General features: G+C 38.2%; 3 protein-coding genes and 2 long non-coding RNA genes across 10 annotated transcripts in view; 4 read left to right on the forward strand and 1 right to left on the reverse strand.

Annotated features, from left to right (window-relative positions):
- The window catches only part of PTTG1IP2 (PTTG1IP family member 2), a 24096-nt gene extending 7639 nt beyond the window's left edge, over positions 1-16457 (forward strand). The window contains exons 2-6 of the mRNA XM_043588808.1: positions 844-890; positions 9298-9391; positions 10728-10796; positions 14291-14353; positions 16213-16457. Coding sequence (XP_043444743.1) covers positions 844-890; positions 9298-9391; positions 10728-10796; positions 14291-14353; positions 16213-16226 — 287 coding nt within the window. The 3' untranslated portion in view covers positions 16227-16457. The remainder of the gene's footprint in view (positions 1-843; positions 891-9297; positions 9392-10727; positions 10797-14290; positions 14354-16212) is intronic.
- Positions 16458-86705: 70248 nt separating this feature from the next.
- Positions 86706-692218, forward strand: CDK14 (cyclin dependent kinase 14). 6 transcript variants are annotated; one of them, XM_043588815.1, is made up of 15 exons: positions 86706-86800; positions 121555-121586; positions 241644-241889; positions 256052-256146; positions 293554-293633; positions 356977-357071; positions 389805-389867; positions 414509-414632; positions 450658-450778; positions 475161-475254; positions 533312-533375; positions 558157-558205; positions 591158-591297; positions 597310-597453; positions 688825-692218. In XM_043588815.1, exons 3-14 carry the CDS (start codon positions 241659-241661, stop codon positions 597423-597425), a joined length of 1272 nt encoding a protein of 423 aa, XP_043444750.1. In that variant the 5' UTR covers positions 86706-86800; positions 121555-121586; positions 241644-241658; the 3' UTR covers positions 597426-597453; positions 688825-692218. The 6 variants fall into 6 exon arrangements, with proteins under 6 accessions (XP_043444750.1, XP_043444747.1, XP_043444748.1 ...); XM_043588812.1 differs by lacking the exon at positions 86706-86800 and adding an exon at positions 113748-114474; XM_043588813.1 differs by lacking the exons at positions 86706-86800; positions 688825-692218 and adding exons at positions 113754-114474; positions 627968-629027.
- LOC122487861 lies at positions 514734-527973 on the reverse strand. The gene is made up of 2 exons (XR_006298490.1): positions 524061-527973; positions 514734-517617 (listed from the first exon to the last, which is right to left on the reverse strand). It is a non-coding gene; the product is annotated as an uncharacterized LOC122487861 (long non-coding RNA).
- Positions 692219-731997: 39779 nt separating the features above from the next.
- FZD1 (frizzled class receptor 1) lies at positions 731998-736877 on the forward strand. The gene has a single exon (XM_043588816.1). It carries the CDS (start codon positions 732039-732041, stop codon positions 733995-733997), a length of 1959 nt encoding a protein of 652 aa, XP_043444751.1. The 5' UTR covers positions 731998-732038; the 3' UTR covers positions 733998-736877.
- Positions 736878-758078: 21201 nt separating this feature from the next.
- LOC122487863 lies at positions 758079-762324 on the forward strand. Its single transcript, XR_006298491.1, has 2 exons — positions 758079-759024; positions 760163-762324. It is a non-coding gene; the product is annotated as an uncharacterized LOC122487863 (long non-coding RNA).
- The last annotated feature ends 391109 nt before the right edge of the window (positions 762325-1153433 follow it).

The following is a 1153433-nucleotide window of genomic DNA, read 5'->3' on the forward strand; positions in this document are numbered from 1 at the left end:
TGAAGCAGTAGAATCTTTCTCATCTACCTTGCCTTTTACTCAACTTCCCCTGGGACTCCAGGGATACTTTTGGGTAGGGGGAAGTAATACTTAATTTGAAAATCTATTGTAATTCTTTTCCCAGCCAAATTAGATCTGTATCCAGTCAAACAGTTTGAAATTGAGCTTATGAACCCTGCCCCCAAAGTAATAGAGTGACTTTATTATTATCGTATCACATGAAAGGTGGGGTATTAATTCCAGACTCTACTTACTTTACAGAGATGTTGGAGTAAGAAAAAGAGACATCAAAAATTTTTTATCAGACTTACAGTTTTTATTCTAGAACTTTCAAATTTAAGTTATATTATTTTGTCATGAAACAAGAAGAATGAAAATCTTCATCTGTGGGAAGTTTTTAAAACGTTGTGGCACAAGATGGAGAATTAAGTTTTTTAGTATTGAATGGACTAGTTAGCCAGGAATATCTTGGTAAAACCATGCTGATTAACAAAGGAATTACTAAAAGAGGTATTTAAAGTGTGATGTTGTAAATATGCAGTGATATTGCCAATTTAAGTTCTTACTGTTTTTTGGAAGTTATTTTTTAGAACTTACTTGGCTAATCAAAGTTGGATGATGCCATTTCATGTTTTTCCAAGCAATGATAGAAAGTAAGAAAGAATTAGGATTTAAACAGTACCAATGGGGAAAGTGTCTAGATATGTGAAAATCATGAAATAAAACACTGGGGTGTGGAAGAGTATGCCACGAAAGAGAAATGACTAAATGAAATGCATTTTTATATAAAACTAAGCAACAAATAGTCTTTGCATTTACATTTTTGCCCTTAATTTTTTATAGCATGTGCTGTAAAGAAAAATTGTCAATTGTGCACAGAAGAAAAAAAAGTAAGTTAAGTTATATATGGGGAAATTGTCTTGGGAATATTATAAAGTCATACTATATATAGTTGTAATCTAAAAGATATGTTAAACTTTATTTTATACAATATTTTTATAATAGGAATGACTAATAGCAGTTATTAAGATGTATTTTAGCATTTCAAGCCATTCTTTGAGGATCTGGAAATAAATAATGGACATAATTTAGTACAAACATGTACTTCCTTCTAGAAAATTATGCTTAAAAACAAAACAGTTTTTTGTTTGAAAAGATTATACTGACTTTGAGAAGAAATTTTTGTAAGTCAAGGAAAAGATAAGCCCTTTGAGATGCAGTGAAAATCTCCTTGCTACTCTATTTCCCCAAAACTAGAAAGGATGAGACACTGTTCCTTAACCACAATGTAAAGTCCTTTCTCTGATGATTAGGCAGCTGACATCATTATTCTTCACTTCAGATTTGGAAAAAAGCAGAAATGCCATAAGAAATTAGGGAAATGGTGTTGCAGAGAGCTTTGCAGCAACTCTCACAACACTATTCTACCATAACCTGTATTGGAGAACCGGCAGTTAACACCAAAGACAGAGAGACATGAAATCACTAATTAGAAAAGGGCATACTGTAGTAACTGGTATCTGTAATGGTGATCTGGATGCATCATTCCAATGCACCATTCCAATGCACCTGTTCCCCTTCTTCATCAAGGTCGCTCCTTCATCTAACGGGGCCCTGGGCTCCTGGCTCATGGACTTCTCCACCCAATTCCTGACATCACCTTATGTGCTTTCCAAACTTGGTGAAGGTCCAGACACACTTGGTTTCTCCAGCTCCTGACTTCCTCAGCTCTGTGCATTGAGAAGTCACTTCCATGGCCATACCCTGAACCTTGCACAACATACAATGCCTCTTGCATTCTCATTCCCCTGACACTGTACATTTTGGCCTCAGCAGCACTGCCCTCTAGTCCTTTAGTCTCTCATTTTTCCCTCAGCTTATTGGCCCTCTCCTATGGACTCCCTTCCTTCCTGTGAATTCTCATGGCTGTTTACTTGAATGAAATACTCTTCTACATTTTTTTGCATGTTACAATGGAAATTTTCAACATATGAAAGCAAAGAAAATGGTATGATAAAACTGATCCACAAGATCCATCTTGGCCAATCTTATTTCATGTATGTCCTCTCCCTGTCAAAATGGATTATTTTGAGACAAATAAGGATCTGGATACCATATCATTTTACTTGCAAGTATTTCTCACTGCCCTTTTCCCTCTCTCTCCTTCTCTGGCTCTTGCTCTTAGTGTGTGTGTGTGTGTGTGTGTGTGTGTGTGTGTGTGTGTGTTTATGTATATATAGAATAGATGCTTTGCTTTAAAGTATCACAAATCTATTATTATACCTAAAAATGAATAACTTCTTAATATCATCAAGCATCCAGGAAAATAATCACATTTCTCTTATTTCATAATTTTTTAAAGTTCAATTTTAAAGTTCATTTGAATGAAGTCTATACATTGCAGTTGGCTGATATAGTCCTTAAATCTCTTTTTATCTATATGTCCCTTCTCCCTCTTTTTTCTTATAGCAACTTATTTGTTGTAGAAACTTAATTGTTTGTTCTATTACATTTCCCACAGTCCGGATTTTGCTGGTCACATCCCCAAAATGTGCTTTATCATGTTCTCCTTTACCCTATTTTTTGTTATTGTAAACTAGTAATTAGATATCGAGGCTTGATCAGCTTCAGTTTAATTTTTTGGCAGGAATATCTCATGCTGAAGATTTTCATTAGAAAGCAAATAAGTTTGTTGAACATTTTGTGATGTTAGCAGCCTTGATGATCCTTGCCTGTACCCGTTGTTTTATTCCACTGGAGGTTGAAAAAACCACTACTACATTAATGCCCTTGCCTTCTCATCTGTAACTGTGTTGAATCTACATTCCCTGATTAGTCCTATGGTCTGGCTTTTCATTTGCTCTGCATTATTAGCCTATTGTTGCTGGAGCATATTACATCAAAGTCTGCATTAGTGCAGCTACACATTCACAGCTTCTGGTCTCACCTGAGCTTCAGTGCTACCCATTTCTTGCCTTTGGTTAGCAACATTTCCTAAAATTTCCCACAGCAGCAATTCCAAAACTTTGTTACCATCCTTAGCGTTCCAATGTTATCTCACATTCACTCATTATCAACAGATAAGTTTTTCTCTTAATTTTATAGACAAAAATAGAGCCTCTGGGTGCAAACTTTACTCCCCAAACTGATAAAATTTCTGTCATTGTTACTCATTCTTATCCATTTTCCTCTTCCTCTTAAATTCTCCTGTATTTCTGTATTTTGGGAACTTGAACATGTACATTTTTGAATTGCAACTCATATCATGTAAACTGTTTGCATATTTACCTTTCTCCCATTCTCAGTTCCCTGAGGATAGAGTGCATGTTTTACTCATCTTTGTGTCTCTAACAACCTCACACATTTCCCAGAACATGACAGTTTTTGATAACTATTGATTTGAGTTAACACTTGAACCATTAGAAGGTATTTAAGTCATATTTAATATACTCTATAATGTAGCAAGATACAGAATTTTATCTTGAAATATTTACAGACAGAAGCCATTATGGCAATCCTGGGGATATGATTATTTGAGTGTAATTTTTAATATATTCCCAGTACCTCATAGAAGTGAGCTAAGGGATAATTTCATAAGATCAACAAAGACTTGGGGTGTCATCTTTTGGAAAAAGATCCCCTCCCCTCTCCCAGACTTTCAGGGACAGTGTCTACTACCTCCCATGCTCTGAGAGGGAGTGCCAGAATTTATAAATGGCAATTCATGAAGCAACCAAGAACATCTTAGTTCTTGCACTGTGAGGAACTGGAACAGATGTCCTTTGCTTAGGACTGTCCTATTTTATGGTGGTGCTCATCACTTTTAATTTGGTGAAATTATTATACCAACTCCTTTACATTCCCCAAAAGATTCCAGTTTTAATGATAAATGATATGCTTATTTTTCTTAACTGTAAGGGAACCTTCCTCAGATTCTATCTGAAACATTTCCTTGTGATTCAGTAGTATATGACTAGCCTTTTTAGAGTTAGAAAACATTCTTACCAAAAACAAGTCCATAAAAAGTAACTCATTTTCAGTACTACTCCCAACACATAGCTCATAAACACAGCATATGAAAAACATTATATTTGTGTTGATAACTTTTCTTCATTAGAAATAAAATTTCAAAAACCATGCTAAGAAACTTAGTGCTAACTCTCACCTGGCTGTCATTGCTCTTGAGAATCATATGTCACTGTTGAATCCTTAGAATGATACCTTTCAATCATGGTGTCACAATGACAAAACTTGTCATAAGTATTTTTTTTTTTTTTTTGCTAATGACAATTTAGAAAACTGAGTTTTTGCAGTTGAGTAGGTTCTAGGTTTTCTCCATAATCACATCTTTCTCTTTCATTGCATCTTGATATGGATTATTGCTTGGGACAGAAATAAATAAAGCTACAGCAAACCCAATGGGTTTTTTTTGAATCTTTCATATACTACCTTATCTACTGCACAGTTCATAAGAAATGACCATTAACTTACTTGCTTGTGAAATGCACTTATAAATGCCATAGCTCACATCCCTCAAAAATGCCTACTTTGATATTATTTTTCTGAAAAATTGTGTGTGGTGCCCACATGTGTGAGTGTATTAGGGCTTGGAGCAGGAGAGGTAGATAGGGTCATGGATCCAAATCTGGATATGCCAATGAACACATGGATATCACCTGTCAAGAGTCAGCTGAAAAACAAAATGTGGAGAACCAGTTTCATGGATTATTTTCCAAGGCAACCATTTCCCTTATCTGCTCTTGGCATGACCATCCATCTAGAGGTCGATTTTTTTTTTTTTTTGAGAAATTTAAGGCCATCTGTCAGGTTCAAGTTCTCTCATTTTCTGAACAAACAAAATCTTTTCTCTTATGCTCTTTTCCCCCTTAAGAAGTCGGTTCTCAGTACCAAGGATAATTTCTTAGTCTTTACCTCCATTCATGCATCATACTTGAAAATACATGCATATTCACAAACTGAGAACTTTCTCATTTTCTTGCTCTCTCTATGACAAATTCAGTCTATTTCTTTGCATTGGTTCCTTTCTTTCTGAGTACAGACACAATGGAAAAAACAAAGCCAAACCTTCTTTTGTGTTTTCTTACCTCTCTATTTCAACTCATCTTCCTGGTCTGTCCTCATACACCTAAGCATTTTTGTTTTGTTTTGTTTTGTTTTGAGAGCAAGAGAGCGAGAGAATGAGAGAGAGAGAGAGAGAGAGAGAGAGAGAGAATCTTAAGCAGGCTCTAGGCTCAGCATGGAGCTAGATGCAGCGCTCAATCCCACAATCCTGGGATCATGACTTGAGCCAAAGACCCTGTTCTTTCCTGTGCAGATTTTACCTTCTCCTCAAGGCTCAGACCAAATTCTGCCTCCTCCCTGGAAGAAATCTTATCTAGTTATTGCAACTAGACATCAATACTTTCTCTTCTGAACTTCTATTACATTTTATATCTGTTCCATTCCTTTTGGAATTATATTATTCTTCCACTTAGAGATTTTGTTTTTTGTAAAGTGTACATATTATACCTACTAATTAAACTGACACTTTCTAGAAAGCAAATTCAGTGCTTTATATATCCACGTAACCTCTCCTGAATTTGGTATTTGCCCATAAATAATGAGTAAATGCTCTTTTGATCCTCCCAATGTCCACTTCTTTCTTTCTTTTCTTTCTTTCTCTCTCTCTCTCTCTTTCTTTCTTTATAACTTTTTTTTTAATTCTCCCACCCCCTATTCTTTTTTTTTTTTTTTTAGTATTTTCTTTATTTTTAAATTTTTTTTTTTCAACGTTTATTTATTTTTGGGACAGAGAGAGACAGAGCATGAATGGGGGAGGGGCAGAGAGAGAGGGAGACACAGAATCCTAAACAGGCTTCAGGCTCTGAGCCATCAGCCCTGAGCCTGACGCGGGGCTCGAACTCACGGACTGCGAGATCGTGACCTGGCTGAAGTCGGACGCTTAACCGACTGCGCCACCCAGGCGCCCCATATTTTCTTTATTTTTGAGAGAGAGACAGACAGAGTGCAAGCAGGGGAGAGGCAGAGAGAGAGGGGGAGACATAGAATCCAAAGCAAGCTCCAGGCTCTGAGCTGTCAGCACAGATCCCGACGCAGGGCTCAAACCCACAAATCATGAGATCATGGCTTGAGCCGAAGTCAGACACTTAACCGACAGAGCCACGTAGGCACCCCCAATGTCCACTACTTTAAAATCTCCCTTTGTATATTAAGGTCATTTAATAATTTTTGTAAGTATAATATTAAATTGTTTGGTTTACACAATGTTAACAAACCACTAAACGTTATGTATCCTCCCCTTTCTGCATTTGTTTTCATTTTAATGATATTTTCTTATAAAAATGTCAATTTTCATGTCCATATAAGCTTATTAGAATAGAATTCTACTCTAAAAAGAATACTCTAGTTTTCCAATGGAGCACTCTTCACCATCATTTTAAAGTCTTTTAGCTGACTTCTCAGCTGTCACTCTCTTGAGAGTCTGGTTGGCATGGCTTTGTATTTATGTGGGTCATTTTAATAGCTATAAAAAAAATCCATGTAATTTATCCTAACTTATGCATTACCAATTTAAGGATGTTGAATATATTATGTTCTTCCTCTGTATCGTGTGAAGACTCTTTGAAGATTTTTTAGTTTTAGTTAAGGTATTTGTTAAATCTTTTTGTGGTAAGTTATAGAAGCCCAACTCTAACTAATTTAATAAACAGAAACCCAATTCAAACTGACTTTATTGACTCATAAAATTGGGAAGTCCAGGAGTAGCCTTGGCATCACGCACAGCTAAATCTCCAGGGATTTTATTCCCGTTTCCTCTCTTCTCATCTTTTAGCTCTGTTTCCCTCAAAGTTTTGGCTTCATTTTGTCCTATGGCAAAAGTGGACATTTTCCATATAGCTCGGAAAGAGCCTGGTTCCTAGCAGATCCCTTCCAATGTCTGTATACAACTTCACAGGAGATTCTAATTGGCTTTATTTGGATCTAATGTCCACTCCAGCACTAGTTACTGGGCCAGTGAGATAAGCTACCCTGAATACCACTGCCTGGGTCAGATGATTCCAGTAGTATAGAAGTGGTAGTATAGATGCTGATTGACATCTGCAGAACCACATAGACCTGAGGGAAGATGGCTACAAAAGAGAGAAGATCTAGTTGCCAGGAGGACAAGGATGGTGACACGAGCTGATCAAAACAGTAAAACAAAAACAAAACAAAACAAAACACCAACCCCCCCCAAAACTACTTTAGTCTACTGTACTTCACCCTTTGACTTTTTAAGACCCATATCCACATTTTAAAAAATGCTCCTGGCAAAATAATGCAAATAACCCTCAACTAAAATTGTACTTACCGAAAGTCATTGTCAGTTATTACCCTCCAGATCTTCTGGAATCTCAGAGCTGTGTACATGATGTGCAAATGTTACTGAGTTTCCCTGGCCAAGCAGTGAGTTATTGGTCACCAATCTGGCTGCCCTAGGCTTGACCTGTGGACGAGTTCCCTTTTCCATTGTTCTCTGAGCCTCCATCTGAGAGAGGCACAGGAAAGAGTGTCTCTTCTGGAGACTGTACTGCTTTAGGAGCTCACCTGATGTGGACTTAGTTCCTGGGGCCTGGGAATCAGCTTAGTACTGAGTAACCACAAGGTCCTGTCTGATAGGGTCAGGTTTTTCTGGCAATTTATCTCCCATAAAGACCTACTGTAAAATGGCATGGATTTGATTACTAGAGACTCTTAGAACTGTTAACCAAGGTTAGAAGTCTGTGGGCTACAACCCGTGAATCTAGGCTTTGACTTTGAAGTCTGTGGGCTACAACCCTTGAATCTAGGCTTTAACTTTGCAGTTATAGTCATTAAGCAACAGTCCAAGAGGACAGAACCCATTCAACCTAAGTGGCTCCATTTGACCTTTGGTGTTGGTTAACATGAAACAATAGCTGGCCTTTGATATATACCTCCTGTTCTCAGGTAGTGTCTGAGGGGTGGTTCGTTATGTTGGAGTGAGTCATTATGGCTGCTGTTTTCAGGATGTTCAACAAGAAGTGCTTGGGAGGGGCCTGGGATCAGTCTTGCAGGATTGGTTACCAGCACAGAACCAGACTGATTAGGCTAGAATCCAAGCTCCCCCTGTTTACTAGGTGTGTGACCTTATGTAAGTCGTTTGACTGTTCTGTGCCTTACTGTCCTCATTTATAAAGTGGGAATAATTTTTCCTAACTTACAGGGTTATCATAAGGATGAAATGAGTTAATATATATAAAGAGCTTAGATTGGTTCCTGTCACATAGTAGACCCTATTTACATGACAGCCATTTTTACCGCCCTGTCTTCATTTTTTTACTCTTCAAGAATCTATCTAGTCTTATCTCCCACAATGGTTTCCGCCTTTGTACCTTCCTTTTGCTTACTTCAACAAGGGACTTAGAATTCACTTTTCCTATTTTCACGTGATTATCTGAACATAAGCAGATAATGAGCAGAAGGGATAATGAGCAGAAGGGAGACGGTCATGAGGCATGGCTGGTTGACAGCCCCACCAAGCCCACATGTAATCCCCAGAGTAAGTGCTATAGACACTTAGGGGAATGGGAGCAAGTATTGGAGGGAGGAGAGAGAGAGAGAGAGGGAAGAGAGGAACCAAACAAACCCTATCTACTGAAGTCGTTATTACTACTTTGTGAAATAATGTCTCAGGTTTAGTTCTCTAAATATAGAGCCTGAGAAAGGGATTCAGATACATGTGATTTCTTGAATGGCTCCTCTTTAGCAAAATTCTATGGAGTAAGGGACTCAGGGCAAGTAAGGAACAAGAGCCAAGAGAAGATGTGGTCTCTGCTAAAGTCTACACTTGGCCTGAATCATGGACAACCCTGAGGCAAAAAATCACATAACAGAGTTGTCTCTGCCTTGAGACAAGGACGCCCACTGATTGGAACCCCATGTATCTGTCAGTTATTGGCAGAGGCGGATGTAACCTGACAGGCAACAAGGTCCCCATCCACCAAGTACAATTCAAGGAGAAGAGCATTTTGAGCCATTAGCATCCAAAATTCATTGCATCATCGGTGTGAACGGATGGGCCTGGTAAAGGGGAGATCATCAACAGCGTCTATTTCCAATAATGATAATAATAATAATTAAAAGAATAATGATGGTGATGGTAATTATGATAGCTGTTATTTATGGAATACTAATGGAACTAGTACTGAAAACTTATTGGAATTGTAGTTATTACACTTGGATGTTGCTTTTATTTTGTTTTCTTTCCAAATACAGTGTTTTTGGTGCAGTGAAGAAAGGGCTTGCAAAAAAATGTGTTTTCCACATTTTGGGTGTCGATTCATTTCTGTGTATTGGTTAAACTATAGAAGTGAGTTATCCATGTTTGAATTTTTATGTACTTTTTTTTCAGTTAACTTGCAAATACTGTATTTAACTACATTTAGAGGATAATAAATTATTATATTTGCCTTATTAAAAATATAGCAAATCTTTTTATTGGTGTTTCTCTGGATACAGGCTGATACTGGTTGTTTCCAGCCAGTGTTGGTTCAAGCTAGGTCAACATTCATTCTGATTGTTGGGTACCTTGCCATACCAATTATTGAAAACTTTAAATTTCATTTCTAACATACTTTAATGTATGATAATCATTACCCAGTGAAGGAAAGTTTGTATTCTTATGTTGTTTTAGAAACTCCAGGAGTTTCTTATATGGTCTTGGGGTGAGGAGATATTGGGCCCAGTACCATTACTATAACTTACATTTCTTCAACTAATATATTCTATACTGCGAATTGCCATTCAGAACAGTGACTCCCTAGGACTTAACAAATTTTAATCATCTTTGTATCTGTAATGTTGTGTTTTGGGTTTGTTATATGGTACTTACCAAAGCAGGGAAATGCACTAGAACCTTTTAAGGACTTTTCAAAAAAGGCCAAATGAAAAGCTTTCCAGGTAAACCCTAACTATGTGAGAAAACCCAAAATAGAATTTATGTTTGTTTCTTAACTGAAGTGAAAAAAACATGAATTTTGCCCTCAAGTCCCTATTTTTTTTTTCTTCAGGTGCTATCAGGTATATTTAAATCATAACTGATTGTAGCAAAGAGCTTATAAACAAGTTATAGTTCATATATTTAGTATCAATGGGAAGTCTAGTTTCTATTTCATGTTCTGCCCTTGTAGTTGCATTTTACAAGTATACACTATGATCATGTGGGGGGGGGGCGGGGAGAGGTGGAATTTATAAATGCTAGAAGTCTGCTTTCTCAGCAAACATTTGTTGTCTCTGATAAGGAACTCCTGAACTCAAACAACAAAACTTCCCCTGCTATCTACATGCATCTTTACCAAAACAGCAGCCTAAGGCGTCTGCTATTTTCTGTTGAGATGCTGCCTGAAATGAGTTTAAAGAGAAAATACAGAAAAAAATATCAGTGTCCTAATAGTTCACTAATTTGGAGATGAAAGACTTTGAATGCTAGCTCCTTTAGCAGCTCAGATAATTTTCTAATGTTGGTGATTGTGGTGTTAAAGTAGTTTTATTGGAGTATGTGATGTATATCATGAAATGTATATCATTTTGAATAACTTGTAAATTTGTATCTAAGAATCAAACTGTATGATACTAGAAAAGATAAAAATATAAGAAATTATTGCTCTTCTGTTAACTTAAAATATATTTCATTTCCTACATTTCAGTTGACATATTTGGATTCCTGATGCTTCTATTTGTCATAATATTAATTACAGGGCTCATTTGGTATTATTGCACCTATCACTATTACCTGCAGGAATATGTTCATTTTATTTTTAGTAAGAATGCACTCGGGGATAATATCACTGAAGAGAATGCTAAGCTAGTTATCAGGAAATGTTTAACCTTTTTTATGTAATAAAAAATAACATATATATGATAAGAAAAAAACACTCAGAAGGTAACAGAAAATTATGAAATTATGAAAATTATGAAATGAAATGGAAAGTTCATCTTTCCCACCCCTTGTCTGCCTCTGACACCTCCCGCACAGAAGCAATCCTTCTACTATGATTCTAATGTAGTTCTTTTGATTACTTCCTGTATTTGAACAATGTGGTTATGGCTCCTTTTATTAACTTCAGCTGTTAATCTATGGACTCCCCAGCATGAAAGCTGAAAATTTATCTTGCACTATCCTATTTTTTCTGATGTTATTTTGTTCTTAGAGGGTATTATCATTTTGTTATTTTTGAATTTTAACTACGGTTTTTCATTATTAGCTCTTAAGATTGCTAGCATTTCTTCTGTTGGTTATCATTTCAACTTGATTGACTTCATTACTTTGAGTTCTAGTTAGTGCTCTACTTCTATATTCATCAATTCTTCCCCTGTTATTTAAATAAGAAAATGTGGAACGCTGTACTTCTATGTATCTTCTCCTCCATCTCCTAAACTCTATAAGCTTTCTCACTCATTTGACCTTATCAAGTATATAATATTTACTTCTGTAATTTATCTTTATATTTTGAAATGTATATTCTATAGTTTGAATATAAACATTTAAGAATAATACAAATAATAAAACATATCAGGATTGTATGAATATTGTTTAGTAAAGACCAAAGTGGAAATAGGAAATGTGATTCTATGTCACTAACCTGTATTACTTGAAAGAGAATTATCTAGTGTCTAGATCAAATAGATTATCTTCCTTACTCTCCATTTCTAAAAAACCATGCTATATTTCATATTGTTTCATGTTTACAATGTGACTTTCTTATATAGCTTCTGCATTTTCTAGGATTTTTAATTACCTTCATTATTTCCTGTCAAGGACAGACATGCATATTTATTCCCATCATTGTGATCATTCATCTTAGTATTTGGAAAATTATTCTCCTTTTTTATCTTAAAAAAATTTTTTTAATCTTTATTTATTTTTGAGAGACACAGAGACCAAGTGTGAGCAGAGGGAGGAACAGAGGGAGAGGGAGACACAGAATCCAAAGCAGGCTTCAGGCTCTGAGTTGTCAGCACAGTGACTGACGCAGAGCTCGAACTCATGAACCACAATTTCATGACCTAAGCTGAAGTCAGATGCTCTACTGACTGAGCTACTCAGGTGCCCCTCCTTTTTAATTTATATACACACTTCTAAAAGTCTTCTGAGTTCTTGTTCTAATTATAAACATTAGTTTCTTTTTACTGCTCTACTGAGTTAAAAGAATTTTTTAGATCCTGTATCTTCCTCTTTTTAAGATTCTTTTTTTCCCTTTTACTGGAGTATATCCTCAAGCAACTTTTTCAAAAGGAGGTATAGAAAGGTATACAGAAGGTATAGAAAGTGTTTCCATAGTCCATACATGCCAAAATTTTTTTCTTCATTCTCCATTAGCCTGGCATGCTATTATTTTCTTTCCTTATAGTGTACACCTTTTCCAAGAAGGACCCATAGACAAGATAGAAAGGCCCATAAACAAGGTAGGTGCAGAGTAATAGGTTCATCTGTAAGGAAAACATGCTCATAAAAAGATAAGGGTTAGCCAAATGTTTTGTTTGCTTACCTGAGGCCTCTACTTTGTCTAGGGCTTCATATATTTTGACTTTGAGCCTTTATGTCTTTTCCTTATTAAGAAACAAGAATAAAAGATAAGATGGAAGATGGGGCGTGTGGGTGGCTCAGTGGTTAAGCATCCAACTCTTGGTTTCCACTGAGGTCATAATCTCACGGTTCATGAGTTTGAGCCCCACGTTGGGCTCTGCGCTGGCAGTGTGGAGCCTGCTTGAGATTCTCTCTCTCCGTCTGTGTGTCTGTGTGCCCCCACACCCCCCCCCCACCCCAGTGCTTTATCCCTCTCTCTCCTCTCTCTCTCAAAAAATTAAATAAACTTAACAAAAGATGGAAGATGATTTCTTATTTTTTTACCCCTGGGACAAAAACATATCCAGAAGGAATAACCAGTAGGGTATATTACATGTGTGCTTAAGAGTCTGTGGCAAATATATTGTTCTTTTCCTTTTTATATTTTCTCCCCAGGATCCTGGGGTCTTAAAAGTGTTATCACTTTTTTTGTATAGCGCTGAGTAAAGTGGCAAATTATTCCCACCAGAGAGTAGGGACCTGAGCCAATATATATCACTGAGGCTTCTTTTGTATACAGTTTAAAAAGAAAACTTAGAAGCCTCTCTGCAAATATGGTTCAACAATTATAGTCAGTTCTGGTTAGCCCTGCTATTCACTCACCATCGCTTCTTTTTCAGTTTCTTTTAGAGATCTCCTAGACGTTGTTAATTCAATGAACACGGTATTCTGTTAGAGGAATTTGTCTTATTAAGGACTTATTGCACTTCATAATCCAAAGATCCTGGTTGCATTCCAGAAACATCCATCTTTCATTTAAAAAATACCTTTGAATGACAAATGGAGCATTAAAATATTGATTACTCTATTTGATCTAATATTCTTGTTATTCAGCAGATATGATTTAAAAGTTAAAGCACTTTTAAAAGTTCCAAATGTTGGAGAATATAAACATTTAACTACTAATGTACTCAGTGCCTCCTTGACTGTCATTTATTTCAGCAAATATTTATTGAGTATCTATTATGCTCTAGGCAGTGTTGTTGTCACTTACTAGGAAAGATTAAACCCTCACTTTCGTGGAGCTTATATCCTACTAAGGGGACACAGACAAGTCAGCAAGCAATTGTTAATTCTGCTGCTAACTTATTGATATTTTCATTGATATTTCACGTGTTTTAATTGTGTTGTCCTTAATCAAACACTAAAATTCTCCTGGTGGATAAATAAAGGGAGCATTTAAGTTAATAAAGCAATGGTAATAAAAAATTGCATTGAGTGCAGTCTAATGAAATGAAATACAGTCAACCCTTAAACAACACAGGTTTGAACTATGTGAGTCCACTTATGTGAAGATTTTTTTCAATCAGTACAGTGTAGTACTATAAGTGTATCTTCTCTTCCTTATGATTTTCTCAATTACATTTTTTTAGCTGACTTTATTGTTAGAATCCAGTGTATAATACATATAACATAAAAAATTTGTGTTAATCCACTGTTTATGTTATCAGTATGGCTTCTTATCAATAGTCATCTATTAGTAGTTAAGTTTTGGGGGAGTCAAAAGTTATACATGAATTTTCAATCATGCGGTTAGCATCCCAAACCTGCACGTTGTTCAAAGGTCCACTGCAATTTCAATTATAACCTTAACTATTCTGAGCATAAACCTAATTAATTCTAAGTTAATCGTTTTGAACAGAGCTCTGGTCTGCATTGCTGGAAGATCACACACAGTTTATATTCACTGTGGGACTATAGCTGCTGGCAAGTGTTTTCATTTATCTGATGGGATGTCCCAGACTCTCAGTAACCCAAAGTTAGGACTCTTGCCCTTACTTATTCCAGGCATCAAAATTAAAGTATGAGTGTGAAACATGGCAGCAGATTTCTTTGTTCCAATTTCTAAGACACATTTTTATAACCTCAACAGTTCATCTAAGATGGCTAAAACCACAATGTTGCTAGAGAGAGGTAAAAATTTCCAACCCATATTGGGTATTTATAGCTTTCTCAATTACCCCGTCTCCCACTCCACAAAAGCAGCTCAACAGCATATGACTTTTGCCTTGCGGAATCCTTGGAAGCACTCCCCACATTAATTTACTTCATCTCACCTAGTTGACTGACCCTCTATCCACTCTTCTCAGCTTGATTCTTTAAACTTTCCCTTACTTAACAGAACTCCAGTCTTGACCGCCATCAACTCATCATGCACAGCTCCTTGGCAGGTCCTCCTACTCTCCTGCTACCCAGGCCTGGGTCCTAGAACCCCAACTGAAATCAGAACTGTACACTTCGCACCCCTTTTCACCTGGGTAGTAGGACTATAAAAATTTTTAGATCAGAATATGACTGAAGAAACAGTCCTACAAAGTGCTTTATAATTACCATTACAAATAACTTGGGTGAGAGGCATCCAGGTTAGTGTGCTGTTTTGGCCCTCCAGGACTTAATACTAAATCTGAACCAGAAGCAAGGTAAACCTTGTAAGGGTAAGGAGGAAATGTCAAGCACATTCATACTCCATTGCCAATTTCTGGAGCTTCTTATGTTGAAATTGTGTTGGTGGTAACAGGATTGTAAGCTGTTCCAAAAAGCCATTTGAGTTGGGGAGCTGGAGTGCAGGGTGATTGCTGCTTCCTGGGATTGGAATCAAACCAGAGGACTGCAGAGAATAGTTCTGTGTTTCATTTTTTTTTTTCCTCCCTCCATTTAAAACTTCACAGCAAACTGGGCTAGGAGAAATGCTCTGAAAAGAGCACAAGGTTGGGAATTTATTTGTTTTGGTAGAAACAGTTATCTATTCACAGATTGAGAACAATTAGTTACACTAGATTCATTGTAGGAAATACAATGTAATCAAATTCACAAGACAGGATTATTTTTCACCCAAGTGAATAATCTGCAAACCCAGGGGGAATGCCTGCATTAAAGGGATTGAGTAAAGGAGACAGGATTCATCAAAAGGAATTGAAGATGGAAAAATGGGAGACAGTGGTGTTATAGAGATCAAAAAAGGAGGGTCTGAATATGGAGGGAGAGAAATTCATGGTTGTCTTTTGGATTTACAAATTGGGAGGTTACTAGTAACCAATCTATTTGCATGTGGTAGTCTTAGGAGCATTTATTTGAGACATAGAATAAACAGACTTCTGATTTGTGGAGTAGGAAAGTAAGGAATCTGTAAAAAAAAAAAAAATTATACACTCTCTGTTATTTGACCATGATGCTCCTCAACCACAGTTATTTTCCAGGAGTGGTGGTAATATCACCCCTCTTGGTCCTTGTTTCTATACTTCTCTAGAAAGTGAATTCAGAAGATGATTTGCTGAGGTTATGGATTCATTAAACATCCACAGGTTTTCTGTCACTGGAGACAACTAGTCTTGTGGTCATCCCCTAATATTTGACCTTTTCCTCTGTTAAATTCATACCGAAGTTGGTAAATGCTTTAAGACTCTGTGAGCCCTAAATGTTAAAATCACAGTAATATTAAGATCTTATAGTAGGAATCATATTGTTATTTATAAATATTTTGTGTTTAGCATTTTATAAGTTAGGTAAGTCATCCCTGACTTTTTAGAAAGACTTTGAAAAGGTAAATTGATTTTCTTTTTTCATAGAATATGATGAATAGATAACTGAAAAAGACAGATCTTCCAGAGAGAGAAAGAGGGAGTTTCTTCAATGGTAAGGTTCCAAATTATATTGTATGCATTGTCTGCATGGCCTTTCCTTCCTCCTATTAAGCAACTTTTAAGAAATGTAATCAGAGTTATTAAGAAAGTAGGTAGAAACCAAATCTGTAAAATGTAAATGATTTCCAGTGCCTGAAAACATGTAATATAAGGCAGCAGATAAAGGAGATATGATAGCTCCTCATTCAGGCCGACTTAGTTGAAATCTGGGTTTTGTTTACTAAGTATGTCATATTGGACAACTAACTTAATCTGTCTGTGCCTTAGTTTACTCATTTCTTAATATCATTTAATCATAGTGACAAATCATTGGGTAGCTCTGAGGACAAAATGAGATTTTACACATAAAATTTTTAGAATTTTCCTCAATGCTGTTACTACCAATGTTACTAGCATAGTCACAGAATCATAGCCCTTACATCTCAGCATACAAAGGTCATTATGCCCAAACCCTCATCCAGTGCTAGGACCCTCTTATCAACATCTCTATCTTGCTGGATGATGAACAGCATCTTAGATGAAAGGAATTACTAATTTGGCTTTGTGTGTGTGTGTGTACTGCTTGTACAGTAATTCATGAATTTACAAATGATTTCCTCTTGATTTTCTTTCAGTTTGGTTTTCCCTTCCTCTCACTCCCTGCCCCCCCCCGTCTTTCTTCCTTCTTTCTTTTTTTCTCTTTTTCTTCCTTCTTTCCTTCCTTCCCTCCCCACTTCCTTCCTTCCTTCCTTCCTTCCTTCCTTCCTTCCTTCCTTCCTTCCAGAAGCAGACTCACCAAAGAGGAACTTGATGATATTAGGATTGTTTAAAAATATTTTGTGTCTTCTTATGCTGCCCTGTTGTCCAACTTTTGTACCAGAGCATTTCATTTTGAATCAAAATGCCAGTGCAGGGGCAAAATTATTGCAGAAGAGCTTTCATTATACAGTTGTCGCTTTAATTATTATATAAAGACTTTTAAATGCATAATGTAAAAGACACAATTTTAATGCTTTTTGGTTAGATATTCTGTTAAAAATAAAACAGTGAAACATTTAAACACTTAGGACTGATATTCCAGTCCAAAACTGCCTTCTATATGGCAGCATTAGACATTATGCTAGACATTAAAACAGACTAGCACAAATTATAGAACTATTTACAGATTCTTTTTCATATCTTGTTAGCAAATTTAAAGAAAAGATGGTGAGCTCTATTGAGGGAAAAGGAATTGACCAGCCTTGGTAGGACACAGAACTATGAGGAGAGAGACATAAAGAGCAAGAAAGACTGGGACTGGGGGAGCTTTCGTCTGGGTGATGAGAAGTGGGTGAGAAAGCCTTTGAAGAAAGCAGCTGTCTTAAATGGGTTCCCTGCTGAATAGGCTTTGAGGCAAAGATTGGCCTGCAGAGATTTATTGGGGGAATGCTTGTAGGAACAACACTTGTAAGATAGAGAGAAGCTGACTTGGGCAGGGAGAATAGTTGAGCTCTGGAACCTGGATGGCCTCCCTAATTGAGGCAAAGGAGCCCAAACCCCTATATCAACCATCATTAGATGTGGGATGCTCTCCAAAAACAGGCTTTTTAAAAAAGTTTATTTATTTATTTTTTTTTTTTTTTTTTTAAAAAAAAATTTTTTTTTTTCAACGTTTATTTATTTTTGGGACAGAGAGAGACAGAGCATGAACGGGGGAGGGGCAGAGAGAGAGGGAGACACAGAATCGGAAACAGGCTCCAGGCTCCCAGCCATCAGCCCAGAGCCCGACGCGGGGCTCAAACTCACGGACCGCGAGATCCTGACCTGGCTGAAGTCGGACGCTTAACCGACTGCGCCACCCAGGCGCCCCTAAAAAAGTTTATTTATTAATTTTGAGAGAGAGAGAGAACGAACGTGCCTGGCAGCTGGAAGAATGAGTGCCTTGATCCCGAAAGGGAAGTCAGGCAGTGCACCCTAGCATCTACCACAGTAGCTGTCATTGATTTGGGAGAGTACTAAGAATAGTGATGCTGGGAAGATAGAACTGTGAAATGTTCAGCTGCTCCTTAAAATCCTCCTTCATCACTTTAGTACTTTCTTTATAATTTAAGTAAGTACTTAAATTTCTTTAAATTCTATCTTTCCATTGTTATTGAATTGATGGTGATGGTGATGATAATGATGATGATTTGACCCAGTGCACAGACTGAGTCAATGTGACCAACTGTATTTTCTGGTTAAATAAATTTTGGAATGAAATTATGTTGTGACAGTGAAATGGAAAGATATATAAATTGATAATAGTAGGTTTATTAGAAAAAGAAGGTAATTGAAAAACGGGATATCTTGGGGAAGTAGAAATAAGCATATCTAAAGGGACAGAGAGTGATGGACTAGACTGTGGCCAGAGAGTAAAATTTTCTTCTAGAACACTAAGAGAAGGAACAGTTCAGATCACAGAATGGCGAACATTTTCTATAAAGGGCCAGATAGTAAATGCTTTAGGCTTTCGAGGCCTTATCGTCTACTCAGCTTTGTGGTCATTGTGAAAAATCAGCCATAGACAATACATAAGTGAATGTACTTAACTGTGTTTCAATAATATCTTATTTACAAAAACATGCAGAGGGCCAGATTTGGTCTGAGCCATAGTTTGTGGAACTCTGATTTAGATGGCAAAAAAAGACCACTGAAGGGCTAACCAGTGTTTGCCTAAGTTGTTACACTGCTTTGTGATAATTTTTTTAAAGATACCAAATAGGCAAAAGAATATACAAAGAGAAAGCTAGAATAAAGTAGCCATATGTAACATTAATCCTATCACTTTTGTCACATGGTTGATCATGTATGCACAGCCTTTCACTTCATGATTTACTAGGTTTTTCATGCTTCACATTTATATGCTTACTTCAGAAATAATCAGTTTTTTTAAATAGAAGCAATGATTAATCCAACCAACATGGGCCACCCTGATAAATCCGAATGGGTTTTGACAAACACATCATAAGAAGTAGCTAATCTCATGGTAAGAAATGTGGCAGCAACCCAAAGGAAGGGATTCAACTTCTGGAATATTCATGTGACAGGGAATGGGGTCTTTCCACTTAATTTGTGTGACTTTTCACAAATCTTTCACCCTCTTATACTTTATTTTGCAGCTATCCAGTAAAAACACATTTGATAGTTTTCCAGAGTTTTGATATCTACATGTTCAATCCCTTTTTGGAATAAGGCAGTGTTTTTTCACATCTAAGTTGCTGCCTGGCCAATTCTGCAAACAAGGACGTTAGTAAGAAAAGCCTTTGTTGGACTGTAGGTGAGAGGAGAGGATCCTAACAATTGTTATGATTGTACGGCCAGTAGGGATTTGCTTCAGAATTTCATTCACTCTTGTAATTTGGGTGCCCAAGTAATTACAAAGGGAGAATCAAGAGAAGTCTTTAGGTCTCTTAGCTGTCTTTTTATTAGGCATACCAGGGCCTAGTGAGCAAATTGTGACTGATAATCAAGGAGAAAGATGTAACCTGTGTTTCCTTCTGGTGGGGGAGAGCCACAGTTAAAAGGCTGAGGGTGAGTGGCAGAATGACAATAGCTTTGTTAACCTGACTCTGTAGATCAGATGATCATTGCCTGAAATGCCAGCGTCTGGTTGGCTGTAAGAAAATGCCTTTTTCTCCTTTCACTCACCAGTTTTTCTCCCTCCATTTAAATGGTAATTGCACATTTATAATGCATTGCAAGTGTGTCTAGTTTTACTCAGAATCCTCCAGGAGCTCTAGAAACTAGTACTTTTATAATGGAGGGATATTCTTTTGGAGTTATTTCTTTGCTAAGGAAGACTTTGTTTTTATTAATTTTCAACGTTCACTTGCACTTTTTTTCTCCTCAAAACTGATAGGATTTTCCCAAATAGTGAGCACTGGCAAAATTGAATAATGATATTCAAGTCATGTAACATTAAATAATATCTATATTTTAAGTATCTTTTAATTATGTTAGTAGTTACTGCATACACGTTAATTTGGTATTATTATTTTCTCAAAAATAAGTCAGGCAATTTCTAGTAAAATCTCCATCCCTTAATTTGTTTTTTCAAAATTATATTTCTGTATTCCTTTAAAATCTAATGGCTAATTCTTTTTTTTAAAGTTTATTTATTTTGAAAGAGACAGAGACGGCATGAGTGGGGGAGGGGCAGAGAGACAGGGACAGAGAGAATCCCAACCAAGCTCTGCACTGTCAGCACAGAGTCTGATGCGGGGCTTGAACCCATGAAACTGTGAGATCATGACCTGAGCTGAAACTGAAAGTTGGACACTTAACCTACTGAGCCACCCAGGCGCCTGTCTAATGGCTAATTCTAATCCTGTACTTTTCCTTTGCTCTCTCTTCTCTCTGTGCATTTATTTCAGATTCATTTTGGTATTTGTAGCTACTTGTTTCTTTAGATGTAGTATTTTATCTTGACCTTTGAAGTAGCTGGAAAGCAACAAAAGTACCAGGCAAAACATAATGATCTGGTGAAACTAATAATGACACATACTAAATATAGATCCTTCAATATATTCCTGACCTCGTGTTATTTATATAAACAGTCATTTTATATCAATAACTTTTATCTTATATCGCGATCATTTCAATGTAAAACTCCATCAAATCCTTGGAGGTACAGCATTTTTTTTGCCAAGTTATTTATAATAAGTAGGATTATGTAGTCAATACACAAAGACAAAAATTGACAAAATATAAGTCAGGAATATTTTTTGTCTATAAGTGTATACAGTGATGGTTCTATCAAAAGGATGTCTCAATGAAGTAGAACCATATAAATTAAACCTTGTGACAAGTAAAATATGATAGTAATAACAATAATAATAAAGGCAATAGTATTTTTTTTCTCAAGGGACTCCTCCTAAAATATGACAAGTGCCTTTTTCTTTTTTTGAGGGGGTAGACAGGGGAGTCATGGAACCATTTTTAAAAGTTGCATCTGGGGGGGGGGGCGCCTGGGTGGCGCAGTCGGTTAAGCGTCCGACTTCAGCCAGGTCATGATCTCGCAGTCCGTGAGTTCGAGCCCCGCGTCAGGCTCTGGGCTGATGGCTCGGAGCCTGGAGCCTGTTTCCGATTCTGTGTCTCCCTCTCTCTCTGCCCCTCCCCCGATCATGCTCTGTCTCTCTCTGTCCCAAAAATAAATAAACGTTAAAAAAAAAAAAGTTGCATCTGGGGGTACCTGGGTGGCTCAGTTGGTCAAGCATCTGACTTTGGCTCAGGTCATGATCTCACAGTTCATGGGTTGCAGTCTTATGTCGGGTTCTGTGCTGACAGCTCAGAGCCTGGAGCCTGCTTGGGATTATATGTCTCCCTCTCTCTCTCTCTCTGCCCCTCCCCTGCTTGTGCTCTGTCTCTCTCTCTCCCAAAAATAAATAAACATTAAAAATATATATTTTTTAAATTTTTTTTCAACGTTTATTTATTTTTGGGACAGAGAGAGACAGAGCATGAACGGGGGAGGGGCAGAGAGAGAGGGAGACACAGAATCGGAAACAGGCTCCAGGCTCTGAGCCGTCAGCCCAGAGCCTGACGCGGGGCTCGAACTCACGGACCGCGAGATCGTGACCTGGCTGAAGTCGGACGCTTAACCGACTGTGCCACCCAGGCGCCCCACATTAAAAATAAATTTAAAAAAAATAGTTGTATCTGGAATTCGTTAACTGTGAGATCTAAGGTAAATAGCTTAACATCTCTGAGCTTTGATTTCCTTATGCATATAGGAATAATAATAACCATGTATGAAGGTACATAATAACCATAACATAGGAAAAGCTCCTGAAATGTAATATATAATCAATAAATGGTAGCTCCCGATCAAGAGAAGGAGCCAAACAAAATACCACCATGAAGTAGAAAGAGTACACTCCCTAAACCAGCAAGTTGCTGGGTTCTACTCTCTGCCCATCACTTGTTAGCTATTTAATACTTAGAAAATTATTTAAATACTAAGTCTTCCTATATAAAAGGGAAATGATAACACTTTAAAAGTTGTATGAGGGAAACCTGGGAAGATGGCGGCGTAGGAGGACGCTGGGCTCACCGCGCGTCCTGCTGATCACTTAGATTCCACCTATACCTGCCTAAATAACCCAGAAAACCGCCAGAGGATTAGCAGAACGGAGTCGCCAGACCCAAGCGCAAACAAGAGGCCCACAGAAGAGGGTAGGAAGGGCGGCGAGGCGGTGCGCACTCCACGGACTGGCGGGAGGGAGCTGGGGCAGAGGGGCGGCTCCCCGGCCAAGCAGAGTCTGGCTTGCAAAAGCAGAGGGGCCTGACGGACTGTGTTCCGACAGCAAGCGCGACTTAGTGTCTGGGAGGTCATAAGTTAACAGCTCTGCTCGGAAAGCGGGAAGGCTGGAGGACAAAGGGAGGGAGAGCTGCTGAGCCCCCTGACAACAGAGCTCAGTTTAGTGGGGAACAAAGGCGCTCGCCAGCGCCATCTCCCCCGCCCATCCCCCAGCCAAAATCCCAAAGGGAACCGGTTCCTGCCAGGGCACTTGCTCACTCCGAGCAAACACCCAACTCTGTGCTTCTGCGGAGCCAAACCTCCGGCAGCGGATCTGACTCCCTCCCACTGCCACAGGGCCCCTCCTGAAGTGGATCACCTAAGGAGAAGCGAGCTAAGCCTGCCCCCCCTGCCACCGTGCACCTTGCCTACCCACCCCAGCTAATACGCCAGATCCCCAGCATCACAAGCCTGGCAGTGTGCAAGTAGCCCAGACGGGCCACGCCACCCCACAGTGAATCCCGCCCCTAGGAGAGGGGAAGAGAAGGCACACACCAGTCTGACTGTGGCCCCAGCGGTGGGCTGGGGGCAGACATCAGGTCAGACTGCGGCCCCGCCCACCAACTCCAGTTATACACCACAGCACAGGGGAAGTGCCCTGCAGGTCCTCACCACACCAGGGACTATCCAAAATGACCAAGCGGAAGAATTCCCCTCAGAAGAATCTCCAGGAAATAACAACAGCTAATGAGCTGATCAAAAAGGATTTAAATAATATAACAGAAAGTGAATTTAGAATAATAGTCATAAAATTAATCGCTGGGCTTGAAAACAGTATACAGGACAGCAGAGAATCTCTTGCTACAGAGATCAAGGGACTAAGGAACAGTCACGAGGAGCTGAAAAACGCTTTAAATGAAATGCAAAACAAAATGGAAATGACCACGGCTCGGATGGAAGAGGCAGAGGAGAGAATAGGTGAACTAGAAGATAAAGTTATGGAAAAAGAGGAAGCTGAGAAAAAGAGAGATAAAAAAATCCAGGAGTATGAGGGGAAAATTAGAGAACTAAGTGATACACTAAAAAGAAATAATATACGCATAATTGGTATCCCAGAGGAGGAAGAGAGAGGGAAAGGTGCTGAAGGGGTACTTGAAGAAATCATAGCTGAGAACTTCCCTGAACTGGGGAAGGAAAAAGGCATTGAAATCCAAGAGGCACAGAGAACTCCCTTCAGACGTAACTTGAATCGATCTTCTGCACGACATATCATAGTGAAACTGGCAAAATACAAGGATAAAGAGAAAATTCTGAAAGCAGCAAGGGGTAAACGTGCCCTCACATATAAAGGGAGACCTATAAGACTCGTGACTGATCTCTCTTTTGAAACTTGGCAGGCCAGAAAGAATTGGCACGAGATTTTCAGGGTGCTAGACAGAAAAAATACGCAGCCGAGAATCCTTTATCCAGCAAGTCTGTCATTTAGAATAGAAGGAGAGATAAAGGTCTTCCCAAACAAACAAAAACTGAAGGAATTTGTCACCACTAAACCAGCCCTACAAGAGATCCTAAGGGGGACCCTGTGAGACAAAGTCCCAGAGACATCTCTACAAGCATAAAACATACAGACATCACAATGACTCTAAACCCGTATCTTTCTATAATTACACTGAATGTAAATGGATTAAATGCGCCAACCAAAAGACATAGGGTATCAGAATGGATAAAAAAACAAGACCCATCTATTTGCTGTCTACAAGAGACTCATTTTAGACCTGAGGACACCTATAGATTCAGAGTGAGGGGATGGAGAACTATTTATCATGCGACTGGAAGCCAAAAGAAAGCTGGAGTAGCCATACTTATATCAGACAAACTAGACTTTAAAGGCTGTAACAAGAGATGAAGAAGGACATTATATAATAGTTACAGGGTCTGTCCATCAGGAAGAGCTAACAATTATAAATGTCTATGCGCCAAACACCGGAGCCCCCAAATATATAAAACAATTACTCATAAACATAAGCAACCTTATAGATAAGAATGTGATAATTGCAGGGGACTTTAACACCCCACTTACAGAAATGGATAGATCATCTAGACACACGGTCAATAAAGAAACAAGGGCCCTGAATGAGACATTGGATGAGATGGACTTGACAGATATATTTAGAACTCTGCATCCCAAAGAAACAGAATATACTTTCTTCTCGAGTGCACATGGAACATTCTCCAAGATAGATCATATACTGGGTCACAAAACAGCCCTTCATAAGTTTACAAGAATTGAAATTATACCATGCATACTTTCAGACCACAATGCTATGAAGCTTGAAATCAACCACAGAAAAAAGTCTGGAAAACCTCCAAAAGCATGGAGGTTAAAGAACACCCTACTAACGAATGAGTGGGTCAACCAGGCAATTAGAGAAGAAATTAAAAAATATATGGAAACCAACGAAAATGAAAATACAACAATCCAAACACTTTGGGACGCAGCAAAGGCAGTCCTGAGAGGAAAATACATTGCAATCCAGGCCTATCTCAAGAAACAAGAAAAATCCCAAATACAAAATCTAACCGCACACCTAAAGGAACTAGAAGCAGAACAGCAAAGGCAGCCTTAACCCAGCAGAAGGAGAGAAATAATAAAGATCAGAGCAGAAATAAACAATATAGAATCTAAAAAAACTGTAGAGCAGATCAACGAAACCAAGAGTTGGTTTTTTGAAAAAATAAACAAAATTGACAAACCTCTAGCCAGGCTTCTCAAAAAGAAAAGGGAGATGACCCAAATAGATAAAATCATGAATGAAAATGGAATTATTACAACCAATCCCTCAGAGATACAACAATTATCAGGGAATACTATGAAAACTTATATGCCAACAAATTGGACAACCTGGAAGAAATGGACAAATTCCTGAACACCCACACTCTTCCAAAACTCAATCAGGAGGAAATAGAAAGCTTGAACAGACCCATAACCAGCGAAGAAATTGAATCGGTTATCAAAAATCTCCCAACAAATAAGAGTCCAGGACCAGATGGCTTCCCAGGGGAGTTCTACCAGACGTTTAAAGCAGAGATAATACCTATCCTTCTCAAGCTATTCCAAGAAATAGAAAGGGAAGGAAAACTTCCAGACTCATTCTATGAAGCCAGTATTACTTTGATTCCTAAACCAGACAGAGACCCAGTAACAAAAGAGAACTACAGGCCAATATCCCTGATGAATATGGATGCAAAAATTCTCAATAAGATACTAGCAAATCGAATTCAACGGCATATAAAAAGAATTATTCACCATGATCAAGTGGGATTCATTCCTGGGATGCAGGGCTGGTTCAACATTCGCAAATCAATCAACGTGATACATCACATTAACAACAAAAAAAGAGAAGAACCATATGATCCTATCAATCGATGCAGAAAAGGCCTTCGACAAAATTCAGCACCCTTTCTTAATAAAAACCCTTGAGAAAGTCGGGATAGAAGGAACATATTTAAAGATCATAAAAGCCATTTATGAAAAGCCCACAGCTAACATCATCCTCAACGGGGAAAAACTGAAAGCTTTTTCCCTGAGATCAGGAACACGACAAGGATGCCCACTCTCACCGCTGCTGTTTAACATAGTGCTGGAAGTTCTAGCATCAGCAATCAGACAACAAAAGGAAATCAAAGGCATCCAAATTGGCAAAGATGAAGTCAAGCTTTTGCTTTTTGCAGATGACATGATATTATACATGGAAAATCCGATAGACTCCACCAAAAGTCTGCTAGAACTGATACATGAATTCAGCAAAGTTGCAGGATACAAAATCAATGTACAGAAATCAGTTGCATTCTTATACACTAACAATGAAGCAACAGAAAGACAAATAAAGAAACTGATCCCATTCACAATTGCACCAAGAAGCATAAAATACCTAGGAATAAATCTAACCAAAGATGTAAAGGATCTGTATGCTGAAAATTATAGAAAGCTTATGAAGGAAATTGAAGAAGATTTAAAGAAATGGAAAGACATTCCCTGCTCATGGATTGGAAAAATAAATATTGTCAAAATGTCAATACTACCCAAAGCTATCTACACATTCAATGCAATCCCAATCAAAATTGCACCAGCATTCTTCTCGAAACTAGAACAAGCCATCCTAAAATTCATATGGAACCACAAAAGGCCCCGAATAGCCAAAGGAATTTTGAAGAAGAAGACCAAAGCAGGAGGCATCACAATCCCAGACTTTAGCCTCTACTACAAAGCTGTCATCATCAAGACAGCATGGTATTGGCACAAAAACAGACACATAGACCAATGGAATAGAATAGAAACCCCAGAACTAGACCCACAAACGTATGGCCAACTCATCTTTGACAAAGCAGAAAAGAACATCCAATGGAAAAAAGACAACCTCTTTAACAAATGGTGCTGGGAGAACTGGACAGCAACATGCAGAAGGTTGAAACTAGACCACTTTCTCACACCATTCACAAAAATAAACTCAAAATGGATAAAGGACCTAAATGTGAGACAGGAAACCATCAAAACCTTAGAGGAGAAAGCAGGAAAAGACCTCTCTGACCTCAGCCGTAGCAATCTCTTACTCGACACATCCCCAAAGGCAAGGGAATTCAAAGCAAAAGTGAATTACTGGGACCTTATGAAGATAAAAAGCTTCTGCACAGCAAAGGAAACAACCAACAAAACTAAAAGGCAACCAACGGAATGGGAAAAGATATTTGCAAATGACATATCGGACAAAGGGCTAGTATCTAAAATCTATAAAGAGCTCACCAAACTCCACACCCGAAAAACATATAACCCAGTGAAGAAATGGGCAGAAAACATGAATAGACACTTCTCTAAAGAAGACATCCAGATGGCCAACAGGCACATGAAAAGATGTTCAGCGTTGCTCCTTATCAGGGAAATACAAATCAAAACCACACTCAGGTATCCCCTCACGCCAGTCAGAGTGGCCAAAATGAACAAATCAGGAGACTATAGATGCTGGAGAGGATGTGGAGAAACGGGAACCCTCTTGCACTGTTGGTGGGAATGCAAATTGGTGCAGCCGCTCTGGAAAGCAGTGTGGAGGTTCCTCAGAAAATTAAAAATAGACCTACCCTATGACCCAGCAATAGCACTGCTAGGAATTTATCCAAGGGATACAGGAGTACTGATGCATAGGGCCACTTGTACCCCAATGTTCATAGCAGCACTCTCAACAATAGCCAAATTATGGAAAGAGCCTAAATGTCCATCAACTGATGAATGGATAAAGAAATTGTGGTTTATATACACAATGGAATACTACGTGGCAATGAGAAAAAATGAAATATGGCCTTTTGTAGCAACGTGGATGGAACTGGAGAGTGTGATGCTAAGTGAAATAAGCCATACAGAGAAAGACAGATACCATATGGTTTCACTCTTATGTGGATCCTGAGAAACTTAACAGGAACCCATGGGGGAGGGGAAGGAAAAAAAAAAAAAGAGTTTAGAGTGGGAGAGAGCCAAAGCATAAGAGACTGTTAAAAACTGAGAACAAAGTGAGGGTTGATGGGGGGTGGGAGGGAGGGGAGGGTGGGTGATGGGTATTGAGGAGGGCACCTTTTGGGATGAGCACTGGGTGTTGTATGGAAACCAATTTGTCAATAAATTTCATATATATAAAAAAAATAAAAGTTGTATGAGAAGTAACTTAAATACTGTATGTAAAGCACTTTTTTATAGTACCTGGCACATAGTAGGTACTCAATAAATGGTTCTATTATTGCATGTAATGGATCTATTATGTCGGTATAGTTCCATAGGCACTTGGAAATATATAAAGGAACCTTACAGGTAACTTAAGACACTTTAAAAATTTTTAAGGAATATAAGACCTTGAGATGAGTATAAATTTCCATAGTATAGAATATATTAGGCTCCATCCCATAGGTGCCTGAGAGTTGAGTTAAAGTCTAGAGAACCTGTGTTTGCAGGATCAAGTAGTACTAAACAGTGGCCATTTTGGCAGCTCAGCTGAGTTTGGGGATGGACAGCATATCTACAGGCAGAGATCGGAGTTGTTAGGGGAGAGAATTTTTGGAGGAGAAAGCAGAATGAGCAATGAAACCCATGAAGGTGAAAAAGCACAGATTATATGTGAGTAAAATAGTAAATCCTGCAATTTATTTAAAGTATAAGGAACAGGGAAGGTGTAGGATTAATAGCTGACCCTTATTGGGCACTTACCATGTACCTGGCATTGTTCTAAGAGATTTACATGTGTTAATTCTTTGAATCTTCACAGCAAGCCCATAAGATATCTTAGTATTAGCACCGCCTTATCTATAAAAGATAAGGAAATGGAACCCTATGTTGCCTTTATGGGAAATAGAGAATGATACCACTTCCTCTGCAACTGTAGTGGTCCTGGGCTGAGACACAGCTTGGTGAGCAGTGTATTCTATTCCTGTTCACCCTTCATCCCTCAGCCAGATGCCTCCCCTGGGACTCTTCAGCCTGCACTGGTGTGTGCAGTAGTCCTGCATAATATCACAAAGCTGGGCAATCTGGCCCCAGAGTCTGAACTTTAAATCACAACACTTCGTTGAGAAAGGCACCTCATCTTTATTTGTGGAGAACCCTGGAATCCACACGTAGGAATTTGTGCTTTATTTTAAAGGTAGTAGGAGACATTGACTTTACTTTGAAAGAATGTAGAGGCACTTTGTAGTGGAGGTGGGGAATAATAATCAAATTTGTAAGGAAACATACCTTGATGGTATTAGTGGAGGAACGGGGAGATGGGATGGATGGATGGCTTAGAGAGAAGAGATTCAGGCAAGACGACCAGATACCAGAAAAGTGCCAGGCATAAAAGTGGGCACAGATGAAAGCTTAAACAAGGATGGTGGAAATTTGGAGGAGGGGACAGATTTGAATGGCATTTCAGATTAGAATTCACAAGTCCTAGTCATTATTTGGAAGTAGAGAGTGAGAAAGAGGATTTGAAGGAGACTCCAAGGTTTCCAGCTCGGATGATTGGAAGATAATGATGCTATTAATATAAAGAGGGGAAACAGGAGGAAGGACAAACAAGTTTTGGTGAGAAGGATGAAGTTTTCATGTGGAATTTGTAGTAGTCACAAGACACGCATGTAGGAACTCCAATCAAGAGTTGGGAGCATGGGGCGAGGGGGGTGGGTGGAGCATGCCTGGCTGGCTCAGTCAGAGGACCATGAGACTCTTGATCTCAGGGTCATGAGTTCAAGCTCCACATTGGGTGTGATCTCGGGGTCATGAGTTCAAGCTCCACATTGGGTGTAGAGATTACTTAAGTAAATAAAACTAAAAAAAAAAAAAGTTTGGAGCATGGGTCTGAGTGTGGGAAATTTGAGCTAGAGAACTAAATGAGGATGAAGCCATGGGTTTGGGTGAGAGTCACTGTGGAGTGTGAGAAAAGAAGGGAAAGGATGGATCCTCCAGGATGGCCTTGATCTAGGGTGTGGCAAGAAGATGGAGGAGCAACCCACAGAGTGAGTGAGCCAGGATACAGTAATGCTGAGGTGTAGGATCAAGGCCCTCAGGAGTGTGCCATATGCATGGCACAGGCAAAAGTTGCCCATACACATAGTCTGTTTTGTAAACTGCAGTGATGCATTTATACTATTAAGATGTTTCGGGATACTAAGGAGCACTTTGCTAAATATTAGGCACTATGGTAGCTGAAAACAGATTATAGCTTTCTAAAATGCCTTAAATTGCAGGACACATTTTCTATCCTTTGAGAATGGTCATGCACAATAAATGGTTTATCTTACAGGATAGAGGTTGTCTGGGGCATCATGTGGAGGAGGAATCTGAGCAATGCCCAGACACAGTGGGAAAGAACACTGGGATCTAATAGCAATGTCTACACTTTGGAAGGGATAGGGAATACTGTGTCTAAGTTGGTCTTCCCTTGATCAGATGCTTTCTAAGGTATCATGAAAACTCTAGATTTCCATGGTTATCAGAACCCTGTTTATCGTAACTTAAAAAAAAAAAGGCAAATGACTCCACATGGTTTTGTAGCACAGTTTTCCAGTGTCAAGACTTGTAAAATGAGGTTGGATGTTGGGCTCACTAGAGTGAACGAATGAAATGCAAAAACATTTTTGTGCATTCAACAGGATATATAAGGGAGAATGATCACACATTTTCAACTCAGCCCTTTCCTCCCTAATACAAGTGTTACGTATGGGTGTGTGCCTGTGTGTGTCTGTGTGTATTTGGTTGTTTGGGACTTTAGATAAATGTTCTAATGGAAATATGGTGGGAATATGTAAAGGGAATTGAAAGTAATTGCTTTTTACTGTAAGAGGAAAAAAGTTATTTAAATTTCTCCAGTCAAGAACTTTGATTATAGAAGGCCACAGGCAGGGAACATAAAAAGCAAATGCTGAGTTGAATTATTCACTGAGGGGAATTTATGGTAACCACATTAATAAAGTTTTAGATGAGACTCTCCACTGCTCATGTGACTAATTGATGCAGAGAAACATTTACAAGTACTCCTTATCAAAGAAATTTACTGTTTTTTTTATGACTCATTAGGTTAACTTTATTTTTTAATAACCCAAATACAGAATAGATTAATTTATTTTATTTCTTTCTTAATTAAAACGTTTTTATTGAAGTATAGTTGACATACAATGTTGCAGTGGTTTCAGGTGTACAATGTAGTGATTTGACAACCCTGTACATTGTGCTATGCTCAACGCAAGTGTAGCCTCCATCTATCATTATACAATGCTGTTACAGTACCATTGACTCTATTATGCTGTACCTTTTATTCCTGAAATGTGCTGTTCTCAGTCTTGAAAATGCTGTGTGTATTATCACTCGTGGAAAATACCGTTATAATTTAAATACCTACTAGAATTAATTTTAAAATGATTTTGCTTTGCAGAATTCTAGTTCTAGCCCTTTGTAGACTTTACACCAATCATTTCATCTCTGTGTCAGAACATAAACCCATTGAACACTAGGATGATGTTTTATCATTATACCATTGATATCACTTATGTGCAGTGCCTATACTCTCTCTAGTCTTCTCTGACTTTTCCTCTTGTCCACTGATATTTTCAAGAGTCAGCTTTCATAACCCCTCTGAAAAAATGTAAGATGTGGCGCCTACCATCAAAAAACTTAAAATCCAGTTGCTGAAAAAATAGCCACCAGATATAGATATTGAACTGGGGAAGATTACCAAAAACTTAGAGAATAGGTCCAAAGTAATTATTATTTTAAAATCTTGATTATATTTTTATTTCTTTTTGACCACAGATAAATTCTCAGTGATAAGGGAAGGACTCCTCTCTATTTGGGCTCAAGAGATGGGGTGGCATGTAAAAACTTCACTGTATCTATTTCTTGTACAAACTTGATATCTCTTTTCCCTGTATCTTCGTTCTCACAATTTTCTTTCTGATAAGGGCCTCTTGCATGAATTCCTGGTATTTATTTATGGAAACTCTGATTTTTTTTCAAATCTCACCTTAATGCCACCTTCATTCAAATTTTCCTGGTCTCTCTTAAGCAGATGTTACCTTTTCCCCTTGAATTTCCATCTCACTTTCCTTTTCCCTTTCTTCTGTTACATATCGAAAGGTGGAAATCTCAGCTCTATCACTTTCTGCTTAGGATGTTTTGGGCACATTAAAACCTCTCTATGTCTCAATTTCCTCATCTTTAAAATAGGGATAAAATAGTTGCTTGTTTATATGATTGTGATACAATGAGATAACATCTACATAAAGTATGTATAGCAGTGCCTGGCATAAATAAACACTAAGTAAATAATAGCTGTACAGTAGCACCTTACAGTTTCTGCCATATAGTAGGTATACATGTTAACTCGAATAATAGAAATACAATTGAGTGAATGATGACCTCATTTTGCTTAGCTGATTCTGATAAGAACCAAAGAGTTAGAAAACAGGGCAAGGTAGCATTGAATAAGCATTTATTGCATTTTTCTGTGTGCCAGGGATTGGAGATACGTTGTATATAAAATGGACAATATTGGGAGGGAAAGGGGAGATGTTGGTCAAAGTGTACAAACTTGCAGTTAAAAAAATGATTAAGTTCTGAGGGTCCAATGTATGGCATGGTGATTGTAGCTAATAATACTGTATTATATACTTGAGAGTTGCTAAGAGAGTAGAACTGACACAAAAAAGAAATGGTAATTATGTGAGGTGATGGAGGGGTTAGCTAAGACTATGGTGGTAATAATTTTGCAATATGTAACTATCAAATCAACACAATGCACCCCTTAAATTTACACAGTGTTATATGCCAATTATATCTCAGGAAAGCTGGGGAGTGGGGGAAAGAAAGACAACGATCCCAGCCTAGATACAAAACAAAGTGAGGAGCAAAGGAATATAATTAAACAGTGTGATACTGCTGAGTAGAAAAGATGGGACTGAAATTGGGGGAAGAAAAAGTGAGGAATCTGGCCTAAGACAAATAGGAAGGGCCTCTTTATGGGAGTGGAATTTAAGCAAAGACCAAAATATGACAGGGAGTCAGGTAGGAACAAAGTAAGGGGAAGCAACGTTACCAGGTGGAGCCTCGGATGAGACGGAGCTTGGGCTGTTGGAGAAAGTTCAGCATGGCTGGAGTGAGTAAGGGATTGAGCTGGAGACGGGGGCTGGGATCATGGGCAGTTAGAAGGACCTGACTGACAGCGTGTGACTTTCAGCTGGGTTTAAGCCTACATTAATGTAGGGGAGTAGGTATTTGAGATGGAAGAGTAAAGCCATGGGATTGTGACTAAGAATGGTGTCAGAGAAGACCAGGAATAGTCTGAAGTCGTGGAGTTGCACTGGTGCATATAAGAAACTGTTCTCTTTTGGAAGGTGTCGTCCAATAGAACAGCTGCTGCCTTACGGTAACCAACTTTGACAGTATTTTCTCATAGCAGACAAAAAGTCAAGCTGACGTGGTGACCTTTTGGAATAGATGGTTTCTTTTCTGCCGAGCTGAACCTTTTCAGGGAATATTTGTGCTGAGTGAGCTCTCTGACCTTAGTGCAGGGTGCATAAATGCTATCCTTCACAAACATTTAACTCTTTTCCTTTCATGTCAGCAGAAGGAAATAAGTCATTTATGTTAGTTTTGGTAATTGAAGAAGCCTTTCATTTCCAATTTAGCCCTGTGTGTGTGACTAACTTGAGCTGATAATCATTGTTAGCCATGTACAGCTTTTCAATAGATGGACCATGAGTTGGAAAACATTACAGTTTTATAAAAATTGGTGTAAAGGCCTTGAACTTAAGCTTTCTAGTCTAAACATGAAACTTGAGAGTTAACATTGTATTACATTTTCAATAATGACCATGTCCTTTTTCTTTCAGGCTTCCTTCAGGATTTTAATCATCCCTACAGCCTCTTTGAAAATGAACTTTCGAATTCCCTTAAGTTAGAATTTTAAATTCTATTGAACATTTTTGTAGAGTATTTCATTACTTTTACATTATGACTTGTTCAGTAATTTGAGATCATAAGAGTTGAAAAATCTCTTGAGATAAGATTTTATGGTTAATTTAAAACTTTTTTAAAAACTTTTAAATAATCTCCTTCCTAGCTAGTTTTACAATCTTACTGTTCTTTCCTTTGAACATAAAGTGGTAAAATATAGGATGTTCAAGCACACAACATAAAATTATAAATGGCATAAGGATTGGAGGCTATACTCTAGGATTATGTATGACATTACTATTTTCTAATCAGTGTTACCAGACAATAAACACTCTAATTCTAATTTTGTTTATATTTATTACTATAACTGTTCCACTATTCAAAATATTCCCTATAATAGCAAATCTGAAGTAATGATTGTATTGTTAGAATCTGTGTTGATGAAATTTTGAGTGGATTAATGACAATATATTTTTAATGCTATAGATACTTTAAAATAAAAGAGATGAAGACTCTTAACAATTTAAGGAAAATACTAGAGGATTTTTAAATAAAATTATGCCAGGCTTTTTTCAATACCAGGTAGTTTCTTCATTAAAATTCAGTAGTTTTTTCATACATTAATTAATAAATGTGCCTCAGCAACTTTTTTTTTTAAACTTCTACCTATTAGGCAAAATTTGGAAAATAAAGCATAAACTTATATTTGATATTGTTGCTAAAATATTGTTGATATTTGCATTTCTTTGATATAAAACTAATATGACTTAAGTTAAATTTGACAGGGGAGGGAGGATCATCTGATACCAAAAATTATGAAGAAAATGATCTATTGTCATAATGGGGGTGAATAAAGCTTGATTATATATTTAGCCATTTCCTCCCAAGATATCAAGTCTGGCATTACTTGAGCTAGGGGAAGTCAAAATTTGTCTAAGTTGAGGTGACTGTAACATCCTGCAAGATAGATCTTGCACTGGATCAAAGATTTATTTCTATGCTAGGCAGAAATTTTGACTTTGATTAAAGAACTGAAATAGTTGGGGTACCTGAGTGGCTCAGTTGGTTAAGTGTCCGACTTTTGACTTTGGCTCAGGTCATGATCTCACGCTTCATGAGTTCAATCCCACATTGGGCTCTGCGCTGACGTTGTGGAGCCTGCTTGGGATTCTCTCTCTCTCTCTTTCTCTGTCCTTCCCCCACTTGCACTCTCTCTCAAGATAAATAAACAAACATTTAAAAAATCTGAAATAGCAATACAGAAATAAGAAATCTGTCTTGTTCCACCAAAATCCAAGAACTTCCTCTGTTTTTTCCCCTATGAGGTAATAGTCCATCTAGTCAATTGAGGCTCTCTCCTGTCTGTCTCAGGAGATAGAATGTCCTGTACATTTCCACTTCAGTTCATCTCCTGGAGTTTATCCTTCTTTTATTGTCCTGTACTTTATTGAGGAACAAGTGACTAGTAAAATTGAATATACTCAAAGTGACGATTTGATATAGGTATACGCTGTTAAGTGATTACCACAATCAGGTTACTTAATACATCCATCAACCTCACAGTTACCTTTGTATATGTGTGTGATGAGAATGTTTAAGACTACTCTTATAGCAAAGTTCAAGTGTGAAATATTAAATACAATATTATTTACTATATTCACCATGCTATATATCGCATCTCCAGAATTTATTCATATTATGATTGAAGGCTTGTACCCTATGACCATCTTCTTTCTCCCCACTCACCCACTAACTAGCCTGGTAACCACCATTTTACTCTGTTTCTGTGAGTTTGGCTTTTTTTTTTTTCAGACCCCATTTATAAATGAGATAATATAGTATTTGTCTTTCTCTGGCAGAGTTATTCCCTTAGCATAGTATCCTCCAGGTTTACCCATGTTGTTGCAATAGCAAGATTTCATATATATATATATATATATACACACACACAATATGTATATATATATATATATATACACACACACACAAATATATAATATTATATATTATATTAATGTATATTAACTAATATAATACACACACACACCCCTAGGGTGGATATTAAACCTCATACACACACACACAAATATATATAATATTATATATTAACATATATTAATTACTATAATACACACAAATACACACACACCCTAGGGTGGATATTGAACCTCACTGTGAAAGGAATATACTCCTATAGAACTCTCAATTTCCCTTTATGAATTTTTTTAGTGATATGTTTTTAGTGATATGTTTTTAGGCTTTCTCAGGGTTTATCATGTAATGTGAACCCATTCAGGCTCATTCTTTTTGTTTTTAAATTTTTTATGTATATTCATTTTTGAAAGGCAGAGAGAGACAGAACACAAGCAGGGGTGGGACGGAGAGAGAAGGGGACACAGAATCTGAAGCAGGCTCCAGGCTCTGAGCTGTCAGCACAGAGCCCCACGTGGGGCTCGAAGTCACGAACCGGGAGATCATGACCTGAGCCAAAGTCGGACGCTCAACCGACTGAGCCACCCCGTCGCCCCTCAGCCTCATTCTTTAGTTGTAAATGCAGTACTGGTACTCAGGTGAACAGACAAATGGGGCCCAGGAAATTCAAGTTTTATTAAACTTGTTACAGATTGAAGCTTTATTCTTCTAATTCTAAGTAAAGGTGATATGTTTATATATAGAAAAATTTGGAAGAATAAGCAGAAGGTGTACTTGTTTTACTGTTTATAAATTGCCAGGTTTAACTCTATCTTTTTTATTAAATCTTTTTATTAAAAGATTTTTTATTTTCTTTTTATTTAATCTTTTTATTTAATTAATCTTTTATTTAATCTTTTTTATTTAATCTTTTTATTAAAAAGATTCATATCTCCGAAGCATGCTGATTTTCAGAATGTTAAAACTATCCATTTTGTGTTACTCTACATATGGCCATTTTCACAAACCTTTCAAAATCTCATTAATCAATGTCTTTGGGGGAGTTTCATCTTTTTCTCCTTTCACCATAACTTCAGTTTCACTTCTTAGTTCAAAACAGTTCAGTGTGTACTGTTATTTTCTGTAGAATGTCATGTCACCTCCAATAGTGAAAAACAAAATTATTCTTTAATTACACAACCCGAGTATGGCTCTTGATTTATAACCACCTGAAAAAGGACTTCTATAGATAGACACCAAAAGAAATAAAAAATATTAAGCCATGTTTTATTTATTTATTGTAATCACAATAGAATTTTCAATTAATTTCTTCCTTACTGGCTTTAATTAATTAATTCTGAATCTACCATAATTCTATATTTACAAAAATTATTTACCGACTTTTTTCATTTTTTTCTCACTTTATATAATCACATTGAATAATTATTGATATATCATAAAATACTGTATTTAAAGGACTAGTGATTTTTTATTTCTTTAGTGGTAAATAGAATTATAAATAACCTTGTTCTCTTGTGCTCTGTTTGACTTTTTTCTTTCATCATCTATCAAAGAATCTAAAAAAGTAAAGTGCAACTCAGCTGACTGTCTTTGAAGAATAACAGTTTGAGCTGAGAGTAAGTTGATAGTGTAGTAATAAGGTCTGGTGGTAGGTTTCCCAGGAGATATCTTATGCAAAAACGATAGAGGGCTGCCCATCATTGCACACAGAATGCTGACATTCTTGACTTTAATAGGGAAGCATTTATCTTTGGCACCTGCTCCAGTATATGAATAGTTGTCATGTACTCCAACAAAAGACAGGAAAAATTGTCACTATGATTTAAGAAATATGCCTTGGCATGAGAAAAAGCAAAATATTTTGAGCACTTGGAATTTATTTTTCTTGCTCCATTATGCCTGGCTTCTACAGTGAATTATTTAAGTTATATTTAATAGTATTAGAATTTTTCTATTGAGCTCATCAGTATGACTTCATCATTGTAGAAAACTCTCTGAATTATTAAAAAGACCCTGTGTATGTGCTTTAGGAGTAAAAGGTTTTGCGTTTATGATTACTGAATTTTCAGTAGCATGTAACAAATGAAACACCTAGATGAAACATAAATGCAGTCTTTCCAAGTATATCAATAAGACATAAAATTTAAAGTTGATAAAGTTAAAACTTACTCCTAACACTTTGCTAATTAAAACCAACAAGTAAAGTAATGGAATAAAATGCATATTGAAGTTGATTGTTGAAAAAACAAAGGGTTTTCTAGGTTTTCATATTCCTAACAGGTTTACTATTGAGTCGGAGCCTTTAAATATGTTAAAAAATATTGAAATGCTATTGCTTTTTTACAACCTTTTTATTTCCATCACTGATTTACTGGGTAAAATTATGAAGGAAGTCTGTCAGATCTTTTTTCTATTTATATTTTCTCAGCGGGTATTCCCTCCCATGGCATTTTACATGCTGGCTTTTCTTCTGCTGTTTTTCAATTTTAACTCTTCCTTTAAAAGTATGGAAGAGGTCATGGGGCGCTTGGGTAACTCAGTTGGTTGAGCATCAGACTCTTGATTTTGGCTCAGGTCATGATCCCAGGGTCCTGGGATTAAGCCCTGGTTCGAGCTCTGCACTGAGCATGGAGCCTGCTTAAGATTTTCTCTCTCTCTCTCTCTCTCGCTTTCTCCCTGTGCTCCTCCACCCCACTTGTGTGATCTCTCTCTCTAGAAATAAAATAAAATAAAATAAAATAAAATAAAATAAAATAAAATAAAATAAATTGATAAATAAATGTATGCAAGAGGTTCTAGGATTATATACATACATGTGCATGCACAGTGTGTATCCATATATAAAGTATAACAAAAATTTAATTTGACTGATTTTTTGACTCCTCTTTTATTTTTTTTAATGTTTATTTATTTTTGAGACAGAGAGAGACAGAACATGAACGGGGGAGGGACAGAGAGAGAGGGAGACACAGAATCTGAAGCAGACTCCAGGCTCTGAGCTGTCAGCACAGAGCCCGACGCGAGGCTCGAACTCACAGACCGTGAGATCATGACCTGAGCTGAAGTTGGAAGCTCAACTGACTGAGCCACCCAGGTGCCCCTTGACTCCTCTTTTAACAAACATTAAAGTTAAGTACCGAAATTAATGTTCTCCATTGAGAGTATTCACTCTTGGAAATTACTCACTTATTTCAGTGCTACTGATATTACTTAAAATGTCTTTGGACCTCTTCCTTTGAAATATCCTTAAAAGTCTGTAAAACATTTAAAGTATATCTTCAGTAGTGGCAGGCCATCACTCTTGGAAGATAGCTGAGAAATGGGAACCAAGAATTTGTTTTTGAAAAGGCAGAAAGGCATTCAGAGCCATATGTGATGAACAGGTAACTGATTGTTGCAGATAACCCATTTTTGGTCAAAGTCAGGTTTAGACTGTAAATAACTTGTGTGCACAGGAGAGGAAAAATGAAAAACCAAGGAGAAAAAGAGGGGACCCAAACTAACTTACGAGAGCAGTTTGTAAAGAAAAATCCAAAATGGTGTCAGCAATTGAAAAAAGCTTTGAGTTTTCCATGGTGATTATTTTGAAAGAATGCAGTGATTTGGAAGTACCAGCGGCCCAGGAAGCACGGAGGCTTTCAATGATTTTCATTTATAATTCTGACCTAACTATATCCATAGTGGGGTTTAAAGTGAACAGCATATAAATTGACATTGAATCTGATTAATTCTTCCTAAGGGTCTTCCCCCCATCTGGCATTATTCTGGCCAAAAACCTTACTCTCCCCTTTGTAACGTCCTGTTTGATTCTTAATGGAGAGACATCTTCTTAGCTTAGTCGAGTTTCAGAAAACTCTTGATTTGCATAGGTAATGATGAGTCAAGAGGACTCCAAGAAATATTGGCTTTCGACAAAGTGAGAGAAGTGAATTTAGAAAAGAGGGAAAGGTGCCTAGATTCAGAGAGAGAGAGAGAGAGAGAGAGAGAGAGAGAGAGGGAGTCATCAATCTGGAACTTTGTGTGGTTTTCAGCTTAGGAAGCTACAATCTGGAGAGGGATCAAGAAAGATCAATTTAACCAACTGTGAACTGAAATTTCATACTAATTATCCAAACTTCTTTGTCTTACCTCATGAGATTTAGTGTTATGTTTGGAAGAGGAGACCCAGTTTTAGACTTGGAGACCTAGTCTTTTTTTTAATTTTTTTTATTTTTTTTTTAAATTTTTTTTTCAACTTTTATTTATTTTTGGGACAGAGAGAGACGGAGCATGAACGGGGGAGGGGCAGAGAGAGAGGGAGACACAGAATCGGAAACAGGCTCCAGGCTCTGAGCCATCAGCCCAGAGCCTGACGCGGGGCTCGAACTCACGGACCGCAAGATCGTGACCTGGCTGAAGTCGGACGCTTAACCGACTGCGCCACCCAGGCGCCCCTGGAGACCTAGTCTTAATTCAGCCCTGACCCTAAATTATTTGTGATACTGACAGATTTCTTCAAGGAAGGGGTGGTTTTCTCATTTTCTAAATGAATCCTTTGAGATAAACAGGTACTAGTGCCCGAACTGTATAGATAAAAACCAGCTTTTGAAAAGCAAGCTCACCACAGCCGAATGAATTGCCCCAAATCATCTGGTTTTAATAAGTGGAGCTAAGCTTGGAAGGACACAACTTTTGTCTCATAGAAAGCTGCTTCTCTCTGACATTATAGCTAAAAATTTTTATTTAAATTTGTCTAAAGTCATATAAGAAAGAGGTTTTTGTGTTAGAAAAAACTTTCTGTCATTGAAACTGAGCAATTCTGGAGGAAATGCTTTCTCAACTATACAACAGAAAACCAGAAAAAATCATGCTTGGTTGTCAAGTTAAGGATAGGTTTACTTTTTATCACCATTTTTTATGGTTCAAACCACTTCCAGTGACTTTCAGCTCAAATGTTTTCTTTGTTCATCACTGTGAAAATCTCAAAGCACATATGATTACATTAAAGGCAGTCTTCTAGTCATCTGGAAATCAAATACTAAAGCCATTAGGAAGGCTAATGTTTTTAATCTTAGTATTTAATCCTAACAACATTTGATACTACTATGTACAAAGCATTCTGGGTTATTCAGAATCATTTCAATAACAACACTGCATATAAAAATATCACATAATGCCCTGAATATCATGCCCTGTAGATATAGATTCTAACTAATTTAATAGGATATTTTCATGTTCTCCTGCATAAACTTACTGCTCTACCCTATAGACAGTGGCTATTTCACTTGAAAAGATAATTGTAACCAAAAAAAATCTGAGTATTTATAAACATTTGCAATTGCCAGTATGGCTTGTTCGCTCTCTCTCTCTCTCTCTCTCTCTCTCTCTCTCTCTATTACAAGAAGTGCAGAAGAACAAAACACCTATAGTTCAAAATGCTTAATCAAATGTCTCTCATTCTCTCCAATTGTCTCCTCAAAGATGCCTGGCAAAGTTTCTCCAAAAGAGGCCTCAGCATTCTATAATCTTACACATTTGCTTTGTTGCACTAAAGAAAAAAGAAAGGCTAGAATTGCTTTAGGAGAAAGAACCATTGACACTGGTCTGTGAAACTGAGCCACATTAAGTACAATGTTATGAGATGGTTACTATATTATACTATTTAGTATGTACTTTTTGAAGTGTTACTGTATATGCCAGTTGATATATATTTATATGTAAATGTGTATAATAATATGTGTCATCTGGAAATCATCTGGAAATCAAATACCAAAGCCATTAGGAAGGCTAATGTTTAATCCTAGTGTTTGTTCCTAACAAACATTTGAGACCCTACTATGTACAAAGTATTATAGGTTGTTCAGAATAATTTCAATAACAGCACTGCATATAAAAATATTACCTAATATCCTGGATTTTAAAATATACATTTTAAACATAGAATTTTGGGGGCGCCTGGGTGGCTCAGTCAGTTAAGCGGCCGACTTCAGCTCAGGTCATGATCTCGCGGTCCATGAGTTCGAGCCCTGCGTTGGGCTCTGTGCTGACATCTCAGAGCGTGGAGCCTGTTTCAGATTCTGTGTCTCCCTCTCTCTGACCCTCCCCTGTTCATGCTCTGTCTCTCTCTGTCTCAAAAATAAATAAAAAAAACGTTAAAAAAAATTTAAACATAGCATTTTGCTAACTTTTATAAAAATAGTGACCCTCAGATCCTTTAATCAAGAATATAATTTTTGCCATTCTTCTCCTTTGGGAGAAAATTAAACAATTTAATTATTATTATTAACTTATGTAATAACAAAGATAAAATTTTGTGTAACTTTATGATAACAAAGCATTGTCACAATCTTATAACCCAAGAGGCTTTTTTCTTCTTTCCCCATATTCCTCTCCCATTACCTCTTTCACTTTTCTTTTTTTCCCTTCAGGTTTATTGAGATATAATTGATTTATGACCTTGTATTACATTTCGTATACAACATAATGATTTGATATATGTATGTATTGTAAAACAATTGCCACAATAAATGTAATTAACATCTGTCACCTTATATAGTTACAATTTATTTTTCTTGTGATGAAAACTTTTAAGGTCTACTTTCTTAGCAACTTTCAAATGTGGAGTATAGCATTGTCAACTATAGTCACCATGCTGTAAATTAGAGACCCAGAACTTATTTATTTTATAACTGGAAGTTTCTACCTTTTGAGTACCTTCATCTGTTTTGCCCCCTTTCCACTTCCCGATTCTGGGAACTACCAATCTGCCCTCTGTGCTTGTGAGTTCAGTTTTTTAGATTCCTCATGTAAGTAAGATCATACAGAATTTGTCTTTCTCTGACTTCACTTAACATAATGCCCTTAAGGTCCATCCATGTTGTTGCAAGTGGCAGGATTTCCTTCTTTTTTATGGTTGGATAGTGTTGTACTATATATGTACACTACATTTTATTTATCTATTCATCTGTCCGTGAACACTTAAGTTGCTCCCATGTCTTGGCTATTGTAAATAATGCTTCAGTGAACATGGGGGTGCAGATGTCTTTTGATGTAGTGATTTCATTTTCTTCAAATACCCAGAAGTGGAATTGCTGGATCATATGGTCGTTCTGTATTTTAGTTTTTTGAGGAAGCTTCATACTGTTTTCCATAATGGCTGCACATTTACATTCCTAGTAACAGTGCATAAAGGGTCATCCTTATTATCTCCTGTCTTTTTGATAATAGTCATTTTAACAGGTGCAAGGTGATATTTCACTGTGTTTTTGATTTGTATATCCCTGATAATTTATAATGCCAAGCACCTTTCATTTACCAGTTGGCCATTTGTCTTCTTTGGGAAAATGTATATTGAGTTCTTCTGCTCATTTATTATTGGATTGTTCATTTTTTGCTATTGAATTGTGTGAATTCTTTTTTTTAATCTTTTTTTTTCAACGTTTATTTATTTTTGGGACAGAGAGAGACAGAGCATGAACGGGGGAGGGGCAGAGAGAGAGGGAGACACAGAATCGGAAACAGGCTCCAGGCTCTGAGCCATCAGCCCAGAGCCCGACGCGGGGCTCGAACTCACGGACCGCGAGATCGTGACCTGGCTGAAGTCGGCCGCTTAACCGACTGCGCCACCCAGGCGCCCCGAATTGTGTGAATTCTTTATGTGTTTTAGATATTAACTCCTTATTGGCTATATTATTTGCAATTATTTTATCCCATTCTGCAAGTTGCATTTTCTTTTTGTTAATGATTTCTTTTGTTGTGTGGAAGCTTTTTAGTTTAATGTGGTTCCACTTTTTAAATTTTGCTTTTGTTGCCTTTGCTTTTGGTGTCAAATTAAAAAAAAATCATCACCAAGAGAAAACTCAAGGAGTTTACCACCTATGTCTTCTTCTAGGAGTTTTATGGTTTCAGGTCTTACATTCACATCTTTAAGCCATTTTGAATTGATTGTTGTGAATGGTGTAAGATAAGGGTCCACTTTCGTTCTTTTGCATGTGGCTGTCCAGTTTTCCCAACACCATTTGTTGAAGAAGCTATCCTTTCCCCACTCTATATTCATGGCTACTTTGTCATGAATTAATTGGCCATATATGTGTGGATTTATTTCTGGGCTCTCTATTCTGTTCCATTGATCTACATGTCTATTTTAATGGCAGTACCATACTGTTTTGATGACTAAAGCTTGTAATATATGTTGAAATCAGGAAGTATGATGCCTCCAGCTTTGTTCTTTCTCAAGATTGCTTTGGCTATTCAGTCTTTTATGGTTTCATACAAATTTTAGGATTGTTTGTTCTATTTGGTGAAAAATGTCATTAGGATTTTGATAGGAATTGCACTGAATCTGTACATTGGTTGGTACAAGCGTTGTTTTTTGTTTTTTGGTTTTTGTTTTTTTTTTTTTGAGAGAGAGAGAGAAAGGGTGCAAGTGAGGAAAGGGCAGAAATAAAGAGAGAGTGAGAGGAGAGACAGAGAGAAGCAGGATCACACGAGGTGGGGCTCATGTTTTACCCAAAGCAGGGCTTGAGCTCACCTGAAGCGGGGCTCGAGCTCATAAACTGTGATATCAAGACCTGAGCTGAAGTCAGATGGTTAACAACTAAGCCTGGGTAGTACAAGCATTTTAACCATATTAATTCTTCCAAAACATGAGCTTGGAGTAGTTTTCAATTTATTTGTGTTTTCAGTTTCTTTCATCAGTTTTTTATAGTTTTTAGTCTATAAGCCTTTCACCTCCTTGGTTAAATCATAAGTATTTTATTCTTTATGATACGATTGTCAATGCATTGTTCTTAATTTTCCTTTCTGATAGTTTATTAGTATGTAGAAATGCAACTGATTTTTAAGTATTGTTTTTGTATCCTGCAACTTTACTGAATTCATTTATTAGTTCTAACAGTTTTTGGTAGAGTCTTTAGGGTTTTCTATATATATAATCTGATGTCATCAACAAATAGATTCCTTTCCAATTTGGATGCCTTTTCTTTCTTTATTTTTACTTTTTTTTCTCCTTTTTGCCTGATTTCTCTGTCTAGGCCTTCCAGTACCATGTTGATTAAAAGTGGCGGGGGCGCCTGGGTGGCTCAGTCAGTTAAGCGGCCGTCTTCGGCTCGGGTCATGATTTTGCGGTCTGTGAGTTCCAGCCCCGCGTCGGGCTCTGTGCTGACAGCTCAGAGCCTGGAGCCTGTTTCAGATTCTGTGTCTCCCTCTCTCTGACCCTCCCCTGTTCATGCTCTGTCTCTCCCTGTCTCAAAAATAAATAAACATGAAAAAAAATTTTTTAAGTGGCAAAAGGGGATATTCTTGTGTTGTTCCTGATCTTAGAGGAAAATCTTTTGACTTATCATTGTTGAACATGATGTTAGCTGTGGGTTTATTATATACAGCCTTTATTATGTTGAGGTACATTCCTTCTATATCTGGTTTTATGAAAGAGTTTTTTTTTTTTAATCATGAGTGGATATTGAATTTTGTCAAGTGCTTTTCTGCATCTATTGAAATGATCATATGATTTTTACCCTTCATTTTGTTAATGTGGTATATCATGTATGTTAGGATCAAGTGGTATTTATTCCAAAAATGTAAGGTAATTGCAATATCTGCAAATAAATCTTTCATTTCTGTTTGTTTAGGTCACCATATATCCCAATTTTCCCAGGACTGTTCTACTTTATACCTGCTGTCTTGGGGTAAATAAGAGTAGAACTCCCTCAATAAGCACATGAAAACATGTTCACCATCATTAGTCATTAGGAGAATGCAAATTAAAGCCAAAATGAGATGCCATGACACACTCACTAGAATGGCTCAAATTATAAACACTGATCATACCAATTGTTGCTGAATATGAAGATGTAGAGAAACTATACTTTTAATACATTGCTGTAAAGAATATAAAATGGTGTGACTACTTTGGAAAATTATCTGATAGTTTCTTAAAAACTTAAACACACCTACTATATCACCCAGCCATTTTATGCCTAGATGTTTACATATGAAAAATGAATACATATGCCGATACCAATACTTCTGCATGAATGTTCATAGGAGTTTTATTTGTAATAACTCCAAACTGGAAACCCAAATGTTCACCAATAAGAGAATAGACAAATTATAGTATAGGCATACGGTGGAACACTACTCAGAAACAAATAGGAAGAAACTATTGATTCACAAATCATATAAGAATCTCTTTGTAAAAGAAGTCAAACAAAAAAGGACATAGTATATGATTCTGTTTATATAAAAGTTTAAAAAAGCAAACTTGTGATCAAAATGAGATCAGTGGTTGCCTGGGGTTAGAAAAGGGAGATGAAAGGAGAGATTACAAAGTGGCACAAGGACTTTTGAAGATGTTTATTATCTTGACTGTGGCAATAATTTCACAAGTATATGTCAAAACTTACCAAACTGTACAATTAAATAGGTGAAGTTTATTATGTATCAATTATACCTCAATTACACATTTTAAAAAATGCCACCTTTCACTCTCAAAGGTATTTCAGCTTGAATGTTGGTAATATTCTTTCTTAATCTGGATGCTGATTTCATAGATTTTTAACTTGGATATTGGTTTCATAGATTTATTCAGTTTGTGACAATTCACTTACAATTATGTGTACTTTTCTTCATATATGTTATACTTCAATCAAAACATCTTCTCCCCCCTTGGGGCACCTGGGTGGCTCAGTCAGTTAAGCGTCTGACTTCAGCTCAGGTCATGATCTCATGGTTCGTGAATTTGAGCCCCACACTGGGCTCTATGCTGACAGCTCAGAGCCTGGAGCCTGCTTTGGATTTTGTGTCTCCCTCTCTCTCTGCCCCTCCCCTGTTTGCACTCTGTCTCTCTCTTCTCTGAAAAACAAACATTTAAAAAATTAAAAAAAAAACCAAATCTTCCCCCCAAGAAAGCCTGAAAGATTCCCTGAAGAAAAACATGCAAGAAATACTCCAGTTGGACAGTAAATTATAGGATGACCCTATCCTTTGTATTTTTATTTTTTTAATTCTAACAAAAAGAAAACTAAGATTTAGAAACAATCTACAAAAAGGCATAAAAATGGTAAATATTTCTATGGAGACTTAGCTAGTTTTTTCTTTCCTGAAAAATGTATGTGAAAGAACTGGCCTATCTTTAATGAAGGATTATTATGTTAAAAAATAATCATCTTATTTATGATCATCTCATAAATTTATGTCATAATTCATGATTATTCACATTAGACTCCTTCAGAGCTAAAGAATAATACTCATTTCAATATTCCAGCAAGTTTTGGGACACAAAGCAACTGATCCTTTTCATTTAGTTCAGTGGTACCAATATGGTCTTTGGGACAAGAAGCTATAGTGGATTTTAAGGAAACAAAAGACCTTCTAGTGGAGAATGTAATTTTGATTATGGAATGAAATGACCAGTAGAAGATAGTAATATATTGAGATACAATGAAAAAAAAATCCATGCATTGAAGGGGATTTTTATGTATTTTGGTGCCAGCAACTCAGTGGAAGTCTTTTCTCTGTGGAAGATTTTTTTATTACCAGGATAAAAAGAAAGAAACAAACAAATCTTTGATATTCAGTAGCAATTTAGTTAGAAATTGATTAATAAAAAATAATAAACTGGCTTTTAAGTAATATGGCTTATAGCATTTTAATAAACACTCCTCAAAGATTGTTACATTAATATGATGCTTTACACACAGTAGGCCGTCAAAGTGGTGTAGACTAATTTTGATTCATAGCCAGTTCAGGAGAAGCAGAAGCAGGGAGAAAGTAGTAAGGCAGATAGGAAAGAAGAAAAAAAATAGGCATAGTAGAGCAAGAAATAGCAAAGAATTTCTCTGTAGGTTTCTAAAATAAATCATTTTCAATTATCTTCAGCTGTTACTTGAGGCTCTGAGCTACTTGCAGAGTGTAGATGATTCTACTGGTTGCCTATTCAGTATCTATTTCCCTATAAATATATGTTAAAATAACCGATTTTGTTCAAATAGCTGTCCTTTATGTGGCCATTTCCTCAAGAGAGGCTGCTCCCAGCCCCAGAGAGTAAATCCTAACTGGTCTAGGGCATTCTTACCTTCATTGCCAATAATTGCTTTAGAAAGGACACATGACCCAGTTCTGACCAATTAGAAATGAGAAATCTACTGGAAGTTTCTAGGAAAGGGTTTCTTACTCTTACATAGGACACAAAAAAGACAGCTTCCTCTTTTTCAGCTGGGCAATATTATATCTAGATGTGATTCCCAGAGCTGCTTCCACTACTTTCCTATCATGAGACAAACAAGTCTGGAAAAAGTTGATACTTAGAGAAGAGCAAACCTGAACATTGGAAAGAACCTAGGTCCTTGATGATATCATTGAGCCACTAAATGATCCAGCCTGGGGTTGCTACTAACCAGCCAAATGATCTTGAAGATGGATGCGGGCCTCAGTTTTCTCAACTACAAAATGAGGAAGATGAATTTTTGACTTGATCCTTCTGGGACCTTCAGCTCTATTATCATCCCATGGTTCTCACAATCTATAAACCATTTCACTAAAGTTACTCAACACTTCTTGCTGGTGAAAATATATAACCCAGAGAATGCAAACCTCAGTGAACTCGGACATGTTTTTTTTTTCAGTGTGTTTCTAGAAACATGAGTTTTAGAAGTTGCCTAGGGCCAAGCTATTAAAAGATTTCCAAACATTCCAAATATCAAAAGCTGATATGTGCTCAGTATTGACATGATCGAAGAAATAATTGGTAAGAAACTCAAGTAAGTGCTGAATAGCAGAGCTTAGGCAGGCATTCCCAACTTTCCTGTTATTATATTGATCACAATATAAAAAAAGAGATGGACCCAGCCAGGCCATCTCACCTCACTCACTTTTCTTTGGGCAATTCATTATACCTTCATATTAGTCTTATGTAACTTGGTGATTTTCATGCTACCCTGACTTTACGGTTTTGAATTTCCACAGAAATGAGATGAAATGGATTTGTCTTTTGCACCAGGAGGTCACAGGGACCATTCTACCTCTTTTGCTTTCTGCAGTGTTGTTGCTACTACCTGTTAACTTGTATCTAGTGTTTCAAAGCCATTTTCTCTTGGTCTGAGTTTGTTCACATTTCAGAATTGCCTGACCTTTCAATAACTTACTATTATTTTCAAGGCAAAAGAAAAAGGGATTTTGCATCAAATGGGGTTTTAAGCTAAATGAAATGCAAGGCCTAACCCACTTGTCCTAATGCAGTCCTAAATTTGGTTTGAGATTCACCCTTCACCTATTTTAGTCAAATAGACAAGGTGGGCCTCTGTTCTAAGCCCTGTGGGGTTGGAGTTTGAGACCCAAGATAGCTGATTGGTTCAGGGGTAGGAATGTGACCTCAAATGACCCAAGCAGAAAAACTGGTAGGATTTCCTCTGGAAGTTGTAGGATAGTTGCTATTTTTCTCCTTTGGTTAAATTTAAACCTGAAAGGTTGTAAGTGAAGCAAGTTTGATCTTAATATTTGCAGGTCACAGAACAATAGAACAAATAGAGATCTGTGTTCTAAACATAGAACTGGGTGCCTAAATAATGTAAAGACTATAAAATCAAGCACAATGTTAAATACAAATTATTCTTTTATCCTGTCTGAATGAATTTATTTTCAAAATGACCTGTAAGTTCAGGTTCAGATTTTTAGACCTAGATTTCTAATTTGGAACATGAAAAGATCACACATACTTTGGCTTATCTCCTTATCTCACTCCTGCCTCATTTCTGTACCACAAGAGGACTAAGAAGCCATATATGAACACTTCAGCCTGTTCATCTGAATCCTATACACATCCTCTGGAAACAATTAACTCTTGGACATAAAGGTGTGCAAATTGGCACATTTAGTTCACCCTTAGGTGGATAGAGTCTAGGAAGAGGCCCGCATAGGGCTGAGAATTAGCTGGGAGATTTTTGGCAGAGAATTCTTGTGGTCTTGAGGGATATGAGAAGATTCTACGGAAGTACATGCCTTTGGCTCCAGAGGCTCTTTGCACCATGGGAGGAGCATGGCTGGAGGAGAGTCAGAGAAGAGCTGTCTATAGTGCAAGGTCCAGGGGAGGGGATCCTATTGTCTGGATCTAAGGGTAGCACTTATATGCAGGAAACCATCTTACAACCATGAGGGTAGGACCTGTCTTAGAATAAATACAACATGACAAAGAATAACAAGCCAAACCAAGAGATGGAGATAACAAGGTTATGGTTATATCATATGAGACTCCATATAAACCACACCTAAAGCCAACCCTTTCCTGGGAGTGTCCATTTTCTGACCTGATTCATTTGGTTTTTGCTGAAACCAATTTGGGATGAGGTTTCTGTTACTTGCCAACTGAAAGAATCATGTCTGATAGATTTCTTGATGGTCTTGTGTCAATGACTCATGTCTGAGTTGCTCTGCTTCCTAAGACTGTGGGATTAACCTTGATCTAACCAATCTCTGCAAATAAGAGAGTTCCCCTACCCCCAACACTATACCCTGGTGGGGCAGGGGTTCCATGCCTAGGTACCAGTCTGCCTCATACCTACAGGTAGAAAGGTAGAAAGGAAATAAGTACTCCTACTCTGAAAACTTGTTCTTCTGTTTATTGACAGGTTGAATTCACAATTTAAGAAGATGTATATTTGTGTACAAACAATTTTGTTTCCTAGTTCCCATGTCCAATGACCTATCTGATGTTAGTACCAGTTAATAAATGGTCACCCCAGAATTCTGGCCCCCTAGCAGAGACTCTAAACCCTATAAATGAACTTCTTGAGGTCATATGGTACACTACATGATAATACATGGAAGGAAAGAAGGAAGGAAGGAAATAAAATACAGTACTTTATAGTTTCAGTTGATGCATCCCTATTTTCCCTATGAAACTATGCCCCAATGAAATGTGTGATTTTTTTTTAACGAAGAAAATGTTGAGCATAGGGTCATGAATGTAGATTTTTAAAAGACATTATAATAACATAAACTTTTCAGGATTTTAGCACAACTACAACTAATCCCTAGTTATCTAAGAGACAATGTCCCCTGTTCCCATAGATGGAGGATGTGTCTGCTCTATTTGTACACATGCCTTACCACCACCCCATTCACCATTGGCCATGTAAAGGAAGGGACCAGGAGAAGGAATAAAATTGATGAGCAAAGGAGCATAGATGAGAGATCAAGATGAAAGAGCAGAGAGAGACTTGCACACACAAAGCAAGAGTGATGGCCAAGACTCTTCACAGCTCTCAGTTGCTAGTTCTACTCTCACCTGAGCCCGCCCCCCCCCCCCCCAGTTCTTGCTTATTAGCTCAGAGAAATTCCCTGTAGACCTCCAGTAAAATAGGGGTTTTTTCCTCTTTAGGCTAGCTCCAATAGTTTTTTTCTATTTCAAATGGAAATTCTTAACAAACGTATGATTTATAAAAGTTTGTCTTCTAATTTGTGTGTAGTCATGGATTTTCAGCTCATTAAACTCTAAAGAAATTCTTAAGAGTGACTTGTTTTGGTCTGAGTATATCCTGAAATTCTGCAATTATTGTCACTTACACAAGAATTTGCTCTTGAATAAGGAAGTACAAGAATGTCCTATTTAAAGCAGTCATTTTTGCTGTGGTGTAATTTGCAATGTTCATAGGATTTTAAAATAAAGATCTTTCCCCTGAGTTCCTCAGCAATAATTAGATTTCTAGTCAATTGCTAAAGTATACAGTGACTCAAACAATCAGGCAACTTGAAAATATTGAACTTTACTTCTTGGTTTTAATGGTCTGTATGGTCTGTATGCATTCTATTTCAGTGATTCTCACGTACATTGAAGTTGTCCTTGAATAAGAACAAGAAAATAAATATTTTCAATCTGCCCTTTTTTTCTAACTTTGATTCACCCCCGCATACCTTCTTTTATTTAAAAGAAAAAATAGGGGTGCCTGAGTGGCTCAGTCGGTTTAGTGTCCGACTTCGGCTCAGTTCATGATCTCGCGGCTCAGGAGTTCAAACCCCACGTCAGGCTCAGTGCTGACAGTTTGGAGCCTGGAGCCTCCTTCAGATTCTGTGTCTCCCTCTCTCTCTGCCCCTCCCCTGCTCACGCTCTGTCTGTCTCTCTCAAAGTAAATAAACGTTAAAAAAAATTTTAAAAAGGGGGCGCCTGGGTGGCGCAGTCGGTTAAGTGTCCGACTTCAGCCAGGTCACGATCTCGCGGTCCGGGAGTTTGAGTCCCGCGTCAGGCTCTGGGCTGATGGCTCGGAGCCTGGAGCCTGTTTCCGATTCTGTGTCTCCCTCTCTCTCTGCCCCTCCCCTGTTCATGCTCTGTCTCTCTCTGTCCCAAAAATAAAAATAAACGTTGAAAAAAAAACATTATAAAAAAAATTTAAAAATAAAATAGAAAACAAAAACAAACTTCCATAAAAGCCTCCTTATCATTTAAACATCCGTTTGCTACAGCTGCTGTTACAAAGTGGCACAGACTGGGGGGCTTAAACATAAGAAATGTATTGTTGCCTAGCTCTGGAGGCCAGAAGTCCTAAATCAGGGTGTTGGCGGGGCTGGTTTCTTCAGAGGCCTCTCTCGTTGGCTTATAGATGGCTGTGTTTTACCCTGTGTCTTCGCATGGCCTTTCCTCTGTGCTTGTGTCCATATTTCCCTTCTTATAAGGACACCAGCCCTATTGGATTAGGGCCATCCTAATGACATCACTCAGCCTTAATCATCTCTTTAATATCCTATTTCCAAATAAAGTCCCATTCTGGACTACTGGAGGGTTAGGACTTCAACGTACTAATTTGGGGTAGGGGTGGGAGGACACTGCAGCCCATAAGAACACTTAGCCAATACTTTTTTGAGTGCCTAATAGGAGTTATTTGAAAGGTTGGGAACAGCTTTACCCTCATAAAGGTTCAACTCTTGAAGGACATCTTTCATTCAGAACACTGTTTAAGCCTCTGTGACAAAGAAACCTCCCAGTAGAAAGGGTGGAGATTTCTCTCCCATGTTAGAGTTCTGAGGTGAACAGAACAGGCCTAGTGGATGACTGTGGTGTCCACTGGCTTCCTCTCTGGGCCCAGGGTGGGGATCCTCTGGTTCTCACCATCTTCTCCACATCACCACATCACAACCTGTAGGAAGGAGGAAAGGGAAATGCACACTCCTTTTAAGGGCACGACCTGGAAGTTACACTTATTATTTCTAGTCAAAAGAAATTCATAAATCCACCAGGGGCTTCAAGGAAGGCTGAAAAAAAATGTCCATATCGAAGTAGTGTGGGCATCACCAGAACACGATTCCCTGTGATAAAAGAGCAGAAGGATATTAGGGGACAATTAATGGGGACAAAGGCCATAAATAGGCAATAACTTTATATGTAATGTAGTAAGTGAGAAAGGGGCACTATGCACAGAAGCAGCCAAGGCTGGCGTAAAGAAAGAGATGGAAAAAGATGGAGATGCACAGAAAGGTAGAAGCCAGAGACCAAAGCCCAGAGAGAGGGAGCAAATGAGAAAGAAACTGCCTGGGTTTCCAGAGCTTTTTAAGTCCTTATTCTAGTTCTTCATGTTATAGAAGTACCCTCTTAGTCTTTTATTTTTAAATTCCAAATTAATTATAAATTCAGGTTTTAGCTTCTTTTCAAAGTGACTTTCCTATTTACAGTGCCCACTTACCTGCCAAACAAGTACTTGCTTTCAACCAGCAATTGAGAAAACTGGGTTTTATTGCTCATTCCAACTGGAAAGTAATTGCCATAATTACAAGTAGGAAAAGGGCCAGCTTCACAGTTGTCTGATGATATACATTGATATTTTAACTATGTAACCATAAAAGAAGGTATGTGTTGTTGTTTTGTTTTGTTTTGTTTTGTTTTGTTTTGTTTTGTTTTAAGGAGAAATGTATAAGAGACTGAAGGTTATTGGCAGGGCTTGCTAACCCTATTAAACTCTTCTATTTTTTAGTAAAATGTCCTTTTAAAGAAATAGTCCTTTTAGAAAAAGTGTCACACATATTAGAAATTGTTACCATAGGATTGTATAGTTTTTTTTTTTTTAGCAACGAGGTTTTCCTATATGGTATGATAAATGCATGCAAAATATTTCATAAAGTTTTAAAAATATTTTTTAAATATTATTTTGGGGGGAGAGAGAGAATGTGCATGCACAGGCAGGAGAGGGTCAGAGAGAAAGAGAGACAGAATCCCAAGCAGGTTCTGCAACATCAGCATAGAGCCCAATGTCGGGCTCAAATTAATGAACCATGCAAAATATTTCAATCAAAAGTTTTGATCTACCAGTGGTCATTGAAAGCCACAAAGTTCAGATGATAAATTAAAAGGGAAATCCATTTACTTTATTTCCTAGATAGGTTTCTAAATGATAGTTCATAAAATACTTCTGTGTAAAAAGAAATCTGAGATTCCAAAATTTGTTTACTCTGCAATCAATATCAGTGAAAAAGTCCTTGAGACAGCTAGATTTTGCTTATGGGTACTTGGGCTTTGGCTACCCAGCAACCATTCCCCCTTCTTAACAGCACCCAGTTTCCTTTGGGAAATTACTTCTTCTGCTTTGGAAATACTCCTGGTAAATTGTACATTAAGGTCACTTCTCTGCCAGTATGGATGAGAAAGGGGCCTTTTGGAAGCTCTTTTCACCAGAGTCTTTTATTCTACAACCAGATGGAGCTGGGGGCCAGTACTTGATGTAAGCTAGGTCAACGTAAAGCTAATTCCTGGGAATTTAAATCTTGAACAGAGTGCAAATGAAACCAGCATCCATAGGATTTACCTGTTTCTGCACTGGCATTCTGCTCATTGAACCTAGGCCCAGACCTCCAAATATTTATATAAATTCTATGAGTTTTCATATAATTAATTCCATTGTCCTTGAGTTCAGAAGATTTGATTTGTGTTGTTTTCTATCTGAAAGCTCTGATTCACCTGTCTACTGATTTATAAATTGACCACATTGAGCTATGATATCAAAACTAAACACATAGGGCACCTGGGTGGCTCAGTCAGTTGAGCATCTAGCTCTTGATTTCAGCTCAGGTCATGATCCCACGACTGTGGGATGAAGCCCTGTGTCGGGCATTGCACTGAGTGTGGAACCTGCTTAAGATTCTCTCTCCCTCTGCCCCTCTCCCCTATTCCCACACTCTATCTCTTTCTCAAAACAAAACAAAACAAAAAAACCAAAAACTAAATACACACACACACACCACCACCACCACCATCACCACCATACCCAGTGACTGACAACCTTACGACCTATGAAAGAATTTAGGCAGGAAGTACCAACAAATGAAAAGATGGACAGAAAGAAAGAAGTGTGAATATAATTGCTACAAAGTTTTCAAAAATCTTTACAAACGTGGTAATGGTCCCCAATTAAAAAAAAAGGTGGGGCAGGAAGTATTAATGTATCACAGAAAAAAAATAGTTCAACTTCATCAGTAATCGAAGAGAAACAAATTAAAACTAGATACTAGATACCAACCTTTCCTCATAAAATTGAAAGTGACTTGAAGCATCAATACTATTGAAAGAGTGATGAGATAGCATTTTCACAAACTTCTGGTGGGCCTAAAACTGCTTATGAGTTTTCAGGAAAGCAAGGTGACAATATGCAACAAGAACCATCAAAATACTCATAAATTGTACTAGTAGAACCAGTAGGCAGGTAGAACTATGATGAGGGTTACAGAAAATGGGATTCATTATGTGAATAGAGCTGTAAGTTGTGGGGACAGCCCAGATGGGTGTTTGAGAATCAAAAAAGGAGTCACTAACCAAGCACTGGGGTGTGTGGGCAAGGCAGAGCAAATCAGAGAAACTGATGTAGACATGCCAAAGGGGATTTGTGGGGATATCTCTGGGAGGCCATTACCTATGAGGATCCCCAGCTATAGGGTGGCTGATCTCGGGCCACTGTCCATCTACAAGGCCAAGGGACAGGAAGAAGGGCTGGGTGCCAAGGTTCCAGGAGAAGATTGGGGACAATCTGGAATCTGCCAAGCATCTAAGTTTCTGACAACAATGAATGGATAAATGGCTTACAGAGAGTAAGCCAAGCTGCTGCCTCACTTCTGTTGCCCAAACTTCACAAGTTCTTCGTTTGGTCAATTCTACCTCTAAGTGTGCAGGGTAAGGAATTCTGGGTGATATAGTTCCCAGCGTAACCAAGTGGACAATAGAACAACCCAGCACTCATGTCTTTTGATTCTGTAGTCTCATTCCACATTTAGGAATGGATCCTAATGAAGTGGAAAATGTAGCCAAAGATTAAATAAGAATATAATAATTATGGTTGTCATAGTTAAAACAGATAAAACTAGGAATAAGTTAATTTCCAATAATAGGGGAAATAGACTAAGGTAAGGCACAGACAAGACTTTCATGCATTCATTTAAAAAATTATTTCAAATGACTTTTAATGACACAGTTGTGTCCTTATGATATAGGATGAAAGAAGTAGACACAAAATTGTATCTACGTTAGAATTACAATTTTGGAAGCATATTTGATTTGACTTTCTTTTTATATTTCCTCATACTCCTCCTTATTCATTGCTCACTGAACAACCAAAGTCATCTTTTAAGAATGTGAAACAAACCATGTGTCTCCCTTGCTTAAAATCTCAATATGGTATTCCGTTGCACCTGGAACAAAATCCCAGCCCTTCCCACAGTCTGCAAGGTCATGGTCCTGCCTTTGTCATCTGTTATGACTTGATCTCTGATGGCTCTTTGCTTGGCTCATTCAACTCCAGTCCCACTGGGCTTTGGACAATTCCTAGCATAGACTAACATTCTTCCACCTTAAGGGCTTGGCAGTTATTATTTTTGCTTAACATGCCCTTCTCCCAGATCCTGACTGACCCCTTCTCAGTATTCAGATCTCAGCTCAAATGTTACCTCCTCTAAGAGGCCCTTCTCTGAGCACCTTATCTACTCATGAGGAATGGAATGCTCCATTCCCCACCCCCAGCCCCAGCAGTCATTCTCCATCTCATTGCCTTGCTCATTTTTTCCTTAACTCAAATTTTGATGCTTTTTACTTAACAGTCTCCCTCACTAGAAAGCAGGGCCCACAAAAACAGACACATTATCTGTCATATTCATTGTTGTATGCCTGTGACCCCAACAAAGCCATCAAAGCTCACTATGTTTTCACTGAATGAATGGATAAATGGATAAATGAATTTTCTGAGTTTTCTCCACTTATTGATATTCCTTTCATTGTAAGGAGAAGGTATTTGGAAGGAATATATTGTTTGAAGGGCAATCTTGTGTCAGGAAGGATTTCACCTGTTATATAATTTAAGCTCTCTCAATTGGCAAGTCTAGTGATCATCAAGGAATATTTTGGCTGTTGTATTCCTCTTAAAAGATAGTTAGGAGTCCCCATTCTACAGGGGAAAAAATGTGAATTAATTGTCAGCAAAAGCACAGGAATTTGTAAAGTCTTCTCCCATATAATCCATGTCATGCATAGCAGTTCAGTAGGCACAGCCCATTTTACCAGGATAACAGTCTAGAACTCCCAGAGATTATGAATTCAAAGCCAGTTTTAGGGCTACAACTGCTTCCCCTTCTAGCCCATTGTTCAGTGACTTTTAACACCTCTCATTTGCTTTATCAACACCATCCATCCAGCCACAATTCTATTCTCTTCCATGACTCTCCGTCCCTCCTGCCTTTGTGTCCTACCCTATCATGACCAAGGTGTCAACCATTCTCTAATGCTAAACTACTTTGTTTCCCTGTCCTTCAGACTGAGAAAATCTCAACTATAGAGAAATCCAACTGCTTATCTTCTCCACATTAGTGTCTTCACTTTAAGCTTTCTCCAGAGGAACAAAATTTTATCTCCTTTTGCTTTAGATTGCCTTTTTATGTTCTAGTCTTTGGGTGTCCCTTGTTCACTAGGTACTTAAATATAACAGAAGAGGTGAGGCAAAGCTGAGTGATGTCAGACTATGGAGCCCAAACATTTTCACTTTCTCAATCCAACAACACATACACACAAGGGTGGGAGACAGTACTCTGTATGTTAGTTTTTCTCAGAGCCTTCCATCCACTTCAGTGGCCAAGCACATCCAGGAAGCTGACATATGATTCAGTCACTTGCCTGAGAACCAACAGCAAAAGGGTAATACACACTTCCTGAAACCAAGCTTTTCATCTGGGGAAGTGTTTCATTCTTCTTGGGATAGAGCTGAGTTTTATATACGAGAAACGAAAGCATTAGAATAGAGCTTTAATTAGATTTCATCTAGAAGGTAAACAGGTGGACCTATTACCTCAAAAATTCATTTTGGGGGATTTTCATAAGTCAATCTTTTCCAAAAAATAATCAATGACAAACTTCCAACACTCTTCTGTGGCTGATGGGTTTAACTATCTTCAGCAAGCATGAATTCCACTGAAGGCAGATAAACAGACAACTTTTATGGCACATAACTTTCCAGCCTGGCCTATTCTGTGCTAAACTGTCTCTGAACTTTGTGGCAAATGAAATTCTGTGTGACATGTTTCTTTTTTAGACTCTGAAACTGGCAGCTATTTTGTCCAGTTTATGGTTATATAAATTTTGGTATCAGCCTCAGCAATTTTTTTATGCTTTCCACGTCCCCCTAAGAGAAAGCAGGCAATCATCAGAAAGTAGCAATGGAGCACTTCCCTTTGCCTATTACTAGGTGCTGCTGGAGAAAAATCACCCTATTAGGCAGATTGATTTCACTATAAATTTGTAGGTACCCACTTCAGCTGGGCTGACAGCATTCCCTGTCAATCTTCTGTTTCCGAATTCACTTCTTTCTCTTATTCTCAACAATGACTTTTTTAACCTTCTCTACTACCAAAACTCCAAGTCTTTATTTACTCTCAGGAAAAGACTGTATGGCTTGGCATGGAAAATACAAGCCATCTGTAAAGCACTCTCTCCATTCTTGCTGTAGTTATACAAAATGAATCTAGATCCATTTCTTTCCCCTTTCTTTCTATTACCATAGAAGAAATCTCCCTCTTCTGCTTAAAGGTAATCATTCTGTGGCAGGTGGTCTGTAAGATGGCTCCCAAGGATCTCCACTTATTGATATTCATGCCCTTGTGGTATCCCTCCAAAGACATAAGTGACTTACTCCAACAAATAGAATACAGTGAAAGTAACAGAATGTCACTTATTGTTAAAAATGTTCTGACTTCTGTTTGGGGTATTCACTAGTTCTCTCTTGCTCTCTCACTTATTGACCCTGAAGGAAGCCAGCTGCTATGTTGTGAGCTGCCTTATGGAGAGGTTCATGTGCCTAGGGAGGCCTCTGACTGACAGCCTGCAAGGAACAGAGACTCTTAGTCCAAGAGCCTGTGGAGGAAGTGAATGCTCACAAAAACCACATAAGCAGGTTTAGAAACAGATCTCTCCCTTTCTCCACTGTTGAGTCATCAGACGAGACCCCAGTACAAGTATATATCCTCACAGCAACTCCATGAGAGACCTTGAGCCCAGTTCTCCAAGTTAAACATTACCCTGGTTTCTGACATACAGGAACTGTGAGATAGTAAGTATTTGCTGTTTTACGCTGCTAAATTTGAGAGTAATTTATTATGTAGCAATAGATAACCATACAGCTTTCATCTATGCTCTGAATCCTTCTCACCTGCTTCTCTTGTCCACATCTTCAAACCTTCTCTCTCTATCCCCTCCTTCTAAATAGCAATTACATGTACAGAGAAAAATGTTTTTTTTTTTAAAGAAAATTTTCAATTCCAATTTCCCTTATAGCTACAGCTATATTTCTCCATTCTTTTTAGAGCCAAAATTTCTCTTTTTTAAAAATGTTTTTATTTATTTTTTTGAGAAAGAGAGAGACATAGCATGAGCAGGGGAGGGGCAGAGAGAGAGAGGAAGACACAAAATCTGAAGCAGGCTCCAGGCTCTGAGCTGTCAGACAGAGCCTGATGCAGGGCTCTAACTTACAAACTGTGACACTTACATGACTTGAGCCAAAGTCAGACACTTAACCAACTGAGCCACCCAGGTGCCCCTAGAGCCAAATTTCTTGACTTATCTGCATGTGCTGAATTTCCCTTCCTTTCACTTTCTTTCCACTCCTTTTACCCCCTATTCATTCCACTGCAATGTAGTCTTCAGCCCCACAAATTCCACAGAAACTTCTCTCCCCTATGTCTCCCATGTAATTTTCATACCTTTTTTTTTTTGCTTGACATTCAGTACACCTCATTTCTCAGAAAAATATCTTCCTTCTTTCCTAACAATTATACAAGACTCTCTGGTTTTCCTCCTGTCTTTTCAAACATTCCATTTCAGCCTCTTTTGTAGGCTCTTTTTTACTCTGTCCTAAAAGCTTGTGCTTCTCAGGGCTCAGCCCCAGGTTGTCTGCACTTCTCACTCTATACAATCCACTTGGCAATCTTATTTCCTAATGAATCCCAAATTGATATCCCCAGGTACTTCCTTTGCTCCAAACACATATATCCAACAGCTCCTCTCAGCAAATACAGAACTAAACTTATCATTAAGTATCACCCCCATTCTTCCTTTTTTTTCCTTCTACCAAATCAAGTGATATTACCATTTGACCATTTTTATCCAAACTAGAAAAGTAGTCAACTTGACTTCCATCTGTCCATATACTCATTTGTTACCTTTCTCTTTTCTTAATAGTTTACAATTTTGTCCACTTCTTTCCATTTGCAACACCACAGCCATGGCCAGGACACCATTATCTCTTGCCTGGATAATTATGGCAGCCTTTCAACTGCTTTCCAATTCATTGTTCTCTCTGCGGTCTAAGGCATTGTTTCAAAACACTTTAAAAGAGTCAATTCCCTGCTTTAAATTCCTCAATGTCTTCCTATTGCCCTTAGGATAAAGTCAGATTTTAATGTCACAACATATAGGTAATGTGACCACTTAATTTATCATCCAAGTGGGGCACTTTGGAGAGTGAAAGGGAGTAATATTAATAATTATGAAGGAACAGGTATGTAAACTGAGACTATCTGGGAAAATGGGATATAAGTTTACTTTATAAAGCCTAGCGAGATCTCGTCTCCAGCAACCTCTGAAACCTATCTCCTGTGCTACCACACACTCTAACCATTCTGAGCTTCATTCAGTTCCTGGAACTCAATATAATCTCTTTTGCTTATGAGCTTTTGGACATATCGTTCTGTTTGGGAAACTTCTCATCCTTCCTGTTCTAAAAAAAAAATTCCTATTCATCATTCTCTACTTAAATGTCCTTTGTGCAGGGAGATTTTTCCTGCCCCCTAGATTCCTCTTCTGTCAGTTCCTAAAACACACAACACACTTCATATCATACCTCTTCCTTCTATGCAGTATTTATAATTACTTACTTCAGGATTAAGATCCCACCCCCAGAGATTCTGACTCAATTGTTCTGGTGTGAGTCCAGGCGATGATACTTAAAAAAAAATCTCACTGTGTGATTCCAGTGTGAAGCCAGGATTGCAAATAGTACTCTGCACTGTCCAGTAGAACTTCTTGTTGCAATGATGGAAATGTCCCCTTTGTCTGTCTTCTTTGTTCAATAGGGTAGCCATTAGTCCCATGTGGCTAGTGAGTATTTTAAATGTGGCTAGTGCTTCTGAAGAATTGAACTTTTATTTAATTGTATACATTTCAAATTTATACTTGTGACTAGTGGATATCAACAGTGCAACTCTGGAGCAGTGGCTCTCCAACTTGAATGTGCATCAGAATCACATGGAGGGCCTGTTAAGTCACAGATTGTTGGATCCCATCTCTGGAGCTTCCAATACAGTAATTCTGAAGTGGGGCCTGAGAGTCTGCATTCGAACCACATCCCAAATGGTACTGATGCTGCTGATCTTGGGACCATACTTTGAGAACCACTACTTTGGTCTTGTTGAAAATACAGACTCTTTGGTCCCATCCTAGTACTACCAAATCAGAATCTACATTTTTATAAAATTCTCAGATTATTTATATGAACATTAAAGCTTTTTTTATTGAGGTATAACTGACATATAACATTATATTAGTTTGGGGATGAACACTAAAGGTCAAGAAGCATGAAAGCACTCATTTAGATGGTCTTGTGTAAGACAATTTAAGGTTCACCCCATTGAATACAGCTGTTGTGCTGTAGAATTACTGTCGTAACTTTACATAGCTTTCCCCTTTCAAACCAGTTTTAAAAAAGGTCAAATCATGTTTGTGGCCCTACTTTTTGCCTCAATAATTAACCCTCTCCTAGATGTAAATTTCCTTCTTGAAAACATAGAAATCCTAACAATAAAGAAACACTGCTTCACATGAATTGGAATGTTACATGTGAACCAAACACGTGGTGTTCTCTCTGTGGTTTGTATTCTGTTTGCAAAGTTTTTCAGTTGATTTATTAGGCTTTTCACAGGCTGCCTTTTTGAGATTGCTTCTCCCTACACTTTTCAATTTCACTCCAAGCTGAAATATAACCCCTGTTTTAATTTCCCAAAGCAAGAATTAACTATAACTTTGGCAAAGACTTGGGGATCTATGGAATGGAAACACTTGAAGAAAACCAGCCACTAGACACAAGTGCTTCAGGAATTCATAGCTACACCTTTCCCAAGGAATATCCTGACCTTTGATTCTATTCCTTAACGTGTTGCTGAAAGCACTTCACCTGCCCTCACCATCGACCCCTGCCTTCTGTGCCATGTTTATGTCTCTTCCAAATTACCACCTACCCAGAGCACAAAGAGAAAAATCTAGTTTTCTTCTCTTGTCCCAGTGCAAAGCCCACTCCACCTCGTGGGTCTCATTTGGAGTCTAGCTCCTTGGAGTCGTTGAAACTCTCCAGTCTAGAAGAGATTTTGGCTTTCCCTTTGCATAGGCAAAAGGTTCACTGAAAGTCTCTAATCGCCACTCCCCTCCTCCCACAAATTTACTTGCCTTTGGAGGCACATAGTGAAATAGATGCTGCAGGGTTTCAAAAAAAAAAAAAGCTAAAGTTGTGCTGCAGGTAGAGAACACTTTCCCCATAAAATATTTTCCCCCACAAAAGTATTTTACTCATTTCACTCATTCAGGATATAGATCCAACTGTCAGAAATTCATATGTGCGATGGCTGTATTAAAAAAAAAACATTAGTGATCATTTGTGCGTGTTTGCTCTATGAGTACAAAGAATGACTCAAGTGTGAACCAAGTGCCCTTTTTTATTCCTCATTTCCTTTTTTCAGTATCTTGCAAAAGTTTCCTGCTTCTTGACATAATTTCAGTGAAATTAAACTTGAACAAAGTCATTTCATCAGGCAATGAGGTAACAAATAGATACTCAGTAGGGAAGAAAATGAAGGTCAACTTACACCTCACGCCATATACAAAAATTAATTCGAGATGGATTATAAACCTACACATAAAAGTGAAAACTGTAAAGCTTCTAGAAGAAATCATAGGAAAATACCTTTGCAATCTTGGCATAGGCAAAGATTTACTGAGGAAAGCACAGAAAGCACTAACTGGCAAAAGAAAACAAGAATTGGTAAATCAGTGCTCATTAAAGTTAAACACTTTCAAAAGACACTGTTAAGAGAATGAATAGACAAGCCACAGACTGGGAGAATATATTTGCAACACATACATCCAACCAAACCCTTGCACTCAAAATGTGTAAAGAATACCTACAACTTAATAATAATTTTAAAAACCCAATCTTAAAAATAGGTGAAGGGGTGCCTGGGTGGCTCAGTTGGTTGAGCATCCAACTCCTGATTTCAGCTCAGGTCATGATCCTAGGGTCGTGGAATCAAACCCTGTGTTGGGCTCCGTGCTGAGCATGGAGCCTGTTTAAGATTCTCTCTCTCTCCCTCTGGCCCTCTTCCCACCCACATGCTCTCTCAATAAAATAAAATAAAATAAAATAAAATAAAATAAAATAAAATATTTAAAAAGGCAAAAAGATTTGAATAGACACTTCATAAAAAATATTCATAAATGGCCAATCAGGGCTGGAAAGATGCTGGACATCAAGTTCTCATATAATTTTATTTTATTTATTTTTTATATTATTTTAATTTTTTTAATGTTTATTTTTGAGAGAGACAGAGCACAAGCGGGGAGGGGCAGAGAGAGATGGAGACATAGAATCCAAAGCAGGCTCCAGGCTCTGAGCTGTCAGCACAGAGCCCAATGTGGGGCTCACACTCACGAGCTGCGAGATCATGACCTGAGCAAAAGTCAGACGCTTAACCGACTGAGCCACCCAGACACCCTTCTCATGTAATTTGAAACCACAGCGAGATACTGCACACCCACTAGAATGGCTAAAAATAAGGAGAATAAAATCCTTAAACTCTCTTATAGTTTGCTAGTGCATGTATAAGATGATATAACTACTCTGGGAAATTGTTTGGCAGTTTCTTATAAAGTTAAGCATATAGTTACCGTACATTCGGTGATCCCACTCCTACATATACACTGCAGTGAAAATGAAAGGATGACTATACAGACTCCTATATGCAAATGTTCATAGACTCTTGATTCCTAGTAGTTCTAGATTCAAACCATCGCAGGTATCCATAAACAGAATGGGTAAACCAACTTGGATATATTCATAGAGTGGAATACAACTCAGCAATAAAATGGGACTAACTATTGATACAACAACAAAGAGGAGTCTCATAGCATGATGCTCTAGTAAAAGAAACCAGACTCAAAAGAGTAGCTACTATATGATTTCACTTACATGAAGTTCAAAAACTGGCAAAACTAATCTGCGGTTACAGAAATCAGATCAGTGGTTGCTTGGAGGTGGAGGTGGTGGGGAATGACTGGGGATGGGCTGAGAGAACTTTCTGCCATGACAGAACATTTTATCCCTCGTGTGAGTTTTGTCAAAATTGATGGAATTGTACATATAGGATCTATGCATTTCCCTCTAGTTAAGTGATATCTCAGTTTTTGAAAAATTGAGGAGCTTAAAATAATATAAATAACTGCATTTTGCCTCTGTTATAACCATTGATCCACTGATCCTACTAATTCTACCAATGGTCAGTTATTCAATGGTGGTGATGAATGGCAGTTTAAGTGTTACCTAATCAGGGAAAACTATTGTTGCCATGACTCTTCTGAATTTTGCTAAACATAGCTGCAGACTTATTTTAACTTACATATTCAATTATAACATACGGTAGATTCTTCTTAGAAAATGATGGATTCTCAATTCTTTTCCTTCAGTGCTTTTCACCAATGTGTGATCCCCTTATGTGTTTTGTTTATCTTTATTTTCTGACCTGAAATAGCTTCAAAATTTTATCCCTTGCTACCCAAATCCCACCAATCCATCACAGTCCAGTTCAAGTGCCATTTCCTCTGTGAAACTGTTATTCCTCCCTGCAGCTAACATAGCTCTCAATTCTTTCCTAAACTACTGAAGCATTTTTTGTCTCAAGTACTAATTCCCATGATGGTGAAACAGCTTAAAATATATTTGAGCTTCTTTTCTGGAATGACCTTCTTTTCTAGAATGCAGGCCATACAGGGTTAGGCACACAGAAGGTCTCAAATGCCTAATAAATATATGAACTAAAAATATTTAATCTCATATAATGTGGATTTCTTTTCCCTGAATGCTGAGTACATGTAAGAAGATAAATAATTAAATGTGTCTAAATAGATCTTGCCTTCACTGAAAAGAATAATTATAGATGGAAAATTTGAATGATGCTTTAACTTTTAAACTCTTATGGTAAAAATATATTATTCTCATAATCAAGGCCATTTTATACATTACAATAATTCTAGAGAAAGTTCAATGAAATAAAACAAATGTGATTGACAATTTCCATCTTAGTAGCAAAAGAGAAGACACTGGTTTGACTAGAACTATCTTTTTCAATAGGCACTTCATGGTTATCTTTGGCAGGAAGTTAAAAGATAGTTTTAGATTTCAAATTATTTGGATAGTGAAAAACATTTAGCCTGTTCATTAATGAGAATATTTTTTACTTTCATTGCAGAGGTTAGTTTTATTATGTGATGTGAGAGCCTTTAATATGTATTAGGGAATAGTACTAAATAAATATATTTTGCTTTCCAGGTGTTTTAGTGATTATATTCTGTACTTAATGACTGAGGCTCATATCAGTCAGTCCTGTTTTATAATGACATTAACAGAAACATTGCTAATAAGTGATAATTCATTACATTGGAAATACAAACTTGTCTTCATGAATTTACTAATTGTTTTTCTCTGTTCTGGACAGTAGCCAGCCTCCATTCTTTTACGTGAGTATTTCAAAGGCCCTGCCAAATAAGTTCATATAGAAAGTAGGAATTAATATAGTATTAAACAAACTATAGTAACTTAAATGTACCACACATCAGATACTAAGGTAAAGATATTGACTAAATTGAAAACCACCAGAGGGCAGCTTAGTACAATAGTGATGGATACTTAAAACAGTATAGTAGTATTTTTAAAGTATTTCCAATAAGTTAGATGCTATATAGAGGAAAGCAAGTGAAAAAAGACAAATTTAATAAAATATTTTAAAATTTCAATTATAACAGATGTTTAAGAGTTCAGCATATTTGTGTATTTTATATTCCATGTACTTTTTAGTTGATCTTCAAATATGAATGTGAATTAAAATCCCCTTTCCATTTTTTAGCAGCAGCAAAATTGGCCAAGAGGTCAAGTGACTTAGCCAATGTTAAAATTTTTTTTTTTTAATTTTTTTTTTTCAACGTTTATTTATTTTTGGGACAGAGAGAGACAGAGCATGAACGGGGGAGGGGCAGAGAGAGAGGGAGACACAGAATCGGAAGCAGGCTCCAGGCTCTGGGCCATCATCAGCCCAGAGCCTGATGTGGGGCTCGAACTCACGGACCGCGAGATCGTGACCTGGCTGAAGTCGGACGCTTAACCGACTGCGCCACCCAGGCGCCCCCAATGTTAAAATTTTTTAAATGTAGTCTTAGGTTTTCTTCTCTGTAGTAGACAGTGCTTTTCCTAAGAAAGAAGTAATTGACACCACTAACGTCTTTCTGATTTCATGGAATTAAAAATGAAAATTAAGGGGCCTCTGGGTGGCTTAGTCAGTTAAGCATCTGCCTTTGGCTCAGGTCATGATCTCATGGTTTATAGGTGTGAGACCCGGGTCAGACTCTGTACTGACAGCTCAGAGCCTGGAGCCTGCTTTGGATTCTGTGTCTCCCTCTCTCTGCCCCTCCCCTGCTCGCTCTCTCTCTCTCTCTCTCCCTCCCTCTCAAAAAAATAAGATAAATATTTTAAAAAATGAAAATTAAGAGGTAGTTCAGTTGGTTAAGCATGTGACTCTTGATTTCAGCTCAGGTCATGATCTCACAGCCATGAGATGGAGCCTTGCATCAGTCTCTACGCTGACAGTGCAGAGACTGCTTGGGATTTTCTCTCCCTCTCTCTTTGCCCCTCCCCCACTTGTGCTTGCTTGCTCTCTTTCTCTCTGTCTCAAAATAAACACTTAAAAAATGAAAATTAAGATAATGATGATTCTCTTTAAAGTATTTTTTTATAATTTTAAATAATTGATATATGTAGTTGTTTGCTTTTGTCTATGCCTTTTGTTTGAATACTCCATGAGGTTAAGGACAAGAACATGTACTTTAAGGACCTTAACAAACACAGTGGCCAGGAGGTTGATATTCCATAATTATTTGTTGTTTCAATTAAATAATTAACTATAAATTCTTAAGAGATTAGGGGCGCCTGGGTGGCGCAGTCGGTTAAGCGTCCGACTTCAGCCAGGTCACGATCTCGCGGTCCGTGAGTTCGAGCCCCGCATCAGGCTCTGGGCTGATGGCTCAGAGCCTGGAGCCTGTTTCCGATTCTGTGTCTCCCTCTCTCTCTGCCCCTCCCCCGTTCATGCTCTGTCTCTCTCTGTCCCAAAAATAAATAAACGTTGAAAAAAAAAATTAAAAAAAAAATTCTTAAGAGACTAACATTTCTGGAGACTTTCATGTTTTCATGTAGCCAACATGTACCTTCTGTATACCCATCCGCACACCTATTTATCCATCCATCCATCCATCCATCCATCCTCACAGACCTCTAAACCTCAAAGACAATCTTCAGAAAGGGGCCCTTTCTCTTTGGTAATGGAAAAGAAACTTTCTGAGTGAAGAATTCTCAGTTCAAAGATCTTCCTTCTAGAATATATAAAATTGTTTGCGGGATCTTTACAATAGGGGCAGCTTCATTTTTAAAAGACTGATAGATTTCCTCAGCTCTTCCTGTTGGCCATTTCTATGATGAGAGTACACATAGGCTCATGCTGTTTCCCTTCCTAAAGCCCTAATTGCTGGTTAGCAACTACCTTTCGACAAAGTAAAAGATGAAGCCTTTCCTCTTTCACATGATTTATGTTATTTATCTTGTAATATGTCAGAGCTTCTGAAGAAAAGTCATTGCTACTCTTGTGGCTTCTAAATAAGAAAATATGAATCTCAGGGGCGCCTGGGTGGCTCAATCGGTTAAACTTCCAACTTCGGTTCGGGTCGTGATCTCCTGGCTCGAGTTCCAGCCCCGTGTCGGGCTCTGTGCCAACAGTTTGGACCTTGGTGCTTGCTTTGGATTCTGTGTCTCTCACTCGCGCTCTGTCTCTCTCTGTCTCAAAAATAAATAAACATTTAAAAAGTGTAAAAAAAAAAAGAAAATATGAATCTTAGGACTCTGCCCTGGACCATGATCTCTTCTCATTGATAAGCCCCTCAGCCTAACCATCACCTCTATGCTGATACCTTACAAATTTGTTTTTTTCAATATTTATTTATTTATTTTGGGGAGAGTGCAAGCGAGGGCAGGGCAGAGAGAGGGAGACAGAGGATCTGAAGCAGGCTCTGTACCGACAGGCTGATAATAGCAAGCCCAATGTGGGGCTCAAACTCATGAACCAGGAGATTATGACCTGAGCCAAAGTCAGACGCTCAATCAACTGAGCCACCAGGCGCCCCTACAAATTTGTACATTAAGCCCTGACCGCCTCCCAGAACTTCAGGCTTTTGTATCCACCTGGATGATCCACAGCCATCTTCCACCCATAGTGAGAAGGGAAAGAAAGGGAAGAAAAGAGAAGGGCAAGAAGAAGAGAGGAGAGAGAATACAGAGACTGGGTGTTTTTCCACCTCTCATCCTCTTCAAAAACTGTGAGAAGAATAGAGGCTTCTAGAAAATTTTTGGCATTAACAGCAGAGGCTTGTCTTCCTTCCGTCTAGGTATCTGGGAGGAGGTTGCCATTCAGAGGTCTTGAAGATAGCATGAGGCTTCCAAGGTAGAGTAGACTGTCCTTGTCTCATTTTTAGACAGAAAGGGAGGCTAGAGAAGATACCTCTCCCCCAAGTTCTTCCAAGCCTACAAGAGGCAGAGAGAAGATACAAATTTGCATCTAGGGATTGAGCTAGTGACCTGCCAGAAATCACTGTAAGGGGATCCTGGGGGCTATGTGGCAGAGGGACATCAACTTCTCCAAGAGGGCTGAGGTGAACTACGTCAAGGGCATGATGGAGTGATGAGGTAGGGAAGGAGGGTCAGGGGTTGGGGAATAGAAGGAACAATCATAGGTCCTTAACAATGTTTGCCAAGTGAAGAGACTGTAAGTCACACTGTCCAGGCACTCAAGATGGGACAAGACACCTCTCACCTATGCTCAGTCAGAGCCAGCAAGGAAGAACCAGGAGCCAGTGTCCTGCCCCCGATGCCATTATGTTCTGAAAACTGCCCCATCCCCCAGAGATCCTGAGAAGGGAGGGAATGCAAGAAATCTTGAGAAATGGGGACAGAGTTCACACTTTGTAATAATAAAATAGTAAGCCAACTTTAACTGGATATTTGCCAAAAGGGACTCAATTTTATGCTGAAAATAACTAAGCTACATATAATTGGCAAGATTAAGTGTTTTCACCATCATCGGAAATGGGATCTCACAGCAAGTTGAGCTCAGTTTAAAGTAATAAAGTGATATTTCTATAATAATGGAGATGTGATTGAATTTTGTAGCACCTACACAAAATTGATCCCAAGTTCTCTCACCTGCAGATGAATTTTACAAGTTCTCTTTTACTATCTTTTCTCTCTTTGCTATACATAACTCCAAATTTTTATAATGTTGGTTTAATATTTAACTTTCTAGCCAGTTTTTGTTCACTTAATTAAGGATTGTGAACATTTTTTCAAGTCACCAAATATTTTACCTCTATATAGTTTTTGTTTTAAAGACTTGATTTTTTTTAGGGGCTCCTGGATGGCTCTGTCAGTTAAGAGTCTGACTCTTGATTTCAGCTCAGGTCATGACCTCATGGTTTGTGGATTTGAGCCCCATGTCTGGCTCTGTGCTGACAGCCCAGAGCCTCCTTGGGATTCTCTGTCTCCCTCTCTCTCTGCCCCTCCTCTCTCTATCAAAATAAATAAATAAACATTCAAAGAAAAAGACTTCATTTTTAGAATAATTTTAGGTTCACAGCAAAATTGAGATTCCTTTGCTCCTATACATGCATGGCCTCCCCCATTAGCAACATCCTCCCACCAGAGTGGTACACTTGTTACAATTGATGAACATACATTGACAGCTCATAATTACCTAAAATCAATAGTTTATTTTAGGGTTCACTCATGGTGGTGTGCATTCTATGGGTTTGGACAAGAGTACATACACTTGTGGTGTGATGGCACATAGCCATCATTATGATATCATACAAAGTATATTCACTGACCTGAAAATCCTCTGTGCTCCATGTGTTAATCTCTCTCTGCAGCCCAGTCCAGCAACCCCCAATTTTTTTTTTACTGTATCTATAATTTTGCTTTTTCCAGAATGTCATATATTTGGAATTATCCAGTGTGCAGTCTTTTCAGATTGGCTTCTTTAACTTGGTAATCACAGTTAAGGTTCCTCCACATCTTTTCATGGTTTGATAGCTCACTATTTTTTAGCACTGAGTAATATTTTATTGTCTAGATGTACCATAGTTTATTTATCCATTTATCTACTGAAGGACATCTTGATTGCTTCCAAGTTTGGGCAATTATGAATAAAGCTACTATAAATATCCATGTGCAGGTTTTTGTGTGCACATATGTTTTCAACTCCTTTGGGTAAATACCAGAGCACAATTTCTGGATGGCATAGTAAAAGTACGTTTAGTTTTGTAAGAAACTGCCAAACTGTCTTCCAAAGTGGGTGCACCATTTTGCATTCCCACCAGCAGTGAATGAGAGTTCCTCTTGTTCCACATCTTTGCCAGCATTTGGTGTTATCAGTGTTCTAAATTTTGGCCATTCTAATAGATATCTAGTGATATTTCATTGTTGTTTTAATTTGCATTTTCCTGATGACGTGTGACATGAAGCATCTTTTCATATTCTTATTTGCCATCTGTATACCTTCTTTGATGAGGTATCTGTTAAATTCTTTGGCTCACTTTTATTTTTATTTTTTTGAGACCCAAATATTTAATTTTTAGATGAAACAGGCATAGAATGACACTTCAAAAAAATATAACCAGTAAACACCTGGTAAAAAAAATGGGAAATAATTACAACACTGCACATGAGTCCTGGAAAGCGTGTGTGTAGGTGATTAATATCACTAGGATGTGGCAATGTCAAATTGTTATAGAAGTTTCTAGATTACTTACTTTCAACTTCAGTATTTATGTCTTCAGGGACCAGTAGTCAATAGTTCATGGACTGGCAGTGATCATATGAGAGTTAATGGGACTCCAGTCTCAGTTCTAACTTTCCATGCCCCTAAACATCCAGGGTCCTAGAAGCTTCTTGGGAAGCCAGATTCTTTTGATACAGTAACTCAAGGCTCTAGGAATAATGCTTCTGACACTGATTCAAACCATTTATCAATGGAATGTTAGAGCAGCTGATATATCTTTAGAATTCAGGCATAGAATTATTGATCAGAGAAGAAATGAAAACCTATGGTTATTGTAGTAATAAGTGGGTGGGGTAGCAGTTCCCAGGGCATTAGGTAACCTTTCAAATCCATCTGTAATAATTAAAATCGGGGAGTTTTGGCTAGGCACGGTGTCAGCTATTTACGCCTGCTCTTGGCTCTCTGCTGCCCTATTACCTAAGATTTTGTTTTATTTTGATGTGCGTGGGGGAGAGTCTATGTCTGGAACACCCACCATATGCATTTGGCCCTTTTTTAAAAATTGTGTTTGTTTTCCTATTGTGTTTTAAGTTTTCTTTGTATATTTTGAATAGCAGTCCCTTATCAGATGTGTCTTTGTAAATATTTTCACCCAGGCTTGTCTTCTCATTCACTTGACATCATTGTTCACAGAGCAAAAGTTTTTAATTTTAGTGGAATCCAGCTTATTAGTTATTTCTTTCATGGATTGTGCCTTTGCTGGTGTATCTAAAAAGTAATCACCACACCTAATGTCAGCTAGGTTTTCTCCTATGTTATCTTCTAGGAGTTTTATAATTTTGCATTTTACATTTAGGATCCATTTTGCATTAATTTTAATGAAGGATGTAAAGTCTGTCTAGATTCATTATTTTTGCATATGAATGTCTAGTTGTTTCCAGCACCATTTGTTGAAAAGACTACCTTTGCTCTACTGTGTTGCCTTTGCTCCTTTGTGCTCCTTTGTCAAAAATCAGTTTAACTACATTACATGGGTATATTTCCAGGCTTTCTATTCTGTTCCACTTATCTCTTTGTCTGTTCTTTTGCCAATATCACTTTGTGTTAATTGCTACAGCTTTATAGTACGTCTTAACTCTAGGTAATATTAGTCCTCAAACTTTGTCTTCTCCTTTAATATTGTATTGGCTGTTCTGGGTCTTTTCCCTCTGCATATAAACTTTGAAATCCTTTTTTTTTTTTGATATCCACTAAATAACTTGTTGGGATTTTGATTAGGATTGCATTGAATCTATAGATCAAATTGGAAAGAACTGACATCTTGGCAATATTGAGTCTTCCTATCCATGAACACAGAATATCTCTCCATTTATTTAGTTCTTTGATTTCATTCATCAGAGTTTTATAGTTTTCCTCATACATATCTTTTACATATTTTGTTAGATTTATATCTAAGTATTTCATTTTGGGGGTACTACCATAAATAGTGCCATGTTTTTAATTTCAAATTCCACTGTTCATTGAAGGCCCTCAATAATTTTTTAAATAATTTATTTATTTTTTAGTTTACATCCAAGTTAGTTAGCATATAGTGCAACAATGATTTCAGGAGTAGATTCCTTAATGCCCCTTACCGATTTAGCCCATCCCGTCTCCCACAACCCTTCCAACAACCCTCTGTTTGTTCCCCATATTGAAGAGTCCCTTAAGATTTTTGTCCCCCTCCCTGTTTTTATATTATTTTTGCTTCCCTTCCCTTATGTTCATCTGTTTTGTATCTTAAAGTCCTCATATGAGTAAAGTCATATGATGTTTGTCTTTCTCTGACTAATTTTGCTTAGCATAATACCCTCTAGTTCCATCCACATAGTTGCAAATGGCAAGATTTCATTCTTTTTGATTGCCGAGTACCACCCAGGCTCCCCTGATTTTCAGTGATTTAATTGTGAGGTACCCTGATAGCATTTTCCTTATGTTTCTTCTTTGTGGGGTTCATTGGACTTTGTGTGTGTAGGCTTAAATTTTTTTTCAATTTTGGAAAAAATTGGCCTTTTCTTCAAATATTTTTTTGTCTCTTCTTCTCCCCTTTTCTGAATGCCACTTATGTGTATTGCTTGATACTGTCCCACAGGTCATAGGTGCTATGTGTATTTTTTTTCCCCATGTGCTTTATTTTGGGTAGTTTCTATTGCTATGTATTCAGGTTCACAGGTCTTTTCTTTTGCAGAGTCTAATATGTTGTTAATCCTATCCAGTGAAATTTTAATTTTAGGTATCAGAATTTTCATGTCTAGAAGTTCCATTTGGTTGGTTTGATATCTTCCTTTATACTCCTCACTATGTCCATGTTTTGTTTTGGAGCATATTTCTAAGGGCTGTTTTAATGTCATCATCTGCTAATTTCATACCACATCTTCTTTATCCATTTATCCATTGATGGACATTTGGGCTTTTTTCATACTTTGGCTATTGTTGATAGTGCTGCTATAAACATTGGGGTGCATGTGCCCCTTCGAAACAACATACCTGTATCCCTGGATAAATACTTAGTTGTGCAATTGCTGGGTCATAGGGCAGTTCTATTTTTAATTTTTTTGAGGAACCTCCATACTGTTTTCCAGAGTGGCTGCACCAGATTGTATTCCTACCAGCAATGCAAAAGAGATTCTCTCTCTCCGCATCCTTGCCAACATCTCTTGTTGCCTGAGTTGTTCATGTTAGCCATTCTGACTGGTATGAGGTGGTATCTCATTACGGTTTTGATTTGTATTTCCTTGATGATGAGTGATGTTGAGCATTTTTTCATGTGTCAGTTGGCCATGTGGATGTCTTCTTTGGAGAAGTGTCTATTCATGTCTTTTGCCCATTTCTTCACTAGAATATTTGTTGTTTGGGTTTGAGTTTGATACGTTCTTTATAAATTTTGGATACTAACCCTTTATCTGATATGTCGCTTGCAAATATCTTCTCCCATTCCATCAGTTGCCTTTTAGTTTTGCTGATTGTTTCCTTCGCTGTGCAGAAGTTTTTATTTTGATGAGGTCCCAATAGTTCATTTTTGCTTCTGTTTCCCTTGCCTCCACAGACACATTGAGTAAGAAGTTGCTGTAGCCAAGGTCAAAAGGTTTTTGCCTGCTTTCTCCTCGAGCATTTTGATGGCTTCTTGTCTTACATCTAGGTCTTTCATCCATTTTGAGTTTATTTTTGTGTATGGTGTAAGAAAGTGGTCCAGGTTCCTTTTCTGCATGTCGCTGTTCAGTTTTTCCAGCACCATTTGCTGAAAAGACTGTCTTTATTCCATTGGATATTCTTTTCTGCTTTGTCAAAGATGAGTTGGCGACATATTTGTGGGTCCATTTTTGGGTTCTCTATTCTGTTCCATTGATCTGAGTGTCTGTTTTTGTGCCAGTACCATACTGTCTTGATGATTACAGCTTTGTAATACAGCTTAAAGTCCAGAATTGTGATGCCTCCAGCTTTGGTTTTCTTTTTAAAGGTTGCTTTGAATATTTGGGATCTTTTCTGGTTCCATACAAATTTTAGGATTATTTGTTCTAGCTCTGTGAAAAATGCTGGTGTTATTTTGATAGGTGTTGCATTGAATATGTAGATTGCTTTGGGTAGTATTGACATTTTAACAATCTTTGTTCTTCCTATCCAGGAGCATGGAATATTTTTTCCATTTTTTTGTGTCTTCTTCAATTTCTTTACTAAGCTGTGTATAGATTTTTTCACCTTTTTGGGTAGATTTGTTCCTAGGTATTTTATGGGTTTTGGTGCAATTGTCCATGGGATCGATTCCTTGATTTCTCTTTCTGTTGCTTCATTATTGGTGTATAGGAAGGCAACTGACTTCTGTGCATTGATTTTATATCCTGCAACTTTGCTGAATCCATGGATAAGTTCTAGCCATTTTTTGGTGGAATCTTTTGGGTTTTCTATATAGACTATCATGTCATCTGCAAAGAGTGAAAGTTTGACCTCCTCCTGACAGATTCGGATTCTTTTTATTTCTTTGTGTTGTCTGATTGCAGAGGCTAAGACTTTCAATACTATGTTGAATAACAGTGGCGAGAATGGACATCCCCGTCTTGTTTCTGACCTTAGGGGGAAAGCTCTCAGTTTTTCCCCATTGAGGATGATATTAGCATCGGGTCATTCATATATGGCTTTTATGATCTTGAGGTATGATCTTTCTATCCCTACTTTCTTGAAGGTTTTTATCAAGAAAGGATGCTGTATTTTGTCAAATGCTTTCTCTACATCTATTGAGAGGATCATGTGGTTCTTGTCCTTTCTTTAACTGATGTGATGTATCATACTGATTGTTTTGTGGATATTGAACCAGCCTTGTATCCCAGGTATAAGTCCCACTTGGTGGGTGATTTTTCATGGTGAAAAATTTTTTAATGTATTCTTGGATCTGGTTAGCTAATACCTTGTTGAGGATTTTGCATCCATGTTCATCAGGGAAATTGTTCTATAGTTCTTTTTAGTCGGGTCTTTGATTTTGGAATCAAGGTAATACTGGCTTCATAGAAAGAGTTTGACATGAATAGACACTTCTCTAAAGAAGACATCCGGATGGCCAACAGGCACATGAAAAGATGCTCAACGTCGCTCCTTATCAGGGAAATACAAATCAAAACCACACTCAGATATCACCTCACGCCAGTCAGAGTGGCCAAAATGAACAAATCAGGAGACTATAGATGCTGGAGAGGATGTGGAGAAACGGGAACCCTCTTGCACTGTTGGTGGGAATGCAAATTGGTGCAGCCAGTCTGGAAAGCAGTGTGGAGGTTCCTCAGAAAATTAAAAGTAGACCTACCCTATGACCCAGCAATAGCACTGCTAGGAATTTACCCAAGGGATACAGGAGTACTGATGCATAGGGGCACTTGTACCCCAATATTTATAGCAGCACTCTCAACAATAGCCAAATTATGGAAAGAGCCTAAATGTCCATCAACTGATGAATGGATAAAGAAATTGTGGTTTATATACACAATGGAGTACTACATGGCATTGAGAAAGAACGAAATATGGCCCTTTGTAGCAACATGGATGGAAATGGAGAGTGTGATGCTAAGTGAAATAAGCCATACAGAGAAAGAGAGATACCATATGTTTTCACTCTTATATGGATCCTGAGAAACTTAACAGAAACCCATGGGGGAGGGGAAGAAAAAAAAAAAGAGGTTAGAATGGGAGAGAGCCAAAGCATAAGAGACTGTTAAAAACTGAGAACAAAGTGAGGGTTGATGGGGGGTGGGAGGGAGGGGAGGGTGGGTGATGGGTATTGAGGAGGGCACCTTTTGGAATGAGCACTGGGTGTTGTATGGAAACCAACTTGACAATAAATTTCATATATTGAAAAAAAATAATAAAAATAAATAAATAAAATAAAAAAAAAGAAAGAGTTTGAAAGTTTTCCTTCCGTTTATATTTTTGGGAAAAGCGCTTCAAGAGAATAGATGTTAACTCTTCTTTAAATGTTTGGTAGAATTCCCCTGGAAAGCTATCTGGCCCTGTACTCCTGGTTTTTGGGAGATTTTTAATTACTAGTTTGATTTCTTTACTGGTTATGGGTCTGTTCAAATTTTCTATTTCTTCCTGTTTCAATTTTGGTAGTGTATATGTTTCTAGTAATTTGTCCATTTCTTCCAGATTGCCCATTTTATTGGCATATAATTGCTCATAATATTCTCTTATTATTGTTTTGTTTTTTTAAAAAAAATTTTTTTTCAACGTTTATTTATTTTTGGGACAGAGAGAGACAGAGCATGAACGGGGGAGGGGCAGAGAGAGAGGGAGACACAGAATCAGAAACAGGCTCCAGGCTCTGAGCCATCCGCCCAGAGCCCGACGCAGGGCTCGAACTCACAGACCGCGAGATCGTGACCTGGCTGAAGTCGGACGCTTAACCGACTGCGCCACCCAGGCGCCCCTCTTATTATTGTTTTTATTTCTGCTGTGTTGGTTGTGATCTCTCCTCTTTCATTCTTGATTTTATTTATTTGGGTTCTTTCCTTTTTCTTTTTGATCAAACTGACTAGGGGTTTATCAATTTTGTTAATTCTTTCAAAGAACCAGCTTGTGGTTTCATTGATCCGTTCTACTGGTTTTGTTTTTTGTTTTGTTTTGTTTTGTTTTTTTTTGTTTTTTGCTTGTTTTTTGGTTTCAATAGCATAGATTTCTGCTCTAATCTTTATTATTTCTTGTGTTCTGCTGGCTTTGGGTTTTATTTGCTGTTCTTTTCCAGCTCTTTAAGATGTAAGGTTAGGTTGTGTATCTGAGACCTTTCTTCCTTCTTTAGGAAAGCCTGGATTGCTATATATTTCCCTCTTATGACTGCCTTTGCTGTATTCCAGAGGTTTTGGGCTGTGTGTTATCATTTTCTTTGGCTTCCGTGTACTTTTTAATTTCCTCTTTAACTTCTTGGTTATCCCATTCATTCTTTAGTAGGATGGTTTTTAGTTTCCTAATATTTGTTATCTTCCCACATTTTTCTTGTGGTTGATTTTGAGTTTCATAGTATTGTGGTCTGTAAATATGCACAGTAGGATCTCGATCTTTTTGTACTGTACTGTACTGTACTTTTTGTGCTGATTTGTGTCCTAGTATATAATCTATTCTGGAGAATGTTCCATGTGCACTGGAGAAGAATGTGTATTCCACTGCTTTAGGATGAAATTTTCTGAATATATCTGTTAAGTCCATCCATCCAATGTGTCATTCAAACCCATTACCTCCTTGTTGATATTTTTGATTAGATGATCTGTCCATTGCTGTGAGTGGGGTGTTGCAGTCTCCTACTGTTATGGTATTACCATCAATGAATTTCTTTATGTTTGTGATTAATTGATTTATATTTTTGGGTGCTCTCACATTTGGCACATAAATGTTTACAATTCTTAGGTCTTCTTGGTGGATAGATCCCTTAATTATGATATAATGCCCTTATTCCTCTCTTTTTTTTAAAAAAAAAATTTTTTTTTTAACGTTTATTTATTTTTGAGACAGAGAGAGACAGAGCATGAACGGGGGAGGGGCAGAGAGAGAGGGAGACACAGAATCGGAAGCAGGCTCCAGGCTCTGAGCCATCAACCCAGAGCCCGATGCGGGGCTCGAACTCACTGACCGCGAGATCGTGACCTGAGCTGAAGTCGGACGCTTAACCGACTGAGCCACCCAGGCGCCCCGCCCTTATTCCTCTCTTGTTGCAGTCTTTATTTTAAAGTCTAGGTTGTCTGATATAAGCATGACTACTGTGGCTTTCTTTTGTCAACCATTAGCATGATAGATGGTTCTCCATCCCCTTACTTTCAATCTGAAGGTGTCTTTAGGTCTAAAGTGGGTCTCTTATAAACAGCATATATATGGATCTTGCTTTCTTATTCATTCTGTTACCTGTATCTTTTGATTAGAGCATTTAGCCCATTGATGTTTAGAGTGAGTACTGAACGATATGAATTTATTGCCATTATGTTGCCTGTGGAGTTGGAGTTTCTGGTGGTGTTCTCTGGTCCTTTCTAATCTTTGTTGCTTCTGGTCTTTTTTTTTTTCCTTCCATCTTTTCTCCCTTCAGAGAATCCCCCTTAAAATTTCTTGCAGGACTGGTTTAGTGGTCACGAACTCCTTTAATTTTTGTTTGTTTGGGAAATTTTTTTTTAATATATGAAACTTAAGGTCAAATTGGTTTCCATACAACACCCAGTGCTCATCCCAAAAGATGCCCTCTTCAATGCCCATCACTTACCCTCCCCTCCCTCCCACCCCCCATCAACCCTCGGTTTATTCTTAGTTTTTAAGAGTCTCTTATGCTTTGGCTCTCTCCCACTCTAACCTCTTTTTTTTTTTCTTCCCCTCCCCCGTGGGTTTCTCTTAAGTTTTTCAGGATCCACATAAGAGTGAAAACATATGGTATCTGTCTTTCTCTGTATGGCTTATTTCACTTAGCATCACACTCTCCATTTCCATCCATGTTGCTACAAAGGGCCATATTTCATTCTTTCTCATTGCCACATAGTACTCCATTGTGTATATAAACCACAATTTCTTTATCCATTCATCAGTTGATGGACATTTAGGTGTCTGGGAAACTTTAAATGACAGCCTTGCTGGATAAAGAATTCTTGGCTGCATATTTTTCTGATTCAGCACAGTGAATATATCCTGCCACTCCTGTCTGGTCTGCCAAGTTTCTGTGGATAGGTGTGCTTCAAACCTGATCTGTCTTCCCCTGTAGGTTAAGGACTTTTTTTTCCCTTGCTGCTTTCGTGATTCTTTCCTTGCCTGAGTATTTTGTGAATTTGACTCTGATATGCCTTGTTTATGGTTGGTTTTTATTGAATCTAATGGGAGTCCTCTGTGCTTCCTGGATTTTGATGTCTGTGTCTTTCCCCGGGTTAGGAAACTTTTCTGCTATGATTTACTCACATAACCCTTCTACCCCTTTTTCTCTCTCATCATCTTCTGGGACCCCTGTGATTCTGATGTTGTTCCTTTGTAATGAGTCACTCATTTCTCTAATTCTTAAATCATGCTCTTTTGCCTTAGTCTTCCTCTTTTTTTTCTGCTTCATTATTCTCCATAAATTTGCCCTCTGTAACAATCCTTGCTGACATGGCATCCATTCGAGATTGCAGCTCAGTTATGGAATTTTTAATTTCATACTGACTAGCTTTTACTCCTTTTATCTCCACAAAAAGGAATTCTAATCTATTTTCAACCCCAGCTAATATTCTTATTATCGTGATTCTAAATTCTAGTTCAGACATCTTGCTTGTATCTGTGTTTATTAAGTCCCTGGCTATCATTTCTTCCTGCTTTTTATTTTGGGAATATTCCTTCATTTCAACATTTTGAAGGAAGAAAAGGAATTAATAAGGTCAAAAAAATTAAAATAAAAAATTAAAACAACACACAAAAAATCAAATAAATGATGCTAGATCCTAGATGTGTTTTGGTCTGGTTGTTGATAGGAGCTTGATAGATTAGAGGAAAAAAAAGGAAGACAAGAAATGAAAAGTGAAAAGAAAGAAAAAGAAAAAAGAAAGAAAAAAAGGAAAACGTTTGAAAATTTGAACAAATGAATACAATGAAATAGAATAAAATGAAATGATGAAAGTAAAATAGAATTTGAAAAATTTACAAAAAAGTAAAAAATATAGTAGAAAAAATTTAAAGAAAAATATTTTTAATAAAAATTGAAAGTAAAAATAATTTTTTTCTTTTTGTATGCAAGAATAATAAAAGAAAAGAAAATTGAATAGGTGGACCAGCGAACAGAGTGAAATATGATTGAAAATACATTGGTTTGCCCTAGAAGTCAAAGTATGAAGCACTTTATAGTCTGTATACTAAGCCAACTGAGAGACTTGTGGTATTCCTGAAGAGCGAGGTTGGTCCAATTGAGCCGGGTTTAGGATTACAGCTCCATTCTCAACTAGATGGCACTGCTTAGCTTACTGGGGTGGATTGTTGTGGTGCTTGTAGCTGTGTATGATCATGGGCAGGAGGGGTGAAAATGGCATCACCCAGCTACTCAGTCTCTAATATCAGAACTCTATTCTCCCCCACCAACAATCACACACCCCTCCTTTGTCTCCAGCTTCCATCCACTCCCCATGTTTACACTGTCCATGACCAGGTGGCACCTCCCTCCCGAGTTTTATCTCAGATGTGGCTGTGTTTCCCAACCCCTCAATTCTAAGGGACTGTGACTTTGACCTGCTCAGACCTTCTTGGGGAAGGTCTCACTGAGCAATAGCCAGGTGCCCGCCTCCCCCCAGGAACATTTGTGGGACCGTGCTGCTGCTGATGCCCAGAGACTGTGTCTGGGTGCCAGCCCGCCTCAGAAAAAGTTCATGCTATTGTGTAGCAGCAGCATTTCAGGGATTATGGTAAATCACAACACACATCTGGCACCAGGCTTCACCTTAATGTTTTTGTTCTGGCACCAGAAAATGTGGTTGTTCTCCAGGGTACATTGGGACCTTTCCCTGTGGGGGTACCACACAGCCTTTACCAAATATCCTCCCAGCAGGGGAACCACCTCTCCCTGTGTGGCCCAAGGACCTCTTGGTCCTTTCTCTCTGCTTCTGGGGATTTGCCCTTCCCACCAGAGCACCACCAGGTATTGAGCTGCAGAGTTTCAGACTCTGTGCTCCCCTGTTTATAGAACCTTAATGGAATTTAAACCCTCTACTTTCTCCTTTCTCCCTTTTTTGTTCAGTCCCTATGGCTGTTTCCACTTTTTCACTCCAGCTGCTTTGGGGGGGAGGGTGTTTTTCCCCTACTCTCCCCCGTCTCCATCCTCTCTCTGCAAGCAACAACAGCTTCCTGCCCTCTGTGGCTTCTCTCTCCCCCAATTCACTTCTCCATGCTGCACGCCTGCTGAGTTCTATGGTTCAAGTTGTGCATATTGTGTTAATCTTCAAATCAGTTTTCTAGATGTGCAGGATGGTTTAGTGTTGATCTGGCTGTATTTCATGGATGAGAGACGCAAAAGACTTCCATGCTGTTCTGCCGTCTTGGCCCCCTCTCTCAAAGACCCTCCATATAATTTTTAACAGTAGCGTTGTAATTGATCATATGGCCTTTTGGTACGTTAAGTAACTAACCTCTTTCATTTAAAAAATATTTAGATCGTTTCTTGTTTTTTTTTTGGTATTTTAAATACTGATAAGATAATGAACAATTCTTTACATACATCTTTAAAGGTTACTAAGAAAATTTCTTTAGAATAAATTCCTTAAAGTGAAATTTCTGGATCAAAAATTATGCTAATTTAAAGATTTTTTTGTTTTAAAAAATATTTTTAATGTTCATTTATTTTTGAGAGAGAGAGAGGACAGAGTGTAAGCGGGAGAGGGGCAGAGAGAGAGGGAGACACAGAATCTGAAGCAGGCTCCAGGCTCTGAGCTGTCAGCACAGAACCCTATGCAGGGCTCGAACTCATGAGCTGTGAGATCATGACCTGAGCCAAAGTCAGTCACTTAACCAACTGAGCCATCCAGGGTCCCCTAATTTAAAATTTTTTGCTACTTCTAGCCAAGTGGCCTTTAGGAATGTAACACCTTAAATTTCAACTGACAACGTATAAGAATGCCTCTTTCCTGGGGAACCTGGGTGGCTTAGTCAGTTTTGTGTCTGACTTTGGCTCAGGTTATGATCTCACAGTTCTTGAGTTTGTGAGTTCAAGAGTTCAAGAGTTCATGAGTTTAAGGCCCTCATCAGGCTCTTTGCTCTCAGCACAGAACCTGCTTCAGATCCTTTGTCTCCTTCTGTCTGCCCTTCCCTGTGTGCACTCTCTCTCTCTCTCTCAAAATAAATAAATAAACTTAAAATAAAAGAATGCCTCTTTCCTTACATCCTTAGCAATGTTGCATGTTATGGTGTTTAAATTCTCTTTTGAAAAAATATGTTTGATTTAAAAAGTTGTATTTTTTTAGTTTGGAATTATATGATCACTAGGGAGATAATGCGGTAAATTCCTCTCTTGAGGATACCAATATTCTGCCATATGGTGTCAGTATTTTTCCCCACATTGGTATTTTGACAGGTGCTGAGCTCATCTGTGAGTACAGGACAGTGGCATGGAGGTATGAAAATGTCAGTAATGATAACAGCAATAGGTATGTGTGTGTGTGTACATGTATGTGTGTGTATAACCAAATGATTTATGCTTCAAAGAAGTGGTCAGTGAACATAGTATAAGAATCCTCTTTTATTCCCCTAAAAGTTAATCATAATCTATAATAGGAAAATCTATAGAGACAGAGAGTATGTTAGTGGTTGCCAGAGGCCAAGGGGAGGGGAAAATGGAGGTAACTACTAATAAGTACAAGGCTTCTTTTTGGCATGATGAAAATATTCCTGAATTTGATAATGGTAGTGATAGCACGATTTTGTGGGTGAACTAAAACCCACTAAATTGTACACTTAAATGAGCAAAGTTTATGTATGTGAGTTATACCTCTATAAATTCATTATTTTTAAAAGTCAGTATGCTTTTTTTGCAAGTACACAGTTGATACTTCAATTTGAATAAAAAGGACAATGTTTTAAATCATTTTCCCAAGGCAGAAGAAAGAGTAGAGGACTCTAGGCTTATTGATCCAGCATTAATTCAAGGATAATGAGTGCAAGTTTTCCATCTAGGGTGGTGAAATTTTTTCTAGAATCAGATGTTGATGATGATTGCATAGCCTTATGAATATACAAAAACCCTGTAAAGTGTTACACTTAAAATGGTGAATTTTCCGGGATGTGAATTACAGTCTCAAGTTTTTAAAAGTTTTTTAAAAAGTTGACACAGAGTCAGGGCACCTGGGTGGTTCAGTCTGTTAGGCCTCCAACTCTTGATTTTGGCTGAGGTCATGATCTCATGGTTTTATGATTTGGAGCCCCACACAGGCTGTGTGCTGATAGTTCAGAGCCTACATGGATTCTCCTCTTTCTCTGCCCCTCCCCTGCTAGCACTCTCTCTGTCTCTCTCAAAATAAGTAAATAAACTTTAAGAAAAAAAAAGTTGAGGGCCACCTGAGTGACTCAGTCAGTTAAGCACCGACTTCAGCTCAGGTCATGATCTCCTGGTTTGTGAGTTTGAGCCCTGTGTTGGACTCTGTGCTGACAGCTTGGAGCCTGGAACCTGCTTCAGATTCTGTATCTCCCTCTCTCTGCCCCTCTCCTGCTCATCCTCCTTCCCTCCCTCTCTCTCTGTCTCCCTCAAAAATAAATAAACATTAAAAAAGAAAATTAAAAAAAAGTTTATAGAGGGTTACTGTATGATCCAGTCATTCTACTCACAAGTACATGCCCAAGAGAAATGGAAACATATCTCCACCCAAAAACTTGTACACAAATGTTCATAGCAGTAGCATTTATAATTGTGAAAACAACCCAAATTTCTGACTGTCAACTTATATCAACTTATCTAAGGATAAATAAAGTATGGTATATCCATACAATGGAATAGTGCTCAGCAATAAAAAGAAGTGGAATACTGATACATGCTGCATTAGGATGAACCTTGAAAATGTTATGCTAAGTGAAAGAAGCCAATCACAAAAGACCACATATGGTATGTGTCCAGAATTGTGAAATGTCCAGAATAGGCAAATTTATGGAGGTAGAAAGTCAATTAATGGTTGTCTTGTGGGGAGAGAGAATAGGGAGCAACTGCTTATAGGTAGGAGTTTTTTGTAGGGGTGATGAGAATGTTCTGGAATTAAGTGGTGCTAGTGGTTGCACAATTGTGTGAATATACAAAAACCCATTGAATAGTACACGTTTAAATGGGTGAATTACGTGGTATGTGAGAATTGTATCTCAATAAAGCTGTTTAAGAAAAGAAAAAAAATGCTATCAAAGTTACAAAATGTGGAAACAAATATTGAAGACAGATGGTAGAAGATAGTCCTTGCTAAGACAATGTAAGAAAACCCCCCAAAAAAGGACAAGTCTTTTTGTTTCTCAACCTTCTTCATGAGTTATAGCCAGCATTACCAGTATCTTCCATAATGACTCCTTTAACCCTTTTCTAGGTCTTCAGTGTATTATTTGAGATTATTTATCACTGTCACCCTCAGAGATTCACTATTCTATGCCTGTGCACATTGCAAATGTCCTGGTTTCTCACAGATTTTATGAAATGTATGTGCATTTTTTGGTCCAACATTATGCTGTAATATATAACAATGAAGAGTTTAACACCATCTTCACATTTTTACTTTTACCTTGCACTCTTTTTTTAATAGACGTGCTAAATAATGTTGGTAGTCACCACAGTGATTGATTCTGCCAGAAGAACATTTACTACTACACTGTGGTTCTTATTCTTATTCAACTCTCTCTTCACAAAAAAATTGTGTTTCCCTAGTAACAGGGTTCTTTTAGCCACTGTTTTGACTTTTAACAGCCTTGCAAGTGGAATCTTATCAAATGTTTTAAGTTATGGCACTTCTGAATTCATTCAACAAACATTTATTCAGTACCTGTTATTGGCCAGGCCTCATTTATTTTTAATGAATAATAGAGAACTCCAGAAGATTCAAGTGAATTCTTGGAAGACACCTTGTTCTGCTGCTTCTCATCTTTAGCTTCATACTTCTCAGTTTCCTGGACCATGCACTCAATGCCTTCTTTGCTCAAGAGGCCCTTGTTGCCATTGAAGGTAATCTTGTTCTCTTTTCCTGCTCTTATCCACAGCAGAGACATTGAGGATGTCATTAGCATCAGTATCAAAAGTGACTTGAATCTGAGGAATGCCACAGAGGGGCAAGGAAGTATGCCTGTGAGTTTAAACTTGCTTGAATCTTATGCATTCAACATGAAAGCAATTGTTGAAAAATGAAAAAACTCAGGGCAAAATCAACGATGAGAACAAAGAGAAGATTCTTGACAAGTGTAATGAAATCATCAACTGACTTGATAAAAACCAGACTGCAGAGAAGGAAGAATTTGAACATCAGCAGGAAGAGCTGGAGAAAGTCTGCAACCCCTTCATTACCAAGCTGTACCAGAATGCAGGAGGCAAGGCAGGAGGCATGTCTGGAGGAATGCCTGGGGGCTTTCCTGGTGGTGGAGCTCCTCCTTCAGATGGTGCCTCCTCTAGGCTCACCATTGAAGAGGTTGCTAACCTGAGAATAGGTCTAGCCTTGCTCCACACAAAACACTTGAAGGACCCAAATTCATAGCAAAGTCCATGGCAGTTTAAAAGTCAAGCTGGTATAGTTGAGGTGCCTGGGTGGTTCAGACGGTTAAGCGTCTGACTTCGGCTCAGGTCACGATCTCACAGTCAGTGAGTTCAAGCCTCTCATCGAGCTCTGCTGACCACTCAGAGCCTGGAGCCCACTTTGGATTCTGTGTCTCCCTCTTTCTGCCCCTCCCCCGCTCACAGTCTGTCTCTCAAAAATGAATAAAACATTAAAAATGAATAAAATTTAAGTCGAGCTGCTATAGTAAATAAACTGGGCATTCTCAATACTTGAATTTGGAATATGTTACTGGGAAAGGAAATGACATTGCACTTAATAAACACTCTCTTGTTAAGTGGAAAATGCAATGTCTTAGATAAAACTATATTTAAAATTGCCACCGTCCCAAAAAAAGAATTACAGTTGATTAATCAAATTGATTTTTCTTTTATAGATATTGGTAAGAGCACTTTAAAGACGTGAATCAGATTAATTCAGGACTGTTGCTCCTGACATAATCCAGTCTGCCTGCTGTTGAATGACATGCAAAAAAGAAATTGGGTAAGAAAAAGTTTTTTGAGTAAATTCTTGCATTTATAGAGTGCTTTTTTTTTTTTTAATTGTGCAGTTGGCATAAAATGTTATTTAGTTTCAGGTGTACAACAGTGATTCAATAATTCTGTAAGTTACACGATGCTCACCATCTGTCACTAATCAATGTTATTACAATATTGTTGACTATACTTCTTATGCTATACTTTTCATCCCCAAGACTTACTTATTTTATAACTGGATGTTTGTACTTCTTAAAACCCTTTACCTATTTTGCCCATCTCTCCACTCCCCCCACTCTGGTAATACCAGTTGGTTCTCTGTATTCATGAGTCTATTTTTGTTTATTTGTTTTGTTTCTTAAGATTCCACATATAAGTGAAATCATATCTCTGACTTATTTATTTGTGTGACTTATTTTGCTTAGCATGATACCCTCTGGGTCTATTCATGTTGTTGCGAATGACAAGATCTCATTCTTGTTTATTGCTGAGTAATATTTCATTGTATATATGTATACCATATCTTATTCCACTCATCTATCAGTGGTCACTTAGGTTGCTTCCATATATTGGCTACTGCAAATAATGATGCAGTTAACACAGGGATGTATATATCTTTTCATATTAGTGTTTGTATTTTCTTTGGGTAAATACCCAGCAGTAGAATTAGTGGATCATATGGTATTTCTATTTTTAATTTTTTTTTAAGAGCCTCCATACTGTTTCCATAGTACTGCACTAATTTACATTCCCACCAACAGTTTATGGGAATTCCCTCTTTTCCACATCCTTCTCACCACTTGCCATTGTTTGTCTTTTTGATACCAGCCATTTTGACTAGTATGATTGTGGTTTTGATTTGCATTTACCTAATGATTGGTGATGTTGAGCATCTTTTAGTGTGTCTGTTGGCCATCAGCATGTCTTCTTTAGAGAAGTATCTGTTCATGTCTTTTGAGCATTTTTAATTAGGTTATTATCATTATTATTTTTTGGTGCTGGTTTGTATGAGTTTTTTATATATTTTCAATATTAACTTCGTATCTAGGTTGCCTTTTTGTTTTCTTGATGGTTTCCTTTGATGTGCAGAAGCTTTTTAGTTTGATGTTGTCCCAATAGTTTGCTTTTGTTTCTTTTGCCTACGGAGGCATATCCAGAAAAACGTTGCTAATGCTGATGTCCAAGAGATTACTACCTGTATATTTTTTAGGAGTTTCATGGTTTGGGGACTTAGATTTAGGCCTTTAATCCATTTTGAATTTATTTTTGTGTATGGTGTAAGAAAGTTGTCCAGTTTCATTCTTTTGCATGCAGCTATGCATTTTCAGTTTTTTAAAACAATTCTTTCCTTTTAATCCTCACAAAAACCTTGGGGGTGAAGTGAGGCAACACTTTCCCCATTATCCGTTAGTGAATAAGGACATGGAAGTCAAGGAGGTTATGTGATGTGCTTGCTTAGAGGTGTATAAGAATCGAGAAAGTCTCACTCTTGCAGTTTTATTTCAACTCAACCTCTAGAATCAAACAAGACTGATAAGCAAACCTCCCTAACATTTTCTAAATTATTTTACTCAAACTTGATTCTAAGCTAAAGTTACCATTCTTGAGCAAAGAACGCAGCTAGCTCTTTGCTCAGCGGAATCTGCTATTCCATCTAATCTCCATATGTCAGTATATAAATTGACTAAAGTTAAAAAAGAAAATAAAATATTTCCTCAGTGTCTGGGAATGGTGGGCCAGGAAAAATTACCTGCAAGGTATGAAGAGGTAAAGTGTACCTCTGCTTTTTGGTGAGAAAAGTTCAGAAATTATTGTGTTTTGTTTGTTTGTTTTTAAAAGAAGAAGTGACTGTGTTTTCTTAATGAAAATTTTACAATACTTAACTTTGGCAAGAGATTAAATGTGAAAACATCCATCCATTCAAAATGATAATTTTTGTAAAATTATTTAATAAAAACAAATGGATCAAATTCCTCATCTGTTTCAAAAATTGTACAGCTTTAAATATTGCCCAAATGTGTGTAAGTGCTATATTTGGAACCATTTTTCATAGTAATAATTTCTCACTTTTATTGAGCACTAATTGTGTAATGTGTAAGAAAAAGCTATACCACTCCTCTTGTGTATCTTTTACTCTCACACTACTTACTACCTCACTCACAGCACTTCTGACACCAGATGTGTGGAGTTTTCCCCCCACCAAGAAATTCTGTGACACCAGCTGGGTGTCCTACAAGTTAAATAAATTCTGACACTATCTACCTGGAAATGGCTTCAGATTCCACAGGTTCCCAGGTCCTCCTCTCCCTTTGATTCAGTTATTTGCTAGAACACCTCGAAGAACTCAGGAAAACACTTGCTTCTGTTTACCAGTTTATTAGAGGATATGATGAAAGATACAAATGAGCATCCAGGTGGAAGAGACAGGGAGGACATGGTATGGAGGAAGGGGCATGGGGCTTCCATGTCTTCCCCCAGCACTGCATGTGTTCACCAACCTAAAAGCTCTATAGACCCTGTACTTTGGGGATTTTTATGGAAGCTTCATCATGGAGGCATGAACAATCACTAACTTCATGTTCAGATCTCTCCCTTCTCTAGAGACTAGAAGGTAGGCTGACAATCCAAGCTTCTAATTGTGGCTCGGTCTTCCGGTGACCAGCTTGCCCTCCAGGTGCCCGCTAAGAGTCACCTTGTTAGAACAACAACAACAAAAATACACTGCCATCATCCAAGACATTTCAAGGGATGTGGGAGCTCTGTGTCAGGAATTGTGGTCAAAGACCAAATAGTGGAACAGAAGATGTTCCTAATGCCCTTATCACTTAGGAAATTGCAAGGATTTTAGGAACTCTGTGCCAGGAACTGTGGGCAGAGACCAATATAGATATTTTCTATTATCTCACATGTACTAAGAACTATTATAAGTGGTGGTGTTTGTAAGGATTTGCTTATCTAATTCTCACACAACACTATGAGGTGAGCTCCATATAATACAACATAATAAGATAATGTGTTGTGACTCGACATAATGTAATTTAATGTAATTTACCTTCATCTTACAGATGAGAAAACTGAGGCACAGAGAGAATGAGTTGTTTCTTGACCAAAGTCTAATAGCTTTGAAACACTAAGATCAAGATTTGAACTTATGGACTTAAGTGCTATTTTATTTAGATCAAATGCTTTCACGTTAAGCCCACGTTCTTAGTTCGGATATCAGCAGCTTCCCCCATGCTTATCAATAGCAAATAGTGAGTTCACCAACCCCAGGGCCCTAGCAAAGTTTGAAATCTTTCTTTATCGTCTTTGCAGTTTCCTAAATATACCTGTAATTCCTTTCTTTTGTCCTCATACACCTATTTCCCTCCTCCCTTGGGCTCCTGTGCAGACCCCAGGACTGTATCCAGAGCAACCCTTTTATCTAATTGAACTGTTGCTTCTTTTTTTTTCTGAATCTAAATGGGCCCTACTGTTGCCTTGGCTGCTATGACAAAAGCCCAATAATATTTTATGCCTACAGAAGAACCTGTTGATTAGGCCACAGAGTCTGGTCAGGATTTGAAGGTGACCAAGAACAATGAGTCCTAACATTGTTTTCCCTTTGGCTTATTCCAACTTAGCCAACAAGCAGTGCAAGCGATAGATAATAAATAAAGGATGCAAAGAAGTGGCCATGACTATCCACTACCTCCTCAGTTTCCTATATAGTGTATCTGAACCTTAATGGAATTTCCTGACTACAGTGAAAAAGCATTAGATCAGAGGAGCCCAAACTCTGTGCTCATTGCCTCTGGCATGTGTAATAGGGGAAGGAGTCACATCATGGCTCAAGGGCCCACAATTTTTGCCCGCTGGGAAATGCTTCTGCTCCACAGTCATTTAATTCTATGTTCTAGGTTTTGGGGCCTACAGAGAAATTTATCATAAAGCTAATAAAGTTTAATCTTCAAGGCTCCTCAATTCCCCAGGCCCCTGTGAGTGGTGGGAGTTGCTTGGAGTTGTAGAGTGTTCTAGGAGGGGAGGGGAATCCAGGGTGCAATAAGGAAGCATGTCTGTGTAGGACATTTTTGGTATATTTCCTAGAGACCTCAGAAGAAGAGGACTCGAACCTTTCAAGCTCCAATATTTTACTGTGGTTTCTTTTCTCATTCTAAATAAATAGCCAGTTTATACTGAGTTTATATTTGCACTTTTAACTAATTAATGTTTGTAGAGGGCTCACAAAACTGCATCAGTGTAAGCCCCCATAAACATCTGGAGCCACACCTGGGGCCCACCTGGTCCTTGTTATCTTAGCTGAATTAAGTAGGAACTGCAATTTTTGGAAAGAGATATGAGAGCTAGCAGTCTGTTTTGGGTATTCTGTCTGTCCCTCCAGACCCCGTCTCCACCCTCTCTCCCCTAGTCTGTAACTCAGGAGACTATTCTCCTTGTATGCATCCCTGGATCCCTTGCTTTCTAACAGGATCCACCAGTGAGGATACCTATGGGAGGTGGGGCAACTAGAATAAAAGGGACTGATACCCTGGCTCCTTCCTTGCCTGGTCATGGGGTTGGCAGCAGAGTGTGAAACCTGTGTAGTCAATAGGGCCACATGCTGAGAAGGGTCCCATACTTGACTTAATGCTTTGCTGACACAATTTTGAAATTCCTAATTCTATCTTTGAACATGTGTTTTGTTAGTGAGGTCTGATACATGAACAGAGGAGATATGCATTATATGTTTCTGCCATTTCTGGTTGCACCATTTGCATATAGCATCTCCAGTGCCCCATGATAATAGGATTCCTGTACATCTGTGGAGTTCAGTGAGACTCAATGCAAGTACAAGGTAAAGCATATCACATCCATGACTGATTAAACCCTAAAATGCCTCCTTCCATTTGAACTAAAATTTGCTTCAAATTCAGAAAAAAGGTAATGAATACCATTCTAAGAAACACAAACAACCAAAGAACTCTTACCATATCCTTTATTACTCATGTTACTTCACTGTATTAGCCAACCACTTACACTAAAAGTGATGCCATAGAAAGAAAGAGAAAGATAGGACAATCCACAGTTGCTTTTCTTTTTAGTTTCTCTTTGCTCATCAGTAAGCCAAAGGCACAGTGTCAGTACAATGTGTGTATATAAAGAAGTGAAATAAACAAACGGGTTACTTTTGTGCAGTGTTTATATTTTTCTAATTAAAAAAATACATATGTACATACAAACTATGAAATACAAATTGTTTCGTTTCAGTGATCCTGCATGTGTTAAATGCTCTCATGTTGCATCTAAAATGAACATTGCACATGGTAGGGGCGCCTGATGGCTCTGTAGGAAGAGCATGTAACTCTTGATCTCCGGGTTTTGAGTTTGAGCCCCATGTTGAATGTAGAGATTGCTTAAGTAAGTAAGTAAGTAAACCAAAAATAAATAAATAAGTAAATAAATAAATAAATAAATAAATATTGTACACTGTAAATGGCAAAATTCATGTTAATAATTTAAACTTCTAATTTTTCTTCATTTAGAAAGGTTTTCAATTGAAATATTTAAAACCATGAGTGGTCAAGAGAGAAGGAAGAGAGACTGTGGAAGAAAAGCTAAAGCTTTATAATTTGGGACCTTTAACAGCATTTCATTTCTTGCTTTTGTCAGTTTGCACTGAGCTGCAGAGTTATGTGCTGGGCCTTGGTTGCCAGCAGCTGCATTCCGCCACCAAAGGCCACAATTCCTGAGAAGTGGCCCTTTCCTAGAGTTTCTGGTCTTCCTGGGTGCCAGGAGTTGGGTTCTTTCCCTTGTGCCTTCAAACTGCTGTTCTAGCATTTCCCATTGTTGCCACTCCAAGGGGTGGAGGTGGGGGTGGAAGCAAAAGACAGAGACTTCACCTTCCCTTGTTCTTTTTTAATTCCTGCCCACAGCTTTACATGACTTTGATTAGTCTGTCTGTTACACTCTTCTCTTTGTTTTTATATATTTCACCATAGACAATTTCAAACATGGACAAATATAGACAGACTAGTATAATGGATGCCCACATACCTACTATCCTGCTTCAAACATATTTCTTTCACTCATTCGGAGTGTGACATTTGTTTCCTGCTGGGATCCTGACCGCTATGGAGCCTTCCTATGCATTTTGACTCTTCAGGGTCACTACACCCCTCCCCTCAACGGGGAACAACAACTTGGCAGCCTATTTCTGAAAACAGCTGAATAGACATTATCATACAGTTTAAAGTGGAGGAAGTGGTTTTAGACACCTTCCCTGCCTTTTCCATTAAACTTGGTTCCCCAATTCCTTTCCCGGCATCCTGGCTCATCTTAACCAGGCTTTGTTTTGTATCAAAACTACAAAGAGAGGCCATATTTGGTGCTGTCTAAAATAAGTGAATCACATTAATAAACAACATTTATTCCCACAAATTAATAAATGCTTTATCTTTTCATTCATAAGAGAAAAGGAAACACTTGGGAGGAATTTTTTTCTTTGTGAGGAAGTCCTTTTTATGAGAGGATTGATTATGTGGTCATAGATCAGCAACATATTTGCCTTTCACAATTTCATGAGAATAATTTTGTCATTAATGAGATTTGCTAGTAAGGCAGAAAGGTCATATCTATAAGGGTAGGGTCATTTGTAATATGAGACCTTGGTCTCTTTAATCAACAAGAAAAAGAATCATTTCAGATTTAGTCTCTTTACCAGTAGACACAATGAAAGTAATATAGTATTTTATAAATTAGTATTTGGAAATAGATTGTTTTTCATCATGTCCCATCAGGGGTCCATAGAATTGTCTAAATCAATAGGAAGCTAGAGAAAGAAGTGGGGAAAGAACTAATTTTACTGAATGCCTTCTTTATATTATAAGTGTTCTCGGGTTTATTATCAGTTTAATCCTCACGGTAATCCTAGTAGGTAGATGTTATTATAACTGTGGTAGAGAGGAGGGAAGTGAAGCTCAAGGTGGATAAGTTGCTCCAAAGCCCACAGCTACATAATTACAATAGCCACTATTTATGTATTGTCATGCTTGACTCTGAGCAAAGCACTTTACATTCTATAAAATTTAACCTGTGTCACAGTATGCCCATAATACACATGAGGGGCTTAAGCATCTTGCCCATGGTCACATAGATGAGAAGTGGCAGAGTCTGAATTCTGAAGTCAATCCATGCTGATTTAATTGTTTAAAATTTTTATATTTTAGAGAGAGAGCACATGCACAAGTGGGGGAGAGGGACAAAGGGATAGAGAAAATCTCAAGCAGGCTCCATGCTTACCAGCACAGAGCCCCATGAAGGGCTTGATCGCATGACCCTAGACTTTAAATTATTATTTTTTTAATGTTTATTTATTTTTGAGAGAAAGAGAGACAGAATGCGAGAAAGGGAGGGACAGAGAGAGGAAGACAGAATCTGAAGCAGGCTCCGGGCTCTGAGCTGTCAGCACAGAGCCCGATGCAGGGCTCGAACTTACAAACCTTGAGATCATGACCTGAGCTGAAGTCAGACACTTAACCAACTGAGCCACCCAGGTGCCCCTCAATCCCATGAGTCTGAGATTATGACTGAGCTGAAACCAAGAGTTAGATGCTCAACCAAATGAGCTACCTAGCTGCCCCAATTCTGGCTGATTTAAATCCTTATTATTCTTACTACCCAGGGGAGATGGGGTACACTCTTACAATTTCTTTTTCCATCTTGAACTTCTCTTCCCCTTTACCAATGTCCATTCAATCATTCTTTGTTAGATCTTTCACTTTGATAAAGGACACAAGAGCAAATGTGCACAGACAGGTCCTTTGTCATCATATTTCACTGTGCCATCAGTCTCAACAGTGGGCCTGTTCTTTCCTTGCTCATTTTCTTGTCTAACATAATTTTCTCCTTTCATTGTCTCTAGTCATTTGCACTCAAGTACTCCTAAAAATATTTTAAGAAGCAGTAAATTTCTCACTACATTTCTAAGTTAGTGCCTAAAATTCTTCATGATACTGAAAGAGTTGCAAATATACATATAAATTCCAACACATTATACATAATGACATTTAAAAATAAACTGTCACATCACTATTTGATAACTATCTAGTAGAATCTAAATACTATAGTGATTTGATGCCCTATCACACATTTTAAGTATACGTAAATAAGTTCTTCTTTACCCATAGGAAATTGTCTTTTGTTTGTTTTTCTTCTTGAAATTATATTTCCATTCCATTTCCTAATATATTTTTATACTTTAAAATATTTCATGAGTAACATGCTTCTATGTAATGAAAATATGTCAATAAAAGGAAATCATTAAAAATTTTTCTGTGACCATAAGGTCCTAAGTGTTAGAAAAGTCTACACAATTTCTCAAAATAGCATAAATGTATTATAAGTATTGATGAATAATTACTAGACATGAAATGTAAAATTGTATTGGGATTGCAGTTCTTTAGTGAGATGAGTAAAGCCCCAGGTATCCAGGAATCGATATAACAGGCTTAGGCATGTATGGAAACCAATTTGTCAATAAATTTCATAAAAATAAAAAAAAAATAAAAAAAAATAAACTCTAAAAAAAAAAAACAGGCTTAGGCATCAATGCTCAATGTAAGATGTGTAGATCAGAACAAGTGCTGAGAAACTCTTCACCTACATAAATAAATAGGAATGTTAGAGTTTTGTTTCAGTAATAGGACTCAATTCCTTGAATTCTTCTCAGTTATATGCCAAAAATAACATGGTAATCTATCATCAAGATTAGTTCTAGTAATCTCTCATCTGACAACTCTTATCCTTCCCTTTGTGGAAAGCAGAGAATTGGAGTCTATCTGACTTGCAAAAGGATTAGTTTCCCTATCATTAGAGTCATTTCATTCACCCTTTCTTGAGCACCCTAAAGGTTTTTCCACCCCAGGCAATGACTTAGTAGGTTTGGGATGAGTGTGAGGTAGTCCTTTTTATTATCAGGTGATAAAAGCCCAGGAGAGAGGAAAGGAGAGACAGCCTAATTTAGCCTTGACCACAGGAGCTTTCTTGGGTCATTCCATTTTAGGAATGTTTATCTGAAACAATCCATGGCCACTCACCCCCACCTTCTGCCCCACCCGGGCCCCAGGGAGACCACATACCTCCAATCCCCCAGTTGAAGACCCTGGTCTCTTGCATTTGTTTTTCTAAGCCTTTGCTCATTTGGCACTTTAGAACTTGGCATGGGTGATAAACACTGTGGCTAGTCTTTTACATTTGTCCTGTGAAATGGGTCTTTTTCCTTCCCATATTTAGTACACATTTTCTTAAAATTTAAAAATTTTAAACTATTCCAAAGAGCTCCCCTAGGGCCTTGTAAATAGGACAACTATATGGGCACAGATGTTTATCCTGGCCAATTCAGTTAGAAAGAAAGAGAGAAAGAAAGAGAGGAAAGAAGGGAGAGAGAGAGGGAGGGAGGGAGAGAGAGAAAGAGAAAGAAAGAAAGGAAGGAAGAAAAAAGAAAAGAAAGAAAGGAAGGAAGGGAAGAAGGAAGGAGGAAAGAGAGGGAGGGAGGGAGGGAGAAAGAAAGAAAAAAAGAAAGAAAGAAGAAAGAAAGAGGAGAAGAAAGGAAGATCAGAAATACTCTGGAATATAGAGAGGGGGGTTATATATTATAAGAGATTGAATCCACACAGAAGGGCTGTAAATCAGGCTACAGTTATTCAAGCCTCTTAGGCTTATGCAGACATTGATTGGTTGCCTCCATTCAAAACCTATTCTTCACTTTCTCCAGCAAGAATACCCCCAGCTTATTCTCAGTCACATGCTTTTAGTGGTTGATCCCATCTCTGCTCTGCATGTAAGACCTGGAATCTGATGTTTCTGACTATAGAATTGATTAGTTCAAGATAACACATGATTCAATCCAAGAGATTTTGCCCATGCTGCTAGAGAGAAAGAAAACATTTAAAAAATTTTAAATATATGTTTTGGCAAACGGTACTGACAGAGATGCTTTCTTTGCTGCTGGACACGAGTGAAAACAAGTAACTCCAGGAATCTCTGGTAGCCATCTTTGAACCACAAGGGCAGAGGTCTCTTAAACATTATTTGTTTGTAGTACAGTTTCTTTTTCCCATCTTGAGCTACTCAGAGCTCTTGGCAGAGCCAAGAAATAGAAAAAACCTGGGAACTGGTCATAGTCATTCGATCTAGGATTAGCCTCTCCCTGATGAGGATAAATTCCCCAATATTCAGTTATGTGAACCAATGAATTTTTCTTATTGCTTGTTAACCTGAATTGAGCTTCCTGTTACTTGCTACCTAAAAAGTAGTAATGAATATAATCACTACTGTAATCAGAACATCTCTGCTTTTATTTTATTTTGTTAGTCATCCCCCCCCCCCCCCCCCCCCCCACTTATTAGGACTAACATGTGTATGGTTTAAAGTCAGGATACCATTTCTTAAGAAGATTGAAATGCCACAGGCCTAGATTTCCATTCATTTCAGTAAAGAGATATTTGTATTTATATGGGTCAATATAGCACCCCTCTCTTCTCTACCTGATGTCCAAAGATATTGAGATCTAGATCAAAATGTCAGCGTTCTTTCTGATGGAGTTGCTGTGGTCATAGCTTAGTTGTACCATCACACAGTAGGGTTCCTAATACTTTAGGCCTGAACTGGGCTTCACACTCAGCCACAGGCAGTGAACTAGCACAGGCTTGTTCTTGTGAAACTCCTGACAAGGGCAGGCAGACAGATACACACTCAGTAGACAAGCTGGCTTCCAAAGGAAGGGAGAAAGGAGGGGCATGGCTACAGCATCCAGTGTCTTATCCCAACCAGCATTTCAGTCCTCTTATCTGGAATGAAGAGGGAGGGGCAAGGGATGAGAGTCAAGAAAGCAAAATACAAATGTATGCAATCAGAATTGTGGGAAATACAAGGAGGGAAACAAGCAAGGCTTTGTGAAAAAATAAATGAGCAAGGTTGCTTGAAAATGGGTAAGCTGGAAGTCTCTCTGAGATGGCATTTAAATTGAGACTCAGATGAAAAGAAGCCTGTCATTCAAATGAGAGGAGGAGGTTAGAGTTAGGGAGCATTCCAGGTATAAACATTAGCAAGTATAAAACCCCAAGATGAAGAAGAGTTGGGGCGGTAGGGGGAGTTAGGCTGGGGATGAACTATGTGGAGCTGTGAGTGACAGGTGTTTGGATTTCATTCCAAGGGCAGTAGGAAGTTGTCAAACCATGGAACAGTTTAAACAGGAGAGTGACATGAACTTTCATGGTTTAAAAAGATCCCTTTGGCCAAAATGAAAATGAATTGGGCAGGTATGAGAGCAGAGACAGGGAGGTCAGTTGGGAGGATATAGCAATAGTCTAAGTGAGAGATAATGATGCCCTGATCTAGAGTCGTGGTGGTGGAGATGAATAGAAGAAAAAGAGACATTTTGGAGCTCAGCAAGACATAGTTTGCTGATGGATTAAATATAGTTAATCATATTATAAATATGATTAAATATGGGAATTAAGGGGCATCTTGATTTTTGGTTAGAGCAAAAATGTAATTCATCTTTTGATCCTTCTTCCCTTTCTTCCTTCTTTCCTTCCTTCCTTTTTATCCCTTTCCTTCTTCTCCTCCTTGTCTTACTACTATTCTTACTACTTTAATTTTTTTAAGTTTATTTATTTATTTTGAGACCGTCAGTGGGGGAGGGGCAGAGAGAGAGGGAGAGACAGAATCCCAAGTAGATTCTGTGTGAGGTCAGTGTGTAGAACCCCACAAAGGGCTCGAACTCATGAAACCATGAGATCATAATCTGAGCTGAAATCAAGAGTTGGTTGTTTAGCTGACTGGGCCACCCAGGTGTCCCATATTCTTATTACTTTTAGTATGAGAAGAATACATCAGTATTTTATTTGTAGACGTGTAAAGTTTGAGATATGTAGTTGAGACTCAACTTATGGGTATGTGGATCTGGACTTTACATTTGGGGCATACATTTGGGGATTATCAGCATTTAGATGGCTATTAAAGTTATGAGAATGATTGAAATGACCTACAAAAAGAGTAGATAAAGAGAAAAGGCCAAGGAATCTGAGGGTCCTCAACATTTAGGGGTCTGATAGAAACACAGGAGCTGGTAAGGAGATTGAGAATGAGTAACCAATTGGATAGGTGGGAAACCAGAGTATAGCATCATGGAAGCCAAGAGTATTTCAACTTCAAGGTGTAGCCAACTGTATCACATAATCACAAGTACTCTGAGAGCACTATAAGATGAGGACAGAGAGGTCTTTTGCATTTGGTTTCATGAAGGTCTTAGGTTGCTCTCGACAAGAGTGATTTCAGCAGGGGGAAGGAAACCTAACTAGTACATTGAAGAATGAATGGGAGATGAAGAAATGGAAGCAGAGTTACAGGCAACCCTTTTGAAAGATTTTGCCATAAAGAGAAGTAGAGAAACTATAAAGTTTAGGGAAGGAAATGTGGGGACAAGGGAGGTGTGTGTGTGTGCTTAAAGATGAGAGATTTCAAAGCTGTTTGTTGCTGATGGAGATGATCCAGTAGAGTAGGAGATTGTGACATGCAGGAGAGAAAGGTTAGGCAAAGCAGCGAGTTACGTCCTTGAGAAGGAAAATGAATCCAGAGCTTAACAGTAGAGACTGAAAATTGAGAGTGAAGGCCTGTCATCTACCTGTCAGGAGAAAACAAGAAAGTGGGAGGAGAAGTGAGTAGGCAGAGATGAAGGAGGGTCCATCTGATGCTTACGTTTTCTTACTGGTATTCAAGACCTCAGATAGAGTAATATAGTTATATCATCCCCAATAAGCCCAATGTCTTATAATAATATTTTTAACGCTACAGTATGTAAATCAAAATATGATTTAATTTATAACATTGTGAGAATTTTCACAGATACAAACTCACAAAGAAAAACAAATTTCTTGGTCAAAGCTTGTGTGTCAATTTTTTCAGTAAGAGTACATTCTAATCGACTATATTTAAAATTAAATATAAGAAACCAAGAGTATTTTATTATTATGATTATAGATATAATTATTGACATTTGGAAGCTGCTTGCTGGGTATACCAGACAATTAGAATTTCACATTACATAGACTGAGGTTCAAACCTATATAGGACTGAGTGCTTTGCACAGAGAAAACTTTCCATGGCTGGAGAACTGCATTCTTAACCTTGGCCAGGTATTAAAAAAAAACATGCTGTTTTAGTTATAAGGGAGCATAAGGAGGGGGTGGAATGGGTGGGGAGAGAAACATTACAGATGACTTTGTGCAAACTCATCACCACTGTTGGAAAAACAACACAAAACCACAACCAAGTCAGTAACATTATCTTTGGCTTATAAAGAATGGTACATTTTTTGGCTGACTATCATCCTCAATAATTTAGCTTGTTGTTACATAATGTGTTTCCTTAAGAAAACTCAAAATGCCCTACACAAGTTATTTCATTTGTCTTCACTGCATTAGGAAGCTGAGAACAGAAGGGAAGTTGTCTAGACTAGGGCTGTCTAATAAAAATATAACACAAGCCACATATGAAATTTAAAATTTTCTAGTAGCTACATCTTTTAAAAAGTCAAAAAGAAGTAGGTGAAATTAATCTGAATGTTATATTTTATTCAAGCCTATATACCTAAAATATCATAATTTCAACGTATAATGAATATAAATAATTGTTTATGAGATCTATTCTATTGTTGGTACCAAGACTTTTTTTTTAAGTTTATTTATTTACTTTTTAGAGAGCGTGACAGAGAAAGTGAGAGAGGGAGGGGCAGAGAGAGAAGGAGAGAGATAGAATCCCAAGCAGACTCTGCACTGTCAGCATGGAGCCAGACACAGGGCTTGAACTCACAAACCGTGATATCATGACCTGAGCCAAAACCAAGAGTTGGACAATCAACCGACTAAGCCATCCAGGCACCCCAGTACCAAGTCTTTGAAATCTGGGGTGTATTTAACACTTAGAGTATGTATCAAGTTAGACTGGGCAAATTTCAAGTGCTTGGTAGCCACATGGCATCTCAATTCTAGATAATAATGTAAAGAGCGAGGGTCACAGAATCCAAAGTCTGGGCTCTCTTACAAGTTAATAAAATGTGAGTCAGAGTTTATCACTGGTCTGTTCAAAATCTTCCCAAGACTTCTTATCATTCTTAGAAAACAGCTAAACTCTGGGGTGCCTGGGTGGCTCTGTCAGTTAAGCATCTGACTTGATATTGGCTCAGGTCATGATCTCACTGTCGTGAGATGGAGTACTGTATCTGGCTCCACACTGAGTGGAGCCTGTTTGGGATTCTCTCTCTGCTCTTCCCTCACTCAAGGGCTCTCTCTCAAAATAAACAAATAAACCTAATAGGGAGCCTCGATGGCTCAGTTGGTCGAGCATCTGACTTCAGCTCAGGTCATGATCTCAGGGTTCGTGAGTTCGAGACCTACACTGGGCTTGCTGCTGTCAGTGCAGAGCCCACTTCAGATCCTCTGTCCCCCTCTCTCTTTGCCCCTATCCTGCTGGTGCTTGTGCTCTCTCTTTCTCTCTCAAAAATAAAAAATTAAAAAAAAACATTAAAAAATAAACTGAAAAAAAGAACAACAGCTAAAGTCTTACCTCTGAGGCTGAACATGATATAGGTCTGCCTCCCTTACCAACTTTATGGCTTACCAATTTCTCCTTGATCTTTCTGCACCCACTCCTGCCTCCGCCCTGCCTCAGATGGTGTCACTTCCACTTCCTTCAGCCTGGAATGCATCTTTTCATGCTTGGTCACTGAATTTATGCAGGTTTTTGCTGAAATATCATCTTAGGAAGACCTATGATCTGAAATAACAATGTTCTCTAGCCACTGTCAAGCAACTTACCCTGCTTTCTTAGGGTTCATTACACTAAGTACTGAAAATATACTTGAATTTTTAAATTTGTTTACTATCTCCTCCAATGGAAGGTTACTATCTACCTGTGAGTTCAGGGGCATTGCTTTGCACACTGTCGGTCACTAGCACCTGGAATAGTGCCTGGCACACAGCAGGCTTGTTGAATGGATGAGTGAATAGTGTTATTTATGGCAGATCACTTAGAGGGTATAGTATGATGCTTAGAGTGTACATTCTGGAGTTAGACCCTTGAGATCAAATTCCAGCCTGTCTGCTTGCTATCTCTATTCCTTTAAGGAATTAAGTACCTTCTTCAAACTTCAGCTTCCTCATTTGAAAAATGGGGATGTTAATAATAGCATCTATTTCATAGAAATGATATTGTTTTGTTTTGAGGGTTAAATGAAATAAAGTATATAAAGAACATCATACAATATCTGGCCCATAATAAAGTCTCAAGAAAATTTCCTATTATTATCTGTTAAACAGAGATTAAAATGAATGCCTTGGCTCATAGGTACACTGCAAACTGGCCCACTGCTCCACAGACATGGCCCTTCCCTTTGCCCCTCCAGTGCATTTGTTTCCATCTCTCAAGTCACCCTTTTGACTTTATTGGATAATGTTGAACTTTTTATCTGACTTCGATAGTACATAGGCCTTCCTACCACTTCTCTGCTTGTTCTCTCTCATTTCCCTTTGCTGACTCCTCTCCTTATGCCCTTGTTTATGTTCCTTCAGGCTCTGCTTTTGATGCTGGTTACTCGACACCCACTCCCTGAGCAATCTCACCCACTCCTAGATTTCAATTGTTATCCTATGCTGCTGATTCCAAATCTATGTCTCCAGCCCAGCTTTCTCTCCTGAGCTCTAGGTCCATATCTGCAGTATCCTTATAGCCATTCTGCTTGGATAGCCAATACTTAAAACCATTCCACTTCCTCCAAACCTGCTCCTCTTATGGATGTCCTATCTTAATGAATGGCCCCCACCCACCCCTTGTCCAAACCAGAAAATACAGTATGAGTCTTGAATTTTTCCTCTTCCAGACCACAGTCCAATCAACCACAAAATACTCGCAAATCTGTCTTTTACTTACTTCTGTTGCCATATCTGAATCCAGGCCAACATCACTTCCTGTCTAGATTCTGGGCTAGATTAAGCTTCCTAATAGACACGTCTGTATCCATTCTTTCTTCCTTCTAATTGTTCTCTACAAAATAACTAGAATAATCTTAATAAAATGCAAATTTGGGGGCGCCTGGGTGGCTCAGTAGGTTAAGTGGCCAACTTTGGCTCAGGTCATGATCTCACGGTCAGTGAGTTCAAGCCCCGCGTCGGGCTCTGTGCTGACAGCTCAGAGCCTGGAGCCTGTTTCAGATTCTGTGTCTCCCTCTCTCTGACCCTCCCCTGTTCATGCTCTGTCTCTCTCTGTCTCAAAAATAAATAAACGTTAAAAAAAAAATTTAAAAAAATGCAAATTTGATCTCACTATCATGCCACAGCCTCATTGTTTAGAGCTGCAAGCTGATTCATAGCTCCCCATTACCTTTAAGGAAAAAGTCAAATTTGGGGGTAATTTAATTATGTGTGTTCAAAAAGTTATACATTAATACTTGTTATAAACAAACAAAACAGCAGTCCTCCGACATACCCTGTCCCACATTACTATATGTCATCTCTTATGCTTCAGCTCCCAAGAGGCAACCACTGTTAATTATTTTACCTGACTCCTTTGGAATCATTTCCATATCCCTAAAGAACATGTTTATATTGCTATTTAAAAAAAAAAAAAGTCAATGACTTCCAATTCTAAAAGTTGAAGATTCAGCTTATTTTCACCAACTCCTATGATACCTATCACATACATGAACACTTCCCATTCTTCATCTTCTCAATGTGGCTGTAACTTAATTATATTGCATTTAGTATCTGTACTGATAGGACTTTGTAAATCACAGCATATAGTATGCTATGAAAAATTTCCCTTCCTGTTCAACTTTTGTTTTTTTCTTGAGTTAATTACAGTCTTCCCTCTGCCCCCCTGTAACTTGGTTTTGTAATAAAGAGGCCATTTTTGATGTTTGTTAACAGTTTTCAATCTCCACTCATCTTTTCTATCTCCCCCACATCTGGGCAACCAAAAGTAGAAGAACTGTATAGGCCTTTACCTCTAAGAGTTGACAGGAATTTCAAATATAGCTCAGGCTCTAGCCCATGCGAGGTGGAATCCCCACCATGCTGATTCTACCCTTTAACCACAGTGAAAGCCCCAGACTACTCCTAGCCCTTTGCTCACTCTCTCACCAGACCCCTGAATGAACCCTTTCCCTTCTGGGAGCCCCCATCTTAGTGTTATTACTAAATATACCTCATTTATATTCACTGGTGGGTGCATTGTGTCTGGACAGTCAAATAAATTCCTGAGCGGGTGATCATGCCTACCTCTGGGCACTGAACTGTGTACTTTCTACATATTTATCATTAATACATTCCTAAACTGTCCACACCCTCAGTTTGGTAAATTTTCCCTCAACATACTTTAAACATCAGTTATTCTATCCATGCCATTTTCTCAATGATCTTTCCCCCAGGGCCTCTGTCCCACTCTAGTCCACCAGATTTGTTGGTCTTTGAGCTTCCTTCAGAGCTGTGGTCTTAGATTTTCCCTTCACCATCATCCTTTCTTACTCATGCATTAGAATCTCATTTCCTGGATTCCATTTTCTCTTTTCTTATTTTGGTTGAACAAATCCTCTGATAGATTCCTGAGAAATGACCTATAAAGCAACATTTTTTATCTTTCCATGTCTGAAAAATGTATATTCTACCTTCCCACTTAAGGAATAATTTGGCTGGGGAACTCTACATTACAAGTTACTTTCTTCTACTATTTTCTAGCATCCAGTGTGGCTATTGAGATGTCTGAAGTCATTCTGGTCCCTAATTCTTTTTAGAATCTTGTTTTTCTTTTCTGAGGGTTTTTAGAATATTCTATTTGTCCACAGGATTTTGCAATTTTATAATGATGTGTCTCTGTGTAGGTCTGTTTTCATCCATCGTCTTGGGAGCTCAATAGACTGTTTCAATTGGGGAAGTCATGTCCTTTCATTCCAGGAAATTTCCTTGATAATTTCTCCCCTCCATTTTCTCCATTCTCTCTTTCTGGAACTCCCATTATTCAGATATTGAACTTCTTGGACTAGTCTGTACCTACTCATGTAAAAAAAAATCTCTCAGGGGCGCCTGGGTGGCTCAGTTGGTTAAGCGTCCGACTTCAGCTCAGTTTATGATCTCGCCGTCAGTGAGTTCGAGCCCCGCGTTGGCTCTGGGCTGATGGCTCAGAGCCTGGAGCCTGCTTCAGATTCTGTGTCTCCCTCTCTCTCTGCCCCTCCCCCGTTCATGCTCTGTCTCTCTCTGTCTCAAAAATAAATAAAACTTAAAAAAAAAAATCTCTCTTCTCTTTTTGTTTACTTCCCATCTTTTTTTTTTTCTTTTTTTTTACTTCCTGGGATAGTTCCTCATCTTTATGTTTTAAACCTTCACCTGAAGTTTTATTTTATACCATGATATTTTTAATATCCAAGAATCCATTTTGCCCCCTGGCCACTACTTTTAAAACCATTTGTAGCATCCTGTTCTTGTCTAATAACTACAGTATCTTATAGTATTTCACTGTCTTTGAATCTTTGAAGATACTAATACCCTCCCTCTCCCACTCCTGCATAGTCTTTATTTCTTCCTGGTTGCTTTTCTATGTTAGTTTTGGCCTCTTTCTTATTAGAATATTCCATCAGCTGTCTGGAGATTTTTGACTGTCTGCCTATGTCTAGGAAACAGGCACTAAAAAGTTTTAGGCAACTCAATTTACATGGTTGGGCCTGTCAAATGTGGGTTTCACTGTAGGACAATTGGTTGGTCAGAACTATGGGAAGAAGGTGAGGAAAGAAAGTTAAGTGTCTTGACATTCAGTTATCAACCTTCAGTAGGTTGCCTCTCAGCCCTGGCAACTGCTGGCTTAGGATTCAGCTTTCTTGGGACTGACAAGTCAATAACTACTCAATTACGATTTTTCCAGCTTCCAAAATTGTTTTGGTTTCTTCTTTTATTATCTACCTGCATGTGTACTTTTGCTTAAAAAAAGTCCATTCACTAAAGCTTTGTGGGTTTTTAAGAGGAACAGAAAGTACCATGAGTGTTGTCTGACATTTCTAATAGTAACTAAAACATACATAGCCTTTACTACATGATTACTAAAGTGTGTACTTTTTGGTCCTTGTCAAATTCACCAGACTATTTCATATCTGTTCTATATTCAGACCATCTTTCAGTTTCTTGAATGCACTATGTTCTTCCTATGCCATCTGGCCCCAAGTGCTGATTTCTCTTCCAGGAACTCCTGCCTGTCACCTGACTACTTCTGTGGATCTTTCAGGTCTCAATTTATGTGGTGGACATCTCTGACCTTCAGAAGCAAGAGAAATCTCTCTGATGCACGGTATCGATAGCACCCAGTTCTTCCTCTGTTTTAAAATGGGGAGGGGGTGCGACTGGGTGGCTCAATCGGTTAAGCGTCCAGCTCTTGATTTTGGCTCAGGTCATGATCTCATGTTTTGTGAGATTGAGCTCTGAGTGGGGCTCTGTACTAACAATGGGGAGCCTGCTTGGGGTTCTCTCTTTCCTCTCTCTCTGGCCCTCCCCCACTCACGTGTGCACAAGTGCTCTCTCTCTCTCAAAATTAATAAATAAACTTAAAAATATAAAACGGGTCACTTTTCATTTTCTCTCACTAGTCTGCAGGCTCTGTACAGGCAGGGGCTATGACTGTGCTCCACCTCTTTCACTGCAGTATATCCTGCTCCTAGCACAGTGCTTGGGACATGGTAAGTATCAAAATGCATTTGACCAAGAAATAGACACCTAACTGTAGAGAACAAACTGATAGTTACCAGAGGGAAGGTGGGGGGTGGTGGTGGAGAATGGGTTAAACAGATGATGGGGACTAAGGAGTGCACTTGTAACGAGCATCAGGTATTATATGTAAGCAATGAATCACTAAATTCTATACCTGAAACTAATAATACACTGTATGTTAACTAACTAGAATTTAAATTTAAAAAAGCATTTGGTAATTACACAAATGAAGTCAAGTAAAATTACTTGCTTATGATAAGAGAATAGAGATAGTACTAGAAAACGATTCTCTCAATCCTTTCTGTTCAACTCAATTGGCCTATGTCTGGTTTTTTTGGTTTGTAATTAGAAGAAATCAAATATATTTGATTAGGAAAAGGAGATAATTTTTGGCTGGTAGGACCAGAACAATTCTCTCTCTGTTGTTTATAGATGAAGAAGCAGAGGATTGGTGATACTATATAGGCCATCACAAAAGGTTCTAGAACTGAGAGTATCTTATGGCTCCTATCCCTGGTTTCTGTTTTACCATTTGAAACACACCTAGGATGTTACCTCTCCAGCATTACTGTCTTTTATGCTCCATGAATATTTCTACGTTGTCTTCCCTGTCTGGCTTTCATCAAATAACAACCATCATGTTGCCATTTAAGGGACTAAATCAATGATTCTTACTACTTGTTGGGGGTTGTACAAGAATCATCTTGGAGTCTTTTTCAATCTATATGTGCCCCTTTCTCCTCCTGCTTCTCCAGTCTCTGCCTAGGATGCTCTAGAATGATCCTTTGAAAATGCTCCCCAAATGCACAGATTGAATGTTTGTGTTTCCCCAAAATTCATATGTTGAAACAATCCCCAATATGATGGTATTTGGAGGGTCTTTGGGAGATGATTAGATTATAAGTATGAAGCTCTCATGAATGAGATTAGTGCCCTTGTAAAATATGTCCCAGGGAGCTCCCTCCCCACTTCTCAACAGTGAGAAGTTGACGGTCTTCACCTTGGAAGAGAGTTCTCAGCTGAAGTCAACCATGCTGGTTTCCTGATTTGACTTTCAGCCTCCAGAAATGTGGAAAATAAATTTCTGTTGTTTAAAAGCCACCCAGTTGGGGCGCCTGGGTGGCTCAGTCGGTTAAGTGTCTGACTTCGGCTCAGGTCATGATCTCACGGTCCGTGAGTTCAAGCCCCGCATCGGGCTCTGTGCTGACAGCTCAGAGCCTGGAGCCTGCTTCAGATTCTGTGTCTCCCTCTCTCTCTGACCCTCCCCCATTCATGCTCTGTCTCTCTCTGTCTCAAAAATAAATAAACGTTAAAAAAAATTAAAAAAAAAAAGCCACCCAGTCTATGGTATTCCATTTATAGCAGCCCAAACAGACTAAGACACCAAGTAATTTTGGTATGACTCATTCTCATAGGTGAGGAATATTATATTAAATGTTAGTTATGACCAAATTACATTTTATGAATCCACTACTCTGATGCGTGCTGCAACGGCCCAATAAGTGATAGTTTTAGAATGTTTAGCTCATTTACAAGCACCAAGTAGAAAGGAGCCTCTTTTTCAAAGTCAATTGTATTACCTTTGAATACCACACCTTTAATATTTTCCCATAAGGTATGAAAAAAGAAAATATAGTACTGGAATTTAGGAGTTTTTATCTATCCATTAACCTGCTTGAGTTTGTTTTTAGAACTTTCTCTGCTTTGGAATAGTTCTTTCTTTCCAAAAGGACAACCATGATTATACCCAAAGTGTATCAAAAGAAAAAGAAAATGTCATATATCATGACACAAAATTTCTTTATAAAAGAAAAGTTTTTAGTAACCAAACTGTGTCTCATCTAAAACTGGAAGCTGTGTGATGATTTTGGGGGTGGCATCTAGGCATCGCTAGGCTCATTTCCTTTTGTAACACGGTGGTAATGATAATGTCTCTTGGAGTAGTATGGGTTAAAATGAAAGCATCAATTTATAGCACATTATAAAACCATAAGTATTTCAATTACATTTAAAAATAATAAATAGTGAGTTTTGCTAGGGAATGTGATATGTCTGATGACACCATCAACGTAATTATCCTATGGACACTTTTTTTGGCTTAGAAGCCTTGATTAGAATAGGCATGTGAATGCAGATGAACTGTCAAGTGCCTTGGAAAGAAAGATTAGGGTGTTTTTGATACAAGAGCTGCATTTCTGAACATATTGTTCCTAACAGGACTTGTCTGTACTGACCAAAAGGCATAAGGTTTTGGTTCACTAAAACATTTGCTTCTGACCATTTTCACATCCATGTTCAGAATTCAATTAAAGGACTGGTCCCTGAAGTTTAATTCTGATGGATCTGCAACATGATGCACTGAAATTGCATAAATGAGGACCCTTTCTTGATGACACATCTGTATCACACACACAAATAACACCAAACAGCATGATTCAGTGAGTTATGTCATGGTTGGTATTTTCTTCTATGGACTTCCATTGTACAAATTATATAATAATTGAAAACAGGAACAAGGTAACATTAATATTTAAACATGGTTTAATAGGACAGGGCAGTTCACCAGTATTTCAATGCATGCTTTGACCCTGGTAGTTTATTTTCTTCAAAACTATTCTGAGTTAATTAATAGTGACATCATTTGGATGTTTTGGCAGCTTCTTTGTTCATACTACAGCCATTTGCAAGTAGATCAATTTATTTAGGTCCTTAGGTCTCTTGAAATATATGATGAACAAACAGAGAATTACCTATAAAACAATTAGACAAATACAGGTCTTAGTTCTGCACAAGCCCGGATGTTTGCGGCAACAAGAATGATTCCTGTAAATGTGAAAGGGATTGAAATTAGGAGTCACTAGGCAATGGGTAGTGGATAGACAGGGAGGGGGAAGGATGGGGAGCTCCATTTACCTAAGTGTGGATATAACAACCCTTCATTCCCCTTCCCCTTTTTAAAAAAATTTTTTTTTCAACGTTTATTTATTTTTGGGACAGAGAGAGACAGAGCATGAATGGGGGAGGGGCAGAGAGAGAGGGAGACACAGAATCGGAAACAGGCTCCAGGCTCTGAGCCATCAGCCCAGAGCCTGACGTGGGGCTCGAACTCCCGGACCGCGAGATCATGACCTGGCTGAAGTCGGACGCTTAACCGACTGCGCCACCCAGGCACCCCACCCCTTCCCTTTTTTATTTTAATTTGCTCTATGTCAAAAAAAAAGGGGGGGGAACCCTTAAGGCTAGACATTAACCAAAAGTTGGTGACAAGAGTTTTGGATTCCATGTGCCAGTTTCACTGATGACTCACTGGGAACTTTGTATAAGTCACTTAAACTTGTGCTACTTCAGTTCCTGCTGGCTGTGTTCAAAAAAGGAGGATAATACTTGATCCTAAAAATAATTAACTAGGGTGACTATTTAGATTTCTAAGAGGATATTTAATTAGGTAAATTTCCACCACTTCAATAATTACAACCTGACTGTATGTCTTAATATTTACCCTTTGGTTAAATTCTAAAATTTTACATTAATAAACATACATTTTCTGTTTTTAATTTTGCTTTCCCACTCTATTCCCTACGTACTTGACATCCTTGTTTCATAGATTTTATTTTACTGATAATATCTTTTCATACCGTTTCAGGTCAGTAAGTCTGTTTTCTCCTTTTGCTAGATTATAGATTCTAATCAAATCCTCTATAATTTATCTTCTTTGGAGTAGGATTCATTCCCTTAAAATTTACTGCCAGCATATTAGCCTGCTATTTTTCTTATATGGGCAAGATCCATTTATAATAAAAGCGTAATTAATGTATAGCAGAACTAGAAATAATGTATCTTAAATTTTACCTAATTTTTGTCGATGGTCTTTGTCTTTGTCCATCTTACTTGCATGTTAATTACTCCTCATTAATAAATCTACCTTTTAGTACATAAGCTGGGAGAGGAGAAATTTCACCATTCAACTTAAAATCAGAATTTTGCAGGAATGAATGACCCTGGAGGTCACCTAGTTCAAGCCCCCTCCCTTTTTTTTTTACAGATAAGAAAGTGGGTAAGTCACTTTATTTAAGGCCACACAACATTTAGAGTAGGGACTAGAACCCATGAGTTGTGGTGGATGTCCAGCCACTGTTGCTACTCCTCAAGGCCTAATTAATATATATGCATGCTTTAATCGATGAATTTGATTAAGGTCAACTCATGTTGGGTTCAGCCTCTAGGTAAGTTTATGTGTTTGTATTCAGATACTGCACCTTTAATTCGGTCCAGCCAAACTATAACCTTGTGAACCAGAAGTTTGGATGGAGGACTGGCACAGATCCATCCTCCCACTGAAAATACATATGCCACACAGATGCTGGATAGTCATCTTTGTTTCTGAGGACAACGCATCACTTCTCAGGGGCAGTGATACATTCTACATTCACTTGACATTTAATTTACATCCACTGTGATGAGGCACCTAGGTGGCTCAGTTGGTTAAGTGTCCGACTTCAGCTCAGGTCATGATCTCATGGTCTGTGGGTTCGAGCCCTGCATCAGGCTCTGCTGCTTTGGATTCTGTGTGTGTCTCTCTCTTTCTGCCCCTCCCCCACCCATGCTCTCTCTTCCTCCATCTCTCAAAAATGAATACACATAAAAATTTAGCTTACACTAACTATGAAATAAACATTGTACTTTTTGTATACAGACTCTCTTCCCTCAGGGAACTTAAAAATGTAGGATAAAGACATAAGTGAAACAAATAACTGTGTAAAGAGATGATTCCTATTAAGTGTATACATTTTTTTTTTTAAATTTTTTTTTCAACGTTTATTTATTTTTGGGACAGAGAGAGACAGAGCATGAACAGGGGAGGGGCAGAGAGAGAGGGAGACAAGAATCGGAAACAGGCTCCAGGCTCTGAGCCATCAGCCCAGAGCCCGACGCGGGGCTCGAACTCACGGACCGGGAGATCGTGACCTGGCTGAAGTCGGACGCTTAACCGACTGCGCCACCCAGGCGCCCCTAAGTGTATACATTTTAAAACTATCCAGTTAAAAATGTCCTCCTTTGTGTCACAGTTTCTTACAAAATTAATAATTTTAATATATAACCAACAAAGGAAGTTGTTAAGCATATAACGGGAAGTTGGTTATTCATAACTGACAAGGTTTATTTGGTCCATTACTAACCACTATCTCTCCTGTTAGGAATACTATTGTAATGAGGTGAGGTTTATTTTGGAGACACGAAAGCAGAAGTTTTGGAGTAGGGTAGGTAAAAATGAAGTAAATATTATTTTTATGTTTTAAATTAGTATTTTTATTAGTATTTATAAGTAATGTGTTCTTTGGGTAAAACATTCAAATTGTACTTAAAGGTATAAGGGCAAAGGACATGTTCTGTTTATTCTGGGTATGCACACTTAATCGTTCTTTGTTCTTTTTCTGGAGAAATTTTCTGTGCATGTGGAAACATACATCTGTATATTTTTCCCCACAAATGATTTAATGATAAATTTGCTTGTTACTCACTTACCCTAGACATATTTACACATCAATACATATTGACTTATCTAAAAAAAGTGTTTACTTACTATACCTTTGTATGCATATACCATGATTTATTCAAGCAGAAGTTGACCTTTAAAAAGGTTGGAAATATTAAATACTGGGGAGGTAAAATGGAGAATCTGTATCTGTAGCTATATGTGTATTTACCTATATGAGCTAGTAGTCATTGTCAGAGTGAATAGGATAGCCACAGACACACCGTACTCAAAGCTTATTACATTAGTAACTATTTCTTCAACTTTGTTGACTCGGTAATAGAACCCATCAGTATTTTAATTGGTTGCTTTTGTTTTTTCATTCATAGCTGCTGATAACTTTCTCCCTAAGTAATCTGAGGAAGTGGTAAAAGTCAAACTTTTTCCTGTCTGAGGCCATACTTGGTGCTGTCTATAATATCTAATTATGGTCACTAGGACCCAGCCTTCTTGCATCTTGATGAATTCCCCACCCTCCTTTGCTTGGCTTGACTTCCTGTCTGTTATCAGCTGCCATCTATCAAGAGCCTATAATATGCTCAGTGCAGAGGAGAGCAAGTCGAAGTGTTCTACCTCACAATTTAAGGAAGGCAGGGGGCTAGTTTTTGTTTTAAGATAAAAATCTTTTAACAAAACACAAACTCCCCAAAACTTCCTTTAAACCAAACAGCATTGTCACACACAAGCTCTTATTACTTACACAGCCAGATGACTCAAGATTACTAAATTTCTATTCATAAGGAGTTTGCTGGCCCCAAATCAACATTCAGTCCCTCCCCCATCTTCCTTCTCTCTCCCTTGGGAGAGTGATGTTTGGAGTGTTCGCTGCACCACGTTTTAATAGAATGAAGACGATGTGTGTTTGCTGCCTGAACTGTTTGTTTTGGGATTTTATAAAGCCTCCCCCAACGTCCTCCTTTTTAGAATTTATTTTTTGAGGCCGGGGAAGAGGAGGTCGGAATCTTTTTTGGCTCCAAGTCTTCCAATTTAGAAATACATGCTAGAATTGGTAATCTAGAATCGGCAATCTAGAATTACCAATTCTAGAATATATTGGTAATTCTAGATTACCTATATATTCCAGAATTGGTAATACATTCTAGAATCCCATTGCTATTTACTATAGAACTGGGTATTTATATCAGAAATCAGCTGCATCTACATTCCCATCAGTCACTCAGTGTGGCACAGCGGTGAAGGAAACAGCACTTAACCGTGCCTTGGGAGGTTACAGTTGACGCTTCTGCCTTTGCACTTGACTCCCCTAAAAAACGGGCCCAACTTAACAACCTCCCTAGCAAAAGTGGGAAAAGAAAAAGTCGCCCTCAAACCTGAGTGCGTCTCCGAGGCCTTTCCACTCCCCCGACCCAGAGGTAGTGGTGGTGGCCACCCCCTCCCCCCAGGTCCTCGCCCTTTTCACACGCGTTCGTGGCAAGGAGAAAATCAGTCATAAACGACCGAGATCCAGAGCCTTTCCTTGGGTGGCCTCCCCAAAGCGCGAGGAGGAGTCCCCAGTAGCGGCCCGCTCCCAGCCCTGCCTGTTCGAGGCCCTCCAACCGCCTGGGTTCTGGAGCGCGCGGGCGGGGCGGGCAGGGCCGGGGGAGGCGCGCGGGGGCGGCCGGGAGGGGGCGCCGCGGGGGCGCGAGCGGGGCTAGAGGCCCGCGGAGGACGCGGACTCCGAGCCGGGGAGCCAAGGTCCCCCTGGGGTCCCGAGCCCGGGGTCCTTTGCCAAGGGGGAGGCGGGGCGGAAGCGGCGGGAGGGGCGGTTAGGGCGGGGCGGGTGGCGGTTCCGCGCCGCGGCTCTTTCTCCCTAACGCCCGAAACTCGGGGCTGAGAACTTCTCCCCGCCTGTGCCCCGAGCGCTCCGGCGACCCCCGGCTCCCGCACCTTGTTCCCAGCCCGTCCCCGCCCCGCCTCCGGCCGCGCCACCCCCGCTGTCGGCCGCCGGCCGCGCTGCTCTCGGTTACAAAGGAGGGAAAATGAGCCGGGCGGCGGCGGCGCGGCGCGGGGCCGCCGCGACTGCGGCGATGGCGGCCGCCCCCGGCACCACGTAAACGCCCCCGCCCGCCCAGCCGCGGCCCAGGCCGGAGCAGAGCCTGCAGCTCGCCACTCGCCTCCTGAGCCCAGCGCGTCGCCTCCTGGCCGGAGGAGGAGGTGGAGGAGGAGGAGGAGGAGGAGGAGGAGGAGGCGCCGCCTTCTTGCCGCGCGCCCTCGCTGTTGTCTGCGCTCCGCTCTGGACCAGTTTGGGGAAGTTGCCGGAGCCCCGCGTCGCCCAGATGTGCGACCTCATTGAGCCGCAGCCGGCCGAGAAGATCGGCAAGATGAAGAAGTTGCGGAGAACTTTGTCGGAGAGTTTCAGCCGCATCGGTGAGTGGCGCGCTGCCCCGGGCACCGGGCCGGACGCCCCCGGCGCCTGCTCCTCCGCCCCGAGCTTCTGGCATCACCAAAGCGGCGACCACCCGGGGCTGGTGTAGAGTGTGCTGCGCGCGGACGGTGGAGGGAACAGTACCCGGACCTGGGGGTAGGGCGACAATGGAAAGGAGAGACACCCCTCTCCCTCGGGATCTAGGGGATCATTTGTGGATGATCTTAAAGCCCACAGTTTGGGTTTCCTCTCCTCGCCACTAGCGCTCCGCCTTTCGCGCCGGCGTTGGACTGGCGATGGGACGCCCCGGGCCCCGCTGCGCACCGGGCTGAGCGGCCGCCTGGGTCACTTGTTATTTTTTTATTTTTTTTATTTTTTTTGAGCGCAGGTTTCGCTCTGGGGTGTTTAGTCAATAATTTAGCTTTGGAAATTGGTGAAACGTTGAGCTGTTCCTTCGTATTGTTTAATACATCCAACCTAAAGGGAAGTGGGACAGATACCTTGGGACCTTTTGTTCGGTACTTCAGGTCCTCGAAAGCGAGATTCGGCTGTTCTGTCCCAAGCTCTCTGAATCTTTCCATTGCAGCAAATAAATGCGCGCTGTGAACTTGTCTGAACATTTAGGAATAAGTCCCCAGAACTTCTTACATTTACTACAGCTCCGGGGCTATTGTCTTTAAACCAACCAACTGATACACAAATAAAAACCGACTGAGAAATGTTTAGGACATTTAAGAATAAATCCATGTCACGGACTATAACAGGGTGACAACAGTATTATGTGGAGTGGGTTTGCTAGCTTTTTAGGGTTAGCCATAGAAAACCCCTTTTAACCTTAAGACGGTAGCTGCCTCCTCTAACATTAGAACTTTCATTTATGCAGGTAACTGTTTTCAGCAAGAAAATCCTACAAGCACTAAAAATAACCCCTCGGATTCCCTAAGAAGCTTTCTAGCCTTTGTTTCACTTGTTTAACATGTCATCCATGTTAATGAAGGTGTTAATGGAAATTAAGCATAAAGTGCTTAATTCCTTAAAATAAACCCCTGGGGTGAATATGAGTATTGGAGTCATTCATCCATCCATCCATTCCTGTAAAAAAAAATCATTATATAAGCACACTGTAAAATATGCAAACTTTCTTCAAGCAAGAGGAAATATGGATCAAAATTTAGCCTAGTTTTCTTTGTGTTGGGTTTAAAAATTTTCTATTGGTACACAAAATCTTTCCGAAATGACTGTAAAGTTATGGTGTGAAACCAACATTCAATCTTGGTTTTACTTATTGCATGTATTGGATAGTTGCAGTTTCACTCTCACGAGTTAGGGATGCATCTGAAGAGTTCCTACATGCAAATGAAGTTTGAAGCCAAGAGTGTGAGAGAGCAAGGTGTTCAGTTGGTGTACATTTTTAAGGAGGATGTTCAACCTGGGACCCAAAGCATCACAGAGGCGGGTTCTGGAGTCCATTAAGCCCTGTTCTAAAACACATTAACTGTATATTTACTAATGCTAATGACTCTGTTGGAGCCCTTCCAGTTTTGTGTTAAATAATTCATTGCAGTTGAATCTCAGTAAGAAACCAAGGACATTAATACAAAAATTCCTTATGTTTAAGCAATTTTAAGATTTTGATCGACAATCAGTAAAATTTGGATTAACTACAATGCTGGCGAATGGGGTATTACAGTTAATTGGATTTTCTAGCTTACTGAGATTTAGTGATGTGAAACTCCTTTTGATTCCAACACTTGTTAAAATGTCTTCTATGATCTAGTAGATTTTACTTCCTTCTTTCAGAAACAGTACAGTGCAGTGAACCTAACTGATTATTTCTTGTATTGAAGGAAGGTCATGATTCTGAATAGCAAGTCCCATTCTGGAATACTGTAAAGAGATAAAGAGGTTTTATGTGGTTATGATTGTATGTCAAACTCAAGACATACATGTGAAGTGGGACTGCAGAAAAATTAATCTTTGTTATCTGAGTACTTTCTTAATGTCATATTTGCAACATCAAAAAGCAATAAAACGAATTTGGTTATGTAAAGGTTTTAAGGTGCTCAAGACTATGGAATGGGGTTTTTACTATGGGATTGTATAGTGCATAGATTAAGGGTGTGGGCTGTGTCAGACCACTGGAGATTTCCCGACTTGCCACATGCAGCAGTGTGACCTTGGACAGGTCCCTCACCTTCTGAGCTTCAGTTTTTTTTTTTTTTAATTTTTTAATTTTTTAAATGTTTGTTTATTTTTGAGAGGGAGACAGAGAGACAGCGTGTGAATGGGGGAGGGGCAGAGGGAGAGGGAGACAAATAATTCGAAGCAGTCTCCAGGCTCTGAGCTGTCAGCACAGAGCCTGACGTGGGATTTGAACCCACAAACCGTGAGATCATGACCTGAGCCAAAGTTGGATGCTTAACCTACTGAGCCACACAGGCGCCCCTGAGCTTCAGTTTTTCATGTACAACTCAGTTTTGATATTGGCACTTAGGGAAATAATGCATGTGATGTCTTGTGCAGTATGTAGTGTAGACTCAAGAGATGTTCATAATATGTTATTATCATTATTGGTGATTGGATCATATTGACATAATTGATTTTCTAGGTGGGAAGAAAGAGAAGGGAAGAAGTGGTTACTGACTTTACCGTATTAAAACAGGATGGACTTTGGAGTTAGTCTGGTCTGGGTTTGAACCCTGTTTTCCCAGCTTGCTGTGTGTCTTGGTCAACTAGCAGAATATCCCTCAACCTTAGAGTCCACATGTATACATTTTCTTACGGTTGTTGTGACGATTAAATCCGATAGAATACGTAAAATATCTAGTGCAAGATGTTACATGTGAAGATCAATAATGGGGGCCGTTACTATTCCTTCCAGTTTCTCTATGTATCCCCTGTCTCCCCCCTTTCTTCATTGGTACTTCATGAGATCACAGAGTGAATGGTTTATTCTTGGTGAGTAATCCAACATCTCTGTATATGCATTCCCTTTAACCAATCTATGATGGCTTTTGAAGTAAACATACTGACTTCATTTTGCTTTTTTGGTATGATTCAAAAGTGTAGCTTGTTATAGGATAAAATATACAGTATCATTGTTTAGTCCTGAGAAGTTAACCGTTCATCTATAGAAAATGAGCACAACTTTTGAAAGTATGTGATATTCAATCAGTTTATTGTTAATAACCATTTGGACTGTATAAGAGTGGTAACGCTGATGTTTAATTCATCCACACGTAAATGGTCATACCAGCTTTATCGCTACCCACCCCAATACAGCTGATCTGAGATTACTATATTATATAAGGTCTAATAAAACACACTGGCTTTCAAGCCATAGCACTCTAATTTATGACATCTGCCAGGGAGTGACTACAACATAGTTACAGTTCTTTTACAAGATGGGTGTAATTGAATTTCAAAGTCATCCACTGATTTCAGTGGTGAGTATTTATGGTTTTCTGCTAAATAATGTCAGTGTGTTCACTTATTTAGGAATTACTGTTGTTGTCTCGTTTTTTTTTTTTTTTAATTTTGCTTAACATAAATAAAGAGAAATGGGAATTTAGTTGTTAAAAAGTTTATGTTAAAATCCTTTTCCTCTTTTCTTTCCTGTTTCTTTTTATTTTTGAATGATAGCTTAGGAGGAGGAATGCTTTCTGTGTAAGATTAGGTCAAACTGTCATTTCTTCATAGTCATTTGAATGCATTTCTTCACACTTGTTTGGATTAACTCCCAGAGAAAGGAAGTTTATACTCTGTTATATTTGAGGTGGAGCCCGTGTACACCATTTTTTTAAAAGATGTAGTTTGTGAGAGAACTGAATGAAAGGAAGAGGCTGAAATTTTGGGTTTGTTGCTTTGTTCTGTATGTGGGTAATGTAGAGTCCAGCTGTCATTTGATAAGTCCATTCTTAAGGTTAAAGGTTCAGACACAAAATGTAAATACAGTACCATGTCTTCTTCCAATGTAGTTTCAAAAGATTTTAATTTGAAAACTAGGAAATGGAATTTATATCTATGATCCTTTCATGAGAGAAAATAGTGTATGGTTTTCATATGCCAACACTTTAGTGTGTCTCAAAAGGCAAGAGGCTGTCTTTTGGCCTTTGAGGTAGACATAATTAATTCAACAAATAATTATTGAGTACCTCCTATGTGCGAGATATTGTGCTGACATTCAGTTTCAGTGGCCATTGGTACCAGTCCGCAAGGACTTTTATGAGAAGACAGGCCAGTGAAAGGGCATTGACAACATAGAATGACAAATTTTACCAAGAAGATTAGCACAATTTGCTGTTGGAGAACATAGGAGGGACACCACTTTAGTCTTGGTGAGAGCATGGCAAGCTCTCTAGAGGAAGCAGTGTCCGAGCAGAGGACTAAATAGACTACCTGATTATCTCAAATGATTCAATGTATACATACACCTTTGTTAACCCATAAAAGTGTAATATACTTGCTATTCCATGATATCTTTGAAGACAATTGTGAGTTTACATTTACACGAATGATTAATGACAATCGGGGAATGTAATCAATAATGAGATGTTGCGTGCTTGTTTGGGTAATAGTTTATTATTCATCAATGACCTGGTAAATATTTGGCAGAGACGTATTTAATTGGCCTTTGTTGTTACTGTTAACTGCTGTTCAAGCAAGGATTCCATATTTATAAGAAACTATATAAAGTGTCGATCCACCAGTGAAGAGTTACTGAAGTCATAGATTTTTTGGTCTTAAAATGTTCTCCCCTAAGATATCTTGGGCTTGAGAATAGTGTGCATGGGAGAGAATCTAGCTTTCTGCTCCTTATATCTTAGAAAATACAGCTGCAATTTTCCTCTAGTATTTCTTCCATTTCTTTCTACCTGCAGACCCTACCCCTTTATCCAGAATGTTGAAGGAATTGGCAGGATTTGGGGACAAGAAAGAAATAGTCCAGTCAGGATGTCAAAGACAATTTAGTTTCTTGCTTTCTTTATCTCTCAGTTTGAGGGTCTTCATTCTGTGTTTGCAGTTACCCGAGGGGTAGTTATCAACTGTAGTTCTTATTGGATGCTTTGCTTAAGAAAACCCAAGACTAAACTTTTATTATGTCCAAAGTAAAGAAAATACAGGAAGTTTGTGCTGTGATTTATAAGCTTGCTGCTTTAGCTTTGCATCTTACATGACAGCCACATAATCTTTCATTAATTTTTGTTAAATGAGCTAGGTATGTGGCTGTACAATGATTGACTTTGTATTTGAAATCAGTGAGCTAATCATTTCTTATTAGAAAAAAATTTTTAGATGGAACAACTTGCCTATATTTATGTAGGTCACTAATATTTTATCTTGGAATCACTACTCAAGTATGTTAATTAGAAGATATGCCTTAGGTTTGAGGGAGTGAGGGTGGGAGTTTAGTAACATTGTTGACTGATATTTAAAGAAAGCCTTCTAGATTAGAAGTTTTACATTCATAGTTAAAAATAGTCTTTAAGAATCATTGAGGATCTTACAGCTTTCTATCAAAATAGCTTATTTTAATTTTTTTAATGTGTATTTACTTTTGAGACAATGCGAGAGACAGAGTACAAGCAGGGGAGGGGCAGACAGAGGGAGACAGAGGGAGACACAGAAGCTATCAGCCCAGAGCCTGACGCAGGGCTCGAACTCACGAACCATGAGATCATGACCTGAGCCGAAGTTGGACGCTTAACCGACTGAGCCACTCAGGCGCCCCTCAAAATAGCTTATTTTAGAGTTAGTGTAAGTTAAAGCGAAATATATAATAAAATGTGTGTAAGTAATTGAATGTAAGATAAGCCATTTGAGAATGGCATAAAGGGCTGTCTTTTTATTTTTCCTTTAGAAGTAGTTGTCCTCTAATAAAGTCAGTACAGGAATTTGGTACAGATCAGCTTCTTAGGTAAAAAGAGGAAAACTAAGAATTGAACTTTCATAAACACTTTATTTCCCTCAATCTACCCTCACCCCCCTTAATTCACCACAACTACATACTTCGTGATGTTTAAAAAGACAAGTCTATGGTATGAAACAGAAAATATACTTTTCAAGATTGTTGCATTATATAATATAAGCTCTGGCATGGTAGCTTCCATTTAAGCACATGACTTCTCTCAGAGATTGATTCCCAACATAATTTGTTTTCCATTGCTTTTGTCAGAACATAGCTTTCCAAGTAAGAGCAACACAAGTGCTTCTATCCTGACTAGAACTGTCCAGTACAGACGGTAAACACCTATGCACAATTCTATAAATTAGAAACATGTCTCCAGCTAGTGGTTTCAGCTAAATTAGCTCCTTTGTGCATTCTCCTTAATATGAAACATTCTAAGTAATTGTAGGATTTAAGGAACTAGGGTGTTTGCCAACTATGCATGAAATACTTACTTCTCTCTCTTTAGAGTAGTAGAATGCCAATTCTGATTCCATGCATATTTAAATAAATTTTGAGCATTTGCCAATTCCCATACGACATTCTGAATGCATTGTTTCCTTTGGTGATACTTCATTATAAAATTGATCATGTTGAAATGTTTGAATTATGTCTCTGCAGTGCTTAGTTTAACATGCTTAGTCTTTCATTACTGTATTTAAACCTCTCTCGGTATGGGAATCTCATTCAGGGCACTGTGCAGAGTGGGTGTCATCCTGACAATTGGTTTGGGAGGACCACACACCGTGCATAATGACATATGCACAAAACCCAGAAGCTGAAGGGGACATTTCTTTAAGATTACTTTTTGATTCTTTCATACTTCATTAAAATGTTTTCCTACTAAAGAAGAGATAGGGGAAAGATATACATTCTTCTTTTCCATACTTGGGAGGATAGTCCATTTACATATTTATGAAAGTGTCTCACAAAGAAGCATGCTGTGCAATTCTCTGTCTCATTTGTAGTTTTCCTATTTGTGTCATAACATTGTTATTCAGGTTGGGGTACAGTTTTACTTTCTGAAATGAAAACACCATACTGCTTTGTTTTCTTTCTGTTTTCTAGAACTTAGATACTTAGTTTCCTTGAGATGTTTCACAATAACTTCTTCCTTTCCCTTTTTGTTTTACAGCTTTGAAGAAAGAGGACACCACCTTTGATGAGGTAGGTTAAATTTCTTTATCTTATGTTGGATGTATTTAATTACTTCTGGGTATACTTAATAGGTGCCAACTTCACACTTAAGAAGCAGGAAAAAAATGCCTTAAAAAAAGAAGAGATGACATCTCTATAGTTGTATTATTTTTCAGCTTTAATTATTTGAATGAATTTTGGTGGCAGTCAACAGAAATATGTCTTTTTAAATTAGCAAAAATACCCCCAGGCCTTTGTGTTATTGACCCCTTAATGGTGGTAGTGCTGGAGAGGCCCATTGTGAGGTACGTGCTTAGGGCAAGTCTGGAGTTGTTGGTAAGTTGGGCACCCCAGCTCCCTGCAGCCCTGCACTGAATCAGGATGTGATGCGATGTTGATGCCACTTATTGTCTATCAGATTCCCAAAGGAGGGGCTGACTTTCCTGTTCTAGTTTTCCTATCCTTTGTATATCAGATCTGTCTTTACCTACTTGCTACAAAGTAGGAAAAAAGTCTTCCAAGAGGGCAGAGGGTCCATATGTAATTAATAGCATTTTGAACGTGATTTTTAAATTGTACTCTTTCCTGAGTTTTTTGTGGTATCAGTGGGAATCACCAGAGAGACAATGTGTTTACAAAATATTCTCAGGAGTGCTATAGAGTGAAGTGTTTCATTGTCACCATCCAAAGCCACAGTAATTGACATGTGTTGTAAATTGGGCTGTGTGTGTGTGTGTGTGTGTGTGCGCGCGCGCGCGCGCGTGTGTAATGAGTTTATATATGAACACAAAAGTATATACACAGTGTGCTTATCCTGCAGCCTAATGAAGCATAGATTAGTTTGGTTGTGATTGTTTGATTTAACAGTTGCAGTTTCTGTGAAATAAGCTACCTGTTCTCTCACTGCTGTACTGCTTCAGAGAAGTGAGGACATTTGTGCTTGTGGAAATCCCCTTGGCCATGTGGTTGGCTGTGGTGCAGGGCAGGACCACTCAGGGAGAACCTGCTCCAGATTGGGATTTCTGGATGGGGCCAGTGACATTTGGCTCTCATGGTCTGCCTCTTTGTCTGTTGCACCTGTTCCTTTTTTCCTGGGGCCCAGCTCTACAAAGCCACGTGTCCCTGGACTACAAAACAACTTCTCCTTCCAGCATTCCTGAAACATCCTGTAAAGCTTAGTTATTCTAGACCTAAAGCAATAGAGGAATATTTTCTTCCCCATCTATAGTTGGTAATAATGATGTTCTCCTCTAAACCTGTATTTCTGGAATTTCTGCAGTGTTACTGAGATGTTTTTAGGAGAGTATATTTTCTTCTCAGAAGAAATCAATTGGAGAATATTTCGTACTTTTTCTCTCTTTGTAAAGAAATGTCTCCCCTCTAATTATGGAGGTAATGTAAGCTTACATAAAAGAGAAAAATAAGGAAAAGGAGAAAAGTCTCCCAATCCTATTACCTAGCTACAACCACTGTTGAATGTTCTTGCTTCTTTCCCTATGTTTAGAAACAAAAAAACATAAGCCATTTATTATATGCTGCTTTTTTCTTTTAACCCAAAATGTGGTATTTTCCCATGTTGTTATAGGTGACTCCTAATCATTATTAGGAATTTGAAAAACCTCCTGTTTAGTTTAAATGCCATTGTTAATGATTGTTATTTTGTCACGTGGCTGTGAGATTAGCTTTCCAAAAAATCTGAGGCTGGAACCTAGATGAAAGTTAGGGAAGGATGTGTATATGAAGCTGGTTACTACCCACCCTCCTTTACCTGGAAACCATTGCACAAAGGTCTGGATTTTGTAATATGGGGCAAAATTTTCTCTAGCTTTTACAAAGTGTTTTCCTTCCTCTGTACAAGAGATTGGTAAAAAAAAACAAAAAAACAAAAACAAAAAACAAAAACAAAAACAAAAAAACAAAACTCAAGTTAGTAAATCACAGAATGGTACACCTGGAGGAGATGTTGGAAATCACAGGGCCAACTTCATCATTTCATGGATGAAGAAATTGAGGTCCAGAGGGGCCCAGGAGTTTCCAGTTAATTACGGGAAGTGCCAGGGTCAGGCTCCTGGGAGATGGTAGTAGTAAAGGCATGCCTGGGTGTAAACCCTAACTCAGCTACCTTTTCAGGGGCAATTGACTTACTTTTTCCAAGTCTGTTATAAGTTAGAGATGTTTATCTCCCTCCTAAGATTGTTTCGAAGATTAAATAAGCTAAGTATATGAAGGTTACAGAAGAGTGATGGGCACATAGTAAATGTCTCATAGTTGGTATTCCCATCGCCCTTGTCTTTGTTGTCATCATCATCCTTCTCTTCACCGATGCTCTCACCATGACATCACCTTCTGTATTTGGAAGGGCTACAAGGAGGAAAGAAAGATTTAGTTTGAAATTAAGAATTGGGGCTATGAGGAGAGTTATTTTCAGATATTCCTCTACAATACCATATGAGACTTCGTGTGACGATTTACATATTAAAACTGTGAAACCCACCATTTTTTTTTTTGTTTGAAACTCACCAGTTTTTAGATTCCTTGAGAGGATGACTACATTCAGCTTTGTAATCCCTCATGTGTCTTGCACATGGTAAAACATTCAGTAAATATCTGTTGAATGTGACTAAATATATATTGTCAGTAAGTAGAGAGAATGTTGAACTGTCAGACAATGTGGATTCTCCTTTGCCATTTTCTAGCCATTCAGTTTTCTCATTTGTAAAGCCAGTCAGAGAGGATCATCTTCAAGTTGCTTTTTATCTTTAAAAATTTTTAAACCTTTATTCATTTTTGAGAGACACACAGAAAGAGAGGGAGAGAGAAAGAGAGCGAGCGCAAGCCAGGGTGGGGCAGAGAGAGTAGGAAACACAGAATTTGAAGCAGGCTCCAGGCTCTGAGCTGTCAGCGCAGGGCCTGATGCAGGGCTCAAACCCATAAGCTGAGATCTTGACCTGAGCTGAAGACGGTCGCTTAACTGACTGAGCCACCCAAGCACCCCATAGGGGGAGGGAGAATCTATTTTATTTTATTTTTTAATGTTCTTTATTTTTTAGATTTGGGGGAGAGAGAGAGAGCGAGCCAGCGAGCTCGAGGAGGGGAGGGGCAGAGAGAGAAGGAGACACAGAATCTGAAGCAGGCTCCAGGCTCCAAGCTGTCCTCACAGAGCCATACACAGGGCTTGTACTGTGAGATTGTGACCTGAGCAGAAGTCAGACACTTAACCAACTGAGCCACCCAGGCACCCTATCTATCTTTAAATGTAAAATAAAATCCTACCTAACAGTCAACATGCACTTACAGTTTTACTAAGATCCCAGAAAAGGACACTGCATTTGTGATTAAATACGCAAGAAGTCACCAAGTTCTATGATCATCCTCAGATTGCAGTGTTAGAAGTTTTCTTGAACTCACTTTTCTTTGGCAGTTGGAGGACTTCTGTGTTGGAATTTAGTTAGGATTCGAGTCTTGAAACCTGGGTACTGAATCAGCTTCTTAGATATGCATCAAGGTGTGGCATCTCTCTTCCTACTCAGTATTTATGAGGCAGAGGACTCCTTACCTCAAGGAGTGGCCTCCTCCAGAGTGCCTGGAGCTGGACTTTAGTTGCTATTCCCTGATTCCTAGAGGATTTCTATAGGGTGTGTGTAAATGTTTGACCTTGAACAGAGGAGAAAAAGAGATGTGGACCTATTTGAAAGACTTATTATTCTTTCATTCTTCAATAGGCTGAAGTGCCATGACTGCGGATTTTTATAAGCAGCTTGGAATTATATTCATGAATAGTGTCCTATTGCTTGTTGTAGAGAGAGAATGAGACACTTTGGAAGTTAAGTATTGAGGGATGTTTACACTAGGCAACTTTGTTTGAATAGGAAATGTTGTTGAAGCCCATCCTATTTGGAGAGAGGACAATCATTTCGCTCTTCATTCATATTGTATCTGGGCGCTGATTAAAATATGAAGCGTTTTTGTTCTCTAAGTTTAATCTATACTTTTGATGGGTGGACTAACCATTTATAAGGATATCCTTATATCCTTGTATAAAGTTGCAGGACTTTCCAAATTCTTTCTCACCTTTTTGTCCCCAGTAGATGTCGTAGGCCATGTCTCCCGAGTGGCCTCATTTTTCCTGTGCCATAATATACTATGACTTCAGGGAAGTTTTGAATCTTATTTTTTTAAATTAGTAATTTGTTTCAAAATGATACCTAAAATATGAACAGTCAGAAAATACAGTTAATCTCTCCCAGTGTAAAAGTACTATGTATAAAGCCTTTTGAACTGTGGAAGTAAAAAGTTCTAAGTGAGTATAAATATGTGTGTTTAGAAAGGGTTGGAAATGTCTAAAGCCACAGCAATCATGAATTGTTCTTGTGTTTAAATTAAAAAGGTTAAATTGTGTAGTTTTAGTTATGCTTCTTGCCTCTGTTATTTTAGCTCAGATGAGTTGCCAGAACAAAGTGTTGAGTATGCTTGGCTCTTTACTAAGAAATACAAAAATTCTAGTGGTTGAAATAAACCTTGGAAATGCAGAGAGGTTTGTTTGTTTGTTTGTTTATCGTATATAATCCAGATAATTAAGCACTTTTTTTGCAGTGGGCGGGGATTGGTCATTTACGAGCTTTTTAATTTTCTGTGCTCTGGTCATTTGTTTCCTGTTTGCAAAGTAGAAGGGACTGCCAACACATATTTTTGCATTTTACAGCTATTTTAATTTTTGTATCCTAAGGAAATGTGTACAAAGCATATAAAATGTCTTAACATTTTTGCATCTGATCTGTAACTTCCTCAGGTACATTTTTATAGGTAACTTGCTTCCTCTCTGCTTAATATAATAATTTTGTGAGATAGATGGGGGGGTCAGATGCATTGACCTCTGCTTCTAGGCCATGCCCCTCTTTGTTGTTTTGTATAAATATGTAACTGTAATACTGGAGATATAAACACAGCAGTGATTTTTCTGAGAACCAGATTCTAGGAGTCAAGTACAAGTATGATTTGGGGATATTCCTGGTCATTATTTTTCCATGCATTGAGGGTGGTGGGAGCTGTTGCAGTTTTTTTCTCACCTAACTACCACCATGGTCTGAGGCCCCTGTGTCTGTGTGAATAATGTATACATTGTATACAGCTGTCTAGCTTCTGACTTCCCTGACTTCCTCATCTAAAATACTAAATCCCAGTAACTGTCTTTCCCTGTGAGCTTCCTCACTCCTGCTGTACTCCTTTTATCTCTTCTTTGTGGGTTCCCTGTTTCCAGACCACCCGTTCTCTGCCCATCCCCCTCCTGTTTCCTTCTCTGTTCACTCACCGTACATCATTCCCTTGCCAGTATTCTCAGTCGCCGTATCCCTTTGTGTTTTGCTTGTAATCTACTCCGCCAGACCTTGATTTTGACCTGGCATCTTTTCCCCCTCTGCCCACCGGCTGCCAAGAGCTGCTTGAGGAAACCACTCTGTAAATAAATTTATCATCTCTGGCCTTAGCTGGAACCCAAGGCAACTGTGTATGTACAGTCTTGCCCTGTGTGGCTGGCCTGTTTCCTGCTGAAACCTTTCCATTTCCCTCAATCCTTCTAGCTACCCTCCTCCACCCCTCCTTCCTTTCATAGATGACTTTCCACTCTGTGTTAGTTTGCTGGAGTTGTTGTAGAAAAGTCCCACAGACTGGGTGGCTCAAACAACAGAAGTGTATTGTCTCACAGTTCTGAAGACCAGAAGTCTGTAATCAAAGTGTGGGCAAGGTTGGCTCCTTCCGAAGGATGTGAGGGAAGGATACGTTCCAGGCCTCTCCTCTTAGCTTATAGATGGCCTTCTTCTCCCTGTGTGTCTTCACATCACCTTCCCTTAATGAGGGTGTGTTTTTCCAACTTTTCCCTTTTAACAAGGACATTGGTTGTATTGAGTTAGGGGCCCACCCCACTCCAGTATGACCTCGTCTTAATTTAACTAATTACATCCGCACTGACTCTGTTTCCAAATAAGATCACATTTGGAGGTTGGGGGCGAGGGGTATGGTTAAGAAGAATTTTTGGTGTACACAATCCAAAACTCATAACACCCTCCAACTTCCTACAACACTTAATGCTGTTAGGCGTCAGCACCTTGCCTGCACATGTACCTTCACTTGCTCCAATTTTATTTCCTTTTTTCCAACTTCAGAGGAGGATGTGTCTTTTCTCCTGTTCTAGGCTAATTTCTCCTCCTTTCCTCTTCACTCCTTTCCCTGCTTTCACTCCAAAATCTGTGTAATTGATTCTGTATTTCCTTATCTACTTATTCTTTCTTATTGTGTCTCTTCTTTCTTACAGGTGTTTCACCCTAGGCTCTGAGCACAGTTAAGTGTTCCCCGTCTCTTCTGTGCTAATGGAAGCCCTCTGTCCACTGTGATCATTTTTTTCATGCCCTCCTCGAGCAGTATGTATGTTTCTGCTCCTTCCTTTTGGCTACTCCCTTATTATACTCCCATGAGTGTGGCTGAGCCCGCTTTCTGTTCTGAACCCAGATATGCAGCTGCCCATTTGATGTTCCTGCCTCTTTATCTCGTAGTCATCTCAGTCTCGGCACATACCAAGTACTCCTCAGCCTGTGCCTTTTCTCTTTGTTATCTTAGTGATTTTCCAAGGCAGAAGCAACCTGACACTGTCCTGAGCTTCGCCCCAAGCACCACATTCTGGCATTGGCTTGGTCCTCGTTGCCTCCTGCCATTTCCCTTCCCACTGCTGAGGCAGGCTCACACTTCAGCTTCATCCTCTCTTGCCTGGACGTGTGGTCATCTTCTTACTGGTTTCCCTGCCTACAGCTTGCCTCCTGTTCCCACAGAGTGACAGATCTGAAATGCTTTTCTCTTGCTTAATACTTTAAAGGTTAGCTGCAGGTTCAAGTTCAGACTCTTAACTTGGCCTTCAAGTCCTTCCATGATCTATCTCTTGCCCACCTTTCCATCCTCATCAGTCATCTCTGATTTTCATGCCTTCATTATCACCAGCTGACACCGTATCAGTTCAGGACTTTATCACTTTTACCTTTTTTATCCCAATAACCTCTTAATTGGTCTCACTGTTCCATCTCTCACTCTTCTGCTCCAGCCTTCCTAACATGTCTTTCTTGTCGTGATGTTTCCTTATTCAAAGATTTGTACAGGAAACAATTGTTGATGTCTGTTTTATTAGGCTCTGAATATGCTCTGACCCGGACTCTTAATCTCATCAGTCTCACGGAATTTAATCCCACTGACAAGGTATCTTGACTGGCTCCTATCATCTCGCAGTGTTGGGTCTGGGCACAAATTCAACCTCACTCTCTTTATAGTAAGATTTTATGTTACAGTATATCCTGTTTTCTTTTCACCATGGTCATGTCTGACATCCCTGGATGACATGAACCTGTCCCATGCAAGAAGTCTAGAAATATACAGACTATTCTCGGATTGTGCCAGTAATCTGGTACGTAGTAGTTTTTCAAATGCAACGTTTGAAAAAGAACCATCTGAAAAAGAACCTCACTTCCTCCTTTATTCTGTCATTGGAATTTAGTTGAGATTTCTGGGTTCTTAAAACTTTCTGTGCTTTAGTTTTTCCTTTCTATAAATGTTTGATCACATTTACTGTCTCCCTAATTATGGTACACATAATTACAATAATTTTGTCTAGTCCCAGACAGTGGCTAGAGTGTCTGGGTAGTGCTGTAAAAATTCAGAGAGGAAGTACATGTCACAAAATGTAAAATGTATGACATTTGGGAGAATTAGTCACTTCCACATTCTTAATCCCCAGAAGACAGAATGTTACAGGAGTTGAAAGCATGAGTAGGGTTTCTCTTGGTGGGCACTGTGCACCCTGATGGCAGGACCCATTAACCAGTAGCAAGTCTCTCCTTTAAGGGTGGTTGGTGTTTCCTTGTGGGGTGTGCTTTGATTTGCATGTTTGAATTCATTTGTAAAGAGCCGACTTTTGGTGTAGGGAGTTTTTTTAATTTTTTTTTTTTTAAGTACAACCTAGGTACTTATGATATTCTTCAAGAACAAAATGGGTCCAGCTACAGGGAATATGTTATACCATTTTCCTTCTGACTGAAATTTGAACCGCTGATTTATTTATTTTTTAATGTTTATTTATTTCTGGGACAGAGAGAGACAGAGCATGAATGGAGGAGGGGCAGAGAGAGAGGGAGACACAGAATCAGAAGCAGGCTTCAGGCTCTGAGCTGTCAGCACAGAGCCCGACGTGGGGCTCAAACTCACAAACCGTGAGATCATGACCTGAGCCGAAGTCGGTCACTCAACCGACTGAGCCACCCAGGCGCCCCTGAACCGCTGATTTATAATCTACAAATCCTTAAATGGCTTGGTTGCATTTCAGACGGCCTCTTACTTTAGGCACCATAATGATAATTGAAATGAGCTAAACCAAAGGGTCAGGGCTTTTGGAGGACTGGAATCATAGTCTGTACTTGATCTGGAGTGTACTGACCTTCATATCAATGTGACAGACATACCTTTCTAAGTAATCCTTTTCTGAGAGATACATTCTTTGAATTTTTTTAATAGTCTAAAACACAATTAACTCTTCTTATTCTCTGTGTCATAAAATTTACAAAAGGCATAATTACAAAAAATTGGAACCAGCAAATTGCTCTCCATTTTGCCAGCTTGATTCCTCCAGGATGCATCAGTGTCAGGTTTCTTGAAGGAGCTCTCTCACTATGTAAAGATAATAATTGAAGGATTATTCAGTTTTTCCTTCTGAATCTATTTTATTTTTAGTATATAAAGTTGGTTCTGGTTATTCTTTCAAAATATTATTTAGTTTTTAAATTTTCTTCTTTTTTCTTTTCTTTTTTTCCCCCTCTCTCCCTTCTTTCTTCCCTCCTGCCCCTCCCACCCCTTTCTTTCTTTCTTTTCTTTGTTTTAAGCATATGAGTCTGGGGATTTTCTTTAAATTTTTTTTCTTATGATCTAAAAATATGGCAGTAGTCTGTACTACAATGTCTGGGGCAACATTATGGCTTAATTTTTAAGTGATGTGATTAGTAGTTTTTTGTGTAAGTCTTTCTGAATAGCTACCCTAAATTCTAAATTTCATGATATTAAATGTTATAGGCATGGGTAAGGAATGTGTAGACAAAACATTTTTAAGGCTTTTATGACTAATGTAGAAAAATTTATTTTAGCATGTAATTGTATACTCAGACTAAATTATGTCAGATAGAGTACTTATTTGACTTTTCACTGATACACATTTTTCTAAGCTGGCAAGTCAGACTCATGAGTATTAAAAGAGACTTGGAATTGAAGAGAGTCTTGGAGTGACCAATTCCATGTACTTATTTGTGTTTTCTCAGTCTTAGGATACTCTTCATGTGAGATGTCTGTAAAGTGTGATGTCTAAAAGGTATCTTCATATTCAGTGTCTGGGAATTAGTATTCTACTCTAAGTGACCTCAAACATATTATAATTCTGTGTTCTTATCAGCTGAAATGTTGAAGTAAGCAGTTTCCTTTAAAAAGAAATGGAGAGCAGATTGATGGCATCCTCTCTCTCTCTCTCTCTCTCTCTCTTTTTTTTTTTTTTTTTGATATATACCAGGAATTCAGCATATTCTAGAGTTTGTCCATGGGAATGTGCCATGGCACCCATCACATTTGTCTTGGTGGATACAAATTAGTCTGTTCCTCTGGATTGTTATATGCCTTAAAGCTGAGTTATGACTATGACTTAGTTACTTCAGAGCCTTATTTGTTCTATTTTAAAGGATTTTTCAAAAAAGGAGATTGTACTAGCTCTATAAAACAGTGACGAGTGTGGATGGTGAGTTTCTAAAAGCTTCCTAAAGATTTCAGTGCACTTTCCCTACCCAAATCACATGCTTTGAGACAACTGGTGCTGCAGTTAGCCAGGGTTATTTTTTGAGAGTATGTCATATCCCACAGATGTGTTCAGATGACGAAAATGATTGAGAGCCACTTTTCTGAAATATCTATTATTGAACTATTAGAATGGAGTTGAAGATGGACACTGGTATAGTCACATGCAGTCTGATTTTTTTTTTTTTTTAATAGCTCTTGATTTCAGGTCCTGCATCCTGATTTTTGGCTCAGAAAATACAGTCTTGGTTCTAAATTGTGTATTTTTTTTTATATTTCAATATTCTAGATATTCTAGCTAAAAGAAGACTAAGATAGGGATCAAGCTTTTTTTTTTTTTAACAAGGAAGGGGCTAGGTAGACATTATTCTACAACAGAAAAGTGAATAAGAAGTTAGGTTTTTTTTTCAATTTTAATAAAAATTTCATTAATTAAAAAAGAAATAAGAGATAAGATTGATGAGATAAAATTGAGTGTTAGTAGTAGTCATTCAAGGCATGAATTACATCTTTTGTGTTGTAGGTGTTCATTTATTTAAACCTTCTTTAGTTGTGTAGTTCTCTTTACATTGTCTTCAAATGAAATGATGGAGAATGATCTGCAGTACTTGATTCTCTACTCTTAAAAGAGCGACTATTTAATTTTATAAATGAGCATCCTTGGGTCATTAGATATTGGGGTTCAGGTGTGCCAGAGGCTTCATAACATATGGCCTGTCCCCTGATGCCCTAATTGAGCTCAGAACTTTCCCCAAGAGGTTTGGATTACTTTATCTAAATGATGTGCTGCATGTGCAACAAAAAGGTGCTTTAGTCACAAAAGGAAGAAATAAACAAGTATATACTTTGTAAGATATGCTGGTTTGCTTTTACATTAATTTCTCTGCAGTTATTAGAAGGTAAAAATCTTAAAACTCATATTAATGACATTAATTGGATGACCACAATTTTGGGTGATTCACTTTTAATAGATACAACATTACCTTTATTTTCCTTATATCTTCTTATATATACATTTCCTTGCATTTGAATAGTTTTTTTTAGGCGAGATAATATGGCATATTGAACTCAACTTAGATTTTTTTTCAGGTTCAGAATTTTTACTTCTTATCACAGTTACATATTTTCCACTGAATAATTTTAATACTTTGCTGTTACGAAAGTGACCATGCTCATTACAGATAATTTTATATATTGTATATATTCATATATATTTATATATTTATATATCTTAAATATTAAAAGCATAAAATAAAACTTATAGTGTTCAGTGAAAACAACCATTGCATATAGAATATGATCTCTACTTTGTGAAGCATATGTGTTCCTGTATGGGGGAAACATCTGAAAAAAGAAAATATAACAGAAAGGTAATTTGGAAATAGAGGTTTATTGAAGTTGTGACTTGCTCAAAGCCCCTCAGCTATACAGGAGTTTAATCCATGATTGCAACACAGTCTGTCTTACTCTAGCATGTGCTTAGCATTTTACTGGGTTGCTTCCCAGGAGAAGGGAGAAACAACACACAGGCACTATGGGTGTGGTATGTGGTATATAGATGGGGATAGGACCCAAAGTTCTTACAAATAAGCAACTGATGTTTGGTAGTAATTCTAATAGATGAATTATTTTCCTAATAAGGAATAAAAACAAGTAAACTTAAGAGATTCCTGCAGTAGATCTGTGTCATTTTTGAACCAAGTTACACTTATTTTGGAAACTGAGGTCGGGGAAGATTAAATAGGTTGCTGAAGAGAAATATGGTTAGTGTGAGATCAAGAAGGTCTCTTGTCTGAATTATTCACTGCATTTTGCTTTCATTTTCAAGGTTATGTTAAAACTGTGCTTGTATTTCCATTTTTATCTGGATTTGGGTGGGGATTGAATGGAATTATTTGAGTTATAAACTTGATCATTCTGGTAGTAATAGTTTAATTCAGATTTCCAGCTAGACATTGGGGCTCTGCACACAGTTTTAGGCTATGGAAGAGTCATGATTGGATGAGGTACCATGGATCACCAGCCTACCTACAGATTGGTTCCAGCTGGGAGGTATGATGAGCTCAATGCTGGCATGTGTTTTAACTGGCACATTCAGAAAACAGTGTTAGATCTTCCAGTGGGTATAAAATTGCCTCTTTGACCAGGGCAAGTAGTTAATATTAAACAAAATGTCAGATAATAAACCCAATTCTTTTTTCCAAATCCTGACTATATATATGCTTGTGCATGTGAAGCAACTCTCGCTTCATTTTTATTTCATATTGTAACAGCCAAAGTCTTTGTGAAGATTGAAGACAGCAGAAAAAGGCAGATATTTTTGATATTTACATCGTAGCTGGAGAAAGAGTTTAAGTGGGCATAGAGAGAGAGACATTGAATACTTTGAATTCCTTTTTATTGGTAACCTGAGAGCTGAGAACAGAAACAGACCAGTTTTTTCTGTCTCTTTTTTCCTATACTTCTAACATCACTGGGGTTTCTTCTTTCCCTTTTTTCTCCCTGAGACTGCTTGGTCTTGGTGGGGACAGTTAGCTCCATCTTGTCTGAAGCAAATAGTTCAACCACCAGCCACCATGCTTCTTTTGCCCTGAAGCAAAGAGGGTCCAGGTTGTCGATGACCTTTTGGCCGCTTGCACCATCTTTCCCAACTGGGACAGGCACAGTTCTTTTTCTGGTTCATGACTGGTGGATGCGGGCAAGGGAAGAAGAAGAGCAAAGCAGCAGGCAGGAGATGCTGATGTTGGATAGTGATTGGCCCCAGTTCTACAATTACCAGTATTATGACCCCCCCTGCATTTCGTGGACTAGTTCTGGCACATATATTGTTTCATTTACACTGTCTTTTTTTTTTTTTTTTACACCTGGTAGAATAAGGAAGACTTGAGGGCAGAAACATACAGAGTAATTTTAGATTCTTCTCTGGTACACATTGGGCTCAGAGTAGGAGAGTTTGTGCCTTTTTAGTGTTTTCTTTTTCTTTTTGATGAGAAGGATCAGGGAAGGGAAAATATCAAGAGAGCAGAATCAGTTTGCCAGTCACCAAGCTCATTAAAGTTAATATTTACTTTAAAAATGAATGTATTTGCCAGCCCTTCCTGCTATTTGTTTGGGGAGCATTTAACTTACATGGGAGAGCCTGTGTCTAGTTTCCACTTCCATTTGGGCATTTTGTCTCTGAGGCCAGTAGGAGGTATGATACTCTGTCTCTGTGGCAGGTATGATATGCTGCTGATCTCGGTCATAACACCTGTTTTGTTTGTTTGTTTGTTTTACTTCAAATTATATTTATTTTGAGAGTAAAGGAAGGTAAAAAAAATGAACTTATCAGTTTTTTTTCCTGTTTTTCTGTGTTTACTGCTCAATTTTGTTAAACTTTCAGTAACTCAACTGACACATTGGAGATTATGAAAACTGGAAATTTGATTGAAATGTAGCCTTGAAACTCAAAGATTACATTTACTTTTTTATTTTTATTGTCCTTAATTATAATACTGTTCTATTTTTACATATAAAATAACATCTGGTCATTAATGAAAAGATAAAAATACAGATCATATAAAAAATTGAAAATTTAGAAAAATTAAATTTCAATTTATTTTTTAAAAAGTTAAAAAAGTTTACTTGTTTTGAAGAGAGAGAGACCACATGATCAGGGGAGGCACAGAGAGAGAGAGAATCCCAAGCAACCCCCACGCTGTCAGTGCAGAGCCTGACACAGGGCTCGATCCCACAAACTGTGAGACCATGACCTGAGCCAAAATCAAGAGTTGGTTGCTTAACTGACTGAGCCACCCAGGCACCCTGAAAAATTTTATATTTATTAAAAAATCTTCTTTGCAATACTTTTAACAGAATATCCTTTTCAGTTTACTTTTTTTTTCTATGTAGGAACATGGTTTGTCCCACTACTGTCCAAGTTTTTTCTTTTTTAAATAAAGATCTTTTCATAAAGTACATTATAGTTTTCTTAATCTTTGTGCCTTGATTTTTTTGTCATTCATGTTATTTCTAGACCTCTCTTAAAAATAAATTGCTAATTAAGAATGAGAATCAATTTTTATTGTTCTTGTTCCTGTAGAATTTTATGTATTTCTTTTCTGTTTTGCTATTTTACTAAGCTCTGTTGGTTCCAGTATTTTTCAGGGGTTTCCTTTGGGTTTTCTAGGTATGTAATCATGTCATCTGCAAACGATTTTTTAATCTCTTCCTTTCTTCTATTAGTTCTTTTCTCCTGATGCTTGTAAGTTTCTAAATGAAAGCTGTTATTTTTCTTTAGGTCTCAGATGAGTGTTTTTCAACATAAAAAATTTTAATGAACGTAAAATATTGATTTTTTCAACTTCTCTAGACATTTAATAACCAAAGGGTAGAGTAAGTTTTGTTGCTGAGTTTTTAAAGCAATCTGTGTCAGAGAGAACTGATGATTAGGTTTAATTGCTTGAAGGTTGTTTTGAGGAATGTTTAAATTTATATGTTTTTAAAAAAGAGATACTGTATGCCTCTTTAGTATCTTTTTGACGTGCCTTTTCTCTTAAAAGTCTGTATATTAAATATTTCTGTGGTGAAACCCACAGGTGTGTCCTGCAAGATGGTGCAATTAGTGCATGGTATTCTTATCTAGTCAGAAACCTGAAAAATGTTTATGAACTTGTAGTGGGACATCTACCACTATTTTGAGGATCAGTGAGGATCACCTGTTTGGAGATGAGTCACAGGAACACACAAACACTGATTCAGTGTTTGGTGGACCGGGTGTTTTTCTTCAAGAGTTCATTTATTTTTGAGTGATTAACTGATTGGTGCTGGCTGTCTGTGGTTGTGCTCTGTGTCTTCTACCAGGCTGTGAACCCACGCCTTTCCACCCTGCACTCCCCCTGAGGGTGGTGAGTAGGAATCACAGGAAGAGGAGCTTTGGGCTCTTGCTCCACCATCTTCCAGCTGGGTTGTGCCCTTCCCCCTACAGACAATCTAGGCGCCTCCTTTTCCTTCACTGTACAAGGATCATAATCTCTACCTGGTGGGGCTATTGTGAAGTTTAATCAAATAATGCCTATAAATTCTTTAACAGGTCTTGGCACATAGCAGGTACTCTCCTTCATACAACTTGATTGTGCCACTCATGACTTCCATCACACGTGGTGATATTTCTGTCATCCTTCTTTTTCCCTCAAGTTGAGGGTCACATGGTGCCTGCCTAGCTTTATCGTGGGACACTAGTGATCTAATTTTGGGAACCTCCTCATTTTAAAGATGGGAGAAACTGAGGCTTTGAAATCCAAACTTAGCTTCCTTCTGCCACTATTCCCTTCCTCCTCTACCATAGTGGCCTTGCCATGACCATGTGCTGACTGGATCTGGCAGAAAGTAATCTCTACTGGTGGCGTTTGTCAACCAGATGGGCTTTGGTGGATAGGATTTTATATCCTGGAAGATCGAAGCTCTGCATTTGTGAACATTATTAACCAATGCTTTAGTAGCAGACAGCACTCACACATGTCACATCTACAGTGTGCATTTGGTGACAGGAATTTCCAGAAAGATCTGTGATTACCCTATGTACAGAGGGAGGAATATCTTCCCATGCTTTCCCATTTCTAGGTCAGTGCCTTCTCTGTAGGCTCTGATGATGTCTCCGTGGTTCTCTTTGTTGGTTACCAACATTTTCACTGGAACCTAATCATGGTCTTGGCAAGGCTAGCCCTTTTGTCCCTATTCTGTATTCGCTGTCCATGAGTTGATGAATTGGGGTATTTTCTCATTAGGATGTTCTCCCCTCATTGGCATGTATTATCAAGATCTTGGGACGTGTTGTCTGAGCAGATATTTGCATCCTTGCAGTCACCTCTTTTGTCCCCTATGGGAGCATGTGGTTCTGGGGGGGGGGGGGCAGAGGTGCATTTCTACCTCCCTCTGTATCTCATTTGTTCAACATAGTGCTTTGGACCTGGTATGTGCTGAATAAGTGTTGCCTGAAAGAATAAATGGACAATAGTTTTTGGTTAAGTTTATTTCCATAATTCAGATATAGGATTTCTTTCTTCTTTATTTTTCACAATGCTGTAGAAATTCAACAATCATTTATTAATAGTGACATTAAAAAAAAAACCTTAAATATAAAATACAAACTGGTGTAGCCACTCTGGAAAACAGCAGAGTGTTTTGAGGTTCCTCAAAAAATTAAGAACTACCTACAACGTAGCAATTGCACTATTAGGTATTTATCTAGAGGATACAAAAATGCTGATTCAAAGGGGCATGTGCACCCCAATGTTTATAACAGCACTGTTGACAATAGCCCAAGTATAGAGACAGCCCAATGTCAATTGACTGATGAATGGATAAAGATGTGGTATATATCTACAATGGAGTATTACTCAGTGATCAAGAAGAATGAAGTCTTGCCATTTGCAACAACATGGATGGAACTAGAGTGTATTATGCTAAGGAAAATAAGTCAGAGAAAGACAAATATATAATTTCATCCATGTGGAATTTAAGAAGTACAACAGATGAACATAAGGGAAGGGAAGCAAAAATAAGATAAAAACAGAGAGGGAGACAAACCATAAGAGACTCTTAAATACAGAGAGCAAACTGAGGGTTGCTAGTGGGGTGTTGGGTGGGGGGATGGGCTAAATGGCGATGGGCATTAAGGAGGACACTTGTTGGGATGAGCACTGGCTGCTTGTTTTATGTAAGTGATGAATCACTAAATTCTGTTCCTGAAATCATTATTACACTATATGTTAACTAACTTGGATTTAAATGGATAATAAAAAATCCTCTTAAACACATTAAAAAACCCTTAAATATAAATAAAATAAAATTAAAATAAAATAAAATAAAATAAAATAAAATAAAATAACACATTATTTAATCTTCCCAATAATGTTGGCATTATTATTTCTCCTTTTACCGATGGGGAAACTGAGATCTTGAGCAGTAAAGCAACCGATGAGGGTCACAGGGCTAGTGAAGTAATGAAACTTGGGGGAACCTGGACAGCCCCCTGGCTCCCAGCTAAAGTTGGTGGGGGGTGACCCCTGGACTGTGGCCTTTTAAAAGGAGCCTTGAAAGTTCCTTGCATTTAAATGATGATTGCATTACATTTATTGCTGAATTGTGTAACTTTTAAGTTGCAAATTAATGCTAAGAGTGTGTTAGGGTAGCCCTTGGCCTCAGGACTAATTGAGAAACAAAATGAGAGTGCTGCAAATAAATTGATTTTCCTACTTAGAGTAGGTGCTCACTCCACTTCTATCAATCCTGTGGCATTTGCCTTCAGGATTCTTTCTTGTCTAATTGAAAACTACAGGCCAGATGTTGTGTGGTGTCAGTAATTTCGTACCCGTGCCTTTTTTGCCCCTATTGTTTTTTTTGGAAACAGTTTAGAATAATCAGCATGTTTTTAAAGAACATAGAGTGTTCATTTTTGTGGCAGTGTTTTTACTCATTTAGTACTTTAAGGATTTTCTGTACTTATCTTGAAACTATCTTCTAGAAAAAACAGACTCACTGTGGTGGCCTTTTCAAGAAGTCTCTAGCTTGTAATGGGAGGGGAAAATCAAGCTGTGGTTCATGAGCACATGTTTAGGGGTTAATTCTCTTTGTGGCTTTGATTTTTTTCCTCCTCGTTCTCAAGATATATAACAATCAAGCGTTGGAGATTGCACGTTAGCGCATTGGGTTTTCACCTGGGGCTGTCCCTTCTCTAAGCGGGGAGTGAAGGTATGGTGGGGTAGGGCAGTTTCAACAACTTTATCAGTGGTTTGGGAGATGTATTATTCTAATCCTTAACATCCTAAGCAAAGACTACCCTGGCTGTTTTTACTGAAAGCACTTCCTGTCATTCTGGGTAGTTTATACTGTTTATTTATTTACCTTTGTTTAAGGAAATTCCTTCTTTACTGTCCTATCTTATCTTAGATCAAAGTTTCTACCCAGAGACCCTTACTTAAATAGTGTTCTCCGAGGTTGTGTGTGTTTTCTTTGCTTCCTTCATTCTTTGTCTTTCCTTCTCTTTAAAAAGCTTTCTGAGTTTTTGCCCCGTCTGCACTCTGGTTTTCCTTCATTCTATTTATGACTATTGTGTAATGAATATTCATACTTACCATTATTAATGTAGTAGCGTGCCATTTGTCAGCTTACTGGCTTCCTTGTAATACACACACACACACACACACACATATTTTAAATTCTGTTTCTTTTATTCATTTTTTAATTTTGCCATCTTTCTTTGTCTTCTTAATTTTTTTTCTAGAGTTTGTAATCATATGAATCCCCTGCCCCCCCAAACTGAGACATATGTGCAGGTCTAAAACTGCACAGTGCAGGATGTCGAATGGCTTAAAAGGATTTCTGTTGTGGACTGAAAGAGTGGATCTGTGCCTTCTGAGGGTATAGTCTGACCGCATGAATACTAATAATTAGACATCTTTTATTTTAAAAGAGGGGCAGCTGTTACTGTAGTTGAATTCGAAGATCTTTAGTTATTTTGCTCCTCTCTTTAAAGAGCTGTTCTCCATAAATGCATCTTTTTGGCGGAGTTGATTGCAGACCCAGATACTGGCATGTTGATAGTGTGAAAAAAGGAGGAAAAAAAAATCTGAAAAGGAAAATCTGAAATGTTCTGAACATTAGATTTTAAGGTGTTAGGTTTGTTTTCTTGAGTCTTTTCCCCCCCAGATTCTTAAAAAATAGTATAACAGCTAAGCATTGTGCATGTCAATTCTTTTTAAAATGATTTGAAGGTAAAATTTCCAGTATCTTGCACTTGATCAGAAGGTCTAGCAATGAAAGTTCCCCCAGAGCATTCTCAGCTGTCCCTTGGAGACTTGATTAGGATGGCAGTTACGGTGGTGATTATGTCTTCCTGGAGTTTTCAAGCTTTTTATTTAAATCAGTGCTTATTATCTTTTATCTTGTTTAAAAACACAACTCCTGCACCTTGAAATCCAGTGATGATTTCACCTAGAGGGTTGAGTTACTGAGTATGTGGTGTTAGAGGGACGGACCTCTGTCTCCCTCTTTGCCGTCATCAGAAGTCCTGAAGCCCCTATGCATGCTGGCTCCTGCAGGCAAGAGTGGCACTGCATAATCATAGTAGATTTTATAGGGCTTCAGAGTTCACAAAACAATTTCATATGTTATTTCAGAAAATTCTTGCAACAACCCTGTGAAGCAGTGGATGAGTATTTTCATCCCTGTTTTGTAGAGGAGGAAATTGTGTTCCAAGAAGGTGAGCACTGTGCCCCAGGCCACAATTTTCTGTTCTCACAGTGGAGCTGGGTCTGGAGACCAGGTTTACTGCCCTCCTACCTTCACCTCATTATTCTGCTTCACCTGACGAAGTCAGGATTTAAGGGCATTGCATTCAGGGTCAGACTAGGGGAGGCTGTGGCCTAAATACCCTAGAAATATGGATTTCAAAATGATAGTTATTGCCTCAGTATTTTAACATTACTGACAAATAATACAAGGTACCCACTAATTTGTCCATTCAGACAAATGCTTTTTACTTTCCATATATTCCGTGACAGACTTACAGACCTGAATGCTTGAATTTACATAGCTGTGAAGAGCATAAATCCTATTTGTATTCTTCAGATGCCTCAAGAGTCACCAGCTCAAACTATGGTACGAATATTGACAGCTTGGCTAAGAGGGAAGAAAGGAGAAGTGGCTAGCAACAATCCTCTAGAGAATAAGAAGACAGTACGATATTTTGGACAGCATTATAAACCCCGGCAAGGCTTTGGTGAAAACAGGAAGCTGTTGATGGGAAGAAGTTAGTGTTGGATATGGATTTGAATCTGTGTTCTGCCACTTAGTAGCTTTGTCATGATGAACAATAAGTCTCGGATCCCAGTGTCTGAGTATCGTTATCTGAGAGTAGAGGCTGTGAGGCAGCTTCATAGATTGGGCAAGAAGTCGGGGTGCTCCAGCCGAGCAGCCAGATGTCATAAATCCGCAGTCATGTCCAGGCTCCAGCACTTCTGGACTGTGTGATACCTAACCTCCCCATGCATCTGGAACAGGGGGATAATACTAATACCTGCCTTGTAGGGTTGTTAGAATCACATGAGTTTTAATACACGTAAACTCCTTAGAACAGTGAGTGGCTCAAGGTGAATTCCCTATTAGAAGTTAGTTATTTTTAAGTGCGTTAAGGTAGGGAAGTGCCTGGTGCCTCTGTTAAGTGCTCAACATGTTATTTTCTTTTTCTTCTATATAGATTTGTTAAGATTAAGGCTAATGAAAGGCATTTAAAAATCACTAGCATATAATGTTTTCGTATTTTATCAGATTTCATTTATGTAGTTATTGGCCCCTTACACCTTAGATATTTATTTTTTTAAAATGTGATCTTTTTGTACTGTTAATCACTTAAAATACTGTGTTATATCATGTCTAGGAAATTCATTATAAGCCTTTCGAAGAGAGAAGGCTTTGTGATAAAAGCCAGCTGCCCAGACATTTCCACCCTCCTCACCCATCCCCCAGCAGCCTGCAGAAGCAGCGTGTTGGCAGAGATCCAGATTTCCTAAGTGATGGGATTGTTCCAGGGGCCAGGAATGAGAGGAATCTGCCCAGATTGGAGATGGCTTTGGCTACTTTGCTTGCTTCATATTCGTAGTCTCCTTCCCAAACTGACCCAGCACCATTTTCCAGTGTTGGGGATATTGTTTTAACACCGCTGTGTGTATGGAGGTCTTCGTATTAAAGGAAATGATTTTTGAATCTATTGTTTAATTCCATGGAAGTTTTTCTGTTTTTTTCTGTACCCTGGAAGATGAGCTGTGAGTTGAGCTGTGAGTTCATTTTAATTTATACTTCCCTCCCTCCAAATCAATATGGTCCGCCTCTGGCTGTTTTCCAAGTGTAGCACCTTTCTTGATCTGACTCAAGTGCTAAGACTGTGGTTTCACCTTCCCCATTTTATAGAGCGTTGGGAAGGCTTAGTTATCTGACTGGCTTAGGCCAGGAAATTATTGGCTATTGTCAGTGGAATTTGTTTATCTTTTCCACTCCTCTGCATTCCTAGTCTCTGAGAGAAGTCATCATCACTACGATTGCACTTCAGTGCACTTCAATTTCTACAACTCCTCTCCTTTGTCTATTTTTATTAAACGCTTGATATTTCTCTCTTTTTGGATACAAATTCATACTCCCTCCCCTCCATGCAGACATTTCAGAAAGGGGTCCGTTTATCAGCATTTGTTAAAAAAAAATCTGAACACCTCTTCTGGCACCTTTGTATTTGGTTGCTGCCTAAGTACATGTTTTCTTCAGGTATCCTCTAAGATTTAGGATATAACTGTCTTCTTTTTTAAGTTATGGTTGATGCATGCATCATTCTAATGAGCTTCTAGACTAGCACTGTCCAACAGAACTAATGCAAGTCACATACAATTAAAAGTTTTGTAGTAGTCATATTACAGAAGAAAAAGAAATCGGTTATTTTAATTTTAGTATGTATGATTTAGCCCAACATATCAAAATATTATAATTTGGGCATGTAATCAGTATAAAATTATTGATATATTTTATAATTTTTTGTACTAAGTTTGCAAAATCTATTTGTATATTTTATACTTACAGCTTATCTGTTTGGAGTAACCACATTCATGTGGTCAGTAGCCATATGTGGCCATATGTCATATGTCACCACGGATCTATACTGGAACTTTTCTTATGTCTCAGAGGGGCATTGCATTGTACTGGCAGTTATTTCCCCATCACAGTGGCTTAGAAAACAGGCATGAATCTGTACCTCATGTCTTTGCCCATAATTAACATGTATCTAGAGAGATTTCCTTTGTTAGAAAAACTATTGTGGGATGAAATATCGTAAAACATGAGTTCAAAGCAGCATGTGTCAAGTCCTCTAAACAGTGGGCTGACTTACTGACTGCTAGTGACAAAAATTGCTCTGTCTTATGGCAGTACTTAGCACTCAGAACAAGACTCAGCATTTAGCACAGTCCCTGGATGCATTCTCTCACCTAGAAGCTGTGGAACTCAGTTTTATGCTGCTGAAGGCTACTGCAAAGCTGGGAATGTTGTTTGTGATTGACACTTCACTGTCTTTCTGTGCTCCTCATCCCCCATGACTTTTCAAGGTCATGAGGTTTAAAGGGTGAAAGGTGATTGATGTTTAGGATGCCGGCTCATATGCTTGATGCTTCATCTTGTGTCCTTATTTTTCCAGGACCCGTCAATTAGCTTCTTTGAGAAAATGGTTATTGAGTGTTAAAGACCATTACTGAGTCTGAAATGTAGATGGTTGTGGCTGAATTTCAGTCATTAGGAAGGTCAGTATAATCTATTCTAGTACAGTGTTTCTCAAACTTCAATGTGGATGAGAATCACCTGGGGATCTTATTAAAGTGGGATTTTGATGCATAGGAATGAAATGGGGCCTGTGATTTTGCATTTTTTCAAAAATTCTCAGGTGATTCTGATGCTGCTGGTCCACAGACCACACTTGAGTCGTAATGATCTTATGGTAACAAAAATGCCAATCTTTGATAAGTTTTTATCAAACTTCAGCAAAAGAGAAAAATCATCATGTAGTAAAGTGAGATTTTCCACTGCTTTTGTTTTATGTTTTTATAAATTCAAAAATAATTTCTTTCCTTCTTGTTACCATGGTGATTGTAAATGGTAGTTATCATTAAAAAAAAACCCTTTCATTGCAAAATTTAAACACTGACAAACCTATTTATGTCTCCAAGCTAATTAAAGAAACAATTTTACTGATCCACAAACTACTAAAGTCTGATGCTACCCCACCACCTAAATTATCAGTTTATAATTTTCTTTTATAGCACTCACAGTATTTTGTATTGATAGAATTACTTGGATAGTTGTTTAATGCCACTTTCCCCACTGTGCTCTAAGCCGTATATTTCTCCCTACTTCCTAGCACTGTGTCTGATACCCTGTTAGGCCCCAGTCAGTGGTTTTGGGAAAGTCTTATTCAGTGGGTCTTAGTGAGAGAGGTACTGCCCCTCCTCAGGGAGTGTTTTGGAAACTGGTGGGAACTAACTTTGGTTGTTCAAAATAATGGAATGTGCTACTGGTGTTTCATGGGTGGAGGATCAGAGGATTCTGGAGAGTATACAAAAAACAGCCATCCAGTGAAAGCTTATTCTGTGCATTCTGCATAATTTTAGAATGTCCCTATTGGAGATTCAGTTGATGAAAAACCTAACCCTGTGCAACATATGAAACAAAACCTTTTTGGGGGCCCAGTTTTAATATATTCTGAAAATTTCAGGAATGTAATTGCTAAGTATGTCAGAAGTTGTGCTTGATTTTTTGGTGCTATCCCATGGACAGGTCCACCATTTTGACAAATCCCATCACCAGTAGCAGTGCTGTTTCTGGTATTTAAATTGTACCAGTACACATTTGTGGGTAGTGTGATAATATATGGATATACATACACGTACACACATACATATTCAGCCCTTATTTTAAAATGTCCTTTACAGAATATTGAAAATATTCAGATGAATGTCTTTTTTTTTTTTAATTTTAACTTGTTTTATTTTTTATTTTTTAAAATTTACATCCAAATTAGTTAGCATATAGTGCAACAATAATTTCAGGAGTAGATTCCTTAGTGCCCCTTACCCATTTAGCCCGTCCCCCCTCCCACAACCCCTCCCGTAACCCTCAGTTTGTTCTCCATATTTGAGTCTCTTCTGTTTTGTCCCCCTCCCTGTTTTTATGATTTTTGTTTCCCTTCCCTTATGTTCATCTGTTTTGTTTCTTAAAGTCCTCATATGTGTGAAGTCATATGATTTTTGTCTTTCTCTGACTAATTTCACTTAGTATAATACCCTCCAGTTCCATCCACGTAGTTGCAAATGGCAAGATTTCATTCTTCTTGATTGCTGAGTAATACTCCATTGTATATATATACCACATCTTCTTTATCCATTCATCCATTGATGGACATTTGGGCTCTTTCCATACTTTGGCTATTGTTGATAGTGCTGCTATAAACATGGGGGTGCATGTGTCCCTTCGAAACAGCACACCTGTATCCTGTGGATAAATGCCTAGTAGTGCAATTGCTGGGTTGTAGGGTAGTTCTATTTTTAGTTTTTTGAGGACCCTCCATACTGTTTTCCAGAGTGGCTGCACCAGCTTGCATTCCCACAGATGAATGTCTTTTAAAATCAAATTTAATCATTAAAAATGGTTGCAGGCATCCTACTACTTCATTAAATTATTTATTGTAGTTATGTTTGTTTACATATTAAAGTATATATACATGTGCATACATATAGTTTACACACATGAATGATAGTGAAAATTACTCCCCTTTATATTACAATTTTCTGTCTGTGTGTGTAATCACTATCTCTGGATTTCAAACGTTTGCTGTCAAAGGGTGGCACTGATCTGATAGAGCTGAAAACCCCTGTCCTTATGGAGCATCATGGAATCCAGCATTCTTGCATTCTGGCTTCGGCTGATTTCTCCAAGCCACTCATTTAATGTCTCTGAGTTCGCTGGGTGATGTACATCATACAAGTTGTCATGTTTCGTGAATGACAGAACGTGCGGTGAAACGCCCTAGCTGACTTGGTAATTGTCTGTCCAGCACCCTTGCGAAAGGCAGACTGCTCACCTGAGAGCCACTGTTGCGGTTCCCTTGCATTTTCAGTCTGGGAAGACAGACCCTCATGGAGGAAGGGATTTGCCAAATGCTGACATGTGATAGGATTTGGGGAGTGCTGGTAGTGGTAGTGGGGGATGTTTTAATGAGTTAAAGTTCAAGTTTGTTGAGTGAATACAAGTGGATTATGTTTTAGCTTTCCAAGAAGAATTTCAGATACTTAGACCAGGGGCCATTATTTTGAGAGTTTTTGGACACTTACATATTTGTCTGTTAGAGAGTGATTAACAGTAAAACCCATTGAGCACCTGGGTGGCCCAGTCGATTAAGCATACAACTTCAGCTCAGGTCATGATCTCTTGGTTTGTGAGTTCAAGCCCTGCGTCAGGCTGTGTGCTGACAGCTTAGAGCCTGGAGCCTGCTTTGGATTTTGTGTCTCCCTCCCTCTCTGCCCCTCCCCCGCTTGTGTATGCATGCACTCTTTCTCTCTCTCAAAAATAAGTAAATAAACATTAAAAAAAAAAACCATTAAGGCCCACAAACTGGGGAGATTGTGTGTCTTTCTCAGCAGTTGGCTTGGGTGGGCTATGAGGCACAAAGGCTGCAGGGGAGCACACAGTGTATACGTGGTGCCAGGAAAGGCTCCTGGGACTTAGTTGGAGAAAGATGGCGGTACGTTCCACAGCAGAAAGCCCCTTTGAACACAAATAATTCCAGTTGGCTTAGCTGGCTAGAATGTTCCTCATTAATTGGAACTAGAAAGATATAGGAGGCTGGCTCAAGAGTAAGTGGCACTAGAAAAAGTTCACTAAAGGTGAATCCTTTTAAGATGGATTCATGTCTCATAGGCATTGAGGGTTTAATTGGAATTTGGTCTTATAGAAAACAAACTAATAATCATGAAAATAAAGTTTGTTCCTGGGTTTTATTTGCAACTATGTGCTACTTTTTGGAAAAAAATAAAGTGTTTTTTTTGATATTCTGAAATTTTATGATAAGACATACATTGCCCCTTGTTTAAGCATGATTATAAAGAAGATCCTTTGTATTTATTTTTCCAAGAGACTTAAAAAATTTGTAAAGCATTTCATTCTCTTTGAAAGCATAAATAAAATTATAGATTGTTTACATCTTTAATTGTTAATTATAAAGAGGATCCTGAGATCCTCATTTTCTGTGGTCTTGTATGTGAAAAGCAGTTTTCCAAAAATCACTTTCATTATTCTCATAAAATATTGTCTGTTTTGCAAGATTTGTAGCTGATTTGTTTGAATTTTCATGCCACTGACAGGAGAGCAGATAGGGAGGAATATTTGACTATAGAACTGATTGTATAAGTCATTGGTTCCCCAGAGAATATTTTTGAATTCTGACGACCTAAGTTTGGGGATAAATATTTGGGTCACAAGTCCCTTGGTAACTCTCAGATTCTTTGTGTATTTTGTGATGCCAGTTTGGTGTTAGAATCAAGGGCTGAAGTGTGTTTTTCCTCCATATGTCTATCACAGAATCTTATTCAAGGTAAGTTTTTAATAAATGCTGTTGAATGAAATTGTTGAGTTTATAGTCTTCCGTGATTGCATATTTGCAAAGTTTTTCCATGTTGCCCAAGGTTGTTGTAACATCTTTTTTATTGTATACTTCATAAGGTAACATTTTCATCTAAAATTTGGATCATAACTATTAAACATTTGCTTCAAAGAGAACACTTTGTTATTTGAAATTAATAATAATTACACACACACACACACACACACACACACACACACACACACACTGGATAGCATCTGTGCAGGGATCTTTCCCCTCAATGTCATGAGCGATTCTGAATCAAGACCAAAGAGAGAAGCCTTGTAAATTATGAATATTCTGAAAACAATTAGGCATATTCTCCTGCTACAAAGATAACACCGGAGTTAATGGAAGCACCATAATATGCCTAGGGGGAGGTGTCATCAAGGCAAACATGTAGTTTGTCAAAGTGACATTTAGACAAGTATAAGCAGTATTAACTCAGGCATAAGCTCTTGTCAAATTTAAGTATGATTTTAAAAGTAGCTATTTTAGGTTTATTTGTATATTGTTGTCTAGTGTAGCAAGTGACTTGAAGCCATCAAACTTTTAGGGTAAAAGAAAATGACATAAATTTAATACACAGTTAGATCTCTTCTTATGAACTGCTGAACACAAACCTTTGTTATTTGAAATGTCTCGACTACTGCTTTGACCCATCCTATTTTATTATGAGATATTGGAGAAAGTAAGTTGCTTTCTCCACCCAAGATAACACTTCTGTCTTGTTTAGATAGAGGTGTTATCAAAGAGAGACTTTAGGGGCGCCTGGGTGGCCCAGTTGGCTGAGCGTCTGACTTCGGCTCTGGTCATGATCTCGTGGTCTGTGAGTTCGAGCCCCGTGTGGAGCTCTGTGCTGACAGCTCGGAGCCTGGAGCCTGCTTCGGATTCTTTCTCCCTCTCTCTCTGCCCCTCCCCCACTCATGCTCTGTCTCTCTCTCTCTGTCAAAAATAAATAAACCTTAAAATAATTTTTAAAGAAAGACTTTGTGTCCTAAAACAAATATTCATTATACATAATCATTTCAGGGAGTATAAGACCCTCTAATGCAGCTATCTTCCAATTGGGGAACATGTACACTTGGGCGAGTGCAAAGAGACTTTCCAAGAGATAGGTAGTCTAGATAGTTTTAAGAGAATCTCTTTTCAGGTCCTTAACTTTTGAGGTATTCTTTCTGAAAATTCATCTCCCTGAAAACACACCTACATCTGGGCATCATGCAGACTCACTTTTCCCATGTTCCCTTCTACCATAGACTTTTCCTGTTTTACAAAAAAACCCATTCTCCTCCATCTGTAACCTCGCTGTGGCATATTGGCCCCAGGTTTCCAAAGCCCTGATCATCAAATGAAGGATGGACGATTTCATAGTTTTGAGCCAGACGAATCTTAAGGCCTCTTAACCATCCCTTACCCCATCCATCCTATTAAGCAATGCATTGCCAAATAAATGTATTCCTTCTGATTAACAACTGTTTGTCACAGTAAACATCATATGTATTGTATCCATATTAATAATTATCATAATTTATAATAAAAATAGAAAAATTAAAAAATAGAAAAAGAATTATAGTAACTGAATCCATAAGAAAAATATTAAAGCTTAGAGTTATGTTTTCACAGGAAGTCAAAGGCATTTAAAAATTCTGAAATATGTATGAAACTTCTTGTTGCAGAGAAGTGTGTAGAGTATTCATAAATCAATAAAAGACTTCCAAGCATAAATATATTAGGATGAAGTTCTGAGGGAAAAGAGGAATGAAATACAATTTCAAGGGGAAAAAGGAGTGGTGTAAATTTTCTTAGTACTTGTTCATGTATGTTTTATATGGATTATGGTAAGAATGAAATCTCCATGGTATTTAGGCTTCTCTGGACACATTTAAAAGAATAATGTTAAGAAATTGAAAAGATGGCCCACAGAATGGGTGAACATTTTTATGCATTGTATATCTTATAAGGGACTAGTATCCAGATTGTATGAAGAAGTACTACATCTCAATAATAAAAAGACAATCCAATTAAAAATTGACAAAGGATCTCAGTAGACATTTCTCCAAAGAAGATATGCAGATGACCAATAAACATATGAAAAGATGCTCAGCATCATTAGCTATCAGAGAATTGCTAGTCAAAACCACAGTAAGTACTACCTCATACCTACTCAGATGACTAGAATAAAAAAGACAATGACAAGTTTTGGTGAGGATTTGTATGGTGCAGCTGCTTTGGAAAATAGTCTGTAGTTCCTCAAATAGTTAAACATAGAGTTATGATTTGATCCAGTAATTCTACCCCTAAGTATATACCCAAGAGAAATAAGAACATGTCCACACAAAAGCTTCTTTATAAAGGTTCAGAGCAGCATTATTCATAATAGCTGCAAAGTGAGAACAGTTCACATGTCCATCAACTGGTGAATTGATAAGTAAAATGTAGTATGTTATTAGTTAATAAGAAGAAATGAAATACTGATAGGTGAAATGACGTGAATAAACCTTGATAACACTATGCTAATCACATACACTAGTCACAGGGGAGTACATATTGTAGGATTCCGTTCAAAAGCATGTCCGAAATAGGCAACTCTATGGAGACAGGAAGTAGATTGATGGTTGCGAAGGGCTGGGTGGGAGGGCCATGAGAGGATTGGGGACTGACAACCATGAAATGTGAGCTTTCTTTTTGTGGTAATGAAAATGCTCAAAATTGATTGTGTTGATGTTTGCACAACTTTGTGAATATACTAAAAACCACTGAACCATATACTTTACATGGGTAAATTGTATGAATGTGAATTGCACTTCAGTAGAACTGTTTAAAGAAATAATGTAATAGTTTTATTTTTAAAATGTCCATGTTTGCAATATGCCAGAAGTGGCATATGTACTTTGCACCATTTAAATAAATTAATGATAAAGTGTTCCAAATGTAACCTTAAAAAGTGAAAAAAAAAATAGTGCACCAAGTTTCTGTAGTCTTAAAGTATCAGTTCTTTGGTTGTATAATATTTCACTGAGTTAATGCATGATACTTTGCTCATTCTCCTCCTATTTAAGGACTTTCTTATATTTTGATATTTTAAATAATGAAAGTTTCTGTGACACTTTAGTAGTTTATTTATTTTTTTTCTTTTGAGTGTTTCCTTTGGAAAATAATCCTAGCTGACTCTCTGGAATGAATAGATTGTTGAGATTTTAATAGGTATTGCCATGTCACTTTTCTGAAAGACTGAAGCATTTTTTGTCATTTAAGATAAAATTTTACCCTTGTGCTAAATATGTAATGTTCCTTATTGTAGGAAAAGTTTCTTTACATTATATTTCTTTGACTAAGCTGTTTTGAAACCTGTGTTTGTTTCCTATTATTACCTCATGAATGATAAGCATTTTATTTATTCAGAGCGCATTTTCTGAATACCCACTCTGTGTCAGGACTTGGGCTAGTTACTGGAGATACAAAGATGAAAAAGACTGATTATTTAGCCTGTGCATTCCAGACAATTTTGTCTCTCAGGGGGAGATAATTACAGTAGGTAAAATGAGGGCTTCAATCACAGAATAAAAAGGTGTTTGAGGAGGAACCTGGGAGATGGGCCAGTGTAGGAGGGGAGGTGGTATATGTGTGCAGCTTGGAAGGTGAACCATCCTTTGCTTGGAGGAGAGATGAGGGACAGAGAGAGGGCATTCTGAATGGGGTGAGCAAGAAGTCTCCAGAAGTTCCCTGGTCAGCTCCTTTGCATTTCCTGTTTATTCACTAGTACATGCAGTTGTTGTTGATTTTAAATATGCTTCCACTCTTTGTATTCTCTCATATATTAACATAAGTGTTAATTTTTGTCATGTTTAAGACAAACACTTTATTTTAGTCTGTTCTTTGACTTTATAAATTTTAGTTGCTTTTCATCTTTTACATTCTCATCACATAGGATTATGATTACTTGTTTTGATGTGCGCCATATGGAAATTTCTTAATTCATAAAGTTATAGATTTGGCTGATCCAACAGTAGCCAAATCTTGTTTCTGAAAGTGGTTTTCCACCGTGTGATGAGAAGAGTTGTGAAATATATGTGGAGCCCATATTTCCCACACCTATGCTCTTTTTTTTTTTTTGTCTGACCCCTTTATGATGATACAGCCTGGTATTCTGATGCCTGAGTCAGGAAACCAGGAAATCATATCCCTTTTCTTTCCCATCTTCTCAAAGTAAAGTGGCTTAATTTATTTGACCCAGAACCAAACCAACAATATTATGCTCCATGGATCTCTGGTGCCAGTAAAGGGACAAATGTGTTCACATCTCAACGGCCTGAGATTTTTATTCTTTCAGCAATAGAGTTGATACTAAGAAGTGAGAAGACTGGAACTCAAATGGGAATGGACTTGCTATGGACTGAATTATGGTCCCCCCCAAACTCCTGTGCTGAAGCCTTAATCCTCAATGTGACTGTATTTGGAGATAGGGCCTTTATGGAAGTAAAGTTAAATGAGGCAAAAAGGGGGGCTCTGCTTGGATAGGGTTAGTGTTATTATTGGACGACACGCTGGACAGCTTTCTCTCTCTCTCTCTCTCTCTCCCTCCCTCCCTCCCTCCCTCCCTCCCTCCAATGTGAGGACACAGTGAGAAGGTGGTGGTCATCTGCAAGCCAAGAAGGGAGTCCTCACTGGAAACTGAACCTTGCCAGAGTTTGGTCTTGGACTTCCCAGCCTCCAGAACTGTTGTTTAAGTCGCCCAGTCTATGTTTTTGTTGTGACAGCCTGAGCAGTCTAAGACAGGCATAATGATAATACAGCAATTATTGACTGCTTAATATATATCAATTTTGGGTTTCTTTTCTTCGAAGTGTGAGTTAAGTCATATCTTTATTTCCATTTTACAAGTAAGGAATCTGATGATTAAGTAACTTGCCTCAGGTTTCAGTGCTGGGAAGGGAGTCTATAAATCCCTGTTGAGCTTATGTCCAATTTGAGGCAAAAGCTCTATGTAGTTCATTTACAAATTGTAATGGGGATAAAGACCCAACAGTAACCACATGTGTAGATTACAAAGTGTTTTTCTGCTCAAAGAAGCTTGGCGAACTTATATCCTCTTCTTGGTGGTTGCACATTTAATACTTAAGTTTCAGAAATCCTTCAGTGAAGAAACTTGTTTAACTTTACCTTCATATTTCTCAAATCATTTCCCAGGGGCAACCCAAGTGATTTGCCATGGAACATCATTTCTTGGACACCCATTTGGGCAGTACAGCCCAGAGGTCATCACATTCCTGCAGTGGCCACCAAAGGCCAGTTTAATTTATAATTTATACTTAAACATTCAACGAGCATGGATTGATGCTTATTATAATTTATTGAATTAAAAAATGTAATGAGACTATATGTTCATGTTATTTCAAAACATTCTGTTCATTTAGCTTTTACTTTTGCTAAAGGTTAGACCAAAAAAAACAACAACAACAACAACAAAAAAAACCAAGGTAGATAGTTATGAACTTTAGACTTCTTACCTCTAAGAAAGTAGATGCCTTTGTCAAAATGAGCTCCTTTGATTTTAGTGAGCACCTGCCCTGTGGCAGGCATTTTATAGGAAAGGATGAGTGTCCCAGTCTCAGAATTTACATTATATAGACTTGTGGAGATTAGGGGTTACATGTGTCCTTTTCAACATGTTTATGTATGTTTGTACAAATTATGATAGTGGGAAGGTTTTCTAAATATTATTACTTTGGACACTTGGCCTTTTCTTAAGCAACTCCTCAGTTTTTTCAGGCCATTAGTGTTTTGACTGTGGAAACTAACTTTGGGCCTGTCTTTGATTTACAATGTATCAGTCTATAAATAAATCTCATTTTTAATTATTAAAAAAAATTCCCTTTTTAACAACCTTAAAATGATTTAAAAGCTCCAAAAGAAACTGGTTAGACTGGTTCTGCAGCCCACCTCCTCCCCTTTTTTTCTGTAACTCAAAAGGAGTTCTAAAATTCTAGACATTTGCCAGGTGTGAGTTGAGAAAGAATCTCAACATCTGGGAGAAGGTGTTGGTAAGGTTGTTTAGGGGGTTTTCTATCGAGTCTCATGATAGCATTGCTTAAATAATTTATTAGGAAAATTCTGGGTATTTTCCTCCTTTTTAAATAGGTTATAACACATTTGATGTCACTTAAATGAATGTTTTTAAACAGCTATAATTTATTTGTAGTTAGATGAACGAAAGTGCCCTCACCTGTTAGCAAATACAAGCCCATTTTAAGACATAAAGTTCTCATCTTTAACGTATTTGCCAGAAAAGAAAAGGAATGTACTTTTTGGAAGCATGTTGTCCTACATCGGTTTCCCTTCTATGTCACACACACAGAATAATTAACAGCTACTTACTAGACTTCTTTTAAGCAGATCACTGGTCTGGGAAGTGGTCACTTAGTCTCAGAAAGGGTTTGGTCAATGGAGAAGAAAATCACATCTGACATTTATGGGTAGAGGCAGTAGGCAGGAGCAGCCAGCTTTTTGACAGCAGTTATGTGCTCTGGATGACTCCCACCGGTTAGTAAGATGAATGCTGACTTCTTTTTATTTCTTTAACCTTGCCACTCTTTGCCTAAACATTCAAAGAAAGGCAATTCTATCACAGTTCATGAGTCACAAAGCTTACAGCAGGAGGATGTTCATCTTGGGGATGCCTCCAGTCCTTGAGTTAGTGGTTTGCATTAAGATGGCAAAAGAGCTTTCATTCTCTAATTAGTGGGAGGCACACTTGACAGTGTGAAGGACCTTTTTCTCCTGGAGATGATTTTTAACGGTTGAATGTGCATGTTGAGTGTTTTAAGCCCAAAGGCAGACTCTGACTACTTTGGACTGCATTATAAAATTAGTTGAAAATAACTATAACTTAAACCTTTTATTCTTTTCTTCTCTCTCCACCCCCGCTCCCCCCCCACCCCAAGCTCTTCCCCGTACTTAAAAAAAAAAAAAAGGAATATATGCATGCAGTGCAAAAGAGAATAACAGTAGCATGTTTTTCTCCTCCCAGGTCCCTAGTACTCCTCCCTAGAGGCATCTGTGAACAGCATTTTTAAAACTCCTTTCTGACATTTTCTATGTTTATATGCCCCTCGTTATTTTTATGCAGTTGGGACATATTTTGTTTTTCTCCCTAACAGTTTCTTTTGAGGGAGTTTCATATTTGCCCATATGTAGATACAACTAATTCTGTTTATAAGTTGCATGCTCTTTATTGTAATGCTGCACTACAATTTATTTACCCATTTTTTAAATCAATGAACATTTAGGCCACTTAGAGAATTTTATCCTTACAAACAGAGGTGACCGGATAGTTTTGTTCACACCTGGGAGTGCCAAGTCACATAGGCTATGGACAGTTAAAGGTATAATATATTTTGCCAGGTTACCTTTCAAAGAGCATATGCCCTGATACACACTCACCTATCATGTCTGTGTCTCTATTCTTTGCCCTGATGTGTTTCCTGAAACTTGCAGATTTTTTCATCCTGGCCCATGAAAATTAATGCTTTCCTGGTTTTTTAAAATCTGCATTACTTTAATTATTAGTTAGGTTGAGCATCTTAAGTTTATGAGCTATTCTCTCTCTCTTTTTTTCTTTTTTCTGTGAACTCCAGGCTACTTTCAATACTTAGCTGTACTTGATAATTGCTGCATGGTTTGGTTGGGGTTGGGGATACACAGAGACTTGTGTTATTAGAGACCTTGGAGGTCATACAGTCCCACCTTCCAATTGGTGTAATTTTTTTTTTTTCCAATCTTTGATCATCTGCTTGAATGCTTCCAGTATTAGGGGGCTTAAAACCTCATGGGCATCTAATTCCTCTGTTGGCTTTGGTTGACAGAAAATTCAAGATATGTTAAAAGAGTAGTGGAATAGATAGAGAGGGTGGGAGCAGCTGGACTCTTTAAATAAACCACATTAATGAGGCTGGAAGATTCCTTTAGGCCCAATGAGGGGACCAGGAGCAAGGCATGTTAAGTGAATCTTGTCCATCTGACTAAGGAATGAGAAAACATAACCAAGGAGGGCTTTTTGAGGGGATGTTTGTTATTGCTGTACAGTAAGTTATCTGTAAATATATGCCTTAAAACAACAATAAACATCTGTTAATTAAGGTTTAATTAGAGTAAATTAGAGTTTCTTTTGGTCAGGAATTTGGAGCAGCCTAGCTGGATGGTTCTGGCTGTGGGTGTCTTGGAGGTTATCGTCAAGATGTTGCTGGGAGCTCAGTCATCTGAAGGCTGGACTGGCCTGGTGTGCTTGCACCATGGCTTGCTCACATGACTGATGGCAGAAGGCCTCGGTTCATTGCCACATGAACATCTGTGTAGAGCTACAGAGAATGTCTTCAAATTCTGGCAGCCCGCTTCTCCCAGGGTGCGTAATGGAAGAGAAGGCAAGATGGCATCTGTAGTATCTTTTATGACCTCAGAAGCCACACATGGTCATTTCTGCAATATCCTGTCAGTTACACAGGTCAGCCCTATTTAGCATGGGAGGGGACTACACAAGAGTGTGACTAGTAGGCGGCAGGGATCATTGGGTGCTTTCTTGGAGAGCAACTACCCTCTAGCCCCCAAAGATTCACATCTCTCTTACCTGCAGAACAAAATACGCTTCTCTCAGGAGCCCCAAATCTCATTACAATATAGAAGCCAGTTCTTTGTGTCAGACAATTAAGAGATATTTAAACAGATTTTGGACATGCTAAGAATTTATTAAGAATTTTTCTTTGTTGGAAGAAATTGTTGTATTTGGGTGGTGTTCTCAATTAAAACAGTATTTCTGTATGAAAATTCTGGCCCAAATAAATAGGAAATAGATTTATAATCCTGACAGAGGAATGGAGTTCTAGTGAAATATTTCAACTTGTTCTTAGTCACAAAACCTTCATGACATTAACACTCAGAAATCAGAGTTAGGTTCTTGGAAAACACATATTGGAGAGCTCTCAGATTGAGGAACTTGAAACCAAATAGGGAAAATATAGATATCAAATTGTGCTGGCTATTTATTTGTGTCTTCAGCATCAAGCTCACCATTTCCTACTTTGTTTTGTAAGGCTGGGTCTGAAGCTCTGTGAAATCTACTTCCCAGATTTCCCTTTGCCAGCTGGATTCCTATTGGTTTCTGGCAGTAGGAGACACTGGTTGGAGATTGAAATGTAGGGGGCTGGGGAGGATTTTGCTGTTTTCCTCTCCTGTCAGCAGCCTTTCTCTTGTGGCCAGCTAATAGTTTCTTTAGGATTTTTTTTTTTTTTTGAGAGAGAGAGAGAGAGAGAGAGAGACAGACAGACAGACAGACAGACGGGAAGAGAATCCCAAGCAGCCTCCATGCCCAGCACAGAGCCCAATATGGGGCTTGCTCTCACCACCCTGGGATCATGACCCGAGCTGAAACCAAGAGTCAGGCACTCAACTGATTGAGCCTCTCAGGTGCCGCTCTTAGGCATTTTTAGTATCAACTTTGCCATGGCCCCAACCAAGGTCCAAATGTCAGTTATACTGTGTCCTGTTCCCCCTACCCTCCTTACAGTCCTCTTACCAGTTCCTACTCTGAGCACCCAGGCTCTGGTAGCCCCGCATCTTCCCTTTTATTTCTTCAGTCCCAAGGTTGTAGCTGTTTCTAACAGTTACTAATATTGGGGTTATGTCTCTGTTTCTGCTTTACTCATTCTGTCTCCTAGCACCTGTGTAATCACTTTCTTCTATTAAAGGTCTGCCATTTAAAATACCTTATGTCTTAGATTTCTGTGTTCCCACTGACTGAAAGAGTTATTTGGGTTTCTGGATGTGTCATCCCTCATAATTACTGTGACTTGTTCATGGTTAAGTTTTCTTTCTTGCAAGGTCATAGCTAGAGGTCACGGTCCTTCATCTGGTTCTCTGTCCAGATGTTTAGGGCTTTTCCGATTGTTAGTGCTCATAGTTGTTAACTTCATTTTATGGATCTGTACTCATGAACAGGCCTCTAGGATCCCTACTTGCTTGTTTCGATAGTGGTCTTAGAGATGCAAGTTATCTGAGATGCCTAAGCAATTTTCTTCAATCTACTTAAAAACAGTACTTTCTTCATTCATTCCCAGTACAAGGGAGTATAACTTCTGTCGTTGGCTCTACCTGGGGCTTTCCTAAGCACCTGCATTTTGAGCCTCTGACCTCATAGACACTGCCCACTGGTGGGTGGCTGTTGGACCTGCACTTATTTTCCCTCTTCCTTTCTCTTTCCGGAGATTTTTATTCCTGCTCTGCTCTCTCCTTTCTTTCCCTTCTCCCAACTCCGCAGTTTTCTCTTTTTCTTATTATCCCCAGTGGGAATGCTTTATAGTTTGTACATATTAAAATTAGAAGCACTGGCTGAAAAGGTGTATCTGCTGAATTACTTGAATTTTATATCAGGAGGATTTCTGCATGAGGAAGCATAATTATATTAACTTATGAATCAAGTGAGCATTTTCTAGACCAGAGGAAAACAGCTAATGATTTCATTAGTGATACTTCTGTTTTGCAGGTGAACAAATTCACTAAACCTTTATACTTTTATTAGAGGGGTTTTGTGGTTTGTTTGTTTTAGTAAACATTTATCTTCTTGCTCTGTTTACACAGCACTATATTAGGTAGGTGCATGGGGAGACAGCAAAAGAGTGAAATGACCCAACTCTTGCCTGTCTTGAAAGACTATACTATGTACCTCGGGAGATAGAACACATACACTAAACAGCTATGGGAGCAAAATAAGTGTAAGATGATGTGATAAAAACTGTACTTAAGTGTGTGTAGTGGGGCATGTAAAAACAGGGCTTCCGGTATGCAGACACTAAGCACTTCATGTTGTCTCATTTAATCCTTACAAATCTTAAGCAGTTCCTCTAGTTAGTCCTATTTGGCAAGTGGTGAATCTGAGACTTAGAAGTATGAGGATAAACACCTACAGAGGGTGAATCTAAAGGCTGTAATGGGTAGGAGTGCCTCATTGGTTCAGTCATTAAGCATCTGACTCCGCCTCAGGTAATGATCTCACAGTTCGTGGGTTCGAGTCCCACATCAGGTGAGCTCGAGCCCCTCATTGGGTGAGCCCCGCTGAGCTCTGCTTTAGGTAAAACACAAGCCCCACTTTGGGTGAGCCCTGCTTCTCTCTCTCTCTCTCTCTCTCTCTCTCTCTGTCTCTCTCTCTCTCTCTCTCCCTCCCTCCCTCCCTCTCTCTCTTTGCCTCTTGCTCACTTGCAAACCGCCCCCCCCCCACCAAATAAAGAGTATAATGGGTGGAAGTGAAAGTTGTGTGCACTTGTGCTTGTGTGCATTTGTGTTCTAAGATATGCCAGATGCCTTCTGTTTACTCCCCTGGATCCCTGTCCATTCTTCTCCAGCCTACTCTATGCCCTGAGTGGGTGACTTGTATGGATTACACCAGTGAACACCCTTGCCCTTTGGCTTGCAGACAGATTCGACTGATGGGGAGATCTCAGGAAATCTGAGGGCAGTGGAGAATGATGCTGGGTGTTTAGTCCTCCAGCTCTTCTCCACTAAGTCTCCTATTGGCTCCGTAGCACCCCCCTCTCCTCCCATCCTCCCTCTGTCCCCTCTCTGTCTCCATCTCTGTCTCCAAATTCCAAGCATCACCTCACTCCTTGACCCTTCCAGCACAGAGGGGTAGGGATTCCCCACTTAGTAGCACTAATCTTCCTCCTCGGCTTTAATAGTTGTCTCTTGATCAAACTCAGTTTGAATGTATTGCACCCATTTTGAGTGTATCTTGTGTTTCCTGTTGAGACTGATGTCAGAAAATACTTGTGAGGCCTTCCTCCTTTCCCTTTCTTCCTTCCATCCATTCTTTTTTCCTTTCTTCTTTCCTTCCTTCCTCCCTCCCTCTTCCCTCCTTTCCTCCCTTCCTCCTTCCCTCCCTGCTTTCCTTCCTTTCTTTAACAGTGTGTTCTGCATAGAAGATAAGAAATAGCCCAGACCTGGGCTCTGCTCTCAGGGAACTTACAATATGGCTTAAAATTTAATAATAACGGAAATGAAAACTAACAACGTCTATGAGAAACAGTGTCACTGAAGAGAGAATCTGGTGCATGCAGTGGGTTGATTACTCAATGCGAAATGTAGGCAATTCACAGATTTGTTGCTTATTCTTCCTACTTGTCCATTAGCTTTGTCCCCAGGCCAGAAGTTTGAAATCTCATCTTTAGTAAAACAACATCAAAGACGGTGTAAAGTCTTTTTTAAAGAGTAAATAACTGGAAGTGTGCTGTTTAGAACTCATCATATTCACCAAAAAGGTAAATTTACCATAGGTGTTGTCAATAAAATAACTTCTCTACATGTATCCCTGGATTTAAGATGCATATGAAGTTTGGGAAGGTATATCAGTTTTTTTTTTTTAATTAAGAAACTGTTTTTTTTGGAGCGATTTCAGGTTTATAGAAAAATTGAGCAGAAATTAGTTCTTGTATCACCTCACAACATCCTCTATTTCCCCTTCCAGCTTCCCCTGTTTTTAACATCTTGCATTTAGCGCAGAACATTTGTTACAATTGATGGGCCAATATTAATTCATTAGTGTTAACTGAAGTCTGTAGTTTACATTAGGGTTCACTGTGTTGTCTGCTATATGGGTTTTGACAAATGTATGACATGTGTCCACTGTTACAGCATCATACAGAATAGTTTCATTGGCTTAAAAATCCTCTGTGCTCCACCTGTTCATCCCTTCTCCCTAACCCCTGAACTCCTGCCAACCATTCATCTTTTTACTGTCTCCATAGTTTTGCCTTTTCCAGAATCTTACGTAGTTAGAATCATATATATATATATATATTTTTTTTTTCTCTTCAGATCAGCTTCTTTTACTTGGCAATATGCATTTTAGGTTTCTTCCTGTATTTTTGTGTCTTGATAGCTCATTTCTTTTTATTGCTGAGTAATATTCCATTGTACTGATGTACCACAGTTTATCCATTTATCTACTGAAGGATATCTTGCTTTCAGATGTTGGCAACTATGAATAAAGCTGCTGTAAACATTTGTGTGCAGGTTTTTGTGTGAATATAAGTCTTGGACTGGTGTCTCAGAATTTAAGAGGTAAGTGGACATTGGGGAGGTCTATCAAGCTAGGTTTTTTGTTTGTTTGTTTTTTTGTTTTTGTTTTTGTTTTTAACAGCTAGGAAAGTGTAGTTTTTGTCTCTGCCAATGTTCGGTTCTCACCCTGTTATAATGGTGTGGTTAATTAGATGAGCGCTGAGGCAAGTACATAACATCAAAAGATAATACAGGAAAAGGAAGTATTTCTGGAGTAAACTGCACATTCTCATATGTGAAGTCCAGTCTCTAATCCTGAAAGGGGTTTCTTTGAACTAGTCAGAACCAAGGTCACATACTGGCTTCCTTGCCAGACACACTGAGGCTGAATTAATCACCTAATTAATCACATACTTTTATTTAGAACCTGAGAATTAGAGTTGAAATACAAACTGAATGCCTGATATACTAAATCAAGTATAAAATACTTATCTGTTTTGTAATTTTATATGAGCAATTTACATGATGACTTCTTTCAAATTGAGGAAAGTAAACACATTACAAATGGATATCTCGTGTATGAACACATCTTTGGGATGTTAATGTGGCTCTTCCTTGCTTTTGAGTAAGCAAAGAGCCATTCTTTCAACACTTCCTGTGGCCACCAATAATTCTGCCAAGGGGTCTGACATCCTGGGAATTTGCCAGCCTTTCTTCGGAGACTGACTCACGCTGAAACACCCTCATGGTTTCTAGTGGTCTGTTTAAATCTTCTGGTTCAGTGTATGTGGGTGCTGAGCCAGAACATACAAATTCCCATCTCAAAACTCCTGAGTGGTATAACTTCAAGAAAATCACTTCAACTTTTGTGTTTTAGAGAGTACCAAGCCTATCTCTGCTGCCTGGGGATATTATAAAGGTGGATTAGCCTATGTTTTTAAAGCACTTAAAGCTTCCCAGGGGAAAGTACCTTGCAACTTGCAGGCATAATTGCTGGCTGTATTCCAGCTGGAATAAGGCAAGCAAAGTGCACTCACTTTAAAGCCAAATGCTCACCCTTTTCTTTTGAGAACTCCATTTAGCTCCTTTGTAGAGGTAATGTGTCTTGTATGTGAAAGCATTTGAGTTTTAGGGGGGGGATATTTGCATTATTATTCAATATTCCATCATAGTTTTGGACTCATTATCATTTTGTATCTGAACATTTTGTATCATTTCGTATGATATACAGACATCATACACAGTGGCTCAGAATCTTCCTTAGCCTAAATGAAAGTGGACAGGTGCTTCTCCATATTTCTGAAGAGCACTTACACTAAGCTTCTTGATCCAGTTTTTCCTGTTTACTGGAACTATTCCAGCCTGCAACATTCTGCATGTAGTTCAGAGCATCCAATGTGATAATAAAAGTGAGACACATTGAGGAATGGCTTTCTAATTTCTTACAATTATTAATAAAAATCATAAACAAGAAGATTGTTTATATTTATAAAATATTTTTTTTTGTTTCATAGAAAGTTAACGGTTAAAATATCACACAACGTTTCACTGCTCTTGGAGATTTAAGTCTCCTGTGTTGATATCAACAGATAATGTGTGAATTGGAAATAGGTGCAGAGAAGCAGATATTTTCATTTTTCTCCTTTAAAAAAATTATTTATTTTTTAATTTACATCCAAGTTAGTTAGCATGTAGTGCAGCAATGATTTCAGGAGTAGACTCCTTAATGCCCCTTACCCATTTAGCCCATCCCCCCTCCCGTACCCTCTCCAGTAACCCTCTGTTCTCCATATTTAAGAGTCTCTTATGTTTTGTCCCCCTCCCTGTTTTTATATTATTTTTGTTTCCCTTCCCTTATGTTCATCTGTTTTGTATCTTATCGTCCTCATATGAGTGAAGTCATATGATATTTCTCTGAGAAATAGGTATTTTAAACTATTTGCTAAAAAAAATAATTTATGGGGGAGAAATTGGTGTCACAAACATTTGGCTGATTGCAGAGATCACTGTTGTTCATTTACTTAATTCCTTCTCTTTTTTGTTCTGTAGTAATAGATTATCATAGTTTTACACTTTGAAAGTGCTTATTTGATAGCCCAGACCATTCACTGTGATAAGGACCTTATTTGCAGTTTGATTTATTTTTGTTTCTTCTTGTTTGAAATATATTTTGTAAATTTTCAGCGATTCCATTTTTTCCTCCACCTTATTACTGTCATGACAGAACTTTTAGTAGTTGATGCTAGCAGTTTCTTAAGTTAGATGTAGAAGTTTAAAACTGGATATAAAGTTTAACACGTGATAGTTCTTTTGAGCATCTTTAGGTCTCTAGTGAAGGGATGGGAAGAATCTAGACCTACAGAAATTCATTCTTTTGGTATTTTTCTGGATCTGTGCTAATACTATAGTTACTAGATGCCAGTGACTATTAAGTGTGTGAAATGTGGGTTATGGGACTGAGAAACTAAATTCTTAATTTTAATAAATTTAAATTTAAATAACCACATGGATATGTGGGTAGCACAACACAAGTGAGTCATTTGGTTACTAAAGGCTTGCCTTAAATTTTATCTTAATGTTCCGGCAGATGTAACAAAACAACACAAGTAAAAATTGACCCATTTGTTTACTTTGTGCTAGAGATTTCACTGATATTTAATTTTTATAATCTATAACAACTCTGTGAGCTCCTCTTTTACTGGGAGGGGCCCAAGGCCCAGGGAGCATAAGTAACTCAACCAAGGTCATAGAGATACTCCACCCTTGCTCTTTCTGTTTTGTCACAGGATGTAATTTTGGTTCAAATTGTGACAATTTATTTTGTAGAACACCTCTATTTGGGTTTGTCTGATGTTTTCTTCTGATTATATCAAAGTTTTATAATATTTTCATCACCCCAAAATGGAACTCCATGCCCACCAGCAGTTTCCCTCCAGTCCCTGGCAACCATATTTCTTTCTCCATAGATTTCCCTATTCTGAAGATTTCACATAAATGTAATCATATGCTACTATATGGTCTTGGTGATTGGCTTCTTTCATTTAACATAATGTTTTCAAGGTTCATCCTTGTTGAAGTATATATCAGTACTTCATTCCTTTTTATGGTTGAATAATACTACATTACATGGATATGCCACATTTTGTTTACTCATACATCAGTTGGTGGAGACGTGGATTGTTACCACTTCTTAGTTATTATGAATAATGCTGCTGTAAACATTCATGTACAAGTTTTTGTGGGGACATATGCTTTCATTTTGCTTGAGTACATACTTAGGAGTGGAGTTGCTGGGTCCTGTGGTTACTCTATGTTTAGCATTTCTGAGGCAGGGGTAGTTATTTTTTGATAAATGTGGTTGTTCTCTGTTTTTTCTTATGGTTTCTGTCCACTAGCGAATTAGGGTTGCAGTGGAGTGTAGATTCAAGATAACAATAATAATGTATCTGGTACCCTCCTTTAGTATCACATAAAACATTAAAAAAAATAATCAATACATGTTTTCACATTTCTGCACATACATTTGGGATTAAACAAATGGATGACATTCTTCCTCTTATAACTTTCTTCATACTTTTGTTTGAAAAAAATATATAGATTGGTAGTTATTTAAGCTCTATTCCCAATACAGTGTGGATAGTAGGAGTCTATAGATTGTTGGTAGAATATCAGTTGAAATATGAATTTTTACTTTTGAGTAAGTATTAGAGATAGCTGTAGGGAAAATTTATGAACTTGATACAGGAAAGTTTCTGTTGGTTTATGACACTTTTCTAGGCTTTTACTGTGTTCAGACCCTAAAGGGTTGGGCTACATGCCTCTCTGCTGATCTGTGTGCAAGAAACAGCAGAATTTTAAGGCAATGTAAGCTTTTTTTTTTTTTTTTTCAGTAAGTAGACATTTCTTGCTGAGATGACAGAAGTCTGAAACTACTTTTTGAAAATATGCATAGTTTAACTCTGTGAATGTTGCCAGAAATGATCTTATTAAAATAAGGTTATGATGTACTTTGGCCTACAAGAATATAACTCTGAATTATAGTGTAGTCAATTTAAAAAGGAAGCAACAATCCTGAGGTAAGAATCTCCACACTTGTGAACTTTTCCTAATTTCCCCTGTTGAATATAGGTATTTCCGATTGTGCATTTTCTGTGCTAGGTGCTAAGAAAATCATAAACATATGTATGTTATTCTTGTCTTTAAGGAGCTTATGCAAATGATGATATAAAGCAGAAATGAAGGAAAGGGTTCCAAGAATGATACAAAGGAATGTGGAATGTTTCACGTGGTTCAGAAAGAACTCTGCAGGCTGGGGTCCTCCGATGGGTTGGAATCCTGGAGCTTGGGATTGCATGTGTGAGTGTGTGTGTGTAAATCTTTTGGGTTGACTCCTTGTTGTTTTAAGATTTTTTATTTAGAATAGTTTCAGGTTTGCAGTACAATTGAGAGGAAGATGCAGAGATTTCACATATACCCTCTGCCCTCACACATCATAGATGGCCTCCCTTCTTATCAAAATCACTCACCAGAGTGGTACATTTTTCACCAAGGATGAGCTGTTAATTGGCTCCTTACAGTAAAAGTACAACCATATTAACTTGGACTCCACTAATTGGGAAATTTTTGTGAAATATTGGGTAATGATTGAGCTTTCATACAATTTTTCAAGAATATTAAATTCTTGCTATTAAAGCATCAATGACAAAAAGTAAATTAATGGCATCAGAGACATAAAGTAAATGTCCCTCTATTTAGGGAAAGATAATGGTTCAAAGTACTTTTGTAATGAAGGAGCCATGTGTAAACATTCCAGCAACATTTATTGAATGTGTAGAATGTTGATAAAGAACAATGCAGTGGCAAAGAGCACCGATTCTAACATCAGACTTCCTAGAAGGGTCAATCAAGTATTGGCTGTATTATTTACTAGCTCAGTGTCTCAGCTGAGTTATTCAACCTCTCTGAGCCTCACTTTCTTCTTCTTTAATATGGGAATAATAATCATGCCTACTTCATAGCATTGCTGTGATGATTGTATGCATTAGTACATATAAACTACTTAGATTCATGTTTGGTACCTGATAAGCATTAAGTGATAAGGTGTTCCTAGCACTGTGCTAAGTGCCGTGGAGAGGTGTAAGAGAATTTCTGGTGTCAAAAATCTTTAGCAGGTAAAATAACATGTATTGATATATAATATACATACAACTTCAGTGTAATATAACTCAGATAAGTGCATATTTTCTTTCTAGTTGTGATCTAAAATCTGTAATCAATTCAGTGGGCTTTCAAAGACCTAGCTTGAATCTTTTCAGATAACAGAAAAGTAACAACCTTCCATTTAACATCCTCTGCTGTTTAGACTTTCTCATAAGTTCTGAATGACCTTTCTTAGTTGGGTTAATTTAGTGAAATTTGGCTAAGTCCCCTGGGGAAATGTGCACTAACCTTTACCCTCACGTATCTGGTGAATGTACCTATTAGGAGAAAATGCTCCTTTTCTTGAATATTTTCTTATAGCCCAGCTGCAAAACATTGGTTCCTGAGTCTAAGGAGGTAGAAACTGGCAAACCCATGGGGTGAAGCTACTGCATGCATTGCCCTCAGCCATACCACTTGGTACCCAGAGATTGAACAGATGTTGGTCATTGGGTCATTTCCCAGTGACTCTGAATCCTTTCCCAAGAAAATGTTAAGACACAGGTGAGTTGAATTCTATGTCTGCTATAGGAGTCCCGTGAAAACTTTTGAAAGGCTGAGATTTGCTCTTTGAGCAAGCTCTACTTAAAAAAACTAATATATTTTGCAGTTTCTCTTGGCAAAAGGTACTTGTAGCTACTGCTGCTCCTTTTCTAGCTTTGTTGTTATTTTAAAAGTGTGCTGAGGGTCACTGTAGTGCATAACTCCAGGGGGCAATATTCATAGATAGTTTATGTACCCCCTGGAATTGTGCAGTGCATGGCATGCACAGCTGTACTCGGAGATCCTAGTGCTGAACTTGGCTTAGTCTTATCCTGAGAACCTGTTGTTACAAGTTCTTTGGAATGTGTGCTGGTTTTATGGGTGAAATTGGGCCTTTAAGTGGACAAGGTCTTGAACTCTAAATACTCAGATAACCCTTGTATTTAACTGCATGCCTTCTGTGTCTGGTGGCATTCACCCGAACTCTTGCTATTATTACCCAGGTTAGTATGACATGCCTTATCACTGTAAGTCATCTGGTGACTGGTTTAAAGGATTTCTAACCCTTGTGCTCTGGGACTTTACAAAGCATTCTTTACTTTTAATCCTGATTTTTGTTACCACAGCCACTGTTGCTGGGATTGAACCTTCTGTTGTCACTTGAAAGTCTGGGGGTTATAAATGTTTTGATGCTTTTATACAAGAGGCTGCTCTATCTCCTACTGCAAGACTGACTGGCCTTCCAGCTGCTCGAGGCGGGGTCTTGGGGTCTGGAGCTACTGCACCAGCTGCCCCAGGAGTCATCAAAGCACTCTCCTGCATTACAGTAGGATTAAATATGCTATTTGCTAGAGCTGTGTCTGGCAAGAGTCTTAGAACACTTCCAGGAAAGAAAAACAAAATTGTATTTCAACAAAGGAGTAAGAAAAATTGGCACTGATCTCCATGAGGTCACCTCACTTGGTGCAAAAAGTTCATGCTCTTTATTCTGACCAATTTTGTAGGTACTTTGAGGAATACACTAAGCTTGTAATTCTAACTTTGGGAAATTTGAAAAATAGCTATTAACTTCTGGATGATTGGAACTAGGGTGATATATTTTACTCATATAGGTTACTATGAATTTATATTTACTAATCAACAAATTAGATCACTGTTCATGCCCAGATTTCCACCCCACCCCCCCACAGGTTTTGTAGTTTAGGAGTATTGTTGTGCAAGCCTGTTGATTTAAACCACAGACATCTAGAACTGGAAGAAATTCTGATACCATTTTTCACAAGCTACTCATTTTATAGGTGTCCAAGCTGAGACCCTGAGAAACTAGATGACTTGTGCAAAGTGACAGAGCAGATGGGTGGTCGAATCTGACCAGCACCCACGCCATTCTGTGCCAGTGAAACATGAGTCATACTCCCTCGTCTCCCCATGTCGGATGCCCTTGAAGAAGCCAGGGACCTGCCTGGGCATTTAAAGAACCCATCTGTGCAACTGAGGTGATTCTCATTTCAACACTTGATTTGAATGATATGGAGGAATGGTTATAAAAGACCCTAGGACCTACTAGAAGAGTGATCCTGCAGTTACTTAACCTCTCCGTGCCTCAGTTTCCCAAACAGTGAAATCACATTTACTCCGCATGCAAACTCAAGGATGCTATGAGCTAATACTTAACAAAGCACTCACTATACAGTGTTTGAAACACAGCAGGTGCTATGTGACCATGAGTGGTTAGGATTATGTGCTGGAAGTGGCCTTTTAATTTTTTAAAACCCAAGTGTAGGAGAGGTGGCATCCATAGAGAGGTTTAAACAGTCATCTTGTGATTTTGCTTATATTAAGAGTTTGAAAAACGGAGAGACTTTGGCACCAGATAATCATAGTTTGGATCTGGGCTCCTGTTCTTTGTAGTTGTTTGACCTGAATCAGCTCTTGCCACAGTTTATCCAGGTAACCACAGTTTATCCAAACACCTACCAGTGTCTTCATCTCGCTTTTTCTCATTCACTGGTTTTAATCTCAGCTAGCACCTCTGTGTTAATGCTTTCTGCCTCTGATCTCTGAGGGAAAGCCATTGTTCCTTCATCTCTGTTGTTGTAGCATAAGAAACTAGAGATATCCCAGTCCTTGAATTTTTATTAGCGGAATTTCTGCTTAAGATTTCTGGTCATATTCTTTCATTCAGAGTATCTCTAAAAATTCATTACAACCTTCAATCACCTTTAATAAAGCGAAAACAAATTTCTGTCATTTTCATGGTTCAAGAGCTCCTTGATAATGCTTGCGTTTTATAGTACTTTTCTCCACAGAATAGAAATTGCTTTTAAAGAAATCTTTAGTTTTTACAGTTATAGAGTCTAAAGCCAGTGAAAATTGTTTACACTATCAATCCGGAGGGCTTTAAAATATAATATTGTGTAATATGTGTTTTGTAACACATGTAACAGTTTCTTATTTTTCACATTCTGTGTCAAAACTTTCTAAATGAATTTTTCTCTGTTGCTTAAAATTATGTTGTTAATAGTATTTAAAGACCATTCATTCATTCAGTATTCATTACACATTGTGGCAGGTGCTATGCTAGGTTCTGGGAGCATAGTGAATGGCACAAATTTGGTTTTAACCCTTAAGTAGCTTAAAGTCTAATTGAAAGTAGGAAAAAATGGTCTGGGTATGGGTAAGGAATGGTTAAGGTCAGCGGAAGTAGCTAAAGTATACTAGTTCTGAACTAATGAATATTAAAGAAAAAATGTTCAAGATGCTGTGAAGACAGGTCAAGACACATGTATTTTTTCCTCTATGATTGTTTACTTTTGCAAGGACTGTAATGATTTATTTCTGCAAACTTTATGTGGCACAGAACTCGAAGGATCTTAGATATTTTTCTGCAGCCATCCGAATCTGTGGCAGATTTAACCCCATGGAGCATAGTGGTTGAACTTCAGTGTGCAGCAAATCAAAGGAAAGGAAAAAGCATGTTTCCAGAACTTAGGATCACAAGCAAAGACAGGGTGACTCTTCTCTTTCCATTAGAAAATGGACAACTCCACAGTTAGATGAAATTTTGGATGCCTTTACTCTGTGTTAGATATTTATCTGATAATTATGACATTGGGTTGTCACAGATAATCCTCCACCTGAAGGCAAAAAAGAACAAGCAAATAATCTCAAGTTCCCCTTGTTTCTCTATAGCTGGATATTATGAAAGCCATACTCACATCCAGCATAAAATGTTTTCTTTGCCCTTTTTGAAAGAGGTAAGAACTTAATACATTTGATAAAGTTTATCACTCGTAAATGTTTTTACGGCCTTTATCTTCAATTGGACATTACCTCCATGCATCAGATTGATAACCCATTGCAAGATCATAGCAATACAGTCTGTTCTGTGCTTGAGAGAAATTGTACAGATCTGAGGGAACTTTACTTTTGAGAGTAAATTCTGATAAATCTCAGTTGATCAGCTTAGCTCCGTCTTGGAATCCTAAAATTTTTACTCAAGGAAAAAGAATCCGAAGTCGCATTTTACTTAGGCAAGGTCATGATTCAACTGCAGCAATTACTGCATTTTATATAATTACATCCACCAGATGCCTGGAGAATCTATTTGCTTGTTCTTTTTAATTGGTGGATATTGTTTTCATTGTTAATTATCCTGTGTTATGTATTTAACTTGATAGACTGGATACATTTTGGGGGATGGTATTTAGATCAGCATAATCCTACTTAGTAAAAGTAAAACCAGGCATCATAGTCCACATTGCCTGAATGTAAATGCACAAAGTGCAGGGTGAGTGGATTGTTTGTTATATTTGGAAGGCTCATCTAAGGGGAGGGGGTGTTGTTATGTTTCATTTCTAGCTGTTTATATTGTATAAAAATCTGAGCTCAGTATTGTCAGATCTTTACAAATATCTAGGAAATCAAGAAATTCAAACTTTATGTTAACTCAGTAGATTTTTGAATATTCTTAACTAATTAATTTATTTTTTCTTGTAAGGGCACAATGGATGACAAACAAACCAGTTAAAAAGAAAATCTCTAGTCAGGCAGCAAGGGGACCATTTTTAACCTCAGCTGCACTCAAGGTTGATAATTGAAAGTCCCAAGACGGGAAATGACGACAGAGTAGCTTTTAAGTAACGAGGGGACATTCTTCAAGTAGCAGTATACCCTGGAAGCTTTCTCTTCTTTCTAGACATCCAAGCATCAGGGGGAAAACAAGAGATTCTGTAGAGGTGTTTCCCATGTGTGCATTATAGGAGAATTGAACATTTAAAGATTTCTGCATTTTTAGCTGATGGTAGGCTGAGTTGGAATAGTAGTAATACTGCTCTAGTGAATTACACCTGGGCTAAATTTCAAATCATTATAAATGTGGAAGAGGAAGCTGCTTCATTTAGCAAATCAGATCTGATGTGCACATGTGACTTATGCAGAGCATATCATCATGCTTCAGCGTAGATGTGTATCTACTCAGGGAAAGCTAAAGGAATTACCAGCTTGACTACATAACTCCTCTGTTTAGTCCTTTGGTGGCTTTCCAAACTTAGTAGCCCAGCAAAGTCCTTCTCTTTCTGACCCCTTCCTGCCCCTTCGGCCTCATCTTCTGCCAACCCTCATGGCCTCATGTATTCCTGTCTTTCAATAATAGGGGCTACCTTCAGTTCCCAAATGCTTTATGGGTCCCTTTGCTTTTGCATCCCTGTATCTGTTATTCCTGCCTTGAATATAGTGTTGTCTGGTTAGCTTCTCTGATTTCCAGATTCAGCTCAAATAGATTTTCGTAAGCAAAATATTTCTTATCTCTAAGTCAGCATTTCATAAGCTGTAGTTCAGGGTGGATCTTAAAAAACAGACAAAAATTGTATTAACGTCAGGCTCAGAAGTGATTCTGATTCTTTGCCAAGGGTTGCTGTATAAATAAGTGGATTTACATGAGTCTCCCAAATTAAGCATATAATAGCCCATTTTGGATGACTCATAGTACACATGGACATTTTAACGACTTTGAGAATTAGTGTAGCAAATGTTTAACTTTGTTTGACCCAGTGTTTCTCAAACTTATTTGATAATGGAACCCTTTTGTTTGAGAACATCTGTTCCTGTTTTGAGGAATGCCTGATTTGGGAGTATAGTTTTGGAAAATAGTGCCTTAAAGTATGGTTTTGGTTAATAAGAGGAAGTATCTTAGGAAGGAATGTCCTAGAAGTAATGGAAACATCAGAAGGATTTTGTCCATTTCTTTGAATGGATTTCATGACTTGGTTTGAGTATGTCAATACTTACATTATCAATGGAGACCCTTTAGAGCTGTGGCTGGCCTGATTGTCACATAGTGTCCAAAAACAAAAATTGCAATTTATGTTACAATCTCTTAACAATTTTTCTTTGAAAAATTTCAAACACATAAAAATAAAGAGGAGGGTATGTTGAACCCACATATACCTATTATCCAGCTTCAACAGTTACTAATATTTTGTGACTTTTATTCTTTATCATCTACCGTCTTTTTTTTGCTGAACTATTCTAAAGCATGTTCAAGACATCATGTCATTTCACTTTTACACTCTTCAGTGTGCATCTTCATAAAAGGGAATGTTGCCTTATATCACCACAATAATATTGTTGCACTTATGAAAATTGTAATAATTCTTTGGTAATGTCTAATATCCAGTCTGTGTTCAAACTTAAAAAAAAATCAAGGTATAATTCACTATACCATAAAATTCACTCTTCAATGTGCAAGTCAGTGGTTTTTAGGATATTCACAAAGTTATGCAATAATCACCACTATCTAATTCCAGAACATTTTTATCACCGTCCAAAAGAAACCTGAACATTAGCAGTCACTCTCCATTTTCTCCTCTCCCCACTAACCTAATTTCTCTCTCTAGATTTTACCTGTTTTGGGCACTAGGTGGTCTTCTGTGAGTGGATTTGGGATCTTTCCACTTTTTGGTTATTACCAAAAAAAAAAAAATGCTCTTATGGATATTCATGTAAAAGTTTTTGTGCCGATATGTTTTCGTTTCTCTTCTGTATATCCCTAAGAATGGAATTGCTGGGTCATATGGTAACTGTATGTATAATTTTTGAGGAACTGCCAAACTGTTTTGCAAAGTGATGGCAACATTTTACATTCCTACCAGCAGTATGTGAGGATTCCAGTTGTCCACATCCTCACTGATAACGTGTTACTACTGTCTGTTAGGTTTTAGCCATTTGAGTGGATGTGAAGTGTATCTCCATTGTGGCTTTGGTTTGTATTTCCCTAATGAATAATGATGTTGAGCACCTTTTCATCTGGATATTGATCATTTGTATATCTTCTTTGGAGAAATAGGTATTCAAATCCTTTCATAGTTTTTAAGCGGGCGGTTTGTCTTTTTATTATTGGGTTGCAAGAATTCTTTATATATCCTGAGTACTAGTCCTTTATCAGATATATTGGTTGCAAATATTTTATGCCATTCTTTGGTATCATTTCACTTTCTTGATAGTGTCCTTTGAAGCACAAAATTTTAAAATTTTAATCAAGCCCAGTTTACCTATTTTTTTCCTTTTGTTGCTTGTGGTTTTGGTATCATACTTAAGCAACCACTGTTTAATTCAAGGTCATGTAGGTTTATGCCTATGACTTTTCCTGAGAATTTTACAGTTTTAGCTCTTATACTTAGGTCTTTGATACATTTCTAGTTAATTTTTGTATATAGGGTAGGGAAGGGACCATACTCTTAAGAGTAAAATGTTAGTTTCAGCCTTCAGAGTGACCTAAGAAGATAGTTATTTTCCCTTTGTCGCCATCTCCTTGTGTGCCCCACCCTGCATTCCAACTTCTCTGTCCTTACCTATTATGACATAATTCATTAGAATCCATTTGTATACTATGGAGTAGTATAATCAGAGTCTATGAGAGGACAAAGTCTCTATTGCACATGTGATTACATTTAATTAAGCATACAACCACGTTGTAATGGACATCTGCTGTTTTTGCTTTTCTTGCCTACTCTTTCTCTTTTTCTGGAAATGACACTTTGTGGAGTCCCCTCCGCACAGTATCTGTCTATAGGCTGACCTTACAACATATACTCCTGTTCAAGAAGTGGGCAAATTGTGCTGACTTGGTTCAGAAATGGAAACAGACCCAAAAAAGCTCATGATTGAGATACCTGTAATGTAGTGGGAAAGAAAGCTGGTATAGCTGGCAAGTTCCACTATCTTATTGCCAGAAAGAGGTCTGCCTGTTTGTAAAGGCAGCATGAATGGAAAGGTGAGCTGAGAGATGGCTTCTTAACCCTCATTGAACAGCTGAATGTAACTTTGCCTGAAGCTTTCAGACACATGAGTCTGTATATTCCTCTTGAGTTTGCAGCTGAAGGAGTTGTGGTTGTTATAGACAGAATGCTAGAAGCTGAAGATACTTTCTGCTTTCATGAACTTGCCAACCTAGGAGGGAGATAGTCTTTTTGGTATTTCATATCTTCTGTTGAGGCTTGTTGCTAAGAAACAACTCCTTTCTTAACAAAAGCTGGTCGGTTTGCAGTAAAATTCTCGAGAAAAATGTAAAGAATAGGGGAGAATTTATGTGCATGAGCTTTTTGTTTAGCAAATTGCCAGCTGGATGTTTTCATCATTTGAGTTTGGTACTCGGACTCCACTGGAATGGCTGGATGGCTGCCATTTCTCATCCAGATGGTCCTCCCTGTGCCTGTTAAGTCAGGCGGGAAGTTGTGGTCCTTGTGTAGATTGGCAGCACACCTATTTGCAGCACACAGGATTTCCAGCATACTGAATTTGAGATGAAGCAATTATTAGAGTCACAGATTCTTTTTTTCTGCCTGTTAGGAGATTTTTTTTTTTTTAATTTTCTTTACTGAGCTACCGTTTTTTCTCCTCTGCAATCTCCGTAATTAGAAGGTTTTACAGACTCACTGTAGCTTTGAATGAGATTATCAGAAGTACGTATGGGAAGGTTAAGATTTAAGCAAACATAATAAAAAAGAAAAGTTAAAAAAATTTTTTTTCTTAAGAAAAAAATTGAGGCTAATATTCGGTGCTGTCCAGTGGTGGGCACTTAAAATCTTTATACAGAAGAGGCTCAGAAGGGGAAATCTATGTGGCAATCAAGATGACTTATCTTGAAGTTTCATTTGGAGAGCAAGACTACATTTTCTCGCTTTGTACATTATTTGGGGTGATGAAAGGGGGGATAGCTGATGGAGCTGTGGGAGGAAGGGTAATGTTCTTTCCTCCCTCTTCTCTGGGCAACTTTGGTATGTACCATCACTGCTTATTTCTCGGATCTTTCCCAATGCTCAGTGGCATTGTTTATAATGAGCTTGCCATTCTTGTGGTTATGAAACTTGCCTAACAAATCAGGAGTTCCTTTGGCACATTTACTAGTGGTATGTAAAAACAAAAACTAAATCAGCATGACACGTGCTCACTAAAGATTTGCTGTCTAAAACTGAGGATGACACAAAAGGACAACTGTGTTGAAGCTCGGCTGTAGATTATTCTGTTCTCTTTGGTGTCCAGGAGCCATTTGTCAGAGCTTTGAGAATAGAATAGCCTGTCAGTTATCCTCATGTCGAATGTAGTTTATTTTGGGAGATAAGTGGGAGAAAAAGGTAACTTTTCGAATTACTTGGACCTTGCGTGAAAAGGTGACTGGAAGAGGTGAAATCTGAATAAAGCAGAGACATAAGAGTATAGGAATATAGAAAATCATTTATTTAGGTATAATTCACATACTTTGTAATTCATCCATTTCAAGGATACAGTGAGTGGATTTTAGCACATTCACAGAGTTGTGCAACCATTACTCCAATAAATTTTAGAATGTTGCACCTCAAAAAGAAACTTCATGTGTTTTACCATCACATCTCAATTGGTCTTTGCCTTCTCCCCTCCCCCAAGGCCTAAGCAACCTCTAAGATACTTTCTGTCTCTATAGACTTGCTATTCTGGACACTTTTTTTTTTTTTAAATTTTTTAACATTTATTTTTTATTTTTGAGACAGAGAGAGAGAGAGAGCATGAACAGGGGAGGGTCAGAGAAAGAGGGAGACACAGAATCTGAAACAGGCTCCAGGCTCTGAGCTGTCAGCACAGAGTCCGACGCGGGGCTCGAACCCATGGACCGCGAGATCATGACCTGAGCTGAAGTCGGACGCTTAACCGACTGAGCCACCCAGGCGCCCCCCTGGACACTTTTATATAAATGGAATCATATAGTTGCAATATGTGGCCTTTTGTGTGTATCTTCTTTCATTTAACATAATGTTTACAAGCTTCCTTCATGTTGCAGCATGTATCAGTATTGCATTCCTTTATTTTTACTTTTATTTAATTTATTTTTTAAATTTACATCCAAGTTAGTTAGCATGTAGTGCAACAATGATTTCAGGAGTAGATTCCTTAATGCCCCTTACCCATTTAGCCCATCCCCCTCCCACAGTCCTTCCAGTAACCCTCTGTTTGTTCTCCATATTTAAGAGTCTTTTATGTTTCATCCCTCTCCCTGTTTTTATATTATTTTTCCTTTTTTACCCTATATTCATCTGTTTTGTATCTTGAAGTCCTCATATGAGTGAAGTCATATGATATTTGTCTTTCTCTTACTAATTTTGCTTAGCATAATACTCTCTAGTTACATCCATTTCGTAGTTGCAAATGGCAAGATTTCATTCTTTTGGATTGCCGAGTAATAGTCCATTGTGTGTGTGTGTGTGTGTGTGTGTGTGTGTGTGTGTGTGTATACCTCATCTTCTTTATCCATTCATCCATGTTGGACATTTGGGCTCTTTCATACTTTGGTTATTGTTGATAGTGCTGCTATAAACATTGGGGTACATGTGCCCCTTTGAAACAGCTCAGCTGTATCCCATGGATAAATACCTAGTAGTGCAATTGTTGGGTCGTAGGGTAGTTAAATTATTAATTTTTTGAGGAACCTCCATACTGTCTTCCAGAGTGGCTGCACCAGTTTGCATTCCTACCAGCAGTACAAAAGAGATCCTCTTTCTCTGCATCCTCACCAACATCTGTTGTTGCCTGAGTTGTTAATTTTAGCCACTCTCACAGACGTGAGGTGGTATCTCATTGTGGTTTTGATTTTTATTTCCCAGATGATGAGTGATGTTGAGCATTTTTTCATGTGTCAGTTGACCATCTGGATGTCTTCTTTGGAGAAGTGTCTATTCATGTCTTTTGCTCATTTTTCACTGGATTATTTGTTTTTTGGGGGGGTTTTCAATTTGATAAGTTCTTTATAGATTTTTGATACTAACCCTTTATCTGATATGCCATTTGCAAATATCTTCTCCCATTCTGTCGTTTGCCTTTTATTTATTTATTTATTTATTTATTTATAATTTTTTTTTCAACGTTTATTTATTTTTGGGACAGAGAGAGACAGAGCATGAACAGGCGAGGGGCAGAGAGAGAGGGAGACACAGAATCGGAAACAGGCTCCAGGCTCTGAGCCATCAGCCCAGAGCCCGACGCGGGGCTCGAACTTACTGACCGCGAGATCGTGACCTGGCTGAAGTCGGACGCTTAACCGACTGCGCCACCCAGGCGCCCCTGTCGTTTGCCTTTTAGTTTTGCTGATAGTTTCCTTCGCTGTGCAGAAGCTTTTTTTTTTTTTTTTTTTTTTGATGAGGTCCCAATAATTCATTTTTGCTTTTGTTTCCCTTGCTTCTGGAGACATGTTGAGTAAGAAGTTGCTGTGGCCAGGGTTGAAGAGGTTTTTGCCTGCTTTCTTCTTGAGGATTTTGATGGCTTCCTGTCTTAGGCTTAGGTCTTTCACCCATTTTGAGTTTATTTTTGTGTATGGTGTAAGAAAGTGGCCCAGGTTCCTTTTCCTGCATGTTGCTGTCCAAGTTTTCTCAGCACCACTTGCTGAAGAGACTATCTTTTTATTTATTTATTTATTTATTTATTTATTTATTTATTTATTTAAAAAAATTTTTTTTCAACATTTATTTATTTTTGGGACAGAGAGAGACAGAGCATGAACGGGGGAGGGGCAGAGAGAGAGGGAGACACAGAATCGGAAACAGGCTCCAGGCTCCGAGCCATCAGCCCAGAGCCCGACGCGGGGCTCTAACTCGCAGACCGCAAGATCGTGACCTGGCTGAAGTCGGACGCTTAACTGACTGCGCCACCCAGGCGCCCCTGAAGAGACTATCTTTATTCCACTGGATATTCTTTCCTGAATTGTCAAAGGTTAGTTGGCCATACGTTTGTGGGTCCATTTTTGGGTTCTCTATTCTGTTCCATTGATCTGAGGGTCTGTTTTTGTGCCATGCATTCCTTTTTATGGCCTAATGGTGTTTCATTGTATGGATATATCATATTTTGTTTATCCATTCATCAGTTGATATGCATTTGTGTTGGTTTCACCTCTTAGCTATTCGGAATGCTGTTGCTATAAACATTTGTGTATACGTTTTATTCTTGCATGGATGTAATAACAAGTCACTGGGAAACTATTCCAGCCAATATGTCAGAAACATTTAATTTGCCATAGTTTCCATGCTGATTGACCTTTTATACCACAAAAACTGTGATTTACTTCTAAGGAGTAGATATAAAATTCAGGAAACTGATTTTATTTCAAGTTATGGAGCTGGAACTTAAAGTGGTTCCATTCTGAGGAATTATTAAGTTTATTTCCTTATACACAGCTCTGTCCAAGACAGTGGTTCCCACACTCTTATCACCTCACTGTGCCTCAGGGAGAGGACATTCTTCCCTCAGACACTGTGAGGCTCTGTGCTAGTGATTTGCAAGGAGCAAGGAGGGGCAGTAAGTAGATGAAATTAGCAGTGTGTTAAATACCATCATGGGGTACCAGTGATTAGAGAAAGAAGGGGGGATGATGCCCTTGTCCTGGAAGGGTCAGTAAAGACTTCACAGATGTCACACTCAAATTTGAGTTTTTAGAAAATGTGAGCCTGGATTTTTGCCACATTATAAAATAGTTTAAATTTTTGCTCACTAATTTTTTGTTACCATCATAATCACTATTGTTTAGTACTCGATGTGAATGTGTGTATTTTTTTTAATGCCACCCATTCCCCTTTTGATTAGAGAAGCAATATAAAATAATGTTTACACAACAAACTACTAAATCTTGTCAGTTGCACAGAATTAAAATTTTTTTCTATGAACTTATATTATTGCTGCTGTCTTCTGAGCTATTTTGTATTTATATTTTGACTAGCTTTTTCATTTTGTTAACCAACTACGAAACAGAAAACCTGGAGTGGAATAGGTGAAACTTTATGTGGAAAGATGAAGTTCTTGGTGTTGAAATAATATATTTTACTAGAGTTTAAAATCTTAGTTCTAGTGTTACCATTAATGCAGATTTTTACACAAGTTTTCTCAGTATATTTTAACTATACAAATGACATTTTATTATTATTATTATTATTATTATTATTATTATTATTATTATTTTTGAGAGAGAGAGAAAGAGAGGGAATGTGAGCAGGGGAGGGGCAGAGAGGAAGAGGGGGACAGAGAATCTTAAGCAGGCTCCAAGCCAAGTGTGGAATCCACCACAGGGCTCGAAGAGGGGCTCAAAGAGGGTCTTTGATCTCACAACCATGAGATCATGACTTAAGCTGAAATCAAGATTTGGATGCTTAACCAACTGAGCCACCCAGGTGCCCCTGCACATGACATTTTAAATGACAGGTTACTGTTTAGTGAACATGAATTAATTATTGTCTTCTTATAGATGTTATGAAAATTGCTTACTTCATTATACTAAAGCTATAGAATTTGGAAGAAACTCTTAAAATTGATTAGTCCATTGCCCAGAGGGACACAGTAGATGGTGCTTGTTGACAATATTTTTTCTAGAAGTCTCTGGCTTCAGCATGATGATTATTCCAACATACGTCACCACACTGGAAAAAAATTGTATGTAAATAACCACAAGTCCATCTTTCATAAATCACAAAACTGTAAACATGAGTCCTTATTTGTCATGTAACACATGGTTGCTTTGCTTTCATAGTTACTACTGATTGCACCAATAAAATAATGGAATACTATAATTGATGTGTTTTAAGTATTTGACATCCACTGAGTCTATATCGAAGTTAAAACTTATTTTTATAGGTATCAGGGATCTAATAAACTGTATTAACAACTTGTTTGTCACTCCATATATACACCACTATGGTTTTTTATAGACTGTTCAGTCATGCTGATTGCATTGGAATGAATGCTTTATTATGGAAACACTCTGACATTTGGGCATTTAACTAAGTTGGCTGTCTTGGACCTTCATTCTATAGTGAGAAAGTCTATTGTTCATAATGAAGAGGGCTCTAAAATTGCAAGGAAATTTTGAATGAGGCATATGAAAAGGCTGTTTCCAAAGATAGAACAGTATTTTTAAGAATGTGGTTATCTATAGCAAGAAGAAAAGTACAGCCTTTAAAACAAAGCCGTGTGTTCATTATCGGACTGTGGGTCCGCCAGGGTGGGATCATGACGTAGAGTGGGCAGAGTTGGGCCTCTGGCCGGTGGAGGTGGCTAGGATCACTTGGTGGGATTGTCAGTTTAGATTGGAGGTTTCAACCTGAACAAATCCTATCAGTCTAGACAGATCATAGTCATAGCTTGAGAAAGACAATCAGGTAGGAAAGGTCGAACCACAAATTCCTCTAGAATAATATAAAAGGTGAATTTCTGTGGTTGTAGAGATGTGCAAGGTGAGAAGAGAAATGAGCTTTAGACTAACTTCAGCAGCTTAATTTGCTTCCATAATTATACTTGGAAATGGGATGGTAAAACAAATTTAAACTTTTAGATTTAGATGTTTTAGGGATGATTCTCTTCTCAGAGGGCTAAAAAAATATCATAAAATGCATAATTGTGGTCTGTGCAAGCATCTTTTCCCAAAACATTTCATCTAGGCAGTTTTACAAATGGTGAATAGAAACCATAGTTACACCTTTGCCTCCCCTAGGAAGCACTGCCCCTCCCCCTCCCCTGCACATTGGCAGCTCCAGACCTCCTGGAAAACCCAAGACCGCTCTCAGCACCACCATTCTAGCTGAGGGACCAAGCCAGGTACTTCACTAAACTCTCCTTCCCTGCCTGGAAGGGCATTCCACTCCAGTTTGAAGGTAGAACCCAGTCCTGTCCATCTGGGATTTATTTTGGTACATGGCATAGAAGTTGTTTTAAATGGTACTGCTTCTCCCCAGTAGTTGATTTTAGGAGCTCCATTTATTGAGTACAGTTTATTCTCATTAAGTAGTATTTGGCTATGGTGGGGGTAACCATATGGGCTTATCCATATTATGGATCTCATTAGTACTGAGATGGGGTTGGCGAGGGTTTTGAGGATCAGAAAGCCCGGAATCCTGCCCATTCAACCTTCCTTTTCCACATAGTAACCTTTTATGTATAGTAGCATTTCTTTTCTTGAGGTGTTATCTTCCATTGATCTGTGTGTGTATTCTTTTGCCAAAACTGCTTTTTTATTTATTATAGGCATTGTAACACTTTCTAATTCTTGGTGTGGCTAGTCTGGCCTTTAATTCTGTTTTCAAAGTTCTTTTATTTTCTTCTGTTTGGATTCTTTGCTTTTACAGTCTGAATATAACCCCTCTCCCTCCCCCACCCCTACTCCCAATGTTGGCATAGACTATTTATAACTTTTTTCTTGAAATGTTAATTTGGCTGTTGCTAGCAAAGTAACAGTAGTTAATTAGGAGGTATCATGAAGTTGATAGGAAAGGACTGGCTCTATAAAATAATCAGTCAACTGTAACTCTATTAAAGGGTTTATATACTTAACTTTTAAATAGCATCTTCTTGAATTATACTCAGAAATAGAACCAATTGAATACACCAACATAATTTGTTCTCTCTTTTGTGTATGCAAGGAGATACACAAATTGGTTATTTTCTGTATGGTTTAAGTATCAGCAACTTCTCTGTGAGCTTATAACATGATTCAGAGATTGCAGAAAGATGCAAAACAGAGAAAGCGAACCTATCACAACAACCATGATCTCGTTTCTATAGTTATTAATTTCTTTACATTCTGCTTGTTTTCACAAACATTTCAGATTGCTTTAATAAAAGTCCATTTTTAGTAAGACCTAAAACAATGAATGCACAAAGAAGAAAACTAGGAGGGGATGGGTGGTGAGGCTGTATGCTAAGAACTTTTGGTGAGGCAAAGGTCCTGGAAGGTAAGGTTAGCAGAATGCACAGCTTGTCCAGAAGGAAAACTGGGAGACCAGTCTAGAACAATCTTTGTAGATTCATTCACTTATTCAGGAAATATGTGTTGTTGAACACCTAGTGTCTGTCTGTCACTCTTTTAGGCATTGGAAATGTAGTAGCAAATCAGATGCAAACCCAGCCCTCATAGAGCTTAAATTTTAGTAGAGAAGCAATAAACAATAAACAAAATATACAATATATGTGGTTATGTGTGATGGTAGCACTTGCTAATAAGTAAAGGAAATTATGTTTGGAAGGGAGATAGGAGGTGTTTCTGTTGGTGGTGGGAGGGAAACTTACCTTTTTGATGGAGTGGTCAGGGGGGACTTTTCTGAGAAACTGACTTTGGAAAAATGACCAGAAGACCAGGCAGGAGTGGTCAGGGGATGTCAGGGGAAAAGAAGTGCTGACAGAGGCAACAGCTAGTGCAGGGGCCCTGGTGTGCTTGTCCTAAATGCTTTACGGCTCTTCAAATAAAAAAGGGCAGGGCCACAAATAGAACCAAAGAAACTAGCCATACATGCTGTCTGATTTTTATTCAGTTTTATACCAGGTTTTTTATGTGCTCTGAGTTTGCAACACCTTGAAGAATGAGAAGAAATGGTGTATATAGGTACCAGTGTACATTTTGTTTTTATTTACCTGGAACATAGACCAGTGGGGGAAATTCTAACAAACATTTTAGGCTATACTTCTAAATTTGGCATGTTACTGTTTATTTTAGAAACAAACAAGAAAATTCTGACCTCTGCAGATCCACTTGGCATTATAAATACTTAGACAAATACACACTAAGAGAATATTGTGCTATCAGCCTGTGAACTCTGTGGTTTGTAATCTTGTTTACACAGTCAGAGTTGCAAATAATGATCCCTGAAATATAATTTCCTGTCATTCACCTACCTGCCAATTTCCCCCTAGATTTATGGGCTTCTATAAAACTTACTGTGAAACTTGAGATGTTCAAAATAGTCGACTTCAGATTAATTTTATACTTTTCTTTTTCCCAGACAAAGGTGTCTTAAAATTATGCCACTGAAGTCCTGTAGTCATTTTCGCACTCAAGGTGTTGTCGGCAGTTTGTTATTTAAAGAAAATACAATGATCTTCCTAAAATCATGGCTTCAGTTCTGTCCCGGAAGTCTAACCGGGTAATCATTTTACTGAGGTCTCTTCTGTGTACTCATGAAAGAGAAAAACACCAAATCACTCTGCCTTTTCGAGGTGATGGAGAAGAATACATAATATATTTTTGTGGAAGCTGTTCTTTTCTTCTTGTGAATAGGAGGAGGGAAGTCTACCATCTGTGCCCTGATGCATGTATAATCAAGCCTGTTTCCTCTGAAGTCGATGTTGGTGCCTAAGATGACTTGATTTTTCCATTTTAGTGACATTTGTGATTTTTATCACTTTGTTTATGGAAAGGGAGATGGGGGCAAGTGTAATGAATGTCAGGTCTCTTTGGTTGATGCATTCGTGGCCCCACTCCAGGGTATGTTGTTTCTTTAGGCTGTCAGGGGAATGGATTAGGAAGATGCCCAGTGGTGCCAGCTGTGTGCCTGGCAAGCAGCTGGACTGTGGAGGCGCCTCTTTGGCAGAGTCAACAGTTGGGTCAGAAAGGCTGTGACTCAGTGATGAGTGTAAACATTGTTGAGTTTGAATGATTAGGAGCAGAGCTTCTGGTCTCTGGTTATTAGCTGATGTAAGAGTGAAGTGGAGCAAAGCGGTGTTTTTTGTTGGAGAACAGCACTGTTAGAAGCATGTAATGTGGTGGCTTTAAGGGAGGTCACTTAGGTTCAGAATCTGAAATGGAGCGACAGCTTTGGAAAACAGGCACTTGGTGGATTCTATAAGGCTGGGCAGAGGGACTAGCAGAGGGGAGAAAGTGGAAGTGGTTTGCCTGGTACTCTTGGCCAGTGCTTGGGGTAAAAGCAAGCTATTGGTTGCTGAGACCCTTCACAGTCTCATTAATTGGTACATGAGCAAATAAACCTGGCCTGGAGCTTTAGAGAGGGAAGAGTAATAGCAACAAGCAGGGGAATAATTACTGCTTGCATTATTATTTATGTTTATATCTTCCCACTAGACTATGGATGTTTTGAGCGTTGTATTTGTGCTTAGCCATTTTATGTCACCACTGTTTATTGGAATGAAGTGATGGGTCAGATGAATTTCTTTTTTTAATGTCATTTTTTTAACCTCTTCAGTTTGAGGGTAACTTGCTATTCAGATATATTTTGAGGAGCCCGTAGTATATAACATCACTTTTCTTCCTTTTAGAGGAGTGGGATTTAATGAAGAAGGATTACATAAGAGCAGAGAGCAGGGTCATCTTCATATAAATGCAGAAATAATCATTGGTTCGTTGTACATCGGTTCATTCATTCATTCATTCATTATCCATTCATTTATTCATCAGACATACACTGGGCACTACTTATCATGTGTCAGATTCTGGGGATGCAAAACACAACATCATCAGTCATTTAAGAAAGAGCTCACAGATTTCTGTATTTGAAATACAAAGAACAAGAGACTGATCATTCACCTAAATTGTTTCCCAAGGAATTGTATTAGGAAGAGCTGCAAAGAGAGTTGGGAACAATTCTTAAGAAAGCTAGCTCAGAGATAATATTGTGTGGTCAGCTTAAAATGTATTAACTGAATTAACTTGAATTAAAAAAATACTTTCAGTTCCATATTCAGACAACATTTTAAAGCTTGTTACTTAAGATTAATTTTTCTGATAATATGTGCAAAATATTTCCATTTGTGTTTTATAATAATACTAATGCCTTATTAAGTTAGGTAATATATTGTCTCTTTAATAGCCCAAAATGGGAATTATCTCAAACTGAATAAATGTACGTTTTGTCTAATTGTTTATTCCTTCCAAGGACCTCTAGAAACACCAGGTCCTTCCAGAAACACTGGTGTTTAAGAGAGTTATAGGTCATATTGCAAAGAATGAAGAAGGATCTAACCTGTATAATTTTTTCAACCTCTTAAAATACTCTGCACATTGTGGATGTGCAAGAAATGCTCTTAATGACCTCAGTAGATTTATTGAATCAGAGGAGGTAGTTTTCCTTTTTACAAGTCAATCTACGTTTGTTGGCATAGTGCAGCTATGTTACATGATTTGCTGTATAAATCATTGAATCTCTCATTTTTAAGAATGAATTTTTAGGTAATCTTTGATATATAGATTCATAGCCACCATAGGCTATTGAAGAGGCTGCCTCAGACTGTGGAGGATGGATGTCTGCATGTCAGAAATGTGCTGTGGCTCTCAGAGGCCGTTATCTTCATTATCTTTCTCCTAGTGCTTTAGATGTGATTAAAAATGATTCTGGGTAAGTTGAGTAATGAGAGTAGCATTAGCATCTTCCTTTTGTGTATATATATAATTTTTGTTTATATATATTTGTATATCTATTAGCTTATACATACTTTACGCACATATATGTATATTTGTGTATGCATGTATACAGAGATTTACATATTTAATGTCTATGCATACATAAAACATATACATACATATACATATGATAATTTGAGAACTGAATAAGAAAATGTCTAGTCATGTGTAGCACTGAATTTCCTTGTGTTGTGAAATATTAGTTCAACTAATGACATTCATGAAGGACATCAGTTTATATCTGCTTTGAATTTTATGACAGCCTCTTTTGAGGTGAACTTGAATTTTCTTGCATCATTAGACATATTTTCCAAGGTCTGATTAAAAAATACTCAGTTTATTTTGTTATCTTAGGTTGTCAAATATTATTTAATATAATTGGATTTCTTTATCCATAAACAATGTGGATAGAAGAACACCATTCTTTCATTGATTGGAAGAATAAAATATAGCATGAATAATAAATTTAAAATCATGGTGTAGAAGAAGCCAGATGAGACCCTGGAGTCAGACAGAATGAGTTTCTATTTGTCTTGCTTTCAAAGAGTCTGCTGTGTGTTGGAAATCTATTGGGCAAATTAATCAAATTCCCTCTATAGGCAGTTCATACATAACAGGGCAGCACATTAAGTTGCCTGTGTCATTGTCACATATCACATGTGCATAACATGTCCTGATTCAGACCAGCTGCTGGAGTGCTTGGACATTTTTATCCCCTTGAGTCCTTGAAGGTAGACAAGAGGTGGGTGATAGAAATTAGTTCTGGGTACCCTGAATTCTCATTGTCTTATAGGAACATACTTCTAATAGGAGATGCAATTGTGACCACAAATTAGAAGACCGAATAACTCATTTTTCATGGTTTAAAACTTTGTGGGGCAAACCATATTTCAGCTTTGCCTGGCTGTTGTCCTTGAGAATATAACTGTCTACACAGTGAACACATTTTCCCCAAAACTTTGTTGGAAAATTAAAATCCTTTTTATAGTTTCCATGCAGAGACTAATACCTACATTTGGGCACAGTGTACATGTTTGAAAGTATGGATGCTTGGATTTATTTTATGGGAGAGGATCAGAGTGAGAGTTTTAACTCCCCTCTTGTCCTATGCTTTTGTTATTCCCTTTTAGTGTGTATGTATGTATGTATATATATATATATATATATATATATATATATATATATATTATGAAGTACTTTAAAATTTGACTACTTGGAGCACAAATTTCAAATGATTGTATATTATCTAGCATCAGACATTTCTGTTCTCTTATATTGCTGGCCTGTAAGAAAACAGGGAGGCTCCTAAACTGAGCCTACTTGCCTATAAACTCAATCAAATGTCACTTTAATCCCTGTGCACTCCTGGCAAACTAAGAACTATTCATGAAGTGCTAAGTTCTCTTGTTTGAGGCAAATATTTTCATTACATGCTTGGTAGAGGTGACTCCATTTGCGTATCTACCAGACATTCTCATAACTGATCTCCACTTAATAGACTCAGAGATTAGCAGAGTCCCTCCCCGCCCCCCCCCCCCCCCCCCCCCCCCCCCCCCCCCCCCCCCCCCCCCCCCCCCCAACCCCTTCACTCCTTCTGAGACATACTGACTGGCAGTGCTCGGTTACTTTACTTTCTAGGATGCCCACACATCACTGCTCATTAGTTACCTGCATATTTTTGATAATTGTACTTGTGTTTCTAATATAATTATGTAACAATAAACTGGTAAAATATAAGTGCATAAAGAAAGAATGTGGGTGTTGCTATGAAAAGTAAGTTAAATGTGTTGAAAGATACGATACAGGGCATGTTCTAAACATTTATTTTTTTCCCCATTGACTTGGGTATAGGAGAGATAGCTCTAAAGAGTGTACAAATTTAGAAGACTTTAGCTCAAGTGTCTTTAAGTCTTTCCCTTATGAAATTCAGTAGTGGAATTTGTAAATGTTGTTCAATGGTTAAGTTAATGTGGGGAAGAGAAGAGACTGAATTCCTGGACCATCTTCAAAGAAAAATTCTTCATTTTATTTCAAAAGATACCTGTGTGAATGGTCATTTATAAGAATTAAGTAAAATATTTAAGGAATACATTATGCTGTGTGTGTGTGTGTGTGTGTGTGTGTGTGTGTGTGTGTGTATGTGAATCGTTACCTTAAATAACATTTTTTTGCCTGGTTCATTTAGTAGTGGTATCAGGGGGTAACTTATTAATTTACATTTTACATTAACTTACTTGTATTTTTTTTTTTATGTACTTAGGTTATATTTGAGCTTCATTACTTTATTATTTTTATCAGGAAGAATGTGTAAGTATCTAAAAGAAGGCATTTCTTTTATATGTAGAAGCAAGCTAAATACATTTTTAACCTTTTTATTTGGAAATAATTTGAACTTAACATAAATGTTGAGAATTAGTACAAGAACTTTAAAATATCCTTTACCATTTGCTTTGTTATTTGTCCTATCTGCCTGTCTAGTTAGCTATCTAATGTGTGTGTACAGATAGATAAATGTAGATTCTCTCTCTTTCTCTCTCTCCCTCTCTTGTACACATGCACGCGCGCACATACCCACACACACACACACACAGTTTTTTTCTGAACTATTTGAGACTAAGTTGCATATAAGATAGTATATATTTCCAAAGAATAAGAATGTTTTCTTACATTACCACAAGTGCAGTTATCAACTTCAGTATGTTTAACATTGACACAATACTTTAGATCTAATCTATGGTCTATTTTCCAGTTTCAACACTTGATCTAATTACCTCTTTTTATGGCATTTTCCCCCCTCCTCCAGTGCAGTACCAAGCCTAGAGTCACAGTTTGCAATTAGTTGTCATGTCTTTTTAGTCCTTTTAAATTTGGAACAATTCATATTTTATGACATTGATATTTTTAAATATAGCTTTTTATTTCTTTTTTAAAAAATGGAACATCCCTCATGTTATGTTTGTGTGATGTTTCTCCTTGCTGAGATTCAGGTTATGCTATGCGTTCCCTGCTGGAATATTTCATAACTAATGATGTGTCCTCAGGGTTTCACATCTGGAGGCACATGATGTCCATCTGCTTCTCAGTTTTGATGTTAATTTTGATCATCCACTCAAGGTGTTAGCTGATTTCTAAATATTATTTTTTTCCCTTCCTACTAATAGGCAATATGTGAGGAGACATGTTCTTTTCATGCAAAGATCTTGTTCTTCATCAAAATATTTCTCCCTAGACTTAGTATCCATTGATCATTCTTTACTGTGGTGATTGCAGAATGATGATTTTCCCTTTGTGCTGACCCATCAGCACTGGGCCTTCTTGTGTAACCAAGAGCCCTCCCTCTTTTCTCTTTCGTTTCTTCATCTACTTATTATTGGTGTGAACTCATAGTTTACCATTTCTCCCTCTATCCCTCTATGGTTTATAATTCATTACTATCTCAGAACTTATTTTGGTGCTCAAATTGTCTGAGTCGGTAGTGGGAACCTCTTCAAGCTGGCTCCTGTGCCTTTGTGATATGCCAGCCATTTCATTTTAGCTCTTTCTGACTTTCTGATGCAACTAGGTGTTAAGGGCTCATTTTATGCCTTTCTGCTCCAGCATTTCCCCAAGGAGCCCTCAATTCTTTTTGAGTGGCAAATGGTGTTAGAAACCCAGATTGTGGGTGATGTGTTCATTTCTTCTGGGGAATCTGCTTTTCAGCCTTTTGAGCAGACAGAGGTAGAAAAGATTTACATGCATGTGTTATATCTACATGCATATATAATTCACAATCCATATATGCATATAGAAATCTTGAGTTCACACCAAACCCAAGTTCTAACCCATACTCATAGAGTCTTTCTTTGTGTTTCTTCACTTCATATTTGTATCTCTCTTCTTCCATGGTAAGAACCCTAGCTCCCAAGGACTTTTGTATATGTACTCATTTGCTAAAATCTGTAATATATCTGAAGTTTCAGAATTGTTTTTCCCTGTCACTATATCAAACCTAATAAAATGAACTTATGGTTGCTTACAGTTCTCTGCCCCTTCCCTCTTTCCAACCAAGAACAGTGTTCATAAACTGTGTGAGTCGTTCTCCCCATTCACCTCCCCCTTGTCCTCTTCCTCCATCTTTTTGATGTTGCAATGTGGTTATATCATTTATTTAAAATACAATTTGAGGTGATGATATGTTTCAGTTTGCTTTCAGTTTTAGTCCTCTCTCCTTGCCCTTGTTTATTTAATTCTATTTTTGAATATTAGTAACATTTATATGCTTCCAAAAGTTAAAACTACAGAAAAAGATATACTCAGAAAAGTATCACTCCTGCTAATGTCCTTTCCACCCTATTCCTACTCCTAAACCCTATGTGGGCAACCATCCATCTTCCTTGTTTTGCCCACACTGAAGAGAAAGGGAATGAGAATCCATCTTTTGAAGGGAAGTGAATGGAAGAACTGGGAGACATATTTTATCACCACCGTGTCATGTTTATGGTTCTTTAAAACTTGTCTGTCTAGTGTACATACACATGTTTAATTTCAGATTCCAGTCATACACTCCCAGTGAGGCCATTTGTGCCTGATAACAGAAATGAGGTTGTCTAATAGTGACCTTTTCCAATTATAATATTCTGTGCACATGAACATATTAAAGTGTCTGAGAAACTTTCCCCCTATTTCCACCCTTAACTTTTTATTTATTGTTTTTATTGTTTTTATTTTAAAAAAATATTTATTTATTTTTGAGAGAGAGAGAGAGAGAGAGAGCACGAGGATGAGAGGGGCAGAGAGGGAGGGAGACATAGAATCTGAATTAGGCTCCAGGCTTTAAGCTGTGAGCACAGAGCCTGATATGGGGCTCAAACTCACAAACTGTGAGATCATGACCTGAGGTGAAGTCGGATGCCTAACAGACTGAGCCACCCAGGTGCCCCACCCTTAACTTTTTAATAAAGTCCCAAGGAACTAGCATTCCTATACAAAAACTTTGTTCTGCTATCATCTTTAAGCAGTGTTTGCTGTTCTTTTGAGTCTTTTCATCATGTTAAATACTTTTCTTTTTATTAATAGTTGGCTGGTTTTTAAAGTAGCAGGACTATCTTAAAAGTTACCATTTTTTTAAAATTGTTATAGATCTTCTTTGATATTCATTGGACCCATTAGTGTTAATATGTTAGTTTCATATATTTCCTAACGTTGGACAGCCTTACAGTCTTGGAATACATCCTATTTCATCTTAAATTTCATTTTCCAGTGTTTTTAGGAATTTTATATTCATATTCATAAATGAAACTGATTTAGGATTCTAAAATTTGCATTACGTTTGGGTAAGAGGGCTATGCCAATGATTAAGGAATTATCTGTTTCATGAAGATTCAGTAGCACTTGCCCCAAAGCCACTGAGTCTTGTACCTTTTGGGAAGATAGATCTTGGATGACTTAAATTTCTTACATGGTATCTATCAGCTTTGCTACACCTTTGGCATTAATTCTGGCAATTTATAGTCTTAGAAAATCCTCCATTTAATCTTCTTTCTCCCCCCAAATGCTCAGTCCTGAGGTTTCTATTTTTATTTCCCACTCAAACTCAATTAATTTCTGTTTCTGTTTTTTTCTTCCACCTACTTGTTTTGGGGTAAATTTTATATGATAGAGATCTGCTATTTTGTCAAAAAATGTTATGGACATCTTTTTTTTTTTTTTTTAAGTTCATTTACTTATTTTGAGAGAGAGAGAGAGAGAGAGAGAGAGAGAGAGAGAGAGAGAGGCAGAGAGAGCAAGAGAGTGAGAGAATCCCAAGCATTCACATTTTCAATGCAGAGCTCAATGTGGGGCTCAACTCACAAACTATGAGATCATGACCTGAGCTGAAAACAAGAGTCAGAGGCTTAAGGATGCTTCAACTGACTGAGCCATCCAGGAGCCCCTGTTATGAACATCTTTTAAAACCATTAAATACTTGATTTTAAGATCCCAGTTGTGATGCATCATTATTTATTTAGCTAAGTCCCTGGTTATAGACAGTTAGATTCCTTTTGTTTTTCTTGCTATTAAAGTCAAGGCTGTGATTAACGTCTGTGTTCATAAGTCAAGGCTGTGATTGACCTAGAGGGTGGCTGTCCTAAGACAGAATTTTTCTGATAGTAGACACTAAAATCTGCCTGACTTCAGAGACAGTTTCAAATGGCACTCATGTGTAGAAACAATATTTACAATGTGATTAGATTACAGCACCAACTCATAAATCTTAATGAATTTGCAGAGTTCTTTTCTTCCTTTTCCTTTCTCCTTCCTTCTTTTCTTTCCTCCATCCCACCCACCAAAATGACGGTGCTCCTAAAATCTACCAGACAATGTGTTCAGGGTTGCAACATTAACTTAATTGCTTTTTTTTAAATGTTTATTTATTTTTGAAAGAGAGACAGAGCATGAGCAGGGGAGGGGCGGAGAGAGAGGGAGACATATCATCCAAAGCAAGCTCCAGGCTCTAAGCTGTCAGTGCAGAGCCTGATGTGGGGCTCGAACTCATGGGTGAGCTGTGAGATCATGACCTGAGTCAAAGTCGGATGCTTAACCGACTGAGTCTCCAAGGCGCCCTGCAAACCTAAATTAACAAGGCAGAGAAGTCAGTCTCTTGCCCTCCCATCGTGTTTACCTTTCGGAGCTTGAACTCTGCTCTGCACTGTCAGCGCCCTGATTTTCAGACAGGTTGAACAGACAGTTGCGATACAGTGCTCATATGATTGTTGGAGTCATTTCTATGATTATCTTGAATCCTGGCACTCCAGGAGAAGCAAATATGGGGAAATGTGGTTGAAAAGGTAGAAAGAGACATGTGGTGTTCTTAAAGGGATCTGTGGTTGTTTTCAGGAGCCATAGAAGATGGTGGTGTTGATTTTAATGATTTACCTCAAATTTATGGTTTAAAAAAATTTGGTACTGGTACAGATTAAACACTACCTTTATGTTTATCTATTATCAGAATTATTTGTTATTTTATATGTGGACTGAAGGGATGTTTAGGGAGGCTGGGTGTGGGTAGAGAATTTCTTTAAGTTGTTCAGCAAGAAGGGACAGAAAATGGAGGAAAGGATTAAAGTTGGGAGGGTATGCAGGAATGAAAATAAAAACACATGATTAAGTGACCTATAGTCTGTGAATCCTTGGTCTCCCATGAGGAGAAAGACTGAAGGCATTTTAACAATTTGGATTTTCCTGTACTGGTCACCAGGGGAAGCTGCTAACACAGGGTAGTTTAGTTGCTGACTAGAAGACTCTTCCTTGGGGAAGAGCAGCAGATCTGTGGTTCTTGGGGACAGACTGCTTGTGGATATTCAGTGTTTATATACTGGGGTTCCCTAACTGAGGGATTTTACCTCAAAATAATATTTGAAAATCCATGAAATTTTCTCAGTTACTTTGAAGACATGAAATATACCTTATCTATTTTTGGATCCCTCCCTACATAGGTTCTAGGCACTTAATCATTGTTTGCTGAGTGGATGGAAGAATTTGAAAGTTGCTAATAGGTTTTAAATCACATGGAAATCATCCTTTGATGATCCATAAGAAGAGAAACTTTGGGTCTTCTTTGAAACAATTTTTATAGAATTTCAGCATTGCATGATTGATTGAGTCTCTTAGACTCGTGTAGTTAAGTGATGCTTGAACTTACATTTTTAGGTTTTATTTAAAATATATAAAGTTAGGGGTACCTGGCTGGCTCACTTGGTAGAGCATACAACTCTTGATCATATGTAAGTTCAAACCCCACCTTGAGTGTAGAAATTACTTAAAAATAAAATCTTAAAATAAATTAAGATACATAAAATTTCTAAAGTTGATGCACTTTATTATGGATACATATGAAACTGCATTAGATGAACCTGATTATTCTGAGCATCTTTATTTAAAAAAATTTTTTTAATGTTTATTTTTGAGGGAGACAGAGACAGAATGCAAATGGGTTAGGGGCAGAGAGAGAGGGAGACACAGAATTCAAAGCAGGCTCCAGGCTCCAGGCTCCGAGCTGTCAGCACAGAGCTTGATGCGGGGCTCGAACACATGAGCTGTGAGATCATGACCTGAGCCAAAGTTGGTCGCTCAACTGATTGAGCCACCCAGGTGCCCCTGAGCATCTTCATTTTTAATAAAGTGGTATACTGTCAAAATTGAGGGCCCACATCTTTAGACTGTAAATTCTCTAGGCAGATATCAGCCTATTTTTAATGTTGTGGCAGGCATGCAAGGTGGGTTTTCTTGGCATTTGCTGTCTTGGAAAAGGCAGATAGTATAGCACTTAAGCATGTGGTTTTGATACGGTGTGTTCCAGTTTGAATTCCAGCTTTACTAGGATTCCTATTAAGTGGCTTACTTTCTCAGTGCTCTAGTTTTCCTCACCTGCAAGATGGGAATAACAGCAGTATCTACCAACCTTAAGGGATTTGTGTACAGATTAAATACAGCAATTCATGTAAAACAGAGCTACCTAGTGTTGTTATTATTAACATTATTATTAACTTATTTCACTAGGTCTATGCAGTTTTCTATTTAGGAAGTGTTTCTTAAATGAATTTAATTAAATACCACACCTTTATTTCATCTATGAAGGAAATTCCGTTAGAAACACTAACTACTCCTATTTGTAACAGTATTCAATATAATAGTGTGGTTTCTCTCATATTGAGCCAGATGGCGTTCTCTAGCTACAGAATAAAGAATCCTTTAGCTATGTGTCATTTTTGGAGCAATCACATACATTACCTTAAAAAGAAATTAACATGGAATTAAAAATTGATATATGGTAACTATATGGAATTTTCCACTCAATTGTAAGAGATTATTTTTGCATCTGTATACCTTAAGAGCATCAAAAAGATGCATTACAATAATTACTCCTGTAAGGACTTATTTCGACATAGATTAGTTAGAAAGTAAATAAATAAAAATAAAACAGAAAAAGCCTGTAAGTTTAATTATAAGTGTGACTACAATTGTCTCAATACTCAGGTTTAAGTTCTCACTGTACTCTGTGTTGTGATTTTCTATTTCATTTTTATTTATGGTAATAATTATAATTGAAAATGTTTCTTGAAAAGCTCTAAAATTGTACTATTTGGTCACATGCAGTTTCGTAATTTGCAGATAGAAATCACTTCATTTACAAATACATACTGAATATCTAGTATGTGTTTATTTCAGTTCTGAACCATGAGGATACAGCAGTGAACAAAAACAGACAAAAATCCCTGCCATCGAACTTAATTAGGACAGGAGGCAGGTAATAAACACATTAGGTGAACTTTATTTGTCTGACATTGGTAAGTACTGTGGGGAAAAATAAAGCAAGAGAATACATAGGAAGATTTGCAAGTTCAAATAGGATAGTCAGAGAAGACTTGACAGGAAATGAAACTTTTGAGTAGACTTGGAGGCCATGAAGGAGTGAGCCATGTGGTTGGATGGGGGAAGAATATTTCAGTTAGAAGCAGCAGCAAGGAGGTCCTTGTGGGCGAAACAGAGTGAACAAAGAGGAGTAGCAGAAATAAAGTCGGAAGCAAACAACATCATATAGGGCCTTGTGGGCCACTTATATTCTTAATGAAATGGGAAGCCATTGGAAGTTTTTGAGCAGAGTGAAGTGATTTGCTTTCCATTTTAAAAGAACCATTTCATTAGCTATTCTGACAAAAGACAGTAGGGAGCAGCAGGAGACCAGTTAAGAGGTTCCTACAGTAATCTATAAGATGTTGGTGGATCTGATCACCATCCAACTAGAGTGGGTGCTCTGGAGAGACTGGGGAGTGGTTGGAGTCCTAATTTACTTTGATGGTAGAGTCAACATGATTTGCTAACATATTGGATATCAAATTAGAATTGTTAAGGTTTTGGGTCTGAATAACTTGAATGATAGAGTCACAATCAAGTTACCTTTGAGGAGACTGTTGAAAGAGTCTGTACCAGGATTGTTGTGTTCCAGGATTCAAATGTGTTGAGTTTGAGGGAAAGGATGCACATTTCTTTGTATAATCCCATAAGAACGTGTGTGTTACTTAAAGATATAAAAAATAAAGAAAAATGAGTCATGGACTGCTCCAGTTTGTGAAATACATGCATTTTATATTTGGAATGATTACATTTATTCATTCATTCATTCATTCATTCATTCATTCATTTTAAGTTTGTTCATTCTGAGAGAGAGACAGCGTGTGTGGGGGAGGGGCAGAGAGAGAGAGAGAGAGAGAGAGAGAGAGAGAGAGAGAGAGAGAATCCCATGTAGGCCCCATGTTGCCAGTGCTGAGCCCGACCCTGGGCTTGAATTCATGAAACCGTGAGATCGTGACCTGAGCTGAAACCAAGAGTCGGACCCTTAACCGACTGAGCCACGCAGGCACCACTGGAATTATTATTATTATTTTTTAAAAACTTTATTTATTTTGAGAGCAAGAGAGAGTGTGTGTGCATGGGAGAAGTGGAGGAGCAGAAAGAGAGAGGGAGAGAGAGAGAGAATCCCAAGCAGATTCCATGCTGTCAGCATAGAGCCCCATGCAGGGCTTGACCTCACAAATTGTGAGATCATGACCTGAGCCAAAACCCAAGAGTCTGACGCTCAACCGACTGAGCCATCCAGGCACCCCTAGAATTGTTTTCAAGATTCGCATGATGGCAAATATTTAGAAACTCATATTTCTGGCTTGCTTCCTTATGTCATTGTTCCAGCTAACACTTTTTTCTCTATAAGCCAAGAGGGTGTGTTTTTGTTTGTTTTATTGGTTTGGTTTTAGATAAATATACCCAGACATTCCATACATATCTATCTGTTAGGGACTTATATTTCAAGTATTATCTATATTGGATAGCTATGTGTTTATCCCAAAATGATGCCACAGTTGCTCAATTTTTGTTTGTTTGTTTGTAATTCTGTTTTTTATATTAATTCAAAACTAGCTTATAAGCCACTCAGGAAAATTAGTCTTGAAGGGATTTTCAATTTTTAGACATTGACTTTCATTCAACCTCAGCTTTGGCACATTGTACATTGATACTCCTTAAGAGCCAACAACTTTTCATGTGCCAAGTTTAGTCTTTCACTCATCAGTAGACTAATGATGTGGACTAATGAGAGTACATGAGGGCTCTGCCTGCTGGAGACTGTGCTGGGGAGAAGGCACTGGGCCCGTACTGTCCTCTGCCTCCTGCCTGGACTGCCTGGCACCGTGACTATTCCCGCCTCCCAAACCTCAGGAAGTGGGGGCCTTTTTATTTGTCTGAAATATTGTATATCAAAAATCTATTCACTCCCAATAGATACTTTGAAAGTTAATTAGATATTGCTGTACTTGCTAAAAAGGGATATTCTTTTAATTATATAGTATCATTTTAGAGAAGTCCTTGTCACAAATTTTTCTTGTTTCTCAGATCAGGATTTGTTGCACTTCTCTTGAGGATAATGGCTTATTGGTTTTATTTTTAAAATCTTTATGAATGCTCAATCATGTCATTTATCATGGCAACTAAGAGGCTTACAGTTAAATTTGAACTTGTTTAGCAAATGTGAAATGCTTTTCCTTTGACTTAATTTTTTTCACCTTATTTTTTTTAATTGTAAAAAAACCCACATAACATAAAATTTACCATCTTAACTGTTTTGAAGAGTATAGTCCAGTTGTGTTAGCTATATTCACATTGTTGTGCAACAGATCTCTAGAACTCTCATCCTGCAAAACAAATTCTATGCCTATTGAACAGCATCCCTCTCATACACTTATTTTTAAAGATCATCTTTAAAATATCTAACACAAAAATATAGAGCATTAAAATGTCAAATCACAGACTGAGGGTTGCTGGAGGGGTGTTAGGTATAGGGATGGGTTAGATGGGTGATGGGCATTAAAGAGGGCACTTGTTGGGATGAGCATGGGGTGTTATGTAAGTAATGAATCACTAAATTCTACTCTTGAAACAATTATTACACTATATGTTAACTAACTTGGATTTAAATTTAAAAAAAGATATACTCAATAAATAGGTAAATAAAAGTAAAAATAAAATAAAATGTCCAATCATGCTAAATGGATGATTGTGAAAAAGAAAAAAGAAAAAAGCATGGGAGTTTCTTATTTCCCATGAATACCCTCAGTTTCTTGTCTCCCTCTACCAGCCCTAATCTATGTAGACAATACCATTCAACTGTTTTTTTTTTTTTTTTTACTGTTTCTCTAGTATTTCTAAGTTATATCCCCATTCTTATTAAAATAAGTAGTGTGTATTATTCATTATGAAGACATCCGTGTTTACTATAAGTATTGTGTTTTGCCATTTGTGTAGAACTTTTTGTTTTAAATTGAGCTAATGATTAATACTTGTTCCCCATTTGCTTACTTTTCTAAATTCCCTATCCTTTTTTTTCCTCTCCCAGATGTACTGGCAATCTTTTAAATGACTAAATGCTTTTGGAGATATCTGTCTCATAGCTTCCACTTTTCTAGCTCCAGGCTACATGGCTTATTCTAGGCTTGTAGAATCTCCATTATCATGGGACTTCCCTCAGTGCTTCATCATGTTGGGTTGCCAGAATGAAGATTCCATGCCTTCTGCTTCCTGTTTGATAGAACATTCAATCAGTAGTTTCCTAAGGAAAAGAATATGGGTTGCTAAATTTTTGTTCCTTTCATGGCTGAAGCTGCCTTTATTTCTGTTCTCACAATTGAATGATAGCTTGGGTGGGTATAGAATTCTATGTTTAAAATACTTTTTTCCCCTAGATTTTAAAAATAAATGCTCTATATTGTTTTCTAGATTCCATTCTCACTTTCAAAAACTCTTTGCCATTGTAATTGCTAATTTATATTATGTGTATAGGTATCTTAAAAAATTTTTTTTGGATATTTTATATATTATTATTTCTAATGTGATGCAATTTCATAATAGTTTGCCTTATAATAAGACTCCTTTTCTCTCTCTCTTTCATTCATTGGGCTGTGCACTTGATAGATTTTTTGAATCTGAAGACTTTTGTAGCCTTTGGTTCTGGGATGAATCCTGGAGACGTTTTGTCTTTTTGTTCTGGGAGATTTTCTGGTTTTGTTACTTTGTAATCACTTCTCTTTATCTTTTCCCTATACTTTCTGAAACTCCTGTTAGTTAGATTTGGAATCTTCTGGATTATGGGAGAGGTATTTTAATATTCTTATTTGTTCACTTGCATTTCCGATCCTTTGGTCTTTTGTTTCTGTTCTCTAGGAGGTTTCTTTGACTTAGTTTTCCAACTCCATGCTTTATTTAAATTTTTGTTAGTTAACATACAGTGCAATATTGGTTTCAGGAATAGAATTCAGTGACTCATCACTTATATACAATACTCAGTGCTTGTCACGACAAATGCCCTTCTTAATACCCATCATGCATCTATCCCATCTCCCACCTACCTCCCTCTGTCAACTTTTAGTTTGTTCTCTGTAGTTAAGAGTCTCTTGTTTGTTTCCCTCTCTTCTCCCAATCTCCCCACCCCGTCCCACGTGTTCATCTGTTTTGTTTCTTAAATTCCACATATGTGTGAAATCATATGGTGTTTATTTTTCTGATTGACTTATTTTGCTTAGCATAATACATTCTAGCTCCATATACATATTGCAAATGGAATAATTCCAAATGGAATAATTCTTTTTGATGGCTGAGTAATATTCTATTACACACACACACACACACACACACACACACACACCACTTCTTCTTTATCCCTTCATCAGTTGATGGACATTTGGACTCTTTCCATAGTTTGGCTATTATTGACAATGCTGCTATAAACATTGGGGTGCATGTATCCCTTTGAATGTGTATTTTTGAATCCTTTGGGTAAATACTTAATAGTGCTGGATCATAGAGTAGATCTATTTTTAGATTTCTGAGGAACTTTCATACTGTTTTTCAGAGTGGCTGTACCAGTTTGCATTCCCACCCAGCAGTGCAAGAGGGTTCCCCTTTCTCTGCATCCTTACGAACACCTGTTGTTTCTTGTGTTGTTAACTTTAGCCATTCTGACAGGTATGAGATGATATTGTGGTCTTGATATGTATTTTGCTGATGGTGAGTGATGTTGAACACCTTTTCATGTGTCTGTTAGCCATCTGGATGTCTTTGGGAAAGTGTCTATTCATGTCTTCTGCCCATTTCTTAACTGGGTTGTTTGTTTTTTGGGTGCTGAGTTTGATAAGTTCTTTATAGATTTTGGATACTAACCCTTCATCAGATATGCCATTTGTAAATATCTTCTCCCATTGCATAGTCTGCCTTTTAGTTTTGCTGATTGTTTCCTTTGCTTTGCAGAAGCTTTTTATCTTGATGAATTCCTAGTAGTTCCTGTTTGCTTTTGTTTCCCTTGCCTTTGACAATGTGGCTAGTGAGAAGTTGCTGCAGCCAAGGTCAAAGAGGTTGTTGACTGTGTTCTCTAGGATTTTGATGGTTTCCTCTCTCACATTTAGGTTTCTCATCATTTTTGAATTTATTTTTGCGTATGGTATAAGAAAGTGGTCCAGTTTCATTCTTTATGTTGCCATCCACTTTCCCCAAACCATTTTTTGAAGAGACTGTCTTTTTTCCATTGGATATTCTTTCTTGCTTTGTCAAAGATGAGTTGACCATATAATTGTGGGTCCAACCAACTCCATACTTTAATTTTTTAATGTCAGAGATCTCTTTCTTGATTACTGATGATGTACTTTACATAGATTCTGTTCTTATTTTATATATGTGATAATCTTTCTCTGAAGATATTAATTATAGATTCTATTGTATTGAAATTATTATTCTCTAGGCGATATTAAATATGGCTTAAAAAATAGAATGGTTCTTTTTAAAGTATTCTGTTCTATGCAATGTTTGTGTTACATCTAGACACCCCCTCCCATTTTCCCCCTGATTATTTTGGTATGTTGCTCTTTATATTGGAGGCTGTTCTTAAATATGTGGTTATCATTTTCTGTCAAGTGTTTTTTAAGAATGAGTCCTGACATGTTGATTAGCACCTCTCTCTGTGTGTAGCTTATTGATAGGTTGTTTTGTTTGTCTGGTGTTGAAGTAGCAAGCAGTTGTTTCATCAAGGGTATTTTTAAATGTGAAGTTTTTCTTTGTAGAGAAGTTAATTTTTCAGAGGAGACTCTTAACCTCTTGGTTGGGAAAATTGAACCCTCTTTGTGGGAGCAGATCAGGGAGTAGATCTATGAGTCCTACTATTTTTCACTTGGCAAATTCTTACTTAGTCCTTCTGGGTTGTCTTGATTCTCAATCTACTTTCCCTTGGTGGTAACTCTGATCCTTATGCCCCCAAAGATCAGTTTCTCCAGAGAATAACCTGGCTGCCTTGCAGAGGCCTAGGAGTTTCAGTTGCACTGTAGAGTGACTTCAGCCAGCTTCCTTGTTTATGGTTCTGTTCCTCACTCTCTGTCCTTGGTTTACTTGGCCTGAGTTTTGTGCATGAATTGGCTCACATCTCATTGGTAACCCCTTGACAGACACTTGACCAGCAGCTTTCTCTCCTCTATCAAACCAGTAAGTGCTCCTCCAGCACTGTTGAAATGTTCCTAACTTTCTCTTTGTCCTGGTAGGTTTATATCCTTTTTATTCCTTTACGGGCATGTATTTTTAGAAGGAAACAAAAAGGTCTGAGTGGTTAATCTGCCATGTTTAACCAGATGTCCCCTTCAGCTGTTTGATTTTTTTTTTTTTATCTTGCTATATCATAAGTATTTCACTATTCACCTTTCACCTTAAAAATCACATCTGGAATAGTCTGGGCATAAAATGTTTTGAAAGATGGTGCTGTGTGTGCATACAAAACTGCAGTATATAGCAGGACACAGAATTGAAAGTTAATGAAACCTTAAAATAGTGCAATAGTGATTAGAATTTAGTGTGTTTAAAGACAACCTTTGCATTTTTAGATGTCAGAAGTATATAATCACCATTCTTTCTACCTGGATTATCTTCCCCCTAAAACAAACAAACAAGCAAAAAACAAAAAACAAACAAAAACAAAAGAAAGGAAAAAAATGGCAAAAAATAAAAGAGTATACCCTCAGGCATATTTTGTCTCCTTTACTACCTCTCTTTCACTGCCTAATGAACACTTTAGAGATGTGGGCATCTTGAAAAATGGCTATGCGATTCTTGCTGACCACCATAATTTTTTTTTATAGATTCTATTACTAAAGATCAATTTTATAGCTTATAGGTTTGATCAGTATGTGTTTTTCTGTATGAGGGAACTATTCCATGAAAGTTCCATGAAAGTTCACAATTATTACCCTATGAATTTTTAAAGATAAGTTTAATCTTTGGTGGTCATGTGACTTAAATCTATGTAGGCAGGTGAAAATACAGAAGGACCATTTTATATTTTTGTTTGGCTAGGTCGTGTATTTGAGGTTATCTTCTTATTTGGAGCCTAATAAAAAATAGACCAACTCCTCCTTATATTTGTTTTCTATATATGATATAGATTTAGCACATTTTTGTATATCTCTCCTAAACAAGGAATAATGCATTTATATAAAAGCAGTTTCTTTGCTGTAGTATATTTCTTATATTGATATATAGGTATAAACCATTGTATTTGAAGGTTAATTAACTTTTGAACATAATTGTTTTTTTATCTCACTGTTTCTGCATTGGCAAAAGTACAGAATTGTTTTTATTTTTTAAATTTTTACTGTATGCAGTAAATGCATGTGTAGTATTTGCTGTGTGCAAGGCACTGTCTTAAATCCTTCACAAAGATCAACTAATTTAATTCTCACAACAATCATCTGAAGTTGGTGCTGTTATTGTCCCCATATTCTGGTGAGGAAACCTCAGAGAAGTGAAGGAATTTGTTGGAAGTCACACAGCTGGTGAATAGTGGAGTCATGCTGTGAACACAGGCAGTCTAGATCCTGAGCCCATCATTTTCACCACTATGACTTAAAATAGTAACTACTACCAGAGTGATTGCTGTGCCTCAGCATGAAGCTCTGACAGCTCCCCTTCAGTCTTTACCTAAACCAGGGTAGACATTAAAGGTTTTCAGCTAGTACTCATGGAAATAGGACTCCCTCTGGCATTATTGAGGGCCTTTGAATGTCTTAAAGGCAGATAAAATCAATCTGATTTGGTAGTAACCTAGGAGATTTTATAATCCCCCTATAGCCAGAGAACCACAGAGAAGGCAGGAGATACAATACCTTAAATGTCTCAAAGGTATGCATTATTGACCAAAACCTAACGGATTCCTCCAGCACAGAGTTATACCCTTTTCTCTCTATAACTACACACATTGTAGGACTATGAGAGGCTGGGTTGGAAGGCCCATTTTCAGAAGTGGTAAAATAAATTTTCATGCCTTCAACTTGGAATAGCCATATTTTTTCTCTTTGTGAGGTTCTCACATATGCACAATGGATATTAGACTTTGATAGACAGTGTGATGTTGAGCCTTCCCACATTTGGAGGTCAGTGGATAAATACCAGAATTACTCAGATCTAGTATCAACTTGGGAAAAGATGAGAAGCCTTCGAGGCAATGGAGTGCAGATTATCTCGTTCCTGCCTTAGAAGATGAGAGTGCTGGATTGATGACTCTATACTATTTAATCCCAGAGCAGCTACAAGTCCACAGAGCTCAGATAAAAGCACAGAATATCCCTTTTTGTGTCCAATGCCAACATGGCGTCCACCATGTGTTGTGTTAAGGAGACTAACATGACTGAAAGATTGCACCATCACAGAAACCAGAATATGAGGAATAATATGGCATTAAAGTGTCTGATAATAAAAACTAGGTACTTGTAGGTAAATATTGCTTTCCAATTACCCATGAATTCAGAATTCTGGGAGATTTGGTGTGTAAGAAACAATTTGGCAACAGGCTTTGGCATCAGCAGACTCAGGCTTGAATCCTGGTTGAACCACTTATGTGACCTTGGACATGCTGCCCAACCTCTTTAGGCTTCATTTTTCTCCTATGGAAAATGAGAATAATAGTACACACCTCCTAGGAGGGTCAGTGGGATTAAATGAGATAATATGAGCAAGTATTTAGTATAATGACAGGCACACTGAAGCACTGAGTACCTTTTAGTGATAATAGTATTAGTTGCTGTCATGATCAGCAGCAGCAGCAGCATCTTCCTCTCCTTCACATACTCATCTTATTGATTTCATATCCTAAGTGTGTCCAAATTTCTTTTCTATTCCTGTCACCTCAGTTTTAGTTTTCCTCTCTAACCTATACTTGCATGGTAGTGCCCTATTTGGCTTCAGTGACTCATCCAATACTTCTAAAATCCATCCTCAAAATTCTTGCTATTGATCTTTTTAAAACTCAAATGTGACCATACTCCTCACTGCTAAATCCCTTTCAGTGTTTCTCATAGCCTTCAGGATAAAGATGATCCTTCTCATAGTTACAGGAAAAGATTTTTCTCTTTGGGTTTAAGTCCCAGGTGGTTACTTTTAGCTCTTAAAGGCTACCATTCACAACCTTGGAGACAGGGACAAAGGGTGATGCTTCCTTGCTACATCTTCGATCATGAAGTCAACCACTGTCCATTCCACACTGCTATGTTGGCCAGTTTTATGAAGGAGAGGTGATGATCTTGAGAACCCCTCCTACCCATGATCATACAGCTCTGTAGTCAAGTCACTAACTATAGAATACTCTTCATGAATTTAGCAAATTAGACTGGACTTGCTCTTTTTGAGTCTCAGTCTGATGCCCTTTTTGTGGAAGTAATTTCTGAATTTACTATGGCTTACAAATCTTTGGGGATGCAATATCAAGTAGAGTCTATATACTAGTTATTTTTTATCGTATTTTTGTTATACCAGCATTTCTATATATCTGCTTTGACAATTTGGAAATTTGGGAAGAAGGCAGGTTATCAGAATTGGCTTCCCAGTAGTATCTTGGTCCTTGAAAATTATGATTATTGGGAGAGGTTTCTAAATGCATGAGATTATTTTATATTTTCTTTGTTTCACTTGTGTGGTCTCTAAAGTTATAGATCTGATATCTTTGTAGATACAAACCCAGTTTCACTTTCTACCTTATAGCATTGACTTGCATTTTTCATTATATTTTGCATAGAGGCCACTGCACTGCTATGATGAGAAAGAAAACCTGCTTTAAATTCACGGCATTTCTTCTATCAAGTTAAAAAAAAAAGATTTTCCCCAGAGAGAAGCATTTTGCCAGCAGGGTTCTGTAGCTTGTAGGGTGTAGTAGGAAAAGGTGCATAAAAATGTGAAGCATATGAACGAAAGAATAGTTCATTTAGCCTATGTGTGAAAAGCCAGATTTCTTTTTCATACTGTTATAGGAAGTATTTCAGATTTTGTACATATTTGCTTTTTTCCATTTTGAAATCGTTTGTCTGTGTATTCTTCCCACAGGTATTTAAAACGTGACGACTTCTGTTAAATGTAAATATTAAGGTTGATGTCTAAAGGTCGTTTTTAAAATTTAAAACATTGGCACTCCTTCATACTTAAATATTTATTGAGCAGAAGTTGTGTAAGTTATATATACGCTGGTGGTGAGTCCTGTAATAGATCCTAAGTGGACCCTAGTCTGTGATGCCCACACACTTGGAGGAAACAGGCCAAGACTAGAACCCACTTTGTACGTGTTCCTACCTGGGGGCAGACGTCTTCAGAGGTTTCCCCATTCTCCCCTATGTTGAATCTTTGTAATGAAATCTTGTGAAGATACTGTTCTTTTTGGCTGTCTCTGTAACACTATACGCTCAAGTTGCGTTGGTAGGGAACTTCCGGGAAGGGCTCATCAGGGATGTGGACCAGAAGAGCAGAAATTGAACTAGTTTGTGCTACAGTGTAATTGTGCTGTGTTGCTTCTTTATCCCAAGAGTCAATTCATTGGACGTCCCAGGCACACAAGAAATGAAGTCCAGTGAGAAAACATCTACTTGGTCGTTGACTTTAGGTCCCCTGCCTTTATTCATCCTTCTTTATGATCCCCCTTTCTAGTTCCTCTCTGACTTGACATTAATCATAAACCTGCTTAGTGAGTGGAGAGAAGTTGTTTAAGCTGGCTCTGATATCACACATTGTTCATTTACCTGAGTGATTTTACTTCCTTTTAAAATGGATGTGTAATGTAAGGATGCTAATGTAAGAAAGATCAGTGAGGCAGAACAAATGTGTCATTGGAATTAAGTCATTTGCTTCAGGAAGCAAGGGCAGACACAGGTGAGTCATATAAATTAAAGCCATAGTTCACACCAAAAGGATGGTCAAAGGGTGGCAAGGAAGGAAGAATAGATCGCTGTCATCAGAATCTACTTCGGGGTGGAGCTCTTATCTCTTCACTTTTGCATCTTAGTGCTTGGCACCGTGCCAGACCTGTAATGGCAGTTGGGTATATGTTTTTTGAAGCAAAGATGGAGTAACTGTTAAACGAGATGTTGAGAGTAAGATCTAGGAAAAGAGGGAAACTAGCGATTACATTACAAACACTAAGGATACATAGAAAGCCAGGAGGAATAGAAGGCAAACAATGATTTAAAAAAACAATGAAAACAAACCCATTTAACATTAATTACATCTTATTAAAAAAGAAACTCAGTGGACTGATAATACTTATTCTGTATTAATTTTCCTATACAAGCAAATATTAAATATGAAAATCACACTTATGTTTTTAACCTTAAAAATATAGGACTTTTTATATCTGGACCAACTGATTTGAAGTTTGTATTGGGCAGACTCTAGACTATTCTGGTAGCTGATCAGATGCCAGTTTTTACTAATTAGAAAAAAATCATTGAACTTTCTTGTTGAATATTTCACTGCCCAATGTAGTATTAACTTTTAGTATTATAAGTAAGTTAATGGATTTACTGTGTATATGTGAGAATCTGTGTGCATTAATTAAAGACTATCATGTAAATGTTCTTGAATTGAAGAGCTAATTGATTAAAAGTGGAAAATATTCAAATAGGAACATGCTGAGAAATGTTTCATTGGGAAAATTAAAGGTAGGAACGTGCCGAGAAATGTCTCATTGAGATAATTAGTTAAAGGTTTGTGAGCAAACTATGAGTACCTTTTGGGCATGAATGATAAGGGGTTAAATAATCATTTAAGACTTGTGTGGTATGTCTTATTTCTATGCAGACCTTGAGCAGATAAGTTGCTATTTCAACTATGAGGAGACATGGTTATGTGGGATATATAATCTCATGTGGCCAGAATAATTTGTCCCAAATAAAACTGCTGTTTCCTTGTTCATGACTTCTTGTTGCTTACAGGATAACACCTAAAACTCAAGCCGGCACACAAGACCCTTCACGATTGTCCGTTGTCTGCTTTCAGTCTTATCCCAAGCCTCATCCTTCACCCATCCTACTTCCTTCTCCCCTTCTCTCCTCAGATTTCCTGTAGGGAACTACCCATAGTTCTATAAATATGTTAAAATATTTCCTACCTCATTTGTTGTGCCCATGCTGCTCTTTCTGTCTAACCATCCCCCAGCCAACATTATGAGGCTCTAAACATATAACTTGGGAAATATTTAGTGGCTCCTTTTGGCATTATACCATATATATTAAATAACAATTGAAATATATATTCTCTATCCTCATAAGCAGTGAGTAAGAGTACAGAAATGATTATTCATGTATTCATCCAACAAATATTTATTGAGCACCTATTTGCCAGGTACTGTGTTTGGCCCTAGAGATTTAAGAGTAAGCAAGGCAGAGAACTCCCTGCCACCATGAAACGTTTATTTACTTTAGTGGGGACGACAGGAAGATAATAAGCAGAAGTAAAGTGGTCAGGAAGAGGTTTAAGGAATGTGAAGCAAAGCAAGGGAAGGGGAAAAAGACACATGAGGAGAAGTGTTAATGAAGTGGTCAGGGAAAGCATTTTTGAGGGTGACGTTTGAGTGTGGATCTGAAAGAAGGAAGGGAGCGAACTGGGAGAATATCAGGAACAAGAGAGTGCAGTGGCTTTGAGATATAGAGGGGCTTCATGCTCTTAAGAAACAAGAACAAGCTTTGGGTGGCTGGAGTACAGAGAACAAGGGGACTGGTGAGAAGGGCAGAAAAGCAGCACCTTGCCAGTCACGGTTCAGGGGTAGCATTTTATTCTAAGTTAGAAACACTTAGGTTTTGAGAGGGACAGTAATACTTTCTAAAACCCTGGTTGTCTGTCTAGACTAGGGCAGGGGGAAGAATACCAGAATAGCAGCATAAAGACAAGTTACGAGGCTGCTGTGATCATCCAGAGATACTTGGTGGCTTAGACTGGGATGGAAGTAGTGGTGGTGCTGAGAAGTTGTCACATTTAAAATACGGTCTGAAAATAGCACCAAGAGAACTAGCTGTTGGATTGGGTGTAGGATATCAAAGAGAGCAAAGTGTTGCAGATTTGTGACTAGAGAAATCAAGTTGTATTAATGGTAGGGCCATTTACTGAGATGTAGACTATTGGGGTTGGAAGGGTATGAGATCAGGAATTTGGTTTTGGACCTGGTAAGTGTGAGATTCATATTAGATATCCAAAAGGAATTGTCATATAAACAACTGAATATATGAGTCTGGGACAAGGGAGAGGTATGCCTAGAGAGATAATTTGGGGAACTTTTAGTGTATCGATGACATTTAAACCATGACATTTAAGATCCCCTAAGGAGGGAGTAGAGACAGAGATGAAAAGAGATCCAAATCCCAGTCTTGGGATACCTTCATCTTTAGAAGCTGGGAAGAAAAGGAACCTCCAGCAAAGGAGATGCAGAAGCAGAGCCAATGAAGCAGGAAGAAAGTTAGACATGGAGCCCAAGTGAAGAGAGTTTCAGGAAGGAGGAGGTGATCAGTTATGTCAGTTGCTGCTTAAGAGGTTCAGGTGAGGTCTGCTGACCGTTGTTGGAGTGGAGAGGACAGAAGCCTGATTAAATTTAAGAATGAAAGTCAGTTTTTGCTTTTGGTGCCTCAGAAAATCATTGCCATGTCTGATGGGTGGCTTTCGTTTTCCGATATAAACATATGTCAAATCATGATGTTGCAAACCTAGAACTACTACAATGTTATATGTCAGTTATACTCAGGTTTTGTCTTTGTTTTTGTTTTTTTAGCAGAATAATGAAAGCAAGGGATGTAGCTGAGCTAATTGGGGTTAACTATTTTTGAAGATTTCTGGCTAATGGGGAACAGAGTAATGAAGCTTATAGCTAGGGGGTGCTGCAGGGTCAAGACAGATTTAAGGTAGATGGTAACTTTGTGAATAATGGTAGTTTCATTCCTCTCCCCTCTTTTTGTGAAACAAGAAGACATACTTTAGCTGAAGCAGTTCTTAGCTCTAATATCTATAGTCCCTATAAACATGAGAAAATTTTCATTGAAAAAGATAGGGCTTATTACATTCTCTATGGTATTAAAATCTTTTTTTAAGGTATCAGATTTTGGTACAGTTACAATGACTTTTTTCTTTTAACTTTTCAGGTGTTAGATGGTGTCTTTGAACTGATGTAAAGCTGAACTTCCCTGTGTGAGACCTTTCTATAAACCTACAAGTAATTTCAGAGTAAAAATTTTAAAGAGGACCTGTATGTCTGAAGCAAAATTGATGGCAGTTACAGGATTCCAATTCTTTTAGAATATCTAAATGGAGTTGAAAGAATCAAACATGTTCCCAGTAAAAAGAAGTGTTGGATAGACATGCCGAGTGTTAAAAAAAAAAAAAAGTTCTTATATAATACTTGAAGAAAATTAGCTAATACATGGCTACTTGATGCTTGTTCTGATAGGTAAGGTTAGTTTTAGTTAAAATTAATTGTCCTTGCAGTTACATGCTTACCTTATATTTTCAGTGTGTGGGGGGAATATCTTGGAGAAGGACTCATCTTCAGAGTCCTGTGGTGGTGGTATTTTCACTTGTGCTTGTATCTAACACTAATTACTTTTTGTTACTGTTTATATTTTTGATTTAATTTCATGCTAATTGCAATGATAGCACAGTAATGAAGTTTGCCTATAAATTATCTTACCTACTATTAAGATGAATCTTCTTTGTTCTATTACTTTATGCTACTTGCACATAGAAGTAAAATACTTTGATAAATGAGAGAAAGAGAAGGAAGGTGGTGAGTTCTTCTGACTGAGGTTTAGCACATGTGGGTAGACTCTGCTTCTAGATATCATCATAGATTTTAATTTTAATAAGAGAGCAAATTATTTGTGTATGTTTTGAAAGCTGATGCCTCAGAATTTTATTCCTTCTTTGATCAGATAGAACATTTTGTTTAGTGCAGTCTCAGAATACAGAGTCTTGCTTCCTGATTGGCATCAATTATCTAAAAACACCCCCAATTCTTTTGGAAATGTGTGCCTGCCAATTTAGAGCTGTTTATTTGAAAAGTTGCTTGGTTGCTCCTTGCAAAATTGATTCTTGATGAGTTTTTGTTCTAATTCTCTCTTGTCCAGAGTTTCCGGTGGCAGCCAGGTATTAATACATTATGTGGCTGATTTTCCTGTTGGAAAATGTAAAGTTTACCTCTTCTAGCATTTGATATTCACTAAATTTCCCTTGCGTGTCCTGATGGTGGTAAAATCTCTTGCTATCATTCTAATCTGTTCGTTAAACCTTGTCTTTGAAGTTTCATTATTTAACCATGGGTTATCAGTTTTAAGTTGACTCTTAAGCTGCAGCTTTGTAGTTTTAATGGAGAAACATGATAGAAAAGGAAGAAAGTCTGGAGGGGGAGGGGAGTGGGGAATGGGGAGTAAGGAGGAGGAATGAGAGTGAGCTAAGCTTTCTCATTAAAACTCATAGAGAACTATATATATAGCTCCTTCTACCTTTAGCCAAAGGAAATATCAAGAAAGGCTGTAGGGTAGTACATATTGCTGTTAAAAAAGTAGTTGAATTTAATGGATGGTACAAAAGCACAGTGCAATAGCAATTGCAATAGAAATAGAAATATAGATACTGGAGAAGAATCAACAGGAATTGATGGACATAAAGAGTGACTGAGAAAATGAACATGACAGCCCACAGCTGCTACAGTAGGAATTGCCCAGGCTGATCTGAACCAAGAGAACCCAGACCAGTACCAGACCTCATGCAGAAGTATGAGCCCCAGGAGTGTCTGAGGTGCCTAAAGGCTTAGTGTCTGAACTCTCCTCAATGCATTATGCTTATCACTGGGTTATAAGAGCCTTTGTTTTACTGAACGCTGTTCTAAGCAGTTTATATACCATTTAGCCTCACAACAACCCTCTAAGGTATTGAATTCTTCTTCTTCTTCTTCTTCTTCTTCTTCTTCTTCTTCTTCTTCTTCTTCTTCTTCTTCTTCCTCCTCCTCCTCCTCCTCCTCCTCCTCCTCCTCCTCCTCCTTCCTCTTCTTCTTCCCATAAGTTAGGTATCTTGCTCAAGTTCTGTACCCAGTTGGGGTTCCTTGAAGTCAGGTGGTCTTCCTAAGGCTGTAGTTACTATGTGCCCATAGAAGGAACTGGTTGTGTTGGGGTCCTTCAGGAAGTATGAGTTTTGTTTTATGTGAACTTTTATATGAATTGAAGCTTCTTTGAATGGTTAGAAGAAACAGTGACTATATAGGGATTCAGGTGCTGCCGTGGAGGATGGATAAAATCAATTTAATCAGTCTGGCCCTTTGTGTTGTGATCAGTAAACCATCAACTTCCCTAAATAAGAATCAAAACTGGGAAGAAGAATGAGAGCTAAGGATGGTCTCCAAGTTGCCCAAGACTAGCTGCTGTAACAATTCTCAAAACTCAATTTTCTGTAAGGAATATAGAAAAAGAGTTTGGTTGTCTGCCTTGTGGGTGACTAGGAAAAAACACATCTTTGAACCAGATGGGCAGGCAGTATACTTGGAGTCCCTGGAGTCCATCCAAATAATCTTCTGCCAAAGGGGAGAAAAGAACCATTGTTCATGAGGGTTCAAATCATGGAAATTATTCAGCTCTTCTAGGCTGTACTTCTTTGATATTACAGAGGTTCTTTGTTAAATTATCAAATTACATCCAGACAGAGATAACAATTCTGTGCTAAGAGTGATCATAGCTAGTTTTTAGGTATACGTTTTTCCCCTGGACATCTTACCTATTGAATTCTTTGTGACTTTGGTATTCAGAACTTGATTACCTAAAGTGAAAATCTGACAGTTTTGCTTTATCTGCGAGGCTTCCCTCATTCTGAGTTCCTGTAGTATTTTCTTTTATGTCTTCGATAGCAATTATTTCTTGTATTATACTTAATGTGTATAAGTGTCTGTGAGAATAGCGATTGTGTCTCATTCATCTTTATACCACCTATAGTGCTTAACACAAAGCTCAATAAATGGTTGGTAAATGAATAGAACATGAAAAAAATCATTTGGTAATGAAATGCAGAAAGCATAGTTTACTCTATGCCTTCTTGACACCTTCTTTACATACTCCACAAGTCCCTAGTGTACTTTTGTGACTTTTTCTAAAATTCCCTTGTTGTTACTTGTTTAATTTTTAATAACTCTCTTTCCTTCATGGCCAGAAAGCCTTTAAAGCCTAGGGTTGGTGTAACGAACTGATTTCCTTTCTGTAATTCCAGTGACATTTCTTTGCTACATATTGGTAATGATATTTACCAGCAGTTTATAAATGGTATGTGCAAGGCCAAATCAGTTTCATATCATTTATGTATTGTGCCTAAAATTAAATACATGCTGTCACGGCAACTGGTATGCCTAGTTAAACCAATTGATCTAAGTATTTAGGCTTTCTACAGGTGCAGATACCTGATTAGTGGGTAATACTCAATATCTTATGGCAGTTATACAACTTCTCCTGTAAATTATAAGAACAAATTTAAAAGTTGAATATATGCGATAATTTAGCACAAGTTTATAGAATTATTAGTTTGTGCAATAGGTATATGAAGTAGCTTTGTAAAAGCAGTTGGCTGCTATTAAACCTGTCCTTTCCTACCATCATATGAGTCATCAACCTTAAATCTCCTTTTCCTGGAGTTTAAAGCAGCATGTCTATTAAGTTTCTTAGCTCTTGCTCCAGCGTTAATGCTTCACAGTAACTCCCCATCCTTTTGTATTTCCACGTGCACAAGTACTCTTCCTTACGAGCAACTGAAAATCAAGTGGAAGTGGTTGGAGGGAAAAATAGGATTTATGGGGAGGATAGTGTGGCAGGATAGAAGCAAGGGCTAAACAGTCACATTTTAGAAAGGTAGGGGCGCCTGAGTGTCTAAGTCAGTTAAGTATCCGACTCTTTATCTCAGCACAGGTCTTAATCTCAGGGTCTTGAGTTTGAGCTCTGCATTGGGCTCTACACTGGGCATGAAGGGAGGGAGGGGAGGGTGGGTGATGGGTATTGAGGAGGGCACCTGTTGGGATGAGCACTGGGTGTTGTATGGAAACCAATTTGACAATAAATTTCATTAAAAAAATAAAAATAAATAAATAAAAAAATAGACAAATAAAAGGAAAAGAAAGAGTCAGGTGGTGGCAGGGACTTCAGTGGTGGGGACCAGGGCTTCCATGTTATCAGTGTTGTCTCTTGCCCTTATTCTCTACTTTTACTACTTGGTAGTTTCAGGATTTCAGTCCATCTTCTCTAGGGCTTGAGACACTGACACTGACTAGTAGCTTCTAAGATGTTGCTTTCTCTGCTTTGCCACCATCAGGAGTAGAGTGGTAGTGTCCAATCACTCTGGTTGGAAGAGTCCCAGGGAACAATGGGCTTAGATTGGGTCCCTGGTCTGGTCCTGGATAGGGCACAGCCCGGCCTAGACTGTAGCGGATGGTGTTGGGTTGCAGGGGCGGGGGGGGCACTCCAGGAACCAGCTTTTTTAAATAATCATTCAAGTAATGCATTCCACAAGGAGTAGCTGAAAGGATTCAAACAGTACTTGAATGCTGCTGTTCTTGGTGTTTTACTGGATCCGAAAAGAATGTAGGAGTGAAAGCATTTCACAACTGTTAATATCCCTGTCTCTTGTACATTTTTTCCTTGAACCTTATCCTCTGTTACACTAGTGAGATTGGACTAGTTATATGATCATATGACAGTGCTTCCTTAGACAAATGATTACTTTGGTTTGCTTTCAGTTCTTTGAAGGTGATGTGCATGTGGTTTCAAATGGAGAGGGAGGCAAACCATAAGAGACTGTTAAGTACAGAGAGCAAACTGAGGGTTGATGGGGGTGGGGAGTTGGGGGGTGGGAAAATGGGTGATGGGCATTAAGGAGGGCACTTGTTGGGAGGAGCACTGGATATTGTATGTTAAGTGATGAATCATGGGTATCTACTTCCGAAGCCACTGTACTATACAGTATATAGTATATACACTGTATATATACTATATATACTGTATATATAAAATAGTATATATGTAAAAGTATATACTATATAGTATATATATAGTATATATATAAAAGTATATACTATACTATATAGTATATATACAGTGTATATACTGTAGGTTACCTAACTTGACAATAAATTATATGTTTAAAAAATGTTTAAAATAAATAAATAAATTTTAAAGCTGAAAAAGAAAACCACAGAATGATCTAAATTATACCAGCATTAGCTTGAAAAGGCAAATAACAAGACATTGGCCAAAGGCAACTTAATTAAATTACATAGGAGCACATATTTTAATTTCAGTCTTGAGTTTCTTCAGTTGGTTATGTTTTCCTTATCATGCTTATTGCTGAATGTACAGCATTGTTATCCATTCTTTTCTATGGCCCTGCTTCCTATTTTATTTTTTAGGGGTATAGAGTGAGACAAAGGAAGAAAATTATTTAATAAATCCTTCTTATTTTGATATTTACAGTATATACTAGATCAGTGGCAAGGAATTTCTAGATTAAAAAATGTCAAAGATGATTTAAAATTATTTCTGTGTGTCTTTTTGGCAAGCTCAGTTAAAAAGTTTTCTTCCTTTGGGATTTTCCTGATTTTCTGTAAGTAGAATTTTAGAAAGCTGGTCTAAAGTTCCTAAAAGCAATAAAGCTGACATAACCCTGAACTAGAAAACTTTTTCTTCCCTTTTCATAGTTAACATAAAAAACTTAAGTCCTTTTTTTTTTTTTTTTTTTTTTTTTTTTTTTAAAGAGAGACTTCGCTCCTTAAGCAGCTTTTTTGATGGTCCTGGATTTGTAGCCTCTTCATACTGGCATCCTGACATCAGGAAGAGAGAAAATCCTCACATCTTTTCTCAATGCTTTTTGCCTTTCTTCTTGCTTCTACCTGAGGATTTTGTGTCTGCCGCTGAAATCTTATACTTTAATTCACATTTGTAAGATCATATTAGTGCTACACATCTAGAACTCTCTGATACTGTTCTTCCATTAATATGGTCATAGTAAGATCCCTTTTACACCTGGGTATTCTGCTCCTTTTCACATACTTGGGGCATGGTAGCACGTCAAAACTCTGATTGATTTTGCAAGGGCGAGAGTAGGAAAAACTACACTAGGCCATGTGAATACCTAAGCATTTTATATGTTACTTGAATAAATAATAAATACATAAGTGTATGTAGGCATGTATATAGAAATTATATTTTTTATATGTGTAGGTATATATAGAAACCATATTGTTTTAATGCAGATGCAAATCTTATGTGCCAAGGATTAAAAGTTTAACTGAGAAGCAAAGACTGAGTTGTAGGCAAGTTGTTATCCAGGGTAATTGAGGATATACAACCAGAAAATACAACATACAGGAAGGAGAAAAATTGTTCCCTAAGAAGGAGTAGACTGAACCCTTGGTTACAAGCAGAACTATGATCAGACATCAGATTTAAAAAAAACTTTTTTTAATGTTTATTTATTTTTAGAGAGAGAGAGAGAGAAAGAAAGAGAGAGAGAGAGAGAGAGAGAGAGAGAGAGAGAGAGTGTGTGTGTGTGTGTGTGTGTGTGTGTGTGTGAGCAGGGGATGGGCAGAGAGAGGGAGACAGAATCTGAAGCAGGCTCCAGGCTCTGAGGTGTCGGCACAGAGCCCGACGCGGGGCTCAAATCCCAGAACTGTGAGATCATGACCTGAGCTGAAGTCGAACACTCAACCAACTGAGCCACCCTGGTGCCCCAGACATCAGATTTTTAAAATAGAGGCAAAAATAAGGCTTGCCGTTTTATTATTGTAATCTGTATCTACCTGTTTCTGTTATTAGACTCATGATAGTCAGCCTTCCGTGCTGTTTTTAACACACATAATCTAAAGTTCCCCTGCTATAGGTCTATCTTTGGGCTTTTAATTTCCGACCTAGATGATGTTCATAACTGAACTTTTTTTCACCTAGACGTATTTTCTGCAGTTCATAGTGACCAGCATAGGATTTATCTCTAGCCAAGAAACAAATATGGAATATCTGTTGTCTACAAAACCCAGTGTCAGCACTCTAGGGAAGGCACAGATGAGGATATGTCCTGTGAGTGTGTGTGTGTGTGTATGTGTTAGGGTTATTTCATTTTTATTTTTGCTCTGGATGTGTGGATTTCGAATGGTCTGCCCTCAATTTTATTTTCCCCATAAGCTCTCATATTTTTAGGGTGCAATTTAACAGGATGCAACATTTTTCAGGAACAGATTTATTGTGTTGTGGTAGAATTACCTGTATTTACAAGTAAAATTAGTTCATTTTTTTCCCTCCTCCAGAATCACTTAAAGTTGTGTAAATATTAGGAAGAAATTCCTAAAGTTTCCATGAAATGCCATGAATGATGTATGGATATTTTAGATATTTAGAAAGTCTTTTATATTTTTAATGTTTATTTATTTTTGAGACAGACAGAGCCAGAGCAGGGGAGGGGCAGAAAGAGAGAGGGAGACACAGAATCCAAAGCAGGTTCTAGGCTCTGAGCTGTCAGCACAGAGTCCGATGTGGGGGTCGAACTCATGAACTGTGAGATCGTGACCTGAGCTGGTCAGTCACTTAACCGACTGAGCCACCCAGGTACCCCTAAAAAGTATTTTAAATAAATAACATTTCTTTGAATATATGGAAGTCTAAGCAATGTCTGGCATTAGTGGAGAAGAATGAAGTCATGAAATATTCAGAGTTTATTACAAAAATAAGGTTTGGGTTTACTAAAAACCTCATACACATTTAAAAACCAATCATAACCTGAACTTCCACTGTAAAAATTTACAATAGAAAGAAATTGCTAGGGTTACATGGAACTATAATAATTTGAAATTCAACCTCTTTTTTGGGAAATCTCTGTCTTTTCTCAATCACTTTTCATAATAAATTATTTTCTCTTCCTTTAGACTTAAAATTTTATTGAAATTAATTCATAAGGTAAACTTATTTTATTAGATTTATATGCATAAAGTAGACTTTTCTCTTTCCCCTTTCCTAATATTTAAAAAGTTTCCTTATTTAATGTTTCTTTTTCCTTTTTTGGTTAAAAATAAGGCTTTTTTAAAATCCCTTTCTTCAATTACTTCTTTTGTCCATGTTCTTTTTTTGGGTTGGGAGACAATCTGTCTTTAAGACTATACTTATGTGAAGGTCAGGCATCTGACAGCCTCTCCTATCTGAGATGGCTCCAGGTAGGTTGATACGAAACAAGAGCTTCTACCCAGGTGAGATGTACCACAGAGCCTATTGTGTACAGCCTGCGGTTGGTGGGTGACTGGACTAGTACTTTTCAACTCAGGAGAAAATTGCTAGTCCTGCTTTTTAGCTGCCTATTGATTAAAACCTCTATTCATAGTGTTCTGGTAAGCCTGTTTAACTAGTTGCCCAAGTGTAGGGATAGTTGAGGAACTGTGGCAAAACTGAGAAGAGTGTGGTGGTGTTAGCAAGAGGTGGCACATTCAGAACCTTAAGAAGGAGAGCCTGATGGCAAAGAGGGAGTGAACCATAAAAATGAAGCAGGGGAATGCACAGATGTCAGGTCTTGAGAGTAAGAGCCAAGGTCCCTGTAGACTCTCTGTTAAACCCTGATGGCTGTCACTAATGTTCATAATTGACCCAATCATCAGTTGAAGATTGGACTGGGTTTGTTATATTTCATTTGAAAAGTCAGGGAAGTGCAAAACATTTTTTAATTAAAAAAAATCACATATAAAGGCAGATAGTTCGAGGGATCAATTTTTGTTTTCCTGCAGAAATGACCTAAACAAATAGAGGTCAGATTCTAGCTTTCTGCCCCCCCCCCCCCCCATCAGTTTTTGTTTTTATTTTTTCCTGTATATCCACTGGCATGATGTTTTCACGAAAGACTTTTGTAGATAGACCCTTTATTTTAACCTCTATTACTGTTCTTCCACAGTGTGGTTTCACATACATTTCAATGTCCTATAATAAAGATACTCTTAATAGTAGTGGATTGTGAATCCTGTATGACATGAACATAATGATTAATTACCTGCAGCTTTGCCTTCTAGCCTCTATTTTCACTTCTGCTGTATGGCCAAACTTGTAGAGCAATATGCATATGTGAAACTGTATTTTACCCACAAATTCTTCCCATACATTCCTCAAGGCCCCCCATCCGTTTCCACTCTACGAGAGCTCACAGAATTTGTCTGAACGACTGTCATCAGCAGCAGCTCTTCCTAATATTTATTCAACAGGTACTGAGTGCTCTCCTAGGGGCTAGGGAGGTGCAGAGAAGAAATGAGTACAGGTCCATGCTCTGGAGCCATTTATATGCTAGTGGGGGCAGAAGACAAATAAATAAATGAGACAGTGGAACAAAAACAGTGCAAGGTGATGGTGAGGGAGGAGCAATGACAGAAGGGGGAAGCCAGGGAAGGCCTCTGAGGAGATTACTGAAAACCAACTGAGTAATGAGAGGGAGTCGGCCAGGATTATCTGAGGAAGAACATTCTAGGTAGTGGGAGCAGCACAGATTCCTGAGGAATCACCTTCAAGGAAAAGAAAAAATTATCCATTGTGGCTGAAACATAGAGTGGTGAGCGCTGAGGGTACCCTGCCCAGATCTGCTTGGTCAGTGGGTACCCAGGTGAAACAGAAGCCCTTCCTGTCCAGGCCTCAGTCAGTGATGACCAGTCCAGAGTCACACAAGGCCAGCCGTCTTGCTTCAGGTGGGACTAACGTTGCCTGTGGTTGTTTCCTCTGACACCACACTTCCTTGCTTTCTCCCATCCTGCCTGTCCGACTCCTCACTCCTTTTCTCTGAGCTTGTCTTCAGTAAATTAGGTGAACAATAATCCTGGCTCAGTTCTATTTCTAGGAGACCCTAACCAAAGACACATAACTGAACTTTTGACCATTTTTTCTTGGCTCCATACCCTTATGTAGTTGCCCACTAAACATGTCCACTTGGATGTTCCAAAGGTACCTAAAACTCAACATGTAAAAATTGAAATCATGATAATTTTCCCTCCTCCTCAAGCTTTTGTTCTTCCTGTATCCATTTCTTTAGTTTATGTTTCCACCTTTCACCTAATTGTACTAAGAATTCAGGGCCATGCTGGATATCCCTTTTCCATTAGACCTCCTGTCCAGTCATGCAACAAGTAATGCATAGTGAATGTCTCTCACCTCCTTTGTCTTTCCACCTCCATTTTTATTGCTTTGGTTCAGGACGTTGACTGAACTATTGTCTTAGTCTTCCTAGTAGCCTCCCCCGTACCCCTCTAGACCGTTCAATACTATTACCCTGTTGTAAAATGAAAAATCCCATCTAGCTGCTATTCTGTTTATAGTCCTTTAGCGCCTTCCTGTTGGATCAAATGGCAACTTTCTGTAAGATAAGATCCCTCACTTCTCAGCATGGCATACAGGTCTGTCATGCTGTGGTATTGCTCCATCTTTCCCTCAGCCTTCACAGCTGCCATCACTCTACTTACTGCTTGGTGGTTTCCTTGGACAGCTTCCAGTTTCAGGCCCTGATCCTTTTGTCCTGTCCTGCTGTTCCTTAGTGCCTGGACAGTGCCTAGAAGACTGAGCTTCATGCTGCCTCCTCAGTGAAGTCTTCTCTGAGTCACCCTTATTTGTACCCAGCTAAGTCCTCTCAAAACACACATTTCAGTATATTATAATCACTTGTTTTATTTTTAACCATTCACTGGGTTCCTTGAATGCAGAGAAAACATGGCTGTTCACATTGCTGTGTGTATCAGCATATGTTTATTGAGTGAATACATGAAAAAATAAAGGAGAAACTTTATTGTGTTAAGTTTGTTCGTTCTTATACAGGATAGCTTCATGAACATGAACATTATACATGCCCTTAGCTGCCAACTCTATAGGAAAAAAGCTATAGGCACTGCTTAGACCAAGTGACTGAAGATAACACTTCTAATATGGATATTTTTCAGGGAGTGATGGGGGAAGAGGATAGATTATCTAAGCCCTAAAGTATGGAGTTGGTAAATTTATTAATTATTTTAAATATTTATTTAGTATTTTCTAGATGGCTAGCATTGTGTTATATGCCGTTGGGCAATAAAAAAAGGAGCAGTTGATAGAGTTTGTTCCTCAAGGACCTTAAAATGGGGGGAAATGTGAACAAGAGTTTTGAGAAAGCATATGATTAGCTCTTAAATGATTTAAAGAAGAAGTGCTGTTGGTTCTGAAGAAGGAGAGTCTTTGTGGGCTGGAGGGTAGAGCAATCACAAACAAAACCTCAGATTCTTGAAATGTTTATTGGAATGAAGTCCCTTCTGCAGAAATGATGCTCATGTAACTCAGTGGTTTTCAGATAGCAAGGAGGTAGCTTTCTCTCTTGGCTTTGTTGAAAAAAGAGGTTCATAATAGTTGTGTTTGAAGAACTTTTTGTGAGATTTTTGAATGAGCTTTTGTGTTGCAGAAAAAAAGTGAAGTTCAGTATGTTCACAGTGTTATTCAAAAGGATGAAGATGAAGATGGTTTGTAAATGGGGGGTAGGAAATGATTTCTTTAAATCAATTAGGGTGTGAGAGGAAAACGCTTTTCCCCGAGATCTCTGACTGTAAGTGCACCCAGTCTTGTGGGCTGTGAGAATATCGTCTACTCACCATTGACACAGCAGTTTCCTCCTTTGTACTTTAATCTCTTAATTAAGTAAATATCTGTGAGGTCAGATTTCACACTTGACTTTTAAAATTTCTTGCCTAAAGTATATCTCAGTTGTATCTTTATGTCTTACCTAATTTATACCCTTTTGTAATTCTATTTTCTGAGGCTAGGAAGTTCTTTCAACAAAGACGGATTGTAGATCAACCTCAATCCTGTAGGGGTCGCTATAAGAGTAGCATTTTGGCATTCTTCCTTGCCACCCAGCACCCAGCACTGTGTGGTATGACTTGACACAATTAACCTAAGGATTGTGAGATCTGGTTTGTGTTGGCATTTTACTTTTGAGAGTGGTATAAGCTCTAACCCTTCTAACCAAGAATTCTGTAGGCACATAACTATGTATTTTATCACTTTGGGTTTGTAAGTGCTACACCTGTGCATTTTTAACCTCATTTATTTGGTGCATGGTTATTTTAGATTTTTCATTATGCCCCATTTGCATATGACAAATATATACACATAGACACATTAAACTATTTTTAGTGGCTTTTTCAGTACGAATGATGGTAGCCTTCATTGGCCTTCTATAGGACCTCAGATTATTGTTTAATAGGATTGTCAGTCAAGATACTTACTGGCTTCCTCCAATGCTTTTAAAAAATTGAATTGAGTATGATGAGGTACATCCCCTTGATTAAATGTTTTTCTTCCTATGCAATCACCGTTAGCTGTTTGGCTCCCATTCTGTATTTGTTTGAAGCATCCCTGCATTGCAAATCAATATCTTTCTGAAGAGACAGTGTGTTGTGAATTGCCTGGACAGCATATGCACGGTTACTTTGGCTGCAATGCTGCTGCAGAGCCTGGTTACTCTGCCTTCCTGGGAACTCCACAGGCAAGTCCATCGTGTTTGGAGAAAAAAAAAAACACAACTAGGTTTTTTGGGAAAAATGAACTGTTAAAGCTATTGATACTGAAATGTTAGCATGTCCTTTGTATTCTTCTTAACTATTTTTGGTCTTATTCCACTGAGATTAGCTTCTCTTAGGTGATTTCTGTTTTGTGTGTGTGTGTGTGTGTGTGGTTTTTTTTTCTTTTTTCTTTCTTTTTTTTTTTTTTTTTTTTTTGCTTTTGCTTCCCCCTTTCTTGGTTGTAGTACGGCCGTACCATTTCAGCTTGCTAGTGCAGAAAGATGTGAATTCAGTTGCTGTGTGAGCCTGGCCTGGTGCAAACACATTGCTAGAGACATGTTAAAGAGTTCCAGGTGAATCCAGCCTGTGAGAGACAACAGCAGAACGGTAAGACGGAGCATGCTTAAAATTAGAGCAGGGGTTTTAATTTGGAGCATCTCGGCGAGTCTGAATCCTGACTCACTCATTTACAACTTGAAAAGGATTCATTTTATGCATGTCATTTTACTCACCCCCTTCTATTTAACAGCCAGAAACATCACAGATTGATCAAGGGGGTATTTAAATTAGGGATCTGACAGGAGGTTACTCATGGAGAGTCTCTTGAGGCTCCCAAGGCTACTGCTTGTAGTTTGTAAACACCGGTAGCAGTGATAAGATGAGGGAAAGGTTTAGCGTCTGTGCTTCTTTGCCATAGCTGAGTGTTATTTCTTCTGAAACTCGTCTTATTTATTACAGCTTAAAGAGATCTTACAGATTGTTTTGCCTGGCTTTGCTTGGCTGAATGCCCTCTGATTCAAGCCAGTGAAGGACGGGAGACCACTTCTTTCATTTGGGTAAACTGATGTCCATGAATTTGTTGGATAGGATCTGAGTGGAATAAGCATCTCTAATATATTAGGGATAGGGGGTTTCCTCCTTGCTCATTCCACCCCCTTCCCTTCTGGAGCACAGAAATGTACCTGCTTTAAGTCTGTGCTGCCTGGCAGAGGTCAGTGTGCTGGTATTTTGCATCATTACACCTGTAGTGGTTATGCTTTCATGTACGGAAGCGATAATCCTTCATACAGTTCTGCTTGAAGTGCTGGCTTTAATAGTAGACCGCTGGCATTTTGGATGCTAATGCAGAACCCCTGCATGCATGAAGGACTAGGACAGCAGGCAGGCGACTCCAAAATGATGCTTACCTGCTTATGATGAAGATAACAGTTGAGAGACAGAAATGTAAACCTTGATATCTACAGGGGTTGAATTTCTATTTCCTTTGTTAATTGGCACACAGTATTGGGGGTGGGGGACAGTTGAAGTTGAAGAACATGTTTTTATAATATTGTTCAGTGTGTGACTACTACCTTACAGGGTTCTGGTGAATTTATTAGGATCCATATCCTATATAGATGCTGAATGCTAAGGGGGTCAGCATTTGATTTTTTTGCTTTAGAAATATTCCACTTATATATACTTTAACTCAGCAAATCGTGTAAAATGTAAATGATGTAGATAGTGAATATCAGTTGAGAAAATCATCAGTAACTTGCTGTAGCATGCTGGCCATAAGCCAGTTGTATATTATTTTGTGACATTAGTATTTTTAAGAAAGAACACCTGATTACTTGATAGACAAGTGAGAGAATTTTTTTTTTTTTTTTTTTTGGTAGGGGGCGGGCAACTGGGAGCCTTAAACATCCTTCTACGTTTACTCAACTATTGATTGTAAAGGTGGGGCGTTGCTTTCTGGAAGTGAATGTTTGGATTTCTTCCAAAGATAATTTAAGTTTTCTTGTATTTTAACTATTACTTTCTAAAAAGTCAATGTGGACTATAAGCTGTTCTTTTCCATACTTCAGTTGTTCTTTTCCTAAAAAAAAACTTTTTTTCTGTTCAGATGATGTGCTCTGTGTTTGTTGTTATTGTTGTTTTTCTGAGAGTGATATGTTCTAGCTGTGTATATTTTTACCTTCACTTTGTATAAGCCATGAGGTTTGTTTTTTCACCCTATTACAGAAGAAATTGTATATTTGCAAAAAGTAAGTAATTTTTAAAAAGGGGAAGGGAGGGCTGATTAAATCATTGATTTTACAATCATGTACTTTTTAATTCTTCATTCTGCAAACATTTATTAGCCATCTACTATGTATAAAACATTGTAAGACCTGCTGTGAGGAAGTACCAATGAAGTGATACTCTCCCTTCCCTGAGGGAGCTTAGATAGAGTGGCATTAGTATTTTTCTCTGGAATATGCTTTTTATTCTTTCTCATGAATAAGTAAATTTGATGCTTTTTAAATATTATATTTTCTCCTTAGGAGACTCCTTCTATTTTCTTTTAATCACTTATTTATTAAACAAACATTTATGGAGAGTCTACTGTGTAACAGTATAGCTACTCTGGCACAGTGAATAAAAAATATCTAGTGCCTGTCCTCATGGAACTTACCATGTACTCTTTCTAAAAATATTTCAAGGAGAAATTTTAGAGCAGGTTTTTTTTTTTCCATTTTTGATTGTGGTATAAAATGTGCATAACACAAAACTTATCTTTTTAACCATTTTCAAGTGTACAATTCAATGGCAATAAGTACTTTCACAATGTTTTCCTACCATCACTGCTATCCATTTCCAGAACTTTTTCTATCATCCATACAGAAAAACTCTGTACCCATGAAATAGTAACTCCCTATTTTCTCTCCCTCCATCCCTGGTAATCTCTAGCCTGTTTTCTGTGTCTAGGAATTTGCCTATTCTATGTACCTCATCAAGTGGAATCATATAGTACTTATCCTTTTGTGTTTGGTTGATTTCACTTAGCATACTTTCAGGGTTTGTCTGTGTTGTAGCCTGTGCCAGAATTTCATTACTTTTTAATATATGCTTTTTTACATGGGAAACACCAGAATTCCCTACCCCTGATATGATTTCACTACAGCAAGTTTCCATTTGGGCACCATAGTAGGTACTTTAGATATACTAAAACTAAAAGCCTATGGGGAGGAGCAAGGAATGAAGAATAGAAATGCACTGAGGGTATGATCTATGTAATACTGAGGGTATTACATTTGGATTCTTTACTTGGCCTGGTAATTGAGCATGGTAATTGGGCTACTTAGATTTTCATGTCAGTTCTTTGGTGATAGAGAACAACAGACAGCTGATATATTCAATGGAAGGCTGGACTGTGGCTTTTGCCATTATTAACATTCGGATTTCACCCACTCTGCTTCATTTCCCTTATTCTATCTGATCATGTTGAGGTCCTCTTATAGAATTGGAAGACTCTTAGAATTGGAAGGTTCTTCAGCAAGTGTGTTGTCTAATTGGGTCATCACCATTCATTCAACCAATGGGAAAGTGAGACTTTACTCAGTTTCCTGATACCTACTGCAAGCCTTCTTTCAGTGGACACTCCATCTAAAAACATGTGTCTTCTGAGTTGGGCAGAGAGGGATAGGAAGAGTGTAAACTTTTTGTGTAAACTTTTTGCCATATTAAGCAGTTTTCCATTGGATAGGGTAAACCTGGTTTTATCAATGTAGCATTCTCTTTCTTGGATTTCTCCCTGATACTGCTTATCTTAAATCCAGATGGGTTGTTTTTGTTTGTTTGTTTGTTTGTTTGTTGGATAAAGAATCCTTTTTAGAAAACAAGTTAAGGCTCCCAGAGCTATCCATTTATCTGCCATCAACTGATTTGATGATTCATAAATTAGATCAGTTAGCAGTTTATGTCCATGCCTTTAACATACTATTCAGGAAACACAAACGCATATGGGAAAGGAAGATTCAATATGGCAATGTCTAATGCCTAAGTTATTCCATCTTTCCCATCAGCCTGTCCTTTTTAATGATCTTAATGCTTTCGCCCCCTAACTACCTTGCTGTTCAGCCTTGACTTTTGATGTGAGGCTGATTCAGAATCAGTGTAGTTAAAGGCATGTTAAGTTTGGGTGGTGGTGATAGAAATAGTGAGAGATGAGGAGAGAATGGATCAGAAAGCCTTAAACCACAGAGCACCTATTCTGCTCAGCTTTAAAAGTACATTCTTTTGCACCAGGAAAAGGGAGAAAGAGAAAAGTGTTACAGACCAGGTCTGTTCTTTGCTTATTTCTCTCAAAATGTAAATCCGAGGGAACATGTAAGGAAGACAACCCAGTGGTCAAGAGGTTGGGCTTTGTAGTCAGAGTCTTGGAATAAATCTCATTTCAAGTGCTTACTCCCTTCATGGTATTGGACATGCTACTTAATTCTTGTGGGCCTCAATTTACTCATCTGTAAAATTGGAATAGTAATCATACCTCATGGGTTGGTTGTAGAGATTTAGGAACTACTTATAAAGCATCTTTCATAGTAGCTGTCATATAATAAGAGCTCAATAATAAACCTCATCATTATCATTGTCATCTAGAAATCCTTAATTGCCATCTCTCTTTTCAGTCAACTTGCATTTATCTTGCCCAAGATCCTTTTCCAGTTCGTTTGATTATTGAGCATATTTGGCAATTCTTAGTGTTCTTATGTTTGAGTGGATAAAAAGAAGATTTATCCATTGATCATCTGGTAGGTTTTTTAGAAAGGTATATGTTCCATAAACTTCCTCTTCCACCTAACTGAGGTAAGTTTGCCTCCGTGGCTTACTCCTCAGCTAAATGAGGTCTAGCTAGAATACAAAGAGGACAGGGGCATGTTTCTGGAAGCATTAGTGCTTATTTTTAGGTGGCAGCCAAGCAGCAGGATATGTGTATCCAACTGGTCTGTTCTATTCACCTTCACTCTCTCCGTTCGGAGTCACTATTGACTTTTGTCAGTCATAGGAAAGATTTACAGAACCGGTTGTCATGAAATCAGTTAGGACTTTATTATTAATGGATTGCTGTCAGGTTTATTATTGCTGAAATTTTAGCTCTTTACAATAGATGGACCACTTGTTAAAGCTGCATTGAAATATACTTCCATTTTCTCCCCAAAGGTTCATTGTTCCCTGTGTTTCTCTTCATAAGCTCTATGTGGTTAGTGACCCATATATGATTCTCTGAAAATCTGAGGCGCTTCAAAAGTCAATCCTATATTGAGTGATGCCCTATATTTTTCTGAATTCTTTGGTCAGGTTTGCATCGCAATTTATTTTATTAGAATAAAAACATTAAACTTTTAAACTTTATAACATCACTCTTGACATGAGCCACTAAATCATTATTAAAGCATTAATAATCTAAATTTTATTAAAAAGATGGGTATCGTAGGTGAGGATATAGAAGTTGTACTTATTTATATAGCCATCTGTTTTAGAGTAAAAAGATAGTACACAATTTTATTTTTCCTTCAGGGAAGGAATTTAAAAATATTTATAATCTTTATTTTTAAATGCTGTTCATATGGTTACCAGGGGAAAGAAATTCAGGCCCTAATGGATCAGTCAGCACCTCCAGTAGTGTGTTTTTTCAGTTTCCATGTTTAATGTTATTATGCCTTGTGGATGCTTTATCTTACATGAGGGACAGAATAGCGAGCTACAGATATTTGAAAGGTATACGTATAAAGGAAGAACCAGCCTGGCTTAGTACAAAGACGTTATGGATGGTGCAATGAAACTCAGAAGAGAAACAAAACAGAATTCAGAAAATACCTGAGACTATCATGTGCACAATGAGACAAATGACGGTTTCTCTGGTCCTCATGATATGAAACAAACAAATCCAAAAAACCCTCAAACAGTGAGCGTATGTATATAGGTGGAAAGCATCCTGGACCATGTTAATCATTTCAGACAACTGTGAATCTGAGTTCAGCCTAATCTGTTTTCTGATTATTAGTACTTCTGCCATGGTAGATATTTTTAAATTGCTGTAGGTAATATTACTCCTTCTTGCCAGGTTATCTCATAACTCTGCATGATGTGGGGTCCTTTGAAAACACATTCCGGTTTCCCTTTCTGAGGTTAGGACCCAGGACAAACCAGAATAAGAAGAAAAGCTATATTTAAACCTGTACATTCTATGAGAGAGGGGTAAAAAGGTCCCTATTTGCAGACCAGATTTTTTCTTTTCTAGAATAAGAGCTGTAAGGGAATAGTGTCTTGATGAAGACACTAATTAGCCATGCGTTGTGAGCCACTTTGTGTAGCTTGATTCTTCTGTTTTGTCGAGAATGGGTATTCTAATTCCTCACTGCAGCTGTGGGAATTTTGTAGGATGGAATAGGCTTTTGCTTTGCGGAATCTCAACAGAGCCACTCCCTTACTGCGTTATGGGGATTCTCATATCATGTGCCCCCTTTCTGAGCCCTCTGGCTATAAATGGGAGAGGGTAGATATTAGGTAATATTGATATCAATTCTAATATTTCACCTCCCAATGTATTCATTTGGCCATATGATATGAATGCTATGTTTTTTTCCATGATAGAATTTTAACCAGCTTATAATTATGAATGTCAAATGACAGTCAGAAAATTCACATATCCAGCGTGCCTGAGTGGCTCAGTTGGTTAAGCTTCTGACTCTTGATTTCAGCTCAGGTCATGATCTCATCATTCATGAGATCAAATCCTGTATCAGTCTCTGTGCTGACATCGTGGAGCCTGCTTGGGATTCTCTCTCCCCTCCCCGTTCATGCTCCCTCTCAAAATAAAGAAATAGACATTAAAAAAAAAAAAAAAGAAAATTCACATACCTTTTTTTTTTCCTCCTCTTGACCCTTTTGGAATATTTAGTATGTTTTTAGTGGAAACAGTGACACCCAAACTTCTGCAGAATTGCTGTGCCCTTCTGCTTGTGAATAGGAGTTCTTGTCCCTTGTCCAATCTGGGGTAGGACGTGTTTAGTATTTCATATAGGCAAAGGGCTGGTCTTTTTTTTCCTCCCAGGGGAGGACCTTTAGGCTATGTGGTACTCTTTGCAAACGTTAGGTTCCTTTAAAAATTTTGTTTCTGTTTTTTAAAGCTACCAAATAAACTCTGGTAAATAAAGAGCAAAGTAATATTCTGGGTTCAAATTTCCTTAGAATAATTTTGTGGCAATGTTTTTTCATAGATATGGTAGCCAGTGGCAAAACAGTGCTTCTGTATTAGAAATACGTAAATTCACAAATTTCTACACAGGAGGTAATGTTAAGTATGCTGTTGTGACGCATGTATATTCTTTATTCTATGCTTATTGCTTACTCTGATCCCATTGCTTTAAAAAGATTTTTTTTACATTTATTTATTTTTGAGAGACAGAGAGAGGCAGAGCACAAGTGGAGGAGGGGCAGAGAGAGAATGAGACACAGAATCTGAAGCAGGCTCCAGACTCTGAGCTGTCAGCACAGAGCCTGACGCAGGGCTCAAACTCACAAACCATGAGATCATGACCTGAGCCGAAGTCAGACGCTTAACTGACTGAGCCACCCACGTGCCCCTGATCCCATTACTTTAAAAAAATTTATAAATAAGTTGGGTATACCTTATTGGACAATTTTATTTTAGAGTTCAAATTTATATTAAAGGATTAGCTGAAATTGCCACGATCTTTTGCGGGAAGTTTGAGTAAAAATCTTACACAAGGAATATTGAAACGATTATCACTTGTGGTACTGAGAGTTTGAAACAAATTTAGCCTCTAAAACTCCTGACCTCTCGCACAATCTCGATCTCTTATTTGGCCATACCAGCAGAATCTACCATTATATGGTTTAGAGCACTGCACCTCAAACTTTTTACATACACACCAATCCCCTGGGGATTTTGTTAAAACACAGGTTCTGACTCAGTAGGACTTAAGGGGGGTGGGCTGAGATCCCAGGCATTGCCAGTGCTGCTGGTCCACTGCAGAATATTAGACAATATTCCAGATAAAATCCTGATTCCCAAGGTAGCTACATTCCAAAAAACCTATCTATATAGGCCACAGCCAACAATCAAGAGGGCATTTTTGTCCTTACTGTGTGTGTTCACACAGTTCCTTAAACTTTATGTTAAATCCATCATTATGGTTTGGATGAAATCAAGAACCTGGAAGTTAGTAAATAAAAGCATCTATCTTTGCAAACCTGTAAGCAGACTATATCATGTGTATCTAAGTCAGGAATATAATTTATAACAGAAGGGAAAGCAACTAACAAATTATTTTAGTAATATATATTAAAGGTTCAGCTGCTGAGAAGACCACGTAAATATTTCATGATAAAACCAGCAAAACAATTATCAAGACTCTTGGTGGTAAGCCTTGAAGCCCAGTAAGGGTCATAACCAAACTATAGTCACTGAAGTGACATAAAGGAATGTAGTGTCCTCAAGAATCGTCCATTCAACTGTGTCCGTTAGCCAGTGGATTCAGGATTTAAATGAAATAAGGTCAGACCCCAAAGAAATCAGTCAGTAGAAAAATAAGCATTTTTAAATTAAATCACAGTAATAGACATTGAATTCTGGTGAGTAGGAACAGCTGGTGAAAGCCTTTTCATTGACTGGAAGAGATCTAGGCTCAGAAGGTGCCTCATTGTTATGTAGGTAGGACTAATTTTTTAACTGGCCTATGTTTAGTTAAAGGGGACAGCTCATAGTAAGGAAAACATTCCATCTTTGAGTAAATATTAACAGAACACCCATTTCATGCCATCTTTTGGGCTTTGGGGAGCATTTAAAGGAAAGGAAGATAATGATTTCTGTGTTCAAGGTGTTTACAGTCTGGTCACAGAAATATAATGAACACATAATAGAGCTAAACAAAGACCTCCTCCCATCCCAGCAGAATAAACCGAACACATGAAAATAAGTTACACAGTGGTTTATATGAAAGCATGTAAGACAGCATATATTTAAGTGACAGATTATGAAGTACAATCTAAAGATGACGATGTTCTTTTGTGTGGGCATTTTTGGTTGTGTCAGTGACATAAGGACGCGACTGGCATTTAGTAGACAGAACGAGGGTTGCCAAACATCCTACCATGTGACCTGCTGCACCATGCTGCTTGCAAATAATTTGTCAGCCAAAGGCCCAGGATGCCATCACTGAGAAACAATGCCAGGATTTTGGAGTGAAGGGAGACCCACAGAGACTGGAGAGATCAGGAGAAGTGTTCGTGGTGTGAACCTGGCTGCCTGCTTGCTAAACCTAAAATCTTATGGGAAATGGAACATAAAAGGAAGCACAAAGAAGTGAATTTATGTGTCTGGCCTAGTTGATCTATTTAAAATCATTTTCAGCTATAAACTGCTGCCTAGAGTTTATAATAGAACAGTCAAGTTTTAGAAGGTATTAAGAGCTATTTACTCCAGCTGTATCATTTTACAGACGAGAAGACTGAGATTCAGAGAGTTTAAGTGACTTAATCTAAGTCGCTATGTGACTTATGTGGGCAACAGGCTTGCCTGTATGTTTGCTAATGTTCTGAAGGTGATTTTAGGCAAGAGCTTGGTTCCAATAAAACATAGCTGTATGTAAAAATACACTCATACATATATCCCTTTATGTACATATAGATAACCCATCCCATATCTTCATGTAACCACACTGCCACCTTTAGACACACACACACACACACACACACACACACACACACACGCACACATGTGAGAAAAAGATGGCCACAGTCAAAGAGAGTGAACATACTTGTAGATATTGCAAGTTAGGTTAGAGATGAAGGCAGCTGTCAAGGGTTATGATGCCAGTAGCATTAGAAATTCTTCTACTCACCTCACTAGCTCCCCTCCCACCAGAATACCTTGCCCAACTATGCCTCCATAGCTGAAATTCCTTTTAAAAGGGAATGAAGCTTTTTATTCTATAATGCTTAAAGTTTAAGTGATTCTGGGAGAGGTTATATTTTGGTTTAAGTGTTCAAAAATTTGTAGATGACTGATGATAGCTTTTTCTTTAAATTATTATTGGGATATTTTGAGAGGAGACAGTGAATAGGAGAAGCCCATCAGACTCTCACAGGGTAGTGGATGAGGGGGCAAACAAATATAAGAGGTTGTTTTAGTATCAAGATTTTTGCCTATTTATATTTGCCAGTTTTGTATTGGACCTGTCATGGATGTTTGTATCATGAGTGTCAAAAGACCATGACCTATTTTATTGCCTGATGCATAATACAGTATTTGCTGTGGGTCAGCTTGGAGTCCTTTAAACCAGTTCTTACCCTAATGTCTGTCTTCATGAAGAGTGTGCGGTGAAGAAGTGGACAAGATCACACCATGAACTGAGTAAAATGCCGATCACCAGAAAATGGTTGATTCAAAGGGACAATTTTCAGCCTGAATGAATTCACTTGAAATGAATGCCAACCTTAACTGAATTAAGTTGTGCTCTTTCAGATCCACTGCTGTGAGTTTGGTAGACAGTTGTCTGGATTTTACATAGCTCCAAGCTAAAATCATAGGTCAAACTGTGACTTTTGGAGCCTCCAACACTATTTGAATTTCTAACCATTTTTACTGAGTTTTGAGTCTGACAGCTAATGTTCAAACCCCTGTTAATGACATGTGAACTAAAATAATTGATTCCGATGAACACCCAAATTTGTGGGTACATCTCTAACCTTGTTTGAATTCCAGGTTCTGTTGAATTTACTGGAAAAAATAAAATAACAAGTTTATTTGGGTATTTGTGATGATTTCTTCTTTTTTCTCTATCTACTACTACCTTGAAACATCCCTGCTTATGTAAATTTTTTCACTTTAGTTTTCTCATCAACAAGACCAAGGAACAAAAATGCAGTCATAGAGAAGACAAAGCCTTATTCCTGTTAATATTGGAATGTCTGTTATTTCCAGGCAGTACTGATAGCACAACTATTTCCTGTGATGGGCCTTGGGAATGGATACCAAAGGTGTTTTCTTGTGGCCCTGTGAATTGAAAAAACCACCCTTAATTTATGTAAAACTGTTACTTTCCCTAAATTAGCCAAAAACCTTTGCTAGACCCTTCAATTGGAGATTTGAAGGTAAAGGTGCTCTTGGGCTATAAAACAAATAGAAAACACAGTCTTTGCCAATTGGAGGAGATGGTCAAGTTGTTGAGGTTAAAGTATCACAAAAAGAATAATTATAATCCAGGGTATGTAAAATATTGGAGCAAACTAAATGGTGAGTGGGATCTAATCAACAGGAGCGTCTGAGCAAAGGTAATTTTTGAGAAGAGCCTTCTTTAAATGAAGAAGAATTGACATATAATTTTGTATTAGTTTTAGGTGAATAACATAGTGATTTGATATGTATATATACAATGAAATGGTCGCCACAATAGTTTTAGTTACCATCTGTCACCATACAAAGTTGCTACAGTATTATTGACTACATTCCCTATGCTGTACATCCCCATGTCTTATTTTATAATTAAAAGATTGTACCTCTTAATTCCCTTTACCTAGTTTGTCCATCCCCCTACCCGCTTCCTTTCTGGCAACCATCTGTTTGTCTTTTGTATCTGTGAATCTGTTTCTATTTCATTTGTTCCTTTGTTTTGTTTTTTAGATCCCACATATAAGTGAAAACAGACGGTGTTTGTCTTTTCCTGTCTGACTTATTCCAATTAGCATAATACCCTCTAGATTGACTCATATTGTTGCAGATGACCAGATTTCCTTCTTTTGTATGGCTGAATAATATTCCATGATATTTATATACTTACACTGTATATAAAACACCCTCTTTATCCCCTCATCTACTGAAGGAGATTTAGATTGTTTATGTCTCTTGGCTATTGTAAATAATGCTTTGATATACATGGTGTGCATATGTCTTTTTAGACTAGTGTTTTTGTTTTCTTTGGATAAATACCTGGAAGTGGACTTGCTGGATCATATGGTATTCATAGTTTTAATTTTCTGAGTAATCTCTAAACTGTATTCCACAATGGCTTCAACAAATTAACATTCCCACCAGCAGTGGACAAGAGTTCCCTTTTCTACACATTCTCACCAACACTTGTTATTTCTTGTGTTTTTGATAATAGCCATTCTGACAGGGGAGAAGTGCTATCTCATTGTGGTTTTGATTTGCATTTCCCTTTTCGTGTACCTGTAGGCTGTTTCTATGTCTTCTTTGGAAAAATGTTTATTCAGTTTATTAATGGGTTTATTAACCCATATTTTATTCAAATTGTCTTTGGTTTTGATATTGGGTTATATGAGTTCTATAACGATATATTTTGGATGTTAATCCCTTATTGGATGTATCATTTGCAAATATCTTCTCCCATTTAGTAGGTTATCTTTTTATTTTTTGATGGTATAATAGCTTTTTAGTTTGATGTAATTTCATTTGTTGCCACTTTTGTTCTTGCCTGTGGAAACAGATCTGTCACATTAACAGAACAAAGCATAAAAATCATATGATGCATCTCAGCTGCAGGAAAAGCCTTTGACAAAATTCAACACCAATTTAAGATAAAAATTCTTAAACAAGTGGGTACAGAGGGAATTACCTCAACATAATAAAAGCAATGTATGACAGACCCACAGCTAACGTCATACTCAAGTTGAAAAGCTGAAAGCTTTTCCTTTAAGATGAGAAACGAGACACAGATACAAAAAATGCTGACTTGAGGGGCACATGCACCCCTGTGTTTATAGCAGCACTACCAACAATAGCCAAATTATGGAAAGAGCCCAATGTCCATTGCCTGATGAATGGATAAAGATGTGGTATGTATGTATGTATGTGTGTGTGTACACACACACACACACACACACACACACACACACAGGAGTACTACGTGGTGATGAAAAAGAGTTAAATCTTGCCATTTACAACAACGTGGATGGAACTAGAGGGTATTATGCTAAGTGAAATAAGTTAGAGAAAGACAAATATATAATTTCACTCATATGTGGAATTTGAGAAACAAAATAAATAATGTAGGAGAAGGGAAGAAAAAATAAATAAAGAGAGGGAGGCAAACCATAAGAGACTCTCAACTACAGAAAACAAGCTAAAGGTTGCTGGAGGGGTGGTGGGTGAGGGGATGGGTTAAATCAGTGATGGTCATTATGGAGGGCACTTTTTGGGATGAGCACTGGGTGTCATATGTAAGAGATAAATCACTAGGTTCTATTCCTGAAGCCAAGACTACACTGTATTTTAACTAGCATGAATTAAAAAAAAAAGAAGAAACAAAACAAGGATGCCTACTCTTGCCACTTTTATTTAACAGTATTGGAAGTCCTGGCCATAACAATTAGGCAAGAAAAAGAAATAAAAGGCATCCAAGTTGGAAAATAAGAAGTAAAACTGTAACTATTTAGAGATGATGTGATACTATATATAGAAAATCCTAAACCTTCCACCAAAAATCTATTAGAACTGATAAATGAATTTAGTAAATTTTCAGGATACAAAATCAGTATACAGAAACGTGTTGTGTTTGTATACACTAATAACTATCAGAAAGAGAATTTAAGAAAACAGTCCCATTTACATTTGTATCAAAAAAACCCCAATAAAATAACTAGGAATAAGCTTAACCAAGGAAGGGAAAGACCTAATACTCTAAAAACAGTAAAGACGTTGATGAAAGAAATTGAAGATGATGCAAATAAATGGAAAGATATACAGTGCTCATGGATTGGAAGTATTAATGTTGTTAAAATGTCTATACTACTCAAAGCAATCTACAGGTTCAGAAAAATCTCTATCAAAATGTCAATGGCACTTTTCATAGTACTAGAATAAATAATACTAAAATTTGTATGGAACCATATATGACCCAAAATAACCAAAACCATTTTGAGAAAGAAAAACAAAGCTGGAGGTTTCACACTCCTAGATTTCAAGCTATACTACAAAGCTATAGTAATTAAAACAGTACAGTACTGGCACAAAACCAGATATATAGATCAATAAAATGTAATAGCCCAGAAATAAATGCCCATTTATATGGTCAGTTAATCTATGACAATGGAGGCAGGAATATACAATGGGAAAAAGTCTGTTTAATAAGTGGTGCTGGGAACACTTGACAGCCACATGCGAAAAAGGAATCTTGAACAATAATATAGTGGGAACATGGCTTGGTGTGGGAGGAATTCTATGATTTGGTGTGCCCTATGTGGAGGGCACTAACAAAGTATGTGTAAGGACAGTGAAAGCTGATGGTTACAGAATGTCCAAGGGTCTTCTGTGCCTGGAACATCCTATGGCCTTCGTACTTAGACAAGTGCCTATGTTCTTAAAAAACGTATAGCTGATAAATGCAATTTTGAAAACCAATTTGTCTCAGTACAGTTAAGCATGGATTACTGACTTAATTAAATTCCCTTAATTTCAAACACTAATTTACTGTGACTGATTATTTTAACATAATTCAGATACCTTAAATAAAGAAAACAAGCACAAATATGATTATTGCAAATTATATTACTCTACTTGTACTCATCCTATTTAAAACACCAACATTGTGGGTTTAATTAATTTTATTATTTCTGTGTGTCTTTTTATACCTTCTCTATACCTTCTATAGGGTTATAGATCCACTTATTTAAATTATTTCCAAGGGGTTTCAGTACTATTTTTTGACTCTTCTTGGGGTGGTGTACTCTTTACAGATCCACAAATAAAACAGAGCCTTCTTAGATAGCAGAGGTTATAGGATCTGAGTAACAACATTGGGGTCTTGGTTGCTTTTTCCATAGTGATTCAGATCTGAGTCACTGGTTAGCAGTCAGTTGAGTCTTCATTTGAAGGGTTAAATTTCACTTAGTTATTACAATTTAACTCATTTCCAAAAAATGCCTCCCACTTCGGTTTCACATAAGTTTTCTTTGTAGTCTGGTGCCTCTCCACTAGACATATTCTTTGTAAAACATTGCTTAGGCAACATCACATACTCTTTGGTCTGTTATTAGAGCATGCTGTGTTGCTGCTCTTTCTACACTTGTGCTGCCTAGGGTTCTACAGACCCTGGCCAATCATTCCTGTTTTTGGGGTACAGTTCCTACTTTTTCTAGCACCAGTTGCCTTACTCCTTAATGCAGTTCCATGTATTAAAACCAACCATATCCTATTATATTCATGCTTCTTTTATTTTATAACTTCCCTTTGCCCTTTATATTAGCTTCCCTCTTTTGAAATCATATTGAACTTATGGTCTTCCAATAACTCAGCTTGTTCCACTTAACCATAATTTTATTTTTCTGGTGCTGAGCAAATACATAACCACCATTTGGCTATTAGGAATCCCTATAGGCACACTCCTTTGTCCCTTCTAGCATTGCCCATGACATTTCTAAAAGGATCCTAGTTTTCTGGTAACAGCTGGATATTTCACAGCTGTTTTGTGTTTCCTACCCTGTGAACTAGAGTCAGGTTACTTTTCAAGGATTCCTCTTTTTTCATAGTGAAGAATTGGAACATAGACCAAAATCTGGACACTAGGGGTACACATGAAAGTTAGTAAGGCTTCAAAGAGCTACTGTTTTGTCGTTGGAAAACTCTGCCTTTTTGAGGTTATGGAACGGTTCCCATTGATTCTTCCCAATTTGACCTATCATGCTTCTGTCCTTGATTTTTGTTATAGTGTCAGATTTTGTGTATCATCAAGACTTTCTACTGCACTGACCATAAGCATTTTGTTGAGGGAACAAAGTGATTCTATTTGGTAGGAGGAATGTTTATTTAGATTGCTGAGAGGCTGTAGAAGGAATCAGATGAAGACTTGCACAGTAGCACCTGTGTATAATCTGACTTCTAGAATGTTCTTTCATTGCTAGTACTCTTCTCTTCACATAACCTGGGTTCTTCAATAATTTTATTCAATGAGCTGCCAGAAATTGCAGCTTTCTAGGGGAAATGAGTACTATTCTTAGTTCATCTTGCCCGCATCTTTCTCTAGACCTAGCCCTTTCCTCTTTTGGGGGTCTGCAGGGTGAGCCGCCTGACAAGCTCATGAGGTCAACAAGGATGGTTCCCTATATCTTTATGAAGGATCTGGATCCTACTTTCTTTTCTGCTTGTGGTTAACAGAGCTAGCTAGATCACGTTTAAGTTGTTTGTCCCAAATGTTGGAAACTTGAAACTTTTCCAGAGCGGTCACTCTGCCCTATGTGGAAAATTCAAGTATAGATTACTTTCCTGGATGAAGATACATGTACAAAGCAGGTGCTGATAATGATGTTATTCACATAAACCCCAGGCAAAATGGAGACCAAGATTAATTGTGTATAAACTTAATTATGTAGAGAACTTGTTTGTGGATGTTATAATGCTGATGGAGTTACATCCTGCAGAAAACTCGTGATATATGGTCATTTACTGACAGTAGTCATAAGAATCATCACTTATTTTCTCCTGAATCTGATACAGTATATCAAATTCAGGAAATGGTATCTGCGACATGTTCCTAAGAACATTCTGCTCAAATATCAAAGTACTTTAAACAATTTCAGTAAAGTAAGCATATTAGTTTTCTATTGCTGTGTAACATATCACCACAAACTTACTACCTTCTTAGCTCAGTTTCTGTAGTCCAGGAGCAACACGGCTGGTTTTTCTGCCCTTGGGCTCACTCGAAATCAAAATGTTGGGCATGGTTGTAGTTCTTACCTGGGGCTCACGATCCTCTCAATCACTGTTGTTGGCAGAAATAATTTTCTTGTGGTTATAACAGGAGCACAGTCCCCATTTTCCTGCTAGTTGTTAGCCAGCGAGCACTCTCAGCTCTTAGAGGCTGCTCACAGTGCTGTGCCGTGTGGTCTCCATTTCAGTTCATGGCATGAAATGTTTGCTTTCTTCCAGGATGCCCACATCACATCTCTCTTTTTCTTCGGCGACTAGCTGGAGAAAACTCTCTGCTTTTAAAAAAATTTTTTTTAATGTTTTTATTTATTTTTGAGACAGAGAAAGGCAGAGCATGAGCAGGGGAGGGGCAGAGAGAGAGGGAGACACAGAATCAGAAGCAGGCTCCAGGCTCTGAGCTGTCAGCCCAGAGCCCGACGCGGCGCTCGAACTCACAGACTGTGAGATCATGACCTGAGCCGAAGCCGGACACTCAACCGACTGAGCCACCCGGGCGCCCCAAAAACTCTCTGCTTTTAAAGAGCTTGCCTCACTAGGTCAGGCCCACTCAGGATAATCTCTCGTTTGCCATATCACACAATATAATCATGGGAGTGATCTCATCATATTCACACTCAAAAGGGAGGGGATTATTCAAAGGTGAGAGACATTGCATTTAGGGTATAGTCATGAGCATAGCTGCCTTCCAAAGGTGAGGGACATTAAGTGTCATTTTAAAATTCTATCACAATGAGCTTGTAGTTAAAAAAATCTTTTGTTAATACATTTTATGCATATACATGTATGTTTATTATTTTTCCTGTCAGGACTACTGTCTTTCTGACAATAGCTTTTAAATAATAAATGTTTCAGAGATTCAGTACTTTTAGCAACAGAGCCAGACTATTTCTTTGACTGAACTTTCTTAGATCTGATGATAATTAGACAGAACCTTATTGAGCTTTCTTGTGGGCCAGGCACCAGGTGAGGCACTGTAGGAAAAGGGTGCAGTAATGTAGACAACATTCTTGCCTGCATGGAACTGGATAAGAAGATAGTGAGCCTCAAGTGTGTTCTGCTGATGGGATACCTGGAAAATATGGTACTCTGCAAACCATGATGGGATACTGAAATATTTAAAATTATCATATGAACTACAACCTAACTAGCAAGAAATTATATGATGAATGTAGTGAATAAGATCACAACCATAGGCATGTTTCCACATAAGTATACTATTTCCAAGTAGTTTATTTTATGTTAATGATAGTTTCTACTTGTATTTTGTTGTTTGTTAGTAGATGACAAAAATGATAAATGTGAAGTGCTTAAGAATGTGGGAAATATTTCAGTTCAGAAAATGTTGTTGAAATAACTTTTTCCTTGGGGCATGTGGGTGGCTCAGAGATTGTGACTCAGAAAGTGATCTCTGGGTTATTGAGATCAAGTCCCATGTCAGGCTCTGACAGCATGGAGACTGCTTGGGATTCTCTCTCCCTCTTTCTCTACCCCTTTCCCACTTGCCTCTCTCTCTCTCTCTCTCTCTCTCTCTCTCTCTCTCTTTCTTTCAAGATAAATAAACTTAAAAAAGGAATACTTTTTCATCTTAAAAATCATGAAAAGGCTGCCACTCTTTTGTTTTAATGGTAGAATACTTTAGAGAGGCTGGTTTTCCTAGGGGCACAGGTCACACTGATGTTTACAATTATCAAGTATGCATGCTATAGTTAGATCTCTAAAATGAGAGGCTACCTGACTGAACATATAAATAAATGTAGGGCCCTTGATATAAAATATGAGGAAGGAGATAAGACCTTACCTGCAGTAGATTCTCTAACAATTTCTCTTATTTAAATTGTATAGACTCAGAGAATTTATCGAAATTTCCAGTTGGAGTCCCTCTGTCTCCTAAACTTCACAAGTAATCTTGTGAGTCTTAGCTTTGTGAGAACTGGTAGCACAAAGAGCAGCAAATGACAGGTTTATATGAGTTTATGCAGTTTCATGAACTTGTTAAGAATTAAGTTTATTCTTTCAACTTTGATGGTGCCCTTAGAACTCTTCTTTCTTCTGCTGACATGATGAAGTGACATTTGTCATTTAGCCTTTGCTAATATCTGTTGCTGTGGCTGTGTTGGTCTCCATGTGTTACCAATTTTTCCAGCATAAAGTTTCCCCCTATATCTAGAAAAAGCTTTTCACATATTTTCCTATATAGAGAAAAGCTAATATTCTATGTGATAAAATGTATTTTACTAAGATAGTTCAAGGACCTTGAATAAAAAGTAGAATATCAGGTTAAATGGAATGCACGGTGAGCTCTGTAGTCTCCTTTTGCAAAAGTAGGAGATGTTTCTGTGGCACTCTGCTTCCTGGTGCTATCTTCAAGGATAGAGGTGGAGTCCAAATATAGTCACCATTTTCCTGTTATCCGTGTATCAATTCAGTCCACATGTACATCTTTTTATATTATCATTTTATATACATTCCTTACCTCATTTGCTTTATATATGCATATGTAAATCTCCGTTTAAGTTAAGTAAGAAACTGGTAATATTTTATGGCTGAAACAGAGATTAGCTTCTTCCTGAAAGTGTCACAGTCAGTTGAAACACCCATGAATTGGTTTCTTTTCCTTTTTTCTTTACTCCTGTCAGCCATGTTTTGTAAGTTCTGTATATAGATCCTGCACACATTTTGTCAGAATTATCACTAAATCTGTCATAAGTCTTTCTAAGACATCTTCAACAGTTTTGTGATGATATCCTCCTCATTTGACTTAATTAAAATTCAACCTGTGCTTTGCAGTTGAGATATACTTGTAGGATAGAGCTGATGCTTAAGATTTAATTAAACTTTTTTTTGTTTGTTTAAAAAATTTTAAGAAAGGGCATAATTTAGTTAAACATACCTTCCTACTTTAGCAGTTTTCAAAGATTACATTGCCAGATATGTTTATTATGCAATTCAAACAATACAGGGTCTATAAATAATTAATAATCTTACCCTTTACCAATTTAGTTCCATATGTCTAGAGGTATCTTATGTTAACAGTTTTGGTGTTTTCTTCTGTACCCTTTACTGTGCTCATACATACATATACATATATTTGTATCTAGATCTGTACTTGTGTGTCTTCATATATATCTGTATCTGTATCTATCTGTATCTATTCACACACTAGACACATGCGCTCCTCATATGGAATCATCCTATATATAACACTCAAATACTTTGTATTTTTCTTTTTAACTGTCCAGGGTTTTCTTAAATGTCTTCTGTTTTCCCGATTTTTAAAATAAAGACATGGAGACTTTTCACAGCAAGAAAAAAAAAAAAACCCTTTAAAAGCAGTTTCAGAGTTGCCTTTTCTCTAGAGAGAACGAGAGAGTTTACCTAGCTTCACAAACAAGCCAGAAGCCATAAAGTTATTTAATAAGAACAACAAAGTCTTCAGAGTACAGGAAGAACAAAAGGTTTAGAACATGAAGTGGAAAACAATGGGGCAAAAGTTAGAGAAACTAAAATAAATTGAGAGAGTAGGGCAGGCAGGGTAGGAAGCGAGTGAGGGAAGTTGGGAAGCAAGTAGGGGTCTTGTGGATTTTGAAATGAAAGTTATTCCGTGTTTCTCTTTTACAGTATTATTTCTTTGCATCCATTAGTTTTGGTATTAGAAAAAAAAACACTGTTTTCAATTTTTCAACATCTCTAACCATTAGTTCTTTTATATGCTCAAGTTTTAGATTCCAGTTTAGAGATGAATTTAGGATGGGGACAGATGTACTTTTGAAAAACATGATGACCTTTTTCACTAGCTGTGTTAGCTGCTTCTATGATGACCCATCAGTTAAAATGCCCATCTAATTTCGCTCAACTGATTTTTTTAAAAAACAATTATTATTAAGGCAAGTTGTCCAACTTCCTAATGATTCAGAGTAATCCCACTTGCAGGCAGATGGTAAAACATGTGATGGGGTTCAAGAACCTTCTTAGGTCACTAGTAGTCTGAACCTTAAGCTTCTCATTTTATGGATAGCGTTTTTAGTGTCTTCCCTAAATGAATATAAGCATAATGATTATGAAGAATTTTTCATATTGGGATTTAAGCTGGTATAGTTTTTAGAATGTGGCCTTTCTGGGTATTTCCTGAAATGGAAATTGGCATGCTTTCTAGAATAATAAATTGCGTGTTTAGTGATATTAAAATTTCAGTGGAGAGTTCTGAATTTGTTTTTCTTCTTTCCTAGATATGTGTCACAAAGATGTCTACACGGAACTGCCAGGGAATGGACTCAGTGATCAAACCCCTGGACACAATTCCTGAGGATAAAAAAGTCAGGGTTCAGAGGACACAGAGCACTTTTGACCCATTTGAGAAACCAGCTAATCAAGTAAAGAGGGTACATTCCGAGAACAATGCTTGCATTAACTTCAAGTCCTCCTCCACTGGCAAAGAGTCACCAAAAGTTAGGCGGCACTCCAGCCCCAGCTCGGTAAGTACAGTCTTCTTTATCAGCAGGGAAACCGCAGTATCCCTCTTAGAGTTGTACCTTGCTGTGCTGGAAGAGGGCAAGAGGCTTTATCAGTGCATGATTATGCATTCTCTCACAGGGCGGTTTAATGTTTGGGGGGAGAGAGAGAGAGCACGCAATCTATATACAGACTCTTTATTCATAAGGACCCAGCAGGCAAATGACAGATGATTCAACTTATTTTTGGAAAATTCTTTTTTTTTTTTTCCTAGTTGTTTCCAGGTAGAGGAATTTGTAATTAAAGATCCTTTGCTATTTCAAACCCTTGCAAAGGATATTGAACTTCCCTGTTTTTGTGGGCAGTAAAGATAGATTTAAGTTTGGCAAATTCACAAATGACAAAGAATGTCACTTCAGAATTCGTGTTAAATTTTGTTCACTTGTCTTATACGAGTTTGTTTTCAGTGCAAATATTTTAAAATTTAAGAGGTAGATGTTGAAATTGATCTTTTAAAAAAAATGTTTATTTTGAGAGACACAAAGAGAGAGGGCACTAGCAGAGGGAAGGGAAGAGAGAGAGGGAGAGTGAATCCCAAGCAGGCTTCACTCTGTCAGCACAGAGCCCGATGTGGGGCTCTGTCTTACAAACTGTGAGATCACACAACCTGAGCCTAAATCAGGAGTCGGGCATTTAACCAACTGGGCCCCCCAACACCCTAAAATTGATCTTCTTAAAGAGAAATCCTATTGGGGCGCCTGGGTGGCGCAGTCGGTTAAGCGTCCGACTTCAGCCAGGTCACGATCTCGCGGTCTGTGGGTTCGAGCCCCGCGTCGGGCTCTGGGCTGATGGCTCAGAGCCTGGAGCCTGTTTCCGATTCTGTGTCTCCCTCTGTCTCTGCCCCTCCCCCGTTCATGCTCTGTCTCTGTCCCAAAAATAAATAAACGTTGAAAAAAAAAATTAAAAAAAAAAAAAAAAGAGAAATCCTATTCATCATATTGAAATTTTCTAAACTCACACTGTATTAAGGCAAGTCCTGCCTTTAGACTTAAGGAGGTATAATGTTTTGAGGTGAATGCTGCTTTTTGACTGTAAAATATTTACTGAAACTTATATTCCCAAAACTGGCCTGTGTTTAACCTTCTAAAAAACCTTATGATCTTCTAAAATTAAGTAGTTTTCAGGTGTGCATGGGTGACTTAGTTGACTAAGCATCCTATTCTTGGTTTCGTCTCAGGTTATGATCTCAGTTTGTGAGTTCGAGACCCATGTCAGGCTCTGTGCTGGCAGTGCAGAGCCCACTTGGGATTCTCTCTTTTCCTCTCTCTCTGCCCCTCCTCTGCTTGTGCTCCCTCCCTCCCTCCCTCTCCAAATAAATAAATATCAAAAAATTTTGAAAATTAATTTTCGAATTTAACTTACAGTTAAGAACCTTTGAGTGATGTTCTAACAGTTTAAAAGCTAAGAGGAGAATGCTAAGAGAATTTTGATTCTATCATCTTGCTAAGAAACATGCCATTTCACAAATATTAAATATTAAATTTGATGAGGGTAAAACATAGCCAGAAATGTCAACTGCTAGGAAAGTATTGACACTTGTGTGACACTGCACAAATCTTGTCACATTTTGTGTTAATGAAGCTGAAATAAATACTATCAATGCAGCATTTGTTAGGATCACTGATTATCTGTTTGTTTGTTTTTTTTTCCCCAAACTGGCCTGTGAGTGCAAGGTAACATCTATCTAGGTCATAGATATATCCCTAACTCCTGGGAGAACTTTTAGTGGCATTTAGAAGAAATGAAAGAAGTTGTTGAGAATGATTAAGCCTATGTTATGGAAAGAGAATTATATGCGTTTTACTCTATAGTTATCTTCATACTATTACACGTCAGGGCACCTGGGTGGCTCAGTCAGTTAAACATCCGACTCTTGGTTTCGGCTCTGGTTGTGATCTCATGATCTGTGAGATTGAGTCCTGTGTCAGGCTCCGCACTCTCAACATGGAGCCTGCTTGAGATTCTCTCCCTCCCCCTCTCTCTCTGTTTCTCCCCCGCTCATGTGTGTTCTCTTTCAAAATATATAAATAAGCATTAAAAAGTATTGTTATATGTCAGCCTTTAAATGGTGTATAGAAACTGGCATTTTTAGATATTGCAATGTGACATATTTATACTAAAAAATTATTTCCTGTTTACCTGAAATTTAAATTTAACTAGTTGTCCTGTATTTTATCTGTAATACTAGTTATAATCTACTGGTAAGTTACTTCTTTTGTTGCTCAGATTCTTCCTACTTTAGTCATTGGGAACGATGTCTTCATCCCTCTGTTTTTTGAATACTTCCTTACTTTCTGATCCTACAAGACACTTTTGACTTATATTGTATTTTCCCAGCCCCAGACCTAAAACTAGCCATTCTCCAAAGAATCTCAGTTCCTTTTGTTGGAAAGTGGTAGTTAGAAACCAAGATGTGGGTGCTGGGTATGCTTGTTGCTACTAGGGGTCATGTGGTTTTAAAAGTCATTGTGTCTGTTGCACTATGAATGATAACAATGGAATTTCAATATTTTTAATATTTAATAAGGAATTAATTTCAATTCTTATTAAGGAAAGTTGAGTCTTGCTTAATGCTTCTGGTATCTCTTTCTCTCTAAAGCTAAATTTTATCTTTATTAAAGTAATGCTTGAACATAGCTTAAAAGATCAAATAGAGGAGTCTGGGAGTATTGCAGTGGAATAGATTTTGAACTCCTCTTGTGATTGGAACAACGAGTAGAGTAAAACCAAAACCAGTGGATAATGACAACAAATACAGGTGAAAATGTAACTCATGAACCTCAAAATAGGAGTGAGGGGAACACATTAATAGTTTTCAGAACTGCGTGGCATCAGAAAGTGTGAGATTGGAAGCTCAGGGAAGGCTGTGTCAGAGAAAGCCCCCATTACCGTTATGATCAGGTACACACTGCAGCTTGTTGGGTCATTCTTAGGACAGTGATAGCAGCAACTGGGAGGGACTTGGATTGCTTCTGTGAGTAGATAAGCGCAAGGAGACCATGGTGGTCTACTGATATTAGAGTGGTCTGCTGGCCTTTTTGTGACTTCTCTAGAAAGCCAAATTGAAGCACCTTTCCAGGACAGATCCCTGTACTGAATAGAAGTGTTGAAGTAGACTTCTGTGCAGGTCACCTTCAACAGGGACAGAGGAAATGGATGATCCAGTGTTGGGGCAAAACAGATGGAGGAAGAGTGTGTGCTAGATTTTCTTAATTTTTTTAACTTCATGAAAAAGATGAAAGAACTTTATTCTAGGAAGCTAGAAAAGGTATCTTGGCCACACCCCTATCTTAAACTACTGAATAGTTCATTTTGCTAAAACTAGCCAATAGAAAAATTATTGGTTAAATCCCATACAAAACTATGAAAAAAAGAAAAAGAAAAAAGAACAGAGTAACATGTTTACAGATAATGAAAGCAACCTAGGAGGTGAAATTATCTTTATTTGCAGATTTTTGATGACATATCTGGAAAGTCCAAAGGAATCAATGGAAATACTCTAAGCAATGGGAAAAATTAGAGATATGATGTTATAAATTAACATATGAAACCTAAGAGAAATCTTTATAAAAACAAGAATCATTGTTGAAAACTGGTAAAAAAGCAAATGACTAAGCATTAATTTTCTGTGATTCCTATATAAAATTTACCTCAAATTTACCTAGTTTTGATGCGGGAGGGTGAATTTCTCTTTTAGAAATAATCCCACTAATAAATAAAGAAAGGATCGTGTCTTTAGGAATCACAATTTGGTAATCCCTGACAAGTTAATATATATAGGTAATGATTGTCAATACCTACTAACATCACCAAAAGAGAGACAGCCAAACATTATGATGTCCTAGTGGAAGTTAACACAAAACACCAACAAAATTAAACCTGAATCTGAACAAGCCTCTAGATTTGGGAGAGGATTTTCTCTGCTATGTCTTGTCCCCAAATATAGTTCCTCTACTTTTTGGCTTTTAATAAGTAGTATTTGCCATCTTATGATGCTATAAATGCTGTTCATAGCAAGACAACATGATATACTATGATTAAATTTCCTTCCTTGAATAACTTTTTTTTAATGTTTATTTTTGAGAGAGTGCAAGTGGAGGATGGGCAGAAACGGGGGATAGAGAATCCAAAGTGGGCTCTGTGCTGACAGCAGTGCGTCTGATGTGAGTGAGGCTTGAATTCATGAACCCTGAGATCATGACCTGAGCCAAAGTAGGATGCTCAACCTACTGAGCACCCTAGGTGACCCTTGAATAACTTTTTTTTAAAGTTTATTTATTCTGAGTGAGAGAGAGAGAGAAAGCAAGAGGGGGAGAGGCAGAGTCCCAAGCAGGCTTTGTGCTGTTAGTGCAGAGCCTGACTCACATACATGTGATCATGACCTGAGCTGAAATTAAGAACGGGATGCTCATCCAACTGAGCCACCCAGCCACGCTGTTCCATGAATAACTTTTTAAAATTTATTTTTTCTTGACATACAGTTGTTCACACAATGTTACATTAGTTTTAGGTGTACAACAAAGTGATTCAACAACTCTATCCTTCTTTGCGTAACTTTTAGATTTTCTTAGTCATAATTGCCTCCTATGAATTATTATAATTACAATCACAAATTGAGGTTCCAGACTATCTGGTAACATTATAAAACTTCTGAAACAAGTCAGAATCAAGGAACCTGTCAGTTTTTCTTCCCCCTGAGATTGTCCTTGATGTTGTCATTCCTTCTAATCCAGTCTGGACTAGTTGATCTCCAAGCCTGCTGTCCTGAGGCTTCCCTTCACCATCTTCTTGAGAAGTTTCTTTTCCATCATTTTTGTGTTAAATACCTAAGCTCTGGGTTATATGTCTTGTTCTTGGTTTATGTCATTGCCATACACCTATGCTTTTATTCATACTTGGCAACTTGATTAATAATCTGTGTTTAGGATTCTAGCTTAGAAAATAAATTTTTTCATAGCCTTTTGAAGACATTGCTTTGTCCCTATATTGTTATTTAAAGCCATAGACTATTCTGATTCCTAATTCATTCTTTGTGATCTGCTTTTTTTCTTTATGGAAACTTCTAAGACTTTCCTTTCATCCCTGATGTGTACCTTTTTCTTGGGACTTAGGGGATCTTTTCAATTTTGAAATTAATTTCTTTCAATTTCAGAAACTATTGTTTTATTGTATATTCATTTTCTTTTTGATTTCCTCTGCTTTATGGATATTTAAAAAAATTTTAACATTTCAGTTAAATTTTTAATTGTTGCTGACATTTACTTCCAGAAGCTTTTTCTTATTCATATGTTCTTTTTAAAATCAACCTGTTCAGCGGCATCTGGGTGGCTTAGTTAAACATCCAACTTTGGCTCTGGTCATCTCACAGTTCATGGGTTCGAGCCCTGCATTGGGCTCTGTGCTGACAGCTCAGAGCCTGGAGCCTGCTTTGGATTCTCTGTCACCCCCTGTCTCTGCCCCTCCCCCTCTCATACTCTGTCTCTTTCTCTCTGAAAAATAAACAAACATTAAAAAAATTTTTTAATGAATCTGTTCTTTTTCAATGAATAATATGTTGCCTCATATGTTTTTGAAGATACTAAACATAGCTTAGAGAAATTTTGAGGAATTATTTTACTATACTTCCTGAATTATCTCCAGTTTCCTTTGAGTTCTTTGTTTCTGTTTATTTGGTTTGGTCTCTGCCTTGCCTGTTAAGATTTTTAATTTTGGTGAGTCTAGATCATGCCTTTGGATAGAACTGTTGGCTGAGTTCATATTATGAGTAACATACAAACAAGGTGATAGGAAGTTCTTTGTGCCATCAGTGCTTGTCAACAGGCAGGGCTCAGCATAGGCAATAGCAGCAAAGACCTAGTCATTTCATAGGAAGGCTATCACATGTCAGGATCAATCCATCTTTTTCCTTGGCTGAGTAAATTTACAGATCTATTTTTTAGGATACAAAAGCCTAACTGCTGGGGCGCCTGGGTGGCGCAGTCGGTTAAGCGTCCGACTTCAGCCAGGTCACGATCTCACGGTCCGTGAGTTCGAGCCCCGCGTCGGGCTCTGTGCTGACAGCTCAGAGCCTGGAGCCTGTTTCCGATTCTGTGTCTCCCTCTCTCTCTGCCCCTCCCCCGTTCATGCTCTGTCTCTCTCTGTCCCAAAAATAAATAAACGTTGAAAAAAAAAAATTAAAAAAAAAAAAACAAAAAAAACCCCAAAAGCCTAACTGCTATTTTTCTGAGATGTTCAAGTGTCTCCCAGTGTCTCCTAGTTCTGCACAGACTGTCTTGTGCTTTGTTTTCATTCAATATGGCTCTTCATCCTGATTTCCACTGTGCTTGGTGTCTGTCCCAGTTCTGAGCCTGTCTGGTTCACCCTTTTTAGAGAATAAACCTCTGTGAGGATCAGGGAAGGGCAGACATCTGATCCAGAAAGTCAAGTTCCTGGGGAAGGACCTGTTCCTTAAACTCATTCCAACTAAGCACTTTGTTTTTGGCCCCTCATTAAAGTTCAGCTTCTAATTCTTGACTGTTTCTGGAATTCTGGAGTATGAACTGAGTTTGTTCTTAATTGGTTTATGCCTTTGGTCATCGTCCTGGTCAGTGACCTACCATCCATTTGCCTCCAGTCTCCTAATTTTTGTTTGTATCTATCTTGTCTGCAATCTTCTTCTTACTCATTCTGTTTGCCCTTGTGAGTTATAACTTGACTGTCAATTTAGTACAGATTGGTGAGGGGGAGAGATTAATACCTGTGTTAAAACTACTATGTTTAACTAGAAATTTATACTGATTCTCTCCTATTGTTAACTTCGTTTAGATTCTCTTTCCTGAGTTTCTTACTGGGCTTACCCTTTCCTGTTCTACCCTGGGAAGTCTTTCTTATATATCAGGCCACTTACTTTGTGTGGAAACTGCTTTGCTTCTTTTCTTTATAGGCGTTTTTGCCTCCATTCAATATGCCTTGGAAAAAATGTCTTTGCTCTTTTCTCCTCAAGCTGGAAATGGTTTCTTTTTTTCTTTAGAATGATGCTGTAATATTCTGTTTTATTCTGAGTCCTTTTTACCTACTATTTTTTGTTCTCTCCCCTATTGCGATGGAAGAGGGTATTTTATGATACTGTCTCTCTCTCTCTCTCTCTCTCTCTCCCTCTCTCTCTCAAACAGAAAGACTGTTTTCCTTTGGATTCTTCTTCATTGGGCAGAAAATGGAGGCAGTAACAATTTTTGTGTTTTGCCACTTTATATGCCATCTGATAGTGTATGGGTTTGATTGTTTCACACCCACTGGCGTGGGTTTTAGGACAGATATTATTATAAAGATTTGTAAAGGCTGATAGGCATCGGAACACTCCCTTTACCCAAGAGCCAGCAGGTTTAATGCCATATCTTTATTTTATTGTTATTTTTTGAAGTATTAGTTATCTTGAATAGGCCTCAAGGGCACAGTTGAGAACGAGGGAGAAAGTGAACAGAAGTGGCATGGTGCTGAGACTGTATTTTAGTGAGGAAAACAGGATACCATTCCTGTCTCTTGGAAATACTGTGGTAGATATATTGTGTAATGCCACGTCTTCCCAACTGGGTATATATCTCTGCACTGACATTACTGGTCATTGTCTATGTTAGGAATCATGATTGAAATCAAGAAGCCAAGAGGACCTTGACCACGGAGACCATCACATTCACCTGTACTTCCTGAATTTGTCTAGATAGTGGCACTTTAAAATTCAGGCGGGATCTAAAGAATGTGATTTTAATTGAATTGGTATCTTTCAAGAGGTAATTTGACAGATTTTATTTATTTCAGACATTAATCTTGAGTGCCTACTCTTCCTGGGTCTAGTCCTTGGGTAGCATTTAATACTGTCACTGACAAGACAAGCTTTTCTTCCCCTTTTCCTCCCACCTCCTCCAACCCAGCTGTGCTCCTCAATGGCTAGAGCAATTGGAAGTGCTGTGGGACATTGCCTTTCTTGCTAGCCCAATTTAGAAGGGATTTCATTAAGCCGCGTTATCATAAGCTAAGCTTAAAGAGAACATATTTTCAGAAATTCATATTTAGAGTAAGGTCCTCTTTATATTCCACCAAGTCCTCCAAATTTGTCTCCTCCCATCTCTAGAAAAATCTATATCCCATGATAGTCAGGCCCAATCTGAAGAGAGGGGAAGAAGGTGCAAACATGAGAAACATGAGAGTCCTACTTTAGTTCTCAGGTGTTTATCCTTGGGGGGAGCGGGGGTGGGTCTTATCTTGGCATTGCCTTCTTCTTGTGGGGACTTGAACATTTCCAGATAGAACCAAGCCCCCTGTCATGTTGTAACCACCTGTGGTGCTTGGATCTATCTCTCTGTGTGGCATCTAGATCTATTTTGTAACCAAGTTATCCATCAAGTGTGGATTACTTTAGTGTGACTGTGTAATAGGGCTAGAAATACAGGATGATAGAGCCTCTTTCTGAAATCAAAGGCAGAAAAAAAATGAGCAAAGGCATATTTCACTTGAAATTCTCATTTAACGAGGCTACATGGTTCTGATTGAATCCTTCCCACCTTACCCTCACATCCACTGTCAAAATTATAGTATAATACAGTAGTAGTGCAATGATTGTTATTGTGGTTTGCCTGCAATTTAGGGCATCATCAGTAATGCTAAGCAAGGGGTTATTTATGAAGGTTAAAATCATTTTCAGTGAATTCAGTATGAAATTCCAGACATTGTTATAGCCATGTCATGGTGTCATTAGAATGAACATTGAAGTATTCTCATGCGGTTTATAAAAATATAGTTAAAAAACACATCCCTGCTTCTAGGAATGGGGTTTCAGTAGATGATAAATTCAAGAAGAATTTAATGCCTCTTCCATGAGAGTTAGGTCTCCATGGGAAGATTCTTCCAGTGCAGTAGTGGTAAAGAAAATAGGTTCTTGATTCTAATTAACTTGGTTTGAATTCTAGCTCTGCCATTAGCTACAGGATGTTAGATGAATGATTTTACTTCTCCAGTCTTTAACTTGCTCATGTTCAAGTGAGGATACTAACAGAACCAACCTCAGGGTGGTGTTACAGGAATTAAAGTTAGATAATGTATTTGAAGTGATTAGTTCAAAGCCAGGCACATAGCAAACACTTGATATTAACTAGCTGCCACTGTTAATTACACAAACCATGAACTAGAGCTAGCAAGGGCCATGAGCATGTCCTTCATGGCAGGGTGGCAGACACCATTCAGCTGGAATATTATCTTCATTTTCTCATTATCTGTGCCAATGTTCCCCTCCACTGGTCCAGACAATTGATGGTCTCTGTACCTTTATTCTGTTAAAAAAATATATTTATATTATTTCACTAGATTCCACATCTCTGTGAAGTTAGTATTGGCTGGTAATTGCTGATTAGGACTCTGTATTTCCAATTCTCTAAAGTGCTATCTCAAGCCTGCACTCTAAGTAGGGAAGTGATAAACAGAGAATAGTTGCCCCATAAAATGGTTTCTAATCCACTCATGCACCTGACAGCAAAGAGCCAAAGATAATATTTAGTACTAACTACATATTGGTTTGATCTAGCATCTTTACTTAAATATGATTTTAAAAAGTTGCAAGAAAAAAATAGGCAAACCAAAGGCCTGAACTTTAATTATCAGACCGTTCCTTCTGAATTATTCTTAATTTCACTCATTTGATGGGAAGTATTTTATTATTGGCCTCTTTGATGACTTAGCAGTTGGATTCCTTATTTCTATGCATACTAATTAGAGATCAGAATGGTTCTGTTTACTTAAAATAGGGGATTGACTTTACAAGACTAAAGCTCAGACTATCTCATAGACATGGCCTATTCCATAGACCCGTTCTTTTGAAGATAGAAATGTTTAGAGAGACATTACATGTGAATGGAGCTATGAAGCTAGCATGATTGATCTTAGATTATAGTGTATTTCCACAATGTATCCATATCAGTTTCACAGGGAAAATAACATTGATTGTCTTACCATCCAATGTGGCAAATATTAATTTTCTGCCATCACAGTATTAATAGGGTATACTTTCACCATGGCAGTTAATGCATCCAAATCCATTTAATTAAATAAATAGACTACTTTGTGCCATTAGCATCTTCTTTTACTTGATTTTTCTTATGGACAAATGAGGGTGTTCGTTTTTTTTTTTTTTTTTTTGAAAGTGTATTCTCTTTGTTTTTCTAATTTCCTCAATTCACTTTCTTTAAGTAGTACATTTAGTGTGATCTATATCCTGAAACAATTACACCAGCTCTAATATATAAGACAGTTTATGAAGAATGAAATATATCATTTTTAGAAAATTATTTGTGCCTTTTCAGGAAGAGAAAAATACTGACTTCCCATTCTTGTACCAGTTTTGTGTGACTATGTCTTGTACTTGCTATAAGTACGCATTAGCAGTTTATCTCCTAATAGGAGAAAAGAGGTAATATTCTGCTGCTGCTTTTTTCTTTAACTTAGATTAGATTTATTCTTAAAGGAGCACAAAAGCAAACACAGACTTTTCATTCTAATTTTAAATAATTTAGAGTGGAACTGTGAACACAATATTTTCCCCATTGAAGATCATTTTATACTGAAGTTTAATATAGGTTTTAAAATTTCTATTTAAAACTTGGGCTCAGAAGGGTGATGGTAAAGTGTGACATTCGCAAGCTGTTTCCCGGTGATGAAAAATGCATGAGAACATAACCCACACAGGACTAGTCAGGCGATTTTGAATGTAATTTTCCATTAAGTTTTACTTGATTCAGCTCAACACATGTTTATACCTTACAAGTTTCTTGAAAAAAATAATACGTGGTCCGTTGTCTTTATTAATCCTCTCCTATTATGTCTAATTCATATTACTTTCAACCTTTCTTCTTGTATGTTCATATATATGTACATTTTCTTGTACGTGTTGATTTGGCTGTATCCCCTGGGCTTTAAAATGTCATGTCCTAAGTGCCACATATTTATTTATGAATTTTCAATTTTGATTTTCTTTTTAACCCACATGCCTAAAATATATGTTTCCTTTTGTTCTTAATTGCTAATTTTATTGCATTGTGTTTAGAAAAAGTAACTTAAAATGTTCCTGCAGTTTTGAATATTGATATTTTCTTTGTGGCTTAATCTATGGTCATTTTTTTATGAATTAAAATGTGTGCTTGAAAGGAATATATATTAATATGTGTATTAGATTAAAGTGGTAATTCTAATATTCAAGCTTATAAATCCTTCATTTGTTTGCTTGCTTTGTTGATGTCTGAGTGATGTATGTTTGTTGCCAATTATCACTGTGAGTTTGACAATTTCTCATTTTATTGCTATTAGCAGCTGTTTGATACGTTCCAAAACTATGTTAGTTGACTCATACTCCTTCATGATTATTAAATTTCTTTGTGGATTCTAATATACATTTTTATGGGGTATACAACTTTGATCTATTTGTTGTTTTATGAATTCTATCTTGTTTGTCTTCATTATTGCTTTAATGCACTATTTTGTAAAATTACTTTTTTTTTTTTTTTTGCTGTATTTTCCCTTTACTCCTTTATGTTCAGGTTTACTTATTTTAATTCTGTCTCTTCTGGAGAGCATATTGCTAGACTTTCTTTGTTTTTTTGGTCTGAAAATTTTCTATTAGGAGAAGAAATTTGTTCATTTATGTTTATTGTAATCAAGGTTATTGGTTGATGTGATTGATATGTTTAGACTTAACCTTATTTTATGACTTTTTACTTAACGTGTTTTGTTCTTGAGCATCCCCCTCCTCTAACATTCCACTTTTTACTCTCCTCCTCCTCCTCATTACATTGTGTTCTTCCATTCATTTGTCCCTAATTTGTTTGGGACTTGTATGTCTTATTCATGTTATTTTTGTGATTATCTTTTAAGAGTTAAGAAACATACCAAAACATATGCATTTGGCATTACTCAGTATCTGCAGTCTGTCCAATTCAAGAAATCTCAACCTGCTGATGCTTCTTTTTTTCCCTAGTGTTCCTTGCCTTTCTGCACTTCCCCCATCATTCCAACTACATCTTATATTGAGATAATACAGAATTTTATATCTAGATTTTTTTTCTGTAAGTGGTAAAATTGCAGCTTTTCCATCCCACTGAGAAGACTGTTTTGAGTATATTGTTAGTGATTCAAAATCATTTTCACTGTTTATTTTGAAAATGTTGCTTAATTGTATTTTTGTAGTCATTATTGTGTGTTAAAATATCCTGGTTGGATAAATTTTCTATTTAGATGTAACCTCCCCCTAAATATTTCTGGGAGAATTCTGTTCAAACACAGAGCATATCACTTGTCATGTATGTTGGTTCTTTTATTCACTGCCCATTGAATATTTTAATTCATTCATTAAATAAATCTCTAATTGTTTCTTCTTAAAGGATATGATAGCTTCTGAAATCTCTTTGATGATACTGGTTATTTTTACTCAGAGTTATTCTTTGCAATGTCAACTATATTATCAGGGTTTAACTTTATTTGCCCATTGAATTTTATACCTTTTTTTTCCAAGGTGTTGGTTTTCCTGAAATGATTTGTGATTTTGGATTATATACTCATTTTTGTGTTTGAGAATTGCTATCAGTTTTTTCTGTTTCCTGTAAATCATCTCTAGTGATTGTATGAGAGAGACAGGGATTATAGCTTGGGGATGGAGGAGATTGCCATCCTGTCTCTGGGTAATGGCTTCTTCAGTACTCTCTCTGCCTTTCTAGCCCAAATACCCACACTCTCAGCTGTCTCCTCTGTGCAAATTTCTGAGATTCGATAATCCTTAAGGTGCTTTTAATTCCTTTTATAATTATCATTTTCTGATATGTTTTGATATTACGTTTTTATAGTGATATTAAAATAACTGATAACTTGCCCTGTGGAGGACAACACTCCCCATTTCTTGCTGTCTGGTGAAAGTTGAGGTAGGAGCTGGGGACAGTAAGAGTGAGACTACTCACTCAGCACTTTCATGGTCTTGATGGGATGTACCATGTCTTGAGGAACAATTATTTTGCTGCAGCTAAACCTTAAAGACTTGTTTATAACACATAAGACAGTTCCTTTTGTGTTAATGAGTAATATCTGAGTGATATGTCTTTGATTATCTGTTTGCATTATTGCTAAGAGATTTTGGAGGAGCCTTTAAATGGCTGAATATTATACAGTCATGATTTGCAACAGGGGTCAGAGAGTAAATAGTTTCAGTTTTGTTGGCTATATCATCTCTGTTGCAGCTGCGACTCTGTAATAGCTTGCAAGTCATAAGACTATGTGTATATGAACATGCATGAATGCACTCTAATAAACTTTGTGGACATTAAAATTTGATTTTCATATGTAGTCTTCTCATGCTATGAAATTTTATTCTTCTTTTGACCACCACCCCCCATTAAAAAGTAGAAACTTTTCTAAGTTTGTGAGATAAACAGGTGGTAGGTTGGATTAGCCAGCCCCTAATTTAGAAGATTATATAATGACATGGAAAATACTCATAATATATCGAGTGGAAAAAACAGCAGATTACACTCAGTATGTATAGCGTAATCCTACTTTCATGTAATAAAGCAGTCTTTAGCACATAGTGCTGGAAGAAGAGGTATCAAAATATACATATATACATCAATATATATATATTGGTATATATATATTGATATATATATAGATATATATATATATTGATATATATATATATTGATGTATATATATATTGATATAATTTGTTGTCAAGTTGGCTAATATACAGTGTATACAGTGTGCTCTTGGTTTTGGGGGTAGATTCCCGTGATTCATCACTTACATACAACACCCAGTGCTCATCCCAACAAGTGCCCTCCTGTGAAATCCTGCCATTTGCAGCAATGTGGAGAGATGTCAAAATATTAACAGTGGTTCTGTCTTGGTGGATAGCTTATTTAACTTTCTACCCTATGTTCTGTTCACCTGCATCTTCTGAGTTTTGTATCCTGAATAGATGTTATGTTGTTTTTTAGAATAAGTATTCTTAGAAAAAAGTTATTTACAGAGTCAGAATCTGTACATTTTTAGCAAAATTGGCCTATTTATTGTTAATTAGTTTGATACAATCTGTTTTGTTTACCCTCTGCTCCATTTTTAGCCAACCAGTCCCAAATTTGGAAAAGCTGACTCATACGAAAAACTGGAAAAACTAGGGGAAGGATCTTATGCTACAGTTTACAAAGGAAAAAGCAAGTAAGTTCATTCATTTTTGAATATTTCACATTTAAAATGTACCTGCTCTCTCAATACTAATTATTAATAGTTAATAATATTAAATAATTTAATTAATTCTCATTTAAAATGACAATAGATTTTCCCCTCTCAGCTTTTGTTGTTGTTGTTTTAGGAAGTGTAAAAGTCAGCAGAATTGGTTTTCTCTGCTAGCAAACAGTTTGCAGACTTGTCCAATTTATCTTTTCTGTCCTACCCTCCCACCCCCCCCGACATTGGAGCTGAAACCCTAGAATGAGAATTCATTTCTAGGTGAATGATACGATTAATTTCTCTTGGTGATTTAATGTTTGCTTATGAAGAAGAGTACTGATTTGACAAAGCTAAATGTATTAGCCATCCTTGCGTCTTTTTAGATTGAACTTTTACTTCATCTTTCAGAAGTCACTAAATTTAAAAGAAACACAAACTTTTTCTTTTTTCCTACCTGTGTACTTTGGCATCATGCTACATATAGTTTTCACTTTGGAGAAACAACCCTTCCCTCCTGTTCTTGTCTTCCACCCCCACCCCCATGCTATCCTGCGGTCAGGCACAAATTTGTATTCTTAAAGAGCTTACCCTCTGTGTTTCTGATAGGCCTCCTCCCTCTCTCTTATTGATTAAGAGCACGGAGTTACTGTATTCAGTGGCATGTAGAAATATAATGCTATTTTTCAAACAATTGTAGGAGATTCAAGCCTTGTTTTACCTTAATAACCTTATTACCAAATAATGTTGAAAAATAATTTTCTGAACCATCCCTGTTTTTGTCCCTTTTAAGTTATTATGGAAGATAGGAAACTTTAACCTAATTAATTACATAGAAACGTGTAGAAGGAAATTCTCTGAAGGATCATTCTAAACATATAATTAGAAATTTTGGCCATTTTGTTAATCTTTGGCTTTTCTGGGATGTAGTCTTTTACCTTTGCTTATGGTTTTTAAGAGGATGAAGAAATACTTCTGACAAAGGAAGATATGTAAGTAAGGATGCAGGAATAATAGAAGTCAAAAATAGTAGTATTAACTTTGGGATTTTAGATATTTGCAAAAAAGTCTTTTTAAAAAATTTGAATGAAAAATAAACATGATGGGGAATAAAAAACCAAACCAAGTCTAGAGGGCTGTCAATGACTTAACTAGGGTGCTTGAGCATTATTGAGTATTGTTGAGCAAATTTCAATAGAGGTTGTATGTCAAACTTTATATTCTTTCTTAAGGAAAAATATTGATTTCTCTAATTTATAAAAATTACTTACATTTAATGTTTATAATATAAGGATAACTACACTGGATTAAGCAATTATTCTGTGTAATGTATATCATTATATATCATATCCATTCTCTTACTTATTCCTCACAATGTCCTATAAGATAATTCCTATTATTATCATCTCCATTTGACTAGGAATCTTGGTGTGTGATGGGTTTTAGCTACTTGTCCAAGTGTGTACAGTTGGTTAGTGGCAAAGTTTTTTTTTTTTTGGCTCACATCTCTCTGGTTTGAAGCCATTCTTTTCCTAACCATTAGACAACACTGCTTCAACAGTATAAGGCCTGCCTTGGAAAGTCTTGGTCCTTGTTGAATATTCCAGATGGTTCTCACATATGCTCTGGCTTGTGGTAATCATGAATCAAACAGAAGCAAACATATTATTTCATTATAAGGAAACACACCAATTACTTTGAAGTGCCTTCCCAAAAAAGATATACTCAGCTGATATCCAAGTGTAAGTTAATAACTCTATTAAATGTTTAACTGTAAGATTTATGTCAAAATCTTGGAGATAGTTGAAAAATCCTTCATTTATTATGCTTGAATAAAAGAAAAGACTGCCTTTTAAGTATCTGCAATCTTTGAGAAGGACAGTTCTGGACAGTTAATACTCTTCACTCTAGCAGGCCTAAATATATCTCGTCAGCATTTCTCAAGCAGTTTCAAGGCTGCTGGTCACATGCAGCATTTAATTTCCTCTAGCTGGAGATGAAAGCCATTGACCACTCACCTGCTTTAAGAGATGACAGGCTGTCTGTGCTTGCTTGCTTGAAGGTGGTGGGGTTAGGCCAGAGCACAATAGTTAGGTGCCATCTAGTAAGGCTTGAGAGCTGAGTTTGTTTGATGTGTCCCCTGAACTGCTGTAATTTAAATAGCCAGCCAAGTGTTGTGACTCCTCACCATTCTCCCAGCAATGTCTGCACCCCTACCTCGATCTTTAAACGTTATCTTTTGCATCTTCTCTGAGAGCAGCTATCATTGTCTTGTGGTAAAACTGCCTGGCATTTGTAGAGATCTCACTATTTTTTAGTCTGTGAGCATTTTACATATATGCCTTGATTTACACGTGTCAAGTTTGGATTTTGCCATGAACCTCATTGTATTAATTTGCTGAGGCTGCCCAAACAAAGTACTACATGTAGGGTGGCTTAAACAACAAAAACTTGTATTTTCACAGTTCTGGAAACTAAAAGTCTAAGACCAAAGTGTCGGCAGAGTTAGTGCCTTCTGAGGGTTGGTTCTGTAGGGGAGAATCTGTTCCCTGTTTCTCTCCTAGTCTCTGCAGTGTGCTGGCAATCTTTGGCACTTCTAGCTTGTGGGTGCATCACCTCAATCTCTGCCTTCATGTTCCCATGATGTTCTGTGTGTGTGTGTGTGTGTGTGTGTGTGTGTGTGTGTGTGTGTGTCTGTATCCAAATTTTCCCTTTTTGTAAGGACAGAGATCATATTGGATTAGGGCCCACCCTAATGACTTCATTGTAACTTGATTACCTCTGTAAAGACCCTATTTCCAAAGAACTTACATCACATTCTGAGGTATTAGAGACTAAAACTCCAATATACCTTTTTTGGAGGACATAATCAATCCATAACACTTGTGCATTTCAAACCTCACTAATTTGGCACTAAATTCATGACAGTATGTGTATGTTTTTTTTTTTTACTACTTATGGTATATATTATGTCATCTTTTATTTCATAGTTCTTCTTTAAATAATACAATCAAAAGATATTGTCCTCTCCACCCCCAAAAGGTTTGTGTTCTTGTTGACTTAGATGGAGTTGCTGTTAGCTATGGTTTGGAAAATTTAGAAGGAATAGAGAGGCTTTTTATTACCTTGAATTGTTTTCAGTTTCGTATTCTTGTAGAGACATATAGATTGGAGAGAAATTGACTAAGTTTTCTATACTGTGTAGCCCTGTTGATAATGAGCTTGGTTCTAAAGAATATGACTGGCTGCAATCATGTCAACATACAACACTCACAACTAAGCTTTTTAATTTTTTTAATAAACGCTTTGGACTTCCCACATTTTCATATTTGAGTAGAGATTGTTTTTTTTAAACCAGTGTTCTTCCATTTGAAGATGCTTTCTCTCTCTCTGTCTCTCTCTCTGTCTCTCTGTCTCTCTCTCTCTCTGTGTGTGTGTGTGTGTGTGTTCATATTTGAGGAAGGGAGACATTTTATCATCACTCTGACTACTGATCTCTATCCTGGTTTGGTTTCCTGATTATGTTCTCTCTTTTAAATCCCTGTAACATTTAATATAAGATTAAAGAAATTATGCATTGTATAATATTTTGCATTTAAAATTGTCTTTAGAACCTCAAAATCATCTTTTTAGCTTTCAGGGACCTTTGAAGGGATTTTTTTAAATGTCTATTTATTTAATTTTGAGAGAGAGAGAGAGAGAGAGAGAGAGAGAGGGAGAGAGAGCGAGCGAGCGTGTGCACGTGAGCATGAGCAGGAGAGGGGCAGAGAAAGAGGGAGATGGAGAATCCCAAGCAGTCTCCAAGCCATCAATGTGGAGTGTGACTTGAAGCTCAAACTCATGAGTTGTGAGATCATGACCTGAGCCTTAACCAAGAGTCGGACACTCAACCGACTGAACCATTCAGGCTCCCCATCCCAGGGACTTGTATATATTAAGAGACTTGTTAACATTTTTTTGAGCTTATTCAACCAATGACAAGTGTTTATTATGTTGTTTTTGTGCCCTTTTTATACTGTAGGTGAAGAAGAGATGAATCACATGTGGATTCTGACCTTAGGAGACTTCACAGTCTTGAAGGCAGATGGTCCACATACCTAATTCTATAGAAGTTAGAATGTAGTATATTTGATATGAGCTAGAATACAGTAACAAAAGGCCCAGGTAAAATGGCATGGGGTTTTCAAAAGGAAGAAAGAGAGGATGATGTTGACTAAAGCATTTAAAATATGTTCTCTCCAGGGGTGACTGATCAAACTCACAGTCTCATGTGCTTTTCTTTTTTTTAATTAAAAAAATTTATTTTAATTCCAGGTAGCATACAGGGTTATGTTCTTTTCAGGTATGTAATATAGTAATTCACCACTCCCATACATCACCCAGTCCTCATCAAGACAAGTACTCTCCTTTCATCCCCATCACCTGTTTAGCCCATCCCCCCAGCCATCTCCCCTCTGGTAGCCATCAGTTTGTTCTCTATAATTAAGAGTCTGTTTCTTGATTTTTCTCTCTCTCAATCTCGCTTACTTTTTTTCCTTTGCTCATTTGTTTGGTTTCTTAAATTCCACATATGAGTGAAATCATATGGTATTTGTCTTTCTCTGACTTGCTTTGCATAAAAAAGAATGAAATCTTGCCATTTGCAATGGCATGGATGGAACTGCAGAGGATAATGCTAAGCCTCATTGCTTTTAAATCAAGCCTCCCTCATCACTGCGTGTATTCATAGGAATCCTTGGGACAGTTGTCTTGGGCTGTGGTCTCCAAGAAAATATAGTGAGACTTTCACCCTTTGTTGTCAGACTTGCCACTGAATTTGTTAAAGTAAAAGCAAACTGATTATTGGATTATTGTGCAAATTTTGATTAAGCAAAAAATATTATGTTTAAGTGTTGAACTGGGTTTTTTTTTAAGTTTATTTATTTTGAGAGAGAGAGAGAGAGAAAATCCCAAGCAGACTGTCTGCACAGAATCATATGCGGGGCTTGATCCTGAGATCATGACCCGAGCCAAAATCAAGAGTCTGAGCCACCCAGGCGCCCCAAAGTGGAATTGGCTTTAAGCAATGTAATGGGGCAGGGTTGGTGGGTCGTTTATGTGTGAGCCCCCATAAATACCTGGCTGATGTAGATAAGAGCTGTGACCACAGCACCTCAGTCTTGAGATGTGGTGGGGACCACACGCTCCTCAATGAACTGGAATCTGTAGGCAGAGTCCACCCAAGTCTCTCTTAGACACCTGAGCTCTCCACCCCCCCCCCGCCCCCCCCTCAGGTTTCTGCACCTGCCACGAGTGCTGAGAAGTTATGAACCTTTCCTTTTGTCTAGAACAGAGTCCTCTCCTTTCTTTCCTACTTATCTAGGGAGGATGTGAGGCTTTTGATTTTCCCATACTTCATGTCACTTAGAAAAGGAAAAGCCAGGTCTTTGTTCCATCTCTGGAATTAGAGCATTGGACTTATTTAGACCAAGTCAGCCTACAGATGGTCCTGATTTCCGGTCATTTTTTTCTGCTTATCTTCAGTTTCTGTTGAGGTGATGTTGCCAAAACCTTACTCCTGCGGGAGCCTGCTAAGCAGAGAAGCCTGCCCACACTGGTTTGTGCCAGCCGTAAATTGTTATCTCAGAGGTCAATAAGAACAATGGAGGAATTTGCTCACTTTATGTAACATGAGATTTATGTGATTGAAAGTGCCAATCTTCTTTTAGCATTTCATTCTGCCAATTTGTGCTGAATAATTGAACTTGAATGAAACGACCTCATAAATTGAGAGACTATGCCAAACCAAGACTGAACTATACTAAACACATTTCAAAGAGCTCTTGAAAGCCCCAGGAGAAATAGGGGGGAAGAAATGCTGTTAATTAAAACAAGCAGCAGCAAGAAGAAAGGCTGTGGCAGTTAACCACCTTTTCAGAATATGTGAGATTAAAGAGGTGGCTCTTACTGCTTGCCCTGAAGGTCAACTCCATTGAAACACTATCAGGAGGAGTTTGAAGAATTCTAAAAATCAGAAATCCCCAGATGGAAAACACTGAACTCCCGATTCACTGAAGTTTCCATCTTAAGTGTTGACACCTGGATTGTCATGCTGATTTCTAGCATCCTGAGAGGCTGCCTACCCACAAATGGGAACTCTACAAAAGAGGCAAATCTGATTACATTTTATGAGCTCTGCTGCAGGATGTTCCCGAGGCCCAGTCTCTTTCTCATTAGGCCTGCTCTGATTTTCTTTTAGACTTTGAGTCCACAGGCCAAAGCTTATTATCACCATTTGCATTAAAGATCGAGCCTGTGTCCACATTTTAATCACAGGGTATGAAAATGGCATCATAGTATGATAATGTTGTCAGTGTTAGCTTATAATTTAAGGCACAAAATACAGCGTTACAATGTATGTACGACTAGAGGAACTGGATTAAAAAGAAAAAAGCTAAGGAAGTAAATGAGTTTATTCCTTTTACCTTTCAGATCCAGGGTTCTTTGTGTCTAGGTGAAAGTTGAAAAAGTAGAATTCTTATCCTTACCTAAGCCAAGGAGGATAATAGCCCACTCACCACATCTACTAATTCTAAAAACCCTAAAGTCTCTTCTTATTGCAGATTCAGCTCTGACTTCCTTTAGAGGAAGAAGACAAGGCATTGGAGGCTGGTTCATTGGCACAGCTGGTTTCATTTAGTTTGCAGCAGATAAACAAACAATGCCTAATCTTTTTGACAAAAGTGACAATGGGGATATTGTTTAGGGGAGAAGTATGATTTCAATTACTAGACTAAATGGTATAGGAATAACTTTCCTGTTAGACAATGTTTAAATGTATTGGTCTCTGTTAGCCATTTTTATTATCAGAGTTCTTTGATCATTTGACTTGGAGTCCCTCAAAAGAATCTGTGATATTTGATGTCTTCAGAATTGTGGTCATATATCAGACATGCCCAGCTGGTGAAAATTGAAGCATTTTTTTGGTTAGTGGAGGAATTTTTTGAAAAAGTGTGGAATTTCCAATTATTGTAATGTCCAGGCATCTTGGATATCGCCCCCATGGTTCAGTTTAAGTGGTTTCTGAGGAGGGCCAGGAGAAGGATATATGGATAAGACTGGTTTCAGTTTAAAGCATATCCACATCCCTGAGTTGCTTCATTATTATCGTGATTCTTTTAGTTTCAACCGGGATGCTGGGAAAGTAGCATCTTTCCATTCTAAATCAGTGGTTCTCAACTGGTTCTTGATTTTGCTCCCCAGGAGACATTTGAAACATCTGGAAACAGTTTTGTTTTTCACAACTGAGGGAGTGGTGGTGGTGTTACTGGCATCAAGAGGCAGGGGATGCTGTGAAATGTCCTACAAATGAATAGGACAGCCTCTCACAAGAAATAATTGTTTGGCTCAAAGTGTCAGTAGGGCCAAGGTCGAGAAGCCATGGTCTGAACAAGGAGTGCATAGAGGCAGTTCATGTTTTTCTTCCTTTTTCCTTCCTTCCTTCCTTCCTTCCTTCCTTCCTTCCTTCCTTCCTTCCTCTCTTCTCTCCCTCCCTCCCTTCTTTCTTTCTTTCTTTCTTTCTTTCTTTCTTTCTTTCTTTCTTTCTTTCTTTCTCTTTCTCTTTCTCTTTCTCTCTTTCTTTCTTCCCTTTTTCTTTCTTCCTCTGTCTTCCTTCCTTTCCTCCCTCCATCCCTTCCCTCCCTCTTTCTTCCTCTCTCTCTTCCTCTGTTCCTTCCTTCCTTCCTTCCTTCCTTCCTTCCTTCCTTCCTTCCTTTTTTTCCCTTCCCTTCCCTCCCTTTTTCTTTCTTCCTCCCTCCCTCCCTCTCTCTTCCTTCCCTCCTTCCTTCTTTCCTTTTTTCCCTTTCCTTCCCTTCTCTTCCCTTCCCTTCCCTTCCCTCCCTCTTTCTTCCTCTCTCTCTCCCTCCCTTTCCCTTCCTTCCTTCCTTCCTTCCTTCCTTCCTTCCTTCCTTCCTTCCTTTTTTCCCTTCCCTTCCCTCTCTCTTTCTTCCTCTCTCTCTCCCTCCCTCGCTCCCTCCCTTTTCCTTCCTTCCTTCCTTCCTTCCTTCCTTCCTTCCTTCCTTCCTTCCTTCCATGCCTAGTAAAAGAGCTTCCTCCTTTAGAGGCATTTACCAAGACCCTGGTGTGTTCTGTGTACTGGGCCAGGGAATTGATATGTAATGGTAAACAAAACTAAGTTCTTCTTTTTATGCTGCCTATGCTGCTTAGTAGGGGAGAAAAAAACTAATTAAGTCAGCAGACACATCTGTAATTTAAATTGCATAAAAGAAAAGAGAGCTATGAGAAAGAATTAAGATAGAGAGTGGTGGGTAATTTGCATGAGAAGGAGGGGTGAGCAATAAGACTGCTTTATATGGATGGACAGTGGCAGCCTTGCTGAGGAGGGGACATTTACCCTTAGATCTGAATAAGATGTGACCAACCAGGTGAAGTGTAGGGACAGACCCCAAGGAAAGCTTGGTGTGTTGTACAGATGCCAAGAGCCCCATGTGACATGGGGTATGTTCAGGAGAGATTGGTGTGAATTGAATTTTGAGAAATCTGCAAGGTCTTGAAGATCATGTTAGGGATGTTCTGCTTATATATTATTGCAAAAGGAATCACCCCAAAACTTAGAGACTTAAGACAGCAGCTATCATTTATTTTGCTTATGAATCTGCAATTGGAGAAGGGTGGGAAAAGTTTGTGTCTTCTTCATTTGCTGTCATTTTGTGCAGTTGAATGAGATGCAAGGGATCCATTGCCAGCATGGCTTACATGGCTGGCAAGTTGGTGCTGACTCTTCATGTGGCTTGGGCTCTCTTAGAGTTCTCTGGGTTCTCTGAGTGAGCATCCCAAAACATAGGAAGTGAGACTTTTAGCTTCAGTTCCAACATATAAAGAGCTTGGAAGCTGATGCTCCCATTCTTACAAGGAGAAAGGACTAGGTGAGCTGAACATCAGCAACTTTGGTTCAGTTCATCAGAGAATGGAGGCCACAGGGCAAACTGCTGTACTAAACTCTGGAGAGACAGACATATCCAGATAGACATAGCCCAGATCTCCTCAGTGGGAGCACAAGCTGGTGGAGCCATAAACTGGGAAGGATACTTGGTAATTTTTATGCGTTGATGGAGAAGGGGTGTGGTCTAGCATGAGGGTGAAAACTCTTGGGGACCATAGTCTTAGGGATGTCCCCACACTTTCTTGGGCTTTGCCTCCAGGAACCCCCATAGGGTTCTCACAGTGGAAATCATGGAAAATCCCCTTGTTGCTCTGGTACGGGAAGAGGAAGAATAATCACCATCAGATACACCCAGAGTGTTATCCATCACAGAAACCTGTTCTGTGGGGAAAAATCTTTGCTAGAAGCCTTATCCCAGGTGGTGGAAGGGAGTCTCTCCCACTCAGACTCTTTCCAGCCTTTCTGCCTCACATAAGTGGGGGAAACCAGAGTCAGTAATGGTCAGGGCCTCAAGGAAGTAGATTGGGAACATTGCAGTCAGGGAAGGAAGTAGGGGGTTGAAAGAGAAAAAAGAAGAGCTATGCCACTGGAGAAACGCTTGTGAAGGTCACATCCCACGATGCAGGCTCACTAAAAGAAATCAGACTCACTCAGAAGATTTGAGAACGTTCACACTCCCTCATACGTTACCACAATGCCAACAGGGTTCCAGCATAATAACAGCAGGTGATAGCTGAGAGTTGCAAGACACAGACTCTCCATGAAGAGGAGTACTAATGGAAACCTCAAGTCAGGAGGAGTAAAAAAACAGCAACACTAGAATAATTTGAAGTCTCTGGTACCTATTGTTACAGTGAACAGTAAACACAGCATAACTCTTAGCCGGATTAACATAAATCCTCATGTTTGGCTTTTAGCACAAAGTTATAGGGCATTCCAAAAGGTTAGAAAAAAATACAGCCTGGAAAGGCAACACAGTCATCACAACCAGCCTCAGATATGGCACAGATGTTGGAATTATCAGAGAGGGAATTTAAAATAACTGTGATTAATATATTTAGAGTTCAAGTGGAAAAAGTAGACAAAATGCAAGAAAAGATAGGTAATGTAAACAGAGAAATGAGAAAGAATATAAGAAAGAATCAAGAGAATTTAAAAAAAACCTGCTATAATGGAAATGAAAGATGCTTTTTATGTACTCAGTAGACACAGCTGAAGAAAGAAAGGGTCAAAGAACATGAATACAGGTCAGCAAAAATCTCCTCAGCTGAAATGCGAGAAAGAAGAAGAAAAAGAAAAACAGAACATCTGAGAGGCGCCTGCGTGGCGCTTAAAGCATCTGACTCTTGATTTTGCTTAAAGCATCTGACTCTTGATTTTGGTTCAGATCGTGATCTTATGGTTCATGGGATGGAGTCCTGCAGAGGGCTCTGTGCTGACAGCATGGAGCCTGCTTGGGATTCTTCCTCTCCCTCTCTCTCTTCCCTTCCCCCACTCACTGTCTCTCTCTAAAAATAAATAAATAAATTTATATAAAAAATAGAACATCTGAGAACTGTGGGATAATATCAAAAAGTGTAACACATGCATAATTGGAATACCAGCAGAAGAATCGAGCAGAAGTATTTGAGGTAAAAATAGCAGAAGACTTTTCCAGAATTTATGACAGACACCACACCCCAGACCCATGAAACTCAGAGCACACCAAGTATATACTTAGGTGTAAACAAAACTGAAAAACAAAAATAAAATCCCCCTACACCTAGGCATATCCTGTTCAGTCTGCAGAGAAACAGAGGCAAAGAGAAAATCTTGAATGAAGCTAGAAGAAAAAATACTTTACCTACAGAGGAGCAAGGATAAGAATTACATCAGACTTCTCATCTGAAACCATGAAATCAAGAAGGGAATTGTGTGAAATACTTAAGAAAATAGTTTTAAAAATCACCAATTTAGAATTCTATATCCAATAAATGCCTTTCAAAGGTGAAGGAGAAATAGAAGTCTTCTCAAATAAAAACTGAAGAGAATTCATTGGCAGTAGACTTGTTTTTTTAAGAAATTTTAAAAGTACTTTAAGCAAAATGAAAATGATACAGGTTAGAAACTTGGATCTCTATAAAGAAGAGTGTCTGAGAAGAAGTAAAGAAACGTAATGTACAATTTTTTATTCTCATCTAGTTGAAGTAGAAATGCAATGTGTATTTAAAGCAATAATAGCAACAATGTATTGGGTGATTATAGCATCTGGGTAAGTGAAATCTGTGACAGCAGTATCACACGGGGTGAGTGATGGCAAGGGGAGCACTCTGTTAGAAGGTACAAAGCTACACATGACTGATACAGTATTATTTGAAACTAGACTTAGAAATGTGCAACTGTGAAGGACAACCACTGTGAAGATTTCAAAAAATAAAATTGATATGCTAAGAAGATATAAAATAGAATCATATAAAATGTTCAGTTAAAATCAGAGGAGGCAGAAAAGGAATAAACAAAAAAAGGACAAATACAATAAAAACAGTTACAAACAAGGTAGGTATTAATATACCTATGTCCAAATCACTTAGGGTATAGTTGGTCTAAATACACCCATTAAAAGGCAGAGATTGTCAGTGTGGATTAAAAAACAAGACCCAACTCTATGTTGTTTATAAGAAACCTACCTTAAATATAAAGACTTGGATTAAAGGTAAATTGATATAGAAAAAAAAATGCCATACTAACAGTATTTGAAAGAAAGCTGGAGTAGTTATATTAATTTCAGACTGAGTAGACACTTCCTGATGATTCAGAAGCCCATGAGGATAAAAAGAGGTATCACATAATGATAGAGGTATTAATTTCACAAGAAGACATAATGATTCTTAATGTGTGTTAAACTATGGGAGGCAAAAACTGATAGAACTGAAAGGAGAAGTGGACAAATCCATTTAACTCCCTTGTGTCAGTAACTGATGGATCAAACGGGCAAAGAGATCAGTGAGGAATAGGTGATCTAAACAGCACTACCAAGATACAGCAAGTGGAAGCTGCCGACATGTTAAGGCCAGTGCCCAGAGCTGAGACAGTGTCACTTCCACCTACTTTATTGATCCAGTGTTCTGAGAGACCAGATTCAAGGGTGGGAAACATAGACTGTACCTCTCAATGAGTAATATCAGAGAATGTGGGGCTATGTTTTAATACCGCACAATACAATTTGGGTGTCATTTTAGTGTAGAGTTACATCTTTGCTCTCACCTTTGCACAGAGTTCTTCCAGTTATCTTTTCTGACCACATATTCTCTGACACCTTTTTGGATTAAACTCACTAAATTTTAGACATATTCTTGAGAACAAGGACTCAGTTTGGTGTTTAGGTGCCATGTAGAGAGGGGACCTTATGTCCTGGTTTGCCTAGGACAGTCCTGGTTTTTGCTTGTTGTCTTTGTGTTGTTATTAATAGCATTTCTTTTTACAAATTCAATGTTTTTACCATTTAGTGTCTCCATTTGGATGATAAAATATACGATCACCTTACTTATATAATGCTTTATTCCTCTAGAGACTTGATAAAGCATTTTGCCAAAAAACATAATTTGTTTAAGGTATTTTATTATGAAATTCAACCGAGTAATTAGAAATGTTAATTTCCGTGAACCTTAGGGAGCTTTTTAAAATTTGTTTGTAATTGTCATTGAATCTCTAATGAAGGATTTGTCGATTAATTTAAGAAGTTTCATAGCTGATTAATAACCTTTAGGTACAGCACATTCTCTTGAACACCAAGGAAAGGAGTCTAGATGTCATGATTTTTGTGAAATAGAAACATCATTCTAAAATTCAAATGACCTACTCAGATCCCTTACTGCTCATAATATAGATGATAGCTCAGAGTAATTCAAGATAGTGGAAATGCTGGAAATTTGAAATAGGAATTAATGAGGAAGCTAAGACTTGGGTGAAATCAAGTGCTGTTAGAGCTCAAAGCATCAGTGAGTTTTAGTCAGATGCTTATACTTTATTTAGCATCGATGCATACAAAAGGAGTATACTATACTATTATAATAATGGAGAGATGGCAAGTACTTGAAAAATCTAGAATGATAAACTGCATAAAGTAATCAAGTGCAAAATTTGGATAGTAGACACTGTTGATTTTAGGGTGATTTTTGAGGAATATGGCATCTGGTAGGCCAAGATCAGAAAAGAAGGCTTTGGAGAAAGGAGTGAGGCTTGATCTTATTCTTTCCTTAAGTATGTTTGGGTTTCCTGGGAATTTCAACTTCAGGCTCTCGTTTGTTGCCTCATTATAATGAACTGGATGGAGAGTGATATCTACCTTTGTCAGTAGAATCTGAAAATGGAAAAACAATACTACTCGTTCAGTGACTTTTATGCAGAAACATATCTGAGCTTAAAAAAAAATCTCAAGACAGGAAGGAAATTTAAAGATTTTAGACATGAAACTTTTTTCATGCTTAATGGTTGATTACCAAGCAAATATGTGCTCTCTTTCTTCTGGGATTCAAGTAAACAAATATACATTTCCCTGTATAAACAAATTTTTGCAAATTTGAAAAATAATTCTGTCTCTGGTTCAAAATGGTCTCCTTGGGATTGCTGTATTTGTAACGGTCTGTCTTTTCAGGGATTTAAATCAATGATCCTACAGATCCACCAGCATTATCTGAGTTGAGGGGAAATTGTAAAACACAAAGAACTTCCGGTGAATAGTTGAAAGCCCTGTTGTAACTCAACAGAGAATAACATAGAAGTCATTCCTTATTGGCCCGATGCGTGAGACAAGAGAGTGAATTCTGAAGCAGCTTAGCAACGAGCACAGGTACAGACAGACAAAAAAGCCCCTGAGGAAGCAGAAAAGCAACCAAAGGCTTTTTGTATGATCAAACCCCTTAGGAGAAGTAAGAGGGAAATGGAGATACTGAAAAACCAAATAAATGTTATGAACAAGGCCTATTGGGGATCCCAGAGGAAGCTGAATTCCTAATGAGAAAGCAATGGGCTGGGTTAAACAGAGTGACAGTTAAGTGGGAGTATTTGTTTTTGTTTTTGTTGTCTTTGTTTGCCTTATGTCCCCAGGAAGGTTTTAGTGCTAAGATCTGGAGAGTTGAGGGCACCTGGGACTGTGGCCGAAGTAAAGCGTGGAGGATTATTAAAATAGAATGAATCTCATCTCTGAATGAAATAGAAGAGGTGAAATAATAGAATACCAATAGTTAGAGTTGGACAAAAGAGGAACCAAAGAATATGAGAGGGATTGACTGGAGGGGTAGCCAGAAGACCAGCCAGATGCTGAGGAAGGCAGAGAGTTGCAGAGGAATATGGGTGATAATGTGAAAAACTCAGCCGGGTCCTGAAAAGAGAAGTTCTGAAAAGAATCCACTAAACTTGCAGTTACGAAAGTTTTTGTTTGGTATGTGTAGGGGACCAGTGGGAATAGAGACCTAATTGCTTTGGATTAAAGAGAGGGGAAGAATGGAGGCTGAAATGCAGGGACCAGGGGAGCAAAGGGAAGGAAAAGAAGAAAGGACAGAAGTATTTTTCGTCATTTTAGTTTTAAAATAGATGGGAAAGAATCTGGTATGTATATAGATTAGGACCCAGGCATCAGTGAAAGAGAGAGAGAAAATGACCAATGAAATATTTTGTTTTTCTTTCTTTCTTCCTTTCTTTCTTTCTTTCTTTCTTTCTTTCTTTCTTTCTTTCTTTCTTTCTTTCTTTCTTTCTTTCTTTCTTTCTTTCTTTCTTTCTGTGAGAGAGTACACATGCATACACAGTGGGGGTGGGGAGGGGCAGAGGGAGAGAGAATCTTAAGCAGGCTCCATGTCCAGCTTGGAGCTCAACACGGGGTCTCCGTCCCCTGACCCTGGGATCATGACCTGAGCTGAAATCAAGAATCAGCAGCTTAGGGCACCTGGGTGGCTCAGTCAGTTAAGTGGCCAACTCTCTATTTAAGCTCAGGTCAAGATCTCATGATTGGTGAGTTTAGGCCCCACATCAGGCTCTGCGCTGGCTGTGTGGAGCCTGCTTGGGATTCTCTCTCTCCCTCTCTCTCTGCCCCTTTCCCCAGCTCATGCTGTCTCTGTCTCTCTTAAATTAAATAAATAAGCTTGAAAAAAAAAAGTCGGATGCTTAACCAACTGAGCCACCCAGGTGTATTCTTGATGAGGAATATATATTCTGAAGTATATTCTTGATGAGGAAATTTGAAGAACTCTATTTTCTCTGTTGCTTGAACTTTATTACACATGTCTTTGATAACGGGTCTCCCTCTTTAATGTTTTAATAATATGTCAATCTGAAATAGTTGCTTTATATATATATTTTAACATTTATTCATTTTTGAGAGAGAGACAGAGAGACACAGAGAGCGAGCAGGGTGGGAGATGTAGAATCCAAAGCAGGCTCTAGGCTCTGAGCTGTCGGCACAGAGCCCAATGCAGGGCTCAAACTCATGACCCGTGAGATCATGACCTGAGCCAAAGTCAGATGCTTAACCAACTGAGCCACCAAGGAGCTCCTGAAATAGTTGTTTTTATTGCCAGTTTCATCTCATGGAGGACTTAGACCTATAAAAATATTATTATTAAGTATCTTTTTGGTTTTTGCGTTTTTAAAAAATGTAATTACATCATTGAGCTGTCTGTGTAGCACATGGGTTTCTCTGTTTGGCCCCTTTCTCTTCATTGATACTAGTTGTGATTTTTTAATGACTGTATTTTTGTGAATCTCTCTCTCTCTCTCTCTCTCTCTCTCTCTCTCTCTCAGTACTACCTTTCTTTTTGTAATTTAGGGTCATGAAGTAAAGCTAATATTATGGAACACTTGGCTAAGCTTCATCTTGTCACCTATGAAAATAGGGCAAATATTAGAATTTGTTTCATACAGCTGTGAAGAATATATATGAATGAATGCATTTGGAGTGTTTAGAACATGGTTTCGAATGTAGTAGATGTGAAATGAATGCTGGCTATGATCTTTTTCTTTGTTTCTTATAACAATTCTAGAAAAGTTTTGAAAGGAGATTATTTCTCCCTTTTTACAGATACAGAAACTGATAAAGATTGAGTAACTTGCCCACAATCCCATAGCTAAGTGGCAGAGCCAGGACTCAGACTCAGTCAGCCCACCTCTAGAGCTGAGTTCTTAATTTTTATCTCCTTTTATTTTTTTACTTATTTATTTTATTTTGAGAAAAAAATTAAAATCTGTGCTTACTCTACCCTTTTGTTAATGATCAACCATAGGGTACAGAGTCAATTACTCCTATGATTCTTGTATCTTCCCTCTGTGCCTCTGTTGCCGTTTCTCTTTAGTCATTTGCCATCCATATTCTCCACTGTTCCAGGCAACTCCACGGTGACAGCATAGCTGTTTCCACTCATTTCACGCAGATGATTTGTGGCTTTCCACATAGAAGGGGCTGCACGGAATAGAACACTCACTGCTTCCCTTTTCCTTTCTTTGGATACAGTTATTTTGGACGGGGTTTTCCATTCCATTGCTGCCTTCTCATTATGGACATCAGCCCAAGATTTGATGATACCCATTTCTCTTACTCCTTTTTTATTCTACTCATGTGGCAAATATAACTTCTGAACTGCCAGCACATTTACAACCGTTGTCTTTTTTTTTTTATTTTTTTCAACGTTTATTTATTTTTTTGGGGACACAGAGAGACAGAGCATGAACGGGGGAGGGGCAGAGAGAGAGGGAGACACAGAATCAGAAACAGGCTCCAGGCTCTGAGCCATCAGTCCAGAGCCTGACGCGGGGCTCGAACTCACGGACCGTGAGATCGTGACCTGGCTGAAGTCGGACGCTTAACCGACTGTGCCATCCAGGTGCCCCAACCCTTGTCTTTCTCATAAAGGAGGAACTAATATTATAGTGATAGATGTACCTTGAATAAACAATTATTTCAAATAGATTTTTGAGCAAATCAGAAACACAGCACCCTTGAGCCCCCACCCAAAGTATATTCCCAGCACTAGCTGTGAATGCAGTTAAGCATTTAAAATTGAATTAAGAGGGGAAAATTATTCTACCTGTTGTGGCCTTTGAAAGTCTTGCCAAATTTTCTTGTTAATTTTTCTTTGTTCTTTTTAGTCACTTCCTTATGTACTGGTGTCTAAACAGGTGCATTTATATTGTCTGTATGTAATTTATTCACATAAACTTTCAGATGACTTGATTAAATTATAAATCATTTTTTTAATAGCTTGTGTGACCTGAGCTAATTTACCATTGACCCATCTGTTAGTAAAAGGGTTTGTTTAATTAATAAGCGCTGGAGAGAATAACTGTATTTAAGGTTATTTTATCTAATAAATATAGCTATGTGAATGATGCTGTATCACAAAGGGAATTTTTGAAGCTGACTTGGCCAGATCTCTACATAGTGACAATGTTAGTAGCCACTTGGTAATCAGTCTTCCTAATTATATTTCCCTTTTTACTTTTCAAAAACTTTCCCTTGTGTTGCATATACTCATATAACTTATGAATATGCACATAGTCATGTAAGTATATATGTAAAAGAAAATGCAGGTAACAGAGATTGCCTTTGAAAGTTGGAGAGAGCAGTGTTGACAGGTTGAATGATGGGCCTAAGTTTATACTCCTGAGTAACAACATTGTTGCCCTAAAAACTTGGGTGTCTCAACTTTTTATCTGTCACTTTCCTATTCCATTTCAAAGTTGGAGTCATTCCATCTATCTGAAATGAGTAAATTTCCCTGTTTTTCCAAATATTCTTTATAATTCAGTCATACTTTCCCCATAGTCATTCAAAATGAGTGAGTGTTTGTAGTATAATGATTGGATGCTTCTCTGACACATAATTAATCATTCTTGCTCACTTTGCAAAATTCATAATCTGAGTCCAGTTGAATAATTAGTGGTCTGGATTTTAAGATCATAGTAAAAAGAAGAAAATAAAGTATGTGTTTTCTTTAAATATTTCTTTTAAATATTTAAAAACCAAGAAATAAGGAACAGTAATCCTATGTGTTATAACCAAAGATGTTTATCTATCACAGACGCAGGACATTAGGTTCATAGTGTTTATTTTTTGTAATAAGTTTTATATTAGTACACATATAGATACTGTATATCACTACAGATGTACATATACATGTGTATACATGTGTGTATATATAACTACATTCCACTTTTTAACAAGGAAATTGTATAAAATAAGTCTTAGAAAAAAAGAGAATGATAAATAAATACTAAGTGACTATTTTATTTGCAGGTATTTGACATAGAAAGATTTAGATATATATTCAATGTACCCAATTTACAGATATATTACCTTTTTTTACTTATTATAAGATAAAATATTATACTAGCTAAGGTCTTATTTCTTTTCTGGACTAGGATTTGTATATAAGGTGCTATTGTGGAAGAGAATTCCTCAACTGGATGAGATTTCTCATCTGCTACAGTTGGGGAGAGTCATGATGTTTGTATCCATTCCTCATTTTAGGCAAAAACTGAGTCATTGTCTAATTACTTTCCAGTATATGTTGCTCCTGAAGTCAGAGACTTCATTCTCCAACACTCATTTTGAACTTGAAAATCGTATCGGGAAACTTTCTGTTTATGTCTGAGAAGATTAACACACACAAAGGAGAGACATTTAGGAAAGCTAACTTGTGATTCCTTAGTTAGACAGATAATTCTATCAGGGAAAGCTTATGAAATCTGTCCTATCTGTAGCTGTTCACTGGTTTAGCCCTTGTTTGAAGTAGTTGACATCATTCATTCATGCATGCAGTGCTTGTTGAAGTCAGACTCCACAAAAGCCATTTAGTAGGATGAAAAGCCGTTCAACATGGTTTCTTCTCTTTTTTTTTAATTTTTTTTTTCTCAACGTTTATTTATTTTTGGGACAGAGAGAGACAGAGCATGAATGGGGGAGGGGCAGAGAGAGAGGGAGACACAGAATCGGAAACAGGCTCCAGGCTCCGAGCCATCAGCCCGGAACCTGACGCGGGGCTCTAACTCACGGACCGCGAGATTGTGACCTGGTTGAAGTCGGACGCTTACCCGACTGCGCCACCCAGGCGCCCCAACATGGTTTCTTCTCAAAGTGGCTAAATTATGTTGCCGCACTGAACAGAAATTAGATTTCTTACTGGAAGCTAGATTTGGTGGCTGAGACTTAACATTATTGAATAGTCTTTTGGTTAAGACCTTGTCGGTTTTCCTTATTTTGTAGCACTAAACTTGGCAAAAAGAATCCTCTTTAGGAAAAGGATGCTAATGTCTTGTTTGATGGTGATAAACACACATGTTATTGCTTACAAGCCCTGCAGGCAGCATAGGTGGATTGTGTATTTGGCTTTCTTTGTCTTTACGATAAAGATTTGCCACCAAATATTTTATAGTATGTATACATAGCTACAGTTTAAATCCTAGAATTTTATTAATTTTTTAGTATGTTTTAATTTTAATATATATTTATAAACATTAATTTTATAGTCTGTTTTAGTCTATATGTCATGAAGTACATTTAGTAGACATAAGCTTAGTTAAATTGACTTTACTGGTTAGGAATGTATATTTAACTTTTTGGGTGAACGTTGTTGATATGCTAGCTTTTACTTCATTGAAAGCTCTACTCTAAAAAAAAGTGTAGCAGGCAATAAAAATGTTGATGTCCTGCAAGATCAAATATCTAATTACTGGATCAGTCCTGTAGTGGACGTGGCATCCACCTTGGGTCTGCTCTTTATGTTCTACTGATTCCCTAGTTTTTGCTCTCTGTACTTTAAGTGTGTCTCTCCACCTCCTTCTGCATCTTTGTTCATAGATCCCTCTGTGTAAGTAGCTTACCTCCCTTTTTCACCTGTCCACAGCCTATCCTATGTTGAAGGTCCAACTCAAGTCCCACTCATACTGTGAGGCTTTCCTGGCTTCTGAAAAGACACTGTCCTTGATTAAACTTAAGCTATGCTCCTCTAAGCCCTCTTCTTGACTAGACCATGGCTTTGCCACAGTCTTCCTCAACCCCTTGCACAAAGCCTCTCCAGGCCTTCTCCGCCTAGTCTTAGCAAGAATCCTGCCAAGTCCCTTTAGATAAAATCTCCCCACCCTTTCTATCTGGTTGCTCTGGCCTGCCCTTAGCAAAAATCTTGTTAGATCCGTTTAGGAAGAATTCCACCTGTCCTTGATGTTACCTCTTAGTAATTTTCCATCCACCCATAAATGGCTCTCTACCTGCTCATTTGTTATAAATCCCTTCTTGTTCTTGTATTCAGATTTCAGCCCTATCTCTGTCTTTGCTATTACAGTAGTCTTGAATAAACCTTACCACTTAAACCAATGTTAGAATAATTTTTCTTTTCCTTTTTTCATGGCTCAGTTACTGCCTTGATTTCTATGTCCTTTACTTCCTCATAAGTATGTAACTTATATTCATATGTATATCATGTACTCTTATACATATATATCTTACTCTTTAGCACCTGTCACAGTGCTATTAATATCTGCTCAACTAATAAATATTAACTGTGTAATGATTGGGGAAAGTGTTTAAGGATGCTGTGATCACACTCTTTAAGTGTTGAGAAGAGATTTGGACAGATGGCACTTAGGAGTAGAGATTTGTAGTCAGGGCAGAGGAAGTTCTTTCTTCAACTACACATTTGATTACCATGGATCTGAATTCTTCCGAATCTAAGGTCATGGGTCTGGGTTCATAGAGTTAAATCTTCTAGTGTATCTATCCTGGAGATGATTTGATTGCTTGCTTTCAGTCACTGGATATGGAGGACTCCCATTTCACTAAATTCCAGCCAGGACAACTCGAGGAACTGTGCCCCAAAGGTTCTGCCCCCATGTGGTCATCAGGCCTATACTTGCTTCCTCGGTCAGGTCTCTATTGCTTGACCAGTGGGGTTGCTTTCACCAATAAATCACAATGAAAGTGGTGGAAATTTATGAAAGAAAGAAGTACTGGGGCCATTTTCCTTAAAAGGGAAGCGTGAGCTTGTTTGAACTTGAGGCTTCCTGGACTTTTGTTTCATCTCATCCAGTAAAAGGATATATTATTAAACCACAACAAAAAAGAAAATGACCAAATATGAAAGTGGGATGCCATTAAAAAAAAATCTACACACAGAAAAAAAAGTCTAGAAGATACATGCACATGTTGACAAATTTACCTCTGAGTGATGGGATTATCACTGATATAAAGTGTTTTCTGTATTTGCCAACCATTCTGCCCTAAACGTGTTACTTTTACAATTAAGATAAGACTAATTAATGCCATTTTAACATATATTGATCTATTTTGAGGTTTGTAAAATATTATTAGAAGACACAAAGAATAGTGACATTGCTTTGACAATAAATAATTAGATCAGAAGTATCTGAAAAAAAGTATACTGATGTAAGCAGAGCATCTTTGTAGAATGAAGGAGGAATATGAGGGTGTGGATCACGTACCTTTCTTCTGTGGTTCACACTATAATTATTGCTGCCCCCATAGGGAATGTATAAGTATGGGTTCTGAAGTCCAGCCTCCTGAAAATTCTGATGCTGCCTTTTCTGGTTGTATGATTTGGAACTGTGCCTCAGTTTCTTTATAAAGTGGAAATAACAGTAGTATCTATCATGCAAATTTGTTATAGGGATTAAATGAGACAGTGAAAATAAAGTCCTTGGCCTAGGGCCTGTCACACTATAGGTACTTTAACAATAGTGATGTTCAATACAAGTGCTGTTTTTGGCTTAAAGACAACTATTTTGATTTTAAGCTTACTGGCTGTGTATAAAACCATTTGATTCCAAATCAGGCTGATTTGTACTCTGGCTCTATTGCTAGGTTTTGGAAGTAAGACTACTATAGATCTTATTATATCAATTATACATAATTTTTATAAATGTCTTTCTTTAATCAGCTCTTTCGTAATATATGAATTAGCATAAACTCTGATCCTCAACATGTGTAGGTAGATTGTTTTCAACTCTATGTTTAATTGAATCATTTTTTTACTTTGGCACCCTGCTCGCCTGTAAAGCAGTCCATTTTAATGCCACTTTTATTTTTAGAATAGTCATTTAGATGCAGTAATTCATGATGCCTAAGCATTGTTCTCCACTTTCTCCAGTCCTTTTTGTCATAAAAGACTTCATTCAAACTAGATACATTTGACTTTGATTGATATTGTTTTAAAATTTCATTTTAAAGGTATTTAATAGTGACATATTTTCTATAATTATGACAGTAATACATTTTAATGGAGAAAATAAAAATCACTTATAATCCTTGACTTGATATAAGTCTTAATCCTTTAACCAAGTTATCGTAATAATTATCTTTGTTGGTTCTCCATGGGCCTTTGCAGCCAAACCAAAAAAAGAAAATACTAGCTTGCTATGCTGGTTGTAACATAAACTGGACGTGTGTGTGTGTGTGTGTGTGTGTGTGTGTGTGTGTGTCTTTATTAGAATGGGTAGAAATAGACTGAACTCTGAATACCCCTGCCTTAATGGCTCTCCAGGGCTGTTTTAATTGTTTATCCTGCTGTTCCAAACGTCACTTAATTTTGTATGGCTGTGTTTGTTTTTTTTTTTTTTTTTTTTTTTTTTTTTTTTTTCTGAAATTTATTGACAAATTGGTTTCCATACAACACCCAGTGCTCATCCCAAAAGGTGCCCTCCTCAATACCCATCACCCACCCTCTCCTCCCTCCCACCCCCCATCAACCCTCAGTTTGTTCTCAGTTTTTAACAGTCTCTTATGCTTTGGCTCTCTCCCATTCTAACCTCTTTTTTTTTTTTTTCCTTCCCCTCCCCCATGGGTTCCTGTTCAGTTTCTCAGGATCCACATAAGAGTGAGACCATATGGTATCTGTCTTTCTCTGTATGGCTTATTTCACTTAGCATCACACTCTCCAGTTCCATCCACGTTGCTACAAAAGGCCATATTTCATTTTTTCTCATTGCCATGTAATATTCCATTGTGTATATAAACCACAATTTCTTTATCCATTCATCAGTTGATGGACATTTAGGCTCTTTCCATAATTTGGCTATTGTTGAGAGTGCTGCTATGAACATTGGGGTACAAGTGGCCCTATGCATCAGTACTCCTGTATCCCTTGGATAAATTCCTAGCAGTGCTATTGCTGGGTCATAGGGTAGGTCTATTTTTAATTTTCTGAGGAACCTCCACACTGCTTTCCAGAGCGGCTGCACCAATTTGCATTCCCACCAACAGTGCAAGAGGGTTCCCGTTTCTCCACATCCTCTCCAGCATCTATAGTCTCCTGATTTGTTCATTTTGGCCACTCTGACTGGCGTGAGGTGATACCTGAGTGTGGTTTTGATTTGTATTTCCCTGATAAGGAGCGACGCTGAACATCTTTTCATGTGCCTGTTGGCCATCCGGATGTCTTCTTTAGAGAAGTGTCTATTCATGTTTTCTGCCCATTTCTTCACTGGGTTATTTGTTTTTCGGGTGTGGAGTTTGGTGAGCTCTTTATAGATTTTGGATACTAGCCCTTTGTCCGATATGTCATTTGTGAATATCTTTTCCCATTCCGTTGGTTGCCTTTTAGTTTTGTTGGTTGTTTCCTTTGCTGTGCAGAAGCTTTTTATCTTCATAAGGTCCCAGTAATTCACTTTTGCTTTTAATTCCCTTGCCTTTGGGGATGTGTCGAGGAAGAGATTGCTACGGCTGAGGTCAGAGAGGTCTTTTCCTGCTTTCTCCTCTAAGGTTTTGATGGTTTCCTGTCTCACATTTAGGTCCTTTATCCATTTTGAGTTTATTTTTGTGAATGGTGTGAGAAAGTGGTCTAGTTTCAACCTTCTGCATGTTGCTGTCCAGTTCTCCCAGCACCATTTGTTAAAGAGGCTGTCTTTTTTCCATTGGATGTTCTTTCCTGCTTTGTCAAAGATGAGTTGGCCATACGTTTGTGGGTCTAGTTCTGGGGTTTCTATTCTATTCCATTGGTCTATGTGTCTGTTTTGGTGCCAATACCATGCTGTCTTGATGATGACAGCTTTGTAGTAGAGGCTAAAGTCTGGGATTGTGATGCCTCCTGCTTTGGTCTTCTTCTTCAAAATTCCTTTGGCTATTCGGGGCCTTTTGTGGTTCCATATGAATTTTAGGATTGCTTGTTCTAGTTTCGAGAAGAATGCTGGTGCAATTTTGATTGGGATTGCATTGAATGTGTAGATAGCTTTGGGTAGTATTGACATTTTGACAATATTTATTTTTCCAATCCATGAGCAGGGAATGTCTTTCCATTTCTTTAAATCTTCTTCAATTTCCTTCAGAAGCTTTCTATAGTTTTCAGCATACAGATCCTTTACATCTTTGGTTAGATTTATTCCTAGGTATTTTATGCTTCTTGGTGCAATTGTGAATGGGATCAGTTTCTTTATTTGTCTTTCTGTTGCTTCATTGTTAGTGTATAAGAATGCAACTGATTTCTGTACATTGATTTTGTAGCCTGCAACTTTGCTGAATTCCTGTATCAGTTCTAGCAGACTTTTGGTGGAGTCTATCGGATTTTCCATGTATAATATCATGTCATCTGCAAAAAGCGAAAGCTTGACTTCATCTTTGCCAATTTTGATGCCTTTGATTTCCTTTTGTTGTCTGATTGCTGATGCTAGAACTTCCAGCACTATGTTAAACAGCAGCGGTGAGAGTGGGCATCCTTGTCGTGTTCCTGATCTCAGGGAAAAAGCTTTCAGTTTTTCCCCGTTGAGGATGATGTTAGCTGTGGGCTTTTCATAAATGGCTTTTATGATCTTTAAGTATGTTCCTTCTATCCCAACTTTCTCAAGGGTTTTTATTAAGAAAGGGTGCTGGATTTTGTCGAAGGCCTTTTCTGCATCGATTGACAGGATCATATGGTTCTTCTCTCTTTTTTTGTTAATGTGATGTATCACGTTGATTGATTTGCGAATGTTGAACCAGCCCTGCATCCCAGGAATGAATCCCACTTGATCATGGTGAATAATTCTTTTTATATGCCGTTGAATTCGATTTGCTAGTATCTTATTGAGAATTTTTGCATTGTATGGCTGTGTTTGAATGGAAAACGCAAGATCTCTGTGGTTGACACTACTTGGCAATGAGTATTTGGGGATTCCGTAAAGCCTTGTGGTGAATCAGTGATGTGCTTTTTGGTGGATCTCATTTAACTTTTTTGGAGATGCTTTTTTTCCTGAGAGTGGAAGCTTGACTTCTCTCTTATGCTGCTGAACATGTGTGCCTCAACTGGAGAATGGTGAGCACTTCTGACTCCATTAAAGAAATGGGAGCATTATGGTTTAAACGTATCTTTGAACTGGGAAGCTTGAAGTGCTCTAAGGTTGAGCATCAGACTTCATCTTCTTTAATCCCAGCTCATGTTAATGGCTCACTCTGATGGTGGTGCTGTAGTTAGACTTTTTAAAAAGAAAGTTATGAATGAGTGGAATCAATTTTTTATATTTAGATATAGTATGATATATAGTATAATAAGCATAAGCTATAAAATAATGTAATACAAGATAGGGAAAGATGATATCATCAAAAAATATATCCATTTCTTTTCTGATTTTTGAAGCCTTTTCCATGGGAAAAAGCTTCTGAAGATAAAAATCTATTTGAAGTGGCAGCTTGACCTCAGAAGGAGAAAATTTGAGTTTTCTAGAAATGTAAAACGCAGCCTTTTCAAAGACGGCACTAATATGTTTCCCCAGATAAGTGTGCTTGAAAGCAGGACTAGGGAAAAACAGGGAAAAAGCCAACTTCTTCTTTTTTTTCTTTACCTTCACACCATCCCTTCATCCTTAGGTTTCAGTGTGTATGAGCACACATGGGTGTTGCATGTTTAGGGAGATAAATTGGTGGGTGTTATGGAGAAAAATTTGTAGGACTAATTAACACAGTAAGTTTCAAATCTCACTATATGTGAAAAATCAATTTCTGAAAACTTGTAATGAACTACATTTTTTACTTCTGTTCTTATGAAACTCTCCCATCTCACCAAATAAACATGCCCCTCTCTAGTAATGTCAGCAGTATGTGTAATCAACTACCTTTACATCTGTGGGTGTCCTGGTCATCTTTTCCAAGCTTTGCCCCCCCCCCCTTTTTTTTGATATGTCGACAGTTCTTCCACTCCTTTTCTTTAATTCCTTTACATTACTTTTATTTTATTTTATTTTATTCATTTTTTTAAGAAACTTAAGTTAACCTTTGCTCACCTTGCATTTTATTTGCTTGATACTGTCTTATTTCTTCTCTGGTAGGCAGTCTCCTCAAAGGCTGCATGCATATGACCTTCTTGCTCTCTCCAAAATGTTTCTTTGCGTTTGGAGGTATTCCAGAAGAATATGGAGAAGGGTACAGTCCATTGCTCTAGGACTCCGAAAGGTGAATGCATCAGAAGGGATGATGAGAGTCTCTCAAATCCGAACCAACACATGCCAGATCAACACAATACAGGGTATAGCTCAGTGAAGGAAGGAGAGGAAGCATCAGAAACCCAGGAAGGGGGTAAGATTTGAAATTGACACACAGACGACACCAGTGGGGTGAAAAGTGGTAGAGAACAGCGCAGTTACTCACCAGCTGTTTTGCGAACGTCACTGCTACCAAGTGAGTTAGCTCTCAGCACCAAGATGTAGAACAGATACAGGAGTGAGTTAAATTATCAAGTGTCTTGGGAAGTTTGATAGTACTATGGTTCTCAGAGGAGTTTTGATTTAAGACTTGATATGATTGTTGCACTGAATTTTGAAGAAATAGGGCGTTGAGAGTGTCTCATCACTGTCTGTCATCCTTGAGGAGCTATGAAAAACTGGAGAGGCATTACCATCCTGGAGACGTCCACATATTCGCAGGAGACAATGGATTCTGTGAACCAGATCCAGGGGAAATGGTGTGACCTTCTCCCCACATCCCCTTCTCATTCCCCCTTCTCCAATGTGATATTTTAGGACAGAATATCACATGGATGATTTCTGAGTAGTCAGAAAACAGAATAGTGATTTTAGAGTTCATAAAAATCGTGTTATCTCTAACTAATTCCTTTTTCTGATCAGATTGTTAAGCTGGTGGAGCGAAACACTATAGATTATTGTATATTTGTTTTTCAAATGTGGGTAAATGTGGCTATTTATGTTCTGACAGATAAAAGTGTGATAGGCACTTGAGGGCTGTGCTATTGCTGGTGGTGGATTTAAAACAGGCTGGTTAAGGATACCTAACAGTAGTAGGGTTTCTAGTACCTCTTTTCCATGATAAGAGGTTGACTCATTTGTTCACTACTGAGCCCTAATTGTGTGCCAGATGCACATTTTTTTAGCACAGTCCAGTGGTAGAAGTAGTTGGTCAGTGCAGTGGTCTGGGACAGACGGAAAGGAAGGACTAGATGCATTGGAGAGACTGGAAGTGAAAAGAAGAGGGAGGAGACAGAGAAAGAAAGAGGAAGAAAGAGAAGACAATTAATGAAGCTGGGTCCCCAGAAAGGTGGATGGGGTGAGGGTCAAGAGTGTGGTGTCCAAGGGCACTGCCTTGGGCCTCATCCTGTTCAGTGTTTTCATTCCTACCTCAGATTAGGACACAGAGAAGGCTGGGCAGCTAGGGTCCATCAAAATCAGGATTGGAATTTAGAACATACATGAGAGGCATGAGCAGTTGGTTGCTGCTGACAAGTTGGAATTTTATTAGGGATAAATCAAGCTCCTGAAATCATGTTTAAAAAGTGAATTATGAGGCATAGGGCAAGTTAGAAATGGTGTGATTGTAGGGTACATGAAAACTCAGAGGTTTTAGTTGTTGGCAAGAATAATAAGAGTTTACAGATTTTTGTGGCTCCCATAGTTTAAAACATGCTTAGGCCAAAGTAGCACAAGTACGTTCAGTTTATGGAACAGGGCAGGGTCCTACCCCAGTCCACTCAACACTTACCAGACAACATCTTGTAGTGTGTACGTCCTGGCAATCACATTTCAAAAGGGGCTAATCAGCAGAGACTTCTCGCAAGCTTGCAACCAAGACTGTGGGGGCTATTCAACTATTTCAAATAGCTGAGTATTTTTTTAATGCTTATAGTGAAAAAAGAGACTTCAGTGTGTTTGAGAACAGACAAAGGAAGAGAGGCAATGAGAAGTTGATGTAGGAACTTGAAGGTTTAACAGAGTGTTTCCCAACACCCAAGGGTGTTTTTAAAAATACAGATGCCAGGACCCCACCCCACCCCCAAATAAATCAGGGGTGGGGCCAGGCATGGATATGTTTTAAAGCTTCCCAGTTGATTCTAGAATGTAGCCAGCATTGAGAACTTGCGCCTTAATTTCCACACAGCTGCAGAGGCTGGCCCAGGCCCTCTCCATGCTTTGCCTAAGGCTGAGGGGCAGCTGTGCTGAGGGGCAGCCAAAGCAGCAGCCCCCATTCCTCCTGCTTCCTAGGGACTGTCAGGATGGAGTCTCCTCTGCTTGCATCACTGCTCACCATGGGCACTACCCAAGGTATAAACTCCCTGATCATCTGCTATCTCTCTGACCTTACCCCCTTTATTTCTCACTATATCTTTTACACTGTCCCTTTCCCCTGTCCCTCGGGATCCTTCTCTGTCTTCTAGATCTAGAGCATCATCCTCTGATCAACAAACATATCCTTTACCTCTTTCTGAAGTTTCCTTAACTTCTGCTTCAACAGAAAACTGGCTGTCTCTTGAGGTTATTACTTCCCTTGAAGTCCTCCAAATGATTCACAAATATTTATGTCTAGTCTCGACTTGTGTGCTGAGATCCAGATCCACAAATACCAGTACTTACTATGTGTCTCCACTGGGGGCGCTCCCAGACTCCTTGGTACTCTGTTTACAATCTCCTCTTCTTTCGTTTCCGTCAATTCTAAATGGTACCTGTGTCCACCCCAGACACTGAAGTCAGAACATTTGAAATCATCCTTTGCACCATTCCCTATGCCCAATGCCATTTATCCTCACAGGTTGTTATTTCTGTCTTCAGAGTATCATTTTCCTTTTTCTAATTCCTCTTATCAATACACTGTTTTTTTGCGGCCACCATCTTTCCCCGAGACCACTGCAACAGCTCCTGACCTCCCTCCATTGCTCCCACTGTTGTGTTCCTTCAGGCCATTCTCTACACCATAGTGAGTGAGCTGCAGATACTTTGTGTTTGTTTATTCATTTATAATTTAATTATAACATTTCCTTTCTTTAGATTCCCCCAGTGTTTTGGGTGTTTTGTTTGTTTTTATTTTCTTTTTTTTAAAGTTTATTTATTTATTTATTTATTTATTTATTTATTTAGAGTGAGAGCAAGTGAGGGGCAGAGAGAGAGAGAGAGAGAGAGAATCCCAAGCAGGCTCTGCACTGTCAGCACAGAGCCTGATGCGGGGCTTGATCTTACAAACCACAAGATCATTACCTGAGCAGAAATTGAGTCAGACGCTTAAGCAACTGAACCACCGAGGCACCTCTCTTTTTTGTTTCTGTTTTTTAAACCAATCTTTTCTGTGGCTCTTAAGGACCTCCATAATCTTGTGCTTCCATTCCTCTTTCCAAGTGCCTCCTTAACCAGCTCCTGTCACTCTTTCCTTCTTATATTTTTGTTTAACACTCCGTGTTCTCTGCCTCTGAGCTTTTGTACAGTCGTTCCATCTCTTTTAGTCTTTTGGTTCCTCTCTTATTGTTTTTACCCTTCAGATTTATTTGTTGAAGAGACAGGTTCATTTTTCCTTTATTCTTTTTCCTTTATCCTATATTCTAAATTTTTCTGTTGTGTCCCAATGGTATCATTTAACTTGTTACATTATCTCCTTAAAATAAGTAGTTAGATTGAGATTCGGTCACATTCAGGGGCGATCTGTTCCGTGGCGGGAATGAGTGTTTCCATCAGGAGGTGTATGATATCTGGTAGCCTCTTTTTATGTTTTTAGCAACCATTAATAGTCCATTAAGTAAGTATGGTTAAGAATGGTGTTATTTAAGGGGATCCTGGGTGGCTCAGTCGGTTAAAAGTGTGTGATTTTTGATTTTGGTTCAGGTCATGATCTCACAGTTCATGGGTTCAAGCCCTGCATCAGGCTCTGCACTGACAGTGTGAAGCCTGCTTGGGTTTCTCTCTTTCCCTCTCTGCTTCTCCCCCCTGCTCTCTCAAAATAAATAAACTTAAAAAAGAAAAGAATTGTGTTATTCAAATTCTATCATTCTTCATTTGTTATATGCAGTGCATCTATAAACAGAAACTTCCACATATCAACTACCTGGTTAGATTGAAGGACACCGTATATGAAAAGGGAAGGCAAATGCTTGATATCTTTTCTTCAACAGTTTTGAAACTATGATATGGTTGTGTAGTGCCCTCCAAATAAGACTCCTATGGTTATTTTTTTTTTGTCTCATTATTAACTTACTTATTTAAACATATTTCATAACATTCAGTCACAGATAATAGTTGATTAAATTGTTCCATCTTCGATGGGTGAGACCCTCCTCCTTCTCTTTGACACTTAATGTCTGTCTCCTTGGTAAGACCTAAGTGCAGGGATCATGTCTGTGTTGTTCATCCTTTATCCTAAGCATAGAATCATTGTTGAGTTAGGGGCAGGATATTAAAACTTAATTAAGTTTTAATTAATTACATCAATTAATTTTATGGAAGAACATTTAGTTTAGTTTTTGAGGATTCAGAACTTGAATCAGAGAGAGAAAGTTACAGGAAGCAAATTTTGGCATTGGGGTGTTTTAGGGGAGGTGTGTTCCATCAAGTCTTTTGAGGGGCTGCTTTGTTCTAGGGAGTGAGGACAAGGAGAGACAGTCAGATCAGGGAAGATCTTTTTGCTTGGGAGCCTGAATGATCATTCAGGTCACTTCTGCCTGCAAGGTAATGACTCTCAAATCCTTTGTTGACATATTTTATTTTTGGAAAGGTGCAGAGTTGGCTGGCTTAAAATTGTTGAAATGTAATTATTCTGTTTTCTCCCGTGAACAATATATGTCACTCTAAATTTGATTCAAAGTATCATGAGTTCGTATATTTGATGAAACATTGCTAATGATGAATTATGCTTTAGTAGCAATCATTCTTTTATAAAAGGTTATAATTATTGCTTGAACAGACCCTTTTCTTATTCCATTAAGTCCTCAGACGTTTTGCATCATTGGTCTCATTCTAATAAATAGCCATTATACTATACTCTTTTTCATCTTTGGATTTTATTAGAAAAAGAAATTAATTTTATTTATTTATTTATTAAAAAAATTTTTAATGTTTATTTCTGAGACAGAGAGAGACAGAGCATGAGTGGGGCAGGGGCAGAGAGAGAATGGGAGACACAGAATCAGAAGCAGGCTCCAGGCTCTGAGCTGTCAGCACAGAGCCGACGTCGGGCTCAAACTCACAAACCATGAGATCATGACCTGAGCCAAAGTCAGTAGCTCAACTGACTGAGCCACCCAGGCGCCCCAAGAAAAAGAAATTAATTTAATATAAATAGCATTAGTCTTCCTCTTCTCTGTCTATTATTTTTATGAAGATTAGGATGAAGTGTAATTCCTGGCAACTTACCTTGAAATTCTAATTTATTTTTCCATAGCAAAACATAGTAAATAGCACTTTTAGGATATTGCAGAATTGTAAAGATTTAATACTATTGAGATGATTTCTCATTTGCCCCTGAATAAAAATTGAATTTAGGTAGAGATAGCAAGACAAGTATTTAGTTAAATTGTAAATTTTTGAAGTATAAATGTAGTACAATATAGTCAGCACTTTAATCAGTGTCTTAAGAGGGAATTAATAAAAGAAGCCCTATTAATAGTATCTTTAAAATGTTTTTAATGACTTTGCTGAAAATTTATAAATTCAGCCCAATATATTGTCCTTGATACACTCTAGCTTGCCACTGTCACTTCCTGAGTAGTATCCACATTGCCTTCTGTTGCTTCTAGATGAATACAGTAAGGAAGCAAGCATTGTATCTGTCTGTACTTGGTATTATTTCCTCGCAGTTTCTCTTGAGACAAAGTCATAATAGAAGAGAGGCAGAATATATTAAATTTTCCAGAGCACATTAAATTTCTTTTAGGCATATTGCCTTAATTTCCTTTGTATCATCTAGACCTAATTTCTTAAGGTGCTAGCACATGGACACTCTTTTCAAAGATGACCTATGTTAAACAACAGCAGTGAGAGTGGACATCCCTGTCATGATCCTGATCTCAGGGAAAAAGCTCTCAGTTTTTCCCCATTGAGGATGATGTTAGCTGTGGGCTTTTCATAAATGGCTTTTATGATCTTTAAGTATGTTCCTTCTATCCTGACTTTCTCGAGGATTTTTATTAAGAAAGGATGCTGAATTTTGTCAAAAGCCTTTTCTGCATCAATTGACCGGATCATATGGTTCTTATCTTTTCGTTTATTAACGTGATGTATCACATTGATTGATTTGCGAATGTTGAACCAGCCCTGCGTCGCTCCTCATCAGGGAAATACAAATCAAAACCACACTCAGATATCACCTCACGCCAGTCAGAGTGGCCAAAATGAACAAATCAGGAGACTATAGATGCTGGAGAGGATGTGGAGAAACGGGAACCCTCTTGCACTGTTGGTGGGAATGCAAACTGGTACAGCCACTCTGGAAAACAGTGTGGAGGTTCCTCAAAAAATTAAAAATAGACCTACCCTATGACCCAGCAATAGCACTGCTAGGAATTTACCCAAGGGATACAGGAGTACTGATGCATAGGGGCACTTGTACCCCAATGTTTATAGTAGCACTCTCAACAATAGCCAAACTATGGAAAGAGCCTAAATGTCCATCAGCAGATGAATGGATAAAAAAATTGTGGTTTATATACACAATGGAGTACTACGTGGCAATGAGAAAGAATGAAATATGGCCCTTTGTAGCAACATGGATGGAAATGGAGAGTGTGATGCTAAGTGAAATAAGCCATACCGAGAAAGACAGATAACATATGGTTTCACTTTTATGTGGATCCTGAGAAACTTAACAGAAACCCATGGAGGAGGGGAAGGAAAAAAAAAAAAAGAGAGGTTAGAGTGGGAGAGAGCCAAAGCATAAGAAACTGCCTTCTATTCATTAGCTTTTGATTTAATTAATGAGACTTCTTAAAGAGGAATCTTCAGTGTTTTCCTGTAAACAGCCTTAACTTATTGATTCATTTAGAGTTGTAATTATTCTACAGAACTGAAATCAATGTTTGAAGAATATGTTTTGAATCTTTAATAAAATAGTTTACACAAGGTAGTTACTAGATACAAACGTGTTCTTTTCTACGTTATTATTCGATGTTATTTTCATAGAATAACAAGTATCTTCTTTTGATATCTTTAAAAAATGACATTTTGTTAGAGTTAGTAACGTGGAATTTCAAGTATTTTAGTCTATATGCTAAAGGTTAAAAAAATGCATCGAAGTTAAACATTAGAAAGTTAGTAATGTTTTTTTTTTTTTTTTCCCCCAAAGGTGGAGCCAGTGACTTAATGTTTTTACTAGGCTTTAGAACTGAGGGATTCAGTAGTTGGTGAATGTCCAGACAGGTAGAGAAAAACTAATTAAGAACAGAGAAGTCACAGTGACGCTAAGGTTAAAGAGCAATTTGATAATCAATGTGATTCCTAATGGGAGACCACTAAAGCAGCTGAAGAAAAGGGAGATACTTGGTGAGTAGTCCAGGCTCAGATTATTTAAGGGTAGTGGGGTTTTGAAACACAGCTGTTGGGTGCAAAGGGATTAACTACCAAAGCACTCTATAAACTAAAACTTTGGGGAAATGAAAATTTATCATATCCACATGCATCAAAATCAAAGAGACTACACGTTTAATTTGAAAAAAAGAAAATAAATACTTAAACCAGACATGAAAGAAGACACTGAAAACTTTATTGAATTTTGGGATTTCTGAAACTTTTGAAAACAATAATTATTATACTTTATTCTTGAGTTACCTTTCAGGTATAAGAAAGGAATTATCAGTATATTGACATTAGTAATATTCATTCATTCAATAAAAGTTTTTGAGAGTGTACTCTGTACCAAGCAGTTTTAGACACTGGACACATAACAGTTAATGAAACAGAAAAATGTTACTTCATGGCTGGAGTTAATAGTCTACTATAAAATTTCAGGAAATTTTTAGTGTTATGTGATATAATACATAAAACTCAGTGTTTTTAACTGTTATGATTATCATAACTATAAGGAATTAATGCATGGATTTTCTTTTAAAAAAATTTTTTTTCGGGGCGCCTGGGTGGCGCAGTCGGTTAAGCGTCCGACTTCAGCCAGGTCACGATCTCGCGGTCCGTGAGTTTGAGCCCCACGTCAGGCTCTGGGCTGATGGCTCAGAGCCTGGAGCCTGTTTCCGATTCTGTGTCTCCCTCTCTCTCTGCCCCTCCCCCGTTCATGCTCTGTCTCTCTCTGTCCAAAAATAAATAAACGTTGAAAAAAAAATTTAAAAAAAAAAAAAAATTTTTTTTCAACATTTATTTATTTTTGGGACAGAGAGAGACAGAGCATGAACGGGGGAGGGGCAGAGAGAGAGGGAGACACAGAATCGGAAACAGGCTCCAGGCTCTGAGCCATCAGCCCAGAGCCTGACGTGGGGCTCAAACTCACGGACCGCGAGATCGTGACCTGGCTGAAGTCGGACGCTTAACCGACTGCGCCACCCAGGCTCCCCAGTGCATGGATTTTCAATTCATAGAGAATTATGCTTTAGAATCCGAATTCCATCAACCTGGATCTTGTATTTTTATGCAGTTATTGTAGTAATAGGTTCAAAATCTTTTTCACCACAAAAATAATGCACATTAGTCTATGAAATTATTTAAAGGTGTTCTGTCTCTAGTTGCGTTTAAAGAATAAATATTGGTTCAGTTGAAGGTTTATCTCCTTTCAGTGTATCATAGGGAAATGAATTATCGTTTCATGATCTGAGAGTGTTTTAAGTATATAACCTTTAAAAACAAGAATTCCCTGTATTCTAGAATTCAGTTCATGGTGCATATAAGTTAACGATCTCAGGGGAAATAGAAAAGCTTTGTGGGAAGAAGGTTGTGTGTGTGTTTTATGGGTGAGGGGAAAATATCTGTAAATGAGGGGAAAGTTCCAAGCAGTTCCCGGAATCAGTTACTGCCTCCCCTGGGGAGCCAGTGATGAGCTCAACTGGGCTGAGAAAAATCTGTGCAGATGTCAGCACTGACTGCATCCCAGCCTCCAGTCCCGCCAAAGCCCCCCCCCCCCCCCCCCCCCGCCTTAGTCATAAAGGACAAAGTGAGAGCTCAAGGTCCAGTCTCCAGTTGAACTCCATGTGCGTAGCAATTTTTGGCCTGCACCTGGGTACCTGGAGCACAGTCAGGATTGGAGAAATCAAGGTAATGTACAAAGAGAGAAGAGATGCAGAGCAGAAAAGCCGTTGGCCTGTCATCCCAGATGAAAAACGAGAGAAAATGAACACAACTCTTAACCTTGAGAAGATGGCACACTGTGGAACTTTATAATCAGATCTCCTTATCCCATGACTGTAGCCAATAATGTATTCCAATAATCAGTGCGACAAGGAATGCCACTAAGATGGCTGGGCTGTGATGAATTCCTTGGACTTTTCAAGTTGTGTCTGTAGCAGTTTTTTGTTTGTTTTTGTTTGTTTGTTTTTTGTTTGGTTTTTTTTTTAGCAAAAAAAGACCAATTGGATACAGTTCTTAAAAAGGAGACATTCACATTCCTTATTTTAGACTTAGGCACTGGATTCTCTGGACCACATGAGTTCTTGTTTGCTGGTTTCATAAGCTCTGAAGACTTTTTGTTGCAGTTTAAACTGCAATGAGAAACCATTTTTATCTATCAGATTGACAGAGTCAGTGGTTGGTAGCATAGTACAAGTGAAAGGGTAACAGGCGTGCCTATCATTTGCCATTGGAAGTGTAAATTGATAGAGCCTCCACATAGGATAATTTCCCAATATTCATCAGAATTAGAATTTAGATATGCACCTACATTTTGATCTTGCAGTTCCACTTTTAGGAATTTATCTTACAGATATATTTTTACATGGGTGAAATTACATGTCCAAGAATATTTATTGCCATCATTGTTTTAGTAGCAAAAATTGGGAATATGCTAAATGACCATCTGTGGAAGACTGGGATAAATAAAGTGTACTATATTTATACAAAGGAGTACTCTGTGGTCTTTCAAAAGCGGGAGAAGATTTTCTCTATGAATTTATAAGGAAGTCCCCAAATTTATTAAAAACAATGTACACTATATTCTGTATGGCATTCTGCCATGTGTGTGTGTGTGTGTGTGTGTGTGTGTGTGTGTGTGTGCATGTGTGTGTGTGTGCATGTGTGTGTGTGTGCATGTGTGTGTGTGTGCGCGTGTGTGTGTGTCTGGGTGTGTGTGTGTGTCTGTGTCTGTGTCTGTGTGTGTCTGTGTGTATAAATGAACAACGGTAACTGGTGACCTCAGATGCTGGGAGCTGGATGACTGAAGGAGAATTTAGCAGGGAGATTAACCTTTCATCAAATGCCTTCTTGGATCTTTTACACTTTAAATGTGTGCTTGTTTTCCCAATTCTTATTAACCACATATGCTGCTAGGTCTAATAAAGTAGAAAGTAGAGCATTCAACTAGAAGACCAGTATAGATAGTCATGCTTTTGTTAACAGAATTTGCTAGATAAAAAAGTTATCTGCCTAGCGCACTCTTAACTTTTAATTAGAGCCGCTACATATTTAGAATGCGTCTGGAAGAACCATCTGCTTTGAATAAGTCTTGTGTAATCTTATAATAGTAAAATATTCATAACTTTTATTTTGATGATATACTGTATGTATCACAAGACACAATCAGACCAAATATAATTTTAGGAGGCTCTAGTAAAAAAAAAATGAGAAAGGGAGGAATGGGTGATATGGAGGGAGAGAAAGAACAGGGAAAAGGGAAGAGGGAAATGAGGAGAGAAGGCTGAGTGTGGAGTTTCAGACCTTGGGATTGAATGACCTCAGTTTAAGACTGAAGATGAAGACATTTCAGCCTAGGAAACGAAGGAGCAATTGGAAAAACTACGGGAGAGAATTATTTTGACTCCTTGATTTCTAATTAATCTGAGAATAATTGATCAAGTGTGATGATTTTGATAAGCACTAGTTTCATTCTGGAGGAAACATAAAGTGAATTACAGAAAACCGGTTAAATCTTGGACGAGGCAAGTGAATATTTTAAATGTGAATATTTAAAATGTGAATATTTATGATGATGATATAAAATTCCCAGCCTTACTGAAATTAACCTTGTTGTGGTGGAATAATTGAGTCATTGACATTTTCAGTGCAAAAATGCATAAAATATAAATTGTAAGGAAATTAGAGCCATAACGGGAACATATTTTCATGGATTCGCTTCTCATCTTTTCTTTTGTTTCTGCCAGAGTAAATGGGAAGTTGGTAGCCCTGAAGGTGATCAGGCTGCAAGAAGAAGAAGGTACACCTTTTACAGCTATCAGGGAAGGTAGGCATTTTCTCTTTATCTTTGCTTTTGTGTTTGCTTGATGCTTATAGCTGTTTAAATATTACTCGCTTCTGGATATGCTGAGTTTGTAAATTATATGGTTAGATATACATTGGAATGTATAAACTGAAATTTAAAAATCAGTACCTCCTGCAATCGTATCAAGTCATGTTCAATAAAATAAGACAATCCTCCCATATACTCAGATGAGGGGAAAAAACCTCCTGCTGTGTATTGATGGTGAGACTATAACTGAGGAATTTTATATGCTTGGTTTTGTTTGCAGGGTTTCTAAACTACACATTGATTAATCTAGCATTACTTTATACTCATGACTTTTATGAAAAGTGCTTACAAATGATGGGTTCATGCTATCTTATTAGTCATTTGTATTTTTTCTCTTTTGATTTCTTTGTTCCTGTCCTTTATTATATTTTCTATTGGTTTTTCTTATTGATTTATAGATACTCTTTATATATTAGCATCATATATCTTGTAATATTTTCTTTCATTCTGTCATTTTTCTAAAAATTCCATTTATTATATAATTTGTTTCATATATATTTTTAATTTTTATGAAATAAAATTGCTTTATATTTTGCTCCATTTGTACATAGTTTCTCTACTCTCAAGAGAATAAAATATCTTTTTATTAGTGGGAACTTTTCAGTTCAGTTTCAGAACTTTTGGTATTAACAGCTTTACCCCCACTATGCTTTTAAAAAATTTTAATTCCAGCATACTTAACATTGTTTTATATTAGTTTCAGATGTACTATATAGTGATTCAACAATTCTATGCGTTACTCAGTGCTCCTCATGATAAGCATATTATTAATCCTCTTCCTTCACCTATTTCACCCATCCCCCCACTGATGTCCTCTCTGGTAGCCATCAGTTTGTTCTGTATAGTTAAGAGTCTGTTTTTTGGGTTGTTTTGTTTCCCTTTGTTCATTTTTTTCTTAAATTCCAAATATAAGTGAAATCATATGGTATTTGTCTTTCTCTGACTTATTTCACTTAGCATTATACTACACCTCCATTACATTTTGAAAAGTACAAATTATCTCAACAGAAGACTTCGTTTTATTTTTTGCATTGAAGGAACTGTACCTGGTCCACAAGATAACTATGAGTGACTTACTACAATAAATAAATTTTTAAATTTATTGTAAATAATTTTTATTTTAAATAAAATAAATTTACCACAATAGTAGTATTAAGGTATTGATGAATTAAATGTGGTCTGTCACTGATCTGATTTGTTTCTCACAACTCTCCTTATGATTTATGTTTATTTTTGAGAGGCCTCCTTTCTCTTTTTTCACTCTCTTACCTCTCATTCTGCTTTTCATACCACTTGCATTTGGTTTCCATCATTCCTACTTAACTGAAAATGTTCTTGTAAAGCTCATTAATGACCTTCTGTTGCAAAATCAAACAGACATTTCTCTGATTTTACCCAACATTTTAGCAGATCCTACATGCTTAATACATTCTCTTCTGTGAAACCAGATTTTCCAAATAGGGAGCTTTCTCTCTTTCACTTGTGCTAGCTCCTTCTCCAAATATTAGGGTGTTTTAGAACAGGAAAGTGGCCTTCTTTTCTCTAATCAACACTCTTTCTCCATATGGTTTTATTTGCTTCATGAGTTTAAATAGCAACTATAAGCTAATGTCTTATACATGCCTCTCTTTAGCTATGACCCTGTCTCTGTCTCTATTTCCATCTGCCTACCTGACATTTATGCTTGAACCCAGTAATATATGAGAAGGATAATATATCACTACCACGTAAGTCTATTCCAGGAATGCAAAGCTGGTTCAACCTTTAGAAATCAATCATTGGATAACAGTCATCCGAAAGTTAACACATCCAAATGGAACTCCTGGACCTCCACCATAACTCAAGCCATTTTTCTCTCCATATTATTAATGGCACCACCCAGTGAGCCTCCGCCACAGATCTAGTCCAAGAATGAGTCCTCTAAGTTACTTCTCTAAAAGATACCTCAAATCTGTCTACTTCTTCTTTTTTTTAAGTTTGTTTATTTATTTTGAGAGAGAAAGACTAGGGGAGGGACAAAGAGAGGGAAAGACAGAATCCCAAGCAGGTTCCATGCTGTCAGCAAGGAGCCTGATCCAGTACTTGAACTCATGAACCATGAGATCATGACCTGAGCCAAGATCAAGAGTCAGACGCTTAACCACCTGAACCACCTAGGCACCACTACTTTCTCTTTTTTACTGCTACCCCCAGTCCTGGGTATCATCAGTTCTAGTTTGGACCTCTGCAGTAGCTTCTTAATTGTGCTCTACACTTACCCTCTTACCTTCCTACTATCTCTTCTCTACCCTGTAACCAGTATAATCTTTTTAAAAACTGAAATCCTATTAATGTTGTCACTCCTTATTTAAAAACCTCAGTTTTAAACACTGTATGACCCATTTTTTCCCTCAAGCTTGCCACAAGATTTCCTATGTCAGGGAACATGCTGTTCCCTGTGGTAGGAATGCTCTTCTCTGGCTCTTCTCATATGTCATGTGTCTTATGTAATGTCCTCTTTTCAGAGAAATTTCCTTTGGCCATCCTGTCTAAAATGGCAGTTGACCTTCATCTTCCCCTTCTTTACTCACCATGTCAGCATGTATTTATTTTCTTTATAGTTCTTATGGAATATGAAATTAATTATTTTCACTCCTTTCTGCTAGTATATAATATTCGTAAAATCAGGGACCCTGTCTGATTGCTCACTGCTGTATCCTCAACATCTAGCATGGTAATCTTTGCATTTATTGTGTGACTTGAGGAAAATCATTAAACTAGAGTCTACAAATATGACTGAGTGTTAAACATAGTCTCTGCCCTCAAGGTATCTGCCTTCCAGTTGGGAGGCAGAGCATATAGATAATATATAAGTAGAGAAATAATATGATGTGGGATATCAATGCCAAATCATTTTTGAAAGATTATAAGTCCTAAAGAAATTCCTCCATTAGTCAAGTGAGGTAAGGTGTCAGATAGGTCTTGAACTAGGCATAAGAGAGATAAACAGTGAAGAGCAGATTTAGAAGTTGCAATCCAGACAGGTATAGAAAGGGAACTGACACCAGAATGCTCAATGCCTTTGCCAAATGCAGTGAATAGAAATAGTTAGGCCAAGAGTTCTTATTTGGGGGGTTGGAATGGTTGTTGTTCCATAGGGGCTGTTTTTGTCATCACAGTAATTGGATAGTGCACCTGGCATTAGGAGCTGGGCATTCTACAATATATAGGCACGCTAATACAGAGATAGGCATAGTGCAGTCTGAGGCCCACTGTCAGTTTTTGTAAATAAAGTTTTATTTGAACACAGAATTCCCATTTATGTACTGTCTCCATCTACTTTCTTAGAGTCAAGTGGTTTGTAACAGTGTATAGTTCACAAAACCTAAAGCATATACTGTCTGGCTCTCTACAGAGTTTATCAGCCTCTGCTTTAATACAGTGAACTGTTGTCCCAAGTCTCATTTACCCTTTTAAATGTCCTACCGAGCATTCATGCAGGTGAAAACTTGTTTATATATGTCTAAGGCTATAACCCAACTATTTCACGTGTAAACACAAACTATGTTCTGCATACATTTAATATGTACCAAAATTGCAGGAATATAACTACAGTGTAAATCAAAGGAAAATGCTACTTTGCTTTGTTTAAAACTATATTCAAATTTATTCACCATTTTGAAAAATTATGTAACTAATGACAGTACTGCTTATGTTATTTAAGTCACTAATACCACACTCTTGATCAGCCTGCATTTGTATTGTTTGTGTTCCCGCTGATTCTATATATAGATGTGAGCACCGTCCTTCATTATGTTTTATAATATAGTCATGCCTGACTATTTATATATTTAAATACATTATTATAAATTAGTTTTTATTTCTTTTTGCATTCTAGTTACAAATAGGATATATCAATATGTATATTAGAAATTCTATGTATAAATATTAAAATCATGTGTGTGTGCAGGTCCTGGTATCTATGAATCTCATTTCCTAGTTGTAAAGGTGTCTTTATAAAATATTTGTTGTATAAAGAGAGTGCTAGGTCTACCTGAGATGAGCAGTGGTTCCAATCGACCTCTGGAGGGAGGCAAGGTGAAGTACTATTTAACTATGGTAGACCTTGAGTGTTAGGGAGTAGTAAAGGGGCAAAGAGATGCTGGGCCAAGAAAGTAGCAGGAGCAAAATGAAACTCGCAGCCATCATGCTCCCTAATAAATAGGGCACACACTAGAATTTACCAATCTGCACTTGCTGTTGGTGCCACCCTAGGTATCCCCAGATAAGCTTGGGGACTGGCCCTGGGAAGCTGTTTTATTATACAATGCAAGAGGCTCTGTAGCTAGGACCTTGTTTTGTGGATTAGAGAGCCTCTGAAGCCTTTTGAGCTGAGTGTATTAGGAAGATAAATCTGATATTAGGATATGGTATAGATTAGATGAGGAGGAGCCTGGATGCTGATAAATCAGCCATTCAAAGTTGTGCAGATTTGAAAGTATGAGGATCTGGATTTATTAGAAAGTGGTGACAAAAAAATTATTTGTAGAGAAAGAAATGCCAGAGCAAGGTGAATTATAGGTTATAGATTATTTGAGAGGGAAACATAAATGGTTTTGAGTTTGAATGAGTAAAAAAAAAAAAAAAAAAGAGGTTCCAGAGAGAGAAATAGTTAGTGTTGCTTTTAACACTTTACAGTTTGAAAGGGCTGTTATCTAATGTAATCTCCACATTAGCCCGTTGAAGCGTTTTTGGATAGGGTTCATACTCTTCATAGAATCTGTAATATAAATGTGGAAGTGAGGCTTAGAGAGGTTAGATGACTTTGTCCAAAGAGTTGGATCTTGTCCCTAGACTTTCTCAGATTCCGAAATGGTGTCCTATTAACTCTGTTGGGTAATGGATTTGGGTTTTAGACATTCTGAGTTCATGAGATGTCTATATGAAAATGTCTTCTTGGTGATGTGGGAGCATAGCTCATGAGAGTTCAGCATAAACAGTATATATTTAACATGGTCCTTAGCACATTGAATAAGTATGAGATTTCTGTGGGAGAGGACTTTGAGTGAAAACAGTGAGTTAAGTTGGAAGGGAGTGTAGTGAGGTGGAAAGCCCCATTGAGAGTAAGGTCTGGAAGTCTGAGTTTCATTCTGGCTCTGTTTTTCATCACCTACCAGACAATATGGGACAAGTCACCTGTATTAGCTTTCTAGGACTCCTGTAACAAAGTGCCACAGGCTGAGTTGCTTAAACAACAAAAATTTATTATATCATAGTTCTGAGGGCTAGAAGTCTGAGGTCAAGGTATCAGGCTCCTCCCTCAGAAAGCCATGAGGGAGGATGTGTTTCAAGCCTTTCTCCTTGGCTTATAGATGGCCATCTTCTCTCTGTGTGTTCACATCATCTTCCCTCTGTACCTGTGTTCAGTTTCTTTTTCTCATAAGGACATCAGTCATACTGGATTAGCGCCCACTCTCATTATCTCACTTTAACTTATTACCTCTGAAAACCCCCTCTATTCAAGTACAGTCACATTCTGAGGTTCTGGGTTAGGACTTCAACATATGAATTTTGGGGACACAATTCCATCCGTAACACCATGTAATGGCTTTAGGCCTCAGTAACCCTGGTTGTGGAATACGGGAGTTGGTTTGTGCCATTTAGTACGAACCATTTCCCTCTATGTTATGGTTTTGATTTCCCAAACTCAGAGTTTTGAATACCATAGAAATCAGGGAATGCCACAAGAATTGTCGAGGCCTGGAGGAACAGATCACAAAACGACATTGTGTTTTCCATTGGGTAAAATATTTTGCAGTTGCCTAATACAGTCTGATTTCTTGATGATGTTTAATGGAGATGATCCTATAGTAAGAAAAAGTAAATGCTCAGTCAGTTTTGGTGATTTTCTCCCCTTTTACCTTCTCATTCCACCTTTCATAGTCTTATTTTTCTTATTATTTCTGCTATGTGTGTGTGGAAGCAAAAAGTAGTACCATTGCTCCTTTTTTTTTTTTTTTTTTTTTTTTCCCTTGAGTAGGCTTCACACCCCATGCAGAGTCCAGTGCGGGGCTTGAACTCACCACCCTGAGATCAAGACCTGAGCTGAGATCAAGAGTTGGACACTTAACAGTGTGAGCCACCCAGGTGCCCCACCATTGCTCCACTTTGCTATAAATAATTCGTGCACAATAACTCCTCTGTGTATCTGGTGCCAGACCTTGAAAGATTTAGGATGACAGTGAGTGATGTCTGGGACATGTTCATGTTTACATCTTTACATTGATGAGTGTGTGGCATGGCTTGTTCAATTGAGATGAAACACTTTAATTTGAGTTTGCCTCTTTTCTGCTGTTTTGGTCCATTTCCTCACTCACAAAATGTCAACAGCAGGGAGATTTCAAAGTAGGAAAGCAGTATGCCCAGAAAAGTAGTTTTCAAGTGGCTGCTTGCCACGTATAAGCTTACCTGGGAATTTAGATTTTAACACATAATTTTCACCTAAAGTAGAAATACTTGTCAGCAACTCTAATCTTACCTGGATTTATGTCCAAAGGTGCACTTTGAATTTTATCTCAGAGCTAGAGGGCTTACTGGCTTAATTTGGGTTCAGGTGCTTTGAGACTCATTCTATTTTCAATGGCAGCTAAGAAAAATTAAGCAGCAGTGCGATGGCTGGTTTTTCTCTTTCTTACTTTTGTATGATATCATTGTGGTTTTTGATGGTATTGATAGAGTCAGGAGATACTGGGATATCTGAGATACTGGGATGGTTTGAAAGCGAGTTGATAAGTCTCTTAGGATATCCCATCTTTAAAAACAACTTCAGAATGTCTGTATTCTTACTCTGTGATATTATATTCTAGATGTTCAACAGGTTTTTTTTTTTTTGTCTTAGATTCGCCCAGAGAAAGAATGGAAGTAAGGGAACCAATTATCATCTTTTGTGAATTTTTGAATATCTAATAGTTTCCTTAACCAAGAACTATGTTAAACATAAATATAGATACTCTAAAAGAACAAAAATTAAAATACTAACAGTATCAATGGACAATATTTAGTATGTGCTTATGTACTATACATATACAGCTAGGGCCATGTCCCATTTAATCCCCATGAAACCCTCTAAGGTGTACGTTTTCATTATTTCTAATTTTTAAATTAATTTTTTAAAGTAATCTCTAGATACAATATGGGGCTCGAACTCACAATCCCGAGATCAAGAGTTGCATGCTCTTCCGACTGAACCAGCCAGGCACCCCTCATTATTTCCATTTTAAAGTGAGAGCCATGGAGACATTAAGTCACTTGCCCAAGGTCACAGCTAGTGTGTGGTAAAACTAAAAGTTCAACCTGGACAGTCGCACTTGAGTCCACACTCAAACATACACTCTAAAACAGAGATTTTAAGTAGAAAATTTGAATTCATGGTTCATTTTTGTTTCATGCAGAGGGTTGCCTTATTGCCATTAAATTAAGGTAAACAAAAGTCTTTTGGGGGAATGTAGTGAAAAAGCTTTTTTATAAAAGCAAAAGCACATTATTCATTAACAATAGGGGAGCAGCCTCCATGTAGAACAGGGGAAGGTCAACAACAGAAGAGGAGAAATGGCTCCGTGAGTGTAAGTTAAGGGAAAGTAGTATGTAAGCATGCAGAAGGAAAAGAACGCTGTGATGGTAAACTATATAGTATGGAACTCATCATTTGCATGTGTATATTTTTTAAAATACACATCTGAATAGTCTCATATGTTTCACTCGGCTTTTCTCTCTATTCCTCTCTCTACCCTTTTTCAGAAACTGAATCTTTTCTTTGGTTTATTCCTCAGTTGATTTCTTGCCTTGGAGGAAAAAAAATCCATTCTATTAGGGAAACATTGTAGTTTTCTAATAAAAATTAAGATACTCAAGAAGGCAAAGGTAGATAAAAAAATCAAAGAGGGCATTAAGAAAGAAAGATAACCTCTTTCATTTGGAAACAAATTGCTAGGAAAACGAATAGTTGATCCTTAAATTGCCAATTATATAATTGTAATTTAAGTATATAGCCAAAATGTTTTTAATAGTATAATATATATGTATGATGTATATGGTATATGTTAAATATATGGTATACATTTATTTAATAGTATGGTAAGTTTGGTAAGTCTTATAGTACAGTCAATTTGGTATCTAAGCTATTGATATTATTTTTAGAAATTTGTTAGTTATGAAAAAGAAAATAAGGCTGCTTTTAACTGAGCCATTAAAAATTTTGGTGTTTGACTACTATTTGATTTTCTTCATCACATCTGTCATATACCACGGCCTCTTTATTTTTGTTGGGTTTTTTTAACCACACGATTTTTTTTTCTTGCAGGTGTCTGATATGATTGCTTGCAAAGACTGAATGTCAGGTTTAATATCTTTAGTTATGATTTAGTTGGTAATTAATCAATCTGAGTTTTGTGTTTTGCATTTCATGTTTGAGGTGTTGTATTACTTTCCTAGGGCTGCCTTAATAAATTGCCACAGACTTAGTGGCTTAAAAGAACAGAAATTTATTCTCCCAAAGTTCTGGAGGCTGGTGTCTCTTCCTAGCTTCCAGTGGCTTCCAGCAATTCTTGATATTCCTTGCCTTGCTGCTGCATCATTACAATTTCTGCCTCTGTCTTCATATGGCCTTCTTCCTTGTGTGTCTCCTCCTGTTTTTATAAGGACACCAGTGGTTGGATTTGGCGCCTGCCCCAGTGGAGTATCGCTTCATCTTAACTTAGCTAATTATGTCCTATTTGCAAATAGTGTCACATTTTGAGGTTCTCCTGGACATGTATTTTTGGGAGACATCCATTTCTTCCTTCTTCCTTGACTTGGACTCTCTCACTTGGCCTCCTAGAAACTGAACCAAGAAGGTGGCCACTGATGAGAAGAGGGGTTCCTGGAACATAATCTTAGACAGCAGCACTGGGGAGGGGGAGACAGGGCAGCCATTTCTTCCCCTGTTTATATTTTATCAATGTCAGTGTTTTGAATTGTTCATCATCTTGTAATGATTACTGGATTAATAAGCGGATTATAACTACAATTCTTACTGAGTCTTTTCCTTATGCTATTGCAACATCTGACCTTATGCAGTGGGTGACAAATTAAATGAGGTCTCTTTCAAGGGTCTTAATCATTCTTAGGATTCAGCAATTCTGTGCTCAGCTTAGAAATTTCTGAATTCTGGTGTTTTATGGGCATTTATTAAAGGCACTAATTGTGTCAAAATGTTTGAGATATATTAATCCTGTATGAGCTAATTAGGAAGTTAAGTTAGATTTTACAGATCACCTTGTCCAGGGATTTCTCAATTGCATGCTGGTAGTGTTCAGGCTACATGTTTGACTGTTAAGGTTGTTGTTAACCAACTGGATAAATGACCAGCAAGAATCCATTTCACCTTGTGGTTAAGAGCCTGGGCTCTGAAGCCCAACTGCCTGGATTCAAACTTGACCTCCATCCCTAAGTGTGATTTTGAACAAGCCTGTTAAACTTTCTGTGCCTCAATTTCCCCACCTGTAAAAGAAGGATAAAAATACTTCTAACCTCATAAGATTGTTGGGCTGTTCCATTCATTAAATATAAACATGAGGCCACAAAATAGAAATAATCAAGGAAGCATGGATATTTCTTGGAAATAAAAAATACATTAACAAAGATTAAAAGTTCAGGGTATGATTTGGATGGTAAACTCAAACAAAACTTGCAAAAGATCAAGAGTTATTGTGTTTGGGCTCCAACTCTTGATCTCAGATCAGGTCTTGATCTCAGGGTCCTGAGTGCAAGCCCAGTGTTGGGCTCCCCACTGGGTGTGATGCTTATTTAAAACAAAACAAAAACAAACAAAACAAAACAAAGCAAAACAATTTTTGTCTCATATCTCCTTGAAAGTAAGTGTATAGTACCTTTGAATTTTTTTTCTGTTACTGTCTCTGTTTTATTTTGTCTGTTTATCTGTTTTGTTCTGTTTTTTTAATATTCATTTTACTTTTTTAATGTTTATTTATTTATTTATTTTTGAGAGAGAGAGAGAGGGAGAGAGGTGGGGTGAGGGGCAGAGAGAGAATGAGACAGAATCCCAAGCAGGCTCCACACTGTCAGCAGAGAGCCCGACACTGGGCTTGAACTCACGACCTGAGTGATCATGACCTGAGCCGAAATCAAGAGTCTGTGCTTAACAACTGAGCCACCCAGGTGGCCCTATTTATTTGAGAGAGAGAGAGAGAGAGAGAGAGAGAGAGAGAGAGATAGTGAGATAGTGAGATAGTGCGATAGTGCATGGGAGAGAGCACATGTTGCGGGGAGAAGGAGAGAAAGAGAGAATCCCAAGCTGGCTCCACACTGCCAGCTCAGAGCCCAATGTGGGGCTTGAACTCAACCCTGAGATCATGACCTGAGCTGAAATCAAGAGTCTAATGCTTAACTGACTGAGCCACCCAGGTGCCCCTGTTTTGTTCTGTTTATTGTTGGAAGTATCTGTCAGCTGCTTGGAGATCTTGATTGTCAACTCATATTTAACAATGAGATACTAATATGCTGACTGGAAGCTCTGGGTTCTTGGGTAGGGAATGTTGGCTGGTGAGCTTCACTGTAGGGTGACTGAGGTGGGCTAGCCAGTTTTTTTTTTTTTTCTCACAGCCCCTCAGTTGTCACTATGTGGGAATCTTTTCTTGGAAAGAGGCTTAAGTTTCTATAGGAAAGGATTATTTAATGTCTTGTCCAGAGGATTTAAGTTTTCTGCCCACAATTTGGGGATTGGTAAGAGATAGAGGTTGTGGGGAGTCTGGCCTTTCCACATGCAGATCTTTACTGAATCTCCCTATTTCTAGGTCAGGTAATGCAACTAGTTTAGAGGGACTAAAAGATATCGAAGTGCTTAGGGCAAAAAATGATGAGGCTCTGTAGAAAGGCCTTGGCAGGAGATGGGTGTGTTTGGCAAGGACTCAAGGGGGATACCTGGTAGGGCTTGGCATTTGACTGGACATGGAGCTTGATGGAGATGAGGATATTCAGAATATTCCAGGATTTGGGCACTCATGAATAGTTATTAGATAGTGGAACTAATAATAAGAAAGACAGTACAGAGCAGGGGAGGTTACATAAAGGGAAAGATAATAAATTCAATCCTGACGTGTTAAGTTTGAGATCTGGTCTTGATGTGGCAATTGTTTATGTGAGGGTGCAGTTTAGATAACACATAGGTTGTAGCTAAATTGGGAGCCTTACCCAACACTTCCAAGTACATGATCTCATCACTCTTTCAACTTTGCAAAGAAGATTGATGTTATCTTCGTTTTAGTAATTAAGAAGCTGAGATCTAAAGAGATTTTTGTCCAAAGTCATACAAATAAGTGGCAAATTTGGAGTCCAGCTTGGATCTTCTACCCAGTTCCCGGGCCAGTGCCTGACACCTGATAGTCAGTCAGTACATGTTCAGTGAGTGAGTGAATGACTAGGTGGGTGAATAAACTCCAAATCCTTTATTTTTTTTTCTGCTGTACTGCACCACTTTTGAGACAGAAACATCTATGATCAAAATTGTATATGGATTCATTTCAGGCTGCTAAGCAGACAGGTGGAGTTGGGAAATCTCCATATAGCAAGTCGTTAAATGTCGAGTCTTGGTGAAGACTATGCCACTAGCTACATGATCATAAGTGAGTCACTTAATGTATTTAATCGGAAGTTTCTTCATCTTTGAAACTATATCAACTTCTAGCTTCACGATTAAAATAATAGTACCAGCATGAATCATTACCTGGATAAAGGATCCTTAATTGTATCATCAGTATGCTTCATACACATATGCTCTACTGTGCTGCACATTTATTGTGTTTAAAATATTTCTTTTAAACCCTCTAATAATAATCCTTTATGTCTGTCACTGAAAAAATTAACATGAATTGCTTCAGAGCAATTGACAATTGACAGACAAGTTTTTTTTTTTAATGGAAGATAAAAATCCATGAGTCTAGACTTTGATTTTAAGTAAGCTTATGTAAATTGCCAAAATTGTTATTCTTTGTAAGTGTAGGTAATTTGATGGGTGTCTGCCAACTGATATCAACAAAAAATTTGCAAGCTGTTAGATCATATGACTTTAAAAACTATGAAAATCATATGTATGTTTTCTTTTGCATGTCTTTAATTTTAAAGGATAAAGTTTTTTAATGAAGTAACATTTTTTGTCTGCTTTACATCTCTAAAAATTTTATATTGCATTTTGTTCTATTTTATATGGAAATAGAGATTACAAATTATATTTGGAAATATAAATATTTTATTGGAAATATAAATTGAACTATCATATATTTATATTTAAAATATTTTTTAGGATTATGTAACTAGTTCTAATCTGAAGGCATTTATAATTGGCTAAAATTCTCCATAGACTTTTTCAGTACCTACTATGCTCACCTTCTAAAAATACTGTCTCACTTAATTCTCACAACAATCCTGTGTTATATACAGATATTAATATCTCCATATTACAGAGGAGGTAATTGAGGCCTGGAGATAATAAATTGTTCTGTGTCACACAAATTACTAGTAAACAAGTTACCATTTTAACTGGGGTCTTTTAACTGAAATGTTTGTTTCAAAGATGGTACTTTCTTCCCTTCAGAATTTCTAATGTAAAAAAGTCATGGAAGTCCATAAGGTATGCGTAAACTGCTTTTCTTGACAGTATTATCAATGCTACTACAAGTTGCTTTGTAAAAATTCAATCCACTGGCAACTCTGTTACTTCTCAGAAGTTGCATTGTTGCTGCCTAAATAAACTATGTATGATCTATTAATAGAAATAGTCAAAGGGTGACAAACTCTGAACATTAATTAATTCATGACCAGTGCCTTGAGTACTAACAGAATTTAATGTAATTTATCTTAAAGATCAAGATTAAGGTATATCCTTTAATGTAGAGGAACAGTCAAGGACAATAGTAAACAAGGAGACTTTAATATTCATTAAAAAATATATATGTCATGTATATTGGAAAGGAACTTGACAGTCTCAGAAAGAGAGGAGAGAGAGAGGGAGCAAAAACATATTTGAAGGAATAATAGCCAAAAACTTGGTAAAATTGTTGAAAAATAGAGTTAATCTATCAATTCCTGAAGATAAATGAACTCCAATTATGAGAAACAAAAAGAGACCCACACTTAGAACCATCATAGTCTAATTGTTGAAGACAAAGAGAAAAACTTGAAAGCAATAGGAGAAAGCAACTTATTACATTCAGGAGGAAAAAAAAAATGTACGTTTAAGATCTAACCTGTTATCTAAACTGGTGAAGGCAGGAGGCAATGCAATAACATTCAAACTGCTTAAAAACAAAACAAAACAAAACAACCTGTAAATCCAAAATTCCACATCTAACAAAAAATACCCTTCAAAAATGAAAGTTAAAGATATTTTCAGATTAGCCACAAATTAGGAGAAAATATTCTCAAATATTATATCTGATAAAAGATTTATATCCAAAATATAAAAATTATATGAAAAGTTCCAAAACTCAACAGTTAGAAGACCTCCCCCGATTTTTAAATGGGAAAATAATTTGAATATGTATTTCACCAAAGAATATGTATCAGTGGCTAAAAAGCCCAGGAAGTGATGCTCAAAGTTGCTAGTCATGTACTAAATGAAAAAACCAATCCATGAGTATGGAATGTTTTTCCATTTCTTTGTATCTTCTTCAATTTCCTTCATAAGCTTTCTATAGTTTTCAGCATACAGATCTTTTACATCTTTGGGTAGGTTGATTCCTCGGTATTTTATGATTCTTGGTGCAATTGCGAATGGGATCAGTTTTTTTATTTGTCTTTCTGTTGCTTCATTATTAGTGTATAAGAATGCAACTGATTTCTGTACATTAATTTTGTATCCTGCGACTTTGCTGAATTGATGTATCAGTTCTAGCAGACTTTTGGTGGAGTCTGTCGGGTTTTCCATGTGTAATATCATGTCATCTGCAAAAAGTGAAAGCTTGACTTCATCTTTGCCAATTTTGATGCCTTTGATTTCTTTTGTTGTCTGATTGCTGATGCTAGAACTTCCAACACTATGTTAAACAACAGCGGTGAGAGTGGACATCCCTGTTGTGTTACTGATCTCGGGAGGGAAGCTCTCAGTTTTTCCCCATTGAGGATGATATTGTCTGTGGGCTTTTCATAAATGGCTTTTATGACGCTTAATTATATTCCTTCTATCCCAACTTTCTCGAGGGTTTTTATTAAGAAAGGATGCTGAATTTTGTCAAATGCTTTTTCTGCATCGATTGACAGGATCATATGGTTCTTATCTTTTCTTTTATTAATGTGATGTATCACATTGATTGATTTGTGAATGTTGAACCAGCCTTGCAGCCCAGAAATGAATCCCACTTGATCATGGTGAATAATTATTTTTATATGATGTTGAATTCGATTTGCTGGTATGTTGTTGAGAATTTTTGTATCCATATTCATCAGGGATATTGGCCTGTAGTTCTCTTTTTTTGTTGGGTCTCCATCTGGTTTGGGAATCAAAGTAATGTTGGCTTCATAGAATGAATCTGGAAGTTTTCCTTCCCTTTCTGTTTTTTGGAACAGCTTGAGAAGGATAGGTATTATCTCTGCTTTAAATGTCTGGTAGAATTCCCCAGGGAAGAAGTGTCAATGCTACCCAAAGCAATCTACACATTCAATGCAATCCCAATCAAAATTGCACCAGCATTCTTCTTGAAGCTAGAATAATAATCCTAAAATTCATGTGGAACCACAAAAGACCCCTAATAGTCAAAGTAATATTGAAGAAGAAGACCAAAGCAGGAGGCATCACAATCCCAGACTTTAGCCTCTACTACAAAGCTGTCATCATCAAGACAGCATGGTATTGGCACAAAAACAGACACATAGACCAATGGAATAGAATAGAGACTCCAGAATTGGATCCACAAAAGTATGGCCAACTAATCTTTAACAAAGCAGGAAAGAATATCCAATGGAAAAAAGACAGTCTCTTTAACAAATGGTGCTGGGAGAACTGGACAGCAACATGCAGAAGGTTGAAACCAGACCACTTTCTCACACCATTCACAAAAACAAACTCAAAGTGGATAAAGGACCTGAATGTGAGACAGGAAACCATCAAAACCCTAGAGAAGATAGCAGGAAAAAACCTCTCTGACCTCAGCCGCAGCAATTTCTTACTTGACCCATCTCCAAAGGCAAGGGAATTAAAAGCAAAAATGAACTATTGGGACCTCATGAAGATAAAAAGCTTCTGCACAGCAAAAGAAACAATCAACAAAACTGAAAGGCAACCGACGGAATGGGAAGAGATATTTGCAAATGACATATCAGACAAAGGGCTAGTATCCAAAATCTATAAAGAACTCACCAAACTCCACACCTGAAAAACAAAGAATCCAGTGAAGAAATGGACAGAAAATATGAATGGACACTTCTCTAAAGAAGACATCCAGATGGCCAACAGGCACATGAAAAGATGTTCAACGTCACTCCTCATCAGGGAAATACAAATCAAAACCACACTCAGATATCACCTCACGCCAGTGAGATTGGCTAAAATGAACAAATCAGGATGCTGGCGAGGATGTGGAGAAATGGAAACCCTCTTGCACTATTGGTGGGAATGCAAACTGGTGCAGCCACTCTGGAAAACAGTGTGGAGGTTCCTCAAAAAATTAAAAATAGATCTACCCTATGACCCAGCAATAGCACTGCTAGGAATTTAACCAAGGGATGCAGGGATACAGGAAATGATGCATAGGGGCACTTGTACCCCAATGTTTATAGCACTACTTTCAAAGTAGCCAAACTATGGACAGAGCCTAAATGTCCATCAACTGATGAATGGATAAAGAAATTGTGGTTTATATACACAATGAAATACTGCGTGGCAATGAGAAGGAATGAAATACAGCCTTTTGTAGCAATGTGGATGGAACTGGAGCGTGTTATACTAAGTGAAATAAGTCATACAGAGAAAGACATACCATATGTTTTCACTCTTACGTGGATCCTGAGAAGCTTAACAGAAGACTGTGGGGGAGGGGAAGGAAAAAAAAAAGAGAGGGAGGGAGCCAAACCATAAGAGACTCTTAAAAACTGAGAATAAACTGTGGGTTGATGATGGGTGAGAGGGCGGGGAAAGTGGGCGATGGGCATTGAGAGGCACATGTTAGGATGAGCACTGGGTGTTGTATGGAAACCAATTTGACAGTAAATTTCATATTAAAAAAAAGTAATAAGAAAAAAGAAAAAAACATAGTAAGATGTGACCATATTAGTCAAGAAGACCAACAATACCAATTGTTGACAAAGGATGTGGATAAACTGGAACCCTCACACTTTGCTGGTGGGAATATCAAATGGTGCAGCCACTTTGAAAAACATTTTATCAGTTTTTAAAAATTGAATATGAGATTACCATTCAACCCAGCATTTCCACTTCTGGGTATCATATCATCTCCCCAGGAAAAAGGAAATCTTGTGCACAAAGACGTGTACATGAATGTTCCTAACATTACCAGGCTGAATAGTCAAAAATAAGGAAACAATCCAAATGTCTGTCAACTTTCAAATTGATAAACAAAATGTCAAATATCCATACAGCAGTAAAAAGAAGTTGACTACTAATAACATGGTTCAGCATGTTTGAACCTCAGAAACATTGTGTTTGGTTATATAACCCTGGTTGTGTATACATACAGTTCCCAGATGAGCCAAATCTATGAGGATAGAAAACAGACCCATGGTTGCCTGCAGCTAGAGCTGGGAGTGGGCATTGACTGTAAACTGTCACCCACTCTCAGGTGAAATGAAATTGTTCCTGTGCTAGATTGTTTTCATGATTTGACAAATCTGAGTTGTATTGGCAGTAGAACTCTGTAAATTCACTAAAAATCATTAAATTTTATACTTACAGTGGGTATATTTTATGGTTTATCAATTATACCTCAAATAAATTTTCTCCTAATTTTATTAAAATGTGTATTTATAGGCTTAGCTAAAAATAGAAGGCAATGTGTTAACACTAGTGATCATGAAGTGTTTAGTTATTCATGAATAATTATTACATTGTAAAATCTATAAAATCATTGTCTCTTTCTTCCAGTTCCTCTAAACTTGTGTTATTTTTATTGTCAGAAATAAAACTTATTTTGTTGACTGTAAAAACTGACCCCTCCTATTTTTAAAGACCTTAAAATTTATTAGTGGAGAAAAATAAACATGTGGTCAGCTGAATTATAGGACTGTAATTACGTGTTGGCAGAAGAGTGAGAGGAAAACTCTTGGTTAAGTCAAAGAGCTGTTAACCTAATGATGGACACGGTTGCACCTGAGCAATGTTGTTGGGTCACATTTTACATCAGAACTTAAAAAAAAAGTCATTCCAGTGACTTGTCAGAAGTTGTCTTCTAGTTCGAAGCATTGACATCAGTGCTGCTACAGCCTCATCATTCCAGGAAGGCAGAGGACAAGGAATAGCAGCCATGTCGAATTGACCTGCCCTCACCACTAGAAAGGAGGAAAAGAGGCGCCCTGCAAGGTTGCACTGAAAAGCCTTTTGAAGTCTTATGTCACTGCTGTCAGTTTTTGACAAACAACTTTAATCACAACATACTGTTTGTTTAGTGTGATCAAATAACCCAGTACGTGCAAAGTATCACTGTGTAATTTATGCAGCCAAGAAGCTGAAAATGACAGCTGACAGGTTGAACTCCTGGGACCCCAGAGTGCAGGAGCAGGCTGGGAAGCTCTGTCTTGAAGGAAGGAAGGTTCCTTGCCCTTTCTCAAGCCTGAGTCCTCCCAGCCTCTCCGCAACTCTGCTTTCACCATCTTTGAAGAACTTGTTAAAGTGCTCTCTCTTCCCAGAAACCTTCCTGGCTTTCACAGAAATAATATTTTTCTTTCTGCGCTGGTTTGGCTTGCTTTGTTGTTGTTGTTGTTGTTGTTGTTGCTGCTGTTGTTGTTTTTCACTTAAAAAATATTTATTTATTTTTAAAAGCATGAGAGAACACAAGTGGAGGAGGGGCAGAGAGAGAAGGAGACAGAATTCAAAGCAGGCTCCAGGCTCTGAGCTGTCAGCACAGAGCCTGTCGTGGGGCTTGAACTCATTAACCATGAGATCATGACCTGAGCCAAGTCAAGTGCTTAAAACGAGTCAGCCGCCCAGGAGCCCCTGGCTTGCTTCTTTTGTTGTTGTTTTTTTGCCTATATACTTACCTCTTTTCATTTAGTTCTAACATTTACGTTATACTTTATGATACAGTCAGTTGTGTTTAACTGTAAACTATCTATAACCCCCTGGGCCTATATATACTTTATATACCCCCTGGGCCTTTTATATACAGGGTTGTGATGTGAAGCAAGCATTGACTTAGTGATAGCCTAGATCTTTCCCTATTGTCAGTGAAATGGAACTAAAACCCAGAGTCCAGTTAGCATTGTAATGGAATTTAAGCAGTAATGAAAAGTGCCATGGTAGTTTTTGAATTAGAAGATAAAGAGATCTCTGGTGTGGTGGTGGAAGAGATGGGATTTGGACTGAACTTAAATGATAGTGGGTAATTTGTTCAGGCTGCTGTAACAAAATACCAGAGACCTGGTAGCTTATAAACAGCAGACATAGCTCATGGTTCTGGAGGCTGTAAATCTGAGATGGGGGTGTCGGTATGGTCGGGGGAGGGCCTTTTCCAGGTCTCTGACTTCTCCTTATACTCTAATAGGGTGGAAGAAACCTCTGTGGGGATCTTTTTTCTAAGGACATGAAATTTACCTCCCCAAAGCCCCACCTCCTGATACAGTCACCTTTGGATGTTAGGATTACAACATACGAATTTTGAAAAGAGAGCACCTACCATAGCAGATAGGTAGGATTCATATACAAAGAAATGAACAGAGAAAGGCATGCCTGCCAGGGTAGCTGCCTAAGGTAGGAAATACCTCTTCTCCACCCCACCCAACCCTATCACTAGTCTCACTGGCAGAGAGGAATTTAAATCTTTTTTTTTTTTTTTTTTTTTTTTTTAGAGAGAGAGGGAGCACTCAAGCAAGGGAAAGGGGCAGAGGGAAACAGGGAGGGAGGGAGGGCGAGAGAGCGAGAGCGAGAGCGAGAGGAAGAGAGGGAGAGGGAGAGAGAGAATCTTAAGCATTAAGCAGGTTCCATGCTGAGTGTGGAGCTTAGGGCCCCTGGGACCCATGACCCTGAGATGATGACCTGAGCCAAAATCAAGAGTTAGATGCTCAAGAGACTGAGCCACCCAGGTGCCCCAAGGAATTTAAATCTCTTGACAGTGGGTGTGTTGCCCCTAAACGTTTTCTGTTGAAAACTCTGGCTGTTGTTTTGTTCACTGTTATTCTACTAAAAGATAATCTGGGTGTATGTTCTATGCAAAGTGTTAGTTTCTAGGACTTCAGAGGTTTTTTGAAATGTTTTTTGTCACTGTCACGTGTTACTATAGCATGAGTTTGATTGTTGATGCCGGATCATTAATATGGCCAAGGTGTCTGGGATAATTGATGAGGAAAAAACCCTAGAGACCCAGGGATCCATAAGTGTATGTCATGAAGCATGGGAAAGAGAATATAGAACAAGACACTGAAAAGGAAGCATGTGTCTAGTCGAGGGGATTAGTAAGGAGCCAAGAACAATTTGAGTGTCTTAAGGGGAGTTGAGGAGGACAGAACCATTTACAGAAACAGGAAGCTGGAAGTGGCAACAGTTTTAGGGTTAGAGAGATTGAATAGATGTTATTTACATATGCCGAACTTGAGGTGATAGCTCTTTATCTCAGTAAAAATCACTCAACATAGGACTGTAGAGCTGAGAAGAACTTTAGTGATTATTGTCATCTGGTTCCTTTGTTGCACAAAAGAACAAACTGAGTCCCAGAGAGTAGAGTAGGTTGTTTGAACTACCAAGATCAGGAGAGTTCAGGTCTGGAGTGAGAGTCCTGTGAGTCATTACCATAGAGAAGGTGGTCAGAGATCTGGCAGTGAATCACATTTTTAAAATGTGTTTCTCACCGCAGATTATATCTGATCTTGGTCAAATGTGCCAAAAAGCTACGTCATTTAGGTTTCTCTGTATTTCTCATTTTCTTCTGACATTTTGGAATGTGGTGGAACTCTTGAAAAGACCATCAAATAATTCCTGGTTTAATTTTTAAAAAAACAAATTAATACCATGTGTGGAGAAAACATACTATAGTTTATTGTGGGAAAAGTTTAGAAGTAGAAAGTTACAGGAAGTTTTAGTGTAGGACATTTATATTTTTTGGACACGTGCCATCTCAGTCAAGTCCTTGAATATACTCATAAGAATTGAACTGATAATAGCACTTTTTAAAAGCCCTAACAATTTGAACAGGGCCCAAGAAAAAGAATTAAGGGAAATAATAAGCAAGAACTTGGCAATGGTTCTGTCTTCTGTGAGTGAATTCTCCTTCCTTCTGTCCTAAAGTTTAGGGCTAGTGTGGGCAGGAACCAGCAGCAGGGGTCAGTTTTAATGACGACAGTTTGGTTTCACAGAAGTACTTATGATTATAAAATTTTCTTGATAAAGACCAGGATTAATTTTTCTGCAGGGACTTTTTTTTTTTTCTGGTCAGAGATTTGAAGCAGTTTCCATGATGAGCAGCAGATTGATTGGGTTTGTTTAAGATGACCTACATAGTGTTTTTTAAAAGATATGAATGCATAATAGTCATTTAATAAATAGTTGTCTGTGACTTTGCTTTCTAAATTCCTTTAATTATTCTATAAGATTTTTATAAAGATTGTAAGTCTTGTGGGAAGCAGTTAAACATTTCCACTTTCTTGGGGACTTCGAAGGTTGATCTAGATATAGAGTAGGTCTTTCCTTCTGCTCCTCTTATGTTAATACATCTAAAATGTTGTAGATGGTTAGTGGTAGTAAAGGGAACCAATAACTCATACCACCTATCCATTCCAACCAGCAGATTGTAAACCTGAAGGACTGATTACCAGATGGATTGAAACCCAGGTCCATCTGACTCTACAGGACAGCTCTTCCTACTGGGATGTGCTACTTCTCAGAGCAGGATTATAGTCGTTAAGACTTTACCTTTAAGTGATTTGCTATTTCACTGGCCCAGAGCCACAGACTAGAACCCCAGCTCCTACTCCAGATTTCCTTCTTTAGTCCTCTTAAGCAGAATCATGAACAACACTAAGAAGACAACTGAAACTTGCCTGACAGGGATTCACCCATTACCAATTAAATTTTGGGAACATAGATTGATCTACTACTATAGTCATACTACTATTTCACAAAGTGATTAATGATTAATATAGCAGAACTTATTGATACTGTACATGGTGGGGTATCAGTGCAAAAGAAATTATTTTTAAAGTGTTGCTCTATCATGGGAGCTAAATCAAACTGAAAATAGAAAAATATGAAAGTATAGCTGCTTATCACACAATTTTGTTTTCTAACAAATGCATACTTGGAAGTTTTCAGAATAGGAGACTTAGCTCCTATTGACAATCTTAGCTCCAGGTTGAAAAATGGTACTTCTAGATACTTTCTGTGTTTCCAGGTTTTTACCTCAGTAGTAGATTATTGACAATACTGAGCCAACAAGCCTATGCTATTATAATTTCAGATTTACCTAAACCATTAAAAATAAAGTCACGAAAATATAGTAAACTTGGTTTGTTAGGGATATTTTCCCTCAACTTTAAATTTTATGCACAAGATGGAAAAATTGCTGGTATTAAATATGCAATATTTGAGAGGAAGTCCTGCTTTACTTTGTTAAGTAAAAGCTCCATCAATCTAAAATATTTTAAATAAAACAGAATCTTAAAACCCACAAAGAACAAATGGGGCAATCTTTTGTGGGTACATATATAATGTGTTACCCAAACCTTTCATTTGCTGCCATGTTATTGTACATATTGCTGTACTTGGAGCAAATATATGACCAGAGAAATATGTGGGCATATTATTTCAATGATTTGATAAACCTGGGTATTGCTTTTGGGCTTCATAAAGCATCTCAGCAAATCCTTAAGTCTGGTGATTTATTGCTTTGGTTGGTGCATGGAGTTGTTAGTGGAAGCTTTTATGTGTCATTGGAGGGCAGTATATGGTCTTTTATATTTTAGAGATGAAGTATAATGCAAAAGCAAATTTGAGATGACAGTCAAGAGCTGAGATTTTCAAACCCAAAGACTGTTGTTTTGAAGAATGTTTATTTTTCTTTGTTTACAAGAATAACTGAAGTGATTTGTTATGCATATGTGACTCACAGGGTATCTAGCAAGCTTTTTTTAATGTTCATATTTTCAGGATACAGTTCTTTCTGTACACATGCACATAAATATATACACTGATATCTCTGAAAATTAAAAGCTTATTTTAGATAACTCATGTTTAATAAGTGCAATTCATGTTTTTCATTTCCCTGATGAGTGTGATTTCTTTTAATTTCATAGAAATAAACATGTAGGAAACTGTCTTCTTTCTAATTGCTGTGGGCCCCCTGAGTTCATGTAATCACTCTAAGCAATTTGTAGCCTTTAGAAAAAAGAGAAAAGACATTTCTTTAAGGTTTTATATGGTCATTTATAATGCATATAATAATGTAGCAAACCAGTCTTTTGAGAGCTTCCAGCTTTTTGAGGAATGTTAAATTCCCTCAGTAGGAAGAGGGAGACTTCTCATGTTGAACATTTGCCCTCTCTCTTAAGAGGCAATGAAATTACCCCCTTTGAGATAATTTTGTTAAAAGAGTAATTTAATCAGAAGTCACATTACGTTTAGAAAGCATGCATGATATTTCAAACATAGAAATCAATTAATCTTTTATAGAATTTTTCAAATTAAAAACTAGAATGTTTTCGCTTAAAGGTTATCTATCAGTGACCTTCACTGAACAAAAACTTACTACCTTTTCAAATTTTGGGTCATCTTTAACACCATTTTTTAATTTGACACTGTTTGCTGCTACCACTGAAGAACTGTACGACCCATGCAGTATTTAAATAGGCACCTCGTGTTGTGTGTTTATTTGCTAAATCTGACATCTTGAAGTCCCTTCTCTTCTCTTGGGAGGTCTTCTGTTGCTGCTTCATGTGGGCATTCTGCACACATATGGACGTGACTCTCCTCACATCCTCATGAAAGCTCATCTACCCTCGTGGTATCAGCTGCCACCTCTTCATGCTGGTTTCCCAAATCCACATCTCTAGCCTCGACTGTTTCATCCCCCAAATTCAGACAACCTTCTATAACTCTTATTGAATGTACTGCTACTGTCTCCAACTCAACATGACCAAATCGAACTCTGTTTTGAATGCCACGGGTCAATGATCCCATTGCATTCAGGGTTAGCATTGATTTCATTGACTGAAAGAAATCAGGCTGTCTCCACCAGGGTCATGTTATGTTAGACTCCTCTCTCTCTTCCTAAGTGATCTGTACAGTGTTCACCAAAATGGCCACCATTTTCATCCCTTTCCTTTTCATCTTCTTTGCTCTTTTTATCTAGATATAAAGTGTAAAGGTCCCGAAATAATTTCCTTTCTGGGGCTCTCTGATTCATTTTCCCTTTTTTCAGTATTTCTTACCTTGTGCTGCTGGATTAGTCCTCTTTAACCACGGGTGCCTGGAAACAGGCTCAGAGGCAGAGCTGCATGCAGGTTAATGGGGGCGTGCTTCAGGAGATAAACCTGCAAGGATGTGAGGAAGGCACAGTTGGGTAGAGAGAGAAGTTGACTACAGGGAAATTGTACCAGAAGCCTCAGCTGAGCCTCCAGAGTGCTCCAGAGTTGAGATGGGTCTCCAGAGTTGTGGCAAATTGAGAAAAAGGGCCAGACCCTTAAACCCCCTTAACTCTTCCGGGGAGCCCCTGATATGCTCCACTTCTAAGGCCTCCAATTTCATCTGCTTTGTGGCTATCCTTTGGTCTCTACCACCATGTTAGTGTCTTCCTTTCTGCCTTCTCAAATGCCGGTCTCTGAGCAAGTCACACCCTGAGAAGAGGCATGAACTAGGGGGTAGGCAGTTCCTGCTGTTAAAGACTCTTCTCAACAAAGGACACAGCTGTGGAACGGCAGCTGAGGAATGGGTGAGCTGGTACTGACAGGGCTGTGAGCCCCCCCAGGTGCACTGTGGTCACACTGAGCATTTCATTTTCCTCTAGGAACCTGAAGTGCTTCCCTTACTGGCTGCTTCCTTGAGGTAAATGTCTTTGCCTGACTTCAAGGGCCCCTCCATGACCCATTATGTGGCCTCCCCCTAGCTGTTACTAAATGCAGTTTCTCACCATGTGGCCTCCCTACCCTCCAGTTCAGGAAGGGTTCCCTCACTGTGGCCCCGCCAGTGAAGTCTGCTCTGTAGCCACCTTGGCATCCCTGCCTACCCACTGTCTGTCTATTCCACATCTTCCTTCAGGCCTGTGCTTCTGGGGTCCTCCACCTGCGACGTCCCTCTCCTCCAGGTCTTCTGTTTTGTTTTTTTTTTTTTTTCAACGTTTATTTATTTTTTTGGGGACAGAGAGAGACAGAGCATGAACGGGGGAGGGGCAGAGAGAGAGGGAGACACAGAATCGGAAACAGGCTCCAGGCTCTGAGCCATCAGCCCAGAGCCTGACGCGGGGCTCGAACTCATGGACCGCGAGATCATGACCTGGCTGAAGTCGGACACTTAACCGACTGCGCCACCCAGGCGCCCCTTCTGTTCTGTTTTTAAACTCAGTTTATGAGTCCTGCATACAGTTAGTACTATTCTGTACTACTCTGCACCTCATTGTACACTTCTTATATTTCTTCAGTAGCTTTGTGTGTGGGTGCTATTCGTGTCTTTAACATTAATTATTTTGGAAGGTGAGACTTCTATTTGATTTCTTTGGTATTCTTGACAGAATCTACTAGAATGCTAGTCTCATATGAGAGGCTTATTGGGTGGCTATTTTATTTCCCAGTTGTTTTTGTAAGCAGCACAGAGAAAATACTCCAAAACCAAAAAACAAACATAAACAAAAAAACAGAAAACAAGAAAACAACTAATTGAGAGTGATGAGATAAGATGGAGGGATAGAGGGAGTTTTCTGGAAAGATTGTATGTGAGCTCAAGGGATGACCTTTTCTGGGTTTCAGCGTTACATGTTTGTACGGGGTTTGTGTGGCTCCTGCATGGATGACTTGAAGTAAACTTATGAGTTAATAGCAGTTTCCTCACCCTCTTGTCCCAGTTCACTCCCTCATACTGTGCTGGGACCAGTGAATCCTGGTGTTCCTTCCCTGTAATTCCAGTTTCCTTTTAGGAATTTTCTTCCTGTCATGATAACTGAGATCTAAGTATGATGCTCCCCTCTATACCTTCCTCCCTCAGCTACACTTCTTCCTTTATCCACAGAACAGCCTCCACAGGGCAACACCATTGAGCATCCTTCTGGCCAACTCTCCCCTTCAAAACTTACCTGTATCAGTGAATGAACAACATTTACTTACAACAGAATAATGCTGGCTAAAAATAGTCAGACACAAAAGAACATGTGATAATGGTTACAAAACCCAGCAAAACTAATCTACGGTGTTATAATCAGGATAGTACTAACTCCTGGAGGAATTGTCTTCAGAAGAGCACACAAGGAAGTTTCTAGAATGCTAGGAATTCTTCATTTCTTCATCTGGTGCTGATTACATGGATGTGAGCCTTGTACTTATCATTGGTAGTTATTTGTATGTATGTTAATATTTTCTGATAGAAAGTTTTAAAAAAATTAACTCTCTTCTTGGCCAAGCGGACACTTTATAAGCTCTTCTGTGGATAGGGGCATATGGTGCTCTTCCCAGAAGTACTGATTTAGAGGTAACAGAAAGGGGGGAGTCATAAACATGGCCCTCTTCACCCACATCATGGTGGCTCTAGGGAAGAGTGTGAGGTCATTGAACCCATCCATCTGCTGTTGGACATCATTGTATATTAATAATAAAGAACCTTTTGTTTTAAGTCTTGAATTTTCCTTTTAATAGAGCCTAGTTATCAGATTATTTTTCCTTATGTCTTATTAATTCCTCCTACCCCAAAGGAAATGTCTTGACTTTTGTTTTACATTCACAACGAGAGGACAGTTGATCATAACTTTCCTTCGGTGTTGTAGATAGAATAATAATCTTTTGAAAAGGCATCTCCCACTGAACTCTTCAAAATATCTGGGCAGGGAAGGTTAAAGTAGAGGAAACTACTATTATTTGGGGGGTTTTTTGGCTATATCATTCAACATGGATGCCCATTTTTTGTGGTACAAAGACTTCCAGCAACAGAGGAAAGAGACTCTATTGGACTTTTTCACTTTTCCTTCCGTGGTGTAAGTTAATGTAACAAAATTGGAAAGGAAAAGCAGGAGAAGTGCAGGTAGCAAGCCTTAGAGTGAAAGAGTAGGTTTGGATCAGCCAAATCTAATCTCCAGTCTGGAGTCTGGCACTTAGTAAGTATGGGAACTTGGGCAAATTGTTTAAGCTTTCTCTGAAAGGGTGGTAACAATGGTCTCTTCATATGCAAGATTCTTGTGAGGACAGACATAATTAATGATTGTAAAACTCAGATCCAGTAAGTGTTCGATTAAAGGCTGTGATGATGTGGGACTGGAACAGAGAGGACATGCATTTCCATATTGTTTTCTTGAATGCACAGTATTTCATTAAAGGTATCACATACTAAGCACTTCTTGTCTGTTGGGAGATAAAAGTAAATAGAAGGAAGAAATCCTTCCTCTTCGAATAGTGACGCAAAATTTTGTGAAAGAACTAAACAACTTTGTGGCTATATATTAGCAAGTATTACAAAGCTCTCATAAATACATGGAGAATCCAAAGTAAATGAAGATCCTTGTGAGATGGGCTTTGTCAGGGAAGGCTGATATTCACAGAGGAAGGTATGCTTAGAGCAGAGTTCTGGAAAATCAATCATAATGATGACAACATTGGTTCTGCATAGGTTCTGAGCTGGGCACTTGACTTCCAGCTTTGTATGTATTATTTCATCTAGTCTATACAACTACCCTGTGAGGTATAACTGGCATTATCTCCATTTGATAAGTGAGAAAAGCCAAAGCTTCCAGGAAGGGTCACAGTCTACCCACAACCACACAATTAGTGAAGGAGTGGGGCCTGTGTCCAAAACCCTCGTAGCCATCTCGATTATCCTAAGAGTGAACACAGTATGCATATGGGATAGTACCAGAATTGTTTTGGAAACAGTTGCTACCTGTGATTCAGTTGGGGAATCAGTAATTCTACCTTTTTTTCTCTTAAATCCCAACAGGACAATAACTAATGAAAGGTAGCTTGGTAGTGGAAAGAATGTGGTTATGGAGTGGGATGAACTGGTTTTAAGCCCTTGCCTCTTGTTAGCTGCTGTGTGTCTGTGGACAAGTTACTCAACAAAGCTGGGCATTTGTTTCTTAGAGTATCTTTAAAGAGGATCAAGAAATAATGTACTTTGTCATTTTGCTCTAGGGGCTATTGTAATCATCTCCAGGGTTTATGAAATTGTAAAGTGCTACAAAGTAAGTTATTTTTGTTAATAGCATAAGTAATAGACTTGATGATGATGATAATAATGATAATGGTGATGATGATATAATAATATATATAGCAACATTAATAATTTAAAATAGTATTAAAAATAGCCAGTGATTGCATTGCGTCAGATGGCCACAAGGATGGAAATGCTCTTGCTGGCCATATTTCAAATATTTGCTGATTAAGTTGTTTTGGTAGATTTGCTGTTTATGCCCTTCTTGGCTCAAACAAGCAATTAAATTCTCCTCAGGAAATCATGAAAGGTTACCTTTAGTTGTACAGCCTATGCTGTTGGAATTTTGGCTTCAGTTCAGGACTCATGGCCAAATTAACATCTGAATTACTTGAAGCCTATTCATAAAGAATGGGATTATGTACATAACTGAAGTTTATGTACTCAGCTAAAGTGACTTGAGTTTCACAGTGTAGCCAGGAGATAGAGACTGTACTCCCATGCTTTGTGCTCTAATTCGCAGACTGAAATGCAGCCAGCTGTGGGTCTGTGATTGTGTTTCTATGTAAGCATGCATCCGACTTGGGCCGGAGCTTGCTAATTTAATGGAGGATGCCTCCAATTTAGCAATTGAGGTTCATAAAAGGCCTCTGGGGCCCTCCTGGAAAATTTTTGTGAAGATGAGAGATAATGGCACTATTTAGTTCTTCTCAAATCGTCTCTTTAAGTAAAATGCCTTATGAAAACCACTAAAACCACAGTGTAATTATTTCTAAAAATTAAATTCAAGTACTCTTAGAGGGACTTCTTCAGAGCTAGATAACATTTATTTCATGCCCACAGTAGTTGTTGCCCTGGACTTTTTTGCTGTGGTATTAGTAGCAGAGACACGGGTATACAAACTGATCTTGGAAGTGATTATTTTTAGATCAAATTGTTTGAATGACTGTTGTTTCTCTGTTTTGTTTTTTGTTTGTTTGTTTGTTTTTAGAGATAGCCTGATATGGAAATCATAGCAAATATATTTCTTTCTCAGATAGTATGAACTGTTAATATTAGGGACTTTATAAATAACTGAATATTTTTAATAAGCTGTTTTATTAATAGGACTAATTCTGTTTGACGGAATTTCTGTATCATAAATTTATTTATCATTGTTTAAAAATTTTAATAGTCACATTTTGGAAAGGACTCTTTGAGGGTAGATTAACATAAAACTCATACAGAATGGAGTAGTTATGCTTCTGTTAGTCAAAACTCCTAGCAGTTTTGTCTTTTCAATTAAAGACTTGATTAGTCATATAGATAGAAATGTCAAGACATTGCCTTTGCAATCATAGCTATCTTAGAAGAATGCCTTCCAGAAAAGTTAGGCAAGGATGCCAATTGATTCCAGTTATTGGAGTGGATTGTATGTAAATTTCTGAGTTCAACCTCCAGAAATTTAGAGGGAAGCTCTTAAATGCTATAATTTAACAACCAAAAAGCTTTGTAGGCTGTTAGTCCACTCCTTTGACCGAATTCTTGAATGAAGCATTGATTTCTTCATTTCCTTTTTCATAGGTTCAGTATTCCTGGCACTGTTGGCCATCTCTATGGAGATGCTAGTTCCAATGGGAAGGCAAGGTTGGGGACGTTTAAAACCAAAGGGTTAATTTCTAATTTTGAAACTAGCATTCTTTTTAAGATTTCTTTTTTTCTAAACTGGAATACTTGGTTGTGTATGTGTGGTTTAAAAAAAATTAACACACTTTGTTTTTTTAGGTCTACAGAAAACGTGAATAGAAAGAACAGTGTTCCTATATACCCCTCCTCCCTGGAAACCAGATTTGTTCCAACTGATAAGTGAATATTGATACATTATTATTTTTTAATGTTTATTTATTTTTGAGAGAGAGAGAGCGAGAGACAGAGATAGAGAGAACGCAGGAGCAGGGGAAGGGGCAGACAGAGAGGAAGACAGAGAATCCCAAGCAGGCTCTGCACCATTAGCATAGAGCCCGACACGGGGCTCGAACTCATGAAGTGTGAGATCATGACCTGAGCCAAGATCAAGAGTCAGACACTTAACCAACTGAGCCACCCAGACACCCCTTGATACAATGTTATTAAGTCCTTGGCTTACATTAGGTTTGCTCCGTGTTGCACAGTTTTATGGGTTTTGCCAAATATATAAGGACATGTACCCATCATTACAGTCTCACAGACAACAGTTTTACCCTAAAAAATCCCCTGTTCTTCATTTGTTCATCTTCCCAATCCCTTCACTCCCTGTCCCAACTGCTGGCAGTGACTGATGTTTTGCTGTCTGTATAATTTGCCTTTTCAAGAATATCGAATAGTTGGAACCAGAGAGTATTCAGCCTTTTCAGAGTGACTTGTTTCACTTGCTAATATGCATTTAAGGTCCCTCTAGGTCTTTTCAGGTCTTGATAGCTCATTTCATTTTAGCACTGAGTAATATTCCATTGTATGAATGTGACACAGTTTAGTTATCCATTCATCTACTGAAGGACATTTTATTTGCATCCAACTTCTGGCAACTATGAGTAAAGCTACTCTAAACGTTCTTGTGCACGATTTTGTGATGACATAAGTTTTCAGTTCCTTTGAGTACTTGAGTTCTTTTTACCTAGACAGCAAGTAGAGCCTGAGTGTATAGATGAGGGTCAAGATAAACTCATCACTTCCTATGGAAGTAAGAGGTAGGAGGTTGGGAGTGGGGAAGATTGACTATTTATAGTTTAAAGTATGGATTATTGGGGAGAAAAATTTTATTCTACCCTTCAAGATTCTTTTGGCTGGTGTAAGAATTAAATTGACTTGAGACATGGGGTGCCTGGGCAGGTCAGTTGGTTAAGTGTCCGACTTTGGCTCAGGTCATGATCTCATGGTTCATGGGTTTGAGCTCCACTTCAGGCTCTGTGCTGACAGCTCAGAGCCTGGAGCATGCTTCAGATTCTGTGTCCGGCTCCCCCTACCCCTCTTCTGCTCACACACTCTCTCTCAAAAATAAATAAACATTAAAAAAATTTTAAATTGAGACAGATTAGCAAGAGAAAATAAAATTTAATTATGTATGTATGGGACCGCCATAAGAATATGAGGCCCACTGGCAGTCAAGCAGTTGAGGCTTTTATGCCATCCACAGTTGAGGAGAAGGTGGTAGGGGTCTAGGATTTCTAAGGGAAGGAAAACAATTCACAGGAAGATGAAAAAGAGTAAATGTTTGGTAAACAAATGTTTGCTGGGCCATACAGAAGCAATAGGACACAGAGAAGAATTTTAACACATGGACTTCAGTAAATTCCTCCCTGTCTACCACACCAGTTCATATTGTACTGGAGTTACCTATGGTGATAGCTCCCTTCCTGGAGCAGATCTTCTCTCTAAATTCTTTTACATAGTTGGGAGAGGGTCAAAGGTTGTCCCTGAGCCTTTTGTTTTTTAAAAATAATCACCTCAAATAATCTACAGGCTGAAGAGTCACATTTTGGGTTGGCAAATATTTCTTTCCTACAGTGTCCAGCAAAAGTTTGCAAATGCCAGCCTGTCTCTTGCCAGTGGGTAAAAAGTCTATGGGGAGCAGCCGGAAGGATGTTTTTCTGTTCGGTTATAGTTGAAAACAATTCAGAGGAGTAACAATAGACAGCTTTAATCAGGCCCAATTACAGGTCTGGTTAATTAAATTCCCATAAATACTTTTAAACTGCATTTATAAATCTACTATAATTAGTTCTTTTTAGACATTCACATGCCTTGATCTAACAACCAGAACTTCTCCAAGTACTTAAATTACTCCTGTAAACATAATAAAACCACATTTATAAATACAGTTCATCTTAAGAATTCTGATGCTGGTGAGACTGTAGTATAAAAACTCTTATACCTTTCAATTTAAATTCATAAATTTGAAATAAATTAAATTTAAATTACAAGCATAGTTTGTTAATATATCAAACTATCTTAAACATAATAAAAACTCTATCAACTAAATATCAAACTTTGTCCAATTGATTACACATTGATTCTTAAAGTTAACATCATAGGTTTTAATACTGTGGATTTGATTTGATCTTTGTGTCTCTATTTAAAACGAAACATTCCCAGAGTTCTTATCACCTTGAGTAATTTAGAATTATCATCACAGGAAGAGCAGGCTTGTTATATAAAGCAAATTAAGTGACTTACCGGCCAGAGATCTGAGACCTGGTGGAAGGCTGCGAGTTGGACACACAGGGGCACTCTCCCCCAGCCACTCATGGACCTGCTGCACCATTTTATACAGTTCATATCACAACTGAAGGATTCCAGAGCTCTACTCTTAAGTAATTCTTTTATCTCATTTGAATCTGTAATCTTAAAATTAGGAGACCCTTAACTTCCTTCAGCTAATCTCTTCACCTTGTCATGGAATTTTGTGTTCTTTTCATTTTTCCTGTCTTGTTAAGTCAGAACTCTTAAAGCTCTTTTAATCTAATTCTACTTCAATTCCTCTGTCTCTCACACCACCATCTGTCTCTAGCCACAACAATGACACCTTGCTTGTGACAGCTATGTTGACTGAGTTTCCAGCTATCTCTCATAGAGATACTCATCTGCTTGTTGAATGATGCACTGAGAGAACAGTGATCATGAATCAAACTTATTAAGAAAAGGTGAAGAACTAGTGTCTCTTTAGAAGTCAGATAGTTGAGGTTTCATGTGACATTTATATCGGATATAAACGTATTGTCCTGTAAGTGGCAGAGTGAGTTTCAAATACAACTCTGCCTTTTACAAAAGATTCGTTACGAAGTACAGTTTTTAGATTAGGTTATTAGGATTGACTTGTCTCTTTCTCTCAGCCCTTGACATCTAGTCCATCAATAAATTCTGTTGGCTCCACCTGTAGATTAGATCCGGAATCTAACAATTTCTCACCACATTCTTGGCTGCCATTATCTCTCCAGCTTGGGATTTACTGTTAAATAAATAGCCTCTTGATTTTTTCTTTTCTTCCACAGTAAACCCCACCTCCATCCACAGTTTATCTTCTGTACAGCAGTTGGCATTGTATTAAAACATCAATTACATAGTTATTATACCACTATCAACCATCCAGTGGTTTTAATGGTGATAGACTGAAATAAAGATTCTTTTCCTGTATGTTAGATGCTGGCTTCTTTCCACCCTCATATCTGCTCTGTGTCCTTAACTAGACTGGCCTTCTTGTTGTTCCTTGACCACATAGCACACATGAAGTTTCCACCTTAGGATCTTCGGACTTACTCTGCCTCTTGCTGCAGCTCCAAATATTAGCATGCCCTTCACATCTAAGATTACTTCCTCAGAGACATATTCAGAGAGTACCTCTGATCACCTTTTCAAATGTAAACTCCTTCTCTTTCTCTCCCTCCTACTCCCAACACACACACTGTACCCTAGTCCCTGTCAATCTGTGGTCTTTTGCTGATTAATTTTTATTCATAGTCTTTACCAATAGCTGGCATTGTCCTGTATATTTCTTTATCATTACAAGTTCTTCACTGTATCCCCAGCACCTATCAAATAATTCCTAGCACCAGTAAGTGTTCAGTAACACTTACAATACAACATACTTGCTGAATGAATGAATGAATGAATGAATGAATGAATTTCTTCCTCATTGGGATGAAAGCCTAGTAAAAACAGGGCATTGCTTGCCTAGTTTACAGCTTTATCCCGTGTTTGACCCTTAGCAAGTACTCAATAAATACTTATTGAATGAATGATGGCCTGATGGAGGTTTAAGTCTCTGAGGCATTTTAATTCTTTCAGATTCATTTTGCTTCCCTTGACCTTGTCTTACTTACTCACTGTAACCCTTCTACTTACCTCCCAGCTGTTTGTACCCCTCTTCAGTGATGAGGTGGCCAAGGGGAGTCTGCTGTAAGTTATATATAAGAGGGTCTGATTACCACACTGTCATTGGGCCCTTAACTGATTGATTTAGTTTCCCTCATATCCCACATATGTTATGTAAATCCAGAAGTAAAATTAGTAATATAAGCACAAAGCTGAGAATAAAATGGAATGCTTGAAATTATTTGCAGACTTAGGGTTGCTAAAGTAACCTGTCATCTTTAGCATGGAATTTACATTAGACATTGCCATTTAAAGTGTTTTTTTTTAAGCCACTTGATATTGCAGAGTGATTTATAGTAAAATACTCAGTATTTAAAAGATAAAAGTGTTTAAAAAAACATACCTGAAAATCCCTTAAATCAGTTTGAGTTTTTAAAATATCCAGGATGAAAAAAAAGAATATATTGCTAAATATTAAAGTATCATTACAGTTGAAATAAGCACTTATGTTTGAACAGTGCCATAGAGTATACAAAATATTTTCCCTGCCTTATCTTAAGCAGCTCTAGGCCTGAGATCAGGTTTGATAAAAACACTTTAGCTTGAGAACATAGGTCATGAAGAGGAGCTTATGTAAAAGGCTTTGAAGTTCTTTAAGAGAAAGGCACTCAGGGTTATGGGTTACTGTCCCTAGGGTGGATCAGTGGAGATGAGAAAGGTCATATGGGTTAGGACTTAGAGGATGTTTCTAGAGCTGTCAGTGGTGCCTGTGCAGTTCTTTTCACGCTTGCAGCCATCTGCTACCCACACCTCCAGCCCTCACCTTGTCATCCACCGTGTCAGTGCTTAGCTCTTGACTCTGCCCTTGTCTTTTCTCAGGAGGAGTAGCAGAGTAGTGAGAGTGTGGGATTCAGCATTACCAGGCCTGGGTATAGCTTTTGATCTGCCACTTACTGTTTTACGGGCTTATTTCAGATCTCATGCATGTTCTACAAACACTCTTTGTTGATTGATGTTGGAAACTACATTTCTAAAATTTTTTTTTTTTTATAATTTTTTTTCAACGTTTATTTATTTTTGGGACAGAGAGAGACAGAGCATGAACGGGGGAGGGGCAGAGAGAGAGGGAGACACAGAATCGGAAACTGGCTCCAGGCTCTGAGCCATCAGCCCAGAGCCTGACGTGGGGCTCGAACTCCCGGACCGCGAGATCGTGACCTGGCTGAAGTTGGACGCTTAACCGACTGCGCCACCCAGGCGCCCCTCTAAAATTTTTGAAACCATTAGTTCAGCAATGACTGATATGAATACCATGTAAGGGCTCTGGGCCATGATTCTCAAACATTGTGGACATCAGATCCCTTGAGTAGCATTGGGAGCATGATTCCACACAGATTCTAGGGCACATGCCACGTATGCTGAATCAGAATCGTTGATGCTTAGGTACAGGGATCTCATGTTTTAATTTTGGTATTTGCAGCCACTGTTATGAGAGTCCAACAGGAATTATAAGGCATAGTCTCTGTCTTTAAGATGCTTGTGTCTAGTTAGAATATGAATGTGAACATGAGTGGCACAATTAGACAATATGATGGAGTTGATTTTTTGTTTATTTGGTTGATGTGAGTAGAGAGGAGTCTAGTTATGATAGCATGGGGGTTGGTTGTGCTTGATTTCTGCTTGGGTTAGAGAGTTTGGATAGGAAAATATCAGTATGACAGGATGATGGCAAGATGTATTTTAGTGTATCATTAGAATGGCTTCAAAACCTACATAATATTAAATAGCATTTTATGTATTAATATCTCTCCAAACCCCACCCCCACCCCCAAGCTGGTAAGATTTTCCTAGAAGGATATAAAAATAGATCCAGCCATTTTGGTTAAATTTGTTTTTGTTGTGGAGATAAACAAAAACCTTATACCTTTTATAAATTTGAGTTACATCTTCTTTCAAATTCCTTTAAAAATGTAAACTTTGGAGACTGCATGATAGTTGTCATGATCTTAACAATTTAAAACCATTAGATGAGGGGCACCTGTGTAGCTCAGTTAATTGAATGTCTGACTCTTGATTTCCGCTCAGGTCCTGATCTCACAACTTGTGAGATCAAGCCCCAAGTCGGACTCTGAAATGACAATGTGGAGCCTATGTGGGATTCTCTCTCTGTCCTTCCCTGCTTGTTCTCTTGCTCTCTCTCTCAAAATAAACAAACATTAAAAAAAAAAAAGAAACATTTAGTCCAACTTACCCAATTGCCTCCTCACAAAATTGTTCAGGCAGTGAACTTGATGGTGATTAAATCATTATAAGCTTTTGATGGTTGTCCTCTTATAGTCTTATGGTAAAAAAAGATGAATGGCTTTCTGAAACTTTATTGTAAGGACCTATGTAAGTAAATGATCCAAAAATAAGATGGAATCAATTAGTGGGAATTGTGTCTCTATTTTCTATCCCTTAGCATACACAATTATTATATCTTCCTGGAAATTACTTAAAAAAATATTAATCAACAATACAAATAGGTGTTCTTTGAGAACAAAGTTCTAATTATCACATAGATTTGTTGAAACAATGGGAAAATGTCTTACGTGGAAATTGACTTTTTTGAAGACTAGTAAAAAACAAGTGAGGCTGGAGGCTAAAGTGTAGAGACCAAGGCAGGGGGAGCAGTTAGGTAAAGTAGGACCTTGTGTATAAAAAGTTGTGATTTTATTATGAGTGTAATGGGAAGCCGTTGGTTAATTGAGAAGAAATTAAAGGGTTTGTTTGCTTATTTTTAAGGTAATGAGATAACCTGATTTAAGTTTTAAAGGACTACTTTGCATTTTTATTTTTAGTAGCCCTGAAAGAGAGATGTTGGTAAGGTGATAGTATGGAGATAGGAAAGAAAGTATGGAGTGTGAATATATTTTTGTGGTACCACTAATGTGCCTTACTGCTGGATTGATTCAGCAGATAAGAGTAAAATAGGAATCAAGGCCAGCTCCTAGGTTTTGTTGGTATAGCATTTCACTGTGGGAGTAACAGGTTTGGGGGCAGATCTGGGGGAAATCCAGGATTTGTCAGTCATGTAAGTTGAGATGTCTAGTTGGCAGTTGGATGTATAGGCTGCTGGTGCTCAAGAAGACACATAAGCCAAAGGGAAAAACCAGAATAGCTGGTCTTTAAAACCACAGAAATAGAAGAGATCATTCGAGGACTGAATGTAACCAGAAAGGACGGCCCAGGATGGAGCCCAGTGTCTAGACATCAGTCATAGGAGGAAGAAGAGATGTAGGAGGAGAAAGAGGAAGAGGTGGCAAAGGTGACTGAGGAGAGTGTTAGGTTAATGAGAGATAAAAAAAAGAATAAAGATATTGAAGGAGAGAGTAGTCACATTTGTCAAGCGTTTTTAAAGAGTCAGAAATTGACTAGAAATAATGAAAAAGATGGAAGCCAAATTAGAATAGGTTGTGGACCAAGCACAAGATGGTCAAAGGAATCAGCAAGGATTGGCATCTCTCTGAAGAGTAACCTCTTGTTGGTGGTTGTTAAGAGTGGCAGGTGGGGGATGGAGAACCTGAAGCCAAGGAAGAATGTTTTAAGATGATGCTAGGGTATGTGTAATGGCCATGATCTGGTAGGAAGAGAGCAAGTGTGGAGCGCCTGGGTGGCTCAATTGGTTAAGCATCCCACTCTTGATTACAGCTCAGGTCATGATCTAGCGGTTTATGAGTTTGAGCCCCGCATCAGGCTCTGTGCTGACAGTGCAGAACCTGCTTGGGATTCTCTCTCTCTGCCTCTCTCTCTGTCCCTCCCCTGCTTGTGCTGTCTCTCTGTCTCTCAAAATAAATAAATAAATAAACAAAAAGATAGCAAGTGTAAATTGTGAGAGAGAACAGATCATTGCTGGAAGTGAAAGGAAAGTTGATTGAGTTTGCCTTTGACAAGAGCAGTAGATGATGGAGACAATGAGCATAGGTGCACCTACTGTATGAAAGAAAGACTCTGAACAAGACAATGATAATGAAAGTCAAAGCTTGTTAACAGTCAAGTGCTGTATAAATGGGAGATAATCCTATTATTTCACAAGTACTTCCACTATTACTATTTATTTTCCTTATCTCCTCTTACCTCTTTCTCACCTCCTACTAGGCCACATACAGTAATACAGTACTAGTACAGTACTTGTGTGTGTGTGTGTGTGTGTGTGTGTGTGTGTGTTTACGTATGTAGTGTTTCTCCAGCTATGAACAGCAAGTACAATAGTAACCTCTTTTAGATTGCAGACTTTTGAAATATGAGGTAAGCAATCAACGATCTCTCATCAGGAAACTGCAAAGTGATAAAAGAATTGGCATCAGGGTTTTCTGGAACACCTGGTATTTTCTTGTAGTACCCAGATTAAGACTCTGCTCTTGAGTTTAATGAAACAACTGAGCCATTTTTCTTCCCTTCTGTGGAATATAGAGCAGTGATTATTCTTGGGCGCTGTGATCAAGTGCAAAGTTTATGTGAGAGAAATTTCTATGCCATGGAGAGTTTGTTTTAAGATGTGGTATGCTTCTGCAAATATATTTTTTAAGTAATACTTGCAAATGAAATAAAATTCTAAAATGCAGAATGATAATCTTCGTATCTTAGAACACGATACCAGAGGCATCACAGATTACAAAGAGGGGAATGGAGGTGGACCAACTGCCACTGCCCCATAAAAGCTTCTATCTTTTTTGTTGCCCTCTGGATTATACTCAGAGGCTGGATGTTATTTCTGTACAGAAGGGCATGTTGGACCCAAAAGAGCATGGCCAGAATATCAAAGATGAATTTAGAAGTCCAAAGAGCTTGTCTTTCTTTGAATTTTCCTACTGGCTTCTGCTTGCCCTAGTCAGGGCAGTTGGACAGACAGATTCACAGGGATGTGTAGGCACCACATGTCTCTGGCCTAAGGTGTGCCTGGGTTTGTAGAAAGAACCTTATATTTACAGATTCTCAAAATATTAGTGTCAGAAGGCATTTTGAACATCTTTTTCTAGAGTGGTTTTCAAGGGGGTGCCTGGGTGGCTCAGTCAGTTAAGTGTCTGATTTCGGCTCAGGTCGTGATCTCATGGTTCGTGAGTTCAAGCCCAGTGTTGGGCTCTGTGCTGACAACTCAGAGCCTGGAGCCTGCTTCAGATTCTGTGTCTCCCTCCTTCTGCCCCTCCCCTGCTCACACTCTGTCTGTCTGTCTCTCTTTCTCAAAATAAATAAACATTAGAGTGTTTTTCAAGCCTGTAGTAGGTTGCATTATCAGAAGTGTGATAGGTAGGGAAAACGTGTTATTTGAAAAAGCTTGCATAGTATACCTGTTGTTTCCATAACACAAATTCTATAACATCCATTGATCCTAATTTTCTTGACTGTGGCAGATAGGCTGGTGATCAAATAAGAAAATTTATAGAAAGTTTGGGTGAAAAAAAATGTTGACATTTGGTCTCATTCATTCATTTAAGAGTTGAGGAAGTGAATCCAGTCTCAGAGGTTAATTCATTTACTCAGGGTTGCATAGTTTATGGTGTCAAATGGAGACTATAGCTTGATCTCCACAGTTCTAATTCTGTGCTTTTCTGGCTATCCTTATGTCCTTTGCCTCTCTACAAAGAAGTTCATTAGTCATAATGAATAGTCTTGCTGTTGCAGTGTGGTGGGAATTCATAGAAAGATAGCTTTCTAGTAGCAAAGGTTGTAAGCAGGGGAGCCCATTTGCTTATTGCCTCCTATTCTGTCTGTTCTTTTCCCTGCAATATAGGACTTCAATGGTATCTACTCACTGTGATGTCTTTTTCAATATTCAGAAATGAATGGAGGATTTGTGCCTCAGGAATCTTACAAACATCTTATAGAAACCACGTATTACATGTAAGAAACAAATACTTGTATTTTCTGGTTATTTTTCAGACTTCTTCCCAACAGCATCACTGAACTCTGTGCTTACCTTTACTCATCTAGGATAAATCATAGTTTTTAGTGAAATATAATTGCAGATAATAGAGTTTTATGCATGGTTTTTGTTGAGAACCAAAGTGGAATGTGTTATGAATGCTTTTGAATAGTGGATTTATTCTTTTTGAAATTGTTTCTTAGCATGATAATGAGTCTTCATCCTTCCTTTCTGTACTGACACACAGGTTTGCTTGCTGGGACATTCAGTTCAGTGCAACCAAAATTTATAGACATCTGGAAATAAAAAGAATGAAGGGTCAGAGAGTTAAGCTATCATTTAAAATTAAGGATGGATGGATGAAAGGCTGGAAATAACTTGATTCTGAGGATGGGCTATATCTGTTTCCTTCTAAGAGGGACTGGCTGTCTCATTACCTTGTCACTGTCACCGGAAGCTGTCAGCCTTTCAAGCCAAAATGTTCTTTTCTCCTCTGTCTTTTCTGGCCTAGCAACTCCCTATCTTTCTTTCAAAGCCTCTTTATATTTTAAATGACTAAAAAAGATAGTGGGGGTAGTTATTCCCATTAGGGAGACTGGCAGAATGATTTTCAAGCCACAGGATGACTGGAGCTCAAGTCTTACCTATCGTTTGAACCATAAAGTTTCGAAAGTACGTGGTAATTAAACATAAAAATATTAGAAAGCTTTTAATTTTCTTTGAAGCCTGATAGTGACCTGCCAAAAGTATCCAACAGAACAACCAGAATGGGATATTCTCCTAAAATTAATCATAAACGCCTTTTGATATTTTGAGACTTGGGGAGGCAGGAAGAGCAGGTCTCCTAACTTGGTCTCTCCCACCCCTCGCTTTCCTAGGGCAGGGCTACTGGGTGGAGAATGGAAACATACAGGCACATTCGTAGTCTGAATTCAATGTAGAGCAATGCAGAAGCTCTGAAGAGTTGTATGAATTCGTACTGAGTCAAATTACTCAACCAGTGGGTTCTCATATACTGAGGAGCTACAGGTGGACTGCATTGAGAAGTTTAATCAATACTGCATTTGTAGAAATTCTGAGGGATTTTCCTTTACTTTTTCATTGACCTTATGTCTTTAAATGAAAATGTAAGTGAATAAAAAGATACAAGACACACACACACACACAACATATGTGTTGATACATACATCTATGATGATATGGTGGCATATGTATAGAAAAAAAAAGAAGGAAAGGAAACAAATTGTGGTTATCTACCAGCTGAGGTTATGATAGATCTTTTTGCTTTTTAACTCTTGAAATTGTTTCAAAATATTTTTTTTGGCAATGACTATTTTTTTAATTTCATAGTTACAGTGAAACACATTATTCCTATTTAAAAAATAAAAGGGGCACTGATGTGGCTCAGTTGGTTAAGCATCAGACTCTTGATCTTGGCTCGAGGTCATGATCTTATGGTTCGTAAGATCAAGCCCTGTGTCAGGCTCCATACTTGGAGCCTGCTTGGGATTCTCTCTCTCCGTCTCTCTCTGCCCCTTCCCCATGCTCTCTTGCCCTTTCTCTCTCTCAAAATAAATAAATAAACTTAAAAAAAACTACAAAATAAAAGTCGGAATTTTTAGGGTAGTGATACTACTAATCTGTTTAATAATGTAATAGTAGACACATTTGTCAGAACCCATACCATGTATAACATAAAGAGTGAATGTGATCTATGGACCTTAATTAACAACAATGATTAATAGTAATCTAGCAGTTGCAACAAATGTAGCACACTAATGCACCGTGTTAATAGGAGAAACTGGGGAGTTGGGGGAGAAGAAGGAGTGTATGGGAACTCTTTGAACTTGCCGCTCAATTTTTCCATAAACCTAAAACTACTCTAAAAAATAAGGCCTATGATTTAAAAATAAAAGCAATACAGAATATTGTTAGAGTTTTGAGAGTGACTCAACATGTTTCTTAGTTGCCTCTGTAGGAAACTTCACCTACAGCAGCACCTGCATATAAAGTTGCTGGCTGAATGATGGTGTTTGCATTGTACATACCCAGCTGTTGGCTTTCCTCAGAGAAACTAAGGGAGGTGGCAGGATTAGAAGATATGGTTGATATAGGGTACTTCTTATATTATTTTATTTTATTTATTTTATTTTGTAAAGTTTATTTTGAAAGAGAGAGTGTGTGCTAGTGGAGGAGGGACAGAGAGAGGGAGAGAGAGAATATCAAGCAGGCTCTGTGCTGACAGCAGGGCTTGAACTCACGAACAGTGAGAACATGACCTGGGCCAAAATCAAGGTGGCCCTACAGGGTACTTCTTTTTTTTTTTTTAATTTTTTTTATGTTTATTTATTTTTGAGAGAGAGAGAGAGAGAGAGAGACAGAGACAGAGACAGAGACAGAGTGTGAGCAGGGGAGGAGCAGAGAGAGAGGGATAAAGAATCTGAAGTAGACTCCAGGCTCTAAGCTGTCAGCACAGAGCCCAGTGCGGGGCTCGAACCCACGAACCGTGAGATCATGACCTGAGCTGAAGTTGGACACTTAACCAACTGAGCCACCCAGACGCCCTGAGAAATCTTTACTTAATAGTGAGCTGTGCAAAAGAAGGCAGTGAGAGTCTGGGTCAGAAAAGTAATTTGGTGATACAGCTTTAGGAAGACAAAGACAGCATGGAAGTGGGTTAGGAGCAAGCAGCACAGATTGGAGAAAGCAGCTGCTAGAACTGACTTCTGAAACAGGAGACATCTTTCTCTTGGAAGAACTAGAGTGTGTTGGATACAATCTGGCAGTTAAACACACACACTTCAGTGCATCTGCGCATGCACACACGTACACACACACCCACAGTTGGCAGTGTTGGTTGTAAAACTTGATATCATAATTAACAAGTGGCTAGCACCGAGCACTCTTTTAACCGGAATATAACGATTAGGACCTGAAATCCTACTTTGTAAACCTTGTTAATCCTTCTGCTAGTGTCTGAGTTGGATTGGGGTGCGATCCTACTAGGTAAGAGGTGTCACGCCATTTGTGGAGAGCCGTAGTGCAGCTTTGTTGTATGAATACCAAACAGCCTTATTGCTAATGTTGCTTTTAATGGAAAGGTTTGCAAAGTGATTATGATTTTCCCACTTGGTTTTATTGGGACCAAGGTATTATTTTTGTATTATAAAAAGTGTTCTGTTAATTGTCGAGTTTGCTTATTTTAAGTAGACGAGAGAAATTGTAATACCTCCTTAAATTCCCATCTTCTTCAGCATGAACGACATCTACTGATTTTTGTTTAGAGGTTATATGATTTTGATATAAGCCAAAAATTTACATCAAATAATGCTATTTCTCTTTCAGCTCTAATATTTTGGCATGTTAATCATTAATTTCAGTCCCTTTTTTTTCCTTTAAAAAGCACACATTTGTGGTTTCATGTATTAAACCATTAATACAAGTAAGTTATATGTATTTATCACACAGATGCGAGTTTCAGTTTTAAAAGTAGTTATTCATCTTGATATTTTTAGATTAATTTTGCAGTTTTATCAGAAAAAAATGACTAATGAGTTGATTATTTTTTGCATGAAAGTTAATTGATGCTCATCTTCTTAAACCACTGGGAATTAACTATTTCCATCTTAGTAGGCTGACCTTCTATATTTGAGAGATATTTGTATAGCTCTGAATTTTAAGCATGATGTTTGTTAGGAAAAACCACATATCTAGTCATATTCTTGAATGAAAAGCATTCTGGGTATAAAAGCTACCTGTGGCTCTGGCTCAGTGCTAGGATGGTGGCAGGGGATCCTTTGGCCTTAGACCTTTTTGGGGAGGTTGCCTGAAACAGTTCCCTGGAAATGAAGGGAGTTCCCCTGTGCATAAGAGTGCCAGGAGCAGTCTCTTGGGAACTTTCTGTTCCGGAAGCCAAAGTCTACCTCCTGTTTAGAGGGAGGAAAATCCTTGTAAGGGCATTGTGTAAGGGGATCCAATAGCCTGAAACCAGTCTGGATAGAGAAAGTTCCTTATTTGAATATCTTTTGTAATCCATTTTTTCCCCTCATAATGAAGTGGTAATTTAAAACTAGCAGGAAATAAAATGTCCAGTTTCAAATGTGCAGTGTGTGGGCAAGCAGTGATTATTTCTGCTAGCTCTCTTTCCTGATCATTCATTTGCACTCACTCCCAACAAACCTCCTCATAAGATTTGTTATAGTAAATGAGATTATTTATATGACAAGTAACAGGCACCACTCAGTGCTAACCTCTTATTAGACATGTACGTTTTCATTACCTCTGGTAATGAAGTTTTTGTCTATGATGTGTATAGGGTAGCATAATTTCTACTGAACTATATGCCATCACCAATCTTCTATTGATGTGACATTCTTGAAAACTTTTACTAAGGAAGAGGTAAGCATTTCCATCCTGTTTTCACAGAGCTACCAAGTTATGACTATGGCTTTGTAGTTTAAAATCTAATGGATTTTTCAAAATATTCCCATTGCTCCCTGGACTGCCCTTAGCAACAGGTATATAACAGAGCAAGAGAGCAGTAAGTTCAGCCAGAAAGATTTTGAAAAAATTAAACAGCATCTTAATCACTAATTGGATAGACAATCAATAGTAGGGCCTCAAGAGAGTCATCCTGTGGAAGTATAGTCAGGAGTGAGGAGAGGTGAGTTCAAAATCTACTTTCAGTAAACCCTGACCTTGGTGAAGGGGGTTAACTTCCCAGGATCTCAAGCTTTAATCTACAAAATGAGGGGTTTGACTGAGAAGATCTGAAAACTCCCTGTCAACCAGCATTGTTTTTATCTAGATTAGGTGGTGAAAGGGCAGTGGGATTAGGGGTTAGCGTTAGGAAATGGAGCTTCCAAATTTCTGTGCTGGGTTTTGGTCTTTCCTTGAAAATGAAGGATGAAGCTAAATTATCTTCTCAGAACTTCTAGGTAGAAAATTCTCTGTTTTCTGGCTTTTGTTCATAGTCTGTTGGCACAGTTTTTCCCAGAAAAGGTGGTAAGAATGGTCAGGTTTCATTTCTAAACTCCAGATCTGCGGTTTATGTGATCACAACCCTCTCTGAAGTCAACAAATGACAGATAAGAAAGTGTCACTGCCAGGATTTTTCTACTGCATATCACAGACCACCTTCACTCAAATAGTTTAAATGAAAACGAAAGATACATTATCTCACACAATTAGAAGTCCAGAGGAAATGTCGCACTCCCGATGTTGTGTGGTAATCCCTGCTCCCCCATCTCTGAGTAGGTCCCTCCTTAGTGTTAGCTTCATTCTAAAATGGTAAGCCAGGGGCGCCTGGGTGGCTCAGTCGGTTAGACGTCCGACTTCAGCCCAGGTCACGATCTCGCGGTCCGTGAGTTCAAGCCCCGCGTCGGGCTCTGGGCTGATGGCTCAGAGCCTGGAGCCTGCTTCTGATTCTGTGTCTCCCTCTCTCTCTGCCTCTCCCCTGTTCATGCTCTGTCTCTCTCTGTCTCAAAAATAAATAAACGTTAAAATGGTAAGCCTTTGGTCAGTCCCAACATGGCAGCCTCTGGCTAAATGCTCCCTTGTTCGTGTCCAGCAAGGAAAGAGAAACTGCCAGCATGGAGTCCCTTATTTTTCTTTTTATTACTTATCACACTGTAACAACTACATATGTTACACCTTCTCCCCTCTCCCCCTGCTTTTTTTCTTTCTTTTTTGTTTTGGTTATCTCTCCTGACAAAAATATAAGCATGTTGAGAGCAGGATCTTTGCTTATTTTTGTCTTTTGTTCACTGTTATCTCTGGCCCAGTGCCTCCCACATAAGAGTCACTCAGTAAACATTTATTGATGAACATTCTTAACATTTTATAAGCAAGTGTGGCATTACATATTTCTCTGAGGTTTTCAGTGATATCTTCTATATTTTTGAAGGTATTGAAATGATAGAAATAACATAAATGTGTTTAAACATTTTTGGACATTTTTGTTTTTATGCCACCTATTTTAAAGATTTTGGTTTACTCTTTATCTTTTAAAATAATTAAATGGAAACATCATTTTCTAGGAGAAATTTCCATCAGAAAATTGAGTAAGTTCCTTATTTGAATCCTTTTTGTAATTCATTTTTTCTTCAAAATGAAGTGGTAATTTAAAACTAGCAGGAAACAAAATGTCCAATTTCAAATATACAACATGTAGGCAAGGGGAGATTGTTTCTGCTAGCTTCCTTTTCTGGTGTCATTCATTTGAATAATACATTCTCAACAAACCTCCTCATAAGACTTGTTATAGTAAATTATATTACTTATATGACAGGTAACAGGCACTACTCAATGCTAACCTTTTATTAGACACGTACTTTTTTCATTTCAGTTATTATAATACTTACATGAGTTTTTCTGAAAAAATAAAATGACAATTGTTTTTCTCCCATGGTGACACTAGTATGTCACTGAGCTAGGATGGCAGTTGGTAATCTTGTTCCTATCTATCAACAGCTGTTCTGTCAAGTTGTCACTAGAATAGTACATTCAGATAGTTAGTCATATATGAAAGGACTCCTTCCTTTTGGGCAGCAATCTGTTCAATTCCTGTTGGATGAACCTTCTAGAAGTTTATTTAGGTCCTGATCAACCCTTTGTTCTTAGTTGTATATAATAATGACTGAATTCCATACGAACCTGAGCAGTGGGGACACAACCTGTGTCTCAACCGTTGTCCCTGTTACTTCTCTTCAGACATTTTGTTTTCAGCCAAAATAAACTACATAATATTTCTTCATTTATGATTCTTGTTCTTTTCCCACAATCAAGTTTCTTGAACTTAGAATACTCTATATCCATATAGCACATCTGTACTTTTTTCTAGAACAATTACAAGATTTGGTCCAATTGGGAATTATTTCTTTTTCCTCTTCTTTGCCTCAGTATTTCAGTCATTCAGTTTCTACTCCCTATAGCATGTATAGAGATCTGTGATAGCAGAGTTACTTGTATGTCCGTTCTTACCCACTTGAGTGTAAAAGTTTTGCCTCACGTGAGGATCTAGGTAAGATTCTTCTCTGAGTTGCCACAGTCTGTGCTTTTGATGGCCATTCTCCGCATTAGCTCCAGGAACATTTATAGGAGGTCATCTCAGCTTGCCAAAAGTAGCTCATTTGCACACTTCCATCAAACTGAGCGGTACTTCAGGTATTAAAATGGGACAAAGAAATCTATTTATTTGTTGAAGTAGCAGGAAAAGAGGAAAAACATACCAACAGTCAGTTGCCCAGTTCACCATGCCAGCATAGGTTAGTTGTAATCAGGGCAGAGGATAAGAATGGCCAGCTGTGGGTGTGATCAGTCGTCACCTGGTTGTGGCTCAATCGCTTGTCTTGGTTTTATGAGGTGATTCATATGAGCATCATCTAACCAAAATGGAACCCCATAGTCTCACATTGGGGCTCAGCCTCCATAGAGATTCCTGATCTTTCATTTCCCCTTATCCTTGTCAGAGAGCCCTTTCACTTTCTGGCTGGTCCATTTCCCCATAGCTGTTATATATGAATGGATGGAGGGCAAGCAGAACTTTATTTCTCCTTACCTTCTCTCCTCCCAAGACTTCCATGAGAAGATTTGGAGGGGGGGATGTAGGGTGTGGCAAGGAAACTTACTAATTTTTGTTCCGTTGCTTTATCTTGGGAAAGCAGGGCTGGTAATTGTACTCATCAAACATTTCTCTAGGCAGTTCATACCAAGCAATATGAAGTTGTTCTTGGATGCTTGTCTGCTCCATAGCTAATGCAAGCACAGTATGATTTTGGCTTGTATTGCTAGAAGAGTAAAATCTTAAAAGTCCTCCAGCACTTGCAGTACTCTTCCGCATCTTCCAAGGTTAGACAATCACAAACAGATCGTAGGTGTTTGATAAATGTTAGTTGAATGAATGAATAATTATTTGGTTAAAGAGATACCTATAAAGAACGGAAGAATTTTGAATTTTTTTCATTAATTTTTTATTAGCTATACTTATAATATTAAATAATAGATGACCTAAGTAAAAAACATTAAACTTAATAGTGAATGTAAGAGAAAAAGTAAACTAACACTCCACCCGTACTTTATCTCCTGAGCCCAGTGTCATTCAGCACAGAGCTCTCTGTTCATAGCTTCTGGAGTATTACTACTCCCTCTTACTTCCCTTTTAAATACATACTGCTTTCAAGTTGATGTTCCCCCCTGAGTATATCTTAGACATGTTTTGTTGTTAGTACTTATAGAAGTATTGCATTCCTTTTAATAGCTAAACAGTTTTTATTTGTTACATGAATTTTATTTAGCCAGGACACAGTGAGCAGTTTAGAATATTTCAAATTTTACTGTTTACTTAGAACAAAACAAAACATTCTTATTAATGTGTCTTTGCTCATTTCTGCATCTATGTCTATAAATTCCCAGGAGAAATGCTGATTTAAGGCCTATGAGAGGTATTTTAATTTTTAATAGGTGTTGACCAGTCTTCTCTCCCCCTCAGTAACATCTGACTTCAAATAGTGTCTGAGTGTATTTATTTCCTTACATCCTTGTCAGTGTTAAATATTATTTGGATTAATTTGCTCTGAGTTTCATGCTTTAGGTTTCCTCCCTGATGATTGCCTTCCTCCCAGTTCAGTCCTTTGTTCGCGTGTTGGGGGATGGGGTCTGCCAGGCCATCACAAACATCGTGTGTAGTTCTCTCAGACTTTAAACTCCTCAGTTTTACAGGTATAATGGTTTGTAAATTAGAGATCTGGCTCTTGGCCCAGTTCGGCCGTTGGCTACTGTTGCTACCTTGAATATGTCCATTTTGTTTCTTTATTTCTCATTTCCAAGGATGTAAATATCAGATTTTTAATGCCTACCTGTCATTTTCCCTCAATCTCTGAGAATGAATTGGGAAAAAAGAGGGCTAGAAAGGAGAAGTGATGTACCAAATTGTATGACTTTTGACAATGTCTCTGGGCTATAATACTCTCATCTAAAACTGCATCAGTTGCACTGAAGGTCCTCCAAGACCCGTTTGGATCTATCAGTCAGTGAATCTGTATTCAAGATGACATATAAAAAAAGTCCTGTGCTAAAAGTCCCAAGGGGTTCCTATTCTACCTAGTGGGTCTCAGTGGGGCTTTGAGATGAGCAATTTAAAAATGGTTATAATTTCATTTCTGTCTATTCTTCTTTGGTAGGAATTGTGATCTTGCTGTAATAACATTTTCCTTGTTCTTCTTCTAGTCCCCTTTCTTACTCTGTGGTTTGTGGGACTCATAAAACCCACTTTGAATTGGCAGCTTCCAATTTCTTCATAATTGTTACTTTAGCTTATGCAATCAAGGTAATGGACTCTTACATGTGACAGTCAGATATTGATTCAGAGACCTCAAACTTAAAGGTCCATCAGGTATCAGACTATAGGAGCCTCTGCCACTCTTGGGGGACAAGGAGGGTAGGGAAGCGTAGCAGTGATGTCTTATATAAGGGGCCAACTGTGTAGCTCTGGACACACAGCTTTTATCTACATTGGGCTTTTCTAGAAATGCCAAAGTGTGGTGCATTTTATGTGAAATCCTTCAGTTTTAAAATACTTAATAAATTTCTAAAACAATGCACAAGCCAATAAACCAAGTCTGTGAGTTGGATTTCACTCTACTGTAAACCCATGTATGACAACCTTTTCTTTTGTCATTGATGTTGCCTTATTGTTTATTGAGCTTATCTCATTCCTGGTAAAATGTTAGGATATAATAGTAGTTTCTAACATGAGCTTTTTGAAGTACAATTTCAAGCAAATCTTTTACCATCTCTCCATAATCTGAAATGTGAATGGAAATAAAATAATGAATTTTTAGTTATAGCATTAGTACACAGCATTTCACCTACTTACAAAAGGGAAGCTGCTAATGGCATCCTGTAGGATGCTTCTTTGCTTCTTTTTAAAATTCAGTGAAATGTATAGCCTCAGTGTGTTTGTCAGTTATTACACGATGAGAACACATTTATTTCGATCAACACATCCAGGCTGAACTAAACACATTATCATAAGATAACCAACCCACAGCAGAGTGCAATACTAGGAAGTGTGCCGCTTGCGGCAATTTAAGGAAGATCATTTAAGGATTTTATTTTTCTTATTTATGCATGCATTATTCATTCTGCACTTAACAGGCATCTTCTCTAAACTCAGCACTGAATTGCATGCTATGAGCACAGCTGGAGTAAGAGCAAATAAGGAGTGATGGGGGATACAGGCAGGTAGAAATAGGGAATTAGGTTATTCTAACACTGGGACAGGATGCCTCACAGTGTGGAGGGGCTCATCGAAAATACCCCTAACTTGTGCCTTGGAGGTCAGCAGAGACTTCCAAAGGAAGTGATAGCCAGGGTGAGATATGAAGAGTTGGTAGGACCGTGTGGCTCTAAGGCTATGGGAGAGAGGATGGAAGACAGAGGAACATCCCAGAGACGTGAGAGCACGTGGAGACCCCAGCTCTTCAGGCACGCTGTGCGGCTGCAGTTCAGAGTGTGGTGAAGGGTTGGGGGAGCAGAGGGGAGCTCCATTGAGGGCCCTATTATGCCCATGAGTCCTGCTAAGTGGCCATTGAAAGGTTTTAAGAAGAGAAGAGCCTTGATCTGACGGACAATTTGAATAGCAGTTTCCCCTTTAGCTCTCTTCTTAATACTATCTTTTTAAACCTCTTTAGTCCAGGTGGTGATGCCTCAGCTGAACACCTGCACAGGCACCTCTGGTGGCCTCCAGTCTTCGCAGCTTCAGGGTTTTTTGGGTTTTTTTGGAGGGGGTTGCCCTCAACACCTGGTTAGATATGAAGATAAAGAGAAACCGTGACCACAGCAAAACACTAGGAAAGAAGACAAGAAAACCAAGACAGTGAGAGAAGTAAATGATCCTTATTTTGATTCAGAAAAAGAGTTGTACTGTGGTGGGAGTCAGGAACCCTGTGGCCATACTTCTGTATATTTGGTTTCCTCAATTTTCACACAAAGGGTTGGATTATACACCTGGAGGTGACGCTTAGCTTCACTGTTCTGTGCAAACTGCTTCTGGTGTGCATGATGGGTCAGTCCCCCTGTGCATAAGCCAAATCATACATATATTTAACGCACTAAGGTTTTACATGTATGTGTATGTACATGTGTATAATGTGCAGGAAGCAATATGAATTTTTATTAGGGAAATGGGGGTTGGTAGGGGTTAGAATACATTTGAGAAAATGATGGTGAAGCCAACGACGATGTGCTTGCCAGAGTTCTCAGGTGCTGCCTTCTTCTAGAGAAAGGCAGGTCATATGAGCAGAAACTGTTGTCAGTACCAGGTACAACTGTACCTTAGAGAGACACTAAGAAAAACCCCTGCACGGTCACAGTATCTGAGGCTCAAGTGTCAGGAGTCCAGCAGTTTCCTGCCGAGATGATTGCATGTTCAGATTCCTCTGGTGGAGATAGAGGTGCAAAACTTGAGACCATAGTGGAGTATATAGTTTTCTTCCCCTTTTTTTTTTAATTTTTATTTTATTTTATTTTATTTTTTTAAATTTTTTTTTCAACGTTTATTTATTTTTGGGACAGAGAGAGGCAGAGCATGAACGGGGGAGGGGCAGAGAGAGAGAGGGAGACACAGAATCGGAAACTGGCTCCAGGCTCTAAGCCATCAGCCCAGAGCCTGACGCGGGGCTCGAACTCCCGGACCGCGAGATCGTGACCTGACTGAAGTCGGACGCTTAACCGACTGCGCCACCCAGGCGCCCCTCTTCCCCTTTTTAATTTTCTCAAATGGCATTTAAAAAAATGTTTATTTATTTTTGAGACAGAGAGAGAGAGAGGGACAGAACGTGAGTGGGGGAGGGGCAGAGACAGAGAGGGAGACAGAATCCAAAGCAGGCTCCAGGCTCTGAGTTGTCAGTACAGAGCCCTTTGGGGCTCGAACCTGCAAACTGTGACATCATGACCTGAGCAGAAGTCAGATATGTAACCAACTGAGCCACCCAGGCGCTCCATCAAAAAAAAAATGGCATTTTTTTTAAACTGCCATGACAATCTGAAGTAACCTTGCAAATTTAGAAACATAAAGTGTATAATATACAACTTACTTGTCTTTCACTTCACTCATATAGCTCTCCTCATAGAGAAATGTTTTATGTTAAGCAAGTGTGTAATACGGTACATGAAAGCAACCACTTCTATGATGTTACCAGGTTTGAACAAGTAGATAGTGACTTTAAAGAAGACAATCTGAGACTCTGTTAAGATTTTAAAAAGCTGTTCTTACTGTTTTTGTATTGAAGTGGCTTCTGTAGTGCAGAGATTTAGGAAGTCCTTACTTTCAGAAAAGGTCGGGAGGACACTCTCCTCAAATTCATCCAATAACATGTTGCCTGTGGAACTTTGTATAAACAATTTTATTTTCCCTATCATATACTTTTGAATACTGAACACATGAGATATCACTCCAACCGTTATAGGTATATTGGTTTTCCTGTCTTGTGTTTGTATACTTCCACATATAGAAAAATCTCCTTCAAATGCTGCAGTTGCCAGGAGAGGAATGAGAGCACTCAGAGACTGGGACTTACTGGTCATGCGTCTGTACGATTGGAAGGCAATCCCTGACTGAACCCTTGATTACCTTTCTTGCATTAAATGTCGTGTACAGCCCCTAACCATGCAAGTGGTGCTGGAGTGGACCAGGTGCTGTGTCATCAGTGCTCAAGCATCACTGCACACTGAGAGGGAGGAAGCACTGGTGGGAGGGGAGCAGAGTATCAGGGACCTTCCCATCAGTGACGGAGCTCACTCAGCAGGGCCCAGGCGAACTTGGGTCCCCACCAGGGCCACTTCTGATTAGAGGCAGGATGAAGGATTTCAAGGCCTTGTCCAGGCCTAGGAACAGTTCACTGAGTTTTGTCATGGGAAGGTTGGAGGTCATTGCCTGCCAGCAGGTTAACCGATGCTGTGGGACTGTGTACTTGCTACTGAATTAAGCTGTGATTCGAAATTTTTATAGCTTTGACTATGTTATTAAGTCAAATCAAGTAGTGGTATGTTTGAAATTTCAATTCAGGGGATATTCAAGGGTAAGAATAACCAAAATTCATATTCATTTTTTTACAGTCTTTCCTTTCTTCTTCTGTGCTCATATTCATTTTTTTACAGTCTTTCCTTTCTTCTTCCTTCTGTGCTCATCATCAGTTTATAGTATTTCTGTTATATTTGCTTCTCAAAGCACTGGTTCTGATGCGATGCTTATTGCAAGAATTTTGCACAGAACCTTATTCTTTCACAGATTTCAAAAATTGTTGTGGGATTGAAAGGTCCATATAATGATGATTTTATCAACATTTGATTTATATTAAAAAGCTTTATGAGTTGATGTTTTTATTTTTTTTAACTGAACAGGAAAAAATACATATCAAAATACCATCAAATTTTTAGAATAAAGAATTCTCTCTACTTCTAGCCCAAGACCTTTATCTTTCAGTGGCATCTATTTCAGCATGTGTGTGTGTGTGTGTGTGTGTGTGTGTGTGTGAGAAAGAGAGAGAGAGAGAGTGAGAGAGAAAAATAGATACTAACTAGGTATACAAACTGTCTTGCTGTTTCTTTTGATTTGCCTGTGGAACAGTGAGTTGATTGCAGTGAAACTAAGTGCATAAACACATGCATAGGCATGTGCATGCACACACACACACACACACGCACACGCACACACACACACACACACCATAAACATGCTACCCATTCCTCCATATCAGAACCATAGCACAGTGATGTTTAAGCTTGATGCATAAGCATTGAATAGAAAGCTGGGTCAAAATATAGAATGCAGGCTTCACAGGGATAGGAGTTTTGTCTGTGTTTCTCCTGTGTCTATTGATTGGCACACAGTAGATATTAAATAAATATCTCTTGGATGATTCTTAGGTCCCATCCTCCATTGATTTGGATTTGGTAGCTGTGGGATAGAGCCTAATGAATTTGCCTCAATAGCAGTTTATGTGGGTCATTGAATCATTGAAGGACCACCACACTTTTAGAAACATCCCACGATGGGCCTGTAGCAGTGGCTCTGGTCATACAAACAGCCTAATTCCTAACGAAGGGTGGTTGAGTCCATTGTGTCTGGAAATAAGCTGCAACATTACCCCACTTTGTGAAGGAATCTGACTGTGTTCCACCCTTTGAGTGGTATCTTGCAAACTCGAGTGTCCTATGTTCTGGCCCCTATGTACTGGGGCTTGAAGCCATGGCAAAGAAAATGTTTTCTTACTTTAGACTTCTGTTTATTTTTGTGATCTATATAAGAGCTATTCACATATTTTCATGTAGGGAGAGGTTAAGTCTAGTCACATAGTGATAGCTATTATGATATCAATATTTGTTCTTCTTAACCAGGAGACATAAAGTGGCCCAACCACATATCTTTTTTTATTGCATACTTTGTGGTATTCTTACTGACTATACATGTAGCCCACATGTAATAAAGTATAAAGTAGTTCAAATACAGCAAACCACCTAATAGCTTGTAAACTTAGTTGTTATAGCCAGATGGAAACCAGCTCTTCTGTTAAGTCTTCCAGAAACCCTCAGCTACTGCGTTGTCTTTTTTCTGCCTTAAGATGGTAGTACGTGGAGCATGACCGCCACTATTCCCAAACCTGTCACTTAGCAAGATTTGTTTCTGTAGAAGTTACTACCAAGATGTTTACATCTGAGAAAACCACACGTCTGCTTTCACATACTTTCACATACATGTGTGGATCTTTCTAGTGGCAAATAGGAACAAGATGAGCTAGAGCATGGAAAGGCAGCTGGTGGGTCATTTACAGGTTCATCTGGGAGTAATTGGAGACAAGAAAACCAGGAATCTTTTTTGGTGAGTACGTTAATCTTCATTCAGGGGTATAGTCTTTAGACAAGAAACAGTTTTAACAGTTTGGATTATCATGTGATATGCGAACAAATTGGAGGCTGATATGGGGCCTGCAGTGTTCCAAGATAGGAAAACAGACCCTAATAATGCAAGGATTTACACCAATACCCTAGTGAGGAGGGATTAGTAATGAGGAGGGATTCATAGTGCAGAATCACATTGCACTAATGATTCATTAATGTAGTTGTATTGTAGTTGCATATTAATTGTGTAGTTAAGCATCTGTATGCCATTTTTAGTGCTATGGCAATGCTCTGTAGCCAATCCACTTGTAATAAAGAACTTTTCAAGATCTCTTTTTTACTATAAAAAGAGTATATCTGTCTCATCAACAATTCAAATGATATAGAAAGGTACATGTAGAAAATGAAATTGTTTCTGTATTCCTCCCTTCAGCTGTAACCATAGTTTGATAAGCAGAGACTTTTTTCTTTTTTCCTATGCAGAGTGGGTTCTTAGCCATTTGGTGGCAGATTAATTGGTTTGAAAGTTTGCAGTGGTAAAAGTAACAATGCATTTGTGGAAAAGTTAAAATTGTTTTGAGCCAGGTAAACTCTTTGGTTGAACCATGTGAAATTGCTGTGTTAGTAGGTCAAAAATGTCAAATATTGGCAGTTTTATGTGGTTCAGCTATACTTTTAGAGGAATCTGTTCTTTGAAGTGATTTAGTAAACATTCGATGTGGATGTGAGGCTGCAGTGTGAAAATAGCCCCCCACTGACTGCTCTTTGCCAGTAGTCAAGTGTGGGTAAAGACATATTGATGGCAAGGGGGAATGGTGGAGTCTGTCATTTCTAGTATCGTGCTTCAGGTTTGTGATGGTGGGGAAATTAGGAGTGGAGCAAAGCAGGAGGAATATGCAGTGTGCTTGAATTTCGGTCTGTCCCCAAATAGAAAAACTTAGTTCTGGAGCAAATAAAAACAGTAGACTTTTTGATGGATAGGAAACAATTTATGTGATATTTATGAAGTATTCCTAATCTGTTGTATTACCTTTCCATGTTTGGATGATACCGGTGGTCAAGAAACAGGTCTCCAAATCTGGAATGTAATCTTAGCTAAATTAAGTTTGTGTGGTATCACATTTTGACTTTGTGTTTTGGGTTTTCCATGACCTCTTTTCCCCATAACAGAGTTGACTCTCTGTATATGTGTGTGTATAAAAGTATAAAAAGCAAAAAATGGAATCAAAGATACAGTTCCATTTTTTAACTTAATTCTTTTACTTTTTCATTTGTTAGTTTATGAGTGTGTGTGTGTGTGTGTGTGTGTGTGTGTGTGTGTGTGTGTATTTTTCATATTAGAACATCATTAGAGGAAAGGTCTGGAACTAGGTAAAACTATAGTATTTCTCCTGCTATGTAGCTGACCTAGCCAGCATACCTTGCAGAACTGTGCACAAGTTAACCTGGGAGCTGCATATCTGTTCCTTTCTCTGTCTAGATCATCTGGTCTTCTGAGACACAGTTACACAAGCAATCTTGTCTTTTCTCTGCATGTATTGCTTTATTTTTTGTTCCTTTGTGGTTTTTTTTTCCACTCTTCACCCTGGAGATTTTCCCACTCAGAATATTTCAGCTATGAAAATATTTAGAATGCACTGGCAAGTAACATCTCATTGAAAGTAAGTAGTCTTATTATTTCTAGTATAAAGTGAATTTCAGCAGCCCACAGAGCTATCTAGCTGTGAGCTTAAAGAAAAAAGTTCATGTCTATTTTAGTTGTAGCTTGAGATATGGTTGGCTTCTTGGGTTTAATTAGTAGTAATTTTTGTCTTTTAGAAACGTCAGGTTCTCCATCTACCCCTCTGGAAAAGAACACATTTTAAAAAAAGAGAGAGGGAAATGTGAATATACTATTTCTTTCCAGAGGCTAAAGGGGGAGTGAGAAAGGATAGGTTGTGTTTGTTTGTGGTCTTTCCTTTCCTGGTAGGGTATCAAATAATGATCTATAAAACTTATATATTAAAGAAGGGTTTTGTCCTTTTCTCCATTAACATTGCTTTTTAAAATAGCCACTATAGTGGGAGCTCGATGAAATGAACATACTCTGAACTCTTCTATTAAATCAGAATTTATTTAATCATGATAAATCAGAATATAGGTGATATTTATCTCTTCCAAGTCAGAGTGGAAATTGAAGAGGTTTGTTCTCAAAGTGGGAGGTGAAGGTTTCAATATGGCTGATAAGCGGGTATCCGAATCCTGCTACCAGACTCAGGGAGGCTCCTTGTGTCCTTTTTCCTACTGGGATTTTGTCAGAGGCACAATTATTTTTATAAGCAGCAGTGTTTTTCTGTTTTTGTATTGTTTCAACATCACATTCTTTAAACTGTTGTTAGAATTTTGCCCTCAGCCCTAAATTACAAGTCTTGTACATCAAGTACAATTGAACTGTTTCAAACCTCACTGATGAAATGAATTTAAAATGTTGCCATATGTTTAAAATTTGTGGAGAAACCAAGCATGCTGGAATTACTAACGCTAACGTTGCGGGATTTGTTTGTCAGCAAACGATGGGAAAATAACATGTGGTATACCCGTGATATTATTAGGATTACATGGGGTATTATTTTGACAGTGTTTGTCTTGAAAAGGGAGACATATTGGTTTTAGAACTTGTAGGTGCTAATCACTGGTCTGACTTGGCAGCCCAGGAGACTCACTTGCCTTGATAACAGCAGGAATTACAGTTTCTGGCAACTTGCTGGGAGCAGTGGCTGCTGCATTGGCAGCCTCAGAGCTAGTCAGGTCTGTCACCTTCCCTGATGTTGATAGATATCATAGACTGGTTTCTGACCTTCAATGCTGTTTGTCTGCCATCAGCTATGAAATTAGTGGCTCTATCCTTTTTTAAATGCAAATTAGCTATGTAAATCCGAAAAGAAAGAGGGTTTGCTTTCAAATACAGATATTGGTACTTATTTAAGTGATAGCGTACTTTAAAAGTGTATATAAATGTATTTAGAAATCTAAAATCTGTAGGGCACCTGGGCGTTTCAGTCCGTTAAGCATCTGACTTCCACTCAGGTAGAAGTTTGTGTGTTTGGGCCCCGCGTCAGGCTGCTGGAGCCTGAAGCCTGCTTTGGATTCTGTGTCTCCCTCTCTCTCTGCCCTTCCTCCATTCACACTCTATCTCTCTCTCTGTCTCTGTCTCTGTCTCTCTCTCTCTCTCTCAAAAATAATAAATACACATTAAAAAAAGAGAAATCTAAAATGTGTAATAATTGAGACTTATTAAAAAGAAATATAGAGAATTTGAGTCTTCATGTAGAAGTGGTCAAAAATATATGAAACATGACATGACTCTTTTATTAGTCACTGTCAGGAGGAAAAAAAAAACAACAACATTTTTTCCCCCAAGATGAATGATGGCAGGAATTCAGTTTTACTGAAATTGTGGGGGAAATGCCATGGGAAATGACGAGTGTGGAGACATTACTTTGAGAAATGAGCAACAATTTAGGTGTAAGTGATGAGAGAAAGGCAGTAAGTAATATGGTGGAGGTGCATGGAGGGGTGGTTAAAAAAAAAATCCTAAGGCAAAGAATCCTCAAGGCATGGGATTCTTAATTTAGTGGAAATTTCAGTACCTTTCTGGAGTTGTTGCTGATAAGGATGGATCATTACTGAATTTGACAGGCTAAAAGGATAAGTTGAAAAATGAAATTGGACAAGGTTGTACAGATCCTATTGTATGATGTATTTACAAAACTTTCCTCACAAAGCCAGGTTCCTTTCAGGCAACATGTTTTCTTTAAGTCCTTGATTCATTTCACATGTATGCATTCTGCACTGGATAGGTATGAAGTACCATATCTGACCATCATTTTCTTGTGGTTTGAAATATTGATCTCTGAGGATCAATCAGTCTCAGAGGACTAGTGCAGGGGCAAGTATCCTTTTTAAAATGAGCAAATGTGAAATTGGCCCCCAGATTAATATCTGAAAGCTAGCTATTTAATAAAGTTTTAATTGTTAAAGGCTGATGAGCTAGTTGAATAATTAAAGGTTATAAATTACTGAAATTAATAATACAAAACTATCGTAAGTCTATATAATGGTTGTTCCTTCACTGTTCGTGTACTGTGATTTTTTGTTGTAATTATTTTCTCAGGTGTGCTAATTTACAAAACTCAGGTAGAATAAATTTGTAGATGTTATTTCTATAAGGTTTATTTTCAGTGTTTATTATGAGGGAGAGAGAGTGTATGCAAGCACACGCGGGAGCTGGGGAGAGGAAGAGAGGGAGAAAGAGAGAACCCCAAGCAGGCTCCATGCTCAGTGCAGAGCCGGTCTTGGGGCATGATCCCACAATCTTGGGATCATGACCTGAGCCAATATCAAGAGTCGTACACTTAACCGACTAAGCCACCCAGGCGCCCCAAGGTTTTTAGCGTGTAAAGCTAACCTGCCCATGGTGGACACATGTGAGAGGAAGAAGGTCTTTCTGTGCAGCTTGGACTTCTCTGGTCTTGGTCTACATGCTGCTGCTACTAACCCAGTTTCAGAGGGAACACACCTCTTGTTGTCTTCCAGTGTTGGAACCAGCCACACGAGTTAATTCTCTTTCTGAATGGCCTTCTTTGGACCAAATGTATGGTTATTCAAGTTTATCTTGGGATTAACGATATATTATATGGTCCTGAAACAGTTTTGCATGGAGAAATCTATAGAAATTCATAGCGATAACAATAGCTCTCATAACTGCTCGCATTCATTAAGGTCATCTTAGAACTTGGTCTGTATGCCTTCTCTGCCATTCAGGGAGATGCCTACTGCAGCCTGTTTTGTATGGTGATTACATCTCTAAAATATCATTTTTCTTCTGAATAAAATAGTAAATACTCCAGACTTGCTTTTTTTAAGTATGTTAGAACATGGGTACATCTCTTTATTTTTATTTTTTAATAGACTTTATTATTTTTTTAATGTTTATTTATTTTGAGAGAGAGAGAGAGAGAAATAGAGCCTGAGCAAGGGAGGGGCAGGGAGATTTGGAGAGAGAGAATCCTAAGCAGGCTCTGCACTGTCAGTGCAGAACCAGATGTGGGGATACAACTCATGAGCCATAAGATCATGACCTGAACCTAAACCAAGAGTCAGACACTTAGCCAACTGAGCCACCCGGGTACCCCAATAGACTTTATTTATTTAAAAAAATTTTTTTAATTTTAATTTTAGTTTTTGAGAGAGAGTGACAGAGACAGAGTGTGAGCAGGGGAGGGGTGGAGAGAGAGGAATACACAGGAATCTGAAGCAGGCTCTAGGTTCTAAGCTGTAAGCACAGAGCCTGATGCAGGGCTTGAACTCAACAGACTATGAGATCATGACCAGAGTCCATGGCCTGAGCTGAAGTCAGATGCTTAACCGACTGAACCACCTAGGTGCCCCTAGACTTTATTTTTTTAATACAGGTTTAGGTTCACAGCAAAATTGAGTGGCAAGTGCAGAGAGTTCTCATATAACTCCTGCCCACCACCACTTACCTCTTCCCCATTCCTTCCCCTATGCCTCCCCTGATATCAACATCTCTCACCAGAACGGTACATTCATTACAACTGATGAACCTACACTAACACGTCATTATCACCCAAAGTCCAAGGTTTAAATTAGGATTTATGCTTAGTGTTATAAATCTTTTTTAAAAGATGTGGTTTTGCAGTATTATTGGGTATCAAGAATTTATCCAGGGGCCACCAGTGTCAGGAACTAGGTTCTTAATAAATTCTTGATGAATAAATGAATGATTACAAGTTCTTGACAGAACACATGCAAAATATTTTTTTTGTTTTTCTCTTCAGTTTGTATACCAAAAACAAAAATTGAAGATTAATTAAAATAAATAATGATAGAGGGAAACTCCTGTTCTTTGAGTATCGTGCTCGAATGGTCACTGATCTAGGGGGAAATAATTCTGTTTATTTCTGGTCTTACTGAGGGGTGAAAAAGAGTTTATCCTTAAATTAATACTTGTGCTTATAGTATATAAAATTATCATATACCTACTTAATAGGGGTTTTGGTTATTTGATAAGATTGGTTACTTCCATGGTGCATTATTATGTGCATATTTTTTTTCCTGTCTTCCATGGTTCTTTTATTCTTAACAGGGTTTGAAAGATGTGAGACTAAATCCACTTATTATTTAATTAATAAGTAATGTCTTGTAAATATTTCATGTCTTTTTACTCTGCAGTTCCATTTTTCACGATTCATTATAGGGAGATAATTCTAAAGGAATATATATGTGTGTGTGTGTGTGTGTGTGTGTGTGTGTGTGTGTGTGTGTGTATATATATAAAACCCGGTTATGTCCTTTGTGGTATTATTTATAAAAAGGGAAATCTAAAGGTATTCATGTATTTGTGGTAAGCAGTGTTGCAGTGAGTCTGATTATGGGGGGAGTGGAGTTGTCTCATTCCCTTTTTTAATTAAAAAAAAAAAAAGAGGAGCCTTGTGTGGAGGAAGGAATGGAATTTAAGAGGTAGAATCAGCTATTCCTTGCCCAGATCTTGAAATTGACAACAGTGTTAGCCAGTCTTCTCTGAATTTTTGGAAGGGTAGATATCAAAGGGCCTTGTGTTGAAAATGAGTGTTACCAAAAAAAAAAAAAAAAAAAGAAAGAAAGAAAAAAAATGAGTGTTATCTGTTAATAGACTGAGATCTGGGGCTAGTGCTGGTCGTATAGTAAAAGGAAGATAAATCGAAGGAGGAGGAGTTGCCAGATGGTAGCAGACTCTTTCAAGGAATATTCAAAGTGTGTGTGTGTGTGTGTGTGTGTGTGTGTGTGTCCCCACTGGGGAACCTAAATGAATGACAATCAGTAAATTTATTGAGTTGCTACTATGTATCAGGCTTTCATCTTGGACATGAAGTTTAGAGGACAGTGAATGATGGCTGCCTAGTCTTGAATCCTTCCACTCCCACTTCTCCAAAAGTTATAAATCCAACAGAGAGACCAAATAAAAGTGCACGTGACCCACATCTTTAAAAACATTAGGAGATGCCACAAGTCTGTGGTTGTAGAATGGGACAAGGGAAGCTTTAGACAGGTTTAAGAGACTGTGAAAAAGAATAGAGGGATGTGGAGAGCTGAGATGAAAGCACAGACAGAATCAGTCTGGAAAGAGAAAACTGGGTCTCCATGTAGTTCACAGCAATGACTATAGAAAAGATCAAAACTGAATGGGATTGGAACTGGCAAGCATTGGAAAGTACTGCCTATGGGAGAGATTCAGATATATAGCAAAAGGGTAGTACCCCTTGAAGACATGGCAGTGAAAGTAAAGAAGGAAAGACAAAGGAGAAATTAAGGATCCTATAGAAATGAAAAAGAAACAAAACACCCCAAACTCTGTCCCTTTCTCTCACCTATACCATCCGTAATAACTACATAGCAGAGAGAAGAGAGGACTCTCAAACTAAGAGCACAGCCCTTTGGATGAATAGAAATAGATCAAATACATCTGTATAAAACTGCTATAAAAACTCAGAAAATATGAAACAATGCATTTCAGCTCATAAAAATGCTTTTCAAAAAACAACCATAGGGGCTCTTGGGCAAGTCAGTTGCTTAAGTGTCTAACTCTTGATTTTGGCTCAAGTCATGATCTTAGGGTTTTGGGATTATGGACTCTGCATTGAGCTCCACGCTGAGTCTGCTTAAGATTCTCTCTCCCTCTCCCTCTCCCTCTCCCTTTCCCTCTCCCTCCCTCCGCCCCTCTCCCCCACTCATGTGCTCTCTCTCTCTCTCTCTCAAATAAAAAAAAAGCCATAAATTAAAGAAAACTGTACACAATATGGTAATCTAAATTAAATTTTCTCATTCAGGCTCTTGGGTGTATGAAACCTAAAAATCCCACCTTGAATTGGTAATATAAAAGCTCAGAAGAAAAATGTACAAAAACCAAAATGAAATGAAGTAAGTTAATTGAACTCCCAGGAAATACAGAAGAAAATTCAAATTGGAAATGAAGTATAAATTACATGATGTCCAAGGGAAAATAGATTCAAATGTCAGGTGACCCAGTATACTAATATTTACATTAGATATAAATGGCCTAAATATCACTTAAAAGAGATTGGCAAAATGGATTTAAATTTTTTTTAACATTTATTTATTTTTGAGAGACAGAAACAGCATGAGTGGGGGAGGAGCAGACAGAGAGGGTGGGTGACACAGAATCTTAAGCAGGCTCCAGGCTCTGAGCTGTCAGCACAGAGCCCGACATGGGGCTTGAACTCACAGACTGCAAAATCATAACCTCAGCTGAAGTCAGATACTTAACTGACTGAGCCACTCAGGCACCCCATGATAGAATGGATTTAAAAAACACATGGCCCAATGATATGTTGTCTATAAAACACTTATATATTCAAATATAATGATTTTGGTAGGTTAAAAGATGTAAACAGATACACCATCAAAAGTAAGCTGAAGTGGTTATATTAATATCTGACAAAACAGGCCCAGAGGTAAGAAAATTACCAAAGACAAAGAGAGACATTATATGTGGATATAGGAGCCAGTTCACAAAGAAAACATAGCAATTCCAAATGTATATCTAGTAAACACCAAAGCTTCAAAATACACAAAGCAAAAACTGGCAGAATCCAAATGAGAAATTGACAAATCCCCAATTACAATTCTCTTAGTCACTAATACAACCATTATGCAGAAAATAGCAAATGTATAGAAGAATTCAAGGACACGATCAACCAACAGAATCTAATTGGCATTTATAGAACTTTCCACCCAAGTTCAGCAGAATATACTCTATACATCTGGCATGTATACCAAGATCAAGCATATCCTTATAATAAAACAAACCTTAACAAATTTCAAACAATTGAAATCATACCAAGTATGTCCTCTGCTTATAGTGGACTCTACCTAGAGGTCATTAACAAATAACAAGTGAAATAATTGGGGGATCTTTATCTAAATGAAAACCCTGTTCCTCTGTCCTTGATTCTGAATAGTTTTTGGCTTGGAAAATGGAAAAATAGATATTGATATGGAAAAATGATGATGAAATATATCAGTTGATTGTTACGCATTGTCTCTTTTTCTATTTTGTTTTACAGCCTCTCTGTTAAAAGGACTAAAACATGCTAACATAGTGCTGCTTCATGACATCATCCACACCAAGGAGACGCTGACACTTGTGTTTGAATATGTGGTGAGTAAAATAAGAATTCAGATTTTATAAATATAAATAAAATTCTTGTAATATTATCCTAGAGTTTCTTATTTAGGTTGCTATATACTGAAGTGAGTATTTCATCCAGTAACTTTGCATAGTTTTGAAAAATCCAGAAAAATGTTAAGATATATTATTTATAGATATAGATATATATTTATAAGCATAAATATATAATGGATATATTATCTCTTTATAACCTGTTGTTACTTTGATGTGCTGTAATTTTTTGGCTTATCAAATAGGATTAAACAGCACAGTGGTGATCATTCCATCAAAGGAAGTTCACAGACAATTTATTTTTCCTTTGGACTTGTAACCTGGTTTCTCAGAAACATCCTTATTAAGGTTGTGGTTTTTTTTATTGTTGTTGTTTTCATGGAGGAAAGCCTGATACTTACAATTTAGCTTTCCCCCTCAGTTGGTATTTCAGCTATTAATTAAAACTTCCAATTTGCATAGCACACAATGTAATGATCTTATTGTGCTGAGAGTATTACTGCTGGAAGACTTGGACTTGAACTCATAATTAATCTTTCTCCATTTCTCTTGAAAAACATATGGTATTTATGTAGCACCACTTCAGCATTTAACTGTGGAATCATGAAATGTAACCATGATAATTAACATCCCAATTTTCACAGATGGATCTGAGAACATGTAATTTATAAGATACAAATGACATCGGTGGAGACTTTTATTGAGAAGAGTAGCTGTTGGTATTGTGAATGTATTAGTATCCCATTTTGTAATTACCACACTACTTTTTTAAAAATTTGAAATAGTTTCCTTTTTTTAAAATATATAATAGAATGCATATTTGCAGCATTTTTATCTTGCTAATGTCTGCCTGTGTCTGTTTATCATTTGAAAATTGTTGTCTTATGAAGAAGCCATTTCTCTTCTCTATTTACATATAAATGATAGATACATTTGAATAATATGGTAATGCGACTACAAGGACGGCTAAAGCTGAGCAGTTGAATATATTACATGCTACCAAGAATGGATGCAGATTCACACATCAATGCAAATATAATTTCTTTTGTTTAATCAGTGATTTTGGAGTCAATAACATATTCAGTTGGTTTAGAATTGGAATTTTTGTTCCTGTTTTCCAGTAGGCCTAGTTGCAATATTGCAATTATATCTAGATTTTTCTTAGTATACTTGACTAACTTTTATATTTTATGGAAAATAGATTTCAAAAATGTACTTATTCCCTCCTCCAAAATTAGATAATTAAGCTAAAAGGAATAAAAGTAGTTTTGCCTCCAAAATCATTTACATTAATAGAGAAACTAACAGAAATAATATGAAAATATGTCCTCCAAATCTTAAAAGAAAACTAAATATATTTGTGAGGCTAAAAATGTGTGTTTCAGATCACATGTCATTTGATGATTTTCTATTCTGTGGACATTGCCACCTGAAAGAAATTCACTGTCCTGAAATATTTGCTAATTGATTAAGGCTGACTTTTAAACATGTCCTGCAGTATTTGCTAACTGATTAAGACTGACTTTTAAACAATCACTCTTCTTTGTGTGAGGGAATTTTTCCCTGGTCCCAATTCTTTTGGAGCATCCCTGGTCAATCAACCACATAGTATAGTGTGGACATATACGGTACTTTTCAAGCAACATTTTTCTTCCTGACTTCTCTGGGGGAGATAAGCTTAACCTGTTCACTTTCAGAGAATAGGGCAAGTATGTGTCATTTATGGTTTAGGACTGCCCTGCCTTGCCTCTGCTTGGTTCCCCACTCCACCATTTCCTCACTTCCCCATTGTCCTTTGCCTTCTTCCTTTCCTTTGTCTTTTTCTGCTTTCATCTCCTATCCTTTGGCTTTCTTGGGTGAAGTACTTTTTGTTGCTACAGCTGAAGTTTGTTTGGGCTTTGTTTATTTTAAGTAGAATGTTTCAATGGATCTCTGAAATCAGACTTGGGGTAGGGGTGGGGAAGAGCTCCAGGCTGTAGAAATATCTTATAGGAGTCTTCCCATTTAGAGTGGAGGAGATGTCGATTCCATGGCAGCTTTGGTCTGACTATGTGGCAAGTATCCAGTATAAAAATAATTCCCTTGAATATTTCCTACGGGTTTTATTTTTTATACTGTTTTTGTTGTTGTTGTTGGTTGTTGTTTATGCACATACTGATATCTCAAGGAAGATTAAAGCTGGTACATATTTTAATGGATTAATCAGATTGCTTTCCTCACAGTATTTAGGAGAAATAAATTCTGCTCTTTTCTGGTGTGTTTCATAGCAGTAGAAAGGCAGTAGTAATTTCAAAGCATGAAATGCCTTGGGAATTAGAGCAGATCTAGGTGAGGGATGTAGGCTAGGAAACAGGAGGGCACTGAGGGCCTGGGATGATGAGTGATAGATCAGAAAGGGAGGTGAAAGAATATTTCAGACAATTATGACCTCAATACTAAAAATCAGCAACTAAAATTTATTGAGTTGTAGGCCAAGCATTGTGCTGGGGGTTTTACATTCATTATCATTTTTATATTCTCAACAGCCTCTTGGAACTATGAATATCAGCACTTTACAAAGGAGAAAACTAAGGATTAGGGAGATTAGGTACTTTTCCAGGATCTTGTAGCATGCATGTAAAACAGACTCCGACCCATATTATTCTGATTCCCAATTGTAATGTTGTATCTCCTATTTATTTTTACAACTTTACTTAGATTGAGCTTTTGGTCAGAGGAGGAAAAGAAGAAATTTTCTTTTTCTTTCCACAACCCTCCCTTATCCTGCTCTTAAGATCCTGAGGGCAGTTAAATCCTAAATATACAGATAAATTGCTTTGTTGTTTAAATGACTTTTATGGACTGGTCAAAAGCCTAGTTATTTAAGATTTTATTTTAATTATGAAATGTTTTAAGTTTCCATAAAACAAACTTACAGGGGTGCCTGGGTGGCTTAGTTGGTTAAGCGTCTGACTCTTGGTTTTGACTCAGGTCATGATCTCACAGTTGTGGGTTCAAGTCCCATATTGGGTTCTATGTTCACAGTGCAAAGCCTGCTTGGCATTTCTTTTTCTCCCTCTCTCTCTGCTCCTCCCCAGCTCTCTCTCTCTCTGTCTCTGTCTCTCTCTCAAAAAATAAATAAATAAACATTAAAAAATAGTTTAAAAAGCAAACTTATAAATTATAGTATTGCCCTTAAAACACTTGCGCGCGCGCGCACACACACACACACACACACACACACACACAGAACCTTGTTATTTAGCAAGCCCTAAAATCAATACCAAACATTTTAATGTATACTTTCCTAAACTTAGTAATATTACCGTATTTAAAAATTGTTAACTTCAAAGTTGTTTTTCTAAAAAGTGTTGATTTTATACTTCCATGTAATTAATAGTACCTTTTTTTTTTGAGGAAGAGAAATGAGGAAGTTAAACTGTGTAAGAAAAATCCATATACTATGACCATTGAAACCCTAGACATGAAAGAAAGGAAAAATTATTTAAGATTAACTAGGTACTATTGGATTTTTTCTTTGGATTTTAGTTAAGTGTTCAAGGTTTTTTTTTAAGATTCCTATGTAATTTGAGTTCCACGAAGTGGAAGATTCTTATTTATGATAGTGTACAAACTGTGTACATGTATTTCTGTTCTTTGCTTTAAAAGAGAACTCAAAGCCTAGCTACTTTGTGTTATTCCCATGAATGACATTCTAGGTTACACAAAAGCCTGGCGAGGGGGCCAGAATAACGGAATAAATGATGAGCTGTTAGTGATGTGAAAGAATACTGGAAGAAATGACTTTGGAGGTCATTATGAAAACTGTTAAGTGGATAATAAGATATTGCTAGTGTAGGCTGTCTCTTATGTACTGTGGAAAGCTCCTAAAATGTCCAAAATTTAGATTCTTATACACTTTCAAAATGTGTAGATATAATCTGTGAGCTGCAAGGTTGGAAACATCCTGGGAAACATGCTGCTCAATTTGCCCATGTCTCAGTCAAGTAGCACATGGACCCCGGTAATGTGTGCTGTTTTGAGTACTACCTTCATGTCATTGTTGTCAAATGTGAAAGAGCATTTTCACCAAGGAATGACTCAGTTAGCTTGAAAAATATATCTTATTATACAGTGGTGTAAGACATTGTTATAGCTCTCTTTCTTCCTACATGCATTAGAAGGTTGGAAGAGAATTACTATAGAAAATAGTGAAAGTGCAAACAATTTTTTTCTACTTAAATAGAAAGTCGAGCAACTACGGTCTGTCCCTCCTTCCCTCCCACCCTCCTTCCCTCCCATCTTCCTCCCTTCCTCCCTCCCTGCTTCTTTTTTTCTTTCTTTCTTTCTTTCTTTCTTTCTTTCTTTCTTTCTTTCTTTCTTTCTTTTCCTTCCTTCCTTCCTTCCTTCCTTCCTTCCTTCCTTCCTTCCTTCCTTCCCTCCTTTCCCAAATACAAGTGCCACATTAACCTATTTAACACTATGCTGAAAATTTTATTTTTTTTATTAACAAAATTTTTTTACATTTATTTATTTTTGAGAGACAGAGCACAAGTTGGGGAGGGGCAGAGAGAGAGAAGGAGACACAGAATCCGAAGTAGGCTCCAGGCTCTGAGCTATCAGCACAGAGCCCCACACGGGGCTCAAACTCACAAACCGTGAGATCATGACCTGAGCTGAAGTTGGATGCTCAACCGACTGAGCCACCCAGGCACCCCCATGCTGAACATTTTAAAACAGATTCCATCAGTGGAAATACGAATACTAATAATACATGTGATCATGTAAATATATATTACTATTAAAGTGCATAACTGTTCTGTTGTGGTTTTTATAATATGAGATCAAAGTATGTGTAGCAGAACTCTTCATTGCATATTTATTATATATAAGAAAAAAAGCAACAAACATTATATTCATTGGAACAATCACTTTATTTTTTTTGCTGTGCTGTAAAACTAGTAAAATACTCAAAACTAATGTGTAACATTATGTAAAAACAATCTATATTACATATGAAAAAAGCTGTCTCCAAAAATTATGTAAAGTGATTGATGTATCATCAAAATTCACATAAGTTATTCTTATAGTACTTTTATTCTACAAAATACTCTTTTATACATGTTATTCTATGAGATTCCATCTTTAGCCCTTTAAGATACTTAAATCACATATTGTTACTACTCAGTTTTGGCTTTTTGTTACCCAGTTTTTTATTGATGAGGAAAAATAATGCTTAGAGACTTTCAAGTAAAATCACTCAGGTAAGTTATAAGGGTAAAAGCTAAGGCTTCTGTGCCAAGACCCTTGTTATCCCATCTCATCTTGTAGATAGCTGGTGTTAGGATAAAGAACCATCTTCACATTTTTATATGATGGTCTGAGATGTGGGTGATGTTCAAATATGGGAACGGCAGCTGAGAGTTACGTTCTGTCTTTCCCCCCTGCCACACAATTTACCTCATTATTTGGTTTCTCTACCTCATACATTTTGATTTCTAAATCTATGAGGAATGCTTTAATTTGCATGATTTTAAACCACATCTGTTCTCAAAAACTGTAGCTCTCCCTCACTGTTCTGGTTTCCAGATTAAACTATCTTGGGGCAGTTGAATATGTTTCTGCTTCCTATGAGATAAAATACATGTGCACATGTGCATGCACGTACAACTTTTAATGGGGGTATTTAGGGGAGGCCTTGCTGAGAAGGTGAGAAGTATTTAGGGACAAAATCTGAAGGAGATATAGGAGGAACACACATATATTTGAGGCAAGTGGTTGGATTCAGGATCTGTTTTCAAGGATGAGCCGATAGAATTTGATGTGGTGTTTGAGAGATGAAGACCAGTCAGGAATGACCCCAGGGATCTGGACTTGGGCAGCTCTAATTGTGGAGCTGCTGTGAGGAAAGATGGGACAGACTGCAGAAGAAGCAGTGTGGGGAAGAACACAGCTCACATTCAAACAGGTTGACATGTGTATTGCATATGCAAGTGAACATGTCACAAGGCAATTGGGTGCATGAGTCTGGAATTTTGGAAAGAGATCCAGGGTAGAAATTTGGAAGTTGCCTGGGCTGTAGATATTATTTGACAAGGTGATTGTATGGGATCACCGAGTATGGTGACTGTTTCCCTAGTGACCCTAAGTGAACCATGTCTTTGTATACTCACACCCTTGTGCGATCCTTACCCCTTAATCTAGACTGGGCTTGTGGCTTGCTCTAGCCAATAAAGCAATATGGTGGAAGTGACACTGTGCCAGTTGTAGTCCTGACAGCTTCTCTTTTGTGCTCTGGAGCAAACTGACCAGCCGTGTTAGAATTCCAGTTGTCCTGCTGAAGAGGCTAGATGGAGAGCCAGAGGCTCTGGATGGTGTGGAAGAAAACTGAGAACCTGAAACACAGTGTGAAGTTAGGCTCTAGGTACAAGACTCTAACCAAGCCATTTTCCCAGCCAGCCTAGCTGCTGGCTGCCAGATCTGTGATTGAAGAAGCCATTTGGGGAGTGGGAGGGGGCCGTATTCCAGGCTCACAAGTATCACATGGTGATTGTCCCTGCTATGCCTTTTCTGAATTTGCAACCCAAGAATTGTGAGAAATGATAAGATGGTTGTTGTTTTAAGCCATTAAGTTTAGGGTTAGTTTGTTGTATATACTCAGTAATTAAAACACCATATGCATGAATGAGCAGAGAAAGTGGAAGAGAATCTTATGGACTGAATACTGGGACATTCTACCATTAAGGGTCATAATGATGAAGAACTATCAACGAAAGGATACTGAAAAGAAAACACCAGTAAGAAAGGAAACTATTCATGAACTCAGATAAAGCTGTTTCATCTGAGACTGAACGCAAGAGCAGAGCAGGGGCTGCCTCTCCAGTGCCTAGCAACGTGTCTGGTGATAGGTACTTAGCAAATGTTTTTGATATGAATGAGTGAGTGACATTTGAAACGGGAAGAACAAAAGATTATAATAGTTTCACCAGTTAAGGCAGACAACTGAGAGAAAGCAGAACTACTAATTCATGTTTCAAAATATTTCTTTATTAAGAAAATTTTTTTCTTTATTTTTCTTTACTTTATCTATATTCCATCTTCAGTTTTCATCTAGAGTCTTTTTTTTTTTCTCAAAGCAAATATTCTTCCAAGCAGAAGACTTAGAGCAAATCTGACTCCATAGCAATGAGAGCGGGCCGCAGACAATGGGATAGTCAGAAACCACCTAGTTGTGTCAGAGGAATTAAAGGGTCTGGCTGCTCTGAACAAATGTACCAGTCAGAGTTCTCTCTTGCAAGCAACAGAAATTCTCTTTGGCTGAATTAAACAGACAAGTTATTGAGAAGCTATCATGTGGCTGACAGACCTGTTGGGAAGAATTTAAAAATCAGCAGGAGCAGTGAGAAGCTGGATAGCCAGACCAGAGCCAAAACCATGCTAGGGGACTGTTGCCACTAGGAATGTTGACTCCAGACATGGTCTCTTATTTCACTGTCCTGACTGTCCTGGGTAACTGGATGTTATTACCTCTGCTGACAATGACAAAACAGCATGGATATTCTCCCTGATTCTATGGGTTGTTAGCTCTTACTGCTGAGTTAGAGTTGGTTGTGTTTGGTTAAGTGACACTAGGTCTCATGTCCATGTTTTGACTGCACGCGCCCCTTAGAGAGTGGCTTTTGCAACAGCATCTGGGCCTTGCCTTCCACCAAAAGCCATAAAGCAGGGGATCTTCAAACATAGGTAATACATTCGTGTATAGAAGACACTTCACTCCCGTGCTCTTTCCAATCCCCTCTCCCCAAAAAACACCTCATGAACATCCACTAGAATAAGCTTATGAGGTAGTCCTGGATAAATTGCATCTAGAATGTGAAAAGAATCACAGGTGGTGTATTCATAGAACTATTGTGTATAATCTTTGAACAATAAAGAATGAAGGTGGTTTTTAACAGGTGGTGGGGAACTAAGCTCTTGAATCTATAGAGGTGTAAGCACCCTATAGAGCATTAATGAAATTCAAAACTAGATTTTTGGACATTAAAGTCTAATAATCTTCATTCCCTTTTAGTAAGTAGCAGTGTTATTTCCTGATTTCAGTAAAGCTTGTGGCAAGGACTCATGACATCCTTAGAATAAAATTGAAATCCAGATGTTAGAAGATTATTATTCTTTCAGTTTATTACTGGATAAACAACTTCACCCAAAGCCTATTGATTAATGAATTGACATTGGGGTGGAGAAAAGTTTATGAGGGTATGCTGGAGGGCACTTTCTTTGACCTTGTTCTGTTTGAAATTTTTATTAATGACTCAGATGAAGACATGGTGATGATGTGCTTGACCTATTTGTGGGTTTCATAGCTGGGAGCCATAATTAACACTTGGGGTGATGGAATCAGGGGTCAAAACAGAATCTGACAAAAGAATCTGACAAAATGATGAGTAGAGACTACAGTCTGAATTGCTGTAGGATAAGTAAAACAATGTTTTTGGTTAAAAACAATAAACAAGCCCAAGCTAATATGGAAAAACAGGATGGAGGAAAGTTAACTTCAAAATAGTTCATATGAAAAAGACTAGTAATTTCTTTGCCTCAGCAAAGGGAAGCAAACAGGAGCACGCACCTAGGATGGCAGGAGGTCTGTGAACCATGTATATCACCAGTTATGGTGCCAGGAAGACTTATTCTGGAGGATTAGGCATACTAGAGAGTAGAAGAAAGGTAATGTGTGTGTTCCAGACAGGATAGGAAAGCCAAGTATGAGAATTCTGGGGAGGCTAGTCTTGGCTTAATCCTGGGAAAGATTTGCTAATGTTTTGTGTTACTCGTAAGTTAACTTCAATGTCTCAAAGTGTAATGAATGTCTTACCACTAAAAGTATTCAAATAGAGGGTAGGTGGATCCATATCAGAAATACTGTAGAAAGGGTTCCTAACCTGTACGCTATGTAGGGCAATTGAAATAATGTAATTTAGGTATATTATTTCATGTTGTCCCAACCAAAACCATGAAGTAAGTAAAAGGTTTCTCCATTTTGCAGATGAGGAATTTCATGCTAAGATGTCAGATACTCCATGTATGCCCTTTCCAGTGACTACATAATACCATCTTCTGTGTGAAGTGTGAATCCAAGTGGCTTAAACTTTATATAGCAAAGGATTGACCAAGTTTTTGCAACTGTTATGTGAACTCATTTCATTTGGCATAATTTTTGGAAGGAGAAACACAACTTGTTATGAGCATTCACTTATTCATTCATTCATTCGTTCCTTCATTCCTTCATTCATTTTTCTCCTCCAACATGTAAGAACTGTCTTCCAGGGATTATCCTTGAGCTCAAGAGATACAAATATATATCCGTTGCTTTTTTTTTTTTTTATTTATTTTTTTTTTTTTAAATTTTTTTTCAACGTTTATTTATTTTTGGGACAGAGAGAGACAGAGCATGAACAGGGGAGGAGCAGAGAGAGAGGGAGACACAGAATCGGAAACAGGCTCCAGGCTCTGAGCCATCAGCCCAGAGCCTGACGTGGGGCTCGAACTCACGGACCGCGAGATCGTGACCTGGCTGAAGTCGGACGCTTAACCGACTACGCCACCCAGGCGCCCCATATATCCGTTGCTTTTAATGAGGCTGAAGTCTTGTCAAGGACTGTGATCTTAGACTAGATAGTGTCTGTGTGCCATTTGGGTAATAAGTTGCTGTCACAGATCTTCCTGTATTGTGGGACTGGAACACATTTGTGTTTTAGGGAAAACAGTAAGAAAACCAAATTTGACTCATGGACTTTTTTTATGGAAGAATTTCAAGAATGTTTTAGTTTCATGTATGGAGAACTGGTTATGCAGTGTCATACTGTGATCTTATATTCCGAAGAGGGGTGAGTTGTCATTCAGATCTGAGCAGCGAACATGAACAGATGTAAACATTGTGGATGACTGAACGTGCAGGCGGTGTAAGATAGAAGAATTCTGAAGCATAAGGATGAACTAAAGAAAGGAAAATGAAACAAGCTTGCTTTCAATCAGTGCTCCGTTATAAACTTCTCATTTTGTCTAATTGGTAGGACAAAGTCAATAACTTCTTTTCTGTCCTTTACCCTAATGGCTTTTTCTCATGTCACAAAGAATCCCGATCTTTTTGAGTCATTTTCCACTATGTTTTTTCACTATCATGTTGGGTGCTGGGATTTTAGTTTATTTTTTCAGTTGATATCATACCTCTCTTCTCTGTGTTCTAGTTTCATTTCATATCGTTGCCATCCATATTAGGAAGTCCTAATCATAGTTTAGTATTTTAATTTGCACGATTTAAGATAGAAGTGTATGCGATCTCGAATTGTTGCTATAGTAAAAGCCTGGTTATCCACAAGAACATACAGTTATGAGTACCTTTCTATAGATGTGACTGCTTTTATGAGAACTCACTTCGCGTCTATGGGCTTTTTAATTTTTTAAAGAGTACACTGAAAAAGAGACTTTACTGTTGGAAGGAGAGCATAGGGAAAGTAAGAACAGAAATAAAAAGATAATTCCTTTGAAAAGGAAAGAACGTATTTTGCATATTACTTTTTTGGATTTTTTTTCCTCACAGGAATTACTTCAGTTTTTCTTAAGAAAACAATAATCTTGAAAAAACTGAACATGTTTCGGGGGCAGGCGGAGGCAGGAGACTGATGCATTAGATGTAATAAGACTGACAATAATGGTCGACTCAGAGAGAGTAGAGTAACATTCCAGCTAAGGTACTGAAGTTGCCATCTGATGAAGGTACCCAAGATCAATAATTCCAGTTACCTTCACATTATGTTTGATTAGAACAGGAAGTAGTTGAAGAAAAAATTATTAGCAAATTTATCTCTCAGTGAGAAAATATACATTATTTTATATCATTCAATATGAAGTGTCTGCAGCTTCTCACTAGTGTTCAGGATCAGTAATTTGATAAATACATTGTAATATAATGACCGCTTAGGATTTTCTCCTCATTTTATTTTGTTGGTGTTGTTGCTGCCATTATTTCTTGCATTTCAAGAATATTTAATTAACATCATATAATGTTTTTTTTTTTAAATTTTTTTTTTCAACGTTTATTTATTTTTGGGACAGAGAGAGACAGAGCATGAACAGGGGAGGGGCAGAGAGAGGGAGACACAGAATCGGAAACAGGCTCCAGGCTCTGAGCCATCAGCCCAGAGCCTGACGCAGGTCTCAAACTCACGGACCGCGAGTTCGTGACCTGGCTGAAGTCGGACGCTTAACCGACTGCGCCACCCAGGCGCCCCATATAATGTTTTAATCTAATATGTGTTTTGTGCTTTGTTAAAGGGGGTGAAATCCACTCCAGGTTTGAATCATTATTTTTGTTGATGTGACTACTGTTTTTATGTGAGTTATACATCGCATATAAAGAGTCAATTAGTTTCATGGTTTACTATAAAAAACAGCAGATTTTACTTTCCAGTCTTTTAGGTGATCCTTGTGGATTTTCCTCTGAAAATCTAGTAAGACTTTCTTTTATTACCACCTCTTGTTATTCACCTTTTGGCATCATCTATTGACTCCTACAGTGGAAAACCTGAACTTAGTGTTTTTTTTTTTCATTATTCCATTTTCAACAAGTGAACCCATCTGTCTTGCCGTTCTCCCATCATCTTATGCTTCCAGTATAGGGCCATTATAATTTTGATAAGATCAGAAGTTTGGCATTTACATTATTATGCCAATATAATTTTTTTTATTATTTTAGAGAAAGAGTGAGAGAGCATGAAGAGGGGAGAGGGGCAGAGGGAGAGAGAGAGAGAGAGAGAGAGAGAGAGAGAGAGAGAGAGAGAGAGAGAGAATCCCAAGTAGGCTTCATGCTCAGCATGGAGCCTGATGCAGGGCTCAATCCCATGACCCTGGGATCATGACCTGAGCCAAAATCAAGAGTCGGACGCCCAACCGATTGAGCCACCCAGGCGCCGCAGTATAAATCTTGTTTGTAGCTGAGGCATGTAGGCTTCCCTGAAATTAATAATAATTTCCCATTTTTCATTTCTACCATCAATTTAAGACCTTTTCAAGTCTTGCCTGATGCATCTCTCTTCTCTGGTTTTTTGGGATGCCCTACCACTCTCTTCTGGGGTGGAGATGTTTCACCCTCCATCTCATGTTGTTTTATTTTGTGAGAACACAGTTTCTAATAGCTTCCTGGACAAGAGTGTGTGGAAGATTTGTGTTTTTTGTTTTGTTTGTTTTGTTTTGTTTTTTTGAGATGTTGCATTTCTGAAAATGTCTTTATTCTGCACTCATGTTTGATTGACATTTTGACTAGATACAGAATTCTTAGTTGGAAATAATTTCATTAGAATTTCATTACAGTTGCTTTATTGTTGCCTAATTTTCACTATTTCTGTTAAAACAGTTTTCTTTATTTGCAGTGTTCTAAAGTTTCATAATGAAGTAAAAAAATAGACCAGCATACAACTTTTAATTTGCACCTTTTCAATCTGGAAACATGTCTTTACATTCCTCTCTTTCTCCTATTTCTTTTTCTTCTTCTTCTTCTTCTTCTTCTTCTTCTTCTTCTTCTTCTTCTTCTTCTTTTGTTTTTTACAGTTTTATTGAGAAATAATTCACGTAACAGAATTCACTCTTTTACAGTGTGTATAATTCGTTTGTTTTCAGTATATTCACAGATTTTGGGACCATCATTACGATCTAATTTAAGAAAATTTTATCAACCTACCCAGAAGCCCCCTACCCATTAGCAGTCCCTTTGAAATCTCTACCTTTCCAACCCCTGGAAAACACTAATCTACTTCATGTCTCTTTGGGTTTTCCTGGACATTTCATATAAATGGAATCCTTCATATGTGACTTTCTGTGATAGGCTTCTTTCACTTAGCATAATGTTTTGATGCTCATCTGTTTTAGCATGTATCAGTACTTCATTCTTTTTTATGTAATATTCCATGATGTGAATGTACCACATTAATCATCTGATGACTCTGTATGTTTTTAAAAAACTGTCCAGCTATTTTTCAAAGTGGATACCCCATCTTACAATCTGACCAGCAGGGTTTGGGGGTTCCAGTTTTCCCACAACCTCAACAATACTTGGTATTGTCTTTCTTATTACAAGTGGATATTTGGTGGTTTCTTATTGTCATTTTCTTTGAATTTCCCTCCCAAATAATGACAGTGAGCTTTTTTTAGTGCACATATGTCTTTCCATTTCAAGAAATTATTGTAAATTATTTTGTTATGATTTGCCCCTTCATTTTCTCTTTCTTCTTTGGGTCTTTCATTATTTAACTGTTGAACCTCCTGTGTTGCTCTTCTAATTTTCTTGTATTTTCTTTCCTATTTTCTAATTATTTTTCTTTCAGCCAAGCTTTAAGGGACATTTTCTCACCTTAGTATTTCATCTGTGCTGTTGAGGGTTTTAAATTTTAATATTATTTCTAAGATAGCTTTCTGTTCTCAGAATATTCCATTTTGTAATATCCTTATCTTGTTTCAAGGTGGCAGTATCTTTTCTTACCTCCTGAAAATATTAATAATAGCCTTTTTAAAAAAAATTTTTTATGTTTATTTATTTTTGAGACAGAGACACAGCACGAACGGGGGAGTGTCAGAGAGAGAGGGAGACACAGAATCTGAAACAGGCTCTAGGCTCTGAGCTGTCAGCACAGAGCCCGACGCAGGGCTTGAACTCACGGACCGCGAGATCATGACCTGAGCCGAAGTCGGACACGTAACCGACTGAGCCACCCAGGCGCCCCATTAATAGCCTTTTTAAGCTTTCCTAACAGTATTTTCTCTGTTTCTACCAAGCTATTACTATTTTTCTTTCACTTTATTCTGGTCTCTGTCTTCAATATGAGAAGCTTTGGTTTGATAGCTGGTGACTCTTGGCTGTCTGGTCAAAATTAAAGGTGGTACAGTGGGGTGCCTAGGTGGTTCAGTAGGTTGTGCATCTGACTCTTGATTTCGGCTCAGGTCATGATTCCATGGTCGTGGGACTGAGCCCCGTGTTGGTCTCCATGCTGAGCATGGAACTTGCTTAAAATTCTCTCTCTCTCCCTGCTCTTGCTCTCTCTAAAATAAAATAAATTAAATTAAAAATTAAAAAAAAATAAAGGTGGTACAGTAACAGTCTTAAAGATGGGAGCTTCATGTGTGTGGGTGGCTGGTTCCCCATTCATTTCACTGTAGGAACTGACTAAGCCCTGTTGTTGTGAAATCTTTGATATTAGTATGAATCTTTCCTGCAGTGCTGAAAGATTCCCACTGAAGATTCTTCTGAACTCCTGCCTGGAGGAGAGAGGCCTAGCTGCCAATGTTCTGGAAGCAGAGTGGGGTATAGGACCTTACGTGATTTTCCTGTTTCAGGATGGTATCCCTGTCCTTAACTCGTTGTGTTTTCCAGTTTAGACACTTTGTTTTACCCTCTCTAGGATTGAGAGAGGCAGTTTTATACATAAGCCAAGTGGGAAGGGGATCTAAAGATTAAAAAACTACTGGAAAGACTTTCAGCCAACCAGTCTTTCACATTGTAGACCTCCATGTATAGACCTTCCATTCATTCCCACATCCTGGTGCCACTAACCCCTGAGCCTTTTGGTTGTTCTGTTGTACAGATAGGGCTGCTTCTAGGGTTTTGCCTCTGCCAGTTTAATAAATAATCTGTTTGTTTGTTTGTTTGTTTGTTTGTTTGTGTTTTTCTATGCTAAATATGCTACCATCTGTTTTGGAGCTTTTGAAATTTGGTGTGGGATTCAAGAGGGTACAAAGGAGGTGTGTATGTTCAGTTTTCCATCTTTACCTGGGAATCTCATAAGTTCTTACTAAGTTTAATATGAACAAATGTGTTCAAGCTTGTCGTTGTGTAAATCACTGTGTAATTAAATTTTTTTCACATTGATGTTTGCAAAGCATATAAATCTTCACTATTTATCAATTGTCAGAGTTTATCAAATGTGACAAGGCTAGTGGTAGAAGTGAAGATATTTGAATTAACTGTTATTAGATTATTGTCCTATCAGTAAAATTTTAGGCACATGAGCAGTGTGTAAAGTGTGAGTATTCCTTTATTAGGATGTCCTGTCTTGACCGAAAGTATTTTTGCTTGTTAATTGGTCAGTTAGTCATTATTTTGTTTGTTCGTTTTTTGTTATAATTTGTGATGATGATCGTGGATGTTGATATACTGTATAAGTATCCATTCATGCGTTTGATAATATTTTATTTTTTTATTTTTTTTAACATTTATTCATTTTTTGAGAGACAGACAGAGCAAGAGTGGGGGGAGGGGCAAAGAGAGAGGGAGACACAGAATCTTAAGCAAGCTGCAGGCTCTGAACTGACAGCACAGAGCCTGATGCAGGGCTTGAACTCACAAACCGTGAGATCATGACTTGAGCCAAAGTTGGACACTTAACCGACTAAGCCACCCAGGTGCCCCAATTTGATATTTTAAAGCCAATAAGCACGTTTTCACAATGTAAGTGTATGTATAAGAAAATAAACAATTGTGAAAGGTTCTGATTTTTAAATTTAGTTATTAACATATAGCTTACTTGTTTAGCCACACTCATTATGTTTTTGATTGCTGTTTATAATTAGAAACCCTTCTTTTGAGAAAATGAACTCTTTTAATGGTCTAAGTTGAAGTGATCCAACTTCAAGGGAGTGACTTTTTTCTCACTGGCAGATACAAGTCCAGTTATAAATCCCCAACAGATGCTTATTCAGAAACTGAGAAACTAATTTGTCATGGCAGCTATTTGCTAAGTAAGAATTTTCCATCTTCTGGGTTTTCCCTTTTCTCTTGATTATGCAGTCTTTGTTTTAAGGCTCTTTGGATCTCAGTCATTAGTTTTCATTTCAGCCATCATGAAGGACATTTGGAAGATCAAGTTGGTTCTCTCTTTTCCTTCTTGTATTACTCTACCCTTTTGACTTGGATAATGGAGTTAAAAGCATCAATGGAAAGATAAAAATTTGAGTAGTTCTTAGCTAGAACTCTAGGAAGTATACTAAGAAAAGATATCTAAGTCTAACAATAGGATAGAAAGTCAACAATGCTAGGGAGAAGAGGCATGGGGAGAGATGATTAGTAACAATATTTATTAGAAGAAAAGAAAGGACTAAGGTTTTGGGGTTTTTTTTTGTTTTGTTTTGTTTCATTTGTAATAAGATTTAGTCCATGTAAAAATACCACGAACTGGATTGTATCTTGTAAAGGGTAAAAAAGGGCAACATGATCATTCTTGTTTGTCATCATGACATCCGTGTAAGATGAATGGGCAGCTAGTCTCCCTGAAGGCAGGGGCTGGTTCTCGTAGTAAAATTACAGTGGGATTTCTATAAATCTTTGCCAAATTGATATGGTTATTTCTGTAGAGTAGATGCATCAGACGTGTGTGTGTGTGTGTGTGTGTGTGTGTGTGTGTGTGTGTGTGAAAGAGAGAGAGACAGAGAGACAGAGAGAAAGAGACAGAGAAATGTAGAGGTTTTTTTAAAGTTTTTCATTTAAACACACTTACAGACTATGACAGACTCAGAGACATGGGGTCTATATCCTCCTTTAAAGGAAGACTTGCTTCCTAGTGATAGGAAATATGGTCACTGGAATGCCTGCTGACAGTGCCTAATGCCTAATGACAGTCCCCTGTCAGCAGCTCCTGGATCTGCAGAGACCCATCTCAAATGAGGCCATGTCTTCCTCCAAGCATCCTGCATCTGGTGACTGTGTGAGTTGGGAATATAAAGACCTGGTTATTCCTGCTCAATGCAGTATGGCTCTGATGCTACCTTGGCCAAGGCTTTATTGGCCTGCATCACACTTTGACTTCCTCTGTCTAATCCTACTTCCTGATCCTTCCTTCCACCTAATAAACATATTTCTTTTATATAATAAGCATATTACCCCCAAACTCTATCTGGAGAACCCAGCCTATGACACAGAGCCATAAAGATTACTTAAAAAAAATTAGCCCTTCAATTTAACAGGGATTTGTTCTCTTTTAGGGAAGTTACAGTTTGAATATGGGGTTCTGATGTAAGTATCCAAGTGTACCAGACATTATATCAGAAAATCAAAAGATGTTCAGAGGGGGAAAAAATACACATTATAGCAGAAATTTCTAGAAAAGTAACTTTAGATGAGAAATAATTAAGTTCATAAAACTGTATCATGCCTTTGAAGTTAGTAAATCCTTGACACAGGTTCTTTTAAAACTCAGTGCAATGATAAGCACCAGGTGTTGTATGAAAGTGTTGGATCACTATATTGTACACCTGAAACTAACATAACATTGTGTGTTAACTACACTGGAGTTAAAGTATTTAATAGTCTTACCATATTATCAGAGGGAAAGTTTGAGTATTTTTTGCCTCATGTAGAATACTGTATAGTTGGATCCCAATACCTGTAGGACATACTTCCTTTGCATTTTGAACTTATGTCTGGTAATATGGATTTCTTTGGCCAGTAAATTGTGAGAAAAAGTGATTATCGCAGCATATATAATCTGTCCTATCCCGACTGATACACCCCAAGTTACTTAGTATCCAGCCACCCCAGAGAAAGCCATTACAAGTGTGTTATATTTCAAGACTTTTTTTTATGACTCATACTCCGAATCATGTTGTGTGTGTGTGTGTGTGTGTGTGTGTATGTGTGTATGTTTATTTGTAAGTATACTATACTGAAATACTGCATATGCTATTGTTAACCTTTTAAAAAAACTTGCGTAAGTTCTACCATTTTCCCAAATCAATAAATGTAGCTATGTATCAGTGTTTATCCACGTTTTAAAATTCATGTGCCCTTTGTCTTAATATAAAAATCCCATGCTTTTCTTTGATATAATTTTAAATCTTGGATAAATTTATAATTCTTAATAAAACAAATTCAAATTATTGAATACTTGGTTCTGGCCTTTTAACTTTTAAAAGCCACATGTTTTATCAGTGAGGGCACTAAATCACCTTGCTTACCATGAGCTTTTATATCATAAATAGTGTCAAGGATCAAGGACAAATGTGGTCACCTTCCATGTCATATATTGTTTCTGCTCTGTTTTTCTTCTTCTTTTTTTAATGTTAATTTATTTTTGAGAGAGGGACAGAGTGCAAGTTGGGGATAGGCAGAGAGAGAGAGAGAGAGAAAGAAAGAGAGGGAGACACAGAATCTGAAGAAGGCTTCAGGTTCAGAGCTGTCAGCACAGAGCTGGATGCAGGGCTCGAACCTACAACCTGCGAGTTCATGACCTCAGCCAAAGTTGGACACTCAACTGACTGAGCCACCCAGGCGCCCCTCTGCTCTGTTTTTCTTGATAGAAATCATTATAACCACCTTCCTGTGTTGAGTATGATAATTCCTGCTAATTTATTTGGAAGTAAACATTTAGATATTTTGTCCAAAATTTTTCCAGTTTGATTTTCTGATTTTTTTCATAATTGTTTTAAATTTGAGCACCATTATCTTCCCTGACATTTTGCTAAGACTGTCTTTCAAATGGTGTTTTCAACCATAACATCAGGAAACCACTACCTAGACAGACTTGGTGAGAGTTTATTCTTTCTCTTGAAATTTCTTTCCAGTAACCCTTTTATGGCAAATTGCACTAAGTCAAGAGATTGAAAAGATATTTTTAGCTCTGATTCACTGAATACATAACTAGATTTTGGCATAAAAGCTTAAAACATATCATGTGGAGCAGTAATGTTGGTCTTTGCTTCTTGAAGTTTCAGGATTCATATTCAAAACATCAACTATATCTGCCAAATATGTCAGGCTCCTGGGAAAGTTATTATCCTGGCAAGTCTGCAAGTGTATAATGACTAAGAAAAAAAGTAAAAGTTCTTTTTTAGGGTATCTTTAATTTCATGCTATGCATAGCAAAGAATTAAGCACATTTTCTTCGTCCATGAATTGAGCAAAGCCAGTACCAAAAAGATGAAAAAAATAAAATGATGATCGGATCTTTGACAGATTTTTTTATGACAGATAAATCAGCAGTTTGACTTTTGGCTATAGATCCTGAAAAAAAGAAATACTTTAGAATTTGTGTTCCATTTTAACTTTTGGCAGTGCTCAGAATACGAGGATTCATGAATTTGGGATTTCCCCCCATTCCTTCGGTGATCTGAGGTCTTATTCTTTGGTATTAAAAGAGCAATATCAAAAATAATGAAAGTCAGTCAAAGACAAATATCATGATTTCACTCATATGTGGGATTTAAGAAAACAAAGCAGATGAACGTAGAAGAAGGCAAGGAAAAAATAAGATAAATAGAGGGAGGCAAACCATTAGAGACTCTTAAGTACAGAGAACAAACTGAGGGTTTTGGAGGGAAGGTGAGTGGGTGAATGGGCTAAATGGGTGGTGGTCATTAAGGAGGGCACTTTAAAAAAATTTTTTTAGTGTTTATTTATTTTTGAGAGGGAGAGATGGAGTGTGAGCAGGCAAAGGGAGACATAGAATCCGAAGCAGGCTCCAGGCTCTGGGCTGTCAGCATAGAGCCAGACACGGGGTTCGAACTCACAGACTGCGAGATCATGACCTGAGCCGAAGGTGGGCACTTAACCGACGGAGCCACCCAGGCCCCCAAGGAGGGCACTTTTAAGAATGAGCACTGGGTGTTACATGTAAATGATGAATCATTGGGTTCTATTCCTGAAACCAATGCTACACTGTGTGTTAACGAACTTGAATTTAAATAAATACATTAAAAATAATTAAAAAAATAAAAGAGCCACTTGAAACCAAGCTTTTACAATTTTCAGGATTTTTAACAATATATTTTACTACTCCTCAGTTTCTTGCATTTCAGAGCATCATAGTCTTCAGGTAAAAACTTGCATTTAAAAAATAATGTTGGTGTGATTCTTGTACTCACTGAGCTTGAGAAATCTAAATTACTTTGCTCCTTTATGTACTATATTGAAATAATTACAGTTGTGCTTAATAATTATATAAGCACGCAAATGTTGCATGCTTCAGGTGTGCTACAAGAATAGCAATATAAATTGCCTTTCTTATCATATATAACCAATAGACATTTCAGATACTTCATTGTTTACCAGGACTTTCTCTGAAAGCTTTGTCCTTTTATACTCTGTGTATTTCCACCAATCAAGAAGATTTAAATGAGCTCTACCTTTGTAATATACATTTATTTTTAAAACCATTTGTCTAATTCAAGGGTTTTTTATGTATCCCTATTTGAGACTCTATAGCCCACAACCCTTGCTTCATAAATAAATAGATATTTAAGAACCACATTTAAGAACTCCAAAGTATTTTGCATTATAAAATCTTAATAGCATTACTTCTAATATATCCCTCTGCGTTTCCATAGGGGAGAAAACCTCCTAATATTTTTACTACTGGATCAAGTGATATGAACAAGGTTATAAATGTTTCATTTTAGGTAAGAAAAAGAAGAGTATTAGTCACATTTATTTGACTGTCATTCTTATTTCCCTCAAAGTCATCACTGAGCTCCTAAATAGTGAATAGCTTTTATTCGTTACAATACATTTTATAATACTTTACTCATTCTAAGATTTGGAAAATGTATATTTGATTTTCATTTCTTATGCCAAAAAGTCAGGTGACAATTTAGCAAATTATAATTGTTTAATATTTTCATTGAATTATGTGTTCCAGAATTACTGTTTTTAAAATTAGAAAAACATGAACCTGAAGCTTATTACAGTATAATTTCTAAAGTTTTTTGAACCATACATCTGGTATTATCAGTACTCTTACCTCTTAGAACCAATATTATTAAAAAACAAAAAACTAAGACAAAAATCCCTTTTCCTGCTTTGCAGCTAGCAAAGGTCTCAGACCTGAACCTTTGATTCTTTTACCTCCATTCCCTCTTTATTGCCCTTTTTCTGTCCTCTTTTCCATTTTAGTTCTCTGTTTCTAACTTTTCTCCCTCATGTTGCTTTTATCCTATAATTTCAGCATCTCCCTATTTCTAGCAGGGCAGCTCCAGAAGGTGTTTTCAGAGCTGATACTCCTGAAAACTATTTCACTTCTTTTCTCTTTGATCTCATGCTTTGACTCCAAAACATTTTATGTGGCCCACTTTGTTAACCTCTTTTTCTTTCCCCAAAGTTTGGAGGATGTTGGATGATCAGAGCATTCCATTCTTTATACCCATTGGCTTTTTATTTTTCCTTTTGAAAATCAAACTGGCTTCAAAATAATATGAACATCTTTTTAAAGTGTCTATTTGACTCCATTAAAATTTATTATATGGTTTAGTCTTGTGAATGGTTTCCCAGAGGACATATAAACCATACTGGTAGCTCTTCCCTTTACTGTTGGAAGAGAAAACATTTTACACATTCTTCTGATGCAGGAATAGCATATCCTTCTGTAGAACCACAATGCTCTACTTCTGGAAGATCTCACCCCCTCTGCCCCAAGTTTCTTGAAACTTTCCAAATTTATACTTTGAATTTATTTAATTTTAAGAGGAAAATAATGTATACATTCTAGAAGTTTTATAAACTAAATAAATTATAGATTTAGAGATATGGATATAGATATTTATTCCATGTATGGATAGGCCATTACAATATTGAAACTACTTCAGACACTTGAATTGTTTCTTAGAGCATGAATGTCTGCATTCTTTTTATCAGAGAAGAATGGCTCACAACAGTCTTACTGCCTGAATAGAGCTATATAATCTGTCCATCCATAGTGTCATTGCTAGAAGTCAAATAGTAAGTTTTTTGTTTTAAAAGATCTTTCATGTTGCTGGTTTTACATGATGGGAATGTGGTTGGAAATGCTTCCTATTCCAGTTACCAGCCTCGGGCTGCCCATGCAATTTGGAATCAGAAATGGCAACTGAAACCAGTTAGGCAGAATTATGGGATAGCAAAGTCCAATATAGGTTTATTATGACCAGAAAGGAGAAGGAGAAGGCATTGTATGATTTTTTAAATAGGGAACTTAATTAGGAATGAACCACAGCACCGTGATAGCTATGGGAGGATTTTTATGTAGTTTGAACTACTGTGTGTGTGAGCCATCTCTGCCCTCCCCAGGGAATACGTGTGGTTTACTGGATAGAATTTAAAACATCTCCTAAGTGGCTCAAAACCAAGTAAAAATAACCCAGAAACATGCTTTGTAATATGTAAAATAATTCTGTGCAGGAACAATTGAATATTTGAGAGTATTCTACTTGAGAACTTAGGTGATGATGGAATAGATTGAAAGACCATATTGCCTCTTTTGTCATACCGTGTCCCATGATGCAACTTGAGGCACAATAATCTAGTAGTAATTAGAATTTCTACTTCAGAAGGAAGAGATAGCACTTTTGTACTTGTTCATGAATGTCTTGTTTTTTGTAGTTAAAGATAAGGGATTTCAGTGTATTAGCATAAAGGCTAAATAGCATTTGAGAGAATACTGACAGTTTTATATTTTAACCACTGTTTTAAAAATGGGCCCCTTTGGTATATACTGACTTCCTCTATAAAGCATCTTAAATTTGGCTGTGATTTTGTTTTAAAGGTAAAGTTGGTTAATGTTTTTATTTTTTTCCCACTAATGAATGATACTCACATGTTGGAACTAGCAGCATTAAAATTTCATTAATTATGATTTGGGAATGAAATAGATGAGTACTATAAAGCTTAATGGGAAGAAAATGCAATTTCAAAGTCAATTTAAACCTGTGGACTTCATATCAGAGCAGTTTGAAACTACCTGCTCAGTAATTTGATGTATTAATTCTTACAGCAATGTAGGCTGATTAAAACAGAGATTATAGCTAGAGGAGAATGGCATTGATTGCTGTAAAAGAAAGGAGGGCTCAACTTCTCTGTTTTCTTCAGTTGCCTCCAGCAGCAACTATTCCCCAGTGAATTACGTGATGTTAATGAGCTTCAGGTGAAATAGATTAAAAACTAAAATGACAGTGAGTTCTACCAAAGTTCACAGCTACCCTTCAAGTGTGGTTTTAGTTAGAATGCCTGTGGTGTGTTTAAGATACGGGACAATGGTAATGAAGGTGACATTAGCCAGTAATAGAGTAAGCATCACAAATAAACATCTGCCATAGTCATTTTCTTGGTCACACTGGCAGTTACTGTTGTAGCCATTAATTTGGGGACCACATGCACTATCACCAAAGAGTGGAAATAATTGCTCTTGTTCTTTGAAATTTGCGGGGTTTTTTTAATGTGACCTCTTACCAGTCAGTATTATTTAAAGGTCCTTTATAATGAGTCACTTACGTGGAAGAAATTGGAGTGTCTAGAATCAGACTGATGAGGATGAGAGAGCTTCGTAAATAATCAACAGTCAGGGAGAGGAGAGCTCTATCTATATTTTTATGCTTCCAACTTGCACATGTTTATCAACTAGTTGTTAACAAATCCCATCTTTTTTCTTTATCATCTTTTCACTTTTTTTGTTTCATAAAATCAAATTTTCATTAATTTCAAAATGCAACTATAGCTGAACCTTGGCATTTAAACATAAAGTAAGCCTATCTCTGAAGAATAAAGAAATTCAGAAGTTGTCATTATCTTATGGAATCTTTTCATATTCTTACTCTTGTGAAGTAGGTTTTTTTTTAATGTTGTAAAAATTATACCAGGCTTAAATACACTGACTCTCCTCTCACTGTTAAAATGGAAAAGTAAAGGAAACAGAAGCAAAGGCTGTGGAGGCTATACTTAACATAACTTAAAAATGAGGATTTCTGTTGGTTATCCCCGTGGAAAAACTTCCTTATTTTTAGCCTAGGTGCTAAAAATAGGGTTGTGCTATTTTCAACGTCATATTTTGGCAGTGCTTCTGAAGAACATCAAAATTAGCTGCCAAATATAGTGGACACTATACTTAACATTATAGGAAAATGGAAACAAATGCATGTGTTTGGGAAGGGGCTTTATTTGGATTCCTTTTTGAGGAGGAAAGCTCAGTCTGAAAGCCAGTGCTAATGCAAAAACATAATTTCTCTGAAGGACTTGATGTCTTGATTATTTGAGAATCTAGCAATTGGAAGACCCCACTTCATGGCTAATAAGTTGTTTAAAAAGAAACGTAAGCACATACCGAATGGTGAAGCCTACTTCACAGTTGACTTGTACTTGTTTCTGCCCTGGAATAGGTAACATTTCATGTGCAAGAAGTGTCTGAGTTTGTGGTTTCCAGAGAACCTTTTTCCCAGTGGATCTCAGTGGAGGGATAGTGCTGCTTTCTCCTGAGCCAAAGTCAGTTTCAAACAGAGTAAGGGCTGGAGAGTGGAAAATATGAAGAGCTGAGTTTCATACTCTAGCTTGTTTCTCGTCTTTTCTTCTGGCTGGCCTCTCTTCCCTGTCCTCTTTTAAAGGTCTCTTCTCCACTTGGGCCTGTTTTGAAATGGTTGTTGTATCCACAATTTATCTTTGTAGTTTTCTTTCATGTCTTTCTCTTTAAATCTCATGGCTGCTAGTGATGCAGTTCCCAGGTCTACATATGATTGAAATTAATAGAGGCTCTACTGTGTCAAAGTGCTTATGAATAAAAAGTCTTTCAATTTGTTGTGGTCTTCCTATATCCTGCCTTTTTATAAAGGGAGATTTTTCTCCTGCCTTCTAAAGTGATCCAGCCACCAAGTAATCAAATCAGTATGGGAAAACCCAAATTACAAAAATGGCAAACTCCTTTACAGAGAGCATTTATTGTTCAGGGTGTTAGGATTTCAGCTATGTTTTCCCAGAGACGCCTATGTTAATAACCAAGTAAATGGTACCTGATGGGTAGTTGACAGTGAGGAAGGAGGAAACTCATTTTGAAAGAAATATATGCTAGTGTGGGGACTGAGCCTTTGGAGCCTTTTCTGCTCTCACTCTGTCTCCTGCTTGGTCTGTAAGTCTAGCCATACTTGGTAGCTTCATTTAAAACCATCCACTACATGGAAGATTGATGAAGTGTTCTTAGGTATTCAGGTATACACCTATCAAACACAAGTGCTTCTAAAGGCATTACCCTGAAGAACAGCAGCAGTGATGGACTGAATAGAGGGAGGTGCTGCAACATGAGGTGAGGCATAACGTAGTGAGGGAAAGAGGAGTGTCAGCCAAGAGCCAAGATAGAGATGGGAGGGTGAAGAGGAATTTTTGTGATCTTCATTCACCAGGCATCTAGTCTAAGTGACCTGCTTCTTTTAGTATCAGAATAAGAAATAGCCCGAGATCAGGCCAGATGAATCTGAGATTATCCGTGTCTCATTAGGGGATACTGATCTGTTGGTCATATGCCATAGGAGCCTTCTCTTTAAACCTAGGATGACTTTAAAAAATGGAATGACAAAGAAGTACCTTCTAGCATTATTGTTAACTTTAGTATTGTATTTCTGGACCAGTGCAAAGATAAGAGTCCTATAATCCAATGGGTGGAACTAAAGAGAGAAATGAGAAAGAAGAGATGTAATGAAATTTGTAAGTTAGGCACATCTAATGAAGATCCAAGCATGATACTATGTATTAAAACAGAAAGAGGGAGGGAGGGAGGGGTAGGCAGAGAGAGAAGAAACGATTTTTTCTTTTTTCTTTTTTTTAAATTTTCTTTTTTATTTTTTAAAATTTACATCCAAATTAGCATATAGTGAAACAATGATTTCAGGAGTAGATTCCTTAATGCCCCTTACCCATTTAGCCCACCCCCCTCCTATAACCCCTCCAGCAACCCTCAGTTTGTTCTCCATATTTATGAGTCTCTTCTGTTTTGTCCCCCTCCCTGTTTTTATATTATTTTTATTTCCGTTCCCTTACGTTCATCTGTTTTGTCTCTTAAAGTCCTCATATGAGTGAAGTCATATGATATGTGTCTTTCTCTGACTAATTTCACTTAGCATAACACCCTCCAGTTCCATCCACGTAGTTGCAAATGGCAAGATTTCATTCTTTTTGATTGTGAGTAATACTCCACTGTATGTATATACCACATTTTCTTTATCCATTCATCCATCGATGGACATTTGGGCTCTTTCCATACTTTGGCTATTGTTGATAGTGCTGCTATAAACATGGGGGTGCATGTGTCCCTTCGAAACAGCACACCTGTATCCCGTGGATAAACCTTTTTTAATGGAGGTAGAACAGAAGTTTGCTAAGGTACAAAGTGGTACCTTGTACTATCTCTTCTTTCTTTTTCCATTCGAGATTCTGCAGAGTCTTGCCCCTGATCACCCAGAGCAGTCTGAGGTTCATTGCATATTGGCTGGATGTAGTCTCACTGGCTGTGTGTAGAGAATGGTGGAGTGTGAATAGGAATGTCTGGTTAAATAGACAGGAAGAACATAATAAGGATGCAGTGCTACCCCTAGGAGTTCCAGTTTTCTGACCGTATTTATCATTCCATTTTTAATTGTAATCCTCCCCAAACCCCCACTATTGTAAACACACCACATAAAATCATCATCATCATCATCATCATCATCATCATCATCATCACCATCTGTAGCATCTACTATGTGCTGGGTAGTATTCTGAAACCATTATGATTTTTAATCATTAATTTTCATATTATCCATTTGAGGTAGGTGTATTAGGATAATTCTCATTATACACAAGAAGATTCTGATATATAGAGGTTATCTAACCTGCCCAAGGTTATACAGCTAGACAGCCATGTGTATATGCATGTGATATATATACAGACACACACACATTTTGATGCCATACATCTAAGGAAATATGAGTTTTGAAATTTAGAAGGTTTGGAAAATTCTTTATGAAACCAATACTACACTGCATGTTAACTAAGTTGAATTTAAATGAATAAATGTAAAAAGTTTCCCAACATTTCATTTTGGAGAAGCCTCCTTCCTGCAATTCATAATGCTAATGTCATTGGTTATATACTTAGAAGGATATCTGTGTATGTTGAGGATCAGGAATATTTTGCCCCCACTCCTGATATGTTTCCTTCCTCATAGGTTTGTTTGTTTGTTTGTTTTTTAGCTTTATTTATTTATTTTATTCCAAGTTTTTATTTAAATTCCCATTGGTTAACATACAGTATAATATTAGTTTCAGGTATAGATTTTAGTGATTCATCATGTACTTATTACACCCAGTGCTCATCCTTGATCCCCATCACCTATTTTACCCATCCTCCCACCCACCTCCCTTTCAGCAACCCTCAGGTCGTTCTCCATAGGTAAGAGTCTGTTTTATGATTTGCCTCTCTCTGTTGTTTCCCACTATGTTCATGTTTTGTTTCTTAAATTCCATCTATTGATGAATGGATAAAGAAGTTGTAAGATACATATATCTATTGTGAGATATAGTTGGCCATTTGCAACTACATGGAAGGAGCTAGAGAGTATTATGTTAACCAAATAAGTCAGAGAAAAACAAATACTGTATGATTTCACTCATGTGGAATTTTTAAAATTTTAAGCAACAAGCTTGAATATATCTTTTGGAAAAAAATTAAAATAATTCACAAGTATGTACAATCCACAGAATATAAGCTTTATGAGAGCAGAAACCTTGTCTTATTTATTATGCAAAATCAGCATGTAATAAATCTTATTTATACAAAATTAGCATTAAATCTAAATGTCAGATATATAATACTGTGAAAATTTGTACCCTACACCATTCCACTTCTTTGTTAATTTTAGAAGTTCACATTAATAGATTTACTTATGTTGTATTTCCCGGATGATGAGTGATGTTGAGCATTTTTTCATGTGTCTGTTGGCCATCTGTATGTCTTCTTTGGAGAAGTGTCAATTCATGTATTTTGTCCATTTCTTCACTAGATAATTTTTTGGGGGGTGTTGAGTTTGATAAGTTCTTTTTTTTTATTAACTTTTTTTTCAACGTTTATTTATTTTTGGGACAGAGAGAGACAGAGCATGAACGGCGGGAGGGGCAGAGAGAGAGGGAGACACAGAATCGGAAACAGGCTCCAGGCTCCGAGCCATCAGCCCAGAACCTGACGCGGGGCTCGAACTCACGGAGCGCGAGATCGTGACCTGGCTGAAGTCGGACGCTTAACCGACTGCGCCACCCAGGCGCCCCATAGTTTGATAAGTTCTTTATAGATTTTTGATACTAACCCTTTATCTGATATGTCATTTGCAAATATCTTCTCCCATTCTGTCAGTTGCCTTTTAGTTTTGCTGATTGTTTCCTTTGCTGTGTAGAAGCTTTTTAGTTTGATGAAGTCCCAATAGTTCATTTTTGCTTTTGTTTCCCTTGCCTCCGGAGACATGTTAAATAAGAAGTTACTGTGGCCAAGGTCAAAGAGATTGTTGCCTTCTTTCTCCTCAAGGATTTTGATTTTTCCTGTCTTGGGTTTAGGTCTTTCATCCATTTTGAGTATTTTTGTATATGGTATAAGAAAGTGGTCCAGGTTCATTCTTCTGCATGTCGTCGTCCAGTTTTCCCAGCACCGGTTGCTGAAGAGATTGCCTTTATTCCATTGAATATTCTTTTCTGCTTTGTCAAAGATGAGTTGACCATATGTTTGTGGGTCCATTTCTGGATTCTCTATTCTGTTCCATTGATCTGAGTGTCTGTTTTTGTGCCAGTACATACTGTCTGGATGATTACAGCTTTGTAATACAGCTTGAAGTCTAGGATTGTGATGCCTCTAGCTTTGGTTTTCTTTTCCAAGATTGCTTTGGCTGTTCGGGGTATTTTTTGGTTCCATATAAATTTTAGGATTGTTCCTTTTAGCTCTGTGAAGAATACTGGTGTTATTTTGATAGGGATTGCGTTGAATATGTAGATTGCATTGCTTTGGCTGTTCGGGGTCTTTTCTGGTTCCATATAAATTTTAGGATTGTTCCTTTTAGCTCTGTGTAGAATGCTGGTGTTATTTTGATAGGGATTGCTTTGAATATGTAGATTGCTTTGGGCAAAGGTTTAAATGTCCCTGACCCTGTTCAGTAATACTCTGGCCATTTTCCATTGCTTTGAAATTTATGTTGTATCTCACTGTCTTTCATTTTTAAATAATTTAAACATTTTGGGGTTTTTAAATTTTTTTTAATTTCTAGAAAAATAGATTTTCTTTGTTCCTCCTTTTCTTATTCTCTCCCTTTAACTGATTTTCTCCATTTTTATTTTATCCCTGCTGTCATGGAACTTAAGACCCCATTGACTAGAAGAAACATTCCTTGATGTACTAGTAAGAAAGATAAAAATGCTCAGTTAAACTGTGATTTAGTGCTTTCTTATCAGAGTTTTTCATGCCCACTAAGAGAGCCCTACAGATATTAATTTTGGCACTTTTCATAAAATCTTACCTGAAATTTTTTAATAAATGGTTTACAAGAAATGTAAGGACCATCCGAGGATAACAGTTACATCTCATGCTTCCATATTTTACCCTCAGATGGTCCTTACATTTCTTGTTGATGACCCATGCCATCAGAGTTACAAATAATTCCTCAAATAAAGCAAACTAAAAAGTTTGCTCTAACACAGGCAATGACAACTGTAGTCCAAATACTGCCTGGAAAATAGGAGATTCATGCTATTGTTCCAATGTCAGAGATAAAAAAGAATTGTAGGTCATAGGGTTGATGAAATACAGTACATTTTGATGTTAATTTTATTTAGTTGTGGGAAGAGAATATGACTTCTGCTTTCTAACTTTTAAGTCTTTATCTGTGTCTAATACATTAAGTTTTTGAGTGTGCCATTCTTATTTAAAAAACATGTAGCATGAGTTTACTGGGCACAAAAGTAAACACGCTATTTAATTGTGTTATTCATATTCCTTATAACCTTCCTTTTTTTTTTTCTGGTAAATTCTGTTTGTTGATCCTTGAATTAAGTAAGCTAAGCCCCTGAAGATTTTGTGAAATTATCAGTTTCTTCTTTTATTTTTACCAACTTTTGGTATATATTGGTATGCCATGTTGTTAAGTACATAATGTTTAATACATTTTCCTTGAATTCTATTATGTGTGATATTTACATTGATATGATTATTATTTTTTATTAATATTATCCGTATAAATAACAATATAAATATGTAAGTATGAAGTATAAAATAAAATATAACATTTTTTATTTTCAAAGTTTTTGTTGCTTATGGTTTCTAGATTATATCTTGGAAATAACATGAATTGGATTTTCTTGTTTTGTAAACTGAGATTTTACATTTAAAAAAATGTTTAATGTTTATTTATTTTTGAAGGAGAGAGAGACAGAGTATGAGTGAGGGAGGAGCAGAGAGAGAGAGGGAGACTGAATCCAAAGCAGGCTCCAGGCTCCAAGCTGTCAGCACGGAGCCTGATGCGGGGCTCAAACTCATGAGCTGTGAAGTCATGACCTGAGCAGAAGTCAGATGCCCAACTGACTGAGCCACCCAGGCGCCTGAGATTTTATATTTTTTATTAGGAATTTTTAACATGTCATGGATATATAATTATTGATATACTTTCTATTTATCATTTGTTGTGTGTGAAGCAGTGAACAAATTAGATACAGTTCTTCCTCTGTGGATTCTGTTATATAATGGGCAATATTTAATGATACCTTATTTTTGTATATCATTTTATAGGTGAAAAGTACTTTCTCATGTACTATTTTTTTTAATATTTGTTTATTTCTGAGACAGGGAGAGACAGAGCATGAGTAGGGGAGGGGCAGAGAGAGAGAGGGAGACACAGAATCCGAAGCAGGCTCCAGGCTCTGAGCTGTCAGCACAGAGTCCGACGAGGGGCTCAAACTCACAAACCGTGAGATCATGACCTGAGCTGAAGTCAGTCGCTCAACCAGCTGAGCCACCCAGGTGCCCCTATCTCATGTACTATTTTATTTGTTCTTCAGAAGTCTTCTTTAAGGGAGGTGTTAGCCATATTCGAAAGGAGAGAGGAATTAACAATATGGAGTTACAGAATGGCAATTTGGGAACCAGAATTCATTCCTCAGTTTGGTAAATGCATGATATCAAACTTTTATATAGTCACTCAGGAAAAACTCCATGGAACTCATAATTATCTTTTAGAGTATTTTTTAAGTAAGCTATACTATATGTAAAACTATTTCCACCTGTATTAAGCTCTTCTCTGTGTTTGACATTTTGTTGGGCCAAAGAGGCAATAATTTCCAAATTAAACATAGTTTCTGTCCTCATGGAGTTTGACTTTGATTTGGAAGCTAAACACCTTTGGTGTGGTCTAAGATAAAGGCAGTATTGTCTTAGAACATATCTAAGAGCATTTCTTCTGTCCTGTTGCCCTTCAGTTGGCTTCTTTCATTCTCTATTCAAGTGTAACTTCTTTGAGAGACTTTTCCAAGGTCTCTACACCACAATAAATTCCCCTTACTATGCCCTCAAACATTACCCAGTACTGTTCTTAAAATAATATATAACATACTTTATTATAATTATCGGCATGCCTGGGTTTTTTTGTTTTGTTTTGTGTTGTGTTTGTTTGGTTTTTTGCTTTTGCTTTTGTTTTTGTTTTTTTTCTTTTTGCAACTGTTTAATTTAATTCTGTGTCTTTAGTGACTAGTGTAGTGCCTGGAACACAAGAAAGGCTCAAGAAGTGCACAGTGAATAATCAATGCATGCTAAATTTTGTTCTGTATCCTCAGCAGTACCAACCTGGCATGCAATAAAGGAGTCTGACCTGTTACCATGACTGTAGCAAGATTCTTGAATATAACATAAACTCTAAATTCTTCAATAATTGAAGCTTGATAATAGGGCATTAATACTCATGTTCAGTGGCTTTTCCAGAATGATAAAATATTTCAATGTTATAAATCTTATAGTACCCTCTAATAAGAGAAGAAAAATTGGAATAGCAACTCTACATGTTTTTTCAAATTTCTATATAATTCATTATATAAACATAAGAAGCATTAAGATGAAAATAAATACAGTTGTAGGCAAATTGAGCTGGGGATATTTTTAAAAGAGTAACAGCAAAAAATGTTACTTAGAAATATTCCTTTTAAGTTACATGCTGTGATAAGCATGGCTGTTTTATGTAAAGGTTGAATCACTAAACTCTACACCTGAGACTAATACTACCCTCTATGTTAACTAAGTGGAATTTAAATAAAAACTTTAAAAAAAGTTATACCTGATGTATTTGTCTTAATTTATAATTTTGAAAGTGTTTCTATTCATTTAAAAATATATTTTGGCAGATACATTCAGGAGTTCTGGAAACCTGAAAATTATTTTTTAATGAGTATAGTTATGAGAATTTTAAGTAAATAGTGATTAATTTTGCTAGAATGATGTATTTGTAGTATTCTCATCTCATACAAAATAAATAATCATAACCTGCATTTCCACTTGAAAAATACAAGATAATTGGCAATGTAATTCGTTTAGTGTGTGTTATGTGTATGTGTTTTGGTTTAGTTTTTTTCAGGTATGGTACCCATATTTACAGTTAAGTTTTGTTTTGTTTTGTTTTGCTAAAAAATATATTTTCAATGAGGAGGAAATTAGGCTCTTAAATTATGGACATGGATACCTTCTAATACACAGATATGTGTAATACAAAACAGAGCCTAAAGATAAAGGTAATGATTCAATTGTGGTTAAAAACGAGAGGGCGGAGAAGCATTCGGCTACATACAAAGAAAAAATCCACCCACTTGTCTTATATTTGCTTTGTTCAGAAGGCAGTAGTGACTTTGAAGTAGAAAAATATTGATTCATCATGTTATAGCCAGAGGGATGTTAATACATTTTCCCCTTTTTCTTCCAGCACACTGATTTATGTCAGTACATGGACAAGCACCCTGGGGGGCTGCATCCAGATAATGTGAAGGTAGGAAAAGATCTTTTTAAGCCAGCGGTTAGCATTCTTCATGTGTATTTTTTTTTTCATCAAAGTCTAATCTCTCTACCATAACTTTAAAAAATTGTTGTGTAAAGAGAAGTGATATTGAAGTAAACCATGGTTAGTGCTCTCTTGAGTGATTGAAAACTATGTTTAAACATTAAGTCTTTTCACTGGAATATTATTATTTAGATTTAATTCTATTTTTGTTTCATGCTAATAATAAGTGAGATCCACTGGAATGCTGTTTTAACACTGTTTTTAAGAGAAGAGAGTTTCAGGTAGCTCTCCCTTAGAACTTCATACTAAAGTATCAGTAAGTTTCAGTACAAAATACTATGATCCAAAACGTTATGGTGGGTTCATAGTACATATTTTTTTATTTGTATGTACAAACAGATAACAGTTTCCTACTGCTCTCCTTCATTTCTTTTATTACAAATTGGATTGCTGTGTGTCAAAAGAACTAAGTTTTTCTAACATCTGACCTAGCACCCATCTTGGAAATTGTTTCAAAATTTCATGCTTCAAATAGGAGATTCTTTCTTGACATCTGTGAGAGCGTCAGAAGATACCAAAGTTATATATGAAGGTTTAATGATGTGCTCACATTCTGTAATTCAAATGACTACCTTTCATGATCCTGAGAATCAATTGAGTGATATGGATGTATGTAAAGAAAAATTCTGCCCATTTCTTCCTAGGCATTATCTATTGACACCGCTCTTTGCAGCAGGCATGTTTCTTTTGTACTTTTCTCTTTGCTTATAAAAATATATATGCACGTATGGTATTTTGTGTGTATTTATTTTGCTCTATAAAAATAACATGTTATTGTATGTCTTTTTAAAATATGTATCATGGATATCCTTTAAAATCAATGTATGATTGTAGTTTAATCTTCCTGAAAACTGCATATGAGTCCATAGTATGAAAAAACCGTAATTTTCAACTGTTTCTTATTCATGGATCTTGGCTTGTTTCTAGAATGTTGCTATTGTAATGAATTCTAGGGTAAATAATAGTATGAAACCTTTACATTCTTACTTCTTTTATATATCTAGCTAATGGATTTTCTTTACTAAGAGACAAGATTTCAGTTTTAATGAATTTGACTGGAACATTTGCCCACAAGTTTGTAAATTATAGGAGGACTGTTTCTCTTTACTCTCATGAGCATTGACCATAACCAATCATTTTAATTTTTGCCATTCTGATAAGTAAAATTGGAATACCTTTTATGTTAGTGTTTTCTTGGCTGCTAGTGACATCAAGTATCTTTTCACATGTTAAGATCTTGACTATTTGTAATTACATTGCCTGTTCTTATATATTACCTATTTTTCTAATGTTGATTTTCTTATTTTCAACAAGTTGTAGGTGATTGTTAATATTTGTGGTATTAATCATGATTTTTATGGTGGCCAGTTATGTTGTATAACTTTTTTAATTAAAAAGATTTTTTAATGTTTATTCATTTTTGAGAGACAGTGGGAGACAGAGTGTGACTGGGGGGAGGGGCAGAGAGAGGGAGAATCTGAAGCAGGCTCCAGGCTCTGAACTGTCAGCACAGAGCCCAACATAAGCTCTGATTGTGAGATCATGACCTGAGCCGAAGGTAGACGCTCATCTCTGAGCCATAGGCACCCCTATGTTGTATAATTTTAAAATGCAGGAACTTGTAGCAATTCTGAAATAGCATTGTGTTTTAGACAAGTAATAGAATCAATATGGTTTTAGACAAATAATAGAATCAATAATAGAATCAATGTAGTCTTTTGTTTCATATAGCTTTTTTTGTTGTTTTTTTGTTTTATTGATAGATAAATAATTTATCTTAGATATTTATGATAGATAAATAATTTAAATTCTTTGTTCATTTTTCTTCAAAATCAGTATCCGTTGACATAAACAATTATTTAGTCTTAAATTGGGGAAGAAATTTTAACAGATGGAAAGATTCGTTTCTTCAATCTTGGCCATGTTTAAGTCCAACTCCAAACATTAATATCATAACATGAACATAATTTTGGTTTTTTTCCTAAACATTGAAACATTTTAAGTTTTCTTATTTACACATTAAATGTTCTCTTCTTAGGGTTGATTAGGTTCAAAACCAATAGTACAATACATCCTTACTCTTGTTTCCTACTTTAACCCTGGGGATCTGTAGAGAACCCAATTAGTGAGACCTTCAGCTCTAGGGGACCCAGGGGGCTCAGCTCTAGGGGGCTGAGCCTGCCAATCTCAGTGAAAATCAACAGCTACTCTGAGCAAACTTTGACTTCTTGACTTCCAAGTTCAGTGACAAGATTGAGATTAAAGAGCTGACTGAACCTTTTCAAAAAGAACCATGACATCACTGGATTTTTATTATTCTTGCTTGGTTTTCTTATCAACCCTCTGTGTGTCATTAGTTATGAGCTAAGTATTGGTGGAAATTTTTGTTGGTGAAACAAAGAAAAAAGCTTATTCCACAAAGCATCACCATGTTCACCATACTCAGGCCAGTGTCACTGGTGATTTTTGTGGCATTTGTAAGTTCTGCTTTTTCCATTACATTTTATTTTTCCTTTATCTCCTAGTGGTCTCGAGGAACTTGACTTCTAGGTTGCCGTTTTTCAGCAACTAGTATGTACTTGAAATCATGTTTCAACAACTCTTATCCAAGTTTTGCAAGCTTTTCTTTTATTCCATGGTCATTCGTTGTTCTTCCAATACCTAGTGTTTGCTACCTATTCCCAGCCCTTGTTGTGCCATGGCAGTAAACATGGTTTAATAGTTAGTTCCTTCCTAGGCTGTGGTGAGAAACTTAATGGTGAATTCATTGTGCAGTCAGAATAGAAATAATGTCACAGAAATTGCACGGAACATACACAGTGAGTCTGGATATTAGTCATATAGAGTAGGAATTATATATACTCAGAAGTTGCTTGATGTGATCACAGATTGATGCCTCGCTACATTTTTGCCTTTAAAAGAGAGTGATGTGATTTAGCCCTACTTATACCATTTTGAATAACTGAAAGTCAGCAAAATGTATTGATGTATAGTATCCCTTTACACATAGCTATTGAAATCTCAGCTCCTTCAAAGCATAAGAGACTCTTAAAAACTGAGAACAAACTGAGGGTTGATGGGGGGTGGGAGGGAGGGAAGGGTGGGTGATGGGTATTGAGGAGGGCACCTTTTGGGATGAGCACTGGGTGTTGTATGGAAACCAATTTGACAAATTTCATACATTGAAAAAGAAAGAAAGAAAAAAAGAAAGAAAGAAAGAAAGAAAGAAAGAAAGAAAGAAAGAAAGAAGAGAGAGAAAGAAAGAAAGAAAGAAAGAAAGAAAGAAAGAAAGAAAGAAAGAAAGAAAAAAGAAATCTCGGCTCCTTGAGGATTTGCCAAAATGTACTGGACAGTCTTCTCAAAATATTTACGTGTACAGGAAACCTCAGTAGTCATTTAAAGGTCTTCAAACGTGGCTCCATGGCAGAGTCACCTGCAAAGCTTTAAATGTATATATATTCTCTCTTCTCTTCCAAATTCAGAATAATATTTAAAAATTCCTTTAAGTAGAAAGAGGTGGGCATTTGCTCAGACCCAGTGCTGAGAGCCCAGGTTGCCTCCCATGATCCACAGTGTCCCCTTGCTCTCCCTGTGACCCTGCATGGCTTTACCTGTGGAGGACATGTGTGCTTGCTAACAACCCTGGCCTGTCACCCTCTCACAGACTTACAGCCTGCCTCTGCTGCTCTTCACTCTGCCGGTGGGGTGATCACTGTGGACAGGGGCTGGGCCAGTAGGTGGGGATGGGGAAGAGCATGAGAGACAGGGTCTGGCCTGTGGTGCTTCAAAAAATAGGTGTCAGACCCATGCTTCAAGGTTGCAAATTGGAAGTGTCTTTTGTGAAGAATCTGATCAGTCCAAGAGAACAGACCTAAAGAATCCAGGCAACTCTACAGCAAAGACCTCCTTTGACATAAGTAACTTGGAGGAAGCAAAGTTGTGTGCATTAAATTAGAGAAAGATTGTAAAGAAGACATCAAAAAATTATCAATACTCTCAAAGATGTAGAAGAACTATAGTATATCTATAAAATAAGAATGATGTTATTTTTTTTTAAGGAATTTAGTGAACAGAAGGTTGCTTTAGAAATTAACAATATGATGACAGAGTGGTGCCTGAGTGGTTCTGTCAGCTGAGCGTCTGCCTCTTGATTTTGGCTCAGGTCATGATCTCACAGTTTATGAGTTTGAGCCCTGTGTTGCACTCTGTGCTGGTAGTGCAGAACCAGCTTTGGATCCTGTCTCCCTCTGTTTCTGCCCCTCCTCCACTTGCATGCATGCACGCACTCTCTCTGCCTCTCAAAAATAAGCCTTAAACAAATATGATGAAAGACATAAAAAATAACAAAAAAAATGGGTGATAAAGGTAAAGAAGTTTTCCAGAAAATAGAGTATAAAACACAGATCTGAAAAATGAGAAAGAAAGTATCAAAAAAAAATTAGAGGTCCAGTCCAGGGGATCCAACCTCTGAATAATTGGAGAAAATATGCAGGAGGAATCAAAGTAATAGTCATTCAACTACACTTTTTCCAGCTGTGGAGGATGTGAATTTCAAGATTAAGAGGGTCCATTAAATGCCCATAATATTTAATGAAAATAGACTGACAATAAGATTCCTTATTGCAAAATTTTAGAACGCTGGTTTTGAAGAAAAATCCTACAAAAGGAAACGGCTTTACTGTGATAGAATTATAGTGGCCTTAGCCTTTTCAGCAGCAACACTGGAAGGGAGACAGCAGTGGGACAGTGGCTTGAAAGTTCGTATTTAAAATTATTCCCTCAGGGAGCCTGGCTGGCTCAGTCAGTAGAGCATGTGACTCTTGATCTCATGATCATGATTTCAAGCCCTATATTGAGTTTAGAGCTTACTTAAAAAAAATAAATAAAATTATTCTCTCAACCTAGTATTCTATACAAACTATCAATTGTGAAGGTAAAGTCATTATTTTCAGATGTTCAAAAAGTTGAACATAATGCCCACTGTGCATCCTTTCTCAGGAAGCTACTTGAGGATGTACTCCACTAGAATTCAGGGTATAAACCAAGGCAGAGAAGACAAAGAAACCAAGAAACAGAGGCTACCACAGAGAGAGATGCAGGGAGGTTTTCAGGACAATGCTAAAAAGAATCCCAGGATGACAGTTATGCATTAGTCTGGGAGAGTAATCCACTGGTCCAGTTGGAGCAGGTCAGGGGTTTCCAGGAGAGATTTCCAAGAAGAGGAAATTGTTAGGTAAAATACCTAATGTGTTTGAGAAGATTTATGAGATGGGAAAAGAGTTTGGTGTTGAATTAGCACTAACTGCAAAGAAAACTAACCAAAGGAAAACAAACCAATAACCAAAAGAACTAGATCATCAGTAACACCAGGAAAACCAAATTATTGTGTGGGGGTGGGGGTGGGGGTAAAAGTATTCATAGTAAACTAAATGGCTCAGGTCTAAATAATATTTACATAGTCATAATAATTTAAATGTTAATGTTGGTAAAATTAAAAAGGAAAAATACCTCTGAGTGATTCTGCTATAGCCAGGCAAGCTCCTTCCAGGATTAGTATCCTAGAAAAGGTTTTTTGACTCTGTCCAATGTTCTTCTCCCTACACTACATGATTAATACATTAAATTACTGTAAGTAGCTTATTATTTAACTTTATATGCACTCAGTCACATAGTTTTATCATCATTTTCATATTGAAGATAGTACTCTTATCTTCTCTGAGGGTGTGGGAAGTTAAAAAATAGAATGCAGCTTGTTAATGCCTGTGTTTTGGCATCTGAATTGCCATGCACAGAAGCAGACGGCCCTTATTACCATGTTGGTTTCCATGGGAGGCCACTCACCTAATTATGCACTGGCTTTTCTTCACCTGCTTAGACACAATGCCCTCCTCCAGGGTTACATTTAGGATCTGCACTGCAGGTGAAATTATTCTCAAAGTAGTCTGACTGTGACATAGTGACAGATGTCCCACAGGTATTTCTGTTTGATATATTAATGCATTTTTTTCACATCGTGATATTTATTGTCACTTAAATCTATAAATGCAAAATGAAGAGCATAAGAATAATATTTACTAAGTTAACAGCTGTTCATAAGGCTGAGATGTTAATTAAAAAAAAAAAACAGTTGAGCTAAAATAAGACCTTGTAATGGTTCTTTATAAATTTAAGGAAATGGGAAAACCAGGTGAGATCCACTTTTATGTTAAAAGAGCATATTCTTTAGTAACTCCAAAGCTCTGTGTTTACCTAAATAGCTTGTAGATCATTAAATGTTTGGAATGTTGTAGATACTGAATATTCATTACAGGGAACAGAAGGAAAGTACAGTGATCAGACCTTTTTGTTTCTAAATCTGGCAATTTTGACTTTTAGTTTGATTATTGGGCAGCATAAAAATATATGTAAAGCATTTGTCTTGGATTCTAAAAATATGAATATTTTTGTTTAGATTTCATATATCCTTGTTTACAGTAATACTGTGGGATGTCATGTACCTAAGAATTGAGATTGTTCTTTAATGTGAATCAGATAGAATTTTAAGCATTACAAACATGATAGATCATTGAAAAATGAAAGAGAAAAGAACAACTGGAATGATACATAATTTGTGATTTCATAATAAGGCATGGAATTCTACAGTAATTTTATGCTAATTCTCAGCAAAACATCTGTTAAAGTTTATCTTTCTTGATGTATATTCCTGGTAAATACTGAAGTAAACTCATAACAAAAAAATAATAGTAAACTCACAACAAAAAATAAACTCATAACAAAAATTGTCAATGTTAACTAAATTTCTAGAATCATTTGCTATTTTGCCCACAAAATATATCTGTTCTCAACATGACATTGTGAAATAAATATTCACTATTAACTAATGGTTTGTTTCTTAGCATAATATCAATTTTAGACAAATGGGTAATTTTAGCAGTTAATTACTTAGAGGGCAATTTAAAATCTCAATCAAAAGCCTGAGGACATTGTCCTTGTTATAAATATTTATGATGATTAAAGGTATAGCAAGCAATTGCTAGAACATAATTGGTATGTCAGAAACTAGTTAGAATTTGGGGGGAAGGATAGTTTATTTTTTCCCCCTTTTAAGCCATTAACTATAAATATTATTAGGTTTTGGCTATCATCGTTGAGTCGAATGCAGAACTTGTGTTAGTTCTTCAATTTATAATTTTCAGTGATTTACAGGTTGATCTTTGAGGTAAAGAAAATGACCATAACAGCCTAAATTTTACCCTTCATTCAATGTTTCATGTGTTCTTTAAAAATTGATAATCATGAGAGACTAAAAAAAATTAAGGTTCATAAAAAAGATTAATTGATGCTGTCTCCAGGTGATATCTAGAAATGTAGATGCATGAATCTTATTGATGACATTGGATCTTCCTGTATTTTTCTGTAACGTACCTTCATATCCATGTTATCTTAATGGCTTTGCAAGAAGATTCCTTTCAAAAAAACCATTTGCATTTTTTCAACAAAATTGTTTTGGATAATCCAAAATAATCCAAGCGGTTATGAATACTGTACCTTAGTCTCTGAAATATCTGACATGCTACTGGCATATAGCCGAGTTTTATTTTTTTAATTTCAATATCTATATTAATTAAAAAGATATTAGTATTATTATGCTTGAAAAATTGCTATTTTCCTTTCATAGTCCAGGGAACAAGCAGGTGTATAACAGACAGAATAATGTTATGCCAAATTAAGACTGTCTTATACAGATGGCACCGAGAATTGATTCCTAAATGAGACTTTCTAATGTTCAGATAGAAAATCAGATAGCACCTGATTTTCTCCATATTCTACATTAGAGCTCTCATTTAGCTGGTAATGATTTCCTACTATGCATTACTGTGACTATATAGAGGATTTTCTCATTCTGTATTTTGAGAAATAGGATTATTTCATGAAGGCATTAATGAGTGCTTTAGTCTCAGCACCTGTCCAGGTTTCTTTTGAACATTTTTATCCTATTTTTGCTATAACAAAAGAATCTTCCCTATCTAGAAAGTGAAGGATTAACAATAAAAGAAAGTGAAGCTTCATGTGTTGATTCATATTGTGCTCGACGTTCACAGGGGCTCTAAGCAGCGTTCACAGGGGCTCTAAGCAGTGAATTTCTGGTTAAGATGTGGGGCCCACTTTCCGCCCTTCAGATCATGTCGTTTGTATCTTTGGCATCATATGCTTGCTTATCTGCTTGTAACAGTTTGGATCAGACAAAGGAATCAAGGCAGGTAATTAAACAACAGACTCTTTCTTAGAAGTGCTTTGAAACCTGGATTTAAAAGAAATCACCCCAAAGATTTATGAAGTACAACCATCAGAAGTATGCCATATGATATTTTGTTGAGATGGAAGATGATTGTAAATGGAATCACCCAGCTTGGGGAGTACCCAGTGGGAATACACCTTCCTGGGTTTTAAGCTTAAGCCATTCACTTTGCCTCTCTCCCCTTTAAGGGTTAAGATGGATCCTGCACTTGACCTCTTTGTTTGCATGTTTTCCAAGACAAACAAGAGGACCCAGGAGGGAAATCAGGCTGAGTAATAGAGTTATGTACACACTACCAAAGATATTTGTAATTTTTTTGCACAGGTACAGCCTTCATGTGACTAGCCAGTACATCTCATTAATGTTTTGTCATAATGTATCCATTCCTATTATTTGAGACCTATCTGAGAGGATGTAAAGAGAGGTCTTTTGATCACTGTATCCAAATTCAAAGTGTTTCCTGCATTCCATTTGAAATTTATTTTTCTCAGTGCTACAGCTTATACATAGAAGCTTTCTCTAAGACCCTTAGACTCAAGGTTTATCACCTTTGCCAGTTTTTCAGTCTGCATCTCTCTCACACACACACTTTTTTTTTGTAATTTATTGCGTTTTTATCTGAAAGTCAGGACCTCTCACTCCCCTTCACCCATTTTGCCCATCTCCCTATTCCCCTCTTCTCGGGCAACCACCAATTTCCTGTTTATGGGTCTGTTTCTACTTTTTTTGTTTGCTCATTTGTTTTGTTTTTAGATTCCGTATGTAAGTGAATCATATGGTATTTGTCTTTCACTTAGCATAATACCCTCTAGGTCCATCCATGTTGTCACAGATGCCAAGATCTCATTTTTTATGGCTGAGTAATATCCCATTGTATTTATGTATGTATACTTCTTCATCCATTCATCTGTCAATGGACACTTGGTTTGCTTCCATATCTTGGCTATTGTAAATAATGCTGCAATAAAACATATGGGTTCATATATCTTTTTTAATTAGTATTTTCATTTTCTTTAGATAAATACCCAGTAGTAGAATTACTGGATTACATGATATTTGTATTTTCAATTTTTTTTTAGTGCGTCCATACTATTTTCCATAGTGGTTCCATCGGTTAGCACTCCCACCAACAGTGTACATAGGTTTCTTTTTCTCCAGTTCTTGCCAATACTTGTTATTTCTTCTCTTTTTGATTCTAGCCATTCTGACAGGTGTAAGTTGATATCTCATTGTGGTTTTGATTTGCCTTTCCCTGATGATGAGTGATGTCGAACCTCATGTATCTGTTGGCCATCTGTATGTCTTCTTTTGAAAAATGTCTATTTAAGTCCTCTGCTCACTTCTTAATTGGGTTAATTGGGTTTTTTGGTATTATATAAATTCTACATATATTTTGGATATAAAACCCTTATCAGATCATTTTCACATATCATCTTTCTTTTCAGTAGGTTGCCTTTTTGTTTCATTGATGGTTTCCTTTGCTGTGCAGAAGCTTTTTATTTTGGTGTAGTCCAAATAGTTTATTTTTGCTTTTGTTTCCCTTGCCTGAAGAGACATGTCTAGAAAAATGTTTCTGTAGAACAATGTCAAAGATTACTGTTTGTGTTCTCTTCTAGGAGTTTCATGGTTTCAGGTCTCACATTTAGGTCTCTAATCCATTTTGAGTTTATTTTTATTTATGGTGTAAGGAAGTAGTCCAGCTTCGTTCTTTTGCATGTAGTTGTCCAGTTTTTCCTGGATCATTTATTTAAGACACTGTCTTTTTAAAAAAATTATTATTTTTTAATTAATTTACATCCAAGTTAGTTAGCATATAGTGCAACAATGATTACAGGAGTAGATTGATTCCTTAATGCCCCTTACCCATTTAGCCCATCCCCCCTCCCACCACCGCTCCAGCAACCTTCTGTTTGTTCTCTATATTTAAGAGTCTCTTATGTTTTGTCCCCCTCCCTGTTTTTATATTATTTTTGCTTCCCTTCCCTTATGTTCATCTGTTTTGTTTCTTAAAGTCCTCATATGAGTGAAGTTATATGATATTTGTCTTGCTCTGACTGACTAATTTTGCTTAGCATAATACCCTCTAGTTCCATCCATGTAGTTGTTAATGGAAAGATTTCATTCTTTTTGATTGCTGAGTAATACTCCATTGTATATATATATATATATATATATATATATATATATATATATATATACCATATCTTCTTATATTTTTTTTCATATCTTCTTTATCTGTTCATCCATCGATGGACATTTGGGCTCTTTCCATACTTTGGCTATTGTTGATAGTGCTGTTATAAACACTGGGATGCATGTGTCCTTTCGAAACAGCACACCTGTATCCCTTGGATAAATACCTAGTAGTGCAGTTGCTGGGTCACAGGGTAGTTCTATTTTTAATTTTTTGAGGAACTTCCATACTGTTTTCCAGAGTGGCTGCACCAGTTTGCATTCCCACCAGCAGTGCAAAAGAGATCCTGTTTCTCTGCATCCTTGCCAACATCTGTTGTTGCCTGAGTTTTTCATGTTAGCCATTGTGACAGGCGTGAGGTGGTATCTCATTGTGGTTCTGATTTGTATTTCCCTGATGATGAGTGATGTTGAGTATTTTTGCATGTGTCAGTTAGCCATCTGGATGTCTTCTTTGGAGAAGTGTCCTTTTTTGTCTTTGTCCATTTCTTCACTGGATTATTTGTTTTTTGGGTGTTGAGTTTGATAAGTTCTTTGTAAATTTTGGATACTAACCCTTTATCTGATATGTCATTTGCAAATATCTTCTCCCATTCTGTCGGTTGCCTTTTAGTTTTGCTGATTGTTTCCTTCACTGTGTATAAGCTTTTTATTTTGAGAGGTCCTAATAGTTCATTTTTGCTTTTGTTTCCCTTGCCTCTGGAGACATGTTGAGTAAGAAGTTGCTGCGGCCAAGATCAAAGAGGCTGTTGCCTGCTTTCTCCTCGAGGATTTTGATGGCTTCCTCTCTCATGTTTAGGTCTTTCATCCATTTTGAGTTATTTTTGGGTATGGTGTAAGAAAGTGGTCCAGGTTCTTTTTTCTGCATGTTGCTGTCCAGTTTTCCCAGCATCACTTGCTGAACAGACTGTCTTTATTCCATTGGATATTTTCTGCTTTGTCAAAGATGAGTTGGCCATACGTTTGTGGGTCCATTTCTGGGTTCTGTATTCTGTTCCATTGATCTGAGTGTAAGACACTGTCATTTTTTCATTGTATACGCTTGCCTCTTTTGTCATAGATTAATTGACCATATAAGCATAGATTTATTTCTCAGCCATCCCCCTATCTTTTTTAAAAAGTTGTATTCATATCTTATCAATTGATATTAAGACAATTCATGTTGACTTAGTGTCTAGGATGTTACTTTAGGCATTAAAATCATTTTAAACTTCATTTATTACTATTCATTGTGTGTAAAAAAAAAGAAAGACCCTTTAGTTAGGGGAGAGTAGCAAGCATACATTCACAAATGTAGTTGAGAAAAACTTGTATTTCATGCAATTTCTTTTAGTTCTAAAAAGTACATATCAATGAGGTCAATTTTATAACTCTGAACTGTATTGACAAATAGAAACCTCATAACAACAGGTCTTAAGAAGATTATATGATCCAAATTCCTTGAAACAACTGTTTCAGTTTTTTTTCTTGGAAACTTATGTTGGATAACTATTAAAGCCAATAGCTTAAGTTTGACTATCTTGTTTCTAGTTATCTGGGGAATATTTCTAGTACTAATTTTAGGGTTTTGACCAACTTTATTAAAGGGAAAATTCTCACCCTCAGCCTTACCAGCTTGCTTCATTATATACACAAACCCTAATAATGTGGAAACCTACTTACTATATTAGAACTTCTTTCAGGGAACTTGGCAAAACAAAGATCTGTCTTTCAATCCCTTTTGACTCCTTTTAAATATCCCAGCTCTGGTTCCCAAGGTTTCAATCTGCCTGCTTAAGGCGGGTGTCCCTGTGTCTTGAACAACACCTTGCTTGATATCTACCATTGCCCTGAGGCTAGAAGAGAAGACAGAGTGGGTGGCCAATTTACCTGGTATGCTCAAAGATCACAGAAAGTGTGTAAAATCTTTCCCCGAAGAGCTTGCCCAAGTCCCAGCAGTTCTCATTTTTGGAGTTCTTCCTCTCCAGAAATACATCCTCTTTAGGAATAAGATATTAATGTTTAAATATTTTAGACAATGTGTATTAAATAGTTGTTACATTTTCTTGAAATGATAAAATGTTATGTATCTCAGTACCTTGAAGGAGTGGAGCAAAGGAGAAGACCATTGAATGAAAGATCTCAAAAAGGACAAAAAGTGGCAAGACAAGTTCCCCCTGCTACTCAGATATTCCAAAAGCTGCACCTGTCTGTAGTACGTGGCAAAAAAGTACATACCTACAACCTGATGCCTGGGCATGAATATCTGTGTTTTACACCATCCAGTAATACATTTCACACCATCAAGTGTGTCTAAAGTCACACAAATTATACCATAATATTTATATCTGTCTCCCTTACATCTCTATGTAACATTCTAATTATTCTTTTTAAAAACTTTAACACATCAAACTGTGATGATGTTTTATAAAATAGAAACTGTTTGGCACGAGTTCTGTATATTGTATTCGAAATTAGGATTTGGTATTTGCATCAGGTATTTGCACATTTGAACGTCACCTAAGTGAAATGAATCATGATGAATCATACTGTGGCCTTTAAAAATTGAAGAAGACCTACTCTTGTAATGAAACCATTCTCTGATGTATATTATAAAATATTTTGACATTTATCAGATAAACTCAAAGTTTCTAATTATTTTTCATCTCTAGAAAGCTTGATGTCTGCATAATTTCATGTTTGCATAGCTTGTGGGTTTTTAAACAATACAGTTGTTAAACATATTATTTGAAGTATTTATTGCCCATGTACAACTTTGGTTTATTTGCCATTGTCATATTTTCTGGCCTTAGATTCACACAATATATAGCTATTCAAATAGTACACATACTGAAAAAAAATCAAACAGTACATAAGCAGTACTCTTAATTTTGAGTGTCAGAGCAAGACAACAATAGGTTCAAATATTAGTATTACCTCTAACTTGCTAGGTGTCCCTTTGGCCAATTCATTTAATTTCTCTGAGCCTTTGTTTCTTTATCTGTGAAATAGGGATAATAGCATCTATCTGGCGGAAGTGTTGGGAGGATTAAATTACCTAAATGAGTGTAAAACACTTAGTGCAATGTCTGTCATAGTAATCACTTAATAAGTGGCAGTTATTATACTCTTCTGTTATTCATAAAATTATGAAATGATACAATATCGCAATGTGAATGACTGTTAAAGATAACTAAGACTCAACCAGTCATTTAAGTTACAGAGATGAGAGATTTAAGATACAGAGATGTTAAACTTGGTCCCCAGAAGGCAAAAAAAGTATGTGAACTAAATGTCTTTGTAAGAACTGGTTGTATACCATAAGACATAGGGTCCATTGCTAATAGTTCTAATAAGCTTTCTGTAAGCCCCGAGAGACTCTAGACATTCCTCAAAGAAAGTTGACCCATGACAATCTATAAGATGTTCACTGTGCTTAGTCTCACATTAAGTGGAACCACATATATTAAATAATGCATGCGTTTCAGACCATTCGCAAAACCTAATGACTGTAAACATTGAGATAAAGAACATCTGGGATTGGAGGAGGGGAAGATGGCTGCGTAGGAGGACGCCGGGCTCACCGCGTCCTGCTGATCACTTAGATTCCACCTACACTGCCTAAATAACCCAGAAAACTGCCAGAAGACTAGCAGAACGGAGTCTCCGGAGCCAAGCACAGACAAGAGGCCCACGGAAGAGGGTAGGAAGGGCGGCGAGGTGGTGCGCGCTGCACGGACTGGCGGGAGGGAGCGGGGTGGAGGGGCGGCCCGCCGGCCAAACAGAGCCCCCGAGTCTGGCTTGCAAAAGCAGAGGGGCCGGACAGACTGTGTTCCTACAGCAAGAGGGACTTGACATCTGGAAGGTTATAAGCTAACAGCTCTGCTCGGAGAGCGGGAAGGCTGGAGGACAACGGGAGGGAGAGTTGCTGAGCCCCGGGATCACAGAGCTCAGGTTGGCGGGGAACAAAGGCGCTCGCCAGCGCCATCTCCCTTGCCCATCCCCCAGCCAAAATCTCAAAGGGAACCAGTTCCTGCCAGGGAACTTGCTTGCACCAGGCACCCACCCAACACTGTGCTTCTGCGGAGCCATCCCTCCGCAGCAGGTCTGACTCCCTCCCCATGCCGCAGGGCCCCTCCCTAAGTGGATCACGGAAGGATAAGCAAGCTGAGCCTGCCCCTCCCACCCCTGTGCACCTTGCCCATCCACCCCAGCTAATACGCCAGATCCCCAGCACCACAAGCCTGGCAGTGTGTAGGTAGCCCAGACGGGCCATGCCACCCCACAGTGAATCCCACCCCTAGGAGAAGGGAAGAGAAGGTACACACCAGTCTGACTGTGGCCCCAGCGGTGGGCTGGGGGCAGACATCAGGTCTGACTGCGGCCCCGCCCACCAACGCAAGTTATTCAAGACAGCACAGGGGAAGTGCCCCGCAGTTCCCCACCACTCCAGGGACTATCCAAAATGACGAAACAGAAGAATTCCCTTCAAAAGAAACTCCAGGAAATAACAACAGCTAATGAACTGATCAAAAAGGATTTAAACAATATAACAGAAAGTGAATTTAGAATAATAGTCATAAAATTAATCGCTGGGCTTGAAAACAGTATAGAGGACAGCAGAGAATCTATTGCTGCAGAAATCAAGGGACTAAGGGACAGTCAGGAGGAGCTAAAAAATGCTATAAATGAACTGCAAAATAAAATGGAAATGACCACAGCTCGGATTGAAGAGGCAGAGGAGAGAATAGGTGAACTGGAAGAAAAAATTATGGAAAAAGAAGAAGCTGAGAAGAAGAGAGATAAAAAAATCCAGGAGTATGAGGGGAAAATTAGAGAAATAAGTGATGCAATAAAGAGAAATAATATACACATAATTGGTATTCCAGAGGAGGAAGAGAGAGGGAAAGGTGCTGAAGGTGCACTTGAAGAAATAATAGCTGAGAACTTCCCTGATCTGGGGAAGGAAAAAGGCATTGAAATCCAAGAGGCACAGAGAACTCCCTTCAGACGTAACTTGAATCGATTTTCTGCACGACATCGTAGTGAAACTGGCAAAATACAAGGATAAAGAGAAAATTCTGAGCAGTTAGGGATAAACGTGCTCTAACATATAAAGGGAGACCTATAAGACTCGTGACCGATCTCTCTACTGAAACTTGGCAGGCCAGAAAGGAATGGCAGGAGATCTTCAATGTGATGAACAGAAAAATAGGCAGCCGAGAATCGTTTATCCAGGAAATCTGTCATTTAGAATAGAAGGAGAGATACAGGTCTTCCCAAACAAACAAAAACTGAAGGAATTCATCACCACTAAACCAGCCCTCCAAGAGATCCTAAGGGGGATCCTGTGAGACAAAGTACCAGAGATATCACTACAAGCATGAACCCTACAGACATCACAATGACTCTAAACTCATATCTTTCTATAACACTGAATGTAAATGGACTAAATGCGCCAACCAAAAGACATAGGGTATCAGAATGGATAAAAAACAAGACCCATCTATTTGCTGTCTACAAGAGACTCATTTTAGACCTGAGGACACCTTCAGATTGAAAGTGAGGGGATGGAGAACTATTTATCATGCTACTGGAAGTCAAAAGAGAGCTGGAGTAGCCATACTTATATCAGACAAACTAGACTTTAAATTAAATTCTTTAACAAGAGATGAAGAAGGGCATTATATAATAATTACAGGGTCTATCCATCAGGAAGAGCTAACAATTATAAATGTCTATGCACCGAATATGGGAGCCCCCAAATATATAAAACAATTACTCACAAACATAAGCAACCTTATTGGTAAGAATGTGGTAATTGTAGGGGACTTTAACACCCCACTTACAACAATGAATAGATCACCTAGACATATGGTCAATAAAGAAACAAGGGCCCTGAATGATACATTGGATCAGATGGACTTGACTGATATAAGTCTGCATCCCAAAGCAACAAATATACTTTCTTCTCAAGTGCACATGGAACATTCTCCAAGATAGATCACATACTGGGTCACAAAACAGCCCTTCATAAGTATACAAGAATTTAAATTATACCATGCATACTTTCAGACCACAATGCTATGAAGCTTGAAATCAACCACAGGAAAAAGTCTGGAAAACCTCCAAAAGCATGGAGGTTAAAGAACGCCCTACTAAAGAATGAGTGGGTCAACCAGGCAATTAGAGAAGAAATTAAAAAATATATGGAAACAAATGAAAATGAAAATACAACAATCCAAACACTTTGGGATGCAGCGAAGGCAGTCCTGAGAGGAAAATACATTGCAATCCAGGCCTATCTCAAGAAACGAGAAAAATCCCAAATACAAAATCTAACAGCACACCTAAAGGAAGTAGAAGCAGAGCAGCAAAGACACCCCAAACCCAGCAGAAGAAGAGAAATAATAAAGATCAGAGCAGAAATAAACAATATAGAATGTAAAAAAACTGTAGAGCAGATCAATGAAACTAAGAGTTGGTTTTTTGAAAAAATAAACAAAATTGATAAACCTCTAGCCAGGCTTCTCAAAAAGAAAAGGGAGATGACCCAAATAGATAAAATCATGAATGAAAATGGAATTATTACAACCAGGCCTTCAGAGATATAAGCAATTATCAGGGAATACTATGAAAAATTATATGCCAACAAACTGGACAACCTGGAAGAAATGGACAAATTCCTAAACACCCACACACTTCCATAACTCAATCAGGAGGAAATAGAAAGCTTGAACAGACCCATAACCAGCGAAGAAATTGAATCGGTTATCAAAAATCTCCCAACACATAAGACTCCAGGACTAGATGGCTTCCCAGGAGAGTTCTACCAGATGTTTAAAGCAGAGATAATACCTATCCTTCTCAAGCTATTCCAAAAAATGGAAAGGGAAGGAAAACTTCCAGACTCATTCTATGAAGCCAGTATTACTTTGATTCCTAAACCAGACAGAGACCCAGTAAAAAGAACTACAGTCCAATATCCCTGATGAATATGGATGCAAAAATTCTCAATAAGATACTAGCAAATCGAATTCAACAGCATATAAAAAGAATTATTCACCATGATCAAGTGGGATTCATTCCTGGGATGAAGGCCTGGTTCAACATTTGCAAATCAATCAACGTGATACATCACATTAATAAAAGAAAAGATAAGAACCATATGATCCTGTCAATCGATGCAGAAAAGGCATTTGACAAAATTCAGCATCCTTTCTTAATAAAAACCCTCAAGAAAGTCGGGATGGAAGGAACATACTTAAAGATCATAAAAGCCATTTATGAAAAGCCCACAGCTAACATCATCCTCAACGGGGAAAAACTGAGAGCTTTTTCCCTGAGATCAGGAACATGACAGGGATGTCCACTCTCACTGCTATTGTTTATCATAGTGTTGGAAGTTCTAGCATCAGCAACTAGACAACAAAAGGAAATCAAAGGCATCAAAATTAGCAAAGACGAAGTTAAGCTTTCACTTTTTGCAGATGACATGATATTATACATGGAAAATCCGATAGACTCCACCAGAAGTCTGCTAGAACTGATACATGAATTCAGCAAAGTTGCAGGATACAAAATCAATGTACAGAAATCAGTTGCATTCTTATACACTAACAATGAAGCAACAGAAAGACAAATAAAGAAACTGATCCCATTCACAATTGCACCAAGAAGCATAAAATACCTAGGGATAAATCTAACCAAAGATGTAAAAGATCTGTATGCTGAAAACTATAGAAAGCTTATGAAGGAAATTGAAGAAGATATAAAGAAATGGAAAGACATTCCCTGCTCATGGATTGGAAGAATAAATATTGTCAAAATGTCAATACTACCCAAAGCTGTCTACACATTCAATGCAATCCCAATCAAAATTGCACCAGCATTCTTCTCGAAGCTAGAACAAGCAATCCTAAAATTCATATGGAACCACAAAGGCCCCAAATAGCCAAAGGAATTTTGAAGAAGACCAAAGCAGGAGGCATCACAATCCCAGACTTTAGCCTCTATTACAAAGCTGTCATCATCAAGACAGCATGGTACTGGCACAAAAACAGACACATAGACCAATGGAATAGAATAGAAACCCCAGAACTAGACCCACAAATGTATGGCCAACTTATCTTTGACAAAGCAGGAAAGAACATCCAATGGAAAAAAAGACAGTCTCTTTAACAAATGGTGCTGGGAGAACTGGACAGCAAAACGCAGAAGGTTGAAACCAGACCACTTTCTCACACCATTCACAAAAATAAATTCAAAATGGATAAAGGACCTAAATGTGAGACAGGAAACCATCAAAACCCTAGAGGAGAAAGCAGGAAAACACCCCTCTGACCTCAGTCGTAGCAGTTTCTAACTTGACACATCCCCAAAGGCAAGGGAATTAAAAGCAAAAATGAACTACTGGGACCTTATGAAGATAAAAAGCTTCTGCACAGCAAAGGAAATAACCAACAATACTAAAAGGCAACCAACGGAATGGGAAAAGATATTTGCAAATGACATTTTGGATAAAGGGCTAGTATCCAAAATCTATAAAGAGCTCACCAAACTCCATACCCGAAAAACAAATAATCCAGTGAAGAAATGGGCAGAAAACATGAATAGACACTTCTCTAAAGAAGACATCCGGATGGCCAACAGGCACATGAAAAGATGCTAAATATCGCTCCTCATCAGGGAAATACAAATCAAAACCACACTCACATATCACCTCACGACAGAGTGGCCAAAATGAACAAATCAGGAGACTATAGATGCTGGCGAGGATGTAGAGAAATGGGAACCCTCTTGCACTGTTGGTGGGGATGCAAAGTGGTGCAGCCACTCTGGAAAACAGTGTGGAGGTTCCTCAGAAAATTAAAAATAGACCTACCCTATGACCCAGCAATAGCACTGCTAGGAATTTACCCAAGGGATACAGGAGTACTGATGCATAGGGGCACTTATACCCCAATGTTTACAGCAGCACTCTCAACAATAGCCAAATTATGGAAAGAGCCTAAATGTCCATCAACTGATGAATGGATAAAGAAATTGTGGTTTATATACACAATGGAGTACTACGTGGCAATGAGAAAGAATGAAATATGGCCCTTTGTATCAACGTGGATGGAACTGGAGAGTGTGATGCTAAGTGAAATAAGCCATACAGAGAAAGACAGATACCATATGTTTTCACTCTTATGTGGATCCTGAGAAATTTAACAGAATCCCATTGGGGAGGGGAAGGAAAAAAAAAAGAGAGGTTAGAGTGGGAGAGAGCCAAAGCATAAGAGACTCTTAAAAACTGAGAACAAACTGAGGGTTGGTGGGGTGTGGGAGGGAGCGGAGGGTGGGTGGTGGGTATTGAGGAGGGCACCTTTTGGGATGAGCACTGGGTGTTGTATGGAAACCAATTTGACAATAAATTTCAAAAAAAAAAATAAATCTGATCACACATCTTTAGACTTTGAATGATTGGGGTGGGGAGTATAAATCTTGTTGCTCACTGCCAGCACCAGGAATTCTTCTGAGTAATAAAACATATCGAGTCCAATAATGTGTGCTTTTTCCTGACTTAAAAGTTTTGATAAAAGGCCTATCTTGTTTGTTTTTTGTTTTTGTTTTTGTTTTTACCTGCTTAAACCCTAAAGAGTTCCATAAGGGAATGGATGAAGAATTCGAAGTATTCCTGAGAAGTATATACCATGGCACTGAGAATATGAGCTGTTTCCTGCTGGGGATGACAAGACAACTGAGCTATAGATAGATCTGCTGCTGGCAGAAGTGTCCCTGTTCATCAGATCATTGCTATTTAAGGCATTTTCCCATTGGGGTTTGTACTGCAGAAAGTGAACATATTCAAACTAGAGTATAAATCCTCAGTGATCATATTGAAGAATTTGGAGGAATCCTTTTATAAAGTTGAAGAGAATTTCCTGAGGTGACAAAGTATTCTTAGGAAGGCCTTATGGCTACTACATAGAAAGATGGGAAGAGAGTTTCACATCTGTTGGTAATACTTATCAACTTCAGTACCTAAAGTTATGTTATTAATTGCTGAGAGGATTTTAAATAGCAGAAACAAATCTAGGAATCATATGCTCATTACATAATATGCTAATTGAGACTTCTACAAACTTGGGTTCACTTATTAAAGCACTTTCAGTATATTGGGCATATGTCTCTATTCATCCATGCATTTACCAAGCATCAACCTCATTTAAGATGAGGAGGTGTAATGGAAAGTTCACAGGCGCTGTGTGATGGTTTGGATGATTTTGAGTAAGTTTCTTGTGCATTTAGAGCTACAGCTTTCTTATTTAAGAGAAAAGAAAAAATACAGGATTATTGATGAAAAGGATTAAATGTTATATGCAAGAGTGCTTGAAACAGCTTTTAAACTAGAATTTGCCCTCAATTATTATTAGGCCCCTTCTTTTTGGTATCTGAGATTCCATCCACATTTACCAAGTTTTATTAGCAAATACCCACAATGACTTTTACTCTTTGGTGGTCCTCCTTCTCACAGTGTCCTCTGGTTTTCAAAATGGTCAAGTGTAGCTTATTATGCAATGATTTATACAATCAAGTCAAGTGGCTTTCTCAAAAATTTATGTGGTGAAGTTAGGTATTTGCCTGCTTGCCTAACGGAAGAGATTCCCTAACATGTGAATTTTCAAGACGTTTCCAAAGAGCATAGCCTTGTGTTTAACTGAGCATGGCCACTGCTACCCACAGTCTTCCCCTGGCTGGCAGTGCCTACTCTCTTAAGCCCATTAAGTTATGGACTTTTAACCCATATTTTTCTAATGTTTTTAGTGAAGTCTGCTGTGGTCCCTATTGCCACCATTACTTTTGTGATGGTGAGTTGGTAGGTTTATGGTTTCATATATTGTCTTTTCATTTATATGGGTTTTTCTTAATTTATCTAGTGACCTGCTTGCTTGGTCGTTTCACCTTGTGCATCTAGTGACTGTTCAATTTGATTTCCTATTAAAATTTTATGTGTGATGAATTCTCTTTTCAGAGTGACAAGTTTCCTGTGATTTATCCCTTCCATAGCCTGCTATTCATATTATGGCAGGATTAATTCTACTTTTTTTTTTTTAATTTTAGCTAGACCCTCCCTCCTCTGTGCCTACGGTACACTCAGTTTGCTTTACTGTTGCAGTGCAGACTTAACTTTAAGTGGTAGCCATCTGTTTATGTGTCTCTCATACCTAGTGGGTTGTGAACTTCTGGAGTCCAGGGACTACATCTAATACCTTATTCATCTTTGCATCCCTCTTGCTTGACAGCACCTGACATGGCACAGGGTTGGCCCTTACTAAATCCTGAATGAATTTATTCTATGGAGATTTGTTCTGACTTAACTTGTGCATTGCTCAAAGAGCTAAAATACGTTTGGGGCTATAACAATGTTTGAGGCGGTATGTCATGTCTGGGCTTAGTTTATCATGTACACAATTGTAATTGGGGTGTGTAGTTGCATCCTTCCCTGACACCAGTTTTCTTAATCTCCTTTAATATGATATTCCATTTTAATAGCTTCCATATTAGCATGAGGATTATATATTTTCACTAATTAGTAAAGGTATTAAAAGAAGAACCCTTTGGGACTGCCTGATTTACCCACTTCTACACTTAGCATCTAGAAAACCCCGTTGCATGGTTTCCTGTCCATTGTTTTTGTATATGCTTCATCCAGATCTCTCTACATTCAATTCTGTATTCACATTACTGGTATAGGAGTGTCACCTGTGTCCCCAGGTTAGGAGGATGGTTAAAGCACACAGTCTGGGAGGCAGGAAAATACCGTATACTGTAGACACAGGCAAAGGCTGCCCCTGAAGCACAGAGGGGGAGCACCTCACATGCACCTGTAGAGGGAGTGAAGGCCTGGGGAGGTGGTCAAGGAGGAGCAGTTCTTGAGGTGAGACTTAAGAAATGCATGGAGAATAACAGACAAAGGGGAAAGGGAGCTTTTTTTGTCAGAAGAGAGGCAGGAATAAAGGTAAAGGTTTGAAGAGCAGTGTGCTCAGAGTGTGGGATTGGGCAAGATTGCTTGAAATCAAGGAGCATGGAGTGATGACTCCTGGGCACCCAGCTGTAGCCAGCCTTGAAGGCTGTGCTATTACACACCCAGACCTCATTCTGTCAGTGGGAGGAAGCAGCTTCTATGCCAACATTTTGCCTACCTGTGTTGATTTCTGGCCAAGATTCCTATAGTGAAGTGGTTAAGATTGTGGACTTTGGAATCCAACTGCCTGGGTTTGAGTCCTGGCTCCAGCACTTATTGCTGTACAACTTTGAGAAATGGTGCTTAGTTTCCTCATCACTAATACAGAGATAATAGTAGTACCTCTTTCGCTAGAATTGTTGCAGCGATTAAATGAGGTTGTATTCTATGATACATACATAGAATGGCACCTGGTACTTGCTCTCTGTTAAATTAAAACTCATTGCCACAGCTAAATGGACAATCACATTCTGGCAAGTGTCTAGTAGGCCCCTAAGGTCAGTTAGCACCTTGCGGAAGGCCAAACTTCCTTTTTAAAATCAGTTTATTTTTGAAATCAAATGTATTTGTTATGTGGCCTGCTTTTGCCTTTTTGTTTAAAGCTTTTGCAAACACAAAGTAACTTTATTTGCTCACTTTCTCCCTTGTAAAACTGAGAGTATGGATTTTCTTCAAAATTGAAAGCATTAGGCTTCAGGATGCAGGGGTTATTAGGAGTGAAAAGTGAAGCTGGAAGCTGCTGGTGATGGTGTTAAGTCTTTCCATCTGCTACACAGGAAGGGTTGAGAGGAGGAGTCTAGAGAGATGTTTGCTTCCTGAGGTTCTCGAGCCACTAACTCAATCTAGGCTAATACAGAACAGACTTTTCCTTTCTGATGCTTAGATTCTGGAAAGACTGATCGTAGGCCTTCACTGCTCCGTAGCATATGTCATCAATACAAAGATACTGAAATGAATTTGTCTCACTGTGATTTCACGGTATCCACCCTATAAAAAATATACCTGGCTTTTCTAGCCCCCAGTTAGGTGGAAAGTATTCCAGAAATGCTGGCTTCCAGGGGCTCTCAAGGAGTTGCCAATCCTTTCCATTTAAATATTCTGGAATCCTTCTATAATCAATCTTTGACAACTAACTCATTTAAAATTTCCCTGAGACAGATTTTTGTTACTAGCTAAATATATAGACTGGAATACCATTTTTATTTTTGTTTTAAAAGAGCAGTTTTTAAAAACTAGAAATTATTAGGATTATTTGTTAGGTGAGTTATTTTAAAATATTTCCTTTTTCATAAATAGGATTTTAGAAACCCTCGCAAATCACATTTTGTTATTATCAAAGTAGAAACATTTGATGTGATCCAGTGTGAAACCAGAGAAGGCCATAAGTCAGTTTTTAAAATTATTTCCTACAAAAGTATTGCTCTTGAATTCTTGGTTTCTCTGTTTTCTGTTTCCTTAGGATAGGTCTGCTTTGTAATTAGTGAAGGTGCATGTCTGTCTTTAGGCAACAGCCTAATCTCTATGGCCATATGTGCAAAAGCAGTATAATTACAATGTAGTATTAATTGGGCCATGTGACTTTCTCTTTAATTATTTGAAATTATCTTATCTTTCCATTGCTTAAAGCATGTCAGTGGGTGAATCATTGGATAACATGTTTATGTCATTTTTGTAGAATTAAATATGTGCACATTTACATAAACTAGGTAAAAAATTCTACATCTTTTGATAATGTTATGGATAGATCTTTTCTCTGTCTCAAGCATCAATATAAGCCTGAGGAAATCAGATGTTACAAAGAATTGATTCTTTACATTTTGCTTAATTCGTAGAGTGCCGATTGGATTCTCGATTTCTGGCTGAGGAGGGTATCACTCTGGGTTGACATAAGTTGGTAGCAATTTTCAGATTTACTTGTTAACAAATTAGAGATTCCCATACTTTTATGCATGTTCTCTAAATAATTTGGGTAGGAAATTTAGTGATTGGTACCCATTTTTACTAAATACAAGTAGTTGGCAGACTGTGTAGAAACTGGCATTTATCTGTGTTCAGATTTTAACTTTTGTCTCCCTGTTTTTTCAGTTGTTTTTATTTCAGTTGCTGCGAGGGCTGTCTTACATCCACCAGCGTTATATTTTGCACAGAGACCTGAAACCACAGAACCTTCTGATCAGTGACACGGGGGAGTTAAAGCTGGCAGATTTCGGTAGGAAAGCAGTTAATTACCAGTCTATTTTGTCACACTGTAAGAATGCCAGGCAGATGGTGGCACTCCATTTGTTTAGGTGTGCTTCTTCTATCATTATAGATCATGGTAAAATTTTATCAGGAGTGAAGGAATTTTTTTTTTATGATCAACATCATGCTTAGTGGATTTTTAAAACATTCACACTGCTTTTTAGAGTCTTGAATAATCATAAACATAAATCAGATCTCATATATTTCCAAAGGAGAAGGCAGTAAAATTTTGAGCATAAACTATATTAAAAGAAATCTATTTTTTTTCACTTTTTCTTATAAAAATGTCAAACACATTCAAAAGTAGAAGGATAGTATAAGGACCCCTCATTACCCATCACCCAGCTTCAACAATTATCAATATATTGTCAGACCTGAAGAAACCTTAATTTAAACCTCTGGACTTTGGCGGGGGGCATTCCAAAATATATTCAGTAGTATATGTTGCCCTACAGTTTTAATAATTTAAAAATCTAGGGCCAGTGTTAAGCTTTCCAGAAATGGCTGTTTCAAGATTTCTCAATAATTTTATAAAAGTAGACACATATTCTGATTTAAGTCATCCCTTCCTTAAAGTTTTAAGCTTGGTCTCTTGAAGCTTAGAAGCTTTCTCCAAACTCTGTGTTGAGCACACAAAAGGGAGCAGAACCTTTGTGTCATCCATGCTGGCTCCCCTCCCTTCATCAAGGGTGACATTCCTGCGTTACCCTGGCTCTGTCATAGCAGAGAGGGTGCTGAGTTGATTCCCGGCACCAGGGGATGCTGATGGCAGCATGATATGTTGACAGTGCATTGCCTCAATTATTTTTGAATACATATTCTGATTAGAAATTTGTTCCATTAAGAGTGGAATGGAAGTATTACCCTCGGGACATAAACATGCCTGAGGTTGAAATACACGCTTTTGCTGAAAAATGATTATCTTTTCCCACCCCACCTTTCGGTAAATAAAAGAGCAAGAAATGTTTATTTCTTATTTCAAGGTTAGTAGACCATTCAGTACCTTTGGAAAAAATCTACTCTGTTGGGTTTTATATATCCTTTCCTTCTAAAATTGAAATAGAACAAAAGTTAGTATTTAACGAGTGATATATTGCACAACTGTCATTTATCTTCATCTAGTTGGTAGAAATGATAAAACTCCGTGTGTGTGTGTGTGTGTGTGTGTGTGTGTGTGTGTGTGGTTTATTGCCAAATTTTAGCATCAAAATAATAAATGTTCAATGCAGTTTCATACTCCAGATATAAAGTGGCCAGATGTAAAGGCTTTCTATTACAGAGTAGAAAACAATGGGAGAGTTGGCGGGTCGAGGAGAGATTTGTAGTTCCTCAAATTTAGAGTTACTGGATTTGCTGTAAACATATTTTGTAGTTTATCAATGTCAGTGAATTAATAAAGATTTATAGTGATTTTCTTCTGGTGTGTTAATATACTATAAGGTATATGTTGGAGTATGAAATTGCATTGAACATTTAAGTCTATTGAACATAGTTTTCCTGTATATTTATAAAACACATTTTACAAAGCTGATTTTGTCTGTATAATTAAGGGTATAATGATTATATGTAAGTGCTTACTGGGTATTATTTTTGAATTTTATGACAACGTTTTTATTATAACTGTCAGGTAAGTTCATCTTAAAAGATTCTTATGGATCTTTAAAATGGACATTTTATAATATCAGATTCAGAAATAAATTGAAATGCAATTTTGAACAATTTAGAAAGTGACTTAGAAAATTAGGAAATTTAGGGATGCTCAAAGCAAGCATTAATATTTTCATTTTCTCTTTTCCAAGTACTTTTCCCCTCATCCTCTGCACTTTTCTTTCTCAAAACATATTGTTTTGTAAACAATTTTCACCTATGAAATATGTCGTGAACATTTTCTCATGTTATTAAATGTGAAAACCTCATTTATAACAGCTTAGGTCTTAGAGTTTTCCTTTAATGGCCAAAACCTAGTCTCTTTCTTCAGTCCCTTATCATTGAACATTATAGTGCTTGCTACATTTCACTGTTGGGTGCAGTGCTGTGCTGAACGTGTTTATAGGCTTGTAGGAAGCCACGTGTGGTGCAGTTGCAGTGTTGAGTATTCTAAAGCACTTGAATCTTTGTACCAGACTGCTCTGCAGAAAGGTTGTGCCGTGCAGCACCTCACCTCGGTGTCACGGATTCAGTCTCCTTGCCAGGAACATACACTTGGCGTGCATCCTGTGTGCAAAGTGTAATGAGCGAGACTCAGCCACCAACTGACAATTTCCCCCCAATTAATTGTGCATTATTTTTGTCTTTTAACTTAAGACATACAATTAACTGTGATTTACTGCACTTGGGCACGTGTTTATGTCTGAGATGAAGGAAGCACAGTAAAAACTGTGGAGAAGCTAGGCAGTCAAAATGGGATGCTTCCAGGCACAGAACAATTAGAAACACTAGGCCTTCATTCAGACTTTGATGTATAAAGAGCTTTAGAAGCAGTTCCTTTGTCCTAACTTTTTTTTTTCTATGTGAAAATTGATTAAATGAGACAAATGAAATCTGAATATAGGTCCTATATTGTAAATACTATTTTTATTAGAGGAAATACTTGGCATAGGTGGGGGGGGGGACACTGAAATTTATTGAATTTATTCTGTGCACTAGACACTTAGAAATTTTTGTTTTATTCTCTTCAACCTAGTATGGTATAGTAACATATTTTTGAGAGAGACCTGAACAGAGAGGTAACTGATTGCAAAACTGGGATTCCGAAGCTTGATTCATAGCCTTCAGTCTCAGGTAGCCCCAAGGTCTTCTTTGTATTTATACATATAGATGCTTTATCTTAAAGAGCTGCCTATTTTTCTAGTAAATTATTGATCGGTGTATGTACATAGATCAATAATTCTAGCAAACCATTATATATATTTTCTCTATACAACAAATATGACACCCATGCTGTAATAGAAATAGATTGCACTGATATTAAAAAGAAAGCACATTACATGGTTTAAAGAACACTTTGTCATTTGACGAATTCAGTAGTAACAAGTGAGATCAGCAATAGTATTGAAGAGATTTTACTTGCTGGACAAAGTAAACCAGACAATCACGCATTTGTAGACCCATTCAGATTTAAGTGGATTGTAATTCTGAAGTCCAGCTACACACAAAAAATGCTGTGTCTACTTTTTCTTGTTAGCAAAGTTGTATTTAAGTGTTTATCTGGGCCTTGTTTTCTATATGCATTTTGAATGAGTAAAGTATACATGATTTAGAATCACTATGGCTTTCCTAATGCAGAAGTTTGTCCTGCCCATATAAATAAAATAATAAAATTGTATAGATTTCTAAATTTCTAAAAAAAAGTTCATCTTTCCATTACCTGTATGAAAAAAATATTTCAAATCTTTCATCCAACCTGTGTCTTCACCACCTTGTGTTCTGCGCCTCTGGTGGTACAACCAAACCGCAAACCCACTCACACATCAGAGAGCCTCTTTGACTCCATCTTTCCCTTTGCATGGAATACTCTCCTTCCTGTTTGCCACGTGGCTATCTCTTTCTAATCAAACAGATCATAGATCATATATCACCTATTTATAAAGAGGCCACCTTTCTAAAAATAGAACCTTTCCCATTACTATCATCCAGTTTAACTTCTTCAATAGCACTTATAGTGCACTGAAATTATTTTATTTGTGTATCTGTTTCATTTTTTTTATCCACTACTTGATTTAAGTTCTGTAAGGTCATGGACTCAGCTTGTCTTTCTCACTCTTGTCTGTGTTATGTCTATAACCACACTTAACACATAGTAGGCCCTCAGTAATTATTGGTTGCATGAATTAAAAATATGCGTGACTAAATAGAGTATTAGTGTGAAGATTTGCTTTGGTAAACCAGCAGTTTACGAACTAATTTTCTCTTCATCAGTGCTTTCTTGGCTGGGCATAGTCAAAAGTTAAATGAGTTTGATAGTATTGGAGCCTCAGAATTGCTTTGAAGCTCTTACACATAGGCCCTACATACCCACTTGCATTTACTATGTTTGTAACCTTGGACTGCAGAAATAAGTCACTGAGTGAGTGTAAAACATACACAAAAAGGTGTGTAAGATTTGAAGTTCCTACTCTGTAGGCCTTAAGTGGTCGTCTAGTTACACTGTTGTTGAGGGCAAAATGTACTGATTATTGAATTAGGGGAGCAGGCTCTGTCTATAACTAGCCTGTGACTTTCAAGAAGTCATTTATTCCTTCTGGTCCTTAGGCTCCTCAACTGAAAAATAAGAGCATTGAACAGGTACTTTCCAAGATCCTTTCCTGTGCTGTTTTTTTTTTATGTTGTTCATTTCTGAAATTATTAATTTATTTTCTAATAACCAGATATTTGCTCGTGATTAAATATCAGTCCATTGAATCTGGAATCAGTGTTACACCATCCTCCCTTGAATCTAATATTTTTATTCTATCTTCTGGAAATTCCAATAGATGAGAGCCACACTTTTATAATATGCACTGAGATCACATTAAAAGAAAATTATTGAAGTATGACAAGTAAATGCATAAATAAATTCACCGAGAAATTGATGTTCATTTGCAGTATAATAGTATGAAACTTAAGGGTGTATTTCCATGTAAATGAGATTAAAACAAAATAGATGAGTCTGTAGAATTGTGGTTTCCTGCAGTCCCTTCAAGGGGATGATGGTGTCATCCACATTTTCTGGCTAGTCTCCCACTGTTATAAAGGGTCATGCCTAACTACATGGAAAGACAGCTGGGCTGAATTCGCCCCTGTAAAAAAGAAACAGTATGAACTCTGTAATATAAGCAGTAAGCTTTCACTTATGTTTTTTTTACTGGCTTTCCCAACCCAGGAACCATGTTAAACAGCTCTGTGGTTTTAATCAAGTAAAATTGGACAGGTCTCTTTCCCACCAGAGGTCTAAAATACTACCTTTCTAGCGTTGGTAGTTTCCCCCTCCAGGCTGTTCCTTGTCTCGATTTAAGAAAGGAAATTATTGTAAATCACATTTTAGATTAATCTGCGGAACACACTAGAGATATAACTCTGCAGAGGCCGTGGTCAGTGCAGAGTTTGTTTGTAATGTGCCTCTCAGAATTCACGTAGGGAATAGTTGAAAACAGGAGGAAATCAGCTGCTTTCAGATGCAGAGTAGAGTCTGTCAGTTTGATAAATAGAAAGCCTCTGAATAAATGCCTGTTAGTCCCAAAAGTATAGACCTTTAACTATTTTTTTATCATTAGCATATAAAATTCACCGTGGAAGCCATAGTTACAAATTCAAGGTTAGGTATAACTTAGCCCATTTGTTATGGCCTGTAGGCTTCCATTTTACTGTATCTTTGTTTCAGAATATATTTTCTATTAGCAGAATTAACCATATTTTCCAGTGAGGTGTCACTCTGCTTTTAAAAGGCTTTCTTAGCAGTTTAACGCATGAGTAGTTTTAATGCAAAGTTCAGATGCTTGTTTTCATATACATCTGAAAACCAGAGACTATTTTTAGAGCAATTGATGCTGCAGTATGAACCAAAGGAAGATCAGCTTTTCCATAATTTTTCTAGACTTCATTAAAACTCGAAATGAGAATGTGCACATCTAAAATCTATCAAAGAGATGATCAAGATTGCATGTTAGAAATAATTTTGATTGACATGTGAACGAGACAGTTATTTTCCCCGACTCACTCTTTTAAGGATGTGGTTACCCTTTTGAAAAAGAAATGTTGATTTAAAAATTGCCTTCTCTCTGATCATAAAATTCTCATTCAGCTCCATTATTTAAATCTTATTTAATATCCCACTCATCCCTTTGAAAAGTTTTCTGACATTCAAGGGGAATAATGACAATGAGGATAACATTTAATTATATTGTTTTTCTGTTTTGTCCTATTACAATGTAACTTCTCCCTATCACAGGTATGCTAACATGCTACATATTTGAGACAATTTTTTCTCCTTTTATTTAAAAAAAATTTTTTTTCAACGTTTATTTACTTTTGGGACAGAGAGAGACAGAGCATGAACGGGCGAGGGGCAGAGAGAGAGGGAGACACAGAATCGGAAACAGGCTCCAGGCTCCCAGCCATCAGCCCAGAGCCTGACGCAGGGCTTGAACTCACGGGCCGCGAGATCGTGACCTGAGCTGAAGTCGGACGCTTAACTGACTGCGCCACCCAGGCGCCCCAATTTTTTCTCCTTTTAAATAGTCTGTATCTTTTAGAGTGATTTTAGGTGCACAGTAAAATTGAGCAGAAAGTATACAGAATTCACATGTACTCCCCATCCCCACAGAGGCATATAGTTATCAACATCCCCCACCAGACTGGTAGATTTGTGACCCTTGATGAACCTACGCAGACAGATATGTCAGTATCACCCAGAGTCTATAGTTTACATTAGGGTTACTCTTGGTGTCATACATTCTTTGGGTTTTGACAAATTATAATGATGTATTTGCCATTATAGTATCATACAGAAGAGTTTCACTGCCCTAAAAATCCTCTAAAAATCTCATCTATATGGGGTTTTTACAAGCTGTAAATGGGAAGAAGAGGAAATATACGAATTCTAACTCATATGCATATTCTACTCTATGAGACACTATGAGTGTCTATGAGACACTTCTCTGTTCAGTCACCATAAAGCAGATTGAAGCAGTGTCGATGGGGGTTGATTGCTAAGAATGGCAGCTTCCAACTCCATGGAAATGAGGAAATTCAAAAGAGTGCTAGTTCATTCTTAGCCAAATCATGCATGTGGGGTAATGAGACATCTTAAAATGCAGAACAGACTGCTCCAAATTGGGCTGATCATCTCATTCTCCACCATGGATGGAAACCTTCTGGGCACAGGGATTTCAATATGCAAAACTATTATATATTTTTACTATACAATATGAGGGCAGAATTGTTGGCAGTAAATCGGATAAGTGATGAAGGATCTGAGTTGAAATATACCAGTGTGTTCTTAGAAAAAAACCCGCATGTGGGGGGAGGGGGCTGGACACTGAGTGATGGTGGTGATGACAAGAGTGGAAGAATTGTAGGTGATGTTAGCAAGTGGGGCAGGGAAACAAACCTTAGAATCATGTAACACTCACACGCTATTCAGGACAATGATTACACTTGAACATGAGGTTTGTTAACCTATAGGTAAGTATAAAAGTTGCTTAGAGTTTAACAATTCACTAATGTCCCTTTAATTATGGATCTTCCCATGTCTCCTGTGCTTTACCGTCTAAGAAGCCACATTTTAAAATGAAGACAACACCAAACTCCACTGATACAATGTCAGTAGACCTGATTTATAATAGAATCTTGGATGATAGTGTTTCATTGTAGTCTAAAGCATGTGTTTTCAAAAATTTTTACTGGCAGCTAGAAAAACTGGCTACTATGGAAGATCTGAGATATATTGTAAATTCTGAAAGTTAGACATACTTAAAAAAAATTTGTCATCTTGATTTTTTTTTACTCACATTAATACTATCATTTCAGTATTAGTTGCTTTCCCTCTTTTGTTTTCTAAGGTTTCTAAAATGCCATATGTGTTTGTTTACTTACTTTTGGAATAGTGCATATTTATATTAATATTAAAAATTTTCTTCTTGAATAATATCTTCTGTTGTAATAGGTAAACATAAGAAGCTAGGACTTTTCTTTTTTCATTTTAGTAAAGGAAAGTACTATAGGGCACCTGGGTGGCTCAGTTGGTTAAGCATCCAACTCTTGATTTCAGCTTAGGTCATGGTCTCACAGTGTGTGAGTTCCAGCCCCATGTCAGGCTCTGCGCTGACAGCATGGAGCCTACTTGTAATTCTTGCTCTCCCTCTCTGTCTCTGCCCCTCCCTGTTTGTGCACACACTCTCTCTCTCAAAATAAATAAACATTAAAAAATGAATTAAAAAATTAAGAGAGAGTACTAGAAAATTAAAGAATTAAAAAAAAATAAGAACTAGTGATCTGTGTTGCTTAGGAATTTTAGATACATGTCTGAAAAAAGTCTATTTTACCATATACTATAAAAATAACCTTGATGTGTATAATCAAGTTTGTATTTCTAAAATAATATGACTTTTTGCTAAAATTCAAACCTTAAAAATGGAACGTCTCTCAGTTAAATGTCTGTCAAGTTATTTGACGTTCTGATTTTTAATCTGGAAGGATATTGGTGTAAAATGCAGTTTGGAGTGTTTGGGTTTTCTTTCCAGTTTTGGAGTTGGAACTGCCAGCTAAGAAATCTATTGTGTGAAACAACAACAGGCTAACGTTAGCTGTGAAAATTGCACTCAGAACCATCCCAGGAGCAGTGGGTGAAAGGGGTCAATGAGTTGGCTAAATTGAGTGCTCTCCACACGAGAATGGGACAAGAAAGGTATAAAGAGAGGCATAAGAAAAATCAAAGATTGCAAGATTATAAGGCTGTGATGGTTTCTGAAAAGTTGCTGGTAAGCTCTCAACCTATTTGAAATAAATTGGGAGCATTTAATAAGAATCACTACTATTGATGTTAAAAGAACAATAAAAAATAAATATATGATGTGGCAGCTTTTCGCTCAAAGAGTTGGAAGCAGAATGTATGCTTTCAAAGTCTTTATCCAATTGTTGATAGAGTCATATCACTGGGAAAGTTTTGTTATTTTTGTTTTTTGATAAAAGCAGCACATCTATGAGAGGAAAGTTGACATAAATCTGTTATAATTGTGTAAGAAAATCCACTACATTCACATTTCCAGAATTTTTAATTTCAGATTTTCTCTGGATTTTGAAGGAAACTCAGAGATTGTCTTGTCCAAATTGATGTATACACTTGGGGCACCTGGATGTTTCAGTCAGTTAAGTATCTGACTCCTGATCTTGGCTCAGATCATAATTTCACAGTTCATGAGATTGAGCCCTGCATCAGGCTCTGTGCTGACAGCATGAAGCCTGCCTCTGATTCTCTCTCTCCCTGTTTCTCTGCCCCTTCCCTGCTTGTGCACACTCTATCAAAATAAAGAAGTAAACATTTTTTTAAAAATGTGTACACTTTGGCCCGGCAATGGAAAATAAATTAACATTGTGCCCGTTACTTAGTAAGTGATGTGTTAAATTATTATTATTGTTGCTTGTGTCTCTAGAGCCCTAGTGTGGTACCCAATAAACTTTTGTTAACTTACTTAAAGCATACACATGTTTTTCCCCCAAACTTATAAGAAAGCTAACCAGATGTCTTGTTCAAAAGAGCCTCTCCTGTTCTAAGAATCTGTGTCAGATGAACAGTGTGATCCTTGTCAGGAATCCATCAGTCCTAACATTAGAATTAGCATGCACATCTTGGGGGAACTGCTAAAAACAATATAAAGAACGATTCTCACAGTAGACCTGCAGGAAACCTCATTGGAAATACAAGTTGGAATGGAGCCTTGTTAATTTGTGAATTAGAAGGAACCACTCTCTTTAATTATATTCCTGGGAGAAATTAAAGCATTGAGAAGCCCTGTGGACAGAAGAAGGCTGAGTTGGCTTTAACAATGTTCCCCTTATGACTCAGCCATGCTGGGCAGTAGTTGAAAAATGCCCCTGATGCCTCCCAGTGGGAGAAATCATCTGTTCAAATCTTGCCTTTTCCACAGGTTGGGAATAAATAATGCACAACTCCAGGCCAGGTGGAGCCATAACAGAAGTACTATGTAAAACCATTTAGATCTGAAATAGAAAATGTTTTACATGGGGTGCCTGGGTGGCTCAGTCGGTTAAGCGTCCGACTTTGGCTCAGGTCATGATCTCATGGTCCGTGAGTTCGAGCCCCGCGTCGGACTCTGTGCTGACAGCTCAGAGCCTGGAGCCTGTTTCAGATTCTGTGTCTCCTTCTCTCTGTGACCCTCCCCCATTCATGCTCTGTCTCTCTCTGTCTCAAAAATAAATAAACGTTAAAAAAAATAAAAAAAAATAAAATGTTTTACATGGAAGTAAGTATATCCAAGTGAAAAGATAAGATGAAATAAAATGTTCCAGAATGGTTAGGGTGCAGATTCTGGAGCCACATGCCTGAGTTTGAATCTTGCCTCTGCGGTTTACAAATCATGAATTACTTAAATTCTCTGTGCCTTAGTTTACCTGTTTGAAAATAAGGGTGATGATAGTTATACTGGGTACCTCACAAAATTGTTAGAAGACTTGAATAAATTAATGCTTACAAATCACTGAAGGACAGTGCCTGGCTTATGAGACAATCCATATAGATGTCTGTTGTTACCCTTTCAGGGTTTAGGGTTTACACGTTCAAAATGTTATTTGTTTTTAATGTGTAGCATAGGATATAATATGGGATATTATTCAACAATTCATTCAACAGATTTTTCCTGAGTGCCTCTCATGTACCCCACACTGCTCATGGCTGGTTTACAGTGGAGAGTCATGGCCACATGGTTCCTGCAACTCTGCTCTCAGCTTTCTTTACCATCTTGCAGTTATCATTTTGAATATTAGTTACTGTATTATGTGGAGATGCCCCAAGGGCTAACTTTTTTAAATGATCTGATTTTTACATCATTGTCTTGTATATTTTATGGAAATTGTCATTTGTCTATATTAAAGTATAATTACTGGCCAAGGTAGAATGTTCAAAGTAATTCTCTACAAATCACTATTAAAAACTTTCTGTGGTTAGTAGTTCAGATTTTAAAGTATATCTATCACATTATGACTCAGTTTAGCTTCCTTGGTAAAGGGACCAAGATAATTGAATAAGAGGGACTAATTCTTGTGACAAAAATTTTTATGATAGATTTGTACCATTAGTGTCATTCTTTGAGAATAAGATTATGCATCATGTAAGTTCTTTTATGAGGCAGACACTTTGTTAATTAACCAAGAATCTGCTGGTATGATACATTTTCTCCTCATAAACAGTACCTGAATGCTTCTGCCAAATGTTTCAGCAGGAAAGACCTGTGAGATAAGAAAATTTTGTGAACCACAAGAAAAATCAGCCCCAATGAAAAGTATAATTATCCCTTACTACACACTTAATAAAGAAATGACTACATCCTTGAATATTATGAGAACACTACTCATGTGCAGTGTCAGTGTCCGAAGTCTCTCAGGGGTAGATCTTGCTGCAGGACTTACTTTTACATGGTCAGGTAATGCAGAAATCTCAATGAAAAGTGGCATATTGATTTTTAAGAGTCTTCAGAGGTTCAGTGCTTTGTAAAACAGAGTTTATAAGAAAACAGTGGAGGACCATTATACCTTGTGTTCTAAGACTTGTGGCCGTTTTTTCTTTCTCTTTTTCTTTTTTTTTAAATTAGATTTGATGTCAAAGTTCATTTGACCAGTCTGTAAAATCTCAAGAGGAAAAACATACAGCTAGAAAAATGCATAAATTAAGGGACACACTTGTAGTCTCCAAGAAAAGTTGTGCATAGGTTGCCAAAACAAATGATTTAAGGTTATGGTAGATGCCTTAGCAAATCCATAAATCAAGGTCTTGGTAGCATGTGTCCATTCCAGTAAAAATACCAGTACACTGCATTTTGTCAGCATTGGCTATGACAGCAAACTTAGTCACTTCTTAAATTTTAGAATTGCTTGTTTTACCATCTTTTTTTGTAAGTGACAGGTCTGTGACCTTCTCTGGATCTGGGTGTCTGTGCTGTTTGTTGTACAGTGTTGATGCAAAAGATGAGTATTTTGCCAGGTACACGATGTAGAAGTCGTTCTAGACTCCAGTGGCAGGAAGCATTTTCATTTTTGAATATTGAATTCAACATTGGGAACACTGTAGTCCTTGAATCATTGAAACATTGTATCAGAAGCACTTGACATTAGATTGCTTTTAAGAAATGGCATTGATTCAAACTCTATCATTTCTAATAATAATAATAGCAGCCCTTTATAAGTTCATGAAGTGATTTTGTAGATCTTATTTTATGTTACCCTTATTACCCTGTGAAGTGGGCACTACAGGTCTCATTACCCCCTTTTTAATGTGAGAACATTGATTTGTGCTTCTAATATTAGCTCAGTGTGGGTATTCGATTGACTGATATTTTAACTTTGGCATTTCTGTTCAGTCTGTAGGCTTGAAAACAGTTCATCCTGAAGTCATCTTGGAAGATCCTGACTTCTTTCATGTCTTTTAAATAACAACATGAAGAATGTTCAAGTAGTTCTGATTTTTTTTACTATGACCAGTGATCTTTTAAATATGAAAATTATAGGGGTGCCTGGGTGGCTCAGTCAGTTAAGCATCCAGCCCTGGATTTTGGCTCAGGTCATGATCTCATAGTTGATGAGATCAAGTCTTGCATCAGGCTCTGAGCTGACAATGCAGAGCCTGCTTGGGATTCTCTTTCTCTCTCTGTCTCTGCCCCTGCTCCACATGTGCTCTCTTTCTCTCTCACATTCTCTCTTTCCCTCTCTCTCCTTCTTTCTCTCCCCCTCTCCCCCCCCAATCAAAATAAATGAAAAAACATTTTTAAGAATTTTTAATGAAAATTACAGGTAAATGTGTTTTGCTGTCCAGCACTTTATCAATGGGAATAGCTATAAATGAGCTTTTTGATCTCCCTCCAAAACAGAGAAATTTGGATGCAAATTTGAAATTGTCTTTGAATCACTAAGTGATGCCAAAATAAACAGTACTTGTACCATCCAGCTCTAAGGCGCTATCTGTTCATTGAAAGCTTAGACACTGAAGGTAGCAAAACATTCTAATACATGCCAACTTGCCCTTTCATTGCCATAGATAAAATCTCTGGAAATCAGGAAGATATTAAAAAACAGAGCTCAAAACCCTTTTTCATATATATATATATATATATATATATATATATATATATATATAAAGTCAAATAGACTTTATTTTCCCACTTAACCTTTCATTCTCCAAGCTGCCCCTTCCCACCTCTGGCCCAAGGGCAGTCACTGTCGATGCTTGTGACAGGTGATGGTGCATCACTGGTCTGATGGGGGAAGGAAGAGGGAAGAATGAATGACAACTATTGTTTTGTCTTCTTCGCAGTCATAAATTGTTTTGTTGAGAAACCCAAGTAGGTAATTTGTTTTGCTCATACAAGCATCATGCTTTGTATATTTAGAGGCTTAATGACTATGGAAGCGTTGGAAGTGAAACTTTTTCATCTCTGTTATTTTTAGGAGGAGCCTGTCAGTTCCCCCACCCCTGTTAGGTGGATGCCTATTGTCCCCTTTACACACTTGTCCTGCCCTCTTAACAGAGGCATTCAGAGCCAGCTTTTGGTTATTCTTTCTTTTACTGCTACTATAAATCCAAAAAGGCATTTCTGAAACTGTGGTCCATATATTAATGAAAGATCATTTGTAAAATTAATTAATTTTCCTTGGTCAAATCAGTTTAGGGTAAGCTTCATATATGTCTTTCCCTCCTCCCCAGACCCAGCGAATTTGCAGTGTATATTAACCTAGTGATTAAAGGCCCTTGACCTTCCTACCTACAGTTAAAATAAAATCTGGTGTCACATCTCTCAGATCTTTTTGATTAAGGACACATTTTTGACTCTCTGGAATATAAGTTGGGAAAATGTTGGTAAATTAATTATATATTAGTGTTTAACAAATTGCCACAAACTAAGCTGCTTAAAACAACCCATGTTTATGATCTCCTAGTTTCTGTGGGTTACGAATGTGGGCGTGGCTCAGCTGGATGACTCTGCCTCCAGGTCTCTCACCTGGCCGCAATCAAGGTGTCATCTAAAGGTTCTACTGGGAAAGGATCTCTTCCAAGTTTACATGGTTGTTGGCAGAATTCAGTTCCTTGCAGTCTGTTGGACTCAGGGCTGTTGGCCCGAGGCCACCCTCAGTTCCTTGCCACGTGGACCTCTCCAACATGGCCACTTGCTTCATCAGAGTATGCAAACCAAGAAGGCAATAAAGTGAGTCTGCAGCAAGACAGAACTTACAGCCTCTGCCATATTCTGTTTTGTAGAAACAAGTAACAGGTCCCATCCACACTCAACACAGAGGCGGAAGGGATTCCACAAAAGCATGGGTATTAGGAGGCGGGGGTGTCAGGAACTACATTAGAATCTGCCAGCTACTGTTGGTATAAAAACTACTATCCAGTTATCTCATGGTAATTACACTGTGTTATATGACTTTTCTTAAGACATAGCAGTTAACCAAGTATGTAAAGCCTTATGGGAGGGTGTAGAGATGTCTAAAGGATATTGGTAATGATGCTGCTGATGACAAATAGTGATGAGAAGTCAGCCTTATTGACTGGTACTTGAGTCAGATGCTGGGTGAGCACTCTGCCTTACATAATCTTACATATATAATCTTTGCATAAGCCTTCTTTTCCAGATAACAAAATGGAAGGTTGAGAAGTTAAGTGAGTCTGTAAGTTGTTTTCAAGTGGCTCACTGAGAAATTAGACAAGTTATGCCACTAATTATACTATTTTCCAATGGATGACTTCTCTGTGCATAATTGGAAGCCCACAAAAGGGTGCCACACTGTTTTCCTTGGGAGACTTAGAGGAGTCAGCCTAAAGAAGTCTTTTCAAAGGAAGAGTAGGATTTCATGAGGTTTCTGAGACAAGGATAGGAATAGGGTCCCATTTAAGTAAAGGTAGGTTAGTTTCTACAATGGTAACTAGTTACAATCCCTCTATAACATGACAAAGAATAGAGCTTGTACTGTTTAGCCAGGGTCAAATATATTGGTGGACATGTGGGCAGCAAACCAGAGAGTTGGTTAAGTGTCAATTAGGTAGTGGCAACAGTAGCAGATGGCAACTGTTTGGTTATATTTTTTTATTATTTATTTATCCCCAGCCTCTTTCCAAAATGGCCTTGAAGCAGCTGCTGATCTGATGGTCCACTTCCTTTATTCTTATTTAGCCCGCAGGCTATTCTAGGCAGACTGTTTCCATCTAACACTTGCTTGTCCTCCAGTTTCAGTCTCTGAGTTCCACCTTTAGACACATGCATCTGGGAAGGCACTTGGTGCCAGTGCCTGGCAGGCCTCGGGGCTGCAGGACAAGAGTTTCAGCACTCATTTTGCTGGCCTCCTACCAGCTAGAACCTGCTGCCATTTGGGCACAACCTGGGCCAGGCCCAGTCCCTGCACAGATAGGCCTCTGGGATGGGGACAGGGTACTGAGCCAGGTGTCTGCAACATACAGCTTGTCATCCAGAGCCTGTTGACAGATCTGGGGAGGCCAAAGCTGTGAGAGTAAGTCCTGGTCCACTTTCCCAATCCTCTAGGCTAGAACAGTGGCAGAAGCCAAGGTTCGCAGCAAAGTCCAGGGGTGAGAAACCAGGAAACACATGTCTTCTCTGGAAGCCCTTTCCTTGGGCAGAGATGGCAGCAAAAAGGCCGGCTCTTTAATAAAAAGAATGGATAGGAGAAGTTCACGTGCTAAGATTTTCACTAATTAGCTATTGGACCTTGGACTAAAGATTTAAATAGTTTTATTTTCTGTAAATTAAAAAAATAAGACAAGATTTAATGGCTTTAAGCTCTAAATTCCATATTTCAATATTTTTAAATGTACCTTAAAAACTATTCTCCTAATTAAGTCTACTGTATTTTTACCATATGTTTATACAGTTGGTGGCCATTTCTTTAAAAATACTTCTGCTAATTGCAAAGTAAACTTCTGCTTTGACCATGAAAAAATTTAAAAACCCAACAAACACAGAACTATTATGACTGTCAGCCTTATCTGGAATGAAGATTTATTACCTTTCTTATTGTAAGCATCCCAAGAACTGCGACTAGATAGTAAGGAAGACGAATGGTGAAAAATTTTAATGCTTTCAGAAAGTCTAATATATATATTTTTTGCAATCCTGTACATTTCTCTGTGCTTATCAAGATAATGTGTTCTAATCCCCTTTATCTATTTCGTATTTCTACCCCACGTCTCCTTTGATAACCACCAGTTTCTTCTCTGTATTTAAGAGTCTGAGCTTTTTGTTTGTCTCTTTTTCTCTTTGCTTGTTTTTTTGCTTTGTTTCTCAAATTCTACATATGAGTGAAGTCATGTGGTATTTATCTTTTTCTGACTGACTTATTTCACTTAGCATTATACCTTCCAGGTCCATTCATATTGTTACAAGTGGCAAGATTTCATTTTTCATGGCTGACTAATATTCCATTGTTTATATATTCCAGTTCTATATCCATTCATCTATAAATGGACACTTGGGTTCCTTCCATATATTGGCTACTGTAAATAAGCTTCAGTTAAAATAGGGGTGTATATATCTTTTTAAATTAGTGTTTTTATTTTCTTTGGGTAAATACCCAGCAGTGGAATTACTAGATCATCTGTTAATTCTATTTTTAATTACAAATTTTTTTAATGTTTCTTTATTTTTGAGAGAGAGACACAGCATGAGTGGGGAAGGGGCAGAGAGAGAGGGAGACACAGAATCCGAAGCAGTCTCCTTCTGTGAGCTGTCCACACAAAGCCTAATGTGGGGCTTGAACCCACAAACCATGAGATCATGACCTGAGCTGATGGTGGGGCGCTTAACTGACTGAGCCACCCAGGTACTCCACTGAGCCATGCAGGCGCCTTTATTTTTAATTTTTTGAAGAACCTCCAAACTGTTTAGCGCTGTGGCTGTACTAATTTGCATTCCTATCAACAGTGCACAAGGTTTCTTTTTCTCCACATCCTCTCCAACATTTGTTATTTCTTGTGTTTTTTATTTTCCCAACTCTGATAGGTGAAGTGATACCTCATTGTGGATTTAATTTGCATTTTCCTAATGATGGATAATGTTGAGCATTTTTTCATGTGTCTGTTGTCCATCTGTTTATCTTCTTTAGAAAAATACCTATCCTTCTCAAACTATTCCAAAAAAAGAAGAGGCAGGAAAACTTCCAAATTCATTCAATTCAGGCAGCATGACTCTGCTACCAAAACCAGAGAAAGATGCTACCAAAAAAGAAAACAAGCCAATATTTCTGATGAACAAAGACATAAAATCCTCAACAAGTATTAGCAAACCAAATCCAACAATACTTTTAAAAAATCATTCACCACAATCAAGTAGTATTTATTCCTGGAATACAAGGGTGATTCAGTATTCCTGAATCAATCAACATGATATGTCACATTAACAAGAGAAAGGCTAAAAACCATATGATTATCTCAATAGACGCAGAAAAGCATTTGACAGCATACAGTATCCATTCATAGTAAAAACTCCCAGCAAAATAAGACTAGAAGAACATACCTCAATGAAATAAAGGTCATATATGGAAAACCCACAGCCAACACCATACTCAATGATAAAAAGATAAGAGTTTTTCCTTTAAGATCAGGAACAAGACAGGGATTTCTCTTTCATAACTTTTATTCAACATAGTACCGCATTCCTAGCCACAGCAATAAGACAAGAAAAAGAAAAAGCATTCAGATTGACAAAGAAGAAGTAAAACTTTAACTATTTTCAGATGACATACTATATGTAGACAACCCTAAAGACTCCACCAAAAAAACTGTTAGAACTAATAAATGATTTCCATAAAGTTGTAGGATACAAAATTAATATACAGAAATCTGCTGCATTTCTATATACTAATAATGAAGTAGCAGAACGAGAAATTAAGAAAACAACTCCATTTACAATTGCACCAAAAATAATACAATACTTATAAATAACCAAGGAGGTAAAAGATCTGTACTCCAAAAACTGTAAAACATTGATGAAAGAAATTGAAGATGACACAAATGGGAAGGTATTCCATGCTCATGGATATGATTCCCAAAGCAATCTACAGATTTAATGCAAAATACCAATAACATTTTTCACAGAACTAGGACATATAATCCTAATATTGTATGGAACCACAAAAGACCCTGAATAGCCAAAGCAATCTTGAAAAAGAAAAAGAAAGCTGGAGATGTCACAATCCCAGATTTCAAGGTCTACTACAAAGCTATAGTAACCAAAACAGTATGGTACTGGCACAAAAATATATAGATCAATGGAACAGAACAGAGTCCAGAAATAAAACCCCACTTATGAGGTCAATAAATCCATGGCAGATCTTGACAAGTATCTTTACATTACACAAGAAGAAAATGCACAATCCTTTCCCTATTACTCTGTCTATATGTTTTTCTAAACATTGAGAATAACAATGCAAAATAAAAAAAACTAAAAACATTTACTGATGGTCTTGTGACCTTAATCACAGTAGCTATTTTAAAATTTTCTAAATACCTTCAGTTCCTCAACTACATGAATACATATTTTCATATGGTACCAAATATATCATTGTTAACATGAATTCTGTTTTTACCACTAACATAGCATGATTTTTTGTATTTTTATATGTTAACCTTTATAGTTATAAATGATATGTTCTTTCTTTTAAAATAGATGTCATAGACAGCCTTAGAGGAAAATAAACATTACTGATTATCCTTCTTTGCTAATATAGTACTTGTTTACATATCTCACAGCTTTCAATGTATATTTACATAATGACATTTTTCTTTAAAAAAACATACTATAGTTTTTAACAGTACATACATTGCTTTTTAGGGCCATATGATTTTATTGACTTGGTGAGTTTTCTCATCACGCCATCATTAGTTTATCAGTTGTCCCACTTGATGAATGTATTTAATGAAATAACACAGTTTAATTTAATAACACAGTTAATGAAATATTTACTGAGAGAAACAATGAGATCAATTAAAAAGAAAGATAGCGGGGCGCCTGGGTGGCTCAGTCGGTTGGGCTTCCAACTTCGGCTCAGGTCATGATCTCACTGTCCATGGGTTCAAGCCAGCCTGGAGCCTGCTTAGGATTCTGTGTCTCCCTCTCTCTCTGACCTTCCCCTGCTCAAGCTCTGTTTCTGTCCCTCTCAAAAATATATAAACATTAAAGAAAAAATTTTTAAAAAAAAGAAAGCAAACTGAAGAACACCTTATGATTCTGGAACTCACATTTGGTTTGAAGATAGTTTCTAAATTTAGGGGCACCAGGGTGACTCAGTTAAACGTCCAACTTTGACTCAGGTCATGATCTCCTGGTTCATGGAATCAAGCCCCATGTTGGGCTCTGTGCTGACAGCTCAGAGCCTGGTGCCTGCTTTGGATTCTGTCTCCTTCTCTCTCTGCCCCTCCCCCACTTGTGCTCTATCTCTCTCTCAAAAATAAATAAACATGAAAAATATTTTTTTTTCAACGTTTATTTATTTTTGGGACAGAGAGAGACAGAGCATGAACGGGGGAGGGGCAGAGAGAGAGGGAGACACAGAATCGGAAACAGGCTCTAGGCTCTGAGCCATCAGCCCAGAGCCCGACGCGGGGCTCGAACTCACGGACCGCGAGATCGTGACCTGGCTGAAGTCAGACGCTTAACCGACTGCGCCACCCAGGCGCCCCAACATGAAAAATATTTTTAAATAAAAAAGGTAGTCTCTAAATTTAAAGCTACAGTTAAAGATTCCAAGTAAAGCTTTATTGATGAAGATAAATGTCTGGAAGAACAAGCTATTTGGACTGACAAGAGGGGAATATTTAAAGTATATATAACAGATTCTGACAAGGACATGTGCTTCAAATGTTAGGTTTCTGTCTGTAATTCTTGAAGGATAAGATGAGTTTATGTTGTATTGCTGACAGCTCTTTTAAAACTGTGGCAGGCTTCTGGGAACATTCTTGGTCCTCTCAAACTTAGCATGTGCGATGTTTGCTGACAAATGAAGATAAATAGATTGTCAGGTTGCTAATTCTGAGTTCGAACTTCTTAAAATCTACAAAACTATATTCTTATACCCATTATTTCTGGTTATTTCGAGCAGCATGCCTTCCCGTGGTTAAATTAGATGTGGAAATGAAAACTCCATTGTATGAATTATAAAAAAAAATTAATACTAGCTGCTTTGGGCAGTTTTGACACTTTCATCCTAAGGAAATCTAATTTAAGTATTATACTTGTGAGTAAATTTCCCTTCAAGGAAGATTTTTTTTAAAAAACTTCAGAATTGCTTGATGATTCAAATTGCTCATGCAAGTTTATCCTAGGTCTTCGTAGCTAAACTGGCTATTAGGCAGACAAGCCTGCGCTTTAGAAGACAACTTAGTTTGGAGTGGTGAGAATATTTAAATAATAGTTTATTTCAACTTGTTCTACCCAGTCATTAGCTCGTTGCTGCCAGCCATGAGTTTCCCTGCCATACCAGGAAAGCCTGTCATTTACATCGGATCACTATTTTAGGACTCACATTATAAAGTATAAAGAAATACACTAGAATCTGAGGGTGGAGGCAGGAAGGGGGTGCTATGAATACACATGGCTGGGTGAGGACTCATTTGACCTTTTTCTTTCTCTCTTCCAAAAGCAAGTTTGTTTGTTTGTAAGTAACGTACACACAGTAATACACATTAAATTTTTTTTTAATGTTTATTTATTTTTGAGGGAGAGAGAGAGAGAGCGTGAGTGGGGGAGGAGCAGATAGAGAGGGAGTCACAGAATCCAGAGCAGGGTCCAGGCTCCCAGCTGTCAGCACAGAGCCCGACGCGGGGCTCAAACCTATGAACTGTGAGATCACGACCTGAGCCGAAGTCGGACGCTTAATAACCGATTGAGCCACCCAGGCACCCCAGTAATACACATTTTAGAGAACAAAAGGGGGGTAGAGTGAAAATTAAGTTTTCTTCTCCCTCCTATTTTCTTATTTCTCTCCCCATAGGCAGTTACCTTTACCTATTTCTTGGGTTTCTTTTCCAAGATAGAATACACATGTGTAAGCACATATTTTTTAATGCAAATATTGTGTGGCATACCCACTGTTCTTTATTTTGCCTTTTTCTCTTAACAATTTATTATCGTTTGCTCCATATAGATTTATTGGCTTCATTGGCTGCATTTTGTAAGCTGTGCCATAATTTATTTACCTGCTTTCCTCCCGGAATTTGAGGTTATTTTTAGTCTTTTGCTAGAAACAGTGTCACACGAGTCTTTGGGTGGATAAATATAGGATAAACACCCAGAATAAAAGGTGCCATTGATCACTCTCTGAAACTTGTGAGACACCCTGAGTGACTTCCAAGTTTAGTTCAATCAGTCAATTCAGTAAACACCTTTCACATTCTAGGTCCCGTGCTGGTCTTAGGGAACTCCAAGAATCAGGCATGGCCTCTGCCTTAAATAAGTTAGTGACATTGATACTCAAAGGTAAAGTACAAGGTGACAAATCAGAGGTACAGCTGCATCTTGTGGAGGTTCATGGCAAGGAGGAATACCTTCTGACCTTGGGGTTCAGGGAAGAGTTTGGAGGTGGGTCGGAATTAGAATTAGAGGTGGGAAGTAGCAGTGAAGGTTATGCGGGAAATAAGGGTGCAGCAAGTGCATGCTAGTGCTTTGCTCCCCACTTTGTGGGCCTCCTCACCACACCTGTGACGTGCCAGGCCTGCTCCTGCCACAGGGCATTTGAACTTTTCATGCCCTCTGCCTAGCATTTCTTTCTTTCTTTCTTTCTTTCTTTCTTTCTTTCTTTCTTTCTTTCTTTCTTTCTTATGTTTATTTATTTTTGAGAGAGGGAGAGAGAGAATTCCAAGCAGGCTCTGCACTGTCAGCACAGAACCTGATGTGGGGCTCAAACCCACGAACCATAAGGTCATGACCTTAACCAAAGTCAGACACTTAACCAACTGACTCACCCAGGCACCCTTCCCCCTAGATTTCTTTATGACTTGGTACGTTTATAGTGATGACCACAGCACATTGGAGCTCCTCGGCATGGGCCCTGGTTATTTGCCCGAGTGCTGCGGGTATCCTATTGTTCTGAAACAGGTGCTTCATTTTCCTTCACTCTGCTCTTCCTCTTGATGCCACCATAAAAGTGCCTCTAATGATGGCCTCGTGCCATGGCTGACTCCTCCCTGGCATTTTGCACAACGATTGACCGTTCTGGCCTCCTTTAAGTTATGCAGACCCTTCCCATAGGCTACTATAGTACAGCCAACATCAGACTATCATTTCCAACAAGGCTTTATGAAAGTTGAGCATCAGGGGATGGGCAGGGCCGGGCCTGGGTAGGGAAGGGGTACCACTTGCTTCTATTTAAAGTTCTCCATTCAGAACCTAGAGGACCCTCCTCAATGTAGGGGCAAAGGATCCCCTCCCTGTTTATCTCTTCCTCGTTTCCATCTGCCTAAGGCTGGCTTCTCCTTCCCCAAAGTGAGTGTACCCAGGGATGCTACCTGGAAAATCAGGTCCCTAGCCTCCAGAAAGAGGAAGCTCCCAACTCGTGAGAATCTGAGGCCTCTGGTAGATCTAATTTCAGATCTTGGGGTCCACCTTCCACCCCCTAGCCACAGGATTGGTACTGAGCCTGCAGCCCCAATAAATAATCAGAGCACTTAATATTTATACCAAAACATAACCAACACTCCAATATCAGTACCCATGGTGGCATTTAGACTTAAATGTTACCACCTCTCACCACATCCCCTTTCTCCAGTCCTCTGGGTTCCTGAAAACTGCTAATCAAGAACTAGGGGGTCATTGTTGTGTTACCTCTGTGTTCCCCAAGGCAGCAAACATCTTCCTCAGAGAAACCACAGAGCCTGAGAAACCCATTAGCTTTTCCAAAACATGCATCCAGTTTACATTAAACCCTTTGCTCTGTTTGAAACATCAAGATGCAGGTGAATTTCACAGCTTACCCCAGAATAGTAGGTAGGGACTTGCTTTACCTTTATATAACAGAAATTGCCATTAGGTTGGTTTTCTTAGAATAAAGACACAGTCAGCCTCAAAGGTAAATTCAGTTCTCTTCCTTTAGAAAAACTGAACAGCTGGAAGCTTTGAAATGAGTGTTTTTGTACTTCTGCTCATCAAGGGTTTTTTTTTGTTTGTTTGTTTGTTTGTTTTTAAAGAAACTCTCAGGTCTGAGCACACCTCTTTCTCTGCTTAAATTAAGTCTTTGAGAGGCAGAGAGGGTGCCATCCAGAATCAGAGAAACCTGGTGTTGTAGTTGGGCTCTAAGCTGGTTTAATACATCTGAGTCCTCTAGTTCGTAGTCTGGGATCCTAGTAAGCAAAGGCAAATTGATTCCCTGTCCACATGTGCTTTAGACAGACCGAGTTTTGTTTAATTACTGCATTTTACAGAAGCCTTGGGGTTATGTCAGCATGCAGAAGAGGTGCAGAGTGGTGTTAAGGAAAGGGGCAATTGTAAGAAATGAATCTCACTCATAGAGAACTTATAGATGGAGACATAAACAGAGAGATAAAAAGTTGAATAAAATAGTTTTATATACTTACTGCCAAGTGAGATGAATGGAGAACAACATGTTCTATAAAAATTTAGAGGATAGATTGATTAATTTGTGAGGTTTTATTTGTCTAAATTTTAAATATATTAAAGTTTGAGAAATCATACAGTTTGTTAGAGAAGTATATCCATCACTTATTACAAACCAGTAGGTTGTATTTCAATAGCTTTATGGTATGATATCTCTTTGTATTTGTATTTAATACAGACTTGAGCATTCTTAAGGAATTAAAGAATCTTATGTATGTTTTGGGTTTACTTCTTAATAACAACCAAAAACAGGATTCATGAACTTTTATGTGATTCACTGTTACATTATCGTTTTATTTTTTATCTTTTTAAATGTTTATTTTTGAGAGAGAGAGAGAGAGAATGCATGCATGCGAGTGGGGGAGGGGCAGAGAGAGAGAGGCAGTGAGAAAATCTCAAGCAGGCTCCACACCCTCAGCTCAGAGTCTTACATGGGGCTTGAACTCCTGAAATGTGAGATCATGACCTGAGCTGAAACCAAGAGCAGGACGCGTCACTGACTAAGCCACCCAGCCGCCCCACTCACATTATGTTTTTAAACATTTTAAAATCTAGGGACAGGTTTTCTATTGAGATCTGACAAAAAGTCTCAAGGTATAAAACAGGTAAAATAAGAGGTACTCAGAATCAGATGGGTTGGTTCTTTCTCCCTGTTGGTCAGGATGATATACACATGCCACCTGCTATAGGAACACTGTCTCAGGGGTTTGTGGACAGGTGTCTGTTCCCACCATACATGTCAGTCCAACAATAGACTCACTGTGAGCCAGACACTATGCCAGGAGCTGGTGACAGAAAGGTAAATGACCCATGGTCCTACCTTCAAGAAAACTGCAGCCTGATGTGGGGCAGATGGGGTGTGACATGGAAATGAATGACTTGGGAAGTCCATGCAAGCTCAGGGCTTCAGTCAGTCAGAGAAGAGGAAGGCTCATTACCATTACCTGGACCAGGGAGGGGAGGGCAAGTCAGGGAAGCTGCTGGAGGACTTGGCCAGAGTATAGTTTTGAAGGACGTGTAGGAGTTCATTAGCTGAGTTTGGTATTCCAAGATAGGAGACCATGTGGTTCAAAGAAACTGATGTGAAAGCAGATAATTACAGGTAATTTGGCTAGAACATAAAAAGGAAGCAATGGGAAGAAGCAAGGCTGGAGTAATAGCAAGGGGATTCTTTGGATTTTGGACATACAGGATAAAGCCCAGAGAATCCATTAAGCTCTTTAGCAGAGAAGTGATGGATCAGATGGTGTTTTAGTTAATGGTGACAGCCAGTATGTTTTGAGTGTTACTATGGACCAAGTGCACTATGAAGCATTTTCCATGCATTTCTCATTTAATTCACACAAACACCCTAAATCAGGTATGGTCGTTGTATCAGGGATCCTAGAGGGGAACAAAGGGCAGCTCAATTGGGGTGATGGAGGAGAGTCTGATGCAGGCACTATTTATGAAACTGTGGGCAGGGTTAAAGATGCAAAACCCCTGTAGGCTAGCGATAGTGTGGAGCCTTTACCACTACTCCCCTGAGGGATTAAGAGAGAAAATGATTCTGGAACCCAATGAGCAAGAGCAGCAGCTTTTCAAGGGAGAACTTAGCCATTGCCATTTACCTGTCAAGCTGGGAAGGAACCAGGGAGCAGGGGGTGGTAAGGGGGAGTACAGAGAGAGACACCAATCTTGCTGTTTTCCTTCCCTCTGGTCCTCTGATCTTTGGTCAGTGGGCTTCCCACTGGTCAAACCCAATTTGAGGTCAGGGGGCCGAGTTAAATGGAGGATATCTAGCAGAGTTACTACATGGATTTCACAGAGGAAACAGGTGAAACTCAGCTAGGCTAAGCCACTTACCCCAAATCAGATAGCTTGTACATGGTGATCCCACCTGACCGCACAGAGGAAGCTCTTACACACTGCAAGGAAATGTCTCTTCCTCAGACTAGGGAAAAGGATTAGGAAGGGCAAACGTGCTGGCTGCATGACCCGCTAGGAGCTCTTCCATACATTCAAGGCCCAGAAGGGCAAGTTTAAGGAACTAAAGTGGCAGTCAGTGTCAGTGAGGACAGAAAGAAAAGGATGGATTTGATGCAGTGGAGGTCAAATGGACAGAACTGTGGACCTCCCTGTACTTCTCGTAAAAAGTGATAACAATGGGCCGACTGAGTGGCTCAGTGGGTTAAGCATCTGACTCTTGATTTTGACTCAGGTCATGATCTCACCAGGTGAGGTTGAGCCCTGTGTCAGGCTCCACACCCAGCTTAAGATTCTCTCTCTCCCTTATCCCTCTACCTCTGCCCTTCCCCTGCGCTCTCTCTCTCTCTCTCTGTCTCTCTCTCTCTCTCTCTCCCTCTCTCTCTCTCAAAAAAAAGATAATATTATAGAAGGTACAGATTGTCTTAGATCCTTTCCAGCACGAAAGCTCCATGACTCATCTCTGCAGTGATTGTGAAACATATTTATTTCATGGAATTAATGTATCTTTGAAAATATTCCCCAAATACTCCATATACCTTCTTATAGAGATTTGAAGTTTATTTATTTACTGTATTAGTGACACCCAACTCCAATTACATGGCAACTAAACAGGTATCACAAAACATGTTTTAAAATCATCAAAATAAAGTCAAAGTGTGCATGTCTTTTAGTAGACATTTTCTTCTAATTATGTCTGGAATCTTGTATTGAGTATAGTATGGAGACCCCAAAGTATAACTCGACCTCTGCTCAAATAATATAAAGAGAAAAGAAAACAAACTAAAAGCACAGGAGAAAATAGTTCACAAAAATTGGGTAGCAACCATAAAATAAAAAATATATATTCAGTATGACCCAAACCTTTTTTCCCTTCATTTGGCTCAATAATTGCCTCATTAATTTGAACGGATTCATTTGGACACTTATTGTTGTAAACACATAAAAACCTCTCAGTTAAAAAAAATCCACATCAGTAAGGAAACTTCAGAAGAGCTTTTTCTTGTTTCATTACATATCCTACAGATTAGCTTTAACAACATCCACGTTTGAGATTTCTGGGGGAAAATGGGGGACACTTAGAGCCCTGCAAGATAAATAGCCCCACTCACATCCACCTTTTAAAAAAAATTCTAGCTATTCCTTTCTAAGTTATCACAGTCTCTGGCTAACTGCTCCATTTCTGGGGCTACTGCTTTCTGCCACTTTCCACTTTAAAGCAGACAAACAAAACAGCAGGTGAGAGCTGCTCTCATTCCAGCAGTTAGAATCAAAATTCCAGCAATCAGAACCTGACTGAAGGTTTCTGAGCATTTCTCCAAAGTACTTCCTTTTCAAAGGTCTCTTTTCCTGGAGGGCCCATGGTGTGATTGTTGTCTGAGGCTCCCCACACAACATTGGTCATTTTCTCTCATTTACTCATATTTTTGGAACCTCCTTCCAGTAAAACCAGCTTGTGTTTTCTCCTCACTTCTCTTTCCTGTCCTCACCCTGTTGCTGTTCCACTCCCAGCAGGCTGACCTTCCACCACTCTGGGCTTGGGAGTCACTCAGTCTATGCCACTCCCTCTAGATGTATCCCAGGAACATCTGAGAACATTTGTTCCCAGGTCCCCAGTCTTCCTGAGGATGCAGTGGCACTGCCTGTATTCACATCCTAGCATGGCCACTTATTACTGTGTGACCTGGGGTAAATTGGTTTCCTTTCTGTTAAATTAGGATATTAATAATCATGCTTCCTTCTAAGTTGTTGCAATGCGTAAATGAGATCGTATATCTAAAAACCTAACAGATTGTAACTTCTCATTAAATTCTCATCAGGCTTGCCTCTATATTATAAGCACCAGCATATTCACTGATCACTGATTTTTTTTCATATTTTAGTATTATCCTTAGTAAAATCAGGTAAAAATACTGTATTACCCCACCCCTGACTTTTAAAAAAATTTTAGGTGTTTTAGGAAAGAAATGGGAATGATTTTCTCATAGGCCTTCCAGAGGAACACTCACTCTAAATCTTATTCCCCTTAAAAGCTAAAAATTAATGAGAGCTTATGTTGTCATTTCAAATGCTATATATGTATGATAATGTCATCTTTATATATTGCCTTCTTTCCGTTTAAGCACAAAGGATACGTCTGGCATAAAATCATAATTATTTTTACCTAATTTGACCTCGTTATAGTTGTGATTATTTAACAATCTTTCTTTAACACATACCACTGCATACTCATATAATATTTGGGGTATATATTAATACATATTTATAACCACATGGCCTAAGAATTCTGAATACTATGTCTTGATTTAAAACTGATATTCTTATGATGAACTTAGTATGTTTTTCCTCTAATTTATTGGGAAATAAAATCAGCATGGATACAGAAATTCATGTAAATTGCCAAATTAGTCCGATTATGAAATTCATTTTCTATATTGTGTTGTCATCTAGCATTGGAATAACTATGAGTCTCACTAAGAGAAGCAGAAACTAGAACATGGAATGTAAGGCACTGAGCTGTGAGAGTGATGATCCACTGTACGGAAAATGACTTTGCATTCTCTGTTAATGCAGATGTGATGGAAGAGGATCACTGAGGTGGAATTATTTACTTGAAAGCCTTTTTAAGAACTTGAACTTATATGATCTTCATACATTTAATGAACAAGGTTTTTAGTAATATTTCCTTAGGATCACCGAGTTTTAGTACTTGAATGGACTCAAAGTTGCTTTGCTCTCACCCATGGGTCAACAAATATAGCCTATGGGTCATAATCTCTGCCAAATACTCAGCTATGGTGTTTAGCACAAAAACAGCAACAGATAACATTGAATGAAAGGGTATACCTGTGTTCTGGCAAAATTTATTTACAAAGACAGGTGGCCGACTCACGGGTGCTTGAGAAATCTGATCTCAGCCCCCTTATTTTACACAGAACATAGCAAGAAAGCTTAAGTCACTTAATCAGTGAGACACAACTAATTAGTTAGTGTCAGGACCACTATAAGGCACTTTGTTTTTTCATTTTGCAAGTCTTCCAGTATGCAGGCTAATGCTCAGACAACAATAGCATATTTCTCATATGGTAGTCAGCCAAAGGATTCTGACTAATTGGTCTTACCATCATCACATCTATTGGTTTCATATAAAGCAGAATTGTCCAGAGAAGTATATTGTTTTTATCTTCTATATAAAATAGAAAACAAAATTCTCCTATATGAAATTTAATTATTTGAATAATTTTTCTTGTTTAGAATGTCTGTATTAGAATGTTATGATCATTTCTGTTATTTAAAATGAAAGGTAGCTTTGGATAGTATCTCCATTTTAACAACATTTGTTCTTCCAATCCATGAGCATGGAATGTTTTTCCATTTATTTGTGTCTACTTCAAGTCTGTTCATAAGCTTTCTATAGTTTTCAGCATATAGATACTACCCAAAGCAATCTACACATTCCATGTAATCCCTGTCAAAATAACACCAGCATTCTTCACAGAGGTAGAACAAACAATCCTAAAATTTGTTTGGAACCAGAAAAGACCCCAAATAGCTGAAGTATTATTGAAAAGGAAACCAAAACTGGAGGCATCATAATTCCAGACTTCAAGCTATTATTACAAAGCTGTAATCATTAAGACAGTATGGTACTGGCACAAAAACAGATACATAAATCAATGGAATAGAATAGAGAACCCAGAAATGGATCCACAAGTATATGGCCAACTAATCTTCAACAAACAGTAAAGAGTAACCAATGGAAAAAAAGACAGTTTCTGTAGCAAATGGTGCTGGGAAAACTGGATAGCGACATGCAGAAGAATGAACCTGGATCACTTTCTTACACCATACATAAAAACAAATTCAAAATGGATGAAAGAGCCAAATGTGAGATAGGAAACCACCAAAATTCTACAGGAGAAAACAGGCAGCAACCTGTGACCTCGGTCACAGAAACTTCTTACTAGACATGTCTCTGGAGGCAAGAAAAACAAAAGCAAAAATGAACTATTGGGACCTCATCAAGATAAAAAGCTTCTGCACAGTGAAGGAAACAACCAAACTAAACGAGAACAGGTATTTGCAAATGACATATCTGATAAAAGATTAGTACCCGAAATCTGTAAAGAACTTACCAAATTCAATGAAGAAATGGGCTAAAGACATAGACACTTTTTCTTTTTCTTCTTTTTTTTTTTTTAACATTTATTTATTATTGAGAGACAGAGAGAGACAGAGTACGAGCAGGGGAGGGGCAGAGAGAGAGGGAGACACAGAATCTGAAGCAGTCTCCGGGCTCTGAACTGACAGTACAGAGCCCCATGGGGGGCTCGAACTCACACTGTGAGATCATGACCTGAGCTGAAGTTGGACGCTTAACCAACTGAGCCACCCAGGCTCCCCTAAATAGACACTTTTTCAAAGAAGACATCCAGATGGCTAACAGACGTATGAAAAGATGGTCAACATCACTCATCATCAGGGAAATACAAATAAAAACCACCATGAGATACCACCTCACGCCTGTCAGAATGGCTAAAATTAACAACTTCGGCAACAACAGATGTTGTCGAGGATGCAGAGAAAGGTGAACCCTTTTGCACTGTTGATGGGAATGAAAACTGATATAGCCACTCTGGAAAACGGTATGGAGGTTCTTCAAAAAATTAAAAATAAAACTACCCTATGACCCAGCAATTGCCTTAGTAGGTATTTACCCAAAGGATACAAAAATGCTATTTTGAAGGGGCACATACACCCCAGTGTTTATGGTAGCACTATCAACAATAGCCAAATTATGGAAAGAGCTCAAATGTCCATCGACTGATGAATGGATAAAGAAGATGTGGTATATATATGCAATGGAATACTACTGGGTGATCAAAAGAGTGAAATCTTGCTGTTTTCAACAATGTGGGTGGAACTAGTGTATTACGCTAAGCGAAATCAGTCAGAGAAAGACATACAATTTCACTCATGTGGAATTTAAGAAACACAACAGATGAACTTAGGGAAAACGAAGGAAAAATGAGATAAAAACAGAGAGGAAAACAAACCATAAGAGACTCTTAAATACAGAGAATAAACTGAGGTTGCTGGAGGGGAGAAGGGTAGGGAGATGGGTTAAATGGGTGATGGGCATTAAAGAGGGCACTCTTAGGGATTAGCACTAGATGTCATATGTAAGAGATGAATCACTGGGTTCTTCTCCTGAAACCAAGGCTACATTATATGTTAACTAACTTAAATTTAAATAAAAATAAAAAAATAAAAGGAAAGATAAAAAATCTATGCCCTTTAGGATAGGTAGTAATTAGGCATAATTTATTAGCTTTTAAAAATCAAAGATAATTAAATAAAATCAGAGTAAAATAAAATATTGCATTAACATGTTAAAATGGCTTCTGGACTTTATTTTATTAGAATTTATTTTCAAAGATTACTCCTATTCAGTTGAAAAACTCTAACAAATGCCAATCAAAACATTCTTAACGGATTTTTGGAATCCTGCAAAGACTAGCTTCTGTTAAAATAGAAATCTGGACAAAAAAGAAAACAAAGATGTTTCATCAAAGGAAAGAAAAGGATATTATAATTGTATCCTAAAACTTTTTTTCCACTTTAAGTAATACCAGGTGATATTAAATGTATGAAAATAACCTCAAATACCCACATTTCGTGCTTCCTATGATGGCAAAAATGGGCAAGGGGATTGGAGAATGTCCAACTTTCATAGTGCTTATGGGGAAAGATTGGACATTGAAATCTTTTATTAAGTTTCACACTGAAGAGTGTTCCAAACAAATTATAACTTTCTATTAATTAACTTCAACAAATGTAGATTTTTTTTATTGTTTAGAAAGTATTTTGAAATTGATAATTGTTTGCCATGGACAGACTTTCGGTTAGTGTCACAATCCAGCAAAAGATGAGGGGGACCTAAGAAGAAGGAAGAAGAAACGGGAAATTATAAAGTAAAATCCATTGAGTTCTGTAATTTTGTAAATGGAAGGAGCCTACAATGAAACAAGCCTTCTGGCTTTGTTGGATAATGGATGGTGATGTTTGGTGGTAAATTCTAGAACATTGGAGGAGATAACATTGGTGGGAGAATTGGAGACAAGAAAAATATTTGTGATACCTACGTAAGATCTAAGTGGGCTTTTTAATATAAAAATATAAAATTTTAGGGGAATATTGATGCTAGAGATATTTATTTGGGATCATTAGCATATAGACAGTAACTGAAGCCATGAGAATAACTCAGATCACCCAGGAAAACTTACCAGGTGCAGAGGGAAGAGGTTAAAGCCAGAACTCTGGAGAACACCAGAAGAAAATACTTTTTGTTTTGTTTTGTATGATGGTTGTTTATTGGTACATTCTAAGAGCAGCAGTAAAGAACTTTCAAACTGCTTTAGCACATCATAAGGTATTAATATAAATCCTCTAGGAGGGAGGGGACTCCTTTAAAAATTTATACGAGAAAAGAAGTTTCTGACCAGTTCCCAGGACTGTGGAATGGAAAAAAATACATAAAAGCCTTTCTCTGCCCTTACTCTATGGACTGGCACATGGAATAGAGAAGTCTTTCCCTTTCCAGACTAACTGCCAGATGGTAAAATAGTACCCAAGGATTTCACGTCTGTTTGGAATCAAATTGTGAAGAAAAGCGCTGCTGTCCTAGAAATACTGATTTTGTGATTAAGAGCAAGATACTCTTTCTGATTATTTTGTTTGGGAAATGAGATATGTTGAGGGAGGGGTATAGGAGTTACCCTGATATAAAAACAAAACTACTGACAAGCACAGAACAGTGGCATGTCCGCTGGGAAATGGTGAAAGCTATGCTTTTATATCGTGTTTCAGTTGGTTTTTGCAAGTCCATCTAGCTTTTGCCATTCTAAATAATTAGAAAGAAACAAGTCATTGTTGCCAGTTATTTCTCAATTCCTCGGTCAAAGAGTTGAGCAGAGACATGGGAATTACCATCCTTGTACCCCTATGGTAGGTTTAGCAATTTTATTCATAGAATTAGAGGTTACTCAATCCCTGCCCAATTAAACTGTCTGCACAAGAGACTCACTGGAATTTATACATGGAACATGAAATCTAATGTATATCTGTGTACAGCTAAAAGAATTTTTTTAATCATTTTTGGAACCTGAAGCAGTGAAATGCATTTATTCTTGGACTCATGGCATATTCCCTGCACATGACTGTGGGGACTTGTAGTTGGGTCATGTTGAGTGCCTGTACAATATCTTTATACCTATGCCTAGTAAGGAATTGCATAGCCTCAGATCTGAAACCTGTGGACAAATGTGAGCTGGAGGTAAAATCTTGTGAGAAATCGCCTCTGGATGATGTTAAAACATGGCACTAGCCACAGTTACCTCCATACACTTGAGAAAGGACTGGTTTGACTCTATAACCCTAGCCAAAACCAGCAGTTAAGGGCATGTAGGGAAAGATCCTAGATGGAGACCAAGACACTCCTGTTAACTTTTCTCTATCCAAAAAGTCAAATGAGTAAATTTAAAAGAGGGGTGGCCAACAGTGTCCCCTGCAGATAAGGCCTGATGAGTGTCTATTGATTGATGCTGAACGACTGGTCTGTTCGGCACAAATGTTGGAAGCATTGTCACATGATTTATTCTGTGTCCGTCCCAGAGGAGAGAACCAGGTTCAAGGTGGCAGCAGATGTTGGATAACCATAGAGATATGTAGAGGAATTCTTTCATTGGGTAAGACATTAACTGTAAAGATTCACTCTTCTGGAAATCTCAGATGCTTCTGTGCTAGGTAGTATCAAGGTTGCCCAACTTTGGATAATTGGCAATAGGACTTAAATATCAGGATTTTTTTTTTTTTTTGCTCTGTCCTAGGGTTTTTCTTTAGTTAGAAATGGTAACCTCTTAAAGTGGGATATGATGAATTGTTATGTAAGCCATTTTAGATGTCCCCTTTCTTATGCACATGCTCCGTCAAAGTGGCAGTGTGCAAATAACCTGTACCCATCTGTTTAGCATTTCACTTTGCTTTTTGACTCTTTAATTCAAACTAAACATTAATATAAGAAGTTTTGATAATAACCCATGAACTTCATCCTTTTTTAAAGGTAGTGTAGCTCTCTTCCTGTAGTGTAACCATAGCAACTGACAAGGAACAGAGAAAGCTTTCACACATGCTGTGCTAATTAATCCTGTCCTACAGTTTTCCTTCAACTGGAGGATGCGGTTTAATAAATTCTGCATGAGTAAGCGTGTTTTGATGCATGACTGTAAATACATAGCAATATCTTTACCAAAAATATGGATTAACAATGTAGTTATATAATCCTACTTCAAGGTATACCTTTTTTTTTTGATTCATTGTTTTAATAATTTGCTCCCTCCCTGAAAAACTTCGGGATTTACTAATCTTTGTAACTGAACAGACATATTTTCAGGGTTAAAGCCTTTTGTTTATCAATATACAGGACCATTTCCACAAGAAAATGTCTTAATTGACTATATCAAAGTAAGAGGATAGAAAAGTTTTTCTCAAGCGATACAGAAGAGTGTTTCTTAAAAATACAGTAACATTCTTCAATATGACACATTAACATGCAAACCATTTTAAGAAACTATCTTAATACATTAAAAAGCTAGATACTGCAAATTCATTTTCACTCTTGATTTGAGAAGTTATATGACCCATATGAATGGTGTTTGCGTAGGTCTTGACCTAATAAACATATGGGAAGGAGGACAATAATGGAAACAAAGAATTTTTTTCTTTTTATATTTTTCAGATGTATTTAACCAGTTTTACAAACTTACATTCGGAGTGAACATAATGGACCTAAAATCGCATAATTATTTAGATTTATACTATTTCTAGCTTATTTTGAGGTTTTTATTCTCTCTTTGAAATGGGAAGTACCACAATTTTCTATAACCAGCCTGGTCTTTTGAGCTGTCAAAGAAAATCTCAGATTTTTTTCATTCTCCTATCCCTCTAGCCTAGCTTTCTGTCAACAGGGCCTCAGAAAAACCAAGGGAATCCAGCCTGAATGCTTTTGGCATCCCATTTCACTTGACAAGAGCATATGGAACGAGTCAGAACCTATTTCAGGACTTGTACTTCTTTGGTCTGTGTATAGAAACATGCTAATTTGAGGAATTAAATCTTCTGATGGGATTATTAAATTTTGGAAACACTTTACCATTCTGATTGTCCTATCTATTGTTCAGTTTTACCTGAATTGAGATAGGATCAAACTTTGCAGAGAAAAGAAGTAGAGGTTATTATGGAAATCTGTTATTAAAAATAGTGGTTCCACTCATGTATAGAAAAGTTGGAGAATATATATAAGTATGTGTGTGTTAGTTTGTACATGTTGATATGGAATACTTATAAACTTGAAACAATTTATAATATACTATTGTTTTATTATAAAACCTGTGTTAGAGAAAAAATTGAGTTACTCTAACCATAGTTGAATTAATTAGAAATTTCTCATCAGCTGTCCTCTTAATTTTAACATTTTCATATAATACAGTTAAGGGACTATCAAGTATTTAATAAACAGGAAAAAAATTATGTCCCTAAGTACTACTTAAAAATTTAAATTGTCAGAACATTAAAATAAATGTTATGGTACATTTATTGTAAAAATGGTACATGTGCTTTGAGCCTCACAGTGATAAATAATACTTTTCACTTGTCATTAATGAACATACCCAGATAGAAAGCTGAATTTTTTTCTTTTAAAAAGAACATTTATAGATTTTGTGATTTTTAAAAGAAATTATATATTTATTGTAGGAAACTTGGGGAAAAAATTGAGAAGAGTGTATTAAGTGAAGAACAAAACTGAATGATCCCATTTTCCAGAGCTAGCCACTGAAGACATTCAAATATTTTCTGCCATTCTTTTTTTTTTTAATGCTAAAGTCTTTATGGTTATGAGGTCAAACTGCACATAATCTAGCACAACATATTACTATGACCATTTTCTCCATTTTTAAATTCTTAGGAAACATTTTTATTTATTATACTAGACCTCGTCATCCCATTGTTTCATATTTAAGTATTCCTTTATAATTATTTATTTAGGTGGTTTTCAAATGATCTTCCTAAATAAATGTTTCCCACAGAGCATTTAACAGAACACTGAAAGAAAAAGAAGCTTTGGAAAAACCCTTTGAGAAAAGCATCATATTCTCTTCTTTCAGATTCACAATACACATTAGAATAATTAAGAACACTGAGAAGTAGTACAGTATGAAGACCTGTTTTAACTTTTAACTTGTTAAACCATTTTTTCCCAAAATGATTTGACCTTGGAATCTTTTTCTGTAGCACTTACTTATAACTCTCAGAACTAGAATTCTATAGAACATTCTTTGGAAAGTCAAAGAGATTTCTAAGCTTCTGTGTAATATCTAATCATTTATGAATTATTTGTTTACTCTTCTAGGACTTTATCAGATTTATGATGCTTCAGTAGGAAAACAATTGATCTATCAGTTATTAGCATTATTTGAAACAGGTAGAACACAATATACCTTCCCCAGCCTTTCTAGTAACCTTGACATGGCATTTGTGATTCTGTATTACAGTGTCATGTTTGACCTTTTAAAACTGTGAACATTCAAATTTAAATTCCCTTGTTCTATTAATGCCTATCAACTTCTTTATGTTTCCTGTATTCCACAGGTCTTGCAAGAGCAAAATCTGTCCCTAGCCACACATACTCCAATGAAGTGGTTACCTTGTGGTACAGACCTCCAGATGTCCTCCTGGGCTCAACAGAATATTCCACCTGCCTTGACATGTGGTGAGAAATGGAAGATTTACTCTAGCTAATCTATCTGTAATGCCTGGTCTGGGTCATGCCCAGACAAACATTCTAATAGTTTGAATGAAGATTAATGGTGCAGCAGTGTTTGCCTGTGTGTGGCAGTATTGCTGGATTTTTTTTTTTAAAAGCATGATTGAGAATATTCCTTAATCAAAGGCTCCCTTGCAGATGGTGTCTGGTAATGGTTCTTGAGGGACAAGGGGCAGAAGTATTTTTCTGTCAGTACAATGGTTTTTCTCTCTAAGGGTCTCAATTTGCAGCTCTGTTTTATAACAAGGAGGTATATATCTCTAAACAGTAGTATGGGTTGGAAGTAGTAGGAAACATGTTTAAGTTCAACAACAAAGCTCAAATTAACTGGTCCGAAAATTTTGGTGTAGGCACTAAATTTGGTGCAGTACACTCTAGAAAGCTGGGTACAAATAACCCAAATGATATAAAACAATTACTTTTTGAAAATATCACAATAAGTTTAATTTCAACAGAGTCTCGGTTTCACACAATGGTTTAGCAAAACTTAAAAACCTGTTTAGGAAGCCCAAAGATTAATAAGTTTTAATGGATAATTATGATTAATTATAAAGTATAATGAGCTCCCAATCCAGTGTGATCTAAATCAAATAATCAAATAAGGGAATATTCTTTTTTTTAACTTTATTTATTTTGAGAGAGAGCATGAGCAGGGGAGGGGCAGGGGGGGGGGGGGGTAGAATCCCAAACAGGTTCTGTGCTTGAGAACGCAGGGCTTGATCCCATGAACTGTGAGATCATGACCTGAGCTGAAACCAAGAGTTGGATGCTTAACCAACTGAGCCATCCAGGCACCCTGGGAATAATCTTATTTTTAGTACTCAGGAAAGGCTTCTTAGTGACTTGAAAATGTCCTCTATTAGTAGAAAAATCTCTTTTCTAGACTCAAAATTGTGTTCAAAGTAAAACAACTCACATAACACTTGTGCTATTTTATGCTAGGAATCATCTTCCATGAATGATTATGCCCCCATATGCAGAATTCAGCTGCATGTCCTTATAATGTTTATGACCTCGATAAAACTTCCCCATGTGTTATTTATCTTCCTGCCATGTACTTACTTCATTGTTCTTCCCTCAGTAATCTTGGCTTTCAGTAAATTAGGCTGTAATGAGGGGCCTGGCTTCTGTCCTGATGTTTTTGATCCAAACATTTTACAGTGAGAAAACAATCAAGTTCCTTGTGATGTAGGGCACAATGTAGATTTTCTTAATTTAGGTTCCAGCAACCACCACCCCCCTGCCCAAGAATAGGATTTCAGGATCTGTGAAACCACTGAAAATATATGCAACATTTTGCGTACACATGAATATATTTATTTTTATGGGGTGTAGATCTGTAGCTTTCAATAGAGCTATAAAAGAATCTGGATCATCAAACAGCCTAAAATCTATTGTCATAAATTTTGTGATGCCTTATAATAAATCTAATACCATCGTAATGCATATTCCAAAACCCAGAGAACAAAGGTGACCATCTATTATTAAGGAGCTAAGCTAATTCATTTTTTCATCACAGTTTTCTTTGTTTGTTTGTTTACACAATTACTTTTTTCCCCCAAGGCTAGTCAGGGGCTTGGGCAAAATACATATTTTGATCATTAGTGGTAATGGAGGAAAAGGTTGGAAATAAAGGTCAGTTACTACATCAGGATATCAGTTACTACCTTTCTCATTCCCTTCCTCCTTCTTGCCTCACTGTTGGGAGTTGGATATATAAATAAGCATTAATTAATATTCTCGAGTTACGGACTATTTTTCTCTTTTTCAAGTATGAAAATTCTAGGTTGTCTTTCAGTGAGGTCAGTTAAGGACTCTACTAATAGAACATAGTTTGGAAATATTTGTGGCTTGGGGCCAGTCTTGTCTTAGTGCTTGGCAGTTCAGTTAAGACTCTACCCTCATAATCGGAAGAAGCTGTTTTTTATACACTAGTGGCTAATTTTTTCCAAACCTTTAAAAGTGCTCTTTAACGTACAAAGAACCACATGGATTATGACTTGCTGATATTTCTGTTTCTGATATGTAGTATTTGATTTCCAGCCTGTGCCCCAACCTGGGGCACCCACCTTTTTTTTCTTTCACATCTGTCTGTGTGTGCGTGTGTTCATCCTCTTGAAGAAGGCTTGGGTACTTTCTATTAATTTGCTTTACACAGAGACATAATGAAGCATAAGAGGAAGACTGTTATTTAAGTGGAAGGGAGGAAAACTGATACAATGTAGAAGACCCCAAATGCCCTTTTGTCTACATGCCAAGATTATTCATTGCCAAAACCAAATAGTAAATGTGTTGTATTTGAGCAGTTCTCATGCTTAATGGCTTTTCATTTTCAACCCCTAAAATCTGAGTTATGTCTATGCTATGCCTGTCATTCTCACTCTGATTTCATTCCAAGCCGTTTTCTAAAAGCCATTTTGTTATTATCCTCTAAGTCCAATAAAGTGTATATATTTTTCCAGTTAGAGAGAAGTTAACAGGGCACTGATTTTTGCATAATCAATGACATCGATGCCGGGTATTCACAGAACTGGAAATGGGACTGTAATTGAGTCATGGCTCAGCTGCACCAAGGAGAAGTGCAAATATGAATGCATGAACAATAGCGGGGAGGCAGGTGGTAGTGGGTTCAGGCGATTTTTACAGTTCATTTACCATCCTGGGGCAGTAGGGTAGTAACTAAAAACTAACGATCCCTACACAGTGTTACATTTTCCAGTTTTCTGTTTAAATAGCCGCAGGCAGTAAAAATATTAATGAAGACACATACGCATTAACATTGGCAGCAAGTGTCGGAAAATCAGAGCTCACTGTGTTATGATTTACCGCGCTGGGTCTCCAGCACCGTGGCAAGGTATAAACATACTGTGCGATTCCAGAACACAGCAGGAGACACAGGTTTTGATACCTTTGTCTCCCTCCATGAAAGAGGATTTTGGCAGAGGAATCAAATTGGACGTTGTCTCGTGTATAACTTCTCTTAATTCTTGGATTTTGTCACTCTTTGAAAGTCAAGGCATAGGAATTCATCTTTAAGCTTCTAAACCAAAAGGCTTACAGAGTACTGAGAACCACATTATGAGAAGTGCAGATGTGAAAAGCAGCTTATCTGCGTAGTTCCTCCCCTGTCAGGGAGTTCTGCTCTAGCCGTGGAGGTCATTGCTCTGCATAAGCTTTCTGTTTCTTTAGAGAAGCTCATAAATATGTTTAGAGCGGCCTTTGTTTTCTAAAGTGGAAGGTCACTTGGGATTACTTACAAGGGATTAATTTTTAACAGAAGGTGACTAATGTAGCTAAGAAGTAATAGTATCTCAGCCACATCACAGTGCTTCTGGGGCCACAGTATGTAGTGGCCCTACCTTGTGGAATCAGTGACAGCCCTCCCCAACATGATGTGTGAAGAAGGAGAGCCTGCCATTCTCTTCCCGTCATCATCTTTTTAAAAGCTAATTAACATATTAACTATGCTTGTCAAAATGTGGGGCAAATCATTTATAAATAAGCCTGTCAAATGTAATGAGATTGCATATTAAATCACCCTTTTCTCTATTACATCTCTGATTTAAGATTAAAATTAATTTATTTAACATTGTAGCAGCTGGGTGGTTAGGAAAAAACTCCCATACCAGTATTGATATATAGAAAAATGTCTGCTTCCAAATTGATTTTGCATATATCTGAAAAGAAATTGCCTACTTATTGAATATTATAAGGCCATTTAGCTTTGCTTTTTATTAAATAAGTCTAATCACCATACATATTGGCAACATACAGAGTTCTGTCGTTCTTAACGATCACTCTTGAACCAAGGAAATTTATGTTATAAAATAAGATTTCCTGGGACTCAGGTTTGTTTACCAGTGTTTTATGAGAGAGAATCATAAATGAATTCTACTATCACCCCCACCCTGAAAATAAATTTGTTCTATATGAGGTCCTGCCTTGAGTAACTGAGTGATAGTAGTAATAATAATTGAGTCTTAATAGTAATAATAATAGTAAAAATAATAAATACTTTTATTGGACACAAACTGTTTTCTAAGTTTCTCTTATGCATTTTGATTACTAATCTACTGCAGCATGACACAGTAGAAGGCAACAAAACACAGACGGACTAAATAAGATAGTAGAGGTCTTTTAGTTAGTAAGTAGAGACAACATGCAAACTTAGGGCTAACTCACTGCAAAGCCTTTTCTTTTTACAACATATTGCATTATCTCTTAAGGTGATTTATAAGAAATTGGTTTTTATTTCACTAGTAAAGTGATTCTAAAACTCAATACATTCAATTCCATTTTTATAACTTAGGTTATGCTCTGAGTCATTTTGGATCCTTTACATGCTTCAAATAAAGTAGGTGGCTTTCACTCGCACTCAGCAGGCTTGTGGACTGCCTTTCTCCCCTCATGTCAGTGTTCTGTATTATGCCGTTTTATTCAAGGAGGAATTTCTTTGAAATAAACTTACAACGTGATTCATTGGATTGAATACATTTTCATGAGACCAATATCTGTGCTGGCATGTATTTTCCCAACTCTTAACCATTACTCATTTACCACTTCTGCTAAAATGAATGACTCCATTTCAAAAAGAATAGTAGTAAGAATGAGAATTGCACTTCAGGAGTTACATAAAGTCATCTATCTGTCAACATTATTTACACACTTTCTTATTAGTCAGTTCATAAGACCAAGGAGGATTCAAATTAATCACTGTCAAAAGTAACAACTCTTTAAGAGCTCTTGAGAACTGTTGAAATAATACATGATCCAAGTGACTCGTTGGCATAGCCTCTGACAATGCAATAGAACATAACAAAAGAACAGGGTATCATCAGGAATCTGGGTGGTTGAAAGCTGAATTTATGGGACAGCCATGGTTTCTGAGCCCATTTCTACTACTGAAGTCCCCTAAAATTAGAAAGACCATGTAGAATATCATCCTTACCAGGATATCTTTGAAAGTTAATAGTTATTCTGCTAGGGCAGTGGGTATAAAACAGAGATTTAACTGGGACATCTGGCCATCTTTCTCATAAAGCACTAGAGCAATAATTGGCCAAATACTAGTTGTCAGAAGAGCCTTAATGCATTTGAGTGCTTAATTCAGACCCAAGGACTCCTGGCTACAAACTCAAGATGCCTAGCAGAAAACTTCTATTACATTGCTTAATAATGAATCATCTCCAAAAGTACAATTCTCTTAGATTATTATGGCATTATAGAGTGGTTACCAGAGTGTTAAATTTAGCTATGATGTTGGAGTGCAGAAGGAGTCCGTTCTATTTTTTTCTATCGAAAGCTTAGCATGGTTATGATTTTTACATCCCATATTGTTCATCAATGTGTGTTTGTGAAACAGTGTATGTGTGTTTTTAATGGATATCGTTTGGCCATTTATTAGTGATAATTTAGCTAAATACTAACATATAAAATGAGGCATTATATGTAGTCTTCACTACTAAATATTTTTAAAACAAATTAAAATTTATCTGTTTCTATCAAAGTTGGCACAGTAAATGGCTACCTACAAACTGATTTTTGGATGAGTTTTGAATAGCCAATCACAATGACTACATTTCACAATATTAAGAAAGCCCTGCATATATTCAACTGCCTCATTAGTTTTTGAGAATTGCAAGAGGTGATTGAATGTGAAATTCTTTAGGAAATATAAGACTCCACAAATGCTGAGAATAGTTTCCTTGTCAGCTCTTAGTATGTTAATCAGCTAACCCAAATATATTGCATTTCTATTGAAGTATAGCATTCAACGGCTACAGGATATATTGGAGAAATGGAGGATTCTATATTTGGTTTTAGGGAGATTAACATACTGTCTGTGTCTAGAGAATTAGAAAGAAATTTTGACCTATGATGTTCTCATCCTACTTTCGTGTGTGTGTGTGTGTGTGTGTGTGTGTGTGTGTTTAATTTGGAAATATATAAATTAAGTCCTCCAAATTTAGAGAAAATTGGCTATACATTAGTACCTTTTATGTTTTGATTTGTGTTTTTATTCATGTAGAAATCAGAAATCATTTCTGTAATCATGTAACTAGCAGTGGTTTGCTGTGTTAAGGAGAGGCAAAGTTGTAGTAGAAAACACATTAAAAGCCTAAATTAGGTTCTGTCTCTGCCACTCCTTACATGTGATTTTTGTTGACTAAATCCCTTAACTATCCTTCAGTTTCCAAATCAAAAAACTATTTCAGGTATAACTAATAAGGACCACAACAGTAATAATAGCAAAAACAGTAATCTTCTGCCTTACCCATACTTAACCCTCTTATTTCCCAGAGGCAAGTGCTTTCAACTCTTTTCATATCTACCTCCATAGTTATTTAAAATATTTCAGTTTTATATTTATATTTCTATTTATTGATGTATTATTTTAGATATTAACTACTAAGTAGGTGTTATGGTAGATGAGGATTTAATTTTCTTTCATCACCATTACCCCTCTCCAGCTTCATGTTATGCTCCCAATAAAGAATCTGTATCATATTTTGACATATTAATATGTAAATATTATTCATGGTAAGTCAAGTAGTATTCATGATGATGTATTCTTCTTGTGTAACCTTTTGTTTTTCTTGGACTTTATAATTGTCTGTGATTTCTACAAACTTAGTTGTCTTTGTTATTATTATTCATTATTTATAGGTGTAAAATATTTGTCAATTACATATGAAAAAAATTTTCAAAATGCTCAATCACATCATCAAATCTATTAATCCCATTTAATTTTCTTGACACCTCCCTCCCTCAGCTTCATTAAAACATTCCTCTCAGCTCTCTGATTCCTTGCTTTAGCAGAGCTGAATATCTGTCACGTTGTGACTTCCATATGATCCTCTACTATTATTATAGGTCCCAAGATAGTCATTTGTTTCTCTCCAAATCTGTACTCTGTCCATTTGTGCCAGGCCCTATGCCCTGGACAGCTAACCCCTAACTTATCCTCCAAGCTGCCTTGGCTACTGGTTTCCAGCTTGGTTCAGGTAATGGACAGGGAGAAGTAGACTGAATATTCTTCCTTAATTCTTTTCTTTAGTCCATATTTCTGGAAATGACTGACTATAACTTCTGTGGGTATGCCCTTCTTCCATGATTCTAGTTGTTAATAGCTTCCAGTAATACTTGGCCTTCTTAATTCTAGGGAGAATAATGGCTGTTAGCTCTAAAGCAGGTAATGGCTTCCTGCTGTTGCTAGCCTCTTAGTGTTTCACTATGTCTTATTGGTTCCCTTACACCTCTGTAAGTAATCACCTCATTAAGGTCTGTTCTGGGTTAGATTCATTTTCCTTCTGGACCTTTACTGGTTCCAGATCCCATATTTCCTGGACTCCATGTCTTCCTTCTTTAGTACTCAGAAAGAATGCATTAGAGATACAATTTTCAAATTCTAAGTTTTCTGAAAATGTCTTTATTCCACTCTCACATATGATTAATTTTAAACTTTGGCTGGATATATAATTAGTTTTTTCCACCCTCAGAATTTTGAAAGCATTGCTTAATTTCTTTAGCACTTCTACTATTGTTACTGAGAATCTGATTCTGTTCTTTCTCTCAGTCATTTGTATGCCCCCTCATACTTTTTGTCTAGAAAATATTAGACTTTTCTCTCTACTCCTGATATACTGAAATTTCATGATATTGTGCTTTGGTTGTTTTTTTCAACTGGAGCTGGGTAGATTTCTTCAATATAAAGACATACATATATTAGTTTTTAGAAAATCTCTTAGTTTTTTAAAATTTATTTCCTTCCATATTCTTGGTCTTCACTTTTTGGAAAATTTATCATAGTTTGGTATTGAAGCTCCTAGCTTAATCCAAAATTTTTAAAAATATTTTTTATTTTATAACTTTTAAAAAATATTTATTTATTGTTGGGAGAGCACAAGTCAGTGGGCGGTGGGGAGGCACAGAGAGAGGGACAGTGGGTCCAAAGCTGGCTCCTCACTGACAAGCTGACAGCAGTGAACCTGATTTGGGTCTTGAACTCACAAACTTCAAGATCATGACCTGAGCTGAAGTCAGATGCTCAACAGACTGAGTCACTCAGGTGCCCTTTGCTTTACAACTTTTTATCTTCTAAACCTTCTGTTTTTTCTGAAAAATTTCAGTTACCATATATGTAAGTACCCACTTCCTTTTTCCCTGGTTTCTATTAGAAGCTCTCCTCAAATACAGCACTGGGGGAGGAGGGAATCCTGGCCTGTCCATTTACTTTCATAAATGAGGTACTACAAATCTGTATACCTAGGGGGCACCAGCTGACCGATCAGTTTATTACATATCGTTGAGTCAAAAAGCTAAACTTTTCATTGGGAGATCCCCAAATGTCTATGTCTGAAATCCTAGCCTTTGTTCTTCCTCAGATGCTGATTCCTGGCATCTGGCATCCTCAAGGCAAGACAGGAGAGGGGAGCTGATGGTTACAGAGACCAGTATACATGTTTTTCACTTAGTTTCCCTTTTTTTCAGCTCTGTACCTCACCCTAATCTCTTTTATTCTCAAATTGAGGCCTTCTGGATTTAATTTCTCCAGAGAATAAACACCCAGATGGTCAGAGAAGACCTGTGGGTCAATTTCTTTGCATAAACTTCCAGTTCTCCACTCTACTTCCAGTTGTAGACTCATTTCACACTTTCTAGAACCTGTATCTCCAAGTCCCGAGTTGTCCTGGGTAAATAGTCTGCCTATAACTTGAAGTAGTAACTGCCTATGGTCAACTTAGATTTGCCACATCTTCATCCACATCTTCTAAAAAAAAGTTTTTTCTCATCCACTTGTGCTTCGTCATCTATTTATTTTATCCTTCTTTAAAATGTATTCTTTAACTGACACTTTGGTCACTTTGGTGAAGAAGGTCTGCGCACATTTTACCACATGTTCTACTGTTGTTGATAATTTAATATTTGTGGCTTTAACTATGGACAGTTGACTCCTAAGGTCCTTGCTCTGTAGAATTTTGTGATTTTGCTTGGACACAGATTTGAGTTGTAGGTGCTAATGGGTAGCAGCCAATCAAACAGCATAGTGCAGGCAGCGGCCTCTTGACTGCCGGTATCTTAGTGTGGCAGTGGAAATTTGTCACCTTTACCATCTAACTGTTAGTGAATCATGACAGCTTTATTTATGAAAACAAACTTAAAAAGAAATCCCTACGGCTTTTGATGAGCTAGTGATGAAAGGGAATAGAACGTGAAGTGATAGTTGTTAACAAGATGAAAATTTTACATGAATTTAAAGAATTGACTGCAGAAAGCAGTCCTTTGGATCAATGATCTGTGTGAATCCAACATAAAATTGCTATTAAAACAAGCAAAAGCAATTAGTGAAACTCTTCCAACAAATGTTTCATTCAGTATAAAGTTTCTAATCCAATGAAGGTGAAAGGGTAGACTGTTAACTTATGTGTACAGGAAGGACGTGATTGAATGGAAATCTAATTGGAGGAAAACTAGGAGCTTGTATAAATATCATTGTGTGACTGTGGTTAGTAAAGGGATTTGAATGTCTACTTGATACTGTTCATTGAAGGATGGAAGTAGAGACTTCTATACTGTTATGACATTTGTGAATTAATTCCTCAGGATACTACACTATCTGGAGTGTTCTTTAATTTACTGGTATATTGCCATATGAATTAATACAACTTAATTGTACCAGTGGCTTTCTTGATTTTAGATACCATATTGTATAATTGAGAAATCTTGATGTTTATAATTTTTTTTCTTCAGTTTTGGTCTTCAAATGTAGTGTCCTTAGATTCGTATTGGTAAAAGATGTCATTCATGGATAGAAAGAAATAATACAATAATTGGAAAAGAATTAAAGTCAAACTTAACTATGAGTGGCCAAAAACAGCCTGCCAAATTCCATTTAAAAAATAAACAAAACTTAATCATAGTCTGTGACAGGCACTTCATTTTTTTTTTCATACTCCAAATGCTTTATGGTGTTGTTGGCATGCTTATAATACTGAAAAACAAGCCCCGGGTGCAGCAACCATGGCCCAATGCTGGGATGGGGGGCAGGGAGGTAGACTTAGTATTAAGACATGAAGGGCTGAGGCCATACATCTGGTAGTCCTGTCCTCTGCTCCCCATTTCTGTCACCCTTCTGAGGCCGAAAGGAGAGCGGCTAGATCTCAAGTTCTCTCCTCCTACTCCCTCCCCTTCTTTTCAGGTTTCCCTCGGGTGTCTTAAGGGCCCTCCATCCCTGCTAAAAACTCAGCCTATACAGAACACTTCTAGGTGCCTCTCCTATCCGCTTCCCTGCTCTAGTCTCTAGGTGCCCCGGCTTCATTCCTTCTGGCTCTAACCAAAGTAGGAATAGAAGGGAGAGGACTGGACTGGGGGTCTGGCAGGCTGTGCATCAGGGCCTGGAGACACAGACAGGAGGCCGGGAGGTGGTGAATAGTCCCTTCCCCCCAACATGAGATGCGTGAGGTCTTGGGCTGGAGAGGTTGCTGCACATACCTTCAGATAGGCCCATAGCTGAAGCATGATGTTACTAAAAACAGAATCTGAGGGGCGCCTGGGTGGCTCAATTGGTTGAGCATCTGACTTCTGCTCAGGGCATGATCTTGTGGTTCATGAGTTCAAGCACCATGTTGGGCTCAGTGCTGACAGCTCAGAGCCTGGCGCCTGCTTCAGATTCTGTGTCTCTCTGCCCCTCCCCTGCTCATGCTCTGTCTCTCTCTCAAAAATTAAAATAATAAAAACATTTAAAACAAAATCCAGAATCTGAGTAGCTCCCTATTTTCTTATACACATGTGAGTTGTTCATCCTTTGCTATGACATTTTATGTTTCTCTGTATTTCCATAGACAGTAGATTCTAAGAATGGGATGTTTGCATAATTGCATTTTCTGTACAGCTTGGCAAGGCTTTTCTATTCTTTCTCATTGATAATTCAGTGTTTTTTTTTCCTTGATTACTAGCTTTTACCATGTTTGCTTCTGAAAACAGTATATATTCAGAGCCTAACATAAACTCAACAAATTTTAAAACTTCATTATGTTAACTCTATAAATTTTCATCTATTTGTCGTTTAATCCTAACATGTTTAATTTAGAAACTGTTTCAGAGATTTAGCAACTCAGTAAAATCAATTCATAATTTTGTTGTGTTGTTATTTTATGGCCATTTTAACTCCTTGTGCCCTCTCCCCCAAATCTGAGGGTCCTTGGTTATGTTGCCCACATTAGGTGGTTGGTGGTGGCACAGGGAAAAAACAACAAAAACAAAAAAAGCCTCTGGGGTCCTAGGGCAGCATCCTTCCCACAAAGATCTCCCTTGCACAGGATGGGGTCTCTTTGTTCATTCATTTACTTGCATTCAACAAAACCTTACAGAATGTCCAGAGTTTCAAGAGTGAAGAAGACCTGGTCCTTGACCTCAAGCAGCACCCACTGGTGCTACCAATTGTCTAATCTGCACAGCCACATTCCAGGGCGCATCTTTGAAAATATTCCACAAAACCCACAGACTTCACCCAAAAATGGATGTTTTTGCCTTCAGGTCTTCCTTTTATTTAAGATATCAGATTGTTGTCAAATATTTTACTGTCAGATATCATCCATCCAGTAATATATCTTCGTAGTGCCTATTCCAACATTCTTACCCATGGTCCATCAAAGTTCAACTGTGCCATGTGATGACTGCAACTAACTATAGCAGCTCACCACTCTAAATTGAAGTTCAGAATTCTCCTCATGGAATAATAGAGTAATTTACACGAAGGTTTCCGCAATGATTTCTCTTCGTGATATGCAGATATGGTGGTTTCTCTAAAAAGATTTGAATATGTCATTTGCTTTGATCTTTAAGAGAATACCTATGAACATTTTTCCCTGATTCCTCATTTCACATTATTGCAGGAGGATTAATACAATTGCAAGGAGAAATCTTACAATTTTCTTGTTCTGCATCAGCTGTCATATAAATAAATTAAAGATGTGCAAGGCTTATTAATTTGTTTTCTCTTGTCCTGCCTGGTCTACAGTTACTCCTTCAAAAAGTGCTTTCACTGGTAGCATTTTAAATGACCAATCAAATGGGATTTCTCTCTTCCTGTATTGTTCCATAGTATAAGAAATAAAATGTTTTTGCTATCCAATGCAACATTTGAGTCTTACATTTTTTTTCCTTATAGTAGTCCTCAGTAAGGGTGTTTCCTGTTTCCATTTTTGTATTAATTGTGAGTAGTTTCTCAATGTTCCTAGTCCAAATATTCCCATTTATCTATATAACCATAGCTGTTAAGATTTTTATCTCTGATCTTCATTATCAATGGGAGTCTGATTTGAATTTTCAAATATTTTTAAATGTTGACAACAGTCTTATTTACAGTATGTGGACAATGGTGATAGACTTTAGTTTTTAAGGATAGTTTAATTGTTTTCTCTGCTTGCACCTTAATTTTGAAGCTTTGATTTTGGGTTTTATTTTTATTCTTGTTAGCATTTGTGTCACCAGTAATGAGAACCAGTTTGCCATCTTTATTCCTTCTTTTTCTAATCTGACCTGCCCAACCAAGTAGAAATGTTGTTCTAACTGGGGAGGCAGTCTGACATCATGGAGGGATCATTGGCCCAGGATTCAGTCACAGTTTCAGGTTCTGGTACTGAAATGAAGACATTTAAAGATGTAGTACAGTTTTCTTACATGTAAAAATCAAGACATTGTCTTAAGCATCATCTAAAGTTCCTCCAGCATGGGGCGCCTGGGTGGCTCAGTCGGTTGAGCAGCCGACTTCAGCTCAGGTCATGATCTGGCGGTCCGTGAGTTCTAGCCTTGCGTCGGGCTCTGTGCTGACAGCTAAGAGCCTGGAGCCTGCTTCAGATTCTGTGTCTCCCTCTCTCTGACCCTCCCCTGTGCATGCTCTGTCTCAAAAATAAATAAATGTTAAAAAAAAATTTTAATAAAAATAAAGTTCCTCCAGCTTTAGATTTTAGCATTCAAGTAAATTGTACCACTGAACTAGAGGTTTCCATGGAGATCGCTGGAATTCCTTCAGAGTGACTTACAAATGAAGTTAGGGTTTAGATATTTCGGTGAAATTTGGTTTAGATATTTTGCTGAACTGATTTTTTTGTTGTTGTTGCATTTAATATAATAATATTAGTTCTAAATCAAGTTCGTTTCTACTGCAGTTTAGGTACACTTCTCAGACAGCTTATGCAATTCATTCATTCATTCATTCATTCATTCAATTTAAGGATTTTATTGGACACTTTTCTTCTTTTAAGGAAGCTCCACACCCAACCTGGTGCTTGAACTCACAACCCTGAGATAAAGAGTCAGATGGTTTACCGACTGAGCCAGGCAGGCCTACCTTAAACAGCAATTTTGTACCAGACACTGGATCAGGTCCTCAGACTTACAAAGATAGAAAAGATCCATCCATTCCATCAAAGTCAGGGGGAAAGGCAGTGTGGCAAGCTCTAACACAGGTATGCAGTTAGTACAGTGGCAGCTCAGAGGCAAAGGTGATAAAACTATCCTTGGTGGTTACTTGAGGAGAAGGGGGAGGTCAAAGAAGGGTCACCAAGAAGTAATTACTTGGGCTGACATGTCAAACCCATCTCTCAAAGTTGACAAAACTTTGGGCTGAGGAACACTTAGGCCATGGACAAAGGTATCCCACCGTGGGGTGAAACAGCAGATATTTGTGGGTAAGGAAGAAGGACAGAGTTTAAGAAGAAGTTGAGAAAAAGGAGGGAATGGAGGGAGGGAGAAAGTGGTTGGAGACCTGAATGGAGAAATATTTAGGAATAGTTAGGATAGGACAGCTTGATGATTGAATGAGAGTAATATGGGAAAGGCAAGGGTTTCAGATGATTCCTGAATTTCTACATCAGGTAACTGGACCAGAAAGCAAAAGTGATATGATTAAAAATACACACACACTAGAATATATGTATAATGGAATGTATATACTTAGATAGATAGATAGATAGATAGATAGATAGATAGATAGATATTAAATTATTGTAACGTAAGGAACATTAATGCCATTGGTACTTTAAGATGGGTGGGCTTCCTGATCTTCTTCTAAGTCTTATTTTAGGTATGGATGCTGGGAAGGTGGCTTCCATTCATCTGCCTGGCTTCTCCTCCCAAGTCAGCAGCAGGTCACCCTGGGCCTTGACGTTACTGAACTATATTAATTTCCTGTACTTCATTCTTTGCTTTTGTTTAATTTTTGTTCTGATATGGTTAATTTGTAAGTATAACTTTTTAAGTCGTTTCATAGCTTGAAAAATAGATCTTAAGAGTTTCCCCTTGTATAAAAGGTCTATTGTTTTGAATTGAATGTTTTCCAAGATGGGCTTTTACACACAATCTAGGGTTTGGCTTGGTTTTGTTTTCATTTCTTGAGAGCCAAGTACTCCACAGAAGTATTTGACTAAGATATATTGTGCCTATCTGTGCCTAATGAACCACTAACCACATAGTAAATGATGAGTGACAGTTTAATCAATTCAGTTCCTTCAATAGTCACCAAGGGCATGTGGAATGTAATTTTTTAATCTTTCACTTTTCAAACACTGCAAATGCCAACGTGAAAAGATCACATCTGTTACATGTAATAAGTTTTCTTACAAGTTAAAGCAAAAAAAAATTTTTTTTAATTTTCATCTTTTAGAAGCTAGCCTCCTAGGGAACAAAAACTCTTTGGTCCATTTTATAAAAACATACATTCCAGCAGAGAAAAGTGACATAAATAAATGGCCACCTTGGTGCATCAAATCGTACTAGCTCTAATTGCATAATGGAATATTTCAGTGAACCATGGCTAAATAAAATTACCTACTAGGTTAATTAATGTGGAACCTGTCTGAGTTAGTATTGCATTCCTGTGTGTAAAATTCAGATTGTATCCAGCATTCAATCTAATTTATCTCACCAGTCTGCTGTTTCTTTGTTGTCCCTTTGGCTGGAACCTGAATACACATTCCAAGAATTAACCTGAATTATAAAATTTCTTTCAACGTAGGTTCCTTTAGATTCATGTTCCTCAGTTTCTGGTCCTGTGACCTGTAGCATCTTCATTGCCTCAGAGGCTTGTTAGAAATGCAAGATCTCTGGGGCGCCTGGGTGGCGCAGTCAGTTAAGCGTCCGACTTCAGCCAGGTCACGATCTCGCGGTCCGTGAGTTCGAGCCCCGTGTCGGGCTCTGGGCCGATGGCTCAGAGCCTGGAGCCTGTTTCCGATTCTGTGTCTCCCTCTCTCTCTGCCCCTCCCCCGTTCATGCTCTGTCTCTCTCTGTCCCAAAAATAAATAAACGTTGAAAAAAATAAAAATTAAAAAAAAAAAAAAGAAATGCAAGATCTCAGGCCTCAGCCCAGACCTAGTCAGTCAGCATCTTTGTTCTACTAAGATCCCCACGTGATTGGCATACACAGTAAAGGGTGAGAAGCAAAGCTTCAGATGCTTTTTTATTGATGGACACATAGGCTTTGAGGAGATTTCTGGTACCAGCCTAATGTTGTAAGACAAAGACAAAAGACCTAACTTGCAGTGAGTTATGGTCCTGCTCATCTGCTTTCTTCCTGCCAGAAGCAGCTGGGCACTGTCTTTATCTACAGCCTTCTATCCAAATCTTTGATATGCAGATCATTCTGAATGGTTCTCAATGATTCTCTGAACTGGAGGCCTCCTAACTTTCAATTAGGCAAGTCTGTATGAGAAGGAACAGATCTCCCTTCAAGGTGATAGTGTGAGCTTGGTGGGTCGCTGTCCTCTGTGCACATACTCAAATGCACAGGCTACACTGTGCCATGATCCTTCCCAAGCCCTGTGTTTAAGCTTTGCTACTTGAGAATGAAACTGTCACCTTCTTCTTACAGCTCTCTATCCTAAGGAATCTCAAGCCTTTGCTAATAAATGGATAAGATTAGCTAAAATCCGGCAGAGTTGTTTTTGTTTTTGTTTTTGTTTTTTTTGAGATTTTAATTGCACTGTATTTTAAAATATTAAAGTCTTTCTGCATTGTATACTGGGACTGAACCAAACTATTGATTGCTGGCCAGAATAAGATTAATGCCAAGCAGAAAAATAATAACCTCTAGGTCCTATTTTATATTTCTTCAGGTGAGATAATCATTTATTCAGTTAATTAACATCTCATAATATTAATGTCTTCATGAGAAAATTGAGTATACTCCCCTTGAAATGCCATGTGTCAAATGCAGATATTATTTGAGTATAAGAGCTGATGGATCTAATTAATGCTTATTTTAGTTGAAAGATATAAAGTTATCCAACAGGACTTTAATGAATAGGTACATTACAGTGAATCTTAACTGGTGACTGTAGTGCCCAACCCTATTTTATTCAGGTCTGGGAGGACTGCTCTATTGCCATAACCACTTTGACTCATTTGAACGGTATCTTTAAAAGTAGGAGACCAACTTCTGGTTCTAAGAACCATGACAGTGGCTAATCCATTTATAAGTATATATATTACAGTTGTAGGAACTAACACAAGAAGCATGGAGTTAGGGGACCTAACCCAGTCTGAGAGATCAGGAAGCCTCCCCAGAGAAGTGGCAGGAAGATTTACTGTTCCCTAATGTGATGGAGAAAAAGTATTTTGCCCCTTCTCTGGGAATCCCATTTTTTCTCTGCATTCACACTCGCTGCTAATGCTGCAAACTTAGTAATACAGATAAATTTTTCTTCTTGAATTCCTTTGCCAAAGAGTATGTATATCAGTTTTCAAATGCCTTTATATCAAAATTAATCTCTGATTAGTTTGCTGCCCAAGTTATTTCAGGTTGAACCTTAACTGATGTTTCACAGTCTAGCCTGCAGTTCTAGATGGCTCATGCTGCTTCCAAGGAAGAGTTCATCAAAATGTATAGAGGTTCTTTTTTTCTTATATGGTGAAAACTCAAAATGTTAAGGCTCTTCTATTTAAAGTGACTAATTCTATAAAGTGTCCCAAGGAGATGCAGTCCTTCTTCGTTTTGCCTTTTTTCAAAAAATAAACTTTTAATTTAGAATGATTTTAGGTTTATAGAAAACAAGAGAATCCCTATATACTCCTCACCTGGTTTCCCCTATTGTTAAAGTCTTACATTATTACTATATGTACTATATGCATTATTACTAAATGTACATATAGTACATTTGTCTCAATTGGCTAACCCACGATGTTACATTGCTGTTAACTAAAGACCTTTGTTTTGACTTCACTAGTTTTTCCTTAATTTCTTTTTTGTATTTAGTGAGTTTTTTTTTTTAAGTTTATTCATTTAAGTAACCTCTGTACCCAACATGGAGCTTGAACTCACAACCCGGAGGTCGAGAATCACATGCTCTTCCAACTGAGCCAGCAAGGCACCCTGTTTTTTGTATTTTAGGATCCCATCCTGGTTACCACATTACATGTAGTTGTCAAATGTTATAATAGTTTATCAGATTTTCTTTGTTATTCATGACCTTGACAGTTTTGAGAAGTACCAGTCAGGCATTTTGTAGAATGACCCTCAATTTGGGTTCATCTAATGGCAAGAAAGACAGAGGTGAAGTGATATTCTCATCACATCACATCACATCACATCAAGGGTACTCGCTATCGACAAGACTTACCACTGATGATGTTAACCTTGATTACATTGTCAAGGTCTTCTTTGCTGTTTTTCTCCCTTGTCATTATCCACTTCCCTGTTGGCCGTTTTTCTCCAAATTCATTATCTATCTCCCATCCCCACTTCCATACCCTATCTTTGGAAGCAGGTTGCTAAGTTCAGCTCTTACTCAGGAGTAGGGGGAGAGGAGGAAGGGTTGCATTGCTTTTGATTTATTCAGTCAACAAATAGTTTTGAGCCCTTACTGTGTGCTGACATTCTGCTCTTACTCTGGGAGCAAGACAATGAACACAACTTTGTCCCCAGTCTTGGTCTTCCATCTAGAGTAGAGGCCTCCTGACTTGCAATTAGGAAGTCTGTGTGTGAAGGAACAGATCTCCCCTGAAGGTGATAGTGTGACCTGTGTGGGTTGCTGTCCTCTATGCACATACTCAAATGTATAGGCTATGCTGTGCTATAATCTTGCCATTTGCAAAGACAAGTTAACATCCTTTGAATGTTATGAAGGAAACAAACATGGGACCTCGGCAGTAAGGGGAAACCTGCCTTACATATGGTGGCTGCGAAAGACATCTGTGAAAGGAGCCATTTGAGCTGAGCCCTAACTAACAAGAAGCACTTCTCCATGCATAGAGTGAGGGGAAATGCATCCTGGGAGGAGGGAACAACAGCTCACACACAGACCCTGAAGTGAGGAGGACGGCGTGTTTCAGGAACAGACAGCAGAGAAACATGACTGGACAGGAGAAATCTCATGGATAGAGGTGTGATGTGAAATTGTTGAACATGTGGGGACTTCACTGTCACAAATCTCCGTTCTTAGTTGTAAGGTAGAAAAACCTCAAGATATGATTTTAAAAATCTAATTCCTCTCCTTTTATCAACACAGGGACATGGATGTTAGATGTAGATAGAGAGAGGGAAGATGAAAAGGAAATAGCTTGAAATCATTTCAGAACACAGCAACCTTATATTTATATCATATTTATTTTCATTTATCAGGTAAAATTTCCTAATGTTTAGAAAAATAAAAGATAGTACTTCCATGCAATAACATTTGGACAAAACAAAAACTTCTAAAAAAAGTTCATAAAAGTAAATTCTCCTTCCACCCTACCCATTATTCAGATCAACTCACCAAACCCTCTATTTTGAGAAGTTTTTGTGGAACTGGTTGTCTAAGCACTGTTATTAAAAACCACCCTACACATTTGCTCCCAGTTTATTTCTCAGTTAAAAATATTGTAAGATGGAAAAAATATTTTAAGATTAAAATATCCATCTTCAATTACGTTTTAATAATCTACCAGAGTTTTGGCAAAATGCGTGGAAGCATTTAAAGCATATCTACCACAGGAAAACTGCTGAGGAAAATAGTGAAAAACAAGATCATATTCGAGAGCTTTCTATTATTATTTTTTTATTTCTATTATTAACTTTTTCTATTATTTCTTTATTAACTTTTATTTTTTAACTTTTTCACAAATTATCATAATATATAATTTCTCTTATTTTTTTCTGCATAACTGATGAAGGTGATTTCTTCTATTTATAAGTATGCTTTTAGGTAAGTGAAGTGTAACATAAATCAGGGTTTGGTAAACTTTGTCTGTGAAGGATCAGATAGTACATATCTGGCTTTTCAGGGCATGTGTAGCAGGTTTTCAACTCTGTTGTGAGATTGAGAAGGCAGCATAGACAACACATAAATCAGTGTGTGGTAGGGTTCTAATAAAACCTTATTTCTGAACACTGAAATTTGAATTTTGTGTAATGTTCATATATCACCAAATATTCTTCTTTTGATTTTTTTTCAACCACTTAAAAATGCAGAAGCCATTCTTAGCTTAAAGGCTGTTATAAAAACAGGCACTGAGCACGATTTGGCTTGTGGTCTGTAGTTTGTGGGCGCCTCTTCATTATTGTATGTGACCCCTCACTGCCCAGTAGAGAGAGGGCTTATACCACCGCTAGTCTCATTCATTGGCTGCCATGAGTGGAAAAGAATGAGGTGGCTTTACAACCAATGGTTGTAGTTGCTTCTGTCCTCAAGACTGTTTTATCTCCTAATCTGCCTGTAATCTGGGTTTTTACTTATATATCCAGTTGGTGAGCTTCATCCATCATGAATCCTAGATGCAGAAAAAATTTGAGTCCTAGCCTAAGAATAGTAGACAGAGTTCTTAGCCTAGTGTATGGAATTCTGCTCTCTTTTAACTTTCTCTTCCATTTTCTAAGCATAGCCATCTGAATAGCATTTGGCTCCCTGAAGATTCTTCATATATCGGGTCCTGTTTTCTCTGCTGGAATGCCCCATTCCCACTACTGTGCCATCAGCCCTAACCCACCAGGGTCCCCTCTTCTAGTCTAATAAGACTTCAGGAGTGCAAATTCTTCCTCGCTCTCCACATTGGGCTGAGCATATCCTCCTGTGCTCCTTTGATATTTATCATGGGAATTATGTAGAATGTTGTAGAATTTTTGTGTTTATAGTGTATAGACATACTTGAAGGGAACTTGATAGTTTTCCCCAAATTGACAACAGTCCTAAAAGTTTACGTGACTCTGCCAATTAGAAGTTAAGCTGAAAAAAAAGAAAACTTTTCTATACTGTCAGAAAAGAAAGTCATCATTATGGTAGAGGAAAGACTAAGTTATCTCTGTATTCTCTTTATACAAAATGATGTTGTCGAATTATCCTAGAAGAAGTAATCAAAGATTATGCAGCCAGAATTGGAAAGAAATTTATTAGGGAGGTGTGTCATTTAATATGTTATGTTTTTCTGAATTTAACATTATTTGTCATATTTGTTAGCTTTTAAATATTTGTGATTTCTTTTGATTTATTTTCTCATTCAGAGTTCACTTTTGTACTTAATTTTTTATTCATAATACTGTATTCTTTTTCAAATTAAGAACTCCCAAATTGTTTGACCTTCAACCTTAAAAAGTTGTCCCTCCAGGAGCACCTGGGTGGCTCAGTCAGTTAAGCATCCAACTCTTGATTTTAGCTCAGGTCATGATCTCACAGTTCCTTAGATCGAGCCCTGCATCCGGCTCTGCGCTAACAGTGTGGAGCCTGCTTAGGATTCTCTTCTCCCTCTCTCTGTCTGCCCCTCCCCGACCCATGCTGTCATTCTCTCTCAAAAAAAAAAAATGTCCCTCCTAGTCATAATTACAAAGAATTTTCAATTCTGCTTGAAATCTTATTTTGATTTGTGGTGAAGAAATCACACATCTGCAGCATAAATTAACTTTGGAAATTTTGAGTTGAAAAGAATTAAAGGATATATGAGCATGGGTGGGTGTTTCATATATTATCTTACCTGGTAACTAATCCTGTATGAGAGTTTGAACACACTGCATTTTATGACAGCTTTAATTGTAAGCTTTGTGACCAGTTCTTATTCTTGAAAAATTTAGACTGTGTGGGTGATAATTACATAATTATTCAAATTGTTGAAAAAAGCAACAAGTTAAAGGAGACATTTCCTGAAATAAGATTATATGTCATAAGTATAGAACTTAAATGGTTAAATTCTTTCTCAGTAAACCTCATGGCAGTCAACTTACTCCATCAAGAGAGAGCATGTAGGGTAATGGAGGGTAGCAAGGGAGTTGGAAGAGGTAAATCAGGCAATAATCCCTTCATATTATACTGAAGAGCTTCTGTTGCCGTTTGGCAATAAGACAGCTCCAATAATTAAGAATTTTGCTATGCTCTAATATGTTGATATGTTTGACACTTCTACTTTTAATTTTCTTGTGCATTCTATCTCCTTTTATAAATCCTTTAAGTATAATTCTCTCAGGCTTATTAGTATGCTCTCACACATCTTTGGCAAGTGATGTCGTCAGAAACATCCATTAGAAGTGATAGTCCATGTCCCACCACCGGCTAAGCAGATAAGAGCCTATGGAAATGCTATATCATCATATTCCACCTAAGTAAAATTGCAGCTAGATTTATCTCTTAATTGTTCTAAGTATCATATTATGGAGATGCTATGGACCAACACAAGTAGTGATAAAGGCATTTCTGTAAGTGTGTATAATGGTTACCTCACCAGCCAGCTTAGCAGGGTACACAGTGGGCGCAGCTGTGGCTCCTGTTGAGGGTCCACATGCTCAGAGTTGCAGCTTATGCTGGGAAAGACTAAAGCCAAATAGTAGTGAATAGAGAGGATATTCTGAATGTTAAAAAAAAAAAAAAAAAGGAAAGTGCTGGTAGCTATTTAAGAACCAAGACACTTTATGTAAATGTGAATAAGAAGACAGTAGAAATGTAGGTCAATAGTCTTAGAAAAGAATTATTGGCATAAACATTTGGAAAACCACTAAATTGAAATCTGAGACCTAACCAGATGTTGAAGCCCTGATATTTATAAGAATATCATTGCATTTTAACATGCTAATAAAACAATTCTCAATATGGATGTTGTGTCTCAAATCTTAAGTGAAAACAACTTGTGTTAAACCCAATCTGTGTAGAACACTGATTTTATAATTAATTCTTTACTATTTAAATGGAATTACTTTTATGATATATGAAAAAACATTTATTTGTTTTTAGTCATTTTAACTCTATTTACTGTCAGTGTTTAATTCAGATAGAAATTATGTGCTATAATAGAGAAGAGATTTCTGCAAATGTATTAATTCTTTACTTCAGTACATTGTATACAACTGTGATAACTGCAGCCATTATAGAGAAGTAGGTCCCTTGTCCGTAACTTCTAGGGGATCTGAAATAAGTTAAAGACACAAGGGTTTGGTCACCATTTATAGAAAATGATATTATCAAATTGCCCTAAAAGACGTAATCAAAGATGATGCAGCTAGAATTGGAGAAAGAAATTTATTAGAGACACATGTCAGTTCATAAATACGTTACTTTTCTGAATTTGACATTGTTTGTCATATTTGTTAGCTTTTAAAAATTTGTGATTTCTTTTGATTTATTTTCTCATTTGGAGTTTGCTTTTGTACTTACTTATTCATAATGTTGTATTCTTTTTCAAATTAAGAACTCCCAAATTATTTGACCTCCAACCTTAAAAAGTTGTCCCTCCAGGAGCACCTGGGTGGCTCAGTCAGTTAAGCATCCAACTCTTGATTTTGACTCAGGTCATGATCTCACAGTTCATGAGATGGAGCCCTGTACCGGGTTCTGCGCTAACGGCATGGATGGAGCTTGCTTGGGATTCTCTCTCTCCCTCTCCCTCTCTACCCTCCACAACCCATGTTCTCACACACTCTCTTGAAATAAATAAACTTAAAAAAAAGTTGTCCCTCCATAATCATAGTTACAAAGAATCTTCAATTCTGCTTAAAATCTTATTTTGATTTGTGGTGGAGAAATCACACATCTGCAGCATAAATTTGGAAATTTTGAGTTGAAAAGAATTAAAGGATATATGAACATGGGTGGATGTTTCATATATTTTCTTACCTGGTAATTATTCCTGTATGAGAGTTTGAACACATTGCATTTTATGACAGCTTTAATTGTAAGCTTTGTGACCAAACCCTGGTGTCTTTATTAGAGTTACACTGAATTAGATTTATATGTTAAGAACAAATAAATGAAGGAAGGAGTTGTGGGTAGTGAAGCAGTTTGGGTCAAGCTGTATAGGTTTATTCTTGGCCCATGGGCAGATCAGTCCAGCTCAGGGAAACTCACGGTGGCTACCCTGAATCACCCAAGCAGCCTGAGTCAACACCTGGGATCCAACCTAGACTGATTGAAACAGGATCTCTGCTGTTTGTGTTTCGATCATATGCAGTTTTTAAAAGTTCCCCCCAGATAATTTTGATGCAAAAAGAGGTTTGAGAACCCTTGGACAGCTAGAGAGGACAATATATTATGAATTCATGAAATGGGGTTGGAAAAGGATATTCGAAAAAGACTGGCAGCTTTCTACATTAGGCTAAGGAGTTTCTTGATGGTTTCCTGTAAATAAGGTGGAGCCACCAAGCATTATATTTTACTGGTTGCCATGATTGTCTGAGCCCAGGGTAGTTGCATCTGTTTAGAGATTTGAGACCTTTCAGGGCAATAGACATGGAGGGAAAGGAAACATGTAGGATTTAGATGGATGTGGCGCAGCCCTTGGTACTCATTAAAGAATGTTATTCCACTGTATATATAAACCACATCTTTATCCATTCATCAGTTGATGGACATTTAGGCTCTTTCCATAATTTGGCTTTTGTTGAAATGAGAAAGTATGAAATCCTGCCATCGTCAGCAATGTGAAATAAGTCAGTCAGAGAAAGACAGACAGATATATGTTTTCATTCACATGTGGAACTTGAGAAACTTAACAGAAGACCATGAGGGAAGGGAAGGGGAAAAAACAGTTACAAACAGAGAGAGAGGGAGGCAAACCATAAGAGACTCTTAAATACAGAGAACAAACTGAGGGTTGATGGGGGGCAGGGGAGACGGGAAAATAGGTGATGGGCGCTGAGGAGGGCACTCGTTGGGATGAGCGCTGCGAGTTGTATGTAGGCAATGAATCACGGAATCTACCCCCAAAACCAAGAGTACACTGTATACACTGCATGGTAGCCAACTTGACAATAAGTTATATTAAAAAAAAAAAAGAATGTTATTTATTCATTGTTTCTCCTGGAGTAGATGTTCTAATCCCAGATTTAATTTTCCAGAATACGTTGGAGTTTTTGTACAATGCTTTCTTCTCTCTTTAGGGGTGTTGGCTGCATCTTTGTTGAAATGATCCAAGGAGTTGCTGCTTTTCCAGGAATGAAAGACATTCAGGATCAACTTGAACGAATATTTCTGGTAAGTTCTTTACAGAGTGCTTCTGAGAAAAAATGGTTTCTAATTCATCCCTTCATGACAAATTATACAGTGATAGTGGAAAATAATTTTAAACAAGTTTATTGGTTGTCACATTTAATTCTAATATATATTTGCTTTGAAAAAGCAGGAAATTAGGTAAGTGTTGTGTTTTTAAACTACTGCACATGAATAATATGCCAGAATGGTAGGAAACAATAGGAAGTCAGCAGCAACATAGAATAGTTGGTTAAAATTGAGGGCTCTAGCAGAAGAACTTCAGCAATTTATATAGATGTCCCCCCCCAATTTGTATAGATGGAGCTTAACTCCATTCCATCCCTACCCACTTAAATGTGGGCTTTGATTGGTAACTTTTTTTCTGTCAAATGAAGCATGGAAAAAGGGGAGTAACTTTAAAATGGAGAACTGGCAAATTACCTTAGCCAGATCTTTAAGGCTAGCATCATCAAAGATTAGTCATGCTGGTAGCACATACCTTTGATATAATGTGCTGAGAATGCCACTTCAGCTCTGTGGCCTTCCTCTCAAAACAGTAACCCCAGTCTAATCACGAAAAACACATCACACAAACCCAAATTGAGGGACATTCTACAAAATTCCTGACTGGTATTCCTCAACACTGTCAAGGTCATCAAAAACAAAGTCTAAGAAATTGTCATAGCCAGAGGAGGCTAGGGAGACATGACAACTCAATGTCAGGTGGTATCCTGAATGGAATCCTGGAACAGAGAAAGAACCGTAGGGAAAACTAGTGAAATCCAGGTAAAGTGTGCAGTTTAGTAAACATCAGCATACATTTAGTTGTGAAAAATGCACCATTTAATTTAAGGTTTGTAACAGTATAGGAGAGTGGTGAGGGGTATACAGGAATTCTCTACCATTTTTCACAACTTTCCTATAAACCTAAAACTGTTCTCAAATGCAAACCATTTCAATTTTTAAAAATCTGCATAAAGAGAAAATAAAATGTGTTCTGGTGCCAGATGATCTGAGTTTATCACCTGCTCTGGGTTTATCATCTTGGGCAAGGGATGTAATTATCTGAGCCTTAGTTTTCCTTGGGAGAAATGGAGGCTAATAATAGCACTTACCTCATAGGTTGTTTGGGGGAATAATGGATTTATACACATAAAATGCTTTTAGAGCTATGCCTGGCACATAACTAATACCCCATAAATTATTATTTTTATTGAATCATTTTATACTGAATATTTTTATTCAGTAGAACTTCCACATTAGCTAATATTCATATAAACCTATTATTTAAAACATGGAATCAGAACTAGGCAAATTAAGGGCTCTGCTAGAAGGATGCAAGCTATGTGCATTGTAGCAGTCAATCACATTATCATACTTTTCCCTTCTTTAATAAAACTCCTGTATGAACTCACTGGGGCAAATTTCAGTATGGACCATACCAAGAGATGTACTTATTCATTTAGTTATGCAAATGCAGCATTAAATTCAGCTTTCATATTAAGTATAAGGACCCAGGAAGGTGTAGTGATATGAACTGAGACTCCATCACTACTGTGTTCACCTTGACATCAGCAGTAAAATGAATAGAAACAATGGACAACGGAAACTTGGAAATCAAAGCACAAGTGATTACTCCATGCTGTATCCCATATCCCAGGTGATCCTGTAAATTATAGCAGATGGACAAATATCAGAGTCTCTAATATAGAAACCTTCTAGGTATTGCCATATTGATTTCTTCTCCCAGAAGCTCTCTGTATCCACTTTCCTTTAAGTTTTACTTAATTATTTTTTATCCATAAATTCCCACACAGAATGTTTAAGTAATGTCTTATGATTATAAAAATAATGCATCTTTGTACAGAAAATTTCCAATACCAGAAAGTATAAAAGATGAAAAATCACCCTTTGTCCTATTAAGCAGAGAAAACTACATGCAGTGTTTTTATATGTAACCTCCATTTCTACACATTAAGAAAAATTGAATCATATTTTATATACTTTTTGTAACTTTATTTTTTCACTTAACAATATGTAATTAACACCTTTCATTGAAAAATGAATCTAGAAATTTATCATTCTTAATGAGAAAGGACTGTTTCATTGTGTGGATGAGACATTCTTTACTTAATCAGTCCCGTATTAGTAGCTTGGTGCTGCCAGATACATCCGTGCATAGTGATCCTCTTAGTTAAAAATAATTATTAGAATTCAAAGTCCTTAATTCAATAACATTTAATTTTCATAAATTTATTGACTATTCTTAAACTTTGATCCTTTCATCTAAAGTCGCGAAACACTTCATTCTCTCTGTCCCTAAGAATATCTCTTACTGAGTTGACCTAGGCTGTACTGAGACTGTAGATTAGGACAAAAATATATAAAATGGAGCTTTCCCATCTAAGAATAAATTGTATTTATTAATATTTTGTGGTCCTTTGCATAAAGGTACAGTTTTTATAAATATTTTCTTTTCCTATTTTCTACTTAAGCTTTTGTTTTCATTCAAGTATTTTAAAGAATTTTCCAGAACTATTTTCGTAAAAATATAATAAATTTGTTTATTTTTTATCATTGAGAAAAACAGTAGGAGAAGGAATATTAATGGGTTATGGCTCGATCATATAGATTTTTATGCTAAAACATATCTTCAAATATTTAGCCTTTTAATTTATTTGAAGCTCAACTATAACAATAATACCACTTAATTATATTCTGAGATTAATTTCCTAAACTTTACGTTCAACCTAACTGTTCACTGTCTGATAATTATTGAGTAATGCTTATATAACCTTGTTAACTTAAAAAGAGAATCACATAGAAAGAAATATCTTCGTGTATACATTATTTCAGGATGAATTTGAAAGAAAAGGAAATGGTTATATAGATGAGATGTATGCTACAGCAATAGAACCAAACAATGAGTTTCATAAGAGCATTGTTTATTGCTATAGCTTAGTCAAAGTTTTCATTTATATATATTATTTCTTTAATGCAGTGATTTCTAATAGGTACTATCTTGTTGGATTGCTTCCTGTTTGCAGATTTTGCTATTTCTTTTAATTTTATGGCAACAATTTCCTAATTTTATGGGTATTCAGAGACCTTTGAGCTATGACTAGGCTTTTAATAAGTCAAAGAAATAAATCATTGCAGATTTCCCATAGGAATATTGGTACTATAAACGATTTGCTTTTGTTAGAGCACAGAGACCCTTTAAATGCAGATAAACATCATGATTGATGCTAATAATTTCTTCATTTACTCCAGTTTTTTTTTACATATGTAATGTTTTTAACAAGTGAAACGTCCCTTTGGTAATTAGGAGATAAAGATCATTATCTATATACAATTGCTGCTTTAGAATTAAATAATACTATGTTTTACTCAGAAGAATCAGATATGACCAAAAAGAAAAGAATCTATAAACTTCTTGTGACAGTAAATGTTACCATCTTAAATACTTAGTTCCTCTACCAAATTGTTTAAATTTGCAAAAGTTAACTCTATGTCCCATGAAACAAGAAGACTCTCTTGGGAGTTGTGCAGTCATTGGAAGAAGAAATTTTGCTCACCCAGTATGGTTGAATCACTGGGAAAAAATGCTTTTCTTTGGTGATCTTTTATGTCTGGTCTGAATCAGAATTACTGTTAAAGGGCGATTAAATCCACTTTCACAGGCTTCTCATATAAATTGCTGGAGACTCTTTTCTAAAGTGGCAGTTGTATATCTGGCCTCTGGTAAAGCATGGCCAAAGAGATAATCAACTTTGAGAAGTCATGAAACATGGGATTATTTGGTTTGTTTTGTATTTTAATACAGGGATTAAGTCCATTCATTCGCCTGTGAACTGTGTATAGAAAGGTGGTTGATAAGTTTGAAGAACAAAATTAATAGCTTGTTACCCGAGATAACTAATATAATTAACTCCCACACACTGAGTCTTTATAACAAATATGAAAGGCAACAAAGATCAGCCAGTAAAGCCCTTATATTTCTCTTCTGAAGGTTTTATTTTTCTTGTTTTTCTCTTTCCCTCCTTCAGTGGAAAGGAGCAGTTCACATTTTTAACAAGTCCATTGAGTTTATTTCTGCAACATAATAACTATATTGATATATATTAGGTGAGCTGGCTATGCTACAATCTGAGATTTCACCATTAAATCATTTTCCTTGAAATTGTGATGCTCATATGCAAGAAAGAAGGGAAGTGATGGAGGTTAGACAAATTGTATTCAAGACATTTTGAATTGCCAGGTGAATGGGCACCTACTTCTCTAAGCAGTAACTCTGCTGTTAGGTGAAAAGAGTGATTTATATTCATTTCCTCAGCATTACCTACTTTTTAGTGCAGCATGATGTATTCTATTCACCTCCATTAGCTGCAAAAATAAGCAGTAGATGTATTCATCCTGGTAAATCTACATTCAGAGTGACAAAATCAGAACTAATAAAAAAAATTTGTATTCTAATCACATTGTTCTGAATTGAAAAAGAAATCCACTTGGTGGAACCCTGGGAATATGCGGCTCACTCACTTCACAGCAGCTGAACAAATGGCAGGGAATGCTTGCACAGCTGCCTGGGACCTTTGACAGACGCCTCTGGGTTTGTGTGGCTTGTGGCCCAATGTACAGCAGCCATGACAGAAGCTGGCATGAGTTTGTTGTGGAGACCTGCGCTTGATCTCCCTGCCTTTGAATGTTGATAACCCTGAGGAGGTCACCTTTCCCCATTTTCTAGGTTTTCTGGCTTGCAATGAAATTTCTTCCACCAGTTGTTTGTTAACCTGTTGTGCATTAATTGATTGGTACAGTTGCTAAAATGTTCCTCTTCCTCATACATATGCCATTCAGAATTTAAAAGTGTGTGTGTGTGTGTGTGTGTGTGTGTGTGTGTGTGTGTGTGTAAAAAGAGCCACTTGAAACTTTAAAAATGATTTACCAGCCTGGCTTTTGAGTCAAAATCTTCCTTAAGCCTCTGTGTTTGGCAGGGGACTAACTGTAGAAATGAAGTCTTTAGATTCAGTTCCAGTCCTTGTTTCCCCATCCTGGCTCTGTTTCCAGGATCTTAGCTAGAACAATAACCCTGTGACTTCTGGACTGGCTAGAACAGCCATATAGAAAGTAAGAGAAAACTGATGGCCATTACTTTTGATGGCTTTTTCATCCGAAGAGATGTAGGAGCCACACTGTTAAGATGGACTGTTGGGATCACAGATTGTATCATCGGCACCATTATTGGATTTGCTTGAGGTCATTTCTGGCATACTTCTTCAGCACTCACTTTGCAGCACTAGACACAATGGAGATGTAAAGGAATTGTACACCATGGTGTCTGCCCTGGGGAAATTGATGACAATCAAGGTGAGCAGGCAAGACATATTTTTAAGAATAAAGTCATGAACAATTGCTCAGCAGCTGGTCAGCCGAAGGGAGACCCAGTAACAGGGGCAGATCCTGTACTACTAGTTAAGATACTGAACTCGAAATGTTAAATATTGGGTGCTAATCCTAATTGTTGTTTTCCATCCCTGAATAAGTCACCTTTTCTAATTGGAGTGTTGTTTCTGCATCTGTAAAGGGAGAAGTTGAACTAACTGATTTCAACAATGTCTTACAGATCTAACCTTTCTTAATTACAAAAAAAATGCATGGAATTACAGGATTATGCATAAGGGCTGTGGGTGTTTAAAGAGAAAATTGCTAAGAAAATTTTTGTCAAGCATTGAATAGAGGATAAGATTTGAAGTGGAATAAGGGAGACAGGGGACATCAGGTAATTGTATAAAAGTGCAGTGGGGACAGTAGGAGTCTGTCCTGTATGGCGGAAGGTGAAATTGGATGTTCAACACTGAACTTTGATAGACTGAGGACTTTTATCCTATTTTATCTATGAAGTAATAAGGAGATAATATAATTTTTTTTAACCAGAGTAATAATGTTAAAATGACATTTTAGGAAAATTAATACAGTATGATATGATGATTAAACTCAAGCTGTATAAACACTTACAGAAGTAGAGAACTAAGCAATATAGGTTGGGGCTGAGGATATTGAAAATATTAAATAATAATTTTTAAAGTCAATTTTAGAAAAACAAAGTGGAAGAGATAAATTATAAAACCTCCACCTTGGAACAAATGCTTCTTTTAATTTGTACATGTTTCTTCCAAGCCTTATCAATAGGCATTATCAGTGGCTGCAATCTTTTTCACAGTGTTAAGTTTATACAAACTAAAGCAGTTAGAAAAATTAAAAAACAGTATGAAATTAAATAAAAATCACTATCCAAAGATAAAAAGTATTAAGCATTTTTGTATTTTCTTTTCTAGGTTTTCACTATTAGGTTAATAATAAATTTATGGGTTTTGTATCCAACTTCTCTTTATTTTCACATTAAATAGTGTGCAGTTTCCAAGCCATTAATATGTATTTGAAAATACTATTTTAATTATACTGCAATATCTTATAAATGTGCCCAAATGTACTAACGCACTGCCCTGTTACTAAGGAATTTGCTTGCACTTTTTATGCTACACTAAGCATCACATATTATTATCCCATTCAGTTCTTCTTTCAGCAAGGATTATTAGGCACCTATTCTGTGCCAGGCACCGTGCCTATGGGCGGTGGTAAGACACAGTCCCTGCTCACCTCGAAAGTACTGTCATATGGGCTACATTTGAACAGCTTCCAGAAAGTCACATCGGAAGGATATTGTTGCATTCCCACAAATAGCACAAAAATGTTCCTCTTTCTCCGCATACTCATCAACATCTGTTGTTTCCTGTGTTGTTAATTTTAGCCACTCTGTCAGGTGTGAGATGGTGTCTCGTGATTTGGATTTGTATTTTTCTGAGGAAAAGTGATACTGAGCATGTTTTCATGTGTCTGTTAGACATCTGGATGTCTTCTTTGGAGAAGTGTCTATTCATGTCTTTTGCCTGTTTCTTCATTGGATTATTTGTTTTTGGGTGTTGAGTTTGATAAGTTCTTCATAGATTTCAGATACAAACCCTTTATCTGATATGTCATTTGCAAATATCTTCTCCCATTCCATTGGTTGCCTTTTAGTTTTGTTGACTATTTCCTTTGCTGTCCAGAAACTTCTTATCTTGATGAGGTCCCAATAGCTCAGTTTGTTTTTGTGTCCTTGCCTCCGAAGACATGTCTAGTAACAGTATGGAGGTTCCTCAAAAAACTAAAAATAGAACTACCCTACAACTCAACAATTACACTACTAGGTATGTATCCAAAGGATACAAAAATGCTGATTCAAGGGGGTACATGCACCCCAATGGTTATAGCAGCTCTATCAACAATAGCCAAATTACGGAAAGAGCCCAAATGTCCATCGAATAATGATTGGATAAAGAAGATGTGGTATACATATACAATGAAATACTGCTCGGCCATCAAAAAGCATGAAATCTTGCCATTTGCAACAATGTGGATGGATCTACAGTGTACTATGCTAATAAGCACAATAAGTCAGTCACAGAAGGACAAGTATCATGTGATTTCACTCATCTGTGGAATTTCAGAAACAGATGGACATAGGGGAAGGGAAGGAAAAATAAGATAAAAACAGGGAGATAAGCCATAAGAGACTCTAAAATACAGAGAACAAACTGAGGGTTGCTGGCGGGGGGTGGGGAGGAGGAATGGGCTAAATGGGTGAAGGGCATTAAGGAGGGCACTTGTTGGTATGAGTACTGGGTGTTATGTAAGTGATGAATCACCGGATTCTACTCCTGAAACCAATACTACACTGTATGTCAACTAACTTGAATTTAAATAAGTAAATTTTAAAAAATATTTTAAAAAATAAAAATAATGAAACAAGTAAAAAAAAGAAGGATTTCGTTACAAAACTGTTGTGATATATCTTGGATATAAATGATACAGAAGAGAAAGGAGTCAAAAATAACTTCAGAATTTCAAGCTTGGGAAGCAAAGTGTAGATGGGGACATTGAAAAGGAGTCCCTGTGGAGGGGAAGAAAAAGACAGCTCAAGTTACTGGACTTCATATGGCAGCAGGGGACCCCAGGTGGGGATGTCCACACATCATACAGAACAGAATCAGGAGAAGGATGAAATTCAAGGGATCAGTGTTGGGTCCCAAATGCTACTAGCTCTTGAATAATGAGACGGTGGAGGGGGAAATGCAGTGAGCACTGCTTAAGCCTTACAGACGTGCATGGTTTATGGGGGGTGACAAGTAGGGAGCTAAGCCAGGAGAGAATCAGTGCAGCGACATGAAAGCCAGTGTAAGGGTGAATAGCAAAGAAGCGAAGGATAAGAAAGGCCGGGCCGGGGGGAGGGAATCACTCCCTCCAGGGAAACTATAGATCAGTTCAGGTCTGTTTAGCTAGTGGGTGAAGTTAGGAGTGCTTCCTGTCTGTGTTCCCTCTGCGTGTTCCTCACACTGCCTGTATAATATGTGGCACACTGTATTTGCTCATTAAATGCTTTTAGACCAAAGACAGTAAGAGTTTCCTGTCAGAGAAATGGAAGAGTCAACACAGAAAATACATCTGGGTTTAATTAGAAAAGTTTAGACTGTCCATGGTGTTCAAAGGAGACATGATTCTCCTCAGTGTCTCAGGGGAAAGTGAGGTGGGAGCTCAAGGGAAGCACGGTTTGAGCCCCTCCACTCTCGTCTCTGCTGTCATTAAGATTTTGTGTGTGAAATATATCTCACTGCTGAAAGAAAGGTTGAAAACTCCGGGACGAATGATATCTCAAGATCCTGTCAGGTCAAGGTTCTCTGGGAAAAAAAGACCAATTGGAAGAAAAATGATACAGAGAAATCTGGTGAAAATGAAGATGTTAGAGAAATAACACTTGAGTGATTCATGCATGGAGATATTCTCTGGATATTCATAAAAAGAAAAGTTCTGTACTAATTAATAAGGTAATAGAAATTTTGGTAGCAAACTTCAGTAGGGTCATTTGTCATAAGAGAAACAAAGGACAGTAGAACAGATCACTATAGAATAGTTAATCTGATTAATTTTGCAAAGAAACTTTTATTTGAATATTAGCTGGTTGTTTTGTAGAAATTTGAATTAGCTCACTTGGTGAAAAAGTATGTTTACCATGAGTATTCTGGCATTTGCATTATAGTGTTATAAACTTTCTATAAATGGAAAATTATAATATTTTCATTAAATCATTCACTTTTTCAAGAAGTTATTAATATTTTCTACAAATATTTGTTGTGTGGTTACTATGGGCTACGTGCTCTTCCCCATTCTGGGGAGATAGCAGTGCAAAAAACAAAGTCCCTGTTTTCATTTAACCTGTATTCTTATGAAGGAAGATAAATAATAAGCAAATAAATGCATAATGTGTCTCATAAGTGTTGCAGGAGAGATGCTACTTTACATACTGTGTTCTGGGAAGGTCTCTCTTACAAGATGATACTTGTGCATCCAGTGAAGGTAGTGAAGGCACAAGACATGCAGATATTGGGGATCATTCAGGTGGAGGGAGTATCAATTTGTGTTTCCTTAATGATAGCAGTATCAAAATCAGAGTTCTCAAGCCTGAATTTGGTGAATTAAGTATCCTTGTTTCTAGTGCATTGATGTGATTTCTGATGCTCTTGTTACTTCGACCTCCTTCATGTAGAGCATTTCCTTCTGTGAGAAGTCCTCACTGCGTGAAGGACTGTATCTGCTACTATTCAGACATCTGAACGAATCAAGAAAGTGAGTTGGAAGTACATCCCTGTGTATGTTTCAGGTTGGAGTTATGCTGGAGCTAGGGATTTGAGCTTCCCGATTTAGTTCACCAGAAATAGTGGTATAGACAGAAGATAGTGGGAAATGTTCTGTTTTGGAGAGTAGATGATAGCGTAAAGAAGAGAAAAGAGAAGGAATATATAGAGAATTCAGAGAGCCAGAAAGCACTTTTTTTTCTTTTTTGGAAAGGCAAAAGTAGAGGAATTTCAAGAAGGCAAGATGTATCAACTGCATCAAATACTACAGTGAGGTCACTGGAAGATGGTGCTGAGAAGAGCCCACTCGCTGGTAACTTCTAAGGGAATAGTGCCAACGGTGTTGGCTATTTGAAGTCACATTACAGTGGGCTTAAAGAGTGAGTGAAAATTGGGAACACTGAGTATAGACAACTTCTTTGAGAAGTGGCTGAGGGAAGGTGATTAGATGTCAACTTAAGGTCATTTTAAAAATCAAGATTTATAAATTTTATAATATGTCATAAATATTTTTAAAATAATGAAGACTAGGATGTTTGTAAGGTAAAGGACGCCAAAGATACAAGAAAGCACATTTGATGGATCAAAGTATTGGAATAGGCAAGAGCAGATGGGTGCCTTGACAATGTGGATGAAACGTTAGTTTTGCTGAAAGATAAGAAAGAAGAAAGGAAGATTTAAGTAAATATTGTAGAGAAGTAAAAAGGAATGTAAAGGCATCATGATCTACACGATTGGGAAATGAAGGGGGGTGACTAACAGTGACACGCATATATGGGAGGGTAGATGTTGAGGGGAATGGATAGTATTTGCAGTGTTGGTGTAATGCCAAATGGTTTCTAACTGGCATTAACAAGAGAAGAAGGTAGTTGCTGACAACATTTGTTAATCAATTGTCAATTTGAGACATTATTATAGAAATAAAAATGCTGTATTTCTAGTTTCTCTGATTTGTATCAATTTCCTATTTACACAGGATTGCTTTTAAGTATATCTATCCACCTTTAAATATTTCCAAATTATAGTAGTCTTTACCAAAGACTTTTCTGGAGGTACACATCTGTGGTCTAACACTCTTAAATGTCTTAGAAATGTTTGAACGTAATATCTCCCTGTTTTATGTTACCTGTGTAACATTTTTGTTATCTGTGACTTTATTGTCAGTATAGGACTACTCACTGACTACTGCAGTTATCTCTTGTCACGTAACCACTTCAAAACTTTGGGTTAAATCAACAACAATCTTTTTTTTTTAATTATTTGCCATAGTTTCAGGGTCAGGAATTCAGTAAGGAAGAGTCCGGGCAGTTCTGGACTTGGGGTCTGTCAGATGGATGCAGACAGATGGTGACTGGAGCAGAAACAGTCAGGAGCCAGAGCAGTTGGGGATTGGACAAACATCTCTCTTCATTGAGTCTTGAGGTCCTACATGGATTCTCTTCATGTGGGCTAGTTTGAGCTTCCTCATGGTATAAGTTGGGTTCCAAGAATGGGTGTCCTAAGAGGACCAGATTGAAACTGCATGGTTTCTCTTAACTTAACCTCAGAAGTCACACAATGACTCTCTCTATCCATCAAAGCAGTCACATTCCCCCACCCAGAGCCAAGGGGAAGGGACATAGACGCCAGTTCTAGATGGGAAAAGTGTCAAGAATGCTGGAGCCATGGTTTAAAACTGCAACACTGGTCACATAAATTTTCATTAGGGCATATCACCAAGTCAGGCTGATAAACAGCTTTGTGGGAAAAACAATCTGGGAAAAATTTAATCAAGCTCCTAAATTTTTTTTTTGGTTGTTTTTCCACTCCCATACTCTTTATAGCCATTACAGTACTGCTTCCTGTGATAAATGAAAGCGTGAATTGTCACAGGGTGTTACTTGGTAGGTCATGAGGGCTCTCATTTGCTCACCCTCCTTTTCTTCCTTACTTGACTAACAGGTTCACAGATGTGTCAGACTAAAAAAGATGGTGAAAAAGAAGCCATAGTGTGACATATCTGAGGACAAGAGAGGAGGTGGTGACACTTCTTAGCAAATCCTCAGACAGAATGTTATCCACAAAGTAGATTTTTATAACTCAAATTCTGCCATTTTTTTTCCATTTGCAATGTGCTTCAGCATGTAAGTCTTTTATTCTTCACAGTCTCACCTATGTTATCTCTTGTGGTAGGCAGCATCTAAGATGGTTTCTAGTGATCTCCACCTCCTGGTATTTATGCCCTTGTGTAATCCCTTCCCCTTGAGTGTCAGCTGGACCCAGAGATTTGCTTCTTATGGACTATGGCAAAAGTGATGAGATATTTGATGTGATATTAGTTACAAAAAGAGTACTACTTTCTCTGCTCTCTTATTGTCTCACTGACTGACTAGTCTTTTTATTTAATTTTCAAGTTCTTATTTAAATTCTAGTTACTTAACATATATGGTAAATTTGGTTTTAGGTGTAGAACTTAGTGATTCATCACTTACATGTAATACCCAGTGCTCATCACAAGTGCCTGCCTTAATACCCACCACCCATTTAGCCCATCCCCCACCCATCTCCCTCCGTTAACCCTCAATTTGTTCTGTGTAGTTAAGAGTCTCTTAGGGTTTGCTTCCTTCTCTTTTTTTCCCCTTCTCCTATGTTCATCTGTTTGTTTCTTAAATTCCATATATGAGTAGAATCATATGGTTTGTCTTTCTCTAACTATTTTACTTAACATAATACACTCTAGTTCCATCTATGTTGTTGCAAATGAAAGATTTCATTCTTTTTAATGGTGGAATAATATTCTATTGTGTGTACATGTGATGTGTATATATATATATATATATATATATATATATATAGAGAGAGAGAGAGAGAGAGAATGTGACATACACACACACACACACACACATATATACATGTATATATGTGTGTGTGTGTGTGTGTGTGTGTGTGTGTGTGTGTGTGTGTGTGTATCTTCTTTATCCATTCATCAGTCAATTGACATTTGGGCTGTTTCCATAATTTGGCTATTGTTGATAATGCTGCTGTAAACATTGGGGTGCATGTGCCCCTTCGAATCAGTATTTTTGTATCCTTTGGGTAAATACATAGTAGTGCAATTGTTGGGTTATAGGGTAGTTCTATTTTTAACTTTCTGAGGAACTTCCATCCTGTTTTCCACAGTGGTTGCACCAGTTTGCATTCTCACCAAGAGTATAAGAGTGTTCTCCTTTCTCCACATCCTCATCATTGATTGACTCTGAGGGGAACCAGTCCACATCTTATAGGTTGTTCTGTGGAGGAACCCACTAGTCACAAAACTGATGTTTCCAGCCAGCAGCCAGTGAAGACCAAAGGGTTTGTAATAGCTTCATTAGTTCTGTGAGTGAGCTTGGAAGTAGATCCTCCCCCATTTGAGCTTTCATGTGAGAACACAGTCATAGGTAATAGTTTCCTTGGTGCCTTGTGAGATACCCTGAGCCAGAGGTACCCAGCTAAGGTGGGCCTGGGTTCCTGACCAACAAAAACTGTGAGATAATAAATGTTTGTTACTTAAAGCCCCTAAGTTTTGGAATGACTTGTTCTACAGCAATATATAACTACTACATCTCCTTTGGTCCCATGACCAAGAAAGGGGAGATACTATTACTCTAGTTATACAGTTGAGGGAATTGTCTTCAAAGATTATATGAACTTCCCTAAGAAAGACATGTTTCATAAGTACCAGAACTGAGCTCAAATTCTAAATCTGATGACTCTTCCACAAAAATACTTGTTTTGTATTTGTTGTTTTGTTGTTTTTGCTCTGATTCATAACCAGGAGTGTGTGTTAGAGTGACTTGGGAATCATTTCCTGTATATTCATTCTTTGGGCCTCACTAGGGGCCTTCCGAATCAATCTCCAAGGATGGGACCATATGCATTCTAACAAACAAGAAGGCCTTGGTTAATGAGTCCTCTTGATTAAGAACATCCACTCTAAAAGGTACATGTCCAGGGGTGCCTGGAGGCTCAGTTGGTTAAGTATCCGACTTCGGCTCAGGTCACGATGTCAAGGTCCATGAGTTTGAGCCCCGAGTCAGGCTCTGTGCTGACAGCTCAGAGCCTGGAGCCTGCTTCAGATTCTGTGTCTCCCTCTCTCTCTGCCCCTCCCCGACTCATACTCTGTCTCTCTCTCTCTCTCAAAAAAAGTATAATAAAATAAACATCAAAAAAAATTTTGTTAATGTACCTGTCCTGCCTTGAAACACTATGGATGTTTTAAATTTTCTGGCCTGATAGGACAATCTAAAAACCTCATTGGTGCAGATACCCTATCCAGAATGTAGAAATCACTATTGAGTCAGACTGAGCCTATGTTTCTTATAGGGGTACTTTTAATATGACCCTCAAGAGACCTGCCCATATAACAAGTATATTTGGGAGTGTCTTTCACATGGCTTTGTGTTAAGAATATTAGATGTCTGGGGCACCTGGATAGCTCAGTCAGTATAAGCATCCAACTTCAACTCACGTCATCATCTCGTGGTTTGTGAGTTCAATCCCCATGTCAGACTCTGTGCTGACAGCTCAAAGCCTGGAGCCTGCTTTGATTCTGTGTCTCCCTCTCTCTCTGAACCTCCCCTGCTCACATTCTGTCTCTCTCTCTCAAAAATAAACATTAAAAAAATTTAAAAAAGAATATTAGATGACTGTTATTAGAATATGAACACAAGCAAACAAAGAGTTGTAATCATTATATCCTGGCACTATAACTTCTGTCTGGCCGGATCACTTGATTAATACGCTGTTTCTCTCCCTCATTTTGCAACTTACATTTTCTTATGCCTTACAAGACTTTACCCACAAAGATAAATCTGTCCACGCTGTTAATCTTTTTGTGAGGCATGGGTTCATTTAAAATCTGACCTTGTATCATTTCCTGCCCAACTCCCTACAAGGAAAAAACAATTTTTCTAAAACCTTCTCAAAACATTCTATCCTAAATTGATCTCATGTCTCATTATCATATATCTTGATAAAAAGCAATGGCTGTTTGATTAAAATTTATCTTATAAAATAATCTACTCAAGTCATTGGAGCAAGTCCCCTAGAGAACAATTTTATATGAAGTCAAGTTAACAGGTTATCTGACCTTGGAGCTGAATTCGTCCTCTGTCTCACTCATCTCTTCTGACAATAACAGTCATGTTTTCTGTGTAATGTGTAGGCTGTGACATTTTGTGTTCTTCCTAAAATCTCTTTGTTTGTGAGTTTAGTTGTACTGGAGAAGTATTGAGAACTATCTATTTTAAATGTACCATTCAAGGAATTTTTTCTTATTATAGTGCCTGATGTAACTCAGTCTTCTGTTCATTTTGAATAACTTCTAGATATTAAAATTGTCAGCAAACTTGAGTCTCTGGGAATATATGCTTCTCCAGGACAAGATGAAATGTCATTCTGGCCTTTCATGCTAATCAACCCCTGGTAAAGATGCAAGAATTGGTTTGGGTACACAATCCATGCTACAGAATTCTAGTGCCTTCACACCTGCCAGGAGTTCCTCTTCTCTTACGTCTAATGTCTAAATACGACCCCTCCTTCTAAATACTAGAAATGTTCCCCTCTCCCCCAGTGAATTCTTCTCTGATTTCCCAATTACACATGCTCTTTCCTCCCATTGGACGTTTTGGTCTTTACACAAACCTCTCTGCTGTCTCCTTTCAGTTCTGACCTTGTTGGCTATTGTTTTTGCTCTTCTCCCCCTAATTTTCCCGCAGTACAGTTTAGTATTTGGAAGGATGGGTGGGGAACAGAGAACTTTATGCAAATGAAGCATTAACATGCACTCTGACACTGCAGAGATATTGACTCATGATGATAGAATTATTGTGGATAAATTATTGCATTTCTTAAACTTCACTGTCTTCTTTTTAAAATGTGTCTTTTGAGGAAACTTTACGGGGATGGCATTAAGAACCACTTTGAAATTTAAACTCAAGTTTTTCTCCTTTTCTTTACTTGCTTAAAAATAGATGTACGTTCATATTTTCCTTTAGGTTTTCCTTTTGCAGTTCCTTGTTCTAATAATGTGTAAATCACTAGCAGCAGATGACATGTAACATTTGAATGCAGAGTCCTTTTTATTGAAGCTCAGTAGAACAAAATACTATAAGTTTGTTGTAAGTAACTTCCAGTATTAAAAATGTTTCCTGTTAGCCAAGTGAAAAGTAAAGAGCTGGAAGGTGTTAATCAAATCTTTTTTGGAAAAAAATATTAGGTTCCTATCTCAGATCCCATTTTACTCCCAATAAGATAAAATACTGTTTATCTATCATATGGAATAGTGATATGTGCACATTTTGATCATAATATTGACTCTTGGGTGATTCAGTTCATTCAGCAGTTGTGAGTGTCCATGATATACCTGACAGTGGGCTTCAGTGAACTTCTATTTTGAAGAAGTTTGGCAAAATTTTTGCTGAGTTTTCTTTTTATTATTCAGAACTAGGAGTGCCATATTGATGAAGTCAGGAAGCTAAAATCATAAAGGAAATAAATTTGATTGCCAATTCCTTATTAATTTTCTCCTTTATAGTGAAAATTGTTTTTAGACATAAATAATCAACATACAGAGTGGCTTGTCTCATAATTTTGATCTCTTAATATGCCATGATGTCAAATTAGCTATGACACGGGAAATGTGTTAGCTTTAATAAAATTATAACTCTCTAGCCAAAAAAAAATTAAACAAATGTAGTACTATTTGTATTAAGCTCAATTTTTGCAAGCAATAAAATTGATGCTTTTATAGAGGAACCCTGTGTATCTTCTGCTCAGTTTTGCTATGAACTTGAATCTACTCTATAAAATAAGGTCTTAGAAAAAAAATACTCTAGATGCATCAAAGCATAATACTGTCTGCAAAAATCCATTCTCCTCTTCTGAGTCAAATGTAAGATTCCCCTTTTAGGAGTTTTATCTTCTTTCTGTCAGCGAGCCACTGTGTGGAAGGGAATAGACACTTGGGCAATAACAATATTCATTGCTTGGCAATGTAATGGTAGGTGTGCTGGATGGGGCAGGAGATACCAAGATAAATAAAATCCAGCCATGGAAACAAAGGAGCTAATGGTATAGTAACAAGATCAATGTGAGGCATTAAAAACCTGTCCATAATCAGTACTTTGGGAGAAGGGGGGAGGGATGTGGAGCATTGCCAATGATCATTTTTCTTCCTGTGTATTTGAGTTAGTATGAATTGGCTACAATGGGAGCATTCATTTAGTTGAGCAGACCTGTATCAACATTACTTCTAAAAAGTAAGAGGCGCTATATTATATTATCCATCACACAAAGTTCAGTGACTTTTATAGGAAATAATGACTCTTTGGTTCAGGTCATGACCTCATGGTTTGTGAGTTCAAGCCCCATGTTGGACTCTGCATGGACAGCATGAAGCCTGCTTGGGATTCTCTCTCTCTCTCTCTCTCTCTCTCTCTCTCTCTCTCTCCCTCTCTTTTTGCCCTTCCCCTGCTCGTGCTTTCTCTCTCTCTTTCTCTCAAAATAAATAAACTTAGAAAAGAAAAAATCTTTTACCTTCGAGTTTTAAGACAGAGTGTGGCTTATTTTTTAAAAACATAAATATTTTCTGACTTACAAATAGTGAATTATTATTTACTGGTAAACCATTTTGTCTCAGCCACCACTTTAGCATTCTTTAACACCAATTTGAAAAAAAAATGACTGAGGTATTCAATGAAATGCTTTTATTTTCTCTACTAATATTTATATTTCTTTGTCTTCTAGTTTCCAAAGAAATGATTTTATTCATAAAAATGATACAAGAAGCAAGCTGGGTTTAAAAAAAAAATAAGCCAACTGCTTACTAATTCTTTGCTCAGAAAGTTAGAGAGCTGAATGAAACACAACAGAATGCTCATTTCCTCCTGACTTGTGACTTACCATCCACTGGTGGGCCTGACCCAAGAACTGAGTTTGACAAATGCCAGGAATCTAGCCTATAATTTGAGTTTAGTGTTCAAAACCGTCTATTAAAGTAAAAAGATCTACAGACATGTCTTCGACAGGCTACTTCCATTTCACTGCTCAATATTTTACTGTCTCTTCTCATGTGATCTTGCCCCCAAAACAGCTGTGCTTTACTTCTCGCTGATGTGCACATTTATTCCAGTTTGTTTCCACTGATGTCAGCTGGGCTGACAAGCCAAGCCTTATGTTTATAGCATTGGGATAGGATCCAAGAAAGTATTAGAAGGACTTGGCTACTCCTGCAGGTACAGAAAAAAATGCTGAGATTCCCATTGGTATAAGTCACTCATTAAGGTGCCGCTCCAATGTCAAACAAGAGTACTCTGACTTTGTTCCTCCCACATACCCCAGGCTGCTCTCTGATAAATTTTTATGCTTTATGGCTGCTTGTGACAATATTTAGGGCATTTTAGAAAATAGAAAAAGACAAAGATAAGAATTCATTTTGAGGCTCTTTCCCAAACCCTCAAAAAAAGGAAGTATTCTATCTAAGTGAGGTCTTCACATTTAGTGGCAACTTCAAAAGAGCAACTTATAAAGGGAATGATTCAGATTACTTTGGTGTGCTTCAGGAAACTACCATGAGTTTGACATATTAACTAAGAAGATTACACATTTTCAAATCAATACATTTCTAAGTCGTTTTATTCATATTTTTTGGTCTTCACTGGAATACAATATATGAGAGCAAGAGTCATATGGCAGATCAGTTTTCAGAAATATGTAACTAAATGTTGAAATGGGAAGTGAAACCAGCAGGCAAAAATGTTATTCTTTATTTGTTATTGCTTTTAATTTTTAGTCTCAGAATTTTTGAAAACTCAGTATTTACTTTTATGCTCTTCATCAGCTTTTGGTTAGAAATGCTTCCTTTTCTTTTGTTCTGGTTCATCTATTTATGACAGAATTTTATCCCAATGAAATTGGCTTTTAGATATTGTAAAGGAATGGTAGTACACTGTCTAGGATGACAGATTAATTATCTTCTTTTCCCCTTAAGGAGACCAGTAAGAATTTGAAGACATATTGGTGCTGATAGCTTACCCGTAAGGTCTGTGTGTTCTACCACAAATAATGAAAAAAGGAAATTCAGTCCTGCTACTGACTCTCAGGATACACAGCTTTGATAATACCAGCCTGTCGTTTCAGATGATAAGATTAAAAATTCACTCAGAAAAGAAAGAAGAACGCAAATGAAGAGATTTTATCCACAGTGTGTTGCAGCATAACCTGCTGGAGAAATAATAGAGTGATAAGAAAACATAACATCAAGGTACCTTCAGTGGTAGATCTGCTTTTTATTTTTTCCTTTCTTGGGGAAGGTGATACTTTTTTCAAATGTGAATATAAAAAGATGCTTTCTTTTTATCCTATCATTCTGTCCTTTTCTTCTGAGTAGTATTTAATTAATTCCACTGATGCCCCAAGGGGAAATTAGGATACATTGTGGGAATTTGTGTATTCACCTCCTAGTGATGTCTGAGGAACAAAATCAGTTGACCGGAATGCTTTGTACTGCCTCCATTAAAACAACTCACACATAAAGCTTTCCCATAACTGTAGATAGAGAGCTTAAACCCAATTGTTGTCTTCAAATCTCTTTCTCTTTGCATCACACTGTGTTTAAGCCTAGTATATTACTTTACAACCCATAATAATTTTATAGAATTATGACCCTAAGAAGTGATAGGTAATAAATATAAAAGTATGTCAAGGATTTTTTTAGATAAATTCTGGAATGAAATCTCATGATCTCTGGACTGGTTTTGGGAAAACCCAACTTCTCATCCTATTTTTATTTATAATTGGATATGTTTAAGTAGGATTCAGTTTCTTCACCTATGGAATGAGGTTAAAGTATGCATAGCTTTCAAAACATTTTTTTGGTAATACAGTTTTTTTAAATGAAATCTCAGCTATAATCCTGAGACTCCAAATTGCACCTGCTTAGCTTCTATTCTTCACTCCCACAATAGCCTTGATATGCCTGCAGGAAATTGTAGGACTCCAGCGAACATAGTTTGAGAACCACTGGGCTAGATGATCTTTATGGTGTCTCCAAAATTTTTAATTTTCTCCACGTAGTTATTTTATGTGCATAATATCTATATATTTTAACACTAATGTCATAAGGGTTCCTTTATGCCTCAATATTTTAAATATATTGCCTTCATTAAAATATTTATCCTTGTCTTCTGGTTTCCTTTAGTTATTTGGTTATTTTGGTCACTGTGTAATACAGAGAAATATTTTAATCCCATAGCAATTTTTTCATAGCTCATAGTATGAATTGCCTTTCAGTAAAACTAAGGATTTGTAGACTAATTAAATCAATATTTATTGAATATATACTTTCTGACAGATATTGTATTAGAGCCCAGGATGCACAAATAAATAAAGCATTGTCTCTATCTTCAAGAATGTCACAATCTGGCCAGGGAGAAAGACAGGAAACACGTAGTTAACATACCATGGGGTATCAAGAGCTGAGTTCTAGCCTCATACATGCAGTCTCCTGACTGATTCATGTGCTTTGATATCTAAGAACATTCCCCTGACTTTCAAATGGTGGCAAAAATTATTAGTTAGCAGATTGGTTTGGCTACTTCAAAGGAGGCAAAAATAGCATATCCCAAAGAAAAATAGGTGGCTTTTTTTTTCTCAGTTCAAGCTGGTGTGTCCATAAGTTCATCCATATGATGATCTCACTAGACACAGAAAAATAATTAACTAAAATTCAATACCCATTTATTAGCAGAACTCTCATTAAGCTAAGAATACAAGAAAATGGACTAGAGATATCTACAAAAAAACATTATATGTAATGGTGAAATTCTGAATGCTTTGACTCTGACTTTCAGAACAAAGCAAGTATGTCGTCCACTCCCCTTACTCCCATTCAGCATGTTACTGGAGGCAAGTTCAATAAGACAAAAAAAGAAAAAGACCTAAAGATACACAAACAACATGCTTAACTATGTAGAAAATCCTAGGAAGCAACAACAACAACAAAAAAACCCGAAAAAACAGTATATAAAAATCAATTGCATTTTTACATACTAGCAACAAATAATCTGGTTTTAAAATACCATTTAAAATAGCATCAAAATAATGAAATACCTAGAGTTATATATCCAATAAAATATGTTCAGCATTTGTATTCTGCAAATTATAAAATACTATGGAATGAAATTTTAAAAGATTTACATAAATTGAGGGATATACCATGTTCATCAACTAGAAGACTCAGTATTATTGTGAAGTCTCCCAAAATTGATCTCCAGATCTGTTGAGACAAAGAAAAGATAAGGCAACAACTGTAAGAAAGGTCCTGATTGATGAAATCTAGAATAAAGAACAAGTGTGTTATGTATCACACTGAGGGAATGGTGGTATTGGCAAGGAGCAATTTCTACTTTTTCTTTTAAGCTGAATATAAGCAAGATCAATAGTAGGACAATACAAGTTTTTTGTTTTTGGGTTTTTTTTAAAATTTTTTTAATGTTTATTTATTTCTGAGACAGAGGGAGACAGAGCATGAGTGGGGGAGGGGCAGAGAGAGAGGGGGACACAGAATCCGAAGCAGGCCCCAGGCTCTGAGCTGTCAGCACAGAGCGCGATGCGGGGTTCAAACTTACAGACTGCGAGATCATGACCTGAGCCGAAGCCGGACGCTCAACCGACTGAGCCACCCAGGCGCCCCTTTTGTTTTTGTTTTTTTTTAATGGACTTGAAGGAAGACTCTTCCTTAAAGACTATCAGTTGATGTCATCTTCTGGTAGTAAGTTGTTGGTAAGTTAGATGAACTGGAATCTAAAGGACACAAGAGAAGGTCTGAAATAACATGGTGAGCAATGTGCCAGACTGACAATGAGAGATGAATAATGAAATTATTGAACTGCAATAAGAGCCTATTTGAGGCTCAAAGTTGCTACATTCTTCAATGGCTGGTTGTTAGTCAGGATCTAATCTGGAGTCAATAATCACACTAATTTGAACAAGGATGGCTTAATATAAAGCATTATTAACTATTTATAAGAAATTTGCTATTAAGAGAGTATAGAAAAGAATTCTAAAGAATATCCTAAAGCTGATGTAGAGAACTGAAGGAAGGAACAAACTTGGAAAGGGTTTCAGATCTAATTGGGGTTCAGATTTGGGGTTCAGATCTAATTGGAAAAGGTGTGGCTGCAGCCCACTGGTTGGCAGAAAAGCTCATTGGTTGTCCCAGTCCTGAGCTGGTCCACAACCACAGGACGGGCTGGTGCATGGAACTGATGACCAAGGCTAGCTAGTTGGGAACCTTCCTCTGGGCTGCCTGTGGGCCTAGGCTAGTGGGCAAGGCATTGCAAGCAGGAACTACCCTCTTGGGTTTGGTGGGCAGTTAGGAAACCTCTGGCTAACGTTGGAAAACTAGAAGGGAGCACCATTGGGTGACCTGGCAGGTACACTGATGGAAGTCATGTGCCACTGCATGAAGCTAAGATCCTTCTTCCTCCAGGGTCTTCAGCGCCATCTACTGACAAACAGTATTGTGCCAGCTGGCAAGGGAGAAATATTCCAGTATCCTCTATGCAGGCACTTGAAACTGGGTAGCATTACATTGATAAAGGAAACCATCCTTCACTTCTGCCCTGAGTACTTATTAATCATTTCAGGGATCTTATTTCCTTTTAAGTCATCTGTGAACGCATCTGCTAATTTTATTAAATGTTATTATTATTAAATAAAGGAGAAAAAAATCTTACACGTTATGAGTCAAAGGAAGAGCAAGAGTACAACTCCAGCACAGTTAGAACTCATGGCCACAGAGCCTCAGAACATAAGCGATTTAAAGCTGAGTTTGCTGCACTTGGATAAAATGACACATTTTGGCAGAATTTTACAGTTTACAATTTCACATTCCAGGGTGTGGCCGCTGTACCATTCTGACACAGAATTAGCATCTCTAATTAATGTTATGTAAAACAGAGGCTTGTGAGGTACAGCCCTAGGAGCCGGTTCTTTATGAGGCAAATAGTATTTTTAGGACCAAACCGGATTTTTCTTTTAGGGTCCACATGGCACTAAACAGATGGTGATGTGGGTGGCTGTGGTTTAAGATCTGAAACGGTTCATAAAGACACCCAGTCTTGTCCTCGTCCCACCCTAGAGGCGGTGATGGCTATAGGCTAGTCCAGGCAACTCTGCAACGGGATGGTGTCAGCCATCCCCGTAGGCGGTCACTGCTGGACCCCGCAGACAGGCAGCGCCCTATACTACAGGGCCTCTGGGAACTTAGGCTGCTCTAGCCTGCTGGCAGTGTTCAGAATTAGCATAACCATGCCTATTTTAATCTGAAAAGGAGCTTAGAACTTTTTTTCCCCCCAGAGCTCTCTTTAGCTCTTAAAGGTGTAACTGAATGTTGAAACTACCTTTCCCCAAAGGTCCCTTCTTTTAATTGTTCTTTAAAATTCCAATGTGTCTGCTGCCTAAGCTGCATTTATCCAGAAACTTGGATTCTGGGTAGTTGATGGGGAGAGGGAGGGAAGGAAAAGTCATTTAACATGTGCTCATTTCTTTTTCTCCAGAAAAAAACGTTATATATATTCTTTGTGATAGAAATTCCTTACTACCAACACCTATAGTACCAAATTTGTTTTCTTAATTTGATCACATCCCATTGTTCTTAGCATTTGTTCTCTGTGTCAATGTCCCATTCCATTTATTTTAAATTTGTTTGATCTTTTAGTCTTTTTTGATTTATTAAATTAAAAAGCACTCTAAATTCCACATACGTTGGAATTATGTAAATTTAGAAGTTAAAATTTCCTCCAGAAGCACTGCAATCCTATCTCTGGTACTTTTGTTAAAAATATCAAGCATATTCTTTCTCCTGTGCTTATGCAGTCATTCACACAAATAGTATGTATTGTGAGTGATGAGTGTTTCACCAAAAAAATGTTGCAAACATTATTTTCAACTTGCTCCATTTTCTGTTAACCACCTCATCGTGATCCATTCTCTGGCTGTTACATATTTATCCCACCTAGTCCTGAAAATTTAGGTAGTTCCCAGGTTCCTACCATCATGGAAGAAAGTCTGCTGCAGGAACATCCTAGTTTATACCCAGAGCTTCATGCAGTCATATGTTATCTCTGCAGAAATGATTCCCTGAAGACTGCTAGGTGCATCTTGAACCTTTTTATAAATTTTGACAAATCATCTCCAAAAATGTTGGTCCATTTAATACTCCCCCTTAACAAGGATGCATGTGCTCTCCTGTCCCACTCTGATGCAAGGATTACTGATTCTCCCCAGAAGCTCCTGTTGGAACTTGTCAGTGTTATCATTTAGCCCATGATTTGTTTTCCTGAGCTAGAATTGTAGAGAAGGAGAAATAATTTTCCCTCTACCCTTCTGAGTTCTTAGCTGAAACCCATGTAATGAAAGACTAACAAGACAAAAAGAAACAAGTTTACTAACATCCATACCCCATGTATATATGGATGATACCCAGGGAAAAATTCCTAACTCTCCTGGGTGGCTTAGGATTCATTCCTAAATACGTCCTTAATAGGGAAAGGAGAGGAGAGATGTAGGCCTCTTAGAGGAGAATAAATTATTTTTAGGAAAGATAAATGGGCCCTTAAAAGAATAGGTGGAAAGTATGATAGTTTGTGATGAAGTTGGTCTCTGTGTGGTGTCTACTTCTACTGTCCTATGGTAAAAGTCAGTCTTTCATGGCTGATGAAGCTTCCTTTCAAGGAGGGAATTTATGACAATTAACTTGCTTTTAGAGGATTTGTCTTTAAGCAGATGAGGGGAGTTGAGAGAGAGCCTCTGCTGGCATTTGCTGATTCTCAAGTGGCTCAGCATAAAAGTCATTCTACGAAAGTGTCATACTTTGTAGTGGAATGTTCTGCCACTCTTCAGACAGAGTAAACCCAACAAAAGTTTGTTTCCTGTCTTAGATAATTTACCACAGTAGCATTATTCCCTGGGGACAGTATTCTGACCAGACCTTCTTGGGAGTTACAACAGCACTGTGCTTGTAGTGAGGTATGGGCCATATTGCTAAATTAACGAGGGTCAGATGTCTGTATCCTATGGAACAAGAGATACAGTTATGATCGGTTTTGTTTTGTTTTTTTTTTCTAAACAGTATACATTTCCAGACAGAACACTGCTAGATGTTTTTATAAAATGTGTAACAATCAGATAACTGTTACCAGTAATTGACAGTCAAACAGATCCATGGCAGCTACAGCCACCCACCACAGGAGCAAAATAAACTTGTTATTTTTCCTTTTTTTCCCCGGATGAATAGAAGCCTCAGATTCATTTCAGCTGGATAGAATCAAAAAGCCTTCAAGCTAGCAGCTGTCAATAAACTATTTGGTTTTTTTTCCCTTATAAGACAATATAACACCATTAAAGACAGTGAAAACAGGAGTGGTGGGGGAACCCTAACATCTCCTTTATTTTCTTTTTTATACATGTCCTCATTTTAATCCATCTGTCAGTATTTTTCATGGTTGAAATCCTTTTATGAAAATATACAATTTTACATCCTTATTTTTTTTTCACTTTAAACACAACCTTTGAAATATTCCATGTAATATTTGCAGCCTGTTGTGGTCACCATGTGTTAGTTCAGGTAGGAATGGTGGTGGCCTCCCCAAAAAAGACCTTTGCCTCTTTGAATGTCCTACTGCTGAAATAGCATTGCTCATTCTGGGCACACCAGAGCCTTGCAGAAGGTCTGGGAATGTGAGCCAGGGGAGCAAGAAGGCCAGAAAACATGGATAGTGGTTGGTGTCTGCTTTTGCTGCAGTAACTCCACTAGGGAATTTGTTGTTTGACATTTCATGCAACTTAGCTGACTCAAGGTGAAGCCAGCTAGCCACCTGAAATTGTGAGTGTAGTGTGGCAGGATGGATAATCAGAGTAATAAAGGGTAAGAGAAAGACAGGCAGGTGAAGGAAAATGAACAAATGGCTACCTGAACAAGGACTGCAGCTTTTGATTCAAGTTTAGAATAAAAACCAAAATGAAACTTCCTTAAATTCAGACTACGTTTAACAGCATTCATTCTTGTGTGTTTGTTATTAATTTTTCTCTTTCCTTCCTTCGTCCCTCCCTCCCTAGTTTGCATTATATCCTCCAATGCCTATTGGGCAGTAGTTTGTTTGTTTGTTTGTTTGTTTGTTTGTTTTTATCTAAACAACATTAAAACCATAATCTTGAAGGGATTGGAGCCTATCAAAGTGAGTGAAGGAGAATTTGAAGTTTGAAAAAGCAAATTCAGTTACCTTTTCCTTGTTACTGTCAGAATACTTAATTACCTCTGATGTTTTAAATAACATTTTTGGAATGTATGATGATTTTATATTTAAGAGAGAATATTGAATTAACTAAATTCTTAGAAAGTCTACCCTGGAACAAGAGTGCAAAATTTCATTTTATGCCTTATTTTCACTTCTTGAGCCCATATCTCTTTTGAAAGAGTTTAAGTTGCTTTTGAAATGTAATTGACATGCGATATTTAAAGTGTACGATTAAGTGTCGCCATGTGTATATACCCATGAAACCATCATCACAATCAGGACAGTGAACATACCCATCATCCGCAGAAGTTTCTTCACACCTGTTTGTTATCTCCCTACCCTTCCCTGTATCCCCACCCCCTTCATTCCCAGACAACCACTTATCTGCTTCCTGTCACAATAGATTGGTTTGCATTTTCTTAAATTTTGTATAAATGGAATATAGAGCATAGACTCTTTTTTGAAGAGAGGGGTTCTGTTTTTGTCAGGGAACTTAACTATTTTTATATTTATCTGTGTTGTTGGTCTGTAGTATCATTAGTTCATTCTTTTTCTGTTGCTGAATTACCTATATCCCATTGTGTGGATATACCACAATTAGGTTATCCATTCACTTGTTGACATTTTGGTTATTTCCAGTTTTGGTGTGTCTGGTTATTACAAACAAAGCTGCTATTAATAAGTCCTTATATGGCCAGCATTTCCTTTTTCCTTGGCTAAATACCTAAGAATGGAAAGGCTGGATCATCTGGTGGGTGTTTAACTTTTTAAAAACCTGCCAATCCGTTTTCCCAGGTTGTAGCATTTTACACTGCCACCGTCAGCATATGAAAGTTCCATGTCCACATCTTTAATTTTAGACATTTTACCAGGTGTGTATTCTATATAGAAAAATGCTTAGATATATAGAGAATTTATCAGATATATGATTTATGAGAATTTTTTTCCAGTTCCTGGCTTGTCTTTTTGTTCACTTAATAGTTTCTTTTGAAGAGCAGTAGTACATAATTTTGTTGAAGACCAAAGAAATGTTGGGCTTATTTCTTGGTCACAAAAATTTTCTTCTGTGATTTCTAGAAGTTATAGCTTTAGGTTTTATATTTAGGTCTCTGATCTGTTGTTAGTTAATTTTTGAATGTGGTGCCAGAGATAGATCAAAGTTCCTTATATAGTTTTACAGCTGTTCAGTACCATTTGCAAAAAGACTATCCTATCTGCAGAATTGCCTTTGCAACTTTATTGAAAATCAATTGACCATGTATGTGTAAGTATTAGGTTAGGACTCTTCCATTTTGATGCCAATACCACATTGTGTTAATTACTGTAATTTTATAATGAGTCATAGTCTGGCTATGTAAGTGCTTCAACTTTGTTCTTTTTAAAAGTTGATTGGCTAGTCTAGATCCTTTGCATTCCCATGTGAATTTTAAAATCTGCTGGTCAGTTTCCACAAAAAGCTTGCTGGGTATTTGGGATTATGTTTAATTTATGGATCATTTTGGAGATAATTGGTATTTTAATAATCTTGAGTCTTCTAATCCATAAGTATAGTATAGCTCTCCATTTATTTAAGTCTTCAGTTTCTCTGAGCAATGTTTTGTAGTTTTCAATGTACAGGTCTTATGTATCTTTTGGCAGATTTATAGCTATTTAATATTTTTATGCTATTGTAAATTAAAGTTTTTGTTTAAAATTTCTATTGTTTATTGCTAGCATACAAAAATACAATTGATTTTTGTATCTTGATCTTGTATCTTGCAACTTTGTTAAAATCAACTTATTCCAGTAGCTTTTTGGTAGATTCCATAGGTTTTTTTAATGTAAATAATCATGTTATTTGTGAATACATAGTTTTTCTTTTTCCTTCCCAGCATGTAGTCCTTTTATTTCTTTTTTTCACCCAATTGCATGGGCTAGAACCTCCAGTAAAATATTGAGTAAAAGTGGCAAGAGTGGACATCCTTGTTTTTGATCTTGGGGGAAAGCATTTAGTCTTTGACCATGATGAATGACACTAGCTTAAGTTTTTTGGTTTTTGTTTTTGTATTTTTTGTTTTTTTTAAGAGACATTCTTTTATTTCTTTTTTAAATGTTTTTATTTATTTTTTATATGTAATTTATTGTCAAATTGGTTTCCATACAATACTCAGTGCTCATCCCAACAGGTGCCCTCTTCAACCCCCAACTCCCCCTCTCCCCTCTCCCCCACCCCCCATCAAACCTCAGTTTGTTTTCAGTTTTTAAGAGTCTCTTATGGTTTGCCTACTTCCCTCTCTGTAACTTCTTTTTCCCCCCATCCCCTCCCCCCTGGTCTTCTGTTAAGTTTCTCAGGATCCACATATGAGTGAAAACATATGGAATCTGTCTTTCTCTGCCTGACTTATTTCACTTAACACTCTCCAGTTCCATCCACGTTGCTACAAATGGCCAGATTTCATTCTTTCTCATTGCCAAGTAGTATTCCATTGGATATATAAACCACATCTTCTTTATCCATTTGTCAGTTGATGGACATTTAGGCTCTTTCCATAATTTGGCTATTGTTGAAAGTGCGGCTGTAAACATTGGGGTACAAGTGCCCTTATGCATAATTTCCTGTATCCCTATATCCCTTGGGTGAATTCCTAGCAGTGCTATTGCTGGGTCATAGGGTAGATCTATTTTTAATTTTTTGAGGAACCTCCACAAAGGTTTTCCAGAGTGGCTGCACCAGTTTGCATTCCCACCAACAGTGCAAGAGGGTTCCTGTTTCTCCACATCCTCTCCAGCATCTGTAGTCTCCTGATTTGTTCATTTTAACCACTCTGACTGGCATGAGGTGGTATCTCAGTTTGGTTTTTATTTGTATTTCCCTGATAGGAGTGATGTTTAACAGACATTCTTTATCAGGTTCAGGAAATTCTTTTTTATTCCTAGCTTGTGGAAAATTGTTATTAAGAGTGGATGTTGGATCTTGTCAAATATTTTTTTGTCATCTATTAAGATGATCATACCATCTTGTATCATCTTGGACAAAATGATATATATATTATTATCTTTATCTGTGTTGCTTTTAAGATTTCTCACCTCTCGTTTCAAATAATTTGATTATGTGGTATTTTGGTGTGCTTTCATCATGCTTTTCTGCTTAGAGTTTATTAAATTTCTTACATGTTAGTTTGTAATTTTCATCAAATTAGGAAAATTTGTTTTAAACATATTTTATTCTGCCTCCCCCCTCATTCCTCTCCTTTGGAGATTACAATTACATGTTTAGTTGGCCACTTGATTCACTGAGTGTCACATGATTCACTGATAATCTTTTTCCTTTTCTCTTTTGTCTCCGTGTTTTAATTCAGAGCATTTCTGTTGCTATGTCTTCAAGTTTACTTATCTTTTCTTCTTCACTGTCTAATCAGTCATTAATCTCATCCAGTGCGTTTATCATCTCACATGTTGTAGATTTTATCTTTAGAAGTTTGGTTTTTTATCTCTTCCCTGTCTTTACTTAACATGTGCAGTCTTTCATCTAGCTTTTTGACATATGGAATGCCTATGTAATAATTTTCTTTTCTACAAATTCTGCAGTATTTGTTATTTCTGGGTCAGTTTGGGGTTTTTTTAAATTGTTTTTTTTCATCTCATTATAGTTATATCTTCCTCCTTCTTTGTGTGCCTGGTAATTTTTTACTCAATGCCATACATTGTGAATTTTTTCTTGCCAGATCTTGTATGTTTTTATATTCCAAAACATTCTTCAGCTTGTTCTATGACATGGTCAAATTACTTGAAATAGTTTCATCATTTCAGATCTTGCTTTTAAGTTTTGATAGCAGGACTCAAGCTACATTTAGCCTATGGTGAGTTTTTCTCCAATACTGAAGCAAGGTCATTCTTAGTACTGTAAATATGCCTTGTGAATTTTGAGGTTTTCCTTCTGGCTATCAGAAATATTTCCTTTTCTCAACTTTGCATGAGTTCTGGGCATTGTTTCCTCTAATTGTTTGGGTGATTCTTTCTCTAGCATTGAGTATTTTCCTTAATTTTATGTATTGATCAGTACTTAAAAATTTTTTTAATGTTTATTTTTGAGAGAGAGAGATTGACAGAATGCAAGTGTGTTAGGAGCAGAGAGAGAGAGAGAGAGAGAGAGAGAGAGAGAGAGAGAGAGATTGATTGACAGAATGCAAGTGTGTTAGGGGTAGGAGAGAGAAGGAGACATGGAATCTGAAGCAGGCTCCAGGCTCTGAGCTGTCAGCACAGAGACCAACACGGGGCTTGAACTCCCAATCTGCGAGATCATGACCTGAGCTGAAATCAGACACTCAACTGACAGAGTCATTCAGGTGCCCCTGTATTGATCAGTACTTAACTGAAGTTTGCTCTGTTGTTTTTTCCCCCTCTTTTCATCGTGACCCAAAATTTTCTCCAGGCAATAAATTGGATCAATAATAGATTTCATTGTATTTCCCATCTCTCAGGAAATAGTTGAGAATCATTATTACATTATTTCATGTTTTCATTGGTGTTGTAGTTGTTACAGCCAGGAGGGTAAGTTTGGTCTTTCTTACTTGATCTTGGCTGGAAGTTGTGACTGTTTCTTCGTGCCCCCCACCCCCAGCATTCAGCATGCTGCTAGGTATGTAATAAATATTTTTCAAGAATGAATATAGAGTCACATATGTGCATGTATTTGTGTGTCACACACACATACATACAAGTAAATGGGTGGTGTGTAAGTGAAAGAAAAACATAAAACTCGCTGAGAGGGTGTGACAGTAAGTAATACATGTCAGACAACAGAGCATTTCTGAGCAGGGCTTTCCTGGGATTTCGTGGTTTACTACATGCCCTGGCCAGTCACTCAGGGCACCCATGCTTCTGAATTTACCTTCTTCCTTCATTGCCAAATAGCAGCGATTACATGGGCATGAATTGGTTAAATTCTTACTTCTTTCTTTTTTTATTATTTTTTTAATGTTTATTTATTTTAGAGAGAAAGAGAGAGAGACACAGTGCAAGCAGGGGAGGGGCAGAGAGAGAGGGATACACAGAATCTGAAGCAGGCTCCAGGCTCTGAGCTGTCAGCACAGAGCCCAACATGTGCCTCGAACTCCCCAATGGTGTTAAATTCTTACTTCTCAACTTGATATATCAAAGCCAGTAGGAGAGACATCAAGTCTTCACAACCCCAGAAGTTTCCAAACACATGCTCAGATTTAAAGTCAACAAAACCCAAATTCCCTTCTTCCTTTACTCCTTTTATTTCCTCTTCCTGGGTTTCTGTCTGGTGCCTCCCTCAGGGAGGTCTTAGCAGAACTCCTGATTTGTTCTATGGGTAGTTAGATGCCTACACATCAGCTATTGTTGAACGAATCGATTTTTCACCCTTTCTACTTCGAGTCTTGCTTTCTGACAGCAAATTATTCTTTGCTTACATCTACTGGCTTCCACCAGTTATTAAAACTTCTTTGTATTTTATTTTACCTATGCCTCTCAAAATTTTATAAGCCCAGAAACTGAGTCAAGTTTAAAGAACGACATTGTGGAAATCATCAAAGGAAACTGCTAGGTTATTTTCCACAGGAGACCTTTTTTCTTTTTCTTTTAAAATGTTACTCTGGCCTACTCTGAGCTTCTGTTCTTCATAAATAACTCCAGCCTGGTTGAAACCTATTTTCTTATCCTATCAATGTACCAATGTTTTTAAGGAAAGATCTTTATCTAGAACACAGTCTCATTATCCTTGTGTTTTCATTCCTGTTTCCTCTCCTTGATTTGCCTTGAGGTAAGAAAAGGTGGTTCTGAGTTAGGAGAATCTTCGTGTCTGACTATAATAATCACAAACTTTATATAACAAAGTTAATTTGAGGTAACATATAATTAAGACTCAATCTAAAGAGGGTTAGCACTGCAAAGTAGAGAATGCTAGAGTGTGTTCAGCCCTGCATAAATCTGTGTGACTAGTGAAATAACTATTCAAAATTGGAAAATTGGACTGAAAAGTAGGTGACCTAATTTTATTTTCTTGTATAGTTACAGATGTGCTGAGAGTATCACACATAAACTCTTCTGGTGTTTAAGCAGATGACATTTTTGTTAGTTGTCAAGATATTAGAACCTTAAGACATCACACTAAATGACATTTCTTGTCTTTCTGCTGGCTCTATCACTAAACTTTATTAGAATCCAACACTGATTTTTGAAGTCACACATGAGGTGACCCAAGTTATAATACTCATTACCCTGGTATGAGGACAGTTGGGCTTAGGGAAGCAGAGAACATAATTTAACTGCAAAACAAACTTCCTTTGTTTTGTTTATGTGATGCTGTCCACCATTTGGCGCTCCTCTCTTCCTCAGATTAGTTTATATTTCAGGGATTTTCCCTTTTGTAATTTAACACTTCACCATACACATGGGAAAACTGAAACACAAAGGTAATCTGGAACAGAAATAGAGATTACTTTATGAATTTCTTTTTTTTTTTTTTTTTGGAGTCAAAACATAAGATCATGTTTAGATGATGTTTTAGCCCATGTCCTTTTTCCAAGATTTTTAATTTTTTTTTACTTTTTATATTTTAAGTAGGCTCCACACCCAGCGTGGAGACCATTGTGGGTCTTGAACTCACAACCCTGAGATCAAGGCCTGAGCTGGGATCAAGAGTCAGATGCTTAACCACACTGAGCCACACAAGTGCCCCCTTCCAAGATTTTTTATAAATGTTAACCAACTCTTTAGCGTTAAATATGCCATTGCATACAATGATGAAAATTTTGTTTTCCTCCTCTTTATTAGAAGACCATATGTTGTCATCAGACTAAAAGTGATGTATTAGTGGCAGTTATACTAACCAAGTATATGGATTTTTAAGCATAAAAGAAACTAATATTTTAGACAAACTTACCTTAGGTTAATTGTCTTAATTAAGCTAAGTTACTACTAATGAAGGTTAGTTGTCATTATGGTTACAAACACAGACATTTGATTTGAGATGTAAATGTTAAATTCCGCTGTGGTGTGTGCCCTGGAATGTGTGAGGGGACAGCCTGGCTCAGGTGCTAGTTCCTGAGTGCCCACTTGCCCAGCTGTATAAGTCAACCATGTATAATGATTCACTGTTGACTGGGGCAACTGTGATAGCTCCTTTCAGTTCTCAAAGTATTCAGTTTGTTTCTTATTCATATTAAAACTCATAATCCTTGAAACTAAGTTTTTGAAGTCCTATTCACTGTCACTAATCTTTATTTATATACTTAGCGTATTTCCCTTCTAGCATGCTGTCTTCACCCAACAAAGAATGTTCTGTGTCCTGAGTCATTTGACTTTGCCTCAGTCTATTTGTGCTCTTGCTTGTTGTCTTCCTACATTAGGTGAAGTCCCAGCACCTTGATCTCTTCTCATCTTACTCAAACTCACTTGCCCATTGTTTTTATCAAATCTGGTGTTACTCCTCACCAAGGCCTCCTATTTACCAAGCTCATTCTTTATCTCTTTTTTCTCTCCAGGCCATCACTCCTTCCTCAAGGCACTCCCTGCTTTTTTCACTCCCTTATCCATGTTATGTACATTCCTTGCTGCTATGGGGTCTGCAGCCTCAGGAAGCTCTTCCTTTACTAATTCCTCCTTACTCACTTATCCTATATGCCATCTGCACCCAGTATTGCTCACAATAATTGCAGATACACCCAGCAGCATTTCTCTTCCCAGTGGTCAGTTTTATTTATTTTTTTTTTCCAGCCAGATTTTGTATACCTTATTTCATGGAATGTGTAGGTAAGATTCAGTTCTGTGTTTACATACAAAAATACATATGAATATCCTGTAAAACATTTGCTTGCTTTTACATGAAGTATCCTAAAATAAAAGTTGGTTACATATATTAGCAGATTACTGTGTTTTAAGTACATTTTAAGAAATTGGTGGGGGGTTTGGGTTGACATGTAGCATATAAAAATTTCTCCCATTTAAAGTAATTGGAAATAGGGGCACCTGGGTGGCACAGTTGGTCAAATGTCCAACTCTTGATCTTGGCTCAGGTCATGATCTCATGGTTGGTGAGTTCGAACCCCGCATCAGGCTCTGTGTTGGTGGTGTGGAACCTGCTTGAGATTCTGTCTCTCCTTCTCTGTGCCCCTCCCCCACTTGTGTTCACTCTCTTTCTCTCTCAAAATAAGTAAATAAACTTAAAAAATTTTTTAAATAACTGGAAATATAGTCAGTGGTATTGCACTAGCATTGCATGGTGACAGATGCTACGCTTGTGGTAAGCATAGCAAAATGTATCGCTTTGTGAAATCGTTATATTATACACCTGAAACTAATGTGACATCATGTGTCAACCGTACTTCAGTTTAAACAAATAAATAAATTGGGGCACCTGGGTGGCTCAGTCAGTTGAGTGTCCAACTTCAGCTCAGGTCATGGTCTCGCAGCTCGTGGGTTCAAGCTCCACGTTGGGCTCTGTGCTGACAGCTCAGAGCCTGCAGCCTGCCTCTGATTCTGTGTCTCCTTCTCTGCCCCTTTCCCACTCACACTCTGCCTCTTTCTCTCAAATATAAACGTTGAAAAAAAATTTTTTAATAAATTAAGTAAGTACATATGTACTAAGAAATAGGCTCCCAATTAGCATTTTCATGCAGAACTTTGGCTTTTCAGAAATAGATTACTGACCTAAATTGAGCAATGCCTATCCTAACCATCATTAAATAAATAGACCCCTGCTAGTATCACATTGGAGGATCCTGGGTGGAGCCACAGGGAGCCGCCTGTGGAAAAAGCAGCCCTCTAGCCAAATCTCCACCAGCAGAACCATGCCTAAAGGTTAGAGCTTCTGTTCTTGTGAACTATAGTTTGGCAGTTATTTGACACCTGATGTGTTTTCTCTGCTGGCAAAAGCATAATACTCTAGCATGTTTCTACCAGTCATTTTTTTTACACATGCCTCTCATTTAACCATGATTCCTGGCAGCCCTTCAGGCCTCTAGTACTGAATTTTGTGTATCACTCGTTTTTAAGGCAGACTATTCCAAACATGCTCTCAAGCATTGCTGAAAGTCCATCAAGCCATTATCATAGGTGGTACAGTCACCTAGATGGATATTTACATGTATTAATTTTATTCCTCATAGATTATACTCTAATTGTTTAACATGTGCCACATGACCCCACCTGGACTGTCACCCTCTGTTGAAATGTTGTGCATTTTTATTGTTCCTCCCAGCCCACCTAACCGAGTCCCCTGTCCTATCAGATCTTCAGTAAGTACTTGCAGAGAAATTTGCAATCCAGGTCAGAAGCAGAATTGCAGGGTGAGTTTGAAACCTGAATAACAAATCGTTTATCTTGGGCCCTGCTGCGGTACATCCTATGTTACTATGTATGCTAGATGCCCGTTATATTCATCATTTATGGCAAGTTTTAAGGTTTTAGAAACTAGATTCTATAGGTGGAATGGGGGGGGGGTGCGCGAATGGCTTTTTTTTTTCTATCTGCCAAACTTTCAAACAAAACTAAACAAAGCATTGTCTGTACTAACTTCACATGCACCAGTACTGTAGAGGCACAGAAAGTGACCTATAAGGGACCTTTGTTAAAGCCTCCCACAAACGTCAATATGCCTATTGTTCCTGTTAAGAAAAAGAGGAAAAGGAAATCAGAAACACAATCCCTATATCAAAGAAGAAGGCAGTCTGAATCCCGATGGGACTCTTGTTTGTCTGTTCTTAGGTCCCCAGTGATGTTTCCTTTCTTCACTTTATCTGCTGGAATCCATTTGTAATGAGAAAAAGTGGTTTAAGGACTCAGGTCTGTTTGCTCTGAAGTTAATAGTTCTGAGTGTGATATATTCTACTTTTCAAAAGAGACTGACCTAAGACTTTATACCCCACTGTTTTCTCCAATATGGAAAGATTTTCAAGATATGTAAAAGGAAAAAGGAAAGTACAAAATAGGCCTAAGTGTCCATTAGTGGAAGGAAGAGAGAATGGCTGAACAAATGGACATGATATGATGTCCAGGTAGTGCACAGAGCATTTGTAGATGGTGTTTTTCCTAAAGAGTTCAGGACTGGGGCTATACTAACAGACTCACTTGTTATCGAATACTCTTATATACTGCATATGTGTGTGTGTGTGTGTGTGTGTGTGTGTGTACATATGTATACACATGCACACACTTTTAATTATTGTTTTGCTATTTGCATATGATATTTTAATAACAATTTTTTCAGTTGGAAGTTAAAGTTTGTAGAGAGAAGTGCCCTTTTAATTTTTTTAATATTTATTTTTGAGAAAGAGAGAGCATGTGTGAGCAGGGGAGGGTCAGAGAGAGAGGGAGACACAGAATCCAAAGCAGGCTCCAGACTCTGAGCTGGGGGCACAGAGCCCGATATGGGGCTTGAACTCATGAACTGAGAGATCATGACCTGAGCCAAAGTCGGATGCTTAACTGACTGAGCCACCCCAGGAGCCCTGAGAAGAGCCCTTTTAAAATGAGAAATTAACTACCTGGCCAGCTTTCATGTAAACTTTCCGCTCAGCAGTAGGCTATATGCTTGGTGATGCTTCCTCCAATGCTGGACAGTTGGTCTGTGTATTGCTATTATTGATCACTTCAGCTGCTTGAATACATGTTTCTGCTTGACACAAGCAGGGCACATGGGCAATGTGTTATGATAGATGAGTGTCAGCGCTTCTGGAAAGGATCTGCCTTCAAAGAGCTCTGTTAGAAGAGCCAAACTAGTGTATTCTATTATTACTCTTGTTCCGTGAGTATGTGAATCTGTACACAGAGATAACAGAGCATTTTGAATTACAGGGCCACCAGTGTGCAAAAGCTAGACAGCTTTCCAGATTATTTCCATAACTAAAGAATGGTGCTGCTAACCAACTTCATCTAATCCCAGGGCTTGGATGAAACCAAATTAGATTGGCTTTCTCTCAGCCAGAGGTTTTGCTGACAAAGAGTAAACAAGTAAATATGACAGTGTTTCCTATACAGTGGCAATGGGGACAGTGGTATTTCTTAGTAAATCTACTATATAGTTCATGACATTTTGATGAATAGATACAGACTGGATAAATTTGAAATCCTCATTACAAAAGAAACCAGAAGAAACAGAAAGGAAAGGAAACTGTCTTTGTTCAGAAACCCAAGAAGCACCATGATGTTGCAGAAAGAACCTTGTCCTTGGTGGTCAGAGCTCTCTCTCATCCTCCCATTTACTAGCTGTTTGTCTTCTGCAATAAACTTCCCTCTCTGAGCCTTGTCCATATCATGAACACAAGAGTACCTAACTTGTTAGGCTCATTATGATCACTGTAGATACTGTATATAAAAAGAGTTTCTAGTAGAAGGAGCCTGGCATATGGTAGCCCCAATAGGTGAGAATAACTCTGCTGTTCTTATTAGCATAGAGGGAGCAGCCTCTGTGCTAAGCCTACTTCTACCCACATTTTCTGCATCAGTCCCAGGGGGCTGGCTCAACTCTGTGAATGGACAGCTCCATCCAACTAATAGCTTCATGGAACTTCCTCTTTCATGTCGCTGATATTAAGCTTTGACGCTCTTTCTATACTCTTACCCAGGGAAAATTACACCAAATAGACCTGGCTTTGATCTATTTTCAATTTTGACTGAATTATGGACAATAATACTGTATTTTAAAGTATAGTCAGAGACTGCAGGCTACAAAAATTCAAACCCTTTTTAGTCTTTTCAGATCTTGAAAGTAGATGATTAACCATTGTCAGCTCTATATTGACCTGGGCTTTCTTAGCTATTGAACTTCTGGCTCCAATTCACACCTCCATTCTCCCTTTAATCTTGTATAATTTTTTGTAATGCCTTAATTTCAGGAGTGCATTTATGTGTTGGTTTTGTTATTTTAGCAGAATTATGATCTTTGGTATGTTCTGTCCTAAAAACTGCTTTTAGCATAATAGTTACAAAGCATCCTATAGTCAACAAAAGGACTATTAAGGCGCTAATTATATCTTTCTCCACTACTTTAGGGATTTCTTCCCCCGAACATCACTGCTGTGAAATTCCATGTTAATAAGACCTCAGGTGGACTAGGACTGCAAAGAACTCTTCCTATTCCATCTTAATGCTGTATAGCAAACCACCTCAAAATTCAGCAGCTTACAACAATTGTTTATTCTTTCAAATACTCATGGGTTAGTTGGGGCTGGCTGATATATGCACAGCTCATCATCTATAGGTTGAATCCACATTTGCTCTACATATTTATCACTCTCCTTGGACCAGTGGGCTAATCAGGGCATGCTTTTCTCTGGCAATGACAGAAGAGCAAGAAGGGTGAATGGAAACATGTGCTACCTCCTAAGTTTGCAACCACCCCTTTCGTCCCACCCCATTCCTTGGCGAAACAAGTCAAAGCGCCATAAAAGAAGTGCAAAGTCATATGGCAGAGGGTGCAGTTCTAGGAAGGGGTGAAGAATTAAGATTAGTAATATAATCAGCACGTCTGGCTTTGCCACTAACTAATGAGGACTTTTGAGCAAGTCTCCAAGCCACAGCTTCTCCATGGTTACATTTATTCATGGCATTCAACAAATAATTTTTCCAGGGGTGCCTGGCTGGCTCAGTCAGTGGAGCATGCAACTCGATCTCAGGGTTGTGAGTTCGGGCCCCACATTGGGTGGGGCACCTGGGTGGCTCAGTCAGTTAAGCATCCAACTCTTCATTTCAGCTCAGGCCATGATCTCACAGTTCATGAGTTCAACCCCTGCGTTGGGCTCTGTGCTGTCAGCACAGCACTGTCTCTTGGGACTCTGTCTCTTTCTCTACTCCTCCCCTGCTCACTTTCACACACACACTCTCTCTCTCAAAATAAATATTTTTAAAAATAATAAAATTAAGGGGCGCCTGGGTGGCGCAGTCGGTTAAGCGTCCAACTTCAGCCAGGTCACGATCTCGCGGTCCGGGAGTTCGAGCCCCGCATCAGGCTCTGGGCTGATGGCTCAGAGCCTGGAGCCTGTTTCCGATTCTGTGTCTCCCTCTCTCTCTGCCCCTCCCCCGTTCATGCTCTGTCTCTCTCTGTCCCAAAAATAAAATAAACGTTGGAAAAAAAATAATAATAAAATTAAAAAAAATAATTTTACCATATACTTGGTACCAGGCATTGTTCTAGGTGATGGGACCATAACAGTGAACAAAATTGTTGGAAATCCTTGCCCATACATATCTCATGTGCTGGTCAGAGATATTCAGTAAATGTGTGTGTGTGTGTGTGTGTGTGTGTGTGTGTGTGTGTGCATGCATTCATGAGTGTGTAATATGTCAGAGTATAAAAAGTGCAAGGAAGGGAGATTACATAGGGTAAGTAAAATAATTCACCTCTCTCTGCCCCAGAGATGTCACTATTAATGATCTGTTGTTTGTGGTTATGTTTGTGGGGATGGATAGCAGAGCCTGACCATCAGAGTTTGAATTCTGCTCTTGCTTTTATTTGCTTTGTGACCCTGGACATGTCTTTCATTTTTCCATGGCTGCATAACAAATTCCCACAAACTTAGTGCCTTCAAACTACATATATCTGTTACCTCACAGTTTGTGTGAGGCAGGAATCCAGGCACGCTTAGCTCTGATCATGGTCTCACAAGGCTGGAGTCTGGGTGTTGGCTCAGACTGTATTCCTTTCTGGAGCTTGGGATCTTCTTTCAATTCCATGTGATAGTTGGCAGAACTCAGTTCCTTATCATGGTAGGAAAGATGTCCTCACTTTCTTGCTGTGAGCCAGGGGCTGCTCTCTGGTAGTAGAGCCCCCCATAGTTCCTTGCCTTGTGGTTTCCTTGTAGTTCCTCTCACAACATGGCAGCTTGCTTCTTCAAGGCCAGTGGGAGAATCTCTCTCCAGTCTACTCTTTCTCCAGTCTACCAGGATAGTCTTACATAACATAACATAACATAACATAACATAACATAACATAGCATAACCATGAGAATGACTCTCCTCCCATCTCCATTGTCTCATACCGTGGACTAGAAGCAAGTCACAGTTTCTGCCTGCATTCAGTCAGAGAGGTTTATACAAGGGCATGATTAATTGAAGGTCATCTTAGAATTCTTTCTGCCAGAACATGTGGCATACTTAATCTCTCTGTGTCTCCATTTCCTCATCAGTAAAATGGGAGTGACTGTAGTGATATCTACATCATCAGATGGTTTTGAGGATTAAAGGAATTAATAGAAGGAAATCACTTACAACAATACCGACTACAGAGAAATGTGTATCTGAGTAGCTATTTTTATTATCTATAAAATGTGAGGATTTTGTTAGGTGATTTTTAAGATCCCTTTTAGCTCAAACATTTTATGATTTTGTTATAATACAGTATAATGCAAAATTAAACACGGATAAAAATATCACTGACTAAAAAAAGGAAAGCATAATATCAGGACAAGTTGAAATTAAGCTAAATAGATGATATGGTTCAAGGAGGCAAGAGTCATTCTTCCTTTATGTTGTCATCAGTGCAAAAGCCATGAAGTACTTCATTATTTGAAGTTTTGTGTGTTGCCTTGACAAGGAATCTTTGGAAGGACACAAGACCCTCTAAACAAATACTGATTTGTAAGAAACTTTTCTCCTTTGATCACCATACTGTCCCCTAAATTAATTGAAGCCTGTGGTCTCAAATAAACAATTGGATGGTGCGACCAGATTCTAGTACAAAGTTTGAATACAGCTGCTAGTTCTGTATTTGAGATGTAGTGTGTGAATGGCTTTTAACCAGACTTGTTTAAACAAGAATAATTGGAACAATGCAGCTCCTGATTGCCCTCTCCCACCCGCACAGGCCCATGAAGAGAGGACCTTATGGTCATCTCTCCAAGGTGCTTGACACAACAGGAAGGGTCCAGATCTTGCTGTTACTGCTTCCCCTGCCAAGAGCCACTGGTGAAAACTGCTTCTCCCCAAGCAGGCAGGAAACTGCTTGAGAGTGGGAGGTGTTGGGTCTGTAGATCAACTCCATGTCCTGTCTCTTTGGATGATATACTCTGTCTGGAGTGATAAGGAGCCAAGAGTCCACTGTAGTAGTTGTTTATATAATTCATACTCTGAGTGTTTATGTTCTGTATGTAAGGGTCCATCATTTAGAGTTTTCTCAACAGCAGCACTGTTGACCTTTTGAGCTGGATATTCTTGGTTGTAGGGGGCTGTCCTCTGCATTGTAGGCTGTTTAACAGCAGACTTGGTCTCCATCTGCTAACTACCAGTGACGAGCCCTCCCCCAATTGTGACTACAAAAAAATGTGTACAGATGTCACCAAATGTCCCAATACATTTTATATATCTATTTATTTACATAGTTATCATGAATTTTTAAAAAACAATTAAAACATGCATAATTTTTTTTTAAAGCTCAAACAGTACATAATGGAAAAAATATAACCACATCTCTTACCCTGGTACCCCAGCACCAGGTTTCACTCTCCAGAGGCAAACATGTTACCATTACTTATGTCATAGGAGATCTCTGGGGATTGCACTGGAATTTATACACATGCAGATATGGATACCTAGTTACTATAAGACACACAGACTTGTATATTTTTATTGGCAATTTTTTTTTTAATTTGAGTTCAAGATGTAAAGAAGATGACAGGAATGAATTGCTTTTAGTTTGTTTCTGTTGTATTTTTTAAAAAGCTTGTCAGCTTTTTCTGGACTGATATATGGCCTCTTAAGAAGAATTATTTCCTGCACAGTGAGAAGCAGCATCCCCTTAACTTATTCCCTTGGCCTCTGGAGCCTCTCACCATGATGTGTTCTAAGATGGATGCTGTGTGGCAGTAGGGAAGAACTCTTTAGGGCATCAATATTTTAAGGCCTCGAAGTAGACATTTTTCATCTCATGAAACAACCAAATCCTTCAGAAGTGCTAACACCCGGTTTTTTGCTGGGAGTATCCGCACTGTGTTTTTTATTGATCCCCTTGTCCTTTTGAGGACACAACGTACTTCATGAGATTGTATTTCTCACATTACAGCACCACCTTCTCACACAGTAGGATACGATGTCCTTATCAAGTCTCATTCATTTATCAGTACGCATGATTTACTGTTTTCATAAAAAGTGCATCTGCTCCATGAATCTGCTTCCTATATTGTTGGGGGCTAAACTTCTGGTTTGATTTTTGTTGGTCACAGTGGTGGTGGTGGTGTTCCCAGACAGCTGATATTCAGAGCTTCCACAACACTTATAATCATTCAGGGAAAATTTTTCAAAAGGATCATTCCTACTCCTGGCAAAACTGAACGAGCACTCTCACACTCCTGATGGGATTATAAATGGACAGGATGAGTCTATGGAATAAATCAGAAAAAAATTTAAGTCATATTTTGGCTTAGAAACTAGATTTCTCAAAGATGCTAAATAGTCACAAGGACATAAAGGTTTCTGAATAGAACCCACAATGGGGAAATGCCTAGACAAATTATTTTATTATTATTACTACTGTTACTATTACTGTTAACTAACAAAGCACCATGGTAATTATCTTTTATGCATTACCTCATTTAACTCTCACAGTGTTGTGAAATAGGTGTTGTTACTATCCCATAACTGTAACAGGAAAGTGTATCCGAGAGAAGCAAAGCAACACATCAGGATGATAATGATTATGATGATAGTGATGATAGCAGTAGCAGCTAACATTCACTGTCATTTGTCACATGGTATGCTAAGTACTTTACATGTATTAACCTTATCTTGTTTTCTGACCAACAACCCAAAGAGGTAGGCACTGTTATCCCCACTTAACAGAGGAAACTGAGGCATGGGGAAGTGAACTAGAATAAAAGAGGTTAAATTACAGCTTTCAAAATATTTCAGTTGGGATTTGAGTGCAGATGGATTGATCTCAGAGGCCACACTCTTGTCATTGTGCCTACCAAGATCCTGTGGTTGGTATGTGAATGGAAGACCAACACCTAAGCCCAGATCTGGTGGACAGTCTGTTAATCACTGAGCAGTATAGCTAATTAGTTAAGCTAATTTCATGTGATGGATTGTCTTGTATCGTGTGGTGTGACTATTTACTACCTTCAGAGGTAAATGGGGTAAACACGTGACACAGAGGTTATCAAGGATAAGGAAGAAATGAGTTCACTCATCATATTAGGATTATATTCCCAGTTTCTGGCACTCTCCAAATACCTCTTCCTAGTTTAGTAGCAACCTGAGTACTTAATGTTCTCATCTTCCATGTATGCCCCTCTGAAGCCCATATTTGTGCACATTCCTTCTACCCAGCCAGCTAAGAGTTTTCTACCCTCCCTTCACTCCAAACACAGTGTAGCCTGGCCTCAAATGCAATTTTGAATGATTTTAAAGTAAGTTAAGAACTGGGGATATATGTCTTGAGGTGTTTGGGGTGCTTATTTGCATCACCACTGGCATCATCTTCAAAAAGTGAGGTCTTCTTGGTCAGGGGTGGGAGGGTCTGTGTGTTTTCAAAGTATTTGTTTCTAATCTAGTAGCTAAGCTTTTCATAGTGCATGTTAATAAGAGGATCAGATTCTGTTACATATTATGAACATACTATAACAAATCTGAATTGCCTTGCACCGTACTCTATTTGTACCCACCACTTTGTTCAGATCTCTTAATTCCGAATACAACGACAGAACCACCTATTAAGGAGGAGATGGGTATCTACCAAAAGATTGTCCAAAGATAGAAAAATAAATTTTCAGTGGCATCTTGGGGAAACCTTGCTCATCAGTTCAAGTAGGAGGTGGTTTAAGGCTTACACAGTGAATAACTTAGTAGAAGACAGTGAGTGTTAGGACTTCGGTCTGGTCTCATTAAATTGCACTTATGCAAGCATGGTACATGAGGTGAAAAAAGTGCTGATGATGATGTATCTGGTTCTTGGACCCAGGGTGGTTCTTTAAGGGACTGCAGATGACCTTGATCATATGGTTGCTGCCTCCTTTTGACAAGGCTAGTAGGCGAAAGAAAGACATAATGGCTCTGTCTGTAAATTACAATGTAGTCTGAAAGACATCTACCAAGGACAACCTTGTCCAATTAAGAGTGAGCTAACTGCCTATACACTATCTTTAAAGCAATGTAGGAAAATAAGAGTGGCAGTGAGCATTTTTTTCCTTTATGAGTTTTATATATACTAAAAGAATGAGTCCACAGCACTCCAGGTGGCAGTGCCATTGGCCAGAAATCCTAATTCTTTATCTTTCAAAAATGCCTACCACCCTCAGTCTCTGTTCCTCAACTTGTTGCCCTCTGAGCCTATCATAATGATAAGGAACAGTAAGGCAGATGTGGCTGAATATTAAAAAACCTAGGTGAGCTTTTCGAAAGGATTGTTACCTACCTTTTTAGTGAACATGGTCATTAGAAGATTTTGCGCCCTGGTTAGACTGGCCTTTTTGCTCCTGTTTGTTGACCAGCAGTCTTGCAAGGCTGTTCTTTGTCCCCTGCAGCCTGTTAGCAGGATGACAGGGGCACAGCACAGAGGGGATGATGGATGAGATGCTGCCTTCTTGAGAGTCTAAGGAGGCCACACCTTGTCAATGTCCAGACCCCTAACTTTTAGAAAAATCGATCCTTTGCTGAAAATAATAAGCTACCTTTGCAATGTTTTTTTGATGCATTAATCCAGATGTTTTGAAGGTATAGATGGCACATTTAGTCCATGGCAATAAGTGTTTGGAAAAAAAAAAACTGATTAAGGGGTGAGGAGGAATTAGGCATCTGTATGCTTTAATATGAATCTTCTGGCTGATTCATATATAACCCACAATGCGTAACTGTTGTAATTTCTAGTTATTGGAAAATAATTGCCAGATATACCATTGATGCATCAGTGCATGAAAATATAATGTGAACTTAACCAGATAGCTCACAATAAGCTAAGCTGGTGCTGATGAGGCTAAATTAACACCAGTTTAAAATTTAAACTTAAGCATAACAGCAATTGAAATTTATAACCAATTTAACATTGGTTAACCATGTGGGTGACCAACCCACAGCTCAGTGTTGTCCAGAGAACCACAGAACCCCCCCTCTCTCAGTGCACCAGTGGTTGTCAGGAAGATCCAGCGTTGTCAGAACTTGAGTAGCAGCCATGCTTCCTGAGACGATGCCTCATTTTCAACTCTAAGTAATTTACTAATTGTAGATTATGAATACCAGATTTTGACCTCAGTATTCTAAATACCGGTTCTTGACCCACTGAATCTGTTACAAGTCAGTAGCCCATTTGTAGGTGAAAGTCTATGGGATTGCATGTCAATTGCCAAGAGAGTAGGAGTGGGACTGCATTCCTGACCAGCAGTAGGCCTGGGGGGCCCAGTGGATATAGGCTGATCATAAACGTCACCCTTTATCAGGGATTGTCTTTTCCATAGTTATATCCTAGCTTGTGGCATAGTCCTTGGCAAAAACAGGTTCCCAGTAACTTTTTATGAATAATACATTATACATATATATATATATATGTATACATATATATATATATACGTATATATATATATATACACATATATATATTTTTTGAAATCATGGTTAAATTATAATTCAGTAGTTACATTGTATAGCTATATAGTTAAACTATAGTTAATGATACTTAAATAGTATATATACAGTTGCAAAAACCGTAATAAAATACTGTAAATGCAGCACATTCTATAGAACTGTCTTGACCTAAATTTTTTAACAGCCTTCCTGCCAGTAAACTTAGCAGAGGTTTAGTTGTAACCCACACATTCCTACATACCCCATTCAAAGCTCTAAAAATAACAGCATCTTTTTTTGGAACAGGTAAATGTATAGATTTCCTTTGGTAGGCAGGCTCTGACCTACATACTTCCAATAGAAGCACAGCCTTCACTCCCAGTGCAGCGTGTGAGGCTTTGTCCTGCTCTCCTGCTCCCCACCACCGCAGACACAGCAACATGGGAGAGGGGAAACCTCCTTTCAAAGCCCTCCACCATTTCCAGGGGCTCTCTCTCCAGTGCCCCACTCTAAGCGCAGGAAGGCGTCTCCATGAAAGAAGAAGTGAACAGGTAGAGAGGAGAAACGAAATCCAAGCCTGTCCCCCGGCAGAGACACCCTGCGGGCAGCCTGCAAACCCTACCTTGCTGTTGCTCCCCATTAACCCAGTGCTAAAAAATGCAGAGAAAATGATTCACTTTCTGACCACCCCATACCCCTTCCAGTGTTTGTCACTTCTCTCAAGCCACACAGCTCCCTTTCCGTTCTTGGCCTCCATCTCCAGCCAGGCACCTCTCTGGGCTCGGAAGCCTCAGGCCAGTCCGTTCTTTCTCCTCTGCCCCGGAGTTGCTGCCTCAAGATAGAGCTTGGGGAGTCTCAGGGACGGGGGCCCTGTCCTGCTTCCTGGCCACCTCCATATGAAGAGTTGCGGTTGCCACGCTGGCTGCATTTTTATTGGAAATGCTGGTGTATGGGCCAGTTCGGCTCTGTAGTGTTTTTTCGATTTCTTATGAATATAACAGCCTTCTGTGCATCAGCCACCACATAGAGAATCATTTCTTTGGGGACATATATATTGTGAGTCCCAAGCAGCTCTCAAACTATTAGAGAACAATTCCATTTTAGGTGCCGATATTTAATTTTTGCATTCAGGAATTTTATAGTCCTAAAGGGAAAAGATCACTGCTAAGCTTTCACCTTGCCATTTTTACCTAATGCAGTTTTCTTTTCTGAATGCTGGGCAGACTGATCAATAACATAAATGCTCATCAGTAAGAGAGTGGATGAATAACATGCCAGGAACACTATAATTACACAAGAGTCTGGATGAATCTTAGCAATATAATGTTAAGTGTTGGAAGAAATTCCAAAAGATTAGCTATGGGATTATATCCTGAATATAAAATTTTAAATAATTAAAATAAAAATACTCTATAATCCTTATAAGGACAATAGAATGATATAAAAACAAAAGGTAGAGAATAATGAACATGATTCAAAGTGCAACTTACCCCAGGTGGGAACGGCTGGATGATTGCATGGGGCCTGAGCTACCGGTTTAGATGTGGCTGCTGGTAAATAACCTATAGTCCTTGTCTGGGGTGGTGAGCTCATAGGTGCTTATTACATTAATTAAAACAAAATTCTGTGCACTAGGTTTAAAGAAAGAAAAAATAAATAAATACACCCTTTTTTCCTCAGTGTGAGGAATAAGCAATTCTATTATTTTTGTCAGGTTGGAATAAGAATGAGTGACAAAATCAGTTTTGTTAGTAAATAGCTGTGTGGAAATATCTTTGACTTTGAAACCAATCTAGGTATGCCCAGTGGGTCAGCAGGAGCACAGCAGCGCTTAGTTAGTGAGGATGCTTGGCTGAGCACCCAGCTTTGGTCTGTTGGTCTTTGCTGGTCTTGCATACATAAATTGCTTTTAGAGTCAACAGAGATGAATTAACCTATTAATAATGTGCTGGCATCTGAGTGATGATGTGGGAAGGGCACCAGATACAAATCCAGGTTGTGTCCTGGTGCTGTTTTTCTCTTCTAGGGGACCTATCCAGATCAACCTTCTTTGCAGTATAGTTTTCTCATCTGTGAAGCAACTAATATTGTCCTATTTTATTGGGTTGGTCATAACTCATCAATTAATAGGTGTGAAATTGCAAATAGTACAGCAACTTACGCGAGGTTATTATTGCTGAAAGTAGACATGTTCCCATAGCTTGTTCTTTTACTGTGTGTCTTGTTTGTATAAAATACCCATTTTGATTATCAGGTATAAATAATATTTTGTAAATGATAATTTTACTCTGGAGTAGGCTGAATAAGGAACACCTAAAAATATCAGACCCTAATCTCTGTACCTGTAATTTTACCTTATTTGGAAAATAGGTTTTTATATATGGAATTATATTAAGGATTTTGAAATACAGAGATTAAACTAGATTATCCAGATGGGACTTAAATGCAGTCATCAGTATCTGCATGTAATCTTCTAAAACATACTTAAGGATGTCAGAGTTTCATAGTGTTACAAATCAGTTCGGTAGCTTTGCCATTTTTAATTGTAATTTAATAAAAATGAATATTTAAAATACTACATTTTTAAAAATTTCTTAACGTTTATTTATTTTTGAAAGACAGAGCATGAGCGGGGAAGGAGCAGAGAGTGAGAGAGACACAGAATCCAAAGCAGGCTCCAGGCTCTGAGTTGTCAGCACAGGGGCTTAAACTCATGAACCATGAAATCATGACCTGAGCCGAAGTCGGACACAAATGACTGAGCCACCCAGGTGCCCCCCCAAATACTCCATTTTTGAAGACAAAAGCTGCAGTTTTGCATCTTTGTGTCTCCCTGTAGTCAGCACATTGCTTTGTGCACAGTTAATGCTCAGAAAATAGGAAAACTACTTTCATTCGAGAAAAAGAAAAAGGTGATCCATTTGGGCCTGCGGTATGTGTCATATATGACACGTGTGTGTATCGTAGAATTTTAACTGGCCTCAAGTTTACAGCTGAAGTTAAGAGCATCAGTGGATTGTTGTGTTAAGCCTGTTTCCAGAAATTATTCTAATCCTCTTGCCATAAGAAACACCTAGGCCAGGAGACTGTTAAAGTGAGGACAGGAGAGCAGGTGTGGGGGATGAGCTCCAAGGCACAGAATGCCGAGCCAGTCTCATGAAATCACCGTCATCTGCAGCAACTCCTGATGAGGTGCCAGCACCGCTGAACTGGAAGTTGCCCACGACCCACCCCCCTTTCCAAAGCCTACCTGAACAGATAATCTTACCTAGGTGCTCTGGATGAAGGTGTACCTGTGACCAGAATTTCCTCTCTACTGCTTGTGCCTTTTAGGTTGAAAAATCCAGGTAGAACGTACTCTTTAAAGCAGCGTTTCTCACATTTCACCCATGGTTCTTGTTGAGTTACAGATTCTGATTCGTCAGGTCGCGAGTGGAGCCTGAGCTGCTTTCTGCAGGTGGTGCTGATGCTGCTCGTTCATGGACCATGTTTTGAGTAGCAAGGCTCCAGCATCTGGGCTCCTGCCTCCGGGTCCCTCTCCCTGGGTTCATTTTTCCACATTTCATGCCGCTGCTTCTTCAGTCAGCCTCACTGCGTTGCACCTGCTTGGCAACATTGCCCTCCTCCAGCCTCTGCAGCCTCCACCCGCGGGGTCCTGACCGGCATGCACGTATACTTCCTTCACTGGGGCTCCCACAGTGCACAGCTGGGGACTGACAGGCTGAAGCCTTGTCAACGGTAACATCACTCAGTGAAAAGAAGGGAAAAGCAGTTGAGATGAGAGTGAAATCCATGAGGGAGTCAGGGTTTAGGGAGACAGGGAATAGAAACAGTAGGAGAGAAGGAGGAGGGGGAAGAATGAAAATTTAGTTAGAAGAAAATATATTTTAAATGAGCTGCTCTCCATGCAGAATGCTCCAGTGAAGAGCGTTTTCTGGAATAGTGTCAAATTTATTTTTTTAGTTCTCCTCTAATTTGTCTGACAACCAGCTGCTTATTCTGTTCATTTATCTGCTGAAAATCTTGTGTGGCCCTTTGGATCCAGGCGGAAGACTTAAAAAAAAAAATCTGTAAACCATCTAACAACCGAGGGCCTCTGAGAGATGGCCTGGTTAGATTGGACCAGTCAGTTCCAGCCCTTGCTGACATTAGAATCACCAGGGAGCTTTAGAAAATTCCTCATACCTAGGCTACAGTGCCAGCCAGTTAAATCAGAATCATTGGGGTGGGTCCCAGTCCTTACTGTGTTTTTTAACGTGTTTTTTGTTTGTTTGTTTGTTTGTTTTTATGTCTCCCAGATGATTCCATGGGCAGCTAAGCACCCCAAGCCAGACCTTTACCTTCTAGCAGATGAATTGAATTTACTTTAAGTAGAAATCAAAGAGCTGTCCTTTATTTATTTCGGTTCCTTCCCATCTGAACCCTTGCCATGTTGAAAACTCTGCACAATATTTTGGAAACACCATCTCTTTTAATTCAGCAGTTGAGCCACTGATTAAATATTCAAGCAGCTTTCTGAAGCTCCAGTCAGCTTTTCATTTTCTCAGTTTAGTGGCTCCCCCTGCTGGCCCTTCTCAGTAAAGGTTGCTGCTCTGCAGAATCCTACTACGGTTCTGACCTCTGAAACACAGTCCAGAATCACAGCATCTTAAGGCAGCTTTTCTAGTCCCACATACAACCTGTATGCCATTGTCCATTGCCAAAAATGAACAGTGTAAAGCCCTAACCCCTTGCCTAGTGTCACTGTATATAAAGCCTGGGGAATGAGGGAAGAGAGGCTCAATCTCTGTATGTGTGCATATCCACACACATACACATATCATATACGTGTATACACACACTACATACATGCATGTATCTGCTTATCATGCTGCCAGAAAAGATTCTGATATCAGCCATTGATTTTTTCTGGTTCCCTGCAAAATAATTAATGTTGATACTTACTTTGGATAGAAAATAGGGAAGGAAAGCTTTCATCCATATTTTCTCTACCCTCCTTCATCTACTCACACCCTTTTCCTAATCAACTTGCTTCTCCTTATCTATCCTGCAAGTTATCATTATGGCCACATAAAAACAAAGGTAGATGTAAATGCATAATCTAATCTTGTAAACTATTGGTTGTAATATTGTATCACAATTTTACCACAGATAATCCTTGTGTCAGTGGAGGCAGAATTCGATCCTTATTATATCTGAATGCAGAATATAGTGCAGTCCAATGCTCAGCTCTAATTAAACCTCATAAGGCTGCCATTACAATTTGTACAGTTCTTATCATTAGCATGCCCTTCTTTGTTGTATATTAATATCTTAACCCACTGGCCGTTGTTTTCCAGCTGACTCAGTACCGCATAGATCAGTCCCCGATTGACATTGCAGTACTTGATCTGTTGGAGGTGATGTTCCAAACCATTTCTTTGTCATCAAGGGTAAACATTTCCAAGCCACCTATGGGACATATGTCCACCACCCCTTGACCTTTCTGGGTACATCCTGTAGAAGACAGTTATTTATCTTTGTCCCTTTTCCCAGGCAGCACCTGGCATTGGCACAGCAATCCAGATGTGCTGACTAGTATGATTCAGTGATTTAATGTGTACTAGTGGTTTCTCGCTATAGAACAATATTACCACAAACTTAGCCACTTAACACACATTTGTCATCTCAGTTCTGGTCGGTCAGGTATCCAGGCGTGGCTTAGCTGGTGCTCTGCTTCAGGTGCTTACAGGGTTGCAATCACGATGTCACCTGGGCCTGCAATCTTATGGATTGGATTCACTGGGACTAGGGAAGGATTCACTTCTAAGATCACGTGGTTGTTGACAGCATTCAGTTTCTTGCGAGCTATTAGACTGGGGGCCTTGAGTTTTGTTGGCTATTGTCTGAAGCTACCTCCAGGTCTTTGTCTTACGGCTTTCCCAGCACGACTGCTTGCTCCCTCAAAGCCAACAAGGGAGAGAGTCTCCCAGCAAGATGAGGGCTGGCATCCTACACGTTGTAATCACAGAAGTGACATCTTCTCACTTTTGCCATATTCTGTTGGTTAAAAGCAAGTCACTGGTTCCATCCACAGTCCAGGGGAGGAGTGTAAACACCAGCAGGCAGGGATTTGGGGGCTATCTTAAAGTCAGAATACTCCAATCTCCTTTCATTTCCACCGAGTGGTCTCATAGAATTTGTACTCAGCTAAAAACCATGAGTCCTTGGTTATACAAATTGTTGCCTGCTAAGTCTTTCCATCCCAAACAAGTAATAGAACCTAGGTCCCAGACTTCATGTTTATTGCTATTAGGTGTTCCTGTGTTGGGCTTGTCCAGTTGTTCCTACCTGATTAAATATTTTTTAATCCTGGCTCAGCCTTCAGAATATTTCATATCTTTTTTTAAATTTTTTTAACGTTTATTTATTTTTGAGACAGAGAGAGACAGAGCATGAACAGGGAGGAGCAGAGAGAGAGGGAGACACAGAATCTGAAACAGGCTCCAGGCTCTGAGCTGTCAGCACAGAGACTAACGCGGGGCTCGAACTCACGGACCATGAGATCATGACCTGAGCGGAAGTCGGACGCTTAACCGACCAAGCCACCCAGGCGCCCCAGAATATTTCATATCTTTCCTATTGTGTCATCTGAGCACATTCTTCTCTGATGTTCTTTAAGTCACTGATGAAAATGGTGAAGAAGTTGGTACCTGGCCCCGTGTGTGTGTGTGTGCAAGTGCGTGTGCATGTGTGTCTATGTGTGTGAGTGTATGTGTGTTTTGGACTGGAAGAGAGAGGAGAATGAAGAAGTCCTCGTTCCTCATACCCATAACCTCTGGAGTCTGGGCCATGTTATCATTTAACACCATCTGAGCCACGTTGCTCTTTCAGATCCTCCTGGGAGTGAGATAGTACAGCTCTGAAGAGCGTAGTCAAACTAATCTGATTTTGAATCCCAGCTCCACCCACTTGATAACTATTTTTCCTGATAGAGCGCACACAGGAAGGAGGAAAGTTAGGAAGTTCTTTTTTTCTGTGGGTCATCTTTGAACTTTATGCCATCTGTTCCAGAGTGCAGTGTGTAATAGCCAAGCTCAGTTCTGCTGAGTTTCTTCACAAGCTTCATTTAGGACTTCTCACTGAGGGATCATAAAAAATCTTCCAGAACTTGGGGCGCCTGGGTAGCTCAGTCACTTAAGCATCTGACTTAGGCTCAGGTCATGACCTCATGGTTCATGGGTTCGAGCCCCAAGTTGGGCTCTGTGTTGACAGCTCAGAGCCTGGAACCTGCTTCTGATTCTGTTTCCCTCTCTCTCTGCCCCTCCCACACTTGTGTTCCATCTCTCTCTCTCTCTCTCAAATAAACAAACATTAGGAAAAAAATCTTCCAGAACCTAAAGTAGGACAGCTGTGAAGCACTTGTTATTTTAGAGATGTTGTGTGAGCCAGTTTTATCTTGATTGGCCAGAGTTGGTTGGCCAGATTTATCCTGATTGGCCAGAGTTCCTCTGTGCCAGAGTCTCTGTGAAAGACTCCTCTGACCTCTTGGCCAGGAAAATCATTAACAGTCCTTGTTCTGCATAAACCCTGGGTGTTCTTCAGGAAAAACCTGTGGACCCATTTTTAGCAGCCCTGGGATCTATACAAAAGCAGAAACTGGGAAATGTGGGAATTTGTGGAACTGTTAAAAATTTGGAAGGGTAAGTAAGTATTTCTGACAAGCACTAGTTCTTGAGCTCTTAGCTTTTGAACTTTAGAATCTGCTTTTCTTCTGTTACTTATAAAGTAGGTATTTCAGCAGAGAGACCCTCTTTTTTCTCAGCATCTTCCTCTGCTCATCATAGAGGCCAACGTGATGGGTGGGATCTATGCTGGACCCGTCAGTGTATAAGTAAGCCCAGAAGAGTTAAGTTTGGGGTCATTAAATCATAGTTCATCAGGGTCAGACAGTATAAGCCTCTACTGAGAAGGTGAGATTGTCCCTTGTTTTTCTTAACAGATGTTAAAAGTCCAGGAAATCACAGAGACACCCTTCTGGAAACTGTGTATGCATGAATATAGGGAAGTAAGACCATTTTGTAGCTTATAGTTTGGCATTTACTTTCTATTACCATAAATATGCTAAAGAGTTCCACATGTTTTTCTCGATTTTAATCCCTCTCCTGAGATCTGTATCTGTATTTCCAGCAGCTCTTTACACATCCCTATCTTGATCTGCAGACCTTTCTACCATTTAATAAGGTCAGAATTAAACTCATTTCCCTCACCCCCAAACCTGCTTTATCACCTACATTCTTGATTTTTAACTAATAGCTTCTTATTCCCTATAAAATGGCTCTTAAGTGGTAACAAGTACATTTTACATCATGACTCACAACGCACACATATACATATACGTGCACAGATATAACATGAATAAGTTTCATAAAACAACATGCATCTTTAACATATACGTTGTTACCTTCTGATATTATCTGTTGTTTTCATCTTTATAAAAATGCTGATGTCAACACTGCATGAAATTTACAGCCCCCCCCCCCCGCCCGCCAGGGGTCATGTGACCTGCAGTCTGAAAAAAACCTGAGACTGAGATAAAATGCAGGCCCCATTTATTCGGTATCTGGCCCTAGCTTCCCATTCCATAACCCAGCCAACAGTCCAGTGACACCAGACTTCACTCTGTAGCCCAGACACGCCATTCACTCATTCGGTCAGCATTTACTGAGTGCATATTTGGTGCCAGGCACATAGTAGACACTAGGGATCTAAAGATGAATACTGCTCTCTCCACTCTGATGTCTACTGTGCAGTGCGGAGATAGACCAGTAATCTAACAATTGTAAGGCCGCGAGTAGGCCATGTAAGGAGACTGAACAAAACCCTCAGCTATCACAAGGATCACAGCATGCAACGTGGACCCAAAATGCCAGAAAGTCTTTCATGAGCCCATGAGCTGAAGCTAGAAAAAGAAGTAGGAGTTAACCTGGCCAGTGGTCGGCAGGGCATTCCAGAAGAAGAAGCCACTGTGAGAAGGCATGGAGGCACGAGCAGCATGAGAATTTGGAGAACTGAAAGTATTTTGACACAGCCTTTCCTTATAACCAGAGTCCTCTGCTGTCCCCATCCCCTGCCCCTATGCCCCTTCTCTGTACTTGGCCAACCAATACTCAATGTTCCCATGTCGCTTTTCTCCCTGGCCCCAGGGGGACTCAGGCACACCTCCACTCTGGACTGTCACCTCCCTCTCCCCAAACTTCTGAGAAAGCACTTGTGTTGAAGGCAGCCCATTGTTGCCCCAGTTCAGCTGCCTCACTGGAGGCAGACTCCAGGCAGAGCCCCAGTCTCATCCTTCTGTCTTCTGTGATGAACACAGGAAATGTTAGCCTGTGAAGAGATGAACCAATGAAGGAACAGGGCAATGTACCAGCCACAGGCACAGATTTCAGGGGAAGCTGCTTAAATGACTATGTAGAAGACTTTTTAACGTATGGCATGTCTGTCATTTGAAAACTGAAAGCCCCTCAGACCTTATCAATCTGCCTATTTACAGATGTGGGACCACATCTGAAATGTTGATGGTGCTATTTTCTTCTGCACTGTATTTGCAAAAGATTACTTTTTACTTTTAGAGAATACCTCTTTTTCTAACTTAAAAGTGTCTTGGTGGGCACCTGGGTGGCGGAGATGGTTAAGCGTCTGACTCTTGGTTTCAGCTCAGGTCATGTCTCATGGTCATGAGATCAAGTCTTACATCAGGCTCTGCACTGACAGCCCAGAGCCTACTTGGGATTCTCTCTCTCCCCCTCCTCTGGTCGGTCTCTCTCTCTCTCTTTATCTCTCTCTCTCTCTCTCTCTCTCTCTCTCTCAAACTGAACAAATAAACTTTAACAAAAAGTGTCTTAGTCAACTAATATAAATGAAAATCTGACATCAGAGACAACATACACCCACTTTCTTCCGAGCACACATAGCTTTTCATCTGTAACCATACCTTTAACCTAGATTGCCTTCCCAAAAAGGCTTTCACAGGAAGCAAGACTGATTTTTAACTCTTGTTTTCCTTTGCCCACTTTCTGTCCACATTGTATTTCTTGTGCAAATGGCCCAGGAGTTGTAGGCAGGAAGAAATTGAGGTGTGTAGTCTCATCAGTCAGCACTATAATAATAATTTTTTAAAAGTCTTACGGATTTTCTCTTTGCAGATGACTTTTATGAGACAGCCATAATATTTGATAATCACTTTGAAACAGAACACTGGGTATGGACAGGAATAGTGCCTATGAAGAGGTTTTGGTAACACAAACAGGTTTTGTAGAAACAGGTATAGTCAGGGTCATACCCCTATCTTTACTAAGAGTGAGAGAAAAAGGTTCAAGTTCTGGCTGGATTTTCTGTTGCTTTTAAAACCATTAGAGGATCTGTGTCATATGTGATGGATTGGTTGTGATCAAATCATGGTTTTGAGCTGAAAGTTCCTCCCTTTAGTTGCTAACGTCCTTCACGACTTTCTTGCAGATTTTAGTGGAAGCTCAAAGTGGAGCATCACTCAGATGAGCTGTGTGCACTGGTTGTCTCCCTGTCTTGAAATAATAGTTGGAATTAGTGGGGGAAAAAGGGGAGAAGTACTGGGGCACCTGGTGACTCAGTTGGTTAAGCATCTCGCTCTTGATTTCAGCCCAAGTCATAATCTCATTGGTTCATGAGTTTGAGCCCTATATCAGGCTCTGTGCTGACAGTGAGGAGACCTGCTTGGGGTTCTCTCCCTCTGCCTCTCTCTCTGCCCCTCCCATGCTCTCTCTCTTTCAAAATGAATAAATATATTAAAATACTTAAAAAAAATTTTTTAATAAAAAATAAATTTTTTGAAAAGAAGAGGAAGTGCCTTTTGCAGACACTGTTACTGCAGTAGTTCGTGTCAGACATGGTGTCTTTGTTTCCTTTCCTATCTTACAACCACTCCCCCCCCACCCCCAGCCCTCTTGACTGTCTCCCCACCGCCCACCCAGCCCATCCATAGTGTGGCTTTCTTTGTGTAGATGTGCCTATTGATGTTACTCTTGTTTGGTGCTTGCAAAAATTAACCAGTTACAGTTAAAAAGAATAATATTATCTCATTCCAGAACCCAGATTCAGTGTTTCTGTGGGGGAACGTAATAATGTATTTAATCCTGATTCACTAGAGTAGGAAGCGGTGAGTGAAACACTCACTGTATGTGCGCCACCCTTTGACATGACAGCCCTGTCCCCTACTAAATAAATACATAAATAATCAGAGCTCTGTATTTCCTTATTGCCTAGGAGTACATGCTAGTCCTCAGATAAAGTAGAATATCTTAATTTCCTTCCATGATCTCTGTCATTCCTCCTCTTTCGCCAGCTTCTGGCTTTATCTCTTGCCCTTCCTAACCTGTTACATTGTTCATGTTGGTCCATCATAGTTTGAGTTAACATACAGCATGTGGCACTGACTCCCCTGAACATGGAGGTGGTCACTATATTCTCCCCCATGGCCAGTGCCTCCCTGACCTGACCCTGTTTTCTGGGGTACTTTGAGTAATATATCTAGTACTTACATAGTGCTTACTCATGCCGGGTAGTGCTCTCGCCACAAACGAGGTAGATGTTGTCATCCCCAGTTTACAAAGGAGGAAACTGAAAGTTCAGTTCAGTGAGGAACCTCTGTGAGGCTATTTCTTGCCCATGATCACATGACTAGTAAGTAGGGGAGCAAGGAATTGAACCCAAGAAATCTGTCTCCAGGGGTGAGCTCCTAACCCTCCAACTCCACTGTTCTCAATCTGTGATTTACCGTGATCATGGAGTGTAACAGCAACCACTGGTCGACCTGAATGTTCACATGGAGCGAACCCAGTTTTATGTGAGCAGCAATTGCCCTTCAGCCAGATCAAACATCGTGGTGATAGAAAAATAGATGGAGAAAGAAGGTGAAAATGTGGATGAAGAGAGGAACATGTGTAGGGAGGGCCGTATTTGGGGATGAGGAAATCCTAAGCCACATAAACATGTTAACTGAAATGAGCAATATGGCCATTAGAGAATGAGTGTCCCAAGCTGTCTGTCCTGCTTCTTTGAAACATTGTGATGCTTAGACAGAGGATTTGGGGGAAGAAATGACAGAATTCTTACAACTGTTAAATGATCAGACATCTGATACTGGAGTGAAGGACAAAAGCTCATGCAGGAATCATGAGGCACATACACATACTGTGTTCAGCTCTGTGGAGCTAATAAATTATCATTTGAGTCCTTAGCCTACCCAGTAAGTTTGGAGTTGATAAAACACAACAGATTAAGCTTACTGTGTTCAGCTGCATTTGTTCAAATGCAGACATTCATCTTGGGTGGCTCTTTAGTTTTTAGTTTGGGGTTTGTTTGTACTGAAATAAAATCCCTGGCACACGATCATGGAAAAAAATCGAGTTTCATCATATGTAGTGTACTGTTTTTCTACACTGGAGAGTTTTGAGTGCTTTGGAAATAATAAGTCTGTTTCCACAATTTCCTGCTCTCTACCAGGTTCTCGGAACGCCAAATGAGGACACGTGGCCTGGAGTTCATTCTTTACCACATTTTAAGCCAGGTATGTTTCATTAATTACAAATGACTAAGTGCTTCCTCTGTGCATAGTAGATAGATACGTGTTCCCCCTCAAGCGTATATATTATACCTTGAAAAATCCTGGTTACTTGCCATTGTGTATCTGCCTATTAGTGGAGGTGCCCTTTTGTTTTTACAGTTTATTTGTCTGTAAAGATGGAATTAATGGCATTCCTCATGAGAGATTTTCACCGTATGTACCTCCTTTGAGTTGACTGGCTAATCTTAATGTAACTATTTTGTCATCAGACTAACATCCATGTCTATAAAACAAAATTTAAATCAGGGTACTATGATCGGTCTGCGTGATTCCTTATAAAAATACTAGGAAAAGAATTAAATTGTAAAAACGAAAACTTTACATTTTGATTTGTTTTTTAAAAACTACTGATATACAGTCAATTAGTTTGAGTTTTAACATACAAAATGTTTTGAATGTCTGTTGGACAGGATGCAGTCTTTTTTTAGTGTAAAATATTTAAACCTCTGAACTGGAAAATCTGAGAAAAATGCCAAACCTTTAAAATAAATTGTCATTTTTTTCTTCACCAGTAGGTGGCAGTGAAGAAACTTTCAGGTCTAATGATTGCACTTTAGAGAAAGAATCTGAAACGTGGTAATTTAAAATTTTTATAGGACACATGAAAAGTTTGGAATTGGAAATTTAATGAAAATCAATGGTGTGAATTATTGGGTTTTTTTCTCTTTTCTCTGTTACAAAACATAGATTATAAAGTGCAGACCTACAATAAAATTCCTGAAAGGGATTTTATAGAAGATCTAATAGTCCATTATTTTATGAGGAAAAGAACTATGAATAATTTCTGTTATGGGAGCCAAGTTTATTCTCTTGCTCCTCTTCCCCTTTTTTTGGGAACCATCAGGAATAAATTATCAATCCCAAAGAATGACTGAGTTAGGAAACTATTTTTATTCTCAGTATTTTTCTTCTGAAAGTACAGTGTGCTGAGAATTCTTCTATCTTCTTGGGCTGCCCCGAGGACTCTTTGTACTCTTACTGAAAATTTTAAGTTAGCTTCTATGTTCTGAAAGACTATAGAAACTTAATAATTTAAGATGGATTTTTTTTCCTTCTTTTTTTTAACCAAGCGAGAAGTACCCTTTAACTGCTCCAGCTGTTCCTAATGGAATCTGAGAACACGGCTCTTTATAAATGTTCCAAATGTGGGCTGTGAAAGAAGGTTAGCTTCCCCATGTTGGTATCTAAAATCTCAAGTCCTAGGAAAATAAAATAGAGGAGAATACAAAAAGATTTTAAATAAGTGAAGTTAGATGCAGAGAGGAGTAATTAAGACAGTCATTTTGGCCTGCCAAGTTTCTGCACTAGAAAAGATGGAGTAATATGTTTATTTTGGGGTGACTAGGATTAATCGTCATCAACAAGGTACAAAAGCATTTATTAAATGTGTTCTGGAAAGTACTATGATGTAGTGCAAGTTAGGCTAACAGATTGGGAACTTTATGAGATCAGGGACTGTGCATAGTTCGTATTTTAGTGTTCAATAAATATTTGTTGCCCTGAATTATACTCAGTGTTTAAAACAGACACTCTTTATATGACTTTTCGAGTGTAGAACATAGATAAATTAAGGTAGTGTGTGTTTAAGTTATTTAATGTTATGTACAAGTGTCAAGACAGACCATACATAAAAGGTGACAGGGAACCAGAAGGACACATTTAGATGGTAAAAGGCATGGGTGCTGAAAACAAGAAAGATATTCCACGCAAAGCTTGGGGCTTGTGGATAAGAGTAAACCTGGGGACGTCTGGGTGGCTTAGACCGACTCTTGATTTTGGCTCAGGTCATGAGCTCAGGGTTTGTGAGTTAGAGCCCCAGGTTGGGCTGTGTACTGTCAGGGCAGAGCCTGCTTGGGATTCTCTTCCCTCTCTCTCTGCCCCTCCCCTGTGTTCTCAGTCTCTCTCTCAATAAATAAACTCAATCAGACCATCAGGGGAGTCCTGGTCTCTGACTTCCTGGACCTCCTCCTCCAGGGGAAGAAGAAATGCATTCCTAGAGGAGAAAAATACCAGTGCTAGGGGCTACCTGCCCCCGCCCCCCACTCTGTAACTCCTTATACTACCCCCAAAGAGTGCCTTAGAAAGTCAGAGGGAAAGCAAAAGAGCTTGAACCTTAGGGATACACTTTTAATAGATTTTTTTTAGATCAGTATTAGCCTCATAGCAAAATTGAGCAGGATGTACAAAGGTTGCTCCTATATGCCTGTCCCACATACACACCCATTATCAACATCTCCCACTAGAGTGGTGCTTTTGTTACAGTTTGATAAACCTAAACTGACACATCATTATCATCATCCAAAGTTCATAGTATACATTGGGGTTCACTGTTGGTGTTGTGTGTTCTGTGGGTTTGGACCAATATATAATGACATGTATGCACCATAATAGTATCCTATAGAGTAGTTTAACTGCCCTAAAGATCCTCTGTGCTTTGCCTGTCCTTCCTCCCTAACCTCCTAACCCCTAGCAACCACTTTTTAAATTTATTTTTTATTTTTTTTAATTTTTTAATGCTTATTTATTATTGAGAGACAGAGAGGGGCAGAGCATGGGTATGGAAGAGGCAGAGAGATGGGAGGGACACAGAATCCGAAGCAGGCTCCAGACTGTGAGCTGTCAGCGCAGAGCCCAATGCGGAGCTCGAACTCACAAACTGCAAGATCATGACCTGAGCTGAAATTGGACACTTAACCAACTGAGCCCACCCAGGTGCCCCACCACTTTTTTTAAAATTGTCTCCATAGTTTTGCCTTTTCCAGAATGTCATAAAGTTGAAATCATACGGGGTGTTGCCTTTTCAGATTGGCTTCTTTCACTTAGTAATATGCACTGAAATTGTCTTCATGTTTCCTCATGGCTTGATTTCTTCTTAGTGCTAAATATCCCATTATCTTGATATATTTCAGTTTACTTATCCATTCACCTACTGAAGGACACCTTAATTGTTTTAAGTTTTGGCAGTTATGAATAAAAATGCTATAAATACCTGTGTGCAGGTTTTTGTATGGACATAAGCTTCCAGCTCGTTTGGGCAGCTACCAAGGAGTGTGGCCACTAGATCATACATACTTGGCTTAATTTTTTAATAGCTAATAAATTTAAGCAACTCAAGATATCAAATAATATGAAAAAGAAGATGCAAAGCCTTCCCAACCCTGTCTGCCATCCTCCCACTTCCCCAGAACCACTGCCCCCACCACAGGCCCCCATTTTATTACTTTCCAATATTAAACACAATTTTGGGTCTTTCTTGTCTCATGAATGCATCCTGTAAGTCTTGTCCTATTATTGTATAGAGGAAGCCAGTGCATTGTTTTCCATTGTATGGATTGAACCAATTCCCTCCTTATCGACATTTGGGTTGTTTCCAGACTTTTGCTATTATAAATATCATAACCCTGTACATATATGTATATGTATATATACACGTATATATGTGTGTGTGTATATATATATGTATATATATATATATATGTACACACATATGTTGCATGCATGCAGGTATATCTTGAAGGATAAATTACCAGAGGTAGGCTTAAATATCAATACATATACAAAATTGTGATTTTGAGCACTCTGTCAAATTGCTGTCCAAAGAAATGGTGCCAGTTGGCCAGCAATATATGAGATATATACATAATATAATATATTACCAGCAATATATGAGAATGCTGCTTCTCCATTACAGAATTTTTAGAGTTTGCCAGTCTGTTAGGTGACAAACGGAATCTCAACACAACTTTTAATTTCATTCTCCTTTTTATATGAGGTTGAGCATCTTTTCATATGTTTGAAGATCACTTTAATTTCCTTTCCTGTGAATAGTTAATATCTTTTACCCAATTTACACTTGAGTTGTATGTTGTTTTCTTATCAATTTCTATGGGTTCTTTACATATTGAAGAAAGCAATTTTGAAAAGAATTCTCACTCTCATATCTTACTTGACTTGCTTAACTGAATAAATTTTGCCTCATGAGAACAAAAGCTATGGTGGTTTAGAACAGTGCAGTCATTACATTTTTTAAAAGATCAGTTGCTATTAGAAATATATGTACAAATTTCTATATATGTACCTTTTAAGAAAACTGTTTTCAAATGAGTTATTTTATAGCTATGATCAAGGTCATGAATAAAAGCTACAAAGTTGCATCTCTTGCTTTTAACATATTCTACTCTGATTACCTAAAAGGCCTTTTTTGTTATTGTTTTTTTTAATTAACTTATCCTTATAGTTAACTTCTATAGAATAAGTCCAATTTCTTTATTTATTCAACAATATTTATTGAGTACCATGTGTGTGGCTAGGGAGTGGGGATATTGCAGTGAAAAAAAACCACACAAGATCCCTGACAGATAGGAGACACATGTAATACATAAAATATATAGTATACTATGTGGCAGTGAGTACTCTGGAGGGAAATAGAGGAAGAAATGGGGGCACTTCACAATTTTAAATTTTAATGTAATCAAAGAAGACCTCGCTGAAAAGATGACATTTTACTCCAGGACATGAGAGAGAGAGGGCCACGAAAATATTTGCAGGAAGAACTTTCCAGACAGAACAGCAAGTACAAAGAGGTCCTAAAGTGGGAAGAGGAGAGTATAAAATCAGGTCAGACACAGCAAGTACTGTGCTAATAGGATTCCATCACCATGTACTCTGAACCAGATAGAAAGTGCTGGAAGATTTTGAACAAGTCTGCACACGACCTGGATTGTAGTTTACTAAGATTACCTTGTCTCTTGTGTTGAGAATGGGGGTCCAGGCACAAGCAGGGAGACCAGCGAGGAGACTGTGGCAGGAGTCTAGGAGAGAGATAAAATGTGCCATGAATAAAACCACGTTACCTGCTCAACTTCTTGGTTTAGGAGAGAACTTAACATGGTTTTCCCTTGGAAAGTATGGCAAAACTAGAGAAACATTTTTAAGAACAATTGCCAAAATATTAAAAGAACAATTGGGTAACATCTGGGTCTTTTTCTTTAGTATTCAGCCTGTATATATCCTCTTCTGCTCTTAACATTTCTGCTGACACCAAATTCCTCAACCTCATTCCTTAACCTCCTATGGGAATTTGCTTATTCCCATAGCAACCAGGCAGCCAGGACAGGCCACTGCTGCATAAAATAAATAAGTCAATATGTAACACACACGTGCACACACTTATACATACACGTTTGTGTTACATATAATAAGGAGTCTAACTGTGGGAGGTGCTGTTTTTCCATCGTTTCCTTCTATTTAAATTTCTCTTCAAAGAAGTGGGAAGTGAGTCTGTTGCTTTGAACCTATTGCTTTCCTGTTTCTTTTCCCTCAAAGAAAAGTTCTGTGGTTCTGTGGTATATGGTCTAAAAGTAGGGATCTCTCCGTCCCCTTTTTCCTTCCTCTCCTCCGTCTCCCTCTCTTACATCAGAGTGTCTCCTTTTATCACCATGCTCAGACGCTTGCTGAGGGCCAGCCTCAGAGGCAAGAGGTTATTCTTAGCACTTCAGTAATTCTCTCGTGTCTGATTATATTAGATTCATCAGAGGCCAAGCCCCATTCCCTAACACAAAGTAAAAGCCCACTGTAAAACTAAGACAATTTTCGCTTCGCTTGTTTCATAGTTACACGTTAATGGGATACTTGCACACAAGGCTCTGTGCCTTGGTTTCCCTCTGAGATAGTAAGAAGCTTCCCCACGTGAATCCCAGGATCACTTTCTCCTGCCTGCCTCGCCTACCACTCCTTTGCTTTGACAGAGGCAACATGGTTTATAGGTCTCCGGTGAAATGATCCCTGAAATTTTTTGTTATATAAGACACAGTTAGCATTACAGTTTTTAAAAAACACGTCGCATACATATTTGATGTGTTGTTTTATGCTTTGCAGGTTTGTGATAATCCTAAATCAGGGTAGAACATAGGTAGACATTGGAGGCTCTCCAGGCTGGTGGAATCGGGGTGGGTGACTGGAGTGCTGAGAAGACTTTGGAATTTCCTTCTGTTGAGGAAGACCCTCGGGGCTGGGAGCATAAGCACTGTTTTGGTTGTGCTGTACTATTTAAGCAAATTGGACGTTAAAGCCTCCCTTGTAAGGTTAGGAACCTGAGATCAGAGATGTGAAGGGGCTTTTCCAAAGTGGACGTAGACCCTAAGTCTTCCTGGGTTTCATTTCAGTGCTCTTTTTTTTTTCCCAGCATATACCATGGAAGATCATGCTACTGGATCTGTACCCTAATTACTGTATCATGATTTCTCATTGACTTTTTTCCAATGAGAGTTGTATTGACAGTTAGTCTATAAAGAAAATAACAGAAAACTAGAGAGGATCTGATCTCTGGATTTAGTGAAATACATAGAACCACAAATACCACTTTGTATAAAGAGGTTTGGCCTCAAAATAACATGGAGACTTCAACGTATGATACTTTTATTCATCTCTTAAGTGCTTCCAACAAAAGGGGCATTCAAACAGCATTCAGTTAGTGACAAAATATTATTCAGGAGTTTAAAAAAGGAAAGCACTGTAAAATTCAGAAAGAAAAAAATGTTGCTAGACCATAAGAAATTAAAAGAAATAAAATTTAGATTAAAATATATCTATGTTCCCAAATCAAGCTAGAGTACAGAGCATTTCTTTTTTTTTTTTAATTTTTTTTTCAACGTTTTTTATTTATTTTTGGGACAGAGAGAGACAGAGCATGAACAGGGGAGGGGCAGAGAGAGAGGGAGACACAGAATCGGAAACAGGCTCCAGGCTCCGAGCCATCAGCCCAGAGCCCGACGCGGGGCTCGAACTCCCGGACCGCGAGATCGTGACCTGGCTGAAGTCGGACGCTTAACCGACTGCGCCACCCAGGCGCCCCAAGTACAGAGCATTTCTAAAGTGATATTATTCCTTTGAAAAAGTTATCTAATACAAGAAGCTGTTTGATTAAGGAAAATTTGATGAAGATAGAATGTTTTTCAATGAATGAAGTGAAATAAAAGAAAAATTTGCCATCAGAGGCAAATTGCAGAATGGTAGTATTTTAAACATTCTGTGCCCAAAATTAAGCCCACAGACATATTGACCTTGAAGGCAACATTTAAATATGGACTTAGTTACAGACAGAGAAAGACAAATACCATATGATTTCACTTAAATGGGGTTGGTTGCCAGAGGGGAGGCGGGAAGGTTATGGGCCAACTGGGTGATGGGCACTAAGGAAGGCACTTGTGATGGGCACTGGGTGTTGTATGTAAGTAATGAATCACTACATACACCTGCAAGTATTTGTTTCTACACCTGAAACGAATATTACCCTGTATGTTAACAAACTGGGATTTAAATAAAAACTTGAAAAAATAAAAATAAAAAACAAATGAATAAATGAAAAGCAGAAACAGACCCATAAATACAGAGAGCAGACTGATGATTGCCAGAGGCAAGAGTGTGGGGGGAGCAAAATGGGTGAAGGGGAGTGGGAGATACAGGCTTCCAGCTATGGAATGAGTAAGTCATGGGAATAAAAAACACAACACAACACAGGGAATATAGTCAATTGTATTGTAAAAGTGTTGTATGGGGACAAAAGGCCACTACACTTGTGAGCACAACATAATGTATGCAGATGTTGAATTATGTTTATTCGCCTGAAACTAATGTAACATTGTGTTGTAAATTATACTTAACTTTTTTAAAAAAGAAATGAATAAAAGTATGTGCAGAGCATGAGGATAATAGAAAAGAAATAAAAGAAATCTAAAAATATAGATAGAAACTATGACTTATAATTGGGTGAAGAACTTCTCAAGTCCTGCCTATTCACAGGCCTGACTGGGGCCCAAAAGCTAAATCCAGACTTAATTCCAGAGGGAACATATAAATTCTTTCAGAAATAGGATGTCATGGTGACAACACCTTACATTTTATGTGGCATTTTATTATTTACAAAGCATTTTAATGTATTACCTCAATTGGTATTTAGAATAACTCTGAGTTATTATAATGTTGTTGCCCTAAAACTGTTATCCCATTTTACAGACAAGAAACTGAAGCACAGAGAGATTGGGTGGCTTGCCCAAGGCTACATCTCCAGGATGTAGTGGAATCAAAACTCAACCCCACACGGGTTGCCAGTTCCCAACCTGGTATTCTCACCCCTATCTTCAAATCGTTTTCCTGAACACAAGGGTATGAGGGAGAACTGTTAGGCTTTCCTCAGCCCTGGCTTGCGTCACTTTGGGAAGATCTATACCTTCTTATAGATACGAGAACCATCCTCCACCTGCTAAGAGGGGCATCTTTTTAAGCCCTTAACCCTGTGCTTCCAATAAATTGTCAACCCCAAAAGGCCCCCTGTGGATGTTTAGCTTCAGATATTCAGTCCTTAGTACATATTACGGGAATTACCCAGTTTCATGAATGCAGAGCTAAGGAAGTTTGGACCCTTAGCCTTGACTCACATTCTTGGCTTTCCCCTAGTCTTTAAGAAGGTGATGGAAAGGGGCGCCTGAATGGCTCAGTCAGTTAAGCGACCGACTTCAGCTCAGGTCATGATCTCACGGTTGGTGATTTTGAGCCCCGTGTCAGGCTCTGTGCTGACAGCTCAGAGCCTGGAGCCTGTTTCGGATTTTGTGTCTCCCTCTCTCTCCGTCCCGCCCCTGCTCACGCTCTGTTTCTCTCTGTCTCTCAATAACAAATAAACGTTAAAAAGAAATTGAAAAAAAAAAGAAGGTTGAGAGAAAAGCAGAAACTGTTGTGTGGAATATTCAGTGTAGGAAGATTGAAAGGAGGACATCTTCATGCCAGGATGTTGCCCTTCAGAGACCACACCTTTAGTCAGGGAACCCCTGTGGACATGCAGAGACATCTTCCTTGCTCTTGCAGAAGAATAATGTCTGCTCCATCCCACTCACAAAGTCCTATGGAAATTAAATGAGATAATCTATTTTTACATTCTCTTTTTCACTTTGTATTTTCTTTTATTCTACCTATCCTTAAGAAGATTTGAGCTAACTGTATAATTGATATAAAGGTACTTTTAAGCTGCTAAAGGCATGTAACTACAAAATAATATTTTGTACCATTTATATAGTGTCCTCTGCCTGGTATTTCTTTTCCCACTCGCTCTTTATGCTTTATCTCAAGAATCATTTTTTATGCCTTTTTTTAAATATTGATTGATAGCAACTGTAATGACCATAGGTTACATCTGGGTGCACAAGAGTATAACTATGTGATGGTTATAAAAGTGGACTTTAAAAATTATTATGCAAATATCTGTCTCTTATCTCAGATTTTATTGCTAAAAACTCCATGGGTCTGCTTAAGGATTAGGACATTTAGACTCTCTCCACCCACCATCAACCTCCATCTTCTCCAACTTTGTAGTTCCTCCTCCCACCAATAAATGCCACTCTGGTCACATAGTGAAAAAGCCAGTTAATGAGTAAATTTACGAATGAAGTGAACTTTATAACACAGAGAAAGATTTAGAAAAGGTTAAACATGACAGGAAGGGAAGATTGCCTTTATTTTTTCGCACTCTCTGATTGTGGCAGTAATGCTGGGAGGTCACAGGTCGCTCCAAGTGGGGGAGAGCATGCCAACATTGAGAGGCCACATTCAATCAGCAGTAACGTGCTTCAGATACTGTCGTGGTTCGGATTCTTATCAAGTCCGCCACTACGTGCCAGGTAGCACTGTAGGGCCTGAAGACACAGTTGTGAGCAAAGCAGATAAAACCTCTTTCCATGTGGAGCTTATGTGCTAATGGAGAACCAGAGAGCAGAAAGCTTACAATTTGGTGTGGCTGGAGAAATGTGACCATGAAAAGCCACAGGTGATTCGTAGGGGTGGGTTCTGGAAGGCCAAGGTGAGGAGTTAGGATTTTATTTGAAGTCTAAGAAGAAATCACTGAGCAGGGAAGGTTTTTGAGCAGAGAAGGAAGCTGATGTTCTATGTTTTCAAAAGGACCCACTGGCTACAAAACAGCACGGCCTATTGCACAGATGGAAAGGGGCTGCACCTAAAAAGCATGAAGTCCTCTTGACTGGGAATTTTTGTCTACAGCTCTGGGTTGAGAAGGATCTATAACGGAAAGCATGAGCTTGGGGGAAATTATTGTCACAGCAGTTAACAGTGATGCCATAGACATGGGGGATAGAGATGACCAAGGATGTGTTTTGAAATAAGCCATAGAAATGGCCCATGCTATAAAATAAAAATAAGAAACAGCCCAAAATCTTGATAATCACTAAAAACATAAAATAACGGTTCAGTTCCTCCCCAGGAGGCAGATCTGTGGAGGGGAAATACCTTTATGAAATACCATTTCAGTGCAAAGCAGGGACTATCTGTACTTATTTTCTCTGTATCTACTTGAAGAATTTCCCATGTATTTTCACTAGAGGGCATCAATAATGATAGAAATTAGCAGAGCGTCTAGAAAATGTCAAAGAAAATGTAATAAGATTACAATTTCAAGGAGAAATGAAGTTCTTCTGATTGCAGCCTTATCAAAACAAAACAAAACGAAATGAAATCCTAAGTAGACTGGTTTCATTACTCCCACTCTTGGAAGTTCATAAAATTCAGTTGGGGAATTATCCACACCTCATCTCACCAAAGTTGTCTGGAATGCCAGTCACCAAGTAAAGATTTCTCCATCTCTTTAATAATCCTACTGCCCACCCTCAAAGAACTAAAATCCTTGTATTCTGTCCAATGTGTGTCATTTGGTTAACATCATGTCTAAGAAGAGAACTAGAAATTTAGCCTACAAGTGAGATCAGAATCAAATGAAGATATGGATGATTTTCAAGGTACTGAAATAATTGTCATCTCCTTTAAAAAATAGAACACTTGAGTTGTTATAATGCCATTCACATTACCATAAACCAGCCATACGCTTGTCATTGCTTTGTTGTTTTATGTTACTGCTTTGTTGTTTTATTGCTTTGTTGCTTTGATGTTTTATATTTATCCTGTTCACCATAATGCCAGCAAATGTATAACTAGAAATCTATGCATTGCGAAAGGTCCTCCATGTACCCTGACCCTGAGCTTTTAAACATGTTTCCAGAAACTTTAAAACTCAAGATCTTAGGAAGGGAGACAGATAATTGGAAGTTTAGATCTAAAACAAGACAAATTGATTCCTATGTGCAAGTGGGGTCTGACCACAGTACCTTTTTTTTTTTTAATATATGAAATTTATTGTCAAATTGGTTTCCATACAACACCCAGTGCTCATCCCAAAAGGTGCCCTCCTCAATACCCATCACCCACCCTCCCCTCCCTCCCACCCCCCATCAACCCTCAGTTTGTTCTCAGTTTTTAACAGTCTCTTATGTTTTGGCTCTCTCCCACTCTAACCTCTTTTTGACCACAGTACCTTGAGTAGTTAATTGTGTCTCCAGGTAAGGAGTGGGACCCCACAGGTCTAAGCCTTGCACAGTTAACCATCCTCAGCAGTAATTCTACACAACTGTGAGAGATTCATGACTAAGTGATTGAACCAAGGGTATGATGAAGGAAGGATTTTGTCTTCTCTGTCCCTGGGACTTTACAAGTGCACAGAGAACAGTATGGTGCTCGTAATTTGAGAATTTGTGAAAAATTTTTAGCATTTGAGACTTCTTAGAAACACAGAATAATGACAGAACATTGAGGTGCTAGTTGACTGGTGATGCTATTTGCATTGTACAGTTTTTGACTGTTTGCCAAATGCTTTCATGTACATTCTCTCAGGAGGTCATCAAAAGAGGGCCAAAGACAGGAAGATGCATGAAGCTGAAGCTCCGTGAGGAAAGCCCCACAAGGTAGCATGGGGCCAGAACCACACACAGCAGTCGATGCTGCCATGATAGGATTCAGAAAAAAAAAAACACTGCTAAGTCAGTGCCAAACACAGACAAGTTGTTAATTGCTCATACCTGTGTGGTGACCTGGGTTTCAGCTGATCTTGTCCTGGTTTTTTGCAGGGTTCTCCTCCAAGATAGATGCAGGTTGGGTTCTGGTCTTTCCACACATCTCTCATCCTCCTTGGAATGGCAGCTATGAAATAGTGCTCTTCCTGTGACAAGACAGGGAGAGCACAACGCCACAGACACATTTCAAACCTCCACTGTGTCAATACCACTGACATCCATTGTTCAGGCCAAATGTCATATCCATGGGGCAGAGACGCAAACCCCACACCTGAAGTGGCGGTGAAGAGAAGGACGAGAAGAAATATTTGCTTAATAATGATCTAATCTCCCATACTAGGGTTTATGACTTTTAGGCTTATCAGCTACCCCTGACTAAAATAAGTGAATCAGCCTTGATTTGTTTAAAATGATGTTGATTTTAAAAACTTCTTTTTTTTTAAATTTTTTTTTCAACGTTTATTTTTATTTTTGGGACAGAGAGAGACAGAGCATGAACGGGGGAGGGGCAGAGCGAGAGGGAGACACAGAATCGGAAACAGGCTCAAGGCTCTGAGCCATCAGCCCAGAGCCCGACGCGGGGCTCAAACTCACGGACCGTGAGATCGTGACCTGGCTGAAGTCGGACGCTTAACCAACTGCGCCACCCAGGCGCCCCTTAAAAACTTCTTCAGACCATTATCATATGGCTCCTGCAAGACAAATCCATGACTATGGAATAATAACTCTTCTCCTGGTATAGAGGTTAAAGGAAAGATCTTTATTTATTTATTTATTTATGATGCAAGTAATATTTCACCCCCAAATATCCAAGTAAGGCATGTAGACTGACGACTAATAATTAGCTCAGTTGTAAGACCTGAGGAAATCTCCTTCACTTACACTTGTCCTTGAGACAGCGCTGTCAGAACATCTTTGTAGCTGACAGACAATGATAATGTTTGCAATGGAGATTATTAAGAAAGAACATACATGTGTATGTATGCAGACGCTTTCACCTCTAGAACCAGCTTTATAAATCCAACTAATAATCTCTCGATTGTTAAAAAGGACAATCGCTATTCTCTCAGAATACTAATCCTTGCTCTCCACTAGTGCATTAAAAATCACAGAATTACATGTAAGGATTTAGAGAAGTATTGAAGTGTCTGTGATTTTTATTCATTTCTTTAACTGTCACCTCAAAAGGGGTACTTCAGGAAAACTTGAGTATTTACCCTCCCTAGAGTAATATTGCTTTCAATATGCAGTATGTCTGCCTTGGGTAGGGATAACTTCATGATGCAAGATGGTCAGTTTTTCAAACATATCAATAATAGTTGTGATAGTAGTGGTAATAGCTAGCAAGTATTGAATGTTTATTGTGCTTCAGACACTCTTATCAGCTCTTGAGATGCATTTCCTTATTGAACACTCACAGTAAATTTACAAAGTAGGTACTGTCACTACTCCCACCTGTGATAGAGAGAAACTGAGACACCAAAAGGTTGTTGTTGTTGTTGTTGTTGTTTTTAAGTATTATGTCCAAGGTACTAGAACCTGGAAGACATTGTCTGGCATTTCATATGAACACAAGACAGATATGCTCTTCTAGGCAAAAAGCTAATGCGCTGACAGCATATGGAAAATGCAATGGGAGTGGGGAGAGTATTGTTTGTGTGCATGTTTTTTTAAGACTTTTTTATAGCACTTATAGGTTCACAGCAAAACTGAGCAGAAGGTAGAGAGATTTTCCATATATACCCTGTCTGCACAAAGTCACAGCTTCCCAGCTTCCCTGTTATCCACAAGCCCCCCATGAGAGTAGTAAATCTGTCATAATCAATGAACCTACCCTGGCACATCATTATAACCCAGAGTCCATCATTTATGTTAAAGTTCACTCTTGGTGAACATTGTACATTCATCGGGTTTGGACAAATGTATAATGGCATGTATTCACTGTTACAGTATCATATAGAATAATTTCACCCTGAAGAGTCCTCTGTGCATGGCCCACTCTTCCCTTCCTCTCCCCTAACCCTGGCAACCACTGATCTTTTTACAGTCTCTGTAGTTTTGCCTTTTCCAGAATGTCATATACTTGGAAGTGTGTGTGTTTTGTATTGCTGGTTACAGAAGCTTTGATCTCTTTGTGCTGCTGCTGGCTTTGTGCATTGTTGAGGTCAAATGTCAAGTCTCTTCCAACAGAGACACAGAAAGGTGTTACGGTATAGTGACTAAGAGCATGGACTCCACATCGAGACTGTCTGGGTTCAAATCCCAGCTCCAGGGGTGCCTGGGTGGCCCAGTTGGTTAAGTGTCTGACTCTTCAGCTCAGGTCATGATGTCATGATTTTGTGAGTTCAAGCCCCACATTGGGCTTCGTGCTGATGGTGTGGAGTCTGCTTGGGATTCTCTCTCTCCCTCTCTCTCTGCCCCTCCCCACACATGCTGTCTCTCTCTCTCTCTCTCTCTCTCTCTCTCTCTCTCTCTCTCTCTCAGTAAGTAAACTTAAAAAAAATCCCAGCTCTACTATTTGTGAGCTGTGTCACATGGACATGGTGCCCAGTGTCTTGCTACCTCAGTTTCTCTATGGGTAAAATGGAGGTGACCATAGCCCCCCCCTCATAGTGTTGGCATGAAGACTAAAGTGAATTCCTATTTGCAAACTACTTAATATACAAAAAATGTTTGCTAAATATCAAATAGGAGGCTTGGGTATCCCGGCTCTTCAGTAACGAACAGTAAGTAGACTGGGAGCAGAATCCTGGTTCCTCTTCTGCCACTAGCCTGCATCATGGCCTCAGGCCACTCAACTTTTCCAACCTCAGTTTACTCATACATACAATGAAGCAGTTAGACTACCTGATTGCTCACACTGCCTGGGGGAGGTGCTGAGTGCCCTCTCTTTCTCCCTTAGGAGAGTTTAGATGGAGGTGTGAGTGGGGACCCATGGAGAGTAAGATCCAAAACCTTTCTTTTCCTTTCTTTTCTGAGAGCTGTAGAGATATGTTCTTATTTATGAATAGTACACTGTAGACTTTCATATGATTAAACTTTTATGGTTAAACTTTACTTCTCTAGAGAAAAACAGTGTATGGAAAGGGAAGTGTTCTATGACTTTTAGGTTGGATAGTTTGAAGACCATCAGGGAATACGCACTCACAAAGCCACATTTGTGTGTGTGTTAGAAAAGCCAAGACAGGGGCGCCTGGGTGGCTCAGTCGGTTAAGCGTCCGACTTCAACTCAGGTCACGATCTCGCGGTCCGTGAATTTGAGCCCTGCGTCGGGCTCTGGGCTGATGGCTCGGAGCCTGGAGCCTGCTTCAGATTCTGTGTCTCCCTCTCTCTCTCTGCCCCTCCCCCGTTCATGCTCTGTCTCTCTCTGTCTCAAAAATAAACGTTAAAAAAAAAAAAGAAAAGCCAAGACATGAGAAGTAAAAATATTTAATGAATATAGTAGAACGTTTGTTTCCGAAAGTTGCTCAGAGATTACTTATTTTAAAACTCACCCTGTTAGGAATTAAAAGCTGATCTGCTGCAGCCAGGGTGGGTCAGAGTGCTTCAGTCTCCTCTGTCTACTTTTTTTTTTTTTTTTTTTTAAATTTTTTTTTTTCAACGTTTATTTATTTTTGGGACAGAGAGAGACAGAGCATGAATGGGGGAGGGGCAGAGAGAGAGGGAGACACAGAATCGGAAACAGGCTCCAGGCTCTGAGCCATCAGCCCAGAGCCTGACGCGGGGCTCGAACTCACGGACCGCGAGATCGTGACCTGGCTGAAGTCGGACGCTTAACCGACTGCGCCACCCAGGCGCCCCTCCTCTGTCTACTTTTGAGGGTGACTGCTCAGCATTTTGAGATAGCCCTCAGGTGACAGCGACAGTGGAGTTCTGTTCAGCATTAATATGTCATGTCACAATCTCTGGTTGATAACACTGGAGCTGTATCAAATCTCAGTCATTATGTACTTTGGGGATATCACGTGTGTTAAAACTGAATTGCAGTTGTGCAAACATACACATTATTTCTAAACTGCCCATTTGGGTCACTCTGCTTTTTTGGAGTTGAAATATTTAAAATCCCCTTATTTTGCAACAAGTTTAGCCCTCTCTGTCTGGGGTAAACTCTCATCTTCTGTGCAGGAGTGTTGCTTTACTTCTGTTCTAAGAGCTGTAGATAGATAGTTTAAACCTGGCTTTTCTATGTCCTGATCGGACTATCAACTGAAATGTTCAGCACTGGCTCAGTTTTCCTAATAAAAGAAAGTAAAGTGCATGAAAATTCTTGCACATACTTGTAAATACAGTTTTCTTTTATTGATGATCCATTAGTATCAGTCCCATGTTTTACTGTGGGCTACTTATGATGACACGTTTTATGCATTACTATATGTCCACAGTGCTAGAACAGGCCCTGGCAGACAGTAGGCACATGAAAATATTTGTAGAATAAATGAGAGAAAGAAAGAATACTCATGCCTCCTATCCTAAAAGATTTAAGAATATTATATGTTACATCAACAAGTAATAAGAGTGATTGAAATGTCACCAGAGTGGGGGCGCCTGGGTGGCTCAGTCGTTAAGCGTCCAACAATGGCTCAAATCATGATCTCAAGGTTTGTGAGTTTGAGCCCCGTGACAGGATCTGTGCTGACAGCTCAGAGCCTGGAGCCTGCTTCGGATTCTGTGTCTCCCTCTCTCTTTGCCCCTTCTCTGCTCACACTCTCTCTCTCAAAAATAAATGAACGTAAAAAAAAATTAAAAATGAAATGTCACCAGAGTGATTCCTAACTGTGTTCATTGTTCACCTTCTAAAGAACCAGAGCCTTTTTGCCTCACTGAAATAATCCTAAGAAAGGCCTCAGGTTCACCACCTCTGCCAGGTAGTAGGATGGCCACAGTTCTTCGATGAAATTATTACTACTTTCTTACAAGCTCAGTAAGAAAGAGTAAATGTATCTGTTAAAATATAAAATAATCCTAAAAGATTTCAATTGTGAATGTTTGCATTTAGAGGAGTTAATTATCTAGTACATCCAACATTTCCTGTGGCATTTTGGACATACTCATTTTTATATTAACTTATAAAAGACTTATTCTATGGTGTTATTTACATTGGATGATATTAAATCTGTTTGCAAAAGATAAACTAAAGTTTTAGACTTTTTAAGATCTCTTCTTATTGCTGCCCCTCCCCCAAAAAAGAAAGAAAAGTGTTGGTTTGCAAACCCTGATTTCACCTCTCAAGTCCTTTGAACATACTTGAGGTTTTTAACTGGTTGGTTGATTTAACTATTTACTCATATGCTTTCTTGTCATTGAAGTTAAAAACACAGCAGTATCCCTTAAGATACAAAACAAACAAACATAAAACTGGTGAGAAAGAAATGAGGGGAAAAATTAATTGAAATTATTTTCCCGATGTCTACAGTACATACCTATAGCAAATGAGTAAATTCCAATTTAGGTTTTCTCTTCCTGTGGGTTAAAATATGCTTTCATAATGCCTCAAGCTATTGCAGATTTGGCTCTTAAGAGCTGGGAAACTAGAATGCGTGTCATTGTTCTCCAGTTGTTTTCCTGTGGAATTTCAACAAATTGCGGCAGTTTGAGGGAAAACCTTTCCAGTTTTCTGTCTTCTCACCCCCATCATATCGCATAGCATGTGATTTCTTCTGTGCCCCAGCTCTCCTCCCTGGTCTCCCACTGTGTGTGATCATCCTCCGCAGTGTCCCTGCAATAAGACGAGAAGGTGAAAATCAGCCTGCAGGTTTAAATTAATTGCACTCCTCAGTTATGCTCAGAGTTAGCCAATGCTTTAAATCACAACATTCTAAACTTCTAGTTTAAGCATAATTGGAAAGAGAAAGCTGACATTAAAGTGGTAACTGACAGAGTAAACTTAAAGCAGAACAGTGTAAAACACTCATATGCAAATAACTGTGAATCATCTGATAAAATTATTCAGAGGCAGTTGAATATTTTATTAAACATACCTGTTAGTGATTTGGAGCACTGATTTCAGCACCTTTTTGTTTTTAAAACTTGCATGACTAATTATGTTGTGTTTGTTCTAATGGAACATTACTTTTATTCATAATGGAAATCATTTTTAAAATCTAATTTTTTCATATAATGATAAATGTAATGCATGTTCATGGCAAAAAAAAATGTGAGCGAGCCCTCCATTTGAAGTTGTGTACTTTGGCAGTTAAGATCTGAGAGGTATTGGATACAAGAGAGCAGCTTCTGTGTTTTAGTGGGGCTAGCTTCAGATATTTGAGTTTATCCTGCCTTCATTTGGAAAAGAAACAGTGGCTCTGCCTCTGGGCTCCCAAGGGACTATGTCCATATCCACATTGCAGCACTGTTCACCCTGTGTTTGTAATTCTTTATTTGCGTTTCTGTGCCACTGATCTAAAACCAGGACTTACTCATTTCTGTGTCCAGTGCAGCTCCTGGTATCCAGGCAGGTGCCCAGGTAACATTTGCTAAAAAGAATTGAGTCTATGTGAACAGTGATGGAAGGTAGACATAGGAACATGTCATTCATCCTTATTTTTTCTTCTTTCATATGGCATATTTCAATTTTGGCTCTTTTATGCATTGCTAAATCTGACATATTGTACTTCTGAAAAAATTTTCTATTAGCATATCCTGTCAAACTCTAAATAGAGGCAATTCTTAGAACTAATATTTATGTGCAGTCATTAATTGCTAAGACTAATAATTTACTTGTAAATGCAAGATTGTATTAATTTTATCTGTAATGGAATTCTTGTTCCTCCTGAAATCATAGCAAATTATTTAAATTACTTTGTGGGGAGTACAAAGTTAAGGAGATCAAATTTGTTTTACAAGAACATTTGATGTAATTAATTTTTAAAATATATCTTGCTTTTTTAATACCAGACTTTAGATAATAATAATTTTTTAAAGACTTTAATAAAAAGAACCGTTCTCCCCATTTCTCCTTTCTTTGTCAGTTAATCCTCAAACCTAGAATATGCCTTTAAATATTCTGCTCTACACCAACTGGCTGAATTATGTTGTGACTTTATAATACAGTCTAGTGGAGAATAAACTCAGGCATTAGATGATCTTTTGAGACATATAAATATATAATTGTTGGTGAGCACTTTCACCTAGAGCTTTAGAACAATAGATATTTGTAACAAGGCCTGATCTTCAGTGAATGCACACCATTATAGCATAATGACTAGTTTCTGCACTGATTGGTCAGTGCCCATGCCTTGCAGGTTATTAAATATTTTAACATTTATCCCTGCTTGAATGATGACTCTGAAACTCCATGAAAACTGTTAAGTACTTTCTGAATCAGCCTGGAAAGATTAATGTATTCTCAGGGTAATATTTGAGTTGAATATGAAATTCTAAATCTTTGAAACCTGGAAATTGAAGATCAGTAAATGCTCTATAGTCATCTTAACTCCTACTTTTCTATCATACCCTATACCCAGTTCATCAATAAATCTTATTGCTCTGCCTTTTAATGAGTTGCAGACTGACCCCTTCTCACTGCAGGCACTCTGTTACTATAGCCCAAAGCACATCAACTCTCTCCCATACAGTTGTAATAAACTTTTTTTGGTCTTCCTGCTTCCACCCTCGCTTTTGATAGTATATTTTCCAAAGAGGAGCCAGAATGGTCCTTAAAAAATGTCTAGATAGTGTCCCTCAGGCCACAATGGCTCTATGTGAGCCAGTCTTCTGCCCTTGGGCACCTTCTCTGTCTCAGCCTCCACTTGCCTCTCCTACACTGTCTACTCCAGCCACCTGTCCCGCAGACCCACTCCAGCCTTGCACGTCCTGGCTGGAATATGAACTACCTGCTTGCATGTAGGTTTTCTGTGTGGTTCCCTTCTATATCCTCAGCCCCAAGAAGTACACCAAGGACACAGTAGTTGCTCAATAAATAGTAGTTGAACTAATGAATCATTGCTTCCAGTCATTCCATTTCGATAAACTCTGTGTTTAAAAATAGGAGGCTGAGGGGCGCCTGGGTGGCTGTCGGTTAAACATCGGACTCTTGGTTTTGGTTCAAGTCATGATCTTACAGTTTGTGAGTTCGAGCCCTGCATTGGGCTCTGTGCTGAAAGTGCAGAGCCTGCTTGGAATTTCTCTTGCCCCTCTCCGACATGTCCTTGTTCTCTCTTTCCCTCTCTCTCTCTCTCTCTCTCTCTCTCTCTGTCTCAATAAATAAATAAATAAATAAATAAACATTAAAAAAATAGTAAGCTGAGTATGTTCTTAAATTTATTTTTGTTCTTCTTATCAAATGGTTGTTCTTACACAGGAAACATACCGTCCCAAAGCAATATCAACCATTTAGATTATCTCCTTTAAAATCTTGTAATTAAAAGCAGACAACACTGAAAAAAGATACCAACCAATATTAAGCAAAATTAAGCCTTTAGGTATTCAATTTTTAAAAAGAAACAGGATCAATATGAAAAAGAAACCATTTAATTTTATTGGAGGACATGCACACAAATCCTGTCTAAATGAAAAGACATACCATATTAATATATACAAAGATTTTATGTCATTCTTTTCAGATAAATATATATTTTAATGAAACTCCAACCAGATTTCCAATGGGAACTTTATTTTGTTGACTATTTTGTTTGAAACTCCCCTTCCCTCCTCATCACCTGATCTAAAGTGTCCCTCTCATACTGGTCAGTCTACATTATATCTCCTTGTTTTACTTTGCAGAACACTTTTTTCCCCAGTTTCATTGAGATATAATTGACATATAGCATTGTGCAAGTTTAAGGTGTGATTTTATATATATTCATATATATATATATATATATACATATATATATATATGAATATATATATATATTACAAGATGATACCACAGTAAGTTTAATTCACACATCCATCACTTCACATAATTACGATCTTTGTGTGTCTGTGGTGAGAACTTTATTTTTAATGTTTATTTTTGAGAGAGAGAGAGAGAGAGAAAGAGCATGCACTTGAGAGAGGGGCAGAGAAAGAGGGAGAGAGAGAGAGTCCCAAGACCAAATCCTGCAGAGTCCAACACAGGGCTGGATCTCCTGAATCATGAGATCATGACCTGAGCCAAAGTCAAGAGTCGCACTTAACCAACTGAGTCACCCAGTCTCCCCACTGTGGTGAGAACTTTTAAGATCTACTCTCTTGGCAAGTTTTAAATATACAATGCAATATTGTTAACTAAAATCACTATGCTTTCCATTAAGTCCCCAGAATTTATCCATTTTATGACTGGAAATTTATACCCTTTGACTGCTTTTCATCTGTTTCTCTACCTCACACCCCTTGCCACTGTCAACCGCCAGTCTGTTCTCTTTTATGAGTTCAGGGGTTTTTTTAGATTCCACATATAAGTGAGATCATACAGTATTTGTCTTTCTTTGATTTATTTCACTTAGCATAATGCCCTCAAGGTCCATTCATGTTGTCACAAATATCAGAATTTCCTTTATTTTTATGGCTGAATAATATCCATTGTGTGTGAATGTGTATGTACACATTTTTTTTCATCCATTCATTCATCAGTGGGCACTTAGGTTGTTACCATATCTTGGCTGTTGTGAATAATGTTGCAGTAAACATAAGAGTGCAGAAATCTCTCTTCTAATCATTTCATTTCCTTCAGATACATACCCAGAGGTGGAATTGCTGGATCATATGGTAGTTCTATTTTTAATTTTTTGAGGAACCTTCATACTGTAAAGTGGCTGCACCAGTTTACATTCCCACCAACAGTATATAAACATTCCCCATTCTCCACATTCTCGCCAGCACTTGTTATTCTGGTGTTTTGATAATTGCCATGCTAGCTTGTGTGATGTGATATCTCATTGTGGTTTTGATTCACATTTCCCTGAAGATTAGTAATGTTGAGCACTTTTCCATGTACTTGTTGGCCAGTTGAATATCTTCCTTGGAAAAATGTCTTTTCAGGTCCTTTGCCCGCCTCTTAATTAGATTATTTGTTTGTTTTTGTTTTTGTTTTTGTTTTTTGCTGTTGAGTTATGAGTTCTTTATATAATTTGCATGTTAACCTCTTATCAGATATGTGGTTTGCAAATATTTTCTCCCATTCTGTAGGTTACCTTTTCATTTTGTTGATGGTTTCTTTTGCTGTGCAGAAGGTTTTTACTTTGTTGTGGTCTCACTTGTTTATTTTTGCTTTTGTTGCTTGTGCTTTGGGTGTCGTATCCATAAAGTGCCTAGGAGCTTTTTCCCTATGTTTTCATCTCTACTTTCAGGTCTTAAATGTAAGTCTTTAATGCTTTTTGAGTTAATTTTTATGCATGGTTTAAATAGGGGTCCAGTTTCATTCTTTTGCATGTGAATATCCAGTTTTCCCCGTACCATTTATTGAAGAGATTATCTTTCCTCCATTGAGTATTTTGGCTCCCTTGTCAAATATAAGTTGACCATAGAGCACAAGTTTAATTCTGGACTTTCATTTTTGTTCTGTTAGTCTATGTGTCTGTCTTTATGCTACTACTGTACTGTTTTGATTACTGTAATTTTGTAAGATATTTTTAAATCATAAAGTGTAATTACTCTAGCTTTGTTCTTTGTTCTCAAGATTACTTTGACTATTTGGGGTCTTTTGTGGTTCCATACACATTTTAGGACTATTTTGTTTATGTTTTTGTTTTTATTAAAAAATAGTAAAATAGTATTCTAATAGTATAGTATTAGACCTTAGGTGATGTTGGGTAATATGAACCTTTTATGATATTATTTCTTCCAATCCATAAACACAGGATTCCTTTACATTTATTTATGTCTTCAATCTCTTTCATCAGTATTTTAGTAATTTTCAGTGTACAGATCTTTTACCTCCTTGGTTAAAATTATTCCTAGGCATTTCATGTTTTTGATGCTGTTATAAATGCAACTGTTTTATTTATTTCTTTTTCAGATAATTCAGTATTATTATATAGAAACACAACTGACTTTTATGTATTGATTTTGTGTTCTGCAACTTTACTGGATTTGTTTATTCTAATGGTTTTTTGGTGGAGTCTTTAAGATGTTATCTGTATAAAATCAGGTCGTCTAGAAACAGAGACAGTCTTACTACTTCCTTTCCACTTCAGATGCCTTTTATCTCTTTTTCTTTCTTTCTTTCTTTCTTCCTTTTTTTCTTCCTGATTGCTCATGATCAGACTTTTAGTAGCATGTTGAATAGGAATGCTAAGAGTGGGTATCCTTGTCTTATTCCTGATTTTAGAAGAAAAGCTTTCTTCTTTCCCTGATTGAGAATGATTATTAGCTGTGGACTTGTCATATATGGCCTTTTCTATATTGCGGTATATTCCTTCTATACCCAGTTTGTTAAGAGTTTTTATCATGAATAGATGTTGAATTTTGTCAAGTGCTTTTCCTGAATCTGTTGAGATAATAATGTGATTTTTATTTTTTATATTCTATTAATGTATATCACATTGATTCATTTGCATATATGAAACCATCCTTGCATTCCAGGGATGCATAATATAGAGACACATTTTTTCACTGCTGGTAGGAATATGAAAAGTAGTATGTCAGCATCTATTAAAATGTAAAATGTGCATACCAGTTGTCAAGCTGTTCTATATGGAGAAATCTGTCTTATAAAAGTGAAAACATTAGTATACAGAGGTAGATGTGCAAGGATATTTTTTGAAGCATTGTTTTTAAGGGAAAAGGAACTGGAAGCTACCAAATTTTCATCAGTAGGAGAATGGTCAAAAGCTATGGTACTTCTATCCTGTGTAATATTATACAGTTTTAAAACAAGTATTACATCTATTTTCTTGATTTAAAGGACTGTTTGCTCTATATTATTAAGTACCTTAAAAATTTCAGAGAATGTTTACTGTGCAATCCATTTTAAAATTAAAATAGTACATATATTTGTGTGTATATATGGGTTTGTGTTTATAAACATAAAGAAATATGTGGAAAGAGACATACCCAAGCCATTAACAATTGCTGTATTTTCAGGAGTCAAAAATAAGGAGCAGGAGGGGTGCCTGGGTGGCTCAGTCGGTTAAGCATCTGACTTCGGCTCAGGTCATGATCTCACGGCTTGTGAGTTCAAGCCTCGTGTCAGACTCTGTGCTGACAGCTCGGAGCCTGGAGCCTGCTTCAGATTCTGTGTCTCTCCCTCTCTCTGCCCCTCCCCTGCTCACACTCTGTCTCTCTCAAAAATAAACATTAAAAAAATTATTAAAATAATAAGGAGCAGGAGAGGTGTGTGCTACTTTATTGTTTAACATGGTAAAACATATTACATCTTAATTTAAAAATATAATAAAGATGATTCAATGATGAATGTAAATATACATTATAGGACATTAGTAGTTTGACTTTGAGCATGTATAAATACCAAGTAGTGTAAGAAAGGAGAACCAGCACTACTGTATTTGGTTAGAGATGTCTTCATAGTGAAAACAGCGGCTCTCACTTCACTGATGTGTCAATGTTCTTCAAACTACTTACAGTTTGGAGGTTTGGAATTTGTGTTTCTTTTTCAACTCAATTAAAACTTAGTTATTCTCAGAAATAATTACTAGGAAACAGATTATTAAATAAATCACCCTACACATAAGAAAACAATGCTTCATATTTACAATGTTAAGATTTTCCTGTTTTATTCTTTGTAACTGCCTGATCTAAAGATGAAGATGTAGTGTGGCTAGTGTACTCATCACTAAATCAGACGCTATCTTTATAAAAGTTGAGCTTTTTTAAAAAACATATTTGCAAATTATACATCGGAAATAAAGATTGTTTATCATCTTTCTTTTTTATTTCAGAACGCTTTACCCTGTACAGCTCTAAAAACCTTAGGCAAGCGTGGAATAAGTAAGTCCATGTACCGTTTATGCTTGTTTTCTCTCTCTTTTTCTCTCAGTCCCTCTCTCAATTTCTAAAGTCTCCAAATAAGTTTGTCTTGACATTTGTTTCATTTGTTCATCCAATATCCATTTCTCCATTCATTTAACCATTAAACAGTTGTTAAGCCATAACTATGCACCAGCCACCATGTTCAGCCTAAGCCAATGCTGTTATATATGAGTTTGGGTTCTGAGAGCAACGTGGCATTGCTTCGAAATGATAAATCCTAAAATTCACTGGGTTCAGTCTTCTTGTAACTAAATTCAAGAAATATTTTAGCATCAGCAAAATAGCATTTAAGTGCAATTTAATGACTGATTTTAATCTAAATAATGTTGGTGAACACCTCTGAGCAAGATAAAATTGATCTTTCACATTTTTTCAGTTTATCTATTGTTCCCGTAGGCCTTCTTGGAAAACTAAGTACCTGTATTGCTTGAAATGTATGTCATCTGTTTATTTGATTTCTGTTCTCTCATCTGATCTTGTTGAAATAGTTTTATTTATTGGTTTTGAAATTTGATGAAATCTGAAGATCTGAGTTTCTCAAGTTAATCATAGGTCTTTTATTGCAAGCCAACCTGTTAGTAAACCATTGAAAGTTGGAAAGCAGAGTAATTGAGTCACTCTTGTTAGTTGTGGATATCATATTTCAAGCATTATGCTGGGGAAAAAGTAACTGGAACTGCTTTGATTTAAAAATTTTTAAAGTGTCATAACAAATTTTTGTCTATGGGGACTTCAGTATTATTGCCTTAGTTTTTACTGTTATGACATATTTAATTTTAGACACCATCAATTATAAAAATAAAAAAATAAGAGAAAACCTTTTTATAATAAAAATGCCTTTAATCGGTATTGTCAGTAGATACAGTGGACAGCTTATTGTAAGGGAACTCATGGAACGAGTACGTGAAACTCTGCAGTGGTTTATTTGAAAGACTTGGCAGTTTATTTTTATTAAATCCATCTTAGACGAGCACTGGAATAATTATTTTTGTCTAACACAAGGCTTTGCATTTGCCATTTGAAGAGTTAGTTCTTATTATCTGTAGAGTCTCCTCTGGGAGGCATGCCGTCTTCTGGGAACATTCTGTGTGCGTTCCTCACTCTTTTGCCCTTCCACCTCCCCCTCTTTACTGATCAGCGGTCTAACATTTTAATTAAGTGCTTTCATACACCAGATAATATATACAGTATACAGTTCCTACCTTAATTAAATGATCAAACACATTCTCTCATATTGCTCAAAAAGTTTTGTCCAACCAGGTAACCATTGTATGAGACAATCTTTTATAAAGCAATTGAATTTCTAACCCCATCTTTGAAGTAACAGGAATATCTGCCGAATCTACACGTAGTGTTTGTGGCGAATAGCCTTCAATTTAGAGAACCTCCATTTCCTTGCATCAGAGGGACAAAGCTAGAATGACCTCCAAATTGCCCAGGAAAATAAATGGCAGATCTTATCCACTTAGAATTGTCTACAAAAGATGGGAGAGGGGTGTCTGTAGACAATGCTGAATGATATTTCTTCCGCCATCCTCTTGTGGTTATGACCCCATTCATTTCCACATGGCGCATTTCAGTCGTTCATTTTTTGTGACTTGTATTCAGCACCACCTGCCATCACAAAGAGTCTAGCATACATGCCCAGGTGAAGGGCCTTTCTCATTCTGCCTTCCATAGTCACTAGTGAGATGCCTCTCAGAGAAGGTACTTCTAGCCATTTACATTACTCTACTCTGGGAGAAACGAGGTAAAAGAAAAGTAAAATTGAAATAGTATTCAAGCTTTGCATTGCTTCACTTCATTCTGACCACCTAAGACTTGATACTCACTTTTCTCTGAGAGTTGTTCATGTTATAACAAAAGTAGTTAATTTCATTGATGGAAATCAGGATGTAGAATCCTCTGGTATTGACATTTTAGACATTTTAAAAACTATGTGCATCATGCACAATCTCCTTTAAATTTTTCTTAAAAGATGCTAGGTATTTTCTTCAAAGATGCTTTTATTCTTAAGGGCAAGTAAGAATTCTTCAGAATACGATTTTTCACAAAATAAGAAAACAGTTTTCTCTTTAAGATATAACTTCAGGGATATTTATTAATTGCATTTTCTATGAACATAGGATTTATAATTTTTCTACCAAAGCCAGGGTCTGAAATACTGAAGGAGAGGCGCCTGGGTGGCTCAGTCGGTTGAGCGTCTGACTCTTGTTTTCTACTCAGGTCATGATCTGTCTCACTGTTCATGGGTTCGAGCTCCATGTGGCGCTCTGAGCTGTCATTGGAACCTGCTTGGGATTCTCTCTGTCTCTGCCTCTCCCCTGGTCATGCACTCACTCTCTCGCTTTCCTTTTCTCTCAAAAACAAATTAATAAAACTTAAATTATTTTTAATAAAAAATAAAATACTGAAGGAAATCTTACATTTTCATGTAAAGTCTTTTTAATGAGCTGGTAGAATTATAGCTAATGTTTTTCTTTTAATCTCTAACATCACATATGCTTTTTAAAAAGAAATTACAAAAGCATTTAATAAACTGGGTCCTACCCTTAGATTACTTTTAAAACATGTTAGGGAAACTATTAAAAGCTGTTAGCTTGAGGTAAGATTTTTAAATTATAAACATAATTTGCTTAGAATCAAGCTATTTTTTAAGTCCCCATAAGTCTTATTTTTTGTTGCCTTAAGGAGTTATTTCAGAAAACACTAAGTAATAAAATATCACTAAAAATGTTATAAAAATACTACTTTCTGGTATCCCAGTGTTACCTACTGAATCCTTAGAGCCAAGCAATAGCCTCTAGCCCATTAAAACCCAATGAAATTTCCAGAAAACTGAAAATTCAGAGACATTAATTTGTTATTGATTCTTCATCCAAATGGACTTGCGACCTTGCAACCATCATAGACATTTCAACATCCCTCACTTCGGAATGAGCTCTAAGTTCAGAAGAACTGCATTTAAAGACTCGTAAGCAAGTGCTGGCTTTCTCCATCACTACAAATGAATTTGCTTGTCTACAAGCACAATTACGAAACGAGCAATCGGTAAATTCTCATATATAGCAGTAATAGGTTCAAAATAAAGGAAACTAATTTGCAAGAACTAATTTGAATTCAATTTAGGTGGGTTAATAGAAGACGGGTAGGTTAATATAAAAAAGTAAGTCACTGCTTAAAATTAAATAGCAATGTATTTAAAAATACATATTAACTCAGCTATTAAAGCTAGTGGATCTGTTAACCTGCCTAAAAGAGTAAGAATTTCTTGAGAAATGAATCCTTGAATCTCTTTGAACAGCTGTAACAAGTGACCCAGTTTATTTGGGGGCCAAGCCTGCCCTAGGTAACGCCAATACAATTCCCTGCTGACTTCGTTTATACCAGTAACCATGGGCATAATTTTATCCTTTGAAGGATTTTTTTTAAGTATTCTGGGGAAACAATGCAGTAATGGGAGAAAAATATCAAAAGATGCAGCAGATATCTAAACTCAAAAGGATAATATAAAGAAGAAATCTTAATTACAGGATTGAGATTAATAAATATATATTAATAAAGAAAAGAAAGTACTTTTATTCCCCTATATTGGACATGCACGAATTGCGTGGGCTCTTCCTGTTTAAAAGGGGATTTTGGATTAAAGGGAGACAAATCTTAATTTTATATAAATACATGTACTGTTTTCTGACCTCCTTCAAAACATTCCATTTTATTTCATTGGAGTTATAAAACTCTCCCTATTTTTCTTCCAAATCTCTCTATTTAGAGTTGTCTGACATTGGCATGTATATGCAATCAACCAAGAATTTCAGCCACTTAAAAGATCTTTTATTATTTTGGCTGGAGAAGCAGCCTTAGTATATGCTCTCCAGCAATGTTAAGGGTAGGATTCCAGGAACACATTTGCTTGTTTTGGAACTTTTTAACAGCTGAACAATTTGGGGGGTTTGAACGGAGCAAAAAGAGAACCCAAGATAAACCACCCTGTCACAGAAGACATATTTGGAAAGAACAGCTCATGGTTGATAAAGCAATACATGTCCACAGACTCGAATAGGTGTAGGGCAACCTCATCCTGCTCTCTCCACCTACGTGCTCTGGTTTGATTTATAATCCTCCTTGATAGGTATGTCCAACTGAATTTATCCTCTAAGAATTGAAAGCATTGATTCTTTAAAATGCGTAATAAGTACAGAGTCATTGTAATGAAGCTCCCCTAGTGGAAATGCAAAGATAGACAAGAAGACATTGACCTGCATATATCTGAGTGCACCAACAGTGACAGACCCTGACTTAGAAGATTGAAGTGTTTCCTAAATTTGTATTCTTGAACTTTCCTTGAATACGTTCTCTCATTCAATGGTTAACTTTCAGAACATATTTTATAGATGACTTGCTAGATCCATGTTACATGTGCATAAAACATAGTCTTTAAAATAATATTTAAAAGAAAAATGTAAACTTCTCTCTGTAATTTATGTTGCTGATTCCCTGTTTTTCTTATGGCAACATCTGACTATGTTCAATTAAGATTTAAATCAGTGCCTTCTCAAGAAACCAGAAGCCCTCTTTTTCTACTCTGCCTTATTGTTCTAAGTTGATCTGAAATTTTCCAAAATAAGAATATATTGCAAAGCAAGTTAGAACTATCCATTTCTGTACCAGCTTAACAGTGTGAGAGGAACATAAGAATGGCTTTTGGCACTAGGAGGAGCAGTTGAGCTGAGCCAGATTCTGAAGTCCGTCCTCCACTTCCACATTTTTTTTCATTGTTGATCATTTTTGTTATAAGTCTATTTACTTCAAAGTAACAGTTTTAATTTATTTAGTGCCTGGAGATTTCTTCCCCCAGTATTTCCAAAGAAATTATTCTGTACATTATCAATGCACTTTTTTTAGGCCTGGATATATTGGGGTGACAAGCTCTACAGCAGACATTTTTGGAATTCCATTCTCTTAACCCCAGGATGAGTTGGAGCTGCAGCTCTTCCCTGCCCGGCTCGTGGATGTGAGCCCAGCTTCAGGAGGCTACAGGGGGTGCAATTCCTCATGACACGCTTGGAAATAGAGTTTGCAACACTTGGATAATCAGATCCACACAGGTGTCTGTCCTGATCTTGGACACCCGTGCATGGTGTTGTTTGGAGGCCCCAAAGTCGCAATTCAGAGGAATTTCTGTGAACATTCATTTTCACAAGAGTGATTCACTATTTCAGCTACTGAAAGCAACATGTAGGTGTGATGTTTACCAGATCTGTTAAACCCCTTGCCACCTCACAGAGAACGGTTCTTCTAGAAAATTGAAAACTATATTTTTGAAAAGGGAAAGAGGAGTCCAGGTGCTGGTGGGAGTCCTAGAGAGCCCCAAAGAAGACAGTATCAAGGGCTGTCCAGAGATATGGGTCGGGGCAGGTGCCAGGAGGACACAGAGAAAGCTAGGCAAGAGAAAGTTGGGAAATTGCCAAAGGCCCAGACCTGGTTACTAATAGTAGCAATAGCATAGATATGATAACATATAAAACATACATAGTCAAAGGCCTAACATACCCTCCTTGCCCCGTAGTCAGAGTTGTGATGGGGTAGCCATGGTAATTAACACTTGGGCAGCCTTTTGCAATATAGAATTTGCTTTCTTGTATGTTTTCACATCCTCGTGTCTTTTTTAACAATCTTGGGAAGTAGTCAGGACACATACTACTATCTCTATATAGCTTGAAAAAAAGAAAACATGCTCAGTGAGGTCAAATGATCGATGCTATGGAAAACTACAACTTGGAATGTATGCCCCAAAGTGAATTTTAGGAAAGAAGTATCAATTTAATAACCCTTATATTCACGTGGATCAATATCTTATTTGTTTTGTTCTTATTACAATCTTGGTCATGGAGATCTCTTCTGGGAAATGATGCAATTCATTTCCAGTCTGGGTTTTCAGCAGCAAGAGAGCTGGGCTGGAATAGAAATCTGACTTCTTTCCTGGGGAAAGTGTTTGTGGCAGGCTGACCACACACATCAACTCAGGCCTCCCCTGTGCCCACTGCTGGATAATGCACCATTGGGATAAAGGCGGGTTCGTGACAATCTTAAGTGCTAGAGATGACAGGCCTCCTGGCCACCCATACAGACCCTGCTAGTGACATTAGTACCCTATTCCACACAGCTCCCACTTCCCCCAGGAGGTTATCCTCTGTCATTTTGTGCCATTGCCAGATATCTTGTCCATGTCTTTCTTGTGGTAGCAAAGAATTTGCTATCATTAATAACCCCTGGTTATGGCCAAGGGCAAACCCCGTGCTATTCGTTATCCGTTGAGCACAAGTTTTTTGTTCCACTTCTGATAGACAGAAAATATCCATCTTCTCTCTTACTAATTGGCAGTACGTGCCAGGCTTGGGACCTGGCAATGGCTATTGTTTTTCAGCTTTTTAAATGATGTGTTGGATTCCTCATCCCCAAGTACATACTTATGGTGCAGCTAATACCTTCTTTCTGCCATCCAGCTCATTAAGGAATAAAATCCAGCCATGCTTCTGAAGTGGCACAGGGTTTCCAGGAGCAGCTGGGCTGCCTGTTTCTGTGAAAGGAGGGCAACACATAGAATTAGGCTTTCTTGAACTGTTTCCCGAAACAGATTCTAGAAGCGTGTGTGAACTGAAGTTCTGCTTCTCCAAAATCTAAAACGGTGTGTTTGTGTTCTGTGGCTGCCATAACAAATTACCATAAATATTTTGGTGTAAATCACCACAGAAGTATTATCTCACGGTTCTGTTGAGCTGGAGTTTAGATGGGCTCAGCTGGTTTCTTTGCTCTGGGTCTCACAAGGCCAAACTCAGCTATCGGTAGGCCTGGGCCCTATCTGGAGGGGTGGAGGAAAAATCTGTTTGCAGGCTTATTTAGACTGTGGGCAAAATTCAGTCCCTAGTGGCCAGAGGGCTGAGCCCTCTTTTCCTTACTGGTTGTCAGCAAGAACTCTCACCCAGCAACCAAAGGCCGTCTGTTTCCTCATCACACTGCCCCCTCCTGCTTCAAACCAGTCAATGGCAGGAGTCTTTCTCATTGCTTCGTGACTCTCTCACTTCCCCTCCTGCCCTATCTCTTCTGCCTTCAGTAGGAGAAAGTTCTTTGCTTCTAAAGGCCTGCCCGTATTATCCAGGTTAATCTCTCTGTTTTAAGATCTGCAACCTTAATAACATCTGCAGAGTCCCTTTTGCCATGGAAAGTAGCGTATTCACAGGCTTCAGGGATTAGTGAGTGGACATCTTTGGGGCCATTCTGCTCTCCACAAGTGGATACTGGGGTTTCCTATTCAGTGATGAGTCATGGGGTAAGGTAGAGCAGAGGGGGCAATCCCAGCCTTCACCAGGTCAGACACAGTCTGTTCCGTCTGATCTCTGACCCATCTAGTGATAAGCACAGATGTCACTCTGACTCTGGTGGCTCCATGTTGCCCGGTTCACATTAGGTATCCCCAAAATAAGGAAGAAATCATTTTCTACCTCCTGCATAGAGGAAAAAAAAGAGATTATTCTCCAGAAAGTCCATAGTCTCTGAAATATCTGAAACTTTGGCCTAGCATTTCTGTCCCCTTTAGGTCAGTGCTGTCCAATACAACCTTCTTCATTGACGCAAATCTTCTCTATCTGGACTGCCCAGTGCAGCAGCCACTAACCTCCTATGGCTATTGATCGCCTGACACGTGGCTAGAGTGACTTAGGAACTGAATTTTAAAGTTTATTTAACCTTAATTAATTTAATGTGAATAGCCATAGGTAACTACCATATTGGGCAGCACAGTTGTAGCTCAACATGTAAACTATTCACTTATTTTCAGTGCCCACCAGTGTAGTACAAGTGTGGATGTCTGATGCTTTGGAAAGCCTATGCGTTTGAGTTCTTGGCATTTTGTGCTCAAGTATCCAGAGATCTTCCTTTATATTTTTGCTTCTCACCCCTGTCTTTTATTTGTAAACACTGAGAAAATAATAGCTCTGGGGGACCCAATAAGTGTAATAAATCTGCAGAGGGACTAGTAAAACTATCAAAGAACATCAAGCAGACATTCCTTCCCCTCCTCCTCCCCTCAAGAAGCCACGCTGTTCCCTCCTGAGGGGCACTGCCTGTTGCAAGTGTCTCTATTCCTTTCTCCTTCACTGTTCCCGCTCTCTCTTTTCTGTTGGGAACTGCTAGGGGTTAGACACACAGCTCTCTCCCCTTTTTGAACTCCCTCAAGAATTCACCTCTCTGCTGTTGTTCCCGGCCCCCTTGATCTACCCTAACTCTGCTCAGAAAATATCATAAAGGAGTTTCCTCTTCACCACATAGGAGATGCTATTGAGAATCTCCACTTTCTAAATAAGCTTCCCATGGACCCCATGGGTACATATGTTAATTATTCAGCTTCAGAATATTGAAAATTACCACATTTTAAAAAGTGAAACATAAATTGAAATGCAGTTTTCACTGCTCTTTATTTATTTAAAAAAAACTGGATATGAAAAAAACTCAACACTTATTTTTATCATTTTCTTTTGGTTAAGAAAATATTTATGAGTTGGGGCGCCTGGGTGGCTCAGTTGGTTGACCGATTGACTTCGGCTCAGGTCATGATCTCACAGTTTGTGAGTTCAAGCCCTACGTTGGGCTCCGTGCTGACAGTTCTGAGCCTGGAGCCTGCTTCGGATTCTGTGTCTCCCTCTCTCTCTGCTCCTCCCCTATTCCTGCTCTGTCTCTCTCTGTCTCAGAAATAAATAAACATTAAAAAAAATTTTTTTAAAAGAAAATGTTTATGAGTTTAGTGAACCGTCAGCCTCAAAATTAAGATGAACATAAAAAGTCACTGGAGGGGTACCTGGGTGGCTCAGTTGGTTAAGTGTCCCAACTTTGGCTCAGGTCATGATCTCATGGTCCATGGGTTCAAGCCCCACGTCAGGCTCTGTGCTGACAGCTCAGAGACTAGAGCTGCTTCAGATTCTGTGTCTCCCTCTCTCTCTCCCCTCCCCTGCTTGCACTCTATCTCCCTCTCTCAGAAATAAACATTAAAAAAATTTAATAAATAAAAAATTTTTAAAAAGTCACTGGAGAAAGAGATGATTTTAACAACATTGTCTTTTGTATCCACCTCACCCACTCCACACTTTTCTTTGGTCAGTTATCATGAAAATTAGGATTGGGCAAACCTCATTATATGGGGAGACTTTCTATAAAACTGGGCACGGGGCGCCTGGGTGGCGCAATCGGTTAAGCGTCCGACTTCAGTCAGGTCACGATCTCACGGTCCGGGAGTTCGAGCCCCGCGTCAGGCTCTGGGCTGATGGCTCAGAGCCTGGAGCCTGTTTCCGATTCTGTGTCTCCCTCTCTCTCTGCCCCTCCCCCGTTCATGCTCTGTCTCTCTCTGTCCCAAAAATAAATAAACGTTGAAAAAAAAAATTTTTTTTTAAATAAAAAAAAAAATAAAAAAACTGGGCACAACTTCCCCCAATTGTAAAGATATAGTTAATAGACTATTTATGTTGATGTGTACATCTGACATCTGCTGTGTAGATGATGGTCCTACTGACCTTGTAAGAAAGAATACACAGTCAATAAATACTTTTGATATGAACCAAGAAAGAATAGAAAAGAAGAAGGAAGGCTGCAAAAACTCATAGTTGGCCAAATGGGAATAAAATGCCTGAAGTCCGTGTGATTTGGCATCACAGGGTTCAAGTTCCAGTCCTAGATATGCTACTCAATTGTATAATGTTTAGGAAGCTCACTAATCAATCTGAGTCCCAGTTGTTTAGTCTTTAAAACCCTTGGCAGGATTATTGTGAGGATTGAATAAAGCATGAGTGTTCATGATGGGGCACCATTGACCAACATTAGCTTACCTCCCTCTTGTTTCTCAGCACACCCTGTCCTCCCCTGCCAGTTAGATTGTTTCATTCAGTTCCAAATAAGCAACAGTTCTTGAGCATGAGTCCCACTGCTATACAGGGTCCCCAGACATCTTCTGGACTATTTCTTCTACCTTCCTAGGAGCACATGCTGAACTGCTTGGTCACCAAATCATTAAAAAAAAAAATACTTCTTATATAGAAACAAGATTCCCTCATTCTCAGCAGCTCCTTCCTAAGAGTGATATGTTAACAAATAGCATTGTACATAATTAATGTAGAACTTTGATTTATCCTAAGTCTTTAAACACATCTACTAGACAGTTTTCCTAATTATATTGAAAGAAACCCATGGACACTGTTATCAAGTTCAAAGCATCTGTTGGAGCTTTCCTGTCATGCTCTTCATACATGGACTTATAGGTAAGACTACCCCAGGTGTGTTAGTTCTGGGTGTCCACTTGACCCAGAGATGAGTGGTGAGACCAAAACTAATTATTCTTGCTGTTTTGGGGTTTTTAATGGGGCGGGTGGACAACTTATCCCTAGAAACATAATGAATGAAGGCTGGGAGCATGGCCTTCATTTGGTACATCTGTCATCACCAAGGAGCAAACCGGTAGGGAATTGCAAGGTAACTTGGCCTTTTTCTTTCAGACATTGAACCGAGTCCATACCCTAAAGCACAAATCTCATGTTACCTGGTCATATTCATCATGGAAGTGATTTTAATAATAGATTTCATTATGTCTTTTAACAACAACAACAACAGCAACAAAGATACCTTAAAATGCCATAAACAGACAAGGATACAACCCCCAAACCAATTATCCTTTGCCTTATCTAAAAGAGCATTTTTAGATCATTTGGACATTTTGGGGATCGCAAAAGAACCTAGTGGCAGTTTACAGTTGAAGTCTTATATATGTGTGTGGATGTCCTTAATCAGACTATAAATGAGATACAAGTGAATAGAAGTATCAACACAAAGGAACAATATTCTGGCCCTTGTTGCATTTGTCACAGAGCATATCTTTGTGTATCTGTATGTGAGTTCTCTGCTAGACCTCAGCTGTATGTAATCCCTCAAGACTTGATATACAAACATAATGCCAAATAGAGAATTTCCCTTAAATTATTCAAATCTCCCCATAAGTGATTTCCCACTCTTCCTGCAATGGAAAACATTTGATCATAAATTCAATTAAATCAGTCATCATCTTTGTGATGTTTGTCCAGCTAAATCCTTTACTGACAACACCAATAAACATAGCAGCTGTGTATGTGTGTGTGTGTGTGTGTGTGTGTGTGAGAGAGAGAGAGAGAGAGAGAGAGAGAGAGAGAGAGTTTATGGCATGACTGTTGGGGAATAATTGATCTGAAGTCAAGATAAAGGATAGGTCTCATTTCTTAGGCTATATTTTGACCACTTCACTGCAGCCAAGGTTTAAAAATTAAACTCATAACAGGGATAAAATCATGTATATTCCATTAAATTCATTGGCTTTTATTTTCCAACTTAGAGCCTAGTCTTAATATATTGAGTTTTAGATCAAAACTGGTATACTTTGGAGATGTTAGTGAAAGCTCTCAAACCACAGTAACCATTTTTCTTCCTCTCTCTTCTGCACTTTCCCCTCCCTAGTTAAAACAAAAAAAGTCGACTGTCAACATACTTTTAAGCTTCTCCAGGAAAATTCCATAATAGGACTACAGTACTGTTTATGATTTCTCAGAGTTATGTCAGCTGAAGAAGTAAGGTTTATTAGAGGCTTATAAGTGTTGATTGTTTCTCGACTTGATCCTAAAGCTTTCAGACAACTATAACTAACTGCTTCCCCTCATTTTCATTATAGCTTTGGTGCTGATCCTATTAATTTGGATATAACTGAACCCTTAATCATGCAGATCTTTATGTATGTGCATATCCATGTGGCCTGTAGAGGGCAGCATGTTCTGGGGAAAGAAAAAGTGAGATAAGCCACTGATTTTTTTTTTTTTTTTTTTCCTTTAGCAAAACAAGATATCTCTAGTAGAGAAGTCAGAGCTTCCCCATGCTTTGATTGTCTGCCACTTTAGGTATCTGCTTAGATGGCGGATGTTATTGTCTCAGGTACTTTGCAGGCTACTTGATTAAGGATTACACCAGATTCCATGCCTTTGCCTCTGAATAGAATGGAACACATCATTTTATTTACACATGAATACAAATGTGATTTTTCCATTTGTCTCTCATTTCTTGTCACCCTTAACTGAAGTTTAGAATTTGAGTTGAACTACACCAGCAGTTGTGATTTTATTTGGTGGTCAAATTAGGCTTTGCTCTATTCCAGAATTCTGCTACCTCACATCTTTATTTTTAGGTTGTGACCCCTGAAAAAAATCTGATGTCTCTTATTCTCCCCCAAGAAAGTGAAGAAGATTTCCACAGAGACATCTTCCATCCATTGTGACTTTAGGCTCTTTCTCTTAATGGCCAGCACATTTTTAGAGTAATCACTGACCCAGCCAGACCTCTTCTGTATAACTGCATTCACTAATTTTCTCAACCCAGTCTCTACTTCTCATCTAAAGAACCAAATCTTCCCAGTGTATAAACTACACAATTGTTTTAAATTTTGGAAATTTCTAGAAGTTGCAGCAAATCTTGAAAGGGCATAGAACAGCACTGTGCAATAGATGTTTATGCATTGATAAAAATATTTTATATCTGCACAGTCCAGTATGGTAGCTCCTAGCCACACATGGCTGTTCTTTAACTTAAAATATGGTTAGTGTAATTGAGGAATTGAATTTTTATCTTATTTAATTTTAATTAATTTACATACTCACATGTGGTTTGTGGTCACCAAATTGAACAGTGCAGAATAGTGCATGAATTCTGATCAGTTCATAATAAATGTTTTACCAGAATATATTGTGAGGTAGATTAGATCTTGTAGCTAAAAGTCTACTACCCAGACTTTTAGTCCCTTGCTTATTCTTTCTCATAGAGCTGTAGGCTTAAATCCACATCCTCAGACTCTGCCCCAGGATTTCTTTCTCTCAGAACATCTGAGAGATTTCCGATTTTCCAATTCTTTGATTTTGTTGAATATTGAGCATATCTCTCTTGGATATCCAGAATGGAGTTTTAAAGCCTGGCATTTCAGCAGCACTATTCCTCTGGGCATCTAACATGTCACCATCTCAGTTTGATCACATCGTGATGTCTAGATTTTCTTTTTTTTTTAATTTTTTTAATGTTTGTTTATTTTTGAGAGAAAGACAGAGCATGTGTGGGGGATGGGCAGAGAGAGTGGGAGACACAGAATCCGAAGCAGGCTCCAGGCTCCGAGCTGTCTGCACAGAGCATGATGCAGGGCTCAGACTCACGAGCTGTGACATCATGACCTGAACTGAAGCCAGACACTCAACGGACTAAGCCACCCATTGCCCCTAGATTTTCCTAAATATAGAAATAAAATTTAAGAATATGCTAAAATGTGTCAAGCCACAAACAAGCTTATTCCTTAATTTGGAGTGCGCCCCCCATACTCTGTCTCTCTGTATGAAATAATTCTTTACACTGACTAAAAATAAAGCCTGCGCTTGTTCCATCCATTATAAAGTGACCTCGATGTTCTTTTTTTTTTTTTTAATTTTTTTTTCAACGTTTATTTATTTTTGGGACAGAGAGAGACAGAGCATGAACGGGGGAGGGGCAGAGAGAGAGGGAGACACAGAATCGGAAACAGGCCCCAGGCTCCGAGCCATCAGCCCAGAGCCTGACGCGGGGCTCTAACTCGCAGACTGCGAGATCGTGACCTGGCTGAAGTCGGACGCTTAACCGACTGCGCCACCCAGGCGCCCCGACCTCGATGTTCTTTTGAAAATTTTCTCATAAGTTCCCAAGTAATAATTCTTTCAAATGCTTCTGTATTTTTATACACAATGTGCAAATGCATATCTTCAGTTTCCTATACTATACTGATAATTGTTAGTTTGAAGACATAAGGAGACTTTTTTTTAATAGTTTGTATTGTACCACTAGCTTCTGCCTGAAAATACCCTTACCTACATATACCTGGCAATTATAAGTAGTTGGACCCCAGAGGATAATAAATATGCAGCTTTTCAACTTTATTCAGTTATCTTTCTTTTATTTAATATGTAAAGATGGAATTAGTACTCAAGCAAATAACCAGCTCTAACAGTTAAGTCAGTTTGAGGTTTCTTTAAGTCATGGATATGGAATGATAACCCTTCCATTATAAATCATTTTCCATAAGAGCCAAATGTGGCATTAAAGGCAGGAATAAAGGAATGTGCAACTCAAAGGTTGTGCTCATTTCAGTAAAGATAGCCTTACCTTGTTCTGTGCTCCCCATCAAACCACCCTTTATAGCACCCATGCCCCCAGCTCCACAACCTCTTCTACATAATGAGAAACAAAAGAAGGGCTGCTTGGTAGCCACATTTTTTCTTTAAGAAACCATCCTCTTGGCGGGGGCGTCTGGGTGGCTCAGTCAGTTAAGCTTCTGACTTTAGCTCAGGTCATGATCTCACAGTCCCGGAGTTTGAACTCTGCATTGGGCTCTACACTGACAGCACAGAGCCTGGAGCCTGCTTCAGATTCTGTCTCGTCTCTCTCTCTCTGCCCCTCCCCTGCTCATGCACGGTCTTTCTCTCCCTCTCTCTTAAATATAAATAAACATTTTAAAAAACTAAAAAAAGAAAAAAAAATAAACCATCCTCTTGGAAAAGCCTAGGCATCCCTATATCTCAAGTAACAACAGAACAAAATAGGGAGGGATCATGACGTTTCTGTCAATGCTGACAGCTTTAGGACTGGGTTCCCATGCACAAAGCCATTCCCTGCCAGTCTAAGAGTGGTAGGCTTTCTGTTAATGGACATTTGTGTTATCTGCAGAGAAACCATTAGACAGAAGTATCTATTATATAGCAACTATTTCTGTGCTGGGAATAGCCATTTGTAAATTCCATAAACACCTAGGCTATTTGATAACGATGCAAAGATATGCAGATTTATATAGGTACAGAGAGAAAAAAATACAAGGTCAAAGGCAAGGGCTAAGAACTAGGAGAAGACTGTAAAATACCAGTTCTTAACTCTTCTTGAGTTAGAATACACCCTACACATTTGTTGCTAAAAATCACTCCTTAAATTACACACTCTCGTATAGGAATAAATGATATCTTTTGATTGAAATATGAAATACTTTTTTCTAAAAATTTAAAGATCTCTCCTCTGATGGGTTCTCATAGTTGTAGCATTCATCACATCACAGAGTAGAATAAATTATTTTCTAGGGCTTGAACCGCAAAACCAAATCAAACACAAACAAATGTTTTCTCCATGCTAACTTTAGCCCAGGCCACGTAAGAAATTACAGTAATCCCTCTCCAAACACATGTTGCAGTAAGTCAGAATTCTGGTAGCCAACAGTTTGATATTCTACAGTTCTGAGGGCGCTGATTCACATGTTTGTGAGTCACTGTGCTTGGGGACCATTTGAACATAAGGGTTGGGAAAAGAAAAAGAGGAATGAGGATGACCAGGTAGAAGACATGCTTTTTACTGTAGTCTTGATAATGTGGATTTGAAGTCAGCAACCAAGTGCCTGCTAGGCGAGAGAAAATCAAGACATACAAAATAGGCCAGGAACCAGTCATGGTGGGCCACAAAATGAGGAAGATATTAGACCGTTATAAAGAGGGAAAATATAGAATAAAGGGGAGATTGACCAAGAGGGGAGTATACCTTGATATGTAACACAACAAAACACATTTACAAAATCTTCTTGAAATTAAATCATTCCTGAAGCATATCTATCGAGAAAATGTATCTATCTTTAGGTATGTAAAATGATATTCAACATACTTTTACTTAAGATGCTCTATCATTGTTTTATTTGATGAGCGTTTTAAAAAGTGAGTTGTTTTTTGTGTGTTTTGGTTTGAATTGGCTTTGGTATAAGTTTATTCATGACCTTGAAGCTTTTATTTTTTCCAGTTGTAAATTTCCCTATGAGGTGTTTTCTACCAAAGGATTTTCAGGGATATAGTCTGATTTAGAGAAAACTTCTTTTACTGCATTTAGTAGGTCAGTTTAATTTTTTTCATGGATGGAAGTCATGGAAAATTAACAGGAATGTTTATTATTAAATACTAACAACTGTGTGTGTTCATGGCGCACATGGATGTGCCTATGGCATGCCGTATGCTTTTGTCTGAATTATCTCATTTAATCCCAAAATAACTCTCAAAAAGTTTTCCACACTTTTCTGATAGGAACATTTAAGCTTCTTTTAGAAAGTTTATTTCCCCTCCTTCAATTATATTGTAGCCTCAAGAGCAAGTAAATATATCCCTCATTTGCTGTTTTTTATGTAACAGGGCTGAGACTAGGATGAGGCAAGGAAAGCACTCACCTTGGGTTCAGAATTTAAGGTGGCACCAAAAAAGAACTGAGTAATCAAGATAAATAATGTTTTAATGCAGTATTTTAAAAAATCAAAAAGCTGCCTCGGTGGTTCCTATGTCTCCATCCAACAGCCCTTCAGTAGCCCCCCAGTCCCCCAGGTGCATAACCTCTTCCTTCTGAAACACCAGTGCTGGTGAGGTTATAGAGAAGTGGATCCATTTATTTACTGCCAAGGGCACTATAAACTGATAAACAACATGGAACATACAATGGAAATGTGTTAAAAGCTGTAAAGATATTCATTCATGGCACCGTCAAGAAATTTGATTTAGGGGTTCCTGGGTGGCTCAGTCAGTTAAATGTCCGACTCTTGATTTCCGTTCAGGTCATGATCTTATGGTTCATGAGATCAATCCCTGCATTGGACTCTGTGCTGACAACGTGGAGCTTGCTTTGGATTCTCTCTCTCTCTCCCTCTCTCCCTGTCCTTCCCCCACTCACTGGCTCTCTCTCTCTCTCTCTCTCTCTCTCTCTCTCTCTCTCAAAATAAATAAACACACACACAAAAATCTGTGAACTGTGACTGAAATGTAATATACAAGATGAAAACTGTTGTGTTAGAGTGGTAGAATTTGGGGTGATTTTTTTTCTACTTTCTGAAAATTATCTTTAATACTGTCATGGTATTTTAATAAGAAAAATATGTTACTTAATTAGTGTAGAGTTTCTGTTTGGGATAACAAAAGGATTTTGAAATAGACATTGGTAATGGTTGAACAATATTGTGAATGTAATTAATGCCACTGAAATGCATACATGAAATGCTTAAAATGACAAATTTTAGCATATATATATATATATATATATATACACAATTTTTAAAAACCTAGACACCTTTTATAATCATCAGCATGGTTCAGTAACCCCCACAGGGCCCCCAGTGATCCCTGTCTTTTGGTCTTTCCACCCTTGGGTAGTCTTTCCCACCTTGTACCAGGTTTGGTCTTGGTGACCAATAGCATAGGGCAGAAGCGATGGCACATTAGTGTTCGAGTTAGGTTGTAAAAGACTTCAGCTCCTTCCTTAGCTCTGACTGCCCCCCTTTCTCTCTAATCACTGGCTCTGCAGAAGCCAGCTGCCATGTCATGTGAACAGCCCTATGAAAAGACCCACATGGTGAGGACCTAAGACCTCTTGCCAACAGCCATGCGAGTGAGCCATACTGGGAGGGGATTCACCAAGCCCAATCAAGCTTCAAATGACTGGCTCTGGACATAAACTTGACTGCAACCTTGTGAGAGATCCTGAGCCAGAATTACCCAGTTAAGCTGCCCTAGGATTCTTGAACCTCAGAAACTGTGATAATAAATACTGATTTTAATTCCCACCTAACTTCTACATCTGTACCCATGAGTATGCAAGAAATACCAATAGTTTTTCCTCTATCCTTGAGGTCTTATTTTCTCCTCTTAATGGAAGTTCTTGGTGCAGGAAACATTGTGAAAACAAGTGCAGTATATTAAAAGGAGAGCTGTGTAGTAAAGTGAAAAAAAAAGGTTTCATCCTAGCATCCCAGTATGACAGTCACAAAGCTGAATGCATCACCAGGACTTGACCTCATATAAAATGCCTACAATCGTGTTTTTCCATATGGAGATTTGGTAAAACTAACTATAATATTTAGGGAATAGTGATTGAAAAGCAAATACCCCATGGTTTAAAAAAAAAGCATACACCCTCAACAGGAAAAAAATATTTATGGATGTCCAAATTTGTTGGCAGTAATCTTTTTTTCTTCACTAGAGGGAAAACAAAAAGCTAATATGACCTCAATATGAACTTGAGTTTGACTTTCAGGGGTTTAAAGAGAGCTTTTAAAATTCAGGTTTTGAAAGAAAATTTTATCATGTAAAATATATATAAGGTGATAAAAATTACAAAGCAGTAAAATGCTATATTTGCTCAGACCTATACACACAGGAGTAAACACATCTAACTGATAAAAACTCATTACTTCCAGATTGTAGACTTAGGAGATGTTTTTATTTTCCTTTACTTGTTTCAGGATTTTCTGAATTCTCTAGACTGACTGTGTCTTACTTTTATAATGAGGAATAAAAAGGTACAAATCAAGCCTTCAGAAGGATGATGCACAGGAGAGAGCATCAGCAGTTGAGGCACATAACATGCTCTGCCCCTGACTTTGCTGTGTGACCTTGGCTGTGCTGCTCCTCCTTTCTGAGCCTCAGTTTCCTCACATGTAAGGAGGGACAGTGATGATCATCTCATGGCTCAGCATGCGGAATAGACAGCGCAAAGAGTCTCTAGCACATAGTAAATGATACACAAATGCTCTGTCCTCCTTTGTATACTTGCCCACAGTATTTAGAACAAGGGTGTCATTTGCTGGCTGGTCACGTCATTTGTGATAATCAGGGGGCATCAGATAGTTCAACGGGCAAGTGATTCAGAGTAGAGTCTAGAGGAAACGCTCTGACAGGGAAGGTGGGAGGCTCCTTGCAAGAGCAATAAACACTGAAAGATATTTTGACTTTTCTTCCTAAGGATCATCAGGCCCTTTATAAAGGATGTCCAAATATTTGACAGGTCTAACCCAATTCTTGTTTTGGACATAAGCATACAGTTCTTTTTCACATCATAATGAAGTCATATATTTTCAAGACCAGATGCAATATCTGCAATATAAAATAAAGAAGCTGAAGTTAGAATCCCCAGAAAATGTAGTGTTCATTTGCCTTAACTAAAATTCAACAACCCATAATAAGCTCTGACCTAACCAAATTTTCTTTCGTATTGATTTAAATGGGAGCACTGGTTTTAGTGATTTTCTCTAATCCTAACCATATAATACCCTTAGTCTACAAGATGACAATTTTTTTAAGGAATAAGGGAATGTCTATATTAGCATGGGTGCTAAATTGTACATCTTTTACCTTCATTTTTTTTCTTTTTATGTTTTTCTTAATATGTTGGATCATGTCCAGTCTCTAAGGAAATAAACATGTGAAGTGAGTTCTGTGGAATGTTAACTGTGCTGGTATTTTTCTTTCTTTTATCAAGCCCCAAGATTCACCAAAATTGATATAAATTCACCATGCCTTCTTTAAAAAGCGTAACAGCAAGGCATTCTTCCTGTAGGAGTCAGACTGTAAAAGGTGATTTCCTTTTACTCCATTTGGTTTAAGCCTGTAAAAAGCATTAAGTGAAAAATCTGATATATTTGTTAGGGCATTTATTGCATTACTACGTTATATTTGCAGTTTTCAGTGAAAGGTTTATTGAGAACATAAACTTTGAAGAGGTTTTGTTCAGGATTAAAGATATATTTTTCTTCTCTTTTGGTGAAATAATATCACGCAAAATGATACCTTTCGGGAGCTATTTTTAGCACTGTTTATAGTCAGAGGATGCACCGTTCCATTCTGGTGAAGCAGATATCAGCTTCCAAAACTGCCTCTGATGATGAGATTTGTAACTTCCATAGGGTTTCTGAGGAATAAAAGGCTGTGAAGTTAACCAGTTTCCATTAACTCAATTTAACATAATATAGATGCACCAATAAGTTAAACAGTTTTGCAGCCTTTTGTAGTCAAAATGTTTTTCGTACTGTCCATATAATTTGGACTAAATGTTTAGAACATATCTATCTGAAGTAAAACATAAGCCATTGCTAAGGTTTAATATGCATTAATTTTGTATTGTATGCATTAATTCTTTTTATAAATGAAGATTTGAATTTAAACTCCTGATGCAATCTTTTATCATCAAAAATGAGAATTGTCTTTTTCAGAAGAAACAGTGCTATAATCAGTCACTTAGAATTCAGGAAAATTGGATCATTTTGTTGTCTAAATAGCATAAATGTCAAAAATGTCACAAGGGTAGAACATTCATTAACAATTTGCTTCACTCTTGATTTCATAAAGACATTTTGAAAATTTCTGAAACAGGTAAAATAATCTGATGATCTATTTAAGCAAGTTATGGTAAGCAAAGGTCAATCTTCACAGCAGTCCTGTGAAGTAGAAGAGAGTTATTAATTTTATCCTGATCTATAATCAGAAGTTGGAAAGGTTACAAGTTGCCTGATGTCCTTGAGCTAACAATGGAATTCCACACAGGGAAGGTCATGTGGTTATGGTTGTGTGGTTATGAAGGTCTAGTGTTTATGATTGGATATAACAATAAACAAAATAACTTGGATGTTGAAAATCAATTCTGTTGAATGCACATCCTTTGGGTTTTGTGGGTATTCTATACTGACTTGTGAGTTTAGAATTTTAACTATTCTGTAAGTTTTATCCTTCTGTTTACAAGGGTTAGTTATTATTAATATATTTTTACTCATTTCTTTTATTGAAATAAAGTATCCTTTTCTCTCATGTCCTTCAGTCAGAGGATTAAAAAGTAATTTTTTGTGCCTCTTCTGCTGTAAACCACATTATTAAAGTAAAATACTCAACAAAAGCATAGAATCATATAATCACTAGTCCACTAAAACTATGAATCTTTTCTAAAACATAACTGAGGTACAAGTATAATGCGCCTGACAGGTTTGTACCATTCCTATAGAAGAAAAATGTCAATGTTTGGTGAGCTCTAACAAATCTTAGAAAAAATTTTTAAAAATTATATTATTTAGACAGAATTAGAGGTTGAGTACATATGAGTTACATATAAGCTATTAAAAAATAAAACTTTATAGGGCACCTGGGTGGTTCAGTTGGTTAAGTGTTCAACTTTGGCTCAGGTCGTGATCTCATGGTCCATGGATTTGAGCCCTGTGTGGGGCTCTGTGTTAACAGCTTGGAGCCTGGAGCCTGCTTCAGATTCTATGTCTCCCTGTCTCTCTCTGCCCCTCTCCTGCTTGTGCTCTCTCTCCTGTCTCTCAAAAATAAATAAACATTTAAAAAATTATAAATAAATAAATAAATAAATAAATAAATAAATAAGACTTTACAACTAAAAAAAGTAACTGCTACTAGGCACTGAGAAGAATTGGAGAGGAAATTAACATAGAATGTCTGCAAAAATAATGTAGTGAACTAGTTAACCATCTCCTTTGTATAAACAGGTTAAATGAAAGCATGGTGTGTCTTTGTAGTAGTTAAGTAAAAATAAGCTTAAATACACAATAGCTTTTGTTGAAAATAATATAGCAAGAGGTTCACTTAGTTTATCTCCATGAATATTTTATGATATCTGTATCAGTAGATTTATAAAATGTAAACATGAAAATCTATAGCTTCATATTAGTACATGGGAAATGCTAAGTATAATCTATAGCTTCATATGAGTACCTAGGAAAGGCTAGTATAATCATGTGATAAATTAACCAATTTGTAAAAGCCAGACCACTTTTTATATGATTTTGGAGTGAACTTAAACATCGCAAAGACGTTTGTTTTCCAGGGAGGGTAGAAAATAGTAATAAATAAAATCAAAGCTAGGAAATTTCGGATAAATATTATCTAACTAAGCTCTAAAGTCCAAGACAAGAATTTAATATTTTCCTCTTTCTGGTCCACTTTTTTGGCATTTCTAATACTCTTGAGTGTCAGTGGTAGTGTTTTCAAGAACTTGATTGATTCATATCCTGCTGAGGACTCTCTAGCATTTTGTGTACTTTTCCACCAGATAGAGTTTACTGTAATAGCAACTATGTATTGAGTAAGGGTTAGAGATGAAGGAGAGACTGAAAAGTATGAATTAACATGACTAACTTCGGGCTCTATTCATCTTATCCATGTAAAAGCTGGACTCTCTTTGTTGTCTTTATTTAATATTGGGCCATGCGGGTGTTAACAAGAATATAGAAAGAGTAGTTCTACAGAAATAGAGTTCAGAATTATAGAAAAAAGAGAAATATAGAAAAATGTCAGGTGTCCGTAAGGAAAACTTTAAAATAACCCAATAACCCTCTTACCAACTTGGTAACACACATCTTGTAAGTGTGTAGGCATGTATGGTATTAGTACTAAATCTTTGGTGTGACATGTAATGGACACTAAGACTCAAGAGTCACAAACCTAGATACTCTTCATTTTGACCCTTTGATTATCTAGATCAAATAAAATAATACATGTGAAAGCACTTTGTAAACTGTAGAATTCCTTATCTATAGCATTATCATGATACAATATTTTGACGGTCAGGTGAACTGACCACTATAGGAATGAGTGTCTTCCATGGGAGATTGTGTCATTAAACAGTTTCACCAGAATAAATGAATGAGAACTGAACAATTTTCTATGCACAACAAAACACAACCTATTTATGGAAACTGATATTAAAATGTTATCTGCTTACCTTGAGGGGAGGAATCTCATTAATTTTTTTTTTTCTATAGCAGTGCATTGACAAAGGAAGTCTCAGCATTAAATAACTCTGTGTGTTCAGTATTAATGTAACTAAGAGTCTTGCCTCTCTTTTCATTGCACAGCCTAGCACCTGGGGTTGAGAAGTTCACTTCCCAGGCTTAAACCTTTCTTTATTAGTTTTTATCTTCCCCAAAAGTTTATTCCAATGTCAGGGGTTTCCTTCATGCTCTGCTTAACAAATTACTGACCCCTCTTTGCAAAATGAATAAATTTAAGCCTATTTTCTAAACATAAGTCACTTTTTGAAAAATCAGAGCGGTTTTATGACCACAGTCCTCCCTCTAAGTCAAAAGCTTTGATAAGAAGGTAATTAAATGAGCATTCTGCTTTTGATGTGTAGACAAGAAAGAATACTGCATCTGACAGTCCTGGTCAGTACAGTTGAGGAAACAGCCTGCCTTTATGGGTGGGTGGGCTTCTTCACAAATCATTTGCAAGAGATTAATTGCTGTGTAATCCAGTGGCCAATGCCCACGTTGGCATCTTTGCCACAGTGACAGTATGTGTACTGTCAAATGAAAGGACCCAGGGCCCCAGCTTTGCCCTGTGAAGAGTGACAGTGAGTGAGTCAAGCGTGAATGTAGAGACCTTCAGCATCCCCCTCGAGTTGCTCTATTTCCTGTGAGACCAAGCACATAGAATGCTCCACATACAGGCCCACAGTGTATGTAGTTCTGTGCCATCATAGAATGCAGGAAGGAATAGTCTAGAAATTTTTGTTCCCTTTTACTTCCTCTTCAACTGTTATATAGAAGGTAGTATCTCCATTGAATGCTCTAAATATTTGGAACCTATTACATCTCTACTTTTTATGTCTAGTTTTCATTAGCTAAAATATTAATAAATCCCAGTGAAGATTTTTATAGAGATATTTGGAAGGTGAAAAATGTGACTTGTCTTAGTTGTTCCAAAAGCAGATGTATCATTAATTTTAGAGGAAGTGTCTTCAAATTACAGTGTAAAAAAAAAAAAAAAAAAAACAACAACCAAAAAAAACTTGTTCTGCTAGTTTGATGTACCTTTAAAAAGACAAGAACCAATTTCCTTCTCACTGAAAGAAAGAAAAAGAGGAAAGAAAGAAAGGGAGAAAGAGAAAATTGAAGGAAAGAGAGAGAGGGAGACACTATCTGAAGCAGGCCCCAGGCTCTGAGCTGTCAGCACAGAGCCTGACACAGGGCTCAAACTCATGAACTGCAAGATCATGACCTGAACCAAAGTCAGACACTTAACTGACTGAGCCACCCAGGCACCCCTAAGAGATGTATACTTTGAAGATGTACCTTAAGGACTGGGACTTGACCTTAAGATGTTTTTGCTCAAAACTGATTGCTTTTTATATGCATGTTTCTCAGGTAAAGTAAAATTTCTATAGGTGTAATAGTCGATATACTGTGTCCTCACATAAACACTCAGTCATTCAGCAGATGTCCTATTCCCAGGCTACACTGGGAAGCATGCCTTATAGGAAGTAGCCCTTGCTGCCTCACCATAGCTCCACTCTGTCTCTTTTCTGCCCCATCATATTCATCCTTCATCTTCATTTCTGTCTTCTCCACTTTATCAGTCTCCTTTAATCTGGCAAAACACTCGGATTCACTTTGCTCTTTGTTTTCAGGATGACTTAGAAACTTAGGTGAGCTTTCAAGGCAGTTAGTTGACAGGTTGAGTGAAGAGAGGCACGTTAGATCATCTCACTGGTGACAAGGGGGGACATTCTGGTAGGTTCGTGATAGCAGGCAAGTGTGGCTGTGCTAACCCTCCCTGCGTCTAGCTCATAATGAGGTTCTTCCTAGATTGGAGGGCATATAACCTTAGAGCTAGACAGCCTTCAAACACCATGTGTTCCATCTTTCTCATTCTTGAGGTGCAGAAACTGACCAGCACATGGAATAAAGGAAACATCCTGCTCCATACCCCTGGTCTGAGGCAGTCATTTACTCTTCATGTCACCTTCTTTCATATCTTTCTTTTTAATGCAAGTAAAGTGTGTGTGTTTGTGTGTGTGTGTGTGTGTGTGTGTGTGTGTGTGTGTGTGTGTTGTGTGGGTATGGATAAGAACTAGGAAAGTGAAAAATATTCATTATGATTAGAATAGCAACATACCATTATTTTCAACTATACTAAAAGCATTTGTTTGAAACTTACTCATAAGGTGCTCTCCACACACATTCTGAATTCAGTAGAGATTGTTTCTTTTCATTGTCATCTAGATTTATAATTTTAAAATTCCTTAGGTTTTTCAGAGAGTTTCCACAAACAAAAAACATCTTTTATTTTTTAAAAAATGAATATGGAATGAACACGAAATTCCTCTGTCCCGCATACCCTACCATGTTTATGTGACCCTTCATGAACATGGAGCTCCCTGAATCCACCCTCCCAGGTGATAGGCACAGTCTGACAGCCAGAGGCTGGTCCCCACTTGGTGATGTGGGATCAAGCACTGAAGTCAGTGGGAAGGCCTCACCACTGTCAGGAGCACCTCCCCATTTGTCAGGACATCCCCTGAGCCATTGCACACCGCCCCCTGCCGAGACATGGAAGTCCTGATGTCAGCCACTCACAAGAGTCAGCTGTCCACCCCTAAGGGTTGAATGTTCCTGGTGACAATCTGCAACAATTCATCTCTCTGCACTGTTCCCTCTGCTGAATTTCCTTGGCGAGTTCCCCTGATCCTACCATCTCATATCTCTAGATGGCCTGATGTACATCCTTCATAATCAAGATGTAGAACCATCTGAAAAAATTCTCTTGTGCCCTTTGTTAACCCTTCCCACACCCAGCTTCTGACAACCACTCTTTAATTTCTATAATTTTGCCTTTTCCAGAATGTCATATAAGTGGAATTATTGAGTATGTATGTAGCCTTTGGCTTCTTTCATTTAGGCATGCATTTGAGACTGACATATAAAGTTGAGTGGTGAAAGAACATTTGCCTAAAACAACTTCAGTTAGCTGATTTTGAGGCTTCATGGAGGTGATGTAAAAGAAGTAATTGTTGTTTTGTTTGTTTGTTTGTTTGTTTTTAAGTAGGGAAACAACACTGATATAGTGATTCCAGAGAGAAAGTCCTAAACATTACAAGTATAGATGATTTTATAGTAACTAATTAGATTGAAAAGATTATAAATAAATGCTTATGGCAGGGACAAGTCTCTCCTACTAGCACAAAAATTGACCTAAAATGCTGGAGAAGATACAACAAGCACATGCTTTCAAATGCATATGTATAGCTGAACCAACATAACATTAAGTGAAATCTCCAGGCATCAAGCATGAAGAAACCAGAGTGATAAGTAAGTATTAAAGTTGCGGCTACCCTGGAGATATTGTTAAAACAGGAACGCGGAACCATTTCGGGGTCAGGAAACAAAGCTTTGGGCCTGAGAAAGGCACAGCATAGGAATCCAGATTCCCCACATAGTCAAGACACTCAAAACACTTCAACCTCAGTAATGGGCTGGCTGAAAAACATCTGCTTCCAGCTGAGAGACTGGCAAGGACAACTGTGTTGGCCTTGGCTCTGGATGGGGATGAAAAAGTCCCCTGAAAATTCTAGAATTTTAGATTTAAATTTACAGAACTCACATGGTCGCAGAAGCCAACAGAAAGAACTTGGAGTGCCTAAGTGTTAAGAGAGCCTCAGGGCTCTTGGCAGAAGCAAAAGAAAATCCCTATGGAGAAAGATACTCTCAACCCAGTCCCCTCAGGATTCCCACAGATTAACATTAGCCAAGCATGAGCTCACAATCCAGAATTATAAAACATCTGAGAAAAAGTCATTGTGAGTGAGGGTCAGTAGCAAAAGCAACAAAATTGGCCACCTCACCCAGAACCTCAGATATTGGAAATTATGAGACATAGAGCATAGCTATATTTAAAATGCTATAAAGAAAGAAAAGATCAAATCTAAAACTTGAACAAGAAGTCATCAAAACTGGACACACATATTTGTCAAAGACTTAAAAAGAACTTCTAAAAACAAAATGAACAAGGAAAACAGCCTATTAGATGCAGCTTATTAGAGAATTAGTTGAACTGGAAGATAGCTCTGAAGTAATTGCTCAGAATGGAGAGCACAGGGAGGGACAGAAGGAAAATATGAAAGAACAAGTAAAGGCATGGAAAATTTTGGAAGATGGCATTACGTTGTGGTTACAAAATGAGAGAAGGGAGAGAATGGGGGGATAAGCAATATTTGAAAAGTAATGACTGATGGGGCACCTGGGTGGCTCAGTCGGTTAAGCATCTGACTTTGGCTCAGGTCATGATCTCGCAGTTCATGAGTTCAAGCCCCGCGTCGGGCTCTGTGCTGACAGCTCAGAGCCTGGAGCCTGTTTCAGATTCTGTGTCTCCTTCTGTCTCTCTGACCTTCCCCCATTCATGCTCTGTCTCTCTCTGTCTCAAAAATAAATAAACGTTAAAAAAAATTAAAGAAAAAGAAAAGAAAAGTAATGACTGAGATTTTTTCCAGGATTGTTGAAAGACATGAAGCCTCATATTCAGGAAACACTGAATACCAAGCAGGTGAAATCAAAAGAACACCTTACACGGCAATCCTAAAAGGAGGAAGATAAGAGCTGGCAGCAGCAACAACAGAAGCCAGTGAAATAATATCTTCAGAGTTAGGGGGAAAGGCTTTGAACCTGCAGTTATATCTGCAGCGAAACTGTTACCCTGTATGAAAACAAAATGGAGAGAATTTGCCACTAAGTTCTTTCATCGTGGAAAGAACTTCTGACATGTATATTTCAAACACAAAAAAACTAAGGAAGAGAAGGAACGTATGAAACATGAAAAGAAAGGTGATTAAATAAGTTATAAACATCAGTAAATCTAAGTAATAATAATAGCGTCATTTAATGTGTGTTTTTGAAAATCACAGAAAATAGGAATAAAATATGAGACAATCCCACATGAAACATGGGACTAGTATCACAAGAAGTGAGGTGTTCCCATGTTCTTGTATCATTCAGCAGGAAGGTGAAGCTACAGTTTAAACGTTAAGCAGTTAAAGAGAAATGTTCAAAAGTTAAGGAGCTGCCCACTAGAACTGAGGGTGAAGGTGTAAAGTGTGGAAGGTTCTTCTGAGATCCTTGATGGTAAAAAACAAAAACAAAACAAAACCAACTGATCCCAAAAGAGGACACCCCTGACTGCAGATTGGGCAGCTCTGTGGTGCTCTTGGTCACATATTTATTAAGTTCTGAAGGGCGGTGGAGACCTGTTAAGAACACAGCACAACCTCTGTACATACAAGTGAACTATAGAAATTCATTACTGTTCCACCAAGAAGCTCCATGAGACGAGTTAACTAGGACACAGGAGGGTGGGTTTAAAATCAGGGAAGCATTTTACAAGCTTTCTGACCTAGATGGGCTAAACCTGGGGGAACTTCCTTTCTCTTGCCTCATTACTGGATTAAAAAATTGCTGCTGCTTGCTTGGGGGTTCATTTCATTTCCCATTACTCCCAACTTTTCACTCAAAGCACGGAGAGTTCCAAGTATAGTTAGTATATTGAAGTAGACTACAGTTTTTTTACATCACTTCTATATTCTATATTCTTTTTTTTTAATTTCTCATAATCTGGTTGAGTGTTTTTTAACTGCATATGGCTCAGATGAACTGACCAACTCTTGTGAAGTCATACACTGGACAGTCTAAGCAGTGTGACCCTAAACAAACTTATAGAGAAACTTAAAAAGTCTGGCATTACCACATAGTAAAGATATGTGAAGCAACCTGACCACACTGCTCTTTTGGAGAAAGAAGGCATCCAGGTTCTGGACTGACCATCTTGGGGTGGTGCACTACCATCCAGACAGGCTGTTGAGGACTTGTTAGGTTTCATAAAAATGACGTTTCTTGAAGAACCTGGCTGTTGTGTCACTGTCATCATGTTGGGGGTCTTGGGAGAGCTCTAATCTGGTTGTCCTAGCACTAATTGAAGGTGGCATGAAATATAAAGGTGCAGCAAAGTTTATTAGACAAATTAGAGCTTTTAAAAGCAAGCAACTTTTTGTCCTAAAATCCAGCTGTACTTCATAAATACCAGTAGTCATACAAACTGCGGCTACAGTCAATAAAACTGGTCTACTGATGGTATTGCCTTGGAAATGGAGCTTAAGACAGGACCCAGTTTATCATACATTATTAGCAACACATAAGCTTGGTGAATGGTAAATCTAATGAAGCTTTCATAGGAGTATTGATAAGTAGTTTTATCAGGCTTCAAGCTTGGCAGAGTTGCAGCCTCTGTGTTTGGATTATCATCGGCCTGTTTGGAAACTTCGCAAAGGATTCTTGCTGTTCAACATTTAAAACATGCTTATCGGTTTTTATCAGTTGACCTTTCCTGAAAGCGTGCAGTTTGAGTTATAAGTCTTCTTCACATCTATTCACATGCCAGAATCTTATCAATATATAAAAAAATTTAAGAGATTGGGTGCCAAAATACCCAGCCACGATACTTGAATGTTATTAATATCTACAAAATTACAATTCAGAACTACGGAAAACAATCTAGATCTTCTGTGGTTTATCCCTTCAGTCATTTCACACATTGACGGTAGGGCCCATATGCTGTTTGCCTGCTACTTTATGTTTATGTCTCTCACATTTAAAATGGTATTCATCAGGTTGTGTAACCACTGATTTTGTTGGCTTTTAACCAAGTCTTATAATGATTTTTTAACATCTTTCTATAAATCTCATTTTGTGTTATTATGAAAACCTCCATTTTGAAAATCACAAACCTCTGGTTGAAAAGTTCACATGAAGTCCACATTGTAACGGAAGCACATATCTTTAACCTCTCCAGACAGAAACGTCTTAAAGTTAATTGAATGTTTGCACTTTGGGATGCAAGTTAAAAGAGAGGGTGGAAAGGGTGAGAGTGAGCTGTTAAGTGCGTTTAGTAAAAAGTAGTGCTTGTCTTGTGTAGGACATATTGAATATGCCTTTTAGTAAATACTTGTTTTTAAAGTAAACGTGCTTTGTTCTTGTAGCTCAAATAATTCTTAATCATAAAATTTCTGAAAATTCTGTAATTTTTTCCTATTTTTATTGGAAGTTGCTTGCCAACTTCTGTTGTTAAAAGTGTGAACTTTTTCCTTCTCTCCCAATCTTGTAAAAAGAGAATTTAGTTTCTGCTAATGAATTGAGTAGATGTCTAATATTTTATTTTCCTGTTGATCTGTGTAACAATATTTATTGGTAAGACAATTGGTGCTGGGTATTGATGTTCAATCATATATTTATAATGTCTGGAATGTATAATTACAGTTCTTCAGGAAAAACAATTTGTAGGTGTCCATCAGCTTGTAAAAACTTAGTGCAAGAGTTTAAACATCTAAATAAATACTGAAATGAGAAAGAAGAAAGAAAGAAAAAGCTAAGAGTAATCATTAAACAGATAGAAATAGAATGTGTAACTTCTAAAATAGAGGATGGAGATCTTCAGTTTTAAAATTCAATTTAAAAGAAGGCAGGAAAAGAGAAAAAAACATAAGAATAAAATAGAATGCAGTATTAAGATGTTAGTAGTAATTCCAAATATGTCAGTAATCACAAACTGTAAATGGACTAAATTTTCTCCTTGGATAAATATTAAATCCAGCTATATACTATTTGTGAAAGAGGTATCTTAAAATTATGGATAGGAAACATTAAAAGCAAGAAAATGACAAAGGTACACCAGGCAAGTACTAAACAAAAGCTGAGGTCATTAAATGAATATAAGAAAAAAAAAATGAACGTTAGTCCAAAAGCTTTACTGAAAATAAAGAAGTTCACTACAGAGAGATTAAAGACTAAATTTACCAGGGAAAGATAAAAGTGCTAAACTATTACACATTAAATTACCCAGCTCTAGAATATATAAAACAAAATTTAATGGAATTACAAGGGAAGATTTTTAAATAAAGAGTGAAGACAACCAAATCGTTCTGGCATTCTGATAACGTGCACTTATGGCTTGGGAGAAGATATCCAAATAAGGTATCCTGGAAGTGTCATATCTCAAACAACTTGGATGGACTCAGAAAGTGGTTCATGAAATGACAGACGGTGATGTTGAAAATGTGGAGAGTTGGAATAAAAGTGGTTCTTGAAATGCAAATGAGGAAATAGCAAGCATTCTAAATTAAAATAATTTTGTGATAATTTAAATATTTGTATATAGCCTGCATATCACAAATAAGCATTTGATTATCTCATCAACCTTAAGGTTTGACGTTAGTCCATTTGGGGAAGGTGAAATGGAATTGTCTTATATCAGTTAATTCTTTATATTTAGGTATTATATGCACTAAGTCTGAATGTAATCGACAGTTATACAGATTGTGATTCATTGCATATTGGAGCTGGAAGGACTGTAGACATAAGGTGGTTCATCACTCTTGTAACAGAATTAAGCCCCAAAACTCAAATCTAGTCTCAGTCTGGCACTGTTGTTCTGTTTCATCAAAGCTATGTAAAATTGATACCAATGATCATGTTCACCATGATTATATATAAAATGCACATTCAATATAAGTGCAGCTTTTACCATGAACTTTACCTAATCTCAAACTTTGCCTTTGGTATTTTAAAAGATGTTAATGAAGTTTATAATAATGAAAATCTTAGGAAGAGGAAGCAATAATATGGATGGCTGTGGCCCCTCTTAAAGGAAAGGAGAAAAAAAAAAACTGTAGAGAATTTAGAGAATGCTTCCTTTTCCTGTGGACAAATTTGTCTTTTCCAGGCTGAGACATTTAAAACCAATCCACTGATAAGTTGTTTTTTAAACAGCCACTACAGCAAATACTGAACCCATCTGTAAGACCTTCATTTATGAAGACTTAGAGAGGCCTTCGGGGGGGTCCTCCGAGTAGTATTTTTCTTTGCTCTTTCCCTGCTTCTTTTGCTCCCCAAATTCATTACCTCCTTTCCTCTTCCTCACTTTCAATCCTCCCCTCCCCTATAACAATTTTAAATCAATGCTGAAGAGCAGCTTGAGTACAAGAAGGGGGAGAATTGTTGGTTATTGAAGAAAGTTCATTGACCATGTGCTTAGTAGCTTCAAGACTTTTGAAAAAATACTCACCAGCAGATGCAACTTGCCCTCACACTTTCTGGCTCTTTCTGAGAGTCAGTGTCCTTTATTGCCCCTTGTTACAGCAGACACTCAGGAATCCACGGGTTGCCTTTAGAAATTTTCTGAAACAAATGCAAACCACTTTAGAGTCAAGTAATTGTAGATGGGTTTAAATCCACTCAACGTGCTAATTGAGAAATCCACTTGCACTGCCATTAGATGGAAACAGAGTTCCCTTGGTCAACTAAATAAATACAAGGGTGTGTGGAAAGTGCCTACGAAGGTGCTTGACACGTGTTCAACTATCCATTAATGTCAGCCATTATCAGGAATACTTCTATTATCATTTTTATGTTAATTATCTGAGCTTGATTGTGCTGAGTTGTGAAATAGAGTTTCCACGAAAACAAAGGCCGGGCTGGACTGTGTGATCTGGTATGCATTTGGAAGTTGTACCACATGGGAGATTTGACTTCTCTGCTTTTTTGGTAATCTTACGACACATAGTTTCTATCTACCATTGTTTTAATGATCATCTTGAATTAATTCAGCCCCATGTGGGTTATACATATTCCCTTTGTTAACTTCATGTTAATATTATGATTGTTGATATGTGACAGGGTACTTATGCCAATAATTTTATATTCAATGTAAGGAAATGTAAATTCTTAGAGGAAAAGTAACTTTAGTAACTAGAGAACTTAGTAGTAGTTTTATTTTAATTCTCCTAATTATTTTGTATTAACTTTCCTATAAATGTATCCAGATGTGTATGCAATAGGTAGATTCTGTGAACAAATTCTGGTAACTCTTTGATAAATTATCTCCTGAAATTTTCTATCTCGGCACCTTGTTCTATCCTGAAAGTATGAACCCTTTACTTATACTAGAAATGTTTTAAATCAATGAAACGGAGATATCGAGAGTAAAAGCTAGTTTAAATTAACAGATACTCTGAGAACCAACATGAATTCTGCTTCTTTTTATTTTCAGCAGATAATTTAACTTGCTTTTTGGCCAGGAATAAATAAGTTCCAAAAACCATTAGGTGAACTTTATGTCTTATTTAGTGGATTTTCTTGTTTGGTCTGATTTCTCTCTTTTTTGCTTGTGTTTTCAGGCTCAGCTATGTGAATTATGCAGAGGATCTGGCCTCCAAGCTCCTACAGTGTTCCCCAAAGAACAGACTATCAGCACAGGCTGCCTTGAGCCACGAGTATTTTAGTGACCTGCCCCCACGGCTATGGGAACTGACCGATAGTGAGTATGACAAATCTGAAACATCCAATCAAAGAAGCTGTATCATTGTAGCATCTATGTGTAACATATTTATAGAAGGTTCATGTTTTTATGTGTGCATATGCAAGATTATGTATGTTTGCATACTCATTACATGTACACATATATGTGTGTGTATGCATTTATATGCAGGGGTTGGGGGAGGGCTAGTGAGAGATTGAGAGAGAGAGAGAGAATGAGGGAAAGGGAGTCATGTGTGTATATATTTAGTGGAATCCTGCCATTCAATTCCTAGCTTACCAGACAGAGGAAGAAAATGGATTCCTTTTTTTGCTATCTCTGCTCTGCAGTCTGCAACTGCATGTCTTTGTATTTGATTATGTATGTGTCCAAAAGAATGATCTGAGCAGTCATAAAGGAAAAGGAAAATATGATTTACATATTTAGTGCTTCATGCATGGAGTACTTTTTAACTGGCTGCAGTACACAGAGGAGAAATGATTCATTTTTGTTTGATTCTCAGAGACCATCTTGGTTGTAACAATAACGGTAAAAAGGGCTGCTATGCAGTGAGCTGACAAAGAGTTGGCAATTGGCTAATGCACTGAATTGACATGTAGGAACCGAAGACTTGTAATTCATTTTAACTACAAATGCTTTTGGTATTCATACAGACAGCTCCTCTCTGGATCTTTTTAAAACAAAACACATTCCTGGGTGGGTTTTTGTTTTGTTTTTACAAAAGTGTTCATATTTACACAGCCTTTTTCAATTACATTTTAAATATTTGGGAGATTTATGGCTGGGAGGATCTCATCTTTCTTCCAAAGTGTGAAACAGAATTCTTGTGAAATTTTGCGAAACACTATTGCAGTAAGAACATTTTTGTTCAATGGCGATGCGTTCTTTTCCAAATGCCAATTCTACATATTCCTTCCCACACTCTTTTCTGACTGCCTTAAAAATTAATATACTGCATGTATGCATAGATATTTATAATATATTTATTAATCCTTGGGTACATACTTACCATACATAACATAAAGTTATTTATGGGTACATAACATAGTTATTTAATCTCCTAGACTTTTAACTTTTTCTCCCATTGTAGTATTAGATTCTCCTTGACAACATCACCCTTTATTTTGCAGCTAAGTCCCAAGTAACAACTCCTCTGGGTATTTCTACCCTAAATCATTTTTGATATCCCACATTTAATTTGGATTTCTTTTTTTTTACCCTAAACTGTCTATAGATATATTAATCCACTACTCCCCCTTATGCTTAGTAAGTCTTCCTTAACATTTTATATATTCCCAACCCATATTTATTCTATACTCTGCCCTACTTTCTTTCTAAAACTCTACCCATTGACCATTATGCTAGCTATTCCCATTTTTTTTAAAGATAAAATTTCTATGGAAAAATAATGAATTAGTGATCCATCTTCCTATACTGAGAAAAAGAGATATAAATGGGCCCATTAGTTTTTGGCTCATCAAATTCAAACATATGGTTTGTTTTCCTATTTAGTATAACTTGTAACTTAATATCACTCCTCCTTGGTGACATCTCAATCCCATCTGACTCGATGATTGAGTTTAAGCCAGGATTTTGATGGTCTATGAATTCTGAATTCTGTAGTGGTACTTTTCTGTTAATATGGACTTATTACCCACTTGCCACTTAGTTTATCAGCCAGTGGTTAAATCCAGTTTCTATCAGTAAGTAAATGCCTGCACATTATCACTCGGCAGCAGGCTGCCACCGGAGACAGCCTTGTCCTCGTCATTAACAAGCACAATGTATGCAGAACACCAGAGGGGAATTAAAACCACAAAAAATACCTCAGGGTGGTATTTTTAATATGAGAATTTAATTTGTAATTTCACAGATTAAGAATTTTGGCTGCATTAATCCCTTTATCAGCTCACAGCAGGCTATTTGCAGAAGCATAACCATAAGGCGATATTCATTGGCAGAAACACGTCTTTGCATAACGTTAAACATCAGGAGCAGTGAAACCTTTTGAAGGGGGGAGAATAAAGATGAAAAATCATTATATTTTTAAAGCAAGATTCTGCTAAATGCCTCCGGTAACAATTTTGAGTCACAGAAATGCTATTTCTGTGTCTAGTAGATAATCATTATGAAGCATAAATCCAGTCGCAAGAAAGGACAATCCCAGTATTAAATACTATAGCCATTTCCATTTAGAACAACGTGGTGGTCCTTGTAAACATGTTTACAAAACAAAATTCCTAGGCTTTGGAAACTTCGGGAACCAAGGTGAAATGACTGCTTTTGGGGACTCTGTTATCTAGGTTAATATTCTGCAGACTATATTTAGAGATTATTCAAATTAAATTTCACATTGGTATTGAGTCTTCTAAAAGTTCACCACCTAGCAAATGGCAGTAGCAAGGGCGTTACCCTTATGTGCTTCCTTTTCAAGGGGATTTGGAAGGAGGTCCACCTGGGAAGAAGTGTTGCAGAACCCATGAATGGATTGTATTAAGCAACCAAGTACTGGTTTAGGTTCATCAATTCCAGGAACCTCCCTGTATTGGTCCGCTCAGGCTGCTATAACAAAATATACCTAGACTGTGGGGGCTTAAACAATTAACATTTATTTCTCATAGTTCTGGAGACTGGGATGTCCACAATTAAGGTGCTGGCATATTTTGTTCCTGGCAAAGCCTCTTCCAGGCTTGCAGAAAGCCATCTTGCTATATCCTCACATGGCAGAGAGATCGATCTCTGTCTCTCCCTCTCTCCCTCTTCTTACAAAGCCGCAAATGTCATCATGTGGGCCTCACCCTCATGACCTCATCTAACCCAAATTATCACCCAAAAGACTCCATCTCCAAATACCATCACATTGGGGATGAAGGCTTCAACATACGAATTTGGGAGGAACACAATTCAGTCCACAATGCCTACATTCTTAAAGATAGTTCATAGCATTTTTTTAAAAGAATGTCCACAAAAGGAAAATACTTATGCAAGCAGAAGCAAAGCCAGGTTAAAAGGAGAAAATGGAACAAAAATAAATTAAAAGAGCCTTCTTGGCCTACTTTATTATATCAGACTCTGCGAGAAGAGTATCGAGTGTTATAGAATCTGGTTACACAAAGCATGCAGTTGTTCCATGGATTAATATAAAAAGTAAGTTGTATGCTTATGTCAGACACTTATTTGCTTTGGAAGAACATTTAACAATATAATATCTTTCTTTCTTGTGCTGTCGCTTAAAATCTCACCAGTTTACATAATACCAGAACTTAGAAGTAATGTGTTAGTGTGCCACCAAAGGGGGAATTATAAATTTATCGAGCAAGAATAGTGATACCTGGGGATCTGGTAGTTAAAGCTGGCTAATTCGGTGGCACCCTGTCATTCTCCCTCTGTCCTGAAACCCCAACAGCCTTGCCCCACTTCTTCACAGAAATTTAATTGCAGGGAAGTAAACGGAGGGCTGATTTAGAAGAAATTCATTACTTTTCCCAAATACACCACAGGGCATTCTCCTGTGTATACTATCAAGTTACATAAATTATTGAAGCTGAACTACCCTTGTCAAAGTAAATGAACAAAATACACTTCATAGCAGAGAGTCCTTGATTTTATTACATTCATTTGCTAATTCACAAAACTCAGATCTGCAGTAAAAGAAGGCCAACAAATTGATGCAGCGAGAAGAGCACTGAACTGGGAATCAGACCACCTGGGTTCTAGCTTCAGCTCCACGTGGTAACTAGCTGGGCAACTTTGGGCAAATGCCTTGGTCTCTGTGGATTTCTGATTTCTTATTTAGAGACCCAGTGGTCCCTAAGGACCTTTCCAGCTCTAAGGTTTATAAGTTTTCCTACTCATTCCTATGTATTATCCTAAAACAACATTATGCCATTAATGTAGCTCCACACTGTCTTCTTAAAAGTAGGTAAATAAATAAGAATAAAAATGTGTAAATATAAGTAAAAATTTAAAAAATAAAACAAACATACCCAGTTCAAATGTATTTGCTGTTTCCAGTTCCTAGACTTCCATTCTCTTGTGAATCCTTTTTTTTTTTTAAGTTTATTTATTTTGGGAGAGAGAGAGTAGGTAGAAGAGGGAGAGAGAGAGGGAGAGAGAAATCCCAAGCAGGCTCTGCACTGTCAGCTAAGAGTCTGTCATGGGGCTCGTTCTCATGAACCGTGAAATCATGACCTGAGCTGAAATGAAGAGTTGGGCACTTTAACCAACTGAGCCACCCAGGTGCCCCTCTTGTGAATCCTTCTGAACTAGGCTTTGGTGCCCAACACTCTGGAACTGATGTTCTCAAAGTCTCCATCCTGGTCTTTTGCCAGCCCTCATCTCAGTCCATCAACAGAATCCAACACAACTGTCTACTATCCCTTCCTAGTAACATTTCCTTCACTTGGATTCCAGGACAGGACTCTTTCATGGCTTTCCTTTTGCCTCCCTAAACTGTCCCTTTCAGACTTCTTTGTGGAGTTCTCATCTGCCAGGCCTCTCACTTTTAGAGTGCCCTGGAGCATAATCCTCAGATTTTTCTATCTGCATACACTCCCTAGAGCCTACATGATCTCATTCGGTCTCATGATTTAAGTATCATCTACACACTGACAGCTTCCAGATTTCTATCTCCAGTCCCACCTTTCTTGGCTCCAGACTTGCATATTCGAGCAACTACTCAACATGTACATGTGGCCCTCTAGTAGGCATCTCAAATTGAATACTACCAAAATTGAACTCCTGATCTTTTCCTCCAGACCTGCTCCTCCAGTATGTTTCCCCTTGTCAATAAATGGCAACATCATTCTTCCAACTGGTGAAAGTTGTCCTTGATGGCTCCTCTTTTGTCACACTCCAACCCAATCCTTCCACAGACCGTGTTGGTGCTAGAACACACCATTCCTTCTCTCTGCCCCTCCCTTGCTCTCTCTCTCTCTCTCTCTCTCTCTCTCAAATAAATAAATAAATAAATAAATAAATAAATATTTTTTTTTTTTAAAAGTTGGTGGGGTGGGGATGCCTGGGTGGCTCAGTCAGTTAAGCGTCCGACTCTTGATTTTGTCTCAGGTCATAATCTCACAGTTCATGAGTTCAAGCCCCACATCAGGCTCTGTGCTGACGGTGCAGAGCCTGCTTGGGATTCTCTCTCTCTCTCTCTCTCTCTCTCTCTCTCTCTGCCCCTTCCCTGTTCTCTGTCTAGAAAAAAAAATAAACACATGCACACACACACGCACACGCACACACACACACACACCATTCCTCCCTTCTTCACTGCTATCACCCTGCCCCACGTCACTCACCATGTTCTTTCACCTGTATTTTTACAGCACCCTTCTGTTTTGCCTGCTTCTTTCCTTTCTCCTTAGTGTCTTCTCCTGTTGTTTCCTCTTCCTATAGTTCATGCTTGCTTATCCTCAAAATATATGCATGGCTTGCTCTCTCACCTCCTTGAGTGTCTGCTCAAATGTAGCTTATCAAGAAAGCCTTCACTGACCTTCTTCCACTCAGCATTTCTGGTTTCTTTTCCATGCTTTATTTTTCTTCATAACACTTACTACTAGCTGATATATTTGTTTGATTGCTTATCATCTGTCTCTCCGAAATGGAATCAATAAGAACAGGGATTTCTTTTCATTCTGATTTATACACTACAGGATTCCAAAATACCTAGAACAGTGTGGGGCTCAGTAAATATTTCTCCAGTGAATGAGCGAAAGAATGGCGTAAAGAAAGGGCAAGATATGTTGTTTACAATCCAAGTTAATTTTTCTAGATCGGAGAAATAAGAGCATGAATATTACTTCATGATATCGTGATATCATATGTGTGTATAAATCTGTGTAAATGTGTCTGTGGCTGTTACCACTTGACTTTTCAGCGACCAACACATACCACAATGTTCCCTGTGCAGGACATCTAGAATTGCATCTCAGTCTCCATTTTCTAAAATGAAAGTTTGTAAGCATATCTATAACATAATATATAAATGGCAACTTTTCATTCTGTCCACAGTGTCTTCTATTTTTACCGTCCCAAACGTAAGATTGCAGCCAGAAGCTGGAGAAAGCATGCGGGCCTTTGGGAAAAACAATAGTTATGGCAAAAGTCTATCAAATAGCAAGCACTGATGAGCACAACATTCTCAAGAGAGCACAGGTAAGATGACCTACTTTGCCTGGAAAGTAATAATGAATAGATATTGAACAGATCTTTTACATGAAATATTTCAGATTGATTTTTTTCCCCTAAATGTCTTATGAATCTCTATGTTCATTATGGCATTGATCACAGGTTCTACTAAGGAGAGTACAGTTAGTCATATATTTAGGTACCTACTAGATCCTGGCCAAAATTGTATTTTATTTATACAGTCATAAACAAACCATTTCAATTATAAGCAAATCATTTTAACTACTCACACATTCTTTGTGGAGGTTAGAAAAAGGTTAACCTTGAGCGATATTCTAAGTCACAGACTTGCTTTATTTGGCCCACACAATTTTTTAAATTAGTTGCTTTCACTTTAAAATGGAGAGATTTTACAGAGTCTGGATTCTTGGCATTTTTTTTAAATCAGCAACTCTGGCAATAGTGCACTCACATTCCTGCCAGAATTTTATACGTATAACTGAATCATGGCTGCTTCCCTTGGAAAGGATGTGTGCTCCCTAGTTTAGCTTAGCTGCTGTGTGGGCCACTTAGCTCACTTTTGATTCCTCCATGTCCCCTAGTACAGACCTTATCATGATGAAGCTTTTCTTTTTTCCTATTCGATTCTTTGACCTTTACTATTCTGCAGAGAAAAAGCATAATCCAAACAAGGCGATCTCTAGCATGCTGGCCTGTTACAGACACACATGCTTCACAGAAACAAGTATAAGACAGCAAATTCTGAAAAGGCTGTGTCTTTATTACCAGATGGAAATGTCTGGGGTTTTTTTTGTGTGTGTGAATTTTATGCCTATATATATATCTTTCTTTTTAACATAACTGAAGTAAATAGAGAACACACTTTTTTGTGGGGAGGGCTTTTTTTAATTTGCTATCCCATATTTGCTCCTTGCTCATGTGGATGTTCAATAATTAAATGTTCTGGTTAATGGAAGGATCTAGATAGACAGCATTGCAAGAGTCTGTCTTCCTTCTGCCTCTTAACATGAAATATGTTAACAGGATCAATTGCCAGCATGGCAAAGAGAACAAATTATACTGTCCACGTTGTCTTCTGGGTGATTTGCCAATACCTTGAGCTATGTTGGGGACTCAGCTTTTGCACACATTCAATGTGGGGGCAAATTTTGACCTCTTGGGAGTAGGGTGGTGATTTGTGAATGATTGGGGGTGAAAGATCCCCAGATAAAACAAGGTGTATAAATGCCAGTCAGAAAATGTTACTAATAGACTTGCTACTACATACATAAGAGTAAGATTCTTCATTCTTCAGGTTATTTCCCCCCACTGGGTAAAAAGTTACCTAGAAGCACAACTTCATTCCCTCAATGGTGTTTGTACTCCCATTCTGAATTTCAGTTGGTCACACAGAGTAAGCTGAGTTACTTCCTGGTTCTGAGACCGGTTTTAATTCATTAGGTTTGTAGCACATGCTTTTCAAAGCATTTAACCTGTATTACCATCATGAGGGCCCCTGGCTTTATAAATCCAGTAGCCAGTTCAGTAAAACAAAACAAAAGGTGAACTTTATTGGTGCTGCTTCCCATACAGCAAGTTTGAACTTCGGTCACAGAGCTGTGTGTCTTTTCTTCTCTGCTCTTTTAGGATCTCTCTGACCTGAGTCTAGCCAGTCAAAGCTGCTAGAAGGTCTTCCAGGTCAGCTTCTCCTGGCAAAAATAAATCAAGCTGACTGGACAGAAGCATTGCCCATAAGGTCTCAAAAGTTACTAATTGGAAAGAGGCTTTTAAAGAGGTGCTCAGAACTGCAATCATTAGTATTCGAAAGCCCTTACAAAAATGTATTTTCTTTGCAGTGTATCTTTTTTTTTTTTTCAACGTTTTTTATTTATTTTTGGGACAGAGCAAGACAGAGCATGAATGGGGGAGGGGCAGAGAGAGAGGGAGACACAGAATCGGAAACAGGCTCCAGGCTCTGAGCCATCAGCCCAGAGCCCGACGCGGGGCTCGAACCCACGGACCGGGCTCAAACCCACGGACCGTGAGATCGTGACCTGGCTGAAGTCGGATGCCCAACCGACTGCGCCACCCAGGCGCCCCGCAGTATATCTTTTTAAAATAGATTTAAGGTTATAGGAACTGCTTCTTCTAGAATTATTTGATAATGATACAAATATGTTCTTTATGAGTTTTCTCCATTTCACATCAACTTTCAAAGCTCAGATTTATTGTTTTTGTTGCTTTCTTCCAAATCCAAATACCTCGGCTTCATTCAACATTATATTGAAGAAACATCTATGTTTTCTTTTCTCTGAAAAGCTGCAGGGAGGGGCCCCTGGGTGGCTCAGTCGGTTAAGCATCTGACTCGATTTTGGGTCAAGTCACGATCTCATGGTTCCTGAGTTTGAGCCCTGCTTCGGGCTCTACACTGACAGTGCAGAGCCTGCGGGGAATTCTCTCTCTCTGCCCCTCCCTCACTAACATGCAACCTCTCTCTCAAAATAAATAAACTTTAAAAAAAGCTGCAGAGAAGCTGGATTCTAAGTTTTCTGTCAGTCAGCAGAAAAAGAAACCATTTTAATTTCTCACCTTTGTGGGTTTTTAATTTTACTACATGAGGCTGTCTTAGAGAGCAAATAATGCAGTATATTGGCCTGATACATCTGAGCAATGGAAGTTTTTCTGACCAATAGCTGAATATTAATGTAGACATGAATATAATGTAGACATGACAGAATAAAAAGTCTACCATAAATAAGAGTATTCATACAGAAAAACATGTAATTCCCTAGATTTTGATTTTGTTGTTGATGAATTAATTAACTGTTTAGAGCAAGCTGTGGCATGTTAAATCTTCCTCAAATGTCCCGGTTCTTTGTAAACCCCAGAGATTGGGAAGACGAAGGGTGGGAAAGAAGTCGAGGGCCCAGTGAGGCTAAAACTGTAATCTAGCATTTCAGCCACCTCTCTTCAGGGGGTTGCACAGAGTCAGTGTGGAAAATGCATTGCATCACTTCTTTAAAATGTTTGGAGGACTGAGTAGAAGGGAGTGTTTTAAGTCCTAATTTTCCTCCTCTACCTCAATGCCAAACTGTCTCTAAACTTGCATACGAAGGCCATTTCAATTATTTAGTTAATAATACTGGATTTGCATAAAGTGGCCTTAGTGGAAAAGCTAATGAGAAGCATTTTTCTTTGCAGCAAAAAGTAATTTTGGTTTCAGAGTCTTGTAACCAAATTAAATGAAAAGAAAACTACATGCACCTAAGTTTAAAATGGGATAGGTGCCAGTGGATGATCAAAATACTGTGCTTCCTACATTTTGTTATCCTCTAAAGATATTTAGACTAATGATTTTATAGGTTGTCCCCACTCTTTTTATCAGTATTGAAGGGTAAAGACCATCCTAAAGTCTGAGAGAATGTGCATTGAAATTTCCCTCAATGAAAAGACCAGAAGCTATATTGAGTATCACATTCATTTGCATCACTTATATTTGCACATAGCAATACCAGACACTCCCTGAGGCTGAGCTTAATTTTCCAGTCATTCTAAATTGAAACAGGAATGGGACGTCCCGGCTGGCTCATTTGGTGGAGGATGCAACTCTTGATCTCAGGGTTTTAAGTTTGGGCCCCACATTGGGTGTAGAGATTACTGTAAAAAATAAAATCTTAAAAACTAAATAAAAATTACAAATTAATTGAGACAGGAAGCGCCTGGTCAGTCTGTCTACTCCTTTTGCTGAATACAGGTATAAGAATGGCCTCTAATCTTTCAGGCAGATTTTTTTTTTTTGAAATGCTATGTGCTCATTAAGGAACATCTCTTTTCAGTGAATCAGTTGGTGTTCAGACCCTATTGAATCCATAATAAATATACAAATATCAGTCTAGTACATCAAAATATTATATTTGGTTCAAGTGCAAGAAGTTAACCTCATACATATTTTGGTGACCTTCTTGCCTTATAGCATATTATCTTTCCTAATCAACATGAAATATTATGTGACAATGAAAAAAATGTGTTGACTCAGTCATCAAGCAGTAATTTCCTAAAAGTAGGCTGCCAGGTAAACAGAGTAGAATGCATAAATTGCTTCAGAATTTTAATTAAATAAGATAAAGATTTTTAAAGAAAATAAACTCCAGACAGAATATAATGCATTTGTGCTTAAGACCCTCTGGCATCACTAACTGAACATTCAGTAGAGTAGGTGTTCTCACACCCTGAGGAGCTTTTTAAAATACAAGTTCCCAGAGTCCATGAATGGGCACTTTGAGGAATCCCAAAGGATGTTAATACAGGTAGCCCTTTAACCACATATTATGACATCTTCAGTAAATATTCAAGAACTATATATTTATGAAGTAAAATAATCAACTTATTTGGATCAGGACTGTATAAGGACAGACTAGAAAAATCCATCCCTTCCTTTCCTTTCCCTTCCCTATTCTTCTGAGGGAAGACGAACAAAGTAACCATTAAGCCACATGTGGCTATTTACATTTAATTTTTAATTAATTAAAATTAAATTATAATTTTGTTTCCTCAATAGCAGAACCATGTTTCAGGTACTCATTAGCCACACATGACCAGTGGCCACTTTACTGGACAGGGCAGATAAAGAATCCTTCCAGCATCACAGCGCCCTGTATCAGACAGCTCTGGTGACAAGCATTTCCCCTACCTGACTTCCAAAAAAGGGGTCAGGAAAATTAAACTAAATTCAATCAGTAAAAATATGCTTCAGTTCTAGATTATAGCCATTTAAGGAAAGCTTGAAACGTCTGAGGAATGGATGCCTTCAAGTGAGAAGACAGGCGGCAGGGTGAGAGGGCCAGAGACAGATGATTGGAGAGAGCCATGCCACGGGATCAGGAGAGACCAAGAGAAAGTGGGTGTTGGGATCTTCCAGGGGAAGGGGACATGGTCAGGTTTCTTCAGTTAGCAGTGGTCTTTGTTGAGGTTGCTTCAGGAAGGTAGGAAGAACAAGGCCACCAGTCTAAGCAGCTGCACAGACAGCCTCACAAAGACCGAGCGTCCATCAGAATCCAGTAAGAGCTTCACTTCACTGGCCCTCTTCACCACCACTCAGCTCTGGTAACTGCTCCTGTCCTCTGTGCTGTGACACGATGGCAGCTCACTTTCTCAACTAACATTTTCATCTTCTCTTCATCTCACGGCTCCTGCCGACTTGTTTCTGCTTATTCATGAACCCTGCTTCTGTTGTTTCCCTTTGTCTCTATTTCTGGGGCAGTCTATCACTGAGCTCTTTTACTCGGATTCAAACCTTCCTCACAAGCAGCTCTGATTGGCATTAGCATCATCATGAAAAGTATGCTTTGAGCAAGGCTGTTGTATCAGTCACCCCATAAGCTGTTGGCTGACTGTAGATTGCTGTAGGCCCAGCACTGAGCCCTGATCCAGTCTGCTGAGCTGTGAACTGGGCCAACCTCTTCTTAAGGAACCGCTCAGAGGATGGCTCTGGCTTTAGAAGTCTCGGAAGCTTCTACAAAGCATGGAGTATAGCCAGGAGGCACCTTCCCTTGACTGTATGCTACCAAGGAAAAAAACAAGTACAGAGGGACATTCTAATTTTAATGGTGTAACAACATCCTCATTGTGTGATATTTTTGTCGAAAGTTCTTTCTAAGCGATGTTGCATTTTCTCAACTACAGACCCAAAAGGAGATAACACTCATTAATACTTACAACAGTGTAAGAAATTCAAGTATTGGTTATAGCTTTCCTTCAGCAACAGGAAGTTTTCTGGGTCTTTTTCTGCAAGAACTTTTTTTCTGCATGACCCTACAGATTTTTTTTTTCCTATCAAACAACTACAGTTTTATTATCTCTGTTATTTCATGCAGTTGACAATAGTTGTGGAAATAACAGGCAGAGGAGGAAACAAACATTCCTGTCCCTCACAGGTTTTATCTGAAAGAATCCTGGTTTTTGTCATTACCCCTACATTGCTGCAGATGAAAAACTACATCTTATCGGGAAATCAGCAGTACTTCAAACCACAAATGCATAATGCATGTTATGAACACCAGATTGAGAAGAGGCTGAAATGTTTGGTGGTTTCCCCATCCCACCCCCGACCCCCTTTCCTTAGCTTCCCTCCATCCTGGAGAGTCTCTTATCTGCTCTAAACTCTGATGCAAAATAGGGGGCTATGGACGCTGTCCTTCTCTCCTCTCCCTTCCTTCTCTGCCTCTCCACCCCTCCCTTTCCTTGGGTCACCTCTGATCTATAGACTGCATTACCACTACCAACCCTATGAATGGACTAGCAAAGGACTTGAAGGCCTTTACTGTCTAATCTGCTTAATTATGTCCTGGGATTGTCACAAAGCAGAATGAAAATAAAGTTAAATATATCATGCTTCATCCAAGGTGAATTTTTGAAAGTATTTTTTATATTGACATAATTTCAGACTTCTAGAAAAGTTACAAGAGCAGTACATAGAATTCCTGATACCCTTCACCTACTTTCCCCAAATGTTTGCATTTTACTACATTCGCTTTATCATATTCATTTTCTCTCCCTCCATCCCTTCCTGTCTCTGTCTCTCAGACACACACATACAGACACACATGTACATACACATTGTTTTTCTAAACCATTGTTTTTACTCACATGATGCTCCAGTACCTTTAACTATTTCAGTGTGCTTTTCTTAAAAAGCAGAATTCAGAGTGACATTTTTTTAATTAAAAATTAAAATTTGCCCTTGCTCTTCTTTTTTCTTTCTCTGAGAGTTTTGAAAAGCAAAATGGGTAAAAGAGGAAGAAACTGGTGTGATGTTCCACAAATTGGTTCATCAGTCCATGCTCAAAAATTAGCTATATTTTTGTGATTCAATTATCCAGGTCAGATGAGCTTTCAAATTGTGGAGTGACGGTGGGGGAAGGCACTGCAACTTGCATCTTCTGTCTTTTGAAAACCCAAATTAATTTCTGAGGGACTATTTAGCCAGCAGCATAATGTGAATGAAGCTTTCTTATAAGTAATGGGCATGAGATGTGGTGTGGCTAGTAAGCAAGATATCTGTTAGAATGCTTGGCCAAACTATTACGAAGTTAGCAGTCACATATAACAAGTAGTTATAATCAGTTCAGGTGCTCTATTTTTCCCTTTCATTTAATGTTGATTCTTATGAATTTGGGATACAGAGGGAATCATCTATGCCCTAAGTGCACTGTATTGTATTATTAATACCAGGATAGCAGCTGAGTCCCACTAGACAGTCTTTGTGGTCTGCGGATGCTCTAAGAAGTGTCTGAGCATAAAAGGAGGCTGTTTGAGTTGAAGTGGGCTGATGGTCTAGGATGACATTTGAATGCATGGAGGACAATGTCTAAATGACAGTGTCGAGAAGGGAAGGCAAAAAGAAGCTCGAAACTATTCCCATTGTCCCACAGATGCTCATCACTCCTCCTGAGATATTCCTCACATGGAAGCTTTGTCTGGGTAGAAACAGGGAGTGGGATCAGGGAGGGATAGACCCTGGGACAAAAGCCAGGGATTCAGGTCCTTAAACACATTAAAATTCCAGAGAGAGAGCAAATGTAATGAAAACTGCAACCCGAATGTATTTCAAGTCTAACAAAGTTAAACATTTTAGCTAAATTATTACAAGTATATTTAACAAAATGTTTGCAATACTCTGAGATGCTTCCATGAATAAAGCTTTTAAGAACATCAAATTGGTTGTGCAAATGAATAATTAGTTACTGAGTCTCTTTTGGAATTTAGGAGAGATGTTTACCATGGCATGCACACACGCACACACACACACACACACACACACACACACACTCACACTATACTCTCACACAGCCAAGTAGAATAATTTTTCAACAGTCCTAGAGGTGTTAGGATAACATCATAGATTATTCAAAGGATTATTTTTCTACCTAAGGACATAATATGCAAGTTCTAGTACAAAAACAATACCAAAGTTGCAGAAATTGACAGAAATTTACCTCTTAATAGATATCGTCATGTATGCCATGCGTGGAATCCATTACTGTACTATTAACTTCCATATTAGGTGATTTTTTTTCCTTTAAATTATCACCATTCTTTTAATGTAGTTTGCATTATGTATAGTGCCCTTGGATTTTTAATTGCTCTGGATTATCATTTTCAATGCAATTAGTAAAATGCCCTCAATTACATATAATAATTACTGTAAATGGGGCTATTGGCCTAATTACTATAAATGAGGAAAGATGTGTGATTATCACGTGCAATTAAATCATGTACAGTATTTATTTTACATTATTACATACAATGGTGTAATGATAACACATAATTATATTGTATCATTCGTTGGTCAACAAATCTACTTCATACTGAGATATCTAGAGTTGTGATCCACTGTCAAAGAGTCATGTACTGGCTCTTTCTTCCTAATGTAATTGGGTTATTCTGTGGGCTGGGAACCCACTGAATAAACTGATTGTGCACAGGCAAGAAAAATCTGGAAGGAAAAAATTATTTTATCTTCGTTAATTAAGAATGTCCAGATTGTCCTATGTTGTCAGTGTTAAATCCTCCCTGAGCACAAAGCCAGCCTCCACCATACCTGTTTGTTTTCATGTAAATGTGTAAAAATCAACACCCCTAAATGGTGGCAACATCTAAAATATGCCTAGGAAAAAAAAGAAGTCCTTTCTTCATTGTGGCAAACATGATAATCATCCCTAGTTTACAAATAAATGCACACTTAACAAGCTTATAGCACATAATTAATTCTGCAAAGGATGCTGTTTGGCAGAGTGGGATTATGAGAATTGCATATTGATAGTGGCAGAAGAAATAAATCTATCTTCTCTACGTAAGGTTGGGTGTTCTTGTGTTCTCTAGAAACTGGCACATCTCAGAGGTGTTGCTCTCAAAATGATCTCAGGATGGAAAGAAATCAGTAATTACAGAGCCAGGCATTCAGTTGTGTCCTAATTTTCCCACCAGTTTTTCAGTGTTTCAGCTGCCTCAGAGACTTAAAGTATTCTCATTAGGTAGCTGCAGAGGCAGAGGCAACCGCTTGCCTACTCCCTCATTCTCCTCGTTCGCATTTCCTTTTTTTTTTTTTTTTCTTCCCCATTCCTGCCTTGGGAGTGACTGTGAAGATCATTTGCTGGAATGATTGGCAGGTTAGAGGATTCGATCAGATGAGTTCCTCTTAGTGCAGGTCAAAAAGGCTAGTTAGCAGGAGCTGTCGAAAAATGCCAGCAGCATTCGAAATGGGAAATGTCATGACTTCGAGGCAGGGGGTGCCACCTGGAACAGAAAGCCCCCAGCTCATTAGCAAGTTACAGGATGTGGGCTTAACTGGAGGGAGCAGAGAAGGAAAGATAATACCCAATAGGGAAAATGATTGTGAAGTGGAATTGATTTCATGTATAATTTGTTTATCACTAGAGGGGACAAATGCTGTCCTCCTGACATGAGCAGAGAAGTATGGACTATGAATGAAGCAACTTAGCATAATCTCCAGGTTGAGGTTTGGATTTAAAGAATGCAAACTTCTTTATTCTTAACTGTGGAAATGATCAGGTCATGTTACATTAATTAAAGCTGACATACTCTCAAATTTTTTATCTGGGCAATTGTGGCAATTCGACAGAAATGGATAGAAATGGGCAACTTGAGACAAGAAGAAGGATTTTTTTTTTTCCTCGGCTGGTGTGGAAGACTAGCTCAGTTGCATACTGAATTATAACAGGGCTGGTGTTTATCTTCAGTGGTTTGCTAGGCTGCACAAATCAAACCAGGGCTCTCGATTCTCCTGCCATCTCATTTGTAGAAGAGAGCATTTGCCCTTTGGGACATGTAGATCTAATCCATATGAAAATATGTATATATATTTTAGAATAGGACTGTATCATATTTTGGCATAATGTTAAAGTTGTATTTTTTTTTAAAGGGGAAGCTCTCCTATTTCATTACTGCCTACTTGTCAGTTCATCTAGAATTTGATATTCTGCCATAAAGCCAACAACTTACAATAGTCATAGTCACAGACAAAACTAAACCCAAAAAATTAATCTGTAGTTTGTAAAAAGAGAATGTAGTAGCAAAACAGAAAAGAATAATGCCTAGCATGTATTCAAACTGAACTCCAAATTTAAAGGTTCCAGTATTTCTACAGTGTATTAAATGGACTTCAGTGTAAAGCGTCCCTCTACATAAATTCCATCAGAAAATGTATTTTCTTTTGATAAGAAACTTTTACGATATCATTTATCTTTTACTTGGAGATCTTCATCTTGTTATTTTAAGTCACAAATACCACAGCTGCAACTCTTTCTGGGTGTTTACTAAAGGATGTTTGCTTAGCATCCAGATTTTGGTTAAAATATATATTTTCAAAATGTCTCTGCCCTGAGTTTCTCTTTTCTCTTAAATATTGAGACCTTTTATGAGGCAGTTATGAAATAGCCAGTGCTTGTTTTTATCAAGCAGCCTCAGACTGCTGTCTTAAGTGACTAGGAATCTTAAAACCTCCTAGTCAAAACACTGGTGGAAAATTCATTCTGTTCTGTATTCAGCATAAAAAGCTTAGCATTAAGCTACTGAATATAGCTGTCAAGATATACTGCATTAGTTTTGTCAAATGTAAAAATTTAAACATCACTGTGAATCCACTCATCCCCTCATTTGGGAGTTTCATTGTGTGGTCCAGAAGCTGGCCTTTGGGAGAAAAAAAATGAAATACTATTTGAAATGGTTCACCTAAAGTTAAGATTTTTTTATTCTGCCACAGTAACTCAATTTGTTAATAACTGACAGATGTGTTAGAAAAAAATGAATAAATCAACTACTTTGAGAGAAAGCACTGTCAAAGAATTATTTTAAGAGGAGAATTGAGACTGGTCGTCTACAAGTGGATTTCCCAGTGTTCAGACTAGCTTTTCAACTCAGATGCCCTTCCCTCTCAAGATGGGCAAGCCAGAGATGTCAGGCCGTGCAGACCCAGGGGTGCATGGTGGTATTTCTGTGCGCCTGATCTCATTTCCCACCCTCTTCTCCATTCCCTGCCCTCAACTTGGCCTTCCAGAGTGGGCTCTGCTTTCACAGACTTTGTACAATCTCCACTGTTTTACATTCTTCTCAATGAATCTTCTCTCCATTAACTGAAATAGTATGATACTGACGTTCTTATGTTTGTCATCCCCTTTGTTGAATGTTTTCTTTTAGATTGAGTGATCTCATTGTTAAAAGTTTCACCTTCAGATGTGTGGGTTCCCCTCCTATAAGGTCCGTTGGTTCCGAAGAAAAGAAATGGTATCCTCATAACTGTCCTCTGTATCAGCAGTTCTCAACGTGTGGGCTGTAGACGCGGGGGAATCCCCAGGGGCTCCATGGGGGTCAAAATTATTTTCATAATAAAGCTAAGATGTCCTTTGCCTTTTGCACCATGTTGACATTTTCAGTAATAGTGCAAAAGCAATGGTAAGTAAAACTCCTGGCTCCTCAGCATGAATCATGGTGTGATATTTTGTTGTCGTTGTTGTTGTTACCACTACATAATTGTTTTCCAGAGGCAGATTTGCTTAATAATGTTCTTTATGAAGACCTAAAAATTATTAATTTTTGTAAACCTCTCCCTTTGAGGAAACGTCTTCTTAATATTCTGTGTGACTAACTGGGAAGTTTGTGTAAGCCATATTTGTATATCTAATTACTGTGACTATCTCAAGGAAAAGCTCTGGTGCAGGTGTTTGAGTTTCAAAGTTTACTAGCTGTTTTTTTTTTTCCTGGCAGACATCTTCTCAAAAATGAAAAAAAAAGTGAGTCTGTCACCCAAAGAAAACCACTGACAGCATTTGCTGTCAGTGATAAAATTAAAGCTTTCAATAGAAAATTAGAATTTGGGGAAACTATAGACAACTTTATATACTCCTGTGAGCTTGACAATTTCCCAAACACTTCTCAAGTGAGGTAGGTGGTGATTACACAAATGTGATGTTTTTATATTGCATCGGGAAGTAGGTCATTGTTTGAAAAATCTGTATAACTCATTGCATCAGTATTTTCCAAATTACCAATGCATGATTTTAGAAAGTCATTACATGGAAAAAATATTCACTGGAAGTATGAAATAAACCAGCAGATTTTAAAATAACAGAATACAAAGAATTCATTGATATCATTTCAGATTTCCCAATGCAACTGACCCTTAAGAAATTACCACTTGTTGAGTTTTGTTGTAGTATAAAAGAGTATATATCTAAGATTATCTGAAGGGGCTATTAAATACTTTTTTTTTTCTTCTCCAACTGTGTATCTGTGAGAGCCCGTGTTTTCTTCAGTTGCTTCAACCAAAACAACATATCATAGGACAGATTAAATGCAGAAGCAGTTATGAGAATCCCAACTGTTTTATATTCAGCTAGACATTTTTTAAAAATCTGCATTATTGTAAAGTAGTGCCATCCCCTCACTTTTCTGTTTGGAAAGTATAGTTATTTTTATTAAAAAAATTTCATGTTAACATGTAATCTGTTTTTAATGAATTAATAAATTAATATTTTAAATTATCAATTTTAATATCAAATATGAAATATGGTAAATGTCAAAGGCTATAATGCATATAAACAAAAGATTATGGGGGGTCCGCTATACTTTTTAAGAGTGTAAAATGTCCTTTAAGGCCAAAATATGTGAAAGTCAATACTCTATATCAGCAGTGCTATTCATTAACTCTAACATGCCAGTTATGTTGGTAATATTTTTCCCTTTTGAATAAATTACTATTTGGGGAAGTTTTCTTTCATTATAAAATTATCCCAGTCTAACCATCTAATTAAATATCACAGTTTTTCAATTTACAATGGGTACAAATTCTCATTCTTGTGTTCACACAGACACCATTTGAAAATCATAGCAGAGTACCATTTACTATACCTTGGTGATTAGTAAGCCAATTCTTATGGTTTTTTAAAATTTTTTTATCTTGTTTTATTTTTTATTTTTTTAAAATTTATATCCACATTAGTTAGCATATAGTGCAACAATGATTTCAGAAGTAGATTCCTTAGTGCCCCTTACCCATTTAGCCAATCCCCCCTCCCGCAATCCCTCCTGTAACCCTCAGTTTGTTCTCCATATTTATGAGTCTCTTCTGTTTTGTCCCCCTCCCTGTTTTTATATTATTTTTGTTTCCCTTCCCTTATGTTCATCTGTTTTGTCTCTTAAAGTCCTCATATGAGTGAAGTCATAGGATTTTTGTCTTTCTCTGACTAATTTCACGTAGCATAATACCATCCAGTTCCATCCACATAGTTGCAAATGGCAAGATTTCATTCTTGTTGATTGCCGAGTAACACTCCATTGTATGTATATACCATATCTTCTTTATCCATTCATCCATCAATGGACATTTGTGCTCTATCCATACTTTGGCTGTTCTTGATAGTGCTGCTATAAACATGGGGGTGCATGTGTCCCTTCAAAACAGCATACCTATATCCCTTGAATAAATACCTAGTAGTGAAATTGCTGGGTCGTAGGGTAGTTCTATTTTTAATTTTTTGAGGAAACTCCATACTGTTTTCCAGAGTGGCTGCACCAGCTTGCATTCCCACCAACAATGCAAAACAGATCCTCTTTCTCCGCATCCTCACCAACATCTGTTGTCTGAATTGTTAATGTTAGCCGTTCTGACAGGTGTAAGGTGGTATCTCATTGTGGTTTTGATTTCTATTTCCCTGATGATGAGTGATGTTGAGCATTTTTTCATGTGTTGGTTAGCCATCTGGATATCTTCTTTGCAGAAGTGTCTATTTATGTCTTTTGCCCATTTCTTCACTGGATTATTTGTTTTTTGCGTATTGAGTTTGATAAGTTCTTTATAGATTTTTGATACTAACCCTTTAGCTGATATGTCATTTGCAAATATCTTCTCCCATTCTGTCGGTTGCCTTTTGTTTTTGCTGATTGTTTCCTTTCCAGTGCAGAAGCTTTTTATATTTGATGAGGTCCCAGTAGCTCATTTTTGCTTTTGTTTCTCTTGCTTCCAGAGACGTGTTGAGTAAGAAGTTGCTGCAGCCAAGATCAGAGAGGTTTTTGCCTGCTTTCTCCTCAAGGATTTTGATGGCTTCCTGTCTTACATTTAGGTCTTTCATCCATTTTGAGTTTATTTTTGTGTCTGGTGTAAGAAAGTGATCCAGGTTCATTCTTCTGCATGTCGCTGTCCAGTTTTCCCAGCACGACTTGCTGAAGAGACTGTCTTTATTCCATTGGATATTCTTTGCTGCTTTGTCAAAGATTAGTTGGCCATATGTTTTTGGGTCCATTTCCGGGTTCTCTATTCCGTTTCATTGATCTGAGTGTTCTTGGGCCAGTACCATACTGTCTTGATGATTACAGTTTTGTAGTATAGCTTGAAGTCTGGGATTGTTGATGCCTCCTGCTTTGGTTTTCTTTTTCAAGATTGCTTTGGCTATTCGGGGTCTTTTCTGGTTCCATACAAATTTTAGGATTGTTTGTTCTAGCTCTGTGAAGAATGCTGGTGTTATTTTATTAGGGATTGCATTGAATATGTAGATTGCTTTGGGTAGTATCCACATTTTAACATTTGTTCTTCCTATCCAGGAGCATGGAATCTTTTTCCATTTTTTTATGTCTTCTTCAATTTCTTTCATAAGCTTTCTATAGTTTTCAGTGTATAGATTTTTCACCTCTTTGGTTAGATTTATTCCTAGGTATCTTATGGATTTTTGTGTAACTATAAATAGGATCGATTCCTTGATTTCTCTTTCTGTCGCTTCATTATTGGTGTATAGGAATGCAACTGATTTCTGTGCATTGATTTTATATCCTGCAACTTAGCTGAATTCATGAATCAATTCTAGCAGTTTTTTGGTGGAATCTTTTGGGTTTTCCATATAGAGTATCATGTCATCTGCAAAGAGTGAAAGTTTGACCTCCTCCTGGCTGATTTGGATGCCTTTTATTTCTTTGTGTTGTCTCATTGCAGAGGCTAAGACTTCTAATACTATGTTGAATTACAGTGGAGAGAGTGGACATCCCTGTCTTCTTCCTGACCTTAGGGGGCAAGCTCTCAGTTTTTCACCATTGAGGATATTAGCATTGGGTCATTCATACATGGCTTTCATGATCTCAAGGTATGCTCCTTCTATCCCTACTTTCTTGAGGGTTTTTATCAAGAAAGGATGCTGTATTTTGTCAAATGCTTTCTTTGCATCTGTTGAGAGGATCATATGGTTCTTGTCCTTTCTTTTATTGATGTGATGAATCACATTAATTGTTTTGCAGGTATTGAATCAGCCCCGCATCCCAGGTATAAATCCCACTTGGGGCGCCTGGGTGGCGCAGTCGGTTAAGCGTCCGACTTCAGCCAGGTCACGATCTCGCGGTCTGTGAGTTCGAGCCCCGCGTCGGGCTCTGGGCTGATGGCTCGGAGCCTGGAGCCTGTTTCCAACTCTGTGTCTCCCTCTCTCTCTGCCCCTCCCCCGTTCATGCTCTGTCTCTCTCTGTCCCAAAAATAAATAAACGTTGAAAAAAAAATTTTTTTTTTTAAAAATAAATAAATAAATCCCACTTGGTCGTGGTGAATAATTTTTTTAACCGTATTGTTGGATCCAGTTGGCTAATATCTTGTTGAGGATTTTTGCATCCATGTTCATCAGAGAAATTGGTCTATAGTTCTTTTCAGTGGGGTCTCTGTCTGGTTTTGGAATCAAGGTAATGCTGGCTTCATAGAAAGAGGTTGGAAGTTTTCCTTCCATTTCTATTTTTGGAACACCTTCAAGAGAATAGGTGTTAACTCTTCCTTAAATGTTTGCTAGAATTCCCCTGGAAAGCCATCTGGCCCTGGACTCTTGTTTTTTGGCAGATTTTTGATTACTAATTCGATTTCTTTACTGTTATGGGTCTGTTCAAATTTTCTGTTTCTTCCTGTTTCAGTTGTTGTAGTGTATATGTTTCTAGGAATTTGTCCATGTCTTCCAGATTGCCCATTTTATTGGCATATAGTTGCTCATAATATTCTCTTATTATTTTTTTTTATTTCTGCTGTGTTAATTGTGATCTCTCCTCTTCCATTCTTGATTTTATTTATTTGGGTCCTTTCCTTTTTCTTTTTGATCAAACTGGCTAGTGGTTTATCAATTTTGTTAATTCTTTCAAAGAACCAGCCTCTGGTTTCATTGATCTGTTCTACTAGTTTTTTTTTTTTGGTTTTGGTAGCATTAGTTTCTGCTCTAATCTTTATTTCCTGTCTTCTGCTGGTTTGGGGTTTTATTTGCTGTTCCTTTTCCAGCTCCTTAAGGCGTAAGGTTAGGTTGTATATCTGAGCTCTTTCTTCCTTCCTTAGGAAGGCCTGGATTGCTATATACTCTCCTCTTATGACCACTTTTGCTGTGTCCCAGAGGTTTTGGGTTGTGGCGTTATCATTTTCATTGACTTCCATATACTTTTTAATTTCCTCTTTAACTTGTTGGTTAGCCCATTCATTCTTTAGTAGGATGTTCTTCAGTCTCCAAGTATTTGTTACCTTTCCAAATTTTTTCTTGTGGCTGATTTTGACTTTCATAGCATTGTGGTCTGAAAATATGCATGGTATGATCTCGATCTTTTTGTACTTACTTAGGGCTGATTTGTGTCCCAGTATATATGGTCTATTCCGGAGAATGTTCCATGTGCACTGGAGAAGAATGTATATTGTGCTGCTTTAGGATGAAATGTTCTGAATATATCTGTTAAGTCCATCTGGTCCAGTGTGTCATTCAAAGCCATGGTTTCCTTGTTGATTTTTTTATTAGATGATCTGTCCATTGCTGTGAGTGGGGTGTTGAAGTCTCTCCTACTATTATGGTATTACTATCGATGAATGTCTTTATGTTTGTGATTAATTGATTCATATATCTAGGTGCTCTCACATTTGGCACATAAATGTTTACAAGTGTTAGGCCTTCTAGGCAGATAGACCCCTTGATTATGATATAATGCCCTTCCACATCTCTTGATACAGTCTTTATTTTAAAGTCTAGATTGTCTGATATAAGTATGGCTACTCTGGCTTTCTTTTGTTGACCATTAGCATTATAGATGGTTCTCCATCCCCTGATTTTCAATCTGAAGGTATTTTTAGGTCTAAAGTGGGTCTCTTGTAAACAGCATGTAGATGGATCTTTTTTTCTTATCCATTCTGTTACCCTCTGTCTTTTGATTAGAGGATCGAGTCCAATGACGTTTAGAGTAAGTACTGAAAGATATGAATTTATTGTCAGTATGGTGCTTGTAGAGTTGGAGTGTCTGGTGGTGTTCTCTGGTCTTTTCTAATCTTTGTTCTTTTGGTATTTACATATACATATACATATACATATACATATACATATACATATGTATATTGTATATTTCTTCCCCATCTTTTCTCCCCTCAGAGAGTCCCCCTTAAAATTTCTTGCAGGGCTGGTTTAGTGGTCACAAACTCCTTTAATTTTTGTTTGTCTGGGGAAACTTTTTATCTCTCTTTCTATTTTGAATGACAGCCTTGCTGGGTAAAGAATTCTTGGCTGCATATTTTTCTGATTCAGCACATTGAATATATCCTGCCACTCCTTTCTGGCCTGCCAAGTTTCTGTGGATAGGTCTGCTGCAAACCTGATCTGTCTTCCCTTGTAGGTTAGGGACTTTTTTCCCCTTGCTGCTCTCATGATTCTTTCCTTGCCTGAGTATTTTGTGAATTTGACTATGATATGCCTTGCTGATGGTCAGTTTTTGTTTAATCTAATGGGGGTCCTCTGTGCTGCCTGGATTTTGATGTTTGTGTCTTTCCCTAGGTTAGGAAAGTTTTCCGCTATGATTTTCTCACATAACCCTTCTACCCCTATTTCTCTCTCTTCCTCTTCTGGGACCCCTATGATTCTGATGTTGTTCCTTTTTAATGAGTCACCGATTTCTCTAATTCTTAAATCGTGCTCTTTTACCTTAATCTCTCTCTTTTTTTCTGCTTCATTATTCTCTATAAGTTTGTCGTCTATATCGCTGATTCTCTGTTCTGCCTCATCCATCCTTGCCGCAGCTTCATCCATCTGTGATTGCAGCTCAGTTATAGCATTTTTAATTTCATTCTGACTAGCTTTTACTTGTTTTATCTCTGCAGAAAGGGATTCTAATCTATTTTTGACTCTAGCTAGTATTCTAATTATCGTGATTCTAAATTATGGTTCAGACATCTTGCTTGTATCTGTGTTAGTTAAATCCCTGGCTGTCGTTTATTCATGCTCTTTCTTTTGGGATGAATTCCTTCATTTTGTCATTTTGAAGGGAGAAAAGGAATTAATGAGGTAGGAAAATTAAAATTAAAAAAATTAAAATTAAAAAAACGTTAAAATTAAAAAATTAATCACACACACACACACACACACACAAAATCTAATATGATGCTAGATCCTAGGTGTGTTTTGGTCTGGGTGTTGAAAGTGGTTTGACAGATTAGAGAAAAAAAGGGGGGGAAGGAAATCGTTTGAGAATTTGAAAAAATGAATACACTGAAGTAGACTAAAATGAGATGATGGGAGTAAAATAGAATTTGAAAAAAATTACACAAAAGTAAAAAATATAGTAGAAAAAAATTAAAGGAAAATATTTTTCGTAAAAATTAAAAAAAAATGAATTTCTTCTCTTTCTGTATTCAAGAAAAAGAAAAGAAATGAAAAAGAAAAAAGAGAAAAGAAAAAAGTTATTTGAAAATTTTAAAAAGTGAATACACTGTAGTAGACTAAAATGATGGAAGTGAAATAGAATTTGAAAAATTTACATAAAAGCAAAAAATATAGTAAAAAATTTTTAAAAATTTTTAATAAATATTGAAAATAAAAATGAAGTTTTTCTCTTTCTGCATTCAAGAAAAAGAAAAGAAACGAAAAGGAGAAAAGAAAAAAAGGAAATCATTTGAAATTTTGAAAAAGTGAATAACTGAAGTAGACTAAAATAAAATGATGGAAGTAAAATAGAATATGAAAATATTTACACAAAAAAATAGTAAAAATTTAAAGGAAAATATTTTCAATAAAAATTGAAAACAAAAATGAATTTTTTCTCTTTCTGTATTCAAGAAAAAGAAATGAAAAAGAAAAAAAGATGAATAGATGGACCTGCTAACAGATTGAAATAGGACTGAAATTACTTTGTTTTCCCATAGAAGTCAGACTATGAAGTGCTTTATAGTCTATAAACTAAGTAGGCTGTGAGACTTGTGTTCTTGAAGAGCAAGGTTGGCCCAGTTGGGCGTGGCTCAGCGTAATGGCTCCATTCTCCACTAGATGGCGCTGCTAGCCTACTGGGGTAGAGTGTTGTGGAGTTCGTAGGTGCGTATGTGCATGCGTGGGAGCGGTGAAAATGGCGTCACCCAGCTACCCTGTCTCTAGTATCAGAACTCTGTCCTCCCCGATCAGCAATCGTGCACCCATCCTCTGTCCAGCTTTCGTCCACTCTCCACTTCTTCACTGTCCGAAACCAAGCCCCAGGCAGTACCTCTCTTCCAAGTTTTGTCTCAGATGTGGCTGTTTTCCCCGGCCCCTTACTTCTGAAGGACTGAGCCTTCACCTGTTCCACCCCTCTGTGGGAGGGTCTCACAGAGCAATGGCCGAATGCCAGCTGCACCCAGGAACACTTGCGGGTCCCTGCTGTGCCGGTGCCCTGAGACTGCAGCCAGGTGCCAGCCCACCACAGAAAAAGATTGCGAGATAGTGTAGCAGCAGCACCTCAGGGGTTATGGAAAATTACAACACACATCTGGCACCAGGCTTCACCCTTAATGACCTTGTTCCAGCACCAGCACCCCCGTTTTCTGGGGTCTGCTGGGACCAGGTGGCTTCAACAGTCTCCACCAAATGTCCTTCCACCAGTGGAACTGCTTTTCCCCATGTGGTCCGAGAACCTCCCGGACCCCACTCTGTTCCTGGGGATTCGCCCTTCCCACCAGAGCACCATCAGGTATCGAGCTGCGGAGTTGGAGACTTTGTGCTCCCCTTGTTTGCAGTCTTAATGGAATTTAAACCCTCTCCTTTCTCCTTTCTCCATTTTTAGTTTAGTCTCTGTGGCTGTTTCCAATTTTCCACTTTCTCTCCAGCTGCTTTTTGGGAGGGGTGTTTTTCCCGTATTCTCCTCCCCCCCCCACCCCCCGCAGTCTCTGTCCTCTCTCCACCTGCAAAAGCGGCTCCCTGCCCGCTGCCGGCTTTTCTCTCCCAACATTCACCTCTCCGCGCCACATACCTGCTGATTCTGTGGTTCAGGTGGTGCAGATTGTTGTTAATCCTCCAATTAGTTTTCTATGTGTGTAGGATGGTTTAGTGTTGGTCTGGCCGTATTTCATGGATGCGAGACACACAAAAAACTTCCATGCTGTTCAGCCATCTTACCTCCTCCCTCAATTTTTTTTAATGTATTTATTTTGAGAGAGAGAGCACAAATAGGAGAGAGGGAGAGAGAGAGCATCCCAAGTAGATTCTCACATTGTCAGCTCAGAGTACAGTGTAGGGCTTGAACCCATGAACCACAAGATCATGACCTGAGCTGAAACCAGGAGTTGACAACAAAAGGAAGTCAAAGGCATCAAAATTGGCAAAGATGAAGTCAAGCTTTCACTTTTTGCAGATGGCGTGATGTTATACATGGAAAATCCGATAAACTCCACCAAAAGTCTGCTAGAACTGATACATTAATTCAGCAAAGTCGCAGGATACAAAATTAATGTACAGAAATCAGTTGCATTCTTATACACTAATAATGAAGCAACAGAAAGACAAATAAAGAAACTGATCCCATTCACAATTGCACCAAGAAGCATAAAATACCTAGGAATAAACCTAACCAAAGATGTAAAAGATCTGTATGCTGAAAACTAAAGAAAACTTATGAAGGAAATTAAAGAAGATACAAAGAAATGGAAAAACATTCCGTGCTCATGGATTGGAAGAATAAATATTGTTAAAATGTCAATACTACCCAAAGCTATCTACACATTCAATGCAATCCCAATCAAAATTGCACCAGCATTCTTCTCGAAGCTAGAACAAGCAACCCTAAAATTTGTATGGAACCACAAAAGACCCCGAATAGCCAAAGTAATTTTGAAGAAGACCAAAGAGGGAGGCATCACAATCCCAGACTTTAGCCTCTACTACAAAGCTGTAATCATCAAGACAGCATGGTATTGGCACAAAAACAGACACATAGACCAATGGAATAGAATAGAGACTCCAGAATTGGACCCACAAATGTACGGCCAACTAATCTTTGACAAAGAAGGAAAGAATCCAATGGAAAAAAGACAGTCTCTTTAACAAATGGTGCTGGGAGAACTGGACAGCAACATGCAGAAGGTTGAAACTAGACCACTTTCTTACACCATTCACAAAGATAAATTCAAAATGGATGAAGGACCTGAATGTGAGACAGGAAACCATCAAAACCCTAGAGGAGAAAGCAGGAAAAAGCCTCTGTGACCTCAGCCGCAGCAATTTCTTACTTAACACATCTCCAGAGGCAAGGGAATTAAAAGCAATAATGAACTGTTGGGACCTCATCAAGATAAAAAGCTTCTGCACAGCAAAAGAAACAATCAACAAAACTAAAAGGCAACCGATGGAATGGGAAGATATATTTGCAAATGACATATCAGACAAAGGGCTAGTATCCAAAATCAATAAAGAACTCACCGAACTCCACACCCACAAAAAAGCAAATAATCCAGTGAAGAAATGGGCAGAAGACATGAATAGACACTTGTCTAAAGAAGACATCCAGATGGCCAACAGGCACATGAAAAGATGCTCAACGTCGCTCCTCATCAGGGAAATACAAATCAAAACCCCACTGATACCACCTCACGCCAGTCAGAGTGGCTAAAATGAACAAATCAGGAGACTATAGATGCTGGAGAGGATGTGGAGAAACAGGACCCCTCTTGCACTGTTGGTGGGAATGCAAACTGCTGCAGCCACTCTGGAAAACAGTGTGGAGGTTCCTCAAAAAATTCAAACTAGAAATACCCTATGACCCAGCAATAGCACTGCTAGGAATTTACGTAAGAGATACAGGAGTGGTGATGCATAGGGGCACTTGTACCCCAATGTTTATAGCAGCACTCTCAACAATAGCCAAATTATGGAAAGAGCCTAAATGTCCATCAACTGATGAATTGATAAAGAAATTGTGGTTTATATACACAAGGAGTACTGTGTGGCAATGAGAAAGAATGAAATCTGGCCATTTGTAGCAACATAGATGGAACTGGAGAGTGTTATGCTAAGTGAAATAAGTCGTACAGAGAAAGATACCATATGTTTTCACTCTTATGTGGATCCTGAGAAACTTAACAGAAGACCATGTGAGAGGGGAAGGGAAAAAAAAAGTTAGAGAGGGAGAGAGCCAAACCATCAGAGACTCTTAAAAACAGAATAAACTGTGGGTTGATGGGGGGTTGGAGGGAGGGGAGGGTGGGTGATGGGCATTGAGGAGGGCACCTGTTGGGATGAGCACTGGGTGTTGTATGGAAACCAAATTGACAATAAACTCCATATTAAAAAAAAAAAAAGAAAGAAAAAAAGAAACCAGGAGTTGGATGCTTAACTGACTGAGCCAGTCAGGTGCCCCAGTAGGCCAAATTCTTAAGAGAATTTTTCTATATATTAGTTTTTTGGATTGTAAATTTCCCTTTTTCATATGCATTAGTTTTTTGTTGTTGTTGTTTTAAATATTTTTGTTTATTTTTGAGAGAGAGAGAGACAGAGCATGAGCAGGGGAGGGTCAAAGAGAGAGGGAGACACAGAATTCGAAGCAGGCTCCAGACTCTGAGCTCTCAGCGCAGAGCCTGATGCAGGGCTCAAACTTGGGAACCTCAAGATCATGACCTGAGCTGAAGTCGGATGCCTAAATGACTAGCCACCCAGGCACCCCTGTGTGCATTAGTTTTTTTGTTTTTTTTGTTTTGTTTTGTTTTTTTAATTTTTTTTTCAACGTTTATTTATTTTTTGGGACAGAGAGAGACAGAGCATGAACGGGGGAGGGGCAGAGAGAGAGGGAGACACAGAATCGGAAACAGGCTCCAGGCTCTGAGCCATCAGCCCAGAGCCCGACGCGGGGCTCGAACTCCCAGATCGCGAGATCGTGACCTGGCTGAAGTCGGACGCTTAACCAACTGCGCCACCCAGGCGCCCCTGTGCATTAGTTTTGACCTTGCATGGAGAGGTTCTGACAAAATGATACTAAAGCATCAAGCCATTTTACATAGCTTGTTTATAGGACTTAGGAGGACTTTCAGTACCGTACCCTGATCATACTCGATGTAAGTTCAACTTCTTCCACAAGAATGGACTCAGGTCTTTCCCTGCCCACTACTATGAGGGTAACTTCTGGAAATCTGTGTGCATTTGGGGGGGTTCAGAATTAAAAGTAACTACTCAGCATGAGTAGTGGTAAGATTATGGTTGTATTTTTTTAGCTCTTTATTTTGAAATATTTTTAGATTTACAAAGAGTTGTAAAGCCAGTGCAGAAAGCTATACCCTTCACCCAACTTCTAATATTAACAACCTTTATAACCATGGTACATTTATCAGCTTAAGAAATTAAGGCCAGTACCATACTATGAAATAAGTTTTAACTGTATTTGTAGCTCACCTGTTTTCATATTCCTGTCCTTCTGTTCAGAATCCCATCCAGGTAGTACATTGCATTTAATCATCATGTCTCTTTACTCTCATGTGGTCTGTGACAGTTTCTCAATATTCTCTTGTTTTTGATGACCTTGATAGTTTTGAAGAGTCCTTTGTACTTTTCAGGTATTTTGTAGAATGTCCCTCATGATGCTTTCTCGCAGTGATGGATTTCAGGGAAGAGTACCACCCAGATGAAGGGCTCTTCTCACATCGTGTTAGGAAGTACATGGTATCCACATGTACTTATCACCAGCCTTATCACCAGTCACATTGACCTTGATCACTAGGTTAAGGTAGGTAAGGTTTTAAAGCCAATGTAATCCTCAGAAAGTAAAGTCAGAGAAGCAGGAAGTCTGGGACAAGTTCTCAATCAAATGGAAGAAACTCAAGATGAGTTACTGAACTGAGAACAGAGCTGCCTTATGTCAGAATCAGGAGAGAGGGGGAAAATTACTCTCAAGGCTCAGACCTTCTAATTGAAAATGGGTAGAAATGGAGGAGAGGAGTCACTAACAGGACGGTGTCTGAGTTAAGAATTCAGAAATGTTCCAGCCTCTGACTCATGATCAGTGATAGAATTCAGCAACACGTCTGACAGACAGTGAAACATATTTCGTGAACATGAATAAATGTATAGGCACTTTAGATATGTTGGGAATAAGGCCAAAGTTTCAGCCCCTCTGTACTGAAGTCTCCTGTGATTTGTCTGCCTTCCCCCACTAGAATCTAAATCTCACAATATAGGAATCTGTTTACATTTTATCCTCATTTCACAATTTTATCTCCATTTCTTAGTGTGGCATGTAATTTATGCTCATTAATTTTTTTTTACATAATTTATTGTCAAATTAGCTAACATACAGTGTTTACAGGGTGCTCCTGGTTTGGGAGCTAGATTCCCATGATTCATCGCTTACATACAACATCCAGTACTCATCCCAACAAGTGCCCTCTTCAATGCCCATCACCCATTTTCCCTTCTCCCCTCCCCCCCATCAACCCTCAGTTTGTTCTCTGTATTTAAGCATCTCTTATTAAATAGTTTCATTAAATATTTTTAAAATGTTGACTGAATTAGTGAATATTCCAACTAACGCACCATACCATAATCTCCTGTCTTATAGCAAATATTTTTTGAGTAGCCATTCTTTTGGTGCTAGGAAGTAGTGAATGAGTTTCTAGTTTCAAGATCCTCACAGTTCAGAAACATATATAGGAACATTATATTTCAGGATGATAAAGGCTATGGTAGATATTTACGTGAAGCTACGTGAGGGGACAAATGAGGTAAAAATTAATTCTGCCAGAAGAGCTTGGAATGGTCTCACAAAGGAAGAGATTTTGAGCCAAAGGAGGAATTATATTTTTCGTGGGCATGAAGGAGGAGAAGTGTGTTTTCATGCAGAGGAAACACTGAGAGCAAAGCCATGGCACAAAGTGTAGCATCATAAGTAATGGTCTGGTAAAGCTAAAGAGCGTGGATAGGAGGAGTGAGAAGGGACGAGACTGAAAATGAGATTTGAAGCTGGATTGTGAAGGGTCTGGAATGATGCTAAAGAGTTTGGATTTTAATGTGATTGCCCACGGGGAAATATATACGACTTCCTGGTCAGACACAGAAGAATCAAAACATCTTAAAGCTGGGAAGATCCTTGAAGGATCATATAACAATTTGAAAAGGATGTAGTATTTTTTTTTCTTTTCTTTGAACTTCTTATTATGGTAAATCATGTTTTGAAAATAAGTAAAGAAAATGCATGAAATTCCATTCACATTGACATCTAACATAAAATTAGAGTATTAGAAATTACACCAATACTTAACCTTCTTTTTGACTGAAAACCTATTCATCGTTTAGCCCTAAAATGTTGTGAATCTACTATAGGTATGATTCAACATATCCAACATGTACATAATATACTCCTTGGAAAGTTATGCAGGAATTATTTTAGTTGAAACAATATGCCTTCTTTGTTTACATATCTTTTTTGTAAAATGAATAATGACTCCCTTAATTTAAGTTTTGTGAATATGTAGAATCTCAGTATTGATACACTAACTCCATTTAAGGGAAATGCAGAAACTAAAAAGTGAGATAACTGGTTTTCCAGGGATAAAAATTTAACATAGTTTTTTTTAGTATTTTAATAATTTTGTATGGTGACAGATGGTAACTATACTTATCAAGGTGAGCATTTCATAAATATATGTGTATAAATATATACATGTATTTATGTATATTATATATGTTTATAATATATATTTATGGAATTGCTATATTGTATACCTGAAACTAATCTAATATTGCCTATCAACTATATTTCAATTAAAAAAAAGACAATTTTCAAAACTGAAAGAAATGTTTAAGAATTTAGTGTCATCATGGTCTTACTTGTAATGTGGTTCACACTCAGCAGCTGTTTTCATGAATATATTCAAACTGATATTTATGAGTTTTAAGTTCCAATAAGAGGAAACATGACTTCTCCTGCCCATTTTTGCCTAAATCCAAATAAATGGTTAAGTATTTGAAAATATTAAAGTGTGTCTAACCAACTTCTTTTTTTTATAAATATGAGGAAATACATTTTTTTAAATGAAACTTATTGTCACATTGGTTTTCATACAACACCCAGTGCTCATCCCAACAGGTGCCTTCCTCAATCCCTAGTATTTAGTAACTCAGTAACATTTTTGATCTTGGTGACACTGATGACAAAGAAAAAAAAATGTCAAAACAACTAACATAAGACAGAGTAAACATAAATTATTTAGAATTGACCGCTTAAATATTTTTAAAGGAAATTAGTGAGTAAAGTATACCAAACTAGATGGGATATTATAAATATCTTAAAAATTATAGTCATAAAGGTAATAAACATGGAGAAATACATATGATAATGTAAAAAAAGTAGAATATGCTGCTTATACATGTAATACTTATGTGTGAGGAAAAATGGCAACAGAAATACATTAAACTGGCATATCCATGGTTTAGCAGAGAAAAATGGATTTATAAATGTTATTGCCTAACTAAGAAAGTTAGTTAATTTACAGCTTACAGCCATGGTAAGTTCTCACTATAATTCCAACCTCGGAGCCATCTTGAATGGGTCCAACTTCTTTGATGTTCTCTCATTACTGGACTTTCCTCTATGGATAGTAGTATCTGATGAAGAGTCAAATGCCAAGCCAAATAAACTCATTTATAACAACAGAGCACTTAATAATTTAACATTTAAAGTATTTTCTATTACTCTTAAGAAATGTTGGTAAATTAACACTAGAAATAGCAGTCTCCAGATGATTAAGGAACAGCATGGAAACATAATTTAGCCAAAGCAAATAGAAGAGCTAAAGTATTCACATCAGAATAAAAATTTTGAATGCCAGATTCTGCACTTATTGCTTATCTGAATAAATTTTTCAAAAGGCTGCTTTTTGAGTCTTTTTTTAATGAAACATTACCTCCTTATTTATGCCAAAACTAATTGCACAACATTGTTTTGTGTGTTGAGAGGATGGAGATATTGTAGGGAAGCCATGACTGTTTTCCAGTTAAATCCATTTAACAAAAGTCAACAGCTCATGGCTGATAGAGAGTCTTCAAGGCAAATAATTTACCACCTCACCTCATCCCCCAAATTTCTCCTGATCATGATAATGTTGGTCTGCCTGCAAAAACATAATACAATGTTCAGTGGTCCACTGCCCACTTGCCAGGACCTGAAATGCTTGCAAGAGGTCAGAAATTGCTTGGTTGACCTTATCTCTATCTTGTCTACAGCTTAAGGATAAAGAAGAAAGGCAGGGGAGACAAAATCATTACCTTTTTTTTTATACCTTTTATCTGTAATACAGGGTGAAAATAAACTTTGAGAAGAAAATATATAGGGGAAGAAAAATGTGTTTGTAGAATTTTTATATCGTATCTATATACTACATATATTTTTATTCATACTTTTATATATGTGTGTCAACTAAACAATTTGTTTCATTTTTACTTCTTTCTCACTTTCTTTGTGACTTCCCATGCGGTGCTTCACCACTCAGTAAGCTTTGCTTTTTGAACTGTCTGTTTTCCTATAGTTTCTGATTTCTACCTTCATTCCATCACTTGACTTGAAATATTCCCTGGGAGGGGTGAAAAGAGAAAAGTGTATGTGTGTGGCGAGTGGAGAGAGGGTGGCCGAGTGGGGTGGAAAGAAGGCAGAGGGAGGGAGACTGCTGAGGGGGAAAAAAGATTTAAATGAGAACTAGAATGAATGCCTTACTTGTTGGCTTTTAGCACAATTACCATACCTTAGGAAATATGCAGGGAATAGTTAATTACGACTAAATGAGCCCCTTTTAGAGGCAGTGGCAGGCCCAGGGAGCAGACTGTCAGAGCTGTGAAGGATGTGAATTGGGAGGCTGGTCTGCGTCAGGCTGTTGATGGTCTGCTGGGGAAGCCAGACAGAGCAAAGATAGCTGGGGGAGAGTAGCCTCAGACAAGGGAGCCACGGATGGCATTTGCATACTTTTCCTGCAAAGGGGGTTTAATCCAAAGAAAGAAGGAGATTTCAGTATTGTCAGGCAGGCTTTGTTCTGGTGGAGAGCAGAAGGAAATCTGAAGGGGCCTTTCTCAAAGCCTTGGTCTCAGCCTTGAGGTTGTTCTAGTAAAGTTATGTTCTTGAGGGTTGTTTGCACACTATTGTCCGTTTGAAGATCTTCTAAACCCGAAGGGCTCAAAGTATCCCCCTTTGCCAGCACAAAAGAAGGGAATTTGTGTGGTAAAAATGACTCGTGTTGCAAACTGAACCCAAGCCCCCTTTGTTCTTGTACAAAATACTCTGAAGCTCCAAGGATGTCTTTCGAGCCACACTGAGTGAGTCATACCGTAAAAGTGTTTGCAGGCTAGAAAACAAGGTAAAACCAACCCATACTTGTGTCTTTCTTTGCCAGCTCAAAGAACTCCTTAACATAATCCCCCGAAAAAAGATGGTTCAGAAAAGCATGGCAGACAAAAAAAAAGACAAGTTTTGATTGCCATGAATCATTTTTTTTGCCCCACTTCCTCACAGAATTTTCTGAGACTGAAGTGTTTAAATCTAAAGTTGAGGCATATTATTTGGACTACCAAGCAGAAAGTTTTCTCACCACCTGACAAACCTTATCTTTTACTCAGCAGCATGAGCTTATGATTGTGGTGTGTGTCCAATCGTCAAAACTATGCCTTCTTTTATAAACTGTGATGGACTTATACAGTCCGTATATACAATGGTCTGATCTTCAGCGTTAAGTTTTTCTAATAGTCCACATGTTCATAGTGAGGAGTGTGTATTTGCAATGCCTGTTTATGTGATAAATCAGCATGATATTTATGGGTCAGAAATCAAGACTTGTTTCAACTGCGCTAGTTGGTTTGAGCCTAAGTGCTCATAATCCTTACAGTTAAGGAAAATATGTACTAAAACACAGAATCTAAGCTTAAAAAAACAGCAATGTACTTGTTTATAAGGATAATGTGGTCAGTTGTGAGTGCCTTTTAAATTTATCTTACATATATATAGGCGTATATATGTGTGTATACATATATATGTGTGTATGTATGTATGTGTGTATACATATATATGTATATATATGTGTGTGTATGTATACATATATATGTGTGTGTGTGTATATATATGTATATATCTCCACATATAGAATTCAAAACATACAAACTAAACATGGCTTGTTAGCTGACTAAGCAGGATATACAATAAAACTTGACCTTGGAGGTTAGGGGAAAACTATGTATTAATATACAGCAACTAATTTAGCCTGAGACTTTTTTTATTAAAAATATTACTTTATCAATTTTTTTTATTGTTGTTGACACTTCTGCTGGATTTTGACTCCTTTGGAGAAGGAAGACCCTATACAAATTCAAAATTTAAAAAAGCAATGAAAAATCTGTTTGAGGGTCTACAACACAAGGAAATGTTCGTTTAAGTTTCAAAATAAAGGCAAAACCTGTAACATGTACAAACAAAGAGAAAGCTTACTTTGAAATTAGCATGAGCCAGCTTCTGAGAGAAAAGTTATGCCCTCTTCATTGATAAAGTTATTAAGAAAGCTTTTATCAGGATAATCATCTGTTCGGGTTTTCACTGATGTTATAATGCCAGTGAGTGTGGATTACAGGTGAGGTTGGATGTTAAGACATTGGCAATGGCCAGATTAGAGCGTTCTGAAGTTATAGATGAGTGGATAAAACAGTGCTTGCTACTTTCCTAAGTACGTTATTTTTTGTTATTGTTGAGATCCTTCTCTCCGAACTAAGTAAACTCTGCTTTGCTGAAAGTGGTGCATTTCTTTCTCCTGCTTTGCATTTTTCCCTGTGAGAAGCGTGTCTGAATTGCAGGGGGGGGGGGGGGGGAACCTGAATATACCTCTTTGTTGCTGAGCTTGTCAAGCACAGCGCTGTGTTCTCTTTCCCACCAGGAAGGTCAGGCCGCTGGGGGCCAATCTGTTTTCTGAAATGAACCCTACTGTCTGTCCCTGGTGTCTGACAGATTGAAACAGTTGTCTGTGTTACCACACTTTCAATACTTTTTAAATGCTTCATTTTCTGGGAAAAGCGTAATATATGTAGGCTACAGTGGAAAGATAAAAAGTTTTTAAAAGGGCTGGACTTTGGTATTAATATTTATCTACAAGACAAATTTAATTAACTTCCTAAGAACATATTTACAGATTAGGAAGTTAACTGTGCACACACACACACACACACACACGCAAGATAAGCCTTTACTTATGAGTTGTACTTCTAAAGACTTATACTGAGGGTTCTTTTTTTTTCTTTTTCAGTTGGAGTAATAAAATTATGAAGTATGGAACTGTTTCAATAGTAGAACTGTAGAAGTAAGAGTCTTTTGTTCACTTAGATTTCAGTTTCATGTATTTTGATCAGAGGTATGTATAAAGCCTGAAGAAATTTGTACTGTGCTGAGCCTCACTTCAATACTCTCCAGATAATTGAGCTAATTAAATCTTTACCAACATTAACACAACTGCAGCATTCCTTGGACAGTGGATAATTATTGCACGAACATGGCAAGCTTAAACTAAACAGACGAAAATAGAGTTCTGTGGAATGGGTATTGAGTTTATTCTTTATTCATCTTTTGATAAGGTTTAATTAAAACTGCCTCTCTCCATTGTGGTGAGAATGAATGTGCTTGTTTTCTTAGTGAAAAGCAAATTATTCACTTCAGCCATGGTTCAATAATCAAAGCGTTTGCAAAGTTTTGGGTTATAGTGTAGCTGTGGGTATATAATTGCTGCAATTCTGTATGAGGGCTTTATCTTTTTTTATTACTTTCTCTTATTTATTTTTGTAGAAAGAAATTTGTAAAAGCCCATTTTGTGATTTGGTGTGGAAGTACGTATGTCTGAAGCCTTCCTTGTTATAAGTTTACCATGTCTAGATGGTTGTTTTTTTTTAAGTGTATTTCCTGCAGCTTCTTGCTAAAATGAAAAACAAAAAAGGACACACATTTAAATAAATAGTATTTGAAATGGATCTTTCAAGTTAGTGAAGAAAGTTCAGTCAAACCTTTGAATTCTGTGGCTCCCACTGTATTAGCCTAGTCAGTCAACAATCCTAAGGGTGGAAAAGGAGTAGATGTTGGGAATTCTTTCCACAAATACATGTTTGCATTCTCTTTCACTGTTTTCAAATCCACCAGAAATATCTTCTGTGTTGTTCTTCTAAAGGGATGGGTTTTTTTTCTTGTGTTGGTGATGATTTTGTAGCATTAATAGATTTTATGTATATTAATGACAACTTATTTTCAAACTGTCATGACTGTGCTGTGATTTCTTTTCCTCTCTACTTCTTTTAAAAATAAAATGGTAAATTACAAGATATCAGATGTTTTATAGAATCAAGGACAAAAATAAAAGTGAGCCTTGACTGGGAAGCCTGGGTGGCTCAGTCGGTTAAGCGTCCAACTTCAGCTCAGGTCATGGTCTCATGGTTTGTGGGTTCAAGCCCTGTGTCGGGCTCTGTACTGACAGCTCAGAGCCTGGAGCCTGCTTTGGATTCTGTGTCTCCCTCCCTGTCTGCCCTTCTCCTGCTCATGCTCTGTCTCTGGGTCAAAAATAAAATAAACATTAAAAATGAATTTTAAAAAAAAACTGAGCCTTGGCCATAAACTGGAAGCAGAGACTCAAACACAGACTCGATGTCTCTCCTCCTTTTTCTTGTTGCCTAGCTTCTGACTTTCCCTGCTTTTCTGGTCCGTGTGGTGGAAATCTCTGTGGCCTTGTCCCATGATGTGTCATGAGAAAAAAGACCAGCCATCACTGTAGGTCAGCATTCCCAACTCCCTACAGAGGGAATCTGCCCTTCTTGGATCAAGTGAATTAGCCCTGCATCCCAAAGTTAGTACCTCCGCTTGCCACTTCTTACTGCACTTTTTCCCCATTGGCTCCTCAGAGACGGGAAATGCATACAAGAGCAAAAATTTCTAATCTATAGAATTATTTCTAAGGTTGTCATTGAATGCAGTGTTTTTCAACTCCCTTAACGTGCAGAGACAGCATCTAGTGGACTTGAAATCGTGTTTCTTAAATGGAAGAGATGAGATCAGAAAGAAGCATGTCAGATGACACAGGTAGTGATAAGAGTATTATGTCATGGAAGTTTTGTCTCAGCTGTGTGTGTGTTCAGATGCACCTGTACGAGTCACTTAATAAAATGTGTTTTTGCAGTGAGTTGTGGCCCAAACAAGTTTGAAAGCCAGTGGCTGCTCCTCTGATCCCCTTCAAGGTTTTTCTTGGGAGGCAGAGGGGGAAGGGGGTTGACACTGGGCAGGACTCCAAGTCCATCACTCTCTCCATCAAAGTAGCTGCACTTTAATCTGCTGCATTCGTTATGTTTTTCTCCTAAGATATCTTTTAAACAAAGGATGCAGTGGCCAAAAGTTTGAATAAATGATTTCCCAGGTCCCTTCTTGGGATTTTTTAGAGCTAAGTACAGTAGCTGCCAGGGCCAGATCAGGCATTATTTTGCTTTTCTGTTCTAGGGAGGACTTGGGAAATCATCCAGCCTTCAGTTGCTTGGGTTGGTTTTTTTCTTTTTTCATTTTTTTTTTCTTTCTAAAGTTGAAATGCAGTTTCCCTACTTAATCCCATAGAAAACTCTGAGACTTAGCATATAACCAGGACAACACTAAATCAGAATGGATTTTAAACAGTCTTACAGTCTAAAAAGGGGAAAGCAACGAGTCCTTCTCCCTGCACGTTTCCTGTCTGATTCATTAGGGAGGGACCAAAGGCAGAAGTGAGCATTGGTGACATGAGTGAGAAGGAGTCAGGCAGCCTTTCATGCCCAAAAAAGGTCCTTGGAGAACTGAGTGTTGAGGGGAGAGCCAGTCTCTTTAATAGAAATAAATAATAAGAAAACAAATGGACTTCCCTAAAAGTGCATTTTATTTGACTTCCTTTGGAGAGTTAGAATAAGTTTAGCAGGCACTTTTTCTACCTTTGACATGATTGACACACAGTGTCCTGAAAGCTGGGATCTAAGGTTGCACTCTGGTGTTTAATTATGAGTTCTGTTTTGCCCATATGCAAAAATATGTGAAACAATTATGGGCTTCCTTTCTTTTAACCTTATGTTAGTGGACATTTTATCAGTCATTCATTGCATTAATCTTAATATCAGCCTGTTAGAGGGTGCCTGGGTGGCTCAGTTGGTTAAGCATCCGACTTCTGCTCAGGTCATGATCTCACACTTTGTGAGTTCGAACCCCACATCAGGCTCTGTGCTGAGCTCCTCTGAGCTCCTGAAGCCTGCTTCAGATTCTATGTCTCATTCTCTCTCTGCCCCTCCCCACACTTGTGCTCTGTCTCTCAAAAATAAATTAAAATGTAAAAAAAAAATTTTTAATAAAAAAAAATATCAGCCTGTTAGCAGCAGACTTCACTCGGTACAGGCAGCTCTTGTGACTCAGGGAAGCCGTGTAGAGTAGGGCTTAGTAGGGTCTTTGCCTTGGACCAGCAGCCTGGGCCTTGAGGCTTTACTGCACTACTCACCAGCTCTGTGACCTGAGCTAAGTCTTAACCTACTAAGCCTCAGTTTTTCCCATCTGTCAATCAGGACTAAGAATAGTGCCTATTTTATCAGGGACTTGAGATCAAATGGGATGATAAATGTCAAGCATTTAGCACAGTGGCTTGCTTGATTTGTAACAAGTGTTCCATAGCTTTCATGAATCCCAAATTCCATGAAGTCTGTGATAAAACAAAACACATATTTACTTGAACTCTTCTATGATAATTATTTTTTGTCTTTCCATTTCTTTTACTAAAACAAAACAAAAATCTAGAAATCCTTACAATGCAACATATTTCTTGGCACAAATCCTACATGATCATGACAAAAGGAAGAACAAATCAGGGTTCAGTTTGGTATGATAGTTTTAATGTGGATGAAGAAAGGGGATTAGTGGAAATTGGGAAGAGATATTCAAGAGACTCTTTTTTGTTATCAGCAGAATACGAAAGTAGAAGGGAACGTGTTGCATGCAGAGGATGGCAGGAATTTACTTGAGTGAAGCAAAGAACTCAAAGTGGAAACAGTCTTTAAGGACAATTATTTAAGTTTCATGACCCTCAATAAGGGGTTGTTCAAAATCATTCCAAAGAAATCATTAATGTCGGAGCACCTTATTGTGGTTCAGTCAGTTGAGTTCCGACTTTGGCTCAGGTCATGATCTAGAGGTCCGTGAGTTCAATCCCCATATCAGGGCTCTGTGCTGACAGCTAGGAGCCTGGAGCCTGCTTCAGATTCTGTGTCTCCCTTTCTCTCTGCCCTCTCCAGCTCTTGCTCTGTTTCTGTCTCGCTCTCTCAAAAATAAACATTAAAAAAAATCATTAATGTGATGTAGTCATGTGGTTGGAGTTGGAGGAGATAGATGAGAAAAATTAGAATTGCCTCCCACATTGTGAGACTAGAGCATTGACCACGTGGTACCTTCCCTGGTGGCCTGGAAAAACTCTGGAGGGACAGGCAGTAGGTGGGGAGAGTGAGACCACATCTGGGCATGGAAAGTAAAAGTGTGCTTCAGTTTAGGTTGGCGTATCATTTGAAAGTGGGCAATTAAAAGTGGAATCAGAGATTTGGGTGTCTGCAGCAAGATGGTGCTCTGATGAGGTCAACATAAAGGTTCAAAAATGGGATCACTGTTACTGCACTCTGGGTAAAGACAACAGAGAGAGAGGTCAGAAAAACCAGAAATAAGTTGTAGGTGTGTCCCAGTCGCAATCTTCTCCAGACCTCTTTTCTGTGCAGAGTTCCACACTGCAAGTTGTTTGTCTTTCTCTGATTTTCCAAAACACCATGGGGGCTGTAACGTGAAAGCCTTTAGTAGACAGCGGCCATACACGTATTTGCTTAAAACAGTGTGTTTAAATGTTTAAAATTAAGATCCAGTGATTAAAACTACATGGATTTTACATAAAAATCCATTTTTTTCTGTGTCTCATTAAAAAGAAAAGGAAGATTGAGCCACTCCAGGCATTCTCTAACTGCAGTGAATAGCTGGGGCTGAGCAGCACCTTCTTTAGAAGAGGCCGTGCTCTGAAGTTTGCCACAACCTCTGCCGCTGCAGCCTGTCCTTCTGCCAATGAGGCTAGGAAGCACGTGATTCTTACCCTCGCCTTTTTGCTATTGTTCTTCTTACAGTAGAAGTAAAAGACAAGTGAAACATTACTTATAACCATGTTTCTGTCCTAATGGCCAAAATTTAAAATTAGCCAGAGGGGCTTTTTGTTGAAGAAAAATTGGTGAGAGCATATTTCTTTATATAAATTAATGTAGGGGCACCTGGGTGGCTCAGTTGGTTAAGCGTCCAGCTTTTGACTTCAGCTCAGGTCATAGTCTCATGGTTCGTGAGTTTGAGCCCCACATCAGGCACTGTGCTGGCAGTGCAGAGCCTGCTTGGGATTCTCTCTCTCTCCCTCTCTCTCTACCCCTCCCCTACTTGTGTGCTTTGTTTCTCTCTCTCTAAAAATAAATAAATTTACTTTTTTTAAAAAGCCATAAAAAATTTAATGTAGCATGCTTCACTCACAAAGGTTACCTCCTTGGCCCTTATTGGGCCTGTCTTAGAATCTTTTCTGTGTGATAATTAGTCAGATTTATTTTACCATTATATGTGCTTATCTTCCATTTCCAAGGGGACCATAAAGCTTTTTTGAGGTAAGGTTGATATATTCCATAGCATTTAGCAGAGTGTTGTACACAGGGTGAAATATTTGCATTTAGTTGCTGGGGAACCAGGAGCAAACTGAAAAGCATACAACAAGTTTCCAGGGAAGAAAGATATTCATGGAAATAAATGGCCCAGATGAATGAGAACCAGAAGACAATTCGCAAACATTTATTAAATGCTAACAAATCACATATAGATGTGTGAGCTATATAATGACACGGTTATGTTTGCTCAGGCTGCCATAACAAAATACCACAGAATGGGTGGGTTTAAACACCAGGCACTTATTTCTCACTGTTCTGGAAGCATAGAAAGTCCAAGAGTAAGGTTCTGGCATATTTGGTTCCTGGTGAGAGAACTCTCTTCCTGGCTTATAGGAGTCCACCTTCACACTGTGTCCTCACATGGCGGAGAAAGCAAGAGGGAGAGCTCTGGTCTCTCTTCCTCTCCTGTAAGGACACTACTGTCATCATGGGGCCCCACCCTCATGAACTCATCTCACCTAATTACCTCCCAAAGGCCCCAACCCCAAATGCCATCACATTGGAGGTTAGGACTTCTATATATGAATTTTGAGTAACATAAACCATTCAATCTATGACAGTGGTTCCTTATTGTCAAGTGGCTTACCTAATTACCTCCCAAAGGCCCCAACCCCAAATGCCATCACATTGGAGGTTAGGGCTTCTATATATGAATTTTGAGTAACATAAACCATTCAATCTATGACAGTGGTTCCTTATTGTCAAGTGGCTTAAGTGCATTAAATGACATAAGATATAGATGACTACTAACTAGCTCAAGGTAAAGTACAAAAAGTATAATTATACAAATGTAAATTCAGGGCAAGGAAAACAGCAGGGACAGACCTCACTGAGTCAGGGAATGCTTCATGGAGAAGATATTATGTGAGCTAAGGCTTGAAGACTAGGTAGGATAGTTATAGTCAGAAGCAGGCTTCCAGAGAGGGGGATTTAAAGGCACAGAGAACCTAAAAGGTCCAGGTTATGTATGAAGTCACAAGAAATGTAATGGCCTCAACAACATGCGTGAATGGGTGCATGGGTACCTGGAGAAAGGCAGGAAAGAAAATCTGATCAGAGTATTCATTGTATTGTCTGAACAAGCATGTGCTACTCGTTTCCTGATCCTTTCTCTTTGCCTTTTATTTCTAGAAATCTTTGCTATGCACGATAAAACATGGTACTCAGGTTTATAATAGTAATAGTGACAGCCTTTGACTTACTGAGCACTCACTGCGTGCCAGGCATCAATGGTGGACACTTTACACAAATACTCTCACTTAGTCCTCACAACTGCCTTGTGACTTAGGTGTTCTCATGCCCAGTTTACAGAGGGGGAAACATACATGAGCCATTCATTCATATCCCCCACATCCCCCAGCTGAGTGGTACAGTTGCATTCATAGCCCAGATCAGCAAGGTGCTAGAAATGTGAAATAATAGCATGCTATCCTTGTACTCAACACTGGTCTTATTCTGACTTCTAACAAGTCTGCTTTACTTGAGATGTTTCAATCATAATCCGTCTAAGCCTATGCAATTATTTAGTTGCTAATGTCTAGAGGAACATTGACTACCTCTGGAGATAAAATTAGAGACGCGAGAGCTACAGTTGCCCCCAAAACCCTGTCCAAATTGAGTTAATTAATCTGTAACTCGAAAACCCTAAAGGCCCTATTTAAATACAATTTCACTGTTAGTGAGAAGCTCTAGAAACCTTGATTAAAACTGAATGCAGTCAGAAATAAAAAGTGTAAATCTGTCTTTAGTCTAAATTTCTCAACAAGAAAATTTGCCGTAAGTTCCATATTGTTTCAGTTAGCTCTTAAAATACATATCACAGTTATTAGTAAAATGATGGTAATGTTCTATATAAATCTCATGAAGGCCCAATTGATCTGAAAACATCTAGGATTTCTATGTAAGCACTTGTGGGTTTGGGGGAGTTGTGTGTTATTTTTTTAAGTTTACTTATTATTTGTAATTTGTGTAAGCTCTATACCCAATGTGGGGCTCAAACTCAGTGACCCCAGGATCAAGAGTCACATCATAACACTTGTTTTTTTAAACATATACTTAAGATACTATTACATGGGCCAAATTCAAATGGTATTAGCATTTCATAAATACTTCTTTCACAATAAAAATCTTGTAGGTGCAGAATTCATGTGCAGCCTTTGTCTCTAACCAGTTTTCGTGGATTCCAGCAGCTTGTTCTTATTTATGTCAGTGTAAGGGAAAAGTGAACACAGATCATCCAGAAGCCATTTAGTTTGAGGATGCATTGTTTGAACCGCAGCTGTGCTATCATAATAATTTGGGGCACAGTAAAATTAGTCTGTACCTCTTAAAATACTAGTCATTTTGGAGCAGGGATTCCAGAATGTCCTGATGCCTGGAGCAAGTCCACAAAAGGGATCATCCACTGACAGATATTTGAGGACTTTTAAAAAATGTGTAGCAAAAGCAAACAAAGTGAAGAATCAAAGTAAGAAAGCAAGGAAGAGACGATTGTAGCAAAAGCATAAGCTGTTCCTCACTTTTCACTTCTAGGCCAAATCCTTACTGTTTGGTCCATTCCAGAGACATCGTGGCAGGGAAGAGAGAAAGGAGACTCTGGCAGACCTTCCTCCCTCCCTACGAAGAGATTTAAACCTTGAGATAGTGTTACTCTCTTTTCGTTTTCACCTTTTTTGTTCTTAACTAGTTGCTGAAGTGTGCGTGAGGAAAGCCATAAGGTATTTGTTGTTCAGAGATCAAGTACTGTTAAAAACAAAAAGAAATGGTTCTCAGGGTTCCTAAGAAAAACACTAACCAAATGAGACAGAAGGAGGGGTGATCTATTCTCTTCAGTGGTTTAAGATTTCCTGTTGATGTGGATAACCAATATATGCAAAGGCCTGTTCTGATTGAGCAATCTCAGTACCATCCTCATAGTGCCTTATTTCTTTAGACATACCTTTTTAGAGGGCTGAAATTTAAATTAATAAACCAGTCAGGGCTGCATGCCGACATGACTTGAAAGTTAACTGGAATTTATTGATCTGCAGCCTACAAGCTGTTCTATGCTGCACTGCACATAAGAAACCAGTCTTTAAAGTCGCCAAAAAAATTTTTTTAATTACCTCAAAAAAGATATTTTGCATCTTCAGACAGTACTGTTGTTTGACTGGAACCTTCTCCCCTCTACTCCTCTTGCTCCCAAATTGGGTCATTAGTGACTAAGGTTGATAACAGTAATCCTGATGCAACATTCACAATCCATGCTCAATTTTCTGCATTAAATCGAGAGAATGGAAGCCATGGCTCTTCCAGGCCTGCCACTCTTCCTCTTTCTGTGGAAGGGAGAGGAGGGGAAGTTCAAAAGCTGGGGGTGCAACTAGAAGCTCCTCATTTGCTTTGTTAACCTGTTAAGAATCTAGCCTCCCAAATATCTCAAACTTCTTAAGCGTATTTCACATTTTCCCTGGATGCTTTCTCTTAAAGAGCCACCTATTGTGTAAATCTAAGCACATCCTATCGGGTGTCCTAAAAGAGCCTTTTAAACTTCAAAGGGGGTTTACCTGGCTTTACTCTTCAGACAGTGAGCATAGTGGATACCACCCCCCTTACTATTCAAACAGGGAGCATAGGGGATACCACCCCCGCCCGCCCCCTGTAAATCCTCTGTGACTATAAACTTTTCCAGTCACTCCTCTCAACTTGTGTTTTTTCCTTGCTGAACAATTTTTCTATCTCTGTCTGCCTCCATTGTTCTTTCATTACACACACACACACACACACACACACACACACACCAATGAGATTTTTTTTCCCTCCATTTTTAAAAATAATACTTAGAATATTTTATTTCCTCAGTTTCACCAGACTTTTCTAATTAGATGTCTTGTAGGACATAGTCATCAAACTTGTCCATGTTGGGTGGGAGCAGTTATGCCACTTTGGTGCGTTGATAAGAGCATCATCTGCTTGTCACCCTCCACCCCACCTCCAGCAGCTCTTCTCTCTCCTCTTGTCTCTTTCCTCTCTCTCTCTCTCTCTCTCTCTCTCTCTCTCTCTCTCTCTCTCTCACACACACACACACACACACACACACAATCTTCCCATGGTTTTATCACACGAAAGAGGCAGATACGTCATGCAGATCTACCTTCCCTCCTTCATTCCTTTTCTTTTTCTTTTTTCTTTTCTCTTTGCTTTTCTTCTCTTTTCTTTCTTTCCTTCCTTCTTTCTTTCAGTGTGCTTCTCTCTCCAAGATAACTTTTAATATTAAAAATCCAGCTAATGCTGTCTGTCGGTTACATATAACACTTCTCTGATGAAAAAGGTTGGTTCTTCTCATTATTTCCCATCTTAAATCAACTCCTCTCTCCATGAGAAAACACTTTCCCAATCCCATGTTCACTCCGTTTTTATAAACCATCTTTGATGTGGAACCTTGTCAAAGGGCTTTAAAAGTTTAAATAAATGATGTGCCCTGCTTATTTACCTTCTCAAATAACTCACAGTGACTGAAGAGTCATGCCCTCTCTCTATATATAAGCCACATTGCTTTTCTCCTAACAGATTATGTTTGTATATATGGTAAATATCTTCCACCATATCCTAGATTGTACTAATTTGCTATCAATGAAGTCAGATTATGAGTCCCAGGATCAAAATCAAACTCTTTTTTTCCCATAAAAATCTGGATAGGTGCGTAAATAATCCAAAATAACAACCAACTCTGAAATTATTTCTCTTTTGGTATTATAATACTTCATAGCTTTTATTCCTTCTAAGCTATGTTTAGAATTCTGTTTAACTTTAAAAGGAGCATGTTTAACATTAAAATCAGCATCAGGGAGTCAGTCAAGAAGTGAAAAGGGACCTGGGGTTTAAAGTTTGTTATCTCCATATCTCTTTGAATACCTTTCTATCTACAAATAGAACAAATATGTACACACATGTACAAATATGATCAGTAACAATCCCTGGATTCTGAATAACATGTGAATAATAAAATTAAGCTGTATGATACAAAATAAGAACTCATTTTAAAAGAATTTTCAAATCAGATAATGATGTGCACATAATTACATTTTACTGAGATAGGAGTTCTCCATTTCCAGCGCCTTTAATAAAATAGGATGGTAACTCGTCTGGCGGGTATGAAGTTTGTCAGGTAATAATTAGTTTTGGTGCCCTATCAGTATGCCCCTGTTCTGGATGTTTAGGCTACAAAGTCAGGTAAGTCTTAGTGCCCAACCTTAGGGATACTGCAGTCTTCTAGGGAAGACAAGATCAATCAGTGAGCCTTGCCCGATAATGAGAACTGCAGTCAGTTATGCCCGGGAGTGCAACAGACCATGGCCAGGAGGACGGTAGGACCATGGAAGAGGGATGGGTAGACAGTGCTGCTGGCAGGACTCCTTGCTTAGAGGTATTATTTTATGTTTTCCATTCCCTTCATATAAATACAAGTCAACAAATGTTCATCCAGTCCTTACTATTTGCCAGGCATTGTGCAGACAAGATATAGCTGCTATCCATAAGGGGCCTGTAGACTAACAGCAAAAGTTGTTGAAATTTTCTGTAAAAGCAACCATAACACACTATATGTGAAACTTTACAATTAGGAAGCCTGGGCCCTGTAGTAAAGGCCTAATGATTTTTGAGTGCTCTGGATGGACCAGTAGTCCTAGCTTGTTTTTAATAATAATATTTATTCAACACTCTGATTTCTGCCATAAAACAGTTTTGCCCTCCAGAAAAAGAACCATTTTGGGAAATGTGAGCCAAAGGGCCATTTCAGGATATGGAGTGAACAGCTCTCCAACTAAGAAAGTAGTAATAGATAGGAGATGTCATTTAAGTGGGATAAAATGCTGAAAAGAACTTTATGTCAAAATATTCCTTCCCTCTTCTGCACCCCTCTTCTGAACATTTGGGAGCTTCTTCAAGAAAAAAGTTAGCACCACTTTCAGCACATGGCACAGCCTCTTTCTTTGCATTCTGTCCTTTCTGACTTTCCTCCCCTCCTCTCCACCTTCCCTGCATCCTCTGTCCCCTGTTGAAGGCTCACACAGGATTCCAAGCATGGAGAGCTGCTGACTACTGCAAATGACATCTAATAGTTCTTAGTGGTTCAGGCTTTCTCAGTTAGCATGTAGCTAATGCATGAAATGTTAATACTTCTTAAAAAGAACATATGTTACAATCTCAGTGCCTTGTCAAACACGCTCTAATCTGTTAGCAATTTAGACCTGACAAAGGCTTGTTTCTTTGCCGCATATCTGTCTCCATAGTTTTCCCCATTCTGTGTCCTGGGCGAGTTCAAAGCCTGATGACGACATTAAATAGCACATGCCTTGGTTTTGTTAGCCAGCTCTAAACTGTTTTATATGAATGCACTAACTAATTTCACTATATGGAATTAAGTATGCTGTTTGGGTGTGTTTCCGTCCCCCTCTTTTTATTCTGCTCCATTTTCTCCCCCTCTCTTTATTGACCCGATGCATCCAGATCCATAATGGCAGGAAGAATTGATTGACTCAGAGAGTAGGGGATTGCAGTGTAGTGATTTCACGCTCAGTTGTTGGCTAACAAGGCACCATAGTTTTTATTTAGTGAGGCCCAGTGGCAGGAGATGAAGAATTGTGTAGGGTCCAGCTGCCAAGGTTACAGAGCAGGCAGCTTAACGGGCTTCGGGGTTCCAAGCGTGAGGGGAATTGTCTCTTCCCAGCAGGTAAGGGACAGATCTAGATAGCGTCTATTGCGTTCAAGATGCTGAGTGGCCTGGCCAATTCATAAATCTAAAAAATTACAACATCCTCTAGTTGGGATTGTGCACTTTACCCGTTTAATGCCATAGATGTAAGACCTCCTGCCTGCTACTTGTTTACGAGGAGACCCTTTGTGTTTAAAGCATTTCCTTAAATACAATTCCCCTTTCTAAATTTCCCTTTAAATCAAAATATATTAGATCAACTTACTAATTATGTATTTAGGTGAAATGTAGTCAATCTATTTATTTTTGCTGCTCTATCCTACAGGAATGTAATATATTTACATTCTTTTTCAGACAGTGATTTTTTTTTTACATGTTGATCTAAAATACTAGAAAAGCTTAATGTTTAGGTACTAGGTGTTTGTGTGTGTCTGTGTGTCTGTGTGTCTGTGTGTGTGTGTGTGTATGTGTGTGTGTGTTTTAATTTTTGGTAAGTGAAATGGCCTAGTGAATTTGGCTTTTCCTCCATCCATGAAAAGTAGTTTACTAAGTCAGTAAAGGTTTCTGAAGGGGAACATCAAGGACAGTATTTATCCTATTTAAAAACCTGTTTTCAAGCATGTTGAAACCACTGTTAATGTGCTAAGTTCAAGTGAACCAGTGAAGGACCTCTGCTTGATAAAATTAGCCCTCTTCTAGTTTCTGCATACTAAAAGATAATACAATTGTGTCTCTTTATTTTTTTTTTATTTTTTCATGTTTATTTATTTAGTTTGAGAGAGAGCGCATGAGCAAGGGAGGGGCAGAAAGTGAGGGAGACACAGAATCTAAAGCAGGTTCCATGCTGTCAAGGCAGAGCCCAATGTGGAGCTTGATCCCACAAATCATATCATGACCTGAGCTGAGATCGGAAGTCTGACACTTAACTGATTGAGCCACCCAGGCACCCTCAATTGTATCTCTTTAAAGAGTATTAGAATATAGGTTTTGGTGCACCTATGGCTTTTAGGACATTAATCCAAATAGATTTTACTATAATAAACATAAGATTCATATTCCTTGATTATTTGCCTCATTAATGCATAAAGTATTTTTTTAATTTTGTTTATATGGAAAACTCTCCACTAAAGGACAGAGTATCATTATTAATGTTTGATATTGAATGCCTGCAATGTCCCAAGGATTTTATGTCCCATTAAGCAGGCATAATTTGTTCTTAAAACTAGAGTTCCTTTGTGGAGGCTATTCCATTGGCTTCTGCTCTAGCGTTCTGCCCCTGCCCTTACACCCTCCTCACCCAAACACAGGTCTTCAGGCTCTCTCATAGTACCAAGCAAAGAACTCAAATTCTCAGTTCTAAAGTGAGTCTGATTTGCTGACAGTTATAGGTCCAATGGGAGTCTCCTCATTCCCAGAGTCCATTCGTTTCACATCATATCCCTGATACAGAATGGACCTATTAAAAGTGGCTCATTGTAATTCAAATCCAGATAACTGTGGATCTCATTATGCTCTCGTGCACACAAAACACAAAATGTTACCTTCACCTGGTAAAAGCCTGAGGGAATGTGGTTAGCCTATAAAGTGGGGGGGGGGGGGAGAGAACTTTCCCTAAATTTAAAGTTATACTGGGGTTCCATTTAAAACTATAGATTTTTTAATTCCCTGATTTTTATTTCTCTGGTTGATTTCTTAGCAGTTCTATTTTAATAATTTTTGCCATGTTTTTACAATATAAATAACAACTAGTTTGGAATGGCTTTCCTCTTGGTATTCCTCATTTGATCTCAAAGGGCACTTTTGTTCATTATCCCGTAGATTAAGAAGAGGAAAAATGCTTCCCTCTTTTTTTTCCCTGCATATTCTTCCTTTGATCCAGGATGACAGAATCCACTGGTAGTTAAATATCTACTTTATATGGTCACTAAGATGGAAAGATGAGTCTCAGTTTTACCCACTTATGATGTAATGTTATGGCCTGTTGAGCTCAAAGAGAAGTGAAGTAGTCTAAAGAAATGGAAATTAGGGCCAACAAGAGATGGGAGACTCCTTAGAGCATGCAGACCCTGTTGGAGTTATACCCATGTATTATATAAAACCACGCCTGTGTGTTTGGGATTATGGTATTCTGAAACACAACCAGTGGCTTGATTGGCTATATTAACCAATCAGACTTTCCTTGTGTGGTTGCAACTTCTCCAAAGTTCCACAGAAAAATTATAGTTCCCCATATATAGACCACTTATTCATACAGTGTTACGTCTTGTGAATTGTGGTATGATCTTTCGGTCTCCACAGATACATGGCAAGTTTAGAGTAATTTAGAATATAGTGGAAAAAAGTGGCAATTGGAGTTGCCATTTGATAAGTTTCACAATCAGTGAAAATTATTTTTTCCTCCTCCTCCTCCCACCCATTTTATCGCTAAATCTCTAGATAGGAACAGTCTTCTGGTATAAAAAATCAGAATGATGTGTAAGTCTTACATTTTATTTTCATGTTTACTTTTATGCATCTCTTAGGTATCTGGCAAAGCTAACTGGAGATAGGAATTATTTTTTACCTTAACAATTTCATTCATGAGTATTTTAATCATTTCTGGTGCTGGTATTATAGTCCAATCATAAATCATGGGAAAGTTGCTCTCAGTATTTTCCTCAAACAACTTATATTTATTTTAGATACAGATTTACCTATGTCTGCTAATCTGCCATTCATTCAATAAATGTTTATTAAGTACTACTAAATGTTATGTGCTGCGGCAGTAAAACTCGATTATGTATTTTTACTGCATTCAAGGAACTGACAATTGAGCAAGGGAAACATACATGTAAATATATCACTTTAATTTAGGTAGGAAGTACCATAGCCCGAGTGTGAAAAACATGGTGCAGGAGACAGAGAATAGCAGCTAAAGCTAGCGTGTAAATAATAAAACTAAAGCACTAAATGGAGGAAACATTTTTACCACTTGCCTGACTTGTGTATGGTAATGATGACTTTTATAATGACTACGTGGCCTACAGGTTGAGTACCATTTTCCAGACATGGTAAAACTAGAAAGAAATACCAAATATTTATAAATAAATCCAAGTTATAGTCTAAGAATCCAGGATTGGTGGGTGCATCTGCATTGGTCAGGAGTGAGTGATGTGAGGCCCTGGCTGGGCTTTGACCAATTGCAGAGTTGGTGGGCATGCAAAAAGGAAGCCTAATGAAATCCTATATGGCTGGAGTCATTCTCCTAGAAAGACATAGAGGTTGGGATTCAAGAACTAAGAAGCCTTAGACAAAGGGGCTTCATTAAAGGCATGGAAATTTTCAACCTACTATAACAGACAGTAAGTATTTACTGTTTTGTCCTTGAGCAAGGGAATGACACTGTAGTCATGAGATATAAATATTGTTTTTTTTAAATAACATTTACCATGGGAGCGATCTCTGATTATAATATATCATATATTCATTATAAAATGTTGGAGAAACATGAAAATAAATCCCTTACAGTCCCAATACCTCAAAACAATTTTGGTTAACATTTGGTGTATTTGGTTTTTTGTTTTTGTTTTTGTTTTGCCTTTTTCCCCCCACAAAATTGGATTCATACTCTATATAACTTCTACAACCTATTTTTTTCCACTGAGTAAATCTTAAACATTTTCCCGTGTCACCAAATACTCTTCTGCAATGTCATTTCTAATACTGTGTGTTTCCTCATATAAATGCGCCACAATTCTGTTTAACCAGCCATTGAACATTAAAGGTGTTTCCAATTTTGAACTGTTGTAAATCATGTTACAATGAAGATCCATGTATATAAATCTTCCCATACACAAGTAATTATTTCCTTAAGGTAAGTTTCCATAAAATTTAACTCAAATTTTGAGCCCATGGGTATGGATAATTGAGGTTGCTAATACAGATAACTGCATTTAAAACACGATTTTATTTTATTTTATTTGTTTTTTAAGTAGGCTCCACGACCAATGTGAGGCTTGAACTCATGACCCTGAGATTGAGAGTCCTGTGCTGTACCTACTGAGCCATCCAGGTGCCCCTTAGACACTATTTTAGAAAAATAAAGTGGATGTAGTGTGCAACATGGCTTGGATGAGAAATTCTGTGAGAAACCATTCAACAGAGTGCTAAAGAATGTTATGATTAGACAGCTTTCAGCTTTGGTTCAAATCGTGGCTCTGCTTTGTTGTGTGACCTCAGGCAGATAAATTCATCTCTGCGCTTAATTTCTTCCTGTATAATGATATAATTCATAAGAAGCATTCAGAGCAATGCTTGGCTCATGAAAGTTGACACTACTGAGTTGTTATTAGTATTATTGTGGAAATAATTTAGGTGTGAATTGGTGAGAGCCTAAGTCCCATTAATGACAGGAAAAATACAGAGATAAATTTTTGATGAATCAGTAGGACTGATTGTATATACTGACCAAGGGAGAGAAAAAAGTTAAAAAAAAAAAAGTGAGTCACAATTTTCAAGCCTGGAGGATGGATCTCTTAGTGATGGAGGTTGACTCTGACCATACTGAAGTTGACACAGTGGCAGAGGGACAGAGGCTGGTGCCTGTAGGTTGCAGAGTGGATACTGAGGAAGGTCATGTAGATTTTAGGAATGATCAGAAGTGACATGGTGATATAAAAATAAAGGGACTCCCAGGAGAGAGCAAGGCTTAGGACCCTGGACTGTAGGAGGTAAGTGGAGATGGAAAGAAGCCAGATAGAAAACCGATCCAGCCACAGAGATGGAGAAGATTGCAGAGGTAGATAGAGAAGCAAATTGTAGAAGCCATGGAAGAGTTAAGGTCACAAGGGAGAGGGGACTCAGCAGTGCCAAAATGGCAGAGTTCAGAGATGATGGGAAGTAAAAGCCATTGCTAATTCTAGCTAATAAATGGAAAGCAAGAGAGTTTGGATTTTCTTTGTGTATTCTGACAGTTCTTCAGTTGACTTTTCCTTCTAGCTTCTTAAAACTTGTTTTGTGTATTTTAGTCACTGTGCTTTCTTGGTCATTTTCAAACACTATTTAGAATTCTTCCTTGCTCTGTTAGTTATATTTCAAGAAAAGCTGCAAAGCAGTTAGTCTTCCAGCTTGCCCTCTAGCAGATCTTTGTTTCTCATTCATTCCATCTTCAGCACAGCTGCCTAAGCATTTGGTTCATGTAACCATTAAAAACGCATGAACAAAAATGCTGTAAAACAAACAAGACTGCGATATTTTATGCAGTAATCACTTGCCAACTCTCCTCTTTGAAACTGAAGCCATTTTTGTGTCATTGAAGTATAGTAGAATGATCCATAAACAAGATTTCTGTTGGGTTCATGTATTAAAACAGATGAAATCATTTTAAGTAAAATGTCAAAAGCATTTGCTTTCTATCTCAGATCCAAAAAAATATTCATCATTTATCCAAAATTTTTTAAAAAAATGAGTTTTGATCCCCGATTCATTTGCCGCTGAAACCTGGAAAGACTTTTTCTGATATAAAATCTCAATTATTAAAGTAAATCATTTCTTATTTCATTCCACTTTGTGCAAGTTGTTTCCCCATAATCATTTCACTCTTATTACATTTTAGAGCTTGGCTTATTGACACTCACCTATCACCTTCTAACTTTATAAGTAACTCTCACTAGAATTGGCCACCAGACTTCTCCTTACTAGTTGCCTGCCTATTGGTGTTTCCCATCACCTTCCAAGTACACTTTGGTTTGGTCTGGTTTTGAATTTAAAGTGTGCTTTTCCTTTAGGCCTGGCCTACCCAACTTTGCATTAAATCATCCTGAGGTTGATTTTTCCCCAAAACATGTGTTTGGGTAATTTTTAAATCTCTTTGTTAGATTCAGCTTAAACTTTCTGTTTCTCCTGTTTTCTATTATTTCTTGGGTGCCCAGCAAAGCACTGAGCCCAGATGGATTCTTTATAACGGCTGCTTGACAAGGATTTAAAGGAGGGAGTGAGGAGATCCTTTTTTTTTTTCTTGCCTACAGCTGCTCTCAATATGGCTCATCACGACTGAAAGGAAATGAATAAAGATGAGTTATCTGAACTGAAAATCAGCCACAGAGCAGAAGCAATTCATACTCCCTAACCCTTCCACAAATCCAGTAGGGAAAAGGAAGTCATTGCCATCGTTTATTTATTCATATATTTTTAATGGTGGCAGGATTACTTTTTAAATCTTGTACCTTTGAGTAGTGGCCATTTGGAGCATTTGTGAAAGGCCATATGGTTTCAAATGAGATTTCCATCACATTCTGTGCATTTGAAACTATTTATACAGCACTGAGCTCTTGGCACGCCCAGCACTGGAGCATGAGCAAATCCATGAAAACACTGTAGACAAAACTAGAAAGCATGCAAATAAATAGCAGTTAAAGAAATGTTAGTGGTTTGACATGCCATTTTTGGATCGGCCTTCATTTGGATGATGCAACCTATATTTTAATTTAAGCAGCTATTATTTCCATATTTTGTGCATTACATGTCTCCATTGATTAATTTCTACCCGTGTGACTTAGGTATCTTAAGTGCTCAAAAACATTTCAAACAGTGAAACATGTGGACAGAGAATTTTGAATTTGGGTCCAGCCTACAGTGGAAGATAATGTTCATTGGAGAAATTGCTGGATCACATGTTTCATGTTTTCTCTATAAGAAGAAAAGATGTGTGTAAGTATGAAAAGCAGTTTCTAGCTGAAAAGATCTCATGTTCCCCTGAGATTTTGACATGTGAGCACCTAAACTCCAGCTACCGTCAGTTTTTATCCATGACAAGCAACAGGCTCACTATGGCATGTGAGACACATAGTGCTTCTAGTTGTACTTGAGATTCGTACAGACCTGGGTTCAAATCCCAAAAGCATCATTTCTCACTGTGTGTCCAGGGGCAAGTCCCAAAGTCTCTTGGAGGTTTGTTTTCTTTGTTTGTTTTCTCTTTCTAAAGAACCATCCTTTCTTTATCCAAGTAAGGATAGTTAATACTGACCTCACAAAGCTGTTGGAAAATTCATTGAGAGGAGGGAAGTCAAGTGCCTCATATTACCTGAGAGGCATCAAGGCACTGCAGCATGGCCATTAGGAGTTCTGGTTTCAGAACCAATTGTTCAGGTTCTGACACTTATTGACTGTGGCCTTGGAAACAGAGCCACTTCTCCATCTAGACAGTGATAGTAACCATAATCATACCTCATGACTTGTGATGAGGAGTGACTGAAGTGACCCGTGTAAGGCACTTGGACTAGTACTTGCCTGGTTCAAGGAAAGTGCTTGACACTCTTATATGCTGACCTGGCAGGATGGTTGGACAGATGGGAGTTAATGTCTGATTCTAATGCCATGAACAAACAATAAGTAGTGCTACTGTCCTTGTCATCCAAAAGTAATTCAATGTGGAGCTCCACTTCACCATGAGCACTCTCGATTTGACCGCCTGGCTCATCACTCTGGAGTTCATCATGGCCACAGAAGCATCTGGTCTGGCACTTACCATCTGTGATGCTACTATTTTTCTCCAAAGCCATGATGAATTCCACAGCTCCCAAGAAGCTTCCTGTTTCTTTCACAATAGCCGTTTGCCAAACTTAGAAGTTTCTGACATTCCAGTTGGGCATGGCACTTCCAGACTTGTTACATTGGAAATGTGGAATTGGTCACAACTTACATACTGATTTCCTTTAATGTGGAACATTCTCTAATTCCTAAGTGGTGTTCTCTGCAAAGTAATCTGTCCTTTCCAAGATTAGTTACATGATATTGAAAAATGCTGTAGAAGAAGAGGACCATGAGAGTCCACTCTAGAGCAGGTGTATATAGTGAGTGATCTTTCTGCCCTGTCAGAGGTAAAGAACTGATGGGCAAAGGGTTAACATCTTTCTCCAGCTTCGATAAAGTCAGGTTATGCATGAGGTAAAGGGTGAGGGGCAGATATTTAATATGCTGGCTAACTTGAAGTACCTCCAAAAAATTACAGTCTTAAACTTAAGGACTCCAAAAGAGAATGGAAATTATGTTGCATTTTCAATGATGTGCGTTTCCCAGGAGGAGAAAAACTTTTAATATCTGTGAACACTTTCTTTAATACCCAACAAATGTGATATGCTGCTAATAGAAAAAAAAACCGCCAATTTCAGTTGTGTGCTTCATGGTCATAGAACAATACAGAGTTGATATTGCAGTAACAGGGCTCTAAAACTACCCTTCTAATGAAAAACAGCCCTGTTTGGACAAATATTTTCTGGCATCTTTATATTTCCCTTAACTGGAAACAGAAAACGTTGGCTTGGTGTCATGACTACGGGATACTGTGTTTTTTAAGTAAAAACAAATTGTGAGGACAGCGTTGCCAAGAAACAATGAAGGTGGTTAGAAGGTATGGAATGGGCTACTTCAGGTGCTCATATCTAACAGCATCGCAGCCATAGATTGATTTACTGGCTGAGCCATTCAGCATGGTAATGCTATTATCTGCTGTTATTTTCTGAGGTGTAGTCACTTACTGCCTTTCTACCTATTCTCTTCACTCCTTCAATGGTGAAAAAGAGAGCTTTCTGTAGAGGTGAATAACTCAGCATCATGAGAATCCTGAACACTTGGAAATTTGGAAATAATGTGAAATCCAAAGCAGATCTAATTATCCATTACACGTGTAGGCCAGCTATTCAAAGCCCATATTATCTAAAGCTGTGTCCCAACTTTGCTGTCTGTACACATGGGAGCAGACACTGTGCAGGGGCAAGGAAAAAGTGAAACTGTCCCATGGGTTGGAAAGCATGGTGGCCTCAAGCAGAGAGGGAAGGAAACAAAATTGCATGTAAATCTGAGTTGTGCATCTAACAACAATAAAAAAAAAAATAGCACAAAATCAGAATTACCAGTCTAGGATGGGACGTTCGCAATTCCACTTGATGATAGAGTCTAGAATATGCCTATGTTGGAGTTTATAGGACAACTGTGACTTCAGTCACAAATGGTAAGGGAGCTTCAGAGATAGAGCAGTAGGGTTCTATGTGCCCCTGGTTCCCCTCTAGTTTCGAGCTTTTTGATCATATCCTACTTTTTTAATACATGAGTGTAATAGGAAGACATGTTTACAATGTTTACAGCCAGGATCAAAATGGCTCTCAAGAAGGACTCTACTGTCATCTGAAGAAATATTGATTAGAGGTTATATTTAGAAACAAGATCTACCTCAGTTGGACGAATGGGATGGTGCCAAGATTTTCTCTAAAATATCTGAATCACTTTATCCAGGATGGAGAATATGAAAAGGGGAAAAAAGCAGAATAGGGAGAAAAGAGCCATCTGAGTGGCATAAGACCATATGTTCTTGGCTCGGCCTTCCCCAGATCTTCAGCAGATTCCTCTAACCGCATCTGTTGTGAGCTGAGTTTCAGTGTACACGTCCCAGCAGGTGGGAGAGCCCTGGAGCCCTGGGCCATAGCAGCATAAGCATCACCCCCGTCCCTGGAATTTACAGAAATCTTGGGAATTGTGGACTCTCGTGGGAGTCTCGTGGGAATTGCCTGTTTTACCCAGATCTAAAGAAAAGCTTCCAGCTACCACCTGGGTAATATACATATAAAGGTGTATTATGACAGGGAGGGGCAATAAATTCAAATAAGCAACTTGTGGCCCATAAATACTTGTGTGGAAATCTTTAGTGCGACAGATGACTGAAACCTATATACCACATTGAGTTCCTAGTTCTCCATTCATTTTACTTGTCCAGGTTTATAGGTAATCAAATGTTTACCATATGCTGTGTACATTTTTAAAGATTTTCTTTATTTCAGGCCCCTTCGGTATATTCCATACTTACTATTTCCTTTTTTCATTCCCTTTACTGTAATGTATTTGTCAACTCCACCTATGTACGTGGATGTTAATGTGTTTTCCAGAGCATAAGTTATCACTACACAATAATATGATTACTCTGATAAGCTACACATAACAAATCCGTATGAATCCTATCATACACATTGTGTATTCATGCCACAGTTCATTTGCCTTGTGATTGAGGGCAGTTTACAAATTTATACATAATACAAAAGATAAATTATTGACTGTCCCCAGAGCCCTGATCCCAGGGGTTTTACAGTCTCTAATTAGGAAGGGAGATGGAGTCCCACATAAACCATGGAAAGACAAGTCTCATCAGTGTGGACACTCTGGTTGGGGAGACGCTGCTCCTGGCTGGAACACTCCTAATGGAGGTAGGGTTTGATCTGAATCTAGACGTGTTGGCAGGTTTATGGATATTGTGGGTTGGAAGAGGGTGGGGGGACAGGGCTCAGGCAGGAGCTGCCCCAGCACAGAGTCCGTGGTGGGGCAGTCAGGGTATGTGTATGCACAGGGCAGCACAGGCAGCTGGTGAGAGGGCAGGTTTCTTAGAAAGAGTAGAACATAATGCTGAAAATCTGAATTTACTTCTTTTAGAAATTAAGACATTTGCTGTGTAATTTACAGTATATCCTGAAAAAAGCCTTAGTGGTGAGATTCTTGAAATGCAAAGTTTGTTGCTCAAAGCAGTGCATTTTTCTACAACACCAGAGCAGAATGAGAAATAAGTTTGTATTTTCATTCAAGATAACAGCTCAGGCTATTTTTTTGTGAGGGACTAACTAAAACAGCTGTGGAGCAAAGGCACCAAAATCAAACTTTGACAACTGAGTCAGTCTACCTCTTTATTATTTTAATTATACTCTCTTATCAATAAATCCTGGCCTTTACTGTTTCAAAACACCTTGAGGCAGACACACACACACACACACACACACACACACACACACACAAAACGAGCTTAAGATGGCTTTTAAAATCCAACCTATGATTGGAAAATAAATAGTTAAGCTGAATAGTAAAACAACAAAGCTATAGATACTGGTAAGTCTTCTTAGCTTTCAGCGCATAGCTAGAACATAAGAAATAAAATATTGGTCTTTTTTTTTAATTTTTGTGTCAATAATTTCTATTAACAGTTCAAAAATGACATGCCAACATGAACTATAACTACATTTTTCATGTAGCACTGAAGTCAGAAAATCTCCACTGAAGAAGTTGAGAAGCAAATTAGCTATTCTGCCTTCTCCAAGCTTGATACTTAAGAAAGATTAATTTTTCTCGTGGTGTCTGAAATGTTTGTTATTTTTTTTTAAAACTCGTGAAAGAGAGGCACATAAAAGAGTACAGTCACTGCCTTCTTTGGCAGGCAAGGGCATTAGCCTGGACAGACTTGCTGGAAAACCCTCAATGGAGGACTTTATAACATATGGAAACATTAGATTATATATATTCTGACAAAATGGTCTTTCGGGCACCAGAGCATCTTCTTAAAGCAATCCAACAAAAACATCCAAGTTTAAGTTTTCAAAAACTTCTGTTCAAATCCCAGAGTCCCAAGTTGACTTCATTCATTCAGTTACTCCATACATATTTATTTCTTGCCTTGTGTGTGTGCAAGAAATTGCACTGGGTACAGCGTTCTCTTTAAGCACCATTTTCTCTAAAATGATGTATTTGATTTAATAAGTACCTTTTCATTTTTTTTTTTTACTAAATGTTTCTTCTCCATGCAATCGTAGCAAATCATTTAAGCCTTATGTTAAAGGGAAGTGGTTTTGTTGTTAGTTTAGTGATACCTTTACATTCTTTTCCATGTGAGGGACAGCCTCATGGGAGGGGTAGAAAGACTTTTGGAGAGGAAGGGAGAGGTGGGAGGCAGGAGCCCAGGGAGTCCAAGCTCTAGAGTGTGGCCCTGTGAAGGCACCAGTTGAGGAGCAGACTGGAAGGGTGAATGAGAGCAAGTTACTGTGAACTGGGTTGGAAGGGCAGGGGACAAGGGAGCCAGGGACCAAGAACACCCATTGGCCTAGGGTAGTGACAAAGAGCAAAGGCCCCAGGGTCAGACTGCCAGGTTCAAATCTCAGCCTTAGACTTACTGACTGTGTAACCTGGATAAGTTATTTACCCTCTTCACACCTCTGGTTCCTCATGTATAAAATGGAGAACATAATAGTAATAATAACTATCTACCACATAGGGTTGTCATGAGAGTGAAATGGAGTTAAGACATATAAAGTACTTAGAATATTGTCAGGCACATAGTAAGTGATCTATAAATTTTACCCATTATTATGGTCATAAGTCCTCTTGGGAGAAGAGACATGTAGTCTGAGTGGACAGTCTCAGTTGGGATGTATAGCATTGTCAAAGCCATTCCAGACTCCTTTCTCTGGGAAACGTTGTGCATAAAATTATACAAATTATGTCTTTAGCATACTTACATAATTGTTCCTCAGTTAATATCTACGTTTTCAAAAAAACCAGATGTATCTGCATGTTCCTAAAAGTAGCACCCACGGGATTTGTTCACACTGCTCCCATAGCAATGGCAGGAACTTCCCCCTAACAAGGTAGCTGGTCAGGTTGTATTAAGTCTGCTGTATAAGCCTGTGGCCAGTGCAAGTAGCAAAGAAGATTCTCCTTATCTCCTTGCTGGAATGTAATTATATTGTATCTTTTGAGTCCCTGAAATTGCTCTTCATGTCCACCCCATGTCTTGCTGGTCCAGAGAGTCTAGAATAAACTGGTGCAAGGAAGTGTTCAGGTCCTTTAGAAGCCAGAACAGGTTTTGTGAAGCTGCTGGTGGTTTTGCAACATAAGCATTCCTAATAATAAGTTGAGTGTTCAAAATTGAGGAGTTTAGGGACGCCTGGCTATCTCAGCCAATTGAGTATCTGACTCTTGGTTTTGGTTCAGTCATGATCTTACAGTTTGTGGATTCAACCCCCACATCGGGTTCTGTGCTTACAGTGCATAGCCTGCTTGGGAGTCTCTCTCTCTCTCTCTCTCTCTCTCTCTCTCTCTCTCTCTCTGTCTTTGTCTCTGTCTCTGTCTCTGTCTCTCTGTCTCTCTCTCTCTCTCTGCCCCTCCCCCATGCTCTCTCTCTCTCTCTCTCTCAAAATAAGTAAACTTCAAATAAATAAATAAATAAAGTTGAGGAGTTTAGGCTGAAAAGGAAAATAACACTGCAGTTATTCTGAATTATTGAGGAATGAGATGGTCAATATAAGAAAAAATTTAGATAAATGAGGCTTGCAACTTTAGGTGCACAAACTAGTTGCTATTATAACCATTTTGGATAAGAACATGCATAAGGAGTTCATTAAGGTTTTGAAATCCAAAAACATGGGCTTGAGTCTTACATGTAACACTTAACTAGTTGTGTGATCATATCGTATTTATATTGTCTAAGTCTCAGTTCCCTTATTTGGGAGATGGCAGTATTTAGCACATCTACCTCATAGGGAAGCTGTAAGCATAGATTCCTAGAAGTGCAGCTAGTATACAACATTATCTACATAGCAGAACATTGGAAACACACTAAATGTCCAATAACAGGTGAACGGTTGAATCAATTATGGTATAGCTGTATGATGTTCGTTAGTTTAACAAGCCATTCCTTTACAGATGTAAAAGTAATCACAGCCAACTGAGATCCAAAACTATAAGGAAGTCTTAACTTTGTGGAGTATAAATAATAATTATAACTAATATTTATATGATGTTTAGATGCCAGATCCTGTGTAAGTCATGCACTTTAATTACTTATTAAATCCCCAGAACAACCCTAAAGGAGAACTACTATTATTGTCTATATTCATTTTACGCATGAGGCCACTTGGGCAAAGTTAGATTAAGAAACATGCCCAGCTAGGGCACCTGGGTGGCTCAGTTGGTTGAACCTCCAACTCGATTTCTGCTCAGGTCACCATCCCAGGGTTGTGGGATCAGGCTCTATGCTGAACGTGGAGCCTACTTAAGATTTTCTCTCTCTTTCTCTGCCTCTCTCCCCTTACGCACATGCTCTCGCTCTCTCTCTAAAATTAAAAAAAAATTTTTTTTTAAAGAGAGAGAAGAAAAGAAACATGCTGGGTTAGTAAGTGGCCAGGCCACAGTCAGGGGAGAAGAACTGGGGGATTTGTGTGCACTTAGGAAGTAGCATAGACTCAATATGGCCCCTCCAAGTCTCATCTGTGATTTCCTAGACAACTGTAGAAAGGCTTGACTATGCTGCAGATGAATAAAACACATTATTGCAATGTTGGCGTAAGCAGCTGGCCCAAAATACGGATGGAAACTGCCGTACTTGGAGTGAAAAGCCCTTCGAGCATCAAGCTTGGCGGTCGAGGATTCTGCAAGCCCAAAATCCAGTTGCAGGCCACTCTCTGCCTGCCTGCTCTACGCTGCCTGCCGTTGTTGAACACAAACTGTGACGCACTGAAGGAATCTGAGATAAATTTGTAAAACATCATGTCAGGTCTTTTCTAGTCCCAGTATCCCCTGGTGATCCAAGGTTGGGGTCTAAAAAATAGAACAGAACAGAGAAGAGGAAGCAACACCAAGTTGCCACAGATACATGTAGAGTGAAGGAGTTATTTTTGTTTAAACGACAGACAGCTGAGAAACAGTTATTTGATCCCTGCTGCTTGAGGGACAGTAGGGAAAGAAAGGTATTTTTGTGATCACTCTTCAGTATTCCCTGTGTGGCTTGGTTCATACAGTCACAACAAAACCCAAGCTCTAATAATATATTGCAACCGACCACAGATATGTTGCAAGCATTATGCAGAGTAGCAACTAACATTCAGCTTCCTTTTGATTACTTCCAGGCCTGTGACATTTAGGATGCATTGCATTTCTTCTAACCTCAGAGAACTCACAGAGTCAACAGTTTCTAATAATCATGTGCTGACTTAGAAACTGTAAGGAATTGGTGTCATTTATCTGTCTTTCATCACATTGAGGGTGATAGGGTGAATGAGTATCATACTAGGAGCCCAAAGACATGGGTTTTGGACTAACTCTAATCTCATCACCTACTAGCTGTGACTTTGAGCATGTCACCTAATCTCTGTGAAGCCTCTGGCTCCCTTTCTCTAAAATAAGGATAGAGTTTTGGTCTCTGGAAGCCCCTTTCAACTCTAATATTCTGTGCTAAATCATTATCAGTGAGTTCTGGCTAATAACAGCTTCAAGAGGGAATAGCGTTCACATATTCCTCTAAGTAAAATCAGAGAGCAGGAAGACCAAGAAAGTGGAGATCCCAAAGGCTTATAAATGTTTACCCATCGACTGGGGATGGCTTGAATAGTTCTCAAAGTAAGCCATGCACCCCTTTTACTGAAAGGAGAAACGAGACTCTTAATGTGCACTTGAACATTTTAAATGCCCGTTGCCGATGCATTGTTTGGATTTTTAAAGGTCTCTCTATAGCATCATCAAACTCAAAGTTAGTCAGTTAGTCATGGCATTATTGAGGAATATAAGCATGATTTTTTCTTTTTTATCTCACCTAAGTCTTTACTAAATTTTATTCTGTTGCAACATACTTGAAAATATGTGGTTTGTAGGTTTGGCCAACAAGTGCATACTTTTTGAGCAAACTAATGTAATGCAAAGAGCGGTTTTCACTGTTTCCTTGTCGGTACCCTTCACTGTTAACTCTACTGAGCCCCACAAACCACCACAAATGAACTGTTTGCCAAATGCCTGTTTCCCTAATCAGGAGGCAACATGTCAGTGACAGCCTTGTGTGTAGAAGGTCTCATGTAGAGTCTCGTGAAATACATATCTGGGTTTCCATACAGAATTTTTTCACAAAAGTCTAACAAATTCATGTAGTCATACCTTAGGAAAGGAAGTGTGTTTGGTAGCTTGAGCCTGCTGCCCATACAGGCCCTGTGTGTCTGCTGTGAAAGACCAAATATCATCCCAGTGGACCTGACCTAGTTGAACATAAATACACCATTGAGGAGCAACTGACTTCAGAATTAATAAAATTTATGAATAAATAGGATGGCCTTGCAAAGTGGCTGAACTTGAAGTGCCTGTTAATTAATTTTTTTTAAGCAATGCAGCAGGCTTTAGCTGCCCTCCTGATGACAAAATCTATGAGATGAAATTGTTTTGTAGAAGGCAGTTGGATGCCTTTCCATTTACATTTTGCAAGATTAGAAAATGAATTTAACCCTGGGGCGCCTGGGTGGCTCAGTTGGTTAAGCGTCTGACTTTAGCTCAGGTCACGATCTCACAGTTCTTGGGTTCAATCAAGCCCTGCGTCAGGCTCAGTGCTGACAGCTCAGAGCCTGGAGCCTCCTTCAGATTCTGTACCTCCCTTTCTGTCTCTGCCCCTCCCCTGCTTGTGCTCTGTCTCTCTCAAAAATAAATAAACATTAAACAAAAATAAATTTAACCAATAATAGGACCATAACACAGAGCCTTATATTTTTTAACCAGATGCTGATCCAGCCTAGAAGCTGATGGTTGGGGCTGGTTTTACCATCCAAGTCATTTGGCATTTTCCCTTTTGGTTTATAAGGTGTTTGTAAATGCATCTCATGGGAATGTGTTTGTAAATGCATCTCAATTTCAGTTTATGTCGTTCATACTCACTGGTTTCTCCAACCTGTTCCAACAACACAGCCCAATCTGCATCTGAAGTGATTACTTATTAAAATTTAGAGAGCTGGGCAGCGTCTGTGCTCCTGGACCTGCTGGTGAAGCTCATTAAAGAATCAATCACCAATGAGGGCATTCATCCACAAGGGCTGGAAAGGAAGCACCCAGATCCTTATTTCACTTGAGAATATAATTCAGAAAAGAGGAATAGTTCTCAGTTCTTGCTCACTGAAGCTCAATTTTGAGAGGTAACCATAAAAGATGAGGCTGAGAATTATAATTGGGTCTTTGGTATAGACAAATTGTACTGTGTCTTTTGATTTTTTTTATTTTAAATTCCCCCTAAAAGGTCACTGGATACAAAGACAATCTCTGAATTTATTGAAGGGAAAGCTACAAAGCTATTCCATGCAGCTCTATAGATGCCTGTTTGTATTTCACACCCTTTTGTCATCCAGTAACAAACAGACAAAATGGAATTCAATCTAAGAATTTCTTTACTGTCTTTTAAAGATTTTCAAGGATTTGTTTCCAAATAATGGTGAAAAAAATTTTCTAATTGAAAAAAGAAAAGACAGAGATCCCCACATTTGCCTCATTATATGGTATCTTTTCTGCATTCAGAATGGCAAATGTTAGGAGTACATTTCACCTAGGTGAATGTAGACATAAGGCCATAAGGATCTTTTCAACTCCCTTGTCTGGGAGGTGCATTTGTGACATGGTGACCATTGCTGAATTCACACTAGAGCAACTCACTACCCAACCAATTGCTATAATGTAGACAAGGCTATGAACCCACTCTCAATGCTGTGTTTCCTTTTGGGCTATTTCCTAGGTAACTAATTAGGTCTCAATCTGATGTCTGTTTTGGGTTCTAAACTGACCAAGTGGCCATGATGACATTGCCCCCCAGGTAACAGGGGCTTTGGGCTCCTCTGATGCAAAGAGAGGCAGCACAGTGTGTGAATCCTGGGTCAGCTAGTGGGTTGCTTTGCAAAGCACTTTAACTTCTTGGGGTATACTATTCTCATCTCTTAAAAAATGTTGAAAAAATAGTATCTATTTCATAGGTAAGAAACAAAGCCATTTTGTAGAAGGTTGTTGGCTTTTCACACTTTACAAGATTAGAAAATGTACTTGGCCCAAAAGGAGATCATAGTGCAGAAGTTAATATTTTTTGTAAGATCAGGTGATCGAGCCTCCAAGCTGATAATTGGGGCCACTTTATACCTGCTTATGTGAATTAAGTAAATTAACTTTCATAAAGTGGTTAGAACAGTACCTAGTACATAGTAACCATTTTGTTTGTGTTAGCTGTTGTTATTAATATAAACTCACGTGGTTGCTTATTACAGTAGAGGAGGCCTTTGCATAAGTCCTAATTGAGAAATAAAATATTAAACAAAATGTTTAAGCTCTTTAAAATTTCACTTTACCTGTCAGGCATGGTGCCATTCACCTTATATCCATTATCTTGTTAAAGACATGATTTCTTGAGGAACATATAAGTTTTCTCTGTTAGAAAGGAATTAAGAGGGGCGCCTGGGTGGCTCAGTCAGCTAAGCATTCGACTCTTGATTTCAGCTCAGGTCCTGATCTCACAGTTTCTTGAGTCTGAGCCCCATGTTGGGCTCTGTGCTGACAGCATGGAGACTGCTTGAGATTCTCCCTCTCTCTATGCCTCTCCCCCACTTGCACTCTCTCTTTCTCAAAATAAATACGCTTTTTTAAAAAAAGGAATTAAGCAGGGGTGCCTGGGTGGCTCAGTTGGTTAAGCGTCCGACTTCAGCTCAGATTATGATCTTGCGATTGGTGAGTTGAAACCCCACGTCAGGCTCTATGCTGACAGTTCAGAGCCTGGAGCCTGCTTCAGACTCTGTGTCTCCCTCTCTCTCTGCCCCTCCCCTGCTCACGTTCTGTGTCCCTCTATCTCTCAATAATAAATAAATGTTAAAAAAATTATTTAAAAAAGGAATTAAGCAATAAGTATTGAAGGAGTAGGTATTTTCCATTTTTATATGTAGACCAAATATCCATTAATACAAGTTACATTTCATTTTTAAAATACATACATTATACCATCATGCCATATTCCTTTCAACTTTTGAAAAGTCCTTTCTCATTTACGAATCTATTTTTTGTTTACCCATTTTGGGAGGTAGATAGCATAGGTATTGTTATTATTTCCAATTTACAAATGAGGACACTGAAGTTTTATGAAACTGAGGTGAAGTGACCATCCAAGATCGTAAAGGAAGTTCATACTCCAAGGCCACAGTCATAACCCAGACCTCGACTGGGCTGGGCCTCCATCACAGCCCCTGGACTGCTCCATCACACATCTGCTGAGCAGTCATTTCCAAGAGCTGAATAAAACCACCAGCTTTGCACGATTTCCACAGTTATTGATTGTGCCCCTCTTCTTCGTTCATCTTGTGGATAATAAATCCTTCCTTTTAAAGACAAGAAGAATTCAGTGTTCAGCTGTGGTCTGCTACACACATGTCCACTTTCCTTACATTTTCTTTGAACAGAACACAGTAAAATCTATTGTACAGCTCACCGGCGTGATATCGCTTTGATAGACACTGAGTGACCTAATATACACACTCCAGTGTACTCTAATCTGTGGTCTCCCAGCTCCCACTCGGCAGGAATTCTGAGATGTTGATGGAACCCCGTGATTTAACAGAGCAGCCGGGCTGCCCTTTCACCCCTCACACTGGTTCTGACAGCTGCCTGCCATGTGTAGAGAAAACCTCACAGGCTGAACCCCTGTCACAGAGTAAAGGTCCTTGAATAAACATACAAGCATGATCATGCTACCACTCTAGAATTAAACTGCTTTTTTAAAAACTGCATTTGCAGCGGGGAAATTTTAGAGCTAAAGATCAGTAGCACCCCCAAAGTGTGCCAAGTACCTTCTCCCCTTTAAAAGTAAAATAAAATAACACACACAGGAAGCCTGGTCTTGTCCACACTATTTTGAGTTAGTTACCTGTCTTTTTCAAATGGATTAAGCCGGTTTGCCATTACCCGGATTTTTCCACTCTGAAAAGTAACAAGCCTGCCAGAGATGATGTGCAGAGCCTCCTGGGTTAGTTAGGAAATTCGATTTGTTTTTAAGCTATCAATTTAATCCACACTGCCTTTTTCCTTTTATCAGGATATTCTTCAGGTAGAAAAGAATAGAAGGAGGCTTTAGGCATGACTACCATCCTAAATATAAAGTTGGTTAAAAAAAAAAATCCCTACTCGGCCCAAATAGCATTGTGCTTTATAATTTATTCTTTTCACATACAGTACCCTGCATTATCATGGCTAATGTTTTCCTGCTGAGCTGCCATCATCTTTTGTCAAGCTGTCAGGGTATTAAATTGATGTACCTTCCACATTTGGATAGAGGTCATTATCCTGTTGCCTGGTTGCATTGCCTCTGCTGAGCAGGTTAACTGCTTGAGGTCTTTCATCTAGATAAATGTTTCGCCAGCACTTTTGCTCTGTGGTGACATGCGCTGTTCCTTAGAGGTCAGATGGTGATGTTATGATAAGTTGTTCCCTGTGTGTTCACAGGTATGGAAAAGACTGGAGTCAAACTTCATCATAGGCCTAAAAATAAGGATAAATGCTTATTTTAGTATATTTCTCCCCACAAACCTCTGGTGCTTTACAACTATGTACCTACGTATTAGTTTTATATACAGAGAAAATATTTGCTCTTAAGTGTTTTATTGTTCAGTCTCATGAATGATTCGGGTAAGTGTGCCAAAATTTGCCCTTTATTTCTGATGACAATGCAAATAAATGACTGTGTGTGTGTGTGTGTGTGTGTGTGTAAAAGACCATATGCATTATAAATTTGCAGGTTTTCTAATATAAAATAACATTTAGAATAGTTTAAAGAACACAATATTAATACTGTCCACATAGGAAGACAGTTTTTAAAGTGGAAAGATACAATTAGATCATTTCACTTTAGTGAAAATTGATTTGTTAATTAAAAAATCATTTTAGTTGCTTGTGTTTGTATTTTTTTTGAGAGAGAGAGAAATACAGATATTTATTTGAGGGACAGTTGGGAAGGGGTTGTATTTAATTTTTTATAATGAAGAATATACCAAATAAAAAGGGAAAATGATTTTAGGTAGTATATTATAACCAAATAACTTTTTTAAAAAACTGGTTTTTGAATTCCACAGTTTTCAATCCAATTTTTTCCCATCTTTTTTTTATTGTGGTGAAATACACATAATGTAAAATTTACCTACCTCCCCACTTTTAAGTGTACAGTTCAGTGGTATAAAATATATTCACAAACCATTACCACCATCCATCTCCAGAACTCTTTTTTTTTTTTTAGGTAGTTTCCCAACTGAAGCAGACTTTCTCTCCGTAGCTACCATGACTAGTGTTATATGAGCTAAAAGGTGATTTTTTTGACCAAATGGAATAATTTTTTTAATTTTTTTAAAAATATTTATTTATTTTTGAGACAGAGAGACAGAGCATGAGTGAAGGAGAGGCAGAAAGAGAGGGAGACACAGAATCCGAAACAGGCTTCAGGCTCTGAGATGTCAGCACAGAGCCCGACTCAGGGCTCAAACCCATGAACCACAGGATCATGAGCTGAAATCAGACACTTAACTGAGCCACCCATGCTCCCCAAAACCTTTTTTTTTTGATGTCACTTTAAACTATAGTCTCCTTTGAAATGTAAATACATAATGACACATGGAATTAACTTCCTTGATGCTGTGTCTAATTTTAGCCAAACTGCCTAATTTTAATCTTTTACTAACTTCATTTTATATTGTCTCTTAAAAATATTTTTAGTTTTTTTCTTAATGCATACGATTATTTTCAACAAGTGGCCTAGATTTTAGGTTGTTGTTTTATTATTAAGAGTCAGTTACATACAGCCTACAAATTTTATCATAAAATAAACTTTAAATCCTGCCTAGAGGTACCATCTTATTATTGAACTTGGAGTTAGTAAGGACAAATGCACTGACAAACTTTTTCATTTATTCACTGTTAGGTGGTGTAGAAACAAACATGAGTGAGACAGTGAGAACTCCCTTCAGTGGAAGATTCTATATTCCCTTTTCCATCCAGTAATTCTGTCACTATCAATGACAATTCTGTCACCATCAGTGCTGGAAAGCTCAGCACCCTCCATAACGTGCCCTGTCTCTTAACCAGATATGGAGTTAGCCACCAAGGTCTGTCAGTCCTTTCTAAATATTGTCTTAAAGTCCATTTGCTTTTCTATACTCCTCCTTGTCTTCTGGCCTTAGTTGAGGCCCTCTTTCTTCCTCCTCTGCTTCCGTAATTGTTTCTCTGTCTCTAGTTACTCCTACTCCTATTTCTCACCACCATCCATCTTCCTCACAACTAAGAGAGTTTTCTTTCCAAAACACCAATCTGGTCAGTCACTCCCTTCTCCAGTCAGTCCCACTGGCTGGAGAATGTGGAGCCCTACATAATCTGGCCCTGATTGATCATTCCTGCTTCTCAAAGTAGGATGAATCTGCCCCTCTACACGCAGACTTTTTCCTAATTTCCTATTCTGTCATAAATCCATCTTCTTGAGAACACCTGCTGCTTCATTCTAATAATAAATACTATTCTTCTAGGGATACACCAACTAACTTAGGGAAAGGGACGCCACCCTCATCTGCCTTACTAAGAGATGCATTTTCAATAAAAGTTTAGTTTTATTTTTAATAATTATTTTCAATGTTTTTATATTGTGTCACTTTGATCAGTTTTCTTGGGAAATTTTTAACTAAATTAAAATTCCTGTACATATTTATGTTATAGAGTATGATAGAGTGATAAAGACATTCTAGGATAAGAATGAATTATATTAGGATAAAATTCTTTTAGGAAAGTGCAATGGAAGTACAAGATAATGAGAAAAATGTGTGATGTAAAATTTCCAACTGTTAAAGAATAATTTATTCATGTACTTTTTAATGAAGTATGGTAGATCCAATATAGTTATATTCCACTGGACCCACTTTAAAGAATGATGTAGAATCTTTAGCTTAAAATGTCAATATTTTCAATAAGCCAAACATTACATCCTTTGTTACCATTGAAATTTATGATGGGGCGCCTGGGTGGCTCAGTCAGTTAGGTATTGGACTCTTGATTTCAGCTCAGGTCATGATCTCACAGTTCGTGGAATCGAGCCCTGCGTTGGGCTCTGCACTGACATTGCAGAGCCTGCTTGGGATTCTCTCTCTCCCTCTCTCTCTGTCCCCTCCCCCCTCAAAATAAATAAACATTTTTAAAAAGAAATTTATGATAAAAATAACTATTTCAACTTTAAAATGTGCAGAGGAATATGTAGTTTAACAAAAGCATTTATGGAGTGGCCAAGCAAAAAAAAGGATGAAGGCTATTAAAATGATCAGATTTCAATCCTAGAAATGCAACACAAATGTATGGAATGTTGACCCCTTAGACCCTTAAAAGTATTTTTGATTTCATTGTTGTTGTTGTTTACTGTTATTTTATTTTAGTGTTATTTTAGTGTTTAGACAAATTTACTTTCCTCCCAGTTATGCCAAACAATAAGTATTATCCAAAGGCTAATCAGTGACCATCTAGGACATAGGTATTCTGCACATCCCTGTAGCTGGGCCTAAGCCAAAGGACCTCACTGATGCCCAGTGGATGCAGAACTTACTGGATTTCTTATGTGCTTTCCCAACTTTATTAATTCCTGTCCTTGCTGCTGACCTAGCATGAAAGAGACTGGGGCAAGGGTTCAGTGTGATTTGGATTTAGAATTATATATTTGAGAAATCAGTAGTATCCAACATTGTCATTAAATATACAACTTTATACCCTTGAATTATTTTTATTGTACTCAAATACCAAGAGTTCATGACCATTTAGTTAAATATGTAATAGGATCATTCGGAATGGATCCAGTCTTCAGATTCTCCTTGTCAGCTAAGATACCAAAATACAACCATATGATTAATTCAACCAGATGACCCCCTCTAGTAAACATCATAGGTGTTATCATAAAAGGTGCTTTGCTAGATGCTTGCAATGCAAAATGCATTATAAATCCACAGCTCTCCTGCCTTCAAGGAGTTTACTTAGTTTTGATGAAAAGTTTAAATAATAACGCAGTTCATGCTATAGCTTTTAAATAGTCATTAAAGTAGTACTTATTACTTTATTTATTATTTATTCTATGCCTTTAAGTGACAGAAACAAGTTGCAAAGCAGCTATGTATAGTACAACTGCATTTCAATAACTAAAATATACTCTATATGCATGGAAATAAGACAGAAAAATATAAGCAAAACGTTAACAGTGTTTTTCTCTAGATCAAGTAGAATTATGGATGAGTTTCATTGCTTTTTTGTTCCTTTGTAACTTCTACAATGAGGAGATCCTTTTAATAATAAAGCTGTTGTCATCAGGCCTGGAGATGACAGAGGTTTTAGGTATGAAGCTATGGGCTGTGAACAAAAGAACAGACTGTGAAGACAAATGGGAGAACCTGATTAGTCAAGTGTTCACTGGCAACCAAGTCCATTTTTTTCTGAGAATCCAGAAGGGACTGGAGACAGACATGAACCATCTGTCATGAAGCTTTCATGTTGCATGCACTTGGGCCTTGGCAAGTGCCTAATGGCAGCCAAGTTAGGGTCTATATTTACGACCCTAGTGCCCTATTATCTGCAGCCTCTGTCCAAGATTTCCCTTAGTTTTTGCAATTGCTGAAAAATATGTCGTCACTTTGCACTCAGGGGCTTAGGAGGTAGGAGGTTGGAATAGAGAGAACTTGGTCTTACAGTTAAGACCTGGCTTCAGCCCCACAAACTGGGGCTGGAAAGTTCCTTAATGTCCTCAGTTTCTATCAGGAAATATCTTTCAGATGAGGATTGTGCCACCTGTCATGCCTCCTTAAGGAGAATTTGAGAGAACCAAAAGGAGAAAATGTAGATGGAATGCACTTTTTTTTTCAAGGAAAGACCTATAGAAATATAAGAGATCACATTAGAAAATCTAACTTTACATTGAGAGATTATCCAGAGACTCAGTTTTTACTGACATTTTAACCAGATCTTATTTCCCTGAAAAGACTGAGGAATAAATTTTGCACCAGAGAGGGAAAGCATGCATGCATTACCCTCACTGAAGTGCAGCTTTCCACAGCATATCTGTTTATACGTGACAAGTAAACACCAGCTCTGAGGTTCACGCTGCAAACCTCTAATGCTTAGTTGACTTCTAAGGGATTTAATCAAGCTACAGGATATATGATTCAAAGGCATAAAAAAAAAGTAATTAAGAAAAAAAAATCCCTCTATGGCAAGGAAAAGGCAGATTGTTTCCATTAATTTTATGAGTAATTTTGTTTTTCTTGGCTGAAGACGAAACCCAGTATGGGGGTGGTGCACAGTGGGAGGGAGGACTTACTGGAACAGCAAGAGGTTTGTGTCACAGACGTGCCTTACTACACAGTCACATAAACACACGTGTGCACACAGACCAGCCGCCACAACTGCAGATACTCAAAGCTGGGCTCTCCCCTTTCCAAGCTGGTTTCCCCTCCCAGCTTTTCTTTCCTGGTCTGTGGTACAGCTCTGCTCTGCTCGCAGTGGCTCTACTCTTCTTTGCTCTGCATTTCCTGTAAGCCTGTGAGACCCTCATGTCTTTGCTTTGAATGGTCTCTTGAATTTCTGTGCTTTTCTTCATTCTCTCACCTCACACCTGTATTTCTGGAAGTGTGTCTCTGGGCACCACCAACCAAACAACAAACATTTATTGAGTGCTTGCCATGACTACAGGCTCCCCCTTGTTCCCTTCCACCCTGATGGTGACACATAATAAGTCTTCCAAAATGCTGTTTGCATCATGTCATTTCCCTTCTCAGTGTTCTAAAGTGACCCTTTATTTCTTTCTATCACCAGTCTAGCCTCTTCTGTTTGGATTTCAACATCCTTCACAGTCTGACTCCATCTTCCTAGATCCCAAAAGTCCCACTTTCTTTCCTAAGACCATTCTCTGTCTCCATGTTTCATTTATTCATTTTCTCCACACTAATTCATTAAACACCTGCTATATATATGCCAAGCATAATGCTAAGTGCCTAATATTAAGATATAGTTCCTTCCATTAGAAGTTCCAAAAGTCTAAAGGTTGGAAATATGACAGGGGAAAATATAACATGATATGGTCACAGTTTCATAATGGTTTGTACAATGTGCTGGGTAAGTTAGAGAGAGGGAAGTGACTGCAGATTCCACCTGAGGCAAGCTGACAGTTTGTCTAGAGGGGCCAAGGAAATTGTCCAGAGGGGACCAAGACCAGACCAAAGAAAGGAGAAAGCTCAAAGTCAAAAACTGGTGTGCCTACCTCACACTCAAAACCTGATCTAAATCCCATGAACAGGAATAAAACTTCAAATGAAGAAGGAGTGAAGAGTCAAATGGAAGGAGAGTCAGAATGGGAACATGTGAGGACAAAAGGGCAGGTGTTGGACAGTCACTGAGAGTAGTGTCAGAATGTGGAGGGCTCATCTTTATTAAATGGTAGGTATTTGGCATAGAAACACTGAATTGTTGGGATGAAGGCAGTAATGAGAACCAACACATGGAGGCATTGGATTACTGTGGCTTAAGCACAAAATAGGTGTTGGAAAGGGTTATGATGAGGCAGAAAAGTTGGGGTGTTACTGAGAAGAGTTTTGATTGCCTGTTCCAGGCACATTCATTTTATCCTATATGCAGTTGGGGGTGGGGCCATAAGAAAGGAGGTTAGCCAAGAATCAGGGTTCAAGCAGGTCATGGGTGAATTCATGACTGACTTTCCAAGACATAAGTTCTAGAGAGGAACTAGGAGAAGGGAACATCTTTTTCTAATTTGTATAAAGGCACACCTATATTGCATGTGGTAACCCCAATTGTCCTCTGTATTTTAAGAAAAGGACTCTAGCAATAGATATTTGTTCGTGGATTCAGTTAACATTCATTGAACACTTCCTATATTCTAGACACCATTATAGATCTTGAGGATTCAGTGGTAAATAAGACAGACACATCTCCACCCTCAGAGTCCAGAGAAAGTAAGCAGTGATGTTAGAAATCAAAGAACTACTTAGAAAGCTGTTGCCCTCCCCTTGGCCTTTCTCCATCCAATTCTACCCACCCTATAAATCCCAGTCCAGTTTTAGCCATCTTCCCCAGCAATAGCCCCTTCCCCAGAGCTCCTAGTTTAAAACTTTTCTTAAAAACTCTGATACTCAACTTTTTTTCTCATTACAGAAATAACATATGTTCAATATACAAATTTAAAAATGATGAAAGTACATAATGTAAAGAGAATATACTCCATAATCTCACTCACTAAATATAACCACTTTCTGTTAGTATTAGTAGAATGGAAAGTCTTATATATTACTTCTGTACAACTACCGATATATCATTGTCATCATCATCCTCATCTTTATCATTATAAAATGGGCAAATTACTTCCAAAGTTATGGTTTTAGACTTTGTACCTGGAAAGGGCACAGAATTCTGTATTACAACTTCATTGAAATATATTTCACAGAGCATAAAATTCACCGATTTAAAGTATGCAGTTCAGTGGTTTTTAGTATATTCGCAGAGTTGTGCAAACATCACCACAATCTTAATTCCAGAACATTTTCGTCACCCTAAAAAGAAACCATGTAGCCATTAGCTGTCACTCCACATTCACATATCCCTACAACCCCCATTACCCCAGACAGCCACTAATCTACTTGCTGTTTCTGTGGATTTGAAATTCTAGACATTTCACATCAATGGAATCATACAATATGTGGTCTTTTGTGACTGGTTTCTTTCACTCAGCATAATGTTTTCAGGGTTCACCCGTGTTGCAGCATGCATCAGTATTCTCTTTCTTTCTTTTCTTTTTTGTTTTCAAAGTAATACTCCATTCTATTCTTAAACGACATTTTATTTCTCCATTCTTCAGTTGACAGACGTTTGGGTTGTTTCCACTTTTTGGCTATTATGAATAATGTTGCTATGAACATTAAAGTGGCTGCATTATTTAACATTCCCACCAGCAATGTATGAGGATTCCAGTTCCTCCACATTTTCACAGGGTTCCTTTGAAAGGAGGAGCAGCCTCTACCCTGGAATAGAAGGCTCTCAGGTAGGCCGGATAGCTGCTAATTGTCCGTTCATTGTACACTGTATATAAAAGTTTTGTCTTCCAAGTTTATGGTAAAGTCTGAAAAACTGCTTTTGAGTGAATCCTTCTCTTTGGGAAAAAAAAAACATTTGTATGGATTAATGTTCCTCACCAGAGGGACACATTTGACTATAGTCTTTCTTTCAGCAATCACACAAATCCAAAGGTGATTTTGTGTGTGTGTGTTTTCTTTAAATTCTGAGACAGAGAAAGAGCCAGAATTTAGATATCGAGAGTCCTGGACTATTACTGACCCCATAGAATCTGTGATAATTAAAACATTATCTTTGAAGGTTAGTTGGTTATATCCTTTAAGGGAAAAATATGCACATGAGATTTTATATTACTGAAGATTTAACACTCCTGAAAAAAAAAACAGAAGTACAATAAGGCTGCAGGAAGAAATACTTTCAAAAGCAGGTTAAAGGTGAAATATTAGCTCAATTAAAGCATGAGAATGGGATCAGGATGAAATGACACATTGGTAGAGAACAGTTAAGTTATTAAAAAACAGTACATAATTATGTCTATGTCATCATATCTCTTTAAATCCACCAAAAGTCAGCTAAAAATGATACATGAATTCAGCAAAGTCGCAGGATACAAAATTAATGTACAGAAATCAGTTGCATTCTTATACACTAGTAAGCAACAGAAAGACAAATAAAGAAACTGATCCCATTCATAATTGCACCAAGAAGCATAAAGTACCTAGGAATAAACCTAACCAAAGATGTAAAAGATCTGTACGCTGAAAACTATAGAAAACTTATGAAGGAAATTGATACAAAGAAATGGAAAAACATTCCATGCTCATGGATTGGAAGAATAAATATTGTTAAAATGTCAATACTACCAAAAGCAATCTACACATTCAATACAATCCCAATCAAAATTGCACCAGCATTCTTCTCAAAGCTAGAACAAGCAATCCTAAAATTTTTATGGAACCACAAAAGACCCTGAATAGCCAAAGTAATTGTGAAGAAGACCAAAGCAGGAGACATCACAATCCCAGACTTTAGCCTCTACTACAAAGCTGTAATCATCAAGACAGCATGGTATTGGCACAAAAACAGACACATAGACCAATGGAATAGGGACTCCAGAATTGGACCCACAAATGTATGGCCAACTAATCTTTGACAAAGCAGGAAAAAATATCCAATGGAAAAGAGACAGTCTCTTTAACAAATGGTGCTGGGAGAACTGGACAGCAACATGCAGAAGAATGAAACTAGACCACTTTCTTACACCATTCACAGAGATAAACTCAAAATGGATGAAGGATCTGGATGTGAGACAGGAAACCACCAAAACCCTAGAGGAGAAAGCAGGAAAAAATATTTCTGACCTCAGTCTCAGCAATTTCTTACTTGACCCATCTCCAAAGGCAAGGGAATTAAAAACAAAAATGAACTATTGGGACCTCATCAAGATAAAAAGCTTCTGCACTGCAAAGGGAACAACCAACAAAACTAAAAGGCAACCGATGGAATGGGAAGAGATATTTGCAAATGACATTTTGGATAAAGGGCTAGTATCCAAAATCGATAAAGAACTCACCCCAAAAAAAGAACAAATAATCCAGTGAAGAAATGGGCAGAAGACATGAATTGACACTTGTCTAAAGAAGACATCCATATGGCCAACAGGCACATGAAATGATGCTCAAAGTCACTCCTCATCAGGGAAATACAAATCAAAACCCCACTGATACCACCTCATGCCAGTCAGAGTGGCTAAAATGAACAAATCAGGAGACTATAGGTGCTGGAGAGGATGTGGAGAAATGGGAACCCTCTTGCACTGTTGGTAGGAATGCAAACTGGTGCAGCTGATCTGGAAAACAGTGTGGAGGTTCCTCAAAAAATTAAAACTAGATCTACCCTATGACCCAGCAATAGCACTGCTAGGAATTTACCCAAGGGATACAGGAGTGCTGATGCATAGGGGCACTTGTACCCCAATGTTTACAGCAGCACTTTCAACAATAGCCAAATTATGGAAAGAGCCTAAATGTTCATCAACTGATGAATGGATAAAGAAGATGTGGTTTATATATGCAAATGAATACTACGTGGCAATGAGAAAGAATGAAATCTGGCCATTTGAAGCAACGTGGATGGAACTGGAGAGTGTTATGCTAAGTGAAATAAGTCAGGCAGAGAAAGACAGATACCATATATTTTCACTCATATGTGGATCCTGAGAAACTCAACAGAAGACCAGGGGGAAGGGGAAGGGGAAAAAAAAGTTACAGAGAGGGAAGGAGGCAAATCATCAGCAACTCTTAAATACTGAGAACAAACTGAGGGGTTGATGGGGGGTGGGCAACCAATTTGGCAATAAGTTTCATATAATAAATAAGTAAATACATAAATAAATCTGCTTTGGTAGAGCAAATAAATAAACTTTCTAAATCTTTTAAACATAATTCTAATTCTTTTAAACATAATAATAATACTCTTTGTCCTTGTAATAACTTGCTCCATTTTTATTTGAAAATATAGTTAAATACTGTTAAGTACTCCTCTGGTAAGCTCTTTGCCATATGTCCCAATTAAGACATACCTCTCTTTTTTCGTATTGCAGTTAAGATGCATGAGAATCAATAACAGCTACTTCAGTGTTAGTTCTAAGCCCAAACTTTAGTAAGGGCAACTGTCACAAAGAGTATGTGGAAATCTCTTAAGACAGTTAGCAACTTCTTCCAAACATACTTATGAACAGGGTAATGTTCCTTTCACCATTAATCCTATAATTCTTCTCCTTTTTATTTGAAATATCACCTTCATTTGTTAAAGATTGTCATAATTTTCACACCAGAAAGAGTAAGTGAACCAACATCTATCGAGTGATCCCTGAATTCTGAGATTTATTGTCTGAGATTGTAATTTTTTTAAGAAATTTTGTTTCCCATAATGAAATGAAGATTTTAAAGAGTCACACTTGAATTTCTTTTATGTATTTAAACTCATACCTATGATTACTGATGATGAACAATGTAACAAAATGGAAGTGTTAATCAACTCTTGATAGACTTGAGAAGTAGTAGAGACTACTGTTTATCTCTTCCCAAACTAAGCAACTGAAAGCAATATCATAGGAATGACATAGGAAACATACCATTATCATGTTTAGAATAAGAATTTCAGAATCTCTAGTTAAAGTTTTAAATAAAAATTACCAAGTCCAAATCCTTTGACTTGGTGCTCATTATAGAATATGGTTATAAATAAATAGTCATTGGATGAAGACAAGAATTCCATTGCCTTATTGCCTCATACCTCAAAATAAGGTATAACTATGGAACAACAGAATATCATTATGTTTTATAATTGTTGATCACTTTAGAGATAAGAGATTCAAACCTACTTTCCTTTCTGTAAACAAGAGGATGTCAGTAAGAGCATGTTAAATTTAAAGGGTTCATCTTTAATTTAGTAATGACCAAAGTGCCTTAAAGTATGCAGTTATTTTATTTTCTTTTTTCATACATGTGTTTCATGTGTTTGTAGTTAAAGAGGTTGAGTCATATTTGACACTCATGATTATTTCTGTTTTGATGTCCTATCTCTCTATTTCCTCTTTATAATTTCAGTTCATCACTAATGCCTTGAATAGATATCATTGCAAAAATAATTCATTTGGATATACAGTGTTCAGCATGAAACATATCTTACTTCTTCCTTTTTTTCTAAACAATTTTCTCTAAAACCTAAGGATATTTAGCAAAGCTTCAATTATCTTAAGTTCCATTTCCCCAACTAAGAATGGTATTCATATGAGAATCCCAATTTTTTCACCAGATACCTGGAAATTTTTCTCTTGCCAGAAGGAAGAAACACAAGCAAAAATAAAACAGTATAAAGCTTGACAGATGTATCCAACACTATTCATTTTAGCATAAAATCATGGGTTTTCTTATATGACTTATAGTATCTTTCTCATTACCTTCTCAAATTCTGTTCTATTACTTTTCAGAAGTGAATCTTCTCTCCTGTCTATATCATTTAAGAGCTAAATGCCATCACAGTGGAGTTGGAAAGAGTATGGGATTTGGAGTAAGAAAATCTGGGTGCAAGTTCCAACTTTGCCACTTACTAGTTGTGAGTCCTTAAGTAAATTATGTGTATTCTCCACCGTTCCTTTCCCTATTGGAATAAAGATGGCAAAACCAACCACTTCACTAGGATTGTTTTAAAGAATTGATAAGTTGCAGTTTTTATCCAAGGACTTATGATCCAAATTATACATCATGGGCATGTATCTTTCAGGATAGGCTAGGTTTTGCTGTGGCTTACCATAACAGATGTTTATTTCTTACTCACATTTTATATCTAATATGAGTCATCGGGGGCTCTGTAAGAGACACAAGCTAACAGAGGCTACATCTCCATATGTCCCTCCTCAGTCACCTTGGCAGGGGAAAGAAATGTGACAAGATGATTACTGGCCCAAGATGAAGCAGCCACGCGGATGTGCACAGTTCATTGGTCAGAGCATGTTGAGTGTCCATGCCTAACTTCCAGAGAAGATAGGAAGGGCATTCCACTGAAGGTACAGAAGACAGAGAACTGGAAATTAGTACATAGTGCACTAATGACTGCCACAGAAATGTTAGCAAACATTAGAGATAACATAAAGTTTTTCTAGGGAAGGATGAAAAGTCATTCCTGTTATTTCCTTAGATCCCAGAGATATTCAAAAAAAATCCCAAGGGAGGAAAACACGTCTGGGGGCAAAAATGAGAGCCTTGTGTGAGTGTCAAGCATGGAAAGGAACATAGGTCAAGGATTTCAATAAGAAAAGAAAGTGAGGGAAGAGATGGTGTCAAAGTGAAACCAGCTGGGTCTCACGTGTGTCTTGAGATCAAGCCCCATGCTTCTGGGTCTGAAGAGGGTTGCAAACTGCAGCCCGAGTGAACTCCTCCATAGTCCTCTGTACATCATCACATGTAGTATGTCTGCCCCATGCAGATGGCTTCATAGCCCCTGGACTCCACCTTTGTGCTCAGCTCCTGGTAGTAGGAACTGGTCTCACTGGTTGGTGTCTGGTCTCACTGTTGGCATTGTGTTCTTGTTTTTGGCTTTTGTTGAGGCTTCACAAGCGACTAGAGCAATCATAGCAAGGTTTTCTATCCCTCCATTCCCTCAGAACCTCTGAAGAACATCCTGTTTTCTTGTTGCTTAAAAGTAAAGGAAGTGAATCTCCCTATTATTTATACTTTTCATATAAATGAAAAAAGTTTAGATTTCATTATGTCGAATCCAGTTTTTCCTTAAACCTCCTCTACTTTGGCTTAATTGTAGAAGTGTTATGAGTTTGCAAGATGCTTGGGATCCCTTCTATATTTTTAGAATTTCTCTTCAGAATGTTCCCTCAAGAATACCACCAGTTGTCATTCAAATGGTGTGCATGTGTGTATGAGTGCGTTGAGGAGAGGGAGATCAAAGGAAAAAGAAATGCAAAGCTTCAAGAAGGAGAAATGAGGAATGGCCTTGTTGCATCTGATCAGGTACAAAACTGTGGTCAAAATGTATGGATACTTTGAATTTGAAGCTTTTACTCCCTTCTTTATTATCACTCAAGGAAAGAAATGGTATAAAATTAAGTTGAATAAAAGTAAAATTATGTGGATCAGAGAACTAAAGCAATTCTGTGCAAATTCCCCTGGGCACCCAAACCAGCAAGCAGATCAATGGGAAAGAGCAAGGCAGAAGGAGATTTAGGTGTGCTTGCCATGGTGATCTTGTGCTAACTGGGAGAAGAGTCATCCCTGATTCCACACTTTCCTTTTCTCTCCTTAATGGGTTCCTGAAGATCTGCAGGCTCTTCCACACCTGCAGACCACCCCAGGTCCCAGAGAGACACCATAAACCATAAACCTTTCTTGTCTCTTAGGAAAGAAGGAGCAAATAATTCATGTGCCTAGGATGAATAGGGTACAAGTGTAGATAGAATGTAACCAAGAAGATGAAAGTGAGCAAGAGTCATTAGTATGCCAAGCTTCCAGACCAAGTTCTGTTATGCCACAATTCTGAAATGACAAAACCAAAGTAAGACCACAGAAGGCAGATCAGTCTGTAAAGAGCAGATACAGGAGACCATGGGTTGGTCTTCTGATGATAAGAAAAAACACTGTGATTGGTAAGAAAAACAAAACTTTGTCCAGAACATAAGAATATGAAATATTTCTCTAACAGCTGCAGCTTTCTCAACCATAAAATATAAAATGCCTGCCTTTTGCAGGTGGGGGGCCAGAGGCACAATAAATCCTCTCTAACTGCTAAGGTGAGTCCTCAGAGAGGATCATTGTCTGCAGGCCTCTCTGAGAGGGAAAACGTAGGTGGCCATATTAGAAACAATTGCAGATTCTTGGCTGATACTATTTTTTACCTTAAAAGGAAAAATAAGAGTTCAGGGTCATTGACAAAGCTATGAGAAGCTCTCAATAATGTTTATTTTCACAATGATAAAATAAATACGGCATATGAAATAAAGTGAAGAATGGGTACAATGGAATTCATTTCTATTTGTCTGTTATCCTGCATTAATGTTGGTACATCACTGATAATGACTTTAATAAAGAAGAAAAGAAGCGAAGAATGAAGGATTGTGTCGGGGGAAAGAATCTTTGATTCAGCTCCTCATGTTTCTGAGGATCATCTATTTAGATCCCTATGCTGGGATCCACACCTCCCATTTATGCTTCTCTTGCAGCAGTTGCCTTCATCAGATAGAATGGTCCAGGTTCCATCTTTCTTGAAGGAACACAACCCATAGACTGAATGAGATTTTTGTTTTGTTTTGTTTTGGTTGGTTGTATTTTGATCATCGAGGGAGAGTGTAGGAAATCATGTAAGCCTTTTTCCCCTTAATAGAAGTCTCCCTAGACTGTGCCAGTTGTCCAAAAGGAATTACCTTCAAGTACTTAACTTTCACAGAAGCTATTTCCTCTGCAGTATGCTCTAAAATTGTGGCTAGATGGTGAAAATGCTCCTTGATGGTTCAACATTCTGACAGTCTAATCCTGAGATCCTTGACTGGGGTCCCTGGACCTACTAATGGAATTCACAAAGTCGGTGAGCCAACTTAGACTGTATGGAAAAAAACCTGACTGTAATTATAAAGATGTCGTTTTCTAGAGAGAATTCTTGGTGTTCACCTGGTTCTTTAGTTTGGCAGTGACTCACAAAGTTTTAAGAATCGTCACAGTCCAAGTACTCTGTGCCTGTTCTCCTATTGGCAGTTGCATTTATCAGTGTTTTGCCCACTGAGGAATTGGTGAGAGTAGGAAAGAGGAGGTACATTAAAGACATTTTTTTGTTGGTGAGAAACATCATAATCTCAGATTCTGAATTAAAACTGATGTTTTCTGGGACACCTGGGTGGCTCAGTCGGTTGAGTGTCCAACTTGGGCTCAGGTCATGATCTCACAGCTCATGAGTTCGAGCCCCGTGTCAGGCTCTGTGCTGACGGCTCAGAGCCTGAAGCCTGCTTTGGATTCTGTGTCTCCCTCTTTCCCTGCCCGTCCCCCACTCACACTGTGTCTATCTCTCTTTCTCTCAAAATAATAAACATTTAAAAAAAATTTTTAAAAACCTGATATTTTCTGTTACATAGCAATGTGACATTTCCTGTGTAATCTCGTTAAAAACTCATAAAATGATGCAGTTAAGTTTTTTTTGCATTTTATTGTAAGATTTACCTTAAAAACATAAATATATGTAAGGGTGTAATTAATTACATGTACATTTAGAGGTGAAGTGTACTGATAAATAATAGGATGGATTAATGGATGGATAGAACCATAGGCAGATGAATAGATATATTACAAGGCAAATATGTCAAAATGTTTATTGCAGGATCTATATAGTGGATATGTGGATATTCACTGTATAATTCTTTTGTTTTTCTGTAGGTTTGAAAAAATACGTGATCATGATATTTAGAATGCATGCAACTGTGTTTGAAAATTTTAATAAAATTGTAATAAGTATATAATGATAATATTTAGAGTACACACAATTGTAAAAGGCACCACAGACAGAATAAGAGTGAAAAGGAGTGAATTTTGATTTTACAAAATTTTACAAAATATGATTTTACAGATTTTATCTAAGTTGATTTTACAACTTAGATATTTATTAATTCAATTTGGAGGCAATTCTTAGGGGAACCTGGCTGGCTCAGTCAGTAGAGAATGTGACTCTCGATCTCAGGGTTGTGAGTTCAAGCCCCATGTTGGATGTGGAGCCTACTTCTAAAAATTAAATAAATAAATAATTTGGAGGCAATTCATTAGTACCTAGAAGTAAATGTACATATTTTCAAATTTCAAGTGAAAAGATTTTATATCAAGACAGATTACTGTGATATATGTGTAGTGCTTAGAAAGATAGCCCTCCAAACAGTGACTGTGATTGCATGCATACTTTTCTAACAGAAAGCTCTTGTTGCCATTAATTGTTTCCTAGTCTCTCTAAATATTTCTTTGCGTCATTTCACACCATTATTCCTAGTAATTTCTCTCTGCTTTATGCCTAAAATCAATACGTTATAATTTTTCTTAAGAAAGTACTGAGAAAGACAAGATTTTACTTTACCATGTTAATCCAAGTATGAGTGGTTTTACATCCTGTTTGCACCAAGGTACTCAATAATTAATTATGAGAACTCTGGCCCTATGTAATTGATTATATAAACTCTAGCACTAAAACTCTGGAGGTCAGTAATTAGAAAACAAAAGAGCTTTTCCATTTTAGCATCTCAGGCCCTGCTCATTGTGCATGACATCTCATGCAGAGCCGCCAAATGGAAGAATTGCAAGAGACACATAACCAAAACAGCTTAGTGAAGCTAATGAGGGTGGGTGTGTTTTTCCCCTACATTTTTATATTTCTTACAATGTACATCTATTTAATTATTACGTTGAAATGGAACTGGAATGATTTTACCCCCTGAAAGCAACAAAGTCACTAGATCAGTGTTTGTTTTTGTTTTTGTTTTGTTTTTTCCAAATGGCCCCAGTGTTCAAAGTCAGAACTTTTGAAAGGACTTAACAGAGCATCATGAGACGTGATAGGTGCTTAGGTACAATTTTAATGCCAGCAGACTGGAAAACAAACAGACAAGGCATGACTCTGTTCTTTAGCATCTGTGTGAAGAGGAAATAAGATCTTTCTGGATGTGCTCTGCTCACAGGTGTGGAAGGGAGGATGTCACATTCCTGACTTAACCACTGTGTGTGGGATTCTGGTTTAGGACAAGGTGAAAAAGTGTTGCATTGCCTCCCAGAGTAAGAGCTCGATTCCCCTAATTCCATTGGTGCTTTTGTTTCAGTCCACCACAAGTGGCCACTAAAAAAGCATGAAGCATCCCCTAATCCCATGAGCCTGTGTGTGCCAGCTACTGTCCCTGCATTCTCCAGCTCTGTTACCATTGGAAGGGAGAGATTGACCCAGCCCTGCAAGTGCTGTTCTTTGCTCTGCCGCTAAACCACTGAGCTGTTGGCACTTTAATTGTTTTATACTAGGAGGAAACCAGTTGTGTTGATGTGAGTGTCTTATTCATCAGACATTACAGCCTTCACATTTTTAATGAGCTGAAACTCCTAGTCCACGATGTGCAACCACAGTGAATCAAGGAAAGAGCATAGTGATGATGTTTTCTAATTTATTGCGGTTGCTCTTTAAAAGATATGACAGTATTTCAGAGCTCCAAATGCTGCAATTTGAAAGTCTGTCTGAGGTCATGGGCTAATCAAAAACAGTAAATCATGTTTGACTTACAAAGGACAGCAGACCAGTGAAGCTAGGAGTTAGTGCACATTTGTTTTGCCTTTTCCTTTTAAATGCATATGCAAATATAAAGACACAAGTGAGCAAACTATTTAATGAGTACCTAAGGCATCTTTCTGGTGGGTGGTGATTGATATGGGGGTGGGGAAGGGGTGTCCTGTGCAGCAGAGTATCAGGCAGTATTTGCACTTCTTGTCATTTGAGAATGGCAGTCTTAGCCTCCTCCTCCAGCCATCCTGCTCAGGCATGTGTGAATTTAAATAGATGAATTTATTGAAAGTACAACTGAGAATTATGGTAGAGAACAAGCTGATGGGTTTGAATTCAACAACCGCATTAGAGCAGAATTGGACCTACCATGGCTTCAGTAAAAAAAAAAAAAAAAAAAAAGAAGAACTTACAGAGGAAGGTCTAAAACACTTAAGGAGAGATGAAAAATCCCTTGGAGGCTGAGAGGAGGAAGGCCCAGATCCCACCCTCTTTTCAGCAGATCGTTTGCCACTCTCGGTATTTAGCATTTGTAACACTTTGTGACACACATTTTGAGACCAGAGCGTCAGCATGTCTTAGTTTGTGTAGTAAAGTGCCGAGTTTGCTGGCTCTGTTTTTATAAAGTTGGAAGTAGCAACTTGTCAACCCTGTTGTTTCTGTGAGGGTGACCAATTCATTGTGATTTGCTCCAGTTTTAAAACTGAGAGTCCTCCATCCTAGAAACCCTCCTCAGTCCTGGCAAACCACATCACAGTTGGTACCCCCTCATTCTTCGAAATGCTGTGGCTCCTCTAGTGAATGCAGGGGTATTTAAACCTGGAACATAACCTCCTGCTGCAGCTATGCCAGAGGACATTGAACCAGTGACTAAAGGAGTAGAATTTAAACACACACACACACACACACACACACACACACACAAAACTCCATTTTATAAAATCTGTTCTTATGGTTGTGATCCTATTTTTTAAGGCACTTTCATTTAATGAGAGAATTAATGGAAATATACTTTGAGAGAAGATGCTACCTGAGCACAAAATGCTAGTATCTATTTCTCATGACATGTGTTCTGTAATTCTGTCTCTCAGAGCTCATCTTGGCTATTAGATATAGCAACTTATGGAGCGCCACGCTGGCTCAGTCGATAGAGCATGCAACTCTTAATCTCGGAGCTGTGAGTTCAAGCCCCACATTGGGGGTGAAGATTACTTAAAAACAAAATCTTAAAAAAAAAAGATATAGTAACTAGTTATAGCAGTATAACTAGTACCAAAATACTTTAGTTGTAATTTTGTGGAGATGCATATCAGATGACTTTACATGTAGATCATCTTAGTTTCCATGACTCTGCACTTAGTGATTTGTCCTTGGTCTTCATCGGGAAGTTGTTCATTGGCACTGTTCACATTGTGAGGCTGATACGTGGGCAGAGGTCGATGCCCGGTGAGCTGGCTGTCCAGCATCCGCATCCCCCCGTCCTTGTTTGGACCCTTCTCAGGAAAAAAATGTTGCTATGATAGTGTCTACGATGTGTCGTTCTGTGACAATATCAGAATGTGCTCCACAAGAATTGATGTTTTGGCTAGAATATGATGTCCATCTTCCTACCTGTGTTCAGCAGAATACCTCAGTAAAAATTATATGACTTATGGGAAAAAAACAGAGTAAGAATTTTTTTTCAATTTGGTAACCATAATGTCTCAGTCTATTAAGGCTGCTATAACAGAATACCACAGAATGGAGGCTTTATAAACAACAGAAATTTATTTCCCACTATTCAGGAGGCTAGAAGTCCATGGCACCAGCAGATTCATGTCTGGACCCTCTTTCACTTCTTTCCTGTGTCTTCACATGATGAAGGGGTGAGAGAGCTCTCTAGGGTCTCTTTAATAAGGGCACTAATCCCATTCATGTGAGTTCCACCCTCATGATCTAATCACCTCCCAAAGATTCCATCTGGAAATACCATCACACTGGGGATTAGGTTTCAACATAGGAATTTGGGGAGCATACAAACATTCAGTCTAAAGCACATAGGACTCACAAAAGCAGTAGAAACACTAATAAAAATACTAGCATAGCTTACAGGTGAAAGAAGATTGATGGAAGGGTTAAAGGTATAGAATTTTGGATGGCAGAGCAAAATGTGCTAATATCAAGAAGATATGTGCAATAAACAGTGAATTCCAAGCCAGAGCATGTGGCCAAGCCAAGCCAAGCAGAAGCATGTGGGTAAGTGGATGGTAGGTACGGTACCATGCACCTCTTCAACTCACGTGCAACTGTTTTTATGTCCCTGGCATGTGGCTGCCGTGACTTGGTGGCTCAAAACTTCAACAGTAAATCTACATCTCTCACATGAAACCATCTGAGTTCTGGTTTCTGCTGACACCGTTCTTTATCCATCCTTTGTAATCTGACTTCGACCACAGAAATTTATGTTTTAGCTTTGCAGATTTCTGCAATACAATGGTTCACTAGACAGAATGACATTGTAGGTGATCATATTATATTGAATTCAAAACCCTTAGCATGAAAACTTCTTCTTCAACACTTTGGATAATAGTACTAGGCAGGTTTTCATTTGAAAGAAAAAATTCCACCCAAAATGAAGTCTCAGATCTCCTCTCAGATCTTTTAATGAATGTCAGACATGAATCCTCGTGTTTCTCTGACTGCTAAATACTTAGAAGTAGTTTTATATTTGTGTGTGTTTGTTTTAAGTTGTAAAAAATTTGCACACTGCTTGTCTATATAGCTTTGTATTTGGTTTCTTTAAATATAGTTTAGTAGGACTGTAATATATAAGGAAGGTGAAAGAGTCTGAATCCTGTTTAATTAACTTATCCCACTTGGCAGCCAGTCAGTTATAAAGGTATGCTGAGCAAATAAAGCTTCAAATGTGAAATCCTTGGAAAGAACAAGTCCCATTTGGTAAAGGGTCTTCTATTCTTAATTTTGTCATTAAAATTATTTCAATGAGCTATTTCAAACCTCACAGTTATGTATTTGTATATGTAGACACATGATTATATAGATACGATTTTATAAAAGATTTTGTAAAAGACGGTTTGTGTCTTGGATGCTCTTAGAAGATCCAGATCAGTACTTTCCTTGTCTCCCTGCACTTCTCTTGACCTTCATTGAGACAGGACATGCTCCCAGAATTGCCATCCACATGGGTCTAAAATATGACTAGTCTTTTACATTTACATAAATCTGATTTAATAAACAGTCACACCAGCATTCTTTTCAGTTACCACTAATTATACATCATACAATGCCTGGTTTTTAATGGGGATTTCAATAAATGTTCATTGATAGTGATGATTATTAAAATGATATGTTAAGTTTCCTTGTGTGAGAAATGCTCTGTTTGAAATGTGAGACTTATAGCTTTGCCTAAAAATTTTTAATTAAAATCTCCGCTTTGGCATGAAGCTTAAAATGTGCAAAGTCACTGCAATTAGTGCCTTGTGCATCCATATGGATGTTACTAAACGGCTTTCAACTTAAAGGATTTGAGCTATTTTGAATGATGGACCTTCTGTTAAGCTTAAAACAAAGCCTGTCTATCTCTGCATTCATTTTAATTAATATTCTCTTGCTGGTCTCAAAGATGTGTTCTCTTCTGGGGGGTGGAGGGATGGGGAAGAAACACGATTATCATAAGTCAGAAATAAGTTACAGAAGTAGGTTTGACTGATTTTCTACTTCCTTCAGGAAGCTCCCAAGGAGCTTCAGTGCAATGTCAGAGAACCGGAAAACACTGATTTCAAATTTTCTGCAAGAAAACTATATTTCTAGCCAAATCATGACATAATTAAAGTCACTCAAAACAACGAAGAAATTAAGCTGTCCCCAGATTTTCTGAAATCAGTATAAAGATTAAAACTTAACCATTTTGAGTCTAACATTTATATAGAATCTACAGTATAAAACTTGAGTATATGTGTTCTATATATAAAAATGAATATATGTGCCATATATATTCATGCATATTGTATGTATATGTGTGTGTGTATATATGTGTGTATATATATGTGTGTATATATATATATATGTATGTATATATATATATGCACATACTTACTTCAGAGAGATCCATGCTTGCCTATTGCTTAGGGTTTAGCAGGCTTATTTCTGGAGTTAATTTTCTATAAGTAGTGAATGCTGCTTGAAGATGAATTAAGTACAAAAGATTAATTTCATTGTTTTTCTTAGTATTTTAAGCAAAATTAAACTCAAGGCAGCACAGCCTGATAGGTTTTTACTTTCCTGGATATTTTCCACATGAAATCTTTTTAATGTGGTACTTGAGGAGGGGGAGCTTTCTGGACTATGTTTTCCATAATATCAGAATAAATTCTATAGACAGTTATATGTGTTAGTTAAGGCCCTGCTTTTCTAACTATTTTCAGGCATCTCCCCTATAACCACTTTCCATTTACCTTCAGAAAGATATTCACTAAGGTGGCCACTATAATCCTTTGACTATCATTTGACAATTTAGGCCAGTTTTGAAAGCTGGTATAAAAGTAGAAACTAAGGGGCAGGTGACTCAGTCAGATTAAGTGTCCAACTCTTAATTTTGGCTCAGGTCATGATCTCAGATTTCACGGGATCAAGCCCCACATGGGGGCTCCATGCTTTGGGATTCTCTCTCTGCATCCTCCCCTGCTTGCACACACACTCTCTCAAAATAAATAAATAAACTTAAAAAAGAAAAGTAGCTAGCTAAAATATCTTTATTGAGTTCTTAAGAATAAGATAAGTGTAAAAATTACAAAGCAGAATTGTAATTTACCAGAACATGTGGGTAAAATAATTTTTCTAACATGTGAATAGAAAGGCATAAAATTAGTAACTAGATTTGGCACAAAGCTAACCTAATTTTTCCACATTGTCTGAATTTTTAATTTTTATTCCTTTTTTTTAAAGCATGTAATTAATTACCTATCTATCTTTAAATGACTCCTGTACCAGTGGTATGGTTTCTGCATTTGAAAAGAAGATTGGAATTGGTTTTATTTCAGATAAACAGATAAAAGCTAAACTTGGTCAAATGAGATATATTGTTTTCTCTTGAAGATAATTATTTCATAATTCTATACCATCTTTGCCATTGTGAGGCAGCTTTCCTTCTGTCAAATTTTAATAATTCTTCCCTCTCTGTTAGCATCTTAACAAAGAGTCTCTCAAACAGAAATGAGCGGATTACCCTACAGTTTCACATACATCCTGGTGAATATCCTGTTCACAATTTAGGCGATGAAAGGAAAACCTACAGTTGTTTTAATTTGGAATCAAAATAATCGCTTCTCTCCAGTGAGGCTTAGAGGAGAAAAAAATGGGCCAGAGTCTTCCTGTAGAAAAAAAAGAAGAATACTTCGCAGAGAGGTAATGCAGCAGGGGGGACAAAAAAAAGACAATAAAACAAACACAAAACCTTAGAGTGGGTAAATAGGCTAGTGGAAGAAAGGCCATCTGATCACATAGAAGCACCCTGAGCTGGGGTCTTCAGCTGTATGGTCCCGCCGGCGTGTAAACTGCATGTGTGTGTGGAGGGGTGTGTGTGTATGTACACACAGAGATTTAATGGTGAGCACAGAGGGAATTAGAAAGAGCCTGGCCCGTTTTTAATTTGGGTCTGTTTGCTTGCATTTAGCACTTAAGGGCTTCTACATTCAGTTTGCTCAAAAGAGTGATGAAGCACTCCTTGCTTATGCCTCAAATCAGAAATGCATGAAGTGCAGCTGCAGAGATAATACATTTTCCCCAAAGGCTTTGGCTGAGCAAATTAGGTGTCAATGGGGTGCCTGCGCAGGCAGTACTCTCTCTAATTAGTCTCTTGAGCCTAGTTGGTGGCGGGTATGAGATGATCTAATCAATTGGTCTGTGTCTGATGGTTCGTGTAAAAATCCTACCAGGCAGACTCTCTCCCACAGGTCACCCACCTGCACAGCGGGACTGCTCATTTTCATTTTTCATCTCCTCCATCACATGATGCTGACAGTTGGTTTTAAGAAAATTGAATCCAAAAAATATCTAGTTCATAGGGCACATGGGTCAGAACAAAGTTGCATTATGGGTACCAGCGATCCAATTAATTAATATTTATAGCTGAGAAGCTCTATGTAGATATTTCTGAATAGGGATTTTATCAATAAAATCCAATTTCTTATTTAAAACATTCATTTCTAGAGAAAGAACATTGCAGAAGCAGAAAGCAAGGTAAAAATGGCACCCATTAATCTGATGATATATAGACTTATGTTGATACGCACTTAGTTGAGCTTGTAAGTCATAGTCACTGTTCATTTGTGTTGCATATGTGGTCTATTTTAATAATCAATTAAATGTAAGGGAAGGATTTATGTTGCTATTATATTTTGCTTCTCTGTGAATGTCGTTTACCATCACTCCTTCCACCTACCTCCCCACATATCAAATGCATGATTACATTTAGATCTTGAAGAATTCTTCTAGCAGTAAATTGATGCACCTTATATATAGTCCTTGAAAATTGAAACTGATGCTGATGCTGCCCAAGGAGGGAGAAAGGCTGTCCCATGCCGCTTATGAACAGTGTCAGGCAGGGTACTTGGCACAATTTGGTCTACAGAGTCATCTCACAGAGATGGAAAAGAGGCTAGCTCTCATTGGCACTGCGCTTCTTTTTTATTACTGGCTCTTTTCATTAAATGTCTGAGCCCAAACATAAGTAATGGACTTATCCATAATCACCATGTTCACCATTTATTATCCAATTACTATTATGCATTATCCTTTAATATCCAATTCTGCTTATGCCCTGGGTTAGGCACATGCTATTCTTCTAGAAATTACACTCGAAGAATCAGGACAAAGGCAAAGACAAACACCAGCAATGGCCAAAAAAAAAAAAGTTGCGTATCAACCAAACAGGATAGTAACATGCCCTGGCTCATGGTGACTACATAGTTTATTATTATGTCAGATCAGATATACTGAAAATCAGATCATTCAAACAGAATGTCATGAGGTTAAAAAAAAAAGTTTGTACCACAAGACCCACCTTTCTTGGCCAGTGGTGTATCTGCCGATGTCTGACTCTGTACCCAGCACTGTGTTCTTTCAGTAAGAGTACAGGCACAGCGTTTGCCCTCAGTCAATGTGCCATGAGGGAACTCTACACCTAAAAATACATTCCACTCCCAAATTTTCAGATTCTACCCTCTCCTTTCCTATTCATTCAGCAATGGTTTACTGAATATCTGAGCAGGGTATCTTGGCTCTACTGTAGGGACACAGTAGTTAACAAAACCAAGCTTAATCAGAAACATAATGATGCCACCTGCCTCCTTACTTGCTCCCTCGAAGGAAACGTCCCCACCCTGGAGGGACTAAATTAAGTCACTCGTTTAGGAGGTCAGCCTGGGAACCAGGTCTGCATTCAGTTGATGAAAGTGGTAGAATGGAGGAAAGCCAGCCATTGGCAGCAGTTGGCCCTTGAACAACACGAGTTTGAACTACTCAAGTCTATTTCCTTGCTGATTTTTTTGATAAATGTAGAACACTACTGTAAATGTGTTTTCTCTTCCTTATGGTTTTCCTGATAACATTTCCTCTTCTCTAGCTTACCATATTGTGGGAATACGGTGCATAATGCATATACAAAATATGTGTTAATCAACTGTTCATGTTACCAGTATATCTTCCAATCAACAGTAGGCAATTAGTAGTTACTTTTTGGGGGAGTCAAAAGTTCTATGCAGATTTTCAGCTGTGCATGGAGCCAGTGCCCCAATCCCTACATTGTTCAAGGGTCAACTATATATCATTTGTGTGTGGTTGTAGGAACTCCATGCCTAGGTAAGCTCATGTTAAGACAAACCCACCACTTTCCCATTTGTCCAAGGTGGGCAGGCTTCCTGGAAGAGATGAAATCTCTGTCGAAGCAACATGGAAGACAAAGAGCATTTTTTTCATCTGCTTAATAAAAATGTCAAGTTTGGTAGCAGGGTTGGGTACCACCTGAAGATGCCTGTGGACAGGTGTGTTTGAAATGCTGCGCGGACAAGTGTTCTCTGTCTTTGATGTCATGGGCCTCAGGAAAGATGTCAGTGCACAAGTCAGAATGCATGATTATGTGGGAGCAACAGGTAGAAGAAAAGATGGATTTACTTCATTTCCCTGGAAGAACAAGGTGGGATGGGACAAACGCAGTTGTTCTCATTTAGTTATTTTTGCTAGGGTGGTGACTTATTTAAGAAAAGGTTTGATCAGGGTGCCTGGGTGGCTCAGTCAGTTAACCATCCAACTCTTGATTTCAGCTTGGGTTATGATCTCACAGTTTCTAAGATTGAGCCCCGTATTGAACTCAGTGCTGACAGCACAGAACCTCCTTGGGATTGTCTCTCTATCCTTTCTCTCTCTCTCTTCCTCCCCCTGCTCATTCTCTCTCTCTCTCTCTCAAAATATATAAATAAACATTTAAAAGAGAGAGAGAGAGAGAGAGAGGTTTGGGGGGCCTGGGTGGCTCAGTCGGTTAGCATCGGACTTGGGCTCAGGTCATAGTCTCGCAGTTTGTGAGTTTGAGCATTGTGTGGGGCTCTATGCTGACAGCTCAGAGCCTGGAGCCTGCTTCAGATTCTGTGTCTCCTTCTCTCTCTGCCCCTCCCCTGCTCATGCTCTATCTCTCAAAAATAAATTTTTTTTTTTTAAAAAAAAGGTTTGATAAAGGCATATCTGGGCAACCTGGCAGGGGTGAGGGCTGGCCAAGTGAGCCACAAGCAGCAAGTATTTGAGAAAATACCTGAGGAGTTTTGACTTAGTGATAGCAAAGGGCCTATGTGTGATATCCATCCAACCAGGCTTCTCACTCCACCCCCAGGTCTCTCCCAGAAACTTAAGGTAAGGGCTTTTGTTTACATTTGTGTCAGTCACTGAGGATAGGGAACTCTTAAGAATGGAATGTTATCTCTATCTAATACCATAAACAAAGTTTAACTCAAAATGGATTGAAGATCTAAATGTAGTAACTAAAACTATTAGAAGAAAGCAGAAGTATTCATAACCTTAGATTTGACATTGGATTTTTAGATATGACACCAAAACCACAAGCAACAAAAGAAAAAAAATGCATAAATTGGACTTCATCCTAATTAAAATTTTTTGTGCATGAAAGAACACTATCAACACAGTAAAAAGGTAATCCACAAAATGGGAGTAAATATTTGCAAATCAAGGGATTAACATCCAAAATATATAAAGAGTCCTACAACTCAACACAAAAAGACAACCTAATTTAAAAATGGGCAAAGGACCTAGAATATATATTCTCCAAAGAAGATATACAAATGTTCATCAAGCACATGAAAAGGTGCTCAACCTAACTCATCATTAGGTAAATGCAAATCAGAACCATAATGAGGTACCAGTTCACCCCACTAAGATGTCTATAATCCAAAAAAAAAAAGGCAAAAACAGAAAATAACAAACATTGGCAAGGGTGTTGTAGAGAAATTGGAACCTCTACATTGGTAGGAATAAAAAATGATGCAGCCACTGTGGAAAATAGTTTTCCAATTCTCAAAAAGTTAAATATAAAATTTCCATATGACACAGCAATTCCACCCCTGGGTATTTACCCAAAAGAATAGACAACAGGTGTTTAAGTACTTGTCCGTGAATGTTCATAGCAGCACTATTCATAATAGCAAAAAGGCAAAAACAGTCCATATACATATCAGCTCATGAATGGATGAACAAAATGGAATATTATTGGCCATAAAAAAGAATGGAGTACTGATACATGCTCCAACATGGATGGATTGTGCTAAGTGGAAGAAGTCCAACACAACAGGTCACGTATTGTAGGACTCTGTTTGTATGAAATATCCAGAAGAGGTGAATACATAAAGACTGAAAGCAGGTTAACGATTGCCAGGGGCTGGGGCAAGAGGAGAATGGGAGTGACTGCTTCAAGAATATGAGGACTGCTTTGAGGGTAGCAAAAATGTTTTGGAACTAGATAGAGGTGATGTTTGCATAATATTGTGAGTGTCCAAAATGCCACTACATCATATGCTTTAAAATGATTAATTTTATGTTCTATGAATTTCACCTCAATGAAAAAGAAAAGATGGAAGGTTACCCTTCCATACTAAGTGGAGGAAATGAGTAGAGTCAGGAGTGTGCTGTTCCTAACTGTGAGGCTGGAACTTTCTGCTCTCTTGGTCAGAGTAGCACCACACATCAGTGAAGTTCTTGGCACGACAGCCTGCTTGTGTGTGCAACAGGAGGACAGCTGTGCGGTGAGGTCTCAACAAAAGATCAAGGTTCCTTCTCTGCTTGGGAGGATGACCATGTGGCACTATAGAAGGGGACAAGCAGGCCTGACCAGGCCTCTGTGACCTTGAGCTTCTAAATGGAGATGATGAGTTGGTTCTGGAATTCAGTGGAGCTGGAATCCCTGGGCTGTGTGACATGATCCTGGGAGTGTTCCTTTTCATCCTTCCTGGCAAGACATTTCTTTCCCATCCTAGGACTCCATGACAATGTTTAAGGACCAAAGAGAAATGTGAAGAGGAACAGAGGGAACATTCCTTCTTTCTTCTTGAACTGTTCACACGGAAGTAGTTACCGAGCTTAAGCAGGCACCATTGGAAACACACAGTCATAGGCAGGATGTTGGGAAGAGACTGGCAATTCAGGTCATACTGGCCAATTTTCATTCTGCTGAAAGTAGGTCTGGTAATAGGCAACCAAGGAATTATATACAGCTGGATTTTTTTAAAGCATGTATGTGATCCATTTTTCTATTTCATGTTCATAAAAATGAACAAGAGGATATGTCCTTTTAATGGTCTGTATGATACTACAGGCACTTAATTAAGACCAGTATCACTACTAATGATTTGGGGAAGGAAATTTGCTGAATTTCCTTTTCTCTAAATAATCCAAGAAGAAGTTAGACCATTTACATTCATGGAGTTAAGTTATTTTAAGGGAAAAAGTGTAGTCAGAACATTTGTTTATCATAAGAGCTGTTTTGGTGAAGGAGAGTACTCTGCCTCCGAAATGTGTGCTCAGGGTGGCTGTGGAGAAAACGGATAGGCTCACTTTGGCCTGGCCAATTTTGATGTCTCATGTAATTTAGAAAAAAATGAATGATGTAAGTTTTTTTTTTTTTTTTTTACATATAGCAATTTTCTCTTTTCCTCCTTCCAGGATTAAGTTGTCATCATTCTGGGAAGAAAAAAAAAAACATTAATGAAGTGGCCAATAATACGAAGGGAATCACGGATCACTTTCCTTCCCCTCCCTGTGGTGGATTTCACTTACAAGAAAATTGAAGCTGGCAAGACCCTGTTTTCTCTGCAATTTATTTAAAACCTTGCACGCATTTGGATACCTTGTGATTTCCAAGAACTATGTGAAGATTAAGCTTTGCTTACTGATACATGGCATGTATTCTTTTCAGTCTTTTGTGTTTGATTTTGTTTGATTTCCCTCTGCAGCACAGCGTCTCTGTAAAGGTTTTTATGCTTTCACCAGCCATGTCTTAAATACATTAAGACAACACATTTGGTGTTCACACTTCTTCAGTAATGTCTGTACTTGAAAGCCACATAGTGGCATAAAACAATGTGTGTTTTCTTTGAGAGCAGTGCACATTTTGCAACCACTAGGAAGGAAATTTTTAGCTACAACAAACCCATGTTCTCAGACCGACTTGACAACTTGGTCCCTGGCTGTGGGGCCCCACTTGTTGCTTACCTTTTGAGGACATTTGCAAATGTGGTTTTCTCTTGGAAATAACTGCACATGTATATAGGATATCGGAATCTGCTTAGCATTTTAAGCCACATAGCATGACTGTTTTCCAAGTAGGTTGGAAGTAAAGAAACTAGTATCAAGCATTCAGAACAAAGACAGGGATAAATTGCTTACTTTTCAACCTCTGGAAATGGAGGTAACCTTTTACATGTTTTCTGGGTCTTGTCAACATCTTATATTTTCCATCCACTCTGTTATGCTTCAGGAGTGTTTTCTAAATGGAGGAGAAAAGAGTGAGGAACAGAATGCTTAAAACCTGGGTGCAAATGAATTGTCTCTGCTGGATGAGCCCTGAAAGCCATATTGGCTAGTTAACAGTTAAAAAAGCAAATTACAAAGTTATCCAGAGTTAGAAGTTTGCTCACTTACACCAAAGCACCTTTAAATTACATTTTTTAAAACATTCCAAGCTGATTGGAAGACACCATTGGGGACCTTAACTTTAAACAGTCTCCTGGAAAAACTGTTTGAACACAGGTTGCAGAACCCATGTGGGAGTCTTGCTTTCAAGATGGCAAGGGAAAAAGAAAGGCCCAGCTTCCCTTGTTAAGATGATGAGGGACCTTGAAGGATGAAGGCACGTATGTGACAAGGAGGGAAAAGTGGACTGGGCACACGTTGTGCTTTGATGCAGAGGGAGACCTGCCTGATGTAGGCCTTCTCCCAGTGGGGCCGGCCTCACTGCATAACCCCAAATAATACTGAGGCCAAGTGGGCAGTTAGGAAAGTTCATATAAAGCATGAAACCTAGCCCCTCAGAACACCAATTCCTATGGAAATACTTCCATGTATGTCGTTCTACATTTTCCTATTGGTCAGAAAGGAGGAGAGACTGAGAACTTGAAATGTGTCGCACTTTTTTAGGATCGAGACTAGGAGTTATGAGCCAGTTTGACAAAGGCATCTTCTGAGAGTCATGTGAGGGGAAAGGTTCTCGACAGTCAAAGCCAGCATTCCTAAGAAATTGGACCCAGAACTTCTAAGTGTTAAAAGGGTACCTTCCCTGGAGTAGGACGTAACATGCCAAGGTCACAATCCAGCCTATTCAGAAGTGGCATTCATTGAAAACGTATAGGTGCAAAGCAAGGAATTGTTTGCTAATTAATTTTAAAGAGAGCAAAAGTTACCCAAGACTAGAATGTTTACTAGTTGCTACCTAGAACTCTTTCCCATTCTTCTTTCGGACATTCCAACCCATTGGAAGTCTTTGGCTGTATTTTAACATATGCTGAAATTAGGATTCCTTAAGATAAATATGGAGAGAAAATTTTACATGCAATCAAGAATGGCCTTGTCTGTGGTTTGTTTTGAATTATTTATTTGGGGGAGAGGCATAACTTTTGTATTTTACTAACTTTAAATCAAGAGCAGCTGATGATTAAATCTTGCTATTTAATAAGCTTTCTAATTTGAACATTTGAAAATATTTAATATTAAAAAAGACTTCAATTAGGAATGTTAGCATCATTCAGAGATATATAAGCAGCTTCTCTCTGGAATTGAAGCATAATACTCAGCATTGGGGGGATATCTGTTTTTTACAGAGATGTATGTCTCAGAAGGTCTCATTTAGGAGGTTTGTAGTTCCCCGTCCTTGTTATCAGTACAGGAAATCCAAAGTTTGCTTTGTCTCTCTCCCCTTTCCTCTCCTATTGGCAATCTGTCCTCCCTCCTCCTCTCCCCTGCCTTCTCCCACTGAGGGCAGCCATGAAAATCATTACAGAACATGTTCATTAGCAGATTTATTATTCTATTGAGAAAGCAATGGAATGTTTTGTGAGATTATTTTTATATGAAGGATTAGCTTGAATTCGTACAGCTGGAATAGTAGGAACACATTAGCATGGTGACGGTATGAATGCAACATCAATGCACACATAGTATCTGAAAGAAAAATTGGGACTTCATTTCCTTAAAGGAACAGTTTGGTTGACTTAAAAATGCAAGATACATAGGACATGCAAAAATGTTTTGCAGTGCTCAAAGAAAAAACAAGGGGCATAAGACAGGGGTGGCTGTCCATCCACTGATATAAGGGTGAGAAGCTATTTCTACCTCCCAAGAGTGATAAGAAAAGTTTCCAGGGTAGCCTCCAGGTTTGCAGAGAGAGCAAAGCCTCTTGGTATCCTCTCCTCAGTGTGTACATGACAGCCAGTGTAATTAATACCCTAGCTTATGTGTCTATTTGAGAGACTCATCTGTGAATAATACTGGTTTTGTAATCTTTGTTACATAAGAGGATGTTTAGGCTGTACATACTGGGGTAGATTATTTCCTACCCCCCCCCCCATCCGTAGGAATATGCTGCATAATTGCACATCACTTTTATCTCTCTTACTGGCTTATAGGCAGAGGAAACCATATATGTTACTGCCTTGCAAATTTCTCATACACCAAAAACAACCAAAAAATGTCTCAAGTAAAATAACCAATCTCCTATTTTCATTCCCCTTCCCACAGCAGCATATTTTAGAGGCACATACAAAATTGACATTCTCTAGTTGGAAGTGGACTTTTTTAATTTTTCTTTTACCTTTTTTTTTTTTTTGTATGATACACTGAGATGTGTACTTTCTAGCAGGAGGTCGGTACCTAAGAAATGTGTTAGCATCATTCAGAAAACTATTATACTCCAAAATGAAACATAGTAAGGAGAATGGAATAATGTTGCATATTTGTTACCAAGTGTAATTTGTCTGTATTATGAAAGATGTAATGGTTTGTCAGCTGTCACTGTTGTTTTCTTGTAACATGATATGGAATAAAGTATAGCAGAATCTCTGTACATTTTCTTGCTACATGTTCTTGGTGGGTGCCAAATAACACCACAGTACTGTGTCAAAGAAACATTGTCTTAAAAACTCCTAGACACAGTCATTCTGAGAATGAAATGAGAGAAGAAACCCATAAGGCTCTTGGATGTGGGAAGGAGTGAGTTACCTGGAATGTTCTAGGAGTGGGTTAAACCCTACCCGCCCCCCTGCTTTTTTTTTAAGATTTTTATTTTTTAAGTAATTTTTACACCCAATGTGGGGCTCACATCTGCAACCCTGAGGTCAAGAGTTGCATGCTCCACCCACTGAGCCAGCCAGGCACCCCAAACCCTCCCTTTTTTTGACATGCTATGTCAAACTTGGGTAAAAGGGTGGAGGCTATGTAAAATAAGTCTGTGAGTTCCATGATCTTCGCAATTCCACAGCTCCTGAATGACATCCACCACACGTGTTGTGTATCTGGTTTTGCTTAATGACCATCCTATTTATCTTTGATTGCCTCTTTCTCAATTATTTTGTACATATTCTAAGATGAGGTGAGTAGGCTACCCTCCTCCGAATACAAATCAAAGCCATAACATGCCCACATTCTACCAAAGCATCTTTCCCTGGGCTGAGCACACTTCCCTGAACACCATCCAGTGGGTGCCTGCACCTGAATGGGCAGGGCTTTAGGGCCTCCACTTTGATTGACAATGCCACCTCAGGAAGCCAGTCACATTGCTGTCATCACCTCCTCCTTGTCGGATCTGTCAGGTTCAAAACCACAGACAAACCCCTAATGGTTTCATAAACTTCTAACAGTGTTTGTGCCAGGTACGGTCATCAATTTATAGATATGGGATTTGGTGATTTTAAAATGTTTACCCTTCAAGACAAAAACCGAGGTTCAAGTTTTATGTTAGGATGCCTCAGGGCCCCTGGCTTTCTCTCGGGAAGAGACCCTCACTCACCAGCAGCAGCCGCTTCAGGTTTTCCTTCTCTTGCTCCTCTCCTACCACTTCTGTGATTTCAGTTTGTAAGCCCTTCACAAGCTTAACATTCTCACAAAACCAAAAGTAAGTGTCCTCAGCTGATGCATGTTCCATTCCAGAAAAGCTCATGGGGCCACCACATCTTCAGCAACCCCTGCCCCTGCTGTTTCCCCTGAAGCAGCAAGTCACTGATGCCAAGGACATGTGCATTTGCACATGGTCCTGGCACCACCAGTGGATTCTGAGACAAGAGATTGTGTAAAGGCAGACTTCGTGGTAGCCAAGGCAGAGATAATAGGTGAGTTTCTCCCTTAAACGGGAGCCATATAAATCAGCCTGGAAGCTGATTAGAATTACAGAAGCGTCAAAAGAATAACTTGTTTCTGGAAGTTGTTTCAAGGCAGTAAAATGTATGCCACCGTCCTGCTTCCAACAGTGACGGGAGCACACATGCCCACTGTTGAGGTCATTGCCACAAGCCTCAGCAGTGGGCTCACATTTTAGAGCTTCGCCATGTGATTTAGTCCTATGAGCTCTTAATAAAAGAAAGGAGGAAGAGGGCTAGTATCTACAAGAGGCCAAAGGAATGGCTTTGAGAAATATTTTTAACTTTTTAAATGTGGCAGTCGAGATGACAGTCTTCTCTCAGCTCCATAATTGCCCAACGTTCTCTTCTTTTTCTGCAGAGCTATTCTAGCCCTGCCAGGTTGGAGGATGTGATGTGTGCTGGCTGAGGCAAGCAGTTACGAGTCAGGAGGGCGGCACTCCTAGAGTTGCCGTTGGCCCCCAGAGTAAAGAGAAACCAGAGGGGAAGGTGTTGGAGCAACCCTTTGCCACTAGGTTAACACGTACAGTTGCTGAATAATGGTGGGCATTGTAAATCTCCGCAATGAGAACCCCACAGCGGCCCAGCAGCCTGCTGCTACCAGTGGGTGGTGGCGTTATGGGCATTAGCTTTGAGAAGCTTATACAGCAGAGGGGGCTAGGATAAAGGACACAAATCAGGGGAAAACTGACAAGATTAAAAAAAAATCCAAGGCCTCGTATTTACTGTTCATCCCCCATGCTCTCGGTGTACTATATTGTCTGCGTCGAGTCCTGCTGAGAGAGAGCCAGGCACAATAATAGCTCGGAGCAGCCTTGCAGCCCCAGAGCCAGCCTCTGCCAATGGTTCTGAGTGTGCTGGTGGAGAATGGGATTCTGATAGAGTTGTCTTTTTTCTCCTTCCCTGCGAGACCACCAATAATTATGGAGGGCACACTGCAAAGATGGGGTAAAGGTTCCCTACTGGAGTGTATCCTGAGAAGTGACCCAGCGGGGGCCCCTGCAAAGGTGTGTGCCACCGCAGTCCAAGGTGGGCCTGCCTGACAGAGGCACACAGTCCTGGGCTAACCCAGGGATGTGTGTTTGAGCTACAGCCTAAGGATTTCGAGAAGTAGAAATGAAACTTAACTTTATATGTCCTAGCACAGTGCGAAACAATGACTCTTCTCCCTCGCTCCACCTTCAGCCTAATCAGATAACTGGGGAACTTGTGTCCTCAAAGAAAGGCTGTAGTCGGCTCGGGTCCTTGGGGAAAGCAGGCACGATTCTCGCAACCTTATTCTGCCTTACATTTGGGGAACTCAGATCCTCACGCACCCATTCTCTGAGCCCAGTGGCTCACAGCCCTGGCTCTCATTAGAATCATGGGGATGTCTCAAAAACACCTGAACCCCAGACCAATTTATCCTAAAAATATTGAGAGTGGGGCCCTGGCATAGGTCTGTTTGGGAAACCCAACAAGTGACTCTGTTGAGCAGACCCACGTAAGGACAGCTGCACTCTTCTTTCCTCCTGTCTGTGGCTACTGTAAGGGTAGAGTAGGCAAACATTTACTCCAAGAACCACACAGTAAATATATTCAGCTTTCCAGGCCCTACAGTCTCTGTCACAACTTCTTGGTCTGCTGTCATAGCATGAAAGCAGCCGTGCACAATACACACACATGAATGAGTTTGGCTGTGTGCCAAACAATTCATGGGCACTGAAGTTTGAATTGCATATGATTTTCACAAATCATGAAACATTTTTCTTTTGATTTTTAAACACTATTTGTAAATGCAAAACCCATTTTTAGCTCACAGCGTCTATAAAAACATACAGCGGGCAAGAATTTGCCTGGGGTCTCTAGCTTGCTTACCTTGACTTAAAATATAGCCGTGGGGGGGAAAAATGTGTATATATATAGCCGTGGTAACAGGGAGGTAACAGGGAACCCATTCCTGGCATTTGCTGGGCCCAGGATAGAGTCAAAATGGAGGCCCACATATCTCTAAATCTTTAAAAATATAAATCCAACTAACAAATTGTCAAATATATTCTATTCTCCTACCCTGACAAATATGTGTTCATACTAACCTAGAAAGTCAGGGTTGCACTTAGAATTCCTTGAAGTTCTTCACCAAACCATGTCAGCATGAGGACAACCTGGCCTAAGCCTTCTCTGTGCTTTACACTTCCCACTCCTATCTCTCTAGGAGTGTGTATCCAGAGGGAGGGGCTACACATGCACGTGTATGGACACCCCCTAGCCAGCCCCACATCTGTACTCTGCCCTACCTTGGCAAGCAGTTCTTCCTTGGCCAGGCCTTGGGGATCAGGTGCTAATCCTCAGGGAAGGAGGTTTGGGAGAAGACCTCCATATACGGAGAGAATTCCAGAGTCCCAGACGTCTGGAGTGCATGGAGTAGGAGTGGGGGGAGGTAAGTTCCTGTTGGGCATTGTACCGTGGAGTCCTCATTCTCAGGTGGAGGGTGGGAGTGCTATGCCTGCAGAACATCAGAGCCAGACCCTTTAAAGATGGGAACCAGAACAGGGGAAAAAAAAAAAAAGAACAGAAGCCCCTCTTGCTCTTGCCTGCGTTTAAGGGTAATGTTGATGGTGATAAGAGCCTGAGAATTAGTTCCAGGGTTTTCAAGTCTTTTGTGCATTTATTTCATTGACCCACTCTACTCCAAACCCATAGAAGTGGGCCTCATAATGTGAAGCAGAACCATTGTGACAAAAGGGCAGAAACTTGTTTTAGCCTATCTCTTGGAATTAAAGGATCTGGCCTCCTGTCAGTCATGTACTGGAAACAGCTGGTACCAGTTCACAAAAACCAACTGTTTTATATGTAGGAATTTTTTGAGTCAGTACTTAAATCACTGATAACCTGAAATCAGATGGGAGTATATACACTACAGAAATGGGCAAACTCTACAAATCAGGTCTTTTTTTTTTTTTTTAATGTTTTCCCCTTTCTCTGCAGGCTCACTTCCCACCTCTCCATGCACACATCCTCCATCTGTACCGTGCTCACCTTCCCAGTGATCCCTGGACGTTCCAGACCTTCTCATGGCCCTGTTCTTCTGCACACACTGTTCCCGCTGATGAGAATGCCTTTTCCTGTTTTTCTAGCAGACAAATTCCTATTAATCCTTTTAAGACCCTGTTCAAAAAGTCTCTTGAAAAACATTCCAGTACTCCTCTCGAAACAATTCCCCCTTCTTCCAAGTCCCCACATCACATTGAAAATAGTAACAATACAAGTCTTTTTTCAATCTCTTTGCCTTCAAGACTGACAATGGTGACCAAGGCCCAGTGCTTAACAATTTTTTTTAATAAATCAGTTTTTAAAGGATAATACAGATAAAACAAGAGTGGAATGGAATATTGTTTACCTTCCTAAGAAAGTTTTTAGAATCCTCCAAACCACATGAACATACTCTGTGTATACTATGTGTGACTCTACACAAACCTGGCTCTGTGGAAGAAACAGAAGCCAAAGAGGAAAGATTTCAGGTTGTCTTCAGGAGCTCACAGAGGCAGGGGTTCCTACACCTGGAGAACTTTCTAAACATTCCTACTGAATCATAGTCTCCGAGGTGACAGTCTAGGTGTGTGTACTTTTTAAGTCTCCTCAGGGGCACCTGGGTGGCTCAGTTGGTAGAGCATCTGACTCTTGATTTTGGCTCAGGTTGTTATCCTAGGGTGGTGGGCTCTGTGCTCACTGAGCATGGAGATTTCTTGGATTCTCTCTCTTCCTCTGCCCTTCTCCCTACTTGTGCTCTTTCTCTCCTCTCTCTAAAATTAAAAAAAAAAAATTTAACTTGGGGTACCTGGGTGGCTCAGTCAGTTAAGCATCCAACTTCAGCTCAGGTCATGATCTTGCAGTTCATGAGTTCGAGCCCCACATCAGGCTCCACACTGTCAGCATGGAGCCCACTTCAGATCCTCTCTCTCCTCTCTCTGCCCCTCCCACGCTCACGTGCGCTCTCTCTCTCTCTCTCTCTCTCTCTGTCTGAAAATTAAATAAATACTTTTAAAAATTAAAAAAAAATTAAAAAGGCACCTGGATGGCTCAGTCAGTTAGGCATCCATCTCTTGATTTCCGCGTAGGTCATGATCTCACAATCATGAGGTCCAGTCCCATGTTGGGCTCAGCACAGCATACAGAGCCTGCTTGGGATTCTCTTTCTCTCTCCCTCTCCCTGCCCTTCTCTTACCGTTCTCCCCCCACCCCCTTTCTCTCTCCCTCAAATAAATAAATAAACTGTAAAAACAAATTAAAATCTCCTCAAGTGATTCCAATGTTCAGCCATGACAGTGAACCGCTCTGGAGGAAAGTTTAGGTGCATAACACTCTATCTGGTCTGTTTGTCTCTGATTTCTCCTCTGCCCTCTCCACCTAAAGATTCTATTCAAATTGCAAATCATTTGAAAGACACTCAATTTGAGGGGAGCCTATTGGCAAGTTATTTCCTATATCTTCACAAAGCTAAAACTGAAATTCCCATGTCTTTCCCATGTTTTGTAAAGTAGCGAGAGCATACTGAATCCATGTACCTCTCACATGGACACCAGAGTTACAACATGTGTTCTGATCTGCTTGTCTTACTGATTGCAGAGGAGAGCCACACCCTGGGGGAGGGGGCTAAATTACCCTGCAGTCTCTGCACCAATTGTCTGCCATGCGTACCAGAGAATTCACAGTAGGCTGAAGAAAGTAATATTTTTCTTTCTGCTGTTGGTCATTAACATCCAGGTGAGGTTGTATGCTTTCAGTTTTTACCAACATTAAAAACCAAACATGGTACTCTGTAAATGTCATTTAAGGATCCCCATTACTGTTCATCCCATGTCACTTCATGACCAAATTTATTTATAAGTTTATTATCAGAATCATGCTATTTTTGTTAATCTCATTCTGTGAGCCAGTAAACAGATCAAGAGTACAGGTGCATCTTGACTAAAATGTTTCTGCCTTTGCATGGAAGTCATTTGCTGGTGACAGAGGTCCTATCATTAGTGGCTCGGTTGGGTTCAGCTGGAAAACCTGGAGGAAAGCCTTGTTCCATACTGAGGAGTAGACAGGCAGCTGTTTGCACATGGTGAAAATGGAACTTGGATGTGTGGTGCCCCACCTTCCCCGCAATGCAGAAAGAATGTGGGATGTGCTGAGAAGGGGCCTCCATGTGCTGTCTTGTTGATATCGGGGTGGCATTAAGGGGAACTCCCAGGGTAAACTAGACTAGAATACTCAAAAGAGATTAGCCAAGCCAGGGCACCAGATTCTTAAGGACTAACCTTGAAGCTCCATTATCAGATGAAGTTAAGGCATAGTATCAAATGGAAGTAGAAAACCAGAGAGTAGGAGAGAAAAAGTGAGGACCAAGTAATATGGACAAAGCCCAGAGATGCTGGCCAACACTTACTACTGAGTCTGCACAGACTCCTATGATAGAGTCTTACTGAAGAACTCCAGGGGTTCCCATTCAGAGAGAATGAAATGTGACTGGTACCCTCCTTGTTCCAGTTGTGTATTGCTGTATAGCAAATCGCCCTAAAATTGTGTCTTCAAATGACAGCCATTTATCATCTCTCACAATTTCTATGGCAGGAGTTCAGGAGCAGTTTGGCTGAGTGGTTCTGACTTGTGATTTCTCATGAGTCTGAAGTCAGATGGTGGCTTAGCTGGAATCATCTTTAAAGTCTCATCACGCACATATCTGATGCCAGAACTAGGAGGTGAAACAGCTAGAACAGAGCATCACTAACTTAATGTGGTTTCTCCACAAGGTCTCTTAAGCATGGGGCTCAGGTTAGCTGGACATTTTATATGGTGGCTCAGGGCTCCAAACAATATGCACCAAGAGAAGTAGGTGGAAGCCCCATTGCTTTTTGTGACCTAGTATTCTATTTGTTGAAGCGAGTCAGTAAGGCCAGCCTATATTTGCAGGGAGGAGAATTAGATTGCACCATCCAAGGGAAAAAATGGCAAAAAATTGTGGCCACATTTTAAAATTATAACAATCTCCCCTCTAGCCAAAAGTTATTTGTATTGATCCCACATGTAAATACTCTCAACCCCTCCTGAGACCCCTAAATTTCTCATCCGGAAGGCATCCATCCCAGATTCAACGTCTGGTCACCCATCATCCAAATCACGTTCAGGTGCTGCTCTGTAGGTGCAGATATTCAGTTACAACCTCCTGAATCCTGTTCTTGATCTGAACATCTGTGGACTAAAGTGAAAAGGTATCGCTCCCCCACCCAGCATACTTTGGTAAGAGGCATGGATTAACCACTATAGACATTCAGAAGTCTGTGTCAATCAGGTAATCAGGCTATAGCAATTCTGAAATCCAGCGAGGGAGAAAGAATGTATGCTGGCACTCAGGAGAGGCAGAGAGAGAGAGAGGGAGAGAAAAAATCCCAAGCAAGGCCCCTTGCTGTCAGCTCAGAGCCTGACACAGACTCCATCTCATGAACCTCGAGATCATGATCTGAGCCAAAATCAAGAGTCAGACCTTGAGCCACCCAGGTGCCCCAACCAAGTTCCTTGATTACAGCTGAGTGTTGTTCCTCCCTCTGAATTATTCTTGATGTTCCAGAAAATGTACCCCATCTTTATAGCTGAGCAGTCAGTTTTCTCAGCCTGCTTCTTTCCCAGAGAATTTTAGGAACCCAAAAGCCTCTTTTCATTGTATACTACCTCTTGTTCCTTTTAGCCTGAGCTGGCAATGTTTTCATTAGCACAAGTCTTTTTAAAACGTTTTTTCCCCTTGGGGCGCCTAGGTGGCTCAGCTGGTTGAGCCGCCCACCTGGCCTCAGGTCGTGGTCTCCCAGCTCAGGAGCTCGAACCCCACATCGGGCTCTGTGCTGACAGCTCGGAGCCTGGAGCCTACTTCAGATTCTGTGTCTCCCTCTCTGCCCCTAACCCACTCTCATTCTGTCTCTGTCTCTCTCTCTCTCTCTAAAAAAAAAAAAAAAAAAAAAAAAAAAGTTTCCCCTCAACCTTGTTGAGATTCACTTCATTAGACAAAAAAACACATCTACAAATCTCACTGAGATAAGCTTTTTCCTACCTTAGACTCCCTCTAAGGCTACCGTGGAACTGTGCCCTTAAGATTTTTAGAAACATTTCTGTTAATGGAGACATCTAAAAGGCATGCCCTTTTAGAGGGACTTTTGGCTATTTGAAAGAATAGTACTGCTTTCAATCTGTGTGAGGTCTAAACAAAGGCTTCTAAAGTCACAGTGCTACCTTCATCGTTAGGTGGTAATTACATATTTTAATTTTAGCCTCATCTGCCATCTGGAGAGGATGGAACTGAGAAATAGTTTTATTTTTTGAACTCCTACAGTCTTGGCTCTTTTATTTAACATTGTTTTTGTTTTTTAGTGTTTTGCTTTTTTTTTTTTTTTTTTTGTACTTCATCTCTCTCCTCTCATAGAAGGATCAGGAGGCACCTTCAATACTGTGTCTGGAAACCTTACTGGGTCATGAATCCATTAGGTACATTTTCTATTTTCCATGTTACCACTGGTGTAAACTGCCTACACCTGAGGACCAGAGTCTTCTCTCCTCCAGCTGCCAATACTTTCCTCACTTTCCTTCAGTCCTTCACCCACAGCCTCTCCAAAACTCCTCTAATCTCCACCCTCCAGCCCCCACCCAGGTCCCAAACCAGGGCCACATGTTTTAACTTCCACTACGGCAATGCTTTGCTTCTAAGTACCAAGACATTTCCACTAATCTATTGTTGTGAAACAAATCACCTTCAGAATTAGTCACCTAAAAATAGCATTCACCTGTTTTCTCTTTCATCGTTTCTGTGGATCCAGCATTTTGGGTCTGACTGGATGGTTCTGACTCAAGATTTCAGATATTACTGGATTTGGGGCCAACTCAAAGGCTGCTTTGCTCACGTATCTGGCCCATGGACTGGGAATACTTGCATGGCCGGGACTGAGCCTACTGGGTCTCTATGGTCCGTCTCTGCAATTTCTCTGGCATGGTGGTATCCATGCTCCAAGTCTCTTGGAGAGACAGCCAGGCAGACGCTGTATCACTTTTGAGGAATGACCTTAAAAGCCACATAGAATCACTCCTGCTACCTACTCTTAATTAGAAGGCCAGCCCAATATTTAAAGAAAGGAGAATTAGATGCCATCTCTTTAGGAGAGATGTTTCAAATCATTTCCAGACTTGTGTTAAAACCACCACACCTCTGGGGTTAAACAACATACAGGCACTGTCTTAGTGTGTATTTGCTTGCTGATCAGGATGAGTTTGGTAGACTGGGAGAAAATCCAAGACTGTGATTTTCCTGGAATTCTGGGCGTTAGGTCTCTGTTTTTAAAATTATCTGCAGCTGAATGCTGTCCCCCATCAGCACTTGGGAAACCTTGGCCCTACCCTATTGCTTTTGAATCTGGAGGTGATAACTGCCTGGAGCCCCACTTGCCTCACAGGAAACCATGTGTTATACAGAGTTTTGTTGTCATCCCCTTTTAGCTTCCTGCTTCCAAAAGCCAAGCAGCCACTGTCCCAGAGGAAAAAGAACCCTCCTCAAATAGCCAACAAGCAGCACTCTCTCCATCTCTAGCCTCTAAGACTCGCTAATGCTTGGATTTGACTTAGCCTGAGTAAGTAGCTTTTTCATACTAATTTTTTAAAACCCTGTTGTGCCAAAGGATTAAATAAGCAATTGTCTAGCTTTAAATGCCTCATGGGGGACTAAAATAACACCTTTCAGGACAGAAAATCTAGTTTTTGAACCCACTTCATTTAAGGCAACAAAATCTCTTTTCTAAGGTTTTGGCTGTGTGGAATGCAAGTTTTGTAGCCCTAGCTAAGATAGTGTACAATCAATTTTCAAAGCAGAGAGAAATTCTAGGAGTGCAGAGATTTTTCTTTACAGGCTGACAAATGAAAGTATATATATGGGTTGGGGGGGGGGTGCAAAGGAGTTATGTTCAAGCTTCAGAGATGACTGGAGTCTTCTTTTCTATATTTAGACTGTCTTGCAATTCATTAAAATGGATTGCTTGTTCTTTTCCTTCTGAAACCATTCTCCCTCTGCCCCCTACTCTCCCCAGGCTTTATTTATTTATTTTTAAAAATAACTGAGTCACATGTGAACCATTCCTAAAGCTTAAGACTTATTTTTAACAACTTTCTCAAACACAAATCCCATTGTTCACATCCTTAGGGACAGTGAGTTACTCCAGAGGAAAAAACGTAGAGATTTTGTATACATTTTTTATTCAGTGAATAATTTATATTAAAATAAATTGTGCAGAAAATGTGAAAGATCTTTGAGTAATCCAAAGATTACTGTACTGGGAACCAAAGAAGAAATGATTGAAATCCACAAAGCTTTGGAGGGAGCTGTGAGGGGAATTTTCATTCAAAGTTTTTTTAATGGTGTCCTTGTTATTGTTTTGAATGTTAAGATTCTGTCATTCACGGAACTGCCTCCACGCCACATTGTTCACTTCTTTTTCCCCACTGTTACCAGCGTTGCTGGGAATTTGAAAAGTTTTGATAGAGACTCAGCTAAGGTAAACCTCACAGGTCACTGATTTGGTGTAGATCAGATGAATGGGGGAAAAAGTCAGCAAGTGGGGCAGAAGAAAAAAGATAGAGAAAGAGAAGCAGCAGGCTACAATGACAAAATATTATATCAAATCAAATCAACTTCTAGCTCTTAGTCTCTTAACTTTAATTACATCTTTCCTTCTTGGATATCAACAACATTGCTGCCAAAACCCTACAGCTATGGGGGACATAAACATTTAAATCTACCAGAGACAGATGGCAACATCAATCTTCATTGTTGCTCTTTTAGAGGATTCGAATCACTGCAGCCATCTGCGGTAAATGGGACATTAGAGGTGACTATTTCCCACAAGGGTGCTTTTTTAGATTTACCTTCAGGAAGTAAAGAAGCTTCATTGTTTTAGGGGGAATTTTGTTGGCTAAGATCATGGGAATTATAGCAGCAATAGAAAGCTAATGCTGGGATAAAAGTTACCAATTAGCAACCCTTTAACTAACTTTCTGCTCAGCCTCCAAGAATGGCAGATGAGATTGACAGCCAGTCACCTCTATCCAAAAAGTTTGTTCATGACCAGACAGAGTAGCCAGGCTAACAGACTGCCTTAATTTTAAACAGGGAAAGCCCAATGGTCAAGCTCTACTTTTGAACAGAGAATCTCAAAGAACATATTTGAATGTATGATCATGCACTTAACCAGAATATGGCCTTTTGCTGAATTGTCTTAATGTTTTAATGTCTCATTTTATCTGTTTATGACAAACTTGGTCAAGTTTGATTGACCTTTGCCAAGTACATTATAACATACTTCTTTAAAGATATATGTAGAAGTCAGCCTGTTCTATATAAAAATACTTTCTGTGGTTGATTTTTAAAATCTAAATCTGCATATCCTCTATAAATTATTAATAGCTTTCACTATAGTGGACATATTGGGGGGGGGTGGTTACAGAGCTATGTCATAATGCTGAACAGGCTCCATGATATTTTCCCTGGTATCTGGGATATTTACATCTGTTTGAATGCCAATGGGGAGCAAAACTGGCCCATGTCTGTCATAAGAGATAGAACAGAGGAAATCTGAGGCAGCAAATTCAAGAATCATACTGCAGGGGCCCCTGGGTGGCCTAGTCAGCTGAGCATCCAACTCTCGATTTCAACTGAAGTCACCATCTCACAGTTCATAGGATCGAGTCCCGCATCAGGCTCTGCACTGACAGCTTGGAGCCTGCTTAGGATTCTCTCTCTCCCTCTCCCTTGCTTGCTCTCTCTCTCTCAACATAAATAAGTAAACATTAAAAAAAAAATCATACTGCAAACATTAAGAGCCAGAATAGAAGTTCTTGACTCTATTCAAGGAGACATGTGGAACTGAGAAACAGATCTGGATTTAGAAGAGATGGAGTTCCATAATCTTTGATCAAAACCTCTTCCTCCATGAACATAAATGTTAAAACAAACAACTTCTAGCAGCCAGGGAACCCAAACTAAAACACATCTAAAGGGTTTCAAGGAGGGAACCTAGCACAAAGAGATACCGGTATATAGATTCTTTGTGTAGAAAGATAGTTGAGGCTTTCTAGAGATTTAAGCAAAATAAATCAGAACATCTGTGTTTCACAGGATATCTAGAGAAACTGATAATTCTCGGGGTTTACTGTAAATTTCACTAGTCTTGAGCATCAGTGTTTCCACTGTCCCTGTGAGACTCAAGCTCTCAATTTACACCCAAAACAGCTTCAAGCGCTCTTCCTGCTGCCCATGCATCCCCTTCCAAATCCTCCTCCGTGATGTAGTTGAGGGAATCTTTGGAAGCCCTCTTCTGCTGCACACTCTCCATTGGTTTCTCCTGCATTCTGTGTCCAGTCCATGCCAGGCATCAGGGCCCTTTCTGGTGGGACCCACTTCCTCTCCTCTTGTTCCTCTGCCCAGTGTCTTTTGCTCCTACCTGAAGCACTGACCTGTTCTCACATCTAGGCTTTTCCTGTGTATTCTAGGGCATTGTACTAGAGCATTTTAATACCCCCATTTCATTATGATTGTCCTTGCTGCGTGACTCCAAGCTCTGCTTGCTCTCTGCATGAGCACAGGGTCTGGCCCACGGTGGACCCAAAACAAACATGTTGAGTTAGGGCGTATGTAAGTGCCCATGCTGCTCCCCTCCTTCCACGTAAAATGATGGTTAATCCCTAGCCACTCTGCAAAGCTGCCCCAGGAAGCCATCCCTGACTTGTCTCTGCTCTGCTTCCCTGGCACCCCATTTATAACCTTTCATTTACTTTATTTCATCTACTTATATTAGGTTATAAGTATTTATATATTACTTATCTACTTATACATTTGCTATTTCTGTGGCCCAAAGGAGCAAATGTCAGCAATATCCTATGGCTCAACCCACTAGAAAAGCAGGAACACATGGCGATTATACATCAGACGGACCTTGATAGAAAGTTGGCTCTGTCACTTTGCTTGCTGCCTGTCCTTGTCAAGCTTCTCAGCTTCTCTATGCCTCAGTTTCCTCGTGTGTAAAATGGAGATAACAATAACAACTACATCAGAATGGTGGTATGAGGATTAAATGAGGCGATGCACGTTAACATGCCGAACACAGGGTTTGGCTCATATAAGAAATGTTAGCTACAGTTAGTCAATAGATAAGTGTTTACTGAAAGCCCACTAGGTGCCAGGGATAGTGCTAGTTGCTGGAGGTGCAAAGATGGATAAGCTAAAAGCAGGCTTGCTTTTGTGGAGCTCACAGCCATTAGAAGTAGGATAATGAGTCTGACCAGTGCTACAACTGGGGAAGTACTGAGTACTCAAGGCATTGTTTCCCAAGTCTGCCCCTAGGGTGGGATCATCTATTTATAGATCTAGTTTCCCAACTTAACTGCCAGAAGTTTTGAATGTCTTTTCCCCTGGTGTCTAGTGGATACCATAGCCCAGTAACTAGTATACAGTGGATACTCAATAAATGTGTGTTGAATAAATCAATGAATGACTCAATCAAAAAAAAAAAAAAGCGAACTGTAGGTACAGCTCTAAGGACCTATGAGAGAAGCTTCTTGGGTCAGCCAAGCAGCCAGGAGTTCTCTCTTACAAAATTGAAGTTGTCCAGTGTTTTGCTACAGAGGTTTATAATCCAGAATCTGTTTTTGGTGGAAATGGCAAAGAAGTGTTGCTCAGCTAGATCCTGGATTGTTGACTAGTTATTGTTTCTTTTGAAACAATTTTTCACAAGATTATAGCACCAAAAAAAAAAGAAAGCCTTTTGAACATAACTGTTTATGTAAAGTAGAATAATATAAACAAACAAAGAGAAAAATGAGAGATTTTTTTTCTACTTCATTCATTCATTCACTCATTCATTCATTTCACAAGCATTCTGTGTGCAGGGCACATGGTACATAGCATACATTTGGAAAAGAAATAACCACCCCCAGCCACAGTGCTTAAAAACCCTCTGCTTCAAGGTCTTATTTCTATTACCTTCTAACTGATTTCATTATAAACATATATTTTTTTAAGAAATATTTGTCAGGGCACCTGGGTGACTCAGTCGGTTGAACATCTGACTCTTGATTTTGGCTCAGGTCATGGCATGAAGCCTGCTTGAGGTTCTCTCTCTCCCTCTGTTCCACCCCTGCTCATATGTTCTCTCAAAAGAAAGAGAGAAAAAGAAAGAAAGAAAGAAAGAAAGAAAGAAAGAAAGAAAGAAAGAAAGAAAAATATTTGCCAAGAGCCAACTCTGTACTAGGCTCTATGATGGGCATGAGGACTCAGTGATGAGCAAAAGCTGCCTCAGCCTTGGCTTCCATGAAATGTGGAGTCTAATGGGAAGGACAGCCAGTATCAAACAGCCACATAAATAGGTGGTCCTACTGCAGTTAGCACAGTAGAGCAAAAAGAGAGTAGAATGAGATGAAACAACAGGAGGCTGAGCTGGGGAATGAGGAAAAGCTTCCCGGAGGAAATGACTTTAGAATTGAGATCTGAACTTTCAGAGTATACAGGAGCTGGAAAGCTGCAGAAGCCAGTGTCAGGAGGGGAGTGGGCTGGGGCCACAGAAACAGAGGAGAGTTGGACAGGGGCCAGGGAAATTCAGGTCATATGATGAATTTTTAAGAATGTTAAGGAAAGTTGTCAACTGCTCAGATTTACATTTTTCAATGTTTTCCATCAATTAGATTGTGGGTTCTTTGAATTATGAGGCTGTGTCATAGTCATTTTCACATCTCTGACTGCATCCAACAGAGGGCTTTGAATGCAGATATGCTCAATTAATGCTAATTGGGTATGGGAAAGGATGCCAGTGACATGACCTTATAGTGGGATATTAATGATGATCTAATTCAGTGGATACTTGTATCTCCAAACAAGAGATGTCCATAGAATCCCCCAAATGTTTCCCCTAGACCATGGAGACAAAAGGTGAAGGGGCATGGCATTGTTTTTCACCTGAGAAGTGTTTCGAGTTTATATTATTTTTCTATGAGAGAAGGAGTTCTCAGCTAACCTCTTCCCTGGATTCTCATTAGAAGAGTTGCTAGTTGGCCACAATCTCAAATGCAAGACTCACTGAGCATCATTTTGATGATCGGGGCTCAGTGAAGGTAAGGAGTATATTCTCTCTCTAGTATCTTCTACCTTAGTCTGATAAGCAATGCAGGGTTCCATGTTCCCTGACTTCACTCCTTCATATTCTTAAGACGTTTGCCACCCACAGATCAGTCAGCAGGATTATGGGTGTGCTTTTGGCACTGGGACTTCCATGGGACTGACTTTTCTTACAGTTGGGGAGTGATGCTCAGCAACCATGGCAAATGCTCCCATATTCTGCTAGAGAAAATTGGAGGTCATTAACAATACATTTACCACCTCCATCTTTGGATACTTAAGGAAAAGCATTTCGGAATGGGGATAAGAGATAGAGCTAAATTTCAGGGACCCTTTTCACACAATGATGATTTTTCTCAAAATGGAACCAGATCTCAAGGATCTTTGTCCCCTTTTCTTCCAAGTATGTGGATACTATGTGAATATGATTATATAAATGCAGAGGGAAGACGTGCTCCTGATCACTCTTTAAAGCATTTGATGCTGGCAATGATCTCATTTTTAAAGCCACTAGAAAGCACAGATGATGGCTAAATTACCAACATATTCTTAAACAGTTTCCATATTTATCTGTTTGGCTGTTTTCATCCCTTCTTCTCCCTTGTGCCATTCTGTGATATCGCCTCAGCCTCGGAGATTCAGAGCAGCCGTCTGCTGAACACATGAATACTAAAGAATTGGTTTCCCTAGTAACAATAACCATGAAGCAGCTCTCAGAACTTCCTGCCTCTCTGTCTGTCTGACTTTCTGTTTGTTTCCTGTTGGTCATATGGAAAAGGACACCCAAGCCAGGACTGCCCATAAAAGATGGACATAAATTTTGTGACCCATAAGCAGAAGGGAGGCTCATCTCTGCTGAGGTTACATTCCTTTTCAACCCGCCGCCCTATTCTGTGAGGTTAAGGCTAAGCCAGAACACCTGCAAAGGTTCATGACCACTTCAGAATCTTTTTCTTTCTTCAAGTCAAAATTTGGAACAGCAAAGCCATAGTGCAAGGTACGTAACTGAAATGACTCTTTCTCTGTGGGTCACCAATATGAACTTTCCAAAAAGGAAGACATCCTTTCTTTCCACAATATTTCTAATTATAAAAAGAAAATGTTAATTGAGCAGAGAAGGTGTTGCTGATTTTCCAGGATTTCCTTTTTCAGTGTCTGTTGTGACAAAATTGCCCTGCTTCGTGCCCACCCCCACGCCACCTCTAGTCAGGATGAACCTATAGGGCCTCCGCCGCAAAAGGAGCAGAGAGAGACGGGCCTCAGGAAGCTTTGGGCTCCCCATCCTACCACTGGGTTCTGCGATTGTTGTCCAGACACTTGATGGATTCTGCCATCTTTATCTTGTGGGCAAATACTAGGATGCCTGACCCTCTGTGACTCCATCTCCTGACTGGCCTGCATTCCTGGCTGTGGCTACAGAAGCCCCCTCTGCAACGCAAAGCATATGCCTGCCCCTTCCTGCCTCAGCTGCCTTCTCAGGGCTGTGTCCACTCAATGTACAAACACAAACAGAACACTGCTTACTGCTAGGCATGATGCCAGACACTGGGTCCAGCAATGACCAGAAAGACACAGTCTCTGCCCCCATGAGGTTCACAGTCTGAAACAATAATTTGGATGCAGGACAATATTTAGAGTCCGCTACAATAGGAGCGATACCCAGGGTAACGAGGAACACTGAAGAGAAGCCTATGAAATTGGAGGCAGAACAAGGAAAAGTTCCTGAAAAGATTAAGCCTAACCTAAGTCTTAAATTAAAAAAATAGTAGGAATAGGTAAATATGTTGAACAGCTATTACAGATTAGGAACTTAACATGTGTTATACATTCATTATTTAATTCCCACAACTGCTGTGAAGCAGATTCTATTACCATCCCCACTTCACAAACTGAGGCTCAAGTGTCAAAATTTCTCACAGTCGTAGAGCTTGGAAGCAGCAGACCCCACAGTCAGACCCAGAGCTGTGTGGCAGGTAAGTCCAGAATCTTAAGCACAGGCTGAATGGAGGGAAGAATCCCAAGTGGTCCAGTATGATAGGCACCCAAGTGTTTACTTTTGCCAGAACATAAGTGTGGGGTAAATCATGCAGAGAGGCAGGCACAGCCAGCTTATGGGGAGACCTTGCTGATGAGTGTGGCCATGGTCCTCAAAGTGAAGGCAAGCTGCTTGATTTGCATCTTGGAAAAACCATTCTGGCAATAGCAAGAAGGATGGCTTTGCAGGCATAGAATTGGGGACAGGGAAATATTAGTCAATCAGCAGTCCTGGTAAGAAGGGATATTGGCCAGAATTTGGGCATCAGTGATAGGAACAGAAAGGAAGGGATCTCCCACTGCTATTCCCATGAAGCTTCATGCCCCAGGTGCCTCCTTCCCACATTGCACTTACAGCTGAGCCTCCAGGGCTCCTTTTGATGTCATATCTGCAAATCTGTCTGGCGTTACCTTGCCCTCCCACACCCTACACTAAATTTCATTTTGTTTTCAACTCCCAGAGCCTAGTGTAGCAGTAGGCACTTAGCAAAAGAATATTGAATGGCACAATGAATGGATTGGAATAGTTTCTGACTTCTCACCTATTTAAGAAACCCATGGCGCAACCATTGCAGTCCTGTCACTGCCCTCGTTCAAAGGTAATACATGAAGCTGGACAGATATTCTGACCAAGCAAGAAATATGAGTCATATGGTTGTCACAGTGAAGATGCTCATTGATTGATACATAGAATCATCTCCTCGGTCTTGGATTTGACACTAAGAATACTAAGTGACAAATGCCAAACAGTATATACCTCAGACAACTTAGCTAGAAGAGAAAGGTGGGACTCAAGAGGTTTATTCTGTGTAATTTCATATTTATTTATAGATAGGCAGAGATAGGCCCTATCTTCATACTTTTCCCAATAAAAAATTGGGCCAAAGTCTGGTGGGATGGTGACAGGTGAAATTGGGCACACACACAAAGAAATTACTGAGACATTCCCATGTTGAGGACTTGCTATGTAGCATTTTGAAGGCAAAAAAATTCATAGCCAATAATCTGAATAGCCTATCTCATGTGGTGGTCTTAATTTATCCTTGGTCTACGAGAAGTAAAAAATTTTTAAAGTAAACATAACATGCACATGGTTATTTATAGCAGCTTTACTCATAAATCCCAGATCTTGGAAGCAACCAAGATGTCTTTCAGTAGGTAAATGGATAAATAAACTGTGGCACACCCAGACTGGAATATTCTTTAGCACTAAAATGAAGTGAGCTATCAAGCCCTGAAAAAATATGGAAGAACTTTAAATGTATATTACTAGGTAAAATAATTCAACCTGAGAAGTCTACATAGTATATGATTCCAACTATACAACATTCTGGAAAAGACAAACCAATGGAGACAGTAAAAAGATCAGGCGTTGCCAGACAGGTGAAGGGGATGAATAGGCAGCTCGCAGAGGATTTTTAGGGCAGCGAAAATATGCTGTATGATATTATAATGATGGATCTCTGTCACTATGTATTTGTCTAACACACAGAGTGACCTATAATGTAAATTGGAATTTGAGTGCTTATAGTGTATCAGTGCAGGTTCATCCTTGTTTAAAAATGTACCACTCAGATGAGTGATGTTGATAACAGGAAACTACGCATGTGTGGGGCAAGAGGTATATGGAAAATCTCTGAACTAAACCTAAATCTTCTCAAAAAATATGAAGTCTTAATTTAAAAAAAAGACAAGAAAACACAAAATGAGAACAAACAACTGTGGAATAACCTTAATGACATCAACTCCAATGGACTGAAATGCACATAATATTCTATGGCCCAGCATTTTAGCAAATAATTCAAGTCTTCCTACTTTTTGTACATGTTCCCCAAAAAGAATTCTGACAAACTGTACACCCCATGCACATTTTTTTTATTTTTTTTAAATATATGAAATTTATTGTCACATTGGTTTCCATACAACACCCAGTGCTCATCCCAGAAGATGCCCTCTTCAATACCCATCACCACCCCCACGCACATTTTAGATTGCTTTAGAAGAGCAGGACTGAGATGGACAAAGGATTCAGGAGTCCAACCTGTGTGGAACCATGCCTACTTTTGTGTGACAAAGTGTATTCCTGTTAAAGAAATGAGAATCTGCAAATAAATGCAAGGGGGGAATTTATGTAGTTTTCATATGCTGGGGCAAGGAAGAGCCTGTGGCCTCTGATCACTGGCCAAAGGCAACAAATAAGCAACAGCAACTCAAAGAGATGCAGGAAAATACAACTAGTTCTTCAAAAACATGCCAGAGCAATTACCATATTTTAGCATATGGTTCCACACTGAATTATTTCACAGTTATAATTAGGTTGTTAATGCAGCACAGAATTGGAAGATACACTAATTTGGTGTACACTTTATCTAATCTGCTGGAAATGCAGCATTTAGAGGGCCTGACTTTTCATAAGCGATTAAAAAGGACTTCTTCAACTTAACTTTAGTATCACATTCTTTGTGTGTGTGTGTGTTTGTGTGCGTGTGTGTATGTGTGTGTATGTGTATGTACGTGTGTGAGAGAGAGTTTCTATCCCAGTTATAGGCACAAGCAACACATTGGCCTCTGATTTGTTTCCACTATTCATCATGTAAGATTTTCTTGCTTGCTTGCTTTTTTTTTCCTTTTTTGCCTTTGGTGAATTAAAACTGAATTTTCTTCTTCTCCAGGACACTTCTCTGTTCCAGTCATAGTAAATACCAATTTCATTTCCATCCTATTATTTTTCTAATTAAGCATTTGTCATGCAAAAGGAGATCTGAGGTGCCTGGGCTTTCCATTATGTAAAATATTCAGTTATGATAATAGCTTTGGGATGGCATCTGGAAGGTGTTATGGAAAGAAAAAAAATCAGGGAAGAAATAAAATCAACTGTATTCTACCTTGGACTTTTGCCTGTTTATTCTCTCCCTGGTCTGCCACAATTGCTAATATTGACAATGGCCCATCAATTGTGAATGATGTACACATAATTAGCATCCTTTAATAAGGAGAATTCTATTACATTTCTATCTAAAATTCATTTTAAGGTTAAAAATAAAACGACGCGTCTCATTTTTTCTCTTCTATTCACACTTAGCAAAGCCTATAACTTCTATAGTTGATGAAATGTGCTTCTGAGCTCAAATTGTTTCAGAACAAAGTAGGAAAATGCCAGAAGGACAACTTGGTATTTCTTGGAAATTCTTTCTTCCTTCTTATGACAAATCCCAAGGGGCTAGGCTCTGTCGAAGGAGAATTTATTTTCTAAACGCTTTGAACACAATGCTTTCCATTTTCTGTGGCAAGATATTTTTCCCAAACAAACATTAACAATCACACCATATATCTATATTTATATCCATACATATACTATATATCCATACCTATATATTCTATACATGTGTAAATATGTATATGTATATCAATGTGCATGATATGTATATTCTACAGATATACTTGATATTATCTACTGATTTATAAAATCTTAGACTTTAATTTTCAATTTCCATAGTTTACACAGAATACGCTGTGAAACTGGATTTTATAAAGGTAGAACCACTTTTCAGTTTCTCAAAATGTAGACTGAGAACTTTCTGGTTTTGGAAGGAACCTGGTATATTTTCTGAAATTGCCACCTCCTGAGACATATTGTGTATGGCGTGTATGTGCATGTGTGTGTGTGTGTGTGTGTGTCTGTCTGTCTACACTGCCTAAGAGTGTTAGTAGTTGAATCTCACTCTGAATAGCCACATGTTCAGTATTTTCAAAGCTGCTGTTATGGTGCCCCCTCCCACATCCCCTTTATTAGACTGCTGAATCCCTACCCCTCCCCCACCCCCACTCCTCTGACTGTTGGCTGCTAAAGACTTACATAAGACCCCACATGGGGGAAAGTTGTCGTGGACTAATATAAGAGGAGCCACCTCACCCTGGAAGTTGGTAGGGGGAGGCCACAGCTAATGGCTGATTGATAAGTGTACCAAAGGCTGACACCCTGAGCCCAGGAGGGAGCAATTCTGTGGTGTGGTTAATGCTCCAGGGCACCCTCTGACCATGGCCCAGGCCAGAGTAGCCTCTCCCTGAGCCCATGCCCTTCACCTTCTTCACCCTGCTTCACTCCTTCCCTTGGTAAGGTTTTCCTGCTCAAGAAATTGCCTGCACTCAAATCCTTGTCTCAGGCTCTGTTTCTAGGACACCTCTTTCAATTTTAGACATTCAATTTTCTAACCAATAAAATGTAGATAATAATTCCTGCCTAGTCTCTTTCTCAAAGTCATGGTGGAAATAGTAAATTATGTGGAAGAATTTTGTAAACAGCCTTAGCATTTAAGAATATTTTGCAGGCAACATGATGTATTATGTATTTTAATATTTCACCTTAGGTTCTATGAAAACATGGTTGATTTCTACCGATTTGTGTTTTTTACATTTTAGGCTAATGTCCACCTTGCTTACTCTATCATTCCCTGGAGAGGGCGGATTTGTAACACTTGATGACTTGTCTGCATCCCTTTCCACACCTGGGCTCTCCAAGGTGAATGCGAGAAAGAGATGTGATTCCAGCTAAGGACTGTGTCAGTCTGGAGGGTACATGGGCCTCACCAAAGGCCAACTAACCAGGAACCCAGGATGTGGTTTTGGGAGATCCTCACATGGTTTTAAGCTAAGCCAGACACCAGATTTTTATGTGAAATTTCCAGGTTCTTAAATACTAACAATACATTTTTTAAAAACATAACACCCTACTATTCAAGTAAAAGTGAGCTGGCAGTGTGTAACCTGTGGCCAGATTTAAACTCCTGAAATAACAGGCCAGGTGATCCCCTCTGAGCTCTCAGTTCCCAGCACTGTGTCCAGCAAATGGTAGATGAAAGGCCCTGGATAAACAGAACCACCATTAGCAATGCAGGTTTCCAAGGAGTTAAATGAATGACCGCTGGTTTTAGTAAACAGTTCTCCACTTTGTAAAAACTAGTTAGCATATGATTCTTTTCCCTAAACAGTATTACAACATATGCAGATTTTTATTCACTTGCCAGCTTGCTCTTGCACAACTTTTCAAGGACACTTAGTCCGTTTCCTGATCTATTAAACAAAAATAATTATGCCTGACCCGAAAATAAGCAACAGCATGAAAAGGGGCTTTACAAACAGGGGCGATCAATCCAGATGTAAGAAATCACTGTTCTCTAAATTCTGCCCTGGGATCTAAATCCCATACTCAGAAATTTGAAACCAAGGAACAGAGGCTCTCTTATCTTTCTTCTAAGATGGTATTTCCTTAACTGTAGTTGCAATTTTTGCTATAAAAACTACATTATTTTCTGTTACTACTAATTGCCTAATTTTTAAGACAAATATATTTTTCCTAACTACCAATAATCTTTTTCAACTACCCACTTTACCTTTGTCCTAAGCAATAATATCTATGAATGCACAGGTTTCATGTCCTAATATTTGGCTTTATACACATACACACACATATATACACATATGTAGGTATATGTATACTTTGTGTGTATATATATGTACACATCTATGTGTGTGTGTGTGTGTGCATATAATATGCATCTATGTCCCAACTAAAATCACCTTGCTTATCACCAATTGTATGTGTCTTTCGTTTTAGAATATTCTGCCCCCCTGGATTAGTAGAATTTCATAGGAAGATTTTCTGCTTCTCTCAGTCTATTAATTTACCCATTGAGCATTTGTCACCTAATGTCTATCTCATGTAAACCTGGAACAGTCAGGAGAAGATTAACATTATTGGTTCCACAAAATTTTAAGCTACTCTAAAAAGCTTTGTGAGCCCATGTGGCTAATGAATTTCAGGCAGGAAACTCACGCTCCAAATCTCCTCGCTCCAGATTCCTATGGACTTGATAATGATCAGGAATCACAGAGGGCAACCCCGAGAGAGCCATATTTGTGAAATGCTTAAGCTCTCTTAGAGATTCCTGCCCCAGGGGGAATCCGGGTCATGCTACTAGCAAGTTTTAACACAGTAGAGTCTGGTGGCGCCTTCTCAACAGCTTTCATGCAAGAAGCTGTCTGGTGCTATGTTCCTAACTGACCAACCCCCCAGCATTGTCATTTCTGAGACTGGATTTGTCTGTTTAATAAGATAATAGCATTCAAGCCAGTCTCCATTAGGTTATGAGATGTTGTTAATAATTACAATCTGCACATTTAGGTGGCGCCTCTCCCAGCAAACACTAAGAGTTTTATAAATGTTATCTCATTTTCAACTTCATGACACCCTTGTGAAGCAAGCATTTTTTCATTGCATTACTACAGAGAGAGGAGCTGAGGCGTGAAGAGGTTAAATGCATTGCCCAGTCTGAGAGCAGATCTGAGATCACAGATCTCAAACCCGGTTTGATGTTGTCTAAAGAAAAGTGTCTGTGATGTGTTTGTGTCTGGGTTTCACACCAAATGCAGGGAATGTCTCTAAAAATATTTACATTTAGGTCTGTAAACTCATAGGCTCTTTAAACTTTGCATTCCGGGTGGACTCAATGACATGTGCCTTCTCTAACTAGTAAACAAACATAGAGGTCTAATGCCAGAGTCTGACATACTAAATACCATCTGCCAGATAACTTACACATATCTTTATGTACCAGGCATTGTTCCAAATGTTTTATAAATTTCTAAGTACCATTATGTTCCTTAGTGTACAAGGAAGGAAAGTAAGGAAGCTAGACAACTTTGCCTAAATGTCCCACAGCTGGTAAGTGGCAGAGCTAGGATTCAAGTCCACTCAATCTGGTTCTTGAGTTCATGCCTTTAAACCGAACATTCTGTAGCTGCAAGCTTTTTAATAGTTTGGGGTTTTTTTTGAAAATATGTCTCTCTCCCATGCCAGTCAAAGGGTTTTGTTTTTGGTTTTGTTTGTTTTTGTTTTGTTTTGTTTTGTTTTGTTTTCCTCTCAGTGGTTATCCTTTTAATCCTATTCTGGGCATAATCTTCCCATGTAGTCAATGATTCTGTCCCCACTCCAAGTGTGTTTATATTCTAAATGGATGACCAGCCAAATATTAGATATAGAATATTAGATATTCTAGCAGAGTGACTGGAAAAGAGACTTTCAATCCATATCAATCATCATTCCATTCCATTCAGAGTCTTTGAAGTCATCTTCCAAAAGTATGGAAGAAAGGAAATCCTTTTTTCATTCATTTTTCTTTTTTCATTTCATTTCTTCTTGGAAAAAGAAGGCAGTGAAATTCTCCCACCAGTGTGTCCCAGAATTGGGATGAGTTTTTACAGTAAGCAAAGCTATTTTTCACAGGTGACTTATGCAATACACCTTATGTTTGGAGAGTGTTTTCACTGTGCTCTATATATTCATTATCTTATTTGATCGTTACACAATAGCCCAGTGAGATAATCAGGGAAACGATTTTTATAAGTGCCATTTTACAGATGAGAAACTGAGGCTCAGGGTCATTCAATAAACTTGTCCACAGTCACCCAGCTAATGAACTACAGTAGCAAAATATGTCCAGTGTCATGTTAATAAGCCCTATAAATGATCTCATCTCATATGAAGCTTAATACCTTCTGGTGATATCATTACTAAACTTAGGCATTTAAGCCAATAAAAATCAGAACAGTTCCTCCTTAGGATTACAGACAGGACACTAGAAAACAGTGACTTCATGTTCAGCTCCCTTCTCCTGTTTGAGGGAACATGAAATAGACTTTCCAGCATCATCAAAAGAAGGGCTCCCATGTGGCCACTCCTACCACACCTGGGACCTGTACTTGTTTCCTTGCCCAGATGCTGCCCACTGCCTGAGTGAAGGAAACCTTTAGATTCAAAGAAGATCCATCTCGCTTGTTTCAGGAATGTGTTCTTTGTCCCCTGGTTATGGACACTGTGTGCTGGAGAATTAGTTCCACTAAAGAAGGAATGAAAAGGCAGTTCACTCAGATGAGTAATATAAGGGCTAGACGTTGGACCCTGGAGGTCAAATTGCCAACTTTTACTTTCTCTATTAAATGTCTTCTATAGGGGCACCTGGGTGGCTCAGTCAGTTAAGTGTCCAACTCTTGATTTCAGCTCAGATCATGATCTCATGATTCATGACATTGAGCCCCATGTCAGGCTCTATGCTGACAGCACACAGCCTGCTTGGGATTCTCTCTCTCTCTCTCTCTCTCTCAATCTCTCTCTCTCCCTCTCTCTCTCTCTCTCCACCCCCCGCCACCGTCTCTCTCTGCCCCTCCCCAGCTCACATGCACATGCACTCTCTCTTTCTCAAAATAAATAAATAAACTAAAAAAATAAAATAAATGCCTTCTGTAGGAAATTGATTATTTTTCTCTTCTTATTGCTGGGACAATTGCAGTGAATTACCATTTGTGATTTCTTATCTTTTATACTTAGTCTTCCTATTTATTACTATTATTTATAATTGATGTTCCACCAAATAGGTCATTATTGCAAGCATTGGCTCTGTCCTCCTCTGCATAAGATCTTTACCTCTACTTGACTAGAATTCAATTGCTTGATTTGAGCTTCTTTGGTTGTCCTTACTGCTGGATTTTCTGGATTTTTCTCCCCAAGTCCCTCTCCTTGAGAGCCACACTCCATCAGTCACAAACATCTCCCCCGACACTCCCACCCCACTGTATGCCTCACGGGCACATTTCCCTTTATCCGCCAAAAGATTTAAGCCTTTTCGTTTCCTCTACACCTTCCCATTCTTCATGGCACACTCTCTTTGCTGGCTTCTAGGACATTAAGGTCTGACTTTTGTCTCTTTGCAGTTCGTTCCATTTACTCACATTCTTCCTCCTGCCCTAAAACATAGATATTCTCCGAAATTTAGTCTTCAGTGTTTTATCTATTCTCTAGAATTTCTCATTTGGTGATTTATCCATCACGTTGTTACTATTCTTGTGTCTGATGGAATATTTTCTCAAGTTTCCCTCAAAAAACAGATCAATTTTATTTATAAATAAAAAATTCAATGCCCTAAATAAAAATTTTAGCAAACAAAACAGAAAAAATATGAAAAAACTAATATGTCATGACCAAGTGTATGAGGCTCACTCTAAGAATAGAAGGATATCTCAGTATTAGGAAATTTATTAATATAATTCAACATATTTATAGATTGAAAGAGATAAAACTCATATGGTTATTCTACATAACCATTGAAATTTCAAGCCACATTGAAATTTGATAAAACTGGACATCTTTTCTAAAAACAGCTCTCAATATTAGGAATGGATGGATAGTGTTTCCTTAACATGACAAAATAAATGTCTCTCATCTCAAATGTCAACTTAATCCTTAGTGGGAAAACAGTAGAAGTATGCTCATTAGATCAAGAATAGGACAATTATGCTTGATAACACAAGTATTATTTAATATTATTCTAAAAGTACTTGCCAACACAATTAGATAAGAGAAAGAAATAAAATATAAAATAGCAAAGGGGAGGAGGTAAAATCATGGTTATCAGAACATCTTAGAGAGTCAACTGAAAAACTATAACAAACAATAAAGGTATTTGGTCTAGATCTGTTAGGCAATGTGTGGGAATACAGGCATTCTCACCTTTTGCTGGTGAGAGTATAATTTGGTACTACTTATATGGAGAACAATTTGGTAAAAGCTATAAAAATTAAAATATGTGTAATCTTTGGCCCAATAATTTCCTTTCTAGGAACATATTCTTATATTTCCATATGTGCAAAATGATATAGATCCAGAGTATTTTTGCAGCTTTGCTCATAATAAATGATTAGAAGCAAACACTCATGAATAGAGGACTAGTTAAACAAATCATGGTGCATCATGTGAGAGAATTTTATGTAGCCATTAAGAAGACTGAGGTAGCTTTATGTGTGTTAACTATGGAGCTACCTCTAAAATACATTGGTAAGTGATGAGAAGAAAGCATAAAACCATGTGTATGATAACTTACCATCTGCATGTAAAAACAGAAATGCAAAAAAAAAGACAATACATGTTCATGCTTATATTTAAATACCTAAGGAACTTCCAAAGTGCTTGCCTCTGGGAGTGAAACAGGGAGACTAAGAGAAAGGAGTGTGAGGAAGATATATTTTTTTGCTATATGATTTTTTATTATTGATTTTTAGTAAAACAATAAAAAATATTAGTAAAACAAAAAATGCTTTTAAAAAGACCCCAATACAGGGGCTCCTGAGTGGCTCAGTCCACTGAGCATTCAACTCTTGATTTCAGCTCAGGTCACAATCTCATGGTTTGTGAGAATGAGCCCTGCATCAGGCTCCATGCTCTCAGCGTAGGATTGGGATTCTTTCCCTCTCTCTCTGCCCCTCCCTTGCTCTCTTTTTCTCTCTTTCTCTCAAAATAAATAAATAAACTTTAAAAAGACCTCCAAACAAAGAAACAAAAACAACACAAAATCATTGCCTCCTAAAGAAATAGAAAAGAAATCCACATGGGATCTCTTTAGTGGCTATGCTGTGTAACAAATCACCCCAAAGCTGAATAGCTTAAAACAAGAAAAACACAATATGTCTTACAATTCCATGGATTGACTGGGCTCAGTTGGGCAGTTCTGCTCACAGGGTATAACTAAGATCACTCAGGGGCTGTAGCCCATTGGGAGTATGGCAGGCTCTGGAATGAACAAGATAGTACCTCAGCTCTAGGACCTTTCTGGGTTCCTTCTCATCATTCAGTAATCTTGACCACATTGCAGCTGGCTTCCAAGAACACAAAATCAGAAGCTGCTTGTGTTTGAAGGCTTACGCTTGCAATTAGCACAGTATCGCTTCCTCTTTGTTGTACTCCTGATCAAAGCCAATCTCAAGACCAACTCAGATTCAGATTCAAGGGGAGGGGAAATAGTCTCCATCACTTAATTCAAAGAATGGCAAGGAATTTGTGACTATCTCTAACCTACTGCAGACCTCCACATTTACTCAGCTCAAATCACCACAGCTATCACAACAGCTATTAGAAATTATTCCTTAAAGTGTTAACAAATCTGGGTCAGATCATCTTATGTAAGTCCTAATAGTAACTATTTCTCCAAAAGAACAAAATAGCTCAATTTTTGGCCTTAGATTAATGAACAGGAATTTTATATACTATTAAAATTCAAGAGCTGCTTTAAAAACTATTTAAAATTTAGCTAGAATTTATATAGGTCTGTTCTATAGAAACATAGATCAGGTAACATATCTATAAAATCTAGAGAAAGTAAGTAAGGTGAATCTTAATCAATAATTTTTTTTCAAAAATAAAAGCCAATACATTTCTGTGAATAAGAGGAGTATTTCTGTAAGGCAAAAGCAGCCATAAATCAGAGGTGTTAACAACTATTACGTGTCTATTACTAATGGTAGAGATGAGCCTTTTCTGGATGCCCTGCCCAGGGAATGCCCTTATTGGCCACCAGGAGTTTCACTGGCTTCCTGGGAGGGCTAATGAAAGAGTCGTGGGGCCCAAGATAAGACCACTAGTCCACCAGAGTTCAGATATACTGTTGGCTGTAATTGAGCCTTTTCATGGGTCCTCAAATATGTCTTGCTCCTTCTTATGAGTTTTTGCACCATTCCTGTTTACTCTGTCTCCTCCCCACACTTTCCCTTTTGGCTTAGCTAACTCCTCTTCATCCTTTAGTTGATGGGTTTATATTCCTCATCCATAGTGAAATTTATCCAAAATTAGGTCAGATGTTCTGGGGGAAATTCCTACTTCTGCTGTATAAATAATTTTGCAGAGCTGCCTCACCTCTTCTGGGGTCTTAGCCCATTATTCCGGGGTGACCCCCAACAACCATGTCTGTACATGAAGACCAGCTTCCCTAGCTCTGATCAATTAGTCCAGTGGCAGACACTACACTCAAGATGGATGAAAGACATTCTCTTTTGAACTGAAAGACTTGGACTTTTGATAACTAAATCACATTAATGAAGCACATTGGAAGGAAAATCCATAAACTCCTAGCAAAGAGGTAGAGCTAATTTGATTCTTGCACTTAATTATCTCCTCCTTGTATCCTGTTAGACACATCTATGACCTTTCCATGTATCCCTTTCTTCGATGAAGCTATCCAGAATTGTCTATAACTCCCAACCAAAGACTTAACATAATTTATACCAACTGGAATGGACTCATGCATGCATGTATCGTGAGTGGTGTATTTGTTCTGTGTCATTTTCGGTGCTAGATTGAAAGCTCTGGGAAGACAGGAAAGATGTCTGCCTTGTTTGGTCTTATATCTTGAACACCAAGCAGAGGGCTTGGCACATGGAAAATTCTCCGTAAATATTTATTGAATGAAAATAGGGGCACCTAGGTGGCTCAGTCACTTGAGCATCTGACTCTTGAATTTGGTTCAGGTCATGATCCCAGCGTTGTAGGATGGAGCCCTGAGTTAGGCACCATGCTGAGTGTGGAGTCTGCTTAAGATTCTCTCTCTCTCCCTCTGCCCTCTACCCCATTCACATGCTCTCTCTGTCTTTCTCTCTAAACTAAAACAAAAAAAAATTTTTTTTAATTACAAAAAAGAAAAGAAATAGAAGTACCAAACTGATGAGGCTCTTTGGGAAGAGACTTCACTGTGGTTGAGCAGGAGGCTTGAGGAATCCATTGTGGGTTTAGATTTCATGTTGGTGAGAAATGCTTTGAATGCTATTGGCTACTCAGGTAGTCACATAGCTCACCCTTTGGAAAATATCCTGTATTATCTGATGGCAGAAAGAGTAAAGTACAAAGACCCTGTTTACCTTTGGATGCCAAGATTAGCTGAAGGAGCTTTCTTACTATAGGCGGAAAAATCTTTCTAAATTTAGGCAGTACAGGAGAGGAGGATGGTAGCTCTATGAAGCAGTGGACCCTGCAGGGCTGTGTGGACCATCATAAACAGACTGGTGAGAGGGCAGCTTCGCAGCAGGAACGAGGCTGGGAGAGTCTCTGCTGGTCAGTATGTGAGCACAGAGCATCTCTGACGGCCCTTTGCAGCAGGGAGAGCAGCTGGAGGTGGATGGAAATGAGGGTCCAGGGGAGATCTCATTTCCTGTCTACAACAATTCCCTGGAAACAGGTCTGGCAGAGTTGAAGTTTCAGTATCCATAATAGTTCTAAATCCACACAGAGTTCTAGGGCTGCCTCCTGATCCTCAAGCTCTTAGCAGTTCCAGGCTGGTGTCACAAGGGTAACACTATCTCAGCTGCATGCTGGGGTATTCTAGTAAGAATTCCTGCAGAACACAGGTTTTTAATCCATCACAAAGGTGTGTCTCTTTGTAATTATTTTTTTTTTAGAATGCGAACCTGCCAGATAACTTGGTCTGATGTGTGAAAACTGAGTTCAAAAAATGAGAGCTTTTTACTTCTGTGCTTAAACTATCTACTTTATAATTGCCCTAATGCAACTTTGCATTAGATTATATCTTGATAACAGCCTAATTCCTAATTTGCGATACCGTGCAAAACCATCTTTGAACTTTGCAATGATATCCAACTGAGAGTCAAAGACGAAAGCCTGATTTCCTGGCAGTCACAAAACAGTAACCCTCAAGCTTCATGACTCACCCCATTCTTCTTGGGGAAGATTCTAGCTCTGCCAGTTCAAACTTGTCCAATCCTGTCGGGAGCTACTCTGCCAACATACAGGTGTCTATATAGAGGTGAGACGTTTTGTTCAATTGCTGTGAGTCCGAGACCACAAAATCTGTTTTATTTTTTTATTATTATTATTTTTTTATTTATTTTTGGGACAGAGAGAGACAGAGCATGAACGGGGGAGGGGCAGAGAGAGAGGGAGACACAGAATCTGAAGCAGGCTCCAGGCTCTGAGCCATCAGCCCAGAGCCTGACGTGGGGCTCGAACTCCCGGACCGCGAGATCGTGACCTGGCTGAAGTTGAACATTTAACCGACTGTGCCACCCAGGCGCCCCACACAAAATCTGTTTTAATAGCAATTTTATCCAAAACATTTTTTTCAGTTTTGGTGAGGGACTGTAGCTTTAAATTTTTTGTCTAAGAGTTCTTAAAAAGCTTTACTGCAGTTAGCCAAGCAGAAATTATATAGCCCAGTGGTTAAGCTTCTATACTCTATAACCAAGCAGCCATGGTTCAAATCTACCTTCACCTACCTGTTCATTAGGGTATGGCTAGTTCCTAATTCTCTCTAAGCCTCATTTCCCTCTTCTGTGAAATGAAGATAATAATAGGACATCCCTCACAGATGAACAGGAGAACTAAGTAGCACATAGTAAATACTCAGTAGATGTTCTTATTATAGCTATATTTAAGCCTGGAATATAAAATAAAATTATTTTATAGATTCAGATGTCTTTCACATGGTAGGTTTTAGAAATTGCTACAAATCCTTTAACACTGCTCCCCTTGAAGCAGTATCCATGTCCCTTCCATTTGAATCTGATCAAGCTTGTGACTGCTTTGACCAGTAGAATATGTTGGAAATGACACTATGTGGCTTCCAATCCTAAGTCATGAAAGAACATGCAGTTTCTGCCTCATTTGCTGGAACACTGAACTGCCATGTACCAAGTCTGACTACCCCTAGGCTTCCATGGAGAAGTAACATCAGAGTAACATCAGTAACATCAGAGGCCAGCCATCCCTGCTTACGGGCCAGTCATTTTGGAAGTGAATCCTCCAGCCCCAACTGTTCCGGCCCTCAACTGCCTGAGTCACCCCCTAGCTGTTGGAATCCTCCCTGCTGAGTCCCCTGATTTTGTGGTGTATAGATGAGTCATTCCCACTGTCCCTGTCCAAATTCTTGAGTCCATGAATCATGAGCATAATAGAATGGCTATCATTTTATGCCACTAAATTTGGGGTGGTTTATTACATAGCAATAGGTATATGGCACATTTAGAAAATAACGGATTTAGAGATAGTCATGGGGTAAAAGGGAAAATAAACTATATCAAAATCATCAGATCCAATCTTGATCTGTGTGCATGCTTTCTAAATATATATCAATTTTTAATGATGGCAAAGTTTACTCTCTTCTTTCTAAGCTAAGATCCCTGTGTTAATCTGAAGGGCTGGCAGCAAACAGAATGCCATATAAACTCCACAGACTACAAGGCCCTGAGGGGAAGCACACTAGCCCATGTAGCAGAGACTTCTCTTACTTCTGTTCTAGAGAGAGCTGAGGGGAAATGAAAGCTGAAAAGAAAAACCCTTGGTTTAAATAGACCCCGATTACATTCCAACCTATCAGATCAATAATGCAGAGATTCCTAAAATCAATATGCTGAGGCATTTTTATCAAATGCACTTGCCTATTGATTAATATTCTGACTTTTAAATGTAAATATGCATACTTCTTTGTTGTGATCAGAAATACAGAATATTAAAGCCAGCAAGATATACTATAACCATTTAGATCATCACCCTAATTTTATAAATGAGGAAACTGAGGCTCAGGAAAGTAAGAAAACTCACTGAGATAAAAGAAGTCCCTTTCACCCAGCACTGAAGAATACTCCAAAGTCCAGGACTTTCTTCTGTTGCAGAAAAATGTAAGAATGGCGAGTACATCCCCTAAGGGTGTACCCCATCAAATCAGATCACAGGAAAGCTACACTTTTGGTCTATTTTTTCTTTTTCTTTTTCTTTTTCTTTTTTTTGTCTCCTTACAGAAACACCTTTCCCCACCTAAGATACACTATTATATCTTGGTTTTTATAATGGGCAGATATGAGAAATGGCCATCTGACATTGCCCTATGGCATTTGATATCCTTTATACTAAAACATCCCTAATAATTGTCTTAGAGTTAGGTTCTTGGCAGAATTTTGTGTTCCCTAATGAATTTTCTTTAATTAGTTTACAAAAGTTATGGAATTTATCGTGTTTCCCTTGGCATGCTACCATGGTAATGCAGGTGGTAACCGCATTTGAATTCTGGTTCCCCTACTGATAGGCTGTGTGAGCAAGTCAATGTCTTAAGCTTGTATTTCTGTGTCTTAACTGAGGATCTTGCTATCTGCAGCAGCATTGTCATGAAGATTAAGTCAGGTACTATGATATGATGATAACTTTCATGGGGAAAAAATGTTTTTCTTTCTCTTTTACTTTTTTCAAAATTAAGATCTTTTTAGTCTTAGATGTCTAATGAAGTACAAATAGTCCAGTGCCTTTCTTTACCATGGCCAAAGAAATGTTGTCAGATCTGAAATGAAATGCCTGGTTGCATGTTCCATTTGTTCTTAATCATAGTACCAAAGATGGTATTTTAAGAAGAATTTGTACTAATACTTTAGAAACCATGGATTGACTTCCATGATACTTTCAGTCATAAGATTCAGGTTAAGGCAAGAAACAACAACAACAAAAAAAACAAATAAAAAATAATTTGATTATGCTATGTTTTTAAAAGATGCACAACATTATTTCCCCCATACACAAAAAATGTCAAGCTGCCCAGAAATGAGAGCAGAGAGGCTTGCTCACAGAGGCACAAGATTTACTTGTTCTCTTAAAAACTTCTTTCTGCACCAAAATGATTCCAAAGTCTGCTCCCCACATCTTAGCCAATCAGAGGGGCCTCTTTTAGCTCATGAAACATAAGGTTTTAATTTACAAGGAATCATCTATATTTCTTGCCCAGAGCCTCACAGAGGACTACATTTTAAATCCAACACAAATGCCTATATGTTTTGCAAAAGTTTTCCCAGATAGTATACACTATTTCCAATTGCATACTGACAACAGAGTAATTAAAGCAGAGTCATGAGACAGCTCTTTCCATCTGGTCTTTTGGAGAAACTGGTATTTAAGTAATACATTTAGTTTTTATACTTTTATACTTTTTATACTTTTTTACTTTAATCTTCAAATTACAGGATGAATGGGGGTAATTATTATCCAACTTTGCTGATGATAATTCAATGATGATTTCTCTTTCCTTTTACACTTCTATTTTTTTAGATGTGTTTTGTGAGATTTGTGTACAAAGAATCCATGATTTGTATTTATATCTACACCCTTCTATATTAAAATTTTGAGTCTTACCATGTTTAAAATGTACACTCTAACAAATCATAGCTGACCCTCAAAAGTCAGTTTAGGGTCTTACTATGAATCAGCTAGAAGTAAGATAAAAGTCAAGATAATCAAACTGACTGTCTCTTTTGATAAGTTGTTTTAGGAAAAGCATCTTTATTTTAAAGATGGACCTTTCAAAGAGAGTTTATAAATTGAGGCTCTGTGTATAAATGAATCCAAAAACTATCTCACCAATGTCAAGAGCATATTTGTTTTAAGAATGAAGGGAAAAAGGAAAAAAGAAAAGACAGTTTTAGAATGGTTGCAAAAGAATACAGAGGTTTGGGAAGATAAGAATTAGCTTATGCAGAAATTCCTGGGTTGGAAATTCAAGAAGGAATAAGGTAGAGATTTAGGGTGAAAGCTTAGACAATGTCTCTAACCTACAGTGTCTGCAAAGGCAGTATGATAGACTCCTAGGTAATGCCTCCCAGGTAGAAGGCAATAGCATAGTCTGGGGTTTCTCTATCACTCTCAGCTCCCTAACCAATCAATATCCCTTCACTAGGAATTCAAAGAGAAGACTGAACTCCTGACATATAAAAGTGATACAGAGGTGAAAATCCAATCTTATAGTTTCAAGGTATATTAGGTCTAACCCAGCATTTCTTTTTTTTTTTAATTTTTAAATGTTTATTTATTTTTGAAAGAGAGAGAGACAGAGTGCAAGTGGGGGAGGGGCAGAGAAAGAGGAAGACACAGAATCTGAAGCAGGCTCCAGGCTCTATGCTGACAGCTCAGAGCCTGATGTGGGGCTCGAATCCACAAACCGTGAGATCACAACCTGAGGCAAAGTCAGACGCTTAACCTACTGAGTCACCCAGTTGCCCCTAACCCAGCGTTTCTTAAACTGCATTCTACAGAGCATGAGGGTCAAGAAAAATATTTATATTCTGAGTCCCAGAGGTGTTACCCCTATTATCCTGGTATAGAAAACTATGTTAAATACTGAGGAATCACCAATCTGCACATCTCAGAAACCACATTTTCTTCTATAATTTTTAGGATAGACATATTTATTCAATGGAAGTCCATTGACTTTGGTCTGACACAAGGCCTACCCTGGTACTAACTGGCTATAGAGCCTTGGACAAGTTGCTTAACTACTTTGAGCATTTGATTCTTCATCTATTAAAAGAAAATAATAATTAGTACCTTGCCTCAAAGAGTGGTAAAATTTACGTGACAAAATGTAGCATACATAGGGTACATTAAGGAAAAAAATGCCAAATACCTACAATAGCTGCTCAAAAAATATAGTCTTAGCCCGTATTATAATCTCTGTTATTCAACAAAGATAATTCAAACTTGTCACCCACAAGCCAACAACAAAACAACTTACCTAAAATTTCAAGGTCTGCCAGGTTGCCTATGGAGACTTCACCTAACTGCTTGTGTGTCCATGTGCACTCAACTGTATGTAATTGGAACTGGATCTCTAGCCCTGGGAATTATCCACATTCAACCTGACATAAGTAGTCTGGAGAAACTTCAGAAGATTTGGGAAAGCACTGATAAAACAAGATCTTTGATATAAGAAAACTTGACTGAGTCTGAAGCTTGAAGAACCAATTTCAAGGAGAAACTGGGTTATGTTTATAGTTTTTGCCTAGTTGAAATATTTTTATTGCAAAGTTCATAATAGTTCATACTTATTTAGTCATTTTTATCTATGGATCTCAAACATTTCCACATCTTGAGAAAATACTATATTTTAGAGTAAGGTAAAAATATACTGCTCATATTTCTCTTCTAACATTATGTTATCCACAGCCTGCGTCACCTCCCCAAAAGACTTTCCGTAACACTAATTGTAATGGGCTACAACAACTCTGAACTGTTCTTGATTTTAATAGCTTCCTCTATATCAGATATGTTTAATAAATGAAATACTGGATTGCTATAAAATAAATAGAATATCTAGGTTTTTTTACTTTGGAAGACAACTCTCAGGAAATGATTTTTTTTTCTTTTATTTTACAAGGCCTTTTTTTACACAGTCTGAGAGAAAACTACAGAAAACTGACTCTTTTTTTTTTTAATTAAAAGCATTATAACTACTCAAAAGAACATAAAAAGGGTTAAAATAAGCATCTAATGAAATTCAAACCAAACAAGGCCATTTTACCTGAAGTTCATTCTTTAACTTTTCTGGGTATAATATTCTTCATTGTAAGAGGAGAAAATTCACTAGTTCCTAGATGATGTCTGGTTCCTTCCAGTGCCATGATCCAGCAAGAATGACTTTTTTTTTTTTTTTTAACTCTGATAGCATGTCTGAGCCTCCTCCCTAGTAAACTTCACTGTCCAGTGGAGGGTAAACTAAGCTCAAGAATTTCAATACAACAACTTTTGAAGCAAGAGAGTGTCACCTACTCTGAGGAACAGAACCGAGCACTCTGCCTTAATCCCTATGCCCTATTTGTTGGGGGGAGAAGAGGGTTTGGAGCAGTGGTGTTGGTGGGTGCTTAATGCATGTGATGCTTAATGCATGTGATGCTTCACCAATGTGACCTTGAGAGAATGGAACACCAGACAGATAAGTCTTTATAAGAGAGGAATGGTAGAAGGAAGTTGTCTTGGTAAAGTTTCTAAGCATGGGATACTATCAGCAGAAGAATGAGCATCAGGGCAGAAGGCTAGAGAAAAAGTGTCCCTGGGAGACTGTGGGCTGGAATGCTGGAAGGTAAAATGAACAATTACGGACTGTGAGGGCTCAAAGGACCTCAGAGAGCACCTCCTTTTCAATATCAAAATCTTACATGAATTATTGTCAACACACATACACACACTCACAAATGGAACCTGTTGTACATTTAGTACCTGTTGCATTTTCTTAAAAAAAAAAAAACAGGTACTAGGAATCCAGAAATACTTTAAAAGAAATATATATTTTATGAATTTGCTATGTGCATGAATATTTAAAGAACAATAACATATGTACCTAAGACAAATAGATGTCATTTTGGTTTATCAGGTAAAGATACAGCTGCACATCCTTTAGAGACACCAACATGCATAGTGATGATCTTCAGTGCCCTGTTAGTATATGGTATAAGCAACACCCATCTTAAGTAGTGACCTTTATGTCTAGACTAATGTTCAAGCTTCCCAATGACAACGTGGTCCAGGTTCCATCTTTCACAGTCCTTCTGAAGCCACCCTGCTGTATATGTGGGAGAAAGTGACCCTCAATAGCTTCCTATTGTCTGTAGATTATTCAGCCCAAACTTTTTAGTATGGACTAAAACTTTCTCCTGCCTTCCTTGAGATATCTCAGGCACCCTCACTCCTCACCCCCACTCCATTTGGCACTTTAAGCACTATAGAGCCTCTGTCTTTTGCACCTTCCACCCACCTCTCTATCAGAACACTTCTCACCCATTTCCACTGGCTGGCTGCTTCCACTGTGCTCATTCAGCTTTGGGATGGGCGACAAGATAACTGATCTACCTTTCTATGCCCTACTGTACTATGACTTCCTGTAAGGCTGGGCCATGTCTTGTACATCTCTTTGCAGTCTACTACCCAATATCGCTTATAACCTAAGAGGTGCTTCTTAAGTATGTATTAAACAAATGGATGGATAAGCAAAAGATAGAAAAAAAATTGTAGAAAAGTATCCTGAAAATCTAATCATAGGTCAACAAATCCTAGATAGAATTAACAATACAATGGCACTTTACTGATAAAACTGAGTCATGTTGTTAAAACATCGTTTTTAAAAACCTTACGCAGAAACAACAAGAATGTAAGGAGGCTGAGATGAATTGTGTTGTTTGTAATTAGGAAGGGAACGTGCAGTTAGCTCTTTTGCTTTCAGACTTCGCTGTTTGCTAAACTGGCATCCCCAGGTCCGCACACCAGTGGAAGACCACGCTGCAACCCAGCCTGGCTCCTAACCGGCCCAGTTTGACACTCCCAGGAGTTGCCCCTGTGCCGTGGACGTTCCGACCCTGGAAGGCTCCAATACTCCCCCACAGCTCAGGTTGGTCGCTGGCGTTGCTCCTCCGGGTCCGAGGCACTTCTGGAGGCTTGGGCAGAGAGGACGCTTCCGAAGAGAGGTCGTCGCATTCTCAAGTTTTTCTCTCTAAATATTTAATGGTTCTCTCCCTTTGCTTCTGTTTCTGACTCGATCACAGAGGAGAAAAGGGTACTACAAGAAAGATAATAGTAGCGGATGGCGCACCTGGCTTTACTTTTTCAATTCCGTCAAAGTTTGTGTTTGTGTTTTGTTCTTGTTCTTCATTTGACAGCAATCCCGTGAACTTCTCCTTGGGGGAAATGGCGCGTCCAAAGCCCGCCAAGCCCAGCCTGAGAGCTCTTGGACTTATTAGAGTAATATTTGAAACCAAACCTCGATAGAAATAAACTCAAAGGAAGCCCTGCGCTCCTGAAGTCAAAGGCATCTGTCCTGATCGCGGTGCTCGGTTTGCTGTTTGTAACCAGAGTTAAGAACAGGATTTTTAAACATGAAAATGGATAAAAGAAAAGCTGAGTCCCGAGGTCCGCCGACTCCTATTCATTATCCCCAGCAGCATATGGTACCATTCTCCTACTAGTGCTCGCCCTTTCTTCCGCAAAAGCAAAAGCAACCAAGCCTGTCCCGCTTCATAGCAAACCCACTCTTTGTGCCGGAGCGGTGCCTCTGCCACCACTACTACTTCCTCCTCCTCCCGCCCCCTCCTCCTCCCGCCAGCCGCCGACTTTCGCTCAGGGAAGCAGGCGGCGGGTGCCCTTTGCGCGGGGAAGCCAGTGCCGCGATTGGGCGACGGTCCCTGAGCCTCCAGTTCCGCGTCGGTTTCAAGGCTCCTCCCTCCTGGTGAAAGACAGACTGCGGGGCGCCTGGAAACCGGTCCGAGGGCGCGCGAGGGAGTGGAGAACGAGCGAGTTGAGGGATTGACACAAATGGTCAGGCGGCGGCGGCGGAGAAGGAGGCGGAGGCGCAGGGGGGAGCCGAGGCTGCTGGGCTGCCGAGAGTTGCGCGCTCTACGGGGCCGTGGCCACTAGCGCGGCGCCGCCAGCCGGGAGCCAGCGAGCCGAGGGCCAGGAAGGCGGGACGCGACCCCGGCGCGCCGGAGCCACCCGGGCTCTACCCGCCGCCCACGCTTCATGAATCGCAAGTTTCCGCGGCGGCGGCGGCTGCGGGACTTGGAGCGGGAGCCGGGGGAGCGGGCTGAGCGCAGCTCGGGCTCGACGGAGGGCACCGGCGCGGAGGAGATCTCCCCGGACGCAGGGGGAGCCGCCGCCGGCCGCGCCACTGCCAGCCTCAGCCGGGCGGCGCCAAGAAAGGAGCCGAGAAAGTATGGCTGAAGAGGAGGCGCCTAAGAAGTCCTGGGCCGCCGCCGGCGGCGGCGGCGCGAGCTGGGAACTTTATGCCGGGGCGCTCCCAGCTGGACCGGTGGCGGAAGGGAGCGGAGATGCAGAGAGCCACCGCCGCCGCCCCCCAGCTGACTCCGGGCGCTTGGCGCGCCGGCTCCTGCTACTGCTTTGGCTGCTGGAGGTTCCGCTGCTGCTGGGGGTCCGGGCGCAGGCAGTGGGCCAGGGGCCGGGCCAGGGGCCCGGGCCGGGGCAGCAGCCCCCACCGCCGCCGCCTCAGCAGCAGCAGGGCGGGCAACAGTACAACGGCGAGCGGGGCATCTCTATCCCGGACCACGGCTACTGCCAGCCCATCTCCATTCCGCTGTGCACAGACATCGCGTACAACCAGACCATCATGCCCAACCTTTTGGGCCACACGAACCAAGAGGATGCGGGCCTCGAGGTGCACCAGTTCTACCCCTTGGTGAAGGTGCAGTGCTCGGCGGAACTCAAGTTCTTCTTGTGCTCTATGTACGCGCCAGTGTGCACGGTGCTGGAGCAGGCTCTGCCGCCCTGCCGCTCCCTGTGCGAGCGTGCGCGCCAGGGCTGCGAGGCGCTCATGAACAAGTTCGGCTTCCAGTGGCCTGACACGCTCAAGTGTGAGAAGTTCCCGGTGCACGGCGCCGGCGAGCTGTGCGTGGGCCAAAATACGTCGGACAAGGGCACCCCGACGCCCTCGTTGCTCCCGGAATTCTGGACCAGCAACCCTCAGCACGGCGGCGGGGGGCACCGTGGCGGCGGCTTCCCGGGGGGCTCCGGCGCGTCGGAGCGTGGCAAGTTCTCTTGCCCGCGCGCCCTCAAGGTGCCCTCCTACCTCAACTACCACTTCCTGGGGGAGAAGGACTGCGGTGCGCCCTGTGAGCCGACCAAGGTGTACGGGCTTATGTACTTTGGGCCCGAGGAGCTGCGCTTCTCGCGCACCTGGATCGGCATCTGGTCGGTGCTGTGCTGCGCCTCCACGCTTTTCACGGTGCTAACGTACCTGGTGGACATGCGGCGCTTCAGCTACCCGGAGCGGCCCATCATCTTCCTGTCCGGCTGCTACACGGCAGTGGCCGTGGCCTACATCGCCGGCTTCCTGCTGGAGGACCGAGTGGTGTGTAACGACAAGTTCTCCGAGGACGGGGCACGCACAGTGGCGCAGGGCACCAAGAAGGAGGGCTGCACCATCCTCTTCATGATGCTTTACTTCTTCAGCATGGCCAGCTCCATCTGGTGGGTGATCCTGTCGCTCACCTGGTTCCTGGCAGCGGGCATGAAGTGGGGTCACGAAGCCATCGAGGCTAACTCGCAATATTTTCACCTGGCCGCCTGGGCCGTTCCGGCCATCAAGACCATCACCATCCTGGCGCTGGGCCAGGTGGACGGCGATGTGCTGAGCGGGGTGTGCTTCGTAGGGCTCAACAATGTGGACGCGCTGCGCGGCTTCGTGCTGGCGCCACTCTTCGTGTACCTGTTCATCGGCACGTCTTTTTTGTTGGCCGGCTTCGTGTCCCTCTTCCGTATTCGCACCATCATGAAGCACGACGGCACCAAGACCGAGAAGCTGGAGAAGCTCATGGTGCGCATCGGCGTTTTCAGCGTGCTTTACACGGTGCCAGCCACTATTGTCATCGCCTGCTACTTCTATGAGCAGGCCTTCCGGGACCAGTGGGAGCGCAGCTGGGTGGCCCAGAGCTGCAAGAGCTACGCCATCCCCTGCCCCCACCTCCAGGCGGGTGGAGGCGCCCCGCCGCACCCGCCCATGAGCCCAGACTTCACAGTCTTCATGATCAAGTACCTTATGACGCTGATCGTGGGCATCACGTCAGGCTTCTGGATCTGGTCCGGCAAGACCCTCAACTCCTGGAGGAAGTTCTATACCAGGCTCACCAACAGCAAACAGGGGGAGACCACCGTCTGAGACCTGGGGGTTCAGCCCATTCCCAGCCGTCGGCTTCGTCCCAGCCACTCCCATAAAGCTGGCCCCATGGAACTCTCGCCAAGCCTGGCTACTCGAGGCTTTCTCACTAGCCATTCACTTTTCGCAGGCTCCTTTCAACAACACAGCTCCTGCAAAAGCTTTGGTCTCTTGGGGCAAACGGACTGGAGGGCCCAACTGCCACAGGGGGGATGGACAGACCACTCTGGTTCTCACTCTCTGGTACCAGGACTGTACGCTTTTATGATTGTAAATAGCCTGTGTAAGATTTTTGTAAGTATATTTGTATTTAAATGATGACCGGTCACGCGTTTTCCTTTTTCTGCCTTTTCCTTTTTTGTTGTTTTGTTTTAAGTTTTAATTATTTAGGGCGGTTTACCCATTTCAGGCTTTTCCTTTGCCTTTTCAAAGTACTGCAGAGGTAAAACTGGAGCTCACGGTGCTCTTGCTTGTTCTGGCGCGCCCCTCCTTGCGGCAGTCGGGGTGCGTGTGGGGCTGCCTGTGGGGCTGCGCGGCCCAGGTCACTTACCGCCTCCGCTTTCTGCTCCTTCCCTTCCTTCATTGCTTGGGGTCGGGGCTCTTTAGATATAGAACTCCACAGAGCTTCCAGATCCGGGGGTAGACCCCTGCCCATCCCGAGTGTGCCCTTGTGAGGTGGGGGGGGGGCGCATATTGTGAAGGCCTTGCCCCTTTATTGAAACTGAATTTTTCACTATAGAGAACCTTAACTCCTAGCTTCAAGGAGGTCCACAGATGTGGGCTGCGACAGTCCCAGCCTCCTTCCACACTGGCCTCCAAAGCCCAGGCATTCCCTCCTACGTAAGTTGGTTAGACGGTGAGTGGGATAACCAGTGCCAAACTTTTTCAAGTCTAATTTTTGGTGGATGAGCTCATTTCATTCTCTAGTGTCTAAAACCTGGTATGGGTTTGGCCAGCATCATGGAAAGATGTGGTTGCTGAGATTTGGGAAGAGGCTTGGAGCTTTGTGTGGGTCAGGAGAGACTGAAGATGGGGTTTATAAAATGTTAATTCTAATTGCATACGGATGGATGCCTGGCAAACTGCCTCTAGGACTGAGACAGCCCGCATTTAGATTTTACCTTTCTGTAAAATGGAAACATTAGGTCACCTGGAAAGCTTTGTTAAGGAGTTGATCTTTGCTTTCCTTAACTGGATAGCAGAATGTAAGCTGAATAGGAACACTTGAAGGAGATTTCAGTGTAATGGACTTTCTCAAAATGAAGTGCTTTTTATTATTTTTAAATAATAATTAGACATATATAAAAAAGTTTAAAATGTAAAAGTTGTATACTTTCAACATATTATTATGATTATTCAGCAACACAGTCTGAGGGAGGAACAATCCACATCATTGAAAATAACCTTGTAGGATTCCAGGAGGTAAAGGAGGTGGAATAATTGGTGGGGTTAGATCCTGAAATAAACAAAACATGGGCATGCATGGTAAAGGGACAGTGTGTGCTCCTTTTTGGATTTACAAAAATGCGTCAAGTGTAAATCTTTCAAAGCCATTTAATAATATTCACTTTAGTTCTCTGTGGAAAAGAGGAGAAAAGCAAGCCTCCTGATTGTATTGTTTTAAATTTTAAGAGTTTATCTAAATGCCAGTACTTAGGACCTAAATTTATCTATGTCTGTCATACCCTAAAATGACAATGGTCTTTGGATTTGGTATGCATTTATTCTGTTCACTATCACAAAATCATCTATATTTATAGAGGAATAGAAGTTTATATATATATAAAATACCATATTTTTAATTTCACAAATAAAAAAATCAAAGTTTTGTACAAAATTATATGGTTTTTGTGCCTGAAAATAACAGAACTGGAACTGTCTGAACTATCTTTACATTTTATGGTGTCTCATAGCCAGTCCCAAAGTATATAAATTCAGGAATTCAATGGAAAAGTCTATCCTTAAACATTCAGACGAGCCCTTCCAAAGATGTATCCTACTTGCAATGTTGCAACTGACATTGCCAAGTTCCTAGACATCATCTGCTTTCATGATAGTAACAATATAAAATAGAAGTTTCCAAATTATTTCTTTACTGAGAGGATTATTAAAAAGAGAACTCTAATTTTAATATTAAATCCTTTTTTTTCTTTCAAGGGGTAAATTTACATGACTTTTTATCATATGGAAGTTCATTTAAATCATCAGGCATCACCTTGGTCATGATTTTTTTGAGGTATTGTCTTTTTCATAATCTTGGATATTCCAAAACCATAAATAGGCAATCAATAAATGGTTAACTGACTGTGTGTTTATAAGCATTTTAAACAGTAGTTGGGTGTATAAGGTTGTTTTTGTTGTTTGCTTTGGAAGGCCCCATTTTTATATTGTTCAAGGAACCTTTTCCAGAGAAATTATCTAGTTGGTCTACTCTTAGTCAGAATTTATATATATGTGTGTGGGTGTGTGTGTATATATACATATATATATATATATATATAATCTATATTATATCTATATATACATATATACATAAGTATACACACACTAATTTTTATAAAATAGAGGTGCAAAGTTTACTTATATATATTACAATATGGAAATAAGGTTATGAGAAATGGAAAACATCAGATGAAAAACCTCCAATACCTTTGGAAAACAAGTCTCTTATTCTTTTATAGACTAAAAATATTTATATTAAATTTTCCCATGAAAATATTTTGTGATAAAATGACAAGGAACTAAAATGAAGACCATTGATGCAATAGAGTTACTTTCATGGTTATAATGCAATTCATTGTCTTTTAAGTCATTATCATTATTTATTTTAAGGCAAATGAAAATATTAAATCTAATTGAAAATACAGCATTCAATTTCACGTAGCAAGATGCAATTTTATGTTCTTTTTTTCTTTGTTTCGTTAATCTCTAGTAGATATCTGAGCAGGTTTTGTTGTATAGACATTTTAAAAAAGGAATTCTTAGGGCAAATTAAAACATATCTCCTCTCTAGGTATTTCAATCAGATGACTTCTGGGGGAAAAAAATTTAAGATTATTAGTCTCAATCCATGAAATAAATACAAAGCATTCTTATTGTGGATGTCCTTAAAATGATGCAACTATAAATTTGATGCAGAAAGGTTTTATAATGCTGGAATTAAATGCCTTAAAAGACAAAATTTTCAAGTCACCACCAGGCTTTGTTTTTAGGAAGCAACTTATTTAAAATTGTGTAGCATATAGAAAGCCAGTGTATTCTTTTGTTTCTTTAGGTACTCATGGCAAAACAAGACTTTCCTGGAAAACCATATAGGTACCGGGAATATGGTCGGTCCCATTAGCATGCTGTTTCCATGACAAACCCTATTTTCAGATGGTTTGGTTTGCCTATTTTTTTTTTTAACCAGTTATCAGTTGAAGTCAATTTTCCCCCCACGGTGTGCTTGATTTAGCTTTTATAGTAAATGTATACAGATTATGAAAGCCTTCTGATGCTCTTGTTTTAAAGAGCCATTTTTCACTTAAACTTTGTGGGAGCAGAAAGTCACATTTTTAATCTCAGACCCAGCCAGTGTCAAACATATGCAAAACAGCTGGATCAGATTTTTCAGTTAGTCTGGGGTTGTCACTTGTCAGCCTGGGTTTACAGTCCTGGTCCTTTTGTCTCCCTGAGCAATGAAGGCTTCTGCTATAGTTCCATCATTCCTAAAGTCCAGCATGTAACTAGGAAAGGAGACCACAATGAAGAGCTGGTGGCCAATTAAAAAAATTGCCTAAACCACAAACTTAGAGGACTTGGGTGGCTTCAGATCACTTTCAATGATACCATGTTTTGGTCTTTAAAAAAAAATTGTTTTTTTAAAAGATGCCATATTTTTAGTGTGTGTGTGTGCATGTGTGTGTGTGTGTGTGTGTTTGTGTTCAACTCTGGCTACTCTTGCCTTTATTACTTACTAATCTGTTGATTGGCTATAAGCCACATTTTATGTAACACACATGCAATTAATTGAAACCGGTGATATTGCACTGGGTATCTCTGATACATTTCTGATTATAACATTCTGTGTAACTGGGGCTTGAGAGATAAGAATCAGAATGTGGTCATCACATATGTCTTGAGGTGGACACTAGCTATGTTGTTATTGAATACTTCATGGAACATAGTAACTTCAAAGTCTTGCAGGATTAATCTTTAGGAGCCAAAATAAGATGTGGACTACATGTAAGAATTCTCCGGTTACATTACTAAAAAGAAATTGCAACACTACCTTTAATCCAAGGCTTTTATTTTATGGCCTTTATATTTGAAATGAGGTCTTACAAGGGATGTGGCAAAAAAAGGTGTTTTTTTGGTGACTCCTAAGATTTATATCTGTAGTTTGAACTGTTGGCAGATGCCAGTGGTCCCTAGAATTTGAAAAACAGTAGTTGAGCTTCAATCATGACTCAAATTTTCATAAACTTTTTGTGCTTCAATATTTCTATTCACTTTGGTCATAGCTTTTGACAATGGATTTATTAAACCATAATAATTATAGTAATAAAACAGCTTACTTGGAACCTAGTGATTAAAAGACAGACTCTACGCCAATTTCCTTAAGTAGTATCATGATCTGTGATGACAACTGTCTCTACTCCATTACAGAATCAAGTTCTTGTTTAAGATTCTCCTGTTGGAGATTTTGTTTATAAGTTGATTTGGGACCCAAGTAACAGGTCACATTAAAGGATTTCTCATAGAAATCTTTCTCATGTAATGGATTGGCTCAAGTACAATCCATAAGCAAATCCTGCAATGAACATATGATAAATATTCTGAGGGTCATCAGTCTTATAAGTCAAACAGAATCTTAAATTGCTTGAAAAAATAAGATATTTTTCAATAGAGATTTCTTTAAATAAATCTTTTTATTTTAAGATGGTGATATTCTAAAGAGATATATTTTTGAGGGATAAAATTCAAATAATACTGCATTTTGTAAGGGAATCACCAATAAACTAGTTGGGTGGCATATTTGTATAACTAATAATTTTTAAAGTCAAGTATTGGAATAGCACTAATTTTGCACGTTTTACACACATGCTATTTTTAAAATAAAATTGACTTGACAATTTTAAGTTTTAAAATTTATAATATGCATATTTCATATGAAGACCTCAAATAATTTTATTCACAGTGTAGACTTTCAAAACATGTTCATAGGAATACAGTGATGAACATGAAAAGGAACCGCTATTGCAGCTTTGAGATAGTTCTCTGTGGCCTGGATTTCTTTTCTTTCCTTTTTAAAAACCAAGTATCCTCTAATTTGTGGATATCTCCATGTTTCAGATCTCAATACCTGTTTGAATTAAATTTGCAGGGGAATAACTGCAGGATCCCCCCATAGACAAAGTGTGGCCTTTATTTCCTTTCAAGTTGGCAGCGTGTCCTTGCTTAAATGAAACACTCTGAGACAGATTGTTCTCTTGCCCTTGGAAATGCTCATCTTCACAAACACAGCAGCAAATACCTGGAAGTCATACAGGCTAGTTAAATGCATATTCCAAATGCCAATGCTACTTGGTTGTTAGAAGAGTTGGGTTTTTTTCCTTAAAAGTAGATTTAGAGACTATTCTTGACCTTATCTTTCCAACTCTTGGATTTTTTCTTCAAGTTACTTTCAATAAATCTTCTGTCAAAGACTCAAAACTCAGGTAGGATAATGCATTGTTTAGGTTTGCCCAGGGCTGAGGGGTTTCTAGGGATGTTGGACTTTCGATGGTAAAACCAGGAAAGTCCTACGGAAGCTGGGATGGTGAGTCACCCTGACTTATGGAGTAAATTATGCTTCCAAGATAGAGTAAAAGCTTCTGTGGTGGTCTCTGGTCCAGCATTAAAAGTATTCCACTGCAGTTTTAGGCTTTTTTGTTACTAGATGAAAAGGCAATGAACACAGCCCTTTGTAACTGAAGCTGAATGGAACATGAAGATACAATGGTGCACACCACATTGATATCTTGGCCATTCTGCCTTCTGCCTCCTGAAGAAATGGGGCATAGATACAGGAGTCTCACCGACCACTGAGACCCATTCTTGCTACTCATGAAATCAGGTTAAGTGAATGTTTTTACTTTAAAAAAAAGTATTCCCCTGGAATGAATAAAGTTTTTTTTTTTTAATTGATGTTAAAGTTTATAAGATTGTAAGGAACTGTTAGGTTTTTGCATATATTTATTTTGTTTTCCTGTATAATAATATGGTCCACTGTAATGAGATTACAGACTCAAGAGGGATTACCACAAATGGCTAAAACTCAACATTAATTTAATTGTCGTACTTTCTCTCAGAGGTAAGTAGGTTTAGCACCCATACTTTTCCCAAAACAAAAAGTATCTACAGGAGGGGAAAAGAAGATAAACTTAAGATTCCACATGGTTATTGGGATTTGTAGAATGCAGTATGTGGAACATGCAATCCATAGTCTTTCTGTTCCCATGAAAACTCCTCAGAGTTGGTCGACACTTTTTATATTGAGTTTATCCTTCTCATATTCCTATCATCCTTTCTACAGTGCACATAAAACTTCACTGCCTTTGTTGTTGAAACAAAGTACTATTCTTGCTATCTTTTTTTTTTAACGTTTATTCACTTTTGTGAGACAGAGAGAGACAGAGCATGAGTGGGGGAGGGGCAGAGAGAGAGGGAAACACAGAATTCAAATCAGGCTCCAGGCTCTCAGCTGTCAGCACAGAGCCTGATGTGGGGCTCAAACTCACAAGCTGTTAGATCATGACCTGAGCTGAAGTCAGATGCTTAACCAACTGAGCCACCCAGGTGCCCCTCTTGCTATCTTTTAATTAAACTCAATGTAGAGGAGTAAAAAAGATGTGAAGATTATGTAATTATTTCAGGAGGTACCTACACATTCATTTCTAGAACTGTGGTTCTCAACAGGGGTCAGTTTTACCCCCAAGAGACATTTGACAATACCTGAACATGTTTTTTATTGTCATGACTGACATGTGGACTTCTTATGGGTATTTAGTGAGTAGAGACCAGAAAGGCTACTAAACATTTTGCAGAGCACACGACAACTCCTAACAACAAAGAATGATCTGATCCAAAGTGCCAAAGTTGAGAAACCCTGGTCTAGTGGGATATACTGAAAATTGTGAAATAGATATTTTTAAATTATAAAATATATTAGAATTACAAAATAGAATTGAGAAAAAAATACGTATTTCCTTGTGTCTACAGCATGTGCTTTACTTTTGACCTACAAATTTTGTTTAATTGACAAATGGCTTGATGATATTGCATAGCAGTAGTCAATGTATTCATCTGCTTGGGCTGCTGTAACAAAACACCACAGACTTGGTGCCTTAAACAGCAGACATTTCTCCTAGTTCTGGGGCCTGGGATGTTCAATATCAAGGTACCAGCAGATTTGGTTTCTGATCCTGCTTCCTGGTTTACAGACAGCCAACACCCTTGCTGTGTGCTCCCATGGCCCCCATGGGGGTGGAGAGAGATCTCTCTTCTAAGGGCACTAATCATGAGGGTCCCATACTCGTGACAGAGTTTAAACCTCATTATCTCCTCAACATCCCACCTCCAAATCCTACCACATGGGGGGGGGGGGCGGGTAAGGTTTCAACATATGAATTTTGAGGGAAGCAAACACTCAGCCCATAACAGTCAATAAAATATCTTGTTTAATGTTATTTACAGATTTCTTCCCACTGAAATTATAATACTGTATGTTCCTGTCTAGAAGAAAATAATAAAAGCAGATATTTTATTGACTGTTTAAGTCACCAAGTCTGTGGTATTCTGTTATAGCAAAATATCTCTTCTTTTTTCCCTATTCTTCTCCATCACCCCTCCACCTCTACTCTCTCGTCTCCTGTGATTTCCTCTCCCTTCTTTTCATCCTTCTACAACCCACCATTATCACTGGTGGAAACTGAAACAGCATAATGCAAACTAATGCCTTATTTTTTCTGTATCCTCTTTTTAGGATAAGCATGTTTTACAAGACTTATTCAGATAAAAGATTAAGCTAATGGGCAGCCTTAAGGATAAATGACACAAATATTGTTCTGTATATTAATCAACTAATGATATTGCTCTTAAAGCATAAGTGCATTTCTATGCATTCATGCCTGCTTTGTGATATACTATTTCAAATTCAATTTCTTTATGGTTGCTGACAGTTCTGATCTAATTGGTAAGTTGTACACTTGGGTAACATGGCAACAGCCCTTTGAGGACAGTGTAAATTATGACCAGAAAGAGACTCATAATTTACTTTTAGAAATATGCTCCTTTACTGGATTGATAACTAATTGAAGAATTGCAGGAGTCCTATGTTTGTCCTTGTTGACTATATTGCCAAAGGGAACTTATTCAATAGCAGTTATGAAAATTGTCTCTGATACCACTGAAGCGTACTAAATGTATTTTGATGCATGAATTTGAGCAGGGTTTAGGGCTTGTATCAAAGTGGTTGATTGGTTATGACATCAGTTCCTCATTTAGAAACAGCAGCTAGCCATTTTGGTACTTTGGTCACTCCTGTAGTCTAGTGTATTGATTTTCTATCGCCACTGTAACAAATTACCAGAAACTTTAAAAACACAAATTTATTGGGGTACCTGGATGGCTCAGTGGGTTGAGCAGCCGGCTTCAGGTCAGGTCATGATCTCGTGGTTTGTGAGTCCAAGCCCTGCATCGGGCTCTGTGCTGACAGCTCAGAGCCTGGATCCTGCTTCGGATTCTGTGTCTCCCTCTCTCTCTGCCCCTCCCCTGCGCGCGCTCTCTCTCTCTCTCTCTCAAAAATAAATAAGCATTAAAAAAATTTAAAAAACACAAATTTATTATCTTATAATTCTATAGGTCAGAGGTCTGACATTGGTCTCATTGGGCTAAAATCAAAGTGTTGCATAGCTATGTTTCTTTCTGAAGGTTCTAAGGGAAAATCCATTTCCTTGCCTTTTCCAGCTTCTAGAGGCCACCCCCATGGCTCATGGCATGCTTCCTCCATCTTCAAAGCCAGCGATATTGGGTCAAGTTTTTTCTCTTACTATCTGATTCTCTCTAATTGGGAATGGTCCTCTGCTTTTAAGGACTCATATGATTAGGTTGACACAGGATAAGGTTTTGAGGATTAGAGCATGGACATCTTTGAGGACCATTATTCTATCTGCTACATCTATGTTTAGCTGTTGGAAACAGCTAGAGGATCTTTCTTTTAGAAGTATTCCCGCCACATTCTCGTTCTTTACAATTCTGTTTTTTAAAAACCGGCTTCCTGAATTTCTTCTGTTCTCCATTTCATTCTCTCAAAGTATGCTTCTGTCAATGGCCAATTCCTCATTGATTTCTCCTCTCCCTTTACCTCATTTTCTGTTAAGCAGTCTGCAGTCCTAATCCTCTAACTCTATAGATTTCTTTATATTCCAGATGTCATCTTTCTTCCTCTTCCTTGCTACACATCCTCCCCTTTGCTACCCTTTATGTTGCCCTATGTGTCGTTTCAATACATATCCCTCTAGATTCATGTTTTGTGTCTGTCCCAGAAATAGGTCAGAAAGAGATGGAGAATGACTGATGTCAACCATCTTCTCCCAAGTGAACACATATAAGCCCACCACTTTTATTACAGGTGATATAACTTTATGGTTTTCCCGAGAAACACATCTTTCAAATGATTGCACTTTTGCCTTTTGATGAAGGGCTACATGTGAGAGATAGTGGACATAGTTCATCGCATCTCTGATTAATCTGATCTGTATTTCTAGCTGCGATTATAGATTGTAATTCTTTATGAAGTTACCATTATGTTTATAGGGAATTTTTTTTCTCATGATTTTTAATTTAAATGTTTTTTAGAAAAAGAAAAATCTCAGTTGCCTGGGTTGCATTTTATACAAATTCAGGTAATGAATACACCTGCCCTAGTTTAAAATGTTATGTTGACACTTTTGGAGAAGAAATTTTTCTGGCATTACAAATGCATTTTTAAAAATGTTCTCTAAAATGTAATTTTGAGTCTACACTTGAAACCAACTGCAAGATTTTTTTCTATCTAGACTGTTATGGCTAAAAGTACACATTTTCCTCCCATATACATATAAATCTGAAAAAATATGCCTTTTTCGGCAGCTATATAAGAAGAAGGATTTCAAATATTCATAGGAATCTCCAAATATGCATTATTTGCAAGCACCAAAATTTTCAGGGATTATATAAAGATATGGCAGAATTTCTAGAAATCAGTAATGAGTTAACATCTACAAAGTGATTGTCTAATACCACTATCATTTATTTTCTTTAAAAGTTTTACACCATTCATGCTCTCTATAACCTTTTTTCCCCAAGTAGGGATAATTCAGTAACAGAAAAGGGTCACCTGAATGCAGTAATGGCTGTATAAATAGCCATGTGTTTAAACATTTGTTTCATTAGAGCCATGTTGAATTAGCATAAGAGGTGTAGGGTATGCTTAAAGATCTCAGCTAAGGCAAGTTATAGTGAAACCTAATTCAATGTTAAAATCGGATGATCTTCAAAATATACACTATTTATCACAGGTGGCAATGGATACTAAGAATTCTTAAAATTGAGTATACTTAAGAATCACTCAAGGAGGTGCGCCTGGGTGACGCAGTCGGTTAAGCGTCCGACTTCAGCCAGGTCACGATCTCGCGGTCCGTGAGTTCGAGCCCCGCGTCGGGCTCTGGGCTGATCGCTCGGAGCCTGGAGCCTGCTTCGGATTCTGTGTCTCCCTCTCTCTCTGCCCCTCCCCTGTTCATGCTCTGTCTCTCTCTGTCCCAAAAATAAATAAAAACATTGAAAAAAATAAAAAAAAAAAAAGAATCACTCAAGGAACTTATTAAATATGAAGATTTCTGGCCTCTGTTTTAGAGACTGACTTTGTTGGCCAGGGAGGGATTCAGGAACCTCCATTCTGGTGGATTGCATACTAGAGGTTCTTGTGCTTTTTGAAACACTGCGCTAAGTAAAGCTAAAGAAATGAGTAAGGAACCGATAGCACTCAGTCGAATAATAAAGATGACTTAGAGAAGAAACACACTAGCAGACCCAAGTAGGGGCAGGGTGATCTTGAGTGAAATTGGTGACAAGATATACAGGAGTGACGGTGGTAGTAGGACCCTCTGCTCCATCAGCCTCTCCCCATGTTTCTCAAGTTTTATGCAGTGTTTAGCAAACACAACTTCAAGGCAAGCCCCTACCCATTCCTTTCATTTGCACACCTCCTCTTATAAAGTTGTGGAAACTTCACTGGATTCAGGACCTCAATCTAGGAGAAGTAACTTTTTTGGACTGTCAGCAGGGAGCAGACCTGTGCTGCCTGAATTGTCTTTTCCCCAAAGATCTAAATCAGGAACAGCCAGGGGCCAGGCTGGTATGCCTGACAGGCCCCTCTTCAAAGCCACGGAGTGGTTTGCCCAGGTCTCAAATTCTTTTAATTTTGCTTTTTTTTTTTTTAATAAAAAGATAGGGCCTTGATTTCATAACTAGAGGTTAAAGCTTAACTTAGAATTGTCCCTTTAGTTAGAACACTTTCAGAATCTAGGGGTGCTTCACTGGCTGAGCCAGTTGAGCATCTGTCTCTTGATTTTGGTGCAGGTCATGATCTCACAGTTGATGGGTTCAAGTCCGGCATAGGGCTCTGCACTGGCAGTATGGATCCTGTTTGGGATTCTCTCTCTCTTCCCCTCTGTCTTCCCCTCCCCTGCTTATTTGCGCTCTCTCTCTCTCTCTCTCTCTCTCAAAATAAATAAATAAATAAACTTTACAAAAAAAGAAGGCTTTCAGAATCGAATTAGTTCACCAAACACTAGGTAGGGAAGAAGGATGTATATTGTCTCTTTCTTAGAGACAGCTTGTGGTAACAACATAGAGAGGGAGACAGTACAGCAGGTGGAGGCTTGATGGTCAGGCAGAGGTGGGACTTCAAAAGGTACCAGTTTCCCACAGGCAGGACCTATTCGCTTTCAGTGGAGCCGCCATTGGCAGAAGCTGACCTTGGAGGCTTCTCAGGCAGCTCACCTTCCCATCCTTTCCGATTTTGTTTGTTTAGGTTTTTAATACAAGTGACTTCTTAGAAGGCCCTTACTTCCCAGGGAATTCACTAATCAAGGTAATACTCTATTTATTTGCATAAACAAAGCTTTATGAAAGAGAAATTCATTCATCCACTAAGAAATGTGATCATTTCCACTGTTGTACCTGAGTGCTTCAAAGCACCACTGTTGTTGTTCACATCAATTAATCCAGGTAACTGGGAAACGTGAGTAAAATGGGGCTAAACTATATCCCAACTGATTTTACAAGATTATAAAAACAAACCCAAGCCTGAGATATCTAAACTCATGTTGTCTTAAACATGTTAAGAACTTGCTTCATAGGAAAGAATAATTACAGTACAGGGGAGAGGACAGTCACATCTTTTTAGAATGAAGTAATTTTATTCCACAGAACTTACTGGAGCTTGGAAAATTTCAAGCAGCCTTTTTCTTTGTCCTGGGAACATGCTTGGAAGAAATACCTCCTCCAAGTATGGTGACTATCATGTTAGCGTCTAGCTAGGAAATACAAAAATAATTTTTGATAATTTTATTATTAAAATATTTTCATCATCTAAATAAAGATAGATATTAAATTTCAAAATATTTATTAAATCTAACTACCTATTAATAGTCTCAATACTAATTCAAAAGAAAGTTCATGGTTAATAAGAAAAAAAGTCATTCAACAGCCATTTCCTAAATCTTTTTTAAAATTTTTATTTAAATTCCAGTTAGCTAACATGTGGTGTAATATTGGTTTCAGGTGTACAATATAATGATTCAACATTTCCATACATCATCCAGTGTTCATCATAACAAGCACACTCCTTAATCCCCATCACCTATTTCACCCATCTCCCACCCACCTCCCCTCTGGTAACCATCAGTTTGTTCTCCATAGTTAAGAGTCTTATTTCTTGGTTTGCCTCTCTATTCTTTTCCTTTGGTCATTTGTTTTGTTTCATAAAGCCCACATATGAGTGAAATTGTATGTTGTTTGGCTTTCTCTGACTGACTTATTTCACTTAGCATAATACTCCCTAGCTCCATCTATAGTGTTGCAAATGGCAAGATTTCATTCTTTTTTTTATGGCTGAGCAATAATCCGTTGTGTGTGTGTGTGTATGTGTGTGTATACACCACCCCTTCTTTATCCATTCATCAGTAGATGGACATTTGGGCTATTTCCATAATTTGGCCATTATAGGTAATGCTGCAGTAAACATTGGGATGCACATATCCCTTTGAATTGGTATTTTTGTATTCTTTGCGTAAATACCTGGTAGTGTGATTGCTGGGTCATCGGGTAGTTTCATTTTTGACTTTTTGAGGAACCTCCATACTGTTCTCCAGAGTGGCTGCCCCAGTATGCATTTCCACCAACAGTGTAAGAGGGTTCCCCTTTCTCCACATCCTCGTCAATTGTGTGGAGGCATAGGCTTTCAATTCTATTGTGTAAAAAAACTTACAGTGGTGCTGGGTCACATGGTAATTCTATGTTTAATTTTTTGAGGAGCTACTAAACAGTTTTGCAAAGTGGCTTCACCATCCCACCAACATTGTAATTTCTAATTACTTCACCTCCTTGCCAACACTTGTTATTGTTTTTTTTTATTGTAGCCATTTTAATAAGTGTGAAATGGTATCTCAATGTGGTTTTGGTTTGCATTTTAATTTTTCATTATTTTGAAACAATTCAATGGTGAAAAAGGAAAGTCATGATGGTTTTCATGCCTCTAAATAAACTGAAAAAACAAAGCGACACTAGAATTAGTTCATAGTTTACCTATCTATTTATATATCAGGCTAATATTAATATTAAGGATGCGTTAATATAATATTAATAAAAAGGATGGATATGGCTTATCAAAATGTGTAGTATAACATAAATGTGGAAAAATATGAAGTATTACTATTAGTAGTGGAACTTACTGTTTTCAGTGTGTAGAAACAGGTAACTTGTTATATGCAACACGTGTGTCATTAGGCTTGTATACTCACCAGAAGTGGGTTAAAATTGTCTTTGAGCTTCCTGGGAGCCAAAGTATAAAGTGACAAACTATAAAATTCATAATGCTCCTAAGACTACAAACAATTTAGAATCTTTTACTGACTGTTGTAGAGTCACTCTCTATTCTCTGTGTGATCCCTCCGGTCTCAAGAAGATACTGAATCTTGATGTAGTCCTTTTCATTGCTGACTATTCCAGATGATAGAAGAGCTAAAATTAGCCTCTCACTTCCTTCTGCCTGCCAAGTCTTTATTTATTCCCCCGTTCGCCTGCCCTCAGTTACCACTGAGAAAATTCAAATTCCAGTCTTCCAGGCCAAACTCATGTTCTTTTTTTCTTGGTGGGTCCTTAATGCCCCCAGACAGAATTAATTTTCCTCTCTCTGTGTTCCCATAGCACTTTTTAAGCAAGCATTGTATAGAATTTATCACTGTGATTCATTTATGTGTCAGCCTTCCCCAGTGGACAGTGATTGGTTTCACAGGAGGGAAGTGTCTTCATTTTCATATCCTCAGGCCTGGCACAAAGCGGGTACTCAAGAAAGGGTGGTTGTGTCAAATAGATTACATCAATCACTCCTGACTTACTACCCTCCCATGAATATAGGTCAGTTGTTGCTGTTCCTCTTCATAAGTGACTCCCAGAATGAAAATATGTTTTTCGGATTTTAGTCTACTGGTGTGCAAAATGCCCATCTGCTCTCCAAACCAGGTTTTCCTCAGCTTCCGTTTTCTAATCTAAATGTAAGCCTTTATTTGTATTCCAGATAAATGTAATTCTGTTTCCTTCAGGGAAAATAACTTCATCTTGCCAGACTAAAATGATAAATTTCAGTTTAAATTTTGTCATCTGTCGTATCACTCTTATCAACCAGTTTGATGTCAGCTGTGTATGGAAGGATAATGTGAAACATGTGCGTTTGCCTTTTTAATGTAATTATGTATTGAGTGCCGAAGAAAAAAAAATCCAGTACGTCTAATTATTTATCGGGAAATTTGTGTTCTTCTAATTCATAGTTCTAAAAATATGACACTTATCTCTCTCTCTACCCCCCACCAAAGCTTTCAAGAGCTTTGGAAAAATTTGCCGTCATTTAATATATGTGTTCTCTGCCGGATATGTCTCCTGGACCCCCAAAGACACATAATTAGCAGTTATGTGTCCCTCCTATGCACTTACGTAGCATCCTGTACATTCAGTATCTTAGAGTTTACGCATTTTATGTAAGAGTTTGTAGGGGTGCCTGGGTGGCTCAGTCGGTTAAGCATCCGACTTTAGCTCAGGTCATGATCTTGCAGTTTGTGAGTTCAAGCCCTGCATCTAGCTCTGTGCTGCCAGCTCAGAGCCTGGAGCCTGCTTTTGATTCTGTCTCTCTCTCTGCCCCTTCCCTGTTTGCACTCTGTCTCTCTGTCTCTGTCTCTCAAAAATAAATAAACATTAAAAAAATTAATAGCTTGTAGAGTTACCTCTTTTCCTTACCAATTGATAGTCACTGCTTTATTTAGTATCTCAACAGCTTAACACGTTGCCTGGCTAAAGTTTTATTTGGGTCAAGTCTTCTTTAGATCAATTACATAATATGTATAAATACTATGTTCTTTCATGTGGTTCTACCACTAGATCTGTTTTGTTAAAAAGAGGGGCTGTGACAATCTCATAGTAGCAAGAGGCATTGTTTCAGGGAAGGTTAAGGCAGTGAGCAGATCAAATTGTTTTTCTGATAGGACCATTTCATTAAAATAAGGTATCCAATAATTTATTAGTAAATACAATGTTAGTTTAGAATTTAATCATTCCAAGGTTTATTTTTATTTGTTGTCTTGAGCTCTCTACAATACTCTCGGCTGCAATGCTGAATCAATTTGGGCATCTCAGGCACTATTCAAGGTTTTTTATTCCTGAAGCATTAAAAGGATCTTTTTAGAAGCCACTCACACCCCAAAGGAGGTCCCACAGTGGGAAGTCTAAGGAGAGTGTTATGGTGAGAACTCAGTATAATTTGGTTTTTAAAAATTCTACTCTGCAAGACATCCCCATGATATAAATATTCCTAATTAGCACAGGATTTCAGTTCCTTCATACAAAACGCTGCAGTGCAATTTAAGGCTGCTTAAAATTATCTTAACTTGTCCCATTTGGCAAACTAAGCCAGGGTCTTAGGAAACATGGAGCTGTAGTGTGCAGGAATGTGGGCAGGCTGTGCAAGCTCCCTCCGGATCTGAGAGAGCCTTTTTGTTGACCTTACACTGAATCCTTATGATTGAACATATCATCAGGATGCAACAGCCAGCTACTGGCTAACTGACAAGAGAAACTTCTGGAACACTAGGGCAAAAAACTGTAAGAAGTGGAAAACTACCCAAACTGAAGTTATTCAAATATGGTTTGCTTCTTAACATACATTCACATAAGCAGCCCTAATGAAATGTAGGTTTTCTGTTAGCAGATGCTGAAGAGACAAAAATCCTGTCCTGTCTGCTTTCTTTCCTTTTGGGGAAAGGTTAGCTATTGGATGCCATGAAAGAAAACCCACATCTATAATTCCTGAACCCACCCAATGTTTTTAATATCTTGACATCTATATTTACGTTCTGTCAAAAAGTTAATAATATGAAGGATTTATTATAAATCCTGAGCTTTATTTTCTGAGTCAGAATAGCAGTTATTAAGGCCTTATGTGCACAAGGCATTGGACTTGTGCTATGACATGGTCCTGTTCTCTAGAAATTCACAGTTGGAAAGAGGTATCCTTCCACAGAACAAAGATTTTTTTTCTCCTGCTTTCTTCCACTAACATAAAAAATAAAGTATAAGAATTAAGAAAATGAACAAATACTCCACTACTAAAATACCTAGGGATCAGAAAACTGTCAAAAGAAAATGTGGAAGAGGCAGGGGAAAAATGAGGCAGAAGGTAAAGAGAATAGGGACCAAGGATATAAATAGATTAAGAAATTATTGCATGTGGCAAATGAGATCACACTGTGACTCATACATGCCTGCATAACTAGAGCACAGGCAGAATTCTGTCTTAATGAGGACCAAGTCACCTCCTGGGAAACAACTCACCTTAGGCTGAGAGTCAAATCCCACCAGCATGGTGGAAGATTAGTGCCAGAGTATCAGGAGTGGGATGTACAAGTATACTGCCCTTGAATGGATCCCCATGGAATGTACCTAAAGCCTACCAAGAAGACAGCCTGAGGATGAAAACCAAAAGTTTTGTTTTCATTAAAGTCTATAAAGACACGTAGCGTGCTTCCTCACTGCATTGACAAAGCGCATCATGAAGGATGTGCCCTGCTTTAATGAAGTTCATTGAGACTCTGTTGCTGAAAGTGTTGGCTCATTGACAGCTCTGGCAGTTTGGGTGCATTTGCTTCACTAGAGCTAACATGTCACAGCATCATCAGTGCAGAGGGAACTGACTGGTTTTGACATTAAAAAGAAGTGACCCGGTGCTGACGGGACATTAGAAAGATTGCAGGTGAAGCTCCATGGGATGCTGCAAGCTTCAGAAGTGCATCTCAGAAAGAGGGAAATGGTGGCCATCATTTAATAAATCTGAGGACCATGTTCTTGAGCACATGTGAGTTACTCTTCAGAGTTCTTGAAATTAGTGGGTGAAGGTGTATTTTAGAAATGAACTAAAAGAGATAACCATAGTGAGGTCTAGGGTGAAGGTTATGAATAGGGTGACATACGGTTCGTCATCCAAACAGGAATGACTTTGAGAATGAAGGGTGTGCTACTAATAATAAGATAACAGATGTAAAACAAGACTGTCCTGGACAAATTAGAAAGTATATTGGGGTGCCTGGGTGGCTCAGTCGGTTGAGCTTCCGACTTCGGCTCAGGTCATGATCTCATGGTCTGTGAGTTCGAGCCCCGCGTCGGGCTCTTTGCTGACTGCTCAGAGCCTGGAGCCTGTTTCAGATTCTGGGTCTCCCTCTCTCTCTGCCCCTCCCCCACTCATGCTCTGTCTCTCTGTGTCTCAAAAATTAATAAACATTAAAAAAATTAAAAAAAAAGAAAGTATAGTCACACAGGAAGAACTGTCATTTCCAACTCTGTTAGTTTTGTAATGTTTGCAGTTTTATCCTAAGCATATATTTTTTAAATCAAAAAAATATATAAAATCATGTAACTTACATATCTAAATGAAAAAAGGAGAGTAATGTCTCAGGTGAGTGACAAGCAAAGACGGAAGCATAATATTTCCATTGTTATGGTGACCTTAGTACCTCCCCCAGTCCTACCTTATAGCCTAGGAAGTTGTCTGCAAATTGTTCATCAGTCACCTGCTACCCCAAAGTGCCCTACCTTGCTCCGCATTGTCACACTGTCCCAGCAGTTATGGTATGCCCCACGTTAGTTATTTAGTTTTACTCTCTTTGGTGCCTTCTCTCTGAGATAGTTGGCTTTCAAGGTCCAAAGGGACATTTTTATGTTAAAAGCCTGGGAGTCAAGTTTAGAAACACAATGCTTTTAAAGTGAATTACTGGGACCTTATGAAGATAAAAAGCTTCTGCACAGCAAAGGAAACAACCAACAAAACTAAAAGGCAACCAACGGAATGGGAAAAGATATTCGCAAATGACATATCGGACAAAGGGCTAGTATCCAAAATCTATAAAGAGCTCACCAAACTCCACACCCAAAAAACAAATAACCCAGTGAAGAAATGGGCAGAAAACATGAATAGACACTTCTCTAAAGAAGACATCCAGATGGCCAACAGGCACATGAAAAGATGTTCAGCGTCGCTCCTTATCAGGGAAATACAAATCAAAACCACACTCAGGTATCACCTCACGCCAGTCAGAGTGGCCAAAATGAATAAATCAGGAGACTATAGATGCTGGAGAGGATGTGGAGAAACGGGAACCCTCTTGCACTGTTGGTGGGAATGCAAATTGGTGCAGCCACTCTGGAAAGCAGTGTGGTGGTTCCTCAGAAAATTAAAAGTAGACCTACCCTATGACCCAGCAATAGCACTGCTAGGAATTTATCCAAGGGATACAGGAGCACTGATGCATAGGGCCACTTGTACCCCAATGTTCATAGCAGCACTCTCAACAATAGCCAAATTATGGAAAGAGCCTAAATGTCCATCAACTGATGAATGGATAAATAAATTGTGGTTTATATACACAATGGAATATTACGTGGCAATGAGAAAAAATGAAATATGGCCTTTTGTAGCAACGTGGATGGAACTGGAGAGTGTGATGCTAAGTGAAATAAGCCATACAGAGAAAGACAGATACCATATGGTTTCACTCTTATGTGGATCCTGAGAAACTTAACAGGAACCCATGGGGGAGGGGAAGGAAAAAAAAAAAAAAAGAGGTTAGAATGGGAGAGAGCCAAAGCATAAGAGACTGTTAAAAACTGAGAACAAACTGAGGGTTGATGGGGGGTGGGAGGGAGGAGAGGGTGGGTGATGGGTATTGAGGAGGGCACCTTTTGGGATGAGCACTGGGTGTTGTATGGAAACCAATTTGTCAATAAATTTCAGAAAAACAAAACAACAAAAAAAAACCACAATGCTTTTCATCATGACTGGCCACCTAAGTCCTATCAAGACGCTAATGGTAGAAAATTTCTTTATAGAGTACCCTCAAGATCAAGATCCTAGTTTACTTTGTTCTATATTCACAAAGAGAAGTTGCTTCTGTTTTTAAACCAAGTTGAGGTTTTGTCTTTAGTGAATTCTAACATGTAGCTAGGAGTTTCCAGTGCAAAGCATGCTTTTGTTTTGTTTTCGTTCTTTTGAAGTGACTTTATAACTTCTAAAAAGTTTCTTTGTTGGAAATCAACCTCTCTTCTGTCCATATGACTCGTTCAGATAAAACTACACAGTCTTCTGCCATTGTCCAAGTCCACTTCCGTGAACGGATTCCTTTGTGAGAGAGAAGAGATTCAGCAGTTTGGTTCCTCAGAGCCCACAGAGTGCAAGTAAAGCTGGAGGTGATGCTGCATATGAGAGGAAGCAGGCCTCCAGTCCACTGGAAGTCTGATTACTCTACAAAAGTTGATAAGCAGCTATCAACTGCAAAGTCAAGGCCTGGCAGCAGAGGTAGCTGTCTTGTCTGATTTAACATATCTGCCAAAAGTCTTCCTAAAAATTATCTTTATTAACCTTCCTAATAGTTGAAGATCTCTGAGGGTGGTTTTTTTGTACTGTGTTCACAGGAGTATACATAGGGCCTGTAATAGCACCTGGCATATAGTAGAAGCTATATGCTGTATAAAAGTAGTTGTTTTATAAAAGGATATTTCTTCATTTTTAAAATGGAAATGTTTTAATGCTTATTTATTTACTTCTGAAAGAGAGAGCATGTGTGTGTACATGCACACTCAAGCAAGTGGGGGAGGGGCAGAGAGAGAGGGAAAGAGAGAATCCCAAAAAGGCTCTGAGCTGTCAGTGCAGAGACTGGGCCCAGGTTCAAGCTCACTAATGGTGAGATCATGACCTGAACAGAAATCAACGGAGCCACCCTCGTGCCCCTAAAATGGGGATATTAATAGTACCTGTGCCCAGGATTGATATTCAGCTGGATATTCCATTCTGATATATAATTTCAGTGTCACAGGGTCGTGAGGATTGCATGAGTTCGAACATGTATAGTACTTACAATAGAACCTGGCACATAGCAAGTGGTCAATAAATCTTAGCTGCCATCAGTTGGAAGGCAGGGAGGTTGACATCCAGGGAGATTAAGGAACAATGAAGGAGCCCAGTAGTGGGCTCCCCTGAATTGGAGAAAATGTAACAGCAGTTTATTCTGAGTCCCACCACCTGATTGTAGGGAAAAACAGTTGCCAAACTTGCTGTAGTCCTTGTCTCTTGGGCCCAGGCTTGATCTTGACTTCCAGGATTAGGGATTATGGGAGGCAGGGTGAGTTCTGAGGGAGCTGGAGATTAATAGAGGCAATGGTGATGAGTTGGGAGCTGAAGTCAAATGCTTCCCCCACCACCACTTGCCAGGCTCTTGTTTACAATCCAACCATCAGTTCATTATTTTTTGACTTCATACATGATATGTTCAGCTCTCTATTCTCTGCTTAAATGCAAGTGTCCTTGGGGCAGGACGTCATACCTACCAACAGTAAATGGCATTTATATCATGTTCCCAAGGATACTGTTCTTCCAGGGAGGAGATGGCAGAATTCAGAGAGAATGGACCACAGGGCAGATATGTGTGGTAACAGGGCACAGAGATCATCTGATCATGGGACAGTGCCCTGGAAGTGGTAGACCCATCCTGCCAGGGAGAAGTGGATAGCTGCTGGATGGTAAGGTTGAGGGGTGGAGGGAGCAGGATGTGAACAGAACATGTAGGAGGTCCCTGTTACCAAAATAGCTATTTTTTACCTGGGAATAAATCTTGTTACAAAGATGAGAAAATCAGCATTATTTTCAGAAGGTTTGCAACTCTAATGCTCTGTTTTTTTCCTAATAGAAGATTTATCAATTTAGGATACAGTACATGGTACTCTTTGGTGAGGTTACATGTGTGTAAGAATGAAGACAGTTGTATAAGGTGAAGGTGGGTTGGAATTTATGCTATTTGTGTATTTGGTAATAATAATTCTTACATTTTACATTTGTATGATATAAATATATATATATAATCTAGTTTCAATAGTATATAAATATATCTAGTCACTATATATATGTTGCTATGAGCTATGTAGGGCATATAATAATAACTCTATTCAGTACATGAAGAAACCAAGGCACAAAGAATTAATATGCAAGAATAGTGGTGGAAGCCCCTGGAGATGGGGATTCAACCCATGGTTTTCTGACTTCAGATTCAGGAATTTTTTTAAATCATCATTTGGCTGCCTCTCAACCACAAATTATTTGGTGGCATCTGTCAAGCTGAAAAACAAACTTATTTTCAGTATTTTGTCTTTTTGCCACTAGATAGAAAAACCTCCGGGTCCTACAAGTTAGCTCTCCATTAAATATAGTAAATGAAAAATAAACCAGTTCTGTTCTCTAAAGTAGCAGTTCCAGAGGATATACATGATCCACTGGGGTATGGAAAAAAATGTTAGGATTTTTAGTTTCATATTTTTGGATGTGTTTAAGTGAACATGTCACTACAATATACCTTAATACATATACACATAAACATACACACACATCTATAGCAATAAATGTGTATAATTTACAAGTAAGTGCATTTATAAATATTGAGATGCATGCTCTTTTTTTTCTTGTTCTTTTTTTTTAAACATTGAATTGCAGTCTCAAAAACACTTGGAAATCATGGTTCTTAAGTGGTAACCACTTTCTGTAAAATGTCCGCACTGTTTTTTACTAAGCATATTTCTTTTGTTTCACCTTATGCTTAGTGCAACAGAGGATGGTAGCTGGCTGCTGTAGCCAGAATAACAGAAGCTTTGAGTAAGAAGGGCCTAGAGGGATCAATTCGCCTAACCCCTGCATTTGACAGAGGAAGAAACTGAGGCTTACAGGGGTTAAGGGATTTGCCCAAGCTGACAAGTTAGGCTTGAGCCCAACAATATGGGACACGGATGGAAAATCCAGTTAATGCTTAGCTAGCCATGGTAATGTGTCATGGGGCTGGCTTGCAGAAATTAAATCCGTTAATAATCCCCAAACCTTATTTTAGCCAGAAGTTTTAAATGCCTCACCTATCAAACCTTTTGCTAAAGATGATAATGTAATGGCCTTGTTTCTTTGGGTGCCCAAGAATGTCTGCATTAAGCAAAATGTCACGCGTATGCTGCTCACCAGGTATCTGGTTACATATAAATACAAATAGTGATTTAATTATATACAGTAATTGGTTAAAAACCCTTGTATTGACACAAATACACTCATCGTAAAGAACAGAACCAAATTATAATGTTCCCCAATAAGTAAGCAGTTACTCACTCAAAATCCACTGAATTTTGAAATACTATACGGCTGCTTCTGAAGGGGCCACCATCTCATTGGAATTTAACACCAGAATAATGCTGGACTGTTATCATAGGCTAAATTCCAGTGTATATTCAGTTCTACTCCAAACTTACAATTTTCTCCCATTGATCTGACCATATATTTAATTACCAGTGCATAAGGGTTTTATTTATTGAAATATTATGGCAGCATAAGGTTAGTCTCCATTACTTTTGGTTTTATAAAAATCTCCAGGCCGTTATTGAACGACTTCCCCCCTCTTGTGAACTTTAAAATAATTTCGCCCCTTGAAAAAGAAAAACAAAACACCCCGAAATTACCATCACCACTCTGCTAGTATCTTTACTCAGAAGCTTATGAAATTTACAGTTTGGTTTAAGAAGAACTGACTTCCTTATCCTGTTGAATCATTTTTTCACCGAATAGGCTATTTAATTTTTTTTTTTTCAGTTAGGATATTTCTCTTTAGTTTTTTAATCATTTTATGTCCCTTTAGCAAATGACATTTTTTTCATTGTGTTGTATTTTCTGTGTATCATATGTAATCATTGTGAACATTTTTTTACAAATTTTGTAATCTGTCATTTTACTGAACATTCTAATTACTTATAGTAGTTTTTTAGTTGATTCTCTTGATGTTTTCCATATAGATATCCATCTCTTATGTGAATTATGAGTATTTTACCTCCTCTTTTCCAATTTTTATTCATTTTGTACTCTTATGTAACTGTGTCAACTACTTCTGGAGCAATTATGTAACTATGCTTCAATTATTGATCATTAAGAAGTTTTTCCCATTACAATAATGCTGCAGTGAACATTTGCACAGAATTTGAGTAGTCGGGTCATTTCCTTAGGATAGATTCCCACAATTGTAATTTGTTGGTCAAAAGTATAATAATTTTAAAGACTTTTAATACATTTTGTTATAGTTCCTTCCTAAATGCCTGTATCAGTGGTTATACTCACCTTCCCCCACTGTCCACAATCTTGAGTCTCCTGGCATGAATGACTGCTTCCCACACCTTCCTTTGTGTGCCTTCCCTTTGCTGACTACTCAGAGGCTACCTGGGAATTCCAAGTCAAGCCTCCCCAAATCAAATGAGAATCAAACACAAGAACATAAAAGTTGCATCTTGAGTAACCCAATAATCAATGTGGAGATGACATTTCAATTATTTGCTTATTGTACCTGCAAATCATCCTAGACTCCCCTTTTCCCTCATTCCTCACATTCTGAATACAGTAGATTCTGCCACCTTAACTTCTCTCCTATCCATTCTATATTCTCCATTCACACTGTTAACGGACTAGTTCAGTAGCTCATCCTCTCCCACGGGGATCGCTATAATCCCATCTAACTGAGCTGACCGCTCCTGCAGAATCCTTGTTCCACCTCTACTCAAAAGCCTTCAGTGGCAGGAAACTCCTGAGGATGGTCACCATCTACCCCTTCAGTTTCTCCTTTTAACATCTCTCTTATATACTACCTTCAAACCATGCCAGAGTATTTGCAGTTTCCTGACAACTTACAATTCTGAGCCTCTGTTTGCATGTGCCATTCCAACTGTAGGAATGTTGTCCATAGCACCGCACTCCCCCAACCTCATTCACCCAGAAAAATCCTTTTCATCCTTTAAGATCCAACTCAAAGGGCTTCTATCTGGTGAGACATTTCCCATTCCATTCTTCAACCCCGCCCTCACCCTAGAACTATTATAGGAAGGGTATTCCATTGATAGACTCTGGCAATATTTCTTGAGGTTACTGTTGTGCCCAGTTACCAGAGTTCTCATAGAAGTGAAACAAAGGTTGATAAAAATTGGTAGAGACTGGCTTCCCCCTCCCCCCTTTTTGGTGAATTGTATTTGTTTAATGTGACTTCAGGTTTATTCAACACAAATCTATTATTTCCACCAGCAGTGTAAGCACAAGAATCAACACTGCAAAAGTGGCCTCCATGTGATTCACAGGAAGGATGCATATAAGGTAAGAGTCACTTTGTGCCTCCCTGCTTCCTTGTGCCTCGGGCACTTGCCTTGCAGACTGTTAATGATCACCTTAGGCCCTGAAGCAATGATGAGACCCCCCAGTGATTTGCAACTTCAGACAAAGCTTTTAGTTTTCCCCTTTTTTTTGGTAGGGGACAGATCCAGAAATCCTGTGAGCTAGTTTGATAGAAAGTTAAAATCTTAGAGCTGGAAGTGAGGTGTAGGGGGTTAGCATGTCATTCAATTCAATTCAATTCTTCGCTTCTAGAAAGACAAGAGGAACAAACCAGTACCTTCTGTTTCTAAAGGTCTGTGGGAATGAAAAATCCTTTGTTCATCCAAGCCAGCACTTGGCAGCCCTCATCAGCAAGGAATTTCTGGATCTCACTTCCAATCCTGCCTGCCCCCCACCCCCATCTCCTTATCTATCTCCTCTAACTCTATTTCCCTCCTCTAGGGTGACTCATTTAATATCTCTGGTTCACTGGGACAGCTAGGGAGCAAGCGTCTTCCCTGAACAGCGCGAGTTATATGCTTCTAACTTATACCAGGAGAGCCTCCCTCTGATTCGTGTTCTGAAAAAGTGGGGGGGGGGCGGGCAGGTGGGGATCAGGAGAGCCTCCCAGATAAGCAGCACACAGCACCCACAATTCAACAAGAAAACAGAAGAGGTGTTCCCAACACACACCTGGGGGATAAATTTTGCTTTACAGTACAACTGCCCTTCTGCAAACTCTTCTAAAGCAGACCAATTTATTCCAAATTCCACCACAAGTGTCTGTTAATGTATAGTGAGATGTTCAAAGCAAGTTAACCATCTACAAGTTATGAGGGGGGCTCTTTTTTGTGGATTCATTGAGAAACACAGACAAAACTGCTAACATATGTTTCTGTTGCTAGGCCTTAGTCTTATCACAGTTTGAAATGGTGGAAAATCAATTACGTGCTTTGAATTACTCCCTTCCTTGGCACAAAAGCATTTCTCCATTCTTTCGTGATAGTGAACACTTTGCAACATCCACCACTAAAAGCCTGTTAGGATTCTCTGCTAAATTAATGTAGTACAAATAAACCACACAGAAGGCCGGTAGAATACTAAACATCCCCCTCTCTCTTCTGTTGTGGCTTCCTTGCAGCTTGGGACCTTTCTGCCTTGCTGATGCAACATCTGGACAGCATTCAGGGTTGTTTCTCAAGGACACAAGCGTGCACCTCCGGTGAATTTCAACTTTCAACATCTCTCTGGCTCTAATCTATATTTAATGTTTCATGACTGGTAGTCAAAGAAGCTTCAGCTAAATATCAGGTTGGAATGAAAATGATCCTTGGGAGAACATTTGCTTCCAGTGTGCGCCAGCAAAGTGTCTGTGACAGAGGCTTTCCCCGGAGATTTGTTGCCCATTCTCTTGCAGTAATAATAATTACGCCTTATGATTGCTGTGCCCACATAATCAAAGATCGCTTCATCAAATGTGATCCCGAGGGGAAGCTTCCTCTGCTCCTAACTGGATGTCAGTCACAGAGAGCAGCACCCCTAGGGATCCCCAATCTTTCTTTTACCCTTTTCAGTACTGTGTTGTTAGCATTGTGTTTCTTCATATTCTTCTCAATGCAAATGATGTGTAAATCATGCCCTCCAGAAGGCACATGTGGTGAGGGGGAGAGGATGGGGAGGGGGGTGGGGCTGGTGTATTCTTCTCCCCCGGCTCCCCTCCCCAACCTACCACAGGGATTTCTCGCATGGAACATAATTACATCTGTGCCATATGGGCTCATTTATATTCTATTACAGGTTAAGCTAATACGACTCAGAAATATGCTAAAAATACCTCAAAGTATTCTAGAGCTGTCAAAACACTTGTCATTTATTGCTCACCCGTTTGATTGCTAGTGTTTTTGTTTTTGTTGGGAGATTCAGAGAGCTAAGAGAGCATGCTGGCATTCTGGTGTCCGGTCTATAAATATAGTTTAATTTCCTGTATTATTGCAATCTTTGGGCTTGCAAAGAAAATATCTTTCTTTATAAACCTGGAATGGCCGCAAGACATGGGCACTGAAGCCCCTATACTTGTAGATTTTAATTTCCCAAGAGGTAGAAAATACAGATTTCAGATGTGTGGTTTTGTCAGCTTTAGAATATTTCTTGTCTTTGTTTGATATAATTATTCATTGTGATAGAGAAACACCTGCAGCAGGCTGACATACCAGAGAAATGTGCTACTTGAGCTGTAAGAGTTGGTTTGGATGTCAGGCAAATCTTGTTGAGATTTTACATGTGGCATGATAATGAGAAGTACAATCTGTAATGAGTAATGAGTTCAATAATGATTTACAGGGGCACGTTGGGTTGTTTGTATGCAATGGTTAAAGTCCATCAGCCTGTTAATTTCTACCATCAGCTTGGAAAGTTGGTAGGTCATGTTTGTGTAGACTCTTAACCTAATGGTTTGATTATGTAATTAATGTTTTCCATTATTGCTATCTTAACATATTAGCGGAATTTTTAAAAATGAGTCTTGGGAACAGAAGAGCAAGCACAACTACTGTACTCTCCTATGCTTGACAAGTAACATTTCCAAAGGGGATATGGTGTTAACCACAGTATCAGCCATAAATTAAGTATGCAGACCATTTAACTGAAAACTGAACTCCCACCAAAGCATACTTTTCTAATTTGCTAATAACTGTTCTATACTATCTGGTTGAAGGAGTAGTTAAGACTTCCTGGTTCCAATCTCAACTCTGCTATTTACTAGCTTGTTATCTTGGCAAATTCCATAATTTTTCCATTTCCCTTGTCTATAAAATGAGCATAGGAATAGTAGCTTCCCCATGGGATTGTTGGAAATATTAAATGAGACAATATATGTAAATACTCAGGCACAGTGTCTGGCACATAATAATCACTTAGTAAATACTTGTTATTATTATTGTAGATTTTTACTTCTAATATAAACAGCTTCTTTATAATTATATGGCTCTTTTAGTTAAAAAATTAGGTTTTTGCCAAAATCATGTTAGTTGCACAAACTTCCATTTATCTTAGATCATACAAGCCAGAGGTTCTTGGCATTTTTGGATTTTACAACCAAGTTCTTACTCCACTTAGAATCAGTAGAAATATTATGAATGGGCATGGGAAGAAATAGAAAAATTCAATGTTAATACATCAAAGACAAGATTTTTTTACTTAACATATAATTTAAAAATATTTGTACATTTAGGATTGCTCAGAATACAAAGTGTCTGAACTCATGCAACTGAAATGTTACATTTAAATAAATAATAAAGAACTGCAGTTTATAAAGGGCAAATGGTTGAGCCAGTAACTATAAGTATAACTAAGTTTTTAGTTTTTGCTTCTTTCAAGTCTTAATGTAGAGCCACTTGAAGACTTTGCAAAGGACTGTGTGTGTGTGTGTGTGTAAGGGGAGAATGTATATTGTAGATACTTGCACAGAAGAGAACTTTTGGGTTTCATTTAAGTGTTCCTATTCAGCCTCATGACCTTGGGTAAGTCACGTGCATTCCTACTCTGTGAGATTGGGCTCTACATTCTCAGATCTTCCTTCCTTTTAAACTATTTATGCTACCAGAAAAGTGTAATGAAAAAAAAGTGGAATTAATATGAGAAGGGCTGTAAGTTGCCTAGACACTTGAAACTTGGATTTTTGAATGGAAGGTCTAATATAAATGATATAAAAATAGGGGTTTTCACTTTCACTTGCCTTGGTTTTTAGTTAGGGATAGAGGAAATGGCAAAATGAGATGTGGGCAGTCTTTTACAGGTGATCATCCCCATCTCCCTCCCTGGCCAGGCTGTAGGCACTAGGTTTTTGAACAAGGATGCCAAAGATTTAAAGGAAATGGGGAAACAGCAGTGTGATTCTAGACCTTTAAGATTTATGAAATTTCATGTTTAAAACTGATATTTTTTCAGATTTTAGAAAATGCTGTTTTTCCTCTCAAAATTACCCCCAGAGACTTTTCTGCAGGAAAAGATTGGACACACAAACTTTTAATGGTAAAGTTCAATCATCTTTGCCTTTTAGTTTTTTCTTGTCAATGGTATTATAAATTGTTTTAAAGTAAAAATAAAAGTTTTCTTCTTTAAACTTACATATTAAAAATAAATCTTTAAAATGGTAAACAGGATTTGTTTCTCAGGCTGAGTCAGTATGAGATTATGTCATTTAGTTCAACCCTAAATCTTTTCTTATAATATCTTCCCTAACCTATTACCCTGTTGTCCACATGACACCACAGAGGGTGTTAGAGATAAGGATTGGTTGAAATCTATTCAACTGAGAGTCAAAAGGAAGTCTTTTTCTTTTCCCCTGTAGTTTCTCTTAATAGGTCAGGAAACAAATTCTTTGGAAAAAGCTGGAAGTAAAAGTGAAACGATATTAAGACAATCACTAGGCTTACAAACAGACAATTACTCATTCTTGTGGGAAGGTGAGTGTGAATGTGTGTGTGTGTGTGTGTGTGTGTGTGCCTGTACTTTAAGCCAGACTTTGTTACAAATTTAAAATTAACTGCATTCTCTCTAAAAATGTCCAGCCAGAATGTGGCTTAATAAGGGACAAAGATCCCTCCATCCCTCCATTAAAAGCCTTGTTTCCCAGCTTAGCCTTGAATGGCAGCAGAAGTAACCTAAATTACAACCATTCTGGCTCTCCATGCCAGATCTAGATGCTCAAAGCTTTCAAAACAAAGCTACTGTGTTCCCATATCTTCTGTAAAAGCCATTTGTCCTATCTAGAAGGAAAGATCATTTCAAATTTGAACATCCATTTATAGAACTTTTGGACAGAAAAGCAAATTCCCGGAGTCCCAATTGACTGGAAAAAAATTCTATCATATAAAAAACCTTCCTCTGAAGATGAAAGAAAATTCAAACATTAGTCACTAAGTTGTGTCATATTTCACATAACCTATGTAAACTACCATTGAGAAGACAGTGGGAAATGTGGGGGTCAGGCTAATTTTTTTTTAATTTTGGAAAATCCTCCTAGGAAATTTAATGCATTAGAACTATAATGTTTACTCCATTTTGTTGCTTTTTGTCACTATACTTTTTTTTTTTGCTTTTTTGGTAGAAATTTAGAAAATCACAGGAAATATAAAGAAAAAAATGAAGAGCCTGGGTGGCTCAGTCAGTTGAGCATCTGACTCTTGGTTTTGGCTGAGGTCATGATCTCACAGCTTCATGGGTTTGAGCCCCACACTGGGCTCTGTGCTGGTGGTGTGGAGCCTGCTTGGGATTCTCTCTCTCTCCTTTTCTCTGCTCCTCCCCCATTTGCACTGTCTCTGTCTCTCTCAAAATAAATAAATAAACTTAAAAAAAAAAAAGAAAAACTGAATTTCACATAGAGATAACCCCCCTTGACATTTGACTTTATCTCTCTCTAGTCTTTTCTTTTTTTTTTTTTTTTTTTTTTTTAATTTTTTTTTTCAACGTTTATTTATTTTTGGGACAGAGAGAGACAGAGCATGAACGGGGGAGGGGCAGAGAGAGAGGGAGACACAGAATCGGAAACAGGCTCCAGGCTCTGAGCCATCAGCCCAGAGCCCGACGCGGGGCTCGAACTCACGGACCGCAAGATCGTGACCTGGCTGAAGTCGGACGCTTAACCGACTGCGCCACCCAGGCGCCCCTCTCTAGTCTTTCCTTTAAGCATAAAGATATCTATTAAAGTAATGAGATTGTACTGCATATAGAATCATGTATCTTGGCTTCCCCCCTTAATATTCTTTCATCATTTTGTAATATCTTTAAATATTTTTCTGGGGTGCTTGGGTAGTTCATTTGGTTAAGCATCTGACTCTTGATTTCGGCCCAGGTTATGATCTCACAGCTGTGCGATCGAGCCACACGTTGGGCTCTGTGCTGACAGTGAGGCGCCTGCTTGGGATTCTCTCTCTCCCTCTCTCTCTGCCCCTCCTATGCTCTCTCTCTCTCTCTCTCTCTCTCACTCCCTCTCTCTCTCTCTCTCATTTTTTAAAGAAAAAAAATTTTTAAACATTTATTTATTTTTGAGACAGAGAGAGACAGAGCATGAACAGGGGAGGGGCAGAGAGAGAGGGAGACACAGAATCTGAAACAGGCTCCAGGCTCTGAGCTGTCAGCACAGAGCCCGACACGGGGCTTGAACTCATGGACTGTGAGATCATGACCTGAGCCGAAGTCGGACGCTTAACCGACCAAGCCACCTGGACACCCCTAAAGAAATTTTTTAATGTTTATTTTATACTTGAGAAAGAGAGGGAGAGACAGTGAACAAGCATTGGAGGGGCAGAGAGAGAGAGGGAGGCACAGAATCTGAAGCAGGTTCCAGGCTCTGAGCTATTAGCACAGAGACCAACATGGGGCTCGAACTCATGAGCTGTGAGATCATGACCTGAGCCGAAGTCAGATGCTTAACCGACTGAGCCACCCAGGCACCCCACTCTCTCTCTGTCATTGAAAATAAATAAATATTAAAAAATAAATATTTTTCCAAAATTCTGTTTCTACAACTGCATAATATTTCATTGCACAGTTGTTCCATAACTTTGTTTACCTTAATTTTCCACTGGGGATGTTACCTTAATGATTTCAATACACAGTGAATGATCCTTTCAAGGTCTAGGGTTCTCAAACCTCTGATCTCTTTTTCCCTAGTGGCATTGCCCTACCCTTCTGTAGTCAACCATTCCCATGGGCAACCCCTGTGAAAACATGTCACTCTCACTCTCTCAGTATCACATATCCTACCCTGACCAACATCTCCTGACTTTCCGGATCACCCCCTCTAGTGTTCTGACTATAATTCTTTGACTCTACCAGGACCTCCAATTTTACCACTTCTTCACTACCTCTTGCTCCCTTCCTGTCCTGGCACCCCTTCAACCAGCTGAATTTCATCTACAACATTCAACCGTGTACACACCTTCAATTTTGCTCTCCATTCCTGCTTTGTAGTGTTTGTTTGGTGAAACTGCAATGCTGCTTAAATCCAACTCTTTGCCTCCTCTGTACCTACACCTGGGTAACTAACATGGCTAGAGAATACAACAAAGCTGATTGTTCTCACTTTGCTTCTTTTTTTATTTTAGAGAGAGAGTGAGAGTGCATGTAAGTTGGGGAGTGGCAGGGGGAGAAAGAGAGAGGATCTAAAGCAGGCTCCATGCTCAGCATGTGGGATCATGAGTTGAGCTGAAATCAAGAGTTGGGTGCTCAATCAACTGAGCCATCCAGGCATCCTTCGCTTTAAATTCATCAGCACAAACCCAATCAATCCTTAGTGCTCATAGTAACTGTTCTATACCTCTCTAGTCCATTTGCTTCCCTACTCATTGACTATTTGCTACCTTCTTCTCTCCCCTCAAATCTCCAATCTCTCTTCCCCAAATCTTTATCATCTTGGATGATGATAGTACATCCTGTTTTCCCTAGAGAATTAAAGCAATTAGAAGAGAACTTCCACTGACCCTTATAATCACCTCTCCACACTCACATCTTCCCCCCCATATGCCACTACCCTACCTGCTGTCAAAGATGAGCATCCATGCTCCTAGCAAAAGCCAGCCTTTCCAGCTGTGTAACCAATCCCATCCCTTCTCACCCACTTGCTTTAACAGTTATCCTTCTCTTTCTTATATCATTAAAATGTTCATTTTCTACTGGATCATTTCCAGTAGCACCCAAACATGCAGGTATTCTCCCATCTTTCCCTTAAGCCATCACCCATTCCCTTGGGTTCTTTACAGCATAATTTGTTGAAAGAGATGCCTCTACTTGCCATTTCTGATTTTTTTCCTTCTTTTATCTCTTGAATACTCTTCAATCAAATTTTTGCCTCTTTCCACTACTTCACTGAAACATGCTTGTCAAGCTCATTAAAGACTTAACCACTGCTAAATCCAATGGTGAATTCTCACTTCTCATATACTTAACCTTTCTTCATTTGTCTTCTGGAATATCACACTCTCTGGGATTTCCTCCAAACTTACTAGTTGCTTCTTCTCAGTCTCACTGGTTTTTCCTCTCCTACCTGATCTCTTAAAGTTGGAGGTCTCCTGTGTCTCAGGCCTTGGTCCTCCTCTCTTCTCTGCTGATACTTACTTCGGTGGTGATTGCATCTAAACTCATGACTCTAAATACCACTTAAATGCCTAAGACTCCTGAGTTTATCTCTTCATCCCAGACCTCTCTCCTGATCTCCAGGGTCACATGTAATGACCTATCATATCTTCCTTTGGTTGTCTCAGATTGAACATGTCAAAAACTGAACACCTGATATGGCCCCTGCACCTCCTACAGCTGTCGCTGTCTCAGTTGATGGCAACACCATCTTCCTGGGGCTGAGGCCACAACTTTGGCATCAACTTTGACCTTTATCTTTTCTCACACTGTATATCCAGTTCATCAGAAAAGTTCTTGTTCTGTCTTCATCATATACCTAGAGCTTGACCATTTCTCAATACCACCTCTGTTACCACCTTGGTCTGAACCACCATTACCAGTTTCCTAACCTATTTTGATGTTTCCATCCTTGTCTCTCCCACCATCTACTTTCAGCACAGAAACCAGAGTGCATCTTTTAAATCTAAATGTGATCAGATTATATCTTTGCTCAGAATCTTCTAAAGCATCTCCAGTTCACTCAGAGTGAAAGCCAAAATCCTTACAACAGTATACTAGGCCCTGTGTGTCCTGACCTCAGTTCCCTATCTGAGACTTCTTCTTTTCCTCTCTCTGAATTCACTCCAGTCACATTGGTCTCCATGATGTTCCTCAAATATGCCAGGCAAATTCCCACCTTAGGGCCTTTGTGCTGGCTGTTACTTTAGCCTGAAAAGCTCTTCTACTCATTTTATGAATGTTACCTTCTCAATAGAGCCTATTTTATTTTTTTATTTTTTTTTTTAATTTTTTTTTTTTCAACGTTTATTTATTTTTGGGACAGAGAGAGACAGAGCATGAACGGGGGAGGGGCAGAGAGAGAGGGAGACACAGAATCGGAAGCAGGCTCCAGGTTCCGAGCCGTCAGCCCAGAGCCCGACGCGGGGCTCGAACTCACGGACCGCGAGATCGTGACCTGGCTGAAGTCGGACGCTCAACCGACTGCGCCACCCAGGCGCCCCTAGAGCCTATTTTATAATGCACCCCCAACATCTCCTGTTCTCCTGATCCTCTTTACTGTGTCTTCTCATTCTTCTTTCCCCCCATCATTTGGGAAAGCTTCCCGTATCATGTAGGAAGCTTCTAATAATCTATGCAATTCACTTATTTTATTATGTTTGTGTTTATTATCATCATTCCTATCTGAAATGTATATTCTCACAGTGTCAGGGTCTTCAGTTTACTTCTTTAGATATACTAAGTGCCAAGAAAAATGTCTGACACATAGTAGGTGTTCCATAAATATTTATTCAAAACCTTTAATAGGGGCGCCTGGGTGACTCAGTCGGTTAAGCGTCCGACTTCAGCTCAGGTCACGATCTCGTGGCCCGTGAGTTCGAGCCCCGCGTCAGGCTCTGGGCTGATGGCTCGGAGCCTGGAGCCTGCTTCGGATTCTGTGTCTCCCTCTCTCTCTGTCCCTCCCCCGTTCATGCTCTCTCTCTGTCTCAAAAATAAATAAAACGTTAAAAAAAATTAAAAAAAAAACAAAACCTTTAATAAATAAGCCCATTCATAGAGAAAAGGCAAACATTTTAAGAGATATGTTAACTTCCTTTCTTTAGTCAATATTTGTTTTAAAGAAATTGCTTTCTAAAGTCAAGTACAATTTCCAGTTTTGGTTTATAATGCCTTACTTGAAGCTACACTTTTCCATTCTTTGGAGAAGATGGCTTTTAAAACTGTTTTGATGATAGATAAAATGAGAAAGAATAGCAAGGTACTGAAAAGTAAAGTGAAGAATTATGACAACCATATGGATATTTCAGCTGCATGAACTCCAATGGTGAACTCCTGTCATCCAGTGGAATATATAGCTCCCAGCAGAAACACTTTAATTTGTCAATTGGAGCATGGAGGACAGTGTGTGTTGGAATGGGCATGGTGGGGGGTTGGCTGTGAAAAGGAAGTGGAAAGTCAAGTGGAAGGAAAATAGATGTGCCAGAAAAGGCATCATGTATCCAACTCTTGTAAATGGCCATGCCTATAGTTACATGTTGGAAATGCCTGTTTTTTTGACTGAGAAAACTGTGATGTGCACTTACTGCATAGCATAGAAAAGATGTCATTTCTCTTTTCCTCAGATCTGAAATATTGTGTTGGTTTTTAACTTACATGGAGAGCTGAACTGTAAGAAGTTTGCTTAAACTTCTTCCCTACCCCATGTTCCAGAGCCTGAGCTCATGCTCCTACTAATCTGCTGGGAAAAACAGATTGAAAAGATTTAAAGAGACCCTTTTCAAGTATGAAAGCATGCGAATCCAGCCAGGGAGACAGGCGTTACAACCATTAAACAAACACCTGCATTAGTCAAGGAGCCCTCAGAAATAAGGCTTGACCTACCCGGAGAAGATTTTGCTAAGGAAAGCAGGTTCTTGCAGAAGAGGGAAGCAAAACTGCCTCATAGAGAGCCAATTGTTTGTGAGCACACAGCTCCAGCCGCTTAAAATCATTTTCTCCTCATGTGCTTTATTCAGAGTTTCCTATTAGTTTTTTTTCTCAGTTGCTTTCCAGTGTTGAGAAAAATTACTTTATCATTTGGTGGCGAGGGTGAGAGGGTTGGATGGGTTAGAAGTGGGGGATGGACAAACTGAGCAGTAACCATTCTCATTTCTTACTATTGCTGTGGGAATATACTTGTTGGGGGAAATAAAGTAAAAGAAGTGTTTTACCAATGCCACAACAAGGTTGCTCAGGCCTCAGAAAGGCAATAGGTAGCCAGGGGGCACAGAGCGAAGTGACAGGTGAGGAAAGAGAGGTAGAGAATGCTAGGATATGTGTATATTGGGGGGAAACACTGCAATTTTCAATAGCATGCTCAAACAATGCTCTATAGAGAAGGAAACTTTTGAGCCAAGATCTAAAGAGAGAGAGGCCTTAAGTCATGGGAAGGAAGAACATTCTAAGCAGAGGGAACAGCAAAGAACCCTGAAAATCTTGAATCCCTACAGTGTATTCTGGTAACTAACAACTGACTCTCCAATGTATTCATCAGACATACTTTTAAGTTCATTCCATACTATTTTCTCATTACTTTTTTTTGGGGGGGGTCTGGAGAATCAAGAAGACAGCAAATTAAGCCTTGATTTAAAGTGCTCTCTAATTTCCTTGAGTTAGTACTCCCACCATGGGCATATTTTTTTAAATTTTAAGTAGGCTCCACATCCAGTGCCCAGCATGGAGCCCAGTAAGGGGCTTGAACTCACAACCCTGAGATCAAGACCTGAGCTGATATCAAGAGTCAGATTCTCAACAGATTAAGCCACCCAAGCACCTCTCACAATGGTTAATTTTAATGTGATATTCTATTGAACATGCTTTTATATATGTTTTCTCCATACAGACATAATGGATGCATATAACCTTGAGAGCACAAATAATAGTTAAATGTAGTAAATTACTAGGAAATGAGTTTTGAGTATTACCTTTGTCTTATTTTTTATTTATTGTAAGTTTATATAATTTTATTTAAAATTATGGGTGTTTTTACAACTGGTTCACAAAATTCCTGAAATTTTAACAATTGGCTCGAGTTGGGGAACTGACTGGTATGGATTTCTAATTTATTTATTTAAGAAATGTTTTAACGTTTATTTATTTTTGAGACAGAGAGAGACAGAGCATGAACGAGAGAGGGTCAGAGAGAGAGGGAGACACAGAATCTGAAACAGGCTCCAGGCTCTGAGCTGTCAGCACAGAGCCTGACACGGGGCTTGAACTCACAAACCGTGAGATCATGACCTGAGCTGAAGTCGGAAGCTTACCCGACTGAGCCACCTAGGGGCCCTGGATTTCTTATTTATTTAAATTGCAATCAGAGGGTCTGGTGTGAAATCAAGTCTCCAAAACTTACTAGGATCTAACACATTAAGATTATGCATTTTCTTTACACAGTAAATGAATCTGTCAAGGAGAATAGCATGATCTCTTAGGCTACCATTTTGCCAACTTTAGTTTGGAAATATCTGAATTTTAAATTCTGCATAACAGTTTTTAGACTCTGTCATCTTTTTACATACGCAAGAATCAATTAAATTCCCTTAAAAAAGGAACACAACCGTTATTCTCTTTTCACCTACATTTTGCCAACTACAATGCCTTCTCAACAACAAAATCTCTGCAGTAGGTTAAGTATTATTTTACAACATGACAAAAGATTGCAATATAAAATTTGTTCCAATTAACACTCTTAAAATGTTTGCTTGATGGAGGAAGAACTTTTCTTTAAAGTGCTATGGATTTTCTTTTGACATGTTGTGATTTAAACCACCTATTTCAGCTTGATGGAGTTGGTCCTAAATAGAGTAGGATGGAGCCAGGAAATTTGGTATAGGACAGAAACTAGCTTGGCCATACTCTTAGGTTGCAAAAATAAATCTTGAACAATAAAAACATTGGGGATATTTATATCGTCCCATGTTTTATTTGAACTTTTCTTCACTCACCTATAGAGTTATGTGGTCACTTATTCATTCATTACTTTAACAAATGTTTACTATAGATACAAAGACAGTTTACAATCAGTTATCGAGTGTCAACCTAAATAAAGAGATAAACTGAGGCAAGTTACCAGAAATTGAGTTTATTCGGACTAGCAGAAAAATTGCAATTCACGAAACGTGAACTGTAACAAGCTACAGAGAAGCCCTTGAAATTTGGAGCAGGCTGTCTTTATGGGCAAAGAGTGCAAAGGGTGTGGAAGTCAGCCAGATGTAAGCAATAAGCTCATTGGTTTGAGGATGCGGGAAGAGGTGCTTCGCGGATGCTCATTGGTCAGGAAACAGGTTCCAGCTTTTCGTGAATCAGACATTAACGAGAATCAGCCACCGGATACTTCAGTATATTCGAGGGCGCCTAGGTGAAATTCTCAAATTCGTGGTGTCTCGTCCGATTTTAGGCTGAAATCTTTCACACTTGAAATCTGGTGTCTGCATTGTGGCTTCATAAGTGCAGAGCTCTTAGCTCTCACCCATCGGGCTAGGGCAAAAAACTAGTCAGCTGTGGGACATTTTCCACCTTGTGAGGGAGACGCGGCTCGGCACCTGATGGAAGCTCTTTTCAGCAGCCTGCAGTCTTTGGGAAACTGGACGGGAAGATTTGGCATCCATCCTCACCACTGGGGTAAGTGAACATTTCCAAAGAATTTTTTTTTACCTTCCTCTGCTACTTTGTTCTTCCCACCACTGAGAAGTCTTCAGCACTTCAGGAAGGTGCTCTGAGGAGCAAGTTTAGAAAAGTGAAGGACGGAAGGTTCTGCTGGGCTAGTTTTCTTGGGTGAAGAGGCGATTTTGCCTCCCTCAAGTGTGAAATGAAAAACTGTAAAGCAAAAGGGTAAAACCAGGTGGGGTAGTTGGACGGCTTCCCCATTTTTCTCAGAGTTGGCGTTTCATGCTACGGTTTTATTCTTTTAAAATAAAAATATTTTTATTGGGGTACAAAGGACAGAACATTGTATTGGTTTCAGGTGTACAACATGATTCATTATTTGTATATATTGTAAAATGATCACCACAATAAGTCTACTTAGCATCCACCCTCATGCATACTTACAAAAATTTTTTTCTTGTGCTTGTGATGGGAACTTTTAAGATTTGTTATTTTAGCAACTTTGAAGTATACGATACAGTGTTATTAACTGTGGTCACATTACATGCTGACAACCTATTTTCTAACTGGAAGTTTGTGCCTTTTGACCCCCTTATCCATTTTGAACCCCCACACCCACCCCCTACTAATAGCAACCTTCAATCGATTCTCTACGCCTATGAGTTTTTTGTGTTTTTTTTTTCATTTTGTTTTTTTTAAGATTCTGCATATGAGATTATACAGTATTTGCTGTTCTCTGACACTTACCATGAACACTTTGGTTATTTCCATTGTCTCGGCTATTGTAAATAATGCAGCAACGTACATGGGGGCACATATATCTTTTTGAATTAGTGAGGTTTTTTCTCCTTTGGATAAATACCTAGAAGTGGAACTGCTGGATCTTATGGTATTTGTCTTTTTAATTTTTTGAGGAACCTCCCCACTGTTTTCCCTAGTGGCTGCATCAGTTTACATTCCCACCAACAGTACACATGGGTTCCTTTTTCTCCACATCCTTACCAACACTTGTTATCTTTTGTCTTTTTATTGTTAGGCATTCTGACAGGTGTGAGGTGGTACTTCATTGTGGTTTTGATTTGCATTTATTTCCCTGATGATTAGTGATGTTGAGCACCTTTTCATGTACTCGTTGGCCATCTGTATGTCTTCTTTGGAAAAATGTCTACTCAGATCGTCTGCCCATTTTATTTTATTTTTTAATTTTTTAATGTTTATTTATTTTTGAGAGAGGGCGAGCATGAGTGGAGGAGGGGCAGAGAGAGAGAAGGAGGATTAGAAGCAGGCTCTGCGTTGACAGCAGAGAACTTGATGTAGGGCTCCAGCTCACAAACTGTGAGATCATGACCTGAGCCGAAGTCCAATGCTTAACTGACTGAGGCACTCAGGTGCCTCTCTTCTGCCCATTCTAAAATCAGATCATTTGGGTTGTTTTGCTGTTGAGTTGTATGAGTTCTTTATACATTTCGTACTTTAAGAATGTATTAAACTTAAAAAATGTCAGTCTTTTTCTAGTGTCTACCAAATCTACAAATCTAAAAATACTAATAAATATAAACGAGTCGTGGGCTAAAACAGTCATTGGTTCTCTCCATTATTATAAGTGATTGCAAACTGATTTTATTAAACTAAGCAAGAAATAAAAGGAAATAAATGTTAAGAGCTAATGTTTCCAATTGTCAATGTCATATCCATTTAAAACCCTTTGCAGTTGCTATTCCTTGTGCTTGTAGTGCTTTTGTGGCAGATCATCTTTGCACAATTAGCTCCATTTAGGTCACAATTCAATCAAAGTGTACCTCTTCAGAGAGGCCTTCTCTGACAACCTGGTAGAGAGTAGCTCTTCCCACTGTGCTCCATCATAGCACCCGTTTTTAAATTTCTTTGTAGCAATTAGGTTTTTCTAAAATGTATTTCTTCATTTTATTTGTTTGCTTGGTAATTTTTTTTGTCTCCTCCCTCAACCAACTGGAAGTCAGAGCTCTTGTGCATTTTGTTCACGGCTGTTTCCTGTGTGTGTGTGTGTGTGTGTGCGTGTGTGTGCACGCGCGCGCGCGTGTCTGGCACATAGTAAGAACTCTCTGATTGGCTTTTGAACAAATATATGCAAATGAATAATAATTGCTTTGGGTTTCTGTGGTATATTCTTCATTGGGAGTTTCATGATGGATTCCAACATTTAGATGACACATGCTAAGCATAGCTGAATATTAAGCCAGCTATTTACTGATTGCCACACTCCATTTAAAAACATAAGATATTTGTTACTATGATCAGGTTTGTTTTAGATTTTTATAGATCAGTATTTTCATTATATAGTGTGCCTCTGCATTCAAAACACACACTTTGCATCTTCTGTCTTACAGTGTTATCACCTTATATGGACTGATAATTTAAAATTAGAGACTTTGTCTTAACATAACTTTATCTTGTGTATAGTTTGAGTTTCATATTTACAGACTGAATAAATGATACAAGTGATTATGTGATGTGGGACCTAAGCCTACAGGGAAGTGTTACTTTTGTATCCAAACAAATGAGTTTTGGCTAAGAGGCTCAGGAATTGACTAAAACTTACACTAGTCTAAAACAGACAAGTTTTAATTAATAATGTCACTAATAAAGCTGCTTGAAGTAGGCAGACCCTATTATGTCCTGCTTCATAGTTATTACTCAAATGTGATATTGCATAGGCAGACACTTTGTGCATAGGCAGACTCTTATTAGCAGAAAGTCTAGTGTTCTCTGCCTGGAATATTTCTAAAAACCCTGGAAGAAATCTCATGTTTCCCACAGTCCATTCTTGTTGCTTGTCTTCTTGACCAGGCCTCTTACTGTAGTTGAATGCTATAATCATTCCAAAAATAGGTTGTCTATTCAATGTTCCTGACTTTGCTTTGTTCATGGGCCTGTCATAACTACCCCAAGCCCAGCTAGTATCAAATAGTAGCATTTAACGAACTCTACCAAGGAACTTGGGTGTAGCAAAATGGCCACAGCCAACACTTGTTAGTTCCTGCCTGCTCTTGCTTTGTGATGATTGTTTATCTTCTGTTCCAGACATGTCTTTGCTGTATCTCTCAAAGACTCTGGTCTAACAAGAGGAGCTCTAAGCCCCAACTCTTTCCCTCAGTGTGAAACACATTTCAGGCAATATCTTTATGAAGATGTCTGATAGATTGAATTATTGTACCCAGTTTTTCATCATTTCCTGTATGCATACCTTTTGCCTTGTAGTTTGGTATTCTCTCCTGCTGAAGGTAGTGTATATTTCCTTGTCTCTTGACTATAGGCTCAGCCATGTGTTTTACTTTGGTTAATGGTATGTTAGCAGCTGCAATGCAAAATTCAGCTGGAAAAGTGCTTATGTGGTTGGGCTTGCCCCTTGATGTGCCTTTGCCATCACCATGAGAAGAATGTGTCCTGAATAGCCCACTGGGACCAAGGAGGATGAAAGACATGTGGGAAAGACCTAGATCTGCAGACCTGCAATGTGAAGCAAAATCAGCCCAGCTGAGTCACAGATCTGTGAAAATAATTTTTTTCAGTCCCTGCATTTTGAGGCTGTTTGTTATGCACCATTATTGTGGCAAAAGCTAATTTATACAAGATGTTACTCTTTCCATGGTAAAGTCAAATATTTGCATCTTTATGCAAAGTAGTTGGCTACTTATAGTCCCTCCTGTCCCTGTTCCAGAATAGTATTTTAACTTTACCTTTGCATAATCAAAATTCATGTTAAAATGCTTTCTCAAAATAAAAAGAGAAGTTTTCATATAAAGGTGTTTTTCTCCCTCGGTAGAAACAGAAAACCCAAAACTACTTACTTTTAAATGACCACTTTCCTATCTCTGAAAAAAATAAAATAAAAGCTCTGTGCTCCAGATGAAAACCCAGATTTATGAAAAATACAAATTAATTGCTAATTTTTTTCTGTTGAAGTATTTCTCTGCAAATGTGCCCTTCATTTTATAAAAATATTCCTTGGAGTAATAATTCTTTCAGTATGTCTATCTCCTGCGACTGGAGTCTGTATTCCCTAAGAGGAGGGCAGGGACTGTCTTGTTCATATTTATGTCTCCAGCACCAATTCCATTGCCTCGCTGATTGTAATTGGTCAACAGTTGCTTGTTGAATTTGTGTAATTAAATGCAGATTCTATAGTAATTCACGTGAGAGGGAAAAAGCTGAGGATTGGGATGATCTTAGAGAAGGTTCAGAGAAGTGGTGTTGGTGGTGATCCTGAAACATTTTTGAGGATAGGATTTGAGCTGACAGAGAAGAGATGGGAACATATTTTAAGTAGGAAGTGAAGTTAACAAAACATGATGACTAAAAAGCACAAAGCTCATTCAGAACCATTTAAAACATAATTTATTTTACAAATATTTTTACATATAATTTTAAAGAAACTTTTGTTGTAAAAAATGGAGGTAATCTTTTTTTGAATTGAAAGACCAACTAATATTAATAGAATTTCTTTAGGGTATTGAATAAAGTACAAGTGCAGTGGATATTTGCAAAAAAAAAATTTAAAAAGCCATTTTCTTCTTTATAGTATGTTGAAAACTGTAACTAGACACATTCCAACTCCCAATTCTATTTCTACTTTAATCCTATTGTCCCCAATTCATCTAAAAATTCCAATGAGATTTGCTTTGATCTGCATCAGAATTCTGTGTGTCATTATCCCTCATTTCTCAGACTTATATTGAAGCACATTTGAATCAAATGGGTTCACTATATTCCATTTACCATTTGTCTGTAGGCCTTAGTGGCAGGTCCTCAAAATAGTTGCTGCTACCACTTTTTATTAATATCTGTATTACTAGCAATAGCTAATCCCATTGATTCATTTTGTCAGTTGCTCTGAGGTGGGTGCCAAATTTCAATCTATTTTTCAGTTGAAGAAATTGAGGCACAGAGATTTTAAATGATTAAAAGACGAAGTTATCAAGTCACATTGAGAGTAAGTGGCCACACCATGACTCAAGTTCAGGTCTGCCTAACACCAACACCAAGTTATTTTTAATCAAACTGATACTTAGGTTTGGAAAACCATATAGAAACTACCACATGTCAGCCATACTTTCCATTTCAGTCCATGACCAAATATCATTGTACTAGAAGACGATGTATTATACCTTATGTAAGTGTGTGTGTATGTGTAAATGTGTATATGCAAGATGATTTGCCTTTCCCATTTACTGATAAAACTTGAATAATTTCTTCTGTGGCACACAAATTGCACATGTATTTTTTTTTCATTTTTGCAGACCCTGGAATGCTCATTTACCCCCCTTTAGCTTGGGAGTTACAGTGTACTCATAGCTAGCAAGAGTGAGCCTGCTGCTGCCTCCTTAAAGTCAGTGCTTAAAGAATCTCATAAAAAATTGAAATTTCTACCTTTATTCAAGCTTGTCAGGAAATCTCCCCATAGCCCTTTTTATCTGAAAATGCATTATAGCTTGTTTAAAACACTGTGGGAAACGGTTTTACATTTCTTCAGTTGCACATAAAATCACCTTATGAGCTGCCAAATGAAAACTGGGGAAACTCAGTGAATGGGGGTGCCTTCTTCAAAACCTCCTATGTGAAATGGAGCTGCTGTGATCCCAGCTTAAGAAGCCAGAGATTGGCAGGATAGATTTAAAAAATGATCCAACTACCTTCTGCCTACCAGAGACACACTTTATATTCAAAGATGCAAATAAGTTGAATGCAAAAAGGATATGAAAGTATACTATACAAGCAATAACCAATAGAAAGCTGGAGTGATACACTAATATAAGAAAAAATAGACTTTAAGACAAAAATTGTCACTAGAGATTAAAAAAGATCATTTTATAATGATAAAAGAGTCCATGTAAAGGAAATCAAGACATAGCAATTGTAAACATACGTGTCTTACAACAGAACGCAAAGTACATAAAGCAAAAACTGAATTGAAAGGAGCAATAGACAATTCAGCAATCATAGTTGGAGAACTCAGTATCCCATTTTCAATAAAAGAAAGATGAGGCAGAAGATCAATATGGAAATAGAAGACTTGAGCAACACTATAAACCAACTAGACCTACCAGACATCTATAGAACACTTCAGTCAACAGCAGCAACATACACATTCTTCTCAAATTCACATGGAATAGCCTCCAGGTTAGACCATATTTTAGCCACAGAACGAGTCTCAATACATTAAAGAGGACTGAAATCACACAAAATGTATTTTCTGACCACAGTAATATTGAATTAGAAAAAAATACCAAAAGAAAACATAGAAAATTTACAATTATGTTCAAGTTAAAACAAGCAAACACTTCTAGGTAACCAACGGGTCAAAGAAGAAATCAAAAGGGGAAGTTAGAAAGTACTGTGAGAACATACCCATCATATTAAAAACTGTAGGGTACAGCTATATTGGTGCTTAGAAGGAAATTTATAGCTCTAACAACCTATATTTAAAAAGAAAGATCTCAAGTCAATAACTAACTTTCTACCTTAAGAAAGTAGAAAAAGAAGCGTAAACCCAAAGCAAGCAGAAGGAAGGAAGAAAAAGAGATGATTTTCCAAATGTTGAGAAATAGTAAATTCTTCTACAACCTCTTAGTGAAAAGTTTCATTTGAAGAGCTTATTGTAATTTATAAGTAGAGAGACCATTCAAAATTTTATTATTATAAAAGTAACACTAGTTCAGTTCCAATCTTTCTGATTGGAAAATTTCCTCAAAGTATCTTAAAAATCACAAGCTAGAGTTAACCATCATTAACATTTTGGTACATTCCCTTCCAATCTTTATTTTAAGACCATATGCATAAAACTTCTATAATGGACAGGAAATACATACACATCTATTTTTTCACTCAAATTTTATTGTAAATTTCTTTGTTAACATTTATTTGAGATATATTCAGTGACTATAATAATATCCCCTGCACAAACAGCTTAATTTATTGAACCATTTCCCTATTTTGGATATTTAGAGTTGCTTCTAATTTTCTTCTTAGTAATCCCACACCTTAAGTCAAAGATTAAACTGCTTTAAAGCTTTCATCTGTTGTGATTTGCTTTTTCAGAAAGGATGTACTAATTTAAATTACCACCAGCAGTGCATTAGAATGCCTGTGGAGATAATATTTCCTGAATCCTAATGGAATCATATAATTTGACAAGCATTAATATATTTATAGGATCAAAGCTTAAAATATTTAAAGTCAAGACCATTCCAGAAGATTTAGAACATGATTTGAAAAATCAATAAATAAATTACTGTTTTCCTTTTCACAAATGACCAAAATGCAACCAATTTGACTTAATTTTATTTTTTTGCTGAGTCTACTTATAAAATCTAAAGTTGGAAATTAGAAGACCTGTGTTTAACCCCTTAAATTTACAGACTAGTTAATACAAGCCTAGAGGGATAAAGTGAATAAGCTCAAGTCACATAGTCCAGCCCACTCTTTGTTTTTTAAGCAATTAAATATTTTTTAAAATACAATATATGAATATAATCCTAGGAAAATTTGACCATTAGATATATAGTGATATAGGTACCCATCTCTGTCTGTTGCTCTCTCAGAAAAAGTTCACCCCTTATCCTCAATTCCATTCTCGTCAAAGTTTTGATGGGGATCCTCCTAGACACTTTTCAAATTCTTTAAGTTTAAGATTTTTATTTTAGTATATCTTCAACTTGTTTTTCTCTTCTTTTTTTCACTTGACAATATGTTTTAGAGATCTTTTAGTATCGGCACATATCTACCTGTATTTTTAACTGCTACCTAGTAGCGTAATATGGACGTATCATAATTTACTTAAATATCCTTTTTTGAATGGTATTTGTTTTAATCTCTAGCTTTCACAAATGATGCTGTAATGAACATCTTTGGACATACATTTTATGCAAATGTGTATTGTTTCTGTAGGATAGATATTCAAATGTCAAATTGCTGGTCAGTGGGTATGCATATATTGCCAAACTGTCATCCAAATAGACTATACTATCACTATTAGTATGATAGGCAGAAAATGCCTCCTTTCAAAGATGTTCATTTCCTAATTCTGAGAACCTGTGACTATGTTACTTTACTTGGCAAAAGGAACTTTGTAGATGTGATTAAGATTAAGGACCTTGAGGGGCACCTGGGTGGCTCAGTTGCTTAAGTGTCTGACTTCTGCTGAGGTCATGATCTCACAGCCGCTGAGTTCAAGCCCCTCATGGGGCTCTGTACTGACAGCTAAGAGCCTGGAGCCTGCTTCAGATCCTGTGTCTCCCTCTCTCTCTCTCTCTCTCTCTCTCTCTCTGCCCCTCCCCCGCTAACTCTTTCTCTCTTTCAAAAATAAATAAACATTAAAAAAACTAAAAAAACAAAAAAAGGTTAAGGACCTTGAAATGGGGAGATTGTTCTGGATTATTTTATTGGGCCCAATCTAATTACCAGATTCCTTAAATAAGCAGTGAATCTTTCCCAGCTATGGTCAGAAAGGGTCATGTGGCTATAGAAGAATGATCAGAGGGATATAATATTGTTGGCTTTAAAAATGGATGAAGGAGGCCAGGTATGCTGGTGTCCTTCAGAAGCTGAAGAGGCAAGGAAATGCATCCCCCTCCTAGAGCCTCTTTCAGAAAGGAATGCAGCCCAGTTGACCCCTTGATGTTAGCCCAGTGAGGCATGTATTGGCCTTCTGACTTACAGAACTGTAAGATAATACCTTCATGTTGTTTTAAGTAAGTTTATAGCAATTTGTTACTGCAGTAATAGAAAACAAATATTCATTTACAAGAATACCCATTTCTTGAAATTCTTAACATTAACTATTTATCAGTAGTTTTAACTTTTGTAAATCTGGTAGTCAAAAGTGGTGAGTCACTGGTGCTTTCATTTGCATTTTCCCGATTCTTGATGAGGCTTGGCTTCTTTTCATATCTTCTTGAGCCTTTGAATTTCTTTTGTGCCGTGGCAGGAGATAACCTAAATTCATTCATCTGTTGTTGCATTGTTTGATATTTCTGATTGATTTGTAGGGTCTCTTTTACATTCTGATATTAGTACTTTATAGCCTTTGCTTGTTATGTATGTGCCAAATCTTTTTTCCCAATTTGTCACTTGTCATTTTACTTTCTTGCCACTTATTCCACTTTATTGGGGTTGCTTGATCTCCTCATGATTTCCTAACCCATCACTCAGTGTTGTCACGTGCTTACCCATGCCACACAGTAGGATATTGTTGAAATGGGAACAATCTATGCTGGTGGTCTTGAAGAGATTAAAATACAGGTTCTCCCTGTTATCTGAAAGTAGAGCATTATTATGAAAACTTTTCTAAGCTGAAAAGGCATAAAGCACAGAAGCAATTACCATTAATTTATATGGGAAAGTTTTTGAGGGTTCCTAAATCTAAAACATAACTTTTCTAGTACTTGAGGACACATCTTGCTAACTGGTACATAAAATAAATTCAGATAAAGCACAGATGCTCACAGACACAGTTCAAAGCTATGGAGGCTTGATGCTGAGATACTGAGTATAGTTCCCAGGGAAGGAGCTTGACGGAGCCACTCACTGCCGCTCAAAGTGTGCGCTACATCTACAACAGTTCTGCAAAACAAACACTGAATGCTCATTTTTTGCTTTTCTCCTTTTTTTCATAAAAGCAAAAATTCTCTTTGGATTTCTTTCGGTTAGCAAATCAGGTACTAATGTAGGTCTTTTGTAAAAGTGAATTGGTGTAATGAACTTTCAAAAAGTTGGGGATACCTGTACTGCCTAATTCTATGGAGAAGACTTTGTTTGTACAGATAATAGGGAAGGTCGCTTTCTTAAGAAAAGAATCCACAGATCCTGTAAAATCAATGAACTGAGATATTGAGAGATTGAGTCAGAGGATAGGTTTTTGCCTTCAGATATTACATGGCCTGTTATACTAAACAAAGAAGTGTTCAGTTGAGCACTTGGCCTATGTGTCTTTAGGGCCAGCTCTATTCTGTACTCACACTATTCTGTTCTCACTAAACCAAAATTTTAAAAAGGAAATGTCTTAGGTATCTAGGAGAGTCAGGTACATTCATTAATTAATTCATTTATTTGTTATTTTTAAGTTTTATTAATCTCTATACCCAGCATGGGGCTTGAACTCCTAACCCTGAGAATAAGAGTCACATGTTCCTCTGACTGAGCCAGCCAGACACCCTGAGAGTCAGGTACATTTAGAAAAAATATGCGACTGGGGCGCCTGGGTGGCTCAGTTGATTTAAGTATTTGACTCTTGGTTTTGGCTCAGGGCAGGATCTTACGGTTTTGGTTTCGTGGGTTTGAGCCCAACATTGCACTCCCTGCTGACAGTGTGCAGGCTGCGTGGGATTCTCTGTTTCCCTCTCTCTCTGCCCCTCCCCTACTCATGCTGTCTCTGTCTCTCTCAAAATAAATAAATAAACTTAATAAATAAATAAAATATGTGACTGAAAATATTAAAGGCTAATACTTATCAATGAATTACTATGTGCCAAGTTTGCCACTGAATACTCACGTAATTCTATAATGTAGGTGTTATTATCCCATCATACAAATGAGCAAGCCAAGGTTCAGAGAGGCAAGCAACTTGCCCACAGTGTTCTTAAAGGGTAGAACCCAAACTTAAGTCAGACCTATTTGACTCAAAAGTCTTAACACTGTAACTATGCCAGATATCACATCTGAAAATTAGTCTTAGCCATCCTATAATAAAAACTGTCCAGTAATCTGAATTTGTAAAACATTCTGAATTATATCTTGTTTTATTATTTTTGATGATATATAGAACTAGGAACCAGGCTACAATGTATCCAGGAGAAGATTAAAAAACATTTTTTTTGATTGAATAGACAGCCATGATTTGTAATTAGTCATTGGTTTATCGGTTAATTACCTGTTGTATACTTCTGAAATAGTGAAGGATGCTTGAAAAGTGGCTTTCTCCATTCCTCTGCAGTCTTATTCATACTATAATTTGCAAAATAAATCTTCAGAGATAATAAATACAGGAAATTCATTATAGTTCCTATCTGATTTATCTCAAATGCTGGATTTGTGGAATCTAGACTAATGAGTTTAACTATTAGGTCTTGCATTCCTGTTTTTTTTTTTTTTTAACATGCCTATGGTGGGAGCTGAAGTGGGGGAAAGAGGCATTCAGCTGCCAGTGTGTAGAGAGAGGGCACTAACTGGTTTCTGGAGAGAAAAATCTATTCTGGGGACATTTACAGCTGGTTCAGAAGCTGTCTGAAGGCCCAGGGGCTGTAGGAGAGCAGTGAGGCTGGTCCTGCCCTCAGTCCTCCTGCCCTGAGGGGGGCTCTAGGACAAGCACACACAGAGCCGTCTCAGCACTCACCCCAGGCCTGTGCCTTCCTGCTGCTTATCTCACAAAATATAAGCCTGTGCTCGCAGAAAAGGTTGAATCAGCCTCTTCAATAAGAATTCCTTTTCTGGTATCTTCCCAGAAGAAATTAACTATTTTGTTGCCAAGAAAAGACGTAGGGTACATTTTGCCTAAATAATGGAAAAGCTAATGGAAAAGTGTGTGTGTGTGTGTGTGTGTGTGTGTGTGTGTGTGTGTATTCTTTTAAATCTTAAAAGCCCACCTGATCAGGGGTGAGATAGGACTACTGGTTTGCTAAAGATTTTTCAAATCCTATTTTCTGTAGTTCCAGCCTTTGCATTTTTCAATTACAATAGTAACCAACTTCCTAAAGTTATTGTTATTAATGATGTCCATTGTGTAGTAGACACAGAGGTTGTTTACCAGAATTTCTTCTGTGGGGAACCGCTGACACTCTGTGCCGCCACTGCTCCCAGAGATGGAATCAGGAGCCTCACTTCTCATTGAGAATGAGTCCTGACTCTGGCTCTAGTCATTGCTTCCAGAAAAGGCTTGATCCCTCACTGGCTTGGGAGCAAACTTTCAGAGCCCTCCCTGAGGTTTTTTGTGATAGCTGGCAGGAAATTCTGTCTCCTGTTCTTGCAGATGATTCTCTCAGGAAGATCTGAAGTTAGATTGCCAATGGCCATATTTTTTAACTATGTGAGGGAAGCGGCTATGTGGGATGAAAAAGAATGAGGACAAAACATGGAGGGAGGCAGAATCAGTGGAGAAACTGAGGACATTGCCTGAACTCCCAGATCCAGCTACCTCTTGGGCCAGTTCTACTTACAGGTTCATAGTGATATGAGCCAAACCCCCCTTTTTAGCTTATGCTTATTCTGCTCAGTTCTGTCATTTATTTTTATTTTTATTGTTTTAAATTTTTTTAAATGTTTATTTATTTTTGAGAGAGGGAGAGAGACAGAGCACGAGCAGGGGAGGGGCAGAGAGGGAGACACAGAATCCAAAGCAGGCTCCAGGCTCTGAGCTGTCAGCACAGAGCCCAACGTGGGGCTCATGAACTGCAAGATTATGACTGGAGCCGAAGTCGGACACTCAACCAACTGAGCCACCCAAGCGCCCCTCAGTTCTGTCATTTAAACTAAAGATTGTGAGTAAAACTTTCTTCCGTGTACATTTAAGCACCTATTGCCCCCTTCCCCACTTTTACAAAATAGGATCATTCTATGCATATTGCCTTACCCTAGCCTTTTCACTTAATATATCATTGGCACTTTTCCAGGTACTATATTTAGAGTAACCTCATTCTTTTTAAAACAGCAGAGTATAGTTGTGTTTATTTTTAAACTATTCATTGATGGGTGGACATTTCCCAGTTTATTTCCCCATTTTTGATATCACCACCTAGCCTGTAGTGTACATCTTTGTAACAGTATGTTTAGGCATTTGGGTAGATATTTTCGTAAAATAAGTTCATGGCAGAGGCATTTCTGGGTCAAAAATTTCATAGAATTTTCATAGAAATTGCCAAATTGGTCTCCAGGAAACTTGTGTCAGTACTAGGCTCACAGCAACAACAAATATGAAAGGACCCCTTTTTCCACACCCTAACCAAGGTGTGGGATGTTATTTTTCAAACATTTGTCAGTCTCTGAGGTAAATATAGATTTCATTGTTTTAAGATGTGATTCTTTAAATATTAGTGGGTTGAAACTCTTTCCTTCTGCTTAATGGTTATGTGTGTTTCTTTATCTGGGACATGCTTGTACATCCCCTTCCCTATTTTCTTCCAGGGTCATCTTGTTTTTCCTGGTAATTTGTAGTAGCTTGTTATATATCAAGTGAATCCTATCAATTCACTGCCTGTCATATAGCCTGTCATTTTTTCCTAATTTGTCTCATTTAAAAAAAATTCTAATGTACAATGTCTTCTGCCAGACCGAAATTTTAGTTTTCACATAGCCAAATATATAAATATTTTCCTCTTTTGTTTTGAAAACTCAATAATGTTGTGAATCTACTCCCAAATTTACTCCCAAATATTTACTCCCAAATATTGTAATAGTTACCTATAAGAATTTAATTTTATTGGTGAGAAGATTGTATGCTAACATTTTTAGGCTACTAGATGTGGTTAGGAATAATTTTATGAGGAAATTACTATATATTTCTTTTAAAACTGTCTCTTACAATACATGGAGTGATTTTGACTCTGGACAAGTTTGCAGCCCACTCTTAAGTAATGATTGGCAAGAGCTGAGATGAGGGTTAAGGGATTGGGTTCTATCCCATCTCTGCATTCATCCTGGTGAGTGATCTTGAGTGAATAATCTAAGATCTCTGGATTTCATTTTCTCCATCTTGAAAGGAGAGGGTTGGATGAGATAAGCTCTGCAAGTCTTTCTAGCACTAAACTTTCAAGAGTCTGTGAATATAGAGCCCAGATTTGAATCCAGAGTCTGAAGTCTGTGCCTTCATACTATTACATTGTCTCTTGTGCAGTACTCTATGTCTCTCACTGAGGGGAAAGGGAGAGGTGTCAAAATCTTTGTCTGAGGGAGCAAGTGGATGGGGGGGTGGGGAGGAGAATAGACCTGGTGAGAGATGAGAGTACAGAAAAGAATGAAGGGAGAAGAATTATTCTTGGGGTAATATGTGATGAGCTTAGAGATGGAACTCAGGGAAGATTGGAGTTGGGAGGAAGAATGGAGGAATATAAGACTATTAGGATAGAAAGGGAGTGGAAATAGCCTGTTTCCAAAAAAAAAATCTATTTTTTGTTTGCCATGTGTCTGTCAGGGTTATCTACATCAAATGCCAAACCAAAAAATCAGGGCATCTCAGTTTACGTATCAAAGAAGCCACACACTCAAGCTGATTAATACATCTGCCCATGGTGAAATATAAAACTTAATAGAGAGTAGGGAAATAAAACATATTAAAAAAGGTATATTCTTTGCTTGCTTGGTTTTGCCTTTTAGAGAAATCCATGGAAAATTTCACAAGAACTGAGGAGAATGAAGAACCAGAGAGAATTTAAGGGAGGAAAATTGGGATGGGGGAAATCTGTCTTTTTTAGAAGGCAGTGAATAAATTTATTTATCAAAAGAAAAAAACCAGAGATAGGCACCTGGGTGGCTCAGTCGGTTAAGTGTCTGACTCTTGGTTTTGGCTAAGGCCATGATCTCATGGTTTGTGGGTTTGAGCCACCTCTCTTCCCCCACTTGGACTCTGTGCTGACAGCATGGAGCCTGCTTGGGATTCTCTCTGTCCCCCTCTTTCTGCCCCTCCCCAACTTGCACTATCTCTTTCTCTCTCAAATAAAAAATAAACTTAAAAAAAAAAAAGGATCCAAAGCCTTTGCTCAACCAACATTGGAATGTTCCTCTCACCTACTATAGATCCAAATGTGTTCAGCTAGGAAAATTTTTATAATACTGTTTTTGGACTGTCCTGGTGAAGATGATGAGATTTTCTCTAACATATGGACCCAAATTCCTGGAGGTGATGGAACCAGTATGTTAGATGATTAAGCTTTTGAATTTTTGCTGATCTGATTACTGAAAAATACAATGATATTGTTTTAACCTGAGCTTTTCTGTCTGATTAAAATTGAGGTTGACATCTTTTAATATGTGAATTGACACTTTTATTCTTCTGTGAATGCATCTTTATACCCTTTGCTTATTTTTCTATTGGGTTGTCTTTTTCTTATTGATTTATAAGCATTCTTTACATATTCTGGTTATAAATACTTGGTCAGTTCTGTGTGTTGCATGTAACTGCATAAATCTGTGGTTTATATTTTATTTTTATAGCATCTTTTGTCATACAAAAAGTTGTCATTTTAATGTAGTTGCATTTGTCAGGGATTTTTTTATTATGGTTTGTGGCTTTGTGTCTTATTTATGGAATTATTCCTTATCCCATGGTCATAAAAATACTCCTTTATTTTCCCTGAAAACTTAGAAATTTTGCTTTTCTTTAGGTATTACTCCATTTGGAATTGCTTTTTGTATACAGCTTGAGATAAGGAGTTCACTATATTTCCTCTTTATTAAACAATTATACTAATCAATTTATTAAGTCATCCATCCTTCCCACACTAAATTGGAGATTTTGTAGGATTTTTTACATAGTAAAAAATTAGTATAGTATTTGGTATAGTATTGGTGTAAACATAGATCAGTGGATCCTTCCTACACTAAATTGGAGATTTTGTAGGATTTTTTACATAGTAAAAAACTAGTATAGTATTTAGTATAGTATTGGTGTAAACATAGATCAGTGCAGTAGACTCTACTTAATAGGGACTTTCTCTTCAGTAGAGAGTGTCTATGTAGTCAGTTGATTTTGGATAAAGTAGATAAGACAATTTAATGGAGAAATGATCATCTTTTCAGTAAATGGTGCTGGAACAGTTGGGTAGCTTTATGCAAAAATAAAATACACCTTGACCTTTAACTCATGTCATATACAAAATTTAACTCAAAATGGCTCATAGTCCAAAATATAAGAGTTAAAGGTATAAAACTTCTAGAAGAAAATATAGGCGAAAATCTTAGTGACCTTGGATTTGGTAAAAGACTTCTTAAATATGACACTAAAAGTCCAAAACCCAAAATAAAAATCAATAAATTAAAACCTTTTGCTTTTTGGGGCGCCTGGGTGGCGCAGTCGGTTAAGCGTCCGACTTCAGCCAGGTCACGATCTCGCGGTCCGTGAGTTCGAGCCCCGCGTCAGGCTCTGGGCTGATGGCTCGGAGCCTGGAGCCTGTTTCCGATTCTGTGTCTCCCTCTCTCTCTGTCCCTCCCCCATTCATGCTCTGTCTCTCTCTGTCCCCAAAATAAATAAAAAACGTTGAAAAAAAAATTAAAAAAAAAAAAAAACTTTTGCTTTTTAAACAACATTGTTATGGAAAAAAAAAGCCATTGCTTAGAAGAAAATACTTGCAAAATATACATCTGACAAACATGTATATATGTATATATGTAAGAATATGTATGTATGTATATATATGTGTGTGTGTGTGTGTATATATATATATATATATATATATATATATACACACACACACACATACCTATACAGATATGTGTGTGTGTATCTTACAAATAATTAGTGAGATAAACCAATAAAAATTGGTGGGATTTAAACAGACACTTTACTAAAAAAGAAATACAGATGCCAAAAAAAAAACAACCCATGAAAAGATGCTCAACATCATTAGCCATTTGGAAATGCAAATCAAAACCGTAATGAGATATCACTTTGCACCCATTAGAGTGGCTAAAATTCTAAAATTGGAAAAACCTGACTACCAAGTGTTCTAGAGGATGTACAGTAACCAGAAATCTTATACAGTGCTGGTGGGAATGTAAAATGGTACAGCTGTTTTGGAAAACAGTTTGGCAGTTTCTTAAAAAATTAAACATACACTTATCTATGACCCAAGAGAAAAGAAAGCATATATTTATACATAGATTTATATATAAGTGTTTGAGCAACCTTATTAATAAAAATAAAAATTAGAAATAGCTCAGATTTTTGAGACGGTCATCAACAGGTGAATGGATTTTTTAAAAATCTGGTATATCCACATAATGAATTTCAATGAATAAATAGGAATATCTGGGAATTCCAGGGAAGGTGGTGGAGTAGGAGAATTCTAAGCTCACTTGGTCCCATGGATACACCTGGATAATATCTACATCAGTGTAAATAACCCAGAAAGGGACCTGAAGACTGTCAGAACTGACTCACCACAGCTAAATTTAGAGAAGAGGCTACACTGAAGAGGGTATGGACCTGTGAGACTGTCTGTAGGGAGGAAAGGATGCAGTGGGTGCAGAGAGAGGAAGAACAGAACCCACCCCAGGCACAGGGGACCCACACTGGGAAGACAAATCCCCTTAACATTTGGCTTTGAATACCAGAGGACCCTAACTTCTTGAGTTCTTACAATCATTGGAGCTTAACACCTGGAACTTTAAAAATCAACTTTGGCTCTGGGAGAGCTGGAGAGCAAGAGGAAACTGAGTCCCTGCCTTTAAAGAGACAGCACAACAAACAGCTCTGCTGAGACACAGCTGCAACACTTTGAAAAATGCCTGGGGCATATGGGAAGGAGATTTGTTTACCAATCTCTGAGGTGTGCTGGAGGGGCAGGGATCTTTGGAGAATTCTCCAGGAATAGGAACAAAGGAGCTGGTGGGTCCCATTTCTCTCCCTTCCCCCCAACCTAGATCCGTGGACAGCAGTGGGAGCCACTGCTGTGCAAGCACTGTACATCTATCTTGCTAACAGTGTGCCCTTCCTCCCCCACCCCCCACTCTTCTGTGGACCAACCCCTCAACCCGGGCCTGGGCAGGAGTATTCCAGTGGCTTCAGGTCCCCTCCTGTAGCAGACTGCTGCAAACTTTGCTGACAATGATGCCCCACACTTGCATTCTCTTGCAGACCCATTCCCTCCAACACACCCTTGGTAGGAGTCCATCCAAAGTAGTGCCACAAACCTGGCAATGTGGAGGCAGCCCCAACAGGAGCCAGCACCACTGCAGAAAGACTCTTGCCCTACTGGGGGAAGACCTCTGTCTGACTGCAGGCCCTACCCGTCATCTAAAACTTCTCAGGGGACAACACGGGGAGGGCGTCCTGCAGTTTGGTGCTGTTGCACCTCTGGCAAACATCTGGTCTGACTCAATGCAAGCCTAAGGCAGCCCCAGACTGGCCCACTGAGAACACAGGGAGCAAACTCTGCTCACAACAGGCAAAGCAAGCCCTTGCACGTGACTGCACTAAAGGCAAATACAGCTCAGCCACATCAGTAGGATGCATGCAACACACATAGGAGATACCCCTGAAGCACCAAATTCATTGAGAATAGAAAGAGAGATAGAGTTTCCCAGACAAACAAAAAGTAAAAGGAATTAATGATCACTAAACCAACCCTGCAAGAAAAAAATTCTTTTTTTAAAAATTTTCATTTATTATTTATTAAATTTTTATTTCAATTCTAGTTAACATACAGTGCCATATTGGTTTCAGGAGTAGAAGTCGGTGATTCGTCACTTACATATAACACTCAGTGCTCATCGTAACAACTGCTCTCCTTAATACCCATCACCCATCTAGACCATCCCCCACCCACCTCTATCCATCAACCCTCAGTTCCCTATTAAGAGTCTCTTATGGTTTGCTTCCCTCTCTCTTCCCCCCCACCCATAAGAAGAAATGTTAAAAGGCACTTTTTTGATGGAAAGGAAAGACCGTAAGTAGGAGTAAGAAAAGTAGGAGGCACAAAAGCAATACAATTAAGTGTATCTGTAAAAAAAAAAAAACATTTCAGGGATTCACAAAATGAAAGGATGTAAAGTACAACACCATATACCTAAAAATGTGGGAGGAGAAAAGTAAAGAATGGGTTCAAACTTAAACGACCATCAACTTAATATAGACTATTATATGCATAAGATGTTATATATAAACCTAAGGGTAAGCACAAACAAAAAAAAACCAGTAATAGATATGCAAAAAGTAAAGAGAAAAGAATACAGGTATAACACTAATTCAAGCCTGCAAAGTGTGAGGAAGAGAGCAAGAAAGGAACAGAGAACTACAACAATAACTATAAAGCAAGTAACAAAATGGCAATAAGTACATACCTATCAACAATTTCTTTGAATGTAAATCGTCTAAATGCTCCCATCAAAAGACCTAGGATGAAGGAAAAAGCAAGATCCATCTCTATGCTGCCTACAAGAGACTCATTTCAGACCTAAATACACATGCAGATTGAAAGTGAAAGAATGGAAAAGCATTTATCAGACAAATGAAAGTGAAAAGAAAGCTGAGTATTGGACAAATTAGACTTAACATTTTTTTAAATATTTTTTTTTACTTTTGAGAGAGACAGACAGAATGCGAGTGGATTAGGGGCAGACAGAGAGAGGGAGACACAGAATCTGAAGCAGGCTCCAGGCTCTGAGCTGTCAGCACAGAGCCCGATGTAGGGCTCAAACTCATGAGCCATGAGATCATGACCTGAGCCGAAGTCAGAGGCTCAACCATCTGTGCCACCCAGGCACCCCATGGGCAAATTAGACTTTAAAACAAAGACTGTAATGAGAGACAAAGGACGTTATATAATCATAAGTGGAACAATCCAACAAGAAGATAAAACAGTTGTAAATATTTGTGCACCCAACATGAAAGCACTCAAATACACAAAACAGCTAATAACAAACATAAAGGAAATAATTGATAGTAATACAATAATAGTAGGGAACTTTGGGCTATAAACAGAACTATCATTTCTGAAAGCAAGTTAGTGGGTTGTCTGAGGAGGGAGGGATTACAAATGGGCATGAGGAAGCTTTTGGGGGTGATGGCTATGTTCATTATACTGATTGTGGTGATAGTCTCATGGATGTTTACCTATGACAAAATTTATTAAATTATACACTTAAATATATGCAGCTTATTTTAGGTCCATTATATGCACAATAAAGTTATAAAAATGGAAATATTCAGAGTTTCTTTTGATAAGTATACTAATAATGAAGACAGCTAACATCAACTTCTTTTAAATCAAAGACTATCAAATTTTCAGGCTTTCTTTTTTATAGTTTTTAATGGACAGCTCAGTTACTTATATATAAAGAAAATACTTCTTAACTAATTGTAGCATGTATATGCCAGTGTTCCTATATCATATATCCCTTGCATTAAAATTTTTGACAAACCCTGGAATGACTTTGGTGAGTGGTGAGAAATTAATTTCTTAGGCATAGAAAGAAATGTTGGGCTGTGGGTATAGATTTTTTTTTAAACCTGGAAAATAAAAAGCACTTAAGATTCTTTGCCTAAGATATGAACTTAGAATAATTTCACTCTGGTATTGTTTGCAAAAAGGAAAAAAAAGTGCTTTTATTTTCTTAATAAAACTTCTCATCCTTATGACCAGATATATTAAACATTAGAGATTTTAAACATGAGCTCTCCTATCCTGTTGTTGAACCAATGATTTGTAAGTAAACATAATCTTTAAGTTCACATGACAGCTGCCTGAAGGCAGTCATGCATAAGTACCCACATTTTATGTCTTCTGCTGGTACTACCTTTTCTCCAAACATTAAAAAATTTCTCTTTAGTAGAGTTATCTCTGAGCCAAAAAGAAAATTTGTCTCTTCACTATAGTTGTAAGTCACCCAAAATATTACTATAAAATGTTATTAAAAGTATTAAACCACTCTATCTAACAGATCTGGTTCCACATCATATCAGACTATTTTCAAAATCACACTAACAAACAAAAATTTATAACAGTGTTTTGAAAAAAGTTCTACTTTTATTTGCTTAGTAGGTTGCTTGACCAGTACCCCAGTACAAGGACATGTCTTTTTATTTTTGACAATAAAGAAATAAGACATTTTTTACATTTGAAATTAATACATTAATTCTTCATGGAGAAATCAAGACATAAAATCTATATACAGTAATACCATGTTAATAAAAAGAGAAGCTAGCCACATTCTAAGGTCATTTCAGTTAACTGCCATTATCTAAAAACAAGAAAATTAATTTTTCTTGATCCAAATTAGTGAAATCGTTAAGATAGCTGTGTCTAGAGAATATTACTCAAGAGAGCAATGTCACTTTCAGGTCTGTTCCCAAATTCAAACTCATTTTGCTTTTTTTTTTAATATTTAATTTGAGGTGGGGGAGGGGCAGAGAGAGGCAGGGAGGAGAGAGAGAATCCTTAGCAGACTTCCTACTGTCAGAGCAGAGCCTGATGTGGGGCTTGATCCCATGAACCATGAGATCATGACTTCAGCCGAAATTAAGAGTGAGAAGCTCAACCAACTGAGCTACCCAGGCACCCCTCAAACTCATTTTGTAGTAAAATTATGAATAATGTTTTATTAAATTTGTTTCTGAAAAACTTATCAGATTTCCATTTCTTTGGGACATACTTTCACCAGTTAGCTAATCATTTTTACAGGTTAAACTATTCATTGTTATTAAGAATATTAGAGAAAGAATATTAGATTACATTCATTTTTTCATCTTATCAGAAAGACATGGCATCTTGCTAGACTAAATGAATATATTTAAAGGCATGCAATCCTGATATCCCAATGATGTTTTTAAGGAAGGCACTCAAAATACCAGTGATATCATTAACAAGCAGGCATATCTTGCCTCTCTTTAAAAAGATGAGATGAGCAAGTTAAAGCTGACACTAAAAAAGAATACTTAATCCATTGGAGTCACTATTTAGAAGGGTTCACTGTGTCTAGCGCCCTGTTCAGATAATTGGTCTGTGTGCCTTCACAGATTTTAAAGCTTAACAGCAGAATCCAGGCCAAGGGATGTTTCAGCTGAGGCTGAGGTAGGTGGGTAGGTGGAGAAGGCAATATTTTTCTGTTTCTTCCAAAAAGCCTAAGAAGAGATCTCAACATCCTAGCTGTGCATTGACCTAAGGTTTGCTGTTCTTTACCTGACAGAGCTAACTTGGGCCATTCTTCTCAAAGGGAAGTTGGTGAGAAGGAAACACTGATGAGTTTGTGGATAGAAGTCCTGGGTTCAAATCCAGGCTCTGACTTTGCCACTTTTTGAACTTTGTAAGCTTCACATCCTCATTTGTAAACTTCAGGGTATGTTACTCTACTCAGAGTAGGAATCAAGTGAGACAATGGATATGAAAACACTTCATATGTAGGAAAAGAGATGTAAAAACATAAGGCTTTATTATCCACCCAGTAGACTAAGAGTTACCAATTTGGCTAATCATCAAAGGTGTCTTGGAAGCTTATTAAAAATAAGGAATTCTGGGCCCCTACCCAGACCTACAGAATTAGAATCTCTGAAGGCAATGTCTGGATTTCTTTAGTTTTATAGCTTCCTGAACAATTCTGATGCTCACTCAGGTTTGGGAATCACATGCCAGGGTTTGAACTTCTTGAAGATGGGAACTGTGTATCTTGGTATTTTTAAATCCCCACACCTAGCACGCTGTTTATATAACCCAATAGTGACTAAATATTTATTGTGCAGATTTATGGTGGGCCCACTGTGTGCCAGTCACTGTGCTACCCAATGAGGAGACACAACACAACCCTGGCCTGTGCTGAACTTAGACGCTCTAATTGGTGATGTGGGTGTTGGGAGGCCGGTTCGATAGTTTCAGTACTATGTGCTGATGAGTGTCAGGGAACTTGAGCCATTAAAAGGTTGTAAGAGTCCTTTGATACCATCTGATGCCATTGAGCTTGTCAGTCCTGCCTTTATGTTTGATGTCCAAGAACATTCTATTTTCAGTGCTTTGTTATGGGAAGTATTTCTTGTAGAAAATATTGACAAGCTTTAAAGAAAACATTGTACGGATTTTTCCCATTGGTCAGACTTCTTGATTCCTCCTGGTCAGTTTCTCTGGATATATGCAGTATTTTCATTTTTAAACAACATTTTGGGAGCAAATGCTAGTGGAATTATGAATTCTAAACACCACAGGTGCTGAACAGGAGCTACTGAAAGACACGCCATGGAAGGGAAGGATGAGAAAATAGATCCTCTGGGGAGCCTTACTCTGAGATGGAATGAACTTGTAAAACATAAAGAGGCTGCAAGAAGGAAGGTTAAAATTCCAATATCTGTCTTGGGATGTGAAGAGCAGCAAGTGTTCTTGACTCAACCCGAACATAGCCAGCTGACCCCAAAGTCCGGCTGACCCTAAACATAGCTGGCTGGCCCAAGTTTTGCCTATCCCCTGAACCAAACTTGAACCCTGTGGAAGCCTTGAGCTCATTTGGAAGATCATTTGAAAATATTTTCCTCTCTCTGTCTCCTGGTTGATCTAAGAATGCTCTGAGGGGAGCCGCGTAGACCCACAGGAGAGAGAATTCATTTTTTCTATATTTATGTGTGCTTTTATGACCATTTTCCTGCAAATGTTGGCCAAGGAAGGAATGATGAGCATTGAGAGACTCCTTAATTTGTGCAGGGTGGTGTGAGCAAATGCAGTTTTCCATCGAGGCAATGTGGTGGGAGAGGAAGCACTGGATTCAAACTTAGGAGCCATAGTTCTGGTGTCCTGCTCTAAGCAGCCCTTCAAAGCATGCTTCTGAATAATAAAGGAAGGATGAACAATTGAAGGAATGCCAGCTAGGCCTGGCCATTTCAACAAACTCAGCAACATCAGGAACCAAGGATCAGGGAGTTCCCACTTGGGAGTAGAAGTGTATCACAGATGCTGTGCAAAAAGTGGAGACTGAAGCTGTAGCCCCTGCTGGGTGTTCACAGTCTGAGGACCACTGAACGATAAACTTAGAATTCCATAGGCAAGAGGCACCTGGGTGGCTCAGTCGGTTCAGTGTCTGACTTTGGCTCAGGTCATGATCTCTCAGTTTGTGAGTTCAAGCCCCGCATCAGGCTCTGTGCTGACAGTATGGAATCTGGAGCCTGTGTCTTCTCTCTCTCCTCCTCCCATGCTTGTGCTCTCTCTGTCTCTCTCAAAAATAAACATTTTTAAACAGCCCTTTATTAAAAAAAATTCCATAGGCAATTCATAAAAGGAGAGGTCTGGTATTGTATTCTACATGAAGGAGGAGTGAAGACTCTGGCTGAGCTTTGTAGGGTGAAGAGGGTTTGGACAGACAGAAGAGAGGAGGGGAATGCATCTTACATAGCAAGTGGAGAAGGCACAGAAGTGGTTTAAATCGTGATGGGAATGTTTGTGATACAGTGAACTGATTGAGATGACAGAGGAGGCATTAGAGATGGTGGGAGAGCAGGTGGGCCTGAAGGGGACAAGAGAATAAGGTCTTGATGTAGCAGGAGCATGAGAAAGAAGAGGGTGCCACGTGAAGATTCTAAGTTGAAGAACATTGTCCTGGATGACTTGTGTGGAAGAGCTGGCCCCTCCACACCCACCTCCTGGCCTACTCACTCCTTTGCACAGCCACTGAGCCTGGATGGAAATCCAGCGAACACTTCTGTTGCTTTCCAGGTGATGGGATCTGCAGATGTGAGGGGCAAGTTCCCTCACACATTCCCTTGTCCGAAAATTAACCAACATGATGGTGACTAGATCACACGCTTTCAAAACAAACCAAGTACCTCTTCCCTCTAATGTGATTTACCAGATGACAGATGATCCCAATCCCTGTAATTACTTGGACACTTTAATTGACTTTCAGTGGCAGTAATAAGTAACTGGAGTTCAGGCTTGTAGAATTTCCTTCCTAATTGTCACTGTTAAACCACTCATTATAGAGATAAATAACACACCACTTGATTTAAACCGTTTCCTCCGTCCATGTAAATTCCAGTGGAAGTGCCTCAGCATTTGCAGGCTCCTAAGGGAGCTGTTTAGGGGCGAGGAACACGGTGGTACACCTAGAGGGCTGCCCAAGCGGGTTGGCTGTTTCTTTTGAATTAGCAAGCCACAAGTTTCCAACACTGACGCATTTCCTAGTGCTTTGGATTTAAAAGGCTGTAGAAAGGATAATTGACCACAGCTTGTCAGCACAAGAGATTTACTGTCATTAGCACAAACTCAGATGAATTACTTTAATATCATGGAATAAAAAAAACGGTCAGATAGTTTCCTCTCTGGGTAAGTTAAGGGTACTTAAACAGTTTTTCACACTTCACTTCTGCCTTTGGGTGTAAAGGAAGGAGGAAATCATAAAGGACTGTGAGTGGGAGTGGAGGGGAGGGATGGGATTAACTTGGCAGAGGTAAGAAAATGTAGATTTCAGATTCTCAAATCCAAGTGAACAGATTTCTTCAGGGTTGCTTTTTTTCAGGGTGGTATAAAAGCTAAATAGACATTTATTTTCTTTTAAGTTCCCAGTATTGATTTCCACTTTCCAGTGTAGTTTATTTTAGAGAATTCTATTACAACTTGAGTTTTTGTGTTTTGACTAAATTGTAGAGAGAAAGGACTAGAAACATTGCAAGGTAGTTTCTAAAGCCTTTATTACACCTTAGACATCACTTTGGGAGACCTAAATTATTTCATTCAGGGCCATGCAAATATGACCCTCTAACGTGTTCTATTTTTTTTTAATTTTTTAAATGTTTTATTTATTAAAAAAAATTTTTTTTTCAACGTTTATTTATTTTTTTTTGGGACAGAGAGAGACAGAGCATGAACGGGGGAAGGGCAGAGAGAGAGGGAGACACAGAATCGGGAACAGGCTCCAGGCTCTGAGCCATCAGCCCAGAGCCTGACGCAGAGCTCGAACTCACGGACCGCGAGATCGTGACCTGGCTGAAGTCGGACGCTTAACCGGCTGCGCCACCCAGGCGCCCCTGTTTTATTTATTTTTGAGAGAGAAAGAGCACACACAAATGGGGGAGGGGCAGAGCGAAAGGGAGACACAGAATCTGAAGCAGTCTCCAGGCTCTGAGCTGTCAGCACAGAGCCCCACATGGAGCTTGAACCTGTGAACTGGGAGATCATGACCTGAGCCGAAGTTGGATGCTTAACTGACTGAGCCACCCAGGCCCCCCTCTAATATGTTCTGTTTTGTTTTTGAGCCATCCATTCTTCTGAGGATTATGTAGAAGAGCACCATTGCCCAGGCCGAAGGAATGCCTAGAACTGTAGTAATTTATTTTCATTTTGCTTCCCAAGATTCTTTTTGCAAAAATACTTGCCTCCTGACTCTTAGAACCAAGGGCAAGCCGCCACTGGCAATCATTTCATTTTGGGGGGGGGGGGGGGGGGGGGGGGGGGCGGGGAGGAGGGCTCCATTCCTGTTTGATCATTGAATCTAAACTTGCTTTGCTATCTGTACTGTGCTTCCACTAAGATCTAAACACACGGGCCTGGTTCCTGTTGTTATTGTAACTGAAATGGGACTAATCTCACTCATTTCTGTGTGGCCCAGCGCTGTGGGTTAATATCTATGAATGTTATTACCAATTACTATTGCTGGATTAGTTGATGGCAAACACTTTATTCTTTCCCCCTTTATTTCTCAAACACAGTATAATGTACCTGAGAGGTGAAAGTAATAGAAACTCCTGAAAGGAGAGGAGAAAGTCTGTAAAATCCAACAGTATATGTAGTTACTGCATATTTGATTGTTTCCCTTTCACCTCTGAGTCTTGTGAGAATCACACAGGGGGAAATGAACATTTCATAAAGAAACCTAGTTATTAGCTATATTGTTAAAGTACACAACAACAACAAACTTAACAACATATGAACCCTGATCCCTCTTTACACTGGCTCTTGTGTTCCAGGTCTAAAAGCAAGTGGTCTAGACTTCTCTGGATCCATGAGTGGTGGAAATTCCAGAGACATGGGGCTGTAGGGTCTCTACCTAACTCTGGTTCCTTCTATTTTGAATGAGTTGTTGCTTTGACTACATCCAATTAATCTGGTAATGGCTTGCCTCCAGATTGCTTTGAAAGAGTCATGGTTTGAGTTTCCTAATTCCATTTTCAAAATTAAAAATGAAGCAGAGCCCATAACGCCTTGGCTATTTGTCAAGACTTTGTTTGACACAGAAAAAGACATAATACTTATTTTTAAAGAAAAAAAAAAAGGATAGAGTTGGGGTGGAGAGAGATTTGTGGAAGTAACTTCAAAGTTGTCTAAACCAAGTTATGAAATGCTCCTCTATCCCTACAAGACAGGCAGTAATGGGACTACTTTTATCGTTGCAAAATGTGTGTGAAATGATGGCAACTTTCATATGAGAAAAAGAAATGGCAAGAAATAGCAGTGTACCTGACTGGGTTATATTAGTGTGTGATGATTCGTTGTTGTAGCCGGGGGTCCTTTCATGTTCTCCAACACACATTGGATCCAGGCCTGGCCAGGATGACAACATTACCTCTTGAATGGATAGCCGTTACTTTTAAATAAAATCTACATGCTCTGTCTCTGCTGGGGGTGCAGCTTTAACTGACCCATCTTATGCCTGGCAGAGTGTCTGAGACCAAAGCAGGTTGGATATAAGGCAGCACATCAGATTAGAGATGCTTGTAGAAGGGTTGGGAGGCACAGATTGCATGCTAGTCATGACTGTTGCCAGGGGTGTGCAAAATGGACTTACTCCAGTTCCAGCACCAGAATGCAGGGGGAAAAGAAACTTTTATATTTAAATATGACAATCTGACACTAGGAAAGGCTTAGCATCTCTCTCCAGGGATGGCTTGGCCCATATGGCAGATTATACAGGATGTTTGAAATTTGGCAGAGAGAGAGAAAGAGAGAGACAAACGGAGAGACGGGGGAGGGGGGGAGAAGAAAGGAATAGAAAAAAGAGAAAAAAACAAAGGTTAGATTTAATTTCTGTGCCTGTTGTTTGTTTATTTGTTTTGTTTTGTTGCAGTGGAACACTAATTGGCCTGTATTAAATGTTTTACCTGGATGTGTCCTAATGAGTTAATGCATTTCTGGATGAAGTAGGCATATGGTACGTGGGCATACTTTCCTGGATGTCATCTCCCTTGTGGAACACTCTCCTCTTCCTTTTCACCTCCATTCCCCTGACAGCTCAGCTCATCTTTCTGGCAATAGAGAGACCATCAATCACCAGCAGCCTGCCCATAAGTATAGGGGAAGGTGGAGGGAGGTGGCAAATATGAAGTCACTAATGAGACAAGGCTATATGTTGAGTGACACAAATAGGAAAACTCCAGGTCTTTTCTACACTCGTGATTTCCTCAAATCCTCACCATGTCACTGGGCATGGCTGGTTGCTACCCTAAGCCCTCCAAATTCTCTGGTATATATTTTTCTGGTTGACTTTAACATATTCAGTTTGGCAGTAATAATTGTGTAGTCCGTATTGTTATGTGTTTCCCCCCAAATTTAAATAGTTTTAATTTTATTCTCTTTCCAAGCAGTTTATACAATGCAAAAGGTATAAAGAAGTGAAAATAACTTCTAATCGTACTACCCAGTGATAACCCATGTAATACTTTCATAAGTATCTTTCTAGATATTTTTCTATCCATGTATATGCGTAGACACACAAAAGCATAAACAAGCATGCATATTTTTTCAAAAATCAAATTTTTCTTTTAGAAACATATCATAGCCAAATTCCCATGCCTATGACTATGTTTTATGTCATTCTCTCAAATGACTTCTTAGTGTTAATTATATGGTTTCTTTCTCATTATTATAAAGTACTGGTGGGTACATCTTTGCACATTTTATGACATCTTTAGGATAAATTACTATAAGTGGACTTGTTGATTTGAAAATTGTGAATGTTTGAAGTTTGGTTATGTGTTCTCATGTTGTCTTCTAGAAAGTCTTATTAATGGTAAGTATCATGGATGCATCCATTGTGGGTTTTTTCTATTTTCAAGTAATGCTTATAAATTTATTTCCTCCCTTTCTATGGCACAGAAAAAAATACCTGATTATGATGTAAGACTCTTCTAGAAGGAAAAGCCATTCTATAGACAGATGAGTATTTTGTCAAATTCATTGTCCTTTTATAGTTCCTGGGTTTTAGTTATTTGTTGTTAAAAAGTAATATTGTGAATGGTCATCTCTTCAAGTTTCTTTGTGATTTTCAGTTGTAATTTTGTGATTTCAATCTTATCCTTCTGTGTGGGCATGGTGAATTTGGGGTAGTTTGTAGGCAGGCATATATGTTAGATTTGCTTCAGAGTTTAAACTGCAAAACAGTTAGATGATTCCTATGGACAGTGTAATGTGTATGCAAGACAGAGGCATTGAGTGGCTCATCCCCATTCCATCTGAAAACTGACCCACATCAGGCGGCATGTGTATTCAGGCCATGCACATGTGAAGGTGTATGTCATGAAGACACATGCAGCTATAGATTCAAAGTTTCTTAGCCTGTTGCTAAGGAAACATATCCATAGTCTTATGAATAAATGTCATGTGTGGATGCAGGGAGAGATGGAGAAGGAGTTATTGTGACAGAAAAGTATGGGACACATTGCTATAAGGTGGGGAAAATTAGGGACAGTAGCCACTTTTCAGAGAAACCACCTTATGTAGGCTTTTTAGACATCAGCAAAATAATCAGATTAAGGCAAAAAAAGTATAGTCCCACTAGCAAAACTGAAATTCTGGCACAGTTTACACTTGTGTAAATTCAACCAGTTGATTTTTAATGATTTAAGTGCATGTGTCTGTGTATGGTTATGAGTTTTCATAGAGTTCGTTGTTTAGTAGTGGGAAGACATTCATCACACAGCCTGATATTTTGTATCGTCAAGCTCAGTTCTTTAAACATGGAATCATAGCCAGCCCCTCCGGGTGCAAACATAAGGCGTGAGAACTAGCCCAGCTCCACTGCCATTATCATCTGGTATCTGGGCCCTTCATTAATATTTATGGAGCCATAGACTAAGCATAGACCCCTCCATAACTCAGGGAACAAATCCTATACTCAAAATAGTTTAATCTTAGCTTTTAATGTGTGAAAGCAAAAATTTTTTAATGTTTGCAAATACAAAAAAAATGTGCCTTAAGTTGGCTATATGGCTTTAAAAGTTCATTTTTTTTTCTGAATTTTTCTGAATTTTGGCTCCTCTCCCTATCTGAATGGTCCTTTTTGAACTGCATCCCATAAGGATAATTTTCCTTTTCTCTCATGATGTCTTGTTTTCTTATGCAGAAGGAAGTGGTTTAAAAAAAAAAATCCTGTAATTAGCTGAGCACCTATTATGTGCCACGAAATGTACTAATTACATATGTCACATAATTCAATACCATAGCCTACTGTATCATCCAGCTCCAGAGTGGCTAAATTATCTGAGTTGTACTAATTCTTGATGGGGAAGGATTCATATTCAGATTAGCATGACACCAAAGTGATGTGATTTTTCCCTGAGCTACATGTGAAAGTAGCAGAGTGCTTGGGGTTTCTTGTTTATTCTTGGCATCATAGAAGGCAGTGTTACAGAAATATGGCCCAGGATCTTTGTAACAGTATGTCATTCATACCTTGTTATAAAATACAGTTCTTACCTATTTGTGTCCCTTCTGTGCTCTGCATCATAAGGGGTGAAAGAGAAGTATAATGTCTTGACTTTAGCCTTAGGAGAGCATCCAGAGCTTCTAGTCCAAATTACATCACTTGGTTGCCCCCCAAATATAACATTAGGCAATACACATTCATAGCTAGACCAGATGAGATGACACAAAAGAGAAGATTCTGTGTAAATATTAGCTGCCTTCCCACAGAACAGTGGCAGGCAGAATTGGGATACCAGTTGTTCTTCATGGTAGCCACAATTTAGTGAGCAGTGCCCCCTAATTATGAAATAGTCCAAATATATTTCAAGAGAAACATTATGCTTTCACTAACATTGAAAAAAGAGAGCAGGGAATGTTTTCCTGGCTTAAAATTGTTCTTTTGAAGTTACTTGCCCTAATTTGAAATTTAAGCATCATAATAATGATGATGATAATGACAGTGATGGTTGAACTTACTGAGAACTCTAAACTTTATGGTAAGTGCTTTGCTTGTGTTATCCAATGAGGTATGTACCCATTTCACATACGAGGAAACTGAGACCTGAAAAAATTGGATGATTCTCTCACAGTCTCATAGAAAATTGTGGAGCCTGAACTCAAACACATTTCTATTTGATTACTCCATATATACTTTTCTTTAAATAAAGGAAGCAAATTGTGCTCTCTGAAAATAACATTTCACGTTCATGTCTGCCTAGTAATGTACCTAACTGTGCACCTAGGCTGCATGGAATATGAAGGCTCCTGCTGAGCAATGTGCAATGTATGTGCACATTGGACCCATCACTATCCGTGGTTCTTTTCCAGCCTGTCAGAATATACCCTGCTTCATATTTAATGCATAAATCTCATCATCTGTGTTCTTCCTCAGCTAGTCTGGCTTTGAGTGTGCATTGTCTAATTCTGTATCAAGGGCAGAAAAGTAAAAGTCAAGGAATTAATTCCAGAAAGCTGCCATGGGAAAGTGCAACCTGTAAGGGAGGAAAAGGTCCTGAGCATGGTAGGGATTAAGACCATTGTCTTATGTCTTATGGGGTTATGTCTTATCCCCAGTGACAAGTGATCCCATTGGAAATCATTTAGAGGTTGAACCTCTAGAGACTGGCCACAGAGCTTCTCAGTTTAAGAAACCATCCCTGAACGTTCACTTTAGGTTAGGAGGAGAAAATTAAGGGAGGAGAGGTTGTTAGATTGCAGAATGCAGCACTTTGTTGATGGACACTTGGAAGGGCATGACGTGGGTGCCAGACATTGCAATTATTGTGATTCTGGAATCCTCATTTAGAGTTTTAAAGGAAAAAGCAGTTTCTTTCTTGAGGGGCACCTGGGTGGCTCAGTTGGTTGAGCGTCCGACTTCGGCTCAGGCCATGATCTCACAGTTTTTAGGTTCTTGCCCCATGTTGGGTTCTGTGCTGACAGTTCAGAGCCTGGAGCCTGCTTCCAATTCTGTGTCTCCCTCTCTGCACCCGCCCTCTCAAAAATAAGTAAACATTAAAAAAATTAAAAAACAAAACAAAACAGTTTCCTGATTACTTGCTGTGTGCAAGGGGCTTTGTAGATAGACTTGATAGTCCCTCATTCATAGGGAACCTAAAGTAATTAATAAATTCTAATATAAGTCGACCAATATTATTAATTCATTCTAATACAAATGAAACAATACCAAAATAGAGGGTTGAGGACAGAGGCAAAGAAGACAAGGTACAATCAGAGAGTATGCTCTGATTTCTTCTTACTTCATTTGATCAACTCTTTCTATCACTTTTGCATTCACTCATAGACTTATTGAGCACCTCCTTCAAGCTCAGCGACATGATAACACAAACAAGATATGGACTAAGGGTGGAGAGAAAGAAATAGAATGATAATCCAAAGTAGTTGATCTTTCCATAAGTAGAATCCAAGTACTCAAAGTGCTCACACAGGAGATGACTTTGGTCTGAATCTTGCTGGCTAGGGGCATTTCACATGATGGAGAGGAACCAACAGTCAGCAGCCAATACCTTGTTGGAAGAAGAGCAAGAATTCCAATACAATCTGAATATAAGGCACATGGGAGAAGTTAGTGCTGGAGAAAGAACAAGGAATACGTTTCTGGAGGAGCTTAGAGGCTGTGCTAGGGATTTTGGATTTTGCTAAAAGTTGCCAAAACCCCATGGGGTTGTTTCATCCAGGAAGCAACATTTTTTCTTCCATCCAGGAAGGTGTATTTTTTTGGGAGCTCATCTGGCTTGTGTGTGAAGGACTGGTTGGATGTGGAAGATACTGGCGTGGCCTCTTTCCAGCTGTTCTGAAGGGAGTATCATCTCATTGAGCTTGCAAACTCAGATTGTTCTCCCCATTCACCCATAAAAGGCCACAAGGTCTAGACTGTCTCTAGTCAGCTCTGGCCTCTTTTGATGTCAATCTAGATTGTCCTTTTGCACAGCTAACTTACCCTCTGTGGCACTTTTCTCTGAGGCAAGCTTTTCAATCTATACTTTCGCCTGGAACAGGCATTTGGGCCCATCTCCAGGTCTTCTAAACTGGTTGGAACCAAAAAGGAACAAGCAGTGGTAGGGAGAAACAGAGCCTCTCTGCCTCTGATAATTTAAACCCCTTCCAGGATGAAGGAAGGAAAACATTAAGGACCAGATATGCTTTCAAAAATAGAGAACCCGTAAAGTCATGGAATTTTGGAGCTGAAAGAGGCCTCAGAAAGCCAGTCTCTGGTTTTCAGCAGGATTTTAGAAAGAGTACAGGACTTGAAATAGCCTGTTGTACCTATGTCTATTTATGGGACTTGAGACAAATAACTTAGCCTCTGAGACCCTCAATTTTACCTATTAATTAAGGACAATAATACCCACCTCTCTAAACGAAAATAAGTATCATATGCAAAAAAAGGTAAAACCATATGTAACACAGCTGTGATTTCAGAAACTGAGACACAGGCAAGTTAAGTGGGCATATAAAAAAAAAGTGGTCCTTTCACTGCTGTGAGTGGATTTCTTCACAGCTCTGACCTATGAAACCCCAATGTGGCCTTCCTAAGTCTGTAAGCATTACCAAGCTGACACGATGCTTTTAATGAGAGTAGCAAAATCTCTTTGCGAGCCCTATGTTCTCTTGTTCCCTGAATTTTTAACATTTCTTGGTTTAAAGTATCTGATGCCATTGAACCCTGACTGTCTGTCAGTCTTGGGTTTTACCTAGCAGTTCATAGTCTGTCTCAGCGAGTACTGTAGCATCTTAGTGTCTCCATGTCACCTGAAAGTCCTTTGTGGTTGTTTCTGGAATGAGTCCCAGTGTTTACTGCACATAGGTGTTAGCACTTCAGTTTCTATGACTTACTGTTTTTTACTCAGTCATCAGAAAAGATGTGCCTACTTGTTGACTCATTATGAGAAATTGGGCAACAAAACAGATGATTCTTTTTACAGTTTGGGCCTTTTGCACTTCCTCCTGAACTTTTTCCCTGCTCTCATGCAGACCTATTTTTTCTTTCTCACGCCACAGCCTGTTTGACATGAGATGTGTTCTTCAGTAAGCCCAGTGGCTCCATTGCATCAAGGCAGGAGACACCCGAGACTACAGTGAAAAGGATTAATTACAAGAATAGGAAAGTTATCACATACTCAGAATGGCTTTTTAATAGAAACTCAGTGAGAGCAATTAATTTTTTCCGGATGATTTTATTTGCTGCCTGGACAAGACTCATGTTTTGACTGTGTTTACAAAGCTCCTGCTGCTGGCCATGGCTACTGTAGTTGGTCACTGACGACTGGACCTTATACAGCGGAGTCCCGGTTTTGATTATCTAAAATCAGGAGACTCTCTCCCTAAATCTTTAGTTGTCCACAACACCATTCCCTTCAACCCTGCTCTGTTGCCTTTCCTGTTATGATGATAGCAACAAAAAGAGCACTAATAACTAAAAATTACAGTAGTGTTTGCTATGTGCATGAAGCTTTCCTAAACATTATACCTATATTAAATGTTTCCACATAGCATATTTTATAATCTCAAGAAATCTAGGGACAGTAACTGCTGGTCAGAGCTGTGATAGGGGACATTCAGTCTATGGGAACTTAATACCAAACAGTGGTTCTCAATAGAGGAGGATTTTGACATGTCTGGAAATGTTTTTGACTGTCTCAACTGGGGGGGGGGGGTGCTACTGGCATATGGTGGGTAGAGGCAAGGGATGTGGCTAAACATCCTATAATGCACAGGCCAATCCCCCGCAACAAAGAGTTATCCAGGTCAAAATGTCATGAGTGCGGAGGTTGAGAAACTTTGTAGCCACATGATTTAAGTGCTCTTGTCTGGATTATTCATTTAAATAATTCTTTTATTCATTCAACAAATATTTTTGAGCCCAGTGCTGGCTACTGGAGATACAAAGACAACCAATAACATTTAATCCCTCCTCTCAAGAAGCTCACAGTCTGTCAGGAGAACCAGACATCAGTCAGAAGATAATACAAACTGCACACATGACTGTAAATGTGCTGTTTTGGTGAAGGAGATGGAGTGCAGGTAAGTGATGTCAGATATAAGTTTCTGTGGGGAAGAAATATGGGATCTGGATGCTGTGGATGGAATCAGAGTTCAGAAGTGAGGGTAGAACATCACTAACAGGAAACAGCACTCATGGTTCGTGTGTGTGGATTGCCCAGATCATTTAAATTTCAATCCTACTTCTGCACCTCACCAGCTATGGATCTTGGGCAAGATGCTTATCCTTTGATACTTCAGGTTTCTCATCATTAAAATGGGAATGACAATGGTAATATTAGGGGGTTGATGTCATGATTAAATGTACTACACTTAATACATTAATACATGTAAAATGCTTAGCTCAGCATCTGGCATGTAATAAATGCTCCATATAGTAGTTGCTGTTTTTATTAGATAGAGCCCATCTGGTCTTAGGAAGACAAACCGGACTTTGGTCTTGAGAGGATACCTTAAGTTCATACCATCCAAGGGAATAATTTTTTTTCCATCTTAATGCAAGCCCCCCCCCCCCCAGAAAAAAACTATCATATCCCCCTAGGAAGTTCAGGAGAAGTTATTTTTTATATCTTCCATGGAATGTTTCTTTTTCATGTACCTTGTCTTACCAAAGAAAGCCTCAGTTCTCTGTCCTGCACTTGCATTTTGTTGCTTTGCTGTTTGCATGCCTATCTTCTAAGGCCTAGTCTACCCACCTGTTCTTGCTACATCATTACATCATGTGCTTTGCTGAGAAGGGAACCTGCTGTGGTTCATCAAAGTCTGCATCTCTCCCCAGAATGGGTGTTATCTGCACATAAAGAAGGAAAACTATGTCTGCTTAATCCTTAGACCAAGTTATGGGCTGATATCACTGGTATCATTGAGGAACTGAGACTGAGAGGAGTTCACTAACTTGCCTGAGTTATCCAGTCTCCCTCTTCCATGCTTCTGCATTCCCCCTAGGGGAACGTTGGTGAACTATGCCTACGTTTTGGGTCTTCAGTGTCTCATGCAGTTATTTACCATGTTTTTGCAGTGGGAGGCTTCCTCTGAACCTAAGTTGGCATATGATTTTGATTCAGGCCCGCTGGGCATTTCTGAGCTGGTAGGGTAGCTCTGCCGGAAGATTGTTTCAGAAGAGGGAGAACCTATTCTAAAGGAAAGAGGAGGCTTGAAAAGTGTGACCTGGTAATGGAACTTCAGGGTGATGGGGGTGGGGAGCAGCCCCGAGAACAGAATGGTGTCCGTTACTTTGTGTCCTTGAAGATGAATCTTCTCTGATGCCTAATGAATTTAAATGGGAGTTCTTTGGTAAGTAAGGAAGCAGTGAGGAAAATTTAGAAATTTGTTTTAGGAAAATTTAAAAAAATTTTATGCCCAAGGAGCATAGCTATGCATCTACTTAACAGAATGTGAAATGAAACAGAACACTGAATGGTTTGGCATGTAGAGGGTTCTGGTGCCTCAGCTGAGGAGAAACATCTGTTCTGGGAGATTATGGCGGAGTGCCATTAGATGCCTGGGGAAAGATGGTGGAGAAGTAGGAATGTCTGCTAGAGTGGACGTGAGATCCTTACTGCAGACTCCCTAGATATTCCTAATATTCAGGCAAGAACCTGCAAATTCTGATGTATAATGTTAGTCTATTGGTATGTAGAGGCCTGAAGAAATGGATGGTATTTGAAATTTCACTAAGATTTTGGTATCTGAAAATGCTAACAAATATGGTAGTTTGTTACATTTTTCTTTCAAGCCTCCAAATTGGCATTTTCCCCTGGCATGCACTGTAGATTATTACTTTCAAAAGCCTGCAACACATTGCTAGAAATAATATGCTTATAGAACAGCCTGAACCATAGGAGAATGGTTACATCCTATCATTTATGAATTACCTCAGTATCAGATGAGGCATTCACAGCAATCATAACACATTAATTGTAAACGATGTTATATGTTTTAGACAACGACTATATCCGTACTGAAATAGTGTAAATATAAATGATGCCCACAGAAATGTCAGGCAAAATACAACTGCCAAAATTTTAACATCATTGGTGAATGTTTGAATGGCAGCCCGAGGTTGGGCCTTAAAATGTTGAAAAGGAGCTTCTCAAAAGTAATTCAAGCTGTATAAGCAAAGATATATTTTGGAATTCCATCCACTTGGAATTCATTTATTCAGTGTGTGGACTGCTTATGGCTTACCTGGCATAGACTAGGTAATAGGTGATGGGAGTGTTGAGAAGCTAGCTACCTGGAGGAGATTGCTAAAAAGAGCAGTTACTTTCTACAGATTAGCAAAACCATCCCAAAATTTAGGAACTTAAAACAACAACTTTATTATCTCTTACAATTCTGTTAGTTGACTGGGCTCAGCTGGGCAGTTCTTCTCTCAGTCTCTCATGTGGTGAGAGAAGGTGACTTGGACTGGATCATCCAAGATGACTCCATTCATCTCAGACATTGGCAGGGTTGGCTGGAAGGCTGTTCATCTCACTGTGCTGCTAGCTTGAGCCTCTTTAAATGGGCTTCTGATATCTGAATCTCAAGAGATCAAAAGCAAAAGCTACTAGGTCTCTTGAAGTCTTAGACCTAGCTGGCACAGTGTTACTGTCATCATATTCTGTTGTTTAAAGCAAATGTCAGCGTCAGCCCAGATTTAAAAGACTTACCACGCAATGCTGTGAGTACTGAGAAGTGTGGTTCATTGAGGGCCATCCTAGAGACTGGCTGCCATAGACAGCCAGAGTAACACCAGTGACAAAAAAATAGGGAAAGTGAGCTCTGAGCTTAGACAAAAACAGCTAATTCATAAATAGATTAAAGCATGTTAACTTGCATATATATAAGCATCAGTTACCCCCAAAGGATGAAAAGATAGCCACAGATGAATAGGGATTTTTTTTTTCTTTAATCCTGCAGACATGTGGCAAAGGATTGAGGGTGACCTTGGGTTTCTTATACTGAAAATGTACTTTAGGTAAGGATGGCATTATGTTATTATATGAAAAGAGAAACAGAACCTTATTTATTTGGAAGTTAAGATGTAGGAGCCAGAGGAGAGGGAAACATTTTAAAGTAAAGAAAAACTTGAAGGAGAGGCTGTGCAATTCATGCAGAATGCTCTTCATTTTCTTGGGGTAGTTAGAAGAATGATTATTTACTCAAGGTGGAGAAGGGCAGAGTTAAGTTTGGCATGTGCTGTGGAAAATGGTAACTGTTTCCAAATAAGGGGATCTGGTATGCTGCAAAGCACTGGGCCCAGCTGATACTGGACTTAAAAGCATGTAGCAAGGCCCATTGGCAGAGGTATATGATTTTCTTTTACAACACTTTTGCAATTTGGGACAGAGACAATTCAGTGGTTAGGTCTTCATAAAGAAACAGGTTGCAAGTGTTTGGAGGTATGTTTATCTTTCCTTTCTTCAGAGAACACTATGTGGAGACAGCTTGAGGATCTTGCAGGCATAACTTTCTTGGACCCTCCATGCATCTGATGTCTCCAAGGGGAGTTTTCTTGCCTGGCACAACTTCCTTCCAACAGGTGACTTCTTCCCAATGAACTCTGCATGGAAAACAAGGCTTATAGGACTCATTCTAGTTGAACTCAAGATGGAAAAGATACTTCAGAAGAAAATTTATTTCTGTGGTATTTCCATATCAATAATTACATTTTTTTTCTTTAGAGAGAGAAAACAAGTGCAAGCAGGGGAGATGGGCAGAGGGAGAGGGAGGGAGAGAGAGAGAGACAGTGAGAGAGAATGAATCCCGAGAAGGCCCCCCACGCAACATGAAGCCTGATGTGGATCCCACAACCCTGGGATCATGACCTGAGCCGAAATCAAGAGTCAGACGCTCAACCAACTGAGCCACCCAGGTGCCCCTCAATATTTACAAAATTGATTTTTTTTCTTATATGAGTAAGGCATGTTCATTAATCAAAAAGAAGAAAATGAAAAATTACCTTAATCTCAGAAATAATTGTGTCAATAATCTGATAGATTTCATTTTTTCCTCTTCTGTATTAAAAAAAAGTTGTCATAAGAAAGTGTGGGGGCAGTAATTACACTGGACCAGCTACACAATTTGGGGGGCAGTGTAAAAAAATAATGTGGGGATCATCATTCAAGTATCTTAATATTTGAAATTCTTAAATTTCAAGATGCTTACAGAAGAACATTCAGCCAATTTTGGGGCCCTTCTAAGTGTGGGGCCTTGTGAATGATACAGGTTGCACACCTATGAAGTCAGCCTTGCTTATCCCCTAATCTCAAGTATGAACAGTTTACCTGCTGCAGGACTTTCTCCTTCCTTACCTTCTGCTGGCCTTGAGGGCAGCTCTGGGGCTGCCAGAGTATTTGCAGCTGTAGGTGTAGCTGAAGCCAGTCCAAGGGACCCTCCTCAGGTTCCATCCTCAGCAACATGTAAAAATTAGTAGTTTGTTTTCAGATATGTTTCATTTTCTCCTTTCAGTACATGCTAACCTCCCTTCAGTCTCATTTCCAAGGAAGCCTGGCCCTTGAAACCTATTGGAATTTTTCCTGCAGGCTTTCTGGCTTATTTGGAAACTGTTTCCTTTTTTTCCTCCCAATTTCCACCCTTTGGAATGGGAATACCTAACGTGTCCCACCATCGTAATTTGGAAGCAGATAACTTGCTTTCTAAGTTTCACAGATCCACAGATGGAGAGTAATATGGCTCCAGTATGGACCATGCCCAGAGTCTCATCTCTATCTGATTGAGTTGATTTAGGGGATGAGATTGGGACTTTTTGAGTAGATTACATTTAGATTGGATTTTAGATTTAGAGTAGATGTTAGAATAGGTTAAGAATTTTAAGGATTTGGGGAGGAAGAAAATGTATTTTGCTTATGGGACAGATGTGAATTTTAAGGAGGCTAGAGGGTATACTGTTGAATTGTGTCTCCCCAAAGATATTCTCCATCTTAGCCCCTGGTGCCTGTGAATGTGACCTTAGTCGGCAATAGGATCTTTATAGATGTAATCAAGCTGAGATGAGGTCATACTGGTTTATGTGGGCCCTAATTTAATGACTGGTGTTCTAATAGGGGGGAGATTGGACACAGAGACACAGAGAGAAATCTATGTGATGATGGAGTCAGGAAGATATTGGAATGATGCACTCCAAACCTAGGAGCACTAAGGACGGCTGTTATCCTTGAGAAGCCAGGAGAGAGATGTGAAATAGAGTTTCCAGAAAGAAGCAACCTTATCAACATCTTGATTTCAGAATTGTAGCCTTCAGAACAGTGAGAAAATAAATCTAGAACATTTTAAGAAGATGAGGACATCGTTTTGAAAACTATCATTATAGCTAAGCATGGACAATGGATTTTAGTGGGTCAAGAGTGTCGGTAAAGAGACAGGTCACTACCTTTTGACTTCCTCACTGGTCCAGATAAGAGATATTTGTGACTCAGAAGGTGGTAGTGACAGAAATGGTGACAGGCAGTTTGGCCCATAAACATTTTGAAGATCTGATAGGACTTGCTGATGGTTTGGAATGGCAATAAAGGAAAGAGGAACCAAGAATGGCTCTAAGGATCGTGGTGGGGCCCTAGGTCAGGGTGTGGGTTATTTGCTGAGTGAGGAGACTTGAGGAAGAGCAGTTTGGGGGTTCTGAGAAGTTTCCAAGATTGAGCTCCTTATCAGAGCTCACATGGAAATGTCAAGTATTAAAGTCCTTTTCTCTGCTAGTCCAGAGGGCAGCTGCGTGTCCAAAAACCTCAACAGTCTCCCGATGGTGGTCACCATGAGGGAGAGTCTGCCTGAAAATGGAGTCTAAAGAAAGACAGAGAACAATCTGATGACATTCTTTGAACTCCTGGATTTAGCCCATGCTTAACATCTGTGCCACCTCTTTAAGTTTTCATTACCTAAGTCAACAGCTTCTCTCTCTCTTTTTTTTTTTTTTTGCCTAAATTTAGTAAGTGATGTTTCTATCATTTGTCTCCAAAAGAGGCCTGTGTACAATAAGAAATACAGTAAACAGTATAACTGAACTGATGACATAGCAAGGTCCTTTATAAATTGATAGACTTTTTAAAAACAAAGCCTAGAGTCTAGTTTCACCTGTTTCAGGGTGTGGAGACAATTTGAAGTTGTATTAAGACAGGGTTATGATATTAAAATATTACTTATTAAGCAAAATGTAAAAAACTCAATTATTTATAAAAACAACACTGAGGTAAGTTGTTCCTCTGCTCTGCCTCCTTCCCCAAACTCTCTCCCATGACACTGAAGAGCTCCCTCCCCTCCCATGGTCCCAGGGAAGCAGTGGATGTCCCAGGGTAACTGTCTCTCTTTAAAGCAACTCTCTGTCTTCAGTTGCAGACCTCTGAGCCTTTAGAGTTAGGCTTCATCTGTCCGCAGCTGGCTCATGCTTTTCCCCCAGATCTTGTAAGCTGCATCCTGGAAGCTTACAGCCCTTCCCCACATGCACGGGAAGAACAGTGTGCCTCTCATTTCTGAGGCACTGCTGGAAAGGAAGAGCAGGGCCAGGTTGGAAGTATTGTTAGCTTTGCCTTATTAATAAAATAAGGTTAATGATTTATTCATAGCTGAGACAATGCCGCTGTACTCTGGAGGACAGCACGGAACTGTTACATTCTAGATGAGCAGACGAGCAGCTGCTGTGGAAGAAATGGGAGCCATCTGAGAAACAGTCTCAGCTGTTTCTGAGGGGTTGTGAGCAGATTTATCTGACCACATCAGAGATCGGAGGCAATTATTTGTATACTGTGGGTGTTGTAGGATAAATGCTGGCAATGGAGGTCCCTGGAAAGATGCGCCCTTGCTTTTCCATTTCTCATCTAATGAGTGTTTGTTCACCTTATTGCTTTATCCTTTCTTTCTCAGTATCCAGAAGATGCTTGAGTTTGTAATTCAAGATGTGTTATCTGGGGAATATCAGTACAATACACATCTGAACGTGATCCCCATCAAAGGGAGCTCATCCCAGGAAGCAGAAGAGAGAAATGGTATTTAGGGCTTTTCTGGTGCTACCCTAAGCCTACACTATTCTTAGACATTTAAATCATTTAAAATTATATCTCTTCTTTCCCAAGTGGACTGCAGAATTCTTTTTATAAATAATTAGAAAAGAGGTTTAATACACTGCAGAATCCTGATAAATAACTGGGAGGTATGTTATATAAATGATATAATTTTTTTTAATGACAGTTACTGTCATTGGTTCTTTGGTTAAGGACAGGGTAGATTACTGTTAGTTCAAGTATTTGTTGGATGATTCATTGGTTGATCTGGTTCAGAGGGCAAGGTTGGCAGGATTTGACAATTTACAGAAAAACAAAAGCAACAGCACTCACTTCCCAGCAAACCAAACCAGGATTAGCCAGAATGGACAAAAGTGAGATTTATTTACTGACATGTTGCTGTTTTTGCTCTGTTGCCCCCTATCTGAGCCTCCAAGGCCTCCCCTGAGACTTCAGATTTACATCAAATGTCAGAGAGGAGAGCTGGAATTTTTTCCCTGACTTAGAAGGGAGAAACAAGGCCATAGGAGGTATTGAAGAAAATCTCATTGTTGGTGTATATGCTTCCACACAGCAAGGCTTCCTGAGGGACTCCCCGCCCCTCTGCTCAGCTTCCTTGAGAAGAGATCAAATGTTTCAAAGCATTTCCACCTTTACTAATTTTTAATGCCTCTACTAGGCTGAGACTTGCCCACTGGAAAAAAAAAAATCTATCCTTGTGGAAACCATCAAAAATAAAAGTGATCCTCTAACAGTAGCACATTTAACTTTTCCACAACTACCAGCAGGAGCCAAAAAGTATAGCTTTTACCCAATATATTAAGCCTTAGAAATATATTAGGGTAATGATAGCATTGGAAATCAGAATATGTTGAAATATAATTCACAAAATTCAGACTCCTTGCAGAAGAATCAGAGTGGCTATCACCCAGATCCTTTGCTGTAATTTCTCCAGCTCCTGACCCCACCCTGCCCATTCCTTTCTTTTGCTCCTTTGCCATTTCACCCCAGAAGCCACCCACAAGGGTCCATGCGGGAGCCAGGATTGTAACCCTAGGATTTGGTTTCCCAGGCCATCAGGAGATAACACTGCCTATCAGCCAAAAAATAAAGCTTCCTGACTGCAGTTGCAGAAATTACAGCTAATTATATGCTCCTTGCTTCCTGCAAAAGATATATATTTTAAGCTGCTGGGCTGACTTTCTCCCTTGGCTGTATTTAAAGGTTAGTTTCTGACCTGCTTCCTGGTTTAATGGAATAGTTTAAATATTACAAATCATTACTTGATTCTAATGAATTATATCTCCCCTGGCACCTCACAAAATCCTTATCATGCCAGAGGAAATAGTTGGAAGGAATAGGGCAGTCTCTATGATAACAAACAGAATAACATGCCATAGGGTTACAGATTTCAGGATCCCCGGCTTCTTGGGTGGTTGAAAGCATTTGGCCCTTGGCCTCACACTCCCGGCACCTGAGGCATGTGGCTAAGCAGCATGAACACCCTCTCCCCTGCCTCGTATGATTGTTCACTCTGCTTAATTGTCAGCTCCTGCTAAGAATATGTACCATCTCATTTTCCCAGAGATTCTGGAAGTGTTGAGCTTTGCTTGTGGCCAAGTTAGGTAGCTGAATGTGCAGTATTTCCTTCTCTGATAGGCAAATTCTGGGGATGGTCTGAACCTACCTCTGCACATAGAGGCCTTCAGTTGAATTCCAGTTTCCAATTCTAGTGCAGATTTGCATCAGAACAGTTTCTCTTTGCGTGCAATTTTGTAGGCAAATAGTCTTATTTAGCTTGGTTTGTTTACATGTATTGCCATTATATATATATATTCTATATATAAAGTAATCAAAACACAGGTATGTAACAACAAAAGTGGTATTTTAGGCTTGAAATAAAAGATCACATGAAAAGCCCTTCTCCCTCCCTAGGAACAAGAGGGAAGAGACTCAAGTCTCTTGATTCCAGTGAAGCAAAGAATAGCAAGATAAGACCATAGAGAGATCTCTCAACAGTGACAACTAAATTGCAGATTTCCATGTCTCTTTAGCTGTTCGACAAAAACACCCATGGGGAAAGTGAAAAATCCAACCACATGTACAGCTGATTTGTTTGTGTGGTTCCACGTGTTCGATTTGTTCTTCAGTGACTAGAAGATTGAAAACAAAATGAGTAACCATTGAAGTATCAACCATGCATCAGATCTGTTATGTGGAATTCTCTCATAGTGTATTGAACTGTGAATAATAGAACTTCTGAAATAGTTGATAATCCATAATTATTTTTATAAAGGATAAGCCAGCCTGTGAATATGAGTTTAAGCTGCTGAGTTGATGTGACTCAAGGGTCTAACTTATTCCATGACCTATTAAAAAATCTCTTATACTGCCCTATGAAGCTAATTCCACCTTAGAAACTAATTTTTTTTTCCCCTCCGGAGGTTTCCCATTAAAATTCAGAAGTCCCTGAGAGAGGTAATTCACCTTAGGAAGGGCCAGTTTATCAGATTGTTTTTGAAGATGATGGATAAGGCCCGGGTCTTAGTAAAATGAACTCAGTATCCATGACTTGAGAGAGGAGATGGTAGATGTGGAAATGTCCAACAGTGGCTGAAAAAACTCCAAAGCAAGGCTGACTGTCTTTGCAGCATGCACAGTGTCAGGAGCTGTTTTCTTACAGGTCGTTAGCAAAAAGGAGAAATGACCTTCCATTGGAAGATGGAAGATAGTGATTATTCCCAAATAGAGAGGCATATACCCACATGGAAAATTAAAGTTCTTTTGTGTGTGTGTATATGTATAAAATACTACACTAGTAGAACTAATACTTAGAGACTTTTGTTTTTAAGGTTTCTATTTCTTAGAGAAGAAAGAGAACACCAAAATGGAAAAACAGGGCCCTTGGAGTCACTTTCTTTGAGGAAAGTTGTGAAGCCAAAACTCTACTAGGGATAGACTTGAGGGTAGGTGGGGAAAAGCAATTTTCAAGGAACATCACATCCAAAAAGATGACTGTCATGAAACTTGGTGTTTTGTTTTGTCCAGAGCAGAGGAAAGCACAGGGAACTCGGGAAATGTCAGCTGATTTTTCAGTGGGGAAAAACAAAATGTCTCACAAATTCTATTTGCTTTAAAAGGAGACACATCTGGTGGTATAGATATATAATGGAATACTAGTTGGCTATGAAAAAGAATGGAATCTTGCCATTTGCAACAACGTGGATGGAACTGGAGAGTATTATGCTAAGGGAAATAAGTCAGAGAAAGACAGATATCATATGATTTCACTAATATGTGGAATTTGAGAAACTTAACAGAAGACCATAGGTGAAGGGAAGGAAAAGTAAGTTATAAACAGAGAGGGAGGCAAACCATAAGAAACTCTTAAATACAGAGAACAAACTGGGAGTTGACTGGGGTGGTGGTTGAGGGGGTGGGAGAGGTGGGTGATGGGCATTGAGGAGGACACTTGTTGGGGTGAGCACTGGGTGTTGTATGTAAGTGATGAATCACGGGAATCTACTCCTGAAGCCAAGACTACACTGTATGTTAGCCAACTTGCCAATAAGTTAAAAAAAAAAAAGAGAGAGAGACACACATCTGATGAGTGTTTTACAGATACTGCAGAAGAAAGATTTTAACATAATATTTCTTTCAGTAAGATAGTTTATCACACTCAACAGAAATGACAGCAAAAGGGAAATAAAGATGGGAAACCATTCTGGGGTGAGCAAAGGTGACAACGGATGGGAAAATCCAGTTTCACCAAATATTTATTCATGCTTATATAAACCTCAATTAGCTATCTTCAAATGCCAAGTCTCTGCTGAAGAAAAGGAGCATTTGGAAATGCGACTTGGAAGTTGGTTGGTGTCAGTTATTTTGCTGCATTGTTGATTAATGTAATTGAAGTATATATTACAGAAACAGAAAAGGAAATGTGACTTCTTCAGGGACCCATTAATTTCTTAAGGATAAAATGTTTGAAGGTTCAAAGGCTTTGTTGAAGCTTATTTTAAATTTAAAATTTCCATTGCCAAGGGATTGATTACCATTCTTATATTAGCTTTGTCAAACACCAAGTTGATCTCAGTTCTTTCAAAGTTTTGTGGCACTTAACTGTTTTCAGAGCATTTTTTTAAAGAGAAGCCTGTCTTACAAGTTCTCTCAAGGACAGACTTGCTTTCCCTTTACAAGAACAGCAAGATGAAAATTTCTAAAATCTTAAAAAGAGCAATTCCCACTCTCCCTATCTTTGGGACCTTGAAAGTCATTCCTGCAAGTCAGGTACAGCACCTCTTCATTCAAACACTTTCCCATATTAGTTTCTGTTTGGTTTTCCTTGGACTTTAAAACAACCTCTTTAAGTGTCTTTGCACTTTTGAAGTTTAGTAATGTTGTTTAGGGACTCCTCAGTAAGATTAAAGTTTTTTCCATCCCTCCACCCCAATGACTATTCGTAGTTCTTTTTATAGCTCTTCTGCTGTCTTTCTCTGATCACTGTTTAAGGCAGTCTCATAAACAACACCCTTCGAGAGTGAGCCAAGATATCCCAAGCACCAGTTTTTAGTTATGCTGTCCCAATAGTGAACTCGTTAGTTCAAGAAGTCAGACAGCAGCATTTCCGGCTTCTTGGAAACCCAGCCAAAAAGAGAACTATTATTTCACACAAGAGCAAGGACAGGAAATATGCCATCAGGAAATCAGGGTTAATATGGCACTGCCATCCACCCAGATGAAGGTGGTCTGAGAGGACCATGAGGCTGGCTGCATTAGAAACAATAGCCTTGTGACCTAAGTCTTTGCCAGGGGAAATCAATAACGAGATTGCTGACACCCTAAGAGCAGTTCAACAGAAAATCTTTCTTCCTACAAGAATAAAGATATTTTCTCCTCACCAATTTTGCTTTTCCCTACCTTTCCAGTCCTAGTGCTACTGCAAGGTGTTGGGTGTGTTAAGTTCAGCCAGCAGGAGGAGCCCTTTTGGACTGCATCTCCTTTGGGACTGTCTCTAAGTACACTGTAAAGTGTGGACAGACCTATAGGTTAAGACTCTGAGAACTGTCCCTCCATAGCCATACCCAAGCCTTGATTCTATGTGGCCCTGAGAAATTTTGGCCTCTGCTAATGGCGACACACATTCTCCCATCTGGTGTGGAAGATTTTGCCTGAAGAAATGCTGTCACTCACATTGACTTCATTTTCAGTGTCTTTTCCATTTGAGCCCAGTTTGGGGAATGACTATCTGGGTCCTATTCCAAATATCTTGGGGGCAGCAGCAGGCTGGGTATGCATATAGTGTGACTTTGAAGACACTTGCCTTCCCCCAAGTCCTCCCACAGTGGTGTATTCTAGGCCTGCTCCTTGTTCCAGACCTTTATCTCACTCAGCCTTCCCCCTTCCAACCTAACATATTCCAAGTGTCTGCTTCTAAATCCCCCAACCCCAAAGAATTGACAGGAGAATCTGGACTGAAATGGCTTCAATGGGCTCCCAATCTCTGGTGACGTTTGTATATTAACTAGCTCTCTACCTCTTGGTTGAAAATAGTGAGTTGTGGGTGAGTGGTGTGTGTGTGTGTGTGTGTGTGTGTGTGTGTGTGTGTGTGTGTGTAACCAGATAAAACAGGTGGTGAAAACACCTGGGGACTGGGATGTGTGGGAAGCATTTTTGTATCATGTTAGAGCAGGAATGGAGCTGATCAACTGTGTAGACATCCCAATGCCCAAAGATGGGTCCTTAATAAAGGCAATGGATAGTGACGATGATGATGATGATGATAATGATATGAATTGAGGAGAAAGGGATAATGTGATACACAGGCACAAAACTAGGGGCTACCATGAGACCATTGATGCTAAAAAATACCCCCAGTGGTTGTCTGGTGGGCAGCATGGAGAAACATTTGAGGGGGCTAGGCTTCACCAACATGGTCAAGCTAAATGCCTCCTCATGGATATCACGTTCCTGTGAGCACAGGAGGGAGGCTGAGCTGGCTTTCCCATGGGAATTCAGAGATACTGCGTTTTTGCATCATTTTCAGATTTATTGGCCAATTTCGTCTATACCTAATGGTGTGGAACAACCTTGGCATTCTCTACTCTGTGAGGAGCTGCAAGAATAGAGCTGGTGAGTGACCTCTGCTCAGTGTTTTTGATTAATAGTAAGAGGGTAGATGCATTGGTGGGGATCTATTTTCCTCTGTTTCTTCAGTATTCAAGCACAGACATACATCCTTATTCTAGGGTCAAGCACTGTCCTAGGTATTCAGGGTACACAGGGGGAAGTGGTCCCTGCCAGGAGTTGGGGATGTAGGAAAACAGGGTCAGAGAAGTTAAGTGGCTCAGAACCAGGGTATCCTAAAGGATTTCATCAGTTTCAGAATTTGAAAGGTAGATTTCAAATGGTTTTCAGTCACTTCTCCTTGGGGGGTGGCTACACAGAAACAAACCTATGATCCTACTCTCCCCCAATGTTTTCTTCAATAAATGGGTGGAAAACCCGAGCTGGAGTGGTTGTGACTGGCTGGATCCTGTCAGTTTGTTCAACCTCGATCACTCATTTCTCAATACGATCCTATACCACTGAATGATGGTGATGGTGAATAAGATTGTGACTACAACAATGACTACTACTTCTGTCAATACCATGTCTGCTGATACTGAATTAATCTAGGTATCACTTTCACTACGGAATGCTACACAAACATCAACCCTGCAGGAGTCAGTTTTACCACTGCAGTGTAGTAGTTGAAACCATGAGCTTGTGAGTCAAACTGACCTGGATTTGAGTCACTATTATCATATTTGACACATGATGAAACTGAAGCACATAAAGTCTTTTACTTGACAAAGATCACATAGCTTGTAAGTAGGAAAACCATGCCAGAATTTGACCTCTTCCTATCTTACTTCAGAAGTGACACTTATTTCACTTTGGGATACTACCTACTCACCTTAATCTCAGCATTTATTGATAATAGGAAATATTTGCTAGGTACTTCCTGTGTGTTGGAAACTATACCAAGCCCTATATATATACATTTTCTCATTGAATTACCTTCAATTATTCTTTCTGATTACCTCCATTTTATGGAAGAGAGAAGGAGACCTAGAGAGATTTAATAACTTGCCCAGCATTTTACAACTATAAAGTGGTAGAACTCAAACTGGATTGCAGGAGTGTCTGACTCTGAAGCACATTTTCTTAACCACTGTGTATGCTGTTCAGACAGATTTAGAAAGGACTGATGGATTGGTGTCATATTCAAAATGTCTTTTTGTCATTGGGTAGACGTTTCCAATACTGCCTTAGATATAGAAACACTGTGACTATCCAGTTAGAAAGCCAGGTTAACAGCAAAGGTGAAACATATATACATAAACACAGCCCTTGTTAAGTCCCCTTAGAGGTAAAGGGGTTCTTTCAGGTCATGTAGTCCAACTTCTTTGTTCAGAAAGTTGATGTTTTCATATCCCTGCCAGATGGAGGAGATCTCATAACTAAAAAGGAAAGTTTCAGTCAGCGTTATGTTAAATGCATATTTTTCTGAAATTTGATTTACTTAAAAGAGCAAAGATACCCAATATCAGATTTAGATTAATACAAATTGTTGATAAATGTAGTGCTACTTTTAATTAGCCTTGATTTCCAAACCATGTAGATTAACTGTGAGTACTAATGCTAGATTTTTTTTACTGTTGTTTTCTATGTTCTCTACATTTCCCATGTTTTTAGTATATGATTGCCCTAGAATTAGAAAAAAAATGCTATTTTTAAAGAGAAATGACCAAGTCATATTTTCTTGGTATTAAACAGTGAAGTGGAAACAGCATAGGCCTCAGTTAAACAAAGCTGGCTATTGAATCCCTGCTCTGTTCCTTATCATTTGTGTGGTGTTAGCCTCTTCTTACCCTCTCTGAGGCTAAATGGTTTCCATTTCCATTGGTTGATGAATGTTTTCACCTACCTTCTAAGACTGAGAGGCTTAAATGAGATACTGGTGTAAATCACTTGTTAAATATATTCCCTTCCTTTCCGTTTTATTCCTTTTACCAGTTAAAAATACAACTTGCAGGGGGTGAGGGCAGCGGGTGGAAGGAAAATGTTATATTGACGTTCCTAAAAGCATTTGGCAAATGATGAATTACAAAATCCTTAGGTTCTTTCTACAGTGTCTTGGGGATAGCATTTAATGAACTCATAAACATAAAACAGACAAAAAGAAAATTGGACAAGGAGGAGGAGGAGGTAGCTGAGATACAGTAAGAAAATATTTCAGGAGTCTATAGCTTTGTAATTCAAGTTCTCATCTGCATCTCATTATTCTTAATAATCCAAAACAACAGCCCTTCGATGCCTCACACAGAGGGAGGATGGGAAATAATTTCCTTGGACAAGGTCCCCGGCCTCTCTATCACATTAGATATTATTTCCAAATGTTGAGTGTCAAGGGAGTGTTTCACATTCTCCTAACCATTAAAACCATTTGGCTCCCTTTGGGGGAAGGGATGAGTTTAGCAATCCACAGAGCAGCCTCCTGGAAAAGACTTCTCTGGAATTCCAGGGCTCCACCAGGAATACAGTGCAGCCTGTGAAGCCTCCATGAGAAGCACTTTATCCAAATCTGCATCCTCCGTTTGGAGTCTACAGACAAAACTCAGTTCAGCAGGGCCATGTAGGATTTATTTCATTTTTTTCTCCTGGTAAATTCAATGTATTTTAAAAACTGCTTATTTTGAAATATTTCAAACTCACAAGGGGTACAATGATAGTACAAAGGATCTAATGTACCTTTCACACAAATTCCTCAAGTGTTAACATTTTGTGCAGTTGTTTTACTATCTAATTATATGTGATTATTATCATTACTATTTTCTAAAATCATTTGAGAACAAGTTGCAGATATGAAGCCTCTCTGCCCCTACATACTTCAGTGTTCTTTCTAAAAACAAGGGCATTTTCTTACATAAACACAGTAAAATTATTATGATCATGAAATTAACACTGTTACTACACAATTATCTAATCCTTAGACCTTATTCAAATACCATCATTTGTCCTTTCTGACAAAGGAATTCAATCCAGAAGCAGGCATTGTCTTTGGTCTCTTTAGTTTTCTTTAATCTTGAACTCTTCCTCTTTCTTTCCTGGTCTGTTAGTACTTTGACATTTTTGAAGAGTATATAGGCCACTGATTTTGTAGAATGGCCCTTAATTTGGATTTGTCTAATGTTTCCTTATAACTATTTTCAGGTTGTACATAATTTGCAGGAATACTATAGAAGATATGTTAGCTTTTTCTCAATGTTTGGTACCAGAAAGGATCTGATGTCAACTTGTCCTATTACACCATCCTAACTGTGATGCTATTGTTCTCTTTGTAATAATACTAACCTTTTGGGGAGATACTTTGAGACCATTTAAATATTGTGTTTCTCCTCAAACTTCTACCCAGTAGTTTCACCTTTAAAAATAGTTTGGAACTTGCTACTTCTTGTAACCTTTGGCTAAAAATAACAAAGGCATACTATTAAAGTTCTTCTCCCCACAAAGCCATGTGTAAGAAGGGTGCACTTTAAGGCATTGAAGCAGCCCCGTGACAGGGCCTGGATTCCTCAAGACCGGACTTGTTCTCTCTGGGTGTCTCTGAAACTCACTTCGTGTTTAACAATTCCTTCCACTTACTCTGGGAGAGAACTCTTCCACACAGTCCTCCAAGCTGGCACTGGGACAAACTGGCCCCCTGCCAGTCCCTGGAGAACCTCTTATACCATCTTCCTCCCATCCCTGAGACTGCAGTCTGGTGGTTTGTTCTGGGAGCTTTTTGCGGAGCTTTTGTTTTTTCATGTCTGTGGATCTCTTTATGATGCCTTCATATTGTTTACTTTGGAAATTGTTAACTTTTGCTTCTGGCAGGGGCCTAAGCTTTGAGCCCCACTTCTGAACTGAAGTGGTGACCAGTTGGGAGCCTGTCAGAAGGGCAAGAAGCCACCATGTGAGAGCTCAGTCTCTCTCTCCCTCAGAAGACCCTATGACAATGCAGACAGCTTGAGAGTTGTCCCTTCAGCTCTGCAGACACCTGTCCAGGAGGAGGCCCTGCCCTGATGGCACGTCTTCTCACCATGGGTGCTCACCCTGCTCCTCTCTCTCTGAGTCACCCTTGGGAGAGTCCACCATTCTGTCTGACAGAACTCACCTGTGGGGTTGGCCTTTTCCTTTCAGATCCTACTTTATTATTTAGAAACAGATGGGGGAAATTTTTTAAAGGAAGAAATTGGCATTCTTTTCTGTCCGCCCAGGATCTACTGGGGATTTGAGGCTGCCACGGTCTGCAGTACCTGCCTTGGTCATTTCAATGGCCCACACTGCAACTGCTGAGCCCAGCCGTGGCACTGGTAGCCACACTCCATTCCAGGGGAAGCCAAATGCATTCATATTTCTGTCTCTCTGTCTCTTTTAACAAATCCATGATATGAGTTGAAATACAAGGAGGAGTTGGGTATTCTCCCCATATAACAGGTTTATTGAGACATAGTCCACATGCCATACATTCTGCCCAATTAAAGTGTACAGTTTAGTAGTAGCATATTCAGAGTTGTGCAACCATCACTACAATCAATTTTAGAATCTTTATGTCACCCCAAAAAGGAAACTCCCGTACCCATTAGCAGTAACTCTCAAGGGGTAGTTTTAAAAACGCCAGCCTCTGTCTCGTGAGCAATAGTTGCCCATCATTTATTCTTTTTTTCTGGGCTTAACTTTTCAGTCACTATCTTCCAGATGAGCTACACTTGAGGTGGGTTCTCTGAGAAGACTTAATTAATTGCTCACAGTCATGCAGTTGGGTTTCCTTCCCTAGGGAGTACTAACCTGAACTTGTGCTTATTAGTAAATTTTGATTTTAAGTTTCTTCTGACTTGTTCCCTGGAGAATAGTGAGTGGGTTATTCTTAGGAAATGTCATGGCTGTGGGAGTCATTTTTTTCTAGGATTTATGGTTTTAGTAGCACATTTCATATATACAATATTATTTCATTCTGCCAAACAACAATTAGAAGTAAAAATAACAACGGAATTCACTTACAAAGTGCTTTTTCTGTACCTGGCAGTTCTAAGTGGTTCACATACATGCAGTAACTCATCTAATACTTAGCCACCATGTGAGAGAAGGCTCTGTTAAAATTATCCAGAACTGGAGAGAGTTTAAATGATGACAAGCTCAAGTTTATAGAGCTAGTAAGGGCAGGGCTGAGAAATGAGCATATGCAGTTTGATTCCAATTTGAACTCTAAGCACCACTTTAATTGACTCCAGTATTCCCATTTCAGAAGCAAGGACTGAGGCTTTGAGAAGTTACACATTATGAGAGGAACTAGTTAGAACTTGCATACAAGTATTTGGACCCTAAGCTCAATGCTATGATGGAGCATGCCTCCATCAATGACTTAGTTTAATATCTTGCCAGGTATACAGAAGCAAGTTATTCAGGTAACTCCCATCTTGACCAAAAAAACCAGGGTGGTGGGGGGAAGGAGAGGAAATACTCCCTATTGAAGCTTCATATCACCAAATATATTGTTACTGTGACATTAATAGTGTGCATAACAGTTCCCAAAATGTTATAAGGTTGGCTACACTTTTGGTGGACCAGAAGTACTTTTTTTAGAAACAGCATGAGTGGAGGACAGGGACAGAGGGAGAGAGAGGGAGGGAGAGAGGGAGGAAGGGAGAGGGAGGGAGAGAGGGAGGAAGGGAGAGAGGGAGGGAGAGAATCATAAGCAGGCTCCACGCCGATGCGGGGCTCAATCCCACGACCCTGGGATCATGACCTGAGCCAAAATCAAGAATCCAACGCTCAACTGACTGAGCCACCCATGTGCCCCAAGAACTATTTTTAAAACCTATCTCCAGGGTCAGTTTTCCCTTCTCTCCTTTTGCCTCCCTTTGCAACCTCTCTTGATTTCTCTTTTTCAGTGTTTCCTATTCACAAATAGGGAACGAAGCACATGGATTTAATAACCAAGGCAGTGATTCATGTACACTTTCATCTAATCAGAAAGAGCAGTGGCAGGCCCAAGAACTCATTTTGGTTGTGTATCATTTTAAAAGAGTTGACGCATATGTCCTTTAGAGAGAAAATAATAAAATTTAAAAAGCAAAAGCCATCTTGGACCTGCCAACTGCAATGATTGGTTACACAGAAGAGATCCATGGAATTCTGAAGCCATTTGGGTTTTGTTTTGTGTGCTGAAATAGCACCAACTGTGATCTCTACCACTTTAAATGGCTTAATGACTTCTGGATAAGTCTTCAGAGTTAAATGGTTAAATCACCAAATGCTCCATAAAATAATTATGCAAACAATTTTCTGGCTAATTATCTAACGTGAACAGAAGTACACAGCTGCTAAGATATATAATTGCTGTTTCATCAGGGCTGGCTATTGTATTTACATAATTCCTTTACTGATCTTGGTGTGGTTTGGTGGGAGGCCGCTAATATAATATTTCATGAAATGAACAAGTTAAAGTCACAGCTCTGCTTTCAGCTAGTGACTTACTTTGACTTTTTTTAGGGGAATGGATTAGGGCCTTGAAATCCATCCATAATGGACAAGCATATAACTAGTATATACATTTGTATAGTGTATCTAAGTCTTGGACGTGTATATTTAAATTGTCTAGTATGGGTAAAGGTTAATATTTTAACTTGATTTATAATATACATATAGAGAAGTACAAATATCATAATTGTACAGTTTACAAGTGAATGATCTCATATAACCAGTACCCAAAGCAAAGAAAGAATATCTCTGGGACCCCAGAAGCCTCATTTGTCTCCCTTCCAATTTCTACTCCCTCCAAGGGTAGCTACTATCCTGACTTCTATCAACAGAGATGAATTATACCTGTTTTATACTAAATTTGAATGAAATCATACGGTGTATGTCCTTTTGTGCCTAGCTGCTTTCATGTTTGTAAAATTCATCTGTATTGTTGCAGTTTGTCCATTCTCATTGCTATATGGTATCCCATTGGGTGAATACACTACAATCTGTTTATCGTTTTACTGTTGGTAGGTGTTTTAATAGTTTCTAGTTCAGGGATGTTATGAATAAAGCTGATAGTAAACATTTTACACCTATCTTGGTAAATGCATACACACATTTCACTTAGATCTATAGTATGTACAAGGGGAAGTTCTGGGTGGTAGGATGTGTGTATCTTTAACTTTAGTAGATACTGCCAGTTTCCTTGAACAGTTGTACCAGTTTGCACTCCTACCAGCCACTAGAGGAAAGCACTATGGATGAATGTTTGAAAGAATTGTAACTGATGCCTGCTAAATTTTAAAGGGCAGTGCAGTGGAGGGCACTTGTTGGGATGAGCACTGGGTGTTGTATGTAAGCATTAAACCACAGGAACCTACTCCCAAAACCAAGAACATACTATACACACTGTATGTTAGCCAAGTTGACAATAAATTATATTAAAAAATAAAGGGCGGTACAAAGTAAGGAAGAGAGAACAATAGGTCTAATGGAAAGGACTCCAGTAATAGGCCTTGGGAGGAAAGGTTAGGGTTGGAGGAAGAGGTCATATTCAAGGTCATCTTGTGGGTGGGAAAAGTCTCTGTGGATGTTTATCATCCAGTGTTTTGTAGCACACAGCATGGTTCTGGAGAATAGCTCAGGCCTTTCTCCCTTTTCTCTTTAGTCCATGTGGCACACACTCAAGGGCTTCTCAGGGCTGAAGCTCCACTGTGGAGGCTTGGGGATGCCCTCCCTCTTATTATGGCTGCCCTTGCTGAGGTACACATATGCTTAACACTGGTATCTAGCCATTCTGTGGCAAGGAGAATGAAGGATGAAAAGTAAAGAGCAGGCAAAAAGAAATCAGAGAACAGAATGAAAATCTGAGTTGAATCCAGCTATCTGGTTGTATAACTTTAAGCAAGTGGCTCAAATTATCTTCCAGCTTTGGTTGCCTCAGCTGCAAAAAATGAAGACAGCAATTCTTAATTCACTGGGTTTATTTGATGATCAATGAATTAAAACAATATATATAGAAATGCTTTGGAAACTTTAAAAAGCAAACCTTGGCTTTTTTTAACCTTTTATATCTTTTTCATATCTATTTTATATTAATAGTCAAAATATTTTAAAGTAGAAATGTATCTCTAAGAAGTGATATTTGTTCCATTTTTCTATTCAAATGATAACATTCACATTAATGGGCAAAGAAAGAATCCTTCTCAGAAATGTTAACAGGAATAACTGACAAGAATGTTGGAAAGAATGGCATTTCCTGGGATTACTCAGGATTCATTGCTTCACTCATCCAGACTTGCATCCATTAATTAATTAGTTTAACATCTATTTATTGAGGACTCTCTTGTTTTAGGGCAGTTTTAGGCAGAGATTCATAATAGTATTCAAAGATAAACTTCAAGGGATCTCTGAATCTTTTGATTTTGTATGGAAGGGAATGTAGAAGTGAATTCTGCCGTCAGATACTCACAAAACTATGTAAACCCTCCCTCGTCTGTTTTGAGGGATGTGTGGAATAAAAGAATATGAAACTTTGTAAAATAGTGTGTGATTATCTATATAGGAACTGCAAAATAAACTGACAGTAGGCTCCTCATTACCAACAATAGATATCACAGAATAACAGAATAATATATTCAAGATCCTGAGAGGAAGTAAGTATTAATTTAGAATAATATACCAAACTTGATTATTATTCAGTGTAGGATGAAATAAAAACAAAAAGCATTTTCAGAGAAACAGATTGAGCAAGTTTACCAACTTTAAACCCTTTCCAAAATGACTATTAATGAATATCCTTCAAGAAATAGGAATTTTGTGCCCTAAGTAAAAAAAATCAAGAAAGGATGATGAGTAAAGAAATTTGTAAATGTGTTTGTAAATCTAAAGAAGCACTGTTTTTTTTCTTTTTTTAAAGAAAATGTCAGTTAAGGAGTTGTTCAGTTAATAAACTAAAATGCTAGATAACATGTACAAAGAGGGTGGGAGAGACTGAAATTATAAACTTCACATTCCTGGTATTATTTAGGAGGAAGATAGAGATAGACTTATTCTAGACTTTGAGCAAATTTAAGAGTAACACTCAAAGAATAGGAAAAGAAAAGATGTATAATTTAAACAAGTACATAGAAAGGATTAAAAAACACTAGAGTGATCTAATAAGCAGGGAAGAAATAAGCAAACACATAATAAATAAGAAAAGACATAATAAGTAGAAAAAATAGAAAAACCTTAGATGTATTGTAAATTTATTAAATGTAGACAGATGAAGTTAGATTATTTTTAAGAAACAGTCCATGTATGTGCTGTTTACAAGAGATATACCTAAAACATGAGGGTGCTTATAGATTGAAAGGGATGAGAAAAGATGAAACAGATAAAGACTAATATTGCTGGAGAAGCAATACTAAGGCCAAAAAGTATCATTTGGAATAAAGAAGGTCATAATTTAATAACTGAAGAGCTGTTCACAAGGAAGCAATGGCAGTGCTGAATTTGTGTGTTCCAAATAAATAAGACAGGCTCCTAACTTACAAAATAAATTAAACCAGTTTATCTTAAAGGGCAATACTTTGTCATGCCCCTTTGATAAACTGATGAAAAAATAAAAATTTGGTAAAGATATGGATATTTTAAACGACATAAGTAACAGGCCAGCTTAAAGAAGACCTGTATAGAAGCCTATATTCCTCAAATAAAGAATTCACATTGTTTTCAAGTACACATTGAAAACATTGACTACAAAAAAATCCCTAAGAAATACCAGTCAGTAACACCGAACACATTCTCTTTCTACAACGCAATAATATTAGACATCAACAACAAAAGAGCCCCCCAAACCCATATATTTGGATATGAAAATTATCTTATAAATATTCATGAATCAGAGAAGAAATAATAATGGAACTTATGAAATATTTAGAACTGAATGACCACAAAACACTACCTAGAAAAACTTGTGGGACGCCAGCATGGCCTTAAATTTGCATTTATTAAAACAGTATGGTAACTATGATGATAAAGCTAGACAAAGCTATTGTGGAGGAGAAGAGGATCAGAGGAAGTTTCTAAAGGAGGAATGTCTGATCTGAGACCTAAAAGATAGGAAATAAGAACTGGAGAACATTCTTGAAAAATATTCAGTGGCAAACTATACGAAGAAGGAGTTATTTTGTGCCTAAAGATAGTTACACTGATTTGTTGGAGCTTTGTTTTAGACATATGTTCTGAGTTTTGTTATATAATAAATTCCTTTAAAATAAAAACAGAAGATGATTAAAGTGATAAACCTTTAATTGGATTGGCTGTTTATAGCAGAGGATAATCGTTTGAGAGTTACAAGGAGTTTGGAGCAGTTGCATACATCATTAGATGGAAATTGCTAAACCAGGGCTAGGAAATGGTCCCTAGAAAAAGATACTGTGAAGGAATTGAGGTAATTGAGATCAAAATTGTGTGTTGGGGTCCCAATTCCTTCAGGGGAAGAATAACTTGTATTGAGACTTTTGCTCTTGTAGATACTGGACAGAAAAAGAAATATATTTTAAGGCCCTGGACAAGGACCAGAAGTAGGCAGAAACACTGACATGACAGAAGGGAGTTTGATTCCTGTGACTCCCATGACAGAAGGGAGTTTATCCCCTGAGGAGATTTCCAGGCTGTATGCTACATGGTGTGCTAGAACTCAAGCAAAAAAACTCGGGTTTGTTTGTTTGTTTGCTTGTTTTTGTTGTTTGCTAGTTTGTTTTTGGTCTGAAGGGACAGAGAATAGAGTGTGGGATAGACAGAATGGCTGGAAATTGAGGGTGGGGATCACAGAAGGGAAGAAGCCATGGTGAGGAGGGGCCTAAATTCTGCATATAAAATCCATTCAAATCCTTAACCAACTTCTGAGCAGTACAGGCATGAGTGCAATTCCAGATATCCCAATGAGAAAATGACATCTAGGTGGCTGAAAGAGCTGAGGGAAGATGGTAGCATCTGGCACCACAGAGGAAACAGTTTGGAGTTTGAGTCTTGAAAAGTTAAAAGAGTGTGGTAAACTTTTTGGAATTCTCATTGAAATACCAGAGAGACCTTTAGAGTAAAGAACACATAACTAATGGGTTCGCCCCAGAACTAAGGAAAGATGAAAAATAGATCCAGTAAAGGATAAAACCAGGCCTCCAGAAGTTAATGGTAAAGTTAGTAATTTTAATGCTTGCTTGAACAAACAAGATCAGAAGATCACAGAATAGTCTGTATAATATATAATTTCAATAATTAAAAATTACTAGACATGCAAACATTTTTTTATTGTGATGCATAGTCAAGAGAAAAATCAATTAGAAACAGATGGACAAGTGACCCAGCTATTGGAATTATGAGTTAGGAATTTTAGGAGAGTTTTAAAGATTGGAAAGGAACCAAATTGAAATCCTAAAACTGAAAGATATGTTATCTGACATTTTAAAAAAATCATTAAATGGAATCAACACCATATAAAGAAAACATAAAAAAAAATCAGGGAACTTGAAGGCAGATCAATAGAAATTATCCAAAATGAAATGCAGAGAGAAATAACATTGGGAGAAAAATGAAGTCTCGATGATATGTGGGTCTGTATTAGGTGACCTCATCTAGGTTTAAATTGATTTTCAGAAGGAGATGAGAGAAAGAATAGAAAGAAAAAATAGTTAAATAATGGTTCAGTATTTTTAAAGTTGATTAAAAATAAACCCAGCATCCCATGGATCAGAGATGTTGAATGAACCCCAATAGATTAATATTAAGAACCCCAGCAGGATAAATATAAAGATAACCACATCTAGGAACATCATAGACAAGCTGCTGAAAAAAATGATTAAAAAAAATCTTTACACAGAGAAGATGACTCATTAAATATGGAGGACAGTGGTTATAATAACTGCTGACTTCAAAAGCAATGGAAGCCAGAAGACAATGGAATGAGAAATTTAAAACTTATCATCTAAAATTTTATATCTAGTGAAATATCTTAAAAATTAAAGTGAAATAGAGACATTTTTAGACAGGTCAAAGTTGAGAACATTTGCACCAGCAAAACTGACTAAAAAAAACTGCTAATGGTTCTAAATGTCTAAAACTTAAAATTTTTTAAATCTAAAAGTGCTAAAAATTCTTCAAAGGGGAAATGATAGAAGTTGGAAATTTACATCTATAGGAAGAAAGAATATGAGTAATAGTAAATATGTGGGGAATTATAAGATACTATTTTTCCTTTTTAAAAAATCTTTATAAGCCAACTAGTAATTGAAGCAAATAATTTATTGCAGAAGGTTATATGTAGGAATAAAATATATGAAAAGAATAGCACAAAATAAGGGCCAGGGTATAAGTGGAATTATACTTTTGTAAAGTGTTTACATTATCCATAAAGTGCATATCCATAAGTAAAATATTAATTCAACATAGACTGTGATAGATTAAGCATGTGTAATTCCTAGAAAAATATATAAAGAGGCATAGATAAAAAGTCAGTAGAGGAGAATATGGAATGAAATCCCAAACATTACTTGTTTACCACAAAACACAGGAATAGAGAAACAACAGAAGGGGGACAAATAAAGATGGTAGGCTTAAAGCCAATTATATCAATAATTAGATGAACTGTAGATGGATTAAGCACTACAGTTACGAGGCAGGGATTGTTAGACTGTGAAAAACAAAGCAATGTAACAACCAAGACCCAAATATATGCTGTTTAGAGGAGAGGTACTTTAAATATAGAGATACAGGGTTGAAAGTTAAAGGGTGGAAAAAGATACACCCTGTGCATACTAAGTATAAAAAAAGTTGGTAGCCATATTAATATCAGATAAAGTTGACTTCAAGCTAGAATATTACCAGAGGTAAAGGTCATTTCATAATGATAAAAATAACCAATTAATCCAGAGACCCAACAATGGTAAATATGTAAACATCTACTAATTAAACTGCGTATAAAATTGATTAGCAAAATTGTCCCCTATTTTTTTGTGAGAGAACTTCTGTGCTTTTTGTGGCTGCTGTATACTCAGGAATGATGTGAGGATAGAGATGTTTTAAATAGTGTTTACAGGGAGTATAATTGTATATGCAATGTAGCTAAATGGTATGTTTCTTTCTGCCATGAGACTATATTTAGATTTCAGGTGGTAATTGTTTGTTCTTTTTTAACTTGAAAAGGAAAAACGTTACTGTTTTTATGGATGTAACCTTAAGTTCATGAACTATATTTAGGAATCTTCTTTGCAGACTACTCTAGCCAGGAGTTGTGACTTTGAAAATAAGCTGAGTCAACAGCCCAAGGTAGTCTGTGTCATAGCCATAATGTACCCTGTGGTGAAGCCATTCCCTTGGTGTTTTTTTTCTGGATGTCAGGCTACAAATGGTTCCATAAAGTGCTAAAATCCTGGCATAAAAGCAGAGATAGCAGTCAGTATGCAGTCATGATGCTCCAGCGTGATAACCATCATACTCATGACAATACATTGAGTCGTCCCACTATTCAACATTTCCCAAAGTTTCATTTGACATGGATTTGTTTAGGGTGCAGAATTAATTACAAATTATAGGAAGACTCTGCTATTAACCCAACAAAATGAAGGATACCTGTCTGTCATCTCAGCCAGCTATTTCCAAATTTAATGAACATAAAAATCACCTGCAGAGGTTGTTAAAGTGTAGAGGCCAGGTCTGTTCCCTAGAGAATAGCATTTACCATCTGCAACAGGACCTAAGAATCTATCTAACCTTTTAGCAAACTTACTGTGGAAGTGGACCTCAGACTATACTTTGAGAAACATTGGTTTAGTTTCCACAGATCATACATGACAAATGTCTTTCACCATCTGCTTATATGCCAGCCATGGTGAGCTCACCACCTTACGAAGCAGCCCATTCCATTTTAGAAAGTTCTCATTGTTCTGAGCTTAAGTCTACCCTCTGACTCCTGTATCTTCAGGCTGTTTCCTCTGGAGCTGCACAGAAGTAGTAAAATATATCTCCTATTTTGATGGACCTGTATTTTTTTTAATATAGTTATTGGGTCTCCTTAATAAATAATTTTCTTTTCCATGTTAGATACTACTAGTTACTTCAACAGTTTTAAAATGGTGTGATATTTAGATACATCACCCATCTTTATGTTTGTAGCGTGTGTCTTAAAATGCAGTACCAGAACTGAAAAACCTATTTCAATTTACCGTCATAATTGCAAAGTGTGATGAGGGTCATTACCTTTCCTGGTTTGCTTTCATAGGCTTTTTTGTTTGTTTTTAAAAATATTTAGCAGGTAGTATAACTCAGCCAACTTTATCCTTTTAAAAAGGTACCTTGGCTATCAGGAACCTTTGCATTTTCATATATACCATAAGCAGTTTCTCAGGCTGTCCAAAAGAGCCTGATGGAATTTCAGTTTGGTTTGCATCGAATCTAGAAATCAATTTAGGTAAAATTGACATTTTAATAATATTGATTCATGGGCACATTATAGCTAAGTATTTAAGTCTTCTTTAGTCTCCTTCTTCCATGTTTCATGTTTTGTGTAGTTGGTCCCTAAGTATTCATATTCTGATGTTACTGAAAATTTTAAAATTAAAGTTCTAATTGTTTTTGCTAATACATTGACATACAATTAATTTTTATATTTGGAGTCTTGTAACTGTTCTAAACTTGCTTATTAAGGTTTTTGGTAGATTCCATAGAATTTTCTAGTTAGATTCTAATGTCATCTGTGAATAAAGACAGATTTATTTCTTCCTTTCCAATCTGTGTGCCTTTAATTTTTTTTTCTTTGCCTTATTTAACTGACAGGAACTTTTGGTACAATACTGAATAGAAGTAGGAATAATGGACATCCATGCCCTTTTTCTGATGTTAGAGGGAAAACATTCAGATTTTCACAATTTGGTATGATGTTACTTGTAGATTTTTTATAGATACACTTTAAAAGGTTGAAAAAACACCCATCTAGTCCTACTTCTGACTAAGTAGGCAGAGTTGACTGAGTTCTGGCTGAGTTGATTTGGTTTGGTTTTAAATCAGGAATGGAGCAGGAATCAGCATTCTTTTTCTAAAGGGGCAAATAATAATTTAAGCTTTCTGAGATATACATTGTTTGTGTCATATATTCCTCGTTATTTTTATTTAAAAAAATTTCTTAAGGTTTATTTTTGAGAGAGACAGAGTGTGAGCAGGGGAGAGACAAAAAAAAAGGAGGGAGACACAGACTCTGAAGCAGGCTACAGGCTCCAAGCTGTCAGCGCAGAGCCCGACATGGGGCTTGAACCGAGGAACTGCAAGATCATGACCCGAGTCAAAGTTGGACACTCAACCAACTGAGCCAACCTGGCGTCCCTATTTTTATTTATTTATTTTTTTTTTGTACAAGCCTTTTAAAATACAAAAAAAAATTTTTTTTAGCTTGTGGGCCATAAAGCATAGTTTGCTGATCCCAGATATAGAAGTTTGTTATGCCTACAGTTCTCACAACTCACAATAGGGTGCAGTGGTATCAAATTGCCAAGCCTCTACTCCCCCAGTTTTGGGGGTACCGGGGAAATGGAATGGATTAACAACCTGATCTCTGTCTTTAAATATATTACTTTTCATTAAAGTATTCCCATAAAGAGATAGTATTCTCTATTTGCCTATGTTGATGTAATAGTATTGAGAGATATGATTAATGAGAAAGGATGTAAATACTATAATAAGTAATTGAAAATTAGAATGCCTTCACTTTTTGCTCATCCACAAAATTTCCAGCTGTCAAAGAGTAACACATTTTGTTCTCTACTGGTCTAATGGGCCAGCCACTAATGTACTCAATTCTTTCAGCCCCTTTACACTTGCAAATCTGAATGTTAGAATACTCATCTGGACTCACAAACCAAATAAAAAAAGTTGAGAGTATTCTGAGATCTCTTGGTCTCCTACTCTCTCTGTCTATTGTGTTCTTCAGGGGAGACTTTCTTTGCTATATCCATTTATTGCATAATTAGAACAAAAAAATCCCACAGAACATAAAATTTCCATTTTCCCCTATGATTTCATAGTTGAAAAACTACTTTGAGCAGAACTAGTTTGACCTCTACAAATACTGTTACCAGAACAAGAAAGTTTTTGAAATTTATTTCATACCACTGTTTCTTTTAAAATTAGTATTATTTTTTAAATTATCATTCCTTAAATTTGAGTTTCTTTCCTTTTGGTGTGCATTTCTATGAATTTTAACATATGTATAGATTATGTAGCCACCACCATAAACAGCATCCAGAACCGTTCCATCACCCCCCAAAAGCTCCCCATGCTATCCCTTTATAGTCACATTTTCTCCTACCCTTAACCACTGATCTGTTCTCCATCTTTGTAGTTTTGTCTTTTCAAGAATGTCATACAGGGGCCCCTGGGTGGCTCAGTCAGTTAAGCATCTGACTCTTGATTTTGATTCAGGTCATGATCTCATGACCTGAACCTGTGTCAGGTTCTGTGCTGACAGTGCAGAGCCTACTTGGGATTCTCTCTCTCCCTCTCTCTCTGCCCCTTCCACGTGCTCTCTCTCACTCTCCCTCTCAAAATAAAGAAATAAACTTTAAAAAAAAGGTCATGTAAATGGAATCATACAGTATATAACCTTTTTGAAATAGTTTCTTTTCTCAGTATGCTGTCTTTGAGATTCATTGAACTTGTTGCATTTATCAATAGTCTATTGCTTTTTATTGCTTAGTAGTATTCCTTTGTACAGATTTATCACAATTTCTTTAGGCCTTCATCTGCTGAAAGATAGAACATTTGGGTGATTTTCAGGCCTTGGCTGTTATTAGTAAAACAGCTATGAGCTTTTTTTTTTTTTATAAAGGTCTTTGTGTGGATATGTTTTCATTTCTCTCAGTACCCAGGAATAAAAGAGCTGAGTCATATAGTACTTTTGTAAGAAACTACCAAGACCACCATCTGGAGTGGTTATATCATTTTGCATTCCCACCAGCAATGTATGAGAATCTCACTTGCTCTGTATCTTTGTCAGTACTTGCTATTCCAAGTAGTTTTATTTTAAGCCATTCTAACAGGTATGCAGCAGTTTTGAATCATGATTTGAATTTGCATTTCTTTACTGGGTAATAATGCTTAACATCTCTCATGTGCTTATTTATCATCCTTATATCCTTTAAATTTTTTTAATGTTTATTTTTTTTTCAACGTTTATTTATTTTTGAGACAGAGAGAGACAGAGCATGAACGGGGGAGGGGCAGAGAGAGAGGGAGACACAGAATCGGAAACAGGCTCCAGGCTCTGAGCCATCAGCCCAGAGCCTGACGCGGGGCTCGAACTCACGGACCGCGAGATCGTGACCTGGCTGAAGTCTGACGCTCAACCGACTGCGCCACCCAGGCGCCCCTTTTAATGTTTATTTTTGAGAGACAGGGGGAGACAGCACAAGCAGGGGAGGGGCAGAGGGAGAGCGAGACACAGAATCTGAAGCAAGCTCCAGGCTCTGAGTTGTCAGCACAGAGCCCGACACGGGGGCTGGAACCCATGAACTGTGAGATCATGACCTGGGCTGAAGTTGGATGCTTAACCAACTGAGCCACCCAGGCATCCCTATCATCCTTATATCCTTTAGTGAAGTGTCTGTTGAACTCCTTTACCCATTTTTAATTTGAGTTTCTGTTGTCTTTTTATTGAGTTCTGAGGTTGTTTATATATGCTGCATACAAGTCCTTTGTCATGTGATTTGCGAATATTTTTTCCCCCCGCCCTGCAGCTTGTCTTTTTATTCTCTTGACAGTGTCTTTGACACAGCAAAAGTTCTCTAAATTTTGGTGAGGGCTAGTTTATCACATTTTTATTACATGGATGGTATTTTTGGTGTCATTTGTAAGAACTTAGCATCTACCTCCAGGTCATGAAAATTTTCTCTTATATTTTCTTCTCAAACTTTAGTAGTTTAATGTTTCACATTTAAATCTATGATCCATTTTGCATAAGGTGTGAGGTTTGGGTCAAGTCATATTTTTACATATGAAAGGCCAATTGTCCCAAACCATTTGTTGAAAATTGAATTGCTTTTGTCAGTTGATTTTGTCAGAAATCAAATAGCTGTATTTATATATGTCTATTTCTGGACTCTGTTTTGTTCCCTTGATTCAAGTGTATCTATCTCCTTGCCAATTTCAAACCATCTTAATTACTGTAGTTTTTTTTTTTTAACATTTACTTATTTTTGAGAGACAGAGCACAAGCAGGGGAGGGGCAGAGAGGGAGACACAGAATCCGAAGCAGGCCCCAGGCTCCAAGCTGTCGGCAGAGAGCCCAACATGGGGCTCGAACCCATGAACCATGAGATCATGACCTGAGCCGAGGTTGGACGCTTAACTGACTGAGCCTCCCAGGCACCCCTTAATTACTATAGCTTTATAGTAAATTCTAAACATCTGACACCAAAGAGGTACAACTTTATTCTTCTTTTTCAAAATTATTTTAGTTCTTCTAATTCGTTTTCTCTTCCATATAAATTTTAGAATCAGCTTGTCTATATCTACAAAATAGTTCTGCTGGGATTTTTATTGATATTGTTTAAAGCTATAATGTACTTTGGGAAAACCAACATATTTGCTCTGTTGAATCTTCCAAAACATGTACACAGTATGTCTTTTCATTTATGCAGGTCTTCCTCGATTTCTTTTGACAGCATTTTGTACCTGAACATGGAACAACTGAGCATGTTAGTTATAGTTGTTACATAGTTAAAGTTGTTAGATTTATAATTAAGTGTTTCCATTTTTTGAGCTATTTTAAATTATATATTTTTTAATTTTAGCTTCCAATTTTTCATTATTTATATATATATATATAAATACCATTGATATTTGTGTGTTGAATTTCATCCCCACTGTTTCTTTATAGAATCCACTAGCAAGTATTGAATAGTTTCTCATAATGTTTAGCTCTTACCAGAGAAAGCAGAGCTCTAGGCTCCTTGAAGCTAGGATGCAACATAGAAGCAGAATGGAAGGGAAGCATGGTGCATGTGGAATAGCATAGGCTTAGGTAAAATGAGACAGCTCACGGATCCCATCCTGTCTTCTGCACTGTTTCTCATATATGTGACCTTGGGCAATTCCTTTGCATAGACCTGGTACACTATAAGTTCTCAGAAAATATTAGCTTTCTTTGAAGAGAAGAGAATATGGAAAAGTCTAGAGCCATCATTTCCAGATATTTTTCCCTTTCAAGCATTGGAGCTCTTTGTTCAAACAATAGTCTATATGTCAAACCCATAGAAATGAAACTGCAGAGTGAGTGGTACAGTGTCCTAGCCATGTTTGAGTCTATTTCTTGACCCTACCATATCCCCTCAGCAGTAACCACTATTTCCTAGAATTTTAGGAGCACTTTTTTGAGAAAAAATTGTCTGCAGTGTGGATGTAAGAAGTCCAGTGTAAATGGCCAGACTCCATAGGGTCAGAATGGAGAAGTATCTACAGACTTACTACTTGAAATGTAGTCCCTGGACTAGCTGCATCATCTGAAACCCAGGTCCCATCTACACCTACTAAATCACAGTCTGCATTTTGACAAGATACCCTGCTGATCTGTATGTGCATTAGAGTTTGAGAAACCCTAGTACGGTGTGAGAAGGGAGGCTAAAACACACGTTAGTGTCATCACAAAATGTGAGACATACCAAAAGAGCTCAACTAAATTTTGCCAAAGCTGCATTCCATTAATCCTCTTTATAAATTTAATAATTTGTGTAATATTATTAGCATTTTCAGATATCTTCAGGGCCATGAGTTTGTTAAAAGGATAATACATTTTACTTATCTTCTCTCTTTGACCCTTCAGACCCATTTTTGGATTTCTAAATTATCTCTTGATTATGCCAACAACCTCCCATGAGGATTAGTGGGTTATAATTATTTAAAAAAAAAAAAAACTTTCCCAGCCACAAACAGAAATTCATAATTACCTGACTCAGTAATGTGAATTGTAAATGGAATATTAGCTATTTGGGTAAAAAGATACTGCACACAAATAATTAAACAAGATAGAGAACATCCAGGAAAGAATTTCTCCTTCTTTTCTACAGTAGTGGCTCTGCAGCTTTCTATCTAGATGCTGGCATTATTTTTGTAAATGATTGATTTTTCCACATCTGAACACTGATAAATCTATAACCAGCTCTTATGTTAATATTGTGCCAAGATGAAAAACAGAATAATAATGACACAGCAGGAATTACAGCATTGAAAGCAAAATTGAGAATTCAGCATATTGAATGGGGATTTATTATCTATTTCTTTTGTGATCTGACCTAAAGTCCAGAAATCGTGGTGTCCTTGGAGTTTCTTCATTTGTGAAGTTTGGATTAGTTAGTGATTCTCAAACTATTTTATAGCCATGAGACCCTTTGTGCAAAGGAAATGGCACTGGCAGCCCTCTATGTGAAAGGATGAAACAAGGGCAGCTTGGGGGCAAGCTGAGTTGGAGAGCCAGGTTTCAAACTCCTGGCGAGTTGCTGTCTACAGTGTTCTGTATCTCTGAAAATGGGCAGCACAGTAAGCAGTGCTTGAAAATCAGTGGGTTGAAGTCAGTTTGTATTTAGTGAAATAATTTTATTTTTATTCTCAATAAAAACTGATTTATAGGGGCTCCTGGGTGGCTTAGTTGGTTAAGCATCCGATTTCGGCTCAGGTCATGATCTTGCGATCTGTGAGTTCGAGCCCTGAGTCAGGCTCTGTGCTGACAGCTCAGAGCCTGGAGCCTGCTTCAGATTCTGTGTCTCCCGCTCCCTCTGCCCCTCCCCTGCTCACGCTCTGACTCTGTCTTTCAATAATAAATAAACGTTAAAAAAAAAACTGATTTACAAAGTACATTGCTGAGGGGACTCTCTGTTAAAGTAAATGGGTCATGGCATTTTCTGGGTTGACATCAAGTGTATCAAATCCCATCACGTGTTCTCTCTGAACACTACATTTCCCATTCATTCCCTACTTGTGGTCCTCACAGCTACCACCCTAGGTCAGGCAAACATAAAACCTGCCTGGACAATTATAATAGCCTTCCAAAGAGCTTCCCTCCACCTCCAGTCCTTTTGGGGGAAAAGCCAAGGTTTATCCATACCAAACAGGCAAGAGATCCTGAAGTTTGCTCCCGGGTTTGTTACAAAGCCCCACTGCCAGTGGGAAAGGTGTAGTCCAAACTCCCTGGCCGGGCTGGAGGGTTCTCCTCTATATTGTTTCCACTTAACTTTTTATATCATGTTTCCCTTGGTGAGCCCCACTATCTAGTCAGCCAGAGCTACTCTCTCTTTATGATTTACATGCCATTCAGGGCCCTTCTCACTACTCCTTTCCCCTATCACATCTACTTATTCTCTTTATATGTCTAAATAATACCCCCCTTTCAAAGACAGCTCAAATGCTCCCTCCTCCCTGAAGGCCTCCCTTGATCTTTCTGTTCTTCCCAAAGTCCTACCCAAATTACTAATCACCCAATTACTTAATATACCCTCCTCTGAGCACATACCCATTCCAATCTGATTTATAGCTCTATATATTTAGCTCACATTATTATTGGCTTTCCATTTCCTCTCCTGATGGCTATTTAGAGCATAAACTGTATTTTGTTCAATTCTGAATCCCTCATGGTGTCTAACACATGGCAGATACATAGCAAATATTCGATGAACAAAATATAGTCAGCTATAATATGATTATTGTCTCCCTGAGAAAACCTGTGTTACAAAAAAAAGTTGTTTCAATGAGAAAAGGGGGTTGTGGCTATCAAATTTAAGATCATAACAAAATTAGTTTTCGATAAGAATTTTAAGAATAAGGCTTTTTAATTGCTCTTAGGGTCTTTTGTTACTGCAAGTGGATATAATATATTGGGTAACCATAACTCATTAAAACAACCTAAATGCTCTTTACCTCTCTCTTACCCACCCATTAGGAACTTCTTGATCTTTATCACTTTTGCTACTGAACTTGTACTTTTAGTTACAGTACAGTTCCAAACTAATCATAGTGAATCAAATCTAGGGAGGATAATTGAAAGACTAAGATGCAACAGAAAAGTTAGTTACCCAAATGAATTATGAATCTCTTTGCTTTGCATGGAGAAATATAAATCATGATGCTTGTCCCTTGCAAGGAATGTTGAGAAAGAGAGAACATTTATCTCCACTCCACCCACTATATTTCCATTTGCCTCTCCCCTCTCTTCCCTTGAGGACTGTTAGGGACCTTTCTTCACTCACCCAGGTCCCTCCTCCCAATAGGAGAAAGTGAGATGATTGGTCAGAACCCATATCATTTATGGGCTGTGGTTTGGTGTTTTTTTTTTCTTTTTTGGTGGTAGATTCTCTCCCCACTGTAGTTGATGAAGTCCTCTTTTCTGCTCCCAGGTCCACAGCTGATTGGGTAAATGGATTTAGAGCCTGCTCTATAGACTGAGTTGCCAGTCAGGTAAATCTAATGGCCTGGATTCAAGACAGTGTTAGAGTAATTCCATGTTGACCTCAGGCCCACATTGTGTTCTCTAATGCAGGTATTACCAATTTCTGTATCTTGAGGCATGTTGGGTGTTTTCTGTGTCATTTGCAAAGTCTACACTTGGTTCTTTTTGATTTATTATCTTTACATCTATTCTTTGCCAGTCAGAGCATAGGAAAGGAGAGGAATGAGTCTTGGGCTCTCTACTCTCTGTCCCAAACCTCTCTTGCATTTGTAAAATATTTTATGATTTACAAGGTGTGTTTACTTCTAGTAGCTCACCTGTTTCTCACAACCCTGAGAGAGATAACATTAGACCTTCCAGCCTTGCCCATGGGATCTTTTCAGTGGCAGAGGATCCATTTCGTCTCAAACAGTAAAATGTTCTCTCTACCCCATCTTGAAATTGGCCCTTAGCAGGGAGTTGAACAGATTTCTTCTATTCTATTTCATGTGAGCCAGGGCTAAGAATTCTCTTCAGCAATACTCTCAAGCAGAGCTTCTGTATGAACTGGGGAACAGAGTACATAAATAGAGGAAGACACCTATGAAATGAACTTAAGAAGAAGTGACAGGAAAAAGGAATGTGACTTATAAGTGATTATCTTGGAAATCCAGCAGCGATGGCAGAAATGCTGGACAAGATAGAGGATTTGAAAGAGCAGGCCTTCATTCCCTTGGCCCTCTGATTTCCAGGTGACCAAGAGAGTCTAGTTGTGAAATCTGTAATACACTATAGTATACTGTGGTAGTGAGGAGGAGTTGAGGCATCAGGAGAACGGCGAGACCATTTGAAGAAGATGACACCTACTAATACTGGAAATCAGTTTAATATCTGTAATAACCCTTAATTTGAATAGGAACAAAGCTATCTCCTGTCCCTTGATCTTTCCCCAAGTTAATGCATAATGCATAATGCTAGGTTTACCCAAGATGAACAGGAATGGAATTGCTGCTTGAGCCAGGATCCCATTTATTTTCCAAATGCAAAGAAGTCCTTTCTGAAATTGCTGCTTGGCAACCTGAACTTAAACCTTCACCATTGGGTGTCACTCATGTAATCTTTAGACAGGATTCCAAAGTAGAAGTAAATCAGTGAGCATGTATCTTCTAAAGTTGGGCTTTCAAGCTCTGCTTCTCCCTGCCCCAAGTGGGTACCACTTGGTATGTTTGCCTTGGATCTTGCCAAAATAACCTACATGGTTGTATTGGGTTGCTTCAGTGTGGATTTCTCACATAATGTCTTAAGAAAGAAGAAAAAGAAAGAAATATTTATTGAGCATATATCATTTTTTAGGCAGGCTGCTAGATAATTTTCAAAAGTTATGACATTTATCATCACTCCCTATAGAAAGACATGGCATTAAATGGTATCTTTTATAAAATAGTCCACAGTTTATAATTCATGTAAATTGTCTCATTTAATCATCACAGTGTTCCTATTGTGAGGAGAGCATGATCCCCATTTTAGAAATGGAAAAGCCAAGACTCAAGGAGGTTGACCAATATGCCCAGGTTACAAGGAGAACTTTGAGAGAGCTAATCCCTGTATCCAGATCAGTATTTATCTCACCAGACCATTAAGTCCTGATTTCCTTATATTACTTGTTCTGAAGGTCTGGAAAGAACATAGGCTTCAGAATCATCCAGATGTGGGTTCAGAACCTGGCTCTGAATTATCCTCGTGCTGGGTCCTTAATCATTAAATCTCCTACCCTCACAGAGTTCCAGTTTTTCATCTAAAATGGGGAAAATAGTCCCTATTTCATAAAATTGCTGAACAATTCGAAGGAGTTCAATTGTACTATATGCTTGAAGCTCTTTATAGTATCTTTTTTTAATGTTTGTTTATTTTTGAGAATGAGACAGAGTGCAAGTGGTGGAGGGAGACACAGAATCCGAAGCAGGCTCCAGGCTCTGAGCTATCAGCACAGAGCTCAACATGGGGTTCAAACCCATGAGCCGTGAGATCATGCATGACCTAAGCCAAAGTCAGATTCTTAACTGACTGAGCCACCCAGGCACCCCACTGTATGCTTAAAGCTTAATGATTTTTAACAAATGCTCGTTTCCTCTTCTATTAATATTCTAGATCAGGTAATCACCAATGGAAAGGTAGATAAGAGAAAGTCTAGGGTGTATGATCAGAAATGTGAGCACATGTTTATCATGAGAAAGAGCACTTTTTTAAAATTTAAAAGCCAGTATTCTAGAATATATTAATCTCAAAATGCATGGTCATTTTACTATGTAAAGTGAATAGGAACATATTGAGTGCTAAAGAGGATACAAAGACGTGGTCCTGCCTTCTGAGAGTGAGCTTTGGTCTGCTATGAACATCTATTCTCCCTCCAAGGACCACTGTGGCATGAAATGCAGACTCTCAGATTCTAGGTTACTCCCATGTCCCTAAGCAGTCCCTCCACCCTTGTGTGGTTTCTCAAGGAGTTTGCCTCCACCTACAGGGTCAAAGCAATAAAGGATATAGTTTAACAGTTATAAGGGGCAGCTGGGTAGTTCAGTTGGGTAAGCGTCCCATTCTTGATTTTGGCTCAGGTCATGATCCTAGGGTCATTGGATTGATGCCCATGTCAAGCTCCTCACTGACAGCACAGAGCCTGCATGGGATTCTGTCTCTCCCTCTCTCTCTGCTCCTCCCCCACTTGAGTGCATGTGTGCTCTCTCTCTCTCTCTCTCTCAAATTAAAATTTAAAAAAATTGTTTTAAGTTATAAGAAGACTTTACAACCATCCACCAATGGTATTCCTGGCAATTCCTTAGAACATTCTTGGAACTAGGTCTCAGTCTCTCTCAACTCTTGTCTTATGGTCTTCAAAGTCAGCCATGCATAAATGCTCTAACATAGTTTTCTCCTTAGTGGGTCATGAAGCCACTTCCTCTTCTTGAGAGGAAGAGAGAGAGAGGGAGAGCGAGAGGGAGATAGGTTTTGATCAGCATTTTTTAAGTTGAAAAGACCTTATCAGATTAGAAAATAATCAAAATGCATAGTATTTACCTTAGTATTTTTTTTTCATTAATCATTAGCTTGTGTAAGATATTTTTTAGTTTGGGTAGCCATCAAAAATGTTTTAAAAACATGTTCTTAAAAACAAATCCTTGCGTAAGTGCCAAGAATGCTCATGGAATAGGGATGCCTGGGTGGCTCAGTCAGTTTAAAGAGTCCAACTTTTGGTTTTAGTTCACGTCATGATCTGGTGGTTCATGAGTTGGAGTTCCGAGTCAGGCTCTGACTGATAGTGCAGAGCCTGCTTGGGAGTCTCTTGCTCTCTGCCCCTCCCCCGCTTGCTCTCTATCTCTCTCTCAAAATAAATAAATAAACTTTAAAAAAATGCTCATGGAATAAGTGACAAGGGTTAGACTTTAGGTTTAAGTCTAGCACTTTTTACAAAAAAATGTTTAAGTTCATTTATTTTGAGAGAGAGAGAGAGAGAGAGAGAGAGAGAGAGAGAGATTGAAAGCGCATGTGAGAGCACACACTAGGGGAAGGGGCAGAGAGAGAAAATCCCAAGCAGGCTCCATGCTGTCAGCACAGAACCTGGCGTGGGGCTTGATCCTATCAACTCCAACATCATGACCTGAGCTGAAACTGAGAGTTGGATGCTCAACTGACTGAGACACCCAGGCACCCTGGTCTAGCACTTTTGAGGATATTTTCTTCTAGGCATTTCCACTAAAATATATGTAGCTGCCATTAGATAAATGTTCTTCCATTCTCTTATGGCTGCATGAACCATTCAGCTGGATTTTCCTCTCATGTCATGTTCATCTCTACCGCCACCAGACCACCTCCCCCTCCTGTTTCCATAGGAGAATCTCTTTGACAAAGCCCACAGCTCTAGTCCTTTACAGGCTTGAGTATTCTCTACATCTCCTGAAAATGAGTACCTGATCCGTCCACCACCAGGAATAATCCAGTCTCACTCATAGCTGCCCATAAATCAATATAGAGTTCAAAGGATAGGGCAGATTTTTGTTGTCATTGTTGTATTCCTCAAGCCACCCTCTGCTGTGTTGTCTCTGCCTTGCATGGATGCCTGGGAATACCTTTTCCCTTGGGATTCCCTTCTTCATGTTTTTCTTTGCATTTCTCTTTGGGGAACTCAGCTTCATGCTGCCACCACTCCCTATATCAAACCATTAGTTCCATTTCAAGCTATTGCCATCCAGATCCAAATTAGCAGAACCTTTTTACCTGGAACCTCCCATATTTCAGAGTAGAATTCTCTGAGACTAAAACATTTTTCTGATACCACTCACTTATTTAATGCAGTGTTATAATTAAAAGGGACAACAATGGGAAGGGACAAAGAGGATGAAGTGGGTAGAGCATCCCATCCAGCCATACTAGTTTTATCTGATTAGGTTGAATCTCTTCTTTGTATCACAGGAGGTCTCCACATTGAACACTGAGATTTCTAAAGAACGTAGGCTTTTACCCCACTGAATTATGTTTGAATAAAGGATATTTGAAAAGGGATCTTTAAAATGTAGATACACATTAGTCCCTTCCCAGTGTTCTGTAGTTCTTTAATTGTTCAGAGATGGAAGTATTGTTGATGGCTGGAATGATGGCAGAAGGCCTTGTGGAATAGATGGGGCTGGAACTGAGCCTAGAAGGGTGGGAAGCACTTGGAAAAGTAAAGCAATGTAAGTAGGACTTTGTAAGCAAATAAGACAAAGATAGCAGAAAGGCATCAGGAAACTGTGTATGAATGTGTGGACAAACCAGTCTGGTGGGATGGAGATCTGGATTGGAACTCTGTTGTGAGGGAGAATGAAAATGTGGATTAAGACCAGACCCTCAAGAGAATACCTGAATGCCAGGACTAGAGGGAAAACCTTGATGGTTTTTGAGCAGATGAAAATGGTGTTTTAGGGAGATTAACATTATGGTTTGTGGATCAGATTTGGTGCGAAGAGACATCCAGCAGAAGTAGATCACGTGAGGAACCACTGTAGTAATCCAGCCTTGAGGCAACCAAAGCCCCAACTAAAGTGATGCAGCAGAAACTGAGAGAAACAGAGAAATGAGGGATTTTACTAGATAGTTTGCCATTGACTTAGAGAAATCTAATCAGCAACATTTTATTTATGCACCTGGTCTTGAACCAGTTAATTTGCCCTTCAGATGTATCTTTCCTGAATATGTAAACTCTCTCATTAAGATACAAGCCATATGCCTGCTTTGAAGCTAAGCCAGACCCCACCTAATGCTGGCCTTTACCTCTTTTTTCTCATTGGTAATCAGCTCACTGAAGCAGATGTTACTTCCTGACTCCAGAGATGCCAACAGCCTCAGAAGGAAATGGATTATAGAATTGGGGTCTGCACTCAGCATGATCCAAATATGGAAATCAAACTGAGGCCTTTTTAGGCTCCATGCTTGGCAAGAAGAATGAAACAGGGCTTAATGTTGGACCTCAAAAGACACAGTGGTTACCAGAGCCATAGTGGGCCCATTTTCTTGCCTACAGAAGGTCTTGCCAGTAATAACAATTAACGCTAATGGTGTACTTTCAATTTACCTTTGTGGATTAATTCGACAAATATTTATTGGCTATGTACCAGGCATTCAACAAGGCTTTGGGGATAAAAGAAACAAAGGGCACAGTTCTTGCCTTTGATAAAGTTTCCAGCTGAGTAGGAGAGACATACTTATAAACAAGTAAATACCGTTACAATGGAGTGTTTTGCTCTTTGCTTGTCCTCCGTGTACCAAAAAATTGTAATGATCTGATGCTGTAGAGATAGATAGTTTGGGATTAAAGTCTTCCCACTGCATACATTTCAGTAATCACTTGGAAGGTCAAGAAGGCACATGTAAACACCTTACACTAAACCTTTTATTTGAATAAAAGCAAAAAAGAAAACTGAAATCAACAAGTCCTGCATAAAACCAGGGAGTTTTCCCCATAATTATTTTGCCTTTTCCTCTGGGCCTTTATTTAACCAGTTGTGGTTACACTGTCTGGCCTTGTTTTATAGAAGCCTTGAACTTCACAATGCAGAAGCCATTATTCTCAGTCTCTAGAGTGAGTCAGACTGCCTTGGAGAATTCCAACCAACAGCAATAGGAACTGGAAGAAAGACAGCCAGAACTCTTGGTGAAATCCTTCTGTGGACATTGCAGAGATAGAGTCTAGTGAAGTTTTGTTCTAGGAAGTTTAGGAAAAGTGAAAAGCTTGTTAGTAAACATTTAATCTTCACTGTGCATTATGATAATTTCTTTATGGACAGAATCCTGTCCCTCAATAGGTATTGCTTCTCAGTTACAACAATAGAAGTCATGTTAGGAAAGGGTCAGCCCAGGATCACCAAGTAGAGAACAGATTTTGTTGTTAGTTACTTAGTTTCTGTTTTCTATAATAAACCGTTGGTCTTCACTAAAAATTAGAACCATATATGATTAAGGGTTTTTTTCTTTTTGTTTTACAGTATTTTTTTTTTAGTTTAAATGAGGTGGTTTCTAGTGTTGGAGGATATACAAGGTTGAGGTTGGAGAAAGCTAACAAAAGAAATGTTGACTAGAAATAAATGCTGTAATTATATTGGCTTTAAGGATTATTTCAAACCTTAGGAAAAGAAAAAGGTATTGAGAACTCACTTTTTTTAATAGAAACTATATATACCATGTCTCTAAATAGTTTCAGGTTCGTTTTTTTGGATGGTATACTGTCTCCTTCCCCCCCCCCCGCCCCCCATATCCTCATTAGGCTTAGCTTAATAATAATATGAGGGGCCAAAAAAGCTTTTAAGCTAATTTCCTTTGGTTTGTAATTCTTTGCCAGAACTGGAGGACTGATTGACCATGCCTTCTGCAGTCTCCTTGCTATTTGTGAAATTGTAAAACGAAACTAAGTGCACATGTACACACACGGACACACACAGAAATCTGGTGAGAGCAAGCCCACTGTGAGTGTACTACCGAAAAATATGTTCACATTAACTTAATTTTACTAAAACTGAAAGTGGTAGCAGGGATAGTAAATCCCATTAATAGATTATTTTCTTGCCCTCACTGGGAGGTGCCTGCTGATTGACAGCACTTCCCAGAGAGTTAAGTCCTGTATTGCATTTGGGTGTGGTGGAGACAAGACCTGAATCTCCTGTTGGTCTAGGACAAGCCAAAGTCTGTTCATGGAGCCTGGAAATGTTGAGATGAACTCACAAGGCTTTTGTGTTCTGTGCTTTTCAAGTGGACATAAAAAATTTGACAGCTATAGTTCATTCCAGTGGAATCACTTACACAGACACCCATCCCAAAGTCACTTAGAGGGGTACACAGCGATGCAATTAGTGAATTACCCAGTTCAGCTATGTAGCCAGGTACCAGGGGTGGTCTTCTGCAAATTTAGGTGATTTCTTAATATTCCAAATGAGGCACAATTCCAAAATAGTTCTTCTTGCTGATTTATGAATTTTTCTCTTGTTAATCAAAAGATCCTAGAAAGTTGTATGAATCACAAAGGTACTGGAAAATATCAGTACAACACAAGTTGAGGCAAAGTTGCCCAATGTTTGAATTATTCTCTGGTATTGATGTTTCCATGTAGTTTAACATTTTAAAGTATAATAAGCTATCAGCCTTCCAGCAAGTCTAATCTGGCTCTACCTCCTAGAGCTATTCTTTTATTCAAATTAAAACACAAAGGGCATGATTTCCCATTCATTAGGGGGAAAATGGACTTTTGACATTCCTTGTATAGAAGGTCAAAGAGTCATTCATTTGGAGAATCTTTTAAAATGTTTATTTTGTGCATGCACACATGAGTAGGGGAGAGGCAGAGAGAGCGAGAAAGAGAATCGCCAACAGTCTCCGTTGCTTAGTTTAGAGCCTGATGTGGGGCTCGATCTTTTGACCATGAGATCAGACCTGAGCTGAAAACAGAAGTCAGACACTTAACTGAGTCACTTAGGCACCCCCAGAGAATATTTTTTGAGTACCTTCAGTGTTTTAGGCATTATTAGTTGCTGATGAAACAAATACAGCTCTTGCCTTCATAAAGCTTAAACTCTAGACTTCTACATAACTGGGATGCCTACCCAGTGGAAGGATTAGATTCTAATTATACATGAGGAATTTCAACAAAGTGAGCTGTGTGCTAAAAAAGTGACCAAGGAATTGAAAAGTCTGGGAATTATGTGATAAGAATAGCAGTTGAAAGATACTGGAAGGTTTAGGGACATTGCAAATATTATTCTCCTTGACTCTAGACCAACAGATGGTGAATTTATGTCCAATATAGAAAAGGTGTAACATTTAGAACCATCTTAGAACCAACTGAGCTGCTTTGGAAGTCGTAGGAGCCCTACCCCAAAGTGTTGAAGTACCCACTATATTAAACACCACTGCTCAGTGGTCTTGTGAAGGCATTTTTGCATCAGGCAAAGGTTTGTACAAGATGACTTCTAATGAGCCTTCCAATTCTGAGGTTCATCATTCCATAAACCTGATGGCTAGTGACCACAGAAGCAACCAGCTCCATTTAGCAATTTATTCTTCAGCCGGCACATACTAAGTCTAGTCAAAGAGAGAGCTGGGAGAAACTCTCTGTCCCTCTATTCTAGATGGAACAGCACAATGTAGAAATAGAAACTGTCCCTTCTTCTTACCGCAGACTCATTCTTAAAGATCATCTCCCTAGAGAAATGGTCACTGACCAATGGTGTGGGGGGGAAGGGACCTTCAAAATCACATAGTAATTTGTCCAAAGATACATAGTTCGTTGATGGCAGAGCCCAGACAATAAATGTCACTGTTTGAGTTCAGTTCATTTTCTGTGATGTGTAGATCATAAATAGTGGATTTTGAATCATCTTCTGAAGAGCAAAAGGATGGAAGTATTTGACTGTGGCTGATCACATGCTGAGCCTAGGACATGGTTTCATTCAGTGCAGCTCTTTCAGTACTTATTTAATTCTAGACCAGGACAGCTCCAGTCTTCTGAGTTGTCTGGCTCTAAGACTCTGACCAGAAAAATCCTGACCTTATTTCCCTACATTTGCAGTTCTCCTTTTTTCTCTTTCTTCCAGCTCAAGCTTTGAGGTTCCATGACTGTTTCTATAATCAGATACTTTGTTTCAGAAACAATACAACTAATATCTTTGTGAGGAAATGCTTTACAAAAACTCAACACTTCAAAATAATTTTCAGTCTCTACTTTTTTTTTTAATGGAAAGAACAATTGAAGAGATTTGGGGGGAGGATCTGGCATACAACACCTTCAACAGCCTTTCAGGGTATTTTCTCTGGAGGATGTGATTACAGCTGTTCAAACTTGAAATTATTTCTATTCAACAGTAACCTTGGTTTTAAAATGTCATATGACTACATACAAACTAAAAACATGGAAAGGAATCAGACTTGGTGTTTTTCATGGACAATTATTGCCCATTCACTGTGGTTTCTGAAGGGTATTTTGGGGGGGCCAGGGTTGGTGGGAAAAGATAAACGAAGACTGAAGAATGAGAATTTTGCCTCATGAGTCATATTGGGTTGCAGCTGAATCTGAAAACAGCAGGTAGTCATCAGAAAGGTTTATATGAAATCTAATGAATCAGAAAGAGAAAGCAAGAGGAAATGGTTTCTTTTCATTCAGGGCCAGATTCTCATCTGATGTAAGTCTTGGAGAATTAGCAAACATATGGAAATTATCCCCATGTGGTTTTATGGGATAGCAGTATTAGGAATCATTAAAGGAACAGGGATATTTAGCTTTATGAAGAGAAGATCTGGGTGGGACAGATAGCTCTTTTCACATATTTGGAAGGTCAGCATATGGAGAAGGGAGTATTATATGTTGCTCCCAAGGCAAAACAGTCAATGGATAGACATTGGAGAGACATACTGTAGTTTCTCTTGTCTCCCATTATGGCACCAGAGCATGGTTATTTCCTCACAGCAAGATAAGCTTATGTAAGGACAGAAAGATGTTTCTGGAACCATCACCTAGGAACTGGGATGAGAACTGAGGAGACTGCCCCAGCTCTAGGACCAATAGCAAAGTTTCAGCCTACTAGGCAAACAGACAGCCAGAAAGAAAGGGAGGTAAGTGGACTTCGGAGTCTGGAAGGCCTTGGTTGAAATCCTGGGCATGTCACTTATTGTCTATGTAATCTTGGGAGAGTTGCTTGGCTTCTCTGAGTTACAGCTTTCTGATCTGCGTAAGGGAAAAAACATCACCTCATCACCTGTACTAATGAAGAGCTGTCATTTATGTCCAATCAGATTTCCCTTTCCCTGTTCTAATAAAAGCATCTCCATTTCCCCCAAGTCAGGTAGAGTCATGGTGTCAGTCACTGTAGCCTGACTACCCCTGGACAGTCAAATTTTGCCTCCCTGGAATTATCCTGAGTAGGGTGATCCAAGCATGGAAAACATTTGAACCTGATTGCTTCTGAGGATGACTTTATGAAGGGACTGTCCGTCAGCCGCCCACATTTCCTGAGCCATCAGGTTGCTGTTCCTTCTTGGGGCCTGGTTGTTGAGCTTCTTGAATTCTATGAGCTACCCTATGTTTTTCCAATAGATTGTGTTCCTGCATAAGTTAGCTGAATCAGTTTCTGTGGTTTACAAAAACAAAGAACTGTATCTGTATAAGGGTATCTTAATAAGGGTTGCTGAGAGGATTAACTGAGGAAGTATACATGAAGCCCCTGACACTAATCTAGAGTCTGACACATACTCGGTGTTCAATAAATAGTAGCTGTTGTGAGTTACCGGGTACTGCAGGCCCAAGACGAAGTGGAGAACAATTCCAACAAGTAGGGAAAGCCACATTCTGAAGTTAAGGTACATAGAATCAGGGGTATCTTTTCTCAAATATCAGGTCCCAATCTCTCTCTCTCTCTGTAAAGAAAAATGTGCTAACCACTGAAATTGGGTTGGCCACTGAAATTGGTGGACAATTAATTGGTTAAGCACTGAAACTGATGAGATTTGGTATGGTTCCTTGACTCTGGAAGTGACCAACCTTAGACTGAATGTCCCCAATTAGAAGGCCATAGAAAGCTTCCCACAATGGGAAGAAGGCTGAATTTGAGGGTCTCCTAGGTCTCCCATGTGCAATTTCATACAATTGATGCTCCAATTGCTATAGGCTTGTTGCAGAGACAGGAGCCTTGGGGCCTGTCAGTAGTCAGGGACACGTTTCAATCCTGCTGTAAAGAGAGCAGAGAGCAAGTGGTGGAGGGGCAGAGAGCAAGAGACTCCCAAGCAGGCTCTGCACTATCAGTCAGAGCCTGACTCGGAACTCCAACTCATGAACCACCAGATCATGACGTGAACTAAAACCAAGAGTTGGACTCTTTAAGGTGACTGAGCCACCCAGGCATCCCTATTCCATGAGCATTCTTGGCACTTACACAAGGATTTGTTTTTAAGAACATGTTTTTAAACATTTGTCCCATTTGACATTCTCTCCTTCCTGATTTTCTCCTACCTCCTACCTCCCGGATGTGCTGTTCCTTCTGCCCTTAATGCCCTTCTTTCCTTCAACTATCAGGCTGCCTCCTACTCATCTTGCTAAATTCGGTTTAAGAACCAGGTGTGTCCCAAAGCTTCCATCCCACCCTCATCACCCTAGACCTTTGTGCCTCCTCTCCTCTATATGCCGCAGTACCCTCCATTCCAGCAGTCAGCACACTGCGTTTTCACAGCTGATTCTTTACTCCATCTCGACTCTGAGGTCAAGGCAGATACCAGAGCTTGTTTACTCTGTATCCCCAGTGCCTAGCCCAATGCCTGGTAGAGAGAGGAGGGAAGGAAATGTACCAAAGGCAGAGGACCCTGTACTACATTTTTGAGTTTTATTTGTCATGCATTTGTATGTTGGAGGTCATTTGTTGCCATTTATTCTTACGGTTATTTCCCCCAGGATCAGAGATAATAGGATAGTTCATGTAAAGTTACACTTAAATATGTCTAGTGTAGTTTGAACCAAGCTGTCCTAAGTCGAAACATTTTCTGCATGAGCCCTAAGAGAACAGAACATACTACCTAATTATTTTGCCTTCATTAGTTAAGGAATGGAGTTGGTGATGTGTTAAGTATTTTAGCCTCCATAGGCCATAATTCTATGACTAACTTTAAAACAAAACAAGAAACAAAACCCTCACTAGCCTGGCTTTATTCAGACTTGGTTTGTTTTCTCTGGCTGTCTTTATGTCATCTCCAATGATGAAGAACTTTGATGGTCTCTCACCATGTTGTGTACCATATCCCAAAACATTTAGGTGACTTGTATTTACCATTACTAGTTAAATTAAACCTAGATCTTACATTAGAGGAAAATGTGCTTCTCCTCATACTTTGAATTATAAGCTCCTAGGGTAGAGGCTGTAGTGTAATAAGTTGCCTGGGGGGCGCCTAGTTGGCTCAGTTGGTTATGTGTCCAACTTCAGCTCAGGTCATGATCTCACAGTTCGTGAGTTTGAGCCCCGTGTCAGGCTCTGTGCTGACAGCTCAGAGCCTGGAGTCTGCTTTGGATTCTGATTCTGTGTTTTCCTCTCTCTCTGCCCTTTACCTGCTTGTGTGCTCACGCCCTCTCTCTCTCAAAAATAAATATTAAAAAAAATTTTTTTTAAAAAGTTGCTGGGCACACACTTGGAGTTCCTGCCCTCAGCAGAAGTACTGGGTATGGGCTCATTGAGTGCAGAGGAAAGGAGATGTATAATACTCACATTTATTCCATAAATATGCCTGTTCCAGGGTTCTAGGAGTCATAGGATTTCATCTCTGTCCCACAGGGCGAGACACCTGTCGGAGCCAAGCAGCTGTTTGCTGGAAGGAAGCAAGACTGTTTAGCTAGGAGGAGAGAAGACTTGGGGGTGGTGTATGAGATGGAGGAGACACATGAGAGTCATTAGGCTTACTCTCCCTGGTTACATGAGGCAGAAATCGAGGGTGGGCATATTTCCACTCAATGTAGTAGAGACCTTTCTGTAAGACCTTTCTATGAGATAGAGCTGTTCAAAGAGGGAAAGGACTGACTCAGGAGGTATTGTGGCCCCTCTCCCTGGAGGGCTTCAACCAGAGACTGGGAGCCCATCTCAGGGAGAAGTTGAGGAAGGACTGTGGAAACCCAGTGGGCAACTGGACTAGAAGACCATAGGGATTTCTTTCTTCCTCAGAAATCTGAGAGAACAACTTAAAAGAATATGAGAGCATGTCAGAAGAGAAGGATTAATTCTCTTTTCTTAAGACTGTTTTTATAGGATCTTCACAAGTATGCTAGGTATGATTATTAACCAAAGAAATCCCCATAAACAAAAGTATACACATTGCCAGAGTAAGCTGTAGATATAATCCCAGAATCACAGAACAATTGGCATACACTGGATAACTTCTAGAACTATTTTTATTAGTCGTTCACAATTGCCTGTTATACACAGAATACTGTTGTAGGTATTGGGAGAGTTACAAGATGTTTATGGCCCAAGGAAAGTGAAATATATGGAGAAAAAACATTTTCACTAACCAAAAACTCAACATCAACATTGACAGATTTTTGAAAATATTCAAATATGAAAGAAGGGAGAGAAAGTGAAGAGGATTCCAGATGTAATTTAGAAGGCTGGGACCCCTCCAATCCATGTCATACCTGGGTTTTAGCATTCCACGGGTGTGAGCCTATAATGTGACCACCCACATCGCCTTTTCATCATCTGTCAGCACTGTCAGGGTTTGAGGTGGGGTGGAAGAAGAAGAAATTGTTCTTGGTGGAGGCTTTTCCTTTCACTCAACGATATTTTAGTTGTTGAAAACAGCTCATGCAAACTCTTGGCTTACCTTCCCTGATCTCTTTTTCTTCTTTATTTCCATGGTTCTTTGTTGATACTTTGTCTCTACTTCCCCTCCCACTGACAGAGAAGCAGGGGAAGTGAATGAGGGGAGACAGAAGACAAAGCTATCTTCCCACTTTAGGCTGTACCACTAATTCTTACTGTCCAGGTGATGTTAAGCCTCACGGTGTCAAATGAAGCCAGGGAAAGTGCCCCTATGAAAGTGCCTTTAGGCCCAGTGGACTCCTACCTGGTTGTGTTACACACACACACACACACACACACACACACACACACACACACACACACATTTTGCATTCACATTTGGGAAAAATAATGACTCCATTCTTACTTGAACCAAATACCAAATGACGTATTTCCAATTTGAAAATTACTGGTTAATTTTGTAGACTTTTAGTTCAGACCTAGAAAAATACCAAGTCTGCAGGGCTTACATGCCAGAGAAGGGCATGAGAAGGAAGGGGTAAGACAGGAGGAACTCTTGACAAACAATTTCAATGGAGCTTTGTATTTTCAAAGCAGTGTTGAATCATGAAATAGCTCACCCAGCTATCCCTAGAAAGTAGGTCAGCACAATATTTTCACAGGTGAGGAAACTGAGATACAGTGTTCAGTGGCTTACCCAACACATACAACTTGGGTAGGAACACAAACTTCTGAATTTCCATCTGGACACATCAACTAGGCTACCTTCTTCCCAGAAGGAGAAAATACAGGCATTTAACAACTTTTATATTTTTATATATTAACTAGGCTAAAACACCACCAGTGTAGACCAAGAAGTCTTAACACCAAAGGGTAGTTGGAAGCATGTGATATTCCCCAATCTACTGTACAGTTCAGCTGCTCTGTTCTGGGATATGGTAGCCAAAGCAGCAGCTGGAGAACCAGGAGGCTTGGATTCTAGGAGTAAGTTGCATGACTTTGCAAAAGTCATTTTAAATTTCTGAGCCTTGATTTTTCATCCTTAAAATGAAGACAATATTTTTGAAAGTTTTTCATTTGAAAACTGTAGAAAAACACAAAATAGTTCAGCCACCCATAATTTAACTGTACTTTTTGAAGTATATATAAAAAGAAGTGATAGTCTCTCTGTTCATAATTGAATGTACGATGCAATGTCTAATGGGTTCTCTCAAAGGGGGAAATCTATTTTTATCTAATGAGTAGCCTCCATTTATTCAGTTGACAACATATATTCTGAAATAAGTTTTTAAAATCCTACACCTTACTCTTGTAAGTAAAACAGAACTGAAGGTTAAAAACCATGAAGTATGTGAAAGAAAGATGTATTGATACCATCTGATACATGGTATAAAGATGAACATTTTGTTTGCTTTGTATATGTGTCTATGTTACATTTGTTTTATTTTGTTTTAAATTGCCTCTGTAGTAGAAGTGGAATATCAGGAGGTTTTTGGTTAGGGGACAGAATGGGAATTTTTTCTAGGAAAATGGAAGCTGAATTTTCTATCTCTGATATACTATCTACAAATTTAAAACAAAATGGAACAATAAAGTTCTTACCTGTGTATTAGGGCCACAAGTCTGCTTATAAGAGGAATATGTGTGTCGTGGCCTTCATTTTCCTAGTTCCTCATGTGAGCTAATTAACATAGATTAATTGGACCATTTTCCACATCATTTTCTCTGGGCAAACATGAAAGGTGGTATACAACAGAATTTGTCTTATTCCCAAGACTTAGGGAAAGCAGTGACACTTAATGGGGCCCTCTCCTAAAGACAGAGTTGGGATATTTGGTTTGCAGTCTCCAAAAACAAAAACAAACAAACAAACAAAACGCAGTTTTTTTCTTTTCCAAGGGCTGAAAAACAGAGGTTCAAGGGTAGGTGGCCTCTGCTAGTACCCACCACTCTGGTAAAAGTACAAAATCATAGGTTGCCTGTTAGATCTCTGAGGTCATGTCCCCCAAATGGAAGGAGTGTTGCAGCAGAACCTAGACCCCCACCAGCAGGCTTCTGGACATGAGGCAGCCTTCTACTAATGGTGACGATCATTTTCAGCTTTTATTCCTACATATCTTTCATGGTGGATATCGTTCACACACAGCTCGCAGTCATGACATACAAAAGCTGTAAGAAGTGGCAACTTCACCGGGCGCCTGGGTGGTGCAGTCGGTAAAGCGTCCGACTTCAGCCAGGTCACGATCTCGCAGTCCGTGAGTTTGAGCCCCGCGTCAGGCTCTGGGCTGATGGCTTGGAGCCTGTTTCCGATTCTGTGTCTCCCTCTCTCTCTGCCCCTCCCCTGTTCATGCTCTGTCTCTCTCTGTCCCAAAAATAAATTAAAAACGTTGAAAAAAAATTTTTTTTTAAAAAAAGAAGTGGCAACTTCACTTTGTATCCCAGTCAAGAAAACACAAGGGAATACAAGTGAGGGAAAATGACATTGACATTAGGGATCATCTTTAATCTCTGGATGTGTAAAACTTTGGCACTTTGTTCCCAAGTGATTGCGACTCACCAGTGTGGCCCAGTGCAACAGCTTAGGGGACGAGTGGACAAGATGAACTGTTCTCTTTCACATCTGAATTCTCAACTCCGTGGAAGATACAACGATCCCAGCCACAGCCAGGCAGCAGTTCCTCATAGGATTTTGATCAACCACAGTGATTTTGTATAGAAACATCCAGAAGGCTAGCCCAGCACCAGTCTTTCTCTCCCACATGTACAAGACAACATTTCCTAATGTGGCCAGGAGAAAATTTTTCTGTCCTCCCCGCTCCCTCTGCAAACTCTGGAAACTGGCTTTTGCTTAAAGCTGCATTTGTATGCGATGGTTACAAACAATGTGGAAACCCAGTTCTGCATGATGTAAAAGTGCATCCAGGCAAAGATCCACAGAGAACAGGACCCCAGGAAGCCGACAAGGCCAAATATCAAATATTTGAATATCGAATTTACCCATCCTGCTCACCCCCCCCCCCCATTTTTTGGTTGTAGGTCACTGATTAAAGTTTTCTGATAGTCTCTTCTATTTAAACTCATCCAGACACAGTTCTAAAATATGCCTCTGAAAGTTCCCAGTGTTGTGCTTACCCTGAAAGAAGGGAAGAGTGAAGCTCTTTGCACTGAATTACCTCCACCCCAAATAGATCTTTTCTCGATTGGTGAACTTTTATACGTCTCCTGTTGAACACTGATCTCACGTGCACTCTAGTGTTTGTAGGTGGGAGGGAAATGTCACTAAATGCTGCTGCCTGCTGAGCTCTTGATTTGCACGGATGGGAGCACTGTAATGGTCCATGGAAGCCAATCTTCACACGAAAGGTTACATTCGTTACTCTCACTCTGGAAAGGAGTTCTGTATTCAGCCTCGTGTTTATGAAACATGAAAGCACATGTTGTAAAAATGTTCTGCATATAAATGAAATAATGCAAAGCAATTATTATGCTTGTTAAGAATGCAACAATATGATTTTGAAATGTAGAGTGTTAATAATGAATAAAATACGTTTCAACTTGTTCAAAATGATTTGCCCCTTAAATGCAATGTGTGCAAATAAAACAAGGAAAGATGCCACATTGAAGGACCATGTAAAAGGCGGAGACCTAAACACAACAGAGACAAAGCTAAAAACCAAAAAGTCAAGTCCCCTGTGTTATTTATGCAGACTGACTGTCAATATTGTTCAAATTAGTGGGTTAATTGCCAAATCTCCAGTTTACTTCAGGCTGTGTAGATGAAGTTAGTGTCAAAATTAAACGCTTCATAAATGGCTCTTTTGATGTTATCTTCAAATTTATCTCCATTCCTAAGTAGGGCTATTAAAGTTGCTTCTACAGTGGCAGCAATCTTTCCAACTAAAGGAAAATAGCTTAAATGCTTAATGGGCCCAATTCTCTGCAGAATCCCTAAGGCAAAGATGCTGGGAGTAAGTATTTAGCAAGTTCTATCACTGAGAGTGGGGGGTCTGGGGGTAGAGGTGGGGAGTGTGATGGAGAGAGTAGATTGAACTTCAGGGTAGATCCCACCTTCAGTGTGCTCAGTAAATGGTGATGGAGACCAAGTAATCAACTTCATTCATGGCCTTAGAGCATCCTGTCAGACCAACTCATGTTCTTCCTCTTTTCATGTCTCAGTTCTCTTCACTCTACAGTCTATTCCCTTTCCCACACATCTCTCCCTCTCAGCCCCTGCTTTTCTAATGTGTTCACCCAGGAAGCCTTCCCCTTCCTCCTACCATGCTCATAAACCATTGCCCATACGTATGCATCCCCTCTTCCTACTCTTGTCTAGGGTAACCCCTTCCACCTGGGCTTTGGGTCCATCCCTTAATGATCCTCACGGACTTTATACCACTCTTGAGTAAAGCCTCCTTTCTCTCCTTTATAGTCAACTGATCCTTTTAACCAGAGTTCCCAAACTGACATTAAATGTTGAAAATGTCATCCCACCGGAGTGGGCTTGCCAGATTAAATACAGGATAAACAATAAGTAATATTTTAGTATCAGCATGTTCCAAATATTGCATTGAATATACTTATACTGAAAATGTATTTGTGGTTTACCTGAAATTCTAATGTAGCTGGGAATCCTGTATCTATATTTGGTAAATCTGACAACCGTACATCAGAGTTCTTTCTTGACCATCCACTGTGTAAATAGTACTCCCTGCTCCAGATAGTTTCTGTCACCTTTCTTTATTTTTCTGCATACATTATCACCACTGAGTGTATTATATACTTATACGTTTGTTTATTGCCTGTTCCTCTGTCTTCTCACTAGAATGTAGATTCCATAGCAGCAGGGATTTTCAAATTCTTTGCTGCATCCCTATTGCCTAAAACAGGGCTTAGCACTAGGTGTGTCCTATGAATGTTTATTGAATAAACATATCCTTGAGTCTCTCTTCTTTTAAAGTAATTGTCAACCCACAGTCACCCTAGATCTACTCCTTTATCTCTCTTACCAACTCTCTTCATCTCTCTGGTTCTCAGAACCAGCTTTTGTAAGAGGTCTTAAAACTTGTCCCTGTGACTTTATCTCTTAGTTCCTCCTCTTCCCACTCCAGTCTGGCTCTAGTCTTATTCCACCAAAACAGCTCTAAGGTCACCAGTTACTTCATGTCATTAAATCACATTAACATTTTTTACCCCTACCTAATCTCTCAACAAGAGTTAATGTTATTGACCACTCCTTGCTTCATGAAATAAGCCCTTTATTTCACAGGAACTGCACTTTCCTGGTTTTCCTCTACCTCCATAATCATTCCATTGCCAGTTGATCCTTCCCTACCTGACCATTGAAATTTGGAGTTAGTCTAGTGCTTCTCCTCTCAGTGTTCTCTCACCCAAGTAATTTCATCTATGCCCAGGGCTTCAATGACCATTTATTTGCTGATGACTCCCAAATTTGTACATCCAGCCTAAAATGCCTCTTAGTTCTAGACCTATGTATCCAGTTGCCTAGTTGGCATCTCCATAGGATGTCCAAAAGTGATCTCAAAGTCAGTTGTCTAAGACTGATTTTAAGACATCTCTGCTACCCTACTCTTAGTCCTCTACTGTTGTTCCACATCTTGGGTGAATGACCCCTCCATGCATCTAATGGCATAAACCTGAAAACTAGTCGTCATCCTCAACTCCTGTAAATCTCACCTCCCAAATAGCTCTTGAATCCATTCATTTCTTTCTATTTCCATAGTCACCTACTACAAAGGAGTATTACCTTTTGCTAGAGCACTGCTGTGGCTTCTTAACCAAAGGAGCTACATTTACTAACTCAGGCCTCCTTCTAATCTGTTTCCCACATTTACATCTAAAGTGACTTTTCTACCTGTTGAAAATTCTTCATTGGTTCCATAGGAGGCTCCAACCTCTCTTTCGAGTCTTAAAAAATTAATTCCAGTAGAGTTAACACACAATGTTATATTAGTTTCAGGTATACAATCTACTGATTCAGTACTTCCATCCATACAACACCCGTGCTCATCACGTACTCCTTAATCCACACCATCTCTTTCACCCATTCTCCCTCCAACCTTCCCTCTGGTAACTATCAGTTTGTTCTCTATAGTTAAGAGTCTATTTCTTGGTTTGTCTCCATTTTTTCTCTCTTTCCAGTTTTATCTCATGCTGTTGTCTTCCTCATTCTCTCAACTGCAGCAATGCTGGCCAGGAATGGGCTTCTTAAATGCAACTCTATATTCAGGAGGGCTAGATGAGAAACTGATAACAAAATAACAAGTTTGCAAGGTGATTATTAAGAAATAATGTTTTGTATGAAAATCTGCTATCAGCCATCTACCATCTGCCAAAAACATCATATAAAAATTGAGAGCTAAAAGGTCCTTCACATATCATCTGGTCTAATTCTCTCCCTTTAAGTAAGGAAGTGAGTGTTCAGAGAGAAGAAGGAAATGACCAATGTCACACAGTTATTTAATGGCAGAGGTAGGAGGGAGTGCCTCCATCCAGAGTCACACTTCTTGCCCAACTGGAGAGAGAATAATGAGAAAGAAAATGACCTGAGAATTACTGTAGTTCCAAAAGCATGGAGGACTCGATCGGAATGAGGCTGAAGCAGATGAAGGGAGTTAAAAAGTAGTCCACCAGTCAACCAGAAAACTGCCCACAAGAGAACCAGTGAACCTCCAAACACAAGAATTGGGGACTTTCTCAATGAACTTTTCAATTGTGTCTGAAAGGCCTACTATAGACAGGTTCCAACATACTAGTCAATGGATATGGATGGCACCAGGGTTGGGGGCTTGGCAGACCAACTGCTATCATATAAGTAAACACATGTGTCCTGACCATACTGTCCACTGAGAGCCACCTTTTATGAGTTGGCCACAGAAATAATCTATTACCATTTTCCTCTTTCATGAGTCCTTGAAATTAAAAATAATCAAGTTGGTGTCCATGAAAGTTACAAAGTGAGAGCAATAGATTCAAGGCACCATTATTTCCTGACAATTAGGCAAAGGTATCATCTGAGAAATCCTAGTCTATTTCCTTTCAAAGGAAATGGCAAGCTACTGAGCACAATTCATACTTTGAAACTAAAGTTGTCATTCAATAGTCAAGGAAAGCTTTCTGGAGGACTCCACTATTGAGATCAAGGGAGACTGAGTAAATACCCTGTGTGTGCTTATCACTATGGGCACTGAAGTGTAAATGAGTGTGAAAGTTGCCTTTTGGTGTCAAAAGACCTGACAAGATTTTTTTTCCAAATGGGATTGGAATTATTAGTAAATTTGTTGAGCTAAGAGGCACTCTTTATCAGCTGTAAGTATTTTTAATTGGTTTCTAGGGAACACCTGTGTTAGGGTTATAAGCATCAAAGGTGATAAACAACTTAATTATCCTTCCAGAACCATTAGGAAAAAGTATCACTGTTGGTGAGCTTTCTTTGATGCCTTCTTTTGAAATGCCATCCTGCTACTATTGTGGGGCTATTTGTAGTTTATTTCCCAGAGCTTTGATTTTCCCTTCATATATAGGAAAGGCAGTTAGAAGTAGATTAATGAAATTAATAACGTTTGCACTGATCAGATATAGCTTAGGTTACTATTGGTCATAGTTTCTCCTTAGAGAAGCAGCAAGTAAGAGACAATCAGAAAACCTTGAAAGAATTTTGAGGGACGGATGCAGAAGTACATGAGGAGACAGCAAGGTCTGGGTTATGGTACCCATTTCCTTGTTGTGATGATTTCTGGGAAAAAGGAGTTGCCAACCTGGAGAGGCTGTTATAGGAAGGAAGGGAAGAGTTTTGTATTTTGTTTACTTCCAATCACTGTCTCTGGATTTTATTCATGGAGGCAAGTGGAGACATGAAGGCAGAGCGTGGTAGCCTATGCATTTGTTAGTAGGTCAGACTGTCTGCTCAAAGTACCTATCTTTCCTAAGATTTACCTTAGGATCATGACAATTTTTTTTTCACTTTTTAGACTCTATTCAAATACAGTGTCCCTGAGAATGGTTTTAAAAAATCACTATTATAACAGAGAATAATAACCTTTCTGTAGGGAACAAGGAACAGTCATAAGTGGGATTTGAGTACAGGCCAAAGATGGACTTTCCTGAATTCACTTTCACTCAGGACTAACACTGAGTTACTTAGCATTTTGGTCCTGTCTCTTATTTTTACTGTCACATGAAAAAAAAAAAGTTTCTAGCTCTCACTTTTAACTCCTTAAACTAAAGTTATGTGGTTAGTCTTACTTGTCATTTACATGGCAGAAATGAATGAGAAACTATGTTTTGGGCACCGCAAGAAGTAAGGTACTATAGACATTCAGGGGAATAGACTGTAACTCTTTGTACAAAGACTTCACATTAGAGTTGGAAAGGGATCACAAGAAAGCTATTCCTGTCCTTTTACATATGAGGAAACTGAGGCCTCTTTGGAAAAAAGCTGTGAGCACAGGCTTCTGGATAACTACCCCATAGCCTTCTCACTTGATTCTGTTAAGGAGATCTCTCACTGTTGTTGGGACTAGAATCATGGTAAATAACTGTCTCCACATGACATCTTTGGTATTGGAAAGAATTAAAGGGAAACACAGTGGCCATCATCCTTGCAGCCCTGCCGCAAAATGGCAATCTATCAAGTAGGCCAAACGTTAATTTCCTGAAAACATTTTGAAGAATGGAATGTTAAATCACAATAAAAATGTCAGCTGGACGTTAAAAATCAGAGCTTTAACAGGCAAAAACCTCTTTGACCTCAGCTGCAGCAACTTCTTACTCAACACGTCTCTGGAGGCAAGGGAAACAAAAGCAAAAATGAACTACTGGGACCTCATCAAAATAAAAAGCTTCTGCACTGGGAAGGAAACAGTCAGCAAAACTAAAAGACAACTGACAGAATGGGAGAAGATATTTGCAAATGACATATCAGATAAAGAGTTAGTATCTAAAATCTATAAAGAACTTACCAAACTCAACACCCAAAAAACAAATAACCCAGTGAAGAAATGGGCAAAAGACATGAATAGACACTTCTCCAAAGAAAACATGCAGATAGCTAACAGACACATAAAAAAATGCTCAACATCACTCATCATCAGGGAACTACAAATCAAAACCACCATGAGATACCACCTCTCACCTGTCAGAATAGCTAACATTAACAACTCAGGCCACAATAGATGTTGACAAGGATGTGGAGAAAGGATCTCTTTTGCACTGCTGGTGGAATGCACACTGGTGCAGCCACTCTGGAAAACAGTATGGAGGTTCCTCAAAAAATTAAAAATAGAACTACCCTCCGACCCAGCAATTGCACTACTAGGTATTTATCCAGGGGATACAGGTGTGCTGTTTCGAAGGGACATATGCACCCCAATGTTTATAGAAGCACTAACAACAATAGCCAAAGTATGGAAAGAGCCCAAATGCCCATCAATGGATGAATGGTTAAAGAAGATGTGGTATATATATACGATGGAGTATTACTCAGCAATCAAAAAGAATGAAATCTTGCCATTTGCAACTACGTGAATGGAACTAGAGAGTATTATGCTAAGTGAAATTAGAGCAAATATCATATGACTTCACTTATATGAGGACTGTAAGATACAAAACAGATGAATATAAGAGAAGGGAAGCAAAAATAATATAAAAACAGGGAGGGGGACGAAAATATAGAGACTCAAATATAGAGAACAAACAGAGGGTTGCTGGAGGGGTTGTGGGGGAGTGTGCTAAATGGGTAAGGGGCATTAAGGAATCTACTCCTGTAATCATTGTTGCACTATATGCTAACTAACTTGGATGTAAATTAAAAAATTAACTAATTAATTTAAAAAATCAGAGCTTAAAAAAAGGATTTTTGAAGACCTTAAACTGAGAATGGAGTGACTGAGTTGTCCCTTGGTCTGACTTGATTCAAAAGATGTGGAACCTTCTCTTAATTCTGGAAGGCCTATAAACCTGAGGCTCTAGACTGTGAGCTTATAGTAGGACTTGTCTCCCTTCACACTTCTCTGTACCACCATCCATTTCCCCTTCTCATTTTCCCTTGTGCAACTGGTCAGCTTTAAATTATTTCTGAATGTTGGTGAGAACTGTTTGTTAAAGAACAAAAGGTTCATATATATATATATATATATACACATATATATATATACATATATATATATATATTTCCATTATATAATGCCAACTTTAAAAAGAGTTTGCATGCCTCTGTGTTCCAATCTTATGATTTAACATTTGATATAGTGGCATATTTTGGCTCTAGAGAGGCATTTAAAAAATCCTGGTTATTTCAAACCAAATTGCCTTAGTCTGCAGACAAAAGGTCAAGTAGTAACTTCCATGCATTCTTCAGACCCCAACACCTCTACTTTGTTTTCTGCTTTCACCACAGTGCTATTTCTGATATCTTTTCTGGAGGAGGCAGATGAGAAAAGTCTTTCCTCCGGAATTCCAGTTTCACACCAGAGAAAGACAGACATCTTCTTGCTCTGGTTTCTGTTATTAGTGACAAGGAACCTGGGAAAAGACTAAGAGTTTTACAGTGTTTAATTGGCAACCAGTCCATGGCCAGCCATATTTGATTCATCACCAACTTATGTCAGCTGGTGTTGATGGTAGTCATTGACAAAGTTGTGGGTATGGGAGTATGATTACCCATAACCTCTTTGGTATTGAGTAGGAACCCTGGTATAGAAAACATGATGATTTTTAGAGAACAAAACCCATGTTTGAGAATTCTGCTTTTCCACTTTATCTCTTAAGCTTTCACAAGTCCTTTTCATATCCTGATTACAGCTGAGAGATGTAATACAAGTTGTCTGGTAACTGTAGCACTGACAATGACTTTGCACCCTTAGAATATTTGCCCTGATTTATTTATGAAGTTGTTGTATAAAATAAACCTATCTAATATTACTAAAACTACTAGAATTAATCAAAAAATAGTGTCTTCTTCCCAGGCAGGTTTGGACTAGGGCTTCAAATTGAACCCCAATAGTTGGAGTGAAGCTGCAACCCAAGCAATTTCTGTCTATGGAAAATTTCAGTCTGTGAGGACCTTTCATCCCTATATCTTATTTCTTGGACACCCCCTTATCATTTTTGTTGCTGAATGGCTAATAGCACCCTCATAGTAGCATCTGATTAGTGTTTGACCTTCATAAATAGCTCCTCTCACTAATATCACCCCACCTCTGTTACAAAAACTCTGTATTTTGACAGATCATTTATCTTAGCAAACTTTAATATTATGTGTTCCTTTTCCTCAAGATCTTATAGATAACCAGTAAGGGATTTAATACACTGGAACATGATAAGGTTACATGGGCAATTTAATATAGCCCTTAAGAGTATATGCTTTAAAGTCAAACTGTAATACCAGAAATATTATATTGTAAATAATAGTTGTCTAATCAAGCATAACTATTATTATATTGTAACTGTCATCAATAGCAGCAGCAGCAACTTATAACTGGTATGATCTTCACCCTCCCCAGGTATTATAATTTTTCTACAGGCCTTGAATGGCTTTGCCCATTAAAGTGAGGAATATGAAATTTTCTCTATTGTCTAGCTAGCCAGTGAGGGAGGACATAATCTTGCTGAGATATTATTCAGCCTTCTAATCCTTCTGCTATCTTGCACTGAAAGCACCCAGCCCTAATCAGTCACAGCTGCAGGCAGGGCTCGGGCAGCACACAGCAGACAAAGAACTGGCCAGGTGATTTGGGCTAGAGTGTGGTCACTTTGAGTTTCTCACTTCTCTCCTTTCAGGAGCCATATGGGCAGTGCAACCCTAAACTTCTCGGGTTCCAAAGCTGAAATTTGTAAGGTATCTTTGAGCTCATGTTGGATGAGCAGATAAGAAGACCAAGATTTTCCTTCCTCTAATTGAAGCCCAGCAGTCTTAATATTTCACACAATGGAGTTTAAGATAAATGAAGAATCCTAATTAATGCTTGGCGAAAAGCTGGGCAAATGCACACCCTCTTCCTAATCTTCAAGATGGCACAAGAATTGGCATCTCCTGAACTACTTACAATTGAAACTAAGCATAGTGGTGATAACATTCCTACTGGTTCAGACTGATTGTGGGGCCTTTCATATTTCTGGTGTAGTAACTGGAGACTTGTCTGTCTCCAAGGATGCTAACTAACACTGAGCCATGAGCCAAATTCGAATGCTTTTCTGACTTTGGCTACTATGTTGTTGTGCTGGCTCTAAAATAGAACATATTTCTCAAGTGAGTTAATGCCTACTTACTGCTTTGTTGTAATGTTTAATTATTGTAAATGAACCTTAATTGTTTAATTATTAGACCAAGGGTAGATAAGAACTTGCTGCAAGCAAAATAAAAGACCAAGCCTCTCTCTATATAAAAAGGCATATACGTTATATATACATATCTACCATACGTATACCTACATACCTAGAAGTATTTTGTATATGAGTGTTTGTGTATAAATCTATTTTTACTTATGTTTTAGATACACCACCTTATGCTGGGTTTGATTCAGTGGTCATAAATGTGGACTGCAAGAGAGATGCTGCCCAAAGAAAGAAATGGTTTGGTTGGCTCAAATGGTGAATTCCCTTTAATAACAGAGTTACTAAGGACTATTACTAAAGACTATTCTGCTGAACAATGTTGACCCTATCCTCTTGTTGCTTTCCTCTTTGAGAAAATAATTCACACTGTGGTGAAAGCCTAGAGTGACTGCATTGTATACACTGCCAATTCAGGGTGGAGAGAGGGTAGCCCCATGTGAATAAGGTTTCTTAGATGGAGTCTGGTACTTACCCCAAAGAAGAACTGATCCTTTGAGGAAATATGCAGGAAGGAATATTCACTTAAATTCTCTCTGATTTGTGATGAACAGTACCTGCCCGTCTTAAAGGAATATTGACCTCCTTTTTCATAAGAGGAAAAGATATGAGACCTGAAAAATTCAAACCAATTCTAGGAATGTGTTCTTTTCACAACCAAATCTTTTCAGAGAAGCTGTTTCTTGTGATCCATTTCTCAAATGCACTCACAGAAGGCATTGGGAAGTGATTCGAGCTTACAGTGTCTAAGAGTAATAACTCCTGATAATTGAGCACTTACCATGTGTCAGGTGCTGAGCTATGTGTTTTACCTATATTTATCTGTTTATGTCTTAACAATGATCCTATTAGGTGCACCCTATTTATGTCTACATTTTATAGAGAAGAAAACTAAGGTATGGAAAGGGTAAGTAACAAATCCACTGTCACACAATCAGTAAGTGGCAGAAGCAGATTTCAACACAGGCAGCCAGGCTCCAGGCCCCATCACTGTAACCCCATCACTATACCAATACACCTTGCATTGGTTTGGGAATGGTGCTGAAGGTTCCAAAAACTCAGAATAAATTAGGAAAAATCAGCTGGTTCCCACTGATTTTGAGGGTTCTCCATTACTGATGGGACGTCTTGGAAAATATCTACAGAAAAAGTGAAAACAGTAATAGCATCAAAGGTTCTGATGAAAGCAGTGTCTCATTGTGACTCAACCCTTGGAAAAAAGTCAAGACTCCTGTTTTCCCCTGCTCAGCACTGACTACTGCAGTAGAGGCAGGAAGCACAGTGGAGTTTAACTCTTGGTAAGTGTATTTAACAGCTCCCACTCCTGGGGCTCATTAACCACAAAGGAGGTGACTGTACAGAAATGGTTACAAGTCACCCAGGGAAGAACTGGCTAATGACACCAGTCTCACATTCCCAAGCCCAGAGGTAAATTACACGTACCCTTCCAAGGACTCTTTTAGTGCTGCTACAAAACTAGTAGAGCTTTTAGAAAAAAGACAGTTGAATCTTTATATTTTCTTAGCTGCCTTGTACCATCATATGTGTACTTGATATTTTAAAAAGAAGCTCGAGATGTCATGAAATCCTCAGGAGGGTTATATAATAATCCTTTTGTACAAAGTCCTTACTAATTGTCTTCCTAATGTCTAAGGTTACTCTACTCATTTGAAAATTACTTCATTTAGCAAAGGGTATTTTATAAAATATATGGCCTGCAGAGCTTGCCTTAGCCCTGAGGGGGAAAAGGAGGATGCTTCCTCATATGTTTAGGGAGGGCTTTTTCTGTATTCTTTCAACAAAGTTTCATGGAGCAGCTGCTATGTCTGGGTAACTACCTAGAGGCTGAGAGAAATGCAGGGTTAGATGGCATTAACCCTGCAGGGCAGGTTAGATTCATTCAGAAGTAATGAACTAAATACAAATAGCAGAACAGGACTTGCTGTCATATAGACGTGGTTGATGTGTTGCTACCAGTTTGGACCATCCTCATTTGTTACCTCCATTCAAGTTTCTTCCACACTGAAAACCAGCAAACAAACTGAGGAAGATAAAATTGAAGATAGAACACCACAGATAATGTTTTAAAGTCCAACTTATTTTAGTACCCTAGCTTCAAGACTCATTTTAGTATACAAACAAGTCTTATGGGAGCATACTTACAAAGCTGAAAGTCATGAGAAAGAATTTCTAGAGAGGAGAGAAAAGATGAATTGGCTCTATGGTTCACCAAAACAAATACTTTCTGGGTAAATAAGTTAGATTATGGCTCCAGATCTGCCACTTACTTGCTCTGTTAACTCTGTAAAGCACAGCCTGTCTGAGCTTCAGTTTTCTTCTTATAGGACTAACACTACCCACCCTGATAGGGGAGTAAAAGGAGCCATAGGTTACTCCATAACCAGATTATTTTTGGAGGGAAAACTGAGTGAGCTCATAGGCCATTAACTTTTACTTACTTTCTGTCTAGCTATTTCCTTTTCCTTTTTTTCTTTTTCTTTTTCTTTTTCTTTTTCTTTTTCTTTTCTTTCTTTTTTTTTTTAGAGGGAGTATATGTATGTGCTCACATGTGTGCAAATGGGAGTTGAGTGGGTAGATGGAGAGAGAGAGAGAATCTTAAGCAGGCTCCTCGCCCAGCATGGAGCCTGATGCAGGGCTTGATCTCACAACCTGAGATCATGGCCTGAGCCAAAAACAAGAGTCAGATGCCTAACCAACTGAGCTGCCCAGGAACCCCAGCTATTTTCTTTATTTGTTTATTTGAGATAATATGGAAACAGGGAGAGTGCTTCTGTAATGTTAAGTGACTTCTTACCCAAGGAATCTGGAAACACTCTTGTGTCACACACCTGGCATGTACCACTTCCAGTTCTTTCTGTCTTTCCTGTCTGTAATTCTAGCCGCTACTGTAGTGACTAGTTTTACATAATTTCAGGCTCAACCTGACAGTGATATGCTCTATACCCTTACTTTGCACTTCCTGCCAAAGGTTAATGCAGACACTTAGAATGCCACAGGACCCTGCTAGGCACCCAGGCAAATACAACCTAGAAATGCAAAGCGGGTAGCACCCCATGGGATAAAAATTTGACCAATAGGTAATAGGACCCCATGAATTGTTTTATTTCCCCCTTGGCTCCCAGAGAGATTGTCCTAAGAAGCTGTTATAGGGCTTCTCAGAGATGGTCTTGCAACACCAAGCAGTAAGTTGAACATAGCAATAGCTGGTTTGATCAGCATTCTTGTATTTTCCTCCATCCTTCTCTGCTTGATACTCCATATTCCTCCTTCTGGATTATACTTCTTAACAAAGTTGTATGATGTAAGACTTTTGTTCAAGCTCTACTTTCTGAGGAGCCAGGGCTAAGACTTACCCTAAAGCAAATGCCTCATAAAACGATAATTTTTCTCCTTAAGATATGCCCCCAGCATTCTTTACAACCTCTAAACTGTTGACCAAGGTAAAGTCTCAACCCAGCCCAAGCTCTACTCCTGGAGGGAATAGCTTACATACGAAAACAATTGCAGAAATTTGCTAATGTGACCTGCTAAGAATAGATACTACACGTGTAGGAATGGAGTTTGAGGGTCTTTAACTCAAGGATAGAGGAAAATATACTGGTATGGGTTACCCATCCATGTTTTGGATTTGATATCCTACAAAAGAAGCCCAGGAAGCAGCTGTAATAGTCTGTTGAGATGTGTCTTGAAGCTTGGTGAAAAGAATTCTAATATCAACAATTGTGGTAGAAAGCCCATCACTCAATTTCCAGATCTAAATCCATTCATGGAGCCATAGTTCAGTGATTAGTGGGAAGCCCAGAATCCCTTGAGGAAAGACTCTTCAATGTAACCATAAGTATATACAGGAAATATTTCTCTGATTTTTCCCCCAAATGACCTGTGGCCATTTGTTAGAGTAACTCTTGCACTGTTGAAGGGGAAAACTCAGGGCCTTTAAAGTCTGTTAGATAAAGAATCAGGGCTGAAATGATACCAAGGGATCTGAAGTGCCACCAGGCATCTCCAGTAAGAGTGGGAGCTCATTGGAGCTACATCATCACAGTGGAGTTTTGGCCCACGGTTGTCTCACGGTGGGTGCAAAGTATTCACACACCCATCTTGAGGTTATTTCTTATATTCTGCGTATATCATTGGGATAAATACATCAGCTGGTAGGAAGGGCCTAGTAGAAGCCTCTGAAACTGCTATCCCTGGCCAAGATTGTAGAACAGAAACAGCACTGCATTCCAGGAGGAATTTCAGAGCTTAATGTCACTATCAGACTTGAAGGATACAAATGTGATAGTCACCATCATATCCCTGGTTCAATTTACCTATCTGGCCCTGAATAATCCTGAGGGAATCATGAAGAATGATATAGAACCGTCATAAAGTTAACCAGGTGGTGGCCTAGTCACATCTACTGTGCCAGATGTGGTTATCTTTCTTTCAAGTGGATTAAAAGGGCCTCTGGTACTAGGTATGAGACAGTGAAACTGGTGAATGTGTCATCCTCAATGCCCATAAGGAGGAAAGATCAAAGGCAGCTTACATCCACACTGTAAGGACAGCAACTCCCTTGTGAAATTTGTACTTTCTGTTCCTACAAACTTAAGGTACTGGTTTCCACTATGGAGTGAAGAAGTGGGAGGGCCACTTCTACCAGGTACACAGAAAAAGTTCCACTGAACTTGAACTGTGAACTACCACAGTGTGGACTCTTCATGCCAGTGAGCCAGCAGCAAATAAGGGAGTTGTTGTATAGGCAGTTGTAGACAGTCTTGATGACTATGTGGAGCTAGAGCTCCTACTCCAGAATATGACCACGAAGGAGTATATCCAGTATCAGGAAGACTATCTTAGTGGCAGTTCTCTTGATTTTGCATACTTATTCTCTGCTTCATTCCTCTTGCCGCGCCCCACCCCCCCACCTCTTGCTCCTTGCAAGCCCGAAAAGTAGTAATACAGAAGCTTTTGCCTCAGGCTCCCCTTTCAGGAGACCCCTAGTCCAGGCTGCTGTCCCACTGGTAGGTTTCAAATGTACTTATTTGCTGAGAGAGAATTTATATGCCAGGCACTTTACATAATTTCATTTTATTTAATCATCATGATGATCTTTAGAGGTCAAATAATTATTTCTATTTTCCAGTTAGGGAGATGGTTTAAGCATCTTGCCAAAGAACCTACAGCTTACGAGTAGCAAAGCCAGGTTTTGGACCAAGAAGTGTCTGAGTCTAAAGTTCAAGTTCATGGGGCGCCTGGGTGGCTCAGTTGGCTAAGCGTCCGACTTCAGCTCAGGTCACGATCTCACAGTTCGTGGGTTTGAGCCCTGCGTCGGGCTCTGTGCGGACAGCTCAGAGCCTGGATCCTGTTTCAGATTCTGTGTCTCCCTCTCTCTCTGACCCTCCCCCGTTCATGCTCTATCTCTCTCTGTCTCAAAAATAAATAAACGTTAAAAAAAAAGTAAAGTTCAAGTTCAGTGCCTAAATCAGTGATGATAAAAATGAGGATTCAGAATGAGGACAATTCCTTCTGTCACTCCAGTAACCCCCTTTGCAATACTAGTGGTTTGTTTTCACTTTAAAGTTTAGTTTTTCCTTTTAATATGCAATTTATTATACTTGTATACTTATATCCAATTTATTATATTGTATACTTTAGTATACAATATACTTCTATACAGGCTAATATACTATGGTAATGTTAAAGACAGTGGTAGGGTTCCATCATTGTGAAACATGTGATGGAGGAAATCAGAGTATTCTTTTTTAACAAATCAAGATGTAAGAAGTGAATATAGAGGTAAAGTAAAAAGTCAGTTCATTAAAAGTTCTTCTCCTTCAGAAAATAATGTTTCTAAATAAATTCAGCACAATAAAAAACATAAGAAGAAAAATGTGAAACCTTATCATATAATTTTAAGTTTGATATGTCACCAAATAAAGCAAATGGCGGTAGAGTGGAGAGAAATATAATCCATAAAGGAAGTGAGAAAGGTTAAAGAAGTCAGCAGTAATTAGATGGTGGCTGAAGCTGAGTGGAAATTGATCTGTATTAGCTGAAGGCCATTCCTGTCTTTTAGAATGTTATACACCAGTCTATTTTGATATACAAAATGTCATTTCTGAGTCAAGGTCACTGATTCAAGACTGCAGTGGATTCCTGGTATGCACATTCTAATATTCCATACCTGCTGGCAGGTATTGAAATAGATAAGATAATAAGATTGTGTGAGACTATAAGAGCTTCATTGGTTTGCTGGCTTTTTATACTTGTGGAAGCTGAAAGCACATTGACGTGATCCAATGCAAATGGAGGTGAAAGTGGTAGCCAAGCTTTTAGCTGGCATGTTCTCTGATGGTCATCTGTCCCCAGGGTTATATCTGTTCGATAGGAAGCTAGATAACAGCAGGAGGCTGGGAAAACTTGCACTCTACGTAGATTCTGTTATGGTGTTACCACTGAATGTTAGGTTTTCTTATGTAGTGTATCTAATAGGAAACAAAACTGCATGATGATTATAATTTTTATTATGAATGCTAGCACTATGAACCATCAGTCATTATTATGAAAGATGATGACAGTAACTACCTTTGTTTAGTGCCTACTGTATTCTGGTTCTTTTTAATATAAATTGCTGTACTTGGAACTCTGGAAGGTAGATGCTGTTCTCACTTTCTACATGAGGAAACTGAGGCTCAAAGGGAATAAGTAACTTGCTTCAAATGAAGGCTGAGATAGGAAATCAACAAGGCTCTTTTCTGCTTTTTCCCTTATACAACATGGCTGCTGATTTATTTCTAGGAGTCTAACTAAGCAAGGGCAGACTTTAATAAAATCCTTCATATTCCCAGACGGCGTGTTGCAGAGCAGGATTAAACCACATTTTTGGAGTGATGGGTAACTATGATTAAGGCCATGGTTGAATCAATAACAACAGCAACAAAAATAGAGTTGATTCACTATATTGGGGCCATAATCTTTATCAAGCAATGTGAGAGATGCGTAGTCAACCATAGAAGGCCATTGAACACATGCTAAGTGAGTTCCTGGTGCTTGAGTTATATTAGAGGTTAGAGCTGTGAAAAATAAGAAAAAGTTAATACAAGAATAAATGGCATTTTTAGAAGGAGTTCTCATGTTTTAGTAGTAGTCATCAAATCAGAATGGCATTATGCTTGTGGTAATTCCTCTATTTTTTAGCAGTCTAATACATGTAGTAGTCTGGGGCAAGTATTTAAATCTGAATGAAATTCATAGATCTATATTTTGATTCTAAAGGTAATTCTTAGTTCAGAAGCTGATGGCTAATGACAGAAATTCTGTGGCCTGGGAAAAGACTTCCAGTATTTCGTTTGGGTACCTCAAACTAATGGAAGGAACATCAGTATCCTGAAGAAGCATAGTAGAGACTGGCCTGAAGGAGCATAATGTGAGATCCCCTGACTGAATCCTAAGCATCTCAAAGGACATGGCATCATTCTGTCCATTCATTCAGAGATTAGACACAAAGCTGAATCAAGTCACAGTGTAAAAAGCAAGATTATGTCTGACCTCTTGGCACCTGTCAGTCTGGGATCAACCAGATGTTGACAGAAAGGATATAGATTTTGGTATCAAACCCTAATTTGGTTCCTTATTCCTTAATTGCTGCAGGTACTTTTAAACCACTTTGAATTTCTGTTTTCTCACCAGTAAACAAAGTGATAACATTCACCTCTCAGAAAACCCTACTAGGATTACTGGCAATATTTTCAAAGTGCTAACAAACAAAATACCTCAATATATGGTAGCTAGTGCTAGATTTACTTACTTATTTACTTTGAGAGAGAGAGAGATCAGGGGAAGGGCAGAGAGCAAAGAGGGAGAGATCAGGGGAAGGGCAGAGAGAGAGAGGGAAAGAATCTTAAGCAGGCTTCATGCCCAGCATAGAGACGAATGCAGGGCTTGATCTCAGGGTGACATCATGACCTGAGCTGAGATCAAGAGTGGAATGAACCAACTGAGCCACACAGGCACACCAGATTTATTATTAATTGTGCTTATTTTATTTGTAAAGAGTACACAAAGAAAGCTTAGACCATTTCAGCAAGGTATAATATACAGTAACTAAATGGGCTACTGATTTTATGGTTTCCTTTCTCATTAAATTCATATTACCCTGTTTGATTCAATAATTAAGACAAAATCATGGCAATTACTTCTAGTAATCTTTTGGAAATGTAACAATGAAATCTTCTCAAGTGTTTTAAATATGCAACACATTAAGTTGGTTTCTAAATATGTTTAATCCTGTATTCAGCTCTCAATAATAATTTGTAACCTTTTGTCATCAAGATAAGAACTACCTTTTCTTAGAAGAGAGACTTTTTTTTTTTTTGTTTTAAAGAACTACTTTAAGAACCACTGAGAGATAAAGGTATTTGTTGCTTTCACTGTGAAAACTTTATGTAACTCTCAGTATCACAGAGGGAGTAAATGAACCTCTTATGAAAGATTTAGATGCAATGAATGGAGGTTAATTTATGTCATGTGCATATTTAATGCTCTGAGATTGTAGAATAACACTAGCCAAATTAATGAAAGAAGGGCCAAAGGATGAAGAAGGTCCTTTCTTTTTTTTCCCCACATGTCACCAAGTGAATATATTCTAATAGTCCCATGACCTGGAGTTTACCACAGACAGGGAAGACAGTATGTTTGGTTTGGGCTGCGTGTAATTTTAGAATACAGAATTTCTTGTGTTGCATAATTTTAGAGTTCAAGGCTTGGACTGTCCAGTCTTATAGATGCTTTAAACTCTTATTAACCAAGGCTTATTCCTTTATCACCCTCAGTGCTGGTGGCACACCATGGTCAACCACTGTTACCACTAATTGCTAGTATTGAGGGGACCTTACCTCACCCATGATCCTGGATCCTACTCCTGACCAGCTGAAGAATAATGGAGGTATGAAGGTTTGTAGTACACAGGCAATAAATCATATGAGCAATAACAGAAATGAACTGGTTTACCCTCCCCCCCCCCAAAAAAAAAACTGCTCTGGAAAGGCACTTCTGCTGTACATCTCTTTGGAGAGCAGTGGTGATCCGAAGAAATGCTTCCTCTTGAAAGAACCCTTTTTATTCACAGTGGAATACTCTTGAATTTTGCAGATCGTCAAACACACACAAAAAGTTTTTTTTAATAGTTGAGGAAATAAGCCTAAAGAAAATGTGTACCTAATCCTATTAGCTGACTTAATATAGAATTATTAAAAGCCTTGATATACAGGATTTAACACAATCTTTCTAGCAGGGTGTGATGTAATCTGTTTTTGTTCCTCAGCTAGCAGATGGCTTACCTTTAAGTAATTTCCAATATGTTAAGAGATCAAAAGCCATCCTCTCGCCACCGAGGCAGTAATCGTTCTTCTCTGCTGGGGGTTGCTTGGTACTGTGGTAGGGATATGCAAAGGCTCCTGGCATTTCCAAAGATAGAAGGGCGACATTTCTTCAGACTTTGAAGTTAATAATCCTTCAGAACTTAAAAAACTGAGGGATTTTTCAAAACCCTTTTAATGTTCTATATGCCATGTGCAAAAGTAAATATCTGTAAGAAATCACTGAGGGCTGGCGTGAAGCTTGGAGGAGCACTCTACAATCTCCCAAGTCATGGACTGGCACGATCTCTCGCTGCTGAGGGTGTGAATAAGTTGTGCTTCCATCAAGTACTACTGTTCGGAGGATGTGATTTGTGTGTTGAATGTTTTAAGAATGATGCTAGAAATAAACTCAGTGAAATTCATTGCCTGTGCCTGCCATTGATGAGCCCAAGCAGTGGCATTATGACAGGTCTGTCTATTCCTGCCATCGAGGCGTGACTGTTTGTAAGGCTGTGAGGCTTTCAACTGCTTCCTTATGCGTTTGTTTTGTTGTTGGGAATGATCTGTTGGTAAAGAGAGAGGGTAAATTTGCACTCAGGATTTGCATTCAGGATCAAACATTTTCTGTTTGATCTTTACTACTAGAGAGAAAAGTGTTTTGTATCTTGACAGTTAAATATGCTTCTAATGGACCCAGAGCCTACAGTCTTTATTTGTAAAATTTAATTCATATTTTCATGATGTGCTCAGTGATAGAACCCTGCTGAATTTTGAGTGCAGACAAACCCGTGTCTCAAGGTTTGTTACCACCTTTGCTTAAGGCACTTGCTTTTTTTACAGAGAGGTTTCATTTTATTCTCTGGACCAGTTATTTTCCGTGCTACTTAAAATGAATAAAAGTCTCAGTAAGAAAATATATTCCAGCCATACAGGAGCCCTAAGACTGTATCTTCCTCTTGGAGATAGAATGGATTGTTTTAACTTAAATGTCAGGTCAAGTTCCTCTACTATCACCCCCTCTTTTGGTTTAGTCATTTGATGGCTGGAATGTTGGCAGGCAGTTAGTTGATGGATAAATAGCACTTAACAGTCTTCAAAAGTGATAGAGGGAGAAATTTTGAAATAGAATTCAGAGGTATGTGCAAGAAGCTTGCAGACACCAAGATCCATTTGGAAAGGAGGTAAGGGCAAATGGTGTGGAACAAGAAAAATTATGAAATGGGGACTTGAAAAGCCCTAATACCATTTTACCACAACACAGAAAATCATGCATGAATACAGACTACCCATTTTCCCCAAACAGATTCACCACACTGTTTGGAGCTGTAACTAATATCTGCTTTCTGTTATGGGCAATAATATTCCTTTAAGTCCTCAAAAGTTTCTACCCCTAACTATTTTAAAAGATATTCCCCTTCTGAGAATTTTCTATTATTATAAGTACCCAGGAATAACTGATCCAAAGAATAAAATGAAACCTCTTCATAATCAAAAGCAAGAGCTGGTAAGAGTTAGGTGAATGATTTATCATGACTCACACAAATCTCCTGGCTGTTCATTGAGCTCATTCCTTCTTTCCAGAATTATTTCAGTACCACTGCTCCCCATATTCTCTGGAATCTCTTATCTTGAAAACTATTGCCGTATCTCTGTTTTCTTGTCTTCAGGATTAAAGGACCCACAAGGCTAGCTCTTTTTTTGGCCCCGCAAGGCATAAAAATATTTTCTCTCAAGTTTAACTATACTTTATTTAAGGCCACTTGCTTCCTCGTGGGTCTTTCCTGGGTTCACTACACTCGTTGTGAATGCAGGTACAGGATGTGTCACTCAAATACAAGGCTGAGAGAGTGGTAGGCCACCAGTTTATCCTTTCTTCAGTCATGTATCTAAAGATAGTCTGACTTTGAATGGAATGTGTAAAACCTAATCATTAATTCCTGAGGAGTTTGGGAAAGAGTGAAATTTTGAGAGTCCGTGTTTCTGTCAGCTTGGATAATAATTGCCCATCTTCTGAGATGAGAGAGGTAAAGTAGTCAACCCTCATTGGACTAGGTAAATGAGATTGAGAGAGGAATGGAAGGGTAGTCATGTAAAGTGCAAACTTAAGCATAGAACAAAACTAGAGTTATAGCTTAGTCATTCAGTATTGTCATAAATGTTGTTAAGGAACAACATGATCTACAACTGGCTCACTCCCAAAAATTGCTTAACACTTAAGGAATAGTTGTTTGCTTCTTCTCCCCGCCCCCCCCCCCCACCTAAAAGAGAGGACTCAAGGCTTGAGGTTTCTGGGCTTGCTGTTAGGAGGAAGAAATGAGTAAGAGACTGAGTGGGAGGACCTTGTCTTTTCTGCTTCGATTCCTTGCAAACAGAGCTGATCTCCTAACCCCTTCTGTTTGTCTTCAAGGAAGTTACAGTTAGCAATAATTAGCCAGTGACTAATTATTCAGCTCCCCTTCCCCATAGGTCTGTGCCCCCACATCCCTGCTGCACCTGAACCATAGTTAATCCATGAATCTATAAGTCAACTGTGGATAACGTCAAATTGATTCTATGTTTGTCAGATAATTAGGTATCTAGTTTTGAAACATGGGATAATTTTAGATCATGCACCAATGTGACACTCAGCTCACAAGAAAATTGTGATAACTCTCATAGAGTTCTGATTCCTTGAAAGGAAAATAGTGCATAAACTACAAGGCTAGCTCTTTTTTTTTTTTGGCCCCACAGGGCATAAAAATGTTTTCTCTCAAGCTGAGGTATAGAAACATATGCTCTCCAAGTGATATTAGCTTGTGGAAAGTTGATAATTACCAACCTCCTTCTCCATCTTCCTGTTTCACAGGCCAGGGAATGGGTTAATTTTCTACACTCTGGACTCAGACTCTGGATTCCTATTCTTGTTCTTTTGTTTAAAATACTGGGAAAAAACCTACCTGGAGTGCATGCAGAATCACAGTGCCAAGAAGGACCTTTGGAGGTCAATAAATTCATCTCTCTGCCTTTCTGTAGGACTATGCCCCATGCCACCCAGTTGAGAACTCCTGGGATTTTGAGGCAGTGTAGGATGAATATGGGATATCTTCTGACTCCAGCACACAGTCAAAAACTCAGCCCAGCAGTGAATGCACAGCACTTTCTGTCTTCCTACTGTGCCCTGAGTAAAGACTTTTCACTTCATACATCATTCACAACTTGCTACAGGGATTTCACAAAGCCAGTACATACCCTTTACACAAAGAAAAGAAGAAAAAGAACAGGTCTAGGGAAAAAGGAAAAAAACAAAGATGTGTCTGCCAACTGTAGCATTATCAACATGGAAATTAACAAGGCACAGTGTAGTTCGGGATATTAATTAAACAAATGGAGCTTCTTACTCTATTCACACATTTCACATTTCAATAACAGAGTCAAACATAGTTAGGCAGTTTCATTTTCTTACTGGGCTCTCGTGCCCTGAGCAGCAAGGCAAAAGAAGATGGAAATTGGAAGCTCCTCTTCCCCTAGAGAGATGCTGAGTTAGTCCCATCTGGCTCAAAAAATCCCAGGGTCCTAGAGGAGAGTGCCACATAAAGGTACTAGAGATACTGTCAGTGCTGGGTGTGCCCCCAGCTGCCCCCAGCTGTGCCGCCAGCTGCCCCCAGTGACTGAAGGAAAAGGCCCCAGGAGAGGAAGGGGCATCTTCATTTGAGTCTTGGAATGTCCCAAGCCAAGATTTCTCACAAAGAGGTGAAAAGACAACTTATTTATTGCTAATACTTGAGGGATTTTTCTTTTTCCACAAGATGATGGCTATAAGCATGATTATTTTCTGACTGACACTTCTAAATAGTAATTAGAACCCCCATTCTAATATTGTATTATATTTTATATTACATACTGGTTGGGCGTCATAGTAACTTGATGGGCAGATTTGCATGGAAGAAATCGAGATTTAGTCAGAAAAATTAATCATAGAGCTATTAGTTTCCAAATAGTGAATTAATTTAGGAAAACTACTAGATAGGTAATTTTCATTGTCTTTTCCTCTTGAGAAATACAGTATGTTGATTTTTGGAGCTTAATTTAAAAAAATCTGGAGCTATAAGCCTGGCTTTATTATTACTGAGTCATCTTAGACACTAATACCTCATTCTCTTCTCTCGACTTACATTCACCCATGTCCTTTTCCCTAAGGCTTCATGAAGAAATGAAGGACAAGTTTTTTGCTACATCTTGGTCCTAGATCTAAAAGCCCATCAAGTCCAAGTCCACTGACCTGTAGACTGAGCCTAGGCTCACCATTCAAGTTACTAAAAACCAGGTGGTGAGTATATAGTGTTCCAGGATGTGTCTGCCCTGCCCCACTGTCCTTAGCTTGCCAGGCCTGGTAGCCCTTCCCACACCACCTGCCACAGACATGCAAAGAACTTAGGTAACCATATATGACCTCCACTTACTCACCAAGCTCTGCCTTTTTCTTGACTCTCTGGTTTCTTGATACCCATCTTTTCTTGATCTTTTTCCTGGTCTCCCACATCCTCTCCTGACTCTGGGTGTGGGGTATCTATTCTGATTCCTCTTTCTGCATTATTAAAAACTAATCCATAGACTGCCCCCAGCAACTCTGAGTTTGACCCATTTCCCTGACTTTGGAATTCTCACAGTTCTGAACAGAGCTCCTTCCATCAGACTAGCCCTGGGGGTTGTGTTGGCTCTTATCCCATTTGTAATTAGGAATTGGGGTCTTCTGGCTAAGACCAAACAGTTAGGGGAGTAGAGTAGAAACTTCTCAGAGAACTCTGATTTTAAATTCCCTTCCTCAGACAAGAGGTCAGTCCTGTAACAGCAAACTGAAGACTAGAAGATCTTTGGGGGAGAATCAAATTCACTGTGTCATTCAGTCACATTAATTCAGTAAACATTTGTTGTTTCAACTGCATGCCATGCATTGTACTAGATTTAAGATGCTGGTAGGTTCTCAGTGTTTTGTACTGCTCAAGAGAATATGGCAAAATACCTATCCCATATGGGCTTAGAATGGGCTTAGAATAAAATCACTGCAGGGGCACCTGGGTGGCTCAGTCTGTTGAGTGTCCTACTTCGGCTCAGGTCATGATCTTATGACTCATGAGTTCGAGCCCTGTATTGGGCTCGATTGCTGACCGCTCACAGCCCGAAGCCTGCTTCAGATTCTGTGTCTCCCTCTCTCTCTGCTCCTCCCCTCCTCACTCTCTCTTTCTCTCTCTCTCAAAATAAATAAACATTTAAAAATAATTTAAAAAAATCACTGCAGAATGTTGCGATTTTATTTGGCCAACCAATGATCAAAGTGTCTGATTGTTGCCATGACCCAGGTGCCAACAATGTGTTACTCAGAAGGTCACAACGACAGACTGCTTATAAAAAAAACGTTATGTGTAAACCTTGGCTAGAAAGAAGGATGTCAGGACAATGTCTCCCATTATCTCTCCCTGTGATTACTTCTAATGATTATTCTGAGATCTATCTGCTTCATGAGACCTGGCTATATGAGCCCAACAGGGCGATTTATCTCTTCATCATCATTTAGCTTCTGGATTCTAATATTCACTATATGTTTGATTGGCTTATCTGTCTCTTGACTGAAACCTAGTCAAGAGGAAATCCATGATCATAAGATGATGGAAAAGATATTTAAATCTCTTAGTACAAGTGGCTGGCTTTGTTTTCCTTTATTTTATAGCAAAGCAAAGCATAGTTGCAGTTGGGTAGTATGGTTTATAATAGGACCCTATATTTGGGCTCCCGGCACTCAGTTTCCCGAGGAAGAAACAGAAGCATCACTTGACAAGAAGAGAGTAATAGAATGTGCTCACATAAAAATGAGTTCTGAGTGTCTGTCTGGTAGCTTGAAAAGGTGACAAATAGTGTAAGGCTTAGAAATGAATGGGATGCCAATGATTTCACTGCAGAAACACTACAGTGGTTTATTTTCAGTGGTACTGCAGGTAGAGACCAACTTAATGAAAGTTATTCATAAAGGCAACATAGATTGAATAGTTTGGAAACTGAAGAGACAAATCCCTTAGATAAAAAGATTTATAGGGTTTTTATGGGCAGCCTCATTCAGTCACCCATTATTACCTCAGAAATCTTTAATAACTCTCTGGTACCTTTAATGAAAAGCTTTCCTTAACAAAGATACTACTTTAAAAAAGACAACTTTTGAATACTAACTTGAAAGATACAGAGAAGATATTGAAAATCAATTGAAGAACCATAAGCCCGTTGCCTTACTGTGATTGTGAGAGATTTGGAAGAATTCTTGCCCAAATTGTGCTAGATTTGTAAAGATTCCCATAATAGCATTTGTATTCAGACCAGCTTTTGTTCAAAGCACTGAAACATCCTTATGGGAGGCATGCAAGAGAAGGACATGATTAAGACAGTAGTTTTTTGTTTTGTTTTGTTTTTTGTTTTTTGTTTTTATAACTTTGACAACAAAGTGGTTCCCTAGGAGTCTCTAACTACATTTTCCCCCACATATATCACTAAGGGAAATGTTGGTGTCTTGGAAGGTGAGCAGAGGGCTGCCTGGGATAGGAGAGGAGGAAAGTAACAGTGAAACCCAGCTGTTCTCCATTAGTCTCCCATCAGTGTTCCCAAACTAGACTAACAGGAGCCAGTGTTTGTAATGTGGATCATGTTCTATCATTGGTGTCTCTTTTATAGGGTCACTAATCCCATTCATGAGCTAATCACCTCCCAAAAGTCTCACATCCACATATCATCACATTGGGGAATTAGGTTTCAGCATATGAATTTAGAGAAGATACAAATATTCAGTCTATAGCAATATATTTTTCTTCAGTGAATGCCCTCCCCAAAATTTGATGCAATAAAAATAAGTAACAGCACAAATAATATGTAATAGAAGAAAAGATCATGCTTATAGTATTGTAAAAAGTTTGAACACTTAAAGAACATTCCTATAAAAAATTTTCAAGACATGTTTGAAAATAAGATTTTTTTGAATAAATGAAGATGTATACAATGTTCATAGACAAAAAGAACTCCCTGCAATTCAGTAGCTTACAGTCATGCTTACAGAAACTTGGCTGCAAGTGTGAACCAGCCATCTGTGGTCCATTCTATCATGGGAGAACAGTGCCAGCTCTAGGACTCAGAGTAGGTCAGAGTCAGTCTGTAGAAGAATCTCACATTTAGCAGAGAGTTGGAGACAGAACTATAAAATATGGATACTCCCTGGCATTCTACTTGATAAGACATAAAAGGAAAGTAAAATTCTCTGATCAGTGTCTGTATCTTAGTGTTATATAATTTCTACCCCATTATGTTTTTAAAAAGAATCAAAGTGTAGTATTGTCTAGAAGGAGAAAATGGCTCTAACTTTAGTAGAATCTAGACAAATGACATGCCTTACTAGATAATGAGACACAAAAGAACACTTATAGTATCAATCTATTTATATAAAATTCATAAACAGACATCATTACACTCTAGAGTTTAGGGATATATAATTCAGTGGCAAAAGTATTAAGAGAAGTGGTGATAACTAGAAAAGTCAGGAAATGGTAGCCTTTGAGGGAAGGAAGGAGATTGGGGTTGGGAAGGAATCCCAGGGGAGCTTTTGGGCTATTGGTAATAGTTTCTTTTTTTTTTTTTTTTTTTTTTTTTTTTTGAGTATAGTTGACACACATTACATTAGTTTCAGGTATGGAACATAGTGATTAGACAAACTTATGCGTTTTGCTATTTTCATCACAAGTGTAGATAGTAGCTACCATACAACACTATTATAATACCATTGATTATTATCCTTATGCTGTTCCCTTTATTCCCATGATCTATTATTCAATAACTGGAAGCATGTATCTCTGCTTCACCCATTTTGCCAATCCTCCACCTCCTCCCCTCTGGCAACCGTCAGTATGTTTTCTGTAGGGATATTGGTAATGGTTTCTTGATCTGGTTTATAGTCATATAGGTGACACTTATTAAACACATATTTAAATTTTATCACTTTTCTACATGTGAGATATTTAACAATTCTGTAGATAGTTAAAAAATAAGTTAGATATTATTTTGTGTACCTTTTCTTGGTAGGTCAAGGACATGTGTCTTTGGACCATGAATTTCCTTTCCCTATGGTTGGGCTTCCTCTGAGGCCCAGAACTCCTTATAATTCAGGTTCACTGCATATAACACTTCATGTTAGGAAATAAATGCCTCTTGGTCCTGAGATACTTTGCAGTTCACATGAAACTGAGCTAGCTCAACATCCTCGATTTTAGAAATTTGGATTTATTTCTCCTCAGGGGATATATCATGAGTCTCTAATTGACTTTTATCTTTTACTCTACTTTTAAAATGAATCAAGTCTGTTTTGAAGTATATTTTTGATCTAGTGAAATACAGAGTACTGTTGATTAGATATTCTGAGTGTCATCTGTTTGTTATCATTTAGTAATGTGATAGGCCTTTATGTCCACTTTGGGGGCTTTCTAAAAAAAAATTCTTATTTACCAACATTGCAAAATTAATCAAATGTGAGCTAAAGCAAAGGCAACTTGAATGACCCCAAACTGAGATTTGAGCTGCCAAAATAAGCAGTAAAAATTTTTACTAGCTCTAGTGAGTTTCAGAAAGATAACAGTTATAAACTTTATTTCAAGTAAGTTTCTGAAAGATCTGGAAACATGATTATCAGAATGCAGATTGTACAGAACTTTATGTCCCCTGATTATTCACAGATGCAAATTATCATGCAATTGGAAGCATACTAAGATACTGCAAAGATATTCTGATATCAGTAATATGCTTTCTTTGTTACTTTACACTCAGTCTGTTCATTGTTTCCAAAGAAAGAGCCTAACAGTTCGTATACTTCCAGATGGGAAATGATCAGGTAAGAATTCTTCAAATACACCCCACCTGTTAACCATACTTCGTTCTAGAGAATGGAATTTTTGTAGGTAGACAGGCAAAAAGCAGTCACTTTTTAATTTTATTTTCTTTTTCACTTAAAAAAATTTTTTTAATTTACATCCAAATTAGTTAGAATATAGCGCAACAATTTTTTCAGGAGTAGATTCCTTAGTGCCCCTTACCCATTTAGCCCATCCCCCCTCCCACAACCCCTCCAGTAACCCTCTGTTATCCATATTTAAGAGTCTCTTATGTTTTGTCCCCCTCCCTCTTTTTATATTATTTTTGATTCCATTCCCTTATGTTCATCTGTTCTATGTCTTAAAGTCCTTATATGAGTGAAGTCATATATTTGTCTTTCTCTGACTGGCTAATTTCGCTTAGCATAATATTCTCCAGTTCCATCCACATAGTTGCAAATGGCAAGATTTCATTATTTTTGATTGCTGAGTAATACTCCATTGTATATATATACCACATCTTCTTTAACCATTCATCCATCAGTGGACATTTGGGCTATTGTATCCTTGTATTGTATCCCTGTATCCCTTGGATAAATACCTAGTAGTGCAATTGCTGGGTCATAGGGTAGTTCTGCTTTTAATTTTCTGAGAAACCTCCATACTGTTTTCCAGAGTGGCTGCACCAGCTTGCATTCCCACCAGCAGTACAAAAGAGATCCTCTTTCTCTGCTTCCTTGTCAACATCTGTTGTTGCCTGGGTTGTTAATGTTAGCCTTTCTGACAGGTGAGGGGTGGTATCTCATTGTGGTTTTGATTTGTATTTCCCTGATGAGGAGTGACATTAAGCATTTTTTCATGTATCGGTTGGCCATCTGGATGTCTTCTTTGGGGAAGTGTCTATTCATGTCTTTTGTCCATTTCTTCACTGGGTTACTTGTTTTTGGGTGTTGAGTTTGATAAGTTCTTTATAGATTTTGGGTACAACCCTTTATCTGATATGTCGTTTGCAAATATCTTCTCCCATTCTATCAGTTGTCTTTTAGTTTTGCTGACTGTTTCCTTTCCAGTGCAGAAGATTTTTATTTTGATGAGGTCCCAGTAGTTCATTTTTGCTTTTGTTTCCCTTGCCTCCAGAGACATGTTAAGTAAGAAGTTGCTGCGGCCAAGATCAGAGAGGTTTTTGCCTGCTTTCTCCTCAAGGATTTTCATGGCTTCCTGTCTTACATTTAGGTCTTTCATCCATTTGAGTGTATTTTTGTGTATGGTGTAAGAAAGTGGTCCGGGTTCATTCTTCTGCATGTTACTGTCCAGTTTTTCCCAGCATGACTTGCTGAAGAGACTGTCTTTATTCCATTGGGTATTCTTTGCTGCTTTGTCAAAGATTAGTTGGCCATATGTTTGTGGGTCTATTTCTGGGTTGTCTATTCTGTTCCATTGATCTGAGTGTCTGTTTTTGTGCCAGTACCATACTGTCTTGAGGTCTGGGATTGTGATGCTTCCTGGTTTGGTTTTCCTTTTCAAGATTGCTTTGGCTATTCGGGGTCTTTTCTGGTTCCATACAAATTTTAGGATTATTTGTTCTAGCTCTGTGAAGAATACTGGTGTTATTTTGATATGGATTGCATTGAATATGTAGATTGCTTTGGGTAGTATTGACACTTTAACAATATTTGTTCTTCCTATCCAGGAGCATGGAATCTTTTTCCATTTTTATTGTGTGCCTTCTTCAATTTCTTTCATAAGCTTTCTATAGTTTTCAGTGTATAGATTTTTCACCTCTTTGGTTAGATTTATTACTAGGTGTCTTATGGGTTTTTGTGCAACTGTAAATGGGATCAGTTCCTTAATTTCTCTTTCTGTCACTTCATTGTTGGTGTATGGGAATGCAACTGATTTATGTGCATTGTTTTTATATCCTGCAACTTAGCTGAATTCATGAATCAATTCTAGCAGTTTTTTGGTGGAATCTTTTGGGTTTTCCATATAGAGTATCATATGATCTGGCAAGAGTGAAAGTTTGACCTCCTTCTGGCTGATTTGGATGCCTTTTATTTCTTTGTGTTGTCTGATTGCAGAGGCTAAGACTTCCAATGCTATGTTAAATAACAGTGGCGAGAGTGGACATCCTTGTCTTGTTCCTGACCCTAGGGGGAAGGCTCTCAGTTTTCCCCATTGAGGATGGTATTAGCAGTGGGTCATTCATACATGGCTTTTATGATCTGGAGGTATGATCCTTCTATCCCTACTGTTTGAGGGTTTTTATCGAGAAAGGATGCTGTATTTTGTCAAATTCTTTCTCTGCATCTATTGAGAGGATCATATGGTTCTTGTCCTTTCTTTTATTGATGTGATGAATCACGTTAATTGTTCTGTGGATATTGAACCAGCCCTGCATCCCAGGTATAAATCCCACTTGGTCATTTTGAATAATTGTTTTAATTTATTGCTGGATCCAGTTGGCTAATATCTTGTTGAGGATTTTTGCATCCATGTTCATCAGAGAAATTGGTCTATAGTTCTCCTTTTTAGTGGGGTCTCTGTCTGGTTTTGGAATCAAGGTAATGCTGGCCTCACAGAAAGAGTTTGGAAGTTTTCCTTCCATTTCTATTTTTGGGAACAGCTTCAAGAGAATAGGTGTTAATTCTTCCTTAAATGTTTGGTAGAATTCCCCTGGAAAGCCATTTGGCCCTGGACTCTTGTTTTTGGCAAATTTTTGATTACTAATTCGATTTCTTTTCTGGTTATGGGTCTGTTCAAATTTTCTGTTTCTTCCTGTTTCAGTTTTTGTAGTGTGTATGTTTCTAGGAATTTTTCCATGTCTTCCAGATTGCCCATTTTATTGGCACATAGTTTCTCATAATATTCTCTTATTATTTTTTTTTATTTCTTCTGTGTTAATTGTGATCTCTCCTCTTCCATTCTTGATTTTATTTATTTGGGTACTTTCCTTTTTCTTTTTGATCAAACTGGCTAATGGTTTATCAGTTTTGTTAATTCTTTCAAAGAACAAGCTTCTGGTTTCATTGATCTGTTCTACTGTTTTTTTGTTTCAATAGCAGTAATTTCTGCTCTAGTCCTTATTATTTCCCGCCTTCTGCTGGTTTGGGGTTTTATTTGCTGTTCTTTTACCAGCTCTTTAAGGCATGAGGTTAGGTTGTGTTTCTGAGATCTTTCTTCCTTCTTTAGGAAGGCCTGGATTGCTATCTACTTTCCTCTTATGACCGCCTTCGCTGCATCCCAGAGGTTTTGGGTTGTGGTGTTACCATTTTTATTGGCTTCCATATACTTTTTTTTTTTTTAATTTTTTTTTCAACGTTTATTTATTTTTGGGACAGAGAGAGACAGAGCATGAACGGGGGAGGGGCAGAGAGAGAGGGAGACACAGAATCGGAAACAGGCTCCAGGCTCTGAGCCATCAGCCCAGAGCCTGACGCGGGGCTCGAACTCCCGGACCGCGAGATCGTGACCTGGCTGAAGTCGGACGCTTAACCGACTGTGCCACCCAGGCGCCCCTAGCTTCCATATACTTTTTAATTTCCTCTTTAACTTCTTGGTTGACCCATTCATTCGTTAGTAGGATGTTCTTCAGTCTCCAAGTATTTGTTACCTTTCCAAATTTTTTCTTGTGGTTGATCTCGAGTTCATAGCGTTGTGGTCTGAAAATATGCATGGTGTGATCTCAGTCTTTTTGTACTTGCTGAGGGCTAATTTGTGTCCCAGTATGTGGTCTATTCTGGAGAATGTTCCATGTGCACTGGAGAAGAATGTATATTTCACTGCTTTAGGATGAAATGTTCTGAATATATCTGTTAAGTCTATCTGGTCCAGTGTGTCATTCAAAGCCATTGTTTCCTTGTTGATTTTTTGATTAGATGATCTGTCCATTGTTGTGAGTGGGGTGTTGAAGTCTCCTACTATTGTGGTATTATTAGCAGTTAGTTTCTTTATGTTTGTGATTAATTGATTTATATATTTGGATGCTTTCACATTTGGCAAATAAATGTTTACAATTGTTAGGTCTTCTTGGTGAGTAGACCCCTTAATTATTATATAATGCCCTTCATCATCTCTTGATACAGTCTTTGTTTTAAAGTCTAGATTGTCTGATATAAGTATGGCTACTCCGGCTTTCTTTTGGAGACCATTAGCATGATAGAGGGTTCTCCATCCCCTTACTTTCAATCTGAAGGTGTCTTTAGGTCTAAAGTGGGTCTCCTGTGAACAGAATATAGATGGATCTCATTTTTTTATCCATTCTGTTACCCTATGCCTTTTGATTGGAGCATTGAGTCCATTGACGTTTAGAGTGAGAACTGAAAGATACGAATTTATTGCCATTATGTTGCTTGTAGAGTTGGAGTTTCTGGTGGTGTTCTCTGGTCCTTTCTAATCTTTGTTGCTTTTGGTATTTATTTATTTATTTACTTTTTCCCCCCATCTTTTGTCCTCTCAGAGAGTCCCCCTTAAAATTTCTTGCAGGGCTGGTTTAGTGGTCACAAACTCCTTTAATTTTTGTTTGTCTGGGAAACTTTTTATCTCTCCTTCTATTTTGAATGAGTCTTGCTGGATAAAGAATTCTTGGCTGCATATTCTTCTGATTCAGCACAGTGAATATATCCTGCCACTCCTTTCTGGCCTGCCAAGTTTCTGTGGATAGGTCTGCTGCAAACCTGATCTGTCTTCCCTTGTAGGTTGACTTTTTTTTCCCTTGCTGCTTTCACGATTCTCTCCTTGCCTGAGTATTTTATGAATTTGACTATGATATACCTTGTTGATGGTCAGTTTTTGTGGAATCTAATGGGAGTCCTCTGTGCTTCCTGGATTTTGATGTCTGTGTCTTTCTAAGGTTAGGAAAGTTTTCTGCTATGATTGGCTCACATAACCCTTCTACCCCTAAATCTCTCTCTTCCTCTTCTGGGACCCCTATGATTCTGATGTTGTTCCTTTTTAATGAGTCGCTGATTTCTCTAATTCTTAAATCATGCTCTTTTGCCTTAATCTCCCTCTTTTTTTCTGCTTCATTATTCTTTATAAGTTTGTCCTCTATATCACTGATTCTCTGTTCTCCCTCACTGTCCTTGCCACTGCAGCATCCATTCGAGATTGCAGCTCAGTTATAGCATTTATTTCATCCTTATTAGCTTTTACTTGTTTTATCTCTGCAGAAAGGGATTCTAATCTATTTTTGACTCCAGCTAGTATTCTTAAATTCTGGTCAGACATCTTGCTTGTATCTGTGTTGGTTAAATCCCTGGCTGTCATTTCTTCATGCTCTTTCTTTTGGGGTGAATTCCTTTGTTTTGTCATTTTGAAGGGAGAAAAGGAATTGATGAGGTAGACAAAATTAAAATTAAAAAAATAAAAATTAAAAAATTAAAAACCAACACGCACACACAAAATCAAAATCAAATAAATCATCCTAAATCCTAGGTGTGTTTTGGTCTGGGTGTTGAAAGTGGCTTGATAGATTAGAGAAAAAAGGGGGAAAAAAATAAATCGTTTGAAAGTTTGAAAAAATGAATACACTGAAGTAGACTACAATGAAATGATGGAAGTGAAATAGAATTTGAAAAAACTTACACAAAAGTAAAAAATATAGTAGAAAAAAATTAAAAATATTTTTATAAAAATTGAAAATAAAAATGAATTTTTTCTCTTTCTGTATTCAAGAAAAAGAGAAGAAATGAAAGGGAAAAAAGAAAGAAAGAAAGAAAATTGAATAAATGGACCAGCTAACAGACTGAAGTAGGACTGAAATTACTTCGTTTTCCCCTAGAAGTCAAACTATGAAGGGCTTTGTAGTCCATAAACTAAGCAGGTGGTGAGTCTTGTTTTCTTGAAGAGCAAGGTTGGCCCAGTTGGGCGGGGCTTAGTGTAACGGCTCTGTTCTCCACTAGATGGCGCTGCTAGCCTGCTGGGGTGGATTGTTGTGGCACTTGTAGGTGCGCATACGCATGTGCAGGAGCGGTGAAAATGGTGTCTTCCAGCTACTCAGTCTCTAGTATCGGAACTCTGCTCTCCCCAATCAGCAATCGTGTAACCATCTTTCGTCTTCGGCTTCTGTCCACTCCCCACTTCCACACTGTCCGTAACCAAGCCCGAGGCAGCACCTCCCTCCTGAGTTTTGTCTCAGATGTGGCTGTCTTCCCCAGCCCCCAACTTCTGAGGGACTGTGGCTTTGACCTAATAAACCCCTCTGCAGAGGGTCTCACAGAGCAATGGCCAGGTGCCAGCTGCACCCAGGAACACTTGTGGGACCATGCTGCTGCCAGTGCCCAGAGACTGAGGCTAGGTGCCAGCCCACCCCAGAAAAAGTTCGCAAGACAGTGTAGCACTAGTGCCTCAGGGATTATGGAAAATCACAACACACATCTGGTACCAGGCTTCACCCCACAGTGACCTTGTACCAGCACCAGCAAGTGTGGCCATTCTCTGGGGTCTGCTCTACCAAGTGTCCTTCCAGCAGTGGAACCGCTTCTCCCTGTGTGGCCTGAGAACTTCCTGGACCCCACTCTGCTCCTGGGGATTCACCCTTCCCACCAGAGCACTGCTAGGTATTGAGCTGCAGAGTTTCAGACTCTGCATTCTTCCTGTTTACAGTCTTAATGGAATTTAAACCCTCTCCTTTCTCCTTTCTCCCTTTTTAGTTCAGTCCCTGTGGCTGTTTCCAATTTTCCATTTTCTCTCCAGCTGTTTTTGGGGAGGGGTGCTTTTCCCATATTCTCCCCAACCCCCCGCCCCCAGTCTCTGTCCTCCCTCCCCATGTAAAGCAGCTCCCTGTCCTCTGCGTCTTCTCTCTCCCCAAGGTCATCTCTCCTCACCATGTAGGTCCTGAATTCTGTGGTTCAGGTTGTGCAGATGTTGTGTTAATCCTCCAATCAGTTTTCTAGGTGTGCAGGATGGTTTAGTGTTGGTCTGGCTGTATTTCATGGACTCAAGACACACAAAAAACTTCCATGCTGTTCCACCATCATGGCTCCTCCCCCACTTTTTTCTTTATATATTTTGGAAGTATTTGATTTTGATTAAAAGAGTATTTCATAATTATATTTCCTTTCATATTTAAATTTCATATTAAAATCAAGATAAAAAAATGAAATTGATCACCTAACCCCATTGCATCTCCTACTTTGAATGGCTGGCTCCATTTTATTCTTCACATGTTGGTGTAAAAGCCATCTGTCTGTCTCTGAAGCAGGTTGTTCCTTTTATTTTTCTTTGTGGTAACTTTTACTTCCACTTTGTAGTATATATTATGTTTTTAGTCACTTTTATTTTAATAATTTATCTTGCATAGGGCTAGGCATGTAGTTACTGAGGTATTTGGTGAATGGATGACTAGATGAGTGCATGAGTGAATGAAAATGACCAGATTGAAATTGCCATCTTATTCTCTTGCACAAACTATGACGTTGAAATCCCAGGTATGAATTCATCTTTGTTGTATTTTGCTGAATACTTATAGTACTAAAGAAAATACAACACTGAGAGTCAACATTATGGACTCCATCTGGCTGTTGAAAAAACCCACTGAGTTAAAGCAGGGTTCACTTTGGGTCAGAGATGCCATTTTCCTGTCCTAACTCCATTATCTTACACACCAACACTCACCCTTTCCTTCTTCCCCTGAAAAGCAACATAATGAAGATAAATAGGCATTTTATAGACAGGTAATCTCATGATAACAGATCCCTGTTATTTACACCAGCAAAACCATTTCGATGGTCGAGACTTACCTGCACCCACTGGGGTTAGATTCTGTAGATCCATGATCTGTAAATGTGTAGGGTTCATTAGTGCTTTGAGAATAGCTGTCCATGACTGCTGGGGATCAGATTACAGGATCTCATTAACTCGTTCTCCTTGTCTGCTTAGACAGCCTTTTCTTAGGACCAAGAGCTATTATTTCAACTTGTTTGATACCAAGAGGGCCAGAGGCTGAGGGTTTTCTTTTACTTGCTTCTGGTCAATATCATTTTAAAGTGTATGCTAAGGAAATAACATTTATTGCAAATGTTGCTATAAAATATAGAACCGTTTCATATCTCTGAGCAACTAGTCTTTGCTTAAACCTTTCTAGTTATCTAGTTAAGAATTACCCAACTTAAATCGTTGCTAATCTGCAATAGTCTGTTAAATATAAAGAAATCAGTAAACTCCAAGGAAATTTTATTGTTTTATGTTGCCTTTTTAAAAATTTTTGGCTTATCTGAGGAATGAAAATGACGTGAGCATTATTAAAAGCATGTGGATCTACTTAGGGTTCACTCAGTGCAACAGACTTAGAAAGTAGGTCAGCATTTTACTTCTTCAAAGTATTAATTGCAAGGGCATACTGGTCTTCTTCAAGAGTCTGCTATGGACAAATGAAGGGTGATTGGAGAGTGTTCTAGGACAAGGGGAAAATATGTGTGTCTCTTCAGGAAGAGAAAACATGGAGGGATCAAGAAATAAAAAGAAGGTCATGTGCTAAAGAATATGAGGGAAGAGTGGAGTTAGAAGAGGAGCAAGGTAAGTAGAGGCCAGATTATGGATGGCTTTATAGAGTATGTTAAGGATATGGCTCTTTAACCCCAAAGCAAAAGATGGCTTTTGAATGGCTTTAACCACACATGAAGGTAGGAAGGTAAGAATGTGGTCAGATTTATTTTTTGAAAAGATACATAGACTGGATGAGAGGGATTAGTAAAAGTGAGGTTGAGGTGCTATTGCATTGATCCATGGTGAGAAATCATATTGACTGTGTAGATAAAGGAGAATGGAAATGAAAGGATTGAGGATGCATTTAAGACATAAAAGTCTGTATTACTTGTTAATGAATTGGGGGTATGTGGTACAAGGAAGGAGGAAGTGTCAAGAATGACTTCCACATAGCTTTTAAGCAACTGGGTAAATAGCAATGCCATTCATTGAGAAAACCACATGTGAAATAAAAGATAGTGAATTTAGGCTTACACATAATACACCTTAGATCCAAGAGAAGATATGGCATAAGCAGATATCCATCTAGGACTCAGAGGAGAGGTCTATTAGCACTGGATATTCAGGTCATAGGAAGGGATGAGATGGCCTAGCAGAAGAGTAAAACATGGAAAAAAGAGGGTCTGACACTGACCTCTAGCCAACTCTAACATTTAGTGATTGGAGGAGAATAAGCTGGCAACAAAGCTGATTAAGAGCAGCCAGAGAGGTACAGGAAAATCTGAAGAGTGGGTAAGGGGAGGAGGGGACTAGAAGCCAAGGGAAGAAGGTGTTTCAAGATGGATAGAGTGATCACTGGTAAAGGGGTGGGGGTTAATGCTGCTGAGTACCAAACAGGATGAGAGCTAAAATTTTTCTGATGAATTTAGCAGTATCATGGTCACAGGTAAGTCTAGAAAGAGCCATTTTGTTAGAGTGGAGGAACAAAGGCCATCTAATGAAATGGATCGTTAGTGGAATATGAGGAAATGTAAGGATATAGAGTTTTGACAAATTTCATTATGAAGAAAAAAGGGAGAGATCGTGGATGAAAGGAAAACAACATTAAATAGGAATTCTTTTCTTATTATTAAATAGGAGAGGCCAGAGGATATTTAAATATTTGTGGCAATAATACAATTGAGAGGTAGGGATTGAATAAACAGGAAAGAAAAAAGTTCACTTGTATTGTCTTAGGATGTATGCTGTTGCCCGTAACTATCCTGTACTAATTGTAGACTCCCCCTGTACCTTTCTTCTTGGCTATTAGCTAAGACTCCAGAAAAGAGTCCCTCTATCTACCTTGCATTAGCCTCCAAGTTCAGCCTCCTGAACCAGAAAGGCCAAGCCTCTTGCTGATCCTTCAAACTTCAGTGGGCTTTTGTTCCCTGAGTTCAGTTCAGTCCAGTACTTCCCCTTTGCTCCATGACCACAGGCACATCCAGTGCCTTAGCCACAGATCTTGGGACCTCTTTCTTCATGAGAGCCCCAGGCTCTTCACTTGCTTAAGAAGGGAAATGAAAGAAATAAATACTAAACTCACAAAATGTCAGTGCTTGGCTATTCATCAGTTCAGTGACTGAAAATATTTGCCCTGTATCATAGTAAGGTCCCATGACCAATCGCTTAATTACATCTTAAAGAACACCCAACTTCAAGGGCAACTTGCAATTGTAAGTCAGATGTACACTCTTGAGATTCCACCCCAAGCCACGGTCCTTCCTATGTATGCTTCATGGGTTTTCCTCTCAGACCTCTTTCTAGCTTGGTTTCCATTAAATTCAGTATGGCTGTCATTCCCCACAGAAATCTAATCCCATCTGTTTTACGTTTATTTCTGGACCTTTTAATGTCCTAACTTACATCTTTGGAGAAAATATTGAAAGCTGAAAGTAGTAGATAAAGATTTGTGTTCAGGAAACAAGCTGTCAGCACAGATGTATGATATAATTTTTACCAAAAGTTCAATATTACCTTAATGTGTATTCAGGGAAAAGGCTATAAATATAATGTTAACTCTAAATGGGATCATAAAGCAACTGAATATTTTCATAGCTATTTACCCAGAGATTGGTTTGAAGCAGTTTTACACCATTATTTCTGATTCTTCTGTGTTTACTTTTAGCCTTTTATAATGAAAGGAAGAGAGAAAGGGAGGAAGGGAAGAGTAAAGGATTCTGCTTCACTTTTCCCCCTAAAAAGCTAACAAGCACATAGGTATCTGTTTTAAAAGTCCAGAGTCCTGTGATATTTCCTTTGGTTTCATCTCTGCTCACCTCATGCTAAGAGGTAGCACAATACAGTGTTATGATCATGGATTTTGGAGACAGCTAGATCTGGGCTCAAATACCAGCTTCATTGTTCACCATGTATGAGACCTTGGACAATTTTCTAAATCTTTGAGCCTCAGTTTCTTCATGAAGTATTTAACAATATGAACCTTGCTGGGTCACTGTGAGGATCACATAGGATTAAGTGGCAAAGTGAATTACATATCAATAAATGGCAGCTATTGTTGCAAAATGGACTGAGACCTAACACATGTGTGCTGGTCTATTTCTTTCATGAAAGAAGAGCCTAATTGGAGTGAGAGCCACCTGCAGATGGAGCCATTCATAATAAATGGAGTCATTCATACTCAAGTTGTGACTCTCCTATTGGTGGGGGCCAAATGCTCCTTAGCATGATGATGTCAGCATTACATGAAATATGCTTTCTTCATATGAGATAGTCTGTGAGGCCTTTGGGGTGGGGTTGGAGGGAGTGTGTGGTGAGTGAAAATGAATGCTTGCATTGATGAATATGCTCGCTTCTTAGAGCCAGAGGAAGTCGGCTGGTAAGGAAATTGAATCAAGATATTTTCTCTCTCTTCATTGGGTAAATTCAGATCATGCTTCTTTCTCTTTGGAGTCTCCAAAGCCTGAAAAGCTTGATTTTATTACACCAGAAAGAACAGAGTGGAGGAAACTCCAGTGAAGATTCATGAAAGGTGGATGTGGACACTGGACTAGGGGTCTAGAAGGAGCTGTAAGACAACAGGAGAGGAAATTGGGGAAAGTGAAAAGGGGTTAGAAAAGAGGGATAATCCATGTGGAGTACACCTTCCTTCTGAAGATCAGTCTGTAAGTGCCCATCACACCCTTTTGTGGTAGTAGGGAAACAATATCTGGTGTTTCCAGGTGATACTGCTCATTGAGAACTTCCTGACCTTTTCTAAAAGGAATGTGCATTCTTTCATTAAATTTTGGTGTTTGTATTTGGTCTGGGGAAGCCTAGCCAGGCAGGGAGTGTTTAAGACAAGAAAGGTCATGATTTCCCAATCACTGTGTAAGGGGTTTCCTGGCCACCCCACCAAATACACATGTTCCCACACATTGATGATCTCTACAGGGAAGCCATAAGCCCTTATGGCTGAGACTACTTCACCAAGCAGGATGGAATTTCCTTATTTCCTCCCACAGCCCATTGTAAGAGAGACAAGAATGGGCTCTATCAGTCAACAGTTATGTCTAGAGTTCTTCCTTGGTGTGCTTTGTAAACCTTTCCGTCCTACAAAGTCCAGCTATGCTATTTGGCATGGCTATCCTCTTCCTGCTCACCTTCACTTCCCACTCCCAGCAGCCTGCCTTCTTTAATCCCAAACCTTGGTGAATTTTCTCATTTCCACGCAAGACCCCCTACTTTTTCCAGTGGTTGTTAGCCAAGTGCTGATCTGCATTTAGTTACCACATTTCAACTAAGCACACAGATACCTAATGTATTCCTATTTCTTCTCATCCTTCCCCTGGGAAGAGATTTGGGGATCAGTAATGATTCATGGTGTGTGTGTTTATCTTATTTAATATATTTATATTTGTGTTTATATTTATATATACACTATCCATGTAGAAATGGAGACCAAAGTAGCAGGGAATAGACTACAGCAGTGAGTATTGAGAAAATGTGAGAGAGGGAAAGAGAAGAGATTTTTAGAGATTTTTAGGCAGTTGATGTATTGATGTAGTCTTTAAAGTGATGAATGGCAAAGAGAAATTTTAAGTTATTTGGGTATGTGATACACTGTTTAAGTCCCATGCCACTCATTCAAGAATGCCTTCAGAGGTCATCCACAGAGCTCTTCTATGTCTCCTAGAATTGCATTTGAGTTTTTGTTTGGTTGTATTGGAGTAGAATCCGTCCTCAAGAGGGTTCTTCCATATTTGTGTTAAAGTTAGGTACAGGCCAGGATAGCTGGGTCAGAGGTCAAAATAAATTAAGGGCCAAAGGACAATGATGAAAATAATTCATGACCAAGGCCCAGAAAAGAGTGATGTAAGGGGGCTTGGAACCCTCCAATGGCCAGACTGCATGTGGGTTAAAGATCCTAACTACTAAATGGGGAAAAGCATGGTGCCTGACAGCCCTTCTAGATCTATAGTTTGCTGTAAATCCCTCAAATTATTAGCACCAATCCTGGATTTATTTTAGTAATCCATCTTCTGGATCAGAGACTTCACCAGTACTGATCCTAAATCATAATCAGGAGTGTGAGCCCAACATTTTCAGCTTCCTTTTAGACATCCCACTTGGTGGCCTTTCTCAGATTCAGCATATCCAGAACTGTATCTTTTGAAATCCTCTGTAGGTTTAGTTTAGATCACCAGTCACCTAGGTAACTGGGAAGGAAACACTGATTTCCTCCTCTCCCTCATTCTCTACCTCGAAGACCATCAGGTGAGTTGTTCCTACTCCCTAAAGCTCACTATATAATACCCTTTTCTCTTGAGCATATCTCCCTTATTTCAGATCCTCACCATTGGCTTCCTAATTAGCTTTTCAACTGTAATCATCCATTATTTATTTCACCACCTGCCCTGTCAGCAGAATGATCTTTCTAAAATATTTTGATGGCTTTCATAGTCCCATGTTCTTTCACATCTTCAAGCTATGACTTCTATCCAGAATGTCCTTTCCTCACCTTGTCTGCCTGCAAGATTTGGCTCAGATACTTTCTCTGAATCCTTCCTTGATTCCTTTCTATTAAAGTCAGTTTCTGTCTCGTCATTAATCCCACAACATTTTGACCATGAGGTGCTACAGGTCAAGGACTGTATCTTATTTTCCTGAAGTTAATATTTATTAAGTGATTAAGTTTTATGCTATATCTGAGACACTGTGGATTTGTTTCTACATGGTAATAAGTTATTAAGATTATTAAAAACTAAACAAAGAGCAAGCTAGGAATAGAAAGATGCTTTCTTAACCTGATAGACTAAAAACTAAAAAAAGCCTATACCTGGGGCAATTAAATGCCCAACTCTTGATTTCAGCTCAGGTCATGATCTCATGGTTGTGAGATCGAGCCTTGTGTGGGACTCTGCATAAGATCTTTCTCTCTTCTCTTGCCCCTCCCATGCTCTTTTGCACACACTCTTAAATAAATAGATAAACAAATAAATAAATACCTATAACTAACATTACCCTTACAGGTGAAATATTGAATGCTTTCCCTTTGAGGTCAAGAATAAGACAAGGATGTATATATATTACCATTTCTCTTCAGTATTTTATTTGAGGTTTAGTCAGTGCTACAGTGAAAGAAAAAGAAGCCATAATGGTATATGTAAAAATATATTAAGCTATATGTTAGAGATTAATGTACCTTATACACTACATATATTTTTATCAGATATATATATATATATATATATATATATATATATATATATATATATAGCTTAACCCTAAACTAAAAAGAAGTAATGGAGTTATCTTCAAATATTAACTTCATTATTCTTTTTGAACTGGGCTTGTATCTATAGTTTAACCTCCAGTCATTACCAGGATTGCTCACTATAGCTTCCAGTACATTTAATCATTTATTACATCCAGTACATATAATCATTTACCAGGATTGCTCACTATAGCTTCTAGTACAGTATGTGGCAGTGCCAGAAACAGGGCAGTTGGGCTGATTCCTTGTAGAGAGAGACTGGTAAAAAAGCTGTTTTTCTCCTCATAATTTCCTTCAAAAACAAGTGTTTTTCTCTTTTTCTAGTTAAGATATAATTTGCATACCATAAAGTTCACCCTTTTAAAGTGTAGTGTACAGTAGGGTTTTTAAAATTTTTTTTAATGTTTATTTATTTTTGAGAGACAGAGAGAAACAGAGTGAGAGCAGGGGAGGGGCAGAGAGAGAGAGGGACACACAGAATCCAAAGCAGGCTGCAGGCTCTGAGCACAGAGCCCGACGCGGCGCTTGAACTCACGAGCTGTGAGATCATGACCTGAGCTAAAGTTGGACTGTCAACCAACTGAGCCACCCAGGCACCCCTAGTGTACAGTAGTTTCAAATACGTTCACAAGGTTGTGAAACTATCACCACTGTCTAATCCCAGAACATTTCATCACCTTGAAAAGTGGTGCTGTACCCACTAGCAGTCCTCCCCATCCTCCACTCATTCACCCAGCCCCTTGAAAGCACTAAGCTATTTTCTGTGTCTCTCAATTTGCCTATTCTCACATCTAATGTAAATGAAATTATACAATCTGTGGCCTTTTATGAAAGACAACTGATTTTAAAGAAAAATTAATAATATTGTTAAGTGGAGTTTGTAACAGATATAGAAGTTAAAGGAATGACAATAATAGCCTCAAGGTCTGGGGTGGGAGTACAGCAGACAGAATGTGGTCTCACAAAGATTTCCACATCCTAATATCTGGGACTTGTGAATATGTTATATTGTATAGCAAAAAAGAATGAAGGTCACAGATGGAATTGAAATAGGGAGATCATCCTGGATTATTTGAACAGATTCAATCTAATCCTATAAACTCTTAAAAGTGAGGCAGAATAATGGGTCAGAGAAATATGATGGGAAACGATCTCAACTCGCTGGTGGTTGCTGGCTTTGAAGACAGAGGAAGATGGCTGTAAGCCGAGGAATTGAGGAACCTCTAGAAAAGAACAATCCTCAGTGTACAGTGAGTGAGAAAATGAGAATCTTGATCCTACAACATCAAGTAACTGAGTTCTGCCAGCACCCTGAATGAGTAGGTAATTGGTTCTCCCCCAGAGCCCTGAGAAAGAAACAGAGCCTTGCCAACTCTTTGGTTTTAGCTCAGTGAGATCTATGTCAGAATTCTGGCTTTACAGAACTAGAAGATAATAAATTTGCATTGCTTTACCCTCCAACCTTGTGGCAAATTATTATGGCAGTAGTAGAAAACTAATACCAAGTGTTGGAGAGAATATGTAGCAACTGGAATTCTTATAGTTTCTAGTGGGAGTGTAAAATGGTACAACCCCTTTACAAAACAGTGTGACAAGGGACACCTGGGTGGCTCAGTCAGTTGAGTGTCTGACTTCACCTCAGGTTATGATCTCATAGTTTGTGGGTTCGAGCCCTGTGTTGTGCTCTGTGCTGACAGCTCCGATCCTGGAGCCTCCTTCAGATTCTGTGACTTCCTTTCTCTCTCTGCCCCTCCCACACTCACACTCTGTTTCTCTCTCCCTCAAGAATAAATAAACATTAAAAAAAATTTTTTTTAAATGTGACAATTTTTTTTTTAATTTTTTTTTTTTAACGTTTATTTATTTTTGAGACAGAGAGAGACAGAGCATGAACGGGGGAGGGTCAGAGAGAGAGGGAGACACAGAATCCGAAACAGGCTCCAGGCTCTGAGCTGTCAGCACAGAGCCCGACGCGGGGCTCGAACTCACGGACCGCGAGATCGTGACCTGAGCCGAAGTCGGACGCTTAACCGACTGAGCCACCCAGGCGCCCCTAAATGTGACAATTTTTTATAGAGTTAACTATAAACTTAACATGTGACTCAGTAAGTCAACTCTTGAGCATTTACCCAGAAAAGAAAACATGTCCATAGAAAGTCCTTTACATGAGTATTCACAGCAGTTTTATTTATAATAACCCCAAACTAAAAACAACTTAAAAATATTTCTACAGATAAATGGGTATTTATATATTTTGGTATACTCATACAAAAAATATTACTTAACAATAAAAAGGAAGAATTATTAATACAAGCAACAACACGGATGAATCTCAAAAACATTTAAGTAAAAGAAGGCAGACAAAAGAACACATACTGCATTTCCCTCACCCCACTCCATTTACATAAAGATATAAAACAAGTGAAACTAAAATCTGTAGTAATAGAATTAGGGTTCCTATGTCAGGAGGTAGAGTAGAATTGACTGCAAAGGGGCATAAGGAAACTTTGTGGGGTGCTGGAAATGTTCCATATCTTGATTAGGGAGGTGATTACATAGTTATAGACAATAAAACAAAACTCATCCAACTGCATATTAAAATGTATACATTTTATTGTATGTAAATTTGCAAAGAGTTGATAATAAAGTTAAACATGCTAGGTGATATTACACATGACATAAAAACTTGGCTGCACATATAGGCAGACACAGGTATTAATCTTAACTCTGACATTAACTAAGCTATATTACCTAGAACAACACACTTCTCTGAACTCCCATATTCCCATCTATAAAGTAATGGGTTAGACCAAATTGGAGGTTCCCAACCCTGGCTGCACATTAGCGTCACCTGGAAAGCTTTTAAAACGTACTGATAATCGGGTTAGATGCCCAAAGATTGTCATTTTAATTGTCCTTGATGTTGGGCTCAAGTGCTGGCATTTTTTTCTTACAGAAACTTCTTTTTTTTTTTTTTTAATTTTTTTTTCAACGTTTTTATTTATTTTTGGGACAGAGAGAGACAGAGCATGAATGGGGGAGGGGCAGAGAGAGAGGGAGACACAGAATCGGAAACAGGCTCCAGGCTCTGAGCCATCAGCCCAGAGCCTGACGCGGGGCTCGAACTCACGGACTGCGAGATCGTGACCTGGCTGAAGTCGGACGCTTAACCGACTGCGCCACCCAGGCGCCCCAGAAACTTCTTAACTGATTCTAACATGTATTGGTGTGAGAATCAGAGCTTTAGAAAATTTATAGAAGGAGAAGTATGCAATTTTATCTACATGGAAATTGGTCTCCAGTCTGTAAGAATAGCATTACGGATTATTAGACTATGACTTAGAAATTGCAAAAATGTTGGAAAAGATGCCTAGAAAGATATAATACGTGACATACATATTGCCAAAATACCAAATGGAGAGTCATTTGAAGAATATATATTCAATAACCAGTCCCAGCTTTCTCCATCATTATCCCAGACTAAAATGCATATAAAAGATACATTACCTGGTTTATAGGAAGTACCTTATACGATAATCAGAATATACTTCAATTTTCAAATTTTGAATTTGTACTAGTTCAAATTTCCATTTTTATATATCATTTTATACAATTAACTGGTAGGAAGTGCTTTCTTGATAGGCTGTTCAAGAGACAGTTTAATTTCTAGGCTCTTAAAATGATTGAGGCATCTATAGAAGAACCTTCTATGCTAGTTCTTAGTGAATCATCCAAGAAGACTCATGAGTTTCTCTAACATTTTGAAGCTAGTCAACAGGGAGATCCAATTTAGTAATTCAAAGAATGATTCTTCTCTTTGTGGATTTTCCAGCTGCCCTGTCTCACTTCTTTCTTTGATTGTTTGACTACCATTTGCCTATTTCTCCATTGGAAGAGAAACTTGGACACTTGCGAGAAACCATGTCATAGTTAAATCTGTATATTTGGCAAATAGCTCTATTTGTGGGGAAAAAAATGGAAATGGTGTTTTAAACAGTGGTTTTTAGAGTTATCCTAAAATCATCTATAACAAGCTATCCACATCTTGATGCTATTGATGTATGTTGGGGTGGGGGAGGGGGGAGATAGGTTTATGGTAAACAGTAGACTCTTTTCAGCAGTTCAAACCTGAAACATGGGACTAATTCTATTTTTAAAAGTTTCTATTTTCCAAAGGAGTTTTTTTGTTGTTACATTTAATTTGCTACCTCTTAGTCATGGAGTAGTTGTGAGTACAAGTCAATGTCAGTCTTTTAGAAATTATCCCAGTGGGGGCAATTGGGGTCTTGGGAAAGAAAACCCACACTGGTACAATAACATATGGTCTAACAAATTCACAACTGAGTGACTTTTCTTGCAGCTGTGGTTCAAATTATAGGCATTTCAGATGCTTAATGGTGACTTTAATTTACTGTGAGGAAGTGTATGCTGAGCATCTGGAAGGACATGATTTTACTTTAATCATTTTGATTTAGGTGACAGTAATTACAAGTATCATCATGGTCTGTGGAGAAAACATTGGTTTGACTGTTACCTGCCAGGACTTGTTTCCATCCTCCATATTGGCATTTCTTTTCTTGCACCAAGAGGGTTAAATCACCAAAAAAGCGGGGTGGTTAAATTACCATTTCTGAAAGTTCTTTTTCTCCTTAAGTGCCTGGCATGAGCATGGATTCATAATAATTCAAATTGGTGAATTTACTTAGCCCAACTGATAACACGTTAAAAGATTAAGAATAGTGGTATTTAAGGTGCCTTTAAAAAGCAGTGTTCATCTGTCCTGGAAATTTTATAGCTAAATAGTGTAGTAACTGGAAAGTCCTTGGAGTAACATAAATTATTTCTGTCTCTGATTATGCAGGTAGTTTTGTGAAAAACTCTATTAGGTAGCCTGCCAAGAAGGCATTAAGTGTGGAATGGGGCAAATGCCTTGCTCTTAAACTCTTAGGTTATTCTATTTCCTGTTTTAAAGTCATAGAATTAGAAAGATTAGAATAATCATTTAACTCTACATCTAAAGAAGAGATTTAAACTCAAGATCAAAATATCTCACAACCAGAAAAATCTTCAAATTAGAGGGAAGATCCAGGAGATATGAATAAACATACTTCAGTATGGAGACATAATTAAGCATCCATGGCACATGGTAGGTAGTCAGAATAAATGAGAATCCCAACCAATCAATACTTTGTAGAAGTTGTTTGTATAACAGTTCCTATAGTTAAAAGCATCTTACAAAAAAAAAAAAAGAGCTCCTTAATGGTTTAAAAAATAGGTAAAATTCCCTAGAGATAGTTCTCTATTGAAAAGAACCAACTCTGTTGCTCTGCCAGTATAACTTTATATTTCTGGGCTGAGTCTCATTCTTCAATTGTAATATGAAGACCATAACATATCTTCTTTCTGTCTCATCAGATTGTGGTGAAGATCAGACGAGCAAATAGAAATGCTTCATAAATTAAAAAGAGTTGAAAAATGCAGTGTTTTCCATATTATCTTATTTATATTTTCCCATAAAAGATTCTTCCTTTTCCTCTGTCCTCTACTGTGTACATACTGATAAAGGTATTTGAGATTGAGACACTGTATTTCTTCTGGACCTTATAAATAATGCTTTTGGTCATGGGGTCATTCAGAGAGGCTGTACCCAATTATTTCAGAGATGATCAAGCTGAGTCCTGTTCATTTGGGATTGTTTTCTCTAAGGTTATCTGCTTGGAAGCAATTTCTCTTCTTGTTAGTAGCTCCTTTCAAGGAAAGATAGCAGATATTAAAGGACACAATGTCACGTTTTTTTAGGGTAAAAGGAGCATTGGAGACTCCAGCGCAGAACCTCTTGTTATTCCTAAGAATAAGGTCCAATAGAGCAAAGTTCTTTGGTTATAAGAAAATACATCTGCCTACGGCAATGCTAGATGTTCCCCATGTCTCTCCCTGTCCAGTGCTGTTATTATTATTCTAGTGTAATTAATTTGACCAGTAAAAATTATTTTGGCATACAGGGGTTTAAGGTCTTAATATAGGGATAATCATTTTCCCCTGCCCTTCCTATCTGCTTCTTTGCCTTGGCATTTGAGAAGTCACAATGGTTGAGAAGTCCCAGAGCCTGTAGTGAAGATACTTAAAGCTAGGGACACTTTGTATCTTTTTTATTATATCCTTAGTTTTATTCTTGTAGAATCCATAAAATACATTATGCGAAGAGAAACTCTTAATACTAGATGATTTTAATGTCTTGGTTATTAAAGTTGGCAACTTCAATATACTCAAAAACATACTCAAATTAGAGTGTATTCTGGATTGATAAATTATGGAATATGTACTTAAGAGGATTTACGTTATAGAGATTGGAATTAAATACTCAGGTAAAGGTATCATGGTGGGAGTCTTCCAGCATAAATGCTTCTCTGTTAGCTTACCAATAATGATCATCCCTTTCACCTTGCTATTGTGTGGTTTAGGAAAGGCATGTGACCTGATTCTAGCCAATGATTGATGGGGGAAGGTCTGCTAGGAAGAACTGAGGTTTCTGGGAAGGATTTTCTTGCTCCCAAAATTTCAGAAAGAAGACATGGCCTTTTTTCTTCCTCTGGACAGAGTTATGTCTGGATGTGATGCCCAAAACTGCTACAGGCATCTTGACGTCTACTTGAGAAGGAATCCATATGTAAGCATTGCAGAGCTAAGGGAGATGTTAGAGAGGTGGAGTTAAAACCCTGAGAAACTGTGTTTCTGGAAAATAATAAATTATTTTAACCTGCTTAATAGAAGTTTTATGTGAACCTGTAGCTGAAAGTATCCTAATTAAAAATTTGAGTGACATAAACTCTTAATAATTGATAATCCATCCTCACACTCTCATTTCTGTGAGAATGTTTCAAAGCTTGTGGTTTTGCTGATATATGGCCATTCCTTATAAATTTCTCTGGAAGGAAATGTGGATCTCAAAGTAGAGAAATATAATAATAATACTTTATTATTATTAAAAGACTCTTTCTGGATAATCTGCTTATTTCAGGTGGGTTGGTTAAAGGATAAAATTAACCAGGTTGGGGGTGGAGTGGGTAGGAATTCATCAAAAAGTCTTTTTTGAGTATCTGCTAGTGCCCAACAATCTACCAGATAGTTAATCAAGAGTAGGCAAATTACTTGTGTTACTTTCATGAGAAAGACTGCTTTTATTCAGTTACATATTTCTAAAGGAAATGTTTTTAATTCCCAGCCTGATAGCTCTTATGCTGTTAGTACCTAGTGCAGAGAAATGTGCTTGAAGAATTTGTGTTGACTTTTCTTTGTTAGCCAACATGAAGGCAGCCAGACTCTGCCAAAATCAGCACTAAAACTATTTCTCATGAGTAATAACAATAATATTCTTTTCCTTTATAGCATCTTTAATCCAAGAATCTTAAGCCTATATAAACATTTGTCTAACAGTACACTCAGAATCTCAGTATTTGGTTGATAGGGAAATTCAACTCGATGGAAGAACACAGAAATAAAAGTATAACCCGGAATCTTGACTCTAAATGGTCTTTCAATCTATTGTCCCCACCCAACCATTCAAGGAAAATAAAATTATAGAGGATAAACAACTGACGTGTTCCAACCCCAACTAATGATTCATGATTTCTCTTTTCCTACTTTTTAAAATTATTTTTAATTTTATTTTTGACAGTGGGAACTCTAAATGGCAAAGGAGGAGGGAATTGAGCTGATTATGACTATCACAATATCTTGAGTCTGCAAAAAAACTTGGCAATATTTGACGAGTGAGGTTTCTTTGGATATTTACAGAACTTCCTGTTGGACTGAAGTATTGTCAAACGATCTTTCTCTTGGTTCTTAAGTAATTCTCTTTCTAAATTGAAAGGGAAGAGGAAATCATAGAATTAAGTTTTGGAGGAATAAAATACAATGATGCATTAAATTTCCAAAATTCTGAGGTTTCACAGCTTATGAAAAGAGCTTTGAATTCCACTATTTGGACTTAGGATAAGTCAGCAGAAGCAAGGTAGAAGTTTAAGAAAATTCATAATCAAGCTAAGATTTCATGCTATTATATTTAACCAACAAAACCTTTCTTTGAACACAAAGAAATGAAAATTAGTAAGCTGATTATAAATTAATCATTTCCTAATAAGGTGGACCCACCAAGGCTCAACTTGGCAACATTTTGATTAATCCATTTTTGGTTAATAATGATTACTCTGACCTGATCCATAAAGACTTTGAATTGAACTATCTTCTCAGGAAGTAATCATATTGTATTAGAAAATAATTCTATTTAACTCATTCCATTGTATGTCTTTCCATTTAGGACTATGTTAGCCGGGGGGGTCTGATTCTGCCCAACACACAGCCAGTCAGCTTTCAGAAATCCACTTGATAGTAAAGATCTTTCTAAAATCCCCGCATTACCCTGAAGCTGAATTCACAAAGAGAGTACACTAGAAGACATACATTTTCCCTTAATGTACATTTTGAGCCTCCATCAACAACTCTCAATCATCCTTGCCAGAGACCTACAATGAAGTTGTGATGCCATACACTGCATAAAAGGGTATGTTAAAGCTGAAGTTTAACATGGAAACCCATGTTACCTAAGGAAACAGATCGAGATTTAATAGGTGATACAACTTAGATTTTAATGGAATGCTAAATTATTGAAGGTACACCTTTGTCTTTTTTTTTTTTTTTTTTTAGGCAAGATCTGTCTGTCTACCTCTGGTTGTTAAACTTGCTCTGAAATAACTGATGGGTAATTTCTAAATTTCAAAGAACTTTATTATTATTTAACACATGGCTCATGTTGTAACTGCTATATGAAATAACTTGGACAAGCATTATTATCCCCACCATTGGTCACTTGCTCTAGGTCGCTCAGTTGCTAAATTGGCATTAGAATCCAGTCTCCTGATTGTTCCTCCACTGAGCTTCCCTCTCCACCATTTTTATTTTCTTACAATCCTGAAATATGTATGGATTAGCCCTTATAACCTCACTCATTTCTATTAAAATATTGTCAATATCTTCACCTTTATTTTCTTGTACTATATCCATAAGAACTCAATCGCCACATAAATCCCCATTTCTAGATATAATTTCTCTTTAGTGTTGCTACAAATTATTCAGTAGGTTTATCCTGTATCCCAAAGGCTGATGAACTTCATTATGGAGTATGTCTCTTACACACTTAAAAACCACTGAAGATACAAACAACTGCATGTCATTGTTACCCAATTGGACCAAGTCTGCATTACAAAACCTTTATAAAATCTTTAAAACCTCCTAAAATTGCTGTAAGCTACTCCATTCAGAAGGAAGAAGTAATAAGAAATATTCGTACAGTACTTAGCTGTTTAAAATGGTTGAGCCAACTTTACTACTCTACCATGGAAGAAATCCATAGACCGACAAACCCAGGTCCTCTATAAGTCTCTTCATTATTATGCTCTCTGTTATAACAAAGTACTTTATCTGTCATCAAAATTACATTAATGCCCTGTTCACCCTGCCCTTGCAAGAAACAATTACTTCTTTGTATATGAGTTTTCCACATGGTTGCCCTGATGAAACATATGCCATTGGAGGACAAATATATTGATGCAAGTAAAAAAGAGCAAATTAATTCCAGAGCCTAGTTAGAGATAAAAGATGCCATTTCCTTGTTTTCTGAAATGCAACTTATATAAAATGTCACACTGGGCTTTATTTGTGGAGGAAAAGTGTGCTGCAATTTCATAACCGACAGTTTTTTTTTTTTAACTTGACATTTTGTCTGTTACAAAAATGCTGTACCGAATTGTGGGCAATTTCTTCCTACTGCTTCTGGCTAGCTCATTCAGTAAATCTCAATGTTATTACTGAAGATGAATGAGCCACCCAAGGTTTTAGCAACTTGATTCCAAAAATCTCTGTAATGTTTTGGTACAATTGCAAAGAGCCAAATTTTGAAATTTCCTGGATCAGCAAGAATACTGTTTCCTAGGAGGAATTATAGTGCTTCCTTTTTCTAGTTGAGCTGTGATTATATAAACCCTCCTTGAACGTTTTGGTACCCCTGTCAGAAATTGGAAAATAAAAGGAAGATACTGTCAACATTTCTTAATTGTTATCCATAAAAAATTATCAATAAGTACATATTTCATTGAGTAATTATTTGTTTTAACACCTGACCCACTAGAAAAGAGACTTTTACACATGAATAAGATACTTTCACTCTCAAGCAGCACATCTAAGCCACTTTGCTTCCACATTTCAGACTGAAGCTGAAGTAAACCTTTCCCAAATAACTGGATGAAAAGTGAAAATTAAAACAAGTTTTAACAGTTATTCACAGTACAATCTGAATGAATTCAAATTTGTGCGTTTTAATTTTCATTGAATTTAATTATAAAGTGTGAAAGGTTAAACATTGCCTTGGATATTTCCATGGTATCTGGCAGAAATAGCATGCTGACCCTGAATTTCTGATATAACGTTAATTCTTTGAAAATTATACATACCTCTTCCATCACCATGTAGCTTAGGTCCTAATGTACACAGGACAATTCATAAATAATGAATGGAAGAATAAATAGGAATAGAGTTTAGGCTGTTTGATAAATGATGCTTTCCTTCTCTTGGGAGACATAACCATTTATTCTCGTACAGAGCACCCTTGAAAAAATGATAATGATGCTTATGGTCAAGTACAAGTTAGAAGAAATAGGTGGAAGGATGCAAACAGGTGCTAGACAGAATTTAATTAAATTCATTTCCTATTTCTAATTCATAATTTGTCTCTACAGTAATTCTGGGGGAAAATATAACAGGAGATTAATAATAGAAAAGACAACTTCTTTAACCTCCTCTTCAAAAGCCTATACTGTAAGCCTTCTCTGGAATTTGAAAATTGGTCTTGAAATACTTTGATCCATAGCATTTTGGAGTTGAAGCAGCACCATACTACATCCAAAAGTAGAATGATTTTTGCAGGTTTGCAAAAGATTTCTAACGTCACCAACAGCCAAAAGGTTTTCTGGGGTAATGTTTGCCCAGCATATCTGACTCTCCCCATTTGCAGAATTCCATTGGTGTGAAGGGGATTTTGACCAGAAGTAGGATGTAAAATCCCAGATCCCACTCAACACATAGGAGAAAGGAATATACTTTTCTTTCACTTTGACTTCCTACTCAAAAATATTCTCTTTGTTGTTAAAATCAATTAAAAGACAAATTATATCATGTTAAAGTAAGAAGATGGAAAAATATAATGAATCTTGAGTGTCAAAACTCAAGCATGGTTACCCATAGGAATGAATCCTCCAATCCAAATTATGTTTGTGATTGGTTTTGTCCAGTAAGGAACAAGAGAATAAAATATAAATAGCTGCAGTATATAAAAAAAGGTAGACTACTATATGGCTAGAGTTTCCAATTATAGAATAACATGTGAGTGACAAAATGGTTTTGCTCTATAGATAGATATGGAGCTTGTCATTGCTAGTAGGAAGGAGAGGTTGAAGGGACTCAGCAGAGGATTATCAGGAAGGAAAGAAGGATGTATTGAATTTATTGAATACCTTCTACAAGTCTACTACAGATACTGTATTAATATTTTAAGCATAAATTATTCAGAGGTATAATTGTTTATAGACACAGTTCACCTTATGCTTTGTAACATTTTGGTTTTTTTTTTGTTGTTGTTTTTTTTTTTTTTAAAAGAGAGGAGATGTTGATTTCCTCGAGTCAGCTTTTCCACATTTCAACGTTTATTTATTTTTGGGACAGAGAGAGACAGAGCATGAACGGGCGAGGGGCAGAGAGAGAGGGAGACACAGAAACGGAAACAGGCTCCAGGCTCTGAGCCATCAGCCCAGAGCCTGACGCGGGGCTTGAACTCCCGGACCGCGAGATCGTGACCTGGCTGAAGTCGGACGCTCAACCGACTACGCCACCCAGGCGCCCCCATTTTGGTTTTTTAAATGGTATTTTGAGTGGGCCTTTCTGATGGTGCTCTGTAGATGAATTAACCTAGGCATTCAGGCCTCTTGCCTCTGGGTGGCTGGAAATCACCTTTCGATTAGAAATCGTCTGGAGTTCATGGGTTCTATTCCCTCTCTTGTCTTTAATGCACAGCAGGGTCTTTAGTGTTAGTGTACAACTTCAGCCTCCACTAGAGCACTAGAGATCTGACTTATGCACAACAACTCATATTTGAAATTGGTTATTTTAAGGAAAGAGTCAAACAAGTTGCAATTGAATAAATACTAATTCACTCAAATGCCTCACCATAATGCCCTAACAGGGATAAGATTTGACTCCTGATATATTAATAGGACTCTGGGACTTTTTCCCTCTATGCTAATGTTAAATGTCATCTATCTAATAAGATTCTAAATTTATATCCTTTTATTCCTAAAATATAGCATTTCTCATATAGGAATTATCATAGAGAAATAATATATATAAATTCTGGCTATAAAAGTGTTCACCATAGTGTTATTTATAATAGGCCTAATTTTAAGTCATCATAAATATCCACAAATATGATATTTGTTAAATAAGTTAAGGTTAGAATAACATATAATGGGAAAGAATATTTTAAAAGAATGACAGCAAAAATGGCAGAATGGGGAACCCCAAGGGCCCATCCCTCAACAGAAATCCTGGCTAGAAGAACTGTCAGAATCAATTTTGTCAGAACTATGGAAGATAATCAAAGATTTACAGCAGCCATTTAAATGCTTAAGAAAGGGGCAACTGAAACCAGTGGGAAAGTTTTGTGGTGTTTTAACTTAACTTTGTCCCACCCCGCCTTCCCTGGCACAACAACAACCTTGAGGACAATAGCCCACATCCTTGGTGTGGATTCCTGGTGCTGATAGGGACAGAGATAAGAACTTAATTCCCAGAGAGTTAGTCACTTTGTATGTAAATGGATTAAACTCTCCAATTAAAAGACAAAGGTTGACAGAATGGGTTAAAAATGATCCAACTATATACTGTGTATAATAGACTCACCTTAGATCCAAAGACACAAATAGATTGAATGTAAAGGAATGGAAAATATATATTCCATGGAAATAGTAACCAAAAGAAAGCTGGGGTTGCTATACTAATATCAGATAAAATAGATTTTATGTCAAAAATTATTACACAAAGGTATTATAAATTGACAAAAGGGTCAATATATTAAGAAGGCATAATAATTATATACACACCTAATAGAGCCCTAACATAAATGAAGCAAAAATTGACAGAATTGAAGGAAGCAATGAGTAGTTATAGATTAATAGTTGGAGACTTACATATGCCACTTACAATAATAGATAAAATAACTAGACAGAATTTTAATAAGGAAAAAAGAGGACTGGAACAATATTATAGACCAACTAGATCCAAAAGACATATACAGAACATTGTACACATTCTTCTCAAGTGCACTTGGAACATTCTCCAAATTAGAATATATATTAGGTCACAAAAGGAGTCTCAACAAATTTTAAAAGATTGAAATTATACAAAGTATCTTCTCAGGCCACAATAGAATGAAACTAGAAATCAGTAACAGAAGGAAAACTGTAATTTGTAAATATACAGAAATTAAACAACACACTCTTAACTAACCAATGGATTAAAGAAGAAACTATATGGACATAAAATACTTAGTTGAATGAAAATAAAAATGAAATCGAGGACTCTAAAGGATTAAATAAAACTATTAAAACTAATGTTAAAAGTATATGTATTGACCTGGAAAGATACTTATATCAAATTTAAAAAGAAAAAGGCTGGGGCGCCTGGGTGGTTTCGTTGGTTAAGTGTCCGACTTTAGCTCAGGTCATGGTCTCGCAGTTCAAGCCCCATGTTGGCTCTGTACTGACAGCTCCGGGCCTGGAGCCTGTTTTGGATTCTGTGTCTCCCTCTATCTCTGTCCCTCCCCCGGTCGCACTCTGGCTCACTCTCTCTCAAAAATAAGAAAATGTTAAAAAAAAAAAATTTTTTTTTTTTTAAAGAAAAAGGCCAGCTGAAAAAATGTAGCTGTGTCTAGAAGAAGCCCACTGAAATCCCTCATACAGAAATTTACACGAATAGAAAAGCATCTGAATAGATTGTAGCAAAATGTCTATTATCTTTAGTTGATGACTTTTGATATTATTTGATATGCTTATTTTTTTCTTTGTTTGTGTTTTCTAATTTATCCCAATGAATATGGATTACTTGAGTGACTTTGAAATTTAATGAAAAATGAAATTTAATGAAAAATAAGTACTATCATGAGAAAATAATTAGACATATGGCTTTGGATACAATTATTTCTTCTGTTTTTGTTTTATTTTTAACCTAAAGTCACCAAAACAAGCAGACAAAGAAAAGGGAAATAGAGATTATCTAAAACTTGCAAAATATTGTATGCATAAGACAGGCAAATTTCAACAAAATTATTATATAATGTAGACTTTTGAAGGATTTTCTATCAGAATATTTAGCTACTGCCCTGATTTCTCTTTGATGTGATTTATAGTTTAGACAACTTAGACTTCAGGAAGAAAGTACACATACCCTAGCATTAAGAAACACTATATCAGGTGAATGATTATTTCACTGCTACCAGTATTAGGAGCAGGCATTTCAAGATGATTGATCCTTTATGGAAAAGAAAGGAATTTCCTCTCTTTGACAATTTGGGGCTCTTTCGGGCTCTCAGCAGTGCTTGCTTTCCTTTACATTGTTGGAAATCCAGTTTTGCATTTAGATTAGTTTCAAGGGTAGAAATGTTATGGGAATGAAACATCCAGATACATTTTCTCTCTGAAGCTTTGTCTTTGTTCTAATATAAGGAAACTTTTATTATCTCAAAGTCATCTGTAAACGTGGTAAGGAAAAACTCGTCATAAAATGTAAATCAAATCATAAGATATGTACTTAACTGGCAATGGAAAAGCAAGAAGAGGCTCCTTTTGCCTTTTTTATTTCTGACATCAGTACCACATATGGATCATCTTATTACATAAGCTTGAGAACTGTTTTGCCCCATCACAGAACAGAGAACAGGGGAACTGACATCACTCTTTTCATTATTTACTATAAGATGCCACACAGTGGGCAAGGTAAAAAAAAAAAAGTCCATATTAAAAAATAATAATATAATCTATGTTTGCAAAACATTTTAAATTTCTCAAAAGGAATCAGTTCCACATGCCCCCTGACATTTCTAAGCCCTGCATCCTGTTTCTCACTAGCTTTGTTCTCAGAGAATAGGATCTCACCTTTCTCCAAGTCCCTTACCCACTATGCTGCCTTTTCTAGTTTTCCACAGCATTTAGCTAAGTGATGGACCTTCCCCATTTTTGTGTTTGCAGTATGCTCTCCTCTTGGCCACAAGCAGGAATTTCTTATGTGTATTAACTGTAATTTAGATCTATTTTATTACAAATAGTAATGGCATTGCATATTCAATTCGAGAAGGAAAAAAAAAGTCAATATATAACATCTCAGGGCTAATTAGGGAATAATTGCAAACTTCTCCCAGATGCAGGGCCAGATAAAAATGGCCTGGCTTTATCCAAATTCCAGAGGATACTTGTGACTTACACTGTTGGAAGCAGGGCTTCCAGTTGCAATTTTTTTTTTTTGTTTGTCTTTATTCCCTTTGATTAAATTGTGGATATTTTCACAGTCAGAAACATTTCCTCAAACATATTCCAGTGCCCTACATGTATTAGGCTCAATGAATTTTGTGAATTCATGTTTCTAATGATTCCCTGCAGAGTTGAGAATCAAACAGGCACAGGGAGCAGAATCCAGCCGTGCGGCCAGCACAGGGTCCTCTCTGATTGTCTGTGTATCAACTGGTGAGGGCAGTAGCAAACCAAGAGCCCCACCTACCTAGGGACTGATGCCCCTACCAACCCACAGCTCTTTAATACTCAACCCATTAGTATTCACTCATGTCAGTTTCTACCACAAAGATAGTTTGTATAATAAGATTGATTTTTATGATCTTTCTTAGAAATTGTGATTTTTTTTTCATTTTTAAGGAACACAAACCAATTAAAAATGGAATATAGAAAAATAGTGTTTAGGGACAATAATAAATATTTTATTTAATATCACTTGAACATTTATAATGAGGCATAGTATTCAGTATAGTTTGCTTCAGTTTGAATCTGTTCTAAAACTAGAATTCAGAGGTAAAGCAGTTATAGAGAAACAATGTGGGTGAGCCATAATAATGTTATATCTCATTTAGTTGATAGCATTCAATTCAATTTAGTTAGTGATCAATTAAGTCAGTCCTACTAAGCATAGGTTTGAGTGTCATTATGTGAGTCTTTTTACTAATTTCTCTATTCCATTGGTTAATTTGCCTATTCCTGTGATAATTCCACACTGTTTAAACTTCTAGAGTTCTCTAGTGTGCCTTAATATCTAGCAGAATATGTATTATTTGCAGATTTGTATTATCTTTGCAGATGCCAGAATTAGAGCTATTTATCCTTTCTAGACTACACAAATTTTGATCTTGTTATAGATACATTGAAATGGAAATTACATACCAGGACACAGGTACTGGTTAGCAAGTTTCAATTTCTCTTTATTTTTTGTCAAGTAGAATGTTAGGTAACATCCATATATTTTCTTCTCTTCTTGACCCTCCATTAAATGTGAGATTCTTCAATAATCTGAACTGTTCTAAGTCTCAGAGCTGGCAATAATCAATCTCTCATCTCAGAGACGTACATGTTGAGGGGAATAGCAGAAGGGTTGTTCTCACTGCAGCCAGATTTCTGCAGGCATGACTGAGCTATTGAACTACAGGGAGTTTTCTCATCTATGAACATAGTATATATATCTTTATTTACTAAAAAAAATTGTTTTCAAAGGTGTGTATAAAATTTCCTATAGATTTGTTACTAGGTATGTCATATTTTTATTCCTATTTTGAATGAGGTATTTTCTTCTAATATATTTACTAACTGATTATTGATTGTGCATAGGAAAGTTCTTGGTTTTTGTTTTGTTTTATTGCAGTAGTCTTTGGGGGATGGTTTTATTGAAGAAAAGTTTATCTTCCTGAGAGTATATAGTTTATTACAGTTTCACAAATTCACTATAACACTCAGGTTATGAAAAGATGCCTCCTTCATGCTCCCTTTCTACCACTGCCTCCACACCAAGGGTAACCAATATCCTAATTTCTAACACCATGGAAAATTTTACATGTTTTTGAATTTCATTTAAATCGACTCAGACATTGTGAACTCTTTCATGTCTGGCTTCTCTCATCCCATATTATGTTTGCAAGATTCAGCCTTATTATGTGTAGCTGGTATTTGTACATTCTTATTGCTTAGTAGTATTTTTTAGTTGTTAATATATCACAATTTATTTATCCACCCTATTTTTATGGTCATTGGGTGGTTTGGGGCTATTACAAATAGCACTTCTAGAAGCATTCTATAAACATGTCTTGTACACTTGAACTTACTTATGCATTTTTGTTGGTTACATGCCTGGGAGGGTATGGCTTAGTCATAAATTTAATAGATACTGTCAAACAGATGTTTACAGTGGTTGAACAGATTTATAGTTCTATCAGTGTATGAAAGTTCCAGTTTGATTTAGTACATAACCCATCGATATTATTTTGCACCCCTGCCAATACTTGGTATTCTGTACCCTTTTCATTATAGCAATTTAGTGTAAGAGTGTGTAGTACTGTCATACCATAGATTTATTTTTACTCTTCTCTGATGACTGATAAAGCCAGATATATTTCCAAGTGTGTATTGATCATTTGGATATCATTTGTGAAGTACCTTTTTAAGCCTTTTGTTCATTTTCCTTTTGTGTTGTCTGTATTATTCTTATTGCTTTATAGGAGCTCTTTGTATATCTTGGGTATATCTATTGCCAATATTTTCTCTCACTGAGGACTCACTATTTCTTTTATTTTAGTATAATCTATCAGTTTTATTTATGGTTATTGCCATTTTGATAAATTTTTTAAAAATTTGCTCAAAGTTTATGATGATGCTCAAGCTATTGATTATTAGATATCATTCCTATGTGTGGCCACTTTATGAAATCTTCTTATTGGTTCCAGTAGTTATGAGATTCTTTTTTTTTTTTAGGTAGGTAGGTAATAATATCATCTGAAATTATTGACTGTTTTAGGTCTTGCTTTTCATATTAGGAAGTAACCAAAACACATGACTAAAATTAGCTTGAATAATATAAGAATGTATTATTTTACATTCCAGGAAATTCCAAGTTAGAGTGGCAACGGGTACAGCATGTCAAATTCCAGCTCTGCTTTGAAAGTCTCTTTGCTTTGGTATATACTTCTATGTTGACCTTATCTTCAAGCTGTTGGCCAAGTGTTACAGCAAGTCCTGTTTTGCTAAGAAATTTGTAGAAAATTTTTCATCATGATTGAATGTTAAAATTATCAATACTTTTTCTGCACCTATTGAGTTAGTGCTGTTTTATTTCTTTAAAGTATTAATTAATATACCAATATATTTTCTGGTTTTGAACCATCCTTGAATTCTTCAGCTAAACATATTACTAATATTTTGTTCTTTTAATCTCCCACTGGATTCAATTTAGTAATATTTTATATAACATTTTAGATTCTTTGTTTATAACACAGTGAGCCTATAATTTTCTTTTCTTGTGTGGTCCTCAGCCCTATTTGGCATCAGGGTTTAGCTGAGTGGTATAATTCCTCATTTTTCTGTCTTGGAGCAATTTGATACATGAGAATTTACAGTTGATCCTCATTATTTGTGCATTCTGTATTTGTGAATTCACCTACAGACTAAAATTGATCTGTAACCCCAAAACCAGTACTTACATTGATTTCATAGTCTTTTGCAAACATAGAGAGGTAAAAAATTTGAGTCGCCCTACATGCACATTTCCAGTGGAAGTTGAACAAGGCAATGCCCTGCCTTCTTGTTTTAGCTCTAATACTGTGATCAAGTGTCTTTTCTGTAGTTTACTTAGTGCCATGTTTTTTGCATTTTTGTGCTTTTTTTATGTTGGTGATTTTTTGGTTTAAAATGGCCCCCAAGCGTGGTGCTGGCATGTTGTCTAGTGTTCTTAGTACAAGAAGACTGTGATGTGTATGTTAAATAAGTTTTGTTCAGGCCTAAGTTTTTGTGCTGTTGGCCATGAGTTCAGTGTTAGTGAATTAACAATAAATATTTTAAAAAGTGTCTTTAAAAAGAAAAAATACATAAAACAAAACTATGTATTGATCGCTTGATGAAAATGATGTGGCCAGAGGCTCACAGGAACCTAATTCTGTATTTCCCCTTCAATGATTCAGAATTCATTAATTCAGTTAGTAGTAACTTTACAGAGCATTACTACCACAAATAATAAGAGTTGACTGTATGTATTGTTTGAAGAGTTGACAGCAGATACCGTTGTGCCATTGGCAAAGACACATCAGTAACTATTTTGATTTTTTTTCTGGTCTTGGTCTATTCAAGTATCTTACTGGGCCAGTCTTTATAATACACTGTAAAAAAATTTTTTTAACATTTACTCATTTTTGAGAGACAGAAAGAGACAGAGTGTGAGCGGGGGAGGATCAGAGAGAGAGGGAGACACAGAATCTGAAGCGGGCTCCAGGCTCTGAGCTGTCAGCACAGAGCCCGACACAGGGATCAAACCCACAAACTATGAGATCATGACCTGAGCTGAAGTTGGCTTAACCAACTGACCCACCCAGGTGCCCCTATAATTTAAATTTTCTCAAAAAGTATTCTTTTCTGGGTTCTCTTTTCTGTTCCATTGATCTATGTGTCTGTTTTTGTGCCAGTACCATACTGTCTTGATGATTACAGATTTGTAATACAGCTTGAAGCCCAGAATTGTGATGCCTCCAGCTTTGGTTTTCTTTTTCATTGTTACTTTGGCTATTTGGGGTCTTTCTGGTTCCATAAATTGTAGAATTATTTGTTCTACCTCTGTGAAGAATGCTGGTGTTATTTTGATAGAGATTGCACTGAATGTGTAGATTGCTCTGGGTAGTATAGACATTTTAACAATATTTGTTCTTCCAATCCATGAACATGGAATGTTTTTCCATTTCTTTGTGTCTTCTTCAATTTCTTTCATAAGCTTTCTACAGTTTTCAGTGTACAGATCTTTTACCTCTTTGGTTAGGTTTATCCCTAGGTATCTTCTGGGTTTTGGTGTAATTGTTAATGAGATCGATAACTTGATTTCTCCTTCTGCTCCTTCATTTTTGTATATAAATGCAACTGATTTATTTACATTGATTTTATAGCCTACAACTTTGCTGAATTAATGTGTCAGAATGTATGGCCAATTAATTTTCCACAAAGCAGGAAAAGAATACCCAATGGAAAAAAGACAGTATCTTCAGCAAATGGTGTTGGGAAAACTGGACAGCAACATGCAGAAGAATGAATCTGGACCCCTTTCTTACACCATACACAAAAATAAACTCAAAGTAGATATAAGACCTGAATGTAAGACAGGAAACCATCAAAATCCTAGAGGAGAAAATAGGCAGCAACCTCTTTGACCTCAGCCACAGCAATTGCTTACTAGACATGTCTCCAGAGGCAAGGGAAACAAAATCAAACATGAGACTTCATCAAGGTAAAAAAAACTTCTGCACAGCAAAGGAAATAATCAAGAAAACTAAAGGCAACCAATGGAATGGGAGAAGATATTTGCAAATGACATATCAGATAAAGGGTTAGTATCCAAAATATATAAAGAATTTATTGAACTCAATACTCAGAAAAGTAAATAATCCAGTGAAGAAATGGGAAAAGGACATGAACACTTTTTCCAAAGAAGACATCTAGATGGCTAATAGACACATGAAAAAATGCTCAACATCACTCATCATCAGGGAATTACAAATCAAAACCATCTCACACTTGTCATAATGGCTAAAATTAACAACTCAGGAAATAACAGATGTTGGCAAGGATGCAGAGAAGGGGAACCCTTTTGCACAGTGGGAATGCAAATTGGTACAACCATTTTGGAGAACAGTATGGAGATTCCTCAAAAAATTAAAAACAGAGCTACCCTATGACCTACCAATTGCACTACAAAGTATTTATCCAGAGGATACAAAAATGCTGATTCTAAGGGGCACATGCACCCGATCTTTATAGCAGCACTATCAACAGTAGCTAAATTATGGAAAAAGCCCAAATGTCCGTCTACTGATGAATGGAGAAAAAAAGTATGGTATACATACATACAATGGAATATTACTTGGCAATCAAAAAGAATGAAATCTTGCCATTTGCAACAGTGGATGGAACTAGAATGTATTATGCTAAGCAAAATAAGTCATTCAGAGAAAGACAAGTATCATATGATTTTACTCATATGTGTAATTTGAGAAACAAAATAGATGAACATAGGGGAAGGGAGGGAAAAATAAGATAAAAACAGAGAGGGAGGCAGACCATAAGAGACTCTTTTTTTTTTAATTTTTATTTTTTTCAAATTTTATTTATTTTATTTTATTTATTTTATTTTTTTTTATTTGTAAAAATGTGTTTATTTTTTTTTTTATTTTTTTTTATGAAATTTATTGACAAATTGGTTTCCATACAACACCCAGTGCTCATCCCAAAAGGTGCCCTCCTCAATACCCATCACCCACCCTCTCCTCCCTCCCACCCTCCATCAACCCTCAGTTTGTTCTCAGTTTTTAAGTCTCTTATGCTTTGGCTCTCTCCCATTCTAACCTCTTTTTTTTTTTTCCTTCCCCTCCCCCATGGGTTCCTGTGAAGTTTCTTAGGATCCACATAAGAGTAAAACCATATGGTATCTGTCTTTCTCTGTATGGCTTATTTCACTTAGCATCACACTCTCCAGTTCCATCCACGTTGCTACAAAGGGCCATATTTCATTTTTTCTCATTGCCACGTAATATTCCATTGTGTATATAAACCACAATTTCTTTATCCATTCATCAGTTGATGGACATTTAGGCTCTTTCCATAATTTGGCTATTGTTGAGAGTGCTGCTATGAACATTGGGGTACAAGTGGCCCTATGCATCAGTGCTCCTGTATCCCTTGGATAAATTCCTAGCAGTGCTATTGCTGGGTCATAGGGTAGGTCTATTTGTAATTTTCTGAGGAACCTCCACACTGCTTTCCAGAGCGGCTGCACCAATTTGCATTCCCACCAACAGTGCAAGAGGGTTCCCGTTTCTCCACATCCTCTCCAGCATCTATAGTCTCCTGATTTGTTCATTTTGGCCACTCTGACTGGCGTGAGGTGATACCTGAGTGTGGTTTTGATTTGTATTTCCCTGATAAGGAGCGACGCTGAACATCTTTTCATGTGCCTGTTGGCCATCCGGATGTCTTCTTTAGAGAAGTGTCTATTCATGTTTTCTGCCCATTTCTTCACTGGGTTATTTGTTTTTCGGGTGTGGAGTTTGGTGAGCTCTTTATAGATTTTGGATACTAGCCCTTTGTCCGATATGTCATTTGCGAATATCTTTTCCCATTCCGTTGGTTGCCTTTTAGTTTTGTTGGTTGTTTCCTTTGCTGTGCAGAAGCTTTTTATCTTCATAAGGTCCCAGTAATTCACTTTTGCTTTTAATTCCCTTGCCTTTGGGGATGTGTCGAGTAAGAGATTGCTACGGCTGAGGTCAGAGAGGTCTTTTCCTGCTTTCTCCTCTAAGGTTTTGATGGTTTCCTGTCTCACATTTAGGTCCTTTATCCATTTTGAGTTTATTTTTGTGAATGGTGTGAGAAAGTGGTCTAGTTTCAACCTTCTGCATGTTGCTGTCCAGTTCTCCCAGCACCATTTGTTAAAGAGGCTGTCTTTTTTCCATTGGATGTTCTTTCCTGCTTTGTCAAAGATGAGTTGGCCATACGTTTGTGGGTCTAGTTCTGGGGTTTCTATTCTATTCCATTGGTCTATGTGTCTGTTTTGGTGCCAATACCATGCTGTCTTGATGATGACAGCTTTGTAGTAGAGGCTAAAGTCTGGGATTGTGATGCCTCCTGCTTTGGTCTTCTTCTTCAAAATTCCTTTGGCTATTCGGGGCCTTTTGTGGTTCCATATGAATTTTAGGATTGCTTGTTCTAGTTTCGAGAAGAATGCTGGTGCAATTTTGATTGGGATTGCATTGAATGTGTAGATAGCTTTGGGTAGTATTGACATTTTGACAATATTTATTTTTCCAATCCATGAGCAGGGAATGTCTTTCCATTTCTTTAAATCTTCTTCAATTTCCTTCAGAAGCTTTCTATAGTTTTCAGCATACAGATCCTTTACATCTTTGGTTAGATTTATTCCTAGGTATTTTATGCTTCTTGGTGCAATTGTGAATGGGATCAGTTTCTTTATTTGTCTTTCTGTTGCTTCATTGTTAGTGTATAAGAATGCAACTGATTTCTGTACATTGATTTTGTATCCTGCAACTTTGCTGAATTCCTGTATCAGTTCTAGCAGACTTTTGGTGGAGTCTATCGGATTTTCCATGTATAATATCATGTCATCTGCAAAAAGCGAAAGCTTGACTTCATCTTTGCCAATTTTGATGCCTTTGATTTCCTTTTGTTGTCTGATTGCTGATGCTAGAACTTCCAGCACTATGTTAAACAGCAGCGGTGAGAGTGGGCATCCTTGTCGTGTTCCTGATCTCAGGGAAAAAGCTCTCAGTTTTTCCCCGTTGAGGATGATGTTAGCTGTGGGCTTTTCATAAATGGCTTTTATGATCTTTAAGTATGTTCCTTCTATCCCGACTTTCTCAAGGGTTTTTATTAAGAAAGGGTGCTGGATTTTGTCGAAGGCCTTTTCTGCATCGATTGACAGGATCATATGGTTCTTCTCTTTTTTTTTGTTAATGTGATGTATCACGTTGATTGATTTGCGAATGTTGAACCAGCCCTGCATCCCAGGAATGAATCCCACTTGATCATGGTGAATAATTCTTTTTATATGCCGTTGAATTCGATTTGCTAGTATCTTATTGAGAATTTTTGCATCCATATTCATCAGGGATATTGGCCTGTAGTTCTCTTTTTTTACTGGGTCTCTGTCTGGTTTAGGAATCAAAGTAATACTGGCTTCATAGAATGAGTCTGGAAGTTTTCCTTCCCTTTCTATTTCTTGGAATAGCTTGAGAAGGATAGGTATTATCTCTGCTTTAAACGTCTGGTAGAACTCCCCTGGGAAGCCATCTGGTCCTGGACTCTTATTTGTTGGGAGATTTTTGATAACCGATTCAATTTCTTCACTGGTTATGGGTCTGTTCAAGCTTTCTATTTCCTCCTGATTGAGTTTTGGAAGAGTGTGGTTGTTCAGGAATTTGTCCATTTCTTCCAGGTTGTCCAGTTTGTTGGCATATAATTTTTCATAGTATTCCCTGATAATTGTTTGTATCTCTGAGGGATTGGTTGTAATAATTCCATTTTCATTCATGATTTTATCTATTTGGGTCATCTCCCTTTTCTTTTTGAGAAGCCTGGCTAGAGGTTTGTCAATTTTGTTTATTTTTTCAAAAAACCAACTCTTGGTTTCGTTGATCTGCTCTACAGTTTTTTTAGTTTCTATATTGTTTATTTCTGCTCTGATCTTTATTATTTCTCTTCTTCTGCTGGGCTTAGGCTGCCTTTGCTGTTCTGCTTCTAGTTCCTTTAGGTGTGCTGTTAGATTTTGTATTTGGGATTTTTCTTGTTTCTTGAGATAGGCCTGGATTGCAATGTATTTTCCTCTCAGGACTGCCTTTGCTGCGTCCCAAAGCGTTTGGATTGTTGTATTTTCATTTTCATTTGTTTCCATATATTTTTTAATTTCTTCTCTAATTGCCTGGTTGACCCACTCATTCGTTAGTAGGGTGTTCTTTAACCTCCATGCTTTTGGAGGTTTTCCAGACTTTTTTCTGTGGTTGATTTCAAGCTTCATAGCATTGTGGTCTGAAAGTAAGCATGGTATAATTTCAATTCTTGTAAACTTATGAAGGGCTGTTTTGTGACCCAGTATATGATCTATCTTGGAGAATGTTCCATGTGCACTCGAGAAGAAAGTATATTCTGTTGCTTTGGGATGCAGAGTTCTAAATATATCTGTCAAGTCCATCTGATCCAATGTCTCATTCAGGGCCCTTGTTTCTTTATTGACCGTGTGTCTAGATGATCTATCCATTTCTGTAAGTGGTGTATTAAAGTCCCCTGCAATTACCACATTCTTATCAATAAGGTTGCTTATGTTTATGAGTAATTGTTTTATATATTTGGGGGCTCCGGTATTCGGTGCATAGACATTTATCATTGTTAGCTCTTCCTGATGGATAGACCCTGTAACTATTATATAATGCCCTTCTTCATCTCTTGTTACAGCCTTTAATTTAAAGTCTAGTTTGTCTGATATAAGTATGGCTACTCCAGCTTTCTTTTGGCTTCCAGTCGCATGATAAATAGTTCTCCATCCCCTCACTCTCAATCTAAAGGTGTCCTCAGGTCTAAAATGAGTCTCTTGTAGACAGCAAATAGATGGGTCTTGTTTTTTTATCCATTCTGATACCCTATGTCTTTTGGTTGGCGCATTTAATCCATTTACATTCAGTGTTATTATAGAAAGATATGGCTTTAGAGTCATTATGATGTCTGTATGTTTTATGCTTATAGTGATGTCTCTGGGACTTTGTCTCACAGGGTCCCCCTTAGGATCTCTTGTAGGGCTGGTTTAGTGGTGACAAATTCCTTCAGTTTTTGTTTGTTTGGGAAGACCTTTATCTCTCCTTCTATTCTAAATGACAGACTTGCTGGATAAAGGATTCTCGGCTGCATATTTTTTCTGTCTAGCACCCTGAAAATCTCGTGCCAATTCTTTCTGGCCTGCCAAGTTTCAAAAGAGAGATCAGTCACGAGTCTTATAGGTCTCCCTTTATATGTGAGGGCACGTTTACCCCTTGCTGCTTTCAGAATTTTCTCTTTATCCTTGTATTTTGCCAGTTTCACTATGATATGTCGTGCAGAAGATCGATTCAAGTTACGTCTGAAGGGAGTTCTCTGTGCCTCTTGGATTTCAATGCCTTTTTCCTTCCCCAGTTCAGGGAAGTTCTCAGCTATGATTTCTTCAAGTACCCCTTCAGCACCTTTCCCTCTCTCTTCCTCCTCTGGGATACCAATTATGCGTATATTATTTCTTTTTAGTGTATCACTTAATTCTCTAATTTTCCCCTCATACTCCTGGATTTTTTTATCTCTCTTTTTCTCGGCTTCCTCTTTTTCCATAACTTTATCTTCTAGTTCACCTATTCTCTCCTCTGCCTCTTCAAGCCGAGCTGTGGTGGTTTCCATTTTGTTATGCATTTCGTTTAAAGCGTTTTTCAGCTCCTCGTGACTGTTCCTTAGTCCCTTGATCTCTGTAGCAAGAGATTCTCTGCTGTCCTGTATACTGTTTTCAAGCCCAGCGATTAATTTTATGACTATTATTCTAAATTCACTTTCTGTTATGTTATTTAAGTCCTTTTTGATCAGCTCATTAGCTGTTGTTATTTCCTGGAGATTCTTCTGAGGGGAATTCTTCCGCTTGGTCATTTTGGATAGTCCCTGGCGTGGTGAGGACCTGCAGGGCACTTCCCCTGTGCTGTGGTGTATACCTGGAGTTGGTGGGCGGGGCCGCAGTCAGACCTGATGTCTGCCCCCAGCCCACCGCTGGGGCCACAGTCAGACTGGTGTGTGCCTTCTCTTCCCCTCTCCTAGGGGCGGGATTCACTGTGGGGTGGTGTGGCTCGTCTGGGCTACTTGCACCCTGCCAGGCTTGTGATGCTGGGGATCTGGCGTATTAGCTGGGGTGGGTAGGCAAGGTGCTCGGGGGCAGGAGGGGCAGGCTTAGATCGCTTCTCCTTAGGTGATCCACTTCAGGAGGGGCCCTGTGGCAGCGGGAGGGAGTCAGATCCGCTGCCGGAGGTTTGGCTCCGCAGAAGCGCAGAGTTGGGTGTTTGCGCGGAGCGAGCAAGTTCCCTGGCAGGAACCGGTTCCCTTTGGGATTTCGGCTGGGGGATGGGCGGGGGAGATGGCGCTGGTGAGCTCCTTTGTTCCCCACCAAACTGAGCTCTGTTGTCAGGGGGCTCAGCAGCTCTCCCTCCCTTTTCCTCCAGCCTTCCCGCTTTCCGAGCAGAGCTGTTAACTTATGACCTCCCAGACGCTAAGTCGCGCTTGTTGTGGGAACACAGTCCGTCAGGCCCCTCCGCTTTTGCCAGCCAGACTCGGGGGCTCTGCTTGGCCGGCGAGCCGCCCCTCCGCCCCGGCTCCCTCCCGCCAGTCCGTGGAGCGCGCACCGCCTCGCCGCCCTTCCTACCCTCTTCCGTGGGCCTCTCGTCTGCGTTTGGCTCCGGCGACTCCGTTCTGCTAATCCTCTGGCGGTTTTCTGGGTTATTTAGGCAGATGTAGATGGAATCTAAGTGATCAGCAGGACGTGCGGTGAGCCCAGCGTCCTCCTAAGCCACCATCTTGCCGCAACTCCCTTTAATTTTTTTTTTTTTAACGTTTATTTATTTTTGAGACAGAGAGAGACAGAGCATGAACAGGGGAGGGGCAGAGAGAGAGGGAGACACAGAATCAGAAGCAGGCTCCAGGCTCTGGGCCATCAGCCCAGAGCCCGACGCAGGGCTCGAACTCACGGACCGTGAGATCGTGACCTGAGCTGAAGTCGGACGCTTAACCGACTGAGCCACCCAGGCGCCCCCATAAGAGACTCTTAAATACAGAGAACAAACTGTAAGGGTGGCTGGAGGGGTGTTGCATAGGAGAATGGGCTAAACGGTTGATGGGCACTTGTTGGGATGAGCACTGGGTGTTGTATGTAAGTAATGAATCACTAAATTCTATTCCTGAAGCGGTATTACACTGTATGTTAACTAACTTGGAGTTAAATAAAACATAAATTAATTAATTTTTTTTAAAAGTGTCTATTTCATTGATATTCACATTTATTGGTGTTCCTTCTTGTAATATTTTATTCCCCTAGGTATATTCCATTTTTGTTCCTAATCTTGTTATTTTGGTTCCCTTAACATCTTCTCTTTAATAATTCCTTCCTTCTCTTTCCTTTAATTTAAAACTTAGTTTCTTTTCATTACTTCCTATATCCTCAAATAAAATTACATTTAAGATTTTAAAATTTTTGTTAATTCTCTCTTTGGCTGCTTCCTCTAAGATTTGGTATAAATTATTTTTGCTGCTATTTAGTTACAAAATATTTTGTAGCTTAATTTTTATTTTTCTTGAACCAAGAGTTATTTAGAAGTGTTTTTCCAGTGTACAGATCATTCTTTTACATCCAGTTAATTCATTGATTTCTAACCTTACTGTATTGTTACCAGTGAATGTGGCTATATATGATAAGCTCTTGGAATTTTTATTTCATATTTCTACTAATACATGATTAATCTTGTATTAGTGAATCATTGTATATGATTCTGTATGTATTTGGAAATAATATAAATTATCTTTTCTAGGGTGCACAAAGTTAAAAAGAAATCAGTCAACTCAAGCTTGTTGGTTATGCCATTTCAATATTCTTTATTCTTATTATCTTCTTGATCTGCCAATCTGTAAAGAAAGTGAGATAGAGTTTTCCTTTATCATTATTGATTTTATATCCTTATAGTTCTACAAGTTATTTTTTTATTTGCATACTATTCTCATACCATAAAGTATATAATTCAGAGAGTTTTAGGGTATTTAGATATTGTGCCATTCTAATTCCAGACTATTTCCACCCCAAAGAAACCCCATACCCATTAGTGGTCACTGCCCATTCTCTCTCCTCTCCCCAAACCCTGATAATCACTGATCTACTCTCTTTTTCTATAAATGGAGAATACAGTACATGGACTTTTCTGCCTGGGTTCTTTCACTTATCATTATGTTTCCAAGGAACATCTGTGTTGTAGCATGTATCAGTATTTCATTCTTTTTATTGCCAAATAATATTTCATTATATGGAACACTGCATTCCTCAGTTGGTAGACACTTGTGTTGTTTCTCCTTTTTAGCTGTAATGAGTAGGCTTTTATGAATCTTCATGTACATGTTTTTGTATAGATATATGCTTTTGTTTCTCTTGGGTATATAGTAGGAGTGGAATTTCTAGGTCACATGGTAGCTGCATATGTAACATTTTGAGTAAATGCCAAACTCTTTTTCAAAGTGATTGCACCATGTTACAATCCCATCATCAGTAAGTGAGGGTTCTAATTTTTCCACACCCTCACCGACACTTGTTATTTTCTGTCTTCTTGGCTATATTTTAGCCATATATATTCTGGTGGGTGTGAAGTGGTATCACTGTGGTTTTAATTTACATTTCCTTAATGACTAATAATATTTATTATCTTTTTAATGTGCTTATTGGCAATTTGTATATATTTGGAGAAATGGCTATTTAAATTATTTGCCTAATTCTAAATTAGTTTTTTTATTATTGAGTTTTTAGAGGTATTTGTACATTCTAGATACCAGCCCATTATAAGTTATATGACTTACAAATACTATCTCCCATTCTGTAAGTTATCTTTTCACTTTCTTGATGGCGTCCTTTGAAACACAATTTTTTTCCATTTTGATAAGGTCCAATCTACCTAGTTCTACTAATTTTTGCTTTATTCAAAAATTTTTATTAAGAAAAAAATGTCCATGGCTGTTATATTTTCTTTATAGTTTGCTTTTTAAAAATCAATCAGAGGGGCAGCTGAGTGGCTCAGTCAGTTAAGTGACTGATTTCAGCTCAGATAATGATCTTGTGGTTTGTGGGATCATGCCCTGAATTGGACTCCATGCTGACAGCACACAACCTGCTTAGGGTTCTCCCTCTCCCTCTCCCTCTCCCTCTCCCTCTCCCTCTCCCTCTCCCTCTCCCTCTCCCTCTCCCTCTCCCTCTCCCTCATGCCTCATGCCTCATCCCTCATCCCTCATCCTTCATCCCTCCCCCTCATCCCTCATCCCTCTTCCCTCTTCCCTCTCCCTCCCTCTCTCTCTTTCTCTCTCTCTCTGCCCCTCCCCCACTCCCAAAATAAATAAACTTAAAAAAAACTAAAAATGAATAAAAATCTGTTTGAAATGTTCATTTTCATCCTTTTGAAGCCTTTTTTCATCAATTCTATATACAGTGATATTTGACTCATTTTTGCATTTTATTTATTTAAAAATTTTGTTAATGTTTATTTATTGTTGAGAGAGAGAGAGAGAGCAAGGTGGGGAAGGGCTGATAAAGATAGAGACACAGAATCCAAAGAAGGCTCCAAGCTCTAAACTGTCAGTGTGGAGCCTGATGTGGGGCTCGAACTCACAAACCGTGAGATCATGACCTGAGCTGAAGTTGGATGCCTAACTGACTGAGTCACACAGGCACCCCTGTACATTTTTGCATTTCAAAAGAATGCTGATGACATTTCCATCAGTGAGGCTTGATGGAAACAGTCCCCATTTATTTTAAAATTATACTCACAAACTTGTATGATCATAATTAAATATAATATATGCTAAAATCAAATGGGGCAATTGCTTCAATATATATAAGATACAAAAATTATGTAATTATGGTATCATTTATATCAGTGCTAACAAATAAAATTATAGACAGTGTCCCATATTGATTGCATCTTATTACTATAAAGTCCAAGCAGAAGAAACCCCACACTATATATTAAAACATGATTGTTCAACTATACTCTTAAACTAGAAAGTCCTATGTTGACATTTCTATTCTAAATCCTAAATGGAAAATAGATTCATAAGCCAACAAAACTCACCTATAACAGCCGGATCTTGCAGAGAAGCCTGATAGTTTAGAGATGAAATTAATGTGGTCTTGACCACACACTTGGACCTCTAGAAAAACTCAAGCCTGTCTCCTCTGTTATCTACACTAGTCCTAAGAAATTTGAGGGGTACCTGGATGGCTTAGTCAGTTAAGTGTCCGACTTCGGCTCTGGTTATGATCTCTGGGTTTGTGAGTTTGAGCCCCATATCAGGCTCTGTGCTGACAGCGCAGAGCCTGGAGCCTGCTTCAAGCTCTGTGTCTTCCTCCCTCTACCCCTCCCCACTCACACTCTGTCTCTCTTTCTTAAAAATAAATATTTTAAGAAATGTAGAAAGAAAGAAATTTCAGCAAATGGAGGCCTTAGAAATGATGCTCAGAGAATTTAAATGGGACTTTATGCCGTCATCTTTCATCTCTTAGAACAGTCTTAGTTGGGAATTTCTGGATTCTTATATACCAAATACAGACCATGTGAAAGCAGGAGTGCTAGGAATTCCTACCTAGACATCAAAGATTTCGTTCAGCTGTTGCTTGTGATGGTTAGTTTTATGTGTCAGCTTGGCTAAGCATTGTTCCCAGTTATTCAAATACTAATCTTGGTGTTATGGTGAAGGTATTTTGTAGATCTACAGTCTGTTGACTTCAGGGAAAGGAAATTATCTTCAATAATTTGGATGGGCTTCATCCAATAAATTGAAAGACATTAAAAGCAACATTAAGGTTTCACTGAGGAAGAAGAAATTCTGCCTCCTCAAGACTACAGCATCAACTCCTACCTGAGAAATATTCAGCATTCCAGTCTGCCTTTCAATTGAATCTGCCAGTTGAAATTCCTTGAATAAAATCTCTTTATACACACACGTATATAAATTCATATATGTATATATCTACTTCCTGAAAGAAGTATTGCTCTAGCATTAGGCTGAACAGGAAGCTTCTCAAAAAGGGCTCGAGATAATAGTGTTGTGCACTGGGGACAAGCTTCACTGTTTTCAAAATTTCCCCACCTATCTGAATATGTTAATTCTGCCCCTTATCCAGGAGGGCTTGCCAGGCCCTACCTGTATGATGATTTGCCCTTCTTCAATCTCCCAGCCCTAAGACCCAGAGGTGCCATTTCCTCCCAGGCAGTTAGGAATTTCCTTTTTGTCTTGTAAGCACTTTCTACCCATATCTTAAGAAAAAAAAAATGACATTCAGATTCCCAAGCTCTGTTTTTGGTATGTTAAAGAGGATTTTTTGGAATTTGGAAAACTGTTTTCTCTTCCACAAAATCTGACCTTTAAAATTATTATCTTATGAGAGATTCAAAAAGCCTAATTTGAGGCTGAGCAATGATTTATTGTTCTAAGATACATATCTTCTGGCTCTGAATCCCTGAAAGCTGTTGATTCATGGAAAGGAAATCACATGCCATAATGATTTAAAGGGAATTAAAAATACCTTTTTTTTAAAAAAAATCACCATTGATTCTGATTGGTTGAATTTCCTTGTGGTTCAGTTGACCTAAACTTCATTCAGCAGCTTACAATAACCAGGTATGATAAATTATATTATTTCTTCACCATTCTTTCTGTCCTCCTCAGCCTGGACATATTTTTAGCAGAGATGCTTCCCAATGTCAATAGCTTGGAGTTTGGCCAGATGATTTGCTCTTGCCAATAAAATGTAAGAGGACATAATGGGAACTACATTCAACCAGACTTCTAATGTGATGTGTGGTTAGGTTTGCCCTCTTGTATTCTTGCCATCCACAATGAAAAGATATTGTCACAGGGAGCCAGTTTCTTCATTCCGAGTCCCAGAATGAAGAAACATATGGAATAGACCTGAATCCAACCCACATCCTGGTACCAAGTGCAGCCAAAGCCAGGCCAACCAAGTCTAGCTGAGCCGTAACATAGCCACAGACCTATAAGCAGGAAATGTTTTGTTTAATGTCTGTTGTTAAAAGGTCAACTGAAATATAGGTGGTTGTTTGTTACATACCATTATTGCAGCAAAAAGCTGATTAATACAGTGGCCTTATAGTAAATGATTTTTGTATGTTCTCTATTTTATGTGGTATATAATAGGTTTAATTAAACTTAGATATATCTGATTGTCCAGTTTAATCAAGTCTCTACATGAATTAGCAAAGAAAAACACTTTGCATTGTATAGTTTTTACAACCACACTTGGGTAAATGCAATGGAAATATATCTATATCTTCCCATTAGGTCAGAAATGTTTTAGTTGGTTTCTACTTGCAAGTCAGGAACCTAACAAGGTCTTCCCACATGCAAGGCTTCCTACTTGACCTTAGTGAACAGCTCCTCTTGACAAGCTTTATGTTGACTAAGAATAACATACCATCCAGAGAGAGAATAAGTACAACTTCCTTGTGACCAGCTGTTCACTTCTGTAACTCCAGCACAAGAGCAGCATACCATCAATGTGATGGGAGAATAAACTAGGGATGATTTTGATATTCACATATTGCCATGGGTATCTGTCTCCATCATATGTTGACATCTGTGATGGCCTTTCTGAATAACTCAGGGCATCAGAGGGTTGTTCTCTCCCACAAGCCAAGATAACTTTGGCAAACACATCTGTATAATGTGTGCACTGGGCACATTTCCTTGTTGAATTATTCAATTAAATCTGATAATGAGAGCACATTGACACAGTTAAACACTCAGGTGAATAAAGGATTCACTTTGAAGTGCAGAAATTTCTGGAGTCATCTGTGTGTTAACAAGTGATGATTCTCACTATCATCATCCAGGGAGGAAGAAACTTTAGAAAATGTAAACTAGAGTTGAGCATGCTGGAGGCTTTTTCTGGCGTGATTTCAAGGAGATGAAAGGTGGAGGCAGTTTCCAGTGTTCATTAGAACCATCAGTGTTTTTAGAGTAAATGCAATGAATTTTAAGAGACAGAAAAATAAGGCTCCGTTCTTAAGTGAATCTTAGTCCTCTGAACTCCAGTGGGACAGAAAGATGAACACAAGCATAGGTATCAACACATCTGCTTTCTGATTCTCCATCTGCAAAGCCCCTCATTCATAATCTTACAAAAATATTGGATTTTTTCCAGCTCAGTTCTCACTCTGTAAAATGGAAGAAAATTGACTGGTCCCCCATTGTTACCATAGAGCATGTTACAAAGCACCAACAAAATTTTATGCAAATAAAAGGGCCATCCAGAAATAAAATTTGGGTAATGGCTGTTATTTAGGTATGATGACTACATTATGAAATACCTGCCAGTCACACTGGCTGTCTCTATAATAAGGGCATCATTATTAAGAGAAGTTTGGCACTTGGCAAATGGCAGCCTGTGTGTTTATTAGCCTGCCCTGTCTCTCCATCTAGACTGTATACCCTAGGACCATTTCTTGGCTCTCTTTTAACCTTTATTTGCATAGTACAAACAGCACAAGATAGGTGATCATAGTTTATATAATAAAAGTAGTTAATAATTGCCATTTATTGATCCTCTTCCATGTACCAGACCTGTACCAGGCATTTTATATATACTATCTCTAATTCAAACAGTAGTACAATAACTCCAAAAGAAAAAAAATTATACCCATTTTACAGATAAAGAAGTTGAGAGTCAGAGAGGCTATACTGCTATACCAAGCCCAGGCTATACTGCTAGTTTAATAAGAATGATTATGCATGTAATGAATAAAATGTCTTAAGTAATTAGATGGCCATGATTAACAGTTTAGAAAAACAAGAACTAAAAGTATCACTAGTAGTTGTTAATTGCTGATGTATTTCATTATCTTTATCAACTGTTCCGTATCTACTAGGATCACAGAGCTGCCTTGAGTATTAACTTATGAACCAAAAGCTTTGCATCAGTGTCTACAGAAGAAATTAAGCATGTGTGAATATTCTTTTCTTAACATGGATATCAGTTCAATCACATAAGATGTCTATCTGGTCTAAATCTCTCTTTCCAAATCATTATATCTAATTTATGAAGGGGGAATTTTTTTTGTCAAAGTTTTATGCTCACATGCCATTGAAATCATGTCTACACAGTCATATCTATATTTTACATACTTTTTGCCCCATATTAGCTCAAGAAACATGTAAAAGCAAAGCCAGAAAGAAAGTTTGGGAGCAGATGATACAACAAAGTTTTGAAACGCTTGACCTGTCTAAATATAGTAATTAAGTCATTCCACTAAGAGATTAGAAAATGAATTGGTTTTTTTCCTCAAGTTGTAAAAATACTACCCCTAAATTGACATAATTTGGGTATTTTTTCTCTGCTGACCTCCTCATGATTGTGATTTGATAATGTGAGTGAGTCATTTAGATGAGTTTCCTCTTCAGAATATCTCATTCATGATCTGGAAAGGACCATTTAGCTAACCACTCTCTTTTTGCCTCTGAGGAAATTCAAGCCCAGACAGATGAAGTGGCCAGCTTGCAGTCAGTCAGCTGGCCAGTGTCAGAGCTGCAATTAGAAACCAGACTTCCTTTCCATTACCCAACCCCAAATTTCCAAATTGTACTTCTTAAAATTCACTGTCTTTTCTCATGTAATAATTAAGAAACATCATATAAGCTGCAGAAACCTATTTTTCTTTAGTCATGAATTAGCCAATGGCTTGAATAGTAAGCCTTCAAAAATATGTAGCAAATCTAATTTTAAAAAATCAGCTCTGCTTACCCATAGCTGCAGGAGCACCAGGTAGCCCTTTCTTGTTCACAAAGACTCACACATTTAATGTTATATTTAGGCCTCACTGCCATCCTCTGAGCTGTTATTGTGATCTTGACTTCGTAAATGAGGACTGTTGACCAAGGAGACTAAATCATCCAGAGGGGTGGGGGACAGATGGGAGGGCAATGGTTGGCAGAGCAAGAACTCTAAAATAGTTTTTAAAAACTTGACTTCATTGCTTCCTCTGTTTCAACACATTTCCTAATTCTTCTCATGGAAGAGTTGCCTAACTGTCTTCCAGTGAGTTTAAACTCCCCTTTCCAGAATAGACAGTTTTGGCAAGGAGTTGGCTGCCTAGCCAGGGACTATGTTCTCAGCCCTATGCCCATTTGGGTGGGGCCTGTGATGAGAACTAATCAGTAGAATCTGAGCAGAAGTGTTACATGTCAGAAGCACATATTCCTTCTGTGATCTCTCTTTCCCCATCCATTGGCTTATGTTGGTATCCAGGGCATCCTTAGAAGGTATGTGTTGAATATAGCAGATCACCTGAGCCTGGATCCCTGAATAACAACTGCACCTTTCACCCTCTGCTCTGTTGACCAGTAATAGCCACAATATTGGACATGAGCAAAAACAATGTTTCTTATGAAAGCTAGTGAAATTGTGGTGTTTGTGGATTATAGCAGCTAGTGGTACCCTAACTAAGATGAATATTTTTTATTGGAGAATAGAATTCAGATTTCTTTAATTTCTTGTGAAATCTCTATAAATGCTTGTTTACTAACTCACAGACTTGTGTTTTGCTAAATTTCTCAATAACCTCCTTTGTATCATTTGATTTTCCTCTACTTTAAGGTTATGATAATTACTATCCTATATTTTTATTGATGGTATCCAAACAAAAAGGTCATAAAATCACCTTTATGGCATACGTATTTATAGAATAAATAGATACCCTGCAAAAAAAGTTTTTTAATGACTTACCTTTTTTAAATTCTTCAAAGCACCTTCCATCTTCAAAAATATTTTTGACGAAAATTACATCTCTGACTGGCAAAGGAATGGTGGTCTGGAATTAATCAGAGAGGATTTATTGTCTCCTAAGAGTATAGCTCGTGCAAGTGTTTCACTGCTGGCTGGCAATCCTGGGAGCCTTCACACTGAGGGTGTACCCTCAAGAACACTACAGGACCTGTTGTCTGGGCACTGGTCCCAAAATGTGGCCTAAAACACATGCCAAGAGCTCAGATCTCTTGCATTTCCCCACCACACAGAGGGTCTAAGGCCTTCACCCCTTACGCTTCCTTGATGTGGTTGCTCCAGGGATGAGAAGTGGGAGAAACAATGCTTTTGTGAAAGGTATCAAGACAAATTATTTTGAACTCCCTCCTCCACCCTAAGCATTCTCCACGCAATGCCAAGGTGTTGCTCCTCTTAATGTTTCAAGTCTAAAGTCTGAATCCAGATCTCAGAAGGAAAGTTTTGCCAATTAAGCAGTCCTCATTGCAAATGATAAATGCCCCAGGCAGTTTTTGGAAAAAAATCCTGAAAGCAGAGTTTGGTTACTAGAGTAAATCCCCATAGAAAAAGAAATAAATCTCTGTGACATCTACTAATGTACACCATTTCCCTTAAACACCTCTTCCTGTCCACTTTCCATATCTCCTTCCCCCCTTTCCAATGCTCCTTTTGTTTTGTGTTTTTTGGCCTTTAGGGGATGACTTAGCCAGCAGATGGTACCAGGAAACCAAGGGTATTGCATCCAGCTGTGTGAAAGCATATTGGTGAATTAAAGCCCTGGTCTGGAATCTGAAATAAAAATCAGTGTAAGAAAAAGGTAGAAGGTTTTTTTAAATGCCTCATTCATTCATGGGCTCAACAAGCATTTGCCATTCACTTACGGTGTTAGTACGGTTTAAGGCAATGGAGAAAAAAAAAAAAAAGATACGTGGACTCTCTTTCCCTAGCCAGATACAAATTATATGTTTAAGGACCCCCAGAAAACGATACAACTAAAACATAAATAATGAGAGATTCAAGTAATTAGAAAAGATCCACATGTTGGAACATATGATGCATATGAGTCAGGGAAACTGTGTTCTTGTTTTATTTGCTGTTTGTTTGTTTGTTTGTTTGTTTGTTTGTTTGTTTGTTTTGTGGGGAGGATTGCTGGTAGATTATCAGGACATGTGGTATGTAACACCTGAAGAGACATCCTTGGGCTGCATGTACCATGAGTCAGACTCTGATTATAGCCCAGCATTCAGATTTGTTTTTCTTGATTTCAGAGGTGGATGGAGACCCCAGGGAGAATCTGGTGGAGGTCCATAGAGGTGAGGAAGGCCTGCAAAAGAGAACTCTGAAGGAGTTCATGGAAGCAACAGTAGGCCCCCTCATAGCTGAATTCATGTTCAGCTCTACCATGGATCAAAGCATGTTCCTCAAAAGAGTCCCAAAGGGACTGTCCAGACACAGCCTCCACTATGGGACTTCTACTCTTTTCTGACCATTTTGGTGTCAGCGTGGACCAATCCAGAGCTGCCCACATGAGTCACCTTGAACTCCACCTGCTTTGAATTATTGCCTCTTGTTCTCTTCCCTGGAGGTTCTTCAGACATCTGGACTGCATTGTGGCATGACACGCTTCTCGTTTCCCCCACAAACATCCCTGATTGAAGGCAGATGACACCTGACCTTAAGCTCACCTTTAGGAATCTGGATTAAGCCTGGTTTAGCACAGCTAGGTTATAGTATGGATGTTATTCCTGTCTTCTAACCCTGTGGGTCATGGATTATTTTCTAGAATTCCAGCTGTTGTACATTGCCAGGGAGATCAGAACCAGATTTAAATGGTGTTTAAGTTAAACATCTAGATAATTAGAACCCAGCTATTAAAAAGAAAAAGGCACACCTTTAGAAATCCATAAGAACAGGGTAGACACTCATCTGTCATGGATGTTTAAATGCAATTCTCTGTAAAAGATTATTTTTTTGATGTTTCCTCCATCACTGTAACTGTATATTCCAAACATGCAGGTGCTGGCCTTTCTCTTTTTATGTCCTCCTTTCTCCATGGGTTCAGGATTGTGGGATTGCAATGGAGGTGGAAAATCTGCAAATAAACTGTAGCTATAGCTACCATATAGCTTTTTGTGTGGGGCTGGACATGTCCCAGTAATGCATTTCATTGGTTCAAAGTAGAATTCATTGGCTTGACTCTTTTGGCATCTTCTTCAGTGCCTTCCATCATTTTTATCAACATCACTGTTATCATCACTAAACTGGATTTAACTCCCCATCTATGACAGGTTCTGTGCTAAGGTCTTCACATATATTATCTCTTAGAAATCTCACAATAATTCTCTTAGGTAGATTCTGTTATTGCCCCCATCTTGCATATGAGGTAATTGAAACCGAGGGAGGCTGTGTGACTTACCCACTGGTAATGATGGTATCTCTGTGTTGGTCTAACCTATGGCATCGGATAAGGAATTCCTTTTCTGACTTCGGGCTTCATATTTGTGGAGTGATTTTTACATTTCTTACATTCATTTCAAGTGAATGAAATGCCCTTAGCCCTTTCTCTCAAAGTGGCTCTCTGTATGTTACTTTCTCCTCCCTGCTTGTGAGGCCTACTAGCCTTTCCTCTTCTCTTGCTCTTTTCTCTCAATCACACTTTTATCTTCATCACCCCGTGTGGGGTTTCCAGACACCTTCCTTCCATCCTTCTCTTCCTTCTGCCTACACAAAGTGCAGGGGCATCTGAGTGGCTCAGTCAGTTAAGCATCCAACTCTTGGTTTCAGCTCAGGTCATGATGTCATGGTTTGTGAGTTCAAGCCCCCATGTCGGGCTCTGTGCTGACAGCCCAGAGCCTGCTTGGGACTCTCTCTTTCCCTCTCTCTCTGTCCCTTCCCCACTTGCTCTCTTCTGTGTCTCTCAAAATAAATAAACTTAAAAAAAATTTTAATAAACAAAGTGCAGAGAACGTATTTGTGCAGTGGAACATTCTCTCATACAGGCCCATATTAGAGGGGCTTTTATTGATTTTTTTTCCATTTTGTGTGTATGTGTGTGTGTTTTTTTCAATTTCATTGAGTTTTTTAAAGTAAACTCTACCCCCAATATGGGACTTAAACTCACAACTCCAAGACCAAGAGTTGCATGCTTAGGGTGCCTGGGTGGCTCAGTCAGTTGAGTGACCAATTTCGGCTCAGGTCATGATCTCACAGCTTGTGTGTTCAAGCCCCGCGTTGGGCTCTGTGCTAACAGCTCAGAGCCTGGACCCTGCTTCTGATTCTGTGTCTCCCTCTCTCTCTGCCCCTCTCCCACTCATGCTCTGTCTCTCCCTGTCTCAGAAATAAATAAACATTTTAAAAAATGTAAAAAAAGAGTTGCATGCTCTACCAACTGAGCCAGCCAGGTGCCCATAGAGGGGCTTTTATTTGCAAGAAGTCCTAAGGGCTTTAATGGCAAAGAAAGAACTTTCCCCTGTTCTCAAAAACTATTGGGCAAGTTTCCAAACTCCCAATGAAGTAATTTATTCCATAGGAAAAAAGTCCAACTATCTGGAGCATTTTATGCACCTGACACCATCACATTAGTGGCATCAGATTACATATTCAGTAAGGGCTTCTGCCACATGCTGTTGCAATTAACCACATGGGAATGTGCAGGCCAAGACCTCTTACAATTATTTAGTCAGTGCATAGTACAACATACAGAGCAGTGAGAACTAAAAATGCCCTTGGAACAGAATGCTACATCTTATTAGGAAATGAAATCATGACTTTCCTGGGAGTGACAGCTCTGGCAGGAAGAGATGATGACCTAGATTTCTAGTTATCACCAGTGTGACTACTATAATCCTGCAGCTCCATGCCAGGTCTTTGATAAAGAACCTCCAAGGAAACTTCAAGATGGTTTGAAGCATGGCCTAAAACAATGCCCATACATTTTGACTGTCTGATCAGCCATGAGAATCCAGTTGAGGGATGAGTATAAGGAATTCATTAGTCCTTAGCCCATATATTGCATTGAGATCAAGGGAGGTCAGTCAAGTTGGAAATGCCTATGGTACCTGCCTTCAGACACCTAAAATAACACCTAAGAACTTTGCTTATGGAACTTTCTCCCTACTTCCAACTTTTCCAGGGATCCCTATACCCTCAGGCTCCTCCCATGCTGCTAACGGCTTCCAGCCATGTCTTTCTTTTCTGCCCAGACGTCTAGATCTGGACCTACTTTTCTTTCTGTCTCCTATCATGTGCACCTGCACCTGTTGAGGACCTCATTCCTAACATGTGCTTCTGACTTAGTTTTGGAACTGCTACCATTTAACTAGTAAAACAGAAATTTGAAGGTGTTATTTTCTTACTGATCTTTACTATCTCCAGTTTTAATTACAGTGGTATAAATTGACTAATAACTCTGCTTTAGTGGTATAATATTAGAAAGTAGAGGAATACAACAGGAGTTCAGAAATCCTGTGATGAAGTCCACTGTCCTATCTTCTGATCAGCTAAAGGATTTACACAGCTCTCAAAATATGATTTTAGTACTGCAGCAAAAGTCTGTTCTGTGCAACCATTATATAATCAATGCCAGTTGTCAAATTGTAGGTTCAGGAATAGGCACTGGTCATGAAGGTGGTACAAGAGTGACTGGGCCATTGTCTGCAATCGATATCCCCAGAATCCACCTTACTAGAATGAGAAGATTAGAATGTAACATGCTCTTTTTCCCACTTGTCAGTAGATGTTTAAGTATCTTAGTAAGGATATCATTTATCTTATTTCCACCTACTATTGTGTAATATGGTGGAAGCAATGCTGTGTGTTCATGAAGACTCTTTTCTTTTTTCTTCTAGGCCTAAAACTAAACCACATTTTCCAGCTTCCTCTGAAGTTGGTTGAAGCCATATGACTCAGTTATGGCCAGCAGAATGTGGGCAGAAATGATGTCAGATATTGCTAGACCTAGCCCAAAACCTCTGACGTATAACTCCCTATTCCCTCCTTACCCTCATTAGACTGTGATATGAGCGAGATATGAACTCTCCTTATCACAGACATCCCCTCTACCCAAATATCAGTGGCTTGTTACAGCAGTTATCCTGTTTAACAAATGTATTTCCCTTGTGTCCAGGAAGGTTCAGTGAGTACCAGTGAGATAATTGGTACAGTCAATACCAGAACACAAATTTTAAAAATTAATCACCATGGGGTTTGGCTTCAAGGTAGATGTCAATTACACCCTCATTTCGAAGTAGATTTTTAGCATATTGTTGTTGAGAAATATGTTTTTCTTACCGTCTTCCTGTTTTCCTTCCTGAATAATAATGCCAAACATTCCTTGTGGGGCTGTGCTCTTTCCGCCCACCTTTGTGGCCTGATGGGACCCCACTGCTCTGTGCAGGACATTCTACATCTACTCAGTGGTTTTCATCGGAGTGAATTCAAAGAAAAGGAATGTGGTGATGCAGGCAGTAAAGTAATTTCAGCCCCTTGGGTTCCTTGGCCTTTCACACAGAGCATATGTCTTCAGCCAAAACACTTACGATTCAGACCCTGTATGAGTGTACAGCGTATGGGAGGAAGGGAATGACTTAAAACAGATGAGGGTTTTAAGTTCACCCTGTGCTCAACAGTTAAATTTAATTTAGAGACTTCTCAAAATCTTCCTGAAGTTACAAAAGGGCCATGAGAAATCAGCGTCTTTTTTTTGTGGTTGCATATTTAATTCTGCAGTTCATGAAGCTGTGTCAAAGTGCTTGCGTAACAGTGCAAGCTGCCGCTGATGGAAATGAGGACAGATTCTTCTTTGTTGTTAAATACCTACAGTGATGCCACAAACATTCAGCCCCCACTGTTGTATGAGCCGTGATCCCTGCCCCCAAAGAATTCAAAGATGTGTGGTGAAACGTCTTTGAAAACAAACGTCTTAGAAAGGAATATGCTAATGGTGGATCTGGTGCTTCAGAGGTTAAGCTTGAAAAAGCCCTTCTGTAGAAGGAAAGACTTGAGAGTCTCAGAAATACCCGGGTAGAATTACAGGACAGAGAGGGGTGCTGAAGGTTGGAGACACTTTCTGCTGAAATCACATTCCTTGCCTCTGTGCGGTCAGCACAAGCCTTTTTCAGCACCACAGAAAAGCTGTTCCTAAATTGTTCCTCACAACTCAAATGTCACTTTAGGATTGTATCCTGAGAGACAGCAAGTCTCTGAACCTCTTTATACCTACTTGATGTGCTGTACTATTTTTTTTCTTTAATAGCAAATAGTCTTGGGGTACCTGGGTGGCTCAGCTGGTTAAGCATCCAACTCTTGATTTCACCTCAGGTCATGATCTCATGGTTTGTGAGTCCAAGCCCCACGTCAGGCTCCGCACTGGTAGTGCAGAGCCTTTTTGGGATTCTCTCTCTCTCTCTCTCTCTCTCTCTCTCTCTCTCTCTCTCACTCTTTCTCTCTTTCCCCCACTCCCCTGTTCTCTCTCTCTCACACTCTCTCTCTCTAAATTAATAGACTTAAAAAAATACCAAATAGTCTAAACTTGGAAACTAGAAATGGGGTGTCCATCCCATAATTGGTTGGTAATGTGCCCTGGAACAAGTCCCTTCCTCACATTTGCATCTGTGAATTGGAGAATCTATTGTATGTAGGCACACACTAAATATGTATTGATCTGAAAACCCTAACTCCTTCATCATTTGTAAAAACATTTAAAATGGAAAAATCTCTATGGATAGCACTTCCTAACCTAGGAGTACATCAAACTCACCAAAGAAGATTGCCTTTGTTGTTCAGGTAGAACTTAACACAGCTATTTGTTCTTAGTTGCCTTTTTTTTTTTTAAGATGGAATATACATGCGATAAAATACACAGGTATTAAGTGTACAGTCAGTATATTTTGACAAATATATACACCCATGTAACTATCACCCCAATTCAGACATAGCATTGCCATTACCCCAGAAGTTTCCCTTGTGCCCCCTTCCCAGTTAACCACCCACCCCACCCCCAACACTCATAGTCAAATACTCTTTGATTTCTGTCACCATCTTAATGGAATAAAATATACTTACTCCTTCATATGTGGCTTCTTTCACTCATAATGTCTGTGAAAATCAGTAATTCTTTCCTTTTTATTGTTTGTAGTATTCTGTTGGATGAATATACCTGCTATGGACTGAATTGTGTCCCTCAAAGTTCATATGTTGAAATGCTAATACCCATTGTTGTAGTTTTTGGAGAAAGGGCCTTTAGGAGGTAATTCAGGTTAAATGAGGTCATAAGGGTAGAGTCCTAATGTAATAGGATTGGTGTCCTTATAAGAAGAGGAAGAAAGGGGGGCGCCTGGGTGGCGCAGTCGGTTAAGCGTCCGACTTCAGCCAGGTCACGATCTCGCGGTCCGTGAGTTCGAGCCCCGCATCAGGCTCTGGGCTGATGGCTCAGAGCCTGGAGCCTGTTTCCGATTCTGTGTCTCCCTCTCTCTCTGCCCCTCCCCCGTTCATGCTCTGTCTCTCTCTGTCCCAAAAATAAATAAACATTGAAAAAAAAAATATTTAAAAAAAAAAAAAAGAAGAAGAAAGGGGCACCTGGGTGGCTTTGTGGTTAAGCATCCAATTTCGGCTCAGGTCATGATCTCACGGTTTGTGAGTTCCAGCCCTGCATCAGTCTCTGTGCTGTCAGTGTGGAGACTGGTTCGGATCATCTGTCCCCTCTCTCCCTGCCCCTCCCGTGCTGGTTCTCTCACTTTCTCAAAATAAATAAACTTAAAAAAATTAAAAAAAAAAAAAAAGAAGGGGCATCTGGGTGGCTTAGTCAATTAAGCATCCAACTTCGGCTCAGGTCACGATCTCACAGTCCATGAGTCTGAGTCCTGCGTTGGGCTCTGTGCTGACAGCTCAGAGCCTGGAGCCTGTTTCAGATTCTGTGTCTCCCTCTCTCTCTGCCCCTCCCTTGCTCATGCTCTGTCTCTCTCTGTCTCAAAAATAGATAAACATTAAAAGAAAATTTTTTTAATAAAAAAATTTAAAAAATCAAAAAAGAAGAGGAAGGAAGAGATCTCTCCCTCTCTGAGTACAAGCACCAAGGAAAGTCTATGTGAGGATAAAGTGAGAAGGTAGTTGTTTACAAGCCAGGAAGTAAGCTATTATCAGGATTGAATTGGTCAGAATCTTCTTGATATTGGACTTCCCAGCTTCCAGAATTGTGGGAAATACATTTCTGTTGTTTAAGTCACCAAGTCTATGGTATTTTGTTATTTGGAGAAATTTCAGCAAGTATTTATTCAAATATATTTCTGTCTCATTCTTTCCTCACTTTTCAGAACTCCAATTGTATGTATGTTCGACCTCTTCATATTTTCTCACACGTTATTGATGATTAGTTCTTTTTTTTAAATCTTACTCTGTTTCAGCTTGAGTAATTCCCATTGATCTATCTTGAAGTCTGTTAATTCTTTCTTATGTAACATCCAAAATGCTATTAGCATACTCACTGAATTTATTTTATTATATATATGTATGTTATATATGTGTGTATTATATGTATGTATATATATACGTATGTATGTGTTATATGTATGTATATATATATTGAATTTTTCAACTAAAGAATTTCCATTTGGTTCTTTTTTAATAGTTTTGTTTCCTAAAATACCCCACCTATCATCCTGTATTCCTTATAAATTCTTGAATACATTCATAATATTTTTAAGTGTTTAATTCTTAAAACTGAGTCATCATGTATCTGCTTCCATTTGCTATATTTTCTCTTGATTATACGTCATACTTTCCTCCTTCCTATCCTCCTTATTGTATTCTGAACAATATGTAAAACAAAATTTTGTTGGAGACCAATTATCTTAGTATTTTATATTGTTTATTTCATTTTTCTCTGTATGATAATTGTATGGTAGTTACAATAAGATAAAGTATTAGTAGTTTAGATTTCTCCTACAGTCAACTTTAGGTGGGGTTGAGTCACAGCTTTAGTTAGATTGATTTCATCTGTGATTAACATAATTCCCTGAATTGATTGAAGTTTATCATTTCCATCTGACTATTTGTACATTAGAACTTTATTGAAAGACATAATGACTGTCTCTGTATACTTGAAAAAGTTCCAAAAATTCTTCCAATCACAGTTGCAGTTGGAATAAAAGTATCAACCACAATGTAAACGTATTGAATATTCACCATGTTATGGGCATTGAACTATATTCTGGGAATGCAAAAAGCTATATGGACAGTCTTTGCCTCCAAGGTCATTAAAAAACTAGTTGTAGAAATAGGACAGATACCTAAAAAACTCATATAATGTGATAAAAATAGATTTTGCAATATGCTAAATGAGCAAGACCAGCAATAAATATAGTTCTGTGAAAGAAATATTCACAAAGAGCTCTGGTGATTAGAAGATACTTCATGTGGGAGATAAGACTTTAAGTGGGTCTAAAAGAAAATATAGGTAATTGAGGCAGGGTCAGGGAGACCTTTTTGAAAGAGAGGATGCCATGAACAAAACATGGTGCATATTTAAGAAGAGAAAAGATTATGAAGTTTGGAAAATACCATACTTTGGAGGATCTATGAATTTGGTTTTATACAGGCATTAATGCAAAGCCAAAGAACAGTTATTAATGTGTAGTTGTGTAATCAGAACCATACTTTGAAATAATCACTCGTACAGAAAACTGCGAATAGTGGCAATGCCTTTTTGCCCTCACACCCATTTTGTATGCCTTTTCCCTGCTCAGTATCATAGTGGGGCTAATCCCACAGGCTGGATTCGGCATGTAAGACTGAAGAGTGGGTGGAAAGAAAAGCCAGGTGTTTTCTCCACTTTTTTTCCTTAGATTTCTCCCACAACAGCTACCTCACTTCTTTGGCATCTCTTCTTAGCTCCCCCTGGGTGACCCTGGCCCCTGAGGCAGTGGTAGCACTGCCTCTTCCTTTTTCTCTCAGTTTGGGACCTTAGTAACTTCCTGAAAGCACTAATCACTGAGTTACCTCACTGAGCCCCAGTAAACTTCTCATCCTCTTCCATTACTGCTATAATGAAGTACCTGCATTAAGTTCCTTTATTTTTTTGTTTTAAAAAAGTCTTATTTTTTAAATAATCTTTACACACAACATGGGGTTCAAACTCACAAGCCTGAGATCAAGAGTTGCATGGTCTGTGGACTAAGCCAGCCAGGTGCCCCACTCCTTCTATTTTAAATAGCCATGTGGTTTCTATTTTCCTGATTAGGTCTGGTTAGATCTGGGGATATGATTATAAGTAACTTCACTTTATATATCATATTTATACTTCTGAGTTTTGAAAATTTTATGATAGATACTACTTTACAATAAGAATAAATACAAAGTATTTTAATAAAATTCACTTGAATGCAGTATATTAAGTGAATTGGCATTAGGAAATACTAGATAGAACTTACATAAGCCCTATGTATAAATAGTTCTATAAGTTTTAATTGTAGAAATTGAAAAGAAAAAAGATACTGCGTGGCTATACCAATAACAGAGGGAGTCATGAGAGCAATAATTCCAAACTAGGGGAGTATGTAAGAATTACCTGGAGAGCTTTTTATAAATATGCATGTTGGGTATCACCCCAGACCACCTGAATCAAATATCTGAGGCTGGGTCCAGGCATGACCACTTTGAATAACTCCTGAATGGTGCTTGTCCACTCCATCCTTACCCTTTATCCTCCCATTAGCACAGAGAAGCTTTAGACAGGAGGGAACAACTAGGGAGAAGAGCAGGCCCACTAGGGGAAAGGCCCAGAATAACTAGAGGTAACAGAGTAGGGAGTCAGAGAGGGAAAAATGAAAACTACAAGCCAAAATAACATATGCTAAATTTATGTCTAGAAATTAACATTTAATATATTTTATTAAAATATTTCATGTTTACCCTAACATACTAGCTCTACAAAAACAAAATTCTCAAATATATTAATGTAGCAGAGAACTTAGGGGAAAATTAGTTTTAAAGATAAAGGTTTTGTCTAACTGAATGCTGTCTAAAAATACCAAATAAAAGAAAGGGACTCCGTTTAGAGCAGTGTGATTTTCTAAACCACAAGAACTATGAGGAAGATCCAATAAACAACAGCATTTTAAATGCCAAATTAGAATGAATAAATAAATGACCTTCCCATGGGAAAACTGGCTCCTTTGAAATTTTAGCAAATAGAGTTATAATTGCCAGATTTCCTTATTTATGGAAACTAAGCTTCATTAATATTGAACTTGCCAGTTATCTACATGAGCAACAGAGATCTTCACAAAAAGGGAGATTCGATAATTAGCATTTAACTCTTCATTAAAACATATGAATAGTAAGAAAAAAATCAACAGTCTTAAATTCCACAAACATAAAAATTATCCTTTATTATCAGAACACTATGGGAAGTTCAATAGACATTTTACAAAAAGCATCTAATGAGTGAGCCCTATGTTTAATTGATATGAAAAATTGTATTATATTTAATAAGACACCCTAAACCCCATCTACAGTCCTAACAAAAAATACTGGCATCTCTAAGCAAGACAAAGAAACAGTCTAATGAGTAGGTGTTCTTCATAGAGACTGACCCAAGGTTGAGCAAACCTCTGAGATATGTATGCTATAGCTCTTCTTCCAGTGTGGCCTCCAACCCCCAAGGTCATTGTGAGGAACAGCTCCTTTCCCAATTAAACATGCATCGAGGCTCTGTTCCTCTCCACCATACACAACAGACACCCTGTGCATGTGCAGTGCCAGTGTGCATTATGAGGATGCTCCCATAGTGAAAGCCTCAAGATTAGGCCAGCAGGGGATAAAACAGTTGTGGGAGAGACAGATTGGAGCCCATATGACTCTGCAGTGCCCTCAGAGAGGTGAGAATGAAGGAAACGGGAGATTTAGGTTAATCTAAGGCAGCGGTTCCCAAACTTGGTCAGGTGCCAAAAACCCCTATTGGTCTGTTTAATTCTAACATATAAGCTGGGATCTACTTTACCAGCAGAAGATCAGACCGTGTTACAGACATAAATTTTATGTGTACACGTAAATACATATACACAATACAGAATTATTTTTACCATCTGGTGAAACAAGTCGTACACTAAGAACAAGGGACTATTTCTCAGTTTTCCTATTAAAATTTCTCAGCTTGTTCATTTTGTCATCTGCTAGTGTTCACAACCAGGCAAGACGTCACAAGTGCCAGTGGTTTGAGAAATAAATTATGAGAGAAAAACGTAAAATCAAGATCGTTCATTAAGTTACATTTTTTCAGAGAATTTGAAAAAAGGCTGCTGTAATTATATTTTAGTGAAAATTAGCTTGGTCCACCATGAGAAACACCCACAACATGCTAAGACTCTTGGACTGTAAACAACTGAAATCTACTTGAGCTAGCCAAAAGAAAAGGGGGAAATCACAAAAGGATACAAGGGTATCTTTTAGAATACAAGGGCAGCAATGAAGTAAAGATTCACAAATTGCTAGAACCAAAAACTGCAAAGCCAGGAGGAATCTGTCTCCATCTGTTACCACTGTTTTCTCTGCCTGTCCCATTCTTCTCTCTCTCTCTCTCTCTCTCTCTCTCTCTCTCTCTCTCTCTCTCTCTCCCCCCCCCCCACTCCTCCCTTCCTCCTTCCTTCTCCTCCTCCCGAACACACACACACACACACACACACACACACACACACACACACACAATACATTCATTAGCGGTAGTGTGTTGTGAATTTCACAACTCCCAAGGTTATCGGAGATAGGATCTGTTGTTTGCTACAAGGGTAAATGTGTGCCTGGTTCACTACATTCACATATTTAATGATTTTCTGAACTCTACTTTGGGACTGCCTTCCAATGGACCCCTGAGAAACAGTAGAATATATGTTATTTTATTCATGATCATCAAATCCTTTATCCTTTGTGCAAATTGCTTTTGTTAAAAAATGCTTCAGCTCTGCATTTTTGAGGTTACGATGATGGCAGTGGAAATAAGCTAAGGTCTTGTTCTTATGCATTTGTTAGGAAGGTACGAACCAGATGCAGAATTCAGCTCTGTGAGCAACTAGGATTCCAGATTGCCTTACAGGGTAGCTGAGGGAGCTGCTGTCTTCCCCTCCGTGATGGTAGCTCCTCAGAACAGCAGCTCGTAGCCCCTAGTATCCTCTAATACGGGACTCCCACACTTGGACTTTCCTATCAGCAGACAAAAGCTATGTCCTCAGGACAGGACTTAGAAGCCAGGTGAGTGATGTCTAATGCCTGGAGGAGGGAGCCAGGCAGCCATATAGAGCTGGCTCAGCCTGCAGAGCCCAGGGCAAAGGATTACACTGCTTCTGTGGCTCCAGACTTGTCCATATTCACAAAGAGTTTCAAGTGAAAGGGTGACCTGATGTTGAACACTATAATCCATCCAGTTGGCACTGTCACATCTAACTTACCTGTGAGCACTGAGCTGCCCAAGCAGATTAGGCAGCTGTCATGCACTGTAGATGAGGAAAGCTCCAGTCATTGATGAGACCTGTGACTTTTCTATATTTCCAAAGAGAGTTGTCCTGCTTTGCTGTGGGTTTATTTTGGCTGGGGGGAGAAAGTGATAAAAAGATGATTGAAGTGTGAAAACTAACAAATGGCTGTTTCGTACAGAAGGGAAATAACTTAGATGATACTTCAGGCATATGTCAGGTGACTCCTGACTAGATTGTATAAGTGGTCAGTGTAGCAGATGCCTTTGGGTAGAATTGAAAGATTCTAGATGCTCTTGCTCATGTGCATACCTTATGATATCGATGTGTTAAGCACAGCTGCTTGACTGGTTTCACACAGTGCCATGTCCCTTGTCACATTTCCTGAATGCCCCAGGTTATAAATATCATTGGGGGTTTCCCACTTGAATCCTGGTGGGTAAGAATCCTGATTCTCTTTGTAAGTGCAGAACCTCTTCAGGCCAGCTTTATTTATGCCCAGGCACACTGAGGTGTGTGATGTAATAGGCCAGAAAATCCCACATGCCTAAAAACATTTCCACATCAAGTCTGTCACATGCCTGAAGTTCCTGCATATCTCTCTTCCTTTGTGGTAATGCTTCTGGAGCCTCATTCTTTCTGTCCCCAGTGGAATCACCCCCCACCACCACTTCCCTGGGCTATTTCAATCACTTCTCAGCTCAGTCTCTGCTTCCAGTCTTTCCCCCAGACTAATCTATTCCAGAACATGCTGTTAGATGTGCCTCTTCAGACACATTTCTGGTATTGTAACACCCTTGCTTAAGAACAGTCATCTGCCAGCGGCCTGCTAAGTGCCAGTTTGTGCACAAAACCTTTTGAAAAAAAAATGCTTATTTATTATTTTTGAGAGAGGTGCACGTGAGTGGGGGAGGGGCAAAGAGAGAGGGGGACAGAAGATCCAAATTGGGTTCCATGCTGACAGTAGAGAGCCCAATACTGGGCTTGAACTCACAAATGGTGAGATCATGACCTGAGCCAAAGTCAGATGCTCAGCCAACTGAGCCATCCAGGCGACCATGTGCACAAAACCTTCTATCTGGTGTTCAAGGCCCTTGTCAATGTGATGGTAGCATTACTCTACAGTGTTTTCTCTCAATGCTCCCGAGCACTTACATGTACACTCCAAATAAAGTTTATTATTTTTATTTCTGCAGTACATTCTACATTTACTTGTACATCTTTGTTTCTCTTGTTTCCTTGCCTCGCCCCCACCCCAGAGTCTTTGACTTTTGAACTCCCATTGATCCTTCAAGGCCATAGCATCAAACACCATTTCCTGAGAGCTAGTAATTTGATACTGTATGTTTTGCCCTTTGCAAATAATTAAAAATTGTTTAGCTGTAAGAATGCAAAATATTATTTACAAATTCTCTAATCTGGGAAGTTGTATTAAATTGCTAGGGATGCCTTAACAAAGTGCCACAAATCGAGTGACTTAAACAACAAATGTTTATTGTCTCACAGTTCTGGAAGCTAGAAGACCTAGTTTAGCAAGGCTATTCTACCTCTGAAAGGTGTTAGGGAAGGATCAATTCCAGGCTTCTCTTCTAGCTTCTGGTAATTCCTTGCCTTGTGGCACCATAACTCCAGTCTTCACACAGCATTCTCTGTGTCTATCTCAGTGTCCACATATCCCCCTTTGTCTAAAGGATTTGTCCAGTTGGGTTAGAGCTCACCCTAATGACCTCATTTTAATTTGAAAACCTCTCTAAAGATCTTACTTCCAAATGAGGTCACATTCTAAGGTACTGGGATTAGAATTCCAAGACATCTTTTTTTGCAAGACATAATTAAACATATAATAAATGTGGATGAATGATGTAACTTTGGTCAGTGTTTTGGCCAAAAGAAAGGTCTTAAGATGTGAGAGACCATCCTTTTACCACCAAAACCAGAGTCATAAAAATGCAGGCAGAAGACTTTGTTGACCCAGCAGTCAGCAGGCCAGGGACATGGCACCTGCATATCAATTTATACACTCACCACGTCTCAAGATGTGAAGGATTTTCCTTTTCTGCCTGCAGATTCAATAAGACAAAGCTTTCTGCTAAAGACAGAAACACTGTAAGAGTAGACCTTTGAAAAGCTATCCTAAAGAAGACTGAGAAAGTCTGTAGCATCCCCTGACTCCGTACTTTGAGCATACTCAGTGGTACTCATAAAACAGTATCACATTCAGGTGGCCTAGCACTATTGGTCTCAACCTGGCCACACATTAGAATCAAATGCTGATGTTTTGCCCCTCTACCTGCTCCAGACACTAAGAGTGTGGGATGGGGGCACCTGGATGGCTCAGTAGGTTAAGCATCCAGCTTCAGCTCAGGTCATGATCTCATGGTTGGTGAGTTCGAGGCCTGCATCAGGCTCTGTCCTGACAGCTCAGATCCTGGAGCCTGCTTCGGATCCTGCCTCTCTCTCTCTCTCTCTCTCTCTCTCTCTCTCTCTCTCTCTCTTTCTCTCTGCCCCTCCTCTGTTCACACTCTGTCAGTCTTTCCTTCAAAAATAAATAAATATTAAAAAAATTTTTAAAAAGAGCATGGGATAGGTTCCAGTTTGGGATGAAGCCAGGCTTGAGAATCAATGTCTAGAGGCCGTAGATGCTAGGGTAAGATGGTCTTGAATACTAAAGTATTTACAACAGTGCCCATCTATGGCTATGAGTGAAAAATGACCCTTTGTAGCATTTGGATAATTTAGTCAAGAATAAGCATCTATAGTAATTTTTCTCAGCATCCATAATAGCACTTTGTCCAAGTTGTCAAGGCCAGGATGTATTCTTTAGGATTTCTGAGGTAATCATGAGGCCCTAGGTTGTAAAAATAAATTCCTTACTGGTTGAGCTTTCCATTCAACATAGTGCAGTATCTCCTTTGTCTCTTAAGAACTAAGTGAAATCAACAGAAATCATTGCTCCAAGCATTCTTATCTTAGTAAAAATTCTCAAATTGTTTATTGAATACACAGATAAATTACAAGCTTATAAGAGGGAGAGATTATATCAAGTCACTTTAAAGCTGAAAGTGTTTATTTTGCTCTATGGAAAGGGAATGAAGTAGCTCTTGAGCATATAACCAAATAAAGCATCTCAGAACCAGTGGCCCACACCAGAAAAATTACATGTTTTTGATCATTGGTAACTTTGTTATTTGGTAACACCTTGTGAAGTTTATAAACTCATCCTGAAGTCATGATTATTAAATTTTGGCATAATCCATATTCAACTCTGGTGCTTCTCAAAAGTACAAATCCCCAGGCCCTAACTTCCTAATCCCAAGGTTTAGGTATTGATCCCCTTCTTTGGACTGCAGGCTCCATGAGAACTACAACTATGCTTTATCCTTCCCTCAGCCAAAGTAATGAGAATGAGGTCAAGCATGTAAAAGGTACTCAAGGAGTGTTTGATATGAAGGCAGTCACTCCATTCCTTTCTGTTCTTGCTAGAACCAGGGAAGGGGAAGAAGTGGGAGTGAGCCAACTGAGTCAGCATTTGGTACTCTGGACCTGTCTTAAAAGATAAAAGTGCAGAGAATCAAGAGGGAGTGGTGTTGCCAGATCAGTCAGTTAATCACAGGTGACTGGACAGTGAAGAACACCTCCTCTGGAGAAACCTAGCAAACTAGCTCTACTTTAATTACTTTATGTGTGTGTGTGTGTATTGGTGTTTTATTCTAAACTGTGTTTTTAATAATTAATAGGAGAAAATATATGATGTCACAGTTTCTTTCTAGACACTTTTTCATCTACATACATTAGTTCATTGATTAGTAAACTGCCTAGTTGACAGTATGTTGGTGTTTTTGTTACATGTTTCTCAGAATTCACAAGAGATACAAAGAAAAGAAATTGATTCTCTTTTCTGGCCATAGCACCTGGTAACCCAGAATCTGTTTTCATAAATCTGACACTGAAATCTCACAAAAGGATGCCCCTTGCACATTCAAATATTAGGTTAACTGAAGGTGTAGACAGCTGAACAAGTATTTCATATGCCTGGAGAACTGTGCATCAGTCCCATTGTTTTGGGTGCCTTCCAGTTCATTTAGAAACATCCTTCAGTGATTATAAAATGGAGTAAAGATTTTGCAACAATTAAAGACTATCTTGTTGATAATTCAACAACTCGTGATTGTTTAAAATGTGTTTATAAATTGAATTCATGAGATAACCAAGACTTTTATAGAATGTTATATGGTTATAAAGAAAATTTTTGAGGATTTAAACCTATTAATAATTTAGAAATAGGTTCTACTACTTATGAATTAAAAGTAAGAATCAAGGCACCTGGGTGGCTCACTTGGTTAAGTGTCCGACTCTTCGTTTTGGCTCAGGTCATGATCTCACAGTTGGTGAGATTGAGCCTTGCATTGATTGGGCTCTGTGCTGATAATGTGGAGCCTGCTTGGGATTCTCTTTCTCCCTCTCTCTCTGTCCTTCCCCCACTTGTTCTTGCTCTTTCTCTTTCTCTGTCAAAAATAAGTAAACTTAAGAAAAATTTTTTTAATTAAGAATTAAAAAAAAAAAAGACCCAAATTTCCCTCCAACAGTTTCAAACTAGAAACTACGTCTGAGGAGCCAAGACACTGTTTATATTTAAAAATTATTTCAAAAGAATTTAAAGATCAAATTATTTACCAAATCCACATTGCTTCTTCCCTTCTCCAGTGCCCTTTTATACTCACCAGAATTTATAAATTTCTGCTATAATTTAATTTTCCAGGGTAACTTTTGAAGTTGTTAGTATATAAAGATCTGACATTCTGCTTCATACAGCATAAACTGAATCACATTGAGAAATTCTCCGTTTTCAACTACTCAATGCATTTTTAATGGAAAAATATTTTATTGATATCTAGGTTCAGAGATAGTTCATTTATTGTAGGGCTTAAGAGAAGTTCAATAAACTCTGATACTGTGACTATGAAAGCTTCAATCTAATTATTCATCCATGGCTAAAATAACATTTAAGACATTTACCTGATTTCTATATTTTCAGTATGAACTGGCTGAATTATCTTTTCATAATTAATAATAAGCTAAAGAGATGTCATCAAGTCAAGAATTCATGTTGTTGCCTGACTCAGGGTGAAAAAAATTCTATATAAAAAGTTTCAGAACAAAATAATAGTAAAACACAGATACTGTTTCATATTATGTTTTTTAAATACAGATTTTTATTTTAATTCCAATGTAGTTAACATACCGTGTTCTATTAGTTTCAGGTGTATAGTATAGCAATTTGACCATTCTGTGCATTACTCAGTGCTCCTCACGGGAAGTGTACTCTTAATCCGCATCACGTATTTAACCCATCTCTGCCTACCCCCCACCTCTCCTCTGATAGTTATCAGTTTGTCCTTTACAGTTAAGAGTCTGTTTTGGAGGTTTTCCCTTTTTTCTTTTTTTTTTTTGTTTCGTTTCTTAAATTCTACATATGAGTGAAATCATATGCTTTCTCTATCTGACTTATTTCACTTAGCATAAACCTCATATTACATCAAATGTAATGCTGCTCTGGTGGTCGTGAAACTTGTCAATTTTTCATCACCACGAACACAACCATCACAGAAACCATATTTTGCCACTTCAGGCTATTGCCTGAAATACATAGTGATTATTTAGGGATTCATGGAAACCTATTCCTACTTCATTCTCATCCTTCTCCTGAGGGAAAAGACTGCTCTAGACAAAGGCAAGAGAGCCTCAGGCTTTGTGGGAATCTTGGAGAGAATTGTGACCTCCTGGCAGCATGAATGACTGAAGATAATCAGTCTCCTGCTTACCACAAGGTGGTGGATTCTGAGAGAGGTTGACTCAGAAACATATCTGGACCCCAGAGAGGAAGATCACATATAGTCTCCCATAAATGTCCTGTCCTTGCTGGAATAGGTATTGTTGAAAACATCTGAGAGTGCAAACTTTATATGACAAAACGACTACACTTCACAATGTTTCAGAATTTTTAAAGTTATAACCATTTCACTAAATTCTTTTTTTAAATAATTTTTAATGTTTTTTATTTTTGGGAGATAGAGTGGGGGAGGGGCAGAGAGAGATGGAGGGGCAGAGAGAAAGGGAGACACAGAATCTGAAGCAGGCTCCAGGCTCTGAGCTGTCAGGATAGAGCACAACACAGGGCTCGAACCCACAAAGTGCAGGATCATGACCTGGGCAGAAGTCAGATGGTTCAACTGACTGAGCCACCCAGGTGCCCCACTAAATCCTTGATGATACCTTAGAAGAATCAAGAAAAAGTTTGTGTGAGGGTCACAGTTTGTCCTTGAGTCAGAGTAGAAAGTAAATGTTCAAATCTCTCTTTAAGACCCTTATTGGAATGGATGCATTCACTCACACGGCCTCATTTTCTAGTTTGGAGAGCATCACAAGTGGCTTTCTGTGTATCTTCTGAGTTCTTGTTTCTCTTTTGGGCCCCACCTTTGTTGGATGATAATTTTTTGAAATCAAGAGTGAGAAGAAAGAATGAAATCTGTGATGTTCACCCCTTTACATATTTCCAAACCTGCAGTAAGTAAGTGAGTGAATTCTTCTCCAATGGAATTTAGTATAAGCTACAGAGACGGAAATAAAGAAATTACCATAAAACATAAGGTCAGAGAGGTAAATGCATTGCATCACAGCCACTGGGATTTGTATTTTATTATTTACAGGAAAAAGGAAAACTCATGATAAATGGATTCTTTTCCTCATGCAAAAGGAAAATGTGATATGTGAGCATGTTATAGAAGAGAATTATCTAATGTCCTCAACTCTTCCCTGCATATATTGTAGGTCTTGACACACTTGAGCTAAACAGTTTATCCCTGTAGGAGCACCCATTCTGTGAATTTTTGTTCTCTCCTATTACAGAACCAGAATGGTAACAATAGTGTACATCACCTGGTCAGGTTATTTCCTTAGCAGTACTTAAGGAGTCCTTTAATTCAGTACTTACTATGAGGGCAAGAAAACTGTATTTAAATGAGAACTAAATTACCTCTATTGGTGAGAAATACATAGTATCCTAATAGTTCATACATAGATAATAAGGAGGGAGCAAGGGAGGGAGGAAGAGAGAGAGAGAAATAATACTGTCACAACTAGGTAATTAAAGATTAGATTTAGGCATTACTGTTGATTGCTCTAATGTTAATTCTCAATCTTGCCCCATTTGTGGAGTGTTTAAGCTCTTAGTCCAGGATTCTTTTTTTTTTAACTGAGATGTAATTGACATGCAACATCAAATTAGTTTCAAGTGTACAACATGTGATGATTCAATATGTTGCAAAATGATCTCCACAATAAGTCTAGTTAATATCCATCATTACAAATTGTAACATAGTTACAAATTTTTTCTTGTGATGGGGACTTTTAAGTTCTACTCTCTTAGCAACTGTCAGGTATACAATATGATATTAATAACTGTAGTTACCATGCTGTATATTACATCCCCAGAGCTTATTTATTTTATAACTAAAAGTTTGTACCTTTTTGTCCACAGCCCCCACCCAAGAGGTCTGTAGATAGAATTCAGAGATCCATAATCTTAGATGGGGAAAAAAATTTCATCTTCATTTTCAGTAACCTCTAAAGAAGTTTAGCATTTCCTTCAATTACAATAGTAGGCAACAAGCTACAGTAGTAGTATGAGCACACCTGTGACGTTGTTACCAATGGGCTAGAAATCACATCTATTTCATATACATTCTAGATATTGCTGTTATCTTGAAATACTGTTTACTTTCAGCATTACTTTAAAATCATGTATTTATTAGGTGCATCATGAAATTTTTGTTATTTTCTCTATTAATAAAGAAGCATATATATTGCTATTTTATAAATGTTTAGTTTAATAACTGTATTCCTAAATAATTTGATTGAAAACCCAATGTGTTTTTTGATGCATTTAAAAATATTCTCAGAAGGGGTCCATAGGTTTCACCAGACTGCCAGAGGAGTCCATTGCACAAAAGAAATTCAGAACCTCTGCCTGAAGTGCAGTGATTCACACTGTTGTCTTTATCTGACAAAGTGGGTGGTTTTATCTCTAATACACTCTGTTCTTTCTGTGTCCCAAACGTTTATTCAACAATCATTTATTGATCCTTTATGTATCAGGCGCTGTTCTAGATGCCGAGGATTCAAAAGTGAGTAATATAAACAAGGCCCTTGCCTTGAAGGAGTATAATTCTAGTGGGAAGACACAGGAAATAGACAAGTGAATAAACCTAGTACTTTCAAATTGAGAAAAGTTACATAAAGGAAATAAACAATGTTAAGTAAGTGGGACAGAGTGAAGGTATCAGGAAATTGTCTCTTCAGAGAGGTGGGGAAATGTATTCCAGGCAGAAGAAAGAGCAAATGCAAATGTACCAAGACTGCAAAATTCCAATGTATTTTTCCTTTATTACTGCCATTAATGACCATGCTGTGTTAAAAGAAATAGGATTTTGGCCTTATGGTATCCATTCACCCTCTTTCCTTTAACAGTTCCCCATTCTGTTTTGAGTATCTGTTCTCCTCCCCTTCTCAATCCACACAGGTAATGGCAGAACTGACTCCACACCAAACTCCATAGATGTCATGTGGCATAGGCACAGCCATCCAGAACTTTAGATTCTGCTGGCCACAGAGATGGTGAGATGCCATGAAACTCTTAGTGAAACTTCTGTAGTTCAAGTTGAGCATAATGAGAGGAAATAGTTGCTATAACCTCCTGGAAACCCATGAAGCCAAAGAATGAATCCAACACATTACAGAAAACAGAGCCAAGCCCAGAGGTAGAGAGACTGGGTCCTGGTATCCCTGCTAAGTAAAGCCTTGTCTGAAAACAGATTTGCCTGGAATGGCTGCTTACATCAGCAAATACATTTCCTCTTGACTGGAATCAGTTTGGGTTGGGTTTTCAGTCATAATACAAACAGTCCTGATACCTGATAATCACTGAAAACAAATTCATTCCCAGACTTGTTAAACAGTTTGGCCATATTACATTGACCCTGCTCAGCCTTTAGCCATAATAATATTCATAATGAAAGGAATGTATCAATATATACATTAGAGGAGAATTATTTTCTCTCTCCCCCATCCTTAACCCTCATTCTGTGTGTGTGTGGTTTTTTTTTTTTTTTTTGCAATATTCTTCTGGATTTAAAGATGAAATAGCCAAGTTCACTCCACACTTAACTTACTGTTTTGCATATTTGAAGACAATTTCTTAAGCACAATCACTACAATCCCTCACTATGATTCAGAGCATTGAACTAAAAGACCAATACAGCCTTTGTAAAGGCCAGGCAGGAAATAACTAGTAGCTGACTTCATGAGTCTAGTGCCAAGAAACAAGTTTCAAATAATACCTTGTATTTAAACTGTATGATATTTATATTCCAAAGGGCAATAAGCAAAATTCTGGTAATATAACCCCCCCCCAAACACCCATGATCACAAATGTACATGAAACAAAGTTTCTTTGATAGTTTAATGAATGGAACTTACGCCATTCCAAAGCCTTACAATTCAGCAACTCAGGGTTGCATAATTTGTCTGTCTAGCTGATACCTTGTCTAAATTGAAAATGTGCTTCTCCCTTTTGCTGAAAATATTTGTGTAGCCTGATATAAAGTGACTTGCTCTTCCTCACTTAATTTTTTTTTCCCTCGGGGGACTATTAAGGTTAGACTAGTAGGAATTTGAAGGTTTCAATACCAGACTAGGGAACTAAGACTGACTTCGAAATCTGTCTGTACTCACTATCAGGACATCTCTGGAAATCCACTTAACTTCTCCTGAGACTTGGCTTCTCCAACAGGAGCTCAAATATGATAGGAGCCAAAGCCACCAGCCTCCTAGGGTTAGTGTAAGAATTAAAATTAATGGTCAACTAATGAAGGAATTTAAAATAATTATGGAAGGGGAAAAAGTTGTGCCATTTAATTTTGATCCATTTTTACAGACTTTTAAAATACTCTAAACTGTTTCAAATCAGTAATTTGATTTAAGAAATAGAGTTTTCTCATCCAACCAGTCAGCCAGGCTAGACAGCTATGTGACTGTCTTTTTTTCCTCCCTGCTCCTGATGGAGGGTTTGGAGCCCTCGGGGCCATCGTTTCTGGCATAAATGAGGCATTCCAAGCCTTCTGGGGGCACAGTGTATATCCTTCATTTTGTGCAGGGAGAGTTCATTACCGAAAAGTGCATGCTATGGGTAGGAAATAAAAACAACAGGCCCCAAATAGCCTACGGCTGAATTCATTACCTGTGGACTAGCTGCTAATGATTTGGGGAGCACACTGGTGCTTAATATTTTATCTGTTTAGTGCCAGTGTAAGGGCTAGGCTCTCAAGCAAGCCCCAAACTCAGAATCTAGTGTATCTAATGTCTGAAATGTGTCGGAACAAGGCACATCAGAAAAGAAGAAAGATTTTTCTCATTGGTTTTTGCTGCTTCTGAAGCAAAGCCCAAGCTTTCTGGAGCTGATACTGTCTCCTGGGCATAGCCACCCTGGAGACTAGGAGTGGGGTCTCCAAGAAAGGGGTTCAGGCTATCCATGCAGCAGCAACCTTACAGATGCAGGTTCCTCATCCATCCTGTTGTCCTTTGTTCACACGCTGCCAAGAAAGTGGCAGAACAGCAAGAATTTGGGTTTGAACTCAGAGTACTTTTGTCATGAATCCCTCCAATATATTGAAGACATGAGAGGCACTCGGGTAACATTCACAATAGGAGCAAACAGAAAAGGGCTCCAGGAGAGGCAACTGAGTATTAGATAATCTCTAATATTGTTTCTAATATCCTAATATTCAGTTAAGCTACAGTTGGTAGAGCAGAATTCAAAGCCAGGCTGTGTGGCTTCAGAGTCTGTACTCTTAACAGGTATGCAGTAGCCCAAAGTGGGGCCACAAGGGTGGCTCTGAGTCTTCATGATCAAAGCTGAAAAGGAGGCCAGAGAACCCACAAGTGTAAATGAAATGAGAACATATGTGTGCACATGCACACATGCATGTACGTGTGCACACACATGTGCACATCCACACACACTTTTCCCACCTTGGAAGATTGAGCTCTCCTCCTACAGTAGATGTTTGGGTGGGACAGAGGGAAGGAGTGGGAGACAACTGGTGCTTTCCACCACAGCTAGCCTTACAGCAACAAATCATATAGTGCTATTTGTTAGAGAATTCTGAAAAGCAGGCCAAAGCTGGAAAACCAATCCACATTTCTAAAAATCATTCTTCAAGGTCAGGGGGAACCCAGTAGGAAGCAAATAGCCATTTCTCTGATGATCTGGTTTGATCCAGAAATAAAAATCTAGGCTATCAAGTGGAGTAAAATAACTATTTTCCAATCAATCCTCCGTAAATATTAGTTCTTATAAGCAAGCTATAGGCAAATGTTGGGAAACAGATAGTTTGAGCCTAGAAAGAGGGAAATTTTGTGTTGCTAATTAAGAAGAAATCTAGGGGTGCCTGAGTGGTTTGGTTGGTTAAGTGTCTGACTCTTGGTTTCAGCTCAGGTCTTGATTACACAGTTCTTAGGATCCAGCTTCATGTCAGCTCAGTGCTGTCACTGTGGAGCCTGCTTGGGATTCTCTCTCCCTCTGTTCTACCCCTGCTTGCGTTTTCTCTCCCTCTCCCTCTCTCTTTCTCTCTCTCAAAATAAATAAGTACACTTTTTTTAAAAAGAGCAAATGTATATCCCTTTGAAAATCAACCAAGGAGAAGGTAAGAAGAATGTTCTATTAAAGGCATTAAGGGATTTGAGCCATTAGTCTGCTGAACAGACCATCCAGTCACCCTACATGGTTAGCATATCTGCCTCTCATCATAGATTTTATTTTTAAAAATAGAATCTATCTGGGGGCACCTGGGTGCCTCAGTTTGTTAAGCATCTGACATCTGCTCAGGTCATGGTCTCATGGTTCATGAGTTTGAGTTCACATCGGGCTCTGTGCTGACAGCTCAGAGCCTGGAGCCTGCTTTGGATTCTGTGTCTCCCTCTCTCTCTGCCCCTCCCCTGCTCATGCTCTCTCTCTCAAAAATAAATAAACATTTTTTAAAAATGTAAAAATAGAATCTATCTGGAAAAACAAGTTTAAATTTCAAAAGCTGCTAAAGTCATATATTTTAAGTATGAAATAGTCTATGTGTAATTTTTTAAAAATACAAAATGTAAAAGCTGGCACTGAAGTTACACATAGCTGCAAAGCTTCACAGAGGTAAAATAAAATGCAGGTGATTGGTGCTTTATTGCTGCTTGTTTTTGACTTTAATAAATTGCCTGTATTGCAACTTATCCCCCTATAGTAATGAACCAAAATAAGGCCCTCAAGTTACATAAAATGAGTCATTTAACTTTTTTAATCATAGGATCATCACATATCTGGCACCTTATAATTCAGTGTAAGATTTTTCTGAAAAGTGAGATCCATAGGTTAATGACTCTTATATCCCTACTTCCTCGGCCTCCAAATCAGGGAAACTCTGACTTTCTGGCCAAGTCTAAGTGTAGTTAGTATCTAGTCACCTTGTTCACCAACCGTGTTTCGTGAAGATTCTATAGGCTCGCCCCAGGAGACAGATTGATAATTTTGCTGATGAATGTCTGATGCTGTTCTTAAGAGGAACATTTTTTGCTCTCACTGAAAATGGCTATAAATTCAGCCCAGCCTCATCTGCGTCTTCAGGTGGACCTCATCAGTTGTAGGCATCTTATCAGCAAGAAACAGCCTCTCCTAATGGTTTGATAAATATTCTAGCCTCCCCAGAATCAGTTATTGAGCGATTCAAATCATGGTCGGTACTTAGAGCAGCTATTACTACAGACTTAATGCCAGTTACCCTTTGTACTTATCTCTGAAACCAGAGAGGCTGAATAGTTCTTTTTATGTTTCCACTCCTGGTCACTAAAACTGAGTTCATTCAAAATTTTCTCTTGCCTAGAGAGCTCACATGACCGTAATAAAAGTTGAACAGATTTGTGTGAATAAAAAATAAAATGTGTGTCTCCTCTGACATCCATTCTCTCCCCCAGCCCTGCCCCAAATTTGGCCCAATGGCAAAGGCATGTAAATCTAAAGTGGTGGGGCAGGGTGAAGGTAGAAACAAACATCACTGCCTTTGGATTAGTTTAGAAATGCATAAGACAAAATGGTTCCAGGGTGATGTAGGCTTTCTTCTTCTTCTTTGTTTTGATAAAATTAATTTACAGAGTCTGAAATCTGAAGAACCTAGGGCTTGGGATTTATGAAAATGTGTCAGTTCTCAATTGAAAATAAACACTTTTTCCTGCATGGTCCTAACAACATGCCGTTGATAAAAGTAATTATAACATCTCAATTGTTGAGAAAATTAAGGGGAGCTACTAAGTAAAGTCCTCACTCTCCTTCATGGGAACTGGGCAGCATGTGATACATAAAGAAGAGGGTCTGTAGTTAGTAATACTGTATTGTGTATTTGAAAGTTGCTAAAATAGTAGATCTTAAAAATTCTCCTCACAAGAAAAAAACATTTGTAACTGTATGGTGATGGATGTTAACTAGACTTATTATGATGACCATTTTGCAATATATACATATATTGAATCATTATAGTATACACCTGAAACTAATGTATGTCAGTCATATCTCAGTTTTTAAAAATTCACACGTGGGCAACTGGGTGGCTCAGTCGGTTAAGCATCTGACTCTTGGTTTCAGCTCAGGTCATCATCTCACAGTTCATGAGTTCAAGCCCTGTGTCAGGCTGACAGTGTAAAGCCTGCTTGAGATTCTCTCTCTCCTCTCTCTCTTTCTTCCCCTATCCCACTTGCCCTCTTTCTCAAAATAAATGAATAAACCTAAATTTTTTTTTAATCAGCACATTAAAAAAAGAGGATCTTGAAATTCTTATAAAGAAAAATAGCAGAGTATAGGGCAATATGGTACATCCTCAAAAAAGCCGAAAAGTATCTATGTTCATAAGAAGTCTTTGCAAAAAGTAGACATCCACAGACAATTTTAACCACTCTTAAAAGTGTCATCACTTATCTCTCTACATTTTATGGTTAATCAGATGTTCTGTGCAAGAAGCAGTGTTCTACAGAATGTCAGCCTTACAGCTCCATTTTTGTAGAACCACACTTGCATACAGCACTCTTCAGTGGCCAGAGGTCTTCCCTTTGTGTTCTTGTAGTTGATTCTCACAGTAAGCTTTGGTATAGGGAAAGTATGAGTATCCCCATTTCACTGATAAGATAATTGGGGTTCAGGCAAGGTTAAGCTGTTTGTCCAAGGAAATGAAATTACTTAGTTAAGGAATATATATTGTGGTAATATGCCCAGGTTGCAAAATACTGGCTCTTCCCTCTCTGCCGTACTGTTCACCAAGGATGCTAGGACGGGTAGGTGACAGGTGTGGGGAAGGGGCTAGTCATGAATGAAAGGGGTAGATTGACCCATCAAAAGTTGTTTCTAAGGCCCAGCCAGAACTTTGATTCATTTTTCTAGTTGTCATTTTTGTACAAGAGCAAATAAATAACAAAAATTATCTAGTTTCATCACTTGTTAAAATATCCGTTTTATGGTTAGTCATTTCCTGTGTTTATAGGGTCATGTTCTTTCCATAGTAAGCAACTTCATTCTCTTGATGTCCTATCAATATTTGAGAATGAACTTCTCTAGGAAAATTTCAGTATCTGTCAGACTATCCAAACTCTGATGGTAAGAGGAAGGGCAATGACTGAAGCAAGATCTGTGTTCTGCTCTGGGTTGTGGGTTTCTAGTCTCATCATTCTTTCCTAAGCTAAGAGACAAACCCCCTTTCTGCTGTGAAGCTGTGCTAAGAATTACATCCTACGTGAGCTAGCCTATGAGGAGAAAAAGTTGCCCACACCATCTTTGGACAGAGGGTGAGCTCAATATTTGAAAATGACCCCAGAACTCATAGTGCCATGAAAAATTACTTAAAGGCTCTTGGTTAAAAAATGGGGTGGGGGGGTTCAGTTCCCTCTAAGTATCTTTTTTCTTCTGTAAGTGGAGAAGCTTGCTAAACCTATGACCTCAGGGTTGACATTGTATGATTGTGGTACTAAATAGATATAAAAAAAAAATTCCTTTGGTTTTTCAACACCTTTCAGTTCCACATTCATAAGGTAAGGTGCCATTCACTGCTGTCTTTCAACCTCTACAACCTTTTGCGCAGAGTGGAAGAGGAAAATGCATATTGGATTATTCTATCACACACAGAGATTAAATGGTCAGATAGTGGATATGGGGCCTCATTCCAAGTCCTTCTGAGGCCATTTAGAAGCATTTCATCATTGTGACTGTTGTTTTAGTTTTTCATCTGCTCACGGCTCAGCCCCACCAACAAGCCTAAGCCTGCCCCCCTTTGTTTCCCTCTGAAGCTTTTTCTTCCCAACAAGCCAGGAAGCTCCTCACTCCTCTTACACATTGAGGAACTAAGAAAAGAACATGTCCTAACTCAGTGAGCTGCAGGTTTGTTTGTTTTTTCTTGGCATTGAGATTCCCGTCCTAAATGAAGATTTATTCATACATGTTTTATTGCTTCCTAACTCCACAGGATGCTTTAATCCATTTTTACTATCTCTCATTTCTCATCCAGCATAAAGGTTTTGTCATTGATACATATTCCTCTGGTGAGGTCCTTTTGTCTACTTTTCCAAGACGATGTCAGAAAACAACATTGTTTAACAGACCATTCTGGAGCAGAGTTATGTCAGCTATTCTTTTACTTTCTGTTGCTTACTGTCTTCTCTAAATCATCCAAGTGCACCTTTGCATGGAATTTCGGAAGGCCTGGCTGAAACTCCAACTTCTTTTTGCATCAAGAGCGTTCTCCAGCTCATCCCTTTAGACACTTCCTTGGCTGGATCTCATGCAGGAGAGAACACCAATGAAGAGAAGTCCTCACCATGGTGACCTCCCCAAAGACAGTGGCTGTCTGACTCAGGCTTGATATATTTGCTGTTAGTGGTGCATGGAAAGTTAAGGCTTCTGAAAGTGGCTTTTTAAAAAGTCAAATCAATCACCCAGGTAACTGGGCAAACGGAAAGTCAAATAAAAACAATAACAACAACAACAAAAAAAACCAACATTTAAACATAAACCAGTGCCGCCCACATGTGAATGGGCATCAAAGAGCCTGAAGCAGTCTTGAGACAAAAATTTTGAATGGCTCTAAGAGTCAAAAGAAATGCAAAGTGGGAGCCTGACCTCAGGGCTCAAAGAGGAAGTTCCTTTGTCCTGCCCTGTTCTGATCCTAAATGTCTGAAAATGAGTCCTGTGCTCTTTGTCAGGATTATTTTTCATGAACCAGTTCAGACATGGTGGGAACCAACCCAAATCTGTTCTACAAACCCACAATAGCCTTGGTCCTTCCTTTGTGGGTGCAGGCCATGCTAATTTGCTTCCCTAGAGGAAGAGGGCCTGGAGGGAAATGATTCCAGGATATTCTCTTGGTCTTAAAATGGTCTAAAGTATCAAGAGAATTAGTTTGACCCAGGCAAAATTAGTAAGGAGAACCTCTTACATATTTCTAACCCTTACCACTCTACCATAAATTCTCCTGTGGCTAAATAATTTGTGATATTAATTACATTTTTTCCCATTTTTCCCTCCCACAACCCTTGCCCCAGGGGAAGTTTATTTTATCAGTAAGCAGAAAGTCTCCAAGGCTACACTTTTAGCAAAAGCCTAAACCTTTAGAACCTAAGTTTACTGGAGAGCTAAAGGGAAGAGAAGGGAGTATGTGGGTAGGTGGGTAGAAGCAAAGTAGCTTTGGAGATGCCTGGGAAGACACCAAAATAAAGGGATTTCGCTGTGTCCAAAAGTAAGAGTGGGAGACAGAAGTTGGCTGGTCACAGGGGCAGGAACTTGAATCAGCTTTCTAGCAGCACCACTGGGAGGAGTCCAGAGAGGCGTGACCATTAGATCGGGCTAAGAACAGACATGTTCTCTGTTGCTTACCCATCCTTGTTCATAGACTGAGATAATTTAAATCTACTCTCCCTGTGGTGTCTTCATTAGACTTACTAGGAATTTTTATGCAGTACATCCCTTCTATGTGGACAGATTTCAAGGCCAGAATTGAGATCAGAGAATAAAAGCCTGAAGATTTATTTATTCACTTTTATTTCTTAGCTGATGTACTAGTTGTCCTGTAAAACTATTAGTTTGAACAATGGAAAACTGCTGCTATTCAACCATTTGTTGACCCAAATTGCCAATGGACAGAAATGGCAATTTCATGTGGTTGGACAATTAATGAAAAGTTAATCTATCCACCTGGCAGTTGCTGATTCTGTTGGATCTACAGGGACCACTGCTTGTCCAAGGGTTTCCCTAAGTTAAGGTCTTCCACAGAAACCTGTGCTGCTCCTTTGTCATACACAGAGTGCCTACTGTTGTCATTCCTAGCAGAGGCAAAGTGAGCGAGGGTGTCAAGGAGTAGGGTGCTATAAGTTGGAAGAAGAAGAATCACAAATTAAGACATAAATCTACTTGGCAGCCTCTCCTTTTCTCTTTGGGAGGCTTGGCTTTCCCAAATAGGGCACATTTTCCCATTTTTTTGTTTCTCAGCTTCAAATGAACTTTTGTGTTTGTAAGTATATCTCTGAACACCAATAAAAAATAAACTGACGGTGGTCCCTCGGCTGTAGTAAAAGCAATGAAATAATATCCTTCCATTGATGTGAAGAGATGAAAACGTTGTGACTTAGAATGTCTTAACAGCAAACCATTTAAAAAAATATTAAAAGGTCAAAGTTGAATATGCATCCATTAGACAGCAAGGAGAGATGGAAGAATAGACAAATCTCCAAACCTAAGCACAGATCTCTGCCAACAAGCAAAGGAAAAGTCAACAGAGTCCATTTTACTTTGGTATACTTTATTTTGGAACTGTCAATCAGCTCCAATGCCCCCTCTTCCATGAGCCTTCTCATATTCCCCTAGCCACAATGGCTTTTTGCCTTTTCTGCCTTTCCATGAAATTTTGTGTTACAGAATAAGATTCTTCTTTGGGTTACTCAAACACCACGCATCTGTGAGCACCTACCATATTCAAGGCACTGTCCTATAGACCATATAATGATTAATAAAATACAGCCCTGATCTTAAGATTCTTAGAGCCTAGTAGGCAGTTGTTTTTGTGGATAGTTATTTTGGCCTCTTCCAAATGCCTTGGCATATCTTATGTTCTTTACTAATCTTCAAGTTCCTTGTGGACAAAGTTTATGTCCAGTTCTCTCTTGGGCCCCCATTAGGCAGTGCCCACCACTGTGCTCAGTATATACCGTATACCATAGTAAGGGCTTTATAAATGCTTGATTGAGTCCCCACATTTGGGAACTACCTTCAAAACTTGGTGGATGGATGAGCAGCACCTGTTCCATACTGTGTCTGTCCCCATGCCCATTTGCTTCTCTTTCTGGCCAGCCTCCAGCAAGCTCCTGTGGTGAGGTTCAGAGAATTGTGGTTTTGCCCCTTTATTCATTCTGTCTTCCTAAACTTCCATGTGAGATAGGCACACTAAACCTGAAGACTGTTCTCTATTACACAGATACTAATAAGCACAGTCATTCAGTTTTCTTCCTGCTCTTCCTCCCCTACTGACACTGCCAGGATAGGTGGTTTGCTTTTCCTTTAAATAGAGTTTCTTTAAGACAGTTGTGGAAATCTTTTCTCATTGTATGTTCTCTGGATGACCATTTTGCTTCTTTTCTCTTTATAGTGTGGTTTGTTCCTTTCCTAAAGTTATCTGATCTGTGAAAGAGTACTTCCATTCATGAAGAATTTTCTACACTGGTCAATTTAGATTTAAAGCTCTAAACAGGGGCGCCTGGGTGGCGCAGTCGGTTAAGCGTCCGACTTCAGCCAGGTCACGATCTCGCGGTCCGTGAGTTCGAGCCCCGCGTCAGGCTCTGGGCTGATGGCTCAGAGCCTGGAGCCTGCTTCCAATTCTGTGTCTCCCTCTCTCTCTGCCCCTCCCCCGTTCATGCTCTGTCTCTCTCTGTCCCAAAAATAAATAAACGTTGAAAAAAAAAAATTTAAAGCTCTAAACATTGACAGGTACATTAAACCAAGAGTTAGAATTATAGTGAAGAAGCCTATTATCTTATTTTGAGTTCCCCAAAAGCAGACTCAGAGGGAAGGATTTAGGTACAAAGATTTGGAAGATGATCCCAGGAAACATGGAGAGGGAATGAAGAAATGAAGCAAGGAAGGAAAGAAAGTCAACAGAGAGTGTGTTGATAAACATATGGCCACTCTGGCCACTGGGGCTCAATCTTGCTGAGGACCTATGAGACACCACACAGATGCACCTCAGTTTGATTCACCTAGGGGTGATGAGGCTGGGGAATGTACCCACCAACTCCATTCCACCCCTATTTGATTTAAAGACTGACCTTTGACATTAGTCCCTGTCTTACCTAGCATGTTCCTGAAGCTAGAAAAAGCCCTCAAGCAGAGAGTTGCAGGAGCTTGAGGTAAGAAGTCTTAGCTTATACAGGAAGCTGAACACTGAAGCTGCAGGTGACCTCCTGAATGATTGAGGGCATATGACCAGGCCCCAACAGCACCTGCTGCACCCACTGATGTATAATGGAACCTCATATGTAACAGGCCCCACCCTCTAGAGACTGAAAGAATGTTGTACCTGCATAAGGGCATCAGGCTGAGAGTGAATGGGACAAAAATCCAGCCCACATTCTGTTTGCCAAACTTCATACTCCAACATGGGACTGCATCCACCTGGAAGAAGGGAAATTCTTTTTCAAATTTGCACAAAAGTAGCAAATGGGCTAGTAATGGCCCTGATTATACTACCTTAATATTACAAGAAATGCCAAAACAATAGCAGTCTGATTTTACATACCACAGTTTCCTTGATGTGGAAAAGAGGTGACACCAGGATAAGAAGGCAGCAAAAAGCAGCCAGATTTTGCTTTGGGTAATAGTCACTTTTGAATATACAATGAAATATTATTTTTGCTACTACCCCATTCACAGCAATTCTCTGAGCTCCTTTGCAACAGTAATTAATGTGTGCTTTATTATGAGCTTTTTATTCTATTTCCAGAGAAGATATTAACTTTTTTTTAAAGTTTATTTATTTATTTTGGGACAGAGAGAAAGTGCAAGTGGGGGAGGGGCAGAGTGTGAGGGATGAAGAGAATCCCAAGCAGACTCTGTGCTCAGCATGGAGCCCTACGCAGGGTTCAATGTGAGGCTTGATCTCACGACTGCAAGATCACATCCTGAGTCAGTATCAAGAGTCAGACACTTAACTGACAGCCACCCAGGAACCCCATTAACTTTTTACCTAATAGAAAAAGGTGGCCCTGTCAAATTGTGCCTTGTGCTATCTTTGCCTATCACTGGAATTTGGCACATTGTCGTGCCTGACCCAGAGAGCATTTTCACTTGAATAGAGTCTTCTTTCCAAACCCATCTCATGAGTGAATCTCATAGACTCCTCAGTGCTCCCCATTGGAGAGATTGGCCTGTGAGTGATGTTGCTGGTTATTTCACAGATTGGGATTTCAGTCAGTGTTGTGGCTCCTGTCTCCCACATTTACAATAGACACGTTGACTTTGCTGAGTATGTTTCCTGCACTTGCCTGTGCTTCTGGGCAAGAGCTTTTAATGTTCTTTTCTCTTCCACAAACTGTGGTTTGCATGTTTTCCATCTGACTGCTTAATGGCAGGATGCCTTTCTCCACCTCACGAACAAATTGAATTTTCTGATCGTAAGTTATTTATTTGGTCTTTGAAATCCTATAACTTGTCCCAGTTATTCATACTGACTGAATAACTCCTGCAGCATGAAAGAGCCCAGGGGTAGTCTTATATAACCAAACTCAAGTCATGGACCCTTTAAGTTCTGACAGCTCCAGGACCTTATGAAGACCCCATTGGAGACTTTTCTATCTTAACTATTGTTAACTTCCTGGAATCAGAGAAAGTTAGGTCTGGATAAGGCCTTGGACATCATCCCAAAGTGGCATCTAATATCTGTAGCTTGTAGACTTTAATATCTTGCTGTGATTTGATATAGAGAACTTACTTTTAAAAAGGCTAAAATACATTTGCTCTCTCATCATGGCTTTCCTGGAAAGTGGAAGAGGCATATGGATCATGAAGAGCAGCAATTCCCTGATGGATATCCTAGCATGACCTTGAGATTGTCTTTTGTTACTTTATTCCTAATTGTTTATAACTGTGATCATGGCCTTAGCTCTAACCCTGGATGCTCTGCAGATACAGCAGGTGAGAAATGGCAGTTGACACAGAAATGCACTTTGAACACAACACAGTTCAGTCTCATGCACTAGACAAGTTCTTCTGTTTCCCGTAAACAGGGAACAGAGATGACAGTTTCCCATTCTGACAATAGGTACCGGAAACTACTATGTTGGCAAATGAAATAATCAAGGAGCACTTAAATTCCAGGTGCTTGCTTTTATATTTACTTAAGTTAATGATTAAAATAGATGGACAAGCCCATTTGACATTCTGCATGTAAGAAGCAATTTTGTTTGCTATCATAGTTCTTTTATCAATATGTAACCTGTTATCACATTGCCATTTATGTTCCTGACTTGAAATTTGATCTTTCAATTCCTATAACAACTTCTTGGGCTTTAAGGATTCAATCACAGTGATATTTTTTTTATAATTGGAACCACTTGAAATAATGGAATAGTGGCTTTGGGGGCCAGACAAACCTGAGTTTAAATCCCACCTACTAACTCTTATCACCTTAGTCAAGTTATTTCATTCTTTAAACTTGCCCCCATCTGAAAAACTTGGGCCTAGAAATGTTGAAAGAATTAAACGATAAATGTATTTTATTTTTATTTTTTTTAATGTTTGTTTATTTTTGAGAGAGAGTATGTGTGTGCACATAGGGGAGGGGCATATTGAGAGGGAGACACAGAATCTGAAGCTCCAGGCTCTGAGCTCCAAGGCTGCAGGCTCTGAGTTGTCAGCACAGAGCCTGACACGGGGCTCAAACTCACAAACTGTGAGACCATGACCTGAGCCAATGTCAGAGCCTTAACTGACTGAGCCACCCAGGTGCCCTGATAAATGTATTTTAAAAACTAATATAGTGTCTGAAATATAACAGATCTAGATTTTACCAAATTATCTATCCATCTTTTTATCTCTATGCCTCCCAACTTTTTTTATAGGACTTTATTTTTTTTTTTTCAACGTTTATTTATTTTTGGGACAGAGAGAGACAGAGCATGAACGGGGGAGGGGCAGAGAGAGAGGGAGACACAGAATCGGAAACAGGCTCCAGGCTCTGAGCCATCAGCCCAGAGCCCGACGCGGGGCTCGAACTCACGGACCGCGAGATCGTGACCTGGCTGAAGTCAGACGCTTAACCGACTGCGCCACCCAGGCGCCCCTATAGGACTTTATTTAGAACTCTAGTAAGACACTCTCTGAGTTAAAAAAAAAAAGGGTGCCTTTGAAAATTGCTAATATTTCACATGTTTTCTTTCAAGGAGTATTTTGTCCTTTGTAAGCCCAATTCTGAGGTTCATATTTTTGAGAATTGGAAGTAGTCCTATTTCTCCCAGCTTTCCTTCTAGTACTAGATTCTACTTGAGCACAAGAGTTCAGCAGAACTTCAGGTTTTGGGGGTTTTTTGTTTTTGTTTTTGTTTTTAGAATTTCAGGTTTTGATAAATCTAATGAATCATTGCTTTTAACTCTAAACTACTCTTCTCCTTTATCATGAGGGCTAGTGAAAACAAACGGACTTTCTAATTTACCTGTACAACATTTATAGGTGTCAGTTCTCTGAGGGGACTCCTTCATTTAAGAGATGTCACCCTATGTTGTCTTGTATTATCTGAACCTCTCATGGCTGTTCTCTGTCCTTCCACCATTGGTGCAGAAATTGGTAAATACAGTTAGTTCATCATCAGCCTCTCTCTACCCAATCAACTGTGATTCAATGGCAAACACTATTGACCAGCATCTGGAGAAATTGGAGAAATTTTTTGTGGGGTTATTTTATTTTCTTTTTAATGGAATCATTTTAGAGCTCTACCGCAAATCATTGAAGAGAAAATATGAATTTTTGTCTTACAAATGCTAACATTTGTTGAGCATATCTAAAGAGTGGACAAGTGAGAAGTTCCTTTGTTAAATCTTTAGTGTTGAGTCTGGAGCCGTACGTTTGTCTTTTCTTTCTCTCCCCCATGTATAGAGACACACATGAGGCCAGCCTACTATGGAGTTCACTGTGTAGAGGGCCCAGTTCCTCATGACTGCTTTAGAGACTGGGTCCTATTGAGTTTAGGACAATGTTGTGTGTGCCATGGAACCCTCTGCAAGTGTGGAAAAGTCATCTGTGGACCCCTTCTCAGAATAATCTTTTTAAAAAGAAAATATAGCACATAATATGTCAAAGGAAACCAATGTATTGAAATACAGTTATCAAAGTATTTTATTATGCTATGCCCTTTTTCACTAATGCATAAAATAACAAGATCTTGTAGCAGGTCAAATAATTACCATAATTCCAAGTAATGATAAGCTTAACAATTGGAGATGTATGAAACAACAGTGAAATGACATGAAAATACCCATAATTTTTACTGGTGACAAAGTCATAAGTATTACTAACATTATTGTGATTCGTTTTCTACATTTATAAATAAAGGAATGCTAAATTTCAGAGACTAGGAAAAATAAAGATGTCCTTTTTTTCCCATCCAAGGTTATGAATCTCCCTGAATTCTACTTCCCAACCCCTTGAATGTTCACGGCCCACAGTTTAAGAATCCCAGCACCTCAACTCCCATTGTGTGAACCAAACTCTGGTTAGAGATTCTCACAGTCTGGCCTCTCCCATTGCCAAAGTTGCAAGGATTGAAGAGTCAATTCCTTGCCAGTGGTGAGAGGCAAAATCTGAACATTCAAAACCAAAGCTGTACTTAAGAGAAGGGCCTTTTGTCTTTGCTGACAATAGAAGGGATTCACAGTGAAAAGATCATTGTGTACCTTGGATGTTTAGTTAATGTGCCTTTGAAGGCCCTGGAACATACCACCTGGAGAATTCACCACCCCAACCCCCCTGCAGACTTTAATGCCACCGCATAGCAAATACTGAAGGGAAAAAGGCAGATCAATGTGTTTAGTCCACAGAAAATAAACACTGTCCCAGTTTATGTCTCCACAGCAGTGAAGTTCATCACGCTAGATCATGCTGTAGGCAAGCCTTGAGAGAGAAGCCTGGGATGCTTGTCCAGGGCACTGTCTGGGTGTTCCCAGCATTACCTTCTCTCTGTTTGTTCTCTACCCCCATCCCTCCTCCATCTCCACCTGGCTCAAAGTCAGCTCTGAACTACAGCCCCAAAGGGCCAAAGGCAGACTTCCTCTTTGAAATCCTCCTAAGGCCATCCTAGGGCTCTGCCACTGGGAGATGGCAGTCACACTGATGGGGACAATCACTGCCACCTTCCTCCCTCCTCTTTTCTCCTCAGCTTCTGCCAAGCTATGACAGCTCTGGAAGCTGACAGCCTTTCTTTGACTCCCGTGCAGGTCTCCATGCCGTGCACTGCTGCCAAGCCACGGGGCCAGCTCTAGGAATGTGTTTTTAATATTCATTGTTCGCTCTGTCTGTTACCGATGTGTGCACTGCAATTATTGTAATTCTTTGCACATGTGTTGTTATGAAATGGGTGCCTTTCAAGCTATGCCAGTTATTTTTTTTTCTTTCTGAAATCCAAATATATTATTTCTACCTATGTTTCAGTTAGTTTGCCATGCTTCTTTATTTTATTTCAAAGATCAGTCTGGGCGGTGAAGAGTGGTGTGTGTACAAAGCAAGGTCCACCTACTTTCCTCATGGTAGAACAGTTGCTTTTGATTTAGGCTTGTGTGGTTTTTACCTCACTCGCTTGTTTTCTTCTTTCCATGTGCACGAGCAAGCCGACTCTCAGACATACACATCACACATGTGCTGCTCCTGGAGTAGCCATCTGCACCCAGGGGAAGGCACACTTGTAGTGTGCAAAACAGACATGCACACATGCGCGTGCAAACAGCATTTGGTTGGAAGTATATTTGGAAGTATTTGGTTTCTTGATATTAGGGTTTTTTTTTTCTCCTTTTAGTGGTAAGGAGAAAAAAGAGGTCTAGAAAAGTCATTTTCTTCCTTTTTTTCTTTTTTTAACTTTAATTGGGCCTTCTCTGGCACAATGTAGAAACTTCAGCTGCTAGAGTCTAAAAAGGATTATATACCTTCATTAATCCAAATTGTTTTATGTTTGTTTTTAATTTTTTATCAAAGAAAAAGAGCATTTTAAAATCTAAATTTTAAAATCTAATATTTTTAAAATCTAATATTTTTTAAGTTTCTTAGGATAATAACAAAACCTTAGTTTTTAAGTTAATTAAGAATAACTATAGTTTTGCCTTTGAGAACTTACTCTTGAGGTTCACAGAAGCTTAATTTGGAATAAAACAGTGGAGGTGTCCACTTGGCAAGCATCACCAGCTATCCTTACGTACATATTCCTTTCTTCAGAGATTCTTAAGCCACTCTCTGTTTTTGCTGGGCAGAGAAATCTGACCCTTGTATGCTAAGCATTTTACTTTCATTGTTGACTATAACCATTTGTCACCATGAAACATTATTATTTTAAGGTAGCAGGGAAGCAAGACTGCTTGCTGCATGATGGTGCTGTAACTCTTGTTGCCGAGAAGGAATCAAAAAAATGGGACAGTGGTTGATGTGGGAGATCACACCAGCAAGAAAGAAGCATACAGAGAAACAGAGACAAAGAGAGGAAAAGGAGGAAAAGGGAAGGACAGAGGGAGAGAGGGAGACGGAGATGGAGAAGCAGAGAGAGAGAGGCAGGGGGAAAGATACCGAGAGGTAAAAACAGACCTATGCAGAAAAGCCAAAATTTCCATGAAAAGATTTATGAAAGGATGATACAGCTGTTGCTAGGGAGCTGGGAGGAGAGCAGACAGATACACCATCCTCTAAAGATTTTTAATATAAACTTGTATGTCTTTGTTTGCATCATCTCTCCAGTGAGGAGACTGAATAAAGAAGAAAGGAAATATGGTGAAGCCATCTTCTTAGACACACAGTTTTAACAGCACCCTGTGTGGCTGTTGTGTCAAGGGTATGCCTGAAGTCAAAGGGCACAGCCTCACTCCCCAGAATTCCAAGGCCAAGGCTGCACCCATCCAGCTATGGGAAATAATAGCCCCACTCCCATGTACATGATGGCTCTTAGACAACCCAGGCAGGTTCTGCCTTCCCCTAAATGAAGAAATGTATTTTAATGAGCTGTGTGTTTAGTCTTATTGTTACTCAGGCTTGGGTTTGAAGAAAGAAATCTGGTGCTAGGGCAAACCAGCAGTGGCTCCTCGTGGTACTGCTCCCAATGAGAATCAGAGGAAGTGGCATGGGGGTTAGTGCTACTCCAGGATCGCCTGATCACCTGCCTGTATAGTTAGGGTCCTCCCGAGAAACAGAACAAATAGAATGTATATATATGTATATGACAGAGAGATTTATTTTTGTTTTAAGCAATTGGTTAATGCAATTATGGGGGCAGTATCAGGCTGGAAAGTCTGGCAGGTATCAGTGTTACAGTCATGAGTGCAAAGGCTGTCTGGAGGCAGAATTTCTTCCTCTTCTAGAGATCTCAGCCTTTTTTCTTTCTTAAGGCCTTCAACTGACTAGATGAGGCCTGCCCACATTATGGAGGATAGTCTGCTTTCCTCAAAGTCTACTGACTTAAATGTTAATCACATCTAAAAAATATTTTTACAGCAACATCTGTTGTGTTTGTACCATAGCCTAGCTAGGTTGGTGCATAAAATTAATCATCACACAGCTCTATGATATAACTGGGGTGAATAGTTTTCATCCCTTCACTGACCCGACATATCAAAGATTCAGAGGTATGAAGTAGACATATGTCTACATTGCAGCCAGTGTAATAGAAACTGGGACCTTTAGTTAGTATAGTTGCTGCTTTATTCTACCCCAAGAAAATTCCTTCCAGAATTAGGTCTTTGAAAGGAGCCTTCTCTAAGGAATCTATCCTTGTCCTGAACTCAATCCGCCTCTCTAATCCAGATACTCTTTACTCCATACAACCCTTTATTTAACTCCCTCAGTTGGATGCCCCAGCCACCATCACTGGAAACTTCACCTTACCACACCCCTTGGTGCATCCTCTGTCTGCACTCTGAAACGTCTCATACTCTGGCTTGATGTTCACTGAGCTATCCCTGCTCAGTTGTGGGCTCCAGAAGGGCTGACAGAGTCAACTCAACTCCTGTGAGAGAAAACAAATACAGGTGCTTCAATTCTCAGTCGCTCAGTCTCCTCAAAAGTGAAAGCTTTGCCTTGCTTATCTTACAAGTAAGTGTGTCAGATTTAGAAAAACACACAAAAACAAACAAAAAAACCCATGACATTTGAATGTTAGATAACAAACAGATGATTTTTAGTATAAATACATCCCATACTTGGGACATACACTAGAAAGTTATTCATTGTTGATCTAAGAACAAATAATTTTTTGTAATAATATGTCCCATGTAACATTTGAGATGTAATGTTAAAAAAAATTATTCTTTGTTGATCTGAAATTCAAATTTAACTAGGCAATTTGTATTTTATCTGGCTATACTTCAAGATGACTTAAAACATAAAGACACTCCTCCAACTCATTCACTGTTTTTATCTCAGGGACTGGATTCCTTGGGCTGGTTTCCTATCTAGTAATAGATATTTTTTTGTAAGCAAGCCTGTCAGTCTTATTTCTCTGTAACAATAGCTTCTGACCACCTCTCTTCCTAGTGCCATCTGCCCTGGAGGGATGGGGCCACTCCAGCTTTATTTCTCCTCCTAATCAGGGTATGGTTGGAGGAGTATCCAATTTGCCCTGTTGAGGTTGATATATTTTCATAGAAAGGATTACTGACATCCCCAGTCACCCAAACTCAAGACTCTAGAGCCAAGGGAATGTGAGTGGCTCAATTGGTTAAGCATCTGACTTCAGCTCAGGTTATGATCTTGCAGTTCGTGAGTTTGAGCCCTGTGTCAGGCTCTGTGCTGACAGCTCAGAGCCTAGAACCTGCTTCATATTCTATGTCTCTCTCTCTCTCCCTCTCTCTCTTTCTCTCTCTCTCTCTCTCTCTCTCTCTCTCTCTCTGTCTCAAAAATAAACAAACAAACAAAAAAGACCCTTGTGCCATCCTCAATTCTCTCTTGCCTTTGGTCCTCCCTGCCTGGGCTTTATTCATAGTGTCTTTTGTATCCTTTGCCTTTTATCTCAGACATACCTTTAATCCACATTCATTATTGTTCACAGAGGTGACAACATAACCTCTGACTTTTTCTTCCTACCCACAACACCGGTCTTCTACAGTCCATCCACCACACTCCGTGTCCTGAAGTTCAGTATCATTGTGAACATTCAGACACTCCCAAGGCTCAGAAGCATTCTGTTTCCAGAATGTCTGCCAAATGAAGTTCTCTATTTTGGCCTACTTCAAGTTTATCCCAACAGTCACACGTTTTTTCTGTAAAAAATAAAAATAAAAAATAAATAAATTTTTTAGTCTTTGAGAGCTATATAGTTTCTGTCACAGTTACTCACCTCTGCTGTTGTTGCATGAAAGCAGCCATAGGCAATACATCAGTGAGTGGGCATGGCTGAGTTCCAGAACAACTTTATTTAGAAAAACAGGTTGCTGGGACAGATTTGGCCCATAAGCTGCAGTTTGCCGATTCCTTCAATAGCTGACAAATCAAACCTGTTCTCCCAAATCCCAATGCAAGTGTTATTTTCTCTGTAAAGCTCTCTCTATTCCACCCAGATGGAAGTGACTCCTTCTTCACTTCATGTACTCAACACTTTATGTCTTTTTATGGCTGTGTCCACATTCTGCCTTGAACAGAATCCATGCCTCATCTCTCTGTTGGAATATTAGGCATCCCCTGCAGAGGCTACTGTAATCCTTTACACAGGGTATGTTCAGTAAGAAAGTAGTGGTAGGAATAATGATCGAAAGCCATGGGAGAGTGAGTCTAGAGAAAGGGCAGGGGCTTGGTCAACTACAGCCTGCTGCTCTCCTTGGAAAAGTGTGAGTTCCCCTGAAGACCGCGGATCGACATAAAATGCCTTCTGGAGAAGCCCAACTTCCAGACCAGTTAGTCATTTAAACACATGGAAGCCTACCCCTTGAAAACAAATTAGCTAAGCATTCAGTTCCCCAGCCAGGAAGGTTGGTATTGCAAATGAATTTGGACTGAAACCACTTTCCTTACTGAAATACACCCAAGTTCTGAAAGAAATAGCTTCACCTGATCTGAACTGTCAACACATTCCTCCAAAATCCATCCCTTGAGAGAACATTGTTACCTGCTTCAGCTCAAAATGCACATGACTGCAAAGCATCTGAGTTTTTTGAAGCAGGGCTAGAAACAGCCAGGCCCTGTGCGCCTCACAGAAAGGGTTTCAGACCTAGGAAGAATGAACTCAGGAAAAGAGCAACAATGCAAGCGGTTTATTTTAGCAAAATAACTAGGAAAGTTCAAAATTATTTTAAAGTTAGCACTTATTGAAAATTGCAAGCCAATTTATTTCTCTAGTTCTTTCATATTTTTATCAATTTTTGGACTTAGGGATAGTTTAGTTACTACACACTTTATTTTGTCTTTGTAATCATTATAAGTACATGTCATGTCTTCTTAATTAATCTGCAGGTTTCTCAAGGGTAGGATACACACTTTATTTTCTTGCATACCACCTGGAGCATTATAATACCAGGGCCACAGCAGATGCTCAATAGGCATATAATCAATAACTGAATATATGGGACGCATTAACCTGCTAAAGTCTTTGGTGGGGGAATTAAGTTATTCAAGTTAATTTTTTTTTTTAAAGAATTCTCTTCTCTCGAAATCCTGATCCTACCTCCTTTCCAACCACCAATTAGTACCTGTATTTTAAGTCCTTTGGAATCTGTATAACAATAAGAGGGAAAAAGGAAAATTTTGCTTGTAGCTATGTTTTATTAGATTTAAGTCTTCTTTGATGGCACAACACACCGGCACTTGGATAGATGAAAAGCAGAACTTTTTGTTACTTGCCAAAGGACAGCAAGCTGCCAGGCAGGGCCACATGGAGGTTTACACCAGGGGGTGGAGGCAGTTTATGTATGTCAAGCAGAGTGGGGTTAACTAGGTTGAGCATGCTCCCTGTGAATTGGCTGATTTGAATAATTTCATAAGCTCTAGGACTTAGGGATTGTTTCTAGTTGTCTGGTACTTGGCCCAGGGGCAATTAGGTCTGCTGCATTGACTCCTGGTGTGTAGGAGTTCCATAAGAGAAGTCACAGGAATGTGGACTTGAGCTGCTCAAAAGGGGGAACTGACTTGCTTTCAAGCCAGGCCTCAAAACTGGATCAAGATGCATTTTTTAAATACTATATTATGAGCTATAACACCCTCATCTACATTTCATGAAAGCAGGGGACTCCCTGTATTGTTCTTGTCTCTGTACCCCGATGGCTAGGATGGCAAAAGCATTCACAATTGAGTAAATAAAATGACTCCAGATTTTCACTTCTACCACAGGGCTGGAGGGTGGTCCACTGAGACTGCTAGCCTGAATTCGATACTTTCATTAGGTATTAATGAGACTTGCACTACAAGAAAAAAGTGTAGTAAATTCTAGTCAGGAAAAAAGTGAATACGGTCAGTATTGCTCTGTCAAGAGATAATATCCATAATCTGGAATGTTTTCATTTTATTGGAATGACAGACACAAATAAAATGATCAATGTTTATTGTACTGATCAAATCTGAGAGCAAAATGACATTTGGGGGTAAGAGAATTGGGAATGAGAGAAACAGAAACTGGCCAAATGCCAGCTAAATTGCAGTGGTTCTGTGGGGTAGAAGATGACAAAGCTTCAAAAGCCTAGCAGCAAAGGAAAGGTAAGAAATGAGACTGGATAACAGAAGCTCATGAGCTCTGGAAAGAGAGTCACTTATTTTATAAGATCACATGACACTAAGAGCATTTGGGGGTGGTTATCATAACCGATCAGCAAATAAAACCTGAAAGAAAATACACCTAGATTTAGTGTACATAAATAGGAAATAATATCTTGGAAAGTATATCTTGAAAAGTAAATTATTAGTCCAGTGAATGCATGAAAACAGACTTTAATAAATGATATTACACCACTACAGTGTTTCTGTGTAAAGTAACACAAAATGCGGGCTTCATGAAAAACTCTAGACAAATTTAGAAAACTGCAAGTTAAACTAACTTAAGTGGTTTCTTCATAACAGTACCAGTCAAATTCTTTATTATGTTAACATATGTTGGGAACCTCCAAGAAGGAAGTATGGTGGGAGGGTCCTAGCCACAGAACCCTCCCCTCCTTTCATAGAATAGCACATGTAACTCTTGTTCGATAGAAAACTCTTTGATAAAGTCTAACATGATTTTTTGTTCTCATCTGTGTTAGCAACACGAGTTATTTTATTCTGTCAGAGAACTTAAGCAACTACATTCTGGAATCCATAAACACCATCCTACCTCTTAGGGACTAACTAAAAAATTCTCCTCATGTCTAATACAGGTATTTATGTCCTCTGAGAAGATACATCTGGGGACATTTTTGGGAAAGACGATATACATATATGATAATATCAGCTCTCCTTAGTGCTAAAAACATAAAAATAAAAAGCAAAGGCAGGATATGGTGAGCAATGAGAGAATATCACACCAATCCTAGTGTTAACCACTGTTCCATAATGTTCCTCTTCACCTACTTAATTAGAAGCCTAAAAAAATCAGCTTAAATTATGGAACCAAAGAGCAAGCTAAAAATAATATTAGTGACTAGAATTTCAATTTCTACAAGTCTTTGCAAACTGTGGCAGTGGCTTCTATTGAATAAGAATCTGATTAAGACATCAAATAATATCAAATATCAGCATTTAGCACTTAGCTTGACATGTCAAGCAGAGGCAAAAGCTGTAGTCAGCATTCTAGGAACAGTAGAATATGATAGGCAGGTCTTTGCCCAGCAATTTACCCAGTGATTCTGAGATGAATGGTCTGTCTCTCTTTTTTTGCTATAAACTTCCTTGCAAAATATTGTGTTTCTGATATCCTAATGGGGCAGTTATTTATTGATATTTTTAATGATGTAAGCTCATTTCATGACTTTCAAGAAACTACTGACATTATTTTTGATTCTTTATTTAGAATTCTACTAAATATTTATATGTTTATATGAGTCATAAACACATAGCCATGGAAGCTACTCTGAACTTTCTGATGTTACAAGGAAAACAGCCCAGAGGAAGTTGATGGGTTTCAGTAGCACCTCCAACAATGGCTTCTTTTATTGAAATATTGATTGAGTACATGCCATGTGCTAGGTCTTTTGTCCCCCAGCCTGCTCAGCTCTGTCATTAAAACTAAATGGCCAGGGCAGCCTAGTCAATCAGGCAGCTTTTGAATTATTTTCAGTGGCAAAAGGAATAGAATGAAGGTCACATAGCCACAGGTATCAAGCAGGCATCCTGGGCTCATATATTGCCATTGGCTAAAAGAACTCACACCTAGGAAACTACACCTTTAGAAAACTCAGGTATACCTATATGCCAGGTAGCAAAATTACAAACACCATTTCCAAAGGGGCAAAGAAAATGCCCTTTCTTTATTTTCCTATAACTATGGTGACCAAAATTGGAACAATTCCAATTTGCACCTTTTGTCCCAGTGTCTCAAGTGGTCTAACATTTTCCTCAGGTTTTTAAATTTTTTTTTAAATGAAGAATTATTAATAGCTGCACTGGTAGCTCTCTACTTTGTATTTTCAGCTTCTGACATGGTTGTCTAGTAGCGTGGGAGATATGTGAACAGATTTTGTTTTTACTTTAACCTCCCTTTCAAAGACAGCATGCATAGCACTTGCTGGTAAACATAGTGTCTTCAGGCAAGAGAGCGCTATCTCATGAAGTTAATTCCTCCCAGTTTGGGTGCTGGTAGGAGAAAAGACTCAACAGCACTGTCCCTAATTGCCATTGTTGGGTCTGCCAATTGTTCTGTGGCCTACACTACACCTACACCCTTCAAAATGAATGAAGCCACTAGCTATCAGTTGGCAGGATCAGTAGAAACTTGAGACTTCATTGCTTAGTTGGGAAACATGAATGGGAGCTGGAGCCTGGGCCATCATATAGAGCTTATAGAGACCAGCCTGAGTACTCTCATTACATGGTCTTGTTACTTATTGTTTGGTTTATGTACATATATCTGCAGTAATTATTATTTGGTAATTTTGTTTTGTAACAAACTCAGCAGCAAAGAGGCCAAAAAACAAACAAAAAAGCAAAAAACTAAGTTCTGAATTTCAGTTTCACAACAAAGTTGATGATGAATGTGGACCTTGCAAAGAATGTTTATCAATACAACTTACCATCTACCATGAGGGCTAAGTGACACCACTCACCACATAAACACCAGAAAGATACACATCTACTGAAGAAGTACCAGCATTTATTCCAAAAGTTAGAAGTTAATTTAAGACTATATCCAAAAGTGACCAAATGTATGCCTGCAGAAAGTACATTTACATATCACTCAGTGAAGCTTGACTTTTCATTTACCTCAGATGATTTTCTTCATTAACTTCACCCACTTTGGATTCCAAGTTTTCTTTTGGACAAATGAAAAGTGAAGTGATAACTCTTCATGTGTTGGCTCCATTAGCAGAACTGCACAGTTCAATTAGACTAGTTTTATGCCAGTGTCCTAGATAAATCAAAGAGAAAATTGGCTCCAGTAAAGGTTTGTTTTTCTTTATTCAGTTCATGAAATTGAAATACATCTTTTGGATATTCATTCTGACATTACTGTGAATTCAGGTAAGAATTTCAATATTAAAGATAAAACTTTTGTGATATGTAAACACAAATTTTAGTGGAGTACAGTGTTGTGAGAAAAACAATATTCTTAATTAAGGAAACTTTGGTGCAGGTATGTCCTTGAAATTGCATCCTAAAAAATGGCTATAGTCCACTAATGAAAATAGTAACTGTCTTTGCCAAAATATATAAATATTATACACACATAACTGAGCTATAAAACTTTATGAGTAGGGCACCTGGGTGACTCAGTCAGTTAAGCATCCCATTCTTGATTTTGGCTCAGGTCATGATCTTACAGTTTATGAGATCTAGGCCTGTGTTGGGCATGGAGCTGCTTAAGATTCTCTCTCCTCCTCTCTCTCTCTCTCTCTGTCCTTCCTCTATCTGTGTTTTCCCTCTCTCTCTCTTTCAAAATAAATAAGTGAACTTTAAAAAAACAAAACAAAACCTTTATGTGGAAGCTGGTGTTCAACATCTTTATGGAAATAACACTTTCTTTGCTGCCTGCCATCCAGGTCTGCCCCTAAAGTTTGTAGAACTGATGGCAAGAATAGCAATGGAAACCCACATACCATAAGTCTTAAGTTTTTGTAAGTTATAAATCAAGCTATCAAACTGCTAAATAAAATATGTTTGATCCTACTATCAAAAATACACTTTCAGTAATGGCCTAGAAAGCCAGGTTATAATTTAGAATCCCCAGAATCCTTGAAATCCCTTTCTGTAATTTGCTCACCCTAACCTGAGCTCTTCTTCCTTCAGTACCCTCTAGCACAACAAGGGATCTCATACAAATAGGCAAGGAGATACCAAACTAGACCATGTGTCAAAGCTCTATTAACAGTACCTGCTCTGGCTACAAACCAAACAGCTATCCTTTACCCAAATCTTAGGCCATGGAGGATCCATACCGGTAGTGAGATATACCCTTGGAAGGAAGTACCCAAGGAAGATGGCTTCCCATCTCTGGGAGCATGTCTGGACCATCTGGGCAAGGAATTCTGGGACCTTAGTCACATGGGTATTTGTCTGATAGTACATGTCTTCTTGGCCCCTTAGATTGGAGTTGAGCTGAAAAAAAGGTCAGAAGTGAGCTCTAAAGTGTAGGGCCATGGGCAACAGTCTATTTTGCTCAGATTTAGGTCTAAGAGTAGTATTGACTTAACTAATCTTGCACATGAAACCCCAGTTTATTTAATAGACATTCATCATCTAGTTAAACCCTTCACATGTTCTTCAAACCAATCAAATCAATTGCATTTTAAAAATGTTTGAGGTTGGGGCGCCTGGGTGGCTCAGTCGGTTGGGCATTCTACTTCAGCTCAGGTTGTGATCTCACAGTTCATGAGTTTGAGCCCCACATCGGGCTCTATGCTGACAGCTCAGAACCTGGAGCCTGTTTCAAATTCTCTCTCTCTCTCTCTCTCTCTCTCTCTCTCTCTCTCTCTCTGCCATTTCTTTTTATTTACAGTTTGTGTTCAATGCAAATAAATTCCATAAAATGAGAAGTTATTATGAATCAAAGCATAAATACACAAACATAATATACAATACAAAATAGTACCACATTCAGGCTTGAAACAAAACGGAATGTTCATTCACACATACAGTTATCTTGAGATCTGTTGGATATGGTTATCCTGGTGTAGGTCCTAAAGATGGAAAAAAATGACTTTGGCTATCAAGACCACTATGGTCATATTAGGTACTGGAACATCTAAGCTTCAGTATATAACCATGCGAACTAAAGACCTTAGAGTGTCTATTTTTTAAAAAGCTTTCTGTGCTTTGAGGCAGTTGTGAAAAGATTTACTTTCCAGAATGAAGCCCACTTGAGGCTTAGGACCAGGTTCTAACTATCTAAAGATATTGACTAACAGAAAGTGTTCCAAATGTGGCTATTCTGATTCAGAGTCTTAAAGAAAAGTATTTACAAAAAGAGTATAGAAGTTTTTCTGAATATAATGTAGGTAAGCTTCCAGTGTTCACTTTACAAATACTTGATTTACAATTTTGGCTCTTGCACACATTTGCCTTTTAAAAAAAATTTTTTTAAAAGAGAGATACAGAATCCAAAGCAGGATCCAGGCTCTGAGCTGTCAGCACAGAGCCCAATATGGAGCTCAAACCCATGAACGTGAGATCATGACCTGAGCTGAAGTCGGATGCTCCACTGACTTAGCCACCCAGGTGCCCCACTCATATTTGCCTTTTTAATTTCAAGATCTGTCAGGGGGTACCTTGATGGCTCAGTTGGTTAGGCTTCTGACTCTTGGTTTGACTTGGCTCATGATCTCACTGTTTGTGAGATTCATCATCTAGTTAAAACCTTCACATGTTCTTCAATCCAATGATATTTGGCATCCTCAACATTTCCTGTGTCAATAAAATAAGGGGTGGAATTACATCCAACGAAGACCTGTTTTTTCCTTGTCACACCGGGTGTCCAGACACCATTTGTATTGAGTTTAGAAGATGGAGAAATATAGGTGTTTCTTGGCCTGAGTCTCTTAACATTAGAGATGTAGAAGGGAGAATGAGATCATGAAGAGACTGTTGACTGCAGAGCACCGCCTGTAACCATGGTGGTAGCATTAACTGGATTTGGAGCAGTCCAGGTATTGTGGGAGGAGTTACTTGAAAGTGTACAACAGTTGTTTGATTTGAATAAATCTGCCTGGGTAGGAGCAGTGCCAGATGTAGCAGCCTCAGTCTGAGCCTGGCCACCAACGCTCTGCCCACATTCACTCCGTCAGTGTCAGCGCAAGGTGAGTGGAGAATCGCTGGCTCACAGTGGGCTCAGGCAAGGTAAAAAATGTTTCAGGTTTTAAAAAACCACTTTTAAATTCAAGTTAAGTGCCTAAAAATGGTATTGAAATACACATAGACATTTACACACATGCTAGCATATTGTTGATGTTGAAATATTTTTAAAACAGGTTGTAGACAACATACAAGGTCAAATAGGCATTACTTAGTGTGGCTGAAGTGGACTCATGATTCCTTATTAAAGATGCTTCTCCATGGAATTCCCCATCTTATTAAATTATTCCACCAACATCACCTTCCATATATGTGCTTCAGGAAAAATTCTAGACTTTAGCTTTGATTTCTTGATTTCTCACTTTTTACAATCAATCCATTGTATCTATCCAAGTCATTTTGATTCAACCTCTAACTCATATCCTAAAGCCATCTTCTTTTCTCTACTACCAACACCTTAGTCTAAACTACCAGATTTACATCTATTAAGGAAAATGAACTGCTGTGGCGAGGAGTCTAATCCCAGTTCCTAGTGGTCACTGTTCTTCTTTTCTAGATGTCTGAGCTAGCCTCTGGATGAAATGTCAATGGTCTGGCTCCTGGTTAATTCTTTGACACCCTGCCCACTATGTTCCAGCCACACTAGCTAACTTTGTGGTCCCTGAAAATGACAAACTTACTCTTGCTTTGGGGCCTCTGAACCAGCTCTCTGGCTGTCTCTGTCCAGACAGGTCTTCCCCTTGTCTTAGCATGGCTGCCTATTTCTTGTCATTCAGACCTCAGCCTACATGTTATCTTCTCAGAGGAGCCTCCCTGACCACGCATTCTAACTTGGATCCACCCTGTCATGCTCTATTACCTCTGCTTACTTTAATTGTCTGCATTACACATGTTTAGATGTATGTGTCATCTCCTCCTAGCTAGGATATAAGTCCCATTGACAGTATAAGTCTTGTTTATGTTGTACAACTTTGTTTCTCTAAAATGGAGAACAGTGCTTGGTACCTACAGGTGCCCAATAAATGTTTGTCAAATGAATGGAGAAATAGATGTTTCAGAACAGAGCCTGATAGTTTGATAAAAGGACTATCAAATTATTCTACCTGACTGGTATTTTTGGTATCAAACACTGTCTAAATAAATGAGTTAAAATCTGAGAGCTCAACACTTCTTTTAGGGGTAGGAATTAATTGTGTAATATTTGTAGTAGGATATAATCAAGATCCACTTTAAAAATATTGGGTGTATTATTTGTTTCATTTGTGCATCACTGAATGATTTACATTGTACTGGGTAGTCCTAGAACTTACCTGTTTAACTTTCCTAATGTCTGATCCACCAATTAACACGTGAAGCTCTGCACATGAAGCTCTTGGCCAGAATTTTAACAGAATCAAAATCAGAATCCCTTGTGATGCTCCAGCAAAGAAACTCATCAGTATTCTGAGAAGAAAAAGAAAAAAGGAAAAAATTATTGTTTTAGATAAGAAGTCTTGGGTTCTAGACTATTTAATGCTTAATCTTTTGTATTAATTTCTCTCCTGAAAAGAAGAATGTGCCTCAGTTTGCAATTACGGGGCACTGGGGACTGGAGTGATAGAGATAGGGAACAGAGGATGATTGCACATGTGTGAATTGCCCATTGACTAATAACTTGAAGTATTAACTGGTTCTAAGTTCCTTTCTTCTTCACTTCTCCTATGATTGTAGCCTTTAGTTCCGTGAGATATAAGTCTTCATTAACCACAGTAGAAATTTATCAGTTCAAAGCTCAAACTGAAGCAGTGGTGTGTTGGTAAATGTTCAGGAAATGGCTCTCTAGAAACAGAGCCCTGATTTATGGTGTTTGTTGGTTTCTGTAGTGTGAATAACCCCAGGATAGCTGATTTCAAGCTACCAATGAGACTTAATGTGGAGTTAGGAAGAGATGCTAATAAGTAGTTTTTATGAGCTAGTATGACCTGGCTGTAGCACACAACTGAATCAAAAATACAAATTCCATTTCAAATTCATAAAGTTTGATGCACATACAAGACAGAAAACGAATGATAATAGATAAAATGAGGTGGATCAACTTCACATTCTATTGCAAGACATTAAAAAGAAACAACTTCAAGCAGGAGAGAGAGGAGAAGGAAGTTTAGAAAGAAGCGATATTAGGGGTGCCTGGCTGCCTCAGTCAGTAGAGCATGCAACTCTTTTTTTTTTAATTTTTTTTAATGTTTTTATTTTTACTTTTGAGACAGAGAGAGACAGAGCATGAGCAGGGGAGGGGCAGAGAGAGGGGGAGACACAGAATCTGAAGCAGGCTCCAGGCTCTGAGCTGTCAGCACAGAGCCCGACACGGGGCTTGAACTCATGGAGTGTGAGATCATGACCTGAGCTGAAGTCCGACACTTAACTGACTGAGCCACCCAGGTGTCCCAGGAGCATGCAACTCTTGATCTTGGGATTGTGAGTTCAAGCCTCATGTTTGATGTAGAGATTACTTAAAGATAAAATCTTTCAAAAAAGGAAAGAAGTGATGTTCTTTTTATTCTCCCCAGCTTTACTGAGATATAATTGACATATAGCATCATTTAAGGTGTACAATATGATTGTTTAAGTCTAAGGTATCCATTGTGGTTTAGACTTGAATTTCCTGATGTTTAGTGTTGATGAGCATCTTCTCATGTACCTGCTGGCCATTTGTATATCTTCTTTAGAAAAATATCTACTCAGGTTCTTTGCCCATTTTTTTAATTAGATTGTTTGAGGTTTTTTTGTTTGTTTTTTGTTTGTTTGTTTTTGCTATTGAGTTGCATGAACTCTTTACACATTTCAGATATTAATCCCTTACCAGATACATGTTTTGCAAATATTTTCTTCCATTCTGTAGGCTGTCTTTTCATTTTGTTAATTGTTTCTTTTGCTGTTGTTTCTTTTTTTGATTGAAGCTTTTTAGTTTGATGTAGTTCCCCTTTTTAAATTTTACTTTTGTTGCTTGTGCTTTTGGTATCACATCCAAAAAAATCATTGTCAAGATGAATGTCAAAATTTTCCCTATGTTTTCTTCTAGGACTTTTATGGTTTCAGGTATTACATTTAAGTCTTTAATCCATTTTGAGTTAATTTTTGTGAGTGGTGTAAGAGAGTGCTCTGATTTCATTCTTTTGCATGTAGATATCCAGTTTTTCCAATATCATTTATTGAAGAGACTATCTTTTCCCTGTTGAGTATTCTTGGCTTCCATGTCAAATATTTGTTGACTGTATATGTGAGAGTTTATTTTTGGGCTCTCAATTCTGCTCCATTAGTCTATGTGTCTGTTTTTTTGCTAGTACTGTACTGTTTTGATTACTGTAGGTTTGTAATATAGTTTGAAATCAGGAAGTGTGATGCCTCCAACTTGCTCTTTCTTTCTCAGGATTGCTGTGACTATTTGGGATCTTTTTTGGTTCCAAATGAACTTCAGGATAGTTTTTTCTGTTTCTGTGAAAAAATGCCATTGACATTTTGATAGAGCTTGCATTGAATCTATAGATGACTTTGAGTTGTATAGTCGTTTTAACAAAATTCATCCAATCAATGAACATGGGATGTCTTTCCATTTATTTGTGTCATCTTAAGTTGCTTTCACCAAAATCTTATTATTTTCATTGTATAGATCTTTCACCTCGTTGGTTAATTTATTCCTAAGTATATATATTATTATTTTGATGCTATTGAAAGTGGGATTGTTTTCTTTATTTTTTCTTAGATAGTTCATTGTTAGTGTGTAAAAGCACAACTGATTTTTGTGTGTTGGTTTAGAATCTTGCAACTTGACTAAATTCATTTAGTAGTTCTAACAGTTTTGGGGTGGACTCTAGGATTATCTATATTTAAGATCATATCATCTGCAAAGAGACAATTTACTTCTTCCATTTTGATTCCTTTTATTTTTCTTGCCTAATTGCTCTGTCTAGGATTTCCACTAGTATGTTGAGTAGGAGTGGTGAGAATCTTGTCTTTTTCCTGATCTTAGAGGAAAAGCTTTCACCTTTCACCAATGAGTGTGATGTTAGCTCTTATCATAAAGGGCCTTTATTTTGTCGAGGCATGTTCTTTCTGTACCCAATTTGTTTAGAGTGTTCATCATGACAGTGTGTTGTATTTTATTGAATGCTTTCTGCATTTGTTGAGTAGATCATATGATTTTAGTCTTTCATTTTATTAGTGTGGTGTATCACATTTATTGATTTGCATATGTTGAATTCTCCTTGTGTCCCAGAAATACATTTTTCCCTTTTTGATTGATGGATTGATTTTTACATTACTTTCCAAGCCAGAGATAAATACTATTTGATCATGTTTATGATCCTTTTAATGTGCTGCTGAATTCAGTTTTCTAGTATTATGTTGAGAACTTTTATATCTATATTCATCAGCTATATTGGCCTGTAGTTTTTATTTTCTTGTATTGTTTTTATCTGGGTTTGGTATCAGAGTAATGCTAGCTTCTTAAAATGAGTTTGGGACTATTCCTTTCTTTTCAGTTTTTGAAAGAATTTAAGAAATATTGGTATTGGAGTGTGTAGGTGGCTCAGTTGGTTAAGTGTCCAACTCTTGATTTGGGCTTTGGTCATGATCTCACGGTTTCTGGGTTCAAGCCCCGTATGAGACTCTGTGCTGACAGTGTGGCACGTGGTTTGTATTCTCTCTCTCCTCTGTACCTCCCCAACTTGTGTTCTCTTTCTCAAAATAAGTAAACTTAGAAAGAAAGAAAGATTGGTATTAGTTCTTTAAATGTTTGGTTGAATTAATCAATGGAGCCATTTGGTCCTGGGCTTTTATTTGTTGTGAAATTTTTCACTACTGATTCAATCTCTTTACTCATTATTGGTCTGTTCAGATTTTCTGTTTCTTCATGGTAAATTCTTAGTAAGTTGTATGTTTCTTGCAATTCATCCGTTTCTTTTAGATTATCCAGTTTGGGGGGATATGATTGTTCATAGTGATCTCTTAAGATGCTTTGTATTTCTGTGGTATCAATTATGAGATCTACTCTTTCATTTTAAACATTATTTATTTGAGTCTTTTGTTCTTAGTCTGGTAAAGGTTTGTAATTTTGTTTATCTTTTCCAAAAACCAATCTTAGTTTCATTGATCTTTTTTATGGTTTTTCTGATCTCTGTTTCATTTACTTCCTAACTTTTTAATTTTTTTCCTTCTGCTAACTTTGGATTTGATTTGTTCTTCTTTTCCTAGTTCCTGCAGGTATAAGGTTAGGTTGTTTATTTGAGATCTTTCTTCTTTCTTAATGCAGGACTTTATCACTATAATCATTCTATTTAGAACCACTTTTGCTGTATCCCCTAAGTTTTGGTATGTTATGTTTCCATATGTTTGTTTCATGATATTGTTTTATTTCCATTTTGATTTCTTCTTTGACCCATTGTTGAGGAGTGTGTTGTTTAATTTCCACATATTGTGATTTTTCCCACTTTCCTCCTATTACTTATTTCTAATCTCATACCATTTTTGTCAGAAAAGATACTTGGTATGATTTCAGTCATTTTAATTTACAAAGGCTTTTGTGGCCTAATAACATTAACCTGAAGAGTGTGCCATGTGCACTTGAGAAGCATAACTGTTTTGCTACTCTTGGATGGAATGTTCTGTATTTGTCTATGAGGTACATTTGGTCTAAAGTATATTTCAAATACCATATTTCCTTAATATTCTGTCTAAATGATAAGGCCACTTGCTTATTTGAAAGTAGGGGATTGAAGTTCCCCACTATTGTTGCATTGTTGTCTCTTTCTCTCTTCAGATCTGTTAGTATTTATTTAATATATTTAGGTGCTTCTGTGTTAGGCACCTATATATTGTTATCTCCTTGATGAATTTAGCTCTTTCTCATTTTATAATGATTTTCTTTGTTTCTCATTACAGCTTTTAACTTAAAGTCTTGTCTGATAGTAGTTTGGCAATTCCTGCTCTCTTTTGGTTTCCATTTAAATTAAATATCTTTTTCCAGTCTTTCACTTTTAACCTATGTATGTCCTTAAAGCTGAAGTGAGTCTCTTGTAGGTAGTATATAGTTGGATTTTGTTTTTATATCCATTCAGTCACCCTATGTCTTTCAATTGGAGAATTTAATTTATTTACATTCAAATTAATTATTGATAGGTAAGGACTTACTAATGCCACCTTATTAATTGTTTTCTGGCTGTTTTATAGTTCCCTGTTTCATTTTTCCTTTTTTGCTATCTTCAGCTGTCTTCATTGTGAATTAATTGATGATTTTCCATAGTGATAAGCTTTGATTCCCTTTTCTTTATCTTTGTATATCTACTGTTGGTTTTTGCTTTGAGGTTACCATGAGGCTTACATAAAACATCTTTTAGATATAATTGAGTTTTTAAAGCTGCTATCAGCATTTTAAACTGATAGCAACTTAACTTTGATCAAAAATAAAAACTCTACCCTCTTACTCCCACCTCTGCCAGAGAAAAATGATATTCTTTAGCAATATGTTAGTATCAATCTAGAAAAGTAGAGTGAGATGATAGATGAAAGTGGAGGATGCTAGAGTAGATAAAACCTGTGTCCCTACCAGGGATAGGAAACTAATCAAAGCAACGTTTTCTCCAAGAGTCAGAGGAAGTGCACTGGTCCAGGGATACCTGGAACTCTGGGGGTGGGCAGAAGAACTCTGGGGTTGTCACTGTTCTTGGCATGTGGGCAGAAGAACTGGAGACAATGGCTATGAAGCACATTAGAGCAGAGTGCTACTGACAACCCAGAGTCTTTCCCAAAGGCTCATAAAGTGATGCCCTTCCCTTTGTTCTTGATCTTCCCTGAGCCCACAAGAAGGATAGGGAAGAACTGGGTGGGGGTGAAAATATGAAGATCTTGAAGGTTAGGATGAGAAGGCTAAAGAGGGCACAGCTGTATAGATCTAGAAGTGTTTCCTAGATTACAGACATCATTCATATACATATTCTCTCTCTCTCTCTCTCTCTCTCTCTCTCTCTCTCTCTCTCACACACACACACACACACACACACACACACACGAGGGACAAAAGAACAGAGCAAAAGAGACCCAGGTACCATAGATGAGTTCCATCTGGAGCAGGAGGCCTGCAGAGATGGAGACTGCAGAGGCTAAAATCAGCCACTTCTTGTCCCAAATTCTCTTCATGGCAGTTGCCCATGCCCCTGGGAGTTTAGAATTAGCCCTAGGAATGAGGAGAGTGACAGAACCTTGAGAGGGTGAAAACTCCTCAATAGACTGTGCTTTAAACTTATAACTAAAATTGCTCAGTAGAGTAAGGAAATCTAAGATTCAGTTTTCTGCTCTCAATTGGAAATGAGGGCTTTGAATTTAAAATCCAGAAGTTAAATTGAGTTGAGATGGGGTGACCTATCTCAATTTGCTCTAGGATGTGGGATTTTCACTGCCAAAACCTGGTAAATCTTGGGCAAACCAGGATGATTGGTCCTCCTAGTTGTAGATAGAAGAAAAGTGACATTTTTCCATGCCCAATTTTGTGACTGAAATTCATACCCACTTAATTTAAAAAGGCCAATCTTGAACTTTCCAACACGGAGGGATTCCCACATAACACCCTGGAATGGACACTGATGTAGCTATACAGATCCCTCTTTAAGAAAGGCCTTACTGGAGCACCTGGGTGGCTCAGTCAGTTACGCATCCAACTTCAGCTCAGGTCATGATCTCATGGTTTGTGGATTCGAACGCCGCATTGGGTTCTGTGCTGACAGCTCAGAGCCTGGAGCCTGCTTCAGATTCTGTCTCCCTCTCTCTCTATGCCCCTCCCTGTTCACTTGCGCTCTCTCTCTCTCTCTCTCTCTCTCTCTCTCTCAAAAATAAATAAACATTAACAAAATTTTTTTTAAAGAAATAAAGGCTTATTGTCCCAGCAACTAGGAGTGCTGTTGGTGGACAGCATAGCTGTATTGCTCTGTAGGGTTTGCCTTAGCTCTGAAGTCACAACCTCTCCCAAGGTCAGATACTTTTTTGTGGCTGCCCCCATCCAGCAGCTGATCATGCATAAGTATAAAGGCTGGCCATCTTCTCCCAGCTCAAGACAAAACTGAATGGCCATTATAGCACTATAGCATCCCCATGAGGTAGGCTAAGGCTATTGTTAGGCCTGCATTGCAGCCTCTGCTTAATCCTGTTTCATTCCCCTCCTTTCCACAAGTGTTAATGCCAAGGGCACTCCCTAATAAACATCCAGCATACTAAGCTCTATTTCAGAGTCTGCTTTCTGGAGAACCAAACTTCAACCCAAATCAATGCCCTCCTTTCAATTTGCTGTCAGTCTGTTGCCTGAAACCACTTCACAAGGACATATAAGTTATGGGAGACTCACTAGCTAAGCCTGAGGAAAACCAGTTTGCCCTAAGGGGCTAAGTAACTGTCTTCTTTTATTCTGCCAAGTTTTCAGGACAAGAAGGTGCAACTCCCAGTAAGAACACTATAAATTTATTGAATGAATGACCAGGGCAGGGTCAGCTTCATGGATAGATGATCTGTAGACAGGCCCCCATCTCTCACAGAAGGACATCACATTTGGCTTAATGCGCTGCTGTCAAGGTCTTAAAAATCTTAATTTTTGAACAAGAGGTCCCACAGTTTCATTTTGCACTGGGTCCTGCAAATCATGGAGCTAGTTCTAGACCTGGGTCTCCCCAAGAACTAGCTTATCCTCATCTCCCCAGGACTCTACCTCCCTATAAGGGAGTGGCAGGAAAGCAGAGAGGATCTGCCAATGCCAGCCCTTGCTCTTTACAAATTTTCCTTCTATTTCTTTCTTTCAAAAAGGACTTGCTCCGGTTTCTGCTGGAGAGCTTCCTATCTCTGCTTGGCATAATGCTTTAATAATACTACCCTTAAACTTTAATCTAAAAAGTAGACAGGAATTTTTTAAAAATCAGAAAGGAAAATCAAACCTCTGTAATTGAAAGAGATAAGGTTAGGGGCAGAAGAAATAACAAGAAGATACCTAGCTGAAGTGGTGGCATTTAATCAGGCATTAGGCAGTAAGTGGGTAAGGCACTTGCAGAATGATAAGAACCAGCCTGGACCCTCTAATGGAACTTTTGTCAAGGCTTTCAATGTTACAGTGCCCTTTAAAAACCATTTACTCCTCTGCCCTTATGTTTTTGTCCAGGCCTTCAGGTGAAAATGAAAAAATGGAAAGATGCTAGCTCTATTGACTTTTTTTTTCCAAAGAAAAAACAGACCACAGGCTTCATATGAAATCCTTTTCCAGAGTGAATGGCCCTCAGAAACAGGACTGGCTCCATAATTTTCGGGGCATAGTGCAAAATGAAAATGTGGCATCCTTTGTTCAAATTATTTAAAATTTCAAGATAACAGAAGAGCACAAAACCAGATTGAGGGCACTTCTGAGCCCAGGGGCCCTGTGTGACTGCACAGGTCACATGCCCATGAAGCTGGACCTGGTTAGGAGTCTCTGAAGATTTGTACTCTTCTCATTATCTAACTTAATAATGCTTCTTCTTCCATTTTCAAAGCACCAGGGATATGATAATTGTGTGTGTGTGTGTGTGTGTGTGTGTGTGTGTGTGTGTGTACGCGCACACATGCTCATGTGTTAATTTAAGCTACACTCTAGGGACAGTTAGTTGTCCTAATTCAGAAATTAACCTTCCAGGGTATTTGTATAACACTATATCAGAAAATCTACACTCCAGATGTCACTACTTTAAGTATTTAGTCATTATTATTTCTCACCAAATCTTTGGCTAACTGGCATAATTAATGTTATATATGTGCTTTCATTGGTGAGATTAATAGAAATAGATGAAATCACTGAAAATAAAGATATGCTGTGGTTCAGATGTTCGGGAGACACTATGTAGACTTTCAAAACCAGAATATAATAATCTAGTATCTATTGTGGCCTATATTCTTGTGACAACGGCCTGAGTCTTGATACCCTAATGTGTTGCATTCAACCATTGGTTTTAAGGATTCTTTTTCTTAATTAATCAATTAATTTTTAAATTCCATACAGTTTGATATTAGTTTCAAGTGTACAATAGTAATTCTATACATTACTCTGTGTTCATCAGGATAAGTGTACTCTTAATCCTCTTCACCCATTTCACCAAACCCCCTACCCACCATCCCTTTGGTTTGTTTCTCTATAGTTAAGACTCTGTTTTTTTGGTTTGTTTCTTTTCTTCTTTGTTTTGTTTCTTAGATTTTACATATGAGTGAAATAATATGGTATTTCTTGCTCTGGCTGACTTATTTCACTTAGCTTTATATCTTCTAGATCCATCCATGTTGTTGTAAATGGCAAGATTTCTGTCTTTTTTATGGCTAATATTGCATTATATGTGTGTATATGTGTGTGTGTGTGTGTATATACATACACATATATACGTGTGTATGTATATATACCACATCTTCTTTATTCATCCATCTTTTGTTAGATATGTGTATTGCTTCCATATTTCAGCTATTGTAAATAATGCTGCAATAAACATAAGGGTGCATATATCTTTTCAAATTAGTATTTTTTTTGTATTCTTTGGGTAAATAGTAGTAGAATTACTAAATCACATGGTAATTCTGTTTTTAATTTTTTGAGGAGTCCCTGTGCTGTTTTACACAGTGGCTGCGCCAGTTTGCATTCCCACCAAAAGTGCATGAGTGTTCCCTTTCCCCACATCATGGCCAACACTTACTGTTTCTTGCATTTTTTATTGTAGCCATTCTGACAGGTGTGAGGTAATATCTCATTGTGGTTTTGATTTGCATTTCCCTGATGATGAGAAATGTTGAGCATCATTTCATGTGTCTGTTTTCCACCTGAATATCTTCTTTGGAAAAATGTCTGTTCATGTCTTCTGCCTATTTTTAATTGGATTATTGGGGGGGGGGTGTTGAGTTGTAGAAGTTCTTTATATATTTTGTGTACTAACCCCTTATTGGATATATCATTTACAAATATCTTCTTCTATTCAGTAGGTTGTCTTTTTTGTTGATTGTCTTTTTTGTTTTGTTTTGTTTTGTTTTGTTTTGTTTTGTTTTTGCGATACAGAAGCTTTTTATTTTGATGCAGTCCCAATACTTTATTTTTGCTTTGGTTTCCCTTGCCTCAGAAGACATATCTAGAAGAATGTTGCTATGGCCAATGTCAGAGAAATTACTGATGATGCTCTCTTCTAGGATTTCTTTGGCTTCAGGTCTCACATGTAGGCTTTTAATCTGTTTTGAGTTTATGTACAATGTAAAAAAGGGGTCCAGTTGGTCCAGTTTCATTCTTTTGCAGATAGCTGTCCAGTTTTCCCAGCGCCATTTGTTAAAAATATCATCTGTTCCCTGTTGTATATTTTTTCCTGCTTTGTCATATATCAGTTGACGATATAATCATGGGTTTATTTCTGGGCTTTCTATTCTGTTCCATTGATTTTATGTATCTGTTTTTGTGCCACTACCATACTGTTTTGATTGCTGCAGCTTTGTTTTATATCTTGAAATCTGGGATTGTGATACCTCCACCTTTGTTCTTCCTTTTCAATATTGCTTTGACTATTCAGGGTCTTTTGTGGTTCCATACAAATTTTAGAATTATTTATTCTTGTTCTGTGAAAAATGCTATTGATGTTTTGATAGAGATTGCATTAAATCTGTAGACTGCTTTATGTAGTATGGCCATTTTAACAATATCTGTTCTCCCAATCCATAAGCACAAAATATCTTTCCATTTGTATATGTTGTCTTCAATTTCTTTCATCAATGTTTTAAAGTTTTCAGAGTATACGTCCCTTATTTCCTTGGTTAAATTTATTCCTAGGTATTTTATCATTTTTGGTGCAATTATAAGTGAGATTGTTTTCTTAATTTCTCTTTCTGCTACTTTATTATTAGAGTACAGAAATGCAACATACTTCTGTGTGTTAATTTTGTATCATGCAAGTCTACTGAATTCGTTTATGAGTTCTATTAGTTTTTTGGTGGGGTCTTTAGGGTTTTCTATATATTGTATCATGTCATCTGAAAAAATTGAAAGTTTTACTTCTTCCTTACTAACTTGGATGCCTTTTGTTTATTCTTCTTGTCTCATTGCCATAGCTAGCTAGGACTTCGCAGTACTATGTTGAATTAAAGTGGCGAATGTAAACATCCTTGTCTTGTTCCTGACCTTAGGGGAAAATCTTTCAGTTCTTCACCATTGGAGTGTGAAGTTAGTTGTAGGTTTTTCATATATGGCCTTTAGTATGTTGAAGTGTGTTCCCTCTAAGTCTACTTTGTTGAGGTGTTTTTTTTTTAATCATGAATGAATGTCATATTTGGTCAAATGCTTTTTCTGCATCTGTTGAAATAATCATTTTTTTTTATCCTTTCTCTTATTGATATGACGTATCATGCTGGTGGACTTGTGAATACTGAACCACACTTGCACCCTGGGAATAAACCCCACTTGATAATGGTGCATTATTTTTTACTGTATTGTTGGATTTGGTTTGCTAATATTTTATTGAGGATTTTTGCATCTGTGTTCATCAGAGATACTGGCCTGTCCTCTTTTTTTGTCATGTCTTTATCTGGTCTTGGTATCAGGTAATTCTGGCCTCATATAATAAGTTTGGAAGCTTTCCTTCTTCTTCTATTTTTTGGAATAGTTTGAGAAGAATAGGTATTAACTCTTCTTTGAATATGTGGTAGAATTCACCTGGGAAGCTGTCTGGTCCTGGACTTGTCTTTGTTACAGATTTTACTTCTTCCTGATTCAGTTTTGGGAGGTTATAAGTTCTGAGGATTCTTGTTGTTGATATAAAGGTAAGAATTCTTTATCTAGAATATTGGTACATCTGACTCAAATGAGCATTTTATGGAGGTGTAGTTGGATTACCTGAAAGGACAAAGAACTAGGACTTCATCAGACTTGAATCAACTTAGATCCAGAACAAGTCAGGGATATCTTCTCCCAGTACTTCTATTCAATGTTGTACTGGAGAGCCTAGCCAGGACAATTAAGCAAGAAAATGGAGTAAAGGGTATCCAGATTGAAAAGAAAAAAGTAAAACTATTTTTAATTGCAAATACAGATGATCTTTCATATAGAAAATCCTAAGGAAACCATTAAAATAAAAAACTATTGGAAATGATAAAAAAAAAAAGTTCAGCAAGTTTGCAGAATACAAGATGAATATAAAAAAATTATGTTTTTATTTACTTACAATGAAAAATCCAAAAATAAGATTAAGGAAACAAACAATTCCATTTACAATAATATCGAAAAGAATAAAATACTTTGGAATAAATTTAACAAAGGAAGTGCAGAGCATACAGTGTGAAAATTCCAAAATATTGGTGAAAGAAATGAAAGAACACCAAAATAAATAGAAAGACAACCTATGTCCATGGATCAGAAGACTTAATGTTGTTAAGATAACAACATTCCCCAAACTGATCTGCAAATTTAATGTAATCCCTATTAAAATCCCAACTAATATCTGATCCTGAAACTGATATTGAAATGCAAGGGCCCCAGAATATTCCAAAGACTTAAAAATTAAGAACAGGGATACCCGGGTGGCTCAGTCAATTGGGCATCCAACTCTTGATTTTGGCTCATGTCATCATCCCAGGGTCATGAGATTGAACCTAAAATCAGCCTCCATGCTGAGTGTGGAGCCTGATTAAGATTCTCTTTCTCTCTCTCTCCCTCTGCCCCTCTCCCCTGCTCATGCACTCTCTCTAAGTTAAAAAAAAAATTACGAACAAAGTTGGAGGACAAAATCCCACTTCCTGATTTGGGAAAGAGGGAAGAGTATTGTCAGGGAGGATAGAATCCAAATATTCCTTCCACACTTCGGGTCATAGATTTTAAGTGAATCCAGTCAATGCAACTGTGTTTACCCAAATACATCCAGGAAGTGAAGGGTGTTTGTAAGGGAGTATCAAGGGTAGTTGAAATAAAAAACAAACAAAAAAATAGAACAACAAATATAATCAGTAAATAGGCCACAGGTAAATATTTGACTTTCTTTTATCTACTAAATCTTTTCCCATGCCCCCCCCCCTTTTTTTGGTCCATGTTAGGGGAAAAAAATAGAATTATCCATATCATTTATTAATCCCAGCTGGATGTAAAGGCATCTCCAACAATAATGCTTCTCTCTCCTACCTTTCATTCTTTACCTTGTTCCATTCTCAGGTAGGATTTCTACAAATATAATGCCCTCCAGTCACACAGAGTATCTTGCCCAATGCTGCTATTAGATGTGGTTCTTTCTAACACAGTACCCTTTCATTGCTATGTGAGATATGAGTCCTATCCAACCCTTATTGACCCCTCCAAGAAACTGTCTCAATCACTATGCTTATGTGTCAAAGTCACACTCTTTGGTGGCCATACTCTGTGGACACCTGGTAAAAGGGTAAATACTGTGCTTGACCCCTTTACCTCCTGATTTCTCCTTAGCATTACTGGGACATTCCTCCTCCATTCTCCCAAGATAAAATGAGTCTTCCACAGTATCCAATTTTGTCCTCCATCTCTCCAAATTCCCTTTTAAGCTTCTATTAATTTCACTTTCCAACTTCTTAGTCACATCTTTGAGTCATCTGCCAAATGCAGGTGACTTCAAGTAAAAGCCAGTAGTGTGGAGAGACAGGCAGTGTCATGAATATATACATTCAATGATGTACGGTGGAAAACAGCAAATACATAACTTCAGATTTCTGTGTTTAGCAAATTGGTTAACATGCAGAGAACATTAACTATAGAACCCAAGTGTAAATCAAGCCATATTGACTAAAGAACCTAACTCATAAATTATATACATATGTATATGTGTGTATATATATATGTGTATGTGTACCTTTGATTATATAGAAAGATGTTTCAACACAGGGATTATTAAAATAAAACTTGCCCCTCAACTACATGAAATAAAATCCCCATGCAGTAATAAAGCATTGTAAACAAATATGAAGCATCTGAAATATAGAAAATAAAAGAAAACCAAGAATTCCATTAAATATGTAGCTGCATTCATACTCAACCACACCCATGCTTCAGTTAGTCTTTGGAAAAATCTCTGGCTTATTTCTTTTGATTTTGACTACTGTGTCTTTATTTTTTTTTTTTTCTCTAAAGCCTCTTTATTTATTTTTTTTATTTTTTTTTAATTTTTATTTTTATTTTTTTCTGAAATTTATTGACAAATTGGTTTCCATACAACACCCAGTGCTCATCCCAAAAGGTGCCCTCCTCAATACCCATCACCCACCCTCTCCTCCCTCCCACCCCCCATCAACCCTCAGTTTGTTCTCAGTTTTTAACAGTCTCTTATGCTTTGGCTCTCTCCCATTCTAACCTCTTTTTTTTTTTTTTTTTCCTTCCCCTCCCCCATGGGTTCCTGTTAAGTTTCTCAGGATCCACATAAGAGTGAGACCATATGGTATCTGTCTTTCTCTGTATGGCTTATTTCACTTAGCATCACACTCTCCAGTTCCATCCACGTTGCTACAAAAGGCCATATTTCATTTTTTCTCATTGCCATGTAATATTCCATTGTGTATATAAACCACAATTTCTTTATCCATTCATCAGTTGATGGACATTTAGGCTCTTTCCATAATTTGGCTATTGTTGAGAGTGCTGCTATGAACATTGGGGTACAAGTGGCCCTATGCATCAGTGCTCCTGTATCCCTTGGATAAATTCCTAGCAGTGCTATTGCTGGGTCATAGGGTAGGTCTATTTTTAATTTTCTGAGGAACCTCCACACTGCTTTCCAGAGCGGCTGCACCAATTTGCATTCCCACCAACAGTGCAAGAGGGTTCCCGTTTCTCCACATCCTCTCCAGCATCTATAGTCTCCTGATTTGTTCATTTTGGCCACTCTGACTGGCGTGAGGTGATACCTGAGTGTGGTTTTGATTTGTATTTCCCTGATAAGGAGCGACGCTGAACATCTTTTCATGTGCCTGTTGGCCATCCGGATGTCTTCTTTAGAGAAGTGTCTATTCATGTTTTCTGCCCATTTCTTCACTGGGTTATTTGTTTTTCGGGTGTGGAGTTTGGTGAGCTCTTTATAGATTTTGGATACTAGCCCTTTGTCCGATATGTCATTTGCGAATATCTTTTCCCATTCCGTTGGTTGCCTTTTAGTTTTGTTGGTTGTTTCCTTTGCTGTGCAGAAGCTTTTGATCTTCATAAGGTCCCAGTAATTCACTTTTGCTTTTAATTCCCTTGCCTTTGGGGATGTGTCGAGTAAGAGATTGCTACGGCTGAGGTCAGAGAGGTCTTTTCCTGCTTTCTCCTCTAAGGTTTTGATGGTTTCCTGTCTCACATTTAGGTCCTTTATCCATTTTGAGTTTATTTTTGTGAATGGTGTGAGAAAGTGGTCTAGTTTCAACCTTCTGCATGTTGCTGTCCAGTTCTCCCAGCACCATTTGTTAAAGAGGCTGTCTTTTTTCCATTGGACGTTCTTTCCTGCTTTGTCAAAGATGAGTTGGCCATACGTTTGTGGGTCTAGTTCTGGGGTTTCTATTCTATTCCATTGGTCTATGTGTCTGTTTTGGTGCCAATACCATGCTGTCTTGATGATGACAGCTTTGTAGTAGAGGCTAAAGTCTGGGATTGTGATGCCTCCTGCTTTGGTCTTCTTCTTCAAAATTCCTTTGGCTATTCGGGGCCTTTTGTGGTTCCATATGAATTTTAGGATTGCTTGTTCTAGTTTCGAGAAGAATGCTGGTGCAATTTTGATTGGGATTGCATTGAATGTGTAGATAGCTTTGGGTAGTATTGACATTTTGACAATATTTATTCTTCCAATCCATGAGCAGGGAATGTCTTTCCATTTCTTTAAATCTTCTTCAATTTCCTTCAGAAGCTTTCTATAGTTTTCAGCATACAGATCCTTTACATCTTTGGTTAGATTTATTCCTAGGTATTTTATGCTTCTTGGTGCAATTGTGAATGGGATCAGTTTCTTTATTTGTCTTTCTGTTGCTTCATTGTTAGTGTATAAGAATGCAACTGATTTCTGTACGTTGATTTTGTATCCTGCAACTTTGCTGAATTCATGTATCAGTTCTAGCAGACTTTTGGTGGAGTCTGTCGGATTTTCCATGTATAATATCATGTCATCTGCAAAAAGCGAAAGCTTGACTTCATCTTTGCCAATTTGGATGCCTTTGATTTCCTTTTGTTGTCTGATTGCTGATGCTAGAACTTCCAGCACTATGTTAAACAGCAGCGGTGAGAGTGGGCATCCTTGTCGTGTTCCTGATCTCAGGGAAAAAGCTTTCAGTTTTTCCCCGTTGAGGATGATGTTAGCTGTGGGCTTTTCATAAATGGCTTTTATGATCTTTAAGTATGTTCCTTCTATCCCGACTTTCTCAAGGGTTTTTATTAAGAAAGGGTGCTGGATTTTGTCGAAGGCCTTTTCTGCATCGATTGACAGGATCATATGGTTCTTCTCTCTTTTTTTGTTAATGTGATGTATCACGTTGATTGATTTGCGAATGTTGAACCAGCCCTGCATCCCAGGAATGAATCCCACTTGATCATGGTGAATAATTCTTTTTATATGCCGTTGAATTCGATTTGCTAGTATCTTATTGAGAATTTTTGCATCCATATTCATCAGGGATATTGGCCTGTAGTTCTCTTTTTTTACTGGGTTTCTGTCTGGTTTAGGAATCAAAGTAATACTGGCTTCATAGAATGAGTCTGGAAGTTTTCCTTCCCTTTCTATTTCTTGGAATAGCTTGAGAAGGATAGGTATGATCTCTGCTTTAAACGTCTGGTAGAACTCCCCTGGGAAGCCATCTGGTCCTGGACTCTTATTTGTTGGGAGATTTTTGATAACCGATTCAATTTCTTCGCTGGTTATGGGTCTGTTCAAGCTTTCTATTTCCTCCTGATTGAGTTTTGGAAGCGTGTGGGTGTTCAGGAATTCGTCCATTTCTTCCAGGTTGTCCAATTTGTTGGCATATAAGTTTTCATAGTATTCCCTGATAGTTGTTTGTATCTCTGAGGGATTGGTTGTAATAATTCCATTTTCATTCATGATTTTATCTATTTGGGTCATCTCCCTTTTCTTTTTGAGAAGCCTGGCTAGAGGTTTGTCAATTTTGTTTATTTTTTCAAAAAACCAACTCTTGGTTTCGTTGATCTGCTCTACAGTTTTTTTAGATTCTATATTGTTTATTTCTGCTCTGATCTTTATTATTTCTCTTCTTCTGCTGGGCTTAGGCTGCCTTTGCTGTTCTGCTTCTAGTTCCTTTAGGTGTGCTGTTAGATTTTGTATTTGGGATTTTTCTTGTTTCTTGAGATAGGCCTGGATTGCAATGTATTTTCCTCTCAGGACTGCCTTTGCTGCGTCCCAAAGCGTTTGGATTGTTGTATTTTCATTTTCGTTTGTTTCCATATATTTTTTAATTTCTTCTCTAATTGCCTGGTTGACCCACTCATTCGTTAGTAGGGTGTTCTTTAACCTCCATGCTTTTGGAGGTTTTCCAGACTTTTTCCTGTGGTTGATTTCAAGCTTCATGGCATTGTGGTCTGAAAGTAAGCATGGTATAATTTCAATTCTTGTAAACTTATGAAGGGCTGTTTTGTGACCCAGTATATGATCTATCTTGGAGAATGTTCCATGTGCACTCGAGAAGAAAGTATATTCTGTTGCTTTGGGATGCAGAGTTCTAAATATATCTGTCAAGTCCATCTCATCCAATGTCTCATTCAGGGCCCTTGTTTCTTTATTGACCGTGTGTCTAGATGATCTATCCATTTCTGTAAGTGGTGTATTAAAGTCCCCTGCAATTACCACATTCTTATCAATAAGGTTGCTTATGTTTATGAGTAATTGTTTTATATATTTGGGGGCTCCGGTATTCGGTGCATAGACATTGATAATTGTTAGCTCTTCCTGATGGATAGACCCTGTAACTATTATATAATGCCCTTCTTCATCTCTTGTTACAGCCTTTAATTTAAAGTCTAGTTTGTCTGATCTAAGTATGGCTACTCCAGCTTTCTTTTGGCTTCCAGTCGCATGATAAATAGTTCTCCATCCCCTCACTCTCAATCTAAAGGTGTCCTCAGGTCTAAAATGAGTCTCTTGTAGACAGCAAATAGATGGGTCTTGTTTTTTTATCCATTCTGATACCCTATGTCTTTTGGTTGGCGCATTTAATCCATTTACATTCAGTGTTATTATAGAAAGATACGGGTTTAGAGTCATTGTGATGTCTGTATGTTTTATGCTTATAGTGATGTCTCTGGGACTTTGTCTCACAGGGTCCCCCTTAGGATCTCTTGTAGGGCTGGTTTAGTGGTGACAAATTCCTTCAGTTTTTGTTTGTTTGGGAAGACCTTTATTTCTCCTTCTATTCTAAATGACAGACTTGCTGGATAAAGGATTCTTGGCTGCATATTTTTTCTGTCTAGCACCCTGAAAATCTCTTGCCAATTCTTTCTGGCCTGCCAAGTTTCAAAAGAGAGATCAGTCACGAGTCTTATAGGTCTCCCTTTATATGTGAGGGCACGTTTACCCCTCGCTGCTTTCAGAATTTTCTCTTTATCCTTGTATTTTGCCAGTTTCACTATGATATGTCGTGCAGAAGATCGATTCAAGTTACGTCTGAAGGGAGTTCTCTGTGCCTCTTGGATTTCAATGCCTTTTTCCTTCCCCAGTTCAGGGAAGTTCTCAGCTATGATTTCTTCAAGTACCCCTTCAGCACCTTTCCCTCTCTCTTCCTCCTCTGGGATACCAATTATGCGTATATTATTTCTTTTTAGTGTATCACTTAATTCTCTAATTTTCCCCTCATACTCCTGGATTTTTTTATCTCTCTTTTTCTCAGCTTCCTCTTTTTCCATAACTTTATCTTCTAGTTCACCTATTCTCTCCTCTGCCTCTTCAAGCCGAGCTGTGGTGGTTTCCATTTTGTTATGCATTTCGTTTAAAGCGTTTTTCAGCTCCTCGTGACTGTTCCTTAGTCCCTTGATCTCTGTAGCAAGAGATTCTCTGCTGTCCTGTATACTGTTTTCAAGCCCAGCAATTAATTTTATGACTATTATTCTAAATTCACTTTCTGTTATGTTATTTAAGTCCTTTTTGATCAGCTCATTAGCTGTTGTTATTTCCTGGAGATTCTTCTGAGGGGAATTCTTCCGCTTGGTCATTTTGGATAGTCCCTGGCGTGGTGAGGACCTGCAGGGCACTTCCCCTGTGCTGTGGTGTATACCTGGAGTTGGTGGGCGGGGCCGCAGTCAGACCTGATGTCTGCCCCCAGCCCACCGCTGGGGCCACAGTCAGACTGGTGTGTGCCTTCTCTTCCCCTCTCCTAGGGGCGGGATTCACTGTGGGGTGGTGTGGCTCGTCTGGGCTACTTGCACCCTGCCAGGCTTGTGATGCTGGGGATCTGGCGTATTAGCTGGGGTGGGTAGGCAAGGTGCTCGGGGGCAGGAGGGGCAGGCTTAGATCGCTTCTCCTTAGGTGATCCACTTCAGGAGGGGCCCTGTGGCAGCGGGAGGGAGTCAGATCCGCTGCCGGAGGTTTGGCTCCGCAGAAGCGCAGAGTTGGGTGTTTGCGCGGAGCGAGCAAGTTCCCTGGCAGGAACCGGTTCCCTTTGGGATTTCGGCTGGGGGATGGGCGGGGGAAATGGCGCTGGCGAGCGCCTTTGTTCCCCACCAAACTGAGCTCTGTTGTCAGGGGGCTCAGCAGCTCTCCCTCCCTTTGTCCTCCAGCCTTCCCGCTTTCTGAGCAGAGCTGTTAATTTCTGACCTCCCAGACGCTAAGTCGCGCTTGCTGTCGGAACACAGTCCGCCCGGCCCCTCCGCTTTTGCAAGCCCGACTGGGGGGCTCTGCTTGGCCTGCGAGCCGCCCCTCCGCCCCGGCTCCCTCCCGCCAGTCCGTGGAGCGCGCACCGCCTCGCCGCCCTTCCTACCCTCTTCCGTGGGCCTCTCGTCTGCGTTTGGCTCCGGCGACTCAGTTCTGCTAATCCTCTGGCGGTTTTCTGGGTTATTTAGGCAGGTGTAGATGGAATCTAAGTGATCAGCAGGACGTGCGGTGAGCCCAGCGTCCTCCTAAGCCGCCATCTTGCCCCAACTCTGTGTCTTTCTTTAAAAATATCAGTTCATTCACCAAACATTGAATTTGTAATAGGTCATTCTACATTTTAATTTCAGTCACATGAAACACCAACTGAAGAATCTGAGCCAGTCATTTTATTCACGAGTCTAAGCTCTACATAAGAATAAAATACTCTTATTATTAAATAAACAAACAAACAAACAAATAAGGTGTATATGTTCATCAGTAAATTTTTAAAAATATTATTTACATTGTAGCATGTTCACAACAGCTGTCCTTACACATAGGCATTTGATGCTTGGCTAATTCAGTGACTTTTACATTACAGGTGCTCAATTAATAGATGCAGAATTGATTTTACCTCCTCTACCCCATTCCTCAATGCCTAAAATTTCTTTAATAAGTCACAGTGCTTATCTTAGAGGCAAGACTGAAAATCTGAGTACCCCTTGAAATGTAAAACATTGACTTAAATTCTTACCGAGATGTAAATGCCTTTTATTAAGCTAGATATTGTTAGGGGGGGAGAGAGACTACTAGTTTTAGAGCTTGGAGTGGTCCAATATAGGATGGGAATACATGATACTTCTCATATTGATGATCTTTCAAAGGTTGACTCTGTTTTGTAGGTACATACTTGAATTGTGAATTGTTCTCAAAAAGTAGTTATCAACTTTTATACATCCAAAAACACCAAAAGGAAATTTTTAAGTAAAATAATTTGGAAATTTATGCTTTACACTACACGTGTGAAACACAAAGAATTTATATCAATAGGAAAAAACAAACTCCCTAACTGAACAATAAATATGACAGGGTCAGGAAAAGGTAAGCTATTTCATAGTAATATTACCAATATGTAAGGATTCAAGGATAATAAATTCCAGTCAAAATGTAAAATTAGTATGTCCCAAGGGTAGTCAAGCAAGTTGTATGAAATGCCTTAGGAATATTCTTTTATAACCCAAGATTCCCACCTCTAGAGCTCCTAAGGAAGTATTCAAAATGTGTATAAAAATTTATATTCTAGGAGGATTATTTCAAGATTATTTTTGAGTCATAAATTGAAAAGCTGAAATTTCCAAAAATAGAAAAGCAATAACTGTTCCAAAAGTAGAAAAGCAATAATTATGAAATGAAATTTTCTGTAGCCATTGAACATCATTTCATAGAAGAACATTAACATGTGAAAATATCTGCTTATATTGCTAATTTTAAAAAGCATGTTATAAATTTTACAATATTATAATAAAAAATAGCAAGAAATAATCCAGAAGAAAATATTTTTACCATAAAAAACAAAAATGACTACCCTCAACCTTGGAGGTCTTTTGGGCAGTTTACTCCAAGAGTTAGTTGTTCCAAACCCAATACTATTTCAACAGCTTATTGTTTTTTTGGTCCTACAATGAAAGGCTTACCTTTTATTTGCCAAGGACACTAAGTGGGGCCAGATGGCTTGCCCCATGAAGGAATGGTTCTCAACCTGGCTGCCCATCAGAGTTGCTGGGAGTACTTTAAAATAACACATCCTCAGACCTCACCTCCAAGAGACCTTTTTTCTGTAGGTTTAGAATAGGCAGAGCTTAGATATCTGGGGTGTGTGTATACGTATGTGTGGGTGGGTGAGTATGCAATTTTTCTAAAATTTATTGTCATTTGTGGTTTTTCTAATATTCTAATATGCCACGTGACTGAGGTCTTAATTTTTTTAGTAGTCCTATTGTGTCTGAGTTGACTTACTCTCTACTTTAGTTAGCTCAACTAGATTGTAACTTCTGCTACAATAGACAAGACTTTTTTATGCAAAGAACATTTTGTTATCTTCAATTAGGAATAGGTTTATCAGTTACTTTTTCCTGTAGGTATTTGTCACCAGAAAATAGGGCTATAGAAAAATTGGTTATTCTAAAACATGGGTATTGTTTTTGGAAGATTTTTGTGTTATGCTTTATAAATAACAAACCATAGGACACATTTCCTCATTTAAGTACCTTCCCATACAGTGTATTTGGAAGAATAAATACAGAATTAGCATTGCTCCTTGAGAGGCATTCATTTTACATATATACTTCACAGAGAGTTTAAGGTGATTTGGCCAAAATGAGCATATGTTTATAACTGCCTTTGAAACTCCTAAGCCGAAACTATTTTGATGATACTACATAAGTGAAACTGTAGGATCTTGACTGTACCCTGAAGAGGATTCAAAACTTTTCTGTAGAAAAACTCAGTCTTGCTAAGGAGTCTTTACTTAAGAAGGGAGTTGTGATGGTCTTCTACCTAGGCATATCCTCCTAACATTAATAGGTTTCTTAGCTTCAACAAAAGGATGTTAATCCCATCATTGGAATTGATGGCTAAGACACAGACTTCATGGGCAATCAACTATATAAACCAGATGCACTCCAAGAAGTTGTCATAAAGTATAGCCTCAAGTTTACTGCAATGCATTTTTTTTCAAAAGTTCAGTTGGAGAAACAATATTTGGATGAAATGGCTTAAATGTCATGTCTAGACATTCAAAAATAGATCCTTGGGTCAAGATAGACATGGACCTTTTCAGAATTTTTTACACTAAATCATGCCTTATGGGAACATCAGTAGTTTATTTTGAGAATCTCTATAAGAAACAACCTTAGAAATGCATTTCTGTACTTATTATATGGACATTGATTATTAAATCACCAAGAGATTTTTTTCTGAAGTACTTTTAATTGTTTTAATAGGTAATTTACTTATAAAGACAATACATGCTGACTGACTTAAATTCAAACAATGTAATATAAATTATAAAAAATAAACTTAACCAACCCCAAAAAACCTATCAGCACTACTGCTATAATTACCACTTATAGCATATAAGTGAATATATATACATATATACATATGTGTGTACATATATATTTCATATAGTGTGTCATATCAACACATATATAGATATATAGGTAGGTAGATAAACACACATAAATGGGGTCTTATTATACATCATATTTTCAACCTGATTTTTTTTCATTTAAAATATCTTAATATCAGTGTACATCAACCTTCTCAGTGACTATATATTGTTTCATTTTAGGAATATCCCAAATTTTCTTGAGAAAATATCCTATTACTAACATTACTAGTTGGTTCTAATTTTTCACATTAGTATAAGTAGCACCATGTTAAAACCCTTCCATGTATTTATGTCTGTGCATTCATCTGATTGCATCCTTAGAATGGATTTCTAAAAATGATGTTTCTGTTATCACACTTCCTGATTAGGGGAGTGGGGAAGAGTATTGACAGGGAAGAAGGAATGTCCTGTGAAGACGATTTTCCCATGAAGAGGATGAAATCCTCTTCAGAATACAGTTAACATCTTACTCTTTTACTTATGTAGCATCATCAAAATAGTTTTAGCTTAGAAGATTCTAAGAGAGCTATGAAGAATATATGCAATTGATACACTTGGCTAAATGACTTTCACTGTACCCTTTCCTAACAACAGTTCTAAGAGTGACTATTCCCTCTGCCTGCTCCCACCATTTTGTCAAGTTTTTGTCACTTTTTTTCATAATCATAAGTAAATAAATTTTCAAGTGTGCTGGTATTCCTATTTCTTCCTTCATTAATTACCCTTCCATGTCCTTAGTCCATTTTATCTTTCTCTTAATGATTTATAAAAACCCTTTATATACTAGAGCTTGTAACACTTTGCCACACAAGTTGCGAGGATTTTTGTTGTTGTTGTTGTTGTTGTGTTATTGTTGATGGTTGTCCGTTTTTGTATTTAATAGTTTGTCATTTGCTGATTGGGAAAGAAAATGGGAGACACAATATGCCACTCACTCTGTAAATTGCAGTTTCTCCCTTATCCCTTAAGACCCAACTTGAATCCCACATCTCTTCCTAAAGATTTACCTCCTTCCCCATCCTACCATGATCTCTTCCTCCTGCTAATTTCCAACTCATTATTCTGTACAATTTATTTGGCGATTTATCTCATAGTGGCTTGTGACATACCTAAGTATTGTCAGTCACATTCAAGTATTATTTGCCCAAGTCAGCAACCAACTCCGTAACAGGAGGTAAGAACTCACTCCGTGCCCTCAAAGCAGTTGCTCAATAAATAATAAAGGCTTATTTAAAGCAGTGAATGGAGGTAAAGTAGGTGACAGAGGTCATCTAGAATTTCCAGGCTTGAGCAAGAGCTTGTCTGAAGCATTCAGCCAGAAAGGTTACAAAGATCCTTTGTACTTCTTGCCTCAATATTCTGACCCAAGGTAAAACTCATTCCAATCATGTCAACCCCAGAGACATATCTATTGTCTTCATTAAAAAGGCTTTTACCCAAAACAGTCCCACCTTATGTCTGCTCTACTTGTAATAATTCTTAAGTTCCCCTTTCACTCCCAAAAGTTTTGGATGACAAATTATATGCTTACCCTATATATTGCTGACTCTTGTTTTTTATTTATTTCTTAAGCTTACCCTATATATTGCTGGCTCTTGTTTTTTATTTATTTCTTATTTATTTTTGTCTACCGCAAAATTTTAAAGACTTGGTAGATGAAAATCAAATTTTCCAAGTAGAGTATTCCCCTATTCTTTGTTTAATTAATTAAATTTTTATGAGAGCCTAATATTGAATGATTAAAGGAAACATTCAATATGCACACAAAAACACTGCTATTTATATGAGGCTTTTAAGAGACGATAAAGTGTTTTTTTTAATTGTATTTATGTTTTCTTCAACTAAATTGAGAACTTTTTGGAGTACCATTATTCTTACTTTTGCACCCCTCATCATAGCACTTAAAATAGTACTCTGTACTCAGTAGTATACAATAAATTCTGCTGCAAAACCACTGGGGACCTGAAGGTTTTAATTTGCTTTTAGATTAAGGGTATCCTTCCTTTTGACTCCCACCATGTCATCACAGACATGTGGGGGATAATATTCATTAGAGTGCTGAATGGGAAGTGGTATCATGAAAACCCCGTTGAATTACAAGATTCACTTTTATGTCTTTGGCTCAGTTGTCCATGGATACAGTTCATGTGAATTAGATGTGTCTGAAAATTCAATTTTCCCAAATGGAAACATCTGGATCCTTTTTTACTCTTTAATCCTTTGTCCTGGTCTCTCTGCCAGACAGTCCATATCCCTTGTTGGTTTGGCAGGAAATATATAAGGGCATAGTTAGAAGTGGGGATAGCTGGTGCAAATGTTTCCTTTGTTTTTTCAGTCTTTGTGGTCACTTTCCTCCTCTAGATATTAGAATTACAGATTTTTATCAAAGTGAAGACTTAGAAGAAAAGTTAATGTAACTTCATCTTTTATGGCAGAAGGAATTTGGGTTGAGACAAAATAAAAGGGACTGCTCAGATACATATATAATGATGGCAGAGCTGAACTAGAACTCTTTTTTTCCCTAATTCCCAATCTGGAACACTTTAAACTATGCCAAGTTGTAGATACTATCTTAATATTAGCTATTGCCTCATTTCAGTATGTGCTACTGTACTGGGATGATTTTAGCTACATAAAGTAATTTTTTATTAAAATAAATTTTAATGTGATGAGACACAAGAAAGATATAAAACAGAATTCCCTGATGTCTTCGGGAAATGCTGGGGGATAATATTAACTTATTTTTTGGATGGAAGATTTTAGTCAAATTCAGACAGACATGTTTGTATGTGTTCATAAACTGGGAAAGAATCAGAAAAAAAATAGGATCTAACAGGGGAGATCATGGCCCTGATCATCAACAATCATGTACATCTTATCCCTGCCCCAGAATTCTTTTCATAGAAAAAGAAAAGTTCTGGGAACAAAGAATAAGGGAGAAGTAGACATATATTTGACCTGTGATTTTAGTTTTTACTTAGGAAAAGCAGAGGATGAGGTCTTATTATAATTATATCTGTAGGGAATAGAGACAGCCCATTTAGATAAGCTGAATATCTAGTTTTCTAAACTGAACAGAATTGTTTTGATTCTTTGGGCAAGCTGCGACCTCATGCAGTGGAGAGACTACAAAATACTACTGACCAAGACAGACAGTTTTATATAGGCTATCACATGTCTGAGAATACTAAAAATATATTTAAAACTCTATTTAATCCTATTTTTGACATAAATTCTTCTCCCAAAAATGTTTCAAGTGACATTTCACAAATGATAAAATTATGTTAAAATACATTTGGTTCATATGTATTTTTTAAATGTTTACTGAATTAGCTACTCTTAGGTATAAGTTGATCTTCCTCTCATCTCTACTTGCCTTAAGGCTCAGATATAATACTGGATTGTGACATAAGATCATATAACACAAAGAAAAGGGGCATTAAAAAAAGCCTCTTCCATCCAGTCAAAGAGTGAAGGCAGAGAGAATAATTTGGATTGGGGGTTAGGGGAGGTAGTAGGAGAAAGTCAAGAGACACAAAAAGAGGTAGGACACCTAAGTCCTGGTGTCCCTTCTCCGGTGTTTGACCTGGAGGCTGGAGGATAAGGGATATTAGATAATATGGGAGGGTGTAGGGGAGGGAGGCTGAAAGCAGACTTGCACCTGCTCTGCTCCCCATTTGGTCCCCTGGAAGGAATCCATCAAGCAGGGATTTTAGGCCAACGTGGGGCATGCCTAATAGTATAGAGAGTGAAACAAACTGGTCAGAGGAAAGAGCCACCTCCCTTTGTCTTAGGTGGATAACCCAAAATGTTCCACATACTCCCATAGAGGAAGGACAGCAAATGGATGAGTTGAGATCTGGAAAGCCTGCCATGAGGCCCATCATGGTAAGAGCTGAAGGGAGCCTGCAGAGAGCTTTCAGAGTCAGCTACCCAGGCCCAGGAACTAGATGGAGTGCATGGGGGATGCTCAGCAAGGTCTTGAAGAACCTAGGTGGGACCAAGGTAGTATAGATGGGCCACTTGGTCCTACCCAAGCTGGGAAGTCTGAAGAAAGGAACATGTCTGTGTTCATATTTCATAGTGGATACTTGAAGGACACTCAACAATATTTATATCTGAGAATAGAGTGAGTTTAGTTTTGTAACCACTGAACACATAATTACTCAGTATTTGGTAGCATAAAGTTTATGGTCTTAGAAAAAAGTAAAGATAGGCTAAAAGTCCTAACTGTTGCAAGGTTACAAGGCCACCATCTACTGGTAATTTGCTCAAATTTCAGGCCCATGATTCTTGAAATTAACTGACAATTTAAGAAGGAAGGATCAAGTATAATTCATACACTGTGACAAAGAGCATCACAATTTCTCAATATTACTTGACATTCCTGTTGATGTTCAGCTGTGAACTGAGAGTTTCTAGAGAAGTATACAGATATCTAAAACAAAAATTTTTATTTCCGAATTGTTTTCAAGGTTATATATGTTTCTTCATCTTGGAGACATTTAGGTCAATGGTCAAGGAAACAGCAAATATAGGGGTTGGATTATAAATATATTTTGAGAGGAAAAATTGTATGGACTGATAACCATCCCAGAATTTTTTTTTTAATTTTTTTTTTCAACGTTTATTTATTTTTGGGACAGAAAGAGACAGAGCATGAACGGGGGAGGGGCAGAGAGAGAGGGAGACACAGAATCGGAAACAGGCTCCAGGCTCTGAGCCATCAGCCCAGAGCCTGACGCGGGGCTCGAACTCCCGGACCGCGAGATCGTGACCTGGCTGAAGTCGGACGCTTAACCGACTGCGCCACCCAGGCGCCCCCCCAGAATTTTAATGAAAGCAAATAATTGAAGAAATGTAGTCCAATCCAGTGCTGTCCAATAGAAATATAACATGAGCCACATATGTAATTTAAAAATTTTACTGGCCACACTTAAAAGTAAAAAGAAACAGGTTAAATTAATCTCAGTAATATATTTTATTAAATCCAATATACCCAAATATGTATCATTTCATCACATAATAATCAGTATAAAAATTACTAATGAAGTTATTTTACATTTTTTCTTATACTAAGTCCTCTAAATCCAGTCTGTATTTTACACTTGCAGTACATCTCAATATGGATACTACGTTTTCAGTGGTTCAAATGAAGTGTAGTCCTACCAAAATAATAAATTTGTGTTTAGTAGAAAAATGTATTATACTGCTTCCATTTTTAAATTTAAAATGTTTTAAATTTTTGCACAGCTAAACTTTCAATTCCAGTTTCAGTCACATTTGCCACGTTTCAAATGCTCAGTAGCCACAAGTGCTAGTGGCTATCCTGTTAGAACATGTCCAACTGACATTTAGCACAGGTACATAGTTGATGTATATTGAATGAATGATTACATAACCTTCCTGAATTCCATAGATTACTGGCTGCTGTAATTTTCATACTTTCATGAAAAAAAATTTCATATTTTTTCACTGAACAATTATTTGAAACCATCCAATTATTTGGACATGGAAGAAGGAAAGAGAGGAACTAAGAGTGTGGGAGGAAGTCATAAAGAGAATTAGGGTTCCATTGACAGAATGGGAGATAGTGAGAAGGAAGACTTGGTTCAAAAGGGAGGATAATGAATACCAGAGTTCTGAAAAGGTCCCTTCCATGAGCAATAAAACTCTCAGTGATAATCACTAGCGCCTGCAGAATTTGCCATAAGAACTGCTTGTATCTCTTGGCCCATACTGTCAATATTCTGTCCTATCTGTTCTGGAATCACAGTCAAGCCCCAGTTGTGCTGTGCTGTGGTTCTGCTTGCCTCAGCCATTATTATCCACCTATATTCTCATAGCTACTCTGAACCATAAATTTCAACTTCTGATCACTCTATTCTTGCTAATGCCCTCCTCCTACCTTTGGGCTTGAGTTTCTGCCTTTGACCTCATTCCAGCCTATGCTCCTGAATATTGTAATGTCCAGCTCAGTCCATCTGCTTGGACTCCACATCATGCTTTGTCACCAGTTTACCTGGATACTCAGCATCTGTGGTAAGCAACTTCTAAGAATGGCCTCTAGTGATTCCTACCTCCCAATATCAATACCCTATGTAATCCCTACCTTAAGTGTCAGCTAGACTTAGCGACTCACTTATTTTTTTTAACGTTTGTTTATTTTTGAGAGAGAGAGACAGAGACAGAGCACAAGCAGGGGAGGGGCAGAGAGAGAGGGAGACATGGAATCTGAAGCAGGCTCCAGGCTCTGAGATGTCAGCACAAAGCCCAACGTAGGGCTAAAACTCACAAACCACGAGACCATGACCTGAGCAGAAGTTGGGTGCTTAACTGACTGAGCCACCCAGATGCCCTGAAACTCACTTCTAACCAACAGAAGACAGCTAAAGTGATGGGATATAAGTATTGATATTAAGTAACAAAAATTCTTTGACTTCCATCTTGGGCCCTCTTTCTTACTGTTTCACTTATTCTGAAGAAAGATAGCTGCAATGTGGCAAGCTGCCCTAGAGAGAGGCCCACATGGCAAAGAACTGGGGGAGTCCAACAATCTGTGATGGTCAGAATTCTGTCAACAACTACCTGAGTGAACTTAAAAGCAGAGCATCCTCTAGTCTGGCCTTCACATGAGACTTGAGCTCCAGTCAACACTTTGCAGCCTTGTGAGATGCCTTGAGGCTTGTAACTAAGCTGCGTCCTCACCCACAGAAATGGTTTTAAATTGCTCAGTTTGGGAGTAATTTGTAAAGCAGTAATAGAGAAATGAAAAAAACTTGAAACCCTAATTTAGCTCATAGAAAATTCATGTTAACTATCCTATCTCTGATATTAAGTGATTATAAGATATTCAAACTAGAATGTCTTTAAAATATTTGATAATAATAGGCCTGGGGAAGGGAGAATGGTAATCCTTTAATAAGAAGCATTTATCAAATGAATGAGGGGAATAATTTCTTCTGAGTCTCACTTAGCAGAGAGTAGGGACCTCAGGAGAAATATTTGGGGAAATATACAAATGTACTCATAACCTTACCTCTCTCCCTAAACTCAGACTCAAATCAGAATTCCCAGGAACAAGGTCCAATCATGTATATTTTTCTAAGTTCCAAGAGAGTGTAACTTAAAAACACATTAGTCTCACACAGAAATCCATATGGGCTAAGTTTGTTAGAGGTTTAATACAACCAAGTTTTCTAGAAAGCTTCCAATTATAGCATAGCCATCTCACTAATAGGCCAGTGTCATGGCAGAGAACTGAACCACAGAAAGCTGATAGCATAATACATCTTCTTTTGCCAATGTTCAGTGATTTACAAACACAATGTTCTCTCAATACCTCACTTGGTACCCTACTGCAGCAATAAGAAACTTGAAGTTTCATTATGACAGGCTTGAGGATTTGTAACTTTTCTAGATGCCTAGTAGAAATTATAGAAATTATGTATTTAACCAGGATAAAGCTACAAGCTAGCTAAATGTCAAAATCTTTGGTCAGAAATTATATTATTATTGGAATCTGCTAAATAGTTATTAGCATATGGTTGTTATTAGCATATGCTAATTAGCAGAAAGATGGATGATCAATAACACAGCTACCTGCATCAGAGCCAGTATTGATTTTGTGGTTGTTCTTAGACCTAGTACAAAGTGACAGCCAAACTAAAGTGAATCACTTGAGTGTCTAAGCAGACACTGAATTTTGTTGCTAGCAGTGAGTAAAATAGAAACATGGAGAGCATTAGACCAAGAAAACCCTGTGCTCTACCAGCTGTACAATTAGGGAACTTGTAAACCTCAGCTTTTTCATCTGTCATATGGGGATAATGCTTAATACTAGGATATGAAATGAGAAAATATGCTAGCCTAATGCTTAGCAAATAGCACAAAGCTTAGCACGTAGAAGTTCAACAATCATTATTATAGCTTTTCTTTACTGCTTTTTAGCAACTCAGCTATGATAAACATACAATATAATAATATCATTGCAAATCTTGAACATAGATCATTGGTTATATCTTAGATCAATATTGAAACAAATTATAAAGTTCTTAGGTATGCATCTTTTTCCAAATATAGGGTCCATAGGGAAAAAACATATAAAGGGTCTCTGATGATTTTTAAAACTTGGGAATAACTGACTTAACCTAAATATGTCCTCCTATACTTTAATTCTTCTCAGTATCTTTTCTGGTAGAAATGACCAAAAGCAGTTTATTACCTTTTACATCCATCATTCATATCCATGTTTGTATATATGTGCATATATACGTATATGTATATATGTGCATATATGTATATGTTTATATATGTTCATAGGTGTTATGTGTGTGTGTGTGTGTGTGTGTGTGTGTGTGTGTGTATGGGACCATTATAAATGGGACCATTATAAATATTCTTCTCTGCAGCTTGATTTTTACTTATAATAATAAATTGCAAACATATTTCCAAGTTAGTACCTATAGTTGTAACTCAATCTTTTTAGTATCCTAACATTTATTTAACTAGTCTCCTATTGAGGCTATTTAGCTATTTCAAATTTTTTCACTATTATAAATAACACTTACCTGTCAATCTCTGTTTATATCTATGCATTTGAGTATTTCTGTAGGATTGTATAAATCATGGATGCATTTGGCGGGTAGTAACAACAGCAACAAAAAAACCCTACCAAGAGTGATTTTTTTTTTTTAATTTTTTTTTTTTCAACGTTTATTTATTTTTGGGACAGAGAGAGACAGAGCATGAACAGGGGAGGGGCAGAGAGAGAGGGAGACACAGAATCGGAAACAGGCTCCAGGCTCTGAGCCATCAGCCCAGAGCCCGACGCGGGGCTCGAACTCACGGACCGCGAGATCGTGACCTGGCTGAAGTCGGACGCTCAACCGACTGCGCCACCCAGGCGCCCCAAGAGTGATTTTTATAATAAGTTTTCTTGTATATTAAGATGTTGAAAGGTAAACAATTGAACCCTTCCACTCCACCATCCTTAGCTATTAACTTTAGGTTGTCCGTGTACCACATCTGTACAGCAGCATTCCAGCAAGTAGGAAGTAGCAGGGACCAAATACTTTCTCCTGGAAGGGGAGGTACCTCAGCAGACTTTCTCTAATGAGTCTTTCCTCAGAACTGTGTTACATGCAATGCCCATCCCTATACCAATCATAGGTAAAGGGGAATGGAGTCACTGTGACTGACTGAAACCAGCCATAATTGATTTCCTGGGTCTGGGGACTAATACCCAACATCTCTGAGCTCATCAGTAGATTTAACCTCTTGGAAAATCAGAAGTCTCAAGAAAAACCTCTTAGGAAAGAAAAGGGGATTAGAAAGTGCTATTGTGTAGGCCATGACCAGTATCTTCCACAAAGATATATTCTAAAGGAAAATTGCTGATCAAAAGTGTATATGGTACTGCACTTAAAATTTTGATACAAATTGCCAAATTACCTTCCAAAAATATTATGTCAAATAAATACTCCATTAACATGTATGATATGACTGATTTGCCCATGCTCAACAACCCAGGTCTTCTATATTTTTCTAAATCTTTGCTAATGTGATAGGCAGAAAGCAAACAAAGTGGATGGATGGATGGATGGATGGATGGATGGATGGATAGATAGATAGATAGATAGATAGAATCCCAATAGTTTATTTTGTGCATATTATTAGTAAAGTTGAGCATTTCTTAATGCATTTATTGACCATTTGAATTTCTTTTTCTGTGAGCTGCCTGTGTAATACTCTACCCATTATTCTAGTGGGTTGTTTTTCTTTTTTGCTTTAATCTATTTAATATATTATAGGTATTAGCCCTTTTATAAATATACTTCTCAGTTTATCTCTTTCACCTTTATTTATGGCTTCTTTTTCCATTCATATGCTTTTAATCTGTGTAAAGTCAAATTTATTCATTCTTCCTTTTATATCCTAAATCTTAACAATATGCTAAGGAAGATCATCCTTGCTTCCAGATTGTAAAAATATTCTCTCCTTTCTTCTTGCAGGATTTGTGTGTATAAATGCTTTAACTACTTGGAATTTATTTTTCATTATACTGTTAGCTATCTAACCTATAATTTCCCAAGTTGTTATCCAATTTTAATGGTGATATTTGTTTTTTACATTTCTCATTAATCTTAATTGCCCTATAATTTAATTTATAATGCATTAAATGCCCATGCACATATACAGTTTCTGGGCCTTTTATTCCACTCATTGATCAATTTCTCTGTTTTCTGGGTCAGTATCAGTTTTAATTACTGTAAATTTAGAGTATGTGTCAATAATTTGTAATGCAATCATCTAATTATTCTTTTTTTCTCTATAGTTTCTGGGCACTTTTTTACATTTATTTCTCATGGTATACAATTGTTTAGATTTTCAAAATCAAAAGAAAGAACTGACTGCTTTAGTTATTGAAATTTCATTAAATGTTTATTTCAACTTGGGAAGCATATTCACAAATCTACATGTTCCTATTTAGGAACATAATAGCATTAGAAAGTGTGGTGAGGATATTAGTGGAAAAGAATTGAATTCTGCCTAGGCAGAGTCAACCCTTTTCTCATTAAAGTACCAAAAAAACCCCCAAAGTATTAGCTGAAACATTGGCACTGTGCCATATCCAGACCTCCCATAAGCTAATTTGGACCAGGTAAGAATCTTCTTTTTTCAGCTAGATCACTGTGAATGGCCTGGTAGCAAAGAAGAATCTGTTCTGTGTGTGCCACATGTCACCAGTCCCCTTCATCCTTTTATCCCACCATCTTTCTGTGTCCTCACCACCAACCTAACAAACTCCATATGCCAAAATTTGGCACTGCAGTGGGATGGAATGCCACACCCATCAGCATTAAAGAAAGAAGATCCAGAGATATACATAGAAAGAGAAAACATATCTGTCCCATCATTAAAAGAAATATTTAAAGCAAAGTCAGCTAAGGTGGTATGGAGAGAGTCCAATGAAAGAAAGAGAAATGGTCATACTTGATGAGGAAAAAAAAACAATGGGGGCCACTCTGTGTTCTAAACAAAAATTGTAGACAAAGATCGAGTTTCGAGTTCTTCCAAAGGTCTATGTCTGGAAAAATGACCTAATCATTTGATTCCCACTAAAAGTGACCTAACATTTGATTCTTACTAACTATAGTAATAATTCCCCTACATTTTAGTGTGTATGTGTCTGTGTGTGTACTTTTGTTTTTATATAAATGGAGTCACATTGTATATACTCTTCTGTGATTTGCTTTTTTACTTTTATCATTAAGCTTTTGATATTTATTTATGTTGTAGAGAATAGAGTTAACGTTGTTCATTATCCCTGCTATAAAGTATTCTTTTATAAAAAGAAGACATCACAATTTATTTATTCTTTCTACTGTTGATAGGCATTTGAATTTATTTTCTTTTTGGGTTTTTTTCTTGCTATTACTAAAAAGACTGCCTTGAACATTCCTGCATACCTGTCCTGATAAACATACTCAAGAGTTTCTCTGGGACACATGTATGTGAGAGCGGAATTACTAGAAGCAGAGTATGTGCATATTGAATTTGTCCAGGTAGTGTTAGATGTTTTCCAGAGTAGTTGTGCTAAGTCACATGGCCACCAGTAATGCATTTATGTTCCTATCACTCCACATCATAATATTGTTTGAGTATTTTCATGTTTGTCATCATATGGTATGAAATGATGTCTCTAATTAAGCATGTCTCTATTACCAAAAATATTGAATACATCCTCACAATTATTGGCCTTTTGTGCTTCCTCTTTTTAAAAACTACCTCTTTGTGTCTTTTGCCTTTTTTTCATTTTCTGCTGTCTTCACTGAAATTTTTCTGATTTGTAGAAATTCTTTATATATTTGAATACTAATTCTTTTGGTTATAAGTGTTACCCAAAAAACTTCTCTCAATTTGTAGCTTGTCTTTTCAATATTTTCTTAGTGTTTTTGAGAAAAAGAAGTGTTTTATTTTCTGCTGGTAAAATTTATAAATCTTTGACTCCAAAAAAATGGCTTACAATTTTGAGTCTTACTCAAGAAATTCTTCCTTATTCTGAGGTCATAAAATTTTTCCCCTGTATTTAAGTTTTTGCCTTTTTACATTTAAGAACTTGATTCATTTAGAATTATTTTTTTGGGCAGAGAATGAGGTAGAAGTCCAGTTTAACTTTTGTCCACATGAATAACATTGGCCTGGCACTAGAGTTGCCAGATTTTAGCAAGTAAAAAAATATGTAAGATAACCAGTTTAGTTTAAATTTCAGATAAAAATGAATAATGTTTTAGTATAATATGGCGCATGCAATATTTTAGACATGCATACTAAAAAAATTATTTGTTGTTTATCTGAAAATTAAATTTAACTGAGCCTTCTCTATTCTATCTGGCAGTCCTACTTGGTACCATTTATTGAATAATCTGTTCTTTATCTCTTGACCTGTAATGGCATTTCTGTCTTTTTCAGATTTACATATATGTGTAGATCCTTCTGTATTCACTATTCTGTTCCAGTGTCTATATATTTCTTAATTACAGTAGCTTTGTAATAAGACTTTCTGTGTCTGCTGAAGTCCCCTGATCTGATTCTTCTTATTCAGAATTATTGACTAGTGCTTCCAGACCTATATTGGATAATTTTAGGAAAATTGGAAGTTTTTGCCTTGTTCTTTACTTTATTGGGACTGCTTATTAGTCACATGGCAGATAGTCTTCTTGGTTGAGATATATAAATATATATCAGGCTAAGTAAATGTCCACCTAGTTCTATTTAATTTTTAAAATCAAGAATGAACATTAAAATTATTGAATTAACTTTCAGCATCTTTGGAGATTATTGTAAGAGTTTTCCCTTTCATCAATAGACATTATAATAATGAACTATAATTAGTTGAATTTTTATATATATATTTTTAATGTTTATTTCTGAGACAGAGACAGAGCATGAGAGGGGGAGGGGCAGAGAGAGAGGGAGACACAGAATCTGAAACAGGCTTCAGGCTCTGAGCTGTCAGCACAGAGCCCGACACGGGGCTCGAACTCACGGACAGCGAGATCATGACCTGAGCCGAAGTCGGACGCTTAACCGACTGAGCCACCCAGGCGCCCTGAATTTTTATATTTAAATTGATCATAGTATTTTATTCTTAAATATGTTCCTGGATTTTGCTTGATAATTTATTTAGGATTTTCAAAATGCTATTTGTAACAGACTGGTCCTCATTTTTTCTTTTGAGATGTGTGTGTGTGCGTATGTGTGTGCTCAAGTGATGGTGAGAGGGAAGAGGGGAGGGTGGGAGCAAAAGGAGACCTTAGCATGTATAACTTAAAAAAAATTGTGGGGTGCTTGGGTGGCTCAGTCGGTTAAGCATCTGACTTTTGATTTCGGCTCAGGTCATGATCTCACTGTTCGTGAATTTGAGCCCCACATCGGACTCTATGCTGACAGTGCAGAGCCTGCTTGGGATTCTCTCTCTGTCCCTCTCTGTCTGCCCCTTCCCCACTCACACTGTCTCTTTCTCTCTCAAAATAAATAAACTTTAAAAAAATTGTAAGTAAAGAATTTGTAATTAAAGAATAGAACCCATCCTTGTCTCTCTCTCTCTCTCTCTCTCTCGCTCTCTCTCTCTCTCTCTCTCTCTTGCTCTCTCTCGCAGAGAGAGAGAGAGCAAGAGAGAGAGAGAGAGAGAACCATGCCTCTTTCCAGAATTCCCGAAGAAAGTTCTTCACAGCAGTTAGGACACATTTGACTTTATTCCAAATTCTCATTTTGCAAACAAAGAAGCTGAGTCCCAAAAAAGATTAAATGCTTGTCTGAGTTCACATACCTGGTCTCTCCTTGCTACCAGTATCTAAAAATTGAAAGAGAATAGGTCCTTGAGGGAAAGCTGGTGGGACTTTATTTAAGTTGGAGAAAGGAGACTGACTGGCCACTTCATTATAGTCTTCAAAATGATGAAGGGAATTCAAATAAGCCATGACAGGCTGTCCTTTTCAATGGTCTTTCTGGACAGGAGAAGTAAAATGGCTTTAATTAATTCAAGAGGGATTTGGGTCAGTAGTAAGAACTTCCTGAATGAACGAATTCCAAGACAATGGAAAGTGCTGCCAAAGGAAGCTGAGGAAGAGCTTTTTGTGAAGCTCATAAGGAAAGTGCAGGCTGTTGGTTTTCTGCAATGATTTCAGTACTAGGTTGAACCGGATGAAGTTGTTGCTTTTCAAAATGTCTTTACATATAAAAACAGCAAATTCATCGACCTAATACATGTAAGCAAGCAGGCAGGCTTAGCGCTAGAGGACATTTTGTCTTCATTTTAGCCTTTAATTTTACCTTATCTCTATAGAATGTGTAGGATAGGAAAAAAAAAACTTTTTTAAGAAGGTCAGGATTTAAAGGTTATGAAGATCCTTACCTAAATTAAACTCTTAGCATTTAAAATCCAGGATTACCAGTATTCTTACTTGTACAACCAATCATTCAAGAACTGACAAATTATGTTTAAAATAAAATGTCGTTAGAATCCACTCCACGTTTTGGATGCTGAGTGTCCTTTTGGTGCCAAGGTATCCCATCTGAATGAGATCTTCAGTAGTCAAAGACTTCAGGCCAGTGTCAGTTGTGATGATTCTGCTGGTGAAATGTGGTATAAATGCTAGTCAAATAGGTTATGTCTCTCCCTCATTTTTGGGTCACACACCATCAGTTATGCAGGAACTCTTCCCATGGCCAGTAGTAGGTTTGGTCATTGTGTATAAATGACTGCTAAGATTTGATATTACTATATAAATTTTTCCAGCCCAGGGAAGTGGGTTGTTCAACTCTGTTGTTATTCCTCCTACATAGCTATCCTCTGATCCGAAAAAAGCTAGGTTCCTGAGAATGATGGAAACTGTTAAAAGAATCATACTGGACTTGCTGAAGGAATGGGGTTTCCTCTGAAAAAAATTGTGCAGTATGCAATTAACTATTTGCCTAGAATGTGTACAAGTGAAAAGTACCAAGAATAAATTCCTTGATTTTATTTTCTTATCTTGATGGATATAACACATTTAAAAAGGGGCTAAAAGCCTATACAGCCCTGACAAACAAACCAGAAACTCCACCTTTGCTATTTGCAATGGCCCTGAAGTCCTCAACAGTGGTACCACACTTCCCATAGGAATTCCCAGATACTCCCATCCATTGTGTTCTTAGGCTTTTGGTGTCTTCACTACTCATTGTTATAACCCTGTAACTTAGCATTTAATCCTGTTAGGTGATATGTTTGTGTGTGTGCTTCTCAAATTCTTCCTCATGACATGAGCTCAGGGACCTATACTTCTACACCTTTCTGAGTGAGGTGACCTTCAGCATAGAGAGTTTCATTTTCCATGCACCTCATTGCTTCATCTGTAAATGATTTGGAATTCCTACTCAACAGCATTCACACCACCTATAGTCCCTTGCACAAGTTAGATGCTTAAACACTATTTGGTTGCTTGCTTTATTTTTTGTATCAGGATGGTTTCTAGCACTCTCCTGGGCACTCATCATTCTTCTACCTCTACACACACATGCCCAACATGTTTTCAGATCTGTGTTCTCCATTCAGCCACTCAAGCTAGAAAACCTCAGTTTCAACCTTGACTCCCATTTCTTCCCCACCACCCATATCTGACGGTCACCAAAGCCTGCCAATATTACTTCTTAGCTTTACATTTCTTAAGTATATATCCACTCTAGGCAACCTTTGGTGTCATTACCTCAGTTAGAGCATGATTTAAATGATATTGCAGCTTCCTTCAAAATGGCTACAATTCTCTCTGTAAAATACAAATTGTATAAGGTTACATTCCTGCTTAAAACCATGCCTTCTCATGGCATGCAAGCTTCTAAAGTGTCCTACCAGGCCCTCCAAGATCTGTCTTTGGCCCACTCTACTAACTCATTTCACACCTCTCTCCCACTTATGGTACACCACCCCCATACACACATTCCCCTCCTTGCCTTTGCACAGGTGCCCCCTCTACCGGGACACTTTACCACCTCACTCATACCTTCTCTCCTTGCCTGGCTAACTGACTGGTTCTCTAAGACTGAACTCAGGCAAGCTCTTTCTGAACCTCTGTCTGCTTTACCTCAGTCTAGGTGAGATGTACCTCCTCAGTGGTCCAATAATGCCCTGTGCATCTATCATTGTGTCATCCCTGACATCTGACATCTTTTGCCCTCATTTCTACCCCATTATCTAGTGCTGTCAGTTCAACCTCCAAAACACATTTCTGATCCATCCATGTCTTTCTCTCCCCATTGCTCATAAGTAATTTGAGCATCCTTCATCTCGCACCTGACTGCTCCGTGTTGGCCTCTCCCCTGGTCCTTCCAACTGCACTGGCCCCTCATCTACTGAGTAGGAACCAGAAGTATCTTTCCAGTCATATTTATATACCATGTAGATCCTCTGTAGAGTCTTCATTGACTTTCCTCCACTGACAATAGTGTGGCCTCCCAGGCCCTGCAGGCTCTGGCTCTGCCTCTCTCCAGCCTCAGCTCCCATTATTTTCACCCTCACTCACTAAGTTCCAGCCTTAGGATTCTCAAACCAGACAAGCTCATTCCTGCCCCAGGACCTTTGTGTCAAGCTAGTCCCTTTGCCCAGATCATTTACCCTTTGACTCTTTGTTTGTCCAGCTCCTACTCATCCATAAGGCCTCAGCCAAAATACCATTTCCTAAGAGACACTTTCCATGTCCCCAATCTCACTTAGATCCTCCTAATCTCACTCATAGTACTAGCTGTGTTCATTCATGAAAGTGATCACAGTTCTTAACTATATGTTTATTTGTTTAATGCCTCTCTTACCACACTCTGAGCTCTGTGAGAAGCAGAATCAGGCATGGGTTTTGTTTTGTTTTGTTTTGATTCTAACCTCTGTATACCTGACACCTACCATAGGCAATAAAGAATGAATGAATGAATGAATTGCATTTACCATATTATTAAAAAATTATCTGTTAGTACCTGTCACATTGAATGTGACAGCATTCAGTGTCACATACAGAGTTCAATAAACTTTACAAAATAAATGCCCAACAGATGTACTGATTAAGAACTGAGCTATTGTGACTCCATATTTCTGAAATAAGCCTTAAATAATAGTTTCATTCATACTTTTAAGAGACATGAAGACACAGGTTTCTGGAAAAGTCATCATAATATATTTTGTAAATTTCAAATTTCTAATTACATAAAGGACTTGCTGAAACATCTAGTCTATTCATCTGCTTCTAAAAGGACTTTATTGAGGCACCTGCCTGGCTCAGTCCATAGAGCATACGACTCTTGATCTCAGGGTTGTAAGTTCGAGCCCCACACTGGATGTAGAGATTACTTAAAAATAAAATCTTAGGGGCGCTTGGGTGGCTCAGTCAGTTGAGCGTCCGACTTCAGCTCAGGTCATGATCTCACAGTCTGTGAGTTTGAGCCCCGCATCGGGCTCTGTGCTGATGGCTCAGAGCCTGGAGCCTGCTTCCGATTCTGTGTCTCCCGCTCTCTCTGCCCCTTCCCTGCTCATGCTTTGTCTCTCTCTGTCTCAAAAATAAATAATAAAAAACATTAAGAAAAAAAAATTTTTTTTTAAATAATAAAATCTTAAAGGGACTTTACTAATATTATTTTAAGTGGACACCCATCTTTGGTATCCTGAAAGTCTATTATATTAAAGAAATTTTTCTCCATGTGCCTCTTCTGATCAACTACTTGTGTAAAAATTTTAAAAATCGTTGATTGTACATTTTTTTATGTTATTACTATATTTCATTATTATTTCAAACACTTTTTTGAAGCTCCAAAATGGTATACTTTTTAAAAAATAAACTCTATCTCCAGTGTGGGGCTCAAACTCAGAATCCCAAGATCAAGAGTTGTGTGCTCTACCAACTGAGCCAGCAGGTGCCCCTCCAAAATGGTGTACTTAAATCCAGATACTATTCCAGGGGCTGACCGAGGATTAAAATGTTAAAATTGGGTAGGGGGGGGGGGGGGGGGGGGGGGGGGGGGGGGGGGGGGGGGGGGGGGGGGGGGGGGGGGGGGGGGGGGGAGGGGGGAAGGAATTGCCTCTAGAACTTATTACTGCAAAAGGGGAGAAAAATGATACATATTATATTAAGAAGAGATTCTTAAAGCAATACACACAATTAAAGGCTGAATATGCAAACAAAATAAAAAAATCGCCATGATGTTTAACTTCATTGAATTATGTGTCTTTGAGCAGCTGGAGTTAGAGTCCCCTCTGGATACAGTCATCTGGACCTGGAGTTACAGTCTGCTTCCCAAAGAAGCATCCAATTTGTTCCTCTTCCTTCTACCCTCACATGTAGCTTATTAGTTCCACAATTATTCTCCTTGCCCTCAATTTGGGGAAACGTCTAAATAGTTGCTTAAACTCTTAAATATTTCATTGCATTTGAAAATCCAGTTCCACTTAAAAACTTTTGTTTATCTATGGTATGCACATCTTTAAAATTTTTTTTTCAATAGAAATTGTCAGTTTCAAAGGCTTAAGAGTAAAGAATTTTATGCTTTTTTATCTTCCTTTAGACCTCGCTATTCAACTGAAAATAGAAACATTTTGAAATGCAATAATATTTAAGATTTCAAAATAACTGCCTCCAGAGCAGGAGAGCTTCCATTTCTAATTTTTCCTAAATCTTCACCTTGATAAAAGAAATTAGTCTTGGCTAAGAAGGGTGATATGGTCACATGCTGTATATAGATACTTAGATACTCTAAAACACTAAAGTTGTGATACTCAATATTATCAACTACTTGTTTTTTTAAGTAAAAATAACTTATTAATTAAAAAATCCATTTATTAATAACCTGTGCACATGAGGCTAAAATTAATTTTCCAATGAGATGACCAGATGATTGGTTTTATTATAAATTGTCTTTTTGTCTTTTTGTTTTAGAATGCAAGTATATCTATAATCATTTAATCAGGAATGATGAAAATTGGTTTTGTTATTTTAAAGAGTTTCTATCTTTATTATATTATATATATATTTATATATTATATAAATTAGGAAGAAAAATAATAGGATCCTCAAGAGATAAATGGAGAAAGGACATAAACAATTCACAAATAATCTAGAATGGACCCAAAATTGCTATGTGCAAAATTGCTCTCCAGAGTGTTGGTTATAAAGTGAAAAACAGGAATGGTCTAAATAAAAAATTAAAATGTGGGAAATGGCTGACATAGAAAATATTATACAGCCATTTAAAATCATGTTTAGGGAAATTATTAATAATCTGGGAAGGATTTTGGGGTGCCTGGGTGGCTCAGTCGGTTAAGCGTCCGACTTCAGCTCAGGTCACAATCTCACGGTCCATGAGTTCGGGCTCTGGGCTGATGGCTCAGAGCCTGGAGCCTGCTTCCGATTCTGTGTCTCCCTCTCTCTCTGCCCCTCCCCTGTTCATGCTCTGTCTCTCTCTGTCTCAAAAATAAATAAACATTAAAAAATTTTTTTTAAATAAAAAGTAATCTGGGAAGGATTCTGTTATGTGAAAAAAAAAATGCAGTTATATGTCATTACATACAATACAGTCACAACTTTCTCAAAAACATAAAAACAATGGATTATTATCCTGCCTTAAAAAAGAAAGAAAATTCTGATATATTCCACAACATGGATGAATTTTAAAGATTATGCTAAATCAAATGAGCCAGTCACAAAATACTGTATAAGTCTACTTACGTAAGTTATCTAGAGTAGTCAAATTCATAGATATCGAAAATAAAGTGGAGGTTTCCAGGGGCTCAGGGAATGGGAAAGAACAGGGAGTTAATGTTTAATGAATGCAGAATTTCAGTTTGGGAAGGTGAAAAAAAAGCTCTAGAGGTGGATGATGGTGATAGTTGTAGAATAATATGAGTGTACCAATGCCATAGAACTGTACACTGAAAAATGGTTTAAATGGTAAATTATATGTTTTATATATAGTACCACAAAAAAGATGACCTATATGACCTTTAACTAGTTTCTCCTACTGTTAATGTCCTACAAAACCATAGTACAATGATTAAAACCAAAGAAAGAACATCAGTATAATACTATTAACCACACTGCAGACTTTATTTAAATCATATCAGTAGTGCCATTAATACTCTTTTTTTCTGTTTCAGGATTTAGATCGGTAAGCCTTTTTATAACAAAAAAAATGTAAATACTTTATAGAAGAATTTTCCATTTGGTTTCTTTAAATGATAGCCCCTATTATTATATTTTAAATATCTTCAAATTTTACCCCCCAAAAAATTTTAGGAATTTATCTGTTGTATAAAACATGTTTTGTGCAATAGAATTACGGTTGATAGCTGAATAAAGGCAGCTGGCTTGGAGGACCATATCAGTTAAAATTAGGTTCCAACTAGAATTAAAATTAAAAAACAAAACTGGATTAAACTAGAATTAAAATTAACAAAACTAGGTTAAACTATAATATAGTTGTTTATTTCTCGGTTATATAGAAGTCCATAGGTATGTGGTCCAGAGGTGATATGGGAACTTCATGCTCTCAGGATGTCCATGTTGTTCTTGTTCTGCATGCATGGCTTCCATTCCCAAGATAATGATACATGATAGCTCCTGGAACTCCAGCCATTACATCCACATCCAGGCAGTAAAGAGGAAAGATGACAGAAACATTTCCCCTCTCCCATTAAGGACAATATCCAAAAGTTTTACATCCACTTTTATTCCACTGGCCAGAACTAAATTATGTGGGTACATATAACCATAAGGGAGGTTGGAGGTTATAATATGTATTCTGGGATGGTATGCCCCCACCAAAAAAACTGGGAGTTCAATTACCAAGGAAGGTTGATTATGTAGAAAAATATTTTAGAGGATAGGCAGTATGTAACATGAGGCATCCTTCATTCTGGGCATAGGCATAAACTGAAATCTGGAGAAAGAAAACAGAAAGCAAGAAATACTTTTCTACCTTGATCATTGGCAAATGTGTTTTTTTCATTACAGAGGAGAAGTTAAGGTAAAATATGCTACTGCTCCTAATCTGATGGGTAGGGATGTCCTTGGACCCCATAGGAACTGCTGAATGGGAGTCAGTGAGATCCCTCTCTTCAGCTTCTTCAGCTTGCACACCCAACTCAGGACCTTTATTTCAGAAATCTTACTTCCCCTCAACTGGACCCCACCATTTGGGCCTTCCCCACCTCAATAGTCCCTCTTTACAAAAAGGCTAGAGCAGGTCTGGTTTCAAGAAATCAGATTTTCTAAAACAATTTGAGCTCCTCAACAAAACAGAATACAAAAGGACCATTAAATGTGTTATAACTATTAAAAGACGTAGGCGGATGTTCATTCTCTTTATCTGTATGAAGAATTACTCTTCCTGACATTGAGTCATGTTCACTTTTCCCAAGAGGGAATAAAATGTTCCCCATAAAAGCACAACCTTTTCTTTCCCAGTGCTCTGGACCCATGCCAACATAACAGAAACAGCCAAATAAAGGGCTGTGATAAGCTCCTCAGGTGCCAGGGGAATGTTATCAGAGGAAATCATCTTCCTCCCTGTGACAAGACATGGATCCTCAGCATACTCACAAAAATATTGGGGCCCCCAAGGAATAGAAATTCATCAAATACTCAGTGGGGAATTGTGCACAAAACAGCAATGGAAACCAGTGGGAACACAATTTTATTAACTCCAAAAAGTTGTACCAATTGGGTTCTTAGGAATAGTCCCCAGATTGATATGCCTGGAGACAAAGGACTTTTAGTGACAAATTTGATAAAATGTGTGAGAAATACTGTCTTTATTTGCTTAAGATTACAATGTTAAATTTGGAGGAATGTTTTAGTCTGTAACATACAGTCTTTATATCATCTATTGCATCGCAACAAGGAATATTAGGGACACAAGTTGAATGCATTTGATGTGCAAAGAATTTCAAAATGCAACCTCTTTGATTTTATCTATAACCAAATAAGTCTTTGCTACATGCTGGATGGTAGGAAAGGAAAACAAATGTCTAATCTGGTTGAAGAGGCACAGTGTTTCTCCAGGAAGAAAGTTCAGTCTTAGATTTTTCTGTCTTTTCAGTCCTTTACTTTCATTCAAGATGGCATCCAAGGATGGAGCAAAAGGTTGTGGTTTGAGTTACTAGGTGGGGATACCAGATGGTTGGGTATAGTGTACTTCAGCATGTCTCATCTCTGAGGCAGCAACTTTTGTCCATCAGCCTAGTGCCTGCCCTGCTGGTTTGTGTGGCTAAAGTTTGTGGCTACTGTGATTCCAGGTCTGTACTTAATAACTGCTCCCAGGAGCACATTTGCACTGTTGGTGGGGTAGTAAATCGGCACAGCCACTATGGAAAACAGTATGGAGATCACTCAAAAAATTAAAAATAGAACTACCATAAATCCATTAATCCTTATTCTGGATATATTTCCAAAGTAAATGAAAACAGGGTAAAAAATATATCTGCACTCCTGTGTTCACTGCAGCATTATACACAATAGCCAAGGTATGAAAACAACCCACATGTCCATCAGTAGATAAATGGATAAACATACACACAATGGAATATTATTCAGCCATGAAAAAGAAGGAAATCCTGTCTTTGCGACAATATAGATGGATCTTGAGGGCATTATGCTAAATGAAATAAGTCAGAGAAAGACAGACCCTATATGATCTCACTTATATGTGAAATGTAAAAAAGTTTAACGCATAGAAGCAGAGTAGGAAAGTGGTTGCCAGGGCCTAGGAGTAAGAGAAATGGGGAGATGTTGGTCAAAGGGTACATAATTCAGGTACAAGATGAAGTTGTGGGGATCTAATGTAGAGCAGGGTGATAATACCATGGTTAATAATACCAGAATATAAACTTAAAAGTTGCTGAGAGAGTAGATCTTAAATGTTCTTACCACACACACACACACACACACACACACACACACACACACAAAGGTAATTATGTGGGATTATGGAGGTGTTAGCTAACACTGTGGTGGTAATAATTTTGTAATATATATCATTTGTATATATATTTATTTGTATATATATTACAGGTTATACACCTTAAATTTACACAATATTATATATCAATTATATCTCAATAAAACTGTAAAAATATAAAAGAACTGTTTCCAGCTTTCCAATAGAAATTTTCACACTGTGACCTAGAAATGAATAGAGCAACATTCTAGCTTGAGTTTCCTGGATCAGTTTCCTATAAAGCAATAATTTTAGCCTGAGAACCACTCTGCACAAGGGAATATAAATATTTTCACAATAATTCATCCATCTCTTGACTCTATAAATATCTCCTGTGTGAAGGATTTATTCATGAAAAAAAATGGCTGTTGAATGTTGCTATTCCAATTGAGTGAGTGGCTCATTAATTGGAGATCTAAGTGATGATCATAAATAGAAATGTAGAATACTAACACTGGAAGGAACTCATCTCTGTTTTATAGTCTTGAGAAAACAGCCTAGGTTAAGCTAAGTGACTTACTTAAAGTCACCTAGTTAGCAATTGGCAGAGCTGGAATCTGAATCTGGGACCTCTGAGTCTTATTACACCACAGAAGTTTAAAAGTACTTTTTTACTTACCTAATTACTAATTCACTACAAACTAAAATGGAGTCTGCATGTTTCTTATCAATAATTAAAATGTTAATATGCATATACTGTTACCTTTTTTGGAAGTTCAGTTGGGTTATGAATAGTCTTCATTGATATTAATTAATTAAAAGTCTTTAACTTTCTGGGGCACCTGCGTGACTCCCTTGGTTAAGCATCTGACTCTTGATTTTGGCTCAAGTCATGATCTCACACTTGATTAGATCAAGCTGCCTGACAGCATGGAGCCTGCTTGGGATTCTCTCTCTCTCCCTCTCTGTGCCCCTTCCCTACATGCACACACACACACCCTCTCTCTCAAATCAACTTTAAATTTAAAAAAAAATTTTGTTAATGTTTATTTATCTTAGAGACAAAGCGTGAGTGGGGGAGGGGCAGAGAGAGAGAGAGAGAGAGAGAGAGAGAGAGAGAGACAGAATCTGAAGCAGGCTCCAGGCTCCAAGCTGTCAGCACAGAGCCCAACGTGGGGCTCAAACCCACCATCCCTGAGATCATGACCTGAGCCGAAGTTGGAGGCTTAACTGAATGAGCCACCCAGGCACCCCAATAGAAATAAACTTTAAAAAAAAATAAAAAGTCTTGGGGCACCTGGGTGGCTCAGTTGGTTAAGTGTCCAACCTCGGCTCAGGTCATGATATCATGGTTCATGAGTTCAAGCCCCGCATTGGGCTCTGTGCTGACTACTTGGAGCCTGGAGCCTGCTTCAGATTCTGTGTCACCCCTCTCTCTCTCTGCTCCTCCCCCACTCATGTTCTGTCTCTTTCTCTCAAAGATGAATAAACATTTGAAAAAATTAATAAATATAAAGTATTTAACTTTCATACAAATATCTATTTTACAACCAAAATAGTTCTGAATCAATGTGAGTGACAGAACACTGAGATTTTCTCCTGGGTCTCGGTATTATGTCTTTGGAATGCTTTGTATCAAGCAAGCATTTTTAATGACATCAAGTAAACTATTTCTAAGAGTTCTTTTACTCTTAAAAATTAGAAGAAGAAATACCCAAAGAAAGTATTTGGGTCAATTGGTAATTGACTAATTCCAAATCACAATTACACTGTATTTTATGTCTCCATATAGATCCAACAGAACTACCTGACTCCAGCATGAAAATCCTCTTGAGAAACTCTCCTGCAGAGCTTGTCTCCCAGCCACGTCTACACATATGCCTCTGTGGATAGTACATTAATACTATTCACAATAGAAGGTATTGTTCTTTATAGTTAGTCAAATTAATTATTTGAGCACCCCAGGATGTACAACATGAAAGAACAGCTTTATAGATATTCAGGGCACTATATAATATGCCACGGTGAATTATTGACTCTAATGAGAACATCTTTAAAAGGCTGAACTCCCAGGGGTGCAGGATGAAGAATTGGGAGGAGGGGCTCGTACGTTAAATCAATAATTAGGAAGAAAGGAGGAAGACAGACAGATTGGGGCAGAGATTTCTGAAAATTGAACACTTGTCATCTGTGCATCTCCCTTGCTGATAATTCATTAAATGAAGATTAACTTCAGTAACTTATTGACCAACATGCCAATAAATCCTGAGCTATAACATCTGTGATGCAGGAAATGGACAAGCCTAGATACCTTGCCAGGGGGATGGACTAAGTGTGATGTGACTTAGAGAAATTCATGAGCATACTTAAACATTGTGCTAGTTATATGTGTTTCACATTTATATACTGTGCTACGTATCATATTAGTTTGATAGGGGATATAAAAGAAGCAGGTAATATTCCTAAAGGTGTTAATAGTTTATCTAGACATGAACTATGCATATATATGGTTCACTCAAGAGGATTTACCCATATTTCTTGAAACACCACTATGATCATTTGTAACAAGGAATTGTATCCTTTACATCATCTTTGACTTTATCTCATGTTCACATTTTTTTTCAACGTTTATTTTTTTTGGGGGGGGGGGGACAGAGAGAGACAGAGCATGAACGGGGGAGGGGCAGAGAGAGAGGGAGACACAGAACCGGAAACAGGCTCCAGGCTCTGAGCCATCAGCCCAGAGCCTGACGCGGGGCTCGAACTCAGGGACCGCGAGATCGTGACCTGGCTGAAGTCGGACGCTTAACCGACTGCGCCACCCAGGCGCCCCTCATGTTCACATTTTATCTAAGTAAATTTTCTTTAGAAACAGACTGTTTTCACTGTTGCCATACATGCTACCAAAAGAACAGAGATGGTATAAGTTTTTGTGCATCATGACAAATTTTTTTAAAAAGTGTAATTATAGACTGCAGTGAAATTTTCGGAAGCACTTCTAGTCTTCTAGAATCACTTATGTATATTGTGTTAAAGGCTTTTCTGACGATAAATCAGATGTGGAAGAGTGATACTTTTGGACCACTTCTTAAAGAGGTTCAATTGGTTAAGGTCCTGGAACATGAGGAAAACCCCAATATTCAGCTCCTAAGAGAAATATGTATATTCTACACTACTCAGAAAAGTTTCAAAGATAACTATCATTTTGAGGTCTTAGGGAAATAAGGGAGGTAGTGTTAGAGAATCCTCCATTCTTCAATTTCTACGGTAGTGCCAAGAGAGTTGGGGATGAGTCTACAGGTGTTTGGGACTTGCTGGGTTCCTTCCACTACAGTCTCCCTTCCATCTGCCCTATGAAGGGGCTCAACTCAGTCTACCCCCAGCTTCCTCCAAGAGTAGAGAGCACATAAAGAATTCATTCCCACCAACACATCCTCAGATGAGGTCATCACAGTGTCAAGGTCTGTCTTTCCCCTGGACCTTCTATCTATTACCAAGGCTTCCAGAACCTGAATCCGTTCCCTTCAACCTACTCCTTAGAACCTTCACAACTGGGTCTTCTAGCCGAGGCCATGGGTCCCTGTTGCCTGAACTCTTAGGGTCTCACTGCCAACGCCTTCCTGGACTGACCATCTACCTGTTCTGTAGCCTGAGGTGTTACTGCACGTGAATTTCAAACACACACACACACACACACACACGCACACACAGACGCACGCACGCACACACACATGCACTCACACAAACACACACTCAGGGTTTCCTCATTCTGAGATTTTATGAAAGAACAATGGTAACTGCGGCAACCCTTGTTGTCTCCCTGTGGAGTTTTTGAAAGATTGATGTTTTGTATTGTTTTTTCATCCTAGAAAACATTGGCCTCAAAAGGCAAAAAGTCTCTGGCAAGAGAAATGTTCTTAGAAGGCCCTGAAAATATAGTCTCCTTTCATGACAGTTAGCAAAATATCTTCTGTCACTTCTGGGACTCTCATTCCCCCTCTGTGCTGCATTCATAGCGTTCAAGTATATTAAGCATTCACATCATTTATATGTGGCCCAGCCTCTGTTCTAATCCTATGTATTAGTACAGCTAACTGCAGCTCACTCAGTGCTGCTGTTTGCACAGCTGGACATGTCGGATAGAATGAGTTCATCCCTTCAAAGATGAGCTTAAAGCCGCCGTCTAGTAGTGTCTTTCTTTTTTACACCTACGACCATTCCTCATTGTTCTCACAAGCACAGTGAGTTTTAATGAAGTCATGTCTTTTAGTGTAACGCTGCAGGTGCACAAATGCTGATAAACCTCCTTAACTCACTGTCAGATCAGCATGTTTATCTTCAAGCTGCAGAATGTATTTAATTATAAGATATGAAAAGGTCCTTCAGATTTGTTCTCTGGGCTCAGAACTAATGACTCATCTATGAAGCGCAGTGTCTCCCCAAAGGTTATAATGGCTAGTTGCTGATCTTCTGAAGAACTCATTCATGGTAGCATCTAGACTGCAAGGTATAGAAATTTCTTTTAAAAATAAAGAAATGGCTTCTGAAGGCCCAGGAAACTTTACCAAATACAGAGTTAACATAATCAAACCTACACACACACATGCATATATATATGTGCATATATATACATGTATATGAATGTGTGTTGTGTGAGTGTGGAAGGAGATGTGTGAGGAGGGAATAGGTGCTGAGAAGAGGGTGGAGGGGCACCTGTGTGGCTCAATCAGTTAAGCGTCTGACTCTTGATTTTGGCTCAGGTCATGATCTCATGGTTCATGAGATCAAGCCCTGTGTTGGGCTCTGTACCGACAACGCAGTGCCTGCTTGGGATATTCATTCATTCATTCATTCATTCATTCATTCATTCATTCATTCTCTCTCTCTCTCAAAATAAACAAACATTTAAAAAAAAGAAGGGGTGGGGCGCCTGGGTGGCGCAGTCGGTTAAGCGTCCGACTTCAGCCAGGTCACGATCTCGTGGTCCGTGGGTTCGAGCCCCGCGTCAGGCTCTGGGCTGATGGCTCGGAGCCTGGAGCCTGTTTCCGATTCTGTGTCTCCCTCTCTCTCTGCCCCTCCCCCGTTCATGCTCTGTCTCTCTCTGTCCCAAAAATAAATAAACGTTGAAAAAAAAAAAAAAAGAAGGGGGGATAACAGGGTTAGGGAGTGCTCACTTCTCTCCAGTAAGATGTGGCTGGAGCTGTCCCTTCAGAAGGAGAACACCATGGATTCAGAGGGCCATGGGGATCCCAAGGGAAGGAGAAGAGACAAACAAAGGATGTAAGTGGGAAGTCTAGCATGGGCAAGGATAGGGAGGGCAGAAGGAAGATAGGATTCAGTCACAAAGACAAATAGGCTTAGTGGAAAGCACATTCATTAATTTAGAGTTAGATAAATCATTTGACCTATAAGCATGTTTTCATCTGCCTATCTCACTTCATAGCTATTAGTGTAAGATCATGCCTTATGAACAACTTGCTGGAAAGTGTTTTAAAACTATAAAGCAAAAACCAAAACAAACTATAGCATAATGTAAATTATCATAATTATTACTTCCTTTAATCAGTTGAATATTTATTTATTTAACACTGACCATTTGCCATGTGCTATACACAGTAAAAAATCCCTTCACTCAAGTTTCTCAGGGCTCAGTGAGGAGACAGGTGAAGAAATAAATAACCATACAAAATACACATACCATAAAGTTCTACAAGGGTAAGGAAGAAGAGGGAACATGTCTACCTGGAGAAATTAAGGCTTTGCAGAGGAGGAGATGGTTGAGCTGGGTCCTGCTTGATGAGGTCACAATAGGAGACAATGGAAAGTCAGAAGGAACAGCAAGGGCAGAAGCAGCCAGCCCCATGTGGCAAGTCTATGCTGCTCAGTGCTGCTTGACGTAAAGAATAAAAAGCACAAGAATGCCAAATCTCATAACTAACTCCCCTGGCCTGATTCCATGCTCACCAAGCCACTTTCTGATGATAATTTGGCTTCCCGCTTAGATTTGCCTGCAAGGAAAGCACATGCTGGTCAAGAGGCTGAAGTATCCAGTCCGCTAGGTGATTATATTTCTCATTGTAAATTAATAAATCAGCATTCTGGCTGATGCATTTTTTAAAGTTCAGAAATGAAACTATCACTTATAAGGCAGTTGTAAAGGAAATTAGGTGAAAATTCACCAGGAAATCAGCCTTCAGGCTGCTGATGTGGACAATGACAGAACAGCTGTGCAAACACCACAGGTAACTTCCAGGAATGGGCTCCCGACAAAGCCATATTACACAGTGCATTTTCTTCATACGTCAAGTGCTCCCTTTAACATTTTCCTCCATTGTCATAATCCCCTGAAATAGCCAAAAGAAGCATCAAATGTCAGTCTTTCCAGACTCCTATAAACCAAGGTCTGGAGAATAAAATGAACCTACTGTACCAGATCCTTTACCCTTCCTTCCATGGGCTGAATTGTGTGCCCTCCAAAACTTTATGTTGAAGTTCTAACTCCTAGTGCCTCAAAATGTGTCTGTATTTGGAAACAGAGCCTTTAAAGAAGTAATTAAAACTCAGTGAAGTCATTAGGGTAGCCCCTAGTCCAGTATATCTGATCTCCTTATAAGAAGAGATTAGAACACAGACATGCAGAGACCATGTTAAGACAGATGGAGAAGATGGCCGCCTGCAAGACAAGGAGAGAGGCCTTAGAAGAAACAACCTTCCCCACACCCTGTTCTCGGACTTGCAGCCTCTGGGACTATGAAAGAATAAATTTCTACTGTTTAAGCCACTCAGTCTGTGGTACTTTGTTATAGTAGCCCAAGAAATACACTTCTTTTCATATTCTTCTCCCAACCATTCCAAACAGAAGTCACCTATCTGGGCCCTTCAACCTAGACAACCCAGAAGATTGTCTACACCAGCAGGAGGAATGCATTTTAGTCCTTCATGCTCGTTTTCACTCCATTTACTCAAGTGGGTGACTTTGGAGCCTGTGCCATCAGAAGCACGGTCCAGTCCTGCTAAAGTAACCAAAGACATGGCTTCTGAAGCATGAGAGTCTGAAAGTGTTAGGCCTTTATGCAACTGTATCTAGTCCTGGACACAGATGAGGAGAAGACCTTATATCCTGAAAGTACAAAAATTTAAGATTTTCCTCATTTTACCATGATATTTTTCTTAATTTCTATTTTAAAAAGCCAATGTCCTGCTGGACAAGTGAGCCACAGAGAGTCAGACCACTGTCCAGCTAGTTTCTGAAGATCAGAACTAGATCTATCAGAACATCCCTAGAACAATCTTAACTTATGGGAGAAACTCCAAAATCTCTCATATTATTTAATGATTCATTTATGAATGTATGGAGTCCCTCAGTTCCAGATTTATGGTTTCAAGGTCTACACACATGTAGGGTTCAATTCTTTTTGCAGGCTATGTCTGTGAAAAACAGTTTGAGGGACTGGGTTCAAATATGTTTCATTCTTTCCTTGTCCACTTGTTTTCTTTTTGTTTTCTTTTGGCACTTTTTTTTGAGAAGAAAGACTAACATCTTTTTCTTTATAACAATCATCAGCAGATAGATATTGATGTGATTCATTAATACTGATGGTTCATTAATATATTGCTTTTAAATATCCACTAAAATATACATTTGGAAGATAAAATCTTCTTATTTCCCAACACTCAAAACCTGCTGCAGTTCAATCAGAATTTCCATTAAAAATGCTCCTGTTACATGACCAGTGGTAAGTCATGTGAATAGTATGTGCCCTTGAAATGATGTGATGAAAATGGCACTTCACTTCTCTGATCTTCCTCCCAAAAAACACATAACTCAGTCTAATCACAAGAAAAGCATAAGACAAATCCCATATCCCCAACTGAGGGGCATTTGATAAAATACTGGACCAGGACTCCTCAAAATTGTCAAGGCTTTCGAAATAAGGAAAGTTTGGGAAACTATCACAGCCCAGAGGAGCTTTAGGAGACAAGATGACTGATGTAATATGGATGAGATCTTGGAACAGAAAAAAGACAATAGGTAAAAACAAAGGAAATTTGAATAAAGCATAATAACTTTTCAACACTGGTTTGTTAATAGTAACAAATGTATTGTAGTAATGTAAGATGTTACTAATAGGAGAACTGGGTGAGGGGCATATGGGAACTCTGTGTACTATCTTCGCAATTTATCTGTAAATGTAATATTGTTCTAAAATAAAAGTTAACATTAAAAAATGTTCCTGTTTAACTACTCTCCCCAAAGGCCATTCCTGTCTGTAACTGGGCTCTAATACATAGCCAATGTTCTCTAATATGTGGCTCCCCTCCCTCTGATTCCCTCTCCCAGTGCAACTTTTGTATGCATTTCATATAAGCACTTTATCTTTCAGTAACAAGAGCTTCTGTTAACTTTCAACAGTCATTTGAAGGCTGTTGCTCCCTCTTCTCTTTAAAACTAATACTTTAGTGGAGGCTTCATATCATCATCCCATCCTCTGGACAGAACCAGCACATGACTCTTGTCTTCATGTTTTCTCTATAGGGATGTCTACAACCTCAGTTCCTGGGGCAGCTTTCTCACAGAATAAGCCCCAAGTTTTCATTAAATAAAGCCCTCTGGGACCAAAGCTCAGCTGCTAGGAGTGGTAGAGAGATGCCAAGAGGCCCCACACTAAATCAGTGTGAGGGAAATCGATACCAGGGAGAGCTAGGGTACATGTTTTCAGCCCTTAGCATTAAACATCTTGCAACACTAAAGGCATCCAGATACATGCCACCTGGGACCCAATGTCCCTAAAGAGAGTATACCTTTACTGTTGAATCATTTGGGATTTGGCTCATTATTCTGTTTTTTTGTTTGTTTGGTTTTTAATCTAAAAGCAGTGTTTGCAAAAAAAAAAGTCTGTCGGACTTTATATTTAATTCACACTCAAGTAGGGTTGTATTCAGAGCCAAGCAGACCTTGATCTTCATTTATTATTCAAGAATACAATTAGTCTGGAGTTGGTTTTCAGACCTAAACACAAAGAAAGGCCCACATAAATCTGAGCAGGGATAATGCCACTCTCCCTGTAACTGATGTGATGATGGAGCAAGTAGCAGGCAGCAAATCAATATACCACCATCCTCCTCAACACAAGGCTTAAAGGAAGTCTTTGCCCCTGCTCAGAAAGCAGGGCAAGATGGACCTGCCTAGCAAATATTTACCTGAGGGAATCCCTTTTGCTTTGCAAATCATTGATTTAGAAAATATATGGGTGCTAAGAGGAAGAAAGCCTATGATCTAATAATGTATGCTCAGCACAAAAGTACCATAATGCTAGGGAAAAACTGAGCTGCTAGTCCTTCAGGAAAAAAGAAAATTTAACCCTCTGATGGGACAGGTGGAATCCTGGAAACCCTCTAATAAGGAAACAAGAGTCTGAAAACAATTGTTTTAGGTCACATATGCATACATATTCCATTGACCTTTATGGAAATAGAATGTTTCAATTTGTATCTAATAATCAGCACCACCAATCAAATTAAAATGTAAATACATAACTACAGTATAGATTAGGTCAGTATGCAATAATTTTATTCCTTGAGTAATACCTACTGTCTGTTGAATGCTAACTATGTGTCTAGCACTATAATAAGGACTTCCCATTAGCTCAGTCACACCTCACAAGAACCCCAGGAAGGCATCACTATTATTATCCCTATTTTATGGCTGAAGATACCTAAGCTAAGAGAAGGTAAATAATCCTTCCAAGGTGTTACCAGTTGGTTAGAAGGAACACTGGAATTTGAATTGCTGTCTCTCTGGGACTGAAGCGCAATGCAAAGCCATCATGCTGGTGGTTCTGTCACTCTTCCCCATGCTCTCATGTACTTCAGTACAGAAGCCCTCCTGCCACCTCCAAATAGCTATTAGGAGCCCTGCAACTCTCAGCTACTCTGGCAGATCTTTCCTACTAGAAGAAAACATGCAAGAGTAAGGAATACTCATGTGACCCATAATTCATTGCCATTACCACCTCCAAATAATTGTTGAGAATTCTGCAACAATAATTTAGGATAAAAAAAAATTCTTCCTCGGCAGAAAGCTTCAGAACTGTTAGATCAGAACCATTAGATCAAACTTCTTCCTGCATTAGAATCACCAGGAGGGCTTGTTTTTTTAAAAAAAATTTTTTTTAACATTTATTTATTTTTGAGACAGAGAGCATGAACAGGGGAGGGTCAGAGAAAGGGAGACACAGAATGTGAAGCAGGGTCCAGGCTCTGAGCTGTCAGCACAGAGCCCGACGCAGGGCTCGAACCCACGGACCATGAGATATGACCTGAGCCGAAGTCAGATGCTTAACCGACTGAGCCACCCAGGCGCCCCGAGGAGGGCTTGTTAAAACCACAGGTTGCTGGACCCCACCCCTAGAGATTCTATTTCTATACTTTGAAGCTGGGCCTAAGAATTTGCATTTCTAACATGTTCTTAGGTGATGCTGATGCTGCTGGGGCAGACCCATGCTTGGAGGACCACTGTATTAAACTATCTGATTAGCATAAACATTATTTAGCTTTTCAGATAGATCCAGTACAAACAAGTCTGAATATATTCCCAAACACAAAAAATAACAGACAATTTCCAGAGTCAGGGCCAGTTTCATGGGTATTTAACCAGTATGGTTGCACAGGACCCTGTGCTTAGAAGGGTCCTGCACTTGGTTTTTAATGTTCTGCAGTCACTCTCTTGAAAATCTTATAATAATTTGATCTTTGAATTTGTGTTTCATAAATGAAGTTCAATAAGACAATGGGGTGCTTGGAGGTATTGAAGCCTTGGCATGGTCCCACCTCTGGCCACCACTCTACCTCCCTGGGATGGGTTCTCACTCCCCACTCTTTGTTCCCTGACCCCTGGTGCTCCAGCCAACCTAAGGTGGCCCTCCCCAAACCTGCCCCATAACAGATCAAGCAACTACTGGTCATGTTGAGAGCAGAGGTTAGACCTGTATTCTTCCGCCCTCTAGGGGTCTGGGCATTGGTATGAGAAAGGTCAGTGTTCAGTGCAAGTCCAGAGGTTTCTCTGGATGGGGCAAGGTGGTGGTCATCCCCAATCCAGGCTGACAATACCTTAGCATCTTCTGTAGGTGACTCAGAACTTAGGATTCCACCATCCAGAAATGGAGACTTTGGTGGGGAAGACTGCCTATAATTCTTCTGGATTCAAAATTTTCAAGTTGTTTCAGTTATTATAGCCTGATTCTAAAGGAGAAACAATTTAAGATGAATAACCCGTCTTAAATGAAAGGTTCTACAAACTTTTGCAGATAAGCTTTGAATGGGGAATTCCAAGGGCTTTTTTTTTTAGCTATTGAAAAGTGATCACAAAGAAAAAAAGATATTTGAAATACTTGAACGGAAGTCATAGTGAGAACTTTATATTATCTCTGTCTTCCTTCCCACCATAACTAATTTATTTGCAGGTGTGTTTAATGATTTGTGTCCATCTACATCATTTGAAGGGTACCCTTCAAATGGTACCCTAGACCACATTTCTCAATTAAAGTACATATAAACTAACTGGAGATTTTGTCAAAACATAAATTCTGATTCAGTGGGCCTGGAATAGAGCCAAAGAATCTGCATTTCTAACAAGTTTCCAGGTGATGGTGATGCTGCTGATTGATTCTAGATCCTTGTCTCAAAATATGGTCTATGGACCAGTGGCATCAGCAGTACCTAGGTGTATAATGGAAATTCAGAATATTTGGACACACCTATGACCTACAAAAAAATAATCTGTATTCCAATAAGTTCTCTGGGGGAAATTCATAAGCACATTAAAGTGTGAGAACCTCAACCTTCCAAATCATATCCTCCTCCTATTTCTTCTGCTTTCCAAGGCCACACAGATAGGAATCAGTCATTGGGACAACTGGTGACTATCCCAAGTTTATAATATGGTAGGTCTTAGGAAGGACACATTGAACTTTATTTTATTCTCTATTCTGACTCTCCCAACTATGTCCCAGGATAGCAGAATTTTTGGCTGAGGTCCAAGGCTCATTTTTAGTTTTGTTTCCATAAAATATTTGTAGGACTAACATTTTCATTACATGAAGATTGCAAAATCTGGAGAAGGGGGCATCCATAGGGAGTAATAGATTATACTTTTGAGTGGGACCAAAATTTTTCTGACCCATCAGGCCATTTCTGTGAGTAGCTACAAATTATTCATAGCCTTAGATAATAAAGTGCAGCAAAGGAAGAGTGCCTGGTTGGCTCACTTAGTTGAGCATCAGCCCAGGTCATGATCCCACGCTTCGTGGGTTCAAGCCCCACGTTGGGCTCTGTGCTGTTGGCTTGGAGCCTGGAGCCTGCTTCATATTCTGTCTATTTCTCTCTCTCTCTCTCTCCCCCCACCCCTCTACCTCTCCCCTGCTTTCAATCTGTCTCTCTGTCTCCCCCAAAAATAAATAAACAAACATTAAAAATTTTTTCTAAAGAAAATGCAGCAAAGGAGCTCTAAAATTACTGTAATTCACTATTAAACTTTCATGCTACTTGCTCTGAGAAGGGCTAGAATAGATGGTTAGGAGTACGCAAAGTCTCTAGAAACAGTCTGAATTCAAACTCTAATTTATGCCCTCTGTGACCTTGGGCAAATTACTTAACCTTACTGTGCCTCAGTTTCCTCATTTAAAACAGGATTAAATAAAGTAATAAAGCCCTTGGAACCATGTCTTGTTGTAGTAAGCTTTGCAAAGATGTCTAAATACAAACTTGAAAAGATGGCTAAATTTTAAAATTTCTTTTGCAGGGCCTCCACATTTCTGTAATTTAGGTTAATTGAATCCGATGCGTTCTGACTAAGTACACATTTTCCATTTCATTAGAGAGAAGAGGAACATCCCCATAGTTACTACAGCAATTAACACATCAAGCATTGAGAAGCATGATGAAAGTGGGACCAGCAGCCATGGCCCCCAAAGATCCTAAAGGTGAAGGCTTGAATCTATCTCTCTATTTCATGGTCATCCACTAGCTAGAGGAAGAAAATTCAGAATATGCCTCCAGACTCCCACATACACAGAAAATCTCACCAGTGTAAAACCAATTTGTTTTACTTTAATACTCAGAGATTGTTGTTTTCTGAATGGTTAAGCATCAAAAGCTGCCAAGATACTGTGCAAAATGAAATTTAAAATAGCATGTTTAGCAATTAAATCTCAGTAAGTTGGCTAGTATCAGTGCAATAAAGTGCAATATACAAACACTGCTTTTCCACTTAAATAAAAACCTAAGGGGAAAACCCATATAACAGAGACTCTCAGATTTCAACACCCCTTCTCCACCCAAGATATTGAAGATAGGATCAAATATATTGCAAGATGTCTGCTGCACTTACAAGCTTTTCAAATGCCTTCCCTACGAAGCCAGTTTCCCTTGTGCTCCATCAATTATTTCTTTGTTTTGCCTGAACGGTGCTTGTAAACTCCTCAAGGTGTGCTCCTGGGCAGTTATGCACATTTGAGATTTTTCCCTTCTGATCCCTACTTGGCTGTCTCTGGACCAGAACTGATTTGCAGGCAAGGGAAAACTGCTGAAAATTTCATGACATTTAGATTTAAAAAGCATATGGTAGTGGCTCAATAGGTTTGCTTACCTTGGATTAAAACCTATTAACGTTCCAGCATTTTTCCTCTCTGTGAGATTCATTTCTGACTTGCGTGTAGTGACTTGCAGAGTGCTTCATTACAGCTCAGGGGCACAACTGATGCCACACAAGCCATTAAAAATGAGTTTGTGAGAGTACAAAAAAGAAACCTTTGTAGACGAGGGCCAATTTGTTTCGAAGACGATGCACTGTGAGAGCATTCACAAAGCGGCAAGCATTATCTCAGATTCAAGCTATGCCGTTTTCTCTCCTATTTTTAAATACCAAATAGAGAACTGGGAGAGTCCTTTCTTTGTGACAGCAGCTTTGGTTCCTGCCCTTATTTTCTGCCATTATAGCTCCAGTTAAGCTGTATGAACAGTCCTGTGTTTTGGGTTTTTTTTTGTTTTGTTTTTTTTTTTGCTTTGGATAAAAATACATAAATCTCTGTTTGGCGTCCTAAGGGGAGTCACATTATTCTCTATGCCTCAGTTTCTTTACATTCAAAATGCCTTCCTTATCAAACTCAGGATTAGTGGGAGGAGTCAGGAGAACTAATGAATATAAATTTTAATAAGTAAAACTCAGCAGGCAGAGAGAGCACACAGAATTATTTTTGTTATTAAATTATTTTGTTATTAAAGCAGGCACATTTACTATTTGCCATTTCAAGATGCCCCCATTTTTTTTAATTGATTGGAATTTGGTTTTGATTAATCCTGTTATTTTTCCCATATTCAGCCTGGCTGCAGGCTTCCAGGTAGACAGCTTTGGATCAGGGTTTCTCAATCTCAGTAATCTTTTTTAATTTTTTTAATGGTTATTTATTTTTCAGAGAGAGAGAGAGAGAGAGAGAGCAAGCAGGGGAGGCACAAAGAAGAGAGAGAAAGGGAGAGAGAGAGAATCCAAAGAAGGCTCTGTGCTGTCCGCGCAGAGCCCAGTGCAAGGCTCTATCTTTTGAACTGTGAGATTGTGACCAAAGCCAATAGCAAGAGTTGGACATTTAACTGACTGTGCCACCCAGGTGCCCCTCAGCCTCAGTAATCTTGACATATTGGGCTAGATAATTCTTTTGGCAGGGGTGGGGAGGACTGTCTTGTAGAATGTTTCATGGAATACTTGACCTCTCCCCATTAGATGCCAGTATCCCACATACCCAATTGTAACAATCAAAATTGTCGCCAGATAATGCCAAGTGTCCTGTGGTAGACAAAGTCACACAGTAGAGAACCACTGCTTTTTGGAGTTAATCAGGCTGGTATTGTCACTGGTTGCATGTATAGTAAATGGAGAATAACAAGAACAGTTTAGCAAAATCTATAGAAACCAGTGGGCACACTCCAAGAGCATTTCACAGTTTGTACAGTGCAGATATTAACCAAACCTGAATGCTAATAGTAGTCACTAAAACCCAGAATGAGGCTGAGGCTTTCAAGAGAAATTTTAGAGTGGGATTTGGAGGAGACGGGAAGGTACTTCAGAAGGATCCCCTGAACTGCAAGTATACATCTATCTAATAATGGGAAATGCCTTCCCATTCCAGGGGCCAGAAAAAGAGGGAAAAAAGTACCTGGGATAGAGCTGGTCAAAGGGAACATGCAGACAGAGAGCAGAAAGTGTTTTCATGTTGCACAGAGAGTTACTGAAAAGGAAAGAGTCCTGGGCAAAATGATATGTGGAAAATAAAAAAGCAAGAAGAGTGGAGAAAAGGATGAGAGAAGGAAGGGCAGGAGAGAAACAAAACTGACAGTGGACATAGAGGAAAGAAAAGGGGGGAAAGCCAAAAAGATATAAAGATATAGTTGATTTCTGAGCTTTCCTGGACCCACCTGAATCTCTGCTCTAGTCTCCCCACTGCCAGTGTGGCCTTGATCAACTTGTACCTACCTTCTTGCAGGCCACTCTGCCCGTTGGGTCAGGCAGTAAGGGGCTGACTGGTCAAAAAAGAGATAGGACCTACTGCTCTGCTCAGGCTTCAGTCCACATTCTGCCCTTTCCCCATTCAAATCTAGTTAAGTCAATGGCTGGTTCCCAATGCTAGCCATGTCCTAGCACAATATCAGGTGCATCCTAAGCACAAAATGGATGTGATGATGATATACAATCCTTAGTCTGACCTTCAAGGCCCTCCAGGTTTTGCCTTCACCCTGCCTTTCCAATGTAGACCATCCTCAATTCTGATATTTCCCAACTGTGTTTTCTAGCAGGTTGGTGTATAAGACATTAATTTCTCTTGTGATTGCTCAACCAGGATTGTCTCTCCTACATGAAAGTGTGACACAATTTGTAACTCCTGTAGCATTTAAACACATGTGATGGTTCATTATGGAATTTGTGTACATTTTGCCCTTCCTACTAGAGGGTTAGTTCCTGCAGGGAGCACATAGAATATATTAAGTGCTAACTAAATACTGGATGAAGGAAAAGGAGGGAAGAAGTTGAGTCTAATGAACCTAAGTGCTAATAGAGGGGAAATAGAAGAAGGAATAAGGAAAAAGGGAACAGAAGAAGAGGAATTTTAAAGTGTATTTCAGAGTATTTTAAAAAATTATATCCGTGTCACTGACCTCTGTTGTTAAAAACTCCAAAAAAAGTGAAGATAAAAATGAAGGTGTTGATAGTGTTAAATAATATTTATTTTAAAGAAACCAGAGATATTCTTAAAATAAGAACTTAAAAACTTGATGTATATTCCTAGAAAAACACTGGCAAAAATCATTTCAATAGCAGTTTCAGAGACATAACAATTTATTTACCTGGAAATCACTTATTTAGTGACCTCAGCTATCTCCCCAGTTAGTCAAGGACAAAGCAAAAAGCAAAAGAGAAAGGCCATTAAAAGAGACACCCTAAGTTCAATACATTAAAACTCAGGTAAATAAATCCAGGATTAGAACGTATTTACCCTCTTTTCACACAAATTTCTATTAAGAATGTGTAGAAAATATTTTCCACCTGATAGGTAAATATGTCAGCTTTAGAAAGTATAAAAAGGAGTCTCTGAAGAATGTGTGGAAATCAGGAAATGATGACTAACACCAAATACCTACGATCATTGCCTCAGCCTACCTTCAGAGGCTTATCTCCAGAAAAGCTGCTTCCTACAGAAAATGAGACCATGGAAAGCAAGCTCTCTTAAATCCAGAGAAGCTAGCCATAGCTAGACAGATCATCTGAACTGCTGCAATTTAACAAGTATCTCATACCTTTCTGCCAGTCTCCATGTGTCTGAATGTTCTTCAAGGCCTCCTGCATGTAGACTTTGCCCTGCTGTTGGGTAGTCTTCCTCAGACCCTTAGAGGAAAGTCCATGCCTCTACAGCTATGTTCAGCTGCCTGACTTCATGTGACCATACAATCAGACACAGATACAGGGGCCTGGATGTAGGCTTGAGACTGTAGTTCTTGGCTGGCATACCTTGGTGGTGGTTACAGCATGATAGAGGAAGAGAAGCTAGAAAAAACAAAAACAAAAGCAGCATACCTGGAAACCTAAAATGGCAGAGGAGTTAAGAGATATTTAGACTCATCTAAGTACTTGAAACCCAAAGATCCCCAAAGATCCTTACTGAGATACTTTATTTAAACAACAACAACAACACTCTCAAAAACCAAAGAGAGAATTTTTTTTTAATATTCATTTATTTTTGAGAAAGAGAGAGAGAGAGAGCAAGCAAGGGAGGGGCAGAGAGAGGGGGACAGAGGATCTGAAGCAGGCTCTACACTGACAGCAGAGAATCCGATGTGGGGCTCGAACCCACAAACCATGAGATCATGAGCCGAACTCAGATGCTGAGCCACTCAGGTGCCCCAGAAAGTAGCAAGACAAAAAAGACTCATCACATATAAGGGAATCCCAGTAAGGTCATCAGCAAATTTCTCGGCATAAATCTTGCAGGCCAGGAGAGGGTGGGATGATATACTTAAAGTATCTAAAGAAAAAAGTTGCCAACCAAAAATACTTTACATGGCAAAGTTGTCCTCCAAAAATGAAGGTAAAGACTTTCTAATACTCTGATACTGTAATGGTAGTGGATAAACTACTTTGAGTGCTAAAATACAGGTTAAAAGAGAAAAGTGATGAAATAACTATAGCTACAATATTTTGTTAATAAATATATAATATAAAAAGATGTACATTATGACATCAACAACATAAAGTAGGGTAGTGACAAGTAAATCTGTAGAACTTTTTTATGCAATTGAAGCTAAGCTGTCAGCTTAAAATAGAGTGTCATAACTATAAGATATATAATGAAAACACTGTGGTAATTACAAAGTAAGTAAACATAATAGAAATGATTAAAAAAAGAAAGCAGACTACAACAAAAAATCATTAATTGACAAGAAAGACAACAAGAATGGAAGAAAGGAACTACAAAACAATCAGAAGGCAGTTAGCAAGATGACAACAGTAAATCCTTATCTACCAATAATTATTATCTACGAATAATTAATTATGCTCAGGGGCGCCTGGGTGGCTCAGTCAGTTGGGCGTCTGACTTCAGCTCAGGTCATGATTTCATGGCGAGTTTGAGCCCTGCTTCAGGCTCTGTGCTGACAGCTCAGAGCCTAGAGCCTGCTTCAGATTCTGTCTCTCTCTGCCTCTATCCCACTCACACTCTGTCTCCCTCTCAAATATAAATAAACATTGAAAAAAATTTTAAATAAATAAATGCTCACATTATCCAATTAAAAGATATAGAGCAGCTGAATGGATTTAAACAAACAAACAAAAAAACCCAAGACCCAACTATATGCTGCCTACAAGAGACTCAAACTTTAACAACACTCCTAGACTGAAAGTGAATGGATGGAAAAAATATTCAGTGAAATGGAAACCAAAAGAAAGCAGGGGTAGTTTTACTTATGTCAGACAAAACAGACTTCAAGTGAAAAGCTGTAACAGAAGACAAAGAAGGTCATTATATAATAATACAGGGACCAATTCATTAAGAAGATATAACAATTTAAAAAATAAATACACCTAGTATAGAAGAATATAAATGTATTAAACAATTATTTACAGATCTGTAGGCAAAAATAGCAATGCAATAATAGTAGGGAACTTCAGTACTCCACTCTCAACATGGATAAATAGATCACCGAGACAGAAAACCAGTAAGGAAATAATGGACCTGTTGATAATGTTCTGTTGAACATTGTCCAACAGAAGAAGAATATACATTTTGCTCAAACACACATGGATCATTCTCCAAGAGAAATCATATGTTAGGTCATAAAACAGGTCTCAACCAATTTAAGAAGATTGAAATCATATCAAGTATCTTTTCTTGTTTTTTTTAAGTATCTTTTCTGACCACAATGGTATGAAACTGGAAGTAAATAACAAGAAGAAAATTAGAAAATTCATAAATATGTAGAAATTAAACATCAATCACTGAACAACTATTGGGTCTAAGAAGAAGTCAAAAGGAAATAAAAAAAAATGTCTTGAGACAAACAAAACTGAAAGCACAACATTCCAAAACTTATGGGCTGCCCCAAAGCAGTTCTAAGAGTGAAATTTATAGTGATATACACCTGCATTAAGAAAAAAACTATCTCAAATAAACAACCTAAATGTATACCTCCAGTAACTAGATAAAGAACATACTAAGCCCAACATTAGTAGAAGAAAGGAAATAAAGATTAAAGCAGAAATAAGTGAGCTAGAAGCTAGTAAAGCACTAGAAAAATCAATGAAAATAAGAGTTGGTTTTTTTTAAAAGAAACAACATTGACAAACCTTTAGCTACACTAAGAAAAAAAGAGTTGACTCAAATTAATAAAATTATAAACAAAAGAGGATACAAGAGAATACATTACAACTAATACCACTGAAATACAAAGGATCAAAAGAGACTACTATTGACAATTATACACCAAAAAAATTAGATAACTTAGAAGATACGGATAAATTCCTAGAAACATACAACTTATCAAGACTGAATCAAGAAGTAATAGAGAATTTGAACAGAATATCAAGCAAAGAGATTGAATCAATAATGAAAATTTCCCCCAAAAATAAAAGCCCAGGACCAGATGACTTCACTGGCAAATTCTACAGTACACTGAAAGAATTATTACCAACCCTTCTTAGACTCTTCCAAAACAATGAATAAGAAGAGGCACTTCCAAACTCATTTTATAAGACTAGCATTACCCTCAAACTCCAGCCAGACGAGGACACTACAAAAAAAAAAAATACAGACCAGATACATAAACTCAGATATATAGATATAGATATATACGCTCACCATTAAATTAGAAAAATATGGTCTATAATTATTAGACCACACAATTATTATGTGGGTATACAATTGTGTATTAAGTCCCTCTTTGTACCAGTGAGATAGGTAGAAAAACTAAGAAATTATAAGATATGAGATAATGTATGTTAATATTCTTTGGAAAAGCACACATAGTCCTCAATTTTCACCATTCCTGGAAACCAAGTCATAAAGAAGATCATGTTTCCCACTAGAAAAATGAAATAATTGGTAGTTGCATTACTGACCAAATATTCAGCAGCAAGGAAACCATAAATATGAATGACAACATGTTTTAACCATCAACTATAAACTCTCAAATTGTTTAAAACACTAGGCTGATGCTTTAATCCCCAGGAAAAAATACGTTGAAAGGTATGGCTTATCCTCAACAAGAAAACTCTCATCAAAATAGATCTGTAGTCAGAATAAATGAATGGACCAATAAATATCTGTTTTGTTAGGCATTATGATTGTTGCTGAAAGAAATTTGAAAGATGACTTCTACCTTAAAGAGTTGACAGTTGCCAAAAGTCTGCTAGAACTGATACATGAATTCAGCAAAGTCACAGGATACAAAATCAATGTACAGAAATCAGTTGCATTCTTATACACTAATAATGAAGCAACAGAAAGACAAACAAAGAAACTGATCCCAGTCACAATTGCACCAAGAAGCATAAAATACCTAGGAATAAATCTAACCAAAGATGTAAAGGATCTGTATGCTGAAAACTATAGAAAGCTTATGAAGGAAATTGAAGAAGATATAAAGAAATGGAAAAACATTCCGTGCTCATGGATTGGAAGAATAAATATTGTCAAAATGTCAATACTACCCAAAGCTATCTACACATTCAATGCAATCCCAATCAAAATTGCACCAGCATTCTTCTCGAAGCTAGAACAAGCAATCCTAAAATTCATATGGAACCACAAAAGGCCCCGAATAGCCAAAGGAATTTTGAAGCAGAAGACCAAAGCAGGAGGCATCACAATCCCAGACTTTAGCCTCTACTACAAAGCTGTCATCATCAAGACAGCATGGTATTGGCACCAAAACAGACACATAGACCAATGGAATAGAATAGAAACCCCAGAACTAGACCCACAAAAGTATGGCCAACTCATCTTTGACAAAGCAGGAAAGAACATCCAATGGAAAAAAGACAGTCTCTTTAACAAATGGTGCTGGGAGAACTGGACAGCAACATGCAGAAGGTTGAAACTAGACCACTGTCTCACACCATTCACAAAAATAAACTCCAAATGGATAAAGGACCTGAAGGTGAGACAGGAAACCATCAAAACCCTAGAGGAGAAAACAGGAAAAGACCTCTCTGACCTCAGCCGTAGCAATTTCTTACTTGACACATCCCCAAAGGCAAGGGAATTAAAAGTAAAAATGAACTATTGGGACCTCATCAAGAGAAAAAGCTTCTGCACAGCAAAGGAAACAATCAACAAAACTAAAAGGCAACCAACGGAATGGGAAAAGATATTTACAAATGACATATCGGACAAAGGGCTAGTATCCAAAATCGATAAAGAACTCACCAAACTCCACACCTGAAAAACAAGTAATCCAGTGAAGAAATGGGCAGAAAACATAAATAGACACTTCTCTAAAGAAGACATCTGGATGGCCAACAGGCATATGAAAAGATGCTCAACATCACTCCTCATCAGGGAAATACAAATCAAAACCACACTCAGATATCACTTTATGCCAGTCAGAGTGGCCAAAATGAACAAATCAGGAGACTATAGATGCTGGAGAGGATGTGGAGAAATGGGAACCTTCTTGCACTGTTGGTGGGAATGCAAACTGCTGCAGCCACTTTGGAAAACAGTGTGGAGGTTCCTCAAAAAATTAAACATAGACCTACCTTAAGACCCAGCAGTAGCACTGCTAGGAATTTACCCAAGGGATACAGGAGTACTGATGCATAGGGGCACTTGTACCCCAATGTTTATAGCAGCACTCTCAACAATAGCCAAATTATGGAAAGAGCCTAAATGTCCATCAACTGATGAATGGATAAAGAAATTGTGGTTTATGTACACAAGGAGTACTGTGTGGCAATGAGAAAGAATGAAATATGGCCCTTTGTAGCAATGTGGATGGAACTGGAGATGTTATGCTAAGTGAAATAGCCATACAGAGAAAGACAGATACTATGTGTGTTCACTCTTATGTGGATCCTGAGAAACTTAACAGGAACCCATGGGGGAGGGGAAGGAAAAAAAAGAGAGAGAGGTTCGAGTGGGAGAGAGCCAAAGCATAAGAGACTCTTAAAAACTGAGAACAAACTGAGGGCTGATGGGGCGGTGGGAGGGAAGGGAAGGGTGGGTGATGGGTATTGAAGAGGGCATCTTTTGGGATGAGCACTGGGTGTTGTATGGAAACCAATTTGACAATAAATTTCATATATTTAAAAAAAAAGAGTTGACAGTTTCATCAGGGACATTTACATAAGTAACTGCAATGCAGTGTAGGAAGGAAGGGTTTAGTACCAGAAGTATGACAATAACAGCCAGCATTTATTGAGCACTTACTATGTACATGGCACTGTTTGAATTGTTTTATCTAAGTGAACTCATTCAGTACTCAAGTCAGCTTGCAAGGTAGGTACTCCTATTAGTTCCTTTTTACAGATGAGAAAATTGATAGTGGAGAGTGGTTAGATCACACAACTCAGATGTGGTAGAGGCAAAATTAAACCCACACAGTGTGTCTCAGAACCCACATTCTTAAAATGATCCTGTATTGCTTCTCAGAAGAAGAAAGCTGTATTAGCTAAGAAGAAAAAAAAACTTAATAGATTACTTTTAGTTGGTAAAAAATCTAAGAAGCCTTTCTGAAAACATTGGAATTTGTGTTGGAACTGGAGGAACATACAGCTCTTGAATTTGCAGAAGCATGACGGACGGCATTCCCAGTGCACAAAGTCTGGGAAATGAGAAATTGTGAAGCACAGGGCAAGCTTTTTACCCACTCCTTTTACTGATCTTTATTCAAAGAATGGAGTATATTTTAAGAATGCCCCTCACTTGTACCTGCCTTAGATCCTCTAAATTGCTGATTGGCATCCCCATCGACCTAGTGCCTAGGAGAATTCAGAACAGAATCAAAGATTTCCTTCACCATCCCCAGCACCTACCATCCTTGCCTACAACACATCCCAAATCCTCTCCCTCTCCCCCTTTCTCTTCCCACTATCATTGCTTCAGGGTAAGCCCCATGACTCCCACCTACACCACAAAGTAGCCTCCTGCCTCAAGTCCCCATTTTCAGCCTCAAACCCTTCAATCCAGTATTCACATCAGTGCTAGAGTATCTTTCTAAAATGCAATCTGATCAAAGTGCTTCCCCACCTATAGGATAAATCCAAATTTGTTATTGAGGCATTAAAATCCACTTGTGATCTAGCTGCTACCTAGCCACATCTTCTGCCATTTGCCCCTGTATTCAGCCACACTGAACTACTTATTCTCTGAATAGGTACATGCTCGCTACGGACAGCTTTCTAACCTAAAAATCCTTCCCCATCCATCCCTACAATCCTCAACTTCTAAATCTACCCTGAAAATTTCTGTTCAGGTGATTCAGACTGCGTTCTTCCTCTGGAAGTCTTCAATGACCACTCAATGCAGGACAGGCATATTTTCTAGGTTCTTGAGCCTCTATTTCCCACATCATATTGTAATTGTTTTTACATGTTTCATTATTCACCAGACCATAAACTTTACAGGCAGGGGCTTTGAGACTCGTTCTTACCTGTATTTCCCAGTGTTCACCCCATGTTTGATAAGTAAGTGAATGATTTATTGGATTCTAGAATTCTAGGATCATGGATACATACCCAGCCCCAGCCTATCTTATCCACCCTCTTCTTTAATTGAAGGTTCATCACTGTTTCTATTCTGTCTTCTTAAACCAAATTAAGATAGCAAGATAATTACACATTACTGATAATTTCTAGTATCTTTATGTTATCATTTTTTAAACTGTAAGATGAAGGAGGTGGTTTAAAATGCTAAAAAACTGGTTAATCCAGATTGAAGAAAAAGATCTATACATTTAATTTAAATCCAAGGTGTGCTGAACCTTCAAGAACTGTCAATGACATCTTCATCTCAAAGGGAGTGTCACAGTTAAACATAAGATTGTTTGACATACATATTCTGTTCATAATCTGATGATATAAGTTTGTACATTTTTTATACTGTCATTCTAGTTACTTACTTTAATCTTTCCATTGATTTTCCTATAGTATCTGCTTTTTGTTTGCTTTTCTTCCTCCTTGACTAACTCAAGTGCAATGGACCCACATCCTCAGCTAAGCAGCTGCAGGTCTCCCTGTCCCTCTTTGCTTTTATACTGGGGTTGCTCTTTCTCCTCTGAGGCAAAACCCATAGCTTCCTGGAACTTCTCCATCCCCCAGCACTCAGGTCCTACTTCCCCTCTTGCCCCAAAGCTGATTGATGCAGGTCCTGCTTTGGGGTTGTTAGTGATGGCTTAGTGATAATGGGACTACTTCCTAGTAACATTAATAGTAGCAGCAGCAGTAGTAGTAGTTAATGTTTTTGGAACATTTGCTATGTTCCTGACACTCTGCTAAACAATCATCCTATGGATAGTCACTACTGAATTCTCATAGCACTCCTATGAAAACTAGTGAGTGGAAGAACTCAAAGAAGCAGCTCCTTAGTAAAGCTTGTAAAGGGCAAAGGTGAGAAGGTGTACACCTCCCTCCCCCTGATCACAGGTTCTCCAGCCCTTCTTGTCCTCTTGCCACCTGTCTCCCTGCTGGAACATAGATTGAAAGAACTGTTACTATGGTCACTGCCCTCTTTCCTCTGCAACTTTACCTCTTCACTTTGCCAAGAGCTCCTGACTCCTGTTGCCTTTTATGCTGACCCTCTTTTCAGATCTTTGGCTCCTGATCACAGGTGTATCTCTGAAAAATAATGGCATTAAAACAACAACCTTTCATCATTACCTTTTTTCAAAGAAACAACACTTTTAACATCTAACCAGTTAGAGTATCAGGTTAAGGGATATTTTGTTCAAATGGAACAGATTGACTTCTATGAAAAATATAGACTAGACTCATCTCCTAACAAACTCTTACTGATAAAGCAATGTGGCCTACACAACCTCAACACTTGGATACAGGCTAAACTTGGAACCAACTTACAAGCTTCCCAGTACCAACTGGCCCTGCTGCCTGTCCTGCGTGAGTGATGCCTTCCTTCATCCCTCACATCTCAGTGAACTCAAGACTCGGAAGAGATTTAAGTAGCTCCTCTTCTCAAGGTAATAATCCTTCACTTGGATCACCTCCCCATGCTCTTGATTACATTCATTTTTCAGAGAGTTAACCATTCATTTTATGAACTACTTCTGGGCCTTATACATACTTCTATGTTTTTCACATTATTTTGTGGCCATGATTTGTCACCTCCACTGGACTCTGAGCTCCTTGAGAACAAAGGTGCTACCACGTCATCTTTGCTTCCCCAGTGTCTAGCACATAGTAGGTCTTCAATATGACTAATGAACAGACTGACCCCTCACAGTAGAGAAACCAGCTTTTAATAAGTGGGAGACACAGAGCTCAATAAAGTGCTTTGCAGAATAATTTTATTAATAATTTCAACATGGCAATCATTTTTGAAACACAATTCTTAAATTGTCTTATTTTCAGTATTCAGTAGGTAAACAGATTCAATGCCTAGATGTCCCCCTTTCCCACTGATGCCCCATAGCAAAACAACAAAACTACAGACCAGGGGATCCTAATAGGGACATTACCCTCCACCAAGGACAGTGAGTAGAGACTGTCACCAATCACAACACCAGGGAGAGATTTGCTAAGTCATTAATGATAAGTCCATGTGGAATTAAAACTGTCTTGTTCACTTTGGAAGTCCTCAGTACTTCATATGTAATCAAATAATATGGATAGGTAATGGATCGGTTAATTATGTTAGCAGAAATGTGAATGTCCCATTTTCTGAGAGGGAAAAAGTCCTCAGTATTTTTGCTTGGAAGTGGTGAGCAGGAGAGGAAAGAAGACAAGACAGAAATGAGCTAATGGGTATATCTGATGCTCAGTGTTCTCACCTGAAATAAAGAGCAACTCCAGCCTGTCCTGGCCCTTCATGCAGGTTTCTCTAAGACATCCAGATTGACCAGAGACTGTCTACACTCTGTGGCCCAGAGTTGGTACTTTCTCAATCCGTAAGTCAAGAAACATGAAGGAAATGCAAATTATGAATTGTCTCTTTCTTCCATCTTCTCTTCTCCTTGACTTCTTATCTTCCCTGTTTTTCATAGCGCCTTAACATTTATTCTTCATTCAAATTCTAGAATTAAGTATTTGTGTCTTAAATACTACTGGATGCATTTCAGAGTTCCAAACATGTGTCCGGCCCTATTCTAAGCACTAGGTACACTATGATAAAGAAAACAAAGGTCATAAGAAAGGTCATCCCTAATTTCTTTCTTTTTTCTTTTTTAAATTTCTAACAGCTGCTTTGCAGTGTCGAACAATTTATTTATTTTTTTATATAATTTATTGTCAAATTGGCTTCCATGAAACACCCAGTGCAAATCCCAACAAGTGCCTTCCTCAGTGCCCATCGCCCACTTTCCCCTCTCCCCCATCCCCATCAACCCTAAGTTTGTTCTCTGTATTTAAGAGTCTCATGGTTTGCCTTCCTCCCTTTCTGTTTGTAAGGTTTTTCCCCCTTCCCTTCCCCCATGATCTTCTGTTAAGTTTCTCAAGATCCACATATGAGTGAAAACATATGGTATCTGTCTTTCTCTGACTGACTTATTTCACTTAGCATAATACCCTCCAGTTTCATCCACGTTGCTTCAAATGGCCAGATTTCATTCTTATTGCCAAGTAGTCTTCCATTGTATATATAAACCACGTCTTCTTTATCCATTCATCAGTTGATGGACATTGAGGCTCTTTCCATAATTTGGCTATTGTTGAAAGTGCTGCTAAAAACATGGGGGTACATATGCCCCTATGCATCAGCACTCCTGTATCCCTTGGGTAGATTCCTAGCAGTGCTATTTCTGGGTCATAGGGTAGTTCTATTTTTAATTTTTTGAGGAACCTCCACACTGTTTTCCGGAGCGGCTACATCAGGTTGTATTCCCACCAACAATGCACTAGGGTTCCCGTTTCTCCACATCCTTGCCAGCATTTATAGTCTCCTGGTTTGTTCATTTTAGCCACTCTGACTGGAGTGAGGTGATATCTCAGTGTGGCTTTGATTTATATTTCCCTGATGATGAGTGATGTTGAGCATTGTTTCATGTGTCTGTTGGCCATCTGGATGTCTTCTTTGAAAAAATGTCTATTCGTGTCTTCTGCCCATTTCTTCACTGGATTATTTGTTTTTCGAGTGTGGAGTTTGGTGAGTTATCTGTACAATTGGATACTAGCCCTTTATCCAATATGTCATTTGCAAATATCTTTTCCCATTCCATTGGTTGCCTTTTAGTTTTGTTGATTATTTCCTTTGCAGTGCAGAAGTTTTTATCTTGATGAGGTCCCAATAGTTCATTTTTACTTTTAATTCCCTTGCCTTTGGATATTGTCAAGTAAGAAATTGCTGTGGCTGAGGTCAAAGAGGTTGTTGCCTGCTTTTTCCTCTAGGGTTTTTATAGCTTCCTGTCTCACATTAAGGTCTTTCACCCATTTAATGTAATCCCAATCATAATTGCACTGGCATTCTTCTCAAAGATAGAACAAACAGTCCTAAAGTTTGTATGGAACCACAAAAGACCCCAAATAGCCAAAATAATACTGAAGAAGAAAACCAAAGCAGGAGGCATCACAATCCCAGACTTTAGCCTCTACTACAAAGTTGTAATCATCAAGACAGTATGGTATTGGCACAAAAGCAAACATATAGACCACTAGAATAGAATAGAGAACCAAGAATTGGACCCAAAAATGTATGGCCACCTAATCTTTTTTTTAATTTTTTTAAAATATTTATTTATTTTTGAGACAGAGAGAGACAGAGCATGAACGGGGAAGGGTCAGAGAGAGAGAGACACACACACAGAATCTGAAACAGGCTCCAGGCTCTGAGCTGTCAGCACAGACCCCAATGCGGGGCTCGAACTCACGGACTGTGAGATCATGACCTGAGCTGAAGTCAGCCACTTAACCGACTGAGCCACCCAGGTGCCCCAACTAATCTTTGACAAAGCAGGGAAGAGTAACCAATGGAAAAAAAGACAGTGTCTTTAACAAATGGTGCTGGGAGAACCGGACAGCAACGTGCAGAAGAGTGAAACTAGACCACTGTCTTACACTATACACAAAAATAAACTCAAAATGGATGAAAAGTCATCCCTAATTTCATGGAGTTTCTATTTGGTGGGGGAGACAGATAATGAGCAAGGAAACAATACGTATACAGAACTTCAGACAAATACTATGAAGACAGTAAAGCACAGTAAGGGAATAAACAGTCACTGAGAAGATAGGATAGGGCCACCTTATAAATATAATGGCCAGGAAGATGTTGAGGAAGTCCCAGTGCTAAAAAAACAATGCTTCTTCCCCATCCAAGCAATCTTGCTCAAAGACATTTATTATAATCAAAGAACCACTCTCAGTTATAATCCCCTTTAGGGAAGGACTTATGCCAACACACAGTGACATATATAGAAGATGTTCTGTAAGTGACCATTGCCTAATTAATTTTCTTCTGATGTTCACTTAGGAACCTATTAACTAGAAAAACCATTGGGTTGTTCCAATGAGTCTCTGAGAACTGTACAACAGAGTTCATCAAAGATTTACCCAAAGTGCTGGACACCCCTGACAATGTGTTTTACTTTCTTTCACCCTAAATGCTCTTCACCCACTGGGATATTATCTGTTGACATCCAACATCTGTTGTTCATTTTCGAACACTAATCCCTGTGGTGTGTCCTTTGGGTGATCAAGCTTACTCTGAAGCTCGCTATAAAATATTCAAGAAGATTGGGACTCTCCTATTTTTCCATTGACATTTTTACCCCTCCTTTGATTTCAGCTTGATTTTATTTTTCTTTTGCTTACCTTTCCACTATTTTATTTCTTCAGGTAAGCTTTTTTCTTTTGTGTGTGCATGCCACAGCCTTGGCCATGTGCTTTCTAACTTACAAAAATCACAGAATTTGAGCGATTTTTTTCTTTAAAAAAGCCCATGTACTAGCATCATTTTAATAGAAAATAAAAATTTTAAAAGGTCAAATCTGTTTTCCTGGGCAAGACATGTTTTTCATATTTAGAGTCTATCAAGAGTTGTACTTCTGAAGCCTGTCATAAATTCCTAGGTGTCAGGAACCCCTCCCTCATCAATGCCCTTTGAAGTTAGGAGTTTAAACCAAGGATAATAAAAATAATCATGCTTATATTTCTACTTGTCCAATACACTTCATTCCAAGGCATAAGAACAACTTTCAAACAAACTCTACAACCACTTTTTCTCACTGATAAATATTATTATGAATAAGTAGCCATAAAGGTATGTTATCCTGCCAGATACACAGAAAAGCTGTGCTAAAACTGAGATGAAAATGTTTTCATGAACTACTTCTATTATACTTTCCCTCCTACTGCTTCTAAAAACCCCCCACCCCATCTCCCAAATTTTCTCTGAAGTGGCTAATTATGATATGTAAGGCCTCTCTCTTCAAATTATTTCAATAACAATGCACTGAGATTGTTAACTAATGTGTTAAAAAGTCTACAACAGAATGGTTTCATTTGGAAATATGATTTGTTTGACATCCTCATCTTTCCAGATGTTATGAAAGTTTCCTTTATTCACCAAGCCAAAAAACTGGAATATATAAATGGCTTTGTAGTTGGCAGGTAATTTTGAAATAGTTTACAAGAATAAATTCACAGAATAATAGTGAAAGTGTTCTTTCTCTGAATATTTCCTTATATCTTCTAAATCTCTGAAAATGCCAGGAGAAACCTTTACTATGAGCACAGTGCTCCAAAGGTAACTCATTCTTCACTTCTGGTACATTTCTTTATCTTACAGGGTGGATAAGAAGACTCTTCCTAAATCTTCAAAATCTCTAGTCTTATAGCCAACAAATTAATCAAAACCCATATGCTATCTAGTGAATCTGCCCGGGACATCCCGATCCCGGGCAGATTCATTAGTCTTCCATTTGCTCAACAGTCTAAATATTGAGCATTTCAGGGATTTCCTGGAAGGGAGGTCTGCTGGACTGAGAAGCAGAGGCCCTTTCACATTCCAGCTCCACTCATTTGGGTCCTGGTAACTTTCATCAAAATCTCCTTTTGTTCCCTATTTGTAAAAGAAGGATTCTTAATGCCCTTTCCTATTCTAAAATTATAATTTGTTCATTTCTTGAAAGTCACCACTGGAAAGCAGCAAGCAAAATGACAGAGGATAAATTAGCCACCCTGTATGTCCTCTAGTCCCATTTTCACTTGGGACTCCCACCACACCTCCTCACACAAATTAAGACAATGGGGAAACTCACATCTTACAGATGTTAAGATAAACTGAGGCATATTAAATATTGTAAGAGTTTATTTGAACTCAAAATTCAATTGGAATCAGGCAGTGCTAAGCCAGAAGTGGTTAGGAGTGTTCTGCCAACAGGAGCTAGAGAAAGACTTATATAGAGAAAGTGCAAAACCAAATAAAGGAAATTATTTGATTGGCTTTAACTTAAAGCCTAGCTGGCTGGTTGTGATTGGTTGCCCTCTCCATTTTGATTCCATAACTTTGAGTCACTTATAGGCTTACATTTTGGTTTACTTCCATAGCCACCATGGCATTAGAACAATTTCAGGGGTGCCTGGGTGGCTTAGTCGGTTAAGCGTCCGACTTCGGCTCAGGTCATGATCTTACAGTTCGTGAGTTCGAGCCCCGCGTCGGGCTCTGTGCTGACAGCTCAGAGCCTGGAGCCTGCTTCACATTCTGTGTCTCCCTCTCTCTCTGCCCCTTCCCTGCTCATGCTGTGTCTCTCTCTGTCTCAAAAATAAATAAACATTAAAAAAAAAAGGACCATTTCAATATAATGGCCTCCTTGTTTAATTATCTTAATGTGCAGAAAGCATTTTTATCACCAAAGGAAGGGAAGTCCGAATACACAGCCACTACTAATTCCATTAAAATGGGTTCATGAACCAGAGAGAACATTTTTAATGTTCCTAACAGGGAGATCAGCTTTTCAGATCATTAGAGAATGCTTCCACTTGGAGGAAGATTTAGGTTGCCTTTCTCCCCCTGTAGAGGAACAATTTGATAGGTCAGGGAAATTAATTCAAGTGGTCAGAGCAAGGAGTTTCCATGTGTGTTCATGGTGAAGTCTTGTTCATGAAACACTTCCCACCAGCCCACCCTTTGGGTCTGTTTGAGCACTGCTACATTCTGATTTCCTCCTTAATGTGGAAAACCTATGTTTCTGATTATATTCCCAAACTTGGCATGAACTAGCAGTGAGTAACACATTGCAAAAGAGCTCTGTGCCAGGCGGTCATGCAAGCTGAAGACCTTCAGATCCAATGTAGCAACCCCAGGAAAGGGTTTGGCTCTCTGGCTACTTCTGCACCTACCCTCCAAACTACCTCTCTGCAGAGCAGTACTGAGGGGCAGCCTCACCCAATGCCTCCCCACTGCCTGCCCCCCACTGGCCTTTCTAAGCTGCCCTCTCTCTCACTCTGCAATGTCTCCCAGCTTTGTTCACACTGCAAATTTCATTCCATTAGCATGTTGAAGCCTCCTCCCAGATTATTAATCAAGATGTGAAGTAAGATAAAACCTAATCCACAGTCCCTCAGCTACAAATGCTCAGAGCCAGCCTCATTAAACATATCTGTCAACGATAGATTACACCAGCCTTAGGCCCCAAATTGATTGGAAGTCAGAGGGAGGTGTGCAAAGCATTTGGTTGCACAATATAGCTAAAAGAAAGAACTCCTTTTAAGGTGTGGCCAATTAACTCCACTTAGAGATAACTATAGGCTATATATTGTTTTATAGGTTCTTTTCTTGAGTTGTTAACACCAGCCAAAGAGATGGGGAAACAGATGTAGAGGGCTGGGAAACAATAATTCAGGTACTGTGTGTGAAAACCTGAAAATCATTATGAATGGGAGTAAAGTAATATGCCATATTGGAAGCAAACCTAGTGAATTCCTGCATGGATTCAAACACTATTTCCTTGTGTCAAAAAGGAAAAAAAAATGTTGAATTCTGTTAAAGTGCTTAAAGTCACAGTTCACTAAGGTTCTTATCTATCATCCTGTCGTTAGCATCCTCACCACCATCCTCAACATGATATACTTTGTATTTACATTGGGCTTTTCAAGTTCAAAGCACAAAGCAGACACATCAGGCAATTAATCACCTTAAGGGATCTATGTTGGGTGGAATGCTTTCCCAGCGAATGCATTCCTAACATGTCGCTAGAGGATCCACTCAGCAGGAGTGTTCCTGGCCTACAATTTGATGTCATATGTTGGCATTTTGTCAAATTTCAAATATACATTTTTACCTATCAAACTGACAACCCTATTTTCTGAATCAAAAGAAAAGTGATTTTACTGATTTTTTAGCATTAAGAATCACTCCTCTCATTTGGGTGTTACTGAGTAGTAGTCACATTTTATACACATGTAAAAGAGAAGGGGAAAGAAGATGGAAGAAATAAAATTAAATAAATATATTAATTGTTTTTTAATGAGAAAGTCAGTGATCAAAAAAAGTAATTAAATCTGAGGAGATTTATAATTGGAAACAGATGTAGATGTGAAAGTGGTTTGAAATAAGCAAAGGGCTCCAGACATCTTCCAAGAATATGTTTTAATACATAAACATGTAACAGCACAATAGCTAGGCCAAAATTGCCCAATTTCAAAACTCCACCTGTGTTTCTTAAGTAAGTTTGCTTTTTATTCTTTGAGATTAAAATGGAAAAGGAGGGTTTCCCATATTTGAGCTGTTTATTAACAATTCTTTATTTATGGTGGACAGTAAAACTAGGCATATCTGTTTCGCTTTTCTGTCCTGGTAGGTTTCATATTCTGCTTCCAATTCCCATGCCCCCGTGGTGTTCTATTTGAATTTCCAATGCAGCAGAGGAAATGGTTTCTAAAATATTAAAATCCTGTTTTCATTGACTTTCTTTACGCTTTGTGACCACATTTCTATTCAGATCAGGTTGCACAGCTTTTAACTTTGCCAAGTCTAAATTTAAGAGCAACTGCATGGTACCCCCCTAAGTGGATAGCTCTTATAACAAGGGAGAAGCAGTCTGGAAATTGCAGAGAAGCCAGGCTGGTAGATGACACCCCCCCCCTTTTTTTTAATGTTTACTCCTGTTTTCAGACTTTTTGAAACTGTTTCAGGCTACAACTATAAACAGAGGCTCATTGGGAAAAGGACACCAAGAAAGTGGTGTCCAAGAAACAAACTTGGCTGGGTTCACTTTGCATGGAAAACAGTCACTGCTATGTCCCCAACCCTCACCCCAGCTTTTGTCTCCTTACCTCCACTCTTGTTTTCCTTAAGTCCCAATTCTATGTAGGAGTTCTTTTTATTGTGTCTAATTCTAGGTCTTTATTGCTTCCTTGCTGAAAGCCAAGCAATACAGTCTAGAAAAACGAAGCTGACCGTTCTCTTTGAGGGAATCAGGTCCTAACACCTGGCATGGCCCCTCAAGAAAAATTCTTTGAGAAATTGAACCTAGGGCCTCTCAAGTCTGCCTCAGGGATTTTCCTTGCCCCTCCCTAATAGTGACTCTCACTATAAAATTATAGTTCTAATAATGAGTGCTTATACATTACTTTATAGTTCATAAAGCATTTTCATATCTTCATAAGAGCTCTGAGTCATAAGATGGGCAGGTTTTATCTACATTTGATAGATGAGAAAACTTTCAGAGACATTATATGGATTGTCCAAGAATAAAGATAATTAGGAGAAAAGACAGGGCTCTAGCTCAGACCTCCAAATTCCCAATCCTATTTACTCCACCCACAAGTGTTTGTGTTCCCATACACCCCTTTCCTGAAAGCAGGGTCATACTGAGAAGTTTTTCTTTTCCGGGTACCTCCTCTTCAACCCAAGTACAAATGGACGAAAATAGTTTGGGGAATTCATTCCGATCGTGGTCACATATCTTGGGTGCAAAGATGGCCTGTCTAAACTTCATCCTGACTCACATCACTTGGATCTATGTTAGTCTTCCTCTTGTTAAAGATGCTTTACAATTCAACAAATACTTTTGCGGCATCTACTTATCCAGGCATTGTACCAAGCTCTAGGGAGACAACAATAAATAAGACAGCTATTGAGGGGCTTACAGTCTAAATTAAACATACAATTACAATCCCATATAATAAGTCCTTCAAGAGAGGACATGAACAGAAATAGTCATGGATATCTCCCCTCAGAAAAGGACATCTAAATTGAGGCCTGAAAGTATCATATGACCTCACTCATATGAGGACTTTAAGATACAAAACAGATGAACGTAAGGGAAGGGAAGCAAAAATAATATAAAAACAGGGAGGGGTACAAAACATAAGAGACTCTTAAATATGGAGAATAAACAGAGGGTTCCTGGAAGAATTATGGGAGGGGGCATGGGCTAAATGGGTAAGGGGCATTAAGAAATCTACTCCTGAAATCTTCGTTACATTATATGCTAACTAACTTGGATGTAAATTAAAAAAATAAATTAAAATGGCAATAAATAAATTAATTAATTGATTAATAAATAATAAATTAAGGCCTGAAAAATGAGTTAGCCAAGTAAAGAGGTGGGAAAAAATATTTCAGGAAAAATATATATCACTCAGGAGTTGTTGTTTCATGAGTATAGAGTTTCAGTTCTGCAAGATGAAAAAGTTCTGGAGATTGATTATACAACAAGGTGAATATACTTAACACTGTCCAACTATATACTTAAAAATGGCTAAGATGATATTACATGTATTTTACCAAAATAAAAAATATTTGTATTTTTTTCACCAAGTATAATGATGCAAATCCCAGCCTTCCATTTCTGCAACTTTGGGCCCTGAAATTGAACTCCAGAATTAGCTTTTACTGATTTTACATTATTTCCTCGTGGGAAGTTTCAGTCCCACCATTGCTTATCTCTGACGAGGGAAAACCCTTAGTTAAAAGGAGTATTAATTGTGACTTCCTTCAACTCTAGCCTCCTAGAAGGTTTACTCCACTCATAGCCCTGAGCCTCTCCAGACCTGCCCACATCAACCATTCTAAAGTGCAAACAAAAAAACTTTTCTTTCAGTTGAGGCCATAATAAGGAAAGGGAAGGATTTAGGCATGGTGATTTAAAATTGTGTCAACCAAAAAAAGCCTATGTTAAAAAAAATTAATTTTCCATACCTTATAAGCTCACATACTCCTAAGACTTTGTATTTCCTTTTTAATATTTTTGGTTTTTTCCTTGGCTTGTTTTTTCTTTTAATAAAAGTCCTCTGAGCATCTCCAGCTTGGATTGACAAGGGGAATATGATATGGTCCATTTGTAGTGTCAGTAGCCACTGAAACTCCTCTGGAGCATTGGGAAACCCTGACAGAGCTGAGACAGTGAGGAAGGTGACCTGGACTCAGGGTAATTTCTGGCACTTTCCCACACAAGGTTAAATTATACTAGTCTAGCATACCAGGCACGTTCCCATTTTCCCAGAACCCTGGGCAGAATTGTGAGAAATTGGGACTTTCAGAAGTTGGAAACACTCTGAGGAAAATGTCAGCAGCAGAAGGAAAGGGTTACCCAAGAGCCATCCCCCCTTGGTCTCTCTCTACCCCTCCCCACCCCGCCCTACTTTTCCCATGTACTCATTCCAGAAAACTGTGTGCTCTTCATAGGCCAATAAACAGCCATAAGTAACTAGCTGGGTTACTTATGGAGACTGAAGGAGACCAAACTTGAAGCAGCAAGGTGAGCAACACTAAAATCTGTTTGAGATTCTTAACTTCTATATACTTTGTGTCTCAGAAAGAAAAATCACAGTCAGCTGTGAACTCAAGCAAGGTCAAGGATCTTTCAAAGGTTTGGAAATAGGCTTCAGGATAACAATCCAACCACCCTAGCATGGTGCATAGGACCTTTCATGATCTGGCCAGTTTCATTTTTCTAGCCACATATATCACCCTCTCCTCTCACACCTGACTTCCGCCATACTGAACTATAGTGTTTGCAGTTCCCCAAGCCTACATTGTTATAGTTAAGCTGCTATAAAGTATATACAGTGATTCATAGTAGACAGATATTTCTTTTTCATCTAAATTCCATAAGGAGCATGGCAGTCTACATCACTTTTGCTCATATCTCATAAGCCAGAATTAGTCCTAACGCTAGACTAGGAAATATAGTCTTTAGCTGAGTGCTCAGCTAAAACTGGGAAAGTTTAGTTCTAAAATGGAGGAAAGATGAACAGATGTTGGGAGATATTTAACAGTCTGTGTTATCTCGTAACTCTGTGTCTTTGCACACCTGCTTCCCTTGGAATGCCCCTTCTCTGAAAGATTCCCACATCCTTAGGACTCAGCTCCAACATCACCTTCCCTGAGATACACACCCTTGCCCTGCACTCCCAGAGAAGAGCAGAAATATCTGGAAATTCTAATCAGAGCTCCATTCCAGTTAATCTGGAAATTGTCCTATTATTTCTTAGAAGTAATCATTTATTTTTTTTTTACCTGTCTCAGTATGACCATGGTTTCTAGTCTTGCCCATATTCCATGTTAATTTTGATGCTTTTGAAAAAGTATAGATTTTTCCCCAAAAAAAAACATTATTGAAGGTATCTGTGTGTGGGCATTAGATCAATCTGAGAGTGAGTTATTTCAAATTTGGAACAGATTTACCATTAAAAATATCTTATTCATGGTGGTTGGGTATCCAACCAGGCTATTAAAGAATTATAATTCATAATGTAACTAAACTCAGGTTCTTACAATTCTATAGGTCCTACCACATGCAGAATGAGGGCAATTCTCTGGAGAACTCAGAGCTCCAATTTGGCCCCACTCAATTTTATCCTTTACGGTGAGTTGGGGAGTGTCTTAGTTTAGGCTCTCAGAAGTAGGCCGCGAGAAAAGGATTTTAGTACAAGTGGTGTATTTGGGAGGTGCAGGGAACATAAGGAAAGAAGAAGAAAGTGATACAAAAAAGAAAAACAGCCAACATATGTGCTATAAAATCTGTTGTCACAGAAAGCAACTACCTGAAGTTAAATCCTACAAGAAAACTCTAGAAATGGGGTAAAATGTATGCTTCAGAATAATCTACCCAAGGGCCAAGGAAATTGGGGTACGGGCATACCTCATTTCATTGTGCTCGACTTTACTGCCTCTTTCTTCCTTCCTTCCTTCCTTCCTTCCTTCCTTCCTTCCTTCCTTTCTTTCTTTCTTTCTTTCTTTTTTCTTTCTTCCTTTCTTTTTTACAAAATGAAGGTTTGTGGCAACCCTGCATCTAGCAAGTCTATTGACACCATTTTTCCAAAAGCGTTTGCTTTGTGTCACTGTCACATTTTGGTAATCTCACAATATTTCAAACTTTATCATTGTATTTGTTATGGTATCTGTCATCTGTGATTATGACTTAAAAGCTTAGATGATGGTTAGCAATAAAGTATTTTTTAAGCTTATTTTTATTTATTTTGAGAGAGATAGAGAACAAGCAGGGGAGGGGCAGAGAGAGAGGGAGACAACGAATCCCAAGCAGGCTCCATGCTGTCAGTGCAGAGCCTGATGCGGGACTCTAACTCACGAACTGTGAGATCATGACCTGAGCCAAAGTCAAGAGTCCAATGTTTAAATAACTGAGCCATCCAGGGCTGCCCCTAATTTTTTAAAGTTGCAATGAAGTATTTTTATTTAAGGTAAGTACATTGTTTTTTTAAGACATATTGCTACTGCATATTTGAAAGACTACAGTATAGTGTGAACATAACTTTTAAATGCACTGAGAAACCAAAAAATTCATTTGACTCACTTTATTGCCATACTTGCTTTCTTGGGGTAGTCTGGAATTGAACCTTCCATGTCTCTCCAAAGTATTCTTGTAGTTATATATTAACCCCTGAGAGGTGGGGCTAGGGAGTGGGAAGCATGTGTTGATTCCCTAATTCTTCCTCCTTGGTTCCAGAAAAACAAAGTTCTCAGGCACAGAAATAACAGATAACTGGCAGTTAGAAGTCATCGGGCACACAAATAAGAGGTCTGAGGGAAATAACCAAGCAACTGAAGAGCAGGAACAAAGAAATAATGTTCTTACTGTACAGTTATGACATTGAAGACAAAGAGAAGTGACCTCACCCCCCAAAACAAAAATCTCTCAAAACTAAAGTGAGACATCTGACGGTCTGTCTTCAGGCTGAGTCCACCAGTCTGCCTGACATTTGCTCTGTGTCTGATTCCATATCTCTCCTGGTCCACACTCTTCTCAAGTGAAGTTTATGGAAGAGGATTGACCTTTTTAAATTAGGAATGCAAGCCTGTAGTAAGAATAAACTTTGGTTTAAAATAACAGCTAAATGGTCAATGAAGGGCAAGTTCCTCCCTTTTTCTTTTGTAAAAGTATCCATTTCTGTGCTTTCTTGATGGCAGTTGACACCCTCCAGAAAGCTGAGATGCTGTTCATTAAAGGGTCCAGGCATTAGAGGATCATTTACCTCATGTCCTTTTGCAACAGCAGTAAAATCAATCTTTGCGGTTCAAATTGGGATCTCCTATTACATTAGAGTGCACCATTCAAAGCAACAGTGGGGGAATCGCCAATGTTTGTGTAGCAGAGGAAATCCTATAGTTGGGCAAATTGTAACTGGGAAGGCATGGTGGGGGGCAGATCCGCACCTTGGGTAACTCAAGCCCTGCACAGTGCCTCAGAGGAAGAGAGCCTGGTCTGGTTTTTGCATTCATCTGCCCTGCCTGGGCCCTTGGCTGTTACAACTTATCTGTTTCACCAACAGAGGCCAGGACAACTTGTCTTATCGATAAACAAGCTAACAACTCAAAAGGCTTTTTCTTAACTGCTAACTTCACTGTAAATTGAACTGTAAAGAACTGTTGAGCAAAGAGAGTTTTTGACTTGAAGAACACTCCTTCCCAGGGGAAATCTCCCTTGGAAGAGTCACATGAGCTGGAAAGTAATGGGAAAATGCAGTCCTGATCAAAGGAAGTTCCTTCCCCCAGAATAAACCCAAGGCTGTATTCTTAACCAGAGCAAGAATAGGGGAAATAATTAGATACTAAAATTCATATGATGTGGGGGACAATACAGGAATTTCACAGGAGACAAAGCTTCAAATATTTGTCCAATAACAGAAGTTATGGACTATCTTAGATTCATTTTTTTCTTAAAGAATGATTTAATGTGTCTAAACAAAAACAAAAAAAACAAACATGTTTTATTTAAAAAAAGAAGCCATATGGTTACTCCACACATATAACACCTGCTTTTTGTATATATTCTTTCTATATATTACTTTTACATTTACACTACGTGGATTTTAACCGATCCAATGCCATTATGGTTTGTTGTTGGTTTTTAACTGCCTTAAAAACATACTTAAAAATTCACCAATTTTAAGTATATATTTGAATGGTTTTTTAAATTAAGTTTGCCAAGTTGTGTATCACTATAATCCAGTTTTAGAGCATTTTCGTCACCCCAGTGAGATCCTCATGCCCATTTACAATTATACCCATTCCTACCCTGATTCCTACCCTCAGGCTCTGGCAACCACTTATCTACTTTCTGCCTCTGTAGACTTGCCTTTTCTGGCTCTTGTAAATGGAGTCAAATCATACAGAATGTGGTCTTCTGCATCCAACTTCTTTCACTTAGCATAATCTTTTTGAGAATCATCCATGTTGTAGCCTGTATCAGTACTTCATCAGTACCTTTTTTATTGCTGAATTCTGTTGTACAGATATGCAATATCTTTTAATCCATTTACCAATTGACAGATATGTGGGTTGTTTCCACTTTATGCTTATTATGAATAATACTACTGTGAACATTTCAATGCAAGTCTTTATTAATAATTCTGCACTGAACAGGGACACCTGGGTGGCTCAGTCAGTTAAGCCTCCAACTCTTGATTTCAGCTCAGGTCATGATGTCATGGTTCATGGGTTTGAGCCCTGCATCAGGTTCTGCACAGACAGAGTGGAGCCTGCTTGAGATTCTGTCTCCCTCTCTCTCTGTCCCTCCCCTGCTTGCACAGATGCTGACTCGCTTTCTTGCTCTCTCTCTCTCTCTCTCTCATAAATAAATAAATAAATAAATAAATATTTTTTTAAAATTCTGCATGAGGGGCGCCTGGGTGGCGCAGTCGGTTAAGCGTCCGACTTCAGCCAGGTCACGATCTCGCGGTCCGTGAGTTCGAGCCCCGCGTCGGGCTCTGGGCTGATGGCTCAGAGCCTGGAGCCTGTTTCCGATTCTGTGTCTCCCTCTCTCTCTGCCCCTCCCCCGTTCATGCTCTGTCTCTCTCTGTCCCAAAAATAAATAAACGTTGAAAAAAAAAAAGGCTCCATATAAAATTCTGCATGAACATTTATATCTAAGTCTATATAAATAATATTATTATGAACAGTTGCATGCAAGTCTTCATATGTACATATGTTTTTATTTCTCCTCAACTCATTTTAAAGCAGAGAAAATGAAGAATTCAATATATAGTTAAAAGAAAAAGAGCCTTCCTGTTTAGACTTAGAGTGAGTTCATATAGTCTTTTCAATTGCTGAAGGAAAATACTGCAGTTAAAGGGGAAAAAAAACCTCTTTTAATATAAAATAACATGAACATTGGAGAAATTTGAGAAATAGTACCTATTAATTCATGCATAATCATTATTAACATTTTCTTTAATTTTTTAAAGAATTTTTTAACATTCATTTTTGAGAGACAGAGTGTGAGTGGGGGAGGGGGCAGAGAGAGGGAGACACAGAATCTGAAGCAGGCTCTAGGCTCCGAGCTGTCAGCACAGAGCCTGACATAGGACTTGAACTCACAGACCACGAGATCATGACCTGAGCTGAAGTCAGACACTTGACTGACTGAGCAACCCAGGAGCCCCACTATTAACATTTTAATGACTTTTCTTCCAGCTTTAATTTTATATACATGTATTTTTACGTAGTCTATCTCATACCATACGTAGTATAGTATTTTGTATTGCTTTTATTTATTTTTTTAATTTTTTAATGTTTATTTTATTTTTGAGAGAGAGAGTGTGTGAGTTGTGGAGGGACAGAGAGAGAGGGAGACACAGAATCTGAAGCAGACCCCAAGTTCCGAGCTGTCAGCACAGAGCCTGACGCAGGGCTCGAACTCGCAAACCATGAGATCATCACCTGAGCTGAATGAAGTCAGACGTTTAACCGACTGAGCTACCCAGGGGCCCCTGTATTGCTTGTAAGTGAGTATTTCATATATGATTTAAAATTCCTCATAAGCCATTTTTAATGGCTGCATAATATTCCATCATATGTGCTATACCCATTGTTGGACATGTAGGGTCATTTATCCAGTAAACATTTATCAAATGTCTGCTGAGTACCAGAAACTATACTAGTCACTAATGAGGTTATAGTGAGCACAAACACACGTATTCACTGCCTTCATGGAACATATAGCCTAACATATTGCTATTATAAATATTATGATTAAAATCCTCAAACATAAACCTGTATCCTCATTTTATATTAATTCCTTATGACAGAATCTCAAAAGTGGAATTCGTGCATCAAAGAATATTAATATTTTTAAGACTCTTAAGAAATATTGGTAAGTTACTTTCCAGAGAGGTCACAGAAATTTGCATTCCTATTGACACTGTGTAACACTAGTCGTCTCATTATTTCTTTGTCAATGCTGCATTTTTAACAAAGCTTCCAGCCACTTCAAAATCTTTCTGGAAAAGGACAGGAATATTTCCATATTAATAAAAATCAACTCTCCTATCTCCCTTTTCAAATTTCTATTTATTCATTACTATAAAGCCATGTTCATACCCTAAAGCTGATAATGCAGCTAAAGAAAATTTTGATGACTAACAAATCTTATAAAATAGATGTTTTCCCAAATGCCTGTCCATGTAGCAATTTCTTTTCTTAATAAAGATCTTTTCCCTTTAGAGATACCAGTTGCATTTGATACCTCTAGTATGTTAAATAATTTAATATAATTTTCAGAATGTGCTGGTAGGTAGGATTGGAATATTTGGGGGATGCCTTTTCTCTAAGGTTGAAATTTGGAGGCAAGCTCTAGGTAATTATCCAAGCAACTGTGGGAGCATACCGAATGATTTTATAAGCTATCATAATGGTTCAGATATGATAATTTACAAAGCTGCCAAAGGCAATTTTTGTCTTCAGCTACATAGTGGTTTCTTTAATATCCTAATTGAGCTTTCTTTTGATACTTCAGAATTGTCTATAGCTTTAATATGCAGCCCCATCACACATTGGAACTCTTTATCAACACAGTAACCAACACATTGGGGGACAAGGAGAGGAATTACTGGGACCTTTTTAAAAATTTATTTATTTAATTTTTTCTTCCAAGAATGTATTCAAATTAGTTACTTACCATATAGTGTAGCTTTGGTTTTAGGAGTAGAATTTAGTGATTCATCACTTACATGTAATACTCAGTGCTCATCACAAGTACCCTCCTTAATGCCCATCACCCATTTAGCCCATCCCCCCACTACCCCTCCAGCAATAGTTCGTTCTCTATAGTGAAGTTTCTTATGGTTTGGCTTCTTCTCTGTTTTTGTCTTTATTTTTCTTTCCCTTCCTCTATACCCGACTGTTCTGTTTCTTAAATTCCATATATAAGTGAAATCATACGGTATGTGTCTTTCTCTATTCTGCTTGGCATTATACGATCTAGCTCCATCCATGTCATTACAAATGCAAGATTTCATTCTTTTTGATGACTGAGTGAGATTCCATTGTGTATGTATGGATGTGGTGTGTATGTATATATATATGTATATATATATATATATATATATATATATATATATATCTCCATTCATCAGTTGATGGACATTTGGGCTCTGTCTATAATTTGGCTATTGTTGATAGTGCTCCTGTAAATATTGGGGTGCATGTGTCCCTTCAAATCAGTATTTTTGTATCCTTTGGATAAATACCTACTAGTGCAATTGCTGGGTCATAGGGTAGTTCTGTTTTTAAATTTTTGAGAAATCTCCGTACTGTTCTCCAGAATGGCTGCACCAGTTTGCATTCATACGAACAGTTTAAGATGGTTCCCCTTTCTCCATATCCTCACCATCATCTGTTGTTTCCTGCGTTGGTAATTTTAACCATTTTGACAAGCCATTCTAACATGGTAGTATCTCATTGGGGTTTTCATTTGTGTTTCCCTGATAATGAGTGATGTTGAACATTTTTTCTCTGTTAGCCATTTGTATGTCTTCTTTGGACAAATGTCTGTTCATGTCTTTTGCCCATTTCTTCATTGTGCTATTTGTTTTGTTTAGTGTCTTCTTCAATTTCTTTCAGAGTAGAGATCTTTTACCTCTTCCATTTAGGTTTATTCCTAGGTATCTTATGGTTTTTGGTGCAATTGTAAATGGGATCAATTCCTTGATTTCTCTTCTTCCGCTTCATTATTGATGTATAGAACTGCAACAGATTTCTGTACATTGATTTTATATTATGAGACTTTGCTGAATTCATGTATCAGTTCAAGCAATTTTTTATGGAGTCTTTCGGGTTTTCGACATAGAGTATCATGTCATCTGTGAAGAAGGAGAGTTTGACTTTTTCCTTATTGGGGACCTTTTAAATCAAATTTAAATCAAACGAATTTATAGGCAGAAGAAACAAATACACAATTTATTCTATGTCAACATTTTAAAAAACAGAATAGGATAGTCCACCAAATGGTTATAAAATCACTGGTTCAACTTGAAAAAAACCTCACAAATCCCTAGGCCCACCCTTTCATATTTAAAAAAAGGTTTATTTATTTTTTTCAACACTTTCAATGTGCTAGGCTCTTTGCATACATTTTCTCAATCCTAACAGCCTCTGTATGCTATGTGGCAAATGGAAAAAATGAGCTAAAGAGCAATGAAGTGATTTTCTCAGAGTCACACAATTAGGATGTAATATGTACACAAGGACAGGGACCTAGACTATGCTACTCACAGTGCAGCCCATAGACTAACATCAGAAATGCAGAATTTCTGGCCCCACCCAGACTTACAGATCATAGTCTGCCCTTTGAAAAGATTCTCCAATGATTCATACACACAAAGATGTGGAGAAACAATGGTGAAACCCAAAGTCTATTTTCTTAACCATTTCACCATATTGGCTCAAATTTCTGAAACAGTCAAGGAGACTATTAAAAATAATTATGTAGGAATCACATAACTGAGAGTTGAAGACAACCCACTGCTTTAAGAAATTTTAAATATCAGCATTCAAATCCAAGAGGAAAATGAAATGACCAATATCTAAAAACCACAGAATAGATAATATTTGGTACCATCAAGTGGCATATTTCCACAAATTCCAACAAAATTTTAATCTACAAAAGAAACAAAACTTCAGTCCACAAAAGCATAGAGATTCTGATATGTTATTAATGGGAATCTCACAAATATGTGAAAACCAGGACAACCTGGTGAGTTTATGGGGAAAGCCTCAGTTCTCAATTTTCTATGTTGGTTTCCTCTCTCCACATTGTAGGAGTGAGAAAGGTGACTCTCATTTGAAAAAGAATTGAAAAACCATAAAATGTTACTTCTGAGACAAATTATCACAAATATATGTTGCGGTGATGTTCATTACCCAATGGCAATAAGGACTAAAAACAATATTTAAAAATTAACAGCAGGTTGAATATACAGTCCCAACCATTGCACCACAGAAACCACATTCTCAGTATTGTTGCCCTAATACCTAAAAAGAAAAAAAAAACCTTGATATTTTTGAATCCATAAACAATATGTGGAATCTGTAAAGTTCAGCATAAAGTAATAAGCAAAAATTATTTACCAGAACTTACAGTGGAAAGCTTTGGGGAGGGGGAAATGGGGAGCTAAACAGTGCAATTAGTGTTACAAAGTTACATTAACACATAAATAATTTCAGTGGCAGGTCATAGGATTCACATGCATATTTTATCAAACTGTAAGAAATAATTTTTCAATCTGACCCTGATCCTTCTGTGTACTTTGAAGTCTGCAAATCAGCAGTATAGCCTATAAGTTTAAAGAAATTTAGAAAGAATTGTGAAGTTAAAAGGTACTTTTGATGTTTGTTCTTTTTCTCCCATCACAAGGGCATTTGATACAACCAAGAAAAGTGGAAAATGTTAATGCCCAAGAAATTTCCATAGCAGGCATATTCATTTAACCCTTTATGACTACTGCCTGTCACAGGCCAAAGGTTAACACGACACCTCAGTGTTCTAATGAGGGCCCTGTTGAATCACCCTTTGGAGTAACTCTCTCATGACTGTCACTGAGCCTCAATCCCACCTGTCACCACAGTAAGTCCCCAACTTTTCCTGCCTTGTCACCATTCATTTTATTCAGTGTTCCAGACTGAATCTTCCCAGTAACCCTGCTCAAAAACTTTCAGTGGCTCCTCTTTACCTGCAAAAGGAAATTTAGAATCACACTCTGATTCTCAGGGCCTTTTATAATATGGCCCAAATGACCTTGCCAATTTATTCCCACATCTCTTCCACACTAACCTGGATCTTGGGTCAAACTCAACCCCTTACAATTATCCACCTCACAACTTTTCCATTCCTTGACTTTGCTGACAGCAAGGTGTTAACACGTTTGACTACCTGAATCTGAAGCCCAGATTGACCCCTTACTACCTGTGTGGCTTTGGGAAACCTCTTTATTCCTCAATTTCCTCATGTGTGAAAAAATGGCAACAGTATCCAAACTACACTGATGTTATGAGGAACACTTGAGTAATAAAGCATATGCCAAGCATTTAGAACAGTACCTGGCACAGATTAAATTCTCAAGCATGAATGCTTTTCTACTCCATCTGTGTGTTCAAATCTACTCTTCAAAATCTAACTCAAAGAAAACCTTCTCTGTAAGGTTCATCTGCACCTCTTAAAGAAAGTTGGCATTTATCAAACCATGAAAATTATTTGTTGAAAGAAGGAGATTTAGCCTTGTCCATTATACATTGTAAGTGCCTGATAATACAGGTCTGTATCCTCTACTGATCTTTGAACTCTGCAAGGGCACCTATATCAGTAACCCCAGCACTGGCCCAATGCCTAGTCCCTAGAGCCATTAACAAATATCCATTATATGAACAAATAAATGAAAGCTGAACTCCTTTAGCATCTTATTGGCACTTACTATATATTCAGTTTCCCTTAATATCATATTAATCATGGTATATTATTTATATATATAATATTAATATATTGTATTACTCAGGGTAAGATACATATCTGCTTTATCTTTATATTCCCAGCTATCAGCATAGACTCATATATATTAGGTGCTTAATTTTTTAAAAAAGAGAGAAAGAATGGAAGGGAGGGGTGGAGAAAGGAAGGAAAAAAAGAAAGGAAGAGAAGGAGGGGAGGAAGGGAGGAGGAAATATGTCAAACACTAGTGCTAATGTATTGCATCAAGAATTTCCTTTGCTGATTTCCACTATCAGAGTGCTTCTGTTATGCAAGATTTCTCCAGATTCCAAAAGCATATGCCAACCACTTACCAAGGATTTTTTTTTTACAAACTTCTCTATCCCTATTTAGTGTCTCCTTAAAAAAACAAAACAGGAGGTAGGGTGTAGGTCACCATCAAGTGACAGAATGTCCAAAGAGTTTTTTTCTGCTCCTTTTCCCTATGGACAATGCTTATGGTTTGTGTCAGTCCCATGGCTCAAGCTCAGAGCCCACCCCAACTGTGAAATTCAAGCATCCTGCTCGCTCTTTCCTCTGGAATGATTCTGGGTGTCAGCTGAGCAAGACTGTTCTGGAGTCTCCAGAGCTCAGTAAAGATTGTGCCAACCAGCAAGGAGAAGAGCATTGAGGGAAGTCTCCCCAGCTTTACTCTGCCCAGAATCCCTCTCCCTGCACAGATGACTTTCTGACATTGATGTCCCTTCTGGTCTTTGTCACCAAGTCAGAAAGCAGAGGCTGAGAATATATCCAAGCAGAGTTCTCAGATCACAGCCTCCTTGGAGACTCCAAGAACAGTTATTCCTATCGGACATAGCCAAGAGGATGTACAAACAAGGCAAGAAGAAAATGTGTTGCCTGTGTCAGCATTAGCACCTGATCTGTAGCCAAGGCATTGTAAGGAAAAGTGGTAGAAAACTTCAAGAAAATTTCTGCAGTGAAAATGGCTGGATGGAGACAGAGGTAACACACAGAGAATATGGGAGCCAAGCTGTCCTGGACACAAACCCAGCTCCACTTCTTACTGTCTGGCCTCTGTCATTTACCTAAACTTTATGAGCTTCTGCTGGTTATAATGATTTAATAAAATAACATTTATAATGATTTAATAAAATAAAAATGATTAAATAAAATAGCCACATAGTACACAGTCAACAAATGGTAGCTACCAATGAGAAATCAGTGTAAAAACAATGATTCTTTGAAGATAGTTATCCACAAGCCAGGAAATTATGTCCTTGCCAATGAGGATTTGCTATTACTGTTATTGCTGATTATTTGCCCATTCTTTAAGTAGGATATTTTGACCCTGATCAAACATTTAATCAAGTGAGCTAATATAAAAAATTTCTGAACAGAACACAGTACATAAATTCAAATAAAATCTGATATTTAAATGGATATTTTCAAAGACTATACATATGTATCTTTGTGGAAAAATTAATTTTTTATAAAGTGATCTTTAAAATATTTTCTTACTAATTTCCCATTGTTCTCTATTTTAAATGACGGGAAATGCTAGCCTGGCAATATTTTTTGCTTGAAGCCATTAAAATACTGATTGTTGGGGCACCTTGGTGGCTCAGTCAGCTAAGCGTCCAACTTCAGCTCAGGTCATAATCTCACAGTTCATGAGTTTGAGCCCCATCTTGGGCTCTGTGCTGACAGCTCAGAGCCTGGAGTCTGCTTCAGATTCTATGTGTGTCCTCCTCTCTCCCTGCCCCTTCTCTGCTGGTGTTCTGTCTCTGTCTCTCTCAAAAATAAATAAACATTAAAAAACACTTTTTTAATAAAGTAAAATGCTGATTTTTGAAATCCAACAGTTGAATACTATCTAATGATACTAGTCACCTCTTAACAGTTCATATTCCCCATGCACCAGCAGCGTGAGCATCTTTTGTCTACTATTGCCTACCCATTTTCCTTCCTGAGCTATGAAATTTCCCATAATCCCCAACTTTGTACCCATTGCTTCTATCTTTATGGCTTTGCCCTCATATGGTGTCTAATAAAGCTGGGAAATACTTTCCTCACAGTTTAACACATGGCACTTTATTTTTGAGGATGGAAAATACATAAAATGAATTATTTTCCTGCTTTATTAGGCTTAGAGTATGGTATGCTGTGTTTACTTAGAAGGAGGACTACTCATACTACATATACCATCCAAAAATATTATATAGAGATCCTTACTGAGTTCCTAAATCTTTTCTTACACAGCCAGAATCATCATGAAATGTATTTGCAGAGTGTGAGTGGAAGAACATTTCTTATGTCTAGTCAGTGTTGTTCACAGTCTCTGACAGGCTTTTAAAAAAATAATAATTTTCTGTATTCACACACACACACACACACACACACCAATATTTCTCATTAGCAAATAATTCTTTGTTCATCAGTGGGTGATTCTACCAAAATGACAAGTTAAGAGCCGTGGATTTTTAAGTCTACATTTTAGTGAATCTATACGATAGTCTAACTTAAAGGGTTATCCCACCAATTAGCCTGAGTTCTCAAAACTTAAGGAAAGATGGCTACAGATTCACTTGCTCTCATTTTTGGCCAACATAGAAGGAAAGAGTCATGCTCCTTTTTAAGAGGAGGAGGAGGGTCGCCTGGGTGGCGCAGTCGGTTAAGCGTCCGACTTCAGCCAGGTCACGATCTCGCGGTCCGTGAGTTCGAGCCCCGCGTCAGGCTCTGGGCTGATGGCTCGGAGCCTGGAGCCTGCTTCCGATTCTGTGTCTCCCTCTCTCTCTGCCCCTCCCCCGTTCATGCTCTGTCTCTCTCTGTCCCAAAAATAAATAAACGTTGAAAAAAAAAAAAATTTTTAAAAAAAAAAAAAGAGGAGGAGGATAATTCTAGTCACCAAGTTATAAAACTAATGAGAGAATTCTGAAATTATCTAAACTCCTCCCAAGACCATTCCACAAAAGGAACACTGTGTAATTTAAAGTGTCTCTGTTGTGTTTTACTTTAAAAGTTCTATCATAGGCTCTATATGTTGGCCTGCACAGGGTCCCCTTATATTCTCAATAAAACAAAAGGAACTCAGCTGCTGCTGCTATAATTGGCACTTCAGTCTTTCTGCCCAGTTAGCACAACTTTCCATGAAAGATATTGAACCTACTTGAAGTTGTCAAAAATCCTTTAGAAAATAGGGGTTTTGGTGGAAGCAACCTGCCAATAATATTGAGCGAGCTAAATAAGGAAAAACGGCTAAGTGAGGCTGGCCCATATCCAAGCTCTGAACACACCATCAATGTGGCAGGGCATCTGTTCAAAAGATCATCTCCTCAGTAGCAGGAAAGCAAAGTTCAAAGTGAATGTTTCAAGGAAGCTAATTTCATGTTTGTGTTTAATCTCCATATTAAAGAAACATCAGACAAATGGTATTTAGAGAAACTCTAAGGCAAAATCCAAATTCTGGAACTACACTTAGGTTTACATTTTGGGAGAATAGCCATCAAGGAGAATAAACAATAAATACAGGAATATTTTTACAAAAGATTTTAGATTCCTCTATACTTTGTACTTGCAGAAGAAAATGAGAGTATTCTGTTTCCTGATACACTGTGCTAACCATATTCACTAGTCATTGGTGATGATTCTATTCAGTACATCTTTCTTTAAGGGCTGTCTTGGCACTCTTTGACTTCTGGAATTCCAAATGTGCCAGGCTGCCACATCTTCTTCTCATCAAAGTATAAAATATTCCTGGACAGGTAAAATGGTCTCTGTCACATGCTTTTTACTTTAGATATTTATATTTCCTATGTAATTTTAATGTATCTGAAAATCAAAAGCATCTACTGGAAGCAAAAAGCAGACCTGGGATTTGCTGATATTTTGTGGTGCCAGGATTGGGAGCTATTATTGCATGTCTAAGAATTTTACATCTTTTAGATGGCTTGTTTGCCGTCTGAATCTTACTAAACTGCCAGTGACCACCTTTGGGCCAGATTTTACACAGAAAAGTTTGCTACTAACAACAAAATGACTTTTATTGAAACAGGATTTCAAATTGAAATAATGGAGATTGCACTAAGAAAAATTCTTGAGCAAAACTTCTTAATACATACAATTAATTGAATCAGTTAAGCCCACCCAGTATCCTGCCTTTGAGTCTTTAGGTTCATCCACTGACAGGGCTTAGCCAACTTCAAACACCTGAGAGCTGGTCCAATGATCCTGCTCAGCATATAAGCCAAAGGTTGGCCCTGCTGGATATAACCCAGCAAGAAGTCATTACTCTAGTAGCACATTATATACACACAACAGGCTGGAGAAAAGGAAACAGATTTTGTTGAATGCATTTTCTCAAGTCTTTAGGAAGAGGACAAAGGTAGATCAAAATTTTATTCAGCCAGAGAGGAAAAGAAGACATTCATCCCAAAATCAAAGGAAGGAAAACAGAGAGTGGATCTTAGCTCTTTATATGCTATCCTTCTCCACAAAGAATTGAGACATCTTATGGATAAGAGGAAAGAAAAGGATGGAGGAAAATTTAAGTGAAGTGCCATATTGTGACCAGGAAGAAAGAATATAAATTGACCCACCATGGCTGGGCTTCATGCTTCTTCCCAACTAAACCAAAAGAGGAATAGGATAGTAGAGTCAATAGCACTATCAGAGAATAGTAAACATACTAGTATTCAGTGAAACAGATATTTTCCTACTACTAGTTTTTGAGATAATTTTATGTCAGACCTCTCATAGATGCTCTAATTTATGTAATAGGCAAGGTCTCTGCTGACATTCTCAAGGCAAATGTGGTAATAGACTTCATAGGTGTTATCAATGTCCAGAAAAACAGATCTGATAGAAGATCTATTTCAAGGACTGGCTCATAGAATTGTGAAGGCTGAAAAGTCTAAAATTTGGAGGGCAGGCCAGCAGGCTGGAAACTGAAGGCAGAATTTTTGTGATAGTCTTGGGTCAGATTTCTTTCTTTCCAGGAAATCTCAATTTTTTGCTCATAAGGGCTTCAACTGATTGTATGAACCCACACATATTATTCCCCCATAGCTCTAGAAACTCTGAAAATATATCACCAGGGCTCATAAGTTTCATCTAGATTCAACAGTGGGAAATACTCCACCCGGTCTGTTTGTTGGGACATACACGTTAGCATTGGGTCTTTTTCAAGGAATGAGATGTATGCTTCCTGCCAATCTACAGCATTCTCTTGTATTAGCTGGCAGGAACCCTGGTGAGCACAGAAAGGACATCCTTGAGACATGCAGCTCCACTGTCCCCAAAGAGTGACGATGAAGCAACCCTTGACCACAGTTTTGCAGGCTCATTGGCTGCCCAGAAGCATTTCAGAATGTTCTGGCCAGAGGCAGGTTCTACCACATACCTTTCAGGTTTGATTATTGTTGACTCTGGGTAACAGGTTTAATTTTGCCATGAATCGAAAAACCATATTCAGAAAAATGCCGATTGGAACTGGATTTCCTAACATGAAATGGTGCCAGTAATGGGAGAAGTTTAATGCCTGCCTTCAAGACTCCAAAGGCAAAGGAGTACCAAAGAAGGTTTCATGTTCCCAGTGGTCTGATAAGATGGTCATGATGCTTACAAGGAAGGCTATAGGTAAAGAAGAATGCCAACTATGCCTTTTACTGAATAAAGGAGTACATATATAAGAAGTGGTTAAGAAATGAGAATTATAATTGTCTAAGAGCTTCAACCTTTGTCAAAATTCACACCATCTTATCATTAGATGTGGCTAATGTGGGACCATTCTTATACCAGTGTAAAGCAAGTGAAGAAAGGGTTGGGGGTGGGGGCAATAAAAAAGCACTACTACTCAATTAATGTCATCATTGGAGATCACCTAATTGAGGAAATGTGGTGGAAAAAGTTATACAGATTCAAGCAAAAGGCTCTGGAGTTCAATGAGATGACATCTTTTCAGAGCCTACAGTTTTATGATTTCAAGCCAAATGCAAGTACTCAGCTGGAATGTGGTAACTTTTGATGGTAGAGATGAGGAACATCACCTGCTCCACTGGTAAATCAAGGAACTTGGTCCTAATCCAAACAAAATGATTTTGAGCAAATTATACAAACACTCCATATCCTAGCTTCCTCACTTCTAAACAGAAGTTTTGCTTTCCTAGCCAATTTAACTTTTATAAAGTCTAATCTAAATCCTAAATAAAACTTTTGGAGTTCCTTAGGGATAAGAACTATATAAATAAAAAGCATTAAACATCTGATGTCTTAAAGTATATTTTGGGCTTTTGTGTATTTTGCCATCTCGACATTCTATGAATGTGTATATATAGTGAGCTTGTTTTGTTTCATGAGCTTTTTACCTTCTCCACCCTGTCACCTCCACTAACCCTTTCTTCTTGTCCTATCCATCATATCATTCTTCCTAAAACTGCCTTGTGATGCCTCCTTCCAGAGGCATACTCTATCGGGGTTTCCCTTGTGGCCATGTTTAAACACACTGATTTATCTTTAAGTAATTTAGATACTTAATTTTAAATAGGTTATAATTTTGTCCCAGAATCAAATGAGCTTTAAGTCTGTCTCTTTCTAAGAATCCAAAAAGTAGGTGGTCTTTCTGAGGCTCACAAATATATAATGCTGCCTATTTCTGTCCCACAAAACAACACTTTGGCATCAGTCCTCTGGATGTGCCACGCAAAGCCACATTTGATGGATAACCCCTACATGACTGATAGTGAGAGGACATGCTCTTTCCTGCCAGAATCCAGAGGCACTGGAGTATCCTTTCTAATTGGTTACCATGTATGCACCTCATTAGAAAAACTTGCAAGTGCTATACATGGTAAAGAATGTATTTCTGATAATATTTCTGTTAGGTTTGGACCAAGGCCAAGAGTCTCTCTGGCAGACTAAAGCCACTTTACCAACGCTTTACTTGCAGCAAGAAGATTCATGATAAGGAAATATAAACAAGACATCTAGGATCACAAGGTCACACCATCCCACATCCTCATCCCACTCTTCCCCTTTTCTCAAGGATGAGGAAACATTCCCAGGCAATTAGTCATGACCTCTTTTCTACCTCAGTCTCTCTCCTGCTAGTTTTTACTATGAAAGCTTGCTTCAAGGGCTTAGAAATTTAGGACCAACTTTTGGAAGATTTTCTTAAATATGTGAATGCCAGCAAAACTTCATCTGGTTTAACACAATTCCTCCCCTAATATAAAATACAGTTGACCCTTGAACAACATGGGTTTGAACTGCATTGCTCCACTTATACACAGATTTTTTTCAATAAATACAGTGTAGCACTACAAATTTTTCCCTTCCTTATGGTTTTCTTTCTTTCTTTCTTTCTTTCTTTCTTTCTTTCTTTCTTTCTTTCTTTCAAGAGAACATGAGCAGGGCAGAGGGGTAGAGTGAGAGAGAGAGAGAGAGAGAGAGAGAGAGAGAGTGAGAATCTTAACAGGCTCCACACTCAAGATGGATAAATAGATCAGAAGAACGCAAAAGTGAGTCCAGAAGTAGACCCAACCATGTGTGTTCAAATGATTTTCAATAAACATTCAAAGACAATTCAGTGGGGAAAAGAAGGCTTTCTAAAGAAATGGTCCTAGAACAATTAGATATTCATAAGGGTTTTTTTTTATGTTTATTTATTTATTTATTTTGAGGGGGGGGGGGCGGGGAGAGAATCCCAAGCAGACCCCACTTTTGGCTCAGACCCTGATTTGGGGCATGATCCCACAACCCTGGCATCATGACCTGAGCTGAAATCAGGAGTCAGGCTCTCAACCAACTAAGCCACTCAGGTGCCCCCTTATGATTTTCTTAATAACACTTTCTTTAGCTTACTTTATTGTAAGAATACAGTCTGTCATATATATAATATGCAAAATATGTGTTTATCAACTGTTTATATTATCGCCAAGGCTTCCAGTCAACAGTAAGCTATTAGTAGCTAAGTTTTGGGGGAGTCAAGAGTTATACATAGATTTTCAACTGCTGGGAAGGGGTCAGTGCCCCTATGCCCGTGTTGTTCAAAGGTCAACTGTACTGACTTTTTAAAAGAAAATTTTATTATTATAAAAACTGCTTTATTAGTGAAATAAGAGTCTGCATAATATAAATAATAACAATGCTTGATTTAAAATTGTTTATGAGAAAAGGAATAAAACTATAGTTTTCTGTGTATTATTCTGTTTTGTCATTTAATCTGCTCAAGATTTGTGATTTGCCAAAGTTCATGAGAGATAAAGTTGCCAATTTTTAAGCCTGGTTTGAATTCTACTTCAGCCAGCACCAAGTTGGGAGCCATGACCAACATGAATAGTAGACTCATAAAGAATTAAGGCTGGACAGTACATCAGAAGACATCTGACTGCCTCTCTTACTTTGGGAACAGCAAAACCCTGGTTCAGGAATACTAAGCATCCTTAGAAGCAGTCCTGCAAGGGGCTTTGCACTTGTGCCTGAGGCTCCTTCTAGAGATGCTCACTAGACATAAGACCATGAGCAAAACACACAACCTCAGTGAGCTTTAGCTGGCCCATCAGTGTGATGGGGCTCATAATTATGTAAACCTCATATGGATCATGAGAAATGAGCAAGTCAATAGGCATAAAGCACTTAGACTGGTACAGAGGAGGAGCCAAATAAATAGAAGATACACTACTTATTGTAAGAGGCCAGGTTGAAAGAAGAATGAGAGTAAGGGAGCCAAGGCAATGGTTTTTTTCTCATTATCTTCCTCTAAGAATTGACAATAGGTGGAATAACAGGAACATTATTGAAAACATACAATCCAGAAAATCTCTAGTATAACATCAGAATTTTTATGTAAGAAACTTCACCACATATTAGAGAGAAAGTAAGCCTAGTGGTTGAAGGCATAGACTCTTGAGCTAAAAAGCCTAGGTTCAAATATCATCTCTCCCACTTTGTAGCTGTGAAACTTTAAGCACTTTATTTAATGTCTCTGTACTTCATTTTCCTCCTCCATAAAAAGGGATGACAATAGTATCTATGTCACAGGGTTGCTGTGAAAAAAAATTGAGTTAATATTTGGAAAACACTTAGCACAGTGTCTGTGCAAGAGTTATAAATTATAGGTATTATTATTATTATTATTATTATCATCACTGTAAGACCATCTTGCACACCATCCAAAACATTTTTAAACTTGAAGTGCCCAAAGAAACTTGCAGTAATAATTTTACTTCTAACACCATTCAGAAGCATGGACTCTGTTAATGGAATGATGCTGAGGCACCAGCATATAAATCTGTTGTGCCAATTCTCTTAAGAATGGTAATTCAAAGAATAATTCAATGAAACTTTAAAAATTCCTGATTCTGGGGCGCCTGGGTGGCGCAGTCGGTTAAGCGTCCGACTTCAGCCAGGTCACGATCTCGCGGTCCGTGAGTTCGAGCCCCGCGTCAGGCTCTGGGCTGATGGCTCGGAGCCTGGAGCCTGTTTCCAATTCTGTGTCTCCTTCTTTCTCTGCCCCTCCCCCATTCATGCTCTGTCTCTCTCTGTCCCAAAAGTAAATAAAAAAATGTTGAAAAAAAAAAATTAAAAATTCCTGATTCTGAGAATCACTGGTACCTGAAGATAACAGCACAGAAATATAATATGACTCACACCTGCCATTAGAGTTAGTGCAGCCCTGGCAACCCCTGATGGACTGTTGGTGATAAACAGGGAGGATTTTCTATTTAGTAGAATTTTAATCACCTTTGTTGGTTTTGTTATTGTGAAAGAGTAGCATTTTTTGAGAGCAATGAACTAGTCCAGTCATTTTACAGGTGAGGAAATGGAAATCTAGAAAGGTAAAGTGACAGCCAACATGCACCCAGTGAGAAATGAAGACCATTGAGGATAATATTGTAAGAATGTTATACTTCCTTCTCAAGTCATCAGAGTTCCAACTTCACACTATAAATTTGATTAACTGGATCCATATTTTATAAATAAGGAGCTTAAATAGTAGCAGTATTTCACCCAGTTGAACTTCAAATTACTTCAGATGAAAGTAATATATCTTTTTGGACATCAGACTCTTGCTTAAAAATTTATGTACTTTAAAATTCCTGTTATAGAGAACATAAACAGTACATTGAGTTTGATCAGTCAGTGAAAAATTAACCTCAAGGGGTAAATTTTTTATCTTCCAGGGCATCAGAGAACTAAATAACAAGTAATTTACTAAATTCCACCCTAATTCTGAAATCATGTTTATGTGATGTGGATGAGTAGCTTATTCATAGACACTGGTCACTCCCCGCAGGACCGTGTCTCCCAAATGTAATTATCACAATGTAATGCCACATGTATTCACCATGATTCAGATATGCCAACTGTAGCTTTTGTTTTTTTTTTTAACCTAGGGTTCAGGATTGAGATAATCATATCTCTTAGCTCGTGGTACACCATCTGCCAACCTCATGGGCCTACATCAGGCTTTATTAATTTTATTGTTTTCCCTTTGACTTCTCATCCTAACTTCCATTCTCCTCTCTCCTGGAGGCATCCACACTAATGTTTATAAAACATAACTGTATTTAGGTATGCTTGTATCTTTGAGAAATATATGTTATTGTGTTTAATTTATACACACATAACTGTGCTAAAGAACATTTTTTTTATTTATCATGTTTTTAACATCTATCCATGTTGCTTTATGTACACCTAGATAATTAACTCTGCATGGGACATAGAATTTCACTACATATGTAAATACTACAATTGACTAATTCATTCCCCAAGAAATGGACACCTTATTTGCCTCTAACATTCTACCTTCCCAAATAAAACATCAATAAAATACATGTTCCCTTACAGTCCTGTGAGAGAGTGGCTCTAGAGTGTATACCCAGGAGTGGGAATCTTAGTGTATATAATCAAATTTTTCTAAGCACTGCCAGATAACTCCCCAGAATAGGTTAGACTTCCACTAGCAGAGCTAGAGGGTTTCCCAACTCTCCCACCAATAGTTCGTGTTATCTGACTTTCTGATGTTCATCTGTCTAATGGGTGGCAGAGTATCTTTGGACCTATTTTAGTCCACCAGTTCTTTCAAATATTTGAATCTTCTCGTTTTGGCCCATGAGAACTCCTGGATCCTGTGCATGCCTTGCACAGGCCCTGGGCCACCGGAAACACTATCCCAGGACCATCTATGTAGACCCTTCCCACATAATCCTGCTCTACTGTTTCCACATCATGGAGGGCCATGCTGATCTCAGAATTTCTCATATAGGCTTTCATTCTCCTCTTAAAAGAGAGGGGAATTCTTGGTTCTCCTAAAGCCATCTAGATGTTTCTGCCCACCCTATGGGAGTTTTCATGCATGGAGCCAGTACACAATGCTGAATTCTTGTTCTTCTCCCTCCCTCTCTCCTTCCCTCTCTCTCTTCTCTTTCTGCTTCCTAGAATTTGAAGCATTTAACTTCTTGTGTTTAACCTGTAAGATATCACTGTCTTATCCTTCCCATACCCTAGGTGAATGACATCCTCCTGATTCTTCCCTGGGGCAATCATAGAGGGAAGGAAATGGGAGGGAGGGGACTGTATTACTACAAAATGAAAATTTATTAGAGAATTTTGAAAAATATATTCTGTATTTGCCATTCCATATAACACTTTAACCATTCCAAAGTACTTTTACATTTCTTTTTACCTTCTCAAAAACCTTGATAGAGAAGTTGTTAACATTTTCAGACAAAAATAGAAATCAAAATGAGAAAAGTGAAAGAATTTTGTACAGTAATAAGATAGATAACCTATTTTAGAAGAATTCGTATGTCTTATACAGCTTTCCCCCTAAGTATATCAGGAAACCTTTTTAGAATAGCAAGCTCTCCCCATTTTCTCTTTTGTAGATCTGGTCATCTGAGCCAGGAGAAAATTCTGGCACAAAAGTGAAGACTGTTTTGTCTCTGCTTTGCAGCAAGAACTTGTGGTTGCTCTTAAGCATTTGTAAGAGTTCTGAGTTCTTAATCTTTCATTGGCAATTCTTTTATAATTAAAAAAATTCTAAAATTTGATCATCACCATGAAATTTAGAACCAAACAGGTGGTTGTTCATTTCTTCCGTCTATACCGTGCTTATTAAATTATATCTTACTCTGACAAAGATTGTGGATTTGATTAGCTCTGCAGAATAATCCTTTTAAATGTCGAATTTTCTAAGTATAGAGCTACATACGGTTTATTTTAGACATCTAATTGTGCCCACTTTTTAAGCTTAAAATTTTTACTTTTTAAAATCTTTATGAAGCAACATTTTTTCCCACTTATATCTATAACATGTTCTTTTAAAATTTTTAAATTGATTTGGAGGACACTTTTCCATATCCCAAGTCAGCATTTTCTTCCAGGTGGTTAACAAAAACCATCTCTGCTTAAAGGGAGGCAGTTTCAGTTACTGAAAAGAGACAGACCTGGTTATGAATCCTAGCTTTCTACAACCTACCAGCTGTGTGGCTTTAGGTAAGGGACTTAATCCCCAACCCTCAGTTTTCTCACCTATAATATGGGAATAATAATACTTATACTTAAGGGTTAATGCAAGGATTCCATGAAACCATGTATATACATTGCCTAATATGTAGTAAGCACTAAGAATGCTAGTTTTCTTCTTTCTCCTTTCTGTAGAAGAACAAACAAAATCATCCTGAATGCCACTGGTTGTACTCCAGAAAATATACAATAAAAATACTACATAGAATACTTCACCTCGGACATGAGTGACAGAAACAGGCATTTGTGGACCTTGGTTGTCAAATACATGGCTTAGTTTTGCCCTTTGCACACAGTAGGAGCCTAGTATGCTGGAGAAAGATGCATTAATAAATGAATGTGAACTCTGTGAGCCTAGAGCATAAATTACTAATACAATAGGCAATGTCATTTAGATTGTTTCAATCAAAACTATATTTGGGGCACAGTCTCATTCCCCTCTACTCCCTGGGTATTTCTTCCATATACAAAGTACCCTTTGACGTCTCATATGGATAAGATACCAGGAAGTAAAGAAATATGAGGGAAAAGAATAGGCCTGTGTTGTGTTTTTTAAGGGAAAAGCAGGCATTTAATGCAGACACTGTTTTCTTACAAGTCTTAGAACTGTTTTTTTAGGGTCATCCAGAAGAGCAAAACCCAAAGACCTCAGGTACACCTTTTGCAAAATGGCCTTTCCTTATTCAAGTATATTAAATGTTTCAGAATTGCTTTTGCCCATAACTTATACAATCCATTCTCTTTAGAAAAAAAAATCCTACTTTCTGTATATTGAGTAGTCCAAAAAAATAGTATCTCACTTTTATTCCAAGAAAATAGGAATAGAGAAATCCAGGACAGTAATTAACCAAAATAAAAGCTTCCCTCACCAACTGTCCACACTCCAGCCCTCCTCCAGAACACAGGCCCAAGAGGGGCGATAATAAAGCTTTAGCTGGAGGGGTGCCTGGGTGGCTCAGTCGGTTGAGCTTCCGACTTTGGCTCAGGTCATGATCTCACGGTCTGTGAGTTCGAGCCCCATGTCGTGCTCTGTGCTGACAGCTCAGAGCCTGGAGCCTGCTTCAGATTCTGTGTCTCCCTCTCTCTCTGACCCTCCCCCATTCATGCTCTGTCTCAAAAATAAATAAACATTTAAAAAAAATTAAAAAAAAATAAAGCTTTAGCTGGATTTAAAATAGTACACCGCAACATTTAATTAAGGCTTTTTCTCCTCCAGCCCACAAAACAGTTGGAGAGGAAAGAGAACCCAAGCCCAGTATATATAGTCAAACACAAAGTATTTATTGAAGGTCTTTAGAATACAGAACATTCTACTGATGATGAGACATAAAGCCTACATTCAGAACATTACCAGTTTTCCCGATCAGACTCTATCCCTTCAATTTCTCTAGGCAGGGAGAGAGTAGCTTACTACAAACCTCCCTCAAAAACCTATAGATTTTCAATCAAATCCAGACTGTGCTGTGTCATAAATACATAGCAGTATATTAGGTTACACTCGATGAATTATGCTTCCCTTATATATGAGCCATGTGTTTCTCAATTTAGATCCAGGAGATCACTGAGTTTATCACCAAGTGCAATCAATGGGTGGGAAGAGAATAAAGGCCAGGATCCAAAATGGCAATAAGCGGGATAGAAGGAACATACTTAAAGATCATAAAAGCCATTTATGAAAAGCCCACAGCTAACATCATTCTCAACGGGGAAAAACTGAAAGCTTTTTCCCTGAGATCAGGAACACGACAAGGATGCCCACTCTCACCGCTGCTGTTTAACATAGTGCTGGAAGTTCTAGCATCAGCAATCAGACAACAAAAGGAAATCAAAGGCATCCAAATTGGCAAAGATGAAGTCAAGCTTTCGCTTTTTGCAGATGACATGATATTATACATGGAAAATCCGATAGACTCCACCAAAAGTCTGCTAGAACTGATACATGAATTCAGCAAAGTTGCAGGATACAAAATCAATGTACAGAAATCAGTTGCATTCTTATACACTAACAATGAAGCAACAGAAAGACAAATAAAGAAACTGATCCCATTCACAATTGCACCAAGAAGCATAAAATACCTAGGAATAAATCTAACCAAAGATGTAAAGGATCTGTATGCTGAAAACTATAGAAAGCTTCTGAAGGAAATTGAAGAAGATTTAAAGAAATGGAAAGACATTCCCTGCTCATGGATTGGAAAAATAAATATTGTCAAAATGTCAATACTACCCAAAGCTATCTACACATTCAATGCAATCCCAATCAAAATTGCACCAGCATTCTTCTCGAAACTAGAACAAGCAATCCTAAAATTCATATGGAACCACAAAAGGCCCCGAATAGCCAAAGGAATTTTGAAGAAGAAGACCAAAGCAGGAGGCATCACAATCCCAGACTTTAGCCTCTACTACAAAGCTGTCATCATCAAGACAGCATGGTATTGGCACCAAAACAGACACATAGACCAATGGAATAGAATAGAAACCCCAGAACTAGACCCACAAACGTATGGCCAACTCATCTTTGACAAAGCAGGAAAGAACATCCAATGGAAAAAAGACAGCCTCTTTAACAAATGGTGCTGGGAGAACTGGACAGCAACATGCAGAAGGTTGAAACTAGACCACTTTCTCACACCATTCACAAAAATAAACTCAAAATGGATAAAGGACCTAAATGTGAGACAGGAAACCATCAAAACCTTAGAGGAGAAAGCAGGAAAAGACCTCTCTGACCTCAGCCGTAGCAATCTCTTACTCGACACATCCCCAAAGGCAAGGGAATTAAAAGCAAAAGTGAATTACTGGGACCTTATGAAGATAAAAAGCTTCTGCACAGCAAAGGAAACAACCAACAAAACTAAAAGGCAACCAACGGAATGGGAAAAGATATTCGCAAATGACATATCGGACAAAGGGCTAGTATCCAAAATCTATAAAGAGCTCACCAAACTCCACACCCGAAAAACAAATAACCCAGTGAAGAAATGGGCAGAAAACATGAATAGACACTTCTCTAAAGAAGACATCCGGATGGCCAACAGGCACATGAAAAGATGTTCAGCGTCGCTCCTTATCAGGGAAATACAAATCAAAACCACACTCAGGTATCACCTCACGCCAGTCAGAGTGGCCAAAATGAACAAATCAGGAGACTATAGATGCTGGAGAGGATGTGGAGAAACGGGAACCCTCTTGCACTGTTGGTGGGAATGCAAATTGGTGCAGCCGCTCTGGAAAGCAGTGTGGAGGTTCCTCAGAAAATTAAAAATAGACCTACCCTATGACCCAGCAATAGCACTGCTAGGAATTTATCCAAGGGATACAGGAGCACTGATGCATAGGGCCACTTGTACCCCAATGTTCATAGCAGCACTCTCAACAATAGCCAAATTATGGAAAGAGCCTAAATGTCCATCCACTGATGAATGGATAAAGAAATTGTGGTTTATATACACAATGGAATATTACATGGCAATGAGAAAAAATGAAATATGGCCTTTTGTAGCAACGTGGATGGAACTGGAGAGTGTGATGCTAAGTGAAATAAGCCATACAGAGAAAGACAGATACCATATGGTCTCACTCTTATGTGGATCCTGAGAAACTTAACAGGAACCCACAGGGGAGGGGAAGGAAAAAAAAAAAAAAAAAAAAGAGGTTAGAATGGGAGAGAGCCAAAGCATAAGAGACTGTTAAAAACTGAGAACAAACTGAGGGTTGATGGGGGGTGGGAGGGAGGAGAGGGTGGGTGATGGGTATTGAGGAGGGCACCTTTTGGGATGAGCACTGGGTGTTGTATGGAAACCAATTTGTCAATAAATTTCAGAAAAAAAAAATGGCAATAAGGACAAGGTGGCTGAGGAGGCTGAAAGATCACAGAATGATGAAGTGATAATAGGTGGGAAAGAAAAAGCAAGAGATTAAAGGATATTATCATACTGATTATGCCTGAGGGAAGGAATCTTCCTCTAAATGAGTTTGTAAATGGTGCTACTTTAAAGGCTAAAAAGAAAGAAAATTATCACAATTGCTATCATTTATTATTCACTGCCAGGTACCAGGTGCTGTTCTCAAACTGCGCTACATATGTCAATTTACTTAATCCCCACAACAACCCTGTGAGCTAGGCATCACTGTTATCATGCCCCTTTTTCAGAGGAGTAAACTGAGGCACAGAGAGGTGAAACTCACATAGCTAGTAAATGGTAGAGCCAGGGTAAAGACTCAGTCAAGCTCACAGTCCATTTGCTTTACCACTCCACACACTGCCTTTCAATAGAGAAAGCTAGGGACCTATAATGCTTGGCTTAGCCCATATATTAACAGCACATGCTTATGTATGGATCTCTTGGTTACCACCAGGAAGCAAGGACCCTGGAGTAGCATGCGTGGTGGTCCTCTCTAAACTCTTAGCTTCTGAACATCAACCCATCCTCTACACAGGAGGAAACAAGCTCTCTTTCAGGCCAGTGTGGGTATAAGGTATGGTTTATGAAAGGGTCCTATTTGGTCCTCCCTGTTTGACCCACTGTTAAGCCCCCATAAAGCTTCCTAGTGAAAGAAAAGCTTCCTTAATGAGAAACTCCCCATGAGGGCAAACCTGTCATTCTCTCAGGCCAGATTGTCATGGAAACTTTTATAAAGAGGAACCTAACACTCAAGTCTTAAGGCGGCAAAAGAATCCACGCAGTTGTTCTTTTGTAAAATTTTACAGATTTATTCATTGCAACAAGTGAGGCAATGACACAAGTTCCTTTTACTGATGAATGGAATTGGAACATAATAAGAGGAACACAGGCAGAGTTTAATTTGTCAAACCTCAGGCCATGCAGCCCAGCCCTCATAGTGCCATCTCCAAACCACCCAAACAATGCATTTTAAAAACAATACCCACTGCACCAGAATTGTAAAATTATGGTTAGCTGAAGAACCCATTGCTCTTGAAACTAATGCTCGGCTATCCTATGTAAACAGAGTCCTTCTCTTATTTTAAATCAGGAGTCTGCAAACAACAGCCATTGTGTCAAATTGGGCTCATTGCCTATTTTTTGTACAACCCAGAGCTAAAAATAGTTTTTGCATTTTTAAATAGGTGAATAAAAAAATCAGAGGAAGAATAAGGTATTAATACATGTTAAAATTAAATATAAAACGTAGTACATAGTTCTATTAGAACATGAGCACACACTTTCATTTACTTGCTGTGGGTGGCTGCTTTCATGCTACAAAGCCACAAAGCCTAAAATATTTATTATCTGACTCTTTACAAAAAAAGTTTGTCGACCCCTTTCTAAAGTGATAAGTGATAAATACGCTGCTCTGAAAAACTTCTCGTCATCCAATTGTCAAATTGGAGTTTTTAATTGTTAGAAAAGAGTGAGGCATTTTGTGACTTATTCCAGTAATTAATTTCTAAAACCCTATTCTAAATAGACATGCCAACATATTATTCACTCTAATGATAAATTGCAATCCCTTAATTGTTTCAAGGGGTGTGTTTCCTCTAACACTAAAATGATGTCGAACTGATGCAAACCAGGGCCTTTCTTCAAATGCCTGAGTGAAGCAAAGCACAAAACATCCCATGTACATGTACATTCACTTGGCTGTAGCATTGTGCTGCTAAGCTTGAAACCAAAACAATTAAAACCAGTAAAGACAGAGCACATGGGCTTCTGTCCCTGCCTCTTGCTTATTCCAAAATCCTCAAATCCACAGACATTTTTTGTGCAGCTTTTCATTAAACATTTCAAAAGGAAAATAAAGCACCAGCCTTCTTTTGAAACTATGGTTTGTTGTGGTGGTGGTGGTGGCAGTGGTTGTTTGTGACTACTCTTTGATGGTGGCTGAGTACTACATTTATATTTCTCCTTAAAAGGAGTGATCTGTCACAGGGTTCAACTGTCTTGTCATCTGTTTATTTAGCATGTGCTCAGTACATGTTGGTAACGTCCTACTGTCTGCAGATCGAGTCTGATTCTCACCCACGCTGCTCCCCAAACACATGCCTCTAGAATTCTTCTAAATCTGGCATCGTCATTGACTTCAGAAGTTGCTCCCTAAACAAAGGTTCTGGAGAAAGACACAAAACAGACTCACCAATTATTATAATTCAGGCATCTCCTAGGACTTCATAAAGGTGCTGTAATAAATAAAATTAGTTATCTCCATGATGTGCTATAATAAACTAAGTTAGCTATCTCCATGAGTTACATAACATTTTATTTGTATTTAAATGCTAAAGTGAGCAACAATTTCTTCCTGGGAGGTACTGGCGAGAAAGAAGTCCCCACTGAGGGCCTAGGAGTCTGTGAATCCAGTCCCAGGTCCTCGGTGGGCCCACTCTATAAACTAGAACATTGGAGAAAATGTCCTACTCTTATGTCAATTGCACAGTTCAAATATGTTTTAAAGTTCTACAGAATTCTATGGAGACATCTGTCTTGTGATTGTAATCAGAAAATTATACGTGACTCACAGATCCCGAAGACTCCTTTAAACAAGTTTGGGAAACTGCTGAAGCTCAGTCAACATTTTTAAAAACTGCTCTAAAACATCGTTATGATCAAATGCAGTATTTTTCCCAAGCAAAATGAAAAATGTTGTCTCTGACTCTCATTCAGCCATTGCAAGAGATATTACTTTAGTCCAGAAATATATCAGTTAGTTTTTATAAGCAGTTTTTAAAAGTAAGAGGCCAGCAAGAAAATCTGTTTAGGCAACCAAAATTTTCATTGGTTCTACTGAGTAACTAATGCCACCGTTTGCCTTTGCTAGTCATTACCAACCTCTATTTGAGTCAAAGAAGAGAAATATCTCTCTACCACAAAACCAGATTTCTTGTTACAAATTGAGCCAAAGGGAATTTTAAAAAATGGAAGGAGGCAGCACACATTAAATTAGGCCTAGGCTTGTTGCCTGATTTTCATTAAGCCTCTGCCTGATTCTGATTTGGCCCATTCTAAGGACTTTTAGGCCACTGGGCATGAAGGCCAGTGCTTATTTTCATGGCTGTTTCAATTCATCAAGAAAATCCTTTGAAAGATGAAAGAAACTCCACATTTTTTCACCTGTTGTTCTTTCTTGTTTGCCTGTCACTTCACTAGCCAAACTTGCTTCAAGCCAAACCAAATGCTTTCCAAACCTCTACAGCATGCCTTTGAAGATCTTAAGTTAAGTATTTTCTTATGTTGACCAGCATAGCTTCCAAATAAGGAATAAAAAAAATAATAACGTAGTTCTTAAGTTATTTTTTTTTAAAAATACCAGAAATTCAAAAGCACATTCCAGAATGTGCAAAAAAGCAAAATTCCACTTCCCCCAGTTTAGAAGTCTTGTGCCAAATACACCTGTAGTTCATTACCACGCCCACAGCACATTGCTTATGTATGACAAAGTTCCTGCAAAGACCATATGCTGTTTTTATTATTACCACTTCACAAGTTTTCCCAGGCTCACTAGCAAAAGTATTTTATAAGACCAGCCCACTCAGTGGGCTCATCTTATTACATTGTTGAAATTCGGTTTGCTGTTTACTTGATTAGCAATAAACATCTCTCCTTATTTCCAACAGCACAGCAATTAGGACCCTATCCTGTCACCACTAGCTTCAAGTTTTGGCTTTCATCAAAACAAAAAGAATTTGCCAAGAAGGAAAAACACAGCTCTACCTTCAAGCTAAAAATAGTTCTGTCTTCTAGACAATATGCACTTTCACACGGCCCCAGCAAACATCCTTCCAGCAGCTTACAAAGGAGACACTAAGAGAAGTACACAATAGACCCTAGTTTTACGTACCAGTTTAGCTGAAAGAGATGCAAACAAGCAAAAGCTGATACCAAAAAGCAGAAAAAACAACCCAGTTGATATTAGAGGAAGTGAGGCCATACTAATTGTTGATACTTTTTGAGGGAGTCAAAAAGAAATAAGACAAAACCACTAGACATAGAAAATATATCTAAACTTTTACAAACTATGTATCTGCATCTACACCAAAGGTTTATTTTAAAATTTTCAGTTATTGGGGCACCTGACTGGTTCAGTCAGTTAAGCATCTGACTCTTGATTTCAGCTCAGGTCATGATCTCAGGGTTGTGAGCTTGGGCTCCCTGCTGGATGTGGGGCCTCTTGGTGATTCTCTCTTTCCCTCTTTCTCTGCCCCTCCCCCCTTTTCCTTTTCAAAGAAAAAAAATTGAGTTATGAAGATTACATTAAATATGTATTCTTATAAAACCAACTAAAAACCAAAGAACAAAGTAGAGGCAATTCCCTAGATGGATCTTACTTATCATAGTCATAGATTATCTAATATGATACGGAGAACAAGAATATTATTATTGTTTGCCATATCCAAGGCACTATACTAAGCACTGAATTATCTTCTCCAATACTCTCAAGAGCATCACTAGGTAGATAATATTATCTCAATTTTACAGAACCGAGGCTCAAAGATGTTAAATAACTTGCTCATCAGGGCACACCCATTAATCAAGCACTACCCAAATAACTGCTAAATCCTTGGGCGCTTCTCACCTGTGTTAAGGAACAAATCTTCTCAGATACCATGTGGCTTCTAATTCTTCCTACCCTTTTCCTGCCCTCTCTGTGGACATTGTTGGAACTGGAAGAGAAGCCCCCTCTCTCTCTTGATTGCATCACATTCTGTTAGAGGAGTCCCTAGTAATCTTGCTTGTTCCTCCAGTGTCCAATGAAATTTTAGCAAAACAACTCTTTTCATTTTCATTTATAGCTTTTGCCTCAACTCTCTGAAGGGCTGAGGTGTCATCTAAAGGGAGGCCAGGATTAGAGACAAATTTGAGTCATAGACACCACACCATTCTCAGAATGGCCCCTCTCCTCTGATGACTAAGGCTTGTTACTGGATCAAGCTGTCACCCCTGGCTTTCTCATCCCTTATAATCTTCAGTACTTTTCACAAAAAGACTTCTGACAGTAACTTTAACATGCCAAGAACATAACCAAATCTCATCGATAGCCACTGTGTAGGTTTATGGCCATGTTAAAACACCCTCCACCCCCACCCCATCCCCACACGTACATCCCTTACTAGAAAATAAGTACTTTGGGGCAAGGGTGAAGGGTTGCTAAAAATGAAACTAAATTATCCCTGCTTTCTAATATGGCTTATTTGGAAGACTTGGGTGGTGGGGAGGCAGGACAAAGCATCATACTTGCACATATCCTCCTAGTAGACCACCAGAGGGCGATGATCAGGGTCAATCCAAAAACAGCTACTGTAGAACTGCAAGAATAAACAAAGTTCTGGCAGAATGACTCTAAAGTGAGAATTTGGAAGATAAGCAGGAATTAGCCACAAAAAACCCCCAGAGCACTAATGATCTGTTTTTATGGTACCTAACAGAGTAAGTTATAACTTTTTTTTAAGGGTGAAGGGCAGAGAGAAAGGGGGACAGAGGATTTGAAGTGGGCTCTGTGCTGACAGCAGAGAGCCCAATGCAGTGCTCAAACCCATGAACTGTGAGATCATGACCTGAGCAAAAGTCAGACGCCTAACCGACTAAGCTTCCTGTGTGCCCCAAGTCATAACTTCAGAGAACATATGTCCAGTTTCCTCAATTCTGAAAACTATAGTCTTCTTCAACAGACATGCCCCACCAGTATCCATCCACTTGACCCACTCCTGTAGCTTTGGTTGCCTGTATCATTGGTGAAGAGTTCCCTTCACAAGCCAATGGGTTCCTACCTCAAATATCTGTCTCTTTGCCTGTGGACTTCCTCTGCCTGCAGGAGCAGGCTCTTCCCACTCCCAGGGTAAGCAGAGTGGTGAGAGTTCATTTCTCCAGGACCAACTGTGCATCCATGAGTGATAGAGGATGATTGATAAATGCCCCAGCTTTCTTGCCCCCTGCTAGGCCTACAGTTTTTAGAGGGTCCCTAGCAGGATAGTGCTTCCTGGAACCACTTGAAAAATAAACTGCTTACCCCCAAATTCTTGTCTCAGGATCTGATTTAGAGAAAACCCAAACTACAATAGCTTCTTTCAGATAATAATTAAATACAAATTAACCTACTGTATTTATGCACATGAAAGCAATGAGTTTTGAAGAAAAAAGAAAAAACTAATTTCATAGGCTTTTGGACCTTACCTTTACCCACCTTTTTCACTTGGAAAGTGACTTGAGTCCAAGAGAAAGGAGAAAGAAAATCTGGGCAAGATCCCCTTGCACAGAACCAAGCTTCAGTTTGTTAGGGAAGGTAATGGGAGAGAAGGAGGAATATCTCTTTGCTTCTCAGTTTCATCCTCCATATCAAGGAGGCATGATCTAGAAATTTCCAATTGAGGCAGGAAGAAGAGGGAACTGACAATCTAGAGGGAACTGACAATCTGTCCCTGAAAGGTTCCCAGTCACTCTGGACAGGTAGCAAATAAGACTTGTGTTAGTCTGCTCAGGCTGCCGTAACAAAATACCATGGGTTGAACAGCTTAAACAACAGGAATTTATGTCTTCACAGTTCTAGAGGCTAGAAGTTTAAGATCAAGGTGCTGTCAGGTTTGGTTTCTGCAGCCTTTTTCCTTGGCTTAAAGATGGCCTCCTTCTTGCTATGTCCTCACATGTTCTTTATATTCATTGTATCTCTTTGTGTGTCCAAATTTCCTCTTCTTATAAAGACACCAGTCAAATTAGATTAGGGTCCACCTTAATGATTTTGATTTAATCACCTCTTTAAAGGCCCTATCTCCAAATACAGTCACATTCTGAGGTCCTGAGAGGTTAGGACTACAACATGAGTTGGGGGCTGGAACAAGTACACAATTCAGCCCATAACAGGGCCCCATATCTGGGATTACACTTTTCTTAGATAATGTCCTATAGAAAATCACGGCACAAAAAACCTTTTGAAATCTTCTAAATTGGATGTTAAATAATCCTGTTTTATCAGATGGCAGATACGATTCAATTAAACCTCTAAAGAATAAAATATTAAATACCTAGAATATGGCCTTTATTGTGTTAGATGCCTTGGGACCTATGAAAGATATACATGACACAATCCCTACAGTCAGGGGAAGAGTCATCTACAATCTTCTGTGAAGAAAAACTTAGGCAATAAAAAAATAGACTGAATAAAGGCTACGTTGTATGGTATAGATTTTATTAAAAAGCTGAGAAACATTGAGAAGACCAGACTGACCAGCCTGGAAAATGTATGTGGGCAGGTGAAGGTTAACTAGGTAGTGTGGGGCCTAACTCTAGGGGGCCCCTAAATGACAGATAAAGGAGTAAGTGAACTAAAAACAGGCAGGTGAACTTCAGAATGGGTGAGCATAAAAAACAAAAGTTTGTGAGATATTAAATTTCATGATCCCAAGTATTGCCTGGGAAATGGATCTTAGAGTCATCATGCAATACATGAAAGCATCATTTAATGCTACTGCAAAGGACTCACAAAACTATGAGCATCTCTGAGAAGAACATTACAAATAGATCAGAGCATTACAAGTACAAAACTTTTAATTTAAAAGTCAAACTGTATCAATTTTGAATCCACTGAATGTAGTAACCATAACTTAAAAAATTATTATTCAACACTGAGTGTCTGTGGGATAAGCATCACCCAGCTGGGAATCTGGAGGAACGAAGGAAATAAAGGAAAATGTGTTATAAAAATCAAAGATGCAACCCCCGGCTTTAAAGAACTCCAAGTCTGTGGAGCAAAAAATAATAATACATAATTAAAACAATCAAAATATATTAAGTGTTGTCACTGAGTGCCATTGCCATGGAGGAGGAAGCATTTCAATAAATATTTATTGAATAAGTGAATGAACTGTCAATGGAAGGTATATGTGTGGTGAATTTTAAAAGATGAGTAGGTCTTTCTTCATGAGCAGAAAGGCTTAAGGACCATTCCTGCAGAGGGAATAACATATAACTAAAAAAGATCTAGAGTATACAGTCTAAAAATCACAAATCCTCAAATTGGCCTGTTCTTTGGAATTAACCTAGGAAAATTTTTTTAAGTGATTCTTTAGTCATGTCCCCAGAAACTTTGACTGAATTAGTACGGGGCAAGACCTACATACTTGGTTTTTTTAAGCTTGCCTAGGTGATTCTAATATGCGGCAAAGTTTAAGAACTACTACTGGACCATCCTGCACACTTCCTTAGTTCTGCCTGGTTGTCTTTTCCCCAACAATATTCAATAAATTTCCCAATAAGGCACAAATATAGAGCAGGCCATTCCCTGGAGCTCTTTTTGTCCTGTGTGTTGTCTGTCCTCTCAATGGAAATTGGATGACCTTAGTTAGCCCCATAATGATGATAGGCAGCCATAGAAATTGAACAAAAGGGATGATTGGATCTTCTCAGTCAGTCCCTGAGCCTGCCATGTGCCCAAGCTCTACCAGAGGACCTTACAGCACAGGTTCCACCTTCCTCCTCTTGCTTCCCATCCATGCCCTCAATACTGCATTTTCTGTAACAGCATATTACAAATTGTGTGGAGGTTGATCTTCCCTGCTTGCTATGGAGTTTACAAAATTATTCCCCTGAAGACCATGGCAACGTTAATGAGACATACAATTTCAGAACAGGAAAAACTAGGTTTCTTTTGGATGTACAGAAATTATTAGCTGCATTGTCCACATGGATATCCGAATACTGCTCTCAACCCCACTTCTTTGTGGCTTTAGGGATAAGTTAAAGAGGGAAGATGGTTTGTGCCTGGTGGGACCTATTATGACAGGAAGCACGAAAAATATTTCTTCCTAAGGGAGACTTAAACAAGTTTCTGTTTATAACACTTAGCATTCATTCCTTTTTTAGGACAGTGTGTGTGTGTGTGTGTGTGTGTGTGTGTGTGTGTGTGTGTCACTATGACATTCCAACAAAAGGGAAGGAGTAGTATTCCATGTGACATTCAAAAACCTAACCTTTATCGGCTGCTTCTGAAGGTCATTTCCCCCATGACTGGGAGTTAGCTATGCAAGGTTGGGAGCCCTGGCACACTGAGTATACAGAGAAATCAGTGGCTGAGACTGCCTTTCTAGCATGCTCATTCAGTTTCTTTTGTTCATTCCACTACCAAGTAACCTGCATTTTGCTAGGATCCTCTACAGCAGTGTTTCCACATCTTTCTGATGATAAAAGACCCTGGATCTTGTTAAAAATACAGGTTTCCAGGTCCCACTACAGTATCCCTAAACCAGAGTCATCAAGGTCATGGGAATCTGTATTTTTAACAAGCATTGAAGCAACTCTTACCATATGATTAGTTTGGAAAGGTTGATCCCTGCCCTTGGTGAACTCTTAGGCCTCATTGTTCTGTAAATCTAGCTCATACATGTCCTTTCTAGTTGGATTTCTAGATGAAATGGTGTTTTCTCTATGAGCAACTTCTAGACCTCCATGTTCCATGAAATGCCAAGCCCACCCACAGTTCCTTAAAAAGTCTGTCAGTAATAATACATATTTAGCCATTTAAGTCACTGTCTTTTTTTTCTTATACTGTTTCCTTTTTTCCATAACCAAATGTTTTAATGCTTAAAGACAGTCCAACCACCTCATTAAATTTGAGTGTCATTACAGGTTTTTCCAATGTAACCTTGTTGTTTAACAAAATACAACTTCTGACAAAAATTACATGAGTGAGGTGGGTTGGAGTCCTGTGGAGTGAGATGGAATCCTGAAAGGGTTCTGAAGTTCTTAAAAGACTGAAAACCTCATTTCTACCCATCAACTGGGGCCTAGCTTCAGAGAAGCACTAGTGGGACTCTTGTTTTAGAGACCCACAGCTGTCTTGCCATGTCTGATATGTCTACTCCCAGCAATGGCAAATTTAGAATGCAAACAATTTGTGTCGATTGTCCTGGGTAGCAACAAATTATGACTTTACTCAGCAAGTTTCTGGCTCTTAAATGCTGCCTGCAACCAGTAATGATCAAGTGTTAGCGTCACGCAGGCCGGAAGGTGACCAAGGGAATGTACCAGGAGAGATTAGAATGCATCTCCCGCATCTGTTTTCCTCTCATAAACCGTGGTCTCGGCAGCTGCAAGTGTTGTCATTTGTTGCCTTTTTTTTTCCAAAGGCTGTTTTGTCTTATCTGATGTTGAAACTCTGCCACACGGCTTTGAACACTGAAGCATAGAAACGAGAAATCAGTTGGAAATTTGTTTGTGTCTCTTGCTATGCTTGACATTTATTTCCACACTGATAAGGTACAGCTAAATATTGACTTTTTGGTTAAGTTCGGATTAGGTGTCTGGTCCATGTGAACGATTATCTTTCTTCTTTAGGACACTGAATTCTCTTATAAAAATAGAAAGGACAAAAAGAAAAAAAAATATTGCCCGAAGTGTTGCCATTAATTACCTGAAGGTCTTTTCTGGGCTGTTATAAAAATTGTCATTGACTTTTGAGATATATAGGGTGCTTTTGTTGAAGACAGTGTTGTTGAACATTAGGGCATATTAAAAATCAGATTTTTGGACTTGTAGGTTATTCACATGTGTTTTCAAATTTGCCCATCGAGGAAAATACCACCCTACTAGCACTTTAAGTGCACAAACCTGATAACTGGCTCACTGTAATTATTTACCAGTTAAATGTATATCACTGCCATGCCAAAATCAATAGGTGAAGATCTCTGCACTCAAGTTAGCCAACACAGACCCAGTCTGTGGAACTGGCTTCTTTTTACCATTCTGCTTGGAATAGAGCAGTTAAGAGAATCTAAAACCTAGGTGATTTTGCCTCACTAAACTCTTTATGAGTCTCTGCATTGTCTCCCAAAGGAGACTGTAAATTCCTTGAAAGCAGGATGATCCTTGGTTGATTTCCCAAGATGCAACATTCTTAGTCCTCTGAAAGTATTTTCTAGTTACTCCAACAACTTAAATAATTAAATCCTATTCAGAATGTTCTTCAAGCCAAATCAGCAGATACTAGGGGGCCATAGAGAGTCTAGGCATGGTCTCTGTTTCCAAGGAGTTTACAATTTATTTAGAAAGAAGGAAATACAGAATTATTTGCTAAAATAATGGTAACAAAGGAAGATCACTGAATTCAGAGGAAAGAACCTTCACTGTGGACTAGAATGGCGATTGTAGCCTTTATGAGGATTAGCCCTGAGCCCTAGAAGAATTTAGCTAGATGAAGTACAAAGGCATTCCAGGTTTTCTGTAAAACAGGATATTCTTTTTTTAATTTTTTTAATGTTTTTATTTATTTTTGAGACAAAGAGAGACAGAACATGAGCAGGGGAGGGGCAGAGAGAGAGAGGGAGACACAGAATCTGAATCAGGCATCCGAATCCGAATCCTGTCAGCACAGAGCCTGATGCAGGGCTCGAACCCACAGACGGTGAGATCATGACCTGAGCTGAAGTCTGATGCTTAACCAACTGAGCCACCCAGGCGCCCCTGTAAAACAGGACATTCTTATTGCAGTGTTTTGCCCACTCCATCCCCCAAGATTAAAATATTTTGGTAAAGAAAAGTTTGTTTTAAAACCCAGGTGACTGGCTTGACTGTTGGTTTTCAAGAAAAAGAAATTAGACATTATTATCTTTGTTACAGCTATGGTAAGGCAGCTGAAATCTGAAATATATATAAATGCATACATGAACCATATGATATTGCTTGTATTTGTCTGTTTTTGACCTACAGAAGTTATAATTTCACATGATTCAATCATATACATGTGCACAAGCACACACATACATGTTCAATGAAGAACTTATCACCTTTGAGGAAAATTTCCTAAGTATGCTAATTTTTAGTCATATAACATTTAACAGCAAGTAGTAATTTCTCGATAAAGCCATTTCTATCAACACTATTAATATGTATTACTATAAACCCTGTTCTCAGAGTTCACTTCATTACGAAGGGAATATTTGATGATTCAAGTTGTGAATAATGAAACAAAGAATTTGACACATATTCAGTTGGGCAGATGCATTCGCCCTTCACCCATAGGAATCCAGAGCCAAATCTAGTAGCAATCAGGAACAAAAGAAATTGGAAGTCTTGAGTCCTCTTTCCACTAAATATGTCATCCACATGACAAAAGCACAGACAGGTATAAGAGTTTCAGCTAATGAACACAAGCTAAAAAAATGAAATAAAAAAAATGAAATGAAATGAAATGAAATGAAATGAAATGAAATGAAATGAAATGAAATGAGCCACTATTGCATATCTGGACCTTTGAGGGAAGGGAAGAATAGGGAATTCTCTTAATGAAGTGAACATCAATAGAATGAAGGATAGCACAGCAAATTTTGCCTGGTCTTCTAACAAAAAGGAGCCCAATTTGAGCTTCAGACAGGGTAGGCAAACCAAGGGAAAAGATTCCAACAGTTTCTAATACAAGTAGTTCAGGCATCTGAGTAATGTTATGCCCTTAAAAAAAAAAGTTAGGGGCGCCTGGGTGGCTCAGTAGGTTACGCGTCCGACTTTGGCTCAGGTCATGATCTCACGGTCTGAGTTCGAGCCCCGCATCAGGCTCTGTGCTGACAGCTCAGAGCCTGGAGCCTGCTTCAGATTCTGTGTCTCCCTCTCTCTCTGACCCTCCCCCGTTCATGCTCTGTCTCTCTCTGTCTCAAAAATAAATAAACATTAAAAAAAAAAAGTTAGCCTATTCCAGAAACCACGTTAGTGTTCAAGATCCACTATGGGCTTTAAATCTATGGTAGAACAGCGTTTCTCAAACTAGGTAGACTGACCCATTTGGGAAGATTTGCATATCTTCAACCAGAATATATTATTGAGAATTTATTAATTTATGGTTTTCCTTTCACTAATAACTAACATAAGCATATCCTTTTTATTTTTACTGATGCCCCATTGGTTTTATTGTATTTTTCCCATTTTTTCCCTCATTGCTAAAATAAACATATTCAGAATCATCTGGGTGACCACCTGATACCCAAATGCTGCCTCACAGACCCAGTTTGTCTTTGTGTTTGCAATCAGATTTGTGCCAAGTAGTCCCATTTTAATTGTCTCCAGCTAATTAGCAATGAACAGAGGTATACTTCAGAGGTAAATGAGGCTTCTGCACCAAGTGTGGGCCAGATGACTTCACAGTGTGCTGGAGGAACAAAGGTGTTTCAGTGCTTCAGAAAGGGAAGAGCCGTGAGGGAGTTGCATCATCTCGTGGTGCCAGGTGGGAAGGCAGACCAAACCCGATGGAACCTGAGCCATAGTTGCTAACAATGTGTTTCACATGAAATTATTGGTGTTTATTTAAAGTTTGTTGCTTTTGCAGAGGTGAGGGATGTATGTAATTTGTACATTTGTTTTGATGAGACCTACAAGCTATAAGAGTTAAAAGCATAAAAGGTTTATGCCTAGTTTTGATTTGTGCACCTTTAAGGAGCATTTGAATTTAAAGGATTTAAATCAGCAATGGGTAATACAGGAATTTTTGAGAAGTATATAAAATATGAACAGTTTTAAGCGTATGAAAGGACATTTGTCATCACTCATAATAAGAGTTGAGCTGTGTGGCTCAGTCAGTTAAGTGTGTGACTCTTAATTTCTGCTCAGGTCATGATCTCATGGTTTGTGAGACAGAGCCCCACATCAGGCTCTGTGTTGACAGTGTGGAGCCTGCTTGGGATTCTCTGTCTCCCTCTCTCTCCACCTCTCTCACTCTCTCTCTCAAAAATAAATAAACATTAAAAAAAATGATTTACATGGATAAAAATCAAAAACTGTGCTGGAAGAAAAAAACAAATTGCATAGATACATGCAGTAATGTATCAATGCCCAGACAGGAAATTTCACTGCAGAGTAAAGATAACCTCAGGACAGGGAGGAGATGGGACAAATGGGAAGGATAAATGGAGGGCTTTGATTATATATGTAACCATTATTAAAGTTTTTTACCTAAAGAAAACATAGCAGATATTAATACTTGTTAATTTTGGGTAGTGGGTACATGGGTACATGTTACATTAGTCTCTATATTTTTCTAATGCTTAAAATGTTTCATAATCTTTTTATTTGTTTTTAATATTTATTTATCTTTGAGAGAGAGAAAGAGACAGAGCATGAGCAAGGGAGGGGCAGAGAGAGGGAGACACGGAATCTGAAGTAGGCTCCAGGCTCTAAGCTGTCAGCACAGAGCCCGACACAGGGCTCAAACTCACAAACCGCGAGATCATGACCTGAGCTGAACTCGGACGCTTAACTGACTGAGCCACCCAGGCACCCCAAAATGTTCCATAATTTTTAAAAAGCGTCTTAATGCAAGTTCAAAGACTATTAGTTTTTTTCCTGCATTAAAAGTAATTAGAGCCCCCCTCACTATGATACTGATGATGAAGATGACTCTTTTCCCTCTTCCACTCCTTCTTTTTCCTCTATTATAATTAATAGATGCTATTTTGTTTCTCTTCATATCATGATCCTTTCCCAAAATTACTTGATATGGCTTACAACAAAAGATATGAATAACAACCTAGCAAGGTTAAAAAAAAGTGATATGTAAATAAGCTAGCTATTAAAGTAAACATTAATGCTATTAAGCCTCACATTTTGCTCCAAGCTTCTTGGAAACTGAAATGACAAGCAAGCATACCAATCAATTATATAGGCCTCATTGTTAAAAAGGGTACCTTGGGGAAGACAAAGATTTTCCTGGGATTAAATTCTCAAAGAAATTTCTCATGTCTGATTTTACATTAGGGACACTAACATAGACAATGTCCTCAAGAGCATTTTAACTAAAATCAAAAGTTGATTCCATATGCCTTTTCTTGCAATGCCTTAAAAAAAAAAAAGCTGAGGACATAATGTATTAGTATAGTTCAGGGAAGGGCATTCATTCTTTAGAAACTAAAGTAACATATGCCTTTAGTCATCTAGCTAAATCCAAAGATAAAACACCCAAGTGGGCAGGCAGGGAGCATGTCTCTTAGATAATTGTTCCTAAATATAATTTCCCTTAGACAAGCTATTGATAGATGGAAACCAAACATCCATCAATTAAAGATTATAGTCACAGACCTTGACCTGCAGCTAAGTTATTGAGGAAGTATCACTTGCTCTTTTTAGAAATAACTTGAAAAAGAAAATTATAAAATAAAGAACTGATTCATCATAGGCCCCAACTGACAAGATTCTATTTTTTTCTTTTAGATTTGTCTATTCTTTGAGTCTAAAAGAAATGCTCTTAAGAGTCCTAAGTCCAGATTTGACGTACCAATGGTTATGCATGCCAGGGGATGCTGTGGTTTACTGGTAGCATTTTTTTATATCTTTTTTAAGGCCTGTAGTATAGAGATACATTGCAGGGATTTAGGTTTGGGTTAGTCCCAAGAAAAAAAACTATAATTGAAGTTTTTGCTACCACCAGCAAAATAAGGAAAGACACCTAATATCCAACAACATTGAACTTCAAGTAGAAAATCGACTAAAGCTATAAAGAGCTTGTACTACTAATAATAATCATTCCATTCACATCATCTTTTTTCACCCTTTTATGCATGGTCTTATTGAATCTTCACAAAACCCCATGAGATGGTTAATAGTAAAAAATTTAATAGTAATAAGCTTAGGATAGCTTGGTGACATGACCCAAATTACAGAGCTAGTCAACAGCAGGATCAGGACGCAAACTCAAGACCCAGCTTCCTTGCTGTAGTTCTAATATGGCCATGCACTCTTTGGTAAGAGGACCAAGGTGCAGGACTACTACCAAGTGGTCTCTTTTCCAGGATAAGGCTTTGCTGTCTTCAGTCTGTCCGTCATGTGACTGTGAGGATCATACACAGACATATCTCTCTAAATCTTCCCCACACCAGCCCTCACTAATAGAATAATAAAGCTTTCCTCAGAATCACATCATCTCTTAAAGATAGAAACCTACTACAAAGAGGGAGTTTTTGTTGGGAAGATTTTTTAAGGTTAGTTTTAAGGAATTGAAATTGTAATTAATAAAATCACAAACATGAGCACATGCACATCTAAAAGTTGATAGGCGATCACATCCTGAGTGGTGTGTGAAAGAAATGGTCCCCTTTCAGAAATGAGATTCATAGTTTTAGTGGGTTCACAAGCAGGTTCATAAACTTTTCAAATAAAAATTATACTTTCCTTTTGAGTTTGTTTCTCCTACATTTGGAGCTCAGTGTTATGGGATAAAATTAATTTCTTCAAATATGGAATTTAGTTTTATGCTTACTTAGTAATTGAGGGTAATCTAAAAATCATAGAGCTTTCCAGACCTTGAGCTGATCATATTTTCAACCTCTCTAGTCTACAGCTACTCTCCACAAGAGGAAGGAGCCAGATGAATGGCTTCCCTTTCTAAAGCAATGCGGGAAGGTCCCAGGACACACTGTACAATGTAAGCAAGACATTCTTTTCCACAAGTGTCAAGATCACTTACCTCCAAATACTAGGTCAGTGCAGCTATGAGACTGGGGGAACCTGCAGCCCAGAAATAAGTAGCTTGCCTAATTTTGAACCAGTGTTGACCTCCATTTATCCAAATGCATATTTTTGTGTACCTCCCCCCCCAAAATTCACTTGGTTTTCTTTCAGTCACTCAAGCTAACAGGTATCATACCTGATTGAGACCAGATTTCCATTGTATCTAAACCTCTCCTGGGTAAAGAAGTATCTGTTTTAAATCAGTGACCATAAATGTGACTCCTGAAGGTACTATCGTTCTAAAAAGAAAGTCCTGGTATTAGCAAAATATATATTCCCATAGAGATTAAAGCAACTATCCTACTGCAATCAGTTATATGGAGGCCTTAGTTACAAAAAAAGAAAGGAGATTGAATCACTGAAGTAGGAACCAGGTACCACACTGTACACTTAGTAGGGGCTTATCCAGAAGTGTCTGTGAGAATGATATGACTGGTAAGGTGTGAAAAACTCAGGCACAACAAACAGGAAGAAGAAATCTCAGCTGGAAGAGCACACTTATCTGTCCACATCTCATAGCCTGAGGCTGATATCACAAGGACTCATAAAGAAACACCACCTTTCTCAGTGATGATTTATATTTTCCAGAGCAGAGGAACCAGTGCTAAGATCAGCAAAACCACTTGCCTACACAACCATAACAGACATCTAATTTAGTGCTAACAATGTTGCTTAATGACAACCAAAAGCTATTATTTGTCAAGTGTAAAATTAAGAGAGAGTGCATCATTTTAATTAATGCATTGTTTTTATCATGGGCCTGCTAAAAGTGCTTTAGTGTAGCATATGTGTAAAAAAATCAAGAAGTTAGGGAAAAGGAGTAATTCCTACATGGCAAAGAATCACAGTAAGTGTTCAAGGAATATGATCACCTGTCATTAGCCCACAGCTCCAATAAGAAGAGGACCCTGTAAACATCATCACTTGCCCCATTTGGAGGAACATGACTAAATCTTACTGGAGTTTACACTTTGCTCCTTAGGACAAACAAGTTAGTTTCAGGGCCTTAGAGTAGACATAAGACAGCAGATGTCACTTAGTACAACCCCCCACTCAAGAACAGCAACCCTAACATATTCAGTCATTCATTCAACAAATGTTTTGAGTACCTAGTATACACCAACCACTATGCTAGGCTCTAGTATAAGCAAGATAAGCAGGGACCCCAATTTCATGAAGGTAACAGTCTAATAAATAGTTGAGACAAAGTACAAGTAAACACATGAATAATTACAGATTTTGACACAGTCTATGAAGGAAATCAACAGATGTTGGGATAGAGGGCACAGGGCAGCAGGAACCCAAACACAGACAAGGTGGTCAGGCAAGTCCTTTCTGGAAAGGTGACACTTAAGCTGACGACTGAAAAAGAAGAAATTTACCGAGCAAGATGCTGAGGAAACACCATTCCAGTTAAGGAAATGACCAGTGCAAGAATCTGTGAGGGTTAAGTATCTGGAGAACAGTGAGGAAAAGGAAGAAGGTACCATTAAAGATGTGGGCAGAGGTCAGATAACACATTGCTGGTGACCATGATAAAGGGGTTGAATTTTAATTTTAAATGTAACAGGAAGACTTTCAGAGAGTAGTGCAGGATGTGATTTATACTGAAAACGGTGCTCCGCCATATGCCAACTCCCATGGCATAGGAATGACCCTGTGCAAACTGGGAAGCTGTGTACCAAGCTTTTGAACTCTCTAGACTCCTTGTGGCCCATGTGATTACCATATCTTTTTAAAAGCAAGGACATAAGCCTAAGAGTTTATCCTGTAATAACAGTAGTTATAGGAGTAGTAGCAGCAGCAGCAGCTAATATTTGTTACATGCTTCTATATGGCAAGCATCATTTTAATGATTTTATTTACATGTGTTAATTTATCTAATCCTCACAATAATCCAAGCATGTGGATTCAGTTTTTATCCCTATTTTACAGAAGAGGAAACAAGCAATTTCTGCAACCAGTAAATGATTTCTATTTCAATGATTTCAGCTCTTCTCTTTATTATTTCCTTCTTTTCTTCCTACTTTCTTTGGGTTTCATATGCTTTTTTTCCTGGATTTCAGAGGTGAATGCTTACAAAGTAGATTATCAACCTTTCCATTTTCCTAAAGTATGCATTAAAACTGTCAGTTTTCCTCTAAGCACTGCTTTAGCTGTATCATACAGGTTTTGTTATAATTTAGCTGAAAATGTTTTCTTGTATCCATTGCAATTTCATCTTTGATCCAAGACTTAATTTGGAAGTGTGCTGCTTAATGTCCAAACAGTTGAGGATTTTCTAGTTATTTTTTCTATTATTGAATTCTATTTTAATTCCACTGTGGTGAATGAATATTCTGTAGGATCATTTGAAATTTGATGAGACTTGGTTAATGTCCCAGAATATAGTCTACTTTTGTATATGCTCCGTGGACATTTGAAAAGAATGAGTATTCTGCAGTTGTTATAGACAGTTTAATGGTGTTGTTCATATCTTCCATATTCTTCTTAGTTTTTTTGTGAATGTGCAATTAGTAACTGCAAGAGGGTATTAATATCTATTTGTCTATTTAATCTTAACAAATTTTGCTTTCTGTATTTTGACGTTATATTATACACAGTTGTTTTCTTCCTGTTGAATTGGCCCTTTCGGCATTAATAATTCTCCTTTTTTTTTCAGTAGTATTTCTTGCCTTAAAGTCTACTTTGGTATTATAGCCATACTAGCTTGCTTTTGGTTAATGTTTACATGGTATATCTTTTCCATCATTTTACTTTCAACCTAACTATGGCCTTTTTAATGAATGCCACCTATAAATAGGACATAGTTGGGTAATCTGACAATATTTGCCTTTTAGTTGGAGTGTTCAGTCCAGTTACATTTACTATAATTACTGATATAAATACTTATATACTTGATATTTTTCCCTTATCTGTCCCATCTATTGTTTGTTGTTCTTTATTGTGCCTTTTCTGCCTTCTTTTGGATTAATCAGATATTTTGTATTATTCCATATTTAGCTCTTTTACTGGCTTTACCTATGATTCTTTAGGTGGTTGCCCTAGAGATTGCAGTATCTCTTCCTCTTCCTCCATAATAGCTGATGGCTGAGACAGGGCACAGCCCTGCATTGTTTCATATTTCTGGTGCATTTCACGACTAGTGTTTAAGACTTCCAGTTTGTCATGTGTTTTCATCATATATGGCAATTAAATGTATGGATTTTTTGTCTCTGGATCTCATTTCAGGCAACTCCATTTACTGTAGATTTTGATAAATTTTAAGAAAATCCTTTCTGTCTTCTTCACACAAGATATTGCAGACATTTGTGTGTTAACCAGGTCCTCTTGCTTATATTGCAAGTATTGTGTGACATTTTCTGACTCAAATACAATATTTCCATCACTATTCACCACAAACAGGAAACCATCCAATACCTGTAATGAAAGTGGTCCTAAGGAGCCTTTAACGGTAACTCCTATCCTGTAAAGACACATCAGCTTTCTAAACATCATCTTCATAATTCATAATTCTTGAATTATTATGCATTTAATTCATACCTTTATAATTTCCTTAATAATGCACCAAACTTATAACCCTTTTCCTCTCCTGCCCCTTGTGCTACTCTTGCCATGTATTTTACTTCTATATATTAAAACCCAAGAGACATTTTTATTATTGTTCCTTTAATAAGTTAGCATTCTTTATATTTACTCATTCTGGTGACCTTCATACCTCCCTATAATTTTGTGCCTTATCATTGATTATTTTCCTTCTTGTGTTTCTTATTATACAGATACAAATTACATATTATCTGTTTTTCTCTTTGAAAAGTCCATTTCACTACTGGTCTCCAGTATAGGAAAATTACATTGGTACTGTCGGTTTGGGTCAGACTGTGGACAATCGTGAATGTAGGCTGAAAGATAAGTATTAATTGAATAGGTAATGAGGAGCCACTAAATTAAGTCATGCAGTGAGCTTTGTATCAATGTGCTAGACCATTTAAACAGAAAAGAAACCAGAAGTAGGGACACCGATTAGAAAACTATTGAAAGATACAGGAAGAACTCAAACTTGGTGGGGAGGTCACGACAGGAATAGAAAAAGGGAGCAAATTAAAAGATGTTGATGAAGAAGAATAGACGTGATTTAAGAACTATTCAGATATGGAAAAGAGAAAATGGCCAGTGAAAAATGGCTTCCAGACTTCAAGACCAGTAATGAATTTAACTGTGCTACCATTAGTACAATTGGAAAGTCGATAGGAAAAGCTGTACTTGGCAAGGAGGATGAAATATTGTGTGTCATGTTTCAGGAGCTTATATATTCAGGTAGAAATACCGAGAAGACAACTGGAAGTTTCAGAAAGATCGAAGATAAAAATACAGGTCCAAGAGACATTCACTATAAAAATGGAAGGGAATGGAAAAGAGTGTAGAGAGAGATTGTATTCCTCTCTTCTTATTCCACTTGCCTCTCCACCCCACCAGTTCTTCCACATACTCTCCCCCCAGTACACCAGCCCATAGTCCTTACCTGCTATGCCAGACAGGAGCAGGCTTGAGAAGGGATGTTTGCAAAGGCAACAATTAAGTCTGTGACTTCAAGAAGAAAGTGAAGAAAGAGAATAAGGGATAGAAGGGCAACCCAAGTACTAACAGAGGAAAGAGCATATTCTGTGTCCCCAGGACCATGCAACTGAGGTTAAAATATATATATAATGCAATGTTCATAATTTAAGAAAGAGATTATCCATATATTTCAAATAATTTTATCTAATTATACATGAGTCTTAGGAGTGAAAGTTGTTTTATGATTCATACTTTTTATCTCTGAAGTCTTCTACAATCAAAATGCATTACATTTTCAATTAGAAAAATATACACTTTTTTTTTTTTTGCTCACTTCCCTTCCCACTCTGAACCACCCTTTCAAAAAAAATTTTTTCACTATATTAAACAGAACGGTCTGGTGTATGTCATTGTCTGAAAACCAGGGTACCCAGCAGGGAATTCAGCAATGAGAATAACAGTTATGCCTAACACAGTCCAGAAACAGAATGATCAGAAAAGTGGATAAAACATTTCAGGACTAGGAATAACTTGAATGCTGTTAAGCAATAAAATAATATTTTAGTTAATTATCTTAACTTTTCCTATCTCTGAAGAATAGCTTCATGTATAATGTTAACACCATAGCACAAGAAAGAATCTCTAGAGATGATCTGCTTTTAAGCAACTGAATAAGTCATCTAGGAACAAAAGTGGTTTAAGCTCTTAAACATCTCCACAACCTCCTTTGACAACCCATTCAAATGTTCTGAGGTTATGATAGTGAGGAATTTCATATTTTATGTTTGATTATAAAATAGATTCTATAGTGTTAGAGAGAGGAATGACACTTGAAACTAAGTCTGAAATTCCATTTAAATCCCAATGGTTGTCTTGCTGAGAAGGCAAAACCATATCCAAACAGTAACATGTACTTCTAAACTCTGAGAAAGCTTGATTTAGAAGCATGGTAGAAATTCCTTCTTCCAAGATTCTACCTGAACAACACCCAGAGATGTCCAAATTCTCAAAAAGAAGTAAAATGTAACAATGAACAGCCCTTTGGGGGTATCCAATTAATGCTAACTATCCAGTTATTGGAGAGGAAGTCATTTGCTTTTCGCAACAAATCCAAAGTTGTTCTCCTATGAATAGACCTATTTCCAAAGGGTAAATATACATCATCAAGTGAAATGCACAAGCTGCCTATCCATTTCTTTCTGTTGTGAAACAAAATTATAAATCATAAGGATATAAAGAATTTGATAACCAAATCCCCATTCCCATTGAGTAAAGGCAAACAACTAATCCTTACCATTTGAGCAGATATATGAACCATCACTTGAAAACTTAAAAATAGAATTTGCAAAAACCCACATCCAAGTGGCATACTGCATAATGGGTATGCTTGCTCTTCCTTGGGAACTAAAGGTTGAGTTCTGTTGCTGACAAAGCTGAACAGTGACCCAGAATTAAATAATGTAGCCATATTTCAACATCATTTATAATTTCAGGCTGGAAATTTTACCTCTATGTGTAAGTTCCACTTAACTGGCTGTATCATAATAGTTGAATAAGAGCAAAACCATTTGACTGTTACTCTTTCATTATTAATTAAATATTAAGATTACTTATGATACATCATTTTGTGTTCTCCAACAGTCCTGATGAAATCACCATTGCTTTCATGTAAGATATTAAGTAGATGACTGGTCCTTGGAAAACTTTCTAAGTAACTGACATGTGATTCTCTGGAGATTTGCCCTCTAAAAATCTGATAATGAATCATGTCCATACAAGCACTTGCCTTATTTTTTAAGGGGCATTAACCAAATGTTTATTAGTATTAACAATCCTTTTTTTCTCCTTTCTTAATATTGCCACTGATTGCAGATGGGGAATGTCAGGGGTTCCATAATGGTTTACAGAGTATACATTAACACATGAAATTAAAACAGTTGTGATTTCATTAACTTAGGTAACCATCTGGGAAATGGCAGGAAGATCTTCAGCTGTTAGAATTGGTGGTTGATCCCATTTGTATTTTCATAGTAAGCATCTAGATCTTTCATATTTTTTACATTAGCAAGTCAGAGGGTATAGAGGTACTCTTCCAAGTGTCTCCACATATCAATTTCATTCCCATAGTCTTCAAAGGGCCGGTTCTAAGGCTTTCTCTCCGAACTGTTGAGAGATTGGCTTATTTTCAATCCAAGAATGCACAATGATAGGAGTTACATGAAACCTCCTTATCTAACATTCCTAATAATATACCACAAACTAGTTAGCTAAGATTTGACTTGTTCCCCTGACAAATCAACACAGCTAAAGCTCAAGTCACCAAAACAGTACCAGGCATTCGATTCAGAGCAGGACTCAACACTCCCAGGTGTAATGTATGACCAGACCACTCTACCATATTTAATACAGTCACAATTAACCTCATTTGTGGCTGCCAATCTGAAAGTGGCAGGCAGTAGCCTGTGAAGGATCTTAAGTGAACTCTCAGCCACATTCCCCATAAGTCTGCTCTTATTTAGATAGCGGTGCAGATGGACATATCACAAAATGTGCTCATGATATGAAAATGTGCCAAAAGGAACAAGCAAGTCCTAACTTTGGTTTAGAGTCAAAGGTAGGAATGTGGATATGATCCAGAGCAATGCAGCACTGAGCACACTAAGTGGAGAGACATTTAATGATTCATCTAAAAAGCTGGCTTTCAGGAGGGCTCTAAGGGTACTGGCCTCTGGCACGCTTGAACAGGTTTCTTTTTCCCCTAGCACTGCAGGTACTGAGACAAAAAGCATATAGCAAGTAGTGGGGCTAGTAAGAAAAGAGGATAATTGTGCTGTTATTTGGGCACTACCTTATTCTGTTCCCCTGAGGTTAGAGAAACAGTTTCCTTGAACTATATAATCTCATCTCTTTATCCTATATCAAGGATAAGATATTGCATTCTTTTGGAGTCAAATAAAGTTCCTTTCAACAAATCTTCATGTTGGAACTTTCTAAAGCTCTGGCCCAGGGTTTCAATCTAAAATTGAGTAAATTTCCTTTGTATGAGAATGCTTTTTAATAAATTACCTCCCAATAAAACTATTTGAATTTTTTTCCTAAACATCTTATCACCAATGGAAACAAGAGATGGCTTGAGAGCTTCCCCACCAAAAATGTCAAATAACCCCCTCCAAGCCACCTCAAATAAACATACAACCCTAAATGAAGCCACTAGATGGTTATTCATATATTACAAGAAAATTCCCCTGTTCTCCTTTCCTAACAGCCACTCCAAGCCTGTCCTATAGGGAAATTCTGGAACTAAAATTCCCCCCCCTTTTTTTAATTTGTTTATTTATTTATTTATTTATTTATTTATTTAGAGGAGTGGGGGAGGGGCAGAGATCAAGGGAGAGAGAGAATCCCAAGCAGGCGCCCACTGTCAGTGCAGGGGCTGATGCACGGCTTGAACTCAGGAACCGTGAGATCATGACCTGAGCTGAAATCAAAAGCCAGATGCTCAACCAACTGAGCCACCCAGTCCCCTTTCTTTTTCTTCTTTCTCTTCTCTCTTCATCTCTGTATTTCTTAAAATACTCATTCCAAATTGAAAACTGTAACAATTTTCCTTCAAAGTCTCTGCTGTCAACAGATAGGAATTAGGCATTAGAAGAGAAAGAAAAATTTAATTAACTTGTTTGGTGGCCACATCCCTTAACATCTTCTTTTATTCCTCTTTTATTCTTAGGATGTGATACAGTATGATATAATACAAAGGTGTGATACAATTTTTCCATTTCTATTACAATAAAATGTCACATAGTGACTCTAAAGGGTAGATAGAATGAAGATCTGATTTAGCTGAAAAGAAAGTTGAGATCATGTGAAATCAAAAAGGAAGAAAATGGGGAAAATAAATCCAGTTTTTTCCCCAAAATCAGCTTTATGACTTAATGAAACTCATATATAGGTACACATTGTATGTTTAAAAGTCCCCATAATAAATGTGACAACTCTGAAAGTATTGGCCTTCTAAGACTTGAGCCTAGAGAAGTGGACAAAGCAACTAACTTGAGCCAATAGGTACAATGAACTAGAGGAATCCATAATAGTCTATCTGTCATCTTGGTTTCAGATGTCAATGGACCCACTGAACACAATGAAGATCCACTGAAAGGAAATGAGAACCTAGTAGACTTCTCAAGGTAAGTCAGTCTCCTGGGTGAAAAGTACCTGCTCCTTCTTTGGTCTCTTTCTCCAAGCCTCCAGCATTTGAATCTAAATGACCATTCACAAGACCAAAAAGGCTTTCATCACAGGAAAGAAACAAGGTGCCATCTGTCACAGGAGCCATAAGGCATTAGAATCACCTCATTTAGGTGAATATTTAAAAAGGACCTGAACAAAAGGGTATTCTAAGTCACCCAAATCCAAGAAATAGCAATAACTGAAACAATCAGGTCTGGACTTCTAAACACATGGTACCCAAACCTTCTTTTTATCTGTAAACTCTGGTACTTTTGTTGAAGATTAAATTCACTTGAAATTTCTGTGTCTCAGTTCAGGCTGCTGTAGCAAAATACCATAGAGTAGGTGGCTTAAACAGTACATACTTATTTCTTACATTTCTAAAAGCTGGGAAGTCCAAGATCAAGGTGCTAGCAGATTTGATATCTGGTGAGTCCTCTTTCCCTGGTTTGCAGATGGCTGCCTTCTTGCTGAATTCTCACATGGTGGAGACAGGTCATTTCTCTCCTGTCTCTTCTTAGGAAGACTATTCATGAGAGCTCCACCCGAGTTACCTACTGTAGCCCCACCTCCAAATACCATCATATTGAGGACTGGGGCTTCAACATTTGAATCTGGTGCTATTCAGTCCATAGCAGTGTGTCACTAATTAAAGGATTTTCCATACTTAGTTGTCAAGAGAGAAGGGCTTTAGAAAGGTCTCCAGTGGTCAGAATTGGTCTTTCAGGATTGGAAAATCAATTCCCTGCAAGAGAAAACCTAAATCCTACTTCTGAAGCCCAGGGTTTAGATTATACCCTTCTCCTTGGTTCCTTCCCAAGAGATCTCATCTCACTTATTCTAATGAGCTAATGCCCTTGGTTTAGCCTCCTTCTTCATTTTTTTTAATCCAATGACCATTCACAAAACCAACAAAATCATAGGCAATTTACCCACATTGGACACAATGTCTTATCAAACATGAGTCTTTTCTCTCCAGAACAAAGCAGAAAACAGAGATCTCAATGTTTTCAATCTTTTGTTCCCATGCAGTCAGTGAATTCTCAAGGAGAAGTAGTCCAGTGGTCAGAGTTTCAAGCCACCAGCCAGACATAATGTTCATCAGAAACACCACCTATATTCCCTGGCAGACTAAAAAATTTAAACTACTAAGACAATAGTTCACAAATAAATAATTTTCTAAAAAACTCTAGAAGATGCAAAGTATAAGCAAGCTTGAGCACATTTTCCTTTAACCCTTTACCAGAAATAAATTTATTGAAAAAATAATTTGTAATGTTTATGTAGAGTCAGAGATAACTAAACTCCACCCATGTGAATAACCCTTAGTTGCAAAATCACTGTAGGGATTTGAGGAGCCAGACTAGTTTATTTTGCATCTTCTAATGCCAGCAAACTAAACATGAACACTAAAGTGTGAAAGAAAATTCTTAAGCTGTTTTCAAATCACAGGCATATGTTTGGCTGGAAAAACATGCTGAGGAACAAACACTTCAAAGGCAAATCCTTTAGAAATGGAATCACTGGCACCAGACCTACTGCCTGTTAAATTGTTTGACCAAAAAGACTGCTTCAAGAATCCTCAGTTCTTTACCCCTATAACCAAAGCCGGAATATTTGGAAGCAGTCCTGAAACCATAACTTCACTTGTGACACAATCCCTTTTCCATAACTCTGGCCAAACAGTCTAACTCTCTAAGGAACCAAGAATGAAGCAACTTCTTGCTCTTGACGTACCCCCCAAACAAAAAGGACTTCTCAAAGGTGATTAATTGTGATACAAAGAGACTACAAAACTACTCCACAGATGCAACACTACTTCTGATAGTCATAATATTATCACTTTTAAGTTGTTATTTTCTTGTGGGCTCATTTCCAGCTCATCTTTCAGATTAGTGTGTATTTGTGTGTGTGTGTGTGTGTGTGTGTGTGTGTGTGTGTGTGCGTGTGTGTGTGCATATACTCATATATGTTTAACAAAAGAACTTCTATTTAGGACTTAAAGTCAATAACAATTTTTAAACCACTTGATGGAAAGTTTGAGAGAATTTCTGTTTTGGATTTCTTTTGTCTTACAAATCAAGTATATATTTAATTCTCTGTGTTTACTAAATAAGAAGGCAAATAATAGAGGATGAGAATCAATTCTCCTTAAAAAAATATTTTTAGGATTTTTCATTTATCAAATCACAAATAAGCCATCCAGACAAAAACTCTTGGTTGGAATATAAATTATACATGTGAACATAAATTATAAATAGAAAAGCCATTATATACACATATGCATATTTCTGGGTGTTTATGTTCCTCATAAGAAGACTGTAAGAAGGGACAATTCCCATATCTCTTGGTGCCAGCAGCATTGAAATCATTTAGTAATAAATAAATAATTTTCAGAAGTTTTTCAGAACCAATCCATTTCCAAGCATTTTATGTGTATTAAGTTTACCTTTTATTCAGTTATAAATTAGGAAATTTATACCCATATACCAGGAAAAGTTCTCTGTGATGCTAATTAGTTTCACTATTATTTTCTGCACAAAAGCAAATGGCATTTTCTGTCTTATTCTCCACCAGATTGTGAGAGGCATTTTTCTCCTTCTGAAGCTCACTTGAGTATTCATTCATCTAGGCTGCTATGTTTTCTGCCCTCCTCTCTGGCAGGCCTCAGGCCTGAAGAATTTCAAGGCATCAAAAACTTTAGCAGAGACTGTCTAGGAGCCAAATAGCCTCACCCCTAGTGCTCAGAAGCCACAAATGCCTTTTACGTTGCATGCTAAAAGAGAAAACCTACTTCAAAAAAAGACAACTATTTACATAAAGCACTTCGAAAGCTCCCACTATCACCATCGTCACCTTCCAAAAACTGTCTCTTGATACTCGCTTATTGCTTAAATATATAACCCACTGTCCTGGAATCGTCATCTTCTTCCTACTTAGATAACTCAAAAAGGGACATGATGACAGAAGCTCTTTTTGAACCCAGCTAGATAACATGAAGAGTTGATTCTACTTTTGCCAAGAGAAATGAAAAGCAAAAGGGAATAGGTGGTTACATAAGACATTCCCAGTCCAGGCTTGCTCTGATTCTCCATTCTCAAGACTGGACTACCCTACAATGCAAAGTGATATAAACTCAACCTATTCTCATTACACACCTAGGTTATCACCCCTGGTTCATCATCAGTTCCATGCCTTGGCAATTATTTGTAAAACTGTAAGTCTCTCTGACCTTTAGTTTTCAGGATTTTTGAAACTAAAAAGCAAGCCTCAAAAGAATGAAGATAAAGACCAAATGGCAAGAGAAATGATGTCTGGCAGACATTTTCTTCAGATTAACATTCATGTCTTTTATTCTCATTTGGTAAACCTTAGAGAAGATCTCACATGCCCCCCCACTGCTTCCTTGCCCTGTTCTCTCCATCACCCTATCCCACGCCCAAGTTGGAATGAAAGTCACCCTTCTTTATGTTACCATAACATTTTATTCAAGTAGTTATCACATCGCTTACATCATAATTGCATATATGTCTTGTTTCCCTACTGGATAGCAAGTTAGTTGAGATCAGAGAATAGGTTTTATTCTACTTTTTTTCTCTCCAGTGTGCTATTAAATGAATGTTTGTTGAATTAAATCAAATTAAAGATAATAAAAAGTACTAGAATTAGTTGAATCCCTACTGCCTATATAGGACATTTATCATGAATAGTCTTTGAAGTTGAAAAGTATCCATATGTAAAGCCTGTAGCAAAAATTGTGAGAGAGCGGCAAATGAACCTGGGGTACAACAGATTAGGAATGGCTTTTTTTTTTTTTAAGAAGGACATGGTATCATATTCAGAAGCTAAAATAAGCCTCCTATTATGCATATGAATGAGAACTTATTAAAACAGGATTGCATGGGGCCTATCTGAAGTAAATAAGCCCAACTATAAAGGAGTTTAAAGTAGTAGTTAAGAATGTGGACTCTAGGGGCGCCTGGGTGGCGCAGTTGGTTAAGAGTCCGACTTCAGCCAGGTCACGATCTCGCGGTCCGTGAGTTCGAGCCCCGCGTCAGGCTCTGGGCTGATGGCTCAGAGCCTGGAGCCTGCTTCCGATTCTGTGTCTCCCTCTCTCTCTGCCCCTCCCCCGTTCATGCTCTGTCTCTCTCTGTCCCAAAAATAAATAAACGTTGAAAAAAAAATTAAAAAAAAAAAAGAATGTGGACTCTAAACTTAAAGAGGCTCCCAATGGCCAATTTGGAGAATATTTGAGCAACAAAATAAATAATTATAGTAATAGATTATAACCCATAGACTAGAAACTCATTCAGTCCTCACTAATATAAATAATGACAGCTTGGGGCACCTGGATGGCTCAATTGGTTAAGCATCCAGCTCATGATTTCAGCTCAGGTTGAAACCATGATCTCATGGTTCATGTGATCAAGCCCCACTTCGGGCTCTGTGCTAACAGCTCAGAGCCTGCTTGGGATTTTCTCTTTCTCTCTCTCTCCCTTTCTCTCTGCTCCTCCCCCAACTCATGCAGTCTTTCTCTCTCTCTCTCTCTCTCTTAAGATAAAATAAATAAATAAGCATCCAACTTCAGGTCAGGTCATGATCTCACAGTTCATGGGTTCAAGCCCCATGTTGGGCTCTCTGCTATCAGCACAGAGCCTGCTTCAGATCCTTTGTCTCCCTGTCACTCTCTGCCCTTCCCCCCACTTGCACTCTCTCTCAAATAAACATTAAATAAATAAATGAATGAATGAATAAATAAATAAATAATAACTGTCTCAAGCAAGTATAAATAATAGATGATAACATTCAGGACAAAAGTATGATGAGAAGCAGGAAATTTATATTTTCTCAAAATGTCATTTGACACCAAATGAATGAGACTTCTTTAACAAATAAAACTCTACCTACCTCCAGTAAGTGGTCTTGAGGGACTGTATATATTTTATTCTTGTTCATTATATTTTTGAACTACATTTTCAAATGTCAAAGGCAAAAATGGTATACATGTAGTAGAAAACCCTGGCAGACACCACCCTAACCAAATGATAAAAGTTAACATCACCAGTGATGGAAAAATGCAAATCATGTGCCTCTGATATGATGTACTGAAGAGAATGCCACAACAGTTTTATGTATTTTAGCCAAAAAATGCAAAACCTGAATTTAATCATGAGGAACTATCCAACAAACCCAAATTGAAGGACATTTAATGAAATAATTGACCAATACCTTTAATTTATTTTTCTTTTTAATTTTTTATTTTTCAAATTTACATCCAAATTAGTTAGCATACAGTGCAACAATTATTTCAGAGTAGATGCCTTAGTGCCCCTTACCCATTTAGCCCATCCCCCCTCCCACAACCCCTCCAGTAACCCTCAGTTTGTTCTCCGTATTTATGAGTCTCTTCTGTTTTGCCCCCTCCCTGTTTTTATATTATTTTTGTTTCCCTTCCCTTATGTTCATCTGTTTTGTCTCTTAAAGTCCTCATATGAGTGAAGTCATATGATTTTTGTCTTTCTCTGACTGGCTAATTTCACTTAGCATAATACCCTCCAGTTCCATCCACATAGTTGCAAATGGCAAGATTTCATTCTTTTTGATTGCCAAGTAATATATATATATATATATATATATATATATATATATATATATATACACACACACCACATCTTCTTTATCCATTCATCCATCAATGGACATTTGGGCTCTTTCCATACTTTGGCTATTGTTGATAGTGCTGCTATAGACATGGGGGTACATGTGTCCCTTCGAAACAGCACACTTGTATCCCTTTGATAAATGCCTAGTAGTGCAATTGCTGGGTCGTAGGGTAATTCTATTTTTAGTTTTTTGAGGAACCTCCATACTGTTTTCCAGAGTGGCTGCACCAGCTTGCATTCCCAGACCAATACCTCTGAAGAGTCATGATCATGAAAGAAAAAAAAAAAAAAAAAGATGATGAACTTCCTAGATTGGAAGAGACCAAGGAGATACTACAACTAAATTGTTCTGAGTTTGACTATGTTAGATTCCTCACATAGTGGTATCATGTAGTTTTTTATCCTTCTGTGTTAGGCCTATTCATTTAACTTAATATCCTCCAGGTTCATCTATGTTGTTGTAAATGACAGGATTTCCTTCTTTCTCATGGCTTTCTCCACACCCTTGCCAATACTTATTATCTCTTGTGTTTTTGACAAAGCCATTCTAACAAGCATGAGGTGATATTTTATTATGGCTTTGATTTGCATTTCCCTAATAATTATTAATGTTGAGCACTTTTCACATACCTACAGACCATTTGTATTTCTTCCCTAGCAAAATGTCTACTCAGTTCCTATGCACAATTTTTGATTGCATTATTTAGTATTTTGCTGTTGTGTTTTATGAGTTCCTTGTGTTTTTTTAGATATTAACTCCTTAACAGGTAATTTCCAAATATTTTCTCCCATTTGAAAGTTTACTTTTTACATTTTGTCAATGGTTTCCTTTGCTGTGCAAAAGCTCTTTATTTTGATGTAGTCCCATTTATCTATTTTTGCTTTTGTTGCTCATGCTTTTGGTGTCCTATCAAAGAAATCACTGCCTAGCCCAATGTCGGGGGATATTTCCCCTATGTTTTCTTCTAAGAGTTGTATGGTTTTAGGTCTTACATTTAAATTTTTAATTAATTTTGAGTTAACTTTTGTGTATTGTATAAAATAAGGATCCAATTTCATTCTTTTGCATGTGGATCTCCCTTTTTCCTAACAACATTTGTTGAAGACACTTTCCTTTCCCTTTTGTGTAGTCTCGGCACCCTTGTCTAAGATCAACTGACCGTAAACACATGGATATACTTTTAGGCTCTCTATTCTTAATGACTTCACACTTTTACAAAACTGCAGCCTGTTCCCAAAATATATTCAAATTAGGTATGTTAAAACTCAACAGTTTCCAAAGGATTCCAAAATATTTTAATAGATGAATTGTTGAAGCAAGTAGATAGCTTCCCAAGAAAAGCACTTTGAAAAAGCAACCATATTTTAGATATATACATTCTTAATTACGTTTTTAAAAAATCAGATTACATAATGGTAGGCATGTTTTGCCCTTTTAGAACTATCAAAGCTAATAAGCCAAATGAACAGCAATTTCTGCTTTTTTGTACTTGCAAGATACAGTTGCTGCTCTTTATTCGATTTAAAGATACATGCATAAAAACTACTTCTAAACCTTTTTAAGGCAAATGTTTCTTTTTTTGTGTTTAAATCCATTTAAATTGGATTTTTTTTGTTTTTGTTTTGTTTTCATTTTTGGGGGGTGATGGTTGGTTTTGTTTTACTTTTGTTTTGCCTCCAAAAAGTATGTAGTACCTCTTGGGCTCATCGGCAGGACTCAGATTTCATAAAACCTGAGCTGGAAATTACAGTCCTGAACTAAGACTCCAGTAACACAAGATTATAGAAAGTCTGGTATTATTTCAAGTCAGGATTTTCTTCCATATCCAATTTCACCCAAAGTCGAGCATTAGTCAGCCTGCACCTTTCATACAGCAGAAAGGAGATTTGATTAATATGATTTCTTTGTAGAAAAATCTAAGAAGATTAAGGCACAATGATATAGGGAAAGCATGCCCCTTCTCAACATGACATTCTTCAGCACTATATAGAGGTCTGAAGATCCTTCTAGTCATTAGATTGTTCATACTAGCTGCATTTGAAAGAGGCGGGAAAAATCTATCTTCAAGGAAAACTTTCATTTTTTTTTCATATTTTGGTTTCCATCTCACCAACAGGTCAACAAATCTGGAGGTCTGTATCCATTTCACTTTATAGGCAGGAAAGAGCATCTTTCAAACAAATATTTGCACATTGTTTCCCCCATCCATCCCACCCCTCTTTTTTGGGACTGCATTTTGTGATGGTCTCCAGGGAAAAAATTAGAAACTTCTAGATGACTCCTGTACTCGGTGAAGCACGATGCAAAATAAATCTAGTTGGGGTGATTTCCGTTAACTATTTTCCATCTGCACATTCTGAAAATCTAATATTAACCAAGAGGCATGCTTTTCTGATAGGAGGAAATGAATTCAAAGCTAGTTTTAAAAAATGTGTATATCAAATGTCATGTACATCTTCCACTTTTGCATTATGTGTTTGTATGAAATATATATATATGTTAAGAAAAAAGAATAAAATTAAAACACCTTTCCCTAGACCCTCTCAAATTTCAGAATATAGGCTTTATATTCCCACCGCTTTGCTCAAATGTAGACCATTTGAGAACGTGATAGATGAGGGAGTAAATTACTTTCAATACACCATTTCCAAGGTTGTTTTCTCCTTAGACTATCACATGTCAATTTGATGGATATGAATGTGAAGATTCAGTTACAATAGAAAGGGCTACAGGGTCAGAATACACTGTGCAGCCGTCTTTGTACATCTCAGCAGCCCAGCTAAGACACCTCAGTGCTCACAACTTAAAGAACCCCTACTGTACCAGTCAGGGGCCCCTTGATCCTTGCTTCTCTTCAGAAATCTGACAACCCACACAGGCTACCTAAACAGATACCAAACACTACCTTAGTTGTTGGGGGGAAGGGAGTGAAGCTGATAAGCCTGGTATTTAACAGCCATATGTTCAAGTGTAATTTATATTTTAAATGATGGCACAAATAGTTAACTCCTGACTTTGAAAACAAAGTGAGTTTTTACCTGTCTTCACAATATTTACTGAAAATTATAACATAATACTAATATGTTAGTTAATTATGTTAAAAACTACTAGTTTTAATACATAAATCCTAGTATAGATAATATAGATTAAACCTATAGCATAACTCATCATAGACAAAGTAGTGTAGTTATTTGAAGATACAGGAACCACTAAAACTCAGTATCTGTTCTCAAGCAAAACCCTAAGTTTTTATTTTTAACATCACAAAGAAAGATATGTAAAACCAAGAGTTTGCAGACCTCATACAGAGACAATAATAAGTCAAGGATGCCACTACAGTCTCTTCCTAGTAGGTTGAATCATACGAAATTAACACTTTTGAAGGTGGTCAAAAGTGGTCAAACATCAACAATTTCATATGTTTCCATATAATACTTAAAACTGTATATAATACAAATTTGATCTAGAACCTATCCACTTCTCATTTCCACCACTACCCTATTGAAGTCATCATCTTTCATCTGGAAAATTCCAATAGGTTCCTAATGGTCCCCTTGCTTCCACTCTCTTCTATAATTGATTCCCTCTTCTGCCACCAGAGTCTTCCTTTTTTTAAACTTTTTTTTTTTAATTTGACATGCATAAAAGGGCACAAGTTGTGAATATACAATTTGATGAATTTTCACAAACTGAACACATTCATCTAACCAGTGCCCAGATCAAGAAATAGAATCTTCACATAAATAAACTCATACAATGTGTCTTTTCTTGCATTTGACTTTTCCACCTCAATAGTATATTTGAGCTGGCATTTTCTTTCATGCTATTGTGGGTAACAACAAATTGTTTATTCCCCTTGCCATGTAACATTCCATTGTGTGTGTGTGTATATATATATATATATATATATCACAATGTATTCATCTGTTCCACTGTTAATGAAGCAGCGTGATTTTTTTAAATATTTATTTATTTGGTGGGGAGGGAGGGAGAGAACATGAGGAAGAGGGGCAGAGAGTGAGGAAGAGAGAGAATCACAGGCAGGCTCTACATCCAGCTAAGAGCCTGGCACGGGGCTTGATTTCTCGACCATGAGATCATTTCCTGAGCCAAAATCAAGAGTCAGAAGCTTAACCAACTGAGCCACCCAGGCGCCCCAAGAGTGATCTTTTTTAAATATAAATAAGATCAGGTAATTTCCCTAATTAAAAGTTCATTTGCTTCCCATTGCATCCAAAAGTCCTTACCATGGCACTAGCCCACCTCTCTAATTCACTGTGCCATGCCCCAGCACCCTCTCCCCACTGCCCATGCTGTAGCCACACAGTCCTTATTTCTATCTTCTCTCCATTACATGCTAAGCTCTCTCCCAGAACAGAGCCTATACATAGGCTAGTTGCTTTCCAGAATGTCTCTCTGGACATTACCATTCTGTTCTCTACCCACCCAAATCAAGGCCTACATTTACAGGGTTGGCTCTGACTCATCCTTCAGCTTAAACCAAGATCATGTTCTCAGACATGCCTTTCCTAACCTTCTTCTTTGGACTATCCCCTTACTCTATTTCACACCATCATACTTGTTTCACTTTGACTTTTTACTTTATTTCACCTTGACTTTTTACTTTGACACTGAGAGAAAAATATTAAGGATTAAATGCCTACATTTTTGATAGTAGAGAGAAATATAATATGGTTTATTTTTAAAGCAGAGCTCCACCTAAGGGGGAGGGGGGCACTGGGGGGTGGGGTAGATTTAATATCTAGGTTATAGCCAAACCTCAACTCATGAAATCATTCAATCAATTTAATAGAAATAGCCTTCTAGCTGGTTATATAATACAGAGTTGTTGTTTGTTAATGGTTAACACTTTTTCACTTTGAATCTGTTGCTTTGGGATTATAGTCAGTCAGTATGATAAAGGGCTCCAGATGGAGAAATCTTGAGACCAAAGTCTTATTACTGCAATCTCTGAATTCCTAACTAGACTTCTAAGGTGCCCTGCAACACACCTTGTGGGAGTATTCCCTGCAGGCCAAGTGGCACCAACTTCCCACAAAACTATAAACAAAGAGTTCCAAGAACAAAATCACTGCATCTGAAAAAAGGGAGGTTTTATATGGAAAGCATTTACAGAGTTTTCTGCAAAGGTACAAAAAGTTTCTATGCAGGAAGATGAAGCAAATTTTACTCAGCTTTTCAAAACTAAACCAGAATGTTCTATCAAGCAACTAGAGAGGGTAAACCAGCAGATTTATGTAATTTGCAAGTCCTGGGCATTTCTAATTAAGAAAAAAAAGTGTCATGTTTTTAAAAAAAAAAGCAATGTATTTTTAAAAGGTAGTAGGGAAATTAAATGTGTTCGGTTGGGTTTAACTTCTTCATGAAAATAAGCTTCTTATTCTGGTAAGAAATGGGTCATAGCAATAAAAGTGTGCTGTAAATTCAACTTGACAAATGAGAAAATGAATTCCTGAGGGGAAGGCCTATTAAAGGAATATTTTAATTTAATCATGCAATGAATATTTTTGAGAAGCTTCTATATATGCAAGAAACTGCCTTACATATTTTAATGAGGTAAAACATAGTATTAGTTAATATAGTAATAGTTTCTTCTATTGCTAACTTCTCAGCTATAATATAAAAAGATCAAATATAAGGAAAAAATGTGAAACTCCTATGTGAAGATGCCAGCTTCTAATATTCACTTAAAAACTTCAAAATTCAGTAATGTGTTACACCCATAACTTAAAGACATGTGCAGAGCATTAGTCATTTCAATGAACAGAAAAACAGCCTGCTTCTTTGGTATAAAATGTGATATGATGCCACCTTATGGTTGAAAATTAAATATGATGATAAACAATCATTTTCAAATATATTTTCTAGATCCCTGGGGAGGGAGGGGCGAAAATAGTGAATACTACTACATCTAGAAAATTCATAAATATAAATACATAGAAACAACTTAATCCTGGGGATAAAGTATAAAACGGTTACTACTAAAGCATGCAAGATCTGTCACACAGGAATTTTGTGCCCGTTCCAGGTATCTTCATAGCAAATGTCAGTTGGGTTTTCTAGGCTCAAATGGTTGTTCTTTACTTCCAACTTCAAAAAACAACAAAAATATAAAGTGAAACTAAATGAAAAGTGTTGATATCAACCCCATATAGTTTACTAGGTATCAGGATGAATGACTGAATGTGCCGTTTTTGTGTATCAAAAATGGTCAAATATTGGAAACTTCATATGGCTCCTTCCATAATAACTTTAAATGTTAATGCAAATTCTACAAACTCATATAATAATAAGCAAGTATAACTTTAGTATTAGTCCAATATTGTGTCTGTCACTCCTCACTAAATGACCAGAGAAACCTGGCCTGGCTCTTCCCAGGTGCTCTTCAATAATGACACTTCTCTATGGTATACTGATCTCCACCCTGGGTCTCCCGTACTTTTATATCCTTGGTAGTGATCTATGATTCACTTCCAGTGAGCACTGCAGAAGTTTCTCAGTCTGCAATTACTCAAAGTTCCAACTTTGAAGTCGAGCATCATTATCAACCAAAGTTTCGTAGTCCAGTAATTCTGTTTCTATTTACTATTGAACAAACTAAGGAATTTTGGGAAATGCAGATTTTCTTCAGTGCTTATTCTATAAACTATCATAAAAATTCCAAAATTTGCTCAATTTTGCTCAATATTTGCTCAATATAAAGCCTCACTGGTTCCTGAGAAGAAAAAGTATCTTCCAGCCTGAGAACTACCTGAAATATTTATTCAAATATCGAAGATATTTCTCTTGTCACACTATCAAATATTCTTCTTCCTTCCTCTTTCTCTAACAATGACCTTATAATCAAAATGTCCAGTGCTCAACTATTGAATCCTTATCAGATATGTTGGGTTATTCTACCTTAGCAATAGATTTTGGAAAAATACTACAGGAAAGTGATAGAAACCCACTTGTAAACAAGGCTCTATTTAAGGTGTACTCATGCATGTAAAATCACTGCAAAACTCAAGAAATCATATGAAAAATGTTAATATTAGGGAAACTGGATGAATATTATATGGAAACTATTATCTTTGCAGCTTTTCTATATATTTAAAGTTATTCCCAAACAAAAAGTTTATTTAAGGGGGAAAAGAAAAACAAAACAAAACAAAACAAAACAAAACAAGGGCCCCTGGCTGGCTCAGTCAGTGGAGCATGTGACTTTTGATCTAAGGGGGTGTAAATTCAAGCTCCACCTTGTATATAGAAAGTACTTAAAAGAATCTTTAGGGGTTCCTGTGTGGCTCAGTCCATTGAGCGTCCAACTTCTGGCTCACATCATGATCTTATGGTTTCGGGTTCCTGAATTTGAACCCTGCTTCTGGCTTGCTGCTATCAGCATGGAGCCCAGATCCTCTGTCCCCCTCTCTCTCTGCCCCTCCCCTGCTCATGCACCCTATCTCAAAATAAATAAAAATTTTAAATAAAATAAAATCTTCAAAACAAATAAAAACAGCTTAGGAAATTATAACCAAGTCATAGCTAATTTGTCTTCTCTCCAATAGCTTTACCAGACTGAGGGCTCTTTTCCTCTTTTGCACATTTATTTATGTATTCCACATAGACAAGTTCCCTTACATCTGTGAGCAGATTGGAGCTGCCATCTTACTCCTGAGAAGAAAGTCCAGCTTGGTGGCTCCTAGTTTGAAGTTCCCTGATCCATTGCCAGTGTAGATAGAGACATGATTGCCCTGTGAGTTTAGGCAGGTCACTTCCCTCTCTGCACTTTGTTATGTCCTATGCCTAAAGAGACAGATAATTCTTACCTCCCACCTCTACTAGAAACGGAAAGCTAAAAGGTTAATCTGAACATATTTTTTAGGATTAAGAACATATTTTGAAGTGCCAACTTCATACACAATATGGGCTATTACTATCTGATGGTTTTGTCAGCCTTAGATAGCAAGCTTCTGGAGGCAGATCCTGCTCTTTGAATCACAATAATTACTCTTGCGTCCCTTCATAAATAACATTGCAAATCCTTACCTCTACAGTTCTAGTCCTGAAATTTAGGATTCATTTATAGTAAGTAGCTTTGTAGCTATCTGTGAGTACCTCAATATTAGCAATCCATTTTCTAAATATTGCATCTTCTAAATGTTTGTTTCACTTCTAATAGAGCACAAGGATCCCAAAAATCTGCCTTTCTAACCCTGTTTACATCCTGAGAAAGGACTTGTGCCCAGAATCACATAATAACACATAGACATCTGTTCAACGGCTCCCTTGAGCCCTCTCATTTGGCTGCCATTTCACTCCTGGCTATCTCACTGTTTAACCTTTTGCCTCCTCCAGAGCAGTTAGTGGAAGCCACAGTATGAAGAATGGGGGTTCTTAGAAGCCGCTGAGATCAAAAGGGTCCACCCTGCATGAATAGCATTTCTCTCTTCCTAGGTAGGTTCTGCTATTGCTGGGGGGGGGGGGGGGGTAGGGGGGAAGGGGAGAGAAGTGGGGTTTTTTTTGTTTTTTGTTTTTTCATTAATTCCAAGCTGACAACTTCAGAGTAGGAATTTAGAAGTTTCACAGCTAGAAGAAATGCATAACTTAATGGTTATGGGTGATGTATACAGCCTTCCATGTTAAGGGGAAAGACAGAACCTAAAGATTCTAACCCCAAGTGGAATACCACTCAGACTATCCATGAGGAAATCTGATTAATAAGTGTTATCTGCCTGCCCTTCTCTTTCTTCTGACTGCAGATTTGTTTTTCTTAGAAAGTGACAGAGCTTTTATTTCCTACAGGCCCAGACTAAATATCAAACTGAGCCTAAAGAACTGAGAAATCCCCCCTGTGTCACCTTCTAGAGCCCCTGCTAACTTTTGCAACTCCAAAAAACAAGTCACTCCTGCTTTCCAGAAAACACTCAGGGAGCAGCACCAGCTCCTCCCCAGGGCCTCAAAGAGCAGAGAGGGCCTCCTACATTAGGTGCAAGAGAAAACCTCCACCCACCCCTTCCTCATCTTGTCTAAGGCAGGCTATGCAATCTCATCAAAAACATAGTGAGAACCATCAGTGTATGGAAGGACCTAAATACAATCAAACTTGGGGAATCTGACAAAGTTCAAATGGAGGAAAATTTAGAGCCGTGCTGTCTAATATGGTAACCATCAGCCATATCCAGCTATTTAGATTTAAATTACTTTAAATTAGGGGCACCTGGGTGGCTCACTCAGTTGAGCGACCAATTTCAGCTGAGGTCATGATCTCACGGTTTGTGAGTTCAAGCCCCATGTCGGGCTCTGTGCTGACAGCTCGGAGCCTGGAGCCTGCTTCTGATTCTGTGTCTCCCTCTCTCTCTGCCCCTCCCCACTGATGCTCTGTCTCTCTGTGTCTCAGAAATAAATAAACATCAAAAAAATTTTTTTAAATAAATTACTGTAAATAAAATTGAAAACTCTATTCCCCAGTCACACTAGCCATTAGTGGCTATAGTGCTGGACAGCAAAATATGAAGCGTTTCCATCATTACAGAAAGTTATATTGGCCAGCACTGATATAGATCATACAGAGAACTACATTTGGATTCTTCAAATTCTGCTATGTTATCTTCAGTTCCTTTTAGAGAACATTCATTGACCATTTACTTTATGCAAGACATTGGGCAAAGTACATGTTCATACAAAGATGAATGGGATGGTAACTGAGCATCAGGAAATTATATTTGAGATTTTAGAAATATACAAGTAAACAACTACCTGTATTATAAGAAATAAATGTGTGCTGAATCAGAAGAATAAGCAAATTGCTGTGCTTAGACAAATAGAGAAGGATAAAGCCATTTCACACTGATCTTCAGCAGTCCCAGAGTTCCAAGATGACAAGCACTGTCCTGATTAAGAAGCTGTTCATTTCCATGCTGCCTGCTCCATGTCAATGGCATTTGAATTCATACCATCAAAATTGCTTTGAAAACTTGTCCAAAATAAGATTTCTGGTGAGAAGAAGACATAAGAAATATAAGAAGCACAACATGATAATGAAAGAACTCAGAATCTGGAGTCAGAAGACTTGTTTGAGAGCTTTCCCTGTTCTTACAAGCAGTGTGACCTTGGGTAAACCACTTAACTTTTATGAGCCTTGAGATCCTCATTTCAAAGTGGGGGAAATAACCCCTACCCCATCTTCCCCATAAGATAATACTATAAGAGTAAACTTGATAACAAAGGCACCTTAGATACAGTAGAATGCTGTGTTATTATTATTATCCCTGAAAAATGATATGAGACTTTAGAGGACATATATAATCCATTACTGGCAAGTAAATTTTGAACTGCATGTGGAAAGTTCAAATTCTGCACAAAGAATGGTATCAAATTCTCAATCTATAAATCTTTGCTTAGGTATACAAGCAAAAATATACACTGTCTGCCATCACCTCTATCTCTTCTACTGGGGCCATGACCAGCCCAAGTTCACTATATCTTAATCTCAGAGGACAGTCTGCCTCATTCCAGCATGAAGGAAGCCATATAATTGAGGGTGAAATTACTTGAATGACAAATAATTAAAAATTTCCCAGCTAGGGCCAGTCAGCCAATGAATGGGAAAGTGAGATAGGTTTGTTTGCTATGGAGAATAGAATGGATCAGTGGGATCATTGCATCAGTGTGCAAATGGAAGGAAAGGAGGCCTTGGAACAATCGCTAGATATGTGTTCTGTTGATTTTATGAGGAATTTTAATAAGAATTTCACACTTTGTAACCACAAATTTTGAGTCTGTCCGTGAAAATGCTAAATGCTTCTGTAAACGTAAAACAACACCACTTTTACTTTCCTGCAACTCCTGGCAATAGCATGGGATGATTTCTTTTTCAGCAGAGAGTGTGACTAGATTGGGTTTTCTTCCAGATGTGTAGGGAATGGTTTTAATTACCTGGTGCCATGCCTTAATTTTTGAGCACCCCCTTGAACCTATTGGGTTTGGCAGTGCCAGCAAGAGTGGAACGTGGAGGGGGCCTTCCAGCCATCCAAGCTATGGTTTTGCCACGCTCACCATGTAGCTGGCACAGACTCACATACAACAGAATAGAAATGCTTATACTGGGATGCAAACACTGAATAGCATAAATTTTCAACAAGGAGGTCTAAGGTTAAAATAATAAACTTCAAATGATGTATGCCACATGTGACATTTTGGTTCCAGACGTAACAACCCAAACCAAGGTCTTTTGCTTGACAATTCCAAAACAATATTACTCTCGTAGGTTTCTGATTTTGATTTTGCCTCAATTGCTCACAGATTACACTTTGGCAAACTTGAAGACAACACAGTACTGTTTAAAATGCACATGCCAGGAAGCCTTCGTGATGATCTGCACTAAATCATCTCTGAATTCTTCGTTCCTGTGGTCACTTAACCATTTCCACAAACGTGGCATGGACTTTTTCTTCTGGAAGGAAATTTGAAATAATCACTCTGAATAAGTAGTATAGTGAACTCTCCCCCTCCCCGTATAAAACAATAGACATTTGTTCTAATATAATTGGCCATTTATCCAGATCTCGGCAATTTATAGCTCAACTTTCTGAAACTGAAATCACAACATTTTAGTTGCAAATTAGACTTATCAGTCATGGAAAAGTACGGAAGTAGGCTCCAAAAAGTCCAAGCTTTGGTATGCACTTCATAGCCCAGTTGAAAGGTCCAATGGTCTTTGAATTTCTTCATTGTTTTGAAATTCTACTTTTAAATTATAATGAAGACTTTGAAGTACATATTTTATCTTTAAATGCTTCAACTTTAATATCCTTAAGGTCAGAAGTATAAGACAATCATGGAAATAAGTATTATTTAGTTTTTTGTTCTATCACCATGTCTTTGTAAGGAGGGTAAGTTATTGATAACCCTCCCTCATTATGTTATAATAAGGCCCAAGATGACACAAATGATTAGCAATGAAGGCAAACAACGTGGTTATTTGAAGGCCACTTTATTTGAAAATATAGTGATGGCTTTTTCCACATAAGCATAGGTAAATTTGCAATAAAAGTACCACATAACACAATAATAAAACATTAAAAGAACAATGAGAAAATCAACCAGATTGTTTCTAAATCACAAAATTAATGTATGCTAGGTAGATGAATGCCTTTAAAAAAAACTCTTCAGAAACACTATTTAAAGGCAAAATAATATATTAGGGCACAAGCAGAAATGGAGAAATGCAAATCAAACATAACCCAGGTATATCCCAATCAAAGTTAAAGGAAGCAGTGACTCTGGGAGAAAAGCCAAAGGAATTCAAATGACCATAAAATGTCAGAGCTGGAGGGATCTGAGAGCTCACCTATTCTACCCCAACATTTTACAAGTGAGGAAAATGAGGCCCAGATAAGGAATTAGCGTAAATCGAGAAAAGGATTGGAACCAGTGTTAGGTCCCCTCCCTCTGTTCAACCACTGCTCATGCTAATCTTTTTGGTTTTTTTTTAAGTTTATTTATTTATTTATTTTGAGAGAGAGAAAGACAGCATGAGTGGGAGAGGGTCAGAGAGAGAGGGAGGGAGAGAGAATCCCAAGCGGGCTCTGCACCATCAGCCCAACACCAGGCTTGAACTCACAAACCACAAGATCACAACCCAAGCTGAAATCAAAAGTCAGACACTTAACCGACTGAGCCATCCAGGCACCCCTAGACCTCAGCCTTTAGTCCCAGTTCTGGTCATGACACTTAATTGTCAGTGAGTGACACTGGGCAAATCACAAAATCCTTCTATACCTCTGATTTCTCCCCTGTAAAAAGCAGGATAGTATTAACCACTCTATAGTCTTCGTAAGATGATTATACAATATCATTATATAGACAATTCACATAATAAAGTTACACACTCAAAAGAATAAAAAGGAAATATCAAAGTAGTTTGTTTTTTAAATATTATTTGAAGCTACAAATGGATAGGAAGTTCTCAAAGTTCAAGGCCCTGAAGAAGCCTAGAGTCAGTAAATCCACAGACCAGTCATAAAACAAAGACGTTTTATCTTCTTTCAAATGCTTTTCTAAAGTTATCAAGTAAAAATGATGATGGAGAAGAAAAGAATATCATGGCATCTGAATTAATAGGCATTAGACACTTGAAACATAGAACTGCAATAAATGTGCAAATTTAAATTTGGGAGTTTTCCTTTTGTGTTCTCCTTATAGTTATTCATGATACAGGCAATATCATTTGCAAGCAAAGATAAACATTCTTCACCGATGCCAGCAAACATTCTCTGTAGCAAAAACTTATTAATGAACATCTTCTCACCAGTGGGTCCCTACCACCTACCAAGAAGAAAAACAAACTAATTATTTTTCTTGAATTTTTTTCAATTTTTATATTTTATATATTAAGCAAAAAGATAACTGAAAGACTGTGGGCATTTAAGTCATATTATATTGCATATTCTTTACCTATTCATGTTATACGAAGATCCCATTCTTGTTGGTACATCTTCATGAAAAATACCAATATGTGATTACTTCTCACTTCAAATTATAGTGAAGAAATTGTTGTAGAAATAGATTAGCTTATTTCATCACAATGTGCTTTTAATGACTAAAGAAAATAAGGGTTCTTGCATGACCCTGCGCCTGGAAGGATTCTTTAAACATAGGAAAGCCAGGTCCTTTTCTGATAAATTCAGATCTTTCTAGCTTAAGAACATGGAAATGAGCATGGATTCTGGTGATTACAATTTGAAAAAAAACATAACCAATATAAAAAAGCAATAAGTTCTTCAGAAATCATGGTTGATTAGAAATGAGTTTAGAAATGAACCCATCACAGGGGCACCTGGGTGGCTCAGTCGGTTGAGCATCTGACTTCGACTCAGGTCATGATCTCGCGGTTTGTGACTTCGAGCCCTGCATTGGGCTCTGTGCTGACAGCTCAGAGCCTGGACCCTGCTTTGGATTCTGTGTCTCCCTCTCTCTCTGCCCATCCCCTGCTCATGTTCTGTCTCTCAATAATAAATAAACGTTAAAAAAATTAAAAAAATTAAAAAAAAAGAAATGAACCCACCACACAAGCCAACATGGTATCATTTGTATGGTCTAGAATCCTAGTGTTTGTAGCTGTGTGCTAGATGTATCAAGGACACAGCTACAGGCACTGTTTCAGTTCCTGATGAGTTTCTTTTGTTCTCTTCTCTGATGATAGACTGATTCTCTGATCCATCCCCACTATCTGTCCTACTCAGGGCCTCAGTGATAAGAGACACTTTGTAAGATGTGTTGTAGGAGCACATTCATCACCACTACAATAGGGGAGAGGGGGGGATTCTTCAAGGTAGAGGCCCTACAGTAATGATGACTAAATGTGGGAAAGCACTTCCATTTCTGGCCACTACAGGCAAACCTATCTTCTGAAACAACTATAGAACTTGACAAGACATGTGAAATGAATGTTTTCAGATGTTGGACAATGGGCAAAATCTGATCCGTGAGAGAAGGGAAACAAACAAGGTGAACCTAGAAGTGCTTTACACATCACAGGGCAGGGTACTGAAGAAACTGGTCAGAATTCAGGGCCATAGAGGCAGCTGGAATTCATGGGCATAGTACTAGGGAGAGGGGGCTATGTGATTTGTCTGCACAAATACGTAATTCCAAGTTAAGAAAAGTACTAGGAAGGAATAAACAGAAGTTCCAGAAATCTGCAGAGGCCTGCTTGAGTCTTGGGCTGGATACTAGGTAGTAGATGCGTAGACAAGACTCTACAAAGCCAGGGAAAGAACAACTACAGGGGAGCTGTGGGCTGACCAGAGTTCCCACAGGATTTGGAAGGATTCAAGTTTCAATTTGCCAAAATAGGGAGACCTCACTAAACACCCTGAACATTCAACATATCCTATAAAGACCATGACTTAGAAGAACTGCTCTTTCCCTAGTAAAGGTACTCTATATCTGCCCTAACACAGCTGAAATACCAGCCTCAAAAGATCAAACAAATGGCTGTTTTGCCAAACATACCATGTAAACTCCTTAGTAATACAAGATGTTAACTATGCTGCTTGTCATTAAATCATGGCCAATGTGCGTTTATGCTGCATTAGGTCAGACACTCTTACTCCAGATCTACAGACAAAATCTTAAGTGGTCAAGAAGTGAACTAGATTGAAATTATAGGTGGACTCTATTTTTTCTTATTTGGTATTTTTCAAGACCAAGACAGAAGGCATGCTTTGCAAATTCAGCACAGTCTTAACAAGAAAATCCTGAGTCAATCAATGGCCCTCACTGAGCAACCTTGGAGCCCATCTCAGTATTTTCACCAATCCCTCACTCATCAGTGACACACCTAACTCCTCTCTCCTAAAAATATTAACATTTACAAGGGTTCGTTAGTACCAGGAAATGTGCTGAGCTCTTTACATGCATCACCTCATTTCCACAATCCTATGAAGTGGGATTACTATTATGCCTACTTACAGATAACAGAACAGAGGCTTGAAGAAGTTTGACATGATGCTCTAAATGTCATACAGGTGGTAAGGGATGGAGAAAGGTTGTAGCCCACAGCTGCACAACTCCCAAGCCAGGCATTTAATCATATACGATTCTGTGTTGAGAGTGAACATATGGATTTTACTCCCAGAAACTCTCAGAATTTCCACACAAGAATTTCTACAATAATATAGCAATCAGGTAAGTAAATAAAAGCCAGACTTTCCTTTATGCCTCTTGCCTGATTCCCTCATATACCAGACAGCTGGGGCAAACTAAATCGTATGAATTTTTGTTTTGATCTGGGTATGGGGCGGGGGGAGGAGGTGCGGTAGCATTTTGAAATTATGGGGTCTGAATAACTTTTTCTCTGTTGTGGTATTTTTATCAAAAATGGCAATTTCCAAAGAAAGCCAAATTCCTTGATATAGTCTGCTCTAAACGCTCATCTATAATTTTACTCTAAACATAACTTTCTCTATTGGTTCAGCTAATCATTTAAAGATGCTATAGACATTCTTAAATGTTTAGACTTTCATGAAAGACCTGACTGCTATAAAAATTCACAGTATAACCCTAGACAAGTCAGTGAATCTTCCTGGGCCACAGTGTCCTTGTGTAGAAAATGAGAACCTGGAACTATATTGGCCTTCACCAAATTACATATCACAGAACAGTCCTAAGAGATATCCCCCTCAAAAAATAAGTTCCAGGGGCACTTGGGTGGCTCAGTCAGTTGAGCGTCCGACTCTTGATTTCGGCTCAGGTCATGATCCCAGGGTCATAGGATCGAGCCCCATATCAGGTTCTGTGCTGAGCACGGAGCCCGCTTGAGATTTTCTCTCTCTCCCTCTACCCCTCTCCCCACTTACATGCTCTCTCACTCTTTCACTCTCTCTCTCTCCCTCTCTCTCAAGTTAAAAAAAAATCTTTACAGTTTAAAAAAAAAGGAAGATCCAGATCAAATAGGAAGAAAGCTACAAACAATAGCCCCCATTTAGAGACTCGTGATCCATTAGCCATGGATAATCTGTTAGCAAATTAAAACCTCAGAGAAGTCCTGCAGTAAAGCAATCTGTTTAACTGTGCTTAATTTCAAATTTCCAAAGCTCATTTGACCATAAAACAATTTCCCTGGAAAAAGGTCTACAAACATATGGAAGTAATACCCATTCATTCACTCAAAAAACTTTTTATTGAGCATCTACTCTATGCCACACAGGGCACTGGATATTGGGCCTACAAGAATAAGCATTGTCCCTGTTTTCCCAGAACCCAGAGTTTCGTTAGGAAGATAAACAATAAATAAGCATCAAATAAACAGCTATGTGATTCCAAGTTAAGCAAAGTGCTGTGAAGGAAAAAAATAGGTTTTCTAATATAAAATAATGACAAGGGGGCATATTTAGATAAGATAGTGAAAAAGAGGCCTTTCGAATATCCTAATATATCAAGATATCATAGTATCTTAAGTGATACTAATATAATTTATGAGATCCTCATATAATTATTATCATTTAATGTTTGAAGAATGAGAAGGGCATGTAAAGAACAGAGGAAGGCATTCCAGGCAAAATACTAGCATTTGTGAAAACCCTGTGAAACTGATTAACAAGCTCAGAGAATAAAAAGGCCACAGAGGCTGAAGAGGAGGTGTAACTTCTGGGGGGACTGGAAAGATTGGCAGGGACCAGATCATGCAGGGCTTCAGGACCACAAAGAAAAGCTTGGGTTTTATTCTAAGTACAATGGAAAGGAATTCAAACTAGGAATTTGTTTGATGGATAGAATTGGTTTTTTAAAGGTTCACTCTGGCTGTCCTGTGAAGAACAGTTTGGAAAGCCAGGAAAATACTTAGGAGGAATAAGAAGCTGTATTAGTTATCAATTGATGCTGTACTAAATTATTCAGAAACTTGGTGGCTGAAACAATAGAAATTTATTATCCTAGAGTTCTGAAGGTCTGATGTCTGACATGGGTCTCCCTGACCTAAAATCAGCAGGACTCCATTCCTTTCTACAGGCTCTAGAGGTGAATCAATTACTTGCTCATTTGGGTTGTTGGCAGAACTCAGTTATCTAAAGTGAAACTGAGGTGCCTGTTTTCTTGCTGACTGTAAACTTGGGCCATTCTCAGCTTCTAGAAGCCACCCACATTCCTTAGTGTGGGGTAGCCTTCCTCTCTCTTCAAAGGCAGTGATAGTGAGTTGAGCCTTTCTCGTGCTTCATATTTCTCCTCTTTCTTTCATTTCGTCTCTGACTCAACCAAGAAATATTCCTTACTTTCAAGGACACATGTGAATTAAGTAGGGCCAAATAATCCCCACATAATGCAGGATGATCTAACCAGCTGAAGGTCCATACTCTTAATCACATTGGCTAATTCCCCTTTGCCATGTAAAGTAACATATTCACAGATTCTGGGGATTAAATCATACACATCCTTGGGGGGGGAGGGTAGGAGGAGAAGCATTATACTGCCTCCCGCAAAAGCTGTGATAACAGTTCCAAGTGACAGATGAAACAAATTAGACCAATGTAATGACAATGGAAAAAGGTAGGCTGATTTAAGGCATATTTTGGAGATGGAATTAAGAGGCTTGGCAATGATTGATTGTATGGATAAAGTGGTGGGTACAGGAGGAGGAAATCAAGACCAACTCCTAAATTCCTGGTCTTTCAGGCTTATCAGCTGAGTGCCAGGAGAGGCCTTTCATAAAATACAGAGGCTGGGAGTGAAACCAATTTTAAAGAAAAATTCAAGACTTCTGTTTGCTGTGGAAGACTCTAACAGAAACATTAACCAGATTATCTCTGAGATCTCTTTAACACACTGAGAATTTGCTAAAAATCTCTCTTCTATTGGAGAATTGTAGTGCCTAAATTCTTAAGTATCATTCCTGTTGTCTTGAGAAATATAATATATATTCAAGGGTGATTTGTCACATTTTTTGGAGTAGAGGGAACCTTGGTACATTAGTTACCTATTACTGTGTAAAAAATTGCCCCCAAATTTAGCAGCTTACAACACAGTTCCCTGTGGGTCAGGAATTCAGACGCTAATTAGCTGGGTCCTCTGCTTCATGGTCTTTCATGAGGCTGTAATCAAGATATCGGTCAGGGCTGGGGTCTCAACTGATGGCCAGCTGGGGAAAGATTACATGGACAGTTTACACGGTTATTGGCAGGATTAGTTCCTTGAATATTGTTGTACTGAGGGCCTCAATTATTCACTGACTCTTGACCAGAGGCAATCCTCAGTTCCTTTTCATGTGGGCCTGTTCACCATTTACTTCATCAAAGCTAGCAAGAGAGACAAAATCTGATAGAAATTTATAGTCTTTTCTAACTTTATCATAGAAATGACACCCTCTCAATATTGCCATATTCTATTGGTTGGAAGCACGTTACTTAAGGGGAGGGAATTATACTAGGCCATAAATATCTGGAGGCATTATGTTACATGAGGGAAAAAATTTGATATAATTATGCTATAAGATGGGTGTTTTAAATCAAAACACAAAAATGAACATAGCATGTAAATATAATTTTTGTCTCTGACCATCCAAATGTTCCAGATTATTAATCTTATAAATAACTCTCTCTCCCTTAAAATGTCTCTCATTTACAAATATTTATTATATACCAGGCAGTGTTCTTTTTCTTCACGTACCATATCTTGAAAGCGTATTTGACACAGAGTTATAGTAAATGCTTTGAGTAACAGCACAACGTGACCCATAGCAGATAGGGTCATCTCAAAGGCAAACTGGTTGGTAAGGCAAGCAGGCCCTCCTCCCCCATAGCAACATGTACTGCTTTTCCCAAGTCATGCTGTAGATCTAAGGGGACAATCTTTATTCAATTATCCATTCAGCAAACATTTACTGAACATCTACTAGATGCCAGACACTCTGCAAAATGCTGTTGACTCAGTGATGAGCAAAATGGAAATGACTCTTGTTCACATGGCAATTAGTCTAGTGTGAGATATAAATAACTCCACCAATACCTGTAGTAGAAAACTGTGTTTCTATTATGAAAGGAAATCCACAATGCTATGAAAGAATATTATTAGAGGACTTAATTTATATGAAGAACAATTTTTGCTCAAGATATAGCACATATTGAGCACTATCTTTGTGAGCTATCTGTTGACATGAAAATGTTGGATACAATGTGAAGCTTAAGTGTCTATCCCATTCACAAATATTTACAATAAATCTTTGCTATAGTCTTCCAAGTTCAGAACCATGCACTTCCCCAGCTTCTCAGCTTTCCTGTAATTCCACTATAATTCCCAATTCTTGGCAGAAACCTTTTCATCTCACTTTTTTTGGAGTTGGCCTTACATTTCATCTTGTAGAGGATCTCACTGCCTACTATAGGCTTAAATGCTTTCTTTTTTTATCCTAAACACATACACACACACACACACACACACACACACACACACAATTAAGAGAAAAATGCAGAAATCCTAGGTGTGTAAGAACACATAGCTGGCTTTTCTAGCATCTATACCCCCTTTCTCTGGGGATCTACCTCTTTTATACTCTCAGCCTCATGTGCTGGATGGGACACACTTCCCAGCTCCGTGGATGAAGTACACCACTCAGCCCAGAGCCAATCTGGCCATTGTTCAGGGCCAAGTAGATGACATAAACCAGTCCAATAGAAGCACATCTCAGGCCTATGCTAAGAATAGTGAAATTGCTGTATTTCATTGGCTTGAAGGATTAGCCAGCCCCAGGAATTTCTGACAGCCATCTTGTAATTACGAAGAGAGGGCCTGAGAATAGATTGAACATACAAAAAAGCTATACTGAGAGATGGAGACAGGAGAAATAGATGCTGATAACAACTCGAACCCCAGACTCCAGGCCACTTTTCCCTTGCATATCCCACATCTGGTCAATGGCAAATAGACTCAGTATTCATTGCCCAACACACACTGGAAAGAGGTCAACCAACACAGACACCTCTTCTTCACTCCTGCAGTTGGAGCATCTAGCATGCTGTTCCCCGTTTTAGATTTTCCGTGTAATCATTAGCCACCAGTCCACTATGTTCCCTTAACCACAGAGGACATATATCAAATTCTTCATGCCATCTATTAAATCTCTTAACCAGAGATGAAGAAAGCACCCACCCAACCCACCTCCTTGAAGATGAAACTCAGCACAACACTCTCCAAAGAAACCCTTACAAATTCTGAAACCTCCACTCTCTCAACCTTTTCATGACCTTTATGTGGGCAAGGGGATTTAAGAATCATGTAATCAGCTTTCAGTTTATCCCTTTGGAAATTCTGCATAAGAACTCCTCCCTTAGAATGCAGCATTAATTGTATCTTTGGATTTTGACATAAATGTCAATTTTTATATTCTGTTACACATGTGAACATCACCCACGGCATATTTTACAAGGGAAGAAAGTTTAAAACTGCTTCAATGTTTTCACATTTCCGACAGAATCCAAAATGAGAAGTCTGACCCTGAGATAATCATAGACAAACCAAGCTCATATTTTCACTATTCAGGGAACTTTGAAGGGGTTAGAGGAATGCAATCAAGATGATTAAGGAGTATAAAAATTAAGGATAAAGGAATTAGCATCTTCTAAAAGTACATACCTAACTGTAATCCTCATATAAAAGAATGTCTATACCCCAGGGGAGTATGTCAAGCTAGTTCATCTAAACTCATAAAAAGTTTGACTTGGCTGTAACAGAATAGATGAACCTAAATCCCAGGAGAAAGAGTTATTAAATAGTTTAATGGGTTACCAATGGAGGCCATGGATATTACTTGGAGTTAATTTTAAAAACAGAAAAGACTCTTTAAAATAGCTTAGCAGAAGTCTTGCTCTAAAACAGGGTGTGACCTCTTTACTATACTGTAAATCTTTTTTTTTTAATTAATTTCAGTGTAGTTAACATATAGTATTATATTAGTGCCAGGTGTAAAATATAGTAATTCATTGATTCTAAACATTACTCACTGCTCATCATAACTAATCTCTTTAATGATAATCTTAATCTCCTTCGCCTATTTCACCCATCCCCCCCACCCACCTCCCTTCTGGTAACCATCAGTTCTCTGTAGTTAAGAGGTTTTTGTGGTTTGTCTCCTTTTATCTTCATTTGTTTTGTTTCTTAAATTCTATGTATGAGTATAATCATATATTTGTCTCTCTCTGACTTATTTCACTTAGCATCATACTCTCTAGATCCATCCATGTTGTTTACAAATGGCAAGATTTCATTCTCTTTTATGGTTAATATTCCAGTGTGTGTGTGTGTGTGTGTGTGTGTGTGTGTGTGTGTGTGTGTGTGTAAAATCACTTCCTCTTTATCTATTCATCTATTGATGGACACTTGAGTTGCTTCCATATCTTGGCTATTGTAAATAATGCTACAATGAATATAAAAACTGCATATATCTTTTTGAATTAGTGTCTTCGTATTCTTTGGGGAAATACCCAGTAGTGAAATTACTGGATCATATGGTATTTCTATTTTTAAACCTCCATACTGTATCCACATAGGCTGCACCAGTTTGTATTCCCACCAATGGTGCACAAGGGTTGTTTTTCTCCACATCCTCACCAGTATTTGTTGTTTCCTGTGTTTTGGACTTTAGCCATTCTGACAAGTGTGAGGTGATATCTCATCGTGGTTTTGATTTGCATTTCGCTGATGATAAGTGATGTTGAACATTTTTTTCATGTGTCTGTTGGCCCTCTATATTGTCTTTGGAGAAATGGCTGTTCATGTTTTCTGCCCATTTTTTAATTGAATTGTTTTGGGGTTTGTTTTTTGAGGCGTTTTTTTTGGTAGAGTTGTATAAAGTTCTTTATAGATTTTGGATACTAAACCTTTATCAGCTATGTCATTTGCAAATATCTTTTCCCATTCTTTTATTCCGTTGATTGTTTCCTTTGCTGTGCAGAAGCTTTCTGTTTTGATGTAGTCCCAGTAGTTTATTTTTGCTTTTGTTTCCCTTGCCTCAGGAGACATATTTAGAAAAATGTTGCTGTGGCTGGTGTCAGAGAAATTACTGCCTGTGACCTCTTCTAAGAATTTTATGGTGTCAGTTTTCACATTCAGGTTTTTAATCCATTTTTAGTTTATTTCGGTGTTTGGTGTGAGAAAGTGGTCCAGTTTAATTCTTTTGCATGTAGCTGTCCAGTTTTCCCAACATCAGTTATTGAGGAAATTGTCACCTATTCTTGCCTCCTTTGTCAGATTGATTGACCATATAATCATAGGTTTATTTCTGGGCTCTCTATTCTGTTCCATTGATCTATATATTTATTTTTGTGCCACTACCATACTGTTTTGATTACTATAGCTTTGTAATATATCTTGAAATCTTGAGATTGTGATACCTCCAGTTATGTTCTTCTTTTCTAAGATTGCTTTGGCTATTCAGGGTATTTTGTGGTTCCACACAAATTATAGGATTATTTGTTACAGTTGTGTGAAAAATGTTATTAGTATTTTTTGGAATTGCATTAAATCTGTAGATTGTTTTAAGTAGTATATTTTTTTTTTGAGAGAGAGAGACAGAGACAGACAGAGTGCTAGTTGGGGAGGGGCAGAGAGAGAGGGATACACAGAATCTGAAGCAGGCTCCAGGCTCTGAGCTGTCAGCACAGAGCCTGACATGGGGCTCGAACCCACAAACTGTAAGATCATGACCTGAGCCAAAGTCAGACATTTAACCGACTGAGCCACCCAGGTACCCCTGTTTTAAGTAGTATAAACATTTAACAATATTTTCTCTTCCATCCCAAGAGCATCTAATGTATTTCCATTTCTTTGCATTGTCTTGAATGGCTTTCATCAATATTTTATAGTTTTCAGAGTACAGGTCTTTCACTTCCTTGGCTATAAGCTTATTTGTAGGCATCTTATGATTTTTGGTGTAATTGTAACTGGTATTGTTTTCTTAATTTTTCTTTCTGCCACTTCATTATTAGTATATAGAAATGCAATGTATCTATTTTATCTTTTGACCTTACTGAATTAATTTACCAGTTCAAGTAATTTTTTGGTAGAGTCTTTAGAGTTTTCTATATATAGTATCATGTCATCTGGAAATAGTAGGTTTTATTTCTTTCTAACAAATTTGGATACCTTTTATTTATTCTTCTTGTCTGATTGCTTTGGCTAGGACTTCCAGTACTATGCTGAATAAAAATGCTGAAAGTGGGCATCCTTATCTTGTTCCTGACCTTACAGGAAAGCTCATAGTTCTTTATTATTGAGTACATTAGCTGTGGTGTTTTCATACATGGCCTTTATTATGTTGAGGTGTGTTCCCTCTAAACCTACTTGGTTGAGGGTTTTATCATGAATGGATATTGTACTTTGTCAAATGCTTTTTCTGCATCTATTGAGATGATCATTTGGTTCTTATCCTTTTTTGTATTAATATGGTATACATGTTGATTGATTTGTAAATACTGAACTACTCTTGCAACCCAAGAATAAATCCCACTTGATTGTGGTGAATAATTTTCTAACATATTGTTTGAAAATTGGTTTGCTAGCATTTTCTTGAAGATTTTTGCATCTATGTTCATCAGAGATTTGCATCTGTAGTTCTCTTTTTTGGTAGTGTCTTTATGTGGTTTTAGTATCAGAGTAATGCTGGCCTCATAGAATGAATTTGGAAGTTTTCCTTCGTCTTCTATTTTTTGGAATAGTTTGAGAACAATAGGTATTACATCTTATTTAAATGTTTGGTAGAATCCCCTGTGAAGCCATCTGGTCCAGGACTTCTATTTGTTGAGAGTTTTTTGATTACTGATTCAGTTTCCTTGCTGGTAAGCAGTGTGTTCAAATTTTCTATTTCTTTCTGCTTCAGCTTTGGTAGGTTATGTGTTTCTAGGAATTTATCCATTTCTTCTAAGTTGTCCAACTTGTTGGTGTATATTTTTCATAATATTCTCTTATAATTGTTTGTATTTCTGTGGTGTCAGTTTTTATCTTCCCTCTCTCATTTGTGATTTTGTTTGAGTCCTTTCTCTTTTTTCTTGATGAGTCTAGCTAGAGGTTTAACAATTCTGCTGATTTTTTTCAAAACACCAGCTCCTGGTTTCATTGATCTATTCTATTGTATTTGTGGTCTCTCCCAATTTTTTCTTGTGGTTGACTTCTAGTTTCATAGCATTGTGGTCAGAAAAGATGCATGGGGGCGCCTGGGTGGCGCAGTCGGTTAAGCATCCGACTTCAGCCAGGTCACGATCTCGCGGTCTGTGAGTTCGAGCCCCGCGTCGGGCTCTGGGCTGATAGCTCAGAGCC

This window comes from Prionailurus bengalensis, chromosome A2 (genome assembly GCF_016509475.1).
Source record: "Prionailurus bengalensis isolate Pbe53 chromosome A2, Fcat_Pben_1.1_paternal_pri, whole genome shotgun sequence".
NCBI classification, from domain to species: domain Eukaryota; kingdom Metazoa; phylum Chordata; class Mammalia; order Carnivora; family Felidae; genus Prionailurus; species Prionailurus bengalensis.

What these genes read in the sequence shown, in the direction of transcription:
- CDK14 (XM_043588812.1), top strand. Translation starts at nt 114,384, where the DNA reads ATGTGCGACCTCATTGAGCCGCAGCCGGCCGAGAAGATCGGCAAGATG. An exon ending in GTTTACAAAGGAAAAAGCAA is followed by an intron (nt 256,147 to 293,553) that starts GTAAGTTCATTC and finishes TGTTTCTGCCAG; the next exon opens with AGTAAATGGGAAGTTGGTAG. An exon ending in GTTAAAGCTGGCAGATTTCG is followed by an intron (nt 414,633 to 450,657) that starts GTAGGAAAGCAG and finishes TGTATTCCACAG; the next exon opens with GTCTTGCAAGAGCAAAATCT.
- FZD1 (XM_043588816.1), top strand. Translation starts at nt 732,039, where the DNA reads ATGGCTGAAGAGGAGGCGCCTAAGAAGTCCTGGGCCGCCGCCGGCGGC.